The sequence below is a fragment of the Sus scrofa genome, chromosome 18, assembly GCF_054392235.1.
Source record: "Sus scrofa isolate SSC_HxYL_T2T_F1_AM1 chromosome 18, Sscrofa_HxYL_maternal_Yorkshire_Landrace_v2.0, whole genome shotgun sequence".
NCBI lineage: Eukaryota > Metazoa > Chordata > Mammalia > Artiodactyla > Suidae > Sus > Sus scrofa.
In genome coordinates, this window is record NC_139400.1 from 13858931 (window position 1) to 14994597 (window position 1135667).

At 48.6% G+C, this 1135667-nt stretch overlaps 16 protein-coding genes, 9 long non-coding RNA genes, 1 other non-coding gene and 2 pseudogenes across 132 annotated transcripts; 16 read left to right on the forward strand and 12 right to left on the reverse strand.

The window, feature by feature from the left end:
- Positions 1–60312: 60312 nt before the first annotated feature.
- Positions 60313–64013, reverse strand: CCT8L2 (chaperonin containing TCP1 subunit 8 like 2). Its single transcript, XM_003360066.6, has one exon. It carries the CDS (start codon positions 62083–62085, stop codon positions 60445–60447), a length of 1641 nt encoding a protein of 546 aa, XP_003360114.3. The 5' UTR covers positions 62086–64013; the 3' UTR covers positions 60313–60444.
- Positions 64014–73621: 9608 nt separating this feature from the next.
- On the forward strand, positions 73622–360223 carry KMT2C (lysine methyltransferase 2C). 12 transcript variants are annotated; one of them, XM_021079123.2, is made up of 62 exons: positions 73622–73946; positions 74875–75036; positions 155832–155920; positions 178162–178300; positions 184375–184575; positions 188146–188294; positions 189864–189973; positions 226226–226388; positions 234207–234378; positions 236283–236397; positions 249096–249265; positions 250003–250151; positions 251351–251464; positions 252442–252519; positions 254689–255401; positions 263580–263699; positions 264129–264245; positions 270804–270905; positions 271118–271222; positions 276448–276629; positions 277272–277436; positions 278167–278276; positions 278795–278860; positions 280113–280325; positions 286842–286970; positions 288907–289026; positions 292733–292863; positions 298595–298775; positions 303356–303460; positions 303809–303856; positions 305058–305192; positions 305372–305404; positions 305507–305614; positions 309852–309984; positions 310180–310394; positions 312460–312533; positions 313658–313840; positions 314351–316234; positions 316975–317264; positions 318562–320387; positions 322065–322176; positions 325618–325696; positions 327387–327450; positions 329279–329511; positions 333000–334700; positions 339446–339658; positions 340374–340538; positions 341988–342129; positions 342255–342402; positions 344179–344357; positions 344462–344598; positions 345411–345660; positions 346773–346912; positions 347326–347433; positions 348629–349748; positions 351301–351437; positions 352422–352564; positions 352830–352998; positions 356159–356275; positions 356542–356615; positions 356843–356951; positions 358185–360223. In XM_021079123.2, the coding sequence occupies exons 2-62, from the start codon at positions 74876–74878 to the stop codon at positions 358275–358277; spliced, it is 14931 nt and encodes a 4976-aa protein (XP_020934782.2). In that variant the 5' UTR covers positions 73622–73946; position 74875; the 3' UTR covers positions 358278–360223. The 12 variants fall into 12 exon arrangements, with proteins under 12 accessions (XP_020934782.2, XP_084861208.1, XP_020934789.2 ...); XM_085005082.1 differs by having other exon boundaries at positions 73644–73946; positions 178159–178300; XM_085005084.1 differs by having other exon boundaries at positions 73887–73946; positions 286845–286970.
- On the forward strand, positions 76969–83868 carry LOC146394876 (uncharacterized). The gene is made up of 2 exons (XR_014833550.1): positions 76969–80289; positions 81711–83868. It is a non-coding gene; the product is annotated as an uncharacterized LOC146394876 (long non-coding RNA).
- LOC146394877 (uncharacterized) lies at positions 94310–103288 on the reverse strand. The gene is made up of 2 exons (XR_014833557.1): positions 98760–103288; positions 94310–95383 (listed from the first exon to the last, which is right to left on the reverse strand). It is a non-coding gene; the product is annotated as an uncharacterized LOC146394877 (long non-coding RNA).
- On the forward strand, positions 146328–152388 carry LOC146394878 (uncharacterized). Its single transcript, XR_014833558.1, has 2 exons — positions 146328–147691; positions 150286–152388. It is a non-coding gene; the product is annotated as an uncharacterized LOC146394878 (long non-coding RNA).
- Positions 200940–203094, forward strand: LOC110257607 (polypeptide N-acetylgalactosaminyltransferase 11 pseudogene; annotated as a pseudogene).
- Positions 304071–365875, reverse strand: LOC146394879 (uncharacterized). The gene is made up of 2 exons (XR_014833559.1): positions 365209–365875; positions 304071–308561 (listed from the first exon to the last, which is right to left on the reverse strand). It is a non-coding gene; the product is annotated as an uncharacterized LOC146394879 (long non-coding RNA).
- A 6212-nt stretch (positions 365876–372087) lies between these two features.
- Positions 372088–406592, reverse strand: GALNT11 (polypeptide N-acetylgalactosaminyltransferase 11). The gene is made up of 11 exons (XM_005654262.4): positions 406428–406592; positions 401518–401641; positions 400139–400305; positions 396873–396998; positions 394586–394835; positions 388901–389018; positions 387200–387352; positions 383443–383661; positions 381488–381592; positions 372993–373130; positions 372088–372795 (listed from the first exon to the last, which is right to left on the reverse strand). Exons 2-11 carry the CDS (start codon positions 401637–401639, stop codon positions 372664–372666), a joined length of 1530 nt encoding a protein of 509 aa, XP_005654319.2. The 5' UTR covers positions 401640–401641; positions 406428–406592; the 3' UTR covers positions 372088–372663.
- A 24140-nt stretch (positions 406593–430732) lies between these two features.
- LOC146394880 (large ribosomal subunit protein mL53 pseudogene) lies at positions 430733–431155 on the reverse strand (annotated as a pseudogene).
- Positions 431156–435320: 4165 nt separating this feature from the next.
- On the reverse strand, positions 435321–556591 carry GALNTL5 (polypeptide N-acetylgalactosaminyltransferase like 5). 14 transcript variants are annotated; one of them, XM_085005175.1, is made up of 13 exons: positions 556115–556591; positions 526611–526777; positions 506314–506441; positions 502688–502845; positions 500645–500867; positions 496718–497015; positions 487822–487942; positions 479166–479332; positions 474256–474378; positions 453994–454243; positions 447845–447962; positions 440711–440860; positions 435321–435603 (listed from the first exon to the last, which is right to left on the reverse strand). In XM_085005175.1, the coding sequence occupies exons 5-13, from the start codon at positions 500747–500749 to the stop codon at positions 435451–435453; spliced, it is 1485 nt and encodes a 494-aa protein (XP_084861301.1). In that variant the 5' UTR covers positions 500750–500867; positions 502688–502845; positions 506314–506441; positions 526611–526777; positions 556115–556591; the 3' UTR covers positions 435321–435450. The 14 variants fall into 14 exon arrangements, with proteins under 14 accessions (XP_084861301.1, XP_084861300.1, XP_084861296.1 ...); XM_085005174.1 differs by lacking the exons at positions 506314–506441; positions 526611–526777 and adding an exon at positions 523543–523887 and having other exon boundaries at positions 500645–500848; XM_085005170.1 differs by lacking the exons at positions 506314–506441; positions 526611–526777 and having other exon boundaries at positions 496718–496877; positions 500645–500848.
- Positions 556592–557113: 522 nt separating this feature from the next.
- On the forward strand, positions 557114–826761 carry PRKAG2 (protein kinase AMP-activated non-catalytic subunit gamma 2). Of its 28 annotated transcripts, none has more exons than XR_014833501.1 (17): positions 557114–557762; positions 639127–639198; positions 641526–641805; positions 732495–732706; positions 773470–773539; positions 790418–790524; positions 802342–802423; positions 803489–803547; positions 809334–809379; positions 811318–811372; positions 812389–812515; positions 814276–814402; positions 815073–815238; positions 815532–815569; positions 816672–816818; positions 821999–822092; positions 825654–826761. XR_014833501.1 is itself a non-coding variant. In XM_085005135.1 (16 exons), the coding sequence occupies exons 5-16, from the start codon at positions 773509–773511 to the stop codon at positions 825683–825685; spliced, it is 984 nt and encodes a 327-aa protein (XP_084861261.1). In that variant the 5' UTR covers positions 557114–557762; positions 639127–639198; positions 641526–641831; positions 732495–732706; positions 773470–773508; the 3' UTR covers positions 825686–826761. The 28 variants fall into 28 exon arrangements, 12 of the variants coding, with proteins under 12 accessions (XP_084861261.1, XP_084861262.1, XP_020934270.1 ...); XR_014833503.1 differs by having other exon boundaries at positions 814276–814361; XR_014833506.1 differs by having other exon boundaries at positions 814362–814402.
- LOC146394881 (uncharacterized) lies at positions 680061–680876 on the reverse strand. Its single transcript, XR_014833548.1, has 2 exons — positions 680613–680876; positions 680061–680516 (listed from the first exon to the last, which is right to left on the reverse strand). It is a non-coding gene; the product is annotated as an uncharacterized LOC146394881 (long non-coding RNA).
- On the reverse strand, positions 805710–860773 carry LOC102162623 (uncharacterized). 3 transcript variants are annotated; one of them, XR_002340246.2, is made up of 3 exons: positions 860175–860773; positions 858604–858678; positions 805710–808610 (listed from the first exon to the last, which is right to left on the reverse strand). It is a non-coding gene; the product is annotated as an uncharacterized LOC102162623 (long non-coding RNA). The 3 variants fall into 3 exon arrangements; XR_001301078.3 differs by lacking the exon at positions 805710–808610 and adding an exon at positions 815073–816979; XR_001301087.3 differs by lacking the exon at positions 805710–808610 and adding an exon at positions 849145–849231.
- A 777-nt stretch (positions 860774–861550) lies between these two features.
- On the forward strand, positions 861551–903954 carry RHEB (Ras homolog, mTORC1 binding). The gene is made up of 8 exons (NM_001287846.1): positions 861551–861602; positions 884939–885010; positions 891455–891522; positions 897753–897835; positions 898475–898531; positions 898646–898693; positions 899494–899575; positions 903862–903954. Exons 1-8 carry the CDS (start codon positions 861551–861553, stop codon positions 903952–903954), a joined length of 555 nt encoding a protein of 184 aa, NP_001274775.1.
- LOC146394882 (uncharacterized) lies at positions 877677–881042 on the forward strand. Its single transcript, XR_014833553.1, has 2 exons — positions 877677–880496; positions 880789–881042. It is a non-coding gene; the product is annotated as an uncharacterized LOC146394882 (long non-coding RNA).
- An 18224-nt stretch (positions 903955–922178) lies between the features above and the next one.
- On the forward strand, positions 922179–930861 carry CRYGN (crystallin gamma N). Its single transcript, XM_085005608.1, has 4 exons — positions 922179–922505; positions 924389–924637; positions 927635–927780; positions 930628–930861. The coding sequence occupies exons 1-4, from the start codon at positions 922485–922487 to the stop codon at positions 930761–930763; spliced, it is 552 nt and encodes a 183-aa protein (XP_084861734.1). The 5' UTR covers positions 922179–922484; the 3' UTR covers positions 930764–930861.
- A 5080-nt stretch (positions 930862–935941) lies between these two features.
- Positions 935942–985806, forward strand: WDR86 (WD repeat domain 86). 17 transcript variants are annotated; one of them, XM_085005150.1, is made up of 13 exons: positions 948840–948953; positions 949148–949436; positions 956542–956683; positions 959738–960158; positions 967215–967350; positions 970156–970412; positions 971145–971248; positions 971546–972420; positions 972541–972796; positions 972882–972975; positions 973158–973368; positions 984163–984277; positions 984489–985806. In XM_085005150.1, the coding sequence occupies exons 2-6, from the start codon at positions 949274–949276 to the stop codon at positions 970218–970220; spliced, it is 927 nt and encodes a 308-aa protein (XP_084861276.1). In that variant the 5' UTR covers positions 948840–948953; positions 949148–949273; the 3' UTR covers positions 970221–970412; positions 971145–971248; positions 971546–972420; positions 972541–972796; positions 972882–972975; positions 973158–973368; positions 984163–984277; positions 984489–985806. The 17 variants fall into 17 exon arrangements, with proteins under 17 accessions (XP_084861282.1, XP_084861280.1, XP_084861281.1 ...); XM_085005147.1 differs by having other exon boundaries at positions 972882–973368; XM_085005149.1 differs by lacking the exon at positions 972882–972975 and having other exon boundaries at positions 973016–973368.
- Positions 945947–947882, reverse strand: LOC146394883 (uncharacterized). Of its 2 annotated transcripts, XR_014833551.1 has the most exons (3): positions 947583–947718; positions 947037–947100; positions 946678–946760 (listed from the first exon to the last, which is right to left on the reverse strand). It is a non-coding gene; the product is annotated as an uncharacterized LOC146394883 (long non-coding RNA). The 2 variants fall into 2 exon arrangements; XR_014833552.1 differs by lacking the exon at positions 947037–947100 and having other exon boundaries at positions 945947–946760; positions 947583–947882.
- Positions 949763–951580, forward strand: LOC146394884 (uncharacterized). Its single transcript, XR_014833547.1, has 2 exons — positions 949763–950937; positions 951049–951580. It is a non-coding gene; the product is annotated as an uncharacterized LOC146394884 (long non-coding RNA).
- Positions 982996–1012663, reverse strand: NUB1 (negative regulator of ubiquitin like proteins 1). 8 transcript variants are annotated; one of them, XM_021079220.2, is made up of 16 exons: positions 1012573–1012611; positions 1010676–1010698; positions 1009504–1009621; positions 1005580–1005747; positions 1003854–1003912; positions 1002755–1002825; positions 999801–999983; positions 999231–999322; positions 996931–997037; positions 992236–992422; positions 991257–991364; positions 990377–990529; positions 986371–986517; positions 985101–985196; positions 984504–984684; positions 982996–984263 (listed from the first exon to the last, which is right to left on the reverse strand). In XM_021079220.2, exons 3-16 carry the CDS (start codon positions 1009618–1009620, stop codon positions 984085–984087), a joined length of 1848 nt encoding a protein of 615 aa, XP_020934879.1. In that variant the 5' UTR covers position 1009621; positions 1010676–1010698; positions 1012573–1012611; the 3' UTR covers positions 982996–984084. The 8 variants fall into 8 exon arrangements, with proteins under 8 accessions (XP_020934879.1, XP_020934881.1, XP_013846191.1 ...); XM_021079222.2 differs by having other exon boundaries at positions 1012367–1012611; XM_013990737.3 differs by lacking the exon at positions 1010676–1010698 and having other exon boundaries at positions 1012573–1012663.
- A 29557-nt stretch (positions 1012664–1042220) lies between these two features.
- Positions 1042221–1072841, forward strand: SMARCD3 (SWI/SNF related, matrix associated, actin dependent regulator of chromatin, subfamily d, member 3). Of its 15 annotated transcripts, none has more exons than XM_085005159.1 (14): positions 1042221–1042286; positions 1043998–1044138; positions 1066104–1066315; positions 1067987–1068029; positions 1068821–1068943; positions 1069080–1069238; positions 1069450–1069545; positions 1069675–1069776; positions 1069984–1070145; positions 1071256–1071353; positions 1071513–1071750; positions 1071949–1072071; positions 1072189–1072290; positions 1072486–1072841. In XM_085005159.1, the coding sequence occupies exons 2-14, from the start codon at positions 1044100–1044102 to the stop codon at positions 1072537–1072539; spliced, it is 1551 nt and encodes a 516-aa protein (XP_084861285.1). In that variant the 5' UTR covers positions 1042221–1042286; positions 1043998–1044099; the 3' UTR covers positions 1072540–1072841. The 15 variants fall into 15 exon arrangements, with proteins under 15 accessions (XP_084861285.1, XP_084861293.1, XP_020934923.1 ...); XM_085005167.1 differs by having other exon boundaries at positions 1069080–1069218; positions 1071513–1071648; XM_021079264.2 differs by having other exon boundaries at positions 1069080–1069202.
- Positions 1070882–1078624, reverse strand: CHPF2 (chondroitin polymerizing factor 2). 3 transcript variants are annotated; one of them, XR_014833492.1, is made up of 8 exons: positions 1078551–1078624; positions 1076896–1078131; positions 1075642–1076206; positions 1075042–1075224; positions 1073536–1074243; positions 1072446–1072684; positions 1071943–1072092; positions 1070882–1071667 (listed from the first exon to the last, which is right to left on the reverse strand). XR_014833492.1 is itself a non-coding variant. In XM_085005116.1 (5 exons), exons 2-5 carry the CDS (start codon positions 1077156–1077158, stop codon positions 1072936–1072938), a joined length of 2319 nt encoding a protein of 772 aa, XP_084861242.1. In that variant the 5' UTR covers positions 1077159–1078131; positions 1078551–1078624; the 3' UTR covers positions 1072787–1072935. The 3 variants fall into 3 exon arrangements, 1 of the variants encoding a protein (XP_084861242.1); XR_014833491.1 differs by having other exon boundaries at positions 1070882–1071729; XM_085005116.1 differs by lacking the exons at positions 1070882–1071667; positions 1071943–1072092; positions 1072446–1072684 and having other exon boundaries at positions 1072787–1074243.
- On the reverse strand, positions 1073099–1073178 carry MIR671 (microRNA mir-671). Its single transcript, NR_128441.1, has one exon. It is a non-coding gene; the product is annotated as a microRNA mir-671 (primary transcript).
- LOC146394886 (uncharacterized) lies at positions 1078111–1085448 on the forward strand. Of its 3 annotated transcripts, XR_014833545.1 has the most exons (4): positions 1078111–1078823; positions 1084420–1084486; positions 1084781–1084832; positions 1085170–1085314. XR_014833545.1 is itself a non-coding variant. In XM_085005181.1 (3 exons), the coding sequence occupies exons 1-3, from the start codon at positions 1078249–1078251 to the stop codon at positions 1085446–1085448; spliced, it is 906 nt and encodes a 301-aa protein (XP_084861307.1). In that variant the 5' UTR covers positions 1078126–1078248. The 3 variants fall into 3 exon arrangements, 2 of the variants coding, with proteins under 2 accessions (XP_084861308.1, XP_084861307.1); XM_085005181.1 differs by lacking the exon at positions 1084420–1084486 and having other exon boundaries at positions 1078126–1078823; positions 1085170–1085448; XM_085005182.1 differs by lacking the exons at positions 1084420–1084486; positions 1084781–1084832.
- Positions 1085447–1100635, forward strand: ABCF2 (ATP binding cassette subfamily F member 2). 4 transcript variants are annotated; one of them, XM_021079262.2, is made up of 15 exons: positions 1085447–1085790; positions 1086204–1086405; positions 1092091–1092303; positions 1092787–1092969; positions 1093054–1093225; positions 1094571–1094666; positions 1095486–1095588; positions 1096757–1096852; positions 1096992–1097111; positions 1097197–1097286; positions 1097630–1097740; positions 1098323–1098385; positions 1098561–1098689; positions 1099145–1099348; positions 1100024–1100635. In XM_021079262.2, exons 2-15 carry the CDS (start codon positions 1086246–1086248, stop codon positions 1100159–1100161), a joined length of 1878 nt encoding a protein of 625 aa, XP_020934921.1. In that variant the 5' UTR covers positions 1085447–1085790; positions 1086204–1086245; the 3' UTR covers positions 1100162–1100635. The 4 variants fall into 4 exon arrangements, with proteins under 4 accessions (XP_020934921.1, XP_020934917.1, XP_020934922.1 ...); XM_021079258.2 differs by having other exon boundaries at positions 1085447–1085525; XM_021079263.2 differs by lacking the exons at positions 1085447–1085790; positions 1086204–1086405 and adding an exon at positions 1089075–1089174.
- A 1460-nt stretch (positions 1100636–1102095) lies between these two features.
- Positions 1102096–1105765, forward strand: H2BK1 (H2B.K variant histone 1). Its single transcript, XM_013990749.3, has 2 exons — positions 1102096–1103404; positions 1105493–1105765. The coding sequence occupies exons 1-2, from the start codon at positions 1103243–1103245 to the stop codon at positions 1105727–1105729; spliced, it is 399 nt and encodes a 132-aa protein (XP_013846203.2). The 5' UTR covers positions 1102096–1103242; the 3' UTR covers positions 1105730–1105765.
- A 2174-nt stretch (positions 1105766–1107939) lies between these two features.
- Positions 1107940–1121574, forward strand: IQCA1L (IQ motif containing with AAA domain 1 like). Its single transcript, XM_085005115.1, has 19 exons — positions 1107940–1108006; positions 1108625–1108952; positions 1110679–1110798; positions 1111044–1111229; positions 1112024–1112098; positions 1113820–1114025; positions 1114461–1114545; positions 1114950–1115066; positions 1115443–1115518; positions 1115906–1116012; positions 1116953–1117036; positions 1117134–1117192; positions 1118051–1118133; positions 1118262–1118369; positions 1118849–1119048; positions 1119451–1119537; positions 1119797–1119974; positions 1120272–1120510; positions 1121055–1121574. Exons 1-19 carry the CDS (start codon positions 1107996–1107998, stop codon positions 1121160–1121162), a joined length of 2457 nt encoding a protein of 818 aa, XP_084861241.1. The 5' UTR covers positions 1107940–1107995; the 3' UTR covers positions 1121163–1121574.
- A 1569-nt stretch (positions 1121575–1123143) lies between these two features.
- ASB10 (ankyrin repeat and SOCS box containing 10) lies at positions 1123144–1134063 on the forward strand. 9 transcript variants are annotated; one of them, XR_014833497.1, is made up of 7 exons: positions 1123232–1123543; positions 1123793–1124119; positions 1124273–1124540; positions 1128018–1132410; positions 1133067–1133180; positions 1133408–1133593; positions 1133739–1134063. XR_014833497.1 is itself a non-coding variant. In XM_085005127.1 (7 exons), the coding sequence occupies exons 1-6, from the start codon at positions 1123282–1123284 to the stop codon at positions 1133591–1133593; spliced, it is 1677 nt and encodes a 558-aa protein (XP_084861253.1). In that variant the 5' UTR covers positions 1123232–1123281; the 3' UTR covers positions 1133739–1134063. The 9 variants fall into 9 exon arrangements, 6 of the variants coding, with proteins under 6 accessions (XP_013846206.2, XP_084861253.1, XP_084861254.1 ...); XM_085005127.1 differs by having other exon boundaries at positions 1128018–1128537; XM_013990752.3 differs by lacking the exon at positions 1123793–1124119 and having other exon boundaries at positions 1123144–1123543; positions 1128018–1128537.
- Positions 1134064–1135667: the final 1604 nt, after the last annotated feature.

Here is a 1135667-nt window from a genome sequence, read left to right on the forward strand (position 1 = left end):
TTGGTGAATCTCTAATGAGGCTGCCCAAGAGAAAAAGGGAGAAGGAACCAAAAGGTATATTTGGAATGAAAAATGAGACATCACTACAAATCTTGCAGACATTCAACTGATAATAAGGGGATGGAGTTCCCTTTGTGGCTCAGTGGAAATGAATCCAACTAGTATCCATGAGGCTGCAGTTTCAATCCCTGGCCTCGCTTAGTGGGTTAAGGATCTGACGTTGCCATGAGCTGTGGTATAGATCACAGATGCTCAGTTCCCACATGGCTGTGGCTGTGGCATAGGCTGGGAGCTACAGCTCCGATTTGACCCCTAGCCTGGGAACCTCCATATGCCACAGGTGCCACCCTAAAAAGAAAAAAAAAAGGCAAAAGATAATAAGAGGATATTATAACTTTATTTAAAAGAATTGACATTTTTGATGAAAAAACTGATACAAAAAGAAATAGAAAATCTCAGTAGTCCTAGAACGACAAAATGAAATTGCATGTGAAACCTTCCTCTAAAGAAAACTTCAAGCTGAACTGGCTTTCGCTGTGAACTCTATCAACATGTAAGAAAGAAATAAAATCAGTCTCAAACTCTTAGATAACTGAAAAAGGACATTCCTCAACTCATCATATGAGGCATCAGAACTTTGTACCAAACCTGTCAAGGATTTTACATGAAAATAGATACTGAAAAAATTGCAAGCCAACATGATTCATAAACTTATATGCAAAATGCCAAATAAAATATTGCCAAAGTGATTGTGAAAATGTAGAAAAGGTTACTGCATTATGATCAATTTGAGTGTATACTGTGAATGAAAAATTTGTTTACTAAAATACAGTTTGCAGTGTAATTTAGCATGCTAACAAAATAAAGGAGAAAAATCATTTTAATTGATGTGTTGAAATGATAGAAAAAAAGCCCACACAAGGATACTTAATAGAAAAATGTTTAGGAGTTCCCTTGTGGTGCAGCAGGTTAAGGATCTAGCATTGTCACTGCAGTGGCTCAGGTGGCTGCTGTGACGCAGGTTCGATCCCTGGCCCAGGAACTTCCACATGCTATGGGCATGCCCCCCCCACCAAAAACAAGAAAAAGAAAATTGTTTAAAGTTTTCCTTTTGAAATTAGGAATAAGGAGTGAATTCCCCTTGTGGCTCAGCAGATTATGAAATCTGACTAGTATCCATGAGGCTGTGGGTTCCATCTCTGGCCTTGCTCAGTGGGTTATGGATCTGGTGTTTCTGTGGCTGTGGCACAGGTGCTGGCAGGTGCAGCTTTTATTTGACCCTTGGCCTGGGAACTTCCATATGCTCCAGGCATGGCCCTGAAAAGCAAGAAGAAAGACAGACAGACAGACAGACAGAAAGAAAGAAAGAAAGAGAGAGAGAAAGAGAGAAAGAAAGAAAGAGAAAAAGAAATTAGGAGAATTTAGGAGTGAGGAAAGATACCCACTGGAAGCTTAAGAAGTTAGAATCTGAGGTGGCATTTCTGATAAGCATTTGTAGTTCCAAGGAGGGCAGAGCTGAGGTGTGCCATTGCAACAGGTAGCTGAAAAAGAAAGGAGGTAAGCCTGTGGGAGTTAGGTGTGAAGCAACCTTGGGCTGGAGTTTTATGGGGATTATTCACATGGGCACTGACGTCACTAGAGATGATAGGATGGAAGATGAAACCCGTGCCAAAGCCTTCAGGGAACCCAGAAGAAAGACCAGGATTCGAGCAGATGGCATAGACGGTGAGGGGTAAAAAGTAATACAACCAAATGGCGAACTGTCAAAGAGCATGACGAGTTTTATCCTCGAGTGAAAGTGTGACTTGGAAAAGCCAGTGGGTAACAAGAACCAACAGGACACTGATCTCAAGTCCTTGGTCCATGAGGTTTGCTTAAATAAACCTCCTGCACCCACTGCAGCTCGGAAGGGAGCCTTCATTAACAAGGAGGTAGGAGTTCCCACTGTGGCACTACGGGATCGGGGGCATCGTTGCAGCACCAGGACACCAGGTTTGATTCCAGACTCAACACAGTGGGTTAAAAGGATCTGGCTTTGCAACAGAGGCGCAGATCTGATCCCTGGCCCAGGAATGACATGTGCCACAGAGTGGCCAAAACGAAATGAAACAGAGCAGAACAGAACAAGGAGGTCAAGAGCTTTGCATCAGATAGTGTCCGGCTCACAGGGGATGTTCAGTGAGTCACAGCTAAAAGGCTCTGCGGAAAGGGGGCAGGGGTCGTGATGAAAATACACCGGTAGGAGAATGGGAATAGAGTTGAATGCAGGTGAGCATGACAGGGATGCGATGTGCCGTGAAATCTTCTAGTCTAATATCAGTTCCTAGCAGGTTCTAGCTCTTTCGAGGTAGTGTCTGGAAGAGTGACACTGGGGTCAGATTCTCTCCAAGAAGCTTGTGGGGGGCCTGTATGTTTGGTAGTTAACTGGGTTCTGTCGTTAACTACATTAACAATGTCCTTCGGAGTTCCCGTTGTGGCGCAGTGGTTAACGAATCCGACTAGGAACCACGAGGTTTCGGGTTCGATCCCTGCCCTTGCTCAGTGGGTTAACGATCCGGCGTTGCCATGAGCTGTGGTGTGGGTCCCAGACACGGCTCAGATCCCGAGTTGCTGTGTCTCTGGTGTAGGCCGGTGGCTACAGCTCCAATTCGACCCCTAGCCTGGGAACCTCCATATGCCACAGGAGCGGCTCAAGAAAAAGGCAAAAAGACAAAAAAAAAAAAAAAGCCAATATCCTGACTGAGGCCCCACAATTTCCATCCTGGACTACAATCTCCCAGCTGGTTTTCCAGCCTCCACATCATTTCTTTTTTTATACACATATTTTTTTTTTTTGGCCATGCGCATGGCCTGTGAATATTCCCTGGGCCAGGGATCAAACCCGCACACATTAGTAACCAGAGCCACAGTATGGAGGACACCAGGTCCTCAACCTGCTGAGTCACCAGGGAACTCCCTCCATGTCGTTTCTCATTTACTACTTCAAAGGTAATCTTCCGTCATTGCCCTTCTCAAAACTCGTCAGTGAAAACAACAAGAAAAAACCTCGTCAGTGCCTCCCGACTGAAGTTAAATCTGGAGTTCCCGTTGTGGCTCAGCAGGTGCAGAAGCTGTCTAGTACCATGAGGATGTGGGTTCAATCCCTGGCCGTGTTCAGTGGGTTAACGATTCCGGTCACAGATGCAGCTTGGATCCTGCGTGGCTGTGGCTGTGGTGTAGGCGGGCACCTGCAGCTCCAGTTGACCCCTAGCCTGGGAGCTGCATATGCCACAGTCGGGGGGCGGGGGCGTAAAAATGTAAAAAGTAAATCTCCTCGCTTCAGGGTCAAGGCTTTCTTGGTGCTCTCCGGTTGTACAGCAGGTTAAGGATCCGGCATTATCACTGCGGGCTGCTCTGGGACGGTTCGATCCTTGGCCTGGGGAAGTTCAAAAAAAAAAAAAAGGGCAAGACCGTGTGCTTCTATAATACACTGATGATAGTTTTATCCGTGTCTCTTACCGTGTCCCCAGTTCCCAATCCCTGCTCCTCAAATCAGTGTCTGATGTGGTTTCTTCCCGGCCTTCATTCTTGCCCTTCCTCTCCCTGCAGTGCCCTCTGACCGTGACTTGTCCAGACCCCATGCTTCTAGTCAGCTTCGCTCTGTACACCTGCAGGCTTATGAGGCCCTTGTCCCTCCCACACACCCAGTGTGTCTCCACCGCCACACACAGGCACCATCCGGTCAGAGCAAACTGGCCGAAGCTAGAGGCCTGCTAGGGCCCTGCGGGCGGGAACTCCTCCCTGTGCTGCTGGACTCGGGCTGTCTGTGGGTTCGGGACAAGGAGCCGGGCGGCTGGGGAGGAAAGGATAGGGCGGGGCTCGGAGCCGCAGGACATCCAGGTTCTCGCGGTGGCGGGCGTGGTGGCTGCCCAGGCACCCTCATGCAGGCCTCCCCTGACCGCACCTTGGACTTCTCCCGCAGCATCCCACCCACCCCACTCTGTATGGCCTGGGGTACCCTCATCCCGCCCCGTCACCAACCTGCAACGAGAAGACCGATCCTTTCACGATGGTCTCACGCACCGCTGACCCCGCCGTGAGGCCAGCGTCATCACGGACCCTCAACAAGTGTTTGCCCCTTTGAAACCAACAAGGGGAAATTAACCTTCCTTTGCATGTCAACAAAGTGGGTTCCTGAGAAAAAAGGAAGCGTCAGTCAATTTCAGGAACGCCTGCTCTGTACCGCGATGTACCACGTAATGAAATGGGACTTGGTTTTATGCTGGCAGTAAACCCAGGAGGTTGGTTTTCTTATTCCCATTTTGTAGATGCGTCAATCAAGGCTTAGACTCCTTCCGCTGGTCCAGGACCACCCAGCTGGAAGTGGCAGAGGGAAGACTGCCATCCTGTGTGTCCCATGCTGTGCTCCTTGTCGCCTTTTCAAAGCTCGTGCGTGTCTCTCACGCAGGCGACTGCTTTGTTTGTTCTGTGGTTCAAATCAGAGATTCTGTGGAACTTTCATGATTAATCTAGAGGCTCTTTTCAAAACATGCTCACCCCAGGTGCAACTTTATCCCCCGGAGGAAAAGCACACGCTGGGCTGGTCACCTGCGCAAGACACAGTAGCGGGTCCCTTGGTTTCGGCCCCTTGGCTTATTTTACCACCATTTCTTTTCCACCAACTCAGTTACATTTGATAGAGTTCTTTTGAGAGAGATCTCCTTCTGAATCTTTGCAGAAGGAAGAAGTTCAGCACAAAAAGTATAAAGGGAAACCATTTTAATTTTTTAATTCATGCCATTATTAGCTCCTCTTGCATCAGCTTCTTCTAATTATGCAGAAGTGCATACATCTGACAGAGTGCCTGGCCCTGACTCATGACTTACTAATGAGATCATATTTTTCATTACAATTCCAAAATCCCATCAATCTTTTCCTAATTATTTTTAAGTGAATTTGCTGCTTTAGAAAGGAAAGGGCGCATGTGGCACCAGCAGGAACTAGGAAAGTTTCATGCGATTTCAATTTCAGGAACTTTGTTGGCAAGATGGCCTATAACTGTTGCCAATGTTAATAAATCAAATTTTGATGTCTAGGAACGGGTTTTAAGCTATGCCTCCCCGCCCCATATACCAGCACTCACTCTCAGATTCAGTGAATCAGACCTCCAAGCATCGCCACAGCAAAGCTCCTTCCAGATAGTGCTGCCAACACATATTATAGTCATGGGTATAGCCAGGGCACCATTCGAAATGTTGGAAAACGGATACTAGCTCTTTCGCTGGAACAGGATGCTGGACACCAGCTCTGCCACACGGAACTCTTTAGCAGCTGGACTTCAAGAAGCTCCCAGAGGGGCCTAGAGGGGGGGCCAGAGCAGATTTCACATGCCATGTGGTACAGGCGCTGACCAGTATCGGCCAGAGCGGCCCAGGCAACTTAGCAGGGGCCACTTTGTCACCTGTAAGTTGACAGTGTAAGTTGGTCATGGGCGCCCTGTCCTTAGGCAGTGTGTTTGGCCGATAGTCGCTAGTCAGAGGTTTATGTAACGAGGGGACCTGGCTGATCGGGGAATTTCCTCACCCTTGCCTGGGCTCACCTTTGTTCTCCACGTTAACTTTCCCATGTTCCCCATGAAATGAAGACCCCCCAAAATGAAACTCCAGCTGCCTGATTGCAAATTTAAAAGGTCTAATTTTTCAAAATGTTTTTCATGTGAAGCAGATGTTTAATGTCAGTGGCATGTGATTTAGCTCTTGGAGGTGCCCAGAACCCCTGGAAAAGGTGACTGAAGGAACAAGGGCTGGGTCTGGGGAGGAACTCACTGTCCTGAGTTCCGGGGAGGCTGGTGTGGCTGGTTTGGGTGGAGAGGAGTCCCCCCACCCCCCGCCGTGCACTGATTCTGCCCAAAGGCAGAAAGCCCCCCAGTCCCCGATCTGTGGCTCTGCGTTCCTCTGCTCCGACAGCAATCGTTTGCCTTTAAGTGTTAGTCTTACTCATTAAACTGGCACTGAGCAGTTGGCCTCATTCACACCCCACTCCACACTCGATATTCTTTTCTGAAATGTCCTAAGGGTTCCCGTCAGGGCTCAACAGAAACAAATCCGACTAGGAACCATGAGGACCCAGGTTCCATCCCTGGCCTCGCTTGGGTTAAGGATCGGGTGTTGCTGTGGCTGTGGTGTAGGCCAGCAGCTGTAGCTCTGATTCAACCTCTAGGCTGGGAACCTCCTTATGCCACGGGTATGGCCCTAAAAAGCAACAAAAAAAGAGAAAAAAAAGAAATGTCCTAGGCTGCCAGCCACCAGAGCCCAGACAGAGAAGCTGGCTCCCAGGACAGGCCTCTACCCCACAACGGGAGAGAGCCCGGGAAGGCGGGCCAGGGTCCCGTCAGTGGGACTGTGACCCAGGACCTCCTGGTGCTGTCCAGACAGCAGGGGAGCCCCACTCCCCACTTCCTTGACCCCAGGCCAGGTCCAGCCTCAGCCTCTTTCCTGCCCCGGTCCATGCACTGTTATAACTAAGTCAGCTGGAAAAGCAATAGTGAAGAAAGTCGAGGGGGAACAGCACGCGGGGAGCTGGGGCCAGGAAGGAGCGCGTCAGTGCAGCACAAAGGAGCTTTGTGCTGGGCTCCTGCGGCCTCGGGCCACTTGGCACCCCGTCCGCCCGCCGTGATGCACTTTCTCTGGAGGGAGATCCTTGGATCCCAGCTGATCCTCTGAAAGTGACAGTATTTGTTCAGGACAAAATCTACTGAGGAAGGCACAGACTCAGTGTCAAGGGTCCAGGTAGGCTTTGAACTTTAGCTCCCCTCATTTGTAATGCCCCCTGAGCCCCTCATCTCGGGGATGGTGCATGGGGTGACGGTCAGCCTCTCCTGCCCTTCCAGGGAAAAACCCAAGTCACCCTGGACCAGTGAGTTGCCCCCAGTTGGGGGGAGGGAGAGGCCTGGGATGAGCCCAAAAAAGTGTTAAAGAGAAGGAAGGAGCTGGCACCTCTAAATGGAGGAAGGTTCCAGCAGCTTAATCCATCTTGAACAGAATCATTAATCAGGTGCAAAACTTCTAAAAGGAGCAAAATTAGGACCAGCGCCTTCCCAGGCAGCCTGCCAGTTTCCCAGCTTGCACTTTCATTTCCAAATCCTTAGTGTCTTTGTATCGGGGCTGGTCCAAGCCAGCCTAGTCAGGAGCCACCTGTTCCTGTCCCCTCCCACCTCCCTGACCTCGGAAGTGAGAGGAGAAATGATGGGAACCCCAGACAGCTGCTCTGACCCCCCCCCCGCCCCCGCCACTAAACAAGCCGCCCCGTTCTAGGACCCGGGCCAGGCCGGGCAGATGAGCTACTCTGTGGCAAAGGCTGCTGTGAAAGCACAGGGTCTCTTCCACTCCCCGAGCAGCTCTCTCGGTTAGGGGAAGACAAAGTCAGGGCTGGGAGGGGCCGCACAGATCAGGGCTAGCCCTCCCCTCCTCGTTCCGGGGCCGGGGCCGGAGCGTCCAAGGTCAGGACCCGGGTCACCAGCCGTCAGCCAGCCTCCAAGGCGGTCCCGGTCGGTGATTCCCGCCTCCCAGGATCCGCAGTCTTGGAGTCACCTCTCGCCGTGACAGGGATGGCCGCCGAAGCCACTGTAACACTGCGGAAGGGACTGCGTGTGACTCCCAGGGCCAGGGCCTAAGACACAGCACCTGCCTTCTCTCTCGGTGCCATGTGGGAAGCCAGCCACCCCGTCGCAGGTGTATTCAGGCAGCCCTCGGGCAAGGCCCTCGTGGTGAAAACCGTGCCCTCGTGCCAACAGCCAGCACAGGCAGGCCCGCGAACCACCGTGGGGGACCCCCAGCCCCAGGCAGGCCTCAGATGAGTGCAGCCGCCTCTAGCTTGGGAGACCCGGGTTCAGGTGCCCGGCTAAGGCCCTCCTGCGCCCCTGGCCGCTGACCGTGGGTGCTAGTGTTCGTCGCAGGGTCAGAGAGCAGCCGTGCTGGGCGCCCCCCAAGGCCAGGAGACCCGTCACTCAGAGCGTTGCCGTGGGACAGAGGGAAGACCTGAGCTCCACTCTGTGCGCTGAGCCTGGATGTTTCCAGGGGAGCAGATGAGGAGGGGGGAGGCTGAGGGCTGGGCAGAGGGAGCCCGAGCAGTGGGAAGTTGCTAGACGTGTGGGGGGGGGCTCTCTTGTTAGGCAGGGTAGGTGTTAAATGAGGGTCAAGCTCTCAAAGCTTCTTTTGGAAGGACCTCAAGGAGGGCTGGCTCGTGCCAGGGTCACGGCCTTGACTGTTAGAAACCAGGCTAGTGTCTGCCCAGGTCTCAGTATGAGGGGCGGACAAGGGGGGCTGAGGTTTTGGGGTCTCACAGGTCCCGGCTGAGGCCCGGTGGAGAAGCCTCAGAGCTGCTTGGTTGAGGTTGGCCAGGAAGAGAATCTTTGTCCTTAGTTCTGGAACTGAGTTTGGGGAGAGTCTGGTTCGCAGCCATAGGTGACTTTGGCACGAAAGAGGCACACACAGATTCCTAGAGTTTGTGTCTTGAGCCTTTTTGTCTTTTCTTCTCTTTCTTTTTATTGACGTGTAGGTTTTGTTATTGTTGTCGTTGTTTATGGAAATTCCCAGCCCAGGGGTCAAATCTGAGCTGCCTCTGTGACCTACACCACAGCTCACAGCAACACTGGATCCTTAACCCACCAAGCGAGGCCAGGGACCTAACCCACATGCTCATGGATACTAGTAAGGTTCTTAACCCCCTGAGCCACAACGGGAACTCCTACTGAAGTACAGTTGATTTACAATGTTGTATTAGTTTCAGGTATACAGCAAAGTGATTCAGTTTTTTTTGTGTGTGTGTGTGTGTGTATATATATATATATATATATATTTCTTTTTTTCAAAACAGCATTTTAAAGGGCGCAGAGGTAAAAGAGAGGTCAATGACTTAGAATGAAGCTTTTGAGTCAAACAGACCAGGGTCCCAATAGCATGTGCACCCTCTCCAGCTGTGCAGGCTGGGGGGGGCTTTGGGCGGGTTCCTCAGCACCCCCAAATTCACCTTCCCATCTGTAACGTGGGTGACACCCACCCTCCGGGGGTTTGAGCGCAGGAACTGATGTGGAAAAGCCAACTGCAGCACCTGACCTAGATCTGTGCTCCATAAGTTTCAGGGCTGGGACGGCACACAGGATGTCCTCTGGGCCGAGGGCTGCCACTGCGGGTAGGGTGGAGACCAGGCTGGTGACAGGTATGATCCATGTCATGAGAAGAAAAGGGCCCAGGCGGAGTGGGCAGGCAGCAGAAAGGAGACTTGGAAATAGAAGAACGTGGAACGTTACAGGGTGAAAATAAGCGAGCTGTGAGCCCACTGCCTGCAAAAGGGAGCTGTGCAAACAGAGGAAGGTTCTGTGAATTTTGGTCCAAAACCATAGCAGGAGAAATCAAGGAACTACATTATTCTAGCTGCTTCTAATTTCATCTTCCCTGAACCTTTATTTTAGGTGCAAATTACCCAAGTGATTGGCAATTTTTCTCAGAGCCGTAGATAATATGCCAGAGGTGGAAGAATTAAACTTTGACGACAAAAGATTTAATTAATTTTTAAGATTCCCAAATGGGCTCTTAAAAATGGAATGGCTCAAAAAGACGTGGAAATCACAGATTTCTAAAGCAATGGCAGATGACAGAGGGAGTCTGTTAGAGGCTCATTGTTTGCAGCAGGGCTTCGCCTCGCCATCCAAAAGCTATAACATTCATTTGTAGCTGTTGGGGTCACTTTCTTAAAAATAAAAATGTCCGGGTCCCTGGTGGCTCTGTGGGTTCAGACTCTTGCATTGTCAGTGCAGCAGCTCAGGTCGCTGCTGTAGCGCACGTTCCATCCCTGGCCCCAGGAACTTCCACAGGCTATGGGCGAGGCCAAAATAAAAGAAATTAATGAAAATGTCCAATTTCATTGTGAAAAAAGGATGCAGACATAGCAAATATGAAATCGGTGCTGGTTGATATCACCACGTCATCACAGTTCCGGCCGTGTAAACCGGGGATACTCCAGGCGCCCACGCTGCAGAGCGGTTGTGGATTAAAACCATGCGGGAACCATGAGCCAGAATAATGATGCAGCAAAGGCTTGTCCGTCTTGCCTGCCAAGGATCTCCTTCATGCAGCAGTTCCCAGAGTGTGGCCTGAGCCCCTCTGGGAGGACGGTTCCAGAGATCCTCTCAGGGAGGTTTTCACACTCCTACTAAGATGCGTTTGCCTTTTTCATTCTCGTTCTCTCCCAAGGACACAGCAGAGCCTTCCAGAGGCGCCACAGCTTGAGCTATTGCAACAGATTAAATGCAGAAGCAGGGGTTCCCATTGTGGCTCAGTGGTTAATGAACCTGACTAGGAACCATGAGGTTGTGGGTTCGACCCCTGGCCTCGCTCAGTGGGTTAAGGATCTGGCATTGCCGTGAGCTGTGGTGTAGCCAAAGACGAGGCTTGGATCCTGTGTTGCTGTGGCTATGACGTAGGCCAGCAGCTGTAGCTCCGATTCCACCCCTAGCCTGGGAACCTCCATATGCCGTGGGTGTGTCCATAAAAAGCAAAAAAAATAAATTAACTATTTTAAAAAATAAAATAAAACCACTTAAGAATTTAATTTTTTTCTGGGTTTTGTGGGGGTTTTCTTGGCACACCTGTGGCATGTGGACATTCCGAGGCCAGGGATCAAACCGGAGCCATAGCTGAACCTGCACTGCAGCTGTGGCAACACCAGGTGCTTAACCCACTGTGCCACAGGGAACCTCCCAATTTTTCTGTTTTAATTTCTAGTTTGGAAAATGTGATCCCTATAACCCACATAAACAAGTCCCTAAGGGTGCCAGGAACGGTGACCATGCCAAGGGGGCCCCAGCCCTGCTCTTCGGCCCCGCCTCCTCCCTCGGTCTGTGTCAAACACCTGCCCCGCCATCACCACCTCCCTAGTGGGCCCCACCCAGGGTCCCCTCCGACTGCATCACCTTCTTCTCCTCCCGCTGGAAATATCTAAGTAGCTTCTTTGTACCAGACACAGTATTTAGGCAAAGGAGATTCCAGACAGCCACAGCCTTTCACTCCTGCAGTTGACTTGAGGAAGATTAGAAACAAACAGGGCAAGTTAGATAAAAGAAAGGATTGCCCAGTGAAATAAGCACGAGGAAGGAAAGACTTAAAGGGCTGAGAGAAAACAGAGAGAGCAGGCCAGAGGGCCTCTAGGAGGAGGTAGCTTTGTGGTTCAGATGTGCAGGCAGAGAGACCCTACCGAGCTCAGGCCCCTGCAAACAGGGCTTGAGAGAGGAGGTGGAGCTGTGCGGGGTCAGGCCGCCTCCTCCAGCCCTGTCCTGCTTTCTGACCAGAGGTCCCTTCCACCGGCTCAGGGCACACTGGCTCCTTTCACTGGCTTCCTCTTGTTCTCAGAAAGAAGGACAAAAGGAGTTTCCTGGTGGTTCATCAAGATAAGGATCTGACGTTGTTGTTGGCTCTGATCAATGCTGTGTCACAGGTTGGATCCCTGACGTGGGAACTTCCACATGTCACAGGCACAGCAAAAAATTTTTTGAAAGAAAGAGGAGCAAAACTCTTACTGTGGGGTTTCCATTGTAGCTCAGTGGGTTAGGAACCCGACTAGTATCTATGAGTTTGCAGGTTTGATCCCTGGCCTCACTTACTGGGATAAGGATCCAGAGTTGCCATAAACTGTGGTATAGGCTAGCAGCTCAGATCCCACATTGATGTAGCTGTGGTGTAGGCCAGCAGCTGCAGCTCTGATTCCACCCCTCGCCTGGGAACTTTCATATCATGCAAGTATGGCCCTAAAAAAGCAAAACAAACAAATAACCCACAAACAAGCAAAAAACCTTCCTGTGGCCTTCTCGGCCCTATAAATCTGATTCTTGCCTGGCCCACGCCCCATCTCCTGCTCGTCTTCACACCCTCCCTATCCTTCAGGGATGCTCACTCTGCTGCCTTCTTTCATTTCCAGAAGCCAAGCTCCCTCTCACCACAGGGCCTTTGCACATGCTGTTCCCTGTGCCTTGAAGGTTTCCTCATCTCTGCACTCAGAAGTGCCTAATTAAATCTTTCTTTAACCTTCAACTCAGGCCAGGTGCTTTAACATCCTGCGACTTTCCTTAACACCACTTGACATATTCTGTAATTATGGATTTGGGCAATAATTAGCATGTCTCCTCTACTAAACCATAAATGACTGGAGAGCAGGTCCTGTGTCTGCTTTGCTCTCTGTCATATTCCTGGTACCTAGCATGGCATCTGTGCACAGGGCTGAACGCATATTGTTGAGAGGGTAAGTGAATGAATGCCATTTTATGCTGTCTTTAGAGATATCGTGACTTTTAGAATAAATCCACTCTTGAAAGCATTGGGATTGTGTGCCCCACAAGGTAAATTACAGTCTATCATGTGGAAGTTCCCAGGCTGGGGTTCGAATCTGCTCCACAGCAGTGACAATGCCGGATCCTGAACCCACTAGGACACCAGGGAACTCCTGCAAGGCTTTTTGAGGGCGTAGAGTGCCACCCCCTCTTTGTCCTTTTTGGTCCTTAATGTGTGGTCTCAGCCACTGACAGATGTGTCGTTCAATGCGCTGATGTAGTAACACTGGCATATAATGAGACTCAGGGCCTGTCAGAGGTCAGATTCTTTGCCATCTTGGTCCCAACTGGTTCTTGTTCCATTTGGTTTTTTGTTGGCAGCTTCCTTTCTTATCTCTGGACCCTTTAACTTAAAGATCTGTATTACCTTCTGCTGAAGATGGGGGCTGGAGGGTTTTGAGCAAAGCCCTGCTGGGGCTCTGGCAACATACCGAGTGAACTATGGTTTTAGCATCCACCCCCACCCCACCCCGATCCTGCTCCTTGTCCCGGACAACACAACCAGAGCACCTGGATTCCTGTGCTGTCTGCTCCTCCTATAATTGCTTCCCAAGGCACACTGCCTTCCTGAACTAAGTGCAGTAACACAAAAATGCCAGAAAGTAAGCATCCGAAGGAAAACTTGGATGCATCCATGGGGAGACGATGCAGAGGGCAGCCTGGATGTGTACAGGGAGCTCGCAGGAAAAGGCAGTGCTGGACCCACCCCCCTGGAACAGAGCTCACTCTCCGTCCTCCAGGGCCGCCTGCCTAATGGGTGCAGGTGTTTATTCAGCTTTACAGTTTTAAGGGAGCGGTTAGGCGGTTTAGACTCTGGATTCCTCCTGCCTGGGTTTGAATCTCAACTTCACCCCTTACAAGCCATGTGACCTTGGCCAGGTTCCTTTACCTCTCTCTGTTTTCCTTTCCCCTCTGTGAAATGGGAATAACTACAGAATCTTCCTAATTGGGTGGTTGTGAAGATGACATGAGTTAATACAAGAAAAATCATTTTAAGATATTGCTTGCCGAAGAGTAATGACAATTCATCATTTTCATCATCCTCATCATTAGGGAAATGTCCCCCCCCAAAAAAAACCGCAAAATTTTACACCCACAAATATATGCCTCAGCCCTTTGTTCCACCTAAAATTATAATCTCTATGCTTATTAGACACACAGTTATGCAGTGGTTATCTTCGATCTAGTACCGTCCTCTTATATAGGTATGAAGTTATTCAAACTAGAGACAGGAAGAAAATCCTCAAAATTCCTGATGATCCTTATTTGTATTTATAAGTGAATTGTTTGCTATTTTATTATATACACTTGGCAACTTAGGTTTGGATTTTTTTTTTTTTTGGCTTTTTAGGGCCACACCTGCCGCATATGGAGGTTCCCAGGCTAGGGGTCCCCTCAGAGATATAGCTGTGGCTCACACCACAGCTCAAGGCAGCGCCAGACCCTTAACCCACTGAGCAAGACCACGGATCAAACTCGCAACCTCATGCTTCCTAATCAGATTCGTTTCTGCTGTGCCATGATGGGAACTCATGGTTTGGATTTTTTAATTCACGATAACATAAATCCACACATTCTTACTGCAGACATTCAAACATAACTCAAGCCTACAGAAGAATAATGTAACTGTCCCTCTGCTACCCACTTCTCTTTGCCGGTTCCCCACCCCAGGGTTAGTGGTGTCCTTACCTGGGGTGACTTGCAGTCCATTTTCTGTGTTCCGACATATAGAGAGCTTGGCTTTTTTTCTGTACACAAAAATTATCCGTGGAGTTCCCATCGTGATGCAGTGGTTAACGAATCCAACTAGGGACCATGAGGTTGTGGGTTCGATCCCTGGCCTTGCTCAATGGGTTGAGCATCCGGCGTTGCCGTGAGCTGTGGTGCAGGTGGCAGACACGGCTCGGATCCCGCGTTGCTGTGGCTCTGGCGTAGACCTGTGGCTACAGCTCCGATTCAACCCCTAGCCTGGGAACCTCCATATGCCGCGAGAGCAGCCCAAGAAATGCCAAAAAGACACACACACACACACACACACACACACACACAAAAAGTGATCTGTATACTGATCTTTCAACTTGCTTTTTCCACTTCATATATCGTATACAGCCTTCCATATCAGGATCGACTGATTGATGAATAGATAGATATTACTGCTTTAAGCACCCTTCAGCTCAGAGACATTTGGTTCCAATTGTTGCTTTGTGAATACATGTTGCAATGAACATCTTTGTACATATATATTTGCACCATTTAGTTTTACATTTTATTTATTTATACGCTGCTTGCTACTAAAAAGGACTTTTAAAAGCTAAAAATTATTTTCTAAGTTGAATCCAAATCTAAAAGATGCCAGTTGTGATTTTAGATAACAAGAGTGGGGAAACCAAGTGAATGTCAGGAAATTCATAAGTGAATTAAGCGAAAATGCTAATTTGAGAGGGTAAAACAGATGGGGCTTTGTAATACGGGATCCAAAGGTTTCTGGAGACACTTATGTTTGAATTAGAAGATACAGCATGAGCTTTCTTGGCAGCAGAAATTGAAAGCAAAGTGATGTTAAATTGATTTTTTTTCCCAAACAATTACTCCCACCAAATCATCTTTCATCGTTCTATTTTTAAGTAGCAACAAGAATGTTGTAGACCTGTCAAATAAATGAATGCTATTTAATGAAGTTTTTATTTGTGCACATTTTCCTTTCTTATAAATATTTTCATACTTTTTCTATCTTTTCATTTCTAATGTCAATACTCTCCTTAACATTAGAAATTTGCTGAGAGCTTTGCCCTGTCCTCCGCACCAGCCCAATTAGAAAAAGGAAGGAAGCCCACAATATGACGTTGGTCCTCCCATGAGACAGCCATCCAAAGGCATATAGAACAGCCTCAACCCAATGTGGCCTTCCAGGAGTTCCTGCTGCAGCTGCACAGTGGATTGAGAGTCCAACTGCAGTGGCTCTGGTCACTGTGGAGGAGCGGGTTCAATTCCCGTACCAGCACAGTGGGTTAAAGGATCCCTTGTTGCACAACTAAGGCTCGTATTCAATCCCTAGCCCCAGAACTTAAATATTCCATTAAAAAAAAAAAGAAGAAGAAGAAGAAGTTCCCATCTTGGAGCAGTGATTAATGAATCCGACTAGGAACCTTGAGGTGGCGGGTTTGATCCCTGGCCTTGCTCAGTGGGTTAAGGATCCGGCGTTGCCGTGAGCTGTGGTGTAGGTTGCAGACACGGCTCGGATCCCGCGTTGCTGTGGCTCTGGCGTAGGCCGGTGGTTACAGCTCCGATTCGACCCCTAGCCTGGGAACCTCCATATGCCACAGTGCGGCCCTAGAAAAGGAAAAAGACAAAAAGAAAAAAAGAAAAAGGAATCCTTCCATCCTACTCCCAAACTCTATAGAGATATTTGGTAAAGGCATCACCCTTATGGGAATTCCTTCCAAGAGTCAGTAAGGGATAAAGCCTAGTAAGGGTGACGTTGGGGAAACGCCGACGGGAGGGAGATTCAAGAGCAAGTCAGGGGACAGGCCTACACGACTTTAATATAAAGGAGGGACACACATCCCGCCGTGACTATGCTTTTCTGCAATCCGGTTAGATCAGTAAAGTCCCTCGGTTCTTGCTGCCATCCTCCGGGCAGCTACTCCTTCTGCGCATGCCCAGAGTTCCCCAAGGCGCCCTCCCTGCTCCGACATCAGCTCCGCACCTTTCAAACCACCGGTTAGGCCTCCGGTCACTTCCGCCTCTGGTTCTCAAGGCCTTTCCTTCCTAGCGACTGTGGCCCTCCCGTTGGCCAAGCTCAGCCATCTCCAGCCAAACTCCTCCAGCACAATCGGAGTTGGACGCTTTCAGCATCACTCTTGGCTGAAGTCAGGGTCTTTGCTGGATCCCTGCAGCAAAAATACTCTGTGCTGGCATCTTTGTTCACCTGTTAAAATAGATGTTACTGAACTGTAGCTCCTTTTCTTTGTCCCTCAGGCATTATGACAGTTAGAATACCCACAGAAAGCACTTCAGGACACTCGGAAGAAAGGCTGTGCCCCTGGGTGTGCTGGAGCCCGCGGGGGTGGGGTGGGGGTTGGGAGTGGGGACACCAGCTGCCGTCAGCCTGCAAGGGCAAACTGCTACAATTTCAGGTATTTTGCAAGCTGGGGGATATCACTTTGCTGGCCAGAAATTAGGCATGGTGCAGTGTTTACACCACAGAAATCAAACACTACAGATCAGGAACTATAAAAAAAAAAAAAGCATTTCAATGAGCTATTTATTCAAAATTACCAGCACATCACTGGCTATCTCCATGTCATTGAGAAACTTTCTCATCACTTCTCAGTAATAACCTTGGAAATGCAGATGGATTAGGGGAGTCAGCAACCCTTTTGAGAATGTATCTTCAAAGATCCTGCTCTCTCCCGGTGAAATAAACCAGGCACACACGAGGAAGTTCAGGCAGTGGAAAGAACTACTAGAAAGCTCTAGAAGGTTCCTTGGAGTCCTGACTGACTCGCACAGGCCCGTGAAGTCCTTCTTTAACATGGCTGGCCAGCATCTTCCCTGCACACCTGCCTATAAAACCCACAGGAGGAACGGAGCGTGGAATTCGATTCCCTTAGCTCCACTCCTGACAGAGGCTCTTGGCTCCTAAACTGATACCTCACATAGTTTTAAAATTCCTATTTCTGGGGAGTTCCCATCGTGGCTCAGTGGTTAATGAATCCGACTGGGAATCATGAGATTGCAGGTTTGATCCCAGGCCTCGCTCAGGGGGTTAAGGATCGGGTACTGCCGTGGGCTGTGGTGTAGGTCGCAGACGCGGCTCGGATCCCGTGTTGCTGTGACTCTGGTGGAGGCCAGTGGCTACAGCTCCGATTCAACCCCTAGCTTGGGAATCTCCATATGCTGCGGGAGCGGCCCTAGAAAAGGCAAAAAGACAAAAAAAAGAGAAGTTCCTACTTCTGCTTTGAGAGAGGAATAACAGCAAAAACAACAACTAACAGTTTATGTAGGAAGGTGGGGGGAAGAAGGATGGTTACAGGGGGCCAGGGCTCCGTTGCCAGGTAGATGGGAGCGAGGCCTAGTGTGTGGCTGTTTACTTTGTCCCTGTCTTTGAAGGGCGGTCGCCTGGATAGTGAGGGATGCGGGCTCAGAGTCAGGTCTGGGCTGGACCCCCACTCTACCCACGGGGCGGGCTTTCTCCTCCCACTCTGCCTCAGTTTGCTTGTCTGTGAAATGGAGACAGTAATAACACCAGGCCTTACAGGCTTGTTGTGAAGATTAAGGAAGTAACCCCACAAACACTGGCTGCAGGGGCTTGTGGCCAGGGCAGTGACACAGCGCCCCCGCTCAAAAGGTCCCCGTGCTGGGGATGAATGCTCTGGGTTCTTGCCATTTTCAATCATTTCACCTTTGGCATTTCTGTTTTGTAAGAGAAATCCCACAGGACATGAGCAAGCAAAGGCCAGGGCACGGGCTGCCCCCTCGAGTGGTCCCGGCCCTCCTGCAGCAGGTTCCCAGTGCCCCTGTCCCCATGCCCACCCAGCAGCCAGAGTGTGTGCCCTGCATGACTGGGACCAGGGCCTGGCAGCATCCACCCTCCCACCCTCCCCCAGGCTGGCCGTGCCCACTCCTGACCCAGGCACAGGGTGGGTGTGTTCAGGGGAAGAGCCTGCAAAGGCCTTTGGGGAGGAGCCATCTGTCTGCCCCGGGGGTTGGTGTAGGCTGCCTGACCCCAGCCAGGTTGGTGCTTTGGTTTGGGGGCTGTGGGGTGGGGCACTCAGCAGCTGGTGGTAGTGTGCGTGGACACGAACTGGCAGGACAGGGCCCCCAGCCACCAGGAGGGTCTGTACTCCCCAGGAGAGTGACATTAGAAAATGAAAATCATCAAGACGCCTAGAGACTGACCACAGAACACAGGGAAAGTTTAATAGTTTAATAGTTAATATTTTAGTTTACTATTTTAACAGCACTTTCCACCTGCTTTTTGAACAAGCAGCTCTATATTTTCATTTTTTCCTGGTTTTGCAAATTATGCAGCCAGTCCTGTTGAGAACAGTACCTGACACATCATAACACGATAAACATTAGCTATTCTAGAAGTTCCCTTGTGGCAGAGTGGGTTACGGAACCGACGTTGTCACTGCAGCAGCTTGGGTTGCTCCTGTGGCATGGGTTCGATCCCTGGCCTGGGAACTTCCACGTGCCACAGGCTCAGCTAAAAAAAAAAAAAAGTTAGCCGGAGTTCCCGTCTTGGTGCAGCAGAAATGAATCCGACTAGGAACCATGAGGTTATGGGTTCGATCCCTGGCCTCGCTCAGTGGGTTAAGGATCCGGTGTTGCCATGAGCTATGGTGTAGGTCGAAGACGCAGCTTGGATCTGGCGTTTCCGTGGCTGTGACGTAGGCCTGCAGCAACAGCTCCGATTAGACCCTTAGCCTGGGAACCTCCACATGCCGTGGGTGCTGCCCTAAAAAGACAAAAGACAAAAAAAAATTTTTAATAAAATAAAAAATTTAAAAATAGCCATTATAATAATGATTATATGTATGTTCCACATGGAATCCTGTGTCTGACAGGCCTTTTCCATCCTGGCATGTGAAGGTGAAGCCGTGTCTGTCCAGTGTCCTCTTGGGCCTCCTGAAGCTCTTTCCCGCCTATGTAACAGTGACAGAAGATGAAATCCGTCACAGAAATGACTTTTCGTATTGGTTGTGATGGGTTAAACCACCATTTTCTGTTACAGAGCCAAGCACTAAAGCTCTATGCAGTATCTACGGGCAAGGGGGCGGGCAGTTTGCCCACCTGGATCGAGAGGGCTCCACCCCGCAGGAGTCCTTTACAAGGAAACTCAGCCCAGGGGACGTGGTGTCAGAGCCGGCGCACAAGGTGAAGTTCACCTGCTGCTTGGCCTTGACCATCACCCAGCCTCCACTTCCTATTAGAAATGGTAACAACCAGTGTCTTAGTACAGTAGGATTGTGGCTTCTTAAACCATAGAGGTGTTATCTTTTTCCCTAAAACACCAGGTCACAAAGAATAAAAACTCTGTTGCAGGAGTTCCCGTCGTGGCGCAGTGGTTAACGAATCCGACTAGGAACCATGAGGTGGCGGGTTCGATCCCTGGCCTTGCTCAGTGGGTTAACGATCCGGCGTTGCCGTGAGCTGTGGTGTAGGTTGCAGACGCGGCTCGGATCCAGCATTGCTGTGGCTCTGGCGTAGGCTGGTGGCTGCAGCTCCGATTCAACCCCTAGCCTGGGAACCTCCATATGCCGCAGCAGCGGCCCAAGAAATAGCAAAAAGACAAAAAAAAAAAAAAAAACACAAACTCTGTTGCAGTGAAAATGTTGGTCCCTGAGGGCACATTCTTCTGAGTCTTCTGACTTTTATAAAGTTCAGCTTAGGTCATGCTTCCAATGCAAACATTCCCTTTAAAAGCTATATCTTTAGATGTTCTTAAATATTTCTTTATCTGAGCGTTTCAGTAAGATGTCTTAGTGGCTCTTGATATTTTGATTTTTTTTGGTCTTTTTTTTTTTTTTTTTTTTTTTGTCTTTTTGCTATTTCTTGGGCTGCTCCTGGGGCATATGGAGGTTCCCAGGCTAGGGGTCGAATCGGAGCTGCAGCTGCCAGCCTATGACAGAGCCACAGCAACGCGGGATCCGAGCCGTGTCTGCAACCTACACCACAGCTCACGGCAACGCCGGATCGTTAACCCGCTGAGCAAGGGCAGGGACCGAACCTGCAACCTCATGGTTCCTAGTCAGATTCGTTAACCACTGCGCCACGACAGGAACTCCAATATTTTGATTTAATATCCTTTGAAAAACCTTCAATTGTACAGCTGCCATTTTTCTAAACATTCATGTTAAGAAGAGTGATTTGCTGAAAGTATCAGGGGTTTAGAGAATGGCCTCCCTGGTTCAAATCCAGGCTTTTCCACAGATTAGGAACTTGATTAATGTGTAAGGAAAGTAGAGATATAGAGTTCCTATCGTGGCTCAGTGGTTAATGAATCCAACTAGGAACCATGAGGTTTTGGGTTTGATCCCTGGTCTTGCTCAGTGGGTTAAGGATCTGGCGTTGCCATGAGCTGTGGTATAGGTCTCAGACAAGGCTCGGATCTGGCATTGCTGTGGCTCTGGTGTAGGCCAGTGGCTACAGCTCCGATTAGACCCCTAGCATGGGAATCTCCATATGCCTAGGGAGCAGCCCTAGAAAATGCGGGGGAGAAAAAAAAAAAAAAAAAAAAAGTAGAGATAATGACATCTGCTTGTATCAGGGAGGATGAGGTTCAGCTGGAAGTGAGCAAGTGCCCCAAACAGTGGTTTAAGTAGATAGAAGTTCATTGCTCTCTCAGGTAAAATCCCAGGCAGGTGACTCAAAGCAGGTATGGTGCTTCATGGTGTTTGGGACGCAGACTCCTTCTATCAGGTTCTCTTCTGAGTTTCACCAAGTTGGTCTCAAGGGCCCAAGATAGCTGCTGCAGCTCCTGCCTTCTCCTCTGCATGTTGGTTAGAAGAAATAAAAAAAAATGGCCAGTTTCACAGCCATGTGTCCAACAAAAAATCAGGGATTCTGTTGCTACAAAAGAAAGGGGAAAGAGGGGGGAGAGATAAATTGGAGTTTAGGATTAACGGATAGACACTACTGTATATAAAATAGATAAACAACAAGGACCTGCTGTATAGCACAGGGAACTCTACTCAGTATCTTGTAATAATCTATGATGGAAAAGTATAGATACATATAAATATGTATAGCTGGACATTTTATCATACACCTGAAACTGTCACAACATTGTAAATCAACTATACTTCAATAAAAAGTTGCTCATTTTGAGAAAAAGAAAAAAGAAAAGGAACACAGATATTGGGAAGAACTCATTTAGGTTATCTCTGTAAAATACCTCTGCAGTGCTATACAGAGTCATGAAACACTATTATTTTCATCTCTGTGTGTATTTCTGTTGCTCTTAAACATATATAAAGAAATCTTGACAAGAAGTCAACTGTCATTCTTTCTTTTGTTCCTTTGGACGTAGCATGTCATCATCTCTCACAGCTTTTAAATTTTCTCTATTACACTCGTTTTGTGCATCTTTAATTACAGTGTGTGTTCAGGCTTCATCAGCATGCTGATCCCCCAGCACAAGGAGTTTTGGTTTCTTTTGCTTGGGGTTCATTGTGCTTCTTGGGTCTGTGGGATTACAGTTTTCATCAAATTCAGAAAAATTTTGACTCTTACTTCTTCAAAATTGTTTGTCCCTTTCTCTCTTCCCACTCCTCGAGGACTCCACTTCCATGTACATTAAGCCATGTGATGAAATCCCACTTACTGATGTCCTGTTCATTTTCTAAAGGCTTTTTACTCTTTGTGTTTTATTTTGGATAGTTTCTATTGGTGTCTTCAGGTTCACTAATCTTTCTTCTGTAGTGTCTTATCTATTGATTCCTTCTGATGTGTTTTTCATCTCTCAAATATTACAGTTTTCATCTTGCCATGTTGATTTGAGCACTTTTAATTTCTTTTACGTCTCTCCCTAATGTGTTTTTGTTTTCCTCAACCTTCTTTAACATAGAGAATTCTATTATAGAAACTGTTTTAATGTGCTTGTCTGCTACATCTCTGCTATCATTATTGGTAGTTTTCTATCATTATTGGCCATTTTATCCTGCTCTTTGTATGTGTGGTAATTCATTATTATGTGCTACATATTGTGGATTTTACCTTCTTGGTGCTGGGTATTCTTGTTTTTTTGTTTTCAAATATTCTTGATCTTTGTTCTGGGACATAGGTTAAATGACTTGGGGACAGTGTGATCTTTCTGAGGCCTTATCAGATGGGACCAGAACAGTCATTAGCCTCAGGCTGATTTTCCTCCACTTCTGAGGCAACTTCTGATTCTCAACCTAATGCCCCCTCTGGTATGATGTTTTTCTCACTGGCCAGTGGGAACAGCACCCATTCCTGGGCCTGTGTGGACTTGGATTCTTCCACCTACTCCTTTCAAGTAGATCTTTCTGGCCTTGGGCAGTCGCTGGTCAGCCATGGGGGACTCTGAAGATTCCTGGAGGCCCAGCTCCGGGCAGGAATCTCCTTTCCAGCACTCTGTTGAAACTCTGTCTTGGCTTCTTGGTTCTTTGAACTCTGTATTCTCAAGGTGCTGCAGTGACAACGCCAGATCCTTAACCCACTGTGCCACAGAGAACTCTAATTTTATGATAATTTTTAAATACAAAGGGGTGTTTAATTTTTTCACATGCTTTTTCTGAAGCTTTTGTGGTAACCCCGAGGATTTTTTCCTTTAGTCTACTGCAAACTTATTGATAGATATTCCCCTAATTGAGACAACAGGAGTACAATAAACTGTGGAGGAGATTCTAGTTAATATTTTAAAATATTGTCTTGTAATACATCACTGTAGAATCTAGAAAATATTAGCCTACCCAAGAAGAAAGAGGTTCTGCTTTACTTAGCATCTACACCTGCTTTAAGATCTCATTTTTTATTATAAAATATCAACTGGGAACAACTTTTATTTCCAAAAAAGCCTCTACCGCAACACTTTGAAGTTAAGATAATTTTTTTCCAGAATAATACTCAACAATGGGAATTTTTTTCTTTTTTAATCGTAAAGTCTTGATTACAAAAGCAAGACATGCTTATTACATAAAAATTAAGGCATTTGTCAAGATACAAAGTAAAAATGGAAAGTCTGGAACCTTCCCCATTCCTGTTACAGAGGGGTGGTTTATAACCTAGAACTTGGGAAAACTTTTATACTGTGAATATTTGACAATGTTATCCATCAATTTTCTGAAAACCAAATAGATATTATAGCAAAGAACATAGGCTTGAAAAAAGTAAGGAATGCTATACATAGTAATCCTTTTTCAAAATGTTAAGGTAAATCACCTGTACTTTAAAAAATTATTTTAAAGGTTAAGGTATTATCACCTCTGTTTTACTCTTAATTTTATATGCTGGTGGAGTGGTAGCCCAGAGGAAAATAGGGAGGAGAAAAATTACCTTTCTCAGCCCCCAGGAAACCTGTAAGAAAGTATGAGGGAGGAATAGGGTGGCGCCTTGTATGGGTAAGAGAAGTAATAGCATCCCCAGAGGGGAGGCCGAGGAGTCAGTTAGTACAGCAGGGCGGGGAGTCACAGTCCTGGCGCAGCGGAAATGAATCCGACTAGGAACCATGAGGTTTCGGGTTCGATCCCTGGCCTCACTCAGTGGGTTAAGGATCCAGCATTGCCGTGAGCTGTGGTGTAGATCGCAGATGCAGCTCAGATCTTGTGTTGCTGTGGCTCTGGTGTAGGCCAGCAGCTGCAGCTCGACCCCTAGCCTGTGTACAGTCCTAAAAAGAAAAAAATATATATACACACACACATATATAGCAAGGGGGTAAGTGTGGAGAAATTTACCAGCACTTGAAGTTGTCCTGGGTAAGCCCTCCACGGTCTGAGTTCATTCTTTTGTTGGAAGTGTTATGATGTCCCCACACTTTGGATAGAGTCAGATACGAAGGATACTTTACAAGCCAATGATAAATAATTTAGGATTCGCTGACACTCTGGGTTTACCCACAGTCCCGTAACACTGCAGTAAGATAGAAGCCAAGATTTGTCACTGAATGTTCCGAATAGTATCAACCCCATCACACTCAAGTCAATGTTAAGCCAGACCATCCACAACAAAAGACAGCCCATGAACCTTCGCTCTGTAGCCTTTATTTAATGTTGAAACGATGGTCGATTTAAGCAGGGCCTCAGGGAAAAGGTTTGGGAGACGCATTACACTTTGCCGTTAGTCTTCATCAGCCGACACCCTTCTTGTCATGTTCAAAAGAGGATAGGAAAACACCTGGAAGGGACGCCAAAAAGATAGGGGTGTGTTAGGAAGACTCTCCAATTATGATGGAGATTCACAAGATCAGTGTTTTAAATTTTATTTTATTGAAATATAGTTGATTTGCAATGTTTTGCTAATTTCTGCTGTACAGCAAAGTGACTCAGTTATACATACATATATAAAACATATACTTTCTTTTTGGAGTTCCCTTCATGGCACAGCGGAAATGAATCCGACTAGGAACCATGAGCTTTCGGGTTCGATCCCTGGCCTCGCTCAGTGGGTTAAGGATCCGGCATTCCCGTGAGCTGTGGTGTAGGTCGAAGATTCAGCTCTGATCCGGTGTTGCTGTGGCTATGGCATAGGCTGGCAGCTGCAGCTCTTTAATCGGACCCCTAGCGTAGGAACCTCCGTATGCCATGGGTGCAGTTCTAAAAGGCGAAACAGTAAAAAATTTAAATAAAATAAAATATACACCTTTTTTTGGTTTGATTTTTTAAGGCTGCACCTGCGGCGTACGGAGGTTCCCAGGCTAGGGATCGAATTAGAGCTGTAGCCTCCAATCTACGCCACAGCCACAGTGACACCAGATCCGAGTGACACTCTGCGTCTTCGACCTACACCACAGTTCACGGCAACGCCAGATCCTTAACCCACTGAGCGAGGCCGGGGATGGAACCAGCAACCCCATGGTTCCTCGTTGGGTTCGTTTCCACGGCACCATGTCGGGAACTCTTATATATACTTTCTTTCTCATATTCGTTTCCATTATGGTTTATCCCAGGATACTGAATGTATTTCCCTGTTCTCTACGGTAGGATTTGTTGTTTATCCATTCTACGTACGATGGTTTCCATCTGTTAATCCCAGACTCCCATTCCACCCCTCCCCTACCCCATCAGTCTTAATTCCTGACATTTATTTACCGACCAGCTGATCTTAAACCAGTCAGAGGTAATGGCTCTGAGCCTCGGTTTCGTCAGCTTTGAAGCTGGGGTAATAATTCCTGACTAGATCACTGAGTTGGTGTCAGACTCAGAGAGGAGATGATGTTTGCACATGGAAATAGTTGTGGTATATGAAAGGCCACAGGATTGCAGGGTAGCACTACTAACTCCAGCTGACGCTGTTCTACCTCGTACATTCCTTAACTGTGCCTCAAGTCGCTCACTTGGGGTGCCGCAGGTGTTTCTCCCAGGAACCTGACTGACACAGACCATGTTAAAACTTTTATTTTATATGCTAGACAAAACGGGGAGGCATTGAACTGTTTAGAGAGGAAATGCGCATATGTTTAGAAGAAATCATTCTGACCCTAGTGCAGAGAACATTGGAAGAGTAGATGGGGAAGCCTCAAACAGTCCAAGAAAGGGACTGTAGGGAGTTCCCGTCATGGCTCAGTGGTTAATGAACCCAGCTAGTATCCATGAGGTTGCGGGTTCCATCCCTGGCCTTGCTCAGTGGGTTAAGGTCCCACGTTGCTGTGGCCGTGGTGTAGCTCTGATTGGACTCTAGCCTAGGAACCTCCATGTGCCGTGGGTGTGGCCCTAAAAAGCAAAAAAAAAAAGAAAGAAAGAAAGAAAGAAAGGGGCCGTAGCTGGCACCTGAGAGGGTGGCGGATCGTATTTCCCCGAGGACAGCGCCAGAGTATCCGGCGTTCCACGCGATCTTCTGCCCTGTTCCCTCCTGATTCTTTCTCCGCCCCCTCAAGCTGGCGGCGGGTGGGATTTGCTTGGACCGGTGCAACACGATGGAAGGGACACGGTGCCAATTATGGGTAAAAACTTTAGCCAGCCTGGCCCCGTCCTCTTCCTGCCTTTTGGAATATTGCTCTTGGGCCTCAGCGGCCACGCTGTGAGAAGCCCAAGTCCCATGAGACCCCAGCTGAGCTCCCCACCCACAGCCCTTACACCAACCCCATCAAGCCTTCAGTCTGTCGCCCAGGCTGTGTCTGAGCAATTCTGACCAAGAGCCACCCTGCTGAGCCCAGACCACCCAAGGCCCTGAGACGTACTGGTTGTATTTGTTTCCAGGGGCTGCTGTTCTTAACAAACCTCGCAGCTTAAACAATAGACATGGGTGCTTTAGGCCCTAGGCGTCTAGGAATCTCAAACCAGGAGGTCAGCAGGCTTAGTTCCTCCTGAGTCCATGAGAGAGAGTCTTTTCCAGGCTCTCTCCCCAGCTCATAGATGGCCAGTATTTACTTTTGCTTTTTAGGATCACACCCACGGCACATGGAGGTTCCCAGGCTAGGGGTCCAATCGGAGCTACAGCTGCCGGCCTGTGCCACAGCAACGCCAGACCCTTAACCCACTGAGTGAGGCCTGGGATCGAACCCACAACCGTGTGGTTCCTAGTTGGATTTGTTTCCAATGTGCCACAATGGGAACTCCCCAAATTTCCCCTTTAAACAGGGCACCAGTCATGGGTTAGGGCCCATGCTAATGACCCCAGTTTCACTTGATTGCATCTAGGAAGACCTGATATCCAAGCCGGGTCACATTCTGAGCTGCAGGGGTCACGGCGAGGGACTGCAACATGCGAATGTGAGGTACACAGTAGGCCCAGAACGATAACAATTTGTTCTTTTAATCTGTCAAGTTCGAGGTGGTTTGCTATGCTCAAAAGACAACCAGAGCTGATAGGGATGGAGTAGACACAAGTCGTTGTAGAAGTTCCAATAAAGGACCATATTTACAGAGGGAAACAGGGGACACTGGGAGATCCCTGTAAGTTAATAAATTGCTCAAAAACCCATCAGCACAAGACAGGCTTGCTTCATGAGTGGAGCCTCGAGAACTGCCTCGGGGCCTTGAGTGGGGGATGGGAGGAGGGCTGCATCCAGATTCAGACCCAGGGCGGGAGTCTGAGGACCACCCTTCTGCGGATTTGAATACACACCTGACCCTTCCCAGAAAGGAAGAGGCGGGCTTTTCCGACCCCCACTCCCCCTGGGTGATAAATTGATAGCCCACCAATTCTCGGGGCAGAGCTTCCTTGCCTGCCCGCTTGCATCTCTCACAAGCGTCCTATCTTAATAAGTCTCTTCCTTGCCTATCACTTTGTCTCTTGCTGAATTCCTTCTGCGCGGGGACATGAAGAACCTGAGCCTCAGGGAGTCCAGACACAGGGTGAGGGATTCTCATTTAAAACCGTGGGTTTAAGTCCCAGTCTGGGATTAGGCCGGGTTCGAGTCCTGGCACGTGGTTTCAAGTCCCAGTCTGTGTTCTGGCTGCGTTCAGGCCATTTGTGCTGTCAATTTCAGAACGACAGTTGTGGAGATAGAAAGAACCACACATTCCAGGTGACATTAAAAATCCCTAAAACTGGAATTCCCATCATGGCTTAGCAGAAATGAATCTAATTAGGAGTTCCCGTTGTGGCTCAGTGGTTAACGAATCCGACGAGGAACCATGAGGATGAGGGTTCCATCCCCGGCCTCACTCAGTGGGTTAAGGATCCAGCATTGCTGTGAGCTGTGGTGTAGGTCACAAACATAGCTCAGATCCCATGTTGCTGTGGCTCTGGCGTAGGCTCTGGGAGCCTCCATATGCCAAGGGAACAGCCCTAGAAAAGGCAAAAAAGACGGAAAAAAAAAAAAAAAAAGAAATGAATCTAATTAGCATCCATGGTTCCATCCCTGACCTCGATTAGTGGGTCAAAGATCCGTTGTTGCCTTGAGCTGTGGTGTAGGTCTCAGACGCAGTTCGGATCCGGCATCGCTGTGGCTGTGGTGTAGGCCGGAGCTGTAGCTCCAATTCAGCCCCTAGCCTGGGAACCTCCATAGGCAGCGGGTGCCGCCCTAAAAAGCCAAAAAAAAAAAAAAAAAAAAAAAAAGAAGAGCCTACCAGCCCATCCTCCCCCTGAAAGAGGAATCCTGAATAACCTAAGCTAATCACGATAATCACATTCCTGTCTCGGTGATTGGATTAAGGCTCCCTGTGGCTCCAGCTGTGGAAGCGAAGTCTGCTGAAGGTGCTTCTGGGGAAACTTTCTATCTCTTAAAAAAGACACAAAGAAACAATAATCCTTTCTCTTCCTCTGAATCTTCCTGCGTGAGGATGTGATAGCTGGAGGGAGCCAGAATGATGGCAGCTGCCAGGTTCTTGGTGACATTTTGTTTCGTTTTTTTTTTCTTTTTGCCTTTTCTAGGGCCACACCTGAGGCATATGGAGGTTCCCAGGCTAGGGGTCGAATCGAAACTGTAGCCGCCGGCCTACACCACAGCCACAGCAACGCAGGATCCAAGCCACGTCTGTGATCTACACCACAGTTCACGGCAACGCCGGATTCTTAACCCACGGAGCGAGGCCAGGGATGGAACCTGCAACCTCATGGTTCCTAGTCGGATTCATTAACCACTGAGCCATGACAGGAACTCCTTGGTGACTTTTTTTTTTGAGGCACCATCTTAACCACCTGGGGTCACCCCAGCTCTCGACTTCTCGTTATGAGACCATAAATCCCATTACTGTTTGAACTTTCTTTGAGTTGAATCATCTGTCATTTACAGTTTACATTTGTCTGTCAAATAGATAGTTCATTCTTCAGGAGCTTAGTAGAAGCTTGAGACAGAAATAGAAAATTTCTGGTCCTTTAAATATAAATAGATTTGGAAACTGGAGGAAGGGCAAACATCAATAGAAAATATACAGCGGGTTTGTGGGGAAAGTTTCCATTCATTTACTTCACAAGTACTTACTGAGTACCTACTACGTGCCAAGCCCTTTTCTAGACTCTGGGGATAAAGCAATAAATGAGAGAAAGGAAAAATCCCTATTGTCATAGAGATTCATTCTAGCATTGATATTTAGGAAGGAAAATGCAAAAGCACAGAAACTAGTGTCAACTGGAAAAAAAAGCACGACCGAAAAGTTGAGAGTTATGTTTTATTTGGCAGATAAAACTGAGGACTTAAGCCTGGGACGCAGCCTCTCAGATGGCTCTGAGGGACAGCTCCAGCAACGTAAGGGAGGAACCAGGATCCAGGAATTTTTGCAATGAAGCCCAGCTAGTCGGAGCTTCAAAGTAATACCATCGGAGTTCCCGCCTTGGCACACTGGGTTACGAATCCAACTGCAGCCTCTCCAGTTGCTGTGGAAGTCTGAGTTTGGTCCCTGGCCAGTGCAGAGGGTCAAAGGATCCAGCTCAGATTCAATCCCTGGTCATTGCTTCCATGTGCCATGGGTGTGGCCACAAAAAGAAAAAAAAAGAAAAGAGTACTATTAATTAAAGAAAACCAGACATCTCAAGTTAATGAATTTAGCATTTTTCTACGAATGCGGAGATGCAAGAATCTGGGCGCACTGACGTCATTCCTTGGACGCGCTCTCCGGAGCCTCTGTCCTGTGTTTTCCCATCCTGAGTCGCCTCAGGTGCACCGTTGGGGGTGGCTGCAGTGGCTGAGGGCTTGTTGGCAGGCATCCTGTTTCCATCCCGAGCTCCCTCAGGGCTCACTGTTAGAGAAGCTGGGATGCCAAGGCTCAAAGGCTGCAACATCCTTTGTTTACCGATAGGGCAGCAACATTTTCTCACTCACACTAGAAAATGCTTAACTTCAAGCATTATTGAAGAGATACAAGTAACTTAGATAGTTCCACTCCCTTACCAACTTGGCAGAATGTAAGCCCTTGAAAATGTGCAGCGCTGGTGGTGGTGAAACAGGCACCCTTGTCCTTGTGCAACCTGGTGGAAGATCAACTGGACAGCAGTTACCAAAACTGCACCAGGATGTTCATTTTAACAGTAAAACCCTGGACACCAGCAGAGTGTCCAGCAATACTGGTTAGGTAACTTATGCATGGCGCCTCTACCCCATGAGGTAGATCTGTACATGGACATTTAGAAATATGCTTAAAGATGTATTTTGAAATGAATAGCAAAGAATGCAAAACAGGAGTTTCTGTTGTGGCTCCGCAGTAACAAACCTGACTAGTATCCATGAGGATGAGGGTTTGATTCCTGGCCCTGCTCAGTGTGTTAAGGATCCGGCGCTGCCGTGAGCTGTGGTGTAGGTCGTAGAAGCATCTCGGATCCTGCATTGCCATGGTTGTGGTGTAGGCCGGCAGCAACAGCTCTGAATAGACTCCTAGCCTGGGAACCTCTATAGGCCACAGGTGCAGCTCTAAAATGACAAAAGACAAAAAAAAAAAAAAAAAAAAAAAAAAAAAAAAAAAAAGACAAAACAAGCAAACTAACAACAACAAAAAAAAAAAAACCCGCAAAACAGCCTGATCCTGTTTGTATAATTTTCTAAACGTCATAGAAATTTACATGAAATAAAAGTTTTGTAAGTCTTTTTCCCCCAAGAAGGAAGAGCCAGAAAATGCTCATTAGCGTTTGTCCTTTAGGGACAGGAAAGCACATCTATCTACTGGGCTTTTTTTTTTTAACTGACTGAATTTTATTACATTTATAACTGTGCAATGATCATCACAACCCAATTTTATACCATTTCCCTCCCAAACCCCCAGCCCATCCCTCCCCCAATCCCCTCCCCAACATGCCTCCTTTGGAAACCATAAGTTTTTCAAAGTACTGTGATTTTTTTTTTCCTTGTCTTTTTAGGACCCCATCCTCAACGTATGGCAGTTCCTAGGCTAAGGGTCCAATCGGAGCTGCAGCCACAGCAGCACCAGATCTGAGCCTCGTCTGCAACCTACACCACAGCTCATGACAACACCGGAGTCTTAACCCACTGAGTGAGGCCAGGGATTGAACCTGCGTCCTCAAGACTACTAGTCAGATTTGCTTCCGCTGAGACACGATGGGAACACAAATACTGTGCTTTTGTTTTTTTAATATAATGATTTCTATTTTTTTCATTATAGCTGGTTTACAGTGTTCTGTCAATTTTTTTTTTTCTTTTGTCTTTTTGTCTTTTTCACAGCCGCAGCTGAGGCATATGGAGGTTCCCAGGCTAGGGGCCTAATCGGAGCTGTAGACGCTGACCTACGCCACAGCAACACCAGATCCGAGCCGCATCTGCAACCTACACCACAGCTCACAGCAATGCCAGATCCTTAACCCACTGAGCAAGGCCAGGGATCAAACGTGCAACCTCATGGTTCCTAGTCGGATTCGTTTCCGCTGCACCACGACGGGAACTCCTAATATTCTACTGTACAGTATGGTGACCCAGTTACACATACATGTATAGGTTCTTTTTTCTCACATTATCATGCTCCATCATAAGTGACCAGACATAGTTCCCAGTGCTATACAGCAGGATCCCATTGCTTATCAATTCCGAAGGCAATAGTTTGCATCTGTTAACCCCAAGTTTCCAAACCATCCCGCTCCTTCCCCCTCACCCTTGGCAACCATGAGTCTATTCTCCAAGTCCATGATTTTCTTTTCTTTGGAAAGGTTCATTTGTGCCATGTATTAGATTCCAGGTATAAGTGACATCATATGGTATTTGTCTTTCTTTTTCTGACCTACTTCACTTAGTATGAGAGTCTCTAGTTCCATCCATGTTGTTGCAAATGGCATTATTTTGTTCTTTTTTATGGCTGAGTAGTATTCCATTGTATATATATATATTCCACATCTTCTTAACCCAGTCATCTCTCGATGGACATTTGGGTTGTTTCCCCGTCTTGGCTATTGTGAATAGGGCTGCAGTGAACATGCAGGTACATGTGTCTTTTTCAAGGAAAGTTTTGTCCAGATGTATGCCCAAGAGTGGGATTGCTGGGTCATATGGTAGTCCTATGTATAGTTTTCTAAGGTACCTCCATACTGTTTTCCATAGTGGTTGCACCACTTTACCTTCCCACCAACAGTGCAGGGGGGTTCCCTTTTCTCCACACCCTCTCCAGCATTTGTTATTTGTGGATTTATTAGTGATGGCCTTTGTGGCTGGTGTGAGGTAGTACCTCATGGTAGTTTTGATTTGCATTTCTCTAATAACCAGTGACATGGAGCATTTTTTCATGTGCTTGTTGGCCATCTGTATATCTTCTTTGGAGAAATGTCTGTTCAGGTCTTCTGCCCGTTTTTCTTTTTCTGCTATTTTAGGGCCACAGCTGTGCCATTAGGAGGTTCCCAGGCTGGCCTACGCCACAGCCACAGCAATGCAGGATCCGAGCCTCGTCTGCGGCCTATACCACAGCTCACAGCAATGCTAGATCCTTAACCCAGTGAGCAAAGCCAGGAATCGAACCTGCGTCCTCATGGTTCCTAATCAGGTTCGTTAACTGCTGAGCCACGAAGGGAACTCTTTGTCCATTTTTCATTTGGGTTATTGGCTTTTTTGGTGCTGAGTTATATAAGTTGTTTGTATATTTTAGAGACGAAGCCCTTGTCAGTTGCATCGTTTTTTGTTTTTTTTTTTTTTTTTTTTTAATATTTTTTAAATACTTAACTATTCTGGAGTTTCCATCATGGCACAGCGGAAATGAATCTGACTAGGGACCATGAGGTTTTGGATTCAATCCCTGGCCTCGCTCAGTGGGTTAAGGATCTGGCATTGCTGTGGCTGTGCTGTAGGCCAGCAGCTGTAGCTCCTATTCAACCACTAGCCTGGAAACTACCATAGGCTGCAGGTGGGGCCCTGAAAAGCAAAAAAGAAAAAAGAAAAAAAAAGGGAGGAGTTCCCTGGGGGCCTGAGGTTAAGGACTCTGCATTATCATTGTTGTGGAACTTCCTCAGATCAAAAACAAATAAAACAACAGGGTCTTTTTAGGGGCTGGGAGGAGAGTCTGCTCCATGCCATTCTCTGACTCCAGGGTGGGGGGGTTGCCAGCAACCCTGGCCGGTCCTCTGCTTGGGGCTACACAGTTCCAAGCTCTGCTCTGTCTTCTCGGAGCCCTCTGTGTGTGTGTGTCTGTCTCTGCAGCTCATGTCTTCTTGTAAGGATGCCAGGCATATTGGATTAAGGGCTCACCCAATTCCAGAATGACCTCATCTTAATTTGAGTAATTACATCTGCAAGGACTCTGTTTGCAAATAAGGTCACTTTCTGAGATTCTGAAAGGACATGAATTTGGGGGGTGGGGCGACACTCTTCCACATGGTACAGTATGTCAATGGATTTTTTTTTGTCTTTTTTTTTTTTTTTAGGGCCACACCCACGGCATATGGAGGTCCCCAGGCTAATGGTCTAACCTACACCACAGCCACAGCAACGCCAGATCCGAGCCACGTCTTCGACCTACACCACGGCTCATGGCAATGCCATGACGGGAACTCCTGTCTATGTATTTTAGAGACTAAACAGTTGGAGTTCTCTTGTGGCACAGTGGGGTGAGGATCTGGCATTAACACTGCAGCGGCTTGGGTTGCTACTGTGGCGCAGGTTTGATCCCTGGCCTGGGAACTTACACATGCCGTGGGAGGGGCCAAAAATTAATTAATTAATTAAAAACTAAATATTATTTTTCAATTGAAATTAAAAGATTGTTACTGACCTGCAAACCTCCCAAAAGGAAATTCTTTTTTTTTTTTCTTTTTAGGGCCGCACCCGCGGCATATGGAAGTTCCTAGGCTAGGGGTCAAATCAGAGCTACAGCCACCAGCCTACACCACAGCCACAGCAACTCGGGATCTGAGCCTCATCTACAACCTACACCACAGCTCTCGGCAACGCCAGATTCCCAAAAGGAAATCCTTGTTCGAAGTGAGAGTGACTTAGTTGTGTCACCTGTCACCCCACTGCTTACCTGCTTATTCATCCATCTGAATCAACAGAAATGCTGCTTTTTCTTATTATTTCATTTACAACTTCCACTGTCAAGGATCTAAGAATGGTTTTAGTTTCCTGCTAACGTCCGCCAAATTTTTACTTCTAATTAATGTTTCAGACAAAAATTAATTTACTTAATTAATTTACTTAATTAATTTACTTTTAATGTAGTTGGTAAAATAGTTTGGAAAAAATCCTAGAAGCAATAACCTAGACCAGTGGTTCTCAGTGTGTCAGCTCCAGAGCCTGTTAGAAATGCAGATTCAGATCCACAGAAACCCACCGAATTGGAAAAGCTGGTCAAGCCATCCCTGCAGATGGTCGTGATGCCTGAGAGCCACTGGCCTGGATCTGCTGTGTGTACAGCACGAGGGATGATGCGTAAAGCTGGTGGGCTGGAAGGGCTTGTCGTTGCTCAGTGGTTAACGAACCCAACTAGGAACCATGAGGACCCGGATTCCATCCCTGGCCTCATTCAGTGGATTAAGGATCTGGTGTTACCATGAGCTGTGGTGTAGGTAGGTCTAGATCACAGACACAGCTCAGATCCTGAATTGCTGTGGCTGTGGCGCAGGCCATTGGCTGCAGCTCTGATTGGTCCCCTAGCTGGGAACTTCTGTATGCTGCAGGTGCGGCCCTAAAAAAAAAAAAAAAAAGGCAAAGTATATAACATGTTTATGAAAAATAATTATATTTTCAACAACAAAAAAAAAACTGAGGAGTTCTGTGGCACAGCAGGTTAAGGATCTGGTGTCATGGTTGGGGTGTGGGTTCGATCCCTGGCCCTGGAACTTCCACATGCTGTGAGTGTGCCCCCTCCCCCCCCCCCCCCGCCAAAAAAATCACTAAGAGTGGCATTGCTTTATAGTTGTGTAAATTTTTGGCTGTCGGGCTTAATAGAAGGCAGCTGGATTCTCATATTTGCATTCACTCCACTGTAGTGCCCTGTTTTGCGTTAAATTGTAGGAAGGAAATCTGGCCTCACACAGATACATAGTTGGAAAAGAGAAGCCCTCACAGGGCCCTGAAAACGGCCTCCAGGATCCCAGGCATCCTGTGACCACACACTGCTGTGCCACAGAAGATACGTCTTTTATTTATTTATTTTTTTGTTTAGGGCCGCACCCGCGGCATATGGAAGTTCCCAGGCTGGGGTCAAATCAGAGCTACAGCTGCCAGCCTACACCACAGCCACAGCAACGCCAGATGCTTAGCCCACTGAGCAAGGCCAGGGATTGAACCTGCGTCCTCCTGGATGCTAGTGGGGTTTGTTAACTGCTAAGTCACCACAGGAACTCCTGACTGTCGGTATTTAAGAGAGAAACTATCTAATCATTTCTCCAAGAATTAAAAATATGAATAAATGTACATATGCATGTACATATACGAGTGCAGAGACCTTCTTTAGTTGATCATAGTTCCTGCACCTCCTGTGAGCCCCCAGCACTGAGGCAGAATTGGGCCTGCTTCGTGCACTTACTCAAACTGCCTTGCCTTATAGTCCTTTGAGTTTTCAACCCCTAGTGCAAGGGAAACTTTATACAGTTTTCAGGAATGTGAGCAATATACTACTATAGGCTCCACTTGGATTTATGTTATGAAATTCCAACAAGTCAGTATATTCATGGATCCAAATGACATGAAATTAGAAAGAAGCTCTTACCTCAATAATGCAGGGGAGTTCTCTTCGTGGCTCAGCGGTTAATGAACCCGACTAGGATCCACCAGGGTGTGGGTTCTATCCCTGGCCTCGCTCAGTGGGTTAAGGACTCGGTGTTGCCGGGAGCTGTGGTGTAGGTCGCAGATGCTGCTCGGATCCCGCGTTGCTGTGGCTCTGGCGTAGGCCAGTAGCTGCAGCTCCGATTTGGGAATACCCTAAATATGCGTCAGAAACGCCACATGGAAAAATGTGTCCAGGTCGGTGTATGTTTTTTCTTTCTTTTCGTTTTTGTCTTTTTAGGGCCGCACCCACGGCACATGGAGGTTCCCAGGCTAGGGAACCTGTGTCCTCCTGGATGCTAGTCAGATTGGTTTCTGCTGAGCCACCACGGGAACTCCCTCGGTGTATGTTTCTGTTGGTGCATCAGTTTTCACACTTTGAGGATCTCTGGAATTGGCCTAGGAGTGTGCATTTCAACAAGTTCCCCAGGTGAACCTTATGTATCCTTAATTTTGAGTACCACTGCCTGGAAAACAAGTAATAAATTTTGACTCTCAAAAGCAGAAAAATAATTCATTTAATTTGCAAATTGTTTTCCTTACAGTGGTCCTCTGACCATATTAATTTGGAAGAAAATTCAGAGGAGAAAATAATCAGTCCGGGCTGGAAGATCAGGGAAGGCTCTTGAATGCGGAGGGAATGTAAGGAAGAGACATGTAGAGAATGTAAGGAAGGGTGTTTCAGGGAACAGAAGCTGTGTGAGCAAAGGCTCAGAGGCAGGAAGCTTGGCGGCAAGTACAGGGCAGGGCAGTTTGGGTTGTCATAGAGTCCCTTAAAGGTAATTGTGGGTATAGAAACTTGGCAAAGAGCTGGAGACTTGTGGGCACACAGCAGCTGGAAGGTTTTTGAAATGAGAGCTAATATGATCAGAACCATATATTGGGAGAATTTGCCATGAGAAGTGGAGAAAAAAAAGAGGCCAAGAGGTGTTTTATTTATTTATTCATTTATTTACTTATTTATTTTTTGTTTTTTGTCTTTTTAGGGCCTTACCAGAGGCATGTGGAGGTTTCCCCGCTAGGGGTCTAATCGGAGCTGCAGCTGCTGATCTAAACCACAAGCACAGCCACGCCAGATCTGAGCCGTGTCTGTGACCTACACCACAGCTCACAGCAACGCCCGATCCTTAACCCACTGAGCGAGGCCATGGATTGAACCTGCAACCTCATAGTTCCTAGTCAGATTCGTTTCCGCTGCACCACAACGGGAACTCCCGGCCAAGAGGTGTTTTAATGATGCGTAAGCTAAAGGGAGAATACTGGGAGGAGAGAGATCTGGAGACACTTTGGGGTAAATCATAGGCTGGACTTGCACCTGCTTCATTGCAAAGGGCAGTCAGCCATGGCCCAAGGCCTGGACAAGCAGTTCTGAACCTGTGCTGCATGTTTGAGTCACCTGGGGAGCTTAAAAAAATCCAGCTGATGGCTGGATCTCACCCCTGGAGATTCTGATATAATTGATCTTGGGGGAGGCTCGTGCATTTGTTTTAATAAGATTTCCACCAATGTCGTGTGGTGTGCAGCTGAGTTCAGACCCACCTACCAAGATCCTAGGGGACCACAGGTGTCACAAGTCCCGTCACAAACAGAAATCGGGAACATGGGAGATGTTGGTTTAGGAGGAACCAGAAAGTCCTTCTGGAACCAGTGGGTTCAAAGAGTTGGTGACATTTCCAGGTAGAAGAGGCCAGTAAAAGCTGGCAGTGAAGACTGGGGGTTGCTGCAAATACTCAATCAGAAAAGCAAGGTAGGATCTCCCACTGTGGCTCAGTGGGTTAAGAACCCGACTAGTATCCGTGACGATGTGTTAAGGATCCAGCATTGCTGCAGGCTGCATCATAGGTTGCTGATGAGGCTCAGATGTGGCATTGCTGTGGCTGTTGCATAGGCCAGCGCTGCAGCGCCAATTCAACCCCTAGCCTGGGAACTTCCACGTGCCGCAGGTGCAGCCCTAAGAAGACACCACCACCACGAACAAAAGACTGTCTTGAGAGACAGAGAGAGGCAAAGATGGGCCAGTGCTAGACCCTGAGGAATATGCAGAAGCAGGGACTCAAGAAAGCAGACCATTTAATGTCCACCCCTGGTCTTGCTCCTTCTCTCTCTTCCTTCTTTCTTATCTCATTTGAAGGATTTGTATGTTACGAGAAGTAGAACGTACTGAGTTACATGCTTATGTAATTAAATTCCCAACCACTTTGACCTCTGTCCAGGGTTGGCCTTCTCCAAACAATACACCATTCCTTAAAAAAAACTCAAAAAACAAAAACAAAAACTCTCTGCTCTAGGTGTAGACTTGACTGTGAAAATTGCCAGGTACATGGCCAGGGACTGCGGGGACTCAGCTGAGACTAGTTAACCTCGGTCAGTAGAGTAAGAAGAAATCCAGCAACTTCTGGGGCTCGAGCACAGAGACCACAGCTCTCTTCACTTGTGACACCTATGGTCCCCTAGGATCTTGGTAGGTGGGTCTGAACTCAGCTGCCTATGAGTCGTCGGTTAACTGTACAGTAAGTTCACGGATCCTGGTGGGAAGAAACGTCTCCCTCCCTTCCTGCTACCTCTCTTGTTACTGCCTTGGAGGGTGTGACCGTACTTGGCCTCAGACCCATGCTGTCGTTACTTTTACATAGTGATTTTGTCACAGGCAAACACCTTTATTAATTTTCTGTGCAGCTAGTTCCTGAGGGAGCAGTTCTGAAGGGAGAGTAGGGTTATCAGCCATGTAGAAGGAGCCCTCCTTGCCCCCCCCCCTTTTTTGTCTTTTTAGGTCTGCACATGTGGCACAGGGAAGTTTCTGAGCTCGGGGTCTAACAGGAGCTGCAGCTGAGGCCTATGCCACAGCCACAGCAACACCAGATCAGAGCTGCATCTGTGACCTATGCTGCAGCTTGCAGCACCGCTGGATCATTAACCCACTGAGCAAGGGCAGGAACTGAACCCGCCTCCTCATGGACACTATGTCAGGTCCTTAGGCTCCAAGCCACAATGGGAGCTCCCACTTGCCTCCTCTTCACCCTGCAAGTGGTACTGAACAAAGTCTGTGTGCCCAGCGCACAGTGAGGACAAATACACTGAAAACATCAGTTTGGAGCAGAGAAAGGTTTATTGCAAGGCCAAGCAAGAACAGGTGGCTGGTGGAATTCCCTTCATGGCTGTGGTTAATGAACCCGACTAGGAACCATGAGGATGCAGGTTCGATCCCTGGCCTCCCTCAGTGGGTTAAGGATCCGGCGTTGCTGCAGTGTAGGTCACAGATGCGGCTCGGATCCTGCATTGCTGTGGCTGTGGTATAGGCTGGCAGGTGCAGCTCCAGTTCAACCCCTAGCCTGGGAACCTCCATATGTCATGGGTGTGGCCCTAAAAAAGCAAAAAACAAACAAACAAACAACCAAAAAAAAGCAGGTGCCTGGTGCTTAAAACCACCAAACTCCTCAACAGTTTGGGGAGGGGTTATAGACAAAACTTGGGGTGAGGGTGCAGGGTATGGATCTCTTCTGATTGGTTGGTGATAAGGGATGCAGGGTGTGGCTCTCTTCTGATTGGTTGGTGATAAGGGATGCAGGGTGTGGCTCTCTGATTGGTTGGTGATAAGGGATGCAGGGTGTGGCTCTCTTCTGATTGGGTGGTGGTGAGGTAGCAGGTGGGGCTCCAGGAATCTTGAGCTCAGCCTGAAGTAGCCATTCTCCACCTGGGTGGGGGCCTTAGTTCTGCGGGAGCGCTCAAAGATATGCTTATGTCTGTTCCTCCAGGAGGGACCCAGACCCTGCCCCAAGGCTGCTCGGTTGTTTTCCTGACCGCTCCTCCTGGTCCCTTCCTCCCCCAGCCTTCCCTGATTAGCAACTGTTTGAAGCTGCCCTTTGGAACTCAGGGAAGGTCATGGAGGCTGAATGAAGTCTGTTTCTACAAACGAGAAATGGCGCTTGGAGTTTCCATTATGGCACAGTGGAAACCAACCCGAGTGGTATCCATGAGGATGCGGGTTTGATCCCTGATCTCGCTCAGTGGAGGATCTGGCGTTGCCCTGAGCTGTGGTGTAGGTCCCAGACGCCACTTGGATCTGGCGTTGCTGTGGCTGTGGTGCAGGCTGGCAGCTTGAGCTTCAATTCGAACTCTAACCTGGGAACTTCCATGTGCTGCTCTAAAAAGAAAAAATAGAATAAATAAATAAACAAACAGAAAGGATCTGTATCCAAGAGCCCCGCAGGGTCCTGCTCAGTTTCACGAGGGGGCAGAGCAACACCTTTTGGCCTCTCGGGGTCCTGAGAACCTCTTCTGCCTGTGTAATGATCGTGAGTAAAGTCAGTCATGGCCAAAAAAAATCAGTTTTGCTGAAGGCTGACCTGGGTGCAGCCACAAAAAGCACCAAGAAGGATGACAGGATCTTATCCATGTGCCATCCAAAGGCCCTTCGTGCCTATTTCTCTGGGACTCCAGATAACAAGGCTGAGAGGCAGTGGTGGCTCATATTGACGTAGACGTTTTATTTGTCTGGATTAAATTTGTTGTAAGATTTAAAAACCATGGAGTGGAGTTCCTGTCGTAGCTCAGCAGAAATGCATCTGACTAGTAACCATGAGGACTCAGGTTTGATCCCTGGCCTTGCTCAGCAGCTTAAGGATCCAGCATTGCTGTGAGCTGTGGTGTAGGCTGGATATGGCATTGCTGTGGCTGTGATGTAGGCCAGTGCCTACAGCTCCGATTGGACTCCTAGCCTGGGAACCTCCGTATGCCACAGGTGCAGCCCTAAAAAGACAAAAATTAATAATCAAAAAAAAATTTTTTTATTACTACTAAAAACTATGGAGGTCCTTGGTGGCTCAGGGGGTTAAGATCCAGCATTGTCACTGCTGTAGCTTGGGTCACTGCTGCTGTGGTAAGGGTTCAATCCCTGGCCTAGGAACTTCCACCTGCCATGGGTGCTGCCCCCCACACCCAAAAAAGGACAGTAATCCTATGGGATCAGGGCCCTACTCTATGACCTCATTTCACCTTAGTTACTTCCCAAAGGCCTTTTCTGCAGATAGTCACACTGGGGGTTAGGGCCTCAGCATACGAATTTGGGTGGAGATAATTCAGTGCATAGCATCATTTAAGCTTTCTGTGCCTCAGGGCTTCTGTAAAATATAATTCTTTTTTTTTTTTTTTTTTTGTCTTTTTGCTATTTCTTTGGGCCGCTCCCGCGGCATATGGAGGTTCCCAGGCTAGGGGTCTAATCGGAGCTGTAGCCACTGGCCTACACCAGAGCCACAGCAACGCAGGATCCGAGCCGCGTCTGCAACCTACACCACAGCTCCCGGCAACGCCGGATCGTTAACCCACTGAGCAAGGGCAGGGACCGAACCCGCAACCTCATGATTCCTAGTCGGATTCGTTAACCACTGCGCCACGACGGGAACTCCTGTAAAATATAATTCTTATGAAGCCTAAATAAAATGAAATACAGTAGAAGATAAAGTCAAAGTTGACCCAGTGTCTTTCGTTTATGTTGGTTGATTTCCTTCAAGTTGATACTCACCAACACAGCTGCCAAACCAACAAGTTGGTTTTTTTGTTTTGTTTTGCTTTACTTCTAAAGGTTTGCTTTGTCCAACTGAGCAATTTAACATTGAAACAAGGAGGAGATTGTTGCTTGCACATGCAGGTTTTTTCTACCAAGGCAAAATATGGAGCCATTAATTATTCATTTTAGGAGTTCCTGTCGTGGCGCAGTGGTTAACGAATCCAACTAGGAACCATGAGGTTGCAGGTTCACTCCCTGGCGTCGCTCAGTGGATTAAGGATCCGACATTGCCATGAGCTGTGGTGTAGGTCACAGATGCAGCTCGAATCCCACGTTGCTGTGGCTCTGGCGTAGGCTGGAAGCTGCAGCTCCGATTAGACCCCTAGCCTGGGAGCCTTCATATGCCGAGGGAGTGGTCCAAGAAAAGGCAAAAAGACAAAAAAAAAAAAAAAAAAAAAAAAAATTCATTTTATGTATCCTTACCTTTTCCAAAAGAAACTGGAGCCTGCTACCAAATGAAATAGGGTATTCTTTGGCTCAAAATCATAATTCTAAGAGTTCCCACTGTGGCTTAGCGGTAATGAACCTGACTAGTATGGATGAGGACATGGGTTCAATCTCTGGCGTTGCTCAGTGGGTTAAGGATCTGATGTTGCCGGGGCTGTGGTGTAGGCCAGTAGCTGCAGCTCTGATCAACCCTTAGCCCAGGAACTTCCATATGCTGCAGGTGTGGCCCTAAAAAGCCAAAAAAGAAAAGTAATAATAATAATAATTCTCTTACTGCAGAAACAGCCCAGGCAGTTTGGAATTTGTCTTGTTTTTTTTTTTTTTTCACTATACTTGTCCTAATTTTTTATTTTGTCTCTTTTTAGGTTGTACCCGTGGCATGTGGAAGTTTCTGGGCCAGAGACTGAACCCATGGCACAGCTGCAGCAACACGGCATCCTCAACTTTCTGGGCTACAAGGGAATTTCCTATTTTGCCTTCTTGAACTATGGATTTTTGGAAACCCAGAACCACTACTATTTTTCTTCTATGCTTTTAAATATATTTATAGAATAATCAATTGAAAGTCTAAAACAGTATTTGTAAATATGTTTTTATGTTTTATTTATTTATTTAGTCTTTTTAGGAACTAAAAACCTGCATATGGATGTTCCCAGGCTAGGCGTCCAGTCGGAGCTGTAGCCACCAGCCTATGCCAGAGCCACAGCAATGCCAGATCTGAGCCTGATCTTCAACCTACACCACAGCTCACAGCAATGCTGGATCCTTAACCCACTGAGCAAGCCCAGGGATCGAACCTGCAACCTCATGGTTACTAGTCAGGTTTGTTAACCACTGAGCCACGACGGGAACTCCTTTTTTTTTTTTTTTTTTAATTTTTAAATTTTTAAAAATTTTTTCTTTTTTCTTCAACTGATATGGTACTGTGCCATCTTATTAAAACTTTCATAAAAATCCTGTTATATGAAAGTATGTATTTTATTTAAACTTCACCCCATTGGTGTATCTGGACTCTACCTGAATGTAACTCTCTGACCTGGTCTGTGTCCTCCTACCAAGAGGCATCAAACACATAATCCATCTGGACACAAACCTGGGGCCTTGTCTAATGTGTCTAGTGTGCCGCTGTTTTCTCTGGGTTAGTTGTTGATTGATTTGTTTTGTTGTCTTTTTAACACTGTACCCACAGCATATGGAAGTGCTAGGGGGTCGAATCGGAGCCGCAGCTGCAGCTGCTGATCTATACCACAGCCACAGCAACACCGGATCCTTAACCCACTAAGCAAGGCTGGGGATTGAACCTTCATCCCCATGGTTCATTACTGCTGAGCCGCTATGTGAACTCCCAGTTGACTTTGATGGTGATCTTGTGGTTGGAGAAGTGGGTGGTAGCTGGTGTCTGTCTCCGCTTATCTGTCCTTAGTGAACTCTACCTGATTTCTCTCACTTCCTGTCATATTTGTTGCCTTAGTCTTGGCTAATTCTCCCCCTTCTCTGCCCTAGAAAGGGAATGTTTCTTGCTGAGGTGAGACGTCCAATGCCAGTAGGAAAGCCCCTTGATAACCTTTTGGGGGGGGGATTTATGTGTGTTTTTAAAGTGAAAAACAGGTCAAACATTTTTTTTTTCTTTTTAGGGCTGCACCTGTGTCATACGGAAGTTCCTAGGCTAGGGGTCGAATCAGAACTGCAGCCTACACCACAGCCACAGCAATGCAGGAGCCAAGCCACATCTGTGGCTTGTGGCAATGCCAGATCCTTAGCCCATTGAGCGAGGCGAGGGTTATAGCCTGCATCCTCACAGGCACTGGTCGGGTTCTTAACCTGTGAAGCCACAATGGCCGAAATCTTAATTTTCTTTCATTGCCATGGTTTTGATTTGGCATGACAGTTTTTTTTTGTTTTTTTTTTTTTTTTACTTTTTTTTGGTCTTTTTGCTATTTCTTTGGGCCGCTTCTGTGGCATATGGAGGTTCCCAGGCTAGGGGGTTTAATCGGAGCTGTAGCTGCTGGCCTACGCCAGAGCCACAGCAACGCGGGATCCGAGCCGCATCTGCAACGTACACCACAGCTCATGGCAACGCTGGATCCTTAACCCACTGAGCAAGGGCAGGGACTGAACCCGCAACCTCATGGTTCCTAGTCGGATTCGTTAACCACTGCGCCACGACGGGAACTCCTGGCATGACAGTTTTAATATCTGCAAAAAAAGAAAAGAAAAAAAGGCCTTGGAGTGTTCCTTTTACTCTATGGACCAGGTCTATATGTTTATGATGGGTATTGGTTTTATATAATGTCTTTGATTTCGTTGTAAGTGTAATGCCAGCCTCATAGGATGAGTTAGAAAGTGTTTCTCCCTTTGTTACGTACTGAAGATAGTGTAGGACTAGCATCATTTCTTCAAAAGTTTGATAAAATTTTTTAAAAAGGCATTTGGGTTGCGTCTCAGGAGTAATGAACCCGACTAGTATCTATTTTTTTATTATTTATTTATTAAAAAAATGTTTTTAATTGTTATTTCCCCAACACAATTTTTTTTCCCACCATACAGCAGGGTGACCCAGTTACACATACATGTGCACATTCTTTTTGCTCCCATGATCAGGCTCCATCGTAAGTGACGAGACATCATTCCCATTCCCACACAGCAGGACCTCATTGCTAACCCATTCCAAAGGCAAGAGTTGTTTTGTTTTGTTTTTTAGATTTTTTTTCTGTTATACTTGATTAACATTGTTGTGTCAATTTCTGCTGGACAGCAAAAGGACCCATTCATTCATATATATACATATATATATATTCATACATATACACACGCATTCTTTTCCTCACATTATCCTCCATCGTGCTCCGTCGCAAGTGACTAGATATGGTTCCCTGTGCTAGACAGCAGGATCTCATTGCTTACCCACTCCCAATGCAAGGGTTTGCATCTACCAACCCCAGACTCCCAGTCCATCCCACTCCCTCCCCCTCCCCCTTGGAAATCACAAGTCTGTTCTCCAAGTCCATGAGTTTGTTTCTTTTCTGTGGAAAGATTCATTTGTGCCACATATTAGATTCCAGATATAAGTGATATCATATGGTTATTTGCCTTTGTCTTTCTGACTTATTCTCTTAGTATGAGAGTCTCTAGTTCCATCCATATAGCTGCAAATGGCATTATTTTGTTCCTTTTTGTGGCTGAGTAGTATTCCATTGTGTATATGTACCACATCTTCTTAATCCATTCATCTGTCAATGGACATTTAGGATGATTCCATGTCTTGGCTATTGTGAATAGGGCTGCAGTGAACATAGGGGTGCATGTATCTTTTTCAGTGAAAGTTTTGTCTGGATATACGCCCAAGAGTGGGATTGCAGGGTCATATGGTCTATATTTAGTTTTCTGAGGCATCTCTGTGCTGTTTTCTATAGTGATTTTACCAATTTACATTCCCCCCAATAGTGTACCTTTTTCTCCACACCCTCTCCAGCATTTGTTTTCTCATTGTTTTTGTTTTTTAGCTTTTTAGTGTCACACCCGTGGCATATGGAGGTTCCCAGGCTAAGGATCGAGTTAGAGCTGTGGCTGCTGGCCTAAACCACAGCTCACAGCAACACGAGATCCTTAACCCACTGAGAGGGGCCAGGATACTAGTCAGATTCCGCTGAGCCACTGGGGGAACTGCACCAGCATTTGTTAGTTATTGACTTGTCAATGATGGACATCATGACCAGTGTGAAGTGGTACCTCATTGTAGGTTGTGTTGTTGTTGTTGTTTTTGTCTTTTTGCCTTTTCTAGGGCCGCTCCCATAGCATAGGGAGGTTCCCAGGCTAGGGGTCCAATTGGAGCTGAAGCCACCAGCCTACGCCAGAGCCACAGCAACGCGGGATCCGAGCTACGTCTGCAACCTACACCACAGCTCACGGCAACACCGGATCCTTAACCCACTGAGCAAGGCCAGGGATTGAACCAGCAACCTCATGGTTCCGAGTCAGATTCGTTAACCACTGAGCCACAACGGGAACTCCACCTTGTAGTTTTGATTTGCATTTCTTTAATAATTAGTGATGTTGAGCATTTTTTTCATGTGCCTGTTGGCCATCTGTGTATATCTTCTTTGGAGAAATGTCTGTTCAGGTCTTCTGCCCAATTTTCAGTTGAGTTGTTGGTTTTTGGTTGTTGACCAACTAATATCCATGAGGATGCAGTTTTGATCCCTGGCCTTGCTCAGTGGGTTAAGGATCTGGCATTACCGTGAGCTGTGGTGTAGGTCGAAGACGTGGCTCGGATCCCCAGTTGCTGTGGCTGTGGCTGTGGCCATCAGCTGCAGCTCCAATTCAACCCCTAGCCTAAGAACCTTCATATGCCACAGATCCAGCCTTAAAAAGAAAAAAAATTAAGAAAAGAAGAAGAAGAAAAGAAAGCTGAGATAGCAACTAGGAAACTGAAATATAATAGTGTGACAATTCAGGTCATTGCTCAATAAATGTCAAGACATTGTTGTCATGATCATTATCGTGATTCTGTAACACTTTGGGGGATCCCTTCTTGGACAGTCCTTCACAATTGACTATAATTCCTAGGTTCTACTAGCTAAGAATTTCAGGGAGATTCATTTGTAAGGAGAAAGCATAGCACAAAAAAATTATTTCCATTTTTAATTAAAATTTTAAATAGGAGTTCATGCCGTGGTGCATCAGGATTGGGTGCTATCTCTGGAGCACTGGGGCACAGGATCAATCCCCAGCCCAGCACAATGGGTTAAGGATCCAGCGTTGCTACAGCTGTAGTGTAGTTCACAACTGTGTGGCTTGAATCTGATCCCTAGCCCAGGAACTCCATATGCCACAAGGCAGCCCAAAAATAAAAATAAAATAAAATGTTAACCTGACACAATCCAACCTTTCCCTGTGCCAAGGGACAGATAATTGCGATATGGGACACGTACAGTTGTCATATATAATTCTGCTAACTTGCCATTTCTGAGCTCATTGTATTTACTTAGGATAAAATGATGGATTTCCCATTGGGGCTCAGCAGTAATGAACCAGCTAGTATCCATGAGGAAGAGGGTTCAATCCCTGGCCTCGATCAGTAGGTTAAGGATCTGGCTTTGCCATGAGCTGTGGTGTAGGTCACAGATGGGGCTTGGATCCTGCATTGCTGTGGCTGTGGTGTAGGCAGGCAGCCACAGCTCCGGTTTGACCCCTAGCCTGGAAACTTGCATATATTTCAGATGCAGCCCTAAAAAGACAAAAACAAAACAAAACAAACCCCCTCCCCCAAACCCTGAGATCATCGCTTGCTAAGTCAAACTACTCTGTGAAGACCTTCACACTTTGATATATTCCAAACATTCATTCCACCAGTGGTTAGGCAGCCAATATAAATGACTGCATTGAGCCCAGCATATAGCGTGTACACCCTGTCTAAAGGGGGCAGCAGCTAGTCAGCTATAGCAGCATGTAGCCAGGCAAAAAATGAGCCATATTTGTCATTTTCAAGAGAAGTTACAATTCTGTATTTTTATCTGTGTTTTTTAAATCTTGGAGACGAATTTTAAGATTTTAAACATTGTGAGAGGTAAACAGAACACATCTGCAAACCACGGGTTTGCAACCTTTCTCACTCAAGGGGTATTTGCTTCCCATTCACAAAATCTTTTACCTCCTTGGGTCCAAGCTGAATTTCCAACCACATGGCCTGGGCTGAGCTGCTTCAAGGATGTCTCTTCCCACCCTCGTCTCCAAAAGAAGCAAAGAGGTTTCCTGCTCTTCTTTCTCCTCCAAGAAGTGCACTACCAACTGAGAAATAGAACCGTGCCAAGACATTTTGGTAGGGAATTATAAAAATCCTCCTTACAGGAGGGGATTATACATGAAGTGTTTAGGCAAAACAGCAACTCCATTTATAAAGGTAATTAATTTCCCAAATCTATTCCAAAAGTACTTGCTAGCAAGGGGTATTACAGAAGAAATAATTAAGACAGTATGTTTCTAATTTTCATATTCGAGGAGAGAAATGTAAGGAGTTAGCTTTCTTGTGAAACTGGAAGTTAAAAAAAGATGTGACACGTCATATCAAAAGACTCATATTAAGAAATGCTGGGAGTTCCTGTCATGGCTCAGCGGTTAATGAATCTGACTTGTATCCATGAGGATGCAGGTTCAATCCCTGGCCTCGCCCAGTGGAGTAAGGATCTGGCATTGCCAAGAGCTGTGGTGAGCTGTGGTGTAGGTCGAATACGTGGCTCAGATCCCAAATTGCTGTGGCTTAGGCTAGCGGCTGCAGCTCCAATTCAACCCCTAGCCTAGGAACTTCCATGTGCCTTGGGTGTGGCCCTAAAAAGACCAAAAAAAAAAAAAAAAAAAAAGAAAAAAAAGTGCTGTTTTCAACCATTTGTTAAAGGAGTGAAAACATATCCCCGAGGAGCAAGATGACTCTTTTAGTATTGCACTTTGTTTAAACTTAAAAATCTCTAGTTTTACTTATTAATGTAATACACTATAATGTAATATCTAGTGGCTAAATTCCAGCTTGCCAGTTTTGTTTAAGGATATACAATTCACTCTCATGTATTGAGTGTTGACTTGCTGGTATTGACAATTTTGTGATTCATTTGTTGAAAAAAAAAATCATGGCTTTATTGTCTTCTTAGTGTTAACATTAAAAGTATGACCCCCCCCCAAAAAAATACCTCTACATTTGAATGGGAATTTAAAAAATACTTTTTAAGTAAGAAAAGATATTACTTTTTTTTTTTTTTTTTGTAACTGCAGTGTGGGCTGAGAGCTTCTAACATTGGGTTGTCGACTGGTCAAAAAAAAAAAAAAAACTATTCCCTTTGCGAAATTAACTGGCAATAAGATATTAGCCATAATGAAACATAAAATGTCTTTTATTTTTTTTAGATTTTAATTTCTATAAAAAAAGATGGGATGTGTATCCCAACCTTTTACTGATAATCTATATTATAGAATAGTAAATATGGTAGTTCTTCAAACTAATTAAAGGCATGTTGAACTTGAAGGACATTTTACTTTTTTTTCCCCATTTTATCCAGTTTTCTTTCTTGATGACCATGTTTCTGGTAAATGTAAAAAATGTGCATCTGTAATTCTGTACAGAGATGACATGGTATATTGTTTTCTTCCCAGTGTGGTAGCTAACATGCATATAATTAAAGGCTGAACTTTAAAAGGATATAAAATTCTTTACTCATGAAATGTGCATTTGGTGAAGTAATAAAAATGAGCACAATGCTTTGCATATAAACACATGCAAATGTTTGAACCCAATGCTTGCATATATTCAATAAATATTTGTTTAAAGAAATGCTTTTTGAATGAAAATGAAATCTTTTTTCTTCATTCCATTTCACAGCAATCTTGCAAAGAAACACTTCAAATAATTACTATGTCAAGATTTTCAATTTAGCGTTCAAATTTTTACGTTTTAATCTACATTTTACCCTTAGCTTTTACAATTTCGAAAGAGTAGAGGGGTTGGTCATTGTTGCTTAAAACAATGCCATCACCTTGTTCTGGAGAAAAATTAACATAAATTGAATGGCCAAGTAGTGAAAATTAAACAGAGCATTACTGTCTATTCAATGCAAAAACCCTAAGCAAATTTGCATTGAGAAATATAATGAACGGAATCTGTACATTAACATATCTATTGCTTAATTAGATTGTGCATCAACATCCATTTTGAAGACCTTAACAAGACGGATATGGCTCTATTATGGGTCCATATTGAAAAGAAATGGACTTAGGGTCTAAGCAGTAGAAATACGAGGGCACAAATCCTACATGATGTTGGAGCAAAGTCATAATCCCGGCCTTAGGCTAATGCTGACTTCTGATTGAGGCTTTTATTTCATTTCATTCACTTGGAAACAACTATAGACAACTACGTGCCCAAGCTTAAGCTGGTGGAAGTGTCTGAACTACGACCAGGGCTGGGAAAGAGGGAAAACGGATCCCCCGCCACCCGTCCCGCTGCAGCGACACAAAGCGCGTCCTCCGCCCTCCCAGCCCCGGCCGCCCGTCGGCTAGTGCGGCCTGCCGTTCGCTGCCTGGCGCGAGAGGCCAGGTCCTCTCCCGGGAGAAACAGGTGACCCGGAAGGCCGGGACGCGCCGCGTAGGGCCGGCCCTACTCCGCGTATGTCGTCGGGGCCGGCGCGCGTAACCGCCTGCGCTGCCCACGGCCCCGATCGCCGCCCGCCAGGGGCCCGGACGGGATCCGGAGGGACGGTTCTCGTCCCGGCGGCTCGCGCGGGATCCCTCCGCCGTCCGCGGGTTCTTCCGCGCCAAGTAGTGCGCGGCCGGCCGGCTTCCGCAGACGCGGGCCCGCGGGACCAGTCCACTACTCTCGTGAACGCGCGGCGTGAGGACCGCCGTGGGTGCAGAGAGTTTTCAACTCTGAAGGGCCGTTCGAAAGATACACATTCTCAACTGCGAAGCCGCGGTGGGTCCAGCTGTCATGAAGACAACGTGCGGACGAGCTTCTGGGAGCAGCGTCGGCCGTAGGGCCGGGGAGGCAGGTGTCCCGGCCGCCCGCCCCGCCCCCACCGCCGGCAGGAAGAGGAAGCAGCCGGGCCGGGCCCCGCGGGCCACCCGGCGGGCCTCGCGGGGCGGGGGTGCCCTAGCTCGCGGAGGCGCGTGACCTAGTTCGTCCCGAAGTGGATTTGACAGGTTGTCAGCCGGGCTCCCCGCCCCCATCGCCTTCCGGGTCCGTCTCCCCCGGAGCAGGGCCGAACGGCCGCCAGCTCTCCCTGGCTCAGCCTCCCATTGGTCCTGGCGCCCCGCCTCCGTTCCTGGCCCGGGTTCCCATTGGCTTCGAGCCTTGCGGAGCACCGTCCCCGCCCCTGCTCCTTTCCTATTGGCCCTCGAGCCACCTGGTGCCCCGCCCCGCCCAGACTAATCCTCCCATTGGCCTCGCGCCCGCCTCCCCGTCCCTACCCCACCTCCCCCGCGCGGCCCCTCTCCGGGACCCGAGCCCTGGCAGGCCCCCTCGGCTCGCGGTTCCTGCGGGCGTCCTCAGTTGCCGGCCTTTCTCCGCCCCTTCCCGAGTCCTACTCCTGTCTCTTGCCTCTCCACTCCCAGTATTTGCTTGTCTCCCCTACGTCCATCTCCCCGCCCTGCTTCTGTCGCTCCCGGAGCCTGATCCCCGAGCCCGGCTGCACCCCGCGCCCCCTGCCCCGCCTACTTCTGGGGCTCCCAGTCCAGCGCTGCCCGCACGGTTGCCTGCAGCCCTTTTCCTCCTCTTTGCGTCACTTCGCATTTTCCTTTCTTCCCTGAAATCGCTGCCTTCTCCAGGTTTCCTCCTGGGGTCCAATCCGTGAGGTCTTCACCGCTCCCCCTTTCCCCGCCCCACTCCACCCTTCCACTCCTCCCCTCCTCCCAGCCTTCGCCGCCCTCCTACCCGGTCTCCCTGAACTCAGTAATCCGGAGAGGCAGGGATAAACACGATAAATATCAACGTTAAGATGGTTATGGCTTTGCATTTTTGAAACGGAAAATGAACTGGAACGCCCAGACCAACCCAGCCCTTGGATCGAGATTGAGTTCTTAAAGGACCATGTGAGCCTGTAATGACAAACTTGATTAGCCCAGAAATATAATCAGTTCTTTTTACCTGCGGAATCTACTCTTGCTGTCGATTGTTTATTCAATATTGTTATTCTAACAGTTTAAGTTTTGTGTGTGTCTTTATGCTAGTTTTGTAAACTGCTTTTGACTCTAAGGACAAATTGATCGATAAAGCCGAGGGAGCTAATCCTTACACAAGTCTTTCAGCTTCAAACAGGAGAAACCCTTGATTACTCGCATGAGGAGACTCGGAAACCTTTTCCAGTGCTATTAAATTGGGCGATCTCAAACTTAAACCCCCGTCAGACCCTAGAGGTCCTTTAGGAGACTCCATTATGTGTCATTAATATCTGTGGAAGCATGGCAGACTGCTGTTTGCAGCGTCATTCCGAGCTGTCACAGGGGTTCTTTACAAAAGCTCCTGCAATGGTCTCTCTTTTTTTTGTTGTTTGTTCGGTTTGTTTTTTGTGTTGTTTTGTTTTGTTTTGTTTTTTGCTTTTTTATGGCTGAAGCTGCAGCATACAGAGGTTCCTAGGCTAGGGGTCCAACTGGAGCTACAGCTGCCGGCCTATGCCACAGCCACAGCAATGCGGCATCCAAACCGAGCCTTTGACCTGCACCACGGCTCACAGCAATGCCAGATCCTTAACTCACTGAGAGAGGCCAGGAATCGAACCCGAATCCTCGTGGATCCTAGTAAGATTTGTTCCCACTGAGCCATGACAGGAAGTCCCTGCAATGGCCTCTTCTGCCTTAAATGATCCTGGCAGCTTCTCCAGCCCCTGGTCGCTGCACCCCAGGCACAGTACCCGCCAAGTGTTTCTGGCCAAATGGCTTTTGTACAGGCTGCTGTTTTCTGACCTGTGTGGACCAGCTGTTCTTCAGACTTCTCATGTCACCACACAGGGCATTTCTGATTCTATATCTGAAGTAGGACCCCTCCAGGAGTTATTTTGTGGCACAGTGGATTTAGGATCCGGTGTTGTCCCTTAGGGGCTTGGGTTGCTGCTCTGGCAGGGGTTTGACCCCTGGCCTGGGAACTTCCACATGCCGTGGGCACAGCCAAAAAAATAAATAAATGAATTTTATTTTTATTTTTTTGTCTTTTGTTGTTGTTGTTGTTGCTATTTCTTGGGCCGCTCCCGCGGCATATGGAAGTTCCCAGGCGAGGGGTCCAATCGGAGCTGTAGCCACCGGCCTACGCCAGAGCCACAGCAACGCGGGATCCGAGCCGCGTCTGCAACCTACACCACAGCTCACGGCAACGCCGGATCGTTAACCCACTGAGCAAGGACAGGGACCGAACCCGCAACCTCATGGTTCCTAGTCGGATTCGTTAACCACTGCGCCACGACAGGAACTCCATGAATTTTATTTTTAAATAAAGTAGGACTCCTCCTGCCTGACCAGTTACTCTGTCATTTCACCCTGTTATTTCCTTCAGAGCATGAGCACAGTCTGAAATGATCTTATTTATTTACTTGGTATGATCTGCTCCCCTTCCTCTCTCCTCCACCATGAAGAATGAGCTTCTTCGAGTTCCCATTGTGGCTCAGCGGGTTAAGTAGCCAGCACTGCCATGAGCTGTGGTGTAGTGTAAGTCACAGATGCAGCTCAGATCCTGCATTGTTGTGGCTGTGGTGTAGGCCGGCAGCTGTAGCTCCAATTCATCCCCTAGCCTGGGAACCTCCATATGCCTCGGGCGAGGCTCCCCCCACCCCCACCCCCCACCCCCGAAAAAAACCTCCTGAACACAGGGGCCTTTTCTGTGCTTTTTCTGAGCTGTATCTCCAGGGTACAGAGTAGGCACTTGATAAATCCATGATGACTAAATATGAATGATACATTCCCTGTGATCAAATGGACTAACCAAGCTGTCCTTCACATCTGGTTCTGCCAGAATTGTATAGACACACCTATACATAAGCGAGTTAGAAAACTAGGCATTCTCTTGGGTTTCCTCTTGAGTTTCTTTCTTTCTTTCTTTCTTTTTTTTTTCAGGGCCACACCCAAGGCATATGGAGGTTCCCAGGCTAGGGGTCCAATCAGAGCTACAGCTGCCACAGCCAAAGCCACGCCAGATCCAAGCCACGTCTTCAGCCTACGCCACAGCTCAGGGCAACGCCAGATCCTTAATCCACTGAGCAAGGCCAGGGATCGAACCTGCATCCTCATAGATACTAGTCAGATTCATTTCCACTGCATCACAACGGGAACTCCACCTCTTGTGTTTCTTTGATTTGGGTGCTTTATTTCTGGCTGTTTGGGGAGGAGAGTGAGAAACAAGACCTGTTGCTCCGAGGCCACCCTTCTGCCTACCTCCTCTTCAGCTTTTCACAGCCTGTGCCTGCCTTGCCCTCACTCTGACCCCCGGTGGGCAGAGACTTGTGGGGCGCTTTCTTCCTCCAGCACAGTCTTGGAGGGGTTTTGCTAGGCTGAGAGCTAGGGTGGGGGAGGGAAGGAGTTCCCCTCGCTCGGCTGGGGCCCTGTCACAGGTTCAGGCAGGAAAGCAGAAGAGAAGGAAACCCCGTCTACTTTTACCTTTCCTCCCCTACTGGGTTTGTTTGGCAGCGAAGCCTCTGCTTGGATCCCTGTGCGGGCGCGGTCTTTACCTGCCGAGGCCCAAAGAACCTCAGGTCAGTTGCTGGAAAGCTGAAATCTGGTTCTAACTGCCTGAAACAGGCAGTGTGTGCCTAGCAAAGTCTAGTAACTCCCTGGTTCTCAGTTTCTCAGTGATCTCCTCCGCCTTTGCCTCTGTTACTTGCTCAGAGTTTTAGAGATATAGACATCCTATAGATTTTAGCTGCTAGAGATGGTCAGCCCCCCCCCCCCCCGCCACGGATCCTGAGGCTTCCCCTCGGGGCACAGAGAGGCTGCTGGTGCAATAAAGCCAGAGCCTCCTAATTTACTTTCAGTAGGAGAGAGTGCACTTCCCGTCCTGTGTTCCAGGCCAGAATCTTCCAGTTCCCCCTGCTTGGACCACTTAGACCAGTGACTCTGGCCAGGAGAAAGGAAAGCTGATCAGGTTAAACCAACCAGAGGAGACCCTTAGAGCAAAGGTGGGGTCAGCTCCTGATAAGTGCACGTGGAACTGAAATCTAAATACTTTTAGGTAGGGGGTACATAAGCGGGAGGAGGGATGCTGGGTATTCGGCACTGGCCCTGAGAGTAATGGGCACAGGGCAAGGCAAGCAGGGACAGCTGGTAGATGCTGGCCGTTGCTGTTGTCAGCAGAGGCAGCACAATGTCGGGGAATGAGCCTGGCAACCAGAGGCCTTCATCTCAGATGGATTTCAGACAAACTGTGGAAGGAGTTCCATTTTAGAAGTGGAAGAGGACTTAGAGGCCATGGAGTTCAAGCCTTCGTCGGGCAGACTTGGAAGCTGACACCCTTGAGATTGACCTGGGTCTCAGTTTCTTCACCGAAGTGGGGCTGAAAATACTAGTCCTGGCCCCACGGACAGTTACTGTGTGGATCAGATGAGGTGTTGTTTCTACTGAGGGCATAGAAAAGTAACAACAGTACTGTTCTTAGGTGAGGTATCTTCTTTTTCTTTTTAATGTAGTAGTAATGCCTTACTAAGAGGAGGAAAGAGCACTTGCAAAGGATGAGCTTCCTTGGCTTGAAAAAATGAAAACAAGCTCGCAAAAGAGGAAGGGGTGTGTGTGTGTGTGTGTGTGTGTGTGTGTGTGTGTGTGTGTGTGTTCCTAGGAGAGGTGGGGAAGGTGTAAGGCTACAGTTCAGGCGTGGCCCTGCTGTCCCCTTAGGGAGTGGCGTAGGGAGTGGCTCTTAGGGTGGGAGGCTGGGTGTGGCAGCTGGTTATAAATTGAAGTTATCTCTCCTTGAATGACTTTTGAGAAGGGGAGGGTCACCCACTTGGGAGGGCAAATCTAGTGCCTGGGTGGAGGCAGCCTGTTTCAAAGGAATCTTCTATTTCTGTCTGCCCATCCCTGTATGAGTCCAGGTCCTCTGCAAAATAGATGCCAACGCAGGACGGTCACCTAGAGGTTTATAGGAGGAAATAGCAGAGGGGAGAAAGAGGAGATCCAGTGGGGCCCGAGAGCAGACCTGGGAAGGGGAGGCGGAGTGGCCAAGTGAGTGGGTGGGTCACTAGTGCAGCTTTGAGATGGCTTTGGCCAGACTGGCCAGAGGGCTGGAACCCAAGGTCCCTTCTGAGGAGCCTGCTAGTGGAGTCCAAGGATGGTGGCCAAGGCACTCGGCCAGGTGCTCTCCCTGCAGCAGATCTGAGCCCCACACCGTCCCTAGAGGCTTCAAAACTGCTTCATTCATTCATTCACTCATTCACTCAGCCCACGATCATCTACCAAGTGTCCTGGGCTGGTGGCTGCAGCTGTGGAAGCCTGTGACCCTATCTTTCATCTACTTTCTAGTGGGGTTTTTTCCTGTCTTTCTCTCTCTCTCTCTCTCTCTTTTTTTTTTTTTTTTTAAGGTCTGCTCCCACAGCACATGGAAGTTCCTAAGCTAGGGGTCGAATCAGAGCTATAGCTGCCAGCCTACACCACAGCCACAGCAACATGGGATCCGAGCCACGTCTGTGACCACCACAGCTCATGGCAATGCCAGATCCCCGACCCCTGGCGCCAGGCCAGAGATTAAACCCGCAAATTCATGGTTCCTAGGTTGATTCATTTCTGTGGCACTGCTACAGGAACGCCCTCCTTTCTGGTGTTTGTAACTGGCAAGTTTGCCTGATCAAGATTCCTTGCCTGTTGGAGTTCCCGTCGTGGCGCAGTGGTTAACAAATCCAACTAGGAACCATGAGGTTGCGGGTTCGATCCCTGCCCTTGCTCAGTGGGTTGAGGATCCGGTGTTGCCGTGAGCTGTGGTGTAGGTTGCAGACTCAGCTGGATCCAGTGCTGGTGGCTACAGCTCCAATTCAACTCCTAGCCTTGGAACCTCCATATGCCATGGGAAGCGGCCCTAGAAAAGGCAAAAAAAAAAAAAAAAAGATTCCTTGACTGTTGGCCAAGTTATATTCTGGTATCTGGGTAGTTCTTAACCCTGGGTTAGCACTTAATAAACGTTCAAACTCTCATATCCAATCGTACCCCACCATTACTTGAAATATAAATAGCTATATTTCCTTCTAGAACTCTCCACTGTTCACGGTGCAGAATGCAAGGACATTTTAACTCTAAGGGCTTCTAGACTTCTGATCTTCTTTCCTTGCTCTCCGATTGCCAGATAACTCAGAGCCCGACAACACGGTGTCACTAAACTAGGATTGGGGAATAGAAAAACAGATGAGTCCAGCAGCTGCAAGTTTCACAGAGAATGTACCCTAGAAATGGTCATTCCTGAAATTCGGCTGCTTCTGGAGCTGAAGAGAGCACATACTGGAAGAGAAATATGTAGCCAAGTCCTTAGGCCTTTGGAGAACTTGAGACCCTGGGTCCTAGGAGAGCTTGATCCTAGAACCTTGGAAGCAGGCTCTGGATCCAGTAAAATTAAAGTCAAATTCTGGCCAATTTCTCCATAGTTAGTAGGAGAAAAGGCACAAGGTGATGTCTGAGTGATACGTTTTGACACTTAAACATAAGCTTAATAACGTTAAGAGGATACCTGATTCCCAGGTGTAATCAAAAGAGAGTAACTGGGATGGTAGCTTAGATCAGTGCTTTTCAGACTTTAACGTGCACCTTGGTCACCTGGGGATCTTGTTTGCGTTTTTTTTAGGGCGGCACCTGCAGCACAGGGAAGTTCTTAGGCTAGGAGTCAAATAGGTGTTGCAGCTGCAGGCCTACACCACCGCTCAGGGCAACACCGGATCCTTAACCTACTGAGCAAGGCCAGGGATTGGACCCACATCCTCCTGGATGCTAGTTGGGTTCTTAACATGCTGAGCCACAACAGGAGCTCCTAGAGACCTTGTAAAAGTGAAAATTCTGACAAAGTAGGTTGTTGGTTGCGGGTGGGGGAGGTGGATGAGATTCTGCTTTTTTAACACGCTGTCACTGATGCTGCTCCTGCTGGTTCATGGGTCACACGCCAAGTAGCTAGAGCGTAAAGGTGGGCTGTGGGATCGCAGATGCCCCTGGACCGATGCTAAAAGGAACTCTGACACTTTCGGCTCCCCTTTCTGGTTCGCTTCCCTAAGCCCTGTCTACTAGCTGCTCAAAGTAGTCACCTTGACCGTGATATAACCTTCCCTTCTGGAGCAGCCAGTGCTCTCTTCTTTGGAGGTGGGGAGGGCGTACCCATGACATGAGAAGTTCCTGGCCAGGGATCGAATCCATGCCACTGCAGCAACAATGCCAGCTCCTTAACGCCTAGGCCACCAGGGAACTCGGAGCTTGTGCTCTTTAGATAACAAGAAGGGGGAGCCAACTCTGGCTCACTCAAGGAGATTTATCTGATGATACTTAGCTGTTCACAGAACTGAAGAGCTGACCAACCGGTCACGGGACAGATGGGAACCCATGCGATTCAGCGGCCTTCTTAGCAAAAGCTCCAGGACCCCCCAACTTTCCCGTAAGACTGAATTCTCTGGGTCTTCAGGTTTCGAACTGGGGCCAGGGAAAAAGAGACGGTGATGTTGCTGTGTGTTTTCTCCCCGATACATTATCAGAATCCCTCATGTATCAAATAAGTTAGGCGTTCCCGTCGTGGCGCAGGGGTTAGCGAATCCGACTAGGAACCATGAGGTTGCGGGTTCGGTCCCTGGCCTCGCTCAGTGGGTTAAGGATCTGGCGTTGCTGTGACCTGTGGTGTAGGCCGGGAGCTACAGCTCCAATTCGATCCCTGGCCTGGTAACTTCATATATCGTGATGCAGCCCCAAAAATAAATAAATTAAAAAATAAGTAAAAAACACTAATTGTAAATCTTCAAAAGGCCATCTTGAGACATGCTTTCTCTATAATCATACGGAGTTATAACTCTGAAAACATCACAGCAGAGGACTTTAGGGCAATAAAATAAAGAATAAGAGCATGGGCTTTTCTCTTCTATTTACAATGTAACTTTGGCCAATTACTTAATTTCTCTGAAGCTTAACTGTGTCTTCTGCAACTGAGAGATAACAAGTTTCTTTCTCATACATTTGTTTTGATGATTAAAAACAATTTATACAAAGTGCTTTTGAACTGCTTTAAAAAGTTAACTGTCTCTATCGCCATCACTCTGACTGTGGAATTTGAGACTCTGTGAGAACAATATGGAACTGGAGGGCAGGAGAGAAATATGAAAGCACTTAGTTACATTCACAAAAATATAACAAGACAAAATAAGGAGAGACACCGTAATAATGAGTATAGTTCTATATATTTTAATTGGCCATCCTTGGTCCACTAACCTCTTTTCAGGATTTCACTTCCAGGTTTCAAAGAATCTTTGCAAATCTGTTTTGTTTTGCAATATGCCTGCTATAACACAATTGTTTCTTCTTCTTCTTCTTCTTCTTTTTTTTTTTTGTCTTTTTGCTATTTATTTGGGCCGATCCTGCGGCATATGGAGGTTCCCAGGCTAGGGGTTGAATCGGAGCTGTAGCCACCAGCCTATGCCAGAGCCACAGCAACTCGGGATCCGAGCCGCGTCTGCAACCTACACCACAGCTCACAGCAACGCCGGATCGTTATCCCACTGAGCAAGGGCAGGGACCGAACCCGCATGGTTCCTAGTCGGATTCGTTAACCCCTGCGCCACGACGGGAACTCCTTTTTTTTTTTTTTCTTTTTTTTTAGAGCCTCACACACAGCATATGGAAGTTCCCAAGCTAGGGGTTGAAGCAGAGCTATAGCTGCCAGCCTACGCCACAGCCACAGCAATGCCAGATCTCCAACACGCTGAGGGAGGCCAGGGGTCGAACCCACATCCTCATGGATACTAGTCGGATTTGTTTCTGCTGCACCACAATGAGAACTCCCAAGACAATTGTTTCTTTTTTTCTTTTTCTTTTTTGTCTTTTGTTCTTTTAGGGCAGCACCCTTGGCATATGGAGGTTCCCAGGCTAGGGGTCTAATCAGAGCTATAGCTGCCGGCCACAGCCACAGCAACAGCAACGCCAGATCCAAGGCGCTTCTATGACCTACACCACAGCTCATGGCAATGCCGGATCCTTAACCCAATGAGTGAGGCCAGGGATCGAACCTGCAACCTTGTGGTTCCTACTCAGATTTCCACTGAGTCTGAATGGGAACTCGAAATCAATTGTTTCTTGAGTCTGGTTCTCTCTCCAAATGCTTAAAGTTTATTTGTTTTGATTCTAAGAGACCACTGCTTCCCATCACCTCAATTCTGCTCCTCCGTTCTGTAACTTAGGTGGGCCAGGGATCAAACCCGTCACAGCAGTGACCCAAGCCACTACCATGACAGCACTGGATCCTAAACCTGATGAGCCACAAGAAAACTGTTTTCCTTCTTTTTTTTTTTTTTTTTTTTTTTTTTAGGGTTGCACATGCAGGATATGGAAGTTCCCAGGCTAGGGGTTGAATTGGAGCTGCAGCTGCTGGCCTACACCACAGCTACAGCAACACAGGATCCCAGCCCCATCTGCAACCTACGCCACAGCTCACGGCAGTGCTGGATTCTTAACCCACTGAGCGAGGGCAGGGATCGAACCCATATCTTCGTGGATGCTAGTCGGGTGCCTAAAATGCTGAGCTACCACAGGAACGTCTTTATATTTACTTTTTGCCTTAAAATACTGTTCCTTTCTTTTTCCAAATAATCATGACAGGAGTGATTGGTCAGTCCTTTAAGCTGGAACTGATGTGTTTAGTTTGCTAAAGTGACATTAGACAGTCACACGCATTAGAATTTCTGCAGGAACACTCAAATAGTTGGGAAGAGGGGAGGTAGTTCCTGGTGGTCTAGTGGTTAGGACCTGGCACACTTTTGCTGCTGTGGCCCTGCGGTTCAATCCCTGATCTGGGAACTGTGATCCCACATCAAGCCGCTGTAGACAACAAGAGTCGGGAAGAAATAACTGCGCTTTTTGCATCCGCTAAGTCTAGCTTCTCAATGAAAACATCTGTAATAGAAATGAATTCTCCTATTCTTGGAGAAAAGGAACAGGATACGATGGAGAGAAACAGGAAATGATAAAGTCAAGGATCCGAAAGAAGGAAATCAATGGAAAAAACCTTATGGTTCTTTACGTTGTGTTTATCTAAAGAAAGGACTCAAACAGCACCAAACATGGAGTTCGCTAAGGCAAACACTGGTTTTCGGGGTGAGTCGGCCCTCCTTGGCAATTCCAGTTGATTGAGGATGTTGCCAGTTATTTCTTCCAAGGACTTATTTTTTTCACAGGAGATGGGCGTTCCTTTGGCTTCTCAGCATCAGGATTCAAGTCCTGCTGGGGCGTGGGACATTTCTTGGCGACTACAATGTCATCAACGGTCAGGAGCTGGAGTACCACATCAGCCGCAGCTCGAAGTCCTTGGGCTTTGGCTATTAGGGTGTCCCACACCTGCTCCCGGGCCACATTTATTGTGCCTTCGACTCCCACTCCCATCAGGAAGTTCCCAGCTTGGTGCGCTCCGTTCATCTCTGCCATCACGTCAGCGGCAGCTAAGCCTGCGTTCTCTGCCAAGGTTTTGGGCAAAGACTTCAGGGCCTGGGCAAATGCCAGGAAGGCGGGACCACTGGGCCCTTCCAGTTTGGTTCCCTTCTCTGAGAGCATTTTCGCCAGAGCCATCTCTGTGGCCCCAGCCCCCGGAAGCAGTCTGGGATCTTGGCACAACTGGAAATAGGCGTCAATGCCATGGTAAACAGCCTGCTCCGCCCTCCGGAGCCCCTCAGCGGTGGCCCCCCTGAGGACCAGGGTGAGGGCAGGGGTGCCTGGACTTTCCCACTCAAATACCACAGCCAGCCCTTCTCCCAGCTCCTGCCCATACACCCTCTGACACTTCCCTGGCTGCAGCGGCGGAAGCAGGTAAGGCATCAGGGGTGTGCCGAACACCTCGCTCAGGTACACCATCTCGCGCCGGGACTGCACCTGGATCACCATGAGGCCGAGCTGGTCAGCCTGCGTTAGCGTCTCCTCGTCAATGTCGCCCCAAACCACCACCACGTTAATGGACGCAGCTGCCAGCTGGCCCACCTGCTTTTCTATCAGCCGCTCGCTGCCTTTCGGGAGTTCGGTCAGGTCCGCGGGACTAGAGAGGAGCGCGGTGGCCGGTGCGATGGGGCGGGCAGGCCCGAAGGCGCAAGCCAAGAGGGCCACCCTGGCGCCCCTCTGCACCATGGTCACCTGGCCGCAGGGCTTGCCGGGCAGGGCCAGGCCGGGCAGCAGGCACGAGTCCTCCAGCCGCGCCCCTGGCAGCGCGCACACGCCCACGCGCTCCGGCCGGAAGGCGCCGTCCAGCTCCCGCGTGGCCGAGCACGCATGCGCCACCATCTTGGTCAAGCGGTCCCCCTGCGCCAGCGTGTGCGTGGTCATCACCGAGTGCAGCGCCCAGAACGGGTCTTCCAGGGGCCCCAGGGACCGGATGGCCAGGGAAGGCAGCAGGGCCAAGGTCTCGGCGGCCGCGGCGGCGTAGGCCTCCCGGAGCTGGGCGCGCGGCAGGCCGGCCCGCAGCAGGTCCTCCGCCTGCGCCAGCAGGGCCTGGGCCAGGAGCACCACGAAGGCCACGCCGTCGCCGCTCTGCTCCGCCTGGCCCTGGGCCGCCTCCCGGAGCAGCCGGGCGGCCGGGTGCTCCAGCTGCAGCGCGCGGAGAATGGCCGTGGCATACCCCGTGAAGACCGTCTCCCCTTTGGCGGTGACCAGGAGCTTCTGCAGCCCCTGGGGGCCGTAGCAGGGCCGCAGGACTGTAGCCAACGCCTGCGCCGCGGCCAGGCTGCTCAGCAGGTGCTTCTCCTCCACCTGAGTCCCCAGCCGCTCCGGCAGCTGTGGCGCAGGAGGGGCTCTGCTGCCCATCACCTGCGGGGAGCCTGGGCCCACCGGGCGGCAGACACGCTCTAGAACAGCAGCGAGGTGCCCAGGACAGCGATCACTGAAGCCACTCAAGGGGGGAGTCGAAAATGCCAAGTACCCATCAACTGGTATCTGGAGAAGGAGGCTCTCCGGCCCGGGTGCAAGAATGATCTGCTGAGAGCTCAGCCCTAAAACCACCCACCAAATTGACCTGAAAAGAAACGGAGCCCTTGGGGCCTCTGGGGCTTGGTAGCTGTTACAGATCTTATCTTGATTAAGTCACAGAGTGGCACATGGAATCAGGGCGGGGAATGAGGTCACAGAGGGATGGACCATGAGTTGGGAGGCCCTGGGGCCCTGCCTGGTTGCCCAGCAGAGGAGGGACATAAGGACCGAAGCGCTGGTGGGGGTGGGGTGGCAGAGCTTCATTTATTTTATTTTATTATTATTATTTTTTTTGTCTTTTTGCCATTTCTTGGGCCGCTCCTGCGGCATATGGAGGTTCCCGGGCTAGGGGTCGAATCGGAGCTGTAGCTGCCAGCCTACGCCAGAGCCACAGCAACGCAGGATCCAAGCCGAGTCTGCGACCTACACCACAGGTCACGGCAACGCCGGAACCTTGACCCACTGAGCAAGAGCAGGGATCGAACCCGCAACCTCATGGTTCCTAGTCGGATTCGTTAACCACTGCGCCACGACGGGAACTCCCAGAGCTTCATTTAAACTTTAAACACAAGGAAGAGGAAATCAGGTGAAAACACCCATCCACTTCACATTCCTGAAGAAGCTGTAGTGCCTGTGCTCCTTGGTGAGTTTTGGGTTTTTTGAGAGGGAAACTCATTTACTTTCTTGTGTGGTGCTCTGTAATCCTAGCCATGTTTGGTTACTTGCTGCTTCAGCCTCTTTGGCCGCCTTATCTGTTTGTGATGCTCATCGGGTTCCTTAGGGTGTTTGTCTTTCAGGTTGCAGGCGCGTGAGGCTGCACAGAGGGGGACAACTCCTCCCAGTGACAGTGATGTCACTGAGCTGGCAAAGGTGGGTCAAGACAAGGGACAGAAAGAGGCTGGCAGCCAGCAGACAGTGATAGACATGGATGCAGAGGAGTGAAAACAAATGACCTGAAAGGCAGTAAACCAGAGGGCGAGGGACTGGGGCCCTCCCATCCTGACCCTCAGCCCTTAGACTTTGAGTTCCTTCCTTGCGTCCACCTCTCCTCACCTGGCACCTCCTGGAGCAGTGATGGCTTCTTTTTTAGTTGAACAAATATTTATGAGCACTCGCTCTGTTCTGTGGACTGGGGACACAAAGATGGCAGGAACATGAGACCAGCGAGGGAAAGAGATTGGTACCAAATGAGTCCGGCTTCCTTAGGTTTTAGGCAGAGCATCTGTTGGAAATGATGACTATACCTATTAATGGGGTTCCTTGGTGGCCTTGTCACTGCTGTGGCTCTGGTTGAATCCATGGCCTGGGAAATTCCAAATGCTGTGGGCATGGCCAAGAAAGGAAAAAAATGAGAAAAGATTAGGGGGAAGACAGCAAAAGCAAAACCATTCATTGCCATTTGGAAAAATCTTTTTACTTTGACTAGTGGAAGATGCCTTTAAGGAAAAAAAAGGAGCCCTGAACCTGACCACACCCGTCAGGGGTCATGATAGTGTGGTGAGCACTGTTTTATTATTTCCATGGATGAGGACATAGTGAGAAAGAAAAGGAAAAGAGGGAGTTCCCACTGTGTCGCAGAGCAAATAAATCTGACCAGCATTCATGAGGATGCAGGTTCAATCCCTAGCCTCGCTCAGTGGGTTAAGGATCCCGCATTGCTGTGGTTATGGCGCAGGCCGCCAGCTGCAGCTCCGATTGGACCCCTAGACTGGGAACCTCCATATGCCGCATATGTGGCCCTAAAAAAGCAAAAAAGCAAAAAAAAAAAAAAAGGAAAATGTATATCACAGTGAAAGTTAAATATAATTAAGACTGAAAAGGAGATAAATTTGGAGAAAAAACTTTTCTTTGAAATAAATAGCTTGATTGCATTTGTAAAAATGATAGCTATTCATTATACAACTTAAAAGGAAAAATACAAAGAAAGTCAGTGTCATTTGGAATCCCACCCCCGGAGACATTGCGTTTTGATGAACGTTTTTACTTTACCCATATATGAATACGATTTTTTTTTTCTTTTTATGACCGCACCTTCGGCCTATGGAAGTTCCCAGGCTAGGGGTTGAACTGCAGCCAGAGCTGCTAGCCTACACCACAGCCATAACCACAGCAATGCAGGATCCAAACAGCATCTGTGGCCTACACTGCAGCTTTCAGCAACACTGGATCCTTAACCCACTGAGTGAGGCCAGGGATTGAACTTGAATCCTCATGGATACTAGTCAGGTTCTTAAGCCACTGAGCCACAGTGGGAACTCCCATATGTGCATACATAGGTTGTTGTGGATTTCACCCAATTTTACATAAGTGGTTATATAATACTAATTGTATTGTCTGTGATAATTTCCTCCTCAACATTATCTTGGCTGAGAAATGTTTGTAAGGAGATATTGTATTGTCTTTGACCTTTTTTGTTGCTGTTGTTATGCCATGCCTGGGGCATGTGGAAGTTCCTGGGCCAGGGATCCAAGCCGAGCTGTTGCAGTGACAATGCCTGATCCTTAACCTCTTGCACCACAAGGGAACTCCTGACTCTTTTTGATTTTAGACTCCATTAGAAAAGTGTATGATCCTCCACACCCAGGCTTCTTAAAGCCAGTGACACTGAGAAGAGGGTCCCAGAACATGAATGTTGGTTATAGGCGGACAAAGATAACTTGCCTATTTCTTTATAGAAATATAAAATGTAACAACCGACACAAAATGTACCAAAGTATGCATGTATACATGGCCTATAATGATACAGTTTCTTTTTTAAACATAAGCATGCCAGTAAGGGATATCTTAGCTCTTTTTCTTTTTTTTTTTTTTGTCTTTTTGCTATTTCTTGAGCCGCTCTCGCAGCATATGGAGGTTCCCAGGCTAGGGGTCGAATCGGAGCTGTAGCCACCGGCCTACGCCAGAGCCACAGCAACGCGGGATCCGAGCCGCGTCTGCAACCTACACCACAGCTCACAGCAACGCCGGATTGTTAACCCACTGAGCAAGGGCAGGGACCGAACCCGCAACCTCATGGTTCCTAGTCGGATTCGTTAACCACTGCGCCACGAGGGGAACTCCCTTAGCTCTTTTTCTTAAACCTAACACATGGTTTCTCATTTATTTCACTTATTCCACAACTCTTTATTGAGCCACTGCTGATAGAAGATGAATAAGGCAGGAGTTTCCATTGTGGCGCAGTGGAAACAAATCCGACTAGGAAACATGAGGTTGAGGGTTCAATCCCTGCCCTCGCTCAGTGAGTTAAGGATCTGGTGTTGCTGTGAGGCAGTGGTGTAGCCCGCAAATGTGGCTTGGATCCTGCATTGCTGTGGTTGTAGTGTAGGCTGGCAGCTGTAGCTCCGATTCAATCCCTAGCCTGGGGACCTCCAAATGTCGCACCCACGGCCCTAAAAAGAAAAAAAAAAAAAAAAAAGCAAGTGAATAAGGCAGACAGCTGTGGTCTCCAGGGGGTTCGGGAATCAGAAAGCTAATCAAACAGTTCATTACGGGCCGTGCTAGCTGTGATGAGGACAAGACAGCACAGGCGTTATAAGAGCCTCCAGGGACAAAACGCCTTCGTCATGGGGAGAATGGTGGTCAGGGTGAGGTAGCGCCTAAAGAGAGATGCAGGGGACATAAAGAAGTGGCAATTGGCCCTAGTAAAAGGACACCCTGGTGAGGTTTGTAGTGGTTGGAGCTCCTGGGGTGGAGAGAAGGGGCTGCGAGGTGGCAAGGACTCTCCAGGACTAGTGAGCCATGCCAAGGGATTTAGACTTCAACCTGAAAGGTGATGAGTGGGACTATGTTTCTTTCCACTGTAAAAATATTTAATTTTCAGAATTCCCTGGTGGTTCCCGCAGGTTCAGTCCCTGGCCCAGGAACTTCCTCATGCTCCAGTCATGGCCCCGCCTCCCCATCAAAAAAAAAAAAAAAAGGATTTAGAAGTTCCTACTGTGGCACAATGGTATTGGCGGTGTTTTGGGAGCACTGGGATGAGGGTTCCCATCCCTGGCCCGGCATGGTGGGTTTAGGACCCAGTGTTGCCACAGCTGTGGCTTAGGTCGCAACTGCAGCTTGGGTATGATCCCTGGCATGGGAACCCCATATGCTGTGGAGTTGGCCAAAAAAAAAAAAAAAGGATTTAATTTTCGTTGTGAAATCCTTACATTCAATTACACAGGACAGGGGAAAGTGAGGATCTAATCACTGTCTTGGAGCCTTTAAAGGCAGTCAATTCATAAAACACCCCAAACAGTAAATTTTAGACTATTTTTTCCCTTTTTTATTACTCAATGAATTTATGACATTTATAGTTGTACAATGATCATCACAATCCAATTTTATAGGATTTCCATCCCACACCCCCAGTGCATCCCCCCATCCCCCAAACTGTCTCCTTTGGAAACCATAAGTTTTTTAAAGTCTGTGAGTCAGTATCTGCTCTGCAAAGAAGTTCATTCTGTTCTTTTTGAAGATTCCACCTGTCAGTGAAAGCATTTGCTGTTGGTGTCTCCTTGTCTGACTTCACTTAGTATAATGGTTTCTAGGTTCATCCATGTCGCTACAAATGCTGGTATTTTGTTCCTTTTAATGGCTGAGTAATATTCCATTGTGTATATGCGCCACATCTTCTGGATCCACTCCTCTGTCGATGGACATTTAGGTTGTTTCCATGTCTTGGCTGTTGCAAACAGTGCTGCAGTGAACATCGGAGTACATGTGTCTTTGCGAGTCCTGGTTTTCTCTGGATAGATGCCCAGGAGTGGGATTGCTGGATCCAATGGTAGCTCTTATGTTTAGTTTTCTGAGGCATCTCCATACTGTTTTCCACAGCGGTTGCACCAATTTACAATCCCACCAACAGTGTAATCGGGTTCCCTTTTCTCCACACCCTCTCCAGCACTTATTGTTTGGAGACTTTTGGATGATGGCCATTCTGGCTGGTGTCAGTTGGTACCTCATCGTGGTTTTGATGTGCATTTCTCTACTAATGAGTGATGTTGAATATCTTTTCATGTGTCTTTTAGCCATCTGTATGTCTTCTTTGGAGAACTGTCTGTTGAGATCTTCTGCCCATTTTTTGAGGGGGTTGTATGATTTTTTTGGTATTGAGCTACAGAAGGTGTTTGTAAATTTTGGAGATGAATCCCTTGTCAGTCGATTCATTTGCAAAGATTTTATCCCATTTTGTGTGTTGTCTTTTCATTTTGTTTAGGGTTTCCTTTGCTGTGCAGAATCTCTTAAGTTTAATTAGGTCCCATTTGTTTCTTTTTGTTTTTATTGTCATTACTCTAAGAGGTGGATCTGAGAAGATGTTGCTGTCATTTATGTCAGAGAGTGTTTTCCTCTAAGAGTTTTATAGTGTCTGGTCTTTTTTTTTTTTCTTTTTTAATAGCCTCACCTGTAACACATGGGAAGTTCCTGTGACCAGGGATTGAGTCCGAGCCAAAGCTGTGGCAACACTAGATCCTTTAACCCACTGTGCTGGGCCAAGGGCTCAAACTGAGGCCTCTGCAGCAACCTGAGCTGCTTCAGTCTGATTCCTTTTTTTTTTTTAAAGTGCCTCACCCGAGGCATATGGAGGGTCCCAGGCTAGGGGTCTAATCAGAGCTACAGCTGCTGGCCTACACCACAGCCACAGCAACGCCAGATCCAAGCCATGTCTGTGACCTACACCACAGCTCATGGCAACACAGTATCTTAACCCACTGAGCAAGGCCAGGGATTGAACCCACAACCTCATGGTTCCTAGTCAGATTGTTTCCACTGCACCATGATGGGAACTCCACTGCAGTCTGATTCTTAATTCACTGTGCCACAGCAGGATTCCTAGATCGAATTTTTTCTTTCCTTTTTTGTCTGCCCCGTTTTACTGTGTGGGCACTGTCATTGTTAAATTCACTTCGACTTTATTTATTCTTCAGAAAAATTAATTAGGTGTAAAATAAATGTAGACAATTTTCTTTTGGTTTTGTCTGTGGCCTGTGGAAGTTCCAGGGCCAGGGACTGAACCCATGCCACATCAGTGACCCCAGTCACTGCAAAGACAATGCTGGATCCTTAACCCACTGACCACAAGAGAGGTCCACACAAATCTTTTTTTTTGTTTTTTGGTCTTTTGTCTTTTTAGGGCCACATCTGCAGCATATGGACGTTCCCAGGCTAGGGGTCTAATCAGAGCTACAACTGCTGGCCTACACCACAGCCACAGCAACTCGGGACCCAAGCTGCCTCTGCGACCTACACCACATGCAGCTCATGGCAACGCCAGATCCTTACCCCACTGAGCGAGGCCAGGGATGGAACCTGCAACCTCATGGTTCCTAGTCAGATTCGTTTCTGCTGCGCCACAACGGGAACTCCACAAATTATTTTTGAAGGTGATTGTTGTATTTATTTCTTTCTCAGTTTCTTCCTTTAATTTTTCTTTCTTTTTTTTTTTGGATTTTCTAGGGCTGCTCCCGTGGCATATGGAGGTTCCCAGGCTAAGGGTCTAATTGGAGCTGTAGCCACTGGCCTACACCAGCGCCACAGCAACACGGGATCCCAGCCACGTCTGCGACCTACACCACAGCTCACGGCAATGCCGGATCCTTAACTCCCTGAGCAAGGCCAGGGATTGAACCTGCAACCTCAAGGGTCTTAGTAGGTTTCGTTAACCACTGAGCCATGACGGAAACTCCCCTTTAATTTTTATATCACAGGTACATGGTGTGTGTTACTGAAATAACTTAGGTAAAGCAGGAGTTCTCTGATGGCCTATGGGGTTGAACTTCTGCATTCTCACTGCTGTTCCTTCTGTGCCGCATAGGTTCAATCCCTGGCCCAGGAATTCCCACATACTGCCTGTGTGGCAAAAGAGAAAAAAATACACACATACACACAAAACCCACCAAGAGAGAATCTGAAATAAATGTTGCAACTCTCATTAAAAAAATAATTTAGGGAGTTCCCGTCGTGGCGCAGTGGTTAGCGAATCCGACTAGGAACAATGAGGTTGCGGGTTCGAGCCCTGGCCTTGCTCCGTGGGTAAGGATCCGGCGTAGGTCGCAGATGCAGCTCGGATCCCGTGTTGCTGTGGCTCTGGCGTAGGCCGGCAGCTATAGCTCCGATTTGACCCCTAGCCTTGGAACCTCCATATGCCGCAGGAGCAGCCCAAGAAATGGCAAAAAGACAAAAAAAAAAAAAAAAAAAAAAAAAAAATTAGGTAAACCAGTATGAAATTTTAAAGCTGAAAATGTACTATGGATTAAACATGAACTAATTTTTAGTGGCTGAAATTCTTTTTTTTTTTTTTTTTTTTGGTCTTTTTAGGGCCACACCTGGGGCATATGGAGGTTCCCAGGCTAGGGGTCGAATCAGAGCTGTAGCCACCGGCCTACACCACAGCCACAGCAACACAGGATCTGAGTGGTATCTTCGACCTACAACACAGCTCACGGCAATGCCAGATCCTTAACCACTGAGCGAGGCCAGGGATTGAACCCGAAACCTCATGGTTCCTAGTTGGATTCATTAACCACTGAGCCACGAGGGGAACTCCTGAAATTCTTTTAAAAATATTTTTTGCTGGAGTTCTCATCCTGGCGCAGTGGAAACGAATCTGACTAGGAACCATGAGGGGGCAGGTTCTATCAGTGGGTTAAGGATCTGGCATTGCTGTGAGCTGTGGTGTAGGTTGCAGACTCGGCTTGGATCTGGCGTTGCTGTGGCTGGGTGTAGGCCGGTGGCTACAGCTCCGATTTGACCCGTAGCCTGGGAACCTCCATATGCCACGGGTGCAGCCCTCAAAAAAGACAAAAAAAAAAAAAAAAAAAAAAATTTCTACTGAAAACAAAGGACAGAAAATGATAGCCTATTACTGCAGCTTTTTATTAATTTAATTTTTTTTTTTCTGTTTAGGGCTTCACTGTGGCATATTGAGGTTCCCAGGCTAGGATCTGAGCTGCAGCTGCTGGCCCACGCCAGAGCCATAACAACACAGGATCTGAGCCTCATCTGTGATCTACATCATAACTTAACCTACTGAGCAGTGAGGCCAGGGGTTGAACCTGTATCCTCATGGATGCTAGTTGGGTTCTTAACCTGCTCAGCCCCAACGGGAACTCTAATTACAACTTTTTTTTTTTTTTTTTCATTTTAGGGCTGCATGTGCAGCATATGAAAGTTCCCAGGCTAGGGGTCAAATTGGAGCTGCAGCTGCTGGCCTACACCATGGCCACAGCAATGCAAGATTCAGTTGCAATTTTTTTTTTTTTTTTTTTTTTTTTTTTGGTCTTTTTGCTATTTCTTGGGCCGTTCCCGCGGCATATGGAGGTTCCCAGGCCAGGGGTCGAATCGGAGCTGTAGCTGCCGGCCTACGCCAGAGCCACAGCAACGTGGGATCCGAGCCGCGTCTGCAACCCACACCACAGCTCACGGCAACGCCGGATCGTTAACCCACTGAGCAAGGGCAGGGACCAAACCCGCAACCTCATGGTTCCTAGTCAGATTCGTTAACCACTGCGCCACCACGGGAACTCCAGTTGCAATTTTTAAACTGCAAAAAACACATTCAAAACTTACATAGAATTTAAGTTTTCAGTGGTCTTTTTACACAGCTGTAAAAGTTTGCTTCCTAAAAAAAAAGCCCTGAGGAATTTGAGAGTTCATGGGAGAACCGAACGACAGGGACATCATTTAGTAGTGAACCTACCTGAAAGCCTTAGAAATATTTTTACATTCACTAACGCAAAGTGATAAAGACTGCTCTCCAAAGAAAGAATTCAGTGACATTTTACCGGCCTTCAATTAGTAAGAATGCCTACTGTACCATTAATTTTTTTTTTTTCTTTTTTCAGGGCTGCACCTGTGGCATATGGAAGTTCCCTGGCTAGGGGTTGAATTTAATGTAGGTAGACTAAGTTGCCCGCCTACACGACAGCCACAGCAAGGTGGGATCCGAGCCATGTCTGTGACCTACACCACAGTTCACCGCAATGCTGGATCACCGATCCACTGAGAGAGGCCAGGGATCGAACGCACATCCTCAGGGATACAGTCAGATTCATTTCTGCTGTGCCGCAATGGGAGCTCCCTGTACCACAAATTTTCACACACTGTCCTTTGTATGCTAGATGCTTCGAAAATCTCCTATAGTTTCATTAGATGTTGCTTTTTTTTTGTTTGCAGATAACTGTTTTCACTCCCCACCCACATTTTAAACATTCGATATATATTTATGATTGTGCTACATATGCTCTGAAAGACTGATATATTACAGAAAAATGTAATACAGAAAGTGAAAGTCCCTTTTAATCCAGCCCTTCAGAGATGATTGCTGTTTACACTTTGGCGAATTAAGATAAAATGCTTGTTTGGTGCAACCAGCACTTTTAAGTGCTTGTTTAACATCTGTACTTATTATCAAGTAGACATTCTACCTTTTTTTTTTTTTTTTTTTTTTTTTTTGCACTTGATCTTTTCAGATGCTTGTGTCTTTTTTCTTTTTCTTTTTTGGCCATTCTTGGAGGCATGCAAAAGTTCCTGTGCTAGGGATAGAACCCACACCACAGCAGAGTCCCAAGCCACTGCAGTAACACCGTTGGATCCTTAACCCTCTGTGCTACAAGAGAACTCCATGTCTTTTCAATTTACTAATTTTGGGGAACCTCAGCTACCTGCCTCCTGAATTTTTGCCACAGTGGTCCCTGAGCTGTGCAATTTGGATGATGGGGATGGAAAAATCTTTGGAAGACCTTTATTTATGTTGAATAAATATTCCCTGAATACTTTCTCTGCATCCCGGGTTGTATTTTTGTTTGCTCTGCACACCCTAACTTCAAGCTTATGAGCCTCTTATCAATCATTTTAAAAACACAGCTCCCCACTACTTGTCTGCTCACTGTGGCCAAAGGAATGGAGATTTAATGCTGGGCTTACTCTTCATCATCTTTTATTTTTCCAGGAGCACCACTGCACAAACCTCTTTTTTTTTTTTTTTTTTTGGCCATACCTGTGGCATTTGAAAATTCCTGGTTCAAGGATCAAACCCGAGTCACTGCAGTGACAACCCCAGATCCTTAACCCGCTGTGCCACAAGAGAACTCCCCAAACCTCTACTTCTACCCTTTCATTCAGTCCTCCCACTTTTATGTTCCCAATCCCTAGTTGTTTCCTTTTAAAACGTGTTTCCAGCAGGAGTGACTTGCAGTTTGCATGATCGGATCCTTAAGTCCTCCCAAATGCTCAAGTAAATTGTCCTGATGTGGAATTTTGTGCATACGAAACGTACAGTTGGGGATGACTAGTTCAGACTTTCAGTACTGAACGCAGATAATCATTTGGATCAATAATTCAGTTTTTGAAAGGATACTTTAGCGCAAGGTACAGAAAAATAAAAAGGGTCATAAACGATCACTTTATAAGTTTATGATTAGTTATGTAGATGTTCTATTTCTATGTACAATAGACACTTTTAATTTATAGTTTGCATTTGCCAAGCCAGCTTCTCCCCAACCTCAAATTTTAAATTAATAACTTGAAAAAGGCAGCAGGAATTAAACTGAAGGAATTCAAATGACTATGTTATTGTAGTTCTCATTTCAGCCATTTCAGAAAACTATGGTTTTAGTCAGAATAGGCTCTGGAAATCAAACTGTGTCTTTGCCCAAAGAAGAAACAGGATTCAAAGTTTACACTTCTGGCTATTGGGAGGAAGGGAAGGCAAATAACGTAGCAGGGAAAATCAGCTTATTATTTTTACCTTATACTGAAACTGTTGTGAAGATTGAAAAAACCATAATCAGAAAGTGCCTAGTGTGTCCGGCCTAGAGCAAAAAATGATAGTTTACGCCAATCCTTTTGAAATGGTTGATAGGTCTTTCTCCCAATTCAAAGTCCCCTAGTGAGTGGAGAGGAGACGAGCCCAGAGCCCAAGTGTTAATCCCGGTGAGAATAAGAAACCCAGACTCCCGCCTTTGAACTCTCCTTCCTAAGCGCACATTGCCGATTTTCTCATTCGAGCCCCATTTCCCTTTTACCGTTCTCAATGTGTTACTCGAGGTGGCTTACAAGAACTTCGACTTTTGTCGCTTCATCACAACACACGGAACGTTAAGAAACCGCGTTGGGATTTTATCGGTTTATTATGACTTTCAGCATTTTCTTCCTCAAAATGTCATCGTCCTTTTTGTCTAACAGCTTTATAAACCCTTTCTGGATCATTAAAAAAAGGACGCTGTGATAACGAAACTACCCTCGGAATTGGATTAGAACGAAGTTGCACTCCATTTTTCTCCATAGACGCGCATTAAAACGAAAGAACGCTGAACGTGCGCCCGGCGGAGTCCCTCTGGGCCGGTCTACGCGCCCCGCCGGGGGCGGGGGGAGGGGGGAGGGGGAGGCGGGGGGGGGGAGGGGAGGGGAGGCGCCCAGGGGAGCCCAGGTCCGGCCGCGCGTGGCGCCGGACCTGCCCTGCGCTCCCCTGCACGTCCAGGGAGGCCGAGCGCCTTCGCAGCGGGGACGCGGCCCTCCTCATCCTCGCTCTCCCTCCGCGGAGTTCCCCGACCCCGATCCCGGATTATCCTATCCGCAGCTTGGCGCTCTCCGGAGCCGGAGCCGGAGCTGCCGCGCCGCCCGACCGCCGCGTCAGAGGAGGAGGGAGCGGGGGCGGGGGAGGGGCGGTGAGGTCAGCGGCGCGGCGCGTCCGCGGGCGGCGCATGCGCGGAGCGAGCCCCGTGAGTGGCAGCGGTGGCGCGCGGGGGGCGGTGGGGCCAGCGGAGTGGGGGAGGGGGCGGGGGCGTCGCGGCGGCCGTGTGTGGGCGAGACGGCGGCGAGTTTGAGAGGTCTGTGGTGCGGGGCGCCCGGGGGAGACCCGGCGCGGCCCTCGCGCGACGGCCACGGTCGTGTGTGTGTCTGTGTGTGGTACACGCACACCCGCAAAACTTCCTCCTCCCCTGCCCAGGAGGGCGGGCGCGGGCGCTGAGGGGCCGGCGCTCGCGCAGCCCGGAACCCACAACAACTGGAGCAGCTGTCAAAACTTCGCCGCCGCCGCCCGGCCAGACGCGGCTCGCGCGGGGGAGGGGCAGCCGGCGGGGGGCGCGACCCCCGCCCGCCCGCCAGCCAGCCCCGCGGGCCCGCCGCTCCCCGCGCCGCGGCCCCTCTCTCCTCCCCGCGGCGGGCGGCCTGGGGGAGGGGCGCGGGCGGAGACCCCGGGGCCGGCACCCCTCCCCCGTGCCCCGCAGTAGCCCCGCCCCGCCCCGCCCGGCGCCGCCCGCCCCGCGCCCGCGCCCGCACCCGCGCCCGCACCCGCACCGCCCGGCGCCCGCCCGCCCCGCCCGCACCTCCCCGCCCCGGCCCGGCCCGGCCCGGCCCGGCCCCTCCCTCCCGCCCGCCCCGCCCGCCGCCCCCCGCCCGGCCCCTGCGCGCCGAGGTGCGCGCGCCCGCGCGTATGTGTGTGAGTGCGTGTCCTGCTCGCTCCATGTTGCCGCCTCTCCCGGTACCTGCTGCTGCTGCTCCCGGGGCTGCGGGAAATGCGAGAGGCTGAGCCGGGGAGGAGGAACCCGAGCAGCAGCGGCGGCGGCGGCCGCGGCGGCGGCGGCGGCGGCGGCGGGAGGAGCCCCCCAGGAGGAGGACCGGGATCCATGTGTCTTTCCTGGTGACTAGGATGTCGTCGGAGGAGGACAAGAGCGCGGAGCAGCCGCAGCCGCCGCCACCACCCCCCGAGGAGCCCGGAGCCCCGGCCCCGAGCCCCGCAGCCGCAGACAAAAGACCTCGGGGCCGGCCTCGCAAAGATGGCGCTTCCCCTTTCCAGAGAGCCAGAAAGAAGTAAGTTGAGTGTGAGGGAGCCAGGCCGGGAGCCAGCCGCGGCGCCGGCCCGGAGCTGTCACCGGCGCGCCCGGCCCCGCCGCCCCCGCGCGCCCCCGGCCGCCCCCGCGGGGTGGGGGTGGGGCCCGCGCCAGCCGCGCGGCTCCGGCCCGGGGCGCCCGCCCGCCCCGCGCCCCGCGCCCCGCGCCCCGCGCCCGGCCTCCCGCGGCCGCCCCGCACCTCCTTCCGCCCGGCCGGGCTCCGACGGCTCGCGCCGCCGTCACACTTTACTTTTTAGTTTGGCCCTCGCGCCGTGTTTTCTCGGAGCTTCTGGTTTTGGCGACGTTTCTGGCAGATTCCTCTTGGGCTCGCCGGGTCGTTGGCACGGCAAGCCCGGAGCTCACCTAGGCGGCCCGGGCCGGCGCGCTCCGGGACGCTCGCCGAGCTGTCAAATGCCTGGGCCAGGTGGTCTCCCGGCCCGGGCCGCTGGGCGGGAGGAAACGCACGGAGCTAGGGCTGGTTTTCTTTGTCAGCCAGCCGCTCCTTCAACTTTTCTCGCTCCCAAACCTATGCTTTCCGCCTTTAATGATAGATTAGGAAGTCCTTTGACTTCTCCCTCCGCCCCTCCCCCACCCCAGCCCCGCACCGCCCGGCGGGCGCCGAAGAGCCCAACTCCTGTGTGCTCGCCCAGCTTCGGGGGACGGCGTGCGGCAAGTTTTGGAAACGCACTCAGGGTCCCCACCCCAGGCCGAACGGGAAGGGCACGTTGGCTCAGAGACTGCAGATGGAAAGGTGGCTGAACTTAGAGCGAAGTCGCCGCTCTGAGCTGTTACCGGCTCGGGAGTCGCTTTCGTGGGCTTTCGAACGGACATTAGGGCTGAATACCCGCAGCTGTTCGATGATCAGAAACGTCTTTTTGCAGAATGCCTGTACGACAACTTTGCCTGTGAATTACGAAACCCGTTTTAGTGCGGGCGAGTCGCTCAGCGCTTGTGGCTGTTGCGGGTGCCATGGCAGGTCCGTGAATGCCTTTCGGAGTTGTAGAATGGCGTGTATTGCTTACTCATTTCATTATACGATCATCTCATTGAACGGGTGGCAGTGGAAGGGTTGCACCCGGACGCCGAGCCCGGCTATGGATAGTCTGGGGTTTTTTGTTTGTTTTGGTTTTTTTGACCGGGTGCACTCATTTAGTAATTGAGTAATTTAGTTAACGTTTGCTGATACAGAGTAAAAATAGTGTTAGCCAGGCAGGGCAGAACGGGCTTGTGGGAAGCCCATGCAGCCCTTGACTAGATGTGTGCTCTTTTTGGCTTTGCGATCCTTTTACTATGAAAATGATTCAGGGCCTTCAACTTGCCTCCATATTTTGTTACCAGCTCTGACAAATCGTGAGGGAAACAGGATGTATACATTATTACATTAGCTTCTTTGTGATACACAGTTAGGGTTTATTATGCCACTGGCATTGTAATGTTTGATATAAAGTGCCTTTGTTATTCCTACATTAACTGAAATTTGGAGAAGGAAGGTGCAGTTTGAACCTTAAATTCCTTTGCCACTTTTTAAAAATATCCTTTAAAACAACACATATCAAGCCATAGTAGGGTTTTAACTTGATTGCTTCCCATTTTCAACATTTCTTGGTTTCTTTCCTTTCTCAACATTAATTTGGGATTATTACATGTTTTAAATTTGTTTTTAAACTCTTACTCTAGAAAAAGTGGACCTATCTGTTTTTAGGCTCCTCACCCCTACACATACTAGTGTGTGTGTGTGGGTGTGTGCATGCTCACACACTTCCCCTGAGATTGAAATGAGCTCATTTGTATTAGTGCAACTCCTGGGTTCATCAGAAGAAAGATTGGTGTAGAGCATTACCACTTTATTATTTTATTTTATTTTATTTTTTTATTTTTTTGCTTTTTAGGGCTGCACCTGTGGCATATGGAGGTTCCCAGGCTAGGGGTCAAATCGGAGCTACAGCTGCTGGCCTACACCACAGCCACAACCACGAAGGGTCCGAGCTGCTTCTGCGACCTACACCGCAGCTCACAGCAACACTGGATCCTTAACCCACTGAGCGAGGCCAGGGATTGAACCCACAACCTCATGGTTCCTAGTTGGATTCGTTTCCGATGCACCACGACGGGAACTCCTATTATTTTAATTTTTATCTCACATTATGAATGAGGAAAAGGTAGCTTTCGGAGAAGTTAAAACATTTTTACAGAATGACCCTAGTCTGACAGTATAAAAACATTAACACTTTGGAAAAATGTTTAGAACATTTCTAAGAGTTGAGAGAGTTTTCTCTTTCAGATATGAAGACGAGTACATTGTTCCTTATAGGTAATTAAATCTATAGTGGTAACTTTGAAGGTTCCAAACTTTTTAGTGAATCCTTTAAAATTAGGTGTGTCTTTTGAAGGGAATGGAATCTCCTCTTGTTTTAGAAACATGTAAATGGACACATATGTGAAATGGAAAGCCAGGAGAAGGGCTGGCAATTGTGTGTCTCTGCACTGTATTAAGATACATTCAGAAAAGACCCTGTAGTTAGCTGGGTAGTGCAGATCCTGAAAGTGAAACCGATGTGTAACCAACGTGAATTAGGTTGTAAACGTTAAAATTATGTGGAATTGCGAATGCTTACCTAGGAAATGAAAATTAATATCTTTGTGGGAGGCAGTGTTTAATTGTTAATGTTATTTTGATGGTCAGTAGGGGGGTGGTTTTACGTTAAAGAAGATGCTGTTTTTTAAAAGTAGGATTTTTTTTTTCTATTTTGGGATAAAATAAAAAGGTGACTGCATTAGTAATTACACAGTCTTTGAGTATAAGTTTTTGAAATTTTAAATAGGTAAATAAGCATTTTCTTGTTTCATACATAGTGTTAGATAATTTTTATGTTTTTATCACATTTGAAAAGATTTCTAGTTACTGGTTTTACTTTAATTATTATTAATTTAAAATTATGTTTACTACCCAACGTCAAGAATTTTGAAGTGAAGCTATTGCTCTTAGGCAGAGTTTGAAACCTAGGCGTATAAAGAGGGACATGTCAGGTGGAACGGTGAAATTTGCATTTGTCCAAAAGTTCTTTTTGACAGTAAGGACTCTCTGTTTTGTGGTTATTTGGAGTAGCTCGTAATCTTTATCAGAGGTGCAGGTCTTCCCATTGCTGGAGAAGCTCCTACTCCAGGGTAGGCACATACCAAAGGTGGAGTTATTTTTCTATTAAGGTTGAGGAAATTCTTTCTGAAGCTTGGCTTTTTTTTTTTTTTTAATTTTTTAGTTTTTTGTTTTTTTCTTCCTCAGACTGTATATTCACATTACTAAGCTGGGAAGCCCAGGAAGCCTTCTGCCATGTTTCTTACCAAGTCAGCAAAGTTGATGTTAAGAGGTGGGGGTAGAGGGGGCACAGAAGCAGCAGGTGATGGGGATAGGACTTCTGAGGCACCATCCTTGACCCTTTTTGAATCACCTCTTTATACCCTGAACCACTTTCTTTTCAGAGGATAATTTCTGTTATTAAAAAGTCACCTTGAGCATTACTGTTGTAGAAAAATTAGGCACGACCAGTGATATCATACAAGGGACCAGGAAAGAATGGCTATGCTGCAGGTGACTATTACTCTTCTATATTTGTAAGGTCTCCTTCCCCATGAAAATTTCCTATTTTCATAGCTGTGAACTTGAAATACGTGAAACAAAAAAAATCTGTATTGGAGTTCCTGTCGTGGCGCAGTGGTTAACGAATCCAACTAGGAACCACGAGGTTGTGGGTTCGATCCCTGTCCTTGCTCAGTGGGTTAAGGATCTGGCGTTGCCATGAGCTGTGGTGTAGGTTGCAGACGCGGCTCGGATCCCTCGTTGCTGTGGCTCTGGCGTAGGCCGGCGGCTACAGCTCCTATTAGACCCCTAGCCTGGGAATCTCCATATGCCTCGGGAGCGGCCCTAGAAAAGGCAAAAAAAGACTAAAAAAAAAAAATTTGTATTGCATTATAATACATGTGGTTCCATAAAACAATAATTTATAGTTGAGAGATATCACTATTATTATTTGTGCTTTTTTGAGATAATGCACATTATCAGTTTTTATGATAGTTACTCTTTGCTGTTTTTCAAGAAATTAGATAAGTGAAAATTTTTGGTAATTACTGGCCTCTAGTACTTAAGGGGTACTGGAATGTTTTAATTTACTTGAAAAGCTGGTCCCAGAATGGCAGCCTCTCTTATCTGTTAGGTGGCCACATTATAGTTTGCTGTTGTTCTATTGGTCTTATTGATGAAATCTCTTGTCTTTGAGAATACGATGTTTTTAGTTTAATATACAATTTTATGTTCAGTATAATACGGTTATTAATATGTGAACTCGATAAATGGATTTCTACGTAAATTTGAAAGTATCACAGCAGTTTATTTTCCCATCTAGAAAAGTGATTTAGTACATTTTCTTATTATCTGCTCTGCCAAATTTGTAGTGAGTTTGCTGGGTGACCAGACATAACTGCTCTACCCCTCCCCTTCTGCCCCACCTTTTTGCAAAATTGCAGGTTATTCCTCAGGCCAGAATCAGATTTCTTCTGGGCAGAAAGTGATTGTCAACCTTGTATCCTTAAGCCACTTACGGTTATGACTGAGGGGGCTTCCATGAAGCCTCACTGACCTTCCGATATGAAAACGGTCAGTTTTTAGTTACAGAGAACTTTAGGTGCTCTCTGCTCTCACCTGGTGGGACAGAGCATCTGACAGCATCTGATAGAGCTTTTAATCTTTGAGACAGTGGGACTAAACATAATCTTTAGCCGATACAGAATAAACTTTCCAGTGTGTGTGTGTGTGTGTGTGTGTGTGTGTGTGTGTCCCTTGCTCCCTGCATCCCTCTATCTCTTTTGTTTCTTTCTAAAATTATTTTGGGTCATCTTTTGTTTTCAGCAAGTTGATTAATCCCTTCATCTTCTGTTTGAAAATTTTGATCACAGTTGTGCTGTAGTGCTATTTTCAAAACTCCCTGGTGGTATTAGTTCAAAAGTTATGGAGTGAAGTAGGGATGGTTTCTCTTCTCTTCGTGTTGGTGGTGGTTAATGTGAACATTTAGCAGAAAGATTAGTCTTGATTTGTAATTGGAAGTGTCAGCCTTTTTAAAGAACTTAAGAGAAGTGGGAATGACACAGCTTTTTTATACTTTCTCTAGAAAAGAGTCATGTAAAAGAAAAATTGTTTGGCTTTGCTTCTGCTATAAATTTTGTAGTGGTTGGAGTTCCTGTCGTGGCGCAGTGGTTAATGAATCCGACTAGGAACCATGAGGTTGTGGGTTCGATCCCTGGCCTTGCTCAGCGGGGTAAGGATCCGGCGTTGCCCAGAGCTGTGGTGTAGGTCGCAGACGCGGCTCGGATCCTATGTTGCTGTGGCTGTGGCGTAGGCTGGCGGCTACAGCTCCAATGTGACCCCTAGCCTGGGAACCTCCATATGCCATGGGAAGTGGCCCTAGAAAAGACAAAAAAAAAAAAAAAAAAAAAAAAAAAAATTTGTAGTGGTAGTGACTACGTATGATGCTCAAATGCTGAAATTGTTTAAGTCTAAGAAATACTTTTCTGTAACTTTTTAGATTTTGTATTTGGCACATGTTATTCACAGAGCGTATAAGTGTTAAATATATGCCGAGGTGGAGAGTCAATTCTGGAAGAAGATTGACTGTGGCCCAGAAGGGGCCGCAAAGATTGGGAGGAAGGAGTACATGGATTAGATCTCGAAGGATCCATAGGACTTAGCCACTTGGAGCGAGAAGAAAGTGAGAGGCTGTTCTGGGATGGCCGAGTGAATAGTTTTTGCAGGAAGTGTGAAAGGTGTATTTTTGGTGGAGTGTGACTAGAGCAGAAGCTTCATGTGCAGGTTGGGGCCGACCTGTGATGGCCCTTGAATGCCAGCCTAGTAAGTGTGGGCTTTATGATCCAGGGCTTATGAACTGTTTACAGGGACCATGTAGGTAGTTTCAGTGAGTTCGTAAGCTCCTGAGTGACAGCTGACCTTTAAGGCCTTGAGTTGGGGAGAAAACGGTGGATAAAAACAGCCTGGAGAAGAGTTCCTGCTGTGGTGCAGTGGGTTAAGAATCCAACTGCTGCGGTCGCTGTGGAGTGGATGTTAGATCCCTGGCCCAGGACAGTGGGTTGAAAGATCTGGCCTTGCTGTGTAGGTTGCAGCTGTGGCTTGAATTCCGTCCTTGGCCTAAGGAACTTCAATATGCTGCAGGTGCAGCCATAGAACAAGCAAGCAGGCAAGCAAACTAACAGAAACAGTCTGGAGAGTCCTAGGAGTCTATGCCTTGCTTAAGTGAAATTGAAAATTCTGGCTGATGGTTGCCAGATGAGACTGAGATGTTTGTAGAGACTCCGTTTTTTCTGCAAGGGCTGGAAATTTGGTTTTTGTTTCAAATCTCTTGATTTTAATATATAAGATTTATTTATTTATTTATTTATTTAGTCTTTGGTCTTTTTAGAGCCTAACCCGAGGCATATGGAGGTTCCCAGGCTAGGAGTCCAATTGGAGCTGTCGCTGCTGGCCTACACCGCAGCCACAGCCACGCCAGATTCGAGCTGTGTCTGCGACCTACACCACAGCTTGCAGCAGTGCCAGATCCTTAACCCGCTGAGCAAGGCCAGGGATGGAGCCCGCAACCTCATGGTTCCTAGTCGGATTCGTTTGCTCTGCGCCATAATGGGAACTCCCAATACATAAGATTTAAAACGCCATTTGGGACTGTACTTGTGGGCTAGGTCCAGTCTGTGGCCACCAGTGGACTATAGGTCTTTAGTCTCTGCTTTATGCCTAGATTATTTTATTTTTTAAATTGAGGTTTTAAAAATAGCTATTTGTCTCTTCTCCAGGGCAGGAATATTCTTCTGTTACTTTGTATTCTGTGTACGTTTTATACAGTTGAATGTAGATACTCTTAACACTTGATGATGTGATGATGGCTATTTTAGGAAAACCGTCCTGGTAACAATATGAAGGAAGGAGGTACCCAGAGACAGAGATACAGGGTGTTGCAGGTTCTGGTGTGTGGTGATCTAGATAGATTCTTCGTCGTGCTGATGGAAAGGAAGAAGTTTAGTCAGTGCAGAGGAGGAATTTTGAGTTTCTGGCTTAGGTGTCTATAAGATAGAACTGTCTGGGAGTATTTGGGGATATGGGATTAGAGTTGAGACAGATTAGGGTAGGTGATTAAAAATGTGATGGAAACATGATTACATTTGTGATGGAACACGATGGAAGATATATGAGAAAAAGAATGTGTATATATGTGTAACTGGGTCACTTTGCTGTACAGAACATTGTAAATCAGCTATAATGAAAATAAAAACATGTGATTTACCTGAGATCTCTGGGAATATGGAGAATGTGTGGAAAATAGTGAAAAGGATTAGGGTGCTTACTTACCCTTAGGTGAGGACAAAGGCACCAAGAAAGCCCGTAAAGATGAGAAAGGGAATCAGAATATATTCCTAGTACAAACAGGCCAGCATATACATGCACAGATGCTCATGGCAGCGGAGAAGGGTAGAAGACTGGTAGAGAAAAATTGGCAAGAACAAAATACCTCCCCGTGGATTACCATGTAAGTTTTTTCTTTTTCAGTCAGGGCTGAGAGATAGATCTGTGGGTACCAATATGGGAGAATGTCTATTCATCGACCTGAGGAAAAATTTACAAGAGTTGCAAGCAGTAATTGAATACTCTTACCTTGTAAAAAATACACAAGCCCGAACTCTGTATATATTTTGTGCATAGAAAATGATTTGGAAGGTTGTGTTGTAAATATTAATACATATACTTTCATATATATATACATGTGCAGTTTTTTTTTTTTTTTTTTTGGTCTTTTTGTCCTTTTAGGGCCGCACCTGCAGGACATGGAGGTTCCCAGGCTAGGGCTCTAATCAGAGCTGCAGTTGCCGGCCTTCACCACAGCCACAGCAACGCCAGATCCTTAACCCACTGAGCGAGGCCAGGGGTCAAACTGCAACCTCATGGTTCCTAGTCAGATTTGTTTCTGCTGTGCCATGATGGGAACTCCCTATACGTGTGCAGTTTTTAAAAAGTTGCTAGGGAGTTCTCTGATGGCCTAGTGGGTTGAGGCTCCTGTGTTCTCCCCGCTGTCGCTCTGGTTGCTGCTGTGGGGTGTAGGTTCAATCCCTGGCTCGCACACTGCCTGTGTGACAAAAAATAAAAACAAAATACGAAACAAAGAGAGAACCTGAAATAAACGTTGCAATTCTCATTTAAATAAATAAATAAATAGTCGCTAAATTTAAAACCATAATCTTGTTTTATAACTGAGAATACTAATTTCTAGGGATATCACTGATTCTGGAACCAAGATTACCTGCATTCAAACCTGGCTTGACTAATTATCAGCTGTTTTACTTTGGAAAGTGACTTGACTTTTTTGTGCCTCGATTGCCTCATCTGCAAAGTGGATATACTAGCACATTGAGTTTAGGATTGTTCTGAATTTATATATATGTAGAATTTTGACCATGTCTAAATACTACTGCAGGTGGTATTAAAAGAATTTGTGGTTACCGTTACTGCTGCTGTCATCGGTTATCATCAGGTGTTTGCCTGACCTTGAAGAATGTACTAAAAAGGCTGTGGCATAAAATCATGCAGAAGTTATGGGGGTAGGGGTGATACAGATTTCCGCATAGCTGTCCCTATTATAACGAGAAAAAGAAAGATTAAAAAAGCAAAGTCAGCAGAAATTTCTTTAGAACATTTCTTAAAACACATGAAAAACAAACAAAACAATTCCCTACAAGTTGTGTATATAGTAACATTATTACAAAATCATTAAAAAAATTTTTATTGGAGTTCCCAGTGTGGCACAGGGGAACAAATCTGACTAAGTTTGTGGATACGTATGAGGATACGGACCCTCAATCCCTGGCCTTGCCCAGTGGAATAAGGATCTGGCATTGCCTTGAGCTACGCACTGTGTTGGTTGCAGATAGGGCTCAGATCCCCCGTGGCTGGGGCTGTGGTGTAGGTGGGTAGCTGCAGCTTCATTTGGTTCTCTAGCCTGGGAACTACCGTATGCCAGGGTGCGGCCCCAAAAAGAAAAAAAAATTTATCAGCCAAACTTAGGAATGTTGTCATAGTTATCGTTTTATATTGTAGTTCTGCTGACCATGGTTTTATTAGTAGTTCTCCCTAAATAAGACTTATTAGGTTGTTTTAAAATGACTTAATGTCGGAGTTCCCTTTGTGGCTCAATGGTAAGCCAACCTGACTAGTATCCATGAGGATGCAGGTTTGATCCCTGACCTTGCTCAGTGGGTTGAGGATCTGGCATTGCCATGAGCTGTGGTGTAGGTCGCAGACGTGGCTTGGATCCTGTGTTGCTGTGCTTGTGGTGTAGGCCAGCTGCTTCAGCTCCAACTCCCTAGCCTGGGAACCTCCATATGCTGTGGATGCGGCCCTAAAAAGACAATGGACAAAAAAGTAAATAAATAAATAAAATAAAAAATAAAATGACTTATGTCTCTTTGTACTGTATCACTTTTGATCTTTATACTTCAGTGTAATCCATTTACATTGGAAACAACATAGTTAATGGTCATCGTGAAGTTTGTGTGGTTTTGTTCTTTTTAGTTTTTTTTTTTTTTTGACTGCACATGTGGCATGTGGAAGCTTCTGGGCTAGGGATTGAACCCACACCACAGCAGCGACCCAGGCTGCTGCAGTGACAGTACCAGATCCTTAACCTGCTGCGCCACAAGAGCTCTCTTGTGTGGTTTTGTTCTTCTGTTTTGGTCTTTTTAGGGCTGCCCCCATGGCATGGGAGGTTCCCAGGCTAGGGGTTGAATCAGAGCTACAGTTGCCGGCACACACCACAGCCACAGCACTGTGGGATCTGAGCCAAGTCTGTGACTTACACTACACATCATGGCAACGCTGGATCCTTGACCCACTGAGTGAGGCCAGGGATGGAACCCGCATCCTCATGGATACAAGTCGGGTTCGTTAACCGCTGACCACAACAGGAACTCCGTGGTTTTGTTCCTAATGTCATGTTTCAGTGGAACCTAGCAAAAAAACATCTTCCTTGATTTCCTGATATTTTGGATCCTAAGGACATACACTGCATGTTTGGAGTAAACACCCAGTTGCATATGAAATAACAGTATGAAACCTATTAAAGAATAACCATATTCGTTACCTTAAAACGGTTATCAATGAATTATTCTACCAGGATTTAGGCATTTGGTTAGTATGGCCAAGTTTTTCTCATGTCAGTACTTAGTTATAGAACATTAAAGCTAGATGAGAATTCCAAGAGCATTTGGTCTAACCCCTTACTTTGCAAACACTTGAGCCCCAGAGAGATTGTAGAATGCTAGCGGTCACACAGCAGGTGTCAGTTAACATGTCCAGTAACTGAAGGGGGAGAAGGTAGTTTGTTATGTTGGTGACCCCCCCCCCCCCGTGAACACTACTAGTAGTCATGCTGTTACTCACCTCCCCTGGCACCTTGTCTGTCCCAGTGGCTGACTGTCACGAGAAGGCAGCTCTCGTGCTAGTTTGGGGCCCATGTTTAAGGCCAGGGCCTTCCACTTTTGCATGCTTGGAGCGCCGTCATCATACCTTGCTGGAGAGACGGGTCGGGAGGGAGGGATCCTGAGACTTCCTAGGAAAAGAGATGCCCTGCTCTTCCAGTGTCCTAGCTGACTTCAGCCCCTCGTCAGTTTGCTTGTTGATTACAGCTACAGAACTGACCATCACTGACACTAGCAGAGGAACCAGCCAGCTGAGCCCAGCCCAGACTGGAAAATTATGAAAAAACGGAATGGTTGTTGTTTTAATTTGTTAGATTTTGCTATAATAAACCATATAGCAGGATTCTTTTTTTTTTTTTTTTTTTTTCTTTTTAGGGTCACACCCATAGCATATGGAGGTTCCCATGCTAGGAGTCCAATCGGAGCTACAACTGCTGGCCTACACCACAGCCACAGCAACGCCAGATCCAAGCTATGTCTGCAACATACACCACACCTCACGGCAATGTCAAATCCGGAACCCACTGATCGAGGCCAGGGATTGAACCCACAACCTCACAGTTCCTAGTTAGATTAGTTTTCACTGTACCACGACGGAAATTCCAAGAGATTCTTAAAAATAAGAAATATTTGAGATATAAATGATAAAAATCACTGAGTTCCCTGGTGGTTCAGAGGGTTAAGGATCCTGCACTGTCACTGCTGTGACACTGGCTTGATCCCTGGCTTGGGAACTTCTGCATGCCGTGAGTGCAGAAAAAAAAAATCATTACTGTTTTCCAGCTTATTTTTACTGAGATAGTTAAGTGAGACTAACCCCTAACTTCTGTTCCCCATTTCACTAAGGTATTTTGAAATAGAGATAGATTTTTTATTATTGGGGAATTTAAGTGGTATTTCAAAATATAGTTGTTATATTGTAGATTGGATTATAATTAGATAAGATAAAATAATTATGATTATCAGCCTTCATAAGGGTATGATTTTTACTTTGGACATACAGAGATTTCATACATGTATATATTTGGAATATCATAAACTCTGTGTCAGAATAGATGGGCTCTCTTCCTGAGCCTGGATTAGGTCTGTTTTTGTGTGATAGAAAACCCCTAAGTAACATCGACTTGAATAGGAGTGTTTATTCTCCACAGCCACACCAGATCTGAGCTGCATCTGAGACCTACTCTGCAGCTTGTGGCAATGCCGGATCCTTAACCCACTGAGCAAGGCCAGGGATTGAACCCACATCGCCACAATGTCAGGTCCTTAACCTATTGAGCTACAATGGGAACGCTGTGATAGGAACTCTTAGAATTTACTGTCTTAGAAACTTTTATAATACAGCATACCGCCGTGTTAATTACATTAACTCACGTTGTGCATTACATCCCTAGCACTTAGTTCTTTTTTGATCACCTTGATCCACCTGGCTCTCCTCAACCCCCTTCCTCTGATAACTACAAGTCTGATCTATTTTTCTGTGAGTTTCAACCCCCCCCCCCCGGAACTCCAGATTCTTTGTTTTTATAGTATTTGACCTACAACACTGTGTTAGTTCCTGGTGCACAAATAGTGATTCCCTATTTCTGTGTATTACAAAGAGACCACCACCAGAACAGATGTAGAGTGTTACTCAGTGTGGGAATGGATGTTGCAGAAGCAGGCAATCGTCTCCACGAGTTCGAGCAACCTGTTGGCTTCCATAGGTCTGGGTTTTCTAGTGTATGAGAATGATGACATGGAACCACTTGAGGTGGCAAATCGATTTCATATTGAGAGCCGACCCTAATTGATGGGTAGTGACTGCTTGTAGTGCTCTGTTGAACCCTGAGTCTCTGTTATTCAGCTTCTGCAGGGAGAGGAAGTAGTAGAAATAGTTTGGGTAAATAGGGGAGTATTAGCATGCTGCTGTTTATACACTGTCCCTGTACACTTGGCCGTTTTTCTGTGCAATTAATTGAAAATTTTAAAATCTTTTCATTGAAAATTTTTGACTATTCTGCTAACCCTTGGGCCGTCTTTATTTCTTTTTGAAAAAGATCCTAAAATTTATTCCATATTTTAAAAAGTGTGCTAATAAATGTGAGACTCAACTTGGTGCAGAATATTCTTAAAGCTGGAGAGGGGGATGTCGTACAGAAGTACTAAACTCCTCTCTATGTGTATGTCAGAATATTTAGGATATGCCGGGCGACAAACAACCTCAGTTCTCAGTGACTGCAGGCTGGAAAGGCTTATTTCTTTTTTTGCTTTTTTTGCCTTTTGGGGCTGCACCCATGGCATGTTGGAGGTTCCAGGCTAGGGTTCCAGTCGGAGCTGTAGCTGCCGGACTACACCACAGCCACAGCAACGCCAGATTCGAGCTGCATCTTCGACCTACACCACAACCACAGCTCACGGCAACACCAGATCCTTAACCAACTGAGCGAGGTGAGGGATTGAACCTGCCTCCTCATGGACGCTAGTCAGATTCGTTTCCACTGAGCCATGACGGGAACTCCTGAAAGGCTTATTTCTTGCTGGTGGTACACCTTGGTCATGGGCTGGTTTAGAAGCTTTCCGCTCTAGCATTTATGCCCAGGTAGAGCGAGGCACCATCTCTGTCTTTCCGCAACTGCCAAGGCAGGAAAAGGAGAACCTGGTAGATTGTGCCCTGGCTCTCAGAGACTCTCCAGAAGTGGGGCTTGTCTTGTCTCATTTACATTTCATTGGGCTGAGAACATCATGCGTAAGCACCTAACTTTCAAGGGGGCAGGGAAGTGAAATCCCGTCATTTCTGGAGGAAGACCTGGAAATAATTTGGTAAAAAGAACTGATAAATATCACAGAGAGTAACATTTAGCTTAGTCCAAAAATTCGTATTTGACTTGGGAGTATGTTTTGCTGCCTATTATGGGGTATGACCATCTGGTGGACTGTTGTGTTACAAAATATCAATTAAGGGATGTGTTTAATAATACTATTAAATACAAAATAACATTTCCCAGAGGTAGAAATAGTATAGGAGGCATAGGGCTTGGGCTGTTGATTATTCTTTCTTTTTTTTTTGATTATTCTTTCTGTTTTGGCTCTGCCGGTGGCATACAGAAGCTCCTGGGCCAGGGATTGAACCTGTGCCACAGCAGTGACAACACCAGCTCTTTAACCCAGGGAGCTAGAATTCTTTCTTTCTCCCCTGTACTTAATGTTTTCTTCCTTTCTCCAACATGAAAGGAGGGAAGAAATCAAATATTAAAATTTGTTGTGGGAGTTCCCGTTGTGGCTCAGCAGAAGCGAGTCTGACTAGAATCTGTGAGGGCACAGGTTCGATACCTGGCCTCACTCGGTGGGCTAAGGATCCAGTATTGCCATGAGCCATGGTGTAGGCCACAGCCGAGGCTCAGATCTGGCGTTGCTGTGGCTGTGGTGTAGGCTGGAGGCTACAGCTCTGATTCTGCCCCACCTCCATATGCCATGGGTGTGGCCCTGAGAAGACAAAACCAAAAAAGAAAAAAAAGCCCCAATAAATAAAAAAATAAAATAGCTATGTAATGTTAATGAGATTATAGGTGACTTAAAATCAGTTCCACCCCCCCAAGTAAGTTCTTGAAGCATATGTTTTCTTTTCGGTCTGGGTTTCTTTGTCTCTCTGTTTTCTGTTAATTGCCTGAGGAAGATACTACCTGGTCGCTACTGGGTGCTGAAGAAACCACAACAGGACCCAATCCCTACCCTCAGTTTTTACTAGTTCAGGACAAACTCTAGGGCAAAGCAGCAGCTCCTGTGGTAGAACATGCTCAAAGTACTGAGGAAGCTTAGGGAAGAGGGAACTTGAGGCAGGGGAATTGGAGGAAGACATCTGAGTTGAGACTTGAAGAGCGAAAACCAACTGTTGACGAGAACGGAAAGGCCGGGAACAGCCCTACATGGCCTTGTGGGTTCTCTCGTTGGATACTCAGTGGTGGCTTGCAGTAGAATTAATTAGTTCCCGATTTACAGGTGATGGAGCTAAGGCTTCAGGAAGATCACAAAGTCGGTAAGTGATTGAGTTAGGATTTGAATCCAGGTGCATCTGACTCTGGTTTTTGCTGTTTAAAAATCTCCAGTTTTGGAGTTCCTGTCGTGGCTTAGTGGCAGTGAGCTCGCTTAGTATCCAGGAGGATTTGGGTTCAATCCCTGCCCTCGATCAGGGGGTTAAGGTTCTGGAGTTGCCATGAGCTGTGGTGTAGGTCACCGACAGCTTGGATCCCTCATTGCTGTGGCTGTGGTGTAGGCCTGCAGCTGTAGCTCTGGTTCGAGCCCTGGCCTGGGAACTTCCATGTGTCTCAGGTGCGGCCCAAAAAAGAAAAAAAACCCCACAAAACTGCAGTTGTGTTATCTCCAGTTGTATTTCAGCTGTGAGATAAATAGGATCTGCAGATCTAACATACAGCATCACTTCTATGGTGGGCGGCACTGTCACAGAATGGAAGTTTGCAGCAGAGTAGAACACAGATGTTCGCCGCCACACTGCGTACGTATGAGGTGATGGATGTATTGATTTAGATGGGAGGAATCCTTTCACGGTGTGTATCAAATCATCATGGTGTATGTGTTAAATATCTTGCAATTTTATTTGTCAGTTATACTTCAGTAAAGCTGAAAGAAAAATGCTCACAAAGAAAGAAAGAAACTCCAGTCCATTTGGGTGAGAAAATGAGGAAGGGAAAGTATACTGGTTAAGTTTGAATAAAAGAGAAGGCAAACTTTTTTTTTTTGGTCTTTTGTCCTTTTAGGGCCACACCCGCAGCATATGGAGGTTCCCAGGCTAGGGGTCTAATCAGAGCTGTAGCCGCCTGCCTGCACCACAGCCACAGCAACGTGGGATCTGAGCCGTGTCTGTGACCCACACCACAGTTCACAGCAATACTGGATCCTTAACCCACTGAGCTGAGGCCAGGGATCGAACCTGTAACCTCATGCATGCTTCCTAGTCAGATTCGTTTCCACTGCACCACGATGGGAACTCCCCAGACATTTTTTTAAAATTAACCTATATTTGATTTATAATGTCATGCCAATTTATGCTGTATGGGGGAAGTTTGAATTTTTACTGCAGGCAGTAGGGAGCCATTGAAGATGAAAAGTAACATGGTATCTTTGCTAGAAAAAAGAACTGGGGAGTTCCAGTTGTGGCTCCCGCAGTTAACAAACCCAGCTAGTATCCATGAGGGTGTGGGTTTGACCCTTGACCTAGCTCAGTGGGTCAGTGATCTGGGGTTGTTGTGGCTGTGGTGTAGGACGGCGGCTACAGCTCTGATTGGACCCCTAGCCTGGGAACCTTCATAAGCCGTGAATGCGGCCCTAAAAAGACCAAAAAAAAAAAAAAAAAAAAAAACTCCTCAAAAAAACAAAAAGCAAAAAAACCCAAACAAAAAACCTTGCCAAAATTGGGAAGATGGTGTGAGGGGAGTATCTTTACCCCATTTGTCGTGTTATGTGGACCAGAATGAGAACCCAAAGTAATTTGCATGCTCATATTTTTCCTTTTTCTCTTCCAGTTTTTGTCTTTTTTGCCATTTTCTTGGGCCGCTCCCAGGCTAGGGGTCGAATTGGAACTGTAGCCACCGGCCTACGCCAGTGCCACAGCAACGTGGGATCCGAGCCGTGTCTGCGACCTACACCACAGCTCACGGCAGCGCCGGATCCTCAACCCACTGAGCAAGGGCAGGGATCGAACCCGCAACCTCATGGTGTCCTAGTCGGATTCGTTAACCACTGAGCCACTATGGGAACTCCTTCTCCCATTTTTTTTCTGAGTTGTCTTTGGCATACAACACTGTGTAGTTTTAAGGCGGATAGCATAATAATTTGACTTATATACACCATGTTATGAGTAGCACAGTAAGTTTAGTGAGCATCTCATACAGATACAAAAGAAAAAGGAAAAAATAAAGATTTTCTCTCTTATATGTACTTTGGTACCTAGTGTACAGCAGTGTTAATTCTGTTAGTCATGTTGTGTGTTACATCCCTAGCACTCCCATGTGACTGGGGCTTTGTACCTCTGACCCCTTCATCCAGTTCCCCTCCCCCCAACCCTCATGCTTATAACCGCAAATGTCATCTTTTTCTATAGTTTGTCCAGTTTTTGAGGTGTAATTGACCCACCATATTCTTTTTCACCAAGAAATAATACTTGCCTAGCTTTCTTTTTCAGATTATCTAACCCCAGAACTAGAAACGAACCTCAGAGTCTTCTATTCCAGTGTTTTCAGTTTACGGATTAGGAGCTGAAGTGCTGACAGAGAAATTTGATGTCTTCATTATACTTTTCATATTTTTCTTTGTCGTTTTAGGGCCGTACCCTTGACATATGGAGGTTCCCAGGCTAGGGGTCCAGTTGGAGCTGTAGCTGCCAGTCTGAGCCACAGCCACAGCCATAGCCACTCAGATCCGAGCCTCGTCTGCCACCTACACAGCAATGCTGGATCCTTAACCCACTGAGCAAGGCCAGGGATCGAACCCTCAACTTCATGGTTCCTAGTCAGATTCGTTAACCACTGCGCCACGACAGGAACTCCATCTCTTCATTTTTTAACAATGTCTTTTGTGATGATCTTTGTACAACTACAAATGTAATAAAATTCATTGAGTAATAAAAAAAAGTCTTTTGAAATGCTTTGGTTTCTAATTTTGATGAGGTCTAGTTTATGAGTTTTTTTTCCCTTAGGATTGTGCTTTTGGTGCCATATCTGAGAACTCTGTCACCAAGATCCAAAAGATATGTATTTACTTCTAGAAACTTTCTTGCTGTTGGGTTTTTACATTAGGGTCATTGATACATGCGGAGTTAATTTTGTGTGTGGCGGGAGGTAAAGTCTGATGATTTTGCAAGTGGATGTGCAGTTGTTCCGGCACGATTTGTTGAAGACTGTCCTTTCCTCATTGAGTTGTCGTAGCGTCTTTGTTGAAGATCCCTTGATCATAAAGGTACGGGTTTATGTCTGAATTCTCATCTGTCCCACTGATCTGTGTGTCAGTCCTCATGCCGGCAGTGCACTGTCTTCATTAAGTTTTGAGATCGGGCAGTGCTGATTCTCCCAGTTTTGTTCTTTTCCAAAATTATTTTGCATAAGAGTTCCTGCTGTGGCTCAGTGGTAATAACCATGGCTAGTAACCATGAGGATGCAGTTCTGTCCCTGGCCCTGCGGACTGGGTTAAGGGTCTGGGCATTGCTGTGGCTGTGGTGTAGACCAGCAGCTGTAGCTCCTATTGACCCCTAGCCTGGGAACTTCGATATGCTTTGGGTGCAGCCCTAAAAAGCCAAAAAGAAAAAAAAATTTTTTTTTCCCATTATGGGTTTTATGCATTTTCATATAAATTTTAGGGTCAGCTTGTCAGTTTTTACCAAAAAAAAATTTGTTGGGATTTTGATAGGGGTGATGTTGAATCTATAGATTAATTTTGAGAGAATCGATACCTTACTTTTTGAATACATGAAATCACACATCTCTTTATTTTGGTCTTTTTAAAATTTCCTTCAGCAATATTTTACAAGTTTCAGTGTACGGATCTTTTTTGTTGTTGTTAAATTTATTCCTAAGTAATTTTTTTTTGATGCTATTATAAATGGAATTTTCTGAATTTCATTTATAAATTACTGCTGGTTTATAGAAACACTTTTTTTAAGAGTAAGGCTGATTTTATTCATGGGGCCCCTACAGTGTGGTTTTGCATTAGGAGAGAGAGATTGGGCTCAATTCTTTTTTTTTTTTTTTTTGGTCTTTTTGCTATTTCTTTGGGCCGCTCCCGTGGCATATGGAGGTTCCCAGGCCAGGGGTTGAATCGGAGCTGTAGCTTCCAGCCTACGGCAGAGCCACAGCAACACAGGATCCGAGCTGCGTCTGCAACCTACACCACAGCTCACGGCAACGCCGGATCGTTAACCCGCTGAGCAAGGGTAGGAACCCGCAACCTCATGGTTCCTAGTCAGATTCGTTAACCACTGCGCCACGACGGGAACTCCTGGGCTCAATTCTTTTTTTTTTTTTTTGGTCTTTTGTCTTTTTTTGTTGTTGTTGTTATTGTTGCTATCTCTTGGTTCTTGGGCCGCTCCCTCGGCATATGGAGGTTCCCAGGCTAGGGGTCCAATCGGAGCTGTAGCCACCGGCCTACGCCAGAGCCACAGCAACTCGGGATCCGAGCCGCGTCTGCAACCTACACCACCGCTCACGGCAACGCCGGATCGTTAACCCACTGAGCAAGGGCAGGGACCGAACCCGCAACCTCATGGTTCCTAGTCGGATTCGTTAACCACTGCGCCACGACGGGAACTCCTGGGCTCAATTCTTGAAGCGTAATTGAGATGCACAGACACACCTTGTATATTCTGTTATTTTGCTAAACTCATTTATTAGTTTTAGTATTTTTTTTCCTTAAAATTTTTTTTTCTTTTTTTTTTTTTTATGGCTGAACCTGAGGTGTATGGAAGTTCCGGGGCCAGGGGTTGAATCTGAACTGTAGCTGCAGCAATGTTGGATCCTTTGACCCATTGCGCCACAGTGGGAACTCCCAGTTTTAGTATTTTTTGTAGGTTCTTCAGAGTTTTTCACATCCAAGCAGATAACTTTTAACTGATCAGATGCTTACCTTAAAAATCCCAAGCCACGTATTATCCTGGGGAGAACATATCTTTCAAGTTTCTCTTTGAGCATGTGTGGTACTTAAGACTTTTCTTTAACTGAGTGTTCTGTGTAATTGGCAGCCTAGCAGAGATGAGTCTTTGACAAAATCAACTTTCTCTTTGGCTCTGGTGAGGGTTAAACAGAAAGACCCACTAGCTGAGAGAAGTAGGAAATATATACACAAGCAAATAGCCATACTTCTTTGGAGAAGTTTTATGAACAGAACAGCAGTTTGACTTTGGCAGATGACTTCTTGGTGCTTTAGTTGCTTCACCTGCTAAGTGGGATAATAGTACCTACCTCACTGAGGTGTGCAAGTTAAATAATCTGTGTAAAGCACTTAGAATGGTTTCTGACATACACAATCACTTTATATGTTTGATAACTTTATTAGCATTAAATAGGCAGGAATTAAGCAAGAGGATTAAGAAGGGCAAATTGCCTAATTGATCTGAGTTCCTTGTAGTGTGGGTACAATTAAATCTTGAGTGGTTTTTAGTCTTTTTTTGGGGTTACAGACCCCTTTAAATATAGGCTCGATTTCCATAGAAGAAGGCATACATGAATCTAGGTACACACATTTATGTAATTTAATGGGGTGTGTTCAGTGAGCCCCTGAAGCTTATCCAAAAGCTTTGTAGGGGTTCATAGCCCCCGGAATAAGAACCTTTACTCAAAAAATAAACTGCCTTCTGAAGGATCTAGTCTTGGATGCAGGAGGGGACGGATGGTTTTTTCGTTAAAGCTGAGTTCTTTTTCTTTTTATGAGATCTTGTGTGTGTGTGTGTGTGTGCGCGCGTGTGCATGTGTCTCTTTTTTATTTTTTATTTTTTAGGACTGCAGTGCAGCATATGGAGGTTCCCAGGACAGTGGTAGCATCAGAGCTGTAGGCCTCTCTTGGACACAGCATTGCAGGATCTGAGCTATGTCTGCGACCTACACCACAGCTCACGGCAATGCCGGATCCTTAACCCACTGAGCCAGGCCAAGGATCAAACTCACAACTTCGTGGTTCCTAATTGGATTTTTTTCCGCTAAGTGATATTCAAGGGAAGATACTTTGTGATTAGTATTTTATGTATTTATTTATTTTTATGCTTTTTAGGGCCACCGTGTGGCATTTTGGAGATTCCCAGGCTAGGGGTCAAATCAGAGCTACAGCTGCAGGCCTACACCACAGCCACAGCAATGCGGGATCCCAGCCACGCTGGGTCCTTAACCCACTGAGCAAGGCCAGGGATCGAAACCGCCACCTCATTGTTCTAGTCAGATCCATTCCCGCTGCGCCAAGACAGGAACCCCTCTGTGATTAGTATTGTCAGATTTTGGTAGACTGGGTGATAATGCATTTCAGAGTGTGTATTATGATTGAACCCTAGAAAGCATGTTGAAATGCAGGTGAGGGGAAAGACATTGTTATAGGGATAATTTTAAACTGCCCCAACTTGTTCTTAAGTGAATTTTCACAAACCTCAATACTCTTGATATAATTGATAAAAAAATACTGTGACAAGCCTTACGTTGCGTTACTGAGCCTGAGAACTGTTGCAAGGTTCAGGAGTTCTGCAGACAGCCAGGCGCAGCTGAGGGAGATGCTAGATCAGACTGTGAGCTGCTACTGCTGCTGCTTTTTTTTTTTTTTTTTTGTCTTTTTGTCTTTTTGTCTTTTTGGGGCACTGGTGGCATATGGAGCTTCCCAGGCTAGGGGTCCAATAGGAGCTGTTGCTGCCAGCCTACACTAGGGACACAGCAACTCGGGATCTGAGCTGCATCTGCAGTCTACACCACAGCTCACGGCAATGCCAGACCTTTAACCCACCAGTTGAGGCCAGGGATCAAACCCGCATCCTCATGGATGCTAGTCAGGTTTGTTAACCACTGAGCCACGACGGGAACTCTGACTGTGAGCTTCTTGAACATGGTGTCTGTGCGCTTTCAACACTGTATCCTCAGTAAAGAGTTCAGGAGTTCCCATGGTGGCTCTGCAGTAACAAACCCCCCAGTAACCATGATGATGTGGGCCTCCTTCACTGTGTTCCATCACTTCCATCACTGGCCTCCTTCAGTGTGTTAAGGATCCTGCGTTGTTGAGAGCTGTGGTGTGGGTCACAGATGTGGCTCGGATCCCTTGCTGCTGTGGCTGTGGCGTGGGCCGGCAGCTGTAGCTCCAGTTCGACCCCTAGCCTGGAAATGTCCATTTGCTGCAGGTGCTGCCCTTAAAAAAAAAAAAAAAAAAAAAGAGGAGATATTGCAGGAGTTCCCTTGAATTCCACCAGTGGGTTAAGGATCTGGCTCAAGTCCCTGCTGTCAAGCCATGACTTGGTTTTGATCCCTGGCCCAGGAACTTCCATATGCTTGTGGGTGTGGTAAAGAAAAAGAATGTAAAGTTTTTTATATTCTTTATTATTATTATTATTATTACTTGCTTTTTAGGGCTGCACCTGCAGCGTATGGAAGTTCCCAGGTTAGGGGTCAAATCAGAGCTGCAGCTGCTGGCCTATACCACAGCCACAGCAATGCCAGATCTGAGCTGCATCTGGGACCTACACCACAGCCCACAGTAATGCTGGATCCCAGACTCACTGTGAGGGATTGAACTTGTGTCCTCATGGATACTAGTTGGGTTCACTACTGCTTTGCTACAATGGGAACTCCCAGTTTTTTATTTCTTATGTTTTGTTTGTTTGTTTGCTTGTTTGTTTTTTTTTTTTTTTTTGGTTGCCCTGTGGCACATGGAGTTCCCAGGCCAGGGATCAGATCTGAGCGAAGTTGAGACCTAAGCCACAGCTGTGGCAACACTGGATCCTTAACCTACTATGCCAGGTGGGTAATTGAACCTGTGTCCCAGTGCTCCCAAGATGCCCCTGATCCCGTTGTGCCACAGGGGGAGCTTATGATTATTTTAAAGAGTGATGAAAGTTGTGAATAAACCAAGGTGTGTATTATTTTTCCCCTGAGTAGCTAATTTATATTAGGAATTATTCCCCCTTTTTATTGCTGGCCTCATTTCTCTTTATTTTTCCTTTGTCTTTACCATTCAGTGTACTTCCTAGCCTCTTTAGTGACGCCTTACGCCTTCAGTTAACCCTTCTTTTTTTTTTGGCCAGGATTTGGATCCAGGCCAGGGATTGAATCTAGGCCACAGGAGTGATCTGAATCCTTAACCCTTTTGGAACCACTTTGTCTTTGGATTCATTCCTCCTGGGTCAGGGGAGGAGAAACCGTTCACTGGAAGTGTCTGGGCTGTGGAAGCCTTGCAGTGGTGCAGTGCTGGTAACAAGCGTCCTGAGATTCTTGATACTGGCCAGTGCTGCTATTGGGAAATGATGCTGGATAGAGAACTTCATGATCATTTCAAACAGAAAAAAAAAAAAAATGTTTTTAGGCTCTCTTGACTGCCAGGATTTCATATCAAATACGTATTTATGAGGTCTCATTCTGCTTCTCAATACTAGTGTTTTTGCCACACCCACAGCATGTGGAAGTTCCTGGTCCAAGGATCAAACACCCAACTCTGCAGTGACAATGCCGGCTCTTTAATCTGCAGTGCTGCCAAGGAATTCCGTAGTATGGTCGAATCCTAAAAGAGTTCCTATCCGTGTTACTAAGAAGCTGTTATCAAATGTAGGGCTTTTCTTTGGAATAAAGGTCTTTGGGATAATAGGTTGGAATTAGTATGAGCTTTGGTTAAAATATAATTAGTTTATTTTTATTTTTTTGGCCATGCCCCTGGTGAACAGAAGTTCCTAGGCCAGGGATCGAACCCACATCCTCATGGATACTAGTTGGGTTTGTAATCCGCTGAACCACAATGGGAACTCCTGAAACATTTTATGATTCTTGATAAATATTTAGAGGTGAGTGGGCTCTAATCGCTGGGTCTCAAATTCTGACTCTTTCACATTCTTTGTATAAGCTATTTATTATCTGTGTTTGTTTACTAATCTGCAAAATGGGAATGTTGATAAAATACCTGTCATAGGGTTTTTGAGAGAGTTAAAGAGGATACGTGTTCAGAATGCCTTTAGAAGAATGCCTAGGGGGTTCTTGTGTCTCAGTGGTAATGAACCCAACTAGTATTCATGAGCAAGCAGCTTCAATCCCTGGCCTCACTTGGTAGGTTAAAGATCTGGCGTTGCTATGAGCTGTGGTGTAGGCTGCAGATGCAGTTCAGATCCCGCATTACTGTAGCTGTGGCTTTGGTGTAGGCTGGCAGCTGCAGCTCTGATTCGACCCCTAGCCTGGGAACTTGCATGTGCCGCAAGTGCAGCCCTAAAAAAGCAAAAAAAAAAAAAAAAAGAAAAGAACAATGCCCATTAATTAGTAAGTTCCTACTGCGTGTGAACTCTTGGATCACCTAGTGGGTTAAGTATCTTGTGTTGTCACTGCCATGACTCAGGTTCAGTCCCTGGCCTAGGAAATTCTGCATGCTATGGGTGTGGCCAAAAATATGTGAACTCTTTTTTTTTTTTTTCTTTTTAGGACGGCACCAGCAGCACATGGAAGTTCCCAGGCTAGGGGGTCGAATCGGGGCTACAGTTGCCGGCCTACACCACAGCCACAGCACCATGGGATCCAAGCTGTGTCTGCGACCCACACCACAGCTCATGGCAATGCCAAATCCTTAACCCAGTGAGCAAGGCCAGGGATCCAATCCAAATCCTCATGGATACTAGTCGGATTTGTATCTGCTGTGCCACAACAGGAATTCCCTGAACTTTTAATTATTTAGGGCGTGCATGCAGCATATGGAGGTTCCTAGGCTAGGGGTCAAATCGGAGCTGTAGCTGCCGGCCGACACCAGAGCCACAGCAATGTGGGATCTAAGCTGCATCTGCAACTTACACCACAGCTATGGCAACCCACTGAGCGAGGCCAGGGATCAAACCCAAATCCTCATGAATAGTAGTTGGATTCGTTTCCGTTGCACCACAATGGGAACTCCTGTGAACTTTTGTTTTTACCAAAATTTTGAAATGCTCCCCAGAAGGGATGTATGAAATTGTAATGTCAGTGAGCAATGTATGTTAGGACCAGTTGGAACAAACTTTGTCAAGTATGGTGTATTAAAACCTTTATCTTATTCTTAGTTTAATAATTGAGAAATAGTATTTAAGTTTAAAATTTTTGCTTGCCTAGCTAGTAGCACTGATGAACATCCTTGAATTTTATTACTTGTACTTCTTGAGCATCGCTCAATCATATTTTGTCCGTAATTTATTGGAGGGGAGGTATTCTTAATGTTTTTTGTATTATTAAGTTCTTTACATAACATTTTAAGACATTTGCTCTAAGTATTTTACCTTCTTAGGCTATATAGAAGTTATCTTTTATATAGTTAGTTTCCCTTATTTCTTTTAATGCATTCAGGTTTTATTCAGGTCATTGTAGAAGGAGAGAATTAAGAAAAACATTTATAGATTAAGATAAGCAGCATCTTAGGATTTTTGATTTTTTTTGGCAAGTCAAAACATTTCCTTTATTGTCCTTTTTAAGTCTCAATTCTGTGTCTCAGTAGGGCATAGTAGTGGGAGGAGAAATTTAAAAATTTTGTTTTGTATTGTAGTATATAGTTGATTTACAGTATTGTGTTTCAAGTGTACAACAAAATGATCCAGTTATACATATATCTATTCTTTTTCAAATTCTTTGCCATATAGGTTATTACAGAATGTTGAGTCGAGTTCCCTGTGCTGTACAGTAGGTCCTTGTTGATAACCTTTTTTATCTATGGCCGTGTGTTTATGTTAATCCCAAACTCCTAATTTAGCCTTCCTACCCACCTTTGCTCTGTGGTAATCATAGGTGGTGTTTTCTTTTTTGTTTTTGTTTTTTTAAGTCTGAGTCCGTTTCTGTTTTGTGAGTAAGTTCATTTGTATCTTATTTATTTATTTATTTATTTGTCTTTTTAGGGCCACATCTGAGGCATATGGAGGTTCCCAGGCTAGGCGTCCAATCGGAGCTGTAGCTGCTGGCCTACACCACAGCCACTTGGGATCTGAGCTGCATCTGTGACCTAGACCTACACCACAGCTCACGGCAGTGCTGGATCCTTAACCCACTGAGCTGGGCCAGGGATCGAACCCACATCCTCATGGATGCTGGTCAAGTTTGTTAACTGCTGAGCCATGACTGGAACTCCTGTATCATATTTTAGATTCCACGTATAAGTGGTATCATATGTCATTTGTCTTGTTCTGACTGACTTCATTTGGTATAATCTCCAGGTCCGTCCATGTTGCCTCAGATGGCAGTGTTTCATTCTTTTTTGTGGCTAATATTCTGTTGTATGTATGTACCACATCTTCTTTATCCATTCATCTGTTGATGGACATTTAGGTTGCTTCCATGTCTTGGCTATTATGAATAGTGCTGTACCCTCTCCGGCATTTATTGTTTGTAGACTTTTTGTTGATGGCCGTTCTGACTGGTGTGAGGTGATACCTCATTGTAGTTTTGGTTTGCATTTCTCTGATAATGAGCCATGTTGAGAATCTTTTTATGTGCTTTTTGCCATCTGTATGTCTTCTTTGGAAAATGTCTGTTTAGGTCTTCTGCCCATTTTTAAAATTATTTTTATTTATTTATTTATTTATTTATTTATTTTTTGCTTTTTTGCTAGTCACTTCATTTACAAATATTTTCTCACATTCTGTGGGTTGTAGAAATTCCTGGGCCACCGATCAAACCCATGCCACAGCAGTGACCTGAGCGGCTGCAGTGACAAGGCTGGATCCTTAACCCACTGTGCCACAAGGGGTTTCCTAGACTCCTGTATTTATCCCTAGTCTCTCTGCTGCTCCTAAGCACCAGTCATACAATTAGCATTTTTGTACAAGGGCTGCTTTCTACATAAATGCTGATGTCTTAATTCTTTTAATTTTATTATTCTGTATTTCAGTGGGATTACTATAACATTGTAGTTGGAGAATCCTGCATATAAGGGGATCTATAATCAGTTCTCTGAGTTGGTAAGATTTAACAGGATACCAGGTCTGAAAAAAGAAATTTCTTGACCTGGTCTTTATGGGAACAAAGTTAAGAACTTGGTTCCCCGAGTTCCCTTTGTGGCTCAGCAGTAACCAACCCAGCTCGGATCCATGAGGATGTCAGTTCCATCCCTGGCCCTGCCCCATGGGTTAATGATCCTGCGTCGTAGGGAGCTGTGGTGTAGGCCAGCAGCTACAGCTCGGACTCGATTCTCTATCCTAGGAACTTCCACATGCCTTGAGTTCAGCCCTAAAAAGACAAAAAAACAGCAAAAAACAAAACCTCGATTCCCATTTCCTACTATTCTTCCCCAAATTGACAGTCTTTAGATGTTAGTCTATTTAAAAACAGGGATTCTTTGGTAACCAAGACCCATGTTAAATCATAATTTTAACTAGTTCATTAGTTTTTAAAACAACAGAAGTAGACTCAAGTTACGTAATACTTCTTTTATTTGTTCAGTGCCAGCAGGAGAAAACACTTGGCCAGCTTCATAGAAGATGAGAACTTTGAGGAGAAAAAGTAAAATTGTTTGTTTATTGAGCAGGAGGGTAATTGTCCATAATTACAGACACTTGTTTTGAGGTTGAGTAAAGGTGGTTAAAAAAACTTATATTTAGAAAAAAAACCATGGTAAACACCTATAAATAAAAGGAGTAAGAACAGTTTGGCACAAAACGGTTGCAGCATCTTAAATAGACTTTTGCATGGAAATTCCTTTGTTTAATGGAAAAAAAGAGGCTCTGGTTTAGAAGCGTGAGACATTTTTGGTAGACCCCCAAGACCGTTTTCTGTGGTTCCTATTTCACTTTTGACTTCCTCACTCCAGAGATAATAGAATAGAAAAAGGATTTGGAGATTTACCCATAAAGGTTTTAAGGTTGTGATGCAAAATGTGTTTGTTTCCTTTTGTTTCATATTTTCAGTTCCCAGCAAAATTTCATTAAGTATTATGCAAATAAAATGGGCTTTGTTGGTTTGTTTGAAATCAAGCGGTAGGGGGAAAGTTCCTGTAAATGGTTAGCAAAGAGTTAAGGGCTTTCTCTGTTGGCTGCCTGCACAAGGTTCCCGGTCTGGGCTTTGGAGAAATCCAGCCCACCTTTTCGAGACGCCTGGTACGCACGGATCTGCTTTCTCTTGTAGTGCTTTTTCCTCCACCTCCCTCCCCCTCCTCTTTCTTGTGGGCTCCCGTGAGTGTGTGTCTAGTGTGTGTGTTTGGTAGTGGGTATGTGTGGCGGGAGATTCTCAGAGCCATAGGAGAAGTTGCGAGAAAGCACCTTAATGCTCCTTTATTTTGTCGTGTATGGGTGCCTGCTGCAGTGGGATCCAGTTGGCAGGTCTTGGTTGGGAGCTCTGGAGCCTGCCCTTTTGAGCTGCCGGCGGGTGGCTGGTGAAGCTGAAACTGTTCTTATCAAGTGGCATTGAATCTGGCAGGGTAATATGGCTGATCCGAGCTGTGATAGAAGCTTTTATAAGATAGTTTAGGGACAAAAATGTAAAATGACAATAAAAAGAGCCAGAACTCCAAATGCCCAAAGGATAAAAACTTTTGTTTTTTTCAGAGGATCGTATTTTTGCATATGGTTCTGGATGGTGACTTGGCTTGGATTCTTACAGTTAAAAATAAACAAAGACAAAACTAACAGAAGTATTGCATTTCTCTATTATGTATTTCATTGCATTAAAGCATTAAATATGATGGTATTAGATATTGAGATGTGTTTTTTTATCGAGGAATCAAATCTGGGTTTGCAAATAAGGCAAGGGCAAATCACATATTTTAAATTCTGGATTTTCAATTTGATTAATAGAACATGAATGGGAATAAAGTAGTATCTTTAACTCACCTTTTTGGTTTTCAAGGTTTTTCACATAGTTTCTTAAGTAATTTTATTGGCCATTACAGAATAATTCAGCATTTTTATTCTAATTCTGTATAGATTATGTGTGTACATGAGTAGATATATTCTGTAAAATATTTAAAAGGTACTATGAATTTGACACATTTTAAAATATTTATATGCTGTGGGTGCGGCCCTGGAAAAGACAAAAAGACAAAAAAAAAAAAAAAGAAAATTCTGATAAAACAGTTTGACCCAAGTATTCCATGGTAGGTTTGAATATATTCATTGTATTTTCTCATGTGTGTTTAACTCACAGTTACACTGAGAAAAGAAAAAAGCATTTTAACATATTTCTTCTGGTTGATCTGCTAGAATTTAATTAGATCAAAAGAAGAAGAAGAAAAAAAAAAGCCAAAACTGTTTTGTAGCTAATGTGCTCTAGAGAGCTTGTTTCAAGCTGAAAGAGAAATAGTTCTCTGAAATAAATACATGTTCCCTTTTTGTTATGTAAAAATATGAAGTATAGGATTAATTTTACTATGTTATAATTGGACTCATACTGCTACTTATTCTAAGATACTTAATACTTATATGTAATATTTAATATATTTACCTTCAGATGGCATTTGTTAGATCTTTTTTTCTATAAAATCTTGTAGTGTATGTTAAGCATGATACACTATCTCTTCTAAAATTTTTTTTTTTTTTTTTTTTTTTTGTCTTTTTGCTATTTCTTGGGCCACTCCTGGCGGCATATGGAGGTTCCCAGGCTAGGGGTTGAATCGGAGCTATAGCCACCGGCCTCCGCCAGAGCCACAGCAACATGGGATCTGTGCCGCGTCTGCAACCTACACCACAGCTCATGGCAATGCCGGATCGTTAACCCACTGAGCAAGGGCAGGGACTGAACCCGCAACCTCATGTTTCCTAGTCAGATTCATTAACCACTGCGCCACGACAGGAACTCCCTAAAATATTTTTAATTGTATATTGAATCTGCAGCAGTGCCTAATTTATAAGTAGTAGAATTTTTTTTTTTAAACCCTAGCCACTTTTTTTTCTAAAAGTGAAGTTAAATGATACTGAAATATGTGACTTATTTTTGTAAGGACCAATGATTTGGAAACAATGTATTATAACAAGATACATTTGAATTTTAATTTCTTGGTAGTATATATTTCAGAATAAACAGTTGCTGCTTTGAGTAAATGTTATAAGTTTGTTATAAAATCATGATTGGTCTAATTGTATCATTTTTTATACACGTTTTTAACCTCTAGACCTATATGCAAAGTGTAAAATGCAAGACTATAATGCCATACAGCGATGTCCTTTCTTCTTTGATTTACAATATCGTGTTAATTTCTGCTGTACAGCAAAGTGACTGTTATACATAGATATTATTTTTATTTTCTTTTGCTTTTTAGGGCCGCACCTGCAGCATTTGGAGGTTCCCAGGCTAGGAGTCACATCAGAGCTACAGCTGCTGGCCTACACCACAGCAACTCAGGATCCCAGCCGGATCTGCGACCTACACCACAGCTCACAGTAATGGTGAATCTTTAACCCCCTGAGCAAGGCCAGAGACGGAACCCATGTCCTTATGGATACAAGTCGGATTCACTTCCACTGCATCACAACAGGAACTCCCTTCTTTGCTTCATTTTAATGATAACAAAGATGTAATTTCTCTGAAGTATCAAATTACACAATAGCTTCTTTTATATATATATATATATATATATATGTATATTTTTTTGCAGCTTATATTTTAATTATGAGAGGAGTTTGGTAAAATATTTCTGTGTATATTTTTACTTTTTTTATTATTAAAAGTATAGTTGATTTACAGTTGTACCGTTTTGTACATTTTTTTTTTTTTTTAACGTTAGACTTTATTCTCCCAAGCCAGGGATCAGCCCTGAGCTGCAGTTGTGACCTGCACTGCAGCTGTGTTGATGCTGGATCCTTAACCCAGAGTGCTGGGCCCAGGATCAAACCTGAGTCTTGGCACTCCAGGGAAGCTGTTGCACCACAGCGGAAACTCAAAACATTCTTTTCCATCATGGTCTATCCCAAGATTGAATATAATTCTCTGTGCTGGGACCTTGTTTATCCATTCTAAATATAATAGTTTGCGTCTCCTAACCCCAAACTCCCAGTCAGTCCCACTCCCTACCTCCTCCCCTTTGGCAGCTGCAAGTCTGTTATCTTTTTTTTTTTTTTTTTTTTTTTGGTCTTTTGTCTTTTTTGTTGTTGTTGTTGTTGTTGTTGCTATTTCTTGGGCCGCTCCCTCGGCATATGGAGGTTCCCAGGCTAGGGGTTGAATCGGAGCTGTAGCTACCGGCCTACACCAGAGCCACAGCAACGCAGGATCCGAGCCGCGTCTGTAACCTACACCACAGCTCACGGCAACGCCGGATCGTTAACCCACTGAGCAAGGGCAGGGATCGAACCCGCAACCTCATGGTTCCTAGTCGGATTCGTTAACCACTGCGCCACGACGGGAACTCCAAGTCTGTTATCTTTTTCTGTGAGTCTGTTTTGTAGATAGGTTCATTTGTGTCGTATTTTAGCTTCCTCACATGAGTGATATCATATGGTATTTGTCTTTCTTCACTTAGTATGATAATCTGGGTCCATCCATGTTGCTGCAAATGGCATTGTTTCATTCTTTTTCATGGCTGAATAATATTCCGTTGTATGTATGCACCACATCAGCTTTATCCATTCATCCATCAGTGGTCATTTGGGTTGTTTCCATACCTTGGCTAGTGTGAATAGTGCTGCATTGAACATAAGGTGCATGTATCTTTTTGAATTATAGTTTTGTCTGGATATATGCCCAGGAGTGAGATTGCTGTGTCACATGGTAGTTCTATTTTTAGCTTTCTGTGGTACCTCCATACCGTTTTCCATAGTGGTTGTACCAACTTGGATTCCCACCAACAGCGTGGGAAGGTTCCCTTTTCTCCACATCCTCTCCAGCATTTGTTGTTTGTGGAGGTCAATTGGTTTGTAATGTTTCTTAGCTTTTTGTTGTTTCATGGATAATGGAAAAGGAAAAGTGTCTGTGACTTCAGTGAAGTATGATGTGTGATGCACTCGTTTTGCTCCATCTTAGGCAGTTGGTTCTTATGGTGAAGTGCAAAGTGGACTGTTCTTCCTGCCAGCAGATACTGATGACACCTGTAATGCTAAAGAAAAGAAAAGCATTGTTGTCATATGGAAGCTTCCTCACAATATAGCTTGTATTTTAAAGTAGTTTGTCCTGGTTTGTTTGTAGACTTTTTTTTTTTGGTCTTTTTGTGTTTTCTAGGTCCACTCCCTCAGCATGTGGAGGTTCCCAGGCTAGGGGTCGAATTGGAGCTGTAGCCGCCGGCCTACGCCACAGCCACAGCAATGCCACATCCGAGCCGTGTCTGCAACCTACACCACAGCTCACGGCAACGCCGGATCCTTAACCCGGTGATCGAGGCCAGGAATCGAACCTGCAACCTCATGGTTCCTAATCGGATTCGTTAACCACTGAGCCACAACAGGAACTCCCTTTAGACTTACTTATTTTTAAAAGCTTCTGTTTCTTGAGCAGAATATTGCTAAAATGGTAACACTGTAAACCATAATGCTGCAGCATTCCCCTTCAGCTGTCGTCTTCTTAGAAAAAAGAAGTCACCACATCTAACAACAGTTTGAAAAAAAAAAAAAGGGAGAAAACACCCAAAAAACAAAAGCCTTGGGAGTCCCATCATGGTGCAGCGGAAATGAATCCGACTTGGAACCATGAGGTTGCGGGTTCGATCCTTGGCCTTGCTCAGGGGGTTAAGGATCTGGCATTGCTGAGACCTGTGGTGTGGGTTGCAGACACAGCTTGGATCCTGCATTGCTGTGGCTGTGGCATAAACTGGCAGCAACAGCTCCATTTAGACCCCTGTCTAGCCTGGGAACCTCCCTATTCCGCAGGTATAGACCTAAAAAGCAAAAAAAAAAAAAAAAAAAAAGCCACACCCCCCCCACCCCCGCCTTCTGTGGCTGTACCTTTGATGTGTGCTGCAGCTGTGGCAATGCAGGATCCTTTAACCCATTTTAGTGCACTGTCAGGGATCGAACCCGTACCTCAGCAGCTACCTGAGTTGCTGCAGTCAGATTCTTAACCCCACTGTGCCACAGCGGGAACTCCTACTCTCAGAGTCTTTAATTTTAATTTGGCAGTCATATTTTAAATTTCAAGACCCTCCCCCCAGCATCCCTTTTCCATTTTATGTATTCATAACCTTTTTGAATCTCTTTGAAAATGTTAATAGAATTTTCTTTAAAATTATCACCCTCCGGGGGTTCCCGTCATGACTCAGTGGTTAAAGAACTAGACTAGAAACCCTGAGGTTGTGAGTTCAATCCCTGGCCTCGCTCAGTGGGTTAACGATCTGGTGTTGCCGTGGGCTGTGGTGTAGGTCGCAGATGCAGCTCGGATCCTGAGTTACTGTGGCTGTGGTGTAAGGTGGTGGCTGCAGCTCCAATTGGACCCCTAGCCTGGGAACCTCCATATGCGCATGTGTGGCCCTGTAAAGACAAAAGACAAAAAAAAAAAAAAAAAAAAATTAAACCTCCTTTTGCTGTAGGGTAGTTGTTGTTTATCTTGGTCTCATTTATGTTGTAGGCTTTCTCACCAAACACCTGCTGATCCTTATCACTCATGTGTTAGAAGTAGTAGAAGGGCTCATCGTGAGTTCTTGGTGGGAATTAATGATTTGCATGAAGATGGTAAATTTTTCTTTGTATTCTGATGTTTGGGAGTCCATTGTTTTACCCAAAGTGCTGGTCCCCACACCAGTTTCACTCGTTCCTTTTTCAGCCCGTGATTTCTTTTCTTTAGAAAAGATCTCTCCATTTTATTTATTTATTTGCCTTTTAGGGCCTCACCCACAACATATGGACGTTTCCAGGCTAAGGGTGGAATCAGAGCTGCAGCTACTAGCCTACACCACAGCCACAGCAATGCAGGATCCAAGCCGCGTGTGTGACCTACACCACAGCTCATGGCAACGCCGGATCCTTAACCCACTGAACAGGGTCAGAGGTCGAACCTGTATCCTCATGGATACTAGTCACATTTGTTACTGCTGAACCACAAAGGGAACGCCTCCATTTTATTTTTAAATAATTTCTTTTATCTAAAAAAATTTTTAAATATCATTTCAGTGAACTTTTATTGAAGAGAATAAAAAGTGCATAATTGATCTGCTGTTTGAACCAGAGATTCTCCTTCAACTTTTGAGCTGGACTAGAACAAAAGCCAATAAATACTCAGATTTTTTTAAATCTGGCGTTTCAGACTGTGTTAGCGTGTGGAAATATAATGGGATCTTTAGGTTGTGTGTAGATGTTGCGGGTGTTAAGAGCGCGCTCACTGCGTGTATTGAGCCTTTTACAGCAGGTGAAGCATTAGGAGAAGTGTCACAAAAAAGTTATGAATGTGGGACATGCTGGTGAAAACATTCAAATAGCTCAGGAGAGTGTGATTCACCACCTCTCTCTGGCGCCGTATCTCAGAGGGACATACCGTGAGCGCTTTACCCTCTGTCTTTCTCGACTCTTGCCCTGCGCGTGTTGCCTCTTTGTATGCGACGCGCCTACGTTCATTTTCACACAGCTGCCATCATTTCGTATGTATTGCTTCGTGAGCTGCTTTGGTCACTTCACAGTTTCTTGGACGTTTTCCGTTTTAGCGTGTGTATCCATCAGTATCATTCTTTTCAAAAACTGCCTGACAGTTCATCCAGCTGACAGGAATCCCGTGCTTGCTTATTCCGAGGCTTGTTCTCGACTCCGGCGGTTCCGTAGGGAGCCGGAGGGCCCGGCCCCTCCTCACGCAGGGCGGCTGTTTCGGCGGAGAGAGAAGCGAAGTAAACTCGCTCCTGCGCTTGTTCTTAGCCAGCAGGCTGAGGAATGAGAAATAAAGGCCTTCCTCATACTTAATTTCAAACAGTGAGAAATCCCGTAAAGCACGCAGACGGTGGCGATGGCATCGGGCGTGTCTCTTAACGGCTCTGAGAGGCAGTCGTGCGTGCGGTGGGCTCGCCGGAAGGTCTCGCTGAGGTGATGGTATTGGAATAGACCGGGATGACGAGGCAGTTATGAGAAGAACACGGCTCGTTGTGGTGTCTCCAAAGCCAGACGGAGCGTGTCGTGGTCAAGGGGACCCCCCACAGTAAAAGGCTGTTGATACTGGACAGGGAGGAGCGCCTAGGAGGTCACGTCTGAGAGGTAAGCGGGAGCCTGCTCACAGGGCGCTCGGCTCGCCATGCTCGGGAGCAGGGGAACCCATCGGAGAGTTTTCAACCAGGGGACCAGCAGAGCTGTTGAAGTGATTTTGTATGCCGTGGCTTCAAGTAGGCTTGTCCTAGAGGAGAGTGGTGGTAAGGTTTGGATGTGTTTCGAAAGCTGCTGTGACAAGGTCTGCTAAAGGATCTGATGAGGAGGGTGTGAGAAAAAGAAGCAGTGAAGCCGTTGTCTAGATGTTTGACTTCAGCAGCTTGGGTAGACCGCGGTCTCATTTAGTTAGAGAGCTTAGGGGAGACATGGGTTGTTTTTTTTTATTTTTAAATTTTTTTGGCTGTGCTGCAACATGCGGAAGCTCCTGGGCCAGGGGTCGAAACTGTACCCTGGCGCTGACCCAAGCCGTTGCAGTGACAGTGTTGGATCCTTAACCTGCTGCACTGCAGGGGAACTCTGAGAAATGGATGTTAAACTAAATTGGAAGTGTGCTAATTTATTTAACTGTTTCCTTATGGTGTTCATTTAGTTGGTTTCTAGTTTCATTATCTTTGTAGCAAACCTCCTTGTATTGGTATATTTTTACTTGTTGGCATATTCTAGACGGTAAATTCCTAGATGTGGAGTTCTCTTATCAAAGAGCACATGCGTTTCAGGTCTGGATAGATACTGACCAGTTGCCCTCCAGAGAGGAGGTGCTGACGTGGACTCCCGCAGTGGAGTCTCTCCTCCCCTGCCTCCTTGCCGGCAACACACGCCGGGTGGGGGGGTGGGGGGTGCGGTGGGGTCGGGGCAGGGCATACATTTCAGAAGATGAGAGTGGTGCTTGTAATAGAATTCCTCACGCAGTCATTTAAGCCCTTGTTCCAGAATGAAGAGCAGCGCGCCCGTCCTTGTCTTTTTGGTGTCCCTGAAGTCATGCATGTCTCTGGCCAGTTTCTTCCAGTTCCCATCATGTAGTTGTTGATCCGTGCTTCTCACCTTGGTGACACTTATGAAGCCCTTTGTTGTAATTATGACAATAATGATGAAAATAAAACTCGATTGTTTAATGTATCCTATCCTAAGAGCATTACATGTGTTGTATTCATCTGTTTAATCATCACTAGCAATCTAGAGTAAATACTATTATTATCTTCATTTTTTGTTTCAGTTGAGAAAACTCAGACGAAGGACTTCTACCCATCTTTGATTGTTTTTTCGTTTTTATCTTCTTTTTCTGTCACAGTATTTCTCTCTGGTAAGTTTGGCACTGTCACTTGAATACCTTTTTTCCCGTAATTATGGGTCAGAGCCCAAATACAAAATGAATGGCAGAGAGAGCAGCATGGGCGGAGGAAAGGTGTTGCAGAAAACACTGAGTTTGGGGAAAGCTCTGCTTGTTGGGTTCTGGTGCTCACACTGCTTAGGTTCAAATTCTAGCCTTGCGCCGTGGTAGCTGCTTGAGTTGGGACTGATCCTTGATCTTTCTTAGCTTAGTTTCATCACCCTTAACATGGGATAACAGTGGTGTGTGTTTTGCCAGTTTGTGGTGGGCAGTAAATCCGGCAGGTAAAAGTGGGTAGCATGTGGCCAGGGGTGGAATTAGTAAGTACTTTCTCCGAGGTGACTATTGTTTTGACATTATTGGTCAAAAGTGAATCTGCTCTCTAGTGTTCAGAGCACAGGGAAAAAGTAACAGGCAAGGGAATATCATGCTCTTAGGAATTATATGCTTATGTGTAAAATGAAAAGATACTGCATACTGCTCATGTGTCAGGGACTCATATTGAATTAGGAGTACATGTATTAAGCTTTTATGTTTTTGCCAGGCGACATATTATTTCATGGTTATTTTAATTTGCAGGTCTTAGGATTGAGTTAAATTGAGTGTCTTTGCCACTGGCATTTTGTTTTTTTGCAAATCACCTACCTGTGCCTTGTACAGGTACCTTTTGTCTTCAGGTAACAAAACCCTTAATTTAATATGGCTGAAATAAGCCAGATTTGAACCTCATATGACCAGAAGTCCCACTGTAACTCAGTAGCTCAGTGAAGTTATCAAGGACCCAGTAGTTTCCTGCTTGTTTCTTTATTTGTTTATTTAATTTTATTCTTTTTATTTTACAATGTTTTTTTTCCATTGTACTGGTTTACAGTGTCCTGTCAATTTTCTACTGTACAGCAAGGTGACACATACATATGTACATTCCTTTTTCTCACATTATCATGCTCCATTGTAAGTGACTGGAGTTCCCAGTGCTCTGCAGTAGGATCTCATTGCTTATCCATTGTTTCCTGCTTTTTTAAATCTTCAGCTTCTTGTTGATGGTTGCTGGATTAATTCAGTTAAATAATTATTGTGCACTTCCAGTTACCAGGCAGTAGTCTGTAAGTGTGGAAAATAACAACGGTGAGCAAAACAGACCATGTTTATTGGCCTCAGGAAGCTTACATTTTGGTGGGGTAAGGGAGGCATCCGTGTGTCACAAGATGTTGGGTCAGGTTCCAGGGTCAGGGATTAAACCCTCGCCACAGCAGTGACCCGAACTCCTGCAGGGACAACACTGGATCCTTAACCCGCTGGGCCACCAGGGAACTCCTGAGCAGAGACTTAAAAGTAGAGTGCACATGGGCAGAGGTGTGGGGAGGGCGTTTCAGACAGAGGGCCTCTCCCGAGGGCGCAGAGGAGTGTGCTGGTGCCTTCAAGAAAGAGCCGAAAGAAGAGCCAGGATGGTGGGGCTGAAAGACGAAGAGAGGGTATCTGGGAGCCAGAGCGCACAGGCCCTCGTCGCCCACTGTGAGATCTTGTGGCTTTTATTCTGGGTGAGATGAGATGGCTTTGCGGGCTTTTGAGCAGAGGACTGACCTTATCTGACTAAAACTCTGAAAGGTTCCTGCTGGCTGCTGTGTTGAGATGTGGATGAAGCAGATAAAGGCAGAAGCAGGCATGGTAGTTATAAACACATTGCAGGCAGCCAGGTGGAGAGGTGTTTTGGGAAAAAAAGTCGGAGAAGGGATTCTGCATTTACCTTTCAAAGGTAAAGCAGAAAGGATTGGTTGAGGAGTTGGGTGTGAGATGTGAGAGTTGAGTTCACGTTTCTGACAGTCCACCTGAGCACAGCTGGTAAAGGGGGAGTATTTTTGTTCGTGTACGTCTCTTACTCAGACCAAAAACCTTTCCTGAAAGCCCGAGCAGATTGTCCCTCAGATCCTATTGACCGTGATTAGTCACGGACCCACCCATGTTGTAGGTACAGGTGAGGCCAGAAAAGCCAAAGTCTGTTTCTTTCAGGCCTTGTAATGGGAGGTGGCCTCCGACAGCAAGAACAAGCCGACCAGAGTGCCTGTTGGGTAACGGTAGTGACTTCCGTATGTCTTTGCCTACTTTTCTGTTGGGTCTGTCTTTCTGTAGTTAATTTCTTTCTTTCTATAGTTAATTTACAATGTTGGATTAGAGGTCATCCTGTAAAAAAATGTTTTAAAAGTGACTAGTAGGAGTTCCCGTCCTGGCTCAGGGGAAACGAATCTGACTAGTATCCATGAGGACGCAGGTTTGATCCCTGGCCTTGTTCAGTGGGTTAAGAATCTGGTGCTTCTGTGAGCTGCGTTGTAGGCCACCAGCTACAGCTCTGATTCGACCCCTAGCCTGGCATCCTCCACATGCTGTGAGTTTGGCTCCAAAAAGACAAAAAATAAAATAAAATAAATTAAATAAAAGTGACTTGTAAATACTCTTTGTACGTTAAGAAAATAAACTATTGTAATAATAAGTTCTGAATATTTCCAAGCCATATGTTTTAATGAGGTTTTTACTCCTAGATCAGTTTTATAATTTTGAAATAAAACGAATCCTTTCAAAGTACATATGGGGGCTGGTGAATGCAGACTGATGCATAATTTATAGTTTTTCCTACTCTAGGTGCAAGTGTCATTTTAACCTGAATGCGGGCTCGTCATTCTTTGTAGAACCATCATTGTGGTCTTAGAAGAAGAGCAGCTGTGGGGAGGATGGGAAAACAAAGCCGCTCCAGTTCCTCTGTACCCACAGGCCTCCCTGTTGTTGCTGCCTGCCTCCCGGCACTAAAGACGGCCAGTTTCACCTGAGGCGGCTTCTTCAGTAAGGGTTTTCTTCTCAAAGTTTCTTCTTGGCTTCTCTCTTCAGTGGTCTTTGTCTACTGACTTCCTTTTCTCTCTCCCTTCCTCTGCTCTTTCACCAACAAGGGTGATAACTGGCTTATTACGTAACAAGAATTTTTCTTTTTATTATAGGATCATTTGTTCACCCTTCAGTTTCAACATGCGTGGTAGTGTAGCTTTAAGATTTTGAGTGTGGGAGTTCTCATTGTGACTCGGTGGGTTAAGAACCCCATTGGTATCCATGAGGATGCGGGTTCGGTCCCTGGCCTCACTCAGTTGGTTAAGGATCTGGTGTTGCTGTGAGCTGTGGCGAAGGCTGGCAGCTACAGCTCCGATTAGACCCCTAGCCTGGGAACCTGCATATGCTGTGGGTGTGGCCCTAAAAAGACAACAGACAAAAGACCAAAAAAAAAAAAAATCAACTATAATTTTTAAAAAAGAGGGAATACATTATATTTAATGCACACTAAACTGGTTTTCCTTGTAAATCCACACTTAAACCTTCTCCAGAAAGAAATATTCCTAAACCAGTGACTTCTCAGAGAATCTCTTGTGACTTTTCTAGTATCCTCATGGATACTAGTTGGGTCCGTTAACCACTGAGCCATGACAGGAACTCCAAGATTGTTTTATTCTGAATGAAGTTGTGTCTTAGAGCAAGAGAAAGGTGCATAAATTTTTCCTTATATTAGCTCTGTATTATATAACTTGACTTATAAACTCATAGCTTTTAGATTTGTAGACTGAATTACTATGTGCAGATCTGTAAAGACAAGGTGGTTAGATGAATAGATATTTTCTGAGAAGGGCAGGAGTGACGTGCTCGTGGAGGTCGAGGCAGAAGGAGTGACTTTAGGATAGGTGGCACAGAGCGGGACATTGCTGGGCCTAATAACAATTCAGTATATATACTGTATATCAAGGTTCCCATGTGGAACTTCACCGTAACTAATGATGTAATTGTGGCTCTGAAGCAGTTGTCTCCACACATATTTGAATCATGCCTCTGTTAGTGAGAATGTGGATCCTTGGTCTCAGCATCTGTAGCCTTTTTCTTTTTCGTTTGGCTGTGCCCACAGCATGTGGAGATTCCTAGGTCGGGGACTGAACCTTTGCCGCAGCAGCAGCCTGAGCCACTGCAGTGACAATGCCAGATCCTACCCGTTGAACCACCAGGGAACTCTCCTTTTTATTTTTCTTTTGTAAATAAATTGCGTATATCTATTACAATCCTTAGATTAATATGGATTGCTAAATTTTAGGAGAGCTAAATTTTCATATTCCTTATTATTATTATTATTTTTTCGGCCTTGCTTTTGGAATGTGGAAGTTCCCGGGTGAGGGATCTAATCTGCTTCACAGCAGTAACCTGTGCCGCTGCAGTGACAAGACTGGGCACTTAACCCCCTGTGACACAAGGGAACTCCCTTAATCGTAAGTTCTAGAATTTCAGGGCCATGATTAGGGCATTTAAGTGTCTTGTGTGAACTCCACTTTGGAGACCCCTACTCTCAAAGACCATGTTATAAAGAAGGTTCAGAGTGTTTTTCTGCTTTGAATGTTAAGTAGTATGTAGTGTAGGTGAGGGGGACAGCGAGAGTGACCAGTAGAAACTTTGAATCCCGAAGAGGCTGTTGGAGAAATTTGAGTATTGGTGAAACAAAAAGTTTGAATTCTGGGTCTGCTTAACTTTGTGCAGGTTGTAAATGAATATTCATGTTTCCTTAACAGTATCCACTGTTCGTCAGGCACTCTTCCAAGCAACTTCATGTATGTTACTTAATCCACAGCCCTGTTACTGATGAGGAATCCAACTTGTTAATTTATGTAAGTGAAGAAAAGCCAGAATTTTTCCAGAACTTTGACTTAAAGCTCTTTGTTTTTCCCTTTCTGCTACAGGTCTTTTGAGGAGCCCTAAAATCTAGTTGAGGAGTTCGGAAAAATAGGACACGCATCAGCGTGTTAAGGAGGAAATTCTAAGTCCCTGGAATGGTTATGGTGCTTCCGGGGTCATAGCGCTCTCTGTCTCATACGTCTAGGGAAGTTGCGTGCAGGAGATGTGTGGTAAACATCCAAGGGCTCTTAGTATCGAGCAGCATATGGACTTGGGCTTGCGTCTCAGCACGTCCACTTCCTAACTGCGTGACCATGGCCAGTTCCGTAATCTCTCTGAGCCTGAGTTTCATTGTCTGAAAACTGAGGCTGTCCATCTCCGCTGCACTGGGTCGTTATGGGAGTTAAATGACTATGTAGAAGATGCCTGACTGTTCTCTGGTACCCAGTTTCTCTAAAGACTCTGAACGCCAATGCGAGGAGGTCCTGTACTTTGTACCTGTTGGCTCTCTTCTCTGGTCTCCAGGGAAGTGTTTGACAGTAGTGCTTTTCTCCAGTTTGTCTCCACCAGATCCTTTTGGAGCTGGTAAAAGTTAAAAATATCTTATTTTAACCTAGTATATATATTTTTTTTAAATGACAAATAGTAAGATAAAATATGGTTTTTGTGGCTAGTGTATGGTAAATTCTGATGTCTGGAATGTACGGTCACGTCATTTAATTTGATAGCACTGTTTTAGGTCTTTAAATAAAGACCAGTGTGAAGAAGAAAATGAAAATGTCCACGATCCCACTGTTCACCCAACCCCTCCTGACTGAAAAAAATACCAGGTGTCATAAAAGAACACTGCAGGCTGGGGAGTTCCTGTCGTGGCTAAGCGGGAAAGAATCTAACATCCATGAGGACGCTGGTTCCATCCCTGTCCTTAGTCAGTGGGTTAATGATCCAGTGTTGCCTGAGCTGTGTTGTAGGTTGCAGACACGACCCGGATCCCATGTCACTGTGGCTCTCGTGTAGGCCAGCAGCTGAAGCTCCCATTCAACCCCTAGCTAACTTGGGAACTTTCATATGCTGCGGGTGCGGCCCTGAAAGGACAAAAAACACAAAAACAAAAAAACCCCCAAGACACCACAGGCTGGATGGTTTAAACAACAGAAACTTACTTTCTCACAGTTCTGGAGGCTGGAAGCTCAAGATCAGGGTGTCAGTAGGTTTAGCTACTTCTCTCTCTCTCTCTCTTTTTTTGGCTGCACCTTTGGGCACTTGGAAGTTCCCAGGCCAGGGATTGAACCCATGCCACAACAGTGACAAGGCCAAACCCTTAACCCGCTGAGCCACCAGGGACCTCCAGGTTTAGCTTCTTTCTGAGGCCTCTTTCTGCAGCTTGCAGACAGCTGCCTTCTCCCTGTGTCCTCACTGGCTCATCCCTGTGTTTGTGTTCTAATCTCCTTTTCAAAGGACATCCGTCCTATTGGATTAGGGTCCACTCTGACAGCCAGAATCTAACTTAATTACTTCTTCAAAGGCTATATCTACAGATACAGTCACATCTGAGGTACGAGGGCTAAGGCTTCAGCATGTGAATTACAGGGAGCACAGTTTAGCCCATGACATTGCTCTGCCCTTCAAACTGCTAATAACTATTTTATTTATGTATTTCCGGAAGAATTTCCAGTTACTATATCTGTGGGAATGTGAATTTATATGATTAGTAGGGGCAGTTAAATTAGTTTCTTTGAACTCAATGTGAGCTGTGTACATATCAGCAAAGAATTAGTGCAGGGTCGTGCCAGGTTGGGGAAGTGAACTTAGTATATGGAATCAGACAGGATGGTGTATTTAGGCGTGTGTGTGTGTGTGTGTGTGTGTGTGTGTGCGCGCGCGCGCATAGTATATATGAATTTGTGTATGGCAACGCCAATCTAGTAAAGCCTCGTTGATGTAAAGTTGACTAGTTTCTTCTTTGAGTCCTCGATGTGCTGAAAGTTTTCTTGTGTGTGTACAGTCTGTGAATTTGATGGATCCACTTGGGTACTTAGTGAGCACCCACTACTCTGTCAGGTACTCTTCTCGGCCTCGGAAGTATGCAGAATAATGGGTGACCCTGCCCATAAATCCTGAGGTCAGGTGAAGGGGTGAGGATGGAGGAACAAGTGGAGATGTGTACACGCTTCACAGTATGGAAAGGAGGAGGCAGTTGCCATTGTGGCTCAGTGGGAGTGAATCCGTCTGCTCTCCTTGAGGGCGCTGCTTCCATCCCTGGTCTTGTTTAGTGGGTCGGAGATCTGGTGTTGCTGGGAGCTGTGGTGGAAGTCGCAGACCTGGCTCAGGTTTCACATTGCTTCGGCTGTGGTGTTGGCTGCAGCTGTAGCTCGGATTCTACCCCCATCCTGGGAACTTCATATGCTGGGGGGTGTGGCCCTAAAATAACCAAAAAAAAAAAAAAAAAAAAAAGGAGGAGCCTGTTATCCTCTGAGGCTTATTAACCGATGCTTTTCTAGAAGAGGTGACACTAAACTGAAGCTTGTAAGGACTGTCCAAGAAGTATTTTGGAGGGACTAGCACAAGGAAAGGCAAAGAATTTTGAAGGGGATGATGAAAGGTTAAATATGGTGAAAGTATAATGTGTGGAGGAGTGACAGCAGAAGAGGTACCCTGGTTTCTGTAAGTTAAATCATGAAGGATTTATTTTTTTGTCCAAGCCTGGGTCATATGGAAGTTCATGAGCCAGGGATCGAACCTGTGCCACAGCAGCGACCCAAGCTATTGCATTGACAACACCAGATCCTTAACCTGCTGCGCCGCAAGGGCATAAAAGATCCATGAAGAATCTTCTATGTCATGTTAAGATGTTTGTCTCCCTCCCTTTCCCTCTTTCTTTCTTTCAGTTTGTCTGTCTGTCTCTAAGGCTTGCAGTATCTAACCATTGAAAGATGAAAGGAGGAGAGTGGCATCCCATTTGCATTTTTGAAATATCTGTCTGGCATTAGTATGAAGGATAGAGGGAGGGAGATTGGAAGTAGTTGGGTGTTGGCAGGTGAGAGAGGAACGATTGCCTGAAATAAGACAGTTTGGGGGATGGCGAAGAGGCAACAGATTGAAAAGAGGTTTCAGAGGTAGGATTAATGGTTACTTAGGAAGACAAGAAAACTGAAATGATTGAAGTTCTCGGCGAATGCAACAAGTTTGGGTGGAAGCCAGATGGTGACAGATTGAGTTTGGGGTCTGTTGAATTGAAAGCGCCTGTGTTACATTCACGCGAAAATGATCACTGGGAATTTGGATGTGTGGTTAGTGGGCGTGGAGTGAAGAGCTGAGACTCAGAGTAAAGGTGGACGTTGAGGGCAGGAGAACCTCCCAGTGGAAAGAAGCCCCCGGGAGCTGTATTCCGGGGAGCACTAGGATTTTCACTGTTTGCCGGAGAAGCCGGGAGACAGATTTCCAGCGGGACTGGGTGTCGTGCACAGTGTCAGTGGTTCTGGAGAGAACTGTGGGAGAAGTAAGGACAACTTAGAGTGTCTGAAGGATGTGGCAGTCTGTCTGCTCTCGGTGGAATAGTGGGCTTGTTGAGCAGAGTGCCGAAGGCTCTGTGGTTAGAGGCAGAAGAAAGAATAGGTGCGAATAACCGATGAGCCCTTCTCAAGGTCATGTATATGGTACCAGAGAGGAAGGAAGCGGGGCTCAGGGATTATGGACCATAAGGGTAGGTTGGGTTGTGGCTTATTTATAGGTTTATGAGAGGGAGACAGAGGCAGGAATGGTGGTAGTGGGGAGCAGTGAAACACAAATGGGAGGGTCTTTGGAGTAAGGGTTGCCTTGGGACCCAGGGCGCACGCTGTGGGTAACTGCAGAAGCACACGTAAGGGTGGATACCTCCGTAACACACTCATTTGTTTTTTAAAATGCTCCTACTGGAGTTCCCGTCGTGGCTCAGTGGTTGACGAATCCACTAGGAACCATGAGGTTGCGGGTTCGATCCCTGGCCTTGCTCAGTGGGTTGAGGATCCGGCGTTGCCGTGAGCTGTGGTCGCAGATGTGGCTCGGATCCCGCGTTGCTGTGGCTGTGGTGTAGGCCGGCGGCTACAGCTCCGATTCGACCCTTAGCCTGGGAACCTCCATATGCCGCGAGAGTGGCCCAAGAAATGGCAAAAAGACAAAAGATAAAAATAAAATGCTCCTACTGTGAATGTTTCAGGGAGCTTTTACTTATTTTGCCTCCTCTATAAATGGTTGTCTTGGGTAATCTCGCGTGTGAAATGGAATATCCTCAGTTTGTCCCGGGAACAAAGTGTCAGTATCAAAGTATTCTAGTATCAGGAAATCTGTGGTTGTTGTTTTTTAAATTACATTTAAATAGGAAAGACTGAGTGAGTGAATCTTTCTCCACAGCATTGGGGGGGAAGGAGTCTGTCACCACTCTTGAGTTAGCCTGTGACGCTGGGGAAGAAGGGAGTTGTATTGGTTTCCTAGGGCTGTTGCAACAGAGTACCAGAAACCTGTAACATCAAGGCTCTGGGCAATAAAACAACAGAAATTGTCTCACAGTTCTGGAGGCTAAAAATCTGGAATCAGGGTATTGGCAGAGTTGGTTTCTCCTGGAGACGCTGCGGGATGGGGAGGGTGTCTGTTCCATGCCTCTCTCAGTCTCTAGTGGTTGCGGGCAGTGCTTAGTGCTCCTCGAGTCACAGCTGCCTCGCTCCAGTCTGTCTCCGTTGTCACATGGCCTTCTCCCTGTATGTCTGTGTCTCCGTGTCCAGATTTCCCTTTTATTAGGACACCCGGCCGTACTGGATTCAGGGCTCATCCTACTCTAGGATGACCTTCTCTTGATTACATCTGCAAAGACCCTATTTCTAAATAAGGTCGCATTTCTCAGATTTCAGATGGACATGAATTCTGGGGATACTAGCAGTTCAGCCAAATATGGTGGTATCAGAAATGAGTTTCTAAAGTGAAATTTCATGCATCAACTACAGTTGTATGGGAAGTTTTACTAACGGAATTGTTAATGCAGGCCCATTGGAATTATTTTAACCAATTTAGGGCTTAAGTCTCTGTGTTTGTGTATTTTTTTGTATTGTAAACCAGTTCAGACGGAATCCTGTCAAGATTCATAAGTCTGAATTATAAATTAAAACTTCCCCAATTTTGTAACTTTATATGTAAGAAAACTTGTTATGAAGAAGAGAGCATTGAGGATAACCTTTTCTTAGGAGAAAATGATGAGAAATGCCATTGTATGTAGATGTATGTAGATGGTTATAAAAATATTTGCTGTTGGGTCCGCCTCTGACTTCCCCAAAATACAAGCTGGGTTTGTGAAATAATAAACTTTTTAAAATTCTAAATACAGTAGTCAAATAAATTTAACCTGGTCTAGGTATGTATCACCTGAAGATGCAACTTTTTTGTGTGTGTGTGTGTCTTTGTACATATTTTCTACTTTTTGGTGTGTTTTCAGGAGTGGTGGAGGGGTCCATTTTCTTCCTTGTCTTGCCTTTTTTAAAAATTTATTTCAGCCTGTATCCAGGTCTTTCTGCTGTATATATTTTTTTTCTGCTGTATTTTTTTTTTTTTTTTTTTTAAAGGGCTGCACCTGTGGCATATGGATGTTCCCAGGCCAGGGGTTAAAATTGGAGCTACAGCTGCTGGCCTACACCCCAGCCACAGCCGCGTCTGTGACTTACACCGCTCTGCTGTCCTTTAGACCAGTGCTGTCCAGTAGGACTTTGTGCAGCGAGAGTGTTCTGTGTCCGTGCTCTTCAGTGTGGTAGCCACTGGACATGGAACTGAGGAACGGAGGAACTGAATTTTTAATTGTATTTGATTAAACAGTCAACTGTGTTGCCCCTCGCAGTTCTAGAGTTCTTATTTTCTCTCTTCAGCCCTCCCTTCCTCTTCTCTCAGGTAGTCATTGTTAGTAGTTTGGGGTCTGTGCTATCCATTAAAAATTTTTTTTGTCTATATGTAAGAAGTAAATGCACATGTTTGAGTATATACTGTTTTTAAAACAGTGTTATCATGCTCTATAGTGTGCAGCTTGTGTTTTTCACTTTGCTCTATTCTGAATATCTCTGGATTCATAGAACTCTGTCACCTTTTTTTTTTTTTTTTTTTTTTTTAAAATAGCCGAACTCACGGCATATGGAAGTTCCCGGGACAGGAATTGAATCCGAGTCACAGCTGTACGTAACCTATGCTACAGCTGTGGCAATGCCAGATCCTTTAACCCACTACTCCAGGCCTGGGGTTAAGCCCACGCCTCTGCGGTGACCTGAGCTGCTGCAGTCTGATTCTTACTTGACCCGAGCCACTGCGGGAACTCCAGATATATCTTTAAAGTATTTCTTATTCTCAAAGTACACATGCTCATCATAACTTCAAATCTAACGAGAAGGGTACATTACAAGCTTAGGGCTACTCGCCAGAAGTAATTGCTAGAAACTTTCCTGTATTTCTTTCATTCGTAGAGATATACATGTATGAAAAGATTTTCATTTGTAGAGATGTATGTGTATAGAAAAAATAAAGACCTAGGTATATGTTTTTTGAAAACAAACGAAATTATGCTTAAACACTGTTCTGTAACTTGCCTCTTTTGCTTAATGGTGTATCTTGTACTTCTTTTCATAAGTACTTTTTGATTAATAATGTAGGTACAATTCAGTGATAATTGAAACAAAGTGATTTTCTATTTACTGAATCCTATTGTAAAAAATTACTGATATTATTAAATCATGTTATAATTAAATAGAAATATGGATGGCTCAGGTAAAATCTAGTAGGAAGGGTTGGATTAAAAAATTAAACTTGTACTATATATGTCTCTTGGCAAGGGTAGGGAGGTATATGGTCTTTTAAAAATATCTTATTCTTTTTTTTGACTTTTAAATTTATTTTTTATTTTAATGATTTTTATTTTTTCCACTATAGTTGGTTTACAAACACTGGTTTACCGTGTTCTGTCAGTTTTCTACTGTACAGAAAAGTGACCCAGTCACACATACATATATGCATTCTTTTTCTCACATTATCTTCCATCCTGCTCCATCATAAGTGACTAGATATAGTTCCCAGTGCTAGACAGCAGGATCTCATTGCTTATCCATAAAAATATCTTATTCTGATTTGTCTCTTTTCTATTGTAAAACCCCACTTAAACTTTTAGGGGCCAATTTATTTTTCTGCTTTGAGGTAACACTGTTCTGTAGTTATTCTTCTGAGAGATTAAAGTTGTTTTTTTTTTTTTTTTTTTTTTGAGGAATACATAACAAAGTTCTGTATTAAGTACATTCATTGTAAACTAGAAATCTTGGTTGCCTTTACTGGTCTTAGGATCTTAGAAGATGCCTACGAACCTGAGCTCTGCCTTCATCTCGTGCTGGTTCAAATCCTGGATGTACCACCTAATAATTAATGGTGTGCCCGTGACCCTCTCCATGCTTCAGTTTTTCTGTCTGCAAAATGAGGGGTAATGGTTGTTGTGATGGGTCCATCAAAAGCATGGTGTCAGTGGAAGTAACAGATAAACCCTGAGATCTCGGGGGCTCAAGACAGGAGGAGTTTATTCTTCTGGGACTTGAGTCAGTCTCTTCTCTGCTCTCTGCTACCCGTGACTTCCAGGATTGCCCTGGGCATCGATAGGTACCTGCCAGAAGGTGGGGGTGCAGCATTGCGTGGGAGGTTTGGATGCAGGGTCTGGGAGTGGTGAGGAAGTATCCTGTGCAAATGCAGCTCCATTTAACCCCTCACTGCTGTGTCCTGAGTCTTTCTCTCAGTGTCTTTGCTTCGGCAGACGTCTTCTTTGTTCTAAAACGCTTTCCTTTGAGTTGCTGCCACCTCCATCTGTGATATTTTTTCCTGCTTTCACTTGTCCTGATATTCGTAGACTTATTGTCACTCTTCTTCCCTTTGCACCTTTTCTTTCTAATATAGAAAATTTGCCCGTGTGCAAGTGTATGGAGACTAGTATAATGAATCCCTCAGTACCCATCTTGCAGCTTTAACAATTTTGATCAACACATGGCAAATGTTGTTTTGTTTATGCTGTTACCCATTTCTCCTCTTTTGTTATTTTGAATTGAATTTCAGGTATAAATATAACTTCATTTACAGATACTTGTATCTCTAAAACGTAAAGACAAAGAGTCCTGAATACCATCATCATACTTAAAAGTAGTTAACAGTTAATAATACCTTCAGATTAAGCAAGAATCTAAATTTTTAAAAAAGTTTGTTTGAATCAGGAGTTGAATAAGGCCCAGACATTGTGATTCAGTCTCTTTTACTTTATAGGTTGCTAGTCGCCTTTTTTCTTGCAGTTTGTTGAAGAAACAACTTACTTGACCTGTAGAGTTTACCACTGTCTGGATTTTGCTGATTGCATCCCTGAGGCTTAAGGTGTCTCTCTCGTCTCTGTATTTCCAAGTTCAAGTTCACCCTTGAATAGAGCCAGGGTTTGTGCCAACCCTCTGCACAGTTGAACATCGGTGTGTAAGTTTAAAGTCAGCCTCCCTATCTGCACGTCTGCCCCCACAGACGCAGCCCGCCACACGTTGTGGGGTACTGCAGTACCTGTACATGGGAAAACATCAGCGTGTAAATGGGCCTGTGAGGTTCAACCTGTGTGGTTCACGGGCCAGCTGGAAGTAGTTGGAGCTGGAGGCTTGATCAGAGTCCAGTTCAGTCTCACTTTCTGCGACTGCTGCTGGCGTTGCGGCGCGTTCTTTCATCACGCCAGGTGTGTCTTTTGTGATCCTAGTGGCTGTGGAGGACCAGGGTTGAGGTCTCATTCACTTCCAAGTGGTCAGATGGCGATGTTCTAATTCTGTCTCTCCTTCATTTTATTGGCTGAAATGTTTTTTTTTTTTTTATTACTCAAATGAATTTATCACATCTTTAGTTGTATAGTGATCGTAACAGTCTGATTTCACAGGATTTCCATCCCACAGCCCAGGCACATCCCCCCAACCCCCAAACCGTCTCCTCCGGAGACTACAAGTTTGAAATGGTTTTTTTAAAGAGAAAAAAACCCTCACCTGTTATTTGGTTGTCTCATGTACCAGGTTATATAGGAAAGGCGGTATAAATGTGTGATTCTTTCTTTTTCTTTACTAGTTTGTGGTGTAATCAGTTGGTTCATGAGCATTTCCCAACTGTTCTCATGAATGTTGCTCCTTTCTTTCTCTCTCTCTCTTTCTTTCTTTCTTTCTTTCTTTCTTTCTTTCTTCCTTCCTTCCTTCCTTTGTCTTTTTAGGGCCACACCTGTGGCATATGGAGGTTCCCAGGCTAGGGGTCCAGTCAGAACTGCAGCTGCCGGCCACACCACAGCCACAGCAACGCCGGATCCTTTTTTTTTCTTTTTTTTGTCTTTTTGCCTTTTCTAGGGTCGCTTCCCAATGGCATATGCAGGTTCCCAGGCTAGGGGTCTAATCAGAGCTGTAAGCCACCGGCCTACACCACAGCCACAGCAGTGCCAGATCCGAGCCTCAGCTCACGGCAATGCCAGATCCTTAACCCACCGAGCAAGGCTAGGGATTGAACCTGCAACCTCATGGTTCCTAGTCGGATTCATTAACCACTGCGCCACGACGGGAACTCCATCAACGCCGATCCTTTAGGCCAGGGATCGAACCTGCAACCTCATGGTTCCTAGTCAGATTCGTTTCCGCTGCGCCACGACAGAAACTCCTGAATGTTTTTCTTATTTTTATTTTCTTTTGTATAAGTCACTGTGCAGGAAAGTATGTGAAAATTAACAGATAAAGGCAAAATCTTACCACAGAGTCACTGACTGCTGGCGGACCCATGCAGTGTGGCCGAGACACTACCATGCGTTTACTGGGGAGCTTGGAACAGAGGTACGTAGCTTGAAGGTCGGGAGAGGGCTCTGTGGTGAATCTCGAGCTGAGTTTTGAAGGTTTGAAGCTCTTTGCTTCTCTTGGAGGAGGTGGTTACTTTCCAAGCAGAGGGAGCAGCATGTGCAAAGGCTCTGGGAAGTGAGTGTGTTTGCAATGGGGAGTTTTGTGTGGCTGGAAGCTGCGCGTGCTTGGGGTAAGAGAGTCAAGAGACGAGGCCGTAGGGATAGTAGGATTTTAAAGTCTGCTTAAGGAAGAGTTTTGACTTCACTCTGAAGGCCATGGGGAGGCATTGAAAGGTTTTATCCAGGTGAATGACCTAAGAAACACCTTCTATGATGATCCCTCTGGAGCTCTGTGGAGAGTGGCTCATGGTGCCCCTTACCTGAACTGCTTATATGGATTGGATTTTCTTTCTTGGTATCACTCCCCCTGCTCCAGGCCCCCTTCTAGAGTCCTGGCTCTTGTTCTTTCCTGAGCTTGGGCAACTGGCAAGGCTAGAAAAGAAGAAAAAGCAGTTGCAGTGGTTTAAGAAGTCGCTGCTGCTCTCCAGGCAGTGCGGTGCTTGATGTCACAATCGCAGGAGTAATGAGAGCAGTGACGGTCTTGGCGGATGAGTAACGAGCCCTGAACTGTGGCTCCAGGCCGTGCTCAGCATGCTGTTGACCATGGTACAGAGGAGCAGGTGCGCAGGGGAAGTGAGCGGCTTGCTCAAGGGTAGACTTCTAGGGAGAGGCAAAGGTGAGGCGGCACCTAAGCACTGGGCCTGTGGAGCCCGTTCCTGCTGCATTCCACTCCATTGCCTTTCTGGTTCTGTGACACCCTTTGCACCCCAGCCTATACTTTGTGCTTCACACACAAAAGCATGTGTTGTATGACCCCTCCCTCCAGGGTCCAGGCCTCCTATCCTTCCCTGTAGTCTTACATTGGTAGACTCGCTCCTAGGGTTTCTGGTTCATAACTGTCTCTCCCATGGCAAAGTGAGAATCCCCACTGTGCCTGGTGATACAATCTGTCATTGAACTTGGGGAGAGACGTTTTAGCATTCTTTTTTGTTTTGTTTTGCTTTTTAGGGCCACACTCGAGGCATATGGGGGTTTCCAGGCTAGGGATCAAATCAGAGCTACAGCTGCAGGCCTACACCACGGGATCCTTAACCCGATAAGCAAGACCAGGGATCGCACCTGCATCCTCATGAGTAACAGATTGGTTTCTCCTGAACCACGAGGGGAACTCCCGGGATTGTTTTAATTCCTCTTTCTGATAGTTTGTTATTCCTGTATAGAAATGCAAAGGAACTCTGTATGTTTATTGTGTACCCTGAAACTTTACTGAATTCAGTCATGAGTTCTAATAGTTTTTGGTGGTTTATTTTCTGCTTTTTCTAAATGTTTTCTGTACATGTGTATATACATACATAATTTGTATGTGTATGTAAAAAAATAGGTATCACTAAGTGTTTTTAAGCCTTAAGATGGTAGGAAAAAAAAAATCCCATTTGCAGTTGAATTGAAGAGAATAAAATACCTAGACTACGGAGTTCCCGTCGTGGCGCAGTGGTTAACGAATCCAACTAGGAACCATGAAGTTGCAGGTTCGATTGCTTGCCTTGCTCAGTGGGTTAAGGATCCGGCATTGCCGTTAGCTGTGGTGTAGGTTGCAGATGCGGCTTGAATCTTGCATTGCTGTGGCTGTGGCACAGGCGGGCGGCTACAGCTCTGATTCGACCCCTAGCCTGGGAACCTCCATATACCATGGGAGCAGCCCAAGAAATGGCAAAAAGACAAAAAAACAAAACAAAACAAAAAAAACCTAGACTATATGTAACTAAGGAGGTAAAAGACTTGTGCTCAGAAAACAGTGAGATACCGTTGAAAGAAATTGGAGGCAGCAGTTGGAAGTATGTACTGTGCTTATCATGGATTGAAAGCATTAATAGTATTAAAGTGACCATATCACCCCAGGCAATCTGCCGATTCAGTGCAGTCCCTCTCAAAATAACCAACTGCGTTTCCCACAGAACTGCAACCAGTAATTTTAAAATTGTGTGAAAACACAAAAGATCCTGCATAGCCAAAACAGTCTTAAGAAAGAAGAATAAAGCTGAGGGTATAACATTCCCTGATTTCAAACTATACGACAAACCTGTAGTAATAAAAACAATTTTGTACTGGCGCAAAAACAGACACAGGTCAATGAAACAAAATAGAGAGCCCAGCAACAAACCGCAGTTGTGGTCAATTAATCTACAACAAGGGGGGCAAGAATATACAAGGAGGAAAAGACAGCCTCTTCAGTAAATGGTGTTGGGGAAATTGGACAGCTACCTGCACAAGAGTCGAGCTGGACCACTTTCTCACACCGTGTGCACACACACACACACACAAACACAATAAATGTGTAAACTTAAAATGGATTAGAGATACCGTAAGTGTAAGACTTGAAACCATGAAACTTACAGAAGAAAACCTGGGCAGTGTTTTTTTTTTTTTTTTTTTTTTTTTTCCTTTTCTTTTCTTTTTAGGGCCGCACCCACAGCACATGGAGGTTCCCAGGCTAGGGGTTGAGTTGGAGCTATAGCTGCTGACCTACAGCACAGCTCACAGCAACACCAGACCCATAACCCCCTGAGCAAGGCCAGGGATCGAACCTCAAGGACACTAGTCCGATGCATTTCCTCTGTGCCACGACGGGATCTCCGGCAGTGTGTTTTTTGACATCATTATTCCCTGATTTCAAACTATACGACAAACCTGTAGTAATAAAAACAATTTTGTACTGTTTTGTTTGTTGTTTTGGATATGTCTTCTCAGGCAAAGGAAACAAAAGTAATAATAAACAAATGGGACTCCTCAAACTAAAAAGCTTTTATTCAGTGAAGGAAACCATCAAGAAAACAAAAAGGCCCCCTACTTACTGAATGGGAGAAGATATTTGCAAAAGATATATCCGATAAGCAGTTAATATCCAATATACAAAGGACTCATACAATTCAACGTTTGAAAAAAAAAAAAAAAAAAAAAAAAGAAACCCAGGAGTTCCTGTCATAGCTCAGCAGTAACGAATCTGACTAGCTTTCATGAGGATGCAGGTTCAGTCCCTGGCTTCTCTCAGTGGGTTAAGGATCCGGTGTGGCCATGAGCTGGTTGCAGACTCAGCTTGGATCCCACGTTGCTGTGGCTCTGTCGTAGGCCGGCCAGTTCAGCTCTGATTCACGCCCAGCCTGGGAACCTCCATATGCCACAGGTGTACCCTAAAAAGACAAAACAAAACAAACAGGAGTTCCCGTCGTGGCGCAGTGGTTAACGAATCTGACTAGGAACCATGAGGTTGCGGGTTCAGTCCCTGCCCTTGCTCAGTGGGTTAACGATCCGGCGTTGCCGTGAGCTGTGGTGTAGCTTGCAGATGCAGCTCGGATCCCGCGTTGCTGTGGCTCTGGCGTAGCCTGGTGGCTACAGCTCCAATTCAACCCCTAGCCTGGGAACCTCCATATGCCGCCAGGAGCGGCCCAAGAAATAGCAACAATAACAACAACAAAAAACAAAAAAACCCCATAAAACCCAAGTAAATGGACAGAGAAATTGAACAGGCATTTTCCTAAAGAAAACATACGAAGGCCGACAGAAAAGATGCTCAACCTCAGTGATCATCAGGGAATTGCACATCAAAGCCACAGGGGTATCTTCTCAGACCTGCTGGAATGGCTATTATCAGAAAGACCACAAATACAAACATGGGCAGACATGTGGGGAAGAGGGAACCCTGAGGCGCTGTTGGCGGGAATGTGAATTAGTGCAGCTACTGCGGAGGACAGGATGGAGTTTCCACAAAAAATTAAAACTGGAACTGCCATAATGTAGCAGTTCCGCCCCTGGGTATTATCCAAAGGAAGTGAAAACAGCAAAAGATACATGCACCCCTATGTTCCTAACAGCACTCTTGACAGTAGTCAAGATATAGATGCAACCTAAATGCCCATCAGCGGATGCACAGATCATTAGAATATTATTCTAATGATAACATTAGAATATTATTCAGCCATAAGAGTGAAGTCTTGTCATTTGCAGCAACCTGGATGGGCAGAAGAGGGCGAATACCATGCGATTTCACTTAGATGTGAATCTAAAAAACAAAAGAAGGGAACAAACTTAGTAAAACAGAGTCGTAGATACAGAGAGAACAAGCGGGTGGTTGCCGGAGGGGTGGGTGTGGGGAGATGAGAGAAGTCGGTGAGGACGATTAAGAGGTACAGACTCCCACTTCCAAAAAAGTGAGTCACGGGTAAGAAATATATGGTGTGGGAGATGCTGTCAGTAATTCTGTAGTATCTCTGTATGATGACAGATCATAACTGGACTTCCTGACGTAGTCATTTTGAAATGTGTAGAAATATTGAATCATTATGCTGTGTAACAGGAAATAACAGTGGTGTAGGTCAATTATACTTCAAAATTAAACCCACAAATTCGTAGAAAAAGAGATCAGATTTGCGGTTACCAGAGGTGGAGAGTAGAGGGAGGGGTTAGTCGAAGGCCATTGGGGGGGATAAGCTTCTAGTTCATGAGCTAAGTAAGTACGAGAGGGGTAATGCATAACATCATAAAGACAACTCTGCTGTGTGTTGTATATAAAAGTTTTTAAGAGAGTAAATCCTCAGAGTTCCTATCACGAGGGAAACTTTTTTTTTCTTCTATTAAGGGCAGCTCCCACAACATATGGAGGTTCCCAGGCTAGGGGTCCAATTGGAGCTCCAGCTGCCAGCCTACACCACAGCCACAGCCACTCAGGATCTTTAACCCACTGAGCGAGGCAAGGGATCAGACCTGCATCTTCATGGATGCTAGTCAGATTCCTTAACTGCCGAGCCACGATGGGAACTCCAGAAACCTTTTTTTAAACTTCTTTTATTAATTTTGTATCTATATGCAGTGATGGATGTTCACTAAATTTATATGCTTAAGTCATACAATCATGCTGTACACTGTAAACATGTATCGTGCCATGTGTCAAGCGTGTCTCAGAAAAAACTGGCAGGAAGGAAAAAAACGATGAGGATTGGCTTGGGAACATATATACCCCTCTTGCCCCCACTGAGCTAACAGATGGGTCAGTCACACCGTCCGCAGTCTGGATATAAAAGAGAACCAGAGGATCTGGCCTGAGGACCATAGGTGAGGGGCGGGGTGGGCGGGTGGTGGTGATAGGGACCACTCTGTGCCAGGGCGTTGTGAGCATTGTTTACAGAGGTGGTAAATTCACAGGCTAAGTTGAGTGCAGAGAAGAGGAAGGGCACTTGGGATTTCCCTTTCATTTTATTTCAACACATACAATTTTTTTTTTGGGTCTTTTTGCCATTTCTTGGGCTGTTCCCGCAGCATGGGGAGGTTCCCAGGCTAGGGGTTGAATCAGAACTGTAGCCACCGGCCTACGCCAGAGCCACAGCAACGCGGGATCCGAGCCGCGTCTGCAACCTACATCACAGCTCACAGCAATGCCGGATCGTTAACCCACTGAGCAAGGCCAGGGATCAAACCACAATCTCATGGTTCCGAGTCGGATTCGTTAACCACTGTGCCACGACGGGAACTCCTCACGTAACATAACTTTAATATTTTACAACACCCTTCAAACATTACTTTCTGAGATGTCAATTGCAGGAAACTTTGTGGACGCATAGAAAGTTTAATGAAAGAAATTCATTAAAATGTTAACTGTGTTGTCTCTAGGCAGCAGGGTTATAGATTTTACTTTCTTTTCCGTTATGGTTTATTACATGATACTGAATAGAGTTCCCTGTGCTCTACAGTAGGACCTTGTCGTCTCTCCACTCTGTATGTAATAGTTTGCATCTATCATACGGACAGTGAGCCAGGGGTCTTAATTCTCCTAAGAAAGAGCTATGGGTAGATGAAGATGCTCAGTAAATTGATCTTTTATGGCTATTCTGAGTTGAAAGCTTATTTTTTACCTGAATGAAGTCCCAGTGGCTTTTGGTTTCTCTGATCTAGAAAGGTTTTTACATGCCTCATTTTGCTGAAGAAGGGTATTCTTGAGGGGAGCAGAGGGTTAAAGAATTGGAAAGGTGGATTATGGCTGGTGGTTGGGGAAAAAAGGCGGGGGGGCGAGGGGTTGAGTGCTAAGCTTCAGGAACTGGGTTTTTATTTGGTATGTTTTAGACAACATTATGGAATTTTGAACAGGTGAAAAATGCAGTGTTAAGGCATCAGATAGTTATGGAGAGAGGGTGGTAGGCACAGACAGTGCCAAAAGCCCAGGGGAAACACGGAGTGAAATGTTTCAGCGTGGCATCGTGCGTAGAACAGGAGACACTAGAAGGTGAAGCATTGCATGGGAAGAAGTGGCAGAATGTGGTGATTAACCACTACAGGGACACAGAAGGAAAAGGGATAAGCAAACATTACTCAGAGCTTTTAGCTTGAGTTTTTGAGAATAGATGTCAAGAGAGGAAGATAATTTTATTTCTAAAAGTTGTTCTAAAATACATGTAGCTTATAAAATTTTAAAAGACCAAATCTTGAGATTCACGGTATGTTATTTCACTTGCTAAATTATTAAAATCGTGTTGTGCATTTAAGATATTTTAAGGCCTCTCTTGTAGATTGGAAGTAGGAGAAAATGGAAATAACACGTATTAAACAGTTAGGAAGAGGGAATAGAATGTGCTGGTCCAGGGCAGAGCTTCTCACCCTTGGCACTGTCGACGCTTTGGGCTGGCTCATTCCTTCTTGTGGAGGCTGCGCTGTGCTGTGCACTGAAGGGTCTTGACCAGCGTCTTTGGACCCTACCCTCCAGATGTCTTCGGACATTGCCAGTAGTCCTGGGGGGTCGAGGACAAAAGCTGCCTCCTGCCTTCCCAAGTTGAGACCCACTGCTCTAGACTGCAGAACGAGGACTGGGTACAAACATCATTGGCATGCCTAGAGCAGCACCCAGCACAGCCAGCACGCAAATATTTGTTGAATAAATGAATAATCACATTTTGGCTTTGAGTTAAAAAACCTAAGGCTCGGTGAGTGACTGCTCAGGCTGCTTTGCCTCAGATGGGATGTCCACGGAGCACTTCCTTCAGGTGTCGCTTTCTAATCTGCGTTGTTAAACTGGTAAGATTTTCCCCTCCTCTGACGCACCGTTAGTTCTCACGCTTTTTTGCTCTACAACTTGTAAGGGCTTCTCTGCTGAAATCTGTTAAGACTTCTCAGCTGGCATTTGACTCCTTTCCGTATCCTGGGACCATCCTCCTGTTCTCTTCCGAGTACGGCTGAATTTTACTCCCACTTCTCCCCACCCAAGCCATTCCTGCTGCCTGCGTTGTTTTCTTCTCCTCCGTTTCCTCATGTTCATTCCTTTCCCGTTTCTGGTCGGGATCTTACCTGTCCTTCTTTGTGAAGTCTTTGCTAATCATAAAGTGGTCTCTCTTCTCCCAAATGGCTTAGTTGCTTTTATTGCACTTGAGACATTCTGTTACTTATTTCACACATACACATTTCTTAAGTTTGATGAATGTCTCTTACTCATCCTTGTATCTCTGTCCGGGTGTTACTGTTATATGCTGGGTGCTGATTGAAGTAGACACTAAACGTCTTGTCTGAGATATTGTAGGAGGAATTCATTAATTGGGGAACAAGTTGAACAAGTCTTGCTGATACTGAAATTTTATGATGCTACTTTAGGCATACTTTTAGTCATACAGTTATAATCAAGTAGTATGTAAGTGTTTCTGAAAACCTTTTTTTTTTTAATTTAATTTTTTTTGTCTTTTTTTTTTTCTCTTTTCTAGGGCTGCATTCGTGACACATGGAGGTTCCCAGGCTAGGGGTCTAATCAGAGCTGTAGCTGTCAGCCTACACCACAGCCACGGCAACGCCGGATCCTTAACCCACTGAGTGAGGCCAGGGATCAAACCCTCAATCTCAAGGTTCCTAGTCAAATTCATTAACCACTGAGCCGTGAGGGGAACTCCTGAAAACTTTTTATCATGAAATTTTAAACATGTAAAAATAGGTCAAAATAATTTTATTGATGTATAGTTAATTTACAATGTTATGTTAATTTCTGCTATACAGCAAAGTGACTCAGTTATACATATATATATATATTCCTTTTAATATTCTTTTCCATTATGGTTTATCACAGGATATTGAGTATAGTTCATTGTGCTATACAATAGGAACTTCTTGTTTATCAATTCTGTATATAATAGTTTGCATTTGTTTGTTGATCCCAAACTCCCAATCCATCCCTGCCCCTTTGGCAACCATAAGTCTGTTCTCTGTGAGTCTTCTGTTTTGTAGAAAAGTTTGTGTTACATTTTATTTTTTTTTTTTTTTTTTTTTTTTTTTGTCTTTTTGATATTTCTTTGGGCCGCTCCTGCGGCATATGGAGGTTCCCAGGCTAGGGGTCCAATCGGAGCTGTAGCTGCCAGCCTACACCGGAGCCACAGCAACGTGGGATCCGAGCCGCGTCTGCAACCTACACCACAGCTCACGGCAACGCCGGATCATTAACCCACTGAGCAAGCGCAGGGATCGAACCCGCAACCTCATGGTTCCTAGTCGGATTCGTTAACCACTGCGCCACGACGGGAACTCCTGTGTTACATTTTAGATTCCACATATGCGTGATGTCATATGGTATTTGTCTTTCTCTTTCTGACTAACTTCACTTAGTATCATAATCTCTAGGTCCATCCATGTTTCTGCAAATGGCATTATTTCATTCTTTTTTTATGGCTAAATTATATTCCATTGTGTATATGTGCCACATCTTCTTTACCTCCTCATCTGTTGATGGACGTTTAGGTTGTTTCCATGTCTGGGCTGTTGTGACTAGTACTGCTATAAACATTGGGGTACACATATTTTTTCAAATTGTAGTTTTGTCTGGATATATGCCCAGGAGAAGGGATGGATGGATCAGATGGCAACTCGTAGAGATATTTTTATATTGAACCCCTCTTTCCATTGCCTAGTTTTGACAGCTTGTGATCAGTCAGTCATGTGTCATCTATGCTGTCACTTCTCTCCCTTCTCTTCCCCCCCTTATTTTACAAGTTCTAGATTTAAAATTATCATTAAATATTTTGCTGTGTGACTAGTTTTGTTTTTTTTAACATCTGTAAAATGTTTTGGGAAAACTGGTCCAACTGAAAGAATGGGAAGATGGAGTCTAGAAACTATTCAGAACATGGCCTTGAAGAAGTTTCATTGGTGGTATGAGGGCTTTACTGAGGGGTGAGTGGGAGATGAGCAAGTGGAGGTCGGCCACGTGTGAGGCCTTAAAAAAGACCAAAAAAAAAAAAAAAAAAAAGCCAAAACACAGTTTATTTTATTTATTTATTTATTTGTCTTTTTGTCTTCTCTAGGGCCGCTTCCTGTAGCATATGGAGGTTCCCAGACTAGGGGTCGAATTGGAGCTGTAGCTGCCGGTCTATGCCAGAACCACAGCAACATGGGATCCGAGCCGCGTCTGTGACCTACACCACAGCTCTCGGCAATGCCGGATCCTTAACCCACTGAGCGAGGCCAGGAATCAAACCTGCCACCTCCTGGTTCCTAGTCGGGTTCGGTAATCCCTGCGCCATGATGGGAACTCCAAAACACAGTTTAAATAATGATGAAAGACATCTGTAAAAGACATGTCAAGGTAGGATGTGATTAATGGTACTGAGTTGAATAGGCTTTGGGGAAGAAGAGGTGTGGTCAGGGATGTTTTAGAAGTCTGTAATTAAGCATTGGAGGAGTCTGGGATATTTGGAGAGAGGAGGTTCTTTTCTAAGTTAACTTTTTTAATTGTGAAATTTCATGTTCTTTCCTCTACATGTAGTTTCATTTGTAATTATATATAGTTTAAAGAATCACGAGTATGGAGTTCCTGTTGTGGCTCAGCTGAAATGAATCTGACTAGCCTCCATGAGGACGCAGGTTTGATCCCTGGCCTTGCTCAGTGGGTTGAGGATCTGGCGTTGCCGTGAGCTGTGGTGTAGGTCGCAGACGTGGCTCGGATCCCGTGTTGCTGTGGCTATAGGTGAAGGCTGGTAGCTACAGCTCCGATTCGACCCCTAGCCTGGGAACCTCCATATGCTGTGAGTGCAGCCCTAAAAAGATTAAAAAAAACAAACAGTATTTCTGCACCTACCTTATAGTTTACATTTACCCAATATTCTTTGAAGACCCCAAATGTTCTTCTCCCTGATCACAGCCCTTCCCCTCTAGAGCAATCACTCTGAAGTGTTTTTTGTCTTTTTTTGCCATTTCTTGGGCCGCTCCCCCGGCATATGGAGGTTCCCAGGCTAGGGGTCTAATCGGAGCTGTAGCCGCCGGCCCACGCCAGAACCACAGCAACACAGGATCCAAGCCAAGTCTGCGACAGAGGTTCCTAGTCGGATTCCTTAACCACTGCGCCACAATGGGAACTCCTGAAGTTTGTTTTTAACATTTGCTTGGTTCTTGTTATAGTTTTTTAAAACTGCATTTGTGTGTTATCTCTGTATATGTTTAGATTTGCCTACTTTAAAACCCGCTATCTTAGTGAAATCGTGTATTGTGTATACTGTACGCAGGCTTCTGCACCTTGGCCTTTATCCTTGTGTGTGGTGCATCTTTGTTCATACACCTAACCGTAGTTTATTATTTCGACTTCTGGATGGAGATATTTTTCCATGTTCCATCTTGTTTTCACTCTTCCTCTTTGGTCGTTATGCATTCTGTTGTTTTGTTTTTCTGCCTCCCCTGGGAATATTAGCATGAATATTGAAGATGTGACAGCATCCGTAGTTTACCTTACTCCTGAACAGAAACAGCTGGAGAGTGCTTTACCCCTGATCACCACTTACTCCTGACTCAGGCACCTTCTTGTTGTCCATCGTCTTAGTCCCTTTGTAGCCCCTTAAATCAGGCATTAATAGTAGTCTTCCTCCATGCAGTAAGTGTGTCTTAGAAAGAGTGACAAGTTATCCTTTTTCCTTACCGTTCTCCCTCTTAGATCTCATATTTTCCTTCTGGGAGATTTTCATTCTTCGTCACACTTTAGAAGTTAATTGGTTGGTGTCTTTTGGAGGTATAAAAATCTGTTTTGTGTGTCTAAAAACTCGTCGTCGTCTTTGAAGGGTAGTTTTACTTCTATATCTTGTGTGTGTACTTGTTCACAATTTAAAGTACGTTTTTTTTCTTTCAATCATTGATTAAAGACGATGCCAGCACATGGAAGTTATACACACAGGGTAACAGTGTTTTTCAAAGTGACTATCAGTTCACGCTTACATCAGTTAGAGTCTAAAAGTGTTGGTTGCTTTAGTTTCTTCCATTTCCTGGTATTATCGGATTTAAAACATTTCTAATATTGTAGGTGGGAAATATCTTTTAATAGTTTTAGGTTACATTTCTCTGTATGTATAAAATTGAACACCTTTTCAGTCTTGATCACTAAGTTTAATTTCAGTTGTACTTTGCCTGTACATTTAGATCTTTTCGTCGCTTAAACCTGTTTTGTTTATAAATGTAGTCTGATATTTTTGGTCTTTCTCTTGGAGACTTTACGTATTTTATAATTATTGGTATATGTTTGGATTTAATTCTGCCCTCTTTGTGTTTAATGCTTGTCACATCCTTTCCACCCCTTCCATGCTTATTTTTATTTTGATTGTTTTCTACTTAATAGTTCTTGAAATTTGGTACAGTTTTAATTCTTGATCCTTTGTAAATAAATTTCCCTTCCCTATAATAATTTTATTATTTTCTCTTTCTCTCTCCAAATGTTCTAGACCTTATAAAACTTAAACAGTCAAACCTGTAGACATACTGTAGATACTGTATGTGTGTAATCATCAGCCATAAGCACCGCCTCTGACTATACAGAGTTCATACTTACCTCTTTGTAGCAAGTATGATGCCAGTTTAAGGGATTATGCCCATTTTGAGCTGCTGTGATGATTACTAGCTGTTTGATTGGAATACGGTTGCTCTTGATTTTTCTTTGCTTTGGCTATAATGTTCTTATTGCTGCACATATTTGCCTTGACAATTACTTGCATAGCGTTTTAGTCTTTATAATTTTTCTCTAAGACCTTTTTGGAGATTTATTCTAGGCTCTGTTTTCAGATATTTTGGATAGGTTGTACAATTTATACTCCTACTACTTTCTTAATTTCCTGTCACCTATCCAGCTGAGGGTGTTATCACTCTTTGCTAATTTGATATGTAAAATGATGCCTCCTTTCTTTAATTTCTATTTCTAAAATTGTTAGGTTCAATGTCTTCCTGTGTTTAAAGACGGTTTCGCTGTCTTTCAGTTGTGGGCCATGTTCTTTGAATTTCTGTTGAGAGTTTGTTTTTATCCTCTTATAAAAACATTATTGTGTTGGAGCTCCTGCTGTGGTGCAGCAGGTTAAGGATCTAGCATTGTCACAGCTGTAGTGTAGGTTGCACTGTGGCATGGATTTGATCTCTGGCCTGGGAACTTATATATGCCGTGGGTGTGGCCATAAAAAGTATTGTCTTACTGTATTAGTAAATAGTTTTAGGAAAAATTAATGTTATGTAACAAGTGACATATTTTAGGTGGCTTAAGGGTCAAATTTACTCTGACCTTAGAATAGTACTGCTACGGCTTGATTTTTGTTGTGTGTTTGTATATGTATGTGGATATAGTCGTATACATAGATATAAAATAAGTTAATGAAGAAAGTGATCACAGGATTTTAAATTTCTTTTAAATGTATTTTTTATTATTGTTGATTTACAATGTTGTGCGAATTTCTGCTGTACAGCGAAGTGACCCAGTCCTACATGCATACCCAAGGATGTTGTAATATTTTATAGTCCAAATAATATTTGGTACAAACTTTCAGTTTCCAGATAGTTCTGGCATTGTAAGGACTCAGTAACAATTACAACTCTCAGAAGTTGAAAATTAGGACATAGGCTTTAGTCACAGAGACATGTCTAACTGATTGTGAACAAACCCAAACACTGTTCCTCTATTTTGGTTTTTGTTTGCTTGCTTGCTTTCTAGGGCCGCACCCGCAGGATATGGAAGCTCCCAGGCTAGGAGTCTAATCAGAGCTGCAGCTGCTGGTCTACACCACAGTCACAGCAGGGACAAGATCTGAGCCCTTTGTTCGACCTACACCACAGCTCACGACCTACACCACAGCTCACGGCAACACTGGATCCTTACCCCCCTGAGCAAGGCCAGGGATTGAACCCGCATCCTCATGGATCCTAGTTGGGTTTGTTACCCCTGAGCCACAATGGGAATTCCCTATTTCTTTATTTTAAAAGATGTATCATTAGGTATATTAGCTGGCTGGTGTTTGGAATATTTGCTGTATAGAGTGAGATAAGAAATAACCCCTGAACTATTAGCATGTAAAAAATAAAACACTCCCCTGGTAGTTCCCAAGGAAAATACCTTTTTAATTCCTTCTCCATTTATTGAAGTATAGGTGAATGTGTGCTCCTTATGAAAAACTCACGGAGAGTGAAAAATTAAAAATTCCTGGAGTTCCCGTGGTGGCGCAGTGGTTAACGAATCCGACTAGGAACCATGAGGTTGCGGGTTCGGTCCCTGCCCTTGCTCAGTGGGTTAACGATCCGGCGTTGCCGTGAGCTGTGGTGTAGGTTGCAGACGCGGCTCGGATCCCGTGTTGCTGTGGCTGTGGCGTAGGCCGGTGGCTACAGCTCCGATTCGACCCCTAGCCTGGGAACCTCCATATGCCGCGGGAGCGGCCCAAGAAATAGCAACAACAACGACAAAAGACAAAAGACAAAAAAAAAAAAAAAAAAAAAAAAAATCCTTAGCCCTCAGTTTTCCCTCATGTCTGCAGTTCCACGTGTATCATTTTAGGTGTTGAGCTCTGTAGTTGTATGTGCATATATATTACACACAAATGTACATGCGTATAAAACATATATGCATATCCATACATTTGTATATACTTAAATTCATGGACTCATATATTCTGTAATAGTCCGTTTCCTCATGAAAGTATGTTTCAGATCTTAGAGTTCTTTCTATTTTAGTACAAATGGAAATTACAAATACACTGGTGATTAGAAATTGCAAATCACTGAATAGGTAGAGCATACTTTATTTAAATATTTCTGTAACCAGCTTTTGTGTTAGTGCTATAGTGAACATCCTCATATATTCATATCTAAATCTATCTATTTATGCAATGAGATAAGATAGATTTCTAGATGTGAAATTGACAGATTAAATGTGGTTTGGATATTTTATCTTTTGGTAAATGTTGCTAAATTGCCTTCTAGTACAAACTATACCATTGACATCCTTGCCAGCTGTTATGAGTTAGTCTTTCTCTTTCATGTACTTCTAGGAGCACTGAATATTATTGATAGTCTTCATTTTCCATTCCGTTGTTTGATTTCCTGACTACCTGGTGAGGTTGAACATTGCATTGTATCTTATAGGTCAGTTCTCCTTATCTCCCAATTGCTTATTTGTATTCTTTGGCCCTTTTTCCATTAGGTTTTCTCTCAGTTTTCTTGGTTCTTCCTTTATGTCTATAAGCAACGTTTTACTTTATTTTTTATGAACGTTACTCCTAGTAAGTTGATTGTTGTGTCTCTTCATTACCCTTGAATTGATTATTGCTGCTGTTTGTTCGGCATGAGGTATAGGAAAGTTGTTGATGTTTATGTGTTACGATGCTGATCAGAAAATCTTACAGAACTCTGTTAGCTTTTCAGTTGTTTAACTTGTATTTTCTGAGGCGATGTCGGTGATGTTATCTGCTCTGCCAATCATGACAGTTTTGTCTATTCCCTTGTGGTATGAAAGCGTATTTCTCTTTATTTACTTTAATGACGTAACATTCAGCTTTAGGTGACAAGGCTGTCTCCCTCCCTGCCTCCTTTCTTTTCTTTTCTTTCCCTGTGGCAGATGGAGCTCCCAGGCCAGGGATCGGATCCCAGCCACAGTTGAGTCCTACACCGAAGCTATGGCAATGCTGGATCCTTAACCCATTGTGCCAGGCTGGGTATCGAACTTGTGTCCCAGGACTGCACAGACTCTGCCCATCCCACTGCGCCATAGCAAGAATTTCTGGCTTGCTTTCGAAGTTTGACTCTAGAGAGTTCCTGTTGTGGTGCAGTGGAAATGAACCCGACTAGCACCCATGAGAATGCTAGTTTGATCCCTGGCCTCGCTCAGTGGGTTCAGGATCCGGCGTTGCCGTGAGTTGTGGTGCCCGTCACGGATGTGGCCTGGATCCCTTGTTGCTGTGGCTACAGCTACAGGCCAGCAGCTGTAGCTCCACTTCGACCCCTAGTTTGGGAATCTCCCTATGCCAAGGGTGGGGCCCTAAAAAGCCAAAAAAAAAGAAAAAAAGTTTGTGAAATTTTCTGTTCAGTGGGAAGCAGAACTGTAACTTGCTTACCTTTAGAATGGTTCGGTAGTCATCTCAGTTCTGGTTATTAGATCCATACTTCTCCTCCTGGTTGCGGAGCCGTTGTATTCCTTCAGCAAAGCGTGTGTGGAGTGCTGGCGCAGCATCTGGCGCTGAGGGTGTGGGGAGTGCAGTAGTGACTGGAACAAAATTCCAGCCTTCATGGGGGTTACATTCTACCTGAAGAGACAGATTAATAGAACAACAAGAAATAGCATGTAATGCGAGGCACAGACAAGAATGAAGCAGGGAAATGGAGAGCAAGAGAGACAGGCCTTGTTTTGTGGATTTGCTGATGAGAAAAGTCCTCTCTGAGGCTGTGACCTTTCAGCAAAAACCTGCACGAAGAGAAGCCTGTGCACTCTCTGGAGAAGTCTTGTAGGCAGAGGAGTCCTTAAGCGTGAAGGCCTTAGGTGTGTTTATGCACCCGCAAGGGGGCCGGTTCAGCAGGATGGCGGCCTGCGAGGAGAGCGTTGGCACCTGGGAGCAGAGGGGACCAGGACAGCCACATCTCGGACTGCCTAGCAGGGCTTGGGAACGTTGGCTGTTATTCCGGGTTGAGAGAAAGAGAGTGACCTGATTTAATTTCATGTTTAAAAAGGTGGTTCAGCCTTGTTTGGAGAGCGTGTAGGCCTGTGGGAGTGGAGACTGGGAGGCCGCTGATTGCAGGATGGCCGGTGATGAAGGACGGGGGCTGTGGAGCCAGACCTGTTAAATTTGGGTATAGCTGCTGCCCTCTCTGCGCTGCACTTCATTCATCTGTAGAGGTGGTAATAGAATAGTACCTCTTCCATAGTAAATGCTCAGTAAAGGGTACTCGTGTGATTCCTACCTGGAACAGTAACGAAAAGGATGGTGGTGACTTGAGGCTGTTGGCATTGTCCCAAGTTTGCATGCTTGGGATACAGTTTCTCCTGCTGTCTGAGCATAGAAGGTTCTCACCAAGTCTTTCATGCGCTGAAAGGGCATAAAGCAAAGAAGCAGTTACCCCGTTTTTGGGAAAGGTGAAAATCATTTTTGGATTTTGTTTGGTGAGTGAAGACAGGTACTGATGTAGGTCTCTCATAAAAGTGAAGCCACGTAAAGCGAGCTCGTGAGAAGGGGGCCAGCGCTGTGCGTCTCGGAGGTAGATTTGCGGACGGGATGCGCGGGGGTGCGAGGACAGGAGCTGAAGGAGCCGGGTGGCTTGCAAGGTTGAAGCCACTGATGACTGGGGTGAGAAATGTCGGAAAAAGCTCGTTTCAGAGGGTAGAGTGTGGAGTGACATTTGTTTAGACGAGTTAACGTAGAGATGCCCGTCTGACTCTAGGTGGAGATGTTGAGTAGGCAGTTCAATGTGAGTTGTCATTCAGTGGAGACTAGGGAATGGAGGAATTTGGGAGGTAAAGGAATATATGTAGCCGTTCCCTTTGTGGTGCAGTGGAAATGAATCTGATTACTATCCACGAGGACTTAGGTTCAGTCCCTGGCTTCACTCAGTAGCTCAGCGATCTGGCATTGCCTTGAGCTGCAGTGTAGCTTGCAGACACGGCTCGGCTCCTTCGTTGCTGTGGCTGTGGTGTAGGTTGGCCGCTGTAACTCCGATTCGACTGCTAGCTTGGGAACTTCCATATGCTGCGGGTGTGGCCATAAAAAGCTATGTGTGTGTGTATATATATATATATATATATATATATATATATATATGCGCGTGCGCACACACACACACACACACACACACATATGTTAAGACATTAGATAGGGATTCTCTGGTGGCCTAATGGGTTAAGAATCCAGTCTTGTCACTGTAGTGGTTTGGGCTTGATCCCTGACCCAGAAACTTTCACATGCCACAGTTGCTGGTCTGTGGGGGGGGTGTAGATGGACATTAGGTGGGATTAGTCCTGGACACTCTACCCTTTGGGGTCAATAAAGAGGAAGAAGAACTGGCAAAGAAAAGGAGCAGGAACAGCCAGTGCGGTAAGAGAATCAGAAGGGTGTTTTGTCCAAGGAGCTAAGGAGGAAACGATAGCTTGTCTCATGGGCATCTGAAAGATGGAGAGTTGCCCATCGGAATTGACAGGGTGTAGGTCTTTGGTAGAGGAGATAATTTATTGACAAGACGCTTTGGATTGTGACAGGAACGCCACCATTATCCAATGATGATAGGCCTAAATCGGCACAGTCTAGGCAAACCCAGCTCGTGTGTATGTCACCCTGCTTATAAGTGGCCCTGATCCCAGACATTTCAGTGGGATTGTGGGGAAGGACACGGAGCTGAAGCGGAGAACAGGACAGGGAGCTTATTCAGGAAGTGATGTTGTGCGGGTGGTGCAGAGAAGTGCAGCAGGACCCCGGAGGGCGTGGGGAGACCGGAGGGTTTCTTTTCCTTTAGAAGATTGCTGTTATTCAATAAATTAGTATGCTGATGTTATTAGTAGCTATCGATGTTATTCAGTAAGTTGGTATACTGACTTGCCAGAGTAGGAAAGGTTGATAATTCAGGAGAGGAAAGAAAGAACTGTAGGTGCAGAGTTCCTGAATGGGATCCAGATTGGTGTAGGGGGATTGGTGTCAGCTAGGAGCACAGATCCTGTGTCTTATAGGAGGGAAGGTGAAGTCCATGGAAAAACACTCAGGAAAATTGGAAGATTTGGTAGGAGGAGGGTATGGAAACTCTTCTGATGACCTCTTTTTCCCCATTGAAATAACAAGCAAGTTCTTTGTTGTTGTTGCTGCTGTTGTATTTTTAGGGCCACCCCCAAGGCATATGTAGGTTCCCAGGCTAGGGGTCAGATCAGAGCTACAGTTGCTGGCCTACCCCACAGCCATAGCAACGCCAGATCTGAGCTGTGTCTGCGACCTACACCACAGCTCACAGCAACACTGGATCTTTAACCCATTGAGCAAGGCCAGGAATCGAACCCGCTACCTCATGGTTCCTAGTTGGATTCGTTTCCGCTGCACCACAATGGGAACTCCCACAAGCAAGTTCTTTCAACTGAATGCGGTAGAATGAAGGGGGTCTTAAGTGTTTGAAGACAGAAAAGGCATGAAATAAATATCTAAGGAAATGGGAGAGTAAGCTGACCAAAGTGGAGATCACTGGCAGCAGTGGTTAAAAATACACAGTGAGGAGCTCCCGCCGTGGCTCAGTGGTTAACCAGCCTGACCAGCATCCATCCATGAGGACGCAGGTTTGATCCCTGGATTCGCTCAGTGGGTTAAGGATCGGGCATTACCATGAGCTGTGGTGTAGGTTGCAGACGAGACGCGGATCCCACTTGGATCCCGTGTTGCTGTGGCTGTGGTGTAAGCCTGCAGCTAGAGGTCTGATTTGACCCCTAGCTTGGGAACCTCCATATGCCGTGGGTGTGGCCCCCAAAAGAGGAAAGACAAAAAAAAAAAAAAAGGAAAGACGTACAAAGCGAAGTCAGTAGCTTGGTCGTGTCTTTTTCCCGCAGCTTGACTTCCTGAGTCGATAGAGGTTTAGATCAGGATGGCGGTTTTCCCAGGCCAGAATAAAGGCGTGATGTGAGGGCAGCAAGTATTGGGGATCTAGGTCTCTGTAACAGAGTGATCGTACCTGCTGACCAAGCTGGGAAGGGAGGTGATGAAGATGTGGCCGCGAGGTGACGCCTGACAGTGGGTGTCCACCAGGGCGCTGGCACTGCAGGGCCTTCCCTTTCGTCCTCAGGGTACTCCTGGAGGTAGTGCTTTTAGACCACCTCCCAGATGAGGAGGTGGAGGCGCGGGGTTCAGGCAGCTGCCCCAGCGTCGTGCCGCTGTCGTTAGCCTTCTGAGCCAGGCGGTCTGGCTCTGCAGTCTGTTCTCGGAACCGCCGTGTTCCAGCTGCCTGTCAGCGGGACCGGGAGAGCTGGTGACCCGATGAACGGGTGGGTCCCGTAAAGTGGAAGGTGTGCACATGATCTGTTCAAGTCCCTGCTTTCAGACCTCTTGTTTTTTGGGACTGTGTGGGTCCAGTGGAGTGAAATCCGGAGATGCTTAGAGGAGGGAGGGACTTGAGCTTGTGGGAGCTGTTCCTTTGCTGCTTCGGTGTGTGAAGGGCTGAGGAACGGAGTTCTCACCCAAACTGTGTTTGGTAGCATGTGCAGGCACTGGCTCTGGAGAGCTAGCTCCCCCACCCCCCAGAAATGTTTTTGCAGTTGAATTTTAGGAGGAACCAGTAGTTTTATAGATCTCAGCAGGAGTTCATGGATCTGCTCCCCAGTTTGTTGCCCTCTCTACAGTTTAGCTCTCACCAATTAAGTGACTTTGGGCAACTTATTGAACCTTTCGTGATTTCAACTTGGTTATCTGTAAAATGGGAGTAATAATGCCTACTTCAACAGGATAGGTAAGAGGATACAGTGAGAATAATGTACTTAAAGGCAGCGTAAGGGTCATTTATTAATTCATTTGTCAACATTTTAAAGTCTTCATAAGGTGGAACACTTGGTGCCAAGTTGTGGGGAATAGAAAGTGAGTAGGACATGTCTTGGGGGACCTGGGTGAGATAACTAGGCGTCACAGTGCATTGGAATGAGACTTTTTGGAGAGGGGTCAGGACAGGAAGCAGGTCAATATGCTGGGGGCCGATTTGCCAAAGAAGCAGTTACTGAAAGGCTAATGCACCATTAGCCAATTTGCCAATTTATTGAAGGATCACTCTGCCAAATGAATAATTTGGCCACTTAATCACAGATTTAACAGACTTATTTTAAGAATGTTTTAAGTAAATTAATATGAATACATTTTCTTAGGGATATCGTAAGAATACTTCATGTATTTTGAAGTGCTGTTGTTAGGGGACATACACACTTAGAATTAGAATTATCTGTTGTTGGAGTTGCCATTGTGGCTCATCGGGTTGAGAACTTGACTAGTATCCATAAGGATGTGGGTTTGATCCCTGACCTTGCTCAATGAGTTAAGGATCCTGCATTGCTGCAGGCTGTGGTGTAGATCACAGCTATGGCTTGGATTTGGCATAGCTGTGGCTGTGGTGTAGACTCACAGCTGCAGCCTCAATTTGACCCCTGGGCTGGGAACGTCCATGTGCCTCGGATGTAGCCCTTAAAAAAAAAAAAGAATTGTGTGTTGGGAATTGACCCTTTTATCAATATGTAATAATGTCCCTCTTTATCCCTGGTCTTTTTTTTTTAAAGGATTGTGTTGTATGATATTAGCATATCCACTCCAGCTTTTTTTTTTTTTTCTTTTTGACTTCTCTAGGGCCACACCCGCAGCATATGGAGGCTCCCAGGCTAGGGGTCCAATCAGAGCTGTAAATGCTGGGCTACACCAGAGCCACAGCAACTCGGGATCCGAGCTGCATCTGCGACCTATACCACAGCTCATGGCAACGCCAGATCCTTAACCCACTGAGCAAGGCCAAGGATTGAACCTACAACCTCATGGTTCCTAGTCGGATTTGCTAACCACTGCACCACGACGGGAACTCCACTCCAGCCTAATTTTGATTAGTGTTGTCTGGTATATGTGTTTCCTTAAACATGTCATTGTATTCGATTTCACTTTCATGGAGACAGCATATAATTGGGTCATATTTTTTAAACTGATTCTGACAATCTCTGTTAATTGGTGTATTTAGACCACTTATGGTTAAGGTAATTATTTTATTTTAGGCCCACCATTTGTTATTTATTTCTAGTGAGCCTTTTATTTTGACTTTTGTAATTTTTATTTTAAAAATTTCCACCTGGCTTTTCTTCTTTTCTTTTTTCTTTTGCTTTTTAAGGCTGCACATGAGACATAGGGAAGTTCCCAGGCTAGGGGTCAAATTGGAGCTACAGCTGCCAGCCCTACACCACAGCCACAGCAATGAAGGGTCCGAGCCTCGAATGTGATCCACACCACACCTCACGGCAACGCCAGATCCCCAACCCACTGAGTGAGGCCAAGGTTCGAACCCAAATCCTCATGGATACAGTTGGATTCATTTTCGCTGCGCCACAACGAGAACCCCCATTGGTTCTTCTTTATACCTTTATATCTTTATTTGCTGATACTTTCTATTTTAAGTTTTAATAGTATTAAAAATTTTATAATAGCTGCCTTTAAGTGTACATCAATTCCAATCTTCGTGTCATTTTATCATTGTCTTTTTTTGTTCATTGTAATTTTTTGTGTGATTTGATATTTTTGTAGTTCTTTGAGTATCAAGTAATTTTGGATTGTTCTTGAACATTTTGAATATTATATGTAACACTGAGTTTTAAAAATATCTTATGGAGAATGTTGATAATTTTGATTTAGTAGTCACGCGGCTTGGGTAGATACGTGCTACAGGTTTCAATAGCCTTTTATGGACTGTAGTAAGGTCATTTTAGTTTTCCAAGCCTTTGCAAGGCTATTTATTTGTACGTGTGCAGTACCAAGCTGTCAGCCTGGGACTTGGCCAGAGGTCTGTGAGCTCAGTTCTGAAAGGCTTTGTTATGCTAATTCAGATCAGGTTCACCTGGGGGCAAGTTTCTGTACCTCTCTGCTCTGCTCACTCCTGGCTTTCCTGCTTCTTTGAGTTCAGGCCAGGGAATCCTGGAGAGGTAAAATGGTAGTAAACTTTGTGATACTTTGGTAGTACTCTGAATTTTGGTGTCTGTTCTTGAGCAACTTGCTCTTACATGTTTTATAGTTGTATTCAGTAGGAGAAAACATTTGGTACATATTCCTCCATCTTTTTAGAGCTGGAGCCCCTTGATAATCTTTTGCATGTTTTTATTTTTTTTTTGTTTTTTTTCGGGTTTTTTTTTTTTTTTTTTTTTTTTTTTTCTTTTTTTGCTATTTCTTGGGCTGCTCCCACGGCTTATGGAAGTTCCCAGGCTGGGGGTCAAATCGGAGCTGTAGCTGCCGGTCTACGCCAGAGCCACAGCAATGTGGGATCCAAGCCGCGTCTGCAACCTGCACCACAGCTCACGGCAACGCCGGATCGTTAACCCACTGAGCAAGGGCAGGGACCGAACCCGCAACCTCATGGTTCCTAGTTGGATTCGTTAACCACTGCACCATGATGGGAACTCCCTTTTGCATGTTTTTAAAGTGAAAAACAGGCTGGACTTTTTTTTTTTTTTTTTTTTTTTTTTTTTAGGGCTGAACCTTCGTCATATGGAAGTTCCCAGGCTAGGGGTGGAATCAGAGCTGCAGCTGCCGGCCTACACCACAGCCACAGGAATGCCCCATTCAAGCTGTATCTGTGACCTACGCCATAGCCTGACCTACACCAAGCTTGGGGCAATGCCAGATCCTTAACCCTCTGAGCTAGGCCAGGGATCAAACCTGCATTCTCATGGATACCAGTTGGCTTCTTAACCCTCTGATCCAAATGGGAACTCCGAGGCTGAAGTCTTAATTTTCTTTTATTACCTTTGTTTTGATTGGTATGACTTTTTTTTTTTTGGTCTTTTTTTCTTTTGTTGTTGTTGTTGTTGCTATTTCTTGGGCCGCTCCCGCTGCATATGGAGGTTCCCAGGCTAGGGGTTGAATCGGAGCTGTAGCCACTGGCCCACACCAGAGCCACAGCAACGCAGGATCCGAGCCGCATCTGCAACCTACACCACAGCTCATGGCAACGCCGGATCGTTAACCCACCGAGCAAGGGCAGAGACCGAACCCGCAACCTCATGGTTCCTAGTCGGATTCGTTAACCACTGCACCACGACGGGAACTCCTGGTATGACATTTTTAATATCTACAAAAATAGGTATTGGAGTGTTCCTTTTTTATTCTGTTGACCAGGTCTACATGTTTATGATGGATATATATATATATATATTTTTTTTTTTTTTCCCCCCTCCTTTTTATGGCAGCATCACAGCATATGGAAGTTCTCAGGCCTAGGGGTCTAATCAGAGCTACACCTGCGGGCCACAGCCACAGCCACAGAGCTCCATCTGCGACCTACAGCACAGGTCATGGCAACCCCAGATCCTTAACCCACTGATCGAGGCCAGGGATCAAACCCGCAACCTCATGGTTCCTAGTCAGATTCGTTTCTGCTGTGCCACGACGGGAACTCTGGATATTGGTTTTATATAATGTCTTTGATTTTGCTCTCAGTGTAATACCAGTTTCATAGAATGAGTTGGAAAGTGTTTCTTTGTTACTTACTGAAGATAGTGTAGGATTAGTATTATTTCTTTAAAAGTTTGATAGAATTCAAAAAGGGAAAAAAAAAAAAAGGACTTCAGGTTGTGGCTCAGCGATAACATACCTGACTAGTATCCATGAGGACGAAGATTTGGTCCCTGGCCTCGCTCTGTGGGTTAAGTATCCAGCATTGCTTTGAGCTGTGGTGTAGGTTGAAAGCTCAGCTTTGATCCTGCATAGCTGTGGCTGGCAGCTGCAGCTCCAGTTCGAGCCCTAGCCTAGGAACCTCCATATGCTGCACGTGAGGCCCTAAAAAAAATCAAAAAGAAAAATTGATAAAATTCATCTGTGAAGCCATCCCAGATTGGGTTTTCTTTGTGTGTTTATACTTACAGATTCAGTGTTTAAAATAGACACTGGGCAGAGTTCCCATTGTGGCTCAGTGGTTAACAAATCTGGCTAGTATCCATGAGAATGCAGGTTTGATCCCTGACCTCACTCAGTGGGTTAAGGATCCGGTGTTGCCATGAGCTGTGGTATAGGTTGTAGATGAGGTTTGGATCCCCAGCTGCTGTGCCTGTGGTGTAGGCCGGTAGCTATGGCTGCTATTAGACCCCTAGCCTGGGAACTTCCATATGCTGTGATGCAGCCCTAAAAAAGCAAAAAAAAAAAAAAAAACGAAGAAACACTGGGCTATTCAAATTTTCCTTTTTGGCTGTGTCCTCAGCATGAGAAAGCTCCCAGGCCAGGAATCAAACCATAGCACTGATCCGAGCCATGGATCCTTAACCACTAGGCCACCAGGGAACGCCTCAAATTTTCTTTTTGTTTATTTATTTTTGTCTTTTTGCCTTTTCTAGGGCCGCTCCCGAGGCATATGGAGATTCTAAGGCTAGGGGTCTGATCAGAGCTGTAGCCTCCGTCATACGTCAGAGCCACAGCAACACGGGATCCGAGCCTCGTCTGCAGCCTACACCACAGCTCACGGCAACACCTGATCCTTAACCCACAGAGTGAGGCCAGGGATTGAACCCACAACCTCATGGTTCCTAGTTGAATTTGTTTCCGCTGTGCCACGAGAGGAACTCCAAAACTTACAAATTTTGAATGCTGTGTTTTTATTTTCATTTAGTTCAAGCTATTTTCTAATTTCATTTCTTGGCTACTGGGTATTTAGAATTGTGTTTTATGTTTGTTTTCTTTACTGAATATCTGAGGATATTTCATTTGTCTTTTTTGTTTTTAGTTTATTATGCCAGAGAACATGTGCTCCGTGATTTCAGTCTTTTAAAATTTGTTGAACGTTGTTTTAACGCCTACAATATGGTTTATTTTTCTGGATTGTGTGCTTGAAAAGACCAGGTATTCTGTCATCATTAGGTAGGGTGTCTGACACTGTCAGATCCATGTGGTTGGTAGTGGTCTTACGCCTTCTGTCTCCTTACTGAGTTTTGTGTCTACCTCTGTCTGCTATTGAACAGAGTGTTGCAATGCCCAAGTATAATTGTGAATTTAGAGAGTTCCCGTTGTGGCTCAGTGGAAATGAATCTTCCTAGCATCCATGAGGATGTGTGTTTGATCTCTGGCCCTGCTCAGTGGGTTAAGGATCTGGCATTGCTGTGGCTGTGGTGTAGGCCGGTGGCTACAGCTCCAGTCGGACCCCTAGCCTGGGAACCTCTATATGCCGTGGGTGTGGTCCTAAAAAGACCCACCCACCCCCAAAAAAAAATTGTGGATTTAAACATTTCTCTTAAATGTTCATGTATTTTGAAACTTTGCTTTTGGGTATACTTGTTTAGGATTATTATCTTCTTGATGCCTTGACTCTTATCATTATGAAATGTCCATTTTTAGTTCTTGCAATATTCCTTGTTTGAAGTCAACTTTAATAGTATAGTCCCTGTAGGTTTCTTTTAATTAGCATTTTCATATTATGTCTTTCTGTCTCTTTGCTCTTTTATCCTATATTTAAGGGTCTTAAATATCCTTAAATATTTAAGGGTCTTAAATATCCTATGGTAGGGTCTTCCTGTCTTTCTTTTCTTTTTAAGATTTTTATTTTTTCTATTAGAGTTGATTTGCAATGTTCTGTCAGTTTCTGCTGTACAGCACAGTGAGCCAGTCACACATATGTATATACGTTATTTTTCTCACATTATCCTTCATCATGGTCCATCGCAAGTGACTAGATACAGTTCTCTATGCTACGCAGCAGGATCTCATTGCTTATCTACTCCAAATGCAATAGTTCTGTCTTTCTTACTTTATTTTTTTGGCCACCCATGGAGAAGTTCCAGGGCTGGAGATTGAACCCATGCCACAGCAGTAACCTGAGCCACAGCAGTGACAATGCTAGATCCTTAACCTGCTGCACTGCCAGGGAACTCCCAATCTGTTTTTGTTGTTGTTGTTGTTTAGTTTTTGTTTTTGTTTTTTTTGCTACTAGTAAAGTTAGTTGTGGATCATTTTGATTCTGCTGAGACTTTTGTCAGCTCTTTTAGGAATGGTCGAGAATAGCATTCGTTCTGGCTTCTTTTAGCCCTGTTTCTATGGTGTGTTCCACTCTAGTCTCTGCTGAGTACATTAGCCCTTGATGTCCTGGAACTTAGGCTAGTGGGAATGTGATGGATTCCCTGCTCTTTGTGAGTGTGGGACTTGTTTATATTGCAGCCCTTCTGGAATTGTTCTTGGAGGCTGTTCCTGTTCTGCCTTGTGGGGTTTTACACCACAACTACACAATTGAGTGTTCAGATGAAAACTCAAGTTTAACCTCATGCAGATTTCTGGAGCTCTTTCCCTGCACAACTCCCTCATACTTTATTCTACAAATTCTAGCCTCCTTTACGGGCCCTGAACTGCTGACATCTTTCTCCCGTTTCCAGCACAATCCCAGCCTTTGAGTTCCCTCTTTTGCTGCTGTTGGTAGATTAAAGGCATGCAGGTAGCCTTTATGATGGTAGAGTCCACCTCGTTTCTTTTTTTTTTTCAGGGATCACAGTCCCCTCCCTGCCTGTTATCCACTATCTGATAATGGGAGTTTCTGAAACTTTGGTTTTCTAGTTGTTTATGGCATGAGGGTAATTTTCAACCTTCTTATTCCCATGTGGTTTTAAGTGGAAGCCTCCTCTGTTATCTTAAGTCAAATTAGTTTTAATTTATAAGATTAACAAGGGACACTGAATTTTTGGTGGAAAATTTTCTCAAAAGTGTTGTATTATTTTACTTCATATTTCTTTGCAGCAAAGTGAAGCAAAGAAAAGTAAAATGAAAGTTAGGTACAAAGAAAGAAGAGAAGAAGGAAGAAACACCAAAGAAAGATTAAAATAAATAATCTTTGTGTTATCATTTATAATTAAACTTCAACATTCTATTTAAAACCAAAACTGAGAACATCTGAATGCAATATGTAAATATAAAACACACATCTATTTTGCTGTTTAAGTATGGGAATTGGCAGTTGATGTGGATTTGACAATATGACCGTTACCTTTTGCATTCAGAAAAACACTCAGGGTTTGATTAGTCAGAGCAATCATATGTAGGAAGCCACTGAGCAGCATTAAAAAGACATGAATGAAATATGGGAATTTTAAAAATGACAGGTCGTTGATGCATTGGTTCACTGACCGGAAGGAATGGGATTCTGATGGATTGATGAATGTAAAAAAGCATGTTTTATTGGTGCCAAAATTGAGACTAGGAGAAATAAGTGAAAAAAGCAAAGCAAAAATTAAAAATTTATTTTTTAAAGGAAGTACAGCATTGCAGACAACCAGTATATTGAAATATTAGCTAAAGCCAGTTGTGCCAAACCCAATAACCAGTGATGCTCAGAATAGTGGAAGGAGACTCAAAATAGAGCAAACGTTGGCCTGGAAGATTAGGATTGGCCAGCCACGCCCTGTGTGTTTCAGTTTCTTTAACCAGGAGTGAACAAATTATGAAGAACAGAAAAGAAAGGTTAAAAGCAGATTCTGCCTCCATAACATCTCTTGAATTCATTTCTTATTCTCTATCCCATTTAGCAGTCTTGTTGGGATTCTTTCGAGGATTTCCTGTCTTCCTGTACCTAGTCCTTACCTGGGCCTACACATTTCTAAACAAATGGATCCTCCCCCACCCCCCTTTTAAAAATTCTTTCTTAGACCCGAGGTCTCCTTGCTGCTCTTCTTGGTCACTCTGTCCCAGCTGCATGCGTGTACCCTTGCAGTCCTCCCAGCATTCTTCCCACTGTTGTCTCGAACAAGACTTTCCCATTTGCTGTTCCTGCTACTGCATGCTCTTCTCCCAGACAGCTGCATGGTTTGGTCGCTCTTCTATTTCACACCTCTGCTTGAAGTGTCTCCTTACTTGGATATGATTTCAGTTTTTAAAGCTTATTTTGTAAATGTCTTACTTGAAAAGATAGCCAGTCCTTCATTCTTGGCCTTATTTTTTCCCCTTAATATTCCCCCCTTAAGTATTTTCTTGATATTATGTGTGTGTTATTTTGTTTCCATGAGTAACAGATTATTTCTTCTCACTAGACTGTAGTAGAGTGAGGGTGGGGGCTTTGTTTTGTTTACCTCTGTATCCGTGTTTTAACGGAGCGAGACACAAGGAGGATTGATCGAGGATCTAATGATGCTTGTTAAAAATGTTACCCAAAAACTTGCTTAAAATGCTTTTAATATAGTATTTCATCTATCAGCTTCTGAGAGTGCGATGTTACAATCTCCCATAATGATTGTGAAACTATCAATTTCTCTTTGTTGTTCTGGTTTGTTTTCTGTAATTTGAAGTCCTCTTTAGTTGCGTTATCCTGATGAATTAATCTCTTCATCATTAAATAATGACAGCAGAGCCTTAAGCCATTTATTTTTGCTACGGAAACTCATTAGTATTTTTTTTTTTCTATTTCATTTTTTGTTTACTATATATTTTTTTCTCCTGTTCTGCTTGCTGTTGGACGGGTCAGAGTTTCCTCATTCCTCCTTTCTCTTTGGCTTATTCTAAAGTTTTCTTTTAAATTAAACATAACTACTTGACTTAATAAATTCTAAAGATAATATCTCCCTTTTTCTGAGAACAATAGAATCAGCCTTCGTCCTGATCACCCTTTCCATCAAGTTTTGGTCCCTCTTAATGGGTTCGGCCTCCTAACCTCTCCTCCACATGAATGTTGCTATTTCGACTGTTTGATTTAATGTTGTATTGGCAGATTTTAAAACGATCATTTGAATATTAAATTATACTTGCATTCTGATTAATTTACTGCCATTGCTTGCTTGCTTATTTATTTATTTATTTATTTATTTATTTATTTATTTCTGCTCTCGTGGCACATGGAGTTCCCAGGTCAGGGATCAGATCCAAGCTGCAGCTCTGGCAAAGCTGGATCTTTAACCTACTGTGCCTGGCTGGTAATCAAACCCGTGTCCCAGCACGCCCAAGATGCTGCTGATTCCATTGCACCACAGCGGGCACTCCAATTCACTGGTATTTTATTGAGATTTTTTTTCATCTCTAGTTTTTGGATATGTTAGGATTTTGGTTCAGATATTTCTTTTTAATTTTTGGGGGGGGTAGGGATGACTTTTTGACAATTTGCGGTGATTCACTTACAAACCTATTTGGATTTTGATCATTTTAACTTTAAAAATTCTTATGTCTCTGTTACTGATTTTGATTGATTAATATGCTTTAAAAAACAAGATTTAGGTGGGTTTCCTGTTTTTGTTTTGTTTTTTAATTTAAAAAAATTAAAAAAAAAATCTTTTTAGGGCCACACCCATGGCATATGGAGGTTTCCAGGCTAGGGGTCTAATCGGAGCTGTAGCTGTTAGCCCACGTCACAGCCACAGCAACAGCAGATCTGAGCCGCATCTGCAACCTACACCACAGCTCACGGCGTCGGATTCTTAACCCACTGAGCAAGACCAGGGATTGAACCCACAACCTCATGGTTCCTAGTCGGATTCATTTCCACAGCACCATGACTGGTTTCCTGTTTAAAAACCAGCCTTTTGCTTTATTTTTTCATATTTTCTTCTCTTTCTTACTGTTTTCTTTCAGTGTTTTTCAGCTAAATACTGAGTGTGTTTGTATTTTTTCTTTTTTTAAATTGAAGTGTAGTTGATTTGCAATGTGTTAGTTTCAGGTGTACTGCACAGTGATTCAGTTTTATGTGTGTGTGTACAGTTTTTCAGATTCCTTTCCCTTATAGATTATTACAAAATTTTGAGTATATTTTCCAGTGCTGTATGGTAGGTCCTTGTTGGTTATCTATTTTATATATAGTAGTATTTATCTGTTAACCCAGAATTCCTAATTCCCCCTACCCACTTTGGTAACCATAAATTTGCATTTTATCTTTGTAGATTTGTTTCTGTTTTGTAAATACATTTGTATCATTTTTTAAAGATTCTACATGTAAGCGATTTCATATGCTATTTGTCTTAAGTAATGAAATAATTTAAAGCTCCGAAATTATCTGAATACTGCTTTGTCAGTTTCTGTTTTTTTATATGCAATGTCTTGTTTTTTTCTTATGTATTTTTAACCTTTTTGACTCGTTTCTATCCCTTATTTATGAGACTTCAAGAACTGTAAAGGCATTCATTGTTTTTTCTTTTAATTGCATTGGTTAAAAGAATCTTCCTTTACCATGATTCTTACATTTATTTTACTTTACTGAAGTGTTTATAAATTTGCAAAGCAGGTGAGATTCGATCCTGCTAAGTAATTTTGTTTCGTGGGTGTGACTTGCAAGGGGCGTGTACCACTTTCTCCTTAAGGGGCAGGTGACTTTAAAATACGCATATCTGGATATCATTCCTCCGTTTCAGTAGATCCAGAGACATTGCCTGGTTTGTGAACTTTGTAAAGAACTTATTGGGTAGCTAAACCCCACTGCTGTAGACAGAGGGAGTCAGTCTCGAGGTTGGGTAAAAGGGAAAACCTAGTGGGAAGAAGCCCTAAAGAAATGAGTTACGTTGACACCGACGTACTGGTGTGGGCCTGTCTCCACAGTTAGTAGAAGGAAGGGCTGGATTTGTGGGAAAAAAGTATACTCTCCGATATGGTAAAACGAAGGGAAAATTGTCTAAAGTGTTTCGTGTCCCTTCGCCTTGAGCTTTATGTTGATTCGAACCCTTAAAATGTAATGTTTAATTATAGGTATTTATTTCTTTGTCTGTAGGCCTCGAAGTAGAGGAAAAACTACCGTGGAAGATGAGGACAGCATGGATGGGCTGGAGACAACAGAAACAGAAAATATTGTGGAAACAGGTATCAAAACTGAAAAAATTGACATAATTTACACAATTCACATTCTCTCTCTACTGAGTGCTAGAATTTCCATGTGCTAAAATAGTTTGATAAGTAATGACAAAGTGAAAACACTGAGTTTTCTCTTTTTCCTCTCCAAAGCTCTGATGTAGTAGAAATTGTTTCATCGCTGTGGAGGAATATTTTATTAAAGCAAAATTAAAACTGGGATAAACTAATTCCAGGCCATTAGTATGCTAGCTTGTAGTAGATTTTTGGTTATGAACTATGCAGTGTTTGTCTAAAGCTTCGTGTGTTAGTATGTATATGAGAAAAAAAAAAGTATGTTCCATCAGTGAATAATTCTGTGAACTGCTGGGAGAAACCAGACCAAATACTTACTTTCTTGTCCTCTGGACTTTTAGGAACCTTAAATAAGCTGAAGTGTATTGTGTATCTGCCAAAAGAAGATAGGATACGTTGCCTGAAGTAGTTTCCAAAATTTACACAAGTTGGTGGTTTAATGAGTTGTCAGAGGGACTGGATTTCATATTGTGTTCATAAGATATCTCTGCAAGACAGCCTCTCAAGTTGTCAGTGTTCTTACAGGTGTTGGTGTTGGGTGCAGAATGCCATCCAGTTTTTAGAGAAAATGAGAAAGTGCTATCTCTTTGAAAATGTAATTCTCTATAAAGCAGTTTGGTTATCAGATACATTGCTGTTATCCACCTGTAATTCTTGCAAAAGCCTCCAGCAGTCCTACGGTTCTCACTGCTTTTCCCCATGGGGTCTAGTTAAGTAGAGAAATAAGAGTGAAGCTTGGAAGTTGAGAAGTGTCCCTTTCACCCTTTGGTGCACATTCATTAACACAATGCTTTAAACTTGGGTTTACATCAGGTCCCCACTAGTTATTTTGCGTATGATTTTTTCCTTTAAAAATTTTTCTGTACTTTGTACTTTTATTTTCTCGTGAAGAGGTTTTTTGGTAGTTTTCAGTGGCATTACTTCCAAGCTCCTCACTGAAGCCGGTGCTATCAGCTTGTACCCCAGGTCCCGTTTAGTGGCACTCAGCCCTTTGAGCCCTCAGAGTGCCCTGTCTTATTCTCTCAAGATTTGGCATCTCCCTTTCCATTTTCCTCTGCCTCTCCCATTGTCAGTTTTAATAATCTACTCAATACCCAGACCTCTTTGCTCCTTGACGTCCTCGAAAATCCTATTCTCCAACCCACCTCAGGCACTCATTCTTAAGGCCATGCTTTAGCCTTGGTATCACTCACCAGGACAGCTGCTTTTTCGCTTCCAGAACTTGTGTCAGTTGTCCCAACTACTGCCTCCTCTTTACCAGCACACGTCCCTAATATTCGCACCGCAGTAGTTCTCCAATCATACCGAGTTCTCCAACTTACTGATCTTACTGATGGGGTTTGTCAGCCTCCTTTTGTAGCTCAGCTTCTGTGATGCATTATTGTGGTCACTCTCTAATGCACTCCAAACTCCTTCACCTTCTTCCTATTATTTCGCTTTTGTAACAAAACCCAAATTCTGCATTTTAGCAGCCAAAATGGCTGGAGAAAAATAAACTTGCTGACTGGTGGCATTTTACATTTAGGACCTCAGTGGATCATGATTGCTCCTCTCCATTCATTGTACTTTGGCTTAGAATTCCTCTCCCATTATCAGTGATATTTTTTAACCCACCTTCTCTTCTCTCTTCAAACTTCTCCTTGTCACAACTCTTCATTCTTCAGTTGATGATCTTGCTTATTTCAGTGAAAAAAATAATAGAAGCAATCAGGAAAGAAATTCCGCATACACCAACCATCACATCTTCTCTCCTGCTTGCATCTCTGCCAATCTGTTTTATCTTCCCTACTGTTGAAATTGGATGAAAAGTCTCTGGGCTTAGCTAAGACTCTTCTACCTGCATCCTGGATTTTGTCCCCTTTCATCTCTTGTGGACTTTGTGCCTTCAGTTTTCTTGGTTTCCAGCATCATGAATTCCCTTTCTCAATGAATCATGTCCAGAAGTATTAGCATTTGCTGCAGTATCACCTTTCTTAAACACAAGTAACTTCCTATGATCAGATATCCCCTTTTAGCTACTGTGTTGCTTGCTTCTCTGCTCATCTTTATAGCAGTAATCTTTGAAAGAATTGTTTGTACTTATGCTTGCTCCTCATTATTTTTGATAGGTAAGAAGTAGATTTGTTGAGAGAGATAGGCAGAGTGTGGGCCATCTCAGAAGGCCAGAGCTGCTTGGAAGACATACATTCCATAGACAGAATGTGCTCCATCTCGAAAGGTGAGAAGAGCAGCCTGAAGTATAGGGTGGTTAGTTTTTCTGGGCGGTGGTTGATTTCATAGGCTAACAAACTGCAGGATTATTCTATTTTGGGGAAGGGGCAGGGATTTCCAGGAATCCCCCCCCCCCCCAATTTTGGCCTTGTATGGTCAGCCTTGGAACTGTCATGGCACCTGTGAGTGTGTTGTGTAGCTGCTAATACATTACAGTCAGCGCATAAAGAGGCTTTAAGTTTCCTGGACAGCAAACCTTCTGCCATCTTGGGCCTAATTCTAATCAGATTTTGTCCTATCCTCAGTGGCTGTGTCATTTTCTTAAAAGTTGTGCTCTTCCCTCTTCCCTCCTGTTTCATTCCCTGTCGGAGACCAGATTTTTCTTTTTTGTGGCGGGGAGGGGTCGCACTTGTGGCATATGGAGGTTCCCAGGGTAGGGGTCCAGTCAGGGCTACTGCTGCCTACACCATAGCCACTGGGGATCCAAGCTGCATCTGTGACCTACACCACAGTTCACGGCAACCCACTGGATCTTTTAACCCACTGAGCGAGGCCAGGGATCGAACCTGCAGCCTCATGGTTCCTAGTCATTTGTTTCTGCTGCGCCATGACGGGAACGCCAGAGACCAGTTTTGAGCATTTTCTCATGAACCCACTCCAGTCAGGCTTTCTTCCTCCCATTCTACTAAAACTGTTCTTGACCTCATGTTGCCAGAATCACCTCTTAGTCTTTGTCCACCTTGAGTATTCTGTATGCAGTGAACCACTTTTTCGAGAGTGAAACTTTTTTTTAAATTTTACTTTCAGGATGCTGCATTCTCTGGCATTTTTTCTTTCTCACTGATCTCTCATTTTCTTTGATTCTTCTTACAGGTTAGGTGGTCTCATTCAGTTTAGTTGCTTTAAATATTATCTGTGTGCTCTTAACTCTAAAAATTGTATTACCAGGTCTTGTCCCGCCCTGAACGCACCCAGTAGCTTCAGTCTACTTCCTGACATCTCCTCTTAGATTCCTAACGAGGGTCTCAGCCTTAATGTGTCTTCTCTGGACTATTCGGCCTTGTCCCGACCTCCTCCTCTTCCAGTTTCCCACCTCAGTAAATGACATGCTGCGTTTACGAGGGACACACGGCGCTCCTGGACAGTCGCCGCCTGACTCCGCGCACTCTTCCTCGCCCCGCCGCGCCGGCATGGGTGGACTGCGGCAGGGCTTCCCAGCTGGGCTCACAGCTTTGACTCTTCACCCGTTCTAGATTTGTTTTCCACGTCGTGGCAGAGTGATCTTTGAAAACCCAAAGAGTCCTATTTCCCTCTGTCAACTCTCCAAGGCCTCCAGCGATGCCTAAAATAAACACAAAGTCCGCACACAGTCTTCAGGCTCCACTGACCTCGGCTGCTTGACCAGCCACACCGTCTCCTTGCCCCCTTGCTCTCTGGGCTCCAGCCACACTGCTTCACCAGGACTTGCCCTTGCTGTCGTCTTAGCTTGGAACGCCTTTCTCCCAGAAAGTCCTGGAACCTTAGTGCCTGGCTCCAGGCAGGTGTGACTCAGTGGCTGTCTTTGTAGAGAGGCCTCTCCTGAGCAGCCGTCGGAAGGCAGCATCTGGTGTGCTCTTCCTCTTCTCCGCTTCACTTTCCCCTTAGGGTTTAACAGATGGGATGTTATAACCCTTCTCAGTGTGTGTGTGGTTTTTTTTTTGGTTGTTTTTTTTTTTTTGGTCTTTTTGCCATTTCTAGGGCCGCTCCTGCAGCATATGGAGGTTCCCAGGCGAGGGGTCGAATTGGAGCACCAGGGCCACAGCAACGCTGGATCTGAGCCGCGTCCGCGACCTACACCACAGCTCACGGCAACATCAGATCCTTAACCCACTGAGCAAGGGCAGGGATCGAACCCGCAACCTCATGGTTCCTAGTCGAATTCGTTAACCACTGCGCCACGACGGGAACTCCAGCACTTCTGTGTTCATTTTGTGCATTTCACCCTAGAATGCAGGCTTCACAAGGGCAGGGCTTGGTCTTACTCACTGACTTGATTCCCAGGGCCTAGAATCCTTCCAGGTGTGTAGCAGGCATGGATTCATTAACTGAAGCAGTAGTACTTCTTAGGTTTCCCTGTATGCGTTTCCGAAGCTACTGCTGTACCTCACTGTGGAACATCACCGCATGTCTAAAATTCTGGCGTTTCATTTTTTTCTTGCCTGAAGAGCCCCACAAATAAATGATCTTCTCATACTGTCTCCCATGAGATGTCAAAGCAAATACAATTTACTGAGAGGGTTTAACAGGAGCACAATGTGCGCGCGTGCTCGCTCTCTCTATATATATGTATATATTTCATTCTGAAAGTCAGATGAGCCACACGTGTTCGTCTTTGCTCTGTCTGTGCTTGGAAAGACCTTTGTCGAGTCCCTCTGGTGAGTACACAGGGCAAGAGCAGTGAAGAAGAGGCTAAGGAACAGATGTTAAAACGGCCAACTGCAGGCACAGAGAAGGAAGCGTTCATACATTTCCAGTCAGTTTAAAAGTACACTCTGGTTGACAGCCAGGCTTTAGCATCTCTGCAGGGCTCCAGGCCCAGGGTTTATCGGAAGGTTTCTCACTCACCAAATTGTGCCCCCTGACACATTTCTTGAGGGGGTGTGTGGGTGTGGGGCAGGTGATGGGGATGAGGGTCTTAGAAATTGTCGTTGGGAAGTAGCAAGAATTCCCACATGCTTTTATGGTAAGAAAACCCTTATCTTTCTTTTGGCGGTGGTGCCTCTTGTCAGTTCTGTGTGCATTTTTCTTTATGAATATAATCTCCTTGGAATGAAGTGCTAGTTACTCTAGGAGAGAAATTCCACTTTTCTTTGAGAATCATTATATAATCAGGGCTTTGCAACTTGTTTTAGTTAATTATAATTGGCTAATTATGATTTAGCTAATTATAATTAAACTTTTTTCTTTTTTTAAACTGCTGAAGTAGTCATAGTGGGGCTAGTGGGAACCCCTTTTTGGCCGGTTTCTGAGTCCTTTTTTAATATCATGTCAAAATGTTTCAAAGCTCGTTGGCAACAGCATTTTTCAGGCTCATCTTTAATACTCCATGCCTCAGGATGTGAAGTTGATGACTCTGTAAGGACGCCTAGTTCTTTTTCGTATTAGTGTCAGAAGTCTAAGCTCTAGGGCCGCATGGCATATTAGTTCTGTTGAGAATGTTAATGATGTGCTAGTAATTGCATAGCTGCGAGGGTGTGCACACATGCTTATAGATGTCAGTTCACGTTGATACTTTGTTTACCTCTAGCATGGTTTTTAAATGGGCTTTAGTTTTTAGAACTGTTACATAGGTTCACAGCAAAATTGAGTGGAAGGCACAGAGGGTTCATATTGGCCTCTTGCCCCTACACATGCACAGCCCACCCATCATCAACATCCTCCACCAGCATTGGCACATTCGTTCCGATGGATAAAACTATACTGACACATCATTTTCATCCTAAGTGCAGAGCTTACATTGGGATTCAGTCTTGGTGTTGTGCGTTCTGTGGGTTTGGGCAAATGTGTAAGGACATGTATCTGTCATTACAGTGTCACACAGGTGCCTTCACTGCCTGATACTCCTCCATGTTCTGCCTCTTCATCCTTTTCCTCCCTCTAACCCTGGGAACCATTCTTCTTTTTACTGTCAGCCCAGTTTCGTCCTTTCCAAAATGTCGTATAATTGGAATCACATAGTATCTAGCCTTTTTAGATTGGTTCCTCTTACTTAGTAATGTACACTTAAGGTGCCTTTCATGGCTCGAGATCACGTTTGTTTTATTTTATTTTTTTTGTCTTTTTGCTATTTCTTGGGCCGCTCCCGTGGCATATGGAGGTTCCCAGGCTAGGGGTTGAATCGGAGCTGTAGCTGCCAGCCTACACCAGAGCCACAGCAGCTCACGGCAACACCGGATCATTAACCCACTGAGCAAGGGCAGGGATCGAACCCACAACCTCATGGTTCCTAGCCGGATTTGTGAACCACTGCGCCACGATGGGAACTCCGTGTTTATTTTAATTGCTGAGGAACACTCTGTTGTGTGTCCAGCAGTTTGTGTGTTCAGTCACCCACTGAAGGACATCTTGGTGACGTCCAGGTTTTTGCAGTTATGAGTAATGCTGCTGTAAACATTTGTGTGCAGAGTTTTGTGTGGACATAAGTTTTCAACGCCTTTGGGTAAATACCAAGGACCACGATTGTTGGGTCATATGGTGAGAGTATGTTTAGTGTCATGAAAAACTGCCAAACCATTTACCAAAGTGACTGCACCGTTTTGCCTTCCCACCACCTATGGATGAGAATTCCTGTTCCTTAGCAGCCTCCCCATAATTGGAATTGTTGGTTTTCTGGATTTTGGCCATTCTAGTAGGTATTTAGTAGTATTTCATTGTTTCAATTAACACTTTTCCTGATAGCATATGTATATGTGGGGCACCTTTTCATGTGCTTATTTGCCATCTGTATGTCTTCCACTACTCTTTTAAAGCCTTTGGCTCATTCTTTAAATCAGGTTGTTTATTTTCTTATTGTTGACTTTTAAGGGTTCTTCACATATCTTGGAGAACAATCCTTTACCAGATACATCTTTTGCAGTTGTTTTCTTTTCTTTTTTTGTCTTTTTGCTATTTCTTTGGGCCGCTCCCGTGGCATATGGAGGTTCCCAGGCAAGGGGTCGAATTGGAGCTGTAGCTGCTGGCCTACGCCAGAGCCACAGCAACGCAGGATCCGAGCCGTGTCTGCATCCTACACCACAGCTCACGGCAACGCCGGATCGTTAACCCACTGAGCAAGGGCAGGGATCGAACCCGAAACCTCACGGTTCCTAGTTGGGTTCGTTAACCACTGTGCCACGACGGGAACTCCTGCAGTTGTTTTCTGTCAGTCTGTGGCTTGTCTTTATATGTCTCTTGGCAGTATTTTCTGTAGAGCAGAAATTTTTAATTTTAATGTTGTCTAGTTTATCAATTGTTTTTCTCATGTATCATGCTTTTAGTGTTGTATCTAAAAAGCTATTGCCGGAGTTCCCGTCGTGGTGCAGTGGTTAAGGATCCGGTGTTGCCATGCGCTGTGGTGTCGGTTGCAGACGCTGCTCGGATCCTATGTTGCTGTGGCTCTGGCGTAGGCTGGTGGCTACAGCTCTGATTCGACTCCTAGCCGGGGAACCTCCATATGCCGTGGGAATCGGCCCTAGAAAAGGGGGGAAAAAAGCTATTGCCAAACCCAAGGTCATCTAGATTTTCTACTGTGTTATGTCTTAGGAGTTTTATAGTTTTGCATTTCACATTCTGTGATCCATTTTGATTTAATTTTTGCAAAGGGTAGAAGGTCTGTGTCTGGATTTTCTTTCTTTCCTTTTTTTTTTTTTTTTGGTCATTTTGTCTTTTCTAGGGCTGCACAGCTCATGGCAGTGCTGGATCCCCAACCCACTGAGTGAGGCCAGGAATCAAACCCTCAACCTCATGGTTCCTGGTCGGATTCAGCCACGACGGGAACTCCTCAACTTTACTTTTTTTTTATTAGAACTTTGACTTATTGTGTTAGTTTCTCTAGACTGTAGACTTTTCAAAATACTACTGGAGGGAACTTTTCCCAAATTATTCCTGGTATCAGTTTTGTTTTCAAGAATCTTAAGAGTTGGTGAGCATTTGCTTCAATCCTTTCTTCCATATTTTAATTAACACAAAGTTAAACAACACCTTCAGATTATGTCATAATCAGTTCTATCCAGCATTCTTTTTTTTTTTTTTTTTTTTGTCTTTTTGCCATTTCTTGGGCCGCTCCCGCGGCATATGGAGGTTCCCAGGCTAGGGGTCTAATCAGTCGGAGCTGTAGTCTCCAGCCTACGCCAGAGCCACAGAGCCACAGCAATGCAGGATCCGTGCCGCGTCTGCAACCTACACCATAGCTCACGGCAACGCCAGATCGTTAACCCACTGAGCAAGGGCAGGGACCGAACCTGCAACCTCATGGTTCCTCGTCGGATTTGTTAACCACTGCGCCACGACGGGAACGCCTATCCAGCATTCTTAATTCATACTAGACCTCAGCCTTACCCAGGGGACCTCATTTCTAACAAAGGAAGAACATAACCAAACTGGGGACTATGCTTGTGTCTTAGCTTTCTCTTTGCATTGACCAGTTTCTCAGTTATCCAAGTCTTTTCTAAGAATCACTTCAACTCTTCTCTTTGTGCATACCAACCCCAACTCCCTTTTCAGAAATTCTGCCTTTATCATTAGACCTCACTAATCCCATTTCTCTAGAGTTTTGGCACAGCCACAAGTGTCTGTACCTTACTTCTATGTAGAGACATTTTTAATAGATTCTGTGTTTTACCTATAAGTCCAGAGATGATATTTAATCAGTCTTAATCTCTGAATGAGTTCTCCAGATCAGGAGGCAAAACTCACTAAAAGCCCTGAAAAGGAGAGCTATTGTAAATGATAGATTAAAAAAAACAAAGCAAAACACCAACCATGGTTTCCAATTGCACATATAAAATATGATCTATTATTGTATGTTTTCTTTGCTCTGTATTAAACTTACTTGTATTGTGATAGCTACAGGAATTTTTGTGGACATCCTTTCCAACTTACGGAGTAAAACTTTAATTTTTAAATTTTCAAGTATTCATATGGATTTCCTCCTTATTATTCATTTCTAATTTTATTATATTGTGTTGGTTTTGTGCACTCTTTGTATTTTGAAATTTGAGGTTTCTTGACACATTCATCAGCTTTGGAAAATTCTCAGCTATTATATATTCAAATAATGTCTTTGTACCATTCTTTCTTCTTCTTCTTCTTTTTTTTTTTTTTTTTTTGGACTTTTTTTAAGGGTCACACCTGCAGCATATGGAGGTTCCCAGGCTAGGGGTCTCATCAGAGCTGTAGCAGCTGGCCTACACCACAGTCACAGCAACGCCAGATCCAAGCTGTGTCTGTGACCTACACCACAGCTCATAGCAGCGTTGCACCCATAACCCACTGAGTGAGGCCAGGGATCAAACAACCTGCATCAGATTCGTTTCTTGCTGAGTCATGACAGGAACTGTACCATTCTTTCTTCTAATTAAATGTTCATTAGACTGTTTCACTGTGTCTGTTGCCCTATACCCTCTCCTTTTTAATTTTTAATTAATTAATTAATTAATTTTTGTCTTTTTGCCATTTCTGGGGCCTCTCTTGCGGCATATGGAGGTTCCCAGGCTAGGGGTCTAATCGGAGCTGTAGCTACCAGCCTTCGCCAGAGCCACAGCAACGCGGGATCCGAGCCGCGTCTGCCACCTACACCACAGCTCACAGCAACGCCGGGTCCTTAACCCACTGAGCAAGGCCAGGGATCGAACCCACAACATCATGGTTCCTAGTCAGATTCGTTAACCACTGCACCACTACGGGAACCTTTTTTATTTTTTATCCTTTGTTCCTCATCCTCTGTTCTAGATAGATCTTCCAGTTTGCTTAATCCTCTTTCAGCTTTAGCTAATCTGTTAAATTCTTTGTTCTTTTTCAAGTTTGCAACATTTTATTGCCTCCTGAAAATTTTAATCCTTGATTTTTATTACTTTTAACATAGTAATAAATACAGTTACTTCAAATTTTTTGTTTAAATATTCCAATTTCTGGAGTCCGTGTTTTGTTTCAGTTATTTCTGTTGCTTCTCTTGTCTTGTCTCCTGATGTAATTGATTATATATGCTTTCGTGCTGGACAGTATACTTGACAGTTTCTTTATAGAAATAAACCGATGAAGCTTTCACCTCAGAAACGGTTTTTCTTTGATATATTTTTTTTCTGGTCCTCGGGGGCACTTTTACTTGAGGACCACCCAGTTTCCTGGCTCCGTTTTCTGTTCTAAGCATGTGACCCATAGCTGTGCAGCAGGCCTTGCAGAGGCTGATTTCTGGTTCATTCGTATTCTCAATGGCCAGCCCTTTGGGGATCCTGCCATCCCTGAGCCCTCCCGTCCCGGATGGTTGTAAACTTCCGCGACCGGCCATGAGTCTGTTGAACGTCACAAGTGCGTGCTCTTAGTTGCTTCTTCCTGAGCAACTGACACCCCCATGGGAAACACAGCCCTGAACACTGGGCTCACCTTCTTCACTGTTCTTCCTGGGCATTTTGTGTGGTAATTCTTTACTACCTTGTTAATTTTTTTGATGCTTGTAAGACTTGCTTGCTTTTTTTTTGCTTTTTGGGGCTGCACCCATGGCACATGGAAGTTCTTCGATTAGAGGGATCCAATCAGAACTGTAGCTGCTGGCCTAGGCCACAGCAGTGGGGATCTGAGCTTCATCTGTGACCTACACCACAGATCACAGCAGTGCCAGATCCTTTATCCCACTGAGTGAGGCCAGGGATCGAACCCATGTCCTCTCGGATACTGGTTGGATTCTTAACCCACTGAGCCACTGCAGGAACTCCTAAGCCTTGTTTGCTTTTAAACACTCAGTTTCCTTGTTTGTCTCCTGTGTGGGCGTTGTTTCACGTTGCCTTGTCTGCTATTAGTGAAGTAGCTGACATTCTCTGGAGTTTCCTCTGCATCCCAGTATGTGCTAGTTTGTGTAAAAAGTGTTGGCACTTGAACAGAATGTATAGCCTCTTTTGTTTCCTTGGATAGTGTATGAAGCTTCATATCCATTTATTAAATTCTTTCAGCCAGGGTATTGTTATTAAAAGTAAAATAATCCAAATTTCAAGAAAGGACAAAATCTATAGATCGTATATTAACATGTTCAGAGGTCAGATGGGTTTGAGTTTGCTTTATTTAGGCTCATTATTGTCACAAGGTCCCTGGATCATTGCATGTCTCTGTCCCTCCCCACCCCCTTTTGAGTCAGCTTCATCCTGAGGCCGTCTCCCCTTGGTGGCAGATGGCTGTCTGCAAACTTGGGTAGTACGTGAATTCCTGCCCATATCCCTGGAGAGGGAGCATGACCTTGTATCAGCTAAGCAGAATTTTAGGACCAGTTTTCATCATATGTCTATCTCTGCCCCAGTCTGTTTCAGAAGTAACCTAGTCTCTGAAATGCAAGTGTAATAGTTGGAGCGCCCTCCTGGAGTTAGGAGTAGGGGGGCGTGAGGGCCTCAGTGGCAGAGGCAAAGGAGGCAACCGTGATGGTCACCACGCAGCTCATGCTTCCAGGTTATGTTCTGGAGGTCCACCACCTGCCTCTGAACCTTTTATCTGCCTCCTCTGTTAAGGGCTGGGACACGTAGGCAGCTCATTTTTTATACTGCTTTAATCGAGCTGCTTTGCTCTGTAGATTCTAGCTCTCCTTTGTTTCAAAAATGTTTTCTTCAGAATCTTTGAATTTTTTTTCATTCAGTCTGTTTTCCTTGTCAAGTAGCAGTAATTATGCATATTTGTTGTGTGTGTTCTTCCTTGACCAATCTTTCATCGTTTCCACGGTTTTCAGTTCTTCTGTGGGTTTTCTCCAGTCCATCCGCCACATCACCAACGTGTTTTTCAGAATTGTTGCCTCATGTGATTCTCGTTTTCAGTTCTGCCGTTACTTGGTTTTCTTCAATTTCTCCACTTTATTTCTCACTCCTCACACTCTGGAGCTAAGCAGTGGTTAGAAGTTTAGGCTCTGGAGCCACATGACCTGTGGTTGCTTGCATCCAGCCTCCTCTGCTAACTGTGTTCAGAGGAACGTTCTTTAACCTCTTCCCTTGCTCCCTCATCTGTGAAGTGGCGCCAACAGCAGCTGTGGTTGGGGGCTTACCCCTCCATGGGTTTCCTGCACCTGACACACCTTGCTGGGTCCGCCGGGAGTGGAGGGCTTGACAGCTCCTTACCTGGGCCTTTTCTCAGGGTTGTGTTTGCAGGGAGTAAGTTTCCTGCTGGGATTGAGAGCAGGCTTGTGTCGTGCGTACTGTAAAAGCAGTGGTTCCCCACACTCTTCGTGCCTTGTAATACAGTTCACTTCCAGTGCAGGTTCATTTGGGCTCATGGTTTTGCCCCCGTGACACTTGGGGGCCAGGACGGAACTGACAGCAGTATCCTCATACAGTGAGCAATATGGCCCTTTGTCTTTGATTCAGGAGTCTGAGTCTTCTGCTAGCATCTCTGAAACGGGAACAGACTAACGTATTAGCTGGTGTAAAGTCCTTGGCCTGGCAGCTGTCTTCATAAGGTTGTTGTGAAGTTTAAACGAGTTAAAGCGTTTAACCACTGACTGCATTGCCTAGGACATAGAAAGCACCTACCGAATGCTAGCCATGAAGCTGTTTCTTTAGGTATTTTTATATTACTTGCATTGGATTTTTATGTCTAAATAAAGATTAGGCTCAAATGAAGATTAAGATCACTATAAATAATTGTTATATGGTGAAGATGTATATTGTAATTTGTTGGGTTTATTTAGTTTTTTTTTTTTTTCTTTTTTCTTCTTCTTTTTTTTTTTTTTTTTTGCTATCTCTTGGGCCGCTCCTGCAGCATATGGAGGTTCCCAGGCTAGGGGTCTAATTGGAGCTGTAGTCTCCGGCGTACACCACAGCCACAGCAACGCAGGATCTGAGCCGTGTCTGCGACCTACACCACAGCTCACGGCAACGCCGGATCGTTAACCCACTGAGCAAGGGCAGGGACCGAACCCGCAACCTCATGGTTCCTAGTCGGATTCGTGAACCACTGCGCCACGACAGGAACTCCCCCTAGTTTCTTTTTTTTTTTTTTTGAGAAAAACGAGTATCTAATAAAAACACATTTTTTCCAGTCACATAGAAAAACTAAAGGAAATACTTTTTTTTTTTTTAAATTATTTATTCTATTTTTTTTTTTTTTTTTTGTCTTTTTGTTTTTTGTTGTTGTTGTTGTTGCTATCTCTTGGGCCGCTTCCGCGGCATATGGAGGTTCCCAGGCTAGGGGTTGAATCGGAGCTGTAGCCACTGGCCTACGCCAGAGCCACAGCAACGCGGGATCCGAGCCGCGTCTGCGACCTACACCACAGCTCACGGCAATGCCGGATCGTTAACCCACTGAGCAAGGGCAGGGACCGAACCCGCGACCTCATGGTTCCTAGTCGGATTCGTTAACCACTGCGCCACGACGGGAACTCCGGAAATACTTTTAATAACTAAATAAATCCCCAGAGAGCTGTTGATTTTTAGCAATTACTATTTAAATTAATGTCACTGTGGTTTGGGGGTCTTTATAGGTATTGGACTCTTTTTCTTGATTCTTTTTGCTTACATTTAGAAAAATCACATTAAAATCATAATAGTAATGTATATTTGTGAAAATTATGAAAATATGGATAAGTATAAAGAGAATAAGCTAGCTATAAAAGTGTTAGCTCCCCCGGAACCACCATTTGACATTTTTTTGTATTTATCTATACGAGCTTACATCTAAAAGTCGTTACATGCCCGGTGAAAGTAGTGACTCTCTTGGTACTATTAATCATGGTTAGCATTTTGAGTAGTTTAGTGAATAAAGATAGGATAAATAAAATATTTTCCATTTCTAATGTTGTGCTCATTCTTTAGCTTTACAGCACATTGTGGATGTAGTGATACTAGACTCAGCAAGCTGCAAAGCCTGTTGGAGTGCATACTTGTTTTTTTTTTTTTTTTTTTTGGACCACTGCTCTTTAAAAGAGGAGAGGCACGGTCACACCATTTAGATCTGTTTCCTTCTGTCGTCTTAGTAGTGTAAAGGAAGCAAGAAAAGAATTGCCGGTTCCATGGAGGTTAAGAAGTTTGGAGAGAGAAAATAATTTTTATTCTACTTAGAAGTTGGCCAAAGCATAGAAGCATGCATGTGGTTTGGATAACTAGTAGAAACAGGATGTTGGTGTTGACGACCCAAACCAGCCCATTTAAAATCGTAGTTTATTTTTTCTCTGTGCTCTCTGTAGTTTATGTATTTATATATGATAAGGTTTATCCGCTTCCTTTATGTTACACAATATATAATTAATTAAACAATTATTGAACCTCGTCCAGGTTTTGTGATAGGCTCTGGTTTGTGAAACGGAAACCGTAGCTGCTTTAGTAGAGCGTAGAGTCTGGTGGAGGGCCATCTCCTGTGAATGTACACTGTTTTGTACCACTGACCCCTATGGCAGACCTTTTTCCAAATAATGTTTTAAAATGAATAAAATAAAATAATATCATAAAGACAGTTAAATTGAAATATCAAAATAGTAAAAAAGCCAAATTTGTAATTTCATAATGTATTATTTTTATTTACACTTAAATTATAAAGTCTAATTTATAATTACTGTAATTTAAAGTAGTGATGAGGTAAATGATATTTTGGGGATATCTGCAGACAGTGAATATGATACATTACCTGCTTTCTGTTGGTGACAGAGACATAAATATTGCTGTACCACTCTGCTTGTGTGTATGTTCATGATAAAATGGGGTTTTTAGAATTGTAAATCTCAAAGATTAATAAAAATAAAGATGTAGTTGCTCCCTCCAGCATCCTAGAACTCCTGATTAAGTGCATTTAAAACATTAATTAAAATATTGGGTGTGGGGGAGTTCCCATCGTGGCTCAGTGGAAATGAATCTGACTAGGAACAATGAGGTTGTGGGTTCAATCCCTGGCCTTTGCTCAGTAGGTTAAGGATCTGGTGTTGCCGTGAGCTGTGGTGTAGGTTGCAGATGTGGCTTGGATCTGGCCCTGCTGTGGCTGTGGTGTAGGCTGGCGTCTGTAGCTCCAATTAGATCTCTAGCCTGGGAACTTCCATATGCTGCGATTGCACCCCTTAAAAAAGCAAAAAAAAAAAAAAATAGATAGGGTGTGGGGAGTTCCCATTGTGTCTCAACAGTAATGAATCTGACTAGTATCCATGAAGTCGCAGGTTTGATCCCTGGCCTCGTTCAGCTCATTAAGGATCCGACATTGCTATGAGCTGTGGTGTAGGTGGCAGACCAGATGCGGCTCAGATCTGGCATTGCTGTGGCTGTGGTGTAGGACGGCAGCTACAGCTCTGATTTGACCCCTAGCCTGGGAACTTCCATGTGCCGCAGGTGCGGCCGTAAAAATAAAAAAGACCAGAAAAAAAAAAAAAAAATAGGGTGTGTTGAAGGAATGTAACTGTGTTGGTAGAGGCCGTAATTGGACTCTGGAATATTTTTGACATCGTATAGGCTTATTACGCTTGCCATGTTGATAAATTTGCTGAATATGTTTGTAGGATACATACAGCCCTCTCTAAGAATTATTTAACCTTTGGGTGGAAAATTTCATAGTGTCCAAAGTCAAAATATTTTATTCCTGTGAACTTCTCTGTAAGGTAAACATTCTTTCTACTTTTTAATCTTATTCAGTAGTACTTAAATAAAGAGGAAAGTTCTGTATATTTAGCTTTTATCTCATATTCCAGATACTTAGCAAATGATTCCTCAGTAACAGGGTCCTAGTAAAATGCCGAACATTTCTGTTTACTATTAGTTTATTCATAAAACTCAGGTGCCACGATTGGCTGTTGTGCCGAGCAGTGTGCAGTAGTGGAAAGAACACCTTGGGCTTTGGATTTTGTATTCCCCCTTAGTTTCCCATTAGTTGTGTGCCCTCAGGCTTCTTGTTTAACTTTCAGACTTTAGTTTCCCTTTTTTTTTTTTTTTTTTGGTCTTTTTCCCATTTCTTGGGCTGCTCCCATGGCATATGAAGGTTCCCAGGCTAGGGGTCGAATTGGAGCTGCAGCCACCGGCCTACAACACAGCCACAGCAACTCGGCATCCGAGTTGCGTCTGCAAACTGCACCACAGCTCCTGGCAACACCGGATCCTTAACCCACTGAGGAAGGCCAGGGATGGAACCTGCAACCTCATGGTTCCTAGTCAGATTTGTTAAACACTGAGCCACAACGGGAACTCCTAGTTTCCTTTTTTTTAAAATGAGGATACTGTGGAGATCCACTCTGGTGCAGTGGGTTAAGAATCTGACTGTAGCACCTCAGGTTGTTGCGGAGGTGTAGGTTTAGACCATGGCCCAGTGCAGTGGGTTCAAGGATCCAGAGTTGCCATAGCTTCGGCATAGGTCACAGCTGTGGCTTGTAGTCAGTCTGGCCTGGGAGCTTCCTTATGCCTTGGGTGCAGCCATAAATAAGCAAATAAATAAATTAATGAAGATAACATGTCAGGTATTACTTTTAAAAGAGAAGAATTAAATGAGGGACCTATTAGATACATTGCTACCTGTCCTTTTTGTGTTAGCTGGGCTTCCTCCTAATACCTTTTGGAACCTTTGTAGGCTGTATTTCTCCCCTCTTCTTTTACTTCTCATCATACCTTGAACCTCCCATCATGACAGTTACTGTGTCCTGTTCTCACCACTTGCTGTTTCCTGAATAGATCCATTCAAGATAGGGATCCCGACTCTAGTTTTGTACTGTCTATCATTGGGATAGAATGTATGGTACCTAGTAATTACTCAAAGTTTTGTGTGGTAAAAAATCATTCTAAAGTAATGATTTATTAAATCCCCAGCAAAGAGCAAGGAGGGGCTAAATAAATGTTCTCTTTATTCCTGTTACTTCCCACAGTACAATCTAATAATACGTTCTCTGACTTGAGGAATTTGATCCTATCCAGTGAGGTGGAATTACATCGAGTGTGTGGATTCGGATCATCAGAGTAGCAGCCACATGCCTACACTTAACACAGACTCGGGGCATCAGGCCAAGGGCCCCGTGTATTATCTTTTCTGATCCTAAAGACAGTTTTGTAGTAGGTGCCATTAGCTGTCTTTTAAATGATTAGCAAACTGAAATTGAGACGAGGTCAAGCAGGTTGCCAAGGGCACAGTGCTCAGGGTAAATGACTGCGCTGTGATGCAGATTCTGGACCTCGTGATTCCAAGCCTCTGATTTTAACTGAGAGAGCACACCAGGCTTTGCTGTTCCTTTGAACTTTTTCATGTCGTAAAAGACTTTTTCACATCCCTTCATATTAAGGACATGTCGTAAAAAACTTTTTCATGTCCTTTCATATTAAGGATGGAGTAAGAGTCCTGGGAGGTGGAATGAATGGCATCGCGCAAAGGCAGGGCTGGAGCTGACTTACACGCTTGTGACCTTTGCGTCCACGGAGACCGGCCCCGCCCAGACGCGTGAAGTGCACGGGCTCTCCGGGTTCTCCTAGGCACCTCCCTACCTGAACAGGCTCTTTCGTGTAGTTACCGCCCACGTGTGACACCTGGTGGTTTGAGATGAAACACAAGTAGGTGAACCGACTAAAACCACACGCCCTCTGATCATCCGTTCATTGGAGAGGACTCCTCCTTTTCAGCACTAGAGCATTTGGTGACTAACTGGCATTGTCAGTGTTTTAGGTCAGCTTCAAAGTAAGGAGAAGGATACACTGGAGACTTTGTATCAAAGAAAAATAGAACACTTAAAAATTTTTTAACCTTAGAAAAAAGTATCTGCTTGTTTTAACTTGTGCAGTTTGGGTCTGTTGCCATTTGAACTAATACAACCCCATGAAAAGGCCAAAACTCTGCAGAGTGGCACAGTAGCTGAGTAGCTAGCTTTCTTGTGTTAGGTGCAAGTGCAGGATGGTGTTTAGGAGGCTTTTTCAGTAGTGAATGAAGATAACCCAGTACTGGCATCAGGGCTGGCTGCGCAGTTGTCTCTGGGCTCACAGTTATTTTGTCCAGAGTGTCTCTGGATGAAGTCTCTCTTCGGATATTGCCAGGTCATTTTCAGCTAGAGCAGGCTGTTTCACATTCTGCCGCCAGACTCTGCCCGTCTTTCCACGACTTGAGCTAGGGGAAGAGAGACACATGAACACTTGTTTAATTGTCCTGCCTCAACTTTGACGGATAGTGAGGTCTAACTTATTCAACTACATGAAGAGCAACAGCTCAAAAAGCTAGGGTCTATTTTTACATATAGTTTCACATATTTAGGGATACTGTTTTCTGTCTCTACTTTGTGGCTGGAGCTGTTTCCTAGGAAGCAGTCATAAGATTCTTCCTTATTTCATAAAAAACAAATGATGCAAACAACAAAATCCAAACCAAAAGTAAAACCGAAACGCAGCAATCCTGACTGTGTCTTTAGCAGATGCAGGTTAGGATCCTGGGCAGAGCCAGTGGTCATAGTAGCTGCATGAGCAAAGAGGTAGCCAGGTGACCTCTGAAAGCCTCCTTGCTTTGACATCCTCCTTGGGGATCAGGCCGGTTCCTGGTCCGTGTCTTCTTCTTCCTTTTTTGTTTTTTTATTTTTAAATCCCTTTGTCTGAATCTGTTGTTTTCCTCCCTCTGCAATTTCAGAAGGTCGTATACTTGCTTATGAGTCGCATTCCTGTTTAACCTTACCCTGTCCTTTGAGCTCCAAGGGGAAGTCAGTCGGGCGGACACACAGCCCTCTTACTTGCCCACCCTTAGTTATAAGCCATAAACCAAACTCTGCAAGTGGTTTAAGTGTTACTTGTTTCCTTTTGCAAGCGAGAAAAAGAAGGGACTGAGATTGTGCCTCAACTTGCCAGAAGTAAAATTTTGACTAGAGGCCGTAGTGGTTGATAGCAACACATTGAGAGCACACAGGCTGTACCCTCTTGGCGGGCCCATGATTTGGGGGTGCAGGCTAAATGGAGCAGCTCTTAGCAGAAGTGTGTTCCTACGGCAGAGTAACAGGACTCTTGTCCATTTGCCTCATTGTCTACAAGCTTCTGAGGCGTTCTTCTTACTCCTCTTTAATGGTTCCCGTCTCTTCTCTTGACTCGTACCCGTGCTTGTAACCTGGTGGTAGAAATGGTACAAAATGAGCATATCCCACATGCGCTCGGTGCATTTCTGGGCAGAAATGAAACACCTCTTTAAAGGTATTTTTCTGTATGGTCATTTTGTAGCACTTTGTTATAGGCAGCGAGAACCTCTCAAGCACTATTGCATTCCTTCCTGTCTTTGTTGGTAAAGGCACCAGAGGGCAGGCTGCGCAGAATAATCTCTGGCTGTCTCCAGATACTTGCCCTAGAGCTCCGGAGGCACGCAGCCTGCTTGCAGGTTATCGTGGGTCATGATCCTACCAAAGAGTTTGATGCAGCATAACAGGTGAGCCACTGCTCTCGCTGTTCTCATCACCTGCTCACCAGCCCACCTGCTTTACGTTTTTGTTAACGGTAGTTCCCCACACTTGATAACAGTTTTCTGTGTTAACTCAAGCATGGGTTAAACTGCTGTGCAGAGACCCTCAGATGTAGCAGTGGCTTAAATAAAACCTTCATTTTGCTTTCATGTAATGTTTCTGAGTGGGACATCTAGGCTGATGGGGTGGTTTTGCTCCCTGTGGTTGTTGATGGACCCACGTTCCTTCCAGCCTGTTTCTCTGCCCTCCCCTGGGGTGCTGTTCTTGTCTGCAGCATTGCAGCTGGGTTGCTGACATGTTCCTGGTCCAGTCTCTAGGAAAGAGGAGACATGATTTAGTCTGGAGCAAGTGCCTTCCTCTTTGGTGATGTAGAAGTTCATGGTTACTTCGGGTTGTATTCTGTTGGTGAGAACTTAACCTGCTCTAGCTGCAAAAGGGGTTGCAAATAAAGTCTACAGCTGAGCAGCTATGTGCCCTACTAAGGCATGAATAACACAAGAAAGAGAGGGCACATTTTTGTCCTTTGTCCATTTTTCTGTGTGCCTTGTTCATCTGTGGAGTTCTTTACATATTCTGGAGTTGAATACCTTTTTGAGGGCACAAAACACATGTATTTTCTTTCCATCTGTGATGTATTTTTAAATTTTGTCCATGGGGTCCTTTGTCATGTAGAAATTTAATATTTTATGTAGTCAAATTTGCAGGCCTTTTTATAATCCATCTTTGTTATAAATATGTTTTTTTGTAGATTTGATTCTGGGTACTCTATATCAATTTTGTGGCTGGGGTAGACAGGACAGACACCATGATTAATAGGCCCCACAAGCACTTAATTTATGGTCAACTTTTCTATTTCAATTTAAAACAGAAACATTATTTTAAATAGGAAAACCAAATCCATCTGTTGGATGCCTCATTTCATCATTAATTTTATGATCTGATGGGATTTACAGTTATTTCTAGTTATTTCTAACTAAAAAATTAATAGTTCTCAAAACTATTCATTTGTCAAACTAGTTCTGTAAAATTCATTTTGAATCTAGAAGACTTTGATAGTTGTAAAAATAAGGGAGTCATTGAAATGTCCATCTGAGAGGTGAGAGGTCACATTTGCCGCCAAAGTAAGTGTTCAGGCTGCTGGATGGGCCTTGCATGCAGCGAAAGTGTGGTCTGGGGGTCAGGAGGACGTTAGGGCCAGAGATGTTGCCGTAAAGATCAGTGAGACCAGAGGAGGTTGTTGAACTCTGGGTAATAATTAAGTGCTTCCTGGATGAGCACAGAAAGGCCGTACAGAGGCTGCACTCCCATTTAGAGGCCTAAGGAAGACAGCTGAAGGGACAGATGTGAGACCATTTAATCTTTGTTAACCTCATGAGATGTAGTAGCTTTCTAACTTTACAGAGAAGTGAATTAGCCTGAGAGAGAAGACTTCTACGTCACGTTGTCTGTGGTTGGTAGTGGGTGGAGGTGGTCCTTGAGAGCAGGTCCGAAGGACTCAGAGCCCGTGGTGATCCAGGACTGCGCTTAAGGGGTGGGGAGCATTTCATTGAGGAAGCTTAGTGAGGGGCCCCTGGATGGTTCTTTGGCCACCAGTGGGGGTCGAGAGAACAGTGCTGCGGGGGAGAGGATGGATGCCGTACGGGAGGGCTTATCTGCGGAAGAAGGTGTCGGGTTTGCCCCCCGCCCCGGTCCCATTGCAGGAAGTTTGGTGGTGAAAAGGAAGGAGAGAAAGCCTGGAGGAGCATGAAGGACTTTAAGCTGCTTGCCTTTTTGTTTGTTTGTTTGTTTGGGGATATGAGTCCAGGGAGGTCTAAGTAAACTCCCAGGTAGAAAAGCAGGATCCTGGAGAAGAAAGGTACTAGCCAGAGGTGGTAGTGTTTGAAGGGCCTCTCGGCATCTAGACTGCCTCCTAAGCAGGCATGTGTGAGGTGTTGTGTGGGGTTGGAGTCTTGAGGATAACTGAAAAAGGCAGTGGAGTCAGGATCATTTAGCTTTTAGAGTGGCTGATATTACAGGAGTTCCCGCTGTGGCACAGCGGGATTGACAGTCTCTGCAGCGGCAGGGACTCGGGTTCAGTCCTTGGCCTGGTGTAGTAGGTTAAAGATCCAGTTGCCACAGCTGTGGAGGAGGTCACAGCTCGGGATTGGATTGACTCGGGTTTGATCCAGGGCCCCAGGAACTCCATATGCCGCACGGCTGCCAAAAAAGAAAAAAAGATGATACTTTCAATTTATAAATTATGAAGAAACTTTTTTACAAGTCACATTAAAGTATATCTGTTCTATAGGTGAACTGCTATAATCCTGAAAATAAGGTTCTTAATGGTTATTACTAAGATTGAAACGTCTCTGTGAGTTCCCGTCATGGCTCAGTGGTTAATGAACCCGACTAATAGCCATGAGGATGCAGATTCGATCCCTGGCCCTGCTCATTGGGTTAAGGTTCTGGCATTGCTGTGAGCTGTGGTGTAGGTAGCAGATGAGGCTCGGATCCTGCGTTTATATATAAAAGCTTTTCTTGTGTTTCTTTTTTAGGGCTGTACCTGCAGCATATGGAAGTTTCCAGGCTAGGGGTTGAATCGGTGCTGTAGCTGCCAGCCTACACCACAGCCACAGCAACACAGGATCCGAGCCACATTTGTGACTTACACCACAGCTCACAGCAACGCCAGATCCTTAACCCACTGAGCGAGGCCAGGGGACTAAACTGTGACCTCGTGGATACTAGTCAGGTTTGTTTCCATTGCGCCACAACGGGAACTCCCTCTTGTGTTTATGGTTATTTGTTTACATTCTTTTTCCTTTATGATGTGTACTTTATAGATAAATAGACTAAAGATTGGTATAAATACATAATGACTTTTTATATTCTCTTGTTTACTATTAAGCAGAAATCAAAGAACAATCAGCAGAAGAGGATGCTGAAGCAGAAGTGGACAACAGCAAACAGCTGGTCCCAGCCCTTCAGCGCTCTGTGTCTGAGGAATCTGCAAGCTCCCTGGTCTCTGTTGGTGTCGAAGCCAAAATCAGGTTAGAGAATGAATGCAGGTGGTTTGGAGACTGGTGACAGGAGGAAGGGCAGTGAGTCGACTATAGAGGCAATTCAGAGTGCAAGCAGAGGATATGAGCTGGATGGAACTGCATTATTTCGCAGCTCTAAGCTTGAGGCTGATGGCTCTCTGTGTTGCTGGGTGGCAGAAGCCCATGGCTCAGTGCCTGTAGGGCGGAGGGCAGTCTGGCTCGGAGACTTCTCAGAGCAGAGTGGGGTGTCACCAGTACGCGGGTCCCACAGAAGGCACGTGTCTAAGGACTGGCTTCTGATTTACCTGTACATTTTAGTATTTATACTCTTGTTCTTTACCCTCTCTTCATTCTTTAAAAAAAGAAATGTAGGCTGTCACACCGTCTCTGTATATAATTCAGCTTTGAAGTTTTGTAAATTTTAGGTCTTATTTGGAAGACCTCAATAAAACGGAAATCATCCATCCACAGACTGTTCCTATCTTTTTAAAAAAATTTCTTTGTTACAGTCACTATCCAGTGTTCTGTCAGTTCCCATCTTCTTTAAGTGTTCTCTTTCTTTTGCTTTCGGCCTGTCTCTGCTCATTTTGTCCCGTGCTGGATTCTGCAGAGACTCCTTGACTCTGGTGTTGGAGTCCTCAGGTCGAGGGCCTCACCGTGTTTGCTGATGTTCCTTCTGATAGCAGAGACCTGGCTGAGTGCAGATGGACCCCACGTTTCTGTGTCCAGGGCTGACCTTTCTTTGAACTCGACGTTCCTAGCCATCGGTCTGCTTGACACCTCCTCTTGGAAGCGTACTAGTCTTCCAAGCCACTCTTGGTTCTGACCCTATGCCTTCCCCAGACCTTCTCCCCAGGATTTCTTCATCTCCACGAAGGATAACCAATATTCTTACAGTTGCTTAGACCAAAAACTTTTAAAGGTAATCCTTGATTTCTGTCCTTTTCCTCATATCCTTTTTTTTTTTTTTTGGCTGCATCCATGGCACATGTGTTTTTATGGGTCAGGAATCGAACCCTTGCCACAGCAGTGACAACTCCAGGTCCTTAATCTCCTGAAGGAACCACCAGCTCCTTTGTCCTAAATCGTGTCGCTTAGTTTTAGAAGATGCCCAGACAAGTACTTACCTCTTAACCTGGCTCCCATCCTCGTTCCCATCCCTGTTACTCAAGGAGATCGAAGGTCTCCACTTCCGCTTTCTACAGTCCAGATTGTTCTCGGCACAGTTGCAAAAGTGATTATTCTACAACCCAATTCAAGTTTCCTCCAAACTCTGTATGATGGCTGCCTCATATTTAAAGTAAAATTTTAAATTATATTAAAAATTTCAAACCCATACCATGTTCCAGATTTGGGGAAAGTTTTGAAAATGTTCAAAATGAAAGAGTAGGATGAAAAATAAATAAGACATAACCCCCCCCACATTTTAGCCACTGTTCCTGCTCCCCCCCCAATAGTTCATTTGATTGATTGTTTCCCGGAACCCCATGAAAACAATACCTTTTTTCTGCTTTTTCATTGCACTGATTAGTTGATTGATTATTTTTTCTATTAAGCATACCTTATATTTTATTTTTAAGATGGTTTCCCTTAAGACCCATGTTTCTTACCCTCTTGAATTTAATTTCGAAGGAATTTCAAACTTTCGGTTCTAATTGATTTCTTAGTCTTAGGCTATAAACGCTTTATCATATTTTCGTGTCTCTCTGCATCGGTCATCTAGCATTTCATTTCTAGTTATTTAAACATATACTTCCTTTTTGTTTTCTTTGTCTTGGCCCCAAACCTTTTTTTTTTTTTTTTTTTTTTGTCTTTTGTCTTTTTGTTGTTGTTGTTGTTGTTGCTATTTCTTCGGCCGCTCCCGCAGCATATGGAGATTCCCAGGCTAGGGGTTGAATCGGAGCTGTAGCCACCGGCCTACGCCAGAGGCACAGCAACGTGGGATCCCAGCCGTGTCTGCAACCTACACCACAGCTCACGGCAACGCTGGATCCTTAACCCACTGAGCAAGGGCAGGAACCGAACCCGCAACCTCATGGTTCCTAGTCGGATTCGTTAACCACTGCGCCGCGACGGGAACTCCCCCCAACCTTTTTATTTTTAAAAATTAATGTTTAATCTATATACAGTAAATCTCACCCATTTAGTGAGTCTTGATAGTTGTATACTGTCATATACCACAGCATGGTAAAGGACAGTTCCGTCGTTCTGAAAAAGCCCCTGACGCCCATTTGTTGTTGTCCTTGGTCCCATCTTCTCCCCTGGGCGGTCACTTACCTTCTTTCTGACCTGGAGCTCTGCCTATGCAGTTACACCGTGAATGGGATTGTAAAGTATATGTCCTTTTGATTCTGGGTTTTAGACTTAGTGTGATGCATTTGAAATTCATCTGTATCATTGTGTTTCTCAGTAGGTGGTTCCTTTTCTTTTTTTTTTTTTTTTTTTTTTTTTTTTTTTGTCTTTTTGCCTTTTCTTGGGCTGCTCCTGCAGCACGTGGAGGTTCCCAGGCTAGGGGTCTAATGAGAGCTGTAGCCGCCGGCCTATACCAGAGCCACAGCAACATGGGATCCAAGCCGCATCTGCAACCTACCCACAGTTCACGGCAACGCCGGATTCTTGACCCACTGAGCAAGGCCAGGGATCGAACCCGCAACCTCATGGTTCCTAGTTGGATTCGGTAACCACTGCGCCACGACGGGCACTCCAGTAGGTGTTTCCTTTTCATTGCTGAATAGGATTCTCCTTTAAGGAGGTGCCTGCTACAGCTTATCATTTCCCAGTTAAGGGTTATTTGGGTAGTTTCCAGTTTGGGGCATTTAGGGATAAAGTTGGTATGACGTTCACTTGCAGGTTTTGGTGTGACCATTAGGTTTTAATTTTACTTCTTATTTCAATTAGAAGTAATTGTTGAAAGAAAATGCCACAGTGTCTTCCAGTGTACCGATACAGTTTTACATTCCCGTTAACAGTGTGCATTGGAGCCACAGGACATTTCTTGTTGTGATTCAGCTGTACTCTTAGGGAAGCCCCAGGTTCTCTGGTCTCAGGGTCAGGTGTTCTTGGCGATAGTCACTGCCGCAGCCATGGGAGTCCTTAGTGGTCCGGGCCCAGGACCTGGTCTTGCTCCTCCTCCAGGGCAGAGGTCCACCCTCTCGCCTATTCTCTTCCTCCATCGCAGCTGGTCTTTTGTTTGTTCGTTTTCTTTTCATTTCTTTCTTTTTTTTGGCTTTTTAGGGCCACCCCTGCGGCATATGGAGGTTCCCAGGCTAGAGGTCGAATCGGATCTACAGCTGCCGGCCTATACCACAGCCACAGCAATGCCAGATGTGAGCCCTGTCTGCGACCGACACTACAGCTCACGGCAACACCGGATCCTTAACCCACCGAGCGAGGCCAGGGATCAAACCTGCAACCTCACAGTTCCTAGTCGGATTTGTTTCCGTTGTGCCACAATGGGAACAGCTGCAGCTGGTCTTTGCCATCGCAGGGTGAAGATATTTGCCATCCTTCTACCAGTGTAAGGTTTGGTTTCCCAGGGACAGTGGAGGAGAAAGGTGGGTGGGTCGTTGTGCCAGCCCCATATTGCCTGGTTCTCCTCCCAGGCTTGTCCCACGACCGGTGCATTCTCAGGACTCTTCGCCACACCATGAGCGCCTGGGGAGTGGGTTAAAATTCCCCATGTGTCTTCAGGTCCTGGGCGTACTGCTAGTCTCACACTTGGCTTTTAGCAGCCTGTTAAAGTTGTCAGTGAATTCTTAGCTTGCTTTATGACATCCAGTGGCCTCTTCCTCAGATTAAGCGAGTGCCTGTGTCTCCTCTCTTTTTGAAAGTGGCTTTCATTGAATTGCAGGTGATCGAGTTGTTCTGCGACTTGTGCAATCTGTTGTGTCCAAGAAAAGCAATTTTTTAAGATTGTCTGGAGAGCTTTTGTGTGACAGTGGGAGCAAAGCTCTTTACAACTTTCTACATCCAGAGCAGAAGCTAGGAATTTCCCTTGCACCGCACATGAAACTTTACAATAAATAACTCTGAAACATTTGACTGTCTTTACTTATTACTGCATCTCTTGCAACTTTGCCTAATTCTTCACAAATCTGAGTATGTCTTTGAAATATTTTTATTGAGGGTCTGTTGTGCAGTGAAATGTCTGAGGTCTTAAAGAAATGTGGGAATAATTTTAGTATACCTTCCCATTAGAGGGATGGTTTTGGATGTAAAATCGAAGGTTAAGGTATTTTTTTGTTAATACTTTGAAAGTATCGCTCCATTTCCTCATCAGTGTTCATCAGGCCGACGGCCATCTGATCGTCACAGGAAACGTTTCTAGGGGAAGAAACAAACTAGAATCAGGCCAGGCTGAAAGAAACACGAGTTAAAAGCTGAGAAGAGCAGAAATAAAATTTAAGAATTAGTAAGATACTGACAGAGAATATCAGTGTATATAGTATCCTTTAGGAAGAAAGAAAAACATTTTTCCCTATTTCATTTTTCTGAAACTAGATCACATTTGTGTGTGTGTGTGTGTGTGTGTGTGTGTCTCAGTATCAGTGGGCAGCACAGCTTATCATGAAATTGAAAGGGAATATTGGAAAAACTTAAACTGGTAACTTTTATAAACAGAAGTTAATTAGTTGAGAAGAAGTCCAGTATGAATTGAAGGTAAACATGACATGGAATGAAAATAGATTATTTCTGTGACCTGTTAATGTAAGGCATTATGAAAGTCCCTGGGGTGGACAGTAGAGAGGTAACAGTGGAAAGTCTAGTGCTTGAGAAGAAAGATCTGAGTAGAGCTGCCATAAATGTGAAGAGAAAATATATCCAGGAGGAGGAGTCCTTTTATTTACTTCTTTTATTTTTAAACTTTTATTTTAATTTTATTTTTTTTTATGGCTGCACCTGTGGCATATGGAAATTCCCAGGCTAGGGGTCAGATCGGAGCCACATCTGTGACCCACGCTGCAGCTCGTGGCAATGCTGGATCCTTAACCCACTGAGCGAGGTTAGGGATCGAACCTGCATTCTCATGGAGACTATGCTGGGTTCTGAACCCACTGAGCCACAGTGGGAACTCCTGAGTAGTCCTTTTAATTCTGTCCCCCCCCTCCCCCAAGATAAGATCCCTTGTTAAGTGTATACTCGGTAAGTATATGTTGTTTTTTGTTCTTTAACTTTTTAAATGGTTTCTTTTTAAAATAATTCATAGATCTTCTTGTTTAGAACAACTTTAAGTTTACAGAAAAATCAAGCAGATGGTATAGAGAATTTCCAAACCTCTGCCTGCCTCAATTTCCCCTGGTGTTAGCATCTTGCTTTAGTGTGATATGGCATATGGAAGCATGGCATGTGTTATAACTGATGAATCAGTATTGATACGTTATTATTCACTAAGATCCATCATTTACATTAGAGTTCATTCTTGGTGTTACATATGGTTGATAAATGTGTGATGCCATGTAGCTGCCATTAATTACAGTGCATTATAGAAATCGTTTCACTGCTCCATATATCCCGTGTCCCACCTCTTGATCACTTTCTCACCCCTCTTAAACCCTTTCAATCCCATATCCCCTTCTCTGTCTTTAATTACCCACATAAATTTATATCTTTTCTCTCTCAGTGTGTATGTTACACACTTATATCATGCATAAAGAATGTTCCATCAAGTGGTGAATAAAACTTGATCACCACTTGTTTTACAAAGCAGGGATATAATTAATTGAGTAGCCACTAAATCCTACCTTCTTCCCCAGCCTTAGCTTTACCTTTTTTTATTCCTTTTCAATACTTCATTTTTTTTAAATTTGGTTTAAAAGAAAATTGTTTCTCTAAGTGCAAGCTATAATTTTTTGATTTGATACGTTGACTACTTTTAATAATTGTGCAGTAGAAAAGTAGAATTACAAATGTGTAATTGTTGAACCTAATCTTTCTTATGGTATAGACATATTTAAATACTTAGGTTGTACTAAAGACATCATGTTTAATTTTAAAGTACAAGTGTTTTGCAGTTGTTTGGAACTGGAATAGTTAAATAAAAATCCTTCTCCTTACCTGTCTTCTTTACTCGTTATTTCTTCCAGTGAACAGCTCTGTGCTTTTTGTTATTGTGGTGAAAAAAGTTCATTGGGACAAGGAGACTTAAAACAGTTTCGAGTAACACCTGGATTTATTTTGCCATGGAAAAACCAGCCTTCTAACAAGAAGGACGTTGATGACAACAGCAATGGAACCTGTGAGAAAATACAAAACTCAGCACCACGAAAACAAAGGGGACAGAGAAAGTAAGCAATTTTGAATTTAAATGGTTTGAATGCAGTAAGACTATGTATTGTTTGTTTTCACCGCAGTGCCAAGGAATATACACATGCGGTGTCACTGAGCAGTTTATGTTTCCAACATTGATGGGATATTTTATGATTCACCATTAACCCAGCAAACACTCATTTTTCTCAACATTTCTTTCTTGTTTAAAAAAGAAAAGTTTATCTTAGTTGTATATTAACAAAAAAAAAGAAAACTGTAAAGAACATCATAAAAGCCTATAGTATGGGGACTCATGGAACTTAGCTCTAAATGGAATGAACATTTAATAATTAATAACGTCTTCCTTTCCCTTTTCTTAATAAGTTGTAAATAGTTTGTAAGACTATAATATAATAGAATGGCAAAACAAAAGTGGTTTTTACTACTCCTGTCCTTTATGTGTGATTTCTTTCTTTTATGATTCAGAGAATGTTGAACTGTCCTGGAAACTCTTATCATAACACGAAGGGTTAACTTTCTTCCTTTTAAATAATCCTATGCTGAGGATACCCTTAATGAAGTTCAAGAAGATGCTCTTTTTTCAAAAATGAAATAAGCATTTACATATGTTGTACACCTGGAACTAATATTACAAATCACCTGTATTTTAGCTACAACAAGAGTTTACTGAGGTATTTGTATAACTGTCTATGCATCTGTATTCATGGACATCATAGTTAGCCAAACTCCTATCTGATAGGCTTGCTTGTGGACTTAATATTTTTTGTTAGATGTTGCAGTTTTGTTTGAAGGCAGCCTTAGTGTGTGGACCTGTTTCTGGTAGTTGAAGGAGGAGACGTTTCTGTGGTTGAGGAGAAAGTGTAAAAATTAATTTCGCTTGGAAGGCTCCCCAGCTCTGCCCCCTGAGGATGGTGATGTAATCATCCGAGTGCTTATCTGGCTTTTATCCAGAGTTAAGTACTGAGGCATTGTTGTGTTGTGCTTATTTGATTGGCTCCTTCTTTTGGACTGCTGCCAATGCCTTGAAGCCCTGAAGTAGGAAATAAAACAATAACAAGAAGGACTCTTTTAAAAGAATTTAAGGTGGAACAGCTTAAGGAAGTTCTAGCAGAACCGCATTTAGAGTTTTGATGTTTTAAAGGCCATAGCTAGCTTTACCTTTGGTGATCAATTGAGAGTTCACATGGCAATGAAGTACATCAGAAGTCCTGCTGCACACTTAATCTGTCCATCAGTAATTAGGAAATTAATTGAGCTGGACCACAGTATGTCTCATATCCTCATGTTCTGCCTTGAATAACGGCAATTAATAAACACCTGTTCTGGGAAATACAGTTGGGCTTCATTTACTTATTTATTTTATAAGCTACGTTAGTTTTTAGTGAAAACTTTTATGAGCTACGATAATTATGTAAAAATAGCCTTGTTTAATGAAAGTCTTTATATACACTTAATTGTTTAACAAGTTGTTAAGTGATGATAATAAACCAGTTAATGGACCTCAGGAATAAAGCATGCTTAGAAAATTTGGTAATCATTTAAGGAGAGACAGTTAATTTAGCGTGATAATAATTTAAAATATTTATAAAATGTGTTATCCTAATGAATTACAGACCAGAAAAATAGCTAGTTGATTTTTTTTTTTTTAACTTGGAAAGGGGGTTTTTATTTTTATTTTATTTTTTGCCTTTTTTTTAGGGCCACACATGCAGCATATGGAAGTTCCTGGGCTAGGGGTAAATCTGAGCTACAGCTGCTGACCTACACCACAGCCACAACGAAGCGGGATCCGAGTCGCCTCTGCGACCTACACCACAGCTCATGGCAATGCCGGACCTTTAGCCCACAGAGTGAGGCCAGGGATCGAACCCATGTCCTTATGGATACTAATTGGGTTCATTTTCACTGAGCCACAGTGAGAACTCCAGAAAGAAGGTTTTAAAAGTAGTTTTTCCCTCATGGTGCATAAATGTAAGAATATTTAATCAAGGATTCTTTTCCTCTTCACTTTTTTTTTAGACTTAAAATTTGGGGGATGTTACGTGTTTTAGCTGACTTCTCTAGATGTTCTTTCCTGAGTTGGGCTCCTGGCATCCTTAGGGTTGTCATCAGCATCTTACTGACATGTTGTATAAGTACACACTGGTCCCAGAACTGGAAGGTGAAATTGGAGTATCCTACTGGTTAGGAGCTGGTTAGTCATTCTATGGGCTTTTATACCCGTCCCCCAGCAAATACTGGTGCAAAGAAAGTATGTTAAAACAATACTTTCATCTTTATAGATGAACTGTTTGTCTTTTTTTCCTCCCAATAAATTAGCAGCGATTAATATTAAAGATGTATTTATAGCAGTGGTGGTTATATCTGTATTGAGGTTTGTTCTCATTTCACTTTGCGCATTTATAAAAATGAGAATTTCAAGTTAGCCTAGCATGCTAAACTTTCTAAAAAAAAATGAGTCTGTGCATTTCTAATACTAAACATAAAATATACTCGTTATTTTTATATGGTTTGATATTCAAATGTATTGATTGAAATATGTTAATACTTTTTTTCTTTCAATGATTCCAGGTATAAAAAAGTTTAGTACCCTGGTCATTGTGCTGATTTTCTCTTAATAGGAATCATGATAAATATCCAGCATACAGAAGTGCAGTGAGTTATGATCTATATTCAATAGTGATTTAATCAAGAACTATGATCAGGTTAAATACTGTGACATCAGGAGAACATTAAAGTTTTAGTGCCGGTCATCTGATTGCCGGTGTTTAATGTTAGACACAGTGGTATTCCCTGTTTGCATAACGATCTCAGTGTCTGAAGGTCTAGTGCTTTAAAAATCTGCAATCTCCTATATGTTGCATACCTTATTCAGTCTTCGTTTTTATAAGGTATTTCTTGCTCTTACGCTGTTTTCCTTATTCCCAAGTCACTAGTAGCTGTTTTGTGTTTGCTTTTTACTTGTGGTTTGTGAGGTAAAGTCTTAGCAGAGGGTACTTGCAGCGTCATGCCGCAGTCCAGCTGTCGAGATTGTTGCGGGACCGTGAGAAAGCTCCTGCTGACCGTTCCACTCCCACCGCCTCCCTCCTCAGTCGTGTAGTGGGTTTTCATTTCCCCTGGGAAATAACCTTTTCTTTATATAAAATTAACTGCCAGTTCTGTTGGGGTAGTCCTCACTTATCATAAAGCAAATGAAACTTTTTTTGATTGATCAAGCTATGTTTTTTAAACATTTTAAGTAAGGCCAAAGGGAATACTCATTTCATGTGATAAAATATGGTTCCTGACTAGAATATTAGAATGTCACTTAAAAAAATTGTGGAATGGCAAAACAAGCCTGTGGCTAATTTGTATTACTTCCTTATGGATGTGGAGACTTTTCTTTTTTAGTTGTTGCTTATGTGACATAATATAGCTACCCAGTATTATATTTCTACTATGAATAATAACATATATTCTAAAAGTTGTCTTATGACAGATTATGCCTAATAAATTAAAATTGATTTTGGCAGTACATTAAGTCACTGTGAAACAAAACAGTTTTCTATATGATATCACTTTCACATCTGTCTTATTTTATTTTCCAGGGAACGATCTCCTCAGCAGAATATAGTGTCTTGTGTAAGTGTAAGCACTCAGACTGCTTCAGATGATCAGGCTGGTAAATTATGGGATGAACTCAGTCTGGTTGGCCTTCCAGATGCCATTGATGTCCAAGCCTTATTTGATCCTACAGGTATGAGCCAGTCTGCAATAATAACTGCCTCTTGATTCTTTTTTTTTTTTAAATTTATTTATTATTATTATGTTTTTTTCTTTTTGTCTTTTAGGGCCGCACCAGTGGCAAATGGAGGTTCCCAGGCTAGGGGTCGAATTAGAGCTATTAGCCGCTGGCCTATGCCACAGCCACAGCAACGAAAGATCTGAGCCACATCTTCTACCTCCATCATAGCTCACGGCAACCCCAGATCCTTAACCCACTGAGTGAGGCTAGGGATCAAACCCGTGTCCTCATGGATGCTAGTCAGCTTCATTAACCACTGAGCCACGACAGGAACTCCAGCTGCCTCTTGATTCTGTAAACGTTTTTATTTTAGTGAATTACCAACCTAATAGTAAATACCTTTCATCTGTAAATGCTTATGATCATGTCGTAAAAATTGTCATTAAATATGCCCGTGTAGGTAAAACAAATTCTCTAATTATGTTTAACTAGTTTATTTAGCATCTACACAGGGCCATCACTGAGCTGGATACTTTTATAAATATTTGTGTTTACTGTTGTGTAGACGTCAGTGTTATGGAGATCTGACAACTAGGGAAAGAGAAATTTAATTTAATTTAATTTAATTTATTTATTTATTGTCATTTTGGGCCTTTTTCTTGAGCTGCTCCCGCAGCATATGGAGGTTCACAGGCTAGGGGTCTAATCGGAACCACAGCCACCGGCCTTCGCCACAGCCACGCAGGATCTGATTCGTGTCTGCAACCTACACCACAGCTCATGGCAACGCCGGATCCTTAACCTTCTGAGCGAGGCCAGGGATTGAACCCGCAATCCCGTGGTTCCTAGTCGGATTCGTTAACCACTGCGCCATGACGGGAACTCCAGGGGAAAGAGAAATTTTAAAGGGATCTGTGAAAACTTGGGCAACGTCTGGTGAAGGACAATAGATCTTAGCCATATGGGTGTCTTATTACTGCAGTGTCATAACCCATACTCATGATATATTGCTGTTTGGTTTTGAGTAAATTGCATCCCTCAGGTGAACTGCATATCATTGTCCAGGTGCCCTCAGATAGAGAATTTAAAGAGTTATTGATGATTGACATGGGGTCTTGATGTGGGATGGAGTAGAATAGCTTTGTGAAGCTTATTTGTCATAAGCAAAATATTAAATAATTTTCCTTTATATTTTATGTAAGTATACCAATAAAATAGAGTCATCTCTAAATAAAATGTCTAGAAACTAATTTCTTTGTTAAAGAAATAGTCACTGATGTGCTGATTCTCAAACTATTGGATGCATCACAGTCACTGGGATGGCTTGTTAACACGTAGATTTCTAGTCACCAGAATAGGAATGTTTGATTCAGTAGGTCTTGGTTGTGACCTGAAATTTGCATTTATAGCAAGTTTCCAGATGATACATTTTGAGTAGGCCTGCTTTAGTAGGATCACAAATACAGAATGTCATTGTATAGTCACACTTCAGAGTTGATTTGGGCATTGTACGTCTTTCCTTATTGATGTTAATATGTTTAATGTTTATTCCTTTGCTTCTTTTCACTTTAACCATTTTAGGCACTTGTTGGGCTCATCACCGCTGTGTGGAGTGGTCACTGGGGGTGTGCCAGATGGAAGAACCATTGCTAGTTAACGTGGACAGAGCTGTTGTCTCAGGGAGCACAGAAGTAAGTAGAAGAAACACACATTAACCACAGTCGTAAAACTGTTTATAACCTCAGTTATCAAAACGTTTAGTATGTCAACATAAAGATCCACTTGCAAGAATTAATTATTAAATGATTATTATAAATGTAAAAACCCTTAAAATAAGAAATTTTTAATTTATATGCAAGAGTAGATTGTGCAAACCACTAAAATATAATATGTTACGTTGTGCAATAAACAAAAATCCTTATTTTACATTTAAGTCAGAAATTTACATTTTAGAAATGGGAATTACTTATGTACTTACATATCTTACTCTTTAATACAAAACTCTTTGATGAAGATTTAAAATGAGAGAGACAGGATTTGGCAGGTCTTTAGTCCATAATGTGGGCTCGCCGTATTTGCTGCTTTAAAAATTGATTGAAATATTTCTTTCCAGTCAAGTTGGCAATGCAGTTTGTCTTTTGGCACTATCCCAAAGTAATATCATATACATAGTCTGCCATCTTCGAAAGCTTTCGCTGTGATTTTCATGTGATTTTGACTTGAGAAGTAAATGCAGTGTTTGGCTTCCATCTGTAAAGGCAACAAGCCCTATGAACGGAAACTGCTTTTCTGCCTACAATTTCCCTTTTGTTTTTGACAAATGTATTTGGGAGGAGTGAAATAGCCCTTCCAGAGGAATATTAAAAGTGATTTTTTTTTTTACCATAGAAATTACATGGGCTTTATTAGGTTTAATATAGGTAAAACTTTGAAAAGCAGAGTTGAGGCAAGGACTTAGATTTAAGTAATTACTCAATTATTATAACATTTGCTCTTTACTCCGATGATCAAAATGGCCTAATTTATGTAGATAAGTAACTCTCACTCCAAGATTAGTCACATTAAAGTGTTTGTTTTAGAAATGGGACTTTACATTTAAAGGTATATTTTACCAAATCTTGAACAATAAATGCACAATAGTAAATTCCAGAGTGTGAACACACCCAGATGGCCAGATCACAACCTTGATAGATCAGTGGGTGCTGTTTTTTCCATGAGCTACTGCTTTAGAAGTAGTTCTGGGGATTCCTGAAGTGGTGCAGTAGGTTAAGGATCTGGTGTTGTGTCTGCAGCAGCTCAGGTTGTTGCAGAGGCGTGGGTTCGATCCCTGGCCTGGGATATATCCCTGGTCTTCCATTTGTGGCAAGTGCCACCCAAAAAAGGAACAGGTGGTTTTGGAATATTTTGTAACAGTGGAAAGTATTTTAGGAAAGGCAGTGATCAAGGGAGAAAATGAAGTTTGTGGTGTTGGATTGCCACACTGTAACCACACATTTTGATAAAGCTGTGGGGAAATAGGCACTCTTACACCTCGTTGGTGGGAATGCAGATTGTACATGTCTTCTGGAGGGACATTTGACAACGCCTAATAGACTCCGGAGGTGCTTATCTTTTGACCTTTTTGAGAATCTGTCCTAAAAATACTCCCCCAATTAAAGAAGAAAACATGTGCTGTTAAAAGTTAATAATTGCAACATTGTTTAATTTGTAAAATATTAGGAACCACCTGAATGAGCACCCAGAATGGAATGGTTGAGTAAACTGTGATTTGATTCATACACGGAGTATGGTGCAGCTGTAAGAAGGCTGAGGGGTATCTTTATGAACTAGTGGGAAGTCATTTCCAATATATACTTGGAAGTGGAAGAAAAAGTACATATGCCCGTTTATGGTGGGCAGCGTTTATGTAGGAAGGAGTGAGATGGAAGAAAATATACGTACACATGCCCATCTGTGGACAAGAATAAAGGAAGGGTAAACAAGAAACAAGAGATTGGTTACCTATGGAAGGTGGGTCAGAAAGCAGTGTAAAGAAGATGGGAACAGAATCGGGGCTGCAGGGATGAGGCATGGCAGCACTTCTCAGATAGGTCTTTGCACAGCTCTGACTCTTGGAGCCACAGAAACATTTCACCTACCCCCTAAATAAACAGTTGCAACCATCTGGGCATTGGGAGAACCCAAAACGGAGTAGCAGAATTCACACTGAAGGGAGTAGGGAAGGAACTCAGCACCTGGAAAGCCAGCAGTGTCGTGACTGGATACCCGTAAAGTTGAAGGGACAAGAGCAGCTCATACATGTGCAGTCTAGCAAGTAAATGTATTTCTCACAGGGACGCTTAGCCGTTCTGAAAACAGGCATGTAGTTGAACAAGAAAGTGTATGGTAGACAGTGAAAAGTAGGCTTTGTGTATTTTATCTTATGGTATTTTACTTTTTTGGTCTTTTGTCTTTTTAGGGCTACATATGCGGCACATGGAGGTTCCCAGACTAGGAGTCAATTGCATCTGCTGCTGCCGGCCTACACCACAGCCACAGCAACACGAGATCCAGCCTCATCTGCGAGCTACACTACAGCTCACAGCAACACCAGATCTTTAACCCACTGAGTGGGGCCAGGGATCGAACCCACATCCTCATGGATGCCAGTCGGGTTTGTTAACCACTGAGACACAATGGGAACTCCCAGAAGTAGGTTTTTAAGGCTAGAGAAAGGAGCTGCAAATAAGGAAAGGCAAAAATGAATTTTGTGGTGTTGGAGTGAAATAGGAGTAGCAATATGAACTCAGGGTTGTTAATATTTATATGGGCAGATACAGACGTATAGGTATGTGTACAGGTATGCATGTGTTTATCTCCTAGCTCTGTCCCCTTGGAAGCCGTGACCTCTAGTAGCCGTGAGCACACCCAGTGCTCAGATCTTGGTTTCTCACCCATGTTCTCCAATAGAAGAGACCAGGGCTCTGTGAAAAGTGGTTCATGGTGCAGGGAAATGCAAGAAAGTGAGGCAGTTCTGAAATCAGGCATGTAGTTGAACAAGAAAGCACAGAAGCCAGCCTGAAGGAGCTCCTAAGAGTTGCCCAGTTTGAGCAATAACCAAAAAAAGAGTGATAGTATTGCGTTACTATCTGTGGAATGATCCACACTGATAAATCAATAGGTAAATACACGCGTGGTGTAGGTCAAGCCCCATCACTTCTCTGCCCGTCTCTGTCTTCTTTCCAGATAGTAGTGCCATTCTGAATGGGGTCGTTTTCTCTTTTGATCATTCCCCAATAAATGTGTAGCCTAACTGAGTGGCCCTGAAGGTCATCCATGGAGTCGTTCATAGTTAGGAGAAAGAAGTCACGAGTCAGTGCCAGTGTGAAGGGAGGTCACCGGTGTGGTCAGCTTCGATCCAAGTTTATGAATTTATAATTGTCCAAAACCCCCTCTGGAGTCGGGTGAATCTTTAGAGTTCTCCTCACGTGCTGGGGGTAGAGTAGTGTGACGGGGAAGATCTTGGCTATTTCCAGAGGTTCCCCAGGGGCAGCGTTTGTAAAAGTGCTGAGGACTTAGAACAGGCTTTTGTTTTCCCAAAGGACAGATGTCAGAACGCTCTTGGCTTTGTTAGGAGGACACGTGGCCGAATGTATTAGGATATATCCCACCTCTCTTTTCAAAGAAAATAAACATTTCATCTTCAAGATAAAGGGGACATTCAAGATAAACAATGATGGTGTAAAAGACTTTTCAAGGAAACGTGCTGGGGGTTGAACATTTTGAAAATAGTTGTTTGGAACTATTTATATTATATTTTATTGCCAGAAGCAATGAAAGTTTGTAAAGAAACAAACAACAAAAATATTTTCACATTTGTTGCCGTAAATCTTAGCATTTCCTGATCTGTCTAAAATATTCTGAGAGTTCTTTGTTTTAAACTCATTTATTGAAAATTAATACTTTTGACTATGGCAGGTGACAGTCTACTGGCTAAATTTTTGATACTTTTGGTTGGGATTGAAAAATGGTTGTAGAAATATGTGCTTCTGTTTAGATCTTATTTTGTGCGAATGATTTTTTTTTTTTTTTTTTTTTTTTTTTTTTTTTTTACAAAAAGCTGTGACAGATACTGAAATAAATTGAAGCTGGAATAGGACTGTTCATTCTAACAAGATGGAAAAGAACAAGATAATAAAGCCTGGCGGCAGCAAGGGGAGGGATCTCCATATTCCCTCAACTTTTGGGTTGTTTACCTCTTTATGTACACATTTGAGCATGTGTCCTTAGTATACATTATTATTTTATTGGATACGTATCTCTCCTTTATGGCACTTGCGTTGTTTCTGTATTCATTATTATGGGTCTCCCAGCCAGGGCTATAGGCCTCGTGAGGGCATGGATCCTGTCTATGTTGGCTTGTGATTTGACCTCTGGTGCCTGACAAACTGCCTGGCACACACTGGAGTCGTTTCTGTGAATGGACCGTCCCAGTAGAGGGCAGTACGGAATGCTTGGGCTCCAGTGGACAGGAGTGCGCTGCTGGCACCTAGTGGCCGCTCCTGGACACGCGCTGCTCGGGACTGTCCGCCGCTCAGGGCCAGCACCGCTGAGGTCGACCGTCCTGTTCCTCCCATTCAGAAACCAGAACATGTACTGTATTTCCGCAGGGGTTAAGTGCCAGTCGTTATCAAGCCGTTCCGTTTTTCTGGGCTTTCCCTCGGGTTGTTTCTCAGTTTTTCCAGGGGGAGTTTGTCTTTTGGTAGATTGAAGAGTACACTCAGGGTGAACCTGTGTTTCAGGAAAGGTAACAGTGTTTCTCTCTTGCGCCTTTGGGGGTGCTGCCAACCCCTTGGAAATCTGGGTAATTTGACTGTTACCAAGAGAATACTTAAATCGTGAATTTACAAATGTTTGATCATTTATTTACCTAAAGCTCCTCTTTCTGGCACTTTGCTCATTGCCCCCCAAAGAAATAACCTCTAAAACTTCCCATATATATTTCTGTTCTTTTAACTCGTTCTGAATGAAATGTTCAGTCTTACTTTAAAAGTGAAACATGAAAACATTACTTACAGTGTCTGCCACTTTGGATGGTTAATTTCTTGTGTTTCCTTCTCCCTCATCCCAGGCTGCAACCCCATTGTTCAGTTCTGTGGTAATATTCTGCTCTCGCGCCACTTGTTTTTGTGTAAAAGCCAACTTAGTTCTGCAAGAGAGTTGTGTGTTTTTTTTTTTAAATATTTTGGGTTCTTTTCATTGACTGAAAAAGAGAAGAAAATAGCTTTTCTATGATAAGGTTGGAGTACACATCAGGCATATAGATAAGCGATGGAATGTCAGAGTAATTTCTGTTTAAAAAGATTAACAATGTACAGCCAAAGTCTCTCTCCACACCTGTCCTCTAACCAACGAGAAGTAGTTTTGTGGGTTATTTGGGTGCTTTTTAAGGGCCACACCCACGGCATATGGAGGTTCCCAGGCTAGGGGTCTAACTGGAGCTACAGCGGCCAGCCTACACCACAGCCACAGCCACACCAGATCTGAGCTGCATCTGCGACCTACACCACAGCTCATGGCAATGCCAGATTCATAACCCACTGAGGGAGGCCAGGGATTGAACCCGCAACCTCATGGTTCCTGGTGGGATTTGTTTCCACTGTGCCACGAAGGGAACTCCAACTGAAAGTAGTTTTATAAGGTCACTTAAGATGTGGTTTGTATCTTTATGTAAGATGATCTCCACGTACCTTTCTTAGGAATACTGTGTTGTTGTTTTTATATATAATCCTCGTGCTTCACAGTGAAAACCAAATAATTATCAAAGTATATTCCCTTCATTTTGCCCTCTAGTATTTTAAGAGGAAGGAAACAGTCACCTCTAAGAATTCTCTGTCTGTGCTGGGGACCCACAAGACCACCGCCCCCTTGGGACTAAGTGGGACTCCTGGGACTGAGCATCGAGTTGTAATTTTGGCTAAGCCCAAGATCAAGAAGTCTTTGATTTGGCAAGGATATATCCTAGAAAAGTCTCAAAGAATCCATGTGCAGGAGTTCCTGCAACAGGATTGGTGGTGTCGCTGGAGTGCTGTGGACACAGGTTTGATCCCTGGCCTGGCACAGTGGGTTAAGTATCCGGCATTATTGCAGCTGTGGCTTAGATCGCAACTGCGGCTCGGATCTGATCCCTGAACTGGAAACTCCATATGCCGTGGGGCAACCAAAAAAGGAAAAAGGAATCCATGTGTAGGCTTCCTTAGGTGGTCTTCCTCCAGCAGTGTAAATACAGCAACATGTGTGTGATGCTTCTGCCCTGAGGAGCGCGAGATCTTTGCTGGGGGTGGTCATGTAGGCACCTCTGCCCAGCACCTACCAGAAGGATGGACTAGGCGCAGTGACCTGCCCTTGTCACATGGGGAACCACAGGACATGTCCGTGTCACATAGGGAACCGCGGGGCGTTGTCGTGTCACATAGGCAGCCATTGGGAATCCTCCTCAAATCTAGCTTCCCAGATGCCAGCTATGCACACAGGCCTTTCTAATAATAACGGTCTCAGGCATGCTATGTTACAACCCTTTTGTGCCCAGCAATAGAATTGGTTTGTGTCTCAATTTCTTTGTTTGTTTTGTTTTTCTTTTATTTTTTATTGTGTCTCACTTTCAGCATATTGCTCTCTGTAGAATTATGGTTCCCGTTGTGGCTCAGTGGTTAATGTACCCGACTAGTAACCATGAGGTTGCGGGTTTGATCCCTGGCCTCGCTCAGTGGGTTAAGGATCCGGTGTTGCCGTGAGCTGTGGAGTAGATCGCAGATGTGGCTCGGGTCCGGCGTTGCTATGGCTGTGGTGCAGGCTGGCAGCTGTAGCTCTGATTCGACTCCTAGCCTGGAAGTCTCCATATGCCGCAGGTGTGGCCCTGAAAAGACAAGAGACAAAAAAAAAAAAAAAAAAAAGAATTATAGTAGGTGCTTTTTAGTTTATAGCATTAGGCATTCTGCATCATAAGGAGGCTGTGATAGGTGCTCTAGTGGTTATATAAAGGAATTTTGTAACTTTGATCAGGGGAAAGCTATTGATAAAGACACTTTTGACTGTAACAGAAAAATCCTGTATTTAACTCTGAAATCTACTTGTCCATTATTAACATATCCAGTCTAGCTTTCTTTTGACTAGTATAACTATGGTATATATTATCTCATCCTATTATTTTAATCTCTTTGTATTTTTTGTGTAATGTGTGTTTATTACAGGCAGGTCTTTGAAAATTCAAATTTGACAATCTTTGCTTTTTTATTTGTGGTGTTTAGGCTATATACATTTAATGTGATTGAATCTTCTCCTCCTCCCCCTCCTTCTCCAATTTGTGTGTCTTTCTGATCTCTCTTTCTCTCTCTCTTTTTAATCGGATTATAGTTGCTTTACAATGTTGCGTTAGTTTCAGGTATACAGCAAAGTGATTGAGTTACACAGATAACCATTCTTTTTCAGATTCTCTTCCCATATAGGTTATTGCAGAATATTGAGTAGAGTTCCCTGTGCTATATAGCAAGTCCTTGTTAGTTGTCTATTTTATATATAGTGGTGTATATGTGTTAATCCTAAACTCTTAATTTATCCCTCCTTGCAACATTTCCCTTGTTTTTGAAATCTGTGAGTCTGTTTCTGTTTTGTAAATAAATTCATCTGTATCACTTTTTAAAATTATATTCCACATGTAAGTGATATCATATATTTGTCTTTCTTCCTGATTTACTTCACTTAGTATAATCTCTAGGTCCATCCATGTTGTTGCAAATGGCATTATTTTGTTCTTTTTTATGGCCGAGTAATATTCCATTGTAGAAATATACCACGTCTTCTTTGTCCACTCCTGTCAGTGGACATTTAGGTTGCTTCTATGTCTTGTTATTGTGAATAGTGCTGCAGTGAACCCTAAGGTGTGTTTATCTTTTCAGATTGTTTTTCTCTGGATAAATACCCAGGAATGGGATTGCTGGATTATATGGTGATTCTACATTTAGTTTTAAGGATCCTCCGTATTGTTCTTCATAGTGGTTATACCAGTTTACATTCTCACCAGCAGTGTAGGTGGGTCCCCTTTCCTCTACACCCTCTCCAACATTTATTATTTGTAGAGTTTTTGATGATGGCCATTCTGACTGGTGTGAGGTGGTGCCCCATTGTAGTTTTCTTTTTTTTTTGGTCTTTTCTAGGGCTATGCCTGTGGCATATGGAGGTTCCCAGGCTAGGGGTCTAATCGGAGCTGTAGCTGCCAGCCTATACCTACAGCCACAGCAACGCAGGATCCGAGCCACGTCTGTGACCTACGCCACAGCTCATGGCAACGCCGGATCCTTAATCCATAATCCACTGAGCGAGGCCAGGGATCGAACCCAAAACCTCATGGGTCAGGTTCGTTAACCACTGCGCCCTGACGGGAACTCCCTTTGTAGGTTTGATTTGCATTTCTCTAATAGTCAGGTTGAGCATGTTGTAGTGTGCTTTTTGGCTGTCTGTCGTCTTTGGAGAAATGTCTGTGTAGATCATTTGCCCATTTTTGATTGGATTATTTAGTGGGGTTTTTTTGTTTTTTTTTTGCTGCTTTTTACGTCCACACTCACAGCATATGGAGGTTCCCAGGCTAGGGGTCGAATTGGAGCTGTTGCTGCCGACCTACACTGCAGCACACAGCAATGCCAGATCCTTAACCCACCGAGTGAGGCCAGGGATCGAACCTGCAACCTCATGGTTCCTATCAGATTTGTTTCCGCTGCACCACGGCGGGAACTCCTTTTTTTCTCTTTTTCTTTCTTTCTTTTTTTTTATAATTTTAAAAATTTTCCCACTGTACAGCAAGGGGGTCAGGTTATCCTTACATGTATACATTACAATTACATTTTTTCCCCCACCCTTTCTTCTGTTGCATCATGAGTGTCTAGACAAAGTTCTCAATGCTATTCAGCAGGATCTCCTTGTAAATCTATTCTAAGTTGGGTCTGATAAGCCCAGGCTCCCGATCCCTCCCACTCCCTCCCCCTCCCATCAGGCAGCCACAAGTCTCTTCTCCAAGTCCATGATTTTCTTTTCTGAGGAGATGTTCATTTGTGCTGGATATTAGATTCCATAAGTGATATCATATGGTATTTGTCTTTGTCTTTCTGGCTCATTTCACTCAGGATGAGATTCTCTAGTTCCATCCATGTTGCTGCAAATGGCATTATGTCATTCTTTTTTATGGCTGAGTAGTATTCCATTGTGTATATATACCACATCTTCCGAATCCAATCATCTGTCCATGGACATTTGGGTTGTTTCCATGTCCTGGCTATTGTGAATAGTGCTGCAATGAACATGCGGGTGCACGTGTCTCTTTTAAGTAGGGTTTTGTCCGGATAGATGCCCAAGAGTGGGATTGCAGGGTCATATGGAAGTTCTATGTATAGATTTCTAAGGTATCTCCAAACTGTTCTCCATAGTGGCTGTACCAGTTTACATTCCCACCAACAGTGCAGGAGGGTTCCCTTTTTTTTCTTTTTAAATGGTTTCCTCTGCTTTGAAAAAAGCTTTTAAGTTTAACTAGGTCCTATTTGATTATTTTTGCTTTTTATTTTCATTACTCTAGAAGGTAGACAAAAAAGAGAGTTCTCTGATTTATGTCAAAGAGTGTTCTGCATATGTTTTCCTCTAAGATCTGTCAGTTCTTTGTTGCCTTTATCCTGTGTTCTTTTGGATTGAAATTTTTTATGATTCCGTTTTATCTCCTTTGTTGGATGGTTAGCTGTGCAGACACACCTCATTTTATTGTGCCTTGCTTTCAGGTTTTTTTGTTTGTTTGTTTGTTTTAAACAAATTGAAGGTTTGTGGCAATTGTGCATCAAGCAAGTCCATTGGTGCCATTTTTTCCAATAGCATTTGCCCATTTTGTGTCTCTGTGTCACCTTTTGATAATTCTGACAATATTTCAAAGTTTTTAAAAATTATTTGTTACGGTGATCTGTTATCAACACACTTTGGATGTTGTTTTTATAATTGTTGTGGAGCGCTTCAGACTATGTCCATATAAGACAGTGAACTTAGTTCATGAAGGTTTTGTGTGTTCTGATTGTCCCATCACTCGCTGTCCCTCCGTCCCCACCCCATCTCTCCCCCCCCTCCTCAGGCGTCCCCATTCCCCGAGACACAGCAGTGGTGAAATCAGGCCAGTTAATACCTTTGATGGCCTCGAAGTATTCAAGGGAATGGAAGACTCTCATGTTTCTTACTTCAAATCAAAAGCTAGAAATGATAAGCTGTGAGAAAGGCATCTTGAAGGCTGAACTAGGCTGAAAACTAGGCCTCTTGTGTCGGTTCCCAAGTTGTGAATGCAAAGAGAGAGTTCTTGAGGGCCGCTCAGTGAAAACAAGAGTGAGGAGAAAGCAGCTACTCAGCCTGGTGCTGTTATGGAAAAAGTTTTAGTGGTGTGGATAGAACATCAAACCAGCCCCAACATTCCTTGAAGCTACAGCCTAATCAGGGCAAGGCCTTAACTCTCTTTTAAGTTTTATTTTTTTATTTTTTGCTTTTTTTGGGGCCCCCGCCTGCAGCATATGGAAGTTCCCAGGCTAGAGCTTGAATCGGACCTACAGCTGCTGGCCTACACCCCAGCCACAGCCACTGTGGGATCTGAGTGGCGTCTGCAACCTACACCATAGCTCATGGCAACACCAGATCCTTAACCCACGGAGTGAGGCCAGGGATCAAACTCGCATCATCATGGATTCTAGTTGGATTCATTTCTGCTGCACCACACAGGGAACTCCGTGGAACTCCGTCTTTAAGTTTTTAAAGGTTGGGAGAGATGAGGAAGCTGCAGAAAAGCAGCTGAAGCTAGCAGAGGTTTGTTCGTGCAGTTTGAGGAAAGAAGCTGTCTCCATAATAGAAAAGTGCACAGGGAAGCGGCACGTGCTGATGTAGAGGCTGCAGAGTCGTGCGGAAGAGCCAGCTAGATCATTACGATGAAGGCAGCCACAGTGAACAACAGACTTTCAGTAGAGACAGATCAGCCCTCTGTGGGAAAAAGATGCCATCAGGACTTGCCCAGCTGCAGAGACGCCAGTGCCTGACTTCAGTCCTTCAAAGGACAGGCTGAGTCTTTTGTTACAAGCGCATGTAATGCTGACTCTAAGTTGAAGCCCATGCTCATTTACAATTCCCAAAATGCTAGGATTCACCATACTAGATGCCATTAAGAACATGGGCGCCAGCTCCGGGAGAGCCCAAGGGTGCCAGTGTGGCTAGTGCTGTGAGTCCTCTCAGCAGTTCAGTCTGCTGTGGCAGATGCAGCTCGGACCCGGGCCGTGGCAGGAGGGAAGATGCCACAGCCTTGAGTCCTGGAAGATCAGGGTCCTGCAGTGCTGGCGTCAGGGAAGTCGAAAACGGCCGTTCAGCTATGCTAGGTCTATAATGGGAAGTGTCACAGTCTGGTATTTTTTTGTTATGGTCGCCTTACAACCGCCTGGATAGTTTTGCTTTTTGTTTAATCTAAACTTCAGTGAAGTGTCTCAACCAGTTAAGAACGTGCCCATCAAGGAGCCTGGGCCCCATGGAACAGTCCCCTCAAAATTTTATCCCCATTTCACTTGAGTCCAGGTCATGTATCAGGATCACAAATCAAAGCAAATCAAATTGATGATGCGGTAGATAATCACGTTGAAGATCTGGAAAAAGGCAGCGTGAAATTCTCTCCTGAACTGGGTATGATTTTTAATGAATGTGATCCGGAGTTGAGAGGCTTCAGAAACACGCCTTCAGTGTGCTTATTGGTACGCACTTGGCTTCTGCAGAGATGTGTCAGTGCCGGGAACGCAGCGTGCGAAGGCAGGTCTTACCTGCCACATCTGCCAGTCGCTAGTGTTGTATTTCTACCCCAAAGCCTCGTCGGCCTTGCTCTGGACGGTACACAGCATCCTAGACCACACGCCAGCCCAGCTTTGTTACGAAATTATCCTTGGGGGCAACAACGGTGCCTTCGATGATTTGAAAGGAGAACTAGACAGGTACATCCAAAAATGCCTTCCTGGAAAACCTGAAGTGATGAGAAATAGCAAGTACGAGGGATTGACTCAAGGAAGAATGCTTAGAAGAGCCCATGCAGCAGAAGTCCTGGTGCTCCTGGACAGCCACTGTGAGGCGGACCTGCTGTGGCTGCAGCCCCTGCTGGCCGCCCTCTGGCGGGACCGGGCACACGGTGGTGTGCCCAGTGATGCGACATCAGGCACCTACAGCGCCTCCCCTGTGGTGTGGGGGGGCTTCACCTGGGGGCTGCACTTCAGGCGGGACCTTGTTCCCCTTTCTGCGCTCGGAGGGCTGGAGGGAGCCATGGCACCTATAGCACCGCAGTGGCTGGAGGGTTGTCTGCCATGATCGGAAGGAAACTACGTGAGGGAACTTGGACAGTGTGACAGTGACATGGGCATCTGGGGAGGAGAAGACTAAGAAACATCATTTCAGATTTGGATGCGTGAAGGTAGACTCTTCAGCATCCCGTGCTCTGGAGTCAGACACGCTTCCCAGAGAAGGCCACCATCCTGTTCTCCTGAAGGCCAGGACACTGTGACACACAAGTCCTTGAGGCTGGCACAGGTGTGGTGAGATGAACATAAGGAGCAGTATTTTCCCCGCAGACCTCATTTGAAGTCTTGATTTGGATTATGATTCATTTAAATAGTATTTGGATAATATTTATCCAGAGGTGCAGGTATCTGGGCCCAGCGCCTAACCCCAGCAGCCCGTTTTTATCAATAGGGCCCAAACACCCCATAGCCCTTCAGTGTGCAAAGCTCTGTCACCTCTAGACCAACAAGTGTCAGGCAACTGAGGGCCGCCCACGTTAGAAAGGAGGCCTAGTAGTGCTTACTGTGCGTGACTACGGTGACCCAAGTCAAATCTGGATTTATAATGAAGAATGTGAATTGGTTTGAAATAATCTCCTTTGCCTGGATATGTCAGACCCTCCGCGACTCATGAAGTGCCATGGGTCAGGCGGCCAGGGATCGAACCTCCCAGCAGTGGACCTTTGAGCAGAAGGGGCACCTGCACCAGGTGTCTGTTGGGCAGTGCCTGAGCGTGGTGGATCCACTGAGCCCCAGGGGCTCTGTTGCCATGGCGATCTGTGATGGCTCCTCCCCACAGCAGTGGCGTTTGGAAGATTAAGGTGGATGCCGTGGCTGGAATGGGGGTTGTCACGCTCGTCCCCACCATGGAGACGCCCGGGAAGATGGGCAGAGGTGAGCGAGCAGACACGGCAGAGACTGGAGCCCCGAGTGACCGTCCGGAGGTGAAGACGTTGTTTGACCGAGATGTTGGGGTCATTTCTGAACTGCTGTTGAGGAATTTCTTGCTTACGGTAGGAAACCAGAATACCATTTTCACTCCTTCTGAGGAGTCAGGTTTGTACGGAAGGATAAAGCCCAGGAAATTGACGTGTCTCTTCATATTATTTCTGCTTCTTTTAAATCCCCTGTAAGAATGGAGTGGCATTTATGTGATCAGGAACTTGTCATGATTTCCTTTCTTAGAAGACTTCATCGGTGATGGTTAATTTTTTTTTTTTTTTTCCTTTTTAGGACTGTACCCAAGGCATAGGGAAATTCCCAGGCTAGGGGTCGAATCAGAGCTGCAGCTGCCAGCCTGACACAGCCATGGCACTTCCATATCCAACCTGCATCTGCAGCCTACACCACAGCTCATGGCAACGCTGGATCCTTAACTCACTGACCTGGGCCAGTGATCGAACCTGTGTGCTCATGGATACTACTAGTAAGATTTGTTTCTACTGAGCCATGACAGGAACTCCTCTCCTCAGATTTATTGAAATACAGTTGATTTACAGTGTTATGTTTGTTTCAGGTGTATAGTAAAGTGATTCAATTGTATATTTTTTCTTTCTTTTTTTTTAACATTATCTTCCATTATAGATTATTATAATATATTAAGTATACCTCCCTGTGCTATATAGTAGGTCCTTGTTAGTTACCTATTTTATATATAGTATTTTGTATATTTTAATCCCAATTTCCTACTCACCCCCCACCCCCTTTCATAACCATAAGTTTGTTTTCTTTGTCTATTTCTTTGTCTGTTTTTATTTCTGTTTTGTAAATAGGGTCATTTGGATCCTTTTTTTTAGATTCCACATGTAAGTGGTACCATACAATACTTGTCCTTGTCTGGTTTCCTTCACTTACTATGATAATCTTTAGGTTCATATTATTTACCTCTTGGAGTTCCCATAGTGGCGCAGCAGAAACGAATCTGATGAGGAACCGTGAGGTTGCGGATTTGATCCCTGGCCTCACTCAGCGGGTCAAGGACCGGACGTTGCCATGAGCTGTGGTGTAGGTCGCAGACGCGGCTCCAATCTGGCGTGGCTGTCGGCCGGCAGGTGCAGCTCCAATTAGACCCCTAGCCTGGGAACCTCCATATGCCGAGGGGGCAGCCCTAAAAAGACCAAAAAAATAAAAATTTAAAAAGACGGATTATATGCCTCTTTAGATGATTTAAACCACTCTCTCACTGATTTAGGACAAGTAGATTATTACACCTTTGTGTAATTTTCTTCATATTTCTTGTCCTTGTGGCTCAAGTGAACCCTGGAATCTGTGAATTTGTAGTTCTCATTATAGTTGGTAAGTTTTGGGCAGTTATTTCTTAAGATAATTCCTCTGTTACCCTTCTCTTTGCTCTCTTGGGAACTCCACTTGCCTTAGTATTAGGCCATTTGAAGTTGTCCCCTGCTCATGAATGCTTTCCCCCTTCCTTCTATATTGTTTTTCTCTTTGTACTTTATTTTAGGTAACTTCTATTTTTATGTCTTCAAATTCAGTAATCGCTTTTTGAAAAATCGAAGAATCACTGCTTCATAACATTAGATAAGTTTCACGTGTTCAGCATCATACTTCTGCATACACTGCTGTGCGTTCACAGCCAAAGTTTAGTTTCCATTTGTCACCATACACTTGACCTTGACCCATTTTGCCCTCCCCCAGCTCCTGTCTCCACTCTGATACCCATTAGTCTGCTCTCTGTATCATTGTGCTTTGATTTGGTTTGGTTTGTTAATTTATTTTTATTTATTTATTTTCAGATTCTACATGTGAGTGAAGACATACTATATTTGTCTTTCTCCTCTTGATTTATTTCATTTAGTATAATTCCTCAAGTTCCATCCATATTGTCACAAATGTCAAGATTTCATCTTAAAAAAAACCCATATGTCTGTGTATATGCATATGCATGAATATATATATTTATGTTCATATCTGTATATAGATACAGAATACTGAATATATTCTTTGGTTGATATAATCCGCATCTTCTTTATCCATTCATGCACTGTGGGCACCACGGTTGTTTCCATATCATTCTATTGTAAATAATGCTGCAATAAACATACAGGTGCATATATATATATGTATTTTGCTGCATCTGCGGCTTGTGGAAATTTCTGGGTCAGGGATCAAACCTGAGCCTAAGCCATGGCATTGAGAATGCTGGATCCATAACCCACCACACCACGAGAGAACTCCTGCATGTATCTTTTTGAATTAACTGGTTTTTTTTTTTTTAGGCTTTCACTCGAGGTGTGTGGGGGTTCCCAGGCTAGGGGTCACGTCGGAGATGTAGTCGCCAGCCTACACCACAGCCACAGCAATGCCAGATCCAAGCCGCGTCTGTGACCTATACCACAGCTCACAGCAATGCCGGATCCTAAAACCACTGATCGAGGCCAGGGATCAAACCCACAACCTCATGGTTCCTAGTCGGATTCATTTCCACTGCACCACAATGGGACTTCAGAATTAGCATTTTTGTATTGACAGGTGGAATATCTGGATCATATGTTAGTTCTATTTCCAGTTTTTTTGCGGAGCCTCCATACTGTTTTCCAAAGTGGCTGCACCATTTGCCTTCTTGCCCACAGTTTGCAGGGGTCTCTTTTTGCCATGTCCTGGCCAACACCTGTTATTTCTTGCCCTTTGGATAATAGGCTAACAGATGTGAAGTGCTCTCTCATTACGGTTTTGATTTGCATTCCTCTAGTAGTGATGTCGAATATGCTTTCATGTGCCTTTTGACCATATCTGGGTCTTCTCTGGAAGTGTTTAAACATTCAGCTCCTCGGCCCATTCTTTAATCACATTGTTTGGGGGGTTTTCGGTTGTTGCTACTGAGTTGTTCACTAATCTTTTGCAGTTTCTAATCTGTTGTTAATCATATCCAATGTAATTTCATTTGTTTTTATTTTACGAAGTTTGGCTTTGCCTTTTTATGTCTGTCATGCCTCTACTTAGCTTGTTGAACACATTCAGTACACTTGTAAGAGCTGTTTGAATGTTCTTAACTGGTTGTTTTTAACATCTTTGGTTTGTCTGGGTTACTTCCGAACGTTCATCTCTGTTTGGATTGTGTTTTCCTGCTCCCTTGTGTGCCTGGTCGTCCTGACTTGGATGTCAGGAGTGGTGAATTTTACCTTGGTGGTGGTGGATTTTTCGCAGTAGGGAATGAGAAGGTAAGAGTGATGAGGAGTTCCCTGGCTCTGTGAGGCCGAGTTGGCAAGTTCTTACTGTCCACGGCCTGTCGGTCCTTTCCTCGGTCCAGGTGCTCTCTCAATCAGAAGGCAGTTATGACACGTGGATACAGAATAAAAAAGAACCTTTTCTTTATTATTTTAATAAAAGAAAATCCTTCTCATATGCTTTCCTCTACCGTAGCAGGTTTCTCCTAACATCTCATTAACTAGAATTACTTCCCTTGATATGGTTTAAACCAATAGGCAATCTAAGAGTTGAGACAGCCACCACCTGCTTAGACTGTGATTCTCCTCTGGGGCCAGGGATGGTACCTGCCCCTCTAAATCTCACTGCTGCTTAGAGGAGGGTGGCTTTCTGAACAAAATTGAGGCCCTTGGGAAGGAAGAAGGTGGAATTGATGTTCTGTAAGTTAATTAACAGTGTCTATTATTGAAACATATTTTCACTGAGAAGCCTGAAAATATTTTAATAGTAGGAAATATTTAAGACGGTGTTTGGAGAATGCATTAAGTTTCAGTCGATTCACCTAGAAGATCTAGACAAAAGGTCACCTGTCTGTTCTTTGCAGACTTTTTGCTTTTTAGGGCTGTGGCACATGAAAGTTCCAGGTTAGGGGTTGAATCGGAGCTGCAGCTGCTGGCCTCTGCTACAGAAACATCCACGCCAGATCCCAGTCGTGTCTGCAGGCTACACCACAACTCACAGCAAGACCAGATCCTTAACCCACTGAGGAAGGCTAGGGATTGAACCCGCAACCTCATGGTTCCTGGTTGGATTCGTTAACCGCTGCGCCACGACGGGTACTCCCAGTCTTCTTACAGTCCTGATTCGCACTCCTCTCTGATGGTTAGCGATGTGGAGCATCGCCTGTTGGCCCTCCGTAGGTTTTCTCTGAAAAAAACACTTACTCGGGTCTTCTGCCCATTTAAAAAAATTGGGGTGTTTGATTTTAATGTTTCGTGGAAGTTGTTTATAAATTTTGGATTTTAACCCCTTATTTCATATTATTTGCAAATATTTTCTCCCCTTCAGTAGGTTTGTTTTGTTTTGTTTTGTTTATGGTTTCCTTAGCTGTATAAAAGCTTTTAAGTTTAATTAGGTACCATTTGTTTATCTTTGCTTTGTTTCTTTTGCCTTAGGAGACAGATCCAAAAATAAAAAAATTTCTGTGCCTTATGTCAGAGAGTTTTCTGCCTGTCTTCTTTCCAGAAGTTTTATTGTTTAAGGTCTTACATGTAGGTCTTTAATTCCTTTTTTTTTTTTTTTTTTGGTCTTTTGTCTTTTTGTCTTTTGTTGTTGTTGTTGTTGTTGTTGCTATTTCTTGGGCCGATCCCGCGGCATATGGAGGTTCCCAGGCTAGGGGTCGAATCGGAGCTGTAGCCACCGGCCTACACCAGAGCCACAGCAACGCGGGATCCGAGCTGCGTCTGCAACCTACACCACAGCTCACGGCAACGCCGGATCGTTAACCCACTGAGCAAGGGCAGGGACCGAACCCGCAACCTCATGGTTCCTCGTCGGATTCGTTAACCACTGCGCCACGACGGGAACTCCTTTAATTCCTTTTGAGTTTACTTCTGTATGTGGTGTGAGGAGATGTTCTAATGTCAAATTCTTTTTTTTTTTAATTCTTCAATTTGTTATGTAATGTATCTTTTTTTTTTTTTTTTTTTTTTGTCTTTTTTGTCTTTTTTGTCTTTTTGCCATTTCTTGGGCCACTCCCACAGCATATGGAGGTTCCCAGGCTAGGGGTCAAATCGGAGCTGTAGCTGCCAGCCTACACCACAGCCACAGCAACGCTGGATCCAAGCCTCATCTGCAACCTCCACCACAGCTCACGGCAACGCCAGATCCTTAACCCACTGAGCAAAGCCAGGGATCGAACCCAAAACCTCATGGTTCCTAGTCGGATGCATTAACCACTGAGCCACAACGGGAACGCCCGTAATGTATCATTGAACTCAGTTTTGTTAATATTTTGTTGAGGATTTTTGCATTTATGTTCTTCAGTGGTACTGGTCTGTGATTTTGTTTTTGTGTGTGTGATATTGAAACTGACAACCCTTAAGACTTGAACTTAGCCAGAACCCAGACTGGGACTTGAACCCACAGTTTTTATTTGTTTAATTTTTTTTTTTTTTTTTTTTGTCTTTTAGGGCTGCACCAGTGGCATATGGAGGTTCACAGGCTAGGGGTCTAATTGGAGCTGTAGCCTCTGGCCTATGTGAGAACCACAGCAACGTGGAATCTGAGCCACATCTACAACCTACCCCACAGTTCACAGTATCGCTGGATCTGTAACCCACTGAGCGAGGCCAGGGATTGAACCCGCATCCTTATGGATGGTAGTTGGGTTCGTTAACTACTGAGCCACTACGAGAACTCCCTAATGTCATTCTTTTACACGTCTAGCTTTCCCAGAACCACTTTCTTTTTTACGTTTTTGATTAAAACATAGTTGGTTTAGAGTGTTGTGCCAGTTTCTGCTGTATAGCCAACACCTACTTGTTGAAGCATGTGTCTTTTCTCCATAGTATATTCATTTTTCCTTTGTCATCAGTTAATGGATCATAATTTTGTGGACTCTCTATTCTGTTTCATTGATGTATGTGTCTGTTTTTGTGCCACTGTCATACTGTTTTGATTATCGGAGATTTGTAGTGTAGTCTGGCGTCATGGAGTGTGATAGACAAAGGATCGTCTTGAACCAAATTTGGGGGTATGTGGATTCTGAAAGAATGTCACATGTAAGAATGGTGAATAACGTGGGTAGGGAACAATGGGGAAAGGAAATGGAAAATATCCTTAACTTTGCATGCTAAGCCAAGGAATTTCATTAAGGAAATTTCTTTCTTTCTTCTTCATTTTTTGTTTGTTTGTTTGTTTGTTTGTTTCGTTTTTTAGGGCTGCACCCGTGGCATATGGATGTTCCCAGGCTAGGGGTCTAATCAGAGCTGTAGTCGCTGGCCTACACCACAGCCACAGCAACTCCAGATGCGAGCTACCTCTGCAACCTACACCACAGTTCATTGCAACGCTAGGTCCTTAACCACTGATGGAGGCCAGGGATGGAACCCACAACCTCATGGTTCCCAGCTGATTCTTTTCCACTGCGCCATGACGGGAACTCCACATTAAGGAAGTTTCTTAATAAGAGGAGTAGCATTAACAGGTCAACCCTGCCAGCCTTTTGTAGTTAAATTGAAACAGGTTTACTGGAAGATAAAAATGTTTAGGATTACCACTGTAATTAAAGGTCAGTAGATGTAATTTTCTGAATTTCGGCATTATGTGTGAAATATGAAAAAATGTTGCAAGGATGGAATGAGTTGTGTTTTGTTCTTTATGAATTAGCTGGAGGACTTGAAAATGTCTCTGCAGTTTCAAGCCTGATTATACGGAGGAAAACAGGAGTTTGTTTTGGCTGTAATGAGCCTTGAACGCCATGAAATATCTTTGGGACAAAATGTCAGGGCTGGAACGTAGCAGTAACAGTGAATCCAGCTGCCAACAGAGAACTTTAAATAGGAGGAAAGAAGGGCGTTCCCATTGTGGTGCAGTGGAAACGAATTCAACTCGGAACCACGAGGTTTTGGGTTCAATCCCTGGCCTCACTCAGTGGGTTAAGGATCTTAACTGGCGTAGCCTTGAGCTGTGGTGTAGGTCACAGATTCGGCTCAGATCTGGCATTGCTGTGGCTGTGATATAGGTCGACAGCTCCAGCCCCTATTTGATCCCTAGCCTGGGAACCTCCATGCCATGGATACAGTCTTAAAAAGCAAAGAAAAAAAAAAAGAAACTTCCGTAATGAGATTCCTTGGCTTGGCGTTGACCGTTTTGTCGGTGTTCAGGAAGAGGTCCAGTAGAGGGATGGATGGGACTTGGAATATGTTATAGGGTGTGTGCTAGGAGTTCTTGAGTCTCGGTTAGTAGATTTAAGGAAGTATGGCCGGTGATTTCACATGTGTTTTTGTACGACTTTCTAAAAATATTTCCTAAATAAACACAGTTACTGTATTGAATAGGAGAGAATCAGGGATCTTAACTTTTCCTCCATCTGATGTCAGCTGATGTCGAGTAATAGCCTCACCACATAGTGTTACCTGTCTTTACTTAGTTTCTTTATTTTGCTCGGTAAGAAATTACTTGCTGTCTTCTCTCTAAATCGCAAGGCTGTGAGGAAGATGTCAGGATCAGTTATGGGTTATTTCCTCACAATACTGAGTGCCAGATCTGGCTATAGCAGGATTATCCAAGATTTGACCACAGAATGCTTTAGGTAAACGTTAAAAAAAGGGTTTTTTTTATTCCTCAATGAATTTATGACATTTATAGTTGTACAATGATCATCATAATCTAATTTGATAGATTTTCATCCCACACCCCCAAACTGATAAACCTAAAAATTGATGAGTTTCTTTTCTTCTTCGCCGCCAACTTTATTCTTCACATTTATTTAGGATTTCAGTTGGGTGGAAGCTAAGAGGAAAGTGGAAACTTCTGTTTTGGAAAATTAATACAGTAGACACATAGTTAAAGTTGGAAGGCTCGTGTAGTGAAAATGTTTGGCCTTCATCTTTTTCTTAGTAAAAGTCATATTTTCCTTTTACTCTTTCTTTTTAGTTTTAAGTTTGATATAAGGAAATGAACTTAGCTCGTGATGCGGTAAGCGGTCGTATTCTTTAATGTTAGAAAGAATCTCGCTGAGAGTGCCCGGTACAGTGAATTAAAGCTCTGGCATTGTCATTGCTGTGGTGAGTTCTATCCCCGGCCCAGGAACTTCTACATGCTGTGGGTGTGGCCAAAAATAAAAATGAAGAAAGAATTCCTTTGATGTCAAATGTGGGGGCAGGTGGAAGGGATTATCATAAACTTCCATGTGCATGAAACATTGCTTGAAGGCTGTACAGAAAACCAGTAAAGTCCTTTGCCTCTAGAGCATTTATTCTGTACGGATTTATACAAAGTGACTTTTCATTGTCTACCCTTTGGAAAGCTTTGTATTTTGACTAATGATGATGTTTTGCTTTTCTATCTTTTTGCTTTTAGGGCTACACCTGTGGCATATGGCAGTTCTTAGGCTAGAGGTCAAGTCAGAGCTGCAGCCGCCAGTCTACACCCCAGCCACAGCCACAGCGGACCTTTACCCACTCACTGAGTGAGGCCAGGGGTCGAATCTTTGTCCTCAGGGACACTGTGTCAGGTTCTTAACCCACTGAGCCACAACAGTTTTTTTATTTCTTTGTATTGTGTGATAAATGAGTCTAATTTCATTTTCTCACATAAGGAGAGCCAGTTGTTACTACACCACGAAACCTCTTTCCTTCCCCTCCCTCATTTGAAAGATAACCTCCGTCATCCAGCAAATGTTCAGTCCGTGTAGATGAGGAGTCTTAGCATCTGGGAGGGCATGTGTACTCTCATCTTCAGCTGCAGCTCAGAAACTTGATCAGCCCTTCTACTGGGAATACCTAGAAAAGCTGCATAAAATCTGTTTTGGAAGACTCTAAGGGCATGGGAGACCTGTTAGGTGAGGACAAGGTAGAGTGAGAGCCTAGGGGGAGGGGTTTTATCCAGAGGTCAGCTTGATGTAAACTTTCTTTTCTCCTCTGAGGCGTTTATCCAGTTCATAAAAGGCCAGTTGAGAGTCTGGCAAATGGACCAGAGTTTCTGGCAGTCTGTAGCCCTAGAAAGGAAAAGTAGGCTTTAGGGGCATTAATCTAATCAGCTTTTATTCGGGACCCCTGCAGGTACATTAGAGGTTAGTGTGTTATGCCCTGCTGGTCACATCCAGCCACCACTGTGCTCATACGGTCCGGAGTCCAAGGTAGTTTTTTCCTTTTAAAGGAGTGAAAACTCTTAAAAGCACATATTTCATGACACATGAAAATCATATAGAAATCTGATTTTAGTGTCATAAATCGTCACACTTGTCAATTTGTGTATTAGCTGGAGCTTTTGTTGCACTAGTGGCCGTTGAATTGTGGCTGCAGAGGCCATATCTGCCCTGCATTGCTGTGGACATGCTCCAAATCACAGCGACACAGTTATGCTTTGTCAGGTTTTGATTGCCACATGTGTTGCTTTGGCATCCTTTTTCTTTTCTTACTGGTCCATACCTTTCATGTTAAACAGGAAGAAAAGAGAAGAGTGGACTTTATACGTAGTGCTTTTGAGGCATGGTGGAGTGGATTCTGTTGACAACTAATTAGATAGCAAAGCATTATATTTGTCATGTGGGGGTCCCTAGAGCTGTGCCGAAAGAATACAGTACAGGCGCACGCATCATTCACAGGAAAGTGATGATCAGAAAAAATACTAGTTAGGGGGTTCCCATTGTGGCTCGGTGCTAAGAACCCTACTGTAGTATCCATGAGGACGTGGGTTTGATCCCTGGCCTCGATCAGTGGATTAAGTGTCTAGTGTTTCCATCAGCTGTGGTGTGGGTCACAGGCTCAGAACTCACGTGGCTGTGGCTGTAGTGTAGGCCGGCAGCTGCAGCTCCTATTCAACCCCTAGGCTGGGAACCTCCACATGCCTCAGGTGCAGTCCTAAAAAGGAGGGGACAAAAACAGAAAAAGAAGGAAAAAAATAGATGTTAAAGTGGTTTATCTAATCATGGATGAAATCTTTTACAAAAGTGAGAAATGAAAATGAGGTTACAACTAGAGTAAGTTTCCAAATGGCTCATTTGTTAGCCAAGTAAGGAAAACCATTTATCCGCAATAAGTTAATATAAGTCATGTTTGATTACAGCAGTCTAAGAAATGCGTGCACGGAAAATGAAGACTATTAGCTTTTCAGTAAGAATGGTGGTTTTTAAAGGTTGAGGGCATTCTGAGTAATATCAACTGTCATTTTAAAACAGGGAAATGATTTCTCATGGTTTTCATAGGCTCCTGATGAGTCAGTAGATGTTACTGTACCACTCAGTTGTTGTTTATTCTAGGAATCAGTGCTCAGTTTGAAGTGACTGCAGAATTAGTCTTTATGAGTAGTCTGCAAGAAACCACTACAGAGAAAATATTTTCCAATAAGTTGAGGAAAAACTATTTCAGTATAATGCAAAGTGGGATTTACTAAGATGTGGACAGTTAATATTGGTGACAATAAGCATGGAGCAGCAAAAGGCTTTAGTTTGACAAATTTACAGAACTTGTTAAAACATCATGGTGTTTAAAAACCTGTGCTTATTTATTGTATAAAAATACAGGCACCTGACAGCAGGCATTTTACAGAAAATGTTTAAATCTGTTGTGGGTTATTAAAGTAATAGTGTCACTAGTGAGTTTCATTTGCTCCTGTGGATGTCACCATCTCAATTCTAGGATTTTTTTTTCTTTTTGATCTTTTTGTCTTTACTAGGACCGCACATGCAGCATATGGAGGTTCCCAGGTTAGGGGTCTAATCGGAGCTGTAGCCGCTGGCCTACGCCACAGCCACAGCCACACCAGATCCAAGCTGCGTCTGCAACCTACACCGCAGTTCACGGCAACACTGGATCTTTAACCCACTGAGCGAGGCCAGGGATTGAACCCACAACCTCACAGTTCCTAGTTGGATTTGTTTCTGCTGCGCCACGATGGGAACTCCCAATTCTAGGAATTTTTGGTAGAAATAAAAGCTGAATATATTGAATTGCCCTACTAAGCAACAGTTTGATTACTGAACAGCAGTAAAGTTTTATTGCACCTCTTAAAACTTGGGGGCCTTGGTTAAGTTTTTTTCTAAGTGTAAATCAAAGTGTAAATCAAATACTTAATGGATTTGGAAGTCAACTTTTGGTTCAGACTTAATAATATTTCCTAATGGAATCCAGCCTACAATTACAAGCAGAGAACTGTTTTTGCGTTAACCTTACACGATGGTAAAGTCATTTCTACAACAAATGATAACAGCTAGTGTTAACTTGAATCACAAGTAATGTCTAGCTGCTTTATATACTTTTCATGCCATCAGAATTTGAAATAGTAGGATCTCCCTTCCCACATAAATTTGGTACCGAAACACTTCCCAGGCTCAAACTACAATTCCAGTAGCAGTGTTTGGCCCCTCGAGGCAGTACAAAGGACATTTCCATATTTCAGCATCCATTTAACTGTGTAATTGAGAGGCTAAAACCTATGCTCTAATTGAAATATAATTACATGCTAAAACAAAGATCAAGACTCTAGTAAAATTTTATAAATGCCTTTTAAATATGAATGTGCTCAGATAAAATTATATGCTTGTGGACTGATAGCAGTATGTGGCGGTATTTCTGTGTGAAAAACTTTTTTCAAAAGTGAATATATAAAATTTCATTGTATACCAGAATAAACAGATGAACGTTTACAGTCCATTTTTATGATAGAGAAGTGTCGTCTTGAACTCCAGTTACTGAAATGTCATCTTCAATTCAGATCCAGTCTTCTCATTAGTAGGTTTGTGTCACACCCCGTTATATTAAATAATTACCATATTTTGAATAGTAACAATAGTTATTTAAAGTTTTGTGGAAATTTGTTTTTTGTTTCTTAGTAGATAAATACTTATGCAATATCTTTAATTTTGCCTCTAATCCCACAAAGTCTAAAATATTTACTGTCTAGTCCTTTTCAGAAAACTTTGCTGATCTCTGGGCCATACTCTCAAACTTAGGGAAAACTGGACCAAAAAAAATATGTCTCTACAAAGTCTTGAAACCCAGGTTTGTTTGTTTGTTTGTTTTGGTTTTTAGGGCTGCGCCTGTGGCTTATGGAGGGTCCCAGGCTAGGGGTCAAATCGGAACAGCTGCTGGCTTACGTCATAGCCACAGCAACCCAGAATCCCAATGCCAGATCCTTAACCCACTGATCGAGGCCAGGGATCGAACCCACAACCTCATCGTTCCTAGTGGGATTCATTTCTGCTGCACCACAACGGGAACTCCGAAACCCAGCTTTAAAAAGCAGCTCTCATACATATTGAATTAAAATCTACTCTAACTTATGTGCCTGTCTGAGAAAAAATTAAATCCTCTCTAGTGGAAAATAATATATCTAGTGCCTCAAAATACCTCCATATTAAAAAAAAAGTTTCAGCGGTAAATCTCAAATTACTCAGTATGCTAGAAGATAGGACCACATCACTGAAAATCAAGAGAAAGAACAAATAATAAGAAAATGTCTTTGAGTTCCTTTTGCATTTCTGCATGCAATTATAAAAAGACATAGAAAGCACTGACTGTAAAGGAAAATATTGAATTCAGCTACATTAGGAAAACAACTTTTGTGAACAAGACACTAAAATAAAAACACAAGCCCTAGTGAAGAAGAAGATAATAGCAACAAGTATGGCCAACAAAAGATACCACTTCTAGAATGTATAAAATAACTACAACTCAATAAGGAAAACAAAGACAACCCTATAGACAAATGGGCAGAGGACTTAGGCAATTTACAAAACAAACAAACAAAAAATTACACATAATCCAAATGTCTAGTAAGCTTTTGAGAGGGTACACAGTCCCTTTTAGTAATTACGCAATATAAATTGAACCTGCAATGAGATAGCATCATGTACCTATTAGATCAGCCAAAGCTAAGTCTAAATGTAGTAAGGGTTAGTCTGCATAGGATCAGTCTTCATCTACTTGTGAGAGAGAGTGAAAATTCGAACAGTCATTTGGGAGAACAGGTTGCAATTATCTGGTAAAAAATTGAAGAGACACTTCTATGAATGACCCAGCAGTTTCATTCCCTGTTTATATACCTTTGTGACGTAATGTTCTCAAGTTTTTGGTGTCAGGGCACGTTTACATTCTTATTTTGAAACATTAATGTCTAGCTTAATAGAAGATAGCTGAATTCTCACACTGCTTCTGCATTCAGCATGTTAACATAATACTGATTTGGTTGAAGTATGTGAAGAAAATCCAACCTCAAAAAGATGCGTACCAGGGAAGTTCCCTTGTGGTGCAGCAGGTTAAGGATCCGGTATTGTCACTGCAGCAGTCTGGGTTGCTGTGATACGGGTTCAGTCCTTGGCCTGGGAACTTTAACAGGCTATAGGCATGGCCTGCGCGCCCCCCCTCTCCCCCCCGATATATACTAGGAAAAGGCAAAGTTATTTTGCTAGTCATTTCAGAGAATTGTGAATATTCCTATTTGATATGACACTAAAAGTTGACAAGTAGTTTCTTAAAGGTTTGGTCAAATGTGGAATCTGGAACCTTATCAGTGAACATTTCTTTTACTCTTTAATATTATAATCCATTATCTTACAATTTCAATGGATCTTTTACCTACCTATGATTTTATTATAATATTAATTGGTCTTCTGGAAAATACTGGTTCATTGAGTAATCCAGATATTTTAAATACTGACAACAGTTTAGTAAATAACAAAATTTACATTTGTTATTATAACCCTGATCTCATCAGGAAAGTTTAAGCCTTGGGAAACAGTCAGGCTCACTGAGGTGGATGTAAATTTTCTAAATTTTGTCATTGGCCATAAATGTTCTCAGTTGCTTTCCTTGCAGTGATAGGCTCACTTTTTTTTTTTTTTTAAATCTTTGAAGAAATATCTGTCAGATAATCAAGCCTGTATAGTTGTCAGTTTTTCTTCCATGTACAAGTAATATTACATGAAAAAGCAGTTATTTCTGTTTATAATCAAAAGGTCACAGAAATGCCATTCCTGAAGAAAACGTTCATACTTTGGTGTAGCAGAATTATTTGATGGCTTTATTTACCATTTTGTCACACAGATATTTAAACACAGGGCTTACTCTGTGTGTACCTTTGTTTGTTTCTGGATGTTGGCTTCTTTAGCAGCTCTTCTTCTGTATGAATCAGAAGGCAAACCTAGGGAATTGATGCTCTCTCCTTCTTTAGTACCTGGGCTCTAGTGTGCCTGCCGTTTTCTCTCTGCGTTTTAATGTTGTTTTGTGTGTGGCTTATGTGTCTTGTCAAGGTTTTTAGCTGTACTTAGTGTAAGATACAGGGAGAAGTGAATTTCCTCCATTTACTCTGGAAGTGGAAGACATCTGCATTCAGTTTTAAAGGTCTTGTGTGTGTTTCTGCACACACAGTTCTGGGCGGGCACGCTTTTCCTCTTTTCCACCTGAGAAGATATTCTTGCTTTGTATCCGGTCTTCATTGTTTGTGATGAGAAGTCTGGAGTCAGTAGCATCGTTTTTCCTGAGCATGTAGGGTTTTGATGGTCTCTGGGCGCTTGAAAGATGTTCTCTTTATCTTTGGTTTTGAGCCATCTGATAATGATGTGCCTAGGTGTGATTTTCTTTGTATTCTTCCTGCTTGGGGTTTGTCAAGCTTCTTAAAACTGTAAATTGATTTTTTTTTCCAGCAAATTTGTGAAAGTTTGACCTTTATTTCTTATTCTTTTTATGGGTCCCCTTTTCTCCTCTTCTTCTGCAACTCCAATTACATGCATTTGATATTGTCATAGGTTATTGAGACTCTGTTCTTCACTAATTTTATTTTTGTTCTTCAGAATGGATGAACCATTTATTTCCAAGGTTGCTGGTCATATCCAATCTTTTTTATTTTTTGCTTTTTAGGGCCAAACCCATGGCATACGAAAGTTTCCAGGCTTGGGTGTCGAATTAGAGTTGCTGCTGCTAGCCTTACACCACAGCAGCACGGGTTCTGAGCCATGTTTGAGACCCACACCACAGCTCATGGCAACACTGGATCCTTAACCCACTGCGTGAGGTCAGGGATTGAACCCTCATCCTCGTGAATACTAGTCGGATTCATTTCTGCTGCGCCACAATGGGAACTCCCCATATCCAAACTCTTGTTAATAAGCACATCCACTGACATTTTTAGTTAAGTTGCTATAATTCCTTTGTGTAGAATATCTGTTGGGTTTTGTTTTGTTTTGTTTTTAGCCATGCCTGTGGCATGTGGAAGTGGCCGGGGGTCGAACCCCTGTCACAGCTGTAACTGGAGCCCCAGCAGTGAGAATGCCAGATGCTTTACCTTCTGAGCCACGAGGTAGCTTCTCCATTGGGTTTTACTTTGTAATTTTCATGGCTCTTCCATTGCGCTGCTTTTGGTTATGAACAGCTTTCCCTATTTGTTGCCACTTTAAAGTCTCTGTTAACCCTGTCATTTTCTATTGAATATTTTTTCCTTGTTGTGGGTCCCCCTTTGCCTGTTTTTTTTTTTTTTTTCCTCTTTCCTTCCCCATGTCTAGGGATCGTTAGTGTATATTGAACATTTTAGATGACAGGTTATAGATACTGGAGTCCATTATTTTGTCAGTATCAGGTGTTTTGCCTTTTTTTTGTTCCTGGGAGACTTGGTACCGCTGGACTTCGATGCTTCCCTGCAGTCGGTGACCTGGGACATCTCCCCGCCGTTCCTAGCAGGCACCTCAGCTGGTGTCTTCCCTGAGCAGAGTTCCTCTGTGAGTGTTTGTTTCAGGGGTATAGCGAGGATTTGAGAGTTCATTCTGTGTGGGGGCTCCCTTCGCCATGCCTTCTGCCCTCCAAGGTTGCCCTAGGTTCCATCCTTTCCGTCATTGTTGAGCTTGACCCGTCTTCTCCGGCTGGTAAGACTGATGCTCCTTGTTTGAGGTCTAGTACCAGTCTCCCCTTCCAGGCACATTGGGGAATGGCCTTAGCGGAATCCTTTTAAACACAGACCTTAGCCAGTGATGATCTTTTAAGAGTGAAGTGTCTTTCTCTTCCAGCCTTGGTTATTCATTCACAAGTGACTTTAAGAAGTTAAGTTTTATATTTTATTGAGGTTTTACAAATTTTATTTCCAAGAGAGTTATTCTTATACTAGCCAGTCTACTATTATCTAATAAGTACATCCGTTTCTTAAATGTGTGAGTCATTCTTCTATTAAGATGTATTTTAATACAATATAATTCATCCTAAGGGTACAATTGAACATATTTTAAGAATAATGTACAGTCATGTATATAACTTTCATCCTAGTCAAGATAAAGACTGTTTTGTCACCCAAAAAAGTTCTCTCCTAACTCTTTCAGGTCAGTCCCTTCCTACCACTCTAGCTGCTAGTGGTCACAGATCTGTTCCTCTCCGTGTAGACTAATACGGAAATGGATTGGTACAGAAATCTCTTCTGTCTGCCTTTCGTACTTGGGTAATGGTTTTGAAATTCACTCATTCACCAGCTGAGAGGGCTTTGGTTGTTACCTATAAAGCTGCTTGAACATTAACTGCTCTTCTACCTTGTTGCCAGCACTGGATATCGTGTTTCTAAATTTCAGCCATTCTGGCTGGTGTTCAGTGTTCTTTCATGGTGGGCTTGATTTTGCATTTCTGGATGAGTCATAAAATTTAGCACATCTTCATGAAGTGTCTGTTCAAATCTTTTACCCCATACTCCTCCTTTTCCCAGTTGATTTGTTTGTCTTCTCCTTGCTTTCAGGTTGGAAGAGTTCTTTGTAGTCACCATAGAAGTCATTGATTAGAAGTATATTTTGCAAATATGTTTGCTAATCTGCAACTTATCTTTTTTTGTAGTGTTTTTTGAAAAAGCAGAATGTTTAGGTTTTTTTTTTTTTTTTTTTTTTTTTTTTGGTCTTTTTGCTATTTCTTGGGCCGCTGCTGCGGCATATGGAGGTTCCCAGGCTAGGAGTCAAATCGGAGCCGTAGCCGCCAGCCTACGCCAGAGCCACAGCAACGCTGGATCCGAGCCGCACCTGCAACCTACACCACAGCTCACGGCAACGCTGGATCGTCAACCCACTGAGCAAGGGCAGGGACCGAACCCACAACCTCATGGTTCCTAGTCAGATTCGTTAAACACTGCGCCACGACGGGAACTCCAGAATGTTTAGTTTTGATGAAGTTTTGTTATTTGTCAGTTTGTAAATTTTTTCTTTCTTGGATTATGCTCATTATGCCTTACATTAAAAATCTTTGCATATTCAAAGGCTACCTTTAAACATTTATCCATTTTATAATTAAATTGCATGTTTATAATGAGAGTATGAGGTAAGATTCAAGATTCTTGGGGGTTTTTTTGTTTTTGTTTTTTGTTTTTTTGCTTTTTAGGGCTGCATCCGTGGCATATGGAGGTTCCCAGGCTAGGGGTCCCAATCGGAGCTATAGCCGCTGGCCTACGCCAGATCCGAGCTGCAAGTTCGACCTACACCACAGCCCACAGCAACACTGGATCCTCAACCCACTGAGTGAGGCCCAGAATCGAACCCTCAACCCCATGGTTCCTAGTCGGATTCGTTAACCACTGAGCCATGACGAGAACTCTTGCCATCATCTTTTGAGTCTAGTAGGATAGAAGATATTTAGGTTATTTGCTGTGATTAGGTAAATACTATTTTGATACATATTCAGCTGCTACAAGCGTCTTCGCTTACAGTATTAATATTTTCACTGATCGTACTTCTGTGAGAATCATTTTTGCCAGTAGCTCTTGTCATGGAGTGTAGTAGAAGCCTGCTTTTGTCCCTTCTGTTTGCGAGACTAGTGGGAAACACACTTTGGTCTTCAAAGTCCGATACCAGCGTTTTGTTCATCCAGAATCTGGTTCACCTGAATTGACTCCAAGTACCGATGTGTTTACTGCCTTTTCGTGTATAACTTCTATTTGGATTACCTCTTTCTGTCCGTGTACTGCTTGTGGGAATAGAAGTTCTTGTCCTGTTGCTGGAATCTTTTAAGAAGATGGGCGTTCTTCTTTTAGTTTTATGTGTAAGCTGAGTCTGCCAGTTGACATCAAGAGGTTGGACCATAGGTCATACAAATACATCTGTTCTTATGTTCAAGGACACGATTTTTTTTTTTTTTTTTGTCTTTTGTCTTTTTTGTTGTTGTTTTGTTGTTGTTGTTGTTGTTGTTGCTATTTCTTGGGCCCCTCCCGCGGCATGTGGAGGTTCCCAGGCTAGGGGTCGAATCGGAGCTGTAGCCGCCGGTCTACACCAGAGCCACAGCAACACGGGATCCGAGCTGCGTGTGAGACCTACACCACAGCTCATGGCAACGCCGGATCCTTAACCCACTGAGCATGGGCAGGGATCGAACCCGCAACCTCATGGTTCCTAGTTGGATTCTTTAACCACTGAACCACAACGGGAACTCCACAAAGTCTACTTTTATGTCAAGGAAATTCATGAGATATGTGAGCTTTAATGACTATTGGAAATTTCGCTGTAATGTTAGACTCATTTTAATGTGAGCTTTATTTTTGCCCTATTCACTGCTTTGTGGTTTGGACCCTATTTTTATGATCATTATTGCTATACCTGCTTTTTTTTGTGCTAGTGTTTGTCTGTTCTTTCCCCCCAGCTCATTATTTTTGAATATCTTGTGTTACTGCATCTTATGCACGCACATACAGACACACACACGCATGCATGCACATGCACATGTGTTATGTGTTCCTATACATAAATAAAAGGTTTTTGTGCGTTTTTATTAAAGTGTGTGTGCACACATGCGTGTATAGGATATATTTTGCACATTTTGCAAGTTGCTGTTTTTAAATAGGGAATTTATCCTCTTTGCATTTATTATCCATGGACTTGAATGTTAACATAACAGGTATTAAAATTTTAGTTTCAAATAATTTTTTGTAGACCTTGGAAGATACTACTCTGTTGTGTTTTTGCATTTAATATTGCTAATGAAAAGTAATGCCTGATTCTCCTTTCAGGTAAATGACCTGTTTTCTTTTTTAGGGGCTGCTGGAATTTTTCCTTTCTCCTTGTAATCTTAAAATTTTGCTAATGTTTCTAGGTGAGGCATTTTAAACAGAAGCTGGTGTTTTCTGTTCTAGGACATAAGGTGCCTAAGAGTGAGCGCTTTTGCGGTAATACAGAGATCAGCAGGACCAAAAAAAGACTCCCGTCTTTCAGCTTCCTCATGTTACATGGAAATTATGCTTAATAAATGTGGCCTCTTATTATAACATTTTAATAAATTTTCCTTTAGAGTAATTTATTATAATCCTTCTCTTTTCTCTCCTTTTGGTACTCTTTATGAGCAGATGTTGGACCTTTCTGATCAGTTTGCCGTGTCATTTTGCTTTCTTTCTTACTTTCTGTCTTCTTTTTTACTGCCTTCTTAGAGATTCTTAGCTGACTAGTAAGAAGAAACAGTTATTAGTAAAGTTTAAAAACAGTTTGCTGTGTGGAAAAATAGTAGTATTTAATATTTCTTAGAGCACTTAGCCCATTGCTATAATTGATAAAGAATAAATACATGATAATTAATTGAATGAGCTTTGGGATATCCTCAAACTTGTTCTTGCTGTTTTATAACTCATCTTTAACTTCAGTCTCTTAAATTTGGTTGATTTTAATTTGTATTGTTTTTTTTAAGAGAGCCTTCCTTGTTTCAGTCTAGTGAAATTAAAGTTTTGGAAGTTCATCAGACTTTCTTATCGGTGGCAATATGAACTTTCATTGAGAGTGTCTCCTTGAATTTATGTTCTTCGACTAGTGTCAAAAAGTATTTATAACACTTAAAAAAAAAAATCTTCTTCTCCTGTCTTTTTTTTTTTTTTTTTTAATGATCAAAAAGATAGAAAAATATTATTTGGGAGTTATATTTTTTTATCTTTTTTTCCCTCAGCATATGGAAGTTCCGAGACCAGGGGTTGAATCAGAGCAGCAGCTGCCAGCCTGCACCACAGCAATAGCAACACCAAATCCAATCTGCATCTTTGACCTACGCCACTGCTTATGGCAACACCTGATCCTCATCCGACTGAGTGAGGCCGGGAATTGAACCTGCATCCTCACTGATAGTTGTTGGGCTTGTTACCACTAAGCTGCAATGGAACTCCCTATTTAAGAGTTTCAAATATTAATTCAAATAGATTGTTTATTTGATAAACCATTTTAAGAGCTGTTTATTTTACCTTCCTCTCTTAAAATTAGCTTTGTAATTGTTACTTAGTTTATAATTTGTTTGATATCTGACATGCGGTATATGAGGGCCCTGATGTTAGGTTTCCTTTGGAAATTTATTCTTTGACATTTTCTACAATTTTACAAATGCTTTTCATTTGGTTCAAAAAGATCTATTCCAGCTTATATAGATAGTAAGTATATGTTTTCTTTCAATGCCAAATGTCTTTCATTAGCTATGTAATTATAACAGATGGGTTTGAAGCATTCACTTAAATGCAGTTAATGTTTTATCTCCCTTGCTTTATTCCCTGATATCTTTATATGATATTGTAAATTAGTATGTTGGATACATTCCAGGACTTCTCATAGTGGTTTAGCTAATGTCACGTAATATTTTCCATTGCAAATGTGATTAAGAGAACATGTTGATGATTCTAAAATGATATAGACATTGGGAAAAGGATCAATTTAAATTATTTTGTTTCCTTATTATACACTTTTAAGTAAAAGTCATTATATTTTATTTGCCAAAATTATTTTTAGGGCAAAAGGCTTCTGTACAATTTGCCATATGCTACAAAAATAACAGAAATTCTAGGTTTTAAAACAGTTTAGCAGAAATTCTTTTTGACGTTAATGAGTTAATAAAAACTTTTTAGTGATTGTTTGGACACATAAATCTGCTTTCCTCTTTGGACTTTAGCTTGGCCTGGAAATTCCAGTATCCCCAGACTACCTCCATATTATACATGTCTTCAAACTGGGTTCTGTCAATTTAGTAAACATATTTAGATACTATGGGAGGTTATGACATAAAAATATATTCAGTTTGGAAAAAGCTGATTATTATACTTTATCAGTGAAGACAAAAAAGGTTTTATTTTCTTGAGACTTTATTTTTCTGTACCTCTGGCATGTGGAAATTCCTGGGCCAGAGATCGTACCTGCAGCACAGCTGCAACCCGGGCCACAGCAGTGATGCCAGATCCTTGAGCCACAAGGGAATTTTTCTTCCGTCTTTTTAATGCAATAATTCCTTAGAGTACAAAAAGACAGCTGAAATGTGTATTAGTCTCTGAACTTGGGGATGTTATATAAAACGAAAATGTCACAAATATAACTAGTGTTTATGAATTACTTAGAAGGTACAGTGGTGAGGTTGACTGCAGCCAAAATGTGTAGAAGCCACACTAAGAGACACTTAGCTTTCTTATATTGGTTCAGTGCAGTGGACTGATGGCAATGAGGAAGAGTTTGCTGGCATGTGATATCTTATGTAGATTTCTATGTAAAACTTTGAAATTAATTATAATTTTAAAACTACTGTATAACTGACTCGCAGAATATGGGATCAGTATGTTAGCATGTGCAGCTATTCACAGTAATGTTAGCACTCCCTCTGCTACACGAGGCTCAGTTTTACCCCGGTTGTCCCATTAGGCTTCAGTTGTTTGGGCTCTGCTGTTCATTACGCACACCCACAAAGAGATGACCCAACCTGGAGTTCATTCAGTATGTCGGAATATGAGCACCTGTCTATTAGGGACTTTCTGTGTCAGGCAGCATTCGTGGCGCTGCAGATGCAAGTATCATACAGCCTGGTGCTGCTCCTCAAGGATCTTGGACGCAAATGAAAAAAATAAATATATAAGCAAGCCCCGTGCAGTAGCATAAACGCTACCCCAGAAGTATATGCAAGGTAGGCAGCTAGGCATCTCCTGCACATGGAGAGATTTTATGATGTATGATGCAGGACACTCAGCAAGAGCTCCTCAAAGCAAATGGTGCCTGAAGTGGGCTTGGGGGCCCAAGGAAGTTTATTGATCCTTCTTAAGCAAAGCCCAGTAAGTAAATTCAGAGCTGTGGAAAATTCATACTGACGGACTCCTCTCACGTCCGGTGCCCTTGACTTTCCTCTGTTGCTCATTTGAGACATTTCTTTCTTTCTTTTTTTTTCTTCCCTTTTTTGCTTTTTAGGGCCAAACCCAGGGTATATGTAAGTTCCCAGGCTAGGGGTCAAATCGGAGCTACAGCTGCTGGTCTATACCACAGCCACAGCAACACGGGATTTGAGCCATGTCTGCAACCTACGCCACAGCTCACGGCAATACCGGATCCATAACCCACTGAGCAGAACCTGTGTCTTCATGGATATTAGTCGGATTCATTACCGCTGAGCCACACTGGGAACTCCCGAGACATTTCTTTGATTCTGCTTGCCACTTGCAAGAGAAGAGAGCCAGATTGGAATGGGGGAGGGGAAAGCCAAATGACTGAATTGTTCTCCACATTACCAGCTTTTTAAAGAAACTTGAAACTGACTGCCAGCCACAGTGAAGGGTGTGGATTTGTAGGTGTGCCTTTAACCATGTTGTTGACACTCATTAACTTATTCTACGATTAACTAGTTGACTTTTAGGCAGGGTGAAAATAGTAAGAGGTTTTGGAAATAGTATATATTCATTTTTTTTTTTCTGTTTATTGGTGGGATTTAATCACCTGTTAAAAGTAACCGTCAACTAGAAACCTACCCTTTAACTGTATTATTAATTTTTTTTTGTCTGTTTAGGGTTGCACCTGCAGCATATGGAGGTTCCCAGGCTAGGGGTTGAATTGGAGCTGTTGCTGCCGGCCTGCACCACAGCCATAGCAATGCGGGATTGGAGCCGTGTCTGCGACCTACACCAGATTCTTAATTCCCTGAGCGAGGCCAGGGATTGAACCCGTGTCCTCATGGATGCTAGTTGGGTTAGTTAACCACTGAGCCACAGTGGGAACTCCGTATTACTAATTTTTTAAAACGGTAATTGTACATGTTTGACAAAGTGAAATGCCGACTTACTCAGCTTGGAGGATGAATATGTATAAATCAAGCACTGAACTCAGAGCCTCAGGTTTTATCATTTTAGCGAATCCATCATGCAGTGTTCTGCAGGTTCAAATTGCTAGTAATGTGCATACAGACTTTTTAATACCTTCCTAGCCCCCCATTTGAATGTTGCTGTCCCAGGATTTATAAGGAGATTTCTTTATCCTTTGCTCCCTTTCAGCGATGTGCATTTTGTAAGCACCTTGGAGCCACTATCAAATGCTGTGAAGAGAAATGTACCCAGATGTACCATTATCCTTGTGCTGCTGGCGCCGGCACCTTTCAGGATTTCAGTCACTTCTTCCTTCTTTGTCCAGAACACATTGACCAAGCTCCCGAGAGATGTAAGTTTCCTATAGATAATATTTTAAAAAGTTGTCAGTGTATTTACTTAAAATAAGAAATGTCGAAAGTTCCCTAAGTGTTATTCTGCTTGCAGGAAAAGGTATTACTATGGAATCTTGATAATCGGAGGAATTTTCACTACAGATCCTTGGGGGTGGGCTGAGAGGGGAAGAATTGGTTATCCACAATATCATTGAAGTCAGATCCCAAAAGATATTTACTCAAAAACTCAAGAATGGTTTGCATGTTTTTTATTCTTAGGAAAGAAAATTTAACCATTGTGGAAAGATAGATATGCCTATTATATGGTATTTTAATATGTAAGGAAGTCATTTAAAAAATCAAACAGTGTCTTTTACACTAAAAAAAGTACCCATTTGGAGAGTTAGATGATGCCTCACTCAGGTGTTATTTCAGAATGTATGTTAACAGGATCACCAGACAGTTTGAAACTCTTGGAAACTGTAGACCTGATAGCCCTAACTCTTAATGCTGCTTCTCTGATTCATCTGTCTTGGTTGTCTATAATCCTCAGTGGTCCTTTTTTTCTTTCTTTCCAAACAGTATTTTATAATTAGGTGAAAATGTTTAAATGTTTGAAAATTTTGTTGTACAGAAGATTAAAACTCTTCCAATCCTTATCATTAAATAGAAATCTTACCTTTTTCTTAGTACACGGATTTCCAATGAGCATGCATGATGTGGGCTCTTTTTTCCCTAGTAAACTGAATTTCCAATCTGACTGGGAAATCTCTGGGATGCTTGATTGTCTTTTTTATGTCATCTCTTAGTTACCTAATTGTTAGCTTTTACCTGTTTCTTAGCAATGTCGATAAAGGCTTTTTCCTGTCTTCCCCAGCTTTGGGAAACGTAAATACAGCCACATCAGGCTTCAGCTGAAGTGGTCTCAGGCACAGTTAGACTTCATGACCATCGTTTTTTTCTTTGCTCAGTGCCATAATTTCATCCTCAGTTAAAGTTATTTTTTGTCTACATGTGTCATCATATTGCCTTTTATTACTCTGCAGACATAAATTATACCTAAGACAAACTGAAATGTCAGATTGTATTTAGGCTAATAAGGGATTTAAAGTTTTAAAAATGTTTTGGATTACACACTGTTAAATCTGGGAGAAGAAAAACGTTCGCACACAGCAACCATTATGAGTGTTGTTTATTTTAAGAGCTCACATGGTCACTGACTTCACTAAGTCAGTCACCAGAGCTGATTATTTTCTGGTTGGTACAGTACACTTTCCCAGTTGAATAAAACAACTGTGGGTGTGTTTAAGAATCTGGATTTTCTTCAGCCTTTTGTACCTAGTCATGATTTAGACCTCAGTAGACAACATGCAAACTTTAAATATGATTCTGTTTCTATATGATAAATTTTATTACTTATTGGCAGTACTACTTTCTGTGGCAGACTGTGTTCTGATGTATGTATCTCACATGTTAGGGATCAGATCATTTTGTAAAGTAAGTGTGAGGACTGGGGGGAGATGACTTGCTATCATTGATCATATGCATATAATGAAAGGTTCCTGCTGGCAGCATAAAGCTAAAAGATACACTAGATTTACTGGTACCTTGCCTTGTTCCAAAATAGACTTACAGAGACTCATAAAATATATGAACAGTAGGATAAAAATAAAAGTAAAAATTAAATAAAGCTAAAATTTGGCCATGGGAAAATAAGGATAGGATAAATGCAAAGGTAATGATGAGACTGATACCCAAAATAAATGCAACTAAGGCACAAGTCTGGCTCCAGAGCTTTCCAGCAGGCAGCATGAAGAAGGGAATATGAACAGTTACCTGCTTTGTAGTAACAAAGCAGTAATTCATTTGATGCTGAGACTGTGTATACACTATGTATGACAGTGAAAAGTTGTCTTACAGTAGCTGTCTTGCAGGTTAAAAGAACGAGTCCCACAGGGCAGTATTTTATAACAGCCTTCATAAGTCAGTGGTGTAAAACCAAAGCCCAGTTGAGTAAACTCTATTCCTTAGGGAACTTAAACAGTGCAGTCTAAATACACAGCTTCCTGACCATCTGTTTTAATCCAAGGATGTAGAGAATATTACAGATAGACTGTCTTGTAATAATGTACAAGAGTATGCGATAGTCTTACAAAATCTTTCATTTATTTGCTTAGCTGTCCCTATTGTGTATCATAGCCCAAGGCTCTTAGCTTTTTAATGTTTTAAAAATAGAGATATCTCGGAGTTCCCATCGTGGCTCAGTGGAATCGAATCTGACCAGCATCCATTCAGACTCGGATGTGATTCCCTAGCCTTGCTCAGGGGGTTAAGGATCTGGCGCTGCTGTGAGCTATGATGTAGGTCACAGATGTGGCTCGGATCGGATCCTGGCTGTGGTGTAGGCTGGCGGCTATAGCTCCGATTCAAACCTTAGCCTGGGATCCTCCATATGCTGCTGGCGGGGCCCTAAAAAGACCAGAAAATAAAGGAGGGGGGTATCTTTCATGGCAGTGTTATTAATAGGGTTCAGTGACAGTGAAAATCATGTATAGCATTTTACCTCATATGTATATGAATTACTTTACTGAAAGATAGTTATTTTAGCTCTTCTCTGAGGCTCAGGTTATATGTATGCATTGAGTATAGTACTTGATGCTTCTGGCTCAGTGTAGAGCAGTACGCTGTGGTAGTTAACTCTGTTAGGAGTGGGATTGACAGCTTTTTATGAAAGTTGAAAAATCGAATAGAAACACAGACCTCACTATGTAATAAAAGTCCCAGCAAGAGAGCATCAGAAAATAATTTTGGTGTGCTCTGTCACAGACAAGTGCTGGTCATGGCTCCAGTCTTCTTTTTATGATATTGCAAGTATACGCCAACCTTGCCTGGAACTTGTCCACTAAATATCTATCTGAGACAGAGCCCCATGTGTTTCCTGAGTGGTACTTTGCCTCAGGGAGAGCTAGATGGCAGAGAGCCAGCCATGCAGGATCAGAGGAAAGAGCACTGCTGGCATAGACAGCCCTTGAGGAGTGAGCTCGGCATGATTGCTGAAGGGACAACTGGTCGTTGTGCCTGAACTTAGTGTCTGCTAGACGGATAGTAGAGACCACGCCAGGGTGAACAAAGACCGCATCACAAGTAGCTCCTATGAGTCAAGCACAGGGTTTGGGTTTTACTGCCTGCAGGGAGAAGGCTTCGCCAGGCTTGGGAATTCACCTTGGGAATGCTGCATCCTTAATCCTCCCCCTCCCCCAGTGTATTGACTGATCGCTCAGCTTTAACTTCTACTTCTTTTAAAGTGTTTCTCCTACCTCGTTTTCTTACTTGACACCAAGTCCTACTCTGTTAACCTTAAAGTCTGTCAGCCCCTCGACCTTCCTTTCTTACCTGCCTGTCTCCGCTGTGGGCCAGCCTCTCTGGACAACACCCACGATTTACTTTTTCTTTCTAGGGGTTCCGTCTGATAGGCACATCACCTAGCACTGTGTCCTTCCTGCCAGCAATGAACACATAAATAATAGGCAATGCAATGTCGATGAAAGTTACACAGCTATGCCGATTCAGTCCTTTTAAAATTGACTCTGCTCTTCTCCAGTGCTTCTATTCGTGTGTGCTTTCTAGGCTTTCTCAAGCAGCAGTCTCACTTTCCAACTTGACTGTGTTTGAGGGTCTGTGATCTAATTTAATCTAATTTAATGAAGCTCCATGTTTTTGTCTTTCCCTCCATTTCTTCTCTTGTCACAGCTGTCCCTTAGGAAGTGACCTGTCCAAAGCGTATTCTTCTGTTTCCCCTGCTCTTTTCCTGTTCCCTCCATCATTTAGCTTCTTCGTTCTCTTCCTGAGCTGGCACTTTCCCCTTCTGCTTTTGTACTTACTCGGATATTCTGACCTTCTTTGCCCTTTCAGTGGGCATTGATACTGATTAGTGGTAAAGCGCATCTTTGGGGTCAAATTGACCTGGATTTACTCCTGTCCTCTCTTAAATTATCTTCAGCTGTAGTCTTTCACTCATTCTCTTTTGCGTTCCCAACTGCGTAAAGAAAATTTTCACTTAATTGTTTGATTACTGCTTCAAAGTTAATGCGTCTGTGACTTGCAGACATATGTATCTATGTATATGTACGTATACTTGGGTCTTGTGTGACACTTACGCAATCCATTAATGTCATCTTCTTATTCATGACTCCAAAAGGCTGTTTCAGTGTTTTGACAAGTATCTTCTCCCCAGTTGAGAAAATGGTTGGAATCAACTTTCTCTATTATTTTTACATAATGCATGATAAATGTTTCTGGACTGAATATATCACATGGATTTTTTTTGGCCCAGCTTATTAGATGATGCATAGAAATTAAACAACATGACAGTATTGTCATTAATTGGTAGAAACTGTCATAGAATAGAAGGTAATCTCTGCCGTAGTGATACACACAGTTATCTTGTTGCAGAATGAGTTTTGCTGTGCAATAGGAATATGATGTGAGCAACATAATTTTAATTTTTCTAGTAATCATGTTAAAAAAATTGACACTAATTAAAAATATATTTAATCCCATGTGTCCCAAATGTCAATATTTCAACGTGTGATGAATAACAGTTTTGAGATCCTGACATCAGTAGTTTCTCTTGTTAAATCTTTGGAATCCAGAGTGCGTTCCGTATGTACAGCACATCTCACGTCAGACTAATCAGGTTTCAGTTGCGCAGTAGCTACGTGTAACCAGTCGCTACCACGGCACAATGAAGTGGCAGGGTAGCAAACTTGAGAACCGTTCACAGAAGCATTTAGATAGTCTTCCTAGAAAATTACTATAGAAAGATGAACTGAATATCTGATAGAGTCCAGTATTTGCCCCAATTTCTGTAAGTGTTGAGGGTAGGTAAAAATGAGAGATTAGTTTTTGGCAATGTACCTACTTGAATGAGTAAATATGGGACTCTCTTTTAGTATTAAGAAAGGTAATTCACTCTATTTTGTCATTTCTATAAAAATGAATATATGTCCCTTCCTTTTGAAAATTAATGATTTATTTTAAACACCTATCGTTTAAAGAGCTATTTAAAAGTGATTTTAGAAGCAGCTCCTTCGTGTCAAATACCACTTGATTTGTGCTAGCAATTGAGGATACAAATTTGAAAAAGACAAGGTTACTACCCTTCAAGGATTCACAGTATTGAGTTATAATTAATTGATTATATAACAGTTTCTTCCAAGCACATGGGGAAAGGAGTAGTCAGCAACTAGATCGGCATTTAGTGTGTTAACATTAGATAGTCAGGGTTTATATTTGAGCAGGATTTTTTTTTTTTTTTTTTTTTTTTTTTTGATCATACTGTCTTTGTAGGGCCGCACCCACGGCACATGGAGGCTCCCAGGCTAGGGGTCCAATCATAGCTATAGCCGCCGGCCTACACCAGAGCCATAGCAATGCAGGATCTGAGCTGCATCTGCAACCCACACCACAGCTCATGGCAACGCCGTATCCTTAACCCACTGAGCAAGGCCAGGGATCGAACCCCCGTCCTCATGGATGCTAGTCGGGTTTGTTAACTGCAGAGCCACGATGGAAACTCCATGAGCAGGAATTTTGAAGATCTCTTTGGAATGGGCTGGGGGCACAACAACAAAGGAACAAAATTTCAAATGGAGGGCACAGAATATATACAAGCATTGAACAGTCTGTTGTGTTCTGTGCACAGGAAACTACTTTATATGACCAGGAAATAGTGAGTGTTCTGAGATTCAGTTGGAAAAGGAGATAGGCATCACCCACTATTTTTTTTTTTTTTTTTTTTTTTGCGCCTCAAACTAGAAAATTTTGATTTTTTAAGGGTAGCAGTAGGAGATATTTGATAAAGTTTTAGTTTAGGCAGGGCATAACAGATTCACAACTTTAGAAGATTGCGCTGCGTGTGAAGATGATTTAGGGAGGCGATCAGAGACCTAACTAAGCAAGGTTCCCATTCAGGAGCTAACTGCAGTTACCAGAACAGAGCATGCTGGGCTGCACTGAACGCATTGATGGCACAAGAATGTACAGAAAGTTTACTCCAGAAGAAGTGAGATCCATTTGGATGTGTTGGGTCAGGGAAAGTTAAGGGTCAATAGTGACAGTAAAGTTTCTTTATCCCCCAGGTTGAGAAAGATGGGAGAAGTTGCGGTTTAAAAAAAGTTTGACATTTGAGGTATTGACTTGGAGTGCTTTTAGAACATCTGGCTATTGAGGTCCAGGAAGACTTTTGAAAGTAACGTTTGAAGGTTTAGAACGAAGTTCAGGGCTGGTGATAGAGAGCTGGATTATGGTGGTATTTTTATGATGTAGCAGATGATGGGTTCACAGAGGAGAACCATGGGGATTCGAAGAGAAGGAAGAGGATGACTCCAGTGTTTAGGGCTTATGGAGGTACAGTAACCAGCACAGAGGGATGAGAGGGAGACATGGGAACCCCACGGAGAAATCAGGAAAAAGCTGCTGCATGGCGGGGAATTTTCCCAGGGCCTGGACAAAATGTAAATGCCTAGGGCACAGTAAGGTAAGGTCTGAAAGTAATTCTGAGGTTTCATGGGTCCTGGGTGGCCTCATTTAAGTAGCTTCAGATGGATGGTGGGGGCATGGGGAGCCACCAGGGACCCAGCTTACTGCCAAATACTTCCTGCAGCCTGTTTGTGTACTGCTCTCAAACTGCAGATGGTTTTGTTTTTTTTTTTTTTTTACCATTTTAAAAGGCCTCTAGAATAAAAACGAAAACTCTATATTCCAGAGACTTTTATGGCCCACAAAACCCATTTGCCAACTCCTGATATATATACAAAGAATAGATTCCTACTCTGTTTCAAGACAGATGGGGAAAGAAAGGAGACAGAAAGGGCTTGTGGGATTGACCAAACCTTCAGAAAGTGAAAGAGGGGAAAAATTCATACATACAATTTAAAATAGTCCTAGGATAATCAGCCAACCAGACCATTTGAGCACATAAGTATCAGTTATATATATCATTAAATTGGTATGATTTTCCTTACTGTATTGTAATCTGCATGAGCTTAACTGTGTACTTGGCAAAGCAGTTTATTCTTACATTTATTTTTTGTTTTCAATGGTAAAGAACTGTTTAAAAAGTGCCATTTCTTTTAATCCACATTGAGGGATAGATGTCCATAATTATACAGATTTTAATGCTTTTTTACAACTGGCAATTAATATAGATGAATATAGAATTAGTATATTAAGTATTGTATTTGTGTATGAATATGTAGCTTCCATCTTTAATGTTCTCCCTCCTGATATTTTCCAGTACTTAAAAAAAAACCTTATTTGGTTTGAATAAAAATTAGTCTCTTTATGCTTGAGAAGCATCTTAATGGATGTTAACATTTCTTAATTTTGTTTCTTATTTGATTTTGTTAATTTCAAAACCTACTTAATATCCAAATAAAAATGTTTATTTTTGCACTGCAAAGCGTCTCTCCGTTAATATTTTCCTTTTGGTTCCTCTCAGCAAGCATATATTGAACATTATAACTAGGTGCCCAGCATTATCATTGGTATTAGGGATATAAAATTAAATAAGAACTGCTTATGGTCTCAAGTAGGTGTAGGCACTTTAAATAACTGCAAAACTATGATTAAATTTAATGTGATTAAATTTAGGTTAAATATATTAGTGTTTTTATTGAGACCGTATTCCAATTGAATATCAGTTCGATGTGGATAACTTCAAATGTCTGAACGATTTACCATGCAAATTCCCTTCAAGTGATTTTTAAAACTGTAAAGTCAGAAAAATATTAAATTCTTATACAACAATTTCGTTGTTTTACTGTTAATTATAGCAAAGGAAGATGCAAACTGTGCAGTGTGCGACAGCCCGGGAGACCTCTTAGATCAGTTCTTTTGTACTACTTGTGGTCAGCACTATCATGGAATGTGCCTGGATATAGCGGTTACTCCATTAAAACGTGCAGGTTGGCAATGTCCTGAGTGCAAAGTGTGCCAGAACTGCAAGTAAGTTTTAATTTCAACTCCAAGGTGTGTATTAAGAGAGACCCTATTATTAGGTACTAAAGGTGTGTGTAATATGATAAAGGTTGTTCATACTGTAGCTATCTTCATCCACACTGACTCCATCACGTCTTTAAAAAATTGCTAGATATTTATTAACATTTATATTACTTTGAAGCAAACCTAAACAGAAACTAATTTTAATAATTTAAATTGCTCTGGTTGCCTAAAAAGCTAACTTAAATTGGCCAACATTTTTTAAATGAATATTAACAATTAAAAATAAATAAGCATTAGAAAATTAAAGCAGCTTTTTTTCTGAGCGAGACTGGGGAAGAGATTTAATAGGAAATTAAACCTCTAACTATAGCAAGTAGTTATTAGAGTGAGCCAAAGTATCAGTGATAAGTTTCAGTTTCTTCTCCAGGAACAACAATTTATATTAAGTCTGTTTAAAAAAGAAATCTGTATCTATCTGAAACCAGCAGTTCCTTCACCTGAAACAAAGTATCATATGACATTTAAATGTTTGTAAGGGGTTATCCTTTTCTATTTGTATTCCATCCTTGGTCATTTTTCCAGTCTTTTCTGTGATTTTTTTTTTTTTTTCCTCATGCTACTAATCAGCATGATAATTTGGAGATGTTCCCTGCATCCACAGCAGTCTTCAAGTAGTTTACAAGCTGAGGACTTTTGTAATCAGCAGATATGAGGTCCACCACTGCCATGATCAGTCTTTTTTATTTGTAATTTAATTTGATAACAATAAGCATCAATATCTTAGAATTATGTAGAATAAATAGGACCATGTGCTTTTATGTTTTAGTAAAAATTAAAATATCAGTAAACATTTGATACCTTGTATCTGCCTGTCTTCTTGAGAAGGAGTGAGAGAACACAAAGAAAGAGTGCTTTTCTTCCAAGGTCTTTCATATAGCTAAAAAGACAAAATGTGCAATTTTATATGTAGAATTTGTTAAATTAAATAAGAAATTACTGGAGCCCAACTAATCCATCTTCCATTTTACTTCTGTTTATCCCCAGGTTTTATTCAGTGGTTCCTCTCTCAGCTCTTCTTCTTGCATTCCCTAGTTTTTCTTTTCCCCTCCTCTTTAATTAAATTCTTAGTATCTGAGAGTGATTAATATAGTCAAGAGTCAAGGCAGAGGTCATGGGCAGGAAAAGGGCCCAATCTTTGGGGCAGAAAAGTGTTTAGGGGAAGATTTTAGGTTTTCAATTACAATTCTTAATGATTATGACAAGATGATTATTCTTATACCTATTTGTTTAGCACTTATTGCTTAATGGATATTCTTAGCTCTTCAACCAGAATTATATTTAATTCTCACAGTAATCTTTGATTTTTTTTTTTTTTTCACCTTTTGTAGCTGAAACTAAGAGGGCTTAAGTTTAGGTTATTCAGGAGTCACACAGCTAGAAAAATGGAAGTCTGAATACAGATGTAGGTCTGATCCAAATTTGATCCTCTTTTTATTATATGGGAATATCTTCCAATTCACTGTGCCAAGATTTGTTCCTTTCCGTACAGCATCACCTATCAGTTATAGCTCCTTCCCCAAAAAAGGATGGGTATGGGATGTTTAAAAAGTAAAGATCAAAGTCATTCATCTTGCCTTAACCCCTCCTCCTTTGCAGGGATCCTAGAATGACTAAAGCAGGTTCACCATAGGTGAGCATTCAGTAAGGATACTCCCTTGGGGACCTTTGGAAGATGTCTGCCCCATCCCCTCGAGGGTCAACTCTGTCATTTTCTGTGTGTAGACGAAAGCAAACACTGAGGGTATTGAGGAACTGGGCCATTCCCAGGGATGATTCTTTTCATGATTACTTATGTTACAAACATAAGTTTAAAGATAAGGCATCATTAATGCTATCTTATTTTTTAGACAATCGGGAGAAGATAGCAAGATGCTAGTGTGTGATACGTGTGACAAAGGGTATCATACTTTTTGTCTTCAACCAGTTATGAAATCAGTACCAACCAATGGCTGGAAATGCAAAGTAAGTTGTTTATTTTTTTAAGAAAAATATCATCTGTATGTTTTTTATATAGAGCAGACAAATTGGATACCTATTCAAACCTATATATTAGCTACAACTTTTTTTAAAAGAAAGGCTTTATTGATGTTTAACTGGTATACAGGAAACTACACACATTGAAAGTCTGTAGTTTAACTTGACACATGTATACACCGGTGAAACCATCATCGCCTTCAAGATAATGAACATGCACATCACCACGCACAGTTTCCTGGTGTCCCTTGGGAATTCCTCCTTTCTGACTGTTCCCTGCCTTATTCCCTGTCTTCCAGGCAGTCTGCTTCCTCCCACCACAGATTAGTTTGCATTCGCTAGAGTTGTATATAAGCGATGTTATATAGTACATACTTTTTTCTTGTGTCTCTTCCTTTTTCTTTCCTTCCTTCCTCCCTCCCTCCCTCCCCCCCTCACTCCCCCCTTTCTTTTCTTTCTTTTTTTTTGGTGGGAGGCTCTGGCATTTTAAACTCAAAATAATTGAGATTCACCCATATTATTGCGTATACCAGTAGTGATTCCTTTTTATTGCTGAATAGTGGAGGTACCACAATTTGTTTATTGAATCACCTGTGGGTGAACATTTCAGTTGTTTACAAATTTAGGCTGTTATGAAAAATGCCTCTATGAACCTGTTAAATAATGTATTCATGGCTTAGAAATTGTTTTTGAATGATTTATCATTAGTCGTTGCAACTCTTTGAAATAGGTAGTATTCCTGTTATGCAGATACTGAGAGAGTTTTTAAATCTATGAATTTAAAATCCAGAAATAAAACAGATTACATTTTTAAAATAATTTATTAAAGTATAGTTGATTTACAGTGTTTCAATTTCTGCTGTACAACACGGTAATTCAGTTACACACACATGCTTTTTCATATTCTTTTCCATTATGGTTTATCACAGGATATGGAATATAGTTCCCTGTGCTCTATAGTATGACCTTGTTGTTTATCCATTCTACATATATTGGTTTGCATATGCTAATCCCAAACTCCCATTCTGTCCCTCCCGCTTGGCAACCACGGGTCTGTTCTCTCTGAGTCTGTTTCTGTTTCATAGATAAGTTCATTTGTGTCCTATTTTAGATTCCATGCATAGGTGATATCATATGGTATTTGTCTTTCTCTGACTGACTTTAGTACGATAAACTCTAGGTTCATCCATGTTGCTGCAGATGGCAGTATTTCATCCTTTTTTATTGCTGAGTAGTATTCGTGTGTGTGTGTGTGTGTGTGTGTGTGTGTGTGTGTGTGTGTATACACACCACATCGTCTTTATCTATTCGTCTGTTGTTGACAGGTTGTTTCCGTGTCTTGGCTGTTGTGAATAGTGCTGCCATGAACATGGGGGTGCATGTATCTTTTTGAATTATGATTTTGTGTGGATATATGTGCAGGAGTGGGATTGCTGGATGGTATGATAGTTCTATATTTAGTTTTCTGAGGACCCTCCATACTGTTTTCAATAGTGGCTGCACCGATTTCCATTCCTGTCAGCAGTGTGGGAGGGTTCCCTTTGCTCCATACTCTCTCCAACATTTGTTATTTGTAGGCTTGGTTTAATGATGGTCATTCTGCCTGGTGTGAGGTGGTGCCTCATTGTAGTTTTGATCTGGATTTCACCAAGAGTTAGTGATGTTAAGTATCTTTTCATGTGTCTGTCTATTGGCCATCTGTATGTTTTCTTTGGAGAAAGGTCTGTTTAGGTCTTCGGCCCCAAAATAAACTGCATTTTGACCAACCTGGCTTTTAGGTGATTTTACTGTGATTTTATATGTACATATATGTGTATGTATTTAGGTATAAACTTGTATTAAATACTTGGGTTCATGTTGTGTATGTATGTGGTAGTAAGTGTTGACTTAGTTATCAATTTTTTAAGAGACTGTGAAGTTTTTTTTGGGTTTTGAGAGGATCTGTAGACATTTTTAAAACTTTCGTTAGTCTTTCTGCTTGGTGGGACACTTTGAAGATGTATCTTGAGCTGTTTTAAATTTTTTGTGGGGATTTTCGTGGTTGTGATTCTCCTCTTTTCCATCTGTTTTGGTATTTGCATCTTTACAACCTTGATGCGTTTCATTCAGGCTTCTCTAAACTTCTGAGGAGTTTATTGAGGCTCTGTCACCTGTATGTCTAATACTGTAGGTTGGCTCACAGCTCTACCTGTTGGTTAGAGTTATAATAGTACCAAGTAAACAACAACAAATTTAACAGTTATCTGCCCATGGAAGCACAAAATATTTAAATTCTTAAAGTGAAAGAAGAAGGGAAGAATAACTCAAGTTCACCTTTAATTCCCAACTGACTGAATAAAACTGATTTTCTTTTCTGTTGGGAAGATATTTACTACGAATATTCTCTAGGATGAGTCAGTCATAAAAACAGTTTTAATTTGCTTCCTTTGAAATCTATACAGGTAAACTAATAAATTCTATATTAAGAACTGGTGAGAAACGAGTGATTAAGTGAATTTTCCAAGTTTACTAATTTTAGAGCAGAATGGAGACAAACTCAGGTTTCCTATCTCTTTTTTTTTTTTTTTTTTTCCTTCTTTTTCTACGGCTGCACCCGTGGCATATGGAGGTTCCCAGGCTAGGGGTCGAATTGGAGCTGTAGCCACCAGCCTGCGCCACAGCCACAGCAACTCGGGATCCAAGCCGGGTCTGTGACCTACACCACAGCTCATGGCAACGCTGGATCCTTAACCCACTGAGCGAGGCCAGGGATCAAACCCCCAACCTCATGGTTCCCAGTGGGATTCGTTAACCACTGCGCCACGACGGGAACTCCATCAGGTTTCCTATCTTACATTGTAATGTTTTATTCAATAGATTCTGCTCCCTGTGATATCATACTATACTTGAGTAACAGTGCTTTTCTCCCTAGACTAGATAAGGTATATTTATTAATCTAACTTTCATCTCTGTTAGGATCTGGATCCTAAGAAACTAAAGACTCTAGATCCATGAGCCATCTCTACCTACCCCTGATATCACTGGGCTGAGTTTATTATTTTCTTAATTTTATAGAATAGACATAAAGCTAGGTATAAACTTCTTTAATCTGTGGTAATTGAACTGACTTTTTAAAAAAATAAAAGTAAATAGAATTTAGAAAATAAATGTTACTTTAGTCTAACAAATAATTTTGCTTTGAATCTAAGTTGCCAAGACCTGGTTTAAAAGAAAGATACTTTCTCAGGTCCAGTTCATTGCACAAGTTTTTTCTTTGTCTTTAATAATGTTCATAGAATGCCTTTTGTATAAGTATTTGTATAGAAATTGTTTGATAATGCCACGATTGTGTTTACTAGTTCAGAGCAATCAGACCTCAAAGTGCCAACAAGCAGTTCCTTGAACATGAGATGTAATGAAGTGCCACTCAAAATTCTGTAAAGCTTTTTGTTCACAGGTGCACAGTGGCGCAATTGAAATCTGTAATAAATCCATTTATTTCTGAAATAAGTTCCTCTTTACAAGTTACTGGTGTGCTGTGTGCAGCTTCTGTTGTCAGCTTGTGTGTGTGAAGAATCCCCTTGCTCTGTGGATGCTGCTGCTGCGGTGTTATCCCTGTGTCACCGAGACTTCTCATGCTTTTTACCATGATTTTACTATGGAAAATCTTGCATCTTTCACGTGTCTTTGATAGCACTTGGGACTAATACAATGAATACAAATGCTTAATGCAGTTTAAAAAGTTTTTGTTGGTTTGTTTTTTCTTTTCTATGTTCATCACCCCCTGCCATATGGAGTTCCCTGGCCAGGGATCAGATCCACACCTGCAGTTTCAACCTAAGCCTAAACTGCAGCAATGCGGGATCCCTAACCCACTGTGCTGGGCCAGGATTTGAACCTGCGTCCCAGCGCTCCCAATACGCCGCAGATCCCATTGTACCACAGCAGGAAGTCCATGGCAGTTAAATTTTGTATTAAATTTTTATAGTTAACATTTCTTTAAAAGGTTTCGAGTTCTCAGAAAACATCTAGAACCCGAGAATACCAGTGTTCTCCCGCATCCTCACTTTCTCGTCCTGTTGTTACTTCTGCCCTTCTTGAGTTCGGTTTGTCCTATGTTCTCGGCGTCTTCAAGAGGGGTGGGATGGAGTGCGGTGGCGGAGGTGGTCGTGGAATTCAAGGCCGCTACTGCCTGCAGGAGGCTCCCATGCTTCCAGGTGGCTCCAGCCCAAGGCTTCTGCCCCAGCAGCCTGCGGGAGGGAGCCTCTGGCTGGCCGTAGAGCAGGTGGTGGTGGGGTTTGCCCTCATCCGAGGTTCCTGGGAAGGGGCCCGGTCTTGGCAGGCCCCCCGGATGGAGTGTGGGTGAGGGGTGGGAGAAGGCGCCCGCCCAGCAACTGCACCGCATCCCCGTCCCCGCCCGCGATGAGCGTTTGCACCTGGAACCGCCCGGCCAAGCGTTCGGGTTCTAGGCCCGAGGGCGGGGCCTGGAGGGGCGGGGCCTTCCGCCCGGGAACCGAGCCCTCGAGGCCCCGCGCTCAGCCGGGGGAGGGGCTTGAGGGCCGAGGGGGGCCGCGCTGCTGCAGCCCCGCCCGGGAGCCGTCGTCTGCGCTGGCTGCCGAACCCTGCGCTTTGGCGTCTTCTCTTGGCCTGGCTGTAGGTCTCAAGAGAAAACCTGCTGTCGACGGATTTTACGGTGTATATATTCGTTTCTCTGCTGCCGCGCTTCTACTTGCCTTTTTACTTTTCTGAAGTAGGTAGTTGAGTTCGTAATTCGTGTTCTTTATTTCTCTGAGGACAAAAGGATATTTTAAGACTATATATACTTTTGATTATAGCTTCGACTTCGTATTTGTTGCATTGGTAACTTTATATCTGTGGACATCTGACCTAATTTAGATAAAGATTTTAGATTTTAGAATTTCGAAATTTTTTAGGTTGTGCTTAAACATGTTAATATCTGTTTTAATTGTATTTAATCATTTAACTAGTGTTTTCTAGAAGATATATATTTGGATGCTTGAAATAGTGACTTTTTAAGATGTGTTTCTTTCTTTCATTCTTTCTTTCTTTCTTCTTTCTTCTTTTTTTTTTTTTTTTTTTTTTTGCTTTTTGCGGGGCTGCAGGTGCTGCATATGGAAGTTCCCAGGCTAGGGGCTTAATTGGAGCTACAGCTGCTGCCCTATACCACAGCAACTAGGGATCCGAGCTGAGTCTGCAACCTACACCACAACTCACAGCAACACCAGATCCTTAACACACTGAGCAAGGCCAAGGATCAAATGATTCCTCATGGATACTGGTTGGGCTCATTACTGCTGAGCCACAATGGGAATTTCTGTGTTTATTAATTTCATTTAATTAGACAAAGTTCTTTTTCCTTATTTTTTTGACTATTTGATTCAACAGCATAGTAGGATGTAGTTAAAATTGACCACGACAATTTCTCATAGCAATTTCTCCTTGCATTTTACTTAAAATTCTTTTTACCAGAATATTATTTTATGTTGCTTATTAGCAAGTAGGTCAGAGTAGAGTGGATACATTAGGTTTTTTATCAGTGTAAAACTATTCTCTTTATTCTGTGTAATTCTTTTTTGGGGGAGGGACCGGATATTTTGCTTTGCCTGACAATATGGCCACATCGGGTTTTAATTTACCAGTTGATTGTGATCTTGTCACATCTTTTTATTTTTGATCCTTGTGTGACATTTTAACTGTACCTTTCGGAAGGTTTAGTAGTCAAGTATTTATTTATTTATGGTCTTTTTGTCTTTTTAGGGCCGCACATGCGCCATATGGAGGTTCTCAGGCTAGGGTCTAATTGGAGCTATAGCTGCCAGCCTACACCACCGCCAGATCCAAGCCGAGTCTGCAACCTACACCACAGCTCTCGGCAATGCCATATCCTTAACCCACTGAGCGAGGCCAGGGATGAACCCAAATCCTTATGGATGCCAGTGGGGTTTGCTAATCCCTGAGCCACGACAGGAACTCCAGTGGTCAAGAGTTTAGGTTGATGGATGTAATTGAAATGCTTGGCTGTTTTTAAGACAGCTAATTTTTAAAAAATTTCCTGTCTTTTTTTCTGTTCCTTTTATTTCCTGCAGTAATTTGGTATTTAGAATCTTTTTTTTTTTTTTTGTCTTTTTGCTATTTCTTGGGCCGCTCCCGCGGCATATGGAGGTTCCCAGGCTAGGGGTCGAATCGGAGCTGTAGCCACCGGCCTACGCCACAGCCACAGCAACACGGGATCCGAGCCGCATGTGCAACCTACACCACAGCTCATGGCAATGCCGGATCGTTAACCCACTGAGCAAGGGCAGGGACCGAACCTGCAACCTCATGGTTCCTAGTCGGATTCGTTAACCACGACGGGAACTCCGCTATTTAGAATCTTATTTTATTAATGTTAAGTTGTAAATGTTGAGAATAATTTTCCCTCCCACTTCTCATTAAAAATGAAGAAAGTAGAAATTTTCTTTTCAGTTTTTTCCCTCCTGTCTTAACCCAGACTGTAAACCATGTCCCTTTTTTTTAAAGTATATTTTCTCTATAAATTCCAGTCTCATCTCACCCCTAATATTTTGGAAACTTGGTTGTACACCTCTATAAAAGAATTGTCAACTTTCTGGAATTTTGTGTATCTGAAAGAGAATGTTGTTTTCAAACTACTGTAAGAACATAGTGTGGTAAAGCTTTGTGTTCAAAGTTTTTCTTCCTTCTTTTTTTTTTTTTTTTTAAGTCTGCTTAGTTATATTCCTTTTTTTCTGCTTGAGCCATGATGTCTTTATTTTTGTCAGTTCTTTGGGTTTGTTTCCAGGATGTATCACTGTTTTACCCTAATTACCCTCGACTAGAACATTGCCATTCTGCCTTCAGGCCGGAGAAGGTCTAGAGAAGTGTTGGGCCTTTTTCTTTTTTAAAAATATTTACCTTCTTTACATTCTCTTTAATGATTTCTCTTTAGTGATTTCCAGATCACTTTGTTTCCTGCTTTAGTTCATTATCACCATCGTTAAGGTTTTCATTGTCTTGGAAAATGTGTTCACAGTCCCAGGTTTATTTCTCAAGGTTGTTCTGCCTTCCTTTTGTTCTCCCTTACTAATTTGCTTTCCGTAATAGTCTGCTGTTCTCTTTCACATGACGGAATTATTTATAATATTCCTGAGTCTGTGAATGGTTAGTGTGTGTGTTTTATTCTCTTCTGTGGAGGCATCATGATGTGGTTAGAAAGATTAGGCTGTGGAGTCACACCTCGGCTTCTCCAGTTGCTGAGTACAGGAGCTTTGGCAAGTTGCTGGACTTCTCGTCCCCCTGGTTTCATCGAGTGGAGGCTGTTAAGGCTGCTCACCTGGCAGGGGAGTCGGGTTTCGTGGGATGATGCTGTGAAGTGCTCAGTCATCATGGAGTTTTTCATGGGAACGCTTTTCCTCTGAGCTGTTTGAAGAAGGATCCTCTTTTTCTACTGTTCAGGTTTTTCAGTTCTTTATCGTCTTCAGTCATAATTCGTTCATTTAACATTTGGAGTCAGACCCTGTGGTGGAAGCTGAGATGCAGGCAACATGTGTGCCTTCTTGAGGGTGTCAGGGTAGTAGACGCTGCTTGAACAGAAGTAAGGGCGCTCTTTTCAGGAGCTTTGTTATAGACCAGTCATTGTCCGCTAGGTGTCTTCTCCGTTTCTCTGGAATGCCGTCGTGTTGGTGTATTATGGGGTTTTTTAGGCTGTGCCATGCAGAGACTTGGCATGGGATCTCAGTTCCCAGACTGGAGGTTAAACCCTGGCCACAGTGATGAAAAACGCTGAATCCTAACCACTAGACCAACAGGGAACTCTCTATTACGCATTTTAAAAGGCTTAATTCAGAAATAATTTCAGAGTTTAAAAGTTGGAAAAATAAAAATCATACCTTTATGCTGTTTGCCTAGATTCACCTCTTGTCAAGATTTCAGTATTATCATCCGTGCCTTTGCTCTCCTCCCCCCGCCCCCACCAAACCCCAGTATATCTTTTGCCTTGAACCATAGGAGGGTAAGTTACACAGGTTGTGTTCCCTTTACCTGTAGATACTTACATGGGTGTTTCCTAATAACGACATTCTCCTAGCACGGTTAGCACCCCATTTACAACAGTCTGTCTCATCTCCCATCCACGTTTCAGTCTGTTGCTTGACCTAATGCCTGGTATGTAACATTTCCTTCCATGTGGGCTCCAGGGTCTGGTTCAGGGCCAGGTATTCCATTTACTTGTCATGTCATATCTTTTGACTCCTTTTTTTAAAATTACTCAATGAATTTTATTACATTTATAGTTGTACAACCATCATCACAACCCAAGTTTATAGCATTTCCATCCCTCTTGACTCCTTTAATCTGGAAAATTTCTTAATCCCTTCTTTGTTTTTTGATGTTGATATTTTTGAAGAGTAGAGTTTTTCTTCATATATTGAGGGTTTTTAAAAATAGTATCTTTCCTCGTCTTGTCTTTGATATTTCCTCATGATTATATAGAGTTATTCATTCTTGGCCAAATACTGTTTAAGTGATGGTGGGCCCGCTTCAGGGGCTCAGCTGAATGCACCTGCTGCTTTCCTCTCCCGCACAGGTGATGTGAATTCTCATAATCTGATCAAGCTGCTCTCAAGTTTCTCCACTGTTTTCTCTTTCTCTCTTATGTCTAATAAAGCAGTATGTGAGGAGACACTTTGAGACCATGCAAATATCTCTGCTCCTCAAAATTTTCTTCAAGATTTAGAAACCAATGGCTGATAGAGATTTTACCTGTTTGTAAAATGGTGCTTTCTAACTTCACATTTGCCAGTCAGCCCTCTGCATTCTGTTGTAAGCAAGAACCCTGCCGTGTTTCACATGTGAAAATTATAGAGTTTCAGTATTGACTCATGTGTTATAACGAATTACTGTACCTAATTTGTGCTCAAATTGTCCCATTTTGCTTTTGATAGCTTTTTCAAGCTGGGGATAGGATTTTTCAGAATCGTGTTAAACCTCCTCTTGCCCAGCCTTGGAGTCACTCCTCTCTGCTATAAACAGGCCGGGTTCCTTTAGTGGAGGTTGGATGCTAGGTGCGCTCATTTCCATGGGGGGTTTACTTCTTTGCCTTGTCAGTAGACGACACACATATATATATACTTACACACATGTACAAATAAACACATAAGTGTGTGTCTGCTCACACGTGTACGTCATTCATAAATAAGGTGTTTACACCAATGCCTCCAATCCCCGTCCCTCCCGCTGAGCTCCCTGCCTTCTCCCATTCCATCTTACCTGTTCTTGTACAGTAAGTCCTTGGGTTTTGCCTTTTATTCTTGAAGCTTCTGGGTTTTTTTTTTAATTCCCCATTTTAAAAATTGGTTTAATACATAAATATATATATATATATATATATATATATATATATAATTTATTTATTTATTTATTTTGTCTTTTTAGGGTTGTACCCCGTGGCATATGGAGGTTCCCAGGCTAGGGGTAGAATTGGAGCTGTAGCCCCCGGCCTGCACCAGAGCCACCGCAGTGCGGGATCCGAGCTGCGTTCGTGACCTACACCGCAGCGCACATCAATGCTGGATCTTTCCTTAACCCACTGAGCGAGGCCAGAGAGCGAACCTGTATCCTCATGGATACGAGTCAAGATTCGTTCCTGCTGAGGCATGGTGGAAATTCCTTGATGTAATTTGTGAAAATACATGGTATACTAACATGCTTTAAAAATTTTCTGGTTTATCCTTCCTGTGTTTTTTGGTAATAATCAAATATATTAATGTTTTTCCTTTTTTTATTATATATATATATATTACATATGCTCTTTTACATGTTGATTTTTTTTTTTTTTTACTGAAAATCTGGAAGTCACTTCATATCAGTTCATAGAGCCTCATTCCTTTATTTCTTTTTTAACCTCCTCCATTGTTTATCTGAACTGTTTTAATCAACCAATATCCTATGCTCGAATATATAGGTAGTTTCCAATATTGTACATTAGAAATGATTTGGTCGTCAGTAACTTTGGCATATGGTATTTTGAATTATTGGGAGTGAATGTCCAGAATAAATTCTAGGAAGTGGGATGACTGGCTTGGGTTGGGGGTTGCTAAATGCACATGCAGTTTCGTTAGACGTTGTCAAATTCCCTTTCATGGGTCTTGTGGAAGTTTGAGTTGCCACCACTCAAGGGAGAACTTCTCTGCATCCTTGCCAAAAGGTGTCTGGTTAAGGGGTGTCAGGTTCAGCTTTTGGTTTTTTTGCCTGTCTTATGAGTGGAAAATGTTACCCAATGTAGTTTAATTTTCACTTCTCTTTTGAGCGAAGTTAATCATTTTTTCCTATGTTAAAGGGTTATTTTTACCTCTTTTTGTGTGTTGTCTCTTCTTGTGTTTTGCTTGTTATCTTTGGAGATTTTTGCTTCCCCCTCCCCTGATTTAAGAGTTCCTTACATATTGGGGATATAAAGCCTTTAAGCTGTGTTACATGATTTTCCAGTGTGTTATTTCCTTCCAGTTATTTGCCTTTGTTATATTTTGCTATGCAAAAGTTCATTTTTATGTAGTCAGGTTTATTAATCTTTTATTGCCTCTGGATTTTTGAGTTCAAATTAAAAATTTGAGTTCAGGTTTCCCTATGCTGAGGTTATATGATAATTCATAGTTTCTTATAGTTTTTGTACTAGTTTACTTTGTACGGGTAGACCTAGGTCTCTAATCCCTTTGGCGTGGAAGTTTGTATATGGTGTGAGTTCTCTTTTCCCAGTGGGCTGGGCTCTCCAGTTGTCCGAAATCCATTCACTAAAAAGACAGTCTTTGCCCTAGTGACTCAAGATGCTGGACTGGCACAGTAGATTTAGTGGGTTTATTTCTTGTCTGTTTCATTGCTCTGACATCATGAGCTGATACCATTCTGTTTTTAGTTATCAAGGCTTTGCAGTATTTGGTAGTTTTGGAGCTTCAGAGCTTTTCTATTTCATAGATTTCCTAGCTGTTCTCGTGTTTATTTTTCCATATTAACTCTAGGTTCAGTCGATCTAGCTCCATGAAAAATATTACTGGAATTCTCATTAGAGTCATTTTAAATTTATTCATTGATAGTGACATCTTGATGTTAAGACATCTTAACTAAGAACAAGGTATGTCTTTGCTTTTATTCAGGTCTAGTTTCGTGTCTTCTAGGAATGTTTTCTAATTTTCTGCGTTTAGATTTCGGACATCTATCTTGTTGCTGTTATAAATGGGATTTTCCTCATTCATTTTATCTTTTAATTGGTTACTGTTTGTGTATTCTGGTTACTGTTGTGAATTCTGTTGACTTTTCATTGCTAATTTTATAGCCTGCTACTTTGTTAAATTCTTTCATTAAATTTATGGTAGATTCTTTAGGATTTCCAAGTGTACTATCTTATTATCTACAAATAGAGTTTTAGTTCTTCTTTTTCCTATTTGCCTTTGTTTTCATTTGTTTCAGGGTTTACATTGATTCAGAATCATGTTATACACATTGGAGATAGTAGGCATCCTTGCTTTGTTTCTAATTTTAGTGGGACTGCCTCTAGGGTTCCCCAATCAAATAAGATGCTGGCTTTAGAATTGAAGTATGTGTGTATATCACATGAGGAAAATACCCATTCATTTTCATTTTCTTATTCCTAGTTTGTTTTTTTAAAACTAGGAATGGGTTTTAATTTTTTTCCAAATAGATTTTCAGCATCTGTTGAAATAATTTAACATCTTTCCTCAGGCCTAATGATATGTTAAATTTTATTATTAGATTTTCCAGTATTTAACCATCCTTGCATTTCTTTGTATAAACTCTGCTTGGACATGGTTTATTATTTGAGTTGGTTTGCTAAGATTTTATTCAGGACTTTGGTGTGAGTATTTGTGAGTGTATCCGTTTTAAATCTCTAAGACTTAAGCTGACCTTTGATTCACGCTAGTTTCTCTTTTTTAGTGAGTGTCTCTTTCATATCAAACCAGCAGCTCAGAAACATCAAGTTTTTCATTGGTGTTTTAGATGGGAAGGGTGGGGTGATGGGGTGGGTAATGAGAGCCCCACAGACCACCAGCCTTGTGCCCAGGATTTTAAAGCAGGTTGGCTCCCAGGCCGCTGGCTGGCCTTGCACATCATAAACAGTTCTGCTTTGCTAGGGTCATGCCATTCTCTGTTCTGAAAATGTGAAAAGCCGTAATTGGATTTTGATGATGAGTGATTATTTTCATAATTTCAGACACCAAATCATTTGGAGTGGGTCATGGTATTTTCTTGGTGTGAATTCTTAAGTTTCTAAGCTACCCATATAAACAAATGAAATTCTCTAGCAGGACCATTTTGTTTCCACAGTAGGGAGTGAGTAGATTTACTCAACACAAGCTCCTTCCTGATTCTGGAATACATTTCTTTTTGAAGTTTGGAATGCTGCATTCTTGGTTTTCTTCCTTCCCTATTTATGCTTTCTTGGATGTCTCTCTCCCCTATTTACACTTTCCTAGAGGTTTTAGTGTAAATCGAGTGTGGTCTCATCAGATGTTCGAAACAAACTGCTTTTTCAAAATCATATACCCTAAATGAGTGTCATAAAAATTAAAGCTTAATGTATAATCTACAAATGTTTCATTGATTTTAAAAAAGGTTTACACCAGAACTGCAGTACAAATGCATAACAGACTGTTTTTGTTTTCATTTTTCCTGGTGTTTAGAATTGCAGAATATGTATAGAGTGTGGCACGCGGTCTAGTCCTCAGTGGCACCACAATTGCCTGGTATGTGACAGTTGTTACCAACAGCAGGATAACTTATGTCCTTTCTGTGGGAAGTGCTACCATCCAGAACTGCAGAAAGACATGCTCCATTGTAATATGTGCAAAAGGTAAGAAGACGTCCTTATTCCATAATGTGTTTGTCAGTCCTGCTCTCCCTGAGATTTCATGCTCTACCATTTATCTTTGAGGTCCAGGCTTTTGTCATTCCACTAGTAATCCTTTAGTACTAAGGGCTGTTATGGATGGAATTATGCTTTAATGAGTCTGAGAGGCATATGAGGTGGGCAGAAAACCAGACAAGACCAGAAACAAGCATTAAGAGGGAAAAGTAAGGAAGAAATAATTCAAAAATATGTTTTGAAAGAATATATCCACTCCTGTATTATTTTTTTTTTTGTCCTTTTTTGTTTGTTCGTTTTAAGGGCTGCCCTGGCAGCACATGGAGGTGCCCAGCCTAGGGGTCAAATTGGAGCTGTAGCCTCCAGCCTACGCCACAGCAACACCAGGTCTGAGCTGCATCTGCGACCTACACCACAGTTCACGGCACTGCCGGATCCTTCACCCACCGAGCAAGGCCAGGGATCAAACCTGCGTCCTCATGGAGACTCGTCGGATTCATTTCTCCTGAGCCACGACGGGAACTCTTCAACACCTTTAATGACATCCAACAATGACAGCTCCTTTTCTGCAACCTTCGGAAAAGCTTCAGTTGCTAACGCCTATAATCTCTCTTCTGCCATCCTTACTCCTTCCTGTATCTAGTTTTTCAGCAGTTAGCTCTCTTCCTAGCTGTTCATTTGTCTTTAAATTAGAAGATTTTATTTAAATATATTTATCGTCACAGATGGGTTCACTTAGAATGTGACAAACCAACAGATCATGACCTGGATCAGCTCAAGGAAGAGTACATCTGTATGTACTGTAAACACTTAGCAGCTGAGATGGACCCGTTACAGCCAGGGGATGAGGTGGAGATGGCTGAACTCACTGCAGGTAAATTGGAGAATTCGTGTTTTTTATGATGCTGTGCCAGTCAGGCACCAATACGTCGCTTTAGTAATAATGAAGGAATCCTGTGTATCAGCTCCCATCTTTTTTTTTTTTTCTTTTGCCTTTTGTCCTTTTTAGGGCTGTACCCACGGCATATGGAGGTTCCCAGGCTAGGGGTCGAATCGGAGGTGTAGCCATCAGCCTACGCCGCAGCCACAGCAACGCCAGATCCGAGCCTCGTCTGCGACTACACCACAGCTCACAGCAACGCCGGATCCTTAACCCACTGAGTGAGGCCCAGGATCGAACCCGCAACCTCATGGTTCCCAGTCGGGCTCGTTTCCGCTGCGCCACAGCAGGAACTCCTCGGATCCCATCTCATCTTTAGTTTCTGTAACGTGTGATCACGGTCATCTCTAAGTCTGCTGACCGTCACCCGGTCTGCCTCCTGTATAGCTCTTCTTCTAATTCTGAATTCCCTCCACTTGTGTGTTTTGAGCCAGCAGTGCAGGTTCCTTCCTGTTTGGCCATATGACCAGTTTGCATTTCATATTCTGGGTGATTGTACTCCAAACAGATTTTAGTTTGATTGGTGCGCGCTCTCGCGCTCGCTCGCTCTCTTTTTTTCGGCTGTGCTTGTGGCATGTGGAAGTTCTTGGGCCAGGGATCGAACCCACACCACAGCAGCAGCCCAAGCCACTGCAGTGACAATGCCAGATTCTTAACGCACTGTACCACAAGGAGAGTCCTCATTATGTCTTTTTAATGTTAATTCTCCCCTCTCGAGCCCAGCATTTATTCCGGTACTTTTATTAGTGCACTGTGGGTTATAAACATAATAGCAAGAGTCTTAGATTGTAAAGGGAACAGACCTCCTGATCAGATTGTTTTCCCTTTTCATCCATGTGAATGGCAAAAGTCCTATTTTATCATCCACGAGGGGGTTAAACACACCCATCTTGGTGACGAACGTTTTGTCTTCAGTATGCCGCCAGTATGCAGTTGGGAGGATCCAGCTACCTTGTAACTCAGTGTATTTTCCATCTTTTAAAATATGTATGTATATTTGGTTTAAAATAGAAAAATCTAAAGAAATTTGGCATCTTTAGGGATCATTTACCCTCACGAGAGCAAAGTAGTAATTGTGGACTTATTTAATAAAACTAAATTCTTAGATAAAGGATAAATACTTTTCTGTTCAGATTATAACAATGACATGGAAGTTGAAGGCCCCGAAGACCAGGTGGTGTTTTTGGAGCGAGCGGTGAATAAAGATGCCTGTGGCCAGGCGTCCATACCTGGAATTGTTCCAGATGGTAAGAGTGGGTTCGATAGTGGGTACAGTCTATTCTTGGAAGAAAATGTCTGTGTCGACAGGCTATGCGAACACCTCTTAAAACTTGAGTACCCTAAATAAAAATTAGCCAAGACAGCCCTCTGGGGAATTATTTAGAGAGGAGCCTTTCTCAGTAAAATAACCTTAGACAGAAGTTAATTGGGGAAAGGGCATGTATATATTTGTAGTTCAGCTGTAATCTAGACTTAATCATAAATATATATTTTGTTTGGGTATCAAGTAATTTTCATTAAAAAGCACTTTCTTTAGTTAGAATTAGTAACGAGCTGTTGCTGATTGTGAGATGTTTCGTGCTGAGATCATGAAAAATTGATTGTTTTAGATCATCATAGCAGTCCTACTGAGGGTTATTTCAGTTATTTCAATGCTATTTCACTTAAACTTTTTGCAATATTGATAATAGCTATTGTTGTCCTTGAGCATCTGGAATTAATGAGAAGCCGCATTGGGGAAAACTACTTACTAAATTTAATCTTGGTCTCACCTCAAAGTCAGTGGGATTGTATGTTATGTAGATTAAGTGTATACATAAAACGCCCTTGAGATTTTTTGAGGTTAGGTTTATATTTAACAACTGTCGTTAAAAACTATACTTCAGCAGAGCTTCCTTGCCTGCCCGCTTGCATCTCTCACAAGCATCCTATCCTAATAAATCTATTTCTTGCCTATCAAAAAGAAAAGTGTTCTTCCTGAAGGTGTCAAAGTGAAGGAAAATAAGGCAACTCTAATAATAAATCTTATCACAGTGTAGAATCAGATTCCTAATTTCATCTTCATAGTCTACTTAAAGATGAATCATAACAGGATGTTTTGTGCTTATATTGGAAATTGGCATTTGGCAGTAAGATAAATACCTTGCTCTAATTATCGTTGAGAAGGCAGTAGTAGAGAAATTTTGACTCCTTGCTGGAGGTTCCATAGATGTGTTGTTCACAGCTGTTCAGCCCCGCCCTGGAGAGCCGCAGAGGAGTGACCAACCAGGAAGCCCTGACACACGTGGACTTCTCATTTCTGGTGAGAGCCATGCTCATCTTATTTTATTCAATGGTTGCAACATACTGCCTTAGAGCTGCTATTCAGATTCGAGTCATTTTCTGGTTTGTTTTGGGGGCTTTTTAGGCCACCCAAACCGAGGCCAGGGATCAGACCTGTGCCATGGCAGTGACAATGCTGGATCCTTAGTCCACTGAGCCACCAAGGAACACCCTGCGACATTGTCCGTGAAGTTAAACTTTCAAGTTGATGCCCACCAAAGAATCGTTTACTGTTGCTATTTTCACATTATGGTAATTGATGAAATCTTTAGGTTAAGTGATCCTTCTCTTGAAAACAGTGGCAGTGAATTTCTAAAGCAGAAATAGAGCTTGTGAGGAGTTCCCACCTTCATGGTGGGTTAAGAATCTGACTGCAGTGGCTCGAGTCGCTGTGGAGGGGCGGCCTTGATCCCTGGCCCAGTGCAGTGGGTTAAAGCATCTTTTTAGGGCTTTACCTGTGGCATATGGAAGTTCCCAGGCTAGGGGTCGAATTGGAGCTGGAGCTGTGAGCCTAAACCACAGCCATGCCAGATCCAAGCCGCATCAAATCCTTTAACCCAGTGAGCGAGGCCAAGGATCGAAACCCCATCCTCGTGGATACTAATTGGGTTCTTAACCCGGTGAGCCACAAGGGGAACTCCTAAAAATCTCTTTCTACTTTTTAAATATTAAGTGATTTTGAAGTATTTTTGTGTTTAAAAATATTTAGTGCAGGAGTTCCCGTCGTGGCTCAGCAATTAACAAACCCGACTAGTATCCATGAGGGTGCGGGTTCGATCCCTGGCCTTGATCAGTGGGTTAAGGGTCTGGCGTTGCCGTGAGCTGTGGCGTAGGTCTCAGACGCGGCTTGGATCCAGGGTTGCTGCGGCTGTGGTGTAGGCTGGCAGCTATAGCTCTGAGTGGACCCCTAGCCTGGGAACCTGCATATGCCTCTGGTACAGCCTTAAAAAGACAAAAAAAAAAAAAAAAAAGGAAAAATTTAGTGTGATCAAATGTTATTAGATTTTTTTTTAACTGTAATCTTCCAGTAAAGCAGGGATGAGAAGGAGGTTTCATTTTGATACCAGAACATACATATGGATTTCAATCACCATGATAAATATAAATAAGGAAATTAATGTCTTCATTAGTGGACCTTAGAAATGACCTTGATGGCATTTGAAATGTGCCTTCTGTTTTCACTAGTCTCACTTTATAGAGCCACTTAGGGCTCGTCACAATTGGACCTCTATCCTCAGTCTTAAATAAGGGGGTTTAACTTGTACCCTGCTTTAAACTGTACTGGTCAATGACTGTAGATATGCTTGATATCTAATTATGTTTATTGATTTGCTAAGATGTTTATTTGGTTATAGATGATGAGGAAGATCAAGAATTGTATCCAAAAAATGTTTTGATTATGTTAGCAGGCATAGCTGAGCAAAATGTGTCTTTTTTATCTATAGTCACTATTCATCTGAGTCCATAGAAGCCTTGTTACATCTGATGTGTCTGCTTAATGCAAAAATTTTTATATTCTAGACTAAGCTTTACTTTTAAATTTGGACAAATGATTAATATTACTAGCCTCCTTTTCCTTGCTGTGAAATGAGTGTAACCTCACCTACAAGGTTTTAAATCCTTTAGGTACAGTGGTTATATTAGCAATTAATTCCGTTTTCATATTAGCAAAATTTACTTGAAACTCTGGGGATCCTATTAAGGCAGTGTTTTTGTAGCCTTTCAGATCTGACTGATTCTAATCCATAAACCCTAGTGTGTTTTGGCCCTTGCTAAATTTTAAAAAATTATTACTATTATTATTTTGGCTGTACCCGTGACACATGGAAGTTCCTGGGCCAGGGATCAATTCCAAGCCACAGCTGTGACATTGCTGGATCCTTAACCCAGTGCCCCACAGCGGGTACTGCTGGCTTTTGCTAACTTAATAATTGCCCTTCTCAATGATTACTTTTTGATGTAAGGCACGGTTTTCAGCCTGTTTGGGAAGGTTCCTCTCCCACTCTTTTTCTCCCCAAGCCTATTATTTTTAAGTCATAGAGCTATAGGCATATAAATAGACATAAAAGACATGTGAATGTTTTATATCTACTCAGAAATTTTAAAATTCAGATGTACATTGACATAATAGATATTTCAAATTTTCTAGACCCATCCCCAGATAAAATGAATCCTGAATTGGAAAATCAGATTTCTTGTGAAGGTGATAGTGAAAAAATGGAAATGTCCTCTAAAGTGCTGCATGCTTGTGGTGAAGATCAAAATAAAAACAGGATGGACGTGACAGAAAGCGTGGAAGTCCTTGCTCCCCAGATCCACGTGCAGCAGGAGAAACTGCTGTTAGAGGAACCTCAAGCGGCTGCATCCACAGAAGAATCCAGACCTGCAGCCATCGTCATGGAATCTGTCACTGTTCCGCCAGAAACCATAGAGCCCCCGTGTGGGGATAGTTCTTTATGTTCTAAGGAACAGTGCACTCTAGAAAGGGTACAAGACGAAACGGGACAGAAAGAAAATACCGAACCTTCTACGGCTTCTGTGGACTTTGAAATGGCTCCTGCAGTGGAGAGTTGTGTGAAAGACGGTTTATGCCAGGAAGACAAATCCGTGAAATTACCGTCTGAGACGGAGTCATCCTTTTCATCAGCAGCAGACTTGAGCAAGGCACATGCGTCTTCCATTCCAGCACTTTCTTCAGACTTGCCTTCCCATGACGTGCTGCACGGTTGCCCTTCAGCTCTCAGTGCTTCTGTTGGAAACATCATGCCAACAACTTACATCTCAGTCACTCCAAAAATCGGCATGGGTAAACCAGCTATTACCAAAAGGAAGTTTTCTCCCGGTAGACCTCGGTCCAAACAGGTACGGCGACTTTAGTGATGTTGACGGAAAAGACCTTGGAGCAGTTAGTAAAGCAGAAGGTGTGGCGTCTGGGTGGCTCTGGTTTGGAGGGCGATTTTCTGTCTTCAGGTAGGACTTAGACGTGATGTTGACTTAGGAGTTTTGACCACTTAAAAAATACTGTTAATGAAGACTGATTCATTAAATTGGACGTGCTCTTACTGGAATTTTAGCTTAGTGGAGACATACAAATGCAATTTACTTGATTTTAGTTTCTAATAGAAAACACTTAAAAAAAATGTTTTGCTCTATGCCATAGTAACAATAGAGCCTTAAAAAAAGGGGGAACGTTGGGGTGCAGTGTAACTAGCATTTGTTTTTCCCCTCAAATATATTTATTTTTTTATTGTGCATGTTTTTACCTGCTTAAGCATCAAGATTTACTGAGGGCATTTTTCATGCAGGGAGATCTCATTTTCGTTTTTTTTCTGTTAATTAACTTTTTAATTAATTTATTTATTTTGGGGGGGGCTCCTTTTTTTTCGAGGCTGCACCTGCAGCATATGGAGGTGCCCAGGCTAGGGGTCCGATTGGAACTGTGGCTGCCAGCCTACACCAGGGCCACAGCAACGCAGGATCTGAGTCTCGCCTGCAACCTATACCACAGCTCACCACAGCGCCAGATCCCCAACCCAGGGATCAACCAGCATCCTCATGGTTGCTAATCGGGTTCACTAACCACTGAGCCATGACGGGAATGCCATAAATTGTTAACTTTTTTAAAAGGGCATTGTTTCAATGCTTTCATCAAAAAGATCTTAGAATTATATTACCAATACTAAGGAAGTGAAAGGAGCTCTTCCCATATTAGTTTTAAGTTGTGAGAACTCTCCCCTTGAAGGGTAAGTTTCCAGATCTTTTTCCGTGGGATTCCAGTGAAGATTCCATTGCTAAGAATTATGTATTCTACAAAATTTCTACTTTATGAAGTTTTTAGTAAAATAGCAAATTTCAGACAGTGCAAAAGTGTTTAGTCACAAAAGTGATTTGGAGTTTTAAGTCTCATGATTTAAATTGCTTTCAGTGATTGGAGTTTAACTTCTTATAGGAATAATAATATCTTCGTCTTGCTCATCTGATTTTGGAGTTGTAAGGTTGATAGAAAAGTTAAATTGAACTTTAACATGCAAATTAGTCTCCTTTAAGTCACTGTAGGATATATTTTATTCTCTAGAGATAGCAGCTTATACCAAAGGCAAAGGACTTGCCACATGGGATTTATAACTATCTCTCCGTGGCAAAGACATGCAGCAAAAGCAAACACTCTGTATATGCCTTTCTCCAAGTATTTTACTTGATACTTATTTTCTCTTCTGCCAAGGCTGATTTTTCTACTCAAACTAGTTCTCTTTCTCTTTACTTTTTTTTTAAATTTTTAAAATTTTTTTGCCTTTTCTAGGGCCGCTCCAGCGGCATATGGAGGTTCGCAGGCTAGGGGTCTAATCGGAGCTGTAGCCGCCAGCCTATACCAGAGCCACAGCAACGTGGGATCTGAGCCGTGTCTGCAGTCACAGCAATGCTGGATCCTGAACCCACTGAGCAAGGGCAGGGATGGAACCCACAACCTCATGGTTCCTAGTCAGATTCGTTAACCACTGCGCCACGACGGGAACTCCTCTCTTTTTTTAAAATTTTTTTTTATTGAATAGCATAATTACGTAGTCTTGGCTCTGCACAGACTTTAGTAATGGAAATTTGAATCTCAGATTTAATTTTGATTCAGGTATTTACCTTCTTTAAGGATATTGCATCGTAAATTTTCCTGTTAAATTTTGTTGGTATATTTCCTTGTTTAGAGACTTCTGTTTCAGCTGAGAAGCCATTAAGATTGTTTTTCTGTTGACCTGTGTTCCAAAATAGTGTGGTGTGTCAGTGTGTGTGTCAGTGTGTTAATATACATATGTTTTTTCCAGGTTCATCCCATTTCATATGAGCCATGTCCTAATACTTGTTTTTGCTTCTGCTATATGTTCTCGTTCAATTCTGATCGTTTTCTACTTTCCATTTACCTGCCCCTGCTTCATTACTACCTCCCGAGTTGCTGCTAATCTCATGGCCGCTTGTGGGCCAGCCACCCTCCTTGCCCTTCCCCAGTTAGTTTGGTTCTAGTTGTGTAGGAAGCAACCTTCACTTGGTGCTTCAGAGCTGGTTGACATACTGCTGTTTTTCTGGAGACTATGAATTCGAGAAGAGTGTGAATTACCCTACTGGCGTCATTTTATTTTATGGGAAAATATTCAGTGAAAAATGGCTGTACTCTACCTTAGACACTCATATGCTAATTGCTTTCATGATCATATTGAAGTGTTGCATTAAATCTTCTCTGAAATGTTTTCCTAGAAATATTTTCTTGAAGAATTCTTAAATATTTAAAGAAAACTTCTTAGAACATAAGGACTCTAAGTATATTTTGATAACTTTCAAATTCTAAGAACGTTTTCTCCGCTGTACCTTTCCACCCCTTGCTGGTTGTTGCTAATGTCACCTGTGTAGAGAGCTTAGGAATTGACATACTTTCTAAGACTGGTATCAGTCGAGAGATTCCCATAGAAAAGGTGAAATTTCTTCCATATAGTAGGTTTCCAAAAATAGTACCTCACTAGTAACCACTTTGCCATTACACTGTGAACTGGATTTCTTATTTTTCATCAATTTAGTTTGTTAAGAACCCTAGAGTCTTCTAATGTGCTTATGTACTACAGTAGCACCTTAAATGAAGTGTTTCAGCTTAACATATCAGTTTCATAATCTATTCTCATGACAGCAGAACAGGCCTCCAGTGGTGAGCTGTAGAGGGTTGCAGTTTCATTAACAATTAATTTTAATTTTAAGCAATTCCTTCCTCCCTCCCTTCCTGTCCCTCTGTCCTTCTCTTTTCTTCCTTCCATTTCTGGTTTGTAAACATAAACCTTTTAGTAAGAAGCATTGTTGATATTTTTTTGGGTATTATTTGTGTTGTTTTTTTTTTTTTAAAGGTGCTTTTATGTTTATTTAATTTATTCTCACATCATAGCTGAGGTTTATTAATCAACAACGACAACAAAAAAAATAGAGGTATAAACCTGTAGAGATTAATTTTTCCCCCCCAAGGTTACACAATCAGATAAATCGATTCTTGACTCAAAAAGAGTTTCTGACTCTTGCATCCAGTGTTCTTTGGGTTTTTTTTTTAATTAAATCGTATTGTCCAAAAATGGAGAGATTCAGTTCTAGATAAGTTATTTCATATCCAGCTTTAAAATAAGTTTGGATTTTGAAATATTCCTTTTTTTAGGCCATGCCCACGGCATCTAGACATTCCTAGGTCAGGGATCAAACCCACACCACAGCAGTGACAGTGCTGGGTCTTTAACCTGATGCACCTGCATATCGTGTCTGTACAATGATACTCATTCAAGGAAACAACCCTAGTAGTTGTAATTGTCTTTCTTAGATACCTATGACTTAAAACCTACCTATCTTTGTATACCTATGACTAAAAACCTACCTATTTTTGTTTTGTTTTGTTTTAAGGGACGTTCCCAGGCCAGGGGTCACATCGGCGCTATAGGTGCTGACCTACACCACAGCTCACGGCAACGCCAGATCCTTAACTCACCGAGTGAGGCCTAGGATCGAACCTACATCCTTATGGATACTAGTCGGGTTCATTACTGCTGAGCCACAATGGGAACTCCAAAACCTACATATCTGACACTTTGTCTTAGAACCTATTAAAAACATTTTCATTAGTAAATAGGTATATATTCTCTAGTCTAAGAAATAAGAGGATAGATATCTATTTATTAATGAAAACGAGAAATAAAAGATACAGAGTAGATGGCAACATGATTTTTTTCCACATACCTTCTACCTTTTTACAAAGTGGCTTTTAGTAATTATTTTGTAGTGTTTTTACTGTATGTATTTGTATTTTGTATGTATTTGTACTGTAATTAATAGACATTAAGAAAGATCGATGAGTATAAATTCGGCGTGAACATTTTCATAGTGCAATTGGTTGGCTTCAAAGCCTTGTTTTTCCATTACTGTCTGTGGGACACCAAGCCAGTTGCCTTGTGAACTCTTCGTTTCTTCATTCATAAAATTCCGTTAGATGGTTGTTAGGATTTAATGATAATACATACAAAACCCCCGACCTCTAGCAAATGGTGCTGCTGCTCTGCTTTCTTTCTTGAGTTGCGGAATAATGCAGCTATTATGTGAAAGCCAAGACTTGAGAAGGATGCAGTAGTCATGTGTTCATAAACGTGGCCCTGGAGGGCTCCCGAAGCACAGCCGGTGGATAACTCTCTGTAAAGAGCTGTGCCAGTGAGAATAACTGCAGGCCTGACAGAGTCCAGCCCTGGCCGCAGTGTGTCGGAGGTTTTCAAGTCCAGAGTCATGTAATGGTAGCACAGATTTTAGAACTACGCTGCCTGTTACTGACAGTGTGCGGGATGCCTGTGGCAGGAGAGGAAACCTAGGGAGCGGTGGGCAAGTAGAACGGGCAAGAGGAAGGACTCAGTGCAGGCTTACAGGCTTCGGCGTGTTTGCAGAGGTGCTCACATTGTGACCTTCAGACCAGGAGCGTCAGTGTCCTCTGGGAGGTTGTTAGGCTTGAATCTCAGGCCCCACCTTAACTTGGGCGAAAATGTCTGTTTACGAAGATCCTCATGCAGCCTGAAGTCCAAGAAGCACTGTTCTACACTACAGAGAAACTGTAGTTTTCATCCCAAAACATGTCTAGCCCTTTGGGGTGTCAAGCCTCAACACATTCGGATTGGAAGTATCAGATATCTCTCTTGGTTTTCTTGTGCCTGTTCTATTTTTTAAGCTGCTTCCAAAATGATTGCTAGCACCTGCCAAATTCATATTCTTAAATTACTGAAGGCTAAAGCTGGCAACACTTATTTCTGTACTTATCTAGTCTTATCATATCACTATCAGGACTAGATTTTTTGTTCTGTTTGATGCTGAACTCAGTTTTATTTGTGCTAAAAGAATTTTGTAATTCATAAGAAGGAAGGGTTTGCTCTAATAGCTGTAATGTTACATGAGTGAATGTATGTACCAAAAAAGCAAGTCACAAACGCTTGGGTTTTCAGTTTCTCTTCCTGGATGTCTTCCTTCTACTCTCTCTGCACCCTTTTCTTTTCTCCAAGTCATACTCTGCCTCTGGCAGCAATACTGGGTTGCATAGTGTGTTGTGAGCAGGTGGGCTTAAGGTTGACTTAGGACTTGGACGTGTGACTCTGCCCAGAAGACACCGTAGCCTCTCTGGATCACTCTTGGGCTCCTGTTAACGGCACCGATCATATTTGGCAGCCAGCAGCGGGCTTTGGCTTCTAAGAGGAAGATGCCCACAGCAGTCTGTCATCCAGCTGGCATTGTGTTTCCATCGCCTTGGTCTCGGTCCTCTAACAGCTATGTCGTTTACTAGGTTGCTAAGTTTACCTGAGAAATGGGCCTCAGAGCACAAGTGTTAACACCACATTTAAACAGTTTGAGGGTTCCGTAATTACTGTTGGAATCTAATTCATTCTCTGCCAAGTAGTTTTTTTAAGTTTCTGTGGGATTGGAGAGCACATTGCTTCTATTGAGCTCTCTTTGTAACTTGATTTGTCCTGATGGTTGCATTTTTTTAACCATCTTGATTTTAATTCCGTTTGTAGATAGTTTAAGAGTGTGTTGACTGGATTGGTAATGATTTTATAGGTGAAGAAATCCAAGATTTTAGGTGATAACTGGTGGAGTTGGTGTGTTTTTATCATATAGTACAGTGTTTATTGATGCATTTATGCATACATGTGTGCCAAAGCGCTCGCTAGGGAAAATGCAGACGTTTTGAATGAATGCCAAGCAGAATGCTTCCTTAACAGATCAGGGCGCAAAGTGGGCAGGGTGGCTTCTCATGAAGCTCTCAAATATTCTAGAAGAAGATGCTAAACTGTGGTAAGGGAGACGGTGGTTCACTTGGAGTGCTGGGGAAGGCCTGTCAAGAGGCGGTGGGTCCCCAGGGGTGCAGAGCCCGGCATGTGTGGAGGTTGGCGGGGACGCCAGGGTAGCTCGGATATCGTGGCACTAAGAGATGCCACAAGTTGAAGAGAGGCAGTGGGAACGGTTCGACTTAAGGGTACTGCAGGGCTTTTGGAGGTTTAGAACAGAGTAGTGGTGCCCTGCTTGGTCAGATTTCCATGGCTTAGAAGCCCCTCTGGCTGCCGTGTGGAGAAGGGCCTGGGGGGCAGGTGAGGAAGCAGCACAGAGCAGTGGACAGCTGCAGCAGGCCATCGAGGGAGGCGACCCTCTCTTACAGGTGTGACCCGTCCCAGAACTTGAAGATAAAATATGCAGAATGGACTGATGGTTTGGATCAAAGGATGGGTACGGATTGGAGGGGCAGAGGAGAGTGGTGAGGGAGAAGGACAGGTCTGTTGACTCCCTGTTTGCTGCCTGGGGACTGGGATCCATTTCTGAGGATGGGAAGATGATGAACTTGTTAAGGGGGAGATTTTAGACATGGTGAACTTGAGAGGTTGTGTATGACCGAATGGAAATGGTAAGAAGGAGATGGAAAATCCTAAAAGCTTCAAGTGCTCAGAACATGTTAGAGCTGGAAGTGTGAACTGGGGGGACAGCCACATCCAGCATGATGGTTGCCACCCTCATAGATAATACCCTTTAGGATGAGGCCACCCAGAGAAGGGAGTGGCCAGGCCTCCACCCTGGGAGGCCCTGGGGCTTCAGAGGTCAAGGGGAGGGAGAACTGGAACCGGAGGCTGAGAAAGGCCTGAGATGGACGGCAGGAAACATCCACCCATGGGCTGCAAAGGGCCCAACAGGACCGCACGTAGATGTTGCGGGTTTGAGTAAGATGGCAGCAGAGAAATTGCTGGTGGCAGCAGAGGTTACAAAAGACCATGGGCCCAGTAGGGAGACAGGTGTAGATGGAAATGCAAGATGACTCCTTAGCTGAGGGTAGGTTAATTAACATGAAACCAGTCTCTCCCTTGTGTGGTCTTTCTCAAAATACTGTGATTTCTTTAACCATCTCCTCCCCAGAGGGTAGTCAAGATCATGTTTCTGGTTGAATACGTTAATTCCCCAGTGGTATTTTAATGTGATTACTAGGCTACTGCTTGTTAGTTAGTATTCTAGAAACCTAGTAAGGTCTGTGTTTCTTGTCTTTAGTTTCGATCACTTAATTGGTAAAAATAATAGCATGCATTGCTGAATTATCTAATTCAAGATAGGTTCTTTACTGTTTGACATTTGTTTTATGTTTTTCTTTAAAATGTTACCTTTGTGGAGTAAACACCTTTCTTTTAGCATCTTCATCGCATAGTTCAGGTTATTGCTGCATGGGGTTATTTGGAAGTAAAATGTCTTAGGTTTAGTTTAACTATCTTAATAAGGTAATATTTCTTGCTCATATAATCAGATACTTGAGGCATTTTAATTTGCAAATTTAGGACAATTTGCTTTAACATTTTTCTACCTTTCAAATTAGTCCCTTGGATGTAATCTCATAGTCGCCTAAATAAACGAAAAACCAAAAGCCAGAGCTGTTGGTCACTGAAGGAAGAGTAAATTCTAAGATTATAATGGTATTTGCGTCTTAAGGTTACAAACTTTACAAATTTTGAAGTGAATGATTTATTGATAGCTCCTGTTTCTGAATGCATTTTTTGGCTTATTCGTTGTGTTGTTTGTAGCAAGAAGCACACATAACTTAAGTTTATCTGTTTCTTAGGGTTATCTCTTTCTCCTTTCCTGTAGAGTGATAATTGTTAGAATCATTGCCAAATAATTTCTTAGAGTGTTAATTCTCAAAGTTTCATTGACATTTACTTATATTTTGGTGCTGTAATTGCAGTTCATGAGTCTGAATGCTGATGTCGTAAACCTTACCTTTTAATGTTTTAATGTACTTATGTTTCAACCAGAATAAAATACTTAATGTAAATTGTAGCTGCAAACATTTAAGTATAAATTCACTGTAAGTGATAAGCTTATTTACTTTACTATCTTGAAGCAATTTGTCCTAAATTTCCATACGTCTGCATTTGTTTTTGCTGTTCTAAAATTCCTTAGTTGCTGGCTTTTACCTTTTATGTTGCTGAGTTTTATACATCTATTTTCTCACCTGCCATATCCTAGGGGGCTTGGAGTACCCATAATACAGTGAGCCCACCTTCCTGGTCCCCAGACATTTCAGAAGGTCGGGAAATTTTTAAACCCAGGCAGCTTCCTGGCAGTGCCATTTGGAGCATCAAAGTGGTAAATAAAATTGCATTTACATTCATATATCATTTCTTTCTGGTTGGTTTTGTCCGAGTAGAAGCTAAGAATTAAACATGTCTTTTCAAGATAAATAGTTCTGTTTCCAGAGCCACTTTTTAAATCTACAATGTTTATAATGAAAAAGCAACGTGCTTGCATTTAAAACCTGGACTAGGAGGAAGTTGACTTGCCATTATACATGACTGATTCTAAAGTTATAGACGTTTTGTTTCTATGTTTAAATTGTAGAATACACATTGAAAATGCAAGTAATAAGCCTGGTCTCTTAATGTTTATCATCCAATCAGAATGAAAGAGAGAAGCATATATTTGTGTAACGTTTAATAAGATTGTTTATCTCACAGTCGGTGATAAAGTCCTTTTGAGCCTTTGCAGAATGCTGACTTTGCCACGTCTGTTGTACAGGGCCGCGGGTCAGGATTTCCGGGAAAGCGGAGGCCTCGTGGTGCGGGACTGTCGGGACGAGGCGGCAGAGGCAGATCCAAGTTGAAAAGTGGAATTGGGGCGGTTGTGTTACCCGGGGTAAGGCCTGCTCCCTTTCCTGTACCCTCATCCTTAATATGCCAGCTGATGATGACAGTCTCACTCGTAGCAAACTACTGAGATTCTAGGAGTCATATAACTAGGCTAAAAAAAATTTTTTTTTTGGTCTTTTGCCTTTTTAGGGCCGTACCTGCAGCATATGGAGGTTCCCAGGCCAGGGGGTCAAATCAGAGCTGTAGCTGCTGGCCTACACCATAGCTCACGGCAGTGCTGGATCCTTAACCCACTGACCGAGGCCAGGGATCAAACCCGAAACCTCATGGGTCCTAGTTAGATTCCTTTCCGCTGCGCCACAATAGGAACTCCTAACTAGGCTAAATTTTGTCTCTACATTTCTTTTTAATTTTTTTTTAAATTTTATTTAATTTATTTATTTATTTTTTGGTCTTTTTGCTATTTCTTGGTCTTGGGCCGCTCCCGCACGGCATATGGAGATTCCCAGGCTAGGGGTCCAATCGGAGCTGTAGCCACCGGCCTACACCAGAGCCACAGCAGCGCGGGATCCGAGCCGCATCTGCAACCTACACCGCAGCTCACGGCAACACCGGATCGTTAACCCACTGAGCAAGGGCAGGGACCGAACCTGCAACCTCATGGTTCCTAGTCGGATTCGTTAACCACTGCGCCACGACGGGAACTCCTACATTTCTTTTTAAAATCTCTGCTGAGGTTGTCTTATATCTTTTCTGCTTTCTCCAACCTTTCTCTTTTCTTACCTTTTCTGTTTGACTCTAATCTGCCTATGCCAACCCTTCCTCAACATCCAAGATGGAACATTTTTGCTTTTCTACTAAATCAAAATAAAACTCCTGTTATATTCTTGAGTTTATTTGAAGATTTGATTATGTTGGCATTTTTATGGTTTTTGTTTTGTTTCGTTTTGTTTTGGGGCCACACCTGCGGCATATGGAAGTTCCCAGGCTAGGGGTTGAATTGGAGCTGTAGCTGCAGGCCTACACCACAGCCACAGCAATGTGGGATCTGAGCTGCGTCTGCAACCTACACCAAAGCTCTCGGCAAGGCCAGATCCTTAACCCACTGAGCGAGGCCAGAGGTCAAAACTGCGTCCTCATGGATCCTAGTTGGTTTCCTTTCCACTGAGCCACGGCAGGAACTCTGTATTTTCTGTTTTTGATTATTCCTCTCAGCGTTGTAATATGGTTTGCAGAAGATCGAGAAATGTTGCAGATTTTAGTATGGACTCTAAAAATACTGAAGGCTTTATGATTGTCTTTGACATAGTTTAGTTTATGATGGATAAATATTTGCTCATTGGTATACTATGAAGCTTTATTGAAATGTGTATTAAAAAAACCTCCTTTGGCAAATGATGGCAAACATGTCATGTGATGACTTTACTATTTTACTGATACCCTATTTTTTTAGATTCTAATTATCATTTTAAGTTCAAAAGACAGGTAGAATTGTTCAGTTTCACTGCTAAAGGAATAAGGAAACTTGGTTTCTGGTCCTTTTTTTTTTAAAGGAAATCCCTCCCCTACCCCCACCCCCACATTAATAAGCTTATTGAAGTAAGTTTGATGTAACATAAGGTACGACTATGTGAAATGTACAATTTTGTGGGGTTTTACGTGCATGTATGCCCTTGAAAACCACACCACAATCAAGAACGTGTTTGCACCTCGCTGTTTCTGTGTTACCAGTCCATTCTGTTGTGTCACTGAAGAGCATTCCATAGAATGGATGTGCCAGTTTCACCTGTTGAAGGCCATTATGGTTGCTTAAATTTTTTGGCTCTTAGAGGTAAAGCTGCTCCAGACTTTTTTTGGGGGGGGGGGCTTTTTTTTTTTTTGTCTTTATTTTGTTGTTGTTGTTGTTGTTGTTGCTATTTCTTGGGCCGCTCCGGTGGCATATGGAGGTTCCCAGGCTAGGGGTCAAATCAGAGCTGTAGCCACCGGCCTACGCCAGAGCCACAGCAACGCGGGATCCGAGCCGCGTCTGCAACCTACACCACAGCTCACGGCAACGCCAGATCCTTAACCCACTGAGCAAGGGCAGGGACCGAACCCGCAACCTCATGGTTCCTAGTCGGATTCGTTAACCACTGCGCCACGACGGGAACTCCGCAGACTTTTATATATAAGACTGCATGGGGACATAATGCTTTCTTTTCTCGGGTAAACATAGAGGAATGGAATGGCTGATGTATTTTAGATATATGCTTAGTTTTTAAAGGAAAGGCTGGTTTTCAAGTTGGATGTGACATTTTATATTTGCAAGAATATCTAAGGTTCCCATTGCCTCCACATACTCACCCACATTCCGCAGGGCCTGTCGTCTTAATTTAGCCCTTCTAGCAGGTATGTTGATGGTGTCTCATTTGTATTTCTCTAAAGACGCATGATGCTGATCACCTTTTTAAGGTGCTTATTTTCTATCTGTATATCTTTGATAAAGTCACTCCTCAAATCTCTAATACACTTTTTAAAATTGAGGGGTTTTTTTGTTTGTTTTGTTTTGTTTTTCCCATCTTTTCTAGGGCCGTACCCACGGCACATGGAGGTTCCCAGGCTAGGGGTCTAACCGGAGGAGTTGCTGCCGGCCTACACCACAGCCACAGCAGTGAGAGATCTGAGCTGCATCTTCGACCTACACCATAGCTCACGGCCACGCCGGGTCCTTAACCCACTGAGCAAGGCCAAGGATCAAACTGACAACCTCATGGTTCCTAGTTGGATTTGTTAACCACTGAGCCATGACAGGAACTCCAGAATTGAGTAATTTTTTAAGTTACTGAGTTTTGAGGTTTCTTTTTGTATTCTAGACATAAGCTCGCTCTCTCTTTTTTTTGGTTGCCCTGAGGCATATGGAATTTCCCAGGCTACGTATCAGATCTGAGCCATAGTCATGATCTATGCACAGCTATGACATCGTCAGATCCTTACCCGCTGTGCTGGGTCAGGGATTGAACCTGCATCCCAGCACACCAGGGACACCGCCGATCCCGTTGCACCACAGTGGGAACTCGTAGACACAAGCTCTTTATCACATGTATGATTTGCAAATATTTTCTTGCAGTTTTGGATTTGTCTTTTCATTTTCTTAACTGTGTCTTTCAAAGAGCAGATATTTGGAGTTCCGGTTATGGCACAGTGGGTTAAGAATCCAACTAGCATGTCTTGGGTCAATGTAGAGGTGCAGGTTCAACCCCTAGCCTGGCACAGTGGGTTAAAGGATCTGGCATTGCTGCAGCTGCAGGACAGGTCACAGCTGTGGCTCGGATTCAGCCGTGGCCCAGGAACCTCCATACGCCTTAGGTGCGGCCATTTAAAAAAAAAAAAAAAAAAAAAAAGATGTTTTAGTTTGGATAAAGTCCAGTTTATTGCTTTTTTTCTTCTATGGATTGTGCTTTTTCATGCTGAGAAATATTGTGTAACCCAAGGTCACAAACATATTCTGTGTTTTCTTCTAGAAGGGTATTGCATTTAGATCTGTGATCTGTGTTTGAGTTAATTTTTATGTATGGTATAAATAAGGATTTAAGTTCATTTTTTTTACGTACTGAATATCCAGTTGTTTTAGCATCATTTCTTTGAATTGCCTTTATCATTCTTGGAAATGTTATTGTTGTATTTGTGGATCTACTTCTGGAATCTTGCTATACTGTTGTTTCATTTTTTAAGGTTGTACAGTATTGTACTATTTTGATTACTTCTATTTTATAATTACTTTTGAAATCAGATATTTATTTAATCTTCTAATTTTCTACTTTTCAAAGGTGTTTTGACTGTTCTAAATCCTTTGTATTTTCCTCTGGATTTTCGTATTAGCTTGTCCATATCTACAAATAAGCCTGGTAGGATCTTGCATGGGTTTGTATTCAAACTATAGATCAATTTGAGGAAAATTGTCATTTTCACTATATTGAGTTTTTCAACCCATCAACACTGTTTCTCTCCACTTCTTTAGGTCGGTTTTAATGTCTTTCAGTGATGATCTTTAGTTTTCACCATTCTTTAGATTTATCTATCTTCTGCATTTTTCATGCTGTTTTAAGTAATAATGTGGTCTTAATTTTAAATTGTGTATCAGTTGCTAATATATAGAAATACCACTCATTTTTGCATATTCATTTCGTATTCTAAAATTTATTAAACTCCCTTACGCTAGTTGCTTATTTGTAGAATTCATTGGATTTTTTACATATTCAATCATATTGTCTACAGATAAAAGTTTTATGTCTTTCTTTCTATTCTGGAGGCCATTCATGTCTGTCCTGTATTGCATTTGCTATAACCTTTAATATAGTGTCAGATGGAGATGATGGGATCGGATAACCTTGTTTTTGACCTTGAGGAGAAAGCGCATAGCGTTTCATAATTAAGTGTGAATTAAGTGTGATTTAGTGTTAAGTATGGTTTAGTTTTAATAGACACCCAAAATCAGATTGAGGAGGCAGCTTTCTATTCAGTCTGCTAAGCTATTTTAACTAGAAGTAGTAGATGTCAAAAAGTGGATTCCGTCCCATGCTTTTCCCCACGTCTACAGAGATGCTCCTTTAGCGATGACCATTGCTGTTAATGTGAGTTACAGTCATTGGATTTTGTGTGTGTGTGTGTGTGTGTGTGTGTGTGTGTGTGTGTGTGCGTGTGTGTGTGTGTGTGTGTGCGCTAAAGCAGTCTTGCTTTCCTGGGGTAAAGTCCACTGTTCATGATGTTGGGTTCAGTTTGCTAATTTTTTTTTTTTTTTGTGGTCTTTCTTGGGCTGCACCCACGCACGGCATGTGGAGGTTCCCAGGTTAGGGGTCGAATCAGAGCTGTAGCCTCCAGCCTACGCCAGAGCCACAGCAATGCCAGATCCGAGCTGCGTCCGTGACCTACACCACAAAACCAGCTACAGCTCACGGCAACGCTGGATCCTTAACCCACTGAGTTGAGGCCAGGGATTGAACCCGCAACCTCATGGTTCCTAGTCGGATTCGTTTCTGCTGCACCACAACTGGAACTCCAAGTTTGCTAAAAATTTTAAGCATTTTTATGTTTATGTTCATGAAGGATATTGGTCTGTAGTCTTATTTTTTTGTTATGTTTCTTATTATGGTTTTGGTATTAGCATAATGCTGGCTTCATAGAATGAACTGGGAAATAATATTTTACTCTCTAGTTTTCTGGAAAAACTGTGTACTGTTGGAAATTTCTTCTGTTATTTCCAGATAGAATCATTAATGGAGCTATTTTGGTCAGGAGTTTTTCTTTGTGGGAAGATTTTAAACTATAAATTCAATTTTTTTTTGTAGGTATAGGGTTATTTAGGTTATCTGTTTTTTCTCCATGAATTTGTCCATATAGGCTGACAAATCAGTTGCCCTAGATTGGATCATAATATTCCTTGACTACCCTTCTAATACCTATAGTCCGTCCTAGCGTTACCTTCCCCATTCCTGATATTGGTAAATTGTGTCTATTCTTTTTTTCCTGATCAGTCTTGCTTGAGGTTCTTCAATTTTACTGATCTTTCTGAGCCAGCCTTTGCTTTCATTCATGTTTTTCCTACTTTCTATTTCACTGATTTGATTTTTACCTTGGCTTTTTTTTTTGGTCTTTTTGCCATTTCTTGGGCCGCATATGGAGGTTCCCACACTAGGAAACTGCAGCCACCGGCCTACACCACAGCCACAGCAACGTGGGATCCGACCTGCATCTGCAGTCTACATCACAGCTCATGGCAATGCCGGATTCTTAACCCACTGAGCAAGGCCAGGGATGGAACCTGCAACCTCATGGTTCCTACTCAGGTTCCTTAGCCACTGAGCCACAACGGGAACTCCTCTACTATGATTTTTATTATTTCCTTTCCTCTCACTTTAAGTGTAATTTGTTGTTGTTGTTGTTCTTCTTCTTCTTCTTCTTTTTTTTTTTTTTTTGCCTTTTTGGGCCCCACCAGCAGCATATGGAGGTTCCCAGGCTAGGGGTCCAATCAGAGCTGCAGCTACCGGCCACACCAGAGCCACAGCAACGGGGTATCTGAGCCGCGTCTGTGACCTAAACCACAGCCCATGGCAGCGCCGGATCCTTAACCCGCTGAGCGGGACCAGGGATCAAACCCGCAACCTCATGGTTCCTAGTTGGATTCGTTTCCGCTGTGCCACAATGGGAACTCCCACCTCTGTACATTTCAATTTGGACTACCTACACTGCAGGTTTTAAGTCATTAGAATAGAATGATACATAGATAAGTATATGTCTGTGTGTGTCCCTAAACACACACACACATTTTTGTGTGTTTCTTGATTAGAATTTCTGGGTATTCAAGTCTTATTAAAGACAGGTTTATGTTTTCTTGTTACTTCCCCATCTGTGGGGCTTGTAACTCTGAAGTGACAATTAGGTGAATCAAAGAATACCATAACTTATACGTGTATAGGAGTATCTTGGCAATAATAATCTAATTTGGAGTTGTTAGCATAGACCCAAGCAAAATAGTATTTTGTGTTTTAACTATGCCTCTTCTTAAGCTTTCCAGATAAGTATAAGTGAAAAATAAAGCTTCATGTTTTGTGTGTTTTGCTTTTCATAGGTGTCTGCTACAGATATTTCATCAAATAAGGATGAAGAAGAAAACGCTATGCACAATACAGTTGTGCTGTTTTCTAGTAGTGACAAGTTCACTTTGCATCAGGTTTGAACGAAATTATTTGTCTTCCACTTTTGAATCCCTTCTGGTCCATTTCTACTTTATCCCATATGCCCTGTGGTCGTCTAATATGTGGCTCTAGAGCTGTAGTAACTAAGATGGGTTGTTGTTTTTTTTTTTAATTGAAAGATTAGTATGTTAGTGTATTCTTAGTTTGGTCTTGAATTTAAAATCTGTTAATGTGTTCTTAATTTCAGGATATGTGTGTGGTTTGTGGCAGTTTTGGCCAAGGAGCGGAGGGAAGATTGCTGGCCTGTTCTCAGTGTGGTCAGTGTTACCATCCATACTGCGTCAGTATTAAGGTAAATACACTTAGATTAAGTATTACTGAGGTAAATATGCTTAATGTTAATAGAAATGTAGATTTCGAGGAGTACTATTTTTTTTTTTTTTTGCGATGGCATGGGGTTGAGTTGATCCATTATGTCTTGTGACCATAAAACTTGAGAACTAGAGAACTTAGGAAAACACTTTTTTAGTCCCGACATTCGCTTTTCTCACCCCCCATCCATTCGCAGAAGGACTTTTTCTGTTAAAGCTTCTTCGGTCGGGGAGTTGCTGTGTTTCGTCACTTTTGGGCCATTTTGTCTGCACAGTTGTTTCTGTTCCCCACCCCCATCCCCTCCACCCTCCTGCTCCCTCACTGACTTTCTGGAATCTCAGATGTGTCCGAGATTGTGCGGCATTGTCCTCAGATCACTGGCATTTTGCTGTTTTTCCCCCCAGCTTTTCTTTCTGTCCTTTTTGTGTAGTTCCTGTTACATCCTCAGACTCACTGTTACTCTGCATTATCCAGTCTGTTTTTAAGGCCGTCCAGTGGATTTATCTCTTCACCCAGGTCATTCTTGTTTAGGGGGGAGGAGTGAGGGGGACACCCCCAGTATGCACAGGTTCCTGGGCCAGGGTCAAACCCCTGCCACGGCAATGACAGCACCGGATCTTTAACCCACTGAGCTACGAGGAAACTCCCAGATAATTCTGTTTTTTAATCTCAGCTCCATTTTATAGATAATCTTATTGTTTAAAATTTATTCTTCACTTTTTTTCAAGTCCTTGAGAAACTTGTAATTGTTGCTACTTCTGACATTTCTGACATTTCTCATTGCATTAACTAATTTTTGTCAGTAGGATATGTCCTCCAACCTTTTGTTAACATCTAGGAATTTTTGATTGAAAGTGGAGATGGTGCATTGTGATAGTATATTGCTGAGAGTCTGGATTTTGTTCCTTTTAAAAGTATTGAGTTTTTTTTGTGGCAGCAGTTATTTGTGGATGTTTGGACCTTTAGAAGGTACCTTTTAAGCTTTGAGGTGGGTCCAGAGAGCCTGGACTCAGGTGGCTGTTCTCAAACCTTATGGTCTTAGAACCCTTATTAACATTCTTAAAAACTACTGAGGACCCCAAGGAGATTTTGTCTTGGAGGATAATAATGATTGAAGAGTTCCTGTTCTAGAAATCACAACTGAGAATGTTTTGAAACACAAAAATAATCAGACACACCTTGTGTAATGTCAGTAGACTAGCATAATGTCTGTGTAATGATGTTTGGTGTATCATGTTGCCTCTACAAAACATCACTGAGTACATTTTCCAAAAAAGGTACGTAACATCGTATTATTGGTATGCAACTCGTTTGGCCCACACTTTCCTAGCTGCCATTCTGACTCCAGGTTAATGCTGGAGGCACAGCCCTCCGGAGGTCCTTGCTGAATTCTACCTGAGCCTCTCCTCCATGCTCCCAGCAGTCCCCCGGTCACCAGGGTCTTTTCAGTCCACTGGTTGAGGTGAGGTGTTTATTTCAGATTCCCAGGAGCTCTTCTTTGCCCTGGTTTTGGGTTTGACCTTGTAGATTAGCAGCTTTATGTTCAGCCAAAGCCTACAGGGAAATCCTGTCTGGATTCCTGGAGTTCTTTCTCCTTACTGCCCCCTTCTTTCCGGTACTCTGTCCTGCACAGTTCACCTGCCCTGCCTCTCTCAACTCCGTCAGTGTGTCCTAAACGCAGTGAGCCCATTGCTGTTGGCTGCGGTTGTCCTTCCCTGGCCATCATTCTGGAAAATGTCTCTAGGCAGAATATCATAGGAGTCACTTGCTCATCTCCCTCCTCTTAGAAACACAATTTTCTTTTTGTCCAGTATCACAAAGCAAGTGTTTCCAAAATTTTCCCCCGTTTTTTAGTGTTTTATAATGGGACACTCATCTCATCCCAGTTATTCCATTGTAGTTGAAACAGATGGCCACTGTAGACTGTAGCACAGAGATGGCCGTTGTAGACCCTAAAACACACCTCTCCTACCTTTAGACCTGGTCTCATGGATGGGAGCCTGGGTGATACCTTGCCTCAAAGAGCTGTTAAAAATGACGAGAAAACCCATTCAATTAGGGAAAAGAAAAGAGTCGATAGTAGAGCCCTGAAATCTGTACTAAGAGGCAACTTCAAAGTGGGGGAAATTTTTCAAATGTTGAAATGCTGCAGAGGGGTCAAGTAAGAAACTCTAACGTGTCATCTGGATTTGGGGGTAGGGAGGTCTTAACTGACGGACACACCGTTTCAGTGGTGACGGCTGTAGAGACGAGGTGGTGGCGTGGTGAGGGTCGTTCGGACTGAGGGCCTTGGCCACAGCCTGTGACGTAGTAGGAAAAACATTCTTCTCCTTTATCTTCATCGTACCTTTCTTCTAAGCCAGGGATTAGGAAACCGCGGCACCTGGGTCAGATGTGGCCCATTGCCTGTGTTTGTAAATGAAGTTTTCTGGGAACACAGCCCTGCTCTTTGGTTGACGTGTGTCTGTAGCGAGCCTCACTTGACAGTTTCACAGTTGTGTGGTTTAACAGATTCCCTGGCCAACAACGTCTAGAATATTTAGTATCCTACCCTTTAGGGAAGTTGGCTGCTCCTGCTCTAAGCTCCCCTGCTCTTCCTCCCCTAGGCTCTTTGCTCCACTGGGGAAATAATATAACCTGATAATCCAAGACCGATTTAAACAGATTGGTAAGCTTATCAAAGCGGTAATTATACATGCTGCAAAGCACATGTCTTTAAGACTCTTAGGACTGACTGACCCATCTTCCTGTCTCCACATCCAAGCCCGCTCCACAGCAGGCAGCCTCTTTGGATTCTTTCGGCTCCTTCATGTTATGAACTCTCGAGCTGTCAGTGACAGACTGCTGCTGGTCCTTCATCTGTGTTGAATTCCATTGACTTTCTGCTGTGAATGAATAAAAAGGTGTTTTACCTCTTTAAAATACACGCCCTACCTTCTGCCAGCGTGTTCCCAGTACAGTTGTTTTACTACGTTTAGTTAATTAACAGTGTTGGCTGTGACTCCGTAAATGTCCACTGGAGATCTAACTAGTGTGGTAGGACTTTATTTGTCACGGCATTTTTAATAGCAGGAAGAGAATAATTCGTGATTCTCTATTAGTTTTTGTTGTTTGTTTTTACCCGCCATGGAAGCATGATCACAGCGGATTTTGGGGGGCAGGTTACTTGCTTTTCCTTGTCCTGAGCTGGGTTAGTAGCTTCTGGGTCTCTTGCTCAGTTCTCATCTCTCAGTGTCCCGGGGCTGACGCCGTCTGTTGCTTCCTGGATCTCACACCTTCCTTTTTCTTGAGATACACCATCACTCTGTGCCAATAGCTCTAAGTATGTTCATTAGAAAGGGTACTTGGGAGCTGAGTTTTGAGACTTTGTGCGTCTAAACGGCATTCTTCTTTCATATTTAATTGCTTGTTTGGCTAGGTTAAGAATTGTACCTTGAGGGAGTTCCCGTCGTGGCGCAGTGGTTAACGAATCCAACTGGGAACCATGAGGTTGCGGGTTCGGTACCTGCCCCTTGCTCAGTGGGTTAACGATCCGGCGTTGCCGTGAGCTGTGGTGTAGGTTGCAGACGCGGCTCGGATCCCGCGTTGCTGTGGCTCTGGCGTAGGCCGGTGGCTACAGCTCCGATTCAACCCCTAGCCTGGGAACCTCCATATGCCGTGGGAGCGGCCCAAGAAATAGCAACAACAAAAAGACAAAAGACAAAAAAAAAAAAAAAAAGAATTGTACCTTGAAATTATTTTCCTGCAGCATTGGAAGCTATTACTCTATTTTAGCACCCAAAGTTGGAAAGTTTGATGCAATTTTGATAGTTGTTCGTTTATTTAATTCTTCTTTTCCTCTTTGGTAGCTCTTGTAAATTGTCATTCCTCATGATTTTATTCTGTATCTTGAATGCTTGCATTTTTTTTTCTTTTAATGGCTGTACCTGGAGCATATGGAAGTTCCTTGGCCAGGGGTCAAATCATAGCTGCACTTTGGGCCTATGCCACAACCACTGCAGCATCGGATCCGAGCTGCATTTGGGACCCATGCTGCAGCTTGAGGTGATGCCAGACCCTTAGCCCACTGAGTGAGGCCAGCGTTCAAACCCACATCCTCACAGAGGCAACATCGGGTCCTTAACTGGCTGAGCCACCATGAGAGTTCCTGTTTTTATTATAGCACAGGTGTTAGGTGGTTCTTTTTAACCTATAGACTGTAGTCTTTTGAGGTCTTTAATTTGGTTCCTCACTTCATAGCCTGAATTCTTTTTTTTTTTTCTCTAGGACTGCACCCGCCATATATGAAAGTTCCCAGGCTAGGGGTCCAGGGTCTTGGCCTGTGCCACAGCCATAGCATCACCAGACCGAGTCGTGTCTGCGACCTGCATCACAGCCCATGGCAATGCCAGATCCATGACCCATAGAGTGAGGCCAGGGATTGAACCCACACCCTCATGGATACTAGTCAGATTTGTTTCTCCAGCGCCACAATGGGAACTTCCTGGTTCCAAATTCTTAATGTTACATGATGTGACTCTTTGAGGAATTTATCAGAAGTATAGATATCCTCAAACTTTTCTGCTGAGTTAGACCATTGAGGCAAAGGAGAACAAACAGAGGAGTGAATGAATGTGAGCCTAAGAATCCTCACTTCATAGCCTAAAATCCTCCAGGATCATAAAGTGGCCTTGGAACTCATGTCATACCTTAATTTTCTTTGCATTTTTAATATTGATTTTAGTACACAGATCTTTATGTGAGGTACACAAATTTCAGAATCATGAATTCAGAGTTCCCGTTGTGGCTCAGTGGTTAACGAATCCAACTGGGAACCATGAGGTTGCGGGTTTGATCCTTGCCCTCGCTCAGTGGGCATTGCCGTGAGCTGTGGTGTAGGTCACAGATGCGGCTCAGATTTGGTGTCGCTGGGGCTCTGGCTTAGGCCAGCAGCTATAGCTCCGAATAGACCCCTAGCCTGGGAACCTCCATACGCCGAGTGTGCAGCCCTGGAAAAAGATATAAAGCCCCCCCCCCCAAAAAAGAATCGTGAATTCATGAAATGTCATAGTTTGAAACTATGTTAGTTTCCAAGTCCTGTTTTAACAATAATGAAGCCATTTCTAGGTGTATTAGTGCAATATTAATCTTTGCGGCCTATTCGATCATGCAGAGTAAGGAGTAGGTTAATGCATGAATCGCGTGAATTGATTGTTTGTTTTGCAGATCACTAAGGTGGTTCTCAGCAAAGGTTGGAGGTGTCTTGAGTGCACCGTGTGTGAGGCCTGTGGGAAGGCGACTGACCCCGGACGACTCCTGCTGTGTGACGATTGCGACATCAGCTATCACACCTACTGCCTGGACCCTCCACTGCAGACAGTTCCCAAAGGAGGCTGGAAGTGCAAATGGTACTCGAGGATTTACCTTTCCCCTGTTAGTCTTGTAGTTCGGAACTTTCCTGGAGTTCCCTGTTAGCCCAGAGGTTAAGGATCTGGTGTCGATACTGCTGGAGCTTGGATCGCTGCTTTGGTCCAGGTTTGATCCCAGCCCAGGAACTTCCGCATGTAGCAGGCACAACCAAAGGGGGGGAAAAACCCGCAAACTCTCACTCCATTTCTTTAGTTTTTAAAAATTGGCTACATCTGGGAGTTCCCTTTGTGGCTTAGTGGGTTAAGGACCTGACATGGTCTCTGTGAGGATGCAGGTTTGATCCCTGGCCTTGCTCAGTGGGTTAAGGATCTGCCATTGCCACAAGCTGTGTCGTAGATTGCAGATGCAGCTCTAGTTTGACCCCTGGCCCGAAACTTCCATATGTCACAGGTTTGGCTGAAGAAAGGGAAGAAAACCAAAAACCAATTCATTAAAAATTAGCCACATCTGCTTAATTGCGTAATACATGTTTGCAACAATAGATTCCACTAATCAGAAAAACTTGCAAGTACGTGTTCAGTGCTTTCCCCTTGTTCTCTTGATGTGTATGTACTGCTTGGATTTCAGTAACGAAATAACTGAGTAAATAAGACTGTGACTTGAGGGCTGTTGGATTCCAGGTGTGTGTGGTGCCGACACTGTGGAGCCACGTCTTCGGGCCTGAGATGCGAGTGGCAGAACAACTACACGCAGTGCGCCCCCTGCGCGAGCCTGTCCTCCTGCCCCGTCTGCTGTCGGAACTACAGGGAGGAGGACCTCATCCTGCAGTGCCGACAGTGTGATAGGTACTGCACCACCTTTGCCAGCCTCGGCAAGCTTGCCTCGCTTAAATACAGCGAAAGGAAATTGAAAAATAATTTTCTTCTCTTTTAGTTTTAAGAAGTATCATTTTTCCTTTCCAGATTTTTAGTCAGCTAGAAACTCAACAGAACTTTCCTGTTTGATAGTCTCCAATCCAGGCTAAACATTTTTATCTTGGGGCTTTTTGAGGCTTGAGGTCTTTCATTTTGGTGGGGTGTTATGGTGCTATGTTAGCCCTGTACTTGTAGTACTAGCAGTCCCATTGTTTCATGCTCAAGACTCTGCCCACCACTTCTTTGTCCTGTGGCAGGGTAAATTTTCTTTCCCGGTGACCGTTCAGTGTCACTTCCCTGAGCTGTGTCTCCTGCTCAGCCTGTGCATCACTGGAGCACATATGTGCTGCCCATTTACAGTTGTCTCAGGTCCCTTCTGCCTGCCCTAACCAGCTGCTTTCTTCTCTCTGAAATGCTCAGTATGTGATCATCCTCCTCCGGCCGTGTGCTTTTGCTTCCTTCCTAGTGCTTGTTCTCATTCCTTGGTTTTCTCAGCTCTCACAGTTTCTGGGAATGGTCAGGAGAAAGGGCTGGTGACTGCAGCACGTGAGATCCTGGCCCTTTAAGGTTGGAGGCTGTCACCTCCTCCTGTAGTTTTTAAAAGCACGCTATCCACGTATTTCTTTCGTCTTTTTTGAATGTACAAATATGATCTTTTTAGATGGATGCATGCAGTTTGTCAAAACTTAAATACTGAAGAGGAAGTGGAAAATGTCGCTGACATTGGTTTTGACTGTAGCCTGTGCAGACCCTATATGCCTACATCAAATGGTAAGAGAATAATTTAAGTGGCGAGTCTTGCGCGTGTGTCGCTCGCATGTGCTTGATGTCCCTCACCGGGGAGCAGGCTTGCCTCTGCTCCTTTTCCTCTTTTTGTGAAACTGTTATTTGGACAAGTCTTTTATGACAAATTAGTTACTTTCTGTTGCAAATGAACTCTCAGTGTAGTAAAACACGTTCTTACATAAAGGAAGTAAATTAAGAATGTATTTTAGTTATAAAATGTAGTTTTTGCTTTCACGACTCGTAATCTTGTAGTTATTAGCAGTGTGTGGCGCTCTAGTACACTGGCTCTTTATCTTGAGCAGTTTTCCTCCAAAGTGTGTGTATTTCCTCCACCACGTCTCCTTATTGCTTGGTCGCGTTTTAAAGACAGCTTTTAATTCTATTTAGTGTTCAAGCATTTATTTCAGTAAAATGGGTAGGACAGTAGAAATCGTATCATCTGTAATTGTTAATACACGCTTTATCTTTTCCGCAAAAATTACATGAGTTTTTTTTCATTTCAGTGCCTTCCTCAGACTGCTGTGAATCTTCACTTGTAGCACAAATCGTCACAAAAGTGAAAGAGCTAGGTAAATCCTCAAGTGCTTTATGCGACCGTTCTTTACGAAAAGCAAAGAAATGCTTGATTTATATGACTGACTTGCCTCCTATTAGGTGAATCCTGCTTCGTCGTGTGGCTGTTCAATCTAAACTCTCTAATGGTGGTAATTATCTCTAGAGTTACACATACAGTATCTTTTCTACAGATCTCAGCAGATCAGCAGTGGAAATAACCACCTTTGAAATAACTGTTAACGATGTACTTGTTTTGGCTTCAGTGGTACATTCCTGTGTCGAGTTAGCAGTTAGTCAACCACTGATACATTCCTGTGTCGAGTTAGCAGGTAGTCGAGAGGAAGGCCTAGGTAGTAAATGGAGGTTCCTTCAGAATTAATTCATTCTCTTACTGTGTTTGTCTGTAATAGATCAGCCTAGAATTGTAATTAACATAAAACTATCATTCTTTTGCCTACTTCTATGTGATATCATCTGATAGAAAAACATTTGAATAGTACCGAAATTATTCTCATGAACAGCACTTTTGTACACTGAAAATTCTGAAGGATTTCTGTTTATTTAGCACCTCTTCTTGTAAGTGATTATGTTGATACTTGGATTTCCAGATGGGCTTCTGGAATATCTTACTTCTCTTATGTACATTGATGCTCCCCTTTTTGTCTGAAAGGACACCCTAGGACAAGGCTCTTAGTGGAGGAGCTGAAGCATTGCTCGTAGCTTCAGGGCTCTGCTTTTTAAATCCTTGTATTGATATATGAAAATAGAAATGCCAGGAAGATCGTTTTTAAAAGAGTACCACCTTTCTGGAGTTCCCTTCGTGGTGCAGTGGTTAACGAATCCGACTAGGAACCATGAGGTTGCGGGTTCAATCCCTGTCCTTGCTCAGTGGGTTAAGGATCCGGCGTTGCCGTGAGCTATGGTGTAGGTCGCAGACGAGGCTCGGATCCTGCTTGGCTGTGGCTGTGGCTGTGGCTGTTGTGTAGGCTGGCAGCTACAGCTTCGATTTGACCCCTCACCTGGGAAACTCCATATGCCGTGGGAGTGGCCCAAGAAATGGCCAAAAAAAAAAAAAGTACCGCCTTTCTGCCTATGACTCAAGTAAGTTTGACCGATTATTCTTGGTTTTAATTGAGGACTGTTAATTATTTGTGCAATTCCTAGGTAACTGGTTTAGAGAAGTCACATTCCCTTGAGATAAAAGGATAATCCTTCAAAGTTAAAGTGAGAGTTTTAATTCATGTCTTTGGGATGTTGTCCTTTTAGACCCACCCAAGACCTACACCCAGGATGGGGTGTGTTTGACGGAATCAGGGATGACCCAGTTACAAAGCCTCACAGTCACTGTTCCAAGAAGAAAACGGTCAAAACCAAAGTTGAAATTGAAGATCATAAATCAGAATAGCGTGGCTGTCCTTCAGACACCTCCGGACATCCAGTCAGAGCATTCCCGGGACGGCGAAATGGATGATAGTCGAGGTAATGCTTGTCTGTTTTCCATGGACTGTGTCTGCAGAAACGAAAGCCTGTCAGAGGGCTTTTTAAGGGGATGTTCTGCTGGCTCACGGCGACACCGCCCTCTCTGGGTGAGTGGCCTTCTTAGACTTTGCCTTTCCAGGCTTCCTTCCTTTTACGTATCCTTTTAGAACAGACCCATGTTACAGAAGTGTCCAGGAGCATTCTATCTTTAAAGGTCACAGATGGGAAAATTCAGTTTATTAGAACGTTGCATAAATCTCCTTAGATGCTATGAGCTGCTTCTATTTCATGGTTAAGTTAAAGGAGGAATCGATCCATGCATTTTGGAAATGAAAAAACCATCATTAGTCATCAAGTATAAACTTATATTCACAGATGTTCTTCATAAACCATCTGTTTGTAAACATTTGATTGGAATAAATATTAAGGTTTTTCTAGCTGAATTCTTGAGATGAAAAAAATAACTCCAGTGGTGCTTAATTCAATGTGAGTTTAATTTTTGCTTATTTCTGAGGAAGATCACCATAGGCTGGTTTGTTTCTTTTTAGCTGACTCAAAAATCAAGTAATAATTACTTTTGTTTCATAACATGTTGTCATTCAGCAGTATTTATTGGAGACCCACTGGGTACCAGGTGTAGGAAGTCACAGCAGTGAACAAAGCAGATGAAATTCTCTGTTCCTGGAGCTGATGCTTTAATGTTAGGGGGAAAGACTGTTACGCATGTAACATATAAGTTAATACAAACGTGTTTGGCAAGTGCCCTGGTGGAAAAATACAGAAAGGGAAATTGGGAGCAGGAGCAGCGGTGCGAGGGTCCCATGAAGGGAGAGCCATGGTCTGAGCAGAGGCCGAGAGTGGATGGACGAGCTGCTTGGTCATATGGGGGACGAGCAGCCCAGAGCCCGGGAAGGCCCGTGCCGAGGCCCTGGGCGGGAGCTGCCTGCTCGCTTGGTGACCGTGTGGAGACCGGCCTGTCGAGCCCAGTGAGCAGAGGCTGAAAGGAGTGAGGAGGCGCGAGATGTGAGGAGAGGGGGCTGACTCGCCCGAGCCCACGCGGACTGGCTCGAGGAGGCTCAGAGGAGTGTGCATTTGCCGTAAGTGGCCTGAGAGGTGGTTGGAGGTTTCTGCTGAGAAGAGCAGCATGGTCTTATTTATATAGTATTTGTTTATTTTCCTTTTGGGCCATGTCCATGGCATGTGGCAGTCCCCAGGCAAGGGATCGAACCCATGGTGCCCGTTTGGCCTGCATTACAGCTGCGGTGATGCGGGATCCTAACTTGATGTGCCACAAGGGAGCTTCTTCTGTTTGCATTTTAAAAGGAACCCTCTGCTGTGATGGAAACAGACTTTTAAGCTCAGGAGTTGTGGCAGGTAGCTCAGTTAGGTGAGAAGATAATCATGGTTTGGAATGGGTCTGGCTCTTACGTGCTCCCTTTATTTATCATCTGATCCGCACTTTTCTTTTGCAGTGGTGTGTTTTTGGGTCTGTGTGATTGGAAGAAAAGCTTTCTGATGCTTATGTAGAACCCATTTTCAGGTACCACTGAACAGAAGTTTATTTTGAAGTTTTAAGTGATTGGGGCTTGTGAAGAAATGGTCCCTGTATCTAGGCGGAATTGATCAGATTATCATCAGCCAGAGTACAGCAAAGAATTGTAGTTTCTGAAGATTCTAGAAAACGAGTTCCCTGCTGGCCTAACAGCTGTGGCTCAGGTCACTGCTGTGGTGAGGGTTCGATCCCTGGCCCAGGAACTTCCTCATGCCATGGACATGGCCGAAAAGAGAAAATGCCTGAAAAATGGTTCTAGTCCCTTAAATCTGGGAAATGCTATATTTCACAAAATCTGAAAGGTTTCTTGAGAGTATACATTAATTCCCAAAGTATGAGATCACAGAGCCTTTTAAAAACAAAGCATCAGTAAAACAACCTGAGAAGGTTTTCCCGATGTCTAGTGTTGCACAGAAGAGCAGTATGAGAAATGCTGGGTGGTTCTTCCCTGTGCACGTTCCAGGTTGATGCTGTCAGGAAGGACATCCCCGTGGAAGTCATACCGCAGAGTATATTATACACATAATACATGCTTAATTTTTGATTCCACAAGAGTCTACAAAGTGCAGATGAACTTGTGATGCTCCTGAAATATTGCAGCAGAATCCAACTTTTTTTGGTTGTTTAACTCTGCTGAATGTTTCTTTGGGAAAATAAGTCATTAAATAATCACCTTAGCAATTCAGAAACAAACTCCTTGCGCAAGAAAAGCAGGCTTTCTTGTCACTCACCTCTGGGATCTGAACACCCTGTTTGTACAAAAAGTCCCAAGTCTGAAGCGAACAAAACACTGTCTTGTGTGTCTCAGGGGTGGGAACGCAGTGCTCTCCTTCTCGGTTGCTGGACCCTCATGACAGGGTGGGGTGTCTGGAGGCCTGGCTCCGATGGCGCTGGGTCCAGGCGGACATGGTGTGGGGCAGATACAGAGGAGCCTAGGAGAGGGAGCAGCCAGGTGGCTAGTTGTTACCGCCTGCAGGTGGTGAACCTGATTCCCTCAACTTCTTAAATTTTGTTTTTGGACAGGTAGTGTATTCACATATTTTAAAATTGAGCAGGAGTAGGTTATTCCTCTTTTCCCTGTCCTGCCAGTTCTCTTCTCCAGACACAGCCATTCTGTCTCCTCCCAGAGGTATTTTGTTCATGTGTGAGCTCATGGCTACCTATTTTTTGTTCGTTTTGTCTTACTGTTCTTTTCCTTTATGCTATTTCTCACTTTTCTTATTCCTTTGTATGGATGTAAATAACTCAGTTCCCTTATTGAGAGAGACCATTAAGTTGTTTGTTTTTTGTTTTTGTTTGTTTGTGTTTTGGTCTTTTATTGTGTTTCCTAGAATTTCATGTGTTTCTCCTTGTTTCTGTTCCTTATTTGGTAGACATACCTTGTGTTGTTTCTTGAGAGAGAAGGTAAATTTGAGAGCTTATGTACTTCTGGAAATGTCCCCTTCCACCTGACTGGTCTTTTCCAGGTTGGAGTTCAACTTTCCTTTAGCATTTTGAGGTCACCGATCCAGTGTCTTTTAGCTTCTAGTATATAGGGAACTTCATGCTTTGCATGTGGCTTGTGTTATCTCTGGAAGCTCTTAGGATGTTAGGAAATTCTTTGTCCACAGTGTTTGGAAATGTCTGCTTCAGTCTATCATGTCTTTCGTTTATTTGGTCGGACACTGAGTGGCCCTCTGCCTGCCACCGCACACCCTCCGGGTGAGGGAATTGTCTCCAAGCAGGGGTGACTCTTCTCTGTGCCCCTCTTTTTCCGGATCTTCTCTTCAGATTTGAAACACACTCAGCTCGTTCTCCCTGTCTTTTCTTTCCTCCTTTGCAGCTCAAGTCTTTGCATTTTACTCTAAATTTAATTTCCTTATTTTACCTTTCTGTCCCTCTACTGACTTTCATTTTTGTTTCATTTTCAGCTATCATGTATTAATCTCCAGGAGTTTCCTTTCTTTCCTTTGACTGTTCCTTTTCATAGCATCTTATTCTTGCCTCTTGGGTGTCTTGTTGTACCTCTTGGAAGATTAAAAACAAATTTGTTTTTGATGCTTTCTCCTACCTGTATACACTCTGTCAATTCCAGGTTGTTTTTTTTGTGGTCTTGGGTCTCTGTTTTTCATGTTACAGATAATCCTTAGTTGTCCGTGTATTCTTAAAAGTAGTGATTGGAAAAGTAAAACAACAATTTTTTAAAAGTAACAAATGAGGGAGTGAAAACACAGTGGAGGAGTTCCCGCTGTGGCAGGTGGGTTAATGATCCTGCTTGTCTCTGTGGCATTGCTGGTTGGATCCTCAGCCCCGCTCGGATTCAAATATTGAGGTCCTCCTTACAGCGCAGGGAACTATATCCAGTCTCTTGGGATGGACCATGATGAAAGGTAACATAAGAGAGGGAACGTATGTATATGTGTGACTGGGTCCCTTTGCTCTACAGCAGAAATTGGCACAGCATTATAAATCAACTATACTTTAATAATAATAATTTAAAAACCATGATGGAAAGCTTCCAGTTTGTGGGTGGTATTTATTGGTTGAATTAGTTTTGCGATCTGTGTTCACTGTTGAGAGAATCCCATAGTGTCAGTACCTTGAGACATTACCCTTGGACTAGTCAGGTTTCCCAGAAGAGTCTTCACCTCTCCTGCTTGGAAAGGAGAGGTTTAGCTGCTGCCTTTCTGAGAGTTTAGTGGGGAAAGGCTCCAGGGGAGAGAGGGTCAGCATTTGACAGGCCTGCCGTCACCTAATCCTGTTTCCAGTTTAAGAATGGCCAGGATTCCCAGGTCCTATCAATTTGAATGGCAGCCTCCCAGTGTGTGAAGCTGGAAATGTCATGGGGATTATGGATTCTGCATTTATTTATTTGCTTACATCTTTTTCTTTCTTTTTGTGGTTTTTTTTTTTTTTTTGCTTTTTAGGGCTGTACCCCTGGCATAATGGAGGTTCCCAGGCTCAGGGTCGAATCGGAGCTACAGCTGCCGGCCTGTGACACATCCACAGCAACACCAGATCTGAGCTGCATCTGCATCCTACACCACAGCTCACAGCAACGCCGGATTCTTAACCCACTGAGCGAGGCCAGGAATTGAACCTGCATCCTCATGGTTCCTAGTTGGGTTTGTTGACCACTGAGCCACGACGGGAATGCCAATTTAGTCTTTTTTACATTATTCTTATTTTTTTCTATTATAGTTGGTCCACAGTGTTCTGTCAATTTCTACAGTAAAGCACAGCATAAGGCATATATAAGTTCCAGAGGTTTGATTACCATGGTTTTACAATCACATTCTTCTGTAAGAACTGAGCTTTTGTATGTATTACTTAATTTCATTTATGTCATTTGGTGAAAAATTTATTGAATACCTATTAGGTACCATGCTAAGAATACAGCTGTTGATAAGAATCTTCTAGTATCTGCTTTTAAGGAGCATTTAGTCTAGCAAGGAAACAGACATTAAAAAAACCAGTGAAGGATCTCCTGCTGTGGTGCAGCAGGATCAGCAGCATCTTGGGAGCATTGGGACATGGGTTTGATCCCTAGCTTGGCACAGTGGGTTAAGGATCCAGCGTTGCTGCAGCTGCAGCTTAAGTCATGACTGTGGCTCCGATCTGATCCCTGGCCTGGGAACCCATATGCCGTGGGGGAACCATTTAGGAGTTCCTGTTGTGGCACGGTGGTTAACGAATCTGACTAGGAACCATGAGGTTGCAGGTTCAATCCCTGGCCTTGCTCAGTGGGTTGAGGATCCGGTGTTGCTGTGAGACTTGGTGTAGGTCGCACACCTGGCTCGGATCTCGAGTTGCTGTGGCTCTGGCATAGGCCAGTGGCTACAGCTCCGATTGGATCCCTAGTCTGGGAACCTCCATATGCTGTGGGAGCAGCCCTAGAAAAGCCAAAAAGACATTAAAAAAAAAAAAAAAGAATTAAAATGTGGCATAGTGTTAATGAACAGAAGCATTGTACTATGGGATGTGGCCTTGTCCAGACATCAGGGTTGTGGTTATTCTGAATCCTGAAAGCTGAGTAGATGGAAGGGGGCAGAGTTGGGGGAGGTAGTGGGAGAAAGAGCTTGATGTGTTCAGAGGACAGAGGTGAGCTGCTGTAGTGGAGTGCGGTGAAGCTGGAGAGTTTACAGGACGCCGATGTAACGGGCTCTTCAGTGTGAACTTGATTTGAGGCCACTGAGAAGACGTTACAGAATTTTTAAGCAGAAAATTGATACATATTTAGAGAAAGATCACTGCGGCTGCAGTTTGATTATTTATTTATTTTTTCGAGGCTGCAATTTAAAGAACTGATTTGAGAGGAAGGTAAGCTGGGAGGCCGGGAAGTTAGATAGGAGGAGAGGGCATTGCTGTAAGTCAGCTTGGACTGAGATGGTAGCAGAGGGAAATAAAATGCTTTTGAGAGATGGTGAAGGGTCTTGATTATAAGAGAAAAGACGTTAGGAATTTTCAGGCTGTCCCTCTGAATTCTGGCTTCTGCAGGGTACACTTCATGCTTTTTAAAGATGACAGGTAAACCCCGAGAAAGGGAGAAGGTTCATCTTAAGTTAGTAGTTCAATTTTGTATGTAGAGTTTTCAGTAACTAGGTAATACCTAATTACACACGTAGTTTGAGCCCAAGAGAATGCCCAGGCTAGACAGACAGCCTTGAGGTCTTGGACCTGAAGACATAGTTAACAGCAAGGGAGTGCTACGTTAAGTGCAAATTGATGTGCAATTGTCTGCGCGTTCTCTGTGCGTTTCCACTTCCCTGAGTCAGAGGTTTCTCTTGGGGAGCACAGTGCATACGTAGCACGAGCTTTGCAGCCCCTCCCCTCGGGTCCTTTTCCATCTCGTTCTGTGCTCTCCCTGTCAGCTGGGATGCACACCCACACTGGCTCGGTGCCCCTTTGCTTTGTCTTTCCTGTCAAAGAGGGATTGTGTATTTGATAGCTGTTCCTGTATCGTCTGTGCATTTACTTTTTTCCAGAAGGAGAGCTTATGGATTGTGATGGAAAATCAGAATCTAGTCCCGAACGGGAAGCTGTGGATGATGAAACAAAAGGAGCAGAAGGAACAGAGGGCATCAAAAAGAGGAAAAGGAAACCGTACAGACCAGGTACTGTGCCTGAGCTGGACATCGTAGTGTAATCAGAACGTCATTAACTAAGACAGATACAGTGCTGAGGGCTTCAGTTACAATGAAACAGTCAAGGTGAAACATTACTTCTTAACAGCTCCCTAAATTCAAACTTGTGTGTTGAACCTGACTCATAGCCATGAGGCCATGGGTTCTACCCCTGGCCTTGTTCAGTGGGTTAAGGATCAAGTGTTGCTGTGAGCTGTGGTGCTGATCATAGACGCAGCTCAGATCCCATAGGCGTGACCCTAAAAAGACAAAGGACATACACACATACACAATCCCACGAAAAAACTTGTCTATGTTGATGCGAGAACACTTTTTAGCTGACAGATGACTTCGTTTGGGTATGTGAATCATTTGTAGTAAATCATTATCTTAATGCTCACCCCAAATGTTAGCCATTTTGTTAAATGCTTTACTAGATTTGCTTTTATTTTATACTTGGACTTTTAAAGCCACTTATATATTTTCCCTTGATGGGTACTTCTGAATTCTTGTAAGTTTTAGCATTCACTTTCTAATATTTCGTTTAACTTATTTCAGTTTTTATGTAGGACTGCTAGTAGGTGCACAGTATGGAGGTGACATGACAGGGTCCTTATGCCTCTTAAAATTGCAAATTGGTTAATAATGTGACTCATGTGTTCAAAACCCTTATTTCCTGTCTGCCTCAGGGGAGGGGAGAGAAAAGCCATCCTGCTTGTCGCATTTTATTTGCCTTATTGAAATGGTCACAGTACAGAACTTGTAGGCTTTCTTTGGGCAATTTATTAATGTCCGTTTATCAACCACTGGGGTATTGTATTGAATCAGTTCAGTATGCTTCTGATTGCTCATACTTTATTGGTTAAGAGTGATCTAGATACCTTTAGATGTGTAAGGAAAAACTGTATCTTTCAGACCTTAAGAGGTCATCCTCCCTACAGATGGATGGGCCACATCTGTAACAAGGGCCTGGATTAGCTTCTTCCAAATCATTGTATGAAAATTACTTCATTGCTTCTTAGTTACGAGGCATATAAACACACTTACTTTTTAAGATACTGCCAGTTTCCTTCCAGGAACTCATGCTTAAAGGTTGGATTTTTGGTTTTTGTTTTTCCTTTTTGTCTTTTTCCACTGTATGTGGAGTCACCCAGGTAAGGGACCCATTGGAGGGGCCGGTTAGGTCACACAGTATGTTGTTAGACAGCTGTATCATGTGACAGACGTTGTTAGTGTTACTGTGTGTCAGGCACTGTTCTCAGTACCTTGAGTGCATTCATTTATTTCGTGTATTAATTTATTTATAACATATTTGCAAGGACGCGCTGTATGTCATTCCTGTTTTTACCAGTGAGGGAACTAGAGCAATGAAAAGTTAAATGACTTGCTCAAAATCTAGTCCTGACCAGAATTACAGAGTTTGTTTCCAGATTTTGTGCCCTCTCTACAGAGCTCTCTCTGTCTCATGTCCGAGAGCCCTCACTAGAAATAGCTAGACAGATGCCCTGGAAGCCATGGTGATTGCTGGGTTTGGGTCACATCTAGTCGAGTTTGTGTCTGTCTCTGTTCTCCCTCAGCTCACACATAATTTGAGTGATGATCTATGAGTTACTGACAGTAAGCAAGTGAGTATGACTTACTGGACGTTTACTGTGGCATCGTTTAGGAGAAGAGATGCATGCAGTCTTCTGCACTTGTAATGTTATTTTTCCTCTTTGGTTAGTAATAAGGTAACAGTAGCTTTGACCTCTTTTATTTGCTTATTTCTCAACTCCTACATTTTGCATCAGAATGAGATTTAAATTAGCCCACATTGAATTTGGGAAATCCCTTACTCCTTAAGACTAAGTAATTTCACCCTATTTACTATGGAAATACAGGGAGAAATTCGTTATTTACAAGACTGCCTAATTTCTTTTTTGGCTAGGTATTGGTGGATTTATGGTGCGGCAAAGAAGTCGAACTGGGCAAGGAAAAACCAAAAGATCTGTCATCAGAAAAGATTCCTCAGGCTCCATTTCTGAGCAGTTACCCAGCAGAGATGATGGTACGGTATTGGTTTTCTTTGATTTAACCCCTTTATCTTGATACACTTTTGAAAAGACCTATCCTAGGTGGTATTACAGTAACAACCTCATTGCTTCTTAAAAGTGATCACAGAACTTGAGTGCTTGTAAAGTTCTGCACTGTAGAAATGAGGGTCGATAAGAAGCTTATTTAAATCCAAGACTCTATTGCTTTGAGATTTCACTCCCCCTTCCCGCCAAGTTGAACATACACCGTTTAGAGACTGAATCACTTCGTAGTAGTCTGGTACTTTCTGGTCATCTCACAAAGGCCCTTCTTTGCCTGCCTTAGCTAATTGGCATAACATTGGAAACTTATAAGACTATGTAGTTGAAAGTGACAGAGTATCCCAATAATTTTTGACAGAATTGTATAATGTTTTAGAAATATATTTTCCAATTAATATTCCGTCATCCTTACGTAGAGCTTCATAGAAAGCTAAGTCATTGTTTAAGCCGTATAGCTTAAGAATTGTTTCTCATGAAGACTTAGTAATTTATAATGTCATGATCTGTATGCTTTATGTATTTTAAATATTTTAGGTAGAACGTGAAGAAAAATGAGATGTTTTTAGCGTGTTCTTTGAACAGAATTCTTTCCTTACTGTGTGATAGAGTTTTAGCCTGTGAATTAATTTTGTAAAAATTGCCATACGTCTTTGAGGGGAAGCATGACAGTGGTTTAAAGAAGTTTCTCTTATGACTTAGCGTGACCATAACCGGCCCCAATGAAGAACTGCGGTATGTTAGGCGTTCTCTTGCAGCACAGTGGGTTGAGGATCTGAGGTTGTCACTGCAGTGGCTTTGGTCGCATCTGTGATGTGGTTTCAGTCCCTGCCCCGGGAACATCCACCTGCCATGGGCGTGGCCAGAAAAAGAAAAAAGGCATTTGATATATTCAGTGAAACTGGTTTCTGTGTTTTCTGTCTTTGTCGCTACTCTGTGTTCTGTGTAATTTCAGTTTCATCATTTAGTTCAGTATTTTGATTTTTTTCATGTCATCCGTTGAGTTTTTGTTTTTCTTTTTTGGCTGCCCCACAGCATAAGGAGTTCCCTGACCAGGGATCAGGTCCAAGCTGCACTTGCAGCCCAGCCTTAGCTGCAGCAGCACTGGATCCTTAACCCACTGTGCCAGGGATTGAACCTGCATCCTGGCACTGCCAAGGTGCTGCTCATCCCAGGGTGCCACCGCGGGAACTCCAAGTCTTTAATATATTATGCATGTTTTCCTTTTCTAACTACCTTTTTGATATTTTAACACTTGGTAGTTTCTTTTTATAGCTTACTCCTAGTTTCAGTCATCTTTTATTTCTTCTCTAATTGATTGAGAATATAAGATTTTTTTTTTTCCCAAGGGCCACACCTGGGGAATATGGAGATTCCCAGGCTAGAGGTCAAATCCTAGCTGTAGCTGTCAGCCTATGCCACAGCCACAGCAATGTGGGATCTGAGCAGTGTCTGCGACCTACACCACAGCTCACATCAACGCTGGATCCTTAACCCACTGAGCGAGGCCAGCGATTGAACCTGCATCCTCATGGATGCTAGTCAGATTCTTTAACTGCTGAGCCATGATGGAAACTCCACATCTGCTCCTACTCTGTATATTTCTCACCCACCTCCTGGTGCTTCATTTCATTGTGTTTATTGTATGAGAGAGATACCCATGTATCAAACAACATTTTGGAGTTCCTGTTGTGGTTTAGTGGGTTAAGAAGCTCTCATAGTGTCCATGAGGATTCATATTTGATTCCTGGGCTCGCTCAGTGGATTAAGGATCCAGCGTTGCCTCTTAGACAAGGCTCAGATCTGATGTGGCTGTGGCTGTGGTGTAGGCCAGTGGCTACAGCACCAGTTCGACCCCTTAGCCTGGGAACCTCCACATGCCACAGTGAAGCCCTAAAAAAGAAAAAAGAAAAAGTTTTTAAAAATTGTGAACCCATAGTGCTTTTAGACTGTTCTTTGAACTTTGTGCAAACTGAATTGAAGTTGGTTCCATTAGAGTATATTTGCATTTGTTGCTGCCAGGAAGATGAGGAGTTGCTACCCCAGGAGTCCTTAAAGCTAAATGCTTAGCCTTACGTTTTTTTGTCCCCCGATGGTAAAACATTCAGGTTCCTTACACATTGAGCTTATGAACTCTCAGGGAAGATTTTCATTTTTTTGCCTTTCTACCCAGTACCTTACTCAGTGACAAAACGGTACAGCAGTTTTCTTTGCTGTCAGAAGTGGGGAGTGGGATAGGGGTGTGTGTTTCTCGTTGAACCAACCCTGAGTGTGGAGGAGCCCTTCAGGGTCCCGTGGCCACACCTGCGGCATATGGAAGTTCCTAGGCCAGGGACTGACTGAATCCAAGGTTTAGCTGTGACAACACCGGTATCTTAACCCATCGCCCTGGGCTGGTATCAGACCCAAGCTTCTGCAGCAACCCAAGCCACTGCAGTCAGATTCTTAACCCACTGCACCACGGCAGGAACTCCAGGTCCCACCTTTATACCCGACACATCTAGTGAATTTTTCCACCTTGCGAAGAGACCCTGGGTTTTGTCTTCTATTTCCCATTCCACATAAGGCTCTGAAAACTGGAATTCAAGGTTGCTAGATCATAGCAAAATTTCGGAGAGCTTTATTTCTTTCTTTGCTTATTTCTGGGTTCCTGTTTTACCTTAATTTTTGGTCTTGGAAAATTATTTTCTGGTTATATAATTGGTTTTTTTTTAATTGTTAAAAAATAAAATAGTAGAGGAGTCCTCTTGTATCACACAGGTTTAAGGGTCTGGCATTGTCACTTCTGTGGCTCGGGTTGCTGCTATGGTGTGGGTTCAGTCCCTGGCCCAGGAACTTCCACATGCCATGGATGCCCACCCCTCCCAGCCCCCACACAAATATGTGTGTGTGTATCTTTGTCTGTCCATCTATGTAGTCTGGCAACAAAAGAGCCCACGCTGATTTTCAGAAGGGCTGTGCCTTTTGAGTATATGAGAATATCATTTAACTGCTTGCCTTCTGCTTTAAGGGGTGTACTTGTTTCATTGCTAATTTCATAGCACAGCTTTGAATTTCTCTGATTTTTCAGATTGAGCATCCATAGCATGTTTATGCACATATTCATGGACAGTCATATTATCACAATATATGTATAATAGGTACCTAATTTGCCTGAACAAATCACTGAACTCTGGATTGAAGGACACATTTTAAAAAAGACATTGTGGATAGTCCCAATAAACTCTACAAAATGATTGCACCTGCTAAATTCCCTTGAGTAGTGTACGATTAGCCATTTCTCCTTACTCAGTAGCATTGAGTGTGTTTGTTTGTTTGTTTTTTAGTCTTTAACAAATTGTCAGCATTAAAAAAAAAAGCCAAGTTTCTGCTTTGTAAGGAAATACTCATCAAGAAAGTGTAGGAGCCAGGCTGATACTAAGTAGATATGAACTTAAATTTTTGTGATACTTAAAAATTACTAATAAATATGCTTTCAGGTCTCTCTGTGAAAAAGCTCGTTGGTCAAAGTCGTTATGCCGTGTACTTTAAACTCATGCGGTTGTCAGTTATACCTCCATAAAACTGAAAGAGAAAAAGCTTGCTTATACAGAACTGTGGGACTATATATATGTTGCAGAGTTGCTAGATTGCATTTGATATATTTATCTGAAAAATTTAAAAGCGTGGTTATTGTTTCAGGCTGGAGTGAGCAGTTACCAGATACTCTAGTTGATGAATCCGTTTCTGTTACTGAAAACACTGAAAAAATAAAGAAAAGATATCGAAAAAGGAAAAATAAGCTTGAAGAAATTTTTCCTGCCTACTTACAGGTAATATTTTGCTTTGTATTATGTATTTGTTAATGAAAGAAATATAAAGTGAGCGTTGAGTGTTTAAGAACAGTTCTGTTGTTTTTGTGCATATTTTCCTTGTTTTCATCAGTAATCATGAATGCCATTTTTACCTTCCAGGGGCCCTTAAAAATTACATTTACCTTTTTTGTGCTTTGATCCTTTTCACAAAGTTCTTTTTTGTTTGTTTGTTTTGTTTTTTTGCTTTTTAGGGCTGCACCCGTGGCCTATGGAGGTTCCCAGGCTAGGGGTTGAATCAGAGCTATAGCCGCTGGCCTGCGCCAGAGCCATAGCAGTGCAGGAACCCTGACCCACTGAGCGAGGCCTGGGATCGAGCCCTCACCTTCGCGGATACTGGTTGGATTCGTTTCCTCTACACCACAACGGGAACTCCAGAAAGGTCTCTTTTTCCCTCAGTGTTTCACTTGTAAATTTCGGAAGCCACGCAGAGCTCTTTGGGCTAGGAAAAGCTCATTCTTCCAAACCCGTCACAGCTGTGCGCTCCACAAACCCGGGTCTGGTGGGCACCTCCCTTTGCCAGCACGTTACAGTGATTACGCCCACTGAATGAAGACAGGTTTTAGCAGCCAAGGTAGAGACCCAGTGAACCACGGATGCAAGTGGAATTGTTTTCCTCTTCTGAAGTAGACATCATAGCCTTCCATATGAAGAAATATGTTTGATAGATGTGGGACTGTATGAAAATAGAAGCCCTTCTAGTTCATCTCGTAAGTGTTAAGTCATAGAAGAGTTCAAGGCCATTGAAGAAGCGTTCAGTTGACGAGTTCTAGGTCCATTGGAAAGAGCCCCATATGAGAAATAGGACTGAGCTTAAGCAGCTGATTCTGGTTCCATGAGCGTGTAACTCATGCTTCCTGGCCCTTGTTCCTTCCTGTGTGAAAACCGAAGTGGGACAGGGTGACCACCGAGTGTCCATCCGATGTCCCTCCCACACAGCTGTGACCAGAGTTGATGCTTCATTGCTTGTGTCGTATGTTTTCCTTTACCTTACTTTTCCAGTTAGTGATTACTAGTTTAATTGGTTGTAATTAAAATGCATTTCCTTTCAATTAACATACAGCTTCCTTAATTTTTTGGGTAATTAGAAGTATAAAATTCAAATACTTACTTGAGTGAAAAACTATATATTGAGTTCCCGTTGTGGCTCTGACTAGTATTCATGAGGATGCAGGTTCGATCCCTGGCCTCACTCAGTGGGTTAAGGATCCGTCATTGCCCTGAGCTGTGGTATAGGTCGCAGACGCAGCTCAGATCCAGTGTTGCTGTGACATAGGCCAGGGCAACAGCTCTGATTTGACCCCCAGCCTGGGAACCTCCATATGCCTTGGATGCAGCCCTAAAAAGACAAACAAAAAACCTTCTATATGTGATAAATAAGACACAGTTACCTTAAGTATGTACTATTTGAGTGTGACTTTCTATTACACAACTAATATCATTAGGGAAATGTCCATTTTAAAGATTTACTTTTTAAATTCAGAGTCCAGGGTTTGGGTACCACTCTGCTACCATTTAGCTGTGTGGTCTTGTTCGGTTTAACATCTGTGTGCCCCAGTTTTCTCATCTATAAAACTGTGATAATGCTTATTGCACAGAACTGTTGAGAGATTAAATAAGAATTGTGTATGCTAGGTGTTTAACTTTTTTTTAAGGCCACACCCATGGCATGTGGAGGTTCCCAGGCTAGGGGTCCAGTCGGAGCTGTAGCTGCCGGCCTATACCACAGCCACAGCAATGTGGGATCCAAGCTGCGTCTTTGACCTACACCGCAGCTCAGGGCAACACTGGATCCTTAACCCACTGAGCGAGGCCAGAGATCAAACTCAAGTCCTCATGGATGCTGGTTGGGTTCGTTAACCTCTGAGTCATGACAGGAACTCTAATTTTGTCTTTAGCGAATGTTTTTTTTTTTTTTTGGTCTTTTTGTCTTTTGTTGTTGTTGCTATCTCTTGGGCCGCTTCCGTGGCATATGGAGGTTCCCAGGCTAGGGGTTGAATCGGAGCTGTAGCCACCGGCCTACGCCAGAGCCACAGCAACGCGGGATCCGAGCCGCGTCTGCAACCTACACCACAGCTCACGGCAACGCCGGATCGTTAACCCACTGAGCAAGGGCAGGGACTGAACCCGCGACCTCATGGTTCCTAGTCGGATTTGTTAACCACTGCGCCACGACGGGAACTCCAAGCGAATGTTTTATTTTCCCCTATTCCCTTCATATACCCATGCATTCTAGCTTTGTACCTTTTAAAAATATGTAACCGTGATTTTGATGTTCAGGGGATAGACCCATTGACTGTCGAGACTGTCTTTAATTGCATCCTCTGTGTCGTCTGCTTTCTTTTCACCGCTCTTCTTAATCATCCTTCCTGGGAGTCAGGAGTGGATGACAGGCTCTCCTCATCCTGATCCTTCTTGATCCTCCTCTCAAGTATAATCTATCTTCAGAAAGCTTTCTTTAGCTTTTTTTTTTTTTTTTTTGCTTTTTTAGGGCGGCACATGGAGGTTCACAGGCTAGAGGTCCAGTTGGAGCTGTAGCCACCAGCCTATACCACGGCCTGCACCAGAGCTGTGTCTGTGACCTACACCACGGCTCACGACAGCACTGGATCCTTAACCCACTCTGAGGCCAGGGACTAAACCATCAACCTCATGATTCCTAGTTGGGTGTGTTTCCACTGTGCCACGATGGGAATTCTAGGAAGCTTTCTTTAGCTTTTTAATGAAAGTGTGAAAACAGACTATTTCATACTACGGTAAAAGAGCCTTTAAAAATATTGGATCTGATTTCGTGATCACTTCTGTAATCTTAAGTGTTGATCTGGGGTGTTTCTTTTTGTGTTTACCAGTATCATAGATCTTTTGATATGAAGGAAGCTTTTGTGATGGTGCTGTTTCCTGGACATCTTGTGATAGCAGTTGTGTTTTTTTCACCATTGTTTGGGGCAGGGGACTGGGAAATAATAGTGTTATTAAGAAGCTATTAAGAATTCAGTCAGATGGAGTTCCTGTTGTGGATCAGTGGTTTAAGGACCCAACATAGTCTCTGTGAGGATGGGGGTTCGATCCCTGGCCTTACTCAGTGGGTTCAGGATCTGTCATTGCCACAGTCTGCAGTGTGGGTCACAGATGTGGTTTGGATCCGTTGTGGCTACGACATAGGCCAGCAGCTGCACAGCTCTGATTCAGCCCCTAGCCCAGGAACTTCTGTAAGCCACACGTATAGCCGTCAAAAGAGAAAAAGAATTCAGTAAGTTTTTTCCCTGTAGTTTTTCTTTATTAATCATAGCAGTGTCAAGATAAACTATAAGTAATTGTTTAATCTACCCAGTAGAAATAGTTATGTGGTCTCCTAAGAGCTGGTGGTACCACGTGGCCGTAGGAACCCCTGTGGTAGGTCAGGGCATCACTGAACATTATTAAGTCAGAAACTGCATGCAGCCACTCCCTTATGTTAACGGCAGGAGATAAAAAGCCACCAAAGTAGTCAAGAATGTTACAGTTTTTGAGAAATATCACTAAATTCATCATTGGCCCTGGAAAGAAAAAAATTCTTGGTCCTTGTTATCTCAGGTTTATGAAATTTATACTGAAAGCATTGAAAAAAGGATCTGTAAAGTTCTCAGGTGCTTTCTGCTAGTTAGCATTTTCCCCAATGATGAAAATATTGATAGTATAAGAAACAAATCATCTTCTGTCCAGTGCTCTGTTTTTCTGGGCTTTCAGTTTCTTTTTCAGAGTGAAACAACTTGTTCACTTAAAAAAAAAAGAAAATTTCAAATCAGATTTCCAGCTCCTTCGCCAGACTTCACATACCTTCTCCTCTGCTCCCTTTCAGAAGTCAACAGTTTGGTGTTTTTTCCTTCTGGAACTTTAAAATAATTTATCTTTTCATAGTCTTAATAGTCTTGGTTTGTATTGTATTGAAAGCAACCACTCACCTTGCTTTATTTTTTTTAATTTAATTTTTTTGTTTGTTTTTGTTGTTTTTTTGCCTTTTCTAGGGCCACTCCCGCGGCATTTAGAGGTTCCCAGGCTAGGAGTCGAATCGGAGCTGTAGCCGCCGGCCTACGCCAGAGCCACAGCAACGCGGGATCTGAGCTGCGTCTGCAACCTATACACCACAGCTCACGGCAACGCCAGATCCTTAACCCACTGAGCAAGGCCAGGGATCAAACCCGCAACCTCATGGTTCCTAGTTGGATTCGTTAACCACTGCGCCATGACGGGAACTCCAGAACTTGCTTTCTTTTAATACTGTAGTTTAGAGCTTTTCTTTGACAGGATAGTTGTCCATCCTTTTTAAAAAATTCACGCATTGGAGTTCCTGTTGTGGCGCAATGGAAATGAATCCTACTAGTATCTATGAGGATGTGGGGGTTTGATCCCTGACCTTGCTCAGTGGGTCGGGGATCCAGTGTTGCCGTGAGCTGTGGTGTAGGTTGCATATGTGGCTTGGATCCCACATTGCTGTGGCTGTGGCATAGGCCCCTAGCTTGGGAACTTCCATATGTTGAGGGTGCAGCCCTATAAAGCAAAAAATAAAATAAAAATAAAATTAATGCATTATTTTATAGTATCACTGTCTATATTTAGTCACATGCTTTTTGACATTGAGGTTGTTTTCACTTTTTAGTATTATAAAATATTGCTGCAGTTAAACCTTTTTTTTGTATGTAGCTTCGGCAAGAGTGTGTTGCATGTTGGTAGTTACCCTCTACCAAGGATCCCCTTTGCAGACAGACTGCATTATAGAAATTAGATTAGAACAGAGCCTCTTGGTTGAAGGAAGGGAAGCTTCCATTGGTTCCTTTATTGATCCTTGAGAAGTTTGGGAGCGATGGTAGAGCTGTAAGGAGCCCAGCTTGCAAGAGTGGGCTCTGCAGTAGAGAAATTGTATTGAAATGGAGAAGAGTTAACACGAATGAAGGAATAAAAAGCCAGTGTCTTTAATAGCAGGAGACTTTGTACACATAGCATGGTTAAAATGACCCAGGCTCTTCTTTCAGATGTATAGTGTGTGATGTCTTTATTATGGTTGTATGATTCAGTATGAGATGACTAAAATCTACCTGAAATGTATAAATATTTAAGCTGTAGATCAAACCCTCGAGCTATCCTCTGCAAAGAATCAATAAATTTTAATAATACTCATGACACTTTAGTTTTTCTTACAATATGAATTTAGGTCTCATAGTGTTGTAAATTTATCAATTTTAAAATTTAGTTTTCGTCTAATCTGGGATTATTGAATCATTATATGGCAGTTGCTTGAAATAACATGTGACAGAATTGTGTGGTTTTATTTGCATAATTTTGTTTCCAGTAAAACTTAAAAAAAATAAAATCTTACTTGTAAAATAAGGGAATCAAGGAATTCTCTTGTGGTGAAGGAAGAATCCAGCATTGCTGCAGCTGTGGCTCCGGTTGCTGCTGTGGCATGGGTTCCGTCCTTGGCCTGGGAACTTCCTCATGCCATGGACATAGCTATAAATAAATTAATTAATTAATGAAGTGGACTCTATATAAAGGAATTGACAGGATATTTCTATATTGTTCATGTATTTATTTTCTATATTGTTAAATAATGAACTTTCATGTAATATTTACCTTCTTATCAAAATGATTTCAAAATATTATAATTTTAGAATTTATAACTAAGTCAATCATTTTCACATGTGCTTATCTTTAGGAAGCTTTCTTTGGAAAAGATCTTCTAGATACAAGTAGACAAAACAAGCTAAGTTTAGATAATCTATCAGAAGATGCAGCTCAGCTTTCATATAAAACAAACATGAACACAAATTTCTTGGACCCTTCCTTAGATCCACTACTCAGCTCGTCCTCAACGCCAGCGAAACCTGGAACTCATGGTATGTGGAATAAATCACAAATGTTTTCTGTATCACATGACATTCATCTTCCTTGGAATCAAACCTTTGAAATGCTTTAGCTTGGCCTCATCTGCATTAAAAATAACTGTATTGAAGTATAACTTGTATTGCGTAGATAGAACTATTTTAAGTGGACCAGGTCTATAATGTTTGACAAATAAATTTATCTATGTAACTACCACCAAATCAACTCTTGTGAGTTGCAAAGGAAAATACTTGGTTTACAGTTTGCTGAGGACAATACCAGGGAGTGTAATTAGGCCATAATTGGTGAGTTGTAAATATAGCAACCTTCAACTGAGGTAAGGTAGAGTTTTCGTTAATTACACAGCCCCAAGAAATTCACAAGAGGAAAAAAGAGTGCTGTGGTTGGGAGCTGGCTGATCACTTGTTAATAACGTGAAATCGGATGCCTGAGATCAGTCTCTCACCACGGACACTTTGGGCCAGATAAACTTTTGTTGGAGGAGGGAGGCCGTCGGGTGTGTCGTACAGTATTAGGCAGCATCTCTGTCCTCACGATGTCGCTGTGATCAAAAATGTCTCTAGATAAGCCAGATGTCCCCTGCAGAATTGTCCCCGTCTGAGAACCCCTGCCCTAGATAGAGTCAATATGAGGACCACCTAGAATCAGAGACAGGTATGAGAATTTAACATTTATTAAGTAACGTGAGCATCAGCCAGGCTCATTGTGTTTAACTAGTTCAGTGTCACAGTTTTCCCCCCACTTCTGTATTCTTATCTGACTGTCAGTTATAAATTTACTGTTATTCTGATAAGCTTCCTTTTTTTTTTTTTTGTCCTTTGTCTTTTGTCTTTTGTCTTTGTTGTTGTTGTTGTTGTTGTTATTGTTGCTATTTCTTGGGCCGCTCCCGCGGCATATGGAGGTTCCCAGGCTAGGGGTTGAATCGGAGCTGTAGCCACCGGCCTACGCCAGAGCCACAGCAACGCAGGATCCGAGCTGCGTCTGCAACCTACACCACAGCTCACGGCAACGCCGGATCGTTAACCCCCTGAGCAAGGCCAGGGATCGAACCCGCAACCTCATGGTTCCTAGTCGGATTCGTTAACCACTGCGCCACGACGGGAACTCCTAAGCTTCCTTTTTTATCCATTGAATTACATTTGTTACTCAATTTTATAAACTCAATTTGGAAAATAAGATTGACAGCCTTCCATTGAAAGATGACTTGATGTATTGAGTAGTTGCAGCTTCATTAACTTGATTGGGTATTATCCTGGGTTGAAATATAGACTTTTATTTTTGATGTTAACTTCTTTAAATAATTAGAAGCCGTCTTATCCTCCGGTTATGGGTACGCATTCCCCAGTCTTCCTCACTGTTAGCAGCAGTGAGGACATTAATTGAGACAAAGGCCATGCTCCTTGCTTAATGTCAGCAGATCATTTTACTTTAGTTCTGTGGTTTTAAGTACTTACCTGCCCTCATCCATGTCATTATGTTGTTTATAGGAGTTCCCATTGTGGCTCAGCGGGTTGGGAATCCAGTTTAGTCTCTTTAAGGATGTGAGTTTGATCCCTGATGTCTCTCAGTGGGTTAAGGATCCAGCAGCGTTGGTACAAGCTGTGGCGTAGGTTGCAGATAGATGTGACTCGGATCTGGTGTTGGTGTGGCTGTAAGGTAGGCCTCAGCTGCAGCTCTGACTGGACCGACCCCTTAGAACTTCCGTATGCCTCTAGTGTGGCCGTAAAAAACAAACGAACCAATAAATAAAATAATGTGTGTAATGAGAGACTTGTTGGTCCTTCAGAAGATGTCTTCCCTTGAGGGGTATCTCAGAAGAATTTTGACTACTCATGTAAAGACCTACATAGATGTTAATGGCACTTGAGTGTTTATAAGGGACGAGAACTAAAGTTGGACAGAAGACCTGTTGTGATACATGCTATTTTTATTCCTCTTTTATTTGAAATTGTTTTTTCCACAAAACTGCTGAAGAAAGGTTTAATGATAAAGCCAAAACGTAGAGGACTAGAGTAACATGCATCTCAAAACCTAGGTTGAAGGGAATGTTCGGTGCACTTGAACCACTGTTTTGCCTTTATAAGGGGGAAGTTAAAAGGAATAGCTTCCTCTTTAAAAATATTTAATGCAGTGTCGTCCATTACATTAGTTTTAATAATTTGTCGATAAAATGCAGAATCTCTTTAGGTTGGGATCTTTTAAAACGTCGTCTTTTAAAAAATCTTGATTGTAATTTGTTTAGTAGAATTCCTTTTGTTTAAAACAAACAAGCATGTAAACCCTTGATGGCCTCTGAAAGAATTATCCAATTTTTTTTTTTTTGGTCTTTTGTCTTTTTAGAGCTGCACCCACAGCATATGGAGGTTCCCAGGCTAGGGGTCTAATCAGAGCTGTAGCCGCCGGCCTACACCACAGCCACAGCAATGCCGGATCCGAGCCATGTCTGCAACTATACCACGGCTCACAGCAGCGCCAGATCCTTAACTCACTGAGCAAGGCCAGAGATCGAACCTGCAACCTCATGGTTCCTAGTCAGATTAATTTCTGCTGCGCCACGATGGGAACTCCCAGAATTTTTTTTTCTTTCAAGTGTACTGTTTACAGAATACATTCTTGAAATAATTTTATCTTTTTAAGACTTTACAAATAATTGGGCATACAAACTTTAGTTTTCACTTTGAAAAATTCTAATGTTTTTATGTATGTATGAATTCTTTTTTTTTTTTTTTTTTCTTTTTGCCTTTTCTAGGGCCACTTCCGCAGCATATGGAGGTTCCCAGGCTAGGGGTCGAATCTGAGCTGTAGCCACCAGCCTATGCCAGAGCCACAGCAATGCCAGATCTGAGCCACGTCTGTGACCTACACCACAGCTCATGGCAATGCCGGATCCTTAACCCACTGAGCAAGGCCAGGGATCGAACCCGCAACCTCATGGTTCCTAGTCGGATTCGTTAACCACTTCGCCATGACGGGAACTCCATGTATGAATTCTTTTTGAGAAGCATATGTTTAATGGGAGGAGAATGTTTATGTTTCACAGAAACATTTGCTCTGAGATCTAGAGTATTTTATGTCTTCCTCTCCCCTTCTTTTTTTTTTTTTTTTCCTTAAGTAAAAATGCAGTCAACATGGATGAAAAAAATTCACAGGTTTGGTAACTTCAGTGACAACAGGTAGCCTACATCCTCTCCTCCTTGATTAGGGCAGAAACCCATCGAGTCCTCCTTGATGCCTCCCTAGCTCACCTTCCGAATCTCATACATCCGCAGGTTTGTCTCTGCCTTCCGATGATATCCCAGAGCCAACCCCTTCGCCCAGCTCTCCCTGCCCCTCCCCTGGACCCTGGCGGTCCTGCTGTCGGACCCCCCTCCACCCTTCCACCAACTTCCCATTGTACAGCGGGCCCTTGAACGACAGAGGTTTGAACTTGGAGGGCTCCCTTACACGGGTTTTTTTTTTTTTCACTAATACCCACACCTGTCTGGAATTTCTGGTTGGTTAAATCTGCAGACATGGAAAAGAGGCCAGGGAGGGTCAACGTTATATTCAGAGTTTTGACTGCGTGGAGGGTCGTCGCCCCTTCCCCCATGTTGTTCAAAGGTCACCTGTACTTTATACTTGAGAATAAAGATCAGTCTTCACTTTGACCTTTGAAACTACACGTAATCTTGCTTGGCTGCGTTTTTAGTGTTTCTCCCCATCTTTCCCTTTATTACTACCGCCGCTTGTCATGACACCTCTCGCTCCTCCAGTCGTCGTACCTGCCTCCCCTCTGCCTGGGGTGCTCTTTCCATCTGAGCACGTGTGCTCCCCCAGCTCATTGAGACTGATGCCTCGTCACCACTACCGCTTTCTCTAATGCAGTATCTCCACATCTGATTCTCAGTCCTTTTCCGCTCGTTGCTTGTCTTTACAGCACTTATACTCAGGTCGTTTCTTTACTGTCGGGCTCCCTCTAGAGAAGTGAGCTCTGGAGGGCATGCGCTTGGTTGTGGTCACTTCTGCGTTCCCGGTGGCCGGACCAGTGCCTGTTACCATAATCCATAGTCATGATTCCGTGGGTACTCAGATAGCTTCTCGAATAAATAAGTGAATTAATCCGTGTTAGGAGTAGAGCTGGAAGTAGGCATTTAACGAGATGGTATCCAGTTTGTACTTTACAAGGAACTCCTCCACAGTAGGTTTGTCTTTGATATTTATCTTCTGCTGTTATTTTCTAGGTGTCATTTTAGAGATGCCACTGTCTTAATGACGTTGTTGCCTTGTTTCTTAGAGCATTCTGTTTCACTTTTATTGCCAGGGTGTTTTAGTTTTAAGTTTTATTTTATTGTTAATATATAATAGTCACAAAATAGAAACAGTCTTAATTTTAAATGTTTTGGTATTGAAAATGTTGGAATGCCTTTTCTATGAAATATTACTTTAGAAGTAATAGTCTTAAATTTTATAATTCTGCCACTTAGCTCAGCATCTGTGCTACTCTAGATATTTAGTAAATGGCTGAATGAGTGAGTTTCGGCATTTAATTTCTTGGAAAATATTGACATTTTAAAGAAGTACTTGCTCTCCTTAGGTACTGCTGATGACGCCTTAGCCGACATTTCCGAAGTCTTAAACACAGATGATGACATTCTTGGAATAATTTCAGATGACCTGGCGAAATCAGTTGATCATTCAGGTATATGTGAATACCCATCTGCCCAGTGTCTGCTTTAGGATGTGAGTGAGAGGTATATGTGTGTGAAACAAGTTTAGTCTTTTCTCTGAAGCTGAAAATAAACCTTATTTTTTCTTCTTTCTTTTTTCCTTGGCGTTGTCAAAGAACTCGTTTTATTTGCTCTGCCTTGGCTTTTCTGCTTTAAGAGGGGAGATAGCCAGTTAGTTCATTTATGTTGTCTTTCTAAGTGCATCAGATGTAAGGCCTGTTGCCTTAGTGTCCTGCTGCACCTGTCTCTTCTTTTGTTTGCATTGTCCCCCACTTCCTGCTCCTGGTAATCACCCCTTTTATTTGGTTTGGGTCTTGTAGGTCTTGATTTATGCACTTTCCAGGTTGAGAGCTCACCTTGTCCATTTGGTAAGAAACTGAGCAATGGATGACGGCTGACTAGAAGTAGTCTTTTTTTTTTTTTTTTTTTTTTTAAATAGTGAATTCAGCTGAAACAACCTGTAGGTGCATGTGTATTTGTTATAGTGCTAATGTGTCACTAATCCGACTTCGCTTTTCCCTTTGTGTGTGCAGCCAAAGCATGGACACCTGCACTGTGCTTTGGATGACTCTCTCAGTAGTGTTCTTTTTTCTTTTTTCTTTTTTTTTCAAGTGAATGGTTTTATTCTTGTTAATATCGCCTAAATATTATAGAGTTAGTTCCTAATATAAGATCAGATACGAGCAGATGAAATTTTACTTTCTGACAGTAATAATATTGAGAAGGCATGATAAGGTAGATGATAAACCACTTATAAATGTGACTTGCTTAAAAACCAATTTATATGAGATAAAATATGTTATAAACATAATCTGTTTCTTGTTTTTGACTTATTTTGCATTTCAGAAATACAACCTGTAGTTCAAATTACTTGCAAAAGGTTAATTTTTACTAAGCATGAAGAATTTTAGAGCTTTTTTAAAAAATGTGTGTGAAACTTAATTGTTTCACAGACTGCATATATAGTTGAACTATATATTTGACACCACTGTTTTCCAAATGAAAGCAATTGTTTGTATATTTAACATGGTATATTGATTCTTAATGATATGGTGCTTTTTGTGTGGAAGTTAGCAGTTAAGAACCAGATGTGCTCTTTTGTGCCTGAGGAAATGTTCTTGCTTTGATTAAAATATAACTTTAGGCGGCACCTAAATTTACAGATACGTTGTGCCTGATTTTTACTGATTAATACTGCAGGTTGGTATAAGAATCCAGATCAGGAGTTTCCGCTGTGGTGCAAGGGGATTGTCGGCGTCTTGGGAGCACTGGGACGCAGGTGTGATCCCCAGCCCAGCTCAGAGCGTTAAGGATCTGGCATTGCCTCAGCTGTAGTGTAGGTTGCAACTGCAGCTCAGATCTGATTCCTGGCCTGGAAACTCTGTGTGCCATGGGGTGGCCAAAAAAGAAAAAGAAAAAAAAAAAAAATCCAGATTAATTCAGAATGACAGGCTTTTCATTGCCTGTGTCAGTCCTGTTGCTGGGTGTCAGTGCAGGTAACTCACGCCGTGCATTTTGCGCGAGGTACGCGCACTCACTCTTCTCCCTGTGCATGTCTTGCTCCTCCAGCTGGAATAGACATTGGGCCTGATGCTCATGACCCTTCTCTGCCTCAGCCAAGTGTCAATCAGAGTTCACGACCCTTGAGTGAAGAGCAGCTTGACGGCATCCTCAGTCCTGAGCTAGACAAAATGGTCACAGATGGTAAACTATTTGCCCTACATCTAGGCTTTCTAAAAGACATGAGTAAATATGATTTTCAAAGATTTCTGCATGCTTATTTACAATTTAATTTCCATTGATAATTTTATGTCAAATGCTCTTTGGCATCAGGGCATCGAAATGGTAGTTGTTAATATTTCCACTTCTTTATTTTATCCTAGGAGCAATTCTTGGAAAGTTATATAAAATTCCAGGTACCTGTGTTCTGTTTTTTTACTTGATGAAAAGGGCATTTCCTGTATTCTTCGGCTCTTGCAGTCTTTTAACCTCACGGTCGCTGTAATTGTGTCTCTCAGAGCTTGGAGGAAAGGACGTGGAGGACCTGTTTACGGCGGTGCTCAGCCCCGCAGCCGCGCAGCCTCCCCCTGCCCCGGCGCCACAGCTGCTGCCCATGCACAGTCAGGGTATGTCACCTCTAGAAAAGTGTCGTAAGTATGGCTGTGCAGCGTGCGCCTGCAGCCCTGTCCCTTCGTGACGGCACGCCCACGGAAAAGTACTCATCTCTGCATTTGCCTCAGCGGCACACCGACTTCGCTGGCGGTCTCGCGAAGTCAGTGGTTTGCTTTATGACCAGCATTCTTCTGCTCGCATTCTCGGCAGCCCCTGCCTTCTTCACCACTCCCACCAGGCCTAGTCCCAGCTCACTTTCACTTAGGCCTTCCCGAAAAATTGTTTTGGAAAACTGCTCCCCCCTCACCTGGCTGCCTTGGCCTGGTGGATCCGGTCTCAGTTTCACTGTCGTCTTGTGTGACAAGCAGGGCACCCCCTCCATACCTACCCCTGTGCTTTCCATTTGTAGCGTGAGGTACAAATGTAAATACCTGTTTGGGTGATGGTGGTTTTCCCTCTACATTGTGAGCCCCTTGAAGGTGGGGTCCCTTCTGTCTTCAGCACTGTACACTGTGCCACGGACTATGGCCCCAGTATATCTTTGAAAGTAAATCCAGGACCTTTCCACCCCTGACTGTGAAGTTCCTCATTCTAGGGAGATTGGCCTGTTTTTCGATTGATCCATTTTCTTCTGCTCACTGTAACTCGTTGCAAAATAAGCTTAAAGCGTTCCTTTCTCCCCTTCTGGAGAGCTGCAGCATGACTTGGCTAGAGTCACAACTTGTGGGAGTAGATGAGGAGGTAGTGCTGCAGGTATGGGACTTGTCTACAGAAAGGCGTCTGGAGTGGCCCTGTGGTGGGGTGTATGCTTGGTAATCTGAGTGTGGGGTCATTTCTCTGTATCCTGTTGTCACTGCTTCATGACTGTGTATTGACTAATGGTACTTTTACAAGCTCATACACTGTTGTATGAATGCTAAAGTGTGCAGATAATTTATCTTCCCTACCAATTTTTGTGTATACATGCCAAGTTCTATAATGTACATAGTTAAAATATTTTAATTTCTACCAATTTAGCCTGTAAACACCATTTTACCTTGATTTTTGCCAGACTAAACATGTGACTTACATTTGGATAAAAGAGAATCACCATAAGTGCCTCTTGCTTAAATTGTCCCCTTAACACTTCCTTAATGATGAAGAACTCGTCCCAACATGAAAGAAAAGCTCTTTCTGTGTTTTCTGAAACTGAAAGCATGTATTTTGGAAATCATGTCCATTAAAGATAAATGCCCTTAAAAAAGACTTCACAGTCATTCTTTCAGTCATTTCACGGTGCAGTCTCCTTTTTAAGGAAGGTTTCGAGGATTTTGTGCGGGGAGGCAGTGTTTAAGGAGGCGAAAACAGGGGGTGCACCTGGGGCTAGGTTTTGTTTAGGCAGCTATGCAAACCAGGCGTTGGCAGTTGGCCTTTTTTTCTCCAGGTTTCTGAGAGCCATTGAAAATCTCACACCAGTGAAATGACCTGATGGATGATACATTTTGGCAGAGCAGCTCTGATGTCAAAATCAGAAATGAATCTGAGACAAGCTGTACTAATGAGTTTATTGCAACTGGAACTGAGTTAAGAATCTGAGTCCCTGTATATATACCTGCAGTGCTAAGGGAGAGGAGGTGTTGCATTTGAGAGACAGAGATGTTAGAACAAGCAGGATTGTGCTACCCAGTGGGTGTAAGGCGTGAGGAGAGAGCGGTGAAACGAGTTAGACGCTATATGAGCCAGGCTTGCCTGGAGGCTAACCATTGTGTTGTAAACTAGAAATAGGGAGCAAGGAAGTGTGTGTCTGTGTGTGCGTTGGGGAGGGTGGGTAGTGGAGATGTAATGAATTTAGTTTTAGGCCATTTTTAGTTTGTCAGAAAGGGGGTGTATACATTGTTCTGACTTCCTGGCGGTGGTTGAAGCACGCAGCTGAAAATGTAGGAATTATCTGTGTATCGGTAGTTACCGAAGTTGTCAGAAGAATGAGATTTGAGAGAACGTACTGCCAGGAGAGTGCACAATCTTGAAGAGCTCTTAATTAAATGTAATGAGTTACATGCTTAACTTACTTAAATAAGGTGTGCATTGGATGCTCCTTTTTTGTCCCCTTTCTAAGGGTTAGGTGAAATTAAAAAAAAAAAAAGACGGAGATGAAGATCCTGCATGAGAGTTAGAGGATCTTAGCAATGATGATTAGACAGTGGTAAAGTTAGGAAGGATGAGTTCTTGAATGATGTGGTTTCATTGGATGGTAACGGTTGTGATTTTCAGTGGAATAACTTAACAGAGTTGAGTGGGGAGGAAGGACCGGTGGCAGAGCGGGATGTGTTGACAGTTCTACAGAAGGTCAAAAAGCAGAAAGGGGAAATTTCTACAAGCTGGAGACAGTAACTTGAAATCACTTTAGGTGAAAGTTACATGAAGTGACTTTTCAGTTCTCACTATGATTCATGCCGTGAAGAAGATACTAGGAGTTCCTGTTGTGGCTCAGTGGTTAACAAACCCTACTAGTATCCATGAGGACTCAGGTTCGATCCCTGGCCTCTCTCAGTGGGTTGAAGGATCCAGCGTTGCCATGAGCTGTGGTGTAGGTTGCAGACGCGGCTCAGATCTGGCGTTGCTGTGGCCTAGGCCAGCCGCTACAGCTCCGGTTTGACCCCCTAGCCTGAAAACCTCCATATGCCATGGGTGTGGCCCTAAAAAGACCAAAAAAGAAAAAAAAAATGATACTAGTGTGACCAGGTTGAGTAAACATGGTAGACTTGAGAAGGGGGAAGACAAGACCAGCTTCTAATGAAAATAATCATAAAGGGAGGATGTTTTACATTTACTTATGTGTACTTGAGTAAGTTATTTAGTTTCTCTGAGTCTTTTTGCGTAAATGGAGCTACATGTAATAACCCATTTCATAGGGTTGTCGTGAGGACCGTAGAAGCTTTTAGAACAGTTCCAGGCACGTAGTAAAGTGCTAATAAGTCATAGCTCTTCCTCTGATGTAAGGTTTCAACATGGTTGCATTGCAGTTCCAGTACTTAGTACTGATAGAGCGCTACGAGATACAAATCCAGCTAGTATCCTTGAGGACGAGGGTTCGATCTCTGGCCTCAGTGGGTTAAGGGTCTGGTGTTGCCGTGAGCTGTGGTGTAGGTCGCAGATGCAGCTCAGATTTGACATTGCTGTGGCTGTGGTATAGGCTGACAACTACAGCTGCAATTTGACTCTTAGCCTGGGAACCTCCATATGTCATGGGTATGGCGGGTATGCCCTAAAAAGACAAAAGAAAAAGTTGTAGACGGGTTTTCATTTTGGTATAAGGAACATCTGTTTGTACATTTTTGAGTGGAGAAGAGAAGGAATATTTGATAACTTATTAGCATTTGTTGAGATTCACCCCCCCTTTTTTTTTCTTTTCTTTTCTTTTTTTTTTTTTTTTTTTTTGCTTTTTAGGGCCACACCTGCAGTTGCAGCATATGGAAGTTCCAGGCTAGGGGTCGAATCTGAGCTACAGCCGCCAGCCTACACTGCAGCAACTCAGGATCCAAGCCATGTCTACAGCTATACTGCAGCTCAACGCAAGGCCAGGGGTTGAACCCAAATCCTCATAGATCCTCGTCAGAGTCATTAACCTCTGAGCCATGAAGGGAAGGCGCTTTCTTTTTTAGAGTTCACATGTACTGCATCCCAGCACTGTGCTGAAAACGGTGCAGGCAGTGTGCCAGTTACATTACAGAATACCCTCATCTTACAGAAATAGTGCTTGATTCTGCTTCCAGCACGTAGCAGAATTAAGATTCAAGCCCAGGGCTGTTGGTCTCCAAGACATCTATCATGATAAAGTAAATAGAATTACAGAGACCATACTTTACAGTTTTGAAATCGGCTCCTCTGTAGGCAATACTTTAAATCCTACTTTTAAATAGTATTTAAATAAACACCTTTTATTAAATAGTGATAAATAGGAGTTCCCCTTGTGGTGCCGCAGAAATGAATCCAACTAGGAACCATGAGGTTTCGGGTTCGATCCCTGGCCTCGCTCAGTGGGTTAAGGATCCAGCATTGCTCTGAGCTGTGGTGTAGGTTGGCATCTGTAGCTCTGATTTGACCCCTAGCCTGGGAACCTGCATATGCCATAGGTATGGTCCTAAAAAGCCAAGAAAAAAAAGGGGGGGGGGGTAAATAGTAATTACTATTCAATAGTTTTAATTTGGAAATATTTTGCTGCTTTTATTTTTTAATAATTTGCAAACTGAAGTAATGCTTTCTTCTTCTAAGATGTTTTTTCACGGATACCACTCATGAATGGCCTTATTGCACCCGGTCCTCACCTCCCACATAACTCTCTGCCTGCTGGAAGCGGATTGGGAACCTTCCCTTCTGTCGCACCATCTCCCTACGCTGATGCCAGGTATCTGGAAGCCTTTGCTTTCTGCAGAAACTTGATACATATTAATTACTCTAAGTGATGTGTGTGCACAGTGTTAGTGTGTGTGCTGCGCCCTCTGGGATCTTTGCTAACAATTGTCAAACATCAGCTGTTTGTGGTAAGAGCTTTAATGAAACTGCTTGACCATAGTACTTAGAAAGTTACTTGATTTGCCAGGGATAAAAATCCAGCCTTTAATCCAATGGCAAGTGATCCTAACGGCTCTTGGACATCCTCGGCGCCCACCATGGAAGGAGAAAATGATACAATGTCAAACGCCCAGAGGAGCACACTCAAGTGGGAGAAGGAGGAGGCCCTGGGCGAAATGGCAACGGTGGCCCCCGTGCTCTACACTAATGTTAATTTCCCCAACCTCAAGGAGGAGTTCCCCGGTGAGTCACAGGCCTTCTCTGCTTCCGTGTCTCCAGCTTTCCCGTGTGTGTGTGTGTGTGTGTGTGTGTGTGTGTGTGTGTGTGTAAGGAAAGGCCGTTTTTGTCTTCGTTCTGCTCCAGCAGAGAGTCCTGTGTCATCACTAATGTTTATTAGCTCATGAGCCTGCACAATGTCAAGATATCTGGAAACATCCTGCATTTTCTTAGTTCTGAGCTTTCTACCCAAAGTTAATTTTAATTAATGAAATCATTCCCTCTCCTTGCAGTCTTTTTGAACATGTGAACGTCAGTGTCGTGTTATATGTGTAATTCTCCAAAAAAATTCCTAGAATAGAAGCTTAACACTTAATCAGAAGCATGAAGTTGGGTTAAATCAGACTCAGTTCTAAGTATCGTTCACATCAGACCTAACGCAGTGCGATTTCCCCTTCTCCCCATCTGTCCAGTCCGTTCGAAAAAAAGCTGCTGGTACAGTGGTACTGTTTGACAATTCCGATTAACCAGAGGATGAAACAGTTGGATTAATGAAATGTCGCTTACAGAATATTTGTAAGCAAATGCTGATTTAACATCTTGAGTTCGTGTTGCAAGACAAACCGGGATTCGAAAAGGTCATTTAAACTCTGTCTTGCAGTAGTTTTCCAGCTGTCAACACATGGCTCTTTGGAATTGTTGCGAGGGTACCTAGAAGTGGGTTTTCATGTGGATGACCCCTGTCTTTTAGATGCTCTTTGGCTTTGACTCCCTTGTGGTACTTTATTCGCTGTGCACAGAAATAGCAGTAGAAATGAGTGGTTTAAGGGGGGGTTGTCTGTTAAAGAAATGTACACATTCTTCCAGTATTTTTTTTAAACTGCACTTTTATCTTCTATTTAGAGATGAGCATATTTGATTCTATTAAGTCACTTAGTATCAGGGTAAATTGTCTTTTGAGTGGAGCTGTAGTTGTTTGGTTGGGTTTTGTGTTTTGTCTATTGTCTTTTTAGGGCTGTACCCGCAGCATATGGAGGTTCTCAGGCTAGGGGTTGAATCGGAGCTACAGCTGCTAGCCTACACCACAGCCACAGCAACGGGGGATCCGAGCCACGTCTGTGACCACAGCTCACGGCAACGCTGGATCCTTAATCCATTGAGAGAGATTGAACCTGCATCCTCATGGGTCCTAGTGGGGTTCATTAACCACTGAGCCACGATGGAAACTCCTGTGGTTTTTTTGTTTGTTTGTTTTGTGTTTTAAGTAATTTTCCTTAATAAGTTTACCTGTATGATTCTAAAACCTCATGAAATACTATGTTAGGGCTCCTGATCTGTCAACTGATTTCCATTTTCACTGGCTTTTTTTGAAGATTGATTTCTTTTCTTTTTTTCTTTTAATATGGACAGAATCATGTCTGCATTTATTCCTAATTATTGATCTCACCCATACTTCATTTTATACACTGTCCCGACACTGAACTTCATAGAAATGGCTTGAAATCATTACTTTTCTTTGTCTTTGTCATGCACAAATGGTGATGAGATGCTTACATTTAATAATGAGTATTTACTTCCTTTTGATCAAATAGATTTCTCTCGAGTACAGGTGTTTTCCAAAACTTTTAGCTATGGTTCTGGTAGCATCTTACATGGTTGAGGGAGTTTACTACATTTGGCTTAACTCTTTCTTGGCTGCTTAGACTTCTGACTTAAAAACTTGCTAGCTCTGCATGTGAGAGTGTTAGTGAGGCAGCACTCCATTCAGAAAATATTTATTGGAGTTCTTTTGTGGCTCAGTGGGTTAAGGGTCCAGCGTTGTTACTGCTGCGGCTCCGGTAGTTGCTGTGGCACAGGTTTGATCCCTGGCCCGGAACTTATGCATGCCAAAGAAGGAAGGGAGGGAGGAAGAAAATACTGGTTTGGCCTACTGTGTGCTAGGACTTGATACTCTGTGAAGAACTGAATACAGGACCGTTCATTTAGAAAAATGAGGGCAGAATAAGTTTAAATAATAGCAGCTCGTCCGCCTTCTTAAGTCACGTCATTGTCGTTGCTCTATAAATACACATGCTCCGTTCTTCTGTTGCAGACTGGACTACGCGAGTGAAGCAGATCGCCAAGTTGTGGAGAAAAGCAAGCTCGCAGGAAAGAGCACCATACGTGGTATTACAAACAATCAAACAAAAACCTCCCGTATATCATGTCTTTAAATGTAATACCTGAACCTTACTTTTACTGTCTTAAGTTAAAAGAAGGATTTCTCTTTGCAAAAAACATGTGAATACTTGTACAGCTACTAAGTAGTTTTGTTTTGTAGTGATTCCCTACCTGATGAGGGAACATTTTTATAACCAGTATATTGAAGATTAAAATCGCTTATTAGCAGCCTGGTCAATACATTCCACTTTAAAATTGTTGTAGCTCTGAGAAAGAGGACTAAATTTTGAAGCTTCATTAAGTTGCCTCAGTTCGTTCCACCATAAGCTCTTTCTGTATTAGGTTTAGTTGTAAATCTTTATCTTAAACGACACATATCTTAGACACCTTGTAGAAATTTTGAAACATGAACTTTGCCGGGAATTACGAGGGTATTTTATAAGATTGACAAGTCAGATGGTGAATTGTTTTCTCCCAAATATCCAAATTAAGATTAAGATTGTCAGCTAGATCCACCTGCTTGCTTTCATTTTAAAGCGTATTAAATCTACATTATTGTGAAAAAACAGTTATTTTCTGCTTGGATCTTCAGCACACGTATTGTCAGTAATAATGACTGCTGGATAAAGCAAAAATTCCGGCAGGGGGTGAGGGAAACGTGTTAATGATGGTTTTTTTCATTTTACCTTGACTGGCAAAGGTAATGGCAGGATATTTTTCATGTTTCTCAGTGATTTTCTTTAATGTTAGGCTTCAGATTTTGGATTTTAGATTTGTAGGATTGATTTGATATTTTCCTTCTCTCTCATTTGAGAGAGATTTTAATTTTAACATTTTTGAAGGGTTTGTTAAGAAAATGACACCAAAGTTCTCTAGCCTGGATCAGATAGATAGCTGGAAACCCATCCTCATGAAGCACTCCTCAGAAAGGGGAGACGGTGGGGAGGCTGCTGTGGCCCTCACACACGGGGCTGTGGGCTCTCAAGGATAAGCTCTCCGCTATTTTCAGCTGTTTAACCTGACTTCTTTTTGCTTTCATTTGATAAAGTTAAGCAGATTTATTTAATTTTCATTTTTTAAAATATGTTAGTCTATACTGGGAGGTAATTTTCTTTTCCTTTTTTTCAAAGCAAAAAGCCAGAGATAACAGAGCTGCTTTACGAATTAATAAAGTACAGATGTCAAATGATTCCATGAAGAGGCAGCAGCAGCAAGACAGCATCGATCCCAGCTCGCGTATTGATTCAGATCTTTTCAAAGATCCACTAAAGCAAAGAGAATCGGAACATGAACAGGAATGGAAATTCAGACAGGTATGTATGTTGTTTTTCTAAGAGTTTGCTCTGGCGGGGGTGCACCTGCAGCTTGCGGAAGTTCCTAGGCCAGGCATGGAACTCGCACCACAGTGGCAGCCTGTGCCACAGCTGCAGCAACGCCAGATCCTTAGCCTGCTGCGTCACAACAGAACTTCCAAGAGTTTGCTCGTTAAAATTGGACCTTGACTATTTACAAAAAGAACTGTTTATGTCATTGTTTCAGATATAGTTCTTGTTAGAATATAAACTTTGACTCAAAGTAGACTTTCCTTTTTCAGTAAAATATATAAGTTGATTTGGGGAAATTTCTAATCAATACTATGAACAGTATCCTGCCCTAGACATCAGGTACACTCTGCTGAGTAATAGTCTCTCCTCTTCAGGAATTTACAGTCTAATATGAGAGCAACTGGAAGCGGATAATATCAAACAAATACATTTTCTGCTGCCCCCAGCAGCTATATTCTTTCCTGACCATATTAACCTATTTCTTTCCTGTTTCCTCAGCAAATGCGTCAGAAGAGTAAGCAGCAGGCCAAAATTGAAGCCACTCAGAAACTGGAGCAGGTGAAGAATGAGCAGCAGCAGCAGCAGCAACAGCAGCAGCAGCAGTTTGGCCCTCAGCCTCTCCTGGGTCAGTCTGGCTCGGACACACCGAGCAGTGGGATACAGAGCCCCTTGACCCCCCAGCCTGGCAATGGAAGTATATCTCCTGCACAGTCATTCCATAAAGACCTGTTTACAAAGCAGCCGCCCAGCACCCCTGCCTCTGCATCATCAGATGATGTGTTTGTAAAGCCGCAAGCCCCCCCTCCTCCCCCCGCGCCATCCCGGGTTTCCATCCCAGAGAGTCTGTCCCAGTCCCAGACTTCTCAGCCACCTTCCCCACAGGTGTTCTCACCTGGATCTTCTAACCCCCGGCCACCATCTCCAGTGGACCCTTATGCGAAAATGGTTGGTACCCCAAGACCACCTCCTGGGGGCCATGGCTTTTCCAGAAGAAATTCCGCGTTGGTGGAAACCTCTGCACCTTTATCATCAGTGTCTCGGCCCATGAGCGAGACGCCAGCGAGTCGGCCATCCCCAGTCAGAGATGTGTGCTCTTCCTCCGCAGCAAACAGTGACCCCTATGCAAAGCCTCCAGACACGCCTCGGCCTGTGATGGCAGATCCGTTTCCCAAGCCCTTGGGCCTACCCCGGTCTCCTATAGTTTCTGAACAAACTGCAAAAGGCCCTCTTGCAGCTGGAGCCAATGACCACTTCACTAAACCATCTCCCAGGGCAGATGCATTTCAAAGACAAAGGATACCTGACCCCTATGGGCGACCCTTGTTGACACCTGCACCTCTTGATAGTGGTTCTGGACCTTTTAAAACTCCCATGCAGCCCCCTCCATCCTCCCAGGATCCTTATGGATCAGTGTCACAGGCACCAAGGCGATTGCCTATGGACCCTTATGAAAGGCCTGCTTTGACGCCACGACCTGTAGATAACTTTTCTCACAACCAGTCAGGTGATCCGTATAGCCAGCCTCCCCTAACCCCACATCCGGCAATGAATGAATCTTTCACCCATCCTTCAAGGGCTTTCCCCCAGCCTGGAACCATGTCAAGGCTCGCATCTCAGGATCCGTACTCCCAACCTCCAGGAACTCCACGTCCTGTTGTTAATTCTTACTCCCAACCCTCAGGAACATCTCGATCCAACCCAGACCCTTACTCTCAACCTCCTGGAACTCCCCGGCCCGCCGCCATTGATCCGTATAGTCAGCAGCCACCAACCCCAAGGCCGCCTGCACAAGCAGACTTGTTGGTTCCACCTGCAGCGAACCAGAGGCATTCGGATCCATATGCTCATCCTCCTGGAACACCAAGACCTGGAATTTCTGTTCCTTACTCTCAACCACCAGCAACACCAAGGCCAAGGGTTTCAGAGGGTTTTACTAGGTCTTCAGTGACAAGACCAGTCCTCATGCCAAATCAGGACCCTTTCCTGCAGGCAGCACAGAATCGAGGACAAGCTTTACCTGGCCCCTTGGTACGGCCCCCTGATGCGTGTTCCCAAGCAGCTAGGCCACCCGGACCTGGCCTTTCAGACGCGTTCAGCCGTGTTTCCCCATCTGCTCCCCGTGATCCCTATGAGCAGCCGCCCATGACTCCAAGATCTCAGTCTGACTCTCTGGGACCGAGTCAGGTCACTCACGATGTTGCTGATCAGCCGCGGCCTGGATCAGAGGGGGCCTTGGGTGCACCTTCCAACTCTCCAGTGAATTCTCAAGGCCACCAGTTCCCTGCTGTCTCCCAACTCCCTGGACCTGCACCGACCTCGGGAGTCACCGATACACAGAATACTGTAAATATGTCTCAAGCTGATACCGAGAAATTGAGACAGGTAAACAGGTTGTATGTTCTCAGATGTTCTAAATATATTATTTGAGAAAGCTGTCCATTTTATCAAATTGAATAATTTATATACAGATGCTAAAGTTTATCTTTTCTGTAGAATTTGTCATACTTTAGAGAAGAAAGATGAAATTGGTAAAATTAACACCAGTGAATTGGACTTTCTTTTTGTTTGTTTTTTGGGGTTTTTTTTTGTTTTTGCTTTTCAGGACCACACTTGGAGCATATGGAAGGTCTCGGGCTAGGGGTCAAATCAGAGCTACAGCTGACAGCCTACACCACAGCCTCAGCAACACCGGATCCAAGCCATGTCTGCGACCTGCATCACAGCTCATGGCAACGCCAGATCCCTGACCTACTGAGTGAGGCCAGGGATTGAACCTGCATCTTCATAGATAATAGTCAGATTTGTTTCCTCTGAACCAATGGCAGGAACTCCGTGTCGTTGATAAAGGCCTTTCTTTATCTGATTTCAGTCTTCATGTGTTTGTAGGGGAGTTCTTAGATAGGAAAGCTGCAGGTTTGTGACAGTTGTGCGGCAAGAAAAAGGACCCAACTCATTTATTTTTTTTGTAAGCTATCGAATAGTTAGGTGTTAACTAGTATTCTCTCAAATGTTGAAATTCTAAGATATTTTAACGATTACCACAGTCAAATATGGGAAGCATTGAGACTTAAAAAACTATTAGTTCTCAGAAATCCCAGTGATTTTTGTTTCTTTCCGTTCAGCGACAGAAGTTACGTGAAATCATCCTCCACCAGCAGCAGAAGAAGATGGCAGGTCGGCAGGAGAAGGCCTCCCAGGATCCAGGAGCAGCGCCTCCCCCGGCCCCCCTGCAGCACTGGCAGCCGGAGAGCATCGGGCCCGCTTTCACTAGGCCTCCGCCCCCCTATCCCGGGAGCATCAGGTCACCCGTTGTTGCTCCTCTGGGACCGAGATACACAGTTTTCCCCAAAGACCCCCGTGGACCCTATCCTCCTGATGTTACTGGAGTGGGAATGAGGCCTCAGGGATTTAGGTAAAGCCTTCAGCTTCACGCCAGATTTAAACGTCTAATAGAAAAAGGGAGGAGACGATGGAGATTACATTTTTTTAAAAAGATTGACGTATGTTTTACAATGACAGCAGAGTGATTCACACACATGTGTACATACGTTATTTTCCACTCACGAGAGGACGTGGATTTTTTTTTTTTTTGCCCTCCAAGGACCCTAAAGACTGCCTTTGTTGTGACGGGTTGCCTGTACCAGCCTGACATTACAGCCAGGACGTAGTTTACCCTTCGCCGGCTCTCTGAAATGTAATGCCACATTCAGTCAGAGCCTCCCTTGATGAGATGAGTGAGAATTATCCTTTCCTTGGAGTTTTTATTTTCATTTAAATTGTAAATGTTTGTAATTTCCACATTCAACGGATGTTTTCGTTTAGGAACTTTTCGTGATAAGATGAGGTGGTGAAATTAGTGGTTTTTCCTTGAAGCGGCGGGTAGAACCATCACAGCCACATGTGGGCCTGAGTTATAGTAAGGAGGTGATTCCTTAACACAGGCTTTCGTGTTATCATGTATATTTTTTAGTCTAATATCTACCTCCGTGTTATAGTCTTACCCTTGTTTTTCTTTTTTCTTTCTCCTTATTTAGACTTTATGCCTCTTTTGCTTTATTTCATATTTATTTGTAAATTGCCTTTGGTTCTTTTAGAATGAGGTACAATATAAGTAAAAGTATTGGTATAATTTATTCATTTACTAAATCATTACAGATAATGCCTGTCCTTGTTCATCTCATTACCCCTCGTCCTCTTTGCTTTCAAGCAAATGGTTTACTATGTCCACTTACCATGCCTTTGTTTTCTCATGTGCCAAGGCCTGTAGGTCTCTCTGCATACGTGATTAGACCTCCTGCCTTCATTCAGGCGTCCTCCCCACGTCAGCCTCCCCATATCAGAGTCTCCCTAAATAGAGAAAGAAGAAATGGCCTCTAATGCAACTCCAGCAGTATCCTGCTGATTTCCAAACAGTTGACTCCATCTGCTTGTTGGCTTTCCTTTTCTTTGTCTACATTATCTGTTAGATCACACGTCTTTATTGCTTGGGTATGGCATTTATTATAGGGTACTTAGCAAAGATTTATTTGCATGTAGATGCTTTATAAGTGCTTTCTAATGGTGATAATTTTGGTTTTGCTAAGTCATTCTATCTGGCAACCTTAGTTTTGTATTTGAGTTTCATCTCAGATGTTTGCTTTTTATCAAACTAACTCTAAATTCAGCATAATACTTACTATTAACTATGTGCTTTTTTCGTCTTCTTTCAGATTTGGATTTCCAGGAGGAAGTCATGGTCGCTTGTCAAGTCAGGAACGCTTCCTTATGCCTCCTCAGCAAATACAGGGGTCTGGAGTTCCTCCCCAGCTGAGAAGGTCAATGTCTGTCGATATGACTAGGCCTCTAAATAACTCACAGATGAATAACCCAGTTGGACTTCCTCAGCATTTTCCACCACAGAGCCTGCCAGTTCAGCAGCATAACATACTGGGCCAAGCATTTATCGAGTTGAGGCACAGGGCCCCCGATGGAAGGCCACGGATGCCCTTCACCGCCTCTCCAGGCAACATGATAGAGGCACCTTCCCATCCGAGACATGGGAGCTTCGTTCCCCGACCAGACTTCCCAGGCCCAAGACACACAGACCCAATGAGACGGCCTTCCCAAGCTCTCCCTCATCAGCTGCCTGTGCATCCCAATTTGGAACAAGTGCCACCAGCTCCGCAAGAGCAAAGCCATCCCGTCCACTCGTCTTCTGTGCTCATGAGGTCTCTGAGTCATCCCTTGGGAGGTGAATTTCCGGAGGCCCCTCTGTCAGCGTCTGCACCAGCTGAAGCGGCGCCTGATAATTTGCAGATAACCGCCCAGTCTTCCGACGGTCTCGAGGAAAAGCTGGACTCTGATGACCCCTCAGTTAAAGAACTGGATGTTAAAGACCTCGAGGGGGTTGAAGTCAAAGACTTGGATGATGAAGACCTTGAAAATTTAAATCTAGATACAGAGGATGGCAAGGGCGATGAATTAGATACCTTAGGTAATTTGGAAACTAACGATCCTAACCTGGACGACCTCTTAAAGTCTGGAGAATTTGACATCATTGCGTACACAGATCCGGAACTGGACTTGGGAGATAAGAAAAGCATGTTTAACGAGGAACTCGACCTCAGTGTTCCAATCGATGATAAGTTAGATAGTCAGTGTGTATCTCTTGAACCCCCCAAAAAGGAGCAAGAAGACAAAACTGTGGTTCCTTCCGATAAGCCTTCTCCTTGGAAAAAATCCACTGTCACCAGTGAGATAAAAACGGAAGTACTGTCTCCAAATTCTAAAGGGGAAACCAACTGTGAAAGTGAGAAAAGTGAAGCGTGTAGAGACCACGTGGACGCCCCCTGCCCCGGGGCCTCTGCTCACACAGCCACAAATGATGGGGAGAAAGCTTCCTTGCAGTCTTGTGATACGGAGCTCCTTGAGAAGAGGGCCGACGGAGACACCGCTGGCTCCAACACAGCTGGTGGTCATGGGCCTGCTCACTTGCCTGCCGAAGATGTGATAAACCCTTGCGGGATAACGGGATCGACTCCAGTTCTCTCAAGTTTACTCGCTAATGAGAAATCTGATAACTCAGACACGAGGCCGTTGGGGTCTCCACCTCCAGCTCTGCCGGCCTCACCATCCAGTCATGTGTCAAGTTTGCCTCCTCCCCTCATGACACCACCTGGTCATGGTCTGGATAACACCATGAATTCCAGTGTGACGGCGGTCCCTAGATTAAACCACACTTTCCCTCCGGGTATGCAGGTAAACCCGGGATTCCTCCAGGGCCAGTCACCAGTAAACCACGCTTTTGGAACAGGAAAACCTACAAATCAGACTGTCCCTCTGACAAGTCAGTCTGGTACCGGCGGCATGTCGGGACCCCAGCAGCTAATGATTCCTCAGACGTTAGCCCAGCAGAATAGAGAGAGGCCCCTCCTTCTGGAGGAGCAGCCTCTCCTTCTGCAGGATCTTCTGGACCAGGAGCGGCAGGAACAACAGCAGCAGAGACAGATGCAAGCCATGATCCGTCAGCGGTCGGAACCATTCTTCCCCAACATCGGTAGGAATTCCTTTGTGTTTCAAAAATACTGTGTGCATGCTGCTTTCCACCCAATTTTCAGTGTGAAAATTCCCTGTGGACTAGAGCACCGAGGGCCTATTTCTGTTACTCCTTCAGTTTTGAAATGAAAGTAATTAAGAGTTTTTTAGGATTCCTCCCAGGTAAATCAAGAGATTGAAAAGTCTGAGTTTCAGACCTTCTCAATTTTTTATGATATTGTTTATCATAAAATATATTTTTATAGTATTTAATAGAAACACATCTTTTTTAGTTTTTTCCCTTCTTTATTACCAGGTATTTTCAGAGTCATTGAAAGATGAATTTAAAGAAATTTGTTAGAAATAATCTTCTTCTTACCTTATTATGTACAGTGAATGCCTGGCAATTTTTTTGGTCACACAAAGCTCTTTAACTTTTTTCCAGTAGCTTGGGGACAGTCCCACAAAACAGAACTACAGTAGAAATACCTGAGTGCCTTTACGAGAAAGAATCAGCAGTTAAAGAACACGTGTCTAAGGAATGATTTCTTCTAAACAATAAAATTGACCTTCTGGGGGTTCCCATCGTGGCGCAGTGGTTAACGAATCCAACTAGGAACCATGAGGTTGTGGGTTCGATCCCTGGCCTTGTTCAGTGGGTTAAGGATCCGGCTTTGCCGTGAGCTGTGGTGTCAGTCGCAGATGCGGCTCAGGTCCCACATTGCTGTGGCTGTGGTGTAGGCTTGGCGGCTGCGTCTCCAATTAGACCCCTAGCTTGGGAACCTCCACATGCCGTGGTGTGGCCCTGGAGAAGGCAAAAAGACAAAAAAAAAAAAAAAAAAAAAATGACCGTCTGTCCTACATACATTACCAATTCCATCATATTGGTCTCATTTCCTTTTTATTTATGCAGAGAGGTTTTTTTCTCAGTAGCCTATCCTTATTGTAAGAAATTCATACATTTTTCTCTTAAAGAGTGATAACTAATTTAGTGGAACTCCTTCGTATTGCAGAAATAACTGCAGATTCTCATTCATGATATAATATTACTAAATAAGCAATTCTACTTAATATTGTGAAATTTGGGGTGAAAGGAATTGCATTGCTTCAGATCAGTGCTGTAATCTCCCTTATGTTTGACAAGCACCTTGTTTTGATTCTTGCAAAACTAAGGTGTTCATGGATCACTTAGGATGAAATTCAGGATACGATTCTTGTCATTTCATAATTCCTTACCTGGAATAGAGAGACCGACAATAGCTATTATTATGTAATAAGGAACAAGGAGTTCCCATTGTGCTCAGTGGGTTAAGGACTCAATGTTGTCGCTGAAGATTCAGGTTCAATCCCTGTCCTCACTCAGTGGGTTAAGGATCTGGCATTGCCGCAGCTGTGGCAGTAGGTCACAGACACAGCTCAGATCCAGTGTTGCCGTTGTCATGGCTGTGGTGTAGGTCCTAGCTGCTGCTCTGATTTGACCCCAGCCCTGAAACCTCCATATGCCACAGCTGCAGCCGTGAAAGTAGTGGTAATAGCAGGAGTGGCAGCAGCAGCAGAAGCAGCAGCAATAGTAGTAGTCATTGTTGTAGTCATGCATAGGGAGTGTAGGTTACATGTTTGGGATAGTTCTGTTACCTCTTAGTGTCATTTGAACCAACTGCTATGAAATAAGTAACTTTAAAATGTATTTCTTCTTTAGATTTTGATGCAATTACAGATCCTATAATGAAAGCCAAAATGGTGGCTCTTAAAGGCATAAATAAAGTAATGGCACAAAACAATATGGGCATGCCGCCGATGGTTATGAACAGGTAGGTGAAGACGTCTCTCCTTCTTCCTGTGCGTCAAGAAGTGTGTGAAACTGGGAGTTCCCGTCGTGGCGCAGTGGTTAACAAATCCGACTAGGAACCATGAGGTTGCGGGTTCGGTCCCTGCCCTTGCTCAGTGGGTTAACGATCCGGCGTTGCCGTGAGCTGTGGTGTAGGTTGCAGACGCGGCTCGGATCCCGCGTTGCTGAGACTCTGGCGTAGGCTGGTGGCTGCAACTCCGATTCAACCCCTAGCCTGGGAACCTCCATATGCCGCGGGAGCGGCCCAAGAAATAGCAACAACAACAACAAAAAGACAAAAGACAAAAAAAAAAAAAAAAAAAAAAAAAAAGAAGTGTGTGAAACTGGAGTTCCTGTTGTGGCACAGCAGGTTAAGAACCCAGCTAGTATCCATGAAGATGCGGGTTCAGTTCCTGGCCTCACTCTGTGGGTTAAAGGATCCAGCGTTGCCGTAAGCTGCAGTATAGGTTGCAGATGTGGCTTGGATCTGGCGTGGCTGTGGCTGTGGTGTAGGCCAGCAGCTGTGGCTCCAATATGACCCCTAGGCTGGGAACCTACATATGCCACAGGTTCGGCCCTAAAAAGACAAAAAAAAAAAAAAAAAAAAAAAAAAAAGAAGTGCGTGAAATTATTGCTAGTTACTAGAGAGCATTTTGTACCTCAAAACTTGGATTTTAGGAATGAACAATGAATACTTACTTAAATTGATTGTGATGTCAGCTGAATATGATCAAAGGGAAACTGCTGTGCAAATGTAAAGAAAGACTAAACTTTCATTGGTTTCAGGGCAAACATAATAAAACAGTATAGAGTGCTTTGAAAGGGTGACTTGATTAAGCAGGAAATCCAAAGTATTTAAGTGTATGTTTGTTTAAAACTTTAGAACAGTTGAAGCTAATTCACAGCTGCTTGGGACGGAGGTCCTTCACCCTGAAGGTGAAGAAGGAGGATAAGCAGGAAAATGAAATTAAACAGCTCTGTGCTGAGAATAGAAGGTAGCGTAGTTAAGCCTGTGAATATTTTTTTATTCCATCAGAGAACATTTGAAAGTTGGCATTGGGAAAATTTATAAACCTTTTTACTCTTAGCAGAAAATGGAAAATTGTACATTAAAGAAGACTGTGCAAGTAGTTTGACTCTGAATTTCTGAAATTAGAGTATTCATGCCCCTTAAGGGGTATTAATAACCACAGGCAGTGTTTCTTAAGTTTTGATAATGGACCATCATCAGAATTATGTGGTAGTCTTTTTTAAAGATGCAGGTTCATTTGCTCCACAGGAGATGGCCTGAATCAGAACATCTGGAGAGGATGCTCGTGTGCCTGTGGTTGGAGTGGGTGCCGTGCATGTTGCTGTTTGAGGACCTCAGTCAGTGGAATAGGCGTAGAGCCTCCAGTTAGCCTGATTATCTTGTTGAGTGTGGATAATTGCGGAGTTGAATATAAAATCCACATGAACTTAAGATGAACATGATCCCTCAAGTAAACCGGGAGTCCTTCCAGGGGCTTCGTTGAGACGCTCTGGGAACGGCCGGGAAGCACCGTTGAGAGCGCAAAGGAGAGAGGGGTTTCTCATGATTTTTGTTATTGCACAGCCTCTGTCAACACTATTTATATGTCACAAGGATTCAGAAGTTTTTTATGTCATAAACTTTTTTGACGTTCCAGTGAAGCCCTTGAATTCCTTCGCAGAATATTTTAATGCAAAACCAAAAACATAGGCTTACAGAGGAAACAATTATGTATGAAATAGAGTTATCTAAATGTGAAAGTTACAGTAGACATATATGCCTCTTTATTGTATTATTAAATTGAGCAGTAGGTCTAATAACTACCATTATTACAAAGTAATGATGAACCTAAATGACCTCCCAGGTATGTGCAACAACTTGCTGTGAAAATGATGTGAACACTCTTGGTGACAGAGTCATGGTACTGCTAATCCTGCTGTAGTTTTTGCTGCCTGAAGTCAAAACAGAAGGAAATGCCAAACTTCATCCAGCACTTTCTTTAGAATAAGAACCTCCGAATCAGAACCCCTGCTTTTTCAGCATCACATCTGCCCCAGTTAGACACACTGATTGACCAGTCATGTAGCTGCCGTACTGTTGGCTATTCTACCAAGCCCTTGGAAGTAGAGGTGATGCCTTTTCTGAAGTGATGTGGTAGATCGACCGAGGGTGATACTCAGTGAGGTTTGGATGAAGAGCTGTTCCAGGAGTTCCCGTCGTGGCGCAGTGGTTAACGAATCCGACTAGGAACCATGAGGTTGCGGGTTCAGTCCCTGCCCTTGCTCAGTGGGTTAACGATCTGGCGTTGCCGTGAGCTGTGGTGTAGGTTGCAGACACGGCTCGGATCCCAAGTTGCTGTGGCTCTGGCGTAGGCCGGCGGCTCCAGCTTGGATTAGACCCCTAGCCTGGGAACCTCCATATGCCACGGGAGTGGCCCAAAGAAATAGCAAAAAGACAAAAAACAATAATAGTAATAATAAAAAATAAAATAAAAATTAAAAAAAAAAAGTTGTTCCACACCAGCGCTGTGGTGGGAACAGGGGGCATCAGGTGAATCAAAAGCCCGAGTGAGAAAATTAAAAAGCATAGTTTTAAATTCTAATAACACTTAGATATTAATTTGTACAATATTTGATAGATGGCTTGGAAAATAATATCTTATGTTGAAGCATTTGGTCCCTCAAGAGGCAGTGTTTGCATCAAAGCAGTACTATTTCTGTGACTGTTAAAATTTAGAATAAGTAATATCTTGCCTGATATTTTGAACCATGTAGACTTTTTCTTAGTGCCCAGTTTTTGATTTGCTTTAACTTCAGATACAGAAATGTACAGAAACATGTGAAAGTTCTTATTTGAAGTACATCTTTTGTTTTAGAATACAAAAATCTAAGCTGCCAATTTCTAAAAATAAAGACGGGAGCAAATAATTTTCTTCGCATTTATGTTGTAAAGCGATGTCTTCATTATCATTTTTGATCTAAAGGACCTGAGTTAATTTTGAGGGACAGTGAGGCACATACAGAGCAGAACCTCTGCTGCAGCCTCATGGTGAGAAAAATAACTTAAATCTCTCTGAGTCGTCTTTCATCATAAGTAAGACGAGAGCAGTCAGAACCCGTGCTTCACAGGGTTGTGTATGTAGTACAGGCGGGTACACAACAAACAGCGCTTTGGGAAATGTTTTTAATGAAGAAGATGTTGCCGTTATTCTTTCTTCCCTCGGAGAGAAAGTTGTTCAGCACTTAAAACCAGTGTTCGTTCCAGTCTGAAAAAGAATGGATGTGTGTACCTGTGTAACTGAATCACTTTGTCGTGCAGCAGAAGTGAACACACCCTTGTGCATTAAAACGTAGTAATAATAGTCGTGTGAGTTCCACGAGCTGATCATCTGATGCTTAGTGCTTCTTTTCGCAGGTTCCCCTTCATGGGCCCGTCGGTGCCTGGCACACACCCTGGTGAAGGGCAGAATGTCCTGCCCCAGACAGTGACGCAGGTATTGCCGCTTGTAACTCATCTCTCTGGAATGCGTGTTTCCCTGTGTGTCTCACTGTCCTTTGTCGTGAGGCCACTTCTAGAAAGCAGTCGAAGTCCTAGCACCCTGCCAGAAGATCTTATCAGCTCAGCAGAATTAATAAAGACATTTTATTATTTTTTGAAGGGACAGACAAAAGAAAGGTTGAAAAATTGACAGTTTCTGAAAAAAGACCTATGTATTTCAGGGCAGAAGATCACTGGGAGGGAAACCAAATGCTTAGGATTTTGAGGTTTGCTTTTGCTTTAAATCCACAAAGACATGCCTACATTTTAGAATTCATCCATAGCATTTAAATGTAAAACTGTAACCAATTGTAGAAAAGAACTATATAATCATTTTATTTAGATACAGATAGTTGTGTTCGTTTTTAAGTACATAACATTCAAGATAATTAGCTTTAAGTATAAACATTTAAATATTTAGTGTCAAACAGTGTCTGAGAAAGCAGAGCTGCTTATTTCGTCTTGTTTTCTTCAGTGTCTTTTTTTGTTTGTTGCTGGTTGTTTTTTCCCCCCCAAATATCTACCTGGAAGAAAAAAGAAAAGACTACCTAATATGTGTCTTTTTGGCCTATTTGTCTATTTTCTTTTTTGCCCTGCCAGCTGTCCCTTAGTTCATTACGCTGATAATTATATTCTTTCCATTAAAAAAAAAAAAAAAGAGAGCCACCACCTGATACAGTTGAAAATGCATAGGCTTCATAGCTGAGTTAAGAAATAATCTGAGGAGTTCCCATCGTAGTTCAGCGGAAACAAATCTGACTAGGATCCGTGGTGATGCAGGTTCGATCCCTGACCTCGCTCAGTGGGTTAAGGATCTGGCACTGCTGTGGCTGTGGTGTAGGCTGGCAGCTTACAGCTCCAATTCGACCCCTAGCCTGGGAACCTCCGTATGCACAGGGGCAGCCCTAAAAAAAAGTAGTAATAATAATCATCTGAGTTCCACTCTGAGTTTATTTTGTAACTTTGGAGACGCTTCGGACCTCTGCCAGCCGACCTGCCCAGATTCTGTGGTTTACATGTAGGACAGTCTGGGTGTCGCATCACTGGGGGTTGTTACCTTGGGTACCACTCTTGTCTAACAGAATCTGTGACTGCTCAGTAAATGCTCTATCAAAGTTAATTTATCAGATTGTTGCCAGGGAAATAAGATAGTCCATGAGAAAGTAAGAGTAACATTTCAAATTAGTGTATGTTTATTATTTGCGCGTGTTAGAGACCTTGATGCTTGTTTATAAATAACTCCATGTTGCGGAGTGGAATTTAGTAGATCTGGAACCCGTGTTGATGTCTTAGTTGCAGAAGAAAGCAGGTAGCTTTTTATTGAACAGTGGGGTTTTATGTGGGTCTTTAGCCAGGTATTATGCTATTTGATTTGCTGTACTATTTCTGATGAATAAGCCCTTACTTCAAACACAGTTGTTTCTCAACTGAAATCTAGAAAATAAAACAGTTCAGAGATAGTTTTAAATTTTCAGAAGTGAGGTAGTCACCACAAAGTTTATCGTACTTTTTATAGAAAGGAAAGCTTTAAAAATGTCATAAGAAATTATTTTTTCCCTTCCAGTTCTTTTTTTTCATTTTTAAAAGTTTTTCCCCCTTTAACTGAAATGTGGAATAAACCTATTTGTAAATTTTACTTATTTTAGGATGGCAGTATAACACATCAGATTTCTAGGCCTAATCCTCCAAATTTTGGTCCAGGCTTTGTCAGTAAGTATAAATCTAATCAGTTACATGTTCTCTGGGGATTGCTTGTTTGCACTATATTTGTGTTCTTCTACAGTCTTGGAGTTAGTGTAGGTTGTTACTGTAAGTCAGAGTGCCCTCATCTTTTATTAAACATCACTGCCCTATTAGGCATCTTTTTCTCAAGGCATGTATTTTATTGCTTTTTTTTTCTTTCTGTGCATGAATAATTATGATTAGAGATAAATATCTTAATACAGAACAATCGACTTCCCCATTCTCTTCGATGTTGCTGCTGTTTTTGTAGTTAGATTGGGCACTTTACAATCTGTGGAATTAAACCACTTCTTTTTTAATGACTGTCTGCCTAAGTGACAAGGACACTGAATGGCAACAACAAAGGGCATGTGCTTATCGCTCCGTCGGGTTAGCAGCATGGTGTGGCGTCAAGGATGCAGGAGGCCAGTGAATCCTTTCTAGTTACCTTCAGGGGTCCCAAGGTGGTTCAGGATAGCATTTAACGTTCTCCCCAAACTGAACCTTTCTGAAATCTTCAGACTGTTTAGCTAACTTTTTTTTCACCATTATTTTTCATTTTGCTCACCTCTGCTCTCCTGGTTCCAGAAACCAGAAAGGCTTTCCTTGCGGTAGGTCTCATTCTACCAGAAGCAGAACTTCTGAAATCTTGTGAAAAAGCCTGTTCTTGAAAAATGCCCTTCAAATTGAGTAGACTAGATTTCAAGTTCGTACATGTACTGGAACTTCTGGGTTAAGAACAAACCCAGAGTCTGACCTTTTGAAATTACCCCTGCATTAATTATTGTAATTTGAATACATATTCGCATTAAAACCAAGTAAACTGCTATAACCAACTGGCTTTTTCTGGCTTTATTGTGCCCATTGGCTTTGGTTGGATTCTTATTGTATGACAATATTCTGTTATCATTGATGTAATTTTTCAGCTAATGTCCTTCTCGGAGTTGTATTTATTCATTTCTTTGTCTTAAAAGTGAGTCAAAAAAGTATATTCTGAATTTCACAACCATAAGATGACTTTTTTTTTTTTTAAACAAAAAATACCTTGGCATCAGTGAAGTAAAGTGCCCTTAAAGAATAAAGAAGGAATATTGGTACAAGATGAAGAGATAACCATTTGGGGAGATATTGGTGACAGTCATACAAGTGGAAAAGATTTTACCTCGTCAGTTATTTCCTGCCTTTGCTTATTTATAGAAATATGAGTCAGAGAATTCATAAAAATTATCAATGTTTTGAACTTACGGATTTCCTTTGTAAAACAGACTTCATGTTGGTCCTATCTGATAGATTCCAGAGTCCCTCTCTCTTAGTTTAGGAGAGATTTTTACTATTTAGAAACAAGCAAAACCTTATAAACTTAGGAAAATTAGCATGGCAAATGACACCTGATCCATGCTCTGGACCTTAATAGGCTATGTCTGTCTTTGTCTCTTCAAAATCTGTAAAGTCGAATTACTCAAATACAGAAACAGATATAGTTTAGTATATAGTTTGACATGGGGGTTAGAGAATTTGTTTAGTAGATAAAAGTATTCCATTAGATAAATCATCTGCCTTTCAAAGATTGGGTTTATAGTATTTTTATATAAGTATGACATTAACGTGTCCTGAGAACATGCATTCTTTGATTTTCTTAACTATTTTTCCAAAATCTCCTACTTTATAGTTACATTATGGTCTGATATTTAGTACTATGTTTTCACATTTATTATAAGGTCATGATGAAATTGTTTCCTTACAAAATGGGTTTATGTAACTTTTATCTTAGAGTTCTTAGAAAATTAACACCAGCGAATTGGAATTTTTTCCTCAGATGATTCACAGCGTGAGCAGTATGAAGAATGGCTTCAGGAGACCCAGCAGCTTCTTCAGATGCAGCAGAAATACCTTGAAGAACAAATTGGTGCACACAGAAAATCTAAGAAGGCCCTTTCGGCTAAACAGCGCACTGCCAAGAAAGCCGGGCGTGAGTTTCCAGAAGAGGATGCAGAACAACTCAAGCACGTTACTGAACAGCAGAGCATGGTTCAGAAACAGTTGGAGCAGGTAATGAATGGGCTTGGAAGGTGGAAACAGTTGTTGATGAGTAGGATGTTTTGGCCTGTCGGTAATTAGAAATTTCCGATGGGTCTTAAATGGCTTGCAGAAGTGCGTTATCAGAAGCGACAGCTCTGAGATCTCTTATTAACTGAAGAAATAACAGCTCCAGTCGTTGCCCCAGAGTAATGGTCACACAGCCCTGACGATGATGAAATTAATTCTCATAATCCTGACTTAGAGGTACTATTTTCATACTCTGGTCTGAAGCCCTGGTATAGCCAGTAAGCTGGGAAATTCAGGTGTTTCCCTGTGCTGAGGAATCGCTCTGCAGAGTCTTCAGCCTCCTGAGAACAGCTCATGGGGGGCGGGGGTTCCTTAGTGTCCTGCTTGGAGCTTGCTTTGCCATGTCCTTTGGTTCCCTGGTTTCTAATGGAATTTCAGGTGGAGCATTTGAATCATTCTGGTGGTTCTTTTTCACAGTGGGTTTTTATTAGTATTTCTTTCCAATATTTTGGTTTTAAAATACATTGGTATATCGTATGTCAAGGACTCATTCTTGAAAAATGGACCATTTTGCTGTTGTCTTCTGTTAGAAACTAGATGTTTCTCAAAATGCTCATACTGAAATAAGTTATACTTAAAAAGAAGTAAAAATTTTAAATTTTATTGAAAATAAAATAATGAGTGTTCAGAATGTGTTAAGTGGCCATTCCTAGGTATTTACTCAAATGAATTAAAAACTTAACTTCGTATGAAAACCTGTACAGAGATATTTATAGCAGCTCTAACATAGTCACCAAAAGCTGTAAACACCCTGACAGTTCTTCAGGGGCACATGATTGGACAAAGTATGGTATATCCATGCAGTGAATGGAGTACTATACAGCAATGAAAAGGAATGAATTTTTGATATTGCAACTAGGATGGATCTTGAGAGCATGATACTGAGTAAAAAGAAGCCAGTCCCAAAAAGTTATATACTGGTTTGTAGAACATTTTTGAAATGACAAAATTATGAAGGTGGATGGTTGCTGAGTGGTTGCGTGGCTCAGGGATGAGGAGGAGCATTTGACTCTTGACTGTAAAAGGGTAGCATGAGAGAGTTTAGAATTTTCTGTATCTTGACTGCGGTGGTGGCCACACTGGTCTCTACATGTTAAAGTCGTGGCGCAGTGGTTAATTGGACTAGGAACCATGAGTTTGCAGGTTAGATCCCTGGCCTCGCTCAGTGGGTTAAGGATCCAGCGTTGCCATTAGCTATGGTGTAGGTTGCAGACTTGGCTCGGATCCCGCGTTGCTGTGGCTCTGGCGAAGGCCGGTGGCTACAGCTCCGATTCAACCCCTAGCCTGGGAACCTCCATATGCCACGGGTGTGGCCCTAGAAAAGACAAATGAATAAATAAATAAAGTCATGAAATTGTATACCAGGAAAGGTCAATTCTGCTTTTGATTGTCAATCAAATTTGAATCCCTGTGTTAATAGTGGAAAGGGAAGCACTCAGAGTAGATTGACTCCATGAAAATGAGAGTGCTTTCTGTGGGGGGCACACAGTCTCATGCCCTGTCTTGCTTAACCTCCTCTGTAACCTTCTCTACAAGTTAGTGTTGTCACCATTTTGCACAAGGAGTCTGCTGCGTCCTTGTAGAGACAGGTAACGTGTTGGCTTGTAGCTGCTAATTAGATTAGGGATTTGGACTCGGGCGTTTCATCTCCAAGCTATTATAGTTACTACAATGATGTACCAGCAATAAGGTGATTACAGTACGATTCCTGTTGCTTAAAACTAGGACTATTCTGGAATGAGAGGTTTCTTTTCTCTTTAAATTTACTCTCTGGGGCTATGTTTATTGCAAGTAAGTATGCTTTTAAGGATTTCTTTATAAATTATTTTTAGCCCTTTTATTTCCTTTTGGTATATTTCTATAACTTTTTTATGATGAGGGCCTTGTTTTTTCATATCCATGGATCAGATCCTATTTAGAAGCCTAATACTATACTTGGAAAATGGGGCGCATCATCTGTTACGGTATAGTTGCCAGCAATCCAGTATCATCTCATTACGACAAGCAATTAAGGGTAACGCTTTTTTTTTTTTTTTTTTTTTTTTTTAAAGAGTGGTCGCACCCACAGCCTATGGCAATTCCCTGGCCAGGGATTGAAAGCAAAGCCACAGCTGCAACCTGCACCACAACTGGCTGCTACAGCAGTGCCAGATCCTTAACCCACTGCACCAGGCCAGGGCCTGAACCCACACCTCTGCAGCAGCCTGAGCCGCCGCAGTCGGATTCATAACCCACTGTGCCACAGCAGGAACTCCTTGATGATAACACTTCTTAAACAGTTTTAAAATTGTCATGAGAAAGGCATAGACCTTCTGTATTCCAGATAGCGTTCTGAACACTTTATGTGTATTCATACCCCTTCACTAATGCAGTGGTGATTCCTCAGTTCTAGCTAGTAAACCAGTCAGGAAAAAAAGATGGGCAGGAGTTACCCAGCTACTGGAAAACAAGCCAAAACCATTATAGAGAATGGTAGTCTTCCTGGGAATCTGTTGAAAACAAGTTGAAAAACTATTAGAACTAGGCTCAGTATACTGCAGTGTACAAAAACTGAGTGATTTTGGAGGATAGGTCCGTGTCTTGTATCCCTTCTCCCAGCTCCCTGAGTAAGGTTGTCTGTCCTCAGGTCGCAGGTCGTGTCTTTATTGAGATAGGTCCATAGCACTTGCACCTTGGGGTGCACAGGCTCCTGGGCTGAATTAACTGACACAAGGTACTCATTATAGGAGGAGCCTGTTAGGAACTATTCAAGGTATTACCTTAGAGCTTTTATGTATTTTAGAAATTTCGGCATGTCACCCATTAAATTCAAGGGCTTTTGTGTATTTTAGAAATTTGCTCATGTCACCCATTAAATTCAAGGGGTTTTAACCTGGAAGCGGAGGGTGTGGTATATGTGCTAGTGATTTACTTTAAATTGTTAAACAATTTTGTATACTTAGGAAATAAAATCGTAACATGTTTAAAAGGTTCAAGTTTGGGTTAAATCTCGCAGTTAGTCTAACCTCATGTATTAATGTAACTTCTAAGGCATCACAGCTGATTCCTGCGTAGCCTTTATTTATTGATTGATCTTATTTTTGTATGTACTTTAAATAATTTATGGCTTTCAGAGTAAGATGTTCCTAATACTTTTTTCAAAAATAGGTTCTCAAATTTGCTTTTGGTATTTCATGTGTAAAGAAGTTTTACAGATGACTTTATAAACATTCTGTTACTGAAAAGATTGACAGTTTTAGGTGATCGGTCTGTATGTGTTTTTTCTGTGTGTGTGTGTGAGAGGGAGATCTTTGCCATTGCCTAAGTCAAGTGTTTCTGCGTCTGCGAGATCCACCTGCCTCCTATCTAACCTTCACCACGCTCATCAGCCAGTGCTCTGGTTTGATCCTGTAGTACACATGAGTGAGTGAGCTCCCATTTGCTTGTTCCAGATTCGTAAGCAGCAGAAGGAGCATGCCGAGCTGATTGAGGAGTATCGGATCAAGCAGCAGCAGCAGCAGCAGCAGCAGCGAGCAATGGCCCCACCCACTGTCATGCCAGGCGTCCCACCCCAGCCGCCCCTAGTTCCAGGCGCACCCCCCCCTTCCATGAGCCAGCCCAGCTTTCCCTTGGTGCCACCACAGCTGCAGCACCAACAGCACACAGCAGCTATTTCTGGCCACACCAGCCCTGCCAGAATGCCCAGTTTACCTGGATGGCAGTCTGCCAATGCTCCTTCTCACCTCCCCCTCAATCCTCCTAGGATTCCGCCTCCAGTTGCCCAGTTACCAATAAAAGCTTGCACACCAGCCCCAGGGACCGTGTCAAATGCAAATCCACAGAGTGGACCCCCACCACGGGTGGAATTTGATGACAACAACCCCTTCAGTGAAAGTTTTCAAGAACGAGAACGCAAGGAACGTTTACGGGAACAGCAGGAAAGACAGCGCATCCAGCTCATGCAGGAAGTAGACAGACAGAGAGCTTTGCAGCAGAGGATGGAAATGGAGCAGCACAGCATGATGGGCCCTGAGCTCAGTGGTAGGACTCCTGTGTCCCAGATCCCATTCTACGGTTCTGACCTGCCTTGTGATTTTATGCAACCTCCAAGGCCCCTCCAGCAGTCTCCGCAGCACCAACAGCCAATGGGGCAGGTTTTACAGCAGCAGAATATACAGCAGGGATCTGTTAACTCACCTCCCACCCAAAATTTCATGCAAACCAACGAGCGAAGGCAGATAGGACCTCCCTCCTTTGTTCCCGATTCTCCATCAGTTCCCGGTGGCAGCCCGAACTTCCACGCTGTGAAGCAGGTCCACGGCGGTCTTCCCGGGGCCAGCTTCCAGCCGTCCCCCGCGAGGCCTCCTTTTACACCTGCTTTACCCCCAGCACCTCCAGTGGCTTCTAACAGCCTTCCGTGTGGCCAAGAGCCTGCCGTGACCCATGGACAGAGTTACCCGGGATCCGCCCAGTCCCTCATTCAGCTGTACTCTGATATCATCCCAGAGGAGAAGGGGAAGAAGAAAAGAACGAGGAAGAAGAAGAAGGACGATGATGCGGAGTCTGCCAAGGCTCCCTCCACCCCCCATTCGGATATAACTGCCCCGCCGACGCCGAACGTCTCCGAAACTACCTCCACGCCCACGGTGAACACGCCCAGCGAGCTTCCTCAGCAAGCAGACCCCGAGCCGGCGGAACCAGGCGGCCCGTCGACTCCTGACACGGCAGCAGGCCCGCTGTGTGCGGAGCCAGAGAACAAGCTGCCCGGCAGTGACTTCTCACAGCAGACCTATGCAAGTCCAGAGGTGGATAAGCTCCCCATCGAAACCCCTGCTTCCATCAAAGAGATTAAACTGGAGACGGCGGAGCGGGAGCCAAGCCCCGGCCAAGACGGAGCTGAGGCGGAGGAGCGCCCTGGGGGTCAGGCCCAGGAGAAGGCTGCAGCCGGAGCCGCCCCCACGGGGCAGAGCCCACCCCGACCTGCAGGGACCCCCGCTGCCAAAGGCGATTCGGGCAATGAGCTTCTGAAGCACCTGCTGAAAAATAAAAAGGCATCTTCCCTTCTAAATCAGAAGCCCGAAGGTGGATTTTGCTCAGAAGATGACTGTGCGAAGGATAACAAACTAACTGAGAGGCAGAACCCAGCCGAAGTGGTAAGTGTGGCTCAGCAAAACTACAGCCTCCTTTTCCCCTTTTGCTTGACATTATGGTTACAGCAGATTTGTGCCAACCACTGTGTTCATTTCAGTACTAGTTGAGCATCTTTTTACTCGTGTTTTGTTTATATCCCTAAACTACATCAAGGCGTAATTTGCTCACTGTGTTTTTCAAAAATCAAAGATTTGTAGATTAATGCGTTTCATAAGCAACACGTTCCTATCAGCTAGTTATTACCACATCGAGTTGATCTAACTAAAGCGAAGAAGTAAACGTCTATGTGTCTTTATTGCAACTAGCATGCAGTTTCCATTCAGCTCTTCAAAATACAGAAAGTCACAAGCACCCCAGTGAATACCCCTGGGGACACTCAGGATTACCTCATTTTGGGAATTCATTCTGTTGCAGTGTATTAATGCTTCATGTTATACAAACGCAGGCTTACATGTAGATGCTCTTTTATCTCTAGTTTTCCATGAATCAATATTTAGCCCTTTTTTTTCCCTTTTCTTTCTTTTTTTTTTTTTTATGCTTTTTAGGGCCGCACCTGTGGCATATGGAGGTTCCCAGGCTAGGGGTCGAATCGGAGCTACAGCTGCTGGCCACACCACACCTGTTGCAATGCCAGATCCAAACCATGTCTGTGACCTACACCACAGCTCATGGCAACACTGGCTCCTTAACCCACTGAGTGAGGCCAGGGATCGAACTCGCAACCTCATGGTTCCTAGTTGGATCGTTTCTGCTGTGCCATGGCAGGAACTCCAATATTTTGCCCTTTTTAAGTTATAAAACATTGGACTTGCTTTTGTTTTCATTTTATGGAGAACTTCCGTATAAATACACCTTTACAAGACTCCATCCCCTGCATTTGAATGCACTGCCCTGAGCTCTTTCCCAGACTGGGGTTCTCTAGGTTGTAGACATGGGTCCACTGATCTTTCAGAAGCTGCAGTGCCATTGCTAGTGTATTCGTAAAACTGCCTCGACAGCGCTTCTCAGATTAGGTTTTTGTTAAATTTTCATTTTTTAACTGAAGGATGGAATGGAATGTTTTGCCGTCTAAATTTGCAGGTTTTTTGTTTTTTTGTTTTTGTCTTTTTAGGGCCGTGCCCGGAGCACATGGAAGTTCCCAGGCTAGGGGTCAAATCAGAGCCACAGCTGCCGGCCTACACCACAGCTCATGGCAACACTGGATCCTTAACCCATGAAGCGAGGCCAGGGATCGAACATGCATTCTCGTGGGTGCTAGTCGGATGTATTAGTGCTGAGCCGTAATGGGCACTCCTTAAGTTTGCAGTTTTCAGATTGTTAATGAAGTCTTTGATTTTGCAAGTGGTGACTTACTTTTTGCTTTCTCTTATTTGTCTGTCTGATTCAGTAGAGGTTGAGTGCTAATTCATGTAATTTTTGTGAATTTTGGGGTGACACTTTTTCGGTCGTAGTTGTCATCGGCAGATAGGCCCAGTCTCTAGCCAGTCTGTCCTTTGCATCCTGTGCCCTGGGACTCCTGAGCCACATGAGTCCCCGAATGCCCTTCTCCTCTCACCCTCCCGTGTTCGGCCACGTGCTGCTGTTTCTGCCTGTGCCGCTCTCCCTTCCGTTTGCACACCTGGCCCGTATCTTTCTCTTTCTAAACTCCGCTCTGGAATCATCTTCCCCAGGACCCTTCTCAGCTCAGCCAGTCTGCAGTCAGTGTCGGTGCCTTTGTGCTCAGGTAACAGTGTCTGTGGCAGCGCTTAACACAGGTGGCGCCTTGAAGGCCGCGGGCTGCACGGTGTCCTCTGTACCCAACACAGTACTTAGCACAGGGTTGGTCGTTAGTAGATGGACGTTAAATCCTCATACTGGTCATTATACATGGAAAATACTTATATCACTTGTTAGGATAGAAAAAGGAATGCGATCAGCTGTGCATGGATTACATGTTTGGACGGCGTCATGTTCTCACTTCCCCCCGGAAGGATGTGACGGGTGATGCTTCTCCACCGCCTTCCGGCGGCCAGCGCTGTGCTGAGCACCTGCCCGTGGGTACCGCCTAACGGCGTGGCGGGCACGGTCGTTAGCCCCGTTGTATAAACGCTGAACTCCGTTGGCTTCCTCGTCTCACGTCGGGCGAAATTGTTGTGGCAAGAGTTGGACGGGCCCCGTGTTGCCTCCGTGCCGGGGACCCCTGTTTTCTCCCACGTGCGTGGGGGTGCGGAGCGGAGCGCTCCCGCCCAGACGCAGCCCAGTCAGGGCGCAGCGGTGAAGGCTTCCTCCGCCCCGGGTCCCTCTCCGCCAGACGGGGCCAGGAGCGCGCCCCTCGCTGGGTGGCCGAGGGGATGAGAGCATTTAGAGCACCCCTGGTTTGCGGCCCTCAGAAAAGGTGGCGCCTACCCGGGACCTTCAGTGCCACCTAGGAGGCCAGCGGGAGGGCTGCGTGCTCGGATGTGACCAGGCACGCAGCTCACGGGGAGCCTTGTCTTGACGGAGGGAGAAAAGCGAGAGAACGGAAGGGCCTCTGTCACCGCAGCCCCGCGTCCGCGGGCTAGAGCGACACTCGGTCTCCCGGTGATCGTTTCTGTCTGCAGGTGTACCTCAGAGACACACAGGGGTTTGCAGCCGTTAGAATGGACACCGTGTGTGAGTGTTTCACGTCAGGGGGAGCAAACCACGTCAGGTTTCGAAAGCCGTGACCAAAATGAGGTTTTTCACAAAATGACATGCAGGCGTAGATGATGGGTTGGGTGATCTTTAATCTTTTGTGTTCTTCTGGAACTGTTAGGTATCAGGTGAACTGTAGCGATACCTGCTTTCGAGGGTGGTTGTGAGGGTTGGCGGATGGCGCCCTTACAGCGCCTGACCCCACAGGCTTAATTCACAAGCGGTTGCCGTTTTCTTCTCGTCCAAGCCAGCCTCGCCCTGGGCAATTCACAGTACAGTCTTGGGGATCGGCAGCACCAGCCTTACCTGGGCTTTTTCTAAGAAGCAGAATCTTGTGCCTTGGCACAGACCCATCAGAATGTATTTTTTCACAAGATCCAAGCTGTTTCCCTTGCGTCTGGATGGGAGAGGCTAGCTCTAGGCCAGGGTTCTCCTGAATGTATCAGAATCACCTAGCGGGCGAGTTCAAAAAGCGCTGGGCCTCCCTCCCGGAGGCCGGCTCATTAGGCTGGGGTGGGACCAGGGAATGTGCGTTTGTTTCTAACTGGGCTTGGTCCTCATTCTGCTGCTCCGGGGACCACTCTTTGAGAACCATTGATCTCACCCTGGGAAGAGCACCGCGTGCCTACTTCCGCCTCCTCTGTTTTTTGTATGAGCTGAGATGGTTTTTAGATTTTTTTCTTTCTCTCTCTCTCTCTCTCTCTTTTTTTTTTTTTTGCTTTTTAGGGCCACACCAGCAGCATGTGGAAGTTCCCAGGCTAGGGGTCAAATTGTAGCTGCAGCTGCTGGCCTACACCACAGCCACAGCAACACCAGATCTGAGCTGCATCTGCAACCTACACCACAGCTCATTGCAACTCCAGATCCTTAACCCACTGAGCGAGGCCAGGGATTGAATCCACATCCTCATGGATGCTAGTTGGATTTGTTTCCGCTGCACCACAATGGGAACTCCTAAGATGGTTTCTACATAGTTGCTTTTTAAACATTTTTAAATAGTTGAAGGAAATCTGAAGCAGAGTAATATTGCACAACCTGTGAAAATTACATGAAATTCAAGGTTCAGTGTCCCGTGAATTTAAAACATTTTATGAGACCATAGCCAAGCTGATTAGCTTGTGAGTTGTTGGTGGTTGGTTTTGCCGGCACCAGGGTAGAGTCAGTAGCTGTAACAGATGCTCTGTGGTCTAAAACCCAAACTCCTTACTCTTTGTCTTTTTGGAGAAAAGTGTTGGCATTCATCTTGTAAATCATTTAGATGCATATAAATGGAAACTGTAATCTACAAACCCCCAAAGAGTCAAGGCAGAGCAGAGCACATTAAAATAAGTTCAGCAACTGTAGTTGCCTATAGCAAAGTATAGCTGTCAAGTTTAGAAATAATGGCCCCTAAAAATAGTCCCATATTTTTAGGTGTTGATAGCACTGCCCTTAAAAACCTCCTTAAGGACCGATTTATTCTTATCCTTAAAGAAAAAAATAAAAGGGTCTTTGCTGTCATACAGGTCCTCTTTCATTGACTTTAAGTATGTAGCAGTTACTATTCAGTCGAAAGTATGACCGTGAACTAATTTGAATAAGCAGCGTTGGGTGTTGTGTTGTTGAGCTCTCAGGCTAGACATCTAGGAACTGAGATGCATAGACTGTGAAGCTTTTCTGGAGCCTGTCAGTGGTTCTACATACCTCTGTTTCAGCTTTTCCTAAAGGGAGCCCAGATAGCTCACCAAGTTCACTGCAGCCGTCTGGCTTGGGAGCATGCCTGGAGCTCAGTCTCCAGTGAGCAGGAATAATGAGCTCCAACCTGGCCCTGGCACCAGCGCGGGGAGTGACGCTGCCTCAGAAAGGGAAGATGGATGGCACTCTTAAGTGCTCTTTCCTCAAGCCTGGCAGCTTACTGATCCTATACCTGAGAATCATGGTTGAAAAAAGGGATGCGATTTTCAGAAAACAGGCCACTTGATGCCACCATCTTCCCTCCCTAACTTTTGGTACCTGTGTTCAGAATATGTGTCTTAGGATGGAACTGGATTAGCATGAGCTGAAAATCAAACATGTGAAGAGTTCACTTATTTCTTCACCTTTCCAATTACATTAGCCAACTTTGGGGGCTCAAATGCAAGGTGGTTTTGGATGTGGTAACAACCAGTTGCCAAAAACAGACGGAGGAAGTGAAACCAAGAAGCAGCGAAGCAAACGGACGCAGAGGACTGGGGAGAAGGCAGCACCTCGGTCAAAGAAAAGGAAAAAGGAAGAAGAGGAGAAACAAGCTATGTACTCTTCCACTGAGACCTTTACGCACCTGAAACAGGTGAGTTCTTCATGGCAGCCCCTTTAAAAATTCAAGGAAGTAAGATGTCAACTGCTTTCTCAACCCTGTTAATCGGAGACTTTCTCTTTGTTGCCGTCATTTGCGAAAGTAGAGTGTTACAGGGTCAGAGTCGTCAAGGAACCTAGTAGCTTTCCCGTTTGCAAGCAAAATTGCACCTTATCCTATGGGCCCCACAGAGTTGCAGTAAAATAGATGGATTGGTTGGTAATGGTCAAGATTTACTTAGGTTCAAAAGGAGCAGCCTCAGCACCAGGGAAAATCTGTCTGCATTACTTGTGACTCTGGATGCGGAGAAACACAGCCTTCGGTCTCTCCCCGTAGCAAACTCCATTCTTCCACCTCTGTGGCTGTTACAGAAAGTGGGAGACGGCGCTGAGAGTGCTGGGGGGGTGGGGGGTGGGGCACCTAGCCTGAGTTCAGCCCTGATCCTTGCTGAGCAAAGATAAGGAAGGTGCTTTTCTTGTTAGATGCCTGGCAGCATCCCTTTAAGACAGATGAGAACAAGGCTCATTTTTAAGTATATCTCAAAGATTCTATAGTCTCTCTCACTTATTCCAGCATTTTGATACTTGAGATTTTTAAGTCTTTATTTTTCTCAAACCTTATTTGACTAAGTGGCCTCGGGTCTTAGAAAAATTGAGAAACCTTTGTTTTATTTATCATGTACATTACTCTTAAATGTGTTTTTCAATAGCAGCTCTCTCTGCTCCCTCTAATGGAACCAGTCATTGGAGTGAACTTTGCCCACTTTCTTCCTTACGGCAGTGGCCCGTTTAATAGTGGGAATCGACTTCTAGGAGCTTTTGGCAGTGCTACCCTTGAAGGGGTTTCGGATTACTATTCTCAGTTGATCTACAAGGTATGTTTCTTTGCCAAGGTGTCACCGCGCTTCCTCTTGGATGCCATGTCAGAATTGGTAGAGCTTGTCTTGGTTTTCCATCGAGTTTACATCGCATCTTCCAAGTGTCATTTAAACTTTTGCTCAACTAAAAAGCTAAACATTTTTACTGGGGGAAGTGTTTCTAATATGAACATTCAAAAGTTTTCGTAGGGGCCAGTATACAAATGGTGAAAAACATCCATTATAGATTTCTGTGGTAGGGAAAATATTATTTTCCTATAATCTCTATTAGTTCTTAATCTCTATTAATTTTAAGAACTAAAATGAATCCAAATTCGTAGAAAATAGAATAAAAAATTAGGAATTTGCCTTGAAAAATAAAATAAAAAATTTAAACATGTGTTTTGTCTAATAATTTAGGCGCTAATTACAACTAGGCATGAATCCTTAGGCTGCTAAAATAAGTATCAAACTACACCAAGTTTATCTTTTGGTATTTTTTTAACGAAGTTTTTTGATAGGCTTATTAGACATTCTTTACTTCACATCTGACTTGTGTAAAGTGATCTTTTTTGCAAAAATATTTCAGAGTATCATCAGTTTTCCTGAGGGCTTCTCTTCTTTAATAGTAAAATCAGTCTCTTGTGATGCTCCATTTATTATCATTGTTGGCTTTTCTCTTCAGTTAGAACCTCTCCTAACTCTTGTAACTGCCTTCTCTTCTGCTGCAAGCTGTTCTCCACACAACTTCATCCTCTTCCTGAAATCCTAGCTCTTTGCAAGATTTGTAATTTTACCTTGCACTTGACATGATATTATCGGTAGATTCCAACAATCCCTGAGAGGCGACCCAGTCGATAAATGACAAACTGGTGACACATGTTAAGCAGGGAGAAATGTTTGACGGGAAATTATGTCTGTTAATGATGCAGTCGATTTAGTAGTATTGCTACTTGTATTGCTTCTTTTTGAGATTTTGGACAATCTAGATACCTAATACCTGAGACATGAGTTGCAGTTACTGGATTAGGATCTTAAATTCTCAAGTTTTGGTAGGACTGGGGCATATCTTAATGAGAATGAGTAAAGGAAAATTTGCAGAACTTTTTACAATTTATCGGTTGAATTTTAAAAGCAATCCCCTCACTGCCTTTAACAGTGCAACTTGAATAGAATCAGGCATAATGTAAATTTGCTTCTTAATTTCAAAGCCGAGTACTCAAGCTGTGCAGAGTGAGCAAATGGGTAATAATGTCCATGAGATGATGACTCTTTGTTCCATCAAAAAGCCTCCTGGCCTGTGCGTTTATTCTTCTTCTTGGTGAACGTTTTAGGAAGGCAGATGCCTCTGATTACATTTCTGTAGCCTTGCCTCCCTGCACTAAACATTCACAGAACTAAGTTTTAGCAAGGTCGTGGCATATTTGCTCAGTAGCATATAATTTAAAATCTTTTGGTCTCCTGCAGCAGAATAATTTAAGTAATCCTCCAACACCCCCTGCCTCTCTTCCTCCTACACCACCTCCTATGGCTTGTCAGAAGATGGCAAATGGTTTTGCGACAACTGAAGAGCTGGCTGGAAAAGCTGGAGTGTTAGTGAGCCAAGAAGGTAGGACGCGAGCCTCCCGGTCCCGTGCCGGGTCTGTGGGGGTGCAGTGCCGGTTGGGTGGTAAGGGCCTGCCTGCTCATCCCTTGACTAAATGTATTCATGATTTTGTGTTTCTGCTTTTCCAGTTACCAAAAGTCTGGGACCTAAACCATTTCAGCTGCCGTTCAGACCACAGGATGACTTGTTAGCCAGAGCGATTGCTCAAGGCCCAAAGACAGTGGATGTTCCAGCTTCACTCCCAACACCACCTCATAACAATCAGGAGGAATTAAGGTAGAAGTTCCTTTTTCTGAGATTTCTAGTTATTTACTTAAAAACGTAGGTGTTCCCATCGTGGCGCAGCGGAAACGAATCTGACCAAGAACCATGAGGTTGCGGGTTCGATCCCTGGCCTCGCTCAGTGGGTTAAGGGATCCGGCGTTGCCGTGAGCTGTGGTGTAGGACGCGGCTTAGATCTGGCGTTGCTGTGGCTGTGTCGTAGGCCGGCGGCTACAGCTCTGATTCGACCCCTAGCCTGGGAACCTCCATATGCCAAGGGTGCAGCCCTCAAAAAGACCAAAAAAAAAAAGAGTATATATGTGTATGTATAGCATAATGTTTGTAGGAATAGCAAACACTTGAAAGGTAAAATTTGGTGAATGATTTTCCTTAGAATTTAAAGTTCATGAAACACGCTGTTGAATATAATTTATTTGTGTGTTTAAAAAATCTTATATAGGAAGTTCAACAGAATAGTAATCGAACATTAAGGCAGTGGGACTCTCCATGCAAAATATTTCAAAGATTATTGTCGAGAGTTCTTGGTGGCCTAGCAGTTAGGGAATCCTGCGTTGTCATTACTGTGGCTCTGTTTGGATCCCTGGCCTGGGAACTTGTGCTTGCCTCAGGCTCGGCCAAAAATGAGAAGCAAAAAACCCCAAAGATCATTGTCCTTTATAAGCTGTTCTTTTGGTTTCCTGGGTTTACTGATGGTTGCAGATGCCAGATTCAAAGGGCAGCAGTCAGGGAGATCGGTGAGTGCTTTTGCGGAAGAGATGGCGGGTACCACCATGCTCTTGGTGTCAGTTCTGGAGCCCAAGATTCGGAATGGGGAGAAGAGCATCCCCTAGTAGATAATCACACCGGCTGGTCAGGTCCAGGAGCGGCTCTTACAGGCCTCATCAAGTGACTCTCTTCCTCAGAGAATCTGGTGCCCCCCCCCTTTGATGCGCTGTCCTTTGGACGAAGTCTCTGTACTGTATTAATGAGAGAACTCTGCGGGGAGGAGGAGTGAGGAGCAGGTCTCTCTCTCTCCTGTACCCGGCGGCTAAATTGGTGCCAGCTGGGTGACTCAGGAGCAGCCGCGGGACGGGAGGTGGCCTCTGGGCGTGCGTGTTGAGTGCCCACTGCTGGGTTTTACAGGGACGCCCTGGAAGCCTCTCTTGCCGCTTCTCTCAGCAGCCTTCAGCAGGACGGCCTCTCTTCCGGGGAGGAGCGCGGGACCCAGGTTCCTGGGCTGCGCTACAACATTTAGCCCAGCTGCCTTGGCAACCTCTAGCTTCTGGGCCTGGACCCCCTCTTTTTTCACCTTACTTCATCGTTTTGAAAACAAAGGCCTGTGAGGTCACGAGGGACAGCCTTGCCGCTGTCCGTGAGCGGCAGCCCGGAGAGCTCTGTGCGCGTGGGACTGCGGATGGGGGCCGGCTCTTTCTTTCCCAGCTGCAGGAGGGTGCCCTAGGCTCAGTGATCTGGAACTTGGCCGAGGTGTGAGCATCCATCCTTTCCATGCCGCATAGTGATCCCATCAATCATCTTCCTTCTTTGGCAGGTCTTTACACTCGGATGCTAAAGCTTTAGTCAGAAGGAAACTTACCATTGAGATTACCTTATAGTTAAACACATTTGTTGTTTTTTTTCCCCAAGAGATTTCCTGGTTGGCCCCAATCCTTGGCTCCTTGGGCTGCTGTTGTTGTGCAGAGGTCACGCACATAGCGGGGGCCGGGTTGGTGTGGGAAGCACCCAGGGCTGGGTGTGCGCGGCTGACGCGCACTGTGTTTGCCTGTCTCTTAGGATCCAGGACCACGGTGGTGGTCGGGACACCCCTGACAGCTTTGTTCCTTCATCCTCTCCGGAGAGCGTGGTCGGGATGGAAGTCAGCAGGTACCCGGATCTGTCACTGGTCAAAGAGGAGCCTCCGGAGCCGGTGCCATCCCCCATCATCCCGATCCTTCCCAGCCATCCCGGGAAAGGTAGGGCCGGGCCTCACCACCCAGTTGCTGTCTGCCTCTGCCGGGCCGCGCCCGTTCGTGTTTTGAAACATGGTTAACACGCAGTTAATCCTTCTTCTTTTAAGGTTTGGAATCTAGAAGGAATGACATCAAAACTGAACCAGGCACTTTATTTTTCACATCACCGTTTGGTTCCTCCCCAAATGGTCCCAGATCGGGTCTCATATCTGTGGCAATTACTCTGCATCCGACAGCTGCTGAGGTAAAGAGGAAATGGCTTTTTGACGTTATGGGATATGTCCCCATTTTTAGGGTGTGTCAGTGGCACGCACAGCAGGGTCGTTGCGGATGAAAGATTCAAGTTTGGGTAGGCTCGGGGGGTCACTTCGGACGTCTGCTGCCGCCACAGCTGTGACCAAGCATCAGACAGATGGGTCCACATCAGGGCAAAGGGCAAAGAGTGAGAGTTGCCTTTTTTATTCAAGGGTGTGTATGGCAGGGAACTCTTTAGAGAAGGAGAAACCCTTTGATAACTGTCTGCACAGAGAAAATTAAAGCAGTGAAAAAGAACTTGGTCAGCGAGGGAAGTTTTCCAGAAGGGGGATGAATGTTGAACAGCAGCTCATGCCAAACACTAGCCCATGGCTGGGATTTTTTTTTTTTTTAACTCAATTCTTGAAGATGGTGGTGGCCAAGCTCATAGTCCAGTGATGGGGTGTTGCCGTTGTCAGCAGAACGTAGCAGTAGCGTGGGCTCCTGGACTGTTTGTCCAGAGCTGGGCAGAGGCCCCTTGGAGAAGGCGACGACCAGCTGTACCATCGGGGACACGGTTTGGCTCGTTCCGTGTCTTCAGTGTCTGCGAGAGTTTACTGCTCTTCGGATACTTGGCACCGACGGTTGCCGGGATGAGGACTCCTGTCCGCCGAGGCTTTGTTTGGGTCGGGCCCATCGTAATCCCCTCTTAGTCTGAAGAACGTCACTGGATTTGCAGCCTGCGTGTGTCCCGCAGGCGACCTTCCGTGGTTCGTGGTCGCTGTCTGGGTGGGTAACACCGCGTTTGCAATTTTGTTTTAGAACATTAGCAGTGTTGTGGCTGCGTTTTCCGACCTTCTCCACGTCCGAATTCCTAACAGCTATGAGGTTAGTAATGCCCCAGATGGTCCATCCGTGGGTGTGGTCAGTAGCCACAGAGTAAACCCAGGTTTGGAGTATCGACAGCGCTTATTTCTTCGTGGGCCTCCACCAGGACCTGCAAACCCTCCCAGATTAGCCAGCTCTTACCACCTGAAGCAGCCTAATGTGCCTTTTCCTCCAGCGAGCAACGGTGAGCTGGTTTACATTTCGGTAACCCCAGATTCATTCTTGATTCCAAAGTTAAGCTTATTCTCTTTAAAATCTCACCTTAATTTTGAACACGTCCAGGGAACGTGTTGGCGCGGAGTCTTGGTGGATTAACGCTCTGGGTGTTGTGTCTCATGGGCCTGCCTGAGCTTTCCGTTCTATCCAGCTGTCAGCCCGGAGGCGCGGGGGTGCGCGCCCATCCCCGACGCCGGGGCCCCTCTTGCTCTCCTGCGCCCCACCTGCTGCTCGCTTCTCACCGTGGCGGGCAGGCGGCTTGGCCGGTGCTCCTCTCCCCTCCTCCTGCAGCAGTGCTCCCGCTCCCCTCGCTCCCCTCGCCGTTTCCTCTCTCCTGGGCCACGTCCGTTCCTGTGTGTCTGCCTGACTGGCCTGCCCTCACCCTGCTGCCCCATCTCCGCACTCACCCGTGTGGGGTGGCCCCCTGCTGCCCTCACCTGCTCTTGTAGCCCCGCAGCTTCCCAGTGCTCATCCCTGAACCTCCCCGAGAGTTGCTCCTGTTGGAGGGGGAGTTCTCAGCCTCGGGCTGCTTCTGTCACATGGGTTTTTTTCCCCTGCTCCTCCCTCTCTGGCTTCTCGGCCACACGGAGGATGTGCTCTGAGGGGGCCTCGTGCTCTGGGGTCTGAGCCCGTACACTTTCCTCTTGGCCCCGGGCCTGCCGCGCTCCCTCTTTGAGTTTCCGAATCACACCCACTGAAGAGCCCATGCACGCCCTCCTCACCTCCCACGAGACCTTTCGTGTCGTCTTCGCCCTCGAGCATACGTGGTCTCCCTCCCGGCCACTCGCACGGAGGCTGAACACGGCCCAGCGGGTGACCCGGTTCCCCCCACACGTCTCGCGGCCCAGTTGTCGTTCAGCCGTGTGAGCTGGGCTCCTCTGCTTGTACCCCAGGGTCGTGCACGCAAGAGGCGCCCCGTAGCCATTGCTCAGATTAGGCTTTTATTACTTAACAGAGACTAATACACGGTAAGTTAAATGAACCACGTTACAGTAGATTGATACGGTATATAGCTGGTCATCATGTACCATCTGTGCGACCGGTCAGGTTTAGCCGCTGACAGAAGTCTTTTGCCTCTAGGTCTTTCTGGATACAAGGATGCTAGTCATGGCATTGCAGAAAGTGCGGCCCTCAGACCACAGTGGTGCTGCCACTGCAAAGTGGTTATTCTGGGCAGCGGCGTGAGGAAGTCGGTCAGAGACCTGGCCTTTGTGAACAAGGTATGTGAGTGTGGGTGTGGGTGAGTGTGGGTGTGGGCGTCCCCGCCCCTGCCGGCCGCCTGGGCAGGGCCCTGCTCCTGCACCCACGGGACATCCGTTGCGGGAAGGAGCCTCTACTTATGTTCCTTGTGCTTAAGCTTAAAACCAGATTACCGCAGCTGGCTGTTAAGGTGGACGCTGTTAGAACGGCGTGTTTTTAAGTTCAGTGAAATATGGAAAGTAAAGTTTATTTCTGTAAGTGTGTCTTTGTGGCGAAATCATTACATGCTAAATATCAGCTCGCAGTTATCTGTGTACTTCTAAGGTGGCTACTTTTCACTTGGAGCAGAACATAAAAACCAACTCTGTAAAGATCTTGTTTTTATTAACTTTTGACTTGTTGAGCTCCCCCCACGTTTCTCGTTGCCTTTCAGGATTTCCGAGAAAGCTCCAGTAGGGTGGAAAAGGACATTGTCTTCTGCAGTAACAACTGCTTTGTTCTCTATTCATCAGCTGCCCAAGCAAAAAACTCGGAGAGCAAGGTAAAACTCGACCGTCTCCGTCTGTGCGGAGGAGCTTGCGTGTCTGGGAATGTGCCCCGGCCCCACGCAGAGCTCTCCCGGGGAGTGGGAGCAGGTGCCACTCACCTGCTTGGTAGCCGAGCTGAGAAAGAGCAATTGGTCCCGGTTGTTGTTGCCGGTTAAATAAGTTTAGCTTCTTTGGCAAGAGCGGGTAGATCTGAATTATATCTTAAAAGTTCAGAATTGAGTAAAACCCTAATACTAAAATCCGAAATCTTATTTAATTACAAATAATTTAATTACAGCTGTGAAAGATTGCTGCATTGATTTTTATCCCAATGGCAAAACCTGTTCACAGACGCATTTGGAAGCTCTTCATGTATTCTGGGGGGGAAGTGCCTTTCTCATGCTGCGGTGGGAAAGGCCTGCTTGCTTTTGCGTGGTTCTCTGGGTGCGTCTGGGTGTGAAGGGGACGCGGACGACGTGAAGGGTGGTTTTCCCACATGCAGTAAGTTTAGACGTTAAACTATATCTGCCTAGATGAGAGAAGGAATTGTTTTTGGTTTTGTTTTTTCGCCAAATAATTTTTGAAGGGGTATGCAATGCCTGGCTGCTTCTGGACTTTATGTGAGGCTTATCTTTTTTCAGAACCACATAGGAAGGGGTGTATGAGGAGAGGCTGTGGGTTTGCTCTTTGACTTGTTTGTGACACTTTGAGTCCAAAGAGAAACTAATGGAGCTTCTCTCTCAGCTCAGCCCTTTCAGCAGCTGGATCCCAACCCCCCGCCTCTGAGGAAAGTTCACTGTGCCCCGTTTGCTGGCAGGGGACGTCTTCCCCTCCCTCACGCGTCTGCCAACTAACTAAGCCTAAGATTAACAAACGGGAATTTCGGAGGGTGGGGTGAGCGTGTAAGAGAGAGTGAGCTGAAGTTGTGTCGTGTAAATTCAGCAGGCACTGGCAGTACTGATTTTTCTGGCTTTATTATGGTTTGCAAGTGAGTGTCCATGGAAGTTTAAGCAAAATACGCTGTCCCTGTTGATCTGTAAATACTGGACATTGAGCACCGACTCGTGCTGCCCAAAAGTCCTCGCCACTCAGGTTCAGAGCCCCAGCCGAAGACGGTCAGAACCCTGTTGCTCATTTTGCCTTGTTCTAGTGCCGGTTGCTGTTCGGGCTCTTGAATGCCTCGTTTTTGTGCTTCTCTTTATTGCTCAGGACTGCATGGCTTCGTTGCCACAGTCACCGGTCAGAGAGCCACCTTCCAGAGCTTTCCATCAGTACAGCACCAACATCTCCACTTTGGATGTGCGTTGCCTGCCGCAGTTCCAGGAGGCAGCTTCGCCCCCCGCGTCGCCTCCCATCACGTTCCCTCCTGCTTTTGAAGCCGCCCAGGTCGAGGCAAAGCCCGATGAGCTGAAAGTCACCGTCAAGTTAAAGCCTCGGCTGAGGACCGTCCACGGCGGCTTGGAGGACTGCCGGCCGAGCGCTAAGAAGTGGCGGGGCATGAAGTGGAAGAAGTGGAGCGTCCACATCGTGGTCCCCAAGGGGGCGTTCCGACCCCCCTGCGAGGAGGAGATCGATGAGTTTCTGAAGAAACTGGGCACGTCCCTGAAGCCCGATCCTGTGCCCAGAGACTATCGGAAGTGCTGCTTCTGCCACGAAGAAGGCGACGGCCTGACAGACGGGCCGGCCCGGCTGCTCAACCTCGACTTGGACCTGTGGGTGCACCTGAACTGCGCGCTGTGGTCCACCGAGGTCTACGAGACCCAGGCTGGCGCCTTAATCAACGTCGAGCTCGCCCTCAGGCGCGGCCTGCAGATGAAGTGTGTCTTCTGCCACAAGATGGGGGCCACCAGCGGGTGCCACCGATTTCGATGCACCAACAGTTACCACTTCACCTGCGCCGTGAAAGCTCAGTGCATGTTCTTCCGAGACAAAACCACGCTGTGCCCCATGCATAAGCCAAAGGGGGTCCACGAGCAGGAGCTGAGCTCCTTCGCCGTCTTCAGGAGGGTCTACGTGCAGCGCGACGAGGTGCGGCAGATCGCCAGCATCGTGCAGCGGGGGGAGCGCGACCACACCTTCCGGGTGGGCAGCCTCATCTTCCACACCATCGGCCAGCTGCTCCCGCAGCAGATGCAGGCCTTCCACTCGGCCAAGGCGCTCTTCCCCGTGGGCTACGAGGCCAGCCGGCTCTACTGGAGCACGCGCTACGCCAACCGGCGCTGCCGCTACCTGTGCTCCATCGAGGAGAAGGACGGGCGCCCCGTGTTCGTGATCAGGATCGTGGAGCACGGCCACGAAGACCTTGTCCTGAGCGACACGTCGCCGAAAGGTGAGGCCCCGCTTGGACGCTGGGCAGGGCTGGTCACTCCAGGGTGGGGTGCCTGAGCGTTTGCCGTCCGTCCCCCTGGGTGCCTTCTCCTAGTTCTCATCCTTTATAGCAGCAGGGCCCGGGGGCTTCACTCAGAAACGCCAGTCAGTCCTGACGTCTTTGTATTGTCGTCTCTTGCGGTCTTTGCCACACTGTTTCCCAAACACGTGCTGGACTTGCTCTAAGTCAGAATATATGTCCCAGCAGAGTGTATGAAGCGAGCAGGAGAAGCATTTCTTGGTAGAAGTTGCCTGTCGCTTACCCTGGGGTTCTCTTCTTAGTGGCACCTAGAAGGTGGGGACCGTATTTAAAGCACAGTGTGTGTTGTCTCCAGGTGTATCGGATAGTACTTTTTCTGTGTGTGTGGCTGCACCTGAGACGCGTGGAGGTTGCGGTTGTGACCTGTGCCGCCTCTGTGACGGCGCCTGTCCTTAACCTGCTGCACCACACGGGAACTCCGGGAGCCTCAGATCTTAAACACGTGTAGAGCCAGAAAACAGGCACATACAGTTTTGGCCTCTGGGGTTAAGCCTGGATTGTCATTTTTACGGGTGTACAATGTATTGTCCAACTGCTTTTCTAAAATTTAGTTTTTAAGTGTATGAACATGTTCTAAAGATAATCGCTGCGTTCCTGCTGTGGCTCAGCTGGTGAAGGACCAGGTGTTGTCTCTGGCAGTACGGGTTCGATCCCCACCTCGGCACAGGGGGTTAAGGGTCTGGTGTTGCCACAGCTGTGGTGTGGGTCGCAGATGTGGTTTGGATTCGACCCTGGCCCAGGCACTTCATATGCCGTGGGTCTGGCTGATAAGGAAAATAAATGAAAGGAAGATAATGCCAATGGGAATAGGAATTTCAATATTTCAGTCTAACGCTGAGAGGAAAGGACATATTTATTGATGCTACTTAATTGGACTAATCATTTGAAAATCTAATACGCAGCTTGGCCAGCATGAAAGTGAGTTAACTACCTACGTGAGTTTCAGTTACATTAAAGGGTCTTCCCACTTTTCCTTAATGTAACATATCCTTTCCTCCCAAACTTCATCAGGTTTTTTGTTTGTTTGTTTGGGGGAGTGGGCTTTTTTTTAGGGCTGTGCCCACGGCATATAGAGGTTCCCAGGCTAGGGGTCGAATCGGAGCCACAGCTGCAGGCCTGTTCCACAGCCACAGCAACACCAGGCCCGAGCTGCATCTGTGACCTACACCACAGCTCACGGCAACGCCGGATCCTTAGCCCCCTGAGTGAGGCCAGGGATCAGACCTGTGCCATCACAGATACTGGTTGGATTCTTAAGTCACTGAGCCACAACGGCAACTCCAATCAGGTCTTTAAAAAGGCTGCCATCTGATCAGCAGGCAACAGCAGGCGTGTTAAGAGCGCTGCTCACTGGCTTTACATGGGTCTGGTCGGTCTCTTTTGCCCTTTTGCTTGGATGCCGCCTCCTGTTTTCCTCGCTGTTCTGCTAAGAGCAAGTGTGTCACCAAAAAAATTCTTTTTTGTCCATATGTAGGTGTCTGGGATAAAATTTTGGAGCCTGTGGCATGTGTGAGAAAAAAATCTGAAATGCTCCAGCTTTTCCCAGCCTATTTAAAAGGAGAGGACCTGTTCGGCCTGACGGTCTCTGCAGTGGCGCGGATCGCCGAATCAGTGAGTGCCCGGGCGCACGTGACCTGGGGTCACTGTCCTCTTGCACGGCTCAGCACCGAGCCCTTAGGTTCTCGCCCCTTCAGGGTGGTGGCTTTGCCGGAGACGAACTCCTGTCTCTTAAAGAAATCGAGGCCTCCGGGAGTTGGGAGACCCCGTGAATGTCTGTGTTCCCCGGGCTTGGGAGGCCCCGCGGGAGGTGGGTGCGCCCACCCTGCACCCGGCGTCCTAGGTTCGGTCCCCGAGGACAGGTGGGTTTCAGGAGCCCATCTTCTCTGACGCCTCCTCCTGATAAGCCTGTGAGATCACACTCTCGTTTGCCAGTCGGCACCCAGTGCTTCTGGAAAATTGCGTGATTACAAGGCATTGTTTTCCAGAAGGAAGTCATGCATGGGTTTTCTTTGGAGAAGGAGAGGCCCCTGGGGCCCTGGGTGCAGTACCAGCTGCTTGGTTTGGTGGAGACCTGCCTGGACCATACGGAGCTGCTACGTCTCCAGGGGACTGTGTCCCCGGACGTACAGCCTAGAAAAGTCCAGAGACAGAGTAGCCTAAGTGACCACTGTCCTCCCAGGGCCCTGGCAGCGATGAGCCCATCACAGTCAGCTTCTGGTGCAGGCTGCTGTGTTAGCAAGTTAGAGGAGCGTCCTGTAACCAGCAGCTTGAAAATGTCGACAAGTTAGGTGTTCCTCTTGTGGCTCAGTGGGTTAAGAACCCAACTAGTATCCATGAGAACTCGGGTTCAATCCCTGGCCTTGCTCAGTGGGTTCAGGATCCAACATTGCCGTGAGCAGTGGTGTAGACCAGCGGCTGCAGCTCTGATTCGACCCCTAGCCTGGGAACCTCCATGCACCGAGGGTGCGGCCCTAAAAAGACAAAAAGAGAACAAACACTCGAGCAGTGATTCGAGTGAGGCCATCCTTGGGCCGCTCAGGTTCCCTGTGGTCTCGGTCGGATGAGTGACCCCTGCGTTATCTGCCTTCTTTCCAGCTCCCTGGGGTTGAGGCGTGTGAAAACTACACCTTCCGGTACGGCCGCAACCCGCTCATGGAGCTTCCTCTTGCCGTCAACCCCACAGGTTGTGCCCGTTCTGAACCTAAAATGAGTGCCCATGTCAAGAGGTTTGTGTTAAGGTATTTTGTTTTAACTTCACATAGTACAGCCCAGGGTTTCTAGGCGTATTAGTGGTTTTCTGTGCTGGATTTGTCTGCTGCTTACAAACCCTGCTGTCTCTGGCTGTGTCCGTGCCGCCCGCCTCGGAGGCCCCGCCGTGTGGCTCTGCTAGGCGGCTTTGCGTGTGTCCCCTCCCTGAGCACTTGAACCAGCCTGGCCCGGGGCCTCCTGCAGGGGTAGCTTCAGTTTTCCTTTGTCTCCTCCTGCCGGCTGCCGCGTCCGCAGGCCTCACACCCTGAACAGCACCAGCACGTCCAAGTCCTTCCAGAGCACAGTCACCGGGGAGCTGAACGCGCCCTACAGCAAGCAGTTTGTCCACTCCAAGTCGTCCCAGTACCGCAAGATGAAAACCGAGTGGAAGTCGAACGTGTACCTGGCCCGGTCTCGGATTCAGGTGAGGACAGCTGCGTCTCCGGGGAGAGGGGGTGGCCGGCGCGGGAGGAGTCCCCGTGGGGCCGTCTTTTATTCGCCCGCCATACCGCCGCCACCTCCTTGGGTCCCGCTGAGCTCACAGAGGGCAGGGACCGTGGACGTTCCACCCACCGGCTCTGTGGCGCCTTCCTCAGAGCTATTTGAAGGCCCTTGTGAAGGATACAAATGCCACGATTTTCTGAAGGTGCCCAGTTTTGGAAGTTACCCTCGGGGAGCCTTCTTTTCATCTTCTGATGGATTGCGGCCTGCGGCATAGCCGTCTAAGCCCCGAGGGCCTCCCTGTGCTCCCCCTTCCTGCGAGCGGCCCAGGACCCAGACGGCTGCCCACCGCTCCCTTAGGACGGAGCCACGAGGCCCTCCTCCTCCTGGTCCCTGAGCCCCGCAGCTGCCCACTGGTCCTGGGCGTTAGCCTCCTCACCCCCAGATCCAAAGCGTCCAGGGATTCGGTTGCCTTCTATTCTGAAAAGTCCTCTCAAAAGCTGGCCGCCCTGCCGTCCGCTCTGCCGGCCCATCTCACCTGTAGGCAGCTGCGCGGGCCTGCCTGTCTCTATCGGAAGCCAGGGGACCCCTTCAGGTGTAGACCTGAGCTGCCTTCCAGAGCTGAACTTACTCAGGTGCCCCTTCCTCCACCCTGAAGGGATCCCCTCTGGATTCTTGATATTTGCTCTTTTCACCAAAATGAGCCTGCGTTGGGATCCTTTTTATTTGTTCCTTTTCTCACTTGATGAGCCCTTTCCACCTGAAGCAGCGTGACCCTGAGCGGGTCTGGGAATTGGTTTTGCATTTGTTCTTGTCCACGTTTGACCTCTGTTTCGCTCCATATGCAAAATCAGACCCTGAAGCCGGGGTCACAGTGTGGATCCCAGCCCGTGGGCACCAGCACTGCCTGGGGCTTTGCAGGGTTGGGGGCCCAGCCTCACTGAATCTGGCTCCCGAGGTGGGGCCCATGGTGGGTTTTGGTGCAGCCCAACCAGAGAAGGTTGCCTGTGCTGTGGCCTTGTCCTCTGCTTTGCATCTCTCTATCTGACGTCTTTGTGTTACACATACGATGCTGTCCTGGCCTGTCTGCCGCTGCCTCGGGAATGGAGGCTCTGAGATTCCCGGGAGATGGGGTCCAGCTCTGCTCCCGGCAGGGGTGTTTCCTCGGCTCAGCTGCTTCTCTTTTCGAAGGTTTCCAGACATCCCTTCTGAGCACGCATTAGCCATCCTGTTCCTAGGTGTTGGTGTCAGCCCCTGACTTCCGAGCCAGTGGTTTCGCAGCTGCCTTGTCGAGTCTGTCATCTTTAGCCTGAAGCACTTTGCAGGGTTTTGGGTGTTTGGTCATCTTTTTCCTTCCTCCCTCCACCCCCCTCCCAGGTAGCCATGTCAGTGACCTGGTGCAGAGCCTGTATTTTTGCCACGCTACTCTCTTGCAGGTACACACACAGCTATGTGCGTGTGTAAAAGTGGGGTCACATTCTCTATAATTTTCTGCGTCCCTTTTTTCACCAACATACAGACTCCTTGTTCATCTGGCTCTCACCCCGATGTCGACAGTGTTGATGAGCCGTGATTAAACAAACAGCTCCACTACTGATGAGCATTTTATTTTGTTTACAGTTATTTTTTTAACCTAAACATCAGCATCTTGTACAGATATCCCTGTGTATTCGATAGCATCACTCCTGTGGGGTGTTTGCCCCAAAGTGAGATTTCTGCATGTATGTTCGCTGTTCATTTTAGTGGCTATTGCCTGTTCTCTAGAAAGGCTGTTGTCACACGCGTCTTCCTGCAGTGTTCACCGTGGGGGCTGTTTCTTATTCTCCCATTTGCAGTGTTAACACCCTTTTGTGTTTTCGCCAGCCTCCGAAGCACAGACCCCGCCACTGTTGCCTCAGCTGCAACTTGTAGTGTTTGCCCTTGGGATGTGCTCTCATGTGAACTGCATTCACGTCCTGTTTCTGTTTTTCAATTTACGAGTACTTGTAGGATTGGGCAAAGGATACTTTGTAGAGGAATTTCTCACATAGTCAAACATGCATGATTTTCTGTAGCTTCTCTTCTTGGTTCAGGCTATAGTGTACATGTATCGTCTCTTAATTTTTTTTCTTTTAAGAATTTTATATTTTATGTTTAAGAATTTTTTTTTCCATTGATGATCTAGTTACCATTTAGTAATCTATAACCCAGCCATATTAAACTGAGTTTTAATGACCACCAAACCACGGTACCTGAATTGTTGGTGTGTACTTGGGGCAATTTGAATTCTGTTTGTTTCCACTGATCTTCTTGTCTCTTACACCAAACTATATTGATGTCCATACAGTTTCTTTTTGTGTGTTCTGGTTTGTTCACAACTGCATCACCTCTGGGACTGAAGAGACAAACTGCATAAATGTTTTTTTCAGGAGATAATTCAGTTCACATACCAAATCTCCTAACAGCAGCCCCGTACTGGGTGCTCCAGGTCATGCTTGATGAGGCTGGTCAGTTTCGGTTGAGAAATGCAGGAGCTGCAGGTAGAGCCATCCTCACACTTAGCCCTCGGTCTGCTTTATAAGTTTACTGTTATGTCAGGTCCTTTTAGAAACAGCAGTGGAGGCATTCCCTTTGTGGCTTAGCAGTTGACGAACTCGAGTATCCATGAGGACTCAGGCTCGATCCCTGGCCTCGCTCAGTGGGTTAAGGATCTGGCATTGGCATGACCTGTGGTGTAGGCCGCAGACGCGGCTCAGATCCCACGTTGCTGTGGCTGTGGTGTAGGCCGGCAGTTGTAATTCTGATTTGACCCCGAGCCTGGGAACTTCCATGTGCCAAGGATGCGGCTCTAAAAAGGAAAAAAGAAAGAAAGAAATAGCGGGCTCTCACTCAGCGAGCTATTCCGTATAAGGTAGGCCATCCGGATGCGAGCGCTCGACTGGGCAGCAGTGTGGCTTGTTCACACGCCTCAGAGTTGAGTGCAAGAAAGACACAGAAACGAGGCACGGATCGCGTCGCTCTGCGCGGTAAGGCTGCTGGTGCTGCGGTCAGTGGACACGATCTGGTCGCTTCGGGTGAAGGGCTTCTATGGCCCGGGGCGGGGGAGGCGGCACAGGCCCGAGTCCCGGGCGGCCGCGGTGCTGAGCCGCTCGTGCTGCGTGCAGGGGCTGGGCCTCTACGCTGCGCGGGACATCGAGAAGCACACCATGGTGATCGAGTACATCGGGACCATCATCCGGAACGAGGTCGCCAACAGGAAGGAGAAGCTCTACGAGTCGCAGGTGAGCGTGGGCGTCCCCGCGCCCCGCAGCCGCCGGTTCCATTCCCAACGAAACCCGCATCTGGGTGTCCTCGGACTTTCCTCTGGTTTTCCCCGTCGGCCTCGTCCTTTGGGGTCAGTGCTGTCCTTTGCAAGGACGTAGCTGTGGATGGACGGGCCCGGCCTCGTGGGCAGCCTCCCAGCGCCTGGAGAGGGACGGGCTGGTGGGCTGCCCGGGGTGGCGGGTCCACGTCCGGCGGGGCGGGCTCTGACCTCTTTCTCTTTCAGAACCGAGGCGTGTACATGTTCCGCATGGACAACGACCACGTCATCGACGCCACGCTCACAGGAGGGCCTGCGAGGTGAGGCTTGGGCTCGAGCGCCCGTGGCTCTCTGTGGCCCGTCAGTGTTGAGAGTCGTTGGAGAGACGCCCTCACGGAAAGAATCTTTGGTTGAAATTGTACCCTCTTCTGTCAGTGGGCAAATAGAAATGTCATTAGGAAAAAGGTCTCTCTGGGAGCTGAAAGCTTCTTAAAGCATCTTCCAGTTGCTTTACGGCAAGTCGTTTTCTGAAACGGTGGCTTTGCAGGTACATCAACCATTCATGTGCACCTAACTGTGTGGCTGAAGTGGTGACTTTCGAGAGAGGACACAAAATCATCATCAGCTCCAGTCGGAGAATCCAGAAAGGAGAGGAGGTGAGCCTGGAGGTCGTGTGTGTGTGTGTGTGTGTGTGTGTGTGATTTTCCAGCCCCCTAGGCGGCAGTTCGCTCCTGCACACTTTAACGTGCTCTGGTTCACGATCCTTTGTTGCTGGAAAAGCCCTCCTGGTGGTCGGGCCCTGTGCCCCGGTCGTGTCTCACCTCGCGGCCCTCCTGGGCCTTGGCTCCCCTTGATCCCAGCCTGGCATTTGGGTCAGTAACCCGCCTTTACCAGCTGTGCCCGTCCTCAAGCTGGTGGCTGAAGAGCATCACGGGATCCGTGCTTCTGGTTCCCGGGAGCTGGCAGCCCTGGCGAGGTCCCCTTGGCAGCACGTTCAGGGGTGCCCGTGGCTGCCGGTCACCCCCGCTCACACGTAGGACCAGCCCGGGCTCACAGGGGCTCCGGAACATGTTTTGAGGCAGTTTGGCTCCTTCGTCATTTTTCGTTTCTCCCCTTGGGCCTCGCGGGGTGCTCTGGTCCAGCGGGGCCCCTGTGAGGCTGTTAGTCTGTCGCCTGGGTGGACATTTCCTGACACTGTCACAGTCGTGATCAGCACACGTTGGGCGGTGCCGCGTCCAGGGACACACCCGCCGAGCCCTGCGGGTTCTGTGGGGCCTGAGGGTCTTTACCTGTTGGGGCCTCAGAGCCTTGGGGTTATTCTTGTATGGGGGGGCTGTCTCTTGGGGATGTGCTTTTAAGGCAAGAAGGGACACCCAGGGCCCGTTTCGTGCATCTCCGTCACCTGGTGAGCAGAGAGGAGAAAGTAGTGCGGTTGCCTCGTGGTGGCCGTGACCCCTGGTGGCCCCGCCCCGCCCGGGCATCTGCGGCGGGAACACCCCCCCCCCCCCCCGCGGCTGCATTTGACCGCAGAGGGGACGGGGCCTGGTTGCGGCGGGAGCGGCTCTGCCGCAGCTGCAGGGACAGCGGCGCCGCACGGGCCCGCCAGCCCCTCGGCGGTGTCCGCTTTCCCGGGGGCGCCTACCCCGTGGGCTCCCGCGGGCGCGGGCAGGGATGCGGGCAGGGCCGCGAGGACGGAGGGGGTTTGGGGCCTGAGAAGACGCTCTCACGGGAGCAGAGACGGGGGAGGAAGGTGCTGTCCGCGGTCCCTGCGGGCCTGGCGCCCGCTCGGCAGGGAGGGGCTGGCCTCTGGGCCTTCGGGGTCCCCGGGAGGCGCGCGGCAGGTCCCTCGCGCCGCGGCCTTGCTGACGCTGTGTCTTTGCCGTGGGCAGCTTTGCTATGACTATAAGTTTGACTTTGAGGACGACCAGCACAAGATCCCCTGTCACTGTGGCGCCGTGAACTGCCGGAAGTGGATGAACTGAGTGCATATTCCTGGCTGTCTCAGAGGGCGGCTTGTCCCTAGGAAGAAGCGATTCACACACCATTTGAATTTCGCAGACGGAAAGGTGTTTTTGTTTTCTGTTTGATGACTTTTCGAAAACTAGCTTCTGGGCGTCGTGATGGCCTCGGTCGGTCGGTCGGTTGGTCCGTCGGTTGGTCGGTCGGTCGGGTGGAGGCACCTGCAGAGAGCTGAGCGAAGCAGCAGCTTCCCCGGGGGCTGGGGCTAGAGCGGAACCCCAGAAGGGTCCAGCACTTTTTGTTTCTTTTGCTTTCTTTTTCCTTTTCGTGGGTGGGTTTTGTTTTGGTCTCTCTTTCTTCTTCTTTTTTTTTAATTTTAGTCTCATTAAGGAGAAACTTTTACTGGGGCAAAGAGCCGATGGCTGCCCTGCCCCAGGGCGGGGGCCTTCCTATGAATGTAAGACTGAAATCACCAGCGAAAGGGAGTCGTCCTAAGTGCTGGCCACGGCCTTATTTGCAAAAGGGGCAGGCCCTCTAATTTAAAGTGTTTTTAAATAAAGTAGACACCACTGAACAAGGAATGTACTGAAATGACTTCCTTAGGGATAGAGCTAAGGGATAATAACTTGCACTAAAATACATTTAAATACTTGATTCCATGAGTCAGTTTATTGTAGTTTTTGATTTCTGTAAAATAAGAGAAACTTTTTGTATTTATTATTGAATAAGTGAATGAAGCTATTTTTAAATAAAAGTTAGAAGAAAGCCAAGCTGCTGCTGTTACCTGCAAAACTAACAAACCTGTTACTTTGTACAAATATGTAAATATTTTGAGAAAAAAATACAGTATAAAAATAGTTATTGACCAAATGCTACCAGGCTCTGCAGCAGCTCGGGTGCTTATAAAATGTTCATAGGGGTGTTACAATATAATTTTGTTATTAAATATGCCATTATAATTATGTAATAACCAAAATTTCAACCTAGAGTGTTTGGGGTTTTTTGCAAATTACGATCTATTAGTACTTAATTGTTTTCTACACCTTACTTCTGACAGAACGGAGTGTATGCTATGACTACAACTTTTATAGCCGTTTTGGTAATTTAAACTAACTTTTTCATATTATATTGCTGCATCCCTACTTCTTCAGTCAGGTTTTTTTGTGCTTACAATTTGTGATAACTGTGAATAACTGCTTAAAAATACACCCAAATGGAGGCTGAATTTTTCTTCAGCGAAAGTAGTTTTGATTAGAACCTTGTTTCAAGCCACAAAAAATCATGTAAAACATTACTAGGATCATGTAGCAGGAACTGAAATCTAACTCTATAGCCTTCTATTTAACACAAAAATTTGAAAAAGAAAAAAAAAAAAAAAGACAGAGACGTGATTATGCTTGCAGCTGCAGGACCCCGGCAATAGGGTTTTGGAAGATGTAATTTTAAAATGTGTTGGTATGAACTGTTTGTTTACATTTCTTTAATAAAAAAACACTGTTTTGTGTTTGCTTGTAGAAACTTAATCAGCATTTTGAACCAGGTTAGCTTTTTATTTTGTACTTAAAATTCTGGTACTGACACTTCGCAGGCTGAGTATAAAATGAAGTTTTCGTGTGCACAATTCAAGTGGGCTGTAAGCTGTCGGTATGTTCAGTGATGCAGTTCTGAACTTGTAATGTATATGGCATGATGTATTTTTATCTTACAGAATAAATCAATTGTATATATTTTTCTCTTGATAAATAGCTGTATGAAATTTGTTTCTTGAATATTTTTCTTCTCTTGTACAATATTCTGACATCCTACCAGTATTTGTCCTCGGGTTTTTGTTCTGTTTTCTGTTCTGTATAATAGTATCTAATGTTGGCAAAAATTGAATTTTTTGAAGTATACAGAGTGTTATGGGTTTTGGAATTTGTGGACACAGATTTAGAAGATCACCATTTACAAATAAAATATTTTACATCTACGACAGCTGCTCGGGTCTCTGTTCCCTGCCCCACTGTCCTTTCGGGACCCCTGTGCGCCGTCATCTCGGATCTTTTCAGGTGGAGAGTTGCGGCTGTTGACCGCCGCCCAAGTGAAAAATAGTCCCCTGCCTGCCTGCTCCCTTGTTTGTTTTTGTCTTTTTAGGCCCCACCCGCAGCACGTGGAGGTTCCCAGGCTGGGGGTCCAGTCGGAGCTGCTGCTGCCGCTGCCGGCGTCCACCCCAGACACAGCCGCCCCAGATCGGAGCCGCCTCTGCGACCTACACCACAGCCCATGGCGCGCAGGACGCTGAGCCCACTGAGCGAGGCCAGGGACCGAACCCGCACCCTCCTGGTTCCCAGTGGGATTCGTTGCCGCTGCGCCAGGATGGGAGCTCCCCCTTGTTTGAAGGCGTCCTTATTTACTCGCTGAATGTAGGGCTTGGATTTGTGTGTGTGTGTGTGTGAGTGTGTGAAGCAGCCCCCACACACACTCACACACTCTGATGCTTCTCACGTGGCGTGTATCTGACATTTACGGGGCTTTCAACCGCTCAGAATCCCGGTTGTGGAACCGCTCCCCGTGGGCCGCGGGGGCCGCTCTTCTCGCCCTGGACTCTCGAGGCAGGAAGCCTCAGCCGCGCTGCCCGGGGCCGCTCTCCGCCCGGATGCCCTCCTGTCCCGCATCCCACACCCAGGCATCCAGGGGCTGCGGGACACAGGAGGGCCCTGCGTGGCGAGGGCCCGTCACTCCACCGCTCCGGGGCCGCGGAGGGGCGGGAGCAGCAGGTGCCCGCCCGAGCCCGCTGGTCGCTGGAGTCGCCGAGCTTGCCCTGTCCTGGGGCGATGACAACAGCCCTGGTTCTTCAGGCGAAAATTGGGGGGTGGGTTGGGGGCTCAGGAGGGGCCCCGAGTCCCGGCACAGGGGGTCGTGGCCGCACCAGGCGCCGAGCGCGGGCAGGAAGGAGCCGCGTGAGGAGGCGCCGAGGTCCTGAGCTCCCCGCTGCACAGCCCCTCCGCCGTCCGCCTCCCAACACCCGAAGCCACGCGGGCTGCGAGCCCGGGCCGCCGCCGCCGCCACCACCCCCAGCGCCTCGCGCCTGCCCCGCTGCGCCTGCGCCCGCCGCCCCCGCGTCCCCTCTGTCCCTTGTGGGCTCGCCCGCAGCAGCTCTGAAACGACAGGTGCTCCAGCTCTTTCCTGTTTAAATAAATAGGAAATGAGTCCATCTCAGGTTGGCGCTAACCCTTTTGCGATCACCACAAAGAAGGACGCTGGGCTGAGAGCGCGTCTGGGGGAGGCGGCGGCGGGCAGCCTGCTCCTGCCACGAAGCCACGCACGACCACACACCCCTCATCTCTGGTTCTATAAGGTTCTCGAAACTAATGTGATCTGCTGAAAGGGAACCCGCTTGTACTCGAGGCGAACCGAGCTCCCTCTCCCTAAGGTCCGGTCTCCCACGGCTCCGCGCAGCCCAGGGTCCCCTGGCGCCTCCTCCACGCAGAGGCTGGGAGGCCTCCAGGGTGGGGCTCCTCTGTTCCGGAGGACACATCGTCGCTTCTGAGCAGCGGGCCAGCCCTCCCTGCCGGGCCAGGGCCTCTCCGTCCCCCTTGCATGTGGCTCCTAATTTGGCTTCTGAAGTTCTCTCCCTGCAGTTGAAGGCTGCTTTCCGCGGCCTGAAAAAATTTTTTTTTCTTTTTGCTTCTCTAGGGCCGCACCCACACCATATGGAGATTCCCAGGCTAGGGGTCCAATCAGAGCTGTAGCCACCGGCCTACGCCAGAGCCACAGCAACGCGGGATCCAAGCCGTGTCTGCAACCTACACCACAGCTCATGGCAACACCAGATCCTTAACCCACTGAGCAAGGCCAGGGATCAAACCTGCAACCTCATGGTTCCTAGTCGGATTCGTTAACCACTGCGCCACGACGGGAACTCCTGGAAACTCTTTTAACCACGTTCTTAACCAACCATGGAAACATCAAGGATTTTGCTTCTTTTTCTTTGGTGGCAGCATGCTCACTGTCGCACCAGGTCCGTCTACACCCACCCCCATCCCACCGTGGTGGCTTCAGCACTCTGGCTGCCTTTTCAGCATGAGCGCCCCCCAGCTCCCCCGTCCTCTTACTCTGCAACCTCGTCCAAACCACCACCTGATCCAATGTGGTGACAATTTTGCAGACATCTGCCGCCTTACAGCCAAACCCAGGGACAGTCCTTAGCGCTCTCGCTTGTCCTAGAACAGCTTCTGTTACCATAGAAACTTCAAACTAAACACTTCAAAGACTCAGGCTTGATTCTCTTTTCCTAACCCTGGAGGTACCAGTTCTTCCATCCCGGTGCCCTGGCCAGGAAACAGTCACCTGCTAAAGCTTCTGCTCCCTCCGGGCGCCTGCAGCCCTGGTCTGCCTCCGGTGAGGCTTCTGACCTCCCAGCCGTCGTGCCCACGTGTGAGTGCCAGGTGCGCTTTCCTTTTAGTTTTACTCGATGGTCACTGTAACTGCAAATAGGCGGCTAGCAGGGCCGGCAGGTCCTGCCTTCTCTCCAGCGCAAAGGAGAAGAAAGAAAGTGTCTGCAGTCACCGCTCCCCTCCCTGCAGCCCCTCTGCCCTGCTGGGTCCAAAGAGTTGACCAAGGGCTCCCGCTCAGGCTTAGGCGGGCAGATGGGAGGCTGCGGGGAGGGCAGGGCACCCAGCGTGCCGGGAACACGGCCTGTCCCAGGCGCAGGCCCAGTGTGGACACGGTCCCCACAGCAGGCCCTTCAGGTCCCAGCGAGGCGCCTTTACTTCCTAACAGACCCGCTGAGAGAGGAAGGAATGTGATCCAGGGCTCTTGACGGTGTGAATTAATACTTGCGTAAAGATATTTGCTGTTACGGGATTAGAACTGCCTTATATTTTTTAGTTTAATAAAAATGTTTGCATTGGGGTGGGGGGATGTGCTTGGGCTGTGGGATGGAAATCCTGTGAAATCAGATTGTTATGATCATTATACAACTACAGATGTGATAAATTCATTTGAGTAATAAAAAAATGAAAAAAAAAAGTTTGCGTTGGCATAATGGAATCACTAAGCATCACCGGGAGATCATGCAGCTCAGTGGTTTCCAATATTTTTAAGCAACAGAACATTTACAAAATTAGATAAACGTTACTATTTGCACATGCTAAGAATTCAAAATATACCCGAAAAGCGCATAGTAAAAAAATGAGATCTGCTTCTGCAATTTTCCAGACCCACTGGAAACCACTGCTACTGTTCTCTTGCAGATCCTTCCCGAGAGATCTTATGCATAGTCAAGCACGTTCACCTACAGATACACACAAAATGTCCCTGTTTATCCTTAAAAACAAAAGGAGGGAGGGGGAACAACCACAAAAACCTCTAAAAGATGTTTCAGTAGTTGACAGTTTTTCCTCAAGAATAATGCTGTGACGGACTGTCGTTTCTGTACCTCTGGTAGCGGCATTAGACCTACTGGACTTGCAGATAAGCTTTTCATTTGGGATAATTTGAGATTAACAGAAAAGTTGCAGAGATAACCCAGGGAGTCCCCAAACCGCTCGCCCGCTCTCGCCCAATGTTAGCATCTTGCAGGGACATTCATTCACCAAAATGTCACTGTTCCCGGAACTTCAGGCATTGTTCAGATTTCCCCGCAAGTATTTTCGCTAACATCCCTTTTCTGTTCCAGGACCCTGTCCAGGACACCACATTGCATCCGGCCCCCGTGTCTCTTTAGTTCTCTTTGGGGACAGAGTCCCTGGTCACCTTTGCTTTTCATGACTTTGATTTTTTTTTTTTTTCTTTTTTCTTTTTGCCTTTTTGTGCAGGCATAGGGAGGTTCCCAGGCTAGGGGTTGAATTGGAGCTGCAGCTGCCGACCTGCACCACAGCCACAGCAGCGCTGGATCCTTCACCCAGGGATCGAACCCGAAACCTCATGGGTACTAGTTGGGTTCATGACTAATGAGCCACAACAGGAACTCCAATATTGAGCTTTCCAATCCACGAATGCAGTATAGTTCTTCATCTATTGTCAGCAATGTTTTATATTTTCCTTCTTTTCTCTCTTTTTCTACGGCCTAACCTGTGGCATATGGAAGTACCAGGGCTAGGGAACAAATGGGAGCCGCAGCTTCCGGCCTACACCACAGCTCCCAGCAACACCAGCTCCTTAACCCACTGAGCGAGGCCAGGGATCAACCCTGCATCCTCATGGACACTACTCAGGTTCGGTTCCACTGAACCACGACGGGAATTCCCAGGTACAATTCATTTTTATGTTGAGCTTTTATTTGGTGGTCCTGATAAACTCATATATTTAGCAGTATTTTTATAATTTTCCTATTTTTTTCTACACACTTCATAATAGTCTGCAAATAGAGAGTTCTACTTTTTCCTTTCCAATGTATATGCCTTTTATTTCTTTTTTTTTCTTTCTTTTTTTTTTTTTGGTCTGCTGCATTGGCTAAATCTTTCAGAACAAATGTTGAACGTAAGTGGTAAGTACCAGCATCCTTGTCTTGTTCCTAACCCTGTGTTTTTGTTTGTTTGTTTGAATAATGCCATCAACAGTTCTTCAGAGTCTTTCTTTATCAGGTTGAGGAATTTACCTTCCATTCCTAGTTTGCTGAGTTTTTATTGTTAATGGGTGTTGGATTCTGTCAAACGTTTTCCATGCAAGGTCATACGCCTTTCCTCTTGTGTTACCAACATCATAATTAACACTGGTTTTCTTTTTTCTTTTTTTTTTAGGGCTGCACCTGCAGCATATGGAGGTTTCCAGAGTAGGGGTCGAATTAGACCTGCAGCTGCCGGTCTACACCACAGCCACAGCAATGCCAGATCTGAGCCACGTCGGTGACCTATACCACAGCTTGCAGCAACACCTAATCCTTAACCCACTGAACAAGGCCAGGGATCACACCCACATCCTCACAGACACTATGTCGGGTTCTTAACCGGCTGAGACACAATGGGAACTCACTAGAATTTATTTAAAGAGATTTTTTAAATTACTGTTGGTTTACAATGTTGTGTCAATTTTCTACTGTACAGCAAAGTGACCCAGTCACACATACATACATACATTCGTTTTCTCACATTATCTTCCATCATGTTCCATCAGAAGTAATTAGACGTAGTTCCCAGTGCTATAAAGCAGAATCTCATTGCTTATCCACTCCAAAGGCAATAGTTTGCGTCTACTAACCCCAAACTCCCAGTCCATCCCACTCCCTCCCTCTCCCCCTTGGCAGCCACAAGTCTGTTCTCCAAGTCCGTGAACTTGTTTTTTTCTTTAGATAGGTTCATTTGTGCCCTTTATTAGATATTATATGGTATTTGTCCCTTTCTGACTTACTTTACTTTGTATGAAGAGTCTCTAGGTCCATCCATGTTGCTGCAAATGAACTTATTTTGTTCTTTCTTATGGCTGAGTAATATTCCATTGTATATATGTACTTTGCCTTCTTTATCCATTCCTCCATTGATGGACATTTAGGTTGCTTTTGTGTCCTGACTATTGTGAATAGTGCTGCAGTGAACATAGGGGTGCAGGTATCTTTTTCAATGAAAGTTTTGTCTGGATATATGCCCAGGAGTGGGATTGCTGGGTCATATGGTCGTTCTATGCTTAGTTTTCTGAGGTACCTCCAACCTACCAGGGCTCAATCTCTAAAATACACAAACTTACACAACTCAACAGCAAAAAAATACAACCCAATTAAAAAATGGTCAGAAGACCTGAATAGATATTTTTCCAAAGAAGATACACAGATGGCCAACAGGCACATGAAAAAATGCTCAAAGTCACTAATGCAAATCAAAACTACCATGAGGTACCACATCACACCAGTCAGAATGGCCATTGTTAACAAGTCAACAAATAACAAATGCTGGAGAAGGTGTGGAGAAAAGAGAGCCCTCCTGCACTGTTGGTGGGAAAGTAAACTGGTACAACCCCCGTGGGAAATAGAATTTATTTTTTTAAAGCAATCTCAGGTTCAGAACCAAGTGGAAAGAAGAGAACACTCACCCCTCCCCCACCAGTACATCCTGGCACGGAAGCGGCACCTTTGTTATAATCAGGGAACCCATCCTGACACACCACTGTCACCCGAAGTTCATGGCTGACATTACACTTCCCTCTTGGTTTTGTACAGTCTGTAGGTTTTGACGGACGTATCCACTGTCATAATATCCCACACACAGTAGTTTCACTGCCTAAAGAATTCTGTGCTCTGTGTATTTGTCTCCTCCCTACCCCCCCACCTGCCCCTGGTAACCAATGGTATTTTATAGCCATGGTTTGGCTTTTTCCAGAATGTCACAGAGCTGGAATCCTACAGTATGTAGATCTCAGACAGCTTCTTTCACTAAGTAACATACATTGAAGATTCCTCCATCTTTTTTCATGGCTTGATAGGTCATGTCTTTTTAGCATAAATTTTACTTTGGATGTGCCAGTTTATCCACCCGCTCACCCACTGAAGGACATCTTAGTTGCTTCCCGGCCTTGGCAGTTACCAGGAGAGCTGCTGGACACATTCGTGTGCAGGTGTTTGATCATCTAGTAAGAGGATGGTTAGTTGGGTAAGAAACTGCCAGGCTGCCTTTCCAAGCGGCTGTGCCACTTCGCATTCCCACAAGCACTGGATGTCCGGTTGCTTCTTATCTTTAGCCTTTGTAGAATCTCCAGTGAGCTTGCCACTCATTACTGATACTGGTAATTTGCCTTTTATTTCTTTTTTTGACTAAAAGCTTAACAGCTTTATTAATTTTCTTAATCCAACTTTTGGTGTCATGAATTTTTTACTTCCTATTTCATTTATTTCCACCCTGATGTTTAATGTTTCTTCTGCATTTGCTCTTTTCCTCTTAAGGTAGAAGCCTGTCATTGATTTTAAACTTTTATCCTTTTCTATCCTTTTCTAACGCAGCTTAGTGCTATAGAATTTCGAAGTCCTGGAGGAGCTACATCCTGCAGGCTTTGACATGTTTTCGCTTTCTGGCAGCTGGAAGTAGCCTTTTTGTTTTTTGTTTTCCTTTTTTAAAAATTTTAAATGATAGTTTTTTCATTATAGCTCATTTATAGTGTTTTATCAATTTTCTACTGTACAGCAAAGTGACCCAATCACTCACACACACACACACACACACACATTCTTTCCCTCACATTATCCTCCATCCTGCTCCATCACAAGTGACAAGATATAGCTCCCAGTGCTAGACAGCAGGGTCTCATTGCTTATCCACTCCAAAGCCATAGTTTGCATCTATTAACCCCCGAGTCCCAGTCCATCCTCCCCCTCCCCCTCGGCAACCACAGGTCTGTTCTCCATAGTGGTTGTACCAATTTACACTCCCCCCAACAGTGCAGGGGGGTTCCCTTTTCTCCACACCCTCTCCAGCACTTCTTATTTGCAGATTTATTAGTGATGGCCTTTGTGACTGTGGTGAGGTGGTAACTTATAGTAGTTCTGATTTGCATTTCTCTAATAACCAGTGATGTGGAGCATTTTTTCTCATGTGCTTGTTGGTGGAAATGGCATCTTGATTATTGTACTGGGAAGTATGTTCCTGATTTTCAAATAACTGAGATTTTCCAGGTATCTTTTTATTATTAATTTTTATTAGTTATTCTTCTTACTGATTTCTAGTATAATTTGCATGAGTTGAATTTGTATAAATCTGTTAAGCCTGGAACAGGATCTTGGTTAATACGTCTTGTGTCCTTAAAAAAAAGGTTATGTTCTGTGTCAAGTTGGTTGATTGTATTAGTCGGGTTTTGTTCACTTGTTTTATCAGTTATGGAGAGGGGTGTTGATCTTACTCTAAATGTAGGTATTACCTCTCTGGCAGTTCTGATGGAACAATTTCAGTACATATTTTGAAGCTGTGTTATTAGGTATATAAATGGGACTATTTCCTTTTAATGAACTGACCCCTTTATCATTATAAAACAATATTCTTTACCCTTAGGAATGTTCTTTGCTCTGAAATCTCCTTCATCTAATATTAACATAGATAGATGTCTTCAAATTGGTTTCAATGCACATATATCCCCCCCTTTTTTGTTGTCTTTTTTGGGCCACATGTGTGGCCTATGGAAGTTTTCAGGGTCTTCAGAAGTGGCAGCTGCCGACCTACACACCACAGCTCATGGTGACACCGGATCCTTAACCACTGAGCGAGGCCAGGGATCAAACCCGGATCCTCATGGATTGTAGCTGGACTCGTCATCTGCTGAGCCCCCACGGGAACTCCACATCCTGCCATTTTAGCTTATTCATGTCTTTGTATTTAAAGTTTCTTTAGGCAGCATATAGTCAGGTCTTGCATTTTTATCCAATCGAATCATCTCTGCCTTCTAACTGGGGCATTTAGGCCCATTTACATTTTAAAAAGTTTCCAATTGAGTTATAGTTGCCATACAATATTATATAAAGTTCGGATGCACAGCACAGTGATCCACAGTTTTTGAAACTTTATACTCCGTTCATTTATTACTGGACACTTAAATTGCTTCCACATTTTGGTGACTGTAAGTAATGGTGCTGTGGACACTGGGGTGCACGTAGCTTTCCAACTTGGTGTGTGGTGTTTTGTTTTTGTTTTGGGGATAAATACCTGCCCGGGCGTGGAATTTCTGGGTCACATGGAGGCTCCGTTTGTAGTTTGAGAAACTTGCGTTGTCTTCCACAGTGGCTGCACCAGTCTCCATCCGCCTCACCAGCGGAGGAGCTTTCCTCCCTCTCCACGTCCTCACCAGCATCTGTTTGCTTTGTTTTGTTTGCTGCACCCAGGGCACGTGGCAGTTCCTGGGCCGGGGATCTGACTCACGCCACAGCAGTGACCCAAGCCACGGCAGCAACAGCACTGGATCCTTAACCTGCTGAGCCGCCAGGGAACTCCCAGCTGTTGTTATGTTCTTTTTGATGACAGCCATTCTGACAGGTATGAGGTGATCTCTCACTGTGGTTTTAATCTGCATTTTCTCCAAGTAACAATGTTGAGCATCTTTTCATGTGACTAATGACCATCTGTTTTTCTTCTTCGGAAAAACGTCTGTTCAGACCTTCTGCCCATTTACCAGTTTTTTTTTTTTGATGGTGAGGTCTATGAGCTGTTTATATTTCAGATATTAACCTTTTATTGGCCGTATCATTTGCAAATACTTTCTCCCATTCGGTAGGTTGTCTTTTCATTTTGTTCACGTTTTCTTTGCTGTGCCAACGCTTTTAAATTGAATTAGGTCTCATTGTTTATTTTTGCTTTTATTTCCTTTGCTTTAGGAGCTAGATCTAAAAAAACATTGCTATGATTTATGTGAAAGAGTGTTCTGCCTGTTTTCTTCTAGGAGTTGTATGGTTTCTGATGAAAAGATTGGTGTGTCTGATGTTGTCCCAGAGGCCTGCCCAACTGGCCTCACTTCTCATTCCTTCTTCTGCTCAGCGCCTGTGATTTCCGCCACTGTCTTCCAGCTCACGGATGGTCCCTCTGTCTCATTTAGTCTACTACCGAGTCCTTCCGGCACATTTCCCATCTTGCTTATCCTCGTCATTGGCGGCATGGTGGTTGTTCTGCTCTGTGCGAAACTTCTAACTTGCTGTTGTGTCGTCCGTGCTTTTCCCGAGGTCTTTGATCACCTTTGCCACCACTAGGCTGACGGCCAATCGCAGCCACCTCACTGAGTTCTGGGGCTTTATTGTCCTCTTTTGTTTGAAACATGATCCTCTGGCCCCTTCTTTTGCCTTGACGTGGCTGTTTCTTTGCGTTTGGCAGGTTGGTTTTGTTTCCTGGCCTTGGAGCAGCCTTTCGCAGGAGACGCCCTCTGCGAGCACCACACTCCCCTCTCATCACCAGAGCTACGTGCTCCAGGGGTCCCGCCCAGTGGGCTGTGTGGGTCTCTTGTGATGGGGTGACTACTGTGGGCAGTCAGGTTGGCTTGGCCCTGCCTTGTGCAGAGGCTGCTGGCTGCTGCTTGGCAGGGTCACAGTTGGCAGCCTGCAGAAGCCCAGGGGGCCCTGGGGCCAGTGTTGGCTCACTGGTGGGCTGAGTTAGGGTCCTGGAGATCTGGGCGGAGCCTGGTCCTGGGGTCTGGTTCCAGGGCCCAAGGGTCCCAGAGCTGGCACTGGCTCGCTGGTGGGTAGGGCTGGTTCCTAAGGGTATAGACATCCTGCTGCTAGTGGGCAGGGCCGAGTCTGCCTGCTGTGTGGCTGTGATTTTTTTTTTTTTTTTTTTTTTGACTAGTTTGCTGGCTGGTGGGTGGTGCTGGGCCTGAGGCGAGTCAGTGCCACTGATGGGTGGGGGCAGGGCCCTGGGGGTTCTCAGGTTGACGCTTGCCCACGGGTGGGTGAAGCTGGGACCCAGGTCCTTGCCTGTGCACTGGTGGGCAGGGCCATGTCCAGGGGCAGCTGTGGGCTCAGGGGGTTTTAAGACAGCCCCTCTGTTGGTGGGTAGGGCTGAGTCTGGGCCCACTTATTTGCTTGGCCCGAGGCGTCCCAGCACGGGTGGCTACAGGCTGTTGGCCCAGGGTGGGGCTGGGTCCTGAGGCTACTAAGGTGGAGGGGAAATGTCCACAAGGTCCAAAATGGGCCTCGCCAGCACCAGCGACCATGCGGCAGCACACGCTCTGCACCAGGGCCTGTGTCCCCTGGGCGAGCCGCCCTGGCCTGCTGCCTCTGGGAGGCTCGCCAAGATCAGCAGGTGACTCTGATGCAGCACCTTTCAAACCACGGCTTCCGGCCCTCGTCCCGGAGCGGGACCGTTTGCGTGCCGCCTTGAGGACGGAGGCCTCTATTTCCCCCAGCACTGTGGACTCCCGAGAGAAAGCTCTCCGGTCTTCAAAGCCAAAGGCTCTGGGGGCTGGTCTTCCCAGCGCAGGAGCCCCAGGCTGGGGAGCCTGATGTGGGGCTCGGAACCCTCGCTCCTTTGGAGGAACCTCTGCGGTTGGAATTATTCTCCCATCGGATGGGACTTGACGGTGTTGTGACTCGGCCCCTCCTGTCTGTCTGGGCTGTGGTTCCTTCTCCTATATTTTGAGTTGTAGAAGATTTTTTCTGCTAGGTTCTGGTCTTTTTCATGGATGAGTGATGCCAGTTCTGCAAAAAGTAGTGATTTGGGTGTGCCCGTCATCCTGGCCCATCTCTTCTCTGCAGCTTCCAAGTGTCCACGAGGCCTGGACCTCCTGTCCGAGAGGTGAGGGCCTCTGCTGCTCATCTGCCAACACTTGGTGAGGCTGCTCGGACACAAGCCAGGGTCCACTGGACCGCCTCCATTTGCTGCGACTGACGCTTCTGCTGGGCTTACATCTACCGCCTTGCTCTTTATTTTCTGTAGGTACCGCCCTCTAGCTGGTCTCTGCCGGAGAATGACAGATAAAATGTTGAGTATGTATGTAATGAGAATATGCTCGTCTCCAACGTGTTTCGAGTGTGGTACTTAAACGACTGTGTTTCAAGATAAAATAGCTAAGAAAATACTCTGAGACCATGTCTCCTCTGAGAAGTAATTGTGGTGGAGAAATCCCCTTTCTATTAGGACATTCACAGTATATGGAGATGCTTCCTAAATGTGTATCTCTAATTGAGATACAGCTTCTGACATCCTGGCCTCCACATGCAAACGTCTATTTAACCACTCGGGTGTTTCACAGGCAACTCTAAAGAATCCACGCTCACATACCTTCCCCGTCAACCTCACATAGTTTAAGAAAATGAAACACCCTCTGAGGTCAGGGTGCGACTTAGCTTATTGGTTATTGGCTGATTTCCAGTGTCTCTCTCACGTTTCACATACACAGGATAATTCAGACTACAGGACCCAGCCCAAGACAGAAGAGTGAGCAGGCAACAATCCGAGGTAAATAATCAAAAGAATCCTTTATTGTAAATGTAGATAGTACCATAATTCATCAAAATAATTTAAAATAGTTAACTGCCTCTTAAATATAATCTTATAAATGATGTCTTCTGAAGTTAAAAGTAATGTGGATTCAACCAGTTTATTTAAAACTATCTATTTAGAACATGGTAATAGACCAAAAAAAAAAATTAACCATCACCGATGAAGTCTTCTAAGAAAGGAAATCACGACAAGCTCCTGATCACATAAATGCCACTCCATTCTTACAGGGGATTTAAAAGGAGCAGAAATAAATATGAAGAGACACGTCAATTTCCTGGGCTTTATCCTTCCGTACAAACCTGACTCCTCAGGAGTGAAAACGGTATTCTGGTTTCCTACCGTAAGCAAGAAATTCCTCAACAGCAGTTCAGAAATGACCCCAACATCTCGGTCAAACAACGTCTTCACCTCCGGACGGTCACTCGGGGCTCCAGTCTCTGCCGTGTCTGCTCGCTCACCTCTGCCCATCTTCCCGGGCGTCTCCATGGTGGGGACGAGCGTGACAACCCCCGTTCCAGCCACGGCATCCACCTTAATCTTCCAAACGCCACTGCTGTGGGGAGGAGCCATCACAGATCGCCATGGCAACAGAGCCCCTGGGGCTCAGTGGATCCACCACGCTCAGGCACTGCCCAACAGACACCTGGTACAGCCGATTATTCCTCTGAAAATAAAGTGGTAGCAAGAAAAAAAGACTTACTGCTAGAACATGGAAAGAAGAGACCGAAGTCTAGGCGAGATGTGGAACATTAAAGATTCCCTGCTTACTTATGGGATATTACAAACTCAGAACAGCCCCGTACAAGGCAGAGCAGGGGTCCATCCACCATGCTCCCTCCCCAGCCTCGTCTGTCCGCTCACCCCAAAGGTCCACTGCTGGGAGCCGCCTGACCCATGGCACTTCATGAGTCGTGGTGGGTCTGACGACCGAGTTTCTGACATATCCAAGCACAGGAGATTATTTAAAATCAGTTCATGTTCTTCATTATAAATCCAGATCTAAGGAAGAAAACAAAGATCGAAACCCCAAGTTTTGCCTCAGATTCTGACATTCAGACCAGATGACCCTTGACACAGATTTGCAGAAGAAGGGACCTCATTTGTATCTCGTGCGGCAGGAACAGACCAGTGGATCAGATCTACCGGGCGGCAGTCATCAGCTTAGTTATATGAAAATGGAATGAACTAATAACACTCGAGAAAGGAAGGTGTGATTCCAGGAAGAAACGTGAGCAGTGTTTGAATCGACTGGATTTAAAGATCCCATGAGTGTAAATCTTCCAATTCTAGGATGTGTTTCACAGTGATGCTCTTCATTCCCAGACGGTGTTAGCAACTGCAGAAGCCCAGCAAGGCTGCTGGTTTGCCTTCTGCAGAAAGAAGACACGGGGCCCTGATCTCCCATCTCCTCACGGTGGGGCAGGCAGGGTGTGCAGGAACCGTCCCAGCTCCTGATAACCTCTGGACTGAGATTACAATTTAAGTGATGGCCCTAAAGCAGGGTTTTCCTTCAACACCCACGTGGTCTCCCAGCATAGTCTTCCTTATGGGCTCTCGGATTACCTTTAAGAACAAAGGACGGAAACCGGCTGAACTGGGCGAGTGCCATGAATAAATTTATTCTCCAGCACGCACCATCACTAAATGCAAAAGGAGAACACTTTCTCCTCTGCTCTGGGCCACCTCATGCACTCCTACTCCACCTACAAGCCCTCCAGAAACACGAGGAGACGCCGCGCCAGCAAGTCTTCCACAGAGCTTTGCCTCCGCTCACAGAGGAGCCCCCGGCCCATGCGTGGCTATGAGCCCTGGAGACATGCCAGGTGTGGCCGTGGATCTGAACTTAATTCTATTTCCTGTCCATTAGTATATATTTCAACAGCCACATGTGGCGAGTGGCCAGGGTCCAAGCACGGTTCTGTGCGGTCACATCACTGCGCAGACAGGAAGGTGGCGCAAACGTCTCCATCTCACCACGGCCTCAACCACCAAAATGGCACTAAAAGGCCCACTTTGGTGTCTACCACCCGTCAGCTCTCGCACCAGCTGTGGCATAAAAACCTTCTTAAACCATGCTTCCCAGTATGTTAGCGTGACCAGTCCCAGAACAAAGATGTGCTTGATGAGATTCCAAAGGACACATGCCATCCAAAAAGGGCCTGTCTTTTCATTCGTGAATGAGCCCACCTGTCACGCACATGGTACACGGAGACGGATCGGGAGGGAGGAGTGTGACACGGTGCTCGCCTCCTCCCACTACCATCAAAACCACCTACGTGTAGCACGGTTCACACAGATCATCTCCTGAGCGCTGGCAGCAGACCTTAAGCCTCCAAGAAAGGGAAGAAACCCTCCACCTGACTGGGCAGAACAAAGGCAGAAAAAAGAGAGAAGAGGAGTCAGGACAGGCCTAGCACCTCTGAGAGGGCGCTGTGAAAGGGGAAGGGAGCCCAGAGCCTGGGAAGCCACCTAACCGACAGGGAGACCAGTGAGCAGAGGGCCCTCAAAGCCGCAGAGAAAAAGCACAGCAGCTGGACCAAGGCGGCCAAGCAGAGTGAGGGCCGCGTCCACACCACAGCCTGGGGTGCTCGGGCCGGGGGGTGGGGGGATGCTGAGACACAGGCTCTGGAGGTCAGTTCTGGGGAGAGGACCAGGGTTGGCAGGACAGCCTGAGGGGCTAGGGAGCGGTGTGCCAAGGGCTGCGGGAACCTGGGAAGAGGTCTGGGCCTGCAGGAGAAGCAAGGCCACTGTTGGGGAGGGCGAGAGCAGGAGGGATGGCCGCCCTGGGAATATCTTCCCCTATGCACGTGAGGCCTCGCAGAGGGCAGGGCTCCTCTGGGGAAGGCAATAGGCAATGGGGTGCCTCTTTTACGGGCTAAGGCAGCAGGGGGCTAAGCTGCCCTTGCGTGGTGGTCTCCAGGCAGCAGGGGCAAACCACAGCAGTGCTCTCAGACACCAGAGGGGGGCATGGCCCGACACCATAGGGGTCTGTGAACAGGCACCACCTGCGGCCCCAGTCACCACTGAGGTCAGCAAAGAAGAGGGCACTGCAACCGAGCACCACCCGTTGTTGCTCTCAGTCCCCCAGGAACACACCCGCCCTGCTGCTGCCCCAGCCAGATGCTCTGAAGCCACCTACGCCTGCCTGATCACTGTCACTTCCCAGGGCCCTGCAACTAGGAGCAGCCTGTGCCACCTTCCTGTGGTCCTTGACAGTGGCAAGGGGCCCAGCAATCAGGCACTGGCTACTAGCCCTGCCCATTGCCTCCATCTCCCTGGAAGCACACACAGCGCCCTAGAAATAAAAAGGAAGCTCTCCCAAAACACCCAGGGGTGCTCACGCATATAAACATCCCTCCAAGACTACATTAGTTGTTTTCCCTAAACTCACAGAATAAGAAAAATACAAGCAAAATGAAGAAGCTCAGGAACTACTCCCAGTTAAAAGACCAGGAGAATTTCCCTCAAGGAGCAAACAGTGAAACAGTCCCCTGTAGTCTAACAGACACCGATTTCAAAAAAGGAGATAGTGAAAATACTGAAGGAATTAAGAGCAGATATGAACAGTAATGCAGACTCCTTTAGAAAGGAACTAGAAAATGTAAGGAGGAGCCAAGGCAGATTAGAAAATTCATTTGCAGAGACAAGCAAGCTGAGTTAAAGGCACCGAAGAGCAGCAGATGGATAATGCGGAGGAACGAATTAGTGATTTGGAAGACAGAATAATGGAAATCACCCAATGAGAACAGCAGACGGAAACCAAATGAAAAAGCATGAAAGCAATATAAGAGATCTGTGGGATAATATAAAGCTGGCTAATCTACACCTAATATGGATTCCAGGAGAAGAAGAAGGGGATTGAAAATATATTTGAAGAAATTATGGCTGAAAACTTTCCAAATCTTGGGCCATAAACAGGCCCACACCAAAACACATTATAATAAAACGGCAAAGTTAAAAAGAGGATTCTAAAGACAGCAAGAGAAAAACAAAGACTTAATTATAAGGGAACCCCCAATAAGGCTATCTGCTGATTTCTCTACAGAAACACTACAAGCCAGAAGAGAGTGGCAAGATATATTTAAACTTCTAAAAGAGAAAAATTTGCAGCCTAGAATAAGATTATCATTTAAAATAGAAGGAGAAATAAACAATTTCTCCAACAAACAAAAACAAAAAGTACAGCAATACCAAACCCATTCTAAAAGAAAGACTGGGAGTTCCTGCCATGGCTCAGCGGTTAATGAACCCAACTACAATCCATGAGGACACAGGTTCCATCCCTGGCCTTGCTCAGTGGGTTAAGGATCTGGTGTTGCCGTGAGCTGTGGTGTAGGTCACAGACACTGCTCAGATCTGGCGTGGCTGTGGCTGTGGCCGTGGTGCAGGCTGGCAGCTACAGCTCCAACTGGACTCCTTGTCTGGGAACTTCCATATGCCGTGGGTGCAGCCCTAAAAAGAAAAAAAATAAATAAATAAATAAAGTAAATAAAAGAAAGACTGAAAGGACTCCTCTAAATAAAAAAGAAGAAATAGGATGGAGGAAATCACAACTGGAAAGAACCACTTAAAAAGCCAGAATACAGATCTAAAACAACAAAACCCTACCGTTAAAGTGATGATAAACACAAGGAAGAGCAACAGGACAAACATGAAGATGCTGAAAAAGGACTTCAAAATCATAAACTGTGAGGAAGGAAAGTAAGAAAACCTAGACTCTTTTTTTTAGAATGTGTTTGACCCTATCTGACTATCAGGCGAAAGCAAGCAGATATAGGAAGGGGTTACCATACTTGAAAAACAGGGCAACCACAAATAAAAACCAAACAACACATTCACGAAATTAAAAAGACGATGACACAAGCATAAAGTAAAAGGAAATCACTGAACCAAAAAAAGAAAGGAACAAAGGAGAAACATAGAATCAACTGGAAAACAAGGTTTAAAAAGGCAATAAATACATATCAATAATTACCTTACATATCAATGGACTGAATATTCCAAGCAAAAGACAGAGTGGCAGTTGGATAAAAAAGCAAGAGCCTACAATCTGCTGTCTACAAGAGACTCACCTTAGAGGAAAAGACACATAAATTGAAAGCAAAGGGATGGAAAAATATTTCATGTGAATGGGAAAGACAGGAAAGCAGGGGTTGCAATACTCATATCAGACAAAATAGACTTTAAAATGAAGGCCATAAAGAAAGACAAAGGAGGACACTATTTAATGGTAAAAAGGATCCATTCAAGAAGAGGTATTACAACTGCCAGTAGACATGCACCTAATATAGGAGCACTCAGATACCTCCAACAAATACTAACAGACATAAAAGGAGAAACTGATGCAAATACAATCATAGTAGGTGACTTTAACACCCCACTCACATCAATGGACAGATCCTCTAGGCAGAAAATCAGTAAGGCAACAGAGATCTAAATGACACAACGGAAAAGTTAGAGTTAACTGACATTTTCAGGACATTACATCCAAAAAAAAAAAAAAAAAATCAGTAAACATTCAAGTGCACACGGAACATTCTCAAGGACTGCTCACATACTGGGGCTCAAAACTAACCTCAACAAATTTAGGAATATAGAAATTATTTCAAGTATCTTCTCTGACCACAATGAGATGAAACTAGAAATCAACCACAGGAAAAGAAATGAGAAAAAACTGACTACATAGAAACTAAACAACATGCTACTAAAAAAACCCAATGGGTCAATGAGGAAATAAAAAAAGAAATTAAAAAATAACGAGACAAATGATAATGAAGACACATCCAATCACAATCTATGGGATGCCGCAAAAGCAGTTCTTTGAGGGAAGTTCATAGCGATATAGGTCTTCCTCAGAAAAGAAGAAAAATCTCAAATCAACCACTTAACCTACCACCCTAAAGAATTAGAAAAAGAAGAACAAACAAAACCTAAAGTCAGCAGAAAGAAGGAAATCATAAAGATGAAAGAGGAAATTAATAAAATAGAGATTCAAAAAACAATATAAAAAAAATCAATAAAACCAAGAACTGGTTCTTTGAAAGGATAAACAAAATTGACAAACCTCTGGCCAGATTTACCAAGAAGAGAAGGAAGAAAAAGTCAAAAGTCCAGGACCAGATGGCTTCACAGACAAATTGCATCAAACACACAAAGAAGAACTTATACCCATTCTTCTTAATCTTTTCCAAAAGGGTGAAGAAGAAGGAACACTCCCAAAGACATTCTATGAAGCCACTATCACCCTCATACCAAAACCAGACAAAGATACTACCAAAAAAGAAAGTTATAGACCAATATCATTGATGAATACAGACACAAAAATTCTCAACAAAATTTTATCCAACCAAATTCAACAACATGTAAAAAGGATCATACACCACGACCAAGTGGGATTCATCCCAGGTTCACAAGGATGGTTCAACATACACAAATCAATCAACGTCATACACCACATTAACAAAAGTCAAAAAACACATGATCATCTCAATAGATGCAGAAAAAGTATCTGACAAAGTCCAACATCCATTCATGATCAAAACTCTTACCAAAGTGGGTATAGAAGGAACATACCTTAACATAATAAAAAAGGAATATAAAAATACAATACTTTAAAAAATCGTACCCCCTAAAATTAAATACCTAGGAATAAACCTGACCAAGAAGGTGAAACTTTATTATATGCTAAGAATGATAAAATATTAATCAGGGAAATTAAAGAGGATTCAAAGAAATGGAAAGATATTCCATGCTCCTGGACTGGAAGAATATCATTAAAATGTCCATACTACCCAAAACAATCTAAAAGATTCAATGCAACCCCTATCAAATTACCTAAGACATTTTTCACAGAACAAGAACAAACAACTCCCAAATTTATATGGAACCATAAAATACCCAGAATTGCCAAAGCAGTCCTGAGCAACAAAAACCAAGCAGGAGGCATAACTCTCCCAGACTTCAGACAATATTACAAAGCTACAGTAATCAAGATGGTGTGGTACTGGTACAGAAACAGACATACAGACCAATGGAACAGAATAGAGAATCCGGAAATAGACAACTATGGTCAATTAATCTTCGACAAAGGAAGCAAGAATATAAAATGGGAAAAAGACATGTGTCTTCAGCAAGTTGGGCTGGGAAAACTGGACAGCTCCATGTAAACTGATGAAACCAGGACACACCCTCATGCCACGCACAAAAATATATTCAAAATGGCTTACTTAAAGACTTACATGTAGGACAAGACAGCATGAAACTCCTAGAAGAGAACATAGGCAAAACATTCTCTGACATTAACCTCACAAATGTTTTCTTAGGTCAGTCTCCCAAGGCAATAGAAATAAAAAAAATCAATGGGGCCTAATCAAACTTATAAGCTTTGGCACAGCAAAAGAAATCATAAATAAAGTCAGCCTATGGAATGGGAGAAAATAGTTTTAAACAATGAAACTGACAAGTGCTTAATCTCTAAAATATATAAATAACTCATGAGTCAACAGCAAAAAAACCAACAACTCAATTGAAAAATGGGCAGAAGACCTCAACAGACATTTCTCCAAAGATATACTAATGGCCAACAGGCGCATGAAAAAATGCTCAACATCACTAATTATTAGAGCAAATGCAAATCAAAACTACAATGAGGGACCACCTCACACATTCAGAATGGCCATCATTAACAAATCAACAAATAAATAAATGCTGGAGAAGGTGTGGAGAAAAGGGAACCCTCCCTCACTGTTGGTGGGAATGGAAATTGCTACAACCACTATGGAAAACAATACGGAGGTTCCTCAGAAAACTAAACATAGAACGATCATATGATCCAGCAGTCCCACTCCTGGGCATATATCCAGGCAAAACTTTCATTGAGAAAGATACATGCACCCCTATGTTCACTGCAGCACTATTCACAATAGTCAAGACACAGAAACAACCTAAATGTTTACTGAGAGATGAACAGATTAAGAACATATGGCATAGGGAGTTTTCATTGTGGTGTATCGGAAACTAATCTGACTAGTATCCATGAGGATACGAGTATGATCCCTGGCCTTGCTCAGTGGATTGGGGATCTGGCGTTGCTGTGGTGTAGGTCACAGACAGGGCTCAGATCCCACGTTGCTGTGGCTGTAGCCTTGGCTGGCAGCTGCAGCTACAATTCAACCCCTAACCTGGGAACTTCTACATGCTGCCAAGTGCGGCCCTAAAAAGCAAAAAAAAAAAAAAAAGGATGATGTGGTATATACACACAATGGAATACTACTCAGCTATAAAAAGAACAAAATAATGCCATTTGCAGCATCACCGATGTAACTAGAGACTCTCATACTAAGGGAAATAAGTCAGAAAGAGAAAGACAAATATCATGGTATCACTTATTTCTGGAATCTAACATAGGGCACAAAGGAACCTTTCCACAGAAAAGCAGCAAACTCATGGACTTGGAGAACCCGTTGCCAAGCGGGAGGGGGATGGACTGGGATAGACTGGGATGGACTGGGAGTTTGGAGTTAGTAGATACAAACTATTGCATTTGGAGTGGATTAGCAAGGAGATCCTGCTATATAGCACTGGGAACTATATCTAGTCACTTGTGATGGAACATGATGGAGGATAATGTGAGAAACAGAATGTACACATATCAATATGTATGTATGACTGGATCACTTTGCTACAGAGCAGAAATTGACGGAACATTGTAAATTAACTATAATAGAAAAAATAAAAATATTTAAAGAAAAAAGAAAGTAAATGAAGCTTGCTTACTTATGGCATGTTTTGAGCATTGCAGTTTGAGGCACTGCAGTCACCTACAACTAGGAGACTATATACCATTGTTAGGCCATGTATGCTATTTCATCAGATACAAAACAGTTTACAATAAATTTTCTTTTAGATTCATTTAGTATCACTGAAAGGACACATATAATCTAAGAATAAATCACGTGAGTAAAATGAACTGAAACTTTGGTGTGGTTCTTCTGATGAACTACTAAAAATCAAGAAAACTTAATTTCAGAAAAAATTCTACAAAAGATATTCTGACTGATCCGGTCCAATGCAGAGTTAGTGTTCATGGCCAGAAAGAAGGTGCACTTCCTCTGCCATGTCTAACAAATTCACATAGTTTTCAATTCATTCTATGTAATTCAAATCAATCTGTGTAACTGCCAAGTACGAATAATGCCCTAAACAAACGAAACGCTACTACGACAAACAATAAGCACAGGTCAAGTCAGATTAAAATCTTGATGTCTGCCCTCCTCCTCAAGAGCAACCACCAGTGGCATCCTTTCACTGCAGGACATCGTCCGAGGACGGCCTGGGAACCCAGAGGCCTCACTCACCTGATCAGGGTCACCGTAGTCACAGGCCTTCAGCACTACCAGGCCTCCTTTCTGACTCGGGCGGCCTTGGGCTGCCAGACACTTGTTGGTCTGGAGGTGATAGAGCTGTAAGAGGAGAGACTGCCCTTAACAATCCGGCATGTATGGAAAGACCAACTTCAGAAAACACCTTAAAATGCTAGAAAAGAAGGTGTTTTTTGTCTTTTTAGGGCCACACCCATGGCATATGGAGGTTCCCAGGCTAGGGGTCGAATCAGACCCCTATAGCTGCCTGCCTATGCCAGAGCCACAGCAACGCCAGATCCGAGCCGCGTCTGTGACCAACACCACAGCTCACGGCAACACCGGATCCTTAACCCACTGAGCGAGGCCAGGGAGCGAAGCTGTGACCTCATGGTTCCTAGTCAGATTCGCTTCCACTTTGCCACAATGGGAATTCCTTTTATTTTTTAATTTTTTTGGAAAAGAAGGTTTTGGATTAAATAAAAAGGTATGCAATTTTTTAATTACTGAATTCTAGCTTCAGTACATAGGCGCATCGCAACAGAGATTTCAAAGTCATAAGCAATTTTAACAATACATGCAGGCAGTGTCCAATGGAAAGTGTACCTAAAGATACAAGTTTACTAAAGGAGAAGAAGGGAATTAAACACCATCTCTCCACTAGAAAACCTTAGTGAAACTGAGAAAGTAAGAACAAAGGATACAAACTAGATAGTACATAATTAAACGGAGTAAACATATTAAACTGGAGATAATTACATATTATAAATGCCACAGGAATTCCAAGGGAGAGATACAGAAAAGCAGCAAAGAGTATCCAGCGCAGGTAAAGTGATTAAATATCAAATGAGATTAGATATGCAAGGCAAAAATAATGATAAAGGATTTCAATTATAGGGACATACACTGCTGCTGATTTTTACTTAAAGACCAAACACCGGAGTTCCCGTCGTGGCGCAGCAGAAACGAACCTGACTAGGAACCATGAGATTGCAGGTTCGATCCCTGGCCTCGCTCAATGAGTTAAGGATCTGGCACTGCTGTGGCACAGGCCAGGGGCTACAGCTCTGATTTGACCCCTAGCCTGGGAACCTCCATATGCTGTGGGTGTGGCCCTAAAAAAAAGCAAAAAAAAAAAAAAAAAGAGGGAGAGAGAGAGAAACACCTAATAGAAAACATCTTGATGACTTTTTAAAATCTTATAAAGTAGGAGAAAGCTCTAGGTTTAGTGCTAGCCACTTAAGAATCACTGGCATTGTGCAAGAACCCCGAGAGGCACGCCTTCTTCACAGCACAAAGGAGAAATCCCAGCAATGATTACAAAATCAATACTTTCAGAAAGCAAATGATTCAAGAAAAAGGTAAGATTTTATGACTGAACCCCAAAACCTGGAGTGTGATTATAAAACAAGAAATTTTATAAGAAACAAAGGACTATCTAAAGAAGCGTGGTTGATCGATCGGTGGGTCTTCTGCGAAGCTCAGATGATTGCTCAGAACACCGGGGGTCGATTCTGACTTTGGACACCACTACGACCCTAACTACCATCTTTGACCTCCTGTCCCCAGTCGGTTCTCGAGCTGAGGTCAAGAGCACACAGCTGCTGCGTTTCTCCTTCTCTGCTTTTAGGACTCGCCTCTGCCAAGAGAATTCTGCACTCACTCATACTGCCTCTATTTGTGTGTTCATGTCCCTGTTCTCTTTGAAGCTGGCACAGAAGTCACATTCTCTAACACTGGCAGAAGTCATCAATTTACATTAGAGGACCTTAACATAAACAGCACAGATATTAAAATGTCTCGGGTCTTACACCTGAGGAGGAGAATTCTTCTGAAAAGAACAAATGGAAGGCAAGCTAGAGCCTCTCCTTAAATGTTTTGTTCGGTCTACACTGTCATTTATTACATTACACAGCACTTAATGACACACTCTGATAACATCACTTTCTTACCCTTCCACGTTGAAGGACTTTGGGGCGCTTCGGCCCTCTATTGATAAAAATGGGCTGCTGGGGTTTGGCATTGGGCCCAGATACCTGCATCTCTGGGTAAATATTATCCAGATACCATTTAAATGATTTACAATCCAACTTCTTCCTCAATTCAACACGCTCACTGATGTTCCCATAGCTTCTGGTCCTCAGATCAGGTCTTAAGGAAAAATACTGCTCCTGAATTTAAAAAAGAAAAACGAAAAATAACAGAATGGATTTTTTTGTTTAAAATGAACATAATCAATTATATCAGAGGTTTAAAGAACTGAAAAAATGGATTATGAGCAAAAATATTTTTCATACCAATGTTTTCTTTCTTTCTCTCTTTTTTTTTTTAATTAGGGCCACACCCGTGGCATATGGAAGTTCCCAGGCTAGGGGTCAAATCAGAGCTGTAGCCGCCAGCCTATGCTGCAGCCAAGGTAACACCAGATCCGAGCTGTGTCTGTGACCTATACACCACAGCTCACGGCAACACCGGATCCTTAACCCACTGAGTGAGGCCAGGGATCGAACCTGTGTCCTCATGGTTCCTAGTCGGATTCATTTCCACTGCACCATGATGGGAACTCCATACCAGTGTTTTCCTGATATTGCCATAAGATGTCAGTGGAAAGGTTTCAATTAAGTCTGTCACTGACGATGAAAAAAACATCTTAAAAAAGAAAAAAGACACTGCAAACTGTAAGATATACCCCACTTTCAGAAATGGAAAAATGTGTAAAAATGTGCACTTAGAATCAGTGGAACAAACTACATATGAGATTAGCAGTTCTCCAACTCCTTGGTGTCAGGACTCTTATATTCTCAAAAATTACTGCAGACTCTAATGAGGTTCTGTTTCCACAAGTTAAATCTATGTATATACTATGTTAGAAGTTAAAAACTGAGAAATAATTCATTAAAAATAACAAACTCATTACCTATTAGCATATGTAACATGCTCTGAACAACCAAAAGATTTAGTGAGAATAGTGTTTCAGTGACTGAATGTCCTCTTCTGAAAAGTCAGCTGAATTATCTTTTCTGCATTCAACCTGTTACTATACGTTGTTTGGTTAAATGTCTTTAAAAACTACATATTCATGAAAATATATAGCTTAAAATGGAAAGAATATTTTAATGGCTGTTTAAGATTATTAGCGCTATTCTTTGATTCTATATCCAAACTCAGTAACTTCTAAAGATTAGATACGGGAGTTCCCATCGTGGCTCAGTGGTTAACGAATCCGACTAGGAATGATGAGGTTGCAGGTTCGATCCCTGGCCTCGCTCAGTGGGTTAAGGATCCGGTGTTGCCGTGAGCTGTGGTGTAGGTTGAAGATGCTGCTCAGATCCCCCGTTGCTGTGGCTCTGGCGTAGGCCGGCGGCTACAGCTCCAATTCGACCCCTAGCCTGGGAACCTCCATATGCTATGGGTGCGGCCCTAAAAGGACAGAAAGACAAAAAACCCCAAAAGATTAGACACAGTGTGGAATACAAAATCCAATCACTGAGCTTTTCATATTGTTGCATTAAAATCTACTGTTCTATCTTGCTCTTCAGATGGATTTTTTACCCACGCAAGACTTTTTAACATCACACATTAGTTATTTAGAACATACTGATCCAAAGGTAAAAGCGGGGGGGGGGGGGGGGGAGAGATAAAATCTGGTCCACTGGGTTGTGATGTTCTTCCAAATAGTGACAAAATCCAAAAAATATTATTTATAAGTATCACTACTGATCTCATCAGAAAGAATTGTAAGTACTGGCAAACGACTAAGCTCAGGGTAGTAGCTATGAGTTTTCCAAAATTCTAATTTTCAGAAAATGTCTACCAAATATGATAACCATGATTTATGAGTCATTCTTTTACATAAAAAAGAGTGTTCTGTGGAGAAAAATGGCTAATTCAGCTCACAACTGCACAAATGTTTCTGCCTGAAGCAACCATGTACCTGGGTATAAAGCCAAAGTGCTTTCAGTCTATTGCGCTTTGTGTGATATGCATAGTCACAGAATACTAAGAGACCTGATGAGGTTTAATAGAATTATTTTTACTACCTCATCAATGACATTTTTAGATGAAACTGGATTTTCTTTTTTAACTTCTTTTTTTTTTTTTTTTTTTTTGTCTTTTTGCTATTTCTTGGGCCGCTCCCGCGGCATATGGAAGTTCCCAGGCTAGGGGTCCAATCGGAGCTGTAGCCACCGGCCTACGCCAGAGCCACAGCAACGCGAGATCCGAGCCGCGTCTGCAACCTACACCACAGCTCACGGCAACGCCGGATCGTTAACCCACTGAGCAAGGGCAGGGATCGAACCCGCAACCTCATGGTTCCTAGTCGGATTCGTTAACCACTGAGCCACGACGGAAACTCCCTCTTTTTTAACTTCTGAATGAGTTGGCCATAAAGAGTGCAGTTTGGTGCCAACGCCCTGATTTATGCCAACTCACCAATTTATACCCCACTGCTTCTGTACCATCAAAGCAACAGTTTACACAGTGTATTCTGAGCACAGTACACACCTCCACTTGCATTTACTGCAGGGTTAAAATGACTGCACCTCCTTTGCTCATTTCTGTCTTGCCCAAACCTCACACAGTATAGCCTACATAGAGCAGGTGCTCAATGAAAGCTAGTTTTTAAAAAATTAATTGTAGGAGTTCCCATCATGGCTCAGTAGTTAACAAATCCGACTAAGAACCATGACATTGCGGGTTCAATCCCTGGCCTTGCTCAGTGAGTTAACGATCCGGCTTTGCCGTGAGCTGTGGTGTAGGTTGCGGACACGGCTCAGATTCCGCGTTGCTGTGGCTCTGGCGTAGGCCGGCGGCTACAGCTCCGATTAGACCCCTAGCCTGGGAACCTCCATATGCCGAGGGAGCAGCCCAAGAAATGGCAAAAAGACCAAAAATAAATAAATAAATAAATAAATAAATAAATAAAATTAACTGTATACAAATGTTCACAGCAGCATTTTCGTAATAATCAAAAAGTGAAAATAACCCAAATGTCCATCAATTCACAAATGGATGAACAAAATGTATATTCACACTGAAACACTATCCCGCAATAAAAAGGACCAAAGTACATGCTCAATCAGAGATGGTCCCAAAGGACCACATACTGTGTGATTCCATTTGCACAGAAGGTCCCAAACAGGCGACGCTCTAGGAGGTAGACCAGTGGTTGTCTACGGCTGAGGGAGACTGGGAGGTAAGGGCTGAAGGATAAGGATATGGAGTTTCTTTTGGGGGGTGGGAATGATAAAACGTTCTAGAAACAGTTTGTGAATCACATCTCGAGAAAGCAGTTACAAAGGAAACACTGAATGCTGCGTAAGGCGGAAGAGGCGGCAGGAAGGGATACGACGTGTGCAGAGTCCTACAGGGAAGGAGTGGGACGGGGTCAGAGCAAAGGCCAGCAAGAAAGAGGAGCCAGGTCCTGTGGGCCTCAGAGGAGAGGGACAAACTGAGAAGAGGAATTTCTTCTGATGTTGGCTACATTACCTCTTGGAGACTGGACATTTGGAAAACTAGAAAGGGCCAGAACAAAAAAATGAATGAACTGGGCAAAGCAAAGAGAGAAAAGAAACCTGGGAAGAGATGGCCCTCAAGCGAAGGTCATCAAGAGAAACAGGCGAGAGAGAAAAGCAACCAAAGCCACTCCCCAAGGAGTGACTGGCCTGACCCTACCACCCTACCTTCTCAAGAGAAATTCAACCTCACCTTATACTCATCCAACCAAACATGTGCCAGCCTCAAGGAGTTGTGCGTCATGGTGTCCTGGCCTTCTGGAGAACCGTATGGTCGCCTCTTCCGGAAGATGTGTCCGACTCTAGAGCAGGGGATGATGAAGAGCTTCCCTCCACACATCCAGATCTGGTCAGAAGCAGAGCATGGGTTAACAGTTCCTCACGGTGCTATGAAATCAACGTGGGAATTTTCATGAAATTAATCTTCTTAAACAGATATTGGTGAAACCTTGCAAGATGTTTTATCTTATTACAGGATAATTGTTCAAACAGAATAAAAGGTAAAGTGTGTATCTTTCAAAATTATCTGTCCTTACAATTAAAAAGAAAACAGAAAAACCCAAAGAAACAAAACTCTACAACACTGTAATACTCTTGTACTACCCTGGCTAAAACGTACTTGGCTTTTACGACTTAGGAACAAAGGCGGCTCAATAATCAATCCTCTACTCTCAGGTTTACAAGTACTTTCTCATAAAACATCTGTAATTTTTTAGTAAAAAAAATTTAAATAAAATATACAGTATAACTCTAGATTCAAATCTAGAAGATCTTAGTTCTGGTTTAAGTTTTGCCCTTGACTGAGTTATTTTTAAAGATTTATTTTAATTTTTACATGACTCAATTACTTTGTCTACAACATAAGACTTAACTAATATACCTTTCAATTTTCAACTTCTAAAGATTAGGAAAAACTGCCTTTTAAAAACACCGTGGTCAGAGTTCCCATCGTGGCTCAGAGGTAACAAACCTGACCAGTATCCATGAGGTTGCGGGTTTGATCCCTGGCCTTGCTCAGTGGGTGAAGGATCCGGTGTTGCCGTGAGCTGTGGTGTAGGTTGCAGATGCAGCTCAGATCCCGCGTTGCTGTGGTTAAGGCTAGCAGCTGTAGCTCCAATTAGACCCTTAGCCTGGGAACCTCCATATGCCACGGGTGTGGCCCTAAGAAGCAAGTAATAGTAATTTCTCTAGGAGAACAGGTATAGAGATTAATAAATGGACAAAAAACAAAACCACAGATTAAATACACGTTAAGACTTCTGAATGCACACCCAACTATTAATTACAACTATACTTTTTTTCCCTTCTTTTTATGGCCACCCTTGTGGGATATCAAAGTTCCTGGACTAGGGGTCGAATCAGAGCTACAGCTGCTGGCCTTACATCACAGCCACAGCAACACCAGACCTGAGCCACATCTGTGACCTATGCTGCAGCTTGTAGCAACATGAGATCCTTATCCCACTGAGCGAGGCTATGGATAGAACACACATCCTCATGGATACTCTGTTGGGTTCTTAATCCACTGAGCCACAGTGGGAACTCCTACACCTTTTAAATTCTTCTACAGAAATATAAGGCTTCTTAAAGGCTTTTTATTCATTTTTGCTTATTATTTTTGGCTGCACCTGCAGCATGAGAAAGTTCTGAGGCCAGGGATCGAACCGGCATCACAGCAGTGACGATGCTGGATCTTCAACTCTGTAGGCCACCAGGGAACTCTGGACTTTGGATATTCTGAATGGGTATTATTCATATCATAGATTATGGTAAATAGGTACTCATTGAGGACAATCTGTTGATAGTCAAAGAAAATTTATAGAAAATACAATATCATGGATGAAAATTATACCCAGTGTACACAGTTAATAATTAAACATGCCGAAAATATTACCCGAAATGATATTTCTAAATTTTCTCCTCCCCAGATATCCATGCCACTGTCATACTGTCCAAGTTCATTGAAATAGTTTCTGTTCATGGCAAACAGCCCTCCAGCCATTGTAGGTGACCTAGAAAAGGAAAACAACTTGTTGTACCAATTCTAGAGTCGATTATCTACTGTGTTTATTTTTAAAAAAATTCAGTTCAGCTTTGGAACATTACTAATAAAAACCAGATTAACTATTATGAAACATTTTATTTAATTTATGAGGGAATGAGTTGGGCTCCATAACTTAATTTTCCAGAGCACTAAATCTGGAAAATGAAGGCTACTGTTCTAAGTTATCAAAAGTACTTTTCAAAAATTGTAACTACTGTTGACAGAAATCCACCTAAATTATTTAATTCCTTTTGACACTCTCAGAGCCACTAGGACAAAGACTAGACGCCAGGGCCTGCCAAGGAGAAACGAGACAAACCCCACTCTGAACTGGACTCAAATGTGTTAGACCAGTGATTCTCAGGGAAACATTTCACTAACGCCTGGAGACATTTCAGCCATCACACCTGGGGGGGGGGGGGTTGCACTGGCATCTGATGGGTTGAGGCCAGGTGTGCTGCTAAATATCCTCAAGTGCACCCGAGAGCCCCCACAACGAAGAACGGTCTGGCCCTAAAGGTCAGTCCATCCTGCCACGGTTGAGAGACACTGTCCATGAGAGAATCTGACATAGACTGCTTCCCAGACTCAAGCCAGCTTCCTGTCACCTCACTTCCTGGGACGGCATCGGGGGTTGTGGAGTCGAGTGTCCTGAGCCGCCTGCCAGAGAGAAGCAAAACTCTCTGCAGGGAGAAAACATCACCCCTGGTAGGAATGTTTCTGTAATTTTTCATATAGGATGTCTGGTATTAAAAATAAACAGGGAAACTAATAAATAACTAAGTAATCAGGAAGATAAACCACATGAAAGGAAAAACTAAAGAGAAACAATCCACAATAGAAACAGATGTGTCAGGGTTTCAAGTAACAGTGTTTTCAGGCAGAGACTTTAAAGTAACTGCCCAATATGTTCAAGCATGAAAGATAAGACTGTGGAGTTCCCATCGTGGCTCACCAGAAACGAATCTGACTAGCATCCATGAGGACGAAGGTTCGATCCCTGGTCTCGATCAGTGGGTTACGGATCCGGCATTGACGTGAGCTGTGGTGTAGGTTGCAGACGTGGCTCGGATCCCGCACTGCTGTAGCTGTGATGAAGGCCGGAAGCTATAGCTCCAATTTGACACCTAGCCTGGGAACCTCCATATGCCACAGGTGCGGCCCTAAAAAGACCCAAAAAAAAAAAAAAAGAAAGAAAGACAGAATTTGGCAGATAATTAGATGTCATCAATAAAGAAACCAAATTTATGCCTATCTGAAAAACTTCTGACAAACAAAAAAATGTAAAGAAGCCAATAAAAAGAGATTATCCTCAAGAGAACAAAAATAAGATAGCTGATAACTTCTCACCAGACAGAGTAAAAGCTGTAAGGTTCTGGAATACTATCTTTAAAGTCCTGAAAGAATATACCTACCAGTATCAAGTAAAATTATTCTTCAAAATAATGATGAAATAAAGACATTTTCAGAAAGAGAGGACATTTTCAGAAGGTTCAAACAAAATTGAATTATAGTTTTGTCTGGATATATGCCCAGGAGTAGGACTGCTGGGTCATATGGTAATTCTTTCTTAATTTTTAAATTTTTTTCTTTATACCATTTCTAGGGCCAATTCTGCGGCATACGGAGGTTCCCAGGATAGGGGTCTAATCAGAGCTGTAGCCACCAGCCTACACCAGAGCCACAGCAACACCATATCCGAGCCGTGTCTGCAACCTACACCACAGCTCACAGCAACGCCGGATCCTTAACCCACTGAGCGAGGCCAGGAATCGAACCTGCAACCTCATGGTTCCTAGTCGGATTCGTCAACCACTGAGCCACAACAGGAACTCCATGGTAATTCTTTTTTTAAATAAAACAAAAGAAATGCAGAAAAGCATTCTTTAGTCAGAATTAAAATATATCCTAGTAGTTCCCGTCATATATATATCTCCTAGATGGCAGCTTGGAGATGCAAAAAGGATAAAAGGTAGGATAAATGGGGAACATATGGATAAACCTAAACAAATAATGGTTATATAAAACATGTCTTCTTGTAGGGTTAAAACACACACACACATTTCAGCAATATAACGTGAGAGGGGATAACTGGAGTTTGAACATCCTGAGATCCCTGCAGTATCTGGAGAAAGTACCAATTTATATCACACTCTGCGAAGCCAACGATGACGGCTGTATTCTCTAAAGTAACCACTAACAGAACAGTATGTGAGAATGGATAATGTCTAACAATGGGGTGGCAGCTGGGAATAGAATAGTAAGTCAGGACTTGGATCAAATGAAAATAAGAGGAGAAAAAAGAAAATAGAACAGATAGAAAGAAAACACTACCACTGTAATCATAAACACAAAAACATATTATTGAATGTAATTAAATAATAAGCCCTAATTAAAAGACAAAGGTCTCCACACTGGTTTAAAAATAAAACAAAAGCAATTACATGTTGCTTATAAGGGACTCATAAAGATAAGACCATGGTTACAAAAACTGACATACAATGAAACAGAATAGAGAGCTCAGAAATAAACCCAGACACCTATGGTCTTTAAATCTTCAACAAAGGAGGCAAGACCATAAAATGGGAAAAAGTCTCTCCAGCAAGTGGTGCTGGGAAAACTGGACAGCCCCATGTAAATCGATGAAGCTAGAACACACCCTCACACGATGCACAGAAATAAAACGGCTTACAGACTTAAACGTAAGACATGACGCCATAAAACTCCTAGAAGAAAGCATAGGCAAAACATTCTCTGACATAGTGTTTTATTAGGCTAGTCTCCCAAGAAATAAAAACAAGTATAAACCAATGGGGACTAATCACATTTACAAGTTTTTGCACAGCAAAGGAAACCACACTCAAAACAAAAAGACAACCTACGAAATGGAGGAAATATCTGCAAACAATGCTACTGACAAGGGCTTAATCTCCAAAATATACAAATAACTCATACAACTCAACAACTAAAAAACAAACACCCCAAGTGAAAAATGGGCAGAATACCTGAACAGATATTTCTCCAAAGAAGACATACGAATGGCTGGCAGGCACAGGAAAAGATGCTCAATATCACTAATTATTAGGAAAATGCAAATCAAAACTATGAGGTACCACCTAATACTGGTCAAAATGGACATCATTCAAAGTCTACAAATAACAAATACTGGAGATGGTGTGAAGAAAAGGGAATCCTTCTATATGTTAATGGGAATGTAAGGTGGTCACTACAAAAAACAGTGTGGAGGTTGCTCAGCAAACTAAAAATACAATTACCATATTGGGGGAAGGAGTGGGATGGACTGGGAGTTCGGGATTAGTAGATGCAAACTATTACATTTAGAATGGATAAGCAATGAGGTCCTACTGTACAGCGCAGGCAACTACATCCAATCTCCTGGGACAGACCATGATGGAAGACAGTATGAGAAAAAGAAAGCACGTACATATGCATATGTATATACGACTGGGTCACTTTGCTGTACAGCAAAAATTGACAGAACATTGTAACTCAAGTATACTTTGATTAAATATCTTTTTTAAGAAAAAAGATTTACCATATGATCCAGCAATCCCACTCCTGGGCATATATCCAGACAAAACTGTAATTCAAAAAGATACATGCACCCCCTATGTTTATAGCAGCACTATTCACAATAGCCAGGACATGGAAACATCCTAAATTTCCATCAACAGATGAATGGATTAGGAAGATGTAGTACATATAGACAATGGAATAGTACTCAGCCATAAAAAAGAACAAAATAATGCCATTCACAGCAACATGGATGCAACCACGGATTATCAGTCAGAAAGTCAGAAGTTGGAAAGAGGATAATTACCACATGCTATTCATTTATATGTGGAATCTAAAATATGGCACAAATGAACCTATCTACGAAACAGAAAAAGACTCAGAGACATAGAGAACCAAGGGGGAGAGGGAAGGGAGTAGAATGGACTGGGAGTTTGGGGTTAGTAGATGCAAACTATTTATAGAGTGGATAAACAACAAGGTCCTACTGTATAGCCCAGAGAACGCTACCCAATCTCCTGAGATAGACCATGATAGAAAATTATTTTTATTTATTTATTTTTTTTGGAAAATGGTATTTTTTTAAAAAGAATGTGGAGTCCCACTATGGCACAGGGGAAATGAATCTGACTGGTATCCATGAGGATGAGGGTTCGATCCCTGCACTTGCTCAGTGGGTGGGGGATCAGGCATTGCTGTGAGCTGTGCTTTAGGTGAAAGACACAGCTTGGATCTGGCGTTGCTGTGGCTGTGGCGAAGGCTGGCAGCTACGGCTCCGATTCTACCCCTAGCCTGGGAACTTCCATAAGCCATGAGGGCAGAACATAAATATGTGTAATGACTGAGTCACTTTGCTATACAGCAGAAAATGGCACAACATCTGTAAATCAACTATACCTTAGTATAAATAAATAAATAAGACTATGGAAAAGACTGACAGCAACAGAGAAAAGTTATACAATTAACTCCTAATCAAAACAAAGATGGAATAGCCACATTAATATCAGACTATAAAGTGAAAGTTTCACTATTCTAAAAATACAGCATGAAAGACAATTTATAATGATGAATGGTTTCATTCACCAGAAGATTTAATAATTCTAAATCGTCATGCATGTATCAACATAGCTTCAAAATATATGGAGAAAATATATAAAGAACTACAAGGAGAAACAACACACAACTGTACGGGGAAATTAATATACCATGAATAACTGACAGAACATGTGAATTAAAAATTAAAAATATAGAATATTTGAATAACACCAAAACTTGACCCAATGGATAAAGAATCCCATCTTTAACAATTTCAGAAATATAGATTCTAGGAGTTTCTGTTGTGGCTCAGTGGTTAACAAATCCTACTAGGAACCATGAGGTTGCAGGTTCGATCCCTGGCCTTGCTCAGTGGGTTAAGGATCCGGAGTTGCCGTGAGCTGTGGTGTAGGTTGCAGACGTGGCTCAGATCTGGCGTTGCTGTGGCTGTGGTGTAGGCTGGTGGCTACAGCTCTGATTAGACCCCTAGCCTGGGAACCTCCATATGCCGCAGAAACGGCCCTAAAAAGACAAGCAAAAAAAAAAAAAAAAGAACATATTACGACTTAGTGATTGTATGAGCATGAATCCATCCTAAAGTCTTAATTATAGAAAAGGCTCACGTATTAAATGCTCTTCACAGCACTAGCACTCATATTATCGAAGAACTGAAATACGTGAGCGACCAATGCAGTGAGTGTGGGATCTGACACAAACAACACAGCACAGGGTGTCCTATGCAGCGTCACCCCAGGGTGTTGGGATTTCTGCCTTTCTCACTGACAAAGAACTCCGTGAGGGTGTGGACCACTCTCCACTTATAAATCTTTCCTTAGGCCTTGGCAGAGTACACAAAACAGACAAAACGAGTTAAGCCAACACTTTTCCTTCCTGCAAAAAAAAGAAATGATCTTTTAACATGCTTTCCCTTCCGGGAGTTTTTCCCATCGCTGGGAGAAGTCTTACTTGATTGGTGCCGTGGCTCCCTCCGGCCCTTCCAGCTCGGAAAGGGGAACAAGGTCCCACCTGAAGTGCAGCCCCCAGTTGAAGCCCCCCCGCACCACGGGGGAGGCGCTGTAGGCGAGCGTGTCGGCGCTGATGATGTCGATCACCGGGCACACCACCGTGTGCCGGTCCTCCCGGATGGCGGCCAGCAGGGGCTGCAGCCACAGCACGTTCACCTCACAGTGGCTGTCCAGGAACACCAGGACCTCACCTGGGGAGGCAGACGACAGGGGCCCTGAGAGCAGCACGGCGCCAACGAGGTGCCGCCACCCGCTCCACGGAATGACGATTTACGGGGCGTGAAAGGTAACTGCCACCCTCCAGCGCCACCAATTAAGCAGCCCTTGGAAGCCTGTCAGCCAGGAATTCGGCCCGAAGTGCACTGGCATGCCTGAACCATGTCTGCAAACACCACACGCGACTCCTGAAAAAATGCAGACCGTTCCCATGCTCCTCAGAAGAGTCGAAGTCTCCTTGTACTTAGAGCCAGGTACTGAGTGCGGTGCAAGGAAGGTGGCCAGCTGGGCAGCTCTCTCTATGACGATGACTGCACTGGAGATAAGTTAGCATGCATGTCCCTGCCTTAGTAAACAGAGAAGAGACAACGTAACTCCCTCTCACTGGGGACTCAAGAGACATGACAGCAACGGTTGGGTTATGGCTGCGACACAGGACGTCTCGGGAGTGGGAAGCATGCCCTCCTCTCCTGATGTCAGTGACACCCCCTCTCCTTGGATTCATGCTTGACTGCTGCACCCTCATTTCTTTTTTTCTTTTTAGCGGCCGCACCCGCGGCGTATGGAAGTTCGCGGGCTACGGGTTGAACCGAAGTTGCAGCTGCCGGCCTACCCTGATCCAAGCCACATCTGCGACCTACGCCACAACCTGTGGCAACGCTTTTTCTTCCATTTCTCACCTTTCCTTTCTAATTCCCCAATTTTGCTGGCCAGGGGATAAACTTCTAGTTAGTAAAATAAAAATCACAAAGATTTTTAACTCCTCTTGATAAATGGGAGCAGGAATGAGTTTCTTTGATAATTCCAGATTTGATAACTTAATGGTTATTCTGAACGGTGGAGTCTCATCATCAGATAGCATTACTATTATTCTAAAGGTTTACCCATGAAATGTATTGATAAAGATTTTACATGAAGCACTTAAAGCAGTGGGTGCATCCTGTTCTCAATGAACGATGCACTCATTCCACCAGTGGCGAAGTTCTCCACGACACCAGTGAGTGAGCCGTGCCCTTCAGTGTCCGGCAACAACCTAACGAGGATGCGGCTCACAGCTGTCACTTAAGGACAGAGGCAAGATGCTCAGCCTGTAAGCCATTCAGGTGAGGTCAATTTGATCAAGGTTCTTTGGAGGAGAGAATATAATTTTTCTTAATTCTAAAAATGCCACTTTTTTCAATTAAAGCCAATGCAACTGTAAGTGAAGATTACACATGGCACAAGATAAAAACTAAGTGACTACTGTTATCTGAAAAAATACTCTCAGTAACAGTCCACTGTAACATGATCTTGCCATTCCCTACAAACACCTCGCAGGTCTCTCTTTGTCTTGTGCCTTCAATAAGTCAAAACAGCCAAGACAGTAAGTCTTTATCTGACTAGAACTCCAAAGGAGAAAAATCATTAAGCCTTGAATTCAATCTCCATGAGTACAGACTGGATGTAGGGGCTGCTTCTCATTTTTTGTGAATTGCTTCCATTCACTGCTGGTTTAAGAAAAAGGAGGGGGGTAGGGAAAGCAGGATTCTGGCACAACCAGGGAATGGCCCCTATCAAAGTACCCGAATTCTCCAGCCACCTTCGTGATTTTTTTTAACCACATCCAGGTACTACCTGCAATATTAGATGCCTTATATTTTAAAACATATTCACTTGTTTACATAAATGTATTTTAAAAGGTTTTATCATGATCATAAAAGAAAATCAGGATCGCCAACCTTCCACTGAGGTAACTGTGAAGAGAAAAACATTTGAATTGCTACAACGTATCTGAAGAAGAAAAGCGGACCAGCGAGAACGCTGGAGTTTATCTCCTTGGAGCCTCCTGTGCTTCAGGACAGCAGGGCTGGAGTTATGAAAAGCCTTTCCCAAAGGGAACAAGCCTCGTCTCTCCTACTGGCTAGGTCCACCCTGACACCACTTTCCACAGACGCTGCAGGATCAGGAAAGGCTCCAAGGACAGAGCCCTCGTTGCCCAACACCCAGCAAGAAACACCAACAGGAAGGTCTACCTGTCGCGTGGGCTGCTCCAATCATTCTTCCGCGAATCAATCCCTCACGCTTTGTATTTCTTATTACTTTGATTTTTCCAGTGAGGTATTTTTGGATGTATTCATCTAGTTCTCCCTTCAAATCATCTGAAAATGAAGAGTACTTTAATTGTTCAAACCACATGAGACATATGCACAGACACTTTACAGACACTCTAAAGTTATCAAGTAAATATTATAGAACCTTCTGCTTTACTTTAAAAGAGTATAGGTTATCCTGGAAGGAAGAAAATGAGGGGTAAGAGCGGGACTACCAGCCTAGAGGAATGGTTACTTATGGTAGAGACCCATTTGTCTCTCCATAGCAACTAGCACAATGCTTTGCATAAAGAACGTTTGAAATGAAGAGTATCATGAATGAACGCTCAGCTGACTGCATGGAAATCAGACTTAAAACAAAGAAAATGATATGGAAATGTCTTTTGTTTCAAAGTACTTTATTAAGTCCTACTCCATCTTAGAGTAGTTGAGAAACAACTGCTTTTTTGTGTGTGTGTCTTTTTAGGGCCACACCCAAGGCATATGGAGGTTCCTAGGCTAGGAGTTGAATCTGAGCTGTAGCCGCTGGCCTACACCACAGTCGCGGCAACACCAGATCCGAGCCGTGTCTGTGACCTATACCACAGCTCACGGCACCACTGGATCCTTAACCCATTGGGCAAGGCCAGGGATCGCACCTCTTTCCTCAAGGATGCCAGTCAGATTCATTTCCGCTGAGCAATGATGGGAACTCCGAGAAACAACTTCTATTGCCCTCCCAGGAATTACATAATAGCAGCACCTTTAAATGGGCACTAAGTACTTTTTATAAATGCTAGCTCATTTACCTTTAAATTTCATAACTTCAAAGATCATATAAGACCATAATAAGTAATTCCTTTAAATGATCATGAATTTTCCCTGTTGGATAAAATACCCAACTCAAAAAAACAAAATACAAGTTGATTTTAAAAAAAATTCAACACAGTAAATTCTAGAATTACAGTATTTAGTCAATCTTCTACTTGGTCAGGATTCAAATTCTCGTTTTTTTAAAATCATTTCTTTTTTAAATTAAATTTTTTCTACTTCTCCTGTGAGATTTCAACATCTGTCCAGGTTTGAGAATTTTGCTCTCATTGGTCTCAGTGTACATTTCCTCATTTTGTATACTTAAGTATATTGGCAGACTAATTCTGTTGTTCACATATGAGAGGTGCTTAAGAAACACATGGATTGTGAAAAAATATGTAACTGATATACAATTTATCAGTGTATCTCTGCAGCTTACTGTAGCAAAAAGAGCAGAAGGCATGGCATTGGGTGCACCAGGGGTCTAACTGCAGCCACCACTTATGGACTATGGGATCCTAAGCAAATTACTTAACGTTCCTCCTCTGTGAAACAGGGATACAACCTCTCTCACAAGATTGAGGACAGCTGAATGAGTAATGTAACAAAAGGCCCTCCATCCTGCTGTGGGTACATGAAATCATTCTTGCAGAATTTATGCCGAATTAAAGAATGCTGTGTGGAGTATGTCCTGGATCATAAAGTACTGGTATTCAGAGATCATCTAAGACCTATCCGAATGCAATCCGCTTTTATCTGGGACAGCTGATGTAACAGACTTACCAGATAAATGTAAGCCAAACTACGCCAAGCGAAAAAACCCTTTTATAAAAAACCCTTTTTTTTGCTTTTTAGGGCCACACCTGTGGCATGTGGAGGTTCCCAGGTTAGGGGTCAAATCAGAGCTATAGCTGCTGGCCTAAGCCACAGCCATAGCCATACAGGATCTGAGCTCAGTCTGCAACCTACACCACACCTCATGCCGACACCAGATCCTTAACCTACTGAGCAGACCCAGGAATGGAACCTAGTCAGGTTCATTAACCGCTGAGCCATGAAGGGAACTCCAGAAAAAAGCCAATCTTGAAAGTTCAAATAATGTAAGATTCTGTTTATATAACATTCTTGAAACGACAGACTCATAGAGATTAGGGTTGCCAGACACTGGAGATGGTGTGGGAAGGGAGGTGGGTGTGAGCAGAGGTGTAAAGCGGGAGGTCCCTGGGGTCACAGAGTGGTCCAGTCTGTGCCTTAACGACAGAGGTGCTTACAGAAATCTACTTACGGGATAAACTGACAAAAAACTATACACTCACATTGCACCAATGTTAAATTCTGGGTTTATTGTTGTTTTTTTAATGGCCGCACCTGTGGCATATGAAAGCTCCAGGCCAGGGGTCAAACCAGAACTGCAGCTGCTGTTCTACGCCACAGCCATGGCAAACACCAGATTGAGCCCTGTCCATAACCTACGCCACAGCTTGGGGCAACATGGGATACTTTTTTTTTTTTTTTTGTCGTGTTTCTTGCCATTTCTTGGGCCGCTCCCGCGGCACATGGGAGGTTCCCAGGCTAGGGGTCTAATCGGAGCTGTAGCTGCCGGCCTAAGCCAGAGCCACAGCAATGCTGGATCCGAGCCGCGTCTGCGACCTACACCACAGCTCACAGCAACGCCGGATCCTTAACCCACTGAGCAAGGGCAGGGATCGAACCCGCAACCTCATGGTTCTTAGTCGGATTCGTTAACCACTGCGCCATGACGGGAACTCCCCAACATGGGATCCTTAATCCACTGAGCAAGGCCTGGGATCGTATTCACATCCTCACAGAGACAACAGGTCCTTAACCCACTGAGCCACAACAGGAACTTCAAATTCTGGGTTTTGATATCTTACCTGAATTGTTAATTTTTAATTTTACTTTAATTATGTAACCAATGGAGGAAAGCCGGTAAAGGGGGACTCAAGCCTTCTTTGTAACTTACTGTTAATCCATAGCTATCTCAAAATAAAAAGATTTATTTTTTTTTGGCTGCACCTGCAGTATGAACAAGTTCCCGAGCCAGGGATTGAACCCTTGCTACAGCAATGACAATGCCAGATCCTTAACCACTAGGCCACCAGGGAATGCCAAAGTTTTTTTTTTTTTAAAGGTAAGCTAAGGGAAAAATTTCAAGGGCCAAATTTGGGTGGCACAGTCTGTAGACAGATTATAAAGATAATGCAGTTTCTTTGAAATTACCCTATAATCAGGCATTTAATTGTGACTGGCTCTGCAACTGCGTGTGTGAGGGCCCCCCTATCCACTCCACAGTGAAGGGTCAGCTGTGCGGATGTGCTCAGTACTCCAGCGAACAGCAGCAGAGATCCCATATTGCCAGTTACAACCTTCCTTACCAAAGTCACTGTCATCATCCACGAGGATAATTTCGTGAAGAAGCCGGGCTGGCGTGCGGTCTAGGACACTGTGTACTGTCCGGAGCAGGGCAGACAAGGCTTCATTGTAGAAACAAATAATAACACTAGCGACTGGCAGATCCGTCCGGTAAGACTTGTCTTTACATCTGTAAAAACCAACACGGGAAAAATCGGACACTTGCTCACATTTTAGGTTATTATTCTCTCAACACTAACTGCCCTTGTTCACTGCTCAGCCTCTTCGACATTAGACAACAATTTTTTAAAAAGCATTTAAGAAAACAATGTGGTTTCTTATTTAAGAATTTTACAGGGTGGGGCGATGCTGAGGGTTTGGGATGGAAATGCTGTATCATTGTACAACTATAAATGTAATAAATTCATTGAGTAATATTTTAAAAAAAGGAATTTTACATTTGTTTGTAATTTCTCCCACCAATACCTGCTACTCTGTTTTCAAGTCAACGTTTTAAAAACTAGAATTTTTTCTTTTTTTGGTACAGCAGTTACATTAAAAATATATATATATACATATTTTATAAGTTTTTACCGGAGTTCCTGCTGTGGCTTGGAGGTAACGAACCTGACTAGTATCCATGAGGATGTAGGTTCAATTCCTGGCCTCACTCTGTGGCTTAAGGATCTGGCATTGCCATGGGCTGTGGTTTAGGTCAGAAACACAGCTCAGATCTGGCATTGCTATGGCTGTGGTGCAGGCTGGCAGCTGTAGCTCTGATTTGAGCCCTAGCCTGGGAACTTCCGTATGCTGCAGGTGCAGCCCTAAAAACAAAAAGAAAAAAAAGAAAGAAAAAGCTTATTTAATTATATGCTTTTAGACCTCCCTCCTTTTCCCCATGATTTTAAATTTCAAAAGAAACACAGCAAGCTCTAGAATTTTGTTGGTACAATCTCAGACAATGTGGCTTCAAGCAAAATAAGAGTAGAAATGTATCTTAATTTTTCTAGTAACCTGGGAGTTCCCCTCGTGGCTCAGTGGTTAACGAATCTGACTAGGAACCATGAGGTTGCAGGTTCGATCCCTGGCCTTGCTCAGTGGGTTAAGGATTCGGCATTGCCGTGACCTGTGGTGTAGGTTGCAGACGCGGCTCGGATCCCACGTTGCTGTGGCTCTGGCGCAGGCCAGCAATTACAGCTCAAATTCGACCCCTAGCCTGGGAACCTCCACATGCCGTGGGTGCGGCCCTAGAAAAGACAAAACAAAACAAAAAAACCCAAAAAACAAAGTTTTTCTAGTAACCTGAATAATGAAGCCTAACATTACCACCATCCCCAGGACATTACACTGGCACTAAAAGCACTGTGTTATTTAAATGATTAGCAGAAACTAAGGAACATACGCTGCATTCCTTGTATCTGGCACATCTCTATGGTAGCCCAAGCGGTTACTAATAAGCATATTGAAGGCATGTTTCTGATACCCCAAGTCTCTCAACTCCTGATCACGTTCATTAAAAATCATACCTGCAAAACAGTGAAGTCACAGTCAATGCATTATATCTGGAAAGGAATACGACAATGACCATTATGATATTATGATCTTAAGAAAATCATGGGAGTTCCCATCATGGCTCAGTGGTAATGAACCTGACTAGCATCCATGAGGGTTTGATCCCAGGCCTCACTCAGTGGTTTAAGGATCAAGCGTTGCCGGGAGCTGTGGTGTAGGTCACAGACGTGATTCGGATCTGGTGTTGCTGTGGTGTAGGCCAGCAGCTGTAGCTCCGATTGGACTTCTAGCCTGGGGACTTCCATATGGCATAGGTGTGGCCCTAAAAAGCCAAAAAAGAAAAAAAGAAAATCTTGACCCTGGGAGTTCCCATTGTGGCTCAGCAGAAACCCAACTAGATCCATGAGGACATGGGTTCAATCCCTGGCCTCATTCAGTGGGTTAAGGATCTAGCATTGCCATGAGCTGTGGTCATCCATATGCCACAAGCGCAGCCCTAAAAAGCAAAAAAACAAAAAAACAAAAAAACCTTGACCATAACTTCTTATAACCAGCAATAGCCATGTTCCTCAAATCTAGTTTGTCTCCATTTTCAAAAAAGTCAAGGTTAAAGTCAATTTTTCAGTTTAACTCAAAAAGCACGTGTACCTTAACCATAAATGACACTTGCTCTCTAACCATAACATGAAGACTATTTTCAAGAGAAAAACTTACCTATGACCAAGAAAAATGAGATACTGATTTTTTCCATAAAAGCAATAGATTATAGAGCCCCATATGGACCTTAAAAGGCTCTAATTAATAGCAAGTTTTTATTGTTGTTTTATTTTTTTAAACTTTTTTTTAAGCAGTAAGTTTTTATATGAACCCCTCTCCTAAAAAAATCAGAATACCAATAAACCTTTCTATAAGAGTCTCTGGTTCCAGACTTTAATCAGCTACACAGTCAAGAAAGTCCTTAACAGATCTAATCTAAATCACTGTAATTTAACTTCCTTGCCCTAGTATTGTCCGAAATCTCACCTTTTTCTAGAACAATAAAGTCTCCTTTATCTTTTTCTTTCTCACATAAAACTTTTAGCTGCTCCTCACAGAATGATGCCCTTGTAACAGTTATTTCGCAAAGCCTGGTCATGGAAAACTAACTCCACTGGACATTAACAGATGTTACAAAGAAAAAAACATTTCACAAATAATTCAGGGAAATATTGCATTTTAAAAGTGAGTAGGTTTTGTTTGTTTATTTTAATGACAGGATAACTCCAATCCTTTAATAATGTCCATTTATGGACACCCAGGTGTAAGGGGGTGAAATAGAAAATGCAGTGTTTCCCCAACTTATTATTTATCTCTGTGATTTCTTCTCAGGCTTTTATGGTTTTAGCTCGTATATGTAGTCTCTGTTTCATTCTGCGTTAACTGGATATGAGGTGAGGGATCAACTTCATTCCTCTGCACGGGGCTCTGTCTAGTTGTTGCAGAACCATGTGTTGCAAAGACCATTCTTTCCATACTAATGGCTCTTGGTGCTCTTTTTGAAATCAAGTGACTGCAGCTGTTACTGACCATAGACATTACCTGACCACAGATATCATAGGGTTTATTTTTGCACTCTGAGCCTATACTCTGATCTACATATCTGTCCTTGTGCCACTATCACACTGTCCTGAATACGGTAGCTTTGCAGGAAATTTGAAATAGAGAAGTGTGAGTTCTCCAACTTTGTTCTTTTTTAAGACCATTTAGGATATTCAGAGTCCCTTGCAATTCCTTATCAATTTTAAAATCAACTTTTCCATCCTGTAAACAAGATACTGGAATCTTGATAAGGTTTACTTTCAATCTGTGGATTGTTTTGGGTGATACTGACATCTTAACGGTATTCAGCATTCCAATACATGGACCTAGAATGTCTTTCCATTTATTTAGGTCTTTTTTTTTTTTATTACTTTCAATAGTGTTTTTTAGTTTTCAGTGTACAAATCTTATACCTTGGCTAAATTTAGTCCTACGTATTTTATTCTGATTCCACTGTGAAGAGGATTATTCCCTTAATTTTATTTTTCAACCATTCATTTCCAGTGTACAGTAATACAACTGGTTGGGTTTTTTGGGCTGTTTTGTTTTGTCTTGTTTTCCCTTTTTAGGGCCACACCCACAGCATACAGAGGTTCCCAGGCTAGGGGTCCAATCAGAGCTGCAGCTGCCAGCCTACACCACAGCAACAGCAACTCGGGATCTGAGCGGCATCTGTAACCTGCACCACAGCTCATGGCAGTATCAGATTCTTAACCCACTAAGTGAGGCCAGGGAGCAAACCCTTCTCCTTATGGATACTAGTCAGGTTCGTTAACTGCTAAGCCATGACAGGAACCCCATAACTGGTTTTTGTATGTGGATCTTGTACCCTGCAACTTTGCTGAATTCATTTATTAGCTATAATATTTTTTTAAGTATTCTTTAGGATCTTTTATAAAGAATGCAGTTTTTCAGTTAGGCAATCTGGGTTTTTCACTTTTTTTTTTGCCATTTCTTGGGCCGCTCCCGAGGCACATGGAGGTTCCCAGGCTAGGGGTCAAATTGGAGCTGTAGCCGCTGGCCTACGCCAGAGCCACAGCAACGCGGGATCCGAGCCGCGTCTGCAACCTACACCACAGCTCACAGCAACGCTGGATCCTTAACCCACTGAGTGAGGCCAGGGATTGAACCTGCAACCTCATGGTTCCTACTCAGATTCGTTAACCAATGAGCCACGACGGGAACTCTGGGTTTTTCACTTTAAATATCTACAGTTCTCTCACTACTGCTTTCAAAGGCAAACATAAAGTTCATTCAGAATGGCAAATCTACTCAGCCATAAAAAGAATGAAACAATGCCTTTACAGCAACATAGATGGACCTAGAAATTATCATACTAAGTGAAGTTAGTCAGATAGTGCAAGACAAACATCATAGGATGTCACTTATACGTGGAATCAAAATAAAAGGGGGGGGGGGTTCCTGTAGTGGCACAGCGGAAACGAATCCAACTAGGAACAATGAGGTTGTGGGCTCAATCCCTGGCCTTACTCAGTGGGTTAAGAATCCGATGTTGCTGTGAGCTGTGGTGTAGGTCTCAGATGCAGCTGGGATCTGGTGTTGCTGTGGCTCTGGTGTAGGCCAGCAGCAACAGCTCTGATTCAACCCCTAGCCTGGGAACCTCCACATGCTGTGGGTGCAGCCCTAAAAGGACAAAAAACAAAAAAAAAGAAAAAAAAGGATACAAATGAACTTATTTGCAGAACAGAAACAGACTCACAGACTGAAAAATGTATGGTTACCAAAGAGGACAGGTTGGGATGGGCACTGGGGTTTGGGATGGGCATATGCCCACTGAGGTCTATGGAACAACCAGCCAATGGGACCTGCTGCATAGCACAGAGAACTCTATCCAATATTCTGTGATAACCTATGTGGGAAAAGAATCCAAAAGAGAGCGGATGTGTGTACATGTATAACTGAATCACTCTGTTGTAGAGCAGAAACGATTACAACCTTTGTAAATCAACTCTGCTTCCGTAAAACATTAAAAATGGGGAAAGGAGTTCCCGTCGTGGCGCAGTGGTTAACGAATCCGACTAGGAACCATGAGGTTGCGGGTTCGGTCCCTGCCCTTGCTCAGTGGGTTAACGATCCGGCGTTGCCGTGAGCTGTGGTGTAGGTTGCAGACGTGGCTCGGATCCCGCGTTGCTGTGGCTCTGGCGTAGGCCAGTGGCTACAGCTCCGATTCAACCCCTAGCCTGGGAACCTCCATATGCCGCGGGCACGGCCCAAGAAATAGCAACAACAACAACAACAACAACGAAAAGACAAAAGACAAAAAAAAAAAAAAAAAAAAAACCAACAGGCTGTTTGAAAAAGATGAGAAAGTACATTTTATGAAAACTAAAGTAATAGCTCCAGTTTCCTCACATAATTTTAAATACTTTTGACCTCACGTACTAGGAAAAGATTAAGCCCAAAAAATTGATTTTATCCTTTGAAACTATGATTAAATGAAAAAAAAAATCTTTTCTTAACATCCTTTATATTCTTTCAATCTCTCAAAAATCTCTTACTATCTTTTACTCCTAAATTACTTACTCTCTGATACTTCAAAGGAGATCAAAGTTCTTGAAGAGTTTAAAAGTTTTAAAGATAACCAAAACACTCATTTATTCCTTCAAATAAAATTTTCTGAAACCAGGACTCTAGAATTACAGAATTTAAAGATTCTTAATTCCAAACTGAACAGAATATGATTCTGGAACAATTAAAATTTTCTATTTTATAAATTCCTATATTTTATAAATATAGTCCAGCACCTTAATAATTCTTATAATTAGAAATCTTATTATATCTAAACTCAATGGTTTATGTTCTGTTTTAATTAATGGTGCACTTCAAAATATATCAAATACAGTCACTTTTCAACAATTTCTTTCCCTTATTAAATAATGCTAGCAATTAAAGTCTTCCTCCACAGATTCTATTTTCTTTCCAACCACTTAATTTTTCTTTCTTTTTTTTAAAACTTCTAATCTGGTTCTCATTAGTTTCTCCCAAGTCCTCATAAAATAATGAAGTCAGAACTGGAGAAAACAGAATATAACTCCCCACTGAGTCTGCAAAAATCACAGGCCCTCGACTAGTTCATGAACAAAACAAATTTGTGGGGAAAAAAATGTGATATTTTTTATCCTCTGAGCAACACATGACTTAAAAGATAGTTAAACGTCTAAATGCTTTGACAGGCCACTAGCAAAAATCAAACACACTTACCCAATTCAGGAGAGAATTTCGCATTGTCTTTTTCTGGATCTTCAACATGATTATCTATCACATCATCAATATTGTTTGATTTGAATTTCGATTCTAGTACGTGGCCTGGACCTCGAGTGAAACGGGGATAAAATTTTTTGGGGAATGGTCCATGCGGCCCAGACCCCTTGATGGGCACATTCTTAAGTGGCTGAGTCACTTCACTGAAGTTGAAATAAACAAAAAGCAAAACCGTCCAGGTTGCAGATGTAAAAAGGCATCCATAACAGAAATATCGAACTGTGACACTTCCCATTATAGACCTAGCATAGCTGAAGGGCCATTTTCAATTTCCTAAAAGAAAAAGAGCGATATGTTAGACACTTCAAGACGCTTATAAATCAACTACCAAGTTTATATTCAGTTTTCCAAACCACCAAGTAATACCTCTAAACTATTTACTTAGGACCCCTATGCATAGCATTATCCAGCAATCAAATATAAGAAGATATATTGATGCCACTGAATAAAAAAAATAAAAGCAGTCGACAATTAAAACCACAAGCCAATGTGTTAGTGCTCAGAAAACCAACAGCAGCAGATAGCTGACTTATTCATCTGCCCATGTTAATGGATACTTCTTCACCTTTGTTCTGGACTGCTTTCAGTTTGGTAACATTTTTCAGATTCTAACTTTTCATAAGAAAAATACAAGTACTACGTGTGTCATGATAGTACATCTAAGGTCCCTTCTAACTGTAAAATTACAAGACTAAATCTCTTAATCTGTTATTAAAAGATATCAAAATCTGTTATTAAAAGTCAGCAACTTGAAACAAGTTTAACTTTCCAATGAAATATTAAACCTGCCCTTGTATCTACTCTAGATCAAACAGTTACATTTCAAATTTATAACTGAAAGAATTCAAATAATTCAGTTTTCCCTCTCTTTATGATGTCAGAAAAAATATGACATTTAACAGCATTTTTTTCTTAAGCTTTCTGATAACATTTGGTCTTCACAGAGGCCTCACACTGCTTCCTGAGGCATTCTTTATAAAGAGCCCAATGCACATATAAAATAGTTTCACCAAACATTAGATCAGAGAAACACTATTTAAGTAATGTACATACAGAAAAAATCTATAAAGCAATACTATTTACATATTACTTATTTCTACGCTATGAAGTAATTTTTAAAATAATATTACCATGTCCCCCAAATCTGGACAAAGCAATACAGCATCAGTAAACTCCAAATATTAAGCTGTTTTGGGGAGTTCCCATTGTGGCTCAGTGGAAATGAATCTGACCAGTAACCATGAGGACTCAGATTTGATCCCTGGCCTTGTTCTGTGGCTTCAGGATCCACAAGGTATTGCCATGGGCTGTGGTGTAGGTTGCAGATGTGGCTCGAATCTGGTGTGGCTGTGGTATAGGCCAGGAGCTGCAGCTCTGATTCGACCCCTAGCCTGGGAACCTCCATATACTGCGAATGTGGCCCTAAAGAGACAAAACAAAAAAAAACTGTTTTCTGGGTTTTGCCATAAACCCAGAAGACGGTAAACAGCTCAATTCCTTAACTATCTGTCAACCAAGAATTATCAGTTCAAAAGCTTAAAAAACAAAAGAAAACACCACCACTACCCAGACAAAAACTCCCACTACAGTAACATCAAAGGGAAACGACTATATCACCATAACAAAGTCAGGCCCCAATGAAAGCACTTAGATGTGCACACAAAAATACCCCATCTTACTTAGAAGTATAAGAAAATGTTCTCTATGCAAGGTGAATGGAGCCATCAAGACAAATGAAATAACTAGAAAGCTGGAAACTTGCAACTTTGCAACAAAAATGTTACAGAGACCATTGCTGGACTCATTGAGGGGAAACATTAGATTTCAACTATAACAAGCATTATAACTTCCTACAGCATTTGCTTGGGAGTTCACCCTTTGGCATAGCAGTTAAGGATCCAGCATTGCTACAGCTGTGGCATAGCTTGCAACTGTGGCTCCATTAGATTCCCTGGCCTGGAAACTTACATATGCCCTGGGTGCAGCTGAAACAAAAAACAAAGAGCAGAAAACAAAACATTTACTTGGGGTAGGTAAAAAATAAGCAAGCATCAAAAACAAAAGCACTAATTCCTCAAGAGGCCATGAAATCCTTAAGACTAAGGGCACAGGCAGCTTTGACTCCATAAAGAACTGTGAATAGAAGCAGCCAATCCCTTCCTCAACTAGATAAGGAGATTTATACATAGACTGTTTTTCTCTTCCCCCTTTGACCTTTGACTCTTTGACCCTAAACACAGAAGGGAGCCGTACAAAAGGGGCAAACAGGGAAAAGCCAGCCAGTCCTTCCCCAATCACATGAAGACAGAAAATGCTCATCAAGGGCTCTTTTATCAAGCAGCTCTGGGCAAGAGGTGGATACTCTGATGCTTGGGTCATACCTTTTTCTATACCCCAAATCCCACCAGCATGTTGGGTGATGTCCAGAATCCTGCGAAACTCTAGTTTCAAAATGTCTTAATTCATGTTCCTCCTATAGCTTTCACTCACATTCTCCTTAACACACTGCTCCAGCCCTTGATTTCACCATCATCCAGAACTGAACGAACTTCTTAAACATTAAAGCCTCACTCTGATCACAATCCTGACTCCCCAGCTATGCTGTTCCTATCCATACTAGCAGCCACCAACTGGCATCCACTGGGGACTGGCTTCAAGGGCCCCTGTGTGTATCAAGTCCCTTATATAAAATGGTATATATTACAAACAAATACAGTTTGCCCTCTATATCCATGGGTTCTGCACCCAGTATTCAACCAACCACAGATGGCAATTTCAGTCCACGGTTGGTCAAATCTGTGAATTTAAAACCTGTGAATACCGAGGGATAACTGCATATTTACTGAAAAAACCCCACATATAAGTGGCCTCAGGCACTTCAAGTCCCTGTTGCTCAAGGGTTACTAGCACTATTCTTACTTACTTTTCCATCTCACTGCAGGCACTCAACCTTTTCCTTCTCTTAAAGCTTCTATTTTGTTTCTGTCCCCAGACACACATCTTTTAATGACTTTACTTCCTTCTCTACCCAGTTTTGAAAAGGGTGTTGAATAATACTAAAAAGTGTAAGTGCTGAGGAGAAAAAATAAAGCAGGGATGAGTGATATGAAATAGAAAGGGTATGGGAAATTGTGGGTAGATGGCGAGGGAAGGCCTCACTGAGAAGGTGATACTCGAGACAAGGACTGAAGGAAATAAAGCAGTGAGCACTGCACGTACCTGGGGAAGAGCTGTCCCTGAGAGGGCCGAGCAAAAGCAAATGCCCTCAAGAAGAAATGCGCCTAGCGGAGTCAAAGAGTGCACCACCGATCACATGCTGTGATCACAAGACAACCAAGTTAAAACCAAACGATGACAAAAAGGTAACTAGAAAACTAAGAAAATGTCCAAATGGGAGTTCCCATCATGGCGCAGCGGAAACGAATCCAACTAGGAACCAGGAGGTTGCAGGTTCGATCCCTGGCCTCACTCAATGAATTAAGAATCTGGCATTGCTGTGAGCTGTGGTATAGGTCACAGACACGGCTGGGACTTGATGTTGCTGTGGCTCTGGCGTAGGCCAGTGGCTACAGCTCTGATTCGACCCCTAGCCTGGGAACCTCCATATGCCATGGGTGCAGCCCCCAAAAAGACCCCCCCCAAAATATTGTCTATCTTACTGGATGCTTAGAGTTCAATTTAATACTTAGAATTATATGAGATAATATAGTAAAGCAACAGGCACAATGATTAACACACAAATATAATGATTTACACTAGACCAAGGTACTCTTCATAAAGACTGTGGCTACCTTTTGTTGCTGTTTCTCTGTTCACTGTACTCCCTTCACTTATTACGATAAACGGCACACAGAAGATGCAGAAAAATATCTTCAGAATGAAAGAATATAGTACAGATTCAGTGTTAACTTCCTCCTCCTCATTAGGTCTACATTTAAAATACAATATGGAAGATATTTATGACGCTCTGTCCCTTACAATGACCTACACATCCCTGTGCAATAGTCTGACTCTATCTCCCACTACTTCCCTCCCCATTCCATTTCATCCTAGACACAGATCTCCTAATGGGTCTTACGCACTGGTTCTTCCTACTTCTTAATACTTTTCATCCCAGCTAACTTCACGTCCAATGAATCTGTGCTCTAATGTTACCTGCTCAATAAACTCTACCTAGACTTCCATATTCAAACGGCAACTCAACCGCCCTCTTCCCTACTCCATGCAACTTACAACCCTCTTACAAACTACACAATTCCTTATTCATTCCTTTGCTCATTTACTGCCATCTCTCCCCTGCTAGAATGTAAGCTTCAGAGCAAGAGCTTTTTTTTTGTCTTTTTGCCATTTCTTGGGCCGCTCCCAAGGCATATAGAAGTTCCCAGGCTAGAGGTCGAATTGGAGCTTAGCCGCCGGCCTACACCACAGCCACAGCAACGTGGGATCCAAGCCGAGTCTGCAACCTACACCACAGCCCACGGCAACGCCAGATTGTCAACCCACTGAGCAAGGGCAGGGATCGAACCTGCAACCTCATGGTTCCTAGTTGGATTCGTTAACCACTGCGCCACGATGGGAACTCCCTCTTTTATATAATTAATCACAAATCTTCAGAAGCAAAGACTTCAGAAATGTTCTAGACAAGTCAAGAAGTTAACACCCAAATATTAAAAAAAAAAGTGGAAACCAATCAGATGCCTGTTATGTAAGAAAATAACAGGTTCTTAACTCCTTAAGGAAAGAAATTAAAACATCCAAACAAAAAAAGCTGAAAATTTCATCTAATCGCCACTAACAATGAATCTAGCATGTACACAATAAAGTCTTTGCTTCATACTGTTTGCCATTCCTTCTATATACCCATGACTTCAACATCCAAGGCTGAAGGCCTTTAAAAGGAGGGTCAAAGCAAACATTTAAGGTTAGTTAATACAAAACAACTAGTGACCAAACACTTTCAATCATAAACTTGAACAGTTAATAAAGCAAAAACTTTAGCAGTTAGATATCAATGTAATATATCTTTCAAAACTTACATAAATAAAAGGCCAACCACCTGTTTACATGAATTTTCAGCGAAAAGGTATAGTTTCATGTTTTCCTCTAGTCATGGTCTGGTGACTGCTCAGGAACAGGTGCCCTGTAAGCTGAGAGTTGGGGTTTTGCCAGGGAGGGACAGAGAAGAGGCACAGGGAAAGGTGTATGCTCTGTGCTGACTGGAATGACAGACCACAGATTTAAGCCAGATAAAGAGAAACGAGAGGATAAGGAAAAATGACGCAGGATGAAAAAATATGGATGGGCCAAAGGATCACAGGTGCTGGTGTGGCTGAGAGATCGCTGGAGTTACCTGCGAGAAAGAGTGACCTGGAAAGACTGACGATTATGGCTGCAGAAAGAGAAGCCAACATTCAGATTTTGGAGAGGCAGAGTTAATGACAGAAGAATCTTTTTCAGAAACAAGAACTGGAGACAGCCCCATGACCAACCTGCCTACAGTATAATATAGCATCGCTATACTTACTGTCAGCAAGCCCACTGAGAAAAGGATTATTTCCATCTTTTCAAACTCATCATGTTTAGCACAGAATCCCATCTTAACAGTTAACAGACAGCTGTGTAATTTTTTAAAGGGTACTTCTGTCCCAAAAGAAGTTACAGGACATGGTTTAGATTCTGTGCAACAAGAAACCTGAGAGTGTAACACGTAAGCAGAGCACATCCTGGGAGATAAAAGTTTACTTCGAAGGAGGAGGAGAGGAAGCAGAAGACAGCTAAACTGTTTACATCGTTTCATTAGACACTGTCATCATCATTGTACTTTTACTGAAGTACAACTGACAATACTGTATTAGTCTCAGGTATACAACTCAGTGATTTGGGACTTTGACATCTTACACAACGATCACCAGGATAAGTCCAGTTCAGTTCCCATCCGTCACCAAAGTTATTACAACATGACTGACTATAATTCTTATGCTGTACATCATATCCCTGTGACTTATAAGTGGAGGTTTATACCTCTTAATCTCCTTACCTATTTCATGCATAACCTACCCACCCATTCCTCTATGGCAATTACCTGTTTGTTTTCTCTACCTATGAGTCTATTTTGCTATGTTTTTTTAGATTCCACAAATAAATGAAATCTTTCTCTGACGTACCTCACTTAGCATAATATCCTCTAAGTCCATCCATATTGTTACAAATGGCAAGATATTGGAGTTCCCGTCGTGGCGCAGTGACTAATGAATCCGATTAGGAACCATGAGGTTGCGGGTTCAACCCCTGGCGTTGCTGAGTGTAACCCATATGGCGTTGCCGTGAGCTGTGGAGTAGGTTGCAGACATGGCTGGGGTCCAGCATTGCTGTGGCTGTGGTGTAGGCCGACAGCTGTAGCTCTGATTTGACCCCTAGCCTGGGAACCTCCATGTGCTGAAGGTGCGGCCCTAAAAAGACCAAAAAAAAAAAAAAAGGAAAAAGAAAAAACCCCAAAAAACCAAATGGCAAGATTTCATTCTTTTTAAATAGCTGAAAAATATTCCTGTGTGTGTGTGATCTTCTTTATCCATTTATCTAACAGTGGAATATAGGTTGTTTCCATGTCTTGACTATTGAAAATAATGCTGCAATGAACACAGCAGTGCCTACAAGCTTCCGAATTTGTGTTTCATATTTTCTTCAGAAAAATACCCAGAGTGGATTTGCTGCATTGTATGGCGGTTCTATTTTTAATTTTCTGAGCAATTTCCATACTGTTTCCCATAGTGGCTGTTCAAAAACCAAGCTTATTTTCACTACCATCAGCACCTACTGTTGTTATATCAAATATTCTTTGTGGCAAACTATTTAGGTCACAAAAGTCTAAAATCTCATGAGATCTCACTCAATTTAAATTCCTGCATCATCATCAGATTCGAGTGAAGGTTGTTTCTCAACAGCACAATAGTTGAAACTAAGAAGACACGTTTTGAGATGATTTTCATGGTAACCTTCTAGTAACAAAGAACATAGTACATACCATACTAAATTATGCTCCATAAAGTAGTTAAATTATGTAAAGTTCACCAAGACAATGCCTGTTACATAATGTCACTTTACAGATGACAAAATCATTCCATTAATTTTCTAGGCATAGTCTATTAAATGTACTGAACAATCCAACATTTTTATTCTGAAAAATCACTAAATAATCCTAAAGATACAGCTAATACTAGGAACACAGGAGGCGCTTTATCTGCCAGACACCATGCAAGGTGCTAGGTATTGATGTAAGTTTTGCTATTATGATAAAAAAATTTAAAAATATATGTGCTGAGAAACCAGAGCTGGTGTACTGAATTAAGAATGCTGAGTGAAGAGGCAAAGCCACCCACACGGAGGCAGGATGCAGCTCCCCTCAGTATCTGAGCTCTCATTTTTGAGAAGCGAAGCCCATGGGGTCATTTTGTTTGAAGGCACTATTTCAATTTACCCCCACAAAGGACGAAGAGTCATAAGACATTTATATACATCACACACACACACACACACACACACACACACACACACACACACACACACACACACACACAATGTTTTTTTTATTTCCAAGGCCTCACCTATGGCACTTGGAAGCTCCCAGGCTAGGGGCCTGATCAGAGCTGTAGCTGTCGGCCACAGCCACAGCAATGAGGGATCTGAGCAGCATCTGTGACCTACACCACTTGCATCGATGCCGGATCCTTAACCCACTGATGGAGGCGAGGGATTGAACCTGCATGCTCATGGATACTAGTCAGGTTTGTTACCGATGAGCCACAAGGGGAACTCCGTAAGACATATTATTATTTATCGATCCCACAAAGGGGGACGAGGGGGGACAAGAACAATAAGCTGGGAGAAGTACAGCCCTCTGTCCCTGGTCATGAGCGGGTGAAGACAGAGAGCAGGGCAGCAAGCACCTAATACTTACTGATTGAGGTGGTTGTTATGAACTTATTGCAGGCTATTTCATCTGAGTAGCTATTTATTTATTTGTTTATGCATGCGTACATTTTAGAGCAGAACCTGCGGCAAATGGAAGTTCCCAGGCTAGGGGTCCAATCAAAGCTGTAGCCGCTGGCTTACACCACAGTCAGAGCAACACGGGATCTGAGCTGCATCTGTGACCTACACTACAGCTCACGGCAATGCTGGATCCCCAGCCCAATGATCGAGGCCAGGGATTGAACCTGCATCCTCAAGGATACTAGTCAGATTAGTTTCCACTGTGCCACAAGGGGAACTCCTAAGTAGCTCTTTTATTATTACGTTTTTGTTTTTTAGGGCTATACCTGCAGCATATGAAGTTTCCCAGGCTAGGCTCCAATCGGAGGTGCAGCTGCCAACCTATGCCACAGCCACAGCAACATCAGATCTGAGCCATGTCTGCGACCCACAACACAGCTCATGGCACTGCTGGATCCTTAACCCACTGACCAAGGCCAGGGATCGAACCCACATCCTCATGGATACCAGTCAGATTCATTTCCACTGAGCCACGACAGGAACTCCCGAGTAGCTATTTTAAAAGACGCCCTGGGAAAAGCAAGTGGGAACTTATGGCAGCATCCTAAACGCAAGTCCTAATCTAAATGTCCAGACTCTGGGGGTGAATAGAGTTAGCACAGTGTGAAATGCCTAGGCAGTAACTCAGGAAAACAACTTTGTTGTTTTTCTCATCAAAATGCAGATGAGTCAAAAGTTAAAAACCAAACCCCCCCTGAAATCTCACACTATTAATGTTCTGCTATAAATTCTACTAGTTATCTTTAGTCTTTCTATGCTAGCCATAAAAGGTTATACTGCTATTGGCAATTACTGAAAAATTAATTTAATATACTCAGAATATTACCCATAATGCCACTAACCTATCTACTTTTCTTTACTTAAAAAGAAATACAAAGAATATGTATTTCTTTAATAATTAGGGTAAAATTTTTCTTAGGAAAAAATTTCCTGACTTAAAAATATAAGAACAAATTTGGAGAGGATTAAATATTTTAAGGCTTCAAATGAAATATATGGCCTTTTCTTTTAACCTCAGAAGCGAAGAAATTTTGGAGTTCCTGCTGTGGCTCAGCAGTAATGAACCAGACTAGGATCCATGAGGATGATGATTTGATCCCTGGCCTCGCTCAGTGGGTTCAAGATCCGGCGTTGCCATAAGCTGTGGTGTAGGTCCAGATGTGGCTCAGATACCGTGCTGCTGTGGCTGCGGTGTAGGCTGGCAGCTGTAGCTGTGATTCAACCCCTAACTTGGTAACTTCCATATGCCACGGGCAAGGCCCTAAAAAAAAAAAAAAAAAAAAAAAAAAAAAGCAGCAGCAAAGAGATTTTAGCATACTTAAAAAAAGAAATATTTTAATTTCATTAATTTGTTTAAAAAATTGAGAATAAAATTTGGACACTAAACAAATATTCCAAAAGCATTATTTGAAAACCTATTTTTTGCTCTATAAATCATTAACTGTTCTGAAACTGGCATGCCTCTCTGAATATCTGTCTTATTTTTTTACTACAAGCCCAATGAGACAATTCCATTTAACTAAACAGGATAGCCCTCATTTTCCTTCAGTACAAAATAATTTTCATAATACTTAATAAAGTTTAAAACGTTGATCTTAAAATGTTAAGTATTTACCTTTCAGTAGTGTACAGCTATCTTCTCATCAGTATACTCTTTATTCTCAAGGGTCAAACAGCAAACATTTGTTAGCTTTTTCCATAAAAAAGACCCGTTCATATTTTAACTGAGGTTACAGTCCATAAGTACAAACACTGACTTATAACAGTGTGCCTTCTGCATACCCTGTGAAATTACCAGGTGATGACAACACAAAAAGGCATACTATTCTTTCTCATTCCTCATCCACTCTGAAGACTAGAAGGAAACATCGCCACCGATATATTTCATAATTACAAATAAGGCGATTATCAAATTAGGAAAGATTGAGAGCAAATTCCAGACATCATATGCTCCCTGGGAACAATTCTTTGACATCCCTGATATTTACGAATCTCCTCGCAACAGAACATGAAGAAAGGCTCGGATCTGGATCTGGCGTTGCTGGGGCTGTGGGTGCTGTAGCTCCGATCCGCCCCTAACCTGGGAACTTCCACATGCCGTGGGTGTGGCCCTAAAAAAACACATCTAAGTATCTACATATTATACCTCAAATGCAGAGGAAAACCACATGGTAATGTTGACTGGAGACAGAAGGAAACAGAATTAAATACCAAAGAAAAGGAAACTAAAAGGACAGACAGCGGGACAACATACTTAAAATAACCAAACCTAGGACACCTGCTTGGTCAGTGAATATGGGCTGACCCCATGTGCCTGCTCAAGACTGCCAGGCATACTCACGAAATGGCCCGTGTCATGTTAACCCAGGCACCATAAAATCAAATGTAGATAGAAGCCAGGAAGATAAAAGAGGAAAGAGAAAACCTAAGAGTGGTGGCAAGTGGCAGGGCATGTCCCCCTCCTCAAGCAATTCAAACTGGAAAATTGTGAAAGTTGTTGATCAGCCTCCATAGTACAACTTCTCACTGAGGTGGCATAAAATGAACAGTGCATAATCACAACCCCAAAACCATAAAACCTCTTATCTCTCATTTCCTTTCCGCCCATTAAAGGAGGATTAAACCAAAAGTTAAATCAGATAAAGATGAAATAAATGAAGGGGGGGGATTGCTAGAAATAAGTGTTCTGAGATAGCCAAATAACTTAGCAACTAAAATGGCTTTATTCAGCACAGCCAATACATACAAGCATTCGTACATCCATGGTCAACACGGCCTTCTATAGCCAGCTCTGTCCTAGAGCCCAAAGACATTCTAGCAGGGTGGACTACCCTTAAACCATAGCTATTGAGTGTTTTATTCTGCTAGCATGTCAGGAGTCTCCTGAGGTACTGACAAAGCGGCTCACGACCACTAGTCAAGTACGCAAATTAAGACTGAAAAAATGGGAGTTCCCGTCGTGGCGCAGTGGTTAACGAATCCGACTAGGAACCATGAGGTTGCGGGTTCGGTCCCTGCCCCTGCTCAGTGGGTTAACGATCCGGCGTTGCCGTGAGCTGTGGTGTAGGTTGCAGGCTTGGCTCGGATCCCGCGTTGCTGTGGCTCTGGCGTAGGCCGGTGTCAACAGCTGTGATTCGACCCCTAGCCTGGGAACCTCCATATGCCGCGGGAGTGGCCCAAAGAAATAGCAAAAAGACAAAAAAAAAAAAAAAAAAAAAAGACTAAAAAAATGGAACAAAATACTAGTCCAGGGTATAAAACAGATAGTAGGGAAAAAACAATGCTTCTTCTCTTTTTCCCTCTTAACTTTAGAGAAATTCAGTATCTTGCTCTTAGGATACATAGCTAGGAAGCAGAGAAACTAGATTTGAATTCCAGTGATCTGATGTCAGACCTATGTCCTTAACCACTGTCCTTATACCATCTGTCAAGGAACAGGCCAATGATTTCCGGTTTGCCACTCTTTAAAAAAAATAAGTCATGGAGTTCTTGTTGTGACTCAACAGGTTAAGAACCCAACATCACCCCTGTGAGGATGCAGGTTTGATCCCTGGCCCGGCTCAGTGGGTTAAGGATCCGATGTCACAATAAGCTGTGGTGTAGATCGTGGATGTGGCTCAGATCTGGTATTGCCGTGGCTGTGGTGTAGTCCACAGTTGCAGCTCCGAGAACCCTGGCCCAGGAAATTCCATGTGCTGCAGGTGCAGCCGTAAAAAAGAAGAAGAAGAAAAACTAAGTCATGCAAAGATCTTTTTTTTTTTGTCTTTTTAGGGTTATACTCACGGCATATGGAGATTCCCAGGCTAAGGATCGATCTGGAGCTGTAGCTGCCCCCCTACACCACAGCCACAGCAACGCTGGATCCGAACCACGTCTGAGACCTACACCACAGCTCTTGGCAACGCCGGATCCTTAAGCCACTGAGCATGGCCAGGGATGGAACCTGCGTCCTCATGGACATGCACTGATCTTTTAACATAAATTTATATTTCTCATAAGATTAAAGAGATCAGTTATTCTCCCAAGCAAGGTGTTCTAGAAAGCTCTCTAGATTTCTACTATCTCCTAAAACCTTAGCTCAGGAATTTTTTTTTTTTTTTGTCTTTTTGCTATTTCTTGGGCCGCTCTCACAGCATATGGAGGTTCCCACGCTAGGGGTCGAATCGGAGCTGTAGCCACCGACCTACGCCAGAGCCACAGCAACACGGGATCCGAGCCACGTCTGCAACCTACACTACAGCTCACAGCAATGCCGGATCCTTAACCCACTGAGCAAGGGCAGGGACCGAACCCACAACCTCATGGTTCCTAGTCCGATTCGTTAACCACTGTGCCACAACGGGAACTCCAACTCAGGAATTCTTTTACTCCTTTATACACAGGCTTTTCAGGAGCAACAACTAGCTTCAACTATGTTACCCAATCTGCCATTTCCAGAAGCACAAAGCCAAGGTTATGTTCTAAACCGCTGTTTTTGTATTTCTTTTCTTTCTTTTTTTTTTTTTTTTTTTTTTTTTTGTCTTTTTGCCATTTCTAGGGCTGCTTCTGTGGCATATGGAGGTTCCCACGCTAGGGGTCAAATTGGAGCTGTAGCCGCCGGCCTACGCCAGAGCCACAGCAACACAGGATCCGAGCCGCGTCTGTGACCCACAGCACAGTTCACATCCTTAAACCACTGAGCGAGGCCAGGGATTGAACCCACAACCTCATGGTTCCTAGTCCGATTTGCTAACCACTGAGCCACGACGGGAACTCCTGTTTTTGTATTTCAAAGTGAACAGGCTAGGAATTGCCAAAAAGAGACCATCAGCACATCATACTGTAATGGAATCGTGGGCTTTTTTCAGAAAACCCATTTTCTGAATACAGTCTACCTCGTCAAGAGGTTTAGAAAGCAAACAGCCAACTTCTGTCTCAGCTCATCCTGTGAATCACACTGTACAAAATCTACACACCAGGCAGTGTCATCTGCACATCTTTTGAGCCTCACCATCCTGTACAGATCTGAATTCCAACTGCCAGCACCTGCATCTCGAGCCTCTGGAGCCCACCTGCCCACATGCAGGGCAGGCCTACAAACACAGGGGAGTGTGTCCCTTCCAGGAGGCAGCCTTCAAAGTGGACTGTGGAAGAACAGCCAGCTCCTTCACACCCTCCTCACCCATGACAGCTCTGACACCTGTAGTCTACACTGGCTCCTGGGGTTCCCAGGTTAAGTTTTTGGGGTTTTTTTGTCTTTTTGCCATTTCTTGGGCCACTGCCGCGGCATATGGAGATTCCCAGGCTAGGGGTCGAATCGGAGCTGTAGCTGCCAGCCTACGCCAGAGCCACAGCAACTTGGGATCTGAGCTGCGTCTGCAACCTGCACCACAGCTCATGGCAACGCCGGATCCTTAACCCACTGAGCAAGGGCAGGGATTGAACCCGCAACCTCATGGTTCCTAGTAGGATTTGTTAACCACTGCACCACGATGGGAACTAACTCCTCCCCAGGTTAAGTTTTAATTGCTCACAGTGGAAACTGGCTTGAAAACATACCCTTTATTGGCCAACTTGCCTACACCTGACTTCCCCATTCCCCTCCCAGTGTGTCTGTCCAGGGATTACTTACAAACGATTTGTATTTGAATTTATATCTCAGGATGTGCTGCAGGAGGAACTCAAACTAACAAAATCAGATTCCAGCTGACAAGGGACAACTCCACAAATTCTCACATGTACTAATTTTTTATTTCTAAATAGAAAATGTAATAAAGATGGAGCTTTGGAGTTCCCTTGTGGCGCATCAGGTTAAGGGTCTAGTGCTGCCACTGGAGTGGTTTAGGTCACTGCTGTGGTGTGGGTTTGGTCCCTAGCCTGGGAACTTCCATATGCTAGGGGCGCAGGGGAAAAAAAAAAAGACGGAGCTTCTATAGCTTTTGCTGCCTATAAAGTATAAAATAACACCACAAAAAAGTTTTTCTGAAGATTGCAAGACATTTTTTATATAAATATCTTAAGGTATATATATGATATCTTAAGAATATAAATATTCTTACAAAAAAGAACATTTCAAAGTGATAAGATTTTCTGAGGAAGGCAAAAGCTATCAGGCAATGTAGCTTGAAATCATTTTAATCAGCTGATAAATATGAAATATCAAATTTAGCCTGCATAATCAACTCTAGATACAATACTGAAGTCTTGAACCTAAGCATATATAGTTCACTCCAGATAATAACAAGTCGAGACAACCCACAGAATGGGAGAAAATTTTTGCAAAATGAAGTAACCAACAAAAAATTAATCTCTAAAATATACAAACATCTCATGCAGCTTTATATTAAAAAAAAAAAATCAAAAAAAAAATGGGCAGAAGATCTAAATAGACATTTCTCCAAAGACGACAGAGGGCCAAAATCACAAGAAAAGATGCTCTACATCACTAATTAAATCAAAACTACAATGTGGTGTCACCTCACACCAGTCAGAACGGTCATCATCAAAAAGTCTATAAACAATATGAGCTGACGAGTGTGTGGAGAAAAGGGAACCCTGTCAGTGGGTATGTAAATTGGTGCAACCACTTACCAACACGAACATACTGGTACTCCGAGAATAGTACGGAGGTTCCTTAAAGAGCTAACCATGGGAAGTTCCCGCTGTGGCGCAGCAGAAACAAATCCAAATGGAAACCATGAGGTTTCAGGTTCGATCCCCGGCCTTGCTCAGTGGGTTAAGGATCTGGTGTTGCCGTGAGCTGGGCTGTAGGCTGCAGACGTGGCTTGGATCCTGTGTTGCTGTGGCTGTGGTGTAGGTGGCAGCTGTAGCTCCAATTCGACCCCTAGCCTGGGAACCTCCACATGCCGCAAGTTCAGCCCTAAAAAGCAAAAAACAAACAAACAAAAACTAAATGTGGAACTACCATATGATCCAGCAAGTCCACTCCTAGGCATGTATCTGGGAAAATCATAATTCAAAGATATTTGCAACCCAGTGTCCACTGCAGCACTATTTACAATAGTCAAGACACAAAGCAACTTAAATGTCCATCGACAGAGGAATGGATAAAGAAGACAAAGTACATATGTACAACAGAATATTACTCAGCCATAAAAAAGAACAAAATAAGGGCATTTGCAGCAACATGGATGGACCTAGAGACTATTACACTAAGTAAATCAGACAAAGACAAAGATCATATGATACCACTTATATGTGGAATCTAATTTTAAAAATGATACAAATGAACTTATTTACCTAACAGAAACAGACTCATAGATTTCTAAATCAGATTTACAGTTATCAAAGGGGAAATGAGGAGGGGGGAGGGATAAATTAGGAGGCTGGAATTAACATATACATTAATATATACTATTGTATATAATTTTTTTTTTTTTTTTTTTTTACTATTTCTTGGGCTGCTCCCGAGGCACATGGAGGTTCCCAGGCTAGGGATTGAATCGGAGTTGTAGCCACCGGCCTACGCCAGAGCCACAGCAACGTGGGATCCGAGCCGCGTCTGCAACCTACACCACAGCTCACGGCAACGCCGGATCGTTAACCCACTGAGCAAGGGCAGGGACCGAACCCGCAACCTCATGGTTCCTAGTCGGATTCGTTAACCACTGCGCCACGACGGGAACTCCTACTATTGTATATAAAATAGATAACTAACAAGGACCTACTGTATACGCAATATTCTGTTACAACCTATACAGGAAAAGAATCTAAAAAAGAGCATGTATGTGTGTATATATATGTAAGTGATTTACTTTTGCTGTACACCTGAAACTAACATAACACTCTAAGTCAGCAATACTCCAATTAAAAAAAAAAAAAAAAAAAAAAAAGACTCAGAGCTCCCATTGTGGCTCAGTGGTAACAAACCCAACTAGTACCCATGAGGATGTAGGTTCAATTCCTGGCCTCACTCAATGGGTTAAGGATCTGGCATTACTGTGACTATGGCGTAGGCTGGCTGCAGCTCCAATTAGACCCCTAGCCTTGGAATTTCCATATGCCACTGATGAGGCCCTGAAAAGCAGCCCGCCCCAAAAAAGATGGTTACCAGTCATAAAATCTAAGTTAAAAACCATGCTTTCAGCTCCAACATGAAAAGTTTAGAAGCCATCACTTCCATTCTCAGAAGAACAAACTGAAAATCAATGACACTGTTGAACTCATCAGAGAACTAAGGTTTCAGGACAAATTACCACCCCAAACCTGGAGACATACCGCTGAGATCTGCTTACCTGGGGGAGAAGCTGCTGGAGGCTAGGGGGAGCTGGGTGAAAGGGGAAAGTGCAGGGAAGCAGTCTCTGGGGCAGACAGCACACTTCTGCGGGCTTTACCTTCAGCAATCCCACCAGGTTTGCATGGTGAAGGTGAAGGCCCCAGAAAGATTCCCTCGTGACTACAGCAGGGAGGGGGAAAGTAATCACTGCAAATCACGCGACAGGCCCAGAGCCTCTTCTTAACAAAGGCATGCTAGCTCCAGGGAAAAAGATACTGCCAGAGTTCTCTCCAGATTAAGAAAGGGCATTTTTCCCACTCCAGCCCCTCCTAGCCTTCCAGTCAAACCTAAGGGAGAAGAGTAACCTCAAAGGTGAAGGCTTCCACAAAACAGGCTGGCAACTCCAGGTGGGCAAGAGCAGGTTTCAGGGAGGAAAAAAGCTACACCGGTGGAGAACACTTGTGAAGGTCATAGCTCAGAGACACAGGCTGAGATTTAATCGAAGATAACAGAACTCACCCTCCCTCACATGTGACCACCGCATCAATGGGGCTCCAAGTATGACAGCAGCGGGTTACAGCTGAAAGAGCTGCAAGATGCAGACATGCTCTGGGGGAGAGTACTTAGAAGACCCCAAAGTCAAGAGAGCATATATAAATGAGGGCACTAAAAGAACCTGAAGCCTCTGGCACCTGCAGCCACAGTAAACATTAAACACAGCCGAATCCCCATAAGTTCCTATTACCTGATCAAACACGTCAGCCTTTCGAAAATTATAAGAAAAAAAAATTCAAGTCATAAAAAAAGACAAGAGAAAATACAGTTTGAAAAGACAAAACAATCATTAGAACCAGACTCAGATGACAGAGATTTGGGGATTATTGCACAGGGAATTTAAAACATGTATAATTAATGTGTTAAGGGCGCTAATGCAAAAAAAAAAAAAAAAGAAAAGAAAAAAGAAAATGCCAGAAAGATGGACTACAGAAACTGTAACAAGGGAAATACTAAAAATTAAGAGCACTGTATCAGCTGTGAAGAACGCCTTCCATAGGCTCATCAGAGGAATCCACACAGGCAAAGAAGCAGCGAGCTTGAATACAGATCACTGATGCAAAGAGGAAAAAGAATGGAAAAAAAACAAAACATTCAAAAACTGTGGGACAAGTTCAGAAACACATACACATTACTAAAATATCAGAAGGAGAAAAGGAAGCAGAAGAAGTACTTCAAATAATGGCCAAGAACTTTCCAAAATTAAGACAGACCCCAGGAAGCTGAGAGAATACCAAATGGATTAAATACCCTCAGAAAAAAACCCTCACCAAGGTAGGCCATATCCAGAAAATCAAAAGACAAATCCTGAAAGAAGCTACAGGGAGGCGGAAAAAAGAGGAAGAGTAAGAATTACAGTGGACCCTCACTGAAAATCGTGCAATCAAGAAGAGAGCAGAGTGAGATATTTCAAGCACAGAAGAAACCCCAGTACTACCTTAGACTCCTATATTCACTGATAAGACAATTCAGAAGCAAAGCAGAAATAAAGGCTTTCTCGGGCAAAAATACCTGAGGAATTTTAATTCATCACCAAGAAACCTGTCTTGCAAGAAATGTTAAATTCTTCAAGCAAAAGGAAAATTACACAGGTCAGAAACTTGAATCTACATCTACATAAAAAGAAGAGCATCGGAGAATGAAAAAATAAAGTGAAAATAAAATCCTTTATTTTTCTTATTCTTAACTGGGATGGGAGGGAGAAATCGGGACTACTCTATTCATAAGGCACCTATACAACACATCAAGCAATATGGTGTTACTTTAAGGTAGATTCAGGCTAGTTTAAAATGTGTATTGTAAACTCTAGGGTAAACACCAAAAAATGTTTAAAGAAGTGTGACAGAACAGTTCCCGTCACGGCTCAGTGGTTAGCGAATCTGACTAGGAACCATAAGGTTACAGGTTCGATCCCTGGCCTTGCTCAGTGGGTTAAGGATCTGTCGTTGCCGTGTAAGTTACAGACGTGGCTAGGATCCCACATTGCTGTGGCTGTGGTGTAGGCCGCCAGCTGTAGCTCTGATTCAACCCCTAGCCTGGGAACCTCCATATGCCACAGGAGTGGCCCTAGAAAAGGCAAAAAAAAAAAAAAAAAAAAAAGAATGACTGATATTGCTATGTGGTAGGCAGAATAATGGTCCTCCAGAAATATCCACATACTAATCCTCAGAATAAGGCGGCATATAGAATTAAGGTTGCTAGGGAGTTCAGTGGTTAATGAATCCGACTAGGAACCATGAAGTTGAGGGTTCGATCCCTGGCCTCGCTCAGTGGGTTAAGGATCCGGCGTTGCCACAAGCTGTAGCATAGGTTGCAGACATGGCTCGGATCCCACGTTGCTGTGGCTGTGGTGTAGGCCAGCAGCTGCATCTCTGATTCAACCCTAGCCTGAGAACTTACATATGCTGCAGGTGTGGCCCAAAAAAGACCAAAAAAAAAAAAAAAAAGGCAGTTTTGACAACGGCTCAGAGCCTTAAAAATCTTTATACCCTTTTGTCACTAATCCCACTTTCTCTAAGAATAAAAATCCTAAAGAAATAATAAATCAGGTGGAAAAGTCAGGCACATTCTAAAGCAAATTCTAAAAATAAAGATATAGGAGTTCCCATTGTGGCTCAGCAGGTTAAGACCCTAACATTGTCTCTGCGAGGATGCAGGTTCAAGCCCTGGCCTCACTCAGTAGGTTAAGGATCCAGGTGAAGGTCGAAGATGTGGCTTAGATCCAGTGTTGCCACAGCTGTGGCTTAAGCTTCGGCTGCAACTCCAATTTGACCCCTAGCCCAGGAACATCCATATGCTGCAGATGTGGCTGTAAAAAGAAAAAAGGAAATAAATAAACATAAAGATATATATAAACTACGGTATATAGAAACAAATATGAAAGACAAATTTTTTTTGTATGAAAAACTTGAAGGAAATTTTATAGAAGTTAAGATCTAAGACTGACTTTAAAAATTGATTTCAATGGCCAAATCCCAAAATAGTTCAAACAGAAAGCTCAAGTTTGGAGAACAGCAACATGTATTTGTTTTCCAAAAAGAATAGCAAGTAAAATGACTGGCTATAATTAATACACATTGGCTGGTTAAGGCTAGTAGAAGGTGATTAATTTTAAGGACAGACTGAGGATGAGAATCAACTTGTTCTGCAAACGTCAGATCCTTAACCCACAGAGTGAGGTCAGGGATCAAACTCGAATTCTCAGAGACTACATTGGGTCCTTAACCCACTGAGCCACAATGGGAACTCCAAGAAAGCAGTTTTTAAAATGTGAAGTTTGTTAGTTCCTCAGAAAATCACAGATTTATCATATAACCCGGCAACTCCTAGGCGTACATCCCAAAGAACCAAACACAGAGATTCACACCCAACAGATGTAAACACATGTTCATCGCAGTATTATGCACAGTAGTCAAAAAAAAGGAAAACATTCTAGTGTCCATGAAAGATGAAAGGATAATTGTGATATAGCCACTCGACAGACTATCATCCAAGCATACAATGGAATGAAGTCTGAGATAGGCAACAGCATGGATGAACCTTGAAAACACCAGGTGAATAACCTTAAGACAAAAGGGCAAATATTGTATAATTCCAATTCTGTGCAGCATTTAGAGTAAGCAAGCTGAGAGACAAAGCGGCTAGAGGGAGGGGAAATGGGGTTACTGCTTCGTAGTTACAGAGTTTCTGTTTTGGGTAATGAAAAACTTTTGGAAACAGTCATGATGGTGAGTGACACAATATCGTGAATGTACTTAACACCTCCGAATTGCACACTTAAAAACGGCTAGGGCGTTCCTGTTGTAGCCCAGCAGTAATGAACCTGACTAGTATCTATGAGAACACATGTTCCATACCCGGGCCTCGTTCAGTGGGTTAAGGATCCAGCGCTGCCATAAGCTCGGGTGCAGGTTGCAGACCAAGCTTGGACCCCGCATTGCTGTGACTGTGACTTAAGCTGGCAGCTGCAGTTCTGATTTGACCCCTAGTCTGGGAACTTCCATATGCTGAGGGTGCAGTCCTAAAAAGACCACCCCCCCCAAAAAAAGGTTAAAACAATAAACTTCATGTTGCATCTATTTTACCACAGTAATGAGTGTTTTAAAGAAGTGAAGACAGAAACCAAATTGCAAGCAATAGCACTGAAACTGTCAAAAGAAACGTGAACTGCTCTTTCATGACATCTATCTTGCAAAGCTCAACTGTTAAATATTGAGGGGAGAGAGAGAGATTTTCTATTTTCGATTTTTCCGCAGGCAGAGGAGACCTCAACATATGATACACACCTAGGTTAAGAGGTCAGAATTGAATAAAGGCTAAAAAAAGTCTTACTAGTAAATGAGGTAAATCAGAAAGACAAATACCATATGCTATCACTTACATGTGGACTCTAAAACATGGCAAAATCAACTTTTTCAAAAGAGAAACAGATTCATAAACATTGAGAACAGACTGTGCTTGGGGGGACGGTGGGAGAGAAATGGTGTGAGAGTTTGGGATTAGCAGATGCAAACTATTACATATAAGATGGATAAACCACAAGGTCCTGTATTAGCACAGGGAACTATACTCAATATTCTGTGATAAACCATAATGGAAAAGAATACATTCTTAAAGAGTCTATATATATTTACACACACACACACCTATACATAGATATCTGAATCACTTTGTTGTGCAGCAGAAATGAACACATTATAAATCAACTATATTTCAATTAAAAAAAAAAAAAAAGTCTGGTCTAAAACTGTGACTTGCGGGATGAGAGTAGTTAGCACCACAATGTATTTTTGGTGCACTGCAGTATAAGGAGCATTTTCAAAGTTACAATCTCATCTTGAATTCGCAAAACCAGCCAACCTGCTTTTCTTACCCAAAGTAAAAAGGAATGCTGACCAAATCTTCCATGACAAAAAGAAAGCTCTGCCATCATAAGCATATTGATACGCCTCAAAGGGTGAAATCTACCAGAATTGGAGGGTGGGGATTTTTTTTGTGTGTTATTTTTTTTTTAGTATTTGCCCAAAAGGCACCTAATTCATGAGCGTGGGAAATTGTAAATAACCCGATTTCTTCACTAAGAACATTGCAAAGAAAAAGAAAAGGGAAACTTAAGATGCTGGTCAACCAAATTCCACGCGAGGACCTGGTCCAATCCTGAGGGACACAAAGCAACCACTTAAAAAAAAAAAAAAAGACTTTAAAAACACTCTTCCAAGGAAATGTGAACACCGCCTGAACACTGTGGAAACAGAGGGCTGAGCGCCAGGGAGCGCGTTATTCAATTCGCTCCAGTTTTCACACGTTGGAAAATGTCCACAGTCATTTCTGGGGCGCGCATTCCTTTCCACGACCGGGCCGCTCGGCCTGGGCTGCATTTCGGAAAACGCCGCGGGCCCCGGCCCCCCAGCCCCACGCCGCCCGCGGCCCACCGCCGGCCTCCCGGGCCGCGTCCCGCCCCGTCCGCGGCCTCGGGCCGAGCGCGACAGGCCCGCGGGAAAGCCTCGGGCGCTCGGGGCCCTGGGGCAGGGGCGGCGCGCGGGGCCGCCAGCCCGCGGCGCTGAGGGGCCGACGGAGGCCGCGCGGGCTCAGACGCCGCCGCCGCCGCGCTACTCACCCCGACGCAGGCAGCGCAGGACCCCGGCCTTCCAGGACTCGGGCTGTGGCATCTTCCCTCCCGCCACAGCCCGGGTCCGAGCCGCAGAGCCGCAGAGCCGCAGCGGGCGGAGCTGCCGCGGGGACACGCAGCACCGGGCGCCCTGGCGCCCGTGGGCCCGCCCAGTGCCCGCGCCTCAGCCGCAGCCGCCGCCGAGCGCGCGCCCGCGGGGCCACGTGACGGGCGGCCCCGCCCCCGCCCGCGCGTGACGTCTCCCTGCGCAGCTGGAGCTCCTTGGCCGGCGCCGTCCAGAACGTTCTGGGGGTTCTCGGCGTGTCCCTGGGCTCCGGGTGGGTGGCGGTGTCCTTGGCGTTTCTAAGTCGTCTAAAAATGGCCTCATTAGAGACGAATGCCCTGAACATTTTAAAGGTGTGGGACTTAGGAAAAGAGAGATGCAGATTAAACATGTCAAGGCTGGGGAATTCAGAGGAGCTGTGTTAAAACCTCAGGTGGGGCTGCTGGGGGGAAAGGACCTCTTTCCTGCCGAGTTGCAGCCACAGGAATCCTCCTCAGGCCACCTGGGGGCTTGTGAGAAATGCTGACTCTTCAGCCTGTGAATGCAAACTGTTGCCTACCTGTATCCGTCCACAAAGGATGTTGCAGCCATCACGCCCATCACCTTACAGCCGCCCCCACCGTCAGCCCTGAGGGAACTCCGAAAGAGGCTGCCTGCTGCCAAGCTGTCAGCTGCTGCAGCCACCCCCCAAGGATGCTCTCAGGGTGGCAGAGAACACGATCCTGGCTCTGATGGCTAGGGTGTGTTTTAAAGGAATGATGGAACTCTGGCCTCTCCCCATACATAGAAAAGTGCTAAATTCCCTGAGATACTGATTTTCTTTAATTAAGAGTCTTTTGAAGCTCTGAAGCTCTGACTAGCTGGCCTTTGTAGCAAAAACTCCTATATTTCCTGCCTCCTCCCTAACCTCTCTGGTGCCTGCCTTCATTCAGAGTCATCTGAGAGGCTGTGTCCTAGGGTTATGTCCTCAGTTTTGTCCACCAAATACAACATAATTCTCAACATTTGGGTTCTTTTTTTTTTTTTTTTTTTTTTTCATCCTACAAGCTCCTGTGCCAGACCTCATTATGGATTTTATGCAAATCTCCAGGTGATTTATACACCAAGTTTAAAAACCAGGAGTTCCCCTCGTGGCACAGTGAAAACAAATCCGACCAGGAACCATGAAGTTGCTGGGTCGATCTTTGGCCTTGCTCAGTGGGTTAAGGATCTGGCATTGCTGTGAGCTGTGGTATAGGTCAAAGTCGCAGCTCTGGTCTCTTGCGGCTGTGGCTGTGGCTGTAGGCCGGCAGCTGTAGCTCTGATAAGACCCCTGGCCTGGGAACCTCCAAATACTGTGAACATGGCCCTAAAAAGCAAAACCAAAACAAAACACTCAGTGTCTTAGAGTACAGTCAGTGCAAGGGACCGGTCATTGCCCCACATTCTCCTGAACCGTTGATTTTTGGTACTGTAGTGCAGGTTTATTGTAAAAACAGGCCTGTAAGAGGACTTGTGCAATTCAAGCTGCTGTTGTTCAAGGGTCAACAGCACAGAGTATGTAAGATTATCAGTTCTATTTTGGACAAAGAGTGTTGGTGGAATTAGGAGAAATCTGAGATTAGAGCTCAACAGAAATGCAGCGTTTAACCCAAGAAGGCAGTTCAAAGTTATGACAGGAGCTGAGATGCTCTAAAAATAAAGGGAGCAGAGAAAGAAGGGAGAGAAGTGCACCTCTGTGGTTAAGAAAAGAAAAAGAACCCGAGAGGAGAAGAAGTTCCACAAGGGAGTGAATTAAGTGTGGCAGATGATACTAAGGTGAAAAACTGAGGACTGAGAAAACGGCACCTGAAATAAGAAAAAGAGGTATCTCAGTAATGGTAGGGAAAGCCGAACTCAAAAGGGTTAAGCAGGAGTTCCCCCGGTGGCGCAGTGGAAGCGAATCCGGCTAGGGGCCATGAGTGTGTGGGTTTCATCCCTGGCTCACTCAGTTGGTGAAGGATCTGGCCTTGTGGGAGCTGTGGTGCAGGTCACAGATCCAGCTTGAACCGGTCATTGCTGTGGCTGTAGTGTAGGCTGGCAGCCGTAGCTGTGATTCCACCCTTAACCTGGGACCCTCCATATGCAGCAGATGTGGCCCTACAAAGAAAACAAAGGGTTAAGCTGTGATAAAGGTAAGAAGGTGAAATACATGCAAGTTTGTTCAGACCCCTCCCCGTCTTCTCTCCATCCAGAAACACCGGTTGGATTTGGCGTCACAGGCCTCAATTCCGTGGTGCTCCGCGGCCTCCAGATAGTGATTTGCGTCATTAAGTTCTTCTCAGCTGAGTGTCCTTAGCAGTCTCAGGTTGAAATTCGCTTGTTGGTCTCTTCCGCGCTCTCAGCGCCCAGTACTGGCGCGGGGCTTGTCCCCGCTCCCCGCCGCGGCCCTGGCCCGCACGTGGGAGGCCAAGGCGGTGAGCATCTCCGCACAGCACGGCCACGGAGGGCTTGGAGCCCTGGGCCCCACGTCCGCAATCGCTGAGCAGGTGACGTTGGTGCGGCGACCTTCTCGCTGCTCACCGCCTGTAGGAAGTCCGTGTAGACGCCACATGCTTCTAGATGGGGCAGAATTGAACCCAAACCTGCTTGACAGAGCGCAGTCTGAGCCAAGGCCGCTGCCACGGTGACCTCCGCCCCCAAGCACCTTCCCCTGCACTATGAGAGTGTCATTTAAATGTTTGCCATTCTGAAGGGTATGGAGCAGATCTATTTTGAGCTGTTACTTTAACTGGGTTCATACTATTCCACCAAATTAATGTACAATCGTACCATTCTAGAAGTTGAAGTTTGGGGTTAGCTTCCAGTTTTTTTTTTTTTTAACCATTAGAAAGAATGACATGAAAACGCTCTTTGCAGTGTAGGATTGTGGTTAAACCCAGAGCCTTTGAGGCTGGGCAGATGAGGTGAGTGTGTTCCTTTGTCTCTAGATACAGTTGCCAGAGGAAATACAGGATGGCCTTAAATTTGAATTTCAGATAAAAAAAATTTACTAGTATGTCCCATGGAATATATGGAATATACTTACAAAATTTTTTTTATCCAACATTCAAATTTACCCTGGCATCCTGTACTTCTCTTTGCTAAATCTGGAAACACTAACTCTGGACAAGTTCTAACAGTATTCTGGTCTATGAAATGGTAATAACAAGAGAAACTATCTTTTTTTTTTTTTTTTTTTAGGATACCTGCGGCATATGGAGGTTCCCAGGCTAGAGGTGAAATCGGACTATAGCTGTTAGCCTACAGCACAGCCACAGCAATGCCGGATCTGAGCTGCATCTGCGACCTACACCACAGCTCACAGCAATGCTGGATTCATAGCCCACTAAGTGAGACGAGGTATCCAACCTGCATCCTCATGGATGCTAGTTAGATTGTTTCCGCTGTGCCACGACAGGAACTGCCAAGAGGAACTATCTTATAAAGTTGTGCGGATGAAATGAGATGATCTATGCAGAGTACTTAGCCGGGAGTATGAAACAGGTGTCAATAAACGTTAGCTCTTATTTTCATTTCATATTGGTGCGTCTTATAAATTCCTGGAAGTATGCTTTCCTTACAGAATTCTCCAGGTAATTTAAGGTTTGTCTGAGCATTTGGTCATACCAAAAATTGTTTTGTGAAAAGCCTCGAGCAGATGAGCAGATACTTCTAAACTAGCTCCAGAATACAAATCAGATTTTTAAATTTCGTACAAAACCCAAAAATTACCACCTCCGGGCAAGTATGGAGTTCCTTTCAATCACACCAAACACTTGGATGTTGATTTTGATTTGTTTTCTATTCCAGAGTCAACTGAAACACTATTTAAGAGGAGATTGTTGCACAAGTGCCACGCATTAACCAACTGCACCACTGGAGCATGCTTTTAACAGGAGATTGTTTTAGTCACATTCTACATCATTTCTAAGGCTCATTCATGTTACCTAGTATCTGAACTAAATTACATTAAAAAACTAAGACTCAATGATAGGCCCCTGGCTCTAAGAATATTTCTCCTTTGGCAATGCTGATATTGACATCATTCTTTATGCTTGCCAAAAAAAAAAAAAAAAAAAAATCTCAGATATCAAAACTAGGAAAAAGTTAATTTCAAGAAGATTCCCAATTCTCTTTTTTCCTTTGGCTGTGGAACTTTTATTTTGTTTTTGTTGTTGTTGTTGTTGTTTTGTGGGTTTTTTTTTTTTTTTTTTGGTCTTTTTTTGCTATTTCTTGGGCTGCTCCTGCGGCATATGGAGGTTCCCAGGCTAGGGGTCGAATCAGAGCTACAGCCACCAGCCTACACCAGAGCCACAGCAACGCTGGATCCGAGCCACGTCTGCGACCTACACCACAGCTCGCGGCAACACCGGATCGGTAACCCACTGAGCAAGGGCAGGGATCGACCCGAAACCTCATGGTTCCTAGTTGGATTCGTTAACCACTGTGCCACGACGGGAACTCCGGAATTTTTATTTTGTATTTTACTCTAACAGGCTTGTAGGTTTATGACAATCATTTTTGAACTTTCTAGAGGCAGCTAAGGTATAAATGTGAGCCAAGAATATAATCATAATGTGGCAATTACTTTGTGCTACTAGATTGACCTTTTTTATTATTTTTTATGATTTTTATTCTTTCCATTATAGTTGATTTACAGGGGTCTGTCAATTTCTACTGTACAGCAAAGTGGCCCAGCCATATATATTCTTTTTTTCACATTATCCTCCATCATGTTCCATCACAAGTGACGAGATATACTTCCTAGTGCTATACAGCAGGATCTCATTGCTTATCTACTCCAAATGCCATAGTTTGCATCTATTAACCCCAAACTCCCAGTCCATCCCACTTCCTTCCCCTCCCCCTTGGCAACCACAAACCTGTTCTCTAAGTCCATGAGTTTCTTTTCTGTGGACAGGTTCATTTGCGCCGTACAATAGAGTCCAGAGATATAAGTGATATCATATGGTATTTGTCTTGCTCTTTCTTACTTGCCTCACTTAGTATGAGAATCTCTAGTTCCACCCATGTTGCCGCAAATGGCATTATTTTGTTCTTTTTTATGGCTGAGTAGTATTCCATTGTGTATATATATCACATCTTCTTAATCCAGTCTTTTTTTTTTTGCTTTTTAGGGCCATACTCACGGCATATGGAAGTTCCTAGGCTAGGGGTCTAATCAGAGCTATAGCCACTGGCCTACGCCACAGCCACAGCCACGCGGGATCCAAGCTGCGTCTGTGACCTACACCACAGCTCATGGCAATGCTGGATCCTTAACCCACTGATCGAGGCCAGGGATCAAACCTGAAACCTCATCGTTCCTGGTTGGGTTCGTTTCCCCTGCACCACAACAGGAACTCCGTTCTTAATCCATTCTAGATCGACCTTTTAAAGGTTCAATCAAGTTACCCTAGCCACCTGACCTGTATGAACACAGGTTTTTCCCGTCTTTCTAGCAATAGGTTTTATAGTGTATTTTGCTGAATACAGGGGTATAAAGAGATTATAAACCGGTTCTTTATTCATTACATTGTACATATTATTATTCAAATAACACAAGCTCCGTGAAGGGAAGGTTTACCTGCTCCATTGTCTGCCAAATCCAAGTACAGTACCTAGAAGGACGGACATCTGGCCTGAGATGACCATCTAGTTGTTGACTGAATAAGCATAATATATGAGTGAAGTTGTTTCCTTTTTTTTTTTCCTTTTCTTTTTTTCCTTTTCTTTTTTTTTTTTTTTTTTTTTTAGGGCTGCACCTGTGCCATCTGGAAGTTCCCAGGCTAGGGGTCGAATCAGAGTGACAGCTGCCAGCCACAGCCACACCAGATGCAAGCCACATCTGTGACCCACACCACAGCTCACGGCAATACCGGATCCTTAACCCACTGATCAAGGCCAGGGATTGATCCCGCATCCTCATGGATACCAGTCGGGTTCTTAACCAGCCAAGCCAAAAGGGGAGATCAGTGAAGCTGTTTCCCTCTGTAAAAAACTAGCTTATATTTTCTCCAGCAGCAGGTATGTTTAGTGATCCTAAGACTCCTCCTTTCCACTCCTTTCAATGTGTTCCTTCCCTCATTTTCTCTGTTGTGTGAATTAAATATATTTCACTTTTCTAGCCACTTTCACCAGGGTGAATGCAATAGCCATCCCGCGACCCTAAAAGAAGCCCTTTAGGTATATAGGAGTGTGTTCCCACGGAATGGATGTAGAACCTTGTTATTTCTGCCCCAATCCCAGCTAACAGGTCTCGAGTCATGTAGAACATAGGTTATCAACAAGGCTTGCAGTCCAAGAAGTGACAGGAGGAAACAGACATAAGAAAGGCAAAATCAGAAGCAGGGAAGAGGGAATGTCTCCAGTTAACGGAAGGGCCGACAGGAACAGACAGGGAGACGGACCTGGAGAGCTGGACCAGGACACCCAGGCAAGTGACTGGACATCAGAAACTCGGGAATCCAATCAAGCAAGGTGTCAGGGCCAGAATCTACACTGGCAGCAAGCACGGAGCTCAGTGCAGCTGAGCCAAAGTTGGTACGGTCCAACCAAGCTCTCTGCGAATGTCTTTGTGGGGAGGTCACTGGCCCAGATCGCCTATTGGGGTAGGAACTGAGTTGGCAAAGAATGGAGCAGTCTTTGGGGTTTTCCAGGACCAAGTGAGTTTGGCAACTAAGTGGAGATAATACACTTGACCTCTGTCAAGTGCATGGTCGTCTTAACTGCGTGATCATGTGCATGTCTAATGTTCAAGGTCTTGCCACGCCAGAAATTTAGGGGCAGATGACTAACAAAGCACACAGAGGTATCATCAAAGGAGGAAAGAAAAGGCAGTACTGCTATAGACCATTCTGGATTATATTTCTTACTGAATTTCACCGTGTTCCAAATTTGTCCTCTTCTCTATGGTGAAGGATCGGGGGACTTTTTAACACCTTATCAACAAAAACGATTGGTCTTCCTTTCATCAGATGCTGTTACTTGTCTCCAGTTCTGGGAAGACGGTATCCAAATACCACTGAAATGACTTGCAACCCAATCGTTTCCTTAATTCAACACGCTCACTAACGTTACCATAGGCAAGAGATTTCAGCCTAGGGTTTTGTAAAAAAAACTGCTCCTGAAAGGAAATCAAGAGTCATTTCATTAAACCAAACAAGTCTTTGGTAATCAAATCATGATAGCTAACATTGCAGTATATATTTTTCATCATCTGAACTAATACAAAAGGAACCAAACCACCACCGCAAAATCCTTTCAGGGTTCCCGTTGTGGCTCAGCAGGTTAAGAACCCGACTAGTAACCATGAGGATGCGGGTTCCATCCCTGGCTTGCCCAGTGGGTTAAAGATCCGGCATGGCCATGAGCTGTGGTGCCAGGGGGCAGATGTGGCTCCGATGTGGTGTTGCTGTGGCTGTGGCGTAGGCTGGCAGCTGCAGCTCTGATTTGACCCCTCGCCTGGGAACCTCCATAGATGCCGACGCAACCCTACAAAGAACAAAACAAAACAAAACAAACCCCCTTTCCTCTGTAGGAAGAGGGCAGAAGCACCTGGGACCCACTCAGCCCACACGTAGTCACCGGATATGCTGGAACAGACCACGATAAAGTAGCGCAGAACAACTCTGGAAGTCTAGGTCTTGCTGCTCAATGGCCTGAGAATCACAGGTATTTATGTAGTATCTTCCCTTTCTCCAACTCTCTCAGTGACAATCAAGGAAAAACACCCTCACTCCCTGGTCCCCAGCGACACTTCCGTGGCTTCAGAAGTTGGGCGTAGGGGGGTGGGTGAGGGCACATGAACTCTGGAAGAAGACCGCCCTGGCTTCAATTTCTGACTCTGCTATTTATTAACTATGTGAGCTCACCCCCTACCCTCGAGAGATCGTTGGGAGGCCTGAACACCGTGATATGTGCAAGTTTCTTCGAAGCCAAAGACTGGCCCACAGCAGGTGTCCCATCAGTGCCCGCCATGCTCATCACAGCTGGTTAGTCTTTTCTGCACTCGGGTTCAAGGAAGCCCCAAGGCTGAGTGTCCGACAGACTCCGTCTCCCCCATGTTAAAAGAGGTGTTTGAAGTGCACCAAAGCATCCTTGAGGGCAGAACCCCTCTCTTTTCATCTGTGTATTCCCAGGGCCTGGTTTATAGTACAGCCATACTATTGAATGACAGAAGCCTGCTTACACAAATTGGCATTTCATGGGCACACCCGTCAGGGTCCCCCAGGGATCTTTGGTCTTTGCCACCTAATCCCCCAGGGCAGACCTGTGCCCTAGGAATGGGCCTGAAGGAGGTGTCATCCTTTCAGGGTGAAGCCGGAGAAGACCTTAAGTGGCGTCCGCTGTCCCAGGCCTGTCTGGAGCAAGGACACTCACTACATGGTCCAACATGCCGTGTCATGCAATCCCTCGGCTTCACGCCAAACATTACATGCTTTTCACGTGACATGGAACTTATGGTGGATGCCCCATGAAATTCAGTTCACTCTTCAGTCGCAACTGTGTTCAAGTCAAACATTTAAATCTGTGACCTCTGGTCACAGAAAACAAAAACAAAAACAAAAAAAAAAGCTTAAAATCCCTCATCATTAAAAAAATGCAATTTTTAAATAAAGCAATGTCATTTTTAAACCTATCAGATTAGAAGAAATATACAAAGTTGTTTTTTTCTTTTGTTTCTTTTTAGGGCTGCACCCATGGCATTTGGAAGTTCCCAGGCTAGGGGTCAAAGCGAAGCTGCAGCTGCCAGCCTACTCCCCTGCCACGGCCATGCAGGATCCGAGCCACCTGTGCCACCTACACCACAGCTCATGGCAACACTGGATCCTTAAGCCATTGAGGGAGGCCAGGGATCAAAACTACATACTTATGGATGCTAATCAGGGAACTCCAAAATATACAAAGTTGAATTAAAACCAGGATTGAAAAAAAAAAAAAACAGGCTTGGAAATGTTGTGGGGAGAAAGGTACTTTCATAGCTGTTTGATGACAGTGTAGGTGGCAGACAGTGAAGGGCTGTTTGGACATAATTCGTCAAGATCTAACATTCACTAACTTGTGGTCCACGAGCCCGTGTCTTTGGATTTATATGAGACACACACATAAAGGATGTTCATATCGGCAGTGCTAAGGAAAACAAAAAGCCGAGATGATCAGAATGTTTATCAGTGGAGGACTATTAATTAACGGGATCAATTTTAGAAGATCTATTCAAAGGAGGTTTTTTTTTTCTTTTCTTTTCTTTTCTTTTTTTTTTTTTTGGTCTTTTTAGGGCTGCACCCTCGGCATATGGAGGTTCCCAGGCTAGGGGTCGAATTGGACCTACAGCTGCCGGCCTACACCAGAGCCACAGCAACGCCAGATCCGAGCCGCGTCTGCAACCTACACCACAGCTCACGGCAACACCGGATCTTTAACCCACTAAACAAGGCCAGGGATCGAACCCGCACCATGATTCCTCGTTGGACTGTTTCCGCTGCACCACGATGGAACTCCCTCAAAGCAGAATTTTTTTTAAAAAAAATATGCTTCTATGTTCTGATTTTAAAAGACTTGGAAGGTATGTTTTTAAACTATGCTAATAAATGGAAAACTTGCAAAACAAAATATTGCTGCTCAAATCTAGTTAGCGAAAAGAAAAGGATATATGCTCATAGGTATGTCCATCTTAACAAGGAACTACAGACAGTAATTTGGCTATTACTTCTGAGGGCTGAAACCATGGGCTTTGCAAGCTTACTTTTCACTTCATGCTCTTCAATACTGTAAGACTTTAAAAAACAAGTATGCTTTATCTTTTTTAAAATAATTTTTAGGAGTTCCCATCGTGGCTCAGTGGTTAACGAACCCAACTAGCACCCATAAGGGCATGGGCTCCATCCCTGGCCTCGTTCAGTGGGTTAAGAATCTGGTGTTGCCGTGAGCTGTGGTGTAGGTTGCAGATGTGGCTCGGATCCTGCGTTGCTGTGGCTGTGGTGTAGGCTGGTGGCTGCGGCTCTGATTGGACCCCTATCCTGGGAACCTTCATATGTGGTGGGTACAGCCCTAAAAAGACAAATAATAATAATAATAATAATAATTTTTTTAAAAATCAGGAAATACCACAAACATACACAAAGTACATAAAATATAAACGTGCAGCTTAATGAACTGTTGAAAAGTTCACCCCAGTAACTCTAAGTGAAGAAACAGAACATAACCAGCATTTCAGAAGACTTGCGCTTCCTGATTGTAATCCTGAGTCCGAAGTGCTATCCTGATTGTGGGTTCATTTCTTTGCTTTTCTTTCTCGCTTTGATATCTAATTATTCATGCATAGATTATATGGGTTAATTTTACCTGTTTTTAACTTTATAGAAATGGAAAAATACAGCATGTACTCTCTCATGTTTCACTGCTTTGTTCATCATTCTAAGATTTACTTATACTGTTGTGGGTATATCCAAAGTTGCTTAATTTTTGTTGCTGGATGGAATTACATTAATTAAACGTATCTAGCACACGCTACTCCTGATGAACATTTGGGTTGTATTCAGTTTTGGCTAACACAAACAATGCTGTTTATAAACATTCTCATTCATGTGTTCTGGCGCACAAAAGCAGGTATTTCTTTTTTTTTTTTCTTTTTTGCTTTTTAGGGCCGCACCTGCGGCATATGGAGGTTCTCAGGCTAGGGGTTCAATTGGAGATACAGCTGCCAGCCTACACCACAGCCACAGCAATACCAGATCCAAGCCAAGTCTGCGAACTATACCACAACTCACAGCAACCCTGGATCCTTAACCCACTGAGAGAGGACAGGGATCAAACCTGCAACCTCATGGTTCCTAGTTGGATTCGTATCCGCAGCGCCACAATGGGAACTCCAAAATCAGCTATTTCTGTGGCACACATACAGAACGGAATAGCTGGGTCATGGGGTATTCCTACCTTTTACTTGATATTGCCAAACTGTTTTCCAAAGTGAGTGAGTGAAAAGTAACACACGCAGTGTCCAAGCATTCCTGTGCCTGCCGACACACGGTCCTATCAAGACTTTAAACATGTTTTGCCAATAAAGGTGGTTATGTAGAAATATCTCATTGAGGTTTTAATTCTTATTGCCCTGATTACTAAAGAAATTGAGTATGATTACTCTCATCACTTAAAATAATAAAAGAATATTAGATCAAGGCCAGGACATATAATATCACAGAGAAATTCTTACATAGTTCTACCTATGTATCTGAAATGAGGTCTTGTGACTGTCCATATGTCCTTGAGCTTTCAAATTAAAATGAAGCTGCAACTGTATGTTCTCTGCGTGTGCAGTCTGAAGGTCCTGGCGAGGGGCTTAAACCACGGGAAGAGGCACCAATGAAGATGCCTGGCTTTGATGTAGAAATCTTTGCCTATTAGGGAAAAAGGTAATGAAGGTTCCTGTGTGGTCCCCAGACCAGCTGCAGCCACATCACTTGGAAAGCTGGTAGGTGAAGGAGGAGAATTTAAAAATTTGCCCATGGGACTGGGGGCAGGGAGAGGCATTTGCAGCAGAGGGGCAATCTTTGGGGGAGGAAAATAGATCCCGTGGGGGGAACACTTCTTGTGTTTGTTGATTGACTGCTAAGAAACTTGAGTTTCTCTAGAGAGTTTAAAAAGAGTAAGGGGATGTTCCTGTCATGGCTCAGTGGTTAATGAACCGGACCAGGAACCATGAGGTTGTCGGTTCGATCTCTAGCCTCGCTCAGTGGGTTAAGGATCTGGCGTTGCCGTGAGCTGTGGTGTAGGCTGGTGGCTAGAGCTCTGATTAGACCCCTAACCTGGGAACCTCCATATGCCACAGGTGCACCCCTAAAAAGAAAAACAAACAAAAACCCAAGAAAAAGGCAAAAATTGGTATCTGAAATGGCTTGTAGAAGGTTTCTTTTTGTTTGTTTTGCTTTTTAGGGCCACACCTGTGGCATATGGAGGTTCCCAGGCTAGGGGGCTAACCAGAGCTACAGCTGCCCGCCTACACCACAGCCACAGCTACATCAGATCTGAGTGGTGTCTGCAACCTACACCCCAGCTCACAGCAATGCCAGATCCTTAACCCACTGAGCGAGGCCAGGGATCGAACCCACAACCTCCTGGTTCCTAGTCAGATTTGTTTCTGCTGCGCCACAAGGGGAACTCCTAGAAGGTCTCTTTAGAGCCAGCTCTTCTCTCTCGTCTCACTCATCTTTCCAAATCAGGGATGTAACCTTTACCTTGTATTCGTCTAGCCAGACATGCACAATGCGGAGGTTGTTATATGCCATGGCTTTCTTAATTTCACCTTGATTTGTGAAGTAGGGCTTATTGATATGTCCTACTCGAGAGCAGGGGAGTAGAAATAGCTGGCCTCCACACATCCAAATCTAGATGTGACAAAAACAGAAAACAGGTTAATGTGTATCTGCTTAGTAACAGGCAACTGCTGAATTAAAAAAATAATAACAATAACTGACATTTATTAAGTTTCTTATTTCACTTAATGTTCACAACAACCCTACAATGTAGGTACTGTGATTATCCCCTTGTTACAGATGAAGAAACAAATACGTACCTTGGGTAGGAAGCTTACCCAGTGATGCGGAGCTGGCAAGTGGCAGAGCACAGGGTTCAAACGCAGGAAATCTGGCCTGAGCCCAGGGTTCAAACTCTGAATACGAGGTAGTCCTGCCTCTCTCTCTCTCTTTTTTTTTTTTTTTTTTCTTTTTTTTGCTTTTTTAGGGCCGCACCCGTGGCACATGGAGGTTCCCAGGCTAGGGGTTGAATTGGAGCTGCAGCTGCCAGCCTACACCACAGCCACAGGAACTCGGGATCTGAGCCGCGTCTGCAACCTACACCACAGCTCACGGCAACGCCGGATCCTTAACCCACTGAGCGAGGCCAGGTGTCGAATCTGTGTTCTCATGGATACTAGTTAGGTCGTTATGGCTGAGCCACGATGGGAACTCCCGCATGAGATAATTTGATGCTTGTAAAGTGCTTAGAGTCCATGGTTTGTAAAGGGAGAGTTCCCCTCTGGTGTCGTGAAGCGTGGCAGATTGTGCAAAGCATGGCCACCAATGCTTTGCATTCCCACACATACTTCCTTCCATCAACAGGTGAGTTTATTTCCCCATCTCTTTTTGTTTGTTTGTTTTTTGCCTTTTTTTAGGGCCGCACCTGTGGCATATGGAGCTTTCCAGACTAGGGGTTGAATCAGAGCTACAGCTGCCAGCCTACGCCACAGCCTCAGCAAAGCAGGATCCAAGCTGTGTCTGCAACCTATACCACGGGTCAAACACCACAGCCCACAGCAACTCTGGATCCTTAACCCACTGAGCGAGGCCAGGGATTGAACCCGCAACCTCATGGTTTCTAGTTGGAAGCGAAAGTTTCGGCTGTGCCACAGTGGGAACTTCTATTTCCCCATCTCTTGAATCTGATCTTGGCCTCGTGATTTGCTCTGCCCAAGAGGACATTAACAGACGTGATGCCAACAGATGCTTGAAAAGTTTTTGCAGAACTTTGGGGCGTGCCTTCTCTTGTTGCTCTTGGAAAACTTATGCCCACTTCACTGTGAAGGAGCCTCTCAAACCTGGCTGATGACGAGAGAAGAATGGCCTAGCCATCCCCCGGGGGCCAGTGTCCAGCGACGTAAATGAGACCACCCTGGACTAGCCAGCACCAGCTGAGCCTCCAAACGAACACAGATGTGTAAGCAACACCAGTAGAAACCAGCCATCCTGGCTATGCCCACACAAGCAACACAATCAATTTGGAGGAATAGCAACTGTGTGTTGTTTTAAGCCACTGTGATTTGGGATAGCTTGTTATACGGCAAAAGCCAACTGATGATGCTCGAGGGAACATTTTGTCTCTTATCCAGTTTTACTCATTAAGTGAATCAGACCTCCACCCACTTAAGCCGCACACTGCGGAAATTTGGTGCGACAGACTGAAGTGCTATTCAATGAATGTTGTCTCACGCCCACCCTGCACCACGGGGCAGAGCATATTTCCTTTTCTCTTCTTTCTTTTTTTAGGGCCGCACCCATGGCACATGGAAGTTCCCAGCCTAGGGGTCAAATCAGAACCACAGCTGCCGGCCTACACCACAGCCACAGCCACACAGGATCCGAGCCGCACCTGCGACCCACACCACAGTTCACAGCAATGCCAGATTCCTGACCCACAGAGCGAGGCCAGGGATCGAACCCGTGTCCTCACGGATACTAGTCAGATTCGTTTCTGCTCCACCACCATGGGAACTCCCATATTTCTGCTCGCTCCGGGGAAGAGAAATCCAGTCTGAAGCCTGGTTATGAAAGCCATTCCGAGGTTGGGAGAGAAGCTGCAGTTCTGTGGACAGCCAGCAAATCGCCCCTTTGCACAAGCGACGGGAACACGGAGCTCAGGGCAAGGATGACAAATTCAGAGCACTGGAAGCTTCCAGTATATCGCCAACTTCAGAGAGAAGTGACTTACAAACAGGGTAAACCTGAGCCAGGGGTGAAGGGGTGGGGGGTGGGGTGCTGATCTCCAGACCTGAACTTGAGTGGATTGTACACAGCCGGAAGTGACAGGTTTGGAGCACACAACTCAGGCTCTACCTCCTGTGCCTCAGCCTCCGCCTCACCAACAGGAGGCGATGGTGGTATCCACCTCACAGGTTTATCTTAAGAACTGAGTGAGTTAATACTGTATTGTAAGATTTCAGAGCCATGCCTGTCACACACAGAAGAACCTGAAGATGAAATATGTTTTTATCGTTTACATCTCAAATTCCTCTTCTGCAGCGACGTCATTGAAAACACGTACTTTTCCCCAAGACAAGGCTGGGTTCCCCTTGGATGTGATTTCATAGTACTCTGTATTTCTCCTTTATGGCATTTCTCAGAAATCAAACTCAATAACAAATCATCTCGCTCCACCCCAAATAGGATGGAAGCTTTATGACATTAGAAACCACTTTTGCATTAAGTGCCACTGTATTTTAGCACCCAGCACAGAGCTTGGCACCTAACAGGTTCTCAATAAATATTGTTGAATGAATGAATGAACAAGAATCGTGTCTTTTGATACCCCGCATACAGCACAGCCTGACATAGGAATTGGTTTTTTGGGTTTTTTTTTTTTTTTTTTTGGTCTTTTTAGGGCTGCACCTGAGGCATATGGAGGTTCCCAAGCTAGGGGTCCAATCAGAGCTGCAGTTGCCACACCACAGCCACAGCCACGCCAGATCTGAGCTGTGTCTGTGACCTACACCACAGCTCATGGCAATGCCAGATCCTTAACCCACTGAGCAAGGCCAGGAATCAAACCTGCGTCCTCATCGAGGCTAGTCAGATTTGTTTCCACTGAGCCACAATGGGAACTCCCCAGCAAGTGCTTCTTCAGTGATGGCTGTGTTGCACATTAAACTTACCCAGAACTCTCAACAGAGTCCTAAACTGAAACTAGAGATTTGGGTCTTATCACTATGCAGGTGTTAGTAACGGCCACAGGAGTTGATGCAGGTATATTACAAAAAAATCTTAACAAGATGCTGGCCGGCGAGGGTAGAGGTGACACCACGGTTCCTGGTGGCCCTGCCCCACCGGGTCATGGGAAGGCTGAGATCTGGAGAAGGGCTGCAGGTGAGAGGTATTCGGCTGTCTCAGAGGCGTTAAGGAAGAGTGTACCGTGGTAACAAGCATGGCATCCCAGGTGCAAAACAGCTGCGTGCCAGCCTGGAGCCAGAAGAGCACATGGGGTGAGAAGACAGGGTGGGCCAGAAGCACACTCTTGGGAGCACCCATTTTGAAGAGATGCACAGAAGAAGAAAAGCCTGAGAAAAATCAAGCAATGCAAGGGGATTTTCTTGGATTTTGTCCTAAAACCCACAAACACTCCTGGAAAAGACGGGTCTATGGTGTCACATGCTGTAGTAACATCAAGTACATGCAAGACCAAAAGCCACCCATTAGGGACACCAATATATATACATATATTTTTGTCTTTTCTAGGGCCGCTCCCGCGGCATATGGAGGTTCCCAGGCTAGGGGTCTAATCGGAGCTGTAGCTGCCAGCCTACACCAGAGCCACAGCAACGCGGGATCCTTAACCCACTGAGCAAGGCCAGGGATCGAACCCACAACCTCATGCTTCCTAGTCGGATTCGTTAACCACTGCGCCACGATGGGAACTCCGGGACACCAATATTAAACTGGTGACAGTGCCGGAAGGAGGCTGAGGGCCTCCAGGATGTGGATTTGGTGAGAGGAACTGTGGAGTGAGCAGTGAAGCCAATGCAGGTATAGATCATCTTTCCGTAGGAAAAGAGCAGGTGATTTTTCCTGGGGAGGGTGGGCTGCCTGTGTCAAGCGAGTGCCTAGCTATTGATTAATTTACCTGCTTGTTTATAAAAAGAGAGACCCAAGCACACGTCACACTTGGGAAGGGACTATTAGGAATGGAGTAGCTGAAAATATTGAGGCAAAGATAATGAGTGCACTTGAGTCCTAAGTCAGCTGTTATTTGCTGTCCGGAGGGAAAGGAAAGACAAGGAACACACTTGTCAAATACGTACCATTCACAAATTTGATTCTATTTGGAGACATAAGAATGTGCTTATTAAGTTATGAGGTCCTGAAAGGGGGAGATTTCAGATGCCACATTCTCAGAGAGCAATATGATAAAGGGAGGAATAATCATAAAAAGTACCAAAGGCATGGGTGTCATGAAAATAATGCCTGGATCCGAAGGGAACACAGGCGTGGAAAAGAAAAATAAGCAAAGAAAATAGCACTCTTACAGGATACTGCCAAATAGGGGCTTGGAGGAAAACTTGCTCTAGATGGTTCCTATTTATTTGTCTTTCTAGGGCCACACTGGCAGCTTACGGAGGTTCCCAGGCTAGGGGTCAAATCGGAGCTATAGCTGCCAGCCTATGCCACAGGCACAGCAACACAGGATCCGAGCCGCGTCTGAGACCTACACCACAGTTCATGCAACACCAGATCCTTAACCCACGGAGCATGGCCAGGCATTGAACCTGAGTCCTCATGGATACTAGTCGGATTCATTCCCGCTGCGCCACGATGGGAACTTCCCCCTCTAGATATTTCTATATTCATATGAATGTATCTGAAGCATTGTAAACGAAGTCTATGCTTAAACTAACTTTTTAAAAATGCGGAAAATAGGGCACTGTCTTGGGGGCAAAGCCGGCTATGGCCCACTTTGCCTGACAAAGCACCCCCCTCCTTCACCCCCCTCCCCAAATAAAATAAAATAAAAATGCAGAAAACAACCAGGAAAAAAAAAGGAAGAGGGAGATAAAATTCGAAGCCAAAAAACCCCTTGAAAAACACAAAAAGCAAATCTAGTAAACACTGTCATACGTGCAGAGAGAAATGCAATTCAAAGCATAATCTCTGCAGATGACTTCAGAGAGTAGAAATAACAGAGAGCAAAATTTAAAGTAGAACAATAACGCTTATAAATAACCTCTTCGCTTTACAACAAACTTGTAAGAGAGAGAATTATTTTTTTTTAACTTTGCTTGTAAGGACACTAAAGCTCAGAGTGAACAGAAACGTAATCATCAACTGAGCTGCATTCTCTGCACCTGGTTGTCTCTGTTGGGAAAGGAGACGAGGCAGAGAAAAGGGAGCAACAAATGTGAAGGGCAGTGATGCCAAGGTCACAGCCTAGAGTTTTATGCACAGTTCAAAGTGATCATTATAAAAATCCATGGAGGAGTTCCCATTGTGGCTCAGTGGTTAACGAATCTGAGTAGGAACCATGAGGTTGCAGGTTTGATCCCTGGCCTTGCTCAGTGGGTTAAGGATCCGGCATTGCCATGAGCTGTAATGTAGGTTGCAGATGTGGCTCGGATCCTGCGTTGCTGTGGCTCTGGTGTAGGCTGGCGGCTATGGCTCCGATTGGACCCCTAGCCTGGGAACCTCCATATGCTGCGGGAACAGCCCAAGAAATGGCAAAAAAAAGACAAAAAAAAAAAAAAAAATCCATAGAATTCTGGAGTTCCCATTGTGGCTGAGAGATAACTGATAACCAACCCGACTAGTATCCATGAGGACGTGGGTTTGACATGTGGCCTCGCTCGGTGGGTTAAGAATCTGGTGTTGCTGTGAGCTGTGGTGTAGGTTGGAGACATGGCTCAGATATGGCGTGGCTGTGGCTGTGGTGTAGACCAGCAGCTACAGCTCCGATTGGACCCCTAGCTTGGGAACTTCTGTATGCCGTGGGTGTGGCCCTAAAAAGACAAAAAAAAAAAAAAAAAAAAAGAAAGAAAGAAAAAACATCCCCCAAAACTACAGAATTTAGTCAAATACAAAAAAATTACTTATGATAAACATGACACACATCTGTATAGTCATACCTTAGTATTTTCTTCAGACCCTCCAGGAATATCTATGTTGTACCTTTTTCTCCACCCCAATTATTTCATTATGTCTTGATAAAATTCTGAGAATGGCATTTTTATGTATTCCTATTTAACAGGTGAGGAAAGTGAGGCCTGGAAAAGTGAATGCTTCCGCAAGATCACAGAGCAAGTGAGCGGTAGGCCTGGGACTCACGTTCCTGGCTAATGTCCAGTGGTCTAAGATTGCAGGATTTCTTAAAGAGTCAAGTCTATTATTTTTAATTGAGATATTATTTATGCACCACCATAAATGCACCCTTCTAAAGTAGACAACTCTGTGATTTTCATACAGGTCTGCCGTCATTGCCACCATCTAGTTCTGGAACATTTTCGCCATCCCCCAAAGAAACCTGGGACCTGTTAGCAATCACTCTCCTCCCCCAGCCCTTGGCAACCACGGATTTACTTTCCGTATCTATGGAGGACTCATCCATAGGTGGCCTTCTGTGTCTGGCTTCTTTCATGTCCCAGAATGCTTTCAAGTTGCATTTGTGTGGTGGCGAGCAGCTCAGGGCTTAAGAGTTAGGAGACAACGTAGACATCTCCTATCTGCTCCTCTCACTTGACAGATGGGCAAGATGAGTCCAAATATTTGGTAGCCCCAAGTCCCCTACCTTCTAATCCTGTGTTTTCCCACCACACTACACCTACCCAGACAATCAGGAGAGTCAAAAAGCGGTTCCAAAGATAGATGAAAAATATGATATTAATTTGGCATACCATACATTAGAAACGACATATGGTAAGAAAATTTGACATTCTGCTAAAGGTTTTCCATTTCTCAAAGGACCCTCATAAGTCACTTCTTTCATGTGATGCCTGAGTGGCACCAGATGCTTGTGTAGGGAAATGGCATAGTGTCACAGCATGCTATGTGACTTAAAATTCGATTCGACTTTTTATGTACAAAGGTAACTATTTAAAACACAAAGTCTTTAATTACCCTTAGAGAAAGTTCCAGGTTTTCTCCTCCCCAGAGATTCATGCCTTTGTCATACTGTCCAATTTCATTAAAATAATGCCTATGTATAGCAAAAAGTCCTCCAACCATCGCGGGTGACCTAAAAGAGACACATATATATGAAATTCATGCCGTAAATTCAGTCATTAGGCATTTTTGCCAAAATTATATTGGACATTAGTGACAACAGAGTTAGAAACTAGAAAATACTCATATATTAGTGAATACCAAAATTACCTTAATATATACATTTACATACATAAAATTTCCAAGTTAACGCCATAACAATCACCAAGTAGGCAACAAGAGCTTTTTGTTCTGACTAAATTTTGTAAGCAATCTGTTCTACAGTCTTGTTTTGGTGACATGGAAAATTATCTTTAGCATATGAGTTTCCCATGGGGATGATGATTGGATAGTGGAGTTTAGAGATCTCCTTCTCTTTCCCTTTTTTTTTTTTTTGCTTTTTAGGGCCACACCCAAGGCATAGGGAGGGTCCCAGGCTAGGGGTCAAATCAGAGCTACAGCTGCTGGCCTACACCACAGCCACAGCAATGTGGGATCCCAGCTATGTCTGCAACCTACACCACAGATCATGGCAATGCTGGGATCTTTAACCCACTGAGTGAGGCCAGGGATCTAATGCAGCCAGGGATCCGATGTGCAACCTCATGGTTCCTAGTGGGATTCATTTCTGCTGCACACAATGGGGAACTCATAGAGCTCTCCCTTTCTGAAAGCATTAAGTGAATTGTCATATTTACTTCTGGGAAAACCATAATGTTTGGCCACACCCACGGCATGCAGAAGTTCCCCACCTAGCCACCAAACCCGTGCCACAGCAGGGACAGCACCCCCTGAGCCACCAGGGAACTCCTACCAAGCATCTGGTTTTTTTGTTGTTGTTGTTTCTTGTCCATCAATAGTGGACTAAATAGTGCCCAATGATATCTAAGTAATTTGAAAATGATTATGTATTCATTCGCTTGTTTCAAAAAGTATATATACATCAAGCAACTCTGATGTGTTAGGGATAACTTTGTTAATCAACAGGCAAAGGGAGGAGCAGGGCCATCACGAGTCAGTACCGCCAGGAGGCAGCGGGATAGCTCGCCAGTGTTGTCGGCAGTCTGGCTCTGCAAGGCATCCGTCCCCGTGGATGAGAAGGACCCGGCGGGGAGGAGCGGAGGAATCCACAGAGGGGACGGAAAGAACAAGTGGTGATGCAGGAGGGAGACCTGGGCGCCGAGGCTGCCTGGAGGCCATGGAGGAATGCACGCCAAAGAGAAGGGAGAGTCTGGCAGCGTGGACAAGGCGCATAGGTTGTGGGTTCGATCCCTGGCCTCGCTCAGTCGGTTAAGGATCCTGTGTTGCTCTGGCTGGCATCCGTGGCTCCGATTCAACCCCTAGCCTGGGAACCTCCCTGTGGGGCAGATGTGGTCCTAAAAAGCACACACACACACACACACACACACAAAGTGAAGGCCATAGTTGAGTTGAGGGCAAAGGCTGACAAGCGAGTTTGAGACAAGAGTTTAACAGAGCGGGAGACAGTGATACAGACAACTCTATCCTTTGGGGTTTTTTAAATTATTCTTTTTAAATTTTTTATATTTATTTATTTATTTTTATTAATGTATAGATGACTTACAATGTTGTGCCTGTATTCTTTCTTTCTTTCTTTCTTTTTTTTATGTGTGTGTGTGTCTTTTCTAGGGCCACACCCACAGCACATGGAGGTTCCCAGGCTAGGGGTCTAATTGGAGCTGTAGCCTCCGGCCTATACCAGAGCCGTAGCAACTCGAGATCCGAGCCACATCTGCAACCCACACCACAGCTCAGGGCAATGCCGGATCCTTAACCCACTGAGCAAGGCCAGGGATAAAACCCACAACCTCACAGTTCCTAGTTGGATTCATTAACCACTGAGCATGATGGGAACTCCTATTTATTTATTTATTTATTTTGTCTGTTTTTTTTTTGCTATTTCTTGGGCCGCTCCTGCAGCATATGGAGATTCCCAGGCTAGGGGTCCAATCGGAGCTGTAGCCACTGCCCTACACCAGAGCCACAGCAACGCTGGATCCAAGCCGCGTCTGCAACCTACACCACAGCTCACGGCAACGCTGGATCGTTAACCCACTGAGCAAGGGCAGGGACCGAACCCGCAACCTCATGGTTCCTAGTCGGATTCGTTAACCACTGCGCCACGTTGGGAACTCCCTATTTATTTATTTTTAATGATTTTTATTTTTTTCCATTAGAGCTGGTTTACAGTGTTCTGTCAATTTTCTACTGCACAGCAAAGTGATTTACCAACATGTTTTTTTTAAATTGAAGTATTGTTGATTTACATTGTTGGTTTCTGGTGTACAGCAGTGATTCACATACACACACACACACACACACACACACTTTCTCATATTCTTTTCATTATAGGTTATTACGAGATACTGAATATAGTTCTCTGTGCTGTACAGTAGGACCTGTTGTTTATCAATTTTAGATACAGTAATTTGTATCTGCTAATCCCAAACTCCTAATGTATCTCCCACTTTTTTCCCCTTTGGTAATCATAAGTTTGTTTTCTATGTCTGTGAGTTTGTTTCTGTTTTATAAGTAAGTTCATTTGTATCATGTATATCATATTTATTGGTATCGATTTATATCATATATATTATTTCTTTTTTTGGCTTCAACTGTGGCATACAGAAGCTCCCAGGCCAGGGATCGTTCCTGGGTTAGGGATTGAACCCAAGCTACTGCAGTGATAATGCTGCATCTTTAACGGCTAGGTTACCAGGGAACTCCATGTATTAAATTTTAGATTCAACATTAAACCGATATAAATTTTTTCTGGCCTGATTTTTCAAATTTAACATATTGTGAGAGTTTTCCTTTTTAGTTAACTAGACTCAAGAACATTAAGTATATAACATTCTACAAGATATGGATACAATTTTTAACCATTTATATATATATATACACACACATATTTTTTTGCTGCACCCACAGAACACGGAAGTTCCCTGGCCAAGTATTGAACCTGTGCTACAGCTGCTACCCAAGCTGCTCCAGGGACAATGCCAGATCCACCCACTGTGCCCCAAAGGAGCTCCTTAACCATGTCAATATTGAGCATTTACATTGTTTTCATTTTCTTACTAATATAAATATTGATACAATATATACTTCTAGACTTATCTCTCAACGCCTTAAGGATAAATTATAAAAAGTAGACTTAGTACATTAAAGAATAAGAACATTTGGAGTTTTCTCCAGGGTCACTGCCATGGCACGGATTTGAGCCCTGGCCTGGGAACTTCCACATGCAGTGGGTGGGGCCAAAAAAAAAGAATGGGAATATTTATACAAATTTTAATCTATATTGCTAAATTTTCAAAAAGCATGTACAAATGTATATACATTAACTAGAGTTCCAAAGATGTTACTTTTCAGCAATTAAATATCAGGAATCCAATTTTTTTTTTTTTTCTTTTTGGGCACATAGAGTTCTGGGCCAGGGTTCAAATCTGAGCCCCTGCAGAGACACCATTGATCCCATTGTGCCACAGTGGAAACTCCAGGCATCGAATTTCCAGACTGAAATTTTTAGAGCCTAAAAAGTACTGAATATGTGCGGTATAGAAATATTACAAAAAATATAAGTCAATTTTTTGGTAAATGGAATATGATATAGCTACTGCTTATTAAATGCAATTTCATTTTAAATAACGAGATGAACTCAAAAGATTGATGCTTTTTTAAAATTTTTGAGTAAATCAGGATTTTTACTTATTAAGTTTTATTTAAATGAAGTATATCTTTGTTATTTTTCATTCTGAAGCCTGTAACATTAACAATAGCTACCACTTATACTTTTTTTTTCTTTTGTCTCTTTAGGGCCACACCCATGGCATATGGAGGTTCCCAGGATAGGGGCTGAATCGGAGCTGTAGCTGCTGGCCTACACCACAGCCACAGCAATGCTGGATCCTTAACCCACTAAGCAAGGCCAGGGATTGAACCCAAGTCCTCATGGATACTAGTTGGGCCCCTTAACCACTGAGCCACAATGGGAACTCCACTACCACTTTTACTGATCACTTCCTCTGTGCCAGGCATTTAGTTGTGTGTTTTATGAGTACTGGCCCATTTAATGCCCTCAATAATCCAGAGAGGTAGGTATTATTATTATCATTACCATTTCATAGTTGAAGCTGAGAGGTAACTGGCCCAGCTAAGGGCTGCCTTAATGCACAAGACCAGGGATACTCATCACCTGCAGTTTATGTGAATAGTACCTTCTGGGAATGTGCAGTGCACAGCCTGTGCAGCTGTCTGTGGTAGTTCTAAAGAGCTAGCAAGTGATGGCTGGTCCAGAGGAAAGATGAGAGTCACACACAGGGGAGGTTAGATGAAGGAATCTGTATAGAATCCTAAAGGCAGTAGAGAGTGAGCATGATTGGGACATGAGCAAGGCAAGGTTTTAAGAAAATCGATGTAGCAACAGAGAGATTGGAATGGGAGGAGGAGCTGCAGGCCAGACTGTCCCTTATGGTGTAGAACTTAAATCTGGGGTGGTGATGGCTTGGGCCAGGAGGACTGTCAGAGAGATGGACAGATGTACTATGAAGTCACCACAAAGGATGGGTCTCTTGGAGCTGGTTAACCGCTGGATTAGGGAAGGGATGGGAGATTTGGAAAATGGCTGTAAGTGTTCATATGTAGGCGTGCTTAAGGGCTGCACCATATCCCATTACGGGTCTAATATAAAGTGCTATATAATTTCCCCATGATTCCTGCCAATTCTTAGATAGGCTTTATTTCATCCTTGAATTAGGAGGTCAGGTGGCTTTACTAAGAATAGGGGTTCATGGCAGGGGCAGCTACGGGGACTAAGGGACGAAATCAAGTGGGACTGGAATACCCACTTCAGGGAACGAGTGGATGATGGGGCTGCAAGCAGAATGAGGCTGGACGCCATCCGTGTTAGAAGCACTGGTTCACATCTCTCAAAGGAACAAAGGAAATGCAGCGTGGAATTGAGCCAGGGTTGGAGGTTTTCAGGGCTACTGGGGCAGAAGGATGATGGGATGTGGCAGTTGATGAAGTTGGTAAGAAGAGACGTGAATTTATAGACCACAGAAGCAGAAAGAAAACCATGACAGGTAAAAGGAGAAAACAAAGGACTGAAGCTCTTGATGAGGTCCAAGAGTGGGTGTGGAGGGAGCAAAGCTGGTAGAAGCGAAGCGGGCCCTAGGTTTTGGTCAAAGAGAGGGCTATCTGGTTATTTAGAAGAAGAAAGATCCAGGATATGCCTATAAGAATAATATTAAATATCTAACATCTAAGTAGCACTTGAACAGATATTATTCTAAACTCTCAAAGTCATGTCATGCTCATAACAGCCCTGCAAAGTATTGTTATTCTCCAGACTTAAAGAAACAAGTTGCAAAAATCAGTTGCAGATCACACAGCTCTAGCTAAACTAGAAGAGAGGCAAAGACCAAAGACTTGCTAGGTGGTGGTGTTCGAAAATTGACTCATGGTTTGTGAAACAAAGAGGGTGACACGAAAGGAGAAGTGAGCCGTGGCAAAGTTATCAGTAAATGTGAGGACGTCTCTTGAGAAACAGCCTCATAAATGCAGTTAGACGTCGTAATATTCCATGTATTCTCACACTGAGAAATATAGTTTCCAAGACTCACCATCTAGGAGAATCCCATTCATTTCAACCTATCAAACTACAGATGGAAGCACTTGGAAAAATAGTTTATATATGAGCTTGGCAAAGACATTGAATTTTTCTGGGCTATCCTCAGGGCTAATATTTTGATCACTGCTCAACAGGCAACTTGCTCCCGAGAACCAAAGCTACATCTGCAAGACAGGATATCTGAAATGAGAGGGAGGCTGACCAGGGTGGTATTCTGAACTAGGCTAAGATGCTCACGTTCAATTAAAGAAACAAAACCTACCAAGTTCTATTACTATAGACTTTTAAAAAGAAAAACAAGTGATAAAATATTTCTCTAGCTAGAGAAATCATAATTGTCTCTGTAAGTCCCCCGCCCCACTCTCAATCCATATGTGCTATTTTTTTCCTCTTTTACCAGAAGAAATCTCACCGGATAGGTCTGGTAGGTCCATCTGGTCCATCCATCTCATAAGAGAAAACACGATCCCATTCGAACTGTAGATGCCAGTTGAAAACGCCCCTTACCACGGGAGAGGGCTTGTACTCCAGGGTGACATAGTCAATGACGTCCATGATAGGACACACCACCATTTTGGGGTCCTTGACGATGGCATCCAGCAAGGGCTCCAGCCAGATTTTATTCACCTCACAGTGGCTATCCAAGAACACCAGAATGTCCCCTGGGGAGGCCAAAACAGGCCAGTGTTAGTGCACATGTATGAAACACCTGCCAACCTAGATCGGGTAGTGTCGCATTGGAGGGGACCTCAAAATTCAGGTGCAGAGTTTAGACTTTTTCTTAGAGCCAGCATAAAATCATAGGGAAGTATGAAAAACATCCTGTGTTTAGATTAAAGACTTAGTGTTATTAAAATGGCCACCATCTCAATCTGAAGATTTAATTCAATCCTCGTCAAAGTCCCAGCTGGCTGTTTTTACAGAAATTGATCCTAAAGTTCATAGGGAAAGGTGAGGGACCCAAAGTAGCTAAAACAATCTTGATGAAGAAGAACAAAGTGGAAGGACTTTCTGATGTCAAAACTTACTAAAAGGCAATGAGATCCTGCTGTGTGGGACTGGGAACTATGTCTCGTCACTTACGATGGAGCCTGATCATGGGAGCAAAAAGAATGTGCACATGTATGTGTAACTGGGTCACCCTGCTGTACGGTGGGAAAAAAAAATTGTGTTGGGGAAATAACGATTAAAAAAAACCTTACTAAAAGGCTCTAATAATCAAAACATTATGATATTGGCCTAAGGATAATTAGAGACCGAGGGCATAGACTTGAGGGTGCAGAAATAAACCAAGCGTCTATGGTCAATTGATTTTTGACAAGGGTACCAAGACAACTCAATGGGGAAAAATTGTTTTTTTTTTTCAATAACTGTCCTGAGACAAGTAGACATGCTGCGTAGGTCACAGCTGGGGCTCAGGTTCATTCAGCTTCCATGTGCCTTGGGTGTGACTATGAAATTTTTAAAAGTTGGGTAAAGGCTTTGAATGGACATTTCTCCAAAGACGCTATACACGTCACTGATCAGCACTGAAAAGAAGCTCAGCATCCTTTGTCACCCGGGAAATGCGAATCAAAACCGCAGTGAGCTAAGACTGAATTCGCATCCACTAAGGTGGCTGTAAGCAAAAGTAGCAAGTGTTGGGGAGACTTGTTCACGGCTGATGGGAGGGTAAACTGTTGCAGCCACTTTCAAAAGCTATTTGCCAGTTCCTCAAAAGTGAGACATAGAGTTAGCACACACCCCAGATATACAGATACCCCAAAGAAATGAAACTTAGCATCACATAAGATCTTATCCCTGATGCTCACTGCAGCCTTATTCCTAAGAGTGGCAACCGCTCAAATGCGCGAGTGGATAAACGGATAAACGAAATGTGGTGTATGGACACAGTGGAGTATTATCGGGTAATGAAATGGCATGAAGTACCGGCAGTCAGGGTGAAACTTGAAAACACTGTTTAACTCTATTCAGTGAAATTTCTGAAATAGGTACATTTACGTATAATTGAAAATAGATTAGTCGTTATTTAGGGTTTGGGGGGCAGAGGGGGTGGGGTGATGGGGAATGGTGAGTGACTCTTCATCCGTATGGGGCTTCTTGGTACTAGGATCAAATGTTTTTAAACTAGGTTGTGGTGGAGTTCCTGTCATGGCGCAGTGGAAATGAATCCGAGTAGGAACCATGAGGTTGTGGGTTCGATCCCGGGCCTTGCTCAGTGGGTTGAGGATCCGGCGTTGCCGTGAGCTGTGGTGTAGGTCGCAGACGAGGCTCGGATCCCGAGTTGCTGTGGCTGTGGTGTAGGCTGGTGGCTACAGCTCCGACTGGACCCCTAGCCTGGGAACCTCCATATGCCAAGGGTGCGGCCCTAAAAAAAATAAAAAATAAATAAAACTAGGTTGTGGTGATGGTTACACAACCCTGTGACTATATTAAAAAATGTTGCCGTGTACATGTTCAATGGGTGAATTGCGTGGTATGTGAGTTTCTAGCTCCATAAAACTGTTAAAATCATTGGGAAAGAGTCATATTGAAAAGGGTATATCTTCCAAATTTTACTATAAAATACAACTGGTATTCTTACATACAATTCACAACAGAATTTTACTTTTTTTTAATTTAATTTTTTTTATCTTTTAAAAGGAAGGAAAATTTCTTTTTGATATGCATTTACATGACCACTTGTTACATGAGGAATAAAAACCTTTTGTTTAAATGGTAGAATAACATGTGGTCACACAGAAATGAATACGATGTGGAGTTCTCGTTGTGGTTTGGGGTAATGAAGCCGACTAGTATCCATAGGATTCAGGTTTGATCCCTGGCCTCACTCAGTGGGTTAAAGACCTGGCCTTGCTGTGAGCCTTGCTGGTGTAGGTCATGGATGTGGCTCAGATCTGGCATTGCCATGGCTGTGGTGTAAACCAGCAACTGCAGCTCCGATTCAGCCCCTAGCCTGGGAAGTCCATATCCTGCAAATGCCACCTTGTGCATTTTCTAGAGACCACAGCAGCAAACCATGGAGAACAGGAGAGGAGTTTCTCACAATTTTTGCCTTCAGAAATTCACGTTCACTTGTTCAGTAGACATTTCCCGAGTGTCTGCTTCCAGCTAAAACTGGGTGATTGGGATTCAAAGGTTTTCCCACGTGGCGGAGGCGCAGTTACTGTGGCGTGGAGAAGGGGTGGGGGATGGAAAGGAATAGTGGAAGGTGACCGAGCACTGGCAGGTGGCCAGTCCCACCCAGACCTGCAGCAGAACCACCCACAACAGAATTTTAAATCATTACAAATGACCTAACCTTCATCCCTCAGCTCAGATCACCGGTTTCTTATCCATCCATCCAAAATCGTGTCCACATGTCTAAGAAAATGTTCATGCATGTTGATGCTACCAATTCCTTGAATAAGCAGGACTTGGGAAAAGCAGCTTAAATTTGCTCCTTTATTTGCTTATTTTTTTTTTTTTTTATGGCCATGGCTCACAACAAATGCCAGCTCCTTAACCCACTGAGTGAGGCCAGGGATCGAACCTGCAACCTCATGGTTCCTAGTCGGATTCATTTCCACTGTGCCACAATGGAAACCCCAAGTTTGCTCCTTTAAATCTATAGGGAAGATGGGAAATCTACCTTTATCCTGCCATTGGTTACAAACCAGAGCACACCCCGAGACTTCCCTGCTAACTCGTAGGTTAATGGAAATTTGTCTCAGACACTTGACACTGAAAACTGTCTCAATTCAGCAACTAGAATTTCCAGTCCCATGTCATGATCAAAGCTTCCCCGACTGCATGCAGAACCGGTTATTGTCTCTTCAGGCACAACTAGGTCACCCTGTGGGAAGGTCACTTGCCTTTGGATTAGATTTTATCTCTTTCTTACTGGTCTCCTATCCCAGCTTACTCCCTGTGGTCCTGTGGTTTCTGACCTCGCTAAAGCCAAGGTCGGGTTAGAGAGGAGTGAATGGGGGAGTTCTTTCTTGGTGAGATCTCTCTGAGGGAGTTCCCTTGTGGCACAGTGGGTTAAGGATCTGGTGTCAGTGCAGCAGTTCAGGTCTGTCAGTGCTGTGGGATGGGTTCGATTCCTGGCCCAGGAACTTCCATACGCTTCGGGTGTGGCCAAAAAAAAAAGGGGGGGCGGATATCTCTCTCTGAGCTGACTCTTTCTCCTACGGTATGGCTGGCACCCCCCTTCCCATCCCTGGTAGATTCTGCCGTTCCCATAAACAGGGCTAATGCATTCTATTCAGGCGGTATAGACTCCCACCTCAGCTCCTTAGGATCCTGGGTTCTAACCCTAGCTTCTTCTCTGCTGAGACCTCCATCCTTCTAGATAAATCCCATTGGACAAGATCGAAGATGATTTTTATTGTTCTCTTACCCAAACAGCCATTGCCCGAGCAAATTCTGCCATCAGAACAGGTACTAACACAAAAGCAAGTGTCCTTGTTTCCATGGCTGGCCACGCAGTTCCTCTTTCACCCTTGAGACCCCCAGGTGAGACGCCAACGGCAGGGCATCTCTCCTCACCCCCAATATGTTTCTGGTTTTGTGGTATTGCTGTCTGAGGATGTGCTGAGCCCCCAGTACAGGAAATTCATTTAAATACTCAACATTCACATCAATATGCAAAATTCATGTCAGGTTTTAGCAAGCAGCTTTCTCTAAAAACCATCTCTAATGCTGACCATCCGACTCCACGTAGCTGAGTTCTCTTACTGCTTCTCAGACCCTCTATTTTGAAATTTCTTTATGGTACTGTGTCTGACAACTCACTTTGGAAGATAACATCTGTTGTCTTCATGCCTTGATCAAAACTGAGCTAAAAAGTACCATTTGAAAACATACCTAGTTTTTCTTACTGTTAGCAGCACACACACTTGGCATTTTTCACTTAAAATAGCTTCTATAACATTACTGCATAACATTTTCAAATCACGCTGGCTAATTTGATAGGTGCAAAATAACATCTGGTTCTCCAAAGAAGTACGATGGCCAATAAGCACTTGAAAAGACTCTTACATCATTACTCATTAAGGAAATGCAAGTTCAAAACACGGTGAGGTACCACTTCATATACCCCTAGGATGGCTAGAATTAAAACAAAACAAAAAAGATGGAAAACAACAAGCACTGATGAGGATGTGGAAAAATCAGAACTCTGGTACATTGGGAATGTCAGTGGTCCAGCTGCTGTGGAAAACAGTTTGGCAGCTTCTCAAAAAGTGAGACAGAATTACCACATGACCCAGAAATTCTCCTCCTAGGTACACTTTAAAAAGGATTCAAACTTAGACATGTAATGCAGGCCTGCAGCCATACTCCTTAGAAATAGCCAAAAGCTGGAAACAGCTCCCAAGGCCTCCCACAGATGAACGGAGAACTGCTACCTGCCTGCCACGGAATATTATTCAGCCATGAAAAAAAAACACAAATGCTGACACATGTCACGAGTAGAGAAATCTCAAAAACATTACGCTAGTGAGTCAGACATAAAAGTGTATGAAATATCCAGAATAAGTAAATCCAGAGACAGAAGGTGGACGGGTGGTTGCCAGGGGCTGGGAGAAGAGGAAATGGGGAGAAACTGCTTAATGGGTCTGGGGTTTTTCTTTCAGGGTGATGAAAATATTTTGTAACTAGATAGGAGTGAGTGATTGCCCCACACGTGACTGTGCTAAATGACCTCGAAATGGTCATTTTGGTCTTATGCTATATATGTTACGTATATATCTCACCGCAGTAAACAATTTCTGGTTAATGTTTTAAAAATTATTGGTGAGGTTGAGCTTTTTTTTGACTAGCCATCTATAAATGAAATGTTCATTTCTTTGACCATTTAAGTACTAGTGTCATGGTTTTTTTTAATTATTATTAAATGGCTTTGTATGTATGTTTCACATAGTAAGAATATTTTTATCTATCTTAGTTATATTATTTCCCTTAGCCTACTGTTATTTGATTTTATCATTTTTTATTTACAGTAGTTTTTCATTTTAGGTAGTAAGTTCTGTTTCTTCCATTCTTTTTTTTTAAGGTATAATTTTTTAAAGGTGTGACATATTAATTTCAGTTGGACAATGTGATGATTTGATATTTGTAGACATTGCAAAATGATGACCAGAGTAAGTCTAGTTAACATCCATCACCACACATAGTTACGAAACAATTTTTTTTCTTGTAATGAGAACTTTTAAGTCTATTAGTTTTAAGCATTGAAATTTCTTCTTTATAGAACAGGTAACTACTAATCTATGTTTTCTATTTTTTAAATATTCTTATAACAACTTAATGCTTTGATCTTTAAAAATACAATTATTAATCCAGCTAGACTTTATTTGCCATGTGGTATGAAACAAAGATTAAAAATTTTTCCCAAATAACTAACAATTTGCATACCATTAAACACAATCACAACAAAAACAAAAATATGCCTTTCTTTCCATGCTAATTTGTGTCTATCACACGTAGTGCATTGAAAGATTGAAATATTTTTAACTTTGACAATTTTTTTTTCGTCTTTTGTCTTTTCAGGGCCACACCTACGGCATGCGGAGGTTCTCAGGCTAGGGGTTCAATCGGAGCTACAGCTGCCAGTCTACACCACAGCCACAACAATGCCAGATCCGAGCCTCATCTTCGACCTACACCACAGCTCACGGCAATGCTAGATCCTTAACCCACCGAGAGAGGCCAGGGATCGAACCCACAATCTCATGGTTCCTGGTCAGATTTGTTTCCACTGTGTCACTATGGGAATGCCTAACTTTGACAATGTGAATGACCCAGAAAGACCACAAATATTATAGATTGCAAAAGGATTTTAAATGGTACTACATGTAAAATAATCCTGAGTTTTTCCTGAGTGCTAATTTCAATTACAAAGCATGTGGGAACATGCTACCTGGCACCTACAATTCGATGAAACTTGACTGTTTTTCATTGTCATAGCACATCTTCTGTGGGAAACTTCCCTGCTATCAGGAGAGAGATTCCCACACTCACAAGAGGATTTGGTGGGAATGCCAAGTTAATTGCCAGGAAATGGAGCAGTTGCTTGACCTCTGTGGACCCCGCGTGGTTATAGAAAGGACTGCGCTATTTATTGCTTATAGAGAAAAACTGCATATAATCATCTTGGTCTTTTTTTTTTTTTCTTTTTTTTCTTTTTAGGGCCGTACCTGTGGCATATGGAAGTTCTCAGGCTAGGGGTTGAATCGGAGCTGCAGCTGTTGGCCTACCCCACAGCAGCGACAATGCCAGAATCAAGCTGCATCTGCAACTACACTGCAGCTTGCAGCAACCCAGATCCTTAACCCACGGAGGGAGGCCAAGGATCCAACCTACCTCCTCATGGATACTCATTGAGTTCTTAACCCACTGAGCCACAACAGGAACTCCAAAATCATCTGTATCTTATCTAAAACCCTGTCCTCTCAGATTAAACCAACTTCTCCTTAGGGTCTAAAATAACAGAAGGTCAGAGATCCAATCTGCCTGGTAAAGGATCTTTCCATTTCCTTCCAAAAAATATTTGTGGAATGTTCAAAACTAGATTGCTTAATGCTTCCTGCTCTCTGAGCTGTAAAGTCTCCTTGTCCAAATATTAAATTATATGAAACAGTAAAAAAAAAACCTAGCTTGCTTACTGAAATTAAAAGTTGGGAGCTATATTCTTCATCTTTCCATGAATGCTCTCTGCATTCCCGTAGCACTCTATTTGCACAATTTCTCTAGGGATTGTGGTTGGCAAGTTTTGTTAACCTATTTTTAAAAAGCAACAAATGCTGTATCAATCTCACTCATTTTTAGCCTCTTTCTCCTCATTTCATTTTCTGCTTTTCTTTCTGTATTTTTACATTTACACATAGCTCATTATATTTCATTTAGTTTGTCTTTTCAGGGCCGCACCTGCGGCATATGGAGGTTTCCAGGATAGGGGTCCAATCAAAGCTACAGCTGCCAGCCTACACCACAGTTCACGGCAGTGCCAGATCCTTAATCCACTGAGTGAGGCCAGGGATTGAACCTGCATCCTCATGGATGCTAGTCAGATTCATTTCTGCTGAGCCATGACGGGAACTCCGTATTTCATTTATTCTAAATAACTTATTGAAACAGTCTTGATTTGGTCTCTAAATCATTTTTAAGATCTTAAGCAGTTATTTGTTTTTTTTTTTTTTTTTAAATGGCTGCACCTGCAATTATGTTTAGTTCCTAGGCTAGGGGTCTAATCAGAGCTGCAGATGCCAGTCTACACCACAGCCACAGCAGTGCTGGATCTGAGCAGCATCTGTGACCTTTGCAGCAATGTGTGGCAACGCCGGATTCTCAACCCACTGAGCGAGGCCAGAGATTGAGCCGGCATCCTCGCAGATATGATGTTGGGTTCTTAACCTGCTGGGCCACAATGGGAATTCAATCATTTTATTTATTTATTTATTCATTCATTCCCTTTTTAGGGCTGAACCTGTGGCATATGGAGGTTCCCAGGCTAGGGGTCTAATCAGAGCTACAGCTGCCGGCCTACACCGCAGCCACAGCAAGGCCACATCCTGAGCAAGGCCAGGGGTCAAACCCGCAAACTCATGGTTCCTAGTTGGGTTTGTTTCTGCTGCACCATGACGGGAACTCCCATAGTTTTATTTTTATTAACCTGCAGAGTATGTTACGGCTCTATTTTTTTGTACTGATGTTTATGAACATGATATGCAAAAATCTAGTTTGGGGGAATTTACAGAGATGCTCTTTGTGCTTAAGTATATGATCAACTTTTGTAAACTGTCCAAGCATTTCCATTTAATTCACACTATAAATCTGTTAAACACAGCCATTTGGATTTTGTAAAAAACACTTCAAAGTGAGCATGCTATTTGAATTTCTCCTTTTTGTTCGTTTGTTATGTTTCCATGGCCTGACAGTGTGGTGATACTGTTTCATTGTAATGGAAATCAGACCTGGTGGGTTTTGAGTCCTGAATTACATGACCTGGAACAAGCCTCTGACCTTTTGCGGGAGATCAGCTTCTTTTTTAAAAAATATATTTTATTATTTTTTTTCCTCTTTTTTGGCCTCCTGGCGGCACATGGACTTCCCAGGCCAGGGACCAGGTCTGAGTGGCAGTTGTGAACCTAAGCTGAAGCTGCGGCAACCCTGGATCCTTAACCCACTGTGCTGGGTGGGGATCGAACTTGTGTCCCAACGCTTCCAAGATGCCACAGATGCCGTTGTGCCACAGTGGAAACTTCCTCTTTTTTTTTTTTTTTTTTTTTAATTAAACAAATTATTTTGGAGTTCCCATCGTGGTGCAGTGGAAACAAATCTAACTAGGAACTGGGAGGTTTTCAGGATCGATCCCTGGCATCGCTCAGTGGGTTAAGGATCTGGCGTTGCTGTGGCTGTGGTGTAGGCTGGCAGCTGTAGTTCCGATTGGACCCCTAGCCTGGGAACCTCCATGTGCCGCAGGTGTGGCCCTAAAAAGCAAAAAGAAAAAAAATTATTTTTACAGTAGGACCCCATGGCTTATCCATTCCAAATGCAATAGTTTGCATCTACCAAGACATGGCAACAACCTACATGTCCACCAACAGATGACTGGATTAAGAAGACAGTGGTACATCTATATAATGGAATACTACTTAGCTTCTTCTTTTTTGTTTTTTTGGTGGCACCAGGAGCATGAGGAAGTTCCCATGGCAGGGATCGAACCTACACCACAGTAGCAACCCGAGCCACAGCAGTGACAACGCTGGATCCTAAACCCCCTGAGCTACCAGGAGACACCGAGATTAGCTTCTTTTAACTGGGAAATAAGACTGGTGAGTTCTAAAATCTCCAAGGGACTTTCCACCATGAATTCTGTATTTTGATTACTTCATCCCGTATTTTTCATAGTGTTATTTGATATATTTTATCATCATACATGGTAACTGTTATGTTTTGATTTTTTGTACTAATCACTTTCAAATAAGCATTTAATATTAATGCTTAAAAAAAAGAATGTTTATAATAACCTCATCTATCATTACGTATCTTTGTTCCCATACCACAGACTGGGGAGTCGAAGCTCAGGGAAGCCGTTTGCTCATGATCCTGTAGCTGGTGATTGGCACATACAGAGCTTGAAACCAAGGCTCTGGTTCGAAACCCAAGGAAGGCTCTTTTACTGTCCCCTGTCACTGCCCTTTGATGTTTGCAGCGGAGAGTCAGGCACTGCCCTCTGCCCGGCTGCCTCTGGAAAGCTCCGCTCAAGGGCCCCTGTACCCTAAACCAGCCGGCCCCTCTGCCCCCACCTGCAAAGACTCCTGGTCTGCCTGAGTAGTTACATCTCCAGAAGCAGCTGCACTGTCAGGAAGCCAGTGAATTACCACCCTCCAGCTCACGCTCAGCTGCCTACAGAGAAGTCTCTAAGACATAAGCTTTACCACAAGCTTAGTGGCTGAAAGCAACAAAAATACATTCTCTTACAGTCCTGTAGGCCAGGTGTCCAACACAGGTCTTCCTGGGCTGAAAATCAAGGTGCTGGCTGGGCTCGATTCCTTCCTGGACGCTCTAGAGGAGGAGCCTTTTCCAGCTTCTAGAAGCTGCTCACATTCCTTCGTCCCTCTCATCCATCTTCAAAGCCAGCCTCAGCGGACGAAGTCCTTATGCCCAACTTGCAGACCCTCTGACCATGACCTGGAAGGTCTCCCTGTCCTAAGGGCTCAGGTGGTTAGAGTGGGCGCGCCGGGTGATCCAGGCTCATTCCCCATCAAAGCCCTTAACTCTAACCACGTGGGCTACATACAGTAACAGAGTCCCAGGTTTGGGCGATTACACAACCTCTGGTGGAGGGTGTTCTTTCTACCGTATTGGGCAACAGTTTCTCATTCTGTGTGAACGTCAGACAGCAATCCAGTGGCTCTCGATGACCTGTTAGATTTTGTCAACCTTTAGCCTCTAGGATGTCAGCGGAAAGCTATGTCTCCTCTCCCCTGACCTGGCCACTTGCTGACCATCTAAGCCAAATCAGTGGAAGACACTGTTCTTACCCCCAGATTTCCCTGTATTTATTCTCCCAAACTTCTTCCACGGAGGACCACCCTTTAACTCTCTCCACAGTCCCCTCATTTAAAGTCAGCTTCCCTTACTCATTTTTCCCCCACGAAGTTCCCCCAACGCCTTCCTGCCTTATGCAAACCCTGACTCTCCTTAGAAGATGCTATTTCCCCAGCTATTCTGTTCTTTTATTCATTTGTTCTTCTGGCTGCTCCAAGGCACGTGGAGTTCCTGAACAAGGATCAGATCTGAGGGCATGCTTGCCACCTGAGCCACAGCTGTGGCAACTCTGGATCCTTAACTCACTGTGCTGGGCAGGGGATCATACCTGCATCCTAGCGCTCCCAAAGACACCACCCATCTCATTGCACCACCGTGGGAACTCCTATTTCCCCAGCAATACTGTTCACTAGAAAGTTGCTCCTGGTGTTCTCATTGTGGCGCAGCAGAAATGAATCGGACTAGGAACCATTAGGTTTCGGGTTCGATCCCTGGCCTTGCTCAGTGGGTTAAGGACCTGGCGTTGCTGTGAGCTGTGGTGTAGGCTGCAGACGCGGCTCGGATCCTGCATGGCTGCGGCTGTGGCAGCTACAGCTCCGATTCAACCCCTAGCCTGGGAACCTCCATATGCCGCGGATGAGGCCCTAAAAAGACAAAAAAAAAAAAAAAAAAAAAAAAAGAAAGAAGGAAAGAAAGAAAGCAAGCTTCTCCTTTCCCTCCCAGACCTCATTTATCCCTGGGTCCAGGGTCATGCCGGCATTTCCTCACTCCTCCCGGCTGCCTCCAAACCCTAACATTTCTGCTCCCAGGCAAAAAGGGCCCTTTCCTTTAGATTCTTGTCACCTAATTATAGCTTCTCTTTCTCATCTTTTCTCCACTCTGCAAAACTGCTGCCTCAAATTCTCCCCAGGGGAGTTTTCCACCCAGTAGCCATTATTTTCCTCCCTGTCTGAGGACACAGCCCACAACTTAACACAACTGTCTCAGATGCAATTTAAGGGCAACTTTTTTTTTTTTTCTTTCCAGGGCCCCACCCATGGGATACGGAAGTGCCCAGGCTGTAGCTGCCAACCTTTGCCACAGCTACAGCAACGCCAGCTCTGAGCCACATCTTCGAACTATGCCACAGCTTGTGACAACGCTAGATCCTTAACCCAATGAAGGAGGCCAAGGATTGAACCTGCATCCTTACAGGTACCAGTCAGGTTCTTAACCCACAGAATCACCATGGGAACTCCTAAGGGCACATTTAGTCATTACCTAGGCAGCACCACGGACACAGTCAGGTGGGCGGGCAGCAATAAATATTACGGAGAAAAATCTATCAGAGTAAGGATGACGGAGAAGAACGGGCACTTGCTATTCTGTGTAGGGTGATTTCTTTCTTCTTTCCTTTTTGCTTTTTAGAGCCGCACCCTCGGCACATGGAGGTTCCCAGGCTAGGGGTTGAATCGGAGCTGTAGCTGCCACAGCCGCAGCCATGCAGGATCCGATCCGCGTCTGCAGCCTACACCACAGCTCACAGCAATGCCAGATCCTTAACCCACTGAGCAAGGCCAGGAATCGAACCCACGTCTTCACGGATACCAGTTAGGTTTGCTAACTGCTGAGCCACGGCAGGAACTCCTGCAGGATGATCTCTAAACCTCTCTGATAAAGTCACCTCTGACAGAGAACTGAACCAAGTAACAGGTCACGCGGGTATCTGGAAGAACCACGCTGGGGGTGGGGGGAGCACACACGCGATGGCTCTGAGATAGGAGTAGAGTTGGTATGTGTGCGGGGCGGCAAGAGGTCAGTCCTCTGGGGTAGAGGGTGCGGTGAGTAAGTGACGAGGTCAGAGCGATAGCAGGGGAATGAAATCGAAGGCTCCGCTGGAAACGGAGCCACTTCATGCTAATGCAAATGTCAGCTCCTGGGAAGTTAACACGACTCTGAAAATGCACGGACACGTTAACGTCACATGAAAACCCATATCTGTGTACAATGGGTACAGTTTATTCCATGTAAGGTGTACCTCAAAAGAGTTGATAAAAATGAAAAAAGAATAAATGGTCATGGACAGCACAGAGTAGGTGCTAGAAAAATCCTCAATTGGAGGAGTGCATGTGGGAATAAGTTAGTGATGGCTCACCAGGGGCTGCCTCACCTCCTCACGCTCCAGGATTGCTCAGCATCTAACCTGGGATCGAGGCCTGGCCTAAGGCAGCCTACATCACAGGGCAGGGTGTGTGTGTGTGTGTGTGTGCAAATACGGATTGACTCATAGATACAGCACTGCCAAAAAGACTAGGAGACGGATGGACAAATCCACAGCCAGAGCTGAAGACTTCAGTATAACTCTACTAGAAATGTATAAATCAAGTCATAGTTGAAAAAGAATATAGAGTATTTGAACAACAAAACTATATATATATATATTTCCCCCGCCTCCCCGTGCCCACAGAAGTTTCTGGGCCAGGGATTGAACCCACACCATAGCAGTGACCCGAACTACAGCAGTGACAATGCCGGATACCTAACCTGCTGAGCCACAGGGGAACTCCCAGAGAGAGAAATTTATTCTTTTCGAATATACATAGAATTTTGAAATGACCCAGCTTTAAGACCCAAGGGAAATCTCATAAAAAAAAAAAAAAAAAACCTGGCCACAAATGCTCACTAGGATACAATTAAGCTAATAATCAGTGAATAAAGGACAATTGAGGAGTTTCTGCTATGGGACAGTGGGTTAAGAACCTGACTGCAGTGGCTTGGGTTGTTGTGGAAGTGTACGTTCGATCCCTGGCCCAGTGCCATGGGTTAAAGGATCTGGCATTGCCACAGCTGTGGCTTGGGTTCAGTCCCTGGCCTGGGAACTTGTATATGCTATGGGTGCAGCCATTTAAAAAAAAAAAAAAAAAAAGACAACTTAAAAAAATCCCTTATCTTTGGAAATTTTAAAATTTACGCAAAAATAAACTCCAAATGGATTAAAGCCCTAGATATAAGACCAGACACTATAAAACTCTTAGAGGAAAACATAAGCCAAACACTCTCTGACATAAACGACAGCAACATCTTCTCAGATCCACCTCTTAGAGTAATGACAATAAAAACAAAAATAAACAAATGGGACCTTATCTAACTTAAAAGTTTCTGCACAGCAAAGGAAACCCTAAGCAAAACTAAAAGACAACCCACAGAATGGGAGAAAATCTTTGTAAGTGAATCTCCAAAATTTATAAACAACTTCTGCAGCTCTATCCCAAACAAACAAACAACCCCTTCCAAAAATGGGCAGAAGATCTCAACAGACAGTTCTCCAAAGAAGACATGCAGATGGCCAAAAAACACATGAAAAAATGTTCAACATCACTCATTGTTAGAGAGATGTAAATCAAAACCACTCTGAGGTACCACGTTACACCAGCTAGAATGGCCATCATCCAAAAGCCTACAAACAATAAGTGCTGGAGAGGGTGTGGAGAAAAAGGAACCCTAGTACACTATTGGTGGGATTGGAAATTGGTGCAACCACAGTGGAAAGCAGTATGGAGATTTCTCAGAAAACTAAACATAGAGCTACATCTGGATCCAGCAATCCCACCCCTGGGCATCTATCCAGAGAAAACCACGACTCCCAAAGACACATGTACTCCGATGTTCACTGCAGCACTGTTTGCAACAGCCAAGACATGGAAACAACCTAAATGTCCATCGACAGAGGAGTGGATCCAGAAGATGTGGTACATATACACAATGGAATATTACTCAGCCATTAAAAGGAAGGAAATACCGGCATTTTTAGCGACATGGATGGACCTAGACATTATCATGTTAAGTGAAGTCAGCCATACAATGAGACACCAACGTCAAATGCTTTCACTGACATGTGGAATCTGAAAAAAGGACAGACCGAACTTCTTTGCAGAACAGATGCTGACTCACAGGCATTGAAAAACTTATGGTCTTAGGAGGAGACAGTTTTGGCAATGGGGGGATGTGCTTGGGTTGTGGGATGGAAATCCTGTGAAATCAGATTGCTATGATCATTATACAACTACAGATGTGGGAGTTCCCGTTGTGGCGCAGTGGTTAATGAATCCGACTAGGAACCATGAGGTTGCGGGTTCGGTCCCTGCCCTTGCTCAGTGGGTTAACGATCCGGCGTTGCTGTGAGCTGTGGTGTAGGTTGCAGACTCGGCTCGGATCCAGAGTGGCTGTGGCTCTGGCGTAGGCTGGTGGCTACAGCTCCGATTCCACCCCTAGCCTGGGAATCTCCATGTACCACGGGGAGCAGCCCAAGAAATGGCAAAAAGACAAAAAACCAAAACAAAACAAAACAAAAAAAAACTACAGATGTGATAAATTCATTTGAGTAATAAAAAAATAAAATTTACTTAAAAAAAACTTGATTAAAGAGGAAACCAAAAAAAAAAAAAATTAAAAAAATTAAAAAAATAAAATACCAGTACCTGGATAGTTTATAAGCTAATTTTATGTACCTTTCCAAAAACTGATCATCTGTTTTGTGTCGATTATGAGAAAAAAGTAAAAAAGGAAAAATCATACAATTCATTCTGTGAGTCAACAAAGCAAAGTATAAGAAAACAGAACAAAAAAAATTTCTAAGCCGATCTTACTTTTTTTTTTTTTTTTGGCTTTTTGCCTTTTCTAGGGCTGCTTCCTGCGGCATATGGAGGTTCCCAGGCTAGGGGTCCAATCGGAGCTGCAGCCGCAGGCCTACACCACAGCTCACGGCAATGCCGGATCCTCAACCCACAGAGCGAGGCCAAGGATCAAACTTGCATCCTCACGCTAGTCAGGTTCGTTCCTCCTGAGCCACGACGAGAACTCCCAAGTGGTACTTTCCTAAGGCAGCCCTGGGAAGCTAATACCGGCCAACGTAATAACGTGGAAGTTTAGAACTGTTCCCGTTAAAGTCAGGAATAGGGAATGGATGCTTGCTATTTCCCCTTCTATTTAACCTTGGGAAGAGGGAAATTTTCTATTTTCAGTGGAGAGAAAACGCAACTGACCCTTAACGACTGAGTTTACTGAGGTTTCTGTTATAAAATCAAATATATAAAAGCATCTCATTCCTATATGCCAATAACAATTAGAAAATTCAACAGGGAGATCCCAAATCATGATTTACAAAACATAAAAAACCGAAATCAACAGGAATAAATCTTTACATGCAATATATTATGCATTACATAATATGTATATTATGATACATTAGAATATCACAATAGTCTATGGAGAAAATGACAAAACATTACTGAAAGAACATAAAAGTCAATCTAAGTAAGTGCACAAGGATGGGAAGACATCATGAAAGGGAGCAAATTCTCCCCCATTTTAATCTATAAACTCAATGCAATTCCAAGGAAAAATCGCAGCAGAGTTTTTGTGGAATTTAACCAGGTGATCCTAGATAAGATGATTTTGCAGAAGGACATGGAAATAATTGTCCTACCAGTTATAAAAATTTCTTACCAAGCTATCCTAATCAAGGGAGGCTAGAAATATACAAGTACAATAATCGAGAAGCCAGAAATAAATGCAGGAATATATAGACATAAGTGATAGAAGCAGCATCGTACTCTATGGAGAAAATGCACTATTGAATGAATGGCGTGGGGATAACTGATTATCCGTAAAGGAGATGTTACATTGGAGTCTTCTTACCTTACACCATTCCCAGGCCAATTCTAGCTGCATGAATCATGCAATGTAAAAAAGCAAAATGTTAAACAATGTAAAACATCATTACGATCTTGGGGTCAGGAAGAATTTCTTAAGCAAGACACAAAAATCATAAAGAAAAATACGGATAAATCTGATTATTTTATTATGAAGTTAAAGCTAGTTGCTATTTTACTAAAACTCCAAAATTTATAACAGCTCACATGCAGTAAAAGCTTACTTCTAGGGCATTCCCGTCGTGGCGCAGTGGTTAACAAATCCGACTAGGAACCATGAGGTTGCGGGTTCAATCCCTGCCCTTGCTCAGTGGGTTGAGGATCCGGCATTGCCGTGAGCTGTGGTGTAGGTTGCAGACTCGGCTCGGATCCCGCGTGGCTGTGGCTCTGGCATAGGCCGGTGGCTACAGCTCCGATTGGACCCCTAGCCTGGGAACCTCCACATGCTGCAGGAAACGACCCTAGAAAAAGGCAAAAAGACAAAAAAAAAAAAGCTTACTTCTACTCATTTCGTCCAAGGCGGGCTCCTGACAGAGGGGATGCTCCCCTCCCTGGGGTCCCTCAGGGATACAGGTGGACGGAGTCTCCTCGGTCATCAACCCAAGGCCTCCCATCATTACAGTCGGTGCCACCCTTGTCACCCAGAAGGGGAAGTAAAGTGTGGAGGGGCCAGACCAACTTCCTAAAAGCCCTGGTCAGGAAATGTGGTTGAAACCTAGTCACAAGGCCATTCCTGCCAAAGGGAGGGCTGCAAAGTCCAGCCTGGCTCTGTGCCCAGCAAGAGGAAAGGAACTTCTTGGCAACATCTGTTCAACATAAGACACCATCAACAAAGATGAGAAGAAAAGCCACAGTCTGGGGAAAGACATTCTCAGGGTATACAACACAGGGATTCGAATCCTAAAGGATGCCTTCCAACCAGTAACATTAGAACAAACAACCCAGTCAAAAAATTGACAAAGGGAGTTCCCACTGTGGCTCAGCGGGTTCACAACCTGACATAGTGTCTGTGAGGAGGCGAGTTCAGTATCTGGCCTCGCTCAGTGGGTTAAAGGATCTGGCGTTGCCGTGAGCTGCAGTGTAGGTCACAAACGCGGCTCAGATCTTGTGCTGCTGTGGCTGTGGTGTAGGCCGGCAACTGTAGCTCCCATTCAACCCTTAGCCTGGGAACTTCCATATGCCACAGGTGTGGCCCTAAAAAAAAAAAAAAAAAAAAAAAAAAAAAAGGCAAAGGATATGAACAGACCAAATTCACAGAAAAGTCTATAAACAATCTACAAAAACATGAAAAAATACTCCACATTGCTAGTCGTCAAGGAAATGCCAAGAAACTAAACAGTACCATTTGGGGACCAACTTTGGCAAACTCTGCAATGATTGGTAACACATATTCGATGACTGGTAACAGTGTCGGCCAGGCTCCAGGGAGAAGTCCACCTTACACCCTGTGATGGAACTGTTAATTGGTGCCACCTTTTTAAGGACAATTTGGCAGTATCCATCAAAATTTAAAATAAGAATTCCCTTTGCCCAGCAATTCCACTTTTAGCAATTTATCCTATAAGCACAAGCATTCGTTTCCACAAAGGTATATATACAAGAATTGCCCATGACGCATTTTTTTGAGTAATAATAAAAAATAAATACCACTAAACAACAAACAGCTAAATAAATTATGGCGATCCATTATGGAATCCATATGGAATATCATAATATGTAGCAAATAAAAACAGGTAATTTCAGGTACTGTCATAGGAAAAGTTCCAAAACATGAAACTGAAATTAAAAGAATAAGTCTCTTGGAGTTCCCATTGTGGCACAGTGGAAACGAATCCGATCAGGAACCATGAGGTTATGGGTTCGATCCTTAGCCTCGATCAGTGCGTTGAGCACCTGGCGTTGCTGTGAGCTGTGGTGTAGGTCACAGATGTGGCTCGGATCTAGTATTGCTGTGCTGTGGCTGCAGCTCCAATTTGACCCCTAGCCTGGGAACCTCCATATGCCGCAGGTGCAGCCCTCAAAAGACAATAAAATAAAATAAAATAAAGTCTCAGACAACACAAATAGTATGATTCTATATATTTAAAAATCCTTAAAACTGTGTGTGTGCACACACACACATATATTAATGCATAAAGCCAAAGTTCTGAAAGGATACAACCCGTGCAGTTTTAGTGGTTTCTATTGTGTTTTGGACAATTATTATGTATTATTTATGTAGGTAAGTAAGAGAATGTCTAAATCGATCAGGCCGACATAGAAGAAGAGAATCAGCTTCTGCTGTTATTTGGCCCTTGACTCAATGAGGAAATACGCCTTGCTAAGGAACGGAGGTGTTTCATCAGACGGCTCGTAGCCTGATGAAATACCCTTAAACACTATGCATTTCCTTTGGTCCTGGTTTAACATTCTGCACACAACCCTGGGATCATCTGGGTTTCCAGGAAGCTTGCTCGTTGGAATCCCTCGGGAGGCACACCACTGCTCAGGGCTCACAGCTGAGTCCCTCCCCAGGCACTGCCCTTGGCGCAGGACGGAGCTGCCTGGTCCAAAGGGAGGCAGGAAGCGTTCTGCTTACCTGGACCAGGTGGGTGCTCTCTGCCTGTTTCTGGTGACACCTTCCAAAGCTTTGGGATCTACGACAGAGTTCGCCTGCATGAGCCCCGCCCTGCCCAGGGGGCTCCCAGCTAACGACCAAGCACATGGCATGTGGGGGGCCAGGGAGGGGGTGAACAGGAGCTGGGCCATGGGGGCCCCTGCAAGACTCCGCTTTGCTCTGGGGCTCGCCACCAGCCCACATGGGGCTTCTTGGGAGCCACGCAAGAGACTGAAGGGCTTTCGACCTTCCCTCGTTCCCTGCTTCCCCCCACAGGTGTCAGGCCAGAAGCTTCTGGTCCATGCTTTTCCCTGCCTCCTTTATCCTTCACAGACATTTCTTTTCTTTTTTCTTTGGTCTGATAATTTTTTTTTTAAGTTTTGTTAATGTGTGGTTGATCACAAGTTTGTGATAATTTCTGCTATACACCAAAGTGATTCTGTCACACTCACCCACACACCCATTCTCTTCCAGGTTCCCTTCCCACTCGGATGATCACGGGACATTGGGCAGAGTTCCCTGTGCTCCACAGCAGGCCCCCTGGCCAGTCCGTCCATACGCCTCAGTGTGCATGGGCGTCACAGGCATTTCTCTGCAAACACTCCTCTCAGTTCATCTTGGCCTCTGCTCCTCAGACACCCTGAACTGACGCCCGACCCAGCTTCAAGGTTCCCCATCAGATACGCAGCTGCATCGCAGCACAGTGCTCCCCCCAAAGGCTTGCTTCCCTCGATCCTTTTCAGGCGTGGTTCCTAAGATCGCCCCCGTGGGGTCCTCTGTGTACAACGCCATCCCAGAGCCAGTACCCGGGGGGACGTCTCCTGTAACAGGAGGCTGACATTATGGCCCCTGCCAAAGAATGTCTTCTATTTGAAATAACAAATTCACATCTGGGGGAGTTCCCGTTGTAGCTCAGTGGTTAACGAAACCAACTAGGAACCATGGGGTTGCGGGTTCAATCCCTGGCCTTGCTCAGTGGGTTGGGGATCCGGCGTTGCCATGAGCTGTGGTGTAGGTCGCAGACACGGCTCGGATCCTCCGTTGCTGTGGCTCTGGCGTAGGCCAGCAGCTATGGCTCCGATTCGACCCCTAGCCTGGGAACCTCCAGATGCTGCGCAAGCGGCCCTGGAAAAGACAAAAAGACAAAAAAAAAAAAAAAAAAATTCACATCTGGAAGTAGAATATTTTCAGAGTCAACAGAAGATTAAAGATTCACATGGCTGCAGTGTACTTCCACTGCTCTGTGGATGCCAGGGGAGACACGGAGGGACTTCACGAGGATGGATTCTGAACGGGCAGGAAGATCTCTGACCCCAGGCGTGGGGGCAGGTCCCGAGCGCAACGCTCATACCTGATGCTCGCGATGCTCCCACCAGCCGTGCTCGGATCAACCCTTCTCTCTTTTTGTTTCTTATTACTTTAATCTTTCCCCGAAATATTTCCAAGTGATAGTCCAGTTTCTCTTTCAAATCATCTGGGGAAAAAAAGTCCGCACGACAATTTTAAACTGTAGCTACAGAAATGAAAACGTCTCATAATTTTGACTGCTTCCTAAAAACCAGCCTATTCCACAGAAGTTCTCACCTTCCAGAAACCTCAAATTTTATTGCATGAGCATCCACAAAACATGAACAAAAAGAGATGTAACATTGAAATCAAAGGCAGGAGTTCCCTGGTGGTGCAGCAGGTTAAGGACCTGGCATGGTCACTGCTGTGGTGCAGGTTCTGTCCCTGGCCTGGGAACTTCTGCATGCTGTGAGCACAGCCACCAAAAAAAAAAAAAAAAAAAAAAAAAAGCAAATTTTTTTTTCTACTGAAATACCTCTATTTTAATAAATCACTCTTTTTTTTTTTTTGTCTTTTTAGGGCCGCACCCATGGCATATGAAGTTCCCAGGCTAGGGGTAGAGTCGTAGCTGCAGCTGCCAACCTACACCAGAGCCACAGCAATGCAGGATCCGAGCCGCATCTTCGACCTGCATCACAGCTCAGGGCAATGTGGGATCCTTAACCCATTGAGCAAGGCCAGGGATAGAACCAGCAACCTCATGGTTCCTAGTCGGGTTCGTTAACCACTGAGCCACGAAGGGAACTCCCGGGATCAACCTGATTTGATCGCTAACAGTTGTGGTCCTAACTTGGCAGTAACTTGCAGGCAGGTTATCACACCAGGCAAGTCTCAGAATGCTCATCAGTGAGAAGGCAGATGCCCATATTGCTGGCAGGACCACCGTGAGAGGGAGAAACACAACACTGAGCATGGAGCCTGGTACCTGACAGTCACTCAGTACTTGGAGGTTCAAATGATGATGATAAAGGAGTCCAGTCTCTGGTGAGATGAATAAGATGCTTCAGAGGCTTAAATTTCCAAGTCCTAGAATTTGGATCAGGAGGCTGATGACCCAAAGAAGAAGGTTCATTGCCGTCTTGACAGAAGGAAGGCTCTCCTTCCTTGTTTTTTTGTCTTTAATTTTTAAATTAAATTACAGTTGATTTACAATGTTGTGTCAATTTCTGCAGTACAGCATCGTGTCCCAGTTCACACATATATGTACACTTCCTTTCTTTTTTTTTCCCCCCACTTTTTAGGGCCACACCCACGGCATACGGAGGTTCCCAGGCGAGGAGTCTAATTGGAGCTACAGCTGCCAGCCTACACCACAGCCACAGCCATGCAGGATCCGAGCTGCGTCTGCGACTACACCACAGCTCACAGCAACGCCAGATCCTTAACCCACTGAGTGAGGCCAAGGATCAGACTTGCATCCTCATGGTTCTGTACACTCCCTTTCTTATATTATCTTCCATCTTGTTCTATCACAAGAGACTGGAGATAGTTCCCTGTGCTTACAGCAGGACCTTGCTTATCTATTCGAAATGTAAGAGTTTGCATCTCCTAACCCCGAGCTACCCATTCATCCCCCTCCCCCGCCCCTGGCAATCACGTCTCTTCTCCTTGTCTGTGAGACTGTTTTTGTTCATTTGTCCTTCCTTGTTTTCATTTCATTTTTTGGGCCGAACCTGGGGCATGCGGAAGTTCCTGGGCTGTGACCGAACCTGCACCACAGGAGTGACCTGAGTCACAGCGGTGACAATGCCAGATCCTTAACTGACCAAGCCACCGGGGAACTCCTCCTTGTTTTTATCAACAGTGCCAGGGCCCTGCTCAGAGGCAGGATAGGGGCAGTACCTCAGCTCAGATGCCTGCAACCCCCCCTCCCTAACGTCCAGGACGCAGAGGAATTCTGTGCGGCAGACCTAGGGGGAAATAAAGCTGTTCTGGCAGCAGCCGGGAGGCGGACGGATTGGGTTTTTCAGAAGATGGTCGTGCTGCTGGCTTGCAGTCGAGTGGGACCAGGACAACGAGAAAGGTGGACACTCGCAGGTCAGCCCTGGGCATGCCTCTCCTGCAACTCAATGGGGGCGGTTGTCTGGGCTCCTGACCCCTGCTCTCGCAAGTGGAGGGACCCCGTCTGCAGCGCCCACTGGTATCACCTAGACAAGACTAGCTGCCTTTTAAGAACGTTCTCCTAGAGCCCACGTGAAATCGTCGTGGAATAAATGCAGGAGTGTGTCCATCCTGAGCTCCTTCCGAACACAGAACACCCCCTTTCCTGCATTTCCTGTGTTTGAGGTTTGGGGTGGGTCCAAGACTCAGTGTGTGGGTGGGGAGGATGAAATGACCTCCAGCCAGGGGACCATCCGCCTCCTCCTGCGGATCCAGGAGGAGAAGGAGGGGGGTCTGGTCCGGCAGCACGATCATCTCTCAGCCATGAGCAGTGGTTCCCCGGATGCCGAAAGAACACGACGAGTCACCAGGTGTGTCCTCTGGTCATCCTGGAACTGCATCTCCAGGGCAGGATGCTCGACCTTCTGGCAGAGAAGGTAGAACGACACAGCCCAGCAAAGACTGGATCCTGTTCCCTGCTCACGGCTTTACTAGGGACTTCTTGTCCCACGTGTGGCCAGAGGTGTCACTCAGTGTACTGGTCAGATGAGGAACCTGGTCATCCCTCCGCATCCTCTCCCGTGCACAAGACTGGAAATAAACAGGATTGGACCCTCTGATTCGGTGGCTCCTGCAGAAATGACCTCATATACGATAGTGACGGGCCAGCAAGTGCAAGTCCTAAATGGAGCTGACTTACTTCTGAGTTGCACTTCTCTGCGGGTGATCCTACTGCCCTATTGTCCTCCAAGGACGTCCTCCTCCTTCCCCTGCCTGTTCTTCTTTTTCTTCTTCTTCTTCTATTTTTCCTGCTTTTTAGGGCCCCACCCACGGCATATGGAGGTTCCCAGGCTAGGGGTTGAATTGGAGCTGCACCTGCCGGCCTACACCACAGCCACAGCAACACAGGATCCAAACTGTATCTTCAACCTACACCACAGCTCGCGGCAACACCGGATCCTTAACCCGCTGAGCGAGGCCAGGGGTCGAACCCGCATCCTCACGGATACTAGTTGGATTGTTGCCGCTGTGCCACGACAGGAACTCCCTCCTGTTCTTCTTCCAGCTGTGTCTCCTCTTCTTTTTCTGTTCCAGCCCAGAGTGAGTCAGATTCACTGTGGATTAGGTGGACTTTTAGGTAGAAAACTTATCCAATCCAGACACACTGCTTTCAAGAGAAATGGACCCTATAGGGGCCTGTGGACCCCAGGGAGTGTAGCCCTCACCCGGGTCCTCCGGGCTTGCCTCAGGTAAGTAATGAAGTTGTGAAGCACACAACCAATTTCAAATGCTATATACAGTTAATCAGATTTTGTTCTAGTGTCATAGTTCTTTTTTTTTTTTTTGGCCACACCCACGGCATGTGGAAGCCCCCCGGGCCAGTGATCCAACCTTCAGCAATGACAATGCTGGGTCCTTAACCTGCTGAGCCATTAGGGAACTCTTAGTGCTACGGTTCTTTAAAACCAGGGAATATGGAGGACCAAGCCCTTAAGTATATTTGTTGTGATAAGAATTCTTGCCTTGTGGCTCAGCGGGTTACAAACCTGGCCAGTATCCACGACTAGTATCCAGATCTGATCCCTGGCGCCTCTCAGTGGGTTAAGGACCCAGCATTGCTGTGAGCTGTGGTGTAGGTCGCAGACACAACTTGGATCTGGTGTTGCTGTGGCTGTGGTGTAGGCTGGCGGCTACAGCTCCGATTCGATCCCTAGCCTGGGAACTTCCATGTACGGCAAGTGCGGCCCTCAAAAGAAAGAAAGGAAAAAAAGAATTCTTTCCTGTAAAGTACCGGGATTGTGTCATTCCCCTGCATTAAGCTTTAGCATCATTCCCCATTTTCTCCAAATAAAATTCAAACAATGCTTTTCATGCTTCTGGGTGCTCAGCCACCCCCTCCCTGTTAACACTACACTTGTACATAATCTACAGAAAATACAGAACCATTCCGAACTCCCCATGTCGTCTCTTGTCTCTGGGCTTTTACAAGGCCATTCCCTCTGCCTAAAGTACTTTTCCCGTTCTCTCTTATCTATGGCACCCCAATTGGGCCTTCAGACCACAGTTGGGATGTTACCTTTTTTTAAAAAAATTTATTTTATTGAAGTGTAGTTGATTTACAGTGTTAATTTCTGCTGTATAGCACAGTGGTTCAGTTATACATATATATATAAGAACATGAAAAAGAATCTTTTTCATATTCTTTTCCATTATGGTTTAATGACAGGACACTCAATGTGGTTCCCTATGCTCTACAGCAGGACCTTATTGTTTATCCATCCTGCATGTACCACTTTGCTAGGTATCACTTTTTTTTTTTTTTTTTGTCTTTTTGCCTTTTCTAGGGCCACTCCCACAGCATATGGAGGTTCCCAGGCTAGGGGTCCATTCGAAGCTGCGGCCACCACCCTACACCAGAGCCACAGCAACGTGGGATCCGAGCTGCGTCTGTGACCTACACCACAGCTCATGGCAATGCCAGATCCTTAACCCACTGAGCCAGGCCAGGGATCGAACCCGCAACCTCATGGTTCCTAGTCGGATTCGTTAACCACTGCGCCACGACGGGAACTCTTAGGTATCACTTCTTGAATGTCATCCATAACCTCTAAAGACCAGCCTGCCCCTACGTGTATCTCATGGAAGCACTAGCCAATCCAAACACTGTAAGGACAGGACCCCACTGCCACCTGTGCACCAAAGTGCCTGCTTCAATATCCACCCCAAAAAGTCCTTGGTATAAAATAACTTGAGTGCCACAGAGATACACAGCCTTCCAAGTGGGTGGGGTAGATCATTAGCATTCCGTCTTACCGTATTCACTCATGTCATCTACCAAAATAATTTCTTCAATGATATGATGTGGCGTGAGAGTCATGATGCTGGACACTGTCCGTAACAAGGCATTAAATTCTTCGTTGTGGAAGCAAATGATAATGCTGGCAGTAGGGAGGTTGGCTGGGTAATGTTTTTGATGACACCTGCATGCATAAGTAAGAGGGAGAAAATGACTCATTTAAAAGCCTTAGATGTTTGGGGGGCTTATTCAAACCCCCTTCTTTATTCACATTTTCCCTCTTTGTTCCTTTAATTGGTGATTATGATAATAAGGTGATGGTACATTTAAAATGCAAAGATTAAGACACAAACATTTCTTGAAACTTACATTGTTCTAGTATTTTCTAAAGACGTCCCCCTTCCTAATGCCGGTAATAATTGCTCTTTCCTGAGACTCTGTTTTGATATTAGTTCTCTTTTGAACATAACATAAATGCAACTTATACCTATATTTTAGTTTCTGTTAGAAAAAAGGAATGAGGAAACTTATACATATTGAAAGGTTCAAATTACCTCTATGATCTTCAAAGAAAATCCAAGTGTTATTATTATTATTTTTTTTTTTTTGTCTTTTTTTTCTAGGGCTGCACCTGCAGCATATGGAGGTTCCCAGGCTAGGGGTCTAATTGGAGCTGTAGCCGCCGGCCTCCACCACAGCCACAGCAATACGGGATCTGAGCCACATCTGCGACCTACACCACAGCTCATGGCAACGCCAGATCCTTAACCCACTGAGCAAGGCCAGGGATCAAACCTGCAACCTCATGGTTCCTAGTCGGATTTGTTAACCACTGAGCCACAATGGGAACTCCCAAGTGCTATTTAAAAAAAAAAAAAAATTTATGGCTGCACTCATGGCAAAGTTCCTGGGCAAGGGTTTGAATCTAAGCCGCAGCTGCAGCAATGCCACTGTGCTGGGCCAGGGACTGAACATGTGACCCCGCAGTGACCCAAGATGCTGCAGTCGGAGTCTTAACCCACTGTGCCAGAGAAGGAACTCCTCAAGTGCTACTCCTTTTTTTTTTTTTTGTCTTTTTAGGGCCACACCTGGGGCATGTGGAAGTTCCCAGGCTAGGGGTCCAATCAGAGCTATAGCCACCAGCCCACACCACAGCCACTGCCATGTGGGATCCAAGCTGCATCTTCGACCTATACCACAGCTCACGGCAATGCCCAATCCTGAACCCACTGAGCGAGGCCAGGGATTGAACCCGCAACCTCATGGTCCTTAGTTGGATTTGTTTCCACTGCACCAGGACGGGAACTCCCCAAGTGCTATTCTTATACTTGTATAGTCTCTTACAACAAAGAAATGCAGTGGATATGGTGTAATTAGATTTCTTCCAAGCATCTGACAAAAATGTTTTGTTATTTTTTGTGCACTTGAGAGAAAAACAGACACTGAATTCTAGAAATAATAGTTTTTAGCTGTTAAGTATTGTTTGGCTTGCTATATTATTTGGTTGTATTTTGGAATATTTTGGTTGTAATGGCAAATCCACTGGATCTAGCTTAAGCCATAGAAAGAGAGGTGGAGTTCCTGCTGCAGTGGGTTAAGAATCTGACTGCAGCAGCTTGGGTTGCTGCAGAGGCGCAAGTTTGATCCCCAGCCCCAGTGCAGTGGGTTAAAGGATCCGGCATTACTGCAGCTGTAACTCAGATTCAATGCCTGACCCAGGAACTTCCATATATACTGCAGGTGTGGCCCTTTAAAAAAAGAAAAAAAGGAAAGGAAGGAAAAGAGAGAAAAAGAGAGGGAGAGAGGGAAGGAGGGAGGAGGGAGGGATACTGTAAGGGACCCCAAAGTCCCAAGAGGACCTAGCGACAAGTATGCAGCTGAGCCTCCGAGAACAAGTCTGACTGGTGGCCTGAAACCACCCAGACACTCTCCGTTTCTGCTCCTGTCTTTACATCTAGGAAGTAGAATAACAACAGTAACTACATCAGCCTACCTCACAGGCTGTGAGGATTCAGTGAATTAACATAGGTAAAATGCTCGGGGCGGGGCCTTGCAGGTGGTAAGCATTCTAAGAGGCTCATGCTGTGACTCTTACTTGTTCTCTGCAGCCTGGCTTGTTTCCCCTTCTCTGCCCCACAGAGCAGGAAATGTGGCGGCAGCAGCGTGTCTGATAGTCCCTCACCCAAGGAGAAGCTGGTAAGATTTCCTCCTACCCCCAAATTCATGGGACAGGATACTGGTCCCGTCAGGCTCCGGCGCCTGTCCCCCGGTTAATGGATCATGGCCAGATAGTGGGGTTAAAACAAAGTCATTACTCTCACTGCAGCCACGTGAACAGAGGGAGGGGGGGAAACACCGTGGAAGTGGGTGCTGAGCAGACAGCCCCTCAGGGATGCTGCACGGACCTTTAAGACGCCCGTGGATTGATGTCACCACGGAAGAAGAGGACCTGGTCCAACATTTTTCTCCAAGACGCGATGAAGACACAGAAGCCACGCCTACTGGGTGGAAACTGACATTGTGCTGGAAGGAATGAGAATATGAGACGACTGAACCAACAGGAGGCCTGGGAGGGTGAGAGGAGGGGTGAACACCCTGGGGTGCAGGTGCTCTGAAAGGGCAGGTGGGAACACCTGGCTTCACAGAAACAGGGAGGGTCAAAGGCTTACATTCCAGCAGGAGCGCTGAGTTATCACAGAGGAAGGAGATGAGAGAGAGGGGGAGGGAGGGAAAGGAGATAATCCTGGGAGGGGGCGAGATGATGGTCCAGGCGAATTTTAGCTCCTCAGATCACATATTTAGTACTGAGAAAACTACAGACAAACCGAGTCTCTCCAGAGGATTGAGACAATGTCACATTGAGCCTGAGACTGTGTCACATGGGCTTAGACCCCTAAGAGAAGCCTGATGTGTATGGGTTTCTTTAAAATTTGTTGATAGGAGTTCCCGTTGTGGTGCAGTGGTTAACGAATCCGACTAGGAACCATGAGGTTTTGGGTTCGATCCCTGGCCTTGCTCAGTGGGTTAAGGATCCGGCGTTGCCATGAGCTGTGGTGTAGGTCGAAGGTGTGGCTGGGATCTGGAGTTGCTATGGCTGTGGTGTAGGCTGGCAGCTGCAGCTCTGATTCGACCCCTAGCCTGGGAACCTCCATGTGCCACAGGTGTGGCCCTGAAAAGACGAAAGACAAACAAACGAACAAAAAACAACAAAAAAGAAAATGGGGTTGTTGTAGGTGTTACAAGTGAGAAGTCATTAGGGGGATCCTGATCCGATTAGACTGGGGTCCTTTAGAACACAGAGACCCACGCAGAGGGATGTGAAGAGACGCAGGGAGAAAATGGCCATCTATAAGCCAGGGAGAGGGGCCTAGAAGAGACCCCCCCCACTCCGACAGCCCTAAAAAGAACCAACCCTGCCAGCACCTGGCTTTCTGACATCTAGCCTCCAGAACTGTGAGACAACACACTTGCCATTTAAGCCTCCCAGTTTAGAGTACTTTGTTACAGCAGCCCTATCAATCCAACAGAAGGATGTTAAATTTAAATTTGCATAAATCCACCTGAGCTTCTGTGGGAATGCAGATTCCGACTAAGCCTATCTGGGACAGGGCCCGGGACTGGGCATGGCCAACAAGCTCCTGGGGGCTGCCAGTGTAACTGGCCCTCAGACCACATGCTGTGCTGGAAAGGTCTAGTGGGCACTACTCAAAATGACAAAATGACACTCTTTCAGGCATTACAGAAACACATGGCAATGGGGAGTTCCCTGGTGGCCTAGCATTTAAAGGATCCAGTGTTGTCACTGCTGTGGCATAGGTTCAATCCCTGGCCCGGGAACTGCCACGTGCCATGGGTACAGCCAAAAAAAAAAAAAAAAAAAGCGCAGATATTGTATGATTCCACTTTTAGGGAGTACATAGTGTAATTAAAATTCAGAGACAGAAAGTAAAGTGGTGGCTTCCAGGAGACTGGAGGGAGGGAAGAAGGAGCAGTTAATGTTTAATAAAGACGGAGTCTCCGATTGGGGGGATGAAAAAGTTCTGGAGATGGATGATGATGGCTCCGTAACAGTGTGAATGTACTTAATGCCACCACATTGTACAGCTAAACATAGTTAAAATAGTCAATTTTATGTTATGTACATGTTACCCCAAGTTTTAAAACAGGCACTTACATAAAGGATTGAAGGAACAATTTTTTTTTTTAAGCGGACTTCGAAGAAAAAGTAGGTAGTGTCTGAAACAGTGTGTATTAGGAATAAATCTCCCTTTGACCAAAAGTTTTTATTGGTGATTCGATAAAAAGATCTTGAGGGTGAAGCAATTTTTGGAAAACTCTAGAACACATTCTACACCAAGGAGAAGATATTCTCTACACTATAAACTCTAGAATATTCAAATAGGCTCTTCTTTTTTTTATGGTCACACCTGGAGCACATGGAAGTTCCCAGGCTTGAGGTCGAATCAAAGTTGCAGCAGCCAGCCTACGTCACAGCCACAGCCATGCCGGATCTGAGCCATATCTGTGATCTACTCTGCAGCCTGTGACAATGCCAGATCTTTAACCCACTGAGCAAGGCCAGGGATTGAACCAACATCCTCACTGACGCTGTGTTGGGTTCTTAACCCCCTAAGCCACAATGGGAACTCCTGAAATAGGCTCTTGACATGATCTGATTTCAAATTCTAAAAACAGGAACCTATATTATAAGATTTCTAATATGCCAAAATTAAAATCTGGTTAGTGTTTAAAAATTAGACCTTATATTTATTTTTAGACCAATACACTATAGGGCACTATAGGACACTATAAGTGACTAATAAAAGAAACTGAAGACACAAATAAATGGAAAGATATTCTGTGTTCATGGATTGGAAGAATTAATATTGTTAAAATGTCCATACTACCCAAAGCAATCTATAGGCTCGATGCCATTTCTATCAAAATTGCAATGGCATTTTTTCACAGAAATATAAACAACCCTAAAATGTGTATGGAATAAAAAAAAGCCTCTGAATAATCAAAATAATCCTGCAAAAGAACAGAGCTGGAGGACTCATGCACCCTGATTTCAAACTATACTTCAAAGCTCCAGTAATCAAAACAGTATGGTACTCACATAAAAAAGACACATAGATCAATGAAAAAGAGTAGAGAGACCAGAAATAAACCCATTTAAATATGGTCAATTAATTTACAACAAAGGAGCCAAGAATATACAATGGGGAAGGGACAGTCTCTTCAATAAATGGTGCTGGGAAAACTGAACACCACATGCAAAAGAATGAAACTGGACCTCTATCTTACACCATACTCCAAATTAACTAGAAATGAATTAAAGGAATATAAAACCCCAAACCATAAAGTTTCTAGAAGAAAAGATAGGCAGTAAACTCCTTGACATAGGTCTTGATTTTTTGGATCTGACACCAAAAGCAAAGGCAACAAAAGCAAAGTAAAAAGTGAGACTACATGAAGCTAAAAAGCTTCTGCAGAGCAAATAAAATCAACAAAATGAAAATGCAACCTACTGAATGGGAGAAAATATTTGCAAATCATATATCTGATAAGGAGTTTATATGTATAAATATCTCCTACAACTCGATAGCACAAAAAAAAACTGATTAAAAAATGAGCAGAGGATCTGAACAGATATTTTTCCAAAGAATTCATACAGATGAGCAACAAGCATGTGAAAAGATGCTCAACATCACTACTCATTGGGAAATACAAATTGAAAACACAATGAGAGATCATTTCACACCTGTCTGAATGGCTCTTAAAGCCAAGAAATAACAAGTGTTGGTGAGAATGTGGAGAAAAGGGAATCCTTGTGAGCTGTTGGTAGGAATGTCGACGGGTGCAGCCACTCTGGAAAACCAGTATGGAGTTTCCTCAAACAATTAAAAATAGAACTGTCATATGATCCAGCAATTCCACTTCTGGGGGCTTATCTGAAGAAAACAAAAGCACTAACTAAGTAAGATCTATGCACTCCCATGTTCACTGCTGCATTATTTACAATAGCCAGGATATGGAAACAACCTAAGTGTCCAATGGGTGGATTAATGAATAAAGAAAACATGAGATATATCTCTACACAGATACAGACATACATCTATAGACATGAATAAAGAAAACATGAGATATATCTCTACACAGATACAGACATACATCTATAGACATGAATAAAGAAAACATGAGATATATCTCTACACAGATACAGACATACATCTATAGACATGAATAAAGAAAACATGAGATATATCTCTACACAGATACAGACATACATCTATAGACATGAATAAAGAAAACATGAGATATATCTCTACACAGATATAGACATACATCTATAGACATGAATAAAGAAAACATGAGATATATCTCTACACAGATACAGACATACATCTATAGACATGAATAAAGAAAACATGAGATATATCTCTACACAGATACAGACATACATCTATAGACATGAATAAAGAAAACATGAGATATATCTCTACACAGATACAGACATACATCTATAGACATGAATAAAGAAAACATGAGATATATCTCTACACAGATACAGACATACATCTATAGACATGAATAAAGAAAACATGAGATATATCTCTACACAGATACAGACATACATCTATAGACATGAATAAAGAAAACATGAGATATATCTCTACACAGATACAGACATACATCTATAGACATGAATAAAGAAAACATGAGATATATCTCTACACAGATACAGACATACATCTATAGACATGAATAAAGAAAACATGAGATATATCTCTACACAGATACAGACATACATCTATAGACATGAATAAAGAAAACATGAGATATATCTCTACACAGATACAGACATACATCTATAGACATGAATAAAGAAAACATGAGATATATCTCTACACAGATACAGACATACATCTATAGACATGAATAAAGAAAACATGAGATATATCTCTACACAGATACAGACATACATCTATAGACATGAATAAAGAAAACATGAGATATATCTCTACACAGATACAGACATACATCTATAGACATGAATAAAGAAAACATGAGATATATCTCTACACAGATACAGACATACATCTATAGACATGAATAAAGAAAACATGAGATATATCTCTACACAGATACAGACATACATCTATAGACATGAATAAAGAAAACATGAGATATATCTCTACACAGATACAGACATACATCTATAGACATGAATAAAGAAAACATGAGATATATCTCTACACAGATACAGACATACATCTATAGACATGAATAAAGAAAACATGAGATATATCTCTACACAGATACAGACATACATCTATAGACATGAATAAAGAAAACATGAGATATATCTCTACACAGATACAGACATACATCTATAGACATGAATAAAGAAAACATGAGATATATCTCTACACAGATACAGACATACATCTATAGACATGAATAAAGAAAACATGAGATATATCTCTACACAGATACAGACATACATCTATAGACATGAATAAAGAAAACATGAGATATATCTCTACACAGATACAGACATACATCTATAGACATGAATAAAGAAAACATGAGATATATCTCTACACAGATACAGACATACATCTATAGACATGAATAAAGAAAACATGAGATATATCTCTACACAGATACAGACATACATCTATAGACATGAATAAAGAAAACATGAGATATATCTCTACACAGATATAGACATACATCTATAGACATGAATAAAGAAAACATGAGATATATCTCTACACAGATATAGACATACATCTATAGACAAACATGAGATATATCTCTACTCAGATATAGACATACGTATTATATATATTATATATATATAATGAAATACTATTCAGTCATAAAAAAGGAGGAAACATTGCCATTTCCAACCACATGAATGGATCTTGAAGGCATTATGTTAAGTGAAATAAGTCAGACAAAAAAAGGCAAATACCATATATAATCTCACTGACATGTAGACTCTAAAACAAACAAATAACCCCCCCAAAAAAAACCTCATCAATACCAAGAGGCGGGGGTGGGTGACATGAGTGAAGCAGGTCAAAAGGGACAAACGGCCAGTTATAAAATAAGCGTTACAGGGATGTGATGAATGGCACGGTGACAGTCGGTAAGAATACTGTATTGCATATTTGAAAGTTACTAAGAGAGAAGATCTTAAAAAAGTTCTCATCACCAGAAAAAAAAATTTTTTTGTTTCTATGTAGGGTGACTGATGTTCATGTGACTCCCTGGGATGATCAGGGAGTCACACACACACACCAAATCACTACATCATCTATGTTTTATGTCCATAAAAAAGATCAAGAGGGGAGTTCCCGTCGTGGCGCAGTGGTTAACCAATCCGACTAGGAACCATGAGGTTGCGGGTTCGGTCCCTGCCCTTGCTCAGTGGGTGAAGGATCCGGCGTTGCCGTGAGCTGTGGTGTAGGTTGCAGACGCGGCTCGGGTCCCGAGTTGCTGTGGCTCTGGCGTAGGCCGGTGGCTACAGCTCCGATTCAACCCCTAGCCTGGGAACCTCCATATGCCGCGGGAGCGGCCCAAGAAATAGCAACAACAAAAACAACAACAACAAAAGACAAAAAAAAAAAAAAAAAAAAAAAAAGATCAAGAGGAACTTACATTTTATTCCTGCTATCTGGCACATTTCTGTAGTTGCCCAAGCTTTTACTGACGATGTGATTAAAGCCATATTTCATATATCCATAAATAAGTTCTGTGTCCGTATAGTTAAAATCCTCACCTGCAAGAAAAGGTATCAGTCACATAAGTATCACTTTACCACCACCCCTTTGATGAAGGACCGTAGCAACGCCATCCCGAATTCACTCCTTTGATAACAGGTCAGAGTGGTTTTCTTGGAACCTCAACGATGCCCAGATGACAACGTTAAAATCAAAGCAGTGACACGAATCAAAGCAGGTTCCGTAGCAAAGTCTGAACAATGAGTGACTCTTCGGTCATGGAGTTTCTTTAGGGAAGGAACGGCTCAGCCTTCTTGGTCCTACCATGACTCATATTGTGTGAAATGATATTAAATGAGGGATTTAGAGAAAGCGGGAGAATGGGAGCAGAAACCTCTCTCCCCAAACTCTGAAAGAATAAAACAAGATGACAGAGGAGAACCCAAACCTATCAGTCTTAACAGTAAATGAAGTTGGCATAAATTTCCCATTAAAAGATAAAAACTCTTAGATGGTAATAAAAAAAATCAAAATGTAACATAAAAGATAAATAAGATGAACTAAAATGTTTCTAAGTGGAAGAATAAGAGTTCCTTGGTGGCTCAGCGAGTTAAGGAGCTGGAATTGTCACTGCTGTGGCCCTGGTCACTGCTATAGTATAGGTTTGATCCCTGGCTCAGGAACTTATGCATGCTGCAGATGCGGCCAAAAAAAGAGTGAAAGAATGGTCAAAGAAGGCAAGACTCAAAATATTTTTTAAGTATAGAATTCAATGGAAAGACAATCCAGAGACCCCTTTTAAACTCACGATAAGTCACAATACAGATTTAATGGTACTGAGCTTGTTTGTAGACATCTAATGATGGGTGGCAACAAAATACTTAGAGAAAAATTGTTAGAAATACCAATATCTATTGCCACAAATAAACAGTAATGGATTTTTTTTTTTTTTTTTGTCCTTTCTAGGGCCGCACCCGAGGCATCTGGAGGTTCCCAGGCTAGGGGTTGAATCAGAGCTGTAGCCGCAGGCCTACACCACAGCCACAGCAATATGGGCTCCAAGCCACGTCTGCAATCTACACCGCAGCTCACGGCAACGCTGAACCCTTAACCCACTGAGCAAGGCCAGGGATCAAACCTTCAACTTCATGGTTCCTAGTCAGATTCGTTAACCAGTGAGCCACGACAGGAACTCTAGTCATGGAATATTTTAAGCACAACTCTGAATCAGAGAAAAAGTTAGAAACTTGAATAATGTAATTAGTTAAGGTTCCTTAGTAGATGTATATTGTGCTTTGTTTTTGAGAGATAAATTTTCTTTTCCAGTACTCAAGGAGTGTTTTCCAAAACGATGTAAATTCTATATTGTACATAAGGGGGTTCCCATCCAAAAGCAGCCGCCTCTTTCCCATAGGGCCTCTTTTTTTTTTTTCCCACCTAAAACATCCTGGCAGAGCGCAGGATGACGAGCACAGGGAGAGCTCTGGAAGGCGGATGTAAGGAGGCAATTTGGAAGGACTGAGAATGGGAGGAACAGCTCCTGCCTGCTTTGCTGTGAATCCCAGAGCGGGGGGGGGGGGGGCTGTAGAGGTGGAACCACCCACAGGTGCAGATGAAACAAGTTCCAGGATAAGCCTGATCCCCTAGCCACAGGTTTAGCCAGGAAACCCTTTGGCAGCACCCACGAGAGTCCAATCAAGCCCCCGCAGGAGAAACACATCGCCTCCCATGGCTTCGGGGTGGGAGAGCACGGAGCAACCTCGCCTCCCATCCCCCAGGGGCGCTGGTGGGGCTGAACGAAACCTACCCTTCCATCCCCCTGCCTGGCAGAAGAAGGCCATGCTCCGATGATCTGTCTGGATGGTGAGGGAGCTGGTTTTCCATAAGCCCTTCTGGGAGAAGCAGGTGTGCTCTGATTTTCCCTAAGGTGATTTTTTTGTTGTTGTTTTTTTGTTTGTTTGTTTATTTGTTTTGTCTTTTCAGGGCCACACTCATGGCATATGGAGGTTCCCAGGCTAGGGAATGGCCTATACTGCAGCCACAGCAACACAGGATCTGGGCTGTATCTTTGACCAACACCACAGCTCATGGCAACCCTGGATCCTTATCCCACTGAGTAAGGCCAGGGATTGAACCCGCGTCCTCATGGATACTAGTCGGGTTGGTTAACTGCTGAGCCATGACGGGAACTTCCCTTCAGTAATGTCTTGCCAGTGGCGTGCGGAGCCTCCGATCCCACCTGGTAGCAACGAGGCTTAACGAGGTGGTGGCAAAGCGGGGCTCGTCACTACTGCCAGTGCTCTCTGCTGGTCATAGCCGTGGGGGTCCAGTGGAGAGCTGAAGCCCACCCCTCATAGCGGCAGGCCCTCGACTTGCCCCACCTCCCAGCCCTGGTGTCGGAGAGGCCCAATGGGGAGCCCGACATCCCGCCCACCATCCGCAGTAAGGCGGTGACCACGCTCCAGGGTGGCCAGGGTGGAGTTCGTGGGTCCAGCGGACCCACCCACAGGCCACCCACCAGGCCCTTATGCTGCATCTCAGCAGAGATCGGCCCAACAAAGACACTTACACGGGACCCAGAGCTGCATAAAGTCCCAAATGCCCAGGATACAATAAAAAATCATTTGTGGGAGTTCCCGTCGTGGTGCAGTGGTTAACGAATCCGACTAGGAACCATGAGGTCTCGGGTTCGATCCCTGCCCTTGCTCAGTGGGTTAACGATCCGGCGTTGCCGTGAGCTGTGGTGTAGGTTGCAGACGCGGCTCGGATCCCGCGTTGCTGTGGCTCTGGCGTAGGCCGGTGACTACAGCTCCGATTCAACCCCTAGCCTGGGAACCTCCATATGCCGCGGGAGCGGCCCAAGAAATAGCAACAACAACAACAACAGCAACAACAAAATCATTTGTCATACCAAGAACCAGGAAGATCTCAAATTGAATGAAAAAAGACAACCGACAGAGTCCAAGATTAATCAGAGGTCAGGATGATCTGACTTGGATGGACCATCATAAAAATGCTCAGAAACAAATGGAAAAAGGAGAAATCTCAGCCAAGAGATAGAAGTTATCAAAAACAAAACAAAACAAAACAAAAAAACGGAAGAGGAGTTCCCATCGTGGCACAGTGGAAATGAACCTGACTAGGAACCATGAGGTTTCGGGTTCGATCCCCGGCCTCAGTCAATTGGTTAAGAATCTGGCGTTGCTGTGAGCTGTGGTGTAGGTCGCAGACACGGCTCAGATCTAGTGTTGCTGTGGCTGTGGTGTAGGCCGGCAGCTACATATCCGATTAGACCCCTAGCCTGGGAACCTCCATATGCCACGGGAGAGCCTTAAAACGCAAAAAAAAAAAAAAAAAAAAAAAAAAAGAAAGAAAAATGAACAAGAAAAACAGAAGTTCCTGTTGGGGCTCAGCAGTAATGAACCTGACTAGTATCCATGAGGATGCAGGTTCCATCCCTGGCCTCACTCAGTGGGTTAAGGATCCAGCGTTGCCATGAGCTGTGGTGTAGGTCACAGACGCAGCTTGAATCTGCGTTGCTGTGGCTGTGGTGTAGGCCGGCAGCTGAAGCTCTGATTCGACCCCTAGCCTGGGAACCTCCACATGCCGTAGGTGCAGCCCTGAAAAGAAAAAAGAAAAAAAAAAAAGAAAGAAAGAAAGAAAAAGAAAAAAAGAACCAAATGGAAATTATAGAACTAAAAAAATACAATATTCTAACCAAAAACTCCCTTAACGGTTTAATCATGATGACAGATTTCTCCTTATCTGAACCACAGAGAAAAAAGACTGAAAAAAAAAAAAATGAGGAGAGTCTCAGGGGCCTGTGAACTAACAACAAAAGAGCTAATATTCATATTACTGGAGTCCCAGAAGGAGGAGAGAGAGAGGAGGGAAAAAGCACTCTAGGAAATAGTAGTTGGGGGTTCCTGTCGTGGCTCACTGGTTGACAAACCTGACTAGGAACCATGAGGTTGCAGGTTCAATCCCTGGCCTTGCTCAGTGGGTTAAGGATCTGGCGCTGCCATGAGCTGTGGTGTAGGTTACAGACCCGGCTCGGATCCCACGTGGCTGTAGCTGTGGCTCTGGCATAGGCTGGCAGATGCAGCTCCGATTAGACCCTTAGCCTGGAAACCTCCATATGCCTCGGGAGCGGCCCTAGAAAAAAAGGCAAAAAGAAAAAAAGAAGAAATAGTAGTTGAAAAGTTGGCACGTTTGGTGAAAGACAGGAGGTACATATTCTGGAGGCTGAGCAAAGCCCCAGGGTGTATAAAGCAAAAACCTCAAGGCCACATCATAATGAAACCTCTGAAAAAAATGCTTAAACGCTGCAGAGAAAGGACACGGCCATGCCCAGAGGGACGGTCTGGGTGACTGTGGGTTTCTCATCGGACTCACGGAGGAGCGAAGGGAGCGGGAAAGCACTTCCCAGTGCTGAACAGAACCTGTCAACGGCAAATTCCACATCAGCAAAAACGTCCTTTGGGAATTACGAGAAAAATAAGGATACGCTCAGCTGAAGGAAACTAAGAACGTGTGACTAGCAAAACCCTGCCCTCCTGAAATCGAAAAAGAAAGTTCTCCAAACGAAAAAGGGAACCATGGCAGCAGAAGGGTTGCAATCTCAGAAAAGAAAAATGAACATTGAAATGGGTTAAAAAAAATATAGTGGATTGTCCTCATGAAGGTTTTTTTAGGTTTTTATTTTTTCTCTTATAGTTGATTTCTCATGAGTTTCTTAAATCCTATTTAGTGGTTGAAGCAAAAACGATAACACCATCTGATGTGGTGCTTACTGTATACAGTGTATACAGAGGAAATACTGAAGCCAATTATATATATATATTTTTTTTTTTTTGTCTTTTTGCTTTTCTAGGGCCGCTCCTGCGGCACATGGAGGTTCCCAGGCCAGGGGTCTAATCGGAGCTGTAGCTGCCAGCCTACACCACAGCCAACACAGCAACTCGGGATCCTTAATCCACTGAGCAAGGCCAGGGATCGAACCTACAACCTCATGGTTCCCAGTCAGATTCGTTAACCACTGAGCCACGACGGGAACTCTGACAATTATATTTTTAAATTGAGGACGTGAAGGGACTTGGCTTTTTACACTTTACTTGAAATGGCAAAACACTGATTCAAGGCAAGTCAGTAAATTGCATATGTACCACGTAATACCTAGAGAAACCACAAATAAAAACTACACAAAGCTATATATTAAAAGACCTACGGAGTTCCTGTCATGGCTCAGTGGTTAACAAACCTGACTAATATCCATGAGGACACAGGTTCGACCCCTGGTCTCACTCAGTGGGTCAAGCATCTGGCGTTGCTGCGGCTGTGGCATAGGTAGGCAGTTACAGCTCTGATTAAACCCCTAGCTTGGGAACCTCCATGTGCCGCAGGAGCGGCCCTAGAAAAGCAAAAAGACAAAAAAAAAAAAATAAAACAGGAGTTCCTGTTGTGGCACAGTGGAAACGAATCCGACTAAGAACCATGAGGTTGTGGGTTCAATCCCTGGCCTCGCTCAGTATGTTAAGGATCCGGCGTTGCCGTGAGCTGTGGTGTAGGTCAAAGACGTGGCTTGGAACTGGCGTTGCTGTGGCTGTGGCATAGGCCGGCAGCTGTAGCTCCGACTGGACCCCTAGTCTGGGAACCTCCATGTGCTGTGGGTGCGGCCCTAAAAAGACACACACGAAAAAGACTAAATAAATATAAAAATACTATAAGCAAAGCAAGATGGGATTCCGATAGACTATATCCTGGATCATAAAACAAATCTCAAAAAACCCTAAAAGAATCAAAGTCATAGAGTATATTTTGTGACTACAATGGAATCAAACTGGATATCAATTACAGAAAGATAGAAAATTACTCAAAACTGTTGGAAATTAATTTATTTCCAAATACTCTAAGAGGAAAGTCTCAAAGGGAATATAAAAATACACAGAACTGAATGAAAATGAAAATTCAACATATTAAAATATGTGGGATGCAGCTAAAGTAATATTATTACAACATCAATTCTCCCCAAATTAATCTATAGACTCAATGCAATTCCATTCACAACACCTGGAGTTCCTGCTGTGGTGCAACGGGATGGATCCCTGGCCTGGCACAGTGGGTTAAAGGATCTGGCATTGCCACAGCTGCAGTGTAGGTCACAGCTGTGGCTCAGATCTGATCCCTGGGCCTGGAACTCCATATGCCACAGGACAACCAAAAAAAGAAAAAGGACAAAAGAAAAAAAGAAACATAATACCAGCAGGCTGGAGTTCCCTGGTGGCTCAGTGGGTTAAGGATCTGGTGTTGTCACTGCTGTGGCATGGGCTGGATCCCTGGCCTGGGAACTTCTGCATGCCACGGGCATTGTTCAAACAAACACAACAACAAAATTCCTGCAGGCTTTTTTTTTTTTTTTTTGTAGAAACTGACAAGCTGTTTCTAAAATATACGTGGATAAGGAAAAGATCTAGCATCACTAAAACAGTTTTTTAAAAGATCCCGAAGAGAGTTCAGAACAAGAGCCAACAAAAATGGTCAACTAATTTTTGACAAAGGGGAAGGAGGGGAAACAGAAAGTTTTTGAACACATGGTGCTGGAGGTGGAAGAAGTGAGCACAGCTCTTCCCTCACAGCATCACAGAAATTAACCAAAATAGAGTTAATGTAAAACCTAAAATTTGTAAATTTCTGAAAGAAAACATAGAAGGAAATATCTGTGAACTTGAGGTAGGCAAAGATTTCTATGATAAAACAGAAAAACATGAACTCACTTTGCTGTACAGCAGAAATTGACAGAACATTGTAAATCAACTATACGAATTAAAAAAAAAAACAACAACCCTATGAGTCGTAGGGGTTCCTGTTGTAGCTTAGTAGTAATGAACCTGGCAGTAATGAACCTGAGGTTGCAGGTTCGATCCCTGGCCTCGCACAGTGAGTTAAGGATCTGGTATTGCCATGATCTGTGGTGTAGGTCACAGACACAGCTTGGATCCCGAGTTGCTGTGACTGTGGTGTGGGCCAGCAGCTGCAGCTCCAATTAGAACCTTAGCCTGGGAACTTCCATATGCCATGGCTTTGACCCTAAAAAGACAAAAACAAAAAACACGACCCATACAAGAAAATGTGATAAATTGACCATTGATATTGAAAATGTTGCTTCATTTTTGTTTTTTTTTATCTTTTTAGGACCATACCTGTGGCATATGGAGGTTCCCAGGCTAAGGGTTGAATCAGAGCTGTAGCTCCTGGCCTACACCACAGTCACAGCAACTTGGATCCGAGTCATGTCTGCAACCCTCACCACAGCTCATGGCAATGCTGGATCCTTTAACCCACTGGGCGAGTCTAGGGATTGAACCTGAGTCCTCATGGATACTAGTCAGGTTCATTACCACTGAGCCACAATGGGAACTTGTAAAATTTTGCTTCTTGAGTGAAACCATGCAGAAGAGAATGAAAATATACAGCATGCTAACTATAGTTAGCATGCTGTATTATAGATTTGAAAGTTGCTAAGAGAGTAGATATTTTTCCTCATCACAAGAAAAAAAATTGTAACTTTGTGTGATGACAGATGTTCATTAAACTTATTGTGGTAACCACTTTGCAATATATACATATATAAAACCATTGTGTTGTACACTTAAATACAATGTTATATATCAATTATATCTCAATTTAAAAAAAGAATCAAAAGACAGGGCACAGACTTGTGCAAAATATTTGCAACCCGCAGGTCAAAAGACTTGAATCCAGATTATATTTTAAAGGTCTTAGAAATCAGAAGACAAACATCTCAGTTTAAAAAATGGACAGAAGACTTGGAGAGACACTTTATGGGAAAAAAAAAAAGTCTGTGTGTCCATTTAAGCACACAAAAAGATGCTCAAAATCCTTAGTCATAGGGAAATGCACGTTAAGGCCACGATGATATCATTACTCACCCATTAGAATGGCTAAAATCTAAAAATCTGACCACGTCAGGTGCTGGCCAAGATGTGGACAAAATGGAATTCCCATACACTGCTGAAGGAAATATGAACTGGCATCCTTATTTTAGAAAATGGTTTGTCATTTTCTTTAAGGTTAAGCAGGCACCTACCACCTGAATCATCCATCCCATACCTAGGTGTTTACCTAAGAGAAACAAAGCAATACACACAGCAGCATTGCAATTCACTGCAAAATACCTGCAAATACATTAAAAATATATTATAGATTTTGCTTAAAGAAAATACATAAAGAAAATGAGGACGATATCCAGGGAAGAGCAGGACAAGAGATGAAGTGTTTACTGCTAAAATTTCTTTGAAATGCAGAAAGCAAATATAGCAAACTACATAAAAAACTGTGACATTTAGGTGGTAAATACACACAAACCTATTTAATTGTTTTCTTTCTTCTGTGAGTGTATGTAATATTTCATACTTTAAAACTGAACTGCTCTAGGAGTTCCTGTCGTGGTGCAGTGGTTAACGAGTCTGACTTGGAACCATAAGGTTGTGGGTTCGATCCCTGGCCTTGCTCAGTGGGTTAAGGATCTGGCATTGCTGTGAGCTGCGGTGTGGGTTGCAGACGCGGCTCGGATCTAGCGTTGCTGTGGCTGTGGTGTGGGCTGGCAGCTGTAGCTCTGATTTGACCCCTAGCCTGGGAAACTCCATGTGCCTCAGAAGTGGCCCAAGAAAAGGCAAAAAGACAAAATAAATAAATAAAATAAAATAAAATAAAATTGAACTGCTCTAAAAAGGACATTGTCTTACTCTTTCAAATATTAATTTATGGTATATGTTCCCCTTCAAATGCCTAACAGAGGAAATCAAAATACTTACCTAATACAGAAATTGGCTTTTGTTCTTCAGTTTCATCTTCATTAAGCCTTTCACGGGGTCTTCGTATTTGCATCAAGCCATGGATACTTTGCTCTTGCAGTTTTTCCCCAAGGGACCAAATCAATGGATTTCCTTTCGTCTGGATTTTCTTCTCCTGGTTCTTCACATTATTATGGTGAAAATAAATACCAAAGAGAGCTGTCCAGACCCCAAGTGTCAAGGATCCATAAAGCAAACTCTGAATTATAACATTTCTCATTGTAAACCTAGCATTTTTGAAGGTCCATTTTAATATTTCCTAAACCAGAAGAATTTAAGAGAAGCTGTATTAGATATTTTGATGGTTTATAGATCATCCACTTGGCTTGAATTCAATTTTCAGTGTTTTAAAGACAGAATCATTTTGATATCAGCACTTATCTACTTTGATAAGATAAAATGTATCCTTTTAAAAACTCTCAAGACTGATATTCATAAGATTATTTAACATCAAAACGCATACCATTCTTATAAGGAGTTTCCACCATGGCGCAGCAGAAGTGAATCCGACTAGGAACTATGAGGTTGGGGGTCCGATCCCTGGCCTTGCTCGGTGGCTTAAGCATCCAGCGTTGCCATGAGCTGTGGCGTAGGTCGGAGATGTGGCTCAGATCTGGCGTTGCTGTAGCTGTGGCTGTGGCTGTGCCATAGGCCGGTGGCTACAGCTCTGATTGGACCCCTAGCCTGGGAACCTCCATATGCTGCAGGTGCGGCCCTAGAAAAGACAAAAAAAAAAAAAATGCTTATAAAACATACAATATCATTTAAAGTCATTGGCTCCCACTTGTGAGATAAAGCTACAGGGAAAAATGTGAAAGTCTGTTTTGTCCTTTCCACATGCTCAGTCCCTCTGGGAGTGATAGCATAGGTCTATTAAAAAAGCTGGTCATGGCTCAGCAGTTAACAAATCTGACTGGTATCCATGAGGATGCAGGTTTGATCCCTGGCCTTGCTAATTGGGTTAAGGATCTGGCGTTGCCCTGAGCTGTGGTATAGGTTGCAGCTTCAGCTCAGATCCTGAGTTGCTTCAGCTGTGGCTGTTGGTGAAGGCCAGCAGCTGAGGCTCCGATTTGATCCCTAGCCTGGGAACCTCCATATGCCTTGAGTGTGGCCCTAAAAAGACCAAAGGGTGAAAAAAAAGATCCAGCTATTTGATGCGCTGCTCCCATTGATTCTAGGTGGAAACAGCCCCCCACCCCATCTCTGTTCCCACTTTTCAGCATACTGAGCTCACCCACTTACCACTGGGGTGACTGCTCTGACTGCTTTGTAGTCTGTTTTCTCTAAGCTCAGTCATAGGTGGAATCAGGCAGGAATCTACACCCAATGATCTCAAAGACAGGATTTTTCCCCCCAAATGTCTGACTTTAGGGTGCCTGGATTCTGGATTCTTGATTGTGTGGGGTACCCTGCCCACATGGTAGTGCTCAAAATGCAGCCCCAGGTGCCTCATAAAGCCCAGTGACATCACACAGGGCCTGGCCAGTCTGAGAGCTCCAATCAGAGGACAGCGTCCAAGGACTTCCAAAGGTCAGAAAGTCTGCCCAGAAAGTCTGCGAATTCTCACTCCTCAGCTGAGGAAATAGCAAGAGTTTGTATTGGCCAAGTTAAAATCTAGCCTTCTCTTGGGCAAGCCTCATTTTTGACTCTACTGGAAAAAATTTTTTTCAGATGGTGTTTTTCATTTTTTAAAATATAGTTGATCTACAAAGTCATATTAGTTTCAGGTGTATAGCAAAGTGATTCAGTTTTATATAAAAAGTATATATATATATATATATCCATTTTCAAATTCTTTTCTCTTATAAGTTATTACAGTTAAATAAACCTAAGAGAACAAAGAAGATTTCAGGACACCTCAAGAGATTTAAAGATGAGTCAAAGAGTTATTTGGGTTTTTAAAATTTTTTTTTACCTTATATTACTCAACATTTAGATATTAGGACATGGATTCAGCCAAATGCTTGTGAAATTTCTGCTTTCCTAACATGTCTGGGCAGATCTGACCCTCCTCCTATTGTTTTGCCTGGGACAGTCATCTGCCCAGGCAAAGTATGTGAGAAGCAAAGGGTGGGCTGGGGCTTTGGATACCTCACCTGGGGCAGGGAAGATGGCCAATAATGACTTCCAAGCTTAAGTTGTGGTTTTTTTTTTTTGTCTTTTTGCCTTTTCTAGGGCCACTCTCTTGGCATATGGAAGTTCCCAGGCTAGGGGTCGAATCAGAGCTGTAGCTGCCAGCCTACACCACAGCCACAGCAACTCAGGATCTGAGCCACATCTGCCACCTACACCACAGCTCATGGCAACGCCAGATCCTTAACCCACTTAGGGTTAACACTGAGCGAGGCCAGGGATTGAACCCACAACCTCATGGTTCCTAGTTGGATTCGTTAACCACTGAGCCACGACAGGAACTCCCAAGCTTAAGATGGAATCTCCTTTGGACAGGCTCAAAGGAAAGGTCCTTTTTTGGTCTCCCCATGGCATATGGAGTTCCCGGGCCACGGATCAGATCTGAGCTGCAGCTGAGGCCTACACTGCAGCTGTGGCATCATCCTTAACCCACTGTGCTGGGCTGGGGATCAAACCTGCATTCCAGTGCTCCAGCAAAGCTGCCAATCTCGTTGTGCCACAGTAAGAACTCCGTGTTTTGTCCTTTTATAATAATGTGAACATTAAGAAGTTTTTATTCATAGCAGCCCCCAACCGGAAACAATCCAACTGTCATCAATAAGAGAATGGATAAAGTGTACTTCTGCATATAACAGGATGCAAAGCAGCAGTGAAATGACTGAGCTTTAGTGCCACACAACAAGGACGAATCCATAGACGTAACACTGAGTGAGAGAAGCCAGACACAGTTTATAATTGCATTTCTGTGAAGCTCAAGAAGAGGCAAAACTAATCCAGGATGACACTGGTCAGAGTGGTGGTTACCTTTGGGAGGGGGTGGGAAGTCTTGTTTCTTAGAGATGCCAAGAGTGAGTCTTTATAGCACAGACATGCTGTCTCTTCCTGATAGGGGCGAAAGCCTCACAGAGCCTTCATAGATAGTCACTGGGCTGTTCACTGAACATCTGTGCAATTCACTGTATGTATGTTATATATTCACAAAATGAAGATGAAAAAAGTGAGTTGGCCCTATTTTTGGATAGATTTATCATGGGAGTTTTGCAATCATTACACAGTTGCTTTGCTGTAATAAAGTCAAATCTTTCTTTTTTAAGAAAGGTGCACATAAAATGGTTAAATTTTTAATTTATTTTTATTAAGATATAATTCACAAAATTCACCCTTAAAAAATATTTAATTCAGGAGTTCCTGCTGTGGTGTAGTGGGTTAAGAATTCGACTGCAGGAGCTCCCAACGTGGTGCATCGGAAATGAACCCAACTAGGAACCATGAGGTTGCAGGTTCCATCCCTGGCCTCGCTCAGTGGGTTAAGGATCTGGTATTGCTGTGAGCTGTGGTGTAGGTCACAGACACAGCTCAGATCTGGCGTTGCTGTGGCTGTGGCTGTGGCTGGCAACTGTAGCTCTGATTCAACCCCTAGCCTGGGAACCTCCATGTGCCATTGGTGTGGCCCTAAAAAGCAGAAAAAAAAAAAAAAGAATCCAATTGCAGTGGCTTGGGTTGCTTCAGAGGCACAGGTTCAATCCCTGGCCCAGGAACGTCCATATGCCATGCGAGTGGCCATCTGTACATATATACAGAGTTCAGTACTTTTTTAGTATAGTCACAAAGCTGCGTGACCAGCTCTGCTATCGGATTTTAGAACACTTTCATCAACTCAACGAGAAACTGCATGACACCGAGCAGTCCCTCCCATCTCCCCTTCTCTCTTGCCTCCACCAACCACTAATCCACTTTCCATCACTCAGAATGTACCTGTCTTGGACGTTTCATACAAACAGAATTACGCAACACGTGGTTCTTGGGACTGGCTTCTTTCACTGAGCAGCATGTGTCAAGGTTGCACACTGCAGCACACATCAGCACTTCATTCCTGTTTATGCCTGAGTAACAATCCGTTGTATGAACATGGATTTTGTTTATCCATTCATCACTTGATAAGCATCGGGGCCATTTCCACTAGGAATGGGTCAGAGACCTACGTGTTAGGAAGTAAAACTGTAAAAACTCTTAGAAAAGCTTCCTGACATTGAATTTGGTGATGACTTCCTGCATATGACACCAAATAGGGGCAGGGCAGGGGTGCAGCTGTTAACAAACCATGGGTAGCAGTTCTGCTCAGCCCCTGATCAGCGTCAGAGTGGGCCTTTCCCCACACAGGCGACCTTGTTAGCAAGATACCATTAGAGGTCCCGCTCAGCCTTTGGCTGGCATCACAGTGGAGCAGCCCCCCTCCTCCACCTTCCTCTGTATAAAAGGAACCCAAATTCAGACTGAGGAAAGATGGTTCTTTAAGATGTTAGTCCACCGTGTTCTCACTCTGCCTGCTTTCTGATTGAGGTCATTCTTACCCCCAAGACTTGTCTCTGGATGTATTGGCCTGTCATGCAGCAAGCAGAGTGAATTTGGGCTTGGTATCAAAAGTACAGGCAATGGGAGTTCCCTGGTGGCTCAGTGGGTTAAGGATCTTGTGTCGACGTTGCTTTGGCCCTGGCTACTGCTGTGGCTAGGTTTCCATCCCTGGTCCAGGGATTTCCTCATGCTGTGGGCAGGACCAAAAAAACAGCACAGGCAATGAGAGAAAAGAATAGATAATGAATCCAACTACCTCAAAAAGTAAAAGTTCTGTGCATCAAAGGACACAGAGTAAAAAGGCAGCCCACAGAACGGGAGAAAGTATCATACAGACACCTATAAGCCATGTGTCAGGATGGCCCACAGGAGTAAAAGACAGCGATGTAGTTTTCCAGCAGCTCTTGTTTTCTAGTGGGTGAAGGTTTGTTAGCCCCCACCCCGACCCCCACGACTCTGAGTTGGGTGTGGATAGCATCAAGGGGAAACCCTGGGCCAGGGGACAAGGGGGGAAAAGGGATCCGAGGTGAACTCTGTTGTGTAAACCAGCGTGACGGCATGGACCTCACCCCAGAAGCAGCCAGGCCACGTCCATGGGGCAAGGACGAGACTGGGCGAGGCTGCCAAGTGCATCTGAAGTGATGCAGAACGGGAGTCGTACACAGAAGGCTATCTGGAATTGTGGCCTTGAAACCAGGAGTAGGTGGAACGGAGGCAGCCAGCCTTCACCCTTCTTCTCAAACCTCTAGCTTCCTGCCATCCACCCCCACGCTCAGCTGCGACGGCTGAGAACAGAAGCACTCAGCTGAGACCCACCTCGCCTCTCTCCTCTCACCTTTTCCACCGACCACCAAGGTCTGCGGCTAAGCTGTAATTGTTTGTGCTCAGCCCAGGGCCGCCCAGCTGGAGGCCACATGCCAGCCTCCTCTGGGTCCCTTGGGACGTTTCTCGGCTGCTTCTGGGTCCCGGGAGGGGTTTGGGTCCTTGGGCGCAGTGTGCCCCTCCTTTAACCAGAACATCTCTGCTTTTGTCTGACTTACATATTTAGCTTCCACTTAAGATTTCATTTGAGGGAAAAAAAAAAAAATCCCTCGTCTTAAGAAGCCACCTGCAGAGCCCGTGAACAATGATCTGATTCTGTGCAGCTGGGAAAATGCCGACGTCACCCCTCTGCCCCCCCGCCCCCCGAGCCTTGGCTGCCTGACCTGGAAGCGGGGAGAGCCGACTGCTGAGGGGGGCTATGTAGGTGAGGTCAGTGGAGGGGTTTCTAGGCACATTGTAATTCGTGGAAAATCCACCAGAGGGGAACTGCTGAACCAGAGGACGGCCCTGTGCTATTAACTCCGGACCGTCCTCCCAGAGAAATGGGGGAAATGCTGACACGGGTTTGGCTGGGCTGTTATCACGGGGGTGACTCCGGCCAGTTGACTGCAGAAGCGGTCGTACCTGCTGATGGCTCTCTCCCTCAGCCTGGGGGCTCCAGGAGAGGGGACACTGCTTCACTCTCAGCTTTGTGTTCCTGGACTCTAGCCCTCAGCTGGGATCCTGCCCCGAAGCCTGAACACAGCAGCGGGACTCGAAGTGGAGGACAGCCACGTGGCCACCTGCAGGGAAAGGATGAGAAAGAGTCTCAGGTGGCGGGAGCGGGGGCCCCTTTTCTTCCTGGGGTGGAAGCCATTGCACCCCCTCTGAGGAGTGGCCAGGGTAAATTACACTGTGTGCCTTTCCCTCAGTCCTCTTTTTTTTTAGGGCCGCACCCGTGGCAGATGGAGGTTCCCAGGCTAGGGGTCTCATCGGAGCTACAGCTGCCGGCCTACGCTACAGCTACAGCAACGTGGGATTCCAGCCATGTCTGCGACATAAACCATAGTTCACAGCAATGCCAGATCCTTAACCCACTGAGTGAGGCCAGGGATCGAACCCCCAACCTCATGGTTCCTAACTGGTTTCGTTTCCACTGTGCCACGACAGGAACTCCTCAGCACTCCTTTTAAAGCTGATGTAGGAGTTCCTGTCGTGGCTCAGTGGTTAACGAATCCGACTAGGAACCATGAGGTTGCGGGTTCGATCCCTGCCCTTGCTCAGTGGGTTAAGGATCTGGCGTTGCCGTGAGTTGTGGTGTAGGTTGCAGACGAGGCTCAGATCTGGCATTGCTGTGGCTCTGGCATAGGCCGGTGGCTACAGCTCCGATTGGACCCCTAGCCTGCGAACCTCCATATGCTGCGCGAGCGGCCCTAGAAAAGGCAAAAAGACAAAAATAAACAAATAAAAATAAAAAATAAAGCTGATGTAAGCTGGCCTTATGGGGGAGTTCCCTGGTGGCTCAGTGGTTTAAGGATACAGCATTATCACTGCCATGGCTTGGGTCATTGCTATGATGTGGTTTGATCCCTGGCCCGGGAACTTCTACATGCTGCAGGTGACGCCCCGCCCCCCAACTCCACCCAAAAAATGGGCCCTATGGCCAAGCACCATGGAGGGAACTTTGAGGAGAATCTTAGCCAGGTAAGCGGTAGGTAAAAGCACTACAGAGAAAGAGAGAGAGGAGCGTTTTTCCTGCTGACAAAGCCGGATTTCATCCTTCTGGATGTCATCTTACGATGAGCTGAACTGTGGCCCCCCCACCCCCGCCCCAACTCCTATGTTGGAATCCTAAACCCTAGGACTTCGGAATGGGACTGTGTTGGGAGGGGGGGTCTTGAAGGCGGTAGAGAAAGTAACATGACGTTTTGTGGGTGGCTGCTAATTCACGATGACTGGTTTCCTTACAAACAGAGTTGGGCATAGACACATACAGAGGGCGCACCACGTCAAGACACAGAGAGGAGACAGCCGTCTACAAGCCAAGGAGAGAGGCCTCAGAGAAAAACCAGTCCTGCTGGCCTTGACCTCAGACTTGCAGCCTCTAGAACCGTGAGACCGTAATTTCTGTGGTTGAGGCTGCCTGGTCTGTACTGCTTGCTACGGCCGCCTAGGAAAGTGATAGACATCTCTGCTGCAGAAACGCATCTTCTCAGATGCTTCTGCTCAAGAGAACGAGTTCAAGAAGAATGCTCCTGTAGAAGGCAAGGGATAAAGTGATGGAGCAGAGGGTGTGATGAGCACGGAAGGGAATGCTCGCTGTCCCTTCTAAGACAGGAGCTGTCTCCCATCTCCTGCCAGCTGGGCAGTGGGTCCGCAGTCTGTGACACGTGGATGTGGCCCTGATATGATTGATCTCTGCCATGGCACCTGGGCAGAAGTGAAGGCACCACCCCAGGCCTGCCCCCCCACACTCCCTGCCCCGAGCATCCCCCGTGTTCTCCTGGGATGACAATCACCGAAGCCTGGCAGCCAGTGCTCAGGATGGCAGAGCCGCCATCGGCCAGGGTCCTGAAGGACCGTGTGGAGCCACCTGGATATTTACCCCAGAGACTTAATTGAGCAAAAAATAGGCTCTTTTTGTTGTTGTTGTTGTTGTTGTTGTCTTTTGTTGTTGTTGTTGTTGCTATTTCTTGGGCCACTCCCGCGGCATATGGAGGTTCCCAGGCTAGGGGTCGAATCGGAGCTGTAGCCACCGGCCTACGCCAGAGCCACAGCAACGCGGGATCCGAGCCGCGTCTGCAACCTACACCACAGCTCACGGCAACGCCGGATCGTTAACCCACTGAGCAAGGGCAGGGACCGAACCCGCAACCTCATGGTTCCTAGTCGGATTCGTTAACCACTGCGCCACCACGGGAACTCCAAAAATAGGCTCTTGTTTTGTTGTTCCATTACATTTTGAATATTCTTTCTTTCTTTTGTATTTTTGGCTGCACCCTCAGCATGCAGAAATTCCTGGATGAGGGAAACAAACCCACGCCACAGCAGCGACCTCAGCCACAGCAGCAACAATGCTGGAGCCACCAGAGAACTCCTGATTTTTAATATTCTTTTTTTTCTTTTTACAGCCACATCTATGGCATATGGAAGTTCCTAGGCTTGGGGTCCAATCAGAGCTGTAGCTGCCAGCCTGTGCCACAGTCACAGCAATGCCAGATCCAAGCTGTACCTGTGACCTATGCCACAGCTCGAAGCAATGCTAGACCCTTAACCTACTGAGAGAAGCCAGGGATCAAACACCCATCCTCACAGATACTATGGCGGGCTCTTAACCCACTGAGTCACAACAGGAACTCCCCAGTTTTGAATATTCTCGAACAGGGGTTCAGGCTTTCCCAAATAGGAGAGATATAAAAGAAAAGGATAAAGATAAAGAAGATGCGAAAATACTAAAACAGACCAATATAGGGAGTTCTCGTTGTGGCTCAGTGGTCACGAACCCAGCTAGTAACCATGAGAACGTGGCTTCGACCCCTGGCCTCGCTCAGGGGGTTAAGGATCCGGCGTTGCCCGTGAGCTGTGGCGTAGGTCGCAGACACGGCTTGGATTTGGCGTTGCTGTGACTGTGATGCAGGCCGGTGGCTACCTTAACCCACGGAGCAAGACCCTTTGCCTGGAAACTTCCGTATGCCATGGGTGAGGCCTTAAAAATAAGTAAATAAAAAATAAATAAAATAAACCAATATAAACCAAGAGCCTGACATGTTGGGTATTTTCCGTGGGTATACAGGACATAGAAGACATGGATGCTGCCCAGGAGATGTTTAAGGGTTGCCAGGGAGACAGGTGATGGTGAGAAATCGGGGGAAGATACAAATAAAAAGCGCTGAACTGCGTGGCACAGACCGGAGCAGCCACTGTCTGCCGTCAGGGAAAGAAGCTGGTGTCTGGGGCGCAGCTGCCGGAACCGCTTCCCAAGGGTGACGGAGCACAGCACGAGGCACAGGAGGAGGAGGGGACAGAAGGAGGAGGGGACACAAGGCAGGTAGCAGGCAGGAGGGGGCGGAGCAAGACAGGACTTCTGCAGGGCCGGGAATGTTGGGAGACGGTGAGATCCTTGTGCCACAGCGCAGGCCGATTTCGGGCAGTGACCGGAAAGCCTGGCCTCTCCCAGTGGATAACGAGAAATGAGGAGGCTAACACAATCCATGTTTTCCCTCAAATTCACAGGCACATGTCTCCCCACTCAATTCAAATTAAACAATTACCAGGAGAAACAACGCAGCCCTGAGCTTTAGTCTCGGGTTGAGAAGGAAAAAGAAAGGCACTATTCCCTTAAGATGGATGGTACTTCAAACCCAGGGCCAGGAAAATCCTCTTCCTTCTGCTCCTGTGTCTCAGGAAGGAAAGAAGCAACACAAGACAAAGATCAGAGAAGCAGAAATAGGCAGGGCAAGGTAAAAGAAAAGAGGCAGGAGTTCCCACTGTGGCTCCGCGGTTAAGAACCCAGCTAGTGTCATGAGGATGCGGGTTCCATCCCTGGCCTCACTCAGCGGGCTAAGGATCCGGCATTGCCACCAGCTGTGGTGTAGGTCACAGATGTGACTCAGATCCAGTGTTGCCATGGCTTCGGCGTAGGTCACAGCTGCAGCTCTGATTTGATCTCAGCTCAGGAACGTCTACATGCTGCAGGTGTGGCCAAAAATAGGCAAAACCACTTGGGTATAAAGGTTGCCAATCACTGCAAACCATCTCAAACATTTGGGAGGTTGTAAGCACTTGGAGGCAGTGCCCCCATCTGGTCCCTCTCTGTCTCCAGGATGATGAACCTGCCAGGGGATGGGTGCTGGGTGCTGGGAGAGAGCCACTGAACAGATTCTCAAATAATGCTAACACCTAGGACAAGACAAAGGAGGTGGGAACCAGTGGCAAAATGTGAATGTTTGATGGAAAAGATATTGTTCTTTATCTTCAGAGACGCTAAAGACTCAGGGTACTGAGACCCGGGGTGCTAGGCTACAGTAGGGCCACAGAGAAGGAATCTGCAGTGGCCCCATCCTCAACAGGGAAAAAGACATTAAGACATTGATTCAGTTCCCGTGAATTGATGCCGTCAAACGAGGCTCGTACCCCCAGAAAAGTAAAGACCAAAGTTGCTTTTAGTAGATGTTTATCAGTGCCTGCTTGGGTGAATGATCAAGTCTTTTCACCAACTAATTAAAATAACAAAAACTTGGGCTTGGTGCCAAAATCTTCTGCCGGACAAAGCGGCTCTAAAGATGAAAATTACCTAAGCTGTAGGGTCCTGGGTCAGTTATTCAAAATATTAATGATTTAATTAGAAACAGTCCCGTTGGAGCCTTTCGACGTCGGTAGCTTGGTTCACATGGCAAATGATAATCTTTTGAGCAGCATTATTCACAAGAGCTAAAAAGTGCAAGTCACCCATGCGTCCACTGCCGGATGAGGCAGTAAGCCAAATGCGACAGGCCATCCAATGGAACATTCTCCGCTTTAAAAAAGGGGGACATTCCAACGTTTGCGACCACATGGGTGATCCTTGAGGGCAATGACGCGAAGGGAAACAAGCCAGGCACAAAAAGACAAATCCCGCATGCGCCCCTTACAATAGCGTAGTCAAAAGTCAGAGAAAGTAAGTAGAATGCTTGCCTGGGGCTGCAGGAGAGGGAGGGGATGGGACATCAGCGCTGCGTTTCACAAGATGACAAGACTTAGGAGATGGGACGGTGGTGACGGTTGCACACACTGTGGGTGTATTTTATATCCCTTGGGTTATGATGAAGGATTTTGTCAGGTGTATTTAAGCACAAATAAAATGCGGGGCCGGGGGTGGGCAGTACCTAAGGTGGTTGATATCTTTTGACTCCTGCTAAGAAAGCTCCCCCCTCATCCGCCGGGCTCTTGATGTGCTTTGTCAAAAGCGGTTTCATGTCCAACCACACTTTTTGCTTCCTGCCGACTTCCTGTAACTCTGGGTAACTTTCACTTCTGCTCTGCTCTCACTGCTCTCTTGTGGATGTCATTTTCTTTCGAGATGATCGTGAACAAGTCTAAGACGCAGCCTGTGTATTTCTGTCTCGGGAAAAACCGAAGGAAGCAGACGCTCCAGCACTTTCCTCCTCAGGCTCAGGCAGCTGCCCCATATGAGACCAGAGTCGGGCTCTGCTGGGTTTTGGATTATTCAACTCTTCCTCTTATTTAAACATCAAAGGGGGAAGTTGTATTAGAAAATGCTCAGAGCCATGGGCCCCCAAAGGACGGGGTCAAACCTACACAGCAGAAGACAGCTCTGTAGGCACTCACAGGCATTTCCTGGCTCCTCTGGGGGCTGAGCAGGGATCAGCTATAGAATATGTTTCCCTTTGCCTCTTCTTTTCTTGCATGTGACCTTATTTCTGTTTTTCTATTGTTTTCTTTCTTTTTTTTTTTGTTTTTGTTTAGGGCTGCACCTGCAGCATGTGGAGGTTCCCAGGCTAGGGGTCGAATCGGAGCTACAGCTGCCAGCCTATACCACAGCCACAGCAACGTGGGATCCAAGCCGCGTCTGCGACCTACACCACAGCTCAGGGCAACACCGGATTCTTAACCCACTGAGCAAGGCCAGGGATCGAACCCGAAACCTCATGGTCACTAGCTGGATTCGTTCCCGCTGAGCCACAACAGGAACTCCTTGTTTTCTATTGTTTCTAATCAGATGCACACGCCACCTCCTCGCACCGATGTGGCCTTTGTCCTACCACACGGCATTCAGGCCAGCAGCTGCTCCAAGGAGAGGGTGAGGCAGGGATGGGTCCCTCACTGTCCTAAAGTCATCACTGGTTCCCAGTAATTGAAAGGAAAACTAATGCATGAATTTAAAAATAAAGTTTTGGAGTTCCCGTCGTGGCGCAGTGGTTAACGAATCCGACTAGGAACCACGAGGTTGCGGGTTCAATCCCTGGCCTTGCTCAGTGGGTTAACGATCCGGCGTTGCCGTGAGCTGTGGTGTAGGTTGCAGACGCGGCTCGGATCCCGAGTTGCTGTGGCTCTGGCGTAGGCCGGTGGCTACAGCTCCGATTCGACCCCTAGCCTGGGAACCTCCATATGCCGCGGGAGTGGCCCAAGAAATAGCAACAACAACAACAACAAAAATAATAATAATAATAATAATAAATTAAAAAAAATTAAAAATAAAGTTTTCCAATGCTGTTCTCTTTTTTTCTTTTTTCTTTTTTTTTTGTCTTTTGTTGTTGTTGTTGCTGTTGTTGCTATTTCTTGGGCCGCTCCCGCGGCATATGGAGGTTCCCAGGCTAGGGGTCGAATCGGAGCTGTAGCCACCGGCCTACGCCAGAGCCACAGCAACGCAGGATCCGAGCCACGTCTGCGACCTACACCACAGCTCACGGCAACGCCAGATCGTTAACCCACTGAGCAAGGGCAGGGACCGAACCCGCAACCTCATGGTTCCTAGTCGGATTCGTTAACCACTGCGCCACGACGGGAACTCCCAATGCTGTTTTCTAACAGCGAAGTCTTTTCTTTCCCCTTAGGGGTCGAGATGCCTTTCATTTTTGTCTTTCTCACTCCCTTCTTACTATCTGTTCATTTTATTGTTTTTCCTTATTTACACATTATGTGAAGTGTGCTCTTTCGTATGTATGATGACTTTCATAAATTAAAAACACTAAATGCTTATTTTCAGCAACATGGATGGACCCAGAGGTTATCACACGAAGTGAAATCAGAAAGAGAAAGACAAACACCATATATCGCTTCTATATGGAATCTAAAATACATCACAAATGAGCTTATCTACAGAAGAGAAACAGACTCACAGACATAGAGAACAGACGTGCGTGTGGCTGCCGAGGGGGAGGGAGGTGGGGGAGGGGGAGGGAGGTGGGGGAGGGGGTGGGGGAGGGATGGATGGGGTGTTTGGGCTTAGCAGATGCAAACAGTATACACAGGATGGATAAACAATAAGGTCTGTTACAGCACTGTTATATGCAACATCCTGCGATGAACTACGACTGCAAAGAATATGAAGAAGAATGGACATACGACTAACAGAAACTAACACGACATGGTCAATCAGCTCTACTTCAACAAAGTAAATTAAATGGCCTTTCTTTCTCTTGTCTCTGAGCTCTCAGCTGCCTGGCTAACAGGCTTCAGCAGAAGGAGCCCCTCTCTCCATCCCCAGGGTCCTGGGCAGTGGGTCTTTAAGGACCTATGCAGTTCAGCTCTGGGGTTGGACGGGAGAGGCTGTGTCATGTTCAGTGCTGCTCTGCTCATTATCTTCATGCCCTTGGGCAGATTCCTGCACCTCTGAGTCCCTGTGAAATGGGCATGTGCCTCTTCCCTTCTGGGAGGACAGGGTCCCCACCCCAGTTATCTCACTAGTTATCCCCAGGAGCAAACCTTGCACCTGTTACATCATTGGCGTTCAAAAATGTCTGTCATATTAATGCTGCAGCCGAGTGTCCACTGACAGATAATGGATGAGCAAAATGTGGTCTATACAGAAATGGAATATTTCTTTTTTGGCTGCGCCCTTGGCATATAAAAGTTCCTGGGCCAGGGACTGAACCTGTGTCACAGCAGCAAGCCGAGCCACGGCAGTGACAATGCCAGATCCTTAACCTGCTGCACCACATGGGAATTCCCATAAACGGAGTATTTTTCATGCCTCCAAAGATATTCCTGTTGCCTGCGACAGCACAGAGGAACCTTGAGGGCGTTACATGAAATAAGCCAGGCACAAAAAGCCAAATACTGCATGATTCTACTTCTAGAATTAAATTCATGGGGACAGAAAGTAGAATGGAGGTTGCCAGAGACTAGGGGAGGGGGAGGAAGGGGGCTGTTTCATGCAGACAGAGTTGGAGGGTTTTTTGTTTGTTTGTTTTTCTTTTTAGGGCTGCACCCATGGCACTTGGAAATTCCCAGGCCAGGGGTCAAATCAGAACTACAGCTTCTGGCCTACACCACAGCCACAGCAACTCGGGATCCAAGCCGGGTCTGAGACCTACACCACAGCTCACGGTAACGCCAGATCCCTGACTCACTGAGCGAGGTCAGGGATCGAACCCGAATCCCCACGGGTACTAGGCGGGTCCGTTTCCGCTGCACCCAAACAGGACCTCCAAGTTTGAGTTTAAGGAGATGAAAAAGGTCTGGAGATGATGGTGGCGGTGACAGGTGCACAACCCTGTGAACGCACGGAACACGCAGAACCATACACACTTAAAACTGGTGACGGTGGGAAAACGTTACGTATAACATTTAAAATGAAAATGCTATGTATATTTTACTAACTTACAAAATAAAAAAGGAAAGAAAATCAACGCAATAGAAAGAACGGTGGAGAGAGCGTCATTCTGGCCCGCACGGTGAGCCCAAAGCAGTGCGATCTGGGGTGTGCGGGGTTGGGGGGGGTTCTCTCTGGAGGGAGGCAGGGACTGTCTGGAGCTCGCGGACCCCAGATTCAGGAGCCTGAGTCTGGCTTTGGGTAAAGCACATGGGTTCTGCTCCCCCCTAACATGCGCCCCCCCCCCACCAGGAGGTCATCGTTCAGCTGAACACCAAGAGAAGCTGGGACCGACGGAAACCCTGGGAAGGATGGGAGAAACCACCCTGTAAGTTGAAGGGTCACGGGGAATCGGGGGCACAGAAGCCACCGAGCAGCCCAAGGGATAGAGCCTGGAGAACAGAAAGGGCTTTGTGCTCGGGCCACGTATGGCAGCGTCCTTCCTGCCACCCTCGGCCCTCCCACCCGCTACCTGCCAGGGCACAGTTCCCAGGTGCACAGAAGCCCTGGTCACACCTGAGGGGGAAGGGTACCAGGGAGGAGAAGGAGCAAACGAAAAAGAGAACGGCTGCAGGGAGAGCAAAGCCCTGGCACACCTGCGTTTTCACAGCCAGGAGGTGGATCCTGCAACCCTTGGACTTGAACGTCGGCCCCGCCCCAGGCGAGGTCCTGGACTCTAGGGCCTCCGCAGGGGGAAGTTTATCGCGGGGAGAAATCACAGTTCTCCAGAATTCTCAGAAAAAGGTTGCCACCCACCCAACTCTCTCGTGAGGCGGTTTCATTACACAATCATGTAATGAGCCGAGAGCTGGCTTTTATCCCACGTGTCCGGCTGCTGTGCTGGGAGGTCACAGAAAATGTGCAGATGCTGGTCTCTGCCCGGGCTCTTGGCCCAGAGCCTAAATCCCTTGGAATTCCCTGGGTGGTAGAGCAGCGAGTGGAAGTTGGCCCCGCTCCCTACCCCCGGGCTCCTGCAAGGGGACGGGGCCAGAGATGGAATTAATGATCCAGCATACCTCGGTGATGAAGCCTCCAGCAACACCTCCCGCGAATGGGGTCTGGTGACCACGGGAAATTATAGGAAGGGGAGGCGCTGGTGGTCTGAGGAGGTGGGCAGCTTTGAGCTTCTTTCCATAAACCTTGCCCCGTCCAGCTCTCCTTTTATTTATTTTATTTATTTTTTTAGGGCCACACCAGCAGCATATGGAGGTTCCCAGGCTAGGGGTCAAATCAGAGCTATAACCTCCAGCCTACACCACAGCCACAGCAACTCGGGATCCGAGCTGCATCTGCACCACAGCTCACGGCAACACCTGATCTTTAATCCACGGATCGAGGCCGGGGATGGAACCCAAGTCCTCATGGATACTAGTTGGGTTCGTTTAACCCACTGAGCCACTACGGGAACTCCGCCCTGTGCATCTCTTTCACCTGGCTGTTCCAGAGTTGTATCCTTTCATGATAAATTGGTAATCACAAATAAATAAGTAAAAATAAATTAAGGTATAAATAAATAAGGTATAAATAAAAAATTAAAAATAAAGGTAATCCAGTAAGCAAATGTTTCTCTGCGTTCTGTGAGCTTCTCTAGCAAATTAATTGAACCCAAGGAGGTGGGGGGGGCTAGAAATCTCTGATGTGTCGCTGATGGGCCAGACATACAGGTGAAGGAAGCCATGAAGGAGTCCCAACCTGTGGATCAGACACTGTCTCCAGGTGGGGAAGGTCAGAATTGAGTCAAATTGTAGGACACCCGGCTGATGTGGCAGAGACGTACTCCCTGGGAAAAACCCTTACACCTCTGATGTTGGAAGCATCGTGAGTGTGGTGAGAGCAAAGGGGACACAGCAGGAAGACTGGTTTTCCAAAACATGCCCAGAAAGAGAGGAGGGACAGTGTCCGGCTGCCTTTGCAGGGAGGGCTTCCTACCGGGGGTCAGCTGTCTCTACCCCAAACAGAGGCAACCGGAACCATGAACAGCCTTAGAGACCAGTGGGCTTCCCCCCCCGCCAAGTCATCCTTTCAAAGAAGGGAGAGGAGCTCCTGCTGTTGCCCACCAGGATTAGCAGCATGCTGGGCGCGCTGGGTCTTGGGTTCGACCCCCGGCCCAGCACAGTGGGTTAAGGACCTGGTGTTGCTGCAGCTTTGACATAGTTCACGGCTATGGCTCGAACCTGATCCCTGGTCCAGGAGCTCCATGTGCCAGGGGCTGCCAAAAAAAAAAAAAAAAAAAAAAAAAAAAAAGACAGAAAAAGAAAAAAAGAAGGGAGAAAACCTGGCCATTCTCTCTCCCCGCCCTGCCACCTGCTCCACAGAGCAGTTCACAATAAAGAAAGCACAGACGTTCAACGGGGCCAGGCAGTAGGTGTGAATTCCACTTCCACCGCCTCCTAATTACAAGGCCTTGAGAAAGTTAATTAAGCCTCCGTTTCCCCCTTTTGTAAAATTAGGATATTACTGTGTAGTTACTCTAAGAAGGAAGTGCTGATAGTGTTTCATTCACGGATTTATTTTTAAGAACCCACAATATAACACGGCAATGATTTGCCTCCTGGATGCCGGATTCTTTTTCCTTTCCTCAATTAGGGAGAGAGGAATTTGTTTCACTATCACTGTCTGGTAGAGGAGATGATAAAAATCTTGTGTTTATATTGGTGCCCAGGTCATTAAGATGTGGGAGTTCCCATGGTGGCTCAGCAGTAACGAACCAACTAGCATCCATGAGGACACGGGTTCGATACCTGACTTCATTCAGTAGGTCAAGGATCTGCCGTGAGCAGCGGTGTAGATCACAGATGCAGCTTGGATCCAGTGTTGCTGTGGCTGTGGTGTAGACTGGCAGCTGCAGCTTTGATTTGACCCCTAGCCTGGGAACCTCCATATGCCGTGGGTGAGACCCTAAAAAGCAAGCAAGCAAAAAAAAAAATTACTTGGAAAATGATATTTATATGTATGTGTATATAAATACACATATACGTTTATATCAATACCATAATATTTTAATCTGGTTTCTAAAAAGGATTTACACCTCTTTAAGAAAAAAACCAAGATAGTTAAAAGTTGTGCAGTCATTTAAATATTCTAATATTCTGCTGGTGGGACTGCCAGTTAGGACAATGTTTTCTGAAATGCATTTTACTGTATCAGGAATCTTAAAAATCTTTTAATATTTTGACTGCTTCTAGAAATCTATCCTAAGTATTAAAATTTAAATGAAGATTATGTTTATTTATTTATTTATTTTGTCTTTTTGCCATTTCTTGGGCCGCTCCTGCAGCATATGGAGGTTCCCAGGCTAGGGGTTGAATCAGAGTTGTAGCCACCGGCCTACGCCAGAGCCACAGCAACACGGGATCCGAGCCTCCTCTGCAACCTATACCACAGCTCATGGCAATGCCAGATCCTTAACCCACTGAGCAAGGTCAGGGATTGAACCCGCAACCTCACAGTTCCTAGTCGGATTCATTAACCAATGAGCTGAGATGGGAACTCCTGAAGATTACGTTTTAAAGGCATTTATTACAGTCATTATTTATAACAGCAAAATTTGGAAACTGCCCACATTTTTTTATTTTCATTTTGGCCACCCTCTGGCATATAGAGCTCCTGGGCCAGTGATCAGATCCGAGTTGCAATCTCGACCTAAGCCGAAGCTGAGGCAATACTGGATCCTTAACCCACTGTGCCAGGCCAGGGATCAAACCCCCGTCCCAGCACCCTCAAGATGCCACCCATTCCATTGCACCACAGGTGGAGCTCTGGAAATTGCCCACATATTTAACACTAAAAAGAAAAGGTAAATAAATCATTGAAAATGATGTAACGTTAAGTGAGAAATCAGGACACAAACTGTATACAGTGTAGCAATAGAGTCATACATATGTAAACAATAAAAGATTGGAAATGAATGCATCAAAACATTACCAGGAAAGGTGAAATTACAGGTGAGCACTATTTTCTTTCTGTTAGCATTTTCAAATTTTGCAAACTCACTTTGATCCAAGAAGACATAAACATAACACTAAAACACTGAAAATGAGTTTCCGTAAGAGAGGTAGGAAAATACCAGTGCCTTTCAGCCTGTCAGCCCAGCAGCCTGTTGGGTCTTCATCCTGTGCGCTCTGACTGCAGGCAGCATTTGGCTGTGCCCACGATCCTTACCCGGAGAAACCCTTTGCCTCTGACTTCTGGAGCACCGGGCTCTGCCGGAAGGTGTGCTGGGATTGATTAGCAATGCCTACCACCGGCGCAGAGCCGGAGGAGGGTCAGCTGCTACATAGTTGCCACTATGGTTCTACTCTTCCCTCACTCCTTTCTATGCTAATGATTCAAGCCTCCAATCCCAGGATGTTTCATTCCCTTGCCTTCCACTCCCATATAGTCAACCTTCTACATTATTGCTGTCAGGATCTCAAACTGAATGATCTTGCTTTTCCTTTTACCTTTTCGCTGAGAACGTTTCTCCCTTCCGGAACACACCCCATCATGCCAGCAGGTAAAGTCCTGGGCATCATTCTTAACTTCTTCCGCTCCTTCCTCCCAACCCAGTGCTCTCAATTACAGCCTCTGCTCAAGGCTGCATCACCTTCCACATAGAACTATTTCCTCAGCCTCCCCATTGGCTTCTCCCCTGTCTGTTTCATCCTCCACTTTGCCGCCAGCCTTATCATCCCGGGAACCCAGCAGTTAATGTCACTCACCTGTCTGAAATCCTGCTGCCTCCCTTTGCCTGCAGGATAAAGACCTGAACTTTTTAGATCTGGCCAGGAAGCCCTCTGAGCTCTTGCAACCTCACCCACCAGCCCCGCCAGCCCCAGCGCGCCTGCTCCCTTGGCTCCAGCCACTGCAGCGACTGCTCCAGAGTCTGACTGCTCCTTGGAGATGTAGGGGAAACGATACTTTCTGCTAATGCCTCCCCAACTGCCAGAGTTCACTTTCCAGCCTGTTACTGCTGGTGTGTCTTTTGCAGTCGCTGCACCAGCAGTTACCTTCCTGTTCTTTCTTCTCCTTGTGTTTTGTGTCCCCCTCCCCGATGGACTACGGCTCCCCCAGGAAGTACTCCCTCACCTTGGGGACCAGGGAGCTGAGAGCCTGGTGAATTTTGCTGAATGAATGAATGCATGGGTGAGAACCAAAGGGGCTAGATTCTTTTGTCAGGATCCCGAGAAGATTGCTTTTAAGAATCTGAGCATGACGTTCACAGGATCCACTTGGTAGCCATGAAAAAGGGAAATAGGAGATGTGGTCAAGCTCCCATCATCGACCCCCATGTTGGTTCATTAGGCAAACGCAGTGCTTTGGGCCCTGGATTTCAGTGGGATTTTCTCATTTGAATCCTCTTGTGTGACACACGCCTCCCAGGCTCCCAGGGCCATCTGAGGAAGGACGCTGAAGGACGTGCGGTGGCTATGACAAGCCCAGCGACCTGAGTCTTTGTGTCCCAGCCTTGACCTGAAGAATCCCAGCATCTCAGTATCCAAATGCCTCCCTCTACCTGAGGGGTCTGGGGTGGCACAAACATTGTCCCTTCATCCCTTGAAGAGAGATGCTCGGAGGGGCAGGCTGCTGTGGGTGTGACGTCCCTCTCTGCATTTTCCCACTGAACCCCTTTCGGGCGCCGTAGCTCACAGGTGCACAGCCAGAAATGCTTTGTGAGGCCAAGGGACAGGGTGAACAGTGCAGGGCGTCCATCTCGGCCTCCCCACCTGGGTAAGGCAAGTTGCATCTTCTTGGGTCCCTCGGAGAAGGACTGCCTGTCCCACAGGAGAAAGTCACTTTCCCAGTGGCTCAGAGCCTTCTAGACGCTGCCAGCTCCAGGACACTGTACTTACTTGAGTTCCCCCTCCCCTCCCCCACCCCCAGTTAACAATGTTTCAAGGATCTTTGCTGTGTACAAACCACTCAACTATCAGAGGCTTAAAACAATAGCCATTCAATTAGCCTGCCTGATTCCTTGGTTGACCAGACTCAGCTGGGCGTTCCGTTCCATGTGATGGCCACTGAGACGGTGGCCTCCCAGGGGCTGGCCTGCTTGGAGCCCCCAGAAGCTGGCGGGTTGGCTGGGGGGCAGGCAGGGCTGGGATTCTGGGTGGCTCTTCTCCACGCTTCTCCAAATGGCTTCTTCACGTGGGTTTGCTGATGGGCGGCAGACTTCCTCCATGATGGCTCGCTCCCTGCAGCACCAAGGAGGAGGCCCAGGTCTTCCCAGGCCTGGTACAGGAATGCACAGCATCACTTGTCATGGTGCCAGCCCAGGTGTGGAGCAGGCGGGACCACACAGGGCGTGGGAAACAGGAGGGGCAGTGTTCACCCCCGGGGAACCTGCGGCACAGGGAGCGAGACCCTCAAACCCACAGCGGGTGAGAGCTGGACTCCTGCCAGGAGCCAAGGGCCAACTTCAGGTCGGCTTAACATCAAACCCACGTTCTCCACCCCTGCTAGACGGGCTGTAACCCGGGACCCAGTAAGAGAGGGCCAGAGGCTAAACCAGTGTCCAGAGAGCTACAGCCTCTCTGCCTTCAGGCTCACGACGCTGGATCAGCTTCTCAAACAGACCTCAGCTCTGCTCAGAGAAACAGGAACGAGAAGGGACAGATGGTGAAACTGAACAGAGAAAACACAGAGCTGCTGAAGTCTTATTTGGCTTCTGTTCTTTCAGGGACCATGGGCTTCAAACCACGAAGGGCAGAACACGTGCCAGTCCGAGGGAGGCGGTGTGATGCCTCCGACTCTGAGTCAGAGGACCTGGGGTTTGCCAAGCGCTACCCCGACCAGCTGCTCGAATGCGAGCAAACCACCCCTACCCTCTGCGATGGGCTGAGCCCTAAGAGGAGATGATGGAAACAGCACATGGGGTGTTTGGAGGTTAAACAGCATGATGAGAGGATTAACGAGATAACCCACATCCAGCAGAGAGCTAGGCTCAACCAACGTTAACTTGATTCACCTGGGGAATCTTAGCCCAGGGAAAATGTTTGGCTGCTGCCCACGGCAAGCAGAAGTTCCCAGGCCAGGGATCGAACCCATACCACAGCAGCGACCCGAGCTGCTACATCAACAATGCCGGATCCTTAACCCTCTGAGCCACCAGGGAACTTCCCAGGAAATGTCTTTATGTTGCAAACTTAACAACAAAACAACAAACAAGAGAAAATTTGCTTCCACCTTAATATTAAGAGCTGGCAGGGCCTCAGAAATTTTAAGCTGGCAGCAAATTCTCTCTGGTCTTTAGGGCAATTGTACTGGATCAGTGGGAGCCCTGATTCTGTTAACCATTCCTTCTGTCAAGGCTGTCGGACTCCTTCAGTGCTAAGTCCATCCTCATCTCAAACTGCACAGACGTCCAGAGGGTGTGCTGTTTCTGTGGGCCCTTCCTCCCAAGCCAGAGATGCCTCTTGGGCCCTCCTGCCAGGCGGGCACAGAACTCTAGCTTTTGTCTCTCCAGGTCTGTGCAGCTGCTGGCAGGCCTGCTTGGCCCCGTGCAGCTGCCCTCTCACCCGGGCAGTTAGGGTTGACAAATGCCCTGAGGCCTGGAAGGCACAACCCAATGTCAGGCTCACTTCCCTACAGACCCTCTTCTCTTGGCGCTTGGCCCCTTAACTCCTGCAAAGCATATTGACTTTCTTTGCCTTTTATTATGTTTTCTTTCTTTCTTTTCTTTTTTGGCTGCCCCCAGGCATATGGATGTTCCTGGGCCAGGGATCAAATCAGAGCTGGAGCTGAAACCTAGGCCGCAGCTGTAGCAATGCTGAACCTTAACCCATTACACTGGGCCAGGGCTGGGGGTTGACCTGGTGCCTCCACAGAGACAAGCCGGATTGTTAACCCACTGCACCACAGTGGAAACTTCCTCTCTGCCTTTTATTTATTTTTTAATTGTTTTTTGGACTCACCCAAGGCAGGCAGAAGTTCTCCAGGCCAGGGACCAAACCTGCATCACGGCAGTGACCCAAGCAACAGCTATGATGATCCAGGTCCTTAGCCCCCAGCGCCGCCAGGGAACTCCTCCTTTGCCTTTTACGTCCTACCATGTAGGAGGACAAATCAAGGAAGCCCTGCTTTTCTTCACTCATACAACTCCACTGGATACCCCATGAGGCCCTGGCCTCTCACTTCTCTCACTCTCCAGCAGAATGCTCTGTCCTAACCAAACACTCCTGCTTCTGAAACTCCAATCTCAGACACACACCGACCGCCGCCTTCCATCACCGCTCACACGCCTGTGCTCCTGTGTCCACAACTCTCCCCTCCAGTGAGACCCCTCCCCAAAGCCCTCCGCTCCCCCCTCATCCTCCTACTGCCCACCTTGTGGGCCCAGGCTTCACCATAGCCGCTCCTTCTAGAACCCCTCATTTCTCCTTCTGCAGAAGCCCAACTAGGATCAGACCCAGCCACCCCCTGCCCACAGCTGCTGCTGGACCTCGCCCGAGAGACAGCGGAGCACACTCCCTCCACGTCTACTGGACCAGCCTGGCCCCTGCTGGGCGTCGCCAGTGCATCCACTTCCCTCCAAGTCGTCCACGAAACCCCGCCCCATCCTTCCCCCTATTTCCCATCTCACCACGGTCTGGAGGTGAGACACAGGCAATCGGAGAACTTGTCTTCTTCCCATCAGCAGTCCCACGATGTCCCTGCACCAGAAACATGGCAAACGCCCCTCCTGTCGCAGCGACTGCCCTGTCTCGCTCCTCTCTGAAGCCACCCTCCCCAGGGGTACAGGATGCTGGTCCCTCACCAGCTCAGAGATGCCCCTCCTGCATCACAAGCTCCCCCACAACTCGGCTGCACCCCGTCGTCACCCAGACGTCCCACCACCTCCCGTCCTTTTAGCCTCCCCGACCCCATCTCCACACCCCACTTGCAGGTCTCGAAGAAAAAAGCTGTTTCTACCTGCTGTTTTTATTTTCTCACTGTCCCCACTCTGCCTTCGGCCCAACCTAATGGTGCTTTGGCTGAAAAGAGCCTTTTTGGAGTTGCCCTTGATTTCCACGTTTCCAAAGCCAAACAGTCAGTCGCCTCTCAGCAGCTGATCACTTCTCCCGGGACTCGCGAGCGGCCGTGGCCGTGGCCTCCACGCCATCCTCACCAGGCAGCTCCCCCTCTCCATCCTCTCGGCCACGGGACCCAGAGTTCTGCACCCATCAGGTTTCTTCTCTGTCTACACTCTTTCCCAGGGTAATTGTCCTGGGCTAAATAGAATCCCCACAAAAATTCACGTCCTCTTGGAACCCATGACTGTGTCCTATTTGGATGTGAAGATGTCCTCAAGTTCAGATGTGGTCACAGCGGAGGAGGGCGGAGCCTCGTCCAGTATGACCGGCGTCCCTACAAGGTCAGAGAGATTTGGACGCAGAGGAGGGAGGAGGTCCTGTGATGGGAAAAGCTGGCAGCGAGGCAGCTGCGAGCTGCGGGATGCCCAGGATGCCAAGGAGTGACCAGAAGCTGGAAGAGGCCAGGACAGACCCACCCCTGCAGCTTTCTGAGGGAGCCCAGCCTGGCTGACACCTTGATTGCGGATTTCTGGCTTCTAGAACTGTGAGTGAATCCACCCACTTCTGCTGTTTTGAGCCACCTAGCTTGTGGCACTTTGTGACAGCAGCCACAGGAAGCCCATACAGTAATCAGAGCCAGTCCCATGACTCCACTTCTGCACTGATGGTTCTGCAGCATCTAACTCCAGCCCAAGCCTGGCATGGGAGTCCCACACAGGACCACCCGACCGTCGGCTTGGAGTCACCTCTTAGATATCAAAAGGCACCTAAAACTTAATGTGGCTAAAAGAGAGCAACTAAATGCCCCCAATCTGCTCCCCAAGTCTCAGTAAATGAAACCTGTGGAATTTCTCTGCCCAAACTCAAGTGTTTTCTTGTATCTTAGCTCTACCACTTTTAATGTGGAAACCTTAGCCCAGGCCACCATGAGCCCTCAGATGAACCATCAGCCCTCAAGTGAGCCATCATCCTTCCTGTGCATCACCACCCTGGCCTGACCACCACCCCTCACCTGGACCACTTTCTCTGCCCCAGCTTCTGCTCTTACCCTGCACGGCATCCCACATACGGCTGCGGGGATGAACATTCTACTGAGAAGATCAGACGTGGCAGCTCTGGATCCCCTTTGCAATAGAAGGCAAACCCTCTATGAAGGCCGGCAATCCCCGTGCTGCCACTTCCAGCCCTACCGCTACCATACTGGTTCCTTCTCTGTCTCCAGCTGGTTCCACCCTTGGGGCCTTGTTCTGCTCCCCCAGGGCCTTTCTGGCTCCCTTCTCCTCACTGCTCAGGTGTCTTCAGAGAGGCGCTGTCCGACCACGGCAGCTGCAGCGGGCCCTTGGTGCCATGTTGCCACGTGGGCTTCATTGCCCCTGGGCCCACAGGAAATGCCCTTCTTCTTTACTAACCTCAGACCTCCTCGCTCTGCTGGGACGATGCTTCTTGAGGACAGAGACTCCACTTTGTTTCTGCGGCATCTCATTGATTTGTTCTCAGATGGATAATGCCCACTACAAACAGATACTTTGGAGCCAGACTGATCTTTGAATATACGGTTCCGTTTAAAGAACAAGAAGGAAAGAAACTCTGCTTGTTCCGTATATTCCCTGGACTTTGTCCTCAAGAAGAAGTGTTTCCTCTTAGAGCCTCCAAAACCAACAGGATGAAACCCAGGGCATGATGGCCATGCCAGGTGCCAGCTCTGCTATGGCATGTACAGCCCACACCTGGCCCCCAGCATCAGGGGCGGCGTAGACTCTCTCAGGCAGGGTCAATCCTCCCCCATGAATAAACCCTCTCTCCTGGCTCAGTACCTGGAATTTACAGCGTTCTCCAAGTGTACACAGCACCCGGTTCTATTTTATTGAGGGCAGCAAGGTCTGCAGCAAACATACACACTTAGATACAATGTTGAATCAGGAAACCTTGGATTTATTCCCAGGTTTGCTTCCGATTTCATGATTTCTATAAAGGTCATTTGGTTTCCCAATGCACCTGCAGTAAAGCTTGTCCTTGCTTTACATACAGGGGCAGAGAGGCCGAAAAAACAAAGGAGGCTGTTTGTGAAACGCCTCGGGGACTTAGAACAACAGGGCATGTTTTTTAGTCTCAGGTTCGGTGTCACCAAAGGCGTCAGTATCACAAGAACCACTTTATAGAAGACAAAACTATGGCAACCATGAAGCGGTTTCAGCCTGGAGTGACCTTGGTGCCTCGACCCGAGTCTGTGCCGGGCTTTCTTTTGTATTGATCCCGAGGGCCAGGGGCGGCAAAGGGGGCCCAGGAGGTCCTTACTCTGGCAATGCATCTTCGGCTGTCCACGCCCACATTTTAGGATATAGTCTTTTCTTTTCTGGCTGCCCCATGGCATATGGAGTTCCTGGGCCAGGGATCAGATCCAAGCCGCAGTTGCAACCTAAGCCACGGCTATGGCAATGCAGGATCCTTAACCCACCGTGCGGGGCTGGGAATCGAACCTGCGTCCCAGGGCTCCAGAGACACTGCCAATCCTGTTGTGCCCCAGGAGGAACTCCTAGAATACAGTCTCGTGGCACCCCTGCTCCTGAACAAGTCTTGCTCAATTATTTTCCTGAGTTCCAGAGTTTCCTTCTGCTCCTTCCTCTTCATTCCACATGGCCGGTCTCTTCTCTTTGCTTCACACCTGGTATCTCTGAAACAGGTCCTCTGCCTGCAGCCTATTGCTTCCCTAGATCCTGCCTGTCACCCTCAAAATAATATCCCCCAGGACGGCCTGGTGTGTTCCTCCCTTGCTCTAAAACTTTCTGTGGCTCCCCAGTGCTTAAAAAATAAACACCGAACTCCTCAGGGATGACCCCAACCTGAAGCGGGGTTGCCTTTCCTACTTCATCCTCTTTCTGCAGCCTGGACAGCTTCCGACCTTTACACACCTGCTCCACCTGTGTCTGCCTCTTTCCTCTCTTCTCAGTGGCCCTTCTCGACACCATCCAGGTGGTATTGGTCCAACTTGGACTTCAAGATCCAACCAATGACAGCCACTTCTAGCCTCAGAAATTCGAGCACCTAAATCCTTGCAACTCCTCTGAGAGTCAACCAGGCATGACCCCCTGCTATGAGTGTGTGCCAGCGTATTCTTTCCCTGGGAAGATTATAGCCCTTTAAGAGACACAGTGCCTCGCACAGTAATTCATCAACTCTGAAATCAGGATACATCTTACCATCGATACGAGTCACAGCTTAACTGTCAGGGCACTTCTTTCTTGACAGGAAAGAAAGCAATGGTCCCCCACGCAGTCGGTCTGGTGTCTCGGGTTCGATGCAAGGCAGGCAGTGCTTCTTTAGATCCCCTGCAGCTTCTAGCATGAGTCTTGCACACAGAAGGGGATCTGTACAAGTCTACTGGCTGCTTGAGGAGTGGGTGCACCTCCAGGCGGCCAGCACAGGTTCTGGACACACAAGCGTCCACACCACAGTCTCTCTGAACTGCCAGCGCTTCGAACTGGAGATGAAGGAGAGGCGAAGGGAGCGGGGCGCTGGGCTGTGGCTGCCCCTGGACCAGGCACCTGTCGTGGAGAAGGATGGGGACACCGTGGTGTCACATCAGGTAGGACCACAGACAGGAGGCAGCTGAGGAGCTGCCTGAGGAGTCCCCTGGGAGACGGGCCCACGTCATCTAGATTCACCTCGGTCCAGGAAGGCTGGAGGTGTGTGTGGGCGAGACCACACCTGGCTGCTGAATGCACACATGCAGCACGAGACTCCACTTGTGTGGCCCCTGTGCAAGCGGGTGGCTCAGCTCCACACTTCAGGGCTGGTGAACAAAGCCCTGGCCTGGCCAGTCTAACACATGAGAGGCCATTGAATGAATTCCTCTTGTCATAAAAGGGGGCTCCGTGGATGAAGGTTTAGGAGAGAAACAGGATGAGGAAGGAATTACCCTCTGATGGGGATGCGGGCGGACCTTGACCTCTACTGAGAGAGGATGCTCCGCGCCCCACCAGGTGGCCCTGAGCTACGGGATGGCGTGCACCTGTCCTACTTAATGGGGCCTTTAGTAGGCGCAGCCAGTTGTGTACTGACGGTCAAAATTAACTCAGCAATTCCTTGAACAGTAACAACTGTTATTTTCATCGTTCTTTACAATTTACAGGTTTTTTTTTTTTTTTTTTTACATGTGCTATTTTCTTTTGACTCTTAAAAGAACACTTCATGGTAAAATGTTATCTTCATTTTACAGATTGAGAAACTGAGACGTAGCAATTCCCATTGTGGCTCAGTGGGTTAAGGACCCGATGTTGTCTCTGTGAGGATGTGGGTTTGACCCCTGGCCTCGCTCAGTGGGTTAAAGATCTGGCCTTGCTGCAAGCTGCCGTGTAGTTCACCCACTGATGCGCCTCAGATCTGGTGTTGCTGTGGCTGTGGTGTAGCCCTTAGCTGCAGCTCCGATTCGACCCCTAGCCTGGGAACCTCCATATGTGGCTATAAAAAGAAAAAGGAGGAAAAAAAAAGAAGCTGAGGCTCAGAGAGGGAGCGAGGAGAAAGGCAGTGTCGTTTGCGAAGCCTTCCCAGTGCCGGGCAGGTTAGGAACCTTATTTCACTTTCATGGGAAGTGATTTTGATGCTTCTGATCTCCATGGTTTAGAGGATGCTGAGGTCTCTATGCCCAGCTCACATGATGGACACAGGGCCTGTACCCTGGGATCCAGGCTCCTTCAGATGCCTGACTTTTCCCGTGAACATACTAGGCTCCATACACCGCGCTGGGGACAGAGGCACCAAAGGGCCAAGGCATGCTCTCCGGCTGGTGGGCATGGCCTTCAGACCTGGCGTTCTCTGTGGCTTCCTGGCTACGTTCGGTCCAGGGCACCAGGCGAGGGTGACCTTCTCCATCGTCAGATACCACGGGGCCCCTCCCTTCCTGGGCCTGTGCTGCCTCCCTGGCCGTGCTGCTCAGGAAGACACCGTCTCAAACCTGCAGGGAAACCCGCTGCGCTGTTTCTGGCCAAGACCTCATGCCTGCATCCCCACTGACTTTAGGTTTCTCTTCTGCTCTGTCCCATCCCTCCCCTGAAGCAAAAAGTAAAAAGACAGGTAACCTCCCGGTGGGTGGGGGGGACACGCTATAGTGGGTTGCACTGTGTCCCCAGGGACAAGTTGAAGTCCCACCCCCACCTCGGGATGTGGCCTTATTTGGAAATGGAATCACTGCAGGTGTAACTGGCTGAGGTGAGGCCGCCTGGGGTACAGCGGGGCCCTGACCCGGCAGGACTGCTGTCCTCGTAAGAAGACGGCTTGGGAAGGAGGAGGGATGGTGTGACATGGCCACCAGCCAAGGGACGAAGGGTTGCTGCCGAGCCCCCGAGCTGGGAAGAGGGGAGGAAGGATTCCCAATAGGTTTCAGTCGGAGCACAGCCCTGCCCACACGCTGATATTCTTCGTTTTACAGTCGCACCTGCAGCATATGGAAGTTCCTGCACTAAGAGTCAAACTGGAGCTACAGCTGCCGGCCTACACCACAGCGCACGACTAAGCCGGATCCTTAACCCACTGAGCGAGGCCAGGGATTGAACCCGCGTCCTCATGGATACTAGTCTGATTTATTACGGCTGAGCTACGACAGGAATGCCATACAAGCAGTTTTCAAACAAAATGTAGTAGAAAAAGATAAGGGCTCGAAATCAGAACCCAGATTCAAATGCTGGCATCAGCCTTCACCAGCCGTGTGACTGTAAGCACATCAGTTAACCACTCTGGAAATGGAGTTTTCTCAGGCTATGAAAAGGAAACAGTGGGAGAGCTCCTGGGAGACGTGTGTCTTTGAATATAGTTTCGGATTTTCTCAAATCCCCAAGTAACAACAGGCAGAGCAACTGGCTAGAAAAGACAAAACCTTATGCGTGACATTTGCCAGATAATTCAGTGCCAAGGTGTCTTGGTCAACCCCAAAGTACAAACAGATGGGACCAACCGCTAAAGCCACACAGCTTGTGCGCTACTGGTGTCCAAGTGGGAGAACGCAGAGAGGCCACTGGGCGTCTACCAGAATAACAGGCAGAAGCCGGCAGACCAGTCTGCAGAGAGTGGCTGAAACCGGGAGTGGTTTGGCCCATTTCAATAGAGGGAGGATATGAAGGTCCTGCAGCAAGACCTCAAAGGCTTTGTGAACTCGTGGAGTTCCCTGGTGGCTCAGTGGGTTAAGGATCTGGCATTGTTACTGCTGTGGCATGGGTTCGATCCCTGGCCCAGGAACATCTGCATGCTGTGGGTGTGGCCAAAAACAACATACAAACAGTGTCCTGGGATCTTGAAACTGGCCTGGCAGGGCTTCCTTTCCGGAGAGAAAATTGCTTGGAGTAGAATCAAGATTGAGGAATGCAGGGATAAGAGAAGTGAAGAAAAGAGAACGTCCAATAATGAGAACCAAACCAACACATGTCACCAGCAGGCTGCTCCCTGAAAACAACAGAGAGATCCCTGTTAAGTTTAAAAACAAACAAACAAACAAAACTATTAGTACCAAGCCTTCTCATAAAATTTCAGGAAAACTAACTTCCTATAAAAATTAACAGCAGATGGAGTTTCCGTTGTGGCTCAGCAGAAATGAATCTGACTAGCATCCATGAGGACGCAGGCTTGATCCCTGGCCTCGCTAAGTGGGTCAAGGATCTGGCGTTGCCTTTAGCTGTGGTGTAGGTTGCAAAGATGGCTTGGATCTGGCATTACCATTCTGAGGCTGGAATCAAGCTGTTGGCTGGGGCTGTGATTTCCCCTGAGGTTCAGGGTCCTTCCCCAAGCTCACTGGTTGTTGGGTTTCAGTTCCCCATTGGTTGTAAAATGAAGACCTTTGGCTCCTATATAGGGTGCCTATTGTTCCCAGTTACACAGCCCTCTCCACAAGGTGGAAGTTTGCTTTTTCAAGGGTAATAGGAGAGTGTCTCTGCTGCTTTGAATCTCTCTGACCTCTAGATTCTCATTTAAATATTCACCTGATTAGGTCAGGCCCACCCGGTATACTCTCTTGATGACCTTAAAGCCAACCCAATGGGGAGCTTCTATCTGAAAAACACTCTCACCTTTGCCATGTAATGTAACCTAATCCCAAGAATAATATCCCCTCTGATTCCCAGGTCCCACCACGCTCAAGGGAAGGGGATTGGACATGACACATACACCACATGGCCAGACTCTTGGCAGCTATCCTTGAAGGTAATTTTTTGTTTGTTTGTTTTGCCTTTTCTAGGGCTGCTCCCATGGCATATGGAGGTTCCCAGACTAGGGATTGAATCGGAGCTGCAGCTGCTGGCCTATGCAAGAGCCACAGCAACACAGGATCTGAGCTGTGTCTGTGACCTACACCACAGCTCACGGCAATGCCAGATCCTTAATCCACTGAGCAAGGCCAGGGATCGAACCTGCAACCTCATGGTTCCTAGTCAGATTCATTAACCACTGAGCCACGATGGGAACTCCTTTGAAGGTAATTTTTAAAAAGCTACAAGACTTTAAGAAAGTGACACAGGAGTTCCCGTCGTGGCACAGTGGTTAACGAATCCAACTAGGAACCATGAGGTTGCGGGTTCGGTCCCTGCCCTTGCTCAGTGGGTTAAGGATCTGGCATTGCAGTGAGCTGTGGTGTAGGTTGCAGACGCGGCTCGGATCCCGTGTTGCTGTGGCTGTGGTGTAGGCCGGTGGCTACAGCTCTGATTCGACCCCTAGCCTGGGAACCTCCACATGCCATGGGAGCGGCCCAAGAAATAGCAAAAAGACAAAAAGACAAAAAAAAAAAAAAAAAAAAAAAAAAAAAATTTGCGATTGTGACACATATTGAAGACAGGCAAAGAAGGTCCAACACATGACTAACAGGAGTCCCAGAAGAAGAAAAACAAAGCAAGAGATCAGAACAAATACTAAAAACTACAGTTCAAGAGAACATTTCTACAGTAACAAAGATTTAAAACTACATATTGAAAGAGAACACACGTACCTGACCTGGGAATAAAATGACCCATAAAGATCAACACCAAAGCATATTCTACCAAAACTACACACTTTCAGGAAACAGAAAAATAAACCTGGAGCAGCTGGATAAAAAGGAGCACGTAACTTATGAAGAATACGGAGTTATCATAAGTCTTTTCAGCAGCAATGATTTATACAATGAGAGGAATGTATTTGAGATATTAAAGGAAAGATGGGCATCATGGATTTTATATTGAGTAAAAATACTTTTAAGGATAAAGAGGACACATTCTGATCAGCATGCAAGAACTCAGGAAATATTGTTTCTCTGAGGTCTTCCTGATAAATCTATTAGAGGATGAACACTGCAACTAAATATCTGCAAACATCAGCAGGCACTGGTGGTGACCATTACTGCATAATTATTTATAAAACTAAGACAAGTGAGGGTTAAAAAGGAGGGACTACAGAATGTGGTGACTACATGGTCTGACAGTAATATAATCATAACAAATAAAGGGAGATTGGAGGGGCATATGCAGACACACTTATTAAGTGTTTTCAATAATCATAAATAATATGGTAGCATTAGTAGGTTGTTCTGAGACTGCAGTGTGGGTGATGTGGCGTAAGGCGAATGAGTAATTATGGGAGATTCTATCATTTCCCACATCACTGAGAACCAGGACTTCAGTGCAGGAGAAAGAAGATACAGATGGAATATAGAAGTGATTAAATAAAAATCTTGTTGTTCTCAATTTGAATTGAAAAATTTTACATGAACCAAGATAGATGAGAGAGAGAGAGGGAGATGGATGTCTATAAATAGATAAAGACTTCTAAGGATCATTTCTCAGGTCTGTTCATGGACAAAGTCTGAAACCAACAACCAACCAGAATGCGGTGGTTACCCAAAGCCTTTGGATAATAGTCTTAAAATATCATTTCTCCACTAAAAGGAACCAGAGATTCTAGGAGAAATGGCTCATTCTGGATTGGAGGTAGGAAAGAAGGGTCTGAACATCTTGACATAATAAATAAAAAAAGAGTCATCAGAGATTATGAAGGTCATGTTGAAATGACTCAGGAGATCCCACTGGCCAATGATGGGCCAAATTAAGACTCAGTGAAGATATGAGTTGCAGTGGATTGAAACATATAAATTGTCCAAAAATATGTAACAGGAGTTCCTACTGTGGTGCCGTGGAATTGGTGTATTTCTGCAGGGCTGGGATGCAGGTTTGATCCCCAGCTAGTGCAGTGGGTTAAGGATCTGGCATTGCTGCAGCGTGGTATAGGTGGCCACTGTGGCTTGGATCTGATCCCTGACCCAGGAACTCCACGTGTCTCGGGGCAGCCAAAAGAGAAAAAAGAAATTCCATACTAATATTTAAACAAAAATTAATCAATCACCTTCTGAGGATGACAGGCTGCTAATTCATTATCTTGAAGGCTGAGTAAGCAAAAGGAAAGAATCCAGCATTGATCTGGTCTTTGCTATTTGAAAGTGCCGTTGGGCAGCCAAATAGCAGATGAAAGGATAAATCCCCTTGTAAATTATTACAGCCAATAAAGTTGTTTACACTGCAGAATTAAAATAGCACTATTTTGCAACTCCGGAAAGGTGTTCGATCAATTACAGCCATTTTTTTTTTTTTCCATTCAACTTCAGAGCCAAATGAGATCAGCAGGAGTGAGTGGAATGAATCTAAACCGTCACTTTTATTAACAATACTCTGTGATACTTTAATAACATATATGTATATTTTGAAGATATAACAATTTTATTGATCCATTAGAAAAAAATAAAAGCATGTGCCCTCTGGTCTAAACCCCTTGGCACAGATGGTGGTTCTTAAGCACCGGTTCTTCTCAATGGCCAGGATGAACATTTAGCACAATTTCTCCTGGGAATAAGATTTAAATTTTTATTTAAGGGTAAGTTCAAGGGCACAAACTTCCAGGTATAAGATGAATAAGGTCTGAGGATCTAATGCGAAACTACTGGATAGCGCCGAAGTGCGTAACTGAAATTTACTCAGAGTAGAATCTAAAAGTTCTCTCTCTCTCTCACTCACACACACACACACACACACACACGATAAACATGTGAGGCGATGGATGTGTGTAAATGAACTAGGTTAGGGAATCTTCACAATTGTATGTATACCAAGTCATCTCTAGGCACATTGTATTTATCTTACAGTTTTATTTGTCAGTTTCACCTCAATAAAACTGAATTAAAAAAAAACAACAACAACTATATATTTGGATCTAGGCATCCCGCCATGGAAGCCCAGGGCAGGGAGGGTGTTCCCTCCGTCAGCAGGGGAGGTGGGAGGAACTGAACTCACGGCTCAGGTGGCCTCCTCCCTCCACAGGGAGGATGAGGGATAAGGCAGGAGGCCACGATGCCCAAGGGGAATCCGTGGGAGCCTCACTACCAACCCGCACCTGCACCACCTGGCTGCTGTGACCATCAAATGAGACAACAGAAAGTACCTCCTACCCTCGGGAACCAGTTCACTGTCAACGAAATTTATAAAATGTTATTTACAAACAACAGTCTGGTGGCTATGTGCAGCGTGGGCTTCTCCCTGCCCTGCTGCTTCCCACATTCTGTTTCTCAGGAGCGGGAGGAAATGCCCAGCGCTGCCCAGGTCCGGGCCAGACACCACCCACCGAGACTTCCCAGCAAGTGGGGGCAGCTGCAGAGGAGACCCTGGACCCGATCGCCCCGACGACATTCCCTGAGACCAATTTAAACGTTAAAAAGTTCGGAGTTCCCGTCGTGGCGCAGTGGTTAACGAATCCGACTAGGAACCATGAGGTGGCGGGTTCGGTCCCTGCCCTTGCTCAGTGGGTTAACGATCTGGCGTTGCCGTGAGCGGTGGTGTAGGTTGCAGACAGGGCTCGGATCCCGCGTTGCTGTGGCTCTGGCGTAGGCCGGTGGCTACAGCTCTGATTCAACCCCTAGCCTGGGAACCTCCATATGCCGCGGAAGCGGCCCAAGAGATAGCAACAACAACAACAACAAAAGACAAAAGACAAAAAGACAAAATAAATAAATAAATAAATCTCATAAACGTTAAAAAGTTCACAATCTTGTGGAGAACAAATATTTCCCCCATTGGCCAAGTTTAAACCCCTGGAACATCATCAAAAATTAGCTGTTCCCTCCTCGGTCGTGTAGGTGCCCAGGTAAGAGGCAGTTCTTAGATTTTTCTCCATTCACCATCTTGCCTTTCCCAAGGAGATGGAGCAAGTCAGGCTTTTCAAAACGTGGAACAGGACTCCTCTGGTGGCGGGTGGTGTTGCCAGGCAACAGAAGCCAAGCCCGGAAGAGCCTGTCTCCCTCCTCCTCCTTCCCCTCCCCCACCTTTTCCTCTCATCATGCTCCAGACTATACTAATAACCATAATGAACATATTTGGGTATTTATCATGCTCCAGATTCTGCTGTAAGTGCTCTGACATCAATAATGCATCCAGGGAGTTCCCATCATGGCGCAGTGGTTAACGAATCCGACTAGGAACCATGAGGTTGCGGGTTCGATCCCTGACCTTGCTCAGTGGGTTAAGGATCTGGAGTTGCCGTGAGCTGTGGTGTAGGTCACAGACACGGCTGGGATCCTGCGTTGCTGTGGCTGTGACGTAGGCTGGCAGCTACAGCTCCGATTCAACCCCTAGCCTGGGAACCTCCCAAGTGCAGCGGGAGCAGCCCAAGAAATGGCAAAAAGACAAAAAATAATAATAATAATAATAATAATTCACCCATTCCTCACCCGGGCCCCATGACGTAGGCACTGCTTTACAAATGAGACACCAGGGAACTTGCTTGTGGTCACAGTAGTTAAGTGTTCGAGCTAAGGTTCAGGGCCAGACTCTGAAAGTTCGGCTCCAGAGCCTGTGCGTTTGTTACCGCCGTCTGCTGCCTCAATCCAGATTTCAGGCTGGGCTTTGGACAGGTGAAAGAGAAAAGGCTTCATGGCTCCCCTGAATCAGAAACCTAATAACCAGGAAAAAAAGAATGCTTCCTGAGGTCCAGTCTGGCGAACAGAAATTCTGTGCAGGGATGAGAGCCTCCGGGCAGGGCCACCATCAGAGAGGACAATTTCCTTCGTCTTTGTGTACAAATATTTGGCGGGAACGCTCCCTCCAGGCTCAGCTTGCAAGTGGTCTGAGCAGCCCTCAAGCCGCAGTGACTGAGGCTGAGGACACGGGTTCCTGCCGCCCCGCATCCCGGGAGTCATTCTGGGACGTGTTCACCGCGCTTTTCAGAGGCTCCAGCAGAACGAGGTGCCCTCCTTAGTGACCTTGGTAACACCGCCTCACGCGGTTTTTCTTCTGTTTCTGTGCCCCCTTCCTGTTCTCAGTCCTGCTGCTTAAGAGCACTTCCCAAATAAATCACTTAGATGAGAACAGCTTCAATGCTAGAAAGCTCGCTATCTTGCTAGGACAAGTCACTCTCTGTCTTGAGCTCTGCTTTTGAAGGAAGCCAAACTGGGACCCCCAGTGCCCTTCACTCCAGATCCTCTGACAGGATGCTCCGCGTAAAACGCGCTGCCCCTTCTGGTAAAAGCTGCAGGGGGTGGGGGTGGGGGCACAGGTTGAGAGAGCAAGCGCACACAGCACCAACCTCTGCCTGGTGTCCTGGCTGTCAGCCTGGCTAGCCTTCAGTCTTGCAGCCTCCACCACCCAGGAAGCTCCCTTAAAATAAATCTCATTTTGTATATATAAATACGTGTGTCAGTCTGGAGAAGCCTCCCTGATTTTCGTTACCTGGATTTCACCTGCTCATATTATTTGGAGGAGCGGGTACAGGGATCCACAAGGTGATAGGGCCGCCCCCATCTAGGATGCCTTTCTAAATAGCCCTGGGCATTTGCTGCCCATTTCCCAGTAGATGGAACACGAATTTTTCTGCATCAGAGCCTAGGTGCTGACACGGCTTTGCGGACGGGCCTCATGACCCTGCAGGTCTTACTGGCTAAGATTGAGAGAGGAAACTAAAAAGGGACTGGAGAGTTCCAGAAGCCTCAGCCTCGCACAGCCTCCAGGTTGAGAAGTGGGGGCTGTCACTGCCTATGAGATGGAGCTGCAGGTGCGTGTAAAAGACTCAGCTTTGAAAAGCATCCTCATCTATCCACACGGCTGATGCAAACCCCAGCATTAATGTTCTTTAAAGATCTGATTCCTGCTCTCATTTCTACTCATCATTTTAGTGATGATTTTTTTTTTCCCACTGAGCCCACTGGCTGAACAGGAAGTAGCTGCCCTCCAGTCATCTAGCCCTGGCTGAATGGCCGCCGGGGCCCTTCCTTCTGCTTTCAGTCCGTGCAGCATTGTGGTCAGGCTTCTGCTGGTGACAGTGCCCATAAGGCAGCTGGGAACTGGGAGGTGGGAGGCCAGCCATGGGGAAATGAGGCGCTGTGGGGTTTTTATTTAGCTTTTATTTTTACCGTAATTGTATGCAAACAGCTTTAAGAGTCAAACCTGTTAAAAAGTTAAATAAAGACTTAAAAATTGGAAAAAAAATCTATCTTGGGAGTTCCTGGTGTGGCTCAGCAGGTTGAGAAACTGACAAGTATCCATGAAGATGTGGGTTCAAACCCTGGCCTCACTCAGTGGGTTGGGGATCCAGTGTTGTCACCAGCTGTGGCATAGGCCACTGATGCGCAGTTTGGATCTGTCATGGCTGTGGCTGTGGCACAGGCCACAGATGTGCAGTTTGGATCTGGCATGGCTGTGGCTGTGGCATAGGCTGGCAGCTACAGCTCCAATTCCACCCCTGGCCTGGGAGCATCCATAAGCTACAGGTGCTGCAAAAAAAAAAAAAAAAAAAAAAAAGGAGTTCCCTAGCAGAAACAAACCTGCTTAGGAAACATGAGGTTTTGGGTTCACTCCCTGGCCTTGCTCAGTGGGTTGAGGATCCCGTGTTGCCGTGAGCTGTGCTGTAGGTCACAGATGCAACTTGGATCTGGTGTTGCTGTGGCTCTGGTGTAGGCTGGCGGCTACAGCTCCGATTCACCCCCTAGCCTGGGAACCTCCGTATGCCATGTGTGACCCTAAAAAGACAAAAGACAGAAAAAAAAAAGCTATCTTCTCCCAACTTTTTCTCGAGAGCAACTATTTAAAATTGCTTTAAAAACTGATTCTTAGGTATTTGCCTCCATTCTGCACATCTCTGGGGGCTTTTCAAGGTTAGGATGCTCTACTTTTATAACGGATCCAATTCCCAAGGTTGGATATTCAATGATTGCTCCAAGAGAGAAGGATCTGGTGCCAGTTTTTAAAGGGCTAAATATGGAGACCAGCGATCTCGTATTAACAGAGCACTCAACAGTTATCTAAGTGATGGTGGCTCATTACTCAAAGCTTTCATGACAGCTTTCCCTGGAGCAGATCTGAAATATTACAGGCAATTTACGGGAAGTGTGTATTTAAAATTCTTTCTGAAAATGCTTTTTTCTCAGTCTCCTAATACCACTTAGTATCTGTAGTATCTGGCCTGGGAATATGCCTGAGAGACAGGCTTCAAAAAACACCAGCAAAGCAATGAGGGTGGCCTGGGGCTCAGGGGCAGACCCTACTCCCCAACGGTTCTCCACAGTGCAGCTGCAGGCTTGTCAAAATGCAGACCCTTCTGAGAGGCAGGGTGCAGAGCTGATGATGCCTTTTCAGCGGTCCTGCCGCCGTTTAATTTTAAAGGAAGAGCACAGCATGAGTTCCTGCCGGGATGTCCCTTTCACCTGCCTGGGACCCAGATGTTTCCTGTCCTCGCCTTCCTTCCCAGACCCATCATTCATCTTGGAAGGAACTGGAGAAGCAGCTTTAGCCTGTGGAGGTGCTTTGATGACTGCAGCCAGTGGAACCTTCCCGACCACCTTGCTGCATAAATTATGTAAATAACCGCCTGGAGTTTCACTGACCTGCCTGCTCCAGTGGTCCCATTACCACGTTGCTCTCACTGTCACACGGTGTAAATCATGCACCATCTGCTAAAGACACATGACACAGTTTGGGCCCCCAAACCTATATTTATTATTCCCTGGAGGAATTTTAAAAGGACTCATGTCAATTTTTGAAAATTCTGGGAGGGTGATGGATGAGATTCCGTTCACAGCCCTCTGGGAGGTGACGATGGCTTTATTTCGTTTCCGCATATATGACTGCCCTTCACTCACTTCTTCGAGTCTCACACTGAGGTTTTGTTCTTTCTTTTTTTTTTTTCTTTTGCGGCCACACCCACGGCATGTGGAAGTTCCGCAGGCCAGAGATTGGACCTGTGCCACAGCAGTGACCGCAGCCGAAGCAGTAACAATGCCAGATCCTTAACCTGCTGCACCCCCGTGGAACTCTCTGTCCTTTCCTTTATGTACGAGCTGTGCGTCCATTTTTTCCTAATTACATCTTTCTTTCCTTTAGTTTTTCAGCTTGTTATTGTGATTATATGAGAAGAGAATTACTTTTTTTTTTTTAAATCTTTTTAGGGCCACACCCGCAGCATATGGAGGTTCCCAGGTTAGGGGTCTAATTGGAGCTGTAGCCACCAACCTACACCCCAGCGCATGGCAACGCTGGATCCTTAACCCACTGAGCAAGGCCAGGGATCGAACCGGCGTCCTAGCTGGGTTCATTACCACTGAGTCACAACGAGAACTCCTAAGTTTTGAATATTTATCTTCCAGTCACTTTAGGGAATTATCTTACTAGTTTTAAGCATTTTCTGTCAATTTTGTTTTCTAGGTGGGTGATTATTTTATCAAATTCTTGTCTCCTTTTCAATATGTATAATTCTTGGTCCATTCAGAACTCAGTAAGAATACTTCTTGTTCCAACGATTTTGTTAGGTATTTTTTTTTTTTTTGTCATGTTAAGGAAATAACATTTGTTTGTTGTTTCACTATGGATTTTTTTTTTTTATTTGGGGAAGAATGCTGGATTTTGTTCAGATAAAGTCTCTAGAGCTGGACTTTGGGGTCAGGTCCCACTGAGCAAGTAGACAAATCTGATGTTGGTACCTAAGAAGGACAGCTTTTCAAACGTCCAGGAAATGTCAACAGTTTATGGGGACAGCAAGACAGTGTCTTTCCAATTAGATTATTCCAGATAACCCAGAACTATTCCGGTAGGATTAAGGGCGTGCCCCTCAGCCACCACTGCTTCCCTCCATCCTTGCCCTCCCTGTGGGGCCTGTGAGACCTCTCCCAGGCTGCCTGGACTCTGGGCTGGAGGTGGAGTAGAGGCTAGAGGCAAGGGGAGGCCAGAATGTTTCTCCCTCTGGTTCTCTGCCTCCTGGGGTGTCCTTGGAAGAGGCTCCGTGGCCTCCTGGGCTCCACTCTCACTGAACAGCCCTCCTTTGATGGCCGAGCGAGATTCAGATGGCCCTGTTGTGGGGGCTTCTGGTAGCACCTCCTCAAACCATCTCTCCTGCCATTGGATTCCAGCCATGCAGCTCTGTGGGGACCCTGGGGTTTGATGCTCTGTATTAAATTCCCTCTGGCTGAAATCCGGGCGGAGGGCCCTGACTGAGCTGGTCCCCCACAGTCCATGTAGCTGCTAAGGATTCTCACACTGCAGCCCAGGTCCCCGACCTCTGTGCTCGGGTTTCTGGACACACTGCTCTGTCGGATGTGGATGAGTGGGCAGCCCTGAGTCCCAACGCCAGGACCAGCCTGCCTCTCTCCGCCAGAGGACTGGGCAGTGTTGGGAGCCCTCTATCAGGCGCTGCAGCCTGCAGGAGGCTATAGATGGGCCTTTTCGCAAAGCCCCTGGCACAGGGAGGGGTGCCTGGGCTTTGGAACGGGCTGAGGGGGCTACTCTTGCCACAGAAGTCCTATCGATGAGTATGCTGAGCCCTTAAGTTCTTTTCTCAGCATCTTAGCCACTGCAATGGAGGCAAAGCCAGGTCCAGTTTTTCTCTGGGTACCATTCTTTTCCCGCGGTCCCTGATGTTGCCTTCATCTTGCAGGCCATTCCTTTCCGGCTCGGTTCTGCTGGAGGAAGAACAACCACTACAGTGGTTAAGAGCTTGGGTTTAAAACCAGCTCGGCCTCCTATGCGTGCCTTAGTTTTGTCACCTGTAAAATGGGATTGAGAGCGGCAGCAACTCGTCTCGGGGGTCACCAGTCATCAGACAAAACCCAACTCGCCATTTCTTAGCTCCACTGTGTTCGCAGCACCTGCTGTCTGCTTCTGTGCCAGACACCTGCACACACTCACCTCACATAGTTCCCAGCACAGATGTGCAAGGCAGTGCTACGGCCTCGCCCCACAGAGGAGGAAAGCAGGCTTCGATGGTTAAGGAACTTGCCCCAGACCTCGCCCGGTGGGAAAGAGAGCTGCGTGGGCAGTGCCAACAGGCCCTCAAAGTCCTTCCTCCGCAGCCTGCACCCTGAGGTCTCTACGGTCCAAACCAAACCTGCTGCAGTTTCCAGAACATTCCATGCTGTTTCATTCCCGTTTCTTGCCTACATGCTGTTCTCCCCAGTGCATTTTGAGAATTATGAGTAATCGGATTTGGCAAAAACAAGTGGTGTGGACGTGGGGAAGTAGGGAGAGAAGACAGGACGGGCGGAAGCGAGGGATGCAGTGATGCAATCCAGGCTGCGTTTAGGTTTTTGAGCAGGCGCGCGAGTGCGCCCCGTGCCCTCCCATTCCTGAAGGGGGCGCTGTGGCCTTCTACTTGGGATCCTGACACCAAAACCTGTGGTTTCAACATCTGGGGCTGGGGTTGAAAAGTCCATACAGGAGTTCCTGTCATGACTCAGCAGTTAACGAACCTGACTAGTATCCATAAGGACGAGGGTTCGATCCCGGACCTCGCCCAGTGGGTTAAGGATCTGGCACTGCCATGAGCTGTGGTGCAGGTCACAGATGCGGCTCAGATCCCGAGTGGCTGTGGCTGTGGCCAGCAGCTGCAACTCTTGATTCGACCCCTAGCCTGGGAACCTCCATATGCCGCGGATGTGGCCCTAAAAAGACAAAAAAAAAAAAAAAAAAAAGAAAAGTGCATACAGCATGTCTGCCTCTGATGGACTTCGCTTAGCTGGAGTGGTTGCCATGGCAATGCACAATTACCATGGCGCTACTAGAAATGGGACTGATGGCCCAGTCACCAGCCATTGATCGTCACGTCTTTTGTTTCCTCCCCCCACAAAAGCTTTTCTTTCAAGACAGTACATGCATGAGAAACACTTTCAGGCTGATAGGAATTACGACCCTCGGTGTAAACCACTTTTCATCTTCTTGGCTGGGGCCAAGGGAAGAAATGGGGAGAATTTGCTACTGAGGGTGGCTTATGACAGGGGCCTACCAGTTTGCCACAGTGCCTAGACGTCCCAGGAGCCTGTGCCCCTGCCTCTCCAGCTCCATTTCAAATCCCAGTCACTGATCCCCCAACTTCCTGACCTGACCTTGGGTTTAGCTTCTCCAGGGCTCGTCCTCACTCTACCCAAGAGCAGAGCTTGAAGAAAGAGTTCCGAAGATTTCACAAGTCTTATGGTTTGTCCCAAATATACTACTACTGTTATTGTTGTTGTTATTATCATTTTGTCTTTTTGCCTTTTCTAGGGGCGCTTCTGCAGCATAAGGAGGTTCCCAGGCTAGGGGTCTAAGCGGAACTGCAGCCGCCGGCCTACACCAGAGCCACAGCAACACGGGATCTGAGCCTCGTCTGTGACCTACACCACAACTCACGGCAATGCCAGATCCTTAACCCACAGAGCAAGGCCAGGGATCGAACCCACAACCTCATGATTCCTGGTTGGATTCGTTAACCACTGAGCCACGACGGGAACTCCACGATTACTGTTATTATTAAATCTTACTCTTCCTTCCACGTTCAGCTCCAGTCACCATGAAGCACACTGAGCACCAAAAATTAGTAACAATACTTGTGGAACCTAACCCAGGCCTCCCTCCTCCCTTCCTGATCCCACATAGCTCTTGGTCTGTATCACATTCATTCATTCATTCATTCAACAAACACTGACCACCTACAAAGTGCCAGGCACTGCACTGGGTTTTGGACACTGACCAAAACAGAGAAACGCCTGTTTGCATACAAGCAATACAATACATGAGGAGATTATGCAGGGTATTAGGAGGTGACAAGTGCCAAGAAGAAAAATGAGCAAAGAAAAGAGAGTGGAAAGGGCATTTCAGCGTAAAAGGGTGGAGCGGCAGGTGCTCACTGAGCGGAGAGCTGGGGACAAGGGGGAAGCAGATCATGGGGACGTCAAGGAAAAGGACACGGCAGGCAGAGAGGAGCCAGCGCAAAGCCCTGAGGTACGCGGCTTCTGGCATGTTGGGTGCCCAGCTGGCTACGGCAGGGCGGGGCAGGGTGGAGAGGACAGGTGTGGGAGAGGTGGCCAGAGGAACGGAGGCCCTGCAGGTCATGGGTGTGAGATCGGAGCCCTTGGGGTTTCTGCCAGAGGGTCTCTCTAACTGTTGTTTGGAGGATAGACCACGAGGGCGGGGCTGGAGGTAGAAACCAGGTGACAGATGATGCGACTGGGAGCAGACTGGCGCTGCGGAGGCGGTGAGACGTGGGGGTTCTGGCGACGCCCTGACAGCAGCACCACCTGGAAGGCCCCACAGGACTGGAAGTGTGGATGCAGAAATCGGGCGGTCAGCTTGCTTTCTGGCTTGAGTCACAGGGAGGCTGGCAAGGCCGGGGAGAGAAGGGGAGGCGGTGAGAGCAGCTCCGGAGCGGGCGGGGAGCAGGGCTCGGGCCGGGGGGGTGCTCAAGAGCCTGCATCTGTGTGACACCCCAGTGGAGACGTAAAGTGAGCGCTGAGATCCACGAGTCTGGAGTTCATGGACAGAGGTCCCATCACAGGCACCACCTTGGGACTCAGGCGGGAACAGCTGATTTCTAGACTCACGGAGAGCCTCGGGATGCAGAAGCACCCAAGGGCGTGAGAGGAGTCCCAGGAGGGAGCCCTGGGACGCCAGCCTGAGACCATCAGGAGGAAGCGGCTGCGGAGATGGGAGAACGACCCACAAGGCAGAAGGAAACCACGGGCGTGATGTCGAGGCTGGAGGTGCGCCTCCAGGAACAGGACAGGTGGCCAGAGTCCTGCGGGGAAGCGCACACGAAGCTGGGGACCTAGGTGGGTCAGCAGCCGTGGCTCCGAGGCTAGATGGAGGAGGGGCTCAAGAAGAAAATCAGGGGACAGAGGAAGGATGCCTCCTCTGTCCTTGGAGGAGTTTGGGTGGAAAGAGGAGCAGAGAAGCGGGCAGCTGGAGGGGCCCCGGGGTGGGAAGGAGCAGCCTTCGTGTGCGGGTGGCAGGGGGTACTGTGTTCCTGGGGCTCTGTGGGCTCCTCAGGAGTGTCAGCTCTCCTGCCGCCTGGGAGAAGCCCAGGCCAGTGAAGTCCGACCTTTGGGGGCTCCTTGTTCTTTTTTTTAAAAAAAGCCTCAGGTGTTTCCAACCCACAGCCAAGACCAAGGACCACTGCGTGAGAAAGAAATACTGATGGAGCAGAAAGAGGGGGGTACGTGCTGGAGCAGAGGAGGGGGGTCTGGGGAAGAAAAGGGTCTTTATGGGGACAGGGGCAGGGCTTTGGGGAGCAGGGGAGCGGCATGGTTTGCCTCTGCTGACGGGTAAGAGAGCCGTCTGGGCACCGACGCCCCATGGGGAGGGGGCCTAGTGGGAGCTGCCTTCTGACTGTCCCTTCGTCAGAGGAACAGGTCAGAGGCTATCAGTGCAGGGCGGGTGGGGGAGGGTGGTGGAGGCTTCAGGAGCGTGAAGGGGGCTCTGATGGTCACCAAGGGGAGGGGGACAGAGAAGGGCTGGGGAGGTGTCCTGGGGTCCCTCTTAAGCTTGAGATCAGTAATGACATAAAGGAGACCACTCAGCCTGGCGGCCTTCTCCCTGCAGCTCCACGGTTTGGGGCACCTGCTTTGGGGCCAGCCAGCCCGGCGGACGTCCTGGCTCTGCCACTTGGTGCTGCGTGACCGTGACCATGTCATTTAACCTCCCAGAGCCTCCACTTCCTTGTCTGTGAAACAGTGACAATACCCTCCACCGAGGCACATGTTAGAGAAAAGGGGTCACTGCAAGCCCCTGGCACGGCAGCGGCCCCGCATCCCACTGCAGGTGCGTCGGCAGAAATGTTAGCTCCTATTGTAACTGCTGCTTAATTCAGAATGGGCTGTATTCTTTTTTTTTTTTTTTAATCTTTTTAGGGCCGCACCCATGGCATATGGAGGTTCCCAGGCTAGGGGTCCAATCGGAGCTACAGCTGCTGGCCTACAGCACAGCCATGGCCACGCCAGATCCTTCACCCACTGAACAAGGCCGGGGATCAAACCCGCGTCCTCATGGATGCTCGTCGGGTTCGCTAACTGCTGAGCCACAATGGGAACGCCAAGGACGGGCTGTATTCTATGCAAAGAGCCTGTTTTGTCTTCTCTTTGCGGGATGGGGCCTGTGCTTTTTTCTCCATGTCCTTCAGAGAACATGTCCACGTGCTCCTGGCTGACAAATTAACGACTTCCCGAGCATTTGTCTTGGCTGAGTTCTGTGATCAGAAATCAAGAAGATGGCAAACACAAGGCACAGACGCCAGCCTGTCCCAGCGCAGGCGGACCCAGAGATGCCGCGGGTTGGGTTCCAAAATACAAGAAAGCGAGCTACGCCTGTATTTTTTCTTCTGCAGCCCTCCCCATTTTGGGCAGTCAGATTCTGATCTTCACTGCAGAGTTATAAACAAAATGCATGATCTAAACCTCCTCTTCTTAGAAGAAACACATGAGATCATGTACAATAAAAGGCGCATACATAACAGAGCCATTAAAAGAAAGATGAGAAATATGACTAGACTACCCAATGGGAACAGTACCAGAGACCCCATGAGTAGCCATTTTTCCGGGGGGAGCACACTATGGAGGTTTCCAGACTGGGGATCAAATCAGAGCTGCAGCGGCTGGCCTATGCCACAGCCACAGCCACAGGCCACACCAGATCTAAGCTGCATCTGTGATTTATGTTGTAACTCGTGGCAAGGCTGGATCCTTAACCCACAAAGGGAGGCTGGGGACCAAACCTGCATCCTCACGGACCCTATGTCAGGTTCTTAACCCTCTGAGCCACAATGGGAACTCCAAGCTGTGTGTTCTCAACACTGCACTTCTTCAGGTTGAATGAGTTGGCTTGTTTGAAGACAGCTGCTCTGATTCTGCAGGCATATCTTTATCCAGCCCAACTGTGATTTCTGTCTGTTTCAGAACACGGCCCGCTTGAGGGGCCCTTTAGGACACAGCTTCCTCTGAGCTGGGCAGTGGTCGCGGGGAACAAGAGCCCAAGAGCCTGGGTGCTTTCACTCTCTGGCCCCAAAGCCCATTCATGGTGAAGCAGAGATGGGTGGGACTCTCCGTGCCCCTGGGCACATAAGGAGGGGTCTCATGGGAAAGGGGTGCCCATCCCCCTGTTAGCCAAGGGCAGGAAGGAGGCGAAGGGCAGGTATTGGGGGCCCTGCCAGCCAACTTCCAGGTGTGCCAGAAGTGGAGGGCTGTCCCTGTGGCAGGGAGAGGCCCGCCTGGCACCCTTTGACAGGCTATGACATCTGCTGCAGACTGGGATTGGAGGGTCATGGGAACCAGGTGCCTGGGCTGAGCCCCCTGCTTGCTCCTGTGCCATCGGCTGGTGCGTCTCTACTGCTGCCCTCGGGCCCCTGACTCGTCCATTCCAGCAGCACAGCGAAGCAGAGTGTGATGTCCCCGGGAAGGAACATGGGGCCTTCGTTCCACGGGTTTCTATGATTTGGGGGGACATACCCGTGATAACAGGAGTTCCCATGGTGGCTCAGCAGGTTAGGAACCCAACACAGTCTCTGTGAGGAGGCGGGTTTGATCCCTTGCTCAGCGGGTTAAGGATCCGGCGTTGCCGTGAGCTGTGGTGTAGGTTACAGATGCGGCTCAGATCCCGTGTGACTGTGGCTGGGGTGTAGGTCGGCAGCTGCCGCTCCGACGGACCTCCTAGCCTGGAAAGTTCCATACGCCGCGGGTGCAGCTGTATAAAGAAAAAAAGAACAGTGATAACAAAGTACTCATATCCGGGGAGGGCTTCGCCTTTCACAGACAGCTGCTGCACACAAGTCCTCCAACAGCTCTGAGGATAACGGCGCAGGTGGGGTGGGTGCTCACTGAGGCAGGCAGGGTCCACAGTGCTGGGGGGAGAGGCCCAGGCAGCAGAAAGGGGTGATCAGAGCAGAGGGCCTCTGGGTCTCCCCGGTTCAGAGGCTTATTCTTAAACATTCAGCTCACACGTCGCCGTCGGGATGAGGCCTCTGGGATGCACCGTGCAGCCAGCAGGTGTCAGGAGGCCGGGCACTCCCAGCTCTCCCCGCGTGACCTGCCAGATGTCATGGCGTGTCCTGGGAACGTGCTGGTTCTCCGGCCTTGACTGGAGAGGAGCCACATTCTGCCTTAATTAAAACTGCGGCTTATGGGTATAACTTGGGCTGCTGCAATGCTTGCGGCAAACTGCCCTTGATATGCATTTGGAATGGGTCCCTCTGTCCCTTTTCTGTGCATTAACTTTCACGAGGCAAAGCCTGGGATCTGATTTTTGCCTACGGAGAGTGACTAAAGGACTTGCAGAGTTTGAGGCTTGGGTGGGTTTCAATTGTGCTCAAATCTCCAACTGACTGTTATTCTCACAGCTTTTGCTCTGGGCCGTGTGACACTAGGTTGGTCAAATCACAGGCAGTCAAGACTCCTGGGACTCAGGATGGAAGGCGGCAGAGCTGCTGCCCAGCTATGGTTGGGAGGTGAACACAGTTGGGTCCCAGAGAGCCAGGTCTGTACCAGGCCTTGCCCGGGGTCTGGCTGCCCCTCTCTGCAGGCCCTAAGGCCTCGTGCTGAGGCCGGATGTGTGCTCGACTCTGAGGTTGTCAGTGCGGCCACTGTCTCCAAAAATATTAAGTCAGTCTTGAAAAAATATAACGGGAGTTCCTGCTGTGGCACAGAAGGTTAAGAATGTAACTACAGTGGCTCGGGTCACTGCGGAGGCGTGGGTTCAATCCCCAGCCTGGGAATTTCAATATGCCATGGGTGTGGCCATAAAATATACATTTAACAAATAAATCTTTTGGCAAACAACAGGAAGCAGCAGTTGCCTAAAATCCTTTTATGGAGGAAAGTGAGCTCTACAAATACTCCAACAGAGTTATTGATAATTAGGTGGTAAGGGGGTGTGGCATGGCCATAAGCGAGAGTCGAGCTGTGACAAGGCTCTGAAATGTCTCTCTGGGGACACAGTTCAACCCACACAGCAGAAGAACCACTGGGCCCAAGACCAGCTGCAGGACTGGGGGCTGGCAGTTAGCCCACTGCTTCCAGTCGCCACAAGATGAGAGGCCCAAGGAGCCGGGGGGCGGGGGGGGGGCTGCTCCCCAAACTGCGCGGAAAGGTGGCTGTGTGCTAATGAAGTGACACCCAACTCTGCTTCCTAAGGGCCCACGGCAGAGGCACCTCCAACCGACAGCTCCAAAACCGCCCCAGTGGGGTCCCCGCTGCACCTGCCCTGAGGCCAGGACCCACTGATGGCCCCGGCCATTCTAGAGCTGCCCTTGTCACCTCTGAGCCTTTCCTCTGACTGAAGACTTTGGTGACTCCTCACGGGGGTGGTCACACGATCTCAGAACCGCGTGGTCGGAGGCTTTTCCTGCCTAACCCTTCCTTCTGCCTCTACGTCACAGGTGCAGAGCCGGACCTGGTCTGGGGCTCCTCCGGGCCACCCTGCTCCCTCCCCGTGTCCCTCACATGCATCTCCCGCCCGACAACTCTTGCATCTCTGACCCCATCTTGGCATCTGCTGCCCTAGGATCCCAACCAACACAGATACGGGAGGAAATGGGAGCCTCTGAAGTTGTCCCTTTCTTTGTACAACAAGAGAGAGGGGAGGAAGCAATCCCTGCGGTGCTAGAAGTTCTGCCTGAAACAGATGCAGTTTTCTATGAGTCGGGGTCAAGGAGAGCAAAACTCACAAGCCGGTGAAATGTGGACAGACTGTGATCAAGGAATTTCACTTTGACCTGCAGCAGAAATCTCCACTGGATCTTTTATATGTCTCTTCTATACTAAAGATTTTTTCTTTTTGTTTTTTTTTTTTTTTGTTTTTGTTTTTTTTTTTGGCTATCCCCACAGCATACGGAAGTCCCTGGGGTCATGGATCAAACCCATGCCATAGCCGTGACAACGTGAAATCCTTAACCGCTAGGCCACCAGGGAACTCCTGTACTAAGGGTTTTGCTAGGTACTGTCACAAATACACCGCTGTAAATTTATTGACATTGAGATGTTTTTGCTTTTCGCTCCTTACTAACTGGGCCTCAATTAATTTTTAAAAATAGTTCCCAAATATTCTGAGCCATGGGAAAAGCATTAGAATAAATATAGATCTTCCCAATGGACTGTTATAATTCCATCATTTGTGTCTCTTACCTTGCTCTCAAGGAGAGCAGAAGAATGGTGGAATACAAGGCAGGGTCCTCTGTGAGCTCATGTAGCCCTCAGACCAACCACTCTGTGAACCTGAACTGAAAACCAGAAAGAGATACTGTGGCCAAAAAAAAGAAAAGAAAGAAACAAACCAACCAACCAGGCTGTGGTAAGAGTACACAAGAGGAAAGTGGGCTGCTTTACATCAGATCTGAGTAATTCTCTGCACCAGCATTCAGATCACTTATATCAACACGGCAGTCTGGTTTTCTCCTCGTCACTGAGTCCCTCCCCCAGCCTGGAGGTATCTGGTTACTGCGGCACAGGAGTTTCACCAAAAATAAAGAGAACTGAATTAGGTCTGTCAAAGCGAATGACCAGCATACACTTGAGGAGGCTGGGTCTTAGCGTCTGTAATCACTACTTTTTTCTTGCTCAGGTAACTTGAAAAATTACTAATGGACACTGATAAGCCCAGTCATTAGTATACTTTAATCGGGCTTTCTTCAATTACAAAGGGAAAAATTCTTTCCCTGTAGAAGATTTACGCACTCCAATTCCGCAATCGCCCATCACAGACACTCTTCGGAATCCTCAGGGAAACAAGACTACCCAGTGTCTCTGTTCGAGTTGAGCCTCGGAAAATGGCCCCGGTGCCCCACAAGCCCTGTCTGGAGTGTTACAGCCGCAGAGCCTTCCCTTCCCGCAGATGCAGAATGGGCTTTGGGATAAACACCCTGGGCTGCAGGCCCTCTGGGAGATCCCTGGTCATGAGGGCCAAGGTCACCTGAGCACCGTGAGGGACAGGGCAGGAGTGGCCGAGGGGCAGAGAGGTGGGGCGGTGACAGTTAAGTAACTGGAACTGGTATTAGTTACAAAGGCTGCTTACAGAGCCTTCCTTTGCTTCTCTCCTTCCTTTCTGCTTCCTGTTTTTGTTTTTGTTTTTTCCCCTTTTCACCTTGTTCTAGGAAGAATAACCTACATGGGGACCAAAAAACATTACGAGGTTAAGTTAAATGAAAGTGAGAAATTTGGAGTTCCTGTTGTGGCTCAGCAGAAACGAATCTGACTAGCATCCATGAGGATGCAGGTTCAATCCCTGGCCTTGCTCAGTGGGTTAAGGATCTGGCGTTGCTGTGAGCTGTGGTGTAGGTTGCAGATGTGGCTCGGATCCTGCGTTGCTGTGGCTGTGGTGTAGGCCAGCAGCTACAGTTCCGATTCGACCCCTAGCCTGGGAACCTCCATATGCCGAGGGAGCGGCCATAAAAAAAGGCAAAAAAAAAAAAAAAAAAAAAAAAAAAAGGCGAAACAGAAAGTGAGAATTTTATTAGTGAGGACTCTTGCCTTGCAAGAGACAGAAAGACACAGGGAGAAGGGGAGGAGGAATGGGTCTTAGGGACAATGGGGACCTAAATGTCCACGTTCTCCCCATCCCTACCTTCTGAGTGCTGTGCTTAACCTCTCAGGCTACTGTCCCTGAAGCCAGGGCAGCTCCAGAAGGAAGCCTTGCAGCCTTGGGGGCAGCTGCAGTTGGACCCCCAGGGAAAAGCTCTGATTGGCTGCCCAGGACCACGCCCCTGAGAGGGTGGTTATGATTGGCTGAGCTGGTGGACAGGGACCAGAACACTGACTCCGGGGGCAGCCTCTACCAGTGGGGCAAGTCCCCCCAAAGAAGAATAAAGCAATTAGTGGACACTCTCTGTGTGGATGGGTTACAGCTTTGATGCTCTGTGTTCTGGCCACCAGTGAGGAAGACTGGAAGGTCAGTCCCAGTGCCCAAAGGAATAGACAAACTGAGCGTTCCGGAGAAAGGCAACAACTGTTCTTCACTGTAAAAGCAAACAGGGAATCTCTCCTTGGGGATCTTAACTTTTTTTTTTTTTTTTTGGCTTTTTAGGGCTCTACCCATGGCATATGGAAGTTCCCAGGTCAAATTGGAGCTGCAGCTGCCAGCCTACGCCACAACCACAGCAACACCAGATCTGAGCCGCATCTGCAACCTACACCATAGCTCATGGCAACGCTGGATTGCTAACCCAGTTAGCGAGGCTAGGGATCAAACCTGATACTAGTCGATTTTGTTACCACTAAACCACAACAAGAACGCCAACATATGTCTTTTCTGTGTTTCAAATGATCAAAGCGCCAAGTTGGCTAGCTACATGCAGCCTCTGACCCTCAAAAAAACGAGTCCTCTCTGAATTTTAGGCACAGCGCTGGTGGAACTGTTCTGGGAAGAAAGAGACTTCTCTATGGGGGCCTCATGCCCTCCTTCTGGGGACCCTTCCCCAGACAATTCGCTGTCTCCCTCTCCCTCTCGAGTCCTCAATCCAAAGCCCACCACGCCTTCCCAACTCCCATGTGATTTCCCTTCTGCCTCAATAAAAATTCCTCTTTCCACCTGCTCCTCAAGTACTCCCATTTCCAAGCCTCTAACTCATTTCCCGTCACTCAGTGACCAAAGTCACTCCAGAAAAACTTAGAAGAATCAATACCCCTAAACCCACACATGCATCTCCCACCACATAATCTCCCTCCAGCCGTCTGGTGTACATGTTAGGCACCCATGCGGGCACACCCTTCCCCACATGCTTCCCCCTGCTGAGAGCATGACCTCGAGGGCTCCCCCCTATGCAGCCGGCGAGGGGGCTGGGGGGTCTACTCCCTGGGAAGGAACGTGCTCTCCGTCCTGGCGATCCCGGGGCGTGGGCTGTTTCCCCAGGGTCATCCTCACAGCCACACATCTTCTGGGTACAGGTAGGCCTGGCCCTACAGTTCTCTCGGCAGGAAAGACCAAGTGTGTCCCATTTTGTCTCTGGTCCTAAAATACCTTCCTGGGGAAGAAGACCAGACTCCAGCAGCACTTTGAAGTGAATGCCCGAGGACCACTCGGCGAGGAAGAAGAAGGCTGCTCCATCTTCCAGGCCTTCCTTCGAGGCCACCAGACCCGTGGCAACCTCGGAATAGTGCTTAGGGGAAGTGAGCCTCCTCCCGAGGCTCATCGGAGGGCAGGCCACACGGACCTCTCAGAGGGTCACGGGGCACGTGCCCAGGAAACTATGGACTTTCTGCAATTTTCCAGAACAACTGTGGAAAGCAAACAGTCATGTGCCTGCTCTGGAACTGACGTCCAGGAAAAGGAAGGAACTAACATGGACGAGTATCTCCCACACGTGGGCGCTGACACACTCCCAGGTGTTCTTCTTCTTCTTATTATTATTTTTTTGTCTTTTTAGGGCCTCACCCGAGGCATATGGAGGTTCCCAGGCTAGGGTCCAATCTGAGCTACAGCTGCTGGCCTACAGCACAGCCACAGCCACACCAGATCCGAGCCACGTCTGCAACCTACAGTTCATGGCAAGGCCGGATCCTTAACCCACTGAGCAGGACCAGGGATTGAACCTGCAACTTCATCGTTCCAAGTTGGATTCCTTTCCACTGCGCCACGACGGGAACTCCCTCTCCCCCCGCCCCATTCCTATCCCTGAGTTTCAAGGTGGTTACAAATTGCCTGCAGATGCCCCACCAGGGTGTGGCAGAGGCAGGTGGCACTCCAGAGTCTCTGCTCCTCCCACTGCTCTTCCTTAAATATCACAGAAACCCCAAGCATCCATAAAAAACAAATCAACAAAACAAACTATACGAAAAGGGGGGGGGAGCCTGAAAGAAAAAAAGAGCAAGATAAACAAAGCCAAAAGACAAACAGACCAGGAAGAAACATTCGCAAGCCACAGTCCTGACCAAGAGCTCATTTGTTCAATATATATAAAGCGCTCCTATAAATAGATAAGAAAAAGACCTACCACCCCAAAGGAGAACCACCAACGAGCCCAGAGTCCCAGAAAGGGAACCGAATCGGAAATACAAGTGCCCCCAACATTGCTCATCCTCGTTCACGAGACGCACAAAGTACAATGAGACACTATTTTCACCCAACAGAATGGAAACCACCACAAACTTACAAAAGAGTCTGTGTGGGAGAGGGCCTGGAGAGACAGGCGTGGGCATTCTCTGTCGGTGGGAGCGAAAATCGCCCGACCTCCAGGCGGGGGCAATTTCCTGCGGGTGGAAATGAACCCCCCGCCGCCGCACGCGGGCACCCCCTCCGCGCCGCATCCGCGCTCTGCTCCGGCGCCGCCCGCCCAAGCACGTGCCCCTCGGAACACGGCTGAACGTGGGTAACGACGTGTGTGCAAGCATTCCAGCCCTGGAAGCAGCCTAAACTTTTGTCGGGAGGAGACAGCATTAAAAAAGTAATAAATCATAAGGCTTAATCACGACAAATTACGTAACGTCTATACAATGGAATACTAGGCAGCTGTTCCCAAAACGACACAGCTCTGCAGAGGGAGATGCAGAACCTCCCGGCCACGGCCCTGGGTGAGGCGCAGCACACAGGGCGGGTTCCATTTGTGCGGAGAAAGGTCTGCACAGGCGCCTCCTCTCACTCTCCTGCGGGAGGCTGCGCGCCCCTTCCCTCTCCTCACCCCCCGCACCTCTTCCGAACCAGCCGCTTGCTTGGTGGCATCACTTCCTATTCCCCAGGAAACCAGACGTGGTCAGGAAGACAGACCCCCTCCACCTTCTCCCTGCCTGCGCCCCCACCTCCATCGGATGCTGGGAAGCCCTGAGAGCCGGGTGAACAAGCTGCGATGGCAGGAAAATGTTCTCTCAGGCTGGTCAAAGAACAATGAACACTGTAATTATGTTTTATTTTTTGACCCAGAGGGTAAAGAGCCACAATGAGTGGGGAGTGGAAAAACAAGCCAGGCCTTTGGCACAATGATGCTGCTGGGAGTGTGTTGCAATGATCTAAAATGAGCCGACGCAAACCCGTGGCACAGAGTTTGACTCGGAAAATCTCTCTCTCCCCATTCTCTCCCAGGACCTCAGGCAACTCTTCACAGTTATATTTAGGAATATTTCACAAAATACCTTTCTGACCTCGGTGGCATAAGGGCTGTCGAAAACCACTATGTCCTTGAGAGCTGCCTACATGTCAGTCCAGAGCCCTTGAACCCAGCCTCCTGCGGGTTCTGTCTGTGCACCGAATGGGCACTTACTGATTACGGTATAAAGGGCTAAGGTACAAGGACAAGGTCGTGCCTGGTTTTAACTCTGACTGTGGCTGGGCCTTGGTAGGAGGGACACACCTTTCTCTGAGAGTCAAGATAACTGTGCACCTGCAATGGGGCTTGGAGATCAGCGGGTCCAGGCTTTTCTGTATCCTCTTGAAAATCCAGGATATGACCTGGTGCTCTGCTCCCCAAATGCCCATCCCAAGGGACTGTAAATATATATTTTTTTCCCTGGAATTGTGTTGAAAAGCTGTAAGTGGCATTCCTGAGGCCAGGTGTGGACATCAGGTGCATGTCATGTGACGGGATGGTAACAAAGGTGCTGGCAGGGAGCCTCCCCTACAAGTTCATGTTCAGATCGGGACTGAACATAGGAACTTCGGGGCCAGTCGGATGACCAAAGTAATTTTATTTGCTCAGGAAATAATTACAATTGATTTGCATGATTTAATCCCACCTGAAACACATAGGTTAGCGAGGGGGGTCAGACATTAGTCCAAGCCATATTCAGATTAACGGTGGTATTCCAAATTTCCCAGCCTTACAGCAGATTCAACGCTCAGGACTAAGTCGAGAACCACCACAAGAGACCTTTAGTTAAATTCTGCAGCCCAGGGAGCTCAAACCCACCACTCTGATGGGAGGTAAAGCCCGATCACCAGGGCAAAAGTCAGCATGGGAAACTCTGTGAAACAATTATGAAAGCAGCCAGTGGCGGTACGAAAGGCTTCATTCCCAACTAATGCTGTTTACGTGACAACCATCCTTGGCCAAGGAAGGGAGAATAATTGCTAGGATTACCTACCCTTTTATTTAGCAAACAGACACCCCCACCCCACCCCCGCAGAGCGCTGCGGGTCACACATACTGTGCTCTGCTGAATGTGTCATTTCTTTACAACTGCTGGGTGTGTGTCCAGGCACAGAGCTGGTCAGGACAGCAGGCTTTTCTCTGGAGAAAAGATGTGAGCAGCAAGTTTGTCCTGGGGAGACTGCTGCCTCCGTTTACCTTTCCCTGAATTCAAAGCACTCCTCGGAGTCCACGACTAGGAAGGCCTTACAGTCAACTGGAGTTACGGGTGAAGAGTAATCTGGAGCGCAAATAAAGGAGCGGCTTGCACAGGTTTCCCCGAAAGTCAAAAGGGACCAGGACAAGGGCTGTCGGGAGAAGTGCTATCCCCAGCCTGCCCCATGCTCGGGTCCCAGGCACCTGCCTCTACTTCGATGCATGGGTGGATATGAACGGCTCCCTCTGCACCAGGGAGCAAATGCAATGGCAAGGTTACACAATCAGCGGTCAAGTGCAAAGGAAAATAAAAACTGGACTATGACTCTCAGCCTGCTTTTCATGATTAGATAACACCCCCATTCGCTTGGAATCCACTGAGTTATGATCAGAGCATTCACAGTCCTCAGGTCAGACATTGCGGTTTCATTTCCCCAAAGGTGCCTCATGCACAGAATTGAGTCACGAGTGTCCGCACTACACAGACCTCTGTTCTCTCCCACCCTGGGTCATAGGTCCAGAGACCAAGGCAGCTAAGGTGTTGAATCGTTCGTCCAAGGTCATCCTGATCCAGGTTCCTCAACAGTAAAGTGAAGACGTGCAAAACAGGTTGGGGTCGGTACATGCACACGTTGCCAATGGATAAGCCACGAGGTCTGCTGTACTGCACAGGGAACTCTATCCAGTCTCTTGGGATAGACCATGATGGAAGAGAATACGAGAAAATGAATGTATAGATACGTACGATGGGGTCACGCTGCTGTGCAGCAGACATTGGCACCACACTGTAAATTAACTATACTTTAATAAAAAAGGAAAAAAAAAAAAAGACGTGTGTGAAACTTTTAAAAGGGAGGGGCCGTGCCTCTCCAGAGGACACAGCAAATTAAGACCAACGGATGGAAGTTAAATGGATAGCAAAGCGCTCTGTAACAGCTAGGCTCTGTCCCGCATCTGTAAAATGCCTATGAGGTTTTTCTTAGGGGATTTTCATAGAAATTAGACGGGATAATTAATAGGAACTACTTAAGAGAACGTCTGGCATGTCGTAGGTAATCAAAAAGCTAATTCCTTTTTTCTTTCCGACAGTGGAACACATCAGCCCTGAGGACAGGAATCCATCAGACACGGGTGTCCACCTACGGACCCTGGATCACGAAATTCCTTCTAACTGCAACATCCAATTTGACAGGGCAAGTCTGGACTTTCAATCCGGGCGTATACCACCAATGCTAAGACTTTCTAAGTCCTCGATGCTCTACAAAGATGACTCATGGTTTCCAGAGGCATTTTCATTTATATGGGATATTAATAGACAAAATGGAAAAAAAAAAAGTGGGGGTGGGGTGGGTAGGGACCAGTCGGTCCAGCAAACTAGGCTAAGTGAAATTAAACATCCTGCAGGCTCTTAATCAAGGATGTCTTTTACATTCACTGTGTATTTCACGTCTCAATTAGTTGTAGGTGTGCAGTGCAGCATCGTCAATTATCTTCTCCGAAGGAGATGCTGCCCTGGCTGGAGAAGAGACACACCATTCTGGTGGGTGAGTGTGATGACCCGGAGCCCTGGCGGAAGAGCAAAGATTCACGTGATGCTAGGTCTGAAGTGTCAGTGGTAGTACGGCAGGTACCCCAACACATGGGTGGTATAAAACAAGGTTAATAACGTCCTCTCCCACAGACGTACTAAAACCTATAAAACACCCCACCAATGGCACAGGGCAGGTGCCGTAGATCGCTACCGCCTTTGGCAGCCTAGACAAATGATGCCTCGGCTGGACACGTTTTAAATGCATCTCCTTCCCCCAAGAAGCTCTGTCTTAAACCATCTGAGGGGAAGGACCAGGGTCCTTTTGTTTGTTTTAAACTGTCAATTCATCGTGCAATGATATTTTTGAAAAGTTCAATAAAGAAGGGCTTTCTGGAGCAATCAAATTAACAAGGACCTACAATCAGGACAAAATACGAGCACCTGTTAAAGAGACGGTAGAAATCTTTGAAAGGCCACCCCTGCTCCTCTTACGGAGGGTGAAACACAGTGCCTCGATCATGGCCTCAGCAGATCAGTGGCAGGGCTGGGAGAGGCCTCAGCTGGTCCTCCTGGAACCTCCTGAAAGCTGGTTCTCATGACAGCCCAGGGCCCTGGCCAATCTCTACTTATGCTTCCATCAATCAGAAGACGGACAGGGCCACCCGAGGGTGAGGCGAAGGAGGTGTGACATTTAAGGGGGTGTCCCAAACTCAGTCATCAAGATAATGTTTCAATGCAATGTTTTTTTATAGGCAAGGCTATGTTCTAATAAGTAATTATCAGCATCTCAGTGGTTTAACCCAATTCAGTCAAGTCTAATGCAAGGTGAGTTGCCCGCCTCCATTTTACTGGGTGGGAACACATGACCTTCAAGATGATAGCAGGAGGGAAAAAGGAAAATGGGGGTGATATCTTACTCTTCATTGCTTGACCCAGAAGTAACGGTACTGATTCTACTCACTCACTGACCAGAATTAATGATGTATTCCTTTCCCAACTGCCAGGACATTCGAAAATGCTGACGACCACATAAATATTTGAGGCCCAATAAGAGGATCATATGCTTGATTTTTTTAGAAAAAAATTATATATGTAAACTTCATACCGAAAAAAAAAAAAAATCAGAGCTTGACATAAAACAGGATCAGTAACAGTGCTCGCTTAGTAATACTGGAGCTTGAGGCCAAAGGCAAAATCAGTCACACTGCCTTTAACATTTTTCTGTTCTGTTCAGCAAATATTCTATTGCATTAATTTTGCAGAAGGGGTCATACATAGATCAGGGCATCGAAAAACAAGAAATATCAGCGTTCATTACACAGTCCTGTGGTCTGGGCGTGCCACTTTTAGCTACTGGCTAAAATAACCGTGCAGCAAGGTGAAGGACAGATGGGGTTTCAAGGGCACCCCAATACAAAACAATCACTATGGCCCTCCATTCTAAGATGCCACTGATGGGAAGATATATGATCCATTCATTAACATCTTTCAGAAGGAAAAAAAAATAGCTGCTGAGCTGCTTCTGACATCATCTATAAGAAATACCCAGATTTCAGAAAAAAAAATGGGGAGCCAAAATAAATAAATAAATAAATAAATAAAACAACCACAACCCAAACCCAAACCAAACAGAAGAGGGACTCTTAAAATGCAAGCAATATGGTCACATGTTTTAATTTAGGATTCCCAGGCAGTAAAGCCTGCACTCAAACTCAGAGAGCAAATGAATGCTATTAATGAATGATCAGGCATATTTTCTGAAATCAACAGGCAAAGGACATATTCTAAGCATCACTAGACAGGGCCCATGAACCGTGACAGGCCTCAGGAAATCCAGTATGAGAAATAACACAGTGGCTTCCTCATTTTGAATCCGTCCCAGGAGGGCCCTCCCCGTGGCTCTCCTGACTTCCCCTCCTAGTTCTCTGTCTCTCCTTCCCAAAGCAGTTGTCAGCAAATGGAGTGATTTGCATGCTTTGGCAAATTATCATTGTGACAGGATTAAAATATTAAGCGGAAAAGATGAAATGTAAATGACAGTGGAGAGTCACTTTGGGTGGGAAAGGGTGGCCTTTAAACCCCATCACATAGACTGAAGAGCCACTCTTCCCCACCTCTAACCAGTGTTTCCAGCATTTCCTGCAATAATGGGGTTGCCCTGAAGTCTGAAATGCAGGCAGCCATTCAGAAAAAGGTCAAGGCGAGAAATTCCACACCTGTGTGTGCTCCTCCAGAGCATCGCAACTTTCAGTCCAGAAAGCACTGCTCCAGGACAAGGAGGGGCTTCGGTTTGGCTCCACTGTGGACTGGGGAGCCGGGAGGAGAAGGAAGACAAACCCACCAGAACCCCCCCGCCCCCCGACTTCTGAACCACGGCACCACCCAGACTGTAGGGAACTGTACACAAGCGGATGGGACTCGGTGAGAAAGGGAAACCTGAATGATGGCTGAGCCAGGGTTCCTTCTGGCTGGGAGGGGGCACTGCCTAAGGAGCGTGCCAGAAGGGGGCTCACCCCTCCTCCCGGGAGGAGAGAACTCGAGAATCCCCGCAACTGGACCGGGGCAAAGACCAGCCTCTCACCGCCCCCATGGCGTTCCCAAAGCGACCTGTGTCCCGTTCTTTCTCGGGTGGCCACCCCGCATCACTGATTATGGGCAGCAGCAGAGCTGACATCAGCATTCAGGGCGCCCAAGTGATTTGGGGGGGTCACCCTATCCTCAGAACCTAGAGGAGGAAGGGAGGCGACTCCCGACAGAGCACTCACCTTGATTTCCAGCCGGGGGCCAGGGTTGCCCCATCCTGGGACCCGCCCAAGGAGGCCACAGCGACACCGGAGAACGCCCCACGGGCCCTGGGCTCGGGGAGGTGCCTCGCCCCGCGGGGCCCCGGCAACTCGGCGGCTAAGCGGGTGGCAGCACGTGGGGGCTCGCCCGGGGTTTCCAGCCCCTCCCCCACCACTTGGTTCTCAGTCTTAGAAACTCCGTGTTTCCCGTGGCGGCGCGGGTTGCTGACTCCGCGCCCGGCGCTTAACGCGGATCCCTTGGTGAAAAAAGCCGGCCGGGGAGGGGTACGGGGCGGTGGGGTTAAAACCCGCACTCCGCCGGCGACACGGACCGCTCCCAGCACGCATTCAAGTCCGCGCGCCGGCGGGGCGGGCCCCCGGGGGCCAAGGTTTTCCGAGAAGCACGCGCGGGTCAGCGCTCATCCCGCCGAGACCCGCGCTTCCGCCGCTGCGGGGTCTGCGGAGCACAGTGCGCGCGTGCGTGTTTCAGGGGGTGAGGCAGAAACAGACACCCGGGGACCAGATGGGGCCCAACCACCTCCGAGCCAGTCCCGCGCCGCCGCGGCCGCAAGGGAGGGGAGCCCCGGCCCGCGGGGCAGGCGACGGCGCGCAGCGGCCCGGGGGCGGCGGGGGGAGCGGGAGAGCGGCGCGGCCGGCTGTGCACTTCCTGTTCGATGCACGCCGCCGTCCACCGCCTCGCGCTCCGCCAGCCTACGTCGGTGCCAGGCCAGGCCCTTCTCTGACCGCTCAGGCCCCGGGGCCGCGGCGCGGCGGGGGGACAGAGCGGGCGCCTGTCTTCGGCTCCCCACGGGGCTCCCGCGCGCCCTCAGACCAGCTGGGCGGCCTCCAGAACTCCGGCTCGCGGCGGCGCGGGAGCCCAATTGCGAGGAGTATTGGCGTTTGCACCTCCTCTTCCCCTCCTCCCTCCCTCCCTCTCGCCCAGAAAGGAGGACGGACCTAGTTCCAGGCTGGGGCTGGTTTATTCTGCGGCCGAGGATTATATGAATATACAAACCATCTCACTCTTCGCCAGATTTTCCAGCCAGGCACAGGCAGAGGAGGGCTGCTTTCCAGATTACCGTTTTTAAATTGCACCTGCCTTTGAGAGCACCTCTGGGAATCGGTGGGAGGAGCCGAAAGGGTGGAAAATGTTGCTTCGCTTTGCAAAAGGAAGAAAACTTTGTCACCCAGCGGGAGACCTCCGCCACGCGTAACCCGGCGAGAGCCCAGAACCAGGACAGCCTTTGGCTTTGATTTTGCATCCGATGAGCTCGTAGGAGGAAGAGGACACGTGAACTCAGCGCTCCCGCCGATAGCCACCCCCGCTGCGTGGCGGCGGCCCGAGATACCTGCACCACCTTCCCTTCCCGCGGAAGTCCCCACGCGGTGTCTTCAGGGTGGAAGAGCAGTGATACAGAGCGCGTGGCTCGAGGGCGACGGCAGGAGCCAGGCTGGGAAGGAGAGGACTGAATTTCAGCAACGAGTCACCCGGAATTAACTTCTGGTTAAAGTTATGGGAAGCGCGGCCATGGACACCAAGAAGAAGAAAGATGTTTCCAGCCCCGGCGGCGGGAGCAGCAGCAAGAAAAATACCAGCCAGAAGAGGCGTTCGCTGCGAGTGCACATTCCGGTGAGTCCCAGCCCCAAAGTCCCCTGCTCCCCACCCTCGCGTCGCCGCCGACCCAGCGCGGAAGCGGTTAATGCGCCGCCCGCGCGCGCTGTGCGTGCCCCTCCTGTCACTTGGGGCGGCTAGGGGAAGGGTGGAGGCGCTGGGCCGCCGTGCCGGGGCTCCATCTCTCCCCCACCCGCGTGCCTAGAGGGCTCGGCGACTGTCTACGGCCGGAGTGGGGGCGGGGGCCGCGGGGCGCAGGGCGGGGGGCGCGGCCGGTGGCGGGCTGGGCGTTGCCCGCGGTCCCGCCGGGTACGGGTGCGGGGGGTGGGGCGGTGCAGTGTTGTTTTGTTGAAAAAGGACGGTGTGGACTGCGCTCCGGGGAGGGGAGGTGGAGTCGCGCGCTGCAGCCAGGGACAGGGGGAGGGGGGCAGTGGGTGGGGACATGGGCGGTGGGGGCGGTGGCTGTGTAGCCGCGCCCTCAAATGGAGCCCCCCCCCCAGTTTCCCTCCCGTGTCTCTCCGCCCGGAGCGGGAGGCCCCTCTGCAGCGAATCCCTTTGCTTGACCCTGGGAGTACATTTCAGGCATTTGGGGGCTCGGGGCTCCCTAAGGTGTACAGGGCCTTCACGAACTGCAGCCCTGGCCATGCGGGCAGCCCGGCCCGGACTTTGGCGACATCGATCTGTTGGTCTGCGTGCAGCTTGACTTTGTCCAGCTGGAGGGAGAGGCGGGCAGGGTCGCGTATGCCCATCCTGCGCCTTGCCAGCCGGCAGCCCCCAACCTTTCCTCGCCTTCCGGTGCTGGGGTGCTCGCTGCGCAGCCCTGGGGAAACACCTAACCAGGTCACACCCCCAGCGCGCGCGCGCGTGCACACACACACACACACACACACACACACGAAAGCTCCGTGGAGAACCTAATTTTGTCCTCTATTGATCACGGGTCCTGGGCACCAGGTGGAAGTGTGCCACGCGTCCCACCCTCCGACAGCAGCGGGCGGACCCAGGGTGGGGGACTGGCTCCGGAACACTTTCCCACTTTCTGCTGTGAACCCTCTTAGGCACTTCGTTCGTGTTTGTTGACCCAGCTCCTCCTTCCCAGGCCATGTGTGCATAATCCTTGCCAGGAAGGGTAGAGTTCCCAGCAGAGCCCCAGACTTCTGATGGGTACTTTGGGGAGCACCCAGAAGTTGGGAAGGTGGCCAGCCCTCCCTGGCAGGGGCAAGCTCAGGGAGCAGGTGACTGGACCCCCACCAAGGTGATGACCCAAATATGCAGAAATAAGCATTTCTCTGAATAAACATTCTTTTTGAAAATGAGTTATTCCTGTTTACGTTGCTAATCTGTGACGTTTTAAAGCTCATTCGTAAATGAACAGTTAGGCACTGGTGCCACACACCTCCCTTCTGCAGTCGCCACTTTGGCGAGCCATTTAACCGCTCAGCTTCTCTTGTTTGTCGACAAATAATAATTCGGCTTTGCCTACCTTTCTGAGATGTTGGAATAAAAGAATTCATGGGAAAGCTCTTACTAATGCAAAGTGTTGTGTGCATGTATGACTCTTATATCTACATCAGGGCACCGAAGCGAAGAGAGAAAAGAAAACAACAGTTTCTGCGGTCCTGGCCAGATTGTAATCAGGTTGATTGGTGAGGGCGGTCCCCACGGGCGCATGCGTGTGGGGCGTGTTCCACGGGGAGTGCGTGGGGCTAGAGGACTAGATCCAGAACGCGAAGAAGGACCGAGAGGCCAGGCTGTGAAACTGGAATAGCCACGATAGAGTTGAATGCTCTGACCAGCCTTCCTGCTGCGAGGGATGACCGGGGCTGCTTGAGACCGCCTGCTTGGCATGATTCAGCCCTTACAGAAAGTACTGTTCGCTCACTTATGCCAGGACCCGTGGGCAGCGCTGGTTGATGGTGAGATCCGGGGATGGGGGAAGGAGAGGGGCTCTGTCTCTACCCTGGCAGGGCTCGCCTTTGCTTGGGGACCCAGACGTTTTTCCACTAACCAGCTAGGAATTTTACCTGTTGATCCTTGTGCTGGACTAGGTGAGAGTGACACTCTAGCTGGGGACATAGGGCCTCCAGACAGCTGTTAGCAGATGGCCAGGGGCCCAGGATGACCGGTGCAGATGCACCTGCTTCCAGAGCAGAGAGAGGCCGGTGCCCTGGCGTGTTCAGAGAAACATCAGACGCAGAGGTGGCCAGCAGGACAGATGCATGTTAGGGGCATGTCGGGGGTTACCCTGCCAGGGCACCAGCTTGAGCGCTGCATGGAGTCACGGATTTGTTTGGAGGGCTGCTTCCAGGTACCATGAAAAGCCCCTCTTCGTGGAGAGAATCATTCGTGGCTTTGAGAATCAGGCTGCTCAGAAATGGATTGAGGCCAGATTAAGGAGAAGCTTGAGGTTGGAGTGCATGATTTAGCAAATCAAGAGACTAAATGTTCAGTTAAATTAGACTTTTAAAGAAACAGTGAACACCTTTTTAGTATATGAATATCCCAGGTACCATTTGGGATAAACTTATACTAAAAAAAATTATCCATCGTCATCTGAAATCCCAAGTTACCTGAGCATCCTGATCTCTGATAGCCCTCTCTGGAAGGGAGGCCCGGGGAGTGAGGACTGACCCCTGATGCCACTGAGACGCTGCCTCAGATGCCTGGTGTGACCTGAGCCCATCCAGAGTGCACCACAGCCTTGCTGGACAGCTCCGCTCCTCCCCACAGCTTCCCACTGCCTCTTTCTCTCTCCTGAAGGCAACCTCCTGAGTAGCGGCAGTTGGCTCAGCCCGAGTGCAGGCTGGGCTGGAAGAGATAAACTCCTAAACCTAAGTCATTGTTGGGGCAGGAATCTAAACTAGGGAGCAGGAATCCCTGCTGTGGCGCAGTGGGTTAAGAATCTGATTGCAGCAGCTCAGGCCACTGCAGAGGCGTGGGTTTGATCCCCGGCCCGGCGCAGTGGCTTAAAGGATCTGGCATTGCCACAGCTGTCAGTCACAGCTTCGTCTCGGATTCAGTCCCTGGCCTGGGACCTTCCCTATGTCACAGGTCCCATCATAAAAATGAATAAATAAATAAACCAAGTAGCAATTAAAGGTTACGGCAGGCAACGCTTTGGGAGAACTAGCCTGGTTGCAGCGTGCAGAGGGGGTTCCTAGAAAGAGGGGCTGGTGTCAAGGAAACCGATCAAATGCTATGATAAATACCCAGAGAGAAGGGTTTGAGGGGTTGAGCTACAGTCTTGATAAGAGAAAACAAATGAAGCAAGATGAGAGATGGGAGAGCCTTGCTGTCTGGTCAATGGCAAGGGAGACGGCAATTGCGTTGACCTTATGGTTGCAAGATGTTCGGTGTAAGGGGCCGGATCTTGGGGGAAGATGGTGCGTCAGCCGCAGCCGTGGTGGATTTGGGCAGAGAGCAGCCATTTCCCAGGACATTCTTGATTCTGAGGCAGACGTGGCGGTCTCGTGGGTGGGATCATTGGGTAGCATCCAGTGGCACTCAGGGATGAGGCTTCTTGGCACCTCTAGTGTCCAAGCAGCTTGTCTTTTTACTGAATTGGATGGTGTCCCTTTTGGGGACCCGGTTGGACTCAGTCTCCACCCCATGTCTGGTGCATAAACAGAACCAGGGCCAAGGATGTTGGGGTGCATCATGGAAGACTTTCCTCCCAGGCTCCGATTAACCAGCTTCACCTTGCCTTCCTACCCGTGGCGCCGGCTGTGCCCTGAGATTCCAGAAGAGAAGGCATCAATTTTAGGGGCTGCACTAGGGGCTTGGGTGACAGCGGGGAAGGGAGACCCAGAGTTACTCACTAAAGGCATTTATTAATTGAATTCTCTTGAAGGGAGAATGGCCCTTGGGCCTCCTGGAGGATGTGGCCTTGCTTGATGTTTGCCTCGGTTCGGATCGCCTCTGTGGGAAGCCCTCTGGGATCTCGTCCAGGGAAAGGGAAGGAGAGAGAGGAGAGGAAGAGGGAAGCCTGGGTGCAGATTCCTTTGGAGTTTGTGCTGGGCCTTTAAAAATAGCAAGATGGGAGTTCCTGTCATGGCTCAGTGATAACGAATCCAACTAGGATCCGTGAGGACGTGGCCTCGCTCAGTGGGTTAAGGATCCTGCGTTGCCATGAGCTGTGATGTAGGTCACAGATGCGGCTCAGATCCTGTGGTTTTGTGGCTGTGGTGTAGGCCAGCAGCTACAGCTCCGACTGGACCCCTAGCCTAGGAACGTCCATATGCCGCAAGTGCAGCCCTAAAAGAACAAAAACAAACAAAAAACCCCAGCAAGAGGGGCATCGTGTTCCGTCGTGGTGAGTTGGCACCTTGCCTTGGTTCTGTTCCCCGAGTCTCCTTCATTCCTGATGTAAAGCAGGGGTTAATAATGAAAGTGGTGGGAATGCTTTCAGAAAATAGCTCATTAGAAGCCTGGCTTGCATGGCCATCTGCCAGAACTTTGCCAGGGAAGCTGCTGCTGGGAGCAAGCGTGTTCTTCCCTGTGGATGCTGAACTTTTACGTATCTCAGACATATTAGTTGATGACCGCTGCCTGGGTCTTTGAGCATGTTGTGTATCTTTGGAACTGGTCACAAGTGGGAGGCCAAGGCTGCAGGGAGGGCTCTGGAAAGAAGGACCCACAAGGAGCCCGTGGGGCCACCGAGGCAGGTCTGGAGGAGGCTGGACCCGATTCCAGGCAGTGGCCCCGTATTTGCCGCTGATAGAATGCACATGTTCCCGAGCCTCCTGGGAGAGGTGCTCCAGAAATCCTTCACAGTCACTGGAGACAGCCTAAAAATAGAGCCAAGAGCAGCTGGCGGGTCCCAGAAGGTTGGGCCTTCAACTCAGCTTGGGCCTTTCGCTAGGGATGTGGTGTCTCTGGAGCAAGGCCTTGTGCTGCCTGAAGCCCAGTGCCCTTGGCCTTGGCAAGGGGCCTATGACCAGTAGCCTCCATCCAGCCAGATCTACTTTGCTCAGGCAGCGAGGAAAGGAAGGGGTATTGCCTGGGCGCAGGCGGGAATGGGCACTGCCTTTCTGCCCCTGGAACTGCTCACTGCCCGTCACACCATCGAAACACCCTGGGTTGAAGCCTCGGTGAAGGGAAAGGTGCCGTGCGGTCCAGCAGGGGTGCCAGTTTTGACCTTGGCCTTGACCTTGGTCAGTTTGTACTTCCCTGAGCAAGATTTGTTGGGGTTAGGCTTTAGGGCAGTGTTTTTCAAAGTGTGGTTCCTAGACCAGCTTAAGTAGAATCACCCAGTGTTTGTCGAAAATCCCGGGCCTTAGCCCGGAGCCGCTGAATCAGAATCTTGGGGGAGTGGACCCATGGTTCTTCTGATAAGTTCTGCAGGTGACTCACGCCTACAGGCGTTTAAAAGCAGCTGGTTTCCAGCTTCCTCAGTGTAATGCTGATCCGCTCCTCTGCCCCGTGATTATTCGAAAGAATCATCCACCAATCTGTCCATCTACCTTTCTGTGCATCCGTGTCTCTCTCCATCTATCCGTCTGTCCATCGGGCTGTCATCTACACTTTGCCAGCTGTCATCGAGACGAGAGATCCTTGGCTGCTGGCTGTTGAACAGACAGAATGTTTCTGGCTCCCAAATAGAGCCCAGGTCAGCCAGCCCCCAGCCTGCTCACCTGAGTGAGCAGCCTCAGGTGGGCCAGCCTGCTAGGCCTCACTGTCGTGGTTCTTGAGTTACCCTTCCAGTGGTTTGCTGCAGCCCTGAGCACAGGCTCTAAGATGGCCCAGCGTGTCACACTGGGACCTTCAGGAGTCAAGCTACTGGGTGCTGGAGCCCTGGACCTGTCCTGTGGCTCCAGGGTGTATAACAAGGCCCGGGGATGGCTCGCAGCTTGCAGGCTTTGTGCACAGCTGACTGGAGTGCAGGCTTTCTGCAGCATAGACATTGCACATTGGCTGGATGCCAGTTCAGCACAGTCCAGCACTTAGCTCATAGTGATCTAAGCAGAACACCCACAAAACACATGTATTTGCAGAACTGCCTGTCCAGCGACACAGGGTGCACACTCGGGCTGGGTCCCCTGTCTCTTCCTCTTGTCCCCACTTTACAGAGGGCCCAGCGAAGACCAAGCATGTTCCCCATTCCATGGCTGGTCGACACTTTGTCCACGTCCAGCCTCTGCAGCTCTGTTCCCACTCTGCCCTAGTACCTCTCTCTGTGGAGGAGTCAAGATCCTGGGTAAGCCTTTGAACACTGCATTTAATGATCAAGGCAACCTTTATATCCTGGATGATTAGTGCACCAAAGGGACGTCTCTGGTACTGAGGTTAGAGAAGCAGCAGCAGCAGCCGGATGTAGTGCGAGTTAAGTATTGCGTCTTTCCACGTGTCCTATACTTATTCCGGCTCGCAGTGCTTTCAGGTCTCTTCCCCTGTGTGTTTGCTTTGATGCCCTCCTCCAATAACACACAGCAAAGCCACATTCCATTGCTGACCTGGAGGGTCTCCCTTTTGACCAAAGTTTGACTAAAGAACTTGGAAGCACGTCTTACACACCCAGCAAGGGCTCCTCACCTGCTCAGACTTCGGTCCCTTAACTTCTGCATCCAGACAGATGGGCTCTACAGTGATGCTGTTTCTTGGGGTTCCTGCTGGGGTGCAATGGGATCAGAGCACTGGGACGCCGGTTGCACCCCCAGCTGGATCCAGCATTGCCACAGCTGCGGTGCAGGTCAAAACTGTGGCTTGGATCTGATCCCTGGCCTGGGAATTCCATATACCTCTGGGCAGCCAAAAAAAAAAAAAAAAAAAAAAAAAAAAAAACCAACAACAAAAAAAAAAGATGCTGTTTTTGACCATCTTCTTCTGCTTTTCTGGTTTTCCTGTTTTGATTTATCCAGCTCACTGCTGGCTGTCTGTCTCTGGGCACCATCTCACTTTTATGGGGATTGCTCAGGCCACCGAACAAGCCGCACACACAGAGCCGGGTTACAATCCCGCCCAGCTTTCCCGTCCCTCTGACCCAGACGGCGAGTGTGAGTGCACGAGAACGCCTGCGGCTCCCACTTCTTTTCAGACCTGAAGTAGCCCGTCCCTGGATGTCCCAGGACAGGGAACCAGAGGTCAGCATGTGCTCAGCGCCTGTCAACTGTGGGACAGAGGAAGGCTGACAAAAGTGCTGAGCAGCCGAGTTGAAACCGTCCTTAATCTGCTTGGCCAATTGACCGTGATCTTGCTATAAGGCGGGCAGAGGAGCCCCGTGGGACTGAGGCTTCACCCCAGGGAATTCTTAGAGCGCCCCTGCTGCCCGGCAGGTGCACCTACCCCAGGGAGATGGTTCAACATCTGGGCTTCCCTGTCGGGGAGGGTGGCTTCTCCTGGGTGGCCGGGTTAGCCCTGCTTGGAATGGTTAACCCAAATCTCACTCATCCCTTTCTTCCTCTTCCTATCCTTTCCTTCCTGTTGACAGGAAGCCCTTTCCCACCAGCTCGTGCCTTGTCACCAACCCATCAGATACCCTCTGGGCTGTGGGGCTTGCGCCAGGGCCTCTGTGTCCTGATCTCCTCTGACCTGGCAGCGAAGTTGCCAATGAGTGTACGGCAAAGACCAGTTTGCTCTTGATAACCCCGGGAGTCCAGCCTCTTTTCCACAAGGCCGACATGTTCCCAGCTGTGGGAGCCATGCTGCCCTGCCAGCCTCCTGCGGGGTTCTGGCAGGAACTCTGTGCAGAGCCCAGAGCAGGTGGCCTCTGACTGACCCCTCCTGGAGCTGGGGGGATGGAGGAAGCACATGCCAGGGCTGGAAGTTGCAGGAATTGGGGCACCAGCGTTTCCGTTGGTAAAGAAATGGGGAGCGAAGTTGCTAGGACCACGCTTACAGTTGGGTATCATTCGAAGGGCATTTTTGACATGTTGACCAGTCAGTGCACCTGTGTCTCTTTCTCAGGTGCTGTGCTGGGTGTTGGGGATATAAAGCCAAACAGGGTTGCGGGCTGAATTGTGTCCCCTAAAGCTCGGTTGAAGCCCTAGCCTCTGGTACCCGTGAATATGACCTCATTTGGTCGCAGGGGCTTTGCAGATGGAACAGCTGAGTGAAGATGGGGCCAGGCTGGGCCCCTAATCCAATATGACCGGCCTCCTTATGACAAGGGAGATTTGGATTCAGAGACTCTGAAGGAAGAGCTTGTGAAGACGAAGGCAGAGATTAGAGAGAAGCTGCCACAAGCCAAGGAGCCCTGGGGCTACTGGAGGCTCAGAGGGACAAGGAGGGCCCTCCTCGCTTTCAGGCTTCAGCCTCCAGCACGGCAGGAGAGGTTCTGTAGGTTTAAATACACGCTGCTTGTGACACTGTGTTGTGGCCAGCCCGGGGGCCCTGCATTCACAGCACAGCGGGGACAGTGGTGGTTCTGCTGTCATCCGCCGGCCCCGTTCTTGTCCGTAGGATAGCATGTAACAAGCATCCCCCAGCGCTTTCCTCTTCCGAGCAATTCAGACGCTTCTCGATGGATGGTTTTGCTCATGGTGCCTATGGCTGGTCAATAGTGTGGATGAATAGTGTGGTTTCCGTCATAGCCCAGTGGTTAACAAGCCCGACTAGGAACCGTAAGGTTGCAGGTTCAATCCCTGGCCTCACTCAGTAGATTAAGGATCCGGTGTTGCTGTGAGCTGTGGTGTAAGTCGCAGATGCAACTTGGATCTGGTGTTGCTGTGGCTGTGGCGTAGGTCGGCAGCTGTAGCTCCGATTCGACCCTTCGCCTGGGAACCTCCGTATGCGGAAGATGAAGCCCCAAAAAGATACATGGACCAAAAAAAAAAAAAAAAAAAACTAGTGTTGATGATCAGATATTCTCTGGGACAGATGTTGTCATCAGACTTAGCTAATGCTGATGGAGCGCTTGCTGTGCACCTGGTGTGTGCTGTTATATGCACTGTCTCTCGTAATGTGCAAAAGAGCTCTGCAAGTATTCTTCTTGTCATCAGCGTGATTATCGTTTTCATAGAGGAAGCTGTTCAGGCTCACAGTCATTCCAGTCCACCCTGCCAAGAAAGCTCTGTTCCGTTTAATTGGGTTTTTAATGTCCCTGCTCAGCCCAGCCCCAGCCCCAGGGTTTGGATGCCCTGAATGGTTCAGGCAGCCGGGGGTGGGAGGCAGGACTGCTGAGCAGGACAGACGCCACCCCATGATGGGCACATGGAGGATGAAGTGTCTGGGTTGGCAAGCTGCCTTCCAGGGCTTTGCCTTTGGGGTTGACCAGGTCTTCATTTGCTCCCTTTGCTTGAAGGGCATTGAAGGGCATTGAAGGGCATTATTTACTCTTCTCATCTCAGCAATGAATAATCTGCCTTCTATAATTTCACGAGTCTTATTCTGTAGTTCTTTCTCTTTTTTTTTTTTTTTTTTTTTTGCTATTTTTTGGGCCGCTCCTGCGGCATATGGAGGTTCCCAGGTTAGGGGTCGAATCGGAGCTGTAGCCACTGGCCTACGCCAGAGCCACAGCAACGCGGGATCCAAGCCGCGTCTGCAACCTACACCACAGCTCACGGCAACGCCGGATCGTTAACCCACTGAGCAAGGGCAGGGATCGAACCCGCAACCTCATGGTTCCTAGTCAGATTCATTAACCACTGCGCCACGACGGGAACTCCTCTCATTTTTTTTAAATGACCAAATATTAGAATAAATACCAAACCAGCAATTAAGAAATCCTGTGCTAGGAGTTCCTGTTGTGGCTCAGCGGTTAATGGGCCTGACTAGCACCCAGGAGGATGCGGGTTCGATCCCTGGCCTTGCTCAGTGGGTTAAGGATCCAACATTGCCATGAGCTGTGGTATAGGTCACAGATGCAGCTCAGATCCTGCGTTGCTGTGGCTGTGGCGTGGGCCCACAGCTACAGCTCCAATTGGACCCCTGGCCTGGGAACCTCCATATGCCACAGGTGTGGCCCTAAAAGACAAAAGTCCAAAAAAAAAGAAAAAGAAAGAAATCCTGTGTTGGGTCCTCTGCCAAATAACTGCAGGGCTTTTTCTTAGTGAGTTACCAAACATTTACCAAAAGCTCTTTGTTGTGCCAAGCCCCCGTGCCTGGCTGAGGGTAGAATTATAACCAGGACAGGCATGGCCCCCACCCTCCCAAGGCTTAGAGTCTACAGGGGAGCTGTGGGTCCACGTTACCATGCTGGTTATTTTTGCTACCAGACACCCAAAATGCAGTGACTTAAAACAGCAAACGTTTACCTTTCTCAAGTATATATAATATTTAATGATTATGTAATAATTGATTTTATTTAATAATTACATAATAATTGATATTATATAATCAACATGTTCATATTGTTATTTATATCATAGTTATGCTATATATAATATATAGCAATATGTTATATAATTATAATAATTACAACAACATACATACGTAGGAGTTCCCGCTGTGGCACAATGGGATTGGTGGTGTCTTGGGAGCACTGGGATGCAGGTTTGACCCCTGGGCCAACACAGTGGGTTAAGGATCTGGCGTTGCAGCAGCTGTGGCATAGGGCAACTCTGTGGCTTGAATCCGATCCCTGACCCAGGAACTACATATGCATTGGACCAAAAAACCCCAAACGAAACAATATGTGTAATATAATTAACATATTACTGTGTAATTAACATATTGATTATAATTTTAATTAAACATCACTTCATCATACTTATGAATATATTGAGATCTTAGGTTGACATATAATTAATGTTATTGTTCAGTAATATTATATCATGAATCATTTAATTACCACCTAGTAATAATCTATGTTATCTATGTATGAAAGAAGATTGAAGGAGTTCCCATCGTGGCTCAGTGGTTAACGAATCCGACTGGGAACCATGAGGTTGTGGGTTCGATCCCTGGCCTTGCTCCGTGGGTTAAGGATCCGGCATTGCCATGAGCTGTGGTGTAGGTCGCAGACACGTCTTGGATCCCGAGTTGCTGTGGCTGTGGCGTAGGCCGGCGGCTACAGCTCCGATTAGACCCCCTAGCCTGAGAACCTCCATATGCCGTGGGAGCGGCCCTACAAAAGGCAAAAAGACAAAAAAAAAAAAAAAAAAAGAGGATTGCAATCTAAAGTCACATCTGGCTCAGGCACCACGATTGTGTGGAAACTGCTTCATTCCAAGGAGGGTGGGCTTCGAGGGGCTGGAGGCAAGGGTGAGAGAAGCGAGCAAGGATCATGGAACTGGGGCTCCTAAGGCTGGTGTTTGACAGCCCCCCCCTTTCATCACTGAGGATGGGAGAGCCTCAGAGGAGCTGTCTTGCCCTTGGGGAGGGGCCGGTGCCAGGAGAACAGAGAGGTAGCTTTTCACAACTCTTCTTTGCTTGTTAAGTGGATTCTGAGATTTCCGAAATGACCTTGGAGAACAGGTAACAGAATATCCTCGGCTCAAAGACTGAAGGAAAGGCTGGGCAGCAGTGCCAGACTGGGTTAAGGGAGGAACCCAGCTGGAGGCTTCCCTAGCAGGTGCGGAAGGGGTCTGGAGCGTGCGTGGTGGCCCCCGGAGCAGAGGGCTGGTGGCTCGCTGTGGCCCACAGCGGAGGCAGCCTCGAGAGGTCGCATGATGGCCAGTGGCAAAGCAGGCAGGAGCACTCGGGTTTGCTCCTGGAGGAATGCTGGGAAGGAAAGAGCCCTTTCTGGCAGGTGGGTGTTCGTGGCACAGGTGAGAAAGGTTCTGGGAAGCCCAGCCCCACCTGCCTGGCCTGCGTGGTGCTCCGCAGGGGCACCTGCCCCTCGGTCAGATCAGAAAACGATTTCAAAGCAGCTGTGACTTTCGCTGGCTCAGACTCAAGGCTGCGGGCAGTGGGGAGCGATGGTGGAGCCCTTTCCACACAGATGCAGGCTCCAGGCTGGGACCGCCGTCCACTCTCCACCCATGCCCTCCTTCCCTAGGTGGGGGTGCAGTTTTCAGGGAGGGTTCAGAGCACGGTTCTGAAGGCTTGGCACCTGGGCACTGCGTTTACAACCATGATAAAACAGGACTTAAAGTCAAACGGACACACCTGCTTCTATTCCTTGTTCAGCGGTGATCTGCCTTTCCAAAGGAACCTTCGCCCACAAATGATTCTTAGCCCACGATTCTGTGCCTCTGGCTTTGGTCCTTCAGTGATGGGGGCAGGAAAGAAAACTGATGGGGCAGAGGGACAAGCTGGGCCATAGAGCAGTCACAGCAAAGGCCCCAGCTGACCCCCGGGATCTGGGGTGGCCCTTTAGAGTTGTCCCAGATTGGGACGGGGGCGGGGTGGGGGGGCAGACTTTTGTCTCCTCTGCTGGACCACGGGTTCCCTTGAGAATTGTGACATCTACCCTTCCCGTCCCACCCCGGAGACCACCTTGGTGAGGCCGTTGGTGTTGATAATGATGGGGAGAAATGCAGCAGCCAGGCAGCATGGTGGGAAAGCAAAAAGGGCGAGCCTTGAGCATCCAAAGGCTCAGTTAACCCCCTGAACCACTTCCGAAAACGCCGGCTGCATCGGTTGTTTACAAACCTTACAGGAGTCCGGGACCACAGAGGAACGTGTCAGAGGATCCAGGGCTTGTTGGTTCAGTAAAAGGGCAACTTTCAGGAACAGTGTTGTGTTCGTTGCTTTCTCCCTCCATCTCCGACCTGGGGACGGTCGTTCGGGCTTTTGCTCAGGCCGGCGGACGAGGAAAAGCATCATAAATCTGCCGGGGGGTATTCTAGACGGCTCCGAAACCCTTTGATGGGAAGCCAGTCTGGCACCTCCGCTGGCAGAAGATGCCAAGCACAAGCAGAGAGGGAGGGGTGATGGGCACAAGGCCAGGCCTCACCACCCTGGAACCACGCGGGCGGGGCCGGAGGCAGGCTGGACCTGGAGAGCAGACTCCTTTGTGTGAGCATCTGAGGGTGTCCTCTGCTCTGCAGGGGGCGGCGAGGTGGAGGGCCCTGAGTTTGGGCGTCCAGGTCCAAGCAGTTCTGGCCCGCCATGGCTCCCGTGTCTTCCCAGGCACTTTGATGCTTCCCGATCCTCAGTTTTCTCACCTGTGAAATAGGTGGATCATAGCCCCCACCTTCCCCATAGGGCGTGGGGAGATGGAGATGAGATCCATGGGTAAAAGCAGGAAGGGGGCACCCCCAGAGTCCTGGTGTCTTCTCCTTGTAAAGGGCCCGTGGGGAAGGCCACCCTCAGCGTGGAGCTGTGCCCCCATACTGCCCAGGTTTCTCAGTAACCTAATTTTATTCTTCTCCATGAAAGTGGTTCTTGAACTAGAAATTCAAATGTAAATTCATCTCTGTGCCCTGTAACTAAATACATTTACGAATTTGCGTCGTCCGTCATCTTTCCTTACAGCGAGATGGTCCAGGGGGCCGAAGCCTTGAGCCCAGAGTGAAAGCCAGAGGGAGCCCAGGGGGTGCAGGGCTTGAGCGCTCAGCTGACTGTGGCTGGAAAGGGCCTTTGCCAGGAACTTGAAGGCCAAGTCTCCGGAGGGGCTGCTGAGAGTTGGGGTGGGGGTGAGGACAGCCTCTACCTGGGAGCAGAACACACCCAAGGGCTCCTGGGCTCTCCCCCCCACCCCCCCTCCCTTGGCAGGGCCCCGGGAGAGTTCAGTGGCTTGGAGCCGGACTCCCCTGGGTTGGAATGCGACAGCCTAGGGGGAGGTGATCAGCAGCTGGCCTTCTGGGGTTAATGTCTGTCTGCCTTCATCTCCTTGGCGCACCTGCCGTTCTTTCATTGGCCCCCCAGGAGTTTGCACCTTGACTCCAGAAAGTGAGTCTTGGGGACCTTTGGGGGTACTCAGGCCTCAGGTGGGGCCAGGGGCTGGGCTGCGCTGGGCTCGCCTTTGTGTCCTCCTTCCTGGCGTTGAGGTGGGACCAACGCTATCTTCCATGGTCAAGGCCTTGGGCGCTGTGGCCTCTCTCAGGGAGAGTGTGTTTCTGAGCCCCCACCAGCTCGGAGGTGGGCTTAAACACACTTCAGAAGGAGATGGAGGGACTTCCCATCGTGGCTTAGTGGTAACGAACCCGACTAGTATCCATGAGGTTGCGGGTTCGATCCCTGGCCTCGCTCAGTGGGTTAAGGATCTGGTGTTGCCATGAGCTGTGGTGTAGGTTGCAGACGTGGTTCAGATCCCAAGTTGCTGTGGCTGTGGTGTAGGCTGGCAGGGGCAGCTCCGATGGGACCCCTATCCTGGGAACCTCCATATGCTGCACCTGCAGCCCTAAGAAGAAAAACAAATTTAAAAAAAGGAGACAGAGCGGGCGAGGGCAGGAAGGCTGGGGACAGACGAGCCTAGCGGAGACACTGGGGGTGGTACAGGAGGACTAAAGTGTGTTTCAGCGAGTCCAGGTGATCTGTGTCTCCAAGAACGAAGATGAGACCCTTTTCAGCAGCGTTTTTGCCTTCCTGGCTCCTCAGGCTTCTACTGAGAGCTGCCGGCAGTGTCTTCTCCCTGCTGCCTGTCTTCCTGTCTCATCGTTGCTAATTAGGAGTTCTTATTTAGGGGGCTGAAAGCATCTGATGGGGAGATGGAGCCTCAGTAGGAGCTGGAAGGGTGCTTCCTCCAACCCCGGAGAGCCTCCCATGATTTTGTGACACCTGGACGCTGCAGGTGCCCACTGGCCTCCCGTCCTTCCCAGCCCACTGCCCTGGCAGGCGGGGCTGGAGGCCTTGGACTGCATGGCAGAAGGGGTGTTCCGGGCCCAATCCCACATCCCCCAGCTTCCCTGAGCTCAGCGTCCCGCCTCCTGTCACAGGTGACTGTTAAGGACACATCATTCGTCATGCTGAGCCCTGGACCAGGTAGGTGTAGTCCTGCTGCACTAGCATGGTCCTTGGCTGAAGGGAAGCGTGTCCAGACGGTGTCACTTTGGAAGGCTGGGAGGATTTCCTGCAGACCCCAAGGAAATAGGGTTCCTTCACCAGATGGCATCTTTTCCCCACAATCCTGGGAAGGAGTCTACGAGCAGGAGGCGGGTGGCTTTCACAGATCTTCGCAGCAACACTGCCCAGCACGGTCCCTGAATGGGCGGGGATGTGGGTTTGGGAAGATGAGTCCACTCAGCTGCTTAGTGGTTGAGCAAGCGGAGAAGAAAAGCTCAGGGGGTCACAAGCCCTCAGCTTCTGACGGAGCAAGGACAGCTCCGGGCTGGCAGCCCCTCTGGGCTTGAAGCTGCACCCCCACCCCCCAGCCCCAGGGGTGACCTGCTTCCTCTGTCCCCAGACCTCGCCCTGCCAGCTGACTCCAGCAGCTTCCTTTCGTGCGTGGGTGAAAATCCCAGAGAAGGGCCTGGCTTCTCCTTCAAGGTCAAGATCGCGATTGATTACTGCCGCCTTGTCTTCTTCAGAGAACCACAGTCTCGCTGGGGGTGGCATCCTGTGTCCCCGCCCAGTGCTGCTCAGGACTTGCCCGTGGCTGGGTCCCAAGGGAACCATTCCTTGGTACCAGTGGGAAATACATCCCCAGGTGGTGCGGTGACACCGCCCCAGCCTGGTGTCACCGCCCTGCTGGAAGCCTCAGGGGCCTGCCCTTCCTGAATCTGTTCTGTGACGGATGGAAGAGATGCCGGCCAGTGTCCAGTCCCTCCTCGGAGGATGCTGGTTCTCTGAGCTGCCTGTGGTCTGAGGGCTTCTGCACACTCCCCTGGACTGAGGGGGGCCAGGGTCAGGCTGGACCTGCCCTTCGTGCCTCATTCTTGCAGGAAGAGAGGTCCTCTGGAGAGAGGGAGACTGGGCCCCCTTCCACCCCCGGACCCCTTGGGCGGCATTTCTCTTCCATTAGTCTTTCCTCAAAGTGCCAGAGGTGTCCTGTGCATCAGGCACTCCCTAAACACCTGCCTGGGTTCTGCGGAGGTGGCTTTGGCTTTTGAAGGTCAAACTAAAGCCATCTCACCATTAGAAAACTCTCAAGTCACAGGATGCCCAGAAATGGCCAAAGCAAGTTACGACATCACCTCCGTCACCCAGCAGCAGTGGTGTTGGGCGGTTGTCGGGGTCCAGGACCACTGGGGAGGCAGGACTCCCGGGCCCCTAAGTCTCACCTTCCCTCCGAACTCGCAGGGAAGGAGAGGGGGAGGGGAGGGGGTCATTTAGAATTTCAGAGTTGGAGAGAAGCACCCCCAAAGCAGACTCAGGGTGTCGACGTGCTTTGGGGGTGCTGCTCAGGACTCGGATGAAGACCTTGGTCGACGCATCCGGGTTGTGCTGGGTTCTTCAGTCGCGCGTCCGATGAGGGCAGCCAGGCCCTGGGTGAGGTGCTTCCTTCAAGGGGTGGCCTTGGGCACCGCCGCCGCCGCCGCCAAAACGAGCCCTCATCCCTGAAGAGGGGGCCTGGGAGGCACATCCAGCGAGGAAAGGCCAAGCGAGCTGCCAGCTCCATTCCCTCCCTGCCCCGTGACAAGGTCAGAGCTGTGTCGAAGGTGGAAGAGGCCGTCCTGTCTGCCCTCCGTTGCTCCATCGACGTGGCCTCTGGCCCCCGTGATTCTCCAGCTCAGCCTCGCAGGGAGAGGGAGAGGAATGGAGCCTTGTAGAAGCAGCCAATGTTCGCGGAGCCAACACGCCCCCTGCACAGGGTGCGGGAGCAGACCCGAGCCCCATGCGTGAGGTGATGCTCTGTCTCCATCCTCCAGGTGGGAAAGGCTTTGCAGCAGAGGCCAGACTCCTGAGCCTGCGCCATCTGGCACCTGAGTCCCCACACCCAACCCCTGTGCCCTACCGCAGGATGGTGCCAGGAGGCAATGTGGACCCTGAGGACATGCACGCAAGGGACAAGGGTGGTCGACCTCCAACCGTTGTCACAGGCTGACTGTAGACACACGAGTCTGAGGGCTTGGACCCTGCAGCTGCTGATAGGATGCCCTTGGGCACAGCTGTCCCATGATGGATGGGCCCCTGGCACTGAGTTCTGTGAGCCTCCGTGGCCTGCAGGGAACCCGCGGCAAGAGAAGAAGGGTCCTGAACGTCACCAGCCAAAGGAGCGACGTCCCCTCCTCTGAGCCCTCACATTGACTTGCACGTGACGCTGTCCCCATCCTTCCTCTGCCCTCGCAGCCCGGGCCGGGCCCCCACCCACCTTGGCAGCCCCTGCTTCTGACCAGCCTCCCCAACAGCAGATGCGTCTTCATAGCGGTGGTCAGTCCTGGGTTGATTGAGAGCCGATGGGTCTTAGGCGTTATTCCTAATCTTGCTTTCCCAAGGCTAGACTGGTTAGTGACTTTGGATCCCTGAGAGCATCGCCTTTCATGTAAAGCTGAGGACATAGCGCAATAGTCAAGACTCATGGCTGCAGGAGTTCCCGCTGTGGCTCAGCGGGTTAAGAAGCAGACCAGTGCCCATGAGGATGCAGGTTTGATCCCTGGACTTGCTCAGTGGGTTCAGGATCTGGCGTTACTGTAATCTGCGGCGCCGTAGGTCACAGATACAGCTCAGATCTGGCGTGGCTGTGGCTGTGGTGTTGGCCAGCAGCTGCAGCTTTGATTTGATCCCTCGCCTGGAACTTCCATATGCCTCGGGTGCAGCCCTAAAAAGAAAAAAAAGGAGAAAAAAAAAAAAAAGACTCTTGGCTGAAAATCAGTAGTTTCTCTTGTCCTCCGTTTTCCTTTGTTGGGGGGGGGTCTCCCCTTCGCGTTTCTGTTTGGTTTTGGTTTTCTTCTGTCTCCCTGCCCTCTATCGCTTCTCATCCTTTGTTTTCTTAGAGGTGGATTTCGTCAGGCTTGAAAACACCTGCCTTCTGACCCCGTTCCTTTCCTTGTGGTTGCCACACCAGCCTTGTGGCCCCAGCCGAGTCCCTGTGGGACACTGTCCCTGGTGCTTTGACGTTCATCTGCTTGTCCTCAGACGGTTGGGTCACCTTTGCATGAAACCGTGAAATACACACTGACCGGCAGGACCAGGACAGCCTCTGTCACACGTTTTGTCATTTAACTCTTCCTCAACTCTGCCTGGTTTGGATTATCACCCCCCCCCCACTTTTGTCTTTTTAGGGCTGCACCTGTGGCCTTTGGAGATTCCCAGCCAGGGGTCTCATTGGAGCTGCAGCTGCCGGCCACACCACAGCCACAGCAATGCAGGATCCAATCCGCATCCTTAAGCCACTGAGCGAGGCCAGGGATCAGACCCGCAGCCTCATGGTTCCTGGTCGGTTTTGTTTCCACTGCGCCACGATGGTAACTCCTTATTGCCCCCATTTTTATGGTTGGGGAAACTGAGGCTCCAACAGCCTGAGCAATTTGCCCCAAGGACACAGCTGGTGAAGGGCAAGGCCAGTGTTAGAAGCAGACGTCGTTGTCTCCCAGTCTGTGTCCCTTCTCATACCCTCCAAGTCCTGATGGGGTGGCAGGGGTGGGGGGGTGGTGGCAGATCGAAGTCCCTGTCACCCTTACATGCTCCGAAGACCCAGCCTTGGGTTACGGCCTCACAAAGATTGTCACAACAAGCTGGGACTTTGGGACCTGGGTTTCCTGCCAGCTTCTTGGCATCACTGAACCTGAGTTGCTTCATTTGTAAAACGGCAGTGAGACTGTGCACCTGAGGCTGGTAAAAGAATTAAATGACATCAAAGCATCTGGCATGTAGCAACCTGGAATGAATTATAACTATTAAAATGTCATCGTGCTTGGGAGTTCCCAAGGAACCTGACTAATATCCATGAGGACTCAGGTTTGATCCCTGGCCTCGCTCAGTGGGTTAAGGATCCAGCGTTGCCGTGACCTGTGGTGTAGGTCACAGACACGGCTCGGATCCCGCGTTGCTGTGGCTGTGGGGTAGGCCAGCAGCTGCAGCTTGCATTTGACCCCTAGCCTGGGAACTTCCATATGCTGCAGGTGTGGCCCTCAAAAGACAGGAAAAAAGCCATTCTCCTTATTTGTTGGCAGCAGTGTCGGAGAAGCCCCGAGAGCAAACCGTGTACCTGGCCTGCAGGGCGGGGGGGCGCAGAGCCCTGGGTGCGGCTCAGGCCAGGCCCCCTCTGCCTGGGTTTTCTGTGGCTGCTGAGGTTTCCTTCTTATAGTTCATCTTTCATCTTCCTGCCTGGCGGCGTCCTCCTGGTAATGAAAATGGGGTGTAAACAAGCATCCCTGGGACTCAAGTTCTATTTCAGCCAATAAACAAATCTCCTGGGTCCGTATGTTGGGCGGGGGCGTGGAGCTGGGCCGCTTCCTGGTCCTTTTTGTCTCTGCCCTCCTCCCACTCCCACCCCCTCCTCCTGACGGCGCGGCCCCCACGCACCTGATCTTCCTGCTGTTGCCTTGGCAAGTGCCTCCCCCTGCCCCCCGTGGGGGTGTGGGTGGTGGGGCGTGTGGAGGATGCATGCGGATTGTGGTGCAGGGAGTGGGCTGTGGGGGCAGTGGGGTGTGGGCGCTGGCGACTGGGACCTCAGGGCCTGGCCTCAGTCTGGGGGGAGCGGAGTCCTGTGGCCATTTCGGGCCTGGCGGAGAGGCCGTGTCCTCTCTTGCAGTGAGTCCTGCACACCCCCTGCTCCGTGGGCTCCTGTGCGCTCAGCTCCTCCTCGAGGCAGTGGTTTGGGAATCACAGGAGGTGGAACAGGAAGACAGACAGTCCTTGTGCCCCAAAGGCAGGAGCCCGGGGCAGCCAAGAGAGCCTCATCTAGAACCGGCCTGACTGTAGAGGCTGAGACGGGACCGCTTCAGCCCCGAGGGTCTCCGTTCTAGTAGGTCTTTAAGGCCCCATGAAGCCCTGGGGCTCAGGCAGTGAGGGGTCACCCTTCCTCCTCTGGCAGAGGCCAGATTCACCCGCCCGACCCTTGCGGGGATGGCCTGCACGGTTGTCACATGAGTCTGCCTCCATGTGTCCGTGACAGGCCGAGGGGACGTGACAGGTGCTCGCGGGGGGCTGGGCTTTGGGCAGGGGCTCTCCAGGCGCGGGTGGAGGTTGAGAACCATCCATTCATTAACCAGCCATCCGGAAGCATGTGCTTCTTGAGGGGGTGTGTGTGTGTGTGTGTGTGTGTGTGTGTGTGTGTGTGTAGGGAGGGAGGGAGGGAGGGAGACATGTTGACACGGAATAGACAGAGACTAGGACACGGAGAATGGACCGGATTCCATTTTCTGGAAGTTGCAACTTGACTCAAGCTCCTTGTTGGTTCATTTTTAGTTGTATCTTTAGAGGAATACATGACAGTGGCCAGTGGGACAGGCGGCTCCCCTTAACGAGCCAGGGTGGGCATGGCATGGTGACATGGTAGGATGAGAAGTGAACCGGAGGTAAAAGCAAGTGTATTCGGCTTTGGGTTCGCGGCCCGTCACCCGGGTGTCCTCAGGCAGGTGGTGCGGCTGGGGCCTCCGCTCTGCGGTGGTGGGGGGACCGGAAGCTTGGTGGTTCAGTGGAAGCCCCTGGATGGGGAGTGGGACAGTCTCGGCTGGAGTCGTATCTGTACCCTCTCCTTGTTGTGTCCTGTTTCCTCCGTGGTGAAAGCAGCCGATGCTCTTAGGTTAAAGCAAAGGACTACCCAGTATTTCACCATTGTTTTAACCCAGAAAATGATCATCTTACAGAATTCCACCTGCCGTCTGGCCCATCACTGTAAAAAAATCGTTGCAATTATCCTATGAAGAATACGCCTTAGAACCATGTTAAAACAGCTACGTTTCCAAAATGTGAATGTCTTTATTGGCAACTCTGTCATTTTGACTTTTGCCCCGTCGCCGAAGGGGAGCGCGCCCCCTCCTTCTTCTGGTCTCTGCTGCGTTACGCCGGCCTTGTTTCCCCAGGGACAGTGCGCCCGGGGGCCTTGTCACAGTCGTCACCTCTTTTGTAAAAGTTGAAGAGAGGCGTTTCCATTGTGGCTCAGTAGTTAACGAACCCAACTAGTATCCATGAGGCTGTGGGTTCGATCCCTGCCCTTGCTCAGTGGGTTAAGGATCCGGCGTTGCCGTGAGCTGGGGTGTCGGTCGCAGACATGGCTCGGATCTGGCGTGGCTGCGGTTGTGGTGTAGGCCAGCGGCTGCAGCTCTGATTAGACCCCTAGCCTGGGAACCTCCATATGCTGCAGGTGTGGTCCAAAAAAAGAAAAAAAAAAAAAAGAAAAGTTGAAGAGAAAAAGTTGTCATGTCTCACCTCCCGGCATGAGCCCAGCTAGGGCCCTCGGAGAGGTGACCCAATTCCAGGGACACGGGGTGTGCACTTGGAGGCCTCCTGGCAGCCACCTGCCCTTGGAGAGTGAAATTAGATTTACTTCGAAGCTGGCACAAACAGCCCGGAGCCCCTGCCCCCCGGGTGCGCGCTGGGCCGGGCCTGGTGTCCCTCCCAGTGACATCCCATCCCTCTCCCGGCGGGGGCCCAGCCTGAGTGGCGGCCACGTGCGGGTCCTGAGATGGACGCGAGGAAGAGCCCGGACCCTGGCCTTGGGGAGGGGTCGGGATCCGAGCCGTGTGCACCTCTCCACCAGCTGCCCCTGTTCCTCTGGGGCTGGAGCACTTCCAAGGCTGTGGCATTGGGGTGGGTGGGGGGCAGGGGGGCGGGCAGGTCCCCAGGGTGGGTGTCTATACCCCTGCGACAGGGCTCTTTATCCCACAAGCTGGCTTCTCAGGGCCCCAAGCCTCAACGACTGTAATGCAGCCTGTAACCCATGATGGAGTGCTTCCCTCGGGGCCTGGGACCCCTGCTGGCCTGGGCCCTGAGAGCCCCAGTGGAGGGGGGAGCTCCAGCCACTTCCGCCCCCTCCTCCAGGGGCTCCAGTCCTGCCTTTCAGGAGCCTTGGGTCAGTGTAACCTGGCCCCTCGCCGTCTGCAGGCTGTGTGCGAGTGCTTGGGGCCTGGGGTCCGGGGCCCCGTCCACTCCTGTCCACCCGCAGTCACTCTGAGGAAGAAGGTCTTCCAGACACAGCTGGGGGCAAAGGGGGTGCAGGGGACTTGCAGGGCCCGGCCTCCCTTTTTCAGTCTTGCCCCACATACGGCTCAGCAGAAGGTGCCTCTGAGCTGCCCTGGCCTCCGTCTGGGGACCGGGCCCCTCACCTGGGCAGGTGCAGAGGCAGATGCTGTCCAGCGCCCCGCAAGTGGTGATGGGATTGAAGATGCACCCAGCTCACAAGAGCTCATGACCCAAGAAAAGACTTGTGGGGTGAGGCCTGGACGGGTCGGTGAGAAGGAAGGCTTCCCATTCTCTTTCCAGAAGCATCCGCAGCTGGCACAGGAGACCTCCCAGCATCTGCAGCTGTGAGCCCAGGCCCATGCTGTGTCCTGTAGGCTCCACAGGGTGCCAGGGGTTAATGGTTAATGGTTCCACGGTGATGATGGAACCAAAAGCCTGCAATTGTTGCTGAGCAGGAGAATACGGAAATTTCCATTGGGAGCAGACTCTGGAGAGAAACAAAATATCAACATCAGAAAAAACAATTTGCCCCCAGCTGAGCTGCTGTCCTGCACATCTCAGAGTCCAGAGGCTGAGACAGATGTGGCTGCTGGCGAGGGGAGCCCCTGGTTTCCAGAAAAGAGGAAGCTGCTTGGCAAAAGCAGAAGCAACTTGTTTGCCAGAGGCCCCCACATTCAAACGGGGAGAACTTGTTCTTAGCAAAATGCCCAAGTGTGTTATGACAGCAGGAAAAACTCACTCTGGCTCCGGAAAGCTGGGGGCTGGCCTTTCACAGGAAGAGGCACGATTTATTGTCATAACCAAGCTGGACCTAGGCGTTTGCTAAGTTTCTTTTTCTTTGCTCTGTGTGTGTGTGTTTTTCTGTATCCCCCCCCCCCCCACCCGAGGCCATTAGCCATCCATCAGATGGCAGGTGTCTTAAGAGGAAGGGTCTCAGATCAAGACATGTAGGCTCAGAGAAGATAAAGCATTTAACAGAATTCTTGCCTGTCGTTGCTGGAGGGACTGGGAGTTGACCTGGTCCCCCCTCACGTCTGGGGGTGGACGCAGGTGGAGGCACGCCCTGGGGAGGCTGAGAAACTGGTCTGAGGTCCAGAGGTGGCAGCTCCTTCAGGATTCAGATTCGCTGCTGTGAAACTTGGCTTCCGTAAGATTGTCAGCAACGGTGAGAGGTGGGGTCAGACCTCACGCGTCTGGCACCGTCCTCCCCTCAACGCAGTTCTAACGCCCGTTTCCATCACGGATCACCCACAACTTCCTAAGCAGTAATTCATTTTCACTAGTCCTCCCTGGAGAAGCCAGAGGGCCTGGGGAGCGGGAGCCGGGCCTGGGCCCACCCGACCAGCACCCCACAGCCTGCCGCCCCCAGCCCAGATGTGCAGATCAAAGAGCTGAGGTGTGCAGACTGAATTTGAACTGCTTCTTTTTCTTTTTCTTTAATTAACTTGTTTTTATTTATTTATTTTTCATTACTCAGTGAATTTATGACATTTATAGTTGTACAAAGATCATCACAATCCAATTTTACAGGATTTTCATCCCACACCCCCAGCGCATCCCCCCACCCCCCGAACTGGCTCCTTTGGAAACCATTAGTGTTTCAAACAACTGACGCTTGAGAGTTATTTCGTTTCCTCCAGTTTGCGTTCTCGTTTCTCGCCCAAAGCACGTCGGGCATTCGTCCAGTCTTCCGTCGGGGTGGTCAGTGAGCACACAGACCTTCCCCAGCCTCAGTTTGGCTCCGCAGCGGGGCGTGGGGGTCTGAGGGCTGCTGGGCAGCAGGCAGACAGTCAACAACTGGTTCTAGGACAGCAGCCCTGACTTGGGAGGTAAACGCTCCTCCTGCAGCCTGTGTAACCCGGGCGTCACTCAGCAGTGCTGGGCCCTGATGCTCCCGGTGGGCTCGGAGAGCCTGTGGGAGTCCCCTGCAGATGCCAGCATCAGTGGGCTGCACCTCCTTTTCTCTTGACCTGGACCCCAGAGGAAGGAAGCCTGTGCCAGAAGAAAGAGCCATTGAAACAGCCCCACCAGCACCTCTGAGACCCGGGCAGGAGGAAGGGCTCGGGGGGGGGGGGGGGGGCGCTGGGTCGGCCCGCACAGAGACCGGGGCACTTGCACATTCGCCCCTCGTCCCTTTGGGAGAAGAGGGGATCTGAGTCTTTGAGGATGAATGAGGCCCCAGGACAGGGATGGAGACGGGGAGGGTTGGGGCAGGGCAGAGCCTGGGCAGAGCCCTCCATGGGGGTCTCAAGGGCCTAAGAGGACCAGTTCCTTCTTCCAGAGAGGCCAGGAGAAGCGCCAGAGCCTGTGCCCTATGAGGATGTGGCTGGAGAAAAGGGCCAGAGCTGATAACAGGACAGACTCGCCTCATTCCTGGCTTCAGGCCCCTGCCCCAGCCACTCAGCCACACCTCACCCTGGCCAGAGGGAAATTACCAGCAGCCCCTGTGCTCCTGTGGATGCTTTGCCAAGGAGAATAGGTGTCTGGCCAGCAGGATGCTGCTGTGTGCCCAGCGTAACTCTAGACGTCCAGGGGACCCCGCTTAGGGCCACAATCTTCCTGCAAATTCCAGTGGTTTCACTGGGAGTTTCCATACCATTTCAACCCACTTTCTTTCTCACAGGCATCCCCCTGGGGCGTGGGCCCTGCACACAGCAATCCCCTCCCCAGCCTTTTACCCCCAACCCAATTTGTATTATTATTATTTTGCCATTTCTAGGGCCGCTCCCGTGGCAGATGGAGGTTCCCAGGCTAGGGGTCGAATCGGAGCTGTAGCTGCCCAGCCTACGCCAGAGCCACAGCAATGCGGGATCCGAGCTGCGTCTGCCACCTACACCATAGCTCACAGCAATGCCAGATCCTTAACCCACAGAGCCAGGCCAGGGATCGAACCCGCAACCTCATGGTTCCTAGTTGGATTCGTTAACCACTGAGCCACAACGGGAACTCCCCCCATTTGTATTACTAGGCACGTTTTGCTGAAAACAAATAAGCAGGTGGGGGCTCACTTGTGTGCCTTTAAAACACAAAGCCCCTTGCAAAACAGCTGGTGCCCACTCCTAACCGCGGGCTCCAATGGGCCCTCCTCATCTAGGACCACGCCTCCCAGTCCATTCTAGGGTCAAACTTTGGAAAAGTGTAAGAATGGAAAATGTATTAGCACATGCTGTTTATTGATATGTGTGGTGGTTGGGGGGGTAAGATTTATTTTACAAAGATAAGTGGAAGGATACTTTAGTTACACATCCACACGCACACACACACACACACGCACACACATGCATCCATACGTGTCCCTCTGGTGTCCTAAAGGACTCGCCCCTCCCGGAAGGCGTAGCAGCCCTGTGGAACAGGGTCATTCAAAGCTGCAGTCGTTTGTACCTGTGCATCTTTTTATCCCATCGTAATACTGTTTCTCCCCCCCTGCCTTTTTTTTTTAAACATAAATCTATTCTTAGAAGAATCCTGGAGTTCCCACTGTGGCTCAGCAGAAATGAATCCAACTAGTTTCCATGAGGTTGCAAATTCAATCCCTGGCCTTGCTCAGTGGGTTAAGGATCTGGCGTTGCCCTGAGCTGTGGTTTAGGTTGCAGATGTGGCTCAGATCCAGTGTTGCTGTGGCTGCGGTGTAGGCCGGCAGCTGTAGCTTCGATGTGACCCCTAGCCTGGGAACTTTAGGTGTGGCCCTGAAAAGCCAAAAAAAAAAAAAAAAAAAAAAACCACCAGAAGAAGAAGAAGAATCCTAAGATTAGCAGAAATGGAAAAGCAACATGACTCACCGCAAACTGTAAAAACAACTATGTCAGCCCTGGGTAATTTGTGTCCATCAGGGTGTCACCTGAAATCATCTCATCGGCGGTGCCGCCCTGTGCCCTGAGTGGGGGGCCTCTCTCCAGATACACTCCGGCCCCCTGACTGGCGCTCTGGTGGCCACACATGTGGCTCTGAGAGACTTTGGCCCTGGAGTGAAGGGACGGGGCCCTGAGCAGAGACTCCAGAGCGGTTCTGAGAAGCAGGTGAGCTTGGGGTCCTGCTGTTGGGGTTTTGGAAGGACTGGGACCTCGTAGGTGAGTTCTTTTCCCCAGCACAGGGTTTTGGCAAATGTCTCCCGCCACCCGTGCCCCCCGACCCTTGGTAACTTGGCCTCCTCCTCTATCTGTGAGGAAGGCCAAGGAGGCAGGCAGAAGTCTAAAATGTCCCTCATGGGAGTTCCTATTGTGACTCAGCAGGTTAAGAACCTGACTAGTATACATGAGGATGTGGGTTCGATCCCTGGCCTCGCTCAGTGGGTTAAAGGATCTGGTGTTGCCATGAGCTGCAGTGTAGGTCACAGACACAGTTCGGATCCTGCGCTGCTGTGCTGCGTGGTGTAGGCTGGTGGCTGTAGCTCTGATTTCGACCCCTCACCTGGGAACCTCCATGTGCCGAGGGTGCAGGCCTAAAAAAATAAAAAATAAAATCTCTCACCTCCAGTAAACCCTGGTAACCGAATATTCCAGCGTCTCCCAGACATGAGTTGACCCCGACTGTCTTTCGAGGTCCGGGTTTCCAGGTAGAACGGTGGCATCTTTGTCCTTCCTCAGCAGGTGGGGCAGTGGTTCCCAAACTGGAACATCACCTGGAGGCTGGGACACACCCTGAGCTCTGGTCCTGTAGCTCTGAGTGGGGCTGAGAATTTGCCCTCCTAACACGCTCCCAGGCTGCTGCTGCTGCCGGACCCGGAGCCACACTCTGAGGCCTTGGGGTTGGGCGGGTAAGATGCTGGCGTTCTTTCCCAGCTCCTGGTTCGGGTCAGCTCCTTCGGCCAGAACCCGTTTTCTCCATAAACGATTTAGTTGTCCGAGGGGGCGAGGCAGGCGCCAAACAGAGGGCAGAAACTTACCGAGAAGAGGAGGCCTGGTTTGTTTGTTTGTTTTGTCTTTTTAGGGCCACACCCGTGGCATATGGAGGTACCCAGGCTAGGGGTCCAATGGGAGCTGCAGCCACTGGCCTACACCACAGCCACAGCCACGCGGGATCCGAGCTGCCTCTGGGACCTGCACCACAGCTCACAGCAATGCTGGATCCTTACCCCACGGATCGAGGCCAGGGATCGAACCCACCTCCTCATGGATACTAGTAACATTTGTTTCTGTTGAGCCATGATGGCAACTCTGAGAGGCCTGTTTTCATCCCAGCCAGTGAGGGGTAGGTGGGGACGCTGCCCCAAAGGAGCATTGTGGGGTGAGGACAATTGATAGAGCCACACTCTCCTCAGTCCCTGTCTCAACGGCTGGCTGTCACCATACAGCAATTCCTTTGCCAGCAGCTGTCCTTTCAGCCCCACCCTGGGGGACCTGACTGTCCCCATGCTGTGGGGGAGCTCAAATGACCCCTCACCAGCAGAGTTCAGCAGACCTCAGACCTGGGCCACGTGGCCCAGGAGAGAAGTGCATATATTGAAAACAAACATCTTATGGAGTTCCCCTCGTGGCTCAGTGGTTCACGAATCCGACTTGGAACCATGAGGTTGTGGGTTCGATCCCTGGCCTCACTCAGTGGGTTAACGATCCGGCGTTGCCGTGAGCTGTGGTGTGGGTTGCAGACATGGCTCAGATCCTGCGTTGCTGTGGCCCTAGTGTAGGCCGGTGGCTACAGCTCCGATTCGACCCCTCGTCTGGGAACCTCCATATGCCGTGGGAGCGGTCCTAGAAAAGGCAAAAAGACAAAAAAAAAAAAAAAAAAAAAAAGATAAAAAAAAATTTCATGAAATGAGACCGATTCACTTTTCCAGCATGTATTTATTGAGTCTTTATCTGGTGCCAGGTCGTTTTAGATGCTGTGGCTCTCAGCTAACAAAACTGTCAGAAATGCCGAATTCTAGTGCAGAGATGAGACCATCAGTAATGTTGTCACTCGACAACAGGTGGAGATGGGAAGGGGTGACTTTCCATCCGCCTTTAACCCCGTGGGCTTCAGTCCAGGTGTTTGAATTGGGTCCAGTTCTTCCTGACCTTGGGTCTGTTGACTCCCAGTGAATTTATTCTGTTTGGTAGTAGGCGGTTTCAAGTGCCAGTGTAAACTGTCTTGGGACGCCCCACCCCAGTGTGGTAAGAGATAGGGCTGCATGATCCCAGATCCTGGAAGAAGGAAAAACCTGCTCTCTCTTTGGAAGAGCACCAGTGAGAGAGCGCTTCAACTCTGCTCCAGAAATGATGATTCTCTTGATGACTTAATTTATCAAACTCCTGGGGAAAAGACAACAGGGCAACACAGTTGAGAAACATAGCAACAGCTCGGCCGTGGGATGGCTCTGCTCAGTGGGACGGCCGCGGTCCTTAGGGACGGCAGGCCCCCCGGTCCCTCTCCGAAACCACGGAACGAGTGTCCGGCGTGTGGTGTGTCTGAGCTTCTGAATGGCTTCATTTACAAATGAACTGCAGCCTCACTGCTGCGTCTCTGGGCCAGTTGGGTGGTTCACTTCAGGCTCTGGACACGGGGCCCCACCGTCCTGTCCGTGGACTGTGTGTGTGTGCACAGGCTCCCATCACAACCGCCAAGTATGCCAGGCCCATGCACAGAAGCAGGTATACACATATGCAGGTATAGACACCTGTGCGTGTGCATGAACATGACAGCGTTTGACCCGAGAATGCACGGATTTTAAAGGCTGGTGTGTTGGCTCTGAGCCTGTGCGGATGCGGCTGGACTCGCAGGTCGGGATGGAGCCAGCTCGGCAGTTGAGCCCTCAGCATGTACAAGTTCCCAGGCCAGGGATCGAACTTGTGTGGTGGCAGCGACCGGAGCCACAGCAGTGACAATGCCAAATCCTTAACCTGCTAGGCCACCAGGGAACTCCATGGAATCTCTAGTCCATACAGTAGTTTGCATTCATTAGGCACTTTATGTTCCTTAACGGACTTATATTGACGGATGAGGAACTGAAGCTGAGAGGAGGTGGGCCCCCAGCCTCCATGGGCCTTCGTAGGGGAAGGTCAGGTCTTCCTCTTGGGGCATCCTCGTCTCCCCCTGATGATCCAAGTATCCGCAGGGCCCAGGCACAGCCTCCCAGAGCTGCAGAGGGTCCGGCCCAGCCCTGCTGCCACGTAACGTCCCCGGGTGAGGCCGGTTCCCTGAACAGGCTCTGAGCAGGCATCTCCCCGCAGGATGCTCCCTGTGTTCAGTGACAGTGCAGGTGTGACAGCATCCCAGCCCGGAGCGCGGGTCAAATCGGGACCAGGGACTCCTGGCCTCCCCTCTTCTCTAGGCATGAGGCGTGTTCCCTTTACACCTGTTCCCTGGTTGAAGGTGAAGCTCTGGGTAAAACGTAAAGCTGGGTTAAGATCTAAGACGTGAGCCAGGTGTGTCAAAAGCTTTTGGAATTGCAAATTTTTATACACGACAGGAGCCTGGGAAGAGTTTGCTGAAGGGAGGGGGACAGGTTGGTGGATAACTGTGGTTCTCGGTGGGGAGACCCAGGCCCTGACTGCTGGGGCGGGTTTGTGCTCAGGGCTGCAGACGGCGCCGCTGCACACCAGGCTGAGAGCTCTGGTCCCATGGAGTTGCCAGGCCTCCTGCCTCTCTCTCTGCATCCTTTGATTTCTTCTCTTCTTATATGTTCTTTCTTTCCTCTGGTCAGTCTCTGTAATTGGCTCATGATGAAAAAAGTCATTACTTTTTTTTTTTCAGTGTCTTTTTGTCCTTTTTATGGCTGCTCCCGCGGGATATGGAGGTTCCCAGGCTAGGGGTCCAATCAGAGCTGTAGCCGCTGGCCTACACCACAGCCACAGCAACACGGGATCCCAGCTGCGTCTGCGACCTTCACCACAGCTCACGGCAACACCGGATCCTTAACCCACTGAGCAAGGCCAGGGATCGAACCCACAACCTCATGGTTCCTAGTCGGATTCGTGAACCGCTGAGCCATGACAGGAACTCCACTACATTTTTGATTATTAAAAAAAAATGTTTTTCTAGGTAGATTTTGGTCCAGTGAGCACTTGGTGGGGGGGCTTGAGCACAACATGTTCCATCCTACGAGATTAGGAAATGACCTGATTACTGTATCTGGCGGCTGCAAGTCTGCAGACTTGGCGCTGGGAGAAGCCACTCTTTCTCTTGGTGACCTTGCCTCCGATTAAGTCAAGTGGGACGTGTCCAGCGACCGTGCTTGATCGAGACCAGGGAGACAGCCTGAGGCTGCTGGGGCCCAAGCACCGCGGGGGCACAGGGGGCTGTGGGGCGGGGCCTGGCAGAGCTGTGGTGTCCAAGTCCAGGACGCCAGGCCCTCGGTGGCCCAGGAAGCCGTGCCCGTGGGGGGTGTGGATGCCGGGGCCCCGCGGACACCAGCCCGGCGCCCGGTGGAGATGGAGTCGGCCTGCAGTCTTCTCCTCTGGGCCTGCGTCTAGTGCGGCATCATCACTGCTTCTAGATGCGGAGGGCCCCCCCGGGAGGGGGAGGGAAGGGGCCGAAAGGTCAGGTTATGGCCCCTCCCACTCCTCGCAGCCCCACCCCCACAGCCCAGGCCCTCAGCGTCCACCCCTGATTCCCATCCTGGCCCTGCTCTCAAGGACGTCCCTTCTCGGCTCCTCGATGCCAGGAGATGCGCTGTTAGTGCCCTTTAAACGCCTGCTGTTGCCCCGAGGTGGGGGTGGGGTGGGTACCAAGGGCTCCCTTCCTGGGAAAGTCACGTATTGATCAGCTTTCCAGCTTTAGCACCCCACCCCCGACTCTTGCTCGGTTTGCCCAGCCAAAAAAAAAAAAAAAAAAATAGAGAAAAAAATCCTCCCTGCTGAGGCCCTCGCGGTGGGGGCCCTCTGAAGGCGGGAGGATAAAGGGAAGTTCGCTAGAAATAGCGACGAATAGATCCGCGGCATCTTAAAGGAAAGCAAACGACAAAGGTGTTAGCCCTTGGAAGCTCCGCTGCCACCCGCCCGGCAGACGGGGCCAAAGAGCAGCCTTTGCCTCCAGAACCTTAATTCCCTTCTCTCTTCCCAACCTGACAGCTGCGCCTGCTCTAATCTGTCTAAAAACGAATGGTTTCCGTCGATATTAACTCTACGGGGACTACGTCCGTACGATTATTAACCACTTCTCTGCTTCAGTTGTGAAGCCTGGTAAGCGCACTGGGGTGCAGGTGTCACGCGCACGTCTGGGGACCTTCGGCCACTCGCTCCCAGGAGCCGCCGTGTTTTCCCCGCCTTTTCCTTCCATCTCTGTATCTTCCCGCCCACTGGGTTCCTTTCCCTCCCATCAGCCCTGAGTTGATCCCAGCATGGAATTCAAGACCATCTAAAACCATTTGTGATATAATTTGAAGAAATTCCACTTTCTCCTAAATTAAAGAGCAGTTTGTATCTCACCCCCAGTTCCATCACACCATCCGTCTGTCTTTACCTGCGTCCCTTGGAGGAGACAAGAGCAGCCCCCACCACCCCCACCCCCTACCCCCCCCCAGACCCCCGCCCCAGGGGTGGGGTGGGGGAGCGTGTTTCCAGGGCAGGGCTGGGCTCCAGGTAGGGATGTTGGAATCAAATTTAAACAAGTAGCTCAGATAAGCTCTGGCTGCTGGGCTGAGTGGCGCTTGTCTTGGGGTGACCTTGTTTGAGGGGGTGTCTTAGCAAAGGGGCTGAGCTGGGCCCTTTAACAGCAAAGAACCTGCTCCTCTCACTTCTGCATGGTTTCCACTGAGGGACCATCCAGCATCCGAACGCTCCGAGCTGCCTTGTGGTCCCACGGGAGAAGCATCTGGCTTCTCTGCTGACCCCTTCCGACGTACTGCCTTTCTCTTTGGGTGTCTGTCCACGTGCAGATGTCCCTTTTCCAGCAAGATGTCCCTTATTTCAGCAAAGCAGACGTACACGTGATGGGAGGTGGGGGGTCTGAGGACATTTCATATTTATTTTTAAAAGGGTTCCGGCTCCTGGACCAAAAGTACTACCTGATAATGAGGTATTGTGGCTGCTGCCCTTGGAGACGGAGGGATCTGGAATTAAATCTGTTTTAACTTCTGCTGTTAGAGGCAGGACAGTCTGATCCCAGGATGTGCACGAAGTGCTGTTTTTCCCTTTTTACAGAGAAGAGCTTGGCACATGTACTAGGCTTTCAGGCTTAGAACTCAGTGGTATAATGTTAAGTGCTTCTGATGGAGACCGAGAAGTCAAAGTAAAAAAACTTTAAGGGCGTCCTGTCAGGGGTGGAATCGAGCAATCAGACGTGTTCACGTCCTGACCCCCTAACCTCAGAATGGGGCCTCATTTGGAAATGGGGTCTTTGCAGGTGTCCTTTGTCAGGATGAGGTCACGCAGGAGCAGCGCAGGTCCCTCCATGTCCACGGGGACACCCTTCAGGTACCACAATCTCTGGATGCTCAAGTCCCTTAAATAAAATGACCTAATATTTGCATACAACCATCTCATGTCCTTCTGTGAATTTTAATCATCTCTAGATGGTACTTGTAATGCCTAATACAGCGTAAATGTTATGTAAGTAGCTGTGGCACATTCAAGCTTGCTTTTTGGAACTTGGATTGTTTTCCAAATAGTTTTGCCTCTAGTTGAATTCACAGATGAGCAACTGGTGGATACAGTGGGCTAACTGTATGTATCAATACTCCCCCCCCCTTTTTTTGGCTGAACATTATTCCATTGTATGAATGAATATACCTCATTTTGTTTATCCATTCACCAATTAAAGGATGGCAATGCGAACGATTATAGTTATAATAGTTATAAGCAAGGAGATCCTACTGTATGGCCCAGGAACCGTAACCAGTTCTCTTGGAATGGAAGGCCATGGAAGATGATATAAGCAAGGGAATGTACATATGTGTATGACTGGGTCACTGTGCCATACAGCAGACATTGGCACAACATTGTAAACCAACTATACTTTAATAAAAAAATTAAAAAAAGGACATTTGGTTCCACCTTTTGCCTAGTAGGAGTAACGCTGCTGTGAACATTCATGTACATGTTTCTGTGTGGATTCGTTTTCATTTCTCTTGGGTTTACACCCAGCAATGGAATTACCGCTCATACCATAGCTCTGGGCTTAGCCTCTGTATTCCGGGCAGCCGTGTATGAGGGTTCCAGCTTCTCCGTATCCTCCTCAGCGCTTGCTATCACCCATCTGTTCATTCTGGCTTTTCTAGTGGGTGAGAAGTGGTTTCTTCTTTTTTTTTTTTTTACTTTTTAAATTTGTGTGTGTGTGTGTGTGTGTGTGTGTCTTTTTGCCATTTCTAGGGCCGCATTTGCGGCATATGGAGGTTCCCAGGCTAGGGGTCTAATCAGAGCTGTAGCCACCGGCCTACGCCAGAGCCACAGCAACAGGGGATCTGAGCAGCATCTGCAACCTACACCACAGCTCACGGCAACGCCGGATCCTTAACCTGTTGAGCAAGGCCAGGGATCAAACCCACAACCTCATGGTTGCTAGTCAGATTCCTTAACCACTGAGCCACGACGGGAACTCCGGAAGGGGTTTCTTCTTATGATTTGCATTTGCAGTTCCGGTGATGGCTAATGTTGTCAGGCACCTTTTCATGGGCTTTTCAGACATTTGTAAATATTCCTTGAAGAAATGTCTATCCACACCCTTTGCCCATGTCTAAGTTGGGTTGTCTTTTTATTATTGAGTTTAAGAGCTCTTTTTTTTTTTTTTTTTGTCTTTTTGTCTTTTTGCCTTTTCTAGGGCCATACCCACAGCATATGGAGGTTCCCAGGCTAGGGGTCCAATCAGAGCTGTAGCCACCGGCCTACGCCAGAGCCATAGCAACGCCAGATCCGAACTGCATCTGCGACCTACACCACAGCTCACGGCAACGCCGGGTCCTTAACCCACTGAGCAAGGCCAGGGATCGAATCCACAACCTCATGGTTCCTAGTTGGATTCGTGAACCACTGAGTCATGACGGGAACTCCAAGTTTAAGAGTTCTTTATGGGAGTTCCCACCATGGCACAGTGGGATTGGCGGCGTCTCTGCAGCACAAGGACACAGGTTCCATCCCCGGCCAGCCCAGTGAGTAAAAGGATCTGGCGTTGCAACTGAGGCTTGGGTCTGATCCCTAGCCTGGGGACTCCATATGCCACGGGACAGCCAAAAACGAAAGTAAATAAATAAATAGCTTTTAAAAAAAGAGTTTGTTATGTATTCTGGATACAAGTCCCTTATCAGATGCATGATTTGCAAATATGGTCTTGCATTCTGTGGGTTGTCTTTCCACGTTTTTGCTGGTGTCTTTCGAAGCAAGCAAGTTTTAAATTTTGACAAAGTCCAGTTCTGTCACCTTCTGCCTATACTGTTGGTGTCATATCTAAGAATCCTCAAAACACATCAGAACATAGCAAGTGAACTCATGTATTGGCAGTTTCACGTTCATATTTTAATGAAGCCAAAGGCACTTAAAGGAGGAAGGGAGGGCTGAACAAGGCTCCTGAACTTGAACTTACCATGATCAGTTGGTAAGTTTCCTAAGTCTCCAGAAATTCCTTTCTTTCTCTCATAGTTGCTTTCCCAGGCTTTCTGGCATTATCACCTCGGTCAGATGGGCTTTTGGGGTCACTCTCTTTATTCGTGCATTCTACTCGTCATTCCGTCCTTCAGCAAGTCTTTGCTGAGCACCACCTGTTCAGCAAGAGCCACACGAGGTCAGATGAAGCAAATGTCAGCCCCACCCCCACGTGTAGGTTGGGATTCGATGTTCATCCCAGTACCCTCTCCCGACCCTGACACTGCCACTCCAGACCCTGGGGACCCGTCTTGCGGCTTCAAGGGAAGGAGAAGCAGGTCTTCCCTCCCAGAGCACAGAGCCGTGTGGTCAAGGAGCTGCGTTCTTTCCGGGGTCAGGGCTCCTCCCGGGGTCCCGGCTCATGGCTGCTTGTTGCATGAATCAGTGGTACCCAGAGCCACGGCATCCACTTGAGCTTCCTCCTCTGTTGCAAGGTGAGCTTCCCAGACTCATGCTGACCGGGATTGTAACGCTGGCATTTTCTGGACTGGATGCAAAGGGAGAGAAGCAAGGCGGTGAGGCCGATCGGCTGCAGAGCCGGGACCCAGCATAGCCCGAGGCACATCCTCGGAACTGCAGCCCTGGCCTGGTTGCCCTGGGCTCCCTTGGGGCTGCTCACAGGGGCCAGCAGGGGCTGACAGTGGCAGGCATGCCAGAAGAGGCTCAGGTTCTATCTCAGGCCCTCTGGAGACATTTCTGTTGCAGTGTGTGTAGAGGAAAGCTGTGCTTCCACCCAGGTACTGGTTTACTTTTTCTTCGTGTCAAACAAGCAAGCTGTAATCCATTTTTTTAGGTGCAGCAGTGGTTCTCAACCTTGGCTGCATGTTGGAATAAGTGGAGGAGCACTTAAAACTCCCAAGACCCAGCTGCATCCTGAATCAATTGCAGTAGAAACTCTGAGACCAGGCATTGGGCAGCTAAAGAATCAGAGCTGCAGCTGCTGGCCTACGCCACAGCCACAGCAACGCTAGATCCAACCCACGTGTGCAACCTACACTGTGGCTCATGGCAATGCAGGATCCTTAACCCACTGAGTGAGGCCAGGGATCGAACCTGCATCCTCATGGATCCTAGTCAGGTTTGTTACCAGAGAGTCACAACTGGAACTCCATGGGTTTTTTTGGTTTTTTAATTCCCCCAGTGAGGTGCATCTGAAGTTGAGAGCTGGTGGGCTACGGGAAGTTTGGAACCAGATGTTCAACTTGACTTTGGTTTTCTCCTGCACAGCGACGTTCTGTCTTTCTCTGGTTTCAGCTTTCCATCGTAAATTGTTTCTGATCCTGATTTCTCCGGGCCGATGGGCAATGAAGGTGGACTTTAGCTTAAAGATGGCCTTTCATAGCTATAGTCTCAGCCATAATGTATGTTTGCAATGTAGGGAAAGCATCCTGCTGAATGAATGGATGAGTGAATACTGTAATGAAGAAGCAGGAGACAAACGGTGGTGCAGTGGGATTTTATTTATCTCCACAGTGGCAGTTTGTGAAAAGCAGATTTGATGAGAGGAAGAAGAAGAGAAAAATGGAGAATGTTGTAGAAATGCTAAAGGAGCCTCCCAATCTTCCTCAATATATTTGTTATTTATGTTAATTTCACGGTAAATGTTTTGTTTTCCCTCAGAGCAATTACTTTTTCTTGATAAATGCGAATCCCTGACTTTGTTCTTATTCCAGGATTAGGGTAAGTTTTTACCTTAGAAATGGAACAAAGAGAGAGGAAGAAAGGGGATGAGTGAATTTCCTGAGCTACCAAAGAGCTGGGAGATGGAAAGAGGAAATGGGTGAAATGAACGCAGCTGGAAGAGGGGAGACAGGAGGGCAGGGCCGGGTGCGGGAGGCTAAGCCCAGGTGCTGGAGGCACAGATGTGCACACTCAGGTTGGGGGCGGAATGTGGGTGCAGAAGGAGAGAGCACCCACCCTTTAGGGTGACAGGCTCTCCCTGTTGACCTGGGATTGAGGGGTTCCTAGAGACATACTTTCTGTTTTAAAACCAGGACAATTCTGGCCAAACTGGTTGGTCCCTCTCATTATTGGCTGAGGACCTACTGGTTGCTTGGTTACTGATTTTTTTTTTTTTTTTTTTTTTGTCTTTTTAGGGCTGCCTGCCCAGCATATGGAAATTCCCAGGCTAGGGTTGAATGGGAGCTGTAGCTGCCAGCCTATGCCACAGCCACAGCAACACGGGATCCGAGTCGCATCTGTGACCTACACCACAACTCATAGCAACACAGGATCCTTAACCCACTGAGCAAGGCCAGGGATGGAACCCACATCCTCATGGATCCTAGTTGGGTTCCTTACTGCTGAGCCACGACGGGAACTCCAGCTATGGACTTTTGTTTGGAGGCAGTCGGGGCCAGGGCAGGGCAGGGCAGGGGTCCCAGGTGGGCAGGAAGCAGACCTGGCTACTAGTGACACGGATTTGAAGCTCTGGTGTCTACAATTCTGGGTATTCCTTTGCCTAACCCATTTGTCCTAAGGAAAGGAGGCACCAGACCAATCCCAGCGGAGGGGGTCGGAGGGAAAAGAATGGGGGGGGCTGCTGAGGAGACCCACAGAGAGAAGAGGGCAGGAAGCTTCCTGCTCCGAGGCAGCAGGTGTGGGCCCTTTAGACAAAAACCCAATCCTGAATGTTTCTTCCCACCGGACCCGGACTTGCCAGAAGGGTGGACTTTGCCCTTCCTCTGTTGTCTGTATCACCTGTGTGCCTGGTACACACGTGTCCAGTATGTGTTTGTGGGGTGAAATCCAGCCCAGAGGAGTCCCAGGTTGGGGTGTCTGGCATAGATGTTAAGGGTTCTGGGTACACAGAGCTGGCCATAACCTTACTGGTCATTAAGGATGCAAAACACACAAAGTATTAGTACGTAGAAAACAACGTGAAACAAATTAGTTGAAGGAAACCAAAGTGCCCTGTTGTTTGGGTTCAGGGCTCACTCTCAGAAGACTCTTCAGTCCAGAGCGATTCCAGCAGCAGAGCGGGTAAGCCAAAGCCAAAGCCACGTGAACAACTTTTTCTTTCTCTTTTTTCTTTGTTGTGTTTTGTCTTTTTAGGGGCCGCACCCGCGGCATGTGGAAGTTCCCAGGCCAGGGGTCCAGTCGGAGCTGCTGCTGCCAGCCTGCACCACAGCCACAGCAACGCAGGAGCTGAGCCCCATCTGCGACCCACACCACAGCTCTCGGCAATGCCGGATCCTTAACCCACTGAGCGAGGCCAGGGATCGAACCCGCAACCTCATGGTTCCTAGTCGGATTCGTTTCCGCTGCGCCAGAACTGGAGCTCCCATGAACAACTTTTTCAATCACAGGAAGTTACATGAGATTTTATAGGGAGAAGACGCAGAAGAAAGGGGGGGGGGAATAAAAATAGTGGGTTGGCCTGGCTGAGCTGGAGTCCCATGACCCCAGTCCCCCGAGGTGAACTACAGCAGAAGAGTGTTTGTCTCTCATCTCCGTGTCCATCACAGGCGACCGTGACGTCCCGACTGTTCTGGGGAGCCAGGCTAAAGGAGCAGATCCCACCCACGTCCTTGTCATCAGAGTGACGAGCGAGGGTATCAGGACCCCAGACAGCTTCCCCTGGGGAGGGACCACGTCACTCGTCACTTCTAGGAAAGGCCAGCCACGGGGCTGGCCTGATGTCAGTGGTGGGGGCTCCACGGGGAATTGGCTGTGATCTCAGCACAGTCTGGTCACAGCTTAGAGAACACAGGCCATGATTTACGAGCTCTCTCTCGCTCTGCCCCTGGTCACGTCTTCTGACGTCATGCAGTCTGTGTCACACACCTGTGTTGACGCCACCAGTGCAACCCAAGAGCATACGTGGCTCCTTAGAATCCGGATGTCAGCATGACGCATGCGGGAGAAACAAAACAGAACAAAATGCAGCCTGAATTGGGACCTGTGGCCTTAGCCAGCTATATGCTTCCAGCTACGATGCTTTTGAAGTCATAGAATATTATAAATATTCAGGACTGAGGGCAGTTTACTGCACTGCCCTTGATAACCAAAGTCCAAGTGATTGCTGCTTAGTTTGCGTTAAATAAAACCCGGATTCCTTCTTAAAGGGAACACTCAGATTTCTGACTTCAGATTTCCCCTCTCAGGCGTCTTCTGTTTTGACTGCACATCTCAGCAGGAGCGACCGCGGGGCTGTGAGCCTCTCTTCTCCCTGCGCTTGTTACCCCATCTTGACTGCGAGGCTCTGGACGGCGCCCGTGGCTCTTAATCAGGGTGCATTTCAGTCACCCCATTCTCAGCCCCAGACAATCAGATTCAGCAGGCATCCGGGACGCCTGTCACCTAGGTTTTGAAAAGATGCTCCTGGGCCCCCCTCCCCCTCCCTGCCCGGTCAGGAGCCGCTGGACCAGTGACTTCACTGGGGATTGGCTGGACCTCTGTTCCAGCTCCCATGCACCAGGGGTGGCCCTGGGCCCTGTTTCTGGGCTCTGCCCGGGGAAGACCACAGGGTCGAGCGGAGGAAGCCTTGAGAAACAGGGCGGGGTGTCATTTCTTCCCACCTCCCTCGCAGCCTCATGCGCTGCTGGGGGCGGAGCTTCCGGGGAGAGGTGCTCTGAAGATCAAGCCTTCATCTTCTGGGGGTCTGTTTTTTTTTTCCTTTTAGGGCTGCACCCGTGGCATATGGAGGTTCCCAGGCTAGGGGTCGAATTAGAGCTGTAGCTGCCAGCCTACACCACAGCCACAGCAACACCAGATCCTTGACCCACTGAGCGAGGCCAGGGATCGAACCTGCATCCTCATGGATCCTAGTTGGGTCCTTAACCCAGTGAGGGGAATTCCCCCTGAGGTTCTCCTTTCTTGTCCACGGGGAGAAGGGGTCTGTGCCCGCCACCACTCCTGGCACCTCGGGAGGGATCCTAAACGGGGGCAGAACTTGACTTGGCGGTTCATGTCCTAGACCGTCCGATGCTGCCCGCCCCCCCCATCCTCGCAGCGCCTTGTGTCCTCTGGGTTCTCTGATAATGACCTTGGGCCCTCAGAAGTGACTGCAGGGCCGGCTGGGCGTGGGGACGCCACCGTGGCTTCCCTTCTCTGGCGGCTGGCGATTAGGTCCCCCATTCCCATGTTACAGTCAGCGGATGCCCGAGGGGGTTGGTTACAACTTGAGGGTGGTGATCGGGCTCCCTGACAGCTCTCTGCGGCCCCTTCCTAGAGAAGGGAGCAGGGGAGAAGTCTCTGGAAACAGGAATGGGTTTAGCAGCTGCCGGCGTGTGAGGAAGGGGCCGGAAGAATCCAGCGAAAGCTGGGGTTATCTGGGCCCACCGTTTCCTTCGCAGAACCCGGCTCGAGGCTACTTCATGTGCAACGTTTCTCATTAGCTGCTGGGGAAGCTCGGCCATTCGGGGCATTCAGCAGCAGGGCCCACAGGACCTCCCTGTCCCAGGGTCCCCAGCACCACTTCTTAAATGACAGCTTCAGTAATAAAGTGGCAGCTCATCTTCAGGGCCTGAGGAAAGGCTGACCATTGGTAAAGGCAGGGATGCCGTGATGCCAGGTCCGCACAGGCCTCGTCCCTGAGTCCCCACACAGCCTGAGGCTGCAGCGGCCCCTTTACCAGGTGGAGGGACTCTGGGTGGGGCAGGTGAAGTCACTTGTTTAAGGTCACAGAACCAGAGAGTGGGAATAGATAGCGTAGGAAGGGAAGTTAGTGAAAGACGAAGATCCTATGAATGTCACTTACATGCGGAATCTAAAAAAAGGACACAAAGGAACTTATTTGCAGAACAAAAACAGACTCACAGGGATTCTGGTCGTGGCTCCGCAGAATCCGACTAGGAAGCATGAAGTTGCAAGTTTGATCCCTGGCCTTGCTCAGTGGGTTAAGGATTTGGCGTTGCTGTGAACTGTGGTGTAGGTCACAGATGTGGCTCAGATCTGGCGTGGCTGTGGCTGTGGTGTCGGCCGGCAGCTTTGCTCCAATTTGAGCCCTAGCCTGGGAACCTATATATGTGGCAGGTGCGACCCTAAAAGACAAAAACAAAAACAAAAAAACAACTCACAGACTTTGAAAACAAACTTATTGTTACCAAAGGGGACAGGCAGTTGGGGGGATGGCCTGGGGGTTTGGGACTGGCACATGCACACCGAAGTGTATGGACTGACTGGCCAACAGGGGCGTGCGGCACAGCACAGGGAACTCTACCCAGTGTTGTGTGAGCATCTATTTGGGAAAAGACTCTGAAAAAGAATGGGTGTGTGTATATGGATAATTCACTTTGTTGTACAGCAGAAATTATCACATTTTAAATCAACTGTACTTCAATAAAACTTTAAAAAGTGAAAAAACAAACAAAAAACACCCCTGGGGTTCCCGTTGTGGTGCAGGGGAAATGAATCCAACTAGGAACCATGAGGTTTTTGGCCTCGCTCTGTGGGTTGAGGATCTGGCGTTGCTGTGAGCTGTGGTATGTGTCACAGATGCAGCTTGGATCCTACTTTGCTGTGGCTGGGGTGTAGACCGGCAACTGTAGCTCTGATTAGACCCCTAGCTGGGAACCTCCACATGCCATGGGTATGGCCCTAAGAGGCAAAAACCAAATAACACCCCTGATTCTAAGGCCAGTGGGCTCCCACCCCATCCTCCAGTCTCCCCCTCAACCCTGCCCCTCACCGTCCGTATAGTACTGACTCATGTTTAATTAACTAGGTTATATTCTGGTTGAGAAAATAAGGAAGCCAGTCCCCAAAGCCACGTGGTGAGTGATTCCACGTATCAGTGTCAGAAGAGGCAAATCCACAGACGCAGAAAGTGGATCAGTGGCTGCCAGGGGCTGGGGGAGGATTGGGGGGTGGAAAGTGGCCACAGCAGACACGGGGTTTCTTTGAGGGGATGATGAAAACGCCCTGCAATTGATTGTGGTTACACAGGTCTGTGAAAGAAATCAATTTACTTGTGCACTTTAAATGGGTGAATTGTATGTTGTGTGAATTCTTTCTTGATAAAGCTGTTGACAGAGAAAGAAGAAAAGGCAGCAGGCGAGTGTCCAGGGGCTGCTGTAACAAGCACCCCACTCTGGGGGGTGCAGCCTAGAACAGCGGACAGGTATTGTCTCCCAGCTCTGGGGTCCGAAGTCTGAAATCAGGGTGTGGGCAGGGCCGGGCTGGGGAGAGTCTGCGCCGGGCTCCGCTCCTTGGCGTCCAGCTGGCCGTCATCTCCCTGCTGCATGTCTGTGTTCAGACTCCTCCCGTCTGTAAGGACACCTTCCTTCATCTGGGCCGGGGGCCCCCCCCACCCCAGTGCCCTCACTTTAACCCGATTACTTCTGTAAAGGCCCTCCTTCCAAATAAGGTCATATTCTGCTGTTGGGGGGCAGGGTGGGGTGGGGATGGGGTCAGGGCTCTAAGTCACTGTGTGGCAGGACACGATTCACCTATAGCAGCAAAGAAGAGACTTTCCAAGAGACTTCTTTTATTTATTTTTTTTATTTGCTTTTTTAGGGATGCATCTGCAGCATATGGAAGTTCCTGGGCTAAGGGTCATATCGGAGCTTCAGCTGCCATTCTATGCCACAGCCACCGCCACCGCCACAGCAACGTGCGATCGAGCCACGCCTGCGACCTACCCCACAGCTCACTGCAACACTGGATCCTTAACCTGCTGAGCGAGGCCAGGGATCAAACCCACATCCTCCTGGATACTAGTCAGGTTCTTAACCTGCTGAGCCACAGCGGGAACTCTGAGACTTCTTTTAAAATGTTTAAATGTTTTGTAAGTTTCAGCTTAGGTTTTAGTGTTTGGTCCATTTTCAAAAAAAGTCATTAATAGGGGATCTTTGTAGTCACCAGATCTGGAAACATGAACTTCCTCTTTCCGAATCTTTCATGGGGACATCTGCAGACTGGGCCCAGGAGGGCCCGTAGAAAAGCAGCATCGGTTTAAAAGGATGAGGGCAGACAACCCTCTCAGAAGGCGTAGGAAGATGAGCCCAGCTTATCTAAGGGAGGGCATGCCCATGGCCACTGTTAGAGAGGGTGGTGCCCCTTTGTGCCCAGTGTGATTTGTGTTGGATTCAATTAAATCGGGACGACTGGTGCCTGTCCAGCGACAGCCTGGCCTGCCACCACCTGGGCGGCCCAGAGCCTTCTGTTCCTCTGTGCCTTTGAGGCGATTTTAGGTCAGAGGCTTTCAGAACTGGGGCACCTGTCTGAAGTAGCCAAGCTCAGCCCCTCAGCATTTAGCTGTGGATGAGCCAAGCCTGGCTTCCAGCTTCAACGGAAAAGCTAGTTGCTAGGGCCTCCCAGAACCTTCCAGAGCCTTCCAGAACCTTCCAGAACCTTCCAGAGCCTTGGCAGCTTGTCCAGAGACTATAGACGGAGCATGGACCAGGGAGCCTCATGAACTCAAGGACCCTCCAGTGCCTCTTTCTTTACCTGCTCCTTCTTATCTCTCAAACTCTCAGCCTCAGCCTTACCTCTTTCATAAACCCCCTTTCCCAGCTTTCTTCCAAAGCAGCCCCTTCCTTCTGGAAACTGCTGTGGTGGCAGCCGTCTACACTGCCAGGGTATGCACCACCCCTCAGCCTGCTCGCTTTTCTTGTCCATGCCTTTCCTGCCGGCCGGGGGGGTCCTGACTTCTTCTTCTCTCATGTCCCAGCATCCCAGCATCCCAGCATGAGGCCGGCACATGGATGGGGGTCCTGTGGATATTTGTTGTTAGGAGAGAGACCTGTGAGAGACGGGGTGGGAGCCAAGGTGGACAGCGGAGTCCCCCTCAGACCGAGGGAGCCGTGTGAAGGGACAAGCCCATCCCGTTGTGCTTCACTGCAAAGTCAAAGAGGAGAACAGGAATTCCCGTCATGGCGCAGTGGTTCACGAATCCAACTAGGAACCATGAGGTTGTGGGTTCGGTCCCTGCCCTTGCTCAGTGGGTTAACGATCCAGTGTTGCCGTGAGCTGTGGTGTAGGTTCCAGACGCGGCTGATTAGACCCCTAGCCTGGGAACCTCCATATGCCGCTGGAGCGGCCCAAGAAATGGCAAAAAGACAAAAAAATAATTAAAAAAAAAAAAAAGAGAACGGGGGCTTCCCAAGTACCCCGCTGTTCCCCCTGAGGGCCAGTGAGTGCCCTGACCTCCCGCTTCTCGGGTCTGAGGAGCTGCCTCCTGGGTGGGCCAGTGAGCCTGGGTGAGACACCCAGTTAGGGACAGTGCAGTGCAAAACCACCTGCGGTCCCCTGGAGCCTCAGGGTGGGGTCTAAAAGTGAGCAGCATGGGGAGTTCGCATCCTGGTGCAGCAGAAATGCATCCGACTTAGGAACCATGAGTTTGCAGGTTCGATCCCTGGCTCCACTCAGTGGATCAAGGATCCAGTGTTGCCATGAGCTGTGGTGTAGGCCACCAGCTGTAGCTCTGATTCGGCCCCTAGCCTGGGAACCTCCATATGCCGAAAGTACAACCCTGAAAAGCAAAAAATAAAATAAAATGAAAATAAAAGTTAGCAGGATGGAAGCCAGAGGAAGCTGTGACAGTAGGGGAGGGAGAGTGTTTGTGACTGGCGGGCTGAGGGTGGGCTCCCCGCTGGGAGGAGAGGCCCGCGTGGGTCTAATTCACCCCCATTCTGTCGCCGCTCCTTCCGTGTGCATCGTCTTCTCAGTTGCTGCGCATACAGTCAATCCATTCCCTTCGACCCCTCTCTTCTGTGCACCTGGCACACCTGAGCTGGTTTGGACTGAAGTGAGGAGAGGCCACTGCAGGGCCTTGTGAACAAACCCAGCCAGCTTTCCAGCAGGTGGGGCTAAGTTCTTCCTTGTTGGGCGCAGGGGGTCAAAACAAGGGCACCCGGGTCCCAGCCCTGGCCCTCTCGGCACGTGGCCATGTGGCCTCGGGCGAGTGAGTCACCGTCCTGTTGGTTGCATGTGATTTAGAGCATCTATACGTGATAGTTGTTTGACAGCAGGAACTGGGCAATTGGGCAGGTGACATTGCTGCAAACACGGATGCTGTCACACGAGCACGTCCAGTCAGTGCCCTTCCTTGGAGGAGGCTTGGGGACCCTGCCCCATGTTCGTGGCTCTGGGCACTGGTGGCCTGGGAGCAGTCTCCACACGTGGGTCTCCAGGGAGTACGTCTCTTAGGACCTTTGAGAGTCCAGGACGTGGCTGTGAAAGAGGAGAAACTGCTACCCTCTGGGGTGGAGGCTGGTTTGCATTTGGTTCCTCTCCATTAAAATCGAGGCATGAGATCCCACTGATTCCAAATGGCTTTGCAATCCAGGAGTTCTAGAACTGCTGGTTCCACCTGGATGGATGTATCCAGTGAGCAGCTCAGTGGGTGGCAAAAGTGTCCAAGCCAATTTGGCTATTTAGCAACCATCTGGGTACTTTGGTAAATATCAGTGGCCTTGGTACCAGAGGTGGGTGAGGCCATATGTTCCCCCCACCCCCACCTGACACCTCGGTACCAGGCGATTTTTTGCAGTGGAGGGAAATCTTAGACCAGAGTTTGCTAAATCCCCACAGATGATTTTAGCAGCAGGTGCAACCTATTCTTGCGTCTCAGAGGAAGTCTTACTGCCTTTTGACAGGTTCCCCCTGAGCAAAACCCAAAGGTACACGTGGAGCAGGACTGACTGACCTAGCAGCAGAGGTCAGCATCTCTGAGGTCACGGATGCGGGACCAGGGTCTGGGGGCCGCCGTGGGGGTGCAGCCGGGCTGGGCAGACTCTCTGACCGCTTTTTCCCAGGGTGCTGCTGCCTGGCCGCCCTCCTGAGCCAGCTCCGTTCTGACACCACTCATTCTGCCAATGGGAAGGAGCTTTACATTGCTTGAACTGATGAATAAGCCCTCTGCCATCGATTCCAATACGGACATTCAGGGTACCAAGTGGCCCAGTTCCACATGTTGATGCCCAACTGGGATATTTGTGTTTTATTTTTTATTGAAATACAGGTGATTCACAATGTTGTGTTAGTTTCAGGTATACCACAAAGCGATGTTCCTTTAAAGAATCTTTTCAAGATACTGAATATAGTTCCCTTTGCTACACAGTAGGTTCTTGCTACTTATCTAGTTTATTTTTTTATGGCCACACCTGTGGCACACAGAAGTTCCCCGGGCCAGGGATTAAATCTGAGCCACCACAGCTGTGACCTGTGCTGCAGCTGCAGCAATGCCAGATCCGTTAACCCACTGTGCCAGGCCAGGGATGGAACCCAAACCTCTGCAGTGACCCAAGCCACAGCAGTCAGGTTCTTAACCCACTGTGCCACAGTGGGAACTCCCATCTATTTTATATAGAGTTGGTGTGTATGGGTTAATTCCAAATTTCCAAGTTATTCCTACCCTTCTTTGCAGTTAACGATTAGTTTTTCTATGCCTGTGAGTTTATTTCCGTTTTGTTAATAAGATCATTTGTATTATTTTTTTAAATCCCACAAAAAGCAATATCCTATGGTATTCGTCTTTGATTTATTTTACCCAATATGATAATCTCTAGTTCCATCCATGTTGGTGAAATGGCATTATTTCATTCTTTTCTTATGGCTGAATAATATTCAGCCATAAGAACCACATGCACCACATGCACATGCACCACATGCACCACATGCACCACATGCACCACATGCACCACATGCACCACATCTTCTATCCATTCATCTGTTGACTGTTGATGGCCGTTTAGGTTTTTTTCCATGTCTTAGCAGTTGTGAATAGAGCTGCAGTGAACATAGGGGTGCATGTATCTGTTTGAATTAGAGGTTTTTTTTTTCATTTTTTTTATTACTCAAATGAATTTATCACATCTGTAGTTGTATAATGATGGAAATCCTGTGAAATCAGATTGTTATGAATTAGAGTTTTTGTGTTTTCTGGGTATATGCCCAGGAGTGGGATTGCTGGATGATGTGCTAACTCTGTTTTTAGTGTTTTAAGAAACCTCCATACTGTCCGCCACAGTGGCTGCACCAATTTACAGTCCCACCACCAGTGCAGGAGGGCGCCCTTTTCTCCACACCCTCTCCAGCATTTGTTATTTGTAGATTTATTAATGATGGCCCTTCTGACTGCTGGGAAGTGGTACCTCACTGTAGTTTTGATTTGCATTTCTCTAATAATTGGCGATGTTGAGCATCTTTTCATGTGCTTCTTGGCCATCTGTATGTCTTCTTTGTTTGGGGGGTTGTTTTTTTTTTTTTTTGCTCTTCAGGGCCACATCTGCAGCATGTGGAGGTTTCCAGGCTAGGGGTCAAATCAGAGCTACAGCTACCAGCCTACACCACAGCCACAGCAACATCAGATCCAAGCCATATCTGGGACATACACCACAGCTCATGGCAATGCCAGATCCTTAACCCACTGAGCGAGGCCAGGGATTGAACCTGCAACTTCATGGTTCCTAGTCAGATTCGTTTCTGCTGCACCACGACAGGAACTCCCTGTATGTCTTCTTTTGGAGAAATGTCTGTTTAGGTCTTCTGCCCATTTTCTGATTGGCCAACTGGGATATTTTAGAAGCCCCCAAACCTGCCTCATGTATTGCATAGTGAGTGGGTGCAGGAGTGCTGGTCTCAAGCTGTTTGTGGAAATGGGATTCTAAAGCCAAGTGCCACCCACACCCCTGCTTGATCTGGACATTCTCAGACACCATTGCCAATGGGTGGCCAGACCAATGCCATGCCATGCCCCCTCTTCCAGGTTGCCCTGCTCCCGAGTGAAATACAAATGCAGCTAGTGCAGCCAGGGGCCAGGCCCTGGGCCCAGGGGCACTCTCTGTTTCAGTGTTTCACTGGCTCCACTGCCCGGCCTCTGGCTTCCCCATGCACAGGACAGGCAGCCACCGGACTGCTGACCGTGAGCACAGGGACAGCGTCCACCACCTACAAAAGGAGGCAGGACAAAGGCTTTACCTAGTGGCTGCAGTCAGTCTGCAAGTCCCTCGAAGGTGTGACTCATAGGCCCAGGGCAGCAGCCGATCTGAACGCAGGGCTGTGGGTCCCTTTGCCGGTAGGGCTGTGGCTGCTCTCCTACAGTGGTGCCTGTCCCAGGAGGAGCCTGGCTGTGGTGTCTGAGTCTGGGGCTGCAGATGGCATGGGATTTGGCAAGGGGTTTGCGCTCGATCCCTGGAAGGCTAAGACTCTGACACAGGTCTGTCCCCCAGGGGGCGGGGCCCGGGCCCTGTCACTCATGTGTGACCTGTGCTTTTTTTAGTCTTCTGGGTGGCACAGCGAGGTGTTACTCTGTATGGTTTGCAATTTTCCTGCCCCCTCTCCCATGTCACTTGAATTCTTTGGTGTCACTGTTGTGATCTCCTGACAGCACAAGGTGGGGCTCTGGCAGAGCGTCCTGGACAGTCGTTTCCCCCCCCCACCCCCGGGGCACACTCGCGCGGAGTCAGTCTCCCTGTTGCTGCAGACTTTGTGCAGAAAGCTTTGTTTGTAGTTTGCATTGTCTTTGGGACGGACCCCTAAAAAGGGGAATTACCAACCTAGAGAGTGCAAGTACATTCCTCTTTTTTTGTCTGTCTTTTTGTCTTTTTAGGGCCACTCCCATGGCACATGGAGGTTCCCAGACTAGGGGTCTAATTGGCCTACGCCGCAGCCACAGCAATGCCAGATCTGAGCCTCGTCTGCAACCTACACCACAGCTCATGGCAACATCAGATCCTTAACGCACTCAGTGAGGCCAGGGATCGAACCTGCATCCTCATGGATGCTAGTTGTGTTCACTAACCACTGAGACACAGCGGGAACTCCCATTCCTCTCATTTTTAATCATACAAGTAATAAGCCTGTGCCACCGAAAAACCAGAAGAGACAAATACGTAAAAATAAATAAGCAAAAGGGGGCGGGGTGGGAACTGTCAGAACATCGGGGCACACCACAGCTCTGGAGGGAAACGCGCCTGTCCACCTGTCGCTGAGTCCCCGGCGCTGCCCCTAGCTTGTCTGTAACCTTGGAGACCCAGCCTCTCTGAACTGCAATCTCCTTATTCATAAAATAGACAGCATTTTTGCCATGTACCTGTTGTGCAGGTGGAGAGAGCGCATGGAAGTGCAAGCACTAAAAAGGCACTCGGCAGTCAATTCCATCATAACCTACAGATGCCAGCGAAGCCTGCGGGGGCTGGAGGGGGACCTGTGAGGACTCCGGGTGACAGTTTAGCACCAGCATAGGGGTTGGAAGGCGGGAGGGCTGAGGGCCTGGTACTGAAGAATTTGAGTATGTCCTGTAGATGGTTTGGAACTGGTGTTTTGGGTTTTGTTTTATTTTGTTTTGCTGGGTCTTTTTGGATCTGGCGAGGGCGCTGAGATGATGTTGGGAAAGGGGTCTTTAGGAAGATTCCCTTGGGGGTCATGTGTGGGCAGGAATATCCCGGAGACCGGCGGTGGACCAGCTGTGATCAGAACTCTGCACAAAGTCACCCACACCCACACGTCATTCACAGGCGCTTGTCTCCGCATGTCACAAGCCTTTGAACGCTCTGCCTGGGGGAGGCTGTTCCCCTGGCATTTCCAGTGATTCCAAGGAAAACTCATTAGGCTTTTTGCCTCAAGCTTGTTTGTGTGCTTTGGAATAAAGCGCACAGAAAATAAAACAGGCCCAGCTCACCCAGCGAGCCTCGTTCCAGAACCAGCTGGAGAAAATATTGCGATTGGCTGGGTGTCCAGTGGACCCTGTGCCCTGGGAGGGGGCGGGGCTGGCTGCAGGGTTGGCTCAGGGGTGCCCTCAATGGCACCAGCATTTTGCTAAACAGCGAGTTTACTCCAGCACTGTCCTCCGGTTCCAGAATAATCCCTCACATCCCAAGCTGATGTGTATTTTTGTCTAAATGCTTGCTCATCCGTTATCCCAGCCGCAGCCGCAGGAGATGCGCAGAGCTCGTGTGTTCACTCGGAGGAAGGGCTGGGGTTCAGGGACGTGGCCCTGGGCTGCTGTCACAGAATGTCCCTGCTTGGGTCTGAGAGGACCTGGAGGTACTTCAGGTGCCACTGGGGTGACTTCCACGAGAAAGAACTTTGTAGTATGTGCTCTTGATGCCTAGAAACAGGAGGCTCCCAGCCCCCTCAGGGCTGCACAGGGAGGCCCAGGGTGGGTGGGGGAGGAGGAGCTGGGGAGGGAGTAGGCAGGAGACTGTCCTGTGGTTCTGTGGGGGCAGCAGGCAGGGCAGGTGAGCAGGCATAGACTGGTGAGTTCGAATAACTTCAGGGGGCTCTGGCTGCAGGGGCTGCCCCTGGTTGTCTAGTACCTGCCCTGAGGTGGGTGTGAGAATCTGATGGAGCAGCGAGGGGGAGGTGGGCCCTTCATCCGTTCTTTCCTTCTTTCTTTTTTCCTTTTTAGGGCTGTACCAGTGGCATATGGAGGTTCCCAGGCTAGGGGTCAAATTGGAGCCATAGACTCCGGCCTACGCCACAGCCACAGCAATGCCAGATCTGAGCCGTATCTGCGACCTACAGCCCAGCTCACGGCAACACTGGATCCTTAACCCACTGAGCGAGGCCAGGGATCGAACCTGCGTCCTCATGGATATTAGTCGGGTTTTTAACCCACTGAGCCATGACAGGAGCTCCCATCTGCAGGTTTTCTTATGAGAGGCGTGCTTCTGGGGGAGCAGTTAACTGTCCTCAGGGACTGGCAGACCTGGGAAGGGCCATCCCTCCAGAGTCCCTGAGACCTCAGATGTCAAAGCATCAGAATGACAGGAAATGAGACAGTTAATTCAGGCAGGGACCACGTTGCCTTTGAGTTTTCTGCAGGTTGTCAGGTCAGGGTTGTGGGTGTGGGGTGCGGAATGGGAGCTTCCCTTTCAAATGGGAAGCTTCGCAGTCATTCCTGCCAGAGAGAAAACGGCCTTCTCCCCATTCCAAGGGCAGACACCCCCAGGCGGTCCGGGTCTCCGAAGCCACCTGCCGTTTCCCTCTGAAGCTAACCGCCTTTTGCCTGAAGGGAGTGGGGGGCGGTGCGCGGGGGGGGGCGTGCCCGCCGGAGGGCTTGGCGCTCAGATGCCACCGACTGCGGCATCGCCAGCCTCCCCGCCTCCATCGCCCTGCTGCCTGTCTTTTTAAGACCTTGCTGGGCCCTCCCTCCGGCTCGCCTGCCTGTGTAGTCAGGAGTTGCCTCCCCAGCAGCCCCTGGCGCCGTGGTAGTGACAGTTTGCTGCAGTCCCGTCAATGAGGGGCTCGGCCGGGGCTGCCTGCGTCGTGAGCAGCACGCCCGCTCCAGCCCGCAAGCCCGCCGCCTGCGCGTCCGCGGCGGCTCATGCTGTCTGCCTTCGCCGGGCGCGCTGCTCCGGGGACTGGGAACACGCCCAGCCCGGTCCCCATCTGTTGCAGACGTGCAGCAGCGGCAGCAGCGCGGAGAGCAGCCGAAGCCTAGCGATCGCTAGCGCTCAGGGGGCTGGGGACCTCGGCGCGAGCCCGGCGGCAGGATTTCTCAGGGCTGGGGGCGCTGTCTCCCCGTCGCTGTCAGCCGCATTTTCCAGCCCGCACCTCTGACGAGCCCGGGGAAGAGGAGACCTCCAGGACCGCGCCGGCTGAGTAAGCAGACCTCCCGAGCTGGGTCTCGGGTGCGTGGCGGTCGTGCGCCCGGTGTGTGTGCCGCTCTTGTCTCTGATGCTGCTTTGTCTCCTCCTCTGCATGCAAGACAGGGATGCTGAATTCTCGCTTTGTTCCGCGGAGCCTCTTATTAAATGAAACACCTCCCGGCTGAGCCAACCGCGCCTCCCCTGCCTAGGAGCTGTCTCTTGGCTCCTTACATAACTTTTTCCGGGGGATGGAGAGGTGAAGGTGGCGTGCATGCGTGTGGGCGAACTCATCTCTGCTCCTTCTCGCCTAAGTCCGGGGGTCTCCCCCGCCCCCCGCCCTAAAGTTCCCTCGCGGAAATCTCGGCAGTCAGCGTCCCCGTCTTTCCTTCCTTCCCTGAGTCATCGTGTATTGAATCTGTCCCAAAAGGAAAGGATCCGGGCGATGCGGGGGGCCCCTGGGCACAGCCCCCCTTGCCCGCTTGGAAGGTTCATGAGCACGTACCGCCCTGGCTGGTCTCCTGCCCTGAAGGGTGAACCGTGGAAAGCATACTTGTTGCTTTTAACTTCTGGAGAAAACAGTGAAGACGCAGGAAAAATAAATAAATAAATAAAAAAGAAGGAGCAGGGGAAAGGCAGGAAGGGGAGGAAGAGAGGGTGGGAGATTTCCTCCCCAGGACGGAGCTGAGGCCTGTCTGTTCTCTGCGGGAAGGAGCAGGGTGGAGGCTGAGACCCAGAGGCCTTAACTGTGCAGTGAGTCTGAAGAGCCACAAGTGGACAGAGCCACAGGCTGGGAAGGGCTGGATCTGGAGACATGCCCCAGCCTTGACCGCCCCTGGCCCTGCTGAGTGCAGCTTTGAGCAAGCCACTTCAGTTTTTGTTTTGGGGTCCCCCCTCCCCCGATACGCTCCCCTTCCATAAGCCAGAGGTTGCACTGGTTATGTGTGAAGAGAACTTCCGCTTAGAGTCTGTGACCGCTGGTCCTTGAGTCCTGGTAATTGGGAGAGATGGGGGGTGTTGATGCTGTGCCTCTGAGTTTACAGTCTTGTATCGAGAGAAGAGAATGTGAGAGAATTGAAGACTCGGGGGCTGGATTGTGGCAAATTCTGGGCAACAAAAGACAGGGCGGTGGGGGGGGGATCTGGAGCAGTTGGGAGAGGGCTGCGGAGGGGCTGGGGCTCAGCAGGCTCCCCCCAGCTCTGGGAAGCACCGAAGCGTAGGTCTGAGTTTGGGGGAGACCTCACAGCATAAACGTGGGGGTGGGGGGTGGGGTTCTCAGGTGCTGTTGGGTGCGACCAAGTGAGAAGCCTGTGGGAGCAGAGAGAGTGAATGGAGAGTCGGCCCTGAAGCTTCCTAGGAGTGGATTAAACAGCCAGTGCACTTGAACCTCTGCCGAGCTGCTCTGAAAAAGCCCAGTTCCCTTTACTGCTGGGGGGTAGGAGGTGGGGGGCATTGGGCCTGGCCTCCTAGGGACTCCGCATCTCACCTCTCCAGCCGCCTCCCCGGTATGCCTGGAAACTTCCAAGGGCTCCATCCATCCAAAGGTGGGGGTTTTCTGTTTGGTTTGGTTTTGGGTTTTTTTTTTTTTTTTCAACCCGATATGAGGCCTGTGAGACAGTGGTAAACTCCTTTTTCTCGAAGGAATGGAAGGTTAAAAGGTTAAATTCATTCATGGAAGGTAATTGAACACCTGGGATGTACAAGTTCTTAATCTTCTCCCCTCATCTGAAGTCACAAGGGTTTTCCTGGGGAGAGAAGCCAGGTATCCTGAGGCCGGACCTGGTCTTTGCGGCGGGGTGGGAGGCGGGGCCGGGGCGCTGGGAGACTGAGGGTGGACCCAGACCTCATCCCAGGCTGTGGCTCCTCTTCAGGTCTGGTCCCCGGGCTGGGATTAGAGTCAGCTCTTCAGCGGTCTCCTGGGTCCCATGTGTCAGGCACCTGCCGTTCCCAGGCGAGGGAAGCTGTGGTCTTGCCTGACCAGTTACCGCTGCCCAGTAGCCGGGCATCTCTGGGATGGAGCTGAGAAATTTAGGTTCTCCTTTCAGCTCAGCTGGTAACTAATAGAATCCTTCTTGGATGTTTCCAGCCCCCTCCCTGCCGTCCTTCAAACAACAGACCTTTTTCTTCCGTTCAACGTGTTCCTAGATTTCCTCTTGTGATGCAGTGGAAATGAATCTAACTAGTATCCATGAGGATGCGAGGTCGATCCCCCGCCTCACTCAGTGGGTTAAAGGATCCCGCATTGCCGTGAGCTGTGCTGTAGGTCACATATGTGGCTTGGGTCCCGCGTTGCTGTGGCGGTGGTGTAGGCTGGTAGCTGCAGCTCTGATTGGACCCCTGGCCTGGGAACCTCCATGTGCTGCAGGTGCGGCCCTAAAAAGACCACATGAAATAAAATAAAATAAAATAAAAAGCGTTCTAATCTCTCCTCCTGCAGCACCCGCCTCCCCTCCTCCAACAAAACCCTTTATCATTCCCTCTCATGCCGCCCATGGGCTAATAGCGGTCCGTGCCTCTGCGTCATGTTTTACACTTGACTTTGTATTGAGCTGTGTTCCGGTAGCTCGTGTGGCTTGGCTCTGGTGAGCACGCCTGTGATCAGTTGGGTTTTCGTTTCCTGGAAGGATGGTCCGCACAGCACCTCTTAAGCTGCTCACAGCCGCCTGCATTTCAGGCAGCCTTGGTTGCCTGCGGATGGGGCAGCAGGCATCATGTTTGACATGTTCCTGGATGTTAATTATTTTCATTCTCACGACAGTCCTGAGAAGTGTGCCTCATTTTCACACATGAGGACCTCGAGGCTCTGTAAACAAGAACCACTTACTGAGTTTGCATGATCAGTCCAAGGCTAACCAGGGTTAAGTTCGGCCCTCTGACCCCAAAGTTGTCCCCCCGCCCCCCATCGCCCTTGCACTGTATGACCATGAAAATGTGCCTCTGAGTCCTGTTCATGGCGAGGTGACTTAGCCAGAAACCGGGGCAGGACCTCCAGGCCCATGGCTTGCTGAAGGCTCTGGCTCCCCACCTCCTTCAGCCCTGGCGTCTGCCTGGCCCCAGCTTCTTCCCCAAGAGCCTGATGTAAGACCCTAGAGCCCTGAGGGGGCAAGAGCTCCCGCTCAGTGACTGAGCTTTCAGTTATGAGGGGTGTGATGGGTGCCCAAGGTGCCCCTTCCACCCAAAGCCCTTCAGCACTCGGCTTGGGAGTTGGACTTGAGTTTGAGTCTGCGTCCTACTCTTTACCAGCTCAGGACCCAGGAAGATGATTTTGTCTTTATTTTTTTTTAAATTTTTTATTAAAGTATAGTTGATTTACAATGTTCTGTCAATTTCTGCTGTAAAGCAGAGTGACCCAGTCATACAAATATAGACATTTTTTTCTCATTTTATCCTCCATCATGGTCTATCCCAGGAGCCTGGATAGAGTTCCCTGTACTGTACAGCAGGACTTCATTGCTTATGCATTCTAAAAGATACATGCACTCCCGTGTTCATTGCAGCACTATTCGCAACAGCCAAGACATGGAAACAACCTAAATGTCCATTGACAGATGAATGGATTAAGAAGATGTGGTATGTGTACACAATGGAATACTACTCAGCTATAAAAAAGAACAAGATAATGCCATTTGCAGCAACATGGATAAACTAGAAACTCTCATACTAAGTTAGAAAGGGAAAGACAAATACCATGTGATATCACTTATATCTGGAATCTAATGTACGGCACAGATGAACTTTTCCACAGAAAATAAACTCATGGACTTGGAGAACAGACTTGTGGTTGCCAAGGGGGAGGATGGACTGGGACTCGGGGGTTAATAGATGCAAACTATGGCTTTGGAGTGGATAAGCAATGAGACCCTGCTGTCTAGCACTGGGAGCTATATCTTGTCACTTGTGATGGAGCAGGATGGAGGATAATGTGAGGAAAAGAATGTGTGTGTGTGTGTGTGTGTGTGTGTGTGTGATTGGGCCACTTCGCTGTATAACAGAAATTGGCAGAACACTGTAAATCAACTGTAATAAAAAAAAAAAACAAACTTTTTTTTTGCTTTTTTTTTAGGGCTGCACCTGAGGTATATGGAGGTTCCCAGGCTAGGGATTGAATCAGAGCTGCAGCCACTGGCCTACACCACAGCCACATAGGGTCCGAACTGTGTCTGCAACCAACACCCCAGCTCATGGCAACACCAGATCCTTAACCCACTGAGTGAGGCCAGGTATTGAACCCGCAACCTCAGGGTTACTAGTTGGATTCGTTTCCGCTGCACCACAAAGGGAACTCCCCCCAAAATAAAAATCTTAAAAAAAAATGTTTGCATCTGCTAGCCCCAAATGAGTTCCTCTTTCCGAGACTGATTTTTCTTTGAAAGGTGGAGATGACAGTAAGGCCTCGCTAGGCTGGATGAAGCCAGTTGACCAAGGGCCAATTCCAGGCACATAGTAGGTGCTCAGTAAGCAGCAGGCCCTCCCTCTAGGTGGTGGGGGGTTGTGGAGAGACCTGAAGTGACCTGGCTTTCCGACGGAGTCCTCCGGGAATTTTCTGTTGGGTTGTTCATCAGGAATCGAGGCGGGAGGGCGCCGGGTTCTGTTGGGTTCATGCAGTTCCCCTGAGGCTTCAGTCTGGCCACTTCTCCGTCTGTCCTTGGCGACAGACACGTTTGGTTCCCCCCCCCCCCCGCCCTTAAGCTGTCCCTTGTGGACAGTTCGTACCCTCTGGCGGGTCTCCGTGGGGCTCGCCTGCCTCCACCAGCTCCTCAGCCTGGCCTGTCTACGTTATCTTCCGCGAATCGTAAATTCCTGTCTTGATTTCCTTTGGCGTCTTTTACCCTAAGATGCAGCATAGTGGGAAGTAGAGAGAACATGGGAAAAAAGTAAATCTGGACCCAGGTTTCTGGTTTTTTTTTTTTTTTTTTGTCTTTTCTAGGGCCGCATCTGCAGCATATGGAGGTTCCCAGGCTAGGGGTTGAATCGGAGCTGTAGCCACCAGCCAACACCTACAGCCACAGCAACGCGGGATCCGAGCCCCGTCTGCGACCTACACCACAGTTTATGGCAATGCCCGATCCTTAACCCACTGAGCAAGGCCAGGGATAGAACCCGCAACCTCATGGTTCCTAGTTGGATTCGTTAATCGCTGCGCCAGAGTAGCAGCAGGATAGGTTTCTGTTTTGACTTTACTTTGGGGGCCAGGTATGTGGTGGCGCCTTACTGTCTCATGTCTGCTTTCAAGGGCATCTGCCTTCTGCCAGTGACAGCGGCTCCAGCCCCTTGGTTAGAGCCTCGGGTCGCAGTAAATGAGAGAACAGACCCGGCAAGGCTGGAACCCAGCAGCCCTGCCATCTGCAGGCAGCACTGCTTTGACCCTGATGGTTGGGGGTGGGGTCCGGACAGCCCAGAGCCAGGGAGTGGGGTGGGGGGGTCAGCATTGTCTCCCAGCCTCCTCCTGCTCCTCTCTGGGGCCAGGGTTCCTAGGACAGGGTCTCACCACTTCTTGGATTGAGAACCAGACGGGGAATTGGGGCAGAGGAGAGACGAGATGAGGCACAGCAGGCTCGGAGCCCAAACAGCTCGTGTTTTCTGGCCTAAATGCAGACATTCGTGACAGGCAGCTGTGTCGGCTAAGTCATGTTCAGAGCCATGTTTTCACGGCTGGAAGTAAAATTGGGGCTGACACTCCGGGGCATTTCTGGGGAGTCCTGACTCGGGCACGGTGGAAAGGGGAATGGGGGTGGCCTCCATTCGGGAAAAGGTCTTGGGAAACAGACAGAATATTCTCCGTGAAGGGATGGTACACGACCTTCCAGATAAGCAGGGCCAACAAGCAGACTCTTCCACGAAGCATGGCAGGTGCGGGCCTGTCTCAGGAGGGGCGGGTGGCAGGACACGAGGTACAATGGCAGTGAACCTGGCGCTGGACGTGTCCCCGCAGCTCTGGGGCTTTACACAAAGCGGCTGCAGGCTCCCAGGCTTTACACAAACCGTAGCCAAACCCTGGGTAAGTCCTGCCCAGCCCTTATCAAAGCCGGGGGACGTGGGAAGACATTTCCAGAAATATTTTCACCAATAAGGATCAGAAGGGTGATTCCTGCTTCTCCAAAAATTAACTCGGATTCTTTAGCTCCCACTCCCAGCACCTAATCCTTCCCCACGCAGCAGCTTCAGCCGGAAAATAGAGCTCGTGATTGGCCAGGGGAGCCTTCCTGTCTTGGTGTCAAGGGGGAGCTGGTGGGAAAGCTTTTAAGGCCCAGAAGCCTGAGATGAAAGGGGAACTTCCAGCCCCCAGATGCTGGGGTGCCACCTCCCACACAGGCAGGGCAGCAAACCCTCCCTGGGAACGAGGCCTGGCTGACTCTGACCTGGGCCCCGAGGGACCCTTGCTGGCCCCGTGCTGTTGCTGCACCGATTTGGGGGTGGGGGGCGGGAGGGCCGGGGACTCATCCGCTCTGAAGGGCTTTTCCGCTCGGTGGCCTGGAGCCCTCTGGCCCCTGGTGGGATTTGTCCTTCACGTTAGGCCAAGTCCCAAGCCATGCGTCCCCCCAGGACGGCAGGGCCTGGCTCAGCTCGCTGCAGGCATCTGTCACCACCCACTCGCTCTGAGTCATTCCACACTTATCTGCACAAATCCCAGAGCCTCAAAATACGCTTTCTGCTTGGCCCCCAGCGCAGATCGGGAAGGCTCGGAAAGAGGGGCGGGGAGGTGGGACACGCTCTGATGGGCCTCGGGGTGGGGGGCTCGGAGGGCTCGGCGTGCCCCACTTGGGGCCAAGAACCTCACTTCCATCTGCTGGGAGAGTCAGGACGCCCCTCCCGGCCTGGCCCAGACCACTGCCGGCTCACCAGCCGCCTGGCAGGACTGCCCTCTTCCGGGCTGACTGCCTGCAGAGGGGCTCAGGCGGCAGGGGGGCTGGCCAGCTCCGCCCCCCGGGGAGAGGCTTCGAGGGGCCTGGGAGAGGAGGGGGCGGCAGTTTCTCCCCCTCACCTCCGCCTGGGATCCCCTGGGGCCGGTTAAGATGTGCGCTCCAGGGTCCCCCCTACCCCCACCCAACTGAATGGAGGTTCCCAGCAGAGTCTTCTGTGCCCCGAAGATGGGCTTGGCAGGAGAGGAATCGATATTTAGAGTGTGTGTATTGGAACCATCCTTTTCCCCTCCTCCTCATTTATCTCAAAAGAAGATTCTAGAGCTTTTTGCCCAAGATCCAACCTGGCACTGAGGCTGGCAACTTCCTGCTCCAAATCAGTTTTCTCTAATTTCATTCGTGGAGAAAGATAAGGAAATCATTGTGCAATTGCCAAACAAACAAACAACCCCCCCCACAAAAACAAAAACCCGCAAAGAATATTTTTCAGTAATCCCCAGTGCCCAGGTGCTCTGCTTAATCCAGAGTCCTGACGGAGCCCTTGGCCTCGCCTCACCTGGATGCTAACTTTCGGGAGTCCAGCACACGCACTCAACAATGAAGTCAGGGAGTTCCCGTTGTGGCTCAGCCAGTTAAGAACCTGACTAGCATCCATGAGGATGCGGGTTCCATCCCTGGCCTCGCTCAGAGGGTTAAGGATCCAGTGTTGCTGTGAGCTGTGGTGTAGGTCACAGACGCAGCTTGGATCTGGCCTTGCTGTGGCTGTGGTGTACGCCGGCAGCTGTAGCTCCGATTCGACCCCCAGCCTGGGAACCTCCGTATGTCGCATCTGTAGCCCTGAAAGAAAAACAAACATACAAACAATGAAATCAGCCTGACATCACCCAGCTCTGACACCGGAAGTACTCTAGGGTTTCAGTAACCACCGCGTTGGCACTATCTGGAATGCCAGGGAGTAAAGACATGCGATAACATAAGCTGACTGTGGGCAGCGTTCTTCATTTTAAATGTCCACGTGTTCTTAGTGCTCGGTGAACCTTACTCTTCCTGCCTGGCAGGAGGGAAAGGCATGGCTTATGGGGAAGTGTCATGGCCTCAGCCCCGGGGCACCCCCTTCCCCATTCCCAGGACCCCTCCTGGGCTCCCCAGACTGGCCGCACTCAGGCCCTTTTTCTCTCTGACCATCCCCACCGCACACACATTTCTCTCTCCTGGCTTTCAGCGTCCTCGTCTGAGATTAGCTAATCCAATCAACTGCCAGTTCAGAGAACGGCTTAGTTTCGTGAGGTCTCTCTCCTGGTTATTTAAATACGGCCTTGACCCAAAGAAGAGGTCGCGGGATAGGAAATGTAAGCACCTTTGTCGGTTTGTGACATCTCAGACTTGGGCGTTTACCTGTGGGAGGAACTGGGCACTTGGGGTCCTCCTGGATCTGTAGCGGTAGTGTGTCTAAACGGGGTTCTGGAAGGGGACACGTGGGCCAGCCAGATCCCAGGGAGGGGACAGCTGCGCCCTCCCTGATACATGTAACAAGGTGCTTTGGCACCAGGAGGGCAATGAAAATGAGAAATTTTGCTAGGAAATTAAGTATAGAACTGGCCTCTAACACATAGCACAGCTGCTTCCTGGAGATTCTCCTCCCATGGCTTGAAAAAGCATATTCAAGAATTCTCGCTGTAGCACAGTGGCTTAAGAATCCAACTGCAGTGGCTTGGGTAGCTGCAGAGGTGAGGGTTCGATCCCTGGTCCAGCATAGTAGGTTAAAGGATCTGGCATTGTTGTAGCTGTGGCATAGGTTGCAGCGGCAGCTCAGTTCAATCCCTGGCCCAGAAACTTCCATGTGTCCTAAGTACAGCCATTAGAAAATAAACAAATAAATCAACCAACCAACAGGCAAACTCAATATTCCAGGGTTAATAACATGGACGCTTTCTCTTGTTGACTGCTTGTTTTTCTTTTTCTCCTCTATGGCAAAGGGGTGGGTGGCGGTTGGCCGGTCATGTTTTGGTCCGCCTTCCTGGCATAGAGTTTACAGAGAGTGAAATTTACCAACTTTATGAATACATTGACACGGGCTGGAGTTCCCATTGTGGTGCAGCAGACATGAACCCAACTAGGACCCGTGAGGATGCAGGTTCGATCCTTGGCCTCACTCAGTGGGTTGAGGATCTGGTGTGGCCGGGAGCTCTGCTGTAGGTCACAGACTCAGCTGGAATCCTGCATTGTGGTGGCTGCGGTGTAGGCCAGCAGCTGTAGCTCTGATTTGACCCCTAACCTGGGATCTTCCATATGCTGCAGGTGTGGCCCCCAAAAGACCAAAAAATAAAAATTAAAAAATAAAACAATTGGACAGTGTGCCCAGTGAGGTGACCACTAGCACTGTCATGACACAGAACGTTTCCACTGCCCCCAAGGTCCCTCGTGTCCCTCTGTACTCCCCTCCCCACTCCCATCTCGAGGCTGAGGGTGGCCCTGTCTTCCCTGCGAATGTCTTACCTGTGTGTCCAGCACAAGCCCAGACACACAGGGTTAGATGTTTAAATGGATAAATACCTCAGTGATGCTAACAGTTGTAAAATCCCTGCCGCCACCACCAAGCCTCCTTCCGGTTCCTCCCGTTCATCCTCAGGTCTGAAAGCCTGTCTTACATGCATTTGTTAATAAATCATTTCTGGAGTGCCTGTCGTGGCGCAGCGGAAATGAATCCGACTAGGAACCATGAGGTTGCGAGTTCGATCCCTGACCTCGCTCAGTGGGTTAAGGATCCGGCGTTGCCGTGAGCTGTGGTGTAGGTTGCAGACATGGCTCGGATCCTGCATTGCTGTGGCTGTGGGATAGGCCAGCAGCTGCAGCTCCGATTCGACCCCTAGCCTGGGAACCTCCATATGCCACAGATGTGGCCCTAAATGGACAAAAGACCAAAAATAAATAACTAATTTCTGCATTTAATCATTCCCTATACCAGCCTTCTGATCAGCATCAGCGTTACCAGAGTTGATGAAATTCCAGCTCAGGGCAGAGACTCACAGTCCTCATGGCTTATGCTGTTCACGGGCAAGTGTGCAGTTTCCGATCCACTTTTCAGAAGACTGGAAACACTGCAGGAGAATCTATTACCACTTTTCTTTTTTCTTCTTTTCATGGCTGCACCTGCGGCACATGGAAGTTCCCAGGCTAGGGGGTCAGTTTGGAGATGCAGCTGCCAGCCTCCACCACAGCCATGGCCATGCTGGATCTGAGCCACACCTGTGACCTCTACCAGATCCTTAACCCACGGATTCAGACCAGGGATTGAACCTGTGTCCTCACAGAGACGACATCGGGTTCTCAACCCACTAAGCCATAACAGGAACTTCTATGGCCATGTTTTGTTATATACCATCCCAGACCAAAAGTCACCCCCCGCTTCTTTAGCTTTTGGGTTTTTTTTGGGGGGGGAATAAATGAGGAGGTCAGCACTTAACCAATTTAGGAGCATACGTGGGACGCACCCCCAAAGGCTTTCTCAGTTTACAGGGACTTTCTACGTCCCTGACTTGTCACCCAGGGTTCAGAGTCCCATTATCATGTTTGGCTGAACTGCTCTTTTCCCTGTAAGTTTGGGACAGATTTGGGCAGCTCTGGGGGTGTCATCGAATCTGCCTCTTTGCTCTCATCAAAGCTCTGAGAAAGAAGATTCTACGGTTTCCTGGACTCTGTAATAATAATAATATTTTGCCCCTAAATAATGGCACCACATCCATCAAAGCAGTCATTTATTTTAAAGTAATGGCTACCATTTTCCAAGAGATTATCAAGCATCCTGATAATCGCTTCCCATGTCTGCTCAGATGCATCACCTGTTGCCATATGGGTATGTTAACTCTTAATCTAATGGGAACTCCTGTGATTCCCATTTTATAGATTACAAAACGGAGGCACAGAGACATTACCTTTCACAGGATTACACAGTGTTCTGATCGTCTACGGATATATTGCAAACCTCCCCAAAGCTGAAGGATGTGCTTTGGGGTCATCACAGACCTGGGGCTGCCTGGCCCAGCCCCGCATTTCTCTCTTGGGGTTCCTCATCCAGTTTCAGTTCGGTGGGGCCAGCAGGCGGAGGTCTCAAGGTTTCCTCCCGCTTCCGTCTGGTGCCTCGGCGGGTTTCACCCCCGCTTCCCCGTGCCACTTCTCCTCCTGGCTAGCTTGCGCTTCCCCACGGCATGACCGGTCTCAGGGCAGAGGGGTTTCGAACATGGCAGCTGGTGTCCCCCAGGGCGGGGTCCAGGAGACCCAGGGAGAAGCGGCAAGGCTTCTAATCACCTAACTCGAAAGTTTCACTGACTCAAGCAGGTATCCTGTCCTTCGATGTTGCACCAAAGGTTAAATAGAATAGACACACACCGCAGGTTACAGGTGCCGTTTCTCACCGATCCGGCAGAAGTTCAGTGGCTTGGCAGCGTTGTTTATGCCAAGGCAAACAGACGCTGTCCTAAGCCACAGTTAGGAAAGCAAGAGGCGTGTGGCAGGAGCGCTCAGAGATCGCGAACGAGGTGCCCTTGGAGCAGCGATCACACTGTCCTAGAAACATGGAGGGTGGACGAGTTCTCACCGCATCGGGCCGTGCCGTTGACGGGGGGCTGGGGAAACTAGAGTGTTCCATGCAGATGACCCCCAAAAACCCCTGTGCTGACATTGCAAGATCTCTTGGGAGTCCCGGTTGTGGCTCAGGGGTTATGAACCCAAGTAGAATCCATGAGGACACAGGTTCGATCCCTGGCCTTGCTCAGTGGGTGAAGGGTCCGGGGTTGCCGTGAACTGTGGTGTAGGTCGCAGATGCGGCTCAGATCCTGCGTGGCTGTGGCTGTGGGGTAGGCTGGCAGCCTCCGCTCTGATTGGACCCCTAGCCTGGGAACTTCCATATGCTGCGGGTGCGGCCCTAAAAAAGTGAAAGGGAGGGAGGAAGGAGGGAAGATCTCTTGAGCATATGAAGTGATGGACAGCGTGTGGAACAGACTATATAACCGGCAGCCCTTCGTATTAGAAAGCGGGACAAGGCTTGATGTATAAACTTGCATGAAGAAACTCCAACTCTATCTGCAAGTAAAAGTGGTTCCTTGGAGGGCATGGCATGAATGGGGACGCAGGTGCAAGAGCCCGACTTTGCAATTGTGCACCACTTTTTTATTCTTTTGGTGGCCGCACCCATGCCCTTTGGATGTTCCTGAGTCAGGGACAGAACCTGAGTCTCAGCTGCGACCTCTGCCGCAGCTGTGGCAATGCCACATCCTTTGTCCCGCCAGGCTGGGCCAGGGATTAAACCTGTGCCTCTAGGGCGACCCCAAACTGCTATAGTCACTGTGCCACAGCGGGAACTCCCATTTGTTTTGACTTTTGAATCCCATGAGTTTATTTTTTTATCCACACACAAAAAATGAGTCAGATGACCTAGCCTCCAGCCTCCAGAGTGTTCACAACTTCGACGAAGCCTATACGTAAACACAAGGAGACAGTACTTGAGTGGGCTGATTGTGAGTGCAGTGGGGTCAGAGGGCGTTTCTAGGGGGCTCGACAAAAAGCCTTTGAGCATCTGTGAGTCCTGGGCTTGTTCTGAAGGCTGAGGAGGAGATGAGCAGTAAGAGAAGAAGGGCAGGTCAGCCCAGCCGGACAGCGAGCCTGGTGCCGCTGGTGCCTCTCGAACCACAGGGGAGCCAGGCCAACCTGCTCGCCCTGGCCAGGAGTCCTTGCACACCCATGTGAGAACCACTGGCTTACAGTCACACTCCATCAAGGTATTTCTGATGCCGTTAAGGAGGTCTGGCTTTCTGATGGCCTTTAAGATGAGCTGTGTGTAGTGACCTTGAGCTTGGAGGCATGAGTGCCCGGAGGTGGGGAGGGATAGAGGTGTCCCTGGGCCATTGCAGGCAGCACAATGAAGCAGAGGTAAGGCTGGACTGTGGCCTGGGTGCCCTGGACGCCGGCAAGGAGAGCTGCACCTTCTCCCACAGGCAGGAGGAACCACAGGTTTCAGCCAACGAGGTCCCTGCCCAGCGCCGCTGTTTGCTCTGGGCTGGGATGCAGGCAAGAGAGGACCCGCCCACGTGATCTTCGTGTCGTCAGAACCTGGAAACAGGGCCGTGTGCAAAGCCGAAGGGGGAGCTCTGGGAGCCCCCGCCCCGCTCGCAACTCCAAGTCCCCCTCGGCCTGTGGGAGTTCCTTTCCTTCCTCGTGGGCCTCCCCAGGGACCAGGGACGGGCTGGTGGCGGAGGTCGGCTGAGATCGCTTCCCCGTGACAACCCCGGAAGGTCAGCGTCCACTCGCTTTGGGCACAGGGACCTGGGGCTTGGGCCCGTGTTTCGCAAGCAGAGGGCGTGTCCCCAAGGCCTTGTAGGCATGAAGGGCAGAGGCTTCCAGGACCTAGTGACCGAGAGTGAAAACGAAAGGGCTTGTGACGCCGGGGGACAGCCAATCCCCAGGGGTCCTCTGGCGTCAGGAGCGCCTTCATAGGACCTGACCCGGAATCCTCTGAGCTTTTTCAGTGAGAAATAAGGATCCCAAACCAGTCTAGCCCGGAGCGGGTGGAAGTGGTGAGGACACGCTCAGGGCGGTGTTTCCTTCCAGCCCGATCCCGGCCCTAAAGGAGGCACAGGTGGCCTGGGGACACAACGTGCCCATGAGGACGCCCCAGGGACCAGGGCTTCCTCAGAGATGACGGCTTTCACCCAGTTCTTGGGATGAGAGCAGCAGGCTTTTTTCCCCTTCTTTGAAAAAGCAAAGCTACAAACAACCCCTGTGTTTTGTACCTGACTCCCTGCTGTGGTGGCAGCTGATCTAGAAGTTTCTGCTCTTCTGGTGACTTTGGCCTCACATCCAGCATTTTTCTTCCCTCCCCTCCTTATATAAGAGCCCCCACCCCCACCCCCTTGACTAGAATGGGTTCGTTGGCAACAAAAACAAAAAACCTAGCAAATTCCTTGTTTGGATTCCTTAGCGCTGTGGTTTGTGGCCCTGAGTCCCCGACCAGGAACCACGAGTTACCCTGTGCCCGCTGGGCCCTGGGGTTTGTCCCCTCCGGCCATACATGCCAAGGCTGCCTGGTGACGACTCCAGCTGCCACCTGCTTCCATCTGGAACACGAAGGCCTGAGCCCTCGCTGCAGGGTCCACACTGGCCGGCTTGGCCTGAGAGAGGGCACGGGGTTTGCAGACCTTCCTCCTGGGCCCTCTTGCTGCCTAACCCCAGTGTGTTCACGCCCTCGGCCTCGGAGCCCTGAGTCCAGGCGTGGGCCTGCTCTCCTGCATCCGTGCAGGACTCAGAGCCATGGATGGGTGAAGTGACCACTCGAGCTCCTGCCCCTCCATGGACCAGGCAGCCCCTCAGCAGATTGCCGGCCCCTTCTCGCTCCCGTGGGAGCCACAGGAGGTGGTCGTCAAGGCCCAGTGTGGTGGGTGGTTGGCCGACCTGTTTGCTGCGGTTACTTTTCCAAACACAGCAATCGACCTGTGGGGGAGCAGTGTTGGGTTTACAGGACAATTGAGAAAGTGCAGGGCGCTCCCACGTACCGCCCTCCCCTCCCCGCCAGCAGCCCCTGCGATGAGCGATGAGCGTGGTGCCTTTGTTACAGTCCATGAGCCTTGGGTCCCGCGTTTTTATTAACTAACAGGCATTGGGTTTGCTCTTGGTCGTGCACATTAGGCGCGTTTTGACAAATGCGTAGTGACGTCTCTCCACGAGTTCCGTATCAGAGTCGTTTCACGGCCCCAAAACTTCCTGCTGCTCTGCCTGCTCCTCCCTCCCTCACCTCGGCAGCAGCCGCAGCTGAGGGGTGTTTGTCCCACCAGCTCTGGGCCTGACCCCAGGGTGTGGCCACCAGGGGGCGGTGTGATTAACGACAGGAGCCAAATTAGTATAAAGGACCAAAAAGTAAATTTTTCAAAGAGCCAGCCACTTGGCCATTTCACCTGTCATTATTAAGTTGTCCTGTGGGGGACTCTGGCCCAGGATGGGGTCCCTGGAACCTTCTGTGGCCACTGGGCTCTGATGGAGGACACCAGGTGCCCTCAGCACACCCGTTCCACGTGAGAACTCGGATTTCCCACCCAAGGCTGCCCAGCATGTGGCCAGCATGTGCCTGACATGCCCAGCAGCAGGCCCTGCCCTGGAAGGGGGCGAAGTGGGGAGGTACCGTCTCCTGGAGCTACTGGTCTCCACGTACCTGCTGTGTGAGGCTTTGATGGGCAGCACCTGCAGTACCCCCTTTTGTCTTTTTAGGGCCACACCCTTGGTATATGGAAGTTCCCAGGTTAGGGGCCAAATCGGAGCTACAGCCGCCAGCCTACACCACGCAGCACAGCAACCCCGGATCCGAGAGCCGTGTCTGTGACCTACGCTGCAGCTCATGGCGACACCAGATCCTTTAACCTACTGAGCAAAGCCAGGGATCGAACCCACATCCTCATGGATACTAGTTGAATTCTTAACCGGCTGAGCCACAGAGGGAACTCCTGGAGCCCTTTTATGCAGAGTGCTCGCCAGCCTTCAACAGCAGGAAGACATTGAGGTTTTTGTGGTTCCTGAAAGTTCTTAGAGCAGCTGCTCACCCCAGTAGCCATGACCACAGCGTGGAGGAATCCCAGAAAGTAACAGATTCACACAAAGCCAACGGATGACAGAGGGCAACTAGAAACAAGAGCTTCGTGGCTGGATGCAAAGATGCCCACAGAACTTATGGAGTTCCCATTGTGGCACAGTGGGTTAAGAACCTGACATAGTGTCCGTGAGGATGTGGGTTCGAGTCCTGGCCTTGCTCGCTCAGTGGGTTAAGGATCTGGCATTGCCACAAGCTGTGGTATAGGTCACAGATGCAGCTCGGATCCAGCATTGCTGTAGCTGTGGTGTAGGCTGGCAGCTGCAGCTCTGATTTGACCCCTGGCCCAGAAACTTCTGTATGCCGAGGGTTGGGGCCATAAGAAGACCGCCCTCCCCCCCCCCCAAAAAAAAGAAAGGAAAAAGGAACTCAGAGGATGGTCCTGTATAATAATTACACCTGCCGCTTCCTGTGTGGGCTGTGCTAGGGGCTCCATATGCACGGTGACCTTGCAGGGCAGGAGCCGTCATCTCATTTAGTGGAACCGTAGGTGAGACAGGCAGATTCAGCATGGTGTGATGAAAACAAAACTTGGCTAGAAGTGACAAGGCCAGGGATTTGGTTCTGGCCGGGTCATGACTCTACCATGTGGATTTGGAAGATTTTTGACCTTTTCCAACAGCAACAGCCCATGCCTGTGTTATTTCCCTGGTTTAGGCATCAGGAGACCGGGGGGGGGGTCTTCCACAGGCCTGGGATGGGGGCACAGGTGCCAACAGATCCCACTCTGAAGGGGTCTGGGTGGGCGGTGGCCCCCAGGGCTCTAACTGCTGTGCTGGGGCTGGGGTGGCCCGGGGCTGGGGTGGCCCAGGGCTGCTGGGTTGGCAGGATCCACAGTGGATCAGAGCAGCAGTGCCCACTGCTCAGAGGGCCAGGAGGGGACGGATGGGGTTGGGTGAAAGGGGATAAGGAGGTGCCTACCTCCCGTGATGGTGATGAGATGTGATTTTCTGTCTCTTTTCTTTGCGCCTGTTCCTGGGCACAAAGTACGAAGAGAGGCGGGAGGGCCTCAGCCGGGACAGAGGAAGACAGGGGGCGCCCCGCCCGGTCCGTGACATCCAGAAGGATGGGGTCAGCCCCTCTCTGAAGTCCACCTGCACTGCTTCAAAACTCATGCAGTGCGCAGTCGTTCAGACTGTTTTGTCCACAGGGCAGTAAGATAGACATTTTATTCAGTGTTCATGCGTGTGAATGAGCAAAATAAAAATTTTAGGAAACAATGAGATGCATCCTTATTTTATTCTAATTTATATTTTGGTGGTTGTATAATGCATTCACTCGACCTCATCCATGGATAGTTAGACAACTGTGGCCAGATGCTTCTGGAACAGCTGGTTCAGCCCAGGATGAAAGTGAGAGCGAACAATGAAACCAAGAAAGACGCTCTCTTCCTCGTGCCTACTTAGTGCAGGAAGCCTTTGCCTTCTTTTTAAGTCCATGGGGTTTGCTGCTTCCCATGAACTCTCTATTTTTCTGTCTATAACGTGTGGTCACGGGGCAGGTGGTGACACATAGATAGGGATGGAAGAATCCTTGGGCACCTGTAGAAAGTGTGTAGGAAGAACCTTTGGATAAATGGTTTTAGAAATATGGACATTGTAGGAGTTCCCATCATGGCTCAGTGGTTAACGAATCCGACTAGGGACCATGAGGTTGCGGGTTCGATCCCTGGTCTTGCTCAGTGGGTTAAGGATCTGGTGTTGCTATGAGCTGTGGTGTAGGTTACAGACATAGCTCGGATCCCATGTTGCTGTGGCTCTGGTGTAGGCTGGCAGCTACAGCTCTGATTAGACGCCTTGCCTGGGAACCTCCACATGCTGCGGGAGCGGCCCTAGAAGAGGCAAAAAAAAAAAGAAAAAAGGAAATATGGACATTGGGAAGCCTGACGATTCTGAGCTGAAAACTGTGTGGACTTCAGCTCCCAGGCCAAGTCCCAGCACCACATCAGGCAGGTGGCTGAGGGCAGAAACTGGGCCTCGAGCCCTACTCTTGCCTAAAAGCCCCTGCACGGAGGAGAGTGTGCCTCGGAGCAGCACTGTGACCTTATAAACACGTGCTCCAGGTGCCCAATTTTATTCTCCTTCGAGTTGTCCCTCCTGCAGCGTGTCTTGAAACAGCGATCAGAACTGTGTGATTTTTCCCTGTGGTGTCACTGCTGCCCATGGAGGCCTAAGCGGGCAGGTGGGGAGGTGGCTGTGGGGGCCATTTGGTTCTGGGGGACAGACGACCCCGCCACCTCTCCACCTTCCCGCATGGTTGCTTTTTTCCCTCGTGGGGATGACTTAACAGGTGGGAGGCCCAATGGCCACAGTCACCGGCTGGCCGGGCCGTGGGTGGCCCGCACAGAGGGTGCCTCGGTCTGGGTCGGTGGCCTGGCATTTTTTTTGTGGGTAGATAAACCCTCTCCAGAAACGCAGTGCTGGTCTTTGCAGACCCCATCTTGAGGTGCGTCTTGGCACAATCAGGGAATGTCAGGGCTGAGAACAGCCCTAGAAACTCAGGAGGACGGCCCCTCCCCATCGGTCCTTGACTTCCGAAGGCCCCAGGGGCACGAGAGCTCCCCTTGGAACAGGCTTCCCCAGTCACAGGGTCTTGGTGCTGCCTGGGTCCTGGGCTGTCATCAGTCACACACGCCCGGGTGTGAAGGAGCTTCCCAGCCCCTTGGGGGTGTCAGTTTTGTTTGGGGAAGGACTCCTGTTGGGGTACTGCGGTGTCTTTGGCATCCCTGGGCGTGCAGACCGTGGTCTTGGCTGTCAGCTATCAGGGGTGGAAGGGGAGGCCCCGAGGCACCGCATGGCATGGTGGCAGCCTGGCCGAGAGTCGCCCCACTTACCCAGCAAGCGACACTGGAACCTTTCCCGTCGTGCCACAGGTGACGCCGTCATGTGATCTGGGAGGTCTCCAGCCTCCTCTCCTCCACATACTGTCCATCTGCTTCCAGAACAGCCCGACAGGCCTTTGGGGGCTCTTCCTGTTTTTCACTGAACCTGCGGGAGAGGAGACCTCGTCACGTCCATCTTTTCCTGTCGTCCAGCTATTTCCTTTGGGGATTTCGAGGCCCCTAACTGAGGGCTCCGTGTGCACAGAGACCCCCTGCCGGCCGAGTGGGCCCCGCTCACCCTGCCAGGGCGGCTGAGTGTCTTGGACTCTCGCCCAAGATCAAGGGCCCCCAGCTCAGGCGGGGGTGAGGGGGTCTCACTTTCTGTATCAGCCAGGCCTCCAGAGACAGAACCACGAGGGGATTGAGAAGCACATCCTACATATGTGTATATACGTCCTGTAGACATATGTCCTTAACGTACACACATGCGTTGTATGTATCTTTAATATATATCATCACATATAATTTTTTTGGTCTTTTTTTTGGGGGGGGGCATACCCGTGGCGTATGGAGGTTCCCAGGCTAGGGGTCGAATTGGAGCCGAAGCTGTGGGCCTACACCATAGGCACAGCAACACAGGATCCCAGCCACGTCTGTTGTCACCACAACTCACGGCAACGCTGGATCCTTAACCCACTGAGCAAAGTCAGGGATCGAACCCACATCCTCCTGGATACTAGTCAGGTTCGCTAACCACTGAGCCACGACGGGAACTCCTATCATGACATGTATGAAATATATACAGTGCCTACTTAATATGAATGTTAATGAATAGTATCAATTGTATACATTACATTGTATATTAATTTATATTGTATATGATATATCACAATATTATATTAATCAATGTTATTTTATATTACAAATATAACTATAGTGTTAAAGTAATAGCACATATTTAGGGGTTTATTCTAGGGAATGGGCTTGGGCATTCATGCGAGCTGGCAAGTTCTGAATCTACGGGACGAGGCCAGCAGGTGGAAACTCGGGCAGGAAATGATGCTGAGATCTCGAGGCTGGATTTTTTCTTCTTTGGGAAACCTCAGTTTCTGCTCTGAGGCCTTCCGCTGACTGGATGAAGCCCGGTCACATCACGGACGGCAGACTCCTTCCCGTAAACTCAGCTGAGTATGGATGCGGCCCTCACCTACAGATACCTTCACGGCAGCATCTAGATTCGTGCTGAGTACACCCCTGGGTGCTGTGGTCCGGCCAGGTTGACCCATGCAATTAAGCATCACAGGCTCTGTGATGGGACTTGGACATCCAAGCACAAAGCTCTCTCTCTGTAACACCATCCTCCTCCGACCCCTGGCCGGGGCCGAAAATACCACCTGTGGAGTCTGGGGTTGTTCTGGATTGAAGCAGCACCTGCAACCCAGGCCGTATTTGCTGATGGAGCAGGAAAGGCACCTGCGGGGGGGCTCTGGGCGGCTGCAGCCAGCCAGGCACCTTGGCTCCTCACCTGTGTCTCCTGCCCCCCCCACCAGGCACTTGCCTCCCTCCCTGCTGACCAAGAGCTGACCCAGACCCCCTGCAGCTCCACCCAACCCGCCCCTCGCCCCCCCAACCCTGGAGGAACTCAAAGGGCTGGAAGAAGCCAGGAAGCTGGAGCCTAACCCTTGGGGGTTAGCAGTGGCTGGACTGGACCTGGCTGGGGACACATGCCTTTAAGAGGTCACTTTGGGGGCCTGGAAAGAGGGCCCTGGAAACGTGGACTGAGGCGTGCAGGCGTCCTACAGCCCAAGTCCATGTTCCCCTCTGCCCAGGGTCCTCAGCTGTGGAGCCAGGAAGCCATGGGACCATCCAAGCTTCCATTTATCTCCGGTCAAGCAGAGGCTGCCCTCAAGGCAGGGCTCGGCCCCACAGCCTTCCAACAAGCAGGGAGCCTCTGCGAGCAGCCTGTGCTGTGGCAGCCCGCTTTAGAGGTGCCAGGCACCGGTTGTTAATCGGCCTATCTCCTGCTTGGGAAAAGGATAAAGACAGCTCTCTAATTATAGGAGGGGCGGCTGGCGTCTTTGCAGAAACCCTTCACCTGGTTTCAGGCCCAGGTGGAGCGTGAGCGACTGCCCTGGCCTCCCAGGTGGATGGTTGCCCCGGGTGATGCCCTTGGCCTCGTCCCAGCCTTGACTGGTAAGGCTGGAGTGCACCCTTGGTCAGTGGACCTCATGATGCCCAGTTCCGCATGAGCGCTCCCACTAGGGGCTCGCCTTTTTTTTCTTTTAACCTTTTAAAAAATTTGAAGTAGAGTTGATTTACAATGTTTCAGGTATACAGCAAAGTGGTTCGGCTATCTCTGTATCTATCTGTATCTGTCTATCTTTGTTTTTTTTTCAGATTCTTTTCCATTATAGGTTATTACAAGTAGGTCCTTGTTCATCTATTTATATACAGTGGTGTGTATCTCTTAATCTCAAAATCCTAATGTATCCCTCCCTGCCCCTTTCCCCTTTGTAACCATAAGTTGATTTTTCTGCCTGTGAGTCTGCTTCTGTTTTGTAAAGAAGTTCACTTGTATCATCCAAGAGTCCACATATAAGTGATATCATATGATATTTGTCTTTCTCTGTCTGCCTTAGTATGATCGTCCCTAGGTCCATCCATATTGCTGCAAATGGCATTATTTCACTCTTTTTTACGGCTGAGTAATATTCCATTGTGTAGATGTACCACATCTTCTTCATCCATTCATCTGTTGGTGGACATTTAGGGTTTTTTCCATGTCTTGGCTGTTGTAAACAGTGCTGCTATAAACACTGGGGTGCACGTATCTTTTCAAAGTAGAGTTCTTGTCTTCTCCAGATATATGCCCAGGAGTGGGATGGCTGGATCATATGATAACCAGTTTTTTACGGTGCCTCCATACCATTCTCCATAGGGGCGGCACCAATGTACCTTCCCACCAGTGGTGTCGGAGGGTCCCCTTTTCTCCACACCCGCTCCAGCGTTTGTTACTTGCAGACTGTTTGATGATGGTCCCTCTGACTGGTGTGAGGTGGTGTCCCCTTGTAGTTTGGGAAGGGCCTCTTTTTGTGTCGTCTGATCCGGTCTTCACGACACTGCCCTGGGATGCAGAGAGCAATGTCGGCTCATTTTACACGTTGAAAACCCGAGGCCCCTGGAAACTGAAGTCACTTGCCACACACCACAAGTTCAGGGGGAGCTGAGGGGCGGAAGGGGGCTCCTGCCCACTCTGGTCGAGGGATTCTGAAGCTTGGGGTTGAGAAAAGAGTTTATTTGGCTGCTGTGGCGCTGGAGAGGCCGCTGGGTGAGGCATTGGGCACAGCAGTGGGCAGGGTGCTCCCTTAAAGCCAGGGAGGGTTGGGCCGCCAGGTTTCTGCCGTTTGCGCAGCCATGGCTTCTTTCTTGGGAGGAAGGCCTGCCCACCATGGGGGCTGAGGCACTTTCTCTCTTGCGGTTGGTCAGTAGGCATCACGTGGGCACAAAGGCCCAGGGTCACTGGCCGGGGGGGGAACAGGGCAGGGAGGGAGCCTCCGGGGCAGCCGCGTGAATCAGCCAGGACCACCAGGTGAGGGGAGGGGGTCGAGGAGGGGGGGCTGCACGAGCAAAAAATAGTGGCTTTCTTTTCATTTTTACATCAGGGCGTCTCTCAGACGGCAGTCACAGACCATGGTGTCCTCATGGAAAATAAAGAATCCTGGAACTTCCCCGAGAGGTCACTTGGGGCTTTTCCCCTAACCTGGCCCCTGTCTCTCCCCCGTTGCCATGATTCAGAGTTGGTTCCCTATTTTTCCGAGCGTGGTTATATAACATGACTGTTCTCAAAGGCTCCAATTGACCGTGGCTCTGGTCACCGCCCCCCCCCCCCATGTTGGCACCAAGAATTGCCCGTTTGGTGGTTTTCCGGTGTTGAGCAAAAAAGCCAGTCCATCTGGAGATGCCTCACTTGTGCCTCCCACCTTCGCTGCAGGAGGCAAAATTCAAGCCACAACTCCAACAGCGCAGGCGCGGTCCAAGTTAGGTGGCACTGGCAGTCCCCCTGTGTTGGTGACGGCAGCAGGGGAGTGGAGGGGACAGGAAGGCCGGGAGCTGGGTACCCGTGGTTCTGAGGACGCCACTCATGGCTTTTCAGGATCACAGCAAACATCCGATGGGATGAGCCTGGCGTTGGCTCTGACCGTGCAGGTGCTGAAGATTCAGGAACCTTAGAATCAATTGAGAAGCTAGAGGGTCGGTACTTGAGAAGCAGATCAAGACCCACGTTAAGGTAGAAAGCCAGGAATGCTTCTGGGTCCCAAGCCAGCATCTCTTTCTCTCTTTTTAGGGCCACACCTGCGGCATATGGACGTTCCCAGGCTAGGGGTCCAATCAGACCTCCAGCTGCTGGCCTACACCACAGCCTCAGCAACGCCAGATCTGAGCCGCATCTGCGACCTACGCCACAGCTCATGGCAATGCGGATCCTTAACCCACTGAGTGGGGCCAGGGATCGAACCCGCGTCCTCATGGATGCTGGTCAGGTAGCATGGAACCTGCTGAGCCACAACGGGACTCCCAGCCCGCATCTCTGTGGCACAGCAAGGAGGCAAAGGGCACAGCCTCATCCTGCGGTCGGTGGTGCCCATGTTTCTGGAGAGTGCCCTGAGCTGTGACAGCTGCGAGGAGTATTTGGTCGTTGGAGAGAAGAACAGTATTTTTATGACAAATACGCAAAGATGGAAGAAGCATTTAATTCTCTGTCTGGCGGGGCTCCTTTAAAGCGCTCCTGACCCCACCTGCTCTTTAGCTCAGCTAAGAACAGAGAAGGTGTGCGCGGAAAGGCGTCTTCTGAAATTATCTAGTTAAACCCTCTCATTTGGCAGATGGGAAACTGGGTTCAGACCTGCCCAAGATCCCCCTCCGACCCCCAGATGATAAACAGAACAGGGCTGGAAGCCAGCCTTCTGGCTCCGTCTCTGGGAACAGGTCATGTTCCTACGTGCCCGAGGGGTGCAGGCTAGTCGATGCCCAGACAGCGCCCTGGGTCAGCCGCCCGGAGCCTGTGACCTCGGGGCCACTCGGCAGGAGAGGAGTCCGGCTGTCCTCGCTGTGTTCCTTCCTCGGTGGGAGGCAGACCGCTGGTAACAGCACAGGAATGTTCCAGGGTGACCCTGACATTTAAAACCCCCAGCTGGCCCTCAGATGCTGGCCATGGCCCCTGACATTGGCAGCCTTTCTGTTTGTCCTGTGTTTGCACTTTTGTCAGGGTGCTTTCTGGGGTAGCCCAGCTGCATCAACAAAGGCGCTTTGGAAGACAAAGCGTCAGAAATGCTGAAAGGGCAGAATGGTGTCTGATCGATACACACCTGCTATCGAGGCTGAAACATCAGCTGGTCGGAAACAGTGTGGAGAAATGTTGGGAGAAGTGGCAGGGCAGTGGAGAGCTATACATAAGATCCCAAACTATGCAAAATGTGATGTGCTTGCATGTTGGGGAGGGGGTACTTGATACAGTTCTGTCCTTTGTGTCATCAAAGGATGATGCAGCATCAACTTGGGTTACTCTAGAGAAGAAGCAGATCTTAGAAAGCGTGGCCAGCGGCCTTGGGAGTGACCTGTTGAACCAGACAAACCCTCCTCCATCCTTCCTTCTCCCCTGGCATCTCACTCTGCCAAGGAGGGGGGCCTCTGTCTTCACAGCCTCTGATACTGCCTTGTTTCTTGTCGCTGGAGCTGAGCCGTCCCCAGGAGGCGGGAGGGCTCAGGAGAGCTCTGAGCGGGGAGCTGGTGGACGTGGGCTCTAGGTCTTGCTTGCTACCGTCTGGCTGTCTGGGCCTTGGGCAAGTAGCTTTGCCTCTCTGAGCCTCAGCATCTTCCTCTATAGACTGGGACTGTATCATGTGCCTCTCCTATTGTACGGGCTCCTCTGAGGACCAAATTGGAATTCGAAGGACATGCTCATGGCAAATTCATGCCAGCTCTGCAGCTGGTACCTTCTTTCTTTGGCTTTCACCTGAAAGTCTGGAGAGGGGCCGGGATAGGGGATTCAATGAGCTGTCTGTAAGGTCAGCGGACGTCTCAGGAATGTTCTCAAACCCGGGGCCTTTCTCTTCTGTCCTGTTGCTTTCCTGACAGCTGCCTTTATCAGCCCAAATCCTAGAAATGCGCTTTCCCCAGAGCCGCTGCCATTCATCTCCAGGCACATGGTCAGGGTCTAATATGCAGCACGTGCATCTGAGGACAGTCCCAGGGGACCAAGCTGTCTCTTGGCACCTCAAAGTGGCCCAGAGAAGCGCCCACCCAGCGCCCAGGGGAGGTGGATGGCCTGCTGATGGGGAAGGGATATTCAGGGGTGGTGAGGTGTGTTCAGAGCACTGAGGGCAGCACGAAGCTCTGGTGGGCATTTAAACTTCAGCAGGGCAAGCTCCAGGAGCCTGGCTTTCTGGAATGCCAGCCGACATAGGAGGCCCGGTCCTGCTCGTTCCACCTGCTGATAGTCTCATGGTCACGGCTGTCTGGAGACTTTCCCACACCCAGCCGCCAAGGTGCATGCTGCTTCCTGGTGAGCTCAGGGAGGTGACAGCCAGATTAGAATCATGGAATGCGGGGTGGGGGGACCTTCCAGCAAAGCCCACACAGGTGCCAAGGGACTTTGCTATGGGGATGCCTGATGGAGCGAAACACACTGCGTGCCCCGGGCTCACGCAGGGGAGGACAAGCGCAGGGCCCCAGAGGGGTCTGGGCCAGCGGTGAGACTATTGTTCTGGGCTTGGCTCTTCCAAGAGCATCTTGGCCTGAGTCACTGAAACACGGGGCCTCCATCGCTAGAGGGGGATGGTTCCTTGAGGAACGAGTGGATCCGCGTAAAAGGCGTTCTTGCGTGGAAACTGCTGTGTGGACCACGTGAAAGGGTCGCGATAATTTGAAACCAGAGAGGAATGCGCTCGTTAAGACGGGAGATAAGCGCCCACTCCTGGGTCCTCCTCCTCCCCAGGGACCTGCAGCCGCCCGGGACCTGCTGGTTCGCTGGCCAGTCATCGGCGCAGACCGCGCATCACGCGAGCTGCTGGGGTGAGGGGTACCTTGGCTAGGAGTTAATTCAGACGCATTTGCATCCCCACTGCACGCTGGCCAACACGAGGCACAGAATGGTGGGATAAATGCTTGCCCTCGCCCTTGACCAGCTCACAGTCCATCAGAGAAAGTGACGGGTAAGCGATCCTAATACAGCACAGTTGGTTCTGCAATGAACGTAGGTCTGAGGTCCTGTGGGAGCACAGATAAGAGAATTAATTCAGCCCGAGGGTGGGTCCCAGCCAGAGGTAGTATCTGAATTGGCCTTGGAAGGGCAGTGGGAGTGGACCCTGTGAGCCAGGACCGGGGCTGGGGGCAGGTGGGTGGGACGAGCAGCGCAGCCCAGCAGGAGGAAAGCGCCTGGAGCTTCAGAGGTGGCAGCCAGCTCTGTGCAGAGGCGGGCACGGTCCCGCAGGGGCCGAAGCGAAGGGGGCAGGGCGGGGCTTGGACAGTTGGCCTTGACCTGACATGTTTGAAGGTTTGAGATACCCTCCAAGCGAAGCGTCCACAGACACGGAGCCGTGTTTTAAAACCATAGCGTCTGCCCAGGCTCTCGCTGAAAGGAGACGGGGTGCAGAGAACCTTAGGCAGTGACACATCCACGGGGCCTGGCCTGGAGCCTGCACAGCTCCTGACTCTGACTCATCCCAAGGATCACCCGTGGGAACCCGGGGGCTCTCCGCCAGGGCTGCTGGCTGAGTCACCGCGACACCTGCGCTGCACAGCAGACCACTCACCTTGGCAGTGGGACCCAAGCCACCCAGGTGATTCTAATGTGCAGCCAGCCTGAGACTCTGGAATCAACCAACCCCGGAGAGGCTGCATGTGGGATCTGTGCAAGCAAGAGCTTGCCAGCCTGTCCACAAGGTGTGGGAGCCATTGCCAAGGCCATGGTGGAATTGGGGGGGGTGCTCATGGGAGGGGCCAGAATAATGAGGCCACAGCTTTAGGGATCACTCTTCAAGCAGAAGTTTGCAGATAGCTTGAAACAGGCTCTGTTGAGGGGCTTGGGGGATAGTTAGGAAACCCCCAAGAGCTGGGCTAAGGAGGGTACAGACCTGGAGAGGGGTGGGGAGGGTGGAATGGATTAAAAGAAGGGTTAGGTACACAGACAACTATAAAACGTTGCTAAAAAAAAAAAAAAAAAAAAACAGTGAAGACACACATAAGGGGGAGACATCCCATGTGCATGGATTTGTGGACTTAATGTGGTTAAAACGTCACTGCTCCCCAAAGTCATCTCCAAAGTCAAGGAAAGTCCTATCAAAATCCAGTGGCGTTGGTTTTTGGTTTGTTTGTTTGTGTGCAGGTATAGAAAAATCCACCCTAAAATGTGTATGATCTCACAAAGGACCTCGAGGAGCTAAAACAGTCTGGGGGGTGGGGAAGAACAAAGTTAGAGGTCTCACACTTCTTGATCTCAAAGTGTCTTACAAAGCCACAGGAGTCCCATGTGCCTTATGCATCCAGTGTGGTCACTGAAGTGGCTCAGGTGGCTGCTGTGGCACCTGTTCAATCCCTGACCCAGGAACTTCCACATGCCTCAGCTTGGCCAAAAAAAAAAAAAAAAAAAAAAAAAAAAAAAGAAAGAAAGAAAGAAAAAAAGAAAACCCACAAAAACCTATTACAAAGCTACAGTCCTCAAAACAGTGTGGTACTGGCATAAAGACAGACATAGCATGGGAAGAATCCTGCCATATGTATTTTTGACAGAAGTGTTAAGATTATTCCACTAGAGAAAGATACTCTTTTCAGTGCATGGTGTTGGGGAAATTGGATATCGACATGTGAAAGAATAAAGTTGGGTCCTTACCTTATTACACCAGAGGCAAAAATTACAGTAGTTCCCCTTATCTATGGGGGATGTGTTCCGAGACCCCCAGTGGACGCCTAAAACCGTGGATAGTACTGAACCCCTATGTAGACTTTGCTTTTTCCTGTACATAAATACCTATGAGGAAGCCTCATTTATAAAGTAGGCACAGTAAGGGAATATCCAAATTGCTGGCGTCGCTCCTCTTGCACTTGGGGCCATTATTAAGTCAAATAAGAATGGCTTGACCACAAGCACGGTGCTCGTGCAGCAGCTGAACTGATAACAGAGATGGCTGCTAAGTGACTGCATGTATACAGCGTGGGTCTGCTGGGCAAAGGGGTGAGGCACGTCCCGGGTGGGCCAGAGTGGGACGGCTCAAGATTTCATCAAGTTACTCAGAATGGCATGAAATTTAAAACTTATGAATTGCTTATTTCTGGAATTTTCCATGAAATATTTTTGGACCCCAGATGACCACAAGTAACTGAAACCTTGGCAAGCAAAACTACTGATAAGTGGGGAACTACTGTAATTCAAAGTGGGTCAAAGACTTACATATAAGAAGTCAACTATAAAACTCTTAAAGAAGACATGAGTGAAAAGCTTTATGACATTAGACTTGGCAATGACTCCTCGGATAGGACATCAAAACACAGGCAACAGAGTAGAAGTAGGTAAATTGGGCTACATCCAAATTCAAAATTTCTGTGCACCAGAGGACACAATCAACAGAGTGAAAGGGCAACCTACAGAATGGGGAACATATTTACAAATCGTATACCTGATAAAAAGTTAATATCCAGATTATATAAAGAATTCCTAGCAATTCAGCAACAAATAACCTGGTTAAAAAAAGAACTCAGAGGGAGTTCTTGCTGTGATGTTGCCGGTTTAAGATCTGGCATTGTCTCTGGCAGCTCAGGTTGCTGTGGAGGCACAGGTTCAATCCCTGGCCTGGCACAGGGGGTTAAGGATCCAGCATTGCTGCAGCTGTGGCATAGGTGGCAGCGATGGCTTGGGTTTGATCCCTGCCCTGGAGCTTCCATATGCTGCAGGTGCTGCCAAAAAAAGAAAAAGAAAAAAAAAGAAGGGCAGAGGACTTCTTGAATGGATATTTTTCCAGAGAAGATAAACAGCCAACAAGCAGGTGAAAAGATGCTCAACATTAGTGATCGTTAGGGAAACGCAGGTCAAAACCTCAGCGAGGTACCATCTCACACCCGTTAGGATGACTACCGTAAAAACAAAAACTAAAAGAAAAAAGCAAGTCTTGGTGAAGATGTGGAGAAATTGGAACCCTTATGCACTACTGGGATGTACAATGAGGCAGTTGCTATGGAAACAGGATGCTAGTTCCTTAAAAATATTGAAAATTGGAGTTCCCATTGTGGCTCAGTGGGTTAGTGTGTGTGAGGATGCAGGTTCAATCCTGGGCCTTGCTCAGTGGATTAAGGCTCCAGTATTGCTACAAGTGGTGTAGGTCGCAGATGCAACTCAGGTCCTGCATGACTATGGCTGTGGCGTAGGTTGGCAGCTGCAGCTCCGATTCAGCCCCTGGCCTGGGAACCTCCATATGGTACAGGTGCAGTCATACAAAGAGAAAAAATATATTAAAAATAGAATTACTCTCTGGTCCAGAAATTCCACATTTATATCCCCAGAAGAACTGAAAGCAGGGTTTCGGAGAGATTTATAACCCTATTGTATTCGTTTGCTAGGGCTGCCATAACAAACTATCACAGACTGGGCAGCTTAAACAATGGAAATGTTTTTTTCCCTCACAATGCCGGAGGCTGGGAGTCCAAGGTCAAGGTGTTGGCAGGGTGAGTTTCTTCTGAGACCTCCATCCTTGGCTCACAGATGCTGCCTTGTCTCTGTGTCTTTGTAAGGTCTTCCCCTGTCAGCGCCCTGCTCTCTTCCCACCAGGACACCAGTTCTAGCGGATTGAAGTCATTTTGGAGGGCCCACCCACACGGCCTCTCCCAAGACCCTCTCTGCAAATACAATCCCATTCTGAAGTACTGCAGGGTGCTTTTTTTTTTTTTTTTCTTTTTACAGCCGCACCGGCAGCATATGAAGTTCCCAGACTAGGGGTCGATTTGGAGCTAGAGCTACTGGCTGACACCACAGCCACAGCAATGCCAGATCTGAACCACCTCTGCGACCTATGCTGCAGCTCGTGGCAACGCCAGATCCTTAACCCACCGAATGAGGCCAGGGATCAAACCCATAACTTCATGGATATTAGTCAGGTTCTCAACCTGCTAAGCCACAACGGGCACTCCACTGGGGTGGTTGTAACTTCCAACCTATGAATTTTTAGGGGGACACCGTTCGACCTGTAACACCCGTGTTCATTGCAGCTTTATTCACAAGAGCCAAGAGGCGGAAGTAACCCAATGCCTCTTGATGGATGAATAGTGAAACAACATGTGGTATCCATACATTATTCAGCCTTTAAAAGGAAGGACATCCTGACACAAGCTACAGCACAGGCAGACTTGGGGACATTATACTCAGTGAAATAAGCCAGTGACAAAAAGGTGAATACCGTATGATTCCACTTACACGCGGTCTCAAGAATCGAGCCGTTTATAGAGACAGAAGGTAGAATGGCGGGGGTGGGGGGGGTGCCAGGGGCTGGGGAGGGTCTGGGGCATCATTGTCGAATGAGGGTAGAGTTTCACTTTGCAAATTGGAGATGCCCCCCCTCGGGGGGGGGGGGTTGGTTATGTAAATGTGCTTCACGCCCCTGAAGTGTCCCTGTGGAGTGGTTACAGTGGCAAAGCTTGGGTGATGTGTATTTCACCACAGTTAAAAAAGGGAGAAGGGGCGATTGGGGCGCGGGCCAGTTCTTGCAGTGGAGGGCCACCCGCTGGGGGCTCTGCCTGGGGCGTGGGTGTCCCCCGGGCAAGACCCAGGAGGCAGGGGAGCTCGGAGGGTGACACTTGACTTTGTGTTAGAGCTTGTAGGGAACTACTGCCCCGAGGCCATTTCTCTGGGCCACAGTGTCATCAGGCTTCGCTGACCACTGTCCCCGTCGCCAGCCCCCCACGGCCCCGTCTCCTTCCTGGGGCCACACCCGTCTTGGCTGGGTTCCTGTCGTGAGATGAGGTTGCGCCCATCGCCCCCAGAGCGTGCCGTGCGTTTGATCCTCTCTCTTGCTCCCCACGACTTCCCTCGCTCGCTCTCCCTACCCACCTGGGGTCCCTGCGTGGCAGGAGGTGGCGGCTTTGCATCCTGGAAGGGGAGGTGGGGTGGTCAGGCTCTCGGAGGGGGGCCAGCACGTCCCCACCCCCTCGTTTTACTTGGTGGCCCTCCGCGCCCCTCCCTGTGAGTAATTTTCCAGGCGGACTCAGGAAGGGGTTTAGAGCCACATGCGGCCCCACATGAGGCCAGGTGGGCACCTGAGGGCCAAGGTTATGGACCCCATGCTCTGTTTCCGTCCTAGGACCTGAGTTCCTTTGCCATGCCGCTCCTGGATGGAGACCTGGAGAGTTCAGAAAAGCATTCTTCTCGCAAGGTAAGGCCACCGTCCTCACGGCTTGTCACAGCTCACCTGAGATGCTACTGAGGCAGCACTCCCTCGGTGCAACCCCCAAACCCATTCCCACCTGTATGTCCACCTGTGCTCCCCCTGATGCTCTCATCTGTACATCCACTGCTCCCACCTGTGCTCTTACCTATGCTCCCCTCTGCTGCTGCTGTGCTCTCACCTGTGCTCCCACCTGTATATCCACTGCTCCCACCTGTGCCCTCACCTGTGCTCCCACCTACATGTCTATGCACCTGTGTTCCCATCTGTACATCCACTGCTGCCACCTGTGCTCCCACCTCTACATCTGCTGCTCCCACCTGTGCTCTCACCTGCATGTCCACATGTGCTCCCACCTTCTCCCCACGGGCCCCCTTTCCTTCTGCCCCGTTCTGCCCCCGCCCTCTCCACCCTCAGCCCATCCAATGTCCTTCTCTCCCTTTTGTCTTTTCCACTGTCCTGTCCTCTCTTTAGCCCACAGTCTTTCCTCTCACGATGGTCAGTTTTTTCTCTGCAAGGAAGCCAACAGGTTGGGGTGACCAGGTTGGGGCGTGGAGGGCTGGCCAGATAGTATGAGCACCTACTGTGTGCCAGGCGCTTCCCCGCTAGTCCATTCTATCTCTTCGAGGCCCTGCAAGTTAGCCTAGTGTCCCCATCGCATAGATGAGGACACTGATGCTGAAGTCCCGCCCCACTGCCAGAAACCATGTGCGGATTGAAACCACGCTGGGAGTTTGAAGTCCCTGCTGTGGGGTCACCTCCATCCCGGGCCTGCTGTTCCCCCGCCCCACCCCACGTCCACACGCACACGCCACCCACTGCTTCAGAAGCTTCTCTGTGGTAATTATTCTTAGGATTTGCAAACGCTTTAGAAAGGTTGAATCCCACGGGTGGGTGGATAGTGACTGAACCCAATGCTCCAGAGACAGAATCTAAATGCTTTTTGTATCGAAGCCTTGCAAAAACTTGACCTTCTGCCTAAGGAGGAGAGCTGGAGTTACAGGGCTCTGGTAGAGCTCGGCCAGCCTGTCTCAGAAGCCCCCTGGGCGAGGGGATTTGCATGGAGCCAGCTTCTGTGCCTCCACACCCCTGCCACGGGCACCCCCACCCCTGCAGTGGCCACACTGGGTCCAGGGTCCCTGATGCGGCTCTCCTGCCAGGCATCACTTCTCGGCTCATGGCGCCCTCTAGTGGTGGGAAAGCTCACAGGGTCCTGGGCCCCGCAGGCGCCCACGTGGACACACAGGGGCGCCTCTGGATCTGTGCTTTCGCCACCTGCTCAGCGCCCCCGAGGTCCCAGCCGTGTGGAGCCCAGGCCCTCCTGCCAGGCCTCGTCCTTGCCCCAGAGCCCAGTGGACAAGTTGCTTTTCTTTCCTGCCACAGAGCTGGGAGGCCCTGAGGCCCTTGGGCTCCTGAGCTGCAGGGTTACCGATAAGACGACAGCAGTTTAACATACAGAGTGTGGGTCCTGCCTGTGCATCGGATCTGGGCCGCTGCCCCTTCAGACGGCCCTGAGCAGCGGGCACTCAGACGGGAGTATCACCTCCCACTCCCACCAGCAGGACACATTCCAGATTCCTTGAGCCCCCGAGCTGTGGGCCTTGGCTTACATACAGAGTCCAGTAATTTTTCAGACCACAGTCACAATTTCACGTCATCACTGGAGTGAGCCTCAGAGGTGTTCGGCCTCAACTTTCTCCCCGACCTCTGCCAGCAGCCCCAGTCCTTCCAAAGCCAGAGCAGCGGGGGATGAAAACCTCATCCCTTCCCCACCAGGGCACCTGAGGATGGAGCCCCAGGCTGCCTGCCTTTCAGATCATAGAGACTTGTGTGTGTGTGTGTGTGTGTTTCCAGCCACATCTGCAGCATATAGAAGTTCCCAGGCCAGGAGTTGAATTGGAGCTGCAGCTGCCGGCCTCCGTGTCAGCCACAGCAACGCGGGATCCGAGCTGCGACTTTGACCTACACCACAGCTCATGGCAACACTGGATCCTTAAGCCACTGGGTGGGGCCAGGGATCGAACCCACGTCCTTGTGGATACTAGTCGCGTTCATTACCGCTGAGCCGCGATGGGAACTCCAGATTGTAGAGACTTATGTTCCCCCCCTTTGAAGGGGGCGGGAGAATGTGATTCCAGTGCAGTCAGACCTCGAGAGGGACAAACACGCAGTCCCGAGACGTGAAAGCCTCGAGCCTGAGCCGCACAGAGGATAAGGGGGGGAGTTGCAGGGTGTCGTGGACCAGCAGCTCGGCGGTGGGGGACAGCGGGGGGCAGGCAGGCTAGTGACCTCCCCTGTCTGTCTGTCTCCTGCAGGTGGACAGCCCCTTCAGCTCGGGCAGCCCCTCCAAGGGCTTCTTCTCCAGAGGCCCCCAGCCCCGGCCCTCCAGCCCTGTGTCTGCTCCCGTGAGGCCCAAGACCAGCCCCGGCTCCCCCAAAACCGTGTTCCCGTTCTCCTACCAGGAGTCCCCGCCGCGCTCCCCGCGCCGCATGAGCTTCAGCGGGATCTTCCGCTCCTCGTCCAAAGAATCCTCCCCCAGCTCCAACCCGTCCACCTCGCCCGGGGGCATCAAGCTCTTCTCCCGCTCCAGAAAAAGTAAGACATTGATGCTATTGTTTCAGGTGGGTGCAGGGCTTCCGGGGACCTTCTCAGCGCCACTCGGCTGCAGTGCCACCTGCGGGGGCACCCAGGCTGATCGGGTGACAGTCCGTGATGGGGGGAGGGCTTTGCGCCTGTGTCTGTCCCCCAAGAACAGACGGATCTCCAGAATATCACTTGCCACCGGGCGCTTTCTTCCTGCACGAATCCACCCGGTCTGGTGGGTATGGCGCGGCTGGTGGGGTTGGCATCCCGATACTCACCGGATGGCGTGTGAGGACAGCCACGCGGAGCGCCGGCCTCCAGCCTCCTCTGGAAAACAGTAGCGGGGTGCAGCTGAGGTTGAGTCCGGGGCCTGGTAGGGCTTGGGGCCTGGTGTTTGGGGGACTTGAGTGTACCCATGTCTGGCAGATTCTGGCTTTCCGTTTGAGGCCAGGGTAGCTGGGGTTGATTGGTTAGAGAAATGTGTGTTTAAGAGAGAGTGCTTTAGGCTCACGAGGATTTGTGATCCAAGGCTAAAACTATTCCCAGTCCAGCACTGTCAGTGGTGATTGGAAGCAGGCGAGGCCACCGGAAGGCGGGCGGAGTGGCTTTTCTCCTTTGCCGTGTCTTAGGGAAGCTCCCTCTTCCTGTGACTCTTGCTGGTGACACAGAAAGTTCCTATCCAGGAAGACAGCGATTTGGAAGACAGACTTGCTCTTAGGTGTCAGGGCTGGAGCGGGCCTCCTTCCTCGCCAGGCTGCGTTTGCAGCAAGACCTGTAGGCTGGAGCCGTCCTGAGCTTCAAGGCCAGCCCCGAGCTCCATTCCAGCCGCCGTGACTTGTCAGGAAAGGGTGGGCAACTGTTTTATTTTCTTAGTGCTTTGGGGTGTTGATCGTAGCACCCCTCAAGTCATCCCTGCCCCCACGACCAAACCTCCGCCCAAGCACCTAAAGGTCACATGACACGGTAGACAGGACAGGTGGCGCGCTGTGGGGAAGCATAAATATGAAGCCAGCTGGGGAGAAACAGTCTAGCACCCATGTCCGCACGCCCTGAGTTGCCTTGACCAGGATCGAAATTCTCAAACATTCCATCAAGCACCACCTCCAGGAGGAGGGGACGGCAGGCCAGACCTCCAGCAGGTGTCCTGGTTCTCCAGAGGTGGCGTCGTGCCTGCGTTGGTTACAATGGAGCTAGGTTGTGTTAATTCCTGGGGCAGCTATCGCAAAGTCCCCCAACTGGGTGGCTTAAACAACAGACGGTTCCAGCGGCCAGAAACCCAAATCAGGAAGTCAGCAGGGGAGTTCCTGCTGTGGCGCAGTGGGGGTTAAAAATCCAACTGCAATGGCTCAGGTCTCTGTGGAGGTGTAGGTTTGATCCCCTGCCTGGTGCAATGGGTTAAAGGATCCGGCGTTGCTGCAGCTGCAGCTTGGATTCAATCCGTGGCTTGGAAACATCCATATGCTGTAAATTCAGCCATAAGATTTTTTTAAAAAAGAAACAAAGAGGCCAGGGCCCCTCTGAAGGGTCTGGGCAGGAGCTGTTCCATGTCTTTGTCTCAGCTTCTGGTGTTGCCAGCAGTCCCTGGCATCCTTGGCTCCTGTCTGTGCTCCATCTGCGGGGTGGCCTTCTCTCCCCGTGAGTCCGTGTCTGTGTGCTTCTTGTCCTTTCCTTCTAAGGACAATGGCCACATTGGGTCAAGGCCCGCCCTGCTCCAGGACCTCCTCTTAATTCATTATTCCCACAATGACTCCGTTTCCAAATAAGGTCACAGTCTGGAAGGACGTGAATCTGGGGGGGGACATGACCCCACCCAGGACACAGGTTATGTAGGAGAAGCCAGAACCTGCGCTCGTGTTCTGGGGGAGGGGAAGCCTTGCGGGTGCTGGGGGGTCATGCTGTTAAGACTGGGCATTTCCGAAGGTGGAAAGGACCAGCCAAGGGATGGTGGGATGGTGGGATGCTGGGGCCTGGCAGGTGGGATGCTGCAGGTGCGATGCTGGGGTCTGGCAGGCAGGACGTTCAGCTCCCTGGAAGCAGGAGTCGGTGCTGCCCTTTTCCGTTCAGTGTCATCCAGGGCCATTCAGCGTGCTTGGCCAGAGAGCACCCAGCTGCAAAAGTGCGTCTCTTAAGAGGCTGTGTGGGAAGTGTGGCTTGTTGGGGCTCTTCTCCAGCGCCTGGCTGTAGCCAGGGTGCAGGTGGGCTGTGGAGTGGTGCGGGCTGCTCGGAAAAACACGCACTGATGAGGTTTGGTGGGTGCTTGGCTTCTCCAGAGAAGCTCTCTGGGAGGGGGTGTTCCGACCAGGACAGGTCCAGACCCAGGACCGCGGCCTGTGCTGTTGGCCTTGAACCGTCCTGGTCCAGGCAGAGCCCTGCTTCATGGGGAGGAACTTCAGTCGTGCCTGGTGTGGGGCTGGCGTCGGGGGGCGTACCGTCTATCTGCTCTTCCTCCTGCCCGATTCTACTCCTGAGTCAAGGTGCCTGGACTATAGACCACTCCCACTGCCCCAGAAGTGGTTTCACAAAATTGAGCCGGAAGGTAACGCCATCAGCCTTATGGAGGGTCTTGGTAAGAAGCATCGCAGGCAGAGTTCCCGTTGTGGCACAGAGGAAACGAATCCCACTAGGAACCATGAGGTTGCGGGTTCGATCCCTGGGCTTACCCATTAGGTTAAGGATCTGGCGTTGCCGTGAGCTGTGGTGTGAGTCACAGATGCAGCTTGGATCCTGCATTGCTGTGGCTGTGGTGTAGGCTGGCAGCTACAGCTCCTCCAATTTGACCCCTAGCCTGGGAACCTCCATATGCCGGGGGTACAGCCCTAAAAAGCAAAAAAAAAAAAAAAAAAAAAAGAAGCCTCGCAGGAAACCCGCAGTCTCCACTTGAAGGATGTCCTGAGGACACGGATCCTTACACGAGACCCCTGGGAGAAACTTCCTGTCTCGGTACCAAGAATCGCTGTGCTTCTGAGCAGCTGGACTGCTCTGCCTGTAACGGTCATCAGTCGTGTTCCCTGTCTGCCTTGCCTGCTGGAAATCTGAGACCCACACTTGCACAGGAGGCCTTAAGGGGTGCATTTCTAGCCTGACTTCTGACTCCATCCTTTGGTCCCCCTCCCCACTTTTTTTTTCTGTCTTTTTAGGGCTGCTCCTGTGGCATATGGAGGTTCCCAGGCTAGGGGTTGAATTGGAGCTGTAGCCACTGGCCTACACCACAGCCACAGCAATACCAGAACAGAGCCACATCTGTGACCTACACCACAGCTCACGGCAATAGCACATCCTTAACCCACTGAGCAAGGCCAGGGATTGAACCCGCGTCCTCATGGATACTAGTTGGGTTCGTTTCCACTGTGCCACGAGGGGAACTCCCCCACTTAAAAAAAAAAAAAAAAAAAAGCAAGGGAGTTTAGTGGCAGGATTTGGGTGCATTTGTAGCATTCAAAGAAGAACTGAATGCTCAGGCCTCAGAAAGGGAAGGACCCAGGCTGGTTCTGGGGGTCTCGGCAGCAGGAAGTCATGGATCTTTCTGTGAGATCCAGAGAATGCCTAGTCTTTGGGTCTCAACCCTTGCCATCTCACACTTCTCGTTGCAGGATAGCTGATAAGCCCGTTTAGGGTCCCTGAGCCAATCAGTTACTGGGGGGCTGGGAGGCGGGGTCTGGCAGCGAGAGCAGAGTAACCAAGAACCAGAAGTGGGCAGAAGTCCTTGGAGAGAGGAGGCCCAGTCCGGAGGCCCCCGTCACACTTACCTGTCCGCTGCCCTGCACGTGTGTGCACACACGGCCTCCCACTTTTGCAAAGACACCTCATCAAACCCCATCCCTATGCCACCTTATGCACAGTGGTAAGTGTGCCTGAGGCTTGCCCGGGGGAGGCCCCCCAGCATCGGGTCCAGGCATCACAAATGAGGCTGGCGGCGCTGTGCACGGAGTCCTCCATCCCCACGAAACGAAATGCCCATTTCTTCTCCAGTTCTGTCTGCACCCGGTCCCATCCTGTGACGCATGGCCTGTGTGATGACACAGCATTTAAAGGTGCGGCCAATTCCCCAGGTGACACTCAAGCTTGGTAAACGCTAGTATCAATGATTAAGGGAAAGAGAGAGAGATGACTACAAACAATGGTGCTCCCAATTTCTTTTCTTTTCTTTTTTCTTTTTAGGGCCACACTCACAGCACATGGAATTTCCCAGGCCAGGGGTTGAATCAGAGCTGCAGCTGCCGGTTGACACCACAGCCACAGCAATGCGGGGATCCAAGCCGCATCTGCAACCTACACCACAGCTCACAGCAACGCCAGATCCTGAGCCCACTGAGCGAGGCCAGGAATCGAACTCACAACCTCTATGGATACTTGTCGGGTTCATTACCGCTGAGCCGCAATGGGAACTCCAGTGCTCCTAATTTTAAGGGGAAATAAAAGAAGAGGAGACAGTTCAATCTTTGGACATTTCCAGAACAAGAAGGGAATACAGCTGAGGCTCTATCTGTCTGGTCTCAGAAGCTATGTCTGGGCTCAGGACCGGCAAGTCCCTAGGCTGCCTGGTGCCCTTTGCTGGGAAGAGAAGCAGCCCTTGGTCCTGGAAGGACCCTCCCTCCTAGAGGGCGGCCTGGCGCCCTCCTGCAGAGGCTGCCAGTTTCTCCTGTGATCTCCCCGCCCAGCAGCGAGTTGATCTAAGACCTGCCTTGGGGTCTCCGGAGTCCTCCTCCTCCTCCTCCCAGGCCCGCAGTCAGTAGCAAACCTACTTACTTGCCTCGAATGGCCAGGGTCGCCCCCAACCAAAGCAAGAACCCACTTTTCTGCCTCTTCCTCTCATACCGTGGCCAGCACTGCAGCCCGTCACGCCGTGTAGATTGGCCAGTCACGCCCTGGTCTCTTTCACCTATGGCTGTTTTCACACCCTAACAACAGCCTCCAGCTGTTGCTTGGGAGCCCACAAGGCTCACAAAGTCAGAAATGTTTACACCTTGTCCACCTCCTCCAAGAAGCCTTATGTGGCCATGGGGCGGTAGAAGCTTCCAGAAAATGGCAAATCTTACCCTCAAAAGATTTTCTGACAGCTTGGTTGAGGTTGATTTAGCCTCTGGAGAGGAGGAAGGGTGAGCACACATCAGCATGTTCGTGAACTGTCAATAATAGGAGAAAAGCCTTTTTTAAAAGCAAAAGCAGTCTTGCACAGTCAGCAAGGCAGGACCTCAAAAAGGACTGCATTTCCTGATACTCAGCTTTGCTCCCTCATCACTGGCACTGATTGTCAGTGTCTACTGCGCACATTCTAAATGCACTGTCCGTGAGTGTTGCTTTTTTTCACCCCATGCATATTTATTTTATTTATATGCTTGTAATACTCTGCGAATGCATTATGTACATCATAAAGCATGGACCAAAAAATTAGAATTAATTTAGTTTAAACATTTAAAGGAAGAGAGCAAAATAAATGGAAATAAGAGTTGCCCCGCTTTCCACATCCAGTGGTTCATTTTGCACACGCCCTGGGCGGCAGACATCCCAACTTGGAGACGGATATTCTAGGCACCCATCTCTAGGGACCACCTCCCCGGTGAGCGGTCAGGAAAAGTAAGAGTCTCAAGAATAAGAGCTGTAGCTCCTTTCCTTTGTTGGCTTCCTCTGTCTTCGGTTGGCCAAAACCTAAAATCGTTTCCACATCAGACAGTTCATTTTAATGGAACTTACAGCCAACATGCAAAGTCAAGGACGGATCTTACAGTGACACAGAAGCCACGTCTGGCCTCAGACATCCGTGGGGCCCAGCTGAGAAAGCTCTGTGGGTGGAATGCCTCTTAAGCAGGACACAGAAGAAGGGAACAGCAGAGGAAGGCAAGAGGGAAGTTCCGGATGGACCAGAAGATCGCAAGCTGCGGGGAGGAGGATGCGCGGAGATGGAGAGAAGCCTTTCTGGGCTGAGGAGAGACTGAGCACCAAGACCGAGCCCTGATGAGGGGGACAATCCCCGAGCCGTGGGATCATGGGGGACAACCCATGTTATTACCTTTTCAAAAGACACCCTTGGAGTTCCCGTCGTGGCGCAGTGGAAACAAATCCGACTAGGAACCATCAAGTTGCGGGTTCGATCCCTGGCCTCGCTCAGTGGGCTCGGCATCTGGTGTTGCCATGAGCTGTGGTGTCGGTCGAAGATGCAGCTCGGATCCCGCGTTGCTGTGGCTCTGGCGTAGGCCGGCAGCGACAGCTCCGATTCGACCCCTAGCCTGGGAACCTCCATATGCCGTGAGTGCGGCCCTAAAAAGACAAAAGACAAAAATTTTAAAATAAAGAAGTAGATAAATAGACATGCTTTATTTGGGGGGGGGAATTTTTTTTTTAACTCAATGAATTTTATTTTTTATTTTATTTTTTTAATATATATATATTTTTTTCCCACTGTACAGCAAGGGGGTCAGGTTATCCTTACATGTATACATTACAATTACATTTTTCCCCCACCCTTTCTCAATGAATTTTATTACATGTATAATTGTACAGTGATCATCGCAACCCAGTTTTATAGCATTTCCCTCCCAAACCCCCAGTCCATCTCCCCACCCCCTCAACCTGTCTCCTTTGGAAAGTGTAAGTTTTTCAAAGGCTGTGAGTCAGTGTCTGTTCTGCAAAGAAGGTCGTTGTGTCCTTTTTTTAGATCCCATGTGTGAGCGAGAGCATATGACGTTGGTGTCTCACTGTCTAACTTCACTTAGCGTGACACTTTCTAGCTCCGTCCATGTTGCTGCAAAGGCCACTGTTTCTTTCCTTTAAAAGACGCACTTAGACCCACCACGGTGATAACGCCCAACTCTTCCGGTCTCTGGAAACGGAATAGAACCAAAATGATCGCCGGTGCGGGTGGATCTTAGGGCTGCTTGTGTGGTGAGTGAGAAAGGCCTGTGTGGAAATGAGGCCAGCATCCTGGTCCGAGCCGTGGTAGAAAGAAAGAAGGATGGAAAAAGAATGAACAGGAGTTCCTGTCATGGCTCAGTGGTTAACAAATCCGACTAGGAACCATGAGGTTGCGGGTTCGATCCCTGGCCTCACTCAGTGGGCTAAGGATCTGGTGTTGCCGTGAGCTGTGGTGTAGGTCGCAGATGCAACTCGGATCCCTCGTGGCTGTGGCTCTGGTGTAGGCCGGTGGCTACAGCTCCAATTAGACCCCTAGCCTGGGAACCTCCATATGCCACAGATGGGGGTCAAGAAATGGCAAAAAGACAAAAAAAAAAAAAAAAAGAATGAGTGGCGCATAGAAAGAGGAGGGAAAAGAAGGACATGAACCAGAGAAGGACAGCACCCGAGCCTCCTGCGTTCTTGCCCCTCACAGGCGTGTCCAGTGAGAGGCGCTACTGACTCTGATACCTCGAGCCGGACAGCTCCTTGCCCGGGGCTCTCCGAAGCCTCTCCTTTAGGGCCTTTCTCAGCTTGGGGCTGCTCTGCACCAGGATGCTGGAGTGGAGACACATGCCCGTGTAAGTCACCACTTCCCAGGCCCAGCGCCAGCGGTTCTGGGAGGCCACGCTGTTCCGAATCACGACAATCAGGAACAGAAAATACGACGTGTGGAAGACGAGGAAGAAGGCCAGCGACTTCAGGGCCATGGTGTGAGCCTGGGTGCTGGCATCACGCAGGCCAGCACTGCGGTCCCTCATCTGGCCCAGGTGCCGCTGCAGCGAGAACATGAGCAGGAGGGTGGACGCCAGGAACAGGAGGAACGGGACGCACCACAGGAGAACGACCCGAGCCAGAAAAAAGTACCAAGAGCTGCTCTGCCACCTGTCGGCCAGGGTGTCGTTGCCATGGGAACGCCGGGCGGGCCTCAGCTGCGCTGCATGCTCGGCGGTGAACGCGACGGTGCTCACGCCAGACAGGAGCAGGGAGCCCAGCAGCATCCTGGGCACCGAGCAGGAAACCCTCCACTTCAGCCAGAGGAAGGCGGGGTGGGAGAAGAAGGCGATCTTCATGCAGTAGAACACAGCGAGCCAGGCGGTCAGCCAGAAGGTGAGGGTGTTGAGGAAGTCCCAGGGGGTGTTGAAATATATTTTGAAAGAGAGCCCAAAGAAGGTCAAGAGGTTGTTCAGCAGCGCCATCCCGTGCAGGCAGAACCGCGAGGCGGCCAGGCCGGCCACGATCATGTCGCCTGCGGGCAGCGTCCGGCGTCGCCCCCACTCCCTGCCCAGCACGGCAACTATGAAGCCATTCTGCAGCAGCGCAGCCAGCGACTCCAGGACAAAGACGACCAGGAAGACCAGCATGGGCACGACGGGCTCCGCGGTGCTGGGCCACATCGGCAGGGAAACACAGCCTCTCTGGGCGAGCCGCGCCGCGGAGACCACAGACTCAGAGGCTCTTCCCTTGGATGCGTGCAAAAGCAAAGCGACCAGCCAGCACCCGCCCACCTCCCCACCCCCACCCTCACCCGCGCCTCCCTCCCGGATTTGAAAAGAGACCCTCTGTGATTTCCCTTGGCATGCAAATCGCTCCCAGCTCCGCGACACCCTGAGCTGTTTGCAAGCGTGCATTTGCCTGTGCCTCCTCAGAGCCAGGGTCACAGAACAGAGGCTCAGGGCTGGTTTTGCAAAGGCCCCTGGTTTGCACTTTATTTCTTGCCGTGCTATTTCTTTCCTAACTTTTCCTTAAAAGACGCCCTTACCCGTGGTTCCCTCCTGTAACCACGTCCTGGGTTAACGTTTTATTCCGCATCCTATGATGGTGTCTTGAGACCCACCTCCCAAATGGGCGGGATGAGAAGTTATCCATACGTGCAGGTCTCAGAAGCACTAAGAAAAGGCTCCTTTTGGAGTTCCCATTGTGGCTCAGCGGGTTAAGAACCATGAGAATGCGGTTTGATTCTTGGTCTCGATCAGTGAATTAAAGATCTGGCGTTGCCCTGAGCTGTGGTGTGCATTGCAGATGCGGCTCGGATCCGGTGTTGCTGTGGCTGTGGTGTAGGCCGGCAGCTGTAGCTCTGCTTCGACCCCTAGCCTGGGAACCTCGGTGCGCTGCAGGTGTGGCCCTGAAACGAAAAAAAAAGAAAAGGCTCCCCACCCCACCCCCACCCCCAGGGGCTGCTCTGCTGCCTAAAATCTCACTTGAGTTCCCAGGCGCCTCCTTAAAACTTGAGCACTTTGAGCCTAGGCATTTTAACTCAGCGCCAATTTCACCTCCCCCGACACGTGTCGAATTCGCCCTCTTCCTGGGGGTCAAGATCTGACCTTCCAGGCTCCTGTCCAGACCTTCAAGAGGATGGAAGCAGCACGAATCTGTTCCAAGGGCGACCTGTGTCTCGGGGGCACTTACATCTCCCTCGGAAGCAAGGACCTCGCTCTGTCTCAGTCCCAGAGAATGATGTTCTCACTGTGAAACCGAACATCTGAAGCTCCAGTGACTCGGGCTCCGAAGAAGCACAAGCCCAGGTGGATCGGGTGTCTCCTTCCCTGGAACCAGGGCCGGGTGGCGAGGTCACAGGTGATTGGGGGGGGGCGGCGCTGTTATGTGAGGAAGGACCAGGCCTGACCCCTCCCCCGGCCCCTCGGAGAGGAAGCTCGCCTCTCTGCCAGCTCTGGACCTTGAGTTCTTCCTCCCTCAATGAGGAACAGCGATTCTTCACACTCTTTTTTTTTTTTTTTTTTTTTTGTCTTTTCGAGGGCCACCCCCTTGGCATATGGGGGTTTCCAGGCTAGGGGTCTAATTGGAGTTGTAGCCACCAGCCTACGCCACAGCCACAGCAACGCAGGATCTGAGCCACATCTGTGACCTACACCACAGCTCACAGCAACACCAGATCCTGAACCCACTGAGTGAGTCCAGGGGTCGAACCCACAACCTCATGGTTCCTGGTCGGATTCGTTAACCACTGAGCCATGATGGGAGCTCCGATTTCCTCACACTCTCGAAAGCCTTCTTTGAGAAGCACCTTCAGAGCCACATCCATTCTTTACTATTCAGAGCCATGTGAGTCTTAGTCTTTAGAGATGATTTTCTTTTTGTCAAGAAGCTTTCTTTGGGCAAATAATGTTTGGGGACAGAAGTTGGGGAGTTCCGTTGTGGCTCAGTGGGTTAAGAACCTGACACTGCCTCTGTGAGGAGGTGGGTTCGATCCCTGGTCTCGCTCAGTGGGTAAAAAAGGGTCTGGCGTTGCCACAAGCTGCAGCATAGATCACAGATGCAGCTCAGATCTGGCATTGCTGTGGCTGAGGTGTAGACCTGCAACTGCAGCTCCAATTTGACCCCTAGCCTGGGAACGTCCATATGCCACAGGTGCAGCCTTAAAAAAAAAAAAAAGTTGAGACGAAGGGAGTTTCCTGGTGGCCCAGTGGTTAAGAATCAGCGTTGTCACTGCTGTGGCTCAGGTTTGATCTCTGGTCCAGGAACTTCCTTATGCTTCAGTGAGGCCAAAAAGGGAAAAAAAAAAAAAAAAAAAAGTTGAGAGAAAGCTGTATTAGTAGAAACGCACGGCCGTGAGTTTGGACGGGGATGTGGCACCAACTTCTGCCAACTCCCTCCAGAACCACCCGTCCCCACCAGTGACAGGTCCTACTGCGTCTCCACCTCAGCTCCGCCAACCGCCCCCCCCCAAGTACGTAGCAGGTCCTTCTGCTGTGACCTCACCGTCTGCATGGTGAGGTTTTGGGGACAGTTAAGGGTTTTTCTGCTCCGACTCCTGGTGTGATGCTGAGCATAAAACACTTGTTATGGAGAATCTTTTTTCCGTTTGGATCCTTCACGTTTCTCTGGCTTTGCGTCCCGGTAAGGACGGAGGACACCTGCCCAGCCTGTGCAGCTCTGTAAGTGGTGACCCCGAGGCCGCAATGCCCCCGCAGGTCTGTCCCTTCAGCTCACGCCCCTCCAGGAGGCCCTTACCCTGCGGGTTACCTTTTGGGGTGACTGTGCTGGAAGGTGGGTTGGACGTCCCAGTAGGCCTCCAGTGGCTGGCCGTGGCTGTGTACCCCTGCTGCAGAAGCATTCACAGCTGCCTAACTGGCCTGGCCATCCTGGGCCACTGCGTCCACTGGCTCTCTTGTCAGCCTGAGGTTCTCAGGGAAATCTGGGCTCTTTCCTTCCTCTCTGGATGTCTTGGCTCAGAGCCTGCATCCGTGACCAGCAGCATCTCGGCTCTGCTCGTCCTGCTGGATGCTGCAGACCGGCCCTTCACAAGCATCTGGGCTGCGGCCACTCCGGCCCAGGACAGTCAGCGGAGACCTGGTTTGGAAGAGAAGCAAATGCAAACCACCCAAAGGGGGAGAATTCCTGAGAGGCCATTTTTGACGTTGGGAGGAGGAGACGGGTTTTCTACAAAGGGCCTCACTTCCCACTTGCTCGCCAGCCTCCCGTTCCCCACCTCCCACCGCTGCCCCCAAACACCTGCCTTTGGCAAGAGCCTTCCCGCCCCCAGTGAGGGGAGGGGGATTCTGAGGCTGTGGTTGGCATGAGTGATGATGTTGGGAGAACAAAGCCTTCAGAGGTGCAGCCAGCAGCGCCCCCACCCTCCACTGAGCTCCTGCGACAGGCGGTGACAGCATCTCTGTTCTTTCTGAAAGACGTGGCGTGGGCTGGGCGCTCTCCTTGGGCTTCTGTTGTACTGCCACTCATGTGGCATCACCGAAAGATGAAACTAAGTCTGAAACTGCTCCTTGGTCCAGTTCCTGAAGGGGCCTCAGACCCTGCAGGCTCTGGGCACAGTAGACGCCCCAGCCCGTTCTCAAAGGACTCTTGTCTGCTGGTGTGAGGAAGGCACCTAACCTGGTCCCACAAGGTCACGGTCAGCACTGCGTTAGCGGGTCAGGAAGGCGAGGGTCGTGGGGGATTCAAGTCAGATCGGGGCTTGTCGAGGAATTGCGCACGATAAATAACCGACTTCAGGTCCAACGGGATAATGATGAAGACGTACAATTTCATCTCATCCTTATAGTAACTGTTATGGGCTTAATTGTGTCCCCCCCGCAAAGGTACGTTGAAGTCCTGACCCCCGAGCATCTCCTCCGATGGCAACCTCATCTGGAAACAACCTCATTGCTGATATAATTCGTTGAGATAAAGCCATACTAGATTCGGTGGGCATCTAACCCAGGACGACTGATGTTTTATCAAAAGATGGTGCTGGGGAGACAGAGGCAGGTGGGGAGAATGCCCAGCGATGGGGAAAGGTGACCAGAGTGATGCGTGGACGGAGGTTGCCGGCCACCCCCGGAAGCTGGAAGAGGCAGGATGGATCCTGGTCCTGCTACCACCTCCCGAGCGTGGCAGAGCCTGTTGCGGGCGCGCCGGTGTGAGGTCGTCTGGTGCAGGCAGCTGCAGGAACCAGGCGCAGGGACCCGCCTCAGGAGAGTGATGCATTTAAGGGGGGAGGGGGCGGAGATCCGTAAATGATGCGCCCGTCTCCCCATCGCGAGAGTACTCTCAGTGAGGGAGGGTGCGTGTGGCCCAGACACCCCCCACCCCACGCCATGGGGAGAGAAGACTAGACGTGAGGCCATCCGGGCTGCCGCCAGTTCCTTGGGACCTGACCGCAAAAGTCGTTGGTGATTTTCGAGGGAGCAGCTCGGGCAGCGGGCAGCTGGGAGGGGAGGAAGCCGGCTCATGGACCGAGGGTGGAGTCGGAGGTGCCTTTGGGTCAGAGGGGAGGGGATGCGAGGAGCGGAGGGGTCTCGGTGCTCAGCCACAGCCCCGCCTCCCGCCCCCCCCAACTCCCAGCCGCTGAGATGGGACCACGTGCCGCGTTTCCTTTCCTACGAAGGGAAGCCAGAGCTCAGGGCTTGGCACCCTAGGTGGTTCAGGGCAGCTGTGCGTGCCTTGTAATGCAGCCACGTGGCTGGAGGCAGGGAAAAGCCAGGTGAGGAGGAGGCAGGAGGTAGGAATGCAGGTGAGCCACCCGATCTGGTATCTCTGGGGACTTGGCTGGGCCAGCTGCCAGACTGTGAGGCCAGCAAGAGAGAAGCCCCCTTTTGGGTCGGACTCCCAAGGCCCCAGGGCTCTGTTCTCACTGGGGCAAGTGAGCCTCTCCAGGCAAAGGGGGGGACAGGTAGCAGGTGGGAGGACGGATGTTCGTGAAGCCGATTGGCCGTGTGCTCCAGTGTCAGAGAGCTGGGCGCACCTGCAGGCTGAGCGGAGAGGCAGCTGTGACCTGGCGGGCATGAGCGGGCCTCCACCTGTTCTGGGCTTTGTTCTCCACCGTGCAGGCGGGATGCTGCTTGTCCGCAGGGCCCGAAAGAGGCCATTTGTCCTTCCAAAACTGCCACCCCCGAGTCAGCCCACCTGCCCCTCTGGAGAGTCTGAGGACTTGGACGCATGTTGGTCTGTTTGCCTATAGAGCTGGTTTCCTAGGCAAGCCCAGGGGTTGTGGCTTCCTTGCAGCCCCTGCAGTTCTGCCAGGAACGGAGTGGGGGCTCGGGTTCACCCTGCAGTGCCACCCAGCAAGGCCGCTATGTGTCCCTGAGGCAGGGAGTGCCTTGCTCGGGGTCCCATTGCTCACCTGAACGCAGGGGCTGCCCAGCAAAACTGGACTCCCCCCTTTTCCCAAGGACACCCTGGACTTTGCTCTCGAGAAGAGTTAACCTGCCCTCTGACCTCACGGAACTAGCTCTCATGGGGGTCCCTTGCGGGGCCCTGCAGAGCCACCCGCACCTCTTTCTCTGCCTGTCAGTTTGGTCCCTACGTGTCTGTGCAGTGCGCCTGTGTGTCGGTGCTGCCGAGAGCTGGGCCCTTCAGCCCCTGGGTGCTTCCTGAGGAGTGTTTCCTGCCTGGTTCAGAGGTCATCTCCAGCTCAGGAGACAAGGGCAGCGGCTGTGACCTCCTCTTTTCTGCGCCCCACCCACCTCCCTTCCCCCAAATTCATTACCTGTGAACTTGTGTGCAGTTTGCCCGTCACCAGGAGGTGCTGGCCACTCTGCAGCCACTCCCCCTCCTTCTTTTCTTTATTATTATTATTTTTATAATTGCTCCTACGGCACATGGAATTACTGGGCTAGGGGTCAACTCGGAGCTGTAGCCGCTGGCGTACACCACAGTCACAGCAATGCCAGATCTGAGCCTCGTCTGCAACCTATGCCATAGCTCGTGGCAACACCAGTTCTTTAACCCACTGAGTGAGGCCAGGGATCAACCCCACATCCTCAGGAACACCGTGTCGGGTTCTTAACCTGCTGAGCCACAACGGGAACTCCCCTGCTTTCTTTATAACAGAACCTGGTTTCACAACCAGGGTCCAGCCCTGGGCGTGAGTTACGGGGCATGCCTGGTACGGATGGTCTAATACGGGGCATGCCTGGCTTCCAAGTCGCTGACCTCAGAGAAACTAAGACAGTGTCAGAAGACCGCTGCGAGGGAGCAAAGAGGTCCCTTCCTCCCCCCAGAAAAAGCAATAGCCCGGGACTGACTGCCCTTCTCCCTCTGACTGTGGTGTGAGGCCATGGTTTCCTGGCACATTGACCATCCTGTGACCTTGGCCGGCACAGAGGATGGCGGGGCAGGCCGGTGGGAAGGTGATGGTGATGCAGTTTGCACCACGGAGCGCATTATTTTAGGGAATAAAAGTACTAGTCGTGTCGTCTCTTTTAAGTTAAATGTCTCTGTTATATGCCTTTAAAACATCCTGACTAATTCACACATCTCCTTAGTGACAGAGGTGAAGTTCATTGGATAAGGATTAAGGCACAGCTGGAAGAGCTTATCTGGACTATTCCAGGCCCGGGGCTGGGTGGGGGGTGGATCGGAGCACAGATAGGCTTTAATCTCCCCGCCCCCTTGCTGTGGGGGGACACAGAGCAAGTAAAGGGACCGACAGGGTCAGGAGGCTTGGGGCTGGACAGCGAGGGACTTCTCTGATCGAGGGACTTCTCTGATCGAGACGGAGCCAGAGAAGGAGCCATGCGGAGGAAGTGTTAAATGAAAATCAGCGAAAAGCCTCGTGATATCTGTCCGTCGCCAGCCTTTATCCTCCAGAACTCTCCCTTGGTGAAATAAAAAAGCCAGCAAGCTAATGAGGCCAACTTTTGGCGAGGTCTTAGGTCTGAGTTCTGCCTTCTGTGAATTTGGTTTTTCTGTTTTTCTCTGTACCACGCCTTCCCTTGGTTTCTTTCTTTCTTTCTTTTTTTTTTAAGCTTATCTTTGAAAAGGTCCCACTTGGTCTTCACGACTTGAGGCTCTGCAGGGGCAGTGGTCCCCACTGCCTGCAAGTTCCCAGGGCAGCAGGTCCCCTAGCAACCACAGCCAGAGGATGGCCACATAAAATCTCTCCCACATTCAAGACAGGATGGGCTGCATATGTGTCCCCCTTTCACATTTATAATCGGAATGTTTTATTGAACCTGCTTTCCTGCAGGAAAATGCGGGGGTGAGACAGCCGCCCTGGGCCCCACCGGCCCTGGGAAACAGCCCCCACCCGGCTCTGCGAAACGCTGGGTCTTTTCGGGCTTTGCAGCCAAGTGACCACTAGAGGGCGAGCTAGCCCCACGTGCCGAGCCTGCCCAGGGGATGGCGGCAGGACCCAGGGTCCTTGCCTGGTTTCCCAGGGTGGGGAGGTTCACCTTCAAATGCGCCTGGGAAACAGGAGGAAGCTCCCCTTCCAGGGCAGGCAAGTGGGCCTCTTTCCCCGCCCCCCGCCCCCTGCTGACCAGGTTCTCTCTATTGAGAACCTGCTGTGATCCTGGGTACTGGGGACACAGCCACCACTGTGGCGTGTGGGGACAGTTCCTGCCCTGGTGGGGACTGCATTCTAGGGAGGAGAGGCCACGGGACATAAAAATGCTGTCCGACCCCAAGAAAAACAAGGGGAGAGGCTTAAGGGTTGGAGGGCGCCCTTTCATGTCTGACCATGAGGAAAGCTGATGCGGAGGCCTCTGCGCAGAGAGGGGATGGAGCCGGGAAGTGGCCTGGCAGGTGTGCGGGCAGGTGTGTGTGCCTGGCAGCGGGAAGCAGTGCAGATGTCCTGAGGGGGCGGCCTTAGGGGAGCAGGTAGTGTGGGCAGAACCAGGTGGGGAGGGAGAGGGAGGCCGTCAGAGAGGTGGGGTGGGGCTCACAGCCAGGGCCGGATCCCAGGTCTGAGCCAGCCACCCGGGAGCCTCGGAAGGTGCTGGAGGGGGAATGACTTGCAGTCGGGAGAGATCATCCTGCTTCTGTGCAGAGAGGGATGGTGGAAGGGGAAGCGGGGCGCCAGCCAGCCGGGGGCCACTGAAATAGACCCGGAGGTCAGTATTGAGGTCTCCCGACTCCTGTAATATCTCCTCGCACCCTGCGTCCCCCAGAAAACCTTGCCTGCTTTTCCTGCATCCAGCGATCTGCCAGGGCTCTCAGACACAGCCCCCCTAAGTGTCTGCGCAGCCTGGCTTCTCTTGGGATGTTACCTCCGGTCTTTGGGAAAACGTGCTCGCCTCCTACTGCGCCTCTTCCGGCCCCGCGCCCTCCCTCCCCACACCGGGCAGCAGCACCGAAGCCCCCAAGGCCCCCTGGTCTTCCTCCCTGGGAAAAGCATCAGGTCTGGGCTGAGACCGAGTCTGGGCGAAGGATGGACACCTGCCTCGCTCACAAGCAAAGAGCTGGCTCGTGTCACACCAGAAACGGGCCGGTTATTCCAAGGAGCCGGCAGCCCCCTTTTCCTTCCTCTTCCTCCCTAGACTCCTGGTCTGAGAGCCTCGGGGCCCTTTTCCTGCCCCCTCAGACCAAAACCAATTCTGACGGAAGGTTCTGGCAGAAGTATTTCAAACTAAGAAGTACATTCTAGAAGTCAAAGGCCACATCCTCTGGGGGCGGGGGGGGGGTCAACACCTTGAGTGTGTACCTGAGAGGGGCTTCTAGCATCCAAACCAGATGTGACAGGTGCTTTTGGGCAAAGTGGTGGTCTTCCCAGAGCCCACGATCACGCAGAGACGGCCCTCAGGGCGAGATGGTGGCGTTTCGCCAGCTGACCCCCCCCCCCCACGGCATCTTGTCCTGTGTGGGCAGCTGTCCACCCCGAGTGACCACTGCTGACGGAAGTCGGCCCTGCTGGGTGCTGGGACATTATCTTTGTCCTCCTAGAAAAGCATTGAAACGTGCCGGCTGGACAGCCACCTCCTCAGATGACCCTGGGGCTACTTGAGGTCACAGCCGTGGTTCTGGAGGACAGGCCAGGAGGAGAAGGTGGAGCCGGGAGGGGGGGGTGGCACTGGAGAAAACTTAGGGCACAAACGAGGCCACAAGGTGTCATCACGGCAGTGGTCTGAACCTTCTTTTGCCCACAGTCAGAAGTACGTTTTATCGTGCTCCAGCACATACGCACGTAGGATTAAAAACCGCTTCTCACAAAACGGTGTTTACCCTGGCGTGTGCGTGCTCTTTTCAATCCGACTCTTGTTTGTTGTAAAAGGCCGCTTTATCTGCCCCGCACAGCTGGTCGCATGACGGGGCAGGCGTGGGAGACGTGGTTGGACTTTGGAAAGCACCACCCTAGATGGTCATAAGCGCAGGATGGCTTTGGATCGCCTGCCGAGCGAGCGAGTCTGGCTGGAAACCTCAGGGCGCAGAGACTCAGTGGGGCGGACGGAGGCCTTGGGGTCTTGCCAGAGACGCGGAATGATAGACGTGGGGACCGTTGCTAAGAGCAGCTCAAGATCGTGACCGAGGTCGTGTGTACTTTGCACACCCAAATACGTGCAATTTCCTGTTCACCGTTCAATTAAAATACTAACATTCCATCAGCAGCGGAGGGCGGGGATTCTGGGCTGGAGGCTTTACATCTGGGTTCTTGAAACCCAGCTCTGTCCGGGTCTAAGGAGAGCCGTTTGAAATGCGAATGAGCTTCCCGCAAAGTTGATTTAACTGGTCAAACTTTCCCACCATCTCCGCGGTGCATCACAGAGCGCTCTTCTCTTCTCTCCCAGCAACTGGAGTTTATTTTTCAAATAAAAGTCTGTTTTCCCATAAAATGCCAAAGGTTTGGTACTCTGTGTAGCGGAATGAACTTGGGCTTTAAAGACTTTAATTTGGAGCCTGCAAGTCTTCGATTCTCGTGCCAAGGGCTTCCCGGGGCTGAGAACCTCCTGCCTCCTGGCCCCGCAGAAGCCCCAGCCCGGGCACGCTCCACGAATCAGGGTCAGACCGGAGTGACTTAGGCCTTGGCTCTTGGATCTGGAACGTGAGGCTGGTGGCCCTGCAGAACTGCCACGCCGACACCAGTCTTCTCGTAAAGCAGGCTGTTTATGTGACCAGCAGGATGGAACCACTCTGAGTGTTTAAAACAGATGAGGCTGAGTGATTATCCGGTTATAAAGGTGCAGGAGGAGCTAAGCCAAGCAAGAGAGGCCATCCAGGGACTAGTGGGGAAGTTTCTAGGTCCCTGATCGGAGAGGTAAAGGAGGAGGCAGTGAGGGCAGGAGGAGGGCACTCAGGGTGACCTGGGGAGAGCTGGCTGTCAGGCAGGATCAGGGGTCCGAGATGCTCCCTCAAGCCAGAAGCCAGCCGAGAAGGGAACCTGGGCATTGCGGCTGCAGGGTCAGCCCCGTGTGTGCCAGGCAGAGCGGGGGATGGGTAAGGAGCGGGAATGAGGGCCAGTGGCATGATGCCAGCGCCTAGATGAATGCAGGTACTGGTGCCTGCGATGTGAGAGCAGACCGGTCCAGGCACGCGCACCCCCAGCCCCCAGCCCTGCAGAGTTGGGAAACCTTCTCTTTCAGGGCGACAGAAGCAGGCATTCTTAGGGAAACTTTGGTGCCACCTCCGTGGACAGGAATCAGTTCTAGAAAGACGTCCCTAATGTGGGTTGCAGGTCCCCGGGTTTGAGGGGTCCCGGGTGAGGTTCTGCGGGGCAGTGCTGGGGGGAGGTGGGGCGGCCGCTCGGGACATGGGCAGCGATCGGAGGCCTGCCACTCTGGTCCTGGGGAGCTGGCTCCTGCCTGGAGGCCTGGCAGCCTCCTGGAGTAGCCTCTGGGCATTTATCACTAGTGCAGAAGAGTGTGTGCTCAACCACGAAACAGATGCTGTCCACATGGGGGTGAGAACCCCGGGGAGGGGGCGAGTCTCAGGGCTCCCAGACCCTGTGGGAGCCACCTTGCCGCCTGGGAGATGATGGCCATGGGAGTCTTTTAAAGCAGGCTTGGCCAGCTCTTCCTGTGAAAGGTTGGATGGTAAATGTTTTAGGCTTCGTGGGCCACCTGGTCTTGGCCGCCTCAACTCAGCCGCAGACAAAATGTGATCTGTGTTCTAACAAATCTTTATTTATAAAAGCAGGTAGCTGACAGGATCGGTCCTGTTTTAACAAATCTAGTCATCTCGCCCCCCTTTGACCTCTCAATGCCGCCTCTATCTGCTCAAGTTAAAATTTGCGTTCCCTAGTGGCTCAGTGGGTTAAGGATCCAGTGTTGTCAGTGCTGTGGCTCGGGTCACTGCTGTGAAGGGGGTTTGATTCCTGGCCCAGGAACTTCTGCATGCCATGGGTGTGGCCAAAAAAAAAAAAAAAAAAATCTGAAGTCTTGCCATGTCCTCCACGCCCCAGCCCTCGTCTGGCTCCAGCCGCATCCTGTAATGCCCACCCGGCCTCCTGCATTCCTGGTCCTTGAAGATGCCGAGCTCACCCCAGCTGCAGGCACTCTGCTCCAGATGCCCTAGTGACGGACGCCCTGTTGACTCCCAGAGCCCCTTCAGGATGAGGGGCTCAGTCCCCGAGCTGTTGGCCGTGTCACCCACGGAGACACCTCACGCAGGGTGGCGCCTCTTCCTGAGCCGACCCACACCCGGCTGCCAGTCGGTGTCTGGTTGTGAGGGACCGCCCCTCACCCCACGCTGGACAACTCTTGGGAACTTTTTGGGGGCCTCGATGGGTCTACACAGCTCCTCGGCTTCGGCCCAGGCCCAGCCCGTCTCCTCCCCTTGCCGCGGATGTTGATCCAGGAGTGTCCCTAAACGCAGCCCTCTCAGCTGGGCTCTGGGGAGCCCGCACCAGCTGTTCTGCAGGTGGCCGCAGGTGCTGCCCCTCCCCCAGTTCTTGCTCGGATGTCCCAGTGTCAGTGGCCATGTAAGGGAAGGCAGGAATGGATGAGCAAATGAATGGGTGCGTGGGGGCTAGAGGACAGGGGACATGCTCGGGGGAAGGCTGCAGGTGAGGCGGGAGAAGAGGCAGGCCAGCCCGAGGCTGCTTGAGGCCCCTGGTGTGTCCCCAGACGTCGTGCAGTGAGGGGCCGAGGGCGTTTTACCCTGTGCCTGGCTGGCTGAGGTCCTCCCCACCTGCCAGCGCTCCACGGCTCTGTCCAGGACGCTGCGCCCGTCCTTGGGCCTCCCCGGAGCCACCAGAGCCTGGGCCCTGGGCCCTGCACTCCCTGGCCCAGGCTGGAGTCTGCTGGATCCAGGCAGCTGGTGAGGTCTGGATCCTGGGGCTGAGCAGACTTCAGAAAAACGTGACTCCTCTTGCCTGCCCACAAAGAAAGGAAAAGTATGCGTGGCATCCAAGTTTCCTGAAAAGTTCAGCCAACACATTGCAGAGTTATGTGGCCTGGCACCCAGTGTGGGCCCCTGGGAGAGCGCCCTCTGCTGGCCATCATGCGGATGGTTTGAAGGGGCCCGGATGGCTTGGAAGAAGCCAGGGAAAAATCTTCCTTTGGTGAATTGTAGGACTTTCTGGTCTTTGAAGGGCTTCCTGCGTGATGATTCTACCATGGGACACAGGGAAAGCAGATGCTAGCCAACCTACATCCTTGTCCTGGCCACTGTATTTCTTTTTTTTTTTTTCTTTTCTTTTTTCTTTTCTTTTTTTTTTTTTCAGGACTGCATCTGTGGCATACGGAAGTTCCCAGGCTAGGGGTGGAATCAGAGCTGCAGCTGCCAGCCCACACCACAGCCACAGCAACCTGAGATCGGAGCCGCATCTATAACCTACCCCGCAACTTGCAGCAGCGCTAGATCCATAACCCACTGAATGAGGCCAGGGAATGAACTTGAATCCTCATGGATCCTAGTCAGGTTCATTACCACTGAGCCACAATGGGAATTCCCTCACTTCATTTCTTGATTCCTCTTTTAAAATAACATTTTGAAATTTCTGGTGTGTTGCAACGGGATCAAGGGTGTCTCTGCAGCACCAGGACACAGGTTTGATCCCTGGCCCTGGCACAACGGGTTCATGTTTAGATCCAGCATTGCCGTAGCTGCGGCATAGGTCACAGTTGCAGCTCAGATCTGCTCCCTGGCCCAGAAATCCCGTATGCCGTGGGGCAGCCAAATAAGAAAAAAGAAAATCATTTTATTTTGACCATTTCAAACCTCCATAAAAGTTGCAAAAGCAGTGGAAAGAACGCTAATGTATCTTTCATCCAGATGCCCCAATGTTAGCATGTTGTTACCCCATCTGCTCATATCTCCCAAAACATATATCCCCAGTACATAGTTATTTGCATGTTTTTATGAAATCTGAACCATCCAGAATGAGTGGCAAGCACAGTGTCCCCTTGGCCCTAAAAACGTCGGTCACATTCTGTAAATCCGGAGCCATTCTCCTCACGACCGTTTTAACCAGCAAAACCAGGAAATGAACCGTCAAACAACCGAGTGCGCTCTGCTGTGGCACTCAGCCTCGGTTCACAAACTGTCTCAACAGCATCTTTGGAAGAAGCAGCCCCCACCCCACCGTGCATCCATGGGGTTGTCCTTTCTCCTCAGTCCCTCCGGATCCAGAGCTGCCTCCGGTCTTGTCTTCAAGTCCACACAGGCCCGTTACTGTGTAGACCGTCCTTGGCTCTGGGTATGCCTGACGTTTCCTCGGGATTGGTTTCAGGGCTGTAGTGCCGAGCATCGGCCGTCCTGTCCTGACATCCCCGACCCACGCTGGGTGATACTAACTGAATACTTGGTTAAGGGAGGTGTGTCTGCTGCAGTTGAGTGTTCCACGCTAATATAAGATTATTCCTTTTTCCCTTTGTAAGCCATAAACATTTCGTGGCGGGGGGTGGGGGGGCTGCTTATGTATTGGCTGCACCTGCAGCACATAGAAGTTCCTGGGCCAGGGATCGAACCCATGCTGCAGTTGCGACATGAGCCACAGCTGCAGCGACACTGGATCCTGTGCCACACGAGAACTTCCAGGCAACGTCCCATACTTTGGAATTATGTGAATCTCTTCTTTCTCGTCAAACTTTCACTTGCGAGTTTTAGCAGCTGTCATTTATTCTTCCCCTGAAGGAAGACTGCAGGTGTCACCAAGGAGATTTGCTGACATTATCGCTAGTTGTGCATTGCTTTGATGGAGTTGGTAAGGAAGAAATTTTCCTTTTTTCCTTATGTATATAGGTAGGTACATACTCATGGATTCGTATTTTATTCAATAGATACTGGTTTGTCGTGACTGTATTTTGATACTCAGATTGTCCTTTTGGCCAGCATGTGCCCTTTCAGGCTGGGCCCTGTGTCCCACGCCTGCCTCTAGTGTGTCCTAAGCATATCTTATGTTCTGGTGTAGCAAAGCCGTCCAGCCTCATCTTGGGCTCTCCCTGCCGCCCGTCCTGGAATCAGCCATTTCTCCGAAGAGCCCTTGTTTCTTTCAGTGGTGAAAAGTATTTAAAATAATATCCAGAGTGTGCTCTTTTCAGCTGAGATGTCACAGCTTCTAAGCCTTCTCAGCAGACATATTGGAAATATGTTTTCGCAGAGGAGAATAGATGATAAAATAAAGAAGGTACATCCACGGAGTGGAGTATTGATAGCTATGAACACATATAGACATGGTCTCTTTGCACCCATAGAGCAAAAGCCATGAACAGGCATTTCTCAAGAGACAGGAAAATGGGGAGTTACTGTCATGGCTCAGTGGAAATGAATCTGAGTAGGAACCATGAGGATGCAGGTTCGATCCCCGGCCTCGCTCAGTGGGTTAAGGATCCGGCATTGCCGTGAGCTGTGGTGTAGGTCGCAGACGTGGCTCGGATCCTGCATGGCTGTGGCTCTGGCGTAGGCCGGCGGCTACAGCTCTGATGAGACCCCTAGCCTGGGAACCTCCATGTGCCGCAGGATCAGCCCTAAAAAAACAAAACAAAACGAAAAGAGAGACGGGAAAAGGCCCTTGGAGAGTACGCTGAGCACTTAGATATCGGTGGAAAGCCTTTCCCTAAATCCGCATTGTAGAATTCGCCCTTATTTTCCTCTAGTATCTGTCATGACTTAAGTTACCTCTTGTGATTTCCTGGTAAGATGCACATAATGTGTAATTTACCATCTTAACCATTTTTACGCGTACAGCTCAGTGGCACGAAGTGTGTTCGCCTTGTTGCGAATTCACCACCATCTAGCCCAGACCTCTTTCATCGCCCCAAAGAGAACCTCCCGGGCACCGCTCACCAGCCCGCTTTCTGTCTCTATGCAGTTGCCTGTTCGGGATATTTCATAAAACTGGAATCATATGAAACGTGACCTCGCGTGTCTGGCTTCTCTCCCTCGGCTCGTCGTTTTGCAGGTGTACCCCTGCCGTAGCCTGTGTCGGTACTTCCTTTCCTTTGTGTGGCCAAATAGCGTTCCCTCGGGTGGAGAGACACAGTTTGTGTATCGGTTCGCCTGTCGGTAGACACGTGGGGGGTTTGGCTATTGGACGTAGCACTGCTGTGGACACTCATGCGTGCACGTTTGTGTTTGGACACCTGTCTTCTGCCATGTGGGGCAGATACCAAGCAGTGGAATTTCTGGGTCACTTGGTCATCCTTTGCTTAACGTGAAGAGGAGCTGCCACGCTTGCTGAGTTCCTCAGCAGCCGCCCCGTTTCACGCCCCCACCAGCCGGAGGGTGTTCGTTTCTCCGCATCCCTCCAACGCTTGTTACTTTTCATTCGTTGTTGTTATTGTCATTATTCTTGCTATTACTATTGCCAGCCTAGCGGATGTGAAATGGTCTGTCTTTGTGGGGGTTTTTTGGCCACAGCTGTGGTTTATGGAAGCTCCTGGGGATCAAACCTGTGCCACAGTTGTAACCAGAGCCCCCGCAGTGACAACGCCGGATCTTTAACCCCCTGAGCCCCAAGGGACTTCCTCGCTGTTGAGCGTCTTTTCATGCCTGTGTTGGCCGTTTCTCCACATCTTCTTTGGAAGAGTGTCTATTGGCTTTTTACCGGGTCGTCTTTCTGTGGTTGAGTTTAGCCACACCCTCTGGATCCCAGGCCCTTGTCACATCTGTGGGCTGCAGAGTTTCTCTCTTTAATGAGTTGTCTTTTCACTCTCTTAATAGCCATGCTATTATTTTCGATGTACAAAAATTCTAGTTTGGATGACAGCAAGATGGGAGGACCAGCATTACTTAGGTGGGGTTGCTCAGTCCCTGGCCCCTGGAGCCACTCAGACTTGTTGACATGAAGGCTGGGGAGTGGGGCTCGGGGAGGTGGCCGTGGGCGACCTGATTCCAAGGAATGTGTCTGTCCTGTGGGGGGGGGGGAGAGCGAGACACCAGGTGCGGCCAGTGAACCAGGGGACCGACGGTGAAAGGCTGGCTTGGGGGCTCGGGGTTCCTTTAGAGCCTCTAGGGATGGGAGAGAAAAGACAAAACTCCCTGGCACATCTGTTTCTGAGTTTCATCTTCTGACCATCGAGTTCTCCTGCTTGCCTGCTGCAAGTCTGGGTTCTCCGCAGCATTTCTCTCCAGGGGGGATGGCTGGAAGGCCTCCTTTCTGGCGCACAGGCCTTCGAGAGGTGAACTTTCCACCGTCTTTCTTGCCCTCTGACCCTCCCAGGACCCTCGACCAGCCCCAAGTCACCTAAAGGCCAGGAAGCTGGGTTCTAGAACGTTGGTAAACTCGCAGATTCCTTTACGTTGTCCCCGAGGGCCGGTCGGGATGAATGTTCCCAGGTCATCTTCAGGAGCAGAGGCAGGAGACGGGAGCCGGAAGGCCTGGGAGAGCCCACTCCTTCCAACGGTGCTTCTCACCTTTTTTTTTAAGCATTTGCTGGAGCACTTTACTGAGCATGCACCTTGCTGATTTTTCTGCTGGAGACACGAACCACCATTTACTAGGTCTTTTTTTTGTTTGTTTGTGACTTTTTTTCTCTTCTTTACATTGGCATTTTCAGTGAAGTAGTTTGATCACAGGGTTTAGAAAAAAATCAATCAAGGAGTTCCCTGGCAGCCTGGTGGTTAAAGATTCAGCATGGCTGCTGCTGTGGCGCAGGTTCAAACTGTGGCCCAGGAGCTTCGGCATGCCATGGCCGTGGCCAAAAAAAAAAGATGCTGAACATAATTTTGCTCTTTGTAGACAACCCGGGGTCCTTATGATGGGCCTGTGATGAGCAGGACGTATCCAGCCATTGCTGGATGGGAAGGCTGGAGACTCGGGGACTTAAGGACGTTGGACCACCTGCTCCTGCTTTTTCCTGCTTTGTGTCTCCGATACCAGCCCTGTGGTCTGAAGCAGTGTTTGGCCTTGAACAGTCCACACTTGCTGCTAAGGAGCCAGGGTTCTTTGTGCGTGTGGTTGAAAAAAGCAAATGATTAGGAGGAAAGTCCCGTGACTCCTCCTTCGAGAAATTCAGTGCTTGGGCTTTGAGGGTTTTGGCTGAGGAGCAGGGTTCTGACTTAGCTGAGATCTGGAGCAGGAACTGCAGACACGTGGTGCTGCTCCTGGTTCACGTCCAAGGGCCCCCGTGCCCTCGCGATGTAGAGCCGGGCAGCCGGGGGAGCCTGGGCCAGCGGCCGGCAAGGGGAGGCAGCTTCAAAACTGGGCTGTCCATGCGATGCCCTTTGAGGCCCTTGGAGTCTGAGCCGGGTGGGGATGGGGGGCTCGTTCTGGGCTGTTTTGAGCGGGTATAAAACACTCCGCAGCTGATCGGGTATTTTTGCTGTTTTATTTCATGCAATTTCCTAAAAACACCAGTGAAATGGGCTCAGGCTGTATCCTGACCTCTTTTATGGGAGAAATGTGGAAAAACAAAAGAAATGGCTGGACGTCTCATGCTGATGCATGAACCTGCCTTGTTTCAAGGGGCTACACCTGACTCAAGTCCTTCAAACCTTTCTGGGTATCACCTTGTATGAGAAGCAGCAGCTCAAACACAAATTCCACCTCAGGCCTCCTATGCTCCAGCAGTGGTTTCCTAATGAAAACGTGCCAAAGGCAGTTGAGGTTCTCCCGGGAGCCCCAGATTCCAGAAGATGGAGATGGGGCCTGGTTGCCCAGGAGACGGGGGGCCCAGGTGGTCTTCGCGGTGGCTTTCTGCCCAGCCTGCGAGCTCACGGACTCTGCATCCTTGCCAAGGCTTTTGCACTCAAGACATAACTTAGAGGGAGAAGCAAACACAAAAGCCAGGCGCTTGGCTTCTAGACCCTTTGGCATCTAGCATTTGAAAGCCATTGCTCTGGGGCCCTGGGGTCCCACGTTCACATGGGGCCATCCTGAAAGCTGGAGTCAGGAGCAAGTTTTGTCGGTGCCTTCAGAACTCTTGGCCTGGGTAGAGACCCAGGGATAGTGGGGCCCCTGAGAAGGGATCAAATAAGCCTCCCCCAAGTGTTTCCATGGTTTCCAAGATGCCCCTGTGAGATTTTAAGGATGGCGGGGCATTTCGTACTTTTTGGGAGCCGCACTTTGGCACGCTAAAAATAATGATTGCCATGGGGTTTTGCCTTTTCTGTTTTTTTTTTTTTTTTTTTTTTTTTTTTTTTGTCTTTTTGCTATTTCTTGGGCCGCTCCCGCGGCATATGGAGGTTCCCAGGCTAGGGGTCGAATCGGAGCTGTAGCCACTGGCCTACACCAGAGCCACAGCAATGCAGGATCCGAGCCGCGTCTGCAACCTACACCACAGTTCACAGCAACGCCGGATCCTTAACCCACTGAGCAAGGGCAGGGATCGAACCCGCAACCTCATGGTTCCTAGTCGGATTCGTTAACCACTGCACCACGACGGGAACTCCTTTTTCTGTATTTTTAAAATTCAGATGCCCCTGTGGGTTTCGATGTCACTGGTATGAGTGGAACTCTTCAAGCTGAGGTGGTTTGCCCAAAAAGTCACCCTCTTGTCACTCCAAGCGTCTCTGCCCCGAGGCCCCGGTGGAGGCGGGAGGCAGGAGTGAGGGTGACTGTGCGGGGCTGACGCGGCGCAGCGGGCGCGGGGGCCCGAGTCAGGGCAGGGAGTGTCACCCTCAGAGCCGCAGCCTCATCAACAGGCCTGGGGAGGAGGAGAGGAAGGCAGCAGGAGGTGACACAGGATCTCCCTCAGAGTCAAGTGCCGAGGTGACCTTTAGAACTTTCCATGAAATCTGACACAGTGTTTTGCAACCAGCAGGAGAGCACCAGCAAATCTGTGCGGGCGGGTGTGCGGCTCCCCCTGCGCCGAGAGGGCCCCCCAGCCCCCCGCCGCCTCTTACATAATGGGGTTTTGTTCGGCTCGCCGCCTTTCAGGGGGGCTCCGGGCTTTTCAGGTCCTAGCACGTGGCCTGCGAAGGTTACCCAGGGCGTTTTCGATTGACGCGTCTTCATTTACTTTTCCAATATCCCAGCCAAGAAGAGGCAGCCTTGGGGCCCTAAGTGCCACCGGACGGGGGCCGGATGGACCCGCCGCGGAAGCCCAGCCCTGCCACTGGCTGCAGGAGGACCCGGGGCAAATCATTCTGCTTCTCTGCACCTCTGTTTCTTTTATTTCGTAAACTGAATAGCCAGGGCTGCCCCACCACCCCCACCTTAGCGCAGGGTTGAGAAAGGCTGGGGAAAGTGCTTTGGGACGGGCTCATAAACGCGAGGCCCTGGTCCATGGGGTGTGCCCTCCTGCCAGCCGGCCTGGCTCGGCTGCCGCTTCTGTCAGCCCAGAGCTCCCGCCTCAGCCCGGCAGCTCTGAGGCCCGGGCGCCACTGAGGCTGTGTCCAGACACGGGGCTGGCACGTGGGGAAGGTCTACCCCGGGGCCCCAGCTGCTTCTGTGTCATCCCGGCCTCCCGTAACCGTTTCAGTGGGAGTCTTTGCAGCTGCACATAACCCAGCTCTCAAAGAGGCTTCGGTGACAAGGGAGATTTAGGCCCCTAAAACTTTTTCATTACTGCCGTTATTAATATTTTATGAAACTGGTTGGGAGTTCCCATCGTGGTTCAGTGGAGGCGAGTCCGACTGGGATCTGTGAGGTCGTGGGTTCAATCCCTGGCCTCACTCAGTGGGTTGAGGATCCGGCGTTGCCGTGAGCTGTGATGTTGGTTGCAGTCTCGGCTCAGATCCCGCATGGCTGTGGCTGTGGCAGAGGCCGGCGGCTACAGCTCCGATTCGACCCCTAGCCTGGGAACCTCCATATGCTGCAGGCGCTGCCTTAAAGAAAGACAAAAAGACACACAAAAAATATTACAGGAAACTGGAAATCCAGGGGTGGGGGTGGACTTCCAGGAGGGCGCCCCTCACTCGGAGGCTTCCACGGACCACCCTGCCTGGGTTTCTGGTGGGACAGTGGGCCTGTCCCTGCGGCCACTGGGCCCTCCGCAGTCAGGGCCTTCTACTGCACGTGCTGGGGACTGGGCAGGTGGGGTGACCAGCGGAGGCTGGGTGTCTGCAAGACAGGTGACGGGTCCTGCGGGACTCCACCGGGAAGCCCAGGGTAGAACCAGGTTAATGGGATAAGACTCCTCCTGGCTCAGCCCCTCTCCCTGTGCTGTGGGAACAGGCATCCCAGGTCAGCTCCAGCCATTGGACTGGTTGACCCGCGTCTGGGGTCGCCAGGGTCTCCGTGAGAACTGTAGGAGCTGGTGGAGAAAGGCGCGGCCACGTGGAAGGAGCAGCGTGCACCACTCCTGCTTCTGCAGCGGTGGGGCACAGTGAGCCACCCCCTTCCTGCTCACCTGTCTGCCACCCCCCTTAGTGTCCCTCCTTCTCCTCCTCTCCTTCCCCTGGCAGTGCCATCTGTTCAACCGTCACCTGACATCCGGCTCTCGGCCGGGTTGCAGTATCCGGATGGGCAGAGGCCAGTACACCTGCTAAAATCTGAAAGGTCGGGTACCTGGACCTGTTCCCCGGCATCATGCTGTGGGCCTGCCCCCAGTAGAGAGCCGCCCCCAAGGTCACCGAGCACAGCCTGCTTCTGTCCCCAGGCCCACCTGCCCGCTCAGAAGCCACCTCGCAAAACGTGGTCAGAAAGCACTGATTATATTTCCCCATCAGGTCAGATCCCTCTGTCAAGGAGCTTGCAGTCTGACTGGGGAGAGAAAAAACACAAAATAAAATAATGAAGCAAGCTCACAGTATGAAGCGTCTCCAAGAAGAAATCATCAATGCCATTTTATTTTTCTGGTTCTCAAGGGTGGGCTTATAATCGAAAAACTAGGAGAAAAAGAACAGCAACAAAACCAACAAAGAATGCAATGTGAATGCCCCATCCTTCGGCCCTTCCCCCAAATCCTCCAGCCCTAGTATCAAGGCAGGGACCTGGGAAGCCCTGCTCCGGCAGCCTGGGGAAACGCGCTGAGACACACAGGCGTCTGCTGCTGCCGTTATCCGGTCCTGCTCTGACCTTCTGGGTCCTGCTCTGGCCTTCCGGGTCCAGCACCAGCCAAGAGAGTGATCTGTAAAGTAGACTCCAGGAATAGGTCTTAAAACACAGCTCCGGGGGAGGGGGAGGGAGAGGGATGGAGGGGGAGGTTGAAGTCAGTGGATGCAAACTATGACATTTAGAATGGATAACGCTGAGGTCCTGCTGTACAGCACAGGGAACTATATTCAATCTCCTGGGATAGACCATGATGGAAAAGAATATTAAAAAGAATATATATATATATACACACACACATACATAATGGAGTCACGTTGCTGTACAGCAGAAATTGGCACAACATTGTAAATCAACTATAATTTTTTTTTGTCTTTTTGCCATTTCTTGGGCCGCTTCTGCGGCATATGGAGGTTCCCAGGCTAGGGGTCGAATCAGAGCTGTAGCCACCAGCCTACGCCACAGCCACAGCAACGCGAGATCCGAGCCGCGTCTGCAACCTACACCACAGCTCACGGCCACGCCGGATCCTTAACCCCCTGAGCAAGGGCAGGGATCGAACCCGCAACCTCATGGTTCCTAGTCGGATTCGTTAACCACTGAGCCACGACGGGAACTCCATAATTTAATAATAAATTAATTTAAAAATAACAACAAATAAAACACAATCCCAAAAAAAAATAAATAAATAAGGAAAGGCAAAACGGACACAAAACCCCCCACCGTTCCATCTTGGAAGCCACAAGTTCCTTCTTTTTCAGCCCTTGCCTTAAAAAACTCCCCATGTGCAGAGAGCTTTCCAGAAGGACACACTCCTGCCCGCTGAGTCACAGCGTGTGTAGGAGTTCCACCTCTTGCTCCTTTGGGACCATCGGCTGGTGGAGAGCTCGCAGAAGGGACAGTGAGGGCTCCCACAGGAGGTGTCCTCAGGTGCCCCACCTGCCACGTGCATGTCAGCCCACCCGGTGCGTCTGCGGGCGTCTCCGTGGTGCAGGGGTGTTGTCCCAAGTTAGGGAATTCCAGGCATGTGTGAATCCAGCAGAGAGACCCCCGGGGTGTGAGAGCCGATTGTAAGATGTTCAGGAATTTTGTAAGCCCATCTGTGCCCCGTGAGTGCCCGAAATGGAACGAGGTTGGAGTAGTTGCACCACAGAAAGTGGCAGAGCCTACAGCTCTGCCCTCCCTCTCTCCCAGCCCCCACGGGTGCCTGTCCAGCATTTTCCAGCACACCACCGCAGCTCCACCTCTGAAGTCCAGGGTCCCCAGCAGCCTTCCTCTCTGCTCTTGGGTGAAGCTGACCCTGGGGAGAACGTTTAGAGTGAGGTCAAAGGTACATGTCAGTGGAAGTTCCCATTGTGGCTCAGCGGGTTAAGAATCTGACTGGTATCCATGAGGATGCGAGTTCAGTCCCTGGCCGCGCTCAGTGGGTTAAGGATCCAGCGTTGCCGACAGCCTCGGTGTAGGTTGCAGACATGGCTCGGAGCTGGCGTGGCTGTGGCTGTGGCGTAGGCTGGCAGCTGCAGCTCCAATTCAACCTCTAGCCTGGGAACTTCCATATGCCCTAAAAAGGAAAAAAAAAAAAGTGTATGTCCATGAAGCTGGGGTCCCTTTGGGGACTTGTGTCCATTGTCAAGGCCATCATATCCGTCCTCACATAGCGTGTCCAAAAGCTGCCCTTAATCCGAGTGCTCCCCGTCTCCTTCCATCCAGAGCTTCCCGGGTCCATCCCTCAGGACAGAGAACGCGCTGGGCCACAGCTTGTCGCTCCATCAGGCCTCTCTTTTCAGAATGTTCTGCTCCCATCTCAGTACCAGAACAGTGACCCTGAATGAGCTGGGTGATTCTTTTCCTCCCTCTGCCTGTGTTTCCGAGTCCTTTACTCCCTTCGAAGAGGCACCAAAGGTTCTATTGAGCGAATTCATGGCCTATGGAGCCCGGAGCTGGGCAGCGGCCACGTGCTCAGAGGCAACTAGAATTATTCAGCTTTAAATAAGATCTTGGGAATACTCTCTGCCCCCACGGGTTTGTGGGAAGGGTGAAATAAAATAATAATTGTGGGGTGACCAGCACTCCAGGCGGCATATGGCACTCAACAAATGGGATTTATTATCTCGCTAATTAAAATACAGTTCTTCGAGGCCAGGAATGTCTTTGAATTGTTCATAGCACGCGTCCCCTCTGTCGCAACTGTCCTGCACATTTGGTGGAGATTTAATAACTACTTGATGAGTGAGTGACCACAGCAGCCCCTACAGGCTGTGTCCCCTGTGAATTTAAACGCATTCGCTTTCGTCGCCAAACTTTGAAACGTTGCCTCTTTCTACGCACTTCAGCACGGAGCCCAAGGATGTCGGATGGGCTCCAGCAAAGCCTTTCATTCTCCTTCTCCTCCAGCGTGGCCCTTTCTTTGTGGCGCACTTGTCTAATGGTCTTTCCTAAAGAAGTTCTGTTTTGTTTCATTTTATTTTATTTTACTTTCATTTTTTAATTATTTTATTTTATTTTTTTGTTTTTTTGCCTTTTCTTGAGCCGCTCCCGTGGCATATGGAGGTTCCCAGGCTAGGGGTCGAATCAGAGCTGTAGCCACCGGCCTACACCACAGCCACAGCAACGCGGGATCCTTAACCCACTGAGCAACGGCAGGGATCGAACCCGCAACCTCATGGTTTCTAGTCGGATTTGTTAACCCCTGTGCCATGACGGGAACTCCAGTTTTATTTTATTTTTATATCAGGGGAGCATTTCTATCTCTGTTAAGAACTGAATTGATTTTTTTAAAAAAATGAAATCTAACTGTGAAATTCTGCAGCCTACCTCCTTAGTCATTTCCAAAGCTTCATCATAGTCTGTTTGGGCTCCTATATTTAATGCAGATATAATCCGCTAGGGTATTGGAAGACCCGAGTGGAGGTGGGTTTTGTGACTTGTTTTGGAAAACGAGGTTCCTCTGAGGGCCCCGTGTTGGCCTGACCTGCCTCCTTTTCTCTGGACCCTCCAGCCTCAAGGCCAAGTCACGCTCTCCTGCCAATGCTACTCTGTCCATTTGTGCTGATGACACTTGTCCATTCTGGTCCCTTGGTCACTGGACCATATGTAGCTGTTTATACATTAGTAGAGTTTAACGGTTAATCTTTGTTTTGTTGGTTTTTAATTTTTTTTAATTAAAGTATAGTTGATTGGAGTTTCCGTCATGGCTCATTGTAATCACTGTAATCACTGGCGTAGGCCAGCGGCAGGTGCGGCCCTAGAAAAAGACAAAAAACAAACAAACCAACAAACAACAAAGAAGTGTAGTTGATTCACAGTGTTTGCCAGTTTCTACTGTATAGCAAAGGGACTCTTCAATATACATTCTTATTTTTTTTTCTTTTAACCTGTTTGTATTTTTAGGGCCACACCCAAGACATATGGATGTTCCCAGGCTAGGGGTCAAATTGGAGCTGCAGCCGCAAGCCTACACCACAGCCACAGCAACGCTGGATCCAAGCTGCATCTGCGACCTACACCACAGCTCATGGCAATGCCAGATCCTTAACCCACTGAGCAAGGCCAGGGTTCGAACCCATGTCTGTACGGCTACCACTGAGCCATGACAGGAACACCTACACATTCTTTTTTATATGCTTTTCCATCATAGTCTATCCCAGGAGACGGGCCAGGGTTCCCTGTGCTCTGAGGTAGAACCTTGTGGTCCGTCCTTTCTAAATGTATCGAAGTCGTTTCCAGATTCCTCGAGGGCAAGACCTCTTTCCTTTGTTTCTTCGTGAGACCTGGCTACAGGGATTTGATCACTGAATCGTCATCCGTCCCAGCAGAAACAAAAGGCAGGTCAGATGGCCCTTAGAAATTCAGATTCTAGAAATAGAAGAAATCCTGCTGTGAGCAAGCCTTGTCCTGGTTTAGAGGGGAAACTGGGGCCATCGAAGAGAGGTAACTTTTGCAAGGTCACAAAGCTAATTAGCTTCCCTTTAGTCCAGTGACGATACCCGCAAAAGAAGTTGCAAACATTGCCTCATCCTGTGTTTTTAACGTCTGATGTTTAGCTGCCGAACACATACACACGAGAAGGTTTTTGTTTTGTTTTATTAGATCAGGGCTGGGCTTGGGAGTCAAGGAGGTTAGAATTCCAGTCCTGGTTCCGCCACTAGTTACGGGCCTTGGAGCCGGCTCCCCCCCACCCCCCTGTCCTGAGGCTCCGTTTCCCCATGTGTGGTGGAAGAGGCTTGCATCAGATGCTCTCTTTGGGTCTGTCGTTCTGCCGTTCTTAGCAAGTCCAAGGCTCGAATGGACCTTTGCTTTCAAGACCCTCCCATTGAATTCCTGGGGACCCCATGTCCCCACCTTTGGGGTGCTCTTGCTTCTTGCATCTCAGGGAGCCAGGAGCTGAAGTCGAGTCAGTGATTTCCAGCGCGGGGACCTGTGGCTTCTCCAGCAAGAAGCAGCCGGAGCCTCCTGACCCCGCGGAGCCCTGGAACACATGAATCAAAATAGTTGCGTGATGTCATGTCATGATGGGAATGTGCTCTGGCCAATTGGTGCCAAGAATTGCCTGGACGGGGTGGTTTCCTTTTACAGTCTTTTTAAAGAGACATCTGCAGACGCGCACATGACTGGCAGGCCGGCCTCCGTTTGCCTATTTAGTCTTCCCTCCCTTTTTCATTTTAAGGAGGAAAGAACCCTGAATGACTGAGAGTGTGGCTGGGCTCAGCTCCGTTAACAAGCCCTCGGCGAGCCTCTGCCTGTGCTTCTGGCAGCTTCTTGCCTACCTAAGGGTGGCGGCGGCGGCAGCGGTGCAAACGTGAGGACCGCTGAGTGCCCGGAGGAGGAAGCACCAGCTGCCGGGCCCCGAGGGTGACCTGTCCTGTGAGCGTGTGGCTCGGGGACACGCCTGGATTCCCGGGCTGTGGCTTGAGCACCGGCTGCGTTTCGAGGCTCTTGGTGGCCGCAGCAGCCGGGCGCCCCCCCACCTGCCAATGCTGTGCCTGTCCCGGCCCCCGGGCACCTGCAGCTGAGGCGGGTCCTGCGCGTCCTGGCATGTTCGCCTGTCCCGCTCCTGTGGCCGCAGCTCCTGATGAAGCGGTTCGGCAGCCTCAGGGGGAGCAAGAAGCACAAGGACTCACACCGGAGCACCGCGAGGCGACAGTCGGAGCCCCATGGCCTTTTTGGTAGGACGGTGCCCTTTGCCCGGCTCTCGCTGGTCCACAGGGCGTGTGTGTGCCTGTGCGTGTGTCTGTGCGTCTGTGTGTCTGTATGTGGACAGCCTCCATGGTGACAGCTGTGTGCAGCCTCTCCTTTAACTGCGGCTGCGGTTGTTCAGCAGCAGTTGGAGGAACAGAGGGAGAAGTGTGTCCCTGATGACGGCTAGTGACGCTGCTGTGTGAACTGCCCACTGCTAATTTCTCCCAGGCTGTTTGCTCCCTCCGGCCCCACGGGGCCTAAGGAAGTTAGTGAGCCGTTGGCCTGTCATTCATTTAGGCAAGACCAGCAGCTTGGGGATAACTCAGAACGGATTGCAACTGTGACTTGTGTGCGTGGAGAGAACTAGTGTGTTGAGAGTTGGGGAGAAGGACTCTTCCCGAACCCTCTGCCCGGGGGCTGCGCAATCAGGCCGATCAAGGGTTAGGTGGGAGGGAAGCCGCCCGGCCTGAGTTGTGTCCCCTGCGTCTGCCTGGCTTCTGGGACCTTTTGCAGCTTCTCCCTGTGCAGGGCACTGGGACCAGGGTGGCTGGAATGTGGGGTGAAGGGCCTGCAATTCCGTCTGTCCAGTGACCTGTGGGTTTGGGCGGGGGGGCTTGTCTGGCTGGAGTCAGGCAGGTGGATTCCCGAGCCTTCAGAGCTTTCTGGGGGCCTGGCTAAGGCCTGCACATGCAAAATTAGGTGGTATAGGGGTTAAGGATCCGGCGTTGTCACTGCCGTGGCTCAGCTTTGATCCCGCTAGCCCAGGACCTTCCGTGTGCCATAGACGTGGCCAAAATCAAGTGAAGGGGTAGACTTCATTTAATTAAGCGTCAGAGTTCGCCTGCCCTGGACTCTGCTGCTTGTGAGACTCGAGACGTTCCCAGATGCTCCGCAGTAAGACAGAGCCGCAGGGCCCCGCTCGTGCAGCCTGGTGATGGCAAAGATGAGGAAAGTGGACGGGGCCTGAAATTGTGTCCCTTGAGTTGAGTGCAACATGGCAGGTGGGAAAAAAAAATTACTTTCTATTTGGAGTAGGGAAATGACTCTGGCAAAACATCTGGGCAGTACCTGAAACCTGGACTACAAACGGACCTCCTAGAGCGTTTTTTTTCCATGGAAGCTTTGCGGCACCCCTGTGCGGTCAGGCGATGATTAGCATCTTTTAGCAATCAAGTGGTTTTCGATTAAGGTATGGACGTGGTTTTTGGAGACGGAGTGCGATTGCACGCCTAGCGGACGACACCGTCGTGTACATGTTACCTTTATAATCACCGGGAAACTGAAAAATTGTGTGGCCCCCTTTGTCGCGACGCTGGCTTTGTCGCAGCGCCCTGCAAGCCGCACCCACCGTGTCTCCAAGGTCTGTCCGTAGTAAGAAAGGACAAAGGTAACTAAAGCTTGTTATCTCCTGCTACACCCAGTTTAACCAGTTACGTCTGGAAGCCTCTAGTGGACTAAGTGTGACACCGCTGACCCTGGGGAGGACAAGCAGAGGGGACAGCAGCTGGGGTTCGGGGAGATTTCAGTCTTGGGAGGGAACCGGAGGGTAGCATTTATGGCACACAAAGGTGAATTTCTGGAGGAACCCGATGCCAAGCCCTGACCGGGGCAGGGCCCGGCGGCGGGGGGACAGTGACGGACATCCTGGGCTGGGTTCATAGACGTGGTTTAAAAAGAAGACTTAAATAATAAAGTAGCAGACATCCATTTACCGTAGAATTAAATCGAAACCGCTTCCTTACCTAAAAGTCTGGTTTGGCTGATGGGGACGGGCTGGGCCCTTCTCGAAACCTGTTATTTGCCAGACAGCGGTTTCTCCCCTTGTGTGTAATATTTGGCTGTCATCCTGTCTGCTGTGCTTCTGAGATCAAAAATAATATTTGCATGGCGACCAGGTTTCCCAAGTGCTCACGTGCAAATGCCAGCTCTGACCACAGGGTCAGGAGAGGCAGAGCTCCTTCCAGAACCTTCGTCTGAGACTTGGGAAGCAGCCCAGGTATCCAGGTTGACACTGAGTCCTGATGTTTCTTTTGTCGGAGTCCCGGTGGGAGCAGGGCCAGACGGCGGGTGTTGGCCCCTGGGTCAGTGTTGGGCATGGATGTGCCGAACGAGGAAGAAACGGGATGTGAACCAATCCTCCCTCCCTCTGTCTACACCTCCCTCCCTCCATCTACACCTTCCTCGTCAGGACCCGCTTTAACCATCCCCCTCCAAAACCACCCCCGTCACCTGGGCAGTGGCCCCCGGGCTTCTCTGGACAGGGACCCTGTCCCCAAAGGAGGGTTCCATTTGTCCTGCCCATGCTGCCACCTCCCCGGCATCACAGGCTTCCACGGCAGAGTTGCCAGTTATGGGCTGGATGGAAAGGGTACCACCCCTGGTTCTCCGCAAGCGTTGTTTCAAGGTTTGTTTGTTTTTTTAAATTCTTTTCCGGCCTCTCCCTGTCCTTCCTACAGTTATTCCTGCAGCCAGAAGAATGTCCGAGAAGGCCCTTCCTCCCCCGAGACAGCTTCGGTGAGGGCTGTAAAGAGGTCTGTCTTTCCCTTACCCTCTGTCTTCCCCAAATCAAGGGAACGTAGGTTGTGGCCATGGTGCCACGGCGGCTTCTGGCATCTCTTCCGGGAACCACTCACTGTGTGCAGCTCGAGGTGGAGCGTTCCTCACACACATCTCCTTTGTGACACAGACATGCACATGCACAAGCACACAAACACGTGCATGCAGGCACACACGCACACGTGCACACACACTTATGCACCCACATACATGCACACACACGCATGCACATACATGCACACACACTTACGCATGCACATACATGCACACACACTTACGCATGCACATACATGCACACACACATACATGCGCACACATGCGCACACACCTACGCAAGCACACACACATACACGCAGACACACACGCACGCACGCATACACGCACACACCCCCCCCTAGCCATCCCCCAGCCTTTTGACCAGCCAGAACAACCGAAAGAGAGACTTGAGGTCCAGATGGTTGGCCTGAGTCCACTAAGGTGCCTGTGGCTGCCTTTCTCATTTCATTTGGAAGCCTGTGGCTCTGGTTGGACTTTTGAACACTTCAAGCCTTGTGAAAAAATGGCCTCGAACATTCTAATTCATGGAAAGCTTGTCCCTTTTGTTCCCAGAGTTTAGTGCCTGCAGAGCTCCCCGTGCAAAGCTAAGCCTCTTCTGCCACGGGGTGTGTGCTTCGTGGGGTAGACACGCCAGGATTTTAACTTAACGCCTTTGTCTTTTGGCCGCATTCGCAGCCATGCAGACGATCCCAGGCCAGGGATCGAACCCAAGCCACAGCTGTGATCAGAGCCACTGCAGTGACCACACTGGATCCTTAATGCACTAAACCACCAGAGAGCCCCTTAAGCCTTTTCTTTTAGCCTCTTGGGTCAATAGAGATCAAGATTACGTGGACAAAAAGCTCGTGGCCGTAGTCATAAAAATGTGAAAAGAAGATTAGGAAAGGATTTTGCTAATCAGATAAAAGAGAGTTGACTGTAGCAACTTTTCTACCCTCAACAAAAGCTGTCTGCAGTCTTAAGACATCCCTTCTGGGGGCTGACGCTAGAGCCGGGAAGCCACCAGGGTGTCAGGAGGCTGGCGCTCTGCCCTGTCTCCTGGGGTCCAGGTGACAGTGGAGACCAGAGCCTCTGGCCAGTCTTGCTTCACATGGAGCCTCCTCCTCCCGTTGGCCCTCCTGGGGGTGAACTCTGAAAAGTCCAGAGTTCCTCGTGCACCTGTCACCCCAACACTGCCTGTCCCAGCTCTCTCGTCCTCTGTCGATGCCCGCAGAGCCCTCGGCTGGCTGTGCCCCTGGGGGAAAGCACTGGCAGTTCTTTGCATCACCCGAAGGCAAGGCTGGAGAGTGAAGTCCGCCATCCATCCTGCCTCCCCCGTCCCTGACCCCCACCGTGGTCCTCTGCTCCCTGCCAGTGCCCTCGTGACCTTCGTGCTGCTTCTGGACGCCCACCTGGTTTCCAGATTGGTGCTGCCTTGAAAGATCCCAATGTGGAATCTGCATTTATCCTTTCATGATGCAGATTTTCAAGCACATGGAGAAAGAGGGAGAATAGAGTGACGGCAGCCATCTTCAGGCTCAGCAGTGATCTGAGCTGCGGCTTTGGGCCAGCCCTGGGGACACAGCAGAGCCAGATGCCAGTCCACCCTCGAAGGGAAAACCACTGTGATGGTTTTTTAAGTTGCAATAAAATAGAGCATAAGACTTACCATCTTAGCTGTGTCTGAGTGTGCCCTTCACTGGCATGGAGGGCATTCACGGTGTTGAGCAGCCATCCCCGCCCTGCATTTCCAGAACTTTCCATCATGGCCCGCATGAAACTCTGCGCCGTGAAACAACACCTGCTGGTTCTGCCCTCCCCCGGCCCTGGAACCCCCCTTCCACCTCCTGTCTCTCTGAACCAACTGCTCTGGGTGCCTCGTACGACCCACACGACATTCGTCCTTTGTGTCTGGCCTGTCCCTTGTTTCAGTGGCGATGCTGGGCGGTGCTGAGGGCTGCAGGGGAAGAGGCGGGGTGAGGGTTGGCCAGCTTGGCCCAGGGCTGCTCCGCCAGGGCTTGAGTGATGGGAGAGAGTGGGCCGTGCAGACCCCCGGGGTGGGTCTTTCCAGACGCCTAGAAGCCCAGTCCCTGTGGCCAGAGGCACCCAGTATGGCCCAGGAGCACCAAGAGGCCAGTGCGGCTGGACGGCAGGAGGCAGAAGGAAGCACTCTTTGGGGACTCAGTGGGAGGGTGGGCACGAGCCTGGTTTATTCGCTGTCTTGTGGGCGCGGGGCGTGAGAGGAAGCCCCTGGGCTCTGGAGAAATGCACCACTGGGCCCTGAGGGCCTTGGTGAGGCCACAGCATAGTGAAGGCAGTGCTGGGACTGGAGCTTGTGCCCCCCCACCCCCCCCGCAGGCCCAGAGCCCACCTGGAGCCACCCAGCCCTGGCTCCCATTCTCTCTGCTGAATCTGTGCCCACGTAGATGGCGCTGCAGTGGGAACTTCGGCCCCGTGAGGTCCCTGGTGGTGGAGGCATGTGGGATTCAGGAGCGGTCTCTCTGGGCTAGAAGTCAAACGAGGCCTGGCTCACAGCCTCCCGTTCATCCCACCCTAAGCCGAGCTGGAAGGGCTCGCGCTCTTTTCCTCCGCGTGGCCTCCCCCAGACACTGGGTGGCGGGCCCTGGACCAGCCCCATTGACAACAGGTGGAGGAGGGGCCCCGGCAGGGCCCCCCCCACCCCGGGAATCTTAGCTAAGCACGTTTGGATTCATCTTCTCTCAGAGGATGCCCTGGATCACCAGGGAGTCAGCCGGTCACCGCCTGACAGGCAGGCGGCAGCGGGGCTGGGTGTGCCCGTCCCGGCCGTCTGCTCACTTGTTTTCCAAGGCGCAGGTGAGGACGGAGAAGTGGTGGCTGGGCTGTCACTCGCGGTGCCCCTCCCCTTTCCTGCCCCTGGCGAGACAGACTAGGAACGTTCTAGCAATAAGGCCTGAGTGGTGATGAGTCAGTGAAATGGGTGCTGGGGGCTGCCTGGAAGAGGCACGGTTTCCGGAGCCTCGGTTCTGGACACACGATGCAGGGACGAAGGGCATCTGCAAGGGTCTGATCTGACTGCAGAGCCCGTGCAACGACTTCGGGCATAAGGGGGAAAGAAGCTAGGTGATGGGTGGACCTCACAGTGCCCTGGACAGGGATGGTGATGCCTCGGGGCTGGGAAGCCTGGCTGGGTGGGTCAGCGCCTGCTGCTCCCCACGGGTCACAGGCATCCTGTGAGCTTCCAGGCCAGACGGACAACCTGGGATCTCAAAGAGAAGGTGAATTCGGTTCTCAGATCCTAATTTGTCTTTGATGAGTGAGAAGGAAAAGGTGCGTGGTCCAAACCTCTGAGACGGGTTGGCATGGACATTCCCCGAGGGCTAGGATGCTCCTTGTACCTCTGCAGCCCTCGGCCCTGGCACTGCTGGCCACCGCAGGCCCCTCCCAGCCGTGGTGTGGTCCAGAGTGTCACCGCAGAGGGAGTGTGTCCCCTCCCAGGGAGGCCCCTGGTCGGACCCGTGCTGGGCCTGTGGAGTCCGGGGTGAGTGGTGCCCTAGGTAAGGGTGGGCCAGCAGCGCCCCAGCTGGAGTCGGGGGCATGGCGCCCACCTGGGCTCCAGGGCCAAGAGCAGTGCTGAGATGGTGAGGTGAGGGCTTTGCACAGATTCAGAGGGAGTTTCAGCGACTCAAAGAACTAAAATGTTTTGCTGAAAGAGGTCACACAAGTCAGGGAAGACTGGTGATTTCACAAACACACTGCAAATAAGGGACAGAATGCCCAGGGCTCAGCTGCACCTGCATTCAGCCTTCCTGTCACTTTCACGTCTGTTATCCGCATCCGAAGCCAAGTCCCCTCCTGGGGAGACAAGGCTGGAAGAAGCAGAGAGGAGTTCCCACTGTGATTCAGTGGGTTATGAACCTGACTAGTACCCATGAGGACGCAGGTTCGATCCCTGGCCTCACTCATTGGGTTAAGGATCTGGTTGCTGTGAGCTGTGGTGTATGTCGCAGGCGCAGCTCGGATCAGGCGTTGCTGTGGCTGTGGCGTAGGCTGGCAGCTACAGCTCTGATTCGACCCCTAGCCTGGGAACCTCCATATGCCACGGGTGTGGCCCTAAAAGTAAAGAAGGAAGGAAGGAGGGCGGGAGGGAGGGAAGGAGCAGAGCCCCAGCCCGCAGGCCTGGGGTGGCCGTCCCTCTCTGCGCTCCCAGAAAGGGGAGGCCTTGGGAAATGGTTGCAGCGTGTGTGCTTCTGTAGGGGTTTCTGAGAAATTCTGCTAGAATCAAACACGTTTCCCTTGAAGTGATTCTGTTGACAAATAACGGACTATGTATGTAGCCTGGAAAACCTTTTCCTGTCTGCCAGCACAGAGCACAGAAAGAAAAAGGAAAAGGCTGATGTGGCCGTCGGGGAGGTGTGTTTTCCAGTGGAGGTTTTATTGTTCTTCAGGTGCGTGAGGCTGATGGACCGGGAGAGACGCCACTCAACAGGCAGTTCGCCACCCCTGTTCCTAAGAGGAAGGGACACAGCACCCCTGCAGGGCCACGCAGGGAAGCTCCAGGGTCCATCGGGGGACGGGGAGGGGAGGGGGCTTTATTGTGGTTGCCATGGGGAAGGCCAGGCCAGGCAGAGTCCAGGGGGTTAGGGTGGACTGGCTTGAATAATTTCCGCAGGCTCTGGGGTGTTCTGTTGTCTGACACCTGCCCCAGGGATCGTCGGGCCAGAGTGCCCCATGGAGTGTAAGAACCAGCTGGGCGCTCCTCAGTGCCAGCTTGGGACTGGTTTGTTTTTTGTCTGCTTGTCTGTTTGATTTTTGCTTTTTAGAACCGCAGGCTAGGGGTCAAATAGGAGCTGTCATCGCTGGCCTACACCACAGCCACAGCGACGTCAGATCTGAGCCACGTCAGTGACCTACACCACAGCTCATGGCAACACCGGATCCTTAATCCACTGAGCGAGGCCAGGGGTTGAACCCGCATCCTCAAGGATACTAGTCAGGTTCGTTACCGCTGAGCCACGACAGGAACGCCCTTGTTTGTTTGCCCCTGAGAGGCACACTCGAAGAACTGGCAGAGCTCAGGAGGGGTGGGCTCTGGCAAGGCCCCAGATGCCAGGACATCCAGAATCCGGAAAATGAGTGGTCAGTACAAGGCGTCAGCCCCTCGTTCTCGCTGTTGTCTTTGCCCTGAACTTAGTGTGTCCAGCTCCACTGGGTGGCCATCTGCCTGCCTCAAGAGTCCAGCCTCCAGCGTGGAGGGGCAGGTGTCCCCAAGTCCAGACGCCCTGGCCTCCTGGTTCTTACATGCCAGCAGCTCAGGCACCGGAAGAGCAAGGTTAGGCTGTCTGTCCCTGACGGGTCCCCTTCACGTCCTCATCCCACCTCCAGGCCACAGGACATGCCACGTGAATGACCGCAGCCCAGCCCGCAGGCACCACCTCCCCGTGTTAGCGCTTTTCCACAAAACAATCCCGTGCCCGCCTGGTGTGGGGGGGGTGCGTGATGAGTGGTCCTGCAGACACACTCTGCTGGAGATGCTTTGGGACCACGTTCGCATGGAACCTGGGACAGGCCTGATTTGGGCCTTATTTCTGGAGGAAGGTGACAGGAAGGTGTGGCCAGACCACCCTGAGAGTCCAGGGAGGATGGGCGGCCCCGTGGGCCCTCGGGAGGCCCCCAGGCAGGGCTTCCTTGCAGCCAGAGCCCCGCTCCCCATCCTGCCCACCCCACCCAGGAAGGTCTAGCCCCTCAGCCTGCTCCGACTTCTCTCCCTGGTTCTCCACCCGCCTCGGCCTCAGCCGTGAACATCCTGACTCTTGCGGTTTGACTCTGTGGCTCCCTCTGTTCACGTGTTCGCTGAACCCGTCGATTAAGCGCCTGCCTGGGGCGTGGGTGCAGCCGCTGCAGCGGTGAACCATATATGCACTGAGCAAACACACATAAATAGTAATTCAAGCGTGTGATAAAACATGAAGGAGTGATTTGAGATGGTGTCAGAGGATCTGACGTCGACGTGCGGGAAGGCTGCTCCGGACAAGAACGGGCCTTACGGGGGGAGGTGGCCGGCCAGCGGGGCGGGGACACAGGAGCGGTGCACGTCGAGGCCAGGCCTGACCTGGCAGGCGGAGGGGCCCAGAGGGGTTCGCAGAGCCCCGGGGGACTCCCAGGTGTCTCGGGCGCCCGGAAGCCCATCCTCAGTGTCTGGCACTGGGCTCAGCATCCCTCTGGGATGTCAGGGAAGGTGACGGCCATCACCTCGCAGCCGCAGCCGAGCAGCTCTGCTCCTGACTTCCCCCGCTGTGACCATCGCCCGAGGCAGGTCCGCATCTGCCGAATCTGCTTGACTGAGGGCGAGTTCGTTGGCAGCACAGGGAAGGGAGCAGTTCCCCCAGCAGAAAAGCAGGCTTTCTCCCAGACAAGGAACGGTGGGACCCTTCTGGAGGCTCCTGAGCAGCTCAGGAAGCCCCAGACCCACTTTGGCTGCCTGGAGGGCCGAGCGCCCAGCCGAGCCTGTGTTTGCCCCATGCCCGAGCCTCTGGGTTACCTGGCTGGGAAGGGTCCTTCGGGGCCCATGGTTATCCTCAGAACATAAAGCAAAGAGGGTCGCACTGACTGCTTGTCCTGCGGCCCCTTCCTCCAGGTCCACGGCCCGGAGGTGTCTCAGCAGAGTCTTTCCTGGGGCTCTCCAGCACCTGCCTGTCTCACTTGTTTTTGAGTAAGACAATCGCTTGACACAGGGTCTGATGACTCGGGCTGGGCTGTCCTGCTCCAATCCTTGGGCGTGGAGACGGGGTCTCATTCTTCTCTCCGCCTGTGACAGGTCTCTGCCACTCTCGTGGCAGCGCATATGCTCTGTAGGGCATGTGACAGTTATTCAGTAAGCTAGACATGGGAGTGGTGGTGTTTACACTTATGAGAAAGACTCAAAAAGAGGAAGACGTAAATCCCCCTTGGTTCCTTTGATCTTTCCCCTGCCTTGAACGTAGATGTAATGGTTGGAGCTCCAGCAGCCATCTTGGGTCATGAGTGTGACCCCCGAGAAGGGAAGGTTAACTTTGTGACCCTGCCACAGTAGCTCTGGACTGCCTGTCTTTCAGACCGCTTTTGTGTGAAAGAAGAATAAACCTCTTTCTTGCTCAAGCCACCGTTATGTTGGATTTTTCTTTTTCTTTTTAGAGCCGCAGCCATGGAATATGGAAGTTCCCAGGCCAGGAGTGGAATCAGAGCTACCGTTGCCAGCCTACACCACAGCCACAGCAACGCGGGATCCGAGCCTCGTCTGTGACCTACATCACAGCTCACGGCAACGCCAGATCCCCAACTCACTGAGTGAGGGCAGGGATTGAACCTGCGTCCTCATGGATACTAGTCAGATTGGTTTCCTCTGCGCCACAACAGGAACTCCTGGACTTTTCTGTTAAATGGGGACAAACTGATCTAGCCTAACCTAGAGCTCAGTGCCTCGCAGGCACTCAGCAGTTACTTGAGCACTGAGCAGGTGAACTATGCGCGCCTCCTGAGTGTAGGTGACTCCTTCAGACTGAAGATACAGAGGTGGGTGAGGGCTGCCCAGACTGGGACAAGGATCCTGTCTCTGAGGTCCTCCCACTGACTTTGTCCTGCTCCATATTCCCTAGAGCTGTGTGTTCACAATACCACCAGCAGGCTTACTTTAAGAAAATGCTGATGTTCTAAATTTAGACTTAAAAAAACTAGGCCGGCGGATGCTTTATACAAGTAGGTCACTTTCTTCACATTGCTGTGTCCCTTTCTGTGGATTTCAAACGATGACTCAGTTTGAGGTGATCCCACCATGGATGGAGATGGAGACACTATCTCAGATGAAGGTAAAAGGCAAATTTCTGGAGTTCCCTTCGTGGCTCCGTGGTTAACAAATCTGACTAGGAACCATGAGGTTGTGGGTTCGATCCCTGGCCTTCCCCAGTGGGTTAAGGATCCGGCGTTGCCATGAGCTGTGGTGTAGGTTGCAGGCGTGGCTCAGATCCCACGTTGCTGTGGCTCTGGCATAGGCTGGTGGCCACAGCTCTGATTCGGCCCCTAGCCTGGGAACCTCCATGTGCCGCGGGAGCGGCCCAAGAAATGGCAAAGAGCCAAAAAAAAAAAAAAAAAGGCAAACTTCTCACCCATCTTTGGGGCCGCTGACTTTGGGACCACCATGTTGAGCTTGGGGGAAGGTTGTGAAACCTGGACTCTTCCAACAGGGCTATTTAAAAATATATATGTATTTACAGGAATTCCTGCTGTGGTTCAGTGGGTTCGGCAGCATCTTTACTGCGCCAAGGTCACAGGTTCCATCCCTAGCCCAGCCCTGCAGGTTAAAGGATCTGGTATTGCTGCAGCTGCAGCATAGGTCCCAGCGGTGGCTCAGATCTGATTCCTGGGCCAGGAACGCCTTATGCCATGGGGTGGCTGAAAAAGAAGAAAAAATGATGAGAGTTAATCATAGACTTCTTTCTCGTAGTTTTGGTGAGATACAGTTGACACACAGCACTGTGTAAGTTCAAGGTGGACAGAAAAATGACTTGACTTTTACATACACCATGAAATGACCACATACGTTTAGTGAACGTCCATCATCTCATATAGATACAGAATAACAGATAAAAAAAATTTCCCTTGTGTATAAAAACTCTTAGGACTCACTCCTTTAACTTTCGTGTATACCATAAGGCAGTGTTAATTGTCTTGTCATGTTGTATATTATATCGCTAGTGCTGATTTGTCTTATAACTAAAGACTATATTTTGACCACCTTCCAGTTCCCCTCCTCGCCGTATCTGCTAATCACAAATCTGGTCTCTTTTTCTGAGTTTGTTTTTGAAGTGTAATTGGCTTACAATATTGTGTTCATTCCCGGTGCACCGTATAGTGATTTGCTATTTCTGCGCATTTTAAAATGATCGCCCGTGGACCAGCCCGGCCTTGACATTCCTTTTTGTGATGTGTGTGCCGTGCGCATCACTGGATAAGCCAGACGCCCGGAAGTCAACCTGTCTGATAAGTGTATTTAGTGCATGTGTGTCCTGCTGGTGCCGAGAGTGATGTAGAGACATAGGAAGGGCCTCTGCAGCGCGCGGCGAGATGGGGGCCAGGATCACCTGCAGCTCAGGGCCCCCAGGACCGGAGCTGGTGCAGAAAGCTCTGGGGCTGGGGCTAGAGCTGGAATGGCCTCTGCTCTGCTCCTGGCGTCCACCCGTCTGGATGCCCACGCCCAGGGGCTTTTGCCTCTGGACCCACGGAAGCCACGTGGACGGGTCGCCCCTTCTTGGAGGGTCCCTCCAGCTCCTCCAGCACCTGGTGCCTTTTGACACCCCCTTGTTGATTCTTGGCTAACGCAGCACTAATTCGTGTAACCTTGTTAATGTAAGTTTTGCTAAATCAGCAGCGTGGAGAAATGTACAAATGGTAGGTTGTGAATGGGCACAGTTAGAACACAGTCGTGTAACTGACATGCGGATGGAGAAACGGAACCTCACCGGCACCCCGGAAGCCTCTCCCAGAGCCCCCCCCCCAGTCACCTCCCAACCCCCACCCCCCCGATTAGCATTGTCTGATTTTGAACTTCATATGATGGGCCCCTGCGAGATCTATTCCTGTCTGGCTTCTCTCCCTCCAATGTTAGGAGCTGCAGGCCTGCTGCCAGTGTGGCTGAAGTCCATCCACTTGGTCGCTGGGTCTGTGCCCGGTCTTCATGGACCACACCTCCGGCACCCTCGGCTCCGCGGTGGCGCTGCCGGGGCTCCAGCCTGGGCCCTGACCGTTCGCACGGCCGCTGTGCACACTCTTGCACATCCTCATGCTTCTCTTGGACACGCACTAGGTCGGGGGGGGGGTGGGGGGGGGACGACGCACTGCGCAGCCTCCGCAGATGTTGCCGCTGATGTGAGCCCTGTCCCCACCCCCAGGCTAGCCTGTAAGCCAAAGCCGGGACTTCCTTTCCGCGTAATCTAGTGCCTTGTGCGGCACTACCTGCCCCCCTTTTGCCCATCAACCAGCTCCGCACGAATGCAAGTGTTTTCCTCACCTGGTCATTGAGGTGTAGCCTCTCCCCGGGAGTCCCCCAGGATCCTCTGAAGGGTCCCATGTGCCGATCAGCTTCCCCGCCAGCAAGGACCCAAGCTCAGCCTGTGAACTTGCTCATTGAGAAGCAGTGGGAAGACCACAGGCGAGGACCCAGTGCGTGGGCGACGAGTTCTGTTCTCTAAGCCCCGCGCTTGGGGTTTATTTCTGCCTGGGAGCTCTAGCAGGTCCTGGTTGGTAACCACCAGCTGTTGCTATAGCAACTCCTCGCTTGCTCAACTAAAAATAGATCATCTTCATCCCTGGGATTGAAAAATTAAAGAAAATCAAAGTGGGGGAGGGCTGGTCCGCTGGGCTGAGGCTCCCCAGATGGATTTGGAGGTGCAGCCAGTGAAGCCTCCTGAGGCCTCCTTAACCGCCCGCCTAAGAGCAGAAGGGGCTGGGGCAGGATGGCAGGTCTGCCCAGCAGGGTTCTCCAAGCCACAGGGACGCTGGCCTCTTCCCTCTAACCTCATCTGTCTTCTCCTTTACAGGCTGAGCCACAGAATTTAATACTTCATTATAAAGTCATTTCATCTGGGCTTTATTCAGTTTCTTAATCTTAAATCTTAATTCTCCTACGAGATTGTAAATATTTTTCAAGGTCAAGGACTTAATTAGTAGGGTAAGACAGGAATTTGAAATCCTGTCCTATGAGAAAGAGTTGAAAGAATTGGAAACGTTGATGCAGTGAACTTGGGACCGGGTGGAAAAGATGTTTCAAGGACCGTGGTAGTGGAGAGGAATTTCCTTGTTCTCTCTCATCCGACAGGAACACAGAACTCAACACCCTGGGAGAAGAAATACATCCCCTTTGAAAATACATGTATTTCATCTTAATCCATTTTATTGCACTTTTAAAATCGTGAAAGGAAGGAATTCCTATTGTGGCTCGGCAGGTTAAGAACCCAGCTAGTATCCATGAGGATGCAGGTTCGATCCCTGGCCTCGCCCAGTGGGTTAAGGATCCGGCACTGCCGTGAGCTGTGGTATATAGCCTGGCAGCTGCAGCTCTGATTTGACCCCTAGCCTGGAAACTTCCATGTGCCGCAGGTATAGCCGTAAAAGGAAAACAAGTAAATTAATAAAATCATGAAAGTAGACTCATACTTCAGAATGTGTGAAAGCTGGAAAAAGTCCCACATAATGACCTGCGTCCACGGCACTGTGACGTCTGTGAGTCTCTAAAGAGCACAGGGCCTGGAGGTGGCTACTGGGGGAAGGAGGGGACCCGAGGGGCAGGGCAGGGCCGAAGCTGGCTCCACGCCGTCAGCCTTGTGGGGTGGCGGTCCCCAGAGGTGGCTGCGAAGACTCAGGGTGACGCTCTGAGCACCCTGCCTGCACACGGTGGGCGTGCAGCAGGGGGAGTTGCTGAGGGTGGGGTGGGTTTCTGAGCATGGGATGGTAGATTTACTGAGAGGCCCCCGGAGGGCCTGGCGCTGTGAGTTTGGCTGCGGTGGGACACAAGTGTGGGTGAGAGTGAGAAGAACGCCTGGGAGGTGGAGCGGTCAGGACTAGAGGTGCAGGAAGCAGACTGGTGCACCAGCTGAGGGCAGGACCCTCGGATCTGGATGTTTCTAGAGACCCCCCCCCTCACTCCCACAGAACCCTCACTGCCCAGGAACCCCACACCAAGGCTGTCACTCCTTTTCGTCCTTTTTTTCACTTTTCTTGTTGTACTAAAATATACATAGCATCAAATGCCCCGTTTTAACCATCTTTTAGCGTTCAGTGGTTCGGTGACGTGAAGTGCAGTCCCTTTGCTGTGCAACCCTCATCACTACCCACCTCCAGAACCTTCTCATCTTGCAAAATGGAAACTCCGTCCCGAATTAAACGGCAGCTCCGCATTCCCCAGCCCAGCGCCGGCTCCTGCCACTCTCCTTTCTGTCTCTGAATCGGACCATTCTGGGAACCCCGTGTAAGTGGGGTCACACAGCATTTGTACGTTTGTGATTGTTATTGCGTGTCAGCGTAGCCTTCCTTCCTAAGACTGAATGAGGAGTTTCCGTCATGGCTCAGCAGGTTAAGAACCTGACTAGGATCCAAGAGGACGTAGGCCCCGCTCATTGGGTTAAGGATCCGGCGTTGCCGTGAGCTGTGGTGTGGGTCACAGACGTGGCTCAGATCTGGCGTTGCTGTGGCTCTGGCGCAGGCCGGCGGCTACAGCTCCGATTCCACACCTAGCCTGGGAACCTCCATATGCCGAGAGTGTAGCCCTTAAAAAAACCAAAAAAAGGCAATGGATGATATTCTGCTGTAAGTAGCAGCCACGTTTGCTGCTCCTTCGTCAGTGGCCGTGGTCCCCCAGCCTGGACAGCAAGCCCTTCGAGGCCGTGCCAGGCCCCATTTCTCTTCTCCTGGGACCACACTCGTGGGCTCACTCCCTGGGGGGTGAGATGAGCGGCCCCTTCGGTGTGATGAGGGGGTGCTGAGAGCTCAGGGACCTCCTCTGAGGTACTTCAGTCCCCCAAGGGGCTGCTTGGTGGGGCCACCTGCAGTGTGATGGGGGGCGGTGAGTGCCCCTGGGCCCCCGGGGTCTGATCGCAGGCTTTGAGCCCTGGCATCGTCTGTTACGCCTTCCCTCCCAGAGGCCTCTGGGCCTCCTCAGCCTGTACACGTCGCACCTGACACATGGGCAGGCTTAGCGCATCGCACAAGCCATGGGGACAGGAGAGGCCTCCTTACTCGGGGTTAGGGGAGGAGCAGGAGTCTGGTGCCCTGGGCCCGGGAGGTGGTCTGAGGGCACCGGGTTCCTTTAAAAGATCAGAGCAAGGGTCCAAGAAGCCAGGCGGGTTTCCTGGAGGAGGCGGTGGGCCTTGGAGACAGACATACCTGGCGTTGGCCACAGGGGACTGAGGCCCAGCCCCGCCTTCGGGGGGCGGGGAGAAGGTTTCCCAGCAGCACAGCCTGTGGGGGAGTCACCCCTCTTCAGGTGCAGTGTCTCTAGGTGCCGGACCACTGACGCGCTGTGTAGACAGCTCCCTCCTGGGCACACTGTGCAGACAGCTCCCTCCCGGGTTTACCGAGAGGATTAAGAAAGGGCTCCGGGGCCAAAAAGGGCACCGTCGAGTTTCTTTGGTTGAGTTGGCGCAGACTCTATTGAGGAAGGTCTCCAAAGGCTTGGGGAGATTGGAAGGTTAGGGGACACAGCTTTCTTTTTTTTTTTTTTTTTAATCTTCCTATTGTCGTTGGTTTACAATGTTCTATCAATTTCTGCAGTACAGCAAAGGGAGCCAGTTAACATGCACATTATTTTTCTCACGTTCTCTTCCATCGTGGTCCATCCCAAGAGACTGGACACAGTTCCCTGTGCCGTCCAGCAGGACCTCATTGCTCATCCATTCTAAGTGCAACCGTTTGCATCTACTCACCCCAAACTCCCAGCCCATCCCTCTCCCTCCCCCTTGGCAACCATTAATTAAGTCTGTTCTCCATGTCTGGGAGCCTGTTTCTGGTTTGTAGAGAGGTTCATCTGTGCCGTGTTTTAGATTCCACATAGAAGTGATATCCTGTGGTATTTATCTTGCTCTTTCTGACTTTCACGTAGTATGAGAATCTCTAGTTGCATCCATGTTGCTGCACATGGCCTTATTTTGTTCCTTTTTATGGCTGAGTAATATTCCACTGTGTATATGCACCACCTCTTCTTAATCCATTCATCTGTCAAAGGACATTTAGGTTGTTTCCATGTCTTGGCTATTGTGAATAGGGCTGCAGTGAACGTAGGGGTGCATGTATCTTTTTGAAGGAAAGTTTTGTCTGGATAGACGCCCGGGAGTGGGATTGCTGGGTCATATGGTCGTTCTATGTTCAGTTTTCTGAGGAACCTCCCCACTGGTCTCCATAGTGGTGGGACCCGTTAACAATGCCACCGGCAGTGCAGGAGAGTCCCCTTTTCTCCCAGAGGACACACCTTTCACCAGGACTGTGATGGTTGGTGAGGAAAGAAGCCCCAGTGTCCTTGACAAGCTCTGTGGTCGCCCTCCTCTGAGGCCAGCGATCACCGTGGGAACCAGGCCCCGCACTGGAAATCCTAAATGCAATGGGGATGCGTGGATCCCGGGCGGCAGGGGCCAAGGGGCAGCACTTACCCCCAAAGAGCAGGTGGCGTGGTCACTGTTGAGGACAGCAGAGTCAAAGCAGCATGGGGACAGTCCGACTCAGGCAGACCGAGGGGTGGGAGTTCTAGGTCAAGTGAACGAAAGTCTAACTGAGATCATCAAATAAGAGGGTCGTGGTCCCTTCATGAATCCTCACACCTGAGCCAGTTTACAGACCCAGAGCCCTTTGAATGAAGGGGAGGCCGGGTCGCCAGGAGAAAGGACCCCAGGACACTGCCAGCAATGGAGACTTTCCCCAGACGTCCCACCGCTGCCTACGGCCCCTGCCAGGGTGAGCGCGTGGTAATTCAGCTCTTCAGAGATGACTGGACACGGACGCTCAGCTGACCCCAGTCCCGGATCCCCAGTGCCTGGCCGTGGTCCACCCCTCCCAGCAGGTGCCCATGGGGGAGAAGGGCCGGTCACTCCAGCCGGGGATTTCTCCAGCCTCCTCAGCGAGCACCAGAGCCTTTCCTGTTTGCAGACCTGGGTTTCCTGGTTCTGGAGGCAGGGACCTCAGTGGGGAGCAGGGAGGAGGTGCGTGGGGCTGCTGGAGGCTCCAAAGCCAGAGGTAGAAGAGGGTTCAGGGGTATTTGGGGAGTGAGGAATGCTGTCCAATCAGGACCTGCAGCCGTGCCTGTCTAATCAGTTTGGGTGTGTGTTAGCAGCACATCAGAATAAGGAGGTGCCGGGTGACAGGTGATCCCGGGAGCCGGGGCTGGTGTTGAGCTGTTGGCTGGGAGGCCAAGGTGCATGCTCTCCATGCCTCCCCCGCTGGCACAGAACCCCTAGAGCGTCCGTTTGGGGCGAACAGACCAATCTCCCACCCTTCCTGCCTGTTAAGGACTAGCGTTTCTTTATCAGCCCCCAGGGGGCGCCGCTGGAAGGAAGGAGGTACAAGTGACAGGATAGATGCTTGGGAGTTCCCGCTGGGGCTCAACAGGTTAAGGACCTGATGTTGTCTCTGTGAGGATGCAGGTTCTAGATCCTGTTGTGGCTCAGCAGTAACGAACCCAACTAGGATCCATGAGGACGCAGGTTTGATCCCTGGCCTCACTCAGTGGCGCTGCCGCGAGCTGTGGTGTAGGTCGCAGATGCGGCTCAGATCCCACGTTGCCATGGCTGTGGCATAGGCCACAGCTGCAGCTCCAGTTCAACCCTGGCACAGGAATATCCACATGCTGCAGGTGCGGCCATAAAGAGAGAGAAAAAAAAACCAACAGAGAATAGATGCTTGTCCTGGGACAGGTGTGATGGCCAGGGGAGGAAGGGAGCCCAAGGGTACTGCGTCCTGTTGTCTAGGGAGGAAAAGGCTGACCGGCCTAGGGCAGAAGGAGGAATTTTCTAACAGCCCTACCACCTTGGCAGCCCCGCCCAGCAGAGGTCTTCCAGGCCCCACCGGCCACAGGTAGGGAGCAGCATTTAGCTCTGCCCAGAAAAGAGTCCTGCCAAGGACTCCTGTCACAGGGCCCCTGGTACACACGGGGCCCCTGGCACACACAGGCTCTGTGCCACATCCACAGAGGAGAACAGACCTGAGAGCGGAGGACATTGAACTGTAACATCTATCCCTTCTAAGTGTAAGAGTTTGCATCTAATAACCCCAAACCCCTCCTCACTCCTCCTCTGTCCTGTGGGCATGTGAGCATGTGGGCCTGTGCCAGCGAGGTCCCATCTTCCCATCTCAGTGTCCCCACGAGACCTCAGGCCACTCAGCACCTCCCTGGCCTCTCCTCCAGCATGTCCCCACCAGGCCTGATGTCTAAAATTTCCTCTCTTTTAAAAATATATACAGGAATTCCTGTCGTGGCGCAGTGGTTCACGAATCCGACTAGGAACCATGAGGTTGTGGGTTCGATCCCTGCCCTCGCTCAGTGGGTTAAGGATCCGGCGTTGCCATGAGCTGTGGTGTAGATCGCAGACACAGCTCGGATCCCGTGTTGCTGTGGCTCTGGCGTAGGCTGGCAGCCACAGCTCTGAATCGACCCCTAGCCTGAGAATCCCATATGCCGCGGGAGCAGCCCAAGAAATGGCAAAAAGACAAAAAATAATAATAATAAAAATATATACAGATATAAAATGGGAGCTAGAATTCGCATAACCTATAGTTCACTCATTTAAAGTGTCCAGTTCAGTGGTTTTTAGTGTATGAATCTTCTTTGATGGGGTTACGTTCTGATAAACCCATCATACATTGAAAATATCCTAAGTTGAAAGCGCATGTAATACACCTAAACCAGGGCACAGGACAGCTTGGCCCCGCTCACCTCAAATGTGCCCAGGACGCTCCTTTGCGCCCCCAGCCAGGCACAATCCTCCAACATAGGCCTGCTGTCTAACGGGGTGTTGACCGTCTCGTGTTTAATGGACACTGTGCTGAAGGCGGAAAGCAGCACGGCCTCTGGGTCCAGGATGCTTGTCAGTGGGTCGCGGTGCGCCCCCCCCACCGGCCCGTGATCGCGAGGTTGCTGGGGACTGCTGCGCGTTGCCCTGCCAGCATCACGGGATGGGACCACGCAGCGCCGCCCGGGACAGGATCAAAATTCACATTTCAAGTGCAGCTTCGACTGAATGGTGTCACTTTTACACCACCATAAAGTCAAATAATTGCAAATCCAGCCACCGTTAGTCGGGGGCTGTCTGTATTCCCAGTTATGCCTCCAGCCCCTCAGTCCATCTTAGAGCAGCTTCATCACCCCGTGAAGAAGCCCTGACCCGTCCACCACCACCCACTCCCGCTGCCCTTAGCAGCCATGAATCTGCTTTCCATCTCCCTGGCTTCACCTGTTCTGGTCATTTCATGTCCATGGAACCTTCTCCATGTGGCCTCTGGGCCTGGCCTCCTCCACTCAGCATCATGTCTTCAAACCTTCCACTCTTCCCCAAGGCCAGCTTAGAAGGCAGGGCTGCTCACGGTTTGGGGACAACCAGCTAATGTCCCCAGAACTTAGCTGCCCGAGGAAGGGACCCCGGGAAAACAGCATTTCACAGGACAGCAAAGTGAAGGCGAGACGTCTTTGCTCTGCTGTCTTGGTCAGATCTGAGTCTACACTGTGATATCAGAATCCGGGGGATACAGAGATAACCAACTAGTAAAAAGAGGTGTGAAAACCTCACTGTGCTCCAGGCACTCGGCCTCACTGTGGGAGACGTGCCAGCAGGATTTTGCAACGTAGGTAATATTAACACACAGGCAACAGCAGCCAGCTCCCCACCAAGTGCTCCAGCCGGCGCTTGAGGAATTCTTCGAGGGCGATAGGTGGGAAGGAGTCATCCAGGAAGGCTGCAAGGAGGAGGTGGCCTGTGAGCTGGGCCTTGAAGGGGCAGCAGGGCTTGTCCACAGAAGAGGGGGCGAATTCGTAGCTACGGTGTTGTGGTTTTGGTACAGGGTTGCCATGGAGACCGGGGGACGAAAGCCACAGAGGAATGGTCAGGCCAGACATCTAAGCAAACACAATCGCTTATGAGTGTGTGAGGGGGCCCTGGCCCGCAGTTGTGAGTATTACACTTGTGTCCACTCCAGACAAACTCAGCTTGTACTTGGACCTTAGAGACGTTGCATCCTGCTGTGCTCAGGCCACCAGGGCAGAGTGTCCTTGATGCCACCCAGCAGCCCAGGGGACGTGGTGTGTGCAGCCTGGGGTGTCCCCACTCCTGCAGGAGCTGGCGAGTCACCCTGGGTCCCTGGATGGGAGGGCGGAGGGTGTGCTCTGGGTCACCCCCAGCCCCGGGGGCCACGCTGCATCCCTCTGCTGGCCTCTGGTGCCGGGTTTATCTTCGGTGGTAGCTCTGTTATTTCTAAATGGAAAGCAAATCCTGAAAGAGATGAGCAGAGGAGGAGGCAGAAGGGGGTATTTCTGAGAAGGGACAGAGCCAATCCGAGAGATGCCAGCACTGCAGGACGGGCGGCTGGCGGGGTGTGAGGCGGGCCAGGGCCCGGTCTAGGGCTCTGAGACTGTGGCCGGCGGGGGGCGATGCTGAGGGCTGGGGAGGCAGGAAGCCCGGGCTCAAGAAGGGGGTTGGGAAACGGCAGATGCCAAGGAGCTGGCTCAGCGGCGGGGGAGGGGGGGGAGGTGAGAGGGCCCGGTCCTGTGGGCATACGCCCTCCTGGGCTGCCCCCCAGTCTGGAACGATCTGGAAATCTTCTAGATGCTCTCTGAGCTGTTTGTTCTCCACACAATCCCCGTGCCCTGCGTGGTCCGTTTCCCATTTTGTTTCTTTAATGAATGGATCCTGTCTTGAGAACAACAAAAACCAGGAGTTCCCGTTGTGTCTCAGGGGGTTGAGAACCCAACTAGTTCCCAGAGGATTGGTGGCCTTATAAAAAAGGCACACCTAGAAGGCAGCCATCTGCAAGCCGGAAGAGAGATCTCATCAGAACTAGACCATGTTGGCACCTTGATCTTGAATTTTCCAGGCCCAGGAGCTGTGGGAAAGTGAATTTCTGTGGTTCAGTCCACACAGTCTGTGGTGTCCCACGACGGCTGCCCGAGTGACCGGGACAGCCACCATCTCTGAAAAGCTTTGCACCTACTTCTGTGCAGTGGGTGCTGATTCTGGCCCAGGACGCCCAAGCCATCAGTTTAGGTCCCCAGGGGGCTTGCTGTCACCATGGGGGGTGGGGCTGGGAAAGCCAGTCTGGAGGGAACCCCCCCCACGGAAGCCAGGTGTGAGGGCAGATGTACCAGATACTGGGTGGGCAGAGGAACTGACAAATGCCCTCCCAGCATCAGGACTGTGGATTTGAGAGCAAGCTTGAGACCAGCTGCCGAGAGACACCTCCCACGTGGCAATCCTTACTAGTTGGGGAGTTCCCATTGTGGCTCAGCGGGTTAAGAACCCGACATAGTTTCTATGAGGATGTGGGTTCGATCCCTGGCCCCGCTTAATGGGTTAATGATCCGGCAGTGCCGTGAGCTGTGGTGTAGGTCACAGATGTGTCTCAGATCCTGTGTTGCTGTAGCTGTAATGGAGGCCGGCAGATGCAGCTCCGACTCTATCCCTAGCCTGGGAACTTCCCATATGCTGCAAGTGCGGCCATAAAAAGAAAAAAAAAAAATGCTGGTTGGTCATCAAGTCTCAGGATGTGTGATTAGCTGTCTCTGCTCAAATGCCCACTATTTTCAGCACACCCAGAACAGATTTGTTTGTCCGTTCATAGAAGTTACCCGGAGCTAGGGTTTCCTCATGTACCTGGCACAGACAATGGGCACACACGTGGACCCGTGTTTGTGCGCCAGCGCTCAAGCTGCTGAGTGACACGGGGAGCCAGTCCAGCCGCGGCTGAGTGATTCCAAGGATGATCTGGAACGGGCCTGGAGCCCGGCCCCCCTTCCCCTGGGTCACGTGTGGAAAGGCGTTTGGCACTTCCCGCTTTGTGCCTTTGGATGGCCTTTTTCCTTTCCTTCTTTTTTAAGAAAATAAAATGTTACTGAAGTGTCGTGGCTTTACAGTGTTGTGTTAATGTCTGCTGTACAGCACAGGCACTCCCTTATATGTTCCTTTTCGTAGTTTTTTCATCATGGTTTATCACAGGATATTGACTAGCATTCCCTGTGCTACACGGTAGGGCCTTGTTGTTTGCCCATCCTATACACTCTCGTTTGCATCCGCTGACCCCAGACTCTCCATCCATCCGTCCCCCACCCGCCGTGGCAACCACAGGTCTGTTCGCGATACCGGATAACCAGCTTCCCCACTCTCCTCTTCTCTTGGCGTTTCCGCAAAGGGTTTCTTCAGACGAAATTAAAGTATCATTCCTCTCTCACTGCAGGAGACTCGCGTCACTTCGAATGGAGTTACGGGGGCTCCTGAATTCTTAAGCTGTGCGATCCGTCTCTCGGGTAACTCTCATCCATGGCTAAGTCTTCTTTTTATGTGTTTTTCGAAACTGAACTTTATAAGGGCAGCCTGGGTTCCTTCTTTTGCTTCCCCCAGATTCTTAGGGGGCAAGTCATTGCTGCTCTGGCTCGTCGCCAACACTCCTTTCTGTAAAAGGCTATAGCAGCTGAAGGTGCAACAACCGTCCCTTCCCCCAGGTCACCGTGTGCCCACCCCTGCCCGTAGACAGCCACATCTCTGGGTCTGCTGCTTGCCTCGGATCTCCATGTTTTCCGGAGTGCTCTCGGTTGTAGAAACTGTTTTCCTTCGAGAAATCCAGACCACTAACTGATAGAATTTCACTAATCCCTGTGCCTTGCAAAATGGATTTCTGTGGGGCCGCATCGGAGCCTTGTTATGTCTCAGCCTCAGTTCCCGCATCGACAGAATGGGACGCCGTCTGCCATCTTCGGGAGTGGTCCTTAGGCACCTGGGATGTGCAGGACTGGGCTGCACGCTGGCTGTGCCTGGCGGGCTGTGGTGGCTTGAGCCCTGAGCTGATGAGACCAAGCCTGGTGGGGTCAATCCCCCATCTGGACAAGGTGGGCTTGCTCCACCCAGCCCCCGCTTCTCTAATGAACACCTGGGGTCCCAAAGGGGCTGAAATGACGCGGCATTATTACCAGCTGAAGGTCTCGATTCGTTCCCTTGGCAAACGTACTCAACAGCCAACGGCAAAGGCTTCCGCACACGCCTTCCTTTGATCACTTGCGTTTTCTTAGTAAAAGACAAGGGAACCTCGGGTTTCACGCCGTCTCTGACTCCTGGGGGTTCATATCAACCTGGTTTGTGTATTGTTTTTTTCTTCCTTGGTCAGTAGCCCTCAGCAGAAATGCATATGGCTCTGCCTCTGCACCAAGAGACAGCAGGGATCCTGGCTTGTGAATAAAGGTGCTCTCTCGGAAGCCCTGGCAAAATCTCCGCCCTCTGGTCCATTTCCTTGGGGCTTGGAAGCCAACCATAAGTGAAGGCTGTTCACAACAGCACTGGTGTTTGGTGAGCATCTGCTGTGTGTCAGGAGCTCTTCTCACACCCTCGGTGGAGACATGAGCTGAGAAGGAATAAGAGACTTGTTTGAGTACCCCGGCGAGTAGATGCCAGAGCAGGGACCCAAGGCAAGGCTCTCCATCCACACTGGCAAACCCGCCACGGTCTGTGCGAATCCTCTAGGGGGTGTATGGGTGACCCGTACAGATTCCTGGACTCGACCCCCTAAATTGGGACAGACTTGGTCTAGGGTGGGGTCTGGGAGTTTGCATTTTCTGACAAGACTTCTAAGTGGCTCCGATGCAGATGTCGAAGTGGTGACACTTACATCCTGTCTTCAGGTGTTCACGGTTCCTGGCAGTGGGGGATTCTGTTCTCCTTGTACATGTGTTTAACTTCTTCTGCACCAAAGATGAAAAAGACAGTACTCCATTACACTCAGGCAAGAGACCTGGCACTGCCTTGTTTAAAAAAATACCTGCTGATTCTCGCAGCCTGGCTCACAGCCAGGGGTGTGTCCTCGGAGATCCGAATTAAAGGGTGGAGGCTGCCCTGGTAAAGGAGGGGTCAGCACAAAAGACAGCAGAGTCCCCACTTCCCTCCACTCCCAGAAGACAGTTTAGGGCCTTTAGATTTGCACACTAGCCTCTCGGGTTTCTGAAATGTCAGGCTTGGGATTCTTTTTTCAGTGACACCTCCCCCTCCCCAACCCTTGGGATTTTGCACTTGAGTCTTCCTTTTCCACGTTCAATGACGTTCTGCTGTCCAGCCGTGATTTGATTATCCAGCCACAGAAAGGAGAAATTGGAAACCACTCTGGCTCCAAAGGAGGGTCCATCCAGTGGGTGAAGCCTGTTTGCCAAGGGAACCTTTGAAGAGCCTCGCACCCCACTTTTCCGTGGCCTGAACAGCAGGATGCCCCGTAAATACAGTTTGCTTGGGAGGCTGGGAATCTGCTGAAAATACACTGTACCCAAATGAGTGACAGAAAATGTAAATGCAAGTGGAATGAATTTGCAAGGCTGGAGCATTTTTCGCCCATGGAGTGTCAAGCTGGACATAAATCTCCACGAAAGAAAAAGATCGAGGGAGGAGAAAGTTGTCACCCCGTCCCTTGGGGGTCGGGCCCCAACTGAACGTGTAGTTGACACGAGAGTTTGTCACCCACCACCCGCTCCCTTGTTTGGGGACAGGAGCCTGGTTTTCTCCCGGCTCCCCTGCTGCAGCCGGCAGCCCTGGGAACCGTCTGGTCAGTCAGCTCCCACCCCCACCCCCCAGCCCTAGGGACCAGAACAAGCCACTTGTAGGGATGGGGAGAGGGATCCCACTGGGGGCGCCACATTTGAGCCCCAAAGCCAACGACACAGCAGGTCCAGGCTCAGGTGTGAGGGCCATTCTTGGTCATTCATGGCAGAGCTGGCAGACCTCGGAGGGACCTTGGGGGACACGTGAGGGTGGGGATCAGTCTGAGCTGCCCAGTCCTGTTACCCCGTGTGACATGCGGTCTGCAGATGAGGGCCGCGTCCCAGGTGGCCAGTCACACCTTGACATTGGATCTTCCCAGCTGCCTGTCACCTGAGAGGCGGCCCAGCCCCTGGTGGGGGAGGGGGGGTGAGCATCACCCGGGAGGCAGCACCAGGAAGTCTCAAGGCTGCTGCCAGCCTCGAGGTCCCCTTGGGGAAGGTGGGGCTTCTGGGGCAAGGGCGCCAGACCCAGCCAGTGGCACTCACTCTGCCACTTGGCCTGTGTCCCACATTCACCAGGTCACCACCCGTGACACTTCTGAGGCGAGGAAGAGTCTTAGGATGTAAGAATTTTTTTTTTTTTTTTTGTCTTTTTAGGGCCACATGTGCAGCACATGGAAGTTTCCAGGCTAGGAGCCAAATCGGAGCTGCAGCTGCCGGCCTACACCACAGCCACAGCCGAGTCACGTCTGCGACCTATACCACAGTTCACAGCAATGCCGGATCCTTAACCCGCTGACTGAGGCCAGGGATCAAACCCACATCCTCAGGGATACTAGTTGGGTTCATTATCCACTGAGTCATGATGGGAACTCCTGGATATCTATTTTTTTAATTAATTAATTTTGTTTGGCCATGCCCAGGGATCGAACCCTCACCACGGCAGTGACCCAAGCCATAGCAGGGACAATGCCAGATTCTTAACCAGCTGAGTCACCAGGGAACTCCAATATGAGGATTCCTAACATGTGGAAAAGAATTCACAGACAGGCCAGCAGATCTCATGAAAACTGCATCTGATATATTTTTTAAGGACTGCATTTCTTTATTTATTTGTCTTTTTTTTTTTTTAAGGGCCGCACCCTGCAGCATATGGAAGTTCCCAGGCTAGGGATCGAATAGAGCTGCAGCTGCTGTCCTATGCCACAGCCACAGCAGTGCCAGCTCCAAGTCGTGTCTGTGACCTACACCACAGCTCATGTCAACGCCAGATCCTTAACCCACTGAGCAAGGCCAGGGATTGAACCCGCAACCTCATGGATACTTGTCAGGTTCGTTACCGCTGAGGCACAACAGGAACTCCCCGCATCTGATAGTTTTATCTCCTCTAAGTCAGACACCCCGACAAGTAGTCCTTGGTTTCTGTTTAAAACATCGGTAGTGATGGATAAACCTGTACATTCAGCAAAGGTTTTTTAAATGTCTGCAGGCTACTTATCTTCCTGTGCCTCAGTCTCACCTTCTATAAAATGGAGATACTAATAACTACCTCACTGGTTTGGGGGATTGAATGAAGAGTCTTAGGGTGCTTAAGTATACTAACCTATTGACTAGTAATGCAAATGTTTCCCGGCGTGCATATACCGCGTGCTCGATAACTACTAACCCGGAAATTGATGCTAAAATGTCATTGGCCTTTCTACACTCTGGGTTCATCCTTCTAGACTCTTCACTGCTCTTCGGGGCTCCATGGTAAGTGGTTTTCCTCCTGAAAGCCCTTCTGAAATGGGAAGCAGCCGTCGAGTCCCCACGTCCCCAGTGTCACATGTCCTGGTCCTGGGGTCCCGGAACTGAGTGTCGCTCACCTGCTTGGCTCGGGTTGGAGCGGAGAAGTGCTGTGGGGCACTGGGTTTCGTCGGTGCCGCCTGAGGCTCCGCTGGCTGCCCAGGTGCCACGTCCCGCTTGGCTCTCGGGGAACTTGAGTTATTGGCATCCCTGGGGATGTTCCGTGGATGCGATCGCCAGCCGCCTCTGTCCTGAACTTGTGCAGCGTCCCTGGGGAATCTGCCACGTCGTTCAGACGTCTCACCTCCCTTTGCTCATTGCCGGCAGCTCCTGGATAATCCTGGTGTGGAAAGAGGGAAATGTGTACCGACTCTGTGCTGAGGCAGAAACGTGGTACCTGTGACACTGTACCTGGCCAGGGCTCCTCCCCTGGCGGCCTCTGTATCTTAAAATCATGACAAAGTCACTCCTCTGCTCAAAAGAGAACGTTATAGAATTAAAACATTTATGGGAGTTCCCGTCGTGGCTCAGCAGGTTAAGAACCAGACTAGCATCCACGAGGAGGCGGGTTCAATCCCTGGCCTCGCTCAGTGGGTTAAGGATCCGGCGTTGCCGGAAGCTGTGGGATGTAGGTCGCAGACGTGGCTCAGATCCGAGTTGCTATGGCTGTGGCTGTGGTGTAGGCCGGCACCTGCAGTTCCGATTCCACACCCAGCCTGGGAACCTCCATATGCTGCGGGTGCAGCCCTAAAAAGCAAAAAAAAGAGAAGTTTATGCCCCTTAGGAGATATTAATATTCCACATTTTCTGTTTCCTCAACTGTCCTTGGTGGCAGGGAGGCAGGCCTCAGGTGTCGAGGGGACACAGAGGCAAAGCAAGGCCTCGCTGGGCAGTTTTTGCTGAGAGTGGAACCTAGATTCCAGCAGTCATGAGCATTCTGAGTTCATTAATTAGGCCTCTCTGAGCCTAGTTTTTAAAACAGCAAAGCCTGGTTAGACAAGACTTTCCCTTCACAATGTCAGACAGCGGTTGGGTACATGGCGAGTGTCAGTAGAGAAGCAATTTGAGTTTTGGCAGCGGGTTGTCCTGGGTTCAAGTCCAGCTCAGCCCCGTGACCTTGCGTAAGTAACTCCATCTCTTCCTACTGCCGTTTCCCAACTTTACAAGGGAGGTGGCACCACGCCCTGTGACAGGTGATCCGTCAGAGTCCTGCCCGAGGGCGTGTTTATGGGGCCTTGCCAAGGTCATTGCTGGTACGTTGTCCCTCCACGCCCTCCTCTGCCCTTTTAGGAGGTGCTAAGAGTGTTCGGGCTGGATGGGACCCTGTGCTGTCAGGGCTTCTGGTGCCCTTGGACCAGTGCTGCCCTGAGCCCAGGCTCTGCACAGGTGGCTGGCCGGCCCGCCTGGGCCAGGCCACTGGTGGCCTTATCTAACCTGGCTCTTGGCCAGGTACCCGGTCCTCTGGGCCCTGCATTTGCCACTGTGGGGGAGTGGGAACCTCTTTGAGGACGTGGCCTGGCCCCTTGGGGACCCAGGGCGGAGGGTGGTGGGACTGGGGGGCCCTGGAGGGCCGTGCTTGTTCAGATCACCTCTCAGCACCCCAGGAACAGAGTATGCGTGGCCTCTGTGTCCATTGCTCACCCCCAGAGGCAGCAACCCCGTCCGGCCTCCGTTCCCCCAGCACCAGGCATCCTTGGAAAGCTGGCATGCAGCCTAGAGGGTGTGCACTGAGTTTCTCAGAACCTCACTCGGTGGTTCCACGAAACACTGGGGGTTTTTCCGGCCACTGTTAGGATGAGGGGCCCTGGAAACATAGCAGTGGTCCCTCTGAGACACTGCCCCACAGCGGCCCACAGAGGACCCCACAGGGCTTGGCCCCATCACAGTCGAATGAGGTGACATTGCGGTGACTCCCTGGACAGAGCCCCTTGGGTCTGGGAAGAGTCTGAGAGGAGGGACCGGGCTTGTGATGCGACCCACTTGTCACGCAGATGCATGAACAACTTCGGGAGCCTCCCTGAGTTCTCCACGGAAAGCGGGGTGATTGCAGGGCAGGGGCTTCTGGGGCAGCTGCAGCTTGGAGGCTGCTCCCCACATGTCCTGTGGCTGAGCCAGGGCTGGGCTCCCAGGAGGCAGACACCTCTGTGGTGTGTAATCAAGTGCCCTGTCCCCTGCTCTCCCCGGGGGGTGGGGGGGTCTCCACCTGGCCTGAGAGGCCGCGGCCTCCACAGTGGTCCCAGGGTCAGGTCTGTGAAGCAGAAGCACCTGCCAACACACATTCTGGAGGCAGCTGGCCTGGGTGTGGGCTTATGGGCTGTCACTGGCACAGCTAATGCCCAGAGACAGCAAGCAGGCTTGCATCTTTCTTGCAAATGCATTCCTTGGAAGCAAGCGGGGTGGCGTCAGCCAGTGACACTGTGAAACCGCAGCTCACTTTCTGGGCTGCGTCTCCACACTCCGGCCTCCCATGCTCCCCTGGGTGTGTCTTCCTGGGACTCACCTTTATAGGACATGACGCCCCGTCACGGGAAGATGGTCTGAGCCTCCCAGGACCCGGGGAGATGAGCAAAGGGGACGTTTTGAGAATCTCAACCGGTTTAAGGGAGGGGCCATGGGAGGCTGACTTCCCGGGACAGGGCTCTGAACGGGTTTGCCAGGTCCCCTCACTCCGATCCAGTCCTTGCCTCCCGCCCAAGAGCCTTGGCTTCGCCTTCGGTGCTCAGGACTCCGGGGCTGGACCACCCGGGTTGACCACAGCTCTGACTCCCACCGGCCGTGTGGCCTCAGGAAAGTCACGCCATCTCCCCGTGTCTCCGTTTCCTCATCTGTCAGAGGCCACAAAGCCTCCTTCAAAGGGTGCGGTGAGATGAAATCAGCTCCTCTATGTAAATGGCGCCAAACTGTGTCTGGTGCCAAATAGCCCCTGGATAAAAAGGCTGGAAAATATATTATTAGTTTTTGAAAGAACTGACCCTTAGCCTTTGAGCGTACCGTGCTGGCAGCATCTTTTTAGAAGATGCGCCCTTGACCCTCCAGGCAGCAGGATCCCGGCTCACGGTAACACACCCACTTTCCACCCTGCGTCTCCTGCAGACAGCCTCCTCCGGCACTCAGGGCCCTCTGGCTTCTGTTTCTCTCACACTGCAGCGGGGACACCAGCTGGGACAGGCCGGTGCCACTCTGTGGCAAGAGCAGATACGCCACACAGGCCCGAGGACTCTGGCAGCACGAGGCGCCCCATGGCCTATGACCTGCCATCGTGGCTGTGGTTGTGAAAGAGTGAGGGGGCCCAGGGTGTGACTGCTGGGTCACACCCTGTCCCTGGTCCCCCGCTGATGGCAAAGTTCTTTTCAGTGGTTTGTAGTTTGCTCTGTCCGTTGTGTCCCTTGGGGGTGGGGGGTGGGGAGAAGGGGTCAGCACTGGGGAAGGCCTTGAGCGTGGAGAAGTGGGGCCTTTGACGGGGTTTGGTGGCCTGACCTTTGACCGGGGGCTTCCTTTGGGCTGGTTCTCCCTACGATGCGGACGCACCGCGCTGGGTCCCACCCCGCCGTGCGAATAGTTCGCTCTCTCACCTTTCAGTCCACGGAAGGAGGCCATCTGGTTCTGACCTGCCCGCCAAGGCCGTTCCGTGGACCAGGTTTCATCTTTACCCCGATCAGCAGCAGGCTTCAATGTCCCTGCTCTCGAAGGCGAAGCCCTAAAGCCCATGTGTGGGACTGCCCGGGAAAAAAGGCCATAGGGAAGGAGTTCCCGTTGTGGCTCAGAGGGTTAAGACCCTACATAGTGTCCATGAGGATGCGGGTTTGATCCCTAGCCTCGCTCAGTGGGTTAAGGAGCTGGCATTGCTGTGAGCTGCGGCATAAGTTGCAGACGCGGCTCAGATCCCGAGTTGGTGTGGCTGTGGTGTAGGCCGGCAGCTGCAGCTCCAATTTGACCCCTAGCCCAGGAATTTCCATATGCCGAGGGTGTGGGCCCCCCCCGCAAAAAGGCAATAGGGGAGGTGGTGTTGGCCAGGAAGGGCCACTTGGAGGCCAGCCCTGTCCCCAAGACCCCTGTGGGCCAGATGCCGATGGGCAGCGCACAGCAGAATCAGCACACCTGTGGCTCTTGCTTCAACTCGGGCCCCAGAGCCCGGGTGCTCAGAGACCGGAGTCCTTAGAAGCTCCAGGAGGACCTGGGGGCTGGTCTCTGGGGCCAATAGGATTGTTTCCTTCCTGGGCCCTTGTGCAACCTGCACCAACTGTCACATCCCTTCTCCCAGAAAAGCCCCAGTGGCCCTCACCGGGGCCCACAGCTGCTCCATTGGCCGGGCACGGCCTCGGCCCAGGTCCCTGACGTAAGAAAGCAAGTCAGGAGCTGGCGTGACAGGGACACGTGCCTAAGTCACGCTCCCAGATGGGCCCAGCATAGGCGTCACGGACAACTTCGCCATCCCTCCCAGGCAGAGAGACACGGCCTCACTCTGTGCAACCTGGGGCAGCACGAGAAAGCCGCAGAGCGGTTCCTGTGCACTTGGAACATCTCATTAGGTGCCCTGTGTACTACCCCCACCCCCACCCTCCACTGTCTCCCTAAGGAGTGTCTGTCACAGGCGGCTCTGCTGCGGCAGGAACCACACCCGACAGTCCCCAAGGCCAATGCCGGGTGCTGCGGGGGGTTGGTAGACAATGCTGCGCTGGGCTCAGCCTGCTGGACTAATCCTGTCTGGGGCTTAGTGCTGGGCGGCCAACACGATCAGCAGCACTGCCTTCTGACTCTTGTACGTGTGTGTGTGTGTGTGTGTGTGTGTGTGTGTGTGTGTGTGTTTTATGACCGGCTTGAGAAAAGGGAACACTTCCTTTTAGGAAGTGGGCTCTTCTCTTATCAGCAGGAATGAAAGGAGAACCTGACATCCTCGTGGACTCTGGTACCAGCAGCTTGATAACAGAATGCTTCATCCCGTATGTCAGACGCCCGGGCCTCTGTCTGGGGCAGCCGGAAGTACAGCCTGATTGCTGCATTTATATGTCTTATCAGAACCCTGAGAAAGTCTCAGCCTGCTCACCATCAGAAATGTGTTTGCCATTTGGCTGGTCAGTTCAGCGGTGTGTCTTACAGAAGATAGGATCTGATACTCAAAAAACAAAACCCTCTCATTCTGTTCAGGGTCCTTGGTGTCCTGTTGCCGAGGCTGCCAGGGGTAGGACCTGCTCTGTCAGCTGAATTATCGGTTCGGGGGTTGGTCAGACTTGGGTTCAAAACCCTGTCCCCTCCGCTTCCCAGCTGTGCTCCTACTGTGCTTTCCTGACCAGTCACATCTCTCTTCTCCCACCCCACCCGCTGCCCCAGGCCTTAGCATCCCTGGATACAGGGGCCTAAACACCTCCCTCGCTGGTGGTGCAGGGCTCCCTACATAGGACGTGTGGCCAGGACATTGCAGAAATTCCACACATGCTCCAGTGCGACTCCTCCTTGCTTCTTCTCTCCTGTGAGATGATTGTGCTAAATTAAAAAGCCAAGTAGAGAGTTCCTGCTGTGGCCTGGCGGGTTAAGAATCTGCAGTGGCTCTGGTTCCATCCCCAGCCCAGCACAGTGGATTAAGGATCTGGCATTGCTGCAGCTGCAGCGTCGGTGGAAGCTGAGGCTTGGATTTGATCCCTGGCCCTGGGAACTTCCATATGCCGCAGGTGCGGCCATAAAAAAAAAAAAAAAAAAAAAAAAAAAGTCATATAAAGGCAAGTAGTAACCCCCCAAAAAGTGTATCTTTCTTTGGTGAACGTGGCATCGTTCCCGTGGCATCGTTCCTCATAGCTCCAATATAGAAGCTCCCCAGATACCCACAGCTGTCAATGGTGAACACACTGCAGTAAGTTCACAGGCTAGAACATTCTGCAGCAACGTGAGGAAACAGTCTACAGCCAGGGGCAGCAGGTATGGTGACCCTCACAAAAAATACAGTCAAAGGAAGCCTGCTGTGAAAGAATTCAAGACACAAAACCGGCAAGCCTGCTCTATGATGTTAGACTCCTGATGATAATTATCCCCGGAGGTGGGTGGTGCCTCCGGGGGCGCCTGGGAGACAGTGACTTTCTTTCCTTATCGGAGAGCTGCTTCCGTGGATGTGCTTCCTTTATGCAAATCCGTCCAATCATACACTCAAGATTTGTACATTTTTCTCTATTAGGCTCCAAGGACACATTTTTTAAAAAAACCACAAGCAGCAAGATGATGAGGGAGAAGGAAAGCCATCACGTTCATTCCATCGATAACACAGAGAGAGGAGATTGGCGGGGGAGGCAGGGGGAGACCCGTACCCGTCCATCCGTCCGTCCGTCCATCCGTCCGTCGTCTGTCCGTCAAGACCTGGGGCCAGAGCTGGGAGCTGTCTGGTCTGGGCAGGAGACGCCAGCGGGCGTAAACACTGATTTATTTGCCCATTGGTCACATAAGTTGGGGACACACTGGAGAAGCAGCCAGAGGGGCTCTGCAAACAGATTTTCTTGCTTCGAGCAGCTGCGCCCTCTTGGAGGGTTACTCATTCCACAGCGAAGAGCCCCCTTTTGCCTTTCCCTCCTGTGCCTCTGACACCCACGTCGAGTAGGTCGAAGAGCTCAAAATGGCATTAAAGACGGATGAGTCACTCTAAGCAAAGGCCCTGGGAGAGGCTGGAAGGGAGGGTGGGTGGGCAGGGGTCTCTCTGCCCTGCGTTCCCTCGCTCTTTGGGCCGCTGGTCTGAGCTGCGCTAGGAAGTTTGGCTCGAGGAAGGAAATGGGTCCAGGAAGAGTCAGGCAGTGCCGGGGGGGTGTGAGAAGGCTCGCGAGCCAAGTTGTGCCGTTGGCAGCTGGGCATCAACTGTACTTTGTCCCAGTTCTCTGGCTGTCGCCTTGGGGGCTGGCCTGCAGTCCTGAACTTGGGGCCCTCCCAGGACACCCCTGGTCTCTGGTCCTCGCCTCCTTACCACCATCCCGCTCCCCCAATCAACTTCGAGGTCCAAGGCGGCCCTGCCATCCAGGCCTTCACATGGTTGTTAGGTCATGCTACTGCCCTATTACCCAAGAATTTGGATATTTTAACTTGGGGTTCTTGGGATTTTGAATGCCTCCGTCCTAAGGAATAAGTTAGCAGCAGGTGAGCGTTCGACTTCAGAGCTGCCTTTGTCCACACACAGGTGGCTACGCGTGCCCTTGACAGACTCATTCATGGTGAGGAGAGGACTCGAACCTGCATGAAAGATGAGTCAGATGCGCAGCTGGGAACACAGCAGGCAGGCCTGCTGGGACGGGCTGGTTCTGCGCATCGGGTTCGCAGATTCGGCGTGGACCTGCCCGCCAGCCTCTCCGGTTAGGGTGCCTGGAGACTGTGGCCTAAATGTCAGGCTGTGCCTTCTCAGGGAGGAGAGCCCGCGAGTGCCCCTTTCGAAGGACCCCGACTAGGGAGAGCGAGGATACGGAAGACGAGGTTAGGTGAACCCAACAAAAGGTGACTTTTTCTGACATTCAGACTGTTAACCTTCATTTCTGTTTTAAAAGGCACGCTATGTGGAGTTCCCATTGTAGCGCAGCAGAAACAAGTCCGACTAGGAACCATGAGGTTGCGGGTTCGATCCCTGGCCTCACTCAGTGGGTTAAGGATCCAGCGTTGCCGTGACCTGTGGTGTAGGTCACAGACGTGGCTTGGATCCCGCGTTGCTGTGGCCCTGGTGTAGGCTGGCGGCTACAGCTCTGATTCGACCCCTAGCCTGGGAACCTCCATATGCCGTGGGTGAGGCCCTACAAAGACAAAAAAAAAAAATGTTTTTTAAAGACAAAAAAAATAAAATAAGAAAAGGCATGTGCTATAGAAGGGTCAACTGAAAAATAGACACAGCCTAAAAGCTGGGAGTTATGTTTTACTCGGTGGACAAAGCTGAGGACGGAAGCCCAGGAGGCAGCATCTCAAGGAACCTGAGAAAACTGCTCCAAGGGCCGGGGGGGAGTCAGGATATACAGGAGTTTTTGCAACAAAGGGCAGGTAGTCGGGGCAAAAGGTCAGTGCTCATCACAGAAAACCAGGGAGCTCAAGTTGAGGCATTAACACGTTTCTCTGTTCGGGAAGGTGCGAGGCCTGGCCTCTCTGAAATTGTTCCTTTGATGTGCTCCTCAGCTGTCCGGGGCCGGCAGCCTGTGTTTTCCCAGCCTGAGCTCCCTCAGGGCTCGCTGTTAGGAGGGGCTGCGGTCAGCTGGCTGCTAGAAGGCAGGTGCTCTGTTTGCTTCCTGAGATCCCTCGGGGTCACCGGCCCGCCATTGGAGGTGGCCGCGCTCAGAGATGACAGTGACATCCTGCGTTCCCTGGCATGGCAGACAGTATCATTTCTCAGGACAGCAGGGTCCAGTGGCACTCTCTGCAAAGATGGACCTGTTCTGTGTTCTGTATCTCTGGGCTGTCCAGCCTGGTAGCCACCAGCCAGCCACATGTGGCTGAGGAGGACCAGAAATGTGGACAAGGTCCCTGGGGTCGGGAGGAGGTGGCCTCGCACGGCGGGCTCTGAGGGAGGGACTGTTCCGGGCCCGTCTCCTTGGCTCACAGCTGCATCGCCCCATCTCTGCCTGCAGCCTCGCGTGGGCTCTTCCCTGTGTGTCTGGGTCCAGATTTCCCCCTTCCCGTGAAGGCACCCCTCATATTGGGTCAGGGCCCACCCTCTGACCTCATCTGAACTTGATCTGCTCTTTAAAGACCAGAGGGTCCCCATAACATCACAACTCACAGGTTTTGGAGGATTCGAATGTCAGTAGATCCTTTGGGGTGATACAGTTCAACCCATAGCAACCATGAGGAACTGGACTTTTGGTTGTATTTAATTTTTTTTTTTTTAGGGCTGCTTCTGCAACGTATGGAAGTTCCCAGGCCAGGGGTTGAATTGGAGCCGCAGCTGCCGGCCACAGTCACAGCCACACCAGATCCAAGCTGTGTCTGCCACCTACACCACAGCTCATGGCAACACCAGATCCTTAACCCACTGAGTGGGTCCAGGGATCGAACCCACATCCTCATGGATACTGGTTGGGTTTGTTACCCCTGAGCCACAACAGGAGCTCCTATTTAATTTACAATGTAAACAACCACTCGTGGCTACTGACCGGCCCCTGGACAGCACAGCTGCAGATGGCAGAGGCGTGTAGATAGCCCAGCACTTCTGTTCAGAGCCACCCTTGGCCCAGGGACCACTCCAGCAGGTGTCACCTGCCGGCTTCAAGGAGGCATCTTCCCTGGGCAGCAGCCCCTGAGGGCTGGGAAGGGAGGAAGCACGACTAACCCCAGACAGATTAGGGGCCAGAGGAAGGGCTGGCAGTCTGATCGCACACGGAGCAGCTGAGCTCGCAAAATCCAAGCTCCTCAAGGTCTGCCTGGGCCGCTTCTCCCTTGCCCACCGTTTCCAGCACCCAGAACTGGGCCTAGCATACAGGGGGCTGCTAAAATCCACCTCAGATGCCCCTTGTGGGGAAAGAAGATATTTTGTGATGGTTTATTCAGTGACCTCTTTCCTACTAAATATTAAAACAGGAGCCGCGTTGCTCCGAATGGCATTGCAAGATTTTAGTGGGTCCCTTTCATTCCTCTCGGACGCAGCAAAACTTTAGCAGGCAGGGAAGCCTCCAACTGGGCTTCCTGTTTTTGCAGTTTGGGGGCACTGCTTTGGTTGACTTTGTTTCTTTGTTTTTAAATTTATTTTATGGCCGTAGAGTTGATTTACAATGCTGTGTTAATTTCTGCTGCATAGCAAAGCGAGTCAGTTACACACATGTATACATTCTTTTCCATATTCTTTTCCATTATGGTTTATCATAGGCTATTTCATATAGTTAGTTCCCTGTGCTGTACAGTAGGACCTTGTGGAATATCCATCCTATATTTACGAGTTTGCATCTGCCAACCCCAAACTTCCAATCCTTCTCCCCCACCCCTCTCCCCCTCGGCAACCACAGGTCTCTTCTCTATGTCCGTGAGCCTGTTTCTGTTTCATAGGTTCATTTGTGCCATATTTTAGATTCCACATGTAAGTGATATCATACAGTATTTGTCTTTCTCTGCCTGTCTTGCTCCACTCGGTATGACAATCTCTAGGTCCGTCCATGTTGCTGCAAATGACATTATTTTATTCTTTTTATGGCTGAGTAATATTCCATTATATTGTGATATATCTCACGTCTACTTTGTCCATTCGTCTGTGATGGACATTTAGGTGGTTTCCATGCCTTGGCTATTGTGAATAGAGCTGCAATGACCCTAGGGGTGCATGTATCTTTTTGAATTAGAGTTTTGTCCAGATCCATGCCCTGGAGTGGGATGGCTGGACCACGTGGCAACTCCGGGTTTAGTGTTTTGAGCCCCTCCACGCTGTTTCCCGGAGTGGCTGCGCCGTCTTACCTTCTGGGCACTCTTTAGGGACAGACCCCTCCACCGCGGTCTTGCTTCCCTACCCCCCACCTCCCCTAATTCATCGAATTCTAATCATTGGCAGAGACCAGCCTCAGCCAGGAAGCACCAGCCCCTGCCCTGCCCCCACACGCCCGCAGCATTTGCGCCCCCGCAGATCAGGCGGATCAGGCTCCTTGTCTTCTCTTACTTTCACCTACTTATGAACACCTTCCCTTTCTTCAGAAAGGGTGCATGCTTCCTCACATGCTCTTTTGCCCTGTGGCTTAACAGGCTCGTGCATTTCTTTCTGTCTTCTCGGCCCATCTGTTATCCAAGCCCAGGCCTCTTCTCCCTCCTCCAAACACGTCACTGCGCGGCAGGTGCCCGGTCAACACGCATCATCTCACGGATTATTTCAAAGCTCAAATACTCGGAGAGGCCTCTTTGCCACGTCTTAATTGAAAGACAAACATCTCCAGCGGGAAGCGGGGAGCCCTTTTCACCGGCCTCCTTCATGGGAGAGGTTGCTGGGTCAAAGAACCTGGCCCCATCTCAACCGCAGTGAATCTGAGATGCGCCCGGCGCCCCGTGCTCCCACAGTAACCCCAGATCCTTTTTCTCAGCAGGGGGCTAAGACGTTAACCAGGCCAGTCTCCCTGAGGTCTGTTGGGGCTCAGCCAGCAGCAGGCTCACCCAAAGGAGGAAGGCCACCTACGTGGGGGATTTTCTCTAGTCACCAGGCAGGACCTCTGGCCAGAAATGTTAACTGCAGCCAAGCCCTTATGACAACCATCCCTTTGGCTTCTCAGGCCAAAACGTGTGGGTGATTTTCACAGCTGCCACCCCAGCTATCAAGGGGGGATGGTTCAGCCCCAGGGCAAGGAGGGGATCAAGGTCAGAGAAAGGGGGCAGCCTGGAACCTGACCAGGGAGGCTAGGGGCACTGCCCAGAGCCAAGGGCAAAGCTGCGGGGTGTTTCCTTCTAACGGAAAGTCTACTGATGACCATTTAAGCTCAGGAGCCACTGCCCAGGAGTGTGTCCAGGTCAATTTCACAGGTGGGTGCCCCCAGCAGGTGGGGCGGAGGCCGAGCTCCAGGCATCCAGAGACTTTCTCTTCATCCCAGGTGTGCAGGGGTGATGCTGCTGGTCCCTACCCGCTCCTTGTGCTCTGATGGGGGTTCCCTCAAAAGCAGGCTCACTAGAGACAAGGGCTTAGGAACAGGTCCCCATCGACCCTTTTTTGTTTGTTTGTTTGGGAGTTTTTTGGTTTGTTTTTGTTCTGTTTTGGTTTGTTTTTGTGGTTGCACCTGAGGCATGCAGAAGTTCTGGGGCCAGAGATTGAACCTGTGCCCCAGCAGTGACAGACTGGATCTTTAACTCCCTGCGCCACCAGGGCAGCTCCTCACGTGACCCTTGCCAGCCACCCTTTACCCTGGTGCCTTTGGGCCTTTGTGTCAAGGAGATGGAAAGGCCAGGAGGAGATTGGGTCCAGAGTGGTGCCATTTCCGTGGCTCTGATGTTCCGATCCACCAGGACACTGATACCTTCCTTGGCGCCGCCTGCCCCTGGGTCCAGTCCCTGCTTGGCTGCCCCTGCCTCCCCCCTGCCTGCAGTGGGTTCAGGGGCCATGCAGTCCTTCGAGGAGCCCGTAGTGTTGAGCATCATATCCTCCCATCGCTTAAGTGGGAAGCCCGGGGGTCCTAGGCGCCCCTTCTCTCTTGACCTCACATCCAGCGGGTCGACTCTCCAGTGGCCATCTGCTCCCCTCCCCCTGCGGGGCTGGCACCGCTCAGGCTCTTAGCGCTTCTCCACCAAGTTGCTGCTGCCGCTCCTTTCAGAGCCGTCTCCTCGCCCATTCCACCCTCTGCAGTCGCATGACAGTGATGGTGGGGCCCGCGGGCACCCCGCTTGCCCACCTGCAGCGCTGCCAGGTAGTTGGGCGTAATGTCCCTTGCAGTCAAGGCCCCCCGCGAGCCTGCCTGAGTGGCAGCAGCTGAAACCCCACTTTTTTCCGATGACGTCAGACCATGTGGTTCCCTACACACAGTCCCTAGGACTCCAGGCTACTGCTCTCCCACTTGGCTGTTCTCACAAATTCTGAGAATTGGCTCTGCGCCCCGCCCCTCCCTGGAGGCTCCGCCCCACACAGGCCACGCCCCCACAGGCTCCGCCCCCACAGGCTGGGACACACACACACCCGGTCAGCGCGCCTGGGCTTGTCTGGGTCTCGCTGACCCAGAGGTTGTGACTCCCTGCCCCATGGCCTCCCTCCCTCCAGCAGCCCCCTGAGGGCAGGTGCATTTTTCTTCTCTCTCACAAAGAATCTGGAGCAAGTGGGCCAGAGGGAGGGGCTGAGCCTGCGGGGTCCGGCCAGGGCTCCACCAGGCCTGGAGAAGAGGCTTCCCCCCACCCCCACCCCTGGTCGCCGCTCACCAGGCCCTGGTGGGCACCATGCCAGGCAGCTCTCAGGCCCTTCTCGGCCAGAGGACCGGCAGCTCAGACGAAGGCGGCTTGCTCCTCTTCACTCCCCTTTGGCGGCCTCCCCTCCCCGCCTCGCTCGCCACCTCCGTCCCCGCCTCTCCTCCATCCTTTCCCTCCCTCTGACTTGAAAGGAGAGGGAGCTTTGCCCCCTCGCGCCCTCGCCTGGATCTCAAACCTACTTTTCTGGGGGGATTTAAAACCTGAGACCCTGCATTTTTGAAAGTTTGACGCTGATGGGTGGGAGGTTGAGGGGGAGCCTCTTGTAACCTTTCGTAACTGGGGGTGATGGTTCACAGAATTCGAGCAGGAAAAAGAGACCGGTGTTCTGACTCAGAGGGGAGATGGCATTCAGAGCCGGTGCTCCCGGGCAGGAGGCTCAGGCCTGCGGAGGAGTTGGCCACCGCGGGGAGAAGGCCCCCACCTTCCCACCCGCCCAGGTCACCAGAGCTGCCACTCTGCCACATCCACCAATGGCATCTTGCTGTCCCAGAGCCCGATGGGGGACCCTGCTCTCTCTCCAGCATTGCGGGTTGTCACACGTGGCAATGAGGAGGCCCCGGGTGGGCTGGAGTTTCCTGGGCCAGGGGTTTGTTAGAGTCGCCCTCTGAATGATGAAGAAGCTGGGGAGAAGGGGGACGCAGCCGTAACTGGGGCCTGAGAGAGCACGAAGGCTGACAGAGCTGCCAGCAGCCCGGCGAGCTGGAAAGACACCCTGATTTGAGGCCAAGCCCTGGGCTTTCAGGGGCGTGCTGGGAACTTAGCAGTTACCCTGGGCCCTGGTGCCGGCATCCAGCCCACGCCCTCAGCCCCTGAAGAGCTGGCCCAGTGTGTGCACAGGGCGGGGTCCACCCCACCCCATGAACCCCAGACTGTTCATACTGTATTGAGTCTGGCAGATGCAGTGCCTGCCATTTCTGTCTCCAGGGGCCCAAAGCCCCCACGTGGGCCTGTTCCGGGGGTTGGCAGGCCAAGGTTGCCTTGCACACTGGCCTGAGGGCTGGGCCAGTGCCCAGCCTGCAGCTTCTGCTCAGACCGCCAGCTTTCAGCTCACTTTGGGAGCTAAATTAGGCTGCTACCTAACTTTCCCGTTCAGGAGGTCAAGTTTCATCTGTCCATTCCACTGATGGCTAAACCGAGGCTCAGGTTATACAGGAGCAGCCCTACGGGCCATAGAGCTGGAGTTTGCACTGAAGAGTTTGCAGAATGAGCTGAAAGGGGGGCAGGGGCCCTGTTTCCTCCCAGTGCATTCAAAGCCCCTGGCACAGCATCCAGCTCCACGCTGGCCTCAGCGAGTTCCCCGTGATCACGTGTGCAAGGAACACCCAGGTCAGCCCATCACCCACACTGCTGGAGAGGGTCGCCCTCTCTGGGGCTCTCACAGGTCATTCACGCTGGGGCATCACCTTGTCCTCCCCAGGCAGTTGGTGGGTTTTTCTCAAACAGCTTCCTTGGGGAAAGGAAGGCAGGAGAGCTCCAGAGGGGACAGACTTCGTGACTCTGTGGTCACGTCAGAGGGAGCAGGTGAAGCTGTGACATGTAATAAGAGCAGGTGACCAATGCTTTAATTTACACAACACCAAGTCATCAGACTGTGCCCAGCTGCGGGCTCCATGCCCAGGGGACACACCCCCACCTCCCTCCTCCAGTTATGTCACCATGGCAGCCTCACCAGGTGTCATGTAAATGTCACATTACCCTTGGGAGGGCGGCCCAGATAGCGCATCGGAAACTTGGCCCCAGGATGCAAGGACTGTCTGACGCCTCCCTGGACTCCCTCCCGCCGCCAGCCTGATGACCTGTCCCGGGTCCTGTGACTGTGGCTCTGCCTCCCGTGCACACCCAGAGCCCAGAAGAGGGGACAGGCACTGGCCTGGGCTGAGGCAGATGGATTCTGACCAAGAGGGACAGCAGGAAACCTTTAGGAAGGGAGCATTCTACAGTGCCTCTGGCTCCCCGTTCTGGGCCCTTGACATCCTGCGTGCAGGGCTCACGGAAGCCAGGCTGCGGGGCTCCAGGAGGCCACTGCCACCTCAGGGAAGGGCCGTCAGAAGAAATGGGCAATAACAAGCAATAGGGAAGCTGCGGGGGGATTTTTAAAAAAGCACTCTGTGTGGTCTGGCATACGCTGGAGTACTAGTCAGCCTCAAAAAGGGCCACATCCTGGAGCTCCCGCTGTGGCGCAATGGGATCAGCGGCGTCCTGGGATCCCTGGGACCCAGGTTCAGTCCCCAGCCCGGCCCAGTGGGTTAAGGCTTAGGTCTGTGGCTGAGGCCTCAACTTCGGCGCAGATGGATCCCTTGCCCCAGGAGCTCCATATGCTGTGGCACCAAAAAGCGGGAGGTGGGGGTGCTACACCTGCTGACACAGGTTGCAGTCTGCAGGAACCTCGAGGGCAGGATGCTGCGTGACAGAATCCATCACAAAAGGACAGACGCTGCACCATCCCACTCACACGAGGGACTAGAGGAGGCAGATTCATAGCGACGGAAGGTGGCTGCCAGGGGAGGGGAGACAGTGTTTCACGGGGACAGAGTCTCAGTCTCGGGAGATGACGAAGTTATGGGCCTGGATGGTGGTGGTGGTTGCACAGCAGCTGAGCATGTTTAATGCCGCTGAACCAAACACTTCAAAACAGTTAAGACGGTAGATTTGATGGTCTGTGGGGCTTTTTTTTTTTTTTAACCACAATTAAAAATATGTTTTAAAAGATTCGAGAGTTCTGATCAACAAATTAGCTTATTGAGAAAGGTTTGCTAACATTCTTGCCAGCTATTCATAAGTGTTCATGTGCTTGGCTTATAGGTTTCTAAACAAAACCAAAGCACGGTTTTTACAAATGCAGAGAAAATATAAGGCAGCCCTGAAGGGGTGCAGAGGCAGGGAACCCTCTGCGAGGCCTGGAGGGGCCGTGTGGTCGGGGCGGGCCAAGGGCAGCTCCAGGGAGAGGCAGGAGCCTGGGAGGAGAGGTGGGCATTTTCACTCCTGCAGATGCCACTCTGGGGCAGCAGCCACCTGGCGAGGGCCTGGCACCTGCACCTTTGCTCTGGAAACCCCATGCGCCCCTAGGGGAGCCCCAGGGCCTCCTGCACCGGCCCTGGGCCCTTCTGTCTGCTCGGTCCTACCAGGAGCCCCGTGAAGATAATGTGACCTGTCAGGACCACAGTGCTGCCCTGAGCCCCGCCCAGCGCTGTGTCTGCCCAGAGGCTCGGAACGTGGGGCCTGAGCTTGACCTCTTCTTCCCGGTCTCCAGCTGAGCCCTCCAGCTCTCTCCCACCACCCTCCGTCCCCTGCAGCCTGGAGGGCACAGGCTGGCGAGCAAGGGGCTCCTGGAGCCAAGACCTCACTCTTCCCTGCTCAGCAGTGGTGGCTCCAGCCTGTCTCCTGAGATGACCTTCTGGCCAGAAGGAGGGGATTCCAGCTGCTATTTTTAACTGAGAAGGTCTTGGGCCTCGGGCTGAGGTGGTGCTTCTGTTGGAATTCTCCGGAGTTTCTCAGAATCCACCTGTCATCCTTCCAGCCCCATGAGAAATGGCATGAGGTGCCCCCGCCACCCTCCACTACCACCCCCCGCCAGCCACACTGACAGCCCATCAAACTCAGGTTAGAACACTTTTTTGAACCACCAGGTTTTACATTGAAGTCGAATTTACATACAGTAAGATTCACCCTTTTGAGTGTACGGTTCCGTGAGTTTTGGCAAACCTATATAATTGTATAATCACCACCACCAGCAAGTTGGGGAACAGCGCCATCCCCTGCAGGCACGCCCTCATGCCCCTTTGTAATTAACTTCTCCTTCCCATTCTCAACCCCTGGCAACTCACCATTTTTTCCCCTTCCTCATAATCTTGCCTTTTCCAGAATGTCATATACATGGGGAAAATCTGGTATATAGCTTTTAGGGTCCGGCTTCTTTCACTTAGCAAAATGCATTCGTGAATCGCCCACCGAGACGTCAGCAGCTCTTTCCTTTCTATTACTGAGCCGTGGTCCCTGGTGTGGATGCACCAGTGGGTTTCTTAATTCACCAGCTGAAGGACATTTGGGTGGTTTCCATGTTGGAACTAGGAGCCAAGCCAGTCTAAGCGTCCGCTTTTGTGGGCATATGTTTTCATTTCTCCTATATGAATGGTGTTGCCGGGTTCTATGGTAAATGCACGTTTAACTTCATAAGAAATGGTCAAACTACTTCCCAAACTGGCTGGACCATGCTGGGTTCCCCCCAGCAATGCAGGAGCATTCCTGCTGCTCCCCAGCCCTTGGTGTTGTCAGCATTAAAACATTTCATTTAGCTAGTCTCGTTGGTGTGTACGGGTATCTCATGGCAGCTTTAATGATTAATGATGTGGAGTAGCTTTTAATGTGCTCGCCATCTGTCTGTCCTCTTTGGTGAAGTATCAATTAATCTTCTGTCCACTTCTTTTTCATTAGATTATTTGCTCTCTCGTGGAGGTGGTTTTTGCGTTTTCTTGGCTTTTTAGGGCCACTCCTGCAGCCTGTGGAAAGTTCCCAGGCTAGGGATTGAATCAGAGCTGCAGCTGCCGGCCTACACCACAGCCACAGCAACTCAGGATCCAAGCTTCATCTGCGACCTATACCACGGCTCACGGCAATGCCGAAGCCCCGACCCACGGAGCAAGGCCAGGGATCGAACCCACATCCTCACAGATACCCGTTGGATTTGTTTCCCCTGCACCACAGTGGGAACTCCTTTCTTGTGGAGTTTTGAGAGTTGTGTATATGTTCTGGATACAAGTCCTCTATCACATATGTATATGGCAATTATTTTATCCCTGCTGCTTGTCTTTTTTCATTTTCTGAACAGTGTCTTTTAAAGAGCTTAGGTTTTACATTTTGGTGAATCCGATTTAACTGTTTGTTCTTTTACAGACCGTGCTTGTTGGGTATTTTGTTGAGCAAGGGGTGCCACGCAAGTCCTGTGAATATTTGTCGAGGAGGGACCGTGTGCGGGGCACCGTGCGTGTTAGGGGCAGAGCGGCAAATGCGACTCACTACTGCGTATACTTAGCGGAGGAGACGGGACCTGGGGAGGCGTAGCTGCGATATGCTGTAGCTTTGTGATGCTGGCACGTGCCTGGTACATAAACGGGAGACATAAAAAATTTCTAGAAACCAGGCCCTGAGAGCACACACTTTGGTAAAACGAGCTCTGGCAGTGATGGTTGAGGCAGGTCAGGCTCAGGGAGGTGAGGGCTTCTAGGCGCCCCCAAAAGCCGGTCCCTTTTCTGGTTCCTTCTGGTGGAGTCGTTGGCTTTCTTCTGCAGGCACAGGGCAAAGCTCAGGAATGCTGCTGCTCCTTCCTCATGGCCTGAGCGCCCAGAGCGGGTCCTGGGCTGTCGTTCAAGATGCTGGGTTGGCTTTAGAAGGATGCAGCCAGGATGTGTTTCCATCACGAGATGCCGGATTCGCCTCCAGCTGCTGCCTTCTCTCCTCCCCTCTTCCTCCTCCGTGGAGGGTCCCCCCATTAATCCCTGGGGGAGACGATCCACAGACGCTCAGCCCCTCCCTCGATGGGGCGAGTGAGGGCAGCTGGGAGCTGGGAGCAGCACCGTAGACACGGCAGCGGCGGCAGAGGCTCAGCCTGGATGCCTGCCCACCGGAGGCCACCCTGGCCTCGCACACACCCGCTGCCCGTCTCAGCGGCACCTCACACCCAGGAGGCCCGGCGGGTGGTGTCAGGTGATGTGTTGAGTCAACAGAGCCACGGGAGAGCCCTGGTTGGAGTCCCGTGGCAGCGGCGGCCGCCAGCACCCCAGGGAGGGGAGGGGTGCCCCCACTGGCCGGCGGCCACCTGGCCTGCTGGGTGCTGGCCTCGCACTCCCGCACACGGGCTCCCAGCCCACAGGCCACCGGGCCTGGGAGGGGAGTGTGTGTTCCAGGGTAGTGCGTGTCCTGGGCTGCACATCTGGAAATGACCACACACCCCTGGCCTGGGGGCAGGGGCTGGAGCCCTTCCTTGATCCCTGAGGCCCCTCCTCCCTGCGCTCATGCAGCGTGTAGAAGGGGGGAACTGGAGAGCCGCCTCAGGGTAAAGCTAAACAGCCCGGAAGCCTCCCACAGTGGGGCTACAGTGCACGGCTGGAGGGGCTGCATTCCCCAGGCGCCCGCAGTCTGTACCTGGGGAGCCAGCGTCAAGGCTTCTGAGTGGTGCCAGTGGACAAACTGCAGAAAGCATAGGAATGACTCAAGGTAGGCTTTCAGTTTTTAAAAACACCGCCCTGGGAGCTTCCTTGTGGCAGGTCCCTGTGAGGCTGTTCACGGCCCTTTCTCGGCTTGGTCATCACACTGCCTTTCCACCCAATCTTCAGGCTCCATCTTCTCCTGCTGAGGGACCCTCAGAGATTTCTGAGTGTGGGGTTCAGACTGCAGAGGGGATACAGTTACTGTTAGAAGCTGAAACAGGAGTTCCCGCTGTGATTCAGCACTTAAGGACCAGGCATCGGCTCTGTGAGGTTGCAGGTTTGATCCCTGGCCTTGCTCAGTGGGCTAAGCATCCTGTGTTGCCATGAGCTGCGGTGTAGGTTACAGGTGCGGCTCGGATCTGGCATGGCTGTGGCTGTGGTGTAGGCTGGCAGCTGCAGCTCCGATTAGCCCCCTAGCCTGGGAACCTCCACATGTCGCCGGTGCAGCCCTAAAAAGAAAAAAGAAAAAAAAAGTTGAAACAGTGGGTGTCCGGCCACCCTGTGGAATAAGGGACTCTGAGACCCCCTTGGAACTCAAATTCTTGAAATCTGGATTTTGGAGAGTTAGAGCTTTTCTTCAGACAAAGAGCAAGAAATTTAGATTTCTTCATCAGATTAACAAAGGGCCCTGAAACCCAAAACCTCTAAGAATCACTCCTTCCCAGTTTCGGAGGAAAGTTTCCCATTGACTGGATCAATAAACAGGTGATGGCTGATGAACAACCAGGAATGCCAGAGCCAGGAAGGCCGTGGAGGGAGCGTCCGTGTCCCCGGTGGCCCCAAGAGGCCCCAGAAGTGGCCTTGACTCTCCCTGTGCAGGGCAGGACACCCACCTCAGCAGGGCCAGTTCCAAGTGCACCTTCAAACTAGATGTGCCAATTTACATCAGGGTGAAATCTGAGAGTACCGGGCAGGGTGGCTTTGCGGGGACAATTTGCCTGAACGATGTCGAGTTATAAACAGGCATTTCAGGGAGATCCACGCTAGAAAGGCTTGTCTGAACTTGCGTAGAAATCTAGTCCTGACCTAAGGACACACCTGAGCAGGGCAGGACACCGGGGGGCGGGGCCCTGCCCAGGTGGATTCAGGCCCCGCCCTTGGCCAGTGTCAGAAAGCCCTGCCCCCGGGCACCTGGGCCCCCTCCGGCGAGCATGAACCGCCACGGCTTCCTACCGAGCGCATGTCCTTCCCCCATGTCCTCTTAGGAAGTGACCGTCCCCAGGCTGGCCAGGAGAGCACCCTCCTCCTCACTCCTCTCCCCCCTCCCAAACCTGGCACACCCTCATCAGGGCCACCCACTCCCCCTCCTCCCGGCGCAGCTTTGGGGTGATGGCAGGCTCGGGAGAGGGGCCTGTGTGCCATGATGTGGGTACCCGAGTGCCACCCTCTCCCCGAGTCCAGGCCCCTGTGTCAGACGCCAGAGGCTGGACGGCACTGCTGGGACTGAGCTAAAGTTACTTTCCCCCCCCCACTGTTCCTGTTTTGTTTTCTTCTGCCGGTTTAGCCACACAAAAGTCCATCCCCTGGCGCCAGCGACGTCACGGCTAGGTCCAGCGTGCTGTCAGGGGTACAAAGCTCTGGAAAACTTCAGCTTTTCCTGCAGTCCATCTAGGAGAGTTAGAACCTTAGGACACGTCCTAAAAGAGTTTGTTTTCTTAAAAGAAAGGCATTTTCACCTACGTTGTTACCAGAACAGTTTGACTCCAAAATGACTTCAGGCTCCAACAGATTCTGAATAGATTCAATTAGAAAAGACTGTAAAACAGACTATAAGCAAAACTTGACATCCCCAACCTTATTCCAAATGAATATACGAATTGAGAGGAAGCTCAACTCTGGCCAGAGCCAAAGCCATTGGATTACCAGGTAATCCAGGCCCGTTCTGAGGGAAGAGTCCAGAAACCCTATCCCTGAGAGACAGGGGCCCTGGTGGGGTGGATGGGTGGGGAGGAGACTGGGAGTCACCTTTTAGGAGACAGGTGACTCTAGAGCGTTCAGGAAAAGGTCTCAAAGCAGCCATCTGGGAAAGCACAGGGTCCCTCGGACGAGGCATGGTTCGAGGTACCCTTTGCGTGAGGCTGTCACTGGCCACAGGAAGGGTAATTTCGAGCAGAGGCCAGGCAGGGGCTTGACACTAAGAAAGAACAGAATTTGCTCGCAAAGAAGGGAGCTCCAGAGGTCCCTGATGGCCTGGTCATGAGAGGACCTGGCATTGTCATTGCTGTCACTTGGGTCCTGCTGTGGTGTGGATTAAGTCCATGGCCCAGGAGCTTCCACAAGCACTGGGTGAGGCCAAAAAAATAAAGGGAAAGAGAGGGCTGAGGCCTGGTTCCACATGGCTACAAAGAATGGGAACTAGGGTTCTTTTAGAAGTCTCTTCTCTGGGAGTTCCCCTGGTAGTGCAGCAGCAAGGAATCAACTAGTATCCATGAGGTGGCGGGTTCAGTCCCTGGCCTGGCTCAGTGGTTAAAGGATCCGGTGTTGCCGTGAGCTGTGGTGTAGGTTGAAGATGCAGCTCGGATCTGATGTGGCTGTGGCTATGGTGTAGGCCACCAGCTGTAGCTCCAATTCGACCCCCAGCCTGGGAACCTCCATATGCTGCAGGTGCAGCCCTAAAAAGCAAAAAAAAAAAAAGTCTTCTCTGTAAAATGAGGAGCTTGGACTGAATTAATGGTTCAAAGCTTGTCTGGCCATCTGATTCACCCCGGGGAGTTTCAGAAATGCAGGTTTCCAGCTTCCACCCCAGACCCACCAACCAGAGTCTATAGGACCTGGGACTCTCTATTCTCCCCGTTCCCAGGTGAGGCTGGTGCCCCACCAGGTTGGAGAGCTGTGGGCTGAGAGCATCCCAACTGACCCTGTGACTCAGATGCACTCCCAGCATGTTGGGTCAGATCCAGCGGTGGAGACCGGGCACTGCCCAGACCAAGGGATCTGAGCAAAGCCTTCCCCGGGAGAGGGAGGCAGAATGTTATCTAGAGTTCAGTGGAGAGGGTATGGGGATTCTTCAGGGCTCTTCTGCCCCGAGCCTCAGAGCAGATCACCACCGGGCTGGGACAAGCCCAGACCACACATGTGCCAGGGCAAAGGAGAGCGGCTGCTTCTCTTTGTACCTGGGGGGCCCCAGCCCAGCGAGGCCAGAGAAGTCTGATTTCCCCTTAAGCAGTGTCCAAGCCCCAGACAGTCTAGCTGTACCAGACATGGCTGGTTCCTTGAAATCAAGAAGGACCTATGAGAGTTCCCGTTGTGGCTCAGTGGTGATGAACCAGACTAGTACCCATGAGGGCACGGATTTGACCCCTGGCCTTGCTCAGTGGGTTAAGGATCCCGCCTTGCTGTGGCTGTGCCACAGGCCAGCAGTTGCAGTTCCAATTCAACCCCTAGCCGGGGAACTTCCATGTGCTACAGATGTGGCCTTAAAAGCAAGCAAACAAAAATCAAGAAGGACCTGGACATCTACCACAAGCCTCAGACGTCAGGTCAAGCCTGCACCCAGAATTCACCAGGGTCTCGGGGTTGGGCTCACATTTCCTGCTGCTGCAGCTTCCTCTGTAGACCCGGAGATCTCACTGCCTTTGTATTTCCCAGGCTCCCATAGGATATTCTAGGAGGCACGGCGGGGAGGAAAGGGGCAGTGCTTTCTTTCCTTTCAGAGTTCCCACCTCAGGTTATTACCCTGCCAGGTGCCCCCTACCCCCACCCTTGCCACTGTCCCACCCTGCTGAAGCAGTTGGCAGCTCAGGGCTAAATTTCATCCCATCAAGCACCAATGCAGGCGATTCTGCTCGCTGGGCAGGTAACATGGTGCGCCTGGGGATTCTCAGAGAGGCGTGGGGCCCTTCCTTGGGCCTCGGTACCTGCACCTGAAACTATAACTGTGCGTCAGGAGTGTGGCAGGCTGGCCTCCTGGACGGGCCTGGCTCTGGCCCCCAGCTTGTAGGTGTGGCAGAACCACCCTCTCCGTCCTGGTTCCAGCCTCTCTGTGCCTGAGTGATGGATGCTTGGACTGAGACTGGCGAGGCCTCAGGATGTGCTTTGTGATCCTGAAAGGGATCCACGAGCAGCTCCAGGGAGCTGGCTCTGCACCTTTGACCTCAGTGACATCAGCTCCAGGTGGGGACACTCTGTGCTGATGGGACGTTAGCCTTGCACCTTTACAGGAGGACGGGGCCCTGCGGAGTGAGCAGGCCCCAGCCTGTGCACACCCCAGTTGTCTTTTTTCTATTGCCTGGAGCCTTCTGTCCCTTCTGATGTCCCCCTCTGTGGCAAGGCTCCTTAGTGGCAGGGGTCCCTGCCTCTCCCTGGCTGGGACATTCTGTACGACACACCCTGTATGTGTCACCATCTGCCCTGTGACCCTCATCTCCGTGAGAGCAGTTAGTTGTTTTGTTTTTTTATTTTTATTTTATTATTATTATTATTATTTATCTTTCTGCCTTTTTCTAGGGCCGCTCCTGCGGTACATGGAGGGTCCCTGGCTAGGGGTCCAGTCGGAGCTGTAGCCTCCGGCCTACGCCACAGTCACAGCAATGCAGGATCTGAGCTGCGTCTGTGACCTACACCACAGCTCACGGCAACGCCAGATCCTCAACCCACTGAGCAGAGCCAGGGATCGAACCCACAACCTCATGGTTCCTGGTCGGATTTGTTGACCACTGAGCCACGATGGGAATACCAGCAGTTAGTTGTTTTAAAAGCCACGCGTAAGCCAAACCCGCATCCAGCATGGATGGAACGTATGCTCTTCTCACTCCATGCTCTTGGAGCAGCGGTCAGCAAGGACATCGAAGGTCGGGAACAAAATGAATTTTTTTCCTTCTTTCTTGGTATCAGACCACATGCTTGAAGAGGCTGGTGCTGCCCAAGGGAGGGCAGAAGGAGGGGGCACGCAGTGTACAGCCATCTGGTCGACCTTCTCTATTTTTCAAAGCAAGGCGGGGTCTGCCCAAGGGCCCGTGGCTGGTTGGTGGGAAACCAGGCCTGGCACTGGAGGCTGCTGGAACTCAGGCCTCTCCTTTGCACCCTTCCGCTGGCCCCTGTTCACTTTCTTCCAGTGGCACCTCTGTTCTCCTTTCTCCTCTCCTCCCCAGACCGTAGCTCCCCCCCCAGCACAGCCCGGCCCTGGAACGGCACCAGCTCAAGGCTCCCTGGTGTCTGGAGCCACTGGCCTGGTGTCTGGTGTGGTGGCCAGGAATCCCTCTGTTCACTCACTGAGCCTGTCCACGTGCCCTGGCTGCGGCCCCAGGGCCCTCGGAGGCCTTGTTCGCCCCCAGAGGCTGACGGCAGTCCTACCAAAGTCTGCAGGGAGCGGAGGAAGGAGGGAGAGCCTTCCAGAAGAAAAAGCGAGGACCTGCCTGGCCTTCTTGGTTAGGTTGCCACGGCCAGATCCCATCTGGGCCCGGCAGAAAACCGCCTAACTGGGGGCAGATCCGTTTCACTCCGCCGAGTAGCATCCCAGCTCTCCCCAAGTTTACACGGAGCTTTCTGCCCTTCGGCCTCTCCCCTGAGCTCCTTCTGCTCTGGTCTTATGGGTGGTTGACTCTCAAAGCCCATCACGTGGTGCCGGTGACGTGGCTGTGGGTGTGGGTTTTGTCCTGTTTCCTCCACCAGCCTGGACGGTGAGATTTGTCTGCATCTTAACCTCGCTCGTAGCAGGTGACGGGACACATGGTTCTCCTGAGAGACAGCTGGGCAGTTTACCCTGCCGTTAAGGAATAAGTGGGGAGTTCCCGTCGTGGGGCAGCAGAAATGAATCTGACGAGTATCCATGAGGATGAAGGTTTGATCTCTGGCCTCGCTCAGTGGGTTAAGGATCCAGCGTTGTTGTGAGCTGCATGTGGCTGTGGCTGTGGCTGTGGCCGGCAGCTGTAGCTCCTATTGGACCCCTAGCCTGGGAACCTCCCTATGCTGAGGGTGCGGCCCTAGAAAGACCAAAAAAAAGAAAGAAATGGGTCTGTTTAAAAGTGATGGGGGATTGTGTCAGCATTGCCCCATTTTTCTATTTATGAATTATGACTCCAATTTTTAAAAACATTAGAAAAGATTTAGGGGTGTCATTCTTACCTGCCCCCCCCTTCCTCTCATAGGACAGTTTCCCCCGCTATAAAATGACATTAATGTGAGCAGAAGGCCCTCCGTGTTCAAAATGTCCCTCCTCTCTCTGGCTGGCACAGAAGAGACACAGCTTTCTAGACGCCCATCCCTGTAGCCCCCCCAAGGCTGCCCCACCACCGCAGGGAGCACCCCCCACCTGCACCCCCTGTCCGCAGCAGCACCAGCTCCCCCCGACAGCCACGTTCTCCCAGCTGGCCCTCCCCTTGGCCTGTGGAACCCCACTTCCAGGAAGGGTGGGCGAGTCACACACCCATGTGATGTCTGAGTCTTCGTGTTCTTCCTCGGGGCAATGTCCCCATTTAAGCCTGGCACAGAGTGTGGGACTGGGAGTCAGGACAACGGGACCCAGCTGGGACCTCTGCCTTTCACTCACTGAAGGACCATAGACGTGTAAGCCCTCTAGTCCCCAGTTTCATCCCCTGTGAGGTGGCGTCGCAAGCCCACCCCCTTCTCTTGCAGGGTGGCAGTGAGGAGCAGGGCAGGAGGGTGTACGAAGAGCCATCATAAGACTCCACCCTCCTAAAGATATTGCCAGTTTGGTGCACAGAGGCAGGGGCGCGTATTTTTGGTTCCAAGAAGGTTCTTGCCCTGTACCCTCAGCTCCACACATCATTGTACCTGCCCCTCCCCCACCCCACCCCACCCTGCACAGTCCAGAGTGTCATCCTTTCCCCGCACAGAGGTCCCCTGCCCTGGGAGGGGAGCAGGGAGGAGGCAGGAAGGCCTGGTGGGAAGATGGACTTGGAACAATGTCCGTGAGAGGAGCTTTCTCGAGGGGCGTGGAGTTCCATTCTGTTCCACCAGAAACAGACGGTTCCCACCGCTGGGCGGACAGCCCGCCCTCTCCTCACCCCAGGCGGCTCCGCAAGGCTGTGCGTCGAGGGCACGTGTCCTCTGCATCCAGCCAGCCTCTTCCCTCCGTGGGGCCTGGGTCAGGATCGCCCCAGCGCTCCCGTGCGATGAGCCCCAGTGGACCCAGCCGCTGCCATCTGGGCTTTAAGGAGCCTCCCAGGTGGCAAGCCACTTCGTCGTGCCCGCTCTCTTTAATTATTTGCATGTGAGAAAGGTGTTACAGAGAACCAGCCAAGAGTCCCCCCAGCTCCGATCGTCCCCTACACAATGGCCACTGGGCCTCGTCCTGAAGGCCACCCTAAGGGGGACAGCCTCTGGTGGAGAGAAGGTGGGGGGTGGGGTACACCTGGGAGAGCAGCCCCTGCCCGCTGTCGCGTTGCAGCAGCTGGGCGCCTGGGATGAGGGCCGAGGCACTTACGGTGTTAGACCTTGGGGGGCAAACTATTTTTCAAGAGTTTGTTGGAGTTTGGCCATTAGGGCCTTTCATGCTGTAAGTCTGGGCCCTTCTACAATGTGGGGACAGCGTTCTACCTCCCGCTCTCAGCTGGAGCTCCTCCCACATCAGCCTGGGCCTGTGGGATCGGAGGAGGGGTCCCTGGAAAATAACACTGCTCCTTTAACTGGTACCTCCCAGCACTCCTGTCCGGGGACTGGGGGAGGGAGGATCAAACTAAGCTGAGCCTTAGCCCCCCCAAGGCGGGGGGAATTGACGAAGCCTCCGCCTCTCGCCCAGGACAGCGCTGAGCAGATGATGGATTTGGGTGGGGAGACGTCCATCCTTTCCATTTGGCTTGGGTTTGAAGCCGCTTGTCCCCCCGGGCGCTGGGTACAGAAGTGCCCCGAGTTCAGGGGGGCAGGAGACCCACAGGCGTGGATCCCAGCGCAGGAGATGGGATGTGTTAGGAGGCTGCTCCGCGGAGTGAGGGGGGCGCAGAAGGGGACACACGTGTGCACAGGGGCAGCGTGGAGAGGAGACGAGAGGTGGCACAGAGCCAAGCCGGGACTCGTAGGCGACCCATCTTTGTCAAGGTCAGAAGGAGCAAGAGGCGCTCTTGGGCCATGGCCCCTGACGTCCTGGTTTAATATTCTGAAATAAAATAACCAACTTAAAATAAAAATGGTATTTATCCACCTGGAAATGTGGGAGGCCAGACCCAGATCCAGAGTCTGTCTCTCCTGGCAAACAAGTCGACATCAGGCACCGCTGCTGTGTCCGTCCTGGCGCTGCCAGGAGCTGCCATAACAAAGCACCACAGCCTGGGCGGCGTAGACCAACAGCAGCTTCTTCTCCCGCAGGTACAGAGGCTGGAAGTTGGCAGCGCAGATGGCAGCAGGGCCCGCTCCCTCTGAGGCTCCTGATAGCACCCCCCCTCCTTGCTGCTTCCAGCTTCCCTTTTCCTTTTTCTAGTTTGACTGAGAAATAGTTGATACACGTCATTGTATGGGCTTAAGGCGTGATGCTTTGTTTCGAAAGTCTTGTGCTCACAGTGGGCCGCTGACACCCATCATCTCTAGAGAAACAATCAGAAGAGGGAAAGAAGCAAAGAAAAAGGACTATTTTCCTAGTGCTGAGAGCTCTGGATTTCCTCTCTTAACAACTTTCCCATCTATCATGCAGCTGTGTGAACTGTAGTTTTTATTGTGTACATTCTTGCTCCATATTCATCTTGTAACTAGAGATTTATATCTTTTGACCACCTTCCTCCAGCTCGCCAGCCATGCTTGGCATTTCTTGGCTCATAGATGCATTACTCCAAACTCAGCCTCGGTCACATGGCCGTGTGTGTGTGTGTGTGTGTGTGTGTGTGTGTGTGTGTGTCCTCTTATGAGGACACTAGTTGCTCTGGATTAAGAGCCCAGGCCACTCCAGTAGCATCTCATCTTCACTTGATTATGTCTGCAAAGACTGTATTTTCATATAAGGTCACATTCAGAGGTACTGAGGCTTTAGACTTTAACTTGTCTCTTTGGGGACACAGCTCAGCCCATGACAATGATCTGATGACAGAATCAGCCAGGTGTGAGTGAGCCAGGCCCCAGGGATTGCACCATCCCGGCTGCAGTGCAGGGCCTCGCCCTCCTGGCAGGGTCACGTCCCCAGCCTCCAGGTATCCTTAGGCCTCCACTCCCCGTCGGCTTCCTCCTGGGGCCTGTTCGCCTAAGCCTTCACTCTGCAAGGCACCTTCCTTCCCCAAACCTCCTCCAGCATTTGTCCTCACAGCAGGTTCTCACTGCAGCCAACTCCCTGTGGCAGGTTTTTTTCTCTCTCTCTCTCTCTTTTTTTTTTCTTTTGTCCTTTTAGGGCTGCACCCATGGCATATGGGGGTTCCTAGGCTAGGGGTCTAATCGGAGTTGCAGCTGCCAGCCTACGCCACAGCCACAGCCACAGCCATGCCAGATCTGAGCTGCGTCTGCGACCTACACCACAGCTCGTGGCAATGCCGGATCCTTAACCCACTGATCGAGGCCAGGGATTGAACCCGCAATCATGGTTCCTAGTCGGATTTGTTTCCTCTGCACCATGATGGGAACTCCCCAGTGGCAATTTTTATGTTGCTCGTTTTGACCATAGCAGCATGTCGCATCTGGCCCCTGGTGTATGTTGTCGTGTGACTTCTGCGACACTGACCTTCGTCTCTGCTGAATACTTCACGAACTTTCTCACGCCTTTTCTCAAGAAATATGGGTCCCGGGGAGGGAGTGGGGATGGATGGGGAGCTTGGGGTTAATAGATGCAGACTATTGCCTTTGGAATGGATTAGCAATGAGATCCTGCTGGGTAGCACTGGGAACTATATCTGGTCTCGTGTGATGGAGCATGGTACTGTGAGAAAAAATAATCTATACATGTTATGTGTGACTGGGTCACCTTGCTGTACAGTAGAAAGTTGGCAGAACACTGTAAACCAGCTATAATGGAAAGAATAAAAATCATTATAAAATAGAATTAAAAAAAAGAAATATGGATTCCGCTCCAGACACGATGCTTGGGTGGGGAGGCGGTGGCAGAGATCAAGTAGCATTGGACTACATGGAGGAAAACACCATCTGGGGGTGTGTGTGTGTGTGTGTGTGCGTGCACGCGTGCGTGCGTGCGCACGCACGTTAGCAGTTTTGGTCCCAGCAGCTTTCTGAACTGCCAGAGCACCCCTCACAGCAAGGGAACTCTGCCCACAATGCAAGTTGGATGATGAGGGGGATTTCTGGATGCAGCAGGTTCTTTTTTCTTTTTTTGGCTGCACCTGTCGCAGGCGGAAGTTCCCAGGCCAGGGATCGAACCCGCGCCACAGCAGTGACAATGCCAAACCCACCAAGCCAACTCCTTAAACGCTAGGCCACCAGGGAACCCCTGGATGCAGCGGATGCTAAAGGGTGGGAAGTAGTTGTAGAAAAGCTTGTCCCCAACGTTCAGAAGGTAAATCATTTAGATTCTTGTCCGGGGAGACTTTCGGCACTTGGAGACGGAAGCGCTTCGCCTGTCCCCGTGTCAAACGGATGTCTAACCGAACTCTGGGTCTCCTCCTCCACCCAGGCCTCTCTTCCTCTCCGTCGACACCTACTCAAGTGGTCAAGCAGCACACGTTTCCTCTTGAGTCCTACAAGCAAGAGCCCGAGCGACTGGAAAACCGCATCTATGCCTCGTCTTCCCCTCCAGACACAGGCCAGAGGTTCTGCCCATCCTCCTTCCAGAGTTCGGCCAGGCCTCCGTCAGCGTCGCCGACACACCATACTCCCCCCAGGACCGTAAGTCTGGGCCTTCGGCCGGGGGCCGGGCCGCCGGGTGTGGGATGGGGCGGGGGGGGAGTCTGATTGTATCCAGCTAAGGATGTGTGCGCCCCACATGTGGGGTATATCTCACCGTACATCACAAACTGAGAAAAATGACGAGGGCTCAGCAGGCAAGTGACAGTCGGATGAACGGCAGCAGCTGGGCCAGGGCCAGAACGAGGTTTCTGCTCCCTTAGGTTCTTTTTTGAAAATCAGTCCCTAACAGCTTTATGTGCATTGCTCTTGATTGAGATACGAAAGGCAAAAGTCGCAAGCAGAGAAAGAGTCTTTTAATAGAAATTTTGTTCTGGGGTTTTAAGAGTTAACGTCTGACATCATTTGGGAGGCATTCCTGGAAAGGGGAGCCTTTCAAAGCGGAAGGAGATGGTGAAACGGTGTCTTTGCGTCCTTCCGAGGACCGGACTGGGATGCTGGGGTAAGGATGGACCGGCTGGCTTTGCGCCGGCACTTAAGCACTTCCACGTGGAGCGCCTGAAGTGCGGGACCACCCATGGCCGCCCCCTGGTTCATGTCAGAACCTCAGACGTTCGGTCACCTTCCTGTACCCGGCAAGGAACTAGGAACCCTATCGCTGAAGGCTGTCCCTGTGGCTGTAACTCTTTCACTCGGTTGTGGTATTAGTTTCCCGCAGCTGCTGTAACACCGTGGCACCAACTGGGAGCCTTAAAACAGCAGGAAGCTATTGTCTCACAGCTCTGGAGGCTGGAAGCCTGAAATCAAGGTCCGGCAGGACAGTGTCTCTGGCGGGGAGGATGCTTCGGGCCCCTTCTGGTGGCCCCAGGCTTTTCTTGGTTTGGAGCCACTGCACTCCCAACTCTGCCTCTATCTTTTTTTTTTTTTTTTTTTCTTTTTTTTCTTTTTTGCCCACCCCGTGGTGTACCGAGTTCCCAGGCCAGGGAGCAGATCTGAGCCACAGTTGTGGCAATGCCAGATGCTGTCGAACTGGGGATTGACCCTTCGTCCCAGTGCTCCAGAGACGCCACTGATCCCCTTGCACCATTGCGGGAACTCCTCCACCTGCGTCTTTACGTGGCTGTCTTCCCGCTGTGTTTGTTTGTGTCCAGATTTTCCTCTTCTTCACCAGTCACATTGGACCAGGGTCCATCCTAACCCTGTGTGACCTCACCCTCACCTGATTCCATCTGCCAAGACCTGACTTCCAAATAAAGTCTCCTTCACGGGTATCCGGGGTCGGGACCTCAGCACCGCACCATCCAACCACAGCAGGTGTTGTCTTTGGGGAGGAAGAAGATGGCTTGTCCCGCAGAGCACACGCTCTGCCTGCCCTTGTTCATCCTGGGGTCGTTTTATGAGGTGTGAGCTTAGCGAGTATTGTTTCAAGTGCTGAGGGACAAAAGGCAAGGTGTTGTTTCTGCCTTCTAGGACTGACAGCCTGATGGGAAACAGAATAAAACCGTTCCCCAGATAAAACCGTTCAATGACAGCGGAAAGTAGGTTGGGTGGGAATCGGGCATGAAACAAATAATCCACCCTAAAGGGGGCAGAGGGCGAGGAAGGGAGGATACGATGGTCTGATAAGGCCAAGGAAGCCTCCCAGGGCTTGGTCGGTTTTAAATAAGGGGGGAGGTGAAGGGAGGGGCTCCTGGAAAAGAAAATCAGCTGTGACTTGGGGTGGGAACGAGTGTGACATGTAGCACTCAGAAGGAAGAGCAGGTGGGTCGGAGCAGTGATGGGGGGCTGTCCCTGGGGGATGGGTGGCTGTCCCTGGGGGACGGGCATCTGCCAGCAAGCAGACTCTGAGGTTGGAGACAGAGGGTGGCTAGGAAGCAGGAGGTGGTCCAGACGTGCAGAGACGCCAGACGTGGCTCCTTAGAGCTAAGGGGCTAGGGAGGAGGGTCATCTGTGTTCTTGGGTGTGAATCAAATCGTCTAGAAGTTTCTGTTCTCCTGGGCATTTAGCAAAGAGGCTTGGTCCTTGAGATAATGGAACCAAAAAAATCCAAAAGGGAAATGATGAGGCAACCCAATGATGATCAAAGGCGGGAAGCCTCTACTCCCCTAGGGCTGGAGGGACGTGATGGGGGCCCATCAGATGGGAGGTGGGGCCACGTGTGTCTGCCTGGCAGGAGCTGCGGCTACTGAGGAGCAGCCACTGGCCAGGGATGGCATTTGGGGCAGAGGGGTGGCAACCAGCGTGTCCACCTCTTCCTGCCTTCCCGCTGTGTGCCAACCCTGCCGAGAGGCCAGCGGGTCAGGCGATCTGGGACCGAGACCCCGGGGGAGCAGAGGGAGACCGGAGAAGGGGGCACAGAGAGAAGCGACCGGCAGAGAGGCTTGCGTGGATAAAGGCTCAAAATATTGGCATCTTCTCATGGACTGCAGATAAGTGGCAGAATGACCCCATTTTAGAAAAGATGCTGATTTGAAGACAAGGTGGTTCTTTTAACTTCAGATCATTTGAAGAGATGGCGCACGTGCAGACCCAGGGTTTTTCCCTGATTGCAGAAGTTCTGTGCTTGGGACAAGCCTTGCTCAGTTTACATGAGAAAGAATCCAGAGGGTGTTTTGTTTTGTTTTGCTTTGCTTTGTTTTGTTTTTCTGGTCTGCTTTCAGTTCATCCCCCGATGGTGACTAGAAAATGATATTCTTGGGAGTTCCCATTGTGGCTCAACAGCCATGAACCTAACTAGTATCCATGCGGACGCAGGTTCAATCCCTGGCCTCACCCAGTGGGTTAAGGATCCAGCATTGCCATGAGCTGTGGTATAGGTCCCAGATTCAGCTCGGATCTCAAGGGGCTGTGGCTGTGGCATAGGTTGTCGGCTGCAGCTCAGATTCCACCCCTAGCTGGAGAATTTCCATTTGCCATGGGTGCAGCCCTAAAAAGAAAAAAAGTAGAAAAATTATATATATATATATATTTTTTGATGCACAGTGACTTTTGAGAACCATCCATGTTATGAATGGATAAACAAGATGCAGTCTTTCCACACAGTGGAGTATTTTTCCAACTAAAAAGGAAGGCAGCCCCAACCGATGCCACAAGACGAGTGAACTTGGTGCATATTATGCCAAGTGAAGCAAGCCCATCATAAAAGGACAGATGCCGTATGATTCCACTTCGAGGGGGTTCCTAGAGTGGTCGGATTCAGAGACAGAAAGCAAAACGGGGGTCGCCAGGGGCTGGATGGGGAGAAGCGGGGGCGTCGGTGTCTGATGAGGACGGACTGTCAGTTGAGGACGAAGGCGACGTTCTGAAGATGACAGTGGTGATGGCGGCAGAGCACTACGACTGTACTTAGTGGCACTGAAGCGTACTCTTAAAAAAGGGTTAAAACGATCGGTTTTAGGTTATCTATATTTTACCACCTTAAATGAATGGATCCAGTCAACACCACAACACGTATACAGTTTGAGCTTTAGAAAATCAGGGGGATCCCTCTGGGGTCCCCATTTAGGTTTGGAAATGCCCTGTTTCAAAATCGGAAGACAGTTTTTCTCTTGGTTGCTGACATTAATCAGGGGCCTTCATCCCACGTGTGAGTTTCTTCACCCCAAACCTCCAGGGGCTCCCCTGAGGACGTTGCTCACGACGACCTCTGCAGCCGTCGTCTGGTCCAGGTCCCCTCGGCATTCGGCAGCCCTCGGCAGCAGGGCTGGTGATGGATTCAAGTGCATATAAAGTGTTTCTTTAGAATTAGATGATATCGAGCGTCCTTATGTGCTAAGTGCTTTCCGAGCTTGGCTGATTTCATGCGTTTGGTTACCAGCAGGATCTGCCTAGAGGAATTCGAGCGGCTGAAATAGACTTGGGTCCGCCTTTTGGAAGAAAAAGACACTTTCCGTAAACGTGGACTGTGAAGACCACTTTTGTAAGACGTGTTCCCAGGAATTTTATTCTGAAGTTGAAAAGGGGTAACTCCTTAGTCCTGAGTAGATGGCACTCATTTTATTATTTATTTACTCAGCAAATATTTCCTAAGCAACTGCTGGGGGCCGGACACCAGGCTCGGAAAGGCTGATGAGATGACAAGTCGGCGGGGGCTTTCGGGAGGCCAGGAGGCGGACTGCGTTTTTCCATTCCCCACTTGTTGATAGCACATGAGGCAGGGAGGGGCTCGATCAAAAGCTAATAACTCACTTGTCTATTGGGGTGGGGCGATGTGCAGACAGGTGAATAATGACAATAGCATTTGATAGAACCTGTGTCGTTATTACGGGTGAAAAAGCAAACACCCAGTGGGGACTCGGGGAGGAGTGGAAAGCCAGTCCCTGAGGAAGGAAGTGGAAGTTTTCCTCAGCCGCAGAGTGCAGGCTCATCAGCTCTGCATTGAGATGCCCCCTCTGGCTGGGTGTGGAAATTAGATGGCATTTGGATGCAGCGGAGGCTCAGAGGAGACGTGGTGTGACATGCTCTGGACCCTGGTGGCAGTGGAAGGTAGAGGTAAAGGGACTGGTGTTAAAACATAAAGAGCTGTTTGGGGAGTTCCCATCATGGCTCAGTGGTTAATGAACCCCGACGAGCATCCATGAAGACACCGGTTCAATCCCCGACCTCGCTCCGTGGGTTAAGGATCCGGCATTGCTGAGAGCTGTGGTGTAGGTCGCAGACGTGGCTCAGATCCCATGTTGCTGTGGCTGTGATGTAGGCCAGAGGCTGCAGGTTCGATTATACCCCTAGTCTGGGAACCCCTATATGCTGTGGGTGCAGCCCTAAAAAGCAAAAAAAAAAAGAAGGAGCTGTTCGAGAGGTCAATTGAAACAGATTTGGGATGCAGTGATTGATCAGTTGAGCCAGGAGAAGGGAAGCTTCAAGGAATGGATGATTCCAAAGGTTTTGCCTTAGAAAACTGGATGGATGGTGGTTGCATTTGCTGGATAGGGAACGGGGTGGAGGTGGGGGGAGCAGGCTGTGTATGTGTGCGCGCATGTGTGTATAAGCACACACACATGTGAGTTTGGGTGGCGATGGTACCACAAGGTGCCCGCGGGATCATCAAGCGAGGGATCCACGGGCACCTGGCTATGTGAGTCTGGAGCCAAAAATTAAGATTTTTTTTTAACTTTTATTTTTGGGGGCCACACTCACAGCATGCGGAAGTTCCCAGGCCAGGGATGGAACCGGTGCCACAGCAGCAACCTGGGCTGCAGCAGTGACAATGCCAGGTCCTCAACCACTAGGCCACCAGGCAACTCCTCGAAATTAAGATGTTTTAAATCATCAGAATGGAAGTGGAATGTATGCCATGTTAGTAGGTGAGATAATGCAGAGAAGTGTGTGGTAGGTGCAAAAGTCAGGACAACGTGGACATTTGAAGGACAAAAAAAAAAAAAAAAAGGAAAGGGATTCTCAATTGCCTGGAAAGTAGGCAGGAAACCAGGCCGAACCGTATCCCAGGCGCACAAGGAGTGCTTCATTGTGTTGTGTTTCCCGCCTTTGGAGGGCGTGATCCGTGATGTCACATGCAGCAGACTGGCCTTGGGGTGGAAGGACTGAGGTCACGGGTAACCTTGGCAGGAAAACCTTCAGTGGCCTGGTCGGGAGGATGTGGGCTGAATGACTGAGAGTGAAGAAGTGGAGACGTGGAGCGCACAGGCTCCAGAACCCTGGCTTTGAAGGGGAGGAGGCGGGACTGTAGCTGGGAGAATGCGGGTGATGGTTTCCTGCCATCAAGGGGAATGGATTTCAACACTGATGGGAGAGAGTCAGTAGGAAGAGAACCTTTAGAGATGGAAGAGGAAAAGCAAGCCCTCCACCTTGTCTGGTCAAGGAAACGGGTGAGTTTCCGTCAGAGGTGGGAGCGCACAGAGGGGGGCGTTTGTTTTGAACCAATGGAAGAATCGTCTTGCATGGGGTTGAGACCCTGATGCGAAGGTGTTAGGAATTAGAATTGGTACGTAGCCATCTGCCTTTCCCCGACAGCCCCTCCCTTGCTCTCCCTCGTTTTCTCCTGGGCGTTTCGCTCTTGGCTTGTGTCTTGCATCAGAGTCCCCGGAAGCGGAGCCTGAGCTGGGATTCTGGATGCAAGTTTGTTTATTTACCCTGGTGCGCTCGCGGCAGCAAACTCCAAGGAGCAAGGGGAGGGAAGCAGCGAAGAGCAGGGGTGCAGTTTCAGGGGGATTTAACAGCCGCCTTTTGACAGGGAAGCTCTGCAGGATAGATGGTACCAGAATTTGCCCTGCCTGGAGGCACGGAAGCCGGGCTTTCGTAGCTTCATGTGAGGCAGCTCTGGGATGCCCCAGGATGGGGGGATGCACCTGCAGCGGGGAGGGCGCTGCTCCCCAAGGACGGTCCTGTAAGGAGACTGCAGTTTGGGGCCATTAGCAGCAGCCCCTGCAGCAGCTTGGTGACAGGGAGTCAGTGACAGGAAACCCAAGACACCTGCTACAGCCTGGAGTCTCTGTCGTCCTCGTCTCTTGCCTGCTCCGTTCCTGTATCCAATGGCCTGGGTACCGTATCAGTGTTTCTGTGGCTCTGGAGCAAATCTCCCCCAAACGTAAGACAACAGGCATTTCTTTTTTGGTTTGCATTTGTTTTTGTCTTTTTAGGGCCACACCCGAGGCGTATGGAGGCTTGCAGGCTAGGGGTCGAATCAGAGCTACAGGGGCTGGTCTATACCACAGCCACAGCCACGCAGATCCAAGCCTCGTCTGCGACCTACACCACAGCTCACGGCAATGCTGGGTCCTTAACACACTGAGCAAGGCCAAGGATCGAACCCATGTCCTCATGGATACTAGTCGGGTTCATTAACCACTGAGCCACGACGGGAACTCCAGGACAACAAGCATTTCTTGAGCTCGCAGGTCTACGGGCCAGCGGCCTGGGTTGGGCATTCTTCTGGTCTCTGCTGTGCTTACTCACACATCTGTGGTCACATAGCAGGTCACTTGGGGACTGGCTGGACCCGGGTGGCCTCAGCCAGAACAGCCTGTCTCTATTCTCTGCGGTCTGTCCTCCTCCGGCCGACCCGCTGGATGGGCGCTTAGGGCAGGGACGGGGTTCCCAGACATACGGAGGTCTACGCAAGGCTTTGTGAGGTCGAGGCTCCGAACTCCGCAACGACCCGTCCAACCCCGGGTGGAATCTCTGTCCTCTCCCCTTGGGGTCTGAGTTGGGCTTGTGACTTGCTTTGACCAACAGAACAAAGTCGATGTGACTGTCACGTCGCAGGCCGTGGACGCGGGAAGGGGTGGAGGCTGCGGGCCGCTTTGGACGGCCACCTCCCGTCTCACCACCTAACGCAGCAGCAAACCCACGGCGTGCTTGAGTCTAGAGGCTTATTTATCTCTACTTAAGGCGTCTGATTTAGATGGTTAACTGAATTAGCCCAGTTCCTCTTTGAGAGCATCTTTCTGGTAAGCAAGACTGTCACAGTTTGTGTTTGGAAAAATGGAGAATCTAAGCCAGACGTGAGCCCACGGGAGGTTTCCAAGCAAGTGCTCCTCGGGTCAACATCTGGGGAGAAGGAAGGAGGGGACGGGCAGAGGGAGAGGGTGCGATGCAGTGAAGTCTCAGCACGGTCCTCCGCAGGCCCATGGGGAGCTCCTCAGGGCGGCCCCACGTCGGGCCGAAGGAGCCAGGCTCTATGCCAGAGTCCCCAGTCATGAGATAACAGCTGTCCTGGAAGGGACTTGACCTTGGGCAAGGCCCCTCTCTCCAGCCAAGGGCAATCCTAGCTGATCGTTGAGGCCATCAGCTGGCAGGTGCCCACAGCTGGGGGAAACCCTTCACGCTGGCAGGGTTCAGAGTCGCGCAGTTGACCCTTGAACAGCACGGGTTTGGACTGCCAGGGGCCACTCCTGCACAGCTTTTTTTCGGTAGTACATACTACAGTTCTGCACCATCCAAGCTTGGCTAAGTCCTCGGATGCATAACCCCAGATCCGGAGGAAGCACATCTACTGGACTTGCTGCTGCAGGAAGGGTCAGCACCCACTCGCCTTGTTAGGGGTCACCTGTACCTCACACCCTCTAAGATGTGGACTTATTCCTTATTTTATTTTTCCTGTTCATGATACCAAAACTCTGATGGGTGAAAAGAAGGGCTGTCATATTCCTTACGATACAGTTAATAGGGAACTAAAATGAAGAAAGGGGTTTAGGATGGTTGGTTGAGCCTGAATGAAAAAGATTGCATTGGGCGGGGGCGGGGGGGTGTCACAAAAGCCCCTGTCCCAGCCATGGGAGCGAGCCACCCTGCAGGTGGGTCATCCAGCCCCAGTCAAGCCTTCAGAGGAGACCACGGCCCCGGCCAGTGCTGGACTAGAGACCTGGTACCAGAGATCCTATACCAGGAACACCCGCTGAACAACCCATGAACGCCTGACCCACAGAAACCATAAGACAAAGTACTTGCCTGCCAGGGGCGGCCAGAACAAAACGTCACAGACTGGGTGGCTTAAACAACAGGAATTGAGTTGTCACAGTTCTGGAGTCTGGGAATCTAGGATCGAGGAGCTGATAGATTTGATTTCTCCAGAGGGCTCTCTTCTTAGGGGCAGGCGACCACTGTCCCCTGTGTCCTTTGTGCAGACGTGTCCCCAGTGTCTCTTCCTCCTGTTACAAAGACACCAGTCCTAAGGGATTAGAAGTCCACCCTTATGGCTTCATTTAATCTTCACTATCTCTTTAAAGGTCCAAATACAGCCCCAGCGAGGGTCAGGGCTTCAAGGCGAATGGAGGTGGGAACGCGGCTCAGTCCTTATCCGATAATAAAGTGTTACTGTCATCTTAAGCCACCGAGCTTTGGGGTGATCTGCCCTGGATCAAAAGATAACTCATACTTAGTTCCTCATGTTTGTGGGGAAGGAAACAATTCGGCGAATTCAGGAAGAGACAATGAACTCAGGAGCTTTGGGTTCTTTTTAAAAACCAATCATCTTACCGCTGCATCAGTCTCCAAGATGCTTCGTTTTCCCATTTGGCAGGAAATCACCAGCCAATCTTTCAAGATTGTTGTTTGGACTAATTAGCCCCTCTTAAAGTGAGAAAAGCACTTTTTAAAGTGAGAAAAGCACTTTAAAAACCTAAAAGTATTTCAAATCACTTGACATTAAGGAGAAGTTAAAGATTTCATGTCCACTTCGTTTTCTATTCGTCTCCCATTTTAAACATCAACTTACCCCCTAATAAGGCCTTGATGCTAAGACGATCTGCCCAGAAGTGGCCAACGAACAGTTTCATCATCTGTTACTCACCACAGATTAGATAATTTAAAAATAGTTGGGAAAAGATTCACGTTGGGTCAAGGAGTAGGAGCTGCAGCGAGAGCTGCTTCGTAATGGGGCTGGTTATCATGAGGGTTGGAACTCGGACAAGTGTGCCCTGTGTGTTGAAGAGACAGGCAGAGAATACTTATCCTCCTAGCTGTCAAAAAAGGCATTATACTTGGCATTCTTCCTGCGTCCTTGCACTGCGGGAATCATGACCTGATGGGCAGGAAGAAGCCAGAGTGCCAATATGAGAGATGTGCCTGGCCCGTTTTCTGAGCGGCAGCCGGGGTCTGTGGGCTTCTCGTTCACTCTCTTCCCCAGAACAGCTGAGTTCCAAGGAAAGGAGGTTGGGTCTTTTTTACCTGGACATTTTTTAAAGCTCGATAAATGTCCTGCCTCCGCAGGGACCCTGGAGAACAATCAGTCCCTCGGCAGTGATTTCCTAAGAGCCTGTCGATTGCCTGGCACCGTCCTAGGTGCTGATGGCAGCTGAGATGGTTCCTGCTGTCACGTCTCCCAGCAGGAAGGAAGTCCTGCGGGATCAGGACCCCGAGCTCAAACCTGGAGGGGGTGCCTCCCCCCTCTTCATTCCTGGGTCACAACCTAACAGATGGAGGATCGGCTTCAAAAGATTCACGGGTCCCCTGTCCATACACTCGGCAGTGCTGTGATCCAAGAGAGACCACTGTGGGATTTTTAAAAAAAGTCAATCTCCACTGGGGGTTTATTTTTGCCGACTTGGCTGTTGAAGCCAACTCTTCTCGAGGTTGAATCTGCCATCACGACAGTGGCCACTGTGGGCTTCAGCTTGCGACTTCCACCCTGGAGGAGCAACCCTGCCTTACCTGGCAGAGGCGAAGGGTGGCTGGAGTTTATCACGGGTGTCTACCCGCCGTACCTCTACCGGGAGGCAGGATCTGTTGCCATCATCTTTCCCCCTCACCCGGGCTGGGGTGAAGCACGTCCCCCAATAAGTAACAGGTTAAGGGCACCTCAGTGATCACCGATTCCTCTCAGCTGGGGCAGTAGCCAGCTTGCCGAGGGTGGCAGAGTGAGCGTGAGAGGGCAGGGGGTGGATGGAGGATGGGGCCGTCTTTATCAGGAGGTTTGGCATGAAGAGGAGGCGTGAGTGAGGGCTGTAGCTGGAGACGCTCCAGAAGGGCGTTTCTGTTAACAGACGGGTGTAACTTGAGCATGTGAATATGCTTGGCAGAAGGAGTTACCGGTTCCCGAACTTTCGATGCCTCTCCACCCAGTTAGAGGCAAGGGTTTCTCTCCCAGGATTGTGATGAGGCTCCAATGAGATCAGCTTACCCATCAGGTTACCCAAAGGCTCCTAAGCTGGCATGGAACAGAACTGAATACATTGAATTGAACCCAGGTAATTGGGTTCCAAAACCCAATTCTTGCTATGTTTTTGTTTTTTTGTTTTTTTGTTTCTTTGTTTTTTTTAACTGCCTCTTGAGAAGTTCAAGATTCTCGGCCTTGCATGCTGATTCAGCACCTTAGCCCATATCCTTAATTCCCTGGTTGGCACACGCTGGCCCATGGGCTGCATGTGGCCCATTGACTGTTCTTGTCATTAAAGTTTTATTAATATGTGGCCACAGTTATCCATCGATGCACGCTCTTTAGCAGCCGTCATGCTACAGCAGCAGACGTGAGTAATTGCAGTGAAGACTGGGCGGCTGGCAAAGCCTAAAATATTTACCACCTGGCCTTTTTGCAGAAAACAATCTTGCTAGTTCCTGACCAGTCTACGCCAGAGCTTTCCTCTACTGCCATCCAGTTAATTGCTAAGACATCCCGTGCAAAGGGGCACCATGAGGCCAGTCCCCAGAAAGGCCAGAGACTGGCTGTAGAGCTTGCCCCCACCAAAGACCCGGGGCATGTCTCGCTGGGGAGGACAAAGGGGTCAGTCACCAGCCTGCCCACAAGAGGCGCAGGAATCAGAAGGCCAAAAGGATGGCAAACTGGCAAATGGCCCTGCAGAGTTGGGACTGAAGGATTAGCATTCTCCTGCCTCTCAGTGTCACTATGCAGTCGCTTCTGGACTGGACTGGGGACATGTGGAGTGATGCGAGTTTGAGGAAGAAGGGCCCTTAGAGCTCCTTGAGTTGGGGAAGGATGCAGATTTGATGTAAGCAGCGCAGGTGGGCCTCATACTCTTCTCACTGGCTGCCCCAACAGCGGTTTTCGGAGGAGTGCATAGGTCGGACTTACTTTGTAATAGAAGGAATGACTCCAGGGAGTCCCCCTGTGGTGCAGGGGATGAAGGATCCCGCGTTATCACTGCAGCAGCTCAGGTCACTGCTGAGGCACAGGTTTGATCCTTGGCCTGGGAACTTCCACATGTCGAGGGTATGGCCAAAAAAAAGAGACAGCTCTATTGATGAGCTGGAAGTTGGACTTCCTGGGGGAAAGATGGAGCAAGCCAGCTAGTCATGAAAGTCCAGCTGGAGATGACAAAGCACTGAATTCAGGCCACAGGAGCGGACAGTTGGAGGAAGGAGTGATTGTTTTAAAAAGCATAAGATGAAAATAGGCTGGTCTTGGTGGTACCTGCCCAGGTACGTGGCGGGTGAAAGGAGGGCTCTAGGGGGCCTCTCCAGATGCCAGCATGAAAGGGCGGGTGGCAGGTTCGTCAAGTTAGAAAGGGGCAGGAGATGTGGGGGCCCTTTCTGTGATTCTTTTGGGGCATCAAATAGAAGGATCAAGGGGCCTGGATAGACGGTCTGGAGCAGAGAAGCAGAGGTTTAGAAAACTGATTTTCTTTGTCCGTTTTATTTACCTATTGATTAAGTCAAAGAAATCAGGACTCTTAAAACACCTGGACCAGTGCAGCTGCTAGTGCCAGGAAGGAAACACAGTCTAATTCTGTTAAGGGGCACTTGACCGGCACAGTTACAGGCAAATGCGTTTTTAGGGGCTGAACATTCAAGGGTGGAAAAATGATTCTACCTAATCGTCCATTCCAGATGGGCTTGTCTTGATTTGCATTTAGATGGAATTCCTTAAGCTCAGGACTAGGATTGCCCCTAACTCAGAGCACTTAGAAAAGCATTAACTTTAGCCAGCGAAGGACCATTGGTACAAGTGACCCAAACCATAACACCAGTAGTAATGGTGGGGCCGTAATGACTCCGTGGACATGAGCTGTTGGCATGGTGGGAAAGTTTAGCACAAGCCTCCCTGGCATCTGCCTGAGAATGGAGTGCCTGCCTCTTAATGAATGATGCCGAAATTCTGCAGCCGGGCTGGAGTCAACCTGTTTTCAAGGGGGTGCGTGCTATGACATTTTTTTCCACTGTTTTTGAGGCTTAGCATGGAACCCGAAACCGATGGTATCTTGAGTCCTGAGTAAGAAGGTCATCTGCTCATCTTGAGCCTGATGAAAGAAGAGGTATACTTTATTCAGAAAAAGGGAAATCAAAGGAGGTAGTTCAATAAAAAGCCTCTAAGGAACGACACAGAGGGCATTCTAATCTGATTTCTGTGTCTCTGCCAGGGTTTTCCTCTCCACGCTCTGTCTCAAAGCAAATTAAAAGGCTATCGCTTATGATGTGTTCATTTACAAATTGGGAAGGCGATTCAATTATCTTGGTTTAGCCTGATTAAGCCATCCCATTTACTTTCTTCGCATTTAATTTTTAAAATTAGATGCATCTGGAGAGGTATTGCATCCTCTCTTAAAAACAGCATTCCTCGAAGATGAAGAGTTCTGGCGATTGGTTGCCCAGCGCTGTAAACGCACTGGACATGCCTAACTGTGCACTTCAAAATGGTTGAGAGCGGGAGTTCCCATCGTGGCTCAGCAGTAAGGAACCCGACTCGTATCCATAAGGACGTGGGTTCGATCCCTGGCCTTACTCTGTGGGTTAAGGATCCTGCATTGCTGTGGCTGTGGTGTAAGGCTGGCAGCTGCAGCTCCAGTTTGGCCCCCAGCCTGGGAACTTCCATATACTACAGGTGCAGCTCTAAAAAGACCAATAAAAAAAAAAAAAATGGTTAAGAGGGAATTTTATGTTATGTGTATTTTACCACAATTAGGACATTTTTTTTTTTTTTGTCTTTTTTTGCCTTTTCTAGGGCCACTCTGGTGGCATATGGAGGTTCCCAGGCTAGGGGTCCAATCGGAGCCGTAGCTGCCGACCTACACCAGAGCCACAGCAACTCGGGATCTGAGCCGGGTCTGCGACCTACACCACAGCTCACGGCAACGCCAGATCCTTAACCTCCTGAGCAAGGCCAGGGATCGAACCCGCAACCCCATGGTTCCTAGTCGGATTCGTTAACCACTGTGCCACAGCAGGCATTCCTGGACATTTTTTTTTAATATTATTCCTCTAATTATATAGAGAAGCAAAAAAGAAAATGAAAACTTCCCGGAGTTCCACCACTTGGAGACAGAAGTTAAATTGTTGTGTAACGTTCTTTACTTGGCCTTTGTTGTTGCTTTATCCACGGATATAGAAACAGACATATCGGAAATGTAGATGATGGAATAGAATATTTAGCCACTTAGCTTTTCACTTCATATTATAATCAGGCCTCTGTCTTCAATTTGCATAGTTTGGTTGTCAGGAGAATGTCATTTTAAAAAGCCTCCTGTTCATAGAATGTCATGGTTTCACAGCATTAACTCATTTATAAAGTTAAATTTTTTGCACAAATTATAAAGCCCCAAATTCCTGGGTCTAATACAGTAAACAACAAACACCACATAGAGCTGGAAAGCCTGTTGACCAAAGCCATCGAATAGAGACCATGTTGATATTGGGATAAAAATAGTGCAGTTTAGGCACAACATTGTAAATCAGTGATATATTTTTTAATTTTTAAATAGTGCAATTTCAATAGATTTACTCACTCACGATCAGATTCTTTTAAGACACTGGGTATATGCAATACTTCAGTACCCGGAGGGCATAAGAGATTTGAGCTGTTTGCCTTCCCAAGACTCAACTGCCAGTTTGGGGTCCGGTGAGCGGGAGAATGAGGGGAACAAGTCTTACCCTGAGATCTGTCCTCCGATGCTGAACTTGACTCTGTCCTTCCCCTTTGATTATGTCTGACAATTAAAGGTTGATTTAAAGAAGCAGTGTAGGAATTCCCGTTGTGGCTCAGCAGGTTAAGAACCTGACTAGTATCCATGGGGATGTAGGTTCGATCCCTGGCCTCGCTCAGTGGGTTAAGGATCCGGCATTACCGTGCGCTGCTGTGTCGCTCACCTGGCTGTGGCTGTGGTATAGGCCGGCCTCTGCGGCTCCAACTCAACCCCTCGCCTGGGAACGTCCATAGGCTGCAAGTGCTGCCCTAAAAAAGAAGAAAATTAAAGGAAGAAAGAAAGACCCAGTTTATGTGTTCATTACCCGTCCTTCGTAATGCTCGAATCAGCTAGGTCACAGTATCAATATGGCTTAGCTTTTTCAGACTATAAGAATGAACGGCAGAAATAATTTTCCGCTAGCTATATTTGATGTGTTAGAACACAGCTCATGGAAAATATCTGCTTAATTCGTTCAGGATTTTTCCTGGGATGCCCCCCACCCCCACCCCCGCCATGAGGCTGTATACAACACTACATGCTGAAATAATCAAAGAAAGTATCTTCAAGAAGCCTGGTCTTCGTGGCTCAAGAGCCCATGCTCCTTCCCGCAGGCAGGACACGGGTCCACAGAGGGGGTGATGTTTTTTGCTCTGCCTGTGCACTTATCCAGTCTCACAAGTGGGTAATTAAAAAGTCCATTTCCCACTCGGCATAAATCCTCGACCTCATTCACTGGGTGCATTAGGCTTGCAAACCTCTAGCCAGTGACCGTGAAGGACCCTTATGTTAAGGTATCTGTGTGGTGAGAGAGGAAAGCCTTCGAGTCAACATAAATACTCATCCATCGCCTTTAAACAAGGGGGTAAAAGCAGATAGAAAGGCTTTTAGAGCCAGTAGCTCCAGGGACTTAGAGTCTAGTCAGCAGTTAGCTTGTTGGCCTGACGTGAGCGGAAGGACGTACGCTCCATGGACTCCACTGAGCAAAGCCAAGCTGTTGGTCCTTCATTCTTCTAAGAAAGAGGGAAAGCGGGTGCAGACAGCAGTTGAGCAGGGAATGTATTGCCTGGATAAAACAAACCCAAATAATCAAAGGTCTGTTCAAAAGAAAAGTAGAAATAAAGAGCCTGCTTTTTATTTATTTATTTTTTTTGTCTTTTTAGGGCCGCACCTGCGGCATATGGAGGTGCCCGGGCTAGGGGTCCAATCAGAGCTACAGCTGCCGGCCTACACCGCAGCCACAGCAACTCGGGATCCTTAACCCACTGAGCGAGGCCAGGGATTGAACCTGCAACCTCATGGTTCCTAGTCGGATTCGTTTCCGCTGCACCATGATGGGAACTCCAAGGCTGCTTTTTAAATAAACCACCAGGGCCAAAGTGAGAAGATTGAGTTGTATTTACAGATATATTTGGTTGAGTGCATAGAATAAGGTCAGATTTTATTTCCATTCAGACAGCGCTGTAACGGCTGCTTTGGACCAAGGCTGCTGGCTGGCCCACCAAGTCCCTTCCTTACTTAGTCAAGCAGGAGCTTCATGCTCATTATAGAACCAGAATTTCTGTAACTGTCCTATCATTTTCTTCTCTTCCAGCGCCTTATTGAATTAAATTCTGAATTGATTGAGAAGATAAGCAGTAGCCATTAAGAGATTCTGAGTCTTATTTCCAGCTTGGTCCTTTTTTTTCTTCTTCTTCTTCTTTTTTCACCACTCTGTGGCATACGGAGCTCCCGGGCCAGGGATCAGATCCAAGTCACAGCTGCGACCTACACCATAGCTGCAGCAACACTGGATCCTTAACCCACTTGTGCCCAGCTGGAGATCCAACCTGTGACCTGCAGCTGCCGAGACACCGTGGCTCCTGTTGCACCACAATGGGAACTTCCCAGCTTGGTCCTTTAATACAGAAGGGCAGCCGTGAAAATAATAGAAAGCAGCTCCTTATCCGTTTATACCAGGAAGAACTTGGATGGAATGATTAGACGAGCTGTGGGTTAGTTAAAACCATCTTATCCCAGGTTCCTCATTGACACGATCCAGAGTCATCCCTTTACTCATCTTATACGTGGATCTGATCTTTCAAAGATTTATGCTGAGCTAAATATATTGTGGGACTAAAGATATTTGCACATGAAAGAAACTTTTTTCTCACTGTCATGTCATCTCATTTTGTAGGGCCCTGTTTTAAATTTCCAGTTATTTCCGGTGTTTCTTTTTTATAATCATTTTTTTAAATGATAGTTGATTTACAGCGTTGAGCTCCTGCTTTGCTTCATTCCTCAGATGACACATCTATACTTCTCTGCGGCCATGATAGACCATGATGGGCTTACAATTTTCTTCTTTTTTTTTTATTATAGTTGATTTCCAATGTTGTGCCCATTTTGGCTGTACAGCAAAGTGACCCAGTCATACCCATATATACCTCCCTTTCTTATATTCTCTTCCCTCATGATCCATCCCAGGAGACTGGATACGGTTCCCTGTGCTGTACAGCAGGACCTCATTGCTCATCCATGCTCAATGTAAGAGTTCTCATCTATGAACCCCAAACTCCCCGTCCATCCCGCTCCCTTCCCCTCCCCCTTGGCAACCACAAGTCTGGTCTCTATGTCTGGGAGTCCGTTTCCGTTCTGCAATGGGGGCGTAGTTTAGAGTCCACATAGAAGTGATATCGTATGGGATTTGTCTTTCTCTTTCTGACTTACTTAGTAGGATAATCTCTAGTTGCCTCCACGTTGCTGCAAAAGGGATTATCTTGTTGTTTTTATGGCTTAGTAATATTCCACTGTATATACGTACCACAGCTTCTTCTTCTTCTTTTTTTTTTTTTAAGGCCTGCACCTGCAGCACATGGAGGTTCCCAGGCTAGAGGTCAAATCAGAGCTGTAGATGCCAGCCTACACCACAGCCTCAGAAACGCCAGCTGCATCTGCGACCTACACCACAACTCATGGCAACGCCCGATCCTAAACCCACAGAGCGAGGCCAGGGATCAAACCTTTACCCTCATGCATACTAGTCAGTTTGGTTACCATTGCGCCACAGCAGGCACTCCTGTACCACACCGTCTCAATCCATTCATCTGTCGATGGACGTTTAGGTTGTTTTCATATTTTTTTAACTTAGCCACAAATCTGGTACTGCTGAGATTTTGGGTTAGCCCAAGTTTTCAGTCATTATTATTTATTCACTGAAAAAATATCCCATGATTTTAAAGGCACAGCAGCAGCAGCATTTCTGTTGCTGTTAACTGGATTTATAAAGTTGGGTTTGTCTCTCTGACTATTGCCATACCACAGAGAACGAGCAGGATGTGTTTTCATGGGATTTGAGCAGTATGTTTGGGACGGTCTGACGTGAAGTGTGGGCTCTGTGCAGACAGGATAGTAATGTCTTGAGCTGAGTACGGGGGTAGGTGCTTCATGCAAAGTTGACTCACATATTCCTTCTGCCCCCCCGTGAGGCATGTGCCGTTAGGATCCCCATTTTACAGATAAGGACACTGAGGCGCACCTGCTCCCTGGCAGTCCCACAGGGCCCTTGCTTAGAGGGACCCGTTCCGGGTTTGATTCGCTGTTGCTGTCTTGAAATTCTTCATTCTGATGCAGGGGCCTCTCGTTTGCATTTTGCTCTAGGTCTGGCAAGCAGTGTAGCTGATGCTGGAGTTTCAAACCGTGTTAGAACCGTGAGAGAGCCAGGCGTAGGCCCAGGTGGTCTGCTGCGGAACGCACGCTCCTGGCCCTTGCCAGCCCGGCTCTCAGGGTAGATTCTGGTCCAGGAGAGGCGGCCTGGCAGCTGTCGGTTTCTTCTCCGCATCCAGAACCACTTTGCACGCCCGCAGTTCTCTGTGAGGGCCCAGCGGTGGGTAGGGATGCCTGAAGCTGCCTCAGGCCTCTTCGGAGGAATCAGCTGGTATCCTGGGGTTGCAACCTACTCCACAGCTGCGGCAACGCCAGATCTTTAACTAACCCGCTGTGTTGGGCCGGGGATCGAACCTGCATCCCGGTGCTCCAGAGATGCCACAAATCCTGTTGTGCCACTGTGGGAACTCCTCAGGGGCTATTTTAAAGAGGAAATGGGAGTTCCCATCATGGCTCAGTGGTTAGCAAATCTGACTAGCATCCCTGAGGACGCAGGTTCAATCCCTGGCCTCACTCAGGGGTTTAACGATCCAGCACTGCTGTGAGCTGTGGCGTAGGTCGCAGACACGGCTCGGATCCTGCGTTGCTGTGGCTGTGGCGGAGGCCAGCAGCTATAGCTCAGATTCGACCCCTAGCCTGGGAACATCCATATGCCACAGGTATGGCCCTAAAAAAATAAAAAGGCAAAAAAAATTAAAAATGAAGAGGGAAATGGGAAGAACAATGCCTGACGGCATCTCACGGGCCTGATTCTTCCCAGTGGCGGGCAAGTCTGTCCAGACACGGGGCCCTCTAATTCCTCAGACCTTGAGCCCTTAACTCATATAAAACTATTGGCTGTTCTTTTCTGAAGAATGTCCAAGGAAACGGTAAATGAGAAAAGTCAAACATAATTATCTATTCGTGTATTTCCCGAGTAATACCTGTAATCTGGGTAGGTGTCCTGAGGTTAACCGTGGGAAATGTCTCCTCTGCAAGAGTGAATTCAACAGCAGGAACCCAGGTCCAGCTTTTCTGACCTCTCCTCCCCCTCCACGTGGGTCTCAGTTCTCTGTCTCTGGCACTGTCAGCAGACCAAGGGCAGGAAACATTTGGGAGGGGAGTTCCCATCACGGCTCAGCAGTAATGAATCCAACCCGCATCTCATGCGGATACAGTTCCATCCCTGCCTCGCTCCGTGGGTTAAGGATCCGGCATTGCCATGAGTTGTGGTGTAGGTCGCAGATGCGGCTTGGATCCCAAATTGCTATGGCTGTGGTATAGGCCAGTGGCTACAGCTGTAATTCGACCCCTAGCCTGGGAACCTCCATGTGCCTCGGGTGTGGCCCTAAAGCGCCCCCCCCCCAAAGAAACGTTTGGAAAGAAAACAATAAAACACAGCAAGCTGCCCTTCACACTCGATGCCAGGAGCTGGTGGCTCTTCGTTCAGCTCTGGATTGTGGTTCTGCTGTTAAAACCTCAAATGCTGCATGTGTCCTCCTGTCCTCAAAGTCAGTCACGAAGGAGCCACCATGTCCTTCCGGCCACTCCCGAGCCTGCGTCACTTCCTCTGTGAAGCACCTTCCCCAGCAACTAGGAAGCAGGCACCTCGATACCTGGGCAGGCTGCTGCTAAGGTAGGGATCAGAGCGAGGAGAGAAAAGGTCTGAGCTGCTGCAAACCATGCAGTTCTTCGAAAAAGCTCTTGCCAACGCTGGGGCTCCATAGCTCAGGGGTTAAAGCCCTGGTCTTGTAAAAAGCTCTTGTCTGAGTTCCCACTGTGGCTCAGCAGGTTAAGGACCCGACACCGTCTCAGTGAGGATGTGGGTTCCATCCCTGGGCTCGGTCAGTGGGTTAAGGATCTCATGTGGCTGTGGCTGTGGTGTAGGTCTGCCGCTGTAGCTCCACTTCAAGCCCTGGCCTGGGAGCTTCCGTGTGCTGCAGGTGGGGCTGTACAAAGGGGAAAAAAAAAAAAAAAAACCTCTTGTCAGTGATTGTTTAAATAAATAAAAACCAAACACTAGCCAGGACCACCGGAGGAGAACCATACTAACCCAAACTTAATTTCCAGGTTGCGTATTCTTTTGAGGAGCATTAGAAACAGAACAGAATACTGGGACTAAGCCATCGCGTCTGAGGCCTGGGCACTCAAAAGGCGTTGGCAGGAGTTCCCATGTGATTCAGCAGGTTGGGATCCAGTCTCACCACAGCGGTGGCTCAGGTCACTGCTGTGGCGAGGGTTTGATCCTTGTCCCGGGAACCTCTGCATGCCTGGGCTCAGAACTTCTGCATGCCCCCCTCAAAGAAAAAGGATGTTGGCCAAGACCTCGGGTAAGGAAGCCCATAACTGCCCAAAGCTTTTGAATGGTATCCAGGGCCACACCGCTCCATTTTCCTGGCCCTGTCCTTTGTTGGCTTTCTTTTGCTTCCATAAAGACTTCCTTACTGGAGTTACTGCTGCGCCACAAGGGGATTGGTGGCGTCTCTGCAGCGCCAGGAGGCAGGTTCAATCCCCAGCCCAGCACCATGGGCTAAAGGATCCAGGGTACATTGCATCTGTGGCTCGGATCCGATCTCTGGCCCAGGAACTCCATATCCTGGCCGGGGGGGGGGGTGGGCGGGGGTAGCCAAAGAAGATAGATAAATAAGGATGCTCTAAATCTCAATGTGATTTAAAACCACAACACTGAAGACAATTTTTTTTGTCTTTTTTTTTTTTTAGGGCTGTACCAACAGCATATGGAGGGTCCCAGGCTAAGGCTCAAATCAGAGCTACTGCTGCCGGCCTATACCACAGCCACAGCAATGTGGGATCCAAACTGCATCTGCGACCTACACCACAGCTCATGGCAACGCCAGATCCTTAACCTGCTGAGCGAGGCCAGGGATCGAACCTGTGTCCTCATGGATATTAGTCAGATTTGTTTCCACTGAGCCATAACGGGAACACCTGAAGACAATTTTTTAAAAAAAGACTTCATTGCTTTCTTTCAAGGCTTCTCCTGAATCCTTCTCGTTCTAGTACTCTTCTTGAAAATATCACCTTCAACTGAAGTGGGGGCTTGGGTATTCAGGCTCAAAGACAGAGGGACCTCTAAAGGCAAGGGTGAGAGTTTGTTTGAAAGTTACCCAGCAGAGCTTCCATGCCTGCCCACTTGCACCTCTCACAAGCGTCCTATTCTAATAAATCTATTTCTTGCCTTAAAAAAAAAAAAGAAAAGAAAGTTACCCAGATTCTCTCCCTCACAAGATGATAAGTCTGCTTGCTGAATGCTTGCACAGGGGGCATGAATTCTGAAAACAGAGATTAAGTTAAAACCTGTATATGGACTGGTGAGCCCCCGAGCCCCTGCTCCCCTGCTTGGCTCCCAAAATATTGGCGCTGGGCTGTCCCCATGACCACCCACCCAAGTAGGAAGATAGATCTGTCTTGGAAGGAAAGACCTACAGAAGTGGAAACTTTTGGCTTTGCCACCTGTGTTTCACTGCAGAGAAGCCCACCAGTCAGCAATTCACATCCATGCATACAGACCCCCCCCAACCTAACTCTCGAGAGCACCCCTGTTATCTCTGCATTCAAGCAAAACCAAACATTTGGGGAAACCCTCTGTTGTGAAAGACAGAGGCAAAGGCAGAGAGAAAAAGGGAACTTGGAAGAAGTGATTAAAGGGAATAAAGAGTTCTATAGCCATGAAACAAGAACAGGATGCTATAAAAAAGGGGGGGATATTCCAATTCAATATCTTGATAGTCCATGATCAAGAGTTCCAGGGAACTAGGAGTTCCTGTCATGGCGCAGCAGAAACGAATCTGACTAGGAACCATGAGGTTTCGAGTTCAATCCCTGGCCTCGCTCAGTGGGTTAAGGATCTGGCGTTGCCATGAGCTGTGGTGTAGGTTGAAGACGTGGCTCAGATCCTGCATGGCTGTGGTGTAGGCCAGAAGCTGATTCAACTCCTAGCCTGGGAACCTCCATGTGCCGCCGGTGCAGCCCTAGAAAAGACCAAAAAAAAAAAAAAAAAAAAAAAAGATTTCCAGGGAACTAAAAATATGCAAATAGATGTGCATAGATATTCATTTATATCTGCACTGGAAGATGAAGTTGAGCACATCTCCCAGAAAGTAGGCAAACATTAAAATTCATTTGAAAAAGAAAGAAAATGAGACCATCGGTCCAGGAGGCTCAACCTTTAAATACAAAGAGTCCAGAGAGGAGGAACCAGGGAGAAGGGAGGAAAATCGGGGAAGAAAAAGTCACCACCCGTGCGTGACAGGCCTGAGGTCCCAGACTGATGCCCAGTACGAAAGGAAACCAAAAGGGGGGGGGGCGGTGGATGGCAGAGAAAAAGGACCTACACCAAGACACAGCATCATGAAATTTCAAAAGGGCAGAGAGGAAGACATGATCTTAAAAGACCCCTGGTGGCCTAGTATGTAAGGATCCGGCATGGTCCCTGTCATGGCTCAGGTTCGATCCCCGGCCTGGGAACTTCCAAATGCCTCAGGCACAGCCAAGAAAATCAAAAACCGAAGAAAAACTTCCAGAGAAGAGGTGCAAGCAGTTTACTTTAAAAAGCAGGAATTGTGAGTCAGAATGGCATCAGAATTTAGAACAGCAGAAGCGAGAAGGCAGTGGAATGATGCATTCAGAACGGAGGGGAAATGATTCCAAATTGGTAATTGGACAGGGCATCAATTTGAAAGCCATTATCAGACATGCAAGTTCCCCCCAAATTACCTTCCTACGTACGATTCCTCAGGAAGATACTGGAGCATCTGGTCCCTCGTAATAAGGGCATAAATTAAGAGCCAGGCATCAGGAAAGATGCCCAGTCTGATGGGGAAAGAAGAGAAGTTGTCCTGGGATCAGCACGTGGCGAGCCCAGATTTCTGCTCGAACCTAGAGAGCCTGGGACTATGACTCTGAGTAAAGAACAAAACCCACGGATCACCTGATGTGTCTCATCATACCGGTGGCCTTGTCGTGTTCATGGGTGGGAGTAACTAAATTATGCATGTTCTGGTAATTACCTAGAACTCATTTATAAGGACCATTTTTATCCTGTTTTCAAACTGAAGGTGAATCAAGCTATATTAGTCAACCCTAAAATCGCTAAAAATTCCTTGCACTTTCAAATATGTATGTCGAGGAGTTCCTGTTGTGGCTCAGCGGTAACGAACCCCACTAGGATCCATGAGGATGTGGGTTCGATCCCTGGCCTTGCTCAGGGGGTTAAGAATCCAGTGTTGCCATGAGCTGCGGTGTAGGTCGCAGATGCAGCTCAGATCCCACGTCGCTGTGGCTGTGGTGTAGGCCGGCAGCTGTAGCTCCAGTTCAGCCCTTAGCTTGGGAACCTCCATATGCCTTGGGTGCAGCCCTAAAAAGACAAAACAATAAAATAAATAAAATAAAATATGTATTTTGAAAACCATTCAGACAAAAACCCTCTTCTTTTCTTTTTTCCTTTTTTTTTTTTTTTTTTTTTTTTTTTTTTAATTTTATGGCTGCACTTGCGGCATATGGGCGCTTCTGGGTGAGGGATGGAATTCAGGCCACAGCTGTGACCTACATCACAGCTGAAGCAATACCGGATCCTTAACGCCTCTTTCTTTTTTTCTTTTTTTTTTTTTCCCAACAAGCAATTTTATAGTAGTTTTGTAGTTTTCTAACATTGAGGAAAATGATGAATGACATGATTGGGATAAACAGAGCAAGACTTCTTGGTTTAAGAAAGGTAATAATATAAACTTGGTTTTTTTGTTTTTTCAAAATTGAAGTATTGTTCATGTATCATATTATATTCGTTTCAGGTATACAGCATAATGATCTGGTATTTTTACAGTTTATATGCCATGAAAACCTGTTACCAGCTAATGGATATAATTCCCTCTGCTACAGACTATATCCTGCTGCTTATCTATTTTATACACAGTAGTTTCTAGCTCTTAGACTCATCCCTCTCACCTGCCCCTTTCCCACTCTTTCTCCTTGCTGATAACCACTGGTTTGTTTTCCATATCTGTGCATCTCTTTCTCTTTTGCTGTATACATTCATTTGTATTATTTTTATATTCCACAAAGAAGTGATAGCTAACAGTGTTTGTCTTTCTCTGACTTATTTCACTAAGCATAATACTCTCCACGTTCATCCGTGTTGCTGCAAATGGCAGAATTTCATTCTTTTTGTGGCTGAGTAGTATTCTATTACACACACACACACAGACACACACGCACACACACACATGCACACCCCACATCTTTATCCATTTGTCTGCTGATGGACATTTGGGCTGCTTCCATATTTTGGCTCTTGTATATAGTGTCTCTGTGAACACTGGGGCGCATGCATCTTTTGAAATTAGTGTTTTCATTTTTCGATTGTAGCTGAACCAGGCTCTACTCTGGTCATTAAGATGCTCTTTTATAAGAAAGTGAGTTTCTCCATAAAAGCGGAAAAAAGTTCACTGAGTTAAAAGCCAAAAACAAACAAACAAAAAGAATCCAAAAATAAAGGGATATATTTATATGCATGGCTAATGTACGTTGCTGTACACCTGAAATTAACATAGTATTATGAATCACCTATACGTCAATAAAATTTATTTTAAAAAATAATAAATATACTATTTTAACAAATTTTTAAAAAGTGGGAAAAAGTGCCTACCTAAACAATCTAAGGTCATTAAACCTAGAGGAGGGAGCTACCTGGTGGCTCAGCGAGTTAAGGATCCAGCATTTTCACTGCTGTGGCATGGGTTCAATCCCTGGCTTGGGAACTTCTGCATGCCCTTTGTGGGTCCCCCCACCTCTCCCCTCCCCCGCTCAAAAAAAAAAGCCTAGAGGAGAGGATAAAGAGTTGTCTCCTTTCACTTGTACTAGACCGAGAGTTGTTTCTAAGCTTTGGGTTTTGTTCCCGTGTAGTTCAGCAATTCTCAACCTTGTTGGTCTCAGAACCCTGTTATACTCTTGACTATTGAAGACTTCTGGGGCTTCTTTTATGAGTTCCAAAAAAATTCTATTGATATTTACCCTATTAAAAATTAAGGAGTTCCCGTCGTGGCGCAGTGGTTAACGAATCCGACTAGGAACCATGAGGTTGCGGTTCGATCCCTGGCCTTTCTCAGTGGGTTAAGGATCCGGCATTGCCGTGAGCTGTGGTGTAGGTCTCAGATGCGGCTCAGATCTGGTGTTGCTGTGGCTGTGGTGTAGGCAGGCGGCTACAGCTCCGATTGGACCCCTAGCCTGGGAACCTCCATATGCCGAGGGAGCTGCCCTAGAGATGGCAAAAAGACAAAAAAAAAAAATTAAACCTGAGAATTTTTTTTTTAGGATTGCACCTGCAGCATATGGAAGTTCCCAAGCTAGGGGTCAAATCAGAGCTGCAGCTGCACAGCCCATGGCAACACTGGATCCTCCACCCACTGAGCAAGGCCAGGGATGGAACCCACATCCTCATAGATACCAGTCAGGTTCATTTCCACTGAACCACAACGGGCACTCCTAAAACTGAGACTATTTTAAATATTTATTAAGTTATCTGAAAAGATCAATAGCAAACTCATTACATGTTATCATAAATATATTTTAATCAAAAAATAGTGAGAAGAGTGGCCCCGCTTTACATTATTGCAGATGTTTTTAACGTCTGGGTTAAAAGTCAGCGGGCTTCTCATCTGCTTCTGTATATTCACTCTGCTGCCGTGTGTTGTTTTGGTTGAAGTACATGAAGAAAAGCCAGCCCCGCACAGATACTTAGTTGGAAAAGGGAGGAGTATTTTAATAGCCTCTTTGGAAAATTATGTGTCGTCTTCTTGACAAGCCGTAGTTTCTTAAAGTTTAGCTGCACTGTGGAATCTGAAACCGTATGAATGAATTCTCACGGTCTGGTTAATAGAGTCTAGTCTATTACGTGAAAACCCATAGTTGTCTTGCACTTCGTGATTTTGGATCTCTAGCCCATCGTGCGTAGGTCACTGGGAAAATATCAAGCCAACAATTTATGCAGATCATCCGAATGTTGGCACATTTCATTCCACGATATCCAAAAAGCAAAATCGCATTTATTAATAACTCTACCAAGCTCCCTGGAGAAGTCTCCGAGTGTGGGGAAGCTGTCATGCTCATTGTGGCAGATGCAGCTTCTCCAAAATGCTAATTTTTCACTTGCAAACTTAATTTTATCCTTGGCAACAAGTCCGGCTCGTTGTTTTCCGTGAAGTGACAGACTCATTTCATTCACTTTGGAAAAAATGTCTGCCACTTACCCAAGCCTGAGTAGCCACAGTTTTTCAGTGTTTCATTAAAAAAAAAAAAAAAAAAAAAAAAAAAAGGCAGAGAGTCCCACAAGTACCTTTGGCTCGAGAAGACTGTCAGACTGTCATAAACCACAGGCAATGGAAATGTTTTATGTGTACTTCTTGTTTCATCTCACTCAATATTAACAAGACATGTACTCAAGGGTTGAGATTGAATTGAATGAATGAATTTTGGGATTCTCTGATGTGGGTTGAGGCTCCTGTGTTTTCACTGATGTGGTTCTGGTCACTGTTGTGGCACAGGTTCCATCCCTGGCCCAGGAACTTCCACATGCCACAGGTGTGGCAAAAAGAGAGAGAGAGAGAACCTGAAATTAATGTTGCAATTCTCAAAAAAAAAAAAAAAAAAAAAAAAAAAGAATAAGGAGTTCCTGTTGCGGCTCGGTAGGTTAAAAACCCAACAGTGTCCGTGAGGATTCAGGTTCAATCCCTGACGTCCCTCAGTGGTTTAAGGATCTGGTGTTGCTGTGGCTGTGGTGTAGGATGGCAGTTCCAGCTCTGATTTGACATCTGGCATGGGAACTTCCGTATGCTACAGGTGCAGCCGTAAAAAGAAAAATGGAAAAAAAGAATAAATTTTGCTGCACCCTCAAGGACACTCTTAGGTGAAACTGGCTTTCACTCCTGGAGTGGAAGTTTGGTTTCGTTTGCAACTTCCTTCATGCTGGAGTTCCCAGTGTGCCGCAGTGACAGGGCCCAGGCAGCAGTGGCTGAAAAGCAGACGCATCTTCGTGTTACTATGAAACAATTTGATCTTAGGTGCCCTGAAGAGGTTCCCAGGACCCTCCTGAGTCCTCTGAGTGCACTTGATTATTATTTTTTTACTTTTTCTGTTATAGTTGATTTACAATGTTCCGCCCATTTCTGCTGTACAGCAAAGTGACCCAGTCGTCCTATACATTTTTTATTTCACGTTACCCTCCATCCTGCTCCATCACGAGTGACTAGATACAGTTCCTTGTGCTTTACAGCAGGATCTCCTTGCTTCTCCACTCCAGATGCCATAGTTTGCATCTACTCACCCCAAACTCCCCGTCCACCCCACTCCTCCCCCCTCCCCCTCCCCCTCGGCAACCATAAGTCTGTTCTCCACGTCTGTGAGTTTGTTTCTTTTCTGTAAATAGGTTCATTTGTGCCATATATTAGATTCCAGATATAAGTGATCTCATGTGGTATTTGTCTTTCTCTGACTGACTTACTGCACTTAGTATGAGAGTCTCTAGTTCCATCCGTGTTGCTGCAAATGGCATTGTCTTGTGGAGGGCACTTTGAGACTTAGGATGGCTCAGGGATGCAGGACTGCAAAGCATCACGGGATTTCCCACCATACCTCTTCCCTTCCTCTGGTCCCAGTCTTAACACACAAATCACTCCCTAGGGGGAGAGGTTTCTTAACACCCGCTTCCCAGCAGGAAAATAATAAACCAGTATCCCTCTGCTTTTAAATTTTTGATGTTTGGGGGGGAGTGGAAATACCGAGGCGTCATTACTCTTTGCCACTCCCATGTTTGTGTGTGCGCATGCACCCAAGCGTGCCTTCCCTCCTAGATCTACATGCCTGAATATACCTTTTAAAAGCACCAGCTGGAGTTCCCTGGTGGCTCAGCAGGTTAAGGATCGGGTGTTGTCACTGCTGTGGCTCAGGTGGAAGCCAAAAAAAAAGAGAAAAAAAGCACCAACCAACATGTCAGGGCAGTTTGATATAGACCAAGACTTCGCTGTATTTCTTTTGCCTCAAAAATGAGTTGAAACATTCTTCCCTCAGGCCTAACTTCCTTCTTCTGGACTCTGCCTACTTTCTGTCTGGTGAAAGGAAATCCGAGCATAGTTAGTGATAAACTTAACATTTCCTGTCACTGATATCCCATCCATACGCCTAAGCCTTGCGACCAAGAGGTTCCAGAAGGTATACAGACATCCTTATTATCTAGTCTATGGCCATAAACAATGATTTTTAAAAAGCAACCTTGGCCCACTTCTCACATACACATAATTAAGACAGGTTTCTTGAAATGGTAATTCCCCTCAACAATCTACAATACAAAGCGATATTTCTATGGTATTTCATTTAAAATGCAGGTAGTCCTGACCCATTAAACTGCTTTCCTGAGCCATGAATGGGCCACCATTTACAGTTTTAAAAACACCGGTTTAGGGAGTTCCCTGGTGGCTCGGCAGGTTAAGGATCCCGCATGATCGCTGCGGCAGCTCGGGTCACTGCAGCAGCTTGGGTTCCATTCCTGGCTCAGGAACGTCCGCCTGCCACGGGTGTGGCCAAAAATATATATATATATATATATATATGGCAACAGAATGGACATCAGTTTAAATAATTGTACAGCTTGTATGGGAATATGATAAAAAAAAATGGCACCTGACTGAAATTGGGGAAGCAGAGCTGATAAATGAGAAGTCTCTGCACCCCACCGACTCCCCCTTTCCTGCGGGAGACGCACAGCTCGCCTGCTTCCATCCTCAAGCGCTCCTCCTGGACAGCCAGTCGACACCTGAGGTTTAGCAGCTCTATCAGAGCGTTTCTCTCTTCTCCCCTCACGGCGCATCCTGCCAATTTCTCCTGATATTCTAGTCTCTTTTCTATTTATTTCCTAATCCACTGAAATACCAAGTCCAAACTATTTTTGTCTCTGCACTCCTTCTCAGACCTGCTTGATTTCTCCCTTCCCTGTAGGGACATCTGAAATAGTCTCGCTGCTGCCGGGAGCTCCCACCGACAGCCCTCTCCCCCGCTACACAGACTGTACAGTCTCTTCCTCTTGCCACAAACAGTTTGAGGAAATTGACTTTCATCCTTACAGCCTGTCTAGGAAATGCGATTCCACTCCCTTCGCTTCTGGTGGTCTCTACCCAGCTTTCTTTAAATTCTCTGCACGCATCCTCTACCGATACCCACACATGGACGTGTAACTTCAGATGTTATATGGTCGGTCTCTCCAAGGACCATGCTCAATAGCTTGTAATGACGTATAATGGAGAAGGATCTTAAAAAGAAGAGATGAAATGTATATGTAGAACTGACTCCCTTTGCTCTTCACCTGAAACTAGCACAACATTGTTAATCCACCATATTTCAAGAAAATTTCAAAAACACCACCACTCGCTCTCAGCTAAAGGCCTGCTGTGTCCTGCAAGCGTCCCCCAGCACTCGTGCTCTGCCACAGCCATTATCTGAGGTGCCCGCCTCTCCTCTGAGATGCCCGCCTCTCTTTGCTTCCTTAAGAATCTGCCTCCATACATCTCTTAGGAAGATTTCCTCTCCAAGTACCTTATTAGCATTTGTGTCCACTAGGCAGTTGCTATAGTTTTGGGTTTTTTTTTTTTTTAATTTAAACTACTTTGTAGGAGTTCCTGTGGTGGCGCAACAGTAACAAACTGGACTAGTAACCATGAGGACGAAGGTTCAATCCTTGGCCTTGCTCAGAGGGTTCAGGATCCAGTGTTGCCATGACCTGCAGTATAGGTTGCAGATGCAGCTCAGATCCTGTGTTGTGGCTGTGGCAGAGGCTGGCCACTGTGGATCCGATTCGATCCCTAGCCTAGAAACTTCCATATGCCACAAGTGCGGTCCGAAAAAGACCAAAAAAAATTTAAACTACTTTGTAAGTTTTTACAGTGTTACATATGCAGAAATATGATTTCCATAGTTAGACGATACTCTTCACCTAATTAGAGTATCATGTCCAGAGGGCAGGGTCTCTACCTAATATGATACCCAAATATCACTTAGGATGTTTTTGGCTGCAAAGTAATAGAAAACGCCAAGTCAAGCTTGTCTCGTATTCCAGGTCCAGAGGTCGGCCAGGTCCCAGGCAAGGTGAGATACGGGCCTGAACCCCCAAGTGTCCATTGAACAGATGAATGGTGAGACAAAATATGGTAAATCCATACAATGGAATTCTGCTCAGCAGTAAAAATGAGCAAACTACTGAGATACTGAACAATGTGAATGAATCCAAAAATCATCATGCTAAGTGAAAGAATCCAGGTACAAAAGAATATTACTGGATGATTCCATATATATAAAATTCTGGAAAATACTATAGGCAACAAAAACTAAATCACTCCTTGCCTGAGACTGTGGAGGAAAGTAGGAAGGAGCCACAAAGGGACACAAGGAAGCTTTTTGGGTAACAGAATTGTTGTGTCTTGATTGTAGTGCTGGTTTCAAGTTAACACATCAAAGTGTGTTGTATACTTGAAACGGATACAGTTTATCATAGGGAAATTATGCCCCAATAAACAAAGATACTAAAAAATCTTTCTCGAAGGGTTTCCATTTGGAGGCCCTACACCTGCGTTCAGTTGGCTCCGTGGCCCCCGCTCACCCTCATCCATCCTGCTGAGCTACACAGCAGCACGGAGAGTGAGTTAAGACCCCAGAGGTCCTCAAAGTCAAGTGCAGAAGGTGCAACGCAAGCATTAACGGGTCCCTTTAATTTCAGTTGCCTCGTGTACGTCCTTTCGATCGACTGATGTAGAACCAACAACAAAAATGGACGCACTCTGCCTCAATCATTCCTGTAACTTTGCACCCGTTTCTGGCCAGAGCTCCTATAAATGAAGGGACACAAAGAGCTGACAAATCTCTGAATAGTGGTCTGTTCTGGGAAGGGCTAATGCGTGGGCTACTTACAGGAGAGAGTGGAGAACAGTAAAGAAAGACTTGCGGAGCTCCCATCATGGCGCAGAGGAAACGAATCCAACTAGGAACCGAGAGGCTGAGGGTTCGATCCCTGGCCTTGCTCCGTGGGTTAAGGATCCGATATTGCCTCGAGCTGTGGTGTAGGTCCAAGATGCGGGTCGGATCTGGTGTGGCCGTGGCTGTGGTGTAGGCCAGCAGCTACAGCTCCAATTAGACCCCTAGCCTGGGAACCTCCATATGCCAGTGGGTATGGCCCTAAAAAGACAAAAAAAAGAAAAAGAAAAAGAAAAAGAAAGGCCTGTGTCCTTGTGACTTGGTATCATTTTTTGTGTTGCTTTATAATAGAAATACAACACATTTCAAAGTTGATGCTTGATGCAGTAAGAGTTCAAAGGCTAATGGAACAACACATTTTTCTATTTGCAGAATATTAAGGGATAATGGGATTATAAGAGTTGTCAACATAACAGCATGTATTTAGTTCCCCAGTAAGTCATGCTGTAACACAGACTTGATAGTAAAAGGTTTCAATTAGCAAAACGATCAAAACTAATTCGGGTTTATGTGTGACAGGCAAGAGAAATATGTATTCCCGATCTTGACCAATGATGCCACAGAACCAGAATTTGCAGAGTAACAAACTAATCCTAAGTTTTTTGAGGGTCCCTTCTTTCTTTCTATGATGTGAATTTCTAATCACACCAGATATTTAACCGACTCACCTTCTGTGGCTTCCGGTACATAGCAGATAGTAGGTGTTTGCTGAATGACTGTCTTCAAAATCGTAACGTTGTCTACTTTCTGGAAGTTGGAAAATAATTCAATAGAAGCCAGATAAAAGTGATTTGGGGGGAGTTCCCATCGTGGCTCAGCGGGTTATGACCCCAACTAGTACCCATGAGGATGCGGGTTTGATCCCTGGCCTCGCTCAAAAAAACAAACCAAAAAAAAAAGATTTTTTTTTTTTTTTTGGTTTAGTCCTTTTTGGGGGGTGGGGGTGCACCTGTGGAACATGGAGGTTCCTGGGCCAGGGGTTGAATCAGAGCTGCAGCTGCCAGCCTACGCCATAGCCACAGCAATGCCAGATCCATAACCCACTCAGCATGGCCAGGGATCGAACCCACATCCTCATAGATACTAGTCAGGTTCAGTAACCACTGAGCCATGACAGGAACTCCACAAATGCTCTTTAAAGGAAATCATAAATAAATGTTAGGAAGGAACTAACCTTATTTTATCCTATCTGAAATTATTATTTAGAAACTTGTCAAAATAAACAAAACCTTCCCCCCAAATATAATGATGAAAGTCGATTAAAAGAATTAATAGTTATAGTGTTAAATATCTCATATTCTTGAGTTTTTATCAAATTTCTATACCACTTTTAAAAAATGAATTGGTGTGCCCACTGTGGCGCAACGGGATCAGCAGGAGTCTTCAGAGTGCTGGGACGAGGGTTCAATCCCCACCCCGCAGAGTGGGTTAAAGATCTGGCGGCACCTACTGCTTAGGTCAAAACTGCGGCTTGGACCTGATCCCTGGCCCCGGAACTCCATATGCGGCGGGGCGGTCAAAATGAAAAAAAAAAAGAAAAAAGAAAAAAAATCAATTGTTCTACCTTAACAGAAACTAAAATTGTAGGCAAAGCTCTCCTCCAATATCCAAACCAGGATGTGAAGTGTTGTCAACAACCTCTAGTCCTCAGAGAATCTATTAAAATACAAATGTTTGCTGCTACTATTTCTTAGCATAGTCACTCCCCCCCCCCAAAATACCCATTCCGATGCTCAAAGGAAAGTGGGTATAATTATTTCTAAATAGGAATGAGGTCCGGGAGACGCAGGAGTAAATGGAGTTGAAACCGACTCTGACCCCATTTATCTGATCAAATCAACTACGTATCCACCATGATTTTAAGTGATTTGCTAATAACAAGTGATTCATTTCACTCAAATATTTTTGGAATGGCTACTCTGTGTCAGGCACAGGCAATATAAAGATGATCAAAGACTCATTCTCTCCCGTCAAAGACTTTATGGGATCTCGGGGAGACAGAAAAGCAAACCCCAGTTCCATGTTAAGCACCTTAGAGAAGTTTGTGGGTTCAGAGGAGCAAGTCACCAGGTAAGTTGTGAGCAGAGGTCAGGCATCAGTAAAAGCTTCCTGGTGAAAACTGAGTCTTCATCTTAAGACTCGTTCTTTTTTTTTTTTTTTTTTTAATTGAAGTGCAATTGATTTACAACATTAGGTTCATTTGTGCTGTGCATCAAGGCTCAGTTATATATATATTCTTTCTCATATGTTTTCCATTATGGTTTATCGCAGGAGATTTGCACATCGTTCCCTGGGCTACACAGTAGGTCCTTATTGTTGAACTACCCTAGAAATACTCGTTTGCATCTGCTAATGCCCAACTCCCAAGCCTTCGCTCCCCCACGCCACCTCCCCTTTGGCAACCACAAGGCTGTTCTCTACGGCTGTGAGTCTGTTTCTGTCCGGTAGATAGGTTCATTTGCGTCATATTTTAGCATCCCCATATAAGTGATATCACATGATATTTGTCTTTTTCTGACTTCGTTTAGCAGGATAATCTCTAGGTCCGTCCATGTTGCTGCAGTGGCATTATTCATTCTCTTTTATGGCTGAGTCATATCCCATTGTGTATATATATATCTATGCACCATATCTTCTTCATTCATTCCTCTCTCAGTGGACATCTAGATTGCTTTCAGGTCTTGACTGCTGTAAATAGTGCTGCTATAAACATAGGGGTGCATGTATCTTGCTTAATTAGAGTTTTGCCTGGGTATATGCCCAGGAGTGGGATTGCTGGATCACATGGCAGCTATATTTTTAATTTTTTGAAGAGCCGCCGTACTATTTTCCATAGTGGCTGCACCAATTTACCTTCTCACCAACCGTGGCGGAGGGTTCACCTTCCCCAGCATTTGTTATTTGTAGACTTTTTAAAGGTGGCCCTTCTGACTGATGTGAGGTGGTACCTCGCTGGCGTTTTGACTTGTGTTTATCTGAATAACTAGTAGTGATGAGCATCTTCTCAGCCCAATGTCTTCTTTGGAGAAACGTTAAGACTCCTTCTTAAAGGGAATGAGTAGAAACCAGCCGAGCAGCAGAAGTAGAGAGAGAGAGAGAGAGAGAGAGAGAGCAGAAGGTTCAAATCCTTCGCGCAGCGAGCAGAGTATATTCCAAGACCAAGCGCCAAGGTTCAAGTGCAGGCAGCACAGACGGGATGGGCAAGAGGTGAAGACAAAAGTGATCGGGTCCTGCTTGGGGCTGAGGCGTTTGCATGCCATCCCTAAAGGTCCCTGAGGGTCCTTGGATGGTTCTAAGCAGAGTCACAAAAACAGGCTATGCGGGAAAGGAGCCCTGGCTCCAGGGTAGGGAACAGACGCGAAAGGGGTGAGGCGGGGGGAACTGGAGCTGGGCCAACAGCAAGCCTGGCTGAGGAGTGTGGTGGCCACAGAGACCCCCGGGGCCACCTCAAACACACTGAGACAAACCGAGAGGGCCCGGGGACCTCAGAGGACATCCATTTGGGAGGGATGAGTTTGAACCGTTGGCACAGAATTTAAACATTGATGGCCAGGAGGCGATCTGGTGCTGGTTAGAGCAGTGGCCTTGTGGCTGAAGCTTGGAGGCTGTCAGCGCAGGAGTTGGGGGGTGTCGAGAGCTGGGCTAGTGAGCGCAGAGCCAGAGGTAGATGGGGGTGCAAGCACTTCTCCTGCCCCCACGGTGGAAGTTTCCCATCCTACCTTTTCTACCACACAGGGGACGCCTTTGCCAAGAGCTGGAACTCACAGAAGACAGCAGGGAAGAGCACCGAGACTGCAGGTGCCAATGTGCTCGATTATTCAGCAGCTCCTTATCCAGTATTTAAAGTTGATTTGTTTCTTGCGGCAGCTATTTAAGATTTTTTAAAAAGGCAAAGTGAACTCACATCCAACCTCATTGCATAAAGGAAAGCTTTTTTGGCCATTGTTGTATGATGAAGTTTTCAGGCTGCACTGCCGCCTTCTGATAGCCAGTCAAAACACTGCATTTTCTGCACCTGTGCAGTTATATAAGACAGCCCTTAATCATTTAGCATTTTTCACCAACCAGTAAGTCACACTTGTAATGTTTCCAGGTTCGTTTTGTTTTGTTTTGTTTTGTTTGTCTTTTTTTTAGGGCCGAACCCACGGCATATGGAGGTTCCCAGGCTAGGGGTCTAATCGGAGCTGTAGCCGCCAGTCTACACCACAGCCACAGCAATGCCAGATCTGAGCCACGTCTGTGACCTACATCACAGCTCACGGCAATGCCGGATTCTTAACCCACTGAGCGAGGCCAGGGATCAAACCCGCAACTTCATGGTTCCTAGTTGGATTCATTTCCCCTGTGCCACGACGGGAACTCTGACTCCAGGTTTTTCAAGCATTCTTTGAGTCAAGTTCAACTCTGCTCCCTCCCATCACACTGGCTGCAGAAGCTGATGGTTTACAAGGAGAAAGGCCGTGAGTCTGCACAAGGTCCAGCCAAGAGAGCTCCGCAGCACCTCTCTACCATGACATGCCAATTAATTGCATCATAAAATGCATCATAGTGCAAACCCCTCTCTGCATGCAGAACATTACTGGAGCCCTTCCTCTCTGCTGCCTCCTCCTCTCGTGGCTTCCCTGCTGCCTGAAGTAGCTAAGATTAAGTCCAGCACAGAAGTCTGTTGAGGCTTTCAGAAAACCCATGAAAGGGCAGTCAATGACCGCCATCGTTAAATTCTTTGCGCTAACTAGTCCATCACTCACTTGACCCTGTCAGCATTTCTGGGCACACCTGAAAAGCTTCTCAGACCTGGAAATTGACCCCGTGTGTCATAGAACAACCTCATCTGCCTGTTTCTGGCATCCTATGGCTATGCTCCTTTCTGAGGAGGCAAGCGTGAGATGTCTTACTAAACAAAAACAACCTGTGGAAAGAAATTCAGCCTCACTAGCACTTTACATACAGACGTTCCCCTCAATGGCATCATCTTGCAAAACTAGAGTGTACAGGAGAAATTGGAACCCTCGTACATTTCTGGTAAAAATGTAAAAAGGTGCAGCTTTTTACAATTTGGCCATTTGTCTAAATGTTAAAGTTACTATATGACCTAGAAATTCCATTCCTGGATCTATACCTAACAGAAACGAAAACACATGTTCACACGAACCCTGGTCCGTGAATGTTTATATAGCAGCAGTATTCATATTCACAGTAGCCAAAAAGTGGAAGCCGCCCAAATCTCCATCAGCTGATGAACACATACACAAAATGTGGTATATCCATACAATGGAATATTACTCAGCCATGAAAAGAAGTGACGTGCCAATAAATGTTACAACATGGAGGAACCTGTGAATACATTATGCTGAGTGAAAGAAACCAGAGACAAAAGACCACAGATTATATGATTCCATTTATATGAAATGTCCAGAATAGGCAAATCTGTAGGTTGGAGGTTGCCTAGGGCTGGGGGTAGAGGCTAAGGGAGTCACAGGCAGTGACTGCTAATGGGTCTGGGGTTTGTCTTTGGGACAATGAAAATATCGTAAACACAGATGGTTACACAACTCTGAATAAACTGAAAGTCATATTTTATGGTACGTAAATTATATCTTGATAAAGATTTTTTTCTAAATGAACCCCGACTGCCACTTCCTCCATGCAATTAAATCGGCTTGGCTTGACTCATGGCTGAAAAATATAGTATGAGACCACAAGCGGGATATTGACTTTGATACAGTCAAGCTACAGAATAGTTCCATCACCCCAAGGATCCCTCATGTTACCCTTTCATAGACACAGGTTCCCCTTCCCCCCTCCCTGACCCTCACATCCGCTCATCTGTTCTCCACTTCTATAATTTTTTTTCATTTCAAGAATGTTACATACATGAAGTCCCACGGTGTATAACCTTTTGGGACTGACTTTTTTCACTCGGCATATGTCATATAAGTGCTTGTATGTATCAGTAGTTCATTGCTTTTCATGGCTGAATAGTATTCAATGGTGGTAGCAGTAACACTATGTTTTGGTGAAATGACACCTGTTATTTCCAGTTGGGGCTATTACAAGTGAAGCTGCTGTGACATTCATATCCAGGTTTTCACATAATCATGTTTTGTTTTTCCCTGGGATAAATGTCCAAGGGTGTGATGGATGTGTCATGTGGTAGTTGGGTATTTAATTTCATAAGAAACCGCCAAATTGTTACCCAGAGTAGCAATGTGATTTTTCACCCCCACAGCAACGCACAAGGGATTGGGTTTCTCTGCTTCCTCACTGGCATTTGGTGTGGTCACTATTTTTATTTTGGCCATTCTAATAGGTGGGTAGTGATGATTTGCTGTGGTTTTGATCTGCATTTCTGTAATGGCTAATGATGTTGGACATATTTTAGGTGCTTATTTGCTGTCTGTAGGTTTTTTTTAGTGAAACGTCTCTTCATTTCTTTTGCCCATGTTCTAACTGGATTGCTTTCTTTTTCTGCTATTGAGTTTGCAGAGCTCTTTACATATTCCAGATACCGGTCATTTGTTGGCTTTGTGGTCTGCAAGTATTATAGCGTTATTCTCCCACTCTGTGGCTTGTCTCTTTATCCTCTCAACAGGGTCTGTCATAGGACAAGCTTTTTTTTTTTTTTTTTTAATGGCCACACCTACAGTATATGGAAGTTCCTAGGCCAGGGACTGAATCCAAGCCACAGCTGTGACCCGTGCCGAAGCTGTGGCAATGCTGGATTGAATGAATGCACGCCTCTGCAGGGACCCGAGCTGCTGCAGTCAGATTCTTAACCCACCGCATCACAGCAGAAACTCCCAAACATTTTTAATTTTAATAAGGTCCAATGTAGTCATTTTTCCTTTTATGGCTCATGCTTTTGATGTCAAGTCTAAATCTTCACTTATCAATAGGTCCCAAAGATTTTCTATTTTCTTTCTAAAAATTTCATAGTTTTACGTTTTGTTTATCAGTCCATGATCCAACTTTAGCTCATTTTTAGATAAAGCGTGAGGCTGGCGTTGAGTTTCTCTGCCTATTGATGTCCAATTGCTCCAGCACCATTGTTTTTGTTTGACGTATTTACATGGGTCTATTTCTAGATTCTCTGTTCGTTTCTACTGAACGGTGTCTCTATCCCCCTGCCAATACCACACAGTCTTGATTACTGTAGCTCTGCAGTAAGCTTTAATGTCAATAGTGATGCTTGCCACGTCACTTCTTTTTTTCATGGTTGTTTTAGCTATTCTAGACCCTCTGCCCTTCCATATAAATTTCAGAATACGCTTGTCTTGTCTAGGAAGAGCCTTATTGGGATTTTGATAAGAATCGTGTTAAACCTAGCGATCAACCTGGGGGAGAACTGACATCTTTACTATGTTGATTTTTCCAATCCGTAAGCATGGGATGCCTGTCTACTTACTTAAGTATTCTTTCATTTCATCCACTTTCTGTAATTTTCAGCATACAGTTCTTGGGCACATTCTCTTGAGTACCTAGGTATTTAATTTTCTTGGCGGTGAACATAAATAATATTGATTTTAACATCCGTTTCTACATGTTCATTGTTGGTGTACACAAATGAGTCTTTTGTGTGTATTGATCTTGTATCTTATAATCTTGCCGAACTTATTAATTCTAGTTTTGGTGTTGTTTTTTTTTTTTTTAATTAGTAGATTCCTTGGGACTGTCTATGCAGACAACCATGTCATCTGTAAACAGGGATGATTTTATTTCTTCCTTTGAAATGTGTATGCCTTTTATCTATTTATCTATTTATTTATTTTTCTTGCCTTATAGCAGTACTGAAACTCCCAGGACTACGTTGAATAAGAATAGCGTGAAAGAATAAATCTTTGCCTTATTCTTGAACTTAGAAAGCCTTCGACGGTCTTCTGTTAAGCAGGACACAGGGAGTTCCCATTGTGGTGCAGTGGAAATGAATTGGACTAGTATCCATGAGGATGCAGGTTCGATCCCTGGCCCCGCTCAGTGGATGGGTGATCCAGCGTGGCCTTGAGCTGTGGTGTAGGTCACAGATGGTGCTTGGATCCTGAGTTGCTGTGGCTGTGGTGTAGGCCAGCAGCTATAGTTCTAAATGACCCCTAGCCTGGGAACTTCCATATGCCATGGGTGAAGCCCTTAAAAAAAAAAAAAAAAAAAAAAAAAGCATGACACAGCTGAGGGCTTTTACCACCCATGTATTACAATTAGTTTTGTCTTCTTTTCCTCCCCTCACACTTTTTAAGGGGACAATTAAGACCCTCAGTTGGCCCAACTGAGATGACAGCAAAAAAATGGCATAAAGAAGATTTTAGTACTTCCTCTTCCAGGCTAGGCTTGCAAGAAAGACAGAACCAAGTTTCTTTCTAGAGGGGCCCCTTTACAGCCTCATTCAGCACTAGAGAGCTAATCTCATTATCAGGGCCCTTGCACTCCTCAGAGAGCTAAGGGCCCCCTTGCACGTGGAGCAGGCAGGAGAGCCTCACGGAGTGGGGTGCCTGTCCCCTCTCCAGCTACCCTACTCTTCCAGGAAGCTCTAGGCTGCCAGCCTCGTTGCCTGCCAACCGGAGTTGGCGATAGGAGAGTCTCAGATACCCAGATCCTGGGTGACAGGAGTGGCCGGGGCCAGATTTAGATTTGTGTGTGCCTTTGGCAGCGGCTCCCCAAAGAAGAGAATGGGCTATGGATAGAGGAAGCAAACTAAGTGTTTCATGGCTGGGTAAAACCGATAGCAACACAGGGCATCCACAGTGTGTGTAACTCACGGAACAAAATGTTTAATAGGGGAGAGGGATGGGCAATTAAACCTAAAATTAAAAAAAAAAAAAGCAAATAATCATCGCCCACACCCCGACCCCACCCCCCAACACACACGCCGGGGTCTGCGATGCCATCTCCCTCTCGGGTCCTGCCGCTTCCATCCCCCTCTCCCTGGCACATCGCCCCGCCCACCCCACCCCCACCTGGCGCCGCTGCCCTCGCGCCCCACCCCCCGGGCCGGCGAGACCACACCTGCGCAGGTTAAACCTGCAGGGACGCGCTGCCGCGAGCGGCGCGGGAAGGTGAGTGGACGTGAGCGGTGGGGGAGAGGAAGAAGCAAAGGCGAGAAGGCGAAAACGCGCCTCCGCTTATGGCCGGTCAGGGACCCTGGCGGGAAGGAGGGCCGCGGCTGGAGGGGGGCGCCCCCGCCGCCCCCGCGCGAGACAGCCCCCTGGCTCCTCCGGGTGCTCTTCCCACGGCTCCATCTCGCCGGTCCATACCAACATGCGGCGTGCGGGGGGGGGGGTCGGGGGAGGCGGGCCGTTCCACTCGGGGAGAGGCGGCAGGTTAGGCCGCGGCCTGCGCCACCTGCGGCCTGGGGCAGGGGTGGGCCAGGGGCTGGGCTGCGCCGCGCCCCCGGGTTCAGGGCCGTGCCGGTGGGCTGGGCCGCGCCGCCGGCCCCCCGCCCCCCCGCGCCCCGCCAGCCGCCCGGGACGCCCCTCCTCCCGGCGACCCGGCGCCGCGCGAGGCCGGAGCGCTCGGCCGGGCCGCAGAGCCCGCCCCCGTGCCCCCGCCCGCTCCCGGAGCCCGCCTCCCCGAGCCCGCCTCCGCCCCCTCGCTCCCCCTCGCCCCGCCCCCGCGCCCCCAACCCCCGCCCTGCTCGTCCGCCCCCCCGCCCCGCCTTGCCCCGCCCCCGGCCTGCTCGCCCCCTCCCCGGCCCCGGCCCCCGCGTCCCCGCCACGGTGCCCGGCGCCGCGCCCTGTGTCCCCGGCACCCCCGCCCTCCGCCCCCGCGCGCCGCCCCCGCCGCGTCCCCGCCCGCGCGGCCGGGGAAGAGCGCCGCCGAGCGCATGCTGATCCCTGTCCTCCTCCTCCTCAGGCGGCGCTGGCGGCGGCCCCGGGACCCGCGGAAGCCGGCATGCTGGAGAAATTCGAGTTGGAAGAAGAAGGTGAGTGCCCCCCCCGGCGGAACGCGCCTTGGTGTCTACGCAGGGGGCCGGGAGGGGCGGGCGCGCGGGGGCCGCTGGTGTTCACGCCCCGGAGGCCGCGGGACCCCGCCGCCCACCGCCCGTCCGGCTTCGGCTTCGGGCGGCACGCCCTGCGGGGCCGGAGATGGAGCCGCGGAGCCGGCGAGCGTGTCTGCAGTGGCCCGCCGTGCCTTTCGGAGGGCGAGATCTCTCCGGGAGCCCCGCAACCCAGCCATCAGCACGGATGGTCGGTCCTTTTGTCCTTACTAGCTCAACTCGATTGAGAGCAAGGTGACATGCGGTGGTAATCGTTTGTTGCGCCGCCATGCACGTAGAGGTAGCCCCCAAAATGTGTTTATGGTTCATACCTTTAAACAACACACCCTGCTTCCCTTATCTGTAGTTGTGAAAATACCACCAGCAGGGTGTGTCTTCTTGTCTTAATGGGGAAAGTTCCATAGGAAAACCGGAGGCAGCTTAGCGAATTGGCTTTGAGTTCAGGTGACCCTGTCACTCCATCGTTTCCGTTGCCTCCTTTCTCATTCATTTTTTCATTTTCCTGCCCTGTGTTCTCCTTACCTGGACCTGATTTTGAAGCTGTTAAAGTGGGGGGGGGGGTTGTTCTTGGGCAAAATTAAGGTGTACCGTGTGGAACATGAGCTTTTACCTGTTTCTTATTTTGAAACTGTTAAGATTTGAAGGAGATGAGCTTGTTCTTTGGCAAAATTCGTATTTGAAATGGAATATGGTGAGGTCAGAGTCGAAAAAGAACTTTGTATGCGATGCTTGACAATGCGAGGAATTTAAGAGCCCTCTACGCTATCCTCTGTACTTCCCTTAGTCACTTAATGACTTCTCTTTTTTCCAAGAGTATTGATGGAATAAAGCTCCCTGAACAAAGAATGTGCCATGTGGATGCTGTGCCTTGTGCCAACTTTACTTTAATACTTCCCTCCATTTACAGTCAGGCAATTACTTAAATAAGCATGCACAACCAGCATGAGAACGTTAACCCAGCAGTGTCAGGCCAGCGCCTGCGTTTATCTTATGTGTTAAGAGTACCTGCATTTCACAGACATGGTAGCCAGGAGATAATGTATTCAGAGTCATTATCATTAAAATCTGCATCCTTGTTTATTATTAACAAGCAGTTACATGATACATTTTAGAGTTTTACTGGGACTTAATTTGCATTTTATCCTCCTGAAAAACAATCCAGTGTCTTCAGTCAGATCCACCTCATTATTCCTCGGATTTATTATACTGCAGATCAAATTTCGGGCACTGTCCACAGGGCAATACGGTACCCCTCCTTTTCTGTTAAGACGCTGAGTGTTTAGGAGTCCTGTTGTGGCGCAGCAGAAGCAAATCCGACTAGTATCCATGAGGATGCGGGTTCCATGCCTGGCCTCGATCAGTGGGTCGGGGATCTGGCGTTGCCGTGAGCTGTGGAGTAGCTCACAGACAGGGCCCTGATCCTGCGTGGCTGTGGCTGTGGCTGTGGCCGGCAGCTGTAGCTCCGATTCGACCCCTAGCCAGAAACTTCCATGTGCCGCGGGTGTGGCCCTAAAAAGCAAAAAAAAAAAAGGCTTTGAGTTTCTGAAGAGGTACCATAGTTATGGTTAGAGGATTAGACCCAGCTTCAAATCCTATCTCCACTTCTTGTGTAGCTGCGTGTCCCTAGACAAGTTGCTTAACCTCCCTGTGCTTAGTTTTCCCATTCATAAAGGAGAGCTGACATCAGGGTGTTTTGAGGATTAAATGAGATAATCCATGTAATGGTATTTAGTACAATGTAAATCCGAAGGAAGCCCTCTGCGTTAGTCACTGTTATTTTTTAAGTGCCATTAACGGTTGTACTGAACTCACAGACTTTATAAGATTTATTCGTGAATCTTCCATAGAGATTCTTTTTTTTTTCCTCACTTGAGATTTATTGATTTAATTATATTGCATTTCTCCAAGCAGATATATGAACCCTATTTCTTTTGCATTGTTTCTGCTAATGGAATGAATGTAAAATATTAAACCTTAGCATCTAAGAAGAGGAATTTCCCGTTTTCGCCCATCTGTTTCCATCTGTATTACTATCATTGTTTTAAAGTATACTGAATCTCACACGTAACCCTGTCAGACTTTTCTAGATTCTTAAGGAGGTAAAAGGTTAAGCAGTTGCTTGGAAGCTGGTCGCCAAGTTGGAAGGGGTAGTGTTGGCGTGGTCGGCTGAAGCACTGCTTTGTTTCTTTTGAACTTTAAATTGCTTATTCATCCAAAATAGGGAAAAACTGAGTGTCAAGAAGAATCTTACATTTGTTTGGGGAGGGGAAAAAAAGTCCTAACAGTGAGACATCACACCTTCAAACATCCTGTGAGCTGCTGTTGTGAGCAGCCTACCTGAGGGACAGCTGTGACAATAGACGCTCAGTGAATCCTTCAGCTTCCTTCTTGCTTGACGTCATCCCTTGTGCATTGCGATCTGGAGGCGGGACGGGGTGGATACACTTGGTATAGGCATGATTACTAATAGTTTTGTTACCAAGGATTTTTCCGTTTCTTCATGAATTATAACAGACCCTGTATTTGTTAGGAACAGTTTGGAGACATCAGTGAAGTCCGAGTAATCCCTTAAAATGTTACTCACTCCTGGGAAGAAGGAAAAAAACTGTGCCTCGGTCTCTCCTGTGTTGTTCGAGTAAGTCCTCTTTTGGCTGGGTTCTGACACCGTCTGCCCACCCACTGCTACTCAGCACTGCACCCTGACAGAGGGACCTTTCCAGAGCATGCTTTGGTGGCACCACCCCTTTACGGGAAAATCTTCACTGCTCCTATGTCCAAATATAGAATCCATGCGGACTTCTCTGCATCCCAGCCTCCCGCCTCCTCCCCGCTGCCGGTGCTGCTACACACCGGTGGCCGGAGAGCTTTCTGTGCGGAAGCATGGCCAGAGAGCTTTTGAAAAGGCGGCTTCTCATTTTCCGGGCCCGGGATGGGACCTGGGAGTTTGCATTTCTGCCAGGCTCCCAAGTGCTGCTGCTTCAGAGACCCAGCTCTGATGAACAAGGCTCTAGAAGAGACCCAGGCAAACTTTTCCGTAAAGGGCCAGATGGCTTCAGTGTCTGCCTCTGTCAGGGCTGCTCAGCCTGCCTGTGCAGCAGCGAAGCAGAAAGCGGCTCAGGACCAGCTCAGGCCAACTGGCAGGGCTGCGTTCCAGGCAAACTTTATTTACAAAAAGAGGCCAGATGTGGCTCACAGGCAGAGTTGGCTGGACCCCTGTTCTGGGTGTCCCCCGTCGCCCCGGTGCTTTGGCATCGTTTGGAGGGTAGGGCCTTCTCCGGCTCCCGGCAGGCTCGCTGGCTCGGCTCGGCCCAGGCCGCACCCCCTCCCTCCCGTGCTTCTCCCCGGTTCAGCTTTCTTTTCCCAGCACCCGGTCGGTGCTCTGCAGTGTTTCAGTATCTCAGCGACCGTGCTGAACGTTTCTAGTTCCTTTGCTGGCCCAGCACGCCTCCGCTGCGCCACTCTGCCCTGGCCCTGGCTCCTTCAGGGAACATTGGGAGAATGGAGTGATTCAGCATCTGCAAAGCGATGAGAACAGCGCCTAGCCTGTAGCCATCGCTTTATGTATTTGCTTTTCAATTTTTTTTTGTACTATCACTCATACCTGTTTGTTTTTATTAAGATTAATTGTCTGATGGGAGTTCCTGTCATGGCTCAGTGGTTCATAAATCCGACTAGGAACCATGAGGTTGCAGGTTCGATTCCTGGCCTTGCTCAGTGGGTTAAGGATCCGGCGTTGCTGTGAGCTGTGGTGTAGGTTGCAGACGCGGCTCAGACCTGGCGTGGTGTAGGCAGGCAGCTACAGCTCGTATTGGACCCCTAGCCTGGGAACCTCCACATGCCGTGGGAGCGGCCCTAGAAAAAGCAAAAATACAAAAAAAAAAAAAAGAAAGAAAAAGATTAACTGTCCAGGAGTTCCCTGGTGGCCTCGCAGTTAAGGATCCAGCATTGTGACTGCTGTGGCTCGGGTCATTGCTGTGGCGTGGGTTCAAAGATCCCTGGCCTGGGAACTTCCGCATGCCGAGGGCGCGGCCAAGGGAAGAAAAGATTAATTGTCTTGAGCTTATTTAGTGGCAGGACCAGGCGCAGGTGCTCCACAGCCACCTGCGCACAACCATTGAGTGCTTTCTCGAGGAGATGAGCTTTCAGAAATTTATCCATGATTAATAAAGGTATAATTCTGGCATGACTCCAAGAATTTTACAGCCCCTGGAAACTATCTCTGTCATCTCCTGGCTTCCTCTTATCGCTTCAGCTGTCGCAGGCTCTCTAGTTATTTCAGGCTGTCAGTAACTGGGTGTGGTTGGTCCATCCCGCTTCCTCGGTCTGGAAGACGGCCTCTCCCGCCTCTTCCTCACCATCTGCCTGCTCCCCTGCATCCCAGCCTTTCTGTCCAAGCTGTTCATGCTTCACCTGCAAGGCATTTCCCAAAGGGTAATCTGCTCAGAACTAGCCCCCAAACTCATTTTTCTAGCAGGATGTCAGCCTAGTCTGCACTGGTCAGGAATAAATAAGAAGTGGGGGTAAGGAGTAAAAGGGAGAGGGAGAGCATTGTTTTTCACGCAAAAATCTTTAGAACTTTAAGAGTTCCCGTTGTGGCTCAGTAGGTTAAGAACTTGAAACAGTGTCCGTGAGGATGTGAGTTGGATCCCTCGCCTCGCTCAGTGGGTTAAGGATCCGGTGGTGCTGTGGCTGTGGTGTAGGCCAGCACCTGTAGCTCTGATTCGACCCCTAGCCTGGGAACCTCCACACACCGCAGGTGTGGCCCTAAAAAGAGAAAAAAAAATCTTGGGATTTTAGGCCCAATTCTGTATTCTTGGATAATGCTCCTTTTTGGGGAGTGTTGCTTGTTTGTTGTTGTTGTCATTGTGGGTTTTCTCTGAAAACAAAGGCCAGCATTTAGTGAACTTGTGCTTTTCCTTCCAGCTTGAAAATATGTCCTACGGCATCCAGCAACCACTCTACATAAACTAACAAACGAAACCAAAAATGTGCTTTCACTCAAACTCATTCCCAACTGGAGTAGAGTTCCCCGAAGTGAGCAAAGATTGGTTCTCGTCAGGGGACAAAAATCATAGCTGTGACAGCGGTTCGTGGCTCTCCAAAGGGCCCTGGAACAGATGTGCGGCGTATCTGTCGTAGTCAAGTGTCCTGGGGGTGGGACTGTTGGGTGAAAATGTACGGAAGGGCGGGGACTGGGGAACCGTGAAAAAAAGGTTGAGACGCACCGTTGTCACATGCTTCAGGGAGACTGTCTTCCTGTGTATCTGTGGAGCCTTTGAAGGTGTCCCCCTGTTCACTTAGCTTTGAGAGCGGCCTCCCCGTGAGGCTCTGCTGGGTCCCTTGGACATTTACTGGCCGTAACACAGGGGCACTGACCTCTGCTGGTGACAGGTCTGATCCCAGCTTGGTGCTTGCTGATCTCATCCCGTCGTTTTAGAAGCTTCTGGTCCTCTGTCATCCGGACTCTACCCTTCCTTCCCTGCTGAGTTTGCACACTTGGCCCAGACAAGAGGTTTTTCTCTTTCTTGATTGTAAAAGTAGTTCGTTTTATGAAATGTTTACAGACGAAGCTTTTCTTCTTTGGCTGGCCCCGAATTTGAAAGCTTGCCGTATTTAATAGGTTTCGGGAAGGCATTCGAAAGCCGCTGAAGTCAGGCTCCAGCTTCCTGGTTGATGGTGTCTGGATTCCAGGAGCTGGAGCAGTTTTGAGACCGCAGAGGTCTTGTCATCTGAAACACTAAGACCCCTGCCTGCTTTGAGCAAGAGAAGAGCACAGAGGGACTGAGGACACCCGAAGTGGCCCCGTGACCGAGCTTCACAAGCCTCATAATGGAAAGTCATCAGAAGCCAAGGCAGTGCTGCTGAGTCATGTCCACGATGACAGGCTCTCCTCGACCTTCCCTCTCGAGACTGGCTCTGTCTGCTCTGGGGATTGGGGGGCGGGGGGGCACTCCGCAGCCCTGTGGTCAGCTGGCCAGGGTCCAGAACAGTGATTCAGACGCTCCATAGCTGGGCTGCTTCCACCCACACAGAATCCTTGCAGCTCTGTCACACCAGAATCCTTGAAACGCTCTGTCTCACCTGCGAATTTTAAAGCCGAAAAATTTTGATACCACAAGGCATTTGGAGTTTACTCAAAAAAAGTGGAAGGATTTTTGTCCTTTTTCTATGATTATAATAACTGGCGCAGAGTTCCTATCATGGCTCAGCCAAAACGAATCTGACTAGCATCCCTGAGGACGCAGGTTCGATCCCTGGCCTCGCTCAGTGGGTTAAGGATCCGGCGTTGCCGTGAGCTGAGGTGTAGGTTGCAGACGCGGCTCGGATCCCTCATTGCTGTGGCTGTGGTGTAGGCCGGCGGCTACAGCTCCAGTTGGACCCCTCACCTGGGACCCTCCGTATGCCTTGGGTGCGGCCTTAAAAAGCAAAACAAAAAAATGTGGCGTATATTAAGTATATCAAGGCCCTGCTGTGTTGTCAACCTTTTACGCTGATCTGATCTAATCCTCAAAACAAGTCTAAGAGGGAAAAGCTTCTGTCACCCTGCTTCATGGAGGAGGAAATGAAGGAGGTGAGGGGTTGAGTGAGTTACCTCCGGGGACGCATCTGGGAAGGTGGGGTCAGCAGGTTTCAAAGGCCGTCGTTGGGCTCCGAGCCAGGCCGTGTGACCGACATGGACTAATCTACAGCCGGAAACCCTCTTTCCATTTTCTCACGTCCTATTCATTCTTCAGCCCATTTCCACCGCTCCACCCAGCTTCCTGAGGTGGTCACTCGTGGCTCCATTCTGCAAACTCCAGTGGCCACTCAGTCCTTTTCTCATTTTGAGCTCTCGGTCGCTGTCACCAGAGATGACCTCTGCCCCCTTCTCCCCGAAAACCCTCCGGTGTTCTCTGCACACCTCCTCGTTTCCTCCGTGCATCTCAGTTTTGTTTTCAGTAGGAGATTTAGCAGCGTCAAACACACGTGCCACACGCCTGCCCTCCTTTCTCAACAGCGGCTGTTGGACTTGCTCCCGGCCCATCTGAAGTCCCCTTGTCTTGCCCTCTGGGACCCTCACCCTGGGCAGCCTCCCCGCCTGTCGCCCAGGGTGTGGGTACACGATGCTTCGATAACTAGTGACGCCCGGTAGATATTTGCAGCCAGATCTCTCGAGTGTTGGGGCGCCTGTTGGATGTCTCTGCCTGAGCCGCTCCCCGTCTCTCTGCTCTGTCGTTCCCCCCCCCCCCCCGCTTCAGTAGTACCACGTCCCCTGGTACCACGTCCCCTGGTTGTTTGATTTGTTTTGTAGTTTAACACAAATGACGTTTGGCTCTGGCTCGCTCCCTCTCCCGCATGCACGTTTGCAGTCCTCTCACTGTCACCTGCTAAGTACCCACGTGTCTCTGTCACTTCTGTCCTCGCTCCAGGCCAGGCCATCGTCATCTTTCTCTTGACTATTAAACAGTCTGACCTCTCCAGCACCTACTCGGGCCCCTCCCGTCAGCTTCAGCTGCAGTCAGACACAGTTTCTAAGAACATGGACCTAGGAGCTCCCACTGTGGCACAACAGGACTGGCAGCATCTCTGGAGCACTGGGACGCAGACTCGCTCCCCCGCCCTGGCGTAGCAGGTTAAGCATCTGGCGTTGCCACAGCTACGGCTTCGGTCTGATCTGATCCCCGGCTCGGGAACGCCGTTTGCCACGGGGAGGCCAAAAACCAGATAAACAAACCCTGTTCCCTAATCCTGTCACTTCCACGTTTAAAAGCCTCTCTGACTTTCCTCTGCCTTTAGGCCGGAGCCGAGACTTCTTGCTCTGTTCCCGGACGTGCTGCACTGGCTCCTCCCTCTGCCGCCTCCGTGCTGTCTAGACGTCACACAGGCTGTTCCCTCACCCTGGGTTCTTCCCTGTCCTCTTGGCCACCTGCTCGTTTTCTCCAGGTCTCAGCCTAAATGTCACTTCCTTGGGAACAGTGACTTTCTGGAAGCCCCGGAAAGGCCTTCACATGTTATCTCGTGATCCCGCGTAGTTGACGGTGCCGTTAAGAAGAAACATTTATTCATGTCTCTTGGCCGTTGTGGGAGCTCTGGGAGGAGGGCACGCAAAGCTTCACGTGTGCCAGCTCTCCAGGATGGTGCGACGAGTAGACTGAGTGGTGGTAAATACTTTTTACTCCCGTGAACCGGTTTTTTGGCGCTTTAACTCTACTCTGGCACGAGGACCAGCCCGATAGCCGGGACGTCCGAGGTAACGTTCCCTCTTAGGAAGCAAGCAAGCATGTCCACGTGAGGCCTGAGAGGAGGTCCGTTCGCCCAGCTGACGTGCTGATCACAGAGCCCTGGCGAGGCGGGGGCACCGGGTGCCTCCCTGCCAGGTGCGCCAAGGCCTCTCCTCCTCAGTGGGAGGCGGGAGAGACTGGCCAGCGCCCGGATGGTCCCAGGCAGTGACGGCGGGTCAGGACTGGCGTCCATGATCTGGTGGCTTCGGGAAGAGGCTTTGAGCGCTTTCTTTTGTGACTATGACGTAAGTGTAACTTAACTCAGATACTAAAAGGAGAGCCGTTTGGGGGGGACGAATTTGGGAACCATTGGATCAAATCGTAGTCATTGTTTTAATCTTTTCATTTGCTGCTTCTGTCCCTCTTGGAGCTGTTTCCTGTGTGTCTGAATTTCTTTCAGGTCATCGAAGTTTCTGGACTTTGTAGCACCTGGTTCATTTTATCTTAGGTTACACTTTGATCATTTGTCTCTTGTAAGTTGCTACCAATAAACTGTTACCTTTTACACACAGTGTTATTTTATGGATCCTGTTTAATTGGTCTGCGAAGGCCTCCTCAGGCGTCCACATTCTCACCATCCGTTTTTCCCTTTTCTGGCTCCTTCCACATTGATTTCTCTGGCTTTGGTGCCTGCACATGTGGCATGTCCCCCCTTTGCGCTGCATGTGTAGTTAACGTCACATAATTGAGAGCATGAGTCAGACTCAGATGGGAGTCCTGATTCTTCTACGTAATGGCTGTGAGGTCCAGGCAAGTTATTTCAAGCCTCAGTCCCTCCACTTGTACGCAGGGCATGACAGTAGCATCTAGCAAATCGGATTATATGCGCGTTAAATAACCTGAACGTCCTACTCACTTCGGTACCTGCTGTGTAGTCCAGTCTCCAGGAATATAACTGGTGATGACCCCAGAAAGGACCAAAAGGGCAACCAAGGAAAAATTTAAACTCGAAGCCGCCATTAGTGTGTCCTCGACAACAGCCGCTGGTCCAGTGCCAGCTCCGCATCTGTACCTCAGACCTTGCCCTGGGGAACGAGTGCGCAGGGCACCCGGGCGGCAGCATCGCTGGTCGGGGGGGTGAGGTGGTTTATCCCGATCCCCAGGAGCGCTCTGCGGGCAGAACGGCGGCGTTGTCACCACCTTGCAAATGAAGAATTCAGGCCAAGCGGATGAAGGGATTGGCTCAAGGTCACACTTGAGGGCACTTCGGATACAGGTTTGGTCTAGCTCTGCCCCGTCCGTCCTTCTCCACGCGACGCCCCTGGGACCTGGAATTCCCGGAGTCCCCCCTGGAGGAGGGTGGCCTGCTCCCTAACAAACGGAGGAGAGGACCCGGAGCCTGTGAGCGCCTCACCTCTTCTGTGGTGAGCGCTTTATTCTGCAGGCCGTTTTCTCCTACTTTGATCTGAAATCCTAAGTCCGAATAGCGCTTACACACCTTCAAGAACCACGACGTGCTGTACTGCAGGCCAAGGCCTGTGGCGGGAGGAGCCCTTGTAATGCGAAACCCCAAAGACGGCACGTGTTGCCAGACAGATGTTTAAGCTCTGGTAATGGAAATGTGTCAGCACGCACCAGTAGAGCCTTCTGTCCCAGCGTCACACGGCAGCATGCTGGTGGGCTTATGGTGACAAGCCGGTCTTCAATTTACCTGATCCACTCAGCTGGGCTGCCACGTTGCCATGGTTCAAGGTGGTTTGCTGAGTATGTTCACTTCTCTCTCCTCGCCCCAAAATGCTGCTGAAGTGACGGCAGTCAGGGAAATGGAATGCAGACAGTAGTCTTGCTCAACAAAAGCAAAAGCTAATTTCTTGGAAAAGACCAATAACGTGGATAAATCTGTATCAAGTCTGTTCAAGAAAAAAAATGAATGAAAATGCAAAGCAGGCGTTTCCTTGTAGCGCCGTGGGGTAAGGATCCAGCATTGGCACTGGAGTAGCTCGGGTCACTGCTGTGGTGCAAATTGCATCCCTGGCCTGGGGAACTTCCATCCGCCGTGGGCACAGCCCCCCAAAGAGGAAAAGAAAATACACGGCAACAGAAATAAGAGGGGCTCCTTAATTATAAATGCAGAGATGTAGAAAGTGACAGTAAAAGAAATCTGGGCCTTCCCGTTGCGGCTCGGCAGGTTAAGAACCCGGCTAATATCCGTGAGGATGAGTTCAGTCCCTGGCCTCAGTCAGTGGATTAAGGATCCGGGGTGGCCCCAGGCTGCAGCATAGGCTGCAGACGTGGCTTGGATCCTGCTTTGCTGTGGCAGGCTGGCAGCTGGAGCTCCAGTTTGACCCCAGCCTGAGAACTTCCATATGCCATAGGAGCAGCCCTAAAAAGAAAAAAAAAAAAAAAAAAGGAAATCTGAATATATCCAATGATATCAATACATTTAAAAATCTGTTCAATCGCTTTTGAATGGATTTTTCCCTTTTGTATTCTCCTGTTTAAGTATCTCTTTCATTAATCACCACAAATGGAATTTAAAAGTAATGAATTGGATTGTACACTTGAAATGGGTGACCCGTATGGAAGTGAGTGATCTCTCACTAAATCTTTCCTTTTAAAGAAATTAAAGGTCCTCAGCCTTCCACTGCCCCCGCTGGAGAGGCCTGGTATTCAGCCTCTTGACGGGTCAGTTCTGCAACACCTTCAAGGAACAGTTAATGCCTGGGTCACTGGACCTCTTTCAGAGAGCAGGGAAGGATGGCAGCGTCCCAGCCCATTCTGTGAAGCCAGCTCGATCCTGACATCAAAACCAGTTGGTTGCACACAAAGAAGAAAACAAATGATTAACCCGGCCTTTAAAACCTGGGCAGAACTCCTACACAAACATCGGCAGAGTGGGCCATGCCGTCCATGGTGACCAGACAAGGCTGTGTCCTAGAAGCGCAAGGCTCCCGTCAGTAAGAGATCCACTGACGGATAAATGGCAGCAGATCAAAGAGAGAAGCCGCTGGTCATCTCAGCAGATATCAAAATAGCCACTGTTGCAGCAATGCTGGACCCTTAACCCACTGCACCACAGCGGGAACTCCTATTTAAGCTTTGACTTTGTTAATATTCGTGTTTTTAAGCACTTGAGGGAAACGTCTCTGGTAGTTTAATGTTTCCCGTATACTTTTAACTTCCGTAGTTCCCTGAACTTCACCGTGCGTTCCTGTAACGAAGTCCTTAATAAGCTAGAGAGAGAAGGAAACTTCTTTAAGTTGCTGAAAGCATGTCTGATGGAGGCGGCTGGGGTGGCTGCATGCTGGTCGTGGCATCACCATGGTCAGTGCCCCTTCCTCTGCCGACCTGGTGCGGGGCCCGGTCCCTGTGCACGGAGCGAGTGTGGGCCTCACCGTTGCTTCAGCTTAGCGATCGCATTCTGGTTCCTGAGAAAGAGGAGGCATTGGCTCTGGTAGATGTTTCAGCCCTGTGGTTCCTAGAATTAAACCCAAAGCCATTGAAAACTGGTTGGGAGTCACTGTCATTTCAAGGTCACAGCTTTGTCTGTCTGTGGCGGTCCTTAGGCATTGGTCGGGACTAACTGTGCTGTCTAATCGCCTCTCCTCACCTGTATTTTCCTGCTTAGTATTTCTTTGCCCCCTTGTGTAGATGCGCATATGCATCATCCTCTTCAGTGGCCACTTTTTTTTTTTTTTTTTTTTTTTTTTTTCCCACTGTACAGCAAGGGGTAGTGGCCACTTTTGCAGCAACACACACAAAACTGAACACAAAAAGCACGGAAAAGGGGAACATTTAATGCATTCATTTACTCTGCTGCCTTAGAAGTCTTAAAATTATATCTAAGCTGGCTTTGTTTTATTTATTTATTTTTGGCTGTACCCGCAGCATAGGGAAGTTCCCAGGCCATCATGACCTGCTCCACCATTGCAGCAATGCTGGACCCTTAACCCACTGCACCACAGTGGGAACTCTTATTTAAGCTTCAACTTTGTTAATATTCGCGTTTTTAAGCACTTGAGGGAAATGTCTCTGGTACTTTAATGTTTCCCGTATGCTTTTAACTTCCGTAGTTCCCTTTTTGCTTATTTCCAGCTCAATTATTTTAAATGGTTTTCCAAAAAATATATATATATATTATGTGAATACAGTAACCCTGTGTTCCTAAATGTAGAATAAAGCATAAGAGGTAAATTTTAAAATAACTTACTGATGATCTTTTTCTTTGTGGAATTACAATGAAATGTCTTGCATTAAGTCTGAATGGTGGGGATGGGAAAAAGGAGTCGGGGGTTGGTTGGGTTTTGTGGGGTTTTTAGTGACATTTGGACAGTGTGTGAATTTTGTTTTTTAAAGTGCCTGTCATCGTTGCACACTCAGCTCTTTCACACAGGGTCTGAGTCCTTCCTGTGACCTGCCATTTGACTTCAAATAAGGCTGGCAGTCAAGATAAATAAAAGAGCTCCTGGCTCCCACGGCGCTGTTAGATGAACCCGTGCCTGGCCGTAGATGGCGTGGAGCGCCCAGGGTAGTTTCCTGGGGCGCGTGGTCCAGAGCAGGCAGGAGGAAGGTGTGTACTGCAAAGGCGTGGGGACAGCGTTAGGGGACCGGGGGAGCTCCTGGGACCAGCCCTTTCCCTTCCCGTTACTGAGTGGGGACCCCCCCCCTCTGCCCTGCAGGACACTGCGCGCATCCTGGGCCTTCGCCTCCCATCTCCGGCTCCGTCCCCGGCTCTTGCGTGCCGTCTTCCTGGACTAACCAGTTACGGGTGCTCGTCTGCCCCCTTCATTTTCACTGTGTGCCAAGGGCTGGCTGCACCACAGAATCAACCGTCTTAGGGGACGTTTTTTACAAATTCTCTCTGAATTAAAATTCCCGTCCGTTGATGAATGTGGAGAGGGAGTTTCCTAACCCATCAGTGCATTTCGACCCGAGTATAATCTTTGGAACTTGTGTGCTTCGTTGGCGTTTCCCTCTCTGAGGACCAAGAGGGAACATAGTCACCTCAGATTCATGTTTGGCCCCGGCCTTTCACTTGGGTGTCTTCCGGGGACACAGAGGCAGCAGGCGTGAGCTTGTCCCAACGCCCCTGCGGAGCGGGGTCGGGTCCGAAGGCCGCAGTCAGGCTGCAGTCGAAGCCGACCTGTAGCTTTGGCACAAGGACCATGGTGACCCCAGAAGGCCACTGCCCACAAAATGTGGGTGGGGGTGTCACTGGGGAGCAGGTGCTTGTGACCCGAGGGCTTTTAAGGAGGTGCGTGGGCCTGTGGACTGAACCTGGAAGGTGGAGGAGGCTCCCGAGGCCACCACAACCACGGGCCGCAGACCTGGTGGCCGACCGCCGCGGGACGTGGCTCTCTCGTGGTCGGGAAGGCAGATGTCTGAGGCGTCTGAGGCGCGTCAGCAGGGCTGGCCCCTTCTGGAGGCTGCTGCCCACCACTGCCCCCACCCGGCCAGGCAGCCGTGGCCTCCTCTGGGGGCTGTGTCTTCCTTGTCTTGGAAGGACACGGGTGATTGGATTTAGGGCCCAAGTGGATAATCCAGGATGATCTCAAGGTTCTTACCTTAATTACACCCGCAGAGACCCTCGTCCCAGGTAAGGTCTTGCCCTGACGTTCCAGGTGGACTTTTCTCTGCGGGGAGGCGCTGTGCAGCCCTTCAGCCCACGACGGACGGCAAGTAGGATTTCAGGGGGCCACACGGGACAGGAGAGGGCACGGCATGCGTGGAGCAGAGTGGGACACGGGACACGTTCCAAGTTCAGAAGCTTCCTTTGCAGAGGAAGTGTGAGGGGATCCTGGGGTGTGAAATTCCTGGCTGTGGAGAGGTGGCTGTGAGTGTGAGTGACGTGGGTGTGCTGGAAGTGAGGCCTGGGCAGGGGCGGGGGATCAGATCTGCTTCTAGAGACACACTTACCACCCGCTTTCCTCCTTAGTGTGTGGGATTCTTTGCCTGTCAGTGTCAACGTGGCGTTTCCCAGATTGTTAACCTTCACAGACAAAACGCGTTAACACACAGGCTCCTGGTCCCGGTAGTGCTCGTCGGTTGCTCCCTTGCTCGGCAGTGCTGGGCGATGTCCTATTCCGTGGACGGGCTGCTTTCCTGGACCTGTGATCGCTGCCAGGAGACCCCTGCAGCTCTGCCCCTCTCTCCCCCGGGACAGGCGAGGTTAACCGGGATGGGCACTGCCGTGCCTTCTAACCCCATTACCGTCTGAATATTGAGAGTTTGAACCTGTCTCCTCAAGAACAGTCGTAACTTACTCCAAACAACCTGTTTTTGTTTTTGTGTTGGCCGTGCCCACAGCATGTGGACGTTCCCCGGGCCAGGGATCAAACCTGAGCCACAGCTGTGACCATGCCAGGTCCTCAACTGCCAAGCCACCAGGAACTCCCATCCTGTTCTTGTTGAATGGCGTTGTTCTTCTGGGTTTTTTCCTTTTTGGTGTAACTCCAAATTCCTCGTACTTTCTGTTTCAATGCATTTATTCCATCCTACAATTTGAGACTTTATCATAAGGTGAATAATAAAGTGGTGCCACCTAATCAGAAAGTTTATACTAAATATGGAGAAGCCAATGACATTTTATAATATTTTACTTTCTTTTCCTAACTTGAACCGCTGATACTCTTGTTATGGACGTTACTGCATCAGGGATAATCTAACCTTTATTACAAACCAGACGCATGTTACTCCCGTTTGTTTTACATGTTTGGCGTTTTGCTTTGGTCAGGCTTCCTACAATTTAAAAATAATAGTGAAAAAAAAAAAAAATGGAGTTCCCGTCGTGGCGCAGTGGTTAATGAATCCGACTAGGAACCATGAGGTTGCGGGTTCGGTCCCTGCCCTTGCTCAGTGGGTTAACGATCCGGCGTTGCCGTGAGCTGTGGTGTAGGTTGCAGACGCGGATCGGATCCCGCGTTGCTGTGGCTCTGGCGTAGGCCGGGGGCTACAGCTCCGACTCAACCCCTAGCCTGGGAACCTCCATATGCCACAGGAGCGGCCCAAGAAATAGCAACAACAACAACAAAAAGACAAAAAATAAATAAATAAAAATAATGGTGATGTTTAGATCCTCCTCACAACCTGGAACCCCAGGCTAATCAGACATCAGACAGGTGCCAGTCAAAGGGCACCTCGCACAGCACCTGCCCAGGACTCCTCAGACCCGCGAGGCCGCACCTCAGCGCCCGAGAGAAGCCGCACAGCCAAGAGGAGCCTGAGGAGGCAGGTGCTGAGGGGGCTGGAAGCCAGAGCCACCGGATAGCCGGGACAGGTGCGCACACGGATGCTAGGCCTTTGTGGCGGAGGGCACACACCGCCCCGCCCGGGGGCCCACGGGAGGGCCGGAGGGGGGTCACGGCCAGGGCACAGCCGCGGGCCATCGCGGCGCGGTGCGGGACTGGGACTCGGCGTGGGAGAGGTACCACGCGTCCGTGCTGAGACGGCCAGCCGGCCAGCCGGCTCCCCTGCGCAGAGAGCTCCGGGTCATTTACGCGGATGCTCACCTTCAGGAGGTGGAGCGGGGCTCCTGACCCTGCTCGTGTGGCTGCGCGTGGTGACCTCCTTGCTGAGAGCGCAGTGCGGAGGAGGGGACAGCGTGGCTGTGGCAGGGAGCCCGACGGCGCCTCCCTGAGCCAGGTGGTCCAGGAGGCGCGTCCGTTGACAGCGGGCCCGCGGGACCCTCTGGGGCGAGACGGCCCTTCGCCTCCTGGTCTTCCTCCCAGAGCACACAGCCCAGGGCTGGGATGGCGACGCTGACAAACCAGTCGGCAGATCCCGAGCATTCACCCCGCGGGGGAGAGAGCAACGAGCTCCCTTCCACGGCCAAGGAGCTCGGTCAGCATCATGCTCAGCAGCGCTCAGTTTGCTCCTCAGGGTGTGTCGGGAGGAATTTTTTTCTTCCTGGACATCTGCCAGATGCACAGACGGGTGGGCTGAGCGGTGGTGTCAAGGGGGTCTCCTGGGTATGTGAACCCGGAGGACCGCGGTGAGGGCCTGGCAGGCAGCGGGCTGTGGTCCAGCCACGGGCGCAGCTTGGGCATCACTCTGCGTCGCCATTCCTTGGTCCAGTTGTCAGTTGACTTGGACAGAAATTTAAATAGTTAAGATGATGTTACTTACGGGCGTTTGTTCACGTCGTTACTGTTTTCAGGGTCCCTTGTTTTTCCATTTTGTGTTCATATAACTGATGCCTTTAATTTTTTAAATTTCCAATTGTTTGTTGCTAGCATAGAGAACTACAATAGCATGGTTTTTGTTTTTTCATTAACTCTGCATTCCGTGACCTTGCTGAAAGAACCCTTTTTCAGACCTGAGAGCTTTGTTGTAGACGTTTTGGTATTTTCTATGTATAAAGTCACATACTCGGCCAGTAAACAGTCTTGCTCTTCCTCTTCCCCCCGGGCCCTGCGGTGTCTCCTCGCCATCCTGATCAGCGAGGAGACTTCGGGGTGAACAGCATGAGCTCCTGGCTCTTTCGGGGAGAACCATTCTTGTTTTCATCAAGTCTGTGAGCAGTAGGTGTTTCGTGCACACTGTTAATCCGATAGAGGAGGTTCTTTACTTTTAATGGTATTTGCCTTTTTTCTTTCCTTTTTAGCAGAAGACTCAGAAAGTGGCGTTTACATGCGATTCATGAGGTCACACAAGTGTTACGACATCGTTCCAACCAGCTCCAAGCTTGTTGTCTTTGATACCACGTTGCAAGTGAGTGTGCCCAGTTTTCCTGAATTGGGGGTGTCTTACCCGGATGGCTGCTTGTGAGGGAATTTCAGTCCAGCTGCACCCGCAGTCGCTGGCTATTCTTTTCTGCACGTCAGGACCCGTGCTGAGGTTTAGGCTGTATTCTCAGGGGCTGGGGCAGCTTTCTCAGGAATGTGCTGTTTTACAGAGAAGGAAACTCAAGTTCTGGAGTTAAAGAATTTAAATCACCAAGTTTAATCCAGAAACTCTAGAACTTGAGAACTTTGTCTACAGAGCTGGTGAGTGACAGGGTCTGGAATTTGAACACGGGTCTGTCTGATGTGTGTGGACCCCAAGCTTTTAACCCTTAAGCTGTGCCGCCGCCTCAACACACCCCGGTGGCCTTCCCTAGTTACCAAGTAGAATACTCAAGTTGGAACGATACTGGTTAAAAAGTTCGTAAGGTGGTGGATGATCTCCCGAGAACCTTATTGATCTCTTTTAACAGAAAAATATGAACTTGACTATTTCAGTTATTCAAATTATGCTTATTGGAACTCATTTTATACCAGCCAGCATGGCTCACAATCGTATATGAAAAGTTCTAAATAATACACTCAGTGCAGTGGTCAGGTTACAGCCACCGTAATAAAATATGTGGCGTACATGTACATATGTGTGTGTGCACTTAGCGTGTGAATTTATACATAAATCTTTCCCAAGCAGGGTGACCTTCGCTTGGGTCCCCCGAAGAAGCCGCTGAGCCAGGAGCTCATGGGCTGGTGCTTTATTAGGGTGCATGCCCAGGGGGAAAGGGGCAGAGGCCGGGGGTGGTGGCGGGGGGCCGGCAGCAGAACTCTGGGGTTAGGTGCTTAGTGTGTCCCTCTCTCAGCCTCGTGGTCGGCTGTCATAGGAGGCGTGTGCCTACCCGGCCCACTCTCTGGGCCCCCAACCTGCCCTCCGGCCCTCGGGCGCCCCTGCGGCTCTCTCCCCCGGACTCTGGGCTCCGGGGGCCGCTCTGCCTGCCTTCAGTCTCTGCTGCCCAGGATTCTCAGGAATGTGAAAAATGGCTTTGTTTGTACTCTTATTTCCCAGTTGTTTTTGACTTTTATAAATTAGCTCTCTGTCCTGTGACTCTGCCAGGTAACCTCCTGGGCGCTTCTCCAATGGAGGTTCTTTGACCCAAAGAGGGCAGAGAGCCATCCAGTTATGGTATTTATAGGGAAAGTAAACAGATAGTAACTTTAAGAAATAGGAGTTCCCATTGTAGCCCAGCAGGTTGAGAATCAGACTAGTATCCATGAGGATGCAGGTTCGATCCCTGGCCTCACTCCGTGGGTTGAGGATCCAGCGTTGCCATGAGCTGTGGTGTAGGTCGCACATGCGGCTCGGATCTGGTGTTGCTGTGGCTGTGGTGTAGGCCAGTAGCTGTAGCTCCAGTTCGATCCCTAGCCTGGGAACTTCCATATGCCACAGGTGTGGCCCTAAAGAGCAAATATATATATATATATATATATATAGTCTCTACCACTAAAGTACAGATTTCAGTAGTAAAATAACGAGAGCTTCTCAATTCCCCAAATAAGGAACCAAGTTAGCACAACTCAGCCTCACTCCCACCCCCAGGAAGGCCTGACCTTGGTTTTCCACCAACAGAAAAGCAAGTGACATCTGGTACCTGTGTCTGCTTTCACTCTTACTCTGCTGTTCCCTTGCCATAAAACCGACTCTTTCTGAATTTAGGATTTAGCCCAAGTGAGTAATACCAGAAAACCGTGGTCTTTGTGGGGATCCTCGGTGGTCACTGACCCAGTGGGCATCACCCCCTGAGTAATAGGAGCTGGGTGTGCCTCATCCCCTGGAGCCCAGAGTCCTGAGGCCCCGAAATGTGTTGCCATGGAGACGGGGTGCACTTTGGCACTGGCGACAGCAAAGTCAAAGATGTGTTTGAAAGGGGTGAGCGGACGTCGCCTGGACCCAGACTGCAGTAGGAGCTGGATCCGTCTGGAGGGCGAGGGAGGCCAGCAGGGGAGGCACAGCCCAGGCCCGAAAGCACCTGAACATCCTCCACAAGAGCCGCCCGGATGGCTCCTGGTGTGCCCGTGACAGCGTGCAGCCGTCAAGAAAAACGGAAAAATCATTGGTTGAGAATGTGCTTATTTTTAAGTTAAAAAAGAAAGTCAGCTGTAGAACAGGTCTCTTCTGGCCGAGTTATTCGGCGGGTGCAAAGGATCAAAGATGCACCTGGTCTGGGGACCCAGAGTTCGCCACTCACCAATAAACTGAAAGCAGAGGTCTCAGGGCACAGAGGTGACTAGAGCAGCCTGGTGGCCAGCCCCGGCGGCCACCAGCTTCCTGCGGGTGTGGCTGTGACAATTCCCTTGTGGCCTCTGCCTGGTGGTACCTCAGTCCTGGCGACCTGGAAGCCAGGCACTCATCCTGGAGTCCTGCCCTCCATGGCTGCCGTGCCACCACTGTCCCTCCGATGGGGCCCGCCTGTCCCCATCAGTCAGCAGGACTCTGGGCCCCAGGCTGTGGTGTGACTGAGGGAGGGGGCTGCCCCTGCCCACACGAGGCCCCTCACAGCCGGTTCCCCCGACAGAGACACTGAGGAGCGCCCTGCACTTAGGGTGGGCGCTCAGGGTGCGAGTCCCCCAGTGTCTCAGGCTCCGCTGTCCCTCCCGCCCCAGGCCCCACAGTGAGCCAGGAACCGTTCCTCTCAAGGAGAGTACCAGGAGCAGAAGGCAGAGGTTTCTGCTGCCAGATTTTTCTTTCCCAAACCCAGTGACCCCTCCCGCCAGCGCCTGCCGGTGGCTGCACACAGAGCCCTGCCTTGCCCCGGGCCCCTCTGAGGACGGCCGTCGCAGGTCACGCGGGAAATGCGACAAAGCAGCAGACGTGGCAAGGGTTCCTCCAGCGACCTGCCAAGTGTGGCAGGGGTGACGGGGTGAGTGTGGGCGCTCAGGGGTGTCTCGATGCTGCGGGCCCTGACCCTCACCCCGCGGCCTGCGGAGGGCCCACGGGCCAGAGCCCGCTCTGCCAGGTCAAGGCAGATGCTGCTGCAGAGAAGCGCATGCAGGCAGCAGGTCCCCCAGGAGGCTGCATCTCGAGCAGCCGCGGCATCTGGAGCTACAACAGTCCAGTCGCTCTGGGAGCTGCTGTCCCAGGCCAGACGGGCAGCTTCACCGGGTGCGACAGAAAACCTCTGGACACTAAGCTCCAAAGGCGTCCTCACTGGTCCATCTTACCGGACGTCCTGGCCGCGTGGGTCAGAGAGCGTATGGTCTCAGTGATACATTCGAGAATTAAGGGAAGGACCACAGTGTCTGCAGACCCCAGACCCTGGGTCTGACCTTGGCTGAGACTCCGTCTGTCACCTGTCAGACCATAAGTCCCCATTCGACCGGCGACCACAGTGGCATTTGGGTCCTGGGAATGAGCGACCGCTCCGAGCTGTCTGGTAACAGGGAACACTCCGCGTCTCCCCTTCCTCAGCACTCGGTCCCCGTGGGAAGTGGGGCAGGAGTCACAGTCCTGGGCGGGCGGCAGCACCTTCCTTGGGCACCAGCCCCCCTCTCCGGGCTTGGGTCTGCGAGCTGGCCCAGGTCTGGAAACGGTGCCAGAACATGGCTCCGTTTTCATGACTCCAGTCAGGGTTTTAGCCCTGAATGCAGAGCTTTTCTTGTGTACATGGATCAAGTTCGGTTTTAGACGGCCGTGTATCTGTTGAATTCCTGGACACTGTAATTAGCTGTTACCAAACTGTCTGTGGATCCGAACATTCTCATCCTGGCCATGTGCCTGCAGGCCAGCTCCCATGAGCCCCGTCACCCCACTGGCATCAGTGGACCCTCGCGCGAGCAGCCCCTGCAGATCGCAGCCAGCACGGAGCTTTGCACACATGGAGGGGCTTCCTGCCCTCAGACGTTTCTCAAAGGCCTGCGGAGGGAGTGACCCCCAGGCCCCTTTGGGGACTGTAAGCTGGGCTGGTGCCCAGGCCGCCTGCACCGAAATCTCCCCGAGCCTGTGGCTTCACGCTTCCTCATGGTGCCTCCGGAGTTTCTGGCTCCTCGGCCTCCTTGATCGGGCACTTGGCAGAGCCCCGCGTTTCACAGGCAGTCGGCTCAGAAGGCTCTAGAGCCGTTTCCAGCTGCGTGCGCGGAACATCAGGTCCACAGTTCTGGTAAATCCCCCTGTATCAGACCGCCACCAAATGCAGTGTTAAACTCCCTCTCTGGGGTCTAATGTTATTCGAAGCTGTTCCCACACTTACTTCCAGGTTCCTGCAGACGCGAAGCAGCAAACCTCATCATTCTTTCCGTGGGTGTGTACAGAGAGGTCCCATGTACCCCACACCCGGTTCCCTCCGTCTTTGCCACCTTACACGTGGATGGTCACTTGTCACAGATAATGAACCAGTGTCGATGCGCAGTCCCTGCCTGAAGTCCGTCGTTCAGGTTTCCCCGTTTTACCCGATGCCGGTTTTCTGCCCGAGGATCCCATTCAGGTTGCTCTGCACAGTCGTCATGTCTCCTTAGGCTCCTTTTTGCTGTGACAGTTTTTCAGATGTTCTTAGGTCTGGGGACCTGGACAGTTTCAAGGAGCTGGGCCGGTGGTCTCCGGGGTGCCCCCAGCTGGAACTGGTCTGACTTTTTCTCAGGGTCAGACTTGGGTTATGGGCTTGGGAAGGACGAGCACAGAGGACAGGTGCTGTCACCCTGACCTCCACGTGCTGATGGGAACCTCTGCCACCCAGTGCAGTCTGCTTCTCAGCTTCCTCTTCCTCCTTTCCACACTGTCCCCTTGAGGAGAAGGTGGGGAGCGGAGGACAGGGTGGCCGCTTGAGTTAGAATTCCTCCGCAGGGGACATTTCTCTCCTCCCCCCCCATCTATGTGGTCATTTCTAACAGCACACACTTGGTTTGCTTTTGAATTGTTCTGCCAACATGGTAACACCAGGAAAGGCAAGTCTGGGTTTCAGCTGCACAGCTGACAGCCCTGTTTGTGTCCTAATGGATAAGAGGCATCCGTGATGTATGTTTTGGCAACTCAGGGAGTTAATGGCTCATCGTGGACCTTGAAAGAATGTCGATGAAATCCTAGTCCGCCTGGCGCGAGGGTTCTGGTTGTGTGGGACGCCTCTTGTGGGCCAGGCCACCTGTTACCCCAGTCACTGCTGCCTTGCGTGGTGCAGCGGGTGACACCTCCGTTCCTTACCCAGCGGAGGCCAAGCCGGTGGGTAAAGACCTCTGCCTTGCACCCCAGGGAGGACTGTCCTTGGCAGATGCCAGTGGAACGGAGTGTCGGTCCCCTGACCTGGGGGCAGCTCCATCACCACCCTTGTACTGGCTCCCCCTGCCAACCCGTGTCGCTTGGGCACCTGGGATCGCCTTCTTAAACCACATGCAGACCAGGCTCTGCTTGCCGGGAGCCCAGCTAAGAAACCAGTAGGACGCCAGAAGGTTCTTTCACTCTGAGCTCATCAGCATTTGGGACAGTGACTGGAATACTGATTTTGTTGATAGCATCATCACAGTAACAAACGACCTGAAACCAGGAGAGACGGTGAAAAATAACTGATATCCAGAAAGATCCCTCAATAAGCTAAATTATTCCTCAGACCAAGTGGTAAGCAGCTGGCATCCAGAACAAAGGTTATTACAGCACATCAGGATTCCAGAAAAGACGACGGGGCGGGGTTAGGACTGTGGGGATAGAACTGAGGCTGACCCAGTGTGGCCTTCCTCCCACCCCCAGGCTACACGGGTGTGTGCTCACGCCAGCCGCCAGCAGAGTGTTCACCACAGAAGCACAGATGATGGTTTTAAATGCCAGGTCGTTTAAAAGCAGACCAGAAAATCTGACGTAAAACCCGCCGTCTCTGGTCGCTGATCCTTGTGGCCTTGTCCTGCTCCCCAGAAACACCAGCTCAGCTGCTGAAAGTGCCACTCCGTGCCATGCTGCCACCACCCAGTCACTGTGGACACTTTCTTCTTCCTGGTGCTTGTTCCTTGTGTGGCTTCCCTCCCCCCGCCCCCCAGTGTAACTGTGTCTCAGTCCTGGGGGCGCGTCTGCGAGTGTCCCTGAGCCCCGGGGTCTGCGGGGCTGGCCTTTCCTGTTGGTAGAGTTTGGTGTTCTTCCCGGAGCTCAGAGCTCCTCCGCTTTGTTTGCCGTGAACACCTCCGGCTGCCTCATGCTCCCATCTTCTAAGTTCTCCATGGGATTCCCGCGCGCACAGACTTGACCCAGACAGCTTCACACCCCTCGGAGCCACTCCCGCGTCCTGCTCGTCACCGTCCCCTGAGAGCCTCGTACCCTCCCCTGGCCTTAGCTCAAGCCTCTCTGCTTTGTAGATGTAGTCCTTGTGGGTGGCGCTCTTTCTCCAGCAGCCTCCTGTCCCAGTCCCCGCAGGCTGCCCTGACAGCCCCACGGACGGGTGGCTGCAGGTCGGGGGAGGCCTCTCTGGCTTTGCAGACGGCTGCCCGAGGGCCAGTCTTTCTCATCAGGACAGGAATCCCAGGACGAGGCCCCACTGCCCAAGTACTGGGGGCTGGGGGTGCAGACGTTCCTTGAAACATGAACCATCCCTTTTCTTCCATCTGCAGACTGCTGTGTACAGACTCTGTCGCTTTTACTGACAGTTTTGAAGGCATCGTTCCATTTCTTCTGGCTGTCAGTGTTGCTGAAGAGGAAGCTGTTGTGGTTGGTTGTCTTGCTTCTTAGGGCCACACTCGCCCTAGCTCCCAGCCTAGGGGTGGAATTGGAGCTGCAGCTACTGGCCTACACCACAGCAACGCTGGATCCCCGACCCACTGAGCAAGGCCTGGGATTGAAGCACATCCTCCTGGATACTAGTCAGATTCGTTTCCACCGAGCCGTAACAGGAACTCCAGTTTTTTCTTTTTCTTTTCTTTTCTAATTTTTTGTGTGTCTTTTTTCTTTTCAGGGCCCTACCCACAGCATATGGAAGTTCCCAGACCAGGGGTTCAATCAGAGCTACAGCCACCAGCCTACAACCACAGCCACAGCAACTTGGGATCCAAGCCACGTCTTCGACCTACACCGCAGCTCACGGCAACACCGGATCCTTAACCCACTGAGCAAGGCCAGGGATCGAACTCACATTCTTGTGGATACCAGTCAGATTCGTTAACCGCTGAGCCAGGCAGGCACTCCCAGTGTTTTCTGTTTTAATCTCCATCTTTTGCATGTGATTGTGCCCCCTGCAGCCTGAGGGGTGCTCTCTTCTGCCAGGGGTGCTCCCGAATTCCGGACACCACGCTTGGCTATGGTCTCTTCCACTCAGGAACCCAGCATTCGATGGCCTGTGTTTCTTGTGCTGTTTCTTCCTGTTTTCTTTCTTGTAGAACTTCAGTCTGGTGGTCCTGGGCCCCCTTCACTGATCCTTTAATGCTCTTATCCTGTCTTCTCTCTGTACCTTTTTGTTCTACTTCTTAAAGTCTGTCTTAACTCACCTGGTGAGATGTATATAAAACCAGAACTTCTGAAGCTTCACCATCCAAGGTCGTGAGTGGCTCACAGTTAAGATTGAGCGCCCACTGTGGCTTGGCAGAAACAAATCTGACTAGTGTCCACAAGGACGCAGGTTCGATCCCTGGCCTTGCTCAGTGGGTTAAGGATCTGGCGTTGCCTTGAGCTGTGATGTAGGGTGCAGACGCAGCTCAGATCCCGCGTTGCTGTGGCTCTGGCGAAGGCTGGCAGCTACAGTTCCAGTTCCACCCTTAGCCTGGCAACCCCCGTATGCTGTGGGTGCGGCCCTAAAAAGACAAAAAAAAAAAAAAAAAATTAAAAATCATTTCTGTGTGAAAATTTGCTTTCTATCTTATGTAATTATCACATTTGGTTTCAAAATCCTATTAAAACAAAAAGTTTTAAATTGGGAACAGTTGGAGCACATTGGTACTCAAGCCCCGAGAGTTTTTCCCTGAGAACTAGAACTAGATTGTGCCAGCCCCTTTTCTGTCCTGGTCGCTGGTTAATTGGTAACACCCTGTGCCCTCTCTAACTGTGAAGCATTTGTTGTGCTTTATTGGAGTGGAGGTGACTTATAGTGCCGTGTGCGTTTCAGGAGTACACAGTCCATCAGTCGTACCCAGAATCCATGCCTGCTTTTTCCCGCGGCGGTTGTCGCCGACGATTGAGCCGGCTCTCCTGTGCTCTGGAGGGTGTCGTTGATCAGCGCTTTTACGCGGTGGAGCGTATGTGTTCTTCCCGCCTCCCAGCTCGCCCGCCCCTGGCCCCTCGCCCCTCGCCGGTTCCCCCTGTGGTAGCCGTGGGCTTGGCCTTGAAACCAAGACCAAGTGGAGCATTTTCCAGGTGGAGTCCTAGACGGCCCCGCAGGCAGCTCCACGCCCCGGGGTGCTGAGGAAGCCTGGTCAGAAGGCCCTGCGATGGCGGCGGCGAGGCGGTGGCCGAGCCCGGGGCCGTGCAGGTGCCGCCGGCACTTGTGGGGCCCCTGCAGGTGGTGCTTGGGGGCTCTGGAGGGTGGACGTGTCGGCAATCCGTGTGGGTGAAGTTAAAATGGTAAATCCTCCTCTGTGCTTCTGGCCCGGGCTGTCTCAAGCGGAAAAGTGAAGCCTTTATTCTTTCTGGCTCCTGGTGCCCAGCATCGGCACCGTGAGTCCAGGTGTCCCTGCAGTCCCTGTGCGGAAACATTATCTGTGAGTCCCATTTCGTGACTAAGACGGTCCGGGCTTGGAGAGGGTTGAGGGCCTGAGCCCACGAAGGGCGGCTGTCTGTCTGCTTGGTCTCACAGCTTCGCCCCTTCACTCCAAGGATGTTCCTTAGCGTCTGGTTGTCTCAGCTCCTCGTGCAGAAGTGACAGCCCCTTTCGCCAGGAATCCTTCCTGTTCCCTTTGCAGCTGCACTGGGGCTGCCCTGGGTTTTGCCCTCACTCTCCGCCTTGCCATCCACCCACTGGCATCAGCGGTTATGTTCTCCAAAGGAGCCCAAGTCCGCACACGATACAGTCCCACCCGATGTCACTGGCCCGTCCGTCTGCCTCGTGTCGGCCTCGGGGCTGTGCAGTCGCCTCCTTGTGTTTTGTTTACAGCGACCCTGAGGCTCGCTTAGTAACCTGGAGCGTTTAGGGGCTGTTTACGAGCCTCTAGGTAGCAGATGAGTCAGCGGAGTTACTGTGGGGAAGCAGGATTTTCCCTGTCTCTGAAAGAAGAGCCATTCTGTTGAGTGTTGAGGTCAGACCCCTGCTTCTGTTGGTGTCGCCATCTGTCCGGTTGTTACTCCTTTGAAAGTTAGTCTTTTTTTTTTCCTCTGGCTAATTTCCTCTTTGCCTTTGATTTTCAGCGTCTTATCTGTGACGTGCTGGGTGTGGTTTTCTTTGGAGTTTTCCTGCCTGGGGTTTCTTTCTGTTGATAGAGTCCAATTTTCTTTTTTTTTTTTTTTTCCCACTGTACAGCAAGGGGGTCAGGTTATCCTTACATGTATACATTACAATTACAGTTTTTCCCCCACCCTTTCTTCTGTTGCAACATGAGTATCTAGACATAGTTCTCTAGAGTCCAATTTTCTATTGAAATTTGCCTCTTTGAGGATGACTTGGAAAGTGCTTTTGGAAAAGTTCCAGAATGACCTTGGAGCTCAGTTCATCTCTTTCTTTTCTCTCAAGAATTGTGGCTTCTTGAATCCTGCCTGTGGGGTGCCCCCCAGTGCTCTCGAATCGTGATTGTGGGTCTTGTCCAACTTGTGTAGTTGTTTTCAGCTGTCTCATCATGGCCAAACTAGAACTTTGTGGAGCAGCTTTTCAACAGCTGTGGTCACTTCGGGGAACGTGAATGATCCTGATGAATGATTTCAATACTGGTTTTCTCTGCTCAATCTGTTATTTTGGAGAAAACAATAAGCAATTTGTGGTTTTTTTAAAATGCTCCCACTCCCTGCCTACTCCAGCCAGTGCAGAAAAACAAGCTAAGCAGATATTTACTGTGTTTCAAAGTCTGTTTATCTGTGACTTTCCCCTGGATTCTTTTATAATAGAGCCAAGGATTCCCAAAGCATCACCCAGGTAGAAAGAGCAGACCATTCACAAGCTGTTTAGTTACACAAACAGCATGAATATTTTTGTGATTCCTGATAGAAACTGCGGTTCAAAAACCATGTTCCCACTGTGTGGATGCTGGTTTCTCTCCCCTGTCGCTGGGTTGGCCCTCCTCTCCTGCTTTTCCCAGCTCTCTGCCAGTTGGTTCAGCGGATGGACAGAATCCCTGCTGTACTCAGGACAGCGCTGGACTAGGCTAAGTGTAGAAAATGATTAATGAGAGCCCCTATATCCAGCAGCCGTCCTTCTGTTCCCGTGTGGGTGGACCAGGTGCCTACATAAGTCATTCTAAATAAAGGCAAAATGTGTCACAACTCAGGCAGAAACAGGTGCTGAGTTATTAATCCTACTCTGATTGGAAGCACTAGGTTCCTGTAATTCTCTCATTCCTTTTCACTAGTAAGTTAACAAGGGGCTTTGGAATATAATGGGTAGGAAAAGAACCTTTTTCTTTCTTAGTTAAAAAGATAATTATGCCACAGCATACACAAATTTTTTAAAGAAATGCACTTTCACTGCCCTATCTCCTTAATATAGAAATTCAATTGGGGGGCTTTTTCTCTTTGATCTATTCCATTTACATGTGTTTTAGGTAATTAGAATGCATACTTTGATAGTCTGCATTTTTACTGCCAAGCTTTTTACTTCAGCATGGTCTTCATAATTCTGCTATTTGATGCTCGTTTTTCTCGTTGCTGTGCCAGTATTTAACAAGTTTTCTTTTGTTATAGACAGATCTTTTTCTAGTTTTCCATATTAGAAACACCTTTGATTCAGGAATCCTACTCTTAAAACCTGTGTATGAGTATATAACTCGACAGAGAACAAGCTAGTATACCAATAGTGCTAATATTTTTGCAGTACAGGCTTGATGCAAACAGTATGAATATCTTAGTGATTCTGGATACAAGCTGTGGCCCAAAAGCTATTCTAACAATTTATGAGCCCATCAGGTTTTATAGCCATACTTGTATCAGGTGCTGTAACTAAAATATATTGGCTTACGTAGCAGCTATAGATGAGCCTTAAGTTTTGATACAGGCCATCTTTATTAGTAACGGCGAGCCCTCTGTCTTGTGCTGTCTGTATTGAGAGGTCATTTTCAGCACTGAGCTTCTGGGTTTTAGTAAATCGCCCCCTCCGGTGCCTTCTGTCCCTGTCATGGTGTCCCTGTGGGCGTCTGTCCCCAGGGCTCGGTGAGATACTCCATGGGAACTACTCTGAACGGGGCCCACCCAGAATAGGCACGTAGTCAGCACCTGTCTCGAGAAGAATCAAAAGTGTGAGTGTGTCACAGCTTTCATTTCTTCTCTTGCTCAACCTCAGGGAGAGGAGGGGCTATACTTGTGGTTTTGTTATTGAAAAGCCCATTTTCATTTCAAGTAATTTGATATAACCCCAGTGTTTGCAGATGAACAAATAACCACATATAGGAGAGATTAAACTCTGACATTTAATTCTTTTTTATGGTTTTAATTCTATAAAGTCTCTACGTATTCAAGTCTTTAGATACAATAAGAAAAAAAAAATTGTGGTGTTTCAGTTTTTAAAAAATGATCTCTAACCCCTGGAGACCTTTCAGTAGACTACAAAAGCAAATTGCTAACCTAATAAATTCAGGTTTTTTAGCTTATCAAAAGCGTATTTATAAAACGTATGTTGAAGATAACTGGTAAGATTTGGTTGAATATTTTACCCGAAGGTATTTTTCTCCCTACATATACATGGACTTTAAAAATGTGTGTTGTTTCTCTCATTTGTCTTAGGTTAAAAAGGCCTTCTTTGCCTTGGTAGCCAATGGTGTTCGAGCAGCGCCTCTGTGGGAGAGTAAAAAACAAAGTTTTGTAGGTAAGCATTGCGGGCCGGGGAACAGTCCAGAAACCTGAGGAACTTTCATAGGGGTGGTTTGGAATCCGGCCTAGTAAACAGATGACCCAGTTAAAGACCTTCTCGTTTTTACATCCTGGGTGAGGTGGGGCCACTAGTAGATTCAGAACATTCATGTACTTTTATGAGTTTCTTTTGATCCAGCACCTTTTTGGCCCCGAAGGCTCCTCTGTGCCTTTTCGGGTTCCTGCGAGTCCAGGGGGGTGGCCCTCGGGCTGTGCTCAGACCTCCCTGTGGGCCAGCTCTGCTTGCGTCCCGCCAGGGGCGGGGGTGGGGGGGTGTCCGGCTTCCGGGGGAGCACCTTTCCGACAGGGCACATGAAGTGGGACAACGCGACGGACCCCTGTGCTCAGCTGTCAGCATGCCATTAAAAATATCACCCAGTGCAGTAGCTGAGCTCCATAATTTGTCATCTGTGACTCCTGGTGGACGCTGGATGTTGTCCCCGTCACAGGCATCGCGTGTTTTGATATGACACTTTATGCTGCCTCCCTCTGCTGAGCTTCCTTGGGGGGAAGGTCAGGCCACCTTCATCTCTGGAAGCCTGGCGCCTGGCACAGTGTCTGGCACACAATGGGCGCTTCGTAAACAGTGCCGTGAAAGCTGCCGCTTTTAGAGTGATTCTCAGGAGACAGTCCCAGTGCTGCCAGACGTGTCACGTTTCCAGAGCTCGTGGAGGACTTTATCTGGTTCTCAAGTGTGCTCCATCATTCACATGTAAGCTGCAAGCCGTCCCGTGGTTCTGTAACAGTCAGTGTTCTCAGTGAATCGCCGGATGCTGAGGTTACTTCCATTCATTAGGATCAGGTTTAATTCCAGCTAAACTTGTGTGTCTTACTACATTTGTATATTTGATGTTGATAATGAACAGATTAAGAGTTTTAAAGAATACGTTAAGCTGTGCTTGTAATCTTTAAAGTATATTTTAGAAGGTTCTCTAGTAAATATTCTAGGTTTGCTTGTCGTCTGAAATTTTTCTTTAATGTTGCCATGGTTTTATATTTAACATACAGTTCTTTGTTCCAGGAATGCTAACAATTACAGATTTCATTAATATACTGCATAGATACTATAAATCGCCCATGGTAAGTGCCGGAAGTCCGTGTCAGTAAGTGGAGCTATATGTTCTGCGTGTGTGTGTACAGCTATTTGTGTGTGTGTTTTAAGATTTTTTTTTCTTTATTGGTGCAGGGCTAGTGGTGCTGGTGGTTGACTTTTCCCAGTGTGTGTGATGTGCAGGAAACCTCAGTGTAGATCAGTCTGCTATCTGAGGCTTGGCGAAGATAGTCGCAGGAGAAATCGAAGGCAGTAAGTTGCTGCTTTGTTCAGCCTTCAGAAATCCTTGCATTAGTGGAATTCTGTGTGTTTATTGCACACAGAGTATTAGTCATTACCTACATAGTCTAGACGTTTCACCGAGCTTGTGATCTTTAAGGGCAGCGTGGGCTCGGTGTAGTGCTGAGACTCTGCCGGGACGGCCAAGGAAGGAGGCCCCGCTCGCTCTGGTCCAGGGACAGGTGAGCGTGACACAGGCTTGTCTTCCAGGCCTGTTGGTGCGAGGGCAGCTTCATGCAGTTACCTCTGAAATGGTATAACGAGAACTATACGTCCTCTGTGGTTTTAAAGAAGTAACACTTAAAATTGGAGGAATTCGGTGTGGACATTTTCCTGCCCGTTGAGACTGTGGTGACCGAGTTTAGCGGCAGAGCTCCTGGTCCGGCTGTTTATAGGAGCACAGTTTGGAAAGGACATAGGACCTTCATCTAACGCTATGACTTTTGTGATTCCATCAGCTCGTTTGGTTTTTGTTGCCTCGGGGAGTTTTTCGTTTTGTTTCGTTTGGCAGGGGTGGGGAAAGACAGAATTATATGCTTTGTTTCTTTAGCTAGTACTGTTTAGGGTATCTAATAGGTAAAAATCCACTTAATACTGTTTTTACGTGTAATGGTCAATACTGCCCAATAATTAACTTCCTACGTAAAATGGAAAAATAAGTTTCTTCATAAGGCATACTCTCAAAAGGAAGTTTTACTGAAGACTTCATAAGTATTCCATATTTATCTCATGTGACATATCTGGTAAATACCACCAGTGCAGCTGAATCCTTCCTGGCTTTCCTAATAATGGTCACATCTCTGCTTTTGGACTAGCGCAAGTGGCGCTCATGTGATTATTGGGTGGATATAGGTGGATAAAATGCAGCTAACCCCCAGAGAGTAAATCTCAGCAGTGGCTAATTAAATCAGAATTTCTAAAGAGCAGTTATATTTAAAGATACAGTTCAGAGTTTTTAATACTTGAGGATACATTTTTTCTCCACATTACTGTATCACTGTATCACTTATTTTCTAATTACAAACAGAACAATGCTATTGTGAAAGGTACAGCTCATTTCGTTTTTAAGTATCATTAATGTATAAACGCAGTTGGGTTTCGTACATTCACCTTTTCTAGTCTTTTTGTGCGTTGGTTGGCACCTTCTGTGTACACAGTGGTGTAACCTGTGAAAACAAATCCGTTGTACCCACACCATTTACTGCAAAAACTTTTTTGTGAAAGAATTGCTTTTACTGCCTTAAACGTTGGTCTGTCGCTGGGCTCTATTCTCTTTTCTTGTTCTGCTTGCTTGTCTCTATGCCAATACCAAAATCTCTTGATAACTATTTTTTTTAAGCCTGCTGGTATTATCAGGAGTCTGCAAATCGGTTTGGTAAGGAAGTGGCATCTTACCAGTATCTTGCAGTCCGTGAGTCTTGCAACCTGTGAACGTGATGTGTCTTTCTCTTGCATTACTTCATCGGCTGAGACCTCCAGCACATGCTGAAGGCCTGAAAGCAGACCTCCGCGCCTCGGGTCTCTCCGCAGGTCACTGTTATATACATATGGGGTCGGCTGTAGCTTTTTCGTAGATGCCCTTATTGTGTTGAAGATGTTCCTTCTTTTCCAGGTTTGTCAAAAGTGTTTATCTTGAATGGATGGTGAATCGTGTCGAGTGCTTTCTGAGTGGCTGGAGGTCGTCAGGCTCCTGTTCTCCATTCTGTTAGGTGTCATTTCTTCAGACTCTTCTGCCCCCTCCCATTTTCTGGGAGTCTAGTGACTCAACTGATGCCCTCATTTCAGGGGGTTTTTCCCAGTGGTGTTCTCTCTCTGTCCTTCATTTCAGATGTTTTTTATATCTTCAATTTCACTATGTTGCTCCTCCGTAGTATCTTATCTCCTATTACTCTTTTTCCTTTCAGATAGTGTATTTTCTGTTCTGGAAGTTCCTTTTTTTTTTAATATTTTCCATTTCTCTTTGTTCACGTTTTCCTTTAAATCCTTCAGCATATTAGTTGTTACATCCAAGATGTAGATCAGATGCTATTTCCATCATCTTTATTGTTAATATTAGGTTGTTGAATGTCCGTATTGTCTGCCTTTAAAGAGCCCTGGAGTTTGTTTGGGCAGGCAGTGAAATCACTGGTCCATCCTGTATTCCGCCCATTTAGAGTATCCAGTCACAGAGTCGTGCAGCCGTCACTACAGTCAATTTTAGAACATTCCGATTACCCCCCAAAGAAACCTCACACCTCCTAGCTGTGACACGCCTCCAGTCCTAGGCAGCCACTCATGTGCTTTGTCTCCGTAGGTTTGCCTGTCCTGGACACCTCATGTAAACAGACTCAGGCCACATGTGGTCCTTGGTGGTTGGCCTCTTCCATGTAACCCAGTGCTTTCGAGGCTCCTCCGTGTTGTGGCTCCATTTGTCCTTTGATTCTTTTTATCACCAAGGAACGTCCCACTGTGTGGCTGCGCTGCATCTCCCTTGCCCATCGTCGTTTCGTGGACACGGAACGGTCCCCGCTTTTTGGCTGTGACTCATGCTGCTGTGTGAACACTCCTGTCCCAGTGTTTATGGGATATCTGGTTCCGTTTCTTTTGGATATAGGCCTGGGAGGCGATTCCGTGGGTCACGTGGTAACCACTGTCAGACTCTGCCTCGGCGGCTGCATCCCTTTACACGCCCCCCAGCAGTGGACCAGGGTTCCGGCTTCTCCACATCCTCACTCACGCGTGTTACTGTCTCTCGTTTTGGTGGCGGCCACTCTAGTGGATGTGAATTGGCCTCTCGTTGGTATTTTGGCTGAGCTTCCCTGAGGGCTAAGGATGTTGAGCATCGTTTTCACTTGCTTATGTAGAGGCTTGTTTTCAGGCTTTGATAGGCTCTTCATCGGTGGTCTGGCTGGTTGAGTTCTGCTGCCACTTCTAGGCTCTCCATGGGGTTCCCTGGTTACTGTGCGAGGACTGCCCCCTGTGCCAGGTCCCACACAGTGGCACCCCGTGCCTGCCCCAGTGTTCAGTCAGAAATTCCAGGAGCTCCCTCCACATCCTCCTCTTCTCTTCCTGGGCAGCTCCCTCCTGTCTGGTACTCTGCCCTGCAAATTCCACTGGCCCCAGTCTGCCCAGACCTGACCTTCTCTGCTCCCTCAACTCAGACTGCCATGCTCTGCCTGGGCTCAGGTGCCTGCATCACAGTCCAGATGTCTTTCAGAATCCTTCTCAAGAATCACCTCTGACGGGGAGCTCCCTGTGGTGTTGCCCTCAAGCAGAATTGGTCGTATTTCATTAATTCACCTTATGGCACTTTTCAGACTGTATTCTCATTACCTGTGGGGAGAGCGACTGCCTCCCAGGGGACGTTTGACATCTGGAAGCATGTTTTATCACAGCTGGGGTAAAGGTGGGGTGTTCTGGTGTCTAGTGGGCAGAGGCCAAGGATGCTGCTAAATAGCCTGCAGGACACACAGCGGCCTCTCCACCAAAGATGATCCAGCCTACAATGTCAGTAGTGCCGAGGTCAAGAAAGCCTGTTGCAAGGGGTGGCTGAGAGTCCTGCTGGGTAGTTCTTTGAGGTGGAGACTGTATCTTACTCAGTTTGTGTCTTAACTCGCGCAAGCGCACACAGCTTCCCACTGTGCCAGGGCCAGGGCGCCTTGGTTCATAAGAGACCCCTCGTGTCGGCTGAGTCCTGTCCACACTGATGACCGCAGTGAAGTATCTGAGCGGGTGGTGCAGGCAGAGGGCAAGGTGGCCCCTGCTCTGCTGGGCACTGGCACCCCCGCAGGACCACCTAAGTGAGACGTGGAGCAGGATGTCCTCCTTTAGACTGTGTGACAACCAGAGCCCGTCTTCCTTCGTTAGGCTCCTTTTGCCACGGATGGTGTCATTCGATCATCTTGCATCAGAACGGGGCGGGGGGGGTTCTCATTCATTCATCTGTTTCCTGTTCATCTCCAAACTTTCAGGTTCTTCCTGCCAGCTGCCCCCGCATCCCCACAATCACCATCAGACCTAACTTACCTGATGCTGGTTTTGCACCAGCCCTGGGGCTGTGAAAACTACCCGCTTTGAGCTTCATTCTGTGATGCCGTCCCACTGCTTAAATCCATCAGTGCTGGCCTGGCCTTCTCGCCTAGACATGGACCCATCCGGATGTCACGTCAGCATGAGGCCCCTCGCTCCCACCCCCCAGCACTGTCTCCTCTCTGTGTTTGGGGGACGTGAGGAAGTCCTTTTCCTCCCAGGCTCTTTCTCAAGTTTTTCTTGTTCCTGTAAAGCCCACCCAGCACGCAGCCTGGCTGAAATCTACCTCCCGAGGCTCCTCGCCTGCCTCTGCTGGGCTCCCTTTCCCTGCACTCGGCCTTTCACGCTGTCACCTGGTCCACGTGCTTCCTTGTTGATGGCGTTTCTACACAGGGCTTCCTGGTGTTGCTTTGTGAGGCCGGGTTTTCCCACCGTGGGTGCCCCAGGAGTCGAGTGCCGCGCCCCAGGAGGCAAGGGACCAGAGTGGAGGCTGTGGCGGGTGGGGAGGCACCGGTCAGGCTCCCTCGTGTCCTCACAGAGCTAAATGTGCAGGGCCTCGTGTCCAGTCGTTCGGAAGGGAAACAGATTCAGGGCCCGTAAGTACCCTGACCACGAGCAGCAGCGGAGATGAGGTGAGGATGCTGAGGCCTCCAGGTGGTGGTGTCCTTCCTCCCTTCATAAAGATGCCCATGTGGTCCAGGCACAACCTGATCCAACGACTTAACTGTTGCACGTGACTTAGCCAACTGTCCTTCGTGACTTAGAGAGGAACAAAATCTTCCATGTCCTCAAAAAGGAGGAGTTCCTGTGTGTGTGTATAAAATTTGTTTCAGAAATTTTCAAATTAATGAAAATATGTTGGCTTATTATGTTTTAAATTTATAAAATACTCATCTTCAGAGAAATATAGAGCGTTTTATGTTTCTTATTTCTATTTCTAGTATTTCAGGAGTTCTCTGGTGCCCTAGCAGTTAAGGATCTGGCATTGTCACTGCTGTGGCCCAAGGTCCATCTCTCGCCCAGGAACTTCCTCATGCTGTAGGCATGGCGGAAAAAATGCAAAATAATAATAATAATAATAATAATAATAATAATAATGAGTTCCCATCGTGGCGCAGTGGAAACGAATCTGACTAGGAACCATGGGGTTGCGGATTCAATCCCTGGCCTCCTTGCTCAGCGTTGCCATGAGCTGTGGTGTAGGTCGCAGATGCGGCTTGGATCTGGTGTTACCTTGGCTGTGGCTATGGTGTAGGCTGGTGGCTACAGCTCCGATTAGACCCCTGGCCTGGGAACCTCCGCCGTATGCCTCAAGTAGTGCCCTAAAAAGCAAAAAAAAAATTGAAAAATAAAACTTGTAAATTTAAATAATGATAATATAAATACTGGGAAGAAAGGACTTTATTTCCAGTATTTCTGAATTATCTTGATTGTTTCCATTATGGGACTTGGCGGTAGTTATGAAATAGTAATTTATTTTATGTTGTTTATGTTAACATCTGTAAATAAGACTTTTTCTTGTTTCCAGGTACAGATTTATGAATTAGAGGAACATAAGATTGAAACATGGAGGGGTAAGCACTATTGGGTATTAAACATCTTTTAACATCAGGAAAAAACATTCTACTTACCTGTAAAACATGTGTTGTCTCAGTCTGGAGCACAGTCTGTACGCTAAGGCTGGGATACAGATGAGTAAGTAGCCAGTCCCAGAGCCACTCTGCCCCCTCCCCACCCCCAGGGGAGCCACCATTCGCTACTAAGTATCACCTCCCAAAGACTTGCCTTAGTAGCAGAAATACAGCAGAAGGAATGCCTGAAATTAATGAAAACCAGGATCTATGCCTATTTCAACTGAATCATTATTGCTTTACAAGGTATGGGGACACACAGAACAAGTGAACCTTAAAGTATATGGTTTGGATTAAATCACACAAAAATTACTTCCAGATTGCTTCCTTTTTTTGCAACAGTGAAATTCACCCTTTATAATTACAATACCCTTTTCTGAAATGGAGTTTTTTTTTTGTTTGTTTGTTTTTTGGTCTGTCATTTTAGGGCTGCACTCATGACATATGGCAGTTCCCAGGCTAGGGGTCTAATTGGAGCTGTAGCCGTCGGCCTATGCCAGAGTCATTGCAACGCCAGATCCGAGCTAACTCTACAACCTACACCACAGCTCACGGCAATGCCAGATCCTTAAACCCCTGAGCAAGGCCAGGAATCGAACCCGCAACCTCATGGTTCCTAGTTGGATTCGTTTCCACTGTGCCACGACGGGAACTCCTGGAGCCATTTCTCAAACTGCAGTCTCAGAATTGTGAAACTGTTCTGTTTGATGAGACCCATCCTGCTGGGTGGGTGGGGAAGAGGGCAAAGGACCTCCGTCAGGAGCAATGTCCTTGACAGGACTTGGGATGGGGATGATTGAGGAGGGAGCTTTGTAGGGTTTTCAGGGAGAAGCCTGGATAGAAATGGAAGGACCAACTGAAAGAAATTCTTTAATTTAAAACTGAAATTTAGCTTTGAACACCCCATTATCTGCTTAGTACAATAAGCAGCCTTTGTGACTGGCAGCAAAATCTGAACATCCAGTCTAATTCTCTAAATTCTTTTAATCCCATGTGATTTAGAAGTTTCATCCAGGAGTTCCCTGGTAGCCTAACAGTTAAGGATCCAGTGTTGTAACTGCCCTGGCACGGGTTTGATCCCCAGCCCAAGAACTTCCACATGCTGCTGGCATGGCCAAAACATAATAAATTTCATTGAGTGATGTATTTGATTTATGGTAGCTTTATCAAGACAAAGCAAAGTCACCATGGGATCCACATCTCAGCACTGCCTATTCTGTAGTGAACATATACTTTCACACCAAGACAGATACTCCTTAATAAATTCTATGGTATAAGTGATGTTAGATCAAGGGTTAGGTGTATTTACACTTTGATATTACTTGGTATTTGGTAGTAACAGTAATGTCAAGAGTTTCTGGAATGCCTTCTGTATAGAAGCCTCAGTAAAACAAATCACAGTTTATTTTTTACAAAGATAATTGCTGCCTACTAGAAAGATCGCCGGGTGCAAGAGGTTGAGCTTTGGTGTGGTAAAATAAAACTTGATGACATTTAGAGAACAAAGTTTGTTATAACTCTTTGAACTGATCAAAATTAGTTTTAAAGGATTTCAAAAATGCATCCTTTCTTGAGGGTGATTGTGACTTGGTAGCATTCTGGTGACCTCTGCTGGTATTGCTCTTTTATCAGATTTCTTGACTTTTCCAGTTTTTACCACATCTCTTGTGATACTGTTTTCAAATTCTTTTCTACAAAGGCAACATCCTGAAAACAGTTGGGAAGTTGTTTAGAATAGCCATTACTATAATTAGCACAATAGTTCTCAATTAATTCGATTTGGGTTTTTAATCCAAGTATTGCCTGTAAATTGAAGGGTATTTGTACAATTAAAAATAGCCAATACGTTACTAATTGCATATTTTCTTTCTGTAAATACAGAGCTTTATTTACAAGAAACATTTAAGCCTTTAGTGAATATATCTCCAGATGCAAGGTAAACTTGTAAAGTTTTTCTCCTTTGAAAACATTCATTTGTTCAGATTCATCTGTTTTGTTACCATGGTTTTGTTTTTTTGTTTTGTTTTTCCAATCTAGAGACCAGCCTCCTTCACTGCAAATATTAAATTCAGTAAACTTAGAGACCGTAAATATCACAGCCGTTGCTGATCCGAAGGGTTGATAACAGACTAGGAAGGTGGTCATACTAAGCAGTTTTAAAATCCAGGATCACTTGCAGCAGAAACCATTTAGGGAGCTTCTTAAACTGCAGATTCCTACGCTCTGCTCCCAACCTATTAAATCAGTCTCTGGAGGCGCTTCGTGCCCAGGAATGTGCATTAAAACAACTCCCCCGAGGGGTTCTGACTTGCCCTGACGTTGCAAAATCCGTCTCGTGAGGCCTTGGTCCAGGTGGGCAGAGCAGTGGGCTGCCTTTTGGTAGGGGGTCTGCTGGCGCATGTATTCTGACGGCACGGATACGTTTCCACAGGTGTATGAGAGCATTCTTAAAGCTCTAGTGCACTTGTGAGAAAAAGCAGAATATTGATTTTTATTGTGTTCTTTCCAAGTCCTAAAAAACAGCCACACCGGCACACAGTCATCACAGGAGAGGCCAGGGCAGCCAGAGTGGACTGGCCCAGGGAGGAGGCAGTGCAGAGGCCCCGCCACAGCGCCCCCTGTTGTCAGGGTCACCGCTAGCTCTCCTGGCTGGGGGTGCGCTTCTGTCATTCTTCAGTAAAGGCATTAAACCTGCTCCTAAAACACTGCTTTCCCAGAGGTTTGTCGCTCACACCTGGATTTAAGGTTTTATATTAACACAGATTGTGGAAAATCAAAAATTTTGCTGAGATCTCCAGTTTAAAATTTTTCCAGAACAGTTTTAGGTCAGTCAGTCAGCCTTTTATGATTGTAATTTAAAGAAACTGAAAATACGTTTTAAAGCAGGGGTGGTCCGAAGTTTCCTACTTCTTCTTTAAAGCCTCCTAACAACTTTAATGGCTTTTCCCGCAGCCTCTTCGATGCTGTACACTCGTTGATCAAAAATAAAATCCACAGATTGCCAGTTATTGACCCCGTCAGTGGGAATGCCCTTTATATACTTACCCACAAAAGAATCCTCAAGTTCCTCCAGCTTTTTGTAAGTAGTTTTGAGTGTTTCTAAAGACATAGTTGCATCTACTTTAACTAATTTACTCAAGTAAATTGGCTCCTGTTAGCCTCAAAGAAGTTGTTAGTTTTGAGGTCTCCATTTCTAAAGTTCAGTTTCTCAGCTTACGACTGTTTGAATTACACATTCTCAAAGTTGATTCCAGTTAAAAAGCAGTCACCTTTCAGTACAAGTATCAAAATAATAAGAACACTTGGCATTCTCTGTTAGAATTTTTATCACCTCCAATGAGGGAAATAAATCAGTTTTGCAAGTCAGCGTGATTAAAGAACTGCTGTGCAAGACAACTTGAGCCAAACTGCCTAATGATGCTTTATCGGTATCATGGTTTTGGAAACATTCAAAAAGTCCTGTCCCCAGGATCATCTTATTAACTACGGCAGTGATAGAAAAACCCAAAGCAAATAAAATTTTGACAAAAGAATACCATGTTGGTCCAAATTAGGGCTATGTTGTCTCTAGGTTTTCTCAACTGCGTTTGAAATGAGATGGCTTCGTAATTATCCTGAACTTAGAACCTCTTTGGTCAGCCGTGTGAGAGAGGCCTGGAGAGACCAGAGTCTTTACAAGAGGGCTCCACTCTTTTCCCTGTGATTCCAGGCACTGGATTTGGCGGTGTAAGTGATGAGTCACCTAGGCCCAGTAGGAGGCCTCGTTCATGGTCCCGAGGAGCTCGCAGCAAGAGCTTTGTTTGTTTTTAAAGAATTTAGTAGACATTAAAATCTACACCAGCTTAGCTTTCCTGTTTTTTCTGCACAGCTTCAAATAAGAAAATACAGTCGAGTTCTAGGAGCCCAGGGCCGCCTCCTGGGAGCTGCCTCACTCTTGCTGGACAGCAGTGCAAGTGTGTTCAGTGATGGGGAGAAACGCCTTGTCCATCAAGCCAGTCCTGTACCTTAATAGTTACATAACTATTAAGTAAATGCTGAGAAATGTATAAAAATCTCAAAGTTTGGTAAAGAGATACCTAGGGAGGAAGAATTAAGGACCCCTGTGTCACGCAGCGGCTCTTGTCTGCCGCAGGCTGTGGCTGCAGTGGCCTTGCAACTGCACTTTAGCACGACCCAGGGTCTCTGCCCACGTACCCCTTAGAGTCCTCATTTCGAAACAACATTACTCATGAGAGCTGAAGGCTCCTAGGCAGTCGCCACAGTGTGTCAGGCCCTTCACGTGATGGACCTCGGTCCTCACCCCCACCCCCCCAGGTAGGTACTTTTATTCATCTGATTTGCAAGTGATGACACTCGGGAGGCGAGGTAACCGCCCGGGTCACTGCTGATGGTGGAGCCTCTGACCCGGGGCAGCCCTCCCTCGGCAGCTCCGCCGGGGGAGTCGTGGGCCCCCTGCCCAGCGGCTCCAGGTCCAGCCCTTGCCGTGGCTGCGCGGCCCCGGGGGAGCCACGGCCTGAGACAGGCCTTCAGCGAGTCCTCTCTGGACGGAGAAGGGGAGGCGGCTGCCTCTGCCAGGACTGCCTGATATTTGGGCCAATATGGTAATGAGAATCATGCCGTTAGAACAGGCTGCTAGGGGTGTTCAGGTGAAAATAATTTTAAATAAATTCCAGAACCTGATTTTTACTGAACCAAGATCATTTTCTGAGAAAAAGTGTGTTGCCCGTGGAGCCATGTGACAGTCAGCCTAAGTGTAGGGTAGGGAACAGGGGTGATCCTGCATCGAGATGGGCTAGGTGACCTAATAGGTCTTTCTTTTTTTTTTCTCTAAATTTCTAGGATTCTCATGATTTGAATATTGATGAACTCTTTGACTTGAACATTTTGTTTCTTCTAATTGTTCATCTTTTCCTGATAATTATAAGGTACACCAGGAGGATGGAATCAACTGTACCCTTTATAAAAGGTGGATTTTTGAAACCATAGACCTATTTTGTTTTAGTCAAACATGATCCTAGACTTTTCTCTTCTGACTTCTCCCTCCTCCTTTAAAACAGCCCGTGAAAAGAAAAGATATCTTTTAAATGTTCTTTTAGTTCTGTTCATTTGGCTTATTCTTGTTCCTGGTAGACAAAAATTGGAGTCCTCCGAAGGCGAATGCGGGATGTGGGGGGGATGGTGGGAGCACTAGCTTAGCAGCTCCGACAACCACCATCAGACGGTGGGGGCTTGCAAAGGTGTGGGTTCTCAATAAACATTCCTTAACGATGACAGCAGGACCATGAACTTAACGTGAATAACTTTGAAAAATTCTTGGTGGCTGATGGGTCTTAACTTCCAAATAGACCTGTTGCTCCCTTCCTTCCACGTTTCCCGTGGGTGAAGAGGGAAGAATGCCACGATGCTGGTAGCGCTTTGCAGTGTTTTATGAAGTGCTTAACTGTAAGCGTAGACACATAAGCTGGTCTGAACAAAAGGCACAGTTCTTCTCTGTAACATTCTCATATTCAGATATCCGGGTAGGCTGTTAGAATAAACTTTAGTTTGCTGCGCCTAGGTTTTCATGTAAGTGTGGACGTGTGAGCCTTAAGAAGGGCAGTGTTGGCTCTAGAGCACTGTATTTCTCGCCCCGCCAGATGTCTGACATGCCAAAGCCTGCCTTCATGAAGCAGAACCTGGACGCGCTGGGCATCGGGACCTACGACAACATCGCCTTCATACACCCGGACACGCCAATCATCAGAGCCTTGAACGTCTTCGTGGAAAGGCGGGTGTCGGCCTTGCCCGTGGTGGACGAGTCAGGTCTGTGTGTGGGCCGAGCCTGCCCGACACAAACACCGTCTTCTCTCCTCTGGGTGAATCAGGAGGTGACCTGACCTGTCAGATGAGTGGGGAAAATGAAAACTTGGACCAAGAGCCCTCAGGAGACTAAGAATTTAAAACTGGTCCATTAAGATACAATTTCATGTCTGTTTAAAAAGACAGGTTTTTTTATTCAGCAGTATTTAATTTCCAGTAATTATCTAGTTAAGATTGATATTAAATGCTATTTTTTGTTTCTAAGACATTTTTCTAACATATGTTTTTATTTTCAGGAAAAGTTGTAGATATTTATTCCAAATTTGATGTAATTGTAAGTATTTTTAATTTTGTTAAACTTGTCATCTAGAATACATCAAAAACATACTCATTAGTCCGGTTTTTTTCCCCTACTGCTTCCTAGCTTTTTGGAGGATGAATGTTTTGTCTGGACTCCCCACACTAGCTGCACTTTTAATATTCATTGGTTTAGCGGTGAATGGTGTATCAGTGGCGTCCACTGTTCTTGCCTTCTCAGTACGCGTCCCTTAGTCCTCACTGCGGCGGGTGTGTGTGTTCATGGGCCCGTTGCTCCGTGGAAGATGCGGACTCATCCTGCCGGCAGGCATGTGCTTGGGACACCCGTGAATGTGGTCCCTGGTCACTCACATCCTGCTACTTGCTGATCAGAAATGACTGTTCTCGGGAGGACAGCAAACGTATTCAGTAGTTATGGGAAGTCCTGTTTTAATCCCCGGGTTACATTTACTGCATTGACTTTGGTGCTTTTTCCCCATTCGCTGAAACACATTTCCCTAGAGTCACACATTATTTCTAAGAAAGGAACTTTCATAGCCCCCAATGTACACGCGGTCTTTTGCCCTAATATTGACCCCAGCACTAAATGTCCTTTTGGGGCTGTCTCAGACCCTTTTGTTTCATCCTATTCTGTCTAACACAACAGACACCAAAAAATAAGCTAACTGGAATTTGATCGGGTGAGACCCTGTAGAACCTTTAGAGGCTGGTCCGAGCGGTGGGGCTTCCTGCATGGTTACTTAATCCTGAGCGGTCCCCCAGAGCCTCCCTGGCAAGCCCCCTGCTCCCCAGCCCTGCTGTGCCTCACCCTCCATACGTCAGTCTGCCTCGCAGAAGCTTGTCCACTCAGGGACCAGAACCCGACAGGGTAAGAGTGGGGGACTCTTCATAGGAGGCACCGTCAGAATCGGCCACAGTTGCTGCAGAACTGAGGTATAACTAAGGAGCTTTAAATTATGAAGATGATGAGATAACAGTGCTTGATGGCATGGCAGGATGGCTGCTACAGTGGTAGTAAATTAGGATTTTTTTTTAAATCAGGTCGCTTTGAACTTACTGATTTTGGTCGTGAATGAGAACTGAAGTGAAGGGCGTAATTCACTGTTGCTTTATTACAGAACCTTGCTGCTGAGAAAACATACAACAACCTAGACATCACGGTGACCCAGGCCCTTCAGCACCGGTCGCAGTATTTCGAAGGCGTTGTCAAGTGCAGTAAGCTGGAGATCCTGGAGACCATCGTGGACAGGATAGTGAGGGCCGAGGTGAGACGGCTGCAGCCGAATGCCACAAGCGCCAAGCAGGAGTCGGTGCCCCAGGGATTCTAAACCACAGCAGTAGCCATGAGGCAGCAGTCAGGGCCAGGCGAATGGTGCAGTTCCCCTGCCCCAGAACCCGGCGTATTTCTTGGCACAGAGTAGGTCATCTGTGAATGATCACAGAATTAAATGCATAAGTCTGGGAGTTCCCTCTTTGGCACAGTGGGGTCAGCAGTATCTCTGCAGTGCCAGGATGCAAGTTCAATTCCCAGCCCAGCAAAGCGGGTTAAAGGCTCTGGCATTGCCACAGCTGCAGCATAGTTCACAACTGCGGCTTGGATCTATCTGATCCCTGGCTTTGGAACTCCAGTGCCCTGGGGCGGCCAAAATAGGAAAGAAAAAAACATTTATATGCTATCATAGTTGAATCAAATAAACTGGTAAGATACTTTCATAGGGCTTTTTTATTGGCTTTTTTGTCTTTTTTAGGGCCGCACCCACAGCATGTGGGGGTTCCCAGCCTAGGGGTCGAATCGGAGCTACGGCTGCCAGCCTACACCACAGGCACGGCAACGCTGGATCCTTAAGCCACTGACCGAGGCCAGGGCTCAAACTCAAGTCCACATGGATACGAGTTGGGTTCGTCAACCGCTGAGCCACGACGGGAACTCCTATTTTCATAGTTTTAAAACATACTTAGGAAAAACAGAAGTCCCAAGAGCTTTAAGTTGCATTAGAGTGTTAATGAATTTAAAGCTAAACGTGTGTAACTGTATGGTTTTAACAAAGTAAGTCAATAAAATGATTTTTTTTTTTTTTTTGTCTTTTTGACATTTTTTGGGCTGCTCCTGCAGCATATGGAGGTTCCCAGGCTACGGGTCTAATTGGAGCTGCAGCCGCTGGCCTACGCCAGAGCCACAGCAACGCAGGATCAAAGCCGTGTCTGCAACCTGCACCACAGCTCACGGCAACGCCGGATCCTTAACCCACTGAGCAAGGCCAGGGATCGAACCTGCAACCTCATGGTTCTTAGTCAGATTCGTTAACCACTGAGCCACGATGGGAACTCACGAATTCTTTTTTTAAATTAAAGAGGTTGTCTCTCCTCCCACAATATCTCTCACTCCTGATTTAGATAAATAGTAAGTGGTCTGGTCGTCTCCTTATACTTTCCTGCCTGTAGGACTGGAGCCTCCTTTGCACAACGCTCTAAGCAAGTGACGAGCAGGATCATTTTATGGGGCACCTAATTCAGTAAACCCATTCCCACAATAATGTCTTTCCTGTTAAGGACAGGAATACTATTCTTCTTATCACTCTTTAGGACTGAAGGATGTTCCTTCTGGAAGGACCCATAATTAGGTAATACCAATTCTTTTTGGCTACCCTGAGGAATATGGAGTTCCTGGGCCAGGCATTGAATCCTAGCCAGAGTTGCAGCCTATGCCGCAGCTGCAGCAACGCCAGATCCTTAATCCACTGCACCTGGCCAGCGATCGAACCTGCATCCCTGCTGCTGCAGAGATGCCGTCAATCCCGTTGCACCCCAGTGGGAGCGCCTATAAAAAGTCTGATTTGATGCTTTTATTAGAAAGGCAAGAATACAGTCCAAGAAGGAAAGTACCTGATTTTTTTTTGGCTGATTACAGGCAACCTTAGCTGTGTGGAAGCCCAGCAGCCCTGCTCGGACCGAGCATTGCAGAGTTCCATCCTGCTCCATCCTTGTCAGAGCTGACCCCCCCCCCCCCAGCTTCACCTGCTGTGGCTTTTAACCTATTTCACTAGAATCTCTTTCCACGTGAATTTAATATGCATCCCTAGTTTTCCAAAGGATTTTTTTTTTTTTAATGGCCGCACCCTCAGCATATCAAAGTTCCTGGGCTAAGGACTGAATCCAACAGATCCTTTAACCCACTGCACTGGGCCAGGGATCAAGCCCACACTTTCGCAGCAACCCAAGCTGCTGCAGTCAGGTTCTTAACCCACAGCACCACAACAGGAACTCCTCCAAAGGGAGGAATCATCTAAGCTTTTTATTGTTCTTAGAATCATGTGCCGTTTGAAGATCAGAAACAGAAATGAGACATCCCTCCCTAATACAAGGACTGTGGACAGCTGTCTGATGGAATCCTTTATAACAACTGAAAATCATGCTCAGGAAGAATACTGTGGAGTTCCCATCATGGCTCAGCAGAAACTAATCTGACTAGCATCCATGAGGATGCAGGTTCAATCCCTGGCCTTGCTCAGTGGGTTAAGGGTCCGGTGTTGCCATGAGCTGTGGTGTAGCTCGCAGATGCGGCTCGGATCCCGCATTGCTGTGGCGTAGGCCAGCAGCTGTAGCTCCGATTCAACCCCTAGCCTGGGAACCTCCCTCCATAATGCCACAGGTGCGGCCCTGAGAAGACAAAGAAATAAGAATACTGTTGATATGGAAAAACAATACATTGCTAAGAAGAAAGGGCAATTACTATATAAAGCACCATTCTGTGTGTTACCCCCCTTGCACACGCACAGAAGCGGGGCTGTGGAGACTCGAAGCACAGCTTTTAGGACACTGTCTGGTGGCGCGGGAGTGTGGACAGGGTCAGCACCCACCCGCTGTGTCCCCAAGCCCCCCGTTGCAGCCTAGGTACTGTCAGGTAAAAAGAGAAAGTGACGGCTTGTCCTGAAAGTTCACGTGGTGAGCGGCACACATTTCACTGTAATATGAAATAGGTTCACTGAGGAGAATAAACATGTAATTAAAGTTTTCTCAAATTATCCATCTTGACTTTTTTCCTCATTAAAATAATTTATTTCACCAGAGGACTCCCTGAGGCAGGACAAAGACCATTTTTTACCTTCAACATATTGTGTGAGGAGAAGGAGATAAGTATCAGCAATGATTTGCTTTAGTTTTGTTTTGTTTTTGTTTGTCTTTTTGCTATTTCTTTGGACTGCTCCCTCGGCACATGGAGGTTCCCAGGCTAGGGGTCAAATCGGAGCTGTAGCCGCCAGCCTACACCAGAGCCACAGCAACATGGGATCCGAGCCGCGTCTGCAACCTACACCACAGCTCATGGCAATGCCGGATCCTCAGCCCGCTGAGCAAGGGCAGGGACCGAACCCGCAACCTCATGGTTCCTAGTCGGATTCATTAACCACTGCGCCACGACGGGAACTCCTGCTTTAGTTTATTTCTATCTGGTAGAACTAATTCTAAGTGAAATGGTTTCCCCTTGACCTTTAGTGGTAGTTCAAAAGATAGCTATTTATGATTACTGAATTTTAGCAACAAAACGTGTCTAGTATGGAATATAAAACATTTTCTGGCCCTAGATGTAATCATCAGTTTATAATTAATAGTTGTGTTACAGCACAGGGTTATTAAAGAAGTGACGTTTTTCTGGAGAAGCTTTTATTTCCCCCCCTTTTTACACCTGTACCTGCACCATATGGAGATTCCTGGGCTGAGGTAGAATCAGGGCTACAGCTGCCAGGCTACACCACCGCCACAGCAACACTGGATCCAAGCCGCATCTGCGACCTATACCACAATTTGCAGCAACACAGCATCCCTAACCCATTGATCGAGGCCAAGGATCGAACCCACATCCTTGTTCCTAACCTGCAAAGCCACAACAGGCACTCCTTAGAGAAGCTTTGAAAATAAATTTATGTTGACTGGCATGAGAAAGATGAAGTGATTTTTAACCTAAAAGCAAGCTATGATGTCAAAAGCATCACCAACACAGTATCATTAGAGACAAAATATAAGAACGAGTTCCTCCTCCCCCACCTCCTCCTTCTGCCCCCCATTCTATACCAGTGGGGGGCTTAACTCCCGTGTGGAGAAGAGGCTCTCCAAGGTAACCAACTAGCATGTGGCTGCCTTAGGCCTAAATGCTAAAGCTTTTAAATCAGAAGTCCGATACTTTCTCCCTCTTCCTGGGTTGGGTTTGGTTTTGTTTCCTTTTCCGGCCAGCCCACAGCACATGGTGTTCCCGAGCCAACGATCAGATCCAAGCCACAGCTGTGACCTGTGCCGCAGCTGCAGCAGTGTGGGATCCTTTACCCCACTCTGCCAGGATGGGGATCAAATCAGCATCCTTGGTGCTGCAAAGACACCGCCACACGGGGGCGCTGCACCGCAGGGGCCCTCCACTCCTTTCCTGTTTTAAGGATGCTTTGTTACAGTAATTAATACCTCAGAACATTATCCATTCTTTCATATAAAAGATTTTCAAGCAGAAAACAAGACAATTTATTTCACTATATTATACTTGATTATCTTCTGTATTACTCTTTTTTGTCTTTTTTTTTTGCCATTTCTTGGGCCGCTCCCGCGGCATATGGGAGGTTCCCAAGCTAGGGGTCGAATTGGAGCTGTAGCTGCCAGCCTACGCCACAGTCACAGCAACGCAGAATCCGAGCCGCGTCTGCGACCTACGCCACAGCTCACGGCAATGCCGGATCCTTAACCCGCTGAGCAAGGCCAGGGACCAAACCTGCAACCTCATGGTTCCTAGTCGGATTTGTTAAACACTGCGCCACGACGGGAACTCCCCTGTATTACTCTTAATATATGAATTTCATAGAGAAAAGGTTAAAAATAAAAAGAGCAGGAGTTCCCGTTGTGGCACAGTGGTTAACGAATCCAACTAGGAACCATGAGGTTGCGGGTTTGATCCCTGGCCTTGCTCAGCGGGTTGAGGATCCGGCGTTGCCGTGAGCTGTGGTGTAGGTTGCAGACGCGGCTTGGATCCCGCGTTGCTGTGGCTGTGGGGTAGGCCGGCGGCTACAGCTCCAATTGGACCCCTAGCCTGGGAACCTCCATATGCCATGGGTGCAGCCCTCAAAAGACAAAACTAAATAAATTAATTAAAAATTAAAAACCCTTTAAGAGATTATAGCTGCACTGAAGTAGCTACTGTTATACTTCATGTTTTGAGTAGCATCTTTCATATATTAATATTTTGAAATTTGAAAACTCAGCAGGACATAGCTGGCTAATTTTTCTTAGAAACAGTCAAATCAGCGCTGCGTGTGAACAGAACCAAGACCACTGCATGGTTCTCTGCACTGTTACTTTCTCCCATGTGTGGGATTCTCTTCATTGCACAGTACATGAAAAATTATTTTCTAATGTCCATTTTAAAACTTTATTTCTGTGTTCACCTGTGGTCTCCTTTTCTCATTGGCAGGTCCATCGGCTGGTGGTAGTAAATGAAGCAGATAGTATCGTGGGTATTATTTCCCTGTCGGACATTCTGCAAGCCCTGATCCTCACCCCCGCAGGTATAAACGCCAGTGTCTGACCTCCACCCTGACTATACAGGGAGCTGGCGGGCGGGGGGGGGGGGGGTAGCAGGTGCAGCAAGCCCGCGCCCGCCCACCTGCCTGCCGTGGCTTTCTGTGCATCACCGTGTAAACCATGTGCATTCCCTCTGTGGGTCTGCAGTTTTGTTGTTCCACTTGAGTGAGAGAGAAAAGTTTAAGGAAAGGCTTCTGGCCTGGAGCATCCTGTCTCCGTTCAGAAGTGCCTGCTAAGCGAGGATTCACTGCCATGTTCAGCATAACCGTTTCCATTAAAAGGTTAAGACTTCTCAGTTTTGATTTTTAGGTCTCAGGAGGGAAATTCTTTGGGATCTAACTATTGAAACCATCTACCCCTTCAAAAAAAAAAAAAAAAAACTTACTGAGTGTAATAAAACAAATGGCCTGACAAATATTTTTTCCATTAATAGTGTATGGAAACTAGAGTACGGAGGGAGGGGGCTTGAGAAGAGAGGCGTTGGGGTTTCTCCGGCGTCAAGTTTAGCAGTTTAATGGCTGAAGGGGGTTAAAACCACCAGCCCTGCACTCCGCCTCCCCACTCACACTGAGTACAAACAGCCCAGCTGTGGGCTTCGCAGATCCAGGCCGAGACGGGAGACTACATGACGTGCACCTTGAACTCTCGGAGTTAAACACTGAAGGTGCTTTTACTCGGGTATTGATTTCTTAGTTCAGAAATCAGTCGAACTAGCTAAGGCTGGTTTTTACAACTGGCCTACAGCCTGAAGACACCCACCCCAAAGGAATCCCCACCTGACTTTGTCAATGCGAGAAACAGGTCGCATTGGCTCAGCGGGAGTAGATGGGCCATGATGCGGCCATAGAGCAGCAGCAGCCCCCAGACCGCCTTAGAAATGTCTGCTGAGTCAGAAACGAGAGATGCGGCTTGCTCTACTCATTTTCACATTTCAGATGTTAGAGAACCTGAAGCTCACAGTAACCTTTTTCCAGTTACCAAGTTTCCGGGGGACAGCATCAGCGTTCAGCATCTGTACACACACACACAGCCATCACCCCGCAAGTCTAGCGGCCACCTGTCACTGTACAGTTGGCCCGTGACACCCGCCCCAGCCCCTTCCATCCCGGTAACCACTGTTCTGTCCTCTGTGTTTTTCTGTTGTGTGTTTACCCATTTGGGGGTTTTTAGATTCCACATATGAACAAAATCAAACGGTGTTTATCCTTCTCTGACTTGTTCCATTCAGCGTTAGCTCCCTCACGGTCCACCCGTGTGGTTGAAAACAGCAGGACTGCCTTCTTTTTCATGGCCCATGATAATCTCTACAGTCGTGAAATGACAAAAATGACTAAAAGAATGTGAGATTGTTCATGGCATTATTTATAGTAACCTGAAACTGGAAATAAGCCACGCATCTTTGAGCAGAGAGCGTGCAGGCTGCTTACTGTCCACCCAGTGGCGTGCTCGCTAAGCCCGCCGGCTGCCCCGACTGAGGAGCAGCCTCAGAGGAACACAGAGCACAGAAGCGGGATGAGGCAGGGAGCGGGGCCACATGCACACACAGCTGACCCTTGAACACCACAGGTCCACTTCTCCGCAGACTCTTTCTCGGGCGTAGGTACCGCAGCACTACCCCGTCCTCGGTGAGCTGAACGCACGGGGGTGCAGCCGAGGGTACAGAGGGAAAGCGGGGAGTTCCCGTCATGGCGCGTCGGAAATGAATCCGACTAGGAACCGTGAGGTTGCGGGTTCAATCCCTGGCCTCGCTCAGTGGGTTAAGGATCCGGCGTTGCGGTGAGCTGTGGTGGTAGGTCACAAAGGCGGCTCAGATCCCACATTGCTGTGGCTGTGGTGTAGGCCGATGGCTACAGCTCCAATTCGACTCCTAGCCTGGGAATCTCTATATGCCACAGGTGTGGCCCTAAAAGGACAAAAGACAAACAAAAAGGAAAAGCTGTATGCGGTGCCCCAAGCCCCATGTTGCTCAAGAATCAGCTACTCTGTGCAGGCTAGGACAAGGACTCGTCTCCAGGCAGGCTCATCCCCACACGCATGTAACTTGGCACCTTCAGGAAAAGACGGCCCCTTTCCAGTGGGCTAGCCCTGGGCCAAGGTGCCCAGCTCGCATGCAGTCAGGCCAGACGCCAGCTCTCTGTCCCCGTGGACAAGATCCTTTGTGCACCGTGAATTCAGAGTAAGCACATCTGTATCCTCTCTATGCCTTGGTGTCACAGAGCATAAGAAGGAGAATGTTCGTCCAGATGAGTTTAAATTTCCATCCAGATTTGGTATTTCAAAATTTCTGAGTCATCAATGGAAGTGAGCATTAATGAAAATCCAAGGAGGAAACCTAGCCCACCGCTGGATTTGAAATGGGTGTTACTACAGAAGGGATGTTATGAAGACGAGGATGGTTGAGTTAGAATTCTGAATTCTGAATTAATAGAATTCTATTAATTTAGGAAAATGCCCCGTGTTCTAGAAACTGGATGACGAGTGAGCCTCTGGAGAGAAGTCTCCCGACAGAGGGAGTGCCCCTGTCAGCTCAGATGCTCGTCATGCCCGCGGGCGACGGGTGGAGAAGTGTCAGCCGGCGCCCCTTGCTCCCCTGCGGGCCGTCGGAGGGTGGGCCAGCCAGCCGCTCCCCTCATTCGGCCTTCGTTCCTACAGCAATAGAACGAGCAGCCCCATACACACCCAGTGTCCCTCCAAAGATACTCTGAGTTGGAACCCAAACCTAGCGGGAACATGTGTGTGCAGCACAAGGCCCCAGCCAGGACAAGTGCTGCTGGTGGATGGTTATGGAATATCAGGAGAGAATTTTTGAGGGTATCCACTGTTACGTGAATAAAAGGTACTAGTGATTATTCTCTTCATTGGATAACAGACACAGTTCCTCATTAAGGATACTGATTTGATAACAACAGTTTCTCTTTTTCAAAAAGTGTTTAGCAGTTTGTTGTCAAACTCAGACTGTCCAAACGAACATATCTACGCATGCAACCAGTGAGGAAACAGTCTGATGGCAGGAGCTACAGTTTTTTTAGCCCCTTATTGTTATAGATTGTTAATCTCTCTCCAAGTCAGGAAAAGAAAGGGAAACTGTTGTCAAAAAAAAAAAAAAAAAAAGGCAGTCCCCCTCTCAACCCATTTTGAACTCTCCTGGCCAAATGAGAGTAGGTATTATGTGCACTTCCCCTAAACATGGTTTTCCTGCTTTCTTCTGACTTTTTATAAGTATGTATAACAGAAGAAATACTTTGGACCTTCACTAAAATTCATCTTTCTTTTAAACAACTTTAGCAGGATTGTCTTCTCTTCCCAATTAAACTTTGCATATTTAGAATTACAATATGGAACACGGGTTAAAAGCATGCTGGAGTGGGGGTGGGGAGCCCAGAGCCCACCTGCTCTTTCCCCTGCAGCCTCTGGAACATTCTAAGGCACTGCAGGCATGGGTAGAAGCCACAGGGCAGGGCACCACTGCTGGGCTCACATAAGACCTGCCCAGCTGCAACATTTTGTACGTTGCTTTCAAAGTTTCGTTTCCCATCTCCTGACAGGTGCCAAACAGAAAGAGACAGAAACCGAATGACAGCCATGAGTGCGGGAGCCTTCGCAGGAGAACTTGAACAAGATCCTGGGTCACGCTTTGCCTCATGAACACGGACCGCGAAAGAACAGAGGAAAACGGCTGAGAATGTGTATCCGGGTTTAGTGATGGGTATTTTTTCCAGTGATGTTGAAACTAAGCATATAAAAGAGAAAGATTTTATGTGTCTGAAGATTCAAGCTCACATTAAAAGACTGTTTTCAGACCACGGTCTGAAAGATCTCAATGCTGTATGTTATTAAAGTGCACTGTGTCCTGAATTTTTATTGTTTTTCATTTTAAAGAATTCACTGGTATCTAGCAGGTGATATGGCATAAGGCAAGCGTGTGGCACATTCAGATCCAGTGCCTTATGTCCAGCAGCGACAGGCCTTCCCTACCGCCTGTCGCAGCTTGTGAAGTGATACTGCTGGAGTGGGAACGTCTCTGAACCTTTACCAAATCAGTTTGTTTCATTAGATCTGTTGAACAGCTGTAATTTGAATATGAATACTTACTTTATAAAACTTTAATGATGGTTTTATGTTTAAGTGTTCCGTTCTGAACTACAGTGTAAATGACTGATCTACAACAGCTTTATTTATTTTTACTTTCGTGCAGTTTTTTTACACCTTTTGGTGGGTAAACTTCCCCATGCCCATTAATAAAGCATTGGTTTATTAATTTTAAAAGGGCAAATTTCTCATTATTTAAGTTTGGACCTGGAAAGGATATGACTTCTCAAAGAGCCACTGTTAGGCTTTAAAAGCTGAAGTTTCTAACAGCACGAGTGAGAGCCTGCTCTGCAGGGCTGCAGACCAAGTGCCGGGAAGATGTCTATTTTTTCTTGTGTTTTTACATGAAAATCATGATGTTTGTGTGACTGCTGATGCGATTGTTTTGTAAATTGTACTGTGGCATATACAGTATTGTCATACAGTTGAGGAGAAACACAATGTTTCCTAATGTAAGTGCTCTGAAAATGTTGACACTGTATATATATATATGAGTATAGTTTGGTTTTTTGTTTTTGGGGGTTTTTTGCAGAATGAAAAATTAAAATAAATCTTACTATCGGCCATCTTGTTAAAGAAATTCTTTAATATTTGCTGCAATACAGTGTATTCTACATGCAGTTTCCCACTGAGATATTTCTTCCCAAATAAAGGAGATGAATTCTCATAGCTTTTTTTACATCAACAGGAAGAAAAAAACCCATAATGATTTGATTCATAAATTTTAGCTCTTTCCATTACATTACGAAATAGAACATATTTAATTAAAAATTGTCCTGCACATTTTCTTGTGCTTAGGTGTCAATTTTTTTTCATTTCCTAGTAGGCCAAATATGAGAGAAGGAGATTTTGTCTATTTTCCCCATAGAAACAGTAGTGGTTTTGACTTAGGCTAATAGTAATACTTGGAGAACAATGAAATACCAGAACAAAAAAGTAAAAAAGACAATCCCTTTAAAAACTATCAATAAAAGTAAAGTACCTAAGGATAAACCTGACCAAGGAGGTGAAAGGCTTATCTTATATGCTGAGAACTATAAAACATGAGTAAAGGCAACTGAAGATGATTCAAAGAAATGGAAAGATAACCCATGCTGTTGGATTAGAAGCATGAACCCTGTTAAAATGGCCATACTACCCACCGCAATCTACAGATTTAATGCAATCTCTATCAAATTACCCACAAGAATTTCCACAGAACTAGAACAAACTCCCCAAATTTATATAGAACCACCAAAGACCCAGAACTGCCAACACAATCCTGAGGAAAAAGAACAAAGATTGAGGCATAACCCTTCCAGACTTCAGACAATACTGCAAAGCTGCAGTGGTCAAGAAAGAGTGGTACTGGTACAAAAACAGACACACAAGGATGGAACAGAATAGAAAGCCCAGAAGTAAACCCATACACCTGTGATTAATCTTCAACAGAAGTGGAAAGAACATACAATGGAGAAAAGGCAGTCTCTTCAGCAGGTGGCATTGGCAAAGCTGGAGAGCTGCCTGTAAATCAATGAGGTCATACCAAACAGAAATAAACTCAAAATGGCTTTTAAAGATTTAAGACATGACATCATTAAACTCCTAGAAGAAGAAAAAAAAAAAAAAAAAAAAAAAAGGAGTTCCCGTCGTGGCACAGTGGTTAACAAATCCGACTAGGAACCATGAGGTTGCACGTTCAATCCCTGCCCTTGCTCAGGGGGTTAACGATCCGGCGTTGCCATGAGCTGTGGTGTAGGTTGCAGACGCGGCTCGGATCCTGCGTTGCTGTGGCTCTGGCGTAGGCCGGCAGCTACAGCTCTGATTAGACCCCTAGCCTGGGAACCTCCATATGCCGCGGGAGCGGCCCAAGAAATGGCAAAAAGACAAAAAAAAAAAAAAAAACTCTTAGAAGAGAACATAGGCACACATTCTGATATAAATCATGGCACTGTTTTCCCAGGTCAGTCTCTGAAAGCAATAGAAATGCAAAAATAAACAAATGAGACCTTATTAAGCTTAAAAGCTTCCGCACAGCAAAAGAAACCATACAGTGAAAAGGCAACCTATGGAATGGCAGAAAATATTTTCAATACTCTAGGTCAACATAAAAAAGCCAATAGAGAAACAGGCAGGAGACCTAAATAGACAGTTGTCCAAAGTCATACAGATGGCCGATGGGCATACAATGATGCTCAACATTGGTACTAACTAGAGAAACGTAAATCACAACTCTACTGAGCTGTCACCTCACAGCAGTCAGACTGGCCATCATCAAAAGGCCTACAGATAATAGATGGTGAAGGGGGTGGGAATGTAAGTTGGTACAGACATTACAGAGAACAGTATGGAGGTTCCTTAAAAAACTAAAAGTAGGGTTACCATACAATCCAGCAACCCCACTCCTGGGCATACATCCAGAAAAGATGGAAACTCTATGAAAAGATATATGCACCCCAATATTCATAGCAGCACTATTTACAATGGCCAAGACATAGAAGCAACTTACATGTCTGTCGACAAATGAATAAAGAGGAGTTCCCGTCGTGGCACAGTGGTTAACGAATCCAACTAGGAACCATGAGGTTGCGGGTTCGGTCCCTGCCCTTGCTCAGCGGTTTAATGATCCGGCGTTGCCGTGAGCTGTGGTGTAGGTTGCAGACGCGGCTCGGATCTCGCGTTGCTGTGGCTCTGGCGTAGGCCGGAGATTACAGCTCCAATTGGACCCCTAGCCTGGGAACCTCCATATGCCGAGGGAGCGGCCCAAGAAATAGCAAAAAAAAGACAAAAAACAAACAAACAAACAAACAAAAAAAAAAAAATGAATAAAGATACACATGTATGCAATGGAATACTACTCAGCCAGGAGAAAAAATAATGCCATTTACAGCAACACGGGTGGACCTAGAGATCATACTAAGTCAGAGAAAGACAAATGTCATATGATATCACTTATGTGTGGAATCTATAAAAATGATATAAGCAAATTTATTTACAAAAATAGAAATAGGCAGAAAATAAACTTTCGGTTACCAATGGGGAAAGTGTTAGGGGGAGGGATAAATTAAGAGTTTGGGATTAACAGACCCACACACTACTGTATGTGAAATAGGGCAACAACAAGAACCTGCTACATAGCACAGGGAGTATATTCAATATCCTGCAATAACTATAATAGGAAAAAAATCCGGAAAAAATACATCTTCGGGCTCACTTTGCTGTATACCTGAAACTAACACAACATTGTAAATCAACTATACTTCAACTTAGAAAAGTCACAAGCTGCTAAAACAGCACAGCTTTTTGTCTTTTTAGGGCCACACCTGCGGCACATAGAGGTTCCTATCCTGGCGGTCAAATCAGAGCTGCAGCTGCCGGCCTACACCACAGCCACGGCAATGCGGGATCCAAGCCGCATCTGTGACCTATGCTGCAGCTTGTGGCAGTGCCAGATCCTGAGCCCACTGAGCGAGGTGAGGGATAGAACCTGGATCCTCACAGACTCTAGTCGAGTTCCTAACCTGCAAAGCCACAATGGGAACTCCACAACAGCACAGTTGTGAAACTCAAGGCAGCTGCTGTCAATCTGCCCCTTGTTAGTGAACGGACACGAGTGGGCACGAACTATGCGCGGTGTGTGGGAGGCAGTGTATCTTCTGCTTCAGAGGACAGTGTGGAGCCACTTAAAAGGGTCCTGTCACGAGCATCTTCTTTTCCCAGGAGGCGCACGTGTCCTGCAGGTCTCGGACGCTCCCCAAAGCGTACTCCTTTTTTAGGGGTTTGGAGCTGTTGGGACCCGTGAGGCCCAGCAGGGTGTGCAGCGGGCCTGTGCCGCACACGGTGGCTTAAGTGGAGCAGCCCCGTCTAAGGGTCAGGCTGCCACTGATGAAGGCCCAGCAGCCTTTTGTTTCCGTCTAAGAGCACTTGCTGCCAGCAAGTGATAAAGATGGTAAATGTGCTTCTCAGTGCCTTGTGGGAATAAGGACAAGTTGCCCTTGAAGGTCGGGTGACGGAAGGGCCCTGAGAGGAAACATCTAAGCAATTCGAGAACGAGTTCGCCTTGGAAACCCTTGCTGGACACGCCTCAGGTGTCTGTAGCGCCCGCATCACCCTGAGGCTCGCCAGCACCCGAGGCCTGGGCTCATTCTGGTGCCCACTGTGACCGGCCCTCACACCAAGAAGCCAGCAGCACCTCCAAAGATTGTCATGAACAAAAGCAACAAATAGAAAAGCAAGAGCACATTATCAAAAATACCACCTTGTTCCAGAAATGGAGGGCATCCATTCTGTTTTGTCTTCTAATCGCTAAGAAAAATTTATAGATGTATTGAACTGCTAACATCTCAACATTTTCTTAGAGAAAACTTTTTTTTTTTTTTTGCCACGCCATGGCATATGGAGGTTCCTGGACCAGGAATCGAACCAGAGCCACTGCAGTGACCATACCGGATCCGCAACACACTGCACCCCAAGGGAAGTCCTAGAGAAACAGTTTTGCACAAGCAGACAGTCCTCCGAAACCACTGGTTCTCAATCCAGAAAGACTTGGGTCCTAGAGGACACTTGGCAAAGTGGAGACACTTTTGCTTGTCACCACCGGGAATGGAGAAAGGGTGTGTCGCCACTGGCACCTGATGGGCAGAAACCACAGAGGCCACGCAACACACCACACTGTCGGCCCCCGTGTCAAAGAGCACCGCCCAAGATGTCAGTGGGGCTGGGTTAGGACCTCTGCCCTAAACAATTAGAATCTTCTGGATATTTTGATTACATCTGCTACTGCCTAACTGAATCCACCTGTTTTGGGAAGACGCACTCAGGAGGCGACCTTCCTGGGAACAAAGCGGCTCAAAGAATCCCCAGGGGAGCTCCGTTGGGCCACGAGATCTTCCTCACAACTCTTTCCAAAACATTTACCACAAAAGGAATTCTGCTTAGCGTAACAGCACTCTAAGGATAAAATTCCTACCCGTAGGGAAATATTTATAAAGTCAATGTTACTCAGTTATTTTCATAAGGAAATCTAGAACAGGCTCCAAAATTGTTTTTCACGTAAAATAACCTGCAAAGCTGGCACCATTGTAACTCCACACATGGTGCACGCTTAAAACACCTTCACAGGAAACCCCGAAATCCCGCCTCATTATGTATCAGCCCATCTTCCTGCACTACATGCTCTGCATTAAAATGTACCTTTAGATGTCGACCTAAGCAAGGGCACAGTTCCATTACTCAGCTCTCAAAGCAAACTGAAGTTCCTTTCTGAAGGGAGGTCATAAAAAAAAAAAGTCACATTCCCAGTTCTCTCTAGACGTTTCTGCACCAAAGTACTGCCAACCTCTACCTCACAGATCAGGGGCTGGAAACTCGCTGAAACACTGGCTCTGATAGTTCTGACTTCAACTGCGTGTCTCCCTCCCTGGAAAACCCACGTCCCAGTCACCAGATTCCACTTGAGACCAGAGCCCTGAGGACACTGACGACAGCCATGACGGTGTGGCTGCTCCTCTTTGCCCAGATCAGAACACAGAGCACCTCGCCCTCCCCTGTTGCTCCCCTGTCACCTGAGCTCGTGTGCCACAGGCCGGGGCCACCCTGCTCATTCCAGTCACCCACTGGTCCCCGTGGGCATTGGAGGGAGAAAAGCTTCCTAACCTCCAGGTGCAAAGCCACTCCCTCGCGGTGAGGGCTGCTCCCCCGCCGCATCCTCAGGGGAGGCCAGAAGCCGTGGACCTGGCTCCAGACAGAGCCGTCCCCTCCTGCCTCCTGGCACCTGCACCTGAGGCCCCTAGCTTTGATAGCACTGAACACGGTTCCCTGTTGCCAGGCGGCCTGCACTGTGGCCTCGGCTGCCCTGGAGCTGCAGGGCCCCCCCCCATCACAGCCACCCGGCCACTCCAGCACCAGCCCGCGCTGGAAGCCTCCCAACCTTCCGTCAGGGCCCCGCTGCCCACAGGAGCCAAGCCAGCTGACCTCCTCCGTGGGGACCAAGTAACCCCAGGCCTCCCCTCCGCCACCAAGCCCCGCCCACCCCTGCCCCTCTGTGGACATTTAGCTCCTCTCTCAAGTCCCAAATCACACCACTTCCTCCACGAAGGCTCCCAGGACGCTCCCCACCCGAGCTGCCTCCTGCCTCCGCTCCATGGGACTTAGGATGCACTGAGCCCTGCTCACCAGTCCCGGTCCCTCTTGGTCCTGCCTCCTCCCCCAAGGCAGAGAGCAGGCTTGAAACACCTGGCCCCGAGTCGGCGCAGGTGTGCTCCCAGGAAGCTGCTCTAAGATCCCCCGTGTTTCCCAGCCTGGGCTCCCCTCGGCAGCATCACCGAGAGGGGAAATACACGTGCACACACGGTCACGTGGACGGCACTCGGTAGACGCTCAAGGACTATACAAAAGTGAGGAGCTGGCCCTGTCATCGTTGACATGGAGGTCACCTGAGGCCCTCCACGAAGGTAACCATAACTGAGTCATCTCTGTCCTCTCACCTGAGCGAGCCTCTAGCACCTGGGAGGTGCTTCCTGAATATTCCTCTGAGGTCTGATGAGTGCTTAGTAAATCCAGTGCATCTTCGAGGATCACAGAGCTGGTGACATGCTCCGGTCACAGGAGCTCTTCATCTAAACTGCCGGTTTAGTTGACAAAGAGATGCCACGTAGGAGGAGCGTCTACAGACTCAGAGGCAGCCCTCTTCTCTGCTTAAGCCTCAACGTTCGAGGGCCCACACGGGGTCCTGGAAGGAGATGCTGAAGGGAGATGTGGGGGCAAGGGCGTTGCCCCCTTTCTGGCACAAAGGGCCCTCCCTTCCCAGAGCAGGGGATGGGGATGCCGGTGGCCCCCAGACGGCATCCGGATCAGAGGAGGGAGCTGCCTCGTGGGGTGGGTTTGCCGGAGGGCACAGGGGTCAAGAGCGGGGGACACAATGGACCCCCGTGAAGAAAGGAGCGCCCTCCTGCTGTGAAGAGAATGGAGAGAAGGACCCCAACACCGGCTCAGAGAGGAAAACAAGACTGGCTTCAGGAGCTGGGCGTGGAAGAGCAGAAGGTCAGAGCAGAGCCGGCCCCTCAGCCTCCACAGAGCGGGCTCGCTCCTGACCCCTTAAAATCCAGGCGCAGCCAGTCGGTGCTCCTCCGAGAATCCCAAGCACCACCTTTCTTTGCCACTTGTCTTTTTGCCACTGAAACTATTTCCAGAAACTTCAAAAAAACACTTATTTGAGGAACAGCCCCGGGATGAGTCCTGGTCAGAAGTGTGGTCCCTGCTTTGCAGGTACCCGGTACCGGGGCCCACCAACCCCCATCATCCCTGTCACGCGGCAGAACCACGTCGCAGAGGAGAGTTGCTTAGTCCTGATCAACCAGGATTCGATCTGATTAACTTACCCGGCAACTGCTGCACTGGCCACACCCGCAAACACCACAAATCCCCGCCGCCGCCGGTGGTGTAGCGGAGCTAGGGGAGGGGCGGTGAATAAAGAAAGACGAGCCGCGTCAGGGGTCAACAGGTGTAAACGGATTTTGAAAGACAACAGGTGTAGGCGGTTTTAAGAGAGAACAGTGCGCGCTGGCTTCTGTTATTTGCAGACCGTCTTGGAGAAAGAATCTTCCCCACCTCCGTTTGTGAAATGGAAACAGCAGGGTTAACGAGGGGGGAGCACGCGGTGGGGGAAATGGCCCTCCACCCCTCCACCCACGAAGCTCATCAACAGCCTCTAACCCTCCTGCCGGTCTAGAGTTATCTCCAGGTGGGGGTCGCCGACCTGGGGGGCACCCCTCCTCCCCCCTAGCCCGTGCTGGAGCCCTGTGAGCCCACAGGAGGTGGGCCGCCCACAGCCCCCTCAACCTCCCTCCTCTAGTCTGGGTTCCAAGGTCTGTGCCCAGACAACACCAATCCCAAGCCCCTCTCCTGAAAAATCCCACCCTGGATGCCCCCACCCACGGCCTTGGCCGACCCCAGCCGTCGCTTCTCCATTTGTTTAGTTTTCCATCACAGACCATTAATTCAGTTCCAAACTCTCAGCAAGAAATGCTAGTCTCCTCACGCTGAGTTCAAAACCATGAGCTAAGCCATGTCTCCTTGTCCTTAGAGACATCCCTCGTGGGCCCTGTCATCCTCCCGCTCAGCCTGACCAATGACTTTTCTAGACCTGCTGTCCAGCCAGATGCTTGTCAACTTTATTAGTTCTTTCCAAAACCAACATTTCCCTTGGTCAGTAATATTTTCTTATTTTTCTACATCTTTAATTTCACCTCTTTATTTTTCCTTCCTCCTGCCTTCCTTGAGTTTTTCCGTCCTTATCCTAAATTCTTAAAGAGGTCACTAAACCCATTCATGTTCAGCATATTTTGTTACTGTTCTAATGTAAGCATTTAAGGTTAAAATTTTCCCTTTTGGAGTTTCCGTCGTGGCGCAGTGGTTAACGAATCGGACTAGGAACCATGAGGTTGCGGGTTCGGTCCCTGCCCTTGCTCAGTGGCTTAACGATCCGGCGTGGCCGTGAGCTGTGGTGTAGGTTGCAGACGCGGCTCGGATCCCGCGTTGCTGTGTCTCTGGCGTAGGCCGGTGGCTACAGCTCCAATTCGACCCCTAGCCCGGGAACCTCCATATGCCTTTGGAGCGGCCCAAAGAAATAGCAAAAAAAGACAAAAGAAAAACTTTTTTCCCTTTTATGGCATCACAAAAGCTTTGATTTGTAGTTGTTTTTTGTAGCATTTTTATCAGTTAAATATTTTATAATTTCCTTTATGATTTCTTTCTGACCCGTGAATTACATAGATGAATGTTTCCTATTTCCCAAATGTATGGGGTTTTCTTTCTATGTTTTTATGAGATTTCCAACTTAATTGCATTGTGGTTAGAGAATGTGGCCGGTATGAGAAATTCTTGGAAATGTGAGACTTGCTTTATGAGCCACCACATGGTCAGTTTCATAAACAGCTTATACCTTCTCGAAAAGATGTACTTCACTTCTTGAGAACAATGTCCCGTAAGTGATCATTACACAAGTTTAATTCTGCTCCTCAAATCTTTCCTTACTGACTTTAAAAACTATTTCACCCATCATTTATTAAAAGGCATTGAAACATCCTATGCTTCTTTTTTCTCCATGTAGCTTTGTCAAGTTTTACCTAATAACTTTTGCATGAATAGAATGTTACTGCTTATATCAGTTTAGAACTGTGATAAGTTCCTGGTAAGTTGAAACCTCTTATAATTATTTAAAGACTATTCATAGTAATGGTTTTTCCTTAAACTATTTTATCAATACAGCCTCACAAATTTTCTTTTGGTATCTTTCTAATATCTTTTTCCAAGATTTACTTCCAATTTTTCATTGAAGTATGTTTTGGATGTCTCTTATAATCATCATATGGATAATTTTTTTTTAAACCCACTCGTCAGTATCTGTCTTTAGAATATTTTAGGTCCATTTGCTATAATTACCCATCTATTTGTATTTGGGTTTATTTTGTGTTTTCTATTTGCATGGCCTTATTATACAGTTTTTTTACCCTCCTATTCTTTTGATTTTTTTCCTCATTCCTCTCCCTTTCTTATTCCATTTTCTCCTTTTACTATTTTGAATTTTTGCATATTTCAGCACTATCTCAAATAGATAGGGACTTTTTTCTTTCTGCCTTTTTAGGGCCACACCCGAGGCATATGGAGGCTCACAGGCTAGGGGGCTAATCAGAGCTGTAGCCGCCAGCCTACACCACAGCCACAGCAATGCAGTCTTCGACCTACACTACAGGTCAGGGAAATGCCAGACCCTTAACCCACTGGGCAAGGCCAGGGATTGAACCCGCAACCTCATGGTTCCCAGTCAGATTCGTTAACCACTGAGCCATGACGGGAACTCCTAGATAGGGACTTTTAAAGACATTTAACTAGCACGCTATTACCGCAACTGACCACAATTAACAAAGTCCCTTACTATCATATAAGACCCCCTATTTTCAAACATCCCCAGTGCAATACACACTTGGTATGTTCAAATCAAGATCTCAGAGTTCCTGTCATGGCTCAGTGGTTAACGAATCCGACTGGGAACCATGAGGTTGCGGGTTCGATCCCTGGCCTTGCTCAGTGGGTTAAGGATCCGTGAGCTGTGGTGTAGGTCGAAGATTCAGCTCGGATCCCACGTTGCTGTGGCTGTGGCGTAGGCCGGTGGCTACAGCTCCGATTAGACCCCTAGCCTGGGAACCTCCACATGCTGAGGGAGTGGCCCTAGAAATGGCAAAAAGACCAAAAAAAAAAAAAAAATCAACATCTCAAGAAAATCCGCAGGCTGGAGTTGGTTGATTTCCCTCACAGCTCTCTTTTAACATGTAAGAGTTCTCTATCCCCATACCTTTCTCCAGGTCACTTAGTTGTTGAAGATATTGGGAGGCTTGCTCATCCAGCAGACCTCTGCTCATTCTTACTGCTGCTGGTTCACTGGGTGTCATGTAGCATGTTCCTCTATCCCAGTGGTTAGAACTGGGCCAACTACCGGGTTATAACAGAATCGGGTTTAGACTTGTGCTTCCTATTACAAGACAACTGGATAGTGTACGTTTCCTGACATGATCCAATTCGGCAAAAAAGACAGAAAGCAAATGAACACTCAAAAACGAGAAATAGAGTGTTAAAAAGCCTCAGAAGTATTCCACTGATGCTCCAGTCTGATACAAACACAAACCTTAGCATTTCATAACCTTTAGTCTTTTTTTTTTAGACCATTCATTTTCATCTTCTGCTTTTCTTTGAAAATAATTAAATAAGAATACTTAATCCTGCTGTGTAGCACCGGGAACTATGTCTAGCCACTTATGATGGAGCATGATAATGTGTGAAGATAGACTGTGTACATGTATGTGTAACTGGGTCACCATGCTGTACAGTAGGGAAAAAAAATTGTATTAGGGAAATAACTATTAAAAATAAATAAAAACCCTATCTTAAAAAAAAATACTTAAAAAGAGGCAGGATCAAGATGGCAAAGGAGTAGAACATAGAGCTCACCTTCTCCCACAAGCACACTTTAAAAAAGACTACATGTAGAACGATTCACATAGAATACCTACTGAACCCCTCAGACTTGCAAAAACGGCAAGAAACCCTCCACATCACTGGGTAGCACAAAAGGAAAAAGAGAAAAAAAGGAGTCAGGATGGGACCCGCACTCCTGAGAGGAAGCTGTGAGCGGGGAAAGCAATCTGCACCCAGGGGGGGCCCCTCACTGATAGGAGCTCAGCCAGGATGAAGGGGGAGCCGCAGAGCCTCAGGAAAAGCACAGCAGCCGGTCTGAGGAGGGCAAAGCAGAGAGCAGCACACACCATCCGGACCACTGCCTGGGACACTCGGGCAGGGGCTGGGCACTGTGACTCGGCTAAGAAGAGTAGGAAAAACATAAGCAAAACGAAGAAGCAGAGGAACCATGCCCAGTTAAAAGAACAGGAGACTTGCCCTGAAGGAGGAGCCACTAGCAAAACAGACCTCTGCAGTCTAACAGACACGGAGTTCAAGAAAGAGGTAATGAAAATACTGACGGAAATAAGAACAGATAGCAAAAGCAATGCAGATGACTTTTAAAGGCACTAGAAACTCTGAGGAGGAGCTGAGAAAAATTAGAAAATTCATTTGCAGAGACAAAAGCTAAGTTAAAGGCATTGAACAGCAGAATGAATAATGCAGAGGATCTAATAAGTTGACTAGGAAGATAGAATCATGGAAATCGCCCAATCAGGACATCAGACAGAAAGCAAAAAAATCAAAAAACTGAGAGCAATATGAGATCTATGGCATAATATAAAGCATGCCAATCTACACATAATAGGAATTCCAGAAGGAGAAGAAAAAGAAAAGGGGATTGAACCTATATTTGAAAAAACTGGGAGTTCCCGTCGTGGCACAGTGGTTAACAAATCCGACTAGGAACCATGAGGTTGTGGGTTCAATCCCTGGCCTTGCTCCGTGGGTGAAGGATCTGGCGTTGGCGTGAGCTGTGGTGTAGGTCGCAGACACAGCTCAGATCCCACGTTGCTGTGGCTCTGGCGTAGGCCAGCGGCTATGACTCCAATTGGACCCCTAGCCTGGGAACCTCCATATGCCGCGGGAGCGGCTCAAGAAAAAGGCAAAAAGGCAAAAAAAAAAAAAAAAAAAAGCTGTAGCTGAAAACTTTCCAAATCTAAAGAATGAAAAAGATATTCAGATTCAGGAAGCACAGAAAGCCCCCAAAAAAGCTGAACCCAAACAAACCTACACCAAGATAGAATGAAAATGATAAGGAGAGGATTCTAAAGGCAGCAAGAGAAAAACAAAGAGCTAGTTATTAAGCAACTACTCCCTCCCCTTAAGGGTATCAGTGGATTCTTCTATAGAAATGCTATGGAAGAGAGTATGTAAGATACATTCAAAATTCTAAAAGGGAGGAGTTCCTGTTGTGGCGCAGTGGAAATGAATCCAACTAGGAACCATGAGGTTGCGGGTCTGATCCCTGGCGTTGCTCAGTGGGTTAAGGATCCCCCATGGCTGGGAGCTATGGTGTAGGTCACAGACATGGCTTGGATGTTGTGTGGCTGTGGTATGGGCCGGCAGCTGCAGCTCCAATTAGACCCCTAGCCTGGGAACCTCTCTATGCCACAGGTGTGGCCCTAAAAAAGTGAAAAAAAAAATTCTAAAAGGGAAGCATTTGCAACCTAGACTATTCTACCAAGCAAGATCATTTAAAATAGGATAAAGAATTGCTTAAACAAAAACTAAAAGAATATAGCAATACTAAACCTATACTAAAAGAAATATTGAAAGATCTACTCTAAATAGGAAAGAAAATATAAGATGCAAGAAACCACAATTGGAAAGTAATCCCTTAAATAACACAGAATACAGATCAAAAAGAAAAAAAAAACTATTTGTGAAAGCAACGATAAACACAAGAACAGCAAGAGTACAAACATCTAGATGCATAGAAGGACATCCAAATCATAAAATGTGGGGAAGGAGAGTAAGAAAATATAGATACCTTTTTTTAGAATGTGTCCAAACTTATATGATTATCAGTCTAAAGCAAGCAGATATAGGAAGGGGTTAAATAAATACTTCAAAAACAGGGCAACTGCAAATCAAAAACAAACAATAGATTCACAAAAAATCACAAAGAAGAGGACCCAAGCATAAAATAAAAGGAAACCATCCAACCAAAAAAAAGAAAAAGAACAGAACAAAGGAGAAACAGAATCAATAGGAAAACAAGGTTTAAAATGGCATAAATACATATTTATCAGTAATTACCTTAAATGTCAATGGACTGAATGCTCCAATCAAAAGACAAAGAGTGGCAGACTGGATTAAAAAACCAAAAGCCTACAATCTGCTGCCTACAAGAGACTCTCCTTAAGGCAAAGGACACATAAAAATTGAAAGTGAGGAGGTAGAAAAAGATATTTCATGTGTATGAAAACGACAGGAGCGTGCAAAACTCCTATCAGACAGGAGTTCCCGTCGTGGCGAAGTGGTTAACGAATCCGACTAGGAAGCATGAGGTTGTGGGTTCCATCCCTGCTCTTGCTCAGTGGGTTAACGATCCAGCATTGCCGTGAGCTGTGGTGTAGGTTGCAGACGAGGCTTGGATCCTGCGTTGCTGTGGCTCTGGCGTAGGCCGGGGGCTACAGCTCTGATTCGACCCCTAGCCTGGGAACCTCCATATGCCGCGGGAGCAGCCCAGAAATGGCAAAAAGACAAAACAAAAACAAAAACAAACAAACACCTCCTATCAGACAAAATAGACTTTAATACAAAAGCCATCAAGAAAGATAAAGAAGGGCACTATTTAATGGTAAAAGGATTAGAGATTATACTCATCAATACAAGGTAATATCCTCTAATATAGGAGCACCCAAATACATATAACAAATAAAAGGAGAAATTGATGGGAATACAATAATAGGAGCTTTTAACACCTGATTCACATCAATGAGCAGATCCTCTAGAGAGAAAATCAATAAGGCAACAGAGATCCTAAATGATACAACAGAACAGACTTAATTGATATTGTCAGGACATTACATCAAAAAAAAACAGAATATATATGCTTTTCAAGTGCACATGGAACAGTGTTCCTTTTCAAGGATTAACCACATACTGGGCCACAAAACTAACCTCAACAAACTTAAGAGTACAGAACTTATTTCAAGCATCTTCTCTGACCATAATGGCATGAAACTAAAAATCAACCACAGGAAAAGAAATGAGAAAAACTGACTACATGGAGACTAAACAACATGCTACTAAAGAACCGATGGGTCAATGAGGAAATCCAAAAGGAAATTAAAAATACCTGAGACAAACGGCAATGAAAACACAACCATACAAAATCTACGGGATGCAGTTCTTAAAGGGAAGTTCATAGCCATACAGGCCCTTCCTCAAAAACAAGAAAAATCTGGGAGTTCCAATCGTGGCTCAGCAGAAACAAATCTGACTAGCATCCATGAGGACTCAGATTCGATCCCGAGCCTTGCTCAATGGGTTAAGGAACTGGTGTTGCTGTGGGTGTGGTGTAGGTTGGCAACTACAGCTCCAATTTGACCCCTAGCCTAGGAACCTGCATATGCCACTGGCACGGCCCTAGGGGGGGAGAAAAAAAGCAAAACAAGAAAAATCTCAAATAAACAACGTAACCTACCACCTAAAATAATTAGAAAAAGAACGAACAAAACCTAAAGGCAGAAGAAGGAAGGAAATGGTAAAGCTCAGAAAGACACACATTAAAAAACAATAGAAAAAAAAATCAATAAAACCAAGAGCTGGTTCTTTGAAAGGGCAAACAAAATTGACAAACCTCTGGCCAGACTCAAGAAGAAGTAAAAGAGAACCCAAATAAACAAAAAATTAAAAACAAGAAATCATTACTGATACTGCAGAAATACAAAAAACCATAAGAGAATACTATGAACAATTACTTGTCAACAAATTTGACAACCCAGAAGAAACGGACAACTTCTAGAAACATAGAGCCCACCAAAACTGAATCAAGAAGAAATAGATCATTTGAACAGGCCAACCACTACAAAAGAAATTGAATATGTAATTTTAAAACTTCCTACATACAAAAGTCCAGGCTTCACAGGCAAATTCTACCAAACATACAAAGCAGAATTTATACCCATCCTTCCTAAACTCTTCCAAAAGACTGAAGAAGGAACACTTCCAAAGACATTCTATGAAGCAACCATCACCCTAATATCAAAATCAAAGATACTACCAAAAAAGAAAACTATAGGCCAATATCTTTGTTAAATATAGATGCAAAAATTCTCAACAAAATTTCAGCAAACAAAATCCAACAACGCATAAAAAAGATCATACACCACAACCAAGTGGGATTCATCCCAAGTTCACAAGGATGGCTCAACATACAGAAAATCAATGTAATACACCATATTGACAAAATAAAAGTCAAAAACCCATGATCATCTCAATAGATGCAGAAAAAGCATTTGACAAAATTCAACGTCCATTCCTGATAAAAATTCTAACCAGAGTGAGTATAGAGGGAACATATCTCAACATAATAAAAGCCATTTATGATAAACCCACATCCAATACAATACTCAATGGAGAAAAGCTGAAAGCCTTCCCGCCAAAATCTGGAACAAGACAAGGATGCCAACTCTTATTACTTTTATTCAACATAGTGTTAGAAGTCCTAGTCACAGCAATCAGACAAACAAAAGAAATAAAAGGTATCCAAATTGGTAAGGAAAGAGATAAAACTGTCATTACATGCAGATGACATATATAGAAAACCCTAAGGATTCCACATAAAAACTACTTAATCTGATCAACAAATTCAGCAAAGTAGCAGAATACAAGATTAACATTCAGACGTCAGTGGCATTTTTGTACACTAACAATGAAATATTAGAAAAGAATATAAAAGCACAATACCTTTTAAAATCACACCCAAAACCTGACTATGAAGGTGAAAGACTTACATACTGAGAACTATAAAACATGAATCAAGGAAATTAAAGAAGATTCAAAGAAATAGAAAGATATTCCATGCTCCTGGATGAGAAGAATTAATGTTGTTAAAATGGCCCTACTACCCAAAGTCGTCTATAGAGTCAATACAATCCCTGTCAAATTATCCATGACGTTTTTCACAGAACTAGAATAAACTCCCCAAATTTATACAGAACCACAAAAGACCCTGAATTTCCAACACAATCCTGAGGGGAAAAAACCAAGCAGGAGGCATAACTCTCATAGACTTCAGACAGTATTACAAAGCTACAGTAATCAAGACTGTGTGGTACTGGTACAAAAACAGACATACAGACAAATGGAACAGAAGAGAGAGCCCAGAAATAAAATCAGACACCTATGGTCAATTAATCTTGGACAAAGGAAGCAAGACTATGAAATGGGAAAAAGACACTCTCTTCAGCAAGTGGTGCTGGGAAAACTGGACAGCTGAATGTAAATCAATGAAACTAGAATACCCCTCACACCATGCACAGAAATAAACTCAAAATGGCTTAAAGACTTAAACATAAGGCATGACACCATATACTTCTAAAAGAGAACATAGGCAAAACATTCTCTAATATAACCATGCAAATATTTTCTTAGGCCAGTCTCCCAAGGCAATAGAAATAAAAATAAATAAACAAATGGGACCTAATCAAACTTACATGCTTTGCACAGCAAAAGAAACCAATAAAAAAAAAAAAGACAACATAGAGAATGGGAGGAAAATAACTGCAAACAATGCAATCAACAAAACATACAAATAACTCATACAACTCAACAACCAAAAACCAAACAACCCCATCGAAAAATGGGCAAAAGACCTAAATAGACATTTCTCCAAAGAAGACATACAAATGGCCAAGGAACATGAAAAGAAGTTCAACATCACTAATTATTACAGAAGTGCAAAATCAAAACTATATATCACCTCACACCAGCCAGAAGGGCCATCATTAATAAGTCTACAAATAAGCAACGCTGGAGAGGGTTTAGAGAAAAGGGAACCCTCCTAACTGTTGGGGGGAGTGTAAATTGGTACGACCACTATGGAAAACAGTATGGAGGCTCCTCAGAAAACTAAATATAGCACTATCATGTGATCCAGCAATCCCACTCCTGGGCATATTATCCAGACAAAGCTATAATTCAAAAAGACACACACACCTGTATGTTCACAGCAACACTATTCACAACAGCCAAGACACAGAAACAACCTAAATGTCTACCAACAGATGAATGGGGAGTTCCCATCGTGGCTCAGTGGTTAACGAATCCTATTAGGAACCATGAGGTTTTGGGTTCGATCCCTGGCCTTGCTCAGGATCTGGCGTTGCCATGAACTGTGGTGTAGGTCGCAGATGCAGCTCAGATCTGGTGTTGCTGTGGCTCTGGCAAAGGCTGGCAGCTACAGTTCCAATTAGACCCCTAGCCTGGGAACCTCCATATGCTGCAGGTGCGGCCCTAGAAAATACAAGAAAAACCCCAAAACAACAGATGAATGGATTAGGAAGACGTGGGACATATATACAACAGAATACTACTGAGCCATAAAAAATGAAATAATGCCATTTGCATGGATTCAACTAGAGATTATTATATTAAGTCAGAAGGAGAAAGACAAATACCGTATGATATCACTTATATGTGGTATCTAAATATGGCGCAGATGAACCTATCTACAAAACAGAAACACACTCACATAGAGAATAGACTTGTGGCTACCAAGGGGGAGGGGGGATGCAAACTGTTACATTTAGGATGGATAAGCAATGAGGTCCTACAGCACAGCAAAGGGAACTATATCCAATCTCTTGGGATGGATCATGATGGAATATGAGAAAAGGAATGTATATGTATGTATGACTGAATCACTTTGTTGTACAGCAGAAACTGGCACAACACTGAAAATCAACTCTAATTTTAAAAATGTAAAATTTTTTAAATTAAAAGAATATTAAAAAAGAAATAACTTTGTCAGATGTCATGATAAAATTTTTCCTATGTATTCAGTGAAAGAGAAAAGTATGACCACATAATCTGAACACTAATTGGTCCAGCAGTTTGCATAATTTCTATTTTTTGCTCTTTGGAGGTGGGAAATTTTAAACATTTTAAAATATGAAATGATTAAAATGCATATAAATATTTCATTATGATTTGATAAAATGTGTTTTAAGTACTATGTTTGAATAATTCCACCAACTATTAAGGAAATATGTTTTATCCTTGGATCTTACCCAATGTATATTGAAAATTTGGGTGGGTGGCTTAAGAAATTTTTTCAGCTGTATTTAATAGAATCAGCTTAACTATCACACTGCTTTGGCTATTTAAAGTTCTTTTTGGAGTTCCCATTGCGGCGCAGCAGTTAACAAACGCGACTAGTATCCATGAGGATGCAAGTTTCATCCCTGGCCTCCCTCAGTGGGTTAAGGATCCGGCATTTCCTTAAGCTGTGGTGTTGGTTGCAGACACAGCCCGGATCCTGCATTGCTGTGGCTGTGGTGTAGGCCGGCAGCTGTAGCTCCAATTAGACCTCTAGCCTGGGAAACTCCATATGCCTCAGGTGCAGCCCTAAAAAGCTAAATAAAGTTCTTTTCTTTCTAGTTAACGATAGAGCCAAGAGATGAGTATTGAGAGCCGTTGAAAAGAACTATGTTCTTTTAAATTCTTTCAAAAAACTTAGCATGTCCAAAACATGGTTTTTAGACATATTATCTCTTATCAATGTTCTCTCTGCTTTGCTCTCATGAAAGTCTCCCTCAAAACTGATACATACGGACAACAGCCCAGGGGAATAAGTGCAAATTGTCATTCTCTCCACCCTTTCTATCCTATTTCTGAATATCTCAACTGAGGCCAAAATACCTCCCTTCTAACGGCAGGCTTCAACCTTGACATGCACGAGTACGAGAAGGAAGAATGCAGGGAACACTAGGGTTACGACATTTCCACTCATCAATCAAGGTCCTTCCTCTTTATTTGGTGCCCAGTGTTCATACGCCTGACACAAGGCAACCTGGTGAGGTTCAGGATGGGTGAAGGGGACTTTTCTTTTGTAAAGCAGGAAAAGAGCAACAGTGAACTCAGGTATATTCCCCTGGGCAGATCCATCAAGGATACAGCATAAAATCTAGAAGCTGAAAATCTAGAAGTTGATTCTCTTTTCTTCTTTTACTTTTTTGGGCTACACCCTCGGCACACGGAGGTTCCCAGGCTAGGGGTCCGATCACGAGCTACGTCTGTACCTACACCACAGCTCATGGCAACGCCGCATCCTTGATCCACTGAGCAAGGCCAGGGATCGAACCTGTGTCCTCATGGATGCTAGTCAGATTCGTTTCCATTGAGCCACGACAGGAACTCCTAGAAACTTTATCTACTCTTGTCTCTTAGAAAGCTTTTGCATCCTCCTAGGGTTACCTGTGCTCTTGTTTGAGGATCACCAATTTTTAAGTGTATACGGGTTCCAGAAGAGACTAGAACCAGTTTGCCCCCTTCTCGATACAGTTCCTGGGTTTCTACCAGCTAACGGAACGTATTTAGGAACCTAGATGAGAGTCCATCCAAGCATCAACCCAGGAAGTTGGGATTAAATTGGTCATTTCTCAGAGATCATCTGAATCAAACTGGAAAACAGCCGCCACGCTCGCTCAGCATGACAGCCTAACCGTATTGGAAGTCAGCCTTTACCAGCTGATGAAACCCAAAGTACTGTGTCGGGTTTAAGTTACACCCAGCTGGCAGCTGCTGGAAATAACCTTAGTGAGGAAAGGAGCTGTGCTCTTCTGCGAGGCGGAAATGCCTGCGTTCCTGCTGGGGAAGGGCAGGGGCAGAGGCAGCCCTGTGCGATGTAGGAAGGGCGTTCTCTAACCTGGGACTGTCGGCCCCACGACGGAAAGGCAGGGGTGGAGCAGGGCAGAGGGCCACCCAGAGCAGGGCCCCCGGCATGGCACCCCGCGTCCTTCGGTCTCCTAGGCAGTGCTCCCCGCCTAGGCTAAGCCTGGGGAGGGAGAGGCACTGCCAGCAGCTGAGGAGCTCAGCCAGGGCCGCTGTGAGGCGGAGCAGCCTCAGGACCACGGGGTGCCGGAATCTGGGAAGGTCTGCCCACAGGAACCAGTGGAGGGAATTAACACAAGCGAGCTCATCAAGAATAGAATTGGTATAAGCTGTAATTGAGTTTTACAAATCTCATCAAACTTTATTGCATAAAATCTGATTGCATTTACTTTAAAAACTTGTTCTATGAAATTTAAATGTTCATCCAGTTTAATAAAAGTTATGTTTTTATCAAAATAATGGTTGGCATGTGGCTTTCTGAAGCCACCCGAGTGCACACAAGAAAACACAAAAGCACAGTTGTTAAAAGTGTGGGTGCTGGAGTCAGACCCCCGGCATTCCAGGCTCGGCTTAATGCACATGCAGTCTGGAGCACGTCCAAAGCCTAAACCTATTTTCTTTTTGTTCAAACCCAGCTTCACAGAATTTGCATGAGGACTGAAATAATGCATATCAAGCAGCTGGAACCAAGTAAAAGCTCCATGCACTGCAATTATCGTAGAGCATGACAGAGGCATGCAATGGAATACTACACAGACAGTCTAAATGATGCTGGAGATGGATGCATGTTTGCCAAAGAGAGATGGCATAAAGTGGGGCGGACAGTAGGATTTCATTTCTGTAGGCTAGAAATACATAGCTGTGTGATTATAAAAAAAGGCTAGAAATACATTATACCAAAAAGTTAATAGTGGTTACCTCTGGATAATGGAATTTCAAGAGGTTTTTTTAAATTCTTATTATTTCTTCCACCATGTGAGTATATACAAGAAATCTGCTGAGCAGAAGAGGGTGCCTGACCTCAGACTTCCAACCTCCAGAACTATAAGAAATACATTTCCCCTGCTCACGAGCTGCCCAGCCTATGGCACTTTGTCATAGCAGCCCAAACGGACTACGACAGGCTTACCTGTGAAAAAGCCTGAATCTGAGGTAAGCCTTTAGTTGTACGGCTCTAGTCAGTACTAGGGAGTAGTTTTGACTGCCTCTGCTAACTGTCCTATTTGCAACCATTATTTAAATGGGGAAGGGGGCTCATGAGCGGCAGGGCGGGGGGAACCTCCACAACTAAAAATTACAAAATATTGACAATAATCATAATCAATAATTCTTGTTTGGTGGAAATCTACTTACATAATCCAAAATTTGAAAATGAATTACCATAATTTCTAAGATATACCCTCCAATGTTACAGATTTTTTTTTTCTTTTTATTTATTTATTTATTTTGCTTTTTAGGGCCGCACCCACGGCATGTGGAAGTTCCCAGGCTGGGGTTGAATTGGAGCTACAGCTGCCGGCCGACGCCACAGTCACAACAACACAGGATCTGTGACCACAGCTCACAGCAATGCCGGATCCTTAACCCACTGAGCAAGACCAGGGATTGAACCCACAACCTCATGGTTCCTAGTCAGATTCATTTCTGCTGCGCCACAACAAGAACTCCCAATGTTACAGAATTGAAGTATCCAACCCCCTAATATTTTTCTCGATGCATTACTGGCTGGCCCATCCACCTCTCCCTTGGGATGCATTCTGCCTAAATACTGACAACAGCTAGCTCTGTACCAAGCTCACTCAGTGCCACCAGAGCCACGCCTGAGAAATGGCCAGTGAAATAAGCAAAGCCTTTACTTAGTGACCTGGCTCCTAAGAAAAAGCTGCAGGTTGATCACCTCAGTGACAGGCTGCACAGAAAGGTGAGGCTGAGACCTCCCCCCTGCACAGCCGCTGCTCCCCCACTCAGGTTCCGCAGCCCCCCACACGTTAGACCCTGTGTCTGCCTGTTGCACCCTCGCTGCTGGCTCCTGCTTCCCTGCTTTCTTTCAGCTTCTACCCTTCTTCCGACCGCTGACTGATGGATCTTACACTCAAGCTCCAAGCGGCACGGACCACTGAGCCAATCACACAACTCAGGTCACCCTTCTGAGCTGGGCTTTGAGCAGGCCACCCTCGGGTCAGGCCTGGGCCAGAGCTGCAGTCACATCACACAGACCAGGCTGGCCTGGGCAGGAAGAAACCCCCGGCAGGGCCCTATGGGCATGAAAAGCCTTCCAACATCTCCCCAGAGAGCAGCTGTATACCAACCAGCGAGCGCCCTGCCTGTTCTGCTCAGTAGAGTGGGAAATAAAACTCTCCATACAGACTCAGTGCACCAACGTCATGACTTTTATCGAACATCAGCTCCAATTACTAGTGAGCTTCTACAGTCCAGCCAACACCGAGACAAAGCCATACTCCCAATGAGGATGGGACACTTCAGTTCAGAATTTAGGTACTATTAAGCTCTGCCAAGCAATCCATTGTTCAACCAGGACACAAAACATATTCCCCAAATTCTCCTGTTTATTTTCACTGTTTAGTATATAACTAAGGGAGAAATTTTGTTGAACGACTTCCAGCTGGCTAATTTTATGCTTTATTAATCTTAAAAACTGCAATTCTCTTGGAAAGAAGTTCATAGCCAAATTGTCTTACACATGATAAATTCAAGCTGGCCTCTTCTGGAAATAGTTTATCTGGGCACATCACCATTTTTTTTTTTTTCAATGTCCAGCCCATCCTGTAGGCTTCCTCTTTGACCCTGCTCTTGTTGACGTCCACCCAACGAAGGGGACTTAGGAACCAAGCCTGGCTCTGCCGAGTCCAGGGAAGACCCCTGCACAGCACACGGAGATGAGGCCTTTCTTTCCTTCTCCAGCCAAGAGCTGCCTCTAAAGCTTTCCACTGGTTTGTCTGGCTGCTCCTCTCTCCTCTTAACTACTGTAGCTGGTTTTCTTTTCTTCTGGGCTACCTCCTTCACGGTTGAATGGTGAGAGCCCTCCCAAGCTTCAGAGGTTCTGCGATGGGAACCCTTTTGAGTTCAGGGACGCATTCGATACTCCTTTGATGTTTCTGTTTTGGTTGACTCGCTTGAATTTCAAGACTTAGGTAGCTAGTCTTTCTTCCATCAAAATCAAAGGAAAGTTGGCCTTTCCTTGGAAATGAAAGTTTTAACAAAAACCACATTAAAGAACAAGTAACAAGAAATGAACTGCTATCATGAAAGAATTCAGGGAAAAGTAAATATCATAGAAGAATCTGGAAACCAGGTTAGGAGGAAACTTCATCTTCAGAGCCTTATCATATACTGAGGACAGAATCAAGCATCTAATCCAATCCCAAAAAAGGAAAGAAGGGAAGCAAGGTGAAGGGACAAGCTGGCAAGCTAAGTCTCCTCAAGCGCTAGCTCACCCAGCCCTCTGGTGGGCCTGGGAGGCACATGGCCCTGGCAGAGCCTGCCCAGGGCTGTGCAAATTTTAGGAAGAAGAATAGGAATTTGAAACTGAATTCTTTGCCTTGTTGATGGGCCATTTTTGGAATTAAATTGACAGACCAGTCAATGTCTCTTTTTTTCATAATGATTTAAAAGATAAACATCTCTTGCTAAGGTATGAGAGTCTGAACCAACTGTATCTTGTCCTCAAGCAAATAAAAACCACACTTAATGGTGATATTTACACTGCTTACACCCCAAGATCAAGGCCAAGGATGTCTGTTCTCACCACTTCTATTCAGCATCCTAGTGCAATAAGGCAAGAAAATTATGTAAAGCAGCCAAAATAAAAAGAAATAAGTAAAAACTTCATGATTATTTCTGTAGAAAAGCCAATAGACTCTACAGTAAATCGGCAGATTTACTGTAAAAATCTACAGTAAAAAACTAGTGGGCTAAGCAGTGTTTTATGATAAGAAATCCATAGTCAAAAATCAATTGTATTTCTCTACATGAGCAACAAGCTCTTAAAAACAGAAAATTGTAAATCCCATTTTTAATAGCATCAAAATATGAAATACAGAGTAAATCTGCTAAAAGACATGTATAGTCCATACACTGAAAATACTAAATACTGCTGAGACATTAATGAAGCCCTCAATAAAAGGAGTGATAAACCTTGCTCATAGGTCAGAGGACTCAATATTGCTAAAACGTAATTCCTCCCAAAATTGACGATCGATTCAAAACAATGCCAATCAAAATCGCAGCAGGTCTTTTTGAGAAACTTAGAAGCTGACTCTAAACTGCATATGCAAAAGCAAAGGTGAAGAACACAAAGACGAACAAGGTTAGAGGGAGAAAATTACCTCAGGTCGAGACAGTAAAGCCACAATAATCAAGGCAATAAAGCGCTGATGTAATACAGACAAATACCTCAGCACAAGAGAAAAGCGTCCAGAAATAGACCCACATTTACATAGATAATTAAATTTTTTCTTTTTCTTTTTGCTTTTTAGGGCCACACCCAAGGCATATGGAGGTTCCCAGGCTAGGGGTCGAACTGGAGCTACAGCTGCCGGGCTACACCACAGCCACAGCAATGCTAGATCCAAGCCGCATCTGCAATCTGCACCACAGCTCATGGCAATGCCGGATCCTTAACCCACTGAGTGAGGCCAAGGATCGAACCTGCAACCTCATGGTTCCTTGTCAGATTTGTTTCTGCTGCACCACAACAGGAACCCCGGGTGACTGAATTTTGACAAAAATGCAAAAGCAATTCACTGGAGAAAGGAGAGTCTTTTCAATGTATGGTGCTAGAACAACTGGATATTCATGTGTAAAAAAAATTAAAAAAACTTTGATCCATATCTTTCACCACATACAAATATTAACTCTGGGGGGTGGGGGGATGTGCCTGGGCTGTGGGATGGAAATCCTGTGAAGTCAGATTGTTATGATCATTATACAACTACAGATGTGATAAATTCATTTGAGCAATAAAAAAAATGAAAAAAAAAATAAGTAAAAGGGGACTGGCAACACCTCCTCTACTACCTCGTGGGTGTGATGAGAATCGATGTTTCTTTGGTGTTTTTTTTTGTTTTGTTTTTTTGGTTTTTTTTTGTCTTTTTGCTATTTCTTTGGGCCACTCCAGCGGCATAAGGAGGTTCCCAGCCTAGGGGTGGAATCGGAGCCGCAGCCACTGGCCTACGCCAGAGCCACAGCAACACGGGATCCGAGCCGCGTCTGCAACCTACACCACAGCTCACGGCAACGCCGGATCGTTAACCCACTGAGCAAGGGCAGGGACCGAACCCGCAACCTCATGGTTCCTAGTCGGATTCGTTAACCACTGTGCCACGACGGGAACTCCAGAATCGATGTTTAACAAATAAATGCCAATGAGCCTTTAAACTCTAAAAAAAATAAAAAATTAAAAATTTTTAAAAATTTTTTTAAATTTAAAAAAAAATACAAATATTAACTCAAAGCAAAACCCAACAGGCTTCAAAAGAAGATACTGGGAGTTCCTGTCGTGGTGCAGTGGTTAACGAATCTGACTAGGAACCATGAGGTTGCGGGTTCGGTCCCTGCCCTTGCTCAGTGGGTTAACGATCCGGCGTTGCCGTGAGCTGTGGTGTAGATTGCAGATGTGGCTCGGATCCTGAGTTGCTGTGGCTCTGGTGTAGGCTGGCAGCTACAGCTCCGATTGGACCCCTAGCCTGGGAACCTCCATATGCCACGGGAGTGGCTCACATAAAGGCAAAAAGACCAAAAAAAAAAAAAAAAAAGACGATACTGAATCCAGAATTTTTACAACAGATTATCTGTAATGCCCACTATAAAATATAACTAGATGTGAAAAGAAACCCCCCAAAAAATGATGTATAGTCAAGAGAAAAGTCACTCAATAAAAGCAGACCCAGATATTACACCTAGCATACAAAGATTTAAAAATAACTGAAATGGAGTTCCCATTGTGGCTCAGTGGTTAACTAACCCAACTAGCATCTATGAAGATGCAGGTTCGATCCCTGACCTCACTCAGTGGGTTAAGGATCTGGCATTGCTGTGAGCTGTGGTGTAGGTTGAAGACACAGCTCAGATCCCATGTTGCTGTAGCTGTGGCATAGACCAGTGGCTACAGCTCCAATTCGACCCCTAGCCTGGGAACCTCCATATGCCTCCAGTGTGGCCCTAAAAGACAAAACAAAACAAAAAACAAACCCTGTGAAATGTATATTAAAGAACCTACAGAAAACAGGGGTATGTTGGGTACAGATGGGAAAATTTCAGGAGAGAGAGGGAAACTACAAAAAAAAAAAAAAAAAAGGAAATCCTAAAACTTTAAAAATATGTTATGTTATCCAATTTTTTTTAATTACTAGACTAGAAGTTATAAAAACAGAGAAAAGAATAAGAAGCTTAGTGACTGGCAGAAAGCTACCAAACTACTATTTGTGAAATTGGAGTCCCAGAATAAAAGAAGAGGGAATATAGAGCAGAAAAAATACTTGAAAAAATGTTGCCTGGGAAGTTTTCCAAATTGGATCACAAACAATAACTCACAAATCTAAGAAGCTCAGTAAACCTTAAACAGCGTAAAAGCAAAGAAAACTACACAGAAACACATCACAGTCAAACTCTAAACACCAAAAATAAAGGCAGACAGGTGGTAGGAACGTATGACAAAGGAATTAAGACAGCAGCTGGGAGTTCCCGTCGTGGCGCAGTGGTTAACGAATCCGACTAGGAACCACGAGGTTGCGGGTTCGGTCCCTGCCCTTGCTCAGTGGGTTAACGATCCGGCGTTGCCATGAGCTGTAGTGTAGATTGCAGACGCGGCTCGGATCCTGCGTTGCTGTGGCTCTGGCAAAGGCCGGTGGCTACAGCTCCGATTCAACCCCTAGCCTGGGAACCTCCATATGCCGCGGGAGCGGCCCAAGAAATAGCAACAACAACAACAACAAAAAGACCAAAAAAAGGACAAAAGACAAAAAAAAAAAAAAAAAAAAAAAAGACAACGCTGGCTTCTCAACAGAAAAAAATGGAGGCCAGAAGAAAACGGAACATCTTTAAAAATTTTACTGAAAAATTTACAATGTTGTGTTAATTTCTTCTGCACGAAAGTGATTCAATTACACATAAATATACTCTTTGTAAGACTCTTTTCCATTCTAGGTTATTACAAAATATTGACTATAGTCCCCTATGCCACACAGCAGGTCCTTGTTGGCTATTCTTTCAGAATTTTTTATTTTGAGTGAGAATTGCAACAATTTTTAATTTTTAATTTGCTTTTTAGGGCTGCATTCTCGGTATATGGAGGTTCCCAGGCTAAGGGTCCAATCAGAGTTATAGCCGCCGGCCTACACCACAGCCACAGCAACCCAGGATCCCAGCCGCGTCTGTGACCTACTCTACAGCTCACGGCAATGCCAGATCCTTACTTAGCCCACTGAGCGAGGCCAGGGATCGGCAATCTCACGGTTCCTAGTCGGATTCATTTCCCCTGCGCCTCGACAGGAACTCCAGCTATCTGTTCTATATATAGAAATGTATATGTTTTAACCCTAAACTCCTAATTTATCCCTCACCCCCTTCCCCTCTGGTAACCCTAAGTTTGTTTTCAAAGTCTGTAAGTCTGTTCCTATTTTGTAAATAGGGTCATTTTTATCATTGTTTTAGATTCCATATACGAGTGATATGTATTTGTGTTTCTCTGTCTAGCTTACTTCACTTAGTATTCTAATCTCTAGGTCCAACTATGTGGCTGTGAATGGCATTAGGACGTTAGGGGGAGACTGAGAAAATCTGAATAACATATGAGCTTTAGCTAATAATAATGAATCAACAGTGGTTAGGTAAGTCTAACAAATAGCACCACACTAACGTGAGATGCTAATAAAGGGGGAGCGGGAACTGGGTCCAAGGCATGTGGGAATCCTCTACCCTCACTGCCCAATTTTTCTATACACCTAAAACTGTTCTAAAAAAATTAAGTTTATTAAAAAAAAAAAGACTTAGGAGATATAGCAACCAGCAGACTCTATTTAGATTCCTTTTTCTTTGGGTGGGGGGGCATGCCCTGACATGCAGAAATTCCTGGACCAAGGATTGAACCTATGCCACAGCAGTGACCCCAGCAACAGCAGTGACATCACTGGATCCTTAACTGCTAGGCCACCAGGGAATTCCCAACTCTATTTCAATTCTGACTTGAATAAACAAACTGTGCAAGAAAATTATGAAGCATTAAGAGACATTTGAATAGTCTGAATACATGTGGTATTAAGGATGCCTTAGTTTTCTTTTCAGTATAAAAATGGCAAGTTGTATTCTTTAAAAAGAGTCATCTTTCAAAGAAAATGCTGAATAACTTATGAATGGTATAGTGTCTAGGATTTACTTCAAAATAATCTATGTGTGGAGTTCCTGTTGTGGCGCAGCAGAAACGAATCCAATGAGGAACCATGAGGTTTTGGGTTTGATCCCCAGCCTCGCTCAGTGGGTTAAGGATCCGGTGTTGCCATGAGCTATAGTGTAGGTCACAGTTGAGGCTTGGATCCAGCATTACTGTGGCGAAGGCTGGTAGCTGTAGCTCCAACTGGACCCCTAGCCTGAGAACCTCCATATGCCGCAGGTGTGGCCCTAAAAGGCAAAATAAAAATAGACAAATATAATCCACGTGTGGGTGAGGAAATGGGTAGCAGGAAACAGAATTGTCTGTGACCTAGTAAATACTAAATGAAATAGGTGATGGGCCTGGGGTTCATTGTACTAATCTCTCTACTTTTACGTAAGATTGAAATTTTCCAAAGGAAAAAACAGTTGCAGAAAAATTTATAAAATCTGCCTTGGTGTTTTGGATGCTTACTTTTTAAACACCTCACTATTTGTTAAGTGATATTTCACTATATTACTGGCTAATATCAAAATGTAATTACACTTAGTCATCATTAACGATAGTGGATCTGAATCCATTTTTTATCCCCCCATTTTTGGCCGCCCCACAGCACCAGGCCAGGGATCAGAAACAAGCCACAGTTGCAGGCCCATGTCGCAGCTGTGGAAACACTGGATCCGAGCCCACTGGGCCAGGTTGGGGATGGAACCCTGTGCTCTATACCACTGCACCACAGCAGGAACTCCTGAATCCATATTTTATTTATTTATTTTTTTGTCTTTTCTAGGGCCGCACCTGCGGCATATGGACGTTCCCAGGCTAGGGGTCGAAGCAGAGCTGTCGCCACCGGCTCGCGCCACAGCCACAGCCACACCATTTCCGAGCCCCATCTGCGACCTTCACCACAGCTCATGGCAACGCCAGATCCTTAACCTACTGAGTGAGGCCAGGGATCAAACTTGCAACCTCATGGTTCCTAGTCGAATTCGTCAGTGGAGCCATGACAGGAACTCCTGAATCTGTATTTTAAATGCTCATCAGTTTTACTTGTCGTAAAAAATGTGGGTCATTTTCTTGTAAGATATGATTAAGTCATCCTGTTTACCTTTAATGCAGCTGCCAAAGAGCGCAGACAAGAAGAGGTGGCAGTTCTATTTTTCTAAGTGTGTGCTAATACTGCGTTTTTATTCTCATCATGAATTCACACTTTCTTTGACGGAAATCTAAGACTCATGACCCTTTGTAAGAGTCAGCGTAGCAGAACTTAGGTAATACATGCTGTAATCCCTCAGAACCAGACACGCAAAGAGCCATACATTCCAACATTCTGAACACTAAGCAGCGAGGACATCACTGCCCGCCCCTCCCTGGTGTGGAAGCCCCAGGACACCTCTCGTTCCAGTCATGACATGCCCCGGGCCACGAAGGGGTCACAGTCAATCCATATAGTACATATTAGCAGGGCTCAATTGTTTTTAAAATAAAAATGTTAAAGGATCACAAGTTCTTTTCTTTAAAGAAACTCCCTGGATCCCAACATGCTGGATAAAACCCAGCACTGAGAACTCTTCATGTAGGAGGAGGAACCAATGCTGAGTATGTCCCTCAAATGGTAATTATAATTTTCAGTGGCTTAATGACACTGTGACTAAATGCCACATCTGAGGCACATGTGAAGAGCATATGTAATCCAACTGACTGGCACAGCCATCGCCTGTTTTAATGCAAGGACGTGGCCTCCTGGCTTTCCACGAGCACCCCACCCCCCGCCAGGTGCTGCTGCGCAGGCTCTTAGGCACAGGTGTTCTGCTCTAGCCACCATGCGTGATGACTCTGCCAGAGACCCCCAGGACCCCCTCCGCTCTGCTGCTGAGCCCCCAAGCAGGCACACTCTAGCTTGGGCTGCTAGGAAGGCAGCCAAATTCATCCACAGCCTAGCAGAAACTAGATTCAAACTTTATTTTTTTAATTTTTATTTTTTGTCTTTTTAGCGCCACACCCATGGCATATGGCGTTTCCCAGGCTAGAGGTCTAATTGGAGCTGTAACTGCCAGCCTACACCACAGTCACAGCAATGCTGGATCCTTAACCCACTGAGCAAGGCCAGGGACCAAATCTGCGTCCTCATGGATGCTAGTCAGATTCATTGCTGCTGAGCCATGATGGGAACTCCTAGATTCAAACTTTAAATGACACTTTACTGACAATTTGAGGACAGCTGATGGTTCCTTTTCTAAGGCTGCTGTTAACACACACTGAGTAACTCAAAAAAAAAAAACAAAAACGTAAATTTCTCACAGTTCTGGTGGCCACAAGTCCAAAATCCTCCCTCCAAAGGGAAGCAGGGCACACTCCCCCTGAAGTCTCCAGGGCAGGGTCCTCCTCTGCCCCTCCCAGCTTCTGGTGGCCCTAGTGTTCCTTGGCTTGTGGAAGCAGCACTCCAATCTCCACCTCTGTCCTTATATGATCGTGTGTGTGTGTGTGTGTGTGTGTGTGTGTGTGTGTGTTTGTGTGTGTTCTAAGGAAACCCGTCATTATCGATCAGGGCCCAGCCTACTCTCCCGTAAGGCCTCGTCTTAACAGGTTCTAGCAGCAACAGCTGTATTTCCAAGTAAGATGATATTCTGAGAGGGTCAGGACTTGATCCTCTTGTGGAGGACACATCTGAGACAGGCTGGGACCCTTGACTGCAGTGCTTGCACCCAGACCAAGGTCTCCTTGGACAAGACAAACTCTTAAGGGACCGGAATTACCTGCACAGGGAACAAGTGGGGCAAATCATCAACACCCAGACACAAAAAGGCCAACCCCAACCGCTACGTGTCAGGACGATGCGCACAATCCCTGCACACAGCACCTCCAAGGAGGTGGCCGGGACAATCGAGTCCCTCCAGGCCAACCCACCGACCCTCCCACCTTCGCCCACAAAAGGAACCAATTCACTCCCTCTTGGAGAGCCAGCAAGGGCATCTGTGACTTCCTCTCCCTCCACGAGTCCCAGTAAAGCCTTGCCTGCATTTCTCATCCAGCCTCTTATCAGTGTCTACTGATTAAAGAGTCCGAGGACCCAGGTCGTTAACAATTCAAGCCCAGACACTGAAAATATCTACCGCGCCTGCAGAGGCCTAGACCTGTCCCCACAGCTCCTTGCCAAGCCAACCTCTTCCCTCAGGCGTGGCCCACTCCGTGGACTCAGGGCCGGCTCTCTCCACTTCCCACTTCCAGGAGCAATCGCCACGAAACATCGCCACGCCTCAGGCTTTGGGCCAGACTGCGCCCTGGCCTCAGGAGAGGACCTTCTTTCATCCCAGAGTGAAAGACAGGCCTTCCCCAGAGTGGCCTCATGGCAGGATGCTGAGAAGAGCCCACCAAGGCCCTGCGGAGCACACCCTGCTCTCATTCACAAGACCTTGGTAGTCAGTGACCTCGGGCGGCTTCCCCAAAGTTGCATTGTTTGATTTTTTGACAATACCCATTGGGAGGCACAAGAGATCAGTCTGATGTGGCTTATGTCAAGATTAAGATGAGTCTAGTTTATTTTGGGGTTTGTGTTTTTTTTTGTTTTTTGGTTTGTCTTTTTAAGGCCGCACCCACGGCATATGGAGGTTTCCAGGCTAGGGGTTGAACCGGAGCTGCAGTCGCCGGCCTACACCACAGCCCCAGCAACGTGGGATCTGAGCCACATTTGCGACCCACACCACAGCTCACGGCAACGCCGGATCCTTAACCCACTGAGAGAGGCCAGGGATCGAACCTGTGTCCTCATGGATGCTAGTCAGATTTGTTTCCGCTGAGCCATGATGGGAACTCCGAGTCTAGTTCTTTTCTAGTTTTCCTTTATCAAGTATTTAAAATGAACAACAAAACAACAAAATGCCTTCATGCCTCCTTTCATTCAGGGGCACCCTTTCATGTATAACAAAGGTAAAATAATTTCACAAATGTCTTTTTAGCAAAAAACAAGCACGGTAGTGGTTTTCACTCTTCGTCTAACTAAACAGACTTTTTAGAAGTTTTGTATATTACCTCTAGGAATTCATTCCAACTAGAAATCAGATGTCACTGGACTTAGAAACGGCCTCCCACAATACAATTCCCAAGAGCCAACAATTCAGGCTTCAAACAACCGCCAGTAACTGCCATGACCAGCCAGCAGGAGGTCAGGGCCAGCAGAGGCTTACCTGCCCAGTCTACGGCTTCAGCATGAGCTCCTCACTCACGAGATGGTAATTCGCTGAACCCATCAGGTCTTCTCTCTGGAATTCAAAGAGAAGAAATAGAATTCTGAGTTCCCAGGGCAAGGGAAGGCACACAGGGCGGTCGTGAAGAGGCAGAACCTGCACAGGAGAAACTGATCAGTGGCACCAATTCCTGCTGCTTTGAAGGATAACACGTGTTCTCAATCCGTAGAATGACAATTGATCCTTGAACAATGCAGGGGTTGGGGCACCGATCCTCCACTTTATTGCCCTGTGGATCTGTGATTCCTCAGTTTCCATGACCTGGCATTCACGTATTCAACCAACCGTGGATCGTGTAGTACTAAAGAATTTACTATCGAAAAAAAAACCCGGGTATAAATGGACCGGGCAGTTCAAACTAGTGCTATTCAAACGTCAACTGTACTTTTTTTTTCGTCATGCTCACGGCACGTGGAAGTTCCAGGGCCAGGAGTAGAACCATGCCACAGCCGTGGCAATGCCAGGTCCTCAACCCTCTGAGCCACCGGGGAACTCCTGAGGTCCAGCGTACTTTGAATTCAGAAGCAAGTCCACATCCTATATGGTCTGGCTGCAGTTAGTTATTTCTATGTGAATTCATACATCAATCTGAAGTATTTTAGGTAATCTGAGTCGTTTCTTAAGAAATTCTGAAATAAAAGAATCTTCAAAACTCCTGGGTCTGGCCTTAAAGGGCTTTAACACAACTGGGACATTTCTTGAATGAATGTGTCCATTTCAACTGCCCTTCTCGGTCTGGACTCCTAAACCCCCTAAGGCTAGGGCAGTGCTTTCCAGCTTTTTGAGGTAATCCACAAAAAATACATTTTATAGTGGAACTCAGTACACAACACATATAAAGCATGTCTATAAATATATACACACAGCAAAAGTGCCAAGAAACAATACTCACCCTTATTACGCAACATACATTTTTTTAAATAGAATAGAAAATAGTAACACCCATTAAGCTAATTTCACAACCCACCAGGGAATCTAGGACCATCAGTTCAAAATACTGCAGGAGGGGTATTCAAATCCACAGGATAAAATTCCATTTTAAGACTTGAGTCTTTTTTAAATATTTCAACTAATTATAGAGTGGAATGCAAAAACCCATTAGAATAAAATACAACTTCAAAGAGATGTCTCACTCCCCGCGGGTGGCCTGGGGCTTCAATCTGCAGACGTGAACGTGCGCTCCTCCTCCCCCATGAGTGCCGCAAGTGGATGGTGGAAGGATTCTGCCTTAATGTCGGTTAGTGTCCTAACTCGACGAGGCAACAAGGTGTATTTATGGGGCTGTCACCTCTAAATCTTCCTACCAAGGAATCTGGTCCTGCCGCTCGGAGCTCCGCAGGCGGGGGGAGGGCCCCGATTCCGTGCTTGCTGGGAAAGGCCGTGACCAGAGAGCCGTGATCCTACTCAGCCACGCAGCTCAACACTGTCAACAGCCCGAGGACAGCAAGGGACACTGGTAGGAGTGGAGGGTCTCTGCTCCTTCCACAACCACCAAGGGCAAGGACACCTACCATGACACTGGTCTCCGCGTCTGGAAAGCGCCCACGGCATCCTCGTTTCTCAGGTCTGGCTCACCTTCTTTCTGCATGACCCACGCCTCCCAGGCTGCCGTCCCTTCCTGCACCCCAACATTGGTGCCACGTCAAGGGCCCTTCGCCAACACAACTGAAGAAAGGGGTTGCCAGTAAACCATTTGTGGAAAATACACCAGTCTCCCTTTACCAGAGAGACCAGCCTGTGAACTCAGCCGTCTTAAATCCCCTCTGGAAGGACGTTTCTAGAGAGTTCCCAGCTAAGGGCAGGTGTTTGAGCTCGACTACTGAATTAGCCACGAAGGTGTGGAGAGTTAAAGATGTGTTGACTTGCGCTATTTTTCCCCGTCAGGTGTGTCGGATCTGCTTATCCCAGGGTTGAGACAACTGAGGTGGCGCACACTTTTTTTTAAAAATGCGTATTTTGAATTACTGCGTTCCAGTCTTCCCACAGGCCTTCATCCATAGATGATACTAAGTCACAACCTACACCCTCAAACTTAGACTGACACCAATATAGCAAAGGGCTAAAAAGAAAAAAACTTCACGCAAGGTAACAACCGCAGCGAGCAACCGCCAAGCGACCTGCGCCTCGCGCCTTTTAAGGGCTCTGCGAGCGCGAGTCCATCAACCGCTCAGCGTTCTACCAATCACCTCACCTCTCAATCTTTCCCCGCCCCTTCCCCCGATCTAACCAATCACTAGGAAGCTGGCGTCCCTCCGCCCCTCCCACCCGCCTCCAGACGTTCGAAGCCTGCAAAGCTCACTAACGCCCAAACGCGGGCTGAGCGTCGGAATTTATTTTTAGCTCCCGGGCAAGCAGCCCCGCCTCTGGCTCCGCCTCTTCACCGCCCCCAATGGGAGAAGGAGTTTCCGCCGCGTCATCGCGCGGGCGGGTGGGAACTGTCCAATCAGCGCTCGGGGAAAACTGGCGTAATTAAAAAGCGGCGGAAGCCGGTGGGAGGGTCATGACGCAGCGAGTTTCAGTCGTGACTTTTCTAGGGGCATTTCGGCGTCTCCTGTTTTTCCCTTTAAAGTAAAACGCCTGCCCGGCGCACCCCTGTGCGTCTCGGGGACGGGGGCGGCCGCAGCGGCGGAAGGGCGACGCTGACGCGAGCCGCTGCAGGGGGGCGGCCCCGGCGGCCGCGCGCGGTCACGTGGGCGTGTTTGGGGGCGGGGCCGCGCGGCGGTTCCGGGCGGTTGAGCGCGCGAGCCAGGAGCCAAGGCAGCCGCGCCCGCCCGCCCCGCCCCTGGATGCCGCTCTGCCCCGGCGCGGCAGCCGCCGATCGCAGCACAGGAGCCGCCGCCGCCGCCGCGGTTGATGTGGTTGGCCCGGGGCTTGTGAGGCCGCCAAGATGCCGCAGTCCAAGTCCCGGAAGATCGCGATCCTGGGCTACCGGTCTGTGGGTGAGTGGCGGGCGCCGCGCGGCCTCCTCGAGCCAGGGCCCGGCCTCGCCTGGGGGCCGGGACGCGGCGGGCCGGGCCAAGTTTGGGGCCGGCGCGGCCATGTGGCGGCCGCGCGTTTCGTAACCAGCGGTCCGCCGCCGCCACCTCCATTTTGAGCGGAGGCGGCGGCGAGGCCGGGCCCGTGGGGCGGCGGGCGGCCCGGGAGCGGGGAGGACGTGTCTGGGAGGCCTCGGGCGGACGGGGAGTTCCGGCGGTCCCGCGCCGGGCACGCGGTGCGGGGTCTACCGCTCTGCCAAACTGCCGCGAGGCCCCCCAAAGGCAGAAGTCGCACCTGTCCCTCTTCACCTCGCCGCGGCGAGCTGTCGTGATCGTTGCTGGCCTTTGCACCCCCCAAATTCAAGTCCGTGGGGTTTTAACAAAGGAAACTGTGCCTTGGGGTTTTTTTCCTATGCGTGAAGTTCAACGTTTTAAAGGAAACTGGGGACCTAGAGGACGTTTGGCTACAGAGGGCAAGTTTCCTACGAAAGAAACCCAAGAGCCCTCTTCGGAAGCCTCCTGGATGCTGCCAGCGGCCGAAGTAGAAAAGCAGGGAAAGAGAAATTTCTGCTTTCTCGGTGTCCTATTTTTCTACGGGAAAAAATAAGGTCAGGTACTTGTAACCAGGCTGGTGAAGTGATTCAAAAGTTACCCCCCCACCCCGCCGCCGCCGCCACTGAACAAGATTGACATATATCTGTAACTGTTCCTGACAGTAGCTTTTTAGCCTAACGGAGGTGGTCTGGGGTGGGATGGGGGTAGACCGGGTGCCAGAAAACGAGAAAACAGCCGTTGACCTAACCATGCTTTAGGGTGAGGCTTTATTGTCTTTGACAACCGGAAGCCTGGAGAAATTACGATTATCTTTTCGTGTTGTTTTTAAGAACTGTTTAAGGGAAATGTGCACTTGACCGCGGGGTGGGGGGGCGGCTGCCGGGTGAAAGCGGGTGTTTGGAGTCTGTGGTGATTGCAGAAGGAGGTAACGGTAACTGCCCTAGGAACGCTTTTCACCGCCAACTCCCCGACCTCGCTTTCTGTTCTGCTTCTTCACCCCCATTTTCCACGGCCGGTGCCAGGGTCTATGCTCTTTGACCAACATCAGCTACAGCGTGCTTACTCATCCTTTTATCATCCCTCTCCGGTCAAAGGGGTGGGGGTGGGGGGAATCAGGGGCTGAGAGGTGCTTGTGTAGTGAGAAGGGGCGCCCAGAGTCATAGGGGTAACTCTGGTACGGTGCAGTGCCAGATGTGTGGAGAAGAGTAGGTGGCAGCCGTAACAGCTGCAGCTGGGAAGTACCGTGTATCAAATTGAGGCTTTCAAAGTCTACACAGCCCCAAGTGCCCATGTGGAACCTGGCATCCAACCTCTGTTGGCAGCTTAAATCACCTAGCCCTGGCTTGTCCGTGGTCTTTAGTTCCTCCCCTGGCTTGTGAAGAGAGGGGGGACCGTGACATATCCTGGCTCTTGAGTGAGTTCTAGCTAATCAGATACATAGCGCCCACTAATTAAAGGTAGCAGTTACAGGTGACTTGAACCCGAATAATCAAGTTACAGGTGATAAGTACCTGGGCTCCCTGATTTCAGCGGAAGAGAGATTCTTGGTGGTGGTTCTGTTCTTCAGTGAATAAGCCTCGCATTTGCTCTCACTGTTTTGCTAAAGAAGTTCCTCGTATCCAACTAAAACCTGTTCTTTTTGTATCTTCCTTCTAGCCGTCATCCTCTTAGAGACCCAGATGAGACAGGTCACCCCTTTGTCTTCTCTTTTCAACTGCTGTTAGTTAAAGTATTGTACTAAAGCAGCCTCCAGTGGGGTGCAAGGTATATTTGGTCCCTATTTTTTGTGCCTTCAATATGTTATACTGCTTGTAGCCCACTCAGTTGTCTCCATATTTGTTTTCACATGGGGTGATGATTAAAGTGAAATGTATTTTAGAAGTTCCCCTGTAGGTCAGTGGGTTAAGAACCCGACCAGTATCCATAAGGACGCGGTTTCTATCCCTGGCCTCGCCCAGTGGGTTAAGATCTGGCGTGGTTGTGGCGTTGTGGCATAGGCCGGCAGCTGCAGCTCCACATTCAGCCCCTTGTCTGGGAACTTCCATATGGTGAGGGTGCAGCCCTAAGAAGGGGAAAGGAAAAAATAAGTAAAGCGAAACGTATTTTGCAGAGGTTAAATTATTCCCAATCTTTGCCTTTGCTTTTGCATTTGATCACCTTTGTTGTGAACCAGGACATTTGTAGCTTGTGGGGTCTTTTGTTTTGCCAGCGTCAAAAAGGGAAGTAATCCCCTGATTGCATGTACTAATAACCACTCTCCAGAGAATGAGTCAGTATTCAGACTTAGCAGTTTGGTGACACGTTTGCTTGCAAATGGTGCTGTACTGGAGAAATTTGAGTATGTGTATTTCTCGGTTGTGTTATTTTGTAATGCTAAGCTGTCGTGTCATATTGACTAAGGGTAAAGAGTGGCAGGAAAAGGCTAAGCTAGAAACCACACCTTTCTTAGAATGTTCGCTTGATTAAACGTGCCAGTTTGACTAGTAGAATACTTCTCATTGTGACATTGTCATGTCATAAACTTTATTTTAAAAGTTTGCTGTCAGGGGAGTTCCTGTCGTGATTCAACGGTTTTCGAATCTGACTAGCATCCATGAGGACGCAGGTTCGATCCCTGGCCTTGCCCCATGGGTTAAGGATCCAGCATTGCCGAGAGCTGTGGTATAGGTCACAGCTGTGGCTTGGATCTCAAGTTGCTGTGGCTGTTGTGTAGGCCAGCAACTATAGCTCTGATTCAACCCCTATCCTGGGAACTTCCATATACTATGGGTTCAGGCCCAAAAAGACCAAAAAAAGAAAAGTTTGCCTTCAAATAAAACTGCTAAATACAATGATTGTTTTACTACTTGGATTTCAAATTTTGTGATTTTTAAAAACATTGATAAAACTACCAGTGAGGAAAATTAAATTCTCAGGTAACTTATACAACTTTTTTTCCGGAAGTACTTTTCCTGTTATTTACAGTGTTAAGCTTTTAAGGACACGTCACCTATAATACAGGCTGGCCTTCAGGGAGTGCTTTGTATTAATTGTTTCAGTGGCAGCCAATTGTACGAGCTCCCGTACCTCCCATTGTTTCTAATGCAAACGGGGGATAGGAGGAAACTAAACTTAAACGAAGTTAAAGTTGTAGTGTCAGCTAACTATCTTCAAATAAAATCTGGTGCTGTTTTCACTGGAATGTTCCACAGAAAGCTTTGATAATCTAGTTTGCCATGAGACCATAATCAAAAGATTATTTGCCGAATGTGAGCCTCAGGTTAACCAGAGGGACAGGATCACAGGAATGGGACAGAGCTTACAAGAGAAAATGAAACACTTCTGTGGCTTAGTAAAAGGCAGTTTAGCAAAAGTAATGCACATCAGTACCTACCTTGTCAAAAGGCTTTAGGTAGTAAAAAACTTCCATCCTTTGATTTGGGTACTTCCATTACATTTGTTCCCAGTAGAATACAGTCCTATTGTATTCGCCTTTATTGTGGATTTTTCAATTGTCCCTTCCTTTTCTGATGCATGTCATCAAAAACTTTTAAGGTAAAGCATTGTTTGACATGCATAAAATATATTAGCATGTGAAATTGTACATTCAGGTGCTTAGTGACGTTTTGGAGTTGTGTACTTTTGGGTGGGGATAGTCCTGTAGTGGCCTCCTTTGTGGTGAAGCTTGAAATTAACTTTTTTTCACGTCATTCATTGTTTGGTACAAGAGAATAATCAGAGCTTGCATTTGTGATTATGACTTTTCAGTGCTGAATAGTTTTTAGACTTTTTTTTTTTTTTTTTTTAAGTATAGTTGATGGTACAATATGAATTCAAGAAAGAGAAAAAAAACCCTGGGACTTTGAAGTGGTGTTTTATGGTTTTGCAAGTATCTTCAATACCTGGTTTAAAAAACGAGTCCCCGTCGTGGCACAGTGGTTAACGAATCCGACTAGGAACCATGAGGTTGCAGGTTCGATCCCTGGCCTTGCTCAGTGGGTTAAGGATCCGGTGTTGCCGTGAGCTGTGGTGTAGGTTGCAGATGCGGCTTGGATCCTGCGTTGCTGTGGCTGTGATGTAGGCCGGCAGCTACAGCTCTGATTCAACCCCTAGCCTGGGAACCTCCATATGCCGCGGGAGTGGCTCAAGAAATGGCAAAAAGACGGGAAAAAAAAAAAAAAAAAGGCTCAATTCTCATAGCTGCTTCTGAATTCATTCCATTGCAATAAATAAATCAAGCATATGAGAGAAATCCAGCCTGCACAGATACATAGCTGGGAAAGGGACGGATATTTTAATACTACTTTGCAGACATGTGAATATCCTACTCACCAAGACTCCCCAAGTGGTAGTTTCTTAGAGGGTAGTTGTAGTATTTGAAATTATTTGGGTGAACTTTTTCTACTCCATGGTATTGAATTCCATTGGCTCATTTTGCACCATGAGTGGATCTTCTGCCTCTGCCTGATGTGGGAACATTGTACATCGGTCATTTGGAAACTGTTGGTTTACTGTTAGACAGCTTCTTCCACATTCTGACACGTGTCAATATACAAATATTTCTTGGAGTTCCCGTGGCTCAGCAGAAACATCTGAGGACTCGGATTCAATCCCTGTCCTTGCTCAATGGGTTAAGTATACGGCGTTGCCATGAGCTGTGGTGTAGGTCACAGACACAGCTGGGATCTGGCGTGGTTGTGGCTGTGGTGTAGGCCGGCAGCTGTAGCTCCCATTTGACCTCTAGCCTGGGACACTCATATGCCGTGGGTGCAGCTGTGGGGGGGGAAACAAAAAAAAAACAAAAAAAAGTATGTACATATATTTCTTTAAGTGACATTTTTAATATCACCACCAGTCTCCTCAGAAAAACGTAAATGTTGGGGTGCGGTTGAGCTAACCACGACTAATACAAGTTCTCCAAAATTGTGATTCCTCTTGAGAAGTCGAATTTGATCCTTGGCAAAATGCTCCCAGTTTTACTTGAAATAATAGACTCATATTTTTCATTTTCAAGAAAATGTCTGCCAAATAGCCACGTCTGAAACAACGGTAGTTTATGGTCACCACCACTGTAAAAGTGGTGTTCCGTGGCTTTTGCAGACCACTTCCCAGGTGCTCTTCTGCCAGACGTCACACTTGAGTATGTGGCGGCCATGCTTTCTGCATGCATCCCATTTTGCTGAGCAGAATATTGAAAAGACATGTACTGAAAGGTCAAGACTGAATCAAATTAATAATTTTACTGCATTTTCAAGAACACTTTACGTGAAAATGACTTTTTTTTTCCCCCTTTTGTACTGAGTGTGTGGCAGTGCAGAATACAGTGACTGTCCCCTCCAGTGTGTGACCTCTGTCTGGATTGGTGCTGAGGGGCACCAAGCTAGCAGTTTTACCCACCAGTGCTTTTGCACATTGCTTAGTGTACATGGTGGAAAAGGGAAATCGTATTTGTTATTATGGAAATAGTTTTGACTTATGAGCCCCCTGAAAAAGTCTCAAGGGGCCACCAGAGTTGTGCAGACTCTGCTTGGAGAGCCACTGAACCGTGGTGTTCGGGGTCTTGTTCGACTGCTGCCCCCTCCAGCGCAAGGGGATGCAGTGACCACGGTCTGACTGGAATTCCCAGGAAGGGCCCTGTAGCATTGACTGAGACGAGGATTTGAGTTGGGGAAGAACTTGGCAGGCTTGAGGACGGAAAGGAAGCAGCATGACCAAACATCGGGGTGGGAGTAGGAAGGGAGGTTGGGAAGGTGGTGGGGAGCTGGCTGGGCAGGGCCTCTAAGGAACTTTAGGAAGCAGACCTCCTGCCTGGTAAGGCTTGTTGAGTCAGGATACTAAATGCCAGTTGATGCAGCCTCTGATTGTCGTGTAGCTTGGAGTGAGTTGTTCTTTGCCCTGGTAATAATGGTGAAGCTCCCAAAGGGTAATAAAAATCGCCAAAGGTGGCAGCACACCAGGACCTGTATGCTAATAACATGGTTTTCAAATACGAGTATCAGTGGCTCTGTCGCCAAATGACAAGCTGCCGTCTCCACCTGTGATTATCAAGTCCAAAAGGTACAAGGCTTTCCTTAGCTTAGGGTCTCAAAGAGGGAGTTAATAGCTTGAATATGGTCCATGAGTAGATTGTACTTATTTATTTGAATAAATCAGAACTGAACTTGGACATCATTGCGCAAGTTAGAGTGTTATGAAATCTTCAGTGCCCACACTTGAGAGAACCTTTATTCTTAGTTCTGATTTACTGTGAAGCACCAAACCAAGTCTTAGCAGTGGATAGAGTACTCTGTCTTAGACTGGTGACTGTCAGAGTGCAAACTGCTGGGGACCTTTAACATAAACGCTTGATTGATTTAGAAATAGAGTTTAATGTCTCAGAAAGATCCTGGGATATTATTTTAGTGTTTTAATATTCTTAAATGTACGGGCATCTGATAAAAGAGAGTTCCTCGTAAGACATCGGAATTTGGAGTCCGAATGGATATCCAGAAGTGTTGGAAACCTTGTATTGGGCTCTGTGGGCAAATGAAAGCAGGGCGATTTAAGGATTCTGATAAAATTAACTCCTACACATCCTGGGTTGGTCGGCGTCCCAACCTTAATAGAATTGAGTTGCCCCTTACCTCTCTGCTCCCTCTCCCCTGTTTCTTTCTGTTGTGCTTGCTTACCTGCAGAAAGACCCCTCAGGGACTCTTGCAGCAGTAATTGGTATTTTAACACTTAGAAGTTGAATGTTAGCTCCAAGATGGCATGATAAATAATTTGTGGACGTGGAGATGAAAGTACTAGCTTTTACAGTTAAATATAGTTTTAGGAACAAGTTTGCTAAGACTCGTATGTCTTGAAGATAAATGCATCTGGAGATAGTGCTGTTTTTCAAATCTAAGTCACATTTGGAATCTATTTTAAAGAGAATATTTCAAAATTCAGGTTCTCTTTAGTCTTGTGATTTATGTGAGTGACTGAATGAAAAACATCATCGGCAAAATTCAACCATGGTGGCTGACATCAAGATGGGGAGGGTTCGAAACAACCTTGGCAGACTGGACGTGGCACACTGAACTGTAACACTCCATGGCAGGAGTGGGAAAACACTGTGGGCTTCCAGTCTGTCTGCTGGGGAAAAAAAACAGATGCGATATGGCCTTGAGTGCACCCAGGCCAGGAGAACTGTGCACAAGTTTAAAACAGAACTCACTGAGGCAGCTCCTGGAGGGAGGGAGGACCGCGAAAATGCCTGCCACTGTTTATGTTTCAGAAGAAGTCTCCCGGGTGCGTACAGGTGGAGAGACCCGGGATGAATTTTCTGAGCTTTGTGGTTGGCCAGGATCTCTCCGTAAAGGAGCTCGGCCGAACTCTGAACCCCAGGGAGAGCCTTCTCTTTGGTTCCAGGGTCAGGTGTTCGGGTGCCCACTTCGAGTCGTGGTTCTTAGCTTGGACTTCATGAGCTTTGCCTGAGGCTGTGTGTGTGTGTTCTCTGGGGAAAGCGCCCGGGGCTTTTATCAGCTCTCCAGATGATTTCAATCCCCCCAAAAGATTGAATTGCTGAAATGACTGGTGGAAAAGGACAGTGTGTGGGTTACGTGTATCACATGTCATTCAAATAGGTGCTCATTAAATATTTTCATCAGCGAAGCCCCTACTGTGTACCAGGCACCGTGTGCTTCATCAGCAGGGCTAGTCAGCTCCGCCCCCAGGGAGCTTCCATGTGGTGAGGGAGCCATAGTGAACAGTTATTACTACCACTAGTGTAGTAAGTGGTTGGGCTTTTTAAAGCATTTACTGGTGCGGAACGCCAGTCTAAACTCCATGAGGTGGCGTGGGTATCGTAAGGAATGGATTGGTGTCAGTACGTGGGGTCAATGCAGATTTTTGAAGAACTTTTTGAAGAAATAATCTTTACTAGTAACCATTCATATGGATTGATAAATATGCTTTATGTCTCATTTCATTTTCCTACTTTTTTATTACTTGTTTTGAATAGTCTTAAACTCATGTGCTTAAATACTTTAAAGATTGTGTTATAATTTAGGAGTTTATCTCCTGTTTACTTTCCTCCAGCTCCTTCCCACCCCGACCCCCAGCCTTGTCCCCAGTTTTGGCCACAAATCCAAAATTGATTCTTCATTGCTGCCAAACATTTAATTGACTGCAGTTTGTTGGCCCTGTCCCTCTGCCTTCCACCTTGGCTTGATTTATAAATCAGTCTGTAGAGATGAATATCCTGTTTTTTAAATCTTTAGGGAAGCAGTTCCATGGCCTTTTGGCAAGGCACTTTCTTTTTTTCCTTTAACCCTGGCAGTTAACAAAATTCTTCATTTATGTAACTCTGATCTTCATGTTAGAATACAAACGGACTTCTCCGGGTTTCCTGAGTGGAATGTATCTGGTAGCATAATGCTTGGCAACACGAGTACCCAGTAGGGATTTGAAAGAGGAATGATTTAATGAACCAGTTTTACTTGGTTACTCTCTGTCTTGTCTTGTAACATAATCACACCTTAATTTTTTTCTCTCCTCGCATCTATTTTTTGAAAATTGGTAGGGGAATGTGAGAGAGAATAAGACGATGCCAACTCTGCTTAATTCATAGGAAGATGTGAGATAGTTCATGTGAAAATGTTTTGTAAACTCTTAAAACAGTATCGTGCTTGTAGTTCTGGTGACTAATTAAAATTTAGGTTATCTTCATCACGTGCCCTCATCTGTATGTGTTGGAGCTGTGGGGACAGGCATGCATATTAGAATCACGGGGAGAACTTTTGCAGAACGCACTGGAACTCCTTATGCACCCTTGTTAAAATTAGAATGGTGAGGTAAGTCTATTTTTTCAAAACGCTTCCTTGGTGATATATATACATCTTACCCAGCCCCCAAAAAAGCGACAATATCCAATGCCACTATGGGCAGAACTATGCATTTTTTTACTAAAGTGGGTGCGATACTTTAATGAGCATGTAAATTGATACTGTGTAAGGCACACATCGTTCAAGAAACCTTCATATAGTTCGTTGTTATTTTAGCACTTTTTTTTTTTTTTTCTTTTTGCCCATTTCTTGGGCCGCTCCCACGGCATATGGAGGTTCCCAGGCTAGGGGTCTAAGTGGAGCTGCAGCTCTCAGCCTACGCCACAGCCACAGCAATGTGGCATCTGAGCCGCGTCTGCAGCCGATACCACAGCTCACGGCAATGCCAGATCCTTAACCCACTGAGCAAGGCCAGGGATCGAACCCTCAACCTCATGGTTCCTAGTCAGATTCATGAACCACTGCGCCACGACGGGAACTCCATTATTTTAGCACTTTTAACAATGATGATATATTCAGGTTGTGGTCCATTCACAACCCCAGGTGATGCTGCAGTCTTTCTCTGCTGCTTGCAGACCCGGTCCGTTTTACTGGTGTCCCTCTCTCGGTGGCTCCCAGAGCAGCACCTTCCTGGTACTTATTCATGGCCCGGCAGCGCTCTTGACCAGCAGGATCTGCAGAGGTGATGATGGGCCAGTGCCAGGCTTCCAGCCTTAAGAAGCTTCCGCTTCTGTGTAACATGGGGAGGGACCTTTGGAGAGGACACGTGCCAAAGGAGAAGGTCTACTCCTCCCAGCTGAGTCTGGCCCCCAGCCACCCACCGGCCAAGGCAGCCAAGGGGTGACTTTAAGGCCAGCAGAGGAGCCAGCCAAGCCCAGCCTTGACTGTAGAATCAGGAACACATGAAAAGGTTGATTTCAGCCACTTACTTTTGAGGTGTTTGTTATGCGTAACTGAAACAGTCACTACTTTTCTGCAGTGGGGTATGTATGTGTATTTTTATATTTATTGATGTTTTTCATGTGAGTTTGAGGATTTAGCCTAAGTAGTTGTCATTGTATATCATTTTCTTAGATTTCAGGTTAATGTACTAGATACAATTATTAGAATCTAGGGTGGGATTAAATGAAAATATATCTAGGATATGTGATTATGTAATAAGTCCTTAATAAATATCATGCCTTATTTTACAAACAAGGAAAGAGACCAGGAAAGCTGCCTACAGTTGCATGGCTAATAATGACCATCTTATTCTGCACGGCGAAAAGCAGTAAATGTTTTGGGGTTCCCGCTGTGGCACAGTGTGTTAAGAATCTGACGACGGGAGTTCCCCTTGTGGCTCAGCGGGTTGGGAACACAATGTAGTGTCTGTGGGGATGCTCGTTCAATCCCTGGCCTTGCTCAGTGGGCTAAGGTTCCAGCATTGCCACAAGCTGTGGCATAGGTCACAGATGTGGCTCGCATCTAGTATTGCCATGGCTTTGGCATAGCTTGGATTCAGCTGCTGACCTAAGAACCTCCATATGCCATGGGTGCAGCCATGAAAAGGGGGGAAAAAAATCCATCATGTTTTGAGGTCCATCTGGGTTGTCACGTGTGTAAGTAGTTTCTTTTTACTGCTGTGTCGTATTCCATTGTATGGATGTACTGTAATTGGTTTCTGCAGTTACCTGTTGTTGCCAGTATTTCACTACTAAGAATAAAATTGTAATGAGCATTTGTTGTGTCTGTCGACATACAATCATTTCTTTTTGGTAAGCACCTGGGAATGGGGTTGCTGGGTCACATTAAGTACGTAATTTTCTGGGAAACTACCATTTCCCCAAAGCATTTGTACCTGTATTTTATACTCTGGTAGCAACAGATGAGACATCTCTTCGATGATACTTGACATTGTCAATCTTTCTAGCCGGACCGATGGGAAGGCCATGGAAATTGACATTATCCCAGTGACGAATGGCACTGAGCATCTTTTCATAGACTTCTTAGTCATTGGTTTATCTTCTTTTGTGAAGTGTCTGTTCAAGTGTTTAGTCTTTGTGATTGGGTTCTTTTTAGAGGTATATATATTCTGAATAATCTTTTTCATATATGTAAAATATTTTCTCCTAGTTCATGGCTTCCTTTTCATTTTCTTGGGTTTTAACGCCAAAAATTTTTTTTTTTTTTTTTGGTCTTTTTTTTGTTGTTGTTGTTGTTGCTATTTCTTGGGCCGCGCCCGCGGCATATGGAGGTTCCCAGGCTAAGGGTTGAATCGGAGCTGTAGCCACCGGCCTACGCCAGAGCCACAGCAACGTGGGATCCGAGCCGTGTCTGCAACCTACACCACAGCTCACGGCAACGCCGGATCGTTAACCCACTGAGCAAGGGCAGGGATCGAACCCGCAACCTCATGGTTCCTAGTCGGATTCGTTAACCACTGCGCCACGACGGGAACTCCTAAAGCCAAAATTTTTGATTTTGATAAAGCCCACTCTATCAGAGGGTTTTTTTTGTTTGTTTGCTTATGGTTTATTCATTTTTTATCATTTAAGGAATCTTTGCCTACCTGGAGATAAGAAGGATTTTCTCATGTTTCCTTCCAGACATTTAATAGTTTCAGCTCTTAAGTCTTTGATCCCATTTCTAGCTAATTTTTGCGTATGAGCTAAAGATTCTTTTTTAAACTTAAGGTACAATTGACATAAAGTAAAATGTGTCCCTTTTGGTGTATGGCTAAGTTTTAGCAAACGCATAGTTATGTAACCACAACCACAAAACATAGAACAGCAGTTTCATCAACCCCCAGAATGCCCTTGTGCCCCTCTGTAGTCAGCCCTACCCCCCCCCCCCCGCTTCTGTTTTCTGTCCCTGCAGTTTCATCTTTTCCAGAATGTAAGAGAGATGGAATCCCATTGGGATTTATCCGTGTTGTTGTGTGGCAGTAGTTCATTTCTTTTTATCACTGAGTAGTGTTCCTTTGTGTGGATTTAACATGATTTGCTTATCCAGTCACCTGTTGAGAGACAAAGAGACTGTGCTGTGTTTTGCGTTCCCACCAGAGAGATGAGTTGCTCCACATCCTCTCCAGTACTGGTATTGTCCGTGTTTTTTATTGTAGACATTTTTAATTAGGTATGTCATATCGCAATGTGATTTATTTGCATTTTCCTAATGAATAATGTTAAGCATCATTTCATGTGCTTACTTGCTATTTGAATATTCTCTTTGTTAAACTTCACATCTTTTGCTCATATGCTTAACTGGGTTGTTTTCTTTTCTTTTCTTTTCTTTTTTTGTCTTTTGTCTTTTTTGCTGTTGTTGCTATTTCTTGGGCCACTCCCGCGGCATATGGAGGTTCCCAGGCTAGGGGTCGAATCGGAGCTGTAGCCACCGGCCTACGCCAGAGCCACAGCAACGCAGGATCCGAGCCGCGTCTGCAACCTACACCACAGCTCACGGCAACGCCGATCGTTAACCCACTGAGCAAGGGCAGGGACCGAACCCACAACCTCATGGTTCCTAGTCGGATTCGTTAACCACTGCGCCACGACGGGAACTCCTGGGTTGTTTTCTTACTGTTGAATTTTGAGAGTTTGTTATATATCCTCATACATGGTATTTGTCAGATACTGTGTTTTGCACGTATTTCCTCCAGGTCTGTGGCTTCTTTTCAGCCCTTTAACAAGAATCTTTTGCCAACTAGTTTAATTTTGATAAAGGCCAATATCTTTTCTTTATGAATTGCAATTTTGAAATCTTAACTCAAGGTCACACAGATTTTCTCCTATGTCTTCTATAAGTTTCATAGTTTGGGTTTTAGTTTGGTCCGTGATCCCCTTTGTATCCAATACTTGCGTATGGGGCATGCTCGGGATATGGGCAGGCTCGCTCTTGTCCCCCCCCCCCATCTTTTTGCCATTTCTTGGGCCGCTCCCACAGCATATGGAGGTTCCCAGGCTAGGGGTCGAATCCGAGCTATAGCTGCTGGCCTACGCCACAGCCACGCGGGATCCGAGCCGTGTCTGCAACCTACACCACAGCTCACGGCAGCACCGGCTCCCTAACCCACTGAGCAAGGCCAGGGATCGAACCCGCAACCTCAGGTTCCTAGTTGGATTCATTAACTACTGTGCCACCACGGGAACTCCGCTCTTGACTTTTTTGACCTCTGTTTATGTCCGCACCAGTTCTTGAAAAGACTGTCCTTTCTCCCTTGAATTGCCTTCGCACCTTTATCCGGAATCAGTTGCAGGTCTATTTGGGGAGCCTGTATTTTGCCCATTAATCTGTGAGTCTCCTCCATGCCAGTACGACACTGTCTGGATTTCCATAGTCTCCTAGCGAGTCTGAAAATCAAGTACATACTTGTTTCTTCTGAAAATTTTCTCAATTTCTTTTTTCCTTTGCAGATTAATTTTCCATTTTTTTTTCCTCTTTTGGTTTGTAATAAGCCTATTTTGAAGCAAGTAAAAACTCCCATTTTTCGTTTTCTAGTCCGTTTTTCGGAATTTCATCCTGATCTTCCTAATGTTTAATCCTCTCATGTCCCTCTCTGGCGTGGAAAGTCTCCAGTGGCTTTTATTTTAAGATCAAATGGAAACTCTTTGGTGGTTCTTTTAAAACAGCCGCAGCAACCCTTTCCAGTCCTCTGGAGGGGGGCGTACATGCATTTCACACAGGTGCCCCTCTCGCTGTTAAGATTGCAGGGGTTTTGTAGGTGGCGGTCAGGTATACAGTACTGACCTCTTTTTCAGAATTCAGATTATCATCGACTCTATTATGGAATAAATAAAATCAGGTGATGTGTGTGTCCTCAAGGTGTATTTTGTTGATCGTGATTTGGGCAGAGCTTTATTGACTTTGGAATGCTGTACTAGAGTTTAATAACCATGGGCAGGTGCCAGGTGCTGTGCCTCACATTGATGATTTCATTTAGTCGTCACTGCATGAGGGTTCCAAGGCACAAAGGGGTGAACTTCTCCAGAGTCACAGCTGGGCTTCACGCCATAACCTGGATTCACATCATGAGGCTTAAGCCACAGTCTTGGTTCTACTCATCTTATTTCCTCAATGCCAGGACGTACTGGGATTCTAATTTACTGGTGTCCTGTCGTCACGCCCTGCCCCCCCCCCCCAAGCTGCCCTTCACAGATGATGTTTCTTAGAATAAGTGGAGTCCTGGAAATGGGGAAGGATGGTTATTACATCGTCAGTACTTTGTGCCCTGTGGTGATGCCCACAGTTACTCCATTGTTCACTTGAAATGTGTTTTATGTGAAGTAGTGGGAACTTATTTCAAAAGATGTTACCTAAACATTAGAGTGTTTGTGAAAAAAGGTTTTTCATATTCACCTGATCATGTTTAATTTGTCTTATTTTTATTTTGTTTTTTATTTTTTCTTTATAGTTGATTTACAATGTTCTGCTGTACAGCAAAGTGACCTAGTCGTTCATATATAAACATATATACTGTTTCTCGCATTATCCTCCATCATGTTCCGTCGCAAGTGACTAGATGAGTTCCCTGTGCCGTACAGCAGGATCACGTTGCTTATCCTTATTTTAAGTTTTTAAAAGGAGAAGGGTGCCGTGGATGATCTCCGGAAACTCTTGGCATATTTTGCAGACCTTTAGAAGATAAATTTTACCTATTCCTGTTATTTTGATGGCTGTTTTTTCTTAGTAATAAGAGGGTTTTGTGTGGTTGGGAATTTGGGATTGCAGGTTGGTGTTTGCGTTGTTTTCCTCTTGCTTCCTCAGCCCTCTCCCCAGCTTTACCTTCTCTTTTCTCTTGGCTTTGTTCATTGTCCTTCATCTGGCCCCAGCCCAGGAGCCTTTCATAGGGGTCCTGCTTGGCTCTGGGTAGGGAATCTGACTGTGTCCTGTCCCATTTGTCACCCCCATTCCAAACACAAAAATATGGCCTCCACATGCTTGGTCAACAGCTTTGAGTTTCTGGCTCTGGCATCTTACGAGGATCATTCAAGTCAGTTAGGAGAAGACTTCAGTTAAGAGTGCGTTTGTAAAGTCAGGTGATGAGTAATGTTTCTTAAAGCAGAGAGGATTCCTCTCCTTCTAAATACAGATTTACCAGATGAAGGAAGAGGGATTTGAGTGATCCTCCGAAGAAGATACTAATATCGCAGTTCTGTCGTCATAGTACTGTAATCAATTAGATGCTTTGGCTGGGAAATACTTTCTCTCCTCCTGACTTAAAGAATAAGGAAAGGGGAGTTCCCATCGTGGCGCAGTGGTTAACGAATCCCACTAGGAACCATGAGGTTGTGGGTTCGGTCCCTGCCCTTGCTCAGTGGGTTAACGATCCGGCGTTGCCGTGAGCTTTGGTGTAGGTTACAGACGCGGCTCGGATCCCGAGTTGCTGTGGCTCTGGCGTAGACCGGTGGCTACAGCTCCGATTCACCCCCTGGCCTGGGAACCTCCATATGCCGCGGGAGCGGCCCAAGAAATAACAAAAAGACAAAAAAAAAAAAAAGAGAAGAAGAAGAAGGAAAGGGTGTTCATTCCATAAATGAAAGACGAGCCGTTGACTGAGTGGTCAGTCAGACCAACAACACAGTTTCTTCCATTTCTCTTTCTTTTTTCCTTCTGTCCTTGACTTTGGCTTTAAGACAGCGTTCTCCAGCTTGTGGCACATTAGAATCACTTGGGGCGCTTTAAAAAATCCCCGTGTCCTGGCTGCACCTTGCACAAGTAAGTCAGAATCACTTGGGGGTGAGGCCCAGCCAGTTGTTTGGGGGATTCCCTAGGTGATTCCAGAATGTGGCTAAGTTTGAGGACGGTGTCCTCAACTTCAGAACCTGGTTTGGAAATCGCTGTGGGTGGGGAGCTTGGTAGAAATGGAAAACCCCTCCCCCACCCCACCCCCGAGGAAAAGGATTAACAACCTGCACTTGAACAGGGGCCCTGGGTGAACTGCTGCCGCTTTAACCTTAGGGCAGCGCTGCTGTAGAACGCTGGTTTTCAAACTTCCAAACACTGGAATCCCTGAAGAAGTTCGAACAATACTGAAGCATGGGTCCTGCCTCTAGAAATTTTGATTCATAGGGGCCCTGAAATGTTACCCAGAATCTGGGTTTTGCTTTCGCCTCCCATAGTATTTAAGACGTGCATCTGTCCCCTGTAATTTCTGTAAATTGGCAGTTAAATCCAGCAGTTCGGTCAGATTTAAGTGCTTGCTTTCTTTTTCCTTCCCCAGCCTCCTTAAGATTGCTTCCAAGATAGCGGTCTGTGCTTGCATCAGAAGACCCATAAGGTCTGGTTATTTCTCCTTTTTGTGGCAGTAGTAGCTGCTCATCATTGATGCTTGGGTCCATTCTCTCATTCATTAGTTTAAAAAATCTTGCTTGGAATTCCCTGGTGGCCTAGAAGTTAAGGATTCAGCATTGTTACTACTGTGGCGCAAATTCGATCCCTGGCCCGGGGAACTTCAGCATGCCGCAGACACGGCCAAAAATTTTTTTAAATAAAATAAAAAATCATAGTAATTGTTATATCCATATGTCAGTAGTCCTTGTTTAGAAGAAATAGATATGCATTTTCTCCAGTGTACTGCCTTTATTGCGACGTCTTTTTTGTTTTGTTTAAATCCCTCCTGACTAGAATTTACACACCAAGGAAGGGGCTCTCTTTGTAGCTGACAGGTCCTAGCGCCTAGAAACCTGTCTGGAACCTAATAGCTGCTTCATAGATATTTGAGTCAATTAATGATTTCATCCATAGTCAGGGCTTTGAAAACTCGGGGTTCAAAATGGAATGAAATGTTAGGAAGCCTGACACTGAAAAATACAGCTGTTTGGAGGCAGAACTGGGAGAAAAAAGTGTTGGGACGGGGTGTCGAGCTCATCGCCTTGTTTGCAGAGTGAAGCGCCCCGCGGTTCTGTCCGTCACTGATGGAGTCACTGATGGAACTAGCCATGGAGGTTTCTGTGCCTGTAGCGTCACCTTTAGCTGCAGGGACCTGGCAGGGTGTGCACCTTGGCCCCGTCAGCCTGTCCCGGGCCACCGCCACCGGCAGCCGGACGTCGCCGAGAGTCTGTTCAGTACCCTCCCCTGCGGGCGCCCCTGCTCACCCTCGCATTTGTAAGTGAAGGAGCTGCTTCTCTTCCTTAATTGCCTCCTTAGCTCTAGCCTCTATTTACCTGACTTTTTAAAAACCTCAGGGTTCCTCAGACCAGAGGCTTTGTCAGACCTTGCGTCAGGCATGATGTTCCGGCTACATCAGGACGCACAGGTCCCTTGGTTGGGGGAGTAGAGCTTGAAGGGACGGTGGTTTTCTGTCGCGCGCAGTCATCTCGGTGTCAGGGACGCAGCCCCAGCAGCTGCAGCGCCCAGCGGGGGCGGTGGCACTGAGAGCAGAAGGGGACGAGTCGCTGTGCGCCGCCCTGCACTGCTAAACACGCCGAGTGTTTCAGAGGCCCCGCGGCGAACCCAGTGGCCGAGGAGCTGGTGGACCAGGACAGGAGCGCGGGGTGTGTTGAGAACTAGCTCAGGCGCAGGAAGGGAGGCTGGGAGGGCCTGGGATCTGGACGCAGGGGCTGGAGCAGCCTCTGGGGGAGGGATGGGCGTGCTGACCTCTTCCTCTGCCCCGAGGTGAGGACCGAGAGAGCGCTGGGCGGACCGGCTGCACCGCACACTCCAGGGGCTCCCGTCACACTGTCTGACGTGCCTGGAGCCAAGACAGGGTGGTCGAGGACAGCAGGGTCCCAGCAGGTGACTGCTAAGGTTAGGCCCCGCCTCATCATCGTGGCTGTATCCCAGGTCCTGGCCCACGTTGTGTGTTCTTTAAATGCTGGGATCTGAGCTGCTGGGAGGAATTGGGGGAGGTGGGAACACCCTGTGGAGATGGGTGACTTAGAAGGGTCAGTTAAGTTTGAACTTGTCACCTGTGTGGAGTGGTTCTTGAACTTTAGCGTGCATCCAGTGAGTGGGGCGCTTAACACTCCTATCCAGCAAGTTTGGGGGGGCTCAGGAATTTGCATTTGTACGAAGTTACCCTGTGGTGCTGCTGGGACCACACTTGACTGCTTTAGGAGGAAAGGGACACCCGCAGAAAGAGTTCCTAAAGAGAGGACAGAGCAGGGAGAGGCCACGGCCTGAGAGTAGTTGCCGCTTCACACCGTTGTGGACTTTTTCTGCAGCTGAGCTCAGCAGGCTCCCCAAAGACCAAAGATTAGATTAAGATCATAGGATTTATCAGAGAGCCCAGAGGAAGGAAATTGGCAGGTTCTGATAGAAGAGTCTTGCACAGTGATTTATCTTGGGGCTTAAATAGGGAGGGAGGTGCGTGGTGGTAGAGATTGGCGATTCTGGAGAACCAGAGCAGTACGTATCTCACTGTTTTGGCTTTAGCCTGTAGTAAGAAATACATTTTATACTGCGGCCCAGTCATAAACGGCTACGTAACTGAAAAGTTTCATGGTAACTTTATTATTTGCAGCCCATTCTGGTTTTGCCCTTGCTTTAAAAACAGTCCTGGTTAGGGAGTCACCGTTGTGGATCAGCAGTAACGAACCCAACTAGGATCCATGAGGATGGGGGTTCAATCCCTGGCCTCGCTCAGTGGGTTAAGGATCCGGCATTGCCACGAGCTGTGGTGTAGGTCGCAGACACAGCTCATATCTCATGTGGCTGTGGTTTATGCCAGGGGCTACAGCACCGATTCAACCCCTAGCCTGGGAACCTGGGAACTTATGTATGCCTTGGGCGTGGCCAAAAAAAAAAAACAGTTCTGGGCATAGCTCAGCATACTGACTTCAGGGTCTGGTGGGTTGCAACCCCTGGTTTGAAAGCGTGGCTCCTAGAGATGGTCTGCATTAGGTGGTGGGAATCAGAAAGTGAGGGCGCTGGGAGAAACACATGCTGCTTCTCCATCTGTCGTCAAGAGGTGCAGATGTCAGGGTGGAGCCTTCTGGATGGTTCCTGCTGTGCTGGGGAGCTGGGTCAATAGTGGTGATGAAGCAAAACTGTTAGCTACCTTCTATGTTGGAGTCCCATAAGGTGATCTTAAGAATTTGAGGTGGGGGAGTTCCCGTCGTGGCGCAGTGGTTAACGAATCCCACTAGGAACCATGAGGTTGTGGGTTCGGTCCCTGCCCTTGCTCAGTGGGTTAACGATCCGGCGTTGCCGTGAGCTGTGGTGTAGGTTGCAGATGCGGCTCGGATCCCGAGTTGCTGTGGCTCTGGCGTAGGCCGGTGGCTACAGCTCCGATTCACCCCCTGGCCTGGGAACCTCCATATGCCGCGGGATCGGCCCAAGAAATAGCAACAACAACAACAAAAGACAAAAAAAAAAAAAAAAAAGAATTTGAGGTGGGGAGTTCCCATCGTGGCTCAGCAGAAATGAATCTGGCTGGTATCCATGAGGATGCCGGTTCGATCCCTAGCCTTGCTCAGTGGGTTAAGGATGCAGTGTTGCCATGAACTGTGGGTGTAGGTGGCGGATGCGGCTCGGATCTGGCATTGCTGTGGCTGTGGCACAGGCTGGCAGCTGTAGCTCTGATTCAAACCCTAGCCTGGGAACTTCCACATGCCTTGGGTGCCACCCTAAAAAGCAAAAAACAAAATAGACAAAGAGTGAACGAAAGGGGGTATGACGTATATGCTAAGTTCCCCCAAAGAGGAGGGAAACGAGTAGGAAACACTGGATTAGCTAGTTCTCTCTACCAGCACCAGCTAAGTCTCAACAGCCTAAAGAGCATCAATTATTTGACAGGCTAAAAGAACATTTAACTTGAAAACACAAGGAATTATTCTGGCAAAAGCAGACAGTGTAGTTCAACCCAAGTCACAGTGCAGGTTGAAAGCACACTATCAACTTCAGGAGTAACTGGGACACCAGATTTAAAACTCCAGGTCCGTAGGGAGCAAGCTGGATTTCTCAGTCAGACTGGGCCTCAGAAAAGGGATTATTCATTAGCAGAAGAGAGACTGAGAAAAGCTGGGTCTCCCTTGGGTCTCTCATCCTTGGACGCTCCCCTGAGGGGAGATCATTAATTATTTGAATTAAGAAGGGCCAGGAAGCGACATCTGCAGACTGGACGCAGCTGTTTTCTACTGTTTCCATTAAAAAGAATTATAAGGAAACGTTGACATCTTGACAAGTCAGCGCCACATGATAATTATTCTCAGTAAATAACCGCCACTGTTCCCAGTGGTCTCAGTCCGGTTAGAGTAATTTCTGGCTTTAAGGACCCCCTCATCACCCTCCCCCTGGAAAGCAGCCCTTGATCACCTGAAAACTTTTCCCCTCAGAACTTCATCCTTTGGGTTTTGTCCTTACCAAACCCAGATTCTGAAACACTAATAATTTCGTGAAGACATTTCAACAATGATCCTGCTCTCAGAAGTTGCATTAATTGGTACAATCAGAAGAGACTCTCAACTCCAGATTAACTCTTTGGAGAACTGTTATAACAATACAGGAAGGATCTGAAATAAATGGAAAAGCAGCACATGCCCAGATGTGTTTGTCAACTCAGAGAGACATAAATCATTTATTTTTTCTGAAACGATTTTATTTTATTTTATTTTAGGACCTCACCTGCAGCATATGCAAGTTCCCAGGCTAGGGGTCAAATTGGAGCTGCAGCTGCCCACCTACACCACAGCCACCCTGGATCCAAGCCGCACCTGCAACCTGCACCACAGCTTGTGGCAATGCAGGATCCTTCTCAGAACCCACTGAGAAAGGCCAGGGATAGAGCCTACATCCTCAGGGATACTAGTCTTAACCTGCTGAGCCACAACAGGAACTCCCTTTTTTAAAGGTCACATCTGTGGCATATGGAAATTCCCAGGCTGGGGTCAAATCAGAGCTACAGCTGTCGGCTTACACCACAGCCACAGCAACGAGGGATCCAAGCCACTTCTGCGACCTACACCGCAGCTCTTGGCGACACCACATCCTTAACCAACTGAGCGAGGCCAGGGGTCAAACTCGAATCCTCATGGATGCTAATCGGGTTCGTTTCCTCTGCGCCACAACGGGTACTCCTTGTTCACTATTTTTAACCCAGTTCTACCTTTAAAAAGTTATAAAAATCATTGTTAATTATGTTTTTAATACTTCAAAAGCTCTAAAGAACTTTCTTTCTGAAATTTTTCAGTTGCTTACTTATTAAAGAGGGGTTTTTTCCTTGCTGCTTTCATTACATAAAATAGTTTTGTTATACTTTGAGCTAAATGCTTCTGTATGGATTAGCTTATATAACAAGGTTTCTTTGGAACACAGTCTGTTTGAAGTGTGCGGAGTTCCTGGGCCACCGTGCATCCCTGTGTCACAGGCAGGCCCGTGCTTAGACACCAGCACAGACTAGATACGTGTTTCCTAGTCATGTGTTTGGAGCTGAGATCTCCTGCAGCACCTGAGTGTGTGGAGTGCCCTCTGGAGGCCTGAGCCCTAGTGTCTGCGATGTGCCAGGCACTGGGCTGGGCTTGGTCGGCTAATTAGTGAACAGATCATTTTAGGTAACTTGAGGCACTAACAAGAGGCAAGGTGGCTGTGAGAGTGACTGGTAGGAACGGGCACCCCCGAGGCAGGGTGATCTTCCAGGAGGCCTCTCTGAAGAAGGGACATGGAGCTCAGACCAGAATGATGGAGAAAGTGAGTCTGTGCATTCAGGGATCTGGGGGCACCACCAGGACAAAGGCCCGAAGGCAGCCGCATGCTTGGCTTGGCAGGGCCCAAAGGATGTGACTGGACCCTGGGCAGGTGGGGGAAAAGGGAGTGGCAGCAGAGGAGGTTAGGGAAGGGGGGGTCCGGGGCCCAGGCCCGAGAGCCTGGTATTGTGGGCGTGGCTAGGTGCTGAGGATTTATTCTGATGGCAGTGAGAACTTTACATGGAAATGACATTTAATTTTCAAAAGCTCTTGTAGATGGCTTTGTAGAGAGTGCTTCAGTTTTTAGTAATTCTGGAGACACTTTGCACTGTGCTTAGTATTAGTAGCTGCTCATGAGGAGTGAGTAGGCCTGCCACCTTGGGGGGTTTCTGCTTGTCTCCAGCAGCCCCTGCTGTTAAGCTCGCTTATAATTAACTTCTGAGTGTCTGGGCACTGGCTTTGGTGTGGAGACACCTCGCCATGGTCTGGAGGAGGATGCCACACACCCCCCCCCCAGGGTGGGGGACGTCATACCTCAGCCCTCCGCACGTCCTTTGAGATGGGAGTTCAGTGAGGCATAGCAAGTGTGTATTTACCAACGCTCTGAGGATGCGCGAGCGAGGGGTTGGGGTGGAACTGAGGAGGGACCACTTCCTCCTTCCTGGCAGTAAAATCGGTCTGCCCTCCATATTCACAGGTTCTGTATCCAGGGGTTCAACCAACCTTGGATGGAAAATATTGGGGGTGGGGCATTCCAGAAAATTCCAAAAAGCAAGACTTGAATTTGTTGCGTGTTGGCAGCTATCTACATAGCATTACCATTGTATTATCAAGTATCATGAGTAATCTAGAGATGATTTAAAAGTATGTGGCAGTATGTGATGGATGATATGCAAATACTGCGCCATTTTGTGTAAGGGACTTGAGTATCCTCCGATTTTGGGGGTCTGAGGGGAGTCCTGGAACCACCGTGTGCCCGGGACACGGAGGGGCGGTTGTAATGTGACTGTGTTTGATGCACTGTTGCCTCACCGGGTACCCTGCTCCGAAGTCCTCCAGGAGAAATTTAGCTGATGGTAGTGTGATGAGAACTTAGGGCTCTGGTTCTTGTTTGTTAACAAACAGGCTCAATTATTTCTGGTGACTTTGTGAAGTCAGAGCGCTTTTTTATTGTCTTCTCTGTGCCAAACCTTTTGAGGCCTTTGATACTCAATGATTGAGAGAGGATTTCTACTCTCAAGAAATTTTTAAAATAGGTTTTTATCACATATTTTCAGATTATCCCTTTTAAAAGCTGTATTTGGTAACACTTGTAACAGCTGTAAATGAAAGAGCCCAGAGAAGCCAGTCGTGCTTTATTAATTTCGAGCTCAAAATCCATAGCCAGATTCCAAGGACACCAGAGGAGATGAACTTAGCCTACACCTTACTTAAGGGTTTGTTTACTTTTGGGGGGGGGGTCTTTTTAGGGCCACACCTTCGGCATATGGAGGTTCCCGGGCTAGGGGTCTAATCAGAGCTGTAGCTGCGACCTACACACAGCTCACGGCCACGCCGGATCCCTAACCCACTGAGCAAGGCCAGGGATCGAACCCGAAACCTCATGGTTCCTAGACGGATTCGTTTCTGCTGCACCACAGCAGGAACTGCAAGCGTTTTGTTTACTTTTAACAGAGTATGTGATGTGCTTATTGGTCAGCGTCAGAGGAGTGTTTCTGTCACAATAGCTTAATGGGTTAAATTCCTGCAGTGTAAAGCAAAGTAATGAATTTATCTCCTTCTAGAGTATTTTTTGGTAAAAAAGTAGAATTCAGATTTACCTGAATATGCCGGTATGTACTGACCATTGCTCTCTTTGCAGGGAAATCCTCGCTGACGATTCAGTTTGTCGAAGGCCAATTTGTTGACTCCTACGATCCAACTATAGAAAACAGTAGGTATTGTTTTCAAGAATTTATAAAACTGAGAAGCCTGCTTTTTGCCTATAAACAGTCTCTTTGTGTTCTGGAGGCTCTCATCGCAGGGGATGTTCGGTTCAACCTGTCGACTTCCAACTGGGGCCCAAAGAAATCTTCCGCACCCTTTACCTGCTTTATACTGAACGAATTTTATTCAGCGTCCTGATCTCCCCCGCTAGAAATTGTTATTCACTGGAACCTTACATTCTCAATGCTGCTTTAAGAAAACAAATAGAGCAGTTTGGGGGTGGGGTGGGGAGGCTGCTGCTCCCAAGGCATGTGAAAGTTCCTAGGCCGGGGATCGAATCTGAGTCACTGCAGTGAAAACACTGGGTTCTTAACCTGCTGCACCACAAGGGAACTCTACGTCTTCTTTTCCTTCTCCACAAGAGCCTCTTCAGGGATTCCAGGCTTGAGAGGATGTAAACACACACCAGATGCTTGCACCTTACTCTTCTAGAAGCGCTAGTCCTCCCCCAGCCCCCCTCCCCTGCAGACCCAGAGAGGACTGTGGTGAGATGAGCTATTCTGGGGTAGGAAAAAAGTGGGCTCCAAAGCCTGTTGGCATTTCAGGCCATGTGCGGAAACAAGCACCAGAGACCAGCAGCAGCTTCAGCCTTCATCCTCTCCAGAGTCTTCCTGAAGGATGTGGAAAACTAGGACACGAGTCTTAATGGTAGCGATGGTGGCAGAGAATGTGAGCTGTGTCCATCCGGGGAAGCTGGTCTTGTTTGAGGCGGCCTTGGAACCCTAGGCAGGCTCTGGAGCCAGTCCCCTTATGTTCTTGACACCAGGACTTAGCTAGGAGTTAATGACCAGAGCATGCAGAGTTAAATGTGGGATTCGTCGAAACCTGGTTGGCATATTGGACATGAAGCCGACCTGACAGCAGGTTCATGAACTTTATCAGCTAAGTTCATAGATTTGACTTGGCCAAAGCTTGTGAAAGAGAGACTTAACATGAGGCTTACGACATGAGGTAGACAAACGACAGCCCACAGGTTAAAAAGGTCCCCCTGCCTTTTTGTATGGGCCCGAAAGCAAAGAATGGTTTTCATGGTTTTTTGTTTGTTGTCTTTTTTGGCCACCCCATGGCATATGAAGTCCCCAGGCCAGGGATCAGATCTGAGCCACAGTCGCGACCTACAGAGCTGCTGTGACAGAGCTGGATCCTTTAACCCACTGTGCCGGCCAGGGATTGAACCTGCGCCCCAGCCCTCCAATCCTGTTGTGCCACAGCGGGAACTCTGGGCTTTTATGTTTTTTAATATTTGAATGAGTCAGAAGAAGAAAAATGTTTGTGACACAAGCGTGTTCTGTGAAATTCAGACTTCAGCATCCGCAGAGTTTATCAGAACACAGCCCCCCTCGTCCACGTCCACTGCATTGCCTGTGGCTGTCTCCGCTCTGCCCTAGCACAGCTCTTGAGTAGTTGCCCCAGAGACCTTGTGGCCCACAAAGCCTGAGAGAGTTACTCTCTGGCCATTTTCAGAAGAATTTGCCAGCCTCTGGCTTCAAAGATTCAGCTGTCCTTCGTGTCCCAGGGCGCTGGTGGAGGAGAGGAAAGCGCTTGGCTGTTAAACTAACTGGGGAGACCTGTGTTTGAAAGTAACCCCTGACGGTATCTGGAGTCCTCCTCCTCGTGCATCCCGTGTTGATGTGTTCGGCCGGCACGGAGTAGTACGCTGGTGTGAGGAGAGGTTAATTTGAGGGCTGCGTGAACAAGCGTGTCTGTCTTGCTCGTGGACTAAGAACATAAGAAAGCTGAGATTTTGACCTTAATGTTTGCTGTGCGTAGCAATTTCAGATTTTGTGTCCTTCAAGATAGAAGGCTCATTTGGGAATTTTCTTCAGAGAACAGTAGAAGATAGTTTTTGTGGTACACTCTGCCCGTACAAGTGGTTTTTATAATTGTGTATCTTTGTGCCACATAAAATGGAGTTGGAAGGAAAGTCATGGTGTTTGATATACATTTTCTTTATATGTAAGTAATGGGCCCAATCAAAGTACAACTTTCTTACCTGGATGTTATCTCAAAAACAGAATGATATGACCCTGCTTTGAAGTCTGTCAGCAGGGTCATTAAACATGAGTGTTTAATATTTTCCTATCTAATACTGCGTGATCAATAGTCATGAATTCACAGCATTTGTTGACTCTTTAGGCGGGAGCAGAGATGAGTGTCAGAGTAAGTGAATCCCTTAAAAGTTCTGGGTATATACAGATGTCTGCTCACCGTGCTTCCGACTGGCTAACGCAGGGCAGAAACCCCTCCTCCACCCTTTCTCCCACAGTTTACTGGAAAACCATTGTGCTGCAACAACAGGGAGTCAGAACAGCAGTGGTTACCGTAAACTTGTTTCTAGCAACAAATGGTCAGGTGGTTTTTTGGTTTAACAAAAAAACAAAAACAGGACTCTAAATCTGGGAATCTTATTATTTTACACTTAACTTTATGATATAGGAAAGGTTCCTAGCAAACATTCAGAGATAATACATCTCTATAAAGTATCACTGCAAAATTTCTAGGACTATGTCGTCTTTTAAAATAGAAAAATAGGAGTTCCCCTCATGGCTCAGTGGTAACTCAGTGGAGTTCCCCTCATGGCTCATGATCCAACTAGGATCCATGAGGTTGCAGGTTCAATCTCTGGCCCTGCTCAGTGGGTTAAGGATCCGGTCTTGCCACTGAGCTGCAGTGTAGGTCGCGGATGCTGGGATCACGTGTTGCTGTGACTGTGGCGTAGGCCAGCAGCTATAGCTCCAATTCAACCTCTAGCCTGGGAACCTCCATATGCCACAGGTAGTATCAGTAAAACCATGATAATGCTTCCTAGTTTGGGGAAATTTCTAGACCAAATACTGCTTATGCAAATGTGCCTTCTTATATACTGTAGCGTTACTGTAACAACTCAATGCACACTAAATTGATAGGATGAAATTTAACTAGCGGTAGTTTGTAATTTAAAGAAGGAATAGCAGCAATTTACAGTTTCTGCCATCTCAAGGTAGCACTGTTGATGAATTAATAAAGTTCCTCTCAGAAAGTTGGGTACTTCTTGGAGTTCCTGTTGTGGCGCAGCAGAAGTGAATCCGGCTAGGAGCCATGAGGTTTTGGGTTCCAGCCCTGGCCTGGCACAGTGGGCTAAGGATCCAGCATTGCCAGGAGCTCTGGTGTAGGTCGCAGGTGAGGCTCTGATCCCGCGTTGCTGTGGCTGTGGTGTAGGCAGGTGGCTGTAGCTCCCATTAGATCCCTAGCCTGGGAACTTCCATATGCCTCCAGTATGGTCCTAAAAAGGCCAAAAAAAAAGTTGGGAAATTCTCAGTGGGAGTTTGGCTACATTGCATGGTGGGTAGACGTCTCGGGAGGATATGAATTAGGAGTTCTCAATACACTTTAGTAACACACATCTTATTTTGTGAATACCCGGTTTTAGAAATCGCTCACTATCTGGCTTATTCGGCTTTCTTAGTAAGTGGCTGTTACTCTGCTTACGGCAGTGTCAGGGTTTTAGCTTGGAAATTGGATTCATTTCTCCAGCGGCTGGGAAGGGGAGGGCAAGTTGAAGGGAAGCGCTGTCAGGAGAGGGCCAGCCTTCCCTTTCCGCAGGAGGTGGGGAGGCCGCAGGAGACTCCGTCCGTCCGTCCGTCCGTCCGGCTGTGGGGCTGACAGACAGAGCTCGCCTCGCGCTTCCCTCCGCCCGTGGGGACCAGCCGAGGCGGCCTTCCCGCCGCAGATGGAAGGTCTTCCGTTTCGTCGCTCTGCTCCGTGTGGGAGGGTTGACATCCTTTTTGTGTGCGAGGAAATACCGAGATGTTTATGAATATCTTTCTTCTTTTATGTCCTTCCCCTTTTTACTCTCACCTCACTGGCCAGTCCCTCCCAGCCTCCTTGGCAGAGTCTTCTCCTTCTGCGTGCCCTGGCATCTCGGCACCCCTGGGCTGCCCCTTGGCCTCTGCCCGGGCCCTGGCGCGCTGCCCTCCTGCGGGAGCTGGCTTGTCTCACCACGGCCCCAGCCTCGCCTCTCCCCTGATCCCTGGGCTTTTTTCTTTAGCTGCCCTCCTTTCCCCTCAGGTACTGAACAGGCTTTCCACCTGGACAGTCCTAAGCCTGGCCCCTGGCCCCTGGCCCTGGCCTCCCTGTGCTCCCCCTCCAGGCCCTCCCTGTATCCATCGGTGGTCACTTGTTCAGCCAGTCACTCAGGCCAGAAGCTTGGGAGCCCTCCTGGCCTCCGTTCTCGCACACCTCCTCCCAGCCAATCAGAAAATCCTCTTGGTCCTACCTTTGAAACACGTCCAGAATGCACCGTTCTCACGCCTCCCCCCGCCCCTCTCGCCCGGGCCCCCGTCATCTGTAGATGGTCAGTTGTTTCTGGGGCCGCTCGGTTGTGTGTGGGCTCCCATCAGTGTTTCTCATCCGTCTGGTCCATTTCTGTTATTCACAGCTTAGCCAGAGTGAGGTTTTTAAAATATAAATCAGATCAGGTTACTCCCCTGCTCAAAAGCCGTAGCTTTCCCATCGTACTCTGAATGAAAGTCCGCAGTCCTCCCCCTGTTCTCTAAGGCCTTCTGCCCCTTCCCTGGTTTAGATACCTACTACCCACCAGTCGGTCTGAGCTGCCGCGACTTTCTTACTTTTTTCCTTGCTGAGCTTTTCATTTGCTGTTAAGCCTCTGCCTGATGCTTCTCATAGAGAAGCTACCTGACTCTGTCCGTCTGTGTCTGCCTTCCTTTATGGGGATGTCAGCGCACTGAGGTCCGAGACTGCAGCGCCTAGAACAGTGATGAGAGGCCCTCAAGAAATAGTTCTGGAGTGAATGAGTGTTCTGTTTTAACAACACTCCATAATAATTACATTGTACTTCATAACGGCTTCATCATTCCCCAGCGTTTCTTAGGTCATTTTGAGTCTAAGATCCACTTTTGGATGTTCCCTGACCGAGGCGTCAGGGGGCAGGTTTTCACGCCAGAACCACGGCTGCCCCCTTGCCCTTTGCCCACGGGAACCAAAAGCACAGTCAGCAGGCGATGCACCCCACGTTCGGGGCTGTTACAGTGTCGGGGGGATACAGTAGAAGTCTTCCTTAGGAATGATGAAGCCGGTTATATAGGGTGCTCCCTGTCTTGGTCTATTCTGATTGGGTTTTTGTCTAGTTTGACTAGTCCCTTCAGTGACAATTTCCAGAAAGGACAGGAGGAGGATGTACAGGTAGCGGTTGACCTGAGTGAGCTGGTCTGGGGTTTTCACTCACCGTGCTTGCAGCAGCAAGGTGTGGTCTCTGGTGACTGCCTCTCCTTCAGCCGTCCTTTCTCTCCTGGTGAAAACCGTTGCTCAGGTAAGAGTGCCTCTTGCTGCTCATCATGGCTTTCTCATGATTTTCACTTGTCTCTTTCTGCTTTCTCTCCTGGCTGTGGCACTCAGTGGGCCCCCTCTCAGCAGTGCAAGGGCTCGATCCTGTTGCCTGGAGCCGGTCAAGCCCAGTGGTCAGCTGGGAAGACTCCTTGTGAGTCAAGATGGCTGGGACGGGGTTTGTGGAAAAATCGGTTCCATGTAGTTATCAGGGTTCCAGATGGTTACTTTTTAATATCCTGTTACTCTTAATCATTCTTTCATCTGTATTTGTTTGAAGTCTGTCTCTTTAGAATTCTGGATATTCCAGAAGTGATTTGAGTCTGAGTTTTCCGCCTTGAATAAGTTGTGACAGGTTGCTTGCATCCTAAAGCTAAGTGGGGATGAAGGCTTCACACAGAACATCTGTACTGTTGCAGTTTTCTCTCTCAATAAAAGTGTTAAATTCTGTATGTACTGAAAGTTCGTAGCACTTCAGTTAATATTAGCTCTTTGTGCTCTGACGCCAGACTTGCTATAAATTAATGAAAAGTTGTGTGCTCTTGGTTCATTCTAGACCTTAGACTTTATGTAATTCACTTTTTCACAAAAGGAAAGACTGCCCACAAATAGAGCATTCGCGTTACTTTTGTAAGGTATAGATGGTTGCCTCGTTTCACTTTCTTTGAAAAAGGTTCAGGACTTACCTGACATTGGTTCTGTCAGTCACTGTTTCTTAGGTAATGGAAGCAGGGGAGTTCCCGCTGTGACGCAACGGGGTTGGGGTATCTCTGGGGCTCTGGGGCGCAGGTTCAATCCCCAGCATGGCACAGTGGATTAAGGATCAGGCATTGCTGCAGCTGTGACTTAAGTCATAACTGCAGCTCGGATCTGATCTCTAGCCAGGGGAAAATGATGATGATGATGATGACGGAAGCAGGGGGGAAGATCCAGAAACTCTTATTCTTTGTTTTGAGGGACCTTTTTATGAGCTTATTAAGGTCTCCGCTTAATTGGTTCTCATTGTTAGAGCTTTAAGTGATCTAAAGTTTTTTAAGCTAACAATGTTTTCATTCCTTTTTCACTGTAGCTTTCACAAAATTGATCACAGTAAATGGACAAGAATATCATCTTCAACTTGTAGACACAGCTGGGCAGGTAAGGATGTCAGAACCCCAGGAGTTCTCAGGTGGCACAGTGGGTTAAGGATCAGGCGTTGTCACTGCAGCAGCTCAGGTCACCATTGTGGTGTGGGTTTGACTCCTGGCCCAGGAACTTCCTTATGCCATGGGCCCCCACAAAAAAAAAAAAAAAAAAAGAATCCCATTTAGGGCGTCCTGTATCTGATGTCCTGGCTCTGCCACTGATGCTTAAACACAGGACCAGGAAAACCCCTGTGGCTTATGCATGTGTGGATATTATCAGGCTACTTTGTCTTTTCTAAGATATTTATGGAAGTTCTTGAAATAACTTGTTTTTCTGCTTGAGAATTGTTTTAAACCTATTCATCATAACATTGCAAAGGTTTATGTTTGTTACAGTGTAGTGGTTTTCTGGTTTTCTAAATGGTAATTCCATATCAGTGAGTCACATTAGTGCTTTTCTTGCCTTTAAACAAGCTGGTCGTATGGATGTATTAAATAATTACTAGATGAAGGAGTGTCAGTTTGATTTGCTAGACAGTGGGTAATTGCCAAAGGTAAGGAACCAAAAAAAAAAAAAAAAAAAAAGATATACGTGGGTTCATGTGACAGTGAGGTGGGGAATGGATCGCCAGAGCAGATGACTGGAAGCAGAGGGTGAAGGACATGAAGAGAACTTGAGGGAGCAAAGAAAACCCTTTGGCGGTTCATTTTCCCCGTTACCATGTCACCCAGTCCCGCTTTTTCTAGAAGCCATTTTGTTTAGGCTGAATTGATTGCTGTTCCCCAGAGGTGGGGCGTGTAAAGAAGCTGGGATGACAGTTTCTACCTCCTCCCTGTGCGTCTTACATTCCGACCAGGAACCAGGCTAGCAGGAGGGTGAGTGTCGCGTCATCTGGTCTGCCAGGTTGAGTGGAGGCGTTTCTGGAACCTGAGGAAACTGGAATAGACCTAGAAAGATGGACCTGTCCTACGGGTTTGGAATGAACTCCCTCTGCTTTGTGTTTGGAAGTGAACATAGAGGAACGTATAAGCCCCCTAGTGAAGCAAAAAAGAGCTGTACTGAGTTGTTTCAGGCCTGGAGGAACCCTGGAGTTTCCAATTCTAGAAGCTTCAAAAATCAAATGTGTGTGCCACGGACCTGTGCCATGTAGCTCAACTCACCGCACACACTCTCGTCTGCAGTGGTCATGCTGGACTTTGACCTCAGGCCTCATGGTGGTTTTCTTAGAGCACAGCCGTCCCGGGGTTTTGCTCTCTGGGGTAGCCATCCACCGACAGAATGGGAGCCTGTAGGAACAAGGGAAACAGCAGAAGTCTCCATTCGTGACCAGCGACACAGACGAAGCAGCTGATCTTAGAGGCTCATCTTGGGTAGAACCTCGTTCTGGATTCTTAGTGTCGGCACTTTTCATAGTTCAGGCGCGAGTGTAATTATTACCTCAAACAAGACGCTTCTGAGAGGAAGGGGGACACTGGTAATAATTATGCTGCAACAACAGGTGTGACCTGCGCGTGTCCTGGATGAAGAAATACGGCCTCTGACGTGATCAAGACTGCAGTTTGCTTTTATATCTTGGTTTTTAATTTTCACTTAGCTGTAGAAATAGATTGTGCAATAGGGCAGAAGAAGAACCAGTATTTTGTGGCTGTTCGGAGTGTAGGCTCTGCAGTCACACGGCCTGCATTTGAATCCTAGCTTTTCATACTAACTCAGGGAGCTTGAGAAAGTTCATGAACTTTTCTGTGCCTCAAGAAGTTTTCATCTGTAGAATGGTGATGATTGTGACGTGCTTTCGAGGAGGTTTATGAGCTTGGAGAGAATTTGCTCCTCTTTGATGCCCTGCGGCTGGAGCCGGGGCTGAGCCCCGAAGCTCATCGATGTCCACAGCTTGAGTGGGAGCCGTGCGGGAGTCCCTCGCGCTCGGAGACTATTCCTGGAAACATTTCTCTGGAGAGAAAATTCTTTCTGTTGACCTCCTTATCCAAATAGAAGGCGTGCTCCTCTGAGGGTCTGCTTTGCTCTGAAGCATAAATGTGCACGTGGACATCACCCAGCTGTAAGCGTTTGAATGATAGAGTAACACGAGGAATGACCCACCCACCCCCTCCCTGGGTGGGAGCTCTCGGAGCGAGTGATCCGTGGGAGGTAGGCACGAGCATAGGTTAGGTCCTGGCTCTGCTGTCCGGCTCCCTTGGGTTTTGGAACCACCGGATAAGAATGCTTAGAGAGCAGTTCCCACTGTGGCTCAGCTGGTAAGAACCTGACTAGTATCCATGAGGATGCGGGTTCAACCCCTGGCCTGACTCGGGAAGGGGGGGTTAAGGATCCGGCATTGCCATGAGCTGTGGTGTAGGTCCCAGATGTGGCTTGGATCTTGTGGTGGTGTAGCTTTGATTCAGCCCCTGGCCTGGGAACTTCCGTGTGCTACAGGTGCAGCCCCAAAAAGGAAGAGGAAAAAGGAGAATACTTAAGAGAATTTTTGCACAAAATATGTTCGAACTTAACTACCTTGAATAATTGTTCTCATTGCATAATAGTTCCTAAAGGCTGTGTTCACAGTAAGGGAAAGGTTATGCTTAGGTCTCTACCGTTCAGCGTGATGCCCCAGGGGCCTTGCCTCATCCTGGGTCCTGCCCTCACTCTGGAGAAAGAGGCTGAGAGGACACATTTACTGCTCCAAGAACTGTTTTTAAATTGGTTTCATATGGGCTGGGCCAGGGCTGGGGCTGGGACCGCCGGTGGTGAGGGAGGTGATTGGCAGTTTCACTGGAAGTGGGCTGTGCTCAGTGTGTTCTCTAGCTTACACATTCGAGGAGCAGAACTGCGTGTGATACGTTGCTATATAACAATATGTGGTAGCAAGTTGTTTATTTAATAGCTTGTGTTATAAAGCTGGTTTAATTGCCCAGCTAGGGATGATCGTGGACATAGTTGAATACAAGTTGACTATTTTTAGTTCGAGGGAAATAGTTCGTTTTGGCCTAATTGAAATAAATTCAATAATACGTGAGTCAGAGACAGTCGATTTTGTAATGTCAAATTCCATCTTTAAAAAACAAGTGGGGTTTTTTGTTTCTGTTTTTTTCATGTTTAAAGAAAAATAATAGGAATTCCCATCACGGTTCAGTGGTAATGAACCCAGCTAGTAACCATGAGGACACAGGTTCGATCCCTGGCCTCGCTCAGTGGGATAAGGATCCAGTGTTGCCGAGAGCTGTGGTGTAGGTCACAGATGCAGCTCAGATCTGGTGTGGCTGTGGCTGTGGTGTAGGCCAGCGGCTGTAGCTCCAGCTCAGCCCATAGCCTAGGCACTTCCATATGCCGTGGGTGCAACCCTAAAAAGATGAAGGAAGGGAGGGAGGAAGGAAATACAGGTTAGAGAAATACAAATAACGCAAAAAGGTAAATAGTAAAAAAAAATTGGATCTTTCCCACTCTAGCTCTTCTAGCGCCACTCCACCAACAGTAAGCCGTTTTCAGTTTCTAATAAACACTTCCAAGCTAGTTTATATATGAACATGTAGATGCAGTTTTAAGTTAACAGGTCTCTCCAGCTCCATGGGTACCTAGACCTTTTCTCCCCGTGGCTGCTTAATAGCCCTGTTTGGATACATTGTAATTTGCCTGTTGATCAGCAGTCAGGTCATTTCCTGTCCTGTCACCACCAGCAGTGCAGAGTGCAGTCCGTATCTGGTGTCACCTGAGACAGATGGGTGTAGGGAGGAAGGCTTCCTGGGTGTGGGATTCCTGGATCATAGGGCCACATTCTTGGCAGCAGTGAACAGGAGTGCCTGCTTCCCGACTCCCTGACCCGCACAGTGTGGTACCAGGTTTTCTGGTACATGCAGGTCTGCTGGGTGAAAAATAGTATCTCAGTGTCATTTAATAAGTATTTTCTTCTTGCAAAGGAAGCTGACCACATTTTCCTATGTTTGAGGACAGAGTTTCTTTTCTGTGACTTTTCTCTCTGTTCCTGGACTCCACCCTGTCTGTTAGGAGGATGGTCTTTGTTTGTTGATTTGAAAGACCCTTTAAATAAAATGTTTTTTAAATGAAAAAGAAAAAGACCCTTTAATATGCGAAGAGAATTAGCATTTTGTATGTGATCGGAGCCACAAGTTTTTGTTTTATTTTCAGTCTGTCTTTTGTTCATGGTTTTTGTTTGGAAGATTTTCAGCCACGAAGTACTTTCTTCATTTTCATATTGTTGAATTTATTTCTCTTTTTTAACCGATACTAGCTTTTTAAAAATCTTTCATCTACTGTGTACCTAGTTCCAACTTTCATCTTCAACTCTTTGATTCCTCTGCAGTACGTTTTTGCTAAGGTGTGAGCTGGAGATCTGGCTTATCCACTTAGCCCCGATGGCTCTGCATTTGTTCCCTCTACACTTTGCTGAGGGTTACTTTTTATCCTTACTGATTTGAAATGTCAGTATCATCATATGCCTGATGGCCGTATCCGTTTCCCAGTCTGCTCCATCATGAGCCAGTGCTGCTCTATTTTCATTACCATAGGTTTGTGGTTTCCACCCACCTGCCTCTGCAATTGCTGTTTTTTTCTCAGAAAGCATACTTTTTATCAGGATTATATTATATGTGTGTATTGATTTAGGATTAATTAATGGATACCCCCTATGACTCTGCGTATTCTTGCTGGAAACTGCGTGCAGGACACTCGTCCGCTGATTTAAGTCTTTTCTTTCTTGGGCGTATTTTAAGATTATCTTCAGATGGATCATCTACTTTTATTTTCTTAGGTTTATTCCTAGGAGTTTTGTTCTTTTGGTTGTTGTTACAGTTGAGGGTCTTTTTCCTCCATTTTACTTTCTAACTAGTTGTATTTTACACTGTGCCTCTTTTTTGTTTTGTTTTGTTTTGTTTTGTTTAGGGCTGCACCTGCAGCATATGGAAGTTCCCAGGCCGGGGGTCCAATCAGAGCTGGAGCTGCCAGCCTACGCCATGGCAACGCCAGATTCGAGCCGCATCTGCAGCCTACACCACAACTCACGGCAACACCGGATCCTTAACCCACTGAGTGAGGCCAGGGATCGAACCCGTAACCTCATGGTTCCTAGTCGGATTTGTTAACCACTGAGCCACGACTGGAACTCCTGGAATTTTGTTATTTAATCTGGGTGAAAATATGTCATTCTGTTAAGGCTTTGTTTTTCATCATCAACACTTAAATGAATTCAGCTTAATGAAAGTTGTACTAGTACTGAAACCAAAAGTTTTAGTTTGCATGTGTAGTAAGATCTGTGATGTTGAAATGCTGTCATCTCGTTAATAATGTATAATAGCAAAGCTGATAGTAAAAGCTTTTCTTTGATTTTTTTTTTTTTTTTTTTTTTTTTGTAAGATACTTAGGGCAGCGATTCCGAGTCAGCATAACCATACTGGAATTGCAGAGTTAACAGGGACGGTTACATGATGGTGGTGGCTTTGCCGTAATTTTTCTCTAATAGCACTTGGGATGTGTGGTATGTTAACAGTTATGTTTCAGCTGAGGGTGAAATGTGTGTACCACACAGGGGCACTCTTGAATACTGAGTTGACATTAGAAATTTCTATATGCTGTAATAATTCTGTATCTAAAGCAGCGGGGTTTTTCATAAAGCTGTATAAAACTGGTACTCATATGCTGTTGCATCATAGATACCTTTCTTTTTAATCCCTAAAGTTGCTCAATAAATAGTTGGTTTGATCCTAAGAAGCCTGAGTCTACTGCCTGAGTCTAGTGTCTTGTTTCTCTTCTCTCCTCCTCTTCAAATGCTCGTGGCAACCCAACAGTGACTGGGGCTAGGCCCTCATGGCTCAGTGCAGGAAATACAGATTGATGGACCAAACCCGGAGCACTCGTGCATCTCCTGTGAGGGCTAAGAGACACTGGACTGTCGCCTGTAAGAGATGTGATGGTGCTTTTCCCTTGGTCCAAGACCACGGAGCCTGTGGTCTTGTCATCCCTCCGTCCCTCCAGGAGCTACTACGGACAGTAGCCTTCCCTCCGGAGTCTGAGACTAGCCAGAGTCACTCTCTGTACTGGCTTAAAGCCTGCGATTGCCCCCACACCAGTCTTTAATCAATCTTGGGTGTATGGGCTGTGTTTCTAAAGAAGGTATTAATCTACTTTTTGTTTGCTTTGAGTTCTCTGATGAGGTGACATGTGAGAAACTTGGGGCAAAGGGTACTGGTTATGCTCTGTGAACACTCTGCTCACATGTGATCGTGTTTCTTCCGCAGGATGAATATTCCATCTTCCCTCAGACATACTCCATAGATATTAACGGTTATATCCTCGTGTATTCTGTTACATCAATCAAAAGGTAAGACTCCCTTCTCCTGCTTGCCTGAGTGTGCTTGCTGGGCATAGATAGCATCAGCCCTCCAAGGGATGACGCTGTCCTTGCTGGTACCTACGGCTGGACTTGCATGATTTCGAGGGGTTGTCTTGTGGAGCAAGCAGGTCGTTACGGGGAAAAACGATCCCAGAAGGTGTTCTCACACTGACGGCAGGAAACCTCTGCCTCTTGCCTCAGGCTGCCTAGATAGGTAATGATTGAACACCATCTGAGCTTGGCTGCTCATTGAAATGGAAAACGCACTAATTGATTTACTCTGGGTCTGTTTTCACCATGTCAGTGTGGAGCACAGACCGCTTGTGCGTAGAGCCTTCGCGTTTAGGAACGGTCCACAAATGCTTATTCAGAGATTCAGTCAGCCTAGACTTTCCTATTTGAATATCGCCCCTGCTCCCCTTGGAGTAGTGTCAGTAAGGGTACTGAGTGTCGAATACACACACGAGGGAAAGAGTGGTGAGAGACCGTAAAGGAATTGCTTGTGTTCGGTTTATAGGAAAACAGTGAGTCTGACAGCTTCGGTTTTTCCCACTATACACATGACATAACAAACGCTTTAAAGCATCACTAAAATGAATGTCTAATTTCATGCTTTTTGTTTTATAGTTTTGAAGTGATTAAAGTCATCCATGGCAAATTGTTGGACATGGTGGGGAAAGTGCAGTAAGTAATAATGGTTTCGCTCTTTTGATAGATGTACTCAGAACAGTATCTCGGGAACAATCAAATCAGGCACTGATCTGTGTCCTTTGGCTTTTTTTCCCCTTGTATTAATAGAATACCTATTATGTTGGTCGGGAATAAGAAAGACCTACATATGGAAAGGTATGTAGCTTCTAAATAATTACTGATTTATAAAGTCAGGTCTAAGATGACTTAGTCACTGAAGTTCCATTTTTAATTATTGTTCTTAAAGCAAGAATATTTTTAGTGGTAGCATATCTGTGTTTGGGGGTTCAGAAATGGGGCGGTGTTTGTGCGGAGCAGAAGCAGAACTTCAGTGAAGATCTCACGCACCTTGGAAAGGGTTTCCTCTAAAAAAGAGCAAGCACGATAGGACAGTTGTCTTTGGATTCTTATTCTTGTACCATTTTGCATAACGCAGATTCTAAAAAGACAATGGTAGCACTCATTTTATTCAACAGATAGTTTCGGAGAGTGCCAGGCTTAGGGCTCAGAGCGATGGACCAGGAGCCAGGGGCCCCATTCCCTGGAGCCGAGCATCTCGGGAGGAAGAGAGCCGCTGGCCGAGTGCCCACAGCCCGTGCACAGCAGGGCTCAGCTGTGGCCCTTTCAGAGATGCCCGTCTCTGGGTGCTCACAGCCTCGCTGACCATGAAAGAGTCAATTGTGACGGGTACCAGAGTGCCCGGGTCCTGTTCCCCGAACTTCCAGAGCTCTTGCTGGAGCGCAGGGAACCCCGTGGGGCGGCGTCTGCTCTGTTCCCCAGCTCAGGGGTAACGGAACCGCTCCTCTGCCCTACGTCCTGCAGGATAGCCTTGAGCAGAGCTTGCTTCTGCTTCCTAAGAAACTGGCGAAAGTGGAGCCTGTGTCCCAAGTCAAGTCACAGGTGTTTGATGTAATAAAGAGCCGAGTCCTTGAAGTGAGATGTTCTCCTTCCTTTAGGGTGATCAGTTATGAAGAAGGGAAAGCATTAGCAGAATCTTGGAATGCAGCTTTTTTGGAATCTTCTGCTAAAGAAAATCAGGTACTTTTTTTATTATTATGATTGTATTGAGGTGTAGGTAGTATATTTTAAAAACGCTTGCATCGCGAGCCTGGGTTGCAAGCCTGGGTTCCTCGTCGTGAGGGTTGCCCGGGTGCCCGCCGCCCTCACCGCGCCCGCTCCACCTTCATCCTCCCGCCGTTCCTGCCGCCCAGCCCTCGGGTTGCCTTAGGAGGATACTAGTGATGCTTTAGGTCAGTCGGTATTCTGCTTATGCGGGACCTAGAATATTTGTAGGCAAAGCAGAAAGTAACGCACAGTGAGGGAAATACCTTTGAAACCATGCGTTCTTAGGTTTGACCTTCGTGTTCTCCGTGATGTCCGCACAGGGGGTTTGTATCTGGAAGGAGCTCCATCAGACCCAGTGATGGGCAGATGCATTTGTCCCCGTGTCCCCAGGTGAGGGATGGTAAATCTGTGCGGTCAGTTCCCAAGTGCCACAGAGCAAGAGATGGACCTGCATCCCTTTAGTCGCTGGGTGCAGAGTGAGAGCGGGGATCACAGGAGGTGAGGGAGCGAGGGCTGCCCATGTTGCAGAACTGAATGAAATCAGTTTATGAGGCGGGTGTGTCCTTAAGATCATCGGAGTGAACTGGCTGATTCTGGAAGTGAGGTGCTTAAGATCCAAAGAGGTAAAAAATAACTTCTGAGATCCCTGGGCACTGCTTATGGTGTGAAGTATGAACTTCGGTTTAACCCAGAGTTGGTCGTCTCCTCTCCAGCAGGCTTTCTGACGGATGGGAAGAGAGGGCCTTGCGACCAGAGAGTAATAGAGATTCACGTGTCCTTGCGGGAGGGGTGGAGACGGTTCTGTGTTCACAAGTCTGTGTGTGAACCTTAACTGGAATCTGGTGCTCAAGCCCCTCATGTACAAAACATTTTCGGTCAAGTGGGGAGATTGAATGATGTTCTGGATACATTTGGGAAATCGCGTTCAGTGTTTAGATGCAGTGATGGTGTGGGGGTTGTGAAGAGAGTGTCCTGCTACTTGGGAAAGGAAGGCAGAGTATTTAGGGGACCAGGTTCCGTAATGTCCTCAGCGTAGTTTCGAATGGGATTCAGAGAGCAGGGCCTCGGGGGTCACTGTATGGCTGTCCCCATTTTTCTCTGTACGTGAAATTTGCATAATAAAAATTTGAAGGTGGGTCAAAGGTACAGACTCCGTGCATCAAGTCAGTAGGTCCTGGGCATGAGATGTGCAGCCTGACGACTCATTCGCAGGGCTGTGTATTGGAGGCTGGCTAAGAACAAAGGCAGGTCTTAAGCGTTCTCGGCACCAGAAGAATGTTTGTCACCATGTGTGACCAAACTCACTGTGGGGACCATTTCACGGTATGTACATGTATCGAGTCATCATGCTTCTAATATATGTCAGGCGTCAGTTTAACTGCAGTTGTTGTGTATTTTGTTTTTGCTTTTGCTCTTTAGGGCTGCACCCTCGGCGTATGCAAGTTCCCAGGTTAGGGGTCAAATCAGAGCAGCAGCTGCCGATCTACGCCACAGCTCACGGCAACGCCGGATCCCTGACCCTCTGATCGAGGCCAGGGATCAAACCTGCGTCCTCACGGATACTAGTCAGACTCATTTCCCCTGTGCCACCACAGGAACTCCTGTCGTGTATCTCAATTTTAAAACATTTTTGAGGTGGAGGAGTGCAGTGGAATGGCCCCAAGCGATTTTTAGTTCTGTTTGCTCCCTTTGCTCTGGTTTCTCTTTGGTGAAAATGTGAGGATCGTAAAGCAGTGCTTTTATTTGATTTTAGATGACATAGGCGTCGGCAGCAGCGCTGTTTCGCTGTTGGTGTAGGTCCACAGCCCCTGCGCAGTGTGCGTGTGTGAGAGCGAGTGAGCTCATGCTCGCTGTGAGTGCGCTACTGGTCTGTGACTGGCAGTTGCTTTATTATTATCTTTTAGGTCAGGCGTGTTCTCAGGTTCATTTACCTTTTGAAGGTGACCTGTCGTGGTTTGTTTAAGGTGTGGTATTAAAGTACCATGTGGTCGCAGGATACAGGCCTTTTCTCTCTCTCGTTTGTTTTACTGTAGCTTAAGGTTGCTAACGTGGTTCTGGATAGATTTATTCCATAAACTTTTAGCTTCCTTTAGAAGGTAGTATGCTGCTTTTTGAATACCCAGATAAAAGATGAATTGTCCTAAATTAAAATGAAAACATTCCAACTGCTATAAATCTTTCAAAGTTTTGATAAATTTAACACATTTATCTGATATTAGCCAAAACTCCGAAAGAAGGCGGGGGTACAGCATGGTAGCCTCAGACATCTTCAGCCAGAGCAGCTTGAACATCAGATGATCCCGATGCCTGTTATCTTTGTTGCTCTAGCGTCTTCAGCAAATCAGCAAATACTTATTAGACGTGATAATCTCCTAAGGCAAAAAGATTCTTGTACGCAAATTAGGCAAGTACAATGATGACACGCAAATCCTGGGGAAGCAGCGTCCTGATCAGTTATCTTAAATGTGCTGGAGACATCTCAGCTCTTGGGCGTGTCTCTTCTACTCACCTTGTCTTTGAATGCGCCGAAGCGAATTGGATCCTAAGCCTAGTGGGGAGGACTCCAAGTGATCTGGATGGAGTCCTTACACAACACGTGTAAGTGATTCTAATCCACACGCACAGCACACTGCAAGCTTAGTGCTAACGGCTGGTTTAGCAGCAAGAGTGAGTGTTTACAGTTCAGACAGACACGTCAGTGGTCACGTGATCAGAAACCAATCTGCGTGAACTGAAATTTCTTACTGATAAATTTTCAAGTGTAGCTTTCTGTTACTTCCCAGAAATCCTGTATTTTAAAACACACTGTCCTCAGTGGAGTCCTGTCACATCTGTGGATAACAAAGTACACAGGAGTGAAAATGACCCTGGGGGACGAGTCTGCAGGTCTGGCTCATTTGCTGGGCGGGGCCTTCACAAACTCTATTTCAGCTTCTCAAGGAAAGAGAGACGCCAGTGGCCCTGATCAGATGAGAGAGGCGGGCCCGGGGCCGGCTCTGGCTTAACGGGGGGCGCTCATTCATGCAGCGGGAAGGCAGGAACAGAGTAGCTGAGCCCGGGTTCTCGGGGCTGGTCCTTTGCGGGTGGAGTGTGAGCAAAGACGAGCACGGCTTCAGCCTTCCCAGGACTCGGTGATCAGCCCCTCGAGTGTGAGCCTGGGGAGTGGTTTAGAAAACCCAGTGGGAGGAAGAGGCAGGAAACCTTCACCAGGGGGAGGGACCAGACGGGGGGACCTGTGGTTGTGGCGCTGCAGCGGGTCGGTCCCCTTTGGGTTCTGGGTCCTGGAGGTAGCGAGAGGAAGCTGCGCGGGGCTGGCGGGCAGCAGGCAGGCAGAGGAGGGGTCGGAGGGCGGGGGCTGCGGAGTCCACTGGCCCCGAAGGCGGGTGAGGACGAGAAGCGCTTCCGGGCAGGGAAGACGGGCTTGGATCGAGGAAACAGGTTGCCGTGGGGCTGAGGCCTGTCGCGTGCAGGATACTGAGAAAGCAAGGGGGGAGGTGGGCGTGGGGGGCCGTGACCTGGGGGCGCCGAAATCGAGGCACCGCCCTGGGGAGCATTTGGATGGTCATCCCAGTGACCCTTTCTAAGGACAGGGGCTGCCGTCCGGCTGAGTGAGGCCTTTCTGCCCTAGTGACGGCGGCTTCTCCTGCGGCTCAGAGAGGGGAGGTCACGGGTATGAGAGGCCAGGGAGCGGCGGGTGGCGGGCAGGCAGAGGTGCTGCTCGGAAGGAGGAGGGTTTGTAGGTGGCGAGAGGAGGCCAGCCGAGGGGACGGAGGGGATCTGTGTCATCCGACGGCCAAAGCTGAGGTTTCAAGGAGGTGGGAGAGAAGAGGCCCTGGGGTGGGGGAGTGACGCACGAAGAGCCCCAGCCCTGCTTTAGGTCCCGGGACACCAGGGGCATGAGCCGGCGGGGGGGGGGGGGGCGGTGCTGACATTGGACCTTGAGCATCCCGAGGCCCCGTGGAGGGAGGCGTGGGCGCAAGTGCGACCGGAGCAGGTGGGGTGGTGGCGGCTCCTGGGGCTTCCTGTGGTGACTGATGGGAATGGGGGTCCAGAGCGTGCTTTGAGGCCAGTTTGGCGGTCTCAGGCCAGGTGGGGATGCAGGCGGCGGTACGGGAAGTGGGGGTGGCTCGGCAGCTCTGGGCCCGCTCCTCAGCCTGCACCCCGACCCTCCCGGGCAGGAGGCGGTAGGCCGTCTTGGTCGGTGTCATCAGAGCCCTGCCCTCTGCCTGACACCGTCCTGGCTTTCGCTTTGTTTTCAGACTGCTGTTGATGTCTTTAGAAGGATAATTTTGGAGGCAGAAAAAATCGATGGCGCTGCTTCACAAGGCAAGTCGTCCTGCTCGGTGATGTGAGCCTGCGCAGAACCGAGGACACTGGGACTCTCCCGCCTGAGGAAGCAAACCGTCCTTGTCCTTCAAGATAAACTCTGCTCCATTTCTCTTCTGTTAACCTGAAAGATTTCATTTGGGTCAGAGCTTCTCCCCCACCACCCCCCTTTCAGATTATGTTAAACTCTGACTCTGTCCAAATGAGTTCACTTCCATTTTCAAATTTTAAGCAATCATATTTTCAATTTATATATTGTATTTCTTAATAATATTATGACCAAGAATTTTATTGCATTAATTTTTCAGTGTAGTTTGTTGTTTAAAATAATGTAATCATCAAAATGATACATATTGTTACACTACTATTAACTAGGCTTCGATATATCAGTGTTTATTTCATTGTGTTAAATGTATACTTGTAAATAAAATAGCTGCAAACCTTAATCCTTGTGCTGCTCAGTGTGGCTTTTTTTTTTTTTTTTTTTTTTTTTTTTTTTTTTTTTTGTCTTTTTGCTATTTCTTTGGACCGCTCCCGCAGCATATGGAGGTTCCCAGGCTAGGGGTCGAATCGGAGCTGTAGCCATCGGCCTACGCCAGAGCCACAGCAATGCGGGATCCAAGCCGCGTCTGCAACCTACACCACAGCTCACAGCAACGCCGGATCCTTAACCCACTGAGCAAGGGCAGGGACCGAACCCGCAACCTCATGGTTCCTAGTCAGATTCATTAACCACTGCGCCACGACAGGAACTCCTCAGTGTGGCTTTTAAGGAAGAAAACCTGTCCACCTGAGGGCTTCTTTCCCAGTTCAAGAAGGTTCCAGGAACTGGTGGGGGGCGTGGCCACAGGTAGAGGCGAGCAGGGCCCTCACATGGCGGTGGGTCAGAGTGCCTGGGTCTGGGCGGGTCTCTGTCAGCGAAGTCGAGTGGCCTGGGGATGGGGGGCTATGAGGGGAGCGCCCCCCTCCACCCTCAAGGGCCCCGGCTTGGCCGGGCTCCTCGTGCCAGTAGGGCTGGGGCTTACTTGGAGCCCTCCGGTCACCCTCCTGCTTGTCTGTCAGGCTCCCTGAAGAAAGGAGGCTTGAAGAGACACTCACCGTCCTCCTTGTGCTAAAGGCGTGGTGTCCGCTGCAGACGGGATCCGACCTAGAAAATAGATTGGCCTGTCATCCCCCCCACACCTCCAGGGGTTGAAAGGGTCGGGAAGGTTGCCCAGTAAGTGTTCCAGGTCTGCCTTCAGGAACCCCCTCTGACCCAGACCACGCACCTCCCGCTCTGCTGGGAGCAGCTTTGAAGGAGAAACAGGATTTAAATTGCCTGTGGGTGTCACCTCGAGGTGAGGTCAGTTCAAGTTGAGCCGTGTGTTTTGATTTGTTTTTATGACCCTGCCTGCAGCATGTGAACGTTCTCAAGCCAGGGAGCAAGCCCGTGTCACAGCGGTGACCTGAGCCAGTGCAGTGACAGCACCAGATCCTTAACCCTCTGCATCACAAGAGAACTCGGAGCAGTGTTTCTTCAATGATGCCCCATCCCAGTTAAAATTTTGCAGGGCCATTTAAGGAAATGTTATTTACTCTATTGATAAAATATAATTTTGCTTAGTAACTGATTTTTTTAATCGAAAATCCTATTTTTAGAATATGCCATTATTTGGGATCTTTAAAGTGTTTTTGTCTCATTATTCCAGAGTGAAATTTGAGCCTTAGAAAACCTCCACCCACTCTTTCCCCGCTCTTTAAATAAAAATAAATTTTAGGAGTTCCGTCATGGCTCGGTGGTTAACGAATCCAACTAGGAACCACGAGGTTGCGGGTTCGGTCCCTGGCTTTGGTCAGTGGGTTAAGGATCCAGCATTGCCATGAGCTGTGGTGTAGGTTGCAGATGCGGCTGGGATCCCGAGTTGCTGTGGCTCTGACTTACGCCAGGGGCTACAGCTCCGATTCGACCCCTAGCCTGGGAACCTCCACATGCCTCGGGTGTGGCCCCAGAAAAAGGCAAAAAGACAAAAAAATATAAATATTAGCAATATGGTATCATTACTTTTTTTTTTTTTTTTTTTCTTTTTGCCTTTTCTAGGGCTGCTTCCGCGGCATATGGAGGTTCCCAGGCTAGGGGTTGGATCGGGGCTGTGGCCACTGGCCTACACCAGGGCCACAGCAATGTGGGATTCGAGCCTCATCTGCAACCTACACCACAGCTCACGGCAATGCCGGATCCTTAACCCATGGAGCAAGGTGAGGGATCGAACCCGCAACCTCATGGTTCCTAGTCGGATTCGTTAACCACTGCGCCACGACGGGAACTCTGGTATCATTATTTATTAACAGGCCTAATATTATATGTTAGTGTCCACTGGATGGGACCGCCTAACACCTGGATCCAGCTCACACAGGCACCCTTTGTCATCTGTAAAGTTATCTGTGTAACTGGAATCTTGGAGCAGCGTTGGTACCGGCAGCTGGTGTTCAGCTCTCACGGGGTGTCCTCCAGGCCTGGCTCTCCGCTTTGGCGGTGGGCTGGAGCTCCTTGACATGGAAGAGTTCAGCCATTCACTCGGATATTTTCCCAGCACCTGCTGTGTGCTGGACCCTGTTGCCAGTGCCATGAACACAGCAGAACTCCTCTCTGCAGAGCTGCCGTCGCACCTTGACCCTTCACTGCCACACTTGGTCAGTCCTGCCTCCCAGCATGGTGACCCCATTCACAAGGCAGTCGATTTGATTATTTGACGGGTTGAGCTTAGGCTGTGTTCCGCGTGTGGCGTTGCAGCAGGGACCCGCAGTGACAGGAGCCTGTTACCTGGAGGTGGTGATGGCCGGTGAGCAGCAGTTCCTGTCCGGGTTTGCTTCACGTCTCCCCTATGACACCTGCGCCACCGTGCTAATGATGTGTCACCTGAGCTTCTGAAGAAATTCTCGAAACCCCCGGGTTTGACCCGAATGGTATTTGACACCGCATTTCATCACTCCTAAGACCTCTCCTCACACTTCGGCACCTGGTGGGACATAGGCAGCCTTAGATTCCTTCAAATACAGTCTGTGCAGATACGAAACAAGGTGTGTATCCAGCTCCTAATCAAGACAGACTCGAAAGTTGCCTAAGTTAAACTGAGTGTGATGGGATTTTGCGGAAACTAAACTGCCCGTTCATTCTCAGCCCTCTCTGCTCTGAGGTGTCTCGTGTCTCCCCACCGTGTCATCGCTCGTCACCTTGTCAACTAATCCCGTGGGTCTTTCCCCGTCTCTTGACCCTCCAGCAGCGCTGCCAACTGATGGCAACTTTTCTTCGAAAGGCCTGTCTCTGCCCTCTGGGCCTCCCAGCTCCCGTTGGCTGCCTTTGGCTCCTTGGCTCTTTCGTCCTCCCTAACCTGTCGGTGGGCCCTTCCTCCTCCTCTCCTTCCTTGACCGAAATTCGTTCCTCCCACCCTGACCCCTGTGGGCTGATCTGGTCTTCGATGTCTCATAGGCATCTCAAGTGTATCATGCCCAAAATTGAATTCTTGATTTTCCCTAAAACCATGGCCTCCCTGACCCCTGTTTCAAGAAATGGCACCATTACCTGCTCGGTCCCAAAGCTAGGAGCTCTTCTCTCCCTTTGCCTTTGTGCCTCTTCCCATCCAGCCAACAAATTCTAAGGGCCTTGCCTTCAAAAATCTTATATGTTGCCCACCTTTCCCCGTCTTCACTGCATACTAGTCTCTTTTTAAAAGCCTGCCCTCCAAACCATCTACACTGCAGCCCAAGTCAGCTTGTTTAAAATAAATTATTTTATGTGACCCCCCTTGCTTTAAATCTTTTAATAGGAATTGTGCCAACTCGAATCCCCAGGCAGCTCATTTTCCAGCTCTGTTTTTGTTTTTGCTTTTTTTTAGAAAAAAGCTTTTTTGTTAGTTTGTCAAATAAATCATCACTGTTTTTTTGTTTGTTTGCTTTTTAGGGCCACACCCACAGCATATGGAGGTTCCCAGGCTAGGGGTCCAATTGGAGCCATAGCTGCCAGCCACAGCCATGCAGGATCCAAGCCATGTCTGTGACCTACACCACAGCTCACAACAACACCGGATCCTTAACCCACTGAGCGAGGCCAGGTTTTGAACTTGGCAACCTCATGATTCGTAGTCAGATTCCTTTCTGCTGCGCCACAGCGGGAACTCCCAACCACTGGTTGTTTTTGACGAACGCCGCCAGGGAAAGGCAGGGCAAACAAAGATAAGCCTTGCGGGTGGGGTTTTCCAGGGAACTGCCAGGCTCTGCAGGTTATGACACTTCTGAGCCCCGGCTGGAGACAGCGGTGACCCTCCAGGGCCTGTGCAGTAGCTGTTGAATGGATGCTAATCGGAGCCCTTCCGAGGGGTGGCCTCTAGGCAGCTTCCTTGGAATCGGACCTGTGTCCGCTGCCACGGGGCTAAAACCACTCACCAGCCACACGCTGCCCTGGGATGGCCTCTGTCGAACCTTGGGTCCCCCCTCATCAGCTCATAACAAGGAAGGCGCAGTACCACCTGGTGGCCGTTAGCATCGTCAGCCTCGGCCTCCAGACTCCTGGTTAACAGGAAGTCCAAGGACCCAGAAGATGCCACTGCCTTTTAGATCTTCGTCTAAATGGAAACAAAGTTTAACAAGCCCTGGAGAAGTCTGGACTCCCGAGAAATAGCTCCTGCTCCCGGGGGAGAGGCACGCAGGCAGGAGGCCTCCGGGCGCCCTCATTACCCCAGGTCACCGAGACTGTTGTGCAGATAACAGAGGCTGCCACCACGGCTGTGCCAGCAGAAAACCAGGATGCCCTCAGGGGCAGTCTCAGAAGATGCCCCGCCGTTTGCTCCTTCGCCTCCCCAACAGGGGAAAGTTTTACCTGAAGCAAAAAAAAGCCCTTTACGTTGAGCAGAATGTCTGTGTTACCATCCTTGCCTTTCTGTACCGTTGACAGCTTCCTAGGATGGCCAGGGAAGCCTGCTCTGAAGTCAGGGCTGCGGAGATGTGGAGGGGCCAAGAGCATCCGTTTTCAGAGGAGGCACCTGTTTCCAGAGGGAGCCCCAAGCACCTAGTTCACCATTGTTTGCAGGACACCACGTGTGAACACAGCCGTGAGTCTGACCCCCAGTACCCACGGGGAAGCCCAGGTGGAACAGCAGACTAAGACTCCGAACCTAGCAGTTGTGATCCCAAGGCCGCAGCTAATGTGTGTCCTCGGGCCCCTCCCTTAGAGCCTCTGGTCTTGATTCCTCTATCTAGAAAACTCCCTTGGCCAGGGATCGTCGTAATGGCCCCTAGTGTGAAAACCCTGGCCGGTTCCAAAGCCGTGTACACATCACATGTCCCCTTGGACTGAGCAGGGACCTCGGTCCTTCCTCGGGGACACCTCACACTCGAAGTCCCCTCTAGCACCCATGTCCCATGACAGCCTAGAAAATGGCCTTGGCTTATCCCTTCCTTCTGTTTCTTATCCTCTCCCACAGCATACACAAGGTCTCAGGCTAGGGGTTGAACCCACCCAACAAACTCGCACTGCAGCAGGGATGGCACCAGATCCTTATCCCACTGAGCCACCAGGGGACTCCTGGCCTGTCCTATTAAGGTACACATTTTCTCAAAGAGCATAGGCTTCTGGAAGTACTATGACCTTGGCCATCAAGCCCTTTCACCCAGTTCTTGCTGCTGCTCAAGAAAGGCCCGGGCAGAGCTTTGCTTTATTACTTCCAAAAACCAAACAGCCCTGCTCCCACAGGGAGAGCCGCCTTCTGCGTGAGCTGCTGGCTCCTGGTGTTCTCTTGTAATCCCTCCCCTGCTCCCATCTTTATCAGATCAGCAAAGAATCCAAGTCCAGCCACACGGTAATCTCTGGCTTTGGTGTGTGGTATGGCCATGAGGTTGACATGTCCTGAACTTTACCCTAAAAGGCTTAAGCAGAGGGCCAGCCTGGTGTTGACAGCTGGTGCAGCTGGAAAGGTTACATTCCTCGGCTCTGACGTGTGGATTTTTATTATCCCACAGCAGACATCATTCAGAGGCACCACTTTTTCTGTGCCTGTAACTGGAGCATCGAGTGAAGTTGTAAAATGGTGGGAGCAGCTCCAAGTTGGCCACCGACTCCCCCGCGATGCCTGCAGGGGTGGCTCATCTGCCGGCCGCTGGTTCTCAAAACTCTGACAAGCTCCAGAGCCTGGGGGGCTGGGGAGAACAGCCGGGGTGGGGGTGGGGTGGGGTGCTCGCCCCCAGAGTTTCTGATTCTGCAAAGACGTCTCGATTTCTGGCAAGTTCCAGGGCGGCTGCGGCTGGTGGTGGTTCAGGAACCACATTTTCGCAACCACTGACTTAAGCGATGGTACCTGAGTATCATGAGTGGGAGCTACGTCACTACAGGACTCAGCGGGGGTAGGGTGACCAACTGCCCCGGTTTGCCTGGGACTTGGGGGCCTCTTACAGGGTGAAAGCTGTCCTCCAAAAAGTGCGTTGTCGTCCTGATCCCCAGCCCCTGCGAAGGTGGCTCTATTTGGAAATAGGGTCTTTGCAGGTGGAATTATGGAGGTCAGGCTGGAGTGACCAGTGACCTTAGAAAAAGAGGGAATTTGGACTCAGATGTGCATAAGGAAGGAGCCCTGTGAAGACAGGCAGAGACGTGTGATGCAGCTCCGTGCCATGGGACGCCAAGGATTGCCAGCCACCGCCAGCAGCTGGAGAACACGGAACAGATTCCCCTCTGAGCCTCCAGGGAGGGACCAAGGCTGCCAACCCCTGGATTTGGGACTTCTGGCCTCTGCAACAATGAGATCACTTTTCTGTTGTTTTAAGCCGCCCCATTTGTGATACTTGTTAATGGCCTCCCTCAGGGGTCCTGCAAGGTCGGACTTTCCGCTCTGAAAACTAAGACGGTCCCTGGCAAACCAGAACAAGTTGGTCATCGGAAGCATACAGAACCTAAACGGGGAGTTCCCTGGTAGCTCCATGGGTTAAGGATCCAGCGGTGTCACTGCTATGGAGCAGGTTCAATCCCTGGCCTAGGAACTTCCTCATGCTTCGGGCTCAGCCAACATCAAATAAAAATGAACCTAAATGGCACGTGGCCGCAACTCAAGTTTGCAGAGCAGGAAGCTGATGCCTAGAGAAGCTGTGACCTGCTGTCCTGGTCCGCTCGGGCCACGCTCACAGAACACCACAGACCAGGGGACCCTTAACAACAGAGGCTTATTTCTCACCGTTGGAGGCTGGGAAGCCCAAGACCCGGGCACCAGCAGACGGTGTCGGGCGAGGCCTGCTTCCTGGCTCTCATGGTCCTCGGGTGGCGGGAAGGGCAGGGAGCTCTCTGGGTCTCTATAAGGCACTATCCCATTTGTGAGGCTTCACCCTCATGACTTTGCACCCCCAAAGACCTCACCTTTGAACACCCCCACGTTAGGGGGTAGGATTTCAGCATATGAACTTGGGGGACACAGCACCCCTTCTGTGACACCTGCAAAGGGCCACCTCGCATGTGTGTGAGAAGCAAGACTGGAACACAAGCTTTCTAAGAGTGGACCACGGTCCCCAGAGGTGTCACATCCATGACTGCATACACACGTGTACACGCACGAGTGCGTGATCCCTCAGGGTGGAGGTGGGGTTGCTTCACGCAGGTTCAGACTTGGTGGGTCTGCCGTGGAGACCTAGATCCTGCATTTCTGACGAGTGCAAGGTGACACTGCTGGATGGAGGCCACTCTGCCTTGGGAAGATGCAGCCCCTGGAGTAAAGAAACGATCTCCGGGGAGTTCCCGTCGTGGCGCAGTGGTTAACGAATCCGACTAGGAACCATGAGGTTGTGGGTTCGATCCCTGCCCTTGCTCAGTGGGTTAACGATCCGGCGTTGCCATGAGCTGTGGTGTAGGTTGCAGACGCGGCTCGGATCCTGCGTTGCTGTGGCTCTGGCGTAGGCCGGTGGCTACAGCTCCGATTCAACCCCTGGCCTGGGAACCTCCATATGCCGCGGGAGCGGCCCAAGAAATAGCAACAACAACAACAACAAAAAAAAGACAAAAGACAAAAAAAAAAAAGAAAAAAGAAACGATCTCGGGGAGTTCCCATCCTGGTGCAGAGGAAACGAATCTGACTAGGATCCATGAGGATGCAGGTTTGATCCCCGGCCTCGCTCAGTGGGTTAAGGATCCAGCATTACCATGAGCTGTGGTGTAGGTCACAGATACGGTTCGGATCCTTCATTGCTGCGGCTGGGGTGTAGGCCGGCGGCTACAGCTCCGATTCGACCCCTAGCCTGGGACCCTCCATATGCCGCCAGTGCAGCCCTAGAAAAGATTTTTAAAAAGAAAAAGAGAAGCGATCTTGGGCTGATGGCTTGGGAGGCGGGGGACCCACGTTCTTGCCCTTGCTCTGCCACCAGGTCAGTCCACACTTCTGGATTCACCTTTTCTTCCATCTGCAAAATGAAGAAGCTGCAGCAGATGCGTGTTCTCCCGCTGGATTCAGATGTTCCACTACGAAAGGAAAAGGTCCCAACATTTAGACAAAAACAAAAATTTTTTTCTACCTCAAAGTTATTGTTCCCAGTAGGTAGCACCTGCAGCCAGTTGTCTGGGTGATTTAACCCGGAATAACATCTATTTGAAGGGGCCGCCGGGGGTTCAGGCGAAGGTACGGAGGGAGTGGAGTGCTGGGCGGCCCGGGGTCCCCCAGGGGGGTTGGCTCTGTCGCCCCCTAGAGTCCGAGGAAGGCGCGGACATCTGGGCCTTTCCCTTTCTCCGCTGCAGCCTGGGTCGGGGGTTGGTTCGCAGTCCTCGGCTAGTGACCAGGGAGCTTGTCCATGGATTCTTCTCTCACCTTCCGAGATTCCTTCTCGGGTTTTCGGGATAAGGGGTGATCTGAAAGCGGGGGGGGGGGGGGGGGGGCAGAGGGCAGGGAGCAGGTGCTCCGCGTGTTAACATCTCAAAGCTTCACAGGGAAAGGGGGGTGACAAGGAGCCCCTGGGTGTCCCCGGCCCCAAGTCCACGAGCATGGCTCCGCCAAAAGGCCCCTGCGTGGAAGGCCCTTCCTCTCCCCACAGATCCCAGCACTGAGAGTGGCCATGGGGTGGCATCTCCTCTCAGGCTCCTGGCACCTGCCGAATGACTGGCCACCAACAGTTCCGTTTTACCTTTCCTGGGGCGGTTCCCCACCCCCCACCAAGGTGCCAAAAGTGGCCGTCCCCAGGCACAGGGAGCTGGTTGTGGCCTCTGCGGGGAGATGCAATTCCATCCCTTCTGTTTACTGCCGCTCTGTGATGCACCGCTTGGGCGAAGCTTCCTGAGCAGGGAGAAACCAGGGGAAAGTTCTCTCCAGGAGAGACTGACCTGCTGATGGGCTGCCAGCTTCCTTTTCTGGGATGAGGTGAGGGAGGCCAGGGAAACAAGAAGCCACGGAGGACAGCATCTGAGCTCTGATGCCTGAGGGACAGAAGACAGAGCCAACTGGTCCCGTAACTGGGACAGGGGACACACCCCAGTCTTGGGAAGCCAGGAAAGGGCCACCTGCCCACTGGCAGTCCAGAGACGGCCTCCTCTTAGCGTTTCCTCCTGCTCAGATGAGGGCACTCCTGCGGCAGCCTAACGGGAAGCAGGTTAGAGGGAGGAGCCAACTCAGGTCCAACGCATCCAGAAGGGACCAAGCTCTACATGCAAATGTTCAAGAAACTCACATTGTTACATTAGCAATGGAAAGAGGATGGACAGAACACTTTAAAACAATTATTTTTCTGGAGTTCGTGGCGCAGTGGTTAACGAATCCGACTAGGAACCATGAGGTTGCGGGTTCGGTCCCTGCCCTTGTTCAGTGGGTTAATGATCCGGCGTTGCCATGAGCTGTGGTGTAGGTTGCAGACGCGGCTCGGATCCCGCGTTGCTGTGGCTCTGGCGTAGGCCAGTAGCTACAGCTCCAATTAGACCCCTAGCCTGGGAACCTCCATATGCCGCGGGAGCGGCCCAAGAAATAGCAAAAAGACAAAAAAATAAATAAATAAATAAATAAATAATAATAATAAATAAATAAAACAATTATTTTTCTCTCCGTGGCATGCAGAAGTTTCCAGGCTAGGGACGGAATCCTTAACCCACTGAGCCACAGGGGAACTCCTAAATCAGCTTTTTTTTTTTTTTTACCATGCCCACAGCTCCTGACATTTTAAAATTTTAAATGGACAATATGAACATCTAAATGCCGGTAAATCTGAAAATTTAGGTGTATGGTCAATAGAATGGAAGAGTATAAATTACCAATAATGACTCAAGAAAAAACAGAATACCAAAATAGAACTATAACTGTTAAAGAATCCAGAGTTCCTTCTACGGCACAATGGGTTAAGAATCCAACTGCAGGAGTTCCCGTCGTTGATCAGTGGTTAACAAACCTGACTAGTATTCACGAGGACATGGGTTGGATCCCTGGCCTCATCGGCTCAGGTCCCAGCAGAGGTTCGGATTCGATCCCCAGCCTGGCATAATGGATTAAAGGATCCAGTGTTGCTGCAGCTCCCATTCAGTCCCTGGCCCAGGAACTTCCATTTGCCATGGATGCAGCCTTAAAAAAAATTTAAAAAATTGAATCCACGGTCAAAAATCTAACTTTATAAAAAGCACTAAGCCTAGATTTTTTTAAAGGCCAGGTTTACCAAAACCTCCAAGGAACAAACTCCTCCAGAGAATAGAAATAGACAGTTTCCCATCATCGTTTATGAAACCAGCATAATCTTCTGCTCAAACATGACCAAGCAAAATCATAGGCCAACCTCCTGCCAGGGGAAAAGGAGCAAAGAGTCTGGCACTGCGGGCAGGTGACACAGATCGGAAGACACAGGCACTGCCTGGCTGCCTCATCTCCATCCCAGGGGAGGTGGAGGAAAAGCCGCAGGAGGGGCATCTGCCCCTCAGGTGTCCCAGGGCCTGGGAGGGGCAGAGCAGAGGAGCCTGAGGGCGGGCCTGAGATGGGAGGGGAGACAGGTGAGTTTCCAGATGTCGCTGGTGTCCCTGCTGCGTGGAGAGACCCAGTGCCGCCCCTTTCGTCCAGCCTCTGGGTGGTGGGTCCCCTCAGGGAGGACAGTTTCCATGGTGGGGAAGGGGGGGGTCAGTGAAGCCAGAGGGAGTGGGCCGTTTATGTGGCGGGTGAGAATGAAAACATAAAAAGAGAGGGTTGCGGAGTTCCCGTCGTGGCGCAGTGGTTAACGAATCCGACTAGGAACCATGAGTTTGCGGGTTCGGTCCCTGCCCTTGCTCAGTGAGTTAACGATCCGGCGTTGCCGTGAGCTGTGGTGTAGGTCACAGACGCGGCTCGGATCCCGCGTTGCTGTGGCTCTGGCGTAGGCCGGTGGCTACAGCTCCGATTCAACCCCTAGCCTGGGAACCTCCATATGCCGCGGGAGCGGCCCAAGAAATAGCAACAACAACAAAAAAAAAAAAGACAAAAAGACAAAAAAAAAAAAAAAAAAAAAAAAAAAGAGAGGGTTGGGATGAAAGGGGACTTCCCCAAATACCATTGGGGCTTTTTAGGTATAATTCACACATGACAGTAATACATGCACCTCTGGACCAGACAATCTTCCATCTGGCATCTGTCCCTGAAGATTCGTTGCATCTGGTCTAGAGTTTCAGAAGAATAGACTCTCCAACCTGCCTTCTTTTGTGTCTGCTTCCTTCAGCTCAGTGGAATGTCTTTGAGACCTTTCTTTGCTGTTGTGTGTATCAGTAGTTTGTTCCTTTTTCCTTCTGGAAGGTGGGGTGTTGCCCTGTCTGGACGGGCTATGATGATTTCTTTATCTGTTGCAGGAGGCCCCTCGTTTCCAGGTTGGGGTTATCAGGAGTGAACTGCTGAGAGCAACATGGGCTGTTTTTTGGTGAATGTTCTCATGTCTCCTGGTTGCGTGGTAAGTGTAGCTTAACTGTATTTTTAAAATGTTCCTGGGGAGTTCCCGTCGTGGCGCAGTGGTTAACGAATCCGACTAGGAACCATGAGGTTGCGGGTTCGGTCCCTGCCCTTGCTCAGTGGGTTAATGATCCGGCGTTGCCGTGAGCTGTGGTGTAGGTTTCAGACGCGGCTCGGATCCTGCGTTGCTGTGCCTCTGGCGTAGGCTGGTGGCTACAGCTCTGATTCGACCCCTAGCCTGGGAACCTCCATATGCCGCGGGAGCGGCCCAAGAAATAGCAACAACAACAACAACAACAAATAAAATTAAAAAAAAAAATAAAATAAAATGTTCCTGGGAGTTCCCATCATGGCACAGCGGAAACAAATCTGACTAGGAACCATGAGGTTGCAGGTTCGATCCCTGGCATCGCTCAGTAGGTTAAGGATCCGGCGTTGCCACGAGCTGTCGTGTAGGTCGATGATGCGGCTCAGATCTAGCGTTGCTGTGGCTGTGGTGTAGACTGGCAGCTGTAGCTCCAGTTCGACTCTAGCCTAGGAACTTCCATATGCCTTGAGTGCGGCCCTAAAAAGCAAAAAAAAAAAAAAAAAAAAAAAGTGTTTCTACAAGTGGCCGTGCCCTTTGCATCCCCAGTAGCAGCTCAGGAGTGTCCACCTGCTCAGCAGCCTCATCAAGATCTGTCATTGTCTGTCTTTTAAAATTGCTGCCATTTGTTCTAAGGAGTTCTGGCAGTTTGATGCTGTCTCATTGTGCTTCGAATTTGCATTTGTGGAGGAATTTTAAAGAATGGGCATATTCTTAGCCTTTGAGGCATTAGATCCGGCAATGCGACTTAGGTGAAGGAGAGGGAACTGAAGGAGCAAAGAACAGGAACGGACAGGCCGGGCATCCTCAGTAAACTGCAGAATGCTGAAGGAATGTTAAAATGATATTATCTGCAGGGGTTAAGGGCACAGATTTTGGATTCAAATTCCAACGCCACTGCTTCCTTGCCGTGTGACCTTGGGCAAGTTATTCATTCACTCAGTCCCTCACTTTCCTCCTCTATGAATTGGGTTAAAAATACGGAGTTCCCGTCGTGGCTCAGTGGTTAATAAATCCGACTAGGAAGTTTCAGGTTTGATCCCTGGCCTTGCTCAGTGGGTTAAGGATCAGGCATTGCCGTGAGCTGTGATGTAGGTCGCAGATGCGGCTCAGATCTGGCGTTGCTGTGGCTCTGGCGTAGGCCGGCGGCTACAGCTCCGATTCGACCCCTGGCCTGGGAACCTCCATATGCCACAGAAGCAGCCCTAGAAATGGCAAAAAGACCAAAAAAAAAACCAAAAAACAAAAACAAAAACAAAGAAAAAACCTACCTCTTAAGATTTTTGAGAGAATTAGGAGTTCCCATTGTGGCTTGGCAGGTTAAGAGCCCTACATAGTGTCCATGAGGATGCAGGTTCGATCCCTGGCCTCACGCAGTGGGTTAAGGATCCAGCATTGCCGCAAGCTGCTCTGTAGGTCGCAGATGCAGCTCGGATCTGGCGTTCCTGTGGCTGTGACATAGGCTGGTAGCTGCAGCTCCAGGTCCGATTGGACCCCTAGCCGGGGAACTTCCATATGCTGGAGAAGTAAATGATAAATGTTAAGTCTCAATTGGTGCCTGACTATGTAAACACTGTGAGAGGCATTATAACTCACTGCTGAGTTAGTTATAATTCTTAACCCTCCCACTACCTGGCCCCTAGCAATTTTCCTGGGAAGGAAGGGAAGGTGTAGTTATTGTAACTACCTCTAGGGGTCAGGCTTCAGCACCTTTCACTTACCTAAGCTGCACAGTACTTGAGGGCAGGATACCGGGGGGCCAGGGGATTCTTCCAGGACCTAGGCGTCCAGCCTTTGCACTCCCAACCTCAACCCAATATCCACCCTCTTTTGGGAGGGAGATATCTTCTTGCTTTCTAGAAATGGATTTATGCGGGGAGCCGAGAAAATGCAGGGACTCAAAACAAGGACCTTGCCCGATGGCAAAAAAAACCTGAAGGCAGGTTCCTAACCAAGGAAGGGAGCTCACCTGAGCGGTACAAGCCGAAGGTGGGCCTCTGGTCAGGATAAAAGCCTGCCTGCATGGTACAAGCCGAGGGCAGGCCTCAGGTTACACAGCTCTCACTTTGATGCTGATGGGGAAGAATTGGGGCTTTCCTGGGAAAACAATTTCCATGTTTGCGCTGGAGAACATGGATTGTTTCTCGGGTGACCTAGTCTTTCCTGTTGTTTTATTTGTTATTCAGTTTTCCTCAGTCTTTCCTGATTATTTGCTTATTATTCTTATTTTCCATTCTTACTTTCCTGTGGCGATTTGTGATTTAACAAAATTGCAACAATAATATAATAAGAATTTCATCCTGAAGGACTTTCCCCTATTTAAATCCAACTTAGTTAAAACATAGTGTTTATCTACTAACTAGCTATATAGTAAACTTTAGAGTTTAGGATTTTAATGAGGTTCATAAAAGTTAGACATGTATTATCCAAAAAACCTAGCTGTGAGTTTTGTCCTTGATTTTAGAAGCTTTTAAGTGATAGCTAGTTTAAAGTTGGTTTATATTTTCTTACACTGTCTCCCTGCCATAACACTTTGAAGATAAGCACCAGTCTACAAACAAGGTTTGTGAATGCCAAATTCTTGTGTCTATGGCCTCTTCAAAGTACTCACTAAGTTTAGTTAAGATAAAGATCTTAAAACATGATGCAGAGCTGCTATACCATGTAATAGTTGACCAATGTACTTTTAACACTGTGATGTCATCTGTAGTGAAAAACTGTCTATATCATCAACCACTGTTGCCAATAAAGTTGAGGAGTCCAGCGCCCTGAAAGAAGGGACAAAGAGGCTGTCTCCGATGCAAAAGCCGACGTCCGTCCATCTTCTTCGGGAAAGCATACACTCCTTGGCCGCCGGAGCTGGCCTCCGGCAGCAGATTTGAGCTAGAGCAGAGCAGGAAACCTCTGCTCCTCTGACATTGAGCGGGTCAGAGGATGTCTTCACCTCTCAATCCAGAAGGTTCCGGTACTGGCCGGTCCACAGACGGGCTTCCTTAGCAGGGTACAGATTCTGGTGGGGAAACTGGTTAAGGATCTGGCATTGTCGCTGCTGTGGCTCAGGTCAGAGCTGTGGCCCAGGTTTGATCCCTGGTCTGGGAACTTCCGTAGGCTGCTGGGGCAGCTGGAAAAAGGAAAAACAGGGAGTTCCCATTGTGGCACAGCGGAAACGAATCTGACTGGGAACCATGAGGTTGCAGGTTCAATTGCTGGCCTCGCTCAGTGGCTTAAGGAGCCAGCGTTGCCATGCGCTGTGGTGTAGGTCGAAGACACGGCTCGAATCCCGTGTTGCTGTGGATCTGGTATAGGCTGGCAGCCACAGCTCTGATTAGACCCCTAGCCTGGGAACCTCCGAGAATGTGGCCCTAAAAAGACAAAAGACAAAAAAAAAAAAAAAAAAAAAAAAAGAAAGAAAGAAAAAGGAAAAACAGACAAACAAAAACACAGCACCAAGAGTGAACTGCAGTGTAAACTATGGACTTCAGGTGGCAACGATGTGCCCGTGTGGGTTATGAAACATCCAGCGTGGGATGCTGCTGGTGAGGGGGGCTCGGGGGGGTGGGCAGGGAGGATAGGGGAACTTTCTATACTTTTAGTCCATTTTGCCATGAAAACTGCTCAAAAAAATAAAATCTATATTTAAAAGGGGGGGGCTTCATTTTCCCAGTTAAACACAAGAGACATCCCTTCCCCCTTTTTGCTTCCAGCATTGCTTTCTCTGTCTTTTTCATAGGTCTGTGCATCTTTAGTGTCTAAGGAAGCCTCTAGCTGGTCTCACGCCCTGAATGTCTCCTCTAGCAGCTGGGAGCGATCTCTTTGAAACAGTAATGCTTCACCTCCCAACTTCCTGGGAGAAGAAGGACTTAATTTCAGGTGTCAGCCTCCTCTGAACTGCAAAACACATCTCTGGGCGAAAAGAAAATTCTCCATTGTCTCTGGAGAACAGGTACTAATGCTTGGTGTCTGCCTGACTCTATGAAAGGCTGAGATTTCTCTGTCTTCGCAGATCTCTGTAGCAGATGCCTGGGATGAATCACATTCTGATTTAATGCTTAGTCAATAATACAACTGTTCTTGGGAGCTCCAACTGTGGCTCAGCCAGTTAAGAACCCGACATACTGTCCATGAGAATGTGAGTTTGATCCCTGGCCTCGCTCAGTGGGTTAAGGATCCACTGTTGCTGCAACCAGTAGCATTGGTCGCCAGTGTGGCTCGGATCTGCTGTTGCTGTAGCTGTGGCTGCAGCTACGATTTCATCCCTAGCCTGGGACCCTCCATATGCTGCAGGTGTGGCCCTAAAAAAGAAAACAAACAAAAAACCAGATAATACAACTGTTCTTTTCTTCAGCCTATATGGACACTCTTTCTGGTTTGAGAGGTTTTGCTTTTAATTCTATTTCCCCAAAAGGGCCCATGTCCAGCGGCAAACGTAACGTGTGGTTTGGCCAGTGTGGATGCCTGTGGGGGCAACAGCCGGGCCAGGCCCCCTGGGAGGCCTGTCTTTGGGCGCAAGGGTGACAGACAGGTTGTCGTGTATGCACTGTCGTCTAACAGCTCCCCGATCAGGAGGAGGTTTTGCCCCCAAAACCCACGACCTCCTTTTCCTGGACCTGAAAATGTCTCATCTCTGAGAAGTGCTACAAGTCCACTTCTTGGAGAGCAGCTCAGCCTGCTCCCCGAGCCCCTCCTCTCTGGCCCTGTCCTCTGAGAAGCCCCCTGGGACCACCGGCTTGGATGAGGTCTCGCTCCTTTGATCTCAGAGTTGGCCTCTCCCCAGCTTCCCACCCGGTATTGTGTTCTGTATACGCATCTCCTCTCCCCAGCAATTTGGGGGCCACACATCTTGTAGCCTGAATGTTGACTCTGTTCACTGTACAAACAATCTCTGAGCCTCTGTTATGTGCCAAGAACATCTGTGCCCTAAGAAAGTCCCATGCTGGGGCGGGGCTGCGTGTTTCTCTAAACCCACCCTTGCATCCAGGGTGGTCTGGGTACAGGGCACTGTGGCCCACCAGCCAGTGGGGTTTGGATCTGGGCAGGTGACACCTCGAAGGTTCAAAAGTGAGCATTGACGGGGTAGGGAGGGGAGAGGGACAGGGGACAGCATTCCAGGGAACAAGGCAGCAGGCGTGGGATCTGCAGCATGGGGACGGGGACCCGGCAGAGAGAGGTGGGCCTGGAGGTGGGTGCTGCTGGAGCCGAAAAGTGAAGGTGGGGCTGGGAGCTCAGGCCAGAGCGTAACCGAGCAGAACCCAATGGGGTCTTCCCGGGACGGACCCGTGCCCCCGCCCCCCCAACCCCGGCCCACGTCCCCTGCCTCTCGTTTGTAGAAAAACTGCAGTCTCCCGGGCCTCCCTTGAGTCACAAAAGCCTGGCTCAAGAATTAATGATGGGTGGAGTTCCCTGGTGGCTCAGTGGGTTGGGGATCTGGCATTGTCACTGCTGTGGCTCTACTGTAGCACGGGTTCAATCCCTGGTCCAGGAACTTCTGCGTGCTATAGGTATGGCCAAAACAAAAAAAGAATTAATGATTAGAAGGATGTGAACATGTAGTGACAAAAATAGCAGTTGTGCCAAGAGAACTGGTAAGAATTTGAACAGTACAACTGCCATATGGCAGCCACAGAGTCTCGAGTTCCTCCCTGCAGTCCCTAGATAACAGTAGCCGAGGTGCACTTTCTGAGTTTTTCACAGATGCTAAAACCCCCATCGAATGGGAGGAATTACCTGCTTGATGACCGTGAGCCCTGTAAACCCCAGACCCACTGGAGCCGGAGGATTGGTGACACTGAGCCCTGCGACACAACCCAGATCCTTCGCCCTCAACCACTCAGAGACATGTGCGTGAGCTGATCTTGCACCTGCAGCTCCTCTCCCTCTCCTTGCCTCTAAAACCTCTTTCCTGAAATCCACCTGGAAGCTGAGGCCTTTGGAGCAGGCGCCACTCCCACTCCTTACAAGGCCTTTGCAATAAACGTATTCTCTGCAAACTTCAACCTTTGACTTCGTTTGGCCTCCCTGTGGATGGGGGTCCCCAACTTCGACAAAAGCAGCAAGCAGGCAGGCATGACCTTGGACCCGAGCAAGAAGGCGAGGTGGGGGGGCAGGGAGTCGTCCGGGGGTGTCTTCTTTGCCCTCCGGAGCGGGGCTCCATCCGTCGCAGAGAGAGAATTCAGAAGCACTGTGAGCCTGGGTCCCCGGCGAGAAAAGGGAGTTGCAGGAGGTCGGGGAAAGCTCTGCGCGCGGAAGAGCGGCGGCGGGGCGGGGGAGCCTGGAGACCCCCAGCCCCAGAGCACAGGCTGGGGAGCTGGGCCCCCCACCCTGCCTCGTCCTGACTCTGCGGGGACAGCACAGGGTCTGGGGCCAGGGAGAGAGGAGCCCTGGGGATTGGCTGGGCTCGCGGGCGCGGTGACTCCCGTAAGCACCGGGGAGACCCCCGGGCAGGGGCGGGCTGGGTCCCACCGGCGGGGCGGCCCCTCCGGGCTTAGCGCGCCGACAGCACGAACGCGCCGGCCCAGCAAATCTTTTGTCCCGGCGGCGCTGAGCCAGCAGGGCGCCGCCCGCTATATCGGGCCCGCGGGCCGGAGGTCGGCGCACCATGGCGCAGCGCTCGGGGAAGGTGAGTGCCGCCCTCTCCCCTCTCGGTCCCGCCTGCAGCCCAGGTAACCGCGGGGGGCGGGGGGGGGGGGGGAGGCCGGCGCGAGGCCGAGAGAGCCCCTCCCATTGCTCTGGGCGGGGGGGATGGAGGATGGGGGCGCGGGTGGCCACCTGTTGCTGGATACTCTGCATCTGCAGAGCTGGCTGCATTTCCGAACGAAGCGGGGCATCCTGGCCCTGGTTGAGGGCCTCTGCGGTGTGGGGGCCCTGGCTCTGGGCGTCCCTCCTCGAGTTAGGAGCAGGGAGGGTGGGCAGATCTGAGGGGTACCTGGGTTGGAGTGAGGACACTTGACGTGCCCTGCAGCCGCTGCCAACCCCCACCCCCTCCACTTCTTTGCCTGAGAAGTTCTAATGCAGCTGCTCCTTCCTCAGAATCTCCTTAGGGTCACTGGGGCTGCTTCTCTGCAAAATGTTCAGATTTGAGGGACTTGGAAGCCTGTGGGAGACCCGTTGTCCTTGAATACCTGGGGCGGTGGGGGGGTGCCCTCCATCAGGCTTGCCTTGTGCAGGAAACCTGGCCCATTTGGACCTCTCCCGGCTTCCCAGCTCCCTCTCCTAGCTAATCTGAGAAAGCCTGTCGTTTCCAGGGGCTACATTCAAGGTTAGTGGATGATGAGAGCATTAGTGTATCGGTCTGCCTGGGCTAGGTTCTGCCTCAGTAACAAACAACCCCAAGAGCCCACCTCCACCGTTGCCTGCCTGCCCTCCTCTGGGCTGCAGAGGGACCTCTTGGTATCGGCAGAGGGAAAGGGAGAGATGAGAAATGGTGGCTGATTTTCGGAGCTTCCGCAGCTGGGCACATCCCTTTGGCCAGACCATCCGGCCTCACCTAACTCCAAGGGGCCCAAAGTGCCATTCCACGTCAGTGACACTACACGGGACAACAACGGTCCTGGGCCCCAGGCGACGTGACTTTGCCAAGGCCCTTCTAGGAGCACACATCTTGAAACCCAAAGCGTTCTTGATGGTTGAGATTTCAGATTCCTCTGCAGAAAGGAGTGCCTTTGGGGGTCAATATGGTTCTTTTTGTTGCTGTTTTCTTGGGGGTGGGGTTGTTTTTATTGAAGTATCATTGACTAACGAGATTGTATTAGTTTCAGGTGTTTGACAGAGTGATCTGATATTTGCTTGCTTTAGCAAACCATCACCGTGCTAGGTCTAGTTACCATCTGGTTCACGTTGTTTAGTTTGGGGACAGAGAGTACTCGTCAGTCCTAACTGACCACTGGGTTAGAAAAGCTCCAGATCTGACACATGCCTGTCACTCAAAGGAGTGGCCGGGTACAAAGGGATGGGGTTACGCTGAAAGAGCCCTCTTTTGAGTTGTTAATCCCACGCCTGACTCTGACTTGGCTCCGTGGATTCAGTCTCTTGGGTTAAGGGGCCGGGTCCCGGGAAACTGGCCTTCTGAAAACTAGACTATTTGGTTATAATGGTGGGTGTGGGTGAAGTGTTTTCTTTTGAAAACATTTCCTTGGATGTTATGTTTTAAAGATAAGCAAAAACTGAGTTTAAAAAATGCAGTGGGAACTTGCAAAGAGCCTGTTTTCAAATGGGCCCCTGGACAAAGGGGGAAATTCCTGCCCCCTCGTACCTTCTGACGTCTGTCTGCCCGCGTGGGCTCCCAGCATGAGGGGGGCCGGCTCTGGGTCTGACCTCAACCCGCCATCCAAGCTGTCTTTCACCCTGTCAACAGCCAGTGTTGAGCACCTACTGTATGCAGCAGGTCTGAGCTTCAGGGCTGGGAGTCAGCGTTCCATTAAGGGCACTGGGCCCACGTGTCCATTTCCAAAACTGAGAGGAGAGGAGCCCGTGATGCCACGCCCGCTCACCTGGTCTTTCTAGATCACTCTCTACGAGGGCAAGCACTTCACGGGGAGGAAGCTGGAGGTCTTCGGGGACTGTGACAACTTCCAGGACCGGGGCTTTATGAACCGCGTGAACTCCGTCCGCGTGGAGAGTGGGGCCTGGGTCTGCTTCGACCACCCCGACTTCCGGGGCCAGCAGTTCGTCCTGGAGCACGGTGACTACCCGGACTTCTACCGCTGGAACGGCCACAACGACCACATGGGCTCCTGTCGGCCTGTGGGAATGGTGAGGGGGCCTGTGCCGCTCCACCTGGCTGGGACGAGGGGAGGCTTCCGGCTAGAGTGACCCAGGGCCTGGTTAGGCCTGGTTGGGCCTGGTCAGACTTGGGACCAGTAATCAGGGAGCATGGCCCTCCCGGCTTTAAGAACAGATGAGACTGTGGGATCATTAAGACTGACAGATGGGGAGTTCCCGCTGTGGCTCAGCAGGTTAAGGACCTGACTAGTCTCCATGAGGATGAGAGTTCAATCCCTGGCCTCACTCAGTAGGTTAAGGATCTGGCGTTGCCACAAGGTGCGGCATAGGTCACAGATACAGCTCGGATCCCTTGTGGCTGTGGCTGTGGCTGGCAGCTACAGCTCTGATTTGACCCCTATCCTGGGAACTTCCATATGCCACAATTGTGGCCCTAAAAAGAAAAAAAAAAAAAAAACCTGAGCGCTGTCCCCACACAGACCCAGCCTGTCCTGTGTGTGGAGGAAATGGCCTGGGGACCCAGTTGGGGAGCCTGCACTTTCAGCCATGTGTCAGAAAGCCACTTTTCAGGGAGTTTCCGTCGTGGCGCAGTGGTTAACGAATCCGACTAGGAACCATGAGGTTGCGGGTTCGGTCCCTGGCCTTGCTCAGTGGGTTAACGATCCGGCGTTGCCGTGAGCTGTGGTGTAGGTTGCAGACGCGGCTCGGATCCCGCGTTGCTGTGGCTCTGGCGTAGGCGGGTGGCTACAGCTCCGATTCGACCCCCTGGCCTGGGAACCTCCATATGCCGCAGGAGCGGCCCAAGAAATAGCAACAACAACAACAACAAAAGACAAAAAAAAAAAAAAAAAAAAAAAAAAAGAAAGCCACTTTTCATTTTTGATGCCAAAATCTTGCTAGCGTTTCCACTGAAAACACTGTTGGAAACATGAGCGGTTTGGATTTGCCACCAGATGGGGGAGCATTTGGCTAACGTAGGGCAGATGTGGGCCTGCTGGGTCCAGCCTCGCAGGCCATCCTGTAGTGCTTTTTGGGAGCCTTCAGTGGAGTGGCTGATGGAGGAAGCTTAGGTGTCATGGGCAGAGATGGGGAGATTGGGGAGAGAAGCCAGCAGGTGGCTGCCATCTCACAGTGCGCCCATTGTGTGGAGAAGAGCAAATGAGGGGTGTCACTCCCCCTGTGTGTCCAGTTGCCCCTCGGGTGGGATTTGAGGACCTGGCAACCCTATTCCTTAAGTGTCTCCCAAGTTAAAGTCCGAACTGACCTGCTGTGAGCCCCGGAAGGTATGACAGGAAATGGCTGGTTCCTGAGACCAGCGGTGAGCAGCTCATCAGAGATTCAGCCCAAAGAGGGGCCTGCTGTGTGGCGCCCCCTCTCTTTTCAACATGGGTTGCAAAACCAGCTGGGCTTTGGCCTCTCAAGCCCTAAGAATGTTTTTTTAGTATTTCCACCAGGTCATGGACATTTGGGAAAAGGAATTAATACTGGCTGGCCCTGGATCTTGCATAATGCTATTTATATGAAAACGATCTTAGATATCTTTGAATGCTATTCTCCAAAGAGCCGTCCTGGGGGCCCATTGTGGCACAGACCCAGCCCCGGCCGGCGCCAGAGCCAATCAGGAGCTGGCCCGCCTCAGTCTTTTGGAAATAAAGGAGAATCTTCTAGGGAGATTCAGGTTCTTGTCCCAGCATAACAGTGGGGATTTCAGCAAATGAGAACTCCATTCTTTGCTTTAGATTTTTGGCCTCGTGTTTTAATAAAAGTTTCTCTTGGAGTTCCTATCGTGGCTCAGCGGTAACGAATCCGACTAGTATCGAGGATGAGGGTTTAAGCCCTGGCCTCGCTTAGTGGGTCGGGGATCTGGTGTTGCTGTGAGCTGTGGTGTAGGTCGCAGACGTGGCTTGGATCCCGAGTTGCTGTGACTGTGGCACAGGCCAGCAGCTACAGTTCTGATTGGGCCCCTAACCTGAGAACCTCTATATGCTGCAGTTGCAGCCCTAAAATAAAAAGGTTCTTTTACAGTTTGTAAAATCTTATTTGCAGGCTGCCCATGGCCTGCGGCCCAGGTGGGTGACGGGCAAAGGAATGCGTTGGTGTGTCTGGGGCCTGAGCCCCCCACCTGTGCACCAGGAGGAAGCCCAGTGCCCAGGGCCACGCTGGTCAGAGAACAGCTGCTGTCCCAGGCAGTCTGGCCCTCTCTGGACCTTGGGTTTTTCTGTTTGTGTGTCTATTTGTTCGTTTCTCTTTGGTCATTTTAGGGCCACACCTGAGGCATATGTAGGTTCCCAGGCTAGGGGACGAATCAGAGTTGTAGCTGCAAGCCTGCACCAGAGCCACAGCAATGTGGGATCTGAGCCATATCTTCAACCTACACCACAGTTCACAGCAACACCGGATCTTTAACCCACTGAGCGAGGCCAGGGATCAAACCCCCGTCCTCATGGATACTAGTCGGGTTTGTTAATCACTGAGCCATGACGGGAACTCTGACCTTGGGTTTTTTAGTTGAGGAAAGAAGAGATTGGACTGGTTCATGGGCTCTAAATCTTTTTTTTTTTTTTTTTTAATTTGCTTTTTAGGGCCGCACCTGCAGCGTTTGGAGGTTCCCAGGCTAGGGGTCCAATCAGAGCTACAGCTGCCAGCCTACACCACAGCCACAGCAAGGCGGGATCCAAGCCGCTCTGTGACCTACATCACAGCTCATGGCAACGCTTAAACCTTAAACCACTGAGTGAGGCCAGGGATCGAACCTGTGTCCTCAGGGATACTAGGTGGATTTGTTTCCGCTGAGCCACAACAGGAGCTCCCTGCATCTTTTAAAGCAATAGACCCCTCTCATCCAACGCAGTCTCAGGCGCAAGAACTAGCAGAGGTTCCGGGCTGAGGTCACACGCTGGCCCCCTGGCCCAGGAACTCTTGGGTGCCCTGGGCCCTGGGTGAGTCTAAGCTCCGCCCACATGGGCGGGGCGGGGTGGGAACATCACTGTCGGCCTTCTTCCCTTCCCCCATCCGCGGGGCCCGCAGCACGGGGAGCACTTCCGCCTAGAAATCTTCGAGGGCTGCAACTTCACGGGCCAGTGTCTGGAGTTCAAGGATGACTGTCCGTTCCTTCAGAGTCGGGGCTGGGCCAAGAACTGTGTCAACGCCATCAAGGTGTACGGGGACGGAGCGTGAGTAGAGCCCTCGTGGCCACCGACTACCGGTCCCCACCTGCCAGGGTGGGTCAGACCCCAGCAGGGGGGGGTCCCCCACTTCCCCCTATGTGACCCAGTGTTGGCTGCTGGGCCCTGGGCCCCCTGACCCATAGGCCTTTCGGAAATTCCAGGTTTGTCCTAAACTGATGGATTCGCCTGGAAATGGGGCTGTAGAATTCTAAAAGGACCATTTGCCCTGGAAAATGGAAAATTGTGTCTCGTGAGGCCTGAGTCATGCCTTTGCATAGAAGGGGCCCTGAGGAGTTCTTGCTGTGGCACAGCAGGTTAAGGACCTGACATTGTCTCTGTGTGGGCTTGGGTTCAATCCCCAGCCAGGTGCCGTGTGTTAAGGATCCAGTGTTGCGGCAGCGGAGGCCTAGGTCACAGATGCAGCTCAGATTCGACCGCTGACCTGGGAACTTCCATATGCCCTGGATGCAGCCAAAAAAAAAAAAAAAGGTGTCCTCCCAGGCCCAACCCCCCCTCCCCCTCCCCCTACTCTGGAGGTGGGGGTGGGGTGCTCCAGGGGCTTGTTTACAAAGAGGGCAGGAAGGTAGCAGCTAAGATTTGACTATAAAAACTTCAGCCGCCACTTAAGCTAAGAGGAAACCAGGCTCAGATGGTGGGGCGTTCACAGGAGGCTGCCTGTGGGGCCCCCCACGTGGATGCGGGCTCTGCTCCATTCCACATGAAGCCTCAGCCTTTGCCTCCTGAGGCTTTAACTTGTAAAAAAAAAAAAAAAATATATATATATATATATGTATATATATATATATATATATATAAGCCCTTGGCAAGAAAAGGCTGTCCTGTGCTGCCACCCTGAATCCCCCGGACATGACCCCTTTGAAGCCTTTCGGGGCATCTGAGGGCGGGTATGCAAGGCGGGTCTCCCCACCACCTCCCACGTGCCAGGAGTCATTTTCCTGTGGGTCCCAAGTCAGCTCCGGAATGGCCTGTCCCCACAGACCCAGGTCCTGAAGGGCACCTGGGGGGACAGTGCCGGCATCTCGCTGCCCCCATTCTGGGGGCACGGTCCTGGAGCGGATGTGGCCAGCGTGCTACCTCCCCCCTCGCTGCCCTCTGCCTTCTTCCCGGAAGTCACAGGGAGGGTGAGGGGCTCCTGCCAAGGCCTGGCTAGTTCCTTTCTCTTCTTCCTTTTGGGGGCCCCCCTGCATGCTCTAGGGATAGCCCAGGACACTGCTGGGGGCATTTTGCAGCTCCGCAAGGTAGAGTGATTGGCTGGCTCCCCTTGGCAGTGCCTCGGGTCACAGCCGTGACATGTGGGGAGGTGGTGGGTAACATGGGGGGTCATGGGCATAGGGAGACCTGGGGTGGAGGGGCCCCAGTGGAGCAGGGGGCAGGAAGCCAGGCTGAATCAGGCCCGTGATGCTCCTGGCAGGTGCTTCCCACTCACTCACACCCTGTGCCTCTCTCCTCGGTCCTGCCCCCGGACCCCCAGCAGGCTGGGCCAGGCACAGATGCCGGATGGGGTGGGGGAGGAGAGGGCTGGCAGCCGCAGGTGGGCAGCTGTGTGGCCTGGGCAGTCTCTCCCTTCCAGGCCTCGTGCTGAATGAGCTCACAGATCCCGGGAACGTGTCTCCTGGGGAAAAGCTCCGTCAACACCCGTGGGTGGGCAGGAACGCTGAGGGCCACGGTGGGGGTTCCTGCACAGACAGGGTTAGAGCCACCCCATGGCCTGGGCCAGAAGGGACCTGGCAACCAGCCCCTGAGTGTGTAGCCCCTTTGTCGGAGGCCTGGAGACTGAGCCCCACTCTGCCTCCTGAGGCCACCAGCCCCTCTGCCACTGATGGAGAAAAGCTGTTTTCTATCAGCGGACAAAGGGAAAGAGGCCAGCGTGGGGTGGAGAGGGCCGCGCTGGACAAACACTGGGTGGGGACCACGGGGGCGTGGAGGCCCCTCTAGGGGCACCAGCCTGCACGCTGCCCGCCCCTCGCCTCCAGCCCCTCCGCCCAGGCTCTGACCCAGTCTCCACAAGGAGTCCCTGGGGACCTCCCAGCTGCAGGCTTGCCTCAGGGACAAAGGAGGGACAGGGCTGGGACATGCTCGCCACATGTCCAGAGGCCTCTCCTTGGACCAGGCTCCCTTCCCGGGGCCGAGAGGACCCTCCCATGCCCCCTCGCACTCCCCTTCTGAGAGAGACCTTCCTGACCACCTGGGCCCTGGCCCTTCCCCTGCAGCCGCACAGCCTCCGGTGACAAGGCCCCGTCCTCCCTCCGGCCCCCCAGCTGCTCACGGCCAAGTCCGTGGCCTTGTCAGGCGGTCTGTCTGCTCTCCCTCCCCCCATGGTCCCTCCCCCCACGGCAAACACCCGAGAGCCTGAGTGGCTGGGACTCTCTGGGCCGGAAGCAGGACTGGGCACACACGTGGACACAGGAGCCCATGTGCCGAATGAACAAATGAACAGCAATTGGTCCTCATTCTGTGCCAGGCACCCTACCAGGTGCTGGGTGCTATCTGTGCAAACAGTCCTTTCCAGGAGCAGGAAGGAGTGTGTGTGTTTGTGTGTGTGTGTGTGTGTGTGTGTGTGTGTGTGTGTGTGCGCGCGCGCGTCCTGGGGCAGGGTGGGGGTCGGGGAAGGAGGGTGCACACGAATCCTGGCATCGCTCCTGGCCCTCGCGATGGACGTTCTAGTCTCGTCAGTTTAAAATGTTCTCTTTTGCTGTGCACCCCTGGGTGCATGATTCACCCAGCCCTGACCCCCAGAGAAGCCAAGAACAGGGCTGGGGCCGGGAGGGGTGAGGGGGGTGCTGAGGCCGCAGCACCCAGGATGCGGCCCTGACCGCCCCGCTCCTGGCCTAGGTGGGTCCTGTATGAGGAGCCCAACTACCGCGGCCGCATGTACCTGGTGGAGCGGGGGGACTTCCGCAGCTTCTCCGACTGGGAGGCCCACAGCGCGCGCATCCAGTCCCTCCGCAGGGTGGCCAACTTCTTCTAGCCACCCGTGGGGTCTGGCCACGACCAGGAGCGGCCCGGAGAGAAGCAGTCCCCTCCGGCCCCGCCCGGGACTTGGACCCTGGGGAATAAAAGTCATAAAGCGGAGAGCTGGGCTGGCCTGATTTCCTTGTCCTTTGTGACCAAGGGACAGCTGCTGGGGGCCCCCAGTCCCTGGGCAGGGAGCTGGCAGCAGTCCCCCCCCCGGGGGGGGAGGGACAGATCCGGGAAGGCTGGAGGGGGACACTGGGACGCACCCGTCGGGGGAACATGAGGGCTGGAAGGGACCTACAGGTCATGGAGTCCAACCCTTTCATTTCAATGTCCTACATGAGTCACCACCGGCCGGGTCCCAGAACAGCTCCACCCAGGCCCCCGGCCCCAGTTAGGGGAGGAGGGACGGGATGGCTATGGGGGGCAAGGACTGTGGAGGGGCTGGGGGTGGGGCTGGGGACCCAAGGGGTCTGAAGCAGATGCTCCCTCTGGGCTGTGCCCTTCCCAGATCAGAGAAAGAGGCTGCCAGACCATGGAGTGTGGTCCACTCCGCAGCCAGAAGCCAGGCCCAGGGTCTGCATCTCTGGGGCGTCTTGGCCTCGGGGGTTTATAGGGGAGGCCCCTCTGAAAGGATGGGCTGGCCCAGGGACATGTCAGGGACATAGCACCCCTTCCGTGCTGTAAGGAGAGAAAAATGGGGGGAGGAGTCATTGCAACGACATCCTCAATCCTGGGGACGGAGGAGAAGGTGACAGGAGGAGTCTCAGGGCTAAAGGGACCATGCGGGGGTGGGGGGGGCACTGCTCAGAGGAGAGGGAGGGAGGCGCCTGGCCTGGGAGGTGGTGGGATTTCTGGGAATAAGAGGCTGCCCCCACCTGCACCCACACCTCAGTGTCCAGCCTCTTCTCCCCAGTGAGAGAGGACCCTTGGGCCCTGGGAGTGGCCCAGGTACCTCTAGCCCCCTCCCCACAGCCCCCCGCCAGCTTCCTGGACCACAGAGCCACCAGGAGTGACCTTGGCTGACCAGATGTGGGTGGATGTGATCCTTTGAGAGGACACGTCAGCTTAGGTCCTGTCCTGCGGCCCGGCTTCTGGGCAGACCACTGGACACCTGAACAGGGGGAGGTGGAGGTGGCAAACCCAGAGATGGCAGCGTCCCCTCTCCCCAAGGCCCCTGGCTGGAAGGGGGAAGGGGGCTGAGGCAGCACGAATGGCTCAGATCCCCCAAGATTTCTGACCATTGGCGCAAGCCTGTGGTCCAGCTTTCCAGACCCCTGCATCTGCCACCCCGCTGCGGGCCCCCTGACCGGCCAACTCTCTGCCCACTCCCCCCTCCCTACACATCCTGCCCCTGCTTTTCTAAGTGAAGGGGGTCCCCCTGGGAAGGGCTCCCCTTCCAGGCTGGCCATGCTCCTCAGGACCCCACAGGAAAGGGCTTGAACCTGGAACCACAGCTTCTACTGGAATGGAGATGTGTGCACAGGCCAGGTAGTGGGAGCAAAGGAACCCAGAGATGAGGGAGGGAAAGCCGGCTCCGGAGCCGGAGTCTGCTGCAGGGCTCTGTGTGCCAGAGGATGGGATGGCTGGCCCAGGTCCCACGGACCTCCCACCTGGCTGGGCCCCCTTGTCCCTCGCTGAGACAGAAACGGGAGCAGGTCTGTCACCCAGGACAACGCCCACTAAGGGCTGGGTCTGTCTGTTGCGGGACCCCTCCCGGCAGAGAAGTTACAGCCCTGGGTGACGTCTCAGCCCCGCTGGGAAGGGGGAGGGGCTGCCCTCCTTCTGTCTGTAGATGGGGGTCCCCGGGGGGTACCCCCAGGGGATGGAGCCCTGGCAGCCCCCTGGCCCCTGGCCGGGAAACTGACGGTCCCCAGGGCAGCAACTCCCTCCATCCGAACCCAGCACTTGAAGAAACCCCCACAAAACCAACAGCAAAGCAGTGGAAATCTCCGAGCCCGGAACGCGTGGGCATTCGGATGTCCCTCGCCCGCGTGAGTCAGGAAGAGGGTTTGCTGGAAACAGGTGCGCTGTCGTCTTCCTTTCCGCTGCCAGTTTGTCAGGGAGGTGACGCTTTCTGCGTGAGCTCAGCCACGCCTGTCTCCAGGTGGGGAGGCCCTGCCTGCAACTGAGACCCCGTCCCTGCTCAGCTGGGCTTCCCCACAACTGTCGGACCCTCAAGCCTCCACGCCAGGCCTGGGAGAGGAGGCTCCGGGCCTCCTGGACCTCCCAGTCCTGCCCGCGTTGTCGAGGATGCCAGCAACGCCGCTGAACTTGTCTTTTATGCCCCGGTTTCATACCAAGCTCTGTCCTAGTGGGATCTGTGTCATTTTACTTATTATGTAAATAAGACCATGATGGTGATATGCTTATTATCACAAAGGAGGGCCAGCCGCAGACAGGTGAAGCAACGTGCCCAAGCTCACACAGCAGTCAGGATTCAGACTGGGTCTCTGCCTGCAACCTTGCTCCCGCAGGGCATGCACATGGGCGTATATAGTTGTATTTTCCCATAATTAAAGTACTAGTCACCGCTCCAGTGGCCACCACACCAAGGCACAGTCCCCTGCCCCACCTCATTCAACGCCACTCCCTCCCCGTGACCCATGAGGAAGGGAAGCAGGGCGTCCATACCCTGGTCACCAAGCTCCACGTGCAAGCAGGGCCAGGCGTGAACTGGGAGCCAAGTCGATCAGTCTGCACGGGGCTGAGAGAATGGAAGTTTTTCCTCTCACGGCTCTGGAGGCTGGATGTCCAAGATCAACCGTCTGGCAGGTTTGGTGTCCCCTGAGCCCTCTCTCCCTGGCTGGCAGGGGGGCGGTCCCTCCTCTCTGTCCTCAGATGGGCTTTTCCCCGTGTGTGCCCGTGTCATATGGGATTACGGTCACTCTAATGGCTTCGTTTCACTTCACCACCTCTGTAAACCTCACCTACGTCTCCAAATCCGGTCACGTTCTGAGGTTCTGACTTGAACACCTGAATTTCAGAGGGACACACTTTACCTAGGACGTGAACCGAATAGCCTCGCCAGGCCTATTGTTCCAGCTGTGTACAGCTGTAAGGACCAAACAAGTCAGCCTGAGAAGGTAAGAATATTGGTTATCCATCATAAATGATACACACGATGTCCCGCAGATCACGGGGGAGCTGGGTTAGGGGTCTCCACCCCGTTCTCTGTTACTCACCAGGATGTGTCCTTGGAAAAATCACTGTCCCGTGCCTCAGTTTCCCCTGCTGCACACGGGGGATAATCCCCTCCTAGGGAACTGAGCCAGAATCACCTTGGAAAAAGTCCTCCGGCTGCAGAGGACCTCGGTCCAGCCCCCAGTAGCCAGGGAAGAGCCAGGTCTCTCAGCCCTTCCCTGCGTTCCAGAGGTTTCTCCCAAACGGCCCTGCTCCCCAGCAGGAAGAGCGGCACCTCATTAACTGGTGATTTAGTGCTTCAGGACAGGCTTGTGCTCCTGGGCGACCTCCCCCTCACCCCAGCCCTCTGCTCCCTAATCTGTCAGCAAATCTGCTTTTTGTCTGAAAGAAGAAAAACAAGATTCCCAGCAAAGCGCTTGTGGGCAGGCTTGCAATTTGTCTGAAGTCAGTCCAGGGGGTCGGTGGACCGAGGGCCGAGCCTTCTGAGGAGAGTCACACGTGCTTCGCATACTTGTCTGCACTCTGCGGTCTGGAAAGCTGGGACTCTGCCCGAGCCATCCTCGCGTCCTGGCCTGCCCACCCCCGCTCCCAACACCCTCTGGGGACCAGGAGCCCACAGGCGCTGTTTATCAGGCCTGCTGACCACAGGACAAACATTCCCTTTGAAATCCCCACACATGTCGTCTCCCCCCCACTCCGTGAGCTCAGGGTCCCCTGCACCCCTAGGGACCCCCCATGTTCCCTGGGAAGGCCTCCCATCTTCACCTCCTGAGCCCCACCTATCTGCCTTCCCCTCAAGAAACCACATGGATTTTCCATAGAAACCCACTGAATGAGAGAATTTCAAAATGGAATGCAAGAGTTTCCGTGTGGGAAGAGGGAAAAGTTCTGGGGATGACAGTGGCGATGGCTGCACACCAGTGTGAAGGCATTTAATGAACCGTACCCTGGCGAATGACAGCTCTTATGTTCTGTGTACTTTGCCACAATAAAGACAAAAGTCTCTTCCCGCTGCTAGAGGGAGGATGGCTGCTGGGAGGAAATCTGCATACAGAGCAGCTCTGATTCTGGAGGACACAGCAGGCTCCACCTGCCCACCCCTCCCCTTACCTGGAGAATCTCTCAATGGGCGTCTCCCCACCACCCGCACCCCCAGTGCTGCTGAGGAATGGAAAGAGGGCTTTCCTTCCACAGGCGGCTCAGGGAGCCCAAGTGAGGACCTGGGCTGACCTCTGACCTCCTGACCCCCAGCCCCTGCCTGGTCATGCCCTCTGTCTAGGTCTAGGGCACCCCAATGACACCAGAGGGAGTGACCTGCCCTGAGGCCTGTGAAGCCTGGACCTGTAAAAGGAGTCTTCTGCAAACAGGCTCTTGGCTTCCCCGCTGCCTGAGGCTAAGCCCCTCTTTGGAATCAGTTATTGAAAACATCCCCAAGCGTCCAGCTGACGCTGATCCTTGGCAAGGCCCAGCCTGAGAGGGGGCTGGGCGGTGGCCGCCCCGGACCGGCCTGTGGGTTTGGACATGGAGCCCAGCGCCCCTGGTCAGGGTATGTGGGGGTAGCAGGCTGAGGGGTCAGAGGTGAGAACCCTGCTCCAGGCCCTTGCAGCCCCCAGGACGGCACACCCTGGGTGGCGGGCGGGGACCAGGAGAACCGTATGGGAGGGTCCAAGTTCAACAGGACGGGGTTCGTGGCCGTGGACGCTGCCGGGTTTGCAGATCGAAGTGCGGAGAGGGGGCTGGAAGACGAAGCCACGCCCTCTCTCCACCCATCCTCCCCCAACGCCCAGGGCCGAGAGCCCACCCTTAGGGGCTGAGAAAGGAGTCTCCGGGGTCCCTTCCCCATCGAGGGGTGAGGAGGCTGCCCCTGAGTGCCTGGCACGGGGAGCAGGGCAGCGGGCCCACTTGGGCCGCGGGAGTCCTGGACCACGTGGGTGGAAGGCAGCAGGAATCCCGACCGTGGAGCCTCGGGAGGCGGCAGAGCCCTCCGCGCCGAGAGGGGGCGCTCCAGCGCCGCGGCGGACTCCCCGCGCTGCTGCCAGGGCAGGGCAGAGGGTCCACGGCCTCAGAAGATAAGATGGGGAGGGCCTGTGGAAAAGTCTGGGGCATTTTGCAAAAGGTGAGACCAAGAGGCGATGCCGCGTCCGGATTCCTGGCTGGGACTCCTGATTAGGCCAAAGCAAGCCCGGAAACAAGATGGGTTCCGGGAGGCCAAGTCCAAAAGCTGAAAAGAAACAAACCAGTTTCCCAGGAGAAGCACAGCGATTCCTGGGACTCGGGCCAGAGAGGAATTTCTTCCCTGGGTCCTCAGGACCCGTGCCGATCATCCCAAACTGCGTCCTTAACAGATTCCCTCCCGCACAGAAAGGAACCAGTTTCTTGGGATTTTTTGCTGATCACGTCCCATAGGGCCAGGCCAGTGGCTGTGCGCCAAAGTAAACTTTCTGTGGGGGAGAAACATTTAACATCACTTGTTTACATAGGAACAGTTAGCAAATTCTAAGCGAACCTAATTGGGCTGTTAAAGCAGGGCCGGCCTTGCTAGGTTATCAGTAAATACTGGTAACAACTCTAGCAGCTAACGTTTACTGAGCAATTACTATGCCCCAAACACTGTGCTAAACCAGTTTTTACTTATAATGAGGAAAGAGGTGGATGTGTGACTGTCTTTCCTCTTCTTTAAAATTTATTTATTTAATTTTTAAAAATTATTATTTTTTTGCTCTTCAGGGCCGCACCTGTGGCATATGGAAGTTCCCAGGCTAGGGGTCCGATGGGGGCTGCAGCTGCCAGCTTACACGACAGCCACAGCAACAGAGGATCTGATCCCGGTCTGCGACCTACACCACAGCTCACGGCAACGCTGGATTCTTAAACCCACTGAGTTGAGGCCAGGAATTGAACCAGAGTCCTCGTGGATACTAGTCGGATTCACTTCCACTGCACCACAATGGGAACTCCCTAATTTTATTTTATTTTTATTTTTTTTTTTTTTAAATTTTGCACTTTTATTTTTTTATTATTATTATTATTTTTTGCTATTTCTTGGGCCACTCCAGCGGCATATGGAGGTTCCCAGGCTAGGGGTCTAATCGGAGCTGTAGCCACCGGGCTAGGCCAGAGCCACAGCAACGCGAGATCCGAGCAGCATCTGCAACCTACACCACAGCTCACTGCAACGCCGGATCGTTAACCCACTGAGCAAGGGCAGGGACCGAACCCGCAACCTCATGGTTCCTAGTCGGATTCGTTAACCACTGCGCCACGACGGGAACTCCCCTAATTTTATTTTTTATTTGTTTATTTGGCCAAGATAAACAGCTGCTTCATGTGGGTGGGGTCCCAGTTCTTAAACCAGGGGTTGAATCCTGGCTGCAGTGGTGAAAGCGTTGAGTCCTAACCACCAGACCACCAGGGAACTCCTGAGACTCTGTCTCTTTGAGAGTTAAAGAAATAGGCTTATAGGAAGTTCTCTTGTGGCCCAGTGGGTTAAGTCTCTGGTATTGTCGTGGGTTGCTCCTGTGGCTTGGGTTCGATCCCTGGCCTGGAACTTATACATGCCCCAGGCAAGGCCAGAAAAAAGAAACAAGAAAAAGGCTGACAAGGTAACTTGCCCAGAGTTGCACCAGAAGGAGCCAGAAAGCCAGCGTATCTAGCTGGCCCCTGACTCCTGCCCACCACGTACAGCAGAGGCTGTCCTGGCTTTCGGACCGAGACACACACATGTAAAAAATATTCTTCTCTTTGTAGGCAGTGTCCAATCTATTACTTAGAACATAGGTTATAGAATTTTGAGACAGTATTCGATGAAAAGCGACTGTCACTCGAGCTCGCGAACCCAGAGACCAGCCACCCTGGCACACCGCCACGCCACTTCAGAACACGGTAAGCTGGGTGGGCCTTCGGGCTGTCACCTGCTGGGAGAGGGGCAGTGCGTGTGCGGTTCTTCCAGGGTAGCCCCTGCGAAGCAGGGGCCCTTTGGATCCGTGACCACAGGGAACCTGTTGCTGGTGTGCGAGCTCTGGGCAGCCAGAGGGTCAATGGCGGCGAGCGACTTGGATCCATTACCGTTGCTGTGGTTCTGATGAGGCAGCAGTTCCAGGCCCCTGCTCCCAACCAAAGCAAAGTCAAGGTAGGGCCATTAAACTCTGTCTCCTTGGAAATGAAATCCGGGTGCCAAGTCACCCCGGGAGAGAAGAAGGCTAGAGCCAAGTAAACTCACAGCCGCATCCCCGAGTCGCATTCCTCCAGTTCTGGCTGCTGAGAAGCTGGCTTTCCCCAAGTCCTTAACCTTCTTTAACCTGGACATTGATCTCTTCTTCACTTGCTCTGTTTCCAATAAATCCCTCACCAAACTCAAATTGCTTTCCTTGCAACCAGAGAATGCTGAACTGACACCCCCAGTTGACGCCCTTCTTTCTGCTCCCAACAACAACAGGCAGGTGTGGGGTTCATGGTCAGCTGGCTCTGGCCTCCACTCCAAGGGACCCAGAACTCATGGAAATGCCCTCTGTAGGATTAGCAAGCTCAGTACGAATCACACTGGGCTTCAGAATCCACACAGAGAGCAAGCAAATGCCTGATTTTGCGGGCAGCTAGAAATCTTCTGGAATGAGTGAAAACAGATGTTGCTAAACCAGGCTCATTGTCCCTCCGAGTCTCTCTCTCTCTCTCTCACACACACACATTCTAACCAGGGTACCTTACTGTGTCAGCTGAGCATGAAGAGCAGAGGGGCCCACGTGCAGGTCTGAGGTCTCTGAAAGGGCAGAGGTGTGTCTCACGCTGAGACCAGCTGTCAGCTTGCTTATCTCATCCTCAGAGAAACGCTCTTAGGGCAGCAGCCACAGAGCCTCATCTGAATATTCAGGGAAAGGCACTCTTGCCAGATCTTTGCTCACGATCTTTCTAGGAAAATTCAGCAGTGAAAGTGATGAATCCTAACCACTTGACCGCCAGGGAACTCCCAGGGAAGTGCAGTGGGACTGCAGAGAAAGGCAGTACCCTGAGCCTTCCCTGGGTTAGCACAGAGGGTGGGGCCTGCTCCTTTCAAGCCGAGGCCTCTGTGTCCTTTCCTTTGGTGGACCTGTCGTTCCACGTGGTGGTAACAGATTTGAACTCTCCACTCACTAGAGCAACTTCCCTCATCAGCGAAATCAGGAAGATGATACTTATCTTGAGAGGCTGTTATGGAAGTTAAAAGTTATTACACAGTGTGTGTGATCATGCCAGCCCTATGATGGTCACTTGATGAGCGTGAAATCATATAAAGATTGCCAAAGCATAGGGATTTTTGTTCAGAGGGTATTCTTGCGGGGAGGGATAAAATAGGTAGGAAATCTTTGACCACCCCTGTAAACCAGCTCTTTTCCCTCGGCCGGCAGTAGCCAAGACAAGACACCTGGTTTTACCTCCCTGTGAGCTGTTGTGGGCAAGATGCTGGTGAAGACTGTGAAGGGTGGGTTGGGTTCAGGTAACTACTTGCAAGAGGAGTTGGCAGAGTTGGCTTGAAATCATAAGCCAAAGACAGCTCCCACCTGCACAGGGAAAAATCAGGGAGCTTAGGAAGGTCTCTCTGTCCCAAATATTTCTCCCTCTGAGGCTGAAATCTGGAATGTAGGGTAGAGTAATTCCCTACACCCCGCAGTAATTGCACTTCAAGAAGAACTGTGTCTGGAGTTCCCGTCGTGGCGCAGTGGTTCATGAATCCGACTAGGAACCATGGGGTTGCGGGTTCGGTCCCTGCCCTTGCTCAGTGGGTTAACAATCCGGCGTTGCCGTGAGCTGTGGTGTAGGTTGCAGATGCTGTTCGGATCCCTCGTTGCTGTGGCCCTGGCGTAGGCTGGCAGCTACCAAAAAAAAAAAAAAAAAAAAAAGAAGAACTCTGTCCTATTGACTTGTTGAGTAAGGGGAGTGTCCCTGTGCTGGGGCCTGCGAGGGTGGAAGGCCTCAGACTAGGGCCCCGAGGGAAGGAGAGACAGGTCCCTGGAAACAGCAGGAAGGTCCCTGCTGGGCCCCTAGCCAGCACCTTGGGTGCTGAGGCAGCATTAGCTCGGCTAAACTCTCTGTGGGATGTTCGGGGTTGTTTCCAGTGTGTGACCATTAGAAATAAAGCCGCTATGGAAATTCACGAGTCAGCCCTCATATGGACGGATGCTTTGCTTCTCTCGGGGAAAGAGGAATGGATGAGTCATATGGTGGGTGTATGTTCAAGACTGGGAAACTGCCAAACTCTTTTCCAAAGTGGTTGTACCACTTTCTCTTCTCTTCAGCTGTGCTGGCCACCTTGGCGATATGGTGGGCTTGGTTCCAGATCACTTCAATAAAGCGTCAGATGAATTTTTTGGTTTCCCAGTGCATGTGAAAGTTCTGTTTACACTATACTGTAGTCTACCAAGTGTGCAACAGCATGTCTTAAAAAACAATGTGGACTTCCCGTCGTGGCTCAGTGGAAACAAACCTGCCTAGTATCCATGAGGATGCAGGTTTGATCCCTGGCCTCGCTCAGTAGGTTGACAATCTGGCATTGCTGTGAGCTGTGGTGTAGGTCACAGATGCGGCTTGGATCCTGCGTTGCTGTGGCTGTGGCTTAGGCTGGCAGCTACAGCTCCGATTCGACCCCTAGCCTGGGAACCTCCATATGCCGCAGGTACGGCCCTAAAAAAAAAAATGAAAATAAAAATAAAAATGTGCATACCTTAATTAAAAAATACTTTGCTGGATTTCCTGTGGTGGCGTGGTGGTTAATGAATCTGACTAGGAACCATGAGGTTGCGGGTTCGATCCCTGGCCTCACTGAGTGGATTAAGGATCCGGCGTTGCCGTGAGCTGTAGTGTAGGTTGCAGATGTGGCTCGGATCCCAGCGTTGCCGTGGCTCTGGCATAGGCCGGCGGCTACAGCTCCAATTAGACCTCTAGCCTGGGAACCTCCATATGCCGTGGGAGTGGCCCTAGAAAAGGCAAAAAGACAAAAAAAAAAAAAAATAGTTTGCTGAAAAATGCTAACCATCATCTGAGGCTTCAGCAAGTCATAGTAGTAACATCACAGGTCACTGATCACAGACCCGTGTAATAAATTTAATACCAATGGGAGTTCCCATTGTGGCTCAGCGGGTCAAGAGCCCAACATAGTCTCCGAGAGGCTGCGGGTTCAATCCCTGGCCTCGCTCCCTGGGTTAAGGATCTGGTGTTGCCATAAGCTGCGGTATAGGTTGCACATGCGGCTTGGATCCAGAGTTGCTGTGGCTGTGGCGTTGGCCTCAGCTGCAGCTCTGTGTTGACCCCTAGCCTGGGAACTTCCATATGCCGCAGGTGTAGCTATAAAAAGAAAAAAAAAAATGGAAAAGTTTGAAATAGTTTAAGAACTGCCAAAATGTGACACAGAGACATGGAGTGAGCAAATGCTGTTGGGAAAATGGCACAAACAGACTTGCTTGATGCAGAGTTGCCATGAAACTTGTGAAAACCGGTATCTGCGAAGTGCAGTGAAGTGCAGTAGAACAAGGTGTGCCTGTGCGTGAAAGTTCCAGTCACTTCATAGTCTTGCCAATGAAAGTTCTTGGAATGATCAGACTTGTTCATTTGAACCATTCTCATAGGTTCGTAGTGGTGTTTCACTGTGGTTTTGAGTTTCTCTAATGACTCGTGATGTTGAGCATCTTTTCACGTGTTTATTGGTTATTTGTATTCTTTGGAGAAATGTTATTCAAACCCTTTCCTCATATTAAAATTGAGTTATTTGTATCTTTAGGTTGAGTTGTAAGTTTTAAAAATATATATATTCCAAATATTAAACCCTTATTAGAGATATGATTTGCAAATATTTTCTCCCATTCCGTGGACTGCCTTTTTAGTTTCTTGAGAGTATACTTTGAAGCACAAAAGTTCTAAGTTTGTTTGTTTGTTGGTTTATTTGGGGCCACACCCGCTGCATATGGAGGGTCCCAGGCTAGAGGTCGCATTGGAGCCGTAGCCACTGGCCTACACCACAGCAATGCCAGATCTCAGCCGTGTCTGCAGCCTACAGCACAGCTCACAGTAGTGCCAGACCCTTAACCTGCTGAGCAAGACCAGGGATCGAACCTGTGTCCTCGTGGATGCTAGTCAGATTCATTTCCACTGAGCCACGACAGGAACTCCCCAAAAGTTCTAAGTTTTGATGAAGTCCAATTTAAAAAAAAAATGTTTGCTTATGCTTTTGGTGCCATAGCTTAAAAATGATTCCCGGAGTTCCTGTCGTGGCGCAGTGGTTAAGAAATCCGACTAGGAACCATGAAGTTGCGGGTTCGATCCCTGGCCTTGCTCAGTGGATTAAGGATCCGATGTTGTCATGAGCTGTGGTGTGGGTCGCAGACGTGACTCGGATCCCGCATTGCTGTAGCTCTGACGTAGGCCGTTGGCTACAGCTCCGATTTGACCCCTAGCCTGGGAACCTCCATATGCCGCAGGAGTGGCCCTAGAAAAGGCAAAAAGACCAAAAAAAAAAAAAAAAAAAAAAAAAAGATTCTCTAATCCAAGATCATGAAAATGTGCCCTAATGTTTCCTTCTAAGAGTTGTATAGTTTTGATCTTTGATTGGTTTTGAATTAATTTTTGTATATGGTGTGAGGTAGGGGTACAAATTCAAACTTTTGTGTGTGGCTATCCAGTTGTCCTCCCATCATGTTTTTAAAAGATTGCTCTTTTTCTCATTGAATTGTCTTGGGACCCTGTTGAAAATGAATTTACCATACTGTGTGGATTTATTTCTCGTCTCTCAGTTCTATTCCCCTGATCTACAAGTCTATCCTTATGCCATCCATTGATTGATTTTTGAGTGTTAGACCAACCCTGAATTCCTGGGATAAATCTCACCTGATCTTGATGTTTTCCTTTTTTTTTTTTTGTCCTTTTTAGGGCTATACTCATGGCATACCAAGGTTCCCAGGATAGGGGTCTAATTGGAGCTGTAGCTGCCAGCCTATGCCACAGCCACAACAACGCCAGATCTGAGCTGTGTCTGCGACCTACACCACAGCTCATGGCAACACCAGATTTCCAACCCACTGAGGGAAGCCAGGGATCGAACCCGCAACCTCATGGTTCCTAGTTGGATTCATTTCCACTGCGCCACAACGGGAACTCCTTGATGTTTTCTGATGTTTATATATTGTTGACCTTGAATGCTAAACTTGTTTAGAACTTTTGCATCTGTGCTCATCATAAATGTTGGTTTACAACTATAATTTCTTACACTGTCTTTGGTTTTGATATCACGGTAATATTAGCCTCATTGAAGGAACTGAGAAGTATTCCCTCCTCTCCAATTTTCCAGAAGCGTTTGTAGAGAATTGGTTTTATTTCTTCCTTAAATATTTGGTACAGTTCCCCAATGAAGCCATCTGCCATCTGGGCCTTGAGTTTTCTTTGTGGAAAGATTTTTTTTTTTTTTTTTTGTCTTTTTGCTATTTCTTGGGCCGCTCCCACGGCATATGGAGGTTCCCAGGCTAGGGGTTGAATCAGAGCTGTAGCCTCCGGCCTACGCCAGAGCCACAGCAGTGCAGGATCCGAGCCGCGTCTGCAACCTACACCACAGCTCACGGCAACGCCGGATCGTTAACCCACTGAGCAAGGGCAGGGACCGAACCCGCAACCTCATGGTTCCTAGTCGGATTCGTCAACCACTGCGCCATGACGGGAACTCCTAGAAAGATTTTTAACTACAAATTCAGTTGCTGTTTTTTTCTTTTTAGGGCCACACCCACAGCACATGGAGGTTCCCAGACTAGGGTTCGAATCAGAGCTTTAGCTGCCAGCCTGCATCACAGCCACAGCATCACCAGATCTGAGCTGTGTCTGCGACCTACACCAAGCTCACGGCAACACTGGATCCTTAACCCACTGAGCAAGGCCAGGGACTGAACCCGCAGCCTCATGGTTTCTAGTCGGATTTGTTAACCACTGAGCCACAACAGGAACTCCTCTCCTCTCTTCTTTAAGGCTCCAATTACTCATATATTAGGCTGCTTGAAGTTGTCCTACAGCTAACTGATGCTTTTTCTATTTTTAAAATTCTTTCTTCTTTGCTTTTCATTTTGGACAGTTTCTACTGCTGTGTCTTCCAGTTTCCTAATAACTTATCCTGAAATGCCTACTCTGCTGTTCTGTTCATTCCATCCAGTGTTGCTGTTGTTTAATTTCAGACATGGTCTTCGTCTCTACGTACAGCTGGGACCCTGTGCTCCTACATCACTGTTTGAACACATGGAACATACAGTAACTGCTTGCCTGTTCTTGGGGCCCTACCCTCAGCCCCATGTGGGGGTTGGGCAGCAGGCCTTTTCCCACCTTGGGGAGCTTCCTCGCATGCATGCCGTCATCCCTCTCCACCTGCATCTCAGAGAGGGACCTTCCGTCGATCTCCGGGGGTCTCCACTCTATCCCAGCAACTCTAGACACTTCATTCATCCTGGGCACTCACCTGCTGCCAAAACTCAGGAAGCTCACCGGCCTCCATCCAGGCTCCGTTTTCCTGCTCCAAGGTTTGGAAATTCTCTCAGGACGGTGAGCTGCAGCACTCTTAGCACCGACCTCCTCTGTCCCCATCTCTCAGGAACCACTGTCCTTCTTTGCAGATGCCCAGCATCTTGAACACTGTTGTTTCACATATTTTATGTGTTTGCTTTTAGTTGGTGAAGGTAGGAGGCAGGACGGTAAAGTCCCTGTTACTTCCTGTTGGCCAGACCCGAAGTCAAAGCTAGTGAATTCTGCGAGCTGTTTCGAAACGGCCTTCCTGGAATTCCCATCGTGGCACAGTGGTTAACGAATCCGACTAGGAACCATGAGGTTGTGGGTTCGGTCCCTGCCCTTGCTCAGTGGGTTAACGATCCGGCGTTGCCGTGAGCTGTGGTGTAGGTTGCTGATGCGGCTCGGATCCTGCGTTGCTGTGGCTCTGGCGTAGGCCGGTGACTACAGCTCTGATTCAACCCCTAGCCTGGGAACCTCCATATGCCGCAGGAGTGGCCCAAGAAATGGCAAAAAGACAAAAAAATAAAAAATAAAAAAAAAGTAAAAACGGCCTTCCTGGGGTTCCCGTGGTGGTTCAGCGGTAACAAACCCAACTGGTATCCATGAGGATGCAAGTTCAATCCCTGGCCTTGCTCAGTGGGTTAAGGATCTGGTGTTGCCTGTGGGCTGCGGTGTGGGTTGCAGACACGGCTTGGATCTGGTGTTGTATGGCTTTGGTGTAGGCCAGCAGCTGTAGCTTCGATTTGACCCCTAGCCTGTGACCTTTAAAAACAAACAAACAAAAAAACCCCACAAAAAACCCTCCAAAACTGCCTTCCATTTATCTAGTTAGCCTCTGATACTTCTCTGAAACTGCTGGGCAGAGTCTATGAGGGAGATAAAATGAAAATTTGGAGGGATGGGATATTTCCCAGCTGGCTCTAAGGCTGCAGAATAGCCATGTCTGTACCAACACAGCCCTGGTCAGACACCCAGGAAAGGCCTAGACATTCCAGTGCCAGATGTGGGGTGAGCCTGGGGAGCCACGTGAGTGTCCAGACTCTGAACTTGCCTCCAGCCCAGTCTCTAAGTGGCCTGACTCCTGACTTCTGGCGCCAGCAGCTAGAGACAGTGGCCGGGGAGTGGCCAGTACAAAGGAGATTTTTTTCTTGGCCTGAAAGGGAGGTTCAGTTTTCTAAGCCTGCTTCTTCTTCTTCTTTTTCTTTTTTTAAATGGCTGCACCGGAGGTATATGGAGGTTCCCGGGCCAGGATAAGCCTGCTTGTTTTTAATTGGGACCCTGATTGGAACGGACAGTCCCTTTGGAGCAGATTTGAGAGTATGTTATCGTGGGAATGAGGAGAGTGGGGGAGGGGCAGACCTGGGCCCAGTGGTCCAAGTCAGCCTGGCTCAGGACCCCTGTTCAGAGACTAGGAGACTCTCAGACATCTGATGCTGGTCCCGCCCTTCTCTGGACCCTGCAAACACTGACAGTCTGGGACGTGCGTGCGTACAGGGTTCTAAGGGCATATGGCAGTCTTAGCCTGCCAACAGTGCTTTTAATTCATTGATAATTATCCTCCAAAATTTAATTATAATAGTAATAGTATTGCAGCTTCATAAAGCCCTCTTTTTTTTTTTTTTCAGGGATGCAATGTGTTTTGTGTTTGGTAAAATACACATAACATACATTTTATCATCATAACCCATAACCTTTTTTTTTTTTTTTTTGGCTGTGCCCGTGGCATGCGGAAGTTCCCAGGTGAGGGATTAAACCTGCACCATAGCAGTGACCCAAGCCACAGCAGTGACAACAGATCCTTCGCCCGCTGCGCCACGAGGGAACCCCCACTGTAACCATTTTAGAGCGTACAATTCCATGACCTGAAGTACATTCACAGCGTTATGCAACTATCCCCACTATCTAGTTGCAGACTTTTTTCATTACTCTAAACGGAAACCCAGCACCCATCTGCCTTTCTCGATGCCCGGAGGAGAGGGCCCCGGGGTCGTTCTTTCTAGCAGGTGGAATCATGGCTATTTGGGTGGCACGTGTCTAAGCACGAAATGACCTCCTCCATCGGGGTGAGTGCCAAGAGTCACCTCCTCCGGTCTTCATCTGTTAAATGTTGCCTCTTTCCTGATTCTTCCATGAGGAAGAGGGGGCTCTGGAAGGTGGGGGGAGGAGACCAGGGTATGCCGACTTCACGGTTTTGCTGGCAGACCTGACTTGGCTCCTGGGTCTCTACAGCTCTGTTTTCTCAAGGTGGGAGGTGGGAGACCCCCGTTTCGGGGGAATTAAGCCTTGTTTTCCACCTTGCCTGCCTTCTTGCACTGCCGTTAGATTTGGGCGAAGTCACCAGAGCAGAGTGTGTGATGCCCAACCTGCAAGAGAAAAGGGGCAAGAAGCAGGCCCATGACAGCATCTGCACTGCACGCGCAGACCCCCAGGCCCCCCACACCATCGCCCACACACTGTCCCCACACAGGCAAGGGAACAGACGGGCTGGCTCACTCCCCGCTGGGGAACCTCTTTGTGCCAAACCAATGAGGGAGGTGTGAGAGGGGAGGTGAATGCAGGAGAAGATAAATACAGAAGAAGAACCAAAAACATCATGATTTAGCAAGAGGAAGATGGGGCGGGGGTGAGCAGTACTGGACCTTGGCTGGTGGGTGTCGTGTTGACCACAGCAGCGCTTCTGAATCCCCTCCGTTGTGTTGTGCGCTGAGAAGGCAGGGGGCGTGGGGGGTGGTTTGGTGGCAACTAAGGCACAGAAAACTATGGCTCCCATCTGGCTCACTAGTATTGTGTGGGCCCCTGGAAAGTTCAGGTTTTCTCGTGGTGTAGCCGTCTTGTCTGGGAGACGAGTAGCAGGCTCTTTGATGGGTTGGCCGTGGCCGGCCCCCTCTGCCAGGGACCTCCCCACTTCTTAAATCCCTTCTCTCTCCTCTTAGCATCCAAGATAACGGATGCCTGCTCACAACATTTGGGGTCTCCTCTGGCTCTTCTCCGTCTTAACTTGTCCTGTCTTCTCACTCCTCCCCCACCGTCCCCACGGACCGAAGCTCTCAGCAGGCCCTTGACTCCTGCCCCCTCTGCCTGGCCTCACGGCTAAGGCCACACCTGTATGGCCAGATGCCCATCAGCCTTCACGTCTGGATGTTGCAATGGCCCCGTTAAGTACACACGTCCTAAAATGAACTCACAATCAGCCTGTAGACGCATCTCTGAATACGTGTCACCAGCAGGTCTACCCAGGCCTTCCTTGCAGCAGGCGTCTGGTGTCTGAAGAGTCTCCTTCTGGGTTGCGACAGCCCCTGCTTCCTCCAGCTCTCCTGCTGGAGCACAGCAGCCTAACTCCTGCCTCCTTTCAGCGTCCCCTCCACCAGTCTTTTTCCAGCAACTCCAAATGCCACTCTAAGGCCTTCCTCAAACCCTTCACGGGCCCCCATCACCTAGGAAATAAGTCTCCTGATCTCTCCTTAGGCCGAGCTGCAAGGTGATTCCTAAGTTTGGGAAAAGGAAGAATGGGTTTCTCAGGTTTTGACCACTTGGAGAATAAATGGCCCAGTGCCCGCCCGGTGGGACCCCACTATGGGGTTTTCTCTTGGAGTCTGGGCATGGTCAACCGTGGGAGGACCGGTGGTCCAGATGAGGGCTGGCTTTCCAGAGCCACCCTGCTTCCTGCCCGCCACCCACCCAAACACGCAAACACAAGTCCGACCTCAGGTTTGCCCAGATTTCTCCTCTAACGGGCCCTGGAGCATTCAGGAAATCCTTCTACCTTTAGGACCTGGAGGATCCGAGTGGGGGGGTTCACCCCTCCCCGCCCCCCGCGAAGCCGGAACTCCGCTGATGGGAACCAGCAGACCCGCACTCCAGGAGGACACGCGGGCAGCCGGGGCGTGGGATTCCTGCAGAGACCTCGGTGGAGGGTCAGAGGCCCGCGCCGAGCCCTGGGACACGGGGGTCGCTCCTCCTCCGCTGGAGGGACTGACTTACAATTTGGGGTGTGTACGTGATTCCCCAGCGAGGGCGGACTAAGGGCGCTCTCCAACACGGGGGAGCGACCCCAACTCCCTCTGGCAGGATCCTTAGGGCGGGGAGCCCGGGAGGAGCAGACTTGCCTGGTGGTGGCGCGCAGCCGCGGGCCCGAGTGAGTTCCCGGCTTGTGCGGCTCCCCAGCCCGGACCCTGCCATCCACCTCCTCCTCGTCCCGGCCTTTGGTCCCGGCCGGGGTGGCAGAGGGCAGGGGCCCAGAGGCGCAGGCTGGGCAGCCGGGAGCGCAGCACGTGGCGCGGTCCCCTGCGGGCGCAGGGACCGCGGGCTGAGATCGGTCCCCAGGGGGTGGGGTGGGGGGTGTCTGCGGGAGCGCGGGCCCGAAAAGTGGGAGGGGACAGGTTGAGGGGTGGTCTCTGAGGAGGAGCCTGGCTGGACTGTATTGTTCGGCGCCCGGCAGTCGAGAGCGCACAGCGCGGGGCTACGAGGGTGCGCAGTTCCCCGGGTCCCCCGAGTCCCCGACGCCCGGCGAGGAGATCTGGGTTTTCCAGCGCGCCCCGCGAGACGCCTCTGCTCAGGTGGGGTGCGGGTGTTCCCGGGGGGCACGAGGGAGGGAGGCGTTCCCCGCAGGTGGGGCTGCGGCTGCTTCACCCGGGGACAGGGAGTCCCGAGTGGGTCGCCCCCGAGCCGGGTCGGGGGACTGGGAGGCTGGGTGGGCGCACCGGAGCTTGTCTCCCCCGCCTCACCCCCGCCTCTCCTGGTGCCTCTGCAGGAGCCCGGCGCCGGGGCCCCGCGATGGCCGCGGGCCGCAGCCTTAGGGAGCTGCTGCCGCGTGGGTGCCGGGGCGCCCCTCCCTAGCGGGGCGCAGCCTGCGCCCGGTCCCCGCCCGACCAGCAGAATGGGGGGCGGAGGGTCTGCCCTGAGGGTCTGCGCGGACCACCGCGGGGGCATCAACTGGCTCAGCCTGAGCCCCGACGGGCAGCGCCTGCTGACGGGCAGCGAGGACGGCACCGCCCGGCTCTGGAGCACCGCGGACGGCCAGTGCTGCGCCCTCCTGCAAGGTAGACCCGCCTGGCCGCGTCCCGCGCCCTCTCGCTCTGTCCTCTTCCCTGCCCGCTCGCCTGCCGCAGACCTCGGCTCTTGCCGCAGACCCCTTCCCCAAAGTCCAGCCCGCGCCCGTCGCGGACACTCGTGGAAGGGCGCCGGGCGGGGTGGGCGTGCAGAGGGGGTGGCGTTGGGGTCAGTGAGCCGAGCGGCGCCGCTGTCAGGGCGAAGAGCATTTCTCCACCGCTGCGTGAAATCACTTCCATCACCTACGTTTTAACAAGCAAAAAGGTATCGCCCCTCTGCCCCCTTCAGCTAAGCTGCGCCCTCCCTCATCTCTCAGTGGCCAGATGACCTGCGGCCGAACACTTCCTCTCTCCGGGGCATCGTGGTCACAACGGGGGTTCATTAAGCGCCCTGGGCGCTGTCTTGGGTAGCCCTCTCCTTGTAGACCTGTTATCCTCCTTGTGCAGACAGAAAACAGAGGCACGGAGTTAAGTAGCTTGCCAGGGGTTTACACAGCCAGCCCAGGGGGGCGGCAGGATTGAAATTTGATCCCCCCAACTGGACTACCCTGCCCTCCTCCCCTGCTGCCGCATTTCATTTGCAGTTTCGCCTATTTGGAAACTCCATGAAGTACACATAGACGGAAATACTCGTTCATGAAGGAGTTCTGCAAATGCACCCTTACTGATATATATTTGTGTGCTTGCCCACAGGAAGGTGACTGTTTTTCTTACCCTGGGTCCCTGTCACAGGTCTGTGAGGTCCCTCTGTTCTGAGTGGCCAGTATAGCCCCTTGCGAAGGCACCAGGCTTCCTGCACTCTGTGCCCAGTTATCACTGCTGGTTTTTCCACCCTAATCAGCAAATCCTGGGTGACCTCCCTGCTCATGGAGGCACAGGGAGTAAATTAGCTTCAGTAACTGGCTGATCTTGAGCCTGTTGGTTTTATGTCTTATTGTTTTATTTTTTCAAATCCCAGATTTATGTATGTATGTATGTATTTTATTTATGCATTTATTTTTGGTTTTTAGGACCATACCAACGGCGTATGGAAGTTCCCAGGCTAGGGCCTGAATCAGAGCCACAGCTGCAGGCCATCGCCACAGCCACAGCAACGCAGGATCTGAGCTGCGTCTGCGACCTACACCACAGCTCATGGCAATGCCGGATCCTTAACCCACTGAGGGAGGCCAGGGCTCGAACCTGCATCCTCATGCATACTAGTCAGGTTCTTAACCTCCTGAGCCACAACAGGGATGCCTTAGCATCCCCATTTTGTGGATGAGGAAACTGAGGCTGGCCAGCCCTCTGTGCCCCTCCCTCCTGGTCCAGAGCCCTTTCCCCCTCGCCCGCCTGGTGGCTTGCCTGGGCTGGGTGCCTGTGTCAGATTCAAAGGTGCAAGAGTCTCGGATCTCGCCCTGGGGAACTGGCAGATTGGACTGAAAGAATGATTGCTACGCCGAGGGGCTGTGTGCCCTTGAACTTCCCATGAGCGGGAACTCAGTGACCTGGGGTAGGCAGAGTTCACCTCTTGGCTCAAGAGGGCCTGAAACCAAGGCAATTTTTAATTGTCACTTGAAAAACCTCCTGACATACAAATGTACCATCTTAATCATTTTTTCAGTGTACAGTTCAGAGATCTTCAAGGTTCAAAATGTGCAACCGTCACCACCACCGTCTCTAGGACTTTTTCACCTTGAAGCAAAACTGAAACTGTCCCCATTGAACAAAACCCCATTCCTCCCTCCCTCCCTCAGCCCCGGGCCCTCGCTGCTGTACTTTCTGCTCCAGGAACCTGACTCTTCCAGGTACCTTGTATAAGTGGCATCGTGCGTTGTTTGTCTTCCTGTGACTGGCTCCTTTCACTGAGTGCAGCGTTCCCAAGGTGGCAGCGTGGGCCCCGATGTCCTTCCCTTTGAGGGCCGGATACTGGCCCATTGTGTGATCGTCGGTCGGTGAACGCTTGGGCCGTTTCCCCTGACCGTTGTGCATGATGCTGCCGTGAACATGGGTGTGCAAATGTGCCTTCCGCGCCCTGCTTTCCATTCTCTTGGGCATTTGCCCAGAAGCGGGATTGCCGAGTCATCGCATACATATTTGTAAGAGGGCCTGTGGAGCACAGGGCAGGCTCTCAGACATAAACAGATCATTATTAACTTTGTCTCGGTCAAGGAAGAATTCCATCAAAAGGCAGTTTGTTTTAAGTGTGGATGGGAAGGAAGCCCACGCTGGCAGGGCGTTCTTCGGCTCTGCAGAGACCACTCTCCAGGGGGAGGTGAACTCCCTTGAGGGTTCCGGAGGATGGAGAGGGAGGCAGGAGCGCAGGGTCAAGGTCGTGGGGCGAGAGAAGCTGGGCTGAGGACAGGGCCCATGGTGGCGGCAGTGACTATAGAGCCTCAGCCCAGGCTGGGAACTTGGGGGCAGATGGCCCAAGGTTTGCAAGTACCACTTCACAATGGTCACTCCGTCGTGGCTCAGCAGAAACAAATCTGACTAGGAACCGTGAGGTTGCAGGTTTGATCCCTGGCGTTGCTCAGTGGGTTAAGGATCTGGCGTTGCCGTGAGCTGTGGTGTAGGTTACAGACGCGGCTCGGATCCTGCACTGCTGTGGCTGGGGTGTAGGCCGACGGCTGCAGCTCCGATTCGACCCCTAGCCTGGGAACCTCCATATGCCGTGGGTGCAGCCCTAAAAAGCAATAAATAAATAAATAAAAACAAAATGTTAAAGCCAGGAGAGTTTCCTACAGGGATGCTTGCAGGGCATGGGGAGCCACAGTACCTGCGGCAAGTAGCAGCAGGGCTGTCGGTTGCTGTCCCCCGGCCTGAAGGAGGGAAGGTGGGAGCGGTCACTGCAGCCTGGAAAGGGCCGGGGAGGCGCGGCTGTGGTTTGAGAGCCTGGGCCAACATTTCCTGACCTAGATGCTCTTGCTGGGGCTCCCGACTGTCTGAGCCCTGCGGGCAGTGGGGGGACAGGGAGCCCACAGGGGGTGGGAGAGCCACAGGGAGCAGGCTGGAGAAGGGGCAGGGACCCGCTGGCCCAGAGGGAAAACGCCAGGGGCATCAGCGGGAGTGGAGGCCCCACTTTCCATGCTGAGCGGACCGTGAGTTCAGCTGGGCCTGGCCCCTCCACCACTGCAGACCGGGGGCTCCAGCGCTGCGAGCCGCCCTGCACGTGGACAGGGCGCCTTGGGACCGTGGAGCTGGGAGGCGGGAGGGGCCGACTACCTTGGCAGCAAACCCTGAGCCTCAGCATATTCTTTTGAACATAATAACCACATTTTATCTGCATTCTACATCCCTTCAAAAATATTTATTTTTAGTTTGGCCTTTATTTTTGCTTATTCTGCATAATTCCAGCAGCTCATGGCCGAGGTCCCTGGAGACGTGAGAGGCCCTCCCTCCTCCCAGCCCTCCTTTATCCATCCTCTGTGACCCTGCCGGCCCTCAGGCCATGCAGCCCTGTCATTAGTCTGTGGATTATAGTGTGTGTGGGGGGTGGGCATGTTCGCAAACCCCCAGGGCTCTTGTGCTACAAGTCAGCTCGCTGGGGTTGTCAGATGTGAGGCGGGCATCTGTCTGGTCCCCCTGGAAGGGACCTGAGCATGGGAGGAGGACCTTGACCCATGCAGGGAGCCCCAGCCAGCTCGGCCAGGCCCCTGAGAGCACAGAGGGTCAGCCTGGCCCAGCTTCAGAGATAAGGTTTTTCACATTGAAAAACTTCTTTTTTTTTTCAAAAACTTCTTTTCACTATCACCTCTTTTCTCTAAGTCTTTGTTTATATGTGTTTGCATTTCTTTTGATTTGCAATCAGTGAATATATCCTCTTCTTTTTTTTTTCTCCACGGCTTGGGGAGGTTCCCAGGCTAGGGGTCAAATCAGAGTGGCAGCTGCTGGCCTACACCACAGCCACAGCCACGGGATCCAAGCCACATCTGTGACCTATGCCGCAACTTGCCACAACACCAGATCCTTAACCCACTGAGCGAAGCCAGGGATTGAACCTGCATCCTCACAGACACTAGTCAGGTTCTCAACCTGCTGAGCCACAGCGGGAGCTCCAATATATCATCTTTGTAACCTCACATGTCGGAAGAGCTCTCAGGATCCTTAGAGCGCCTGGTTAGTGGCTGCGGTTTCAGTGAGCAGAGATGCCATGCTTGGGTTTTCAGCGCTTTCCCTGGCCTGATTGGCAGGTCCGCTTGGCACTCTCCCTTCCTGCCATTAGTTGCTATTGAGATGGTCACCTGGAAGGGAGGTGACGCCCCGAGGGAGCCCCTCTTGGCCTTGGTTAGCCAGGGGCTGAGGACATGAGCTGGGCAGGACCAGCTCCCTGGCCACCTTCCAGCCACCTGAGGAAGCCTGATATTCGTCGCACGGTTCCGGGCCCTCCTGACCGCAGATCTGGTCTTAGGGAAGGCTCGCTGACACTCCTTAAATATTTTATAAACATTTCAGGGTTGGCGAAGAGCTGGACTGCATTTTGCCAATGCATTTTGCCCTCAACTTTTAAAAGTGGGGTGCTTCTTCCGGGGCAGCAGCTGGCAGCTCTTCTGGTGTTTAGTTAAGTCATACAAACGTTTTTCTGGAGGCCTGGTATGTGCTATCCAAGAAGATGGAAAAACATCTTTTTTTTCTTACTTTAAAAAAAAAAATTCTGTTTCTTAGAACCCAGGAAGTTGGATTCTTCCAAGAATAAGCTTGAACCCAGGGCCAGAAAAAAAAAAATTGTGAATCAGCTTGAAACTGTCCAGGAGATTCTAAATCTCTACTGATTAGCAGGCATCTAGATGAAACTTTAAATCCGATCAAAATCCTCGATGTAGTAAACACATCACTCACATATGTTACTATTTGAAGTCATCGGTCTCCTCACCTGTGAAATGGCTCTTCATCTAACGTTCCTTTGATTCTCTTGATTTTCTGGTCCCTGAATTCTCCTCTGAGAGAGTCGGTTTTGGGGAGTTCCCATCGTGGCGCAGCAGAAACGTATCTGACCAGTATCCATGAGGATGGACGTTCGATCCCTGGCCTCGCTCAGTGGGTCAGGGATCCGGTGTTGCCGTGAGCTGTGGTGTAGGTCGCAGACACAGCTCGGATCTGCATTGCTGTGGCTGTGGTGTAGGCCAGTGGCTGTAGCTCCTATTCATTTGACCCCTGGCCTGGGAATCTACATAAGCAGTGGGTGTGGCCCTAAAAAGCAAAAAAAAAAAAAAAAAAAGAAAAAGGAAAAAATAGGGAGAGAGTCAGTTTTGGAGTTCTTTGGTGGCTGAGTGTTAAGGAGCCGGTGTTTTCAGTGCTGTGGCTCGGGTCACTACTGTGGCACGGGATCCATCCCTGGCCTGGGGACTCCTGTATGCCGAGGGCACAGTCAAAAAAAAAAAAAAAGAGAGTCAGTTTCAGTTGAAACTGGTTGAAAAACAGGCCCTAGTGGATCCAGGGGTTGAGGTCTCCCCTGAGCTGCTTAATGATGCTCGAGGCATAAACAGCCCACAGCCAAGGTGAGAGTCAAAAGGTCTGACAACCACCCAGGCGCACTTGGCTGAGACCCCAGACTGCGTGGCCCCCTCCCTGTCCCAGACTTGCACCTGTGCCGTATCTGCTCCAGTCACCCCTTCAGCCCTGTGTCATCGCCTCTCCACACGCTCTTCCTCTTCTTCTGATGGACACAGCACCATAGAGACCCTTCCTCACCTGCCACACCCAGGCTTCTGCTCTGTGACCCTTGTCACGCTCTGTCCCAGCATGTGTCATGCTCAGCTGTCTGTCCTGCTGGGCTGGCTGCTCCCTTTGAAGGCAGGCAACGTGTCTAAATTATCTTGGATTCGTGTCCTGTGGCTGCTGGGACCAGTGGTTACACTGGGTTGCCTTAAAACAGGTTCGTTCCGACACAGTCTGGAGGCCGAACGTCCAAAGTCAGTATCACAGGGATGGTTATGAAGGTGTGGGCAGGGCTGCGGTCCCTCTGAAACCTGCAGGGGAGAAGGTGGCTGCCTTTCCAGCCGCTGGTGCCTGCTGCCCCCCTCGGCTTGTGGCCGCGCCCCTCCAATCTTCAGGGCCAGCACCTGCAAGTCTCGGCTCCATCTTCTCTGTCCTCAGATCGTCCCCTGCCTCCTTCTCATAAGGACGCTCACGGAGTTCCCATCATGGCTCAGTGGTTAACGAATCCGACTAGGAGCCATGAGGTTGCGGGTTCGATCCCTGGCCTTGCTCAGTGGGTTGGGGATCCAGCGTTGCCGTGAGCTGTGGTGGAGGTCACAGACGCGGCTCGGATCCCATGTTGCTGTGGCTCTGCTGTAGGCCGGCGGCTACAGCTCCCATTCGACCCCTAGCCTGGGAACTTCCATATGCCACGGGAGCGGCCCAAGAAATGACAAAAAGCCAAAAAAAAAAACAAAAAAAAAACAAAAAAAGGATGCTCACAATGGCCTTTAGGGTCTGACCCCATAGCCAGGAGAATCTCCCTGTCTCTTAATTACATCTATCAATGTATCTGTTTCCGCAAAAGGTAACATTTCTAGGATTTTGCAATTAGGATGTGCTATTTTTGGGGCCAGTGTTCTGCCTATCACGGTGTCTCTCCCCAAATGAAAGCACAGCTGGCACCTGGCATGTACTCAGTCTGCCCAACAACCCCCACCCCCCGCCCACCGCCGCATGAGATAGGCATCATCACTCTCCCCGTTTCAGGTGAGGAAATAGAGGCACAGGACGCTAGCCCAGCGTTCTGGCTCCGAAGACCATGCCCTTGGCCTCTATACTTTCTGCCTTTGTAACATGGGGTTTGTTGAATGACTGAGTGAGTACGAACAGCTGAAAAGTTTGAAGAAGACTGAAAGGAGATGAGTGAGAAGGGAGAGGGAAGGAGAGGAGGGCGGAAGGAGTGAGAGGAAGATCAGGGAACAAAAGGATTCCGGGCAGGCTGCATGTCCCCTGAATTGTTCCTGGCTCCCCGTGGCTCTTGAGACTCTTCCAGATTTAAGTCATCATCTCAGATTTAAGTGCGTCACTTCTGGATTCAAACGCTCTCTGCCCCCTGCTTTTTTCCCGCCTCCCCCATCTCAACCATTCTCCAAGAGAAACAGGAGCTGGCTACGCTCACACTGGCCCTCGTCTGCAGGACACGAAAGCTACGTGACCTTCTGCCAGCTGGAGGACGAAGCTGCCTTCACGTGCAGCGCTGACTGCACCATCCGGAAGTGGGACGTGCTGACCGGGCAGTGTCTGCAGGTGTTCCGGGGACACACATCCATTGTGAACAGGTCAGTGTAGCCCGGGCACCCCAGGCCACCAGGCAGTCAGGACATTGCCTCTTGTCATGGTACCTGGCTGAGTCCCAGGGTTCAGAGATGTATGCTGTGGGGCCCCTGTCTTGGGGGAACTAATTTTTTGTGGGAAACACTTGTGGACGTGTGGGGAGGTGATCAGAGGCACGTGGCAATGGGAGGCCCAGGACAGAAGTGTCCCCGGGTGTGACAAGTGCTAACTGCCCAGAGCTGCAGGTTGGAGGTTGGGAGGCGGGGGTGAGGGAGAGGCGGCACCACCAACAAACACCCCTTTGGCTCCGGCAGCACATCTGCCCCTTGCTGGGCTCAGGGCAAGGCACTGGGGGGCGAAGCTCCAACTGATGGGAACGCATTCCAGAGGAGATGGATTAATTGGTACCTGATAGCGGACCAGGGCCTGGGAGGAGGAGCGCAATGGGGATTGTTCTGAAGAGAGTCAAGGGTATTTGTAAACCTCTCCTCTCCGTGTTGCTGTTGAAAATAGCTCAGTCCCTCCTTCTCACGAGGTTTGACTTTGCCTTTCCTTGTTGAGTTTGGGTCTGGGCTGAGCCATGGAAATTCCTTGCTGATCAGAAGCTCCTGTCGTGGCTCAGCGGTTAACAAATCTGACTAGGAACCATGAGGTTGCGGGTTCGATCCCTGGCCTCGCTCAGTGGGTTAAGGATCCGGCGTTGCCGTGAGCTGTGGTGTAGGTCGCAGACGTCGCTCGGATCCCGAGTTGCTGTGGCTGTGGTGTAGGCCAGCAGCTGTAGCTCTGATTCAACCCTTAGCCTGGGAACTTCCATATGCCGCAGGTACAGCCCTAGAAAGCAAAAAAAAAAAAAAAAAAGAAAGAAAAAAGAAAGAAAGAAAGAAAGAAATTCCTTGCTGATCAGATCAATTGGACACTCTTTCTGTCACTTGCAGCTGCCTCAAGCTCCCCAGGGGATGCCCAGTATGAGCAGGAGTCTGGGCACCGGTCCTCAGGCCCTCTTGGCCAGGAGGGGCACCTGCCTGGAAAGTTAAGAGCAAGGAAGGGGCCCTGGGTGAGTGGGTGTTTGGGGTGCCGTTGTGGTGGTGACAGAAGAATGTCCTCAGCCAGAGGGGATGCTGGCAGCATGGGCTTTGTGGTGCCTGAGTCCACGTGGGACCCATGCAGCCCAATGGTCCAGCACAGTGGGTGGGAGGGGCGGGTGAGGCCGTCACTGACTGGCAGGAGGACCTGTCCATCAGAAGGCGCTCTCTCGGGGCGGGAACACAGTGACATCCCCGAGCTGCCAGGTGGAAGAGTTGTGTTAACTCCGCATATTCTGAGTGGAGAAGGACCCCAGTGGGACCCCCATAGAGCTCAGTTCCAGCCCCCCTCCCTTAGCCGGAGTAGGGGAGGCCTGGGACCTGGGAGACCAGGGCCAAGCAGGCTCGGGGTGCGGGGGGCTGAGTTTAGGACCCGGGACTCCGCTCCCGCTGGGCTCTTCGCAGAACTCTTTCTGGAGAAGGAAGCTGGTGACCGAGTCTCTTCTTGTGAGGCTGTGAGCGGTGGAAGGGCTGACAGGATGGGACAGGGGAGGAGGCCACCCCTCACGTGACCAGTGAGCTCTCAGGGTGTGCTGGAAACGATTCACCTGCTCCTCCAGAGTAAACCTGGAGACGAGGGCGAGACATGATGCTCCGCCGGGTCTGGCGTCTCCCGAGTGCACGCGCAGCACACGCGGATATTCACACACAGGTGCACGTACTCACTCATGTACACACCACACACACACGCGCGTGCCCGCCATTGGCTGTCTTGAACACTAGCTCCGCGTAGACATGTGCATCATTAAGTAACTGCTCACAAGTGAGCCATGTCCCGGAGGACGTGGCCCTCACTTCTCATGTTTTCAGAGCTGGGCTTGGCGTGTACGCTCCTGGGGGCCCAGCCCGGCCTGGTGCCCCTGCCCTCTCACGCCAGGCTGCACCCAGCAGGACTCCGGCCCCCAGACCATCCCCTGAGGCCACACGTCATCACTTCCCTGTAGAAACACACACGTGGTGAGAGCGTATCTCCCGGTTTCAGGGAAGGAGCCGTGGGCAGCGCTGCTTCCTGATATTTGCAGGAAGTGAGACAGCCCAGAGGCGGTCGGAACGATCATCTCTCCTCCTGCCCGTGCTAAGCTCACTGGCCAAGACTTTTAAAAGAGCGGGCACAGGAGCTCCTGTCGTGGCTCAGCAGTTAATGAACTCGACTAGGATCCATGAGGACGCGGGTTTGATCCCTGGCCTCGCTCAGTGGGTTAAGGATCCAGCATAGCTGTGAGCTGTGGGGTAGGTCACAGATGCGTCTCTGATCCTGAGTTGCTGTGTCTGTGGTGTGGGCCGGGAGCTGTAGCTCCGTTTCAACCCCTAGCCTGGGAACCGCCATATGCCAGTGCGTTCGGCCCTGAAAAGCTAAAAAAAAACAAGAAACAAACAAAAAAAGAGGGGGCACAAGGCTTCCCTGTCACTGGGATCCTGACCCTCTGTCCCCATATGGACGACACACCCCATGCCAGATTCACTTTGTCGGGGGTGTGTAAAGGGGCCCTTTGAAGTTACACACGGACAGACGTGTGTTTCGGGGAGAAGCTCTCAGCCTGCATCAGCATGAGGATGAGAATTAGGAAGCAGGTCTCACTGCACAGCACAGGGAACCATATCCAATCTCCTGGGACAGAACTTGATAGACGTCGGTCCAAGGAAAAGACTGTCTCTACGTATGGCTGGGTCACCGTGCTGTACAGCAGCAAGTGACACAACACTGTAAACCAGCTATACTTTGAAAAAAAAAAAAAAAGAACCATGAACACTGACTGCTTGGGAGATCTCTGCTCTGCCTCCGGCTCTTCTGCCCCTTTGCTGTCCCCCTGGAGCAGGAGGCTCGAGATGCTTCAGCCTTGAGATGGGAGCATTGCATGTTCTCCTCCATCGCCTGGGCTCGGTGAACATGTCAGGCGCCAGCCAAAGGGACCTTATGACAGCCCGCTGGCCCCCTCTGCGCCCTCTGACCCTGGACCCTCCCCCTCTTGCCACCAGGATCCTGGTCACCAACAACCAGCTCTTCAGCAGTTCCTATGACCGGACAGCTCGCGCCTGGAGTGTAGACAAAGGGCAGGTGTCGCGGGAGTTCCGGGGCCACCGCAACTGTGTGCTGACTCTAGCCTACTCTGCCCCCTGGGACCTGCCTGGGGCTCCCTGCGTGGAGGAGGCCGTGGCTGGGGGGCTTCTGGTGACGGGAAGCACAGACGGCACAGCCAAGGTGTGGCAGGTGGCCAGTGGCTGCTGCCACCAGACGCTGCGGGGCCACACGGGCGCCGTGCTCTGCCTGGTGTTGGACACACCTGGCCACACAGCCTTCACCGGCAGCACCGACGCCACCATCCGCGCCTGGGACATCCTGAGTGGGGAGCCGCTGCGCGTGTTCCGGGAGCACCAGGGCTCCATCATCTGTCTGGAGGTGAGACCTGCCTGGCCCCACCCTCGTGCATCCTCTGAGCCCTGCCCCCAGTGTACCAGTCAGCTCAGGCTGTGTAACAAAGCACCACAGACTGGGCAGCTTAAAGGGCACAGATTGATCTCAGACTTCTGGAGGCTGGGAGTCCAAGCTCAAGGCATCCCAGGGCCTCTCTCCTTGGCTTGTAGATAGCCGCTCCCCTGTGTTCTCACACGGTCTTCCCGCTGCATCCAGTCGTGTGGGATGTGAGGCTCCGCCCTCACGCCCCCATTTTAACTGTTACCACTTTAACGACCCTATTGCCAAATCCAGTCACAGTCACAGATACCAGGGTTACGGCTGTTGGCAACACGTGGATTTTGGTTTCCTTCCATGGACGGGAGGGTTAAGAGGAGTCACAGATGAAGCGATGGGATGGGCTCGAGGTGACGGAAGCAGAGTGCCGTGGGCCCCCAGGAGGCCTGTTTGGGGTTTGGGGGGTGAAGGGTAGCCCAGGACCAGTGGAGTAGAGAAGGGCTCCATTTTGTTTGGACAGAGGGACCCCCGACCCCTGGTGAACCCCAGAACAGGCCAGGTCCCTGCCATGCTTGTTTGGTCATATAAATTGCACTTTTCCAACTCAGCCCCTGCTGAGGACATGGTGATGGGGGCTGTTACTGAGCTGAGAGTCAGTTTCCGAGCTCGAGAGCTGGAGAGGTGGGAGGGCAAAGGGGGGGCCCTGGAGGCACCTGGGAAGCAGCATCGTGCGTGATGGAGAGAGGCGTGCAGGGAGCCGTGGCTCTGTGTCCTGGGCAGGGGCAGAGGGATGGGCTCTGGCTCCCTGAGGGAGGGGCACGTCTGGGCTCAGTCTTTTGGTGCCAACCAGGGGGGAGTGTGTCTCCTCTGCTGTCATCCTGGGGGTGAGTCTGTCCCCTGCCTTGTCCTACTGGGGGTGTAGAGCCCAGTGCCACCGGCAGGAGGAGTGAATGAGCTCCGAGCCGGCTGGCGGAGCTCCTCCCTCTGCAGGAGGATGCTCAAAAGGCCCCGGGAAGCACAGGGTCAAGGCCAGCTCCCAGGGTGGAGTGTCCCAGTGTGGGGTGCTCTGTGGTGAAGTGCCCTAGTGTGTGTGCTCCCAATGTGGGGTTGTCTGGGGTGCTTCTAGTGTGGGGTGCCCAGTATGGGGTGTTCTGGGGTGGGTGCTTCTAGCTTGAGGTGTTCCAGGGTGGGTGCCCCTGGGGTGGGTGCTGAAGTGAGGGGTGCTCCCAGGGTGGGCTGTTCTTGGGGTGGAGTACTGCTCGTGTGTGGAGCTCCCCCTGTGGAGTCAGTCCTGTTCCTGCAGGCACACAGCGGGACGGGTCCAGGATGGCTCCCCGACAGGGAGTGGGAGTGGGGACCGGCACATGGCGTGTGGGGGCCCCTGGGTGTGGGGTCAAGGTTGGGGGCAAGAGGGCCTGCGTGGTTGGCTGGGCAGGGAGCGCGCACCCAGTCGGAGGAGCTGTGGGCACCCCGGCAGAGGCTGGTCCCAAAGTGGGGTCTGAAGGGAGGGACACAAGGTGGCCCCTCCCCATTTCCATGGCAACAGCCCTTGATTCAGGAGAGTTGTTTGGTCATGGGCTCGTTACTTAGCTATTGAGTAGAGCCTGCTTCACCCCCAGATGGAATGGGGGCAGAGAAGCCCCCATTTTCCAGAGCAGTTGGGGGATAAGGATCTGCCCGAGGGAACCCCAGGCCCCCATCGCTGCAGGGCCGGCCTGGCATGTTCCTGAGAATGGAGGGCCTGATGCTCATGGAGGCTTGACGTCCCCTCCCTGGGGAGGGGACAGGCCCTGGGGAGGGGACGGGCCCGGGGGCCGCCTCCCCGCAGAAGCAGCCAGGGTGCAGAGGCCGCATTCAGGAGAGAGGGCTGCTTCCCTGTGGGGTGGACGCTCCGTAAGTGGGTCTCTGTGGTGTTGCCGCTGGTACCAAATCAATCGACCTGTGCCGTGATGTGGGAGGCTGGGCTTGGGTGACCTTTGGGGCGTTGCCTTTGCCCACTTCCCCTAGTCCCTCTTTCTCAGCGTTCACGTCTGTTTCCTTCCTCCGTCCCTTTCTCTGTCCCCTGCATGTCCACACACAGGACAAGCCACCTGAGCCGGAGATCGGATCTCCTCTTGGGGACCTGGCAGACTCCCCATCCTACCAGCTCGGGGAGGGGCAGGCTGCCTTCCCAGATGCCCTGCGGGACAGGCAGGGTTCTGGTGTCTGGAGCATCCTGGGTCGGGAGGGTTCTGTGAGCCCAGCGTCCTGGCCTCCGGCGGTGGTTTGGGGAGGAGGCGCTGGCGCTGGCAGGGAGGGCGTTGTCTGCGTTTCCTGTTGGGCTGCGTGACAGTCACCCACCAGGGTCCTGAGGGGCCTGCTCCGGGGAGCTGTGTGTTTACACTGTGCATCGGGAACAGGAAGGCCCTTTTGTGTGTTGAGATAAAGTTATGAGCTGCCTTTTCAGAGGCTGGGGAGGAAAGACGAGGCTTACAAGAGCAATCCAGCCTCATTAGCCTGCCTCCCACCCCCCGGCTCTGTGCCTGGAAGGTCCCGCATGGCACGCTCCCACCTCCTCGTAGGCCCACAGTGGCTCTGAGCCTTCCAAGGGCAGAGGCGAGGCCCAAGAAATCGGCCACGGCCAAAGGGCCCGTCTTTCCCCTCTATTATGGGATTTGCGTGCCAACCCCAGAGGGTTCCAGAAGCCAGGTGGGGGTAGCCGAGAGTGCGCAGAAGGTGGGCCAGAGCAGAGGGAGGGCTCACTTCCAGGTAACCTCCTCAAGGTCAAGTCCACAAACCGTGGAGTCAGGGGACAGCTGCCTTACCCTCGCTCTTCAGAGGAGCTCCCAGGGCCTGAGCTCACCGGGTGGTCCTTGTGAAGAGGAGAAGGAGACCCTTTGCTGTCCCTTCATACTTTCATATTTATGTTTTTAAAAAATGTTGGTTATGAAACATCTCAGACATAAAATATAGCAGACAGTAAAACACACACCTGTGTACCCAGCTTGGAAATGAGATATTAGCATCAGGTCATGCTTACCTCATATCTTTTTTTTTTTCTCCTGTTTCTTTTTTGGCCGCCCCGAGGCATCTGGAGTTTCCTGGCCAGGGATCAGAGCTAAACCCCAGTCTCAACCTAAGCCCCAGCCGCAGCTGAGGCAACACCAGATCCTTAACCCACTGTGCCAGGCTGGGGATCGAACCTGTGTCATAGTGCTCCCAAGACACCGCCAATCCTGTCGTGCCACAGCAGGAACTCCTTACTTCGTATCTTTTAAAAGAAATAAACATTTCAAACATAACCAGAGAGGGCCAGGAAACGTGCTGGTGGTGTGGGGCCACCCCAGGGCGCTGGGCCCGCACCTGCCTGTCTGCGGTCTCATCTGGGTGCTCGTTCTTTTCCTGCAAAAGCCCTGTCCTGCCAAACCCAGAGGGGCCGGGCAGAGACTGGGTGTTACCAGCTCCCGGGTTAGACTAGGCTGCGTGGGATATCAAATGTATCCTCCCAGCCTCCTCCAAGGGGGATTATTTTTTCTCATTTTGCACATGAGAAGATGGAGGCTCGGAGTGGGTAAGCAACTTGCCCAGGGTCGCATAGCTTGTAAGGGGCAGAGACAGGATGTGAGCCCAGGACTCAACATGTAACCTGTGCTTGTAACAAGCAGCTTTTAAAGGGGTGACGGGGTCCATACCATGCTAGAGTCAGGGAGCCTCCTCTGATAGGAAAATGCCTGCAGCCTGGCTGTGCCCTGCTCACCACCTGGCCCAGTTGCTCCTCTCCTGCTGCGCTGGTGCATGGCCTGCCGTGAGCAAGGGGGAGGGGGAGGCCCAAACCCTGGCCTCATCCTGCCCCCTCCGCGTGGGTGGATCACACGCCAGGGAGATGGCCCATAAGCCCGTCCCCTCAGAGTTGCCTTGGGGGCTGGGAGTCCAGCAGGACCGGCCTCTGTGACTCGCCGTCGGGGTCTGCCCTGCTTTCCCATTTGCCTCACGCCCCTCTGGCCTCCCCAGGCCACCCTGCTGCTCCCCGTGGGTCTCCTTTCAGGAAACCAGCCAAAGCGAGCCGTGAGGCCAGCCAAGGACAGCAGGCTCCAGCATTTCCTCAGCCTCTGGATGTAGGATTTGTGCTTTGAAAGTGTACAGCTTGGTGGCTTTTTAAGCACAGTGTTGGAGGCCCTGCGTCATCAGAACATCAGCTCTGAGCGGGAGGCATCCTCCCTGTGTCTCTGCACTCAGTGTCCCCTTTGTGGGGCCGAGCAGGCAGAGATGGGGAGGCCGAGTGGCCCGATTGGCACTAGGGTCTTTTTTTTCAGGGCTGCACCTGCGGCATATGGAGGTTCCCAGGCTGGGGGGAAAATCAGAGCTGTAGCCGCCGGCCTACACCACAGCCACAGCAACTCGGGATCCGAGCCACATCTGTTAGCTACACCACAGCTCACAGCAATGCCAGATCCTTAACCCAATGAGTGAGGCCAGGGATCGAACCCACAGCTTCATGGAGGCTAGTTGGGTTCGCTCCTGCTGAGCCACAACAGGAGCTCTCGCACCGGGGTCCTGACTCACCTGCTGCTCGTACCTGCACCCCTTATTCTGGGTTTCAGTGGGTAGTTTGGGAAGCATGACCGCTGGAGACCTGGGATTGCTTCTGGCGGTGATGGTTGGTGTGAGGCCAGCCAGGAAACACTGGGGACCAGTGGCGATCAGCCTAGGGGCAGGGTGCAGACCCCATGCCGGCAGTACGGGAGGGACCCAGGGGGGTGGCTTTCCCACAAGAGATGAGGGGGGAATCAGCTCAGGGGCACTTTCTAGGCAGAGAGGACTTGTGAAAAACCTGGGGAGGGGAGTTCCCATCATGGCTCAGCAGAAATGAACCTGACTAGTATGCATGAGGATGCAGGTTCAATCCCTGGCCCCGCTTGGTGGGATAAGGATCCGGCGTTGCCATAAGCCGAAGTGTAGGTCGCAGACGTGGGCTGGATCTGGCGTTGCTGTGGCTGTGGCACAGGCCAGCAGCTGTAACTCCAATTCCATCACCAGCCAGAGAACTTCCATTTGCTGCACCTATGACCCTAAAAAACAAGAACAAAAATAAAAAACCTGGGGAGGACAGTATGTAGGCAGGGATCTTAGGGGACAGTGAGGACAGGTGAGCCTGGGGAAGCCGGGCCGTATCCGGGCTCCAGGCACAGGGCTGAGAGTAGGCGAGGGTGCTGGGCAGGTGCCCCTGCCCCCATCGATGACCAGGATCCAAGCCCCTGAGGGTGCTGATGGGGGGAGGTCTGGGGGGTGTTCTGGACTCTGGGGAGGCCCTGTCCCTGGGGAGTGGAGCACCAGTAGGAGAGGCCAGAAGCCAGGCTCCATTGGCTGGGCCAGTCAGAAACCCATTAGGACTATAGGGCAGGGCCCGAGAGTCAGGCCATGCCCGTCTCCCACTTGGTCCACTGGAAAGCACCTGCAGTCTCTGCTTCCAGGAGGCCACATGTGTTCCTTGAGATTCTGCTCTTCCACCATAGGAACTGACCGAAGGCCAAGTGTGTCCTGTGGCCAGAGTGGAAAGATGTACTGGGCCAGAGTCTTTTTCTCTGGGATGGAAACTGGAAAATATCGTGGGGGAACTGAGTCAGCCCCTCGGAACTGGCATGGAAAGTGGCTGAGACCGGCAGTGCGCGATGGAGCTAGGAGGACTTGGCACATGTTGAGGGAGCCTGTTCCAGGAGTTCCCGTTGTGGCTCAGCATTAACGAACCCGACTAGTATCCATGAGGATGTGGGTTCGATCCCTCAGTGGGTTAAGGATCTGGTGTTGCTGTGATTTGTGGTGTAGATCAAAGACGTGGCTCAGATCCTGCGTTGCTGTGGCTGTGGCTTAGGCTGGCAGCTGCAGCTCTGATTTGACCCCTAGCCTGGGAACATCCATATGCCACAGGTGCAGCCCTAAAAAGCAAAAAAAAAAAAAAAAAAAAGATTTAAAAAAATTAAGAAAGAAAAGAAAAAAGGAAGCCTGTTCCAGGCCCACCACCCACTACCCCTGGGAGAAGGGCCTCATCTCTCCTGGGCCCTGCCAAGCAGGAGGACACCTGGTGACATCAGCCAGCTAACTGCAGCTGAGGACCTCACCCCGTCGGCCTTGGGTTCTCAACCGTGTCTCCGACCATGAGAGGTGCTGGGAGCTCTCTGGGCTGTGTGGTGTTTCGTCTAGGACATTTGTGGAATTACTTCAGTAGTCTCTGGGCTCTCTCTGGCTGGTACACTGGACTTCTTGGCCAGGGGTACTCTGGGAGGGGCCCCCCAGGCCCTTCCCTTGTCTCCCAGCCCCTTTTCCCACCTCCTGTGACACCAGCAGGGGTGTGAATGCCACTCCAGCTGGCAGGAGCGAGTGGGAAGTGGGGGAGTCTGTCTCTAGGGGCGGGCAGGGCAGGACCCCACAGTGGCCCCTGGATGCTCAGATCCAGTCTGCCTCACGCTGCGGCCACTTAGGTGATGTCTAGACCTTTCTCTCACCTACCTGCCCTTCCACAAGCAGAAGTCCAGTGAGCAAGCCCGGGCCTGGGCACCCCTTTCTCAGCTGGAAGACCCCCAGGGCACAGCAGTAGCTCCAGATGGATTCGCATTGACCTTCCAGGGGCCAAGCTGCTCCTGAGGAGGCGACTGCTAATGAGAGCCACCTGGCAGTCACAGACGTGGGGCCGGCTGGCATTTTCCGGTTCCTGCTCTTGGGGTGCTGAGCACTGGGGGGTCGTGTCTGTGAGCCCCAGGAGGAGGGGGACAGGCTCCTTATCTGTGGCTGAAGCAGGTGAGAGCAGAGTCAGTGACTTGGCCAAGGGCCCGTCAAGATCTGACGCTGGGTCCCTGAGCCACACCGCCCTGCGGGGAAGGGAGGGCAGCCAGAGGCTGGGCACCGGAGTGGGCAGGCCGGTGCGATGCGCGGGCAGGGGGCTTTCTGGCTGGGCCTCGGTTTCTCCACCGAGACCTGCACGCGCCCCACCCGCGTTACACAGGGAGGTTTGGGGAGGACTTCGGCGGCCAGCGATGCCTGAGTCCGATGCCGCCCGCCCTCCTCCCGCAGCTGGTGAACCGGCACGTGTACTCGGGCAGCGCCGACAGGACGGTCAAGTGCTGGCTGGCGGACACGGGCGAGCGCGTGCGCACGTTCGCCGCCCACAGACACAGCGTGAGCGCCCTCAAGTATCACGCAGGCACCTGTAAGTGACCCCCTCGCCCAGGGCCCCTCTGCTTCCTCTTACTCCCCTCCCTGCTGAGCCTCAGCTGCATTCAGTTTGGTCAGCGGCCAAGGGCGGCAGCTGTGCACGTTTATTCCTCCGCAGAAATAAGGTCCAAACAGGGGTGTGAGGAGTTCCCGTTGTGGCTCAGCGGTAATGAACCCGACTAGTATCCACGAGGACGCGGGTTCGATCCCTGGCCTCGTTCAGTGGGCTAAGAATCCCGCGTCGCCATGAGCAGTAGTGTAGGTCGCAGTGTTGGCTCCGGCGTTGCTGTGGCTGTGGTGTAGACCAGCAGCGCAGCTCCAATTCCACCACTAACCTGGGAATTTCCATTTGCTGCAGGTGTGGCCCTAAAAAAAAAAAAAAAGCAAATCAGGCTGTTGGGATTCCTCCCCACCTTTAGCTCCCTAGGACATGCAGCGACCTGTGTGTTCAGAAGCCTTCGGGTCAAAAGCAGGTCTCAAGGACACTCTCTAGTTCTCAAGTGGGACGGTGACACCACTTAACTCCAGCCAGACTTGAGGGTCAAGTAGCTTTGGCTTCCCTTGGCATTCGGTTTGACTATGGATAAGAGAAAACCCAAGTAACTGGGATTTAAATGAGATAGTGGTTGGTTTTTCTCTCAGGTAGAAGTGCAGGAGCTGGTGATCTAGGCTGGAGTGGATGGCGCCACAGAATTGTTAGGCACCCAGATTCCTTTTTTGACTTTACGTCTTCATCCTTGGCATGAATCTCTATTTTTAAGGAGGGGTCCTCATGGTTCAAGATAGCTGCTGCAGCTCCAGCCATCATGTCATGTTTCAGGCAGGCATGAAGAAGAGGAGGGAAAGGCATAAGAATGTGTCTCCTAGATGAGTAGGCCCCTTTAGAGATCTTTCCTGGAACCCCCCCCCAAAGACTTCTGCATACATCTCCCTGACCCCTGCCTGCAGGAGAGGCTGAATAAGAAAATCTCTGGGGACCCTGCTGCGAAGATTAATCAGGGTTGTTTTGGAAATAAAGAGGGGCTGCTTGGCTTACTGGGTAATCAGCAAGCTCTCTATCCCACAGGTCTCAAATTGTCCCACATCTGGGCCTTCCTGGCTCTGTCCGACTGGCTTGCCACAGGTTTACACCCCAGACACGTCCAGAAGACAGGCATTGTTCTGGGCGAGCAAACCCCACAATCTCACCACACGTACATGGGAGGGGGCCTCCCAGGTTCCTGAGAATCTCTTTCCCAAAACGACCCCTGATGTTCTGTTTCCCCACCAGCACCCTCCCTTTCCCCAGCTAGTCTCCCTCTCACACAATGCGCGCGCACACACACACACACACACACACACACGCACACACCCAACAGCAGCAGGAAGCCCACCCCACATGGGGCTGAGCCTGAGTCATTTCTCTAGCACAGGAGTTAAGGGAGCAGAATGGGGGGTGGAAGGGGGAGGAGCCACAGTGGAAAATTCCAACCGACTCCACAGCACAGGTGTTAGATGATGATAGAGTGGATTTCTGAAAATAGAGCCTGAGATGCCCTCAGGATTTCAGTGTCTGACTCAGAAAATGATTTTTCCCTTGTTCCTGTGCCCAAGCTTATAAATGTGATTATGACTCTGCTTCTCCAATTTAAAAAGAACGTTGCCTAGAGCGCCTCCCCGTGGCAGCGGCTGGGATGAAACTTGCTGTGGCAGCAAATCCTGCAGACCCCACCTGCTGCCCGCGTTAAGGAGCTTGGACCTTGGTCTTGCCTGCAGGCTACAGGATGATCAGCCTTCATTCCAGACCCTTTTCCTACCCTCAGGATGCTCAACAACCACACTGCATGTGGAGGAAAGGCAGGAAAGGAGCTGAAGAGGCCCAGAAATGAAACTTCCCCTCTAGGGCCACATTCACCAGTAGCTTTAACAGAAATCCCTGGAGTGGAGTTCCCGTCGTGGCTCAGTGGTTAACGAATCCTACTAAGAACAACGAGGTTGTGGGTTCGATCCCTGACCTTGCTCAGTGGGTTAAGGACTCAGTGTTGCTGTGAGCTGTGGTGTAGGTTGCAGACGTGGCTCCGATCCCATGTTGCTGTGGCTCTGGCGTAGGCCATTGGCTACAGCTCTGATTAGACCCCTAGCCTGGGAACCTCCATATGCCACGGAAGTGGCCCAAGAAATGGCAAAAAGACAAAAAAAAAAAAAAAAAAAAAGGAATTCCCTGGAGTAGGCAGGTCACACAGGAAACGGGATAAGGTATTGATGCTTCAAGGACAGGGGGTGCTGACTGGCTCACTCAGGATGCTTGGTGGCTGTACCAGATGCTGTGTGTACCCCTTCAGGGGGCACTTGCTGCTGCAGCATCTGAGGTCTTCTGCCTGAGTGTGTTTGCCTGTGAGGCATGTCGGAGAGCTGGGAGTTGACCTCCACAATCGAGGCTAATGGGAGTTGATGGATAAATACCCAGCATCCTTGTCCCCAGGTGGAACAACTCTGAGACACAGTTTGGGCCTTCTCCCGAGGCCCCCAGCAGTCACCTGCTCACTAACACACCTGCATGGGAGGCCTCCCTCCCTGTTCTCTCCCCACCTCCTGGAATGCCCTGCCAGATGAACCGTGTGCACGCAAATCCTAGCGTCAGGGTTGGCTTCTGAGCAAACCCCGGCTAAGATGATGAGTGGACGAGGGAGTTCCTCTGGCCAGTGTTCTCAGGGAGCTCTCTGACCAGCAGCATCACATGGGCCTGGCTAGACATGCGGCCCCACCCCAGACTTCCTTATTTTTTAAATTTCATTTTATTTTGTCTTTCTGTCCTTTCCAGTGCCACACCCATGGCATATGGATGTTCCCAGGGCTAGGAACCCTAATCGGAACTATAGCTGCTAGCCTACGCCAGAGCCCCAGCAACACCGGATCCAAGCCGCGTCTGCAACCTACACCACAGCTCACGGCAACGCCGGATCCTTAACCCACTGAGCAAGGCCAGGGATCAAACCCACAACCTCACGGTTCCTAGTCGGATTCCTTAACCACTGAGCCATGACGAGAACTCCAGACCTCCTTAAATCCGAAAATCAGGTGGGCCCAACCATCCGTGTCTTAACAAGCCCTCCTGGTGACTGCGATGTTCTGTTCGGGGGAGTTGGAGAACTCTTGGACTAAGAATGTAGGAAGAAGCCCAAAGGAGACAGAATCCGGGGCCTTCCCGTGGGGGCGTTTGGGCAGCGGCACTCTGGTGAACCCCAGAGGGGCTGGATTGTTTAGAGGACCAAGTTCATTACTGAGGAGGGGGAGGAACGCGTTTCTGGTTGGTCTTTGCCCCAGGAGGCTGCTCAGATGGTGGGGGGAGGGATGGCCCCCTGAGGCAGGGGCTTCAAAGCCGCTAGAAACACCTGCGAGAAAAGCCAAGCTTCACCAAAGGCTTCCACCAAATGGCCTAAGGGTGGGGAGTTTGGCCCAGGTGATAATCAGGAGGGATGGAAGCGCCTGGAAGGACAGGGTGGACTGATCTGAAGCCCAAGGGAGGTGGGGCAGCCAGGCCTGCAGAGCCAGCGGCAGCCCACAGAGGGCGCCTCCCAGCCCCCAGTGAGCACCTTGAACTCGCAGGAACGCGCTGAGATAAGGAAGGTGCCGCCTCCTGCCTTTCAAGGGGCTTCTGCTATTTCCTATTTGCCGTTTGACATCCTTGGGAGGTGGGGATGGGTCCCAGGGAGGGTCCTCGTCACTCCCCGCCCTGCCCCCTGCCCTGCGGCGTCGGGGACCAGGCCGAGGGCTCTGGGGCGGGAGGCCAGTCGCACTGTGTGTTCACAGTGTTCACAGGCAGCGGGGACGCCCGCGCGCGCGCCTTCGACGCCCAGTCTGGAGCCCTGCGGAGGGTGTTCCGCGGCCACGCCTTCATCATCAACTGCATCCAGGTAGGCGCTCCCGCCCTCCCCTGGGCCGCGGGGCCAGTGGGCTGAGCGAGGGCGGGCCCGTCTGCATCCTCCGCCCGGGAGAGGAAGGGGAGGACACGCGGCTCCCACCCACCCCCCGCCCCGGGCCGAGCCTCCTCCGGGCCGAGTCTTCCCTATCAGTCGGCCTGGGCAGTTGCAGTTCACGCCGATCCGAGGCGGGGAGGCGGGGCGGACCCCGAGCCCTTGACGCTGTAGCTGCCGGGGCCCGATGGGAGGGCCCGCCCTGGCCACGCCCCTAGCCCCGCCCCGCCCCCGCAGGTGCACGGCCAGGTGCTCTACACCGCCTCGCACGACGGCGCGCTGCGCCTCTGGGACGTGCGGGGGCTTCCGCCGCCGCGCCGCGCCGCCCCCAAGCGCAGCCTCTCGCGCCTCTTCAGCAACAAGGTGGGCTGCGCCGCCGCAGCGCCCCTGCAGCCGGCCTGAGGCCCCCGGATCCGCCGAGGGAGCGCGGCCCGCCCGCCCGAGGGCCCCCAGCGGGCGAAGGCGACACATGGGGCCTTGCCTCCGCGTCGGAGGACCTCCGAAGCCGTCTCCCGTGGGGAGACTGTGCTTGGCCCGGACCGCGTCCCCAACCTGCCCGCCTGTCTGTCCCCACCCTCTTCAGCCCAGCCCTCAGCCTGCGCTCCGGCCCACCCGGGACCCTCCCAATTCTCAGGGTCTCCAGCCCCACGACCTGGGGCGCCTGCTGAGCGAAACGGACGCTTCAAAATGCCGCTGAGCCACAAACTGTCGTTATTCTGGCCAATTGTACAACTTGTGCAGAAGCGAAATACAGGTCCTTAAAATGCTCTGCAAGATGTCTTTTGTTCTGCAAACTGAGCCTCAGCCTCCTCGCAGAGGGAGGAGGGGTTCTCGGGCACCAGGGGCCGGCCTCGCTCCCGGCCTGGGCCTGCCGGCCTGGGGATGAAAAGAGGGGCTGCAGCCTCACGGCCGCGGCAGTGTCCCTCATGTGGGGAGTGGCTTGAAAGAGGCACCTCGGTTGGGTGACAGCAAGGATCCGTCACCCTGGCTTTGGAGCTGCAGTTCCTGCACGAGTCGAGGAGGGCCTCTTCTCTCTGGTCTGGAGTAGAAAGGCCTCACGCACAGGAGCCAGCTCTGCGCGGGCGAGGGGAAGGCCCTGGAGGTGTGCACAGGTAGGGTAAATGGGGAAAGCGGGGAGCGGCCCCCAGCAGTCCCTCTCCCCACCAGAAGGGGCGCTCTTCCAGCCTTTGGCCGGTACCCACTGTTTACGTCCACCGTGCCCTCCATGCCAGGCCCTAGCTGGTCCCTGGTGCAGGAAGAGGAAAAGCTGCAGAAGACAGCGTCCACTCTTGAGAGTTCAGCGTCTCGCCGAGGACAAGCCTCCCCAGACAGAGGCAGCCCTGACGCAGAGAGGTGGGTGCTCCAGCGTCTTCATGCAAAAGGTGTTTCATCCGCAGGATGCGCCGCAGGACAGGCTTCACCAGTTCCCTGGGGTGCCCAGGGCCATGCCTGGTGGGTGAAACCCTCCTGCTTGAGCCAGATGAGCAGGTACAGTATTGACACCAGGGGCAGAGAAAGGGTTGTGTATCTTTGCGATGTGCTCTAGTCCACACCCCAAACCCTGGGAATGCAGGGGCCTCCCCAGGAAAGCAGGCTTGCTGATGAAAAGAACGTGCGGGAGCAGCATCAATCAGGCTCCTTTGGATGGAACTCAGCACACAGTACAGGTGAGGGGATCCACGTGTGCTGCCTGCATCTCATCTCCAGGGCCAGCAGCTGTGGCTGCGACGGCAGGCCCACCCCCGGGGGCTTCTGGGAAGCTGACTTCATTTCAGGGAGGGCAGGCAGAGAGAAGCCCTGAGTACCTGCACCCGCATTCAGTCGCCTTCTCAGACTACTTTGTGGACAGAGGCAGCTGGAGTAACCAGAGGCTGGCTGGACCACGCGCTCTCTCGGATTGTTGACAGCTGATACCCACCTCAACAGCCCTGGCTTACACCTTATCCAGCAACACCCCCGTCTTTTCTCACTCTACCCTGAGAAAAAGCCACTGGCTGTGGATCCTAAAACTGGCTGGCGCCTGCGTGTGTTTTCTCCAGCCTGCCCCTCCCAGAGAAAGAGTAAGAAATGGAAAACCACTCTTTTGCTTTTCCCCCTCCCTGTTTACGTTTTTAATTGAAGTATAATTGATTTACAGTGTTGTGTTAATTTCTGCTCTACAGCAAAGCGATTGTTTTATATACACTCTTTTCCATTACGGTTTATCTCAGGACATTGAATATATTTCCTTGTGCTGTAGAGTAAGACCTTGTTATTTATTCTTTATATATATATATATTTTTTTTTTTTTGTCTTTTTGTTGTTATTGTTGTTGTTGTTGTTGTTGCTATTTCTTGGGCCGCTCCCGCTGCATATGGAGGTTCCCAGGCTAGGGGTCGAATCGGAGCTGTCGCCACTGGCCTACGCCAGAGCCACAGCAACGCGGGATCCGAGCCGAATCTGCAACCTACACCACAGCTCACGGCAACGCCGGATCGTTAACCCACTGAGCAAGGGCAGGGACCGAACCCACAACCTCATGGTTCCCAGTCGGATTCGTTAACCACTGCGCCACAACGGGAACTCCTATTCTTTATATATTTTTGATCTGCTAATCCCAACCTTCCAATGCATCCCTCCCCCGCCACCCTCTCCCCCTTTGCAACCACAGGTTTGTTCTCCTTGTCCCTGAGTCTCTATTTTGTAGATGGGTTCATTTGTGTCATATTTTAGACTCCACATATATGTGATATCATATGGTATTTATCTTTGACTTGACTTAGTATGATCATCTCTGCGTCTATGCTGCTGCAAATGGCATATTTTGTTTTTGTTTTGGCTGAGGCATGCAGCAGCTTGATGGGGGAATCTCAGTTCCCAGACCAGAGATTGAACCTGGGCTGCAGCAGTGAAAGTGCCAAATCCTAACCACTAGACCACCAGGGAACTCCCCATTTCATTCTTTTTTAAGGCTGGTAATAATCCATTGCGTGTGCATATATATCTCATCACATCTTAATCTCTTCATCTCTTGATGGATATTTAGGTTGTTTTCATGTCTTGGATATTGTAAATAGTGCTGCTTTGAACATAGAGGTGCACGTATCTTTTTCAATTATGGTTTTGTCCAAATATATGCCCAGAAGTGGGACTGCTGGGTCATATAGTAATTCTATTTTTAGTTTTTTGAGGAACCTCTGTACTGTTTTCTGTAGTGGCTGCTTCAACTTACATTCCCACTAACAGTGTGGAAGTGTTCCCTTTTCTCCACACCTTCTCCAGCATTTATTGTTTGTAGACTTTTGTGCGTGTGTGTGTGTGCTTTTTAGGGCCACATCTGTGGCATTTGAAGTTCCTAGGCCAGGGGTTGAATCTGAACTGGAGCCACCATCCTCCACCACAGCCATGGCAAAGTCCGATCCAAGCTGTGTCTTCATCCTATGGCACAGCTCAGGGCAATCCACTGACCAAGGCCAGGGATCAACCCCCCATTGTCATGGATATTAGTCAGGTTCATTTCTGCTGAGCCACACTGGGAACTCCCTGTTTGTAGACTTTTTGATGATGGCTGTTCTCACTGGTGTGAAGTGGTACCTCATTGTGTTTTGGATTTGCATTTCTGTAATAATTAGTGATGGAGTTCCTGTCGTGGCTCAGTGGCTAATGAATCTGACTAGGAACCATGAGGTTTTGGGTTCGATCCCTGGCCTTGCTCAGTGGGTTAAGGATGCGGTGTTGCTATGAGCTGTGGTGTAGGTCTAAGACATGGCTGGGATCTGATGTTGCTGAGGCTGGGTGTAGGCCAGCAGCTGTAGCTCCGATTAGACCCCTAGCCTGGGAACCTCCATATGCCGCGGGTACAGCCCTAGAAAAGCCAATATAATAATAATAATAAATTTTTAAAAATGAGTGATGTTGAGCATCTTTCCATGTGCATACTGGCCATCTGCGTGTCTCCTTCGGAGTAATGTCTGTTGAGGCTTTCTGTCCACTTTGCGATGGAGTTTGAGTTTTGCTGTTTTGAGTGGTATGAGCTGTTTGTATATGTTTGAAGTTAAGCCTTTATTGGTCACATCGTCTGCAGGTATTTTGTGCCGTTCCTTCGTTGTCTTTTCATTTTGTTTGTGGTTTCCTTCCCTGTGCTAAAGCTTGTCAGTTTGATTAGGTCCCACTTGTTTGGCTTTTGTTTTTAGGTCTATTGCCTTGGGAGACCCACCGACCTCAGAAAGCATTTGTACGATTTCTACTTAGACCACGACCTCCCCTGGGAGTTTTATGGTGTCGTGTCCTGTGTTTCAGTCTTTAAGACGTTTTGGGTTTATTTTTGTGCGTGGGGAGAGGGTGTGTTCTAACTTCACTGATTTACCTGCAACTCTCCAACTTCCCACCAGCCACTGCTGAAGAGCCTGCCTTTTCTCCATTGTATATTTTTGCCTCTTTTGTGACGATTAATTGACCAGAGGTCTACGGGTTGATTTCTGGGCTCTCGATTCTGTCCCATCGATCCATAGTCTGTGTTTGTGCCGGTACCACAGGGTGTTAACCACTGTAGCTTTGTAGTATTGTCTGCAGTCTGGGAGGGTTATACCGGCAGCTTTTTGTCTTTTTCCTCAAGATTACTTTCTGTGGTTCCATATAAATTTTAGGATTATTTGTTCTAGTTCTGAGAAAAATGTCATGGGTTATTTGATCGAGATTATATTAAATCTACATATTGCTTTGGGTAATATGGCCTTTCTTCCAATCCAAGAGCATGGGATATCTTTCCATTTCTCCCTTCCTTCCTTCCTTCCTTCCCTCCCATCCTCCCTCCTTGCTTTTGTCTTTTTAGGGCTACAGCCGTGGCATATGGAGGTTCCCAGGCTAGGGGTCAAATTGGAGCTGTAGCTGCCGGCCTACACCACAGCCACACCAGATCTGAGCCTCGTCTGCGGCCTACACCACAGCTCATGGCAATGCCGGGTCCTTAACCACTGAGCGAGGCCAGGGATTGATACTAATCACATTTGCTTCCACTGAACCATGATAGGAACTCCATCTTTCCATTTATTTGAATCATGGTTATTTATTAATGTTTTTGATTCTCCACATATGTTTTTCACGTCTTTGGTCAGGTTTATTCCTAAGTATTTTTGGGGGGTGAAATTTTATTTTTTCTAACATTCCCTTTCTGATATTTCATTGTGGTTTAAAGAAATGTCACTGGAGTTCCCCTTGTGGCTCAGCAGCAACAAACCCAACTGGTATCCATGAGGACGTGGGTTTGACTGATCCCTGGCCCTGCTCAGTGGGCGAAGGATCCAGCATTGCTATGAGCTATGGCGTAGGTCGGAGACATAGCTCAGATCCTGCATTGCTATGGCTGTGGTGTAGGCCAGCAGCTGCAGCTCTGATTCAAACTCTGGTCTGGGAACTGCTAAATGCCACAGATGCAGCTCTAAAAAGACAAAAAAGAAAGAAAGAAAGAAATGCCACCAATTTCTGTTTGTTAATCTTGTATCCTACTACCTTGCTGAATTCATTTATCAGTTCCAGTACTTTTTGTGTGGGAGTTTTTAGGATTTTCTATATATAGTATCATGTCATGTGCATATAATCACAGATTTACCTCTTCCCTTCCAATCTGAATACCTTTTATTTGTTTTTCTTGTCTGATTACGGTGGTTAGGACTTCCAGTACTATGGTGAATAGAACTGGTGAGAGTGGGCATCCTTGCCTTGTTCCAGATTTTAGTGGGAAGTCTTTCAGCTTTTCACCATTGAGGATTATATCAGCTGTGGTTTTGTCATAGATAGCTTTCATTTTGTTGAGATATGTCCCCTGTATACCCAATTTGGTAAAAGTTTTTTTATTATGAATGGATGTTGAATTTTTTCTTTTTTCTTTTTTGGCCACCCTGAGATATACGGAGTTCCCAGGCCAGGGCTCAGATCTGAGCTGCAGTTGTGACCTTTGCCACAGCTGTGGCAACACTAGATCCTTTAATCCACTGTGCCAGACTGGGGAATGAACCTGTATCCTGGCTCTGCAGAGATGCCACTGATCCCATTGTGCCACAGCAGGATCTCCCAGATGTTGGATTTTGTCAGATGCTTTTTCTGTCTCTATTGAGGTGATCAAGTGCTTTTTGTCTTTCTTTTGTTGATGTGGGATATCACATTGATGTATTTTATTTTATTTTTATTTTTAGGGCTACATCCATGGCATATGGAAGTTCCCAGGCTAGGGGTCGAATCAGAGCTACAGCTGCTGGCCTACACCACAGCCATAGCAACTTGAGATCCAAGCTGCATCTGCAACCTACACCACAGTTCACCACAACACTGGACCCTTAATCCACTGAGTAAGGCCAGGGATCAAACCTGCAATCTCATGGGTACTAGTCAGATTCGTTTCCCCTGGGCCACAACAAGAATTCCTGGTTTCTATGTGGTGAACCATCCTAGAGAATTTGGGATGAATTCTACTTTGTCGTAGTTTATGATCTTTTTTATGTATTGTTGGATTCAGTTTGCTAGTATTTTGTTGAGAATTTTTGCACATACATTCATCAAATACATTGGCCTGTATCAAGGATTAAGCCTGTGCCTCTGCGGCAACCTGAGCTGCTGCAGTCACATTCTTAACCCACTGGACCATAGCAGGAACTCCTGTAGGAAGTTTTTAAATTACAGATTCTATTTCAGTTCTAGTGATCAGTCTGTTCAAATTATCTATTTTTTTCTTGGTTCAGTTTGGTGGGCTATGTGTTTCTATAAAGTTGTCTATTTTTGTCTAGGTTGTCAAATTTGTTGGCATATAATCATTCATAGTATTCTCTTATGGTTTTTTGTATTTCTGCAGTATCAGTTGATATTTCTCCTTTTTCATTTCTTTTTTTCTTAATGGCCACACCCATGGCATATGAAAGTTCCAGGGCCAGGGATTGAATCTGAGCTGCAGCTGCAACTTATGCCGAAGCCGCGGCAATCCTTTAACCCACCGAACCGGGCCAAGGATAAAACTGATGCCTCTGTAGTAACCCAAGCCACTGGAGTTGGATTCTTAACCCACTGCCCCATAGTGGGAACTCCGAGTGTGTGTGTGTGTGTGTGTGTGTGTGTGTGTGTGTGTGCACGCGCACGCGCTTTTTAAGGCTGCAGTTGTGGCATGTGAAAGTTCCCAGGCTAGGGATCAAATCAAAGCTGCATTTGCTGGCCTACACCACAGCCATAGCAAGGCAGGATCCTTATCCCTCTGAGCAAAGCCAGGGATGGAACCCACATCCTCATGGATCCTAGTCAGGTTCTTTAACCACTGAGCCATGAAGGGAATTCCAGAACTCCTTTTTCATTTCTTGTTTTGTTTGGATTTTCTCTCTTTTCTGCTAGGTGAACCTGGCCAGAGGTTTGTCAATTTTGTTTACCCTTTCAAAGAACCAGCTGTTGGTTTTACTGATTTTTTTTTCTGTTTTTTTTTTTTTTTTTAAATCTCTGTTTCATTTATTTCCTCTCTGATCTTTTTTTTTTTTTTTTGTCTTTTGTTGTTGTTGTTATTGCTGTTGTTGTTGTTGTTGCTATTTCTTGGGCCGCTCCCACGGCATATGGAGGTTCCCAGGCTAGGGGTTGAATCGGAGCTGTAGCCACCGGCCTACGCCAGAGCCACAGCAATGCGGAATCCGAGCCGCGTCTGCAACCTACACCACAGCTCACGGCAACGCCGGATTGTTAACCCACTGAGCAAGGGCAGGGATCGAACCCGCAACCTCATGGTTTCTAGTCGGATTCGTTAACCACTGCGCCACGATGGGAACTCCTCCTCTCTGATCTTTATTTCCTCCTTTCTTATGCTGATTTAGGTTTTGTTTGTTCTTTTTCTAATTCTTTTGGGTGGCAGGTTAGGTTGTTTATTTGAGAGATTTTCTTTTTTTTTTTTTTTTTTTTTTTTTTTGAGGAAGGCCTATATTGCTATGAATTTCCCTCTAAGAACTGCTTTTGTTGCATCCCATAGATTTTGTATGATTGTGATTTCATTGTCATTCATCTCAAGGCATTTATTTGGGGGAGGGGCAGGGCATTTGGAAATTCCCTGGCCAGGGATCAAACCTGTGCCACGACAGTGACCAGAGATACAGCAGTGACAATGCTGGATCCTTAACCTGCTGAGCCACACAGGATCCTATGACTCGAGGTTGTTTTAAATTTCCTTTGTAATTTCCTTGTTGACCCATTGTTTTTTTGTTTTGTTTTGTTTTGTTTTTGTTTTGTTTTTTTTGGTCTTTTTAGGGCTGCACCTGTGGCATATGGAAGTTCCCAGGCTAGGGGTTGAATTGGAGCCACAACTGCTGGCCTACACTACAGCCACAGCAACACAAGATGAGCCATGTCTACGATGTATACCACAGCTCACAGCAATGCCAGATCCTTAACCCACTGAGTGAGGCAAGGAATCAAACCTGTGTCCTTATGGATACTAGTAGGGTTCATTAATACTGACCCATGATGGGAACTCCTGACCCATTGATTTATTTTTTAGTAGCATGTTGTTTAGTCTCCATGTAATTGGTTTTTTCTTGTTTCTTTTTCTATGATTGATTTCTAGTTTTATGCTGTTGTGGTTAGAGGAAATGTTTGAGGAGTTTGCATCATGGCACAGTGGAAATGAATCCAACTAGGAACCATGAGGTTTTGGGTTTGATCCCTGGCATTGCTCAGTGGGTTAAGGATCTGGCTGTGCTGTGAGCTGTAGGTTGCAGATACAGCTCAGATCTGACATTGCTGTGGCAGTTGTAGTTCCAATTAGATCCCTAGCCTGTGAACCTCCATATGCCACAGGTGTGGCCCTTAAAAAAAAAAAAAAGAAAAAATGTTAGAAATAATTTTTATACTCTTAAATTTGTTGAGGCCTGTTTTGTTCCCTGGTATGTGGTCAATCCTAGAGAATGTTCCATGTACACTTGAAAAGAATGGGTATTCTGCTTTTTTTGGATCTAATGTCTTGAAGATATCAAATCTAACTATTCTTTTGTATCATTTAGAATTTGTTGTCTTACCGATTTTCTATCTGAACAATCTGTCCATTGATGTGAGTGCAATGTGAAAGTCTCCTACTATTATTGTAGTCCCATCAATATAACTCTTTATGTATTTTTGTAAGGTATTTCAGTGCTCCTATATTGGGTGGATATATGTTGACTAGTGTAATATGTAATAGTCTCTTTTTGTATTGATCCATTCATCATTATATAGTATCCTTTTTCTTTATAGCCTTTGTTTTAATGTCTATTTTGTCTAGAGTTCCCACCATGGCTCAGCAGAAACAAATCTGACTAGTATCCATGAGGATATGGGTTAGATCCCTGGTCTCGCTCAGTGGGTTAAGGATCAAGCATTGCTGTGAGCTGTGGTGTAGGTTGCAGATGCTGCTTGGATCTGGCATGGCTGTGGCCATGGCTGTGGCGTAGGCCAGCAGTTACAGCTCCAATTTAACTCCTAGCCTAGGAACCTCCATATGCCACTGGTATGACCCTAAAAAAAAAAAAAACAAAAAACAAAAAAAACCAGTCTATTTTGTCTGATATGAGTATTGCAACCCCTGCTTTCTCGTCATTTCCGTTTGTATGAAATCTTTCTCCATCCCTTTCAATCTATGCCTCCTTTGCCCTAAAGTGGGTCTCTTGTAGGCAGCACATTATAGACTCTTGTGTTTTTTTTGTTTTTTTGTTTTTTTGTTTTTTTTTTTTTGTCTTTTCGCTGTTTCTTTGGGCCACTCTCGCGGCATATGGAGGTTCCCAGGCTAGGGGTCGAATCGGAGCTGTAGCTGCCAGCCTTCGCCAGAGCCACAGCAACGCAGGATCCGAGGCCGCTTCCGCGACCTACACCACAGCTCATGGCAACGCCGGATCGTTAACCCACTGAGCAAGGGCAGGGAATGAACCTGCAACCTCATGGTTCCTAGTTGGATTCGTTAACCACTGCGCCACGACGGAAACTCCAGACTCTTGTTTTTTAATCCAATCTGCCACTCTGTGTCTTTTGAGTGAAGCATTTAGTTCATTGACATTTAAGGTGTTTATTGATAGATATTAATTGCTGTTTTAAACCTTGCTTTCCTGTTGATTTAATATTTCTTCTTTGTCCTTTTCATTTTTTTTTCTTTTTATGGCCACACCCATGGCATATGGAAGTTCCCAGTCCAGGGTTGGAATCAGAGCTGCAGCTACCAGCCTACACCACAGCCCCAGCAACCCTAGACCCAAGCCGCATCTGCAGCCTACACCACAGCTCACAGCAATGCTGGATCCTTAACCCACTGAGTGAGGCCAGGGATCAAACCTGCCTCCTGGGAGTTCCCGTCGTGGCGCAGTGGTTAACGAATCCGACTGGGAACCATGAGGTTGCGGGTTCGGTCCCTGTCCTTGCTCAGTGGGTTAACGATCCGGCGTTGCCGTGAGCTGTGGTGTAGGTTGCAGACGCGGCTCGGATCCCGTGTTGCTGTGGCTCTGGCGTAGGCCGGTGGCTACAGCTCCGTTTCAACCCCTAGCCTGGGAACCTCCATATGCCGAGGGAGCGGCCCAAGAAATAGCAACAACAATAACAACAGCAAAAAACAAAAAGAAAAAAAAAGAAAAAAGAAAAAAAACCTGCCTCCTCATGGATGCGAGTCATGTTCATTTCCACTGAGCCATGACAGGAACTCCCTCTCTTTAAATTTTGCCATTTTTTGTTATATGTCTAGCTGTAGGTCTCTTTGGGTTTATCTTGTTTGGAACCCTCTGTACTTCCTCTATCTGGATACCTATTTCTTTTTTTAGGTTTGGTAAGTTTTTAGCCATAATTTCTTCTAATACATTTTCAATCCATTTTTCTTTCTTCTCCTTCTGGGATCCTGATGATGCGTAGATTGGCTCGCTCTCTATTATCCAATAAGTGTCAGATTGCTTTCATTTTTTTTTTCATTTGGGTTTCTGTCTGCTGTTCTAATTGGGTGATTTGTATTATTCTATCTTCCTGATCACTTATTTGTTCTGCATTATTCTTTCCACTATTCATTGCTTTTAGTTCAGCTTTCATCTCTGCAAATTTTATTTTTCTTGGCTCCTCCTTATGGTATCTAGTTCCTTTTTACAGTAATCTGCATTTCTGTCAATAGCCTTTTTTAATTTCTTCAGTATTTGTATTATATCCTTTTTGAACTTAGTGTCTATTATACTAAAGAGGTCTGTTTTGTGGTTTGTTCCTTTAGGGGAATTCTCTTGGTCTGTGAGTGGTTCCTCTGCTTCTTCATTTTCCTTGTATTTCTCTCACTCTGTGGGTTTAGGAGAAACAGTTATCTAATGTAGTCTTGGAAGGCTGTTTACATGTGGGAACATCCCTGCGTAGCTGCTGGCCTGCGCCACAACCACAGCAATGCCAGATCCGAGCCATGTCTGCAACCTCCAGCACAGCTTGTAGCAACACCTTAACCCACTCTGCGGGGCCAGTGATCGAACCTGCATCCTCATGGATGTTAGTTGGGTTCTTACCCCACTGAGCCACAACGGGAACTCCAGGTCACCTTTTAGTAACAGACATCCATGCTGCTTTTCAGGGCACACCATTTAACCTCCGCAAAGAGATCAACGGAAGCAAATGTCTTGGGTCTAAACGAAGCTCTAGAACCACCCAGACACTTTCACACCAAAGTTTAGGAGTTTGAGTAACTTATGGCAAAGTTAGGCTGACAATTGTTGAATGTATTTTCCATCTTTTATTTTCATCTGTATCATCCATTTTAAAAGAATGACAAGAAAAGATTTCCACCCATCCAACCGGGACTGCTGTCCAAGCTTTATGTAAATGATTAGTGAAAAAGTTGAAGCGTTTTGGCCAGCCCCTTGACAGCAATGACGTGGACCCATTTGCCCTCGGTCACAGGAGCTTCCGGTGACTTCTGGAAGGGCAGGAAGAGTCCAGGCTGCTCCTGGCTGTGTCCTGGTGCTAGAGAGGGTTTTCATTTAATTCACCTTTACAGAGGAACGCAGGGTGCAGAGAGAATGGTTATTTGAGGCTAACTACCTAGCTTTAGAAATAGTCTTCTGTAATATACCAAAAACCCCCACAAAAACATGGAGAAAATATATCTCAATCTCTGACAGGTATCTCAGCAGCCGTGAGCTTAGTCTGACAGCACTGCATCTAATGTGCTAATTAAAAATAAATTGCTTTGGTTAGCCTTTAAGACCTTCCCATTTAATAAATCGTTTTATTTCTGTAAAGAAGTTTGAATACATATAAAATTCTGAATCTCAGCCTTGAATTTTAAGTGCCTGTATTACTAACCTAAGCACAAAACACTGACGTTTCAGGCTGAGGACATCGGGCCCAACTGGAATGGCTCCTGTGGCCGATGCCTCATCTTTAGGCCCAAAGCGCTTGGGATGGTTGAGGATCTAAAAAAGGACATTTTCGGGAGGGGGCAGAGCGGCATCGTGGGGAGGAGATGACCAGCAGCGGGTTCGGCGGGGCAAGGAGGGGACAGGTCCAGCTTGCCCTCCAGGAGCCCCTCCCTGGAGGCCACCCTCCTCTCCAGTCCTTCCTGTCTCTGGGAGTCGGGGGGCTGGGGAGGGGGAACAGCAGGGTCAGGCCAGGGGGCAGCTCATTTCCTAAGCGTGCGCCCCACCCCCGCGTCTCTCTCGTGTACCTCCCAGTTCCCTGCTGCCCCTTACATTGAGTAGGAAGCAAAATGGATAAAAAGAAAGAAAAAAAAGACCTGCATTACACGTGTCATATGATAGAATTTATAAGCAGAAACTGAAGTACTTATTTCTGTTCATCGCTTAGTTTTGCTTTGCTGCTGCCTTGATGTTTTCTACATAGGATAAGTACTCGGCAATAATAATTTCCTCATCTTCCAGAGTCGAGTCAAGATAGTCTTCTTCGTGTTCTGGAATATCTTCCAGAATCTCATTGACGGCCTCCGTCTCCATGTCTTCATCCGTCGAGGCGCTAGAGGTCCCTGCGCCAGAGAAGGTGAAAAGCCCCATCAGCCTTGGCTCCGCCTTCCCTGGCCCCCGGCCCGCAGCCTGCCTGCGCCCCCAACCCCCTGCCGCCTGGGCCCCCCCTACCCGCCCCCCCAATCCCCTGCGGGGCCCCCCCCTCGCCGCCTGGGCACCCCCCCCCCCCCGCGCCCCAGCCCCTTGCCTGCCGCCGGCGCCGACCGCTCTGCGCCATCGGACCTCAGCGACCGCAGACCCACCTGCGGAATCGGACGGGGACGTGGACGGCGTGGATGACGAACAGTCTTCCGCCGCGAGCTGCAGGTCGGGAGGGAGGCCGCCGCCGTTGTGAGCCAGGGTCTGCGCTGCCAGCTGGAGGTTCCCCCTGAACAGCCGCAGGGCCGCCTCTGCCGCCAGCGCGTCGAAGCCCATGTACACCAGCTGCGAGGACAGCGAGGCGGCGCTGCGACGGGCCCGGGGGGCAGCTGCTGCCCGCACCCCGGCCGCCGGGGAGAGGGAGCCGGGCACACCTGTCTGCGCGGGGACTCGCCTGGTCCCCATCCCTGCCCGCCCAGTGCCCGCGAGACCCGGGCAGAGCAAGGAGAAGGGGCCGTGGGGGAGGCGAGGGTGACATAAAGCGCCGTCGCCGCAGACGCCGGCCTGAGAGAAGAGCTGCCGGAGACCCGGGGCTGCTCAGCATCTCCTCTGAAGGCCAGGCTGCCCCTCGGCGTGCAGCTCACACCCGCGGCCCGGGGAGCCAAGGACGCGGCCCTGTCCCGCCACCAAGCTGTCCCCCCTGGCCAGCCCCCACTCCACAGGCTGTGCAGGCAGAGGGGACACACCGCACTTCCACTTACTTGGTCGATGTTTTCCTGAGAAGGACTTTCTTGGTGGCTGTTGGTTTCAGGATCGGAATCATTTAACCACCACAGCTGAGGGTTACTGATAAGAATCTAGAAACAGAGGATCACCCGTCACACATCACAACCAGCTGCTGAGTGGCGCCTGTGTATGTGATGTGGGGGCAGACCCGCCAGAGGACAGGCAGAGAAGGGTGGGGACATGGCGGTGACCCAGGCCCAGGGCGCTGCGGAAGCAGAGAAAAGGCTGGGGCTGGGGCAGCTGCTGCGGCCAAGGTCATGTCCAAGTTGAGGTCTGGAAGACGAACAAGACCATCCAGACACAAAGGTCGCCCGAGGGAGGAGGAACAGAGTCCCTAGAGCGGGCGGAGAAGGGCTCCAGGAGAGCAGAGGGTTTGCTGGAACTCAGCCTCTGGGGTGACAAGGTCCCAAAAGGCTGTGACCAGAATGCAGAGAGCTGGCTGCGTGCAGGCGGCCCAACGTAATGTCTCTTGGGAGGTGACCAGCTCTGGATTTCAAACGTCAAGGACACCAGAGTTCTCTGGACCCTTGACCTCTGAACTGTCGCATGACGCGTGATCTCATAAAAGCTCGTTGAGGAATTTCCCTTTTAACACTAAGTCCTTCTATATTGGTCAAATGTATTTATGTGCTATTTATATAATTAAAAGCCATTTTTGAGGCTCATCAGTCCCTCCACATACTCAGAATTTTTTGCTTTTTTTAATTTCTTCCAATCAAACTAGAAATTCACATGACACTTCTGTATTAAATTCAGTTGCCCCTGCACAACCTGAGGGTGGAGGCGCTAATCCTCATCTCGTGGGGAAATCCACACAGAACGGACTCGGGGTGCTCTGGACCCCAGCTGCTCCGTGCCTGCAGCGCGAGCAGGTCTACATCGTACTCACCACCACTGGAAAACCGAGCCACAGCGGGAACCCCAGGGGATTTCTTTATAAAGCCCTTCACCAAGTGTACTACTGACTAAAATGATAGAGCTGGATACTCAAAGCATTTTAATTCAAAAAAGCATAACTTCAATCGAGTCAAAGTTAATTCAAAACAACTTCAATCACCTTTTCTTTCAAGCTACTGCGAAGCCCGTGGTGCAAGAGGAGCCCCGCCGCCAGCTCCGCCTCCCTGTGCACAGGTCCTGTGCATCTGGCTCCACAACTGGGTCGACCAACAAGGAGCTCGGGCCCTGAGACCCCGGCAGGCAGGCACGAGGCGGGAGTGCCGGCGGGAAGGGGCGGCGGGGCGTTACCTTGAGGGCCTCCTCCAGGTTGCCGGCGGCCTGGTGCAGCGCCTGCCTGGCCGCGTGAGCGGAGTAGCCCATTCCTTTCAGACAGTTGACGTTCTCCAGGCGGCGCCGCTTCTTCTCCTTTTCTTCCTTCCTGATCTGGGCCAGTTCCTTCGGGGAGACGGCACAGTCACCGAGGGGTGGCGGTGGAGAAGCAAGCCGGGCTCTGCAGGCCTCGTGGCCGCCGAGCCAAGTGGAAGCCAGGAGAGGCGCCCTTCTCTCCACCGGTCCCGCCCAGGCCGTCAGCGGCGTCAGGGCCCCGAGGGCAGAGACCCCTCCCCGTCACCACCACCACCACCAGGACAGGCTGTGGAGCCAGTGAGCACACCCGTGTGGCCCCGAGACGCAGATGCAGCTTCAGGGGGCCGGGGGTTGCGGGGGGAGCCTCCCAGCCTCCAGTGAGGCAGCGGGATCCTGCTGAAACGTGACTCTGGATGCGGGGCCCTGGACGGGGTGGGCACGGTCCGCACGGCGCCAGGGCCGCCGATCCCCCTCCACGCCTTCCAGTCTCCCAGGAGCAAGAACTGAGGGGCCGTCTAGGGCCTGCCGGCCCATTTAATTAAAACCCCCAGAATGTTCAAGGTCCAGGGACAAAGGCTGTCAAACCCCCATGGTTCTCGGCCCCAAGTCTCAGAGGCGCCTGTGTTGCTGCAGCAGTGAGTGAGGCTGCAGAAGCTGCAGTCTCTCCCCGCCCCCGCCCTCGGCAGGAAAATTCTGATTTGGTTTTGAAAACAAGTGTCATTTTAAAAGGATTTTCGCTGCTTAAGAAAAAACAAAAAACTAAAGTTCAAAAACCACTAATGGAATCCAACCTCCTCATCTTGCCAATGAGAAGACAGAAATCTCTCAGGACATTTAAGTGACCTGGTCAAGGTCATGGCCGACAGCGGGGCTGGGACGAGGGCTTCCGCCTCCTAGAGATGGCCAGTCCCCCCCAGGACAGGGAGCAGAGAGAGAAGAGCCTCCTCTTGGACGTACCTGCTGCCACGGCCGTGGCTCAGCCCAGGCCACAAGGGCCCCCTCAACACTTTACAGCAAGAAAACGGCCTCGGCTCCCGGAGAAGAACGGAATCCTCACCGAGGACCCCAACATCCCCGGAGGCAGTAGGACACGGCAGAGGGGACGATGCCCCAACCTCTCCAATTACGACCTCAGACCGTAATTTCCTGTTGACAGCACTGGAGACGCTACTGTGAGCAGCCTGGACAAAGGGTGGCACGGCGGCTCTGCCATCCCCCCTTCATCCGGCTCCTTGTCTGTCTGTGCCCCCAGCACGACCTACAACTGCCTGCCTCCTCGCGGCCTGTCTCCACCACTCCACCCCTGCAGCACAGGCTTCCTCATCTCACCCAGACCAAAACCCACAGAGACCCCTCCAGACCCAGTCTCGCGCTGGTCCTTGTGTCCCTATTCGGGGCTCCACCTCCTCCAGGCTGTCCTCTGGGCTGACCCTTACCTGCTCCACCACAAACCCACACAGGCCAGCAACCTCACTCTGTATCGCTCGAGCTCAGGCTTTTATACACACATACACCTCGTGTAAAAGACTCCACCCCACCCTGATTTCAATCTCAGCTTCTTCCGTGCATATTTCAAGAGGCTAAATAAGGGACACGAGGGACATGCAAGCAGAGAGGACGCTGCTGCCGGCCAGCCAGCAGCCATGGGGCTTGGGCATCATCTAACTCAGAGCCGACACAAAGTCAGCCTCAAATAACGCTTTCTCCTTAATTACGACTCAGTTATCTTGTAATCATGGAGATACACAAGATGAAACTCAAGTATGTTCTGATATTTCTCTTTATACCAGAAAGAATTACGCAAATAAACCAAAGAAATGACAAAGAGAATGACACTCAACTGTCTGTGGACACAGTGGAGAACTGGGTTCTAAACTCAGGGAGCTCAGCTGCATGGGCGTGTTGAGGGGTGAACACCTCTTAGGAACCGGCCACGCTGCCCCTCAGGGCCCCTCAACCCTTCAGCGCCGTAAGGGACCCCAGTTTCATTTGCCAGATGAGAAACTGTCCTGTACTCAGGGTCACGATGTACAAAAAAGACCAACTTCCTGCAATGACATGTTACCCTCCGCTCTGCAGGATCTGGGAGGAGCAGGTCCATGGAGCTCACGTCCTATGGGACACCCCAGCTGCCCCAAGGGTGTGGGCGGCCTACCAGCTCCCCGAGGAGGCCCTGACCAGCCTACGCTAAGGAGCCAGGCTTGCCACTCAGGTCTTGGCATAGTCCCCTGGCCACAGCACCTGGCCCAAGGATGGCCAATGAGTGGACGGCTCAGGAGTCTGAGGATGCTGGGACCCAGACCCTGCTCTTGGTGTGAGGGGGTGACACCACTAATACAGAGGAGGCTGAGAGACAGAAACCAGTGACGGGGCAAAGCTACTGAATCGGCTAACCTGACACCTAGCCTGCCTCTGGGCTCCTTAGAATTAGGCAGGCTGCTAAATTCTCCCCCAGCCCTTTTTACTGGGTGTTAAGCCCCTTTGAATCGGGCTTCTTGTTGCCTTCCTTCCACCAAAAGCATCCTAACTACACATTCACTGGCTGGAAGAGCCAGCAGGACCAACTGCACGATACACACTTTGTTTTTCTTTTATTTTCTCCAAGAGCTTACAGCTTAGTTCAGTAAATGCACATCTGATATGCCTCCACTGTTTTCTTCTTTTCTTTTTCCTTTTTTCTTTTTCTTTTCTTTTTTTTTTAATGGCTGCATCTGTGGCACATGGAAGTTCCCGGGCTAGGGAATGAATTGGAGCTGCATGTGTGACCGATGCCACAGCCATGGCAATCCCAGATCCTTAACCTACTGAGCGAGGCCAGGGATCGAACCCACATCTTCACAGACACTATATTAGGTTCTCAACACACTAAGCCACAATGGGAACTCTGCCTCCACTGCTTTAAAAAACATTTACTTTTGCGACTTACACAAAGTTAGGCAAGTGAAATGGTAACTTTTATCACTTTATAATAATATCTCTTGGCTCTTCAGAACCTTCTGTAAAACCTCACAATACTTTTCTCAGATGGGACATAGAAAGCCCAAGAGGAACTAGAGGCTTAGTTCAGGATTTACCACTCATTTGACCCATGACCCCAGAAAAGTCAACCTCTGAGCCCATTGTCATTTGTAAAACCAGCATATTAAATATGGTAACATTTCTTTCAACTCCAAAATTCTAGAGATTTTTTTTTACAGTACTTGTTTTAGGGCCATACCCACGGCATATGGAAGTTCCCAGTACAGTAGCTGAATTGGAGCTGCAGTCGCCGGCCTGCACCACAGCCACAGCAACACGGGATCCAAGCCGTGTCTGCGACCTACACCACAGCTCACAGCAACGCCAGATCCTTAGCCCACTGAGCGAGGCCAGAGCTCAAACCCCTGTCCTCATGGATGCTGGTCAGGTTCATTACTGCTGAGCTACGATGGAAACTCCTACTGTACTTTTTCTAAATGCTTTCAATGATTACAGATTTATGCCTCTGCTTTCATAGCATAAGGTCAATTGTTCCTACGACCCGACGCATGTTTCTAGGCAAGAACGACATCCTGAGCCATAACAATGGCCCGTGGAAAACACGGCCCCCCTTAAAATGGTTTCCAGAAATGCACTCAGGGCAAAAAGTGAGAGAGAGAGCGCGCACGAGCAGGCGCTGCTCAGATAAGTGTACTTGTGAGCCACCTGCCACCACAGCAAGAATGAACTAAGGGAACCACACTGTCTGAAAGCCGATGTACTTGAGAAAGACAAGGTTACCTCCTGACTCCCCAGTCTGAAGTGATACAGAGGCCCTTGTTAATGATACCTACTACAGAACTGTCTTTTTCTGTTCTTCCATGTCTGGGAGCTAAGGCCCTTTGGCAACAGGCTTGCTACTGTCTCAAGTTTCACACCTACTCCAAGGCACGGGCCTCGACCGAGCGCTGCCAAGACCATATGATGGTACCTCTCTGCGGTTGGTGATGTGGGCAGCTGCGTGGTCCACGTTCCCATCACAGGCCCTCAGGCCAAGCCGAGCCTCCTGAGCAGTAAATCCCAACTGCATCAAACTGTGAACTTTTGATGGATCGATATAGAGCTCTTTAAAGAGCTGGCGTGCCTAGAGAGAGGAAAAAATACACGAATCATGCAGTCATAGCAACATTCAAGCTTAACACAAAGCCAAAGCCTGAAGGAAACCGGATCGTACCCAGTGTGAATTAGGGTGTGTCAGATTTTAGATAAAAAAATGCTAATGTGACCCATTATCAACTAGTGCAAATGCACACAACAAAGCTCACGTGACCTATAAGCCCTGTAACATGAGAAAACAGGCTGCGTGCTGTGCCAGGGACTGGTATCCATGCTCTCCTCCCTTTCTGTGATAAAATCCCCTGGGTCTGAGCTGTGCACAGCTGGGTGTAGCCAGGTGGTGAGGTCCCAGCCAAGGACATGTAGTAGAAACGACAGGTGTACCCCTGGGGTCACCTCTCTGGGGCTCTCTCTTGCCCCCTCTGCTGGCTGGAAGAGGCACTGCCAGGAGACAAGGCAGTGGCACAGCAGCTGCTCCACTGCCGCGGCGCCTGGCCTCTGCAGCCAGATGAAAGAAATGGAAGCTTCTAGCCAATTCAAGTCACTGCCTTTTTGAGGTTTCCTTATTACAGCACTGAGCCTATGCTCTAACAAATAAAATGTGTTTATGGTACGTGTGAAAGACAGGAACTGGGAGAGAGGTGTGCCCCATTCCTCACAGGCCACACGCTATAGAGTTTATAAGATACTTACCTTCTGGGGACTAAAAAAAGCAGGTGAAAATGGTTCCTGCTTTGGAGCGTTCGTTCTCCTACCTTGTTGAGATAGTCACGAGCCTCTTCACCACGTCCGCTGTGATAATTTCGGATGCCTTGAAGCAAGTAAAGTCTTAAAAACAAGACTTTCTCTTTTCCGCAATTTCCCTAAAATTATTGGGGAGGGAAAAAGAGGCTGTAACTGCCTTCTTTCTCACTGCGGGCCTGTTAATACTCCACGGGGGCAAAAGAGCATCATGAAAACGTTCTTCTCTACTGCCAATGGCAGAAGTCAAGAGCCCAGGTACCCTGGCACCCCCCGTCCTGAACAGAACGGCCAAGACAGGGGCCCTTCCGGTTGGCAGGGAAGTGTACAAACACCTACACCAGCTTCCTGCCCTTCCATCTCAAGCTGCAGACCTATGGGAATCACCTGAGGAAAATTCTTTCAGAGCCTGGCTCTGGAGCTGTGACTCACCCATGTGAACTGTCCCTGTTCAAACTTTTTTTTTTTTTTTTTTTTGGTCCTTTCTTTTTAGGGCTGCACCCTCTGGATATGGAGGTTGCCAGGCTAGGGGTCCAATCAGAGCTGCAGCCACTGGCCTACACCACAGGCACAGCCAGGCGGGATGCAAGCTGTGTCTGCGACCTACACCAGAGCCTTAATCCACTGAGCGAGGCAGGGATGGAACCCGCAACCTCATGGTTCCTAGTGGGATTCGTTTCCACTGCGCCATGACGGGAATTCCAAACTGTCTGTTTTTTGCATTTACATCTCTCATTAGACTCTGTCTCGTTCCGGGGATCAAGGGGTCCATGGAGAGAAAACCGTGTTCCTCTGGGCTGAACACTGCCCAGACCCAAGTTCCAGGATGCCTCCCACAACGCTTAACGTTCCCCTTAAAATACCGCCTAAAAAGAGCATCCTGCAGGCTATTATCAAAAGGAAAACCTTTGGGCAGCAGCCTAATGCTTTAACAGGAACAAACGCAGAAGTCTAGAAATGAGCTCAATGGCTACATAAATCACAGCAACATACTTTTATGTGGACCAGTCTCTGATGATTTTCTCCATAACAATTTTTGAAGCATGTCTGGGCCAAGCTTAACTTTTTCTCTGCATCGTCCAGGCATTCCAGCTGTTCCAGGCGGAAGTAGCACCACACTATGTCCAGCTGGAGCACCGCGTAGTTGTCCACCGTATCCAGCAGCTCCGTGCAGCACTTGCTGCCAAAGACAAAAGGAATGACATCATGACAAGCAGCTTTCAAAAACCTTCTGTGGATTTCTGGAATTTTTTCCCAGTGTTTTGGTATATTTCCAAAGACGACTTGAAAACAGAGGTCCTGATGTTTACGAAGGGAACTGTATTTATAATCTGAATCCTTTCAATGGGTAAAAAAGCAGTTAGGGCTCAGGAACAGCAGCTTAACGTCATCTGCCCTGGAGCGGGGGTGGGGGAGCGACAGACCCCTTGCTATGCTGGGCAAGAGGCCTGACAGGACATGGAAATGGGGGCCACTGTGTCAGAAGCCCTCACAGACCACCCTGAAAAGCCCTGGTTTCCAGCCCTGCCTGCAAATGAGAATCTCTTGGATATGAGGAATTCTTTCCTTTTCCTTTTTTTTTTTTTAACTTATTTTCTTTTTAAAGAAAGACTGATGCTGGGACCCCACTAGATCAGTTACAACAGAAACCTCTGCAGGTGGGGCCTGGATGTGGCGTTTCTAAAATCTCCCGAGGTGATTCTTTTCATTGTTTTGGTGGTGCTCGTGGCATGCAGAAGTTGTCGGGTCAGGGAGAGGACCCTCGCCATGTCAGCAAGCTCAGTTGCAGCAGTGACAACACTGGAGCCCAACCTGCTGAGCCCCCAGGCCCAGGGCCTCTAATATACAGCCAAAACCAAGAGCCCAGGCTTTAAAGGCACCCCCCACCCCAAATCAGTAATTGTGAATGCCTCAATTGATACAAAGACTCCACTGGGGTGTTCCAGTCTGATCACAATCAAGTAGGAAAAACAATCCAGTAAAAGGCCAAGCTGAGTGCCTAGCGGATAGAGGGGCCGAGGTGCGGGCTAACGGCTACTTTGGAGCTGTGAGCTGTGGCAGCAGGCTGAACTCAGGTACGGAGAAAGGGAGAAGGCAGACAAGGCAGAGGTGGACATCACATCTATTTATCTGGGAGTTCCCGTCGTGGTGCAGTGGTTAATGAATCCGACTAGGAACCATGAGGTTGCGGGTTCGGTCCCTGCCCTTGCTCAGTGGGTTAACGATCCAGCGTTGCGTTGCCGCGAGCTGTGGTGTAGGTTGCAGACTCGGCTCGGATCCAACGTTGCTGTGGCTCTGGCGTAGGCCGATGGCTGCAACTCTGATTCAACCCCTAGCCTGGGAACCTCCATATGCCGCAGGAGCGGTCCAAGAAATAGCAAAAAGACAAAAAAAACAAAAAACAAAAAACTATTTATCTGGATTTGAGTGGTGATTGTCAGAAATGCCTACTGAGAATCTAGATCTCAAGTCTGAACCCTCTTCAAGAAGTAAAGCATCTGGAACCAGGCACTACAATTCACGGACTCTGAGGATCTTGTTTCACTGGTATTCTACTCAAATGAGACTGCTCTTGCACAAAACTACAAAATCTACGTGCCCTCAAGCTTCCCATCGTGCCCATCAAAGTCCGCCCAGAAAAAAGAAAAGCAAGCCCAGGAGAGATGTGATCTGGCCATTCACATGAAAGCAGAGTCTCCAAGCGGAGGGCCCACACCAGAATACCACCGGGGCGCCACCCACCGGAGCAGGATTTTCATGTTTACGTGCTGTCTCTCTGAAAATTTCTCTTCTCTGGGAATGCTCTGGACCACAGGCACTACACGGGCACACACAGAGCTGGACGAGCGGGCAGGGGTGCTTTCTCCGAATCCTCGGCTTAGCCGTGGCGGGAAAGGGAGAGCGTGGACCATGCCTCATCCTACTCGCCAGGTGGGGTTTCCTCATCTACCTCTAGACACCTGTTTCTGGGCCAGAAGACTCCCCTGCTGTTCACAGCAAAGTAGCAGATATTTTGCCACAATTTTCAGTTCTTACACATGTAAACAAGCTCTTTGTGTTCAACAAGCATCAGGCGCCAAGGGCAGAAACTGCCTTCTTTCATGCGTAAATGTTTGACAAATTGAGTATTTGCGCAGCTAAAACCAAAACACAAGCATAGGTCTCCTATTAAAGGGCTACATTTCATTCTTTTAGCTTCAAAAATAGCACTTTTTATTCAAGTATAGGCCTATAAAGGGGATCACAAAGTCATCTGTATGTAGTAATTTTGAAATTATTCGGACTACATTTGGACCTGATCATGTCACTCAGGAAAAAAAAATTAAAGCCTTGTATAAAATTGTGTCTTAAGAGTATACCTGTATTGCTGCTGCTTTTGGTAGTGTTAGCATTCAACGACAAATTTATTCAATAAATTTTTTTTTATGGCCACACCTGTGGCATGTGCAAGTTCCTGGGCCAGGGATCGAATCTGAGCCTCAGCTGTGGCAACACCAGATTTTTTAACGCACTGAGCTGGGCTGGGAGTCAGACCTGTGCCCCTGCAGTGATCCGAGCTGCTGCCGTCAGATTCTTAACGCACTGCACCATAGCAAGAACTCCATCAATAAATTTTCATGATAAAAACATTCATGAATATCAATGTACAACATTTATTTAAATATATTAAGCCTAGCTTTAAAAAAATTAAATCTCATTTGGGCTTGAATCGGTTATTAGCAGAAATTTATTAATATTTATGAATTCTGTCTAGCAATTAAGGACCTGGCACCTGGCACTGTCACTGCACCAGCTCGTGTCACTGCTGTGGTGGTGGGTTTGATCCCTGGCCTGGGAACTTCCCCATGCCATGGGCACGGCCAAAAAAAAAAGATGAACCATGTCTCAATAATTGCTGAAGCTAGATTATAGGAACTCATTGTATTAGTCTCTTTCTTTTATGTATGTCTGAAATCTTCTACAATAAAAAGTTAGAAACAACTATGGAAGATAATAAAAACCTTCCCTAGGAGTTCCCATCGTGGCACAGCGATAACGAATTGAACATCCATGAGGATGTGGGTTCAATCCCTGGCCTCACTTAGTGGGTTAAGGATCTAGCGTTGCTGTGGCTACGGTGTAGGCCGGAGGCTACAGCTCCGATTGGACCCCTGGCCTGGGAACCTCCATATGCTGCGGGTATGGCCCTAAAAAAGACAAAAAAAGAAATAAAAATAAACAAGTCCCTGAATTTTAAGAACCTAACTGATAGCTGAACTATTTGTAGCAGAAGAGAATAAAACTGACACTCAGAAAGAAGCAGAGAAGAAACCCAGAGAGTCACTAAGCCTCCATTCTGGTTACTTCTAGCTTTGTGCCAGTCTCCTAAATGTTTTGGACAATAAATCCCTTGTCTTGCTCAAGTTTAAGTAGTTCCACTTAACACTCAAAGGTGCTACCAATACTGCTGACAAACCATAAACACTTACATTTATCTTTTTTTTGGTCTTTTTTAGGACCCAGGCTGGGGTCAAATTGGAGCTGCAGCTGCAGGCCACACCACAGCCACAGCCAGGCAGGATCCGAGCTGTGTCTATGACCTACACCACAACTCACGGCAACGCCGGACCCTTAACCCACTGATCAGGGCCAGGGATCGAACCCTCATCCTCATGGATACTAGTTGGATTCGTTACTGCTGAGCCACAAGGGGAACTCCCTGAACTTCTCTTTTTGAAAGTGTACAGTACGTATGCGTTGGGAACTCCTCAAGCGGAAAAGAAAATAACACCAAAGTTGTTACCTTCTGACCATTTCAAATATCAAGTCCACTTTTCACGTTTCATCTGCCTGGAGTAGAGCCTCTCAGCACCGTTTCCCAGGAAGAGGAGCCGGGAGCCCTGGGGCAGCGCTGGCTGCTGCTCTCGGGGAGGAAATGTCCAGCCCGGACTGCCTTTGGGCACCAGAGAGCAGGGACCTCCAGGAGCACAGAATCAGGTCAAAGAGACACAGGACCACCTGCCAGCCCAGGACAGCCTACTGAAGCCCTGAGGTTTGAAGCGTATCACGTGGCTTAAAATCCATGAGCTCCTACTGACACTTTAAAGAGAAGAAAGGAAGGGAAACCTCACCGGGGATGTCCCCTTTGCAAGATGCCAGGGAAGCAACTCATTTATTCTGAAAACAAGAAAATAAGGAGAAAGAACCAAGCATTTTATTCTGTCTTTCTGTACAAATCATACCTCAGGAGAACCAAATGGCTGATGAGAAAAATATTCTTCAAATGAATTCCAGTAATTAATGGAGAGGGGTAAGTTCTCCCCACTTGGGAGCCCTGATGAAACAGCGGATTTGGGGAGCACTGCCAACATCTCCGCAAGACCCTTAGGTGAAGAGCTGACAGGGACTGAATGCGACGCCTCGGACAGGCCGACGACACGGCCCAAGAAACAGACGCGACATTCTACCTGCTTGCTATAAAAAAAATAAGCGCTCCTATTTACAAAATGCTTTACAAGGAGGAGAGATCCATTAGAAACATGATGGGAAGAAGCAGTTCAGAAGGCCGTCTGCCCCATAATGTTCTTTTCCAGTCACCTTTTCACTCCAGGAAGAAAGCCCAGGTCTGGGGGTTGGGGGTGGGGAGGGCACCGTGTGGCAGCACCAGGCTCCCTCGGACTGGCGTTCGCCAAGTAAGAAAGTGCCTACCAGAAATATTTGTCAGCGTCCAACAGAAATGGCAAGGCTATTCCGTATTCTTTTCGTTTCAGGAAAGCTCTGCCCTTCTCATGATATCCCATAGCTAACATAAGGGCCTAAGGGAAAAAAAAAAAAGGATTTTAAAAAATCATCACCTTAAATGATAAGAAAACAAATCGTGTTAAAAGTACACTAAGCCTAAAGAAATCAAATAATGTGAAAACAGACAACTCAAGATCACAACTAAATCTAAGAACCAAAATTAAGGAAAAGAGAAGTAAAGCTTCATTTCATTTAAACACTGAAACCAAGAGCTCGATTTAATGTGGCTGAAACAGTCTGTCTCTTAGTCTGCATCATTTTATTTTTTTCGTCTTTGTTGCCATTTCTTGGGCCACTCCCCCAGCATATGGAGGTTCCCAGGCTAGGGGTTGAATCAGAGCCGTGGCCGCTGGCCTACACCAGAGCCACAGCAACAAGGGATCCAAGCTGCATCTGCAACCTACACCACAGCTCACGGCAATGCCGGATCCTTAGCCCACTGAGCAAGGCCAGGGATCAAACCGGCAAACTCGTGGTTCCTAGTCGGATTCCTTAATCACTGAGCCACGATGCAGGGAACTCCCTGAATCAGTGTATTTTAGTACCTGCTGATCCAGGTCTATTTCTAATATCCTGTAAGACTAAACACATAAAAAAATAGCCAGTAATGACAGTATCCTTTTTATTTATTTACTTATTTCTTTTTCTTCTTTTTAGGGCCGCACCTGCGGCATATGGAAGGTCCCAGGCTGGAGGCTGAATTGGAGCTGCAGGTGCCAGCCTACACCACAGCCACAGCAACGCCAGATCCAAGCCACATCTATGAGCTACACTGCAATGTGCAGCAATGCTGGATCCTTAACCCACTGAGCGAGGCCAGGGATCAAACCCACATCCTCATGGACACTATGCCGGCTTCTTAACCCGACAGGCCACAATAGTAACTTCCTGTATCCTTTTTAAAAAGAGCATTTATTCCACTTTCTATTCTGAATCAGGGTTTTTTCTGGAGTACTTCTAAAACGATTTTTTAAAGGTGATACAAATTTCCTTAAAGTTCATTAATATTTTTATTTTTTTATTTTTTTTATTTTTTATTTTTTTTGTCTTTTTGCTATTTCTTGGGCCGCTCCCTCGGCATATGGAGGTTCCCAGGCTAGGGGTCCAATCGGAGCTGTAGCCAACGGCCTACGCCAGAGCCACAGCAACGCGAGATCCGAGCCGCGTCTGCAACCTACACCACAGCTCACGGCAACGCCGGATCGTTAACCCACTGAGCAAGTGCAGGGACCGAACCCGCAACCTCATGGTTCCTAGTCGGATTCGTTAACCACTGCGCCACGACGGGAACTCCTCATTAATATTTTTAGATTTGAATTTTTATATAATTTGATTTCATAAAAATTTTCCAAAAAGATCTAAGTATCAATAATTTAAACTAAGAATATAATATCTGCAGTGGGCCAACAACTGCCATTAAAAATAATCAATTCAATGAGAGTCACAAAGTTCTCTTATTAAAACTTAACTTTAATCCTTAATTTTAAACATAATTCATAAAGTGAAACCTACTCAAAAGTGTCCCTTAACTTTAAAGGCCAAAAAATTAAAATCAACTTGACCCACAGTCATTAGAGCTTTTCACATAAGAAGCTACTGGACTCCAGCTCAGAGACTGATCTCACAGGCCAGGGTGCAGATGCTGCTAGAAACCCCCCCGGATATGCTCACAAGTAAAACCACTTCCCACTTATTCCAAATTAGAGAACAGGGCTGTGGGGAGACAGGGAAGAGACAGCAGAATCATGTCATTCTTCCCCCAACCACACAGCCCCCCAGCTCCTGTTCTGATCCATCCCTGAGGGGATGTGACCCCCAAGTAAAAGCAACCACACCGGGACTTCCCGGGTGGCCTCGGGGTTAAGGATCCAGCATGGTCACTGCTGTGGCGCAGGCTCCACCCCTGGCCCAGGAGTTTTCACATGTTTTGGGGGTGGTGGCCAAAACACCACCACCACCAAAACCACCACTGCCACAGGAAGCCACTGCTCCAGGACAGTGAGGTCCTGCCGTGCTATGCTCCTGGCTCTGTGACTCACAGGGCCGGCGGCCAGACGCTCACCGTACAGTTATTCGCCGTTTATGAGGTGGAATCAGAGACCTGCTTCAAATCCCAGATATGACATTCCAACATAAGACACACAGAGAACCATCCCCATTCTGAGAGCAAATCACAGAACAAGCCAGAAACGTCATACAGCGCTTACTTTTCTCTCTGACGGAGGGATTCTGATGGACCTGCCCGTCTGGTTGGCTATGTCTAGATACGGTGTGGTTTCTGGATCCACCACCATCTCAGCTGCAACAAAACCCAAAGGACCTCCATTAACGCGACGTGAAAAGGCAGTGACGGGGACATAAAAAATGGGAGACTGTTGAAGAAAAGCCGACAAGAAATGGGATACGCTGCCCACCGCCACCACCCAGCCCCCGGCTAACATGTGTGATTTGCTGCCACCTTTAAGCACCTGAATGAGAGGAGCTCCTTTCATGGCTCAGCAGTCGGCGAACCTGACTAGGATCCATGAGGACGTGGGTTCAATCCCTGCCCTTGCTCAGTGGGTTAAGGATCCGGCGTTGCCGTGAGCTGGGGTGTAGGTCGCAGACATGGCTCGGATCTGGCGTGGCTGTGGCTGCGGTGTAGGCCGGCAGCTGTAGCTCCGATTAGACCCCTAGCCTGGGAACCTCCATATGCCGTGGGAACGGCCCTAAAAAGCATAAAAAAAAAAAAAAAAAAAAGCATTTGAACGAGGTGAGAAGCCTGAAGCTCTGTGTACCTCTCTCTGCCAGTATCTCCAGTCCTCTCTTCGTCCTCTGAATTCTCTTTTCTTTCTGTTTGGCTTCATTCTGCTCTTCCTCTTCCACCTGGGAGTTTTTTCTCGCATCCTCTTCAGACTGCTTTAATTCGAGCACCATAGCTTTTACATTGTGTGTCACTCCCTGTTCCGCAAGTGTTTCCTCTGCAAAACACATGGTATAAAAAGAGACATTCAATGCACGGGTAACAGCCATTCTCTATGTGAAATGGGATGGGTAAGCAGCGTCAGTGCTTGCAAACCACCATGCCACACAGTTGGTAAGACTCTTTAAATCTGGTTAACTATGTTATCGTCAAGCACTGGTTATGACAGTGAAAAGGAGCGAAATGAATGCCTTTCAATTTTTTTTCTTTCTTCTTCTTCTTTTTTTTTTTTTTTTTTGTCTTTTCTAAGGCCGCATCCACAGTATATGGAGGTTCCCAGACTAGGGATCTAATCAGAGCTGTAGCTGCCAGCCTACACCACAGCCACAGCAACTCAGGATCCGAGCCACATCTGCGACCTACACCGCAGCTCACGGCAACGCTGGATCCTTAACCCACTTAGAAGAGGCCAGGGATCGAACCCGCAAGCTCATGGTTCCTAGTCGGATTCGTTAACCACTGAGCCACAACGGGAACTCCCTAGTTTTCTTTATTTTCATCCTAAGATCAAATCAAAGCAATCACTGTTTGAGACTCTACTAGAGAGAGCTCTGTGCTAGGCAACCTAAGAGGGAACTGAGACAGGACTGTGTGGGAACTCTCCCACCCGCTAGCCGAGGAGACAGTGAGCCAGCTCAGCAAGGGGCTAGAGGCCAGCGTGCGGGAGTGCAGGAGCGCACTGGCAGAGGTAACTTATTGACGTGGGTAAAAACAAACCCCTTGAGATCCATCCCTTTTTAACTCTGTGGCCCAGAGTAAACCACTTATCTTCCAAGACCCATGTCCTCATACGTAAAATGGAAATAAAGACAGAGGTAAAGGTTAGTGAAACAGAATGAGAGAATATTAACAAAATCAAAAGCTGGCTCTATGAAAAAATTAATCAAATATACAAACCTAACAAAAATTAGGTCAAAGATGCAAATGAACAAAAAGGGTGATTACAGACTGCAAACATTACAAAGTAACAAGATAACATTATGAATTATAAACACAGATTTGAACACATTTCTGGAAAACCTGAGTTGGACACACATATGTGTATTTTTGTTTTGTTTTGTTTTTTTTCTTAGAAACTTGACAACCATTCTAACATTTAATTTGGAAAAATAAAGAGCCAATGGCCAAGACACCTTGATAAAGAAAAGCCAAGACGAGGGACTCATCTTAATAGATTTGAAAATACAACAAAGCCACCATAATAAAAACAAACAAACAAAGAACCCTGGGGTTCCGGCTCAGGAATAAACCTTCCAGGCAAATGTAAGAAAAAGAAAGTACAGAAACACAGCCCTAATAAGGGGACACCAAAAATCGGTGTGGAAAGAGCGTGTTTAGTAGGATATTGGAAGAAAAATAAAGCTGGATCCTAGCTTTTACATATAGAGGGGAGCTCTGAACAGGTTAAAGACATACAAGAAAAATGGAGAACACTAGCAGTGTGGCCCTGGAGTTGGAGAAAGAACTTTTTTTTTTTTTTTTTTTTGGCCACAACCAGTGGCAGATGGAAGGATCAAATCTGAAATGCAGCTGTGACCTACACCTCAGCTACAGCAACACCAGATCCTTAACCCACTGTGCCAGGCTGGGGACTGAACCCATGCCCTTGCAGAGACAAAGCTGGATCCCTAAACTGCTGTGCCACAGCAGAAACTCCCAGAAAGAACTTCTTAAAACAAAACAATGAAGGAGAGCACAAAGAGAAGCAACACAGCCGGGAGACGGCAGAGGGGGGAAAGGCCACCTCTGACTTCTCAAACAGATAAGGGGAAGTGCCCGGGGTGAGGCTGGAAAGCTAGACGAGGGCTAGGCTGTGAGGGCTGCATGACCTCAGGCTGGGATGTGACCTGATTCTCTCTGGGCCACAGGGACCTACTGGAAACCCAACAGAACACAGCGCCTGCCTGAACTGCTGCAACAGCTGACTGGGCTCCACTCACTGGAGTCCACTCACAACTTCTTTAAATCCAACCCCCCACTGCGGCCAAAGTGATCTTCAAAACACAGATGTGACTGTGCGTCAGTCCCCAGCGACAGTGGCGTCCCACCTCTCTAGAGAGACACTCTAACACGAAAAAGCCCCAAGTCCAGGGTTTCTCAGCAGCACCACTGCCCTCGTGGGCAGCGCATCTCTTTGTGGTGGGGGCTCTTCTGTGCCTCGGATGGTGTCCACCGGCGCCCCGGCCTCCTCCTGTTACCGGTCAGGAGCCCAACTTCCCCCGGCTCCCTGCCACCAAGTCATGACCAGCAAAAATCTCTCCAGAAATTGTCAAATGCCCCCTGGGAGGCAAAATCGTCCTGGGGTAGGCACACCGCCATAACCTTTAGGAGGTGGCCTCTGCCTGGCCCGCCGGCCTGAAAAAGCGCGACCCTGCACTCACCTGCTGCTCAGCAATGCTGACCTTTCTGGGCCTCACGTCCACCTGGGGCTGCTCTGTCTGGAGCACTCTGCCCCACAGCCTCCCCACTGCCCTCGCTCAGCTTGAGCTCCTCTCCCGCAGGGAGAGTTTTCTGGAAACCGTCTTACCTCCGGCACACCTAGACTCCCATTCTACAACATTTCATCAGACTTTGTACTGAGCATCTTTGGAAAAACTGCTTTCTGCTTTACATGCTAATTTTAATAAACTCTAAACTAACAGGCTTGGGATTATATGTGCAACAAAGCCACCGAACATTTTTCCATAATCAGAGTAAGGGAAAAAAGACACAAAAGTCATTGCTACATGACCTTGATTTAAAAATTCTGCATACTTTGCCATAACATACCTAGTTGAAGTTGTTTCTTATTTATGACAATTTTGATATAATTTTCTTGAAATCCAAAGGTTTCAGCTATTCTGTAAAATAAACCAGAAAATGATGGGTAACCAAATTTGTTATTTATTATCCACTAAACAGCTTTTAATCATGATGGCCATTTTATGTGCTTTTCTCAGAACCACCCACTATTCCAATTTGCTGACTCACAGACGCTATATCCGGTAAGGCCAGCTTACTAGACGGTCATCTGAAACCGTCAGAGACAATGTCCTTTTGTAAACTATCCGTGTTACTGCTCAGTTCCTCGGGGAGTGGAGACCCCCTGTGCTGTGTATCTGTTTGAACAGGAGGCCCCGGCTGCCGCCTGGGGAAAGGCCGGCCTCTCCACCTTCCATGGTCTCCTCGGAGGAGCCCGTGAGTGAGAGGCAGGTTGTTCCACAGAATCTTCTGCTCCCTGCGTGTTGAATGAATGGTGCTTCCTGAATCCACCCCTAACTGCCCCGATGTAGACCAAGGAAGAAAGTGAGAAAAATGAGCTTAAGAAACATGGGCTGGCTAGCCGTGGATGTAGTCAAAACACTTAGCATTTAAAAATATACAGGCAGATGAAATAACTGGTCAGGTCTCAAAAGCTGGATTTTCACTCGTCTGTGACAGGCAGATTTTTGTTTGTCTGTCTGTTTTTACACGTGGGCCAACAGCCTGAAACTGGCTGAAATACTTCCCTGACCATCACAGCAAGCTATTAGTGCATAAGGAATAAAATCCAAAACTCACCATCTGGCCAGCATCAGGCTGTTTCCGATTTATCTGTATCACTCATTCCTTGACTCAAACATGCATCGAGCACATGCAGCGGAGCCCCCCAAGCTCACGTTATTTATACAGGAAGTGAAGCGGCCCCCGCTGCAGGGCTTGAGCTCTCACTTTGTCCTTCACTGCCAGCGGAGCCTGAGTAAGTCCTTCAGCCTCAAAGCCTCGGTCTTCCCTTCCCTACAGCGACGGTGACCATACCCGCCCTGCCTCTCAGAGGATGGCCCGAGGACCGGCCGCGGGGTGTAAAGGCGCGAGAGCACCTGGGGGGCAAGGGCACGCAGCTACTTACTTAGACCTCAGCTCTCTGCCCGAGATGTGCAGTCGAGTCTCCAACGAGTTCTTCCTGTCCTGTTGAAGAGAGAGACAGACAGAGCGCGCTTAAGTGTGTCTCCTGGGGAAGCTGTTACTCTGCCTAAAACCGGAAAGGTGGCTATCAGGCGATGCACACACTCAGGTCTCTGGTTAAGGACTAAAAGGATGCATGCCCAGCAGCAGAGAAGCTCCAGATCTGGCCCTGTGACCGGGAGATCCTCCAGGGGGCAGCATTGTGGCACCACAGGCAGGGATTCAGCCTGGGGGGATGTCAGCCCGGGGCTGGGGTGGTCAGCTGTCTACTGCAGGGAGCTGACCTCTGCTCCCCAAGGACCCCCCTCCTCCAACGGCGCACACCAGGGTGAGCGCGAGACACTCTTCACCGCACCCACTGACAGGGTAGCAGCAGACGCACTTCTGGAACCTTCCCTCCTCCCACGGCTGCACTTAAGCGGAAAACAGGGAGTCAACCACGTGCACCTGTGAGACCACGTGAGCCTTCTGCTCGGATTCCATACTCACCAGTAGCGGACTGGGGGTCTGGTTCCCAGGTGCTTACACTAGCAGAGGGGAGTCCTTTAAATTCTGAGATAGATCCATAGCTAATTCTCTTTTTCTCATAAAGTTCTGTATTTTTCCTAGACACTTTTAACAGCTCTACAGCGATGTCACTCACACAACTTCAAGTTCCTTGTGTAAAGTGGGAGAGTCAGGGGTCTCTAGTATCTTCACAGAGTTGTACCACCATCACCATAACCAAGTTTCTGGCCCTTTTCACCACCTCCTGCCTCAAAAGAACACACCCCCTTCTCCTCTTCGCGCCCCCTTCCTCCACCCCTTGCCCCAGAGCACCATCAACCTCTCTTCTGTCTGGATCTGCCTATTCTAGATAGTTCACATAAACAGAACCACACAACATGCGGCCTTTTGTGTGTGGCCTCTTATATAATGTCTCTGAGGGTCATGCATATCGCAGAGTGTTAGTACGTCACCCCTTTTTATGGCTGAATAACCGCCCTTGGATGGGTGCACCCCACTTCTCCACCGCCAGACACTGAGGCTGTTTTTACCTTCTGGCTCTTGTGAACAGAGCTGCTATAAACACTCATGTACAAGCTTTGGGGTAGACACAGCTTTCATTTCCCTTGGAGTAAAACTGCTAGGTCATACAGTAACTGTGAGACACGCTGATTTTCATTTATTTGAGAATAATTACCACTGATCAGCACCTCTAGGCACCCTGCCTCAGTAATATTTCTGGGCTTCAACTGCAGAGCACCTGGCCTTTGATAGAAGGGGGCCCAGGTCACTGTGGCCCTGGATGGGCCCCTGGCAGGCCACCCTCTGACCTACACTAGCAGAGGAAAAAAAAAAAAAATTCCTCTATGATGTGTCCTACTGCACATAGTTTTGGAAAACTTGAAATAACCTTTTATCCCCATTTTTGCTAAATGTTCATTCAAGCTCTGGGAAGTCTGGAGGCGAGACTACCTGGCAAATGTTCCAGTTTAAGAATCCATAAAAATCAACTTTTAAGTTTGTAAATATTCAACATGTAAAGTAACTCAAAAGAACTGCACCTCTGGGGAAAAAAAGAACTAGATCTTTGGACTGTAACTTTACAAAGAACCCATAATTTATCGGATCACATCACTGCATTCACTAAGCATCAGTAACTATGTCGATTTGGGGAAACTACTCACTTTTTTAAATCGTGCTGGTAAAAAGACTTCAATTGTAGCAATTCCTGTTGTTTTATAGTGTTCATTGCCTGTGCCACGCGCAATTGCTTTGCAACGTATTTCTTCTATTATCTTTTCTACTTCATTTTCACAACATTCTAGCTTGTCAGAGTACTTCTTAGCAAGGTGCTATGAAGAAAAATAAAAAAAGAGATCAGCATAGTACCAACTCAAAAGAAAAAAAAAGCTAAATACAGAACATTACATGAAAGACTGATGAGCAGGGGCCACCCTATTACAGTGTAATCCAGACTGCAGCCTGACATCTTGAGAAGCGCAGAGTTTAGAGAGGATCCAGGGGAAAATAAAGACAAGGAAAGGATGGGGAGTTCCCTGGCGGTCTGGTGGTTAGGACTCCGCACTTCAGCTACCACAGCCTGGGTTCCATCCCCAGTCTGGGAACTGAGATCCTACAAAAACCTACAGCATGCTGCGGTCCAAAAAAAAAAAAAAAAAAAAAATTAGAAGAAAAAAATAAATAAAGGATGGGAAAACAGGCCCAACAGAGAAAGTCAAAATACTTGGGATCACTCTGGGGGAAAAGAAAGGTAGGCTGTGACTTATTTGACTGAAGCATATACAAAATTATTTTAGGAATAGTGAATGGTCCAACACCACTATATGTTGGGAGCAAGAAAAAAAAAAACAAAGAAACAGAAAGCATTCTCATTTTTATAACTTGTGAGAAAAGATTAGGTCAGATGATGGTATACATATATCATAGAGGAGATAAAGTTACAAAACATCACGGTATTTTATTTTATTTTATTTTATTTATTTATTTTTTTGTCTTTTTGGCATTTCTTGGGCCGCTCCCACGGCATATGGAGGTTCCCAGGCTAGGGGTTGAATCGGAGCCATAGCCACCAGCCTACACCAGAGCCACAGCAACGCGGGATCCGAGCCGCATCTGCAACCTACACCACAGCTCATGGCAACGCCAGATGTCAACCCACTGAGCAAGGGCAGGGATCGAACCCGCAACCTCATGGTTCCTAGTCAGATTCATTAACCACTGCGCCACGACGGGAACTCCGGTATTTTATTTTTTAAATAAATAAATCTATGTATAACACATATTTTAAAAAATAATCACAGAGGAAAAGACTGGAAGAATACACCAATATTGGTGATATGAGGGTTTTTTGTTTGTTTGTTTTTTACGCTGCACCCACAGATGTGGAAGTTTCCAGCCAGGGATCTAATCTGAGCTGCAACATCAACCTACACCACAGCAGCAACAACACTGGATCCTTAACTTGCTGTGCCACAGCAGGAATTCCTACACGATTCTTTTTTTTTTTTTTTTTTTTTTTTTGTCTCTTTAGGGCTGCACCCACAGCATAAGGAAGTTTCCAGGCCAGGAAGTGGAGCTGCAGCTGCTGGCCTACACCACAGCAATCGCAATGCTGGATCCTTAACCAACGAGTGAGGCCAGGGATCAAACCTGCATCCTCATGGATACTAGTTGGGTTCATTACTGCTGAGCCATGACAGGAACTCCATACAATCTATTTTTAAAAATATACTCTTTCTATCTTTTGTAGTTAATTACAAACACACATTTTTTTAAACTGAAGAACATACATCATTTTTATCTCAAGAAAACACAGGAAGGTCTTTAGTAAAACACTTTAAAAAAAACCTTTCTGTAATTCTCCAGAAAACACAACTACCTAGTGAAGATTTTTCCCCCTCTTGACACCAACCAATTGTGACACCAACTGGATGTCCTACAATTCAATTCCACTCTGCCACCAACGATCCACGTGAGCATCAGACTCCACAGCCCAAGGGCTCAACCCCCAGGTCTGCCTCATTTCAGGCACCAGGCGCGGGTCCAAGGACCCCACCTTCTGTCTGACTTGGCTACAATGCCGAGGGTCCCTACCTGCCCCAGCCCTTCAGGTTTGGTAACTTGCCAGAACAACCCGACGGAGCTCAGGAAGATGCTCTACTTCCTACGACGGCTGATTATGACAGACACAGACAACGTCCAGATGAAAAGGTACACATGGCAAAGTCCGGAAGGCTCCAAAGGGCGGGAGCTTCTTTCCCTGTGGAGCTGGGGTCTGTCACGCTGGCAGCTCCCCAAATCTACCGTTTAAGGGTTTTTATGGAGGTTCCACTCTGCAGCCCCGGCTACACTGCTGACCACTACTAACTCCATCTCCAGGCCTCTGCCCTCCCCAGAGGCTGGAGGGCAGGGCTGAAAGTTCCACACTTCTAATTGGTTTGGTCTTTTAGGCCACCAGCCCCTCCAAGAGCTGCCTCATTAGAACAAAAGATCCAGGAGTTCCCGTCCTGGCGCAGTGGTTAACGAATCCGACTAGGAACCATGAGGTTGCGGGTTCGGTCCCTGCCCTTGCTTAGTGGGTTAACGATCCGGCGTTGCCGTGAGCTGTGGTGTAGGTTGCAGACGCGGCTCGGATCCCGCGTTGCTGTGGCTCTGGCGTAGGCCGGTGGCTACAGCTCCGATTCAACCCCTAGCCTGGGAACCTCCATATGCCGCGGGAGCGGCCCAAGAAATAGCAACAACAACAACAACAAAAGACAAAAAGACAAAAGACAAAAAAAAAAAAAAAAAAAAAAAAAAAAGAACAAAAGATCCTCCAGTCACCCTCACCACTTGGGAAATTCCGAGGGTTTCAGAAGCTCAGTGCCAGGAACAGTGGGCAGAAAAAGCTTTCTGGTTATGCCACACCTAGTTTCTGAGTCAAGAGATTATAACAAGCAAATTCAGAAGAAAGAGCAGGGGTTCCCTTCATGGCTCAGCAGTTAACAAACCTGACTAGGATCCATGAGGATGAGGGTTCAATCCCTGGCCCCGATGAGTGGGTTAAGGATCCAGCGTTGCCGTGAGCTGTGGTGTAGGTTGCAGACACGGCTCGGGTCCCGAGTTGCTGTGGCTGTGGTGTAGGCCAGCAGCTGTAGCTCCGATCTGACCCCTTGCCTGCGAACCTCCATATGTTCCCATATACTCTGTATGAACTTAGGTGTGGCCCTAAAATAGATTAAAAAAAAAAAAAAAAAAAAAAAAAAAGAAGAAGAGCAAGAAAGAGCAGAAGGTTTACAAAAAAAAAAAAAAAAAAAAAATACAAAGTGAGTCCTGTCTGGAACAGGAGAGAGAGAAAAACTCTAGGCCCCTGATAGGGCTGTCACCTCCCAAGCACATCACAGGGCACAACAAAGGACAACCTGATACCCGTGTGACAATCCTTAGTCCCTGATAAATGTTACGTCACTTGTCTCCAAATATTCATACTGAGACAGCAGCAGCACCTTCTAAGACATTCCCATATAATAGATTTCTATTAGAAATGATTGACAGTCCTCTGCTTAGAAAGGCAGGCAATCTTCAATTTCTAGAAATTTCACGTATGTAAAATAACGCCATTTCTGATGAGGCCATAAAAAACGGAGGCACGATTATTAGGAAAATATATTTTGGAAGAAGGAACAGATAGTCACAGTGTAAACAAAGCTGAGGGAAGGGAGTTAACTGTTTTACAGCAGACCGCGCTCACAAGGCGGCCTGGGACCCTCTGGGACACCAACCCTGAACACGTAACACACTGTCCTTCTGGCCCCGGTACTGCCCCGCTAGCAGGACACTCAGGTTAAAAACTGCAAGCAACACCACGAAGGTGTTAGAAATGGCAGATGCCAAAAAAAATCAGACAACGCTCTCATATGAATAAAGTACGAAGCAACAATAAGCTTGCCAACTCCTAGTAAAATGCAGGTACCTGCTTATGACTAATGTTTTCGGTTATGCCAAAGGTTTACACGGTTGTGCCTGGCACTTTCTGGTGACTTCAGAATCTTATTTACCAAGGAAACTTAACAACACTGCTAATTATTAATGTCTTAAAAGAAAAATACCTTCAATGCCAAACCAACTTCTTTATTTTCATCTGTATAAGGAGGTTTCCAAAGTTGAATTCTGTCTTCCCTTAAAAACTGGGTCAATTTTGCTTGGAGATACTTCTTTTGCGCCATCCTTGGAAGGAAAACAGTACATCAACGACACCTCGTGCCACACTTCAAAGTGTCTCACAACTTACCTGATACACTGATGTGTTTTCTGAGTAAGAGGAGTTCTCCTCCACTCTTTCCTCTTCAGCGTAATCTAAATTACTTTTAGATTCAGTTTTAACTAGCTCCAGACTTCTCTAAATATAATACAGATGGAAATAAGTAACAGGCAGCAAAGTTTTCTTTTTTGGCCACCCCAAGGCATATGGGGTTCCCAGGCCAGGGAGCAGATCAGAGCAGCAGTTGCAGCTGGCGCCACGCCGGATCCTTTAATCAGATCCTCTAACCCACTGGGCCGTGCTGGGGATAAAGAGAAGCTGCGTCCCGGTGCTGCTGCGGAGACGCTGCTGATCACGTCATACCACAGCAGGAACTCCTGTAGCAGAGGTGATTACAGTTCTCTTTCTCCCTTTCTTCCTTCCTTCCTTTCATTTTTCTTTTTTTTTTCTTTTTTGGCCACCCCCACATGGAAGTTCCCCAGCCAGGGATCAAATCTGAGCCACAGGTGTGACCTATGCCACAGCAACACCGGATCCTTAATCCACTGCAGTGAGCCTGGGACGGGAACTCCCTGAGTTTTTAAATTGAAAATTTAATATTTACAATACTGGAAAAGTTGTGCATGATATTTTGGGATAGAAGCATAAAAGCAGATATACATATATGATTCAAGTCAATACTGGTTGATTTTTACAGCTGAGAAAATCAAGGCCCAAATTTGTAAAAATGACTCAGCCAAGGATGAAAAATTCGGCCACAACCTAACTAGCACTGGGATTTCTGCCTCTAACACTGAACCACTGGATTCTGCTTCCTTTCACAAAACCCCTGGCTGCTTCTCTGCCCAGAGCATGTAACTACTCTCCCAAAGCAGCACACACAGCAATGGAGTTGTCTACTCATCCTCCCCTAGCACAGCTAAACTCTAAGGGGTGGGTGAGGCTGCTAGAGAATTAAACAGCTGACAGGGGTAGTGCGGCCAAATCAGACAAGCAGTAAGAAAGGTAAAAAGCCATTACCTCCTGAAGGATGAAGACAGGTTCTACAGAGCAAAAGAAGATGGGGGAGTTAATGTAACCAAGATGAGTAACTGTCCTTTTTCTATTCAGGACCTGTATTCCACATCCCCCCCCCCCACTCTACCCCCCCAAACCCAATTCATCTGATACTCATTTATTTTTAACTTTGTCTTTTTAGGGCCGCACTCACGGCATATGGAGGTTCCCAGGCTAGGGGTCTAATCGGAGCTGTAGCCACCGGCCTACACCGCAGCTCACATTAACACTGGATCCTTAACCCACTGAGCAAGGCCAGGGATAGAACCCGCAACCTCACGGTACCTCGTTGGATTCGTTTTCGCTGCGCCATCACAGGCACTCCTCCTCATCTGATATTTAAATCAAGTTTGATAACTTAAGTGTATTCCATAAACAAGTGTTTTAAAAGAAAGCTCAAATTAATTTTACATCAACTTGGGGGTGAGAGAGGGTAATGATATGGAAGAAAAAAGGAATAAAGCCGTCAAAGAGGGGGCTGGGAGCATCCGGGTAGCCTATGAGAGAACTCCAGATTTTTCAAGCACTAACAAATGGCCTCTTACACAGAAAAGCCTATTAGTACTTATATGAATTAGCTTTTCAAACACAATTAACTGACATGACGTCAAAAAGTTCCCTACTCATATATCTTCAGAAATCTTGAGTAAAATGTCACTTGCATGTGTGGGGGTGGAGGGTGGGGACCATTTCACCAGGGCATTTACAGGAGCCTAGCTATTTGGAAGGTTCAATGCAGAACCCTCTGCCATTGCGTCCAAGCAACTTCCTAATATAACTTTCAAAGGGTTTCCTAAACCTAGTGTGTGGCCCACACTCCACCCAGCGGCAAATAAATAGCAAGAAGGGTCTAGGTCCCAACAGTTAGGGTTTGGAAAAAAGATTAAATCAGGTGTGTAGACCACACTCCACCCACTTGTAAATAAACAGCAAGGAGGGTCTAGGTCCCACCACTTAATGTTTGGAAAAAAAATTAAACCACTGTGTTGAAACTTACAAAACTTCTAGTTCTAGGGGTTACAGGCAACATAATAAACGAGGATATATATTTTAAATCAAATCAAAAGGGGGAAAAGACTAATAAATCAGTTTTCCATTTTAACTGGAGAACTGAAAGTTCCATGCGTGCCATAAAATGTTCAGTATCACGGCCCATCCCCCCTCAAAAGCAGAAATTCATTAATACTATTGCTCTAAAATGAAAGTGAAAGGATATAATCCACTCCTTTATCATTTCACTTTCATTTCTGTAATAAATTCATTAATGCGACCTTTACCCAGAGCTTTTGAAATACATGACATATATATACATATATTCAAAATCCACTAATTTTTCTCTTAGGCAGACTAACACCATAATCTTGAATTTAAAAATAAGCGTACGGGAAGCAGTTGAGAAATAACAGAATGCGATCGTCAAGGCTGAAGAAAATAAACCGTGTTTCCTCATTAAACAGCAAAGAAAATCTGTCTTTGATTGCAAATAAACCCCAAATGGCATATTTGGAATAACAGTCCTACGATTCAAGCTTTTTGTAGGGCTAATTAGATTAACTTAAATATATATTTCTTTCTTTATTTCTGTCTCCCTCCAAAAGCAATACTTAAATCTTTTTTAAAAAATACCCACCACCCCTGCCCAACCCAGAGCAAACCTTGCGCCCGGCGAACGAACGAACGGCCGGCGCGTCCCGAACCCCCGAAGCCCCGGCCCGCAGCCCTCGGTTCCGGCCGAGCCTCGGCCCAGGGCGCCCACCGCCCGCCGCTGCAGTCGCGCCCGACTCGGGCGGGGAACGCGTCGGCGTCGAGCTGGGGGACCGGGGTCACCGCTGAGACACACGCTCGGCCGCCGTCTCCTCACCTGCGACACAACCGCGCCAGCAGCGACCCGCCGAGTGCCCGGATGCGACGGAGGCCGCCGTTTATTTTCATTCCGGGGTGAGGCCGGCCCCGCCCCCGCTGCCGCAGCCGCCCCGGACGCCGGGCCGCCCCGCCCCCGCGCGGCCGCGAGAAGGGATTGTGGGCGGGGCCAGGGCAGGGGAGGGTGGGGTTGTGGGTGGGTAGTGGGCGTGGCTAAGGCGGGACCAGGATGGGACCAGCTGGGGCGAGGACCCCGGCTGAGGGCAGATGTGGGCGGGGCAGAGGGGAGGGTGATGGGCGTGGCCCGGGCGGACCCGAGTGAGCGGGGACGGGCCTCCCCCACCGCCCCGGGACTTGCCGAAGGCCCAGGGCGGGGCTGGCGGGAAGTCCCCCGCCGGGAGCTGAGGGTGGGCTCCTCCCGGAACTGTGGAGACCCCGGGGCCGCTGGCCTGGCCCAAGTGGCCAGACTTCAGAGGAAACTGAACCTGGCTCCCTTTCTCCAGAAGCCTCGAAAGAGGCCCGAGCACCTTGCAGGAAGCCCATTTCCCCCCGGAAGGAGGGTCTGGACCTCCTGCAGCCGGGTCCGCCCCGCCCCCAGCTCTGGGCCGGGCCGAAAGCGCTGTGCCCCTTCAAGTCTGGCTTTTCATCCTGCCCCCTTCGCTCCGCCGGGGCCTCCCTTCGGTGAACTTCCCGGCCCCGCCGCCCTCGCCCTTCCCTCCCCGAGGGGCCTCTGCCACGCCGGTCTCCACACGCTGTCGACCGCCTGATGTGTGGAGATCCGCCTGCCGCCGGAGCGCTCTGCTCACCGCTGTGGTAAATACGCAGAAACCTATGGCTTGGCCTATGTCATGCGTCTAGGAAATGAGACAAGTGTGCATACAAACTAAGGGCAGTGTGTGAACTGCTCTGAGAACGAGCGCAGAGCCTGGGGTCGGGGTGAGAGGGGCTGCGCTCTGGTCCTGGCAGAGCTCAAAGATGCTTAGAATCCGGGAATGGAAGCTAGGGTCCAGGTTAGACCCCAGGAAGTTTGCTCGGATGAAGCTGTTGGCCCTTCCATTCCCGATTCCAAAGCCCATCCTTGGACCCGCTCTAGTACCGCCGTGGGGTCGGGCTTGACCGCGTGGGTCCCGCCCCTGGCAGGCTGGGTACCTGGGCAGGCTCCCAGCCTCTACTTCAACCAGCAAGATAATACCCCTGCTGCGCTAGGACCTGTCCCTCTCACTGCACGGGGCAGCCCCCAGGAGAGGATTAGCACCATCACTTTTCCCAAAATGGAACTAGAATAACACCTGAAGCAGCAAGCTAAAGGGTGAGGCGGAACCTCTCCTGGTGCCTTTCCGTTCTCTGGGGGGAAACCTCGGGTAGAATATGCACCTAAATCCATTTTAGGGAAGAGAAAGTGTTCCCAGGGTGCCATGTGTGCCAGTGTACCTGGCCCCTGCCAGGAGGACACTGCACACAACCCAGGAGCAACTTCTGTTCCTCTTTTTATTCTGCTGACTTGCAGGCATTGTTCACCTGCCTAGCAGTGCATAGGAAGCTGGCAATTTTCTGTATCTTTCCTATAAGGAACTTTTAGCTCCCTAGCCTCCTTTGAGTACACCAACACTTAGAAAGTCTTTGAAATTAAGTTCTTTACCGTGGGTCAAATCAATTTCTTAGTCAAGGCAAAAGACAAATGGCAAAATGGGGGGAAATAGTGCCAATTAACACCAAAGAGAAATCTCTTTAGTATATAAAGAACTTTTACAATTTGATAAGAAAAAGGCCAAAATAGAAAACTGGGCAAAAGCTCCTAAAATACAATTCACTGAAAAGGGAATATAAATGGTTCATAAGTATATGAAAAATTACTAACCTCATTCATTATAAGATATTAAATATGAATAAAACTACACCAAAGTACCATTTTTTTACCTGTCAGGCTGAAAAAAAAATGAATACCACGTGATGATGGCAAGACTACTTGGAAATAAGCACCCTCTTACCATACTCGCGGGAGATTAAATTGATACAACTCTTAAGAGGCCAATATAGTAGAATCTATTAAAATGAAAAGGCAGGAGCTCCTGCTGTGGCCCAAGGGGACTGGTGGTATCTTGAGAGCTCTAGGACTCCAGTTCAATACCTGGCCCGTACTGGGGACAGGGGTTAAGGATCCCGCATTGCTGCAGCTTCAGCTTGGGTCAAGACTGCGGGTCAGATCTGATCATGCTGTGGGGCGGCCAAAAACGAAGAAAAAAAAAAAAAATGCATATTTTCTTTGACCCAATAATTCAACTTTTATTATTCTTAGTATATCTTATTAACTTGCCCCCTTTCTGTTATTCCTAATACTGGCGTTTAGTGGCTTCAAGTGCAATTTCCTGAGATGAAGAATCCTGAATTTGTGTTTGTGTTTTGGTTGTGATAGGTTTTGTGGTGATAAAGAACCAAGGAACTTCTACATAACTGATTTAACTTCCGTTGGCGTAAAACCAGAAAATCCTTAAATATCCTTTGCATGACAGTGAAATTTCGTGCTGAATGTTATCAATTCTTGCTAGAAAAACTGAAAAGAAACAGGAAGTTTTGGCAGTGCAGCTTTATTTATTGTTGCTTTGATCAGAACAATATACGTTCATTGGGATAAGTTCTGTGGTGACCTATTTTTTTTTTTTTATAGATGCGAAAACTGATTTAAAAGGAAAATAACTTCATTCTTGATTTTTCTATTTACAAATGGACATTTCTGGAGAGTGGTTGTAAACTGGGATGGGGGTTGAATGGCGATTGATACTTTTAGTCTGGTGGGTTTTCAGTTTCGATGATATTTGGAGCCATGGTCATTTGATTCAGCATCTTGGTTGGGCGAGAAGAACATAGAAGGAACAGAGGAAACAAGCAGGTGGACAGGGAGGTGTGTTCCCATCTGATTGGGAATAGATAATTTCAGTTACGATTGGAGAGGACAGAAACTAAAGAAGTTATGAAAAGACCAGGTAAGAGAGTTCCTTGCTGCTCAGGAAACAGAGCCTGAGAGAATGGATCTCGGGTACTTTGAGAAAGGAGCTGGCCTGCTCACCTGTGACTTGGGTGGAATCATTCTAGAAGCATGAAGTCCTCATGTTCTGTGTCCTGGTTTTGGGTCTCCGTTCAAATGTTTAATATAAATAGTCCACTCCTCTGTCTCCCAAAAGATGCAGAGGCAATGTGCTAACGTTGAAAAGAAAAAGAAGTAAGGGCCCAGATGCTCAAGTGAACCAAATCATGGTATCAGCACTATGGAATTAAGGTTCGGACAATTTTTCTGTGTTCTACTCTTTGACCCTTTTTTTTTTTTTTTTTTTTTTTTTTTTAGGGCCGTACCTGCGGCATATGGAGGTTCTCAGGTTAGGGGTTGAATTGGAGCTGTCGCTGCCGGCCACAGCCACAGCCTCAGCAATGCCAGATCCAAGCCATGCCTGTGACCTACGTCACAACTCACAGCAACGCCGGATCCTTAAGCCACCCAGCAAGGCCAGGATCGAGTCCTCATGGATACTGGTCGGGCTTGTTACTGCTGAGCCACGATGGGAACTCTGAGCCCATTTTTTTTTTTTTCTTTTTATAGCTGCACGTGAAGCATATGGAGCTAGGGGTGGCATCAGAGCTGCGTCTGTGACTTACACCACAGTTTGCGGCCACACCAGATCCTTTGCAGCCACTGAGGGACGCCAGGGATCAGACCTGTATCCTCATGGATACTCTGTTGGGTTCTTAACCTGCTGAGCCACCACGGGAACTCCTGTTGTGTTTAACCCAATTTTAATGTTAAAAAGAATTCTATATACAATGTAGGTTTTGTGATTTTAAGTTCAAGGGTGAATGAAAACTAAGGTAAACATGGAGGCAAGAAAGTAGCTCATCCTTGCTGTAGGCCTAAGGTTTGAGAAACTTCTCTGGAGTGCTAGAATAATTCTTTTTTTTTTTTTTTTTTACTTAATTCCAGATAACTTATAAATCACATTATGCAAGACAATTAAAAAGATGAAATCAGGAGTTCCCGTCATGGCACAGTGGAAACGAATCCGACTAGAAACCATGAGGTTGCGGGTTCCATCCCTGGCCGCGCTCAGTGGGTTGAGGATCTGGTGTTGCTGTGGGCTGTGGCGTAGGCCGGCAGCAACAGCTCCGATTGGACCCCTAGCCTGAGAACCTCCATATGCCGTGGGTGCGGCCCTATAAAGACAAAAAGAGAAGAAAAATAAAAAAAGAAAAGAAAATCAGAAATCTTCACCATCCCTGTATCCTAAATCCAACCTATTGCCTAAAACTTTGGGGAATGTTTAGCAGGTTCTTTTCCCTTTCATCACATTTGTCATTCCATTGTCTTCTGGCGTCGTTGTTTCTAAAGGCAGCTGACAATCTTCTGAAGTAATGTATCTTTTTTTTTCTAGGATCCTCTTAATATTTTATCTTTATCTTTGGTTTTCAGCAGTCCTGCTATGATGTGCTGGGTGTGGCTGGCTTTGTGTTTATCTTGCTTAGGAGTCATAGTTTCTTGAATCTATGGTTTGATATGTTTCATCAGTTTGGGGAAACTCTTGCTTTTATCCTCCAGCATTGCCCCATTCTATTTTTCTGGGAAACCAATTGCATAGATGTTTCACCTTTTCTTAGTGTCACACGGCTCTAATGCTTGTTTCCATATTTTTCAACTTATTCTTTCTGTGCCTTAGAAAGCCCTGTTTTCTATCGTGTCTAATATACTGAGTTCATAATTTTATTTATTGTCCTTTTTAGCTCTAGAGCTTCCATTTGGTTTACTTTCCCAGATTTCAACACTCAGGTAAAATTCTTCATCTTTTTTTTTTTTTTTTTTTTTGTCTTTTGTTGTTGTTGTTGTTGCTATTTCTTGGGCAGCTCCCACAGCATATGGAGGTTCCCAGTCTAGGGGTTGAATCGGAGCTGTAGCCACCGGCCTACGCCAGAGCCACAGCAACGCGGGACCCGAGCCGCGTCTGCAACCTATACCACAGCTCACGGCAACGCCGGATCGTTAACCCACTGAGCAAGGGCAGGGACCGAACCCGCAACCTCATGGTTCTTTTTTTTTTTTTTTTTTTTTTTTTGTCTTTTTGTCTTTGTTGTTATTATTGTTGCTATTTCTTGGGCCGCTCCCGCGGCATATGGAGGTTCCCAGTCTAGGGGTTGAATCAGAGCTGTAGCCACCGGCCTACGCCAGAGCCACAGCAACGCGGGATCCGAGCCGTGTCTGCAACCTACACCACAGCTCACGGCAACGCCGGATCGTTAACCCACTGAGCAAGGGCAGGGATCGAACCCGCAACCTCATGGTTCCTAGTCGGATTCGTTAACCACTGCGCCACGACGGGAACTCCAACCTCATGGTTCTTAGTCGGATTTGTTAACCACTGCGCCACGACGGGAACTCCAAATTCTTCATCTTTTCCTCTATTTTCTTGAACATGTTGATCATATTTTTTTCTTTTCTTTTTTTTTTTTTTTTTTTTTTTTTTTTTTTTGTCTTTTTGCTATTTCTTGGGCCGATCCTGCGGCATATGGAGGTTCCCAGGCTAGGGGTCCAATCGGAGCTGTAGCCACCGGCCTACTCCAGAGCCACAGCAACGCAGGATCCGAGCCGCGTCTGCAACCTACACCACAGCTCACGGCTGATCATATTAAAGTCAGGTGATTTCAATATCTAGCTTAACTGTGGGTCTCTTTCTATTGTCTTGTTTTTCATTTATCTAGTAATTTTTTATGACATGACAAATTTTGCTTGCAAGAAGTTGTAGAGTCTTCAGGGGAGTTCAGTGGGTTAAGGACCCAACTTTGTCTCTGTGAGGATTGGGGTTCAATCTCTGGCCTCAAGCAATGGGTTAAGGATCCAGCGTTGCCGCAAGCTGTGGCATAGGTCTCAGATGTGGCTTGAATCTGGTTTTGCCATGGCTCTGGCTCCAGCTGCAGCCCCCAGTGGACCTGGGAACTTCCATATGCTGCAGGTGTAGCCATGAAAAAGAAAAAGAAGTTGTAGGGGGAGAGAGTGGGGTGGATGGGGAGCTTGGGGTTGATAGATGCAGACGATTGCCTTGGGAATGGATGAGCAATGAGATCCTGCTGTGTAGCCCTGGGAACTATGGTCGCTTATGATGGAGCATGATAGTGTGAGAAAAGGAATGCACATGTGTATGTGTAACTGGATCACCATGCTGTAGAGTAGAAAACTGGCAGACTACTGTAAACCATCTATAATAGAAAAAAATTAAAATCATATTTAAAAAAAAAAAAAAAGAAGGTGTAGAGGCTTGAAATGTTATTATCCTCCAGGGGGGTTTACCCTTTCCTCCGTGAGACCAATGAGAAGGGTAGCCAATCTCCTGAATCTAATCAGAGATTTCCTGAGTCAGGGCTGGTTGAGGTCCTGGTAGGCACCTTCTGTCTCTCTAACGTCCACCCGGGAGCCTGGGGGATGCTCTGTAGCAGCGCAGCCCATCCGCACCCCAGCAGGTCTCAAAATGCAAATCTTCATTTTGCAAGTTTACCAAAAGTTTCCTCTGCTTTTTGAGGTTTTCCCCTTAAATTTCAGTTTCTTGAAATACAGAGTTGCCCAGAATTCGACATGTGTCCTTGGAATTCCCCACTCAGTCTCTGCCAGAAGCTTCGCTGTCTGTCTGTCCCCAGCAGTGGCCCTTGGTGAAACTCAAAGTCCGCCTTCTCAGCACCCCCTCCCCCAATCCCAGATTGGGCAGGTGCCCTCAGGGTAAAAGTGCCTGCAGACATTAGCTCACCCCCTGGGGTTCCTCGCTCTCTGGAGTCTTAACTCCTCCAGTTCCTGCGCTTCGGCAGCCCTTTGCTGTCTTCACAGAGGCGACTTCGGACATTTCTTCCTGGCTTTTCTAGTTGTTATCAGGGGGAACCTTGATTGGCTGCAAGCTATCCCATCACCCCTGAGAGTGAACATGCCATTTATCCATTGACCACTGTGTAAAGAAAAAAGCAAAAGTGAAACTAATTTAAACTGAGTCTGTTAGGATTGTGGCCAGGTACATTTAGCAGAAACCAACAATGATCATTTAAGAAAACAGGGGTTTGTTTTTCCTCCCTTAAAAGGAGTCCACAGAGGTCTGCAGTCCAGAGCTGATGCCACCGCTGAAGGACGCATTTCTTTTAATCTTCCGTCTGGAGAAAAACATTGGCAAAAAAAAAAAAAATTAGGAGTTCCCCTCACGGCTCAGCAGAATCAAATCTGACTAGCATCCATGAGGACACAGGTTCGATCCCTGGCCTCACTCAGTAGGTTAAGGATCTGGCATTGCTGTGGCTGTGGTGTAGGCCAGCAGCTACAGCTCCGACTCAACCCCTAGCCTGGGAACCTCCATATGCTTTGGTTGAGGCCCCAAAAATGACAAAAAGGAAAAAAGAAAAGCATTGCTGCTGTAATGGAAAAGTACCCACAAGCTGTAGCACACCCTTCCAGCTAATCAGATTCTGACTCCAGGCTGCTATTTTGCATCTCTAACTAATTGTAGGTAACTAAGAGCAATGAAAAATTCTTGTCTATAAGCAGATCCTGCCCTTTCTGGTGGAGGTTCAAGTGTCTTCCCTCCTACCTTGTGGAAAACCAGCTTTACCTCCATTTCCCGTTCATTCCGACTTGCCTTTATGCCTTATGAATTTGTGCTTCTTGGCACCTTCTAACAACTGCCTGGTGCCCTCAGGAGTTCAATAACATCTTTAACACATGTTCATTTTTATATCTGAATGTGAGTCATGATTTTACCTTTTTTGGGAAACTTTTAACGTGTTTTAAGCCATCAACAAAAGATGACCCCTGCACCTCCAGGTGCTATGTTTGTGGTCCAGACGAAAAGGAGAAGGGGCTGAGAATGAAAAGTTTGTGTCAACTAACTGTCCATTTTTATCTGGAAAACCATAGCTTTTCCAGAAGCCTCACCCCTACACTTCCTCTCACATCTGATTAGAAAAAATGTCACATAGTCACCACTCGTTGCAAAGCATCTTAGGAAATCGACTCACTTACCCCCAGGTTGTTAATCTATTCAGTAAGGAAGAGGCGAGAATGAAGATTGAGTAGACAGCCAGCAGCATCCTGTCCACAAGAGCTCCTCTAGGCAAAGCTTTAGATGACTGACATCTCTCTCTTGACGTCTCCCACTTTCTCTTTCGTCACCGACCTGCCTCCTCGTCCCCACCCACACCCACTTATCTCACAGGCGCTAATTACCAAGCTGTTCCAGTGACTCATCCCAAAGTATTCGATAGTTTGTGTGTTACCTCGAAGGAAGGATAGCAGCCAAAGACCTTAACGGAGAAGAGTGTTAGCCATGAAATTGCTGTAATCAGGGGTGGGCTTGTGAGGGAGCCTCTGATGGGAGCTGGGAGAAAGGAGTGTCTTCTCAGCGTTTCCTGTCCCACTGGCTGAGGCCTCTCCTCAGACAACCCATCCCAGCATCTGGAATATCCGAATGCTACTTAGCAGTCTTTTCTTATTTTTTCATTATCCAAAGGTTTTAAATATTAAAGTGAGAGAGGAAAAAATATAGACCCCCCCATGTTTCTTATCTAAAATATAACCATTATGAACACCTCAGTGTGAAATTTCCAGTGTTCATTCTAATAAGAGCTTTTCTTAGATATAATCATCAATACAAATAAGAAATTTTCATCCCGCTTTTAAAAATTCATACAGGAGTTCCCGTCGTGGTGCAGTGGTTAACGAATCCGACTAGGAACCGTGAGGTTGCGGGTTCAGTCCCTGGCCTTGCTCAGTGGGTTAAGGATCCGGTGTTGCCGTGAGCTGTGATGTAGGTTGCAGACGTGGCTTGGATCCCTCATTGCTGTGGCTCTGGTGTAGGCCAGGGGCTACAGCTCCGATTCGACCCCTAGCCTGGGAACCTCCATATGCCGCGGGAGCGGCCCAAAGAAATAGCAAAAAGACAAGACAAAACAAAAAATAAAATAAAATAAAATGAAGCAATGATAAAAAAAAAAAATTCATACATCTTAGAGTACTGCACATCTTGAAGTAGCATACACTGGTGGCATCTCCAGAGTGCTGGGACCCGGGTTTGATCCCTGGCTAGGCACAGTGGGTTAAGTATCCAGTGTTGCTGCAGCTGTGGTGTAGGTTGCAACTGGAGCTCAGATCTGATCCCTGGCCAGGGAACTCCATATCCTGTGGGGCAGCCAAAAAAAAAAAAAAAAATTAGTGTATCTTAAGAGTTTTTTATTTTTTTATTTTATTTTATTTATTTATTTATTTTTGTCTTTTTGCCATTTCTTGGGCCGCTCCTTGGGCATATGGAGGTTCCCAGGCTAGGGGTCCAATCGGAGCTGTAGCCACCAGCCTACGCCAGAGCCACAGCAACGTGGGATCCGAGCCGCGTCTGCAACCTACATCACAGCTCACTGCAACGCCAGATCCTTTAACCCACTGAACAAGGGCAGGGACCGAACCCGCAACCTCATGGTTCTTAGTCGGATTCGTTAACCACTGTGCCATGACAGGAACTCCAAGTTTTTTATTATTTTATATCTTCATCAATTTCATCAGCTTCCTAACACCTCACCAAGTGAACATGCAGTAGAGCAGTCCATGGTCTCCTGTTGTTGTTTATTTTGTCTTATCTAGATATAGACTCGCCTGCTGGAACAGACACTCAAAATAACAAAGGGAAATGGGAATCTATAGCTTTCTTATCTAACAGACCAGCTGTAATATGGTGGCTCCACAGTGTAGAGAAGGACGTTCTTTCCATCTTGTTGCTCTGCTGTCCCCAGGGTGCACAGCACCCCACTTCAGCACAGTCCAGGGTGGCTCAGGACTACGTCCACATTCCAGGCAAAGAGAAGGGAAGAGGTGAAGGGGAGTCACATGCCTCCCCTTTGCTTGTCATCCCCTTGGCCAACACTTAGTCACATGGCCATCTAGGTGCAAGGGAGGCTGGGAAATGTAGTCAAATTTAGATACCTGTGTGCTGACCTAGGTCAGGGATTCCATCACAATGAGAGAGCAAAGGAAGTGGATATTGATTGCGGTCAACTAGTCACAGGGTTGTTTCTAATGATTCATTGTTTATAATGGTGAAGGTCGTCTTTGATGTAGTTATTGGTTGCTCTGTTTTTGTCTTGCTTTGTTCAAAGCAGAACTAGTAGATCAAAGGGTACAGATCTTAGACTCTCCCTACTCACTGATACATCTCTTTACTCCTTCACCAGAATTGGATGTTATAATTTTTTATTGGATAAATTTGACATTTAACATTATGGGCAGCATTTTATCTCTTGCAATATGATTACCACTGTGGCAATATTCATCACATTACATAATGTTAGTACAATATTCCTGTCTGAATTCACTAGGCTGTGCATTAGATCTTTATGACTTATTTACTACTCATTGCAAATTTAATCTGCGTTTTTCAAGGGAAAAAGGAGGAGGAGGAGGGGAGGAGAGTTGAAGAGAAGGAAGAAGCTATTTTTTGGTTCTTGTGATGTTAATATATGTTTCATATTAGCAGGTTGAACACCTTCTAGGTTTTTGCTTACTGGTTATATTTTCTCTTTCAGCAACAGTTTACTAGTATCCGAGTTAGACCCTCTGAGGTCAAGGAGCAGACTCAGAAATCTCAGCTAATAGAGGATTTACTGTAATGTTACATATGGGAATAGGAACAGTGGAAACTCCAGCCACATGTCTGGTCTTGTGGTGACACAGTTTACCTCACTGAAACTAGATTATAATTCCTTTTTTTTTTTTTGGTCTTTTAAGGGCTGTACCCGAGGCATATGGAAGTTCCCAGGCTAGGGGTCGAATCAAAGCTGCAGCTGCTGGCCTATGCCACAGCCACAGCAACGCAGGATCCTTAACCCACTGAGCAAGGCCAGGGATCAAATCTGTGTCCTCATGGATACTAGTTGGGTTTGTTTCCGCTGAACCAGAAGGGGCGCTCCTGGATCATAATTGACTAGAAGGTTCTGGGGCTGTCCCGAGACCTGGTTGATTTACTGCCTCCTTAGCAACAGAAGTCTGTTTACCTGTTCGCTTCGGTCTCTGTTTCCTGGTTTGTGCCCTCAATCAACTTCCTCACCCTCGCTGGGAAGGCCGTCTCCCTGCGTTAGCAGGTGCAGGTCTGGTATAATCAACACTGTTACTGGGGACACCCAAAGCCCAAGGCAGCCTCAGCTCCGCGTTTCTGGGTTTATTAAAACGCATCCAAAAAGATGCCCTAAAGCTTTGTTATGTCACAAGTCACACTGTATGTAGGAACTGTTCAGATTGTTTGTAATTATACTGTTGCCTGGCTCAGAGGTAAGTCAAAAAGAAAAGGGAATAGGACCTAACTTGGACTGTCTGCCATAGTTTGCAGTGTCTCTCGAGCTGCAGATCAGAGAATATAGATGCACCCAGCGCTTTCTTTTAGCAGAAATAATTTTGAAGTAACATTAACCAATTCATAAATTTTAGCCATATTTAATAAACTTTCCTCTATAGCTTCTACTCTGTAAGTAACAGTGACAACAAGAGTAGAACGATAGTTGACATTTATTAAGCACTTACTATCTGCCGGGAGCTGTTGACACTGCATGCATTTGTGTAACCCTCATAGGAACCCATTGAGGGAGTTTCCTTGTTGTGCAGTGGATTAAAGATCCAGCATTGTCACTGTGGTGGCTTGGGTCACTGCTGTGATGCAGGTTCAGTCCCTGGCTCGGAAACTTCCACTTGCCAAAACAAGTGGACATGGCCAAAAAAAAAAAAAGGAGAAGGAAGCACAGAGATGTTAAGTAACTTGCCCAAGGTCACACACCTAGTAAGTGGCAGAGAAGGCTTTGAATCCAAGTAGTCTGGCTCCAGAGCTCATGTTTGTCACCAATCATGCTCGCTCATTGTTTTTACTGCTTTGTTGTCCCTGTGTTTGTTTTTATTGTTTGCCAAACACATATGGTTGAATTTATGCAAATTAAGTTTTTTAGACGTGTGACTTTAATAAGGAAAAACTAGAACTAAGCTAGAGATGAGGTTAAATGAATAATAGTGTGCCCTTACGATAGAATACTACGCAGCCACTAAGAAGAATCGGGTGGATCGAAACACGTGGAGGACATGGGAAAATGTAAAACTGTAAGAAGCAAGTCGCAGGACCATATGTCCAGTCTAGTCCCATTAAAAACCCGGTGTATGTGTGTACGTGCATTCACAGATGCATGTGTATTTGTCTCTGAGAACAATCTGGAAAGATCTCACCAAGAGGGATTGAGAAGGGGGTGAATAGTACTTTCATTTTTATTCTTTATACTTCAGAACTGTTTTAATTTTGACAACAAGCACATATTACTTCTTTGTGGGAAGAGAGACTCTATCTTCAATTTCTATTCTTCCTACTAGGGCTTCTTAGCACAGCAATGAACACAGCCAATGCTTAGAAAATATGGATTCATTTATAGTCATTCCTTAGGAACACTTATTAAAAGTTTCTGCGCTCTGCTTGCTCCGTAAGTTTCAAGATGAATCGATTTACAGCACATTACGTGAACACAGAAATACCCCGTTGTCTTTACTGGGAACCACGTGCCCTTCCAGTAATGTGAAGTGTCAGACAGGAAGGGACCACCCCTCCTGGAAAGGGCCTGACCGAGAGGGACATCCCCTTTGTCCAGAAAGGCTTTGATGTGGAAGGTGAGCCAGGCGAGAGAGGCGGCTGCAAGAGGGCAAGTCCTGGCATTTATCAGAGGACAGAGAGGACACCTTAGGGAACCCTGAACCATGGCCCCAGAAGTCTAGACTTATATTCTGTGAGTTCCAAAAGTTCGTTTTTGTTTTGTTTGTGAAAGAGCGACAAATTAGAAGGGGCACAAGTAAGACCAATCTGATGACAACTTGCAGGAAGGACTAGAGAGGCGGTTCCAGAGGTCATTGCCATGGTTCAGGTAGAAAGGCACAGACCTGGCTCGGAGGAGTTAATGGAGAGAAAGAAATGGATGCAAACGCTCTGGATGGAGAAACATAACTTTCAGTATTTGGCGACTCCCTGGATGCAAAATAAAGGAGCAAGTCAAGTTTTACCACTAAAACTGTTGAACCCAACTGCAATTTCACTTGTGGGCAATGTAACTGAATTCATGGAGTCAGAGGACATTGATCAAAGGCTTTTCCCCAGTGCCCTGGCTTTAATTAGCTTCTCAACTTCGGTGCCTCTTGGGCCGGTCTTGTTAGTTGCAGAGCGCAGAATCAATTCTGGGAATAGAATATTCTAGGAAGGCGTTTATTACAGTGTATTGAACCTTTGAGAGAGTCGAAGAACAAGGCTTGGATGCTGAACAGCATCAGGAATAAAGCAACGTGGGATGACACAAGCAAGGAAACGCTCATGGACTGTCCCACCAGGAATGCCACCACCAGGGCCACCTGCCACTTTGCCTCTATGGCACTGGACAGCACACATGCCACCATGGTCATCATGTGTGCTCTTCTGCGGGAAGCTGCAGCATCCCTGTCCCCACTCAGTCGTTAGGCCGGTCTGTTGCCCAGGGTCCCTGGGGATGTGTCTGCATGTGGGTCCTGCATCACGGGCAGAAAGCCTAGCTGCCTGAGCATCTAGTAGGTGCTGTCTTTCCCTCCCAGCCTCTACAGCCTGAGAGGGCGGTCGGGGGGAGGAAGCAGTGCCTGAGCAGAGGTCTGAAGGATAAGCGGGGGTTAACCAGGCAGAGAAGGAGGCACATTCCAGACAGTGTTACTGAGCAAGAGCTCTGTGCCTGGTGTACAGAAAGCAAACTCTCATGGTGGGTGTTTGCAGCAAAGCAAGGGTTTGTTTGCAGGGTGCTAGGCTCAGAAGACTCAAACTCCCTGATGGCTTTCAGGCAAGGGTTTTTCAAGACAGTGTAGGCGAGAGGTCTTAGGATGCAGGATCAGCCCATGGACCTTCTTCTGATTGGGGTGGTGAGATAACAGGGTGTTGTTTCCAGAATCTCCATCATCAACCTGCTGGTTCCAACCAGTTTGGGGGTCTAGTGCTTGTGGTCAGCATAGAGTCACCACCCTCCACTGGGCAGGGGTCTTAGTTTCTGTAAAATAACTCAAAGATGTGCATCATTGAGTTCCCTGGTGGCGCAGCAGGTTAAGGACCCAGTGTTGTCACTGCTGTGGCTCCGGTTGCTGCTGTGGCACAGGTTCCGCCCCTAGCCTGGGAACTTCCGCATGCCCAGTGCACCCCCCCAAAAAAAAAGATCTGTATCAGATTATTTATGTCCTTTCAGGAGGACCTAGGAGTCTTATGGTTCTATTGTCCTGATCATGACCTTGCTTGAGCCTCTGCTTTGAAACTCGGGAAAGGCCTAGGAAACTGAGGCCTTTTTTTCTATAAGCAAGAAATGGGGGACACGGAGGGGCTTTTGTGCCTGGGAAGGTCCTGCAGGGTCCCGCTCGGCTTCACCACCCCCCCTTTTCCTTGATACTCCTCAGTCCCAAGGGGGAGGGTGGGCGGCACGAGACAGGGAGCAAAATTGTGAATGGGCAGCTGAGTCATAAACGCAGTAAGGGAGCCAGGTTTCAGTGGGACGGGTTTTAACAGGGGGTTAGCCTGCCACAGGAGGAGGCGAGGTGAGTCCATGTGGCCTAGGAGAGGGAACAGAGGGAATGCAAGGTCAGGGAAGGTTCGAGGGAGGTGCCCGCCTCGCAGGACACAGCGCCATTGCCTCTTGGGACCAAGAACCTGCTAAGATGGTGAGAACTGGTGTGCTTGGTTGGGAGGCAGAAAACAGGCCAAACCAAGAGATAAATAGTGATCGGACCTCCCAGGGGTTGTCAGGGATGGGCTACTGGAAGTGGGCGGGAGAGAGGGGTCAAGGTTGATCCCCGTTTCTGGCTGGGTGGACAGCAGTGCCATTCACTGACCAGGAGGCCCTGGAAGAGAACCAGGCCTGTTTTGTTTTTGTCTTTTTTTTTCCTTTTTGACGGCCACACTCACAGCATATGGAGGTTCCCAGGTTAGGGGTTGAATTGGAGCAACAGCTGCTGGCCTACACCACAGCCACAGCAATGCAGGATCTGAGCCACATCTGCAACCTACACCACAGCTCACAGCAATGCTGGATCCTTAACCCAGTGAGGGAGGCCAGGGATGGAACCTGCATCCTCATGGATACTAGTTAGGTTCTTAACCCACTCAGCCACAAGGGGAACTCCATTTTGAGTTCATTTTTGAATACAGTGTTAGCAAAGTTGATTCTTTATGTTAAACTTTCTTTTTTAAATAATTATGCAATTTCTGTCTCCTGATTAGACTCTGATAGATCTTTACAACCCGTTGTTGGTAATAATTAGTGTATATTTTAAGGATTATTTTTGCGTTTAAGGAACTCTCTATCGAGTTTCACATATGAGTTGTAAGGTGGCATTTCGAGTTATTTTGCTCAGTGACTAATCTTCAAAGCCCTTTGACTTCATGATATTTCTTTTTTTTTTTTTTTTTTTGGTCTTTTTGCTATTTCTTGGGCTGCTCCCGCGGCATATGGAGATACCCAGGCTAGGGGTCCAGTCGGAGCTGTAGCCACCGGCCTACACCAGAGCCACAGCAACGCGGGATCCGAGCCGCGTCTACAGCCTACACCACAGCTCACGGCAACGCCGGATCGTTAACCCACTGAGCAAGGGCAGGGACCGAACCCGCAACCTCATGGTTCCTAGTCGGATTCGTTTCCACTGCGCCACGACGGGAACTCCCATGATATTTCTTAATGAGGGTGTCACGGATGGCCTCCCAGAGGTGGCAGTTAATGAGTTTTGTTTTTCTTTGTCAGTGTCAGCATTTCATGTCAAATTAGCAAAGAGGTTACATTCTTTTCCAGTGTGTTCCTGTGATTCGTTAACTGGATTACCAAACGATCCAAAAACCTATTTATTCCTCCTATTCAAAAGTTGTATTTTGGAGTTCCCATCATGGCTCAGTGGTTAACGAATCCGACTAGGAACCATGAGGTTGTGGGTTCAATCCCTGCCCTTGCTCAGTGGGTTAAGGATCTGGCGTTGCCGTGAGCTGTGGTGTAGGTTGCAGATGCTGCTCGGATCCCACGTTGCTGTGGCTCTGGTGTAGGCCGGCGGCTACAGCTCTGATTAGACCCCTAGCCTGGGAACCTCCACATGCCGCGGGAGCGGCCCAAGAAACGGCAAAAAGACAAAAAAAAAGAAAACAAACAAACAAACAAAGTTGTATTTTTCCCCTGAATCAATTACCACTTTTTTCTTTTATGATTTTTATTTTATCCATTATAGCTGATTTACAGTGTTCAGTCAATTTCTACTGTACAGCAAAGTGACCCAGTCGTACATACATATATATGCATATATATTTATATAATTTATATATACAATATTAATTATATATATAATTTATATCTGTATATATAAATATCCATATATTTATTTTTTTTCCTCACATTATCCTCCGTCAGATTCTGTCACAAGTGACTGGATCGAGTTCCCTGTGCCATTCAGCCAATTACCACTTTTTATGTGATCTGAAAGGTTATTGTTACAATCTGCTTCTCAATGTTGGAATAATGTATGTGGAATGTATTTTTCATCTTCATTGCTTTTGTTTCAGATTTTGCTAACTTTAAGTTGAATTTAAAGATGCCAAGAAGGCATCCTATAACCACAATCCAGAGTCTGTAATCTTTCAGTTGTTTTATTAAAATGTTCCGAAACAGTTTTTGAAATTGCAGTTAAAAGACAGTATTCCAGGGAGTTCCCATTGTGGCAAAGTGGGTTAAGGATCCAGAGTTGCCGCAGCTGTGACGTAGGTTGTAATTGAGGCTGGGATTCCATCCCTGGTCTGGGAATTTCCATTTGCCAAAAAAAAAAAAAAAAAAAAAAGACAGTATTCCAAGTTTATCAAACATACCATTCCCATCAAAAAAAGGGAAAAGGGGGAGTTCCCATCGTGGTGCAGTGGTTAACGAATCCGACTAGGAACCATGAGGTTGCAGGTTCGATCCCTGCCCTTGCTCAGTGGGTTAAGGATCCAGCATTGCCGTGAGCTGTGATGTAGGTCGCAGACATGGCTCAGATCCTGTGTTGCTGTGGTTCTGGCGTAGGCCAGCAGCTACAGCTCTGATTAGACCCCTAGCCTGGGAACCTCCATGTGACGCGGGAGCCCTAGAAAAGGCAAAAAGACAAAAAAAAAAAAAAAAAAAAGGGAAAAGGAGTTCCCGTCGTGGCTCAATGATAACGAACCTGACTAGTATCCATGAGGATGCGGGTTCAATCCCTGGTCTTGCTCAGTAGGTTAAGGATCCGGTGTTGCCTGAGCTGTGGTGTAGGTCGCAGACACGGCTGGGATCCTGCATTGCTGTGGCTGTAGCTGTGGCTGTGGTGTAGGCTGGCAACTGCAGCTCCAATTAGACCCCTAGTCTGGGAACTTCCATATGCCAAGAGTGCAGCCCTAAAAAGCAAAAAAGAAAAGGGAGCGTGTAACCGTATATTGAGTTAATACCCTGCTGAACGGGCGTGCAGAGGGCAGAACCTACTGTCCTCTCTGGGCTGCAGGACTGAACCTCCCTCCCTGGGACTCGGTCATACCCCTTCCCCACATCTAAAGTTCTTCATCTGTTTTAATATAACTTTTTTTTGTCTGTGGCACTTGAAAGTCTCCGGGCCAGGGATCGAACCTGAGCCACAGCAGGGACAACACCAAATCCTTAACAGCTAGGCCACCACGGAACTCCTATTTTAATATATCTATATTCATATATCCAGAGAGACCCTTTTATCAGGCAAAAATCACCTCCCCCTCAAAAACAGAAAGTGCCAGCCCCTCACCCTTTCAGCCTCCCTGCAGCTGCGGGACAAACATACGTAAAAGCTTCCACCCACGTCCCTCCCAGACCTGGATGGGAAGCCAGCGGCTGGAGGAGGTGGGGGCTCTGCAGAGTCAGCCTGGTGGCCCAGCTCCATCAGTCCGTTTCCAGAGCCCTTCACCATCTAGCTGCCTGGAAAGCAGAGTGTGATGGAGACGACACTATGTGACTCCTGAGGTGGGATCCTACCACGCCAGGACCTCCCGGGCTCCCTGGGATGCTCCCTCCCAGAACCCGGCTGCCAGGCTGGGAGGAAGCCCGAGCCAGCCCGAGCAGAGCAGAGCCACCGCACAGAGAGGCTTGGGAGGGGGGCTGGCTGACAGCCGGGCTCCCCTGTCACAGTGGGAGGGAGGAAGCCTCTGTGTGATTCCTGCCCCTGCTGTCGGTGGCCCCGGGCTTCGGGGTGGAGGCCCCTGACGTGGTGGAGCAGAGACTTCTTGCCTTTCTGCCTTGTCTGGGTTCCCCACCCACAGAACCCAGGTGCATAAAAAAAGATAATTGAGGAGTTTCCTTGTGGTGCAGTGGGTGAAGGATCTGGCTTTGTCTCTGCAGAGGCTCGAGTCACTGCTGGGGGTGCATGTTCGATCCCTGGCCCAGCAATGACCATTTCCTGAGTTTTGAGGAGGTTGGTTTTGCAAGCAGCGGACAGAATGGAACATGCGGAGTTGTGGGCAGAGGAAAGCCAGGAGCCAGAGTAGCCAGAGCGAACGGCGACCCCCAGGCCCGACGCAGGACAGTCCTACTAGGGGAAGCCAGGCGTCCTTGGTCCACCTCTGAGCGCCTGGGGATGCAGCCCCGCAGGAAGGGTGGAGAGTGAGTCTGGGGGTGTGGTGGGGACACGAGGAAAACCAGCCTGCAGGACTGGGAGTTGGTGTAAAACCTCCCACAAGGGACCGAGAGGAGCGGGGGTGAGAGCTTCCCCATGGGGGGTGTCACCAGCGGGTGAGGACCTGCATGTCACGGACAATCCTTGGCTTTGGCTGAGCAGGGTGACAGCCACTTCCCGCAGCTCCATCGTCTCAGAGCCTCAGGACAAGCGATCCCAGTAGACCCCTCGAGCCAGCCCCAGCCGAGGAGGCTGCCCTGATGACAGCTTCGCCCACACACCTCCGAGGGAGGTGTGCAGAATGCTAAAGAATTTAAATGCTGCAATCAGGACTCTGCAAGTCATGCAGCTGGAATTATTGAGGGAAATTTACAAGTTAAATCACCTAAAAGGCTGCCAATGCAAATGACATTAAATCAGCAGGGATCTGGGGAGCTCAAGAACAACTCGTCCGCTCTGGAAAAATACAGTGGTCAGAGATGTTATCACCAGCCAGGAAGGACAGGGGACACCCCCAGGCCCCACGTTCCTGACCCAGGTCCTTGGACTCCAGCCTCGAAGGAGCTGACCCCAACCGCAGAGGGCAAGGAGCACAGGTCCTGGCTCACCATCAACCTTTCTGCAAAACTGAGCGCCTGGGCCATTTCTGAACTGAACTGTGTGTTATTTGGCTCCGTCCCCAGGAGCTGGCTGCTCGGGGCCCTCCAGCAGGGAGCATCCGAGGACCCCGACCTGGGGACCAGGTGGTGAACACGCGACACCTGCAGAGTGGACGAAACTGTCCAGAGGGCTACATCCTCAATGTGAGCTTAAAACGCAGGTCCTTCAGTTGCATTTTGCCAATAGCGACCCCTCTGCTCTGGCCCGCTGTCCCCTCCTCCCCCAGCAGAACAGCCCGCAGTGGCCCCTGGGCTGAGCCCCTGAGTGCAGGTGACCTTCAGGTCACCTCTTCCTGGTGGGCACCTGAGCAGTGGCAGGGAGGAAGGGCCCTGGGCAAGGAGGGGTCCCAGCTCTGCCTCTAGTCAACAGCAGGACCTTGGGCACATGGTGTGTGTCTGGCTACTGATTTGTGGCTCTAACTCCCTGCTGGTGCCGAATCTCCGAATCTCCGACTCCACGGTGAGGAGAGGGAGGGTGGTGGAGTCACTCCCAAGGTGACTTGCAAGAGCCACTGCCCTTCTTCGCAAGAGGAACCTTTACCTGCTAATCTGCTGTAGCTGCCCGGGGGCCTCTTTGGTGTGACTGGGCTCCCTGAGCACAGCAAGGCCATTGTTTTCTCTCGGAAATTCTCAGAAAAGGAGTGGGGCTCCCTACAGCCAGGCAGCACTGGCCTCTTGATGGGGCCCACCTCCTCCTCCCTGATACCCCAGCCAGCCCGGCCTCCTGACCCAGCATGGATCAGAACCGGCCCAAACACTAGGCAGCAGCAATGCCTTCAGAACTCCAAGGGAAAGTGATTTCCAAGGACCACTGACACACCCGGCTCAACTACCACGAGTTAGGGTGGGATAGGTAGGTGCAGATGGGCCTGGTCTCAGAAAGCTACTAACGGGGGTATGCAGGCAAAACGGAAAAATAAAGCAAGGCATAAGGAGGATGGGGATCCAGGAAATGGGCCACCACCCCAGTGAGAGGAGGAGGGCACCTCCAGGATGCCAGCTGGGCCCCAGATGCAGATACCAGCCCATGTATATCAGAATGGGGCAGAGGGAAAGAACTCTTCAAGACGGTGAAATCAGGAGTTCCCATTGTGGTTCAGCAGTAATGAACCTGACTAGTATCCATGAGGACTCGAGTTCGATCCCTGCAGCTCTGATTCGACCGCTGATCTGGGAACCTCTGTATGCTGGGGGTGCAGCCCTAAAAAAGCAAAAACAAACAAAGGATGAGAAACCTATGGCGCACTAAGCAAAATGCCATGCAAAACAGTGATTAGGAGTTCCTGTCGTGGCGCAGTGGTTAACGAATCCGACTAGGAACCATGAGGTTGCGGGTTCGATCCCTGCCCTTGCTCAGTGGGTTAAGGATCTGGCGTTGCCGTGAGCTGTGGTGTAGGTCGCAGATGCGGCTCGGATCCCGCGTTGCTGTGGCTGTGGCGTAGGCCGGCGGCTACAGCTCTGATTGGACCCCTAGCCTGGGAACCTCTATATTCCGCGGGAGCGGCCCAAGAAATGGCAAAAAGACAAAAAAAAACAAAAACAAACAAACAAAAAAACCAGTGATTAAATCCACAGTAAATAAAAGGCTGTGGTAGAAAGGAAAAAATAACCACGGCTCACCCAGAAGTGGTAGTTACCTAATACGTTCAAGGGGAAGTCTAACCCCAAAGAGATGTGACTGGGAGGTGACGAGACAGGAGTTTAAGGGGGCGAAGCTCATCCTCCGTCGTCAGGGGAAAACACCTCAAATGGAAAAGCTAAGCGCCGGGAGCTGCTCTTTTGCGATGTGGAGGTAAATCCTAAAAGAATCAGCTAAAAGCATTGAGACCTCAGGGAGAACAGAAAATGGGAACTGCTCTTTTTCTCACCTGCCTCCTATAACTATTTGACTTTAATCTGTGTAATTTTGGTAAAATTACAAAAAATGTGACCCTAAAATGTCGAGTGGATGTGCACGGAGCAGGAGCCCGCCTTATTCGCCACCCTCTGTAGATCCTCCAGTGTGTCCTAAACTGCTGCCTGGGGTACAGAGGTGGGCCCTGGGAGGGCACGGTTCGGTTGGGGTGCCAAAGGAGCTTCCAGGTGACAGAGCAGCACCGGGTGGGCCCGAGCCGGGCCTGGCGTGGAGGGCCAGCCTTAGTTTGGAGCACCCCGTTTGCCTGCAGATGCTCCTGGGGGCGCGGAAGCACGGCAGGATGTAGGTTCCACGGTGACCGCCAGGTGGCGCCAGAGCCCGCGCGTCCCCGCCGCGCCCTCCCCGGGCGCCCAGATCAAACCCAGCGCGGAGGATGCAGCCGGGTCAGGTGTGTGTATCTTTGGTCCTCAGGGAAAAATTGTTTTCAGTGGAAATTTTCAAATATATACAAAAGCAGACTGAATAGTATAACAAGAAAGGCTAATCCACTTTCTCCTATCCGTCTCCCCCATGCCTCGCCACTCTTTATTTTTGAAAGCAAATCCCCAATCTCCAATCATTTTATCTGTGAACTTCTGAGTTGGTATCTAAAAAATACACACTTTTTTTTTTTTAATCGGGGGCTTTCCCTGGCGGCTTATCAGATTAAGGATCCAGCATGGTCACCACTGTGGCTCAAGTCACTGCTCCTGCTTGGGTTCCATCCCTGGTCTGGATGCTGCAAGCAAAGCCCAAAAGTAAAAAATAAAAAATTTTTAAAATGTAGTCACAACGTCATTACCATGAACGCTGAATAACTTTGGGCCCTGGATCAGGAATATGAAGCATGGGGATGGGGGCTGGAACCTCCCAGGTCAGGTGAGAGTGGGGCGGTGGGCATGTTAGGGCTAGAGGGGACCCCTCGCAGTTCCCTGTGTGCAGAGGGGTCAGATGGACAGTGAGGGACAGGCTGGGGAGCCCTCGTCCTGCCCACACCCTCCTTACCTGGGACCACTCCCTCCTGCCCCTGAACAGACCCAGGTCAGCTGGACAGTGATGGAGCAGGATGGACACAAGTTCCTTCTGGGGCTGTTCTGCCTGGTCCCACAAACTCAATGCCATTTGTAGGGCATAAATCCAGGGCTCCTTTCTCTGCCCAGCTGGTCCTGTGTACCCAAGGAACTGAGCCCATCTATCCTCCCAGGACCCACCACAGGAAAGGACAGCTGGGGTGACAGTAAGCACACACGGGCAGGTGTCAGGGCTTGTATTCGTCCCCAGTCTCCACTGGCATGCTGCCTGGAGCACCAAAGTTGGGCTGGGGGGGGGGGGGTCACAGTCTGCCTGACAAGCTGCCTGACCTTTGCTGGGAACAACTCTTCCATGAGGCGGGGACAGGGGCACCAAGCTTTGAGGCATCCATCCTAAATGCTGAACTCCATGTATTTCTTAGTGACATTCTTGTCAAACTGGCCTCTCCCAGCCCCCACCTTCAGCTGGCTACCCTCCTTTGTCCTTTCTTTTCTTTTTATTTTTAGGGCTGCACCTGCAGCATATGGCGGTTCCCAGGCTAAGGGTCAAACTGGAGCTGGAGCTGCCGGCCTATACCACAGCCACAGCAACGCAGGATCTGAGCCGTGTCTGAGACTAACACCACAGCTCATGGCAACAGGGGGCTGAGAAGTTCTAATCCAAGGTGTAGGCAGGGCCGTGCCCCCATCCAGTGGGCTGTTGGGGAGAACCTGCCCTTTCTCTGCAGGCTTCTGGGAGGTGCTGGTCCACTCTGCCCTTGTCTCCTGTCTTCATGTCACCTCGTGTGTGTGTGTGTGTGTGTGTGTGTGTGTGTGCGCGTGCGGTATGTGCTGTGATCTCCTTCTGCCTCTCTCTTATAAGGACACCTGTAATGACATTTCAGGCTCACACGGATAATCCAGGATAATCACCTCCTCTCAAGATCCTTAATGTAATTATATCTGCTGAGACCTTTTCTCCAATGAAGGCAGCGTTTACAGGTTCTGGGCACTAGGATTGGACCTACTTTGGGAGCCAGTACCTACTGCAGTATCGACAGCAGTGAAGACAGGACCACGTCCATGAGCACAGAATTCCTCAAGTTGCCCTTTGCAGCCACACCCCCTTCCTTCCCACCCCCCACCTTTTTTTTTTTTTAGGGCTGCACCGGGGCATGTGGAAGTTCCCAGGCTAGGGGTTGAATCAGAGCTGTTGCCACCGGCCTACGCCGCAGTCACAGCTACACCAGATCTGAGCTGAGACTGCAACCTACATCACAGCTCACGGCAACACCAGATCCCCGACCCACTGAGAGAGGCCAGGGATTCGAACCCGTACCATTGTGGATACTGATTGGATTCGTTTCTGCTGCACCACAAGGGGAACTCCTCTCCCAACCCCCTCTTAACTTCTAGCCACCATTCATTTTTATAGTTCTGTCATTTCAAGAACGTTATATAGGAGTTCCCTTGTGGTACAACAGTTTAAAGATCCAGGGTTGTCACTGCAGCAGTTTGGGTCGCTGCTGTGGCACGGGTTCCATCCCTGGCCCAGAAAATTCCACATGCTGCGAGTTACACATGGAACCACATGGTATGTGACATTTTGAAACTGGCCTTCGTCACTCAACGTAGTGATTTCGAGTGTCACCTGTGTGGACATATGTATCCATAGCTTATTCTCGTAGTGGGTCCCGTGGAATGGATGTGCTGGTCTGTTTAACCCCCCATTCACCCATTGAAGTCTACTTGGGTGGCTTCCAGGTTGCAGTTATTATGAATGAAGCTGCTGTGAACATTCATAGGCAAATTTAGGGGTGAACATATGTTTTCATTTCTCTGGGATAAATGCCTAAGAGTGCAATTACTGTATTGTGTGCATGTTTAATTTTATTACTAAAAAAAAAGGTTTGGCCACACCCACAGCCTGCAGAAATTCTGGGGTTAGAGATTGAACCTGTGCCACAGCAGTGACCCAAGCCATAGCAGTGACAACACCAGATCCTTAACCCATTGAGCCGCCAGGGAACTCCTGGGTTCTCTGTTCTGTTCTATTGAACTACATATCTATTCCTCTGCCAATTCTTCCACTTTCTTCTTCTTTTTAAAACATATATAGGTATTGTAGGTCCTTTGCCTTTCCATAGGTATACGTATATATGCTTTTATGGCTGCACCTAAGCCATATGGAAGTTCCCGGACCAGGGATTGAATCTGAGCCACAGCTGTGACCTTTTGCTGCCACAGAGACAACTCGGGACCTTAACTTGCTGCACCACAGTGGGAACTCCCTCCATATGGTTTTAAAATAATCTCTTTATCTACCAAAACCTCTGCTGAGATTTTGATAGGAATTGAGTTAACATATATCAATTTTGAAAGAATAGATGTCTTTCTTCTGCTAAATCTTCCAAACCAGCAACATGCTCTCTCCCCAGTTATTTAGATTTTCTTTGATTTCTTTCATCATCACTGGGTAGTTTTTAACATACCAAACCTGCACATGTTTTGTTATATTTATGCCAAATAGTTCCATTTTTGAGTAATTGTCAATGGTTTTGTATTTTTTAATGATTTTTATTGTTTCCATTATAGTTGGTTTACAGTGTTCTGTCCATTTCTGCTGTACAGCAAGGGGATCCAGTCTCACACACACACACACACACACACACACACACACACACACATTCTTTTTCTCACATTATCCTCCATCCTGCTCCATCATGAGTGACTAGATAGAGTTCCCTGTGCTGTACAGCAGGATCTCATGGCTTATCCACTCCAAAGGCCATAGTTTGCATCTATTAACCCGAAACTCCCAGTCCCTCCCACTCCCTCCCCCTCTCCCTTGGCGATCACAAGTCTTCTCCAAGTCCATGAGTTGCTTTTTTGTGGCAAGGTTCTTTTGCGCTGTAGATTAGATTCCAGATATAAGTGATATCCTATGGTATGAGTCCTTCTCTTTCCGACTTACTTCCCTTAGTCTGAGAGTCTCTAGTTCTACCCATGTTTGGTATTATATTTTTAATTTCTGTGTCCACATGGTCCTTATGAGTTCCTAGAAATGTTATGATTTTCGTTATGCTTTTATAACCTGTGGCCTTGTAGAACTCACTCAGTAGTTCTAGGAGGTTTGTTTGTAGGGTTTTTAAAAAGTATTTATTGGGATTCTCGGTGTAGGTAATTATGTCGTCTTCACATTTGCATTTCTTCATTTTGATCTCTGTCTTCTTTCCTTTTTTGCTTTGTTGCGCTGACTAGAGTGTCCAGCAATGTGATGAATGAGTCAGGAAGGTAGACACGTGGCCTTGCGATGGATCTTGGGGAAAAGCATTCAGTCTTTCACTAGTCAGTGTGATGCGAGCTCCAGGGGTTCTCTTATCTCTTGGAGGAAGTTCCCTCTCTTCAATTTTTCTAAGCATTTTTATCACGCATGAGGGTTGGATTTTGTCAGGTGCTTTCTCGGCATTGATTGATGGGATCATGTGATTTTTCTTCCTGATAAGATTTATTTTTTTAATACCAAAGCAACCTTTCATGCCTGGCATGACCACCCCACATATTTTTCTTACCTGCTGTCTCTCCCGTTTGAAGACAAGTTCAAAGTGGGGAGAAACTTTTTAGTTCATTTCATTCATTGCTGTATCCTAGACCCCAAAACAATGGCAGACTACGGAGTGTCCTCACAAAACTAAACATAGGGTCTCCACATAATCCATCCATCCCCCTACTGCACATCTATCCAGAGAACACCACACGACAAGGTGCATCCACCACAGTGTCCATCGCAGCACTACCTACCACCGCCAAGATGTGGAAACAACCAAAAAGTTCCACCACAGATGAGTGGATAAAGACGATGGGGTACGTATATGCAATGGAAGACGCCTCCGTCTTAAAAAAGAATGAAGTAATGCCATTCGCTGTGCCGTGGAGGGACCCAGAGAGTCTCAGGCTAAGGGATCAGCAGATGCAAACCGTTTTATGTAGGATGTTCCTACTGTGTAGCCCAGGGAACTCTAGTCAATATCCTGGGAGAAACCGTAATGGCAAAGAACACGAAAAAGAATGCGTATGTATAACTCACTCCCTTTGCTGCTCAGGAGAAACGAACACGACATTGTCAATCAACCACACTTCAATACGATTTTTATTTTTATTTTTTTATTTTTTTGTCCCTTCTAGGGCCGCACCCGCGGCATATGGAGGTTCCCAGGCTAGGGGTCCAACTGGAGCTGCAGCCACCAGCCTACACCACAGCCACAGCAACTCGGGATCCGAGCCGCATCTGCTACCTACACCACAGCTCAGGGCAACGCCGGATCCTTAACCCACTGAGCAAGGCCAGGGATCGAACCCACAATCTCATGGTTCCTAGTTGGATTCGTTAACTACTGAGCCATGATGGGAACTCCAATATGATTTTTTAAAGGGGCGAAAGAAAAGAGAAACACTAAATCAGAAAAACATCTCATTAAATCTCAGAGCAGTTTCTAGAATCTTTTTACCTTCCTTGTCCTGACCTGTCAGTATGTTTGGGGGACAGTGAAGCAGGAGGGGGCTGATGACTCCTGGAAACCCCCAGGGGAGGCCAGAGCACTGAGGTGCAGCAGCCCAGAAGCCAGGGACCAAACCCCACCTCCTGGGCCAGGCCAAGCTGCCTCTTCCCTGAAGGTAACCCCCCCACCGCCTTCCCCAGAGTTGCCTGGGGTGGGAGTGGTGGCGGGAAGAAGCCTGACAACGTGGATTTGAATCCCAGGTCTTCCACTTGCGAGTCACGTGGCCTCGGCCGTGTCACTTGACTTCCCAGAGCTTCGTGCTTTATCTTCTGTAAATGCAAATATTAATGTCTGTCCTGTTGGGAAGAACAAACACCTGATATAGTGCTGGACATATGGTGAGGGTGAGGAAACACTCCTGCTGGCTTTCTACTAACATTAAATTTTTTTTTCATTTTTGGCCGCCCCATGGCATATGGAGCTCCTGGGCCAGGAATCAGATCTGAGCCCTTGTTGCCACCTAAGCCACAGCTGTGGCAATACCAGAGCTTTAACCCCCTGTGCTGGGCCAGGGATCGAACCCCCATCTCAGCGCTCCCAAGACTTCGCCGACCCCATAGCACCACAGCGGGACCTAAATTTTTTTTAATTGGGGTAAAATACAAATAAAAATATACCATCTTAAATTTTTTTTTTTTTTTTTTGGTCTTTTTAGGGCTGCACCGTCGGCATATAGAAGTTCCCAGGCTAGGGGTCGAAGCCGAGCTGCAGCTGCCAGCCTACGCTATAGCCACAGCAATGTGGGATCCCAGCTGAGCCTGCCACCTACCCCACAGCTCACAGCAATGCTGGATCCTTAACCCACTGAGCGAGGCCAGGGATCGAACTCGTGTCCTCATGGATACTAGTCGGGTTTGTTACCTCCGAGCCACAAGGGGAACTCCATCTCAACCATTTTTAGGTGGACGGTTCTGTGGCATTAAGTACATTTACGTTGTGGTGCAAACATCACACCATCCATCCACAGAGTTCTTTTCATCCAGCAAAACACATTGTGTCCTCGTGAAACACTAACTCCTCATTCCTTCCCAAACCCCAGTCCCTGGCAACTTCCGTCTACATTCTGTCTCCTCCAGCGTCAGGCCTCGCCCCTGGGGCTGAACTTGTCCTGTCTACCTGAGCCATCTACTCATATGGATCCCCCGTCTGGCCCATGGACAGCTCACATCCCCCCCCCCCACCACCCCAGAGCCTAGTTCAGTGCCAGGAAGAGAGCGCTAGGGGCTCGAAGAAGAAATGCAAAACACGGGAGGGAGATGAATGTGATAGGACCCCGTAGGCACAGGTGCTTGTGGAAGCCCCAGTAGGGGATCACAGATTAAGAGGGAAACGTGGGGGCTGCCGGGAGACCACTGTCAGTTCTAGAAAGCCGTCAGCACCGGGCAGGCTTGCTCGACAGGTGGAGGTGCGAGAATTGCCTCAGGTCGTTGGGTGGGGGATGGGGTGAGGGCTGCGTTCAGATTCAGACCAAGGGCAGGAGTCTGAGGACCGCCCTTCTGCGGATTTGAATACACACCTTTCCGGATACCCAGGAGGAGCTGCTACTCCCAGAAAGGAAGAGGCGGGCTTTTCCGACCCCCACTCCCCCTGGATGATAAAGCTGTAGCCCACCTGATTCGTGGGGCAGAGCTTCCTTGCCTGCCTGCTGGCATCCCTCACAAGCGTCCTATCCTAATAAATCTATTTCTTGGCTATCACTGTGTCTCTCGCTGAATTCCTTCTGCACGGAAGCATAAAGAACCTGAACCTCAGTGAGTCCAGACCTCAGGTGAGTGCTCGTTTAAAACATGGGTTCAAGCCCCAATCTGTGTTCTGGCTAGGTTCAGGCCATTAATACTGTCAGTTTCAAATGGGTCAACAAAATGTGGTGTGTAAGAGTTCCCCGCGTGGCTCAGTGGTAATGAACCCCACTAGTATCCATGAGGATGCAGGTTCAATCCCTGGCCTCGCTCTGTGGGCTAAGGATCCAGCATTGCTGTGAGCTGTGGTGTAGGTGGCAGACTCAGCTCAGATTACAAATTGCTGTGGCTGTGGTGTAGGCCTGCAGCTGCAGCTCCAATTCCACCCCTAGCCTAGGAACCTCCATATGCCACAGGTGCTGCCCAGAAAGACTTAAAAAAAAATGGCATATATTCATCTGTGCATTGCATATATGCAGACAACAGGAATCTTCTCCTCAAAAGGATGGAATTTCTGACACGTTACAGCATGGATGAAGCTCAAGGCCGTTATGCTCAGTGAAATCAGCCAGTCGCCAAAGGGCAAATACAGAATGATTTCATTTGTATGAAGTACTCAAGAATAGTCAGATTCACAGAGACAGCCTGCGGAGTGACCAGAGCGGCTCCTCTGGCTGCAAGTCCAGGAAGGGATTCTCCGGGGCCAGCGTCCCCGCGGAATCGGTAGTACAGCCCGGAGGGACACAGATTAGACCAGGAGCGTGCACATGCATGACGGGGCGGGGCGGGGGCATCCGTCGGAGCCTGTCCTTGAACCTGGAGTGGAACCGAGGCCCTCTCCCCACTGAGAGTGTGTGTGTCTGTCTGTCTGTGGTCCCATGCGCCTAATGTCTGCGGTCACATCGGACCCTCTGAAGGTCTATGTGAATCCGCGGGCGCAGAGGCGCATCTACAGACGAAGGCACATCTGTGCACTGACTAAATGAACATCACAATGGGCCCGGCCAGTGCGCGCCGCGGTGCTCCAAGCGTGGCGATCGCACATTCGGATGGATGGGGCGACGCTGACTGCTCTGATCCCTAACTCATTATTAAGCTCCTCGCTCTTTGCAGACGCTCCCTGCGCCTCCCCCGCTCCCGGCAGCAGCGGCGCAGGCGCCGGGCCGAGCCGAGCGCCGAGCAGGGAGCGAGCGACCGCGCTCCGGGCCGGGGTCCCGGGGGAGCAGGTGAGCGACCCGCGCCGCGCGGCCCCCAGGCCCTTGGAGGAGACGCCGCCCGGCCGCGCTGCGCCGGCGCCCCGGCCTTCCCTGCTTGGCAGTACCCGTCTTGCCTCTACTGGCATCACCCCTCCTTCCTTTGCCTGGCATCCCTCCTCCCCCCCGCCTGGTACCTCCTCGCCTCCCGCCTGCCTGGCATCCCTCACCGCCCCCCCCCCCCGTCTGGCGTTTCCTTCCCCCCTCCCCTTGCCTGGCATTTCCCTGTTCTCCCTCTGCCTGGCACCTCCCTTCTTACCCCTTCCTGGCACCTTCCTCTTACCTGGCACCCCCTTCTCCCTGCCTGGCTCCCCCCCCTCTCCTTTCCTGATCTCTCCCCCCACTCCTGACTCCCCTCGCCCCACCGCCCCGCCTGGCACCTCCCCCCACTCCCTTTCTTGCACCTCTTCCCTGACTGGCAAACTCCCATCCAGCCTCCTCTCTGATTCTTCCCCCTCCACGCCTCACCCGGCTTCTTTCCCTCCTCCCCTTACCTGGTCCCTCCCCTCTCCCCCTCCCCTGCATTCCCCCGTTTTCCCTTTGCCTGGCACTCTCCTGCCTGGTACCTTCCTCTCCTCCCTCGTGTCTGGCACCTTCCCTCCTCCCCAACTGCCTTGTACCTACTTGTCCCCAGTGGCCTGTCCCCTCCTCCCTGCCCAGCACTTTCCTGCCCTGCTCCTGACTGGAGCTTTCCTCCCCACCCCCTCCCTACCTGGCATCTCCCCCCCTCCCCCATGCTTGGCACCCCCACCCCACCCCTGCCTGGCCCAACCCCCTCCCCTGCCCTCCTCCTCCCCCTCCCCCCGCCTGTCTCTCCCCTCTCCCCCCTGCCTGGCCCTCTCCCTCCCCCCTGCCTGGCCCCTCCTTCCCTCCCTTGTGCCCCTTCCTCTTGGCCTCCTCTTGCCCAACACCTCTCCCCCATTCAGATTGTCCCTCTTCCTGCCAGGTACCTCCTCCCCTGCCCCAGGCTGGTAACATCCTCCCCTCTTGGCATCTCCCTCCTCTCACTGCCTCCCTGCCTCCTCACCCTTCTCAGAGTCACCCTCTGGCCAACACCCCCAGCACATGCCCCTGAACTGCTCCCAAGCCCCCACACTGCTCCCAAGCTACCACACTGCCCCCTCCTCGTCCCCCAACCTGCTGTCTGCCCACAAGTTGGGTTCTGACCCTAGCCCACCGCCTTCCTCCCTGGCAGGGGGTGACCACGAAGGCTGGGCACACAGGGAGGGCCCACTGTCGGCTGGGCAGACTACAGAGCGGGTTGGCTCTACTGCCACCCACCCCTAGCTGTCCCTTGGGACATCCTTGAGCTCCAGAAGTCATCCAGGTCCCATCCTGGCTGCCGGTCATGCCCTCCCCACCCCAGTGCCCGGCTCTCTCCTCCACTCTTGACAGGACCCCCCAAAGGTGCTGCCTCTGCCAGGGCCTGGGCTCTGCCAGCTCCTTGACTCGCATCCTTCCAGGCCTGACCTGTAGGCCTTGGTCTCTGACTGCTTCCTGCAGTCACGCTGCCCTTCCTTGTGCCACCCAGCCAGGCTGGCCCAGCCCGCCCCCTGCTCCCTTCCTACGCGCCTCCTGCCTTCCTCAGACCTTGTCATGGAGCTGGTCCACACAGCAGGCCCTTGTGAGTCTGGCTCTGGGGCTCGGGGTCTGGCCAGTCCCTCCCACTGCCCTCTCCTTTCAGATCCCCCCCAGAATGGCCCTTGGTGCTGCAGGCACGGTAGGCTCTGGGCCCGGGCACCGAGGGGGCACTGGATGACTCCCCCGCTGCAGGACCCTGCCACCTATGACTCCAGGCCTTCAGCACCCACCCGCCGTGGTACAGGTAGGCGCTGCTGCCCTCCCCCCACCCCACCCCCGCCAGCCCTGGAGCAGGAGCCTCGGGGTTCCACTGAGAGTCACTGGCTCTCAGCCTCTGGTCCTACCCCTGGGCCCCCTCTTGGCCCTTCTGCCCCGAGCTGGACCTGTGGCAGGGCCTCTTCTCATCCCCTACCCCAATTGGAACCTCTGCCCAGGCCCTGCTGGCAGCCACCTCCACACTGGCCCCCCCTCTTGCTCAGGGTCCCCTTACTTTCCACTGTCCCTGGGTCCTGCCTCTTGAAGCCAGTCGGAGCCAGGGACAAGTGAGCCTCCTCTGGCTTGTTCCATGTCCTCCCCACGGACACCCAGACACACGCCTTCTCGCCCCTCACCTGTGCGCGAGCGCACACACACACACACACACACACACACACACACACCCCAGCACACAGCTGGGAGGAAACCGCTGATCCTGGCACAACTTGGGCTCTGGAAACCTACCCCCAAACCTGCTATGGCGAACATCCGAAAGCTTTCTGGGACCCGGACAGGGGTTCGTTCCAGGCAGGAGGGGTGGCGTCCTGTGGCAGGGCCTCTGGTGGAGCTGGCCTTGCCCTGCCACCAGGCAGGCCTCCGGCTCAGAGGTGCTGGCTCTCAGGCCCGTAGTGAGCGCGCCAACTCCCGGCAGGCAGCGTGAGAGGAGACAGCCTGGCTAGTCCCCCGTCGGGGCCCCTGGTGCAGAAGGAAGCGCTGAGGCACCGTGTGGAACGGCCACCTGGCCCAGAGCCCCATTCATCTGCGTGAGGGTGGAGCTGGGTCCGAGACATGCCATCTGGGCTGAGCTCGGCCTGTCCAGCCCCCCGCCCCCGTCACTCTGGTCGCCTCACTGGGGGGAGTCATCTGGCAACAGATCGGGAGCTGTCACCTGGAGGTATGAGGGACTCAGGCCCTGCTGGCAGGGCTGGCAGTCCAGCAGAAAGTGCCCTGGCGTGATTCAGGCCTCAGGGAAACACCAGGAAGGCCCTTCCTAGGGGCAGTTCGAAGTGGGCTTTCGGAGAACCAGGAGGAGGGGCAGGCTGGTGCCCTGGGGCCTGAGAGTGTGTGCCAGCTTCTCTCCCCTCCGCAGAAGGAGAAGGGAACTGGCTCCCTGCCAGGGCTGCTCTGAAGGCGAGGGCAGCCCCGCCCCCTCTCTGCCTGGCACTCCTCCGGGCAGGTGGTGCCCAGGGCGCTTCGGTACAGGGCGCTGGCTGCCGGGGGGCACTGCCAGGCCAGAGGTGGCACAGCACTGGACGGCAGAGAGCCCCATCACTGGTGCTGGTCGCCACAGAGACACTTGAGTTGTGCCGTCGTCGGTCAGGGCCCCCAGACAGAGGTGCTGCCCACCACCCCACAACCTGACCACCGCCCTGTGTGGATTAAGCTCACGTGTTCCTTGGCTTGGTTTTGAAATGCAGACTCTTAGAGACAAGGTGGCAGCAGGGCACTAAATCCCTTCTTCCTGGGCAGCTCTAAACCTCGGGGGGCACTGAAGGTGGAGGCCAGGTCAAATGGGGAGGCTGATGGGGAGGCAGCAGGGGTGCCTGGAGGGTCCACCAGAACCGGGCCCACGTGATGAGTTCTCATAAATCATGGCTGATTTGAGGGGCACTGATAAGCCGTGAGGGTCTCCCCAGGGGCAGAAGGTGGGTGCCCTGGGCTGTGCCAGGCCTTGCCTGAAGGAGCTGGCCTATAGGAAGGGCCGGGCAGTGGGGGAGGGGAGGCTTGGGAAGATGGGAGCTTGGGAGTGACCCCCGGTCCCCCGAGGGGCCCCAGTCATGAGGTGACTCGAGGGTTCCTTCCAGGATTCCTGGGGAGCCGGGAGTCCTGACCTCACCTGTGTGATGAAGGCAGCGAGGTGCTGGGGGAAGTTTCTGGCGTTTTATGTTGGAGTCACATTAACATAAAATCGGCCTTCTCTCAGCATGTGCGGCAGGCAGGAGCCGGCTTTGACACTCGGGGGCTGGGGCACATGCTGTCATTTGGATGCTGACAGGCCCGCGCTGGTGTCTAGACGGCACGGGCCAGGCGTGGCACAGCTGGAGGCTGTCTTTGGCCCTCGTGCCCGCGGTCTGATTGCAAGTGAGAGCTTGTCGTTAGTGAGCGTTAAGTGGCAGAAGTAATGAGCTGGAGGTGTCACGGGGCGGAGGGGAGGTGTCACGGGGGAAGCCGTGTGGGACGAGCCAGCAGCCCTCCGTCGTGGCTGGATTCCCAGCTCTCTTGAATTGCTGGCCTGCTTGTGGCGGGCGCTCCACTGAGGGAGACTTTGGCTGTGCCCGTGGTCCCCTGTGCCAGTGCGGGATGTGCAGGCCCTCGGAAACTCACCAGGGACCCTGCGGGAGAGCAGCTGCGCACTTCAGCCTGGCCCCCTGTTTCATCAACTTCCTAGGCCGTGAAACCCGTTTCTCTGTGACCTGAACTTACTCCCAGGAAACTTGAGAAAGTACCTCAGGAGCGCGCAGCCCTTTGACTGGAAATTACAAACTTGGGTCATCTCCCATGTTAGCCTTCTTTCCAGACTAAAGAACATTCTGGGGCTTGGAGTAAGGATAGCGCGCCGGGAGGGGAGGAGAGAGAAGATGCGGGAGAAGTCTCATTCCAGAATAGCCGGAGGTAGTTTGCAGACACACAGGGAGAGGCATTTGGGACGGAGAGCTAGGAAGTCTCTGTAACCAAGGCTGAGGTTAGTGGACGACGCGCAGACCATGAGTCCCAGGCCCCTGCCCGCGATCAGGGAGCAGGAGCCAGTTACACTGCCTAGAAGATGAAAATCAGACCATTTGCCCCCAAAGACTGGGACTTCTGGTCCTGAGACCCCAAGAAGTCCCTCCTGTGTGATGACAAGTTAAGTGATGGCCTCCGCAGCTCCACAGCAGCTTCCTGGGGCTAAGCCAAGGGGTGATGGAATATCATGCTGACCGGGCTCAGTTCAAAGATAAAAATTTAAAACAACTCAAAGACTGCGTTGCCTGTTAGTACTTACAACAAAGTTTCCAGTGACTATCAGGCAGCAGGAAAGTTTTCTTTAAAATCAGCAATCGGAGTTCCCGTCATGACTCAGTAGTTAACGAATCCAACTAGGAACTATGAGGTTGCAGGTTCAGTCCCTGACCTTGCTTAGTGGGTTACGGATCCAGCGTTGCCGTGAGCTGTGGCGTAGGCTGGCGGCTACAGCTCCGATTCGACCCCTAGCCTGGGAACCTCTATATGCTGCGGGAAGCGGCCCTAGAAAAGACAAAAAGACAAAAATAAATTAATAAAAATAAATTAAATAGATAAATTAAATAAATAAATAAATAAAATCAGGAATCAGAGTTCCCTTCGTGGCTCAGTGATTAGCGAAACCGACTAGCATCCATGAGGATGCAGGTTCGATTCCTGGCCTCGCTCAGTGGGTTAAGGATCCAGCGTTGCCCTGAGCTGTGATGTAGGTTGAAGACGCGGCTCACATCCCGAGTTGCTATGGCTGTGGTGTAGGCTTGCGGCTGCAGCTCCAATTGGATGCCTAGCCTGGGAACCTCCACATGCTGTGGGTGTGGCCCTAAAAAAGAGACAAGAAGACTGAAAAATAAATAAATAAGTTAAATAAAATTAAATCAGAAATCAGAGTTCCCATCGTGGCTTAGCGGTTAACGAACCCGACTAGGATCCATTAGGATGTGGGTTCGATCTCTGGCTTTGCTCAGTGGGTTAAGGATCTGGTGTTGCCGTGAGCTATGGTGTAGGTCACAGACATGGCTCGGATCCTGCATTGCTGTGGCTGTGGTGTAGGCTGGCGGCTACATCTCGAATCAACCCCTAGTCTGGGAACCTCCACATGCCACGGATACGGCCTTAAAGATGAAAAGACTAAATAAATAAAATCAGGAATCAAGTACAGAGTCATATTCTCAGGGCGAGAGTGTTATTATCCTCATAAGAAAATAAAGGCCTTGGAGTTCCCGTCGTGGCGCAGTGGTTGACGAATCTGACTAGGAACCATGAGGTTGCGGGTTCGGTCCCTGCCCTTGCTCAGTGGGTTAACGATCCGGCGTTGCCATGAGCTGTGGTGTAGGTTGCAGATGCGGCTCAGATCCCGCGTTGCTGTGGCTCTGGTGTAGGCCGGAGGCTACAGCTCTGATTTGACCCCTAGCCTGGGAACCTCCATATGCTGCGGGAGCGCCCAAGAAATAGCAAAAAAAAAAAAAAAGAAAAGAAAGGCTTTGATCAGCATGGGTGCCCAACAGGTGAACTTGGGTACAGGGAGGGGCCAGTCACACACCTTACCCCCAGGACCTGAACCCACTGAGAGACAGACACAGATGGCAGGGATTTATTAACTTCATGGCAGGGAAAGCCAGACTGAAGAAAGAAGCATGAACCTCAGGCCCAGATGTAGAAGGCAGATCCCCCCTGACCTGGTGGCAGACCCCGCCCTGACCTGGTGCAGGAGGACTGGCTGCCTCTCTCAGCAGACACCCCTGAAGGGGAAGGCAGATCACAGGGAACAGCCCCGACTTCCTTCTGCCTCCCCCAGGAGAGGGACTTGTCCGGACGGTATCAGACCCTCACCACCCCATTAGACCCCAAGGGGAAGTGGGGTGGGGTGAGGCTGCGGAGGATTTTCCAGAAACTTCACTCCTGAAGAATAGAGTAGATGCTTCCTTGCAAACACATGAAGACAAGAGAGCAGAGTCCCCTTCATGGTGGGGTCGGGACCATCCACCTTGCTGGCCCCTGAAGCTTAAGTTCAGACCTGGAAGTGACCTTTGACTCCACCCCTTCCTTCTCTCTCTCTGAGGACCATCGTTTTATTTGATGTTATTTCCTGGTCACATCTCAATCACATCGTCCCCACACTTGTCCATGTTGCTATTGTCTCCTGCCTGGATGACAACTGGGGCCCTGCACTGGGTCTGGGCCCCTCCCCCCAACCCCAACCCCCCAGAGTAGCCACATGGGCTTCTTGTAACACAGCCTGATCCCCTGTGTCCTCCGTTTCCTTGAGGGCTTCACGTACGCTGTTCCTTTGCCTGCAACACCCTTCCAGCTCCTTTCACCTGCCTGCATATGCTCATCATTCAAGTCTTGACTTAAATACCACTTCTTTCAGGGACTCTTCCTCCCACCTCGGGGTGTAAAGTTCTCCCTTCTTAGGTCTTGTATGTGAATATTTCATCGTCGTGCTCCTTAAAGGCCCAGACTGCACTTGTCTTGTTCAGCACAGTTCCGCAAAATATTTTGTGAGTGAATGAGCAGATGGATGAGGCTGCAGGGGAGAGCAGGTCACTCTGCTCCTCAGAGGAGCCTGAGATCCCTTCGCACTGTGGACCCTGCTCTCTGTACCCCCATGATCCAAGGGGAGCCCTTCTTGCCTGCCCACCTTGACCTGCTGACCCCTGGGCTGCGCTTTACAGGTGCCCTTGGCCCACGGCCGCAGGACCTGGTCGCCGTGATGGAGGAAGTTCATCCCCGCTTCAGCTGTCCTTGTGGGGACGGAGGCGCTTCCTTCCTGTGACCTTGGTCTTGCCCTTAGAGCTAGAGAGTGAACCTCTTTCTGCTCCCGTGACATGTGACCGCCTCCGGACATGCGGAGGCTGGTCTCCCACATGCCCCGTGTCTGCTCTCGGGGACCTCCAGCTCTGGCCTCTTGCGATGCCCCTTCCCTGGGGGCCTGTGCAGCCAGCTCAGACGCACTGGGAGAGCTGGAGGTGGCGGAGCCCCCCGGCCTCCTCAGAGGGTGCGTGCGGCCTGAGCTGCTGGCTGACCAGGGCAGAGGTGCTTGGCTCCCTGGGGGTCTCCTGTGTAAGACGGGACGGCGTCTGTGTTCGGTGGGGCGCTGATCACGGCCACTCTGCACAAGGCGTCATGCAGCGGGTCACTGCGTGGGTCAAAATGGGATGCTCGGCGCCGTCCCTGCTCCAGGTGACACCTCTAGAACCTCAGCACTGGCCGGGTGACCCGTGGCTCCGGTGGCTCCAGCCCAGCCCGCTGTCCTCACTGGCACTATTGTCTCCTGAAGGCTGGAGTCAGCGAGAAGCCCCAGGGCTTACCGCCTGCAGGGGCAAAGGTCAGCTGTGGCCCCGGTTCTGAGAACTCAGATCCAGCGTTACCTTGGGAAACTTCTCCATCTTTCCAGCAGTGGCTCTCCGCTCTCTGTCCAGCATGATGCAATCTGCAGGCCTGAGAGCCCTGCCTTCTTGGCCTTTAATGAAGTTTTTAGTTGGAAAAAAAAAAAAAAAAAAAGCAGTAAACCAGTGCAGCCCAGGGAAAGAGCCCTGTCACCAGTCTGGTCTGAGCAGCTGGATCAGCAGCAGGGGCCCAGGTGGGTGGGCTTGGAGGGGGCTGCAGGAGGGAGGGGGTGGGGGAGAGGGTCCTGCCAGCAGGGGAGGGGGCCTGAGCTCCAGCTCCGTCTACACCCCCGCCTCCGTCCCTCCCCACCAGCAGAAGCATCATCCGGCTGTTGCTTTTTCTTGCCTCAGTTTCCCCTCTGAGCCCCGATTTTACCACCTTGTCCCCCATTTTACCAGGCCTGTTCCTTCAGGAGAAAACCTTTCTTAGACACTCTTTCAAAAATACACCCCATCTGTCAAGACTGCAGCCCTCCAGGAAGGGAAAGAGGGGAGTGTTGCGGTCAGAGTAATAGTAGCCAGTGTGGACAGAGGGCTTACTGCGAGTTTGAAGAATTTTACAGGTTTAACGGATGTGGCCTCACCACCACACCGTGAGGTAAATGTTAGCATTGTCACTACTTTTTTTTTTTTTTTTTTAATTATTGCCACCACTTTTAGGAAGAGAAGCTGGAGTTCTCTTGTGGCACAGCGGGTTGAGGATCTGGTATTGTTGCTGCAGTGGAACGGGTTGCTGCTGTGGTGCAGGTTCCATTCTTGGCCTAGGAACTTCGTCATGCTGCGGGCATGGCCAAAAAAAAAAAAAAAAAAAAAAAAACAAAAACAAGAGTTCCCACTGTGGCACAGTGGAAACGAATCCGGCTAGAAACTGTGAGGTTGTGGGTTTGATCCCTGGCCTTGCTCAGTGGGTTAAGGATCCGGCGTTGCCATGAGCTGGGGTGTAGATTGCAGATGCGGCTTGGATCTGGTGGTGGTGTTGCTGTGGCATAGGCCGGTGGCTACAGCTCTGATTAGACCCCTAGCCTGGGGACCTCCATATGCCGCTGGTGCGGCCCTGAAAAGCAAAAAACCAAAAAAAAAAAAAAAATGCTTGAGAAGATTCTCCCAAGTAGAGGTTGGGGCCCCACATTGAAAAGCATTGCTCATCAATCCTCAGAGGTGTGGAGTTCCCTGGTGGTCTAGTGGTTAGGATTTGGTGCTTTCACTACTGTCGTCTGGGTTCAACCCCTGGTCTGGGAACTGAGTTGCACACCTCCACCAAAAAAAAAAAAAAAAAAAAAAAAAAAAACATCCTCAGAGAAGTGCTGCTAATGGAAAGGGCCGAGGCTCTTGGAGGTTCCCTCTCGCCACGTGTCTGAGTTTCAAACCCAGAGCAGTGGCCGCTGAGGGAATCCAGGGCGCTTCTTTATGTTTTATTTATTTAAATGCTTTTTTCTTTTTCCCACCACACCTGTGGCATATGGAAGTTCCTGGGGTAGGGGTTGAATCGGAGCTGCAGCTAGGGTCTACACCACAGCAGCAGCCACGTCAGATCTGAGCCACACCAGATCTGAGCCACACCTGTGACCTGCACCACAGCTTGCGGCAATGCTGATCCTTAACCCACTGAGTGAGGCCAGGGATCGAACCCACATCCTCACGGACACTATCCTGGGTTCCTAACCTGCGGAGCAACAATGGGAACTGCAATTCAGGGTGCTTTTAACAACCAACAGGGGAGCAGTCAGATGGGGAGCAGAAAAGAATATTGACCTTGAGATCAGAACATGGGTGTTTGACCCTTTCAACACCAGTCAGGTGACTGGCTCTGAGTCAGTCATTAACCTTGGGTTCCTCATCTTTAAAATGGGTCCATTAGTACCATCCACCCCTTTAACTTCCTGGGATGTTGAAAAAACCAAGTTATATTATGAATATTGAACAGTTTGTTAGGCTCTTAAGCTCCGTAAAGACATAGGTGTTAATTTGGAGGCTTCTGACAAAGTCTCTCCCAGTATCTTCAGTCTGACACATGCACTTGGCCTGAATGCAGTGGTGTGCTGAGCATTTAACAGCTGACTCTTGACGGGGTGGGAAGGGGGAGCTGAAATCTGATTCGCATCATTTGCTCATTTCCATGGTATAAATACTCCCACCGTAGCTGATTTTAAACTACCAACATGACACTCCAGCATATCCCTGGATATTAGTAGCATCGAATGTATCTGCTGCCAATTGAAGACCAATCCCAAAGGGTATGGATCATTTGGCAGGAGGGCTTTGTCCTGGTGCCTCTTTCCATGAAGGCTTGGATGAGGACAGAAGGTTATGGTCACTGGATTTATGAAAGATGCCCAGCTAGACAGGATGGTAAATATACTAGATAAGAAAATTGAGATCCAAAAGCTCTCAAGCTGGAATAACGGGCTAGTTCTCACAAGGTGAATATTCTTGAGTCCGAAAAGGCAACTCGACACGTGTGGGCTGGGGATGTGTTTTGGCATCATCAAAAGGAGAAGGAGAATCAAGTTTTTAATGGACAGAGAGTTCAGGACAAGTCCAAAGAGGGATGTGTGCATGGATAACAATGGTAACTGGAGTTCCCACTGTGGCTCTGCAGGTTAAGAACCTGACTAGTATCCATGAGGATTCAGGTTCGATCTCTGGCTTCGCTCAGTGGGTTAAAGAACCAGCATTACCGCAAGGTGTGGCATAGGTCACAGATGTGGCTTGGATCCGCGTTCCTGTGGCGGTGGGGTAGGTTGGCAGCTTCAGCTCCAATTTGACCCCTAGCCTGGGAACGTCCATATGCTGCAGGTGCGGCCCTAAAAAAAATAATTTAGTAACAGCAGTAACTTCATTAGTCCGCTATGACTTAAAGAGAATTTTCACCTGTGTCCTCTCGTTTCTCTTTTGCTGTTCACAGTAACGCAGGGAGGGGGCGAGATGATGCGATGCCCATTTTTATAGATGAAGAGACTGAGGCTCAGAGACCTTGGCCCTCTTGCCCTCCTGTCAGTAGGTGGAATAAAGACTCAAACTCAGGTCTTCTGGCCCAGGTCGTGCCCTGTGTTGGGCTCATCAGCACATTGTTCTGAGGGCCCCGCATTGAGTGGCTTTGGGAAAACCAGGGGATGTGAGGGCAGAGGCCGAGTGACACAGAGGAGGGGGAAGAGCAGTGTCATTTGCTGGAGCTGCCATAACCCAACGGCCAGACTGGGGGCTTTAACGGTGGAGACGGGTTTTCTTACATCCTGGAGGCTGCAAGTCTGAGCTCAAGAGGAGGGCAGCTCTGGCGCCCTCCAAGGGCTGGGAGGCAAGGATCCCTCCAGGCCTCTCTCCTTGGAGTGTAGACGGCCGTCTTCCACCCTGGTCCCCTCACACTGTCTCCCCCCTCTGTGTGTGTCTGGCTGTGGGTCCTGACGCCCCAGTTTTATGACACCTGTCATACTGGATTAGGGCCACACTAGAGAGCTACCTCATCTGAACCTGATTAGCTCCAAATAAGATCATGTTCTGGGAGTTCCTGCTGTGGCTCAGTGGGCTAGAACCTAACGTATCATCCATGAGGATGCGGGATCAATCCCTGGCCCCGCTCAGTGGATTAAGGATCTGGTGTTCCTGTGGGCTGTGGTATAGGCCAGCAGCTGTAGCTCCCATTCAACACCCCCCACCTCCCGCCCTGAACTTCCATGTGCCACTGGTGGGGCCGGGAAAAGAAAAAAAAATCTGGAGTTCCCACCCTGGCGCAGAGGAAACGACTCCAACTAGGAACCATGCGGTTGCATGTTCAATTCCTGGCCTCGCTCTGTGGGTTAAGGATCCATCGTTGCCGTGAGCTGTGGTGTAGGTCGCAGATGCGGCTCGGATCCTGCATTGCTGTGGCTGTGGCGTAGACCATCGGCTACAGCTCTGATTCGACCCCTAGCCTGGGAACTTCTGTATGCCGCAGGTGTGGCCCTAAAAAGACAGAAAAAAAAAATCGTATTCTGAAGTGTTGGAGGTTCGGACTCCAACAAATTAATGGGGGTGGGGGGGGACACGCCATTAAACAGGTAACAGAGGGACTTTGATAGCTGCCTTCAGAATTCGGAGGAGGGAAAGCAGGAGCTCTAGTGGCCACACCCCCAGGAAGAAGCGGGGCGGGGACTGGCCTTGCTCAGTGGGTTAAGGATCCTGCGTTGTTGCGGCTGTGATGTAGGCCGGCAGCTGCAGCTCAGATTGGACCCCTAGCCTGCGAACCTCCATGTCACGGGTGCGGCCCTAAAAAGACCAAAAAAAGAAAAAAAAGTTTGCAGAAACCAGGAGTGGTGCGCCAAGCAGGTCCAGGCCCTGAGCCCACCCCACCGGTTGCCTCCCCGAGACCCCTCCATGGTGAGTCTTCATGAGGCCGCTTGGTTCTCGCCACAGCTATTTGAGTCGCAGAGACTTCCAGGGTATTCTGTGTGGGGACATGGGAGCCCGGCTTTGACCATGAAATCCTTGATCAGAGGCAGGTCTCACAGGCCACCTCCTCTCAATCCTACTATTTTTGCCTGGGTGCCCAGGAAACCCACAGCCCTCTGCTCGTGGACGGAGACGTCTGCCTTTTGCTCACGTCATTTCTCCTACACGTCTTAGGCCAGATCAGACCCTCTGAGTTCTCCAGACCTATGGGCATTGAGTGATACCAGGAAGGCGGGACGAGGTGGCCCTGAGGTTGCCTATGGCCTGTGGCCAGGGAACCACGTTCCCAGAGGAAGCACCCGGGGTGGCTCCCGGAAGACAGGGTGGCGTGCCGATGATGTGCCATCCATGTGCGTGGGTCCCGCCCGGGAGTTCATGGACGCACACCTGTGTGTCCATCTGTCTGGCCAGGAGAAGCCCCTGGACACCAGCTGCTCCACCCACAGGAGCAGGGAGCCCGGGCTCGTTCAGAGTTTAACTAGGATTCATTTTTTGGCCAAAAGGTAATTCTTATTCAGGAACGAATGTAACGTCCCCCAACACACTGGCATCGATTTTAGACACCTTGATGGCAAATTCTTCTAGAATTTATATTCCCCGGATTTGAAACAATCTGCTTGAGATTTGGGGGAGAATATTTTAAAAGATAATTGAGGGTAATTCAGCTGAAATATGCAGGCCTCTGGGGATCTTGATTTCCTTCTTTCAAAAACAGGTGTTTGGGGAAGGTGGAGGGTGCATGTGCGTGTGCGTGTGTGTGTGTAGAGAGAGAGAGACACAGAGAGAGAGAATTTTCCCTAGCAGGCAGGCACTCCGTGAGGGGGCATCAGAAAGCAGCTTGAGGTGGAAGAGAGAACCCAGGGACCTTGAGGTTGGGATCCGCAGTCCCAGCCCCAGCCCATAACAGCACAGCCACGCTGGTAGGTGACACAGCTTCTTAGAGCCTCCTTTGCCTTGTCTTTAGAATGGGACTCCCAGCCCCCACCGACAGGGTCTGTGTCAGAGCTAGACAGGATCAGGTGTGCAAAAGGGCTTGTGCAACAGCCAGGTCCCACACCTGAGATGACGGCGTTGTTGTGAATCCTACGAAACGCGAGCACAGATGGTCACACCAGGCAGCATTCGGCAGCGCGCTGCACATCTGGAGTAGACTGGGAGGGGTGCTGTTTACCTGCACCTTCGCGGTATCGGGGTCTCTACCATGTGCCGGATACGTGGGGTTTATCCCTGAACAAGACACAAAGGCCCCTGCCTTTAGGAGCTTACATTCTAACGGGGGACACAGAAGTGAAACTAACATCCTAAGGAGCCGGTGTAGGAGGGAGGAGGGCATGCGGGCTGTGGGAGAAAATCCAGCAGAAGGAAAGAGACCAGGAGCGTGGCGGGGAGGGGAGGCAGTGGCTTCTAATAGGGTGGACAGATAGTGCCCCGTTGAGGGGGACAGTTGGACAAGGACTTTAGGGAGGCAACAGGGTTAGCTGGAAGAAGAGCCTTCCCAGCGGAGGGAACCACAGGCCCCAGGCCCCAAGGGTGGCGCGTGCCTGGAGTTGCTGAAGAACCACGAGGAGGCCAGAGGCTGAGGCAGAGAGAAGAGTGAGGGGGATACAGGAGGTAGGACCCAGAGGGAGCCGGGGGCGGGGTGGGCAGTGGGACTGGAATGGGACGGGGTGGGGGCTCTTGGGAGGGTTTCCGAGCAGAAGTGACGCCATCTGACTCACTTTCTTAAAGGACCACTCTGGTTGCATGTTGAGACTTAGACGGTTTGGGGCCAGAGTGGAAGCAGGCTATCCATTTTTCCTGGCCTGGCCAGGCCGGTAGCCGTGGAGAGGTGAGAAGGGATGGAATTCTGGATCCAAAGCCAAGAGGACTTGCTTTCTGATGTGGGATGGGAGAAAAAGACAGGGTTCCAGGATGGTGTCAAGGTCGTGGGCCTGAGCAAATGGAAGAAGGGTGAGGACTGTGGGTGGGAGCCAAGCTTAGGGCAGGTGAGCGTGTCTATCAAAGACCCAGGTGGAACTGACAGGCTATGGATAGACAGCTGGGTCCGAGTCTGAGGACTGGGAGAGAAGACGGGGCTGGAGGAAAACTCTGGGCGCTGTCAGCACATAGATGGTATTTAAAACTCTGCGAGTGGGTGATGGACGCCATCTGCAAGGAATGAGTGTAGAGCAGTGACAAGGATCCAGGACTGGCCCCGAGACACCCCACTTCAAGAGGGAAGGCCAGCCAAGGAGACTGACAAGGGGCCCCCAGGGCTGCAAGAGGAAAACCCGGAGAGGGAAGTGTCCTGGGAGCCAAGGGAAGGGTCTTTAAAAGAGGAGAGAGTAGCCCATCGCGGGGGATGCTGTGGCCGGTGGAGTAAGACGGTGGAGTAAGACGATGCCTGAGAATGGACGGCTCTGGGGAGTCGTTGGTGGGCCTGATGGGAGTGTTTTGGGGGAGCAGGGGGATGAGCACCTGGAGGGATCGGAATTCAGGGAGAGCTGACTCAGCAAACTGTAGACCACTCTTTCAAGAAATGTTGCTGCGACTGGGAGGCAAGCAATGGGAGAAGCAGGTGATATGAGTGTTTTTCAGCTAGGGAAGGTGACTTCAGCCTGCTGCTGGGAGCCCTCGGGGAGAGAGAACAAGGCTCATGATGGGATGGTGTGGGAGAGAGCCGCCTGCGAGGGGGGGCGAGAGTCCTGCACGAGGGCACGGCCAGCTTTAGATCAAGCAGAGGATTCAGCAGTGGGATGGGGGAGAGAGTGGCCCGGAGGTGGCAGGAGGCGGTGGGAATCTCTCGAAGTTCTTCAGAAGCGCTCTTCAGAAGCTTTCTCAGGGATGTGAGAAGCAGGGGCCTCAGCTGGGTGACAAGGGGGAGGAGTTGGAGGCTGGAGCAGGGAGATGTGGAAAACTCCAGAAGCGGGCTGGGAGCCGGAAAGGTCGCGAATGGTCTAGGGACAAAGTGAGAGGGCAGGTGCAGCAAGATGAGACCAGTCAAAGTCTGAGCTCCAGAAATGACTGTGAGACCTGTCAGGGTGGTTGTGTGTCTCTCCAGCTACATTCAGGCCCTAGGGTGCAAGGGAGGGGTTGCTGAAGCTGGGTTTAACTCTTTAGTAAGAGAGTCAAGAGTAGGTGCCAGCCCGAGTTCCCTAGCGGCTCAGCAGATTGAGGATCTGGCATTGTCACTGCTGTGGCATGGGTTTGCTCCCTGGCCCAGGAACTCCTGCATGCCGCAGATGCAGCCAGAAAAAAAAAAAAAAAAAAAAAAAAAAAAAAAGTGCCCTTCCAGACTCTTGCCTCCTAATGGAGTTAAAGACACCTGGGGGTCGGGCCCATGTGCTGCTTCCACGGCTGTCTAACTCTACCTTCTACTTCCCGCTGCCGCTTGGCTTAATCTCCCTAAAACCTCTTTAAGGAAGTACAGGCGAATTTGTTTTCTTCACTCAGGTGACACCCCAGACCTGAGCAGACAGTGATTCACAGAAATCCCTCTGCCCACCCGGTCAGAGCAGTAGCGGCGGAGGGCCTCAGAAGCTTCCTGGGGTCGGGGGTGAGATGCTGGCCACCAGATTATCTTGCTGCTGGTCAGGAGGGAGCCTGAGCTCAGCGCAAAGAGGAGAGGACTCAGAAGGGCTGGGGTGGGGCCCCCGTCTGCCAAGAAGGAAGATGGCTGGGGTCTGGGAGTCCTGGGGGGCCCGGGGTCTCGGGGCTCAAGTGGGGCAGGTGTGATGGGGGGATGGGTGCGGTTTCCCAGGCTGATGGAGTGAGGTTCATTCCTGTGCTCCCAGAAGCAGGGGAGGGAGGCTTGCTTCAGCATCCTGAGACCACACCTCCCTCCTGCTTTTGCCCTGAATCTAGCCAGACAGGCCAGTGTTGGTCCAGAGCTAGGATGGTTCTGTGGACACCTACCTCCCCCACCCCGGCAGAGCCAAGCCCTGGGTCCTACCCCCTAGGTTATAGCCCCCATCAGGATCCCACAGAAACAGCATCCCACAGACCAACCCCCTCCTCACCAGAACGGGGTTTTGCACAGCGCCACTGCCACCTGCTTAATGGTGGCCGTGAGGGCCATGAGAGAAAACTGGCTGCGAATCCAGAATGGGTCTTCCTTCTGGGCCCCAGAGGGCCAGCTCCTCACTCCCTGAGAAGCAGGCAGGTACAGTGACTTGCCCAAGGTCACGCAATGATTTTGGCATCCTACCTTTTCTTTGGCTTTTTTTTTTTTTTTCCTTCTTTCTATCATATGTCTTTCTTGCATGTGTTTGACAAACTGACACAGAAAGCCAAAGTCACATAGAGCCAGCCCCCGTGATAGGAGCAGAGGGTGTCCTGGCAAAGAAACATTCTTATACAAAGAGGGAGGTGCCCAGCACTGCTCTGGCCAGGGGAGAGCTGTGGGGGTAGCCAGGATGAGGGGAGGACTTTGCCATGATGCCCCTGGCCCTGTCTGCCAATGTCCTGACTGCTGGCTGGAGGAAGCCCCTCACTCAAGGTGGGGTTAAGGTGCAGACTCCCCTCCACCCACCCCTGGGGGCTGGGCCTGGCCCCAAGATCTAGTGGGGAGGGGCGGGCAGACCTTGGACTTGGGCCAGAGCTGCCTCAGGGCCCCCTGGTCTGCTCTGGGGTTTAGTGACCAGATGAGAAGGGGGGGGGCTGGGGTTGGGGATGGGCCAGGGCAGAGAAATCGGGAGTCCTTGGCCTGAAAGCTCCAGGTGGTCTCACTTCTCTCTCTCTCACACACACACACACACACACACATACACACACGCAGCCTGCGATGATAATTTCATCCCACCAAAGGAAGGCTTTATTGCTGGGGATACAGGGAAAGGGGGCAGCGGAAAGAGGTCTCTCCCTCCAGTCTGACTTCCTTTGTTCCTCCCTAGCCTTCCTCCCGCTCCCCTTCCCGCTTCCCTCCTCTCCTAGCCTCCTTTTTCTATTCTCCCTCCTTCCTCCCCCCTCCCCATCCCCCCTCTTTCCCCTCCCCCCTCCCTCCCCCCCAGCCGTGTCCCCCGCCGTGGGACCTCCCCCGAAGGCGGGAGGGTGGGACTCCGGGCTGCGGCCCGGCCTCGGCGGCCATCCTCCCGCAGGGAAGGAGTTAAGTCTCTCCGCGGCATCCCTCCTCCCCGCGCCGCCTCCCCCCGCCGCCTTTGAGTCCCGCAGCTAGGCCCTGGGCTGACCTTCACCGCGAGGGAGGCCGCAGTGCGCATGCCCCGGCCGGCTCCGACCCGGCTCCCGCCGCTGCCCGGTTCCCGGGCGGGCTCGGGCGAGGGAGGGCGGCCGCGGGCCGGGACGTGCCCCTCGCTTGGGCGCCGTCGAGGGGGGGGCGCGCCGAGCCCGTCCCGCCGGCCGCGGCGCATCTCTCCCTGCGCGGGGAGAGGCGCTTTGCCATTTGGTGCTGGTGGTGCTTCGGCGAGGGAAGGAGAGATGGGGGGACGGCAGGGGGGACTCCGGCTCCGGGGCGGCCGCCCTCTGCCCGGACACGCGCGCGGCCGGCCCGGAGCGCGGCCTGGGCGGGTCGGCCGGGGCTAAGGGCCGGGTCGGGACCGGAGGAAGACCCCCTGCCCACTGGAATCGGGGCTTTCTCGCCTCCCTCTGACCGGCCCAGAGCCGGCGGCGTGGCACTGCCGGGAGGGAGCCCTTGTGGGGCTGAGCCGTTGGGGATCTCGGCCTTTGTGAGATGGGAGTCCTTGCCTGAGACCTTCTGGTCTGAAGGCTCTCCTGTCGCACACCTAGAGTCGCCGCCCGCCCGCGGTAAAAGCAACTCGCAAACGTGCCTGCTGGCGGGGGGCCTTGCGCGCAGGGCTTGGAGTCGTGTGCAAATCCATGTGGCTCCTTGTCCCTCTGGCGTTTGCACTGGTGTGTGTGCCTGGGGCATGTATGCACGTAAGGATGTCTCCTAGAGATGGGGCTGCAGGGGGAGGCCCTGGCCCTGGTGGCCCAGGAGGGTGTTATCGGTGAGTGATACTCACCTGGGTACCACCAGAGCCCTTGGCATCTGTGATCTCCTCCACCACCCAGACCTTCTCCCTCACAAGTGCCCATCCACCTCCTCTGCTGTCTTTGCCCAAAAGGCCTCCCCAAGACTTGAGAACTTTGAGCTTTACACAAAGCCGAGAGGTGTCTGCCCCCATGCCAGCCCCCAAGAACCTCTGTGCTGGAAGCACCCACAGGGAGGGGGGTGCCCATGGTGACTCACACCTTCAGATAAGTGGCAGAGTATGAGCTCTGTCCACTGGCCCAATGGACTCCAGGTGGTTGCAGGTGTTAGTGGGCATTGGCCACATCTAGTGCAGGCGTGGAGGGAGAATGGAACTTAAGAACCGCCCCAGACTTCAGGGGGCTGCAGCTTCTTTGGAAAACCAAATGTAACACACATGAAGCACAGGGCTCGTGAGACATTAGCCAGTAAAGGTGCAGAGAACGGAAAGATTTGTGCACAGGGGTGGGACCAGGGAAGGCTTGCTGGGGGAGGTGGGGCTGAGTGCAGGCTTAAAGGATGAATGTGATGGGCAGAGGAACAATAGAAGGATTCCAGGCAAAAGAACAAGGAGAGCAGAGGCTTAGAAATGGGCCTGAGCAAGGGGTTTGGGGTGTTAGAGGGCAGGCTGGAGAAGTTATGTCCCCACATTCATGGTCCACCCGTTCCCACCCCATAGGGCCCAGTCTCTGTGAGATGTGGTAGGAAGGGTATCTCTAGGTCCCCCGTTAAGCTGGGGGCAGCGGAGGGGCGTCCTGGACCACAGGCCCTCTCTAGCCTTTCAGGGGATGGACAGTGGGCACTTAAATGGACAGTGGTGGGCAGAAGCACAAGAGGCCCAAGAAAATCAGGCTGCAGGCCAAAAAGACGCCCTTGCTGTATCCTGACCTTGGAAGGCATTCTGAAGGACTGAGGGTCAGGACCCCCAGATTAATGCTGGGTCTTCGGTATCTAACTTGACATAAAATTTTCAACAAATTCCCCAGGCGCTGCCCCACCCTCACCTGGATACTGACAGTGCAGCCCCAGGAGGCCCATAAACTTGACCCCTCATGGTCCCAAAGCCTAAGGACTCTTTCTCCAGAAGGAGGAGAGAGGGGTGTGGCCTTGGGGCATGGGCGGGGCCAGAGCGCCCAGCCTGGGGAATCTCAGGGTTTGCCCCTCCCGTTTCCTGTCTCTCCTTCACCCCAGGGACTGCCAGCTCCCCCGACACCACCCTTTCTGAGGCTCCCTCGTAGCCCCCCCACCCCTGTTTTCTTCGGGGGGTCTTGAGGCTGGCCCTACCCTACCCGGCGCCCCAGCGCCTCTGGGTCCCCCGTGGGTCCCCCACCCCCACTCCACACCCCATTCCAAAGCCATCAGGTCCTGCTTGCCTCACTCTCTCCACCCACCCACCACCCATCCATCCCAGGTCCTTGCCTCCCCCCCCCCCCTGTTTCCCTTCCTGTTCTCCGGAGTCTGATCCATCGCCCCCTTTCCGAAATACTTCCCCTATTGCCCTCACTTTCTCACATCGAGACAAAGACTCACATACCCCGAAATAGACTCCCACAGAGCTGGAGACACAGACCGTGTCCTGCCACACACGCACCCGCACGCGCGCGCCCGCACCGGAGGCTCCCGTGGAGGGAGGCACACAGAGAAGGCATTTGTCTGTGCACGCACGTAAACATCCACACCCACAGCCGCCGAGCCGTGCCCACACCAGGGTGCAGACACACACACGGCGGGTGAGACAAGGGCGCACACATCTGTGGACGCAGGGGGACACCGCCTCCCGGGGCACACCCACCACCGCCGCCTCGGTGCAGGGAAAGGCCTCCGCCGGGCTCCGGCTCCCCCCCCCCCCCCCCCCCGGCTTCCTTCCAGCGAATGTTTCCCTACTTGGCCTGCCAGGTCTCTGGGGAAAGGGCCTCAGAAATGCAGCAGGAGCCACTTGGGGGCAAAGTTGGAACGGACTGTTCCCTGCCTGGCCCTGCCGGCGAATTCCCTAACCGAGAAACTATTTGTGGCGAGAGGCCGGGTGGCCGGCGAGCCCCCCGCCACCTCCCCTCGCGTCCCCTCCCCGCGCCGCCTCCCCGCGGCCCTCGGGCGGCCTCGGGCTGCAGTGCCGCTGCCCAGCGCCCGGGAGCCGGGCCGGCCGGCGCGCCTCGCCGCTTATCTGCGCTGTTTGGCCGGCGAGGGTTGGAAAGGCAGGCTTTTCTGTCCCCGCCGAGTCAACAGGCAGACCCCGGGCCGCCGGACTATTTCTGTCTTATCAGTGCAGGAATGCGGCAGCCGCGGCGGCGGCGGCGGCGGCGGCGGCGGCGGCGGGCGGGCGGCGGCGGCGTGGGCCGTGGGCCGTCAGGGCAGCCCTGAAGGGGCCCCCTCCCCACTCCGCTCGAGTAGAAGTGTGAGAGAGCCCAGCAGGACTCAGAGGGGAGAGTTGGAGGAAAAAAAAAGGCAGAAAAGGGAAAGAAAGAGGAAGAGAGAGAGAGAGAGTGAGAGGAGCCGCTGAGCCCACCCCGATGGCCGCGGACGAAGTTGCCGGAGGGGCGCGCAAAGCCACGAAAAGCAAACTTTTTGAGTTTCTGGTCCATGGGGTGGTGAGTGGGGGAAAGTTAGCGGGGGAGGGTGAGCGAGCTGGCGCAGGCTGAATGGAGGGATGGTCGGGAGGGGCCGGGAGGGGGCTCCCGCTCTCCCACCCCTCCAGCGCCAGCGCCGCCGCGGCCCGCGGCCCAGCCCCGGGACTGTGCGCCCTGGCACCCGAACACGTCGTCAGGCGGCTGGCTGGGGATGGGTGCCCGGGCGGGGATGGGAGGCGTTTGCATGGGTTCTTGTCAGGGGCTGGGGGTGGGACTTGGGGACTGTACCCCCCAAGTGGGGGGGTCCCCTCTCTACCAGACGGGTTGTCTTGCGTTTTTTTTTTTTTCCTTGGGGGCCCAGGTGTTACCCCTGCCCTGGGGGTGGGGGTGGGGGACCTGGCATCAGCTGGGCTGGGCTCGCTGTTCATCCGTTGGGATAGTGTCTCTCTGTGTCTCAGGAGCAAGGAGCAGGTGACCCTGGAGGCACTGTGAGCGGGAAGCTCTGGGGCTGAACCACCTCTGCATCCTGGCAGGAGGGCTCTGGGGCTTTGCCTATGGCCTCTGCCACCAGGGCCAGGGAGAGGCCCTCTCTAGGGACAGACCCCAAGTTAAGGTGTCTAAGGCTCCCTTGGGGGACTCAGCCACCAGAAGCTGATGTCCTTAATGCCTCAAAGGTGTGAAGGGAGGGCTGGAATCCGGGACATGAGGCCTAGAGAGCAAAGGGGCAGGGCACACCATCCTGCCACAGGCAGGCTTGGAAGGCCCACAGGGAGCCCAGGGGACCTGAGGGGACAGGAACAGGCTGGAAGGGCTGTGGAATAGGAGAGGCGGGGGCTCTGGGCTTGGGATGGGTGCTGGTGCTGGAGCCGGGTGGAGGGGAAGCAGTCAGGTTTACTATGGCCAAATTTGGTTGTGGCTCCAAGGAAGACACATTCTCAGTGAGAGAGGCCAGAGTCCCTAGAATTTTGGCTCTTCGCGTGAGTTGCTGATACCTGGTGACTGGCCCGGCACTCTGGGGGCTCTGGAAGCCTCTCTCTCAGGGCCTCTGCAGCAGATCAGTGAGTACCACTGGCCTTGGGAAGTGGGAGAGCAGCTGACCGGGTAAAGGGACTTCCCCGAGGCAGCCGGTCCTCCAGCCCCTGGGACCTCTGGGCTAACTTCCAAGGGGGCCCCATGTTGGTCAGCCTAGTGACCAGTCCTAACCTGCCTTTGGGGGCGTCCCTTTAGAAAACCCCCTCCAGGAGGGAGACAGACTATACACGTGGATTTTTTCTTTCTTTCTTTCTTTTTTTTTTTTTTTTTTTTAGTTGACCAACTTAGAGCTTTGGTTCTTAGGTGGCTGGGAGCCCCGGTGTGCCACTCCAGTGCCCTGTCTGTGCTGATGGGGAATGGCCGGCCTGGGCTCCATTCTGGGCCGCCACCCTGGAGGTGTGAGTGACAGGGTCAGGTGGGGCGGGGGAGGCAGACACATGGACGGGCAGGGACAGCTGGCTGGCTGGGGGTTAGGGTTAGACATAGTGCAGGGCAGGAGAGACAGGAGGCAGGAGTGGCATTCAGAATTGGGATTTACCAAGCTCAGGGTCAGGGCTCTCCTTGTTCCTGGGAGCAGCTGCGCCCCTGGGGGTGAAGTGGGCAGTGCTTAAACGGGAACAGGGTCTGCAGCCACTGCTCCCTAATCTCCTTCCCGTTGTCCTTGTCCCAGACCCCCTCCCACCCACCCTCCCTTCCTCCCTCCACTTTACAGTCCCTCTGGGCCTCCCCAACCCCTCTCCTGGAATCTGGACAGGTGGGGTTTGAAAAGTCTGTGGGACACTTAATGAATTTGATGTCATCTACAGCCTGGCTGAGTACCCGGGTCCTGGCAAGGGAATGCACCTGCCTCATCTCCCTCTCCTTAGCCCCTCTGAACCCAGACCTCGGACCTCACAGGGTCGGGTGGGAAGTAGAGGCGGCGTGTAGGATGGGCCATCTCTAGTGATTCGGGTGGGCAGGAAGGGAGAGAAGGGTAGCAGAGGCAATGCTGCTGCTTTTGACCTGCGGGAGCTCTCTGCACAGCCCTCCTCCCCGCTGAGCTTCAGCCCCCCCCCAACCCCAACCCCCCCACCCCGCATCGGAGACTCCCGGTGAGGTCTGATGTCAGCAGCTGGTGGCCACCAGCCCCACCTCCAGCCTTGGCTGTGGGAGCAAATTATGGGGGTGGCCTAAGTCAGTGAAGCCTCTGCCTGTGGAGCCTTGGACTCAGAGGAGGGGGATGGGGATTGGGGCTGAGGGGTCCTGAGCAGGGGTGGAGATGGGAAGGCTGAGCTCAAGGCAGGACGGCCCAGGAAATGGACTGGGAATAGGGACAGCAGAAGGCCGAGCAGGGAGCCCGGCCCCTAAACGGAATGAAGCGGCAGAGAGCAAAAAGCCCTGGCCCCTCAGGAGAGGGCCGCTCGCCGCTGCCTTCGCGTCAAGTGCTGCGTGACCTTGGCTAGGCTGCTTTTCTCCTTGAGCCGCAGTTGCCTCATCTGTCAAGTGGGGATGGAAGGCCCCGCTCAGTCTGTCTTGCAGAGGAGCGTGTGGATGTGAACATCCTTTGTAAAGGTTGAAAGGCGCCATTAATATTCATTTTCGCGGCACCTTCCGCAAACCCGAGCCTGGCAGTGCCCTGTGCAGATGCCTGGCTTCAGTTAGCTTCCTGCAGCGAGAAGCAAAGCCCCCTCCGCCAAAGCCGCGCGGTTCCGGCGCCCCTGCCCCTCCCACCCCTCGCTCACGCCGTCGGCATCAGGGTCACGGGTCGGGGGGCTCGGGGTGGGGGAGACGCACGCAGCTCACGGCGCCTGGAGCCGGGGCCCTGGTCTGACCCGCGGGCGCCCGTTTCTGCTTCCCCCCCCACCCCACGCCTCCCCAGCGCCCCGGGATGCCGTCTGGAGCCCGGATGCCCCACCAGGGGGCGCCCATGGGCCCCCCGGGCTCCCCGTACATGGGCAGCCCCGCCGTACGACCCGGCCTGGCCCCCGCGGGCATGGAGCCCGCCCGCAAGCGAGCAGCGCCCCCGCCCGGCCAGAGCCAGGCCCAGAGCCAGGGCCAGCCGGTGCCCACCGCCCCCGCGCGGAGCCGCAGGTAAGTGGGACCCAGCGCCGAGGGGGCGGGCCGCCGGACCCGCAGGGAAGGGGTGGGCGGGGAGCCGGATTGGAAGCGGGGGGAGGAGTGATCGGCAGGGGACAGGCGTCCTGGGTGGGGTGCCCTCTCGGGAGGTGGGCTGAGGGGGCACTGGTCCGATTCCTTTGTGTGCCCACCGTAGAGACAGGCTGCGGCCGTCACGCCCTTCCTCCTTGTCACCTGCTCTGTGCCTCTCTCCACCCCTTGTCCCCAGGCTCTGGGTGATGCTTCAGGCTGTGGGGTGGAGGCGGGGCTGACTGAGGGCAGAGCTTTAGAGACCGTTTCTTGGTGTGGTTGTCCAATGCGCCTTCCTCAGAGTCCCCGGCCTGACTGTTGAAAAGCCCACTCCAGATCTTCTTCATCTGAATTAAGGGTGGAGCCGGGGAATGTGCCCTTTGGATGGGCAGTCTCTGCCCGGGGGTGCTCTCAGGTGATTCTTAGGCACGCGAACGTTGGAGAGGTGCCATAATCTGCCCTCTGGACCACCTCTGCCCCCAAACCACCAAGGACCAGCCTGTTTCCTTGTCTGAGCCAGCTGGTGGCACCCCAAAAGCCCCTGCTGGTGCCTGGCAAGAGAGATACCCCTCTGGGTTTCACTATTAAGCCAAACACACATGCTTCCCTTTGCACACCAGATGGAGTCCTATAAAAGGCACAATATGGATTTTACCTCATTATTAAATATTTTTTACTTATCGAGGAAAATTCACCCTCTATAGGAATCTTATGATGAGTTCTGTTGCAGAGTGAGTCGTTCTTTTATACAGTAAAAAAAAGTCCCTGATTTAGCTCGTATAAATGAAGAGTTTTACCTAATGTGTTCAGGACAAATTAGACCTTTAATGAAAGCTGCTTGTCCGGCCTTAGAATTGATTTGGGGACAGGTAGGGGCAGGGGTGGAGAACACCACACGGGGGCAGTATGCAGCCATCCTCTAGGCTGGGTTCTAATTTCTACTCGCCAAGGATTTTCTGAGGTGCTTTTGGGAGTCAGGAGCAGCTAGTGGATCAAGAGGTGACCAAGTCCCAGCCGCTACTGCAGGTGCAGCCCACAGCTACACCCGACAGGAGACACCCAAACCCACTCCCTCTGCATACCCATGGGTGTGTCCCTGGGCACCCCCTGCCCATCAGGGTCCCCTTCAAAGCCCAGGGTGACAGAGATGCAAGTCCTCACCAGCTTTACACCATCCCTTCCTGCTCCAGGGATGGGGCAGGGGGCCGGCTCCCCTCCCTCTGAGCTCAGGCCACCTTGGACTGTGCACCCCTGCTTAGCAGAAAAGGAAAGTCCTCAGAATCCAACCTCCTTCTCCTCTGACCTCCCCCCTCCCCAGCTGCCCCCAAGCACTTCTGCAGCTCCCCTACCACCAGCCCCTTCTGAGTCTAATTTCTCTGGCCCCTCGGATGTGGTGGAGCAGAAGAGGGGCTCCCGGGCTAGAGAAAGGACGGGGTCACCTCTGCTCCCTATGAGAGGACAGAGCACCAGTGCTGCACACCACCATCGTAGCCCCTTGGGCAGGCTGTGGGAACCCCAGCCAGGCGGGCTGAGATGTCGGGATAATTTAGCAGGTGGCCTCGTTACTCCCAGATCTGTCGCCATGGTAACGTGGTTTTTTCTTTAAAAAATGTACAGTGCCAAGAGGAGGAAGATGGCTGACAAAATCCTCCCTCAAAGGGTGAGTGCCTTTCACAGCAGCCCCCAGCCACCCCCCACCCTTTGCTGCTCCGCCCTCCTTCCCCCCTCCCCCCCCCCCCCCCCCCCCCCGGTCTCCTCCCCTCCCCCCTCAGGAGCAGATCTTCAGCCTCACAATCACTTTCACTTTTTGTTTAAAAAGCTAATTAAGAAGTGAGGCTCTCCAGGCCAGAGGGAGGGGGTGGGGCGAAGGGAAGAAGCCGAGCCATAGGGGGCAGGATACTGGGTCTGGGGTGCAGTGGATTGAATGCCAGCGGTGTGAAGACATAAAGGCATGAGACAAAGAGGGGATGAGAGCTCAGGGATCAGAGGCTGGCAAGGGGAGTGAAGGGAACAGAAGCTGGCCAGGAGACCCGGGCATCATAAGAGGACCCAGGCTGAGTTGGGTATGGACTTAGCGTGCTTGAGACATCAGGTGGAGCAACTGGGTGAGGTGCCAGGGTAGAGGCAAGCAGCGACTTCCCCTGTCTCAGGGAGCCCAGGACCCGAGGGGAGCCCAGAGGCCGGAGGACCAGTGAAAGGACAGGATGAAGAGGTGGAGCCCTTGCTGGGCTCTGTGGTCTCTCCGGCTTGTGCCCCACACGATGAAATGCACGACTCTTTCTAGCGGGAGAAGCAGTTTTTATCCCTACGTGTCAAGCCCCTGGGGAGAGGTCTCCCGGCCTCTCAAACTTCCACCCCCGAACCAGGCGCTCCCCGCCACTCTGTTCTGGGACCATCTGACACCTGCAAGATTGGCTGAGCCCCTGGTTCCCTGCCTTGCTCTTCTTCCAGATCCGAGAGCTGGTCCCAGAGTCCCAGGCTTACATGGACCTCCTGGCGTTTGAGAGGAAACTGGATCAAACCATCATGCGGAAGCGGGTGGACATCCAGGAGGCTCTGAAGAGGCCAATGAAGGTGTCTTGGTTCGGGGGCGGGAAGAGGGCGCTGAGTCCTATGCCCAGAGCAGAGAAGCGGGCTGGCCCTGGCACGGGGCGTGGGGGGACGGGGAGCCCCCAGTGTTCCCTCTGTACTACACTCTTTATTTCTACAGCAAAAGCGGAAGCTACGTCTTTATATCTCCAATACTTTTAACCCTGCGAAGCCTGATGCAGAGGATTCGGATGGCAGCATAGCCTCCTGGGAGCTGCGGGTGGAGGGGAAGCTCCTGGATGACGTACGTCCTGGCCCAGGTCTCTCCAGGTGTCCTGGGGTGGGTATGGGGCTGAGCTGAGGCCAGGCCCAGACGTTTGCCCGGAGGGTTAGGGTGACAGCCCTGGCCAGGGGTGGGGGGTCTGGAGAGACCTCTGGTGCCGAGGCCTGCTGCTAACTGTGCTGCCCTCCCCGACCAGCCCCCCCCACTCCCAACGCGCTCCACCCCCGCGCTCCCTGTTCCGTCCCCACGGTCCGTTCCTCTCCCACAGCCCAGCAAGCAGAAGCGGAAGTTCTCGTCCTTCTTCAAGAGTTTGGTCATTGAGCTGGACAAAGACCTCTATGGCCCTGACAACCACCTGGTGGAGGTGAGACCCAGAGCCCTTCTGCCCTTGAACAGCCTCCCCCCCTGCAGACCACGGTCCCACCGGCCGCAGCCTGGGATCAGGGAGCCCCGGTGGGCCTGTGAGGTGACCCAGTTCTCCTCTCCGGGACAGTGGCACCGGACGCCCACAACTCAGGAGACGGACGGGTTCCAGGTGAAGAGGCCGGGGGACCTGAGCGTGCGCTGCACGCTGCTCCTCATGCTGGACTACCAGGTCCGTGCCCCCAGACACCCCAGCCCCCTCCCGGGACAGGGTGACCAGACAGGGGGGCCCCAGGCTCCTCACACCTCCCACCCCCGCTCCGAAAGCATGTTTCCACGGAGCCCGACCACCACATCCCCCCCCTACGTCCCAAGCTGCCTGGCCCTGCGCTCCCTCCACGCCCGCCTTTGTCTAACTTGCATGGTCACCTTTCCCCAGCCCCCCCAGTTCAAACTGGATCCCCGCCTGGCCCGGCTGCTGGGGCTGCACACGCAGAGCCGCTCAGCCATTGTCCAGGCCCTGTGGCAGTACGTGAAGACCAACAGGCTGCAGGACTCTCACGACAAGGAGTACATCAACGGGGACAAGTATTTCCAGCAGGTACCCTCTCTCTCGAACCCAGGGCCACGGGGAGCAGGCAGTTTCCGGGAGGGGAAGTGCCTCCACTAAGGTAACAGCACCTCTCCCCTCCTGACTGCATCAGAAACGGTAAACAGTCCTGGTCCGGCTGCCAGAGCCAGAGTCCAGGCTCTTCCTCGCCCCGCTCCGTGCCACAGCCGTCTTAGCCCACCCAGGCTGGGGAATCGGAGCCCTGCGAATCCAGCAGCTTTGGGGAGCATATCCTTGGTACTTGGAGTGAGGATCCCCAGGTTCCAGTCTTGGCTCCGGACTCTGGATAAATGACTTTGCTATTTTGAGCCTTATTCCTTCTCTTACAGTAAGGAGGGTGCTGACAAACTGCTGTGGAAGTGACCTGACAAAATTCTACCAAAGTGGAGATGATCATTAACAATAATTTTTATTTATTTATTTTAAATTTTATTTATTTATTTTTATATTTTTACTTTTTAGGGCACCCACAGCATATGGAGGTTCCCAGGCTAGGGGTCAAATCAGAGCTATAGCCGCCGGCCTACACCACAGCCACAGCAACGCAGGATCCGAGCCGCATCTGCAACCTGCACCACAGCTCACGGCAATGCCAGATCCTTAACCCACTGAGCAAGGCCGGGGATCGAACCTGCAACCTCATGGTTCCTAGTCAGATTTGTTCCCGCGGTGCCTTGATGGGAACCCCAACAATAATTTTTAAAGAAAAACAGCAGATAAACCTGAGTGGTAAAAATAAAGTCAGTGTTTATTGAGCACTTACCATGTGCCAGGCACTGGTCCGAGCCCGTTATGTGTGCTGACTCTAACCTCACAGCCACCCCGTGAGATGGGCGCTATTATCATCCCCTTTCTAGAGATGAAGCAACTGAGGCCCGAGGTGTTGGGTAAGTTGCTCAGCTGCACAGGAAGTGGTGGAAGCAGGATTTCTACCCAGGCCAGCAGCCCAGGCCTTGGCGCTGTCAACCATGCGCTGCATGGACCCGCCCCACTGGCAGCCCCTGCCCAGCCCCGTGGGCTCTGGCTTCCCCAGGCCTTTTCAGAAGGGAATGTGTGCTCTTCCAAACATGCGGCACGAGTGATCTCTCTCTCCTACTTCAGATTTTTGATTGTCCCCGGCTGAAGTTTTCTGAGATCCCCCAGCGCCTCACAGCTCTGCTGTTGCCCCCTGACCCCATTGTCATCAACCACGTCATCAGGTGAGGCCCCAGTTCGCTCTCAGAACAGGGAGTCATTGTGGGGGCGGGGGGGGGGGGCTGGCCTCTCAGTCCCTCCCGCTGCCTCCCACTCGGGGCCCCTTCCCTCCCCTTGGCCTCTGTGGGGCAGCAAGGACACCAAGGGCTGGACTTCCCTGGCAGCGTGGACCCGTCGGACCAGAAGAAGACAGCGTGCTACGACATTGACGTGGAGGTAGAGGAGCCACTGAAGGGACAGATGAGCAGCTTCCTCCTGTCCACAGCCAACCAGCAGGAGATCAGCGCTCTGGACAGTAAGGTGGGGCCAGAGCCCAGAGCTGGAGTGGGACATCAACCCCAAAATGACACAAGCACAGACAAAACAGACGAGAACACGGGCCTATGGAGAGAAGAAGGGGAGGTGGGCCTTGCCTTGCTACTTGGAGCTCCGCCCATCCCCCCTTCCCTGGGACTGCAGAGGCCCAGTCCAGCCCCAGGGGACCTGAGGGACAGCCCTTCAAAGGAACAGCAGCAAACCCCTCCCCCCGCCTCCCTTCCCCCTCCCATCCTCGCCCACATCAGCAAGGCCAGGTGAAAGCATCTGTCTTTCTACCTGTAGATCCACGAGACGATTGAATCCATAAACCAGCTCAAGATCCAGAGGGACTTCATGCTAAGCTTCTCCAGAGACCCCAAAGGCTACATCCAAGACCTCCTCCGCTCCCAGAGCCGGGACCTCAAGGTGAAGGGGACTCAGGGAGCACTGGATGGAAGACAAGCACATTGGGAAGACAGTAAACGTTGTGCCCAGGGGCTGGAGGGGATCCGGGCTCAGGGCTGACCCGCTGCTCCCTCCCAGGTGATGACAGACGTGGCAGGCAACCCTGAGGAGGAGCGGCGGGCTGAGTTCTACCACCAGCCCTGGTCCCAGGAAGCTGTCAGCCGCTACTTCTACTGCAAGGTGAGGAGGGCCCAGGACACCTCCAGCCGCACCCTCCCCCACTCCCTGCTCAGCCTCTACAGCCACTCCACCCTCCCCGTCACCACGCAGGGGAGGCTCCCTGCTCCCCCTGCGCCTCCAGGGCCGGGGGTGGGGGGGGTGGTCCTGTCACTCACCGGGAACACGGTAACCCGGCTCCTGCTCCCCTCTCTAAAGATCCAGCAGCGCAGGCAGGAGCTGGAGCAGTCGCTGGTTGTGCGCAACACCTAGGAGCCCTGGGCACGAGCGCTGCTGTGGGCCCCTGGGCCCCTGCCCTGTCACCTCGGGCACTGCCGTCACTCCTGATGCCTTGCGGCCGAGGTGGGGACCGGATTAAAGGTCATTCATCTGATGGCACTCGTGTGGTCACTGGCAACTGGGGAGGGAGGAGGAAGGGGCAGGCCGTGGGTCCCTCTGGGCAGTTCCTCACCCCTCCCGCAGAGCCGCCTCACTCCATTTGCCCTAGACCTAAAAACGGTTTGGCAGAAGACACTTTTAATAACATTTTCTTATTAAAAAAAATACAGCAACAAGCTCTCCATCTGTCCGTCCATCTCGCCTGGCCTTCCTGGGGCTGAGGCCGGAAAGGGAACTAGGTGGCTGGCGGTGGCGGGGCCCCGGGGTGGACTAGGTGCTGTTGGCCTGCTCCTGCTCAAACAGAGCCATGGCGAGCTGGGCGCGCCCCCCCAGCCCCTCCAGGTTGCTGAGGCGGCAGCGGTGGTAGAGTTCCTCGCTGAGCCGAGGGCTGCAGTCACGCAGGGAGAACTTCTGCACCAGCCCTGGCTCCACGGCCCGGAAAAGGTGGAGCCCTGAGAACCGGAGGAAAACATCCATCACCTCCAGCCCCTCCAGGGCTTCCTCCTCTTCCTGGCCTGCCAGTTCACCAGCCAGCCGGGCTCGGGCCGCCAGGTAGTCAGCATTGTAGAAGCAGCCCTCTGCCGAGGCCTGTCGGTCAAACCTGCCCCCTACGGGAGCCCCCCGTGAAGGGTCAGCGCCCGGAGGGGACGGGGGGTCAGGGCCAGCGCCCGGGGGCCCGGGGGGAGATCTCTGTGGTGCCAGGGCGGGGTTGAACTCCTGGAAGTGGACCGGGAAGAAGGCCTGCCAGCCAGAGATGGCATTCATGCGGCAGCGGTTGAGGACCTCGGGCCCGGGCCTGGTCCACACGGTGGTGAGGAAGAAGAGCGTGTCCACGGGGTGCTTCTTGGAGACCACGTCCATGAGCCGCACCTGGGAGGGGGCCTCCGCCCGCACGGCGAGCCAGGCCAGCCTCGTCCCGGGGTACCGTCGTTCTAACTCAGCCGCCGCAGCCTTCACCCCAAGAAACGGGTCCGGGGCCCCTCGGCCACCTTCCCGCGGCCCGTAGACCAGCAGCAGGGTGAGCAGCGCGTGCTCTCGGGGCTCCAGGACACTGGCCGCAAAGGCCTCGAGGAAGGCGGGGGCCGCCGCGGCTTCGGCCACCAGCAGCGGCAGCACCAGCTGCACGCGGGTGGCCTCGGTGACGTAGGGCATAGGGAGGATTTCCACCCGGCTCAGCGGCCGCAGCAGGCTGACCCTGCGGGCCAGCGCCCGCCGGTGCCCGCGCTGCGTCACGGCCTCCAGCAGCAGGTCCAGGGTGTACTCCATGCCCCGCGCCGGGTCGAAGCGCCGGTAGCCGTTGAGCAGCCGCTGCTTCTGGAAGCGCAGGCGGGGCTGGTAGCGCCGATTCAGCTGCTCCAAAGCCGTCTCCACGGCGTCACCCACGTCTGCCCTGCTAGCCCCTTGCAGTGGGCACTTGGGTGCCCCGTCTGCACAGGAGAAGGTGTGCTGCTCCGTGAAGTAGTCCCAGCCCAGCACCTCAAACCGAGAGCGCGGCGTGAACGGGGCCGGGAGCCCGATGGGCCAGCTCAGGCCCGCCTCCCCCTCCGGGGTCAACACGGTCAGGTTCCGGATCTGAGCCTAGGGTGGAGGGTGCGTGGTTAGGGCCCGGCCAGGGGGTCGGGCCTGACCCAGCTCCGGCGTCCTGAGCTCTGTCCTGACTCTATCAACCCTCCCTGAGGTGCCCCTCAGCCTGGCATTTCATTCCCTGTACTTGACGTTCTCGATCCCGAGAGACGCGGAAGGCGCGTGAGTCACACCCACCTTCCACACCTGCTACGGGAAGGACAAGGCGGGAGACGTGCAACCGACGAGGTGACAGCGGCCTGAAGCCGAAGGCCGGCAGCCCTTGTGTCCGATCCCGAGGACTCAGATCCCCGTCACAAAGGGACCTGCCTTAGCTTGTGTTCCACTGCTGACAAGCCCACGGTCAGCCAGAGAGTCCTTCTATCCTCTACCCTTGGACGTTTTAGAGACAGGACTAGAAGCCTCCTCAACGCAGGGGCATCAGAACTCCTCTGCCTAACACAGCAGCCAGCCTCGGCCCGCACAGTTCCCCTTTCAAGTGCATCCAAGGCGAGCCAGGAGCTCTGATTCTTCTGCGATTGACCTGGACCCCCAAGAGCCCCTTCCCCCTGGAGTCGTTTTACTGTATCTTTGGCCACACCTGGGACCTGCCGAAATGTCCAGTTCCAGGGATGGAACTGGAGCGGCAGCAGTGACTAGGCTGAATCCTTAGTCAGTAAGCCAGGGAACTCCTGGAGTTGTCTGAAATTCAGGGCTAGTCAGCCTCCTCCCACCACGCCCAGCCTCCCCGCCAAGTCACGGGGAGCCGGACACCGGAAGCTCCCTCTGCCCTCGAGCCTGGCCCCCGCTCACCTGCAGCTGCTCTATCTCACTGTACGCCCGCTCCAGCTCCAGAGCACTGAAGCGTTTGTGGAGCCGGTACATGAGGGTTCCCTCGGAGACGGGGTGCACCGCGAAAGCACTCAGGAAAGCCGCGCTCCCCTCCTTCTCGGGATCCCTATTTTTGGCCAGTTCAAATGAGCGATACTGTTGTCCCTGGAGTGACCAATGAGACCAAGCAATGTCACACACGGAGGGCTGCCCGTCCCCACCACCCTTAACCAAAGTCAACCTTCACACCTATTACTGCTGCTGCCACAGGAGCGGGAGGGAGCCCGTTCCCGTGTCCCCTCAACCGTGGCCTTACTCTCACCACCGGATTTGGGGAAAGAGAAGGTCAGATCGGCAACTAGAGCTGCCGTGTTCTCTTTCTGGCTTTTGCTCAGAGGATCCCTGACAAGTCAGCACTTCTGACAGCTCCCGGGTTCTAGGACTGCCGGAGGTGAGCAAGGGCGAGCTAGAGGGGCGGCCGGGGGCTGGCCAGGGCAAAATGACAGCAGCACCCAGCCTGGAGACCAATCACTCAGTGACACTAACTTGCTGGGGACTAGGGTTAGGTTGAAAGGGCGTCACCTGGTGCTGTGAGACACAACCGATGCCCAGAGAGTCAATGAGGCAGCGGCCGAGCCACTCGTCGGGACGGGCGCTGAGAATGTCTCCTCGGCAGCCGTCCAGGTGTGGCCGCAATCGAAGCAGGAGGCTCCGTGACAACAAGTAGCCAAAGCCCCCGTGGCAGTACCGGGCCTGCTCGCCCGCGCCGATGAACTCCTCCGTCCGGCCCAAGTATAGGTCTTGGTTGATACTGAGGTGGCCGGCAAGGGCTGCCAGGCGGGGGGCCTGCACATACGTGTCGTCCTGCATGATGAAGAACCAGTCGTAGTCGGCCCCGAAGTGCGTGTGAAGGTGGCGCAGGGTCTCAGACATGAGCCAGGCTGGCCGCTCGTCCCCGTGAGACACCACCTGCATCCCTGCCGGGGGGCGGGCCCCTCGCTGCCCCGTGAAGTAGAGTAACCGGGGGAAGTGGTGGGCCACTGTGCGGTTCACAGCCACAGCCAGAGTGGACAGCGTAGCCCGAGAAGTCAGGACAGCCACGAGCAACCGCTCCCGAGAGCCCAGCTCCGTCTGGATGTACCGAGTCCTGTAGAGAGCAGAGGAGAAGAGTGTGCCAGGGATCAGCTCCCTAATCTTGAGGAACCCAGCTTGTGCAGCATCCACATCCCCCTAGAATTAGTGAGTTGGAGTTAAGAAAAGAGAGGAGGAATTCCCGTCGTGGCTCATCGGTTAATGAACCTGACTAGCATTCATGAGGACACGGGTTTGATCCCTGGCCTCACGCAGTGGGTTAAGGATCGGGCGTTGCCATGAGCTGCGGTGTAGGTTGCAGACGCAGCTCAGATCCCGCGTTGCTGTGGCTGTGGTGTAGGCCGGCAGCTGTAGCTCCGATTGGACCTCTAGCCTGGGAACCTCCATGTGCTGTAGGTGTGGCCCTAAAAAGCAAAAAAAAAAAAAAAAAAGGAAAGAGAAGGGAGAGACCTTCTCTTCAATATTAATGAGCTTTTGGAGTGAGCATCCACTGATCTGAGGAGAGGCTTACCAAGGCTGGATGCAACTCCTACCCTGTGTAAGAATACCCGGCCACTAACTTAACACCAATGGGTGACACTTTCTCAGACCTGAGGGGGAGGGAAAAACTGGAACCAACCATGATGGATCATAAGGCAAAGAATTGCTTCAAGGAGCCTAACAATGATCCCCAGTGAAAGCAGAGGGGAGACCTGAGAATGACCCTAAATTGGAATCTGGAGATTATGCACGCACAGCTCTCACCTGAGCACCTTCTTGTACGGTTTGTTGGGATCCCTGTAATAGGGGACAATCCGGGGTTTGAAGTCTTCATCACTTTGGTCGAGCTGAGTTCTTGAGTCTGGATGCTGGGGCCCTCCTGGTTCCCCCACAGCCTCAACACAGGGGTCTTCTCCCTCCCCCTGGATCCAGGAAACCCGCAAGAGGCTCAGGCTGCACCCCAGCGACAGCCCTAGGATAAGGGGCAGTGCTGGTCGCAGCAGAGCCAGTAGGGAGCTCAGTCGCATGGCGGTGGTTGTTGGGCACCAGGCCGGTAGTGGGCCCACAATTTTAACTAGGGAACCTGGGGTCAATGAGGTCAAGAAGACAACAAGGAGTGTTTGCTTCCAGGCCTAGCATCCCCAGGAAAAGTCTCTTTGTCAAGGTACCGGATGTAACCTTCAGCCCAAATGGTAATAAACATTAGAATCAATTTTATCCACTAAGGGGATTATGGTCTGTCTTCCAATAGAAAGGGGACGAAACAAAACCCAATCCTCACCCCCAAAGAAGGACTACGTATATCTGCAGACTGGATCTCAGTCAGAAGACAGCAGCAACTGATAAAGAGAAGGCTGGGGGGAAAAGCACCGGCTCCATCAAAACAAGAGCCCCCAACTCTGGAGGAACCTAACGCCACAGGCTTTTCCCCAAGAGCGCCTGGCTGGGGGCACGTTTCTCACTCAATTTCCTGAAGGGGCTGCTGGCTGGCTGCTGAAGACTGGCACAGAGATGGGGTCAGGGCCTCTTTCTACTCTACTCCTGAGAGTCAAGGCAACAGCTGGCTAGGAGCGCCCCTCCCCGTCAGGAGCGGTCGGGAGCCACTGGCATGGCGCAGGCAAGTTCTGCCCACCTAACCGAGGTGGATGGACACGGTGACTCAGCACTGAGAGCCTCTCCGAGGAGCACAACCGCTGATAGAGGCGTTTTTCAGGGCGCCCCTGTCTGACTCCCAGCTGCCAAGCGGCTGCTGCTGCCTACCATCCTCTGAGCGGCGATGGGAGGCAAACGACAGTAACTCCGGCTGTGAAAGAAAGATTCCGCGTCTGGTTTTTCCAGGGCCCCAGGCACTCAAACCAAGCTAAACCCAGAGACGAGAAGCGGCTCGCGACGACGCAGGGATCCTGCGAAGGCAAACGGAGGCTCGGCCGGCTTCCGGTGGGGCTGTGCTCAAGCCCGGCGCCCCGTCTACCTCTCAGCACTCAAAGACCAATTCTAGTCCTAGAGAGAAGGCCCAAAGCGAGTTTCAGCCGTGAGGCTCACAACAGAGAGAAATCGGGCTGCGTCACCGAGCTGCCGCGGAGGGGCAGGGGGACTCAGTTTGTTCGGGCAGCGGGCATGGAGATCGCGGCGGGGAGAGGAGGGGGAAACCCTCGTTCTCAGGCCGGTCAGCGGGGGCAAAAGCCCCGCCCGCGCCAGTGGGCGAAGGACAACGAGGGACAGCCCGAGGCCCACGGCGGGGAGGCCCCGGCAGCCGGGCCAGGGGCCGCGGGGAAGGATGACGGGCACCCGGGTGTGGCGGCCGCGGCCAGCCGCGTCGCGGGGAGCGGGGCCGAGGGCGTGGGGCTGGGACCTGCTCTTTCCCTCCGGAGCCGCGCCCCGGACGCCTCTCGCAGGGGGGAAGGGAAGGGGAAACAGACCCCAGTGCCCGGCCGAGGCGCCGGCTCCGCCGCTGCAGCCGCTGCCACCTCACAGCCCGGCCCGCTCCTTCCTCTTCCGCTGCTGTCAGGCCCGGTCTCTATGGTAACCGCATCCGGCGCTCGCTCCGCCGCCGCCCTCTCTATGGTCGCCCCGCCCCCTCGGCGCGCGGCCCCGCCCGGGCTGACGTGGTGGTCCCGCCGGCCGCCCGCGCCCCAGGAGCGGAAGTGCCGCCCGCAGATGCTAGTCCGAGTGAACCCAGCCCGGACCCAAAGGTGACCCAAATCTTCAACCTCCACTGTCTTCTAGAAAAAACCACTCTCCTCCTCGATGAGCGCGCTTCCTCTGCCTTCTTGACGCCTTCTGCCAAAGGGCTTTCGAACCCCATCACCCGCCCAGTTATTTCAGAAATGTTTGTGATTTGCCTGCTAAATCCCAGCTCATCGTCATGAGTGCAGTAGACAAGTGGTAGTCGAGAGGGCCGTGGTTCCTGCCCTCAGAGACCTGAGTGCTGAGGGAGACGGGCGCGAAACACACATTGACAAAAAAAATGTATGTAGGTAGGTAGGTAGGTGGAAGCCACAAACTGTCATTGCAGAAAAGTACAGTCAGTGGGAAAATATGAAGGAAGAATTAGATTGAGAATTTGGGACTGCCGAGATCCAAAGATTTGGTAAGTTTCCCAGACAAAAAGTGAAAAGGAGTTTTCCAGGCAAAGAGCAGAGCCCAGCAGGCCCTGCAAGAGGAAAGAGGTTGGCCCCAAGAATGGAAAAGCTAAGGCGCCCAAGGTCTGGAGAGTGGAGAGGAAACAGCTCAGGGGAAGCTGGAAGGTAGGGGAGGCCTTCAAACAATTCTGGTAGGTTCCCACCCAGGATGGCACAGTCCTATGGGGCAATTTTGTTGTCAGATGGTTGACAAGAGGAGCCAATAACGCTGGATATCTTGTACATTGCAAGGTAGTATGGCACTAGAAAGGACTGTCTGTCCCACACAGCTTTCAGATGTCCTCCTGAACATTCATGTTAGTGGCCAGGGTGGGGGGGCAGTCACCATCTGATCCTTGAGCCTGTGTTTTTTGTTTTGTTTTGTTTTGTTTTGTTTTGTCTTTGGAGGGCCGCTCCTGCGGCATATGGAAGTTCCCAAGCTGGGGGTCAGGGCTACAGCTGCCAGCCTACTCCACAGCCCAGCAACGCCAGATCCGAGCAGCATCTGCAACCTACCCCACAGCTCACGGCAACGCGGCATCCTGAACCGGCTAAGTGAGGCCAGGGATCAAACCCAAGTCCTCATGGAAAACCGCTGAGCCACAATGGGAATTCCGAGCCTGTGTTTTATATGTCATTTTGAAGTAATTTTGCAGAGTTCTGGTATGTGCTGAGTTGTGAAAGAATGTAGTTATCGTGTAAATTGAAGGAAGATTATACTTTGGTTTGGACCAGGAATGTACTTTTGTTACCATTTTGGAGAACTGTATCATGAACAGCCCTGTCATTTATGCTGTCCTGTCTGCATTTGTACTGTCAGGTTCAAGGTGGTCCTACATTAGGTACAAGCATCTGACTAATGGTTATTTTCTGGCATTCTGAAACAACATCATTTTTTATCGTAAAGGATTTGCTTTTCTTTCTCCTTTCTGTTATTGTTACATTGTAATTTTTGGAAATTTTTATATGAAGTTATGTCATCTATGACCTTTATTTCAAAACAGGAAAGGGGACCTTATTTTAAAAGTTTGTTATTGAAAGGGAACATCGGGGCTGGGAGAGTCAAGTACCCATTCTAGGAGGCACAGGAGACAGAATGCATTAGCGCTGTCACCCTTTACTGTGTTTTGGTCTTATCCTCAATGAGACTGCAGTTTGATCTCCCCTTGGCAGTTGACACATGATAGGTGGTAAACAAGGGACTTGTTAGAAGACTCAGGGAAGCAGAGGAGAAGCACTCATACAGACGTTGAAAGATAAAGGTTCTAGAACGGCATTGTCCAATAGAAATATAATGTGAGCCATATATGTAAATTTTAAATATTCTGGACGTGGGAGTTCCCACGGTGGTTCAGCGGAAACAAATCTGACTAGTAACGATGAGCGTACAGGTTTGATCCCTGGCCTCACTCAGTGGGTTAAGGATCTGGCGTTGCTGTGAGCTGTGGTATAGGTTCGCAGATGCAGCTCGGATCTGGTATGGCTGTGGCTCTGGCGTAGGCCAACGGCTGCAGCTCCAATTCAACCCCCAGCCTGTGGAACCTCCATATGCTGCAGGTGCGGCCCTGGAAAAAAAAAAAAAAAAGACAAAAAAATATATTCTGGCAGCCACATTTTAAAATATTTGTTTTATTGAAGTATAGTTGATTTACAATGTTGCGTTTGTTTCAGATGTGCATCAAAGTGATCCAGTTATATATACATATAGATAGAAATATATCCTTTTTCAGATTCTTTTCTGTTACAGTATACAAGATATTGAATTTAGTTCCCTGGGCTACACAGTAGGTCCTTGTTTACCTATATTATATATATAGTGGTGTGTATCTGCTAATCCCAAACTCCAGATTTATCCCTCCCCAAACCCTTTTCTCCTTGGTAACCATAGGTCTATTTTCTATGTCTTTGTCTCTGTTTTGTAAATAAGTTCATTTTTATCATTTTTAAGATTCCACATATGAATAATATTATATGATATTTGTCTTTCTCAGTAAATTTAATTAGTAAAATAATAATGAGGTCCTTCATGTTGCTGCAAGTGGTAATACTTCATTCTTTTTTATGACCAAGTAATATTCTATTGTGTGTATATGTGTATGTATATACATTATAAATGTATAATACCTATTATAATCCCACAGCTTCTTTATCCATTCATCTGTTGATGAACTCTTAGGCTGATTCCATGTCTTTTTTTTTTTTAACCTTTTTTTTTAGGGCCACACATGCAGCATATAGAGGTTCCCAGGCTAGGAGTCTAATCAGAGCTGTAGCTGCCAACCTACACCACAGCCGCAGCAACACGGGATCCGAGCCTCGTCTGCCACCTACACCACAGCTCACGGCAAAGCCGGATCCTTAACCCACTGAGCGAGGCCAGGGATCAAACCCACCACGTCATGGTTCCTAGTCGGATTCTTTGCCGCTGCACCATGGTGGGAACTCCTGTAGATTTTTTTGACGATGGTCATTCTGACCATTGTGAAGGGATACCTCATTGTAGTTTTGATTTGCATTCCTCTAGTAATTAGCAGTGTTGAGCATCTTTTCATTTGGTCACATTTTTAAAGAATGCAAATAGAAACAGGTGAAATTAATTGTAATGGTATATTTATATGATTAAATATGTCCCAAATATTAACATTTCAACAAGTAATCAGTATAAAAAAGTTGAGATATTTTTCATTCTTCCTCTCTGCCACATGCAGTCTTGGAAATCCAATGCATGTTTAACATCCCGTACAGACTAGGGCCAGGGATTGAACCCACAACCTCATGGTTCCTAGTCAGATTCGTTAACCACTGAGCCACAGCAGGAACTCCTGGACTAGTCACATTTCAAGTGCTCCATCACCATGGGTGGCCAGAGGCTATCACATTGAACAGCAAAGTTCCAGACCTTTCTCAGTTACATTGTTTCTAGGTAATTCTGGATTTGACATTTCCTTTCTTGGGTCTCAGTTTCTTCATATTTTATTTATTTATTTAGTCTTTTTAGGCCTGCACCTGAGGCATATGGAAGTTCCCAGCCTAGGGGTCAAATCAGAGCTATAGCCATCAGCCTAAGAAGCCAGAGCCACAATGCAATGCCAGATCCTTAACCTACTGATCGAGACCAGGGATCGAACCCATGTCCTCTTGGATACTAGTCAGGATTGTTAGCGCTGAACAGGAACTCCAGTTTCTTAATATTTAAAGTGAAGAATCAGGACTCTTCATTTCCTACTTCCAGCTTAGCCAGTCCTTTCTCCTCCTATCACTCTCAGTCTTATTTCCCCATTTCTATCCCTTCATGCCCAGATCCGTTACCTGCAAGAGAACCCCGAGTGGGGATGGCAGAATGTCCAAGCTTTCTAAGACACGCTTGCTGTGCTGAAGGAGACTTTGCCCAGCAACTGTTGTTTTTTATTATTTTATTTTGTCTGTTTAGGGCCACACCTGCAGCATATGAGGGTTCCCAGGCTGGGGTTTAATCGGAGCTACAGCTGCCGGCCTACACCACAGCTCACAGCAATCCTTAACCCACTGAACGAGGCCAGGGATCAAACCTGCAACCTCATGGTTCCTAGTCGGATTCTTTTCCGCTGCACCACAAAGGGAACTCCATGCCCAGCAACGGTTAATTCATGGGAAATCATGGACGTGATGGGTTGCTCTGCAGGTGGATTCAGAGAAGTAACTGGATAGTCTTTCTCTTCCCATCAAGCATCATTTTACAGACTTGGAGTTCCAGAGCCAGAAGATTTGAGCTTCAGATTCTGGCACTGTCCTACCTGCAGTGTTAACAGCTCTGTGCCTTCATTTCCAATCTGTAAAATGATAATAACACCCACCGTAGAGCCTGTTGGGGGGATTAAATGTCATGGCATAAATGAAAGAGTGTAATTAATGTGAATTCTCTGAAACCTGTAACCTGGCTGTAACCACAAATATGAATGAGGCTGGGAGAGGCCTCCCAGGAGGTTCAGTGCTTGGATGAGCAATTTTATGTGAGCCACAACCGTATAGAATTTCCTTGCTTTGTAAAGAAGGGCTTTGCAGTCAGTTAACTATGTCTATATATTTCTTTACCTAAAACAATGCTTTTGCCCATATGGCACTTATCATCTGAATATCATGATCTGTTTACTTTCTCAATGTTCCCTCTTGTTGGCTGAAAAAAATGAACGATGTGAGAGTTAAGTTTTACTTGGGGCCTGAGAAGTTTTATTTATAGCCTTGGAGACAACTCTCAGATGGCTTTAAGGAACTGCTCTGAAGAGGTGGGGGGAGGTGAGTATATAGAAGATTTTAGTGAAGGGGGGGTACATGCAACCAAGCACACGTTTTGGTGGAAGGTTGCTGCTGGTCACATGGAGCAGATGTCTCCGCTAATGATCTTAGCGCTTTTCTAGATATGAGAAGATGCAAGGAATTGGGCTCATAAAATTTTTCTGAAAACATTTGAAGGCCAGTTCTGCAAGTTTTCCCCTAAGAACAGAGTGCCTCATTCTTGATCTCTGCCCAGAACTCCTTTCAGAGTGTGTTGAGGGTGAGTGACAGCAGTGGCTAGTGACGTCATTGTTGTAGAACCAGATGGCAAGTGACAGTTGTATGTGTGTGTGTGGTGTGTGTGTGTGTGTTTTGTTTTGTTTTTTAGGGCTGCACCTGCGGCATATGAAGTTCCCAGTCTAAGGGTTGAATCAGAGCTACAGCCGCTGGCCTACGCTACAGCCACAGCAACGCAGGATCTGAGCAGCATCTTCGACCTAGACCACAGCTCACGGGCAACGCCAGATCCTTAACCCACTGAGCAAGGCCAGGGATCAAACCTGCATCCTCATGGACACTAGTCGGGCTCGTTACTCCTGAGGCACAACAGGAACTTCCTGCAAGTGAGTTTTTAGTTGGCACTCTTAACTGTGAGCTCTCTGAGGTCAGGGAATGACTTGTGACCATTGCAGCTCTAGCATCTAGCTCTGAGCCTGACACACAGTATGCCCTTAGTTGGTGGAGGGTATTCTAGGAAAAGGCAAGCTCTAAGGCAGAGGTGTGAAATAGCATGTCTTCTGAAACGTAAGTAACTAGATTCTACTGGAGCACCAAGTTTGAGCAGGAAAATTAGATGTGTAGGAGTTGTGGTGAGCTCACTTTTTAATTTTTTTTTTTTTTTTTTTGGTTGTTCCAGGGATCAAACCTGTGCCACAGCAGTGACAATCCAGGTCCTTAACCTGCTGAGCCACCAAGCAAATTAAGTGAGCTCATTTTTTAAAAGGAGGAGTGCACTTTTGGAGAAAGAGCTCAGAGGAGTGACAGCTTCTTTTGCTTCCCTCCTGCTGTGTCACTGACAGTGAAACAGGGGTGGTCAGGAATCTGGAGAAGGGTTTGAGGTTTCAAATCTGGGACTTGCAATGTAGGCTATGACAAATCTGTGGGAGAATTTAAACAGTGAGAGTCAAAGGAAAAGTAACGGGCTAGGTCACGTGGCTAGCTGATAATAAGCTAAACTCAGAAAACGGTCATGTTTTGTTTTGGTTTTTTTACCTCAGGGCTTTCCCCATCAAATGTACTGGACTTGCATGGAAACCTAACAATTCTAAGGTGGGTAGGCGCCGCCGCCAAGGTTCAGGAACAACTTGGGCACCTTGGAAAAGTTTGGTTGAAACTGGACCAGCCCCTAAAATCTCCGTTTCATGAAACAAGGGCGCCTTTCTTTCATGAAAGCATTCTGTTCTTCGCATCACCTTCGTAGTGATGAGCTTCTTCCCCCTCTCACCAGCCACCTCTCTCTTCCTCCTCCTTCCACCTCCCTCCTCTACGCTCCCCCATTCTTTCCACCCAATTCCTGCCTGAGGCCTGCTGGGAAGTGTAGTCGCTCGCCCTGCTGTCTGAGCTGGTTGGGCCGCCCTATGAACTCGGTATCTGCATAATTCAACAGATTTTCCAGAGGTGGGGTAGCCTGGAAGGCCCAACCGCTTCTCCGAGGAGCAAGCCGGAATTTGCAGCTTCCACTGCCCCAAGGAGGCGGCTGCCAGAGCGCTCTTGGACTCCAATTCCTCCAGCCCCGCGCATCCTGATGACGTCACGCCGACCCGCGAGGCCCCTGGGATACCGGGTAGTTCTTGAGGCGGGGTCTCGGCCTAGGTCGACGCAGCTGGAGGACGACACTTCCCAGGAGTCTGCGCGGCGGCGCGCCGAGAGCCGCGCGAGGCTGTGATTGGCTGGTGAGCCGGCCGCACGCGGAGGAGCTCAAGGAGCAGCTCTGTTGCGACAGAGGCCGAGCGGCGAGGCCCAGTGAGTTGGGGGAAGGGGCGCTGAGGGGGGGGGGGTGCCGGCCGGTGAGGGTTGGCGGGGGTGGGGGCGGGGGTGGGGGAACCAGAAGAGGGTGGAAGGACTAGGCCGGGATGGAGACGGCTGCCGGAGAGAAGAAGGGACCTAGAGAGAGACGCTGACGGGCGGGGGCTGGGGAGGGTTCGGGGCTGGCGAGTGCGGAGACCCTAAGGAAACTCAGCGGGGGAGAACGAGGACGTCCCGGGAGAAAGCTGGAGCGGACGGCTAGGTGGTGTGGAGGGGGGACTACGGGGAGGAGACTGGAGGCGGACGGGAGGTGGAAGCCCGGGAAAGTGAGCCGGCCGGTTGCAGAGTGGAGCGCCAAGTTGTGGGGAAACTGGAGAGCGGGACCTGTGCCGAGGGGCAGAACCTGGTCCCTAACTGGAGGCCCTGGAAGGAGGAGCGTTTCCAGAGTGAGGCAGTCTGTGGGGATTGGTGGACAAAGCCGGAGGGGAGAGATGTTGAGATTAAAAGCGTGGCCGAGGATCAGACTTGGCCTGAGAGATCCCGACAGAGTTGGGACTGACTAGGCTGGGGCGGAGCTGGGTATCGGAGGCTCGCGAGGAAATGCTGGAGAGGGATGGAGCGAGGTCCAGGCACTCTGCGGAAGTTTAGAATTTGGGGGTCTTTGCCTTTCTTCAGGCTTCCTGAAAGAGCAGTAACGTTCCCCTGTGGTTCATCACTATGCCCTCGGACCTGGCCAAGAAGAAGGCAGCCAAAAAGAAGGAAGCTGCCAAAGCACGACAGCGGCCCAGAAAAGGACACGAAGAAAACGGAGATGCTGTCACAGAACCACAGGTGGCAGAGGAGAAAAATGAGGAGGCCAATGGCCGAGAGACCACAGGTGAATTGAGGGAGAGGTGGGTTCCTGGGATGGTTGCTACGACTTATGGATGCCCCAGCTGGAGTCAGAGGCCGGATGCTGGGGGCACTGGAGGATGTATCTGGTGCCACGAAACTTTTCATGATGAACCAAACCAGTAGAGTTGGAGCTTGTGCCATCCTGTTATTGATCAAGGAAGCTGAACACAAAAGTTCTCACATACTCAGTGGCAAGCAAATATGGGAGTTGTGCTGCCTCGCTGCTCTGTCTACCAGACTATGAGAAGGAGGTCAGTTCTCTGCTCCTTTCTCAGTTTCCACTTCTACACATGGTGGTCAGTGTGCCAGGCTCTCTGTCACATTATACCCTTGTCCTCCCAGAGGGAGTGACTATACCAACAAGAGAGAAATGTATGTATTGTTTTATGGGTTCTTCCTGGTAAAGAGATGCCTTTTCTGTTGTGAATGTTTTCAAGTATCAGACATTGTGCTAAATGCTGAGGCACTGTAAGCGTTGTCTGCCTTCTCATAACTTGCATTTTAGATGAGGGAACAGGGCAGAGTGTGGTAAAGAATATTCTAGGCCCTTGGCAGTCTATCCCAGTCTTCTTCCTTGCCCCCTGAAAACCTTTCCCTCTAAACCAGCCTCCATCCAGAGTATTTTTTCCCTTAAATAGTCACCACACTTCTGTCCATTTCCACACTGAGGTTTTAATACCGCAGTTTTTATGCTAGCTATCTATATTTGACATTTCTCTCAGGGCCCAGCTCAAGATGGTAAAATCTTTCCCAATCAAACCTGACGTCAATAATATTACCATTCACTGTGCCCCTGTACTATCTACAGTGTTACTTTTTTTGTGTTGTTACCTTTTCTTTATTCATCTAAATTGTTTGCTTTTTGAGTGCAGGGACCATGTCTTGGGTGATGCTTTTGTGTGTGTGTGTGTGTGTGTTATCAGCCTTGCAGACAGAGATACTAAATATAAGTGCAAAGAAGAAAGGACAATTACTAATGCGAATTACAACAGACAGGTAGGAATTCAGAAAAGGAAGGGTTAGGAGTTTCTGCTGTGGCACAGTGGGTTAAGAAGCTGACTGCAGTGGCTTGGGTTGCTACAAAGGCTTGGATTTGACCTCAGCCCAACACAATGCGTTAAAGGATCCAGCCTTGCCGTGTTGCTCCGGCTCGAATTCAGTCCCTGGCCCAGGAACTTCCATGTGCTGCAAGTGCAGCCATAAAAATTTTTTAAAAAAGAAAAAAGGAGTTAAAAATGATTGAGAGGAGAGAATTGAGTCATAGGCGTTGTCTCCAAATTAAATAAGAATTATGAGGGAAAGCTAGTGTCACAGAGTCAGACTGTGGGAAAGTTTTCTTCCTGGCCAGGGTAGTGGAGGGATGGGAGGTTAAGAGTGATGGGAGTGAACAAGCAGGCTGAATCGGGATCTATAAAGTAGACAGGGTTCCCCTAGGTCCTTATGAACCAGGGATTAGCAGAATCTATCATCAGCTCTGTGGCTGCTTGCTGGATGAGTTGGAAAGGGAGAAAGCTGAATCCCACTTTGAGACTATCGTCCACCGTTCCTGTTACAAATTTCTGCACCTCTCTCCCTAGGAAACCAGAATTTTTCGGGGGAACTAGCTGTAGTCACCCTCTCTCGGTGATAAGGGAGGGTTGGTCTTCACCCTGCTTCCTCAGGGAGCTACTGTTCTGAAAATGAAATCTGGTTTTCCTCAAAGCATTTCTTATTGCCAGTGACCCAAGGTCATTTCTGCTTTCATAATGGGTCCCCTCTCTTCTCTAAGTTTGGGATTAGTTAATGTTGCAGGTCATCATTCTCCAACCTTTACCAGTTGCCGTTGCCACATGGCCTTCTTTAGGTAGAAAGGGGTGGAAAGACCAAGATAAATAGCAAAGACAGTAACTTCTTGCAGACCGTTCAGCCTTCTTTAGAGTGTGAGGCTCCTCAAGATGGGCACTGGAGTTCAGCTGGTCCCCTGTCTGGAGAGGGAGTAGAAAGGGGCTGCTTGTGAAGTCTGCAGTGTCCTCTCTGATGAAGGTTATTCCAGAATCCCTTTTCCATATATTCAGTGCTATTCACTTATTTTTTGAGCCTGTTTTCTAGGATACTGTAGGCTAGAAGAGGGAGATCTAAGTCTTAGTTTTGTTGTGTTGTTGTTGTTGCTTTTTAGGGCCACACCTGCAGCATACAGAGGTTCCCAGGCTTGGGGTGGAATTGGAGCTACAGCTGCCGGCCTACACCACAGCCACAGCAATGAAGGATCCCCGACCCACTGAGCAAGGCCAGGGATCGAACCTGCATCCTCACATATACTAGTCAGATTCGTTTCCGCTGTGCCATGACGGGAACTCCTAAGTCTTAGTTTTGAAGCTCAGGACATGATTTAGGTCATAGAGGCTGTAAACTGGGAGAGATCAAGAGAAAATTGTATAAAGTTGTGCCTCAGTGTCTGCTGGGAATTGGTATCCCTGCAGATACCAAAATCCACAGATGTTCGAGTCCCTTATGTAAGATAATATGTGTGGTATTTGCATATAACCTAGTACATCTCTGAATTACTTATAACATCTAATGCAATGTAAATGCTATGGAAAGGTTGCCGGTGTGTGGCAAATTCAAGTTTTGCTTTTTGGAACTTTCCCGAAATTTTTTTTTTTTAATCCACAGTTGGTTCATTCTGTGGATGAAACTGGATACTGAGGGTTGGCTGTATAGCTTTCCCCTTACTTTTGATCTTCTCGCCTGAGCAGATGGAGCTATAGACCAGGTATTGGCAAACTTTCTCTGTAAAGATCCAGATGGTAAATGTGTAGCCTTGCGGGCTATGTGGTCTCTGATGCAGCTGTTCAGCTTTGCCATTGTAATGGACATGGACAGTATGTGAATGGTGGGTGTGGCTGTGTTCCAATAAAATTTTCTTGACAGAAACAGGCAGTTGGCGAAATCTGGCCAGGCCTTTTTATTTTATTTTTTTTCAGGGCCGCACCTTCAGCCTATGGAAGTTTCTAGGCTAGGGGTCAAATTGGAGCTGTAGCTGCCAGCGTATGGCACAGCCACAGCAGTGCCAGATCTGAGCTGCATCTGCAACCTGCACCACAGCTCACAGAAGTGCCAGATCCTTGAGCCACTGAGCAGGGCCAGGGATCCGAACCCGCTTCCTCATGGATGCTAGTCGGATTCATTACCACTGAGGCACAACGGGAACTCCTGGCCAGCCCTTTTTAAAGCCCCTCCCCTCTCAGGCTAAGAATGGTTTTTACCTTTTTTAAGTGGCTATATTTCAAATGGTAATATGTATGTATATATATTTACCTACATAATAGTTTTGATTTTGCCATTTGGGCTGCGGCAAACCCCAACATATTTACTATCTAGCCCTTTAAGGACAGTTTAGCAGCTCGTAATCTGGATGATAAAATTCTCCCTGCACCATTTCCTTAACATCTAGAATAGGGATTGGCACAGAGTGGGGCTGGGGAAACTTAACTGTGTGGGAAGGAGACTTTTAAATTCCCTTCACCAGTCGAGACAAAAGATTTGTCCTCCATTTGAAAAGTACAGGCAGACCTTGGAGATATTGTGGGTTGGGTTCCAGAGCACCAAATAAAGCAAATATTGTGATAAAGTGAGTCCCACAAATCTTTAGGTTTCCTTCCCAGTGCATATGAAAGTTCAATTTACACTCTACTTGGTAGTCTCCTAAGTGTGCAGTAGCCTTATGTGTAAGAAAAAGTGTTGAGACCTTAATTTAAAAGTACTTTATTGCTAAAAAAAAATACTAGCCCTCACAGGAGCCTTCAGTGAGTTGTAACATCAAAGATCACCAACCGTAACAAATATAATAATAACGAAAAAAAGTTTGAAATACTTTGATAAGGTCTAAAATGAGACACAGAGGCAAGGGAGGAAAGGCTGGTGGAAAGTGTTCATAGACGCGCTCGACACAGGGTTTCCCCCGACCTTCAATCTGTCAAAATTGCAGTGTCTGCGAAGCAGGGTAAAGGAAATATAGTAAAGCAAGGTAGGCCTGTGTTCACCGGGCACTGGAGGTGTACATACACTGAGCTGCTTGCTGAGGGAGAGGGGGAGGGACTGCCGTCTGTCTGGCAGGACAGTCCCTGCCCTCGGCCGGCTCACGGCAGGCAGAGCAGGTTCAGTGGCAGGGTGGGTACTGGCACCAGCAGTGGTAACCTCCTGACAGGATGGGGCGCTTGGAGAGTGACCTAAGACACTCCACACCCTCTCCCTTGGAGGGTGCTCCTGCCTATCCTGGGAGGGCACTTCCCCGCTCCTACACCATCTGTATCCTTCATAAGGACAAGCACATGGGCTTTCTCATTTCAGGGGTTCTCCTGGAGCATCACCTTGGAGACACAGGCAAGGATAACAAAGCCTGAAAAATTAGAAAAGTCTCATAGTAGCAGAACCTCATGTGTAGTTTTTGACTCCTTCCCAAAAAGGTTAACAGGTCACCTTCTTCTTGGAAGATGCTCATCAAGACTCTACTGTCGTCTCTGTCTCCCTCTCGACAGTACTTTGAGGGCACTTTCCTTTATATGGAAAAGTAATGTAATGAAATAGTTACAAGTCATGGCTTTGGGGTCAGACAAACCCTGGTTCAAATTCTGGCTCTGTCACTACTAGCCTGTTTGACCTCAACTATGTTATGATACCTCTTCCTTTCTAAAATGAGGGTAGTAAGCTTATACCTCATAAGGGTTATGCGGATGCGATTGGATGCGGAATGATGGTGGAGCACAGTCCCAGGCCCAGAGTAAAACTCAGCAACTAGCCAGTTAGTAATAGCCATTAAGAGGAGCTTCCTCTAGGCTCATCAGGTTAAGGATCTGGCATCGTCACTGCTGTGGCTCCAGTTACAGCTGTGGTGTGGGTTTGATCCCTGGCCCAGGAATTTCTGCATGCCATAGGCACAGCAAAAAAAAAAAAAGGAAAAGCCATTAATATTAGTAGCTCTTCCTAGCCTGAAAATGTAGTCATGCCTGAAAAACCACAAAGGCAGAACAGCGTCTCTTTTCTCATGGTCAGTTTGCATCTTTGAAACCCTCCAGACTTGAAACCGCTGGTTTTCCCAGCTTTGGCTCTGCCTGCCGCTAGTCCCTCTGCGTTTCCTCACGCTGGTCCCTTACGGGCAGCCAGACTTTTTGGAAGCACCATTTGGAAGTTCTCTGGGTCATGGAGCAAGAGAATGGCACCTCTCTGCTTTCTTTTGGACATTGGTACTAATTCTTTAACACACACTCAGTGTAGGGCAACTTGGAGTTCGAGCCGTTCCTACCATCCATTAAATCATCTGAGAACAAAAGAAGTTAGAATTGAAAGGACAAATTGCGAAGTAAAAAATGTCCATGAAAGCAGGACACCAGGGCAGATCGGTATCAGTGTGCACCCTGTTTAAAGCTTGTGAAACATCTGAGTCAGCTCAACCTGATCTTGACCCAGGTCCTTCAGGACATGCCTTGTTCAGCCTTGGGACACTATTTGGTAACTTAAAGAAGGGCTGAAGCCACAAAAGCCTGAATCGGAGCCTGAACCCGGGACCCGCAGATTGAAAGGCTGATGCTCCACAGACTGAGCTCTCCTATGCTGTAAGACAGACCGTTTGGTGTGAGAGCGTAGTCTCTCTCAGCCCTCTTCCCAAATTGCTTTGCTTTTCTGCCCCCAGAAGTGGATTTGCTAACCAAGGAGCTAGAGGACTTTGAAATGAAGAAAGCTGCTGCTCGAGCTGTCACTGGCGTGCTCGCCTCTCACCCCAACAGTACCGATGCCCACATCATCAACCTCTCCCTCACCTTCCACGGTCAAGAGCTGCTCAGTGACACCAAACTGGAATTAAACTCAGGCCGTCGCTATGGCCTCATTGGCTTAAACGGAATTGGTGAGGCCCTTGGAAGGCGAGGTGGGAGGTATTGCTCCTTGGCTCATCTGTCTCTCAGCAAGTGTTTGCTTAGCACCAGCTTTGTACAAACCTAGGAGTCTACAGGAAGGGGTGGGGGTTGACCAGCTAGGCCCAGGGCAGAGGAACTAGCAGTATGGAGCAGTCCTGTGCTCAGTCCCACAGGAGTAGTTAGAGACAGGAGGTGCTGGAGACGGGCGGGGGGGCAGCGGTGTGAGGCGGCTGTAGACGGACAGGCTCCCGGAGGAGGGCTGGGACTCGAATTGGAGGAAAGTGGGAAAGGCGCCCAAGGATGGGGGCAGGGATGGCCGAGTAACAGGATTTGAACTGGACGGATAAAGGGAAGGAGAGGACTCAGACTGGTGAGGTCACGTTTGGCCGGAGTGGAGGGGCTGATGTAGGGCAATGACAAGCAGACGGGTGCCGAGCGTCGCATCTCTTCCTGTTCCTTGCCCGCCCGCGCAGGAAAGTCCATGCTGCTCTCTGCTATTGGGAAGCGCGAAGTGCCCATCCCCGAGCACATCGACATCTACCACCTGACCCGGGAGATGCCCCCTAGCGACAAGACGCCCTTGCAGTGTGTGATGGAGGTCGACACGGAGCGGGCCATGCTGGAGAGGGAGGCTGAGCGGCTGGCTCACGAGGACGGTAGGGCTTTGGACCCAGGGCGCGGGGGTGGGCTTCCTCCCGGGAGAGGCCCAGGGAGCCTCACAGGCCATGTGCTGCCCACAGCCGAGTGTGAGAAGCTCTTAGAGCTCTACGAGCGCCTGGAGGAGCTGGATGCAGACAAGGCGGAGATGAGGGCCTCACGGATCTTGCACGGACTGGGATTCACACCTGCCATGCAACGCAAGAAGCTCAAAGACTTCAGTGGGGGCTGGAGGATGCGGGTTGCCCTTGCCAGGTGAGTCTCCCTCCTCCACCCTCGGTAGTGCCCCAGCTCTCTCAGGGTTAAGTGCTCACCCCACTGGAACTGCACAGGAAGGGCTTGATGGGCAGTAAGTGCCAACTAGGATGCCGATATTGCCAGTGTGGGAGCAGAGGCTGGGTGCATGAGCGAAGGAGGGAGCTTCCTGATGAAATGGTCGTGTTGGACTTCCGGCCAGCGCGGCACGGTGTTTAGGGATCCTGGAACCAGTCCTGGGTAAAATGGTAGAGTAGAGCTGTTTCTTGCCTTCGTTTTCACTCCCTTCCAACCCTTTTTTGTGCTCCAGTCCTTCTAATTCTTGCTGCATAGGTAAAATGTTAGCTCTTAAGGTATCTGTCCTTCTTAGCTTCCTGTGACCCAGACCAAGCAAGTTTCTGTAGACCATTATTCCCCCAGCAGATCCCTGGAAGTCCCCAGTTTAGTAAGTGGTTCCGCACCCCACCGTTCTCTGCCACGTGCATGGGTGAGACTTGATACACTGCTTAGCGAGGCTGCTGCTGGGTGCCTTAGGACGTGAGCGCCGTGGTTTTGCGTGCTAATGACGATTAGTGCCTCCGGTTCACCTAACAAGGTTTTAAAAATACAGACTTCCTAGTCTCTTGAGACTTCAGTTATGTGCAGTCAGAATGCTGGGGTTTGATGTCCAGTAATCTTCTTTCCAAAAAGTTCTGCAGGTGTGTTGACTGCAAGTGTGGGAACCAGCGGTCTCCCCTTGTTTCTTCTGTCTTGAGATTCCATCCAAGAAAAGAACATTCTTGAAGTTCCCATTGTGGCTCAGTGGAAATGAACCTGGCTAGTATGCCAGGGTTTGATCCCTGGCCTTGCTCAGTGGGTTAAGGATCCGGTGTTGCCATGACCTGTGTGTGGTGTAGGCTGGCAACTGCAGCTCCGATTGGACCCCTAGCCTGGGACCTTCCATATGCCACAGGTGCAGCCCCCAAAAGACAAAAGATAGAAAGAAGGAAAGAGAGAGCATTCTTGGGCCTCCTTGCTAGAGTCTGGCAGGCCCACCAGTTGGGTTTAACCTGTTAACCAGTTAGTTAGGTTTAACTTTTACGTCAGCACTCAGAGGACTTTTATAGCATGATCTCCAGGCTGTGTCTTCTCTCTGCTTCTCAGCTCTCTTTTCTGCCCTTTAACTCCCACTCTTTATCTCTGGTTTCTCTCCGAGTTCTCACCTTTCCTCTGAGGTCTAGAGCCTGGAGTTGATTTCAGGACTCTGCAGGCCTGACCAGAGTTACAGGAGTAGGCAGGCTGTCTGTCCCCTCCTGTGTAGCCCCCGTTAGACTGAAGTGGCCCTGTTTCCTTTCCTGTTCTTCAGAGCCCTCTTCATCCGGCCCTTCATGCTGCTCCTGGACGAGCCCACCAACCACCTGGACCTCGATGCTTGTGTGTGGTTGGAGGAGGAGCTAAAGACGTAAGGGGGCGGGGCTGCGGTTGCAGGGGGCGGGTCCTGAAGGGGTTGCTGAGCAGAGTCCAAGGGAGGCGGCTGAGCAGAAAGGCAGCGCTAGAGCAGGGGAGATGGACAGAAGTGGGGGCACAGTGATCTCTGGATTGGAAGGGCAGTAAGCACCTTTAGGGCAGGCTTTTTGTTTTTGTTTAGTCTGAAATATATGAGGTTTTTTGTTTTGCCTTTTTGATTTTTCCCATTATTTAAACTACATCTTTATTAAAGGCTATATTTTTTCTTAACTGTAGGTGTATGTATAAATGTATATCATCTAAACAGGTATTCCCATCTAAGATCATGATGCAGTGACAGAGGGAAAAATAGCCCATATGGTCCTAACGGCCAGAAAGCCAAACAACCTGGAATAGTGCCCTCATTCTAGAAGGCGGCTTTCCGTGGGCTCTTCAGTGGCTTGGTACCTTCTTTGAAAAGAAGAGCCTGGTGATCTTCACTGTCCTTGTTCCAGTTCTTCCCACCCGTGGTTTGAGATGTGTTGATGGGTGGTTGTGTGCATATGCTTTCGATTTTACCATTGCTGTTACCACCATCTCCATTCTGGGGAAAATTAGAACAGAAGCCTGAGGCATGCAGTGTCCTGCAGGCAGATTGTGCCCTGGTGGCTTAGGTGCTTGCTGAGGGCTGGGAAGTGGCCACTGAAGCTAAAGGATGCTCAGGCGTAGGGATGGGAGAGGATGAAGGTTTTCTGGGCCTGACCTTGAGCAGCTCCCCTGTTGTGAACCAGTGGCGGTTTTGCGCTCGTCCCTGACTGCTGCTCTGGCTTTGCAGTTTTAAGCGGATCCTGGTCCTCGTCTCCCACTCCCAGGACTTTCTGAATGGCGTCTGTACCAACATCATTCACATGCACAACAAGAAACTCAAGTATTACACGGTGAGTGCGCCCTGCTTCTCCATGGTAGCTCCTGTGCTTCCCATTCCTTGAAGTTCTCCTTTAAAAAAAAAAAAAGGAGACTTAGCAGCCCTTTCCTACCTATTGCTATAAAAAGACGCGGACGAGGAGCTCTGCAGCCTGTTTTATTTTCGTCCCAAAGTAATTGCTTTCAGGCCATAGGCCATGGATTGGCAGCCTGCGTGTGTGATGTGTGTTTGCCTTATGCAAAGAGGTTGACTTTTGCTGGTGCCCAGGCGGCGTTGCTGCTCTGTGCCTTCTCGAGTGGCTGCTTAACTCTGCTTGGTGGCAGTCAGCACATGACCCACCCGTCCATGACGAATGGGAGCCAGGATCCCAACAGCCCAGTTTTCTGCTGTACCTTTTCTCTTTTTTTTTCTTTCTTTCTTCTTTTTTTTTTTTTTTTTTTTTTTTTGTATTTCAAAAAAGAGGAAAATGTATCAAATAAAAATGGAAAATAGAAGTCCTCTGTATTGGACGTGCCACGGGAGTATTAATAGTTTCTTGAACAGTCTTTCAGAAATTTCACGTGTACCTTCAAGCCTTTGTAGAAAATTGCATGTATGCGTATCACACTTGTAGTCTTAAGTGTGCTTCTTTGTTTAAAGTTTAATGTGTGGTGGACTGCTTTCCTTGTGAGTAAATCAACCTTGTTCTTTTCTGTGACTGCTTCCTAAGTCATGGTGGGGCTATCCTGTAACGTATTTGTCAGACCCTTGTCAATGGATTTCGGCTGAGTCCAGGTTTTTGCAGGTGGAAAACCATGGCAGTCCAGGCCTTCACTCTGGTTGGTCTGAGTCTTCCCACCTGGCGGCAGGGCTTGTGATCCGCAGGACACGTCAGCCTCGGGGTGGGAGTAGGAGGAGGTGCGCGTGGAAGGCTCCTGCCAGTGCCGTGGGTGTCCTTATGGCTCACCTGAGGATCCGGTCTGGATCCCTGCTCTGGCTAAGCTAAGAACGGGAGGCACACAATCTAAAGATCAGGCTCTAGGTTAGATTCAGGTTCAGGTTCTTAATGGCCTTGCTCTTTCCCCACTGCACGGTCTTGGAGCCAGAGCCAAGGCAGCTGCCTGTCGCATCCCTCTGAACCCCGAGTGAGAACCCAGGACCCAGGCTGAAGCTGCCCTTCTCCCCTGGTGCGTTTTCTGCAGGGTAATTACGATCAGTATGTGAAGACACGGCTGGAGCTGGAAGAGAATCAGATGAAGCGGTTTCACTGGGAGCAGGATCAGATTGCACACATGAAGGTAGGGCGGGCACCCACCCAGTAGCCACCCAGAGGGGGGGCTTGGGGGCTCAAGAAGACACTGTCCTCGGTTCCCCCTGCATTTAGGATGGGTTGCGTGATGCCGGCCTCTCCTCAAGCCCCTGTCTGGTCTCTTGCAGAACTACATCGCCAGGTTTGGTCATGGCAGTGCCAAGCTGGCCCGGCAGGCCCAGAGCAAGGAGAAGACGCTACAGAAAATGATGGCCTCAGGCCTGACAGAGAGGGTTGTGAGCGACAAGGTAGGGCCCCCTGGCGGCGTTGGGTGGCCTGAGGTGAGGTGGACGCCGAAGGACCTGACTCGATGAGGCCCTCTCCTCTTCCCAGACCCTGTCCTTCTACTTCCCCCCGTGCGGCAAGATCCCTCCGCCCGTCATCATGGTGCAGAACGTCAGCTTCAAGTATACAAAGGATGGGGTGAGTACTGGGTGCGGGTGGGGGGCCGGGGCACGTTTTACAAGGTGCCTGTCAACCGGCAAGAGGAGTCTCCTCTGCGGACCACACCTACTGACCCATGCGGTGCCAGGGGTGTTCAGGTGTGGCAGCCTGGGGTGCCTCGTCCAGGGACTTAGAGTGGCCCCCTCGGGTCCCGGGAAGGAAGACTGCCCAGCTGGGTTGGGGGTGGAGGTGGTGGGCGGGGGTCTCCTGAGAGCTGCCCCCACCCCCCACCCCACCATGGTGATGGGGTCCCAGCGGGCGTGGTCTGCCAGTCAGGTTGGTCGGCTCCCTAGCCTGGTGTCCCTTTCTCTCCCCGCCTCAGCCTTGCATCTACAACAATCTGGAGTTCGGGATCGATCTTGACACACGAGTGGCTCTGGTGGGGCCCAATGGAGCCGGGAAGTCCACTCTTCTGAAGCTGCTGACTGGAGAGGTACGGTGCCACGTCGGGGCGTGCGGCTGCCGAGAGCAGACGCTGCTGTGTCTGAGCAAGAGCGAGGGTACAAGCAGCGGCACGGCTCCTGGAGGGCCCGAGCGGCCTGGCGATGGGGGGCCATCCACGCGGTGGGGTGTCAGCACTGGGCAGTTTTCTCTGGGAGAAGGCTGGGGGGGTCTGTGTGAGTGAGTGTGAGAGAACGCACTCGGGCCGCCTGTGGTTTCCCGCAGAGCGTTCCGAGCAGAGGGGCTGGGTTTTTACCGTGGGAAACGGGTGCCCTACCTGAACCCAGGTCCTGTACAGCGAGGGGCCTCCCATAGCAGTCACTTCACACGTGCTGAATAGAGCGTGGGCGCGTCCGCCTCCCTCGAAAACGTCCGCTTCGGTGCATCTCCCAACTTCCTAGCGTGGCCAGCACAGCAGTGTTGGGGGTGGTGGGGCGAACCCTCCTGGGGGAGTCGTGGGAGTCTTGCTCAGTGTGAACACACGTTTGTTTCCCCTCTCTGCCGGCGTCTGCTTCCGACCGGGTTTCTGTGTGTGTGTGCTCACCTTTCCCTGGACCACTGTGCTCTTTCCTAGCTCCTCCCCACCGACGGGATGATCCGAAAACACTCCCACGTCAAGATAGGGCGTTACCATCAGGTAGCGTCCTCAGGGTGGGGCGTTGCCAGGGGTGTGGGAACGGCGCCCAGGTCCACCCCCAGCTGCTTCCGGAAGCTCCAGCAGGCCCCCTGGGGGGAGGTAAAGAGCCACCAGCGGGGTTCCTTTTGAAGGGGGACAGCAGTCCCACCTGGGGGGCTTCCTTTTTTTCCGGTAGCATTTACAAGAGCAGCTGGACTTGGACCTCTCGCCCCTGGAGTACATGATGAAGTGCTACCCAGAGATCAAGGAGAAGGAAGAAATGAGGAAGATCATCGGGCGGTACGGTCTCAGCGGCAAACAGCAGGTCAGTGGAGGGCGTGGGCCGGAGCCCTGGGAGGCGGAGACGGCTCCACTCCCCTTCGCTCTGGGCTGCAGTGCAGTGGAGCTTACGGGTCTCAAGGAAGGAGCCGCGGTAGCGGCCCGTCTCCGACACAGCCTTGCCTACAGACAGCGGGGATCCCGGTATTTAAAGACAAGGGGACTTGACAGCTAGAAAACAAGTTTCAGATCCAGCTCCGGACTGAGGGTCCCCAGCATCGCTCCAGTGCATTAAGAGTCTGTGCCAGGGCAGGGCGCCAGGCTTCCCGATGCATCCCTTTCAGGCCTTGGGAGTCCGGCAGCTGGGCCACCATATTGCTGTGCGATCTTGGCTGGGCCTCCCTTTGCGTAAAGTGGTGACAAGAGAGGGGCCACGGGGAGAGGTGAGTGGGGTGCGGTGAGGATAACACTGAAGTTTGTAAACACCATGGTTCCACCCAGGTGAGCCCAATCCGGAACCTCTCTGATGGGCAGAAGTGCCGAGTGTGTCTAGCCTGGCTGGCCTGGCAGAACCCCCACATGCTCTTCTTGGACGAGCCCACCAACCACTTGGATATCGAGACCATCGACGCCCTGGCGGACGCCATCAATGAGTTCGAGGGTGGGATGATGCTGGTCAGCCATGACTTCAGACTCATTCAGCAGGTGAGGCTCCTGGCCGGGCAGGAGGCGTCAGTGAGGGGTCTGGGAGCTAGTTAGGTGGAACACAGCCATGGCACGTGGGGAGCACTCAATCTGTAGTTATTATATTTGGAACAAGGACTCAGGACATAGCGTGGAAAGGACCAGATCTCTGATCCTTTGGGAAACTTAGGAAACCTTAGCAGAAATGCTTCAATTCTTCAGTAGCTATTTGGGGCTTAGCCTCCTTGGCACTGTCTGTGGGGCGGTGAGGGAGCTGCGTGGAGAGCAGGGTACTTTTTTTATTGCAAGATTCTTGAGCCTGGAAATAGTATTACACCAAGAAGACTTGGGGTGACAGAGGGCTGCCCCTGGCCATTGGTAACAGAGCTGCTGGTCATTTCTCTGAAGCATTGAGGAAGGTGGGATGGAGAAAAGGATAAGAGAACAGGCCTAGGTCCTACCAGGGAGCTGGAAGTCTGGGTGACACAGCAGGTCCTGGCTTGGGGGGCTCCAGGGGAATCTTACTCTTGGGTTAGGCCACCCCGAAGAACTTTGAGATGGTAACCCTGTGAGGCTGGATATGGGGCTGGGTGGGAGGTTATGGAGCTTTCCTCCCAGAATCCCCTGGAACAGTCTACTGGGCAGGGATGGGAGGAGTGCCAGCCAGGATTGCTGAGCCTAGAATTGACTTTCTAGGTCGCACAAGAAATCTGGGTCTGTGAGAAGCAGACAATCACCAAGTGGCCGGGAGACATCCTGGCCTACAAGGAGCACCTCAAGTCCAAGGTGGTGGGCGAGGAGCCCCAGCTCACCCGGAGGACCCACAACGTGTGAGCCCTCGCCGGCGGGCCAGGCCCTGGGGCCGCACTCCTGCACTGCTGCAATACTGCTCCCCAGCTCCCCCCGCCCCCGCCTTAGCTGCACTCTGTGATCTCATCTACAGCTGGATGGTACCTGTCCGTCTCCTGTCCTTCCAGTCACTTCTGTCCACGTCTGGACTCGGCTGGCCCTGCCCGCCAGCCCCTTGCTGGTTCTGACCTGATAGCGATGCAGCCAGAGGCGTCCGAGGGTCAGCCCAAGGGCCGGTGCCCGGGTTGGCCTGTGAAAGAGCTTAGGATCCTCGTTTGCTGGGTTTGGGTGATGTTGGAGGAGCACCCCCAGCCCACCGTCCCCATTCCTTTCTGCTTCTGGTTGGAGCTCTGGACCAGGGCCTTAATCCTGGTTGGTTTTTAAATAATTATTTAACAGTGTAACTTTTAGACCTGCGCCACATCTACAGAGCGTCCAATAAAGAACGAAGAAGCCGTGGTCCCTACCTTCCTTCTTGGGTCCCTAGACCCCTCACCCCCCTCCTCCCTGCACTCACTGCCCCTCAACGAAAGCTGGGGTGGGAGTCCGTTGGATGGATGCCCACCAAGGTCCAGTCCACAGGCACTGGAAAACTCTCTTCTGATTCGAAATTGGGTTTTTTCCTAGGCCAGTGGTTCATAGACGTTAACATGTATCAGAATCACCTGGAAGACGCGTCAGCTCACGCGTTAGGTCTTACCCTGGAGTTTCTGGCTCTGGAGGTCTGGGCCCAAGAACTAACATTGCTGGGAAGTTCCCAGGTGATGCTGCTGGTCTGGGGACCCCCTTTGAGAACTGCTGACCTGGAGCACTTTTCAGAGTCATTGGAGGCTTTCCTGCTGCTGCCCGTACCAGTGCACTAGGGATGCTTGTTAAAGATGCAGGTTCCTGGGCTTCAGGCCTGTTCCTTTGGGTGGGATGGGGTAGATGCAGAAATGGTCAGGAGTTTGCATTTTCACACAACCTCCTGAACCCTGGTGGGTTACAGGAAGTTTTGTTACTTTACTTGTCCCCAGCCTTAGTTTTCATTAGTGATGTCTCCGTCTAAGCCACAACTCCACGTAGCCCGTCTGAACTTTCCTAGCACTTACAGCCTGTCCCACGTGGGGCGTCTCTGCCCTGAAACCTCAGCAGCCATCCCTGTGGGGAAGCACCCAGCTGTGATTTCTCAGTGCTTGTTACAGTGCATCTAAGACTATGTAGAACCACCCCCGCTCCCCAAAATCCCAGATGGTGTCTAGACTCCCAAGGAGTTGATGATCTAGTGGGAAAGTCAACGAGGCAGCAGGGGCATAAATCAGATGCCGCGGTGAGCCTTAGACAGGAGGGTATGCAGAAGGCCTTAATGGGGGGAGCAGCTGTGAGCAGCTGCCAAGAACGGCAGGATTGGTGCTCTAACTTCAAAGGTGAGTAAGTATCCTCTCGGGACCAGGGAGTTGAAGAGCTTCCCCGGGCGGAGGTGACCGTGGGTATCAGGTGAAGAGCCTGAGATGCTGAGCCTGAGACGCCAAGGCTGGAGCGATGGGCCTGGGCTTCTGCTCCATCCACCCTCTGACCCCAGCGGGCCTGGCTTGGCTGGCGGGTGCCTCAGGTGGGGCTTGGGAAAATGACCAAAGCCAGTCTGTCCTGAGTATCCAGAGGCCCGGTTATGGGGCTGAGGGGAGCAGATGAGAGCTGCCACTCTGCCCCAGGGGAGGCCTGGGCATGTTAAGAACTCCTGGGAAGTCTGGGGGTCTCCAGTGTGGTGCCGGAGGTGTAAGGGGTGGGGGGCTACTGAGCTGGAGGGGGCTAGTCAACTTGTCCAGAAAGCCTCAAAAAGCTTTAAAGAATGCTTAACGCCCACAGAGAACATCTTTCTACAAAAGCCCAAAATTAGCAGTGCCTTGTTTTGGACTAAGAATCACTCTCCTGGGTGCCTCAGGAGGGGGTTGGAAAGGAGGTGCTCCGGCTCTTCACCCTCTGGCAGGTGATACCACCTGTCAGGTGATGCCCCACCTCGATTGGGAAAACCCGCTTCCCCCACAGCCTGAACGTGTCCTGTTGCTCCCGGTGTCTTGAATCTCAGCATACAGGAACCCGCAATACTCGCTCACACGTGGGTGCAGAGTGGACAAGTTACCTTCTCCGAGTAACAGCGCCCTTTCTTCCCTCCCCTTCGCAGGTGACTTCAGGGCTGGAGAGCGCCCAGCTCTGCCCCGGCCTCTCAGCCGTGCTTCCTGCTGCCTCCCGCCTGGCCTGGGCTCGGGTTCTGCCCCACCTTCCGCCTTCAGCCCAAACTTCACTGTACCTGCACGCGTTGGTTTCTCCCTCCTTTTCACACTGTCTCTCTCTCACCTTCCTCCCAGCTAAAACATCTCCTCTCTCCTCCCCAGTTAAATGGTACCCGTCCTACCAGACCACCTTCAAGTCCCTATTCATTCTCTGAAGCTGCCGCTGGCCATCGTAGCCCTCAGCAAGTTTTTTCTTTTCTTTTTTCTTTCTTTTTTTGGCTGCACCTGTGGCATGTGGTAGTTCCCAGGCCAGGGATTGCACCCATACCACAGCAACGACCAGGGCCACAGCAGTGACAACACCAGGTCCTTAACCCAGTGTACCACAAGGGAACTCCATCACTAAGTTTTTCTGAACGCTCTGTCCCACACACCGGCCCTTTCACTGTTCTTTAATTGTTCCATGTGAATCAGTCGTGTCTCTTCAGCTAGATTGCAGAGCTCTGGGAAGTGTGTCCTCCTGCACCCCTCCACCCCCAGCATTCAGCCACATGCGCACAGCGGGCCCGGCTGGGCATGGCAGGGGTTCAGGGTGCGTGACCTCTGACAGGTGTGGAGTACTTTGGGTGGGGAAGGGGGCTGGTGGGGGGTTTCTTAGGAAATCACTGGGGGAGAGGAGGGAACAATCAGGCTCTTTAAGAATCAACTCAGAGCACGTTCGGAGGGGGTTGGGCCAAGCCCCTCCCCCGCGCCCAGGTGCCAGCCCCCAGCGCCACCGCCACCCCAGCGGGCCGGGCGCTGACTTCATAAAAGGCCGCCCAAGGAGCTGGCAGAAGCTGTCAGGCAGAGCGGGAGGATGAGCTCAGCGCATGGACAGCAGCAGCAGCAGCAGCAGCAGCAGCAGCAGCAGCAGCAGGGGGGCGGCCGGAGGGGCCGTAGTTCTGGGGAGAAGAAGTCCAAAAAGCGCAACCGGCGCAAAGAAACCTACTCAATGTACATCTACAAGGTGCTGAAGCAGGTGAGAGAGGAGCTGGCGCGTGCGTGTGCGTGCATGTGTGTGTGTGTGTGTGTGTGGAGTCCTGGCAAGAGAGCCCAGAGAGGGCACTGGGTCGGGGGTGCGAGTGCCCTCAGCATGTCATGCCCCTCTTGAGGGGTGTTGTTTAGCCTCAGAGGTCCTGTCCTGCCCCTGTGATGTGCGGGAGACGATGAAACACGCTCTCACGATGTCCAGACGCTTGCAGGGCTTTGGGACAGACAGGAAGACTGTATGGGACATAATTAAAGGAAGCCGGCAAGAAAGTGCCGAGCTGGAGATGATCAGGAGCCAAACGCATACCAGTACCAACAAGAAGCACTAGCTAGTGGTGGCTAGAGTCAGGAGGAATTTGTGTGAACTGCAGTCTTGGGGAGCCCTGCAGACAGGCAGCGCTCAAGGGCTCAGCGCTGGAGGCACTGAGGGCTTGGTCTGTTTTATAGATAGAAGCCTGACTACAGAAAGTCTCAGCAGGCTGAGTCACGTGGCCTGACAGCAGCGGAGGCCAGGCCCCCCGGCTCCAGGCAGGCCCCTCCATATTTCTGCCTGTCCCACCCCTCCCTAAGCCCCCCACTCTCTCTTCCTGTGACCAGCTGGCGCCTGTCCCTGGGACCAATGGGTACCCAGCCAGTGTGGCCAGAGGCTCCCAGGCAACCTGGCCTCAGACCTGCTGCCCTGCTCAGCAGAGCTGGGGCCGGAGGAGGCGGGTAGCCTGGAGCTTCGTTAGATTAGATCCCACCTCCACTGTGAACCACCTGAGCAGCTTGAGTGAGCTGACAGCTTGGTCCCGGGGCGGGGGGGTAGGATGGGACTGGATTAGCCAAAAAGCCCCCAGTGTCCTGAAGAAAGTGAGGTGGAGTGGGGAATAGTAGCTTCATCTAACTTTTCAGCTCAGGAATTGTGAGGGAAGGGTTGGACCAGGCCTGGGCTTGCAGCAAAGAGGTTCCGAGCGACTCACCCACGTGCTGTGCTGGCGGGCGGTGGGGGAGCCACCATCTCACGCTGGCGACCCTGCCAACAGGATGTGATGACAGCACGAGGGGTTTTGGCTCAGGTTTCCTGTCCTACGAGCAGAGGGAGTGGCTGGGCGGGAAGCCTGAGTTCTGTCCCCACCACTGACTATATATCGTCAGGCAGTCACTCATCTCCCGCTTCATGGAGAAAGCGTCTGCCTGCTCACATTGCAGGACTGTTCAAGGTCCCTACCATTTGTTTTCCTGGAGATCACCTAGTTGGAAAGCTTGTGTGACAGAGGAGGAAACTGAGGCACAGAGCAACTGCCTTTTTTTTTTTTTTTTTGGCTTTTTGCTATTTCTTGAGCCACTCCCGCGGCATATGGAGGTTCCCAGGCTAGGGGTTGAATTGGAGCTGTAGCCACCAGCCTATGCCAGAGCCACAGCAACTCGGGATCCGAGCCACGTCTGCAACCTACACCACAGCTCATGGCAACGCCGGATCCTTAACCCACTGAGCAAGGGCAAGGACCGAACCCGCAACCTCATGGTTCCTAGTCGGATTCGTTAACCACTGTGCCACGATAGGAACTCCATGCCTTATTTATGGTTGGTACAGTGACTCATGGTACAGCCACAGAACCCAGGTCTCCTCAGTCCTCGTCTGATGCTGAGATTGTGTCGAGTGTCCTCTCTAGAGAATAATTTGGTAACGATCTACTGAGTTATAGGCACAGACCCTCTAGGAATCACTTTCTTTGTGCTCATACAAGTGTTCAGAGACATTTGTTACAACACAAAGTAATAGCAAAAAAGCAAAACAAAGCCCCTAAATGTCCCTAAAGGGAGGGATGGTGAGATAAACTATGATTCGCCTGTGCTATGGGATACTATCAAAGGCATTAAATGAGAAAAGCGAAAAAGAGGGAGCATTCCTTACAGATGGGAGAAACTTTTTTTCTTTTTTACTTGGATATAGTAGCAAAACCCCACATCCCTGTTTCCTCGTCTCCTAGCCTCTGGGAAGAGGCTGAGGAGGCGGCCTCGCAGTCCTCAAGTTGGGGCTCGGGGCGTCGCGCAGAGCCTCCTGGCTAACAGACTGGTCCTGCTGCCTCTGCAGGTGCACCCCGACATCGGCATCTCTTCCAAGGCCATGAGCATCATGAACTCATTTGTGAATGATGTGTTTGAGCGGCTGGCCGGCGAGGCCGCCCGGCTGGCCCAGTACTCGGGCCGAACCACGCTGACATCCCGGGAGGTGCAGACGGCCGTGCGTCTGCTGCTGCCTGGCGAGCTGGCCAAGCACGCTGTGTCTGAGGGCACTAAGGCTGTCACCAAGTACACCAGCTCCAAGTGACCCCAGAGGCTTGGGGTTAATAAACAGTGAACTGCTCCTGTGCACTGTGGTGCTTTGAATAAGGGACACGTGATGGCAAGGTGTGACCTGGGGCCAGGGTGTCATCACCTTTTATGGCTCCCCAGGGGGAACAGCATTTACTCATACTTTCCTTTTTAGTTTTTATTTTATTGTTTTGGCTTTTTAGGGCCGCACCCACGGCATATGAACGTTCCCAGGCTAGGGGTCGAATCGGAGCTACAGCTGCCGGCCTCCGCCACAGCCACAGCAACGCAGGATCTGAGCCGCATTTTTGACCTACACCACAGCTCACAACAACGCTGGATCCTTAACCCGCTGAGGGAGGCCAGGGATTGAACCCACCACCACCTCATGGTTCCTAGTCAGATTCGTTTCTACTGCACCATGCCGGGAACTCCACTCATACTTTTTAAAAGCTGATTTCTGTGTGTGCCTGATGAGCACCGTGTGGTAGTACTTTGCTAATGTACCGCGTTCTGATTCTCAGTGAGAGGATGCAGGACTTGATCTGGATTAGAATCCTGGATCTGCTGCTGGCTGTTGCTGTCAGGCCCAAAGCTGTCAGGCCCAGAGCTGTCAGGCCCAAAAATTCCTCACCTGTTACTCTTTCAGGCTGTGGTTTTGTGATGTCATTTCAGACAAACTGTCGCTTTTGTCCTGTCCTGGGCGCTGAGGCTACACAGATCTGTTCTTCAAGATATAAAGATGCTTCTAAGTAGCCAACCGGGATCTATAAGAGGGGGTTTGGTTTGGTTTGGGGTTTTTGGGGTTTTCTGGCCATGGCATGCAGAGGCCTGATGTGGGATCTCACTTCCCAGACCAGGGGTTGAACCTGGGCTGCAGCAGTGAAAGAGCTGAATCCTAACCACTAGACCACCAGGGAACTCCCCATAAGATGTTTTGATTTTCCCCTAATGTTTTTTTCTTCCACTTAATTTCAGAACAAAGTGGTGAGAATATTTTTGAGATGCCTAACTTTTCTTCCCCAATTTTATTTTGAAAAATCTCGAGGCAGTGGGGCAAAGGGGTGGGACATAGTGACCAGTCCAAAACCCCTTACGTTCCCACTGTAACTTCAGCCTCAGGTGCTGAAAAGGCCCAGTGCGATGATGGCTGAAGCCCGGCCCCGCGAGCTTCACAGGTGTTTCTTCCTCCGGCCAAGCCTGGTGGAGACGCCAGAGATAAGGACTAATTATCTGACTCCCAACCCGCAGCTAGAGAGGAGCGGGCTCGGGGGTCCGTGGGCACCTCAGCTCCGCCCTCCCCACTCCCGCTGGGTTTCGGGCCTTGCTACTGAAGGTGCGATTCAGAGGCCAGCAGCATCTGTAACACCCGGGAGCTCATCAGAAATGCAAATCTTGGGTCCCAGAAGGCTGTGGAATCGGGGTCTGCACTTTTAGGCGAGATCTTCAGGAGATCCGAAGGCACGTTAAAACCCAGGACTTTCTCTGGCTCCTCTGCTGCTGTCTTCCTTCCTCCGCTTTCTTTTGCCCTGTGGCTCACATATTTACACCTAAGTTCCTACCTAACACTGAGCCAGTGAGCTCACCCCGGCTGATCAGAGGCAGGCCGCATCTGCTGTTCCATAGTTTCCAGAGAATGTTCCCATGAGCCCGGAGCAGAGAGAGGAAAGCCCACGGGGGCTCAAAACGAGCCCCAAACACCCCTGAGTCCCACCTCCTCCTTCAGGTCATCCTTTACACGCACGGCTATGGCTCCCTCGAACCCTCGGCACTAACAGCAGAGTGAGTTCTTGTGCCCCCTCTAAGGGGTGGGGTGACTGCAGAGTGGGATCTCAGGCCTGCCAAGCTCGACTCTAGCCCCTCTGCCCCTCGAATCCCCCTGCCTCCAGTCCAGCCACCTGTGCGAGGAAGGAGGCTGAGTCCTCCAGCCGAGAGGTACAGGGGGAGTCATTGCCTGTAAGACTGCCATTCACCCAGAGCCTCAGTTTACAGGGCAACTTCAAATCAAGACCCCTCTTTCATTTGGTCCCCACAAGGAAAGTAGCCGCGGCCGACCCCACTCTCTGCCCTGGCCAAGGCTGCCTGCAGGATGTCCTCTGAGATAAGTGTCCCCAATCCTGTGCCTCTCAGCCCCCTCTCCTCAGTCTTAGAACATTGGGACAATGGGACAGAACTCTTAAGACCAGGCTGTTCTGCCTTGAGGGGGTGGAGTCCGGATGGAACCGCAGAGGTTCTGTGGTTCCACGACCAGCTCACAAAGGGCAGTGTGAAGAGTGAGCACCATGTCTGAGGGGTGAGTGAGGGGATGGGAAAGCAAAGTGCACCCCTGGTCCTCGGGCTGAGGCCACTGGGAGGGGAGGTTCCATGCGGGCCAGCCCTGCCCAGGCCCCAGTCACACTGTGCCCCTGGCCACTCCTGCCTGTGGTCGGGCTTCCCTTGGACTACGACATCCAGAACCAGGGCTCTGCTCTGGGGAAGGGTCCCTCGCTACACTCATCCCTCACCCCCACGTCCCACCACCAGCCTTGACCATTGCAGCATCTCCGGGCTGCACCTTGCCCCAGGGAGGGACCAACTGCGGACTCCGAAAGGCCACTTCCTTAGGAGGATCCCCTAAGAGCCATGCCTGTTCATTCTCCTTGCCCATCCATCAGTGGACTCTCTTCCCCAGTGAAGCCCGCTTGCACCCTCTCTGAGCCTCAGCGGGGCCTCGCTTCACCTACCGTCAAATCCCCCAAGGGCTCCTCGTGTCACTCACCTCCTCCTGGCCAGGAGTAACCTTGACATCACACCTTCTGGAACCTAGACTAAACACTCCTCAAAAGCCTGGGTAGAGCCCATCTCCCTGACCCACGGCCCCCACCCCCACCCCGAGGCTCAGAGCACCCCCTGCCAGCTCCCTCCTCTCTAGATCCTACCAGCGCCTCTGGGACTCCTCCCACCTAATCTTGCAAGAGCTGCTGGACCAGGAGAAGCCCCTGCAGGAACCCGTGCCCGACAGGGAGCGGCCATCCTTCCAGTACAGGCTCTCTTCGCTCTACCTGTGCTACCTGAGGCTGCTGCGCCACTTTGACACCCTCTATGACCAGATGGTCCAGCCACAGAAGCGGCGGCTGCTGCGGCGGCTGCTGGACAGTGTGGCAGCCCGGGTGCTGGAGCTCAAGGACGAGCTGGTGCGAGTTGACCTGTGCGAGACCCACTGCCTGGACCAGTTGCTGCATGACTTGAAGCTCACTCCGGTGTGCGCTGCTGCTGCTGCTGCTGCACTCAGCTCAGGCCCTCCCCAGTGGGGGGCGGGCAGAGAGAACAGGGGTGGGGGAGGGGGAGTCTTGACCTCTGCCTCCCTGAGGATGCCTGTCCCCGGAAGGAAGCTGGGGGCGAGAGTGACCTCACGTCCTGCAGACACCCCCGACACTGGGACATCTGCAATGCAGGAAGGAGGGCAGGAAAGGTCAGAGGACGGGGTTTGGAAGCGCATGCTTCCATGGGTGGGTGGCTGGAGAGTCAGGCTGGAGGCTGCGCCTGGCTGGGAGGACCATGCCCCCAGCTGCAGGGAACTGTGAACAGAGTACCCTGGAGGCTTGGTCCTCCAAGTGTGGTCCCTGGACCAGGAGCATCAGCGTGGAGCTTGTTAGAAATGCGGAGGGATGGAGTTCCCATTGTGGCACGGTGGTTAACGAATCCGACTAGGAACTATGAGGTTGCGGGTTCCATCCCTACCCTTGCTCAGTGGGTTAAGGATCCGGCGTTGCCAAGAGCTGTGGTGTAGGTCACAGACGCGGCTTGGATCCCATGTTGCTGTGGCTGTGGTGTAGGGCCGCTACAGCTCCGATTAGACCCCTAGCCTGGGAACCTCCATATGCCACGGGAGCAGCCCGTAAAAAAGGCAAAGAGACAAAAAAAAAAAAAAAAAAGAAAGAAAGAAATGCAGGGGAGTTCCCTTGGTGACTCAGTGGTTAACGAACCCACTTCCATGAGGATGCGGGTTTGATCCCTGACCTCGCTCAGTGGGTTAAGGATCTGGTGTTGCCATGAGCTGTGGTATAGGTCGAAGACATGGCTCCGATCCCATGTTGCTGTGGCTGTGGCTGACACCAGTAGCTGTAGCTCTGATTTGACCCTAGCCTTGGGGGCAGCCCTAAAAAGACAAAAAAAAAAAAAAAGAAAGAAAGAAAGAAATACAGACTCTATGGCTACACCCCAAACCCACTATTCTGTATCTGCCTTTTCACAATGGTGATCTGGGCACCAGCAGAGCTGCTGCTCAGTCTCCGGTCCGCCCCAAGATGTGGTTCACTGTTCCACATCCAAGACAGTCTCAAAATTTCCCGAATTGGGTGCCTCAGACTCAGCTGTGGACTTGAGAACAGAAACATCCAGGCCCTGCCATTCTGAAGTGGAGTCTGGGGAGGGCCTGGGAGCCTGCATTTTAACAGCGTCCCCGGTGTGTTTTTCTTTAAGAACCACACCTGCCACATATGGAAGTTCCCAGGCCAGTGAACACCACAGCCACAGCAACACCAGATCCAAGCCATGTCTTCAGCCTACACCACAGCTCCCGGCAACACCAGATCCTTAACCCATGGAGTGAGGCCAGGGATCGAACCTACGTCCACATGGACACTAGTTGGGTTTGTTACTGCTGAGCCCTGACGGGAACTCCAAGAGCTTCCCAGCTGATGGAGATGCACAGCCAGGTTTGAGATCACGGCCCATTACCTGCCATGATCCTTCAGAATTCAACTCTGGCTGCGTGGCGGGGGCAGGGAGGATAGAAATGACTCTTAGGGAGATCTGCCCACAGCCTGTAGCTGCCCACCCCGGGATGGGTGGGCGACCTCTCCCACCCCAGGTCCCTGGGATGGGGAAAACCGCCCCAGGGTTCTGTGTGTGCAGCTGAAAATGGTAATGGATTGGCCAGATGGTCTGAAGTTTTATTCCCCCCTCCCCCACATCGCCCCAAAGGCAGACCTGGAGGTTCCAATTCCCAAATACTTCCTGCTGGAGCAGTCCAGCGTCCTGAAGGAGCGAGAGCAGATGCTGGCAGAGATCCTGTCCAGCCTGAAGCCGGTGCTCTCCGAGGAAGTAAGTCAAGCAGACACCCTCCCAGACTCCTCCCGTAGTCCCCGTCCAGGAACACGGAGGCTCTGCCCTGTCCTTTTACCAGCTCAGAGAGCATCCTGGCCTCCTCACAGCTCCTCTCAGGCTCCCTGCAACCTCCCACCGCCCAAGTAGAGGGACAGGACTTACTCGACTAGATGCCCCCAGGGGCCCGCCTGGATACAAGCACCCCCCCCCATTTCCTCCTCTCTTGCCCCTGCTCTGGCCAGAGCGTTCCAGTGTTATCCCGGACTGAGGCCATAATCCTACTGCAAAGGGCTGAGCGGGCCAGGCAAGGCAGGCTTCGAGCCACGTTCATGCGAGAGATTCGGAAAGAGGAGGAGCACGATCGGAAGATTCGGGAGGAAGGGTGGCACAGGTTCAGTCAGGATGAAGCAGCAATCACCATACAGAAGGTAAACTGCCTCCCCCCGCCCCTCCCCCAACCCCCAGGAGGAAAGTCAGGGTTAAGTCACCTCCTCCAGGAAGCCTGCCTGGCTCAGCAATTGACAGAAATGCAGGTGCTTGGATTCTGCTGCCCTACGACTAGGTATTAAACCAGGGACTGGAGTTCCCATTGTGGTTTAGCAGGTTGAGAACCCGACACAGTGTCCATGAGGATGCGGGTTGGATTCCTGGCCTCCCTCAGTGGGTTAAGGATCTGCCATCACGGCATAGGTCACAGATGCGTCTCAGGGCACAGATGCGGCTCAGATGTGGCGTGGCTGTGGCTGTGGCGTAGGCTGGCAGCTGCAGCTCCAATTGGGCCCCTAGCCTGGGAACTTCCATATGCCGTAGCTGTGGCCCTACAAAGACAAAAAAGAAAGAATTAATTAGGGGAGGTGCCTGGTCCTACAGGGCCTATGTCTACGTGCCTCGGCAAAATCAAGTATTTATTTCAAACACTGTGGGGGTTCTGAGAAGTGAGAGTGGGAAGCACTTCCCGGAGATGGTTGTGCCTGAACTCTGATTTGGGCCTCAAAAGATACAGCAGTTTAGAAGATAAGAAGGAGGGAATTCCAGGGGCCCCTGTGGGAACAAAGCCTTGGACCTGGATGCCTTGGGGGCACGCCTGTCCCTCCCTGATCTGAGCTGTCCCTGCTCAGGGGGTCAGTTGCTGGGGAGCTGCCCTTCTGAAGTTCCCCCCCGGAGGCCCCCCATCCCTGCGGGGATGCAGAGTGGAGGTGTCCGGGCCCACGTGTCCCTGCAGGTGTGGAAGGGTTACCGGCAGAGGAAACACACTCAGCAGGACCGGCGAACAGAGATGGAGTTCATTGGCATGGTGGTGCGTCCCTGCCCTGGCCCAGGTGGTGGCACAGGACCGGCCCTTGCAAGGGGCCCCTCCCCTCTTCTTCATCCCTCTGTGCCCCCACCCCAGAGCCCAGCCCCTCATGGCCCCCACCTCCCTCCACTCAGCACTGCGGGGGGCCAGCCTGAGCCTCCAGGGACCCTGATGGAGGGATTCTTCAGGGTCCGGTTGAGGGCGAACCATAAGGCCGCTGCCAGGCCACGTCCCCTTCCACTCCTCCCCCTTCTAGAGCCCTTTGGAAGGAACTGGAAGTTGGGACGGGGTGGGAGAGAGCAGCACAGAGCGGCTGCACCCCTCGCCACGTGCCCCTGCCCCTGGCTGGCAGGAGAGGCCCAGCAGTCAGAGGAGGCCTCAGGCCAGTGGAAGGCTCGCCCAGGCTCCTGCAGCCTCTGGGAGAACCTTGGGATGCCAAGGTGAACTGAGGGCACACCCCCTCCATGCAAAAGCATTTTGGGGTGTCCACAGGCTCCCCACTTGTTCTGGGGACCCCAGACTCCTCTGCTCTGCAGGCAGGATGGCTAAGTGTGAGGGAGGTGGCAGGAGCCTGACTGCACGTGGGCGGAAGGGGCGGCGTGTTGTCCAGGGAGAAAGACCGGCGCTCCCGGGATCTGTTGTCGCCGCGTGCGCTGTGATGGCCTTTCGCCCAGCTAGTCTCTGCTGACTGAGGAGAGGCCGGCAGGACCCGCGAGGGTCAGGGTCCCTGGGAGGGGGCGTGGCCGTGGGCGGGGCCTGCGGAGGCCTGGCTGATAAAGGGAGATGGATGGGGCGTTCCGCAGTGGCTCAGCGTGACTAGCATCCATGAGGACGCGGGTTGGGTCGGTGGCCTCGCTCAGTGGTTCAGGATCCAGCGTGGCCGCTGTGAGCTGTGGTGTAGGTCACAGATGAGTCGGATCTGGCGTGGCTGTGGCTGTGGCGGAGGCTGCAACTCCGATCGGGCTCCTAGCCTGGGAACTTCTATATGCCTCGGGCGTGGCCCTAAAAAGACCAAAAAAAAAAAAAAAAGAAAGAAAAAAGGAAAATGGAGGCGTGGGACGGGCTGGGGAGAGCGCAGAGGGATGGAAGACAAGGGTGGGATGACCGGTTCAAGGGGCCTCCAAAGGGGCGAGGGGGCTCTGCGGGGGGGCGTAGAGACCTGAGACTCGCTGGGAGGCTGCGGGCTGGACCCCCAGGTGGCCAGAGCAGGGCGAGGCAGGTCGGGTCGGGCCTGGGTGCGGAGGGGGCAGGGGGCGCTGGCACGGCGGTGGGTGAGGAATGAGCCGGGCCGCCCGGGCCCATCAACAGTGTGAGCTCAGCGTTTTCAGTAATTGTCTCTGCGCAGAGTGATATTTAAAATACATTTGGGAGCCAATGAGGCGGGAAAGTGGCTGCGAGAGCGGCTGCCAGCGCGGGCCGCGGGGCGGCGGCGTGGGTGGGGGCTGGGGCCCGAGGCTCGCAGGGGAGGGCGTGCTGGGGGAGGGGGCAGGGGGGCCAGCCCGGATGCATCAAGCAAACTCATTATCGGAGTAATTTACACAGACGAGTTTCAGCTCCGAACACAATTTCTCCTGATGCAGGCATGCCCGGCGTTCCGTGTGGGTGTGTGTGTGCGCGCGTGTGCGCGCGGGCCTCGCAGGGGGTGTGCGCGGCGGGCCGGGCCTCCCTCTGCCCCCCACCCCCGCCTCGCCTGAGCCCCCCTGTCTCCTCGTCCACGTCCCCAGCTCCCTTCGTCCAGCCAGGCGGAGCACTTGGGCATCATGGCCCGGGCCAGCCTCAGGGAGGACGTCCGCAGGCTGCGCCAGGTGGAGAAGGAGGAGGAGTTCCAGTTGGCCATAGCGAAGACCCACGAGGCTCTCAGGGAGCTGGAGGGGCCCGACATGAAGGAGAAAATGAAGGAGCAAATCCGACAATGGTTTATCGAGTGCCAGTCAGTGTCCCCAGCCTCCCCTGACCCAACCCTTAGCCCCTCTTCCCCTCCCCCACCCCAGGGAGTCGCCCCACACCTGTTTTGTCCTCTGGTCCAGACTGGGTTCTTTTCTCCATCTTTCCCTGACTGCCGCCCCCCCCCCCCCCAACAGCTCCATACAGGACTTCTCTTTCCCCAGATGGCAAAGAAAATGCTAGAATAAGATGAGGAAAGCATCCAGGGACGCCCCCTGACTAGTGTCTCCTTTCTACCCTGTAACTATCCACGCCTTGCCACTCTCCCTCCATCTCCCTGGTCCTTCATCTTTCTTCATCCTTCTCTCTATCTGTCCATCCATCCATTGACCCTTTTGTTCCTGTACCATCTGTCTGTCCATCTCTTCATCCATCCACCCATCCATCCTTCTGTGTCTCTGACCATTTTACGTTCATTTAGTGCCCTTACTGGCCGATTCCCTGATTATCCAGATGAGTCTTTAGGTGGATCCTACCTGATCTTTGCAGACAAGACTCCAGAACAGGTACCCTTTCAGTGGTGGCTGGACTCTGAGGTTACAGATGGTGCTGAGTGGCAGCTGAGGGTGGCAGTGGGATGGGGGGGGAGGCCAATGTGGCAGAAGAAATATACATAGCTAACAAGATTGCATGGGAAGGAGGGGACACTCTGAGGGGCTGGAGAAGGCCCCCTTGGCCCCAGGAGGACCCCCCTGAGCTGGGGAGGACAGCGGCTCTGAGCAGAGCACTCCCTCGCTCAACCCTTTCTTCCTGGACCCCAGTCAAGTCTCTGGACCCTCAGCGGCTGGATCCCACCCATGAGCCTAGGCCTTTGAAGCCCTGGGGCCGCAGCCAGCTCAGGCCCCAGGTTCCCTGGCTCCTGTAATGTCCCCTTGGTCTTCTCTGAATCATCTAACACTGTTTGTCACAGGTGAAAATGGAACTGGAGATGCAGGTCCAGGAAAGCAAAAAAAGGGAGCAAGAGAAAAGTAAGGGGAAAGAAAAAGAGAAAGAAGAGAAAGAGAAGAAAGGAAAGACTGGGGAGGGGGTAAGGCGCTGCCTGGACTTGGGACCAGGCGGGCAGGATGGAGTCGCGGAGATTCCCAGTGGGAGGCCAGCCTGGGGAGAATCAGGATCGGGGGGTGGGTGGTTTTTCGTTTTTGTTTTTGTTTTTCCATTTTTGGCCGCCCCACGGCATATGGAGTTCCCAGGCCAGGCATCACATCCAAGCCACAGTTCTGACCTGTGCCACACCTGAGGCAATACCGATGTTTTAACCCGCTGTGCCGGGCCATGGATTGAACCTGCATCCTGACGCCGCAGAGACGCCACTGATCCTGTTGCAGCACAGCAGGAGCTCCATGGCTGGAGTTTAGGATGCATGGAGTGAGGCGGGGGGGAGGCCAAAGATGTTTCTATCTTAGGAAGCAGATGCAACGCTGAGAATGCTGCCATCCAGATCCATCCCTGTGATTCGTGCCGGGCATGAGGAGCACACAAGTGAGAGAGGAGGGGCCGGGGGCCAGTGACCAAGGGTGACTTTGGTCCCCGGTAAAGTGGACATGTGCCATGTGGGTCGTGTGGTGGCTGCGTGGGTGTGGAGGCCAACCGGAGAAGGCCAAACGGGAGCAGGGTGTGAGGTGTGAGTCCCCGGGTTCAGGGGCTTTTGGGTTTGGGTCTGAATCCTGAGGTCCAGGCCTTGGGATCAGGCCTCGCTCTATGGTCTGTGGAACAGAGCCAGGCAGCTTGGTAAGGAGAGGGGGATTGGCATGTGTGTATGTGTGCACATGTAGACACACACACACACACACACATGTGTGAGCTTATGTGTGCACGTGTGTGTGTGACACCTGGAATCCTGACACTGCTCCACCTCTCCATGGCCAGACTGGTGGGAGAACCGGTACGAGAGCTTCCATCCCAATCAGAGTTTTGACTCAGAGACCCTCCAGGTGGAGCAGAGGAAGGAAGTGGAGCAGGAAATCCGGATACAGGTGAGCGTGCAGACTCAGGGCATCCCTCAGGCCTCCCGCTGCTTCAGCCTCCTTCCCCCCCACCCCCTCACCCCCCCAACCTCCAACACCCCCGCCCCCCCACCTGTCCTCTGTAGCACCGTCTGTGCACCTGCATAGTCCTGCCTCCATCTAGGTCCCCATTGTCCTCTGCCTCTCCTTGGTCCCTCTTTCTCCCTGGGGTGTGGATGCAGCCCTGCTGTGATGGAATGGGAGGGGCTCTGAGCCCGGGTCACACCCACCACCATCCCCACCATCCCCTAAAAAGCTCCCACCACCTGCCCACCCTGTGCCACGTACCTTGGAAGGGTGAGGCAGGCACCGTGATTTTCTGGACCTCACATGTGAGCAAACTGAGGCTGAGAGGTCATGAAATTGCTCAAGGTCACACAGGCCTCAAAGAGTGGATTTGAGGGATTCCTGTTGTTGCTCAGTGGTAATGAACCTGACTAGTATCCATGAGGACGCAGGTTCAATACCTGGCCTCCCTCAGTGGGTTAAGGATCAGGCATTGCCGTGAGCTCTGATGCAGGTCGTAGATGCAGCTCAGATCTGGCGTTGCTGTGGCTGTGGTGTAGGCCAGCAGCTGCAGCTCTGATTCAACCCCTAGCTTGGGAACTTCTATATGCTGCGGGTGCGACCCTTAAAAAAAAAAAAAAAAAAAAAGTGGATTCGAAGCTTGAACTGAAAGCTGGCTGACTCTGTCCCAAGGAGACATCCACACTGATGCCAGCGTCTCCCCACACTGATGCCAGCTGAGAGCCAAGCTCAAGGGTGAACAGGATGGGCTGGAAGGACCGAGGGGTCTGAAAGAACCCCACCCCCACCCCACCCCCATGCTGCCTCGGCTGGGCTTGTCCACTCTTTCCACCCATCCTCCCCAACCTCTGCTTCTCCCCGCGGCCCCCTGCTGGCCCCCCAGGTGGATGAGCTGATGCGGCAGGAGCTGAAGAGCCTGCGGCTGGCCGTGGACAGGGAGGAGGGGAGACCCTTAAAGCCTCCGAAGGCAAGATGAGGGTCCCGGGCTGGGACGAGGGAGGGCACATGGTTGACAAGGGAGGCAAGGAATGGGAAACAATTGCCTGTATGCTTATTTCAACCAGAAGAAGCCTGGGAAGAAAGTTTGGAAGAAGAAGATGGAGAAAGACCTGACTGCAGACAGGTAGCCGGCCCTCCACCTCACTGCGGGTGGCGGACCGAGCCCAGGTCCAGGACAGATCTGACTGCTGGTCCTGGTTCTGTTGCTGTGTGACCTGGGGAATATCGCTTAACCTCTCTGACTCCCGGTCCTCGTTCGCCAAGTACCTGCCCTACGGGAACTCACGGAATAGCTGTGAGGATCAACTAGACGGGTGGGAAAGTGCTTTGAGGAGCTCCCTGGTGGGGCAGCAGGTTAAGGATCCGGCATGGTCACTGCTGTGGCTCTGGTCAGTGCTGTGGTGTGGGTTTGGTCCCTGGCCCAGGCTCGGCCCCAAAAAAAAGAAAGAAAGAAAATGGCTTGGAAAGTGATGCTGCCGAACAAGCCGCGAGCGGAGCATCGTTGTGAGGGCTCCCTCCTCCTGGTGTCCCAAGCTTTGCCTTAATCAGCTCTGTCCCTACCAGAGCCATCTCCTCTGGACCTCCCCCTCGGGGGCACTGGGGAACTTACCAGTGGTTCCTGGCCACCCACTTCCCCGGTGAAGCTGGTCATAAGCACGTAGATGACGGCTGCTTTACCGGCTGCCACTCCCAGGAGTGTGTACATCTTGAGTGCTATTCTCGGAAGAGGGCCGTGTGTCACCCAAACGACGGCATTTCTAGAGAGAGTGGCCAGAGGGCACTGGTCCTTCTCACACCCCACTCAACCCCAGAGCACCTGCCTGGGGTAAACTTCCTTCGGAGCCCCTGGGCCAGTGTCACCTTTGGATGCTGGCTGACCACAGGATGTTGGGCAGGGGGGCCCCTCGTCCCCAGTTCCACCCCAGCCTTTCTCTGTGTCCCTTTTCCTTTGTCCTCGGGCCCCCGCCCCTTCCCCTGCCAGGTCTATGGACTCTCTGTTCAAGGAGCTTGTCATCTTTGGCCTTCTCAAGAAGAGCGAGGCAGTGGCCTTGAAGGACTATGTCGGTGAGACCCTCCTTAACCTCTGGTCCCCCGCTATGGCCTTCCCGAGGCCACTGCCACCCCAGCAGTGAGCCTTCTCCTGGCATCCCTGCCCTCCGGAGGCCACTCACCTGGTGGCCACTGTCCCCCAGGTGACTGCCTCTACCTTGGGTCCACTCTGCACTTGGCAAACAGGTTCCCTATGCCTTCGCTGTTTGACATACGACAGAACATGGCCTTGTACGGGGTCCTGCGGCTTGGTGAGAGGCCCTGGGCTTCCTGCTCCCAGGGCCACAGGCTTGTGTCGGGCGGCCCCCACCTCCCCTGGTCCTGCTGAGGTCACGCTCAGACTGGGCCGTCCCAGAGGTCCCGTGGGCCCTAGACTTGCTGAGCAGCCCTTGCCAGCCCCTCCCTCAACCCACTTTCTGAAGCAGTTGGTCCCAGGCCCTTTCATTCCCAAACACCTGCACATTCCGGAAGTGGAAACAGATGGCAGGGAGAACAGAAAGGGCACCGGGGGGACTCTGTCCTGACACCCGCACGCAGCGCTTCCTGATCACGGCTGCTAGATTCCTCCAGGGGGCCTCTCTCAGGGGTCCAGCCTGGGGCCCTGCTCAGACGCGGGAAAGCCACGCAGCCAGGATCCGAACCCGCCTGGCCCAGGGCCTTTGGCCTCCCCTTAATACAGGTCTCCACACCCGGCCCCCCGCCGGCCCCTGGCCCCTGTTTCCTCTCTCAGGCTCCCCCGATATACACTCCATGGCCCCCCTCATCCGCTCCATCCTCCTGGTGGGTCCCCCCGGCATGGGGAAGAAGATGCTGGTTAAGGCCGTGTGCACAGAAACTGGTGCCAATCTTTTCGACCTGTCACCGAGCAACCTGCAGGGCAAATATCCTGGCAAGACCGGGGTGCAGATGCTGGTGCATGTCGTCTTTAAGGTCTGTGTCCCCTGATGACTTGTCTGGTTCTCAGAGCAGGTGGGGGGGGTTCTTCATGCTTAGGGGGTCACCCATCTGCCCAGTTGGTGTCTTCAGGGGAGCTGGTGAGGTCTCTTATGGATTCCTGAAGCCCCAGGGATGCGGGAAAGAGAAGGAAGTGGGGAGCAGAGTAGTTTGAGGCAGAGATGAGGCTGAATCTGTACCCCACCCCCACCCTGGGGAAAGCAGGGGCCCAGTGACATGGGAGAGGTCGGGGGGGGGGTGTTGCTGAGAGACGGGGCTGACAGGATCTGGGAAGCAAGGCTGGTGCTCCAGGGCTGCCCTTGCCTCCAAGCTGGCCCTGACCCTGGGTCCTGGCCCGGGGTCATCTAACATGGGATTTCTCTTCTCTGACCTGTCCAGGTGGCCCGATACCTGCAGCCCTCTGTGATCTGGATTGGGAACGCCGAGAAGAATTTCTATAAGCGGGTCCCAAAAGAGGACAAGGAGGTGAGGGAGCCAGGTCAAAGCCGGTGGGCAGGGCTGGCAGGCTTGGGCTTATTGAAGTCACTCTAAACCTCAGCTGTGTGGCCTCGGCCGAGCCCCCTGTCCTTTTCCTGCCTTATTTCCTTATCCTTAGAGCAGGACTGACAGCTCCCCAGCGGGGGGGGGGGGGGGGGGGGGCGGGCGCTGAGCGTGGCAGGTGCTCTGTGAAATGAGAAGCCCGTATGCTGTCCCTGTGTCCCCACCCCGCACCTCCCCAGAGCAGATGGACCCAAAACGAATAAAGAAGGACCTCGCCAAGGCCCTGCGACTGCTGAGTCCCGGAGATCGCGTGGTGCTGATCGGGACCACCGACCGGCCGCAGGTGGCCGAGATGAAAGGACTGTGCAGCACCTACCAGCGGATCCTCCTCCTGCCTCGGCCCGATTACGCTTCCCGCTACGGTTAGACCTGGGGACATGGGGACAGAGAAAGAGTTGAGGGACTGCTCCTGTCAAACCCCCCCCTTCCTCTGTCCCCACCACAGCCAGCTGCCCTGGAAGGGCCCTGGTCTGTCTGGCTCTGTAGACACGGGGGGGTGCCGCTTACGTCCACAGAGTCTCACCTTTCCCACGTTAAGCGGGGAAGGCCCTCACCTTCCTGAGAGGCGCTGATGGTCCTGGAGCCTGAAGCACAAAGCTCTTTCCAGATGCAGACAGAGGCGCCCGTGCCTCTCCTGCCCATGCGCCCCTCCCCCACAGTGCTCTGGAAGCACATGATAGAAGCCCGGGGAGTCCAGGCGACCCAGGCCCTGGACATCAGTGCCCTGGCCAAGGTGTCCGACGGCTACACGCCTGGCTGCATTCTTCAAGCAATCCAAGCTGTGCTGACCGAACGGCGGCTCCTGCAATTGGCCAGGCGGCCCCTGGTGGCCTCTGAGTTCCTGGGGCATCTGGCGAAGCTGGACCCCGTGTACAGGGAGGAGGAGGAGTCCCTGAAGGTGAGGCTTTGGGTGGGGTAGGGGGTGGCCAGGAAGGAGGGCTGTGAGCCAGCACCTGTCAGAGGGTGGGCCCTCTGAAGCCCCAGGCCCGCAGCACACTTTGGAACCCCCCCAACCCATGGAATTTGGCTGGGACGGGAAGAAGAGTCACAGGGAGAGACACATGCGCAGGGCCGGCTCACCTGGTTTCCTCGACGGGGGAACCTGAAAGGGTTACCAGTGTGTTAGGATCTTAGGGGCTCTGGTTGGTCCCAGCTCCGGCAGCCACGCACCTCCCCCCCTCTGAGTCGTGCTGCCCCCCAGGGCCACAGCGGGCGCCCAGGAGAGAGGGCCGCAGGTGGGGAGGAGGACTTGCCCCTGACAGCAGCTGAACCAGGGCCTCCACTGTTTGGTGAAGCGCAAGGGGAACCAGAGCTGTAGCAGGAGGCGAGGAGCCCCGAGGAGAGCAGCGGGTCTGTGCCAAGGACACGGATCCGCCACAAGCGAAGGGCAGGTCAGGAAGCAGAGCTAAGCGAAGACCCCTCTTCCTCCGCCTCCACCCCAGGACTGGTACTTCAAGACCCCACTGGGCCAGAAGAAGATGAAACTTAGCCAGGACCAGGATGCTGCTGAGGAAGCCAAGCTGGCAAAGGAGAAGAAGAAGAGGAAGTGATGCCGGGGTGGGGGGGGACCCAAGACCAGCAGTGGGACCGGGCGGGGCCCTTCCGGTGAAGGGGGCAGAGGTATAAAGGGCCAGATGGCTCGGGACCTGCTCACCTTGTCCATCTCCGTGCTTCCCGCCCCCTGCTCTGTGGCCCGGCGGCCTCTGGCACCCACCCTCTCCTCACCCGCGTCCTCGCCACTCACACCCGGTTCCACTCTGGCTCCCAGACCCCTGTCCTCTGACCCCACTGCTGTCTCCATCTCCCGTCATTCTCCCATCCTGGCTCCCCGGCTTGCTTCCTCCTCCAGGTGTTTAAGGGAGAAAAACAGGAAAAGAGGAAACAGGAGAAAGATCTATAGTATGTATTGAAAAAAGGAGTTCCCATTGTGGCGCAGTGGTTAATGAATCTGACTAGGAACCATGAGGTTGCGGGTTCAGTCCCTGCCCTTGCTCAGTGGGTTAACGATCCGGCATTGCCATGAGCTGTGGTGTAGGTTGCAGATGCGGCTCGGATCCCGCGTTGCTGTGGCTCTGGCGTAGGCCGGAGGCTACAGCTCCGATTCGACCCCTAGCCTGGGAACCTCCATATGCTGCGGGAGTGGCCCTAGAAATGGCAGAAAGACAAAAAAAAAAAAAAAAAAAAGAAAGAAAGAAAAAGAAAAAGCCCGAGTCTGGAGGCCAGCAGACCTCAGTTCTGGACCGCTTGGTGCCAACGTCTTGTGTAGTCTTGCAGGTCGTTTCCTGTCTCTGGGCCTCAGTTTCCTCATCTGTAAAATGAGGAGAGGTTGGGTCAGCCAGTCTCCAGGGTCACATCTAATCTAGGATTTGGTGATTTCTACAAGAGCATCTGGGAAATCGGGGTGGTGAAGGCTCTTGGGCAGCCATGGGGTGGAGTAGGGTGGGGAGAGAAGGTTCTAGAAGAACAGGCAGGTGTTGTAACCAGAGCAAGGGCTGTGAGTAGACCCAGTGCCTTCTCTAGAGAGTTCTCCACAACCTTCCTCCAAAAATCACCCTCCCACTCTCACTGGCTCGAGTTCTGCTCCCCTTCCTCTGACCCAGAGCTGGCTCCTCAGGGGGCTGGAGGGGACATAGCCTCCTGCCCTTGGGCAGAAGTCCACCCTCGGGGGCTGGAGTCCGGGGGACTCGGAGAGTGGGAATAAGATGCCCCCGAGGGCCGGGCTTTCTCCAAAGAAGCTGTGCGGGGAGGGTGTGAATAAAGGTCAAGGTGAGAGGCAGGTGTGGAGACACCACTGGGCAGAAGCCAGAGCGCCTGTGCTGGGCAGTGGTCCCCAGGGGCTGGCTTTGAGTCTCCTTTCTCTCTTTTCTCCCCAAGTGGAAGTAGTCTCATTGTCCTCCGGTGCCTGAATGGGCAGGGCCCTCCCTCCTCCTCCTCACTCTCCAGGTAGAAATGCCAGGGGAGACCCGGGGTCACTCCGGAGATGGGGGGAGTCCGTCCCTAGGCGGGCAGCCTGCAGGCTGAGCCCTGCTTCACCGCCAGAAAGCCCCTGGAGGGGCTTCCTCTTGGAGCGGGATGTTCTCTGCCTCTGTCACTCCTGTGGACCCCTCCCTTGCGTTTGCAAGTGGGAAGGCGCAGGGCTCATGGGTGACGTTGGGGAGGGCAGGAAAAGTTATCTGGTACCCACATACCCTCCCTCTGGGATCAGAGCCCGGGCCGCAGGTGGCCTGCCTGGGGGAGCAATGGTGGATGAGAAAGAGTGTGAAACAGCAGTGTGAGAGCCTACATCCCTGCCCCCATTCTAGTCCCAGCCCTGCACCGAGGTGTCACGCCTTGAGACAGAGCCCTCCCCGTCTCTGGGCTCTGTTTTCGTTTACCTGTGAAGTTGTGGCTGGGACACCAGTCCTGGGGGGGTCCCTTTCAGCCCTGATGTGTCCAGCTCCAGCATGAAGCTCCACCCTTACTCCATTCCAGGCTCCTCCCTAATTCCCACCCCCAGCCAGAGGCCTCCTTCCCTGGCACTGTCAAGTGGGACCTTCAGGGCTATTTATGGCCTGGCCTCTGAGTGCCCCCGCCCCTCCCACACTGGGTCTCTGCCTGGCTGGGGCCCAGCACCACCGCCCAGTCTGCCAGAGGCCTTGCCCTGGGTCCTGCTGCTCTGGCTCTCTGTCCATGAACCTGGCCATGCCGGGGAGAAGGAGCTCCCCTCCGCGGTGGGGACGCCATGTGGGGTCCCGGGTTTGGGGGCCCCAGTCCTGCCCAGCCCGGGTGCCCCGTCCGCCTTCGCCGCTGCTGTGCCAGGACATGGCACTGCAGAACGCCCTGTACACCGGAGACCTGGCCCGGCTGCACGAGCTGTTTCCCCCGCACAGCACGGCTGACCTGCTGCTGGAGAGCCGGGCTGCCGAGCCTCGCTGGAGCTGCCACCAGAGGGGTGAGGGGCGCCGGGGGCACCGGGTACCTAGCACTTAAGGGGAAGGAGAGGCCCCTGGCTGCTGCTCTCCCACCCCGAGGCTGACCAAGACCTTGGCCCAAGAGAGGAGTCATGCGGAGCCCAGAATAGCTCCGGCTGAACCCAGCGGCCAGGTCAGGCTCCGCTCCGGGACACTCTCCCCGCATCTGTCCCTGTCCCCCTCCTCCTCTCCCTGTCTCTGCCTTTGGCCCCTACCTCTCCTCCCCCCAGGCTCACCCTCGGCCCTCATGAGCTGGTCCCCAGAAGAGTGCAGGGGGCAGGGCGAGCCCCCCGGCGACACACATGCCCTCTGTGCCAGGCTGGTGGAGAAGCCCAGCAGAGGGCCCGCAGAGCGCCCGGAGTCCGGCTCGGGCCCTATCGTCACCCGCACGGCCTCGGGACCCGCCCTGGCCTTCTGGCAGGCGGTGCTGGCCGGGGACGTGGGCGCCGTCTCCCGCATCCTCGGCGACTCCAGCACCGGCCTGGCTCCGGATTCCGTCTTTGATACCAGCGACCCGGAGCGATGGAGGGATTTCCGCTTCAACATCCGCGCTCTGAGTACGGGGCCAGGGGCACGGGGGTCTGAGCGGGAGAGGGAAGCCTGGCGAAGAGGCTCTGGGCTCCCTCTGCTGAGCCTCGCCCGCCTGCCCCGTCGCCTGGCGGCTCCTCGCCTCCTCCGGGGTCTGAGGCCCACGTCCCTTCTCTCCCCAGGACTCTGGTCTCTGACGTACGAGGAGGAGCTCACCACCCCTCTGCACGTGGCCGCCAGCCGGGGCCACAAGGAGGTTCTGCAGCTGCTGCTGAGGCGGCGGGCGAGGCCCGACGGCGCCCCCGGGGGCCGCACCGCCCTGCACGAGGCCTGCACTGCCGGCCACGCTGACTGTGCCCACGTGCTGCTGGTGGCAGGAGCCGACCCCAACATCCCTGACCAGGATGGGAAACGCCCCTTGCACCTCTGCGGGGGCACTGGCAGCCTTGAGTGAGTGACCCCTCACCCCAGCCCCCGGCATTCTTGGGGGTGCCGAGGGATCTCGTCAGGGGCCGGTGGACCCGGTGAGCTGGGACGGATGGTTGGGGGCTTGGGGGCGGTCAGGATACGAGTGGTCCCTGGGCCATCCCACCGCTGACCCAGGGAACTTAGGAATGGCCTGGGCTTGGAATGGTTTCTGCTCCCCCGGGGGGAGGAGAGCTGTGGCAGGGCCCAGCTGCAGGGCCCACGCATTGGGGGAAGCTGTGGATCCATGACAGGGAGGCTGTGTGCTGTAAAGTTTTCCTTTTTCTGAGCTTATCCTATGCCCAGGCACTGTGCTGAGTAACAGAGCGGTAACAAAGGCATGATTCTGCCCACAGGCAATTGACTGTCCAGTGATCCAGAGAGTCTGTGGTGGTCCTTGAGGTCAGGGTCTGGTTCTCAGCTTGGCAGTTCTGGCATTTCCACATTGGCAGGCGCCCTCAGATAAATGGGCTCAGGGACTGAGCCCAACTAACCAAACTCACAAGAAACTGATGGCAATACCCAAATGCGACCATGTATTATTTACTGTGGGGGATATTCCTTTACAGTTACCCAAATAATTACGCACTCTGTATAAGGGACCTTGGAGAATGAGTCCTCACAATACTTTGGTGAGCCTAGAATCCTGGCAAAGGGACCCTTGGCAAATTGATGAACTAATGGTACTTAGGGCAGAAGACTTTTCTCGACACGCTATACACCTGCTGAATTTCGCTTCTTGCTCCTGAATGGCACCACATCTTTTTATCTTTGGTTCCCCTTTTCGTGGACAAATTCCCTCCCGTTAACTTCATCGGCCTTCAGAGGATTCCACTGACTGACTCATATCGTGGTTGAAGACGAGTTGTACGCCAGCATGACCTATAGAAACATACCCCGAGGAGTTCCCACTGTGGCTCAGTGGCTTAAGAACCTGACTAGTATCCATGAGCATGTAGGTTCAGTCCCTGGCCTTGCTCAGTGGGTTAAGAATCTGGCATTGCCATGAGCTGTGGTGTAGGTTGCAGACGCGGCTGGGATCTGGCATTGCTGTGGCTGTGGTATAGGCCGGTGACTACAGCTCCAATTCGACCCCTAGCCTGGGAACTTCCATATGCTGCACGTGTGGTTGTAAAAAGAAAAAAAAATGCATACCATAAGCCACATACATAATTTACAATTTTCCATTAGCCCTATTTAGACATGAAAAAGAAACAGATGAAATTCATTTCTATTTGTCTTTTTAATTTTATTGGCACATAGTTGATGTACAATGTTCTGTCGTTTCAGGTGTCATTTTTAAAGAGTGGTAACACGTAATGTTTACCGTCTTAACCATTTCTCAGTGTTCAGGTCAGTGGCAGTAAGTACATTCACATTGTTGTGTAAGTGTCACCACCATCCAATTCCTGAACTTTCTTCGTCCAGAAAACCTGAAATTCTGCATCCTTTGAGCAGAGCAACCCCTCCCCCGGCCCCTGGCCACCACCGGTGCCTTTCAGACTCCATGACTTGCACTGCTCTCTGCACCTCTTAGGAGTGGAATCGTACAGTATTTGGCCTTCTGTGACTGGCTTATTTCAGTTCATATCATGTCCTGAGGTTCTTCCAGGCTATACAGCCTGAAACAGAATTTCCTTCCCATTTAAAGGCTGAGCGATAGGCCGTTGTACGTATGTACCGCGTCTTCTTTAACCATTCATCTGCTGGTGGACATTTACGTTGCTTCCATGTTTTGGCTGTTGTGAATAATGCTGCTATGAATACGGGTGTATAAATATCTGTGGAACAAGTGAAACTAATTTTAATAACATACTTTTTATTTTTACTTTTTAAAATTTTATGGCCACACCCAAGGCATAAGGAAGTTCCCTGGCCAGTGACTGAATCTAAGCCACAGCTGCGGCAATGCCTGATCCCTTGATTCACTGCACTGGGCTGGCAATCAAGTCTGCTCCTCTGCAGTGATCCAAGCCGCTGCAGTCGGATTCTTTTTTTTTTTTTTTTTTTTGTCTTTTCTAGGGCCATTCCCGTGACATATGGAGGTTCCCAGGCTAGGGGTATAATCAGAGCTGTAGCTGCCAGCCTACACCACAGCCACAGCAACACAGGATCCAAGCTGCATCTGCAACCTACACCACAGGTCATGGCAACGCCAGATCCTTAACCCACTCAGCGAGGCCAGGGATCAAACCCACAACCTCATAGTTCCTAGTGGGTTTCATTAACCACTGAGCCACGACGGGAACTCCTGCAGTCAGATTCTTAACCCACTGTGCCATAGCAGGAACTCCAATTTTAACATATTTTATCTAATGCAATGTATCCAAAAATGTTTATTTTGACATCTCATCAATATCAAAACAAATGAGATATTTTACATTCTTTTTCTGTACTAAGTCTTCAAAATCAGTGTGTATTCTGAACTCACAGCAGGTCTCAATTAGGACTCACCACTCTTCAGGCGCTCACTAGCCACATGTGGCTGGAGGCCACTGACCTGGACAATGCAGTTCTGTGCAATCCCACCTTTTAGTTCTGGCCACGTTCCGGCCCAGCCTCCCTGAGCTCACACTCCGAGATAATCATTCCTTCCTCTTTTGAGTAAGCAAATGTATTTCTTGAACTCTTTTGGAGAATTTCAAACATATAGAAAGGTGGCCAGGATCACAGAGTGCGCCCCCTTATGGTCCATCACCATCAATACCACCTGCTCCCCCGCTCCGCCCCCCACTGCAGCTCTGTGAACTCTCAGGCATTGTCTCATCCGCTGCTCACAGCCACCTCTTTTGTCTCCATATTAGCAATTATCCCCATTCTACAGATGAAGAGACTGGCGCTCAAAGAGGCTAAGTTCCCTTAGCCTTGAATTTCAGGGCACACGGCCTTACGGGAACACGCCGTCTTCCATGAGGTCCTTCTGGGAGCAGATCTGGCTGGCCAGTTTTGGTCTTGTTCTTTCTCCCACGGCCCCAACTGCCATTTGTGCCAACCTGTGCCCCCCACTCCTGTGAGTTCCAGCAAGCGGAGCCCTCCGTCTGCCCTGCTGCCCCGGGGCCCCGAAGCCAGCTCCTTCCTTACTAGCTGTGTGAACGTGCCAAGACCCGCACACCCTCGGGGTCTCAGTTTCCTCATCCAAACCTGCCCTAGGAATGTGTGAGGTGGGGCGAGTCAGTGCCCAGCCCACAGCAGGCATCGGGTCTGTGTACTGGCTGCTGATACCCTTCAGTCCCACCCAGGGTCCAGGGCGCTGCTCCCGCAGGGTCCGTGGACTCGCAAGCGAACTGCCAATGCTGCAGGATGTTTCTGGGCTGCCTCATGAGGCAGGATGGAGGGTGAGAGGCAGGCAGCAGCAGGAGCCACCCAAGGGCCCCCCGGCTTGGCTGTGCTCAGACCGGCAGGAACACAGGGGTGATGCTCTGTGCCCCTTTTTCCTCCCCCTGGCCATGTCGCCCTCACTAGGTGTGCAGAGCTGCTCCTGAGGTTTGGAGCCAAAGTGGATGGTCGGTCCGAGGAGGAGGAGGAGACCCCTTTGCATGTGGCCGCACGGCTGGGTCATGTGGAGCTGGCAAACCTACTTCTAAGACGGGGCGCCTGCCCCAATGCCCGCGATGCCGAAGGCTGGACCCCGCTGCTGGCTGCCTGTGACACCCGCTGCACGTCCCCCGCTGACGCCGAGGCCACCACTGCCCGCTGCCTCCAGCTGTGCCACTTGCTGCTCTCAGCCGGGGCTGACGCCGATGCTGCTGACCAGGACAGGCGGCGGCCCCTGCACCTGGCCTGTCGCCGTGGCCACGCGGCCGTCGTGGAGCTGCTCCTGTCCTACGGCGTCAGTGCCAACGCCATGGACTATGGGGGACACACAGCCCTGCACTGTGCACTGCAGGGCCCGGCAGCGGCCCTGGCCCAGAGCCCGGAGCGCACAGTGCGGGCTCTGCTCAACCATGGGGCCGTGCGCGTGTGGCCTGGGGCTCTCCCCAAGGTACGGGGCTGGGGCCAAAGGGAGGGTGTGGGGGGCACAGACCTGGGCTCCAGCTTGTTCAGGATGCAGCTCCAAACCATGGCACAAAGGTCAGTACTTTGTTTTTCATTCATCAAGTGACCAAAGCCCAACGAGGGCAAAGGTGAGGACACACACCAGCAGCAGGTGCATGTGCACAGGCGTGTGCACAGGTGTTTACACCAGGAGCTTGTGCACATACAGGTGTTGGCATGTAGGTATGTGTACACATGCGTGTGTGATGAAGGCAGACTGGGGGGCCAGTGGGGCCAGATTATTAGGGCTCCGAAGAAACCTGTGGAGCCAGGGCTGATGTGGGCGGCAGGGGGCAGCTGCTTCATCAGGGGAGAGAGCTGATGAAAGAAGCAGTTAGGAAGCGCCCCCTGGCAGTGGGACACGCCAGGCACAGGAGACCCTCCTCCAGGGCAGAGCCTGGGTCTTGAGGTTCAAGGCCTCCTGGCCATCTGCTGATGGGCATGGCCCTTGTTTCCAAGAGCTTAACGGAACAGACACCACAAGACCAGCAGCTGCTAGCCTGGCATCAGAGACAATGCCTCCCACTGTCAATTTCCAGTCTCGGATTTTACGTTAATATCCCCGAGGTGAGTTCAACCTGAAGCTCTGTGCTGCAGATACCCTGGAAGGGGGCTCCGCCCATGCTGTGCCATGTCTGGAGGGGGCACTGGTCCTGGGGTGGGGACCCTGGTTCTCCAAGGAGCTGGGTCAGGTGGTTTAGGGGAGCAGGCCAGGGGCAGGTCCCCCTCCCCACCTCCAGGCTTGAACCCTCCACTCCCGCCCAGTCCTGGATGTTGCCCTGCTGTCCCGGCCTCTCCCCCTCACTCACAAACCTAGAAGCATCTGTCTAGATTCCTGAGCAAGACCAAATAATTAAACAGCCGGAGAGTTCGGCAGATTGGTCTCCCCTTTGGGAAAATACAAGAAAATCAACAATTAACACTAATTAATCTCCTATTAACACCAGATAATTAGGAGACGAGCAATTCCCTGTAATCTGACGGTGGCTGTGACAGCTAATGATTTCCCCTTTGGGAAGGGGGTGGGAGAAGGGGCGGAGCAGCCAACAATTTTCCTGGGACCCAGCTGCCCGCCCCCCTCCAGCCCTGTTCACCCTCCCTGGGGGACAAGGAGGCCGGCACAGCAAAGTGTGCCCCATTCGTGCCCTCATCTGGGCTCCACAGCATTCCAGGCGATCCAAAGTCGGCATCCGTGGGCCGCAACCTGCAGCTGCTCCCGGCTTGGCAGGGGCCCCTTCCCCCAGTGAGCACCTCCTTGCTGCAGGGTGGCCTCCACGGCCAGTGTGTGGTCACAGCCAGCCCCAGCCCATCCCCGGGGAGCCACCATTCAGGACTGGGTGCTTGGAAGACCTGGAGCCAGGGTCTGGCCTTTACACATGTTTGTGTGACAAAGACCAGACCCTGGAATTCTGGGAACCCAGGTTCTTTGCGTGTGATACAGTCTTGACCTAAAGGTGACAAAAAGCCATCGGATCCCAGTGAGAAATTAGGAACAAGCACAGCCCTGACACATCCAGACTCTGTTCTAAGGTGTGTCACCTGCAGCATGGGGTCCCTCAACCCTTCCAACACCTGCGAGGTAGGGGGCAACGAGGGAGCTCAGGACACGACCTGTGTGACCCTCAGCAAGTTATTTAATCTCTCCAGGCCTCAACTTACTCAGCTTTTATTTACTTATTTTTTTTAGGGCCACACCCTAGGCCCTAATTCCCAGGCTAGAGGTCAAATCTGAGCTTCAGCTGCCAGCCTCCACCACAGCTCACAGCAACACCAGATCCGAGCTGCATCTGCGACCTGCACCGCAGCTTGTGGCAATGCCAGATCCTTAACCCACTGAGTGAGGCCAGGGATCAAACCTGCATCCTCACGGACACTGTCGGGTTCTTAACCCGCTGAACCACAACAGGAATTCCAGTTTCCTCACTTTTAAAACAGGAGCCTCCTTCACAGGGGGAGCAGGAGAATCAGTAAGTCATGCGTATAAAGCCCTTGGGTCAAGGCCTAACCTGGAGTTACTACCGCTCAATACGTGTTGCCAGGATTGTGCTAAAGTTAATGTAGATGAAGGCGCTTGGAAAACTCCCCAGTGTAGGGTATCATTAGACAAGCGGGACAGCGGTGCAGGCTAGTTACCTGCCGGAGGCTTCCTGGAGGGGATGGGATTTGGGGTGAGCAGGGCTTGGTGAGACCGAGAGGCCTTCCTCGACAGCCATCTAGGATGCTTAGCCCCTGAGCCTACCCGTTTTCTTTGCTGCAGCATATGCATGAGGGGTTATTTGTGGGTGTGTTGTATTTTCCTTCTGGAAGAGAAACTCTCAGGAATCCCAGAGTGGGTTAGGAAGGGCGGAGGGACCGGTGTGAAGGGCAGGCAAGAGCAGGAAAGTTCAATGTCTCCAGCTTGTTCTTTCCCGGCTCCACAGAGGAGTGAGGCAGGGGACTCAGGGGAGAGGCCAGGCCAGGCAGATGGGCTAGGGCAGCTCCAGAAAGCGCTGCCCAGATGCAGGGCCGGAAGCAGGGGCAATGCTTTGTCCAGGGGGCTTACTTCCTGGACAAGACCTTCCACAGGCTCCCAGGACCCAGCAGCGCCCAGCACTTGCAGCCCTCCCAGCCTGCCGGGCAGAACCTTCTCCACTCCTTGCAGGCAGGGGTGTTAGAGGCCCTAGTGTTGCAGGCAAGTGTGCACAGGGGTGGAGGTTGTGTCCAGGAATGCTGCCTAAGAGACGGAACTCAGCGGTTGTCAGGTTTTTCAAAGGGTCTGTGGCCACTGCCTGTAGCTTGAGATACAGTGAGAAATGGAGTGGCTGAAGCATGAATCTGTTGATAGGTATTACCTGCAGGCATGGACTGGATGATGGTTCCTGTGTATGTCCAAGCTGTGCATGGTTGCCTTTCTGGCCAGGGAGATGGTGCCCTGGCATGGGCTGTGCCCCCAGCGTGGCTCACCCTGTGGAGCGCAGGCCACCTCCTCAGAGAGGCCTTCCTTGACAGCCATCTAGGATGCTTAGCCCCTGAGCCTACCCGTTTTCTTTGCTGCAGCATATGCATGAGTGGTTATTTGTGGATGTGTTATATTTTCCTTCTGGAAGAGAAACTCCCAGGCAACAAGGACCTGCCTCTCCTCCTCACTGCTGGGTCCCCAGGGCCTGACCCATAGTGACCCTCGGCAGATATCTGCTGAATGAAGAAATGAAAAAATGAATCCGGCTTGGAGTTCCTGGGGTGGTGCAGCAGTAACAAACCTGACTAGTATCCATGAAGACCCGGGTTCGATACCTGGGCTCACTCAGCGGATTAAGGATCTGGCGTTGCCGGTGAGCTGTGGTGTGGGTTGCAGATGAGGCTTGGATCCCACGTTGCTGTGGCTGTGGTGCAGCTCCAATTCGACCCCTAGCCTGGGAATCTCCATATGCTGCAGGTGCAACCCTAAAAAGACAAACGCAAACAAAAAGAATGAATCTGACTCCCACCTGATCCCACACCCCTGATCCCCCATGTCAGGCCTCTGCTGGCCTCTTCCTTTCTCCTTAGATGCCCCCCTGGCTCCCGAGTTCTCCCAGCCTTTACAGCCCAAGCCCGCATCTCTGTGAACCCCTCCCAGCCCTCCAGTCTCCGCGTCTCACCTGGCATCAGGCAGATTCTGCCCGTACAGTGATGGATCTTTTTATCCGCTCAGGAGCTCCAGCCCCAGGTCAGGGACCCCTTGCCCCCCAGGAAGACCCCACAGAGAGCCCTGTAGAGGCAGACAGGAGAGCAGGATGGCATAGTAGTTAAGGGCAAGGAGCCACACCGCCGGGCCTGGATTGCTGGAACTACAGCTCAGGCAAGTTACTTCACTTCTCTGTGCCTCAGTTTCCCTTGTCTGTAAAATAGGGATAAGAACAGTCCATCCCTGGCAGGGACAGGGATTAAGTGCGAAGAACCATTTGGGGTCAATTATGCACAAAAGCAATGTTAGCTGTGTTAGCAAAGTGCTGCTGATTTCCTGCCACGGCCGTAGCAGAGTACCACAGACTGGCTGTCTTAATAGAAACGTGCTCCGTTACAGGTCTGGAGGCTGGGAGTTTGGAATCTTCGAGTCGGCAGGGTTGGCTTCTTCTGGAGGTTTCAAAGGAAAGTCTGTCCTAACTTTGGGTGGCGGTCCATGGCCCTTGGCCCGAGACGCCTCGCTTTAATCTCTGCCTCTGTCATCACGTGACCTTCTCCCCATGCGTCCGTTTTCTCCTCTAAAGACAGCAGTCGTCTCGGATTACGACCCACTCCAGCCACCTCATTTTTAACTTGATTCCATCTGCAAAGACCCTAGTTCTAAAGAGGTGACATTGATAAGTACTGGGATGACAATGTCAGCAGATCTTTGGGGAACACAATTCAACCCACGAGAGCTGTTCCTTGGCTGTCTAGTGGTTCTGTGCGGGCTGATGGGGGCCCAGCCTGGAGGTCACCCCTGGAGCCCTGACTCAGCTCTGCCCCCTGCAGGTGCTGGAGCGCTGGTGCACGTCCCCTCGCACCATTGAGGTCCTGATGAACACCTACAGCGTCATGCAGCTTCCCGAGGAGGCCGTGGGTCTGGTGCCTCCGGAAACTCTGCAGGTCAGATTCTAGGACCCTGACCACACTCAGCCCCCTAAAGGGAAGCCCTGTGGGTCCCCCCAACTCTGCACCACAGAAGTTACTCAGAAAAAGAAAGCTCACAGAGTGAACCCCCCAAACACTCGCTCCTTCTAAGTAGACCCCCACTGGCCCCCAGACGCCCCTCTCCAGCAGAAGCAGGTGCCACTGGTCCAAGGCTGCCTCTGAGCCCCTCGTTCTGTCCCCAGAAGCACCACCACTTCTACTCCTCCCTCTTCGCCTTGGCGAGGCAGCCCAGATCGCTGCAGCATCTGAGCCGCTGTGCCCTCCGTGCTCACCTGGCCACCTGCCTGCCCCACGCCCTGCCCCGCCTGCCGCTGCCACCCCGCCTGCTCCGCTACCTGCAGCTGGATTTCGAGGATGTGCTCTACTAGGTGAGGCCTGGCTTCTGCGGAAAGTCCCAGCCTTCGGGGTGGGGGTGGGAGGTGAATGGTCTCAGGCAAGGGCTGGGGGTGGACCTCTGCACGGAACCACCCAACCTCCCAGACCACCTGCCTCTCTGAACACCCCTTCTTCCAGATGTCCACTGCCTTTTGCAAGAGCCTGAAAGCAGATGCCCCAGGCCCTAGGGCATGCCAGCCTGCTTCTCACAGCACCTGGAACTCAGCACTGCGTGGAACGGACTCAGGCTGGGGTGGCCTCTCAGCAGGAGGTCCTGCTCCACAGGCAGATGTGGACGTGGTCGTTCCCACCAGGAGAGGCGGATGGACCATGTGGCCAGGTGACCTCTGGTGGAGAGAGTGCTAGGACTCATGGCAAGTGACACCCTCCTCTTGGGGGTCTCCTGAGGCCCCCCTCCAGCCTGTCCCAGCCCTGCGGGCACATTAAACATCTCCAGACTGGTGGTGTTCGGTGCTGTCTCCAAGAGCCCTTCCTCTGAGCTGGCTGGCTCACAGGGGACTCAAGATGGGCAGATTTCGGAGTTCCTGTCGTGGCGCAGTGCTTAACGAATCTGACTAGGAACCATAAGGTTGTGGGTTTGATCCCTGGCCTTGCTCAGTGGGTTAAGGATCCAGCGTTGCCGTGAGCTGTGGTGTAGGTCACAGACGTGGCTCGGATCCCAAGTTGCTGTGGCTGTGGTGTAGGCTGGCGGCTACAGCTCCGATTAGACCCCTAGCCTGGGAATCTCCATATGCCGCGAGAGTGGCCCCAGAAAAGGCAAAAAGACAAAAAAAAAAAAAAAAAAAAAAAAAAAAAGGGCAGATTTAGGGTGTTCCCATGGTGGCTCAGTGGTAATGAACCCAACTAGTATCCATGAGGAGTCGCAGACGCGGCTCAGATCTGGTGTTGCTTGTGACCATGGCATAGGCCCGCAGCTGCAGCTCCACTTCCAGCCCTAGACTGGGAATTTTTAGATGCCACGGGTGCTGCCCTAAAAAAAATAAAAATTAAATAAATGGGCAGATGTATGGGGTCGCCCTGGATCTACCCCATGGTGCCAGCTGTATTACCTATCTCCTTTGGCATCTACTCCTCTTTGAAGGATCCCAGGCCGACCTGCCCCTCTGGTCCATGACGTGGGTAAATAGCCACCAGGTGAGACAGCGTTAGAAAAGTCCTGAAGGAGAGCTGGCCAGAGGACGCAGGAGCAGAGAGGCTTGGGTAGGGCAGAGCCACTGCAGAACAAGGCAGCGGAGACTGTGGAGCAGGACAGATCAGGCGGCCTGGTGCAGGGCAATGAGGCGAGGGTGGGTGCCCACCCCAGCAAGTGCAGCCAGGCACCACGGCTCAGGTGAGAGTGAAAGGCCCCGGCTTAGAAAAACCAAGACAACTTTACTATTGTGTGTCCCATAGGTCAGGGGCCACCAGATGCACACCTGGTTCCTGCCTCTCTTGCTTCTGCTCCTGCAATTAGGAGCTGAGCTGAGAGTTAATACCCCTGAGTTCTAGTCCCGGCTCCTCCATGAACTTGTGGAACATAAGCCTCTTCCCGTCTCTGGGCCCAAGTTTCTGCATCTGTAAAACATGAGAGAAGAAGCGGTACCAGGATGTTTTTGTTGTTGCTTGTCTTATTAGGGCTGCACCTGCGGCATAGGAAGTTTCCCAGGCAAGGGTGCAAATCCGAGCCACAGCTGCCAGCCTACACCACAGCCACAGCAACGCTGGCTCCCAGCCGTGTCTGTGACCTACACCACAGCTCATGGCAACCTGATCCTTAACCCACCGAGCAAGGCCAGGGATGGAACCGCATCCTCATGGATGCTAGTCAGATTCGTTTCCACGGAGCCATGACGGGAACTCTGGTACCAGGAATTTAAGAACTTGCAGGCGGGCCCCAGTAGCCAGGAATCCACAGGAGGGAGGTGGAGTGGCTCAGAGCCACAGAGCAGCCAGTCCAGTGCACTGTGATCCGTAACGTCAAGGGCCGCTGGGCAGGTTTCCCAGGACCCCGGAGTGCGCAGGCGTGGGAGGTCACAACTTTCCCACCAACTGCTGGGAGGTAGCGGA

What these genes read in the sequence shown, in the direction of transcription:
- SMARCD3 (XM_085005157.1), top strand. Translation starts at nt 1,063,157, where the DNA reads ATGGCCGCGGACGAAGTTGCCGGAGGGGCGCGCAAAGCCACGAAAAGC. An exon ending in ACAAAATCCTCCCTCAAAGG is followed by an intron (nt 1,068,030 to 1,068,820) that starts GTGAGTGCCTTT and finishes CTCTTCTTCCAG; the next exon opens with ATCCGAGAGCTGGTCCCAGA. An exon ending in GTCATCAACCACGTCATCAG is followed by an intron (nt 1,071,354 to 1,071,512) that starts GTGAGGCCCCAG and finishes CTTCCCTGGCAG; the next exon opens with CGTGGACCCGTCGGACCAGA.
- IQCA1L (XM_085005115.1), top strand. An exon ending in TGGAGTTCATTGGCATGGTG is followed by an intron (nt 1,112,099 to 1,113,819) that starts GTGCGTCCCTGC and finishes CCACGTCCCCAG; the next exon opens with CTCCCTTCGTCCAGCCAGGC. An exon ending in CGATTACGCTTCCCGCTACG is followed by an intron (nt 1,119,975 to 1,120,271) that starts GTTAGACCTGGG and finishes CCTCCCCCACAG; the next exon opens with TGCTCTGGAAGCACATGATA.
- H2BK1 (XM_013990749.3), top strand. Translation starts at nt 1,103,243, where the DNA reads ATGAGCTCAGCGCATGGACAGCAGCAGCAGCAGCAGCAGCAGCAGCAG. An exon ending in TCTACAAGGTGCTGAAGCAG is followed by an intron (nt 1,103,405 to 1,105,492) that starts GTGAGAGAGGAG and finishes CTGCCTCTGCAG; the next exon opens with GTGCACCCCGACATCGGCAT.
- GALNTL5 (XM_085005168.1), bottom strand. Translation starts at nt 500,749, where the DNA reads ATGTGTGCTGCAGTGTGCAACCTTGACACATGCTGCTCAGTGAAAGAA. An exon ending in AAAGCCAATTTCTGTATTAG is followed by an intron (nt 487,943 to 496,717) that starts GTAAGTATTTTG and finishes CTTTTCTTGCAG; the next exon opens with GTGAGGATTTTAACTATACG. An exon ending in CCAGATAGCAGGAATAAAAT is followed by an intron (nt 479,333 to 487,821) that starts GTAAGTTCCTCT and finishes TTATGCATGCAG; the next exon opens with GTGTCATCAAAAACATTACC.
- PRKAG2 (XM_021078611.2), top strand. Translation starts at nt 557,646, where the DNA reads ATGGGAAGCGCGGCCATGGACACCAAGAAGAAGAAAGATGTTTCCAGC. An exon ending in GCCCGTGGTGGACGAGTCAG is followed by an intron (nt 815,239 to 815,531) that starts GTCTGTGTGTGG and finishes TTTTATTTTCAG; the next exon opens with GAAAAGTTGTAGATATTTAT. An exon ending in ATTCCAAATTTGATGTAATT is followed by an intron (nt 815,570 to 816,671) that starts GTAAGTATTTTT and finishes GCTTTATTACAG; the next exon opens with AACCTTGCTGCTGAGAAAAC.
- CHPF2 (XM_085005116.1), bottom strand. Translation starts at nt 1,077,158, where the DNA reads ATGCGACTGAGCTCCCTACTGGCTCTGCTGCGACCAGCACTGCCCCTT. An exon ending in GTTGTGTCTCACAGCACCAG is followed by an intron (nt 1,075,225 to 1,075,641) that starts GTGACGCCCTTT and finishes TGGTCACTCCAG; the next exon opens with GGACAACAGTATCGCTCATT. An exon ending in GTGAGATAGAGCAGCTGCAG is followed by an intron (nt 1,074,244 to 1,075,041) that starts GTGAGCGGGGGC and finishes CCTCCACCCTAG; the next exon opens with GCTCAGATCCGGAACCTGAC.
- RHEB (NM_001287846.1), top strand. Translation starts at nt 861,551, where the DNA reads ATGCCGCAGTCCAAGTCCCGGAAGATCGCGATCCTGGGCTACCGGTCT. An exon ending in TTGTAGACACAGCTGGGCAG is followed by an intron (nt 891,523 to 897,752) that starts GTAAGGATGTCA and finishes TTTCTTCCGCAG; the next exon opens with GATGAATATTCCATCTTCCC. An exon ending in GACATGGTGGGGAAAGTGCA is followed by an intron (nt 898,532 to 898,645) that starts GTAAGTAATAAT and finishes TTGTATTAATAG; the next exon opens with AATACCTATTATGTTGGTCG.
- CCT8L2 (XM_003360066.6), bottom strand. Translation starts at nt 62,085, where the DNA reads ATGGGCAGCAGAGCCCCTCCTGCGCCACAGCTGCCGGAGCGGCTGGGG.
- WDR86 (XM_085005153.1), top strand. Translation starts at nt 949,274, where the DNA reads ATGGGGGGCGGAGGGTCTGCCCTGAGGGTCTGCGCGGACCACCGCGGG. An exon ending in GCTCCATCATCTGTCTGGAG is followed by an intron (nt 960,159 to 967,214) that starts GTGAGACCTGCC and finishes CTCCTCCCGCAG; the next exon opens with CTGGTGAACCGGCACGTGTA. An exon ending in CAAGTATCACGCAGGCACCT is followed by an intron (nt 967,351 to 971,144) that starts GTAAGTGACCCC and finishes GTGTGTTCACAG; the next exon opens with TGTTCACAGGCAGCGGGGAC.
- ASB10 (XM_085005127.1), top strand. Translation starts at nt 1,123,282, where the DNA reads ATGAACCTGGCCATGCCGGGGAGAAGGAGCTCCCCTCCGCGGTGGGGA. An exon ending in CTGGAGCTGCCACCAGAGGG is followed by an intron (nt 1,123,544 to 1,123,792) that starts GTGAGGGGCGCC and finishes TCCTCCCCCCAG; the next exon opens with GCTCACCCTCGGCCCTCATG. An exon ending in GGCCTGGGGCTCTCCCCAAG is followed by an intron (nt 1,128,538 to 1,133,066) that starts GTACGGGGCTGG and finishes TGCCCCCTGCAG; the next exon opens with GTGCTGGAGCGCTGGTGCAC.
- ABCF2 (XM_021079262.2), top strand. Translation starts at nt 1,086,246, where the DNA reads ATGCCCTCGGACCTGGCCAAGAAGAAGGCAGCCAAAAAGAAGGAAGCT. An exon ending in CATTGGCTTAAACGGAATTG is followed by an intron (nt 1,092,304 to 1,092,786) that starts GTGAGGCCCTTG and finishes CCGCCCGCGCAG; the next exon opens with GAAAGTCCATGCTGCTCTCT. An exon ending in TTGGAGGAGGAGCTAAAGAC is followed by an intron (nt 1,094,667 to 1,095,485) that starts GTAAGGGGGCGG and finishes CTGGCTTTGCAG; the next exon opens with TTTTAAGCGGATCCTGGTCC.
- NUB1 (XM_085005117.1), bottom strand. Translation starts at nt 1,012,643, where the DNA reads ATGAAAATAAACGGCGGCCTCCGTCGCATCCGGGCACTCGGCGGGTCG. An exon ending in TCCCTCCGTCAGAGAGAAAA is followed by an intron (nt 997,038 to 999,230) that starts GTAAGCGCTGTA and finishes TTTTTCCCTTAG; the next exon opens with GCCCTTATGTTAGCTATGGG. An exon ending in ACATCACCAACCGCAGAGAG is followed by an intron (nt 986,518 to 990,376) that starts GTACCATCATAT and finishes GTCTCCCCGAAG; the next exon opens with GAACTGGCCCAGATCAGGAA.
- CRYGN (XM_085005608.1), top strand. Translation starts at nt 922,485, where the DNA reads ATGGCGCAGCGCTCGGGGAAG. An exon ending in TGGCGCAGCGCTCGGGGAAG is followed by an intron (nt 922,506 to 924,388) that starts GTGAGTGCCGCC and finishes TGGTCTTTCTAG; the next exon opens with ATCACTCTCTACGAGGGCAA. An exon ending in AAGGTGTACGGGGACGGAGC is followed by an intron (nt 927,781 to 930,627) that starts GTGAGTAGAGCC and finishes CTCCTGGCCTAG; the next exon opens with GTGGGTCCTGTATGAGGAGC.
- LOC146394886 (XM_085005181.1), top strand. Translation starts at nt 1,078,249, where the DNA reads ATGGAGATCGCGGCGGGGAGAGGAGGGGGAAACCCTCGTTCTCAGGCC. An exon ending in AACCCAGCCCGGACCCAAAG is followed by an intron (nt 1,078,824 to 1,084,780) that starts GTGACCCAAATC and finishes TTTTTACCTCAG; the next exon opens with GGCTTTCCCCATCAAATGTA. An exon ending in GGAAACCTAACAATTCTAAG is followed by an intron (nt 1,084,833 to 1,085,169) that starts GTGGGTAGGCGC and finishes ATAATTCAACAG; the next exon opens with ATTTTCCAGAGGTGGGGTAG.
- KMT2C (XM_085005082.1), top strand. Translation starts at nt 74,876, where the DNA reads ATGTCGTCGGAGGAGGACAAGAGCGCGGAGCAGCCGCAGCCGCCGCCA. An exon ending in CCAATGGCTGGAAATGCAAA is followed by an intron (nt 236,398 to 249,095) that starts GTAAGTTGTTTA and finishes CCTGGTGTTTAG; the next exon opens with AATTGCAGAATATGTATAGA. An exon ending in CCGCCGATGGTTATGAACAG is followed by an intron (nt 322,177 to 325,617) that starts GTAGGTGAAGAC and finishes TTCTTTTCGCAG; the next exon opens with GTTCCCCTTCATGGGCCCGT.
- GALNT11 (XM_005654262.4), bottom strand. Translation starts at nt 401,639, where the DNA reads ATGATTTTTAATGAACGTGATCAGGAGTTGAGAGACTTGGGGTATCAG. An exon ending in GGAGCCACGGCACCAATCAA is followed by an intron (nt 389,019 to 394,585) that starts GTAAGACTTCTC and finishes TTCCTTTTCTAG; the next exon opens with GTCACCTACAATGGCTGGAG. An exon ending in ACTACGGTGACCCTGATCAG is followed by an intron (nt 373,131 to 381,487) that starts GTGAGTGAGGCC and finishes TTTCTTCCTTAG; the next exon opens with ATCTGGATTTATAATGAAGA.